At 43.1% G+C, this 935,658-nt stretch overlaps 2 protein-coding genes and 1 pseudogene across 4 annotated transcripts; 2 read left to right on the forward strand and 1 right to left on the reverse strand.

Annotated features, from left to right (window-relative positions):
• Positions 1–3,375: 3,375 nt before the first annotated feature.
• On the forward strand, positions 3,376–90,749 carry LOC140212742 (uncharacterized). Of its 3 annotated transcripts, none has more exons than XM_072283889.1 (4): positions 3,376–3,497; positions 11,543–11,641; positions 29,164–29,221; positions 90,256–90,749. In XM_072283889.1, exons 1-4 carry the CDS (start codon positions 3,444–3,446, stop codon positions 90,306–90,308), a joined length of 264 nt encoding a protein of 87 aa, XP_072139990.1. In that variant the 5' UTR covers positions 3,376–3,443; the 3' UTR covers positions 90,309–90,749. The 3 variants fall into 3 exon arrangements, with proteins under 3 accessions (XP_072139990.1, XP_072139989.1, XP_072139988.1); XM_072283888.1 differs by lacking the exon at positions 90,256–90,749 and adding an exon at positions 71,661–72,050; XM_072283887.1 differs by lacking the exon at positions 90,256–90,749 and adding an exon at positions 54,518–54,742.
• A 9-nt stretch (positions 90,750–90,758) lies between these two features.
• Positions 90,759–871,763, reverse strand: dscaml1 (Down syndrome cell adhesion molecule like 1). Its single transcript, XM_072283885.1, has 33 exons — positions 871,586–871,763; positions 830,679–830,996; positions 802,222–802,368; positions 423,619–423,765; positions 414,393–414,671; positions 403,529–403,804; positions 400,435–400,731; positions 395,500–395,772; positions 389,811–390,089; positions 387,906–388,025; positions 385,038–385,214; positions 346,088–346,287; positions 338,584–338,680; positions 320,158–320,286; positions 312,163–312,330; positions 305,472–305,542; positions 296,654–296,894; positions 264,712–264,858; positions 262,785–262,940; positions 236,932–237,071; positions 217,094–217,247; positions 207,758–207,875; positions 202,395–202,558; positions 197,270–197,368; positions 154,309–154,497; positions 151,189–151,476; positions 144,222–144,377; positions 130,921–130,951; positions 120,943–121,061; positions 109,832–109,984; positions 109,133–109,327; positions 97,660–97,965; positions 90,759–91,553 (listed from the first exon to the last, which is right to left on the reverse strand). Exons 1-33 carry the CDS (start codon positions 871,761–871,763, stop codon positions 91,135–91,137), a joined length of 6,231 nt encoding a protein of 2,076 aa, XP_072139986.1. The 3' UTR covers positions 90,759–91,134.
• Positions 673,300–674,235, forward strand: LOC140185434 (sin3 histone deacetylase corepressor complex component SDS3 pseudogene; annotated as a pseudogene).
• Positions 871,764–935,658: the final 63,895 nt, after the last annotated feature.

Genomic DNA, 935,658 nt, shown 5'->3' on the forward strand with positions numbered 1-935,658 from the left:
AATACTCCAGGTGTGGTCTCACCAAGGCCTTGTACAACTGCAGTAGTACCTCCCTGCTCCTGTACTCAAATCCTCTCGCTATAAATGCCAGCATACCATTCGCCTTTTTCACCGCCTGCTGTGCCTGCATGCCCACTTTCAATGACTGGTGTATAATGACGCCCAGGTCTCGTTGCACCTCCCCTTTTCCTAATCGGCCACCATTCAGATAATAATCTGTTTTCCTATTTTTGCCACCAAAGTGGATAACCTCACATTTATCCACATTAAATTGCATCTGCCATGAATTTGCCCACTCACCCAACCTATCTACAGTGATGAAATGTTTTGAGAGGTTGTTGACGAAACATATCAATTCTTGCTTGAGAAGCGACTTGTACCAAAAGGTTGTGCGCTTAGTCCCCTGCTCTACTTGCTTTACACTTATGACTGTGTGGCTAAACACAGCTCCAATACTATATTTCACTTTGCTGACGACACCAATGTCATAGGCTGAATCAAAGGTGGCGACAAATCAGCAAATAGGAGGTCTGAGTGGTGCCACAACAACAACGTCTTACTGAATATCAGCAAGACCAAGGAAATGATTATTGACTTCAGGAGAAGGAGACTAGAGGTCCGTGAGCCCGTCCTCATCGGGGGCAAGTGTATCGTCACAGGCTGGTATGGAAACACCAATGCCCTTGAATGGCAAATCCCGCAAAAAAATAGTGGAAACAGCCCAGGCCATCACACATAAATCCTTCCCCTCCATCTCTGAGGAGCATTGTCACAGGAAAGCAATATCCATCCATCATCAGGTACCCCCACCATCCAGGTCACACTTTTTTCTTGCTGTTTCCATAAGGAAAGTACCTCAGGACTCGTACCGCTAGGTTCAGGAACAGTTACTACCCCTCACCCATCGGGCTCCTGAACCAGAGGGGATAACTTCACTCGCCCCATCACTGAACTGTTCCCACAACCTATGGACTCACTTTCAAGGACTCTTCATCTCATGCTTGCAATATTTATTGTGTATTTATTTATTATGATGATTTCTTTTTTTTCTTTCTTTTTGCATTTGTTCAGCTTGTTTGGTTTTGCACACTGGTTGTCTGCCCCACTGGTGTGGTCTTTCATTGGTTCTGTTATGGTTATTGGATTTATCGAGTATGCCCACAAAAAATTGAATCTCAGACTTGTATATGGTGACATATACAGTACTGTGCAAAAGTCTTAGGTACATACAGTGTGTGTGTATGTATATATACATATAAAATAATGATGATACATCTGTCTGTCTCAAAGGACAATAGAATCGGCACTGGAGTGACCTCTCTAAGTTTTAAGCCTGGGTGGAAAGAATGGAGATTTCAGGATGCCCAGTTGTCAAAATCTCCCTTTCGGCCTCACCAGTGCTAGCTAGACTTTTGCACAGTACTGTAGTAATTTTATGTATTGTACTATACTGTTGCTGCTGCAAAAAAATCATGACAGGTCGGTGAGTGATGATAAACCTAATTCTGATATGTGGACTGAGAGTGGGAAGGGGTCAGGGAGAGGGGAGGGAACGGGAAGTACCAGAAAGATATTCTGTAATTGTTTGGAATTAAATGACCTTGCCTGGTGTCTCGGGGCCAGGTGTGTTTGCACCCGTCCTGTGGCACTCCACCCTCGCCATTCCTAACATCTTTTGCTCCAACTCGCTCCCCACTCTACGTTGACAAATACAGTATTGTGTAAAAGTCTTAGGCACCCTAGCTATATATATGTGCCTAATAGTTTTGCACAGCACAGTATGTACTTTGATAATAAATTTGCTTTGAAAAAAATAAAATAGAGCATAGTAAAGCACTGGATAGGCTATTCAGCCCACCGCATTGTGCTGATCATGATGCCAATTTATATGAAATGTTCTCATGTGTATCATCCATATCCCTCCATTTCCTGCACATTCATGTGTCTATCTAAAGCCTCTTAAACACCACAAAATTGTCTGCTTCTATTATTTCAAGTAAACTTATTACTGAGTTTCCAGTGTCCCATAGACTGACATCACCCAGTACTTTCAGAGTGAGGAAATTCTCAACACTGAAATGAAGAAATGTCCATATTATTGTGCATCCTCTATTGAGCTGCTTCATCCCATTGTGTATTGGAATTACAGAAGCAAGATGGAACGACAATGTCAAAGGAATGATCCATGTCACGAGCTGCCAGAGGAGGTGTTAGAGACAGATGCAATGTTTTAAAAAAACATCTGGGCAGACACTTAGACAGGAATGGTGCAGACCAGGGGTTCCCAACCTGTGATCCACAGACTCCTCAGTTAATGATAGGGGTCAATGGCATAAAAAATGTTGGGAACCCCTGGTGAAGAGGGCTACAGACGAAATGCAAACAAATCGGATATGCACAGATAACATGGAGTGGTGGGCCAAAGGGGCCTTTTTCTGTGATCTAGGAGCAAGCATAAATAATATCACAAATGCAACTTCGTTTATTAAGGTGTCAACAGCCATTCTAATTAGAATCAGGTTTATTATCACTGACATATTTCATGAAATTTCTTGTTTTGTGACAACAGTGCAGTGCAAGACATAAAAATTGTTTTTAAGTTACAAATAATATAAAGCAAGAGGAATAGTGTAATGTGGTAGTGTGCATGGTTTCATGGGCTATTCAGAGATCTGGTGATGGAAAGGAAGAAGCTGTTGCTAAAATGTTAATTGTGGGACTTCAGGCTCCTGTACCGCCTCCCTGGATGTTGGTAGGACCTGTCTTGGATGGTGTGGGTCCTTAATGTGGACGCTGCTACTGGAGCACTGTCAAAATGTCCAACTAGAAATTAGTTAAGAAAATTTTAGGACCAATGATACATATTTCTAATGCAAGGTTTTTAAGTAACTTCTCAAAGGAGGAGAGACAGACAGGAAGAGATCAAAGAAGTGATGGTTCAATGGGGCTTAAATTAAGGGAAGCTGAGTTTTTCTGGAGTGTGGAGAATGGGAGGACAACAAATAGTACGTTGGATTGTTCAGATCTAATGTAACGAATGCACATATAAAGGCAGAGTTGGGGGATAATACAGAGGACAATCTTGGTGATCCAGTGGTATTGTGTTCCTCTCAGTATGTCATGTTGACTTTGAGGAATAGTCCTTTCTTCCATAATCATATAATCAGTGAACCGATGCTCTTTGTCTTTGCTCTCAGCCTTTGAACATTTTCCAGAGTGATTCAAAAACGGAGTTGTTTGTATTAGTGCTGTCCAAGGGTGATTGCAAGGGCACTGACAGGCAGTTAAAGATTACACAGAGTCTCTAAATCAAGCCAAGTAAGCTCATTAGTGGTCTTATGGAAATCTTACTGAGATTCATCAGACTACGCCATCCACTCCACGAAGCATTCGGCTGGGAAAATCACTTCAGGAGGAAAAAGATTGCACAAAAAGGATAGAAAATGCTGGGGACCCTGATGACAATGTTGTTCCTTATCAGCAGAGCAGTTGGACAGGTGAGCCTGACAGGAAGATTCTAACAGCATAAGCAAATATCATTATATTAATATGATTTGTTTCAAAGAAATTATTGTCCTCTTTTTCCAAATACACTCTTAACTCCTCCCTACAACCCAATTAATTAAATGTATTGTCGTGGTCAGCCTTACTGACTGATAAGGCCTTAGTTTAATTGTGAACCAATGCTGTATGAGGTGATCTCAGCCAAGTTAACATGGGTTACAAGATATATTGGGGTCAATGGATAACCTGTTGTGACTCACACTTTGTATTGTTGTCCTGTGACTTCTGAAAATTGTGAATGCAGACTTCAAATTGTAGGTGGCGTCAGGTGTGAATGTAATGGTGTTTCAATGAATTGCTCAGGACTTAGAAGGATTTTTATATTCAATTCCTATTGTACACATCATCTAGAAATCTCTGAATCTTGCCCATACCAAAGTCAACTGGTCAAGAGCTGACACAAAAGGACGCAGTAATAAATACATCAGACCCATGACTGTGATGAGAGACAGGTAGATGGGTGACTGTCAGGAGAGGGAAGGGGAATAGGCAGAATGAGCAGAGCACCCCTGTGGCCGTTCCCAACAATAATAAGTACATCGTTTTGGATACTGTTGATGAGGACCACCTACCAGGGGCAAGTTGCAGTGGTCACGTATCTGGCACCGAGACGGGACCCTCAGCTCAGAAGGGAAGGAGGGAAAAGAGGAGAGCAGTAGTGATAGGGGATTCGATAGTAAGGGGGACAGATAAGAGGATCTGTGGGAGGGATCGAGAATCTCGGATGGTCTGTTGCCTCCCTGGTGCCAAGGTCTGCGATATCTCGGATCGAGTTCTCAGTATTCTCAAGAGGGAGGGTGAGCAGCCGGATGTCGTGGTCCATGTAGGCACCAATGACGTGGGTAGGAAGAGTGAGGAGGTCTGGAAAGGTGAGTTTAGGGAGTTAGGAGCCAAGTTAAAGGACAGGACCTCCAGGATAGCAATCTCAGGATTGCTACCAGTGCCACGTGCAGGCGGGTTTAGAAATAGTAAGATAGCGCAGATTAACACGTGGCTGAAGACATGGTGCAGGAGGGAGGGCTTCAGATTTATAGATAATTGGGCAGTTTTCCAGGGAAGGTGGGACCTGTTCCGGCAGGACGGTTTACATCTGAATTAGAGGCGGACAAATATCCTTGCAGGTAGGTTTGCTAGAGAGGCTCCAGTGGAATTAAACTAGATACAAGGGGGGAGAGGAACCAGAGTGTAGGAACAGATGTAGGGGAGAAGGAAAAAAAAGAAAATTGTAAAGTTGTTTGCACCATTAGTGATAAACAGAGAGTAAGAGGTGGAAAATTTCTTAAATGCATTTATTTTAATGCTAGGAGCATTATAAGAAAGGTGGATGAGCTTAAAGCATGGATTGATACCTGGAAGTATGATGTGGTAGATATTAGTAAAACATGGTTGCAGGAGGGGTGTGATTGGCAACTAAATATTCCTGGATTTCGTTGCTTCGGGTGTGATAGAATCAGAGAGACAAGAGGGAGAGGTGTTGCATTGCTTGTCAGAGAAAATATTACAGCGGTGCTCTGGCAGGATAGATTAGAGGGTTCGTCTAGGGAGGCTATTTGGGTGGAATTGAGGAATAAGAAAGGTGTAGTAACACTTAGAGGGGTGTATTATAGACCACCAAATGAGGAGCAAATTTATAAGGAGATAGCAGATATTTGTAGTAAGCACAAGGTTGTGATTGTGGGAGATTTTAATTTTCCACACATAGACTGGGAAGCCCATACTGTAAAAGGGCTGGATGGTTTGGAGTTTGTAAAATGTGTGCAGGATAGTTTTTTGCAGCAATACATAGAGGTACCAACTAGAGAAGGGGCAGTGTTGGATCTCCTGTTAAGGAATGAGATAGGTCAGGTGATAGAGGTATGTGTTGGGGAGCACTTCGGATCCAGTGATCACAATGCCATTAGTTTCAATATAATTATGGAGAAGGATAGGTCTGGACCCAGGGTAGAGATTTTTAATTGGAGAAAGACTAACTTTGAGGAGATGCGAAAGAATTTAGAAGGAGTGGATTGGGACAATTTGTTTCATGGGAAGGATGTAATAGAGAAATGGAGATCATTTAAAGGTGAAATTCTGAGGGTACAGAATCTTTATGTTCCTGTTAGGTTGAAAGGAAAGGTGAAAAGTTTGAGAGAGCCATGGTTTTCAAGGGATATTGGAAACTTGGTTTGGAAAAAGAGAGGTATCTACAATAAATATAGGCAGCATGCAGTAAATGAGGTGCTCGAGGAATATAAAGAATGTAAAAAGAATCTTAAGAAAGAAATTAGAAAAGCCAAAAGAAGGTGAAAATAAATCCAAAGGATTTCTGCAGTTATATTAGTAGCAAAAGGATAGTGATAATTTAGTGATAAAGTGGTGGGTAAAAGGATAAAATTGGTCCCTTAGAGAATCAGAGTGGACAGCTATGTGTGGAGCCAAAAGAGATGGGGGAGATTTTGAACAATTTCTTTTCTTCGGTATTCACGAAGGAGAAGGATATTGAATTATGTAAGATAAGGGAAACAGGTAGGGAGGTTATGGAAACTATGATGATTAAAGAAGAGGAAGTACTGGCACTTTTAAGGAACATAAAAGTGGATAAGTCTCCGGGTCCTGACAGGATATTCCCTAGGACCTTGAGGGAAGTTAGTGTGGAAATAGCAGGGGCTCTGACAGAAATATTTCAAATGTCATTAGAAACAATGATGGTGCCGGAGGATTGGCGTATTGCTCATGTTGTTCCATTGAGAGTAGGTGAGAGTAAGCGTTCAGCACGGACTAGAAGGGCCGAGATGGCCTGTTTCTGTGCTGTAATTGTTATATGGTTATATCGTTATATGGAGAGGCAATCGGTCCCACACCTTTAGCTTGGCTCATGCTCACAAGCACCTCTAAGTCATGATCTTGTTGAGGCCACTTTGCATTTTGCATTGTACACCACACCAGAAAGACTATACTTTGGTTGATGGACACAGGAAGAGAAAGACCATACTGCCACATTGACAGTTAGAATCTTGTCTGATACCGTGGCTGTTGACAGATCAGAATAATCAATCTCTATGTATTAATTTACAACAGGTCAGTCTCGCGGTAAAAGTCATAGAGTCATAGAGCACTACAGCACCAAAACAAGCCATTCAGCCCATCTATTCCATGCAATCTGTTATTCTGCCTATTCCCATTGACTGCACCTGAACCATAGCCCTCCACACCCCTCCTATCCATGTACCTATCCACACTTAAGTTTGGAAATCAAAGCCAGATCCACCACTTCCACTGACAGCTTGTTCCACAATTGCAACAACCTTTGAGTGAAGAAGTTCCCCCTTAAGGTCCCCTTAAATATTTCACCTTTTACCCTTAACCTGTGACCTCTAGTTCCAGTCTTCAGTAGTTGCTGAGCCTCTGGCAATGATCTTTGCATCATCAATGAGGACAGGAGAGGTTCTGGAGGATTGGAGGGTTGCAGATGTTGTTCCCTTATTCAAGAGAGGGAGTAGGGATAGCCCAGGAAATTATAGGCCAGTGAGTCTTACTTCAGTGGTTGGTACGTTGATGGAGAAGATCCTGAGAGGCAGGATTTATGAACATTTGGAGAGGCATAATATGATTAGGAATAGTCAGCATGGCTTTGTCAAAGGCCATTTTTTGAGGATGTGACTAAACACATCGATGAAGGTAGAGCCGTAGATGTAGTGTATATGGATTTCAGCAAGGCATTTGATAAGGTAACCCATGCCAGGCTTACTGAGAAAGTAAGGAGGCATGGGATCCAAGGGGACATTGCTTTGTGGATCCAGTACTGGCTTGCTCACAGAAAGGCAAAGAGTGGTTGTAGATGGGTCATATTCTGCATGGAGGCCGGTGACTAGTGGTGTGCCTCAGGGATCTGTTCTGGAACCCCTTCTCTTCATGATTTTTATAAGTGACCTGGATGAGGAAGTAGAGGGATGGGTTAGTAAATTTGCTGATGACACAAAGGTTGGGGGTGTTGTGGATAGTGTGGAGAGCTGTCAAAGGTTACAGCGGGACATTGATAGGATGCAAAACTGGGCTGAGAAGTGGCAGATGGAGTTCAACCCAGATAAGTGTGAGGTGGTTCATTTTAGTAGGTCAAATATGATGGCAGGATACAGCATTAATGGCACTAATACAGCATTCTTGGCAGTCTGGAGGATCAGAGAGATCTTGGGGTCCGAGTCCATAGGACGCTCAAAGCAGCTGCGCAGGTTGACTCTGTGGTTAAGAAGGCATACAGTGTATTGGCCTTCATCAATCATGGGATTGAGTTTAAGAGCCGTGAGGTAATGTTGCTGCTATATAGGACCCTGGTCAGACCCCACTTGGAGTACTGTGCTCAATTCTGGTCACCTCACTACAGGAAGGACATGGAAATCATAGAAAGGGTGCAGAGGAGATTTACAAGGATGTTGGCTGGATTGGGGAGCATGCCTTATGAGAATAGGTTGAGTGAACTCAGCCTTTTCTCCTTGGAGCAACGGAGAATGAGAGGTGACCTGATAGAGGTGTACAGTACAAGATAATGAGAGGCATTGATTGTGTGGATAGTCAGAGGCTTTTTCCCAGGGCTGGAATGGCTAGCATGAGAGTTTTAAGGTGCTTGGAAGTAGGTACAGAGGAGATGTCAGGGGTAAGTTTTTTTACACAGAGAGTGGTGAGTGATGGAATGGGCTGTCGGCAATGGTGGTGGAGGTGGATATAATAGGGTCTGTTAAGAGACTCCTGATTAGGTACATGGAGCTTAGGAAATAGAGGGCTATGGGTAACCCTAGGTATTTCTAAGGTAAGGAAATGTTTAGCACAGCTTTGTGGGCTGAAGGGCCTGTATTGTGCTGCATGTTTTCTATGTTTCTATGAAAAAAACTTGCTTGTATTTACTCTATCTAGAACCACTACCACTATCAAATCTCACCTAATTCTCCTATGCTCCAGGGAATAAATTTGTAACTTAATCAGCTTTTCCCTGTAACTCAAGTCCTTAAGTCCTGACAATTTAATTGTAATTTTTCTCTGTATTCTTTCAATCTTAATGATATCTTTCCGTCGGTTGTTTATCTACCGTGTGTCCACATAGGTTCAAGTCAGCTATTCCTAACCACAAGGGTATACTTATCACTTCCCATGTTTCCAATTACTCATACACTGTGTCACAAAACACTCTTTGATATATTGACAATTGACCTATTATCTTTGAGTATTCTTCAGACAATTTAGACTTGAGATTCAAAAGAATTTGCAGGTATGCTTCAACCTCCTATTTCCCAAGGTTTAAACATAAGATATGGAAATTTTCCTTTAAGTGTGTTTTGAAGTTTAGGCCAGTAGAGGTATAGGGTACCTCACATAAAATTGTGGGGCTCATTAGATCATTATGGAATCTAAAAGAAAACTTTGTCTCAGTAATAATAATTGTGGCACCACCAAAAATCAGGGCAGATAATTAAACACTTAGTAAAATAGTTTCAGTAACAGCTTAAAGTGTTTTCAATTATCACCAGGATGAGGTAACAGATTTATCAGAGCTGGTGAATACGTTAGCCCAGCATGAATGAGCACATTCAAAAATAGAGCCACAGTTATTTTATACCAGCTTATCTCACCTCTTTTTTTTTATTAACAATCAACTTTATTCACTATATATCAATTTACATATGTTAGGAATTTGCTGTGGTGATGATTTCATGTGCAATGATTTACCTTTCTGGACTGTGTAGGGGATTGCACCCACTTGTTTAAGCAGGACGATGTCCCAGATCTGCTTTGATTAGCACTGCATACCCGAATCACTGGAATTGTTAGGCAGAACTTATTTTACCTTTCCATCTGATTGAAAGCACTTCTAAAAGTATGATATTCCTACAGTGCTGCTCTGAAACTTCCACACAGCCAATCTACTGAAGATTTAGAATGAGGCTTCTTCTTCCAGCCTTCAGTGTGCTGGCATCTCAGCTGAACAACAGAGATGGGATAAGTGCAAGCATAGTGGTTAGCATGATGCTACTCCAGCTCAGGGTGCCAGAGTTTTATTCCAAGGTCATCTGTAAGGAGTCTATACGTTCTCCCTGTGGAGTGCATGGGTTTCCTCTGGGTGTGCTGGTTTTCTCCCACAGTCCAAAGACCTACCAATTGATAGGTTAATTGGTCATTGCAAATTGTCCCGTAATTAGGCTAGGATTTGTTGGGGGCTGCTGGCGGTGCGGCTCAAAGGGCTGGAAGGGCCTACTCCACACTGTATCACTAAATAAAATAAGGGGGCAAACAAAATGTCTAGCCCTGTCTGAACATGAATACATCATTAACAGGCAAATTTGCTCTTTTGATTGCTGTAGATTTTTAACATATTTAAGACAGTATGTCAGACATCCCACCCTGCAAAAGCTCATTTCTGGGAGGTAGCACCATCAATTTGCGGGAGACTTCCGGGAGAGGTGGGATGTCTGCAATAGAGTGGCTCCTTAGCAGCTAGCCAGCTAACTTAAATAACGTTAGCTATGCTAATGAACGAATGACACCTGTTAAACTCACCGCAACATGTCTTTTACAGTCTTAACCCACCATGGGCAATAGAAAAGTCACTGTTGCAAACAGTGCAGCGAGCAACACTGTCATTATTTTTGACCTCTATTAGGCAGGGGTACACTTTAGTGTAGTCTGGGGTGAAGAGCATTTTATATTTTCTTTTTTTGGAACACTCTGCCATGGTGTGCGCGTGCACTCTCTCTCTCTCTCTCTCTCTCTCTCGTGGTCGCTCTCACACACTCTCTCTCTCTCGTGGTCGTTCGCACACTCGCTCTCTCTCGTGGTCTCTCTCTCTCTCTCTCTCTCTCTCTTTCTCTCTCGCTTGCTCGCTCTCTCTCTCTCTCTTGCTCGCTCGCTCTCAAAAAATTTGATTTGCGGGCATCAGGGAGCCACTATTAATATGCGGGAGACTCCCGGAACTTCCGGGAGAGGTGGGATGTCTGGTATGTAGAAACATGGAAAAGCTTACAGCACAATACAGGCCCTTCGGCCCACAATGCTGTGCCGAACACATCCTTACTTTAGAAATTACCTAGGGTTACCCATAGCCCTCTATTTTCTAAGCTCCATGTACCTATCCAGGAGTCTCTTATCGTATCCGCCTCCACCACTGTCACCAGCAGCCCATTCCACGCACTCACCACACTCTGCTTAAAAAAGCTTACCCCTGACATCTCCTCTGTACCTACTTCCAAGCACCTTAAAACTGTGTCCTCTCATGTTAGCCATTTCAGCCCTGGGGAAAAGCCTCTGACTATCCACACGACCAATGCTTTAAAAGATGTATTAAGGGGAAGGATATAAGCAATATCAGGAGAACGTAAGCAGTCAATGAATGTACAGAAGGATCTTGGGGTCCAAGTTTGTAGCTCCCTGAAAATGGTCGCACAAGCACACAGAGTGGGAAAGATGACATACCATGTACTTCATTGGTTTGGTCATTGAGTATGAGAGCAAGGAAGTTATGTCGCAGCTAAGTGAGACAGTGGCAGGAATTGAACCCTAATCTTACAGCTAGCACTATAAGGCATTACAATAATCACTATACTACTCTGCTGCCAAGGATAGAGATGTCAAATTATAGAGGACATGCGTTTAAGGAAAGAGGGGAAAAGTTTAAAGGAGATGTGCAGGACAGGCTTTTTTAAAACACCAGGTAGTATGGAGCAGGCTGCTAGGGATAGTGGTGGAAGCAGATATGATAATGGCACGTTAGACACATGAATATTTGGGGAATGGAGAACTATATATCATGCACAAGCAGAAGAAGTTTAGTTAAATTAGGTATCATGTTCTGTACAGATATTGTGGGACGAAGGACGAAGGGCCTCTTCTGGTGCTGTGCTATGTTCTAAGACTTTTCATGACCAAACGCCAGTAGGTGATTCTCATCTCTTCCTTGTTATTTTCTATTTCAATCTTCAACACTTTCCAATTACAACCTGGTGTCAATTCAAAGTTTGAGATCGGCATGCGCCAGCAGCAGGAGCCCCTACACTACCAGGTGTTTCAGCTGCATAACGTCAGTCGCAATCGCAAGTCCAGTCGAGCTGACAAGGTAAAAGCCACTTGTTATTAGATGATGTATTGATTTCTGTCAGCATTTTTATATTTTAATTATAATGACCATGAGATGAGATGGCTAATGTGCTTTGATTTCGGAGTCCAAGTTCTGCTTGTATAAGTGCTCCATCATCTCTGATTTGGAGCTGAGAGTTATGGCTGCATCTGATTCAGAAGACTCTGGACATAGAGCTGCCTGCAGAGACTAAATGCAATGATCTAGAGTGACCTAGACACAGTGGGTGCCTGGAATCTACTGCCTGGGGTGATGGAAGAGGCAGAAAGATTAGGGACTTTTAAGAGATGTTTAGATAGGCACATGAAAGCGAGGAAAATGGAAGGATATGGATATTGTGTAGGCAGAAGGGATTAGTTTAGTTGGCCATTTGATTACTAATTTAATTAGTTCAGCACAACATTGTGGGCTGAAGGGCCTTTTCCTGAGCTGTACTGTGCTATCTTCTAAGATAGACTGGTGCAGTTCTGAGGGAGGGCTGTGATGCCCCCCAGCAGAGGTACTGTTTGCTTACTGAAAGAAACTGTGACACTCCTTTGAAGGAGAATTACCATTTGGGCACTTATACCAGCTGGTTGTGTTTGCCATCCTACCATAATCAGGATTAGAATTAGAGTTAAATTTGTTCATGGAGTCAGGGTTTTGGACTATATTATTTTATGTGAGTATTCTGTGTTTTTTGCCCGCTCTTTCAGGTCTGCGGGGGAGGAGGATTTGGGGTTCATGTGCCTGTTTGTTTTTTTGTGTGGGAAGGAAGGATTTAGGGTTTGGTGATCGTTCTGCCATTCTTTTTCTTTCTTGATTTCGTGGAGACGAATTTCAGAGTTGTATACTTTGACGATAAATGAACCTTTGAACCTTTACTGTGATCTTATACTGTATGTGTTATATGTGCCTTGTACTGTGTATGACTGTTGGTATATGTTTTGTACCTTGGCTCCAGAGGAACACTTCATTCAGCTGTATTCATGTAAGGTTGAATGAAAATTAAACTTGAACTTGAAAGTGGAGCACCTGGAGAAAGTCCACATGGTCACATGGAGAACACACAAACTCCACATAGACAGCACCTGAGGTGAGGATTGAACCTGGGTCCATGCTGTAAAATAGTGCATCTATGCTACTGTGCCACAGTCTTCAGAAGAGAAAATCTGAATGCTTGTCTGTGCTGTCATGCTCCAACAGACTCACCATTGCAATACAGAGAACGTGCTGAGATGTTTCACCAGTTCCCTGCTATATTACTGTTAGAGTCATAGCAGACTACCGCACATCTATGTCTAACGAATCTCATAAAATTTTTTGAGGATGTAACTAGTAGAGTGGATAGGGGAGAACCAGTGGATGTAGTATATTTGGATTTTCAAAAGGCTTTTGGCAAGGTCCCACACAGGAGATTAGTGTGCAAACTTAAAGCACATGGTATTGGGGGTAAGGTATTGATGTGGGTAGAGAATTGGTTGGCAGACAGGAAGCAAAGAGTGGGAATAAACGGGACCTTTTCAGAATGGCAGGCGGTGACTAGTGGGGTACCGCAAGGCTCAGTGCTGAGACCCCAGTTGTTTACAATATATATTAATGACTTGGATGAGGGAATTAAATGCAGCATCTCCAAGTTTGCGGATGACACGAAGCTGGGTGGCAGTGTTAGCTGTGAGGAGGATGCTAAGAGGATGCAGGGTGACTTGGATAGGTTAGGTGAGTCTGCAAATTCATGGCAGATGCAATTTAATGTGGATAAATGTGAAGTTATCCACTTTGGTGGCAAAAACAGGAAAACAGATTATTATCTGAATGGTGGCCGATTAGGAAAAGGGGAGGTGCAACGAGACCTGGGTGTCATTATACACCAGTCATTGAAAGTGGGCATGCAGGTACAGCAGGCGGTGAAAAAGGCGAATGGGATGCTGGCACTTATAGCAAGAGGATTCGAGTACAGGAGCAGGGAGGTACTACTGCAGTTGTACAAGGCCTTGGTGAGACCACACCTGGAGTATTGTGTGCAGTTTTGGTCCCCTAATCTGAGGAAAGACATCCTTGCCATAGAGGGAGTACAAAGAAGGTTCACCAGATTGATTCCTGGGATGGCAGGACTTTCATATGAAGAAAGACTGGATGAACTGGGCTTGTACTCGTTGGAATTTAGAAGATTGAGGGGGGATCTGATTGAAACGTATAAAATCCTAAAGGGATTGCACAGGCTAGATGCAGGAAGATTGTTCCCAATGTTGGGGAAGTCCAGAACAAGGGGTCACAGTTTGAGGATAAAGGGGAAGCCTTTTAGGACTGAGATTAGGAAAAACTTCTTCACACAGAGAGTGGTGAATCTGTGGAATTCTCTGCCACAGGAAACAGTTGAGGCCAGTTCATTGGCTATATTTAAGAGGGAGTTAGATATGGCCCTTGTGGCTACAGGGATCAGGGGGTATGGAGGGAAGGCTGGGGCGGGGTTCTGAGTTGGATGATCAGCCATGATCATAATAAATGGCGGTGCAGGCTCGAAGGGCTGAATGGCCTACTCCTGCACCTGTGTTTCTATGTTTCTATCTAGTCCATGCCAAACTATTACTCTGCCAGTCCCATCAGTCTGCACCCAAACCATAGCCCTCCATACCCCTCCCATCCACGTACCTGTCCAAACTTCTCTTAAACGTTGCAATCACACCAACCCTGAGTGAAGAAGTTCATCTTCAGGTTTCCTGTAAGTTTCACCCTTAAACTATGACCTGAGGGGACAAAGGTTGCATATTGATATCTTTTGGTAGTAGGTGTTCAGGACTGTACAGAACACTCCATATTCGGTCTCACCAATGTTTTATACAACTTCAGGGTGGAGTTGTAGTTGCCCTGACTTTATGGCTGTGATAATTTATTTTCTATTCGTATCTTCACAGCCAGAATTCGCATATGTCATGATCTAGAGTCTTAAAAACATCCGTGGATGACACAAGGGATTGCAGGTTCTAGAATCTGGAGCAAATAAATGTTGCTGGTAAGGTAGAAAAACAACGGGTCAGGCAGCATCTGTGGAGGGAAATAGGTAGTCAAGACCCTTTATCTGGATTTGATGTTCTGTTCCTGTATCACACATTAGCTCATAGTCAAAGTTCTAGTTCCTGTTTATTGTCATCCATTGCCCACATGAACCAAACAAAGCAATATTCCTCTGGGATGCTACAATTTAATGTCATGTGCACAAGTACAGGTGAAACAAGAAACTTTGTTGCAGCAGCATAAGAAACGTAAGTAACATTCACAAGATAAGTCTACATTAAACATAAATTACGCACAATTTTTACAAGACAAAGCAATTAGAACAATAAAGCAAAGTCAATTTTAATGCAAAGTAGTCACAGTCGATAAACTGTACGTCCTGTCCGATGGAAGTTACAAAAAATGGCGGGCCTGACTGGTGGGAATACTCGATGCTGCTGTAATGTGCAATTAAATATATTATTGATATACACTCTGTGGACACTCCATCGGGCACACCTGTGAAGGGGCTTATTAATGCAAATATCAGCCAATCAAGTGTCAGCAACTCAATACATAAAAGCATGTATTTGTGGTCAAGAGATTTACTTGTTGTTCAGACCAAACATCAGAATGGGGAAGAAATGTGACTTAAGTGATTTTGACCGTGGAATGATTGTTGGTGCCAAACAGAGTGGTTTGAGTATCTCAGAAATTGAGATTCCCTGGGATTTTCACACACAACAGTCTCTAGAGTTTACAGAGAATGGTGTGAAAAACAAAAAACATCCAGTGAGCGGCAGTTCTGTGGGTGAAAACACCTTGTTAATGGGAGAGGTCAGAGGAGAATGGCCAGACTGGTTCAAGCTGACAGGAAGGTAACAGTAACTCAAATAACCACACGTTACAACAATGCTGTGTAGAAGAGCATCTCTGAATGCACAACGTGTTGAACCTTGAAGTGGATGGGTTACAGCAGCAGGAGACCAGCTTGGGTTCCACTCCTGTACTTAATAAAGTGGCCATAATAAGTGACCATTGATATATAAGACACACAGTGAGTGGTGGGTGCGTGGAATGTCCTGCCAGTGTTGGTAGTAGAGACAGATACGTTAGGATCATCTAAGAGGCTTTGAGAGAGGCATATGGATGAAAGAAAAATGGAGGGCTAAGGGGAGGGAAGGTTTAGAATAATCTTAGAGTAAGTTAAATGGATAGCACAACATTGTGGGCTGAAGGGCCAGTTCTGTGCTGTACTATTTGATGTTCCATGCTCTAAAAGATGCATGATATAAGATAAGTGGCTTGCAGATTCATTGTTTATTTCAAACATAGTAGAAAGGAGCATGTTGTATTACCACACAATTCATTGCAGTCAATAATTCATCTCTCCAGTGTATTCATTCACAGGTTGTGGACACTTACAGGGCAATGTAACTGTGAACATGAAGTTATGTTTGGGGAGACCAAATAGGTACAGCAGATTGCCTTCCCTGAAGCAAATCAGATTTTTATAACAATCTAATAACTTCATGGTCACCATTATTGATGCTAGCTTTTTATTAACAGATTTCCTTAATTCATTGAATTAAAAACTCTGCGTATGTTTCTGGGTGGGATTTGAACTCGAGTGTTTGAAACTTTAATCCAAAAAACATAATCACTGTGTACCATTTCCATCTGAGCAAAATGCTCTGTTTTATTTAAGGCACGTCTCTGGAAAAACATTAAAATTGAGAATTCTTGTGCAAGTAAATGGAAGGAAATGGAGCGTCCAGCTAATGCGCTGGATTTAATTAAAAATTACTTTCGTTAAAACAAACCTTCTCATTGCATAAGCCACCCACAAACTGCACACGTACCAAGATTTGAAAGATGTGAGTAGAGAGATTAAGGCGTTTTGGACAAATAAAACACAGAGAACATGGAAACCATCTCGCTGATATTCCATAACAAAAATACAGAGTAATAAAAAAAGATGCCTCTCCCAGGCCAATAAACAATTGAGCAAGCCCCAGTGTGGAGTGTGAGCTTGTTGCTTGACTGATACTGTTTCCAGGCAGCGTTGACATATTTATAATTCCTTAATCCCTGCTGTGCCTTCCACCATCTGTGCATCTCCAGCAGAAGGAATGTGACCTTCCAGTGCCAAGGGAAAACGGCGGAGTCGGGGGAAAAGGGAGTCAAGAATTCGCTGTCTCATAATATAGGTTGCCACGTCAAAACTTGACAGCTGATGGATGTTCAGACCATCGGTTCCAAGAGAGAGTGATCTCGTCCCCCAGAAGTACGAATCAACAACATAATTTGTGCTTCAAAAATCAAACTCCTTCTTGCTATCTTAATTATTTAAATTTTATGTAAATTAATAATGTTTTCCCACAAGAAGCTTTTCCAAGAGAACGAAAGCATTCTGATAGGTAAGTAGTAGTTGGTATCAATAGGGTTAACTCGAGATGAGTAAGTTGTCTTTGGTGGGTCCTCAGATGGTTGTAGAAGCCGATCCAGGATCCACATTTTCCAGTGTAGCGTGGACACAAGTAAGTAGCAGCTGTGGTTAGTCGTTGTGTATTGGTATCAGTAACAACACGCACAAAACGTTGGAGGAACTCAGCAGGTCAGACAGCACCTATGAAAATGAATGCACAGTTGACATTCCTTCAGGACTGAAAAGGAAGGGAGAAGATGCCTGAATAAAAAAGTGGGGGAGGGAAAGGAGGATAGCTAGAAGATGATAGGTGAAGCCAGGTGGGTGGGAAAGATGAAGGGCTGGAGAGGAAGGAATCTGATAAGAGAGGAGAGTGGACCATAGGAGAAAAGAATGAAGGAGGGGACCCAGGAGGAAGTGATAGGCAGGTGAGAGGAGGTAAAAGGTCAGAATGGGGAGTAGAAGAAGAGGGGAGGGGGAGGGGGAAATGTTTATTGGAAGGAGAAGTCGATATTCATGCCATCAGGTTGGAGGCTACCCAGATAGAATATCAGGTGTTGCTCCTCCACCCTGAGGGTGGCCTCACCTTGACATAAGAGGAGGTCATGGATCAACATGTTGGAACGGGAATGGGAGTTAAAAAGTTTGGCCACCGGGAAGTTCCGCTTTTGGCAGATGGAGTGGAGGTGCTCGACAAAGCGGTCCGCCAATTTATGATGGGTCTCACCGACGTACAGGAGGCCACATCAGGAGCACCGGACACAATAGGTGACCCCCACAGACTCGCAGGTGAAGTGTAGCCTCACCTGGAAGGACTGGTAATTCGTATTAGTACTGATTGGTATCAGTAACCCAGTAAGTCAAGATAATCTTTTGTTTGAAAGTGCAATTTCTTTTCTTCAGACATATTTATTCAAGGGAATTAACATAATTCCAAATTCAAAGTAAATTTATTACCATAGTACATATATGTCACCCGGAGCTTAATTTTCTTATGGGCCTTCACAGTAAATACAAAGAAACACAATAGAATCAATGAAAAACTACACACAAGCAAAGGCAGACAAATAAAAGACATCATATTCTGCAAAAATAAAAAGAAAAACAAAATGATAATAATAGATTGATAAGTAATAAATAATATTGTGGACATTGGCAAGGCCAGAATTTACAGTATTATCCAACACTGATTACCTTTGAGCTTTGTCTTTGTGAACTGCTACAGTTTGTGTGGTGAACATGCCCCCACCTAGCAGCTTGACATCAGCCAAACCTAACAGAAGAACAGTTTTATAGTAGTCATAGTCATAGTCATACTTTATTGATCTCGGGGGAAATTGGTTTTCGTTACAGTTGCACCATAAATAATTAAATAGTAATGCAACCATAAATAGTTAAATAGTAATATGTAAATTATGCCAGTAAATTATGAAATAAGTCCAGTACCAGCCTATTGGCTCAGGGTGTCTGACCCTCCAAGGGAGGAGTTGTAAAGTTTGATGGCCACAGGCAGGAATGACTTCCTATGACGCTCTGTGTTGCATCTTGGTGGAATGAGTTTTGTAACCATGGAATTGTTTAGGGACAGAAGGAGGCCATTCAGCCAGTTCTGTATGGATTGCCTTGAGGAATGATCTGTCTGAATGCCTTTTCACTGTATCTTGGTGCACATGACCATAATAAACTAATTTGCTAATGACCATTCTCTTTCACATTTTTCTCTTCAAAATGTCTGTCCAGTTCCCTTTTGAAAGCAGTAATTAATAGGGGAGAATATTGTTGGTATTCTGATATACAACTGCGTGGCCTTGGTTGTAGCAAGGATTAGGCCTCATGTGGGCTTGCCTGCTGCTGCAGCCCAGATGAGAGGACTCTGGAGGTGGTGTAGCATGGAGTCTGTGCTCAGCTCCCATCAGTGCTGCCCTCCAGTGTTTGACTGGCGGAATGACAGGCTGGATTGTCAGGAGCTGTACCATCAATTTGCAAGTCATTTATAGTCCAAGACACTCAGATTATACATGTGTTTTTTTGCGTAACGATATGTGTGCTTTTTTTCTCTCTTGCTATTTTGAATGTATGTTTTGCACCTTGGCCCCAGAGGAATACTGTGTCATTCGACTGTATCCATGTATGGTCTGAATGATAATTAAACTTGATTTGATTTGATTTGGTGACAAGGAGACCACCCGCTTCATATTTGGAGTGCCTTGGAGTCAGTGGTCAGAAACCTTTGTCTTATCCACAGAGCAACAAGACGTCATTCATTCTCCTTTTTGATTGCATTAGTAATAGTAAGATCACTCGAGTATGATATTCTCAAATGGGGTTGATCCATTGGGGGTCCTTAGGTGGCTGAAGATGCTGATCCGGGATCGACATAACCGCGACTTTAGAGTTGATTCCCTTTGTTTAACATGGGGAGGCTGATGCATGGGCAGCTACTGCATGGGTGTTGACAGATCAGGGTCAGAATCCAGACAGCATCACTCTCAGGATCTCAGGAACTCACAAGCCTCTCCACCATGACAAGGTGACAATCCTTGGTGCAGCTGAATTAGCTGAATCAGAACAGATGGGTTCTTCCTCTGTTTGCAGATAATGACTAAAGGTCATTCTGCTTTTGAGGTTTGAGCTAAGAGTCTCCTCAGGTCTGGGAACCAGGCCCGAGGAGGACATTCCTGTGTAAAATCTTCATCTATCACTCTCTTCAAAGATCAGTAAGCTTGATGTAATGTCTGAGGTATCTTTTGGTGCCTCTCAGGTAAACCAGATCTAAGATTATTCAGAAACAATTTTTGATTGGTATTTAAGAATAAGTATAAATTTGTAATGATATAGTCTGTATTGTACTATTTATATTCCCAACCAAATGGCTTGGACTCCTTTCACCCTTTCCAATCAAGACTTATGAAACCCGCCTGGTGGAGTCCTGATGAAGGGTCTTGGCCCAAAATATCGACTGTTTATTCCTCTCCATAGATGCTGCCTGACCTGCTGAGTTCCTCCAGCATTTTGTGTGTGTTGCTCAAGATTTCCAACATCTGCAAAATCTCGTGTTTAAGAAATTTTCTGTTCTGATTTATTCTTACTTAAGTAAGAACTTTCTCTGAAATCCATTATTTCTCAGTCCAAAGTATTCTTCTAATGTAATCTGAACCAACATCTCCTCCGGGTGCCTAGGATGTGGAAACTTAATACAGGTGCTCGCCACCTTACAAACCCCTGTCTTGGGTACAACCTGTGCATACAAATGACTGTTTGGGAGATTGGGATGAATTCACTAACTGCCAAGGGACTGCAAGAATCTTTTACCACCTGGGATCACAGCCACATTTCTGACTGGTGAACTGTTCAAGTTGCAATCGGTTCACAGTAACGGAACCCTGCCGTCACCTATCTGTCAGATTATAAAATGTATTCCCACCACTGCGGTAAAGATTAAATCAAGGTTTGTGCTGGCTTTTTGTGTACCACTGTTCACTGGTGGCTTCATCTTCAGATGCCACAGCCCTAATCTCTGGAATTCCCTCCCCAAACCTCTTTGATTCTATGCCTTTCTTTAAGGAGCCTTAACCTTTCCTTAGTAATACATACCAAATGCTTATTGAGAGAAATTAACAATCCCAAAGCTTCAACTCTTTATTCTCCTCCATAGATGCTGCCTGACCTGCTGAGTTCCTCCAGCTTTTTGAGTGTATTGCTCAAGATTGCCAGCATATACAGAATCCCTTGTTTCTCTTAACCTTTCCTCTTTAGGGAAATTTGATCTGCTTTTCTACTATTATGTATGATTTGATGCCACACCTGTGAAACAGTCTGGGATGTTTTTAGAGTGTTAATAGATCCCGTATAAACAAGTTATCATTGAATATTCTTGGCATCTTATGAGGAAATACTGTTTTAATCTTCCAAATGTTTGATTTAATTTTCACAAATACCTCTGGCTGTCTCATGTGGCAAGTATTATCCCTTTTTTGTCCTCATTTGCCAATTGCTTAATAGAACTAAATCTTTCAATAAATCTTTTGCCATATCCCCTACTTCTTACTGCCCTTCTTAATTTAGTGTTGCCAGTAACATTAACAAAATGTAGAATTCATAGATGATCAGAACAAGGGCATCATGTAGAACAATGACTTGGAATTGTGGGAGTCCTCGTTGCCAAGGATGTCATTGCGCTGGAGAGAGTGCTGAGGAGATTCACCAGGATGTTGCCTGAATTAGAACATTTTAATTATGAGGAGAGATTAGATAGGCAATGTTTGTTTCTCCTGTGGTAAAGGAAGCTGAGAGGTGAGCGGACAGAAATATGCAAAGTGATGAGGGTAAAAGATAGAGTAGGTAGTAAGAATCTTTTTGTTTCCTTGTTGTGGGTGTCTGAAACAAGAATAGAGTCATAGAGAAGTACAGCACAGAAACAGACCCTTTGGCCCATCTAGTCCATGCTGAAACCATTTAAACTGCCTACTCCCAACAACCTGCACCAGGGCAATAGCCCTCCATACCCCTACTATCCATGTACTTATCCAAACTTCTCTTCAACATTGAAATTGAACTTGAATAGACCACATGTGCTGGGAGCTCAGTCCACACTCTCACAACTCTCTGAGTGAAGATGTTTCCCCTCATGTTCTCCTTAAACTTCTCACCTTTCACCCTTAACACGTGACCTCTGGTTGTAGTCCCACCCAACCTCAGTTGAAAAAGCCTGCTTGCATTAACCCTATCTATACCCCTCATAATTCTGTACACCTCTATCAAAACTCCTCTCAATCTTCTATGTTCTAAACAATACAGTCCTAACCTATTCATTCTTTCGTTATAACTCGGGTCCTCCAGACCCAGCAACAGCCATGGAAATTTTCTCTGTACTCTTTCAACCTTGTTTACATCTTTCCTGTAGTTAGGTGACCAGAACTGCACACAATACTCCAATTAGGCCTCACCAACGTCTCATACAACTTCAACATAACATCCCATCTCCTGTACTGAATACATTGATTTATGCAGGCCAATGTACCAAAAGCTTCCTTTACAATCCTATCTACCTGTGATGCCACTTTCAATGAATTATGGACCTGTATTCCCAGATCCCTTTGTTCTACCACACTCCTCAGTGCCCTACCGTTCACTGTGTATCACCTACCCTGGTTGGTCCTACCAAAATGGAAAGCCTCACACTTCCCTGCATTAAATTCTATCTGCCATTTTTCAGCCCAATTTTCCAGCTGATCCAGATCCCTCTGCAAGTCATGAAAGCCTTCCTCACTGTCCACTACATCTCTAATCTTCGTGTCATCTGCAAATTTACTGATCCAGTTAAGCACATTATTATCCAGATCATTGATATAGATGACAAACTACAACGGACCCAGCACTGATCCCTGTGACACTCCACTCGTCACAGGCCTCCAGTCAGAGGCAAACCCTCTACCACCATGCCCTGGCTTCTCCCGCAAAGCCAAATCCTAATCCAATTTATTTCATCATCCTGAATGCTGAGCGACTGAACCTTCTTGACCAGCCTCCCATGCAGTACTTTGTCAAATGCCTTGTAGACAACATCCACTGCCTTGCCTTCATCCACTCTCCTGGCAACTTCCTTGAAAAACTATATGAGATTGGTTAGATATGACCCACCATGCACAAAGCCATGTTGACTATCCTTAATCAGTCCATGTCTATCCAAATACTTATATATCCAGTCCCTTAGAATACCTTCTAATAAATTTCCCACAACTGATGTCAGACTCACCTGCCTATAATTTCCTGTTTTATGTTTAGAGCCTTTTTTAAACAGTGGAACAACATTGGCTGTCCTCCAATCCTCTGGTACCTCTCCTGTTGCTAAGAACGATTGAAATATCTCTGCTAGAGGCCCAGTAATTTCTGCACTTGCCTCCCGTAAGCTTTGAGGAAACACCTTGTCAGGCCCTGGGGATTTATTCACTCTGATTTGCCTCAGTGTAGCAAACACCTCCTCCTCTATCTGTATGGGGTCCATGAAATTGGTGCCACTTTGCCTCACTTGTGTAGACTCTGTGTCCATCTCCCAGGTAAATACAGATGCAAAGAATGCATTTAAGATCTTCCCCATCTCTTCTGGCTCCGTGCATGGATTACCATTCTGATCTTCCAGAGGACCATTTTGTCCCTTGTTATCCTTTTGCTCTACCTGTAGAATCTCTTAGGATTCTCCTTCACCTTGTCTGCTAAGGCAACTTCGTGCTTTCTTTTAGCCCTCCTGGTTTCTTTGTTAAGTGTTATTTTACATTTCTTATACTCCATAAACACCTAATTTGTTCCTACCTGCCTATACCTGCTATGTATCTCCTTTCTCTTAACCAGGGTCTCAATATCTCTTGAAAACCAAGGTTCCCTACACTTGTTATCTTTACCTTTGATACCGACAGGCACATACAAGCTTTGTACTGTCAACATTTCATCTTTGTAGGCCTCCCACTTACCAAGTACACTTTTGTCAGAAGATAGCCTTTCCCAATTCACACCTGCCAGGTTATTTCTGATACCATCAAAAGTGGCCTTTCTCCAATTTAGAATCTCAGCCTGTGGACCAGACCTACCTTTTTTGCATATTGGCTTTGAAACCAATGGCATTGTGGTCGCTGGTTTTAGTGTTCCCCTACACATCACCTGCCCAGTCTCATTCCCTAATCACAGATCCAGTATCACACTCTCTCTCTCGCTGAGACTTCGACCTACTGATTAAGGAAACTTTCCTGAATGCATTTGACAAACTCTATCCCATCTAGTCTTTTTACAGTATGGGATTCCCAGTCAATATGTGGAAAGTTAGAATCACCTACTATAACAACCTCATGTTTCTTGCAACAGTCTGCAATTTCTTTACAAATGTGTTCTGTTTACGCCCTTGGACTGTTGGGTGCTCTGTGATATGGCCCCATAAACGTGGTCGTACCTTTGTTCTTTCTCAGTTCCACCCATAATACCTCACTAGTCGAATTCTCCAGTCTGTCCTGACAGAGCACTGCCGTGACATTTTCCCTGACTAGTAACGCCACCCTCCCCCTTTAATCCCTCCCGCTCTGTCACATCTAAAACAATGGAACCCCAGAATATTCAGCTGCCAGTCCAGGCCCTCCTGCAACCAAGTCTCACTAATGTCTACAATGTCATAATTTCACATGCTGATCCATGCCTTAAGCTCATCTGCCTTTCCTACAATACTCCTTGTATTGAAATACAAATAGGATTGGAAGCGCCATTCATTAAAAAAGGCAAGAGGTAAGAATATTTTTCAATTTGGTTTAACGTTCTTGTTATTTCTAAATTTTAATAGTCAGAGGCACTTAATCTGTTAAAATTCCTTGCCAGTTTGACAGAGGTTCATGGTTTTGCCCTCCATCAAAGCTCGTCAAGGTGCTCTGTGTTCAGGAGTTCTGCCCTCTGCTGCCCGAGGCTTAATTGCCTGATTTGAGGGTGTGGAGGCTCAGTGGGATCGCCTGCTGTGTCCAGACAGGTGAGCAGTTGTGTGGGAGGGGAGCAGGCTGTGGAGCTGTGGATTCTACCTGCAGAATCCACCCCTTTCTAGTTACAGTACTCTTCTATTACCAACATTATAACATCAACAGGGATACAAAGAGGTAAGAGATATAAGATGACTTCTTCTGTGGTGAATGATCAGATTCAGATTCAGTTTCACAGGTACATTATAACACACAGTGAAACGTTAACAACCAGCACAACCTAAAGATATGCTGAGGGCAGCCCGCAAGTGAAGCCACATATTTTGACAGCAACATACCATGCCCACAATGTTCAGCAGAACAGCATAAGCAGTACCAACAACAACAAAACTACAGCAAAAAAAATCAACAAAACAAGACCCCTTTGTCCCTCCCACCCACATACACAGGCCTTCAACCCCCGAACAGGCTGCCTCTGAGCCTCCTGTCCCTAGTGGACATCAGCTGCCCGACTTCCCCAGTGGACTGGCAGACTCGCAGACACAGGGCGTCGGCCATCGGGCCTCAAATTCCAAACATACCGACTTCCGTCTTTCATCTCTGGTATTGACCCCAGGACTTGCCAATGACAGGACCCCGAAATCTAGGCATGTAACACAAGTAACTCCATGACACATAGCAACATAGAAAACCTACAGCACAATACAGGCCCTTTGGCCCACAATGCTGTGCCGAACATATACTTACTTTAGAAATTACCTAGGGTTACACATAGCCCTCTATTTTTCTAAACTCCATGTACCTGTCCAGGAGTCTTTTAAAAGACCTTATCATATCCACCTCCACCACTGTCACCGGCAGCCCATTCCACGCACTCACCACTCTCTACGTAAAAAACTTACCCCGATATGTCCTCTGTACGTACTTCTAAGCACCTTAAAACTGTGCCCTCTCGTGTTAGCTATTTCAGCCCTGGGGAAAAGCCTCTGACTATCCACACAATCAATGCCTCTCATCACCTTGTACACCTCGATCAGGTCACCTCTCATCCTCCGTCGCTCCAAGGAGAAAAGGCTGAGTTCACTCAACCTATTCTCATAAGGCATGTTCTCCAATCCAGACAACATCCTTGTAAATCTCGTCTGCACCCTTTCTATGGTTTCCACATCCTTCCTATAGTGAGGTGACCAGAACTGAGCACAGTACTCCAAGTGGAGTCAGACCAGGGTCCTATATAGCTGTAACATTACCTCTCAGCTCTTAAACTCAATCCCACGATTGATGAAGGCCAATGCACCATGTGCCTTCTTAACCACAGAGTCAACCTGCGCTGCAGCTTTGAGTATCCTATGGACTCAGAACCCAAGATCCCTCTGATCCTCCACACTGCCAAGAGTCTTACCATTAATTCTATTTTCTGCCATCATATTTGACCTACCAAAATGAACCTCACACTTATCTGGATTGAACTCCATCTGCCACTTCTCAGCCCAATTTTGCATCCTATCAATGTCCCCCTGTAACCTTTGACAGCCCTCCACTCTATCCAAAACACCCCCAACCTTTGTGTCATCAGCAAATTTACCAACCCATCCCTCCACTTCCTCATCCAGGTCATTTATAAAAATCGCGAAGAGTAAGGGCCCCAGAATAGATCCCTGAGGCACACCACTGGTCACCGACCTCCATGCAGAATATGACCCGTCTACAACCACTCTTTGCCTTCTGTGGGCAAGCCAGTTCTGGATCCACAAAGCAAGGTCCCTTTGGATCCCATGTCTCCTTACCTTCTCAATAAGCCTTGTATGGGATACCTTATCAAATGCCTTGCTGAAATCCATATACATTACATCTACTGCTCTACCTTCATCAATGTGTTTAGTCACATCCTCAAAAAATTCAATCAGGCTCGTAGGGCACAACCCGCCTTTGACAAAGCCATGCTGACTATTCCTAATCGTATTATACCTCTTCAAATGTTCATAAATCCTGCCTCTCAGGATCTTCTCCATCAACTTACCAACCACTGAAGTAAGACTCACTGGTCTATAATTTCCTGGGCTATCTCTACTCCCTTTCTTGAATAATGGAACAACATCTGCAACCCTCCAATCCTCTGGAACCTCTCCTGTCCCCATTGATGATGCAAAGATCATTGCCAGAGGCTCAGCAATCTCCTCCCTCGCTTCCCACAGTAGCCTGAGGTACATCTCATCCAGTCCCGGCGACTTATCCAACTTGATGCTTTCCAAAAGCTCCAGCACATTCTCTTCCTCAATGCTTGTATGCTCAAGCTTTTCAATCCACTGTAAGTCATCCCTACAATCACCAAGATCCGTTTCCGTATTAAATACTGAAGCAAAGTACTCATTAAGTACCTCTGCTATCTCCCCTAGTTCCATACACACTTTTCCACTGTCACACTTGATTGGTCCTATCCTCTCACGTCTTATCCTCCTGCTCTTCACATACTTGTAGAATGCCTTGGGGTTTTCCTTAATCCTGTCTGCCAAGGCCTTCTCATGGTCCCTTTTGGCTCTCCTAATTTCCTTTTTAAGCTCCTTCCTGCTAGCCTTATAATCTTCTAGATCTCTAACATTACCTAGCTCTCTGAACCTTTCGTAAGCTTTTCTTTTCTTCTTGACTAGATTTCCAACAGCCTTTGTACACCACAGTTCCTGTACCCTACCATCTTTTCCCTGTCTCATTGGAACATACCTATGCAGAATTCCATGCAAATACCCCCTGAACATTTGCCATGTTTCTGCCGTACATTTCCTTGAGAACATCTGTTCCCAGTTTATGCTTCCAAATTCCTGCCTGATAGCTCCATATTTCCCTTACTCCAATTAAATGCTTTCCTAACTTATCTGTTCCTATCCCTCTCCAATGCTATGGTAAAGGAGATGGAATTGTGATCACCATCTCCAAAATGCTCTCCCACTGAGAGATCTGACACCTGACCAGGTTCATTTCCCAATACTAGATCAAGTACAGCCTCTCCTCTTGTAGGCTTATCTACATATTGTGTCAGGAAACCTTCCTGAATGCACCTAACAAACTCCACCCCATCTAAACCCCTTGCGCTAAGGAGATGCCAAACAATATGAGGCAAGTTAAACTCTCCCAACACAACTGTGATTGATCAATCAGAAAAATTGGATTACCATTTGGGGGATTTAGGCTTAAACTTGATCATTACAGAATAGCAGGGGTAGAGGACATGAGGAGAATGAGCTAAACTCATTGGAGTCACCGAGTCATACAGCACAGAAAGAGGCTCTTCAATCCTCACCCAGCAAGCCTGTGCTGATCTGTTTTCATTAAGCCCCCCCCCACCCCAGATTCTATTCCTCGCGCCAATTACACAGGCACATTAAGCTACTGTTTGAAATTTACTATCAAAGTACAAATATGTCACTCTCTCTCTGGCTATCCATCCCATAGGATGATGATGGTTCCTTTCAGTCAGTTAGTGGGGTGGTACAGAAAGGAACAGCGTGTGGGTGAATGGATTTTAGGTGAGTAGGGGATTGCACAGGTCCAGACCCACCTTCTCGACATCCCCTCCCGGATCCAGCGGCATGGTGGGGTCCAAGACGGCTGGGGGAAGTTCTGTTGCAGTGAACGGCCAGACCAAGCTTCGATGCAAGGGATGCCCTTTCCGCGCTTCACGGCACGTGTTTGCTAGATGGCCGTTGACCCTATGAGAGGGTTCATCCGGCCTTTGACAGGTCTTGTTTTTTGTCCTGCAGGGTGTCTAGCCATCCTCCTCACCAGGCAAGCCTGATGGGGGAGTCGGTTTAGTCGCCGACCACCCGACTATGCGACAGGTAGTACTGGGTTACCTGGTACCAATAGCACTCAGACGAGTGACCTGACAACTACTACATGCATCTAAAGCGAGAGGAGTGAAGTTTAGAGGAGATGTAAAAATGGGCTATGTGGGAGGGAAAGATTAGATTGAGCATAGAGTAGGTTAAAGGAAAAGCACAACACTGTGGGCTGAAGGTTCTGTACCGTGCTGTAGGGTTCTATGATCAATGAGCGGGGTAAGTCTCTTTTGCGTGGAGAGTGGTGTGCTGCCAGGGGTGATAGTGGAAGCTGATATGACAGTGCTGTTCAAGACGCATTTAGACAGGCTCATGAGTATGCGAGGGCTGCAGGGATCAGTTCAGTTTGGCACAGAGATCCCAGGCTGAAGGGCCTGCTCCTGTGCTGTGCTGTTCCATGGTCTATGTTCTTCACCAAGTTATTTCTGCTGCAGCTGTTTGCCAGTATGGGAGAGAATGAAATGTATCCAATCTTATTCACACAAACTGCTACAGAAGATTGGTCCAAAAATTGCAAAGGATTAGGTTATAGCAGAAGCTCTTCAAATCAAGGCACAATAGTTAAGAATTTGTGTTGCAGCTTTTTTTCTTTTAAAAACAGAATTTATTTGGCTGAAAATATAAATCAAAACTAAAAGAGATTCCAGGTTTATTTTATCTTGCAATCCCTTTTTAAAAAAAACTAAACTGGGTTAGAGGAACTTTATTGATATAAGAAACATGTTCCTTGGACGTGATAATGAGAATATCATATTGATAGTTGATCAAGATAGTGGTGACTACAATGGCCAATGATACAGATTCTTCTTGTTCTTTCAGAAGGACAGTGGCTCTCACCGAAGCAGTGTTAATAGCTCAAAGGCCAGCACAGCAAGAGGTAGGTCTCCAATTTCCATCTGGCCACTATTCAGAACTGAAACTGAAGCCATCTGCTCATGCTTCGGTGTCCTGTCTCCAAATGCCCACACGACTGTCATGGATAGAAGATTGGCTGACTGGCAAGAAACAAAGAGTGGGAATAAAGGGGTCCTTTTCTGGTCAGCTAAGAATTCTAAAAGATGTGCTAGCATTAGAGAGGGTCCAGAGGAGATTTACTACAATGATTCCCAGAAGAATGAAGGGGTGGGGGTATCTCACTGAAACCTAGCGAATATTGAAAGGCTTAGATAAAGTCAATGTGGAGAGGATGTTTCCTATGGTGGGAGAGTCTAGGACCAGAGGGCACAACCTCAGAATAGAGGGACATCCCTTTCGAACAGAGATAAAGAGGAATTTCTTTAGCCAGAGGATGGTGAATCTGTGGAATTCATTGCCACAGATGGCTGTGAAGGCCAGGTCATTGGGTATATTTAAACCAGAGGTTGATAGGTTTTGATTAGTCAGGGTGTCTAGGGTTAAGGGAGACGGCAGGAGAATGGGGTTGAATGGGATAATAAATTAGCCATGATGGAAAGGTAGGGCAGACTCGACAGACTGAATGGCTTCATTCTGCTCCTATGTCTAATGGAAACTAAACAGCTTAACTAACCACTCAGACCCTTTGGAAGACTAGTGGCCATGAAGTCATGAGACAAAAAAAAAACAATTTGCATGTCATTTTCAGCTCATCCCAATAATATTCCGACCCAATCAATTATTTTCAAAATGAGTTAGTGTAGAAAGTGCAGCAGCCTATTCATGCACAGCAAGCGCCAACAAACAGCAATTTGATAACCATGACCATCAGACGTAGGAGCAGAATTAGGCCATTCAGCCCATCGTGTCTGCTCCACCATTCCATCAAGGCTGATATATTTTCTCTCTGAACCCCATTCCCCTGCCTTCCCCCTGTCACCTTTGATGCCCTGACTAATCAAGAACCTAAAATGACCAGATAATCTGATGGAGGGGAACACAGAGTTGCAATACTCTGCTTAAGAATATTCTATGTCAAAATCAGACACTTTTAGTTTAACATCTAATCTTGAAATCAGGGCAAACCTTGGTGGTTGGACTTGGTAGTTCTGATTGGAACAGCCATTGAAACTTTTGTAAGTGTCAGACTTCTAAGGATTAAAGATCAACTTTATTCGCCATGTACATTTAGATGTATTAAGAATTTGCTGTGGTGTGCTGTTCAGGGTGTGACATGCAACAAAAATCATTCAATTATAAGAATAAAGAATCATATAAAAATAAGCTAGTAGCTAAAGTATGGACATGGGTAAAATGTGCATGAATACATAAATATCAACATGTATTTACAATGTAAACAGCTTTATAAACAGTGGTTTAAAGTGTTTACAGTGCAGTGACTGGGGTAATAGAGGAGGATGGGGAGGTTAACTAAAATCAGGTTTACTGTAGTTTCTTCTAATAGTTAAGAAGCATCAATAAAATGCTTGTAATATTAAGCAATCTTGGGTTGAGTAACCTGGTGCTTTGAAAATCACCGGGTGGACATACTACAGCTGCGTGTCCAGTGTGGAAAATCAAATCTGCAACAGCTGGTGAGGGCCTTCTACTGGGCCATCTGGCTCTCTCTTTGGGAAGGGAAAATGAGAGAGAGGCATTATTAGCTGTAAGATTAGATTTTGTATGATAAACTAAAGTGTATAAAATTACCAGAAGAGGGAGTGCTCCAACAATTAAAGCAAGCTCGGATCGAATTTTCGCTGGCTTTTCCCATGAGCGTTTAGAGAGAATGTTGCTAAGCTCACCTGAGTTGAAGTGAGCTCTGTTACCCTTTGTGTAAAATATTTTTGTAGCATAGCCCATGCAGCTGAGAGTTGATGGATTGGAAGGGTTAAAATGTGGTGTCAGAAGGAACCTTCTGAATAGCTGAGGTCCCAGTGATTCCATAAGACCTTAAGACATATGAGCAGAATGAGGTCATTTTGTCCATCGAGTCAGCTCTGCCATTCCATCATGACTGATTTATTATCCCTCTCAACCCCATTCTCCGGTCTTCTCCCTGTAACCTTTGACACCCTGACTAATCAAGAACCTGTACAACAGAGAAACAGGCCCTTCAACCCACCATATCTGTGCCAACCATGATGCTAATCTAGACAATACCATTTGCCTGCTCATGTGTCTGCTGAAATGCCCCTTAAATGTTGTTATCAAACATTCCACCACTACCCCTGGCAGCCCATTCTAAGCACCTGCCACTCTCTATGTAAGAAATTACTTCACACATCCCCTTTAAGCTTTCCAAAGTCTGAGCCTGTCATAAGGGCACGGTTGGGAACGGACCCAAGTGCATGACACAGACACTGAAGTACTAGGAACAGGACTAGGATACAGGGTGATGGCAAGGACATGGACATGAAAACCGAGAACCTGGATCATGATTGAACAAGACAGCTAGGAGCCTGGGCTTGGACTCCGAGCCAAAGACTGGACAAGGACCCAGTACCTGGGTCTTGCCTCTGGCTTGGACCCCAGAACTAGGCAAGGACGAGGCTTGGCAGGCAGGCAGGCAGGCAGGATGAGGCTGGAGTCTTCAGGCTAGAGGCTAGTGGCTAGAGGCTAGAGACTTGGCTTGGCAAGCGGCTAGAGGCTGGGGGCTGGGGGCTGGGCAAGAGACAAGGCTGGACGCTGGAGACTAGAGGCGAGGCTGGAGGCTGGAGGCTGGAGACTTGAGGCGAGGCTGGAGGCTGGAGACTTGAGGTGAGGCGGGAGGCTGGAGGCTGGAGACTTGAGGCGAGGCTGGAGGCTGGAGACTTGAGGCGAGGCTGGAGACTGGAGGCTGGAGACTTGAGGCGAGGCTGGAGGCTAGAGGCTAGAGACTTGGCTTGGCAAGCGGCTAGAGGCTGGGGGCTGGGGGCTGGGCAAGAGACGAGGCTGGAGGCTGGAGACTAGAGGCGAGGCTGGAGGCTGGAGGCTGGAGACTTGAGGCGAGGCTGGAGGCTGGAGACTTGAGGCGAGGCTGGAGGCTGGAGACTGGAGACTTGAGGTGAGGCGAGGCTGGAGGCTGGAGACTTGAGGTGAGGCGAGGCTGGAGGCTGGAGACTTGAGGTGAGGTGAGGCTGGAGGCTGGAGACTTGAGGCGAGGCTGGAGGCTGGAGACTTGAGGCGAGGCTGGAGACTGGAGGCTGGAGACTTGAGGCGAGGCTGGAGGCTAGAGGCTAGAGACTTGGCTTGGCAAGCGGCTAGAGGCTGGGGGCTGGGGGCTGGGCAAGAGACGAGGCTGGAGGCTGGAGACTAGAGGCGAGGCTGGAGACTTGAGGCGAGGCTGGAGGCTGGAGGCTGGAGACTTGAGGTGAGGCTGGAGGCTGGAGGCTGGAGACTTGAGGTGAGGCGAGGCTGGAGGCTGGAGACTTGAGGTGAGGTGAGGCTGGAGGCTGGAGACTTGAGGCGAGGCGAGGCTGGAGGCTGGAGACTTGAGGCGAGGCTGGAGGCTGGAGACTTGAGGTGAGGCGAGGCTGGAGGCAGGAGACTAGAGGCGAGGCGAGGCTGGAGGCTGGAGACTTGAGGCGAGGCTGGAGGCTGGAGGCTGGAGACTTGAGGTGAGGCTGGAGGCTGGAGACTTGAGGTGAGGCGAGGCTGGAGGCTGGAGACGAGGTGAGGCTGGAGGCTGGAGACTTGAGGCGAGGCGAGGCTGGAGGCTGGAGACTTGAGGTGAGGCGAGGCTGGAGGCTGGAGACTTGAGGTGAGGCTGGAGGCTGGAGGCCTGAGGTGAGGCTGGAGGCTGGAGGCTGGAGACTTGAGGTGAGGCTGGAGACTTGAGGCGAGGCTGGAGGCTGGAGGCTGGAGACTTGAGGCGAGGCTGGAGGCTTGAGGTGAGGCTGGAGACTTGAGGCGAGGCTGGAGGCTGGAGGCTGGAGACTTGAGGCGAGGCTGGAGGCTGGAGACTTGAGGCGAGGCTGGAGGCTGGAGGCTGGAGACTTGAGGTGAGGCTGGAGGCTGGAGACTTGAGGTGAGGATGGAGGCTGGAGGCCTGAGGCGAGGCTGGAGGCTGGAGACTAGAAGTGAGGCTGGAGGCTGGAGGCTGGAGACTTGAGGCGAGGCGAGGCTGGAGGCTGGAGACTTGAGGTGAGGCTGGAGACTGGAGGCCTGAGGCGAGGCTGGAGGCTGGAGACTTGAGGCGAGGCGAGGCTGGAGGCTGGAGACTTGAGGTGAGGCGAGGCTGGAGGCTGGAGACTTGAGGTGAGGATGGAGGCTGGAGGCCTGAGGCGAGGCTGGAGGCTGGAGACTAGAAGCGAGGCTGGAGACTGGAGGCTGGAGACTTGAGGCGAGGCGAGGCTGGAGGCTGGAGACTTGAGGTGAGGCGAGGCTGGAGGCTGGAGACTTGAGGCGAGGCTGGAGGCTGGAGACTAGAAGCGAAGCTGGAGGCTGGAGACTTGAGGCGAGGCTGGAGGCTGGAGACTTGAGGTGAGGCGAGGCTGGAGGCTGGAGACTTGAGGTGAGGCGAGGCTGGAGGCTGGAGACTAGAGGCGAGGCTGGAGGCTGGAGACTTGAGGTGAGGCGAGGCTGGAGGCTGGAGACTAGAGGCGAGGCGAGGCTGGAGGCTGGAGACTTGAGGCGAGGCGAGGCTGGAGACTTGAGGCGAGGCTGGAGGCTGGAGGCTGGAGACTTGAGGCGAGGCGAGGCTGGAGGCTGGAGACTTGAGGTGAGGCGAGGCTGGAGGCTGGAGACTTGAGGTGAGGCTGGAGGCTGGAGGCCTGAGGCGAGGCTGGAGGCTGGAGGCTGGAGACTTGAGGTGAGGCTGGAGACTTGAGGCGAGGCTGGAGGCTGGAGGCTGGAGACTTGAGGCGAGGCTGGAGGCTTGAGGTGAGGCTGGAGACTTGAGGCGAGGCTGGAGGCTGGAGGCTGGAGACTTGAGGCGAGGCTGGAGGCTGGAGACTTGAGGCGAGGCTGGAGGCTGGAGGCTGGAGACTTGAGGTGAGGCTGGAGGCTGGAGACTTGAGGTGAGGATGGAGGCTGGAGGCCTGAGGCGAGGCTGGAGGCTGGAGACTAGAAGTGAGGCTGGAGGCTGGAGGCTGGAGACTTGAGGCGAGGCGAGGCTGGAGGCTGGAGACTTGAGGTGAGGCTGGAGACTGGAGGCCTGAGGCGAGGCTGGAGGCTGGAGACTTGAGGCGAGGCGAGGCTGGAGGCTGGAGACTTGAGGTGAGGCGAGGCTGGAGGCTGGAGACTTGAGGTGAGGATGGAGGCTGGAGGCCTGAGGCGAGGCTGGAGGCTGGAGACTAGAAGCGAGGCTGGAGACTGGAGGCTGGAGACTTGAGGCGAGGCGAGGCTGGAGGCTGGAGACTTGAGGTGAGGCGAGGCTGGAGGCTGGAGACTTGAGGCGAGGCTGGAGGCTGGAGACTAGAAGCGAAGCTGGAGGCTGGAGACTTGAGGCGAGGCTGGAGGCTGGAGACTTGAGGTGAGGCGAGGCTGGAGGCTGGAGACTTGAGGTGAGGCGAGGCTGGAGGCTGGAGACTAGAGGCGAGGCTGGAGGCTGGAGACTTGAGGTGAGGCGAGGCTGGAGGCTGGAGACTAGAGGCGAGGCGAGGCTGGAGGCTGGAGACTTGAGGCGAGGCGAGGCTGGAGACTTGAGGCGAGGCTGGAGGCTGGAGGCTGGAGACTTGAGGTGAGGCTGGAGGCTGGAGACTTGAGGTGAGGCGAGGCTGGAGGCTGGAGACTTGAGGTGAGGCTGGAGGCTGGAAGCTGGAGACTTGAGGTGAGGCGAGGCTGGAGGCTGGAGACTTGAGGTGAGGCGAGGCTGGAGGCTGGAGACTTGAGGTGAGGCTGGAGGCTGGAGACTTGAGGCGAGGCGAGGCTGGAGACTTGAGGTGAGGCGAGGCTGGAGGCTGGAGGCCTGAGGCGAGGCTGGAGGCTGCAGGCTGGAGACTTGAGGTGAGGCTGGAGACTTGAGGCGAGGCCTGAGGCTGGAGACTTGAGGTGTGGCTGGAGGCTGGAGACTTGAGGCGAGGCTGGAGGCCTGAGGCGAGGCTGGAGGCTGGAGGCTGGAGACTTGAGGTGAGGCTGGAGACTTGAGGCGAGGCTGGAGGCTGGAGGCTGGAGACTTGAGGTGAGGCTGGAGGCTGGAGACTTGAGGCGAGGCTGGAGGCTGGAGGCTGGAGACTTGAGGTGAGGCTGGAGGCTGGAGGCTGGAGACTTGAGGTGAGGCTGGAGGTTGGAGGCTGGAGACTTGAGGTGAGGATAGAGGCTGGAGGCCTGAGGTGAGGCTGGAGGCTGGAGACTAGAAGCGAGGCTGGAGGCTGGAGGCTGGAGACTTGAGGCGAGGTGAGGCTGGAGGCTGGAGACTTGAGGTGAGGTGAGGCTGGAGGCTGGAGACTTGAAGCGAGGCGAGGCTGGAGGCTGGAGACTTGAGGTGAGGCTGGAGGCTGGAGACTTGAGGTGAGGCGAGGCTGGAGGCTGGAGACTTGAGGTGAGGCTGGAGGCTGGAGGCCTGAGGCGAGGCTGGAGGCTGGAGGCTGGAGACTAGAAGCGAAGCTGGAGGCTGGAGGCTGGAGACTTGAGGCGAGGCTGGAGGCTGGAGGCTGGAGGCTGGAGACTTGAGGCGAGGCTGGAGGCTGGAGACTTGAGGTGAGGTGAGGCTGGAGGCTGGAGACTTGAGGTGAGGCGAGGCTGGAGGCTGGAGACTTGAGGTGAGGCTGGAGGCTGGAGACTTGAAGCGAGGCGAGGCTGGAGGCTGGAGACTTGAGGTGAGGCGAGGCTGGAGGCTGGAGACTTGAGGTGAGGCTGGAGGCTGGAGGCCTGAGGCGAGGCTGGAGGCTGGAGACTAGAAGCAAAGCTGGAGGCTGGAGGCTGGAGACTTGAGGCGAGGCTGAAGGCTGGTGGCTGGAGACTTGAGGTGAGGCTGGAGACTTGAGGCGAGGCTGGAGGCTGGAGGCTGGAGACTTGAGGTGAGGCTGGAGGCTGGAGACTTGAGGCGAGGCGAGGCTGGAGGCTGGAGACTTGAGGCGAGGCTGGAGGCTGCAGGCTGGAGACTTGAGGTGAGGCTGGAGGCTGGAGACTTGAGGTGAGGCGAGGATGGAGTATGGAGACTTGAGGTGAGGCGAGGCTGGAGGCTGGAGACTTGAGGCGAGGCGAGGCTGGAGGCTGGGGACTTGAGGTGAGGCTGGAGACTTGAGACGAGGCTGGAGGCTGGAGGCTGGAGACTTGAGGGGAGGCTGGAGGCTGGAGACTTGAGGCGAGGCTGGAGGCTGGAGACTTGAGGTGAGGCTGGAGGCTGGAGACTTGAGGTGAGGCGAGGCTGGAGGCTGGAGACTTGAGGTGAGGATGGAGGCTGGAGGCCTGAGGCGAGGCTGGAGGCTGGAGACTAGAAGCGAGGCTGGAGGCTGGAGGCTGGAGACGAGGCGAGGCGAGGCTGGAGGCTGGAGACTTGAGGTGAGGCGAGGCTGGAGACTTGAGGTGAGGCTGGAGATTTGAGGCGAGGCTGGAGGCTGGAGACTTGAGGTGAGGCTGGAGGCTGGAGACTTGAGGCTGGAGACTTGAGGCGAGGTGAGGCTGGAGGCTGGAGACTTGAGGTGAGGCAGGAGGCTGAAGACTTGAGGCGAGGCGAGGCTGGAGGCTGGGGACTTGAGGTGAGGCTGGAGACTTGAGACGAGGCTGGAGGCTGGAGGCTGGAGACTTGAGGGGAGGCTGGAGGCTGGAGACTTGAGGCGAGGCTGGAGGCTGGAGACTTGAGGTGAGGCTGGAGGCTGGAGACTTGAGGTGAGGCGAGGCTGGAGGCTGGAGACTTGAGGTGAGGATGGAGGCTGGAGGCCTGAGGCGAGGCTGGAGGCTGGAGACTAGAAGCGAGGCTGGAGGCTGGAGGCTGGAGACGAGGCGAGGCGAGGCTGGAGGCTGGAGACTTGAGGTGAGGCGAGGCTGGAGACTTGAGGTGAGGCTGGAGATTTGAGGCGAGGCTGGAGGCTGGAGACTTGAGGTGAGGCTGGAGGCTGGAGACTTGAGGCGAGGCTGGAGGCTGGAGACTTGAGGTGAGGCTGGAGGCTGGAGGCTGGAGACTTGAGCTGAGGCGAGGCTGGAGGCTGGAGACTTGAAGTGAGGATGGAGGCTGGAGGCCTGAGGCGAGGCTGGAGGCTGGAGACTAGAAGCGAGGCTGGAGGCTGGAGGCTGGAGACTAGAAGCGAAGCTGGAGGCTGGAGGCTGGAGACTTGAGGCGAGGCTGGAGGCTGGAGACTTGAGGCGAGGCTGGAGGCTGGAGACTTGAGGTGAGGCTGGAGGCTGGAGACTTGAGGTGAGGCGAGGCTGGAGGCTGGAGACTTGAGGTGAGGATGGAGGCTGGAGGCCTGAGGCGAGGCTGGAGGCTGGAGACTAGAAGCGAGGCTGGAGGCTGGAGGTTGGAGACTTGAGGTGAGGCTGGAGGCTGGAGACTTGAGGCGAGGTTGGAGGCTGGAGGCTGGAGACTTGAGGTGAGGCTGGAGGCTGGAGGCTGGAGACTTGAGGTGAGGCTGGAGGCTGGAGGCGAGGCTGGAGGCTGGAGGCTGGAGACTAGAAGCAAGGCTGGAGGCTGGAGGCTGGAGACTTGAGGCGAGGCGAGGCTGGAGGCTGGAGACTTGAGGCGAGGCTGGAGGCTGGAGGCTGGAGACTTGAGGCGAGGCTGGAGGCTGGAGGCTGGAGACTAGAAGCGAAGCTGGAGGCCTGAACCTGGAGGCTGGAGACTTGAGGCGAGGCGAGGCTGGAGGCTGGAGACTTGAGGTGAGGCTGGAGGCTGGAGACTAGAAGCGAGGCTGGAGGCTGGAGGCTGGAGACTTGAGGTGAGGCGAGGCTGGAGGCTGGAGACTTGAGGTGAGGCTGGAGGCTGGAGGCTGGAGACTTGAGGTGAGGCGAGGCTGGAGGCTGGAGACTTGAGGTGAGGCTGGAGGCTGGAGGCTGGAGGCTGGAGATTTGAGGTGAGGCTGGAGGCTGGAGATTTGAGGCGAGGCTGGAGGCCTGAGGCTGGAGGCGAGGTGAGGCGGGAGGCTGGAGACTTGAGGCGAGGCGAGGATGGAGACGAGGCGAGGCTGGAGACTTGAGACGAGGCGAGGCTGGAGACTTGAGGTGAGGCGAGGCTGGAGGCTGGAGACTTGAGGTGAGGCTGGAGGCTGGAGACTTGAGGTGAGGCGAGGCTGGAGGCTGGAGACTTGAGGTGAGGCTGGAGGCTGGAGACTTGAGGCGAGGCTGGAGGCTGGAGGCAGGAGACGAGGCGAGGCTGGAGGCTGGAGGCTGGAGACTTGAGGCGAGGCGAGGCTGGAGGCTGGAGACTTGAGGTGAGGCTGGAGGCTGGAGACTTGAGGCGAGGCTGGAGGCTGGAGACTTGAGGCGAGGCTGGAGGTTGGAGACTGGAGACTTGAGGCGAGGCGAGGCTGGAGGCTGGAGACTTGAGGTGAGGCGAGGCTGGAGGCTGGAGACTTGAGGTGAGGTGAGGCTGGAGGCTGGAGACTTGAGGCGAGGCGAGGCTGGAGGCTGGAGACTTGAGGCGAGGCTGGAGGCTGGAGACTTGAGGCGAGGCTGGAGGCTGGAGGCTGGAGACTTGAGGTGAGGCTGGAGGCTGGAGACTTGAGGTGAGGTGAGGCTGGAGGCTGGAGACGAGGTGAGGCTGGAGGCTGGAGGCTGGAGACTTGAGGCGAGGCGAGGCTGGAGGCTGGAGACTTGAGGTGAGGCGAGGCTGGAGGCTGGAGACTTGAGGTGAGGCTGGAGGCTGGAGGCCTGAGGCGAGGCTGGAGGCTGGAGGCTGGAGACTTGAGGTGAGGCTGGAGACTTGAGGCGAGGCTGGAGGCTGGAGGCTGGAGACTTGAGGCGAGGCTGGAGGCTGGAGGGTGGAGACTTGAGGTGAGGCTGGAGACTTGAGGCGAGGCTGGAGGCTGGAGGCTGGAGACTTGAGGCAAGGCTGGAGGCTGGAGACTTGAGGCGAGGCTGGAGGCTGGAGGCTGGAGACTTGAGGTGAGGCTGGAGGCTGGAGACTTGAGGTGAGGATGGAGGCTGGAGGCCTGAGGCGAGGCTGGAGGCTGGAGACTAGAAGTGAGGCTGGAGGCTGGAGGCTGGAGACTTGAGGCGAGGCGAGGCTGGAGGCTGGAGACTTGAGGTGAGGCGAGGCTGGAGGCTGGAGACTAGAAGTGAGGCTGGAGGCTGGAGGCTGGAGACTTGAGACGAGGCTGGAGGCTGGTGGCTGGAGACTTGAGGTGAGGCTGGAGACTGGAGGCCTGAGGCGAGGCTGGAGGCTGGAGACTAGAAGCGAGGCTGGAGACTGGAGGCTGGAGACTTGAGGTGAGGCTGGAGGCTGGAGACTTGAGGTGAGGCGAGGCTGGAGGCTGGAGACTTGAGGTGAGGATGGAGGCTGGAGGCCTGAGGCGAGGCTGGAGGCTGGAGACTAGAAGCGAGGCTGGAGACTGGAGGCTGGAGACTTGAGGCGAGGTGAGGCTGGAGGCTGGAGACTTGAGGTGAGGCAGGAGGCTGGAGACTTGAGGCGAGGCGAGGCTGGAGGCTGGGAACTTGAGGTGAGGCTGGAGACTTGAGACGAGGCTGGAGGCTGGAGGCTGGAGACTTGAGGGGAGGCTGGAGGCTGGAGACTTGAGGCGAGGCTGGAGGCTGGAGACTTGAGGTGAGGCTGGAGGCTGGAGACTTGAGGTGAGGCGAGGCTGGAGGCTGGAGACTTGAGGTGAGGATGGAGGCTGGAGGCCTGAGGCGAGGCTGGAGGCTGGAGACTAGAAGCGAGGCTGGAGGCTGGAGGCTGGAGACGAGGCGAGGCGAGGCTGGAGGCTGGAGACTTGAGGTGAGGCGAGGCTGGAGACTTGAGGTGAGGCTGGAGATTTGAGGCGAGGCTGGAGGCTGGAGACTTGAGGTGAGGCTGGAGGCTGGAGACTTGAGGCGAGGCTGGAGGCTGGAGACTTGAGGTGAGGCTGGAGGCTGGAGGCTGGAGACTTGAGCTGAGGCGAGGCTGGAGGCTGGAGACTTGAAGTGAGGATGGAGGCTGGAGGCCTGAGGCGAGGCTGGAGGCTGGAGACTAGAAGCGAGGCTGGAGGCTGGAGGCTGGAGACTAGAAGCGAAGCTGGAGGCTGGAGGCTGGAGACTTGAGGCGAGGCTGGAGGCTGGAGACTTGAGGCGAGGCTGGAGGCTGGAGACTTGAGGTGAGGCTGGAGGCTGGAGACTTGAGGTGAGGCGAGGCTGGAGGCTGGAGACTTGAGGTGAGGATGGAGGCTGGAGGCCTGAGGCGAGGCTGGAGGCTGGAGACTAGAAGCGAGGCTGGAGGCTGGAGGTTGGAGACTTGAGGTGAGGCTGGAGGCTGGAGACTTGAGGCGAGGTTGGAGGCTGGAGGCTGGAGACTTGAGGTGAGGCTGGAGGCTGGAGGCTGGAGACTTGAGGTGAGGCTGGAGGCTGGAGGCTGGAGGCTGGAGACTAGAAGCAAGGCTGGAGGCTGGAGGCTGGAGACTTGAGGCGAGGCGAGGCTGGAGGCTGGAGACTTGAGGTGAGGCTGGAGGCTGGAGGCTGGAGACTTGAGGCGAGGCTGGAGGCTGGAGGCTGGAGACTAGAAGCGAAGCTGGAGGCCTGAACCTGGAGGCTGGAGACTTGAGGCGAGGCGAGGCTGGAGGCTGGAGACTTGAGGTGAGGCTGGAGGCTGGAGACTAGAAGCGAGGCTGGAGGCTGGAGGCTGGAGACTTGAGGTGAGGCGAGGCTGGAGGCTGGAGACTTGAGGTGAGGCTGGAGGCTGGAGGCTGGAGACTTGAGGTGAGGCGAGGCTGGAGGCTGGAGACTTGAGGTGAGGCTGGAGGCTGGAGGCCTGAGGCTGGAGGCTGGAGGCTGGAGACTAGAAGCGAAGCTGGAGGCTGGAGGCTGGAGACTTGAGGCGAGGCTGGAGGCTGGAGGCTGGAGACTTGAGGCGAGGCTGGAGGCTGGAGGCTGGAGACTTGAGGCGAGGCTGGAGGCTGGAGGCTGGAGACTTGAGGTGAGGCTGGAGGCTGGAGGCTGGAGACTTGAGGTGAGGCTGGAGGCTGGAGATTTGAGGCGAGGCTGGAGGCCTGAGGCTGGAGGCGAGGTGAGGCGGGAGGCTGGAGACTTGAGGCGAGGCGAGGATGGAGACGAGGCGAGGCTGGAGACTTGAGACGAGGCGAGGCTGGAGACTTGAGGTGAGGCGAGGCTGGAGGCTGGAGACTTGAGGTGAGGCTGGAGGCTGGAGACTTGAGGTGAGGCGAGGCTGGAGGCTGGAGACTTGAGGTGAGGCTGGAGGCTGGAGACTTGAGGCGAGGCTGGAGGCTGGAGGCAGGAGACGAGGCGAGGCTGGAGGCTGGAGGCTGGAGACTTGAGGCGAGGCGAGGCTGGAGGCTGGAGACTTGAGGTGAGGCTGGAGGCTGGAGGCTGGAGACTTGAGGCGAGGCTGGAGGCTGGAGACTTGAGGCGAGGCTGGAGGTTGGAGACTGGAGACTTGAGGCGAGGCGAGGCTGGAGGCTGGAGACTTGAGGTGAGGCGAGGCTGGAGGCTGGAGACTTGAGGTGAGGTGAGGCTGGAGGCTGGAGACTTGAGGCGAGGCGAGGCTGGAGGCTGGAGACTTGAGGCGAGGCTGGAGGCTGGAGACTTGAGGCGAGGCTGGAGGCTGGAGGCTGGAGACTTGAGGTGAGGCTGGAGGCTGGAGACTTGAGGTGAGGTGAGGCTGGAGGCTGGAGACGAGGTGAGGCTGGAGGCTGGAGGCTGGAGACTTGAGGCGAGGCGAGGCTGGAGGCTGGAGACTTGAGGTGAGGCGAGGCTGGAGGCTGGAGACTTGAGGTGAGGCTGGAGGCTGGAGGCCTGAGGCGAGGCTGGAGGCTGGAGGCTGGAGACTTGAGGTGAGGCTGGAGACTTGAGGCGAGGCTGGAGGCTGGAGGCTGGAGACTTGAGGCGAGGCTGGAGGCTGGAGGGTGGAGACTTGAGGTGAGGCTGGAGACTTGAGGCGAGGCTGGAGGCTGGAGGCTGGAGACTTGAGGCAAGGCTGGAGGCTGGAGACTTGAGGCGAGGCTGGAGGCTGGAGGCTGGAGACTTGAGGTGAGGCTGGAGGCTGGAGACTTGAGGTGAGGATGGAGGCTGGAGGCCTGAGGCGAGGCTGGAGGCTGGAGACTAGAAGTGAGGCTGGAGGCTGGAGGCTGGAGACTTGAGGCGAGGCGAGGCTGGAGGCTGGAGACTTGAGGTGAGGCGAGGCTGGAGGCTGGAGACTAGAAGTGAGGCTGGAGGCTGGAGGCTGGAGACTTGAGACGAGGCTGGAGGCTGGTGGCTGGAGACTTGAGGTGAGGCTGGAGACTGGAGGCCTGAGGCGAGGCTGGAGGCTGGAGACTAGAAGCGAGGCTGGAGACTGGAGGCTGGAGACTTGAGGTGAGGCAGGAGGCTGGAGACTTGAGGTGAGGCTGGAGGCTGGAGACTTGAGGTGAGGCGAGGCTGGAGGCTGGAGACTTGAGGTGAGGATGGAGGCTGGAGGCCTGAGGCGAGGCTGGAGGCTGGAGACTAGAAGCGAGGCTGGGGACTGGAGGCTGGAGACTTGAGGCGAGGTGAGGCTGGAGGCTGGAGACTTGAGGTGAGGCAGGAGGCTGGAGACTTGAGGCGAGGCGAGGCTGGAGGCTGGGGACTTGAGGTGAGGCTGGAGACTTGAGACGAGGCTGGAGGCTGGAGGCTGGAGACTTGAGGGGAGGCTGGAGGCTGGAGACTTGAGGCGAGGCTGGAGGCTGGAGACTTGAGGTGAGGCTGGAGGCTGGAGACTTGAGGTGAGGCGAGGCTGGAGGCTGGAGACTTGAGGTGAGGATGGAGGCTGGAGGCCTGAGGCGAGGCTGGAGGCTGGAGACTAGAAGCGAGGCTGGAGGCTGGAGGCTGGAGACGAGGCGAGGCGAGGCTGGAGGCTGGAGACTTGAGGTGAGGCTGGAGGCTGGAGACTTGAGGCGAGGCTGGAGGCTGGAGACTTGAGGTGAGGCTGGAGGCTGGAGGCTGGAGACTTGAGCTGAGGCGAGGCTGGAGGCTGGAGACTTGAAGTGAGGATGGAGGCTGGAGGCCTGAGGCGAGGCTGGAGGCTGGAGACTAGAAGCGAGGCTGGAGGCTGGAGGCTGGAGACTAGAAGCGAAGCTGGAGGCTGGAGACTTGAGGCGAGGCTGGAGGCTGGAGACTTGAGGCGAGGCTGGAGGCTGGAGACTTTAGGTGAGGCTGGAGGCTGGAGACTTGAGGTGAGGCGAGGCTGGAGGCTGGAGACTTGAGGTGAGGATGGAGGCTGGAGGCCTGAGGCGAGGCTGGAGGCTGGAGACTAGAAGCGAGGCTGGAGGCTGGAGGTTGGAGACTTGAGGTGAGGCTGGAGGCTGGAGACTTGAGGCGAGGTTGGAGGCTGGAGGCTGGAGACTTGAGGTGAGGCTGGAGGCTGGAGGCTGGAGACTTGAGGTGAGGCTGGAGGCTGGAGACTAGAAGCAAGGCTGGAGGCTGGAGGCTGGAGACTTGAGGCGAGGCGAGGCTGGAGGCTGGAGACTTGAGGCGAGGCTGGAGGCTGGAGGCTGGAGACTTGAGGCGAGGCTGGAGGCTGGAGGCTGGAGACTTGAAGCGAAGCTGGAGGCCTGAACCTGGAGGCTGGAGACTTGAGGCGAGGCGAGGCTGGAGGCTGGAGACTTGAGGTGAGGCTGGAGGCTGGAGACTAGAAGCGAGGCTGGAGGCTGGAGGCTGGAGACTTGAGGTGAGGCGAGGCTGGAGGCTGGAGACTTGAGGTGAGGCTGGAGGCTGGAGGCTGGAGACTTGAGGTGAGGCGAGGCTGGAGGCTGGAGACTTGAGGTGAGGCTGGAGGCTGGAGGCCTGAGGCTGGAGGCTGGAGGCTGGAGACTAGAAGCGAAGCTGGAGGCTGGAGGCTGGAGACTTGAGGCGAGGCTGGAGGCTGGAGGCTGGAGACTTGAGGCGAGGCTGGAGGCTGGAGGCTGGAGACTTGAGGTGAGGCTGGAGGCTGGAGACTTGAGGCGAGGCTGGAGGCTGGAGGCTGGAGACTTGAGGTGAGGCTGGAGGCTGGAGGCTGGAGACTTGAGGTGAGGCTGGAGGCTGGAGATTTGAGGCGAGGCTGGAGGCCTGAGGCTGGAGGCGAGGTGAGGCGGGAGGCTGGAGACTTGAGGCGAGGCGAGGATGGAGACGAGGCGAGGCTGGAGACTTGAGACGAGGCGAGGCTGGAGACTTGAGGTGAGGCGAGGCTGGAGGCTGGAGACTTGAGGTGAGGCTGGAGGCTGGAGACTTGAGGTGAGGCGAGGCTGGAGGCTGGAGACTTGAGGTGAGGCTGGAGGCTGGAGACTTGAGGCGAGGCTGGAGGCTGGAGGCAGGAGACGAGGCGAGGCTGGAGGCTGGAGGCTGGAGACTTGAGGCGAGGCGAGGCTGGAGGCTGGAGGCTGGAGACTTGAGGCGAGGCTGGAGGCTGGAGACTTGAGGCGAGGCTGGAGGCTGGAGGCTGGAGACTTGAGGTGAGGCGGGAGGCTGGAGACTTGAGGTGAGGCGAGGCTGGAGGCTGGAGACGAGGTGAGGCTGGAGGCTGGAGGCTGGAGACTTGAGGCGAGGCGAGGCTGGAGGCTGGAGACTTGAGGTGAGGCGAGGCTGGAGGCTGGAGACTTGAGGTGAGGCTGGAGGCTGGAGGCCTGAGGCGAGGCTGGAGGCTGGAGGCTGGAGACTTGAGGTGAGGCTGGAGACTTGAGGCGAGGCTGGAGGCTGGAGGCTGGAGACTTGAGGCGAGGCTGGAGGCTGGAGGGTGGAGACTTGAGGTGAGGCTGGAGACTTGAGGCGAGGCTGGAGGCTGGAGGCTGGAGACTTGAGGCAAGGCTGGAGGCTGGAGACTTGAGGCGAGGCTGGAGGCTGGAGGCTGGAGACTTGAGGTGAGGCTGGAGGCTGGAGACTTGAGGTGAGGATGGAGGCTGGAGGCCTGAGGCGAAGCTGGAGGCTGGAGACTAGAAGTGAGGCTGGAGGCTGGAGACTTGAGGCGAGGCGAGGCTGGAGGCTGGAGACTTGAGGTGAGGCGAGGCTGGAGGCTGGAGACTAGAAGTGAGGCTGGAGGCTGGAGGCTGGAGACTTGAGACGAGGCTGGAGGCTGGTGGCTGGAGACTTGAGGTGAGGCTGGAGACTGGAGGCCTGAGGCGAGGCTGGAGGCTGGAGACTAGAAGCGAGGCTGGAGACTGGAGGCTGGAGACTTGAGGTGAGGCAGGAGGCTGGAGACTTGAGGTGAGGCTGGAGGCTGGAGACTTGAGGTGAGGCGAGGCTGGAGGCTGGAGACTTGAGGTGAGGATGGAGGCTGGAGGCCTGAGGCGAGGCTGGAGGCTGGAGACTAGAAGCGAGGCTGGAGACTGGAGGCTGGAGACTTGAGGCGAGGTGAGGCTGGAGGCTGGAGACTTGAGGTGAGGCAGGAGGCTGGAGACTTGAGGTGAGGCTGGAGGCTGGAGGCTGGAGACTTGAGGTGAGGCGAGGCTGGAGGCTGGAGACTTGAGGTGAGGATGGAGGCTGGAGGCCTGAGGCGAGGCTGGAGACTAGAAGCGAGGCTGGAGGCTGGAGACTTGAGGTGAGGATGGAGGCTGGAGGCCTGAGGCGAGGCTGGAGGCTGGAGACTTGAGGTGAGGCGAGGCTGGAGGCTGGAGACTTGAGGTGAGGCTGGAGGCTGGAGGCTGGAGACTTGAGGTGAGGCGAGGCTGGAGGCTGGAGACTTGAGGTGAGGCGAGGCTGGAGGCTGGAGACTTGAGGCGAGGCTGGAGGCTGGAGACTAGAAGCGAAGCTGGAGGCTGGAGACTTGAGGCGAGGCTGGAGGCTGGAGGCTGGAGACTAGAAGCGAAGCTGGAGGCTGGAGGCTGGAGACTTGAAGCGAGGCGAGGCTGGAGGCTGGAGACTTGAGGTGAGGTGAGGCTGGAGGCTGGAGACTTGAGGCGAGGCTGGAGGCTGGAGACTAGAAGTGAAGCTGGAGGCTGGAGACTTGAGGCGAGGCTGGAGGCTGGAGGCTGGAGACTTGAGGTGAGGCTGGAGGCTGGAGGCTGGAGGCTGGAGACTTGAGGTGAGGCGAGGCTGGAGGCTGGAGACTTGAGGTGAGGCTGGAGGCTGGAGGCCTGAGGCGAGGCTGGAGGCTGGAGACTTGAGGTGAGGCGAGGCTGGAGGCTGGAGACTTGAGGTGAGGCTGGAGGCTGGAGGCCTGAGGCGAGGCTGGAGGCTGGAGACTAGAAGCAAAGCTGGAGGCTGGAGGCTGGAGACTTGAGGCGAGGCTGGAGGCTGGAGACTTGAGGTGAGGCGAGGCTGGAGGCTGGAGACTAGAGGCGAGGCGAGGCTGGAGGCTGGAGACTTGAGGCGAGGCGAGACTGGAGACTTGAGGCGAGGCTGGAGGCTGGAGGCTGGAGACTTGAGGTGAGGCTGGAGGCTGGAGACTTGAGGTGAGGCGAGGCTGGAGGCTGGAGACTTGAGGTGAGGCGAGGCTGGAGGCTGGAGACTTGAGGTGAGGCTGGAGGCTGGAGACTTGAGGTGAGGCGAGGCTGGAGGCTGGAGACTTGAGGTGAGGCGAGGCTGGAGGCTGGAGACTTGAGGTGAGGCTGGAGGCTGGAGACTTGAGGCGAGGCGAGGCTGGAGACTTGAGGTGAGGCGAGGCTGGAGGCTGGAGACTTGAGGTGAGGCTGGAGGCTGGAGGCCTGAGGCGAGGCTGGAGGCTGGAGGCTGGAGACTTGAGGTGAGGCTGGAGACTTGAGGCGAGGCTGGAGGCTGGAGACTTGAGGTGAGGCTGGAGGCTGGAGAATTGAGGCGAGGCTGGAGGCTGGAGGCTGGAGACTTGAGGTGAGGCTGGAGGCTGGAGGCTGGAGACTTGAGGTGAGGCTGGAGGTTGGAGGCTGGAGACTTGAGGTGAGGATGGAGGCTGGAGGCCTGAGGCGAGGCTGGAGGCTGGAGACTAGAAGCGAGGCTGGAGGCTGGAGGCTGGAGACTTGAGGCGAGGCGAGGCTGGAGGCTGGAGACTTGAGGTGAGGTGAGGCTGGAGGCTGGAGACTTGAATCGAGGCGAGGCTGGAGGCTGGAGACTTGAGGTGAGGCTGGAGGCTGGAGACTTGAGGTGAGGCGAGGCTGGAGGCTGGAGACTTGAGGTGAGGCTGGAGGCTGCAGACTTGAGGCGAGGCGAGGCTGGAGGCTGGAGACTTGAGGTGAGGCTGGAGGCTGGAGGCCTGAGGCGAGGCTGGAGGCTGGAGACTAGAAGCAAAGCTGGAGGCTGGAGGCTGGAGACTTGAGGCGAGGCTGGAGGCTGGAGGCTGGAGACTTGAGGTGAGGCTGGAGACTTGAGGCGAGGCTGGAGGCTGGAGGCTGGAGACTTGAGGTGAGGCTGGAGGCTGGAGACTTGAGGCGAGGCTGGAGGCTGCAGGCTGGAGACTTGAGGTGAGGCTGGAGGCTGGAGACTTGAGGTGAGGCTGGAGGCTGGAGGCTGGAGACTTGAGGTGAGGCGAGGATGGAGTCTGGAGACTTGAGGCGAGGCGAGGCTGGAGGCTGGAGACTTGAGGTGAGGCGAGGCTGGGGACTTGAGGTGAGGCTGGAGACTTGAGGCGAGGCTGGAGTCTGGAGGCTGGAGACTTGAGGGGAGGCTGGAGGCTGGAGACTTGAGGCGAGGCTGGAGGCTGGAGGCTGGAGACTTGAGGTGAGGCTGGAGGCTGGAGACTTGAGGTGAGGCGAGGCTGGAGGCTGGAGACTTGAGGTGAGGATGGAGGCTGGAGGCCTGAGACGAGGCTGGAGTCTGGAGACTAGAAGCGAGGCTGGAGGCTGGAGGCTGGAGACTTGAGGCGAGGCGAGGCTGGAGGCTGGAGACTTGAGGTGAGGCGAGGCTGGAGACTTGAGGTGAGGCTGGAGATTTGAGGCGAGGCTGGAGGCTGGAGACTTGAGGTGAGGCTGGAGGCTGGAGACTTGAGGCGAGGCTGGAGGCTGGAGACTTGAGGTGAGGCTGGAGGCTGGAGGCTGGAGACTTGAGCTGAGGCGAGGCTGGAGGCTGGAGACTTGAAGTGAGGATGGAGGCTGGAGGCCTGAGGCGAGGCTGGAGGCTGGAGACTAGAAGCGAGGCTGGAGGCTGGAGACTAGAAGCGAAGCTGGAGGCTGGAGGCTGGAGACTTGAGGCGAGGCTGGAGGCTGGAGGCTGGAGACTTGAGGCGAGGCTGGAGGCTGGAGACTTGAGGTGAGGCTGGAGGCTGGAGACTTGAGGTGAGGCGAGGCTGGAGGCTGGAGACTTGAGGTGAGGATGGAGGCTGGAGGCCTGAGGCGAGGCTGGAGGCTGGAGACTAGAAGCGAGGCTGGAGGCTTGAGGCTGGAGACTTGAGGTGAGGCTGGAGGCTGGAGACTTGAGGCGAGGCTGGAGGCTGGAGGCTGGAGACTTGAGGTGAGGCTGGAGGCTGGAGACTTGAGGTGAGGCTGGAGGCTGGAGGCGAGGCTGGAGGCTGGAGACTTGAGGTGAGGCTGGAGGCTGGAGGCTGGAGACTTGAGGTGAGGCTGGAGGCTGGAGGCTGGAGACTTGAGGCGAGGCTGGAGGCCTGAGGCTGGAGGCGAGGTGAGGCGGGAGGCTGGAGACTTGAGGCGAGGCGAGGATGGAGACGAGGCGAGGCTGGAGACTTGAGACGAGGCGAGGCTGGAGACTTGAGGTGAGGCGAGGCTGGAGGCTGGAGACTTGAGGTGAGGCTGGAGGCTGGAGACTTGAGGTGAGGCGAGGCTGGAGGCTGGAGACTTGAGGTGAGGCTGGAGGCTGGAGACTTGAGGTGAGGATGGAGGCTGGAGGCAGGAGACGAGGCGAGGCTGGAGGCTGGAGGCTGGAGACTTGAGGCGAGGCGAGGCTGGAGGCTGGAGACTTGAGGTGAGGCTGGAGGCTGGAGGCTGGAGACTTGAGGTGAGGATGGAGACTTGAGGCGAGGCGAGGATGGAGGCGAGGCGAGGCGGGAGGCTGAAGACTTGAGGCGAGGCGGGAGGCTGGAGACTTGAGGCGAGGCTTGGCAGGCTCCTCCTGGGCAGGGCGCGGATCACCACCCAACAGAGGCAAGGGACAGCACCAACCCCAGGTAACGGCAGGATGGCCTGGCTTACCTGGGCAGAGGCAAGGGACAGGAAGGGAGCAAGGTACAGAGTGGCTCCAGGACCAGACAGCAAGACAAGGCAAGGCTACTGGCAAAGCAAGGCGAGACAGAACTTCAGGTGAGGCAAGAGTTACCAGCAAGACAAGACAGGGCTTCAGGCGAGGAAACAGAAGGCAGAGGAAGGGATACAAGGAGTAAGGACAAGAACAATCCAGCAGCCATGCCCTGGTCTCTGAAGGTATTTATGCAGCCAGCCCCAATGAGCATCAGTTGCCTCAATTAGAGCTCAACAAGAACAGAAACAGGGTAGACAAGAAAACCTGGAGCAAGGGTCAATGGACCGGACCGTGAATTTATTATCAAAGTACGTATACGTCACCGTATACTACCCTGAGATTCATTTTCTTGTGGGTATTCACAGCAAAATAAATACAATAGAACACGTGAAAAACTGTACACAAGAAAGACAAACAACCAACAATGTGCAAATGCAGCAAATGATACAAATAATAAAAAAGTAAATAAACAATACTGGGAATATGAACTGTAGAGTCCTTGAAAGTGAGTCCACACATTATAGACCCATCAAGCACTGGAGAAGGAAAGGCAGAAAACACAGATAGATGTGCGTCTTCAGGCAAGTGGTAGAACAGTCAGGGCCGGCTCTCAGTTCCCTACTGGGTGGCACAGGTCTAGAGATGATGCTTCCTGAGGTACCTGCCAGGAGGTGTTTTACCCTTCTTTAACCTTGTGTTATTCGTGATGCATCTTTATGAATAACTTGTTGTTGATGGAGCATCCATCTCTGAGCACAAAAGGTTTAATTTCTTGACTCTTTTCAGTCACTTTCTATGTTCTCTCCTCTTCAACCGCTGTAGGGCTCTTCAAAATTCAATATTCATGTTTATTTATCAGGTGTACATGGAAACATACAGTGAAATGCACCATTTGCATTAACAACCAACACAACTGATGATGCACTGGAGGCAGCCTGCAAGTGTCACCACACATTCCAGCACCCACAATGTTTGGTGGAACAAACCAGAACACAAGCAACAAAACAACAACAACAAAAACAAACACTGTTCCTCCCTCCTACCATTGTACATACACAATCCTTTAACCCCTGGACTGGCCTCCAGCGGACACAGACTCAGGCCTGCAGACACCGGGCTTCAAACTCCCCAGCAGAGATTCACAGACTCTTCTGGAACCCATTCAAACTCACAATCATCCTTACTATTCTTCAGTTCCAAAACAGGGTCTCAACCCAATACATTGGCTACCCCTTTGCCTTCACAGATGTTGCCTGACTCGCTGAGTTCTTCCAGCAGGTTGCTTTTAGCTTCCTTGCAGTCGTCCTTGGTATGTGGTACCGACTGAGATCAAGTAATCTCCATGAATCTTTATGAATTGCCAGCTAACTCTTGGCCCAACATTTCTCCGCAATCTTTCCTATGGTAAGATTTTTACACAGAGACTGGTGAGTGTGTGGAATGGCCTGGCAGGGGTGGTGGTAGAAGCGGATACATTAGGGACATTTAAGAAAGCATGAGATTGACACATGGATGAAAGAAAAATGGAGGGCTACGGAGGAAGGAAGGGTTAGATTGTTCTCAGAGTTGGTTTAAGGGTCGGCACAACATTGTGTGTTGAAGGGCCTGTACTGTGCTGTAATATTCTATGTTCTATTTCCCATCTTCTCAGCTCTGACCCAAATGGAGTTCTCAGCATCTTAACATTTGCCTGAGCCGTTCGGTTTATAGCAAGTAACTTGATATTTACTTTGTTTCAACTACTTCTCTTTAACTTTCCTTCCAGGTAAAGCTGGAACAGATTTTAGCACATTCCATGCCTTCTTGGTATCAGCATTTCTGCAGGGATGTATCCAGTAGTGGTGTAAGGTCTTGCTCTGTGGCTTAGAGGAAAATCTGAATTACACCTTGCTTCCTTAAACTTGTGCACATTTCCCTCAGCTTCTCTCTTTGGGGCGAGATGGTAAGGAGGTGTAAAGTAATCTCTGATATCATCTTGGACAAACTGAAAGTGTGGATCATTTGTCTCATACAATCTCCTCAGGAAAACCAAGCATCATGACAGTGGGTCTCAGTTCTTTTACATAAGTGGGGCATGCACCCCGTTGTGATTGGCTGCCTGCCCACCAACACCAGCATGTTCTCTGCACCTTCTTTCGTGATAGTCCTGATGGATGCACACTGCCTTTGTTGCAGCCTTGCCAGATATGCACTTGCTGATTTTCAGATCCTTTTGTTTGCTGAGCTGATGCACACCAACAATGGCCATTGTTTTTTGTTTACCCCCAACTCCTAACTGGAGATATCACTGCACAGTGTTTCAGTGTACAGCTGGTGTTGTGGTGCACAAGAAGAGACTAATCCATTGAGACTCCTGTTGCAGTAGTCTCATCTTCTTTGCTGTGTCCTCCCCAATGTTATGACTCACACATCTTTGATATTGATGCTGGGTAATAATCATAAGATATTGTGGCAGAATTAGGCTATGTAGCCAATTGAGTTTGCCCTGACATTTGCCTATGGCTCAGTTCTTTTTCAACCCAATTCTCCTGCCTTTTCCCTTAATGTCCAGACCAATCAAGAACTGATTAATCTCTGCCATAAATACACCCTGTGACTTGGCATCTTGACTTTAACAGTGACATGAAGCGAATGAGTGAAGCTGAGGAAGTTGTTCAGTGCAAGAATGAATTCAGTGAGAGGAATGGGTGAAGGTGAGCTAGTTGGGCCTGCAATGAAGCAAGAAGTGATGAACCCTGCAAACTTCCCGGTGTGGAATAGGTGTGTAGAGGGCTTATAGAGCCAGTTTGGACCAGGAAATAGGGAGCTGTCAAGGCCCATATCTTCTGCATGGGCACCTTGTTGCCTTCAGGACTTAATACTGATTTCAGCTATTTTAGATAATTTATTTTCTTTGTTTATAATAGAATTAGATAATTCTGCTGTGAGGAAGCAGAGTGGTTCCGCTGGTACTGCCACTACTTCACAGCTCCAGTGACCCAGGTTAGTCCTGGCATTGAGTTTGCACCCTCTCCTGAGACTGCACTTGTTTTCGCCCACATCCCAAAGTCATTAAGTGCCATCCTCGTAATCTATTTTAAGATTAATCTAATGCTTCCCCTCCTACACAGTCCTCACTTTTTCTAACATCCATGTACCTTTCCAAGAGTTTCCTAAATATCCCTAATGTATCTGCCTCTACCACCTCCTCTGGCAGGGCATTCCGCGCACACAACCCTTTCTGTGTAAAAAACTTACTCAGAGTCCTGTAGCATCTTCCCCTTAATGGCTCAAATAACTAATGCTGTAAGAAAGTTAGTGTCCAAATAAAGCCTCTTGAGGATGCTGAATATTGCATAGATTTGACTTTCTTCTTTTCACATTTAACTATGAAAATGCACGAGGCAGATCTAACATGGCAAAAAACATCAGATTCTCACCAGAGTTCCAGTTCAGCCTGCTTCTGCATGTTGCAAAATTTTTGTGCAGTGTACATTTCAAGTTCAAGTTTAATTGTCATTCATCCATACATTGAATAAAGCCAAAGGAACGGCGTTACTCCAGGGCCAGGTGCCTGTAAAAAGTACCCACCCCCTTTGGAAGTTTTCATGTTGTATTGTTTTACAGCATTGAATCACAATGGATTTAATTTGGCTTTTCTCACATGGATCAACAGAAAAAAATTCTTTCGTGTCAAAGTGAAAACAGATTTCTACAAAGTGATCTTAATTAAGTACAGATATAAAAACACAAAATAATTGATTGCATAAGTATTCACCTCCTTCAAGTCAGTATTTAGTAGATACACCTTTGGTAGCAATTACAGCCTTGAGTCTGTGTGGATAGGTCTCTATCAGCTTTGCACATTTGGACATTGCAATTTTCCCCCATTTCTCTTTACAAAACTGCTCAAGCTGCTGCAGTGAAGTATCCCCACAGCATGATGCAGCCACCATGCTTCACGGTAGGGATGGTGTGTTTTTGATGATGTGCGGTCTTTAGTCTGATGGCCAAAATGCCCAATTTTGGTTTAATCAGTCCATGGAGCTTTCTTCCAACTGACTTCAGAGTCCCTCACATGCTTCTGGCACACTCTAGCCGAGATTTCATGTGAGATTTTTCAGCTTTGTCCTTCTCTTTGCCATTCTCCCATAAAGCTGAGACTGGTGTAGCACCTGGGCAACAGTCGTTGTATGCACAGTCTCTCCCACCTCAGCCATTGAAGCTTGTAACTTCTCCAGAGGTGTCATATGTCTCTTGGTGGTCTCTCTCAGTAGACCCCATCTTGCACAGTCACTCAGTTTTTGAGGACAGCCTGCTCTAGGCAGATTTACAGCTGTGCCATATTCTTTCCATTTCTTGATGATTGACTTAACTGTGCTCCAAGAGATATTCAGTGACTTGGAAATGTTCTTGTATCTGTCTCCTGACTTGTGCTTTTTACGGAGTTGCTTGGAGTGTTCTTTTGTCTTCATGGTGTAGTTTTTGCCAGGATACTGACTCACCAGCAGTTGGACCTTCCAGATACAGGTGTACTTTTACTACTATCAATTGAAACACTTTAGCTGCATATAGGTCTCCAAAAGCAGATTTCCATTTAACCAATTATGCGACTTCTAAAACCAATAGGCTGCACCAGTGATGATATGGTGTATCATATTAAAGAGGGTGAATACTTATGTAATCAATTATTTTGTGTTTTATAATTGTAATTATTTTAAATCACTTTGTAAGGATTTGTTTTTACTTTGACACAAAGGTCTTTTTTTCTGTTGATCAGTGTCAAAAAAGGCCAAATTAAATCCACTGTGATTCAATGTTGTAAAATAGTAAAACATAGAAACTTCCAAGGAGGGTCAATACTTTTTATAGGACTGTATGTTTATTCCAGGACAGGAAAGACCTACATGAAATCCATGAGGATTTCGATATTTGAGATAAATGTTTCCCCGAACAACTGATGTCAAGATTAAGGAAGGCATTCTTGTTGGTCCACAAAACAAACAGGTCATTAGTGACAGGCAATTGGAAGAACCTCTAGTGGGACTGGAGAAAATCAGATGGAAGGCATTCAAGAATGTTGTTGAAAATTTTCTTGCCACCTACAGAGCACTAAACTACGTGCCACTGGTTGACAACATGCTTCAAGCACACCAAACCATGGAGTGAAACATGTCACTAAAGATTAAATTTCTGCATTCCTATTTAGACCTCTTCCCTGCAAATCTTGGCGCTGTCAGTGACAAGCATGCCGAAAGCTTTCACCAAGATATTGCGGTCATGGAGAAACGGTATCAGGGCAACTGGAATCCATCAATGCTGGCTGATTATTGTTGGATGCTTAAGCGAGAAGCCTCAGACACTGAGTACAAATAAAAATCATTAACAAAATACTTTTAGCTTAGTTGAACTGTTGCAAAATGTCAGCACCATTATGCAGTTAAAATATTCAATAAAAGTTGATTTCTTTTTTCTCCAAATTCCTATGTGATACAAGTAGTCTGTAATTATATTTCTGTTCAGCTTCAAGTGGTCTATCAAAGACAAAAAAAAAATCTGCGGAAGCAACACTTTTGAAAAAATTTGTTGTCCAGTGTTATCAAAGTACATACCAAGTCACCATACACAACTCTGAGATTTTTCTTGTGGGCATTCACAGACAATGAAAAGAATCTCAATAGAATCGATGAACAACTGTACAAGATGGACGAACAACCAATATGCAAAAGACAACAAACTACAAATACAAAAAAGAAAAAAAACCAAAATAACAATAGTAAATAAATAAGTAATATATATTGAGAGCCTAAGTTGTAGAGTCCTTCAAAGTGAGTCTATAGGTTGTGAAATCAGTTCAGTGTTGGGGTGAGTGAAGTTATGCCTTGCCTTGACGTAGTAGTAGTAGTAGAAGTTATCCCAGATGGTACCAACTGTTTGTGAACCTGGTGGTGTGGGTCCTGAGGCTCCTGAACCTCCTTCTCGATGGCAGCAGCAAGAAGAAAGCATGGTCTGGATGGTGGGGGTTCCTGATGATGGATGCTGCTTCCCTGTGGCAACGTTCCATGTAGATGTTGGGTAGGCCTTTACCTGTGATGGACTGGGCCGTATCCATTGCTTTTTGTTGGATTTTCTGTTCAAGGACCTTGGTGTTTCTATACCAGACCATGATGAAACTAGTCAATATAATCTCCACTGCGCATCTACAGTATAGAAGTTTGTCAAAGTTTTCGATGACATGCTGAATCTTTGCAAACTTCTAAGAAGGTAGAGGTACTGCCTTGCCTTCTCTGTAATGGCACTTATGTGCTGCTTGACCCAGGACAGATCCTCTGAAGTGATAATGCCAAGGAATTTAAGTTACTGGCCTTCTCTACCTTTGATTCCTCATTGTGGACTGGCTCATGGACCTCCAGTTTCCTCCTCCTGAAGTCTCCAGCTCTTTGGTTTTGCTGCCATTGAGTGAGAGATCGGTGTTGTTGCACCTTCAGTCAGATTTTCAATCTCCCTCCTAAATGCTGATTACTCACCACCTTTGATTCAGCCTACAACAATGGTGTTGTCAGCAAACTTAAATATGGCATTGGAGATGTGCTTAGCCACACAGACATAAGCATAAAACAAGTGTGCTGATGGTAATTAATAGAAACATAGAAAACCTACAGCACAATACAGGCCCTTTGGCCCACAAAGCTGTGCAAACATGTACTTACTTTAGAAATCACCTCTGGTTACCCATAGCCTCTATTTTTCTCAGCTCCATGTACCTGTCCAGGAGTTTCTTGAAAGACCCTATTGTATCCGCCTCCACCACTGCCACCGGCAGCCCGTTCCACACACTCACCACTCTCTGCGTAAAAAACTTGCCCCTGACATCTCCTCTGTACCTACTTCCAAGCACCTTAAAACTGTGCCCTCTCGTGTTAGCCATTTCAGCCCTGGGAAAAAGCCTCTGACGATCCACACGATCAATGCCTCTCATCATCTTATACACGGAGGAGATGTTGCCAATCTGAACTGACTGGGGTCTGCAAGTGAGGAATTCTTGTTACAGTCGTTGTCTTTGCCGTTTCAATTTGTCCAATATTTGCACTAATACTGCATCAGGTACTGACAGAAACTCCTGAAGAAGGGTCTCAGCCCAAAACATCAACTGTTTATTTCCCTCCATAGACGCTGCCTGACCTGCTGAGTTCCTCCAGCATTTTGTGTGTGTTGCTCAAGATTTCCAGCGTCTGCAGAATCTCTTGTGTTTTTGACCGAGATTCTGGTGTTTTTAGAAGCCGTCTCCATTGCTATTTACATACATGCTCAAACATTAAATCGTATGCATTCAATAAATTAGGTTGAAATTGCTCAACTGTTAAACTGCACACAAACCTATCTCACAGCACTTGGTGGAGAAGGACGTGGAAATTCAAGGTCATGACAAATTCTTCAATATCACTATACGATCTCAGGTTTTTGGTCATGAATTTTTAACTTTCAACAATGTCTGAAGAGGCTGTGTTAAAGTGATTCTACAATCTCTACCAACTCATTAAATATGTTTCATCTTGCTTGGCACTAGGAGGTCTCCCAGGGAGGCATACCTTTACTACCCTACCCTACTCTATTTGAGAATACCCTCTGTCAGGAAATGCAGAGGAAGCTTGACCCAAAAGCAGAGCAGCAGAGATAATTTAGCAATGAATGATAACTTTAATAACAGACTGCAAAAATAATAAGCCACAAAGGGCAACAAAACAAGAGAGAGCAGGTAATAATCACCACAGGCAACAAGATAACTGAAGACTAGGAGCAACTGCTTGAGGCTGGCTGAACCAGGACCGCGGCTGAAAGGCAGGTTTAAATAGGCTGCAAGTGATGGGTTAGAAATGAGTGGCAACTTCTAACTCCTGTAGCTGGGTGGAGACTGGGAGGTGCCTGCCTGGGCAGGGCTGACACCCTACTATGATTTCTCAGATGGTTTTATTTTGAACAAACCTCAACTTCAATGGTGTTGTTCACCCTGCAAAATACCTCCACCCAATTTTACAGACTTTGAGAGAAACAGCAGGGAAATAGATCCTTTAGCCCATTGGGTTCATGCCAGCCATTAACAGCCCATTTACAGTAATCGTACATAAATTCCATTTTGTATTTCCCCTCACATTTTCATCAACTCCTACCACTTGTCTACACAGCAGGCCAATTTACAGTGAACCTGTTAACATACCAACCTGCACATATAATGGGTGGGGGGGGGGGAGGATGTCAGAGGATGTTCTTTACACAGGGAGTGATAGGTGTGTGGAATGCTTGCTAGAGGCAGATCCATTAGGGGCATGAACGAAACTCTTAGATAGGCACATGGATGATAGATAAATGGAGGGTTATTTAGGAGGGAATGGTTGGATTGATCCTAGAGTAAGTTAAAAGGGCCTGTACTGTGCTTTAATACTCTATGTTCAACATAACATCCCAAATCCTGCACTCTGCCCAGATTTTTGAAATCTAGTGTGCCAAAAGCTCTCTTTACAGCCCTATCTACCTGAGCTTTGAAATACTCATTATTTTAAAGATTTTCTATTATATCATTCTTGATTATGTTTGAAATCTCCACCAGTTCTTCCTCCAGTTCATAATTGATCCCAAAGAAATACATAAACACTTAAGATGTAAATCAAACTGTATGTATGTTCTTGATGCCTATCTGCCATCAATGACATATATACAGAAAGGTATCGGAAAAGGACCAATAACGTCATGAAGGAACCCACCCACCCTGCTCATGGATTGTTTGTCCCACTCTCATCAGGGAGGAGGCTACGTAGTGTCCACACCAGGACCACCGGACTCAGAAACAGTTACTTTTTTGAAACAGTAAAGTGGATCAACACCTCCACCCACTAACCCACCCCTCCACATCCCCAACCACCACTACTTTATGATTTCTTGTCAGGGTCACCTTGTGTACAGATACTCCTGTGCCTATCATCATGCGATCAATCTATATATACAAGTTATCTTATGTATCTATATTTATTGTGTTTTATTATTATTATTGTGCATTTTATCTTACTGTGTTGTTTTTTTGTGCTGCATCAGACCCAGAGTAACAATTATTGCATTCTCCTTTACACTTGTGTACTGAAAGGGACATTAAACAGTCTTGAGTCTTGAGTCTTCTTGAATCTAGAGAGATATTGTGTACAGGTTGGCATAATTATGCACACAAAGTTCCCTTAGAAATATCTTTGCTTCTCTAACTTTGATCTTCTTCTTTCCTATACATTTATTCATTCCCATCACCAGTTCTGAGTCTTTAGTCTCAAACTCCTGACAACTGCAATTCTCCTACCTTTGACTATCTTCACCTTTCTCATCCCTTTATGATGATCCTTCAGTTCTAGTGCCTCAAGATCTAGCAATACAACATAATGGGTCTGATCACAAACAAGAGGATATCTGCAGGTGCTTCAAATCCAGAGCAACTCGCATAAAATGCTGGAGGAACTCAGCAGGTCAGGAAGCATCTATGGAAAAGAGTAAACAGTCGATGTTTCGGGGCAAGACCCTTCATCTCCTGTGTGTGATAATGGGTCTGACATCAATTTTATTTTGAAAATGCTCCTATGAAGCGGCTGTTAATATTCATTGTTGCTGAGTTAAAGTGACTATATAAATGCTGTCTCACCTGCTGAGTTCCTCCAGCATTGTGTTGCTCTTTTCACAAAATCTGCTTCAAGCATTAACTTGAAATGGCAACTCTGAGTCTGTCTGAGTATTTCCAGGATTTTCTTGGACCATAAGATGTAAGATGTAAGAGTGGAGTTAGGCTATTTGGCCCATTGTGTCTGCTCCCTCGTTCCATCATGACTGATTTATTATCCCTCTCAATCCCATTCTCCTGCCTTCTCCCTGTAACCTTTGACACCTTTACTAATCAAGAGCCTATCAATCTCCGTTTTAAATACACCCAGTGACTTGGCCTCCACAGCTGTCTGTGGCAATGAATTCCACAGATCCACTACCTTCTGGCTAAAGAAATTCCTCCTTATCTCTGTTCTAAATGGACATCCCTCTATTCTGAGGCTGTGCCCTCTGATCCTATGCTCCCCCACTAAAGGAAATATTCTCTCCACATTATCTCTATCTAGGCCTTTCAATATTCAATAGGTTTCAATGGGATCCTCCTTATTCTTCTCAACTGCAGTGAGTATAGACCCAGAGCCATCAAATGCTTCTCATACATTAGCCCTTTCATTCGTAGAATCATTCTTGTGAACTTCCTCAGGACCCTCTCTAATGTCAACACATTTTCTTGGAAAAGGGGCCCAAAACTGCTCACAGTACTCAAAGTGCAGTCTAATCAATTTTTTTTTCAAATGAATGCTAACATTGCATTTGCCTTCCTCACTACCAACTCAACCTGCAAGTGAACCTTTAGGGAATCCTGCATGAAGACTTCAAAGTCCCTTTGCACCTCAGAATTTTGAATATTCTTCCAAAGTGCATGAACAGACACCTCCCTACACTATATTCTATCTGTCACTTCTTTGCCCATTCCCCCAATCGAAGTCTTTCTGCAGACTTTCTGCTTCCTCAAGACCACCTGCCCCTCCATTTATCTTTGTATCGTCCACAAACTTGTTTTTATTTTTTCTTGCTTTTATTCCAGGTTAGAATGTGTTGGTCTTGGGTTGTTGATACACTTCAGAAGCACATTGAAAAGTGGTTAATATAAGAAAGGGGGAATGCAAACAGTGGAGAGTTGGATTAGACTGCATAATTTATGCTTAATCCTTCTGGAATTGTCTCTGAATATGCAAACAAATCAAAATCCCACCAATGGAGATCAAACTGGCACTTGACCCCATTTCAACTGCATTATTAAAACCAGCTCCTTGATACAGCATGGCTTCAAGAATCTGCCAAGCCTCAATTTCCTAATCTACCCCAACAGGAAATTAAAACAAATACACAACTTCTACAGAATCAGAAAGATAAATGCTTAAAATTCATAATTTACTGTGATTGTTTTGACTGTTAGAAACAAAAATGATATTGCTGCTGGATATTATATCATTCAGATGTGATAAAGCGGTAACAGACATTCTTGGGTTTAGAATTCATGGTTACATAAGGCAATGCAAGATATCCTTGCTTTTTAAATGATAGAATTAGCTCATTACTGTAAAAAAATGAGTTTTGAAAATGAAATTCCACCTCAGGGGCCAATATCACATTTTTTTAATTTTATGGCAAGCAAAGCATTTTGGAAAATGAGCACTAGCAGCAATGAGGAGAAGCATGCAGATCAAGCATTAAGGATGAACTGATTGGTGGTCGTTTATAAACTGTTGTTTTGAAGATGCTCATTTGCCTGCGTAATTCTGAAACTGCCATTGTGACATACAGTAATGAAAAAAAGTCCCTTTTCTTCACAAAACCATGTTCTAGTGAGCATATTATAATAGTCTCCATACTCCAGCAACCATACATAGTGAAATAGATTTTTGGAAGTTTTTCTGCAGTTGGTAGATTCAGTGACTGTGGCTGCTGACTGACTGTGTGCAGTATGCATGCTCTCCCTGAGACTGCATGGGTTTGCGCTCCCTCCACATCCCAAAGATAATGCCGGTTGGCAGGCCAATTGGCCACTGTAAGTTCCTTCTGGGGTGTAGGTGAGTGGTGGAATCTGGGGGTGGGGAGGAGCTGATGAGAATATGGATAGATATTAAAAATTGGGATTAATATAGATTAATGTAAGTGGATAGTCTGTGAGGGCCGAGAAGGCCGATAGGCCTGTGTTCATGCTGTATATCCCCATGCCTCTTTGATTGACTCTCCCAACACCTTGCTTCTCTGTCGTTCTTCGATCAAGTTGAGTGTGAGCTGATCAAGTTGCCTCCATACTGCCTTATACCATCCTAGGAAACTTGTGGATGGGAGATTTGGCTCTTTTCTTGCCTTCCTCCCTGTGGGTTGAAAGGATTCTGTTGTGTCAGACTCAGATTCATTTATTTATTACATTTGTCAGAACATACACTGCAATACATTGTTTGTGTTAAGACCACAAGACATAGGACTAGACATAAACTATTCGGCCCATCAAGTCTGCTCCACCATTCTATCATGGCTGATTTATTATCCCTCTCAACCCCATTCTTCTGCTTTCTCCTCATAATCTTTGTTGCCCTGACTAACCAAGAATCTATCAAACTCTGCTTTAAATGAATTCCACAGATTGACCACCCTCTAGTAAATTAAATACCTTCTCAGTTCTGTTCTAAATGGACATCTCTCTATTTCCTCTATTCTGAGGCTGTGCCCTCTGGTTCCAGACACAGCCAGTAGAGGAAATGTCCTTTCCCCATCCATGCTTGTTATGTTTTGTAACTTCTAATTCAGAGGAAGACATGGGAGTAGGAATTACAGGTCTAACTTCAAGGTTACCTAAAGCGAGACTGAGTCATGTCATCTGCAGAAATTCTCTGATGACTCAGCAATAGTTGGATGTATAAAGGGAGGACAGGAGGATGAATACAGGGCCCTGGTGGAGGACTTTGTCGAATAGTGCAAGCTGAATCATCTGCAGCTGATCATCAGTAAGACAAAGGAGATGGTGATGGACTTTGGGAAGACTAATCCTGCACAGTTCCCTGGTACTGGTGATGGTGAGAATGTGGATGTGATGGGGACCTACAAGTACCTGGGGGTGTACCTGGATGACAGTGGAGCACGGACACAGAGGCTGTGTACAAGAAGGGCCAGAGTCACCTCTACTTCCTGAGGAGACTGAGGTCCTTTGGAGTATGCAGGCCTCTCCTGCACATCTGTTCTATCAGTCTGTTGTCGCCAGTACAGTCTTCTATGCAGTGGTGTGCTGGGACAATGGTATCAACACGGGTGATGCCAACAGGCTCAATAAACTGATTAGAAAGGCCAGCATGCCAATTAGGGAGTCAAATTGGACACACTGGAGGCCGTGGTAAAACAAAGGACCCTACGGAAAATCCTGGCAATTCTGGACAATGTTTCTCACTCTCTGCATGCCACCTTGGCTGAACAGAGGAGCACTTTTAGTAATAGACTAAGGCAACTGCACTGCTCCAAAGAGAGCTATCTGAGGTCATTCTTACCCTCGGCCATTAGGCTCTATAATGAGTCAACCTGTAGCCAGGGAAGTGATGTCCCCCTCGTTAGATTGTTTGAGGTAACTTTTTTTTTATTTTTTCTATTTCTCTTCTAATACTTATATTTGCTATATAATATAACTACTATAAACAGACATCCACAGCATTGAGTTATAGAAAAGTACAGCACAGAAACAGGCCCCTTGGTCCATCCAGTCCATGCCAAACCATTTATACTGCCGACTCCCATTGACCTGCACCGGGATCAAAGCCTTCCAGACCTCTACTATCCATGTGCCTATCCAAAAACTTCTCTTCAATGTTGAAATCACGTTCGCATGCACCACTTGTGCTGGCAGCTTGTTCCACACTCTCACCACCCCCTGAGTAAAGATGTTTCTGCTCATGTTCCCCTTACATTTTCACCTTTCACCCTTAAGCCGGGAAGCCACCCAACCTCAGTGGAAAAATCCTCCTTGCATTTACTGTATCTAGACTCCTCATAATTTTGTACACCTCTATCAGATCTCCTCTCAATCTCCTATGTTCCAAGGTCCTAATAATAAAGTCCTAATCTATTCAAATCTTTCCTTACAACTCAGGTCCTCCAGACCTGGCAACATCCTTGTAAATTTTCTCTGTCCTCTTTCAATATTATTTACATCTTTCCTGTAGGTAGGTGACCAAAACTGCAAATTAGGCCTCACCAATGTCTTATACAACTTTAATGTAACATCCCATCTCCTGTACTCAATACTTGGATTTATGAAGGCCAATGTACCAAAAGCTTTCTATTTCCCTGCAACACACACAAAATGCTGGAGGAACTCAGCAAGCCAAACAGCATCTATGGAAAAGAGTATAGTAGATGTTTTGGGCTGAGACCCTTCAGCATGACTTTCTATCTCCCTGTCTCTTATCTTGTTAATGTGTGGCACCTTGTCAAAGGCCTTCTGAAAATCTAAGTCAACAACATCCACTGACTTGCCTTTTGTCCATCCTGCCTGTTATTTCCTCAAAGAATTCCAACAGATTTGTCAGGCAAGATTTCCCTTAAGGAAACTATGCTGACTTTGGCCTATTTTATCATGTGCCTCCAAGTACCCCGAAACCTCATCCTTAATAATGGACTCCAACATGTTCTCAACCACTGAAGTCAAGCTAATTGGCCTATAATTTCCTTTCTTCTACCTCCATCCCTTCCCAAAGATTGGAGTGATATTTGCAGTTTTCCTGTTCTCCAGAACAATTCCAAATTCTAGTGATTCCTGAAAGATCATTATTAATGCCTCCACAATCTCTTCAGCCACCTCTTTCAGAACCCTGGGGTGTACACCATCTGGTCCAGGTGACTTACCTACCTTCATGATCTAGTGCTTTCCTGGCATATATGATGAATAAACTTTTTTTAGGCTTCCGGCCAGGTACAGGTATCGTTTTTAACTGATGCTTCAAGGACAGACTCTGCCATCTTCATCAGGGATGACGCCTGGGCATGTCTAGTCCGGTGGTATTTATACTCCCGTTGCATGCCCCTCATGATTGGTTAGTCTTCATCCAGTCAGGTTTCCCTTGATTGTTCACAATCAAATTCCAGTTCTTATGTAGATCGAGACCTTCGTTTTTCTTTTCCTTTAGTTTTATTTCAATGGCTTCCTTCACCAGGCGCTCCCAAAAGCCTTTGGAATGGTACAGTAGTTTTGTGCCATCAAGATCAATCAGCGAATGCAATGTTCTGCTTCTGCTGATTTCTCTGGACAACCCAAACGGATACACCTCCTGTGCTCCTTTTTGCTGGTTTCCACCGTGCATCCCATCTGGCCGATATACACTGCTCCACATTCACAGGGAATCCTGTAAAAGCCAGCCATCCTGAGTCCCAGTCCATCTTTGACCTGCATAAGCTGTAATTTGAGCTTTCTTGAAGGTTTGTGGATGGTAAAAATCCTGTATTTCTTCAGAATCCTGGCAATCCTTTCAAGAACCATGGAAATATAGGGAAGACAAGCAGAAAACGACGGTTTCCTCCTCATTGTTAGGTTTTCTTTAGGGACCGCCTAGTGAAGGAAGCCATTGAAATAAAAAGTTTCCTGTTGGCATCATCCCTGATGAAGATGGCAGAGTTTGTAATCAAAACATACCTGTACCTGGCTGGAACCCTGAGAAAAGTTTATTTTATCAATCTTTGGCTTCCCAAGCACCTTCTCCCTAGTAATAGCAACTACACTCACTTCTACCCCCTGACTCTCTTGAATTTCTGGCACACTGCTTCCACAGTGAAGACTGATGTAAGATACTTATTCAGTTCAGCCATTTCTTTGTCTCCCATTACTACTATCCATTTTCTAGCGGTCCAATATCTACTCTCACCTCTCTTATATGGTCTTACTCTCTAAGGGTATTTCACATTTAAAGATGTCTTGGGGGCATTATGTATTCCACTACAATAGTCTTTGATAATGGGGCATTCCCAGAAAATATGATAATGGTTTGCATTTTGATTTCCACAATTTCTCCAGCAAACGGGGGGGGGGGGGGGGGTTACTATCATCATAAACACAAGGAAACCTGCAGATGCTGGAATTTCAAGCAACAAACATAAAAGTTGCTGGTGAGCTCAGCAGGCCAGGCAGCATCTCCAGGAAGAGGTACAGTCGACGTTTCAGGCCGAGACCCTTCGTCAGGACTAACTGAAGGAAGAGTGAGTAAGAGATTTGAAAGTGGGAGGGGGAGGGGGAGATCCAAAATGATAGGAGAAGACAGGAGGGGGAGGGATGGAGCCAAGAGCTGGACAGGTGATTGGCAAAAGGGATACGAGAGGATCATGGGACAGGAGGTCCGGGGAGAAAGAAAAAGGGAGGGGGGAAGCCCAGAGGATGGGCAAGGGGTATAGTCAGAGGAACAGAAGGAGAAAAAGGAGAGAGAGAAAAAGAATATGTGTATATAAATAAATAAATAACGGATGGGGTACGAGGAGGAGGTGGGGCATTAGTGGAAGTTTGAGAAGTCAATGTTCATGCCATCAGGTTGGAGGCTACCCAGACGGTGTTGTTCCTCCAACCTGAGTGCGGCTTCATCTTTACAGTAGAGGAGGCCGTGGATAGACATGTCAGAATGGGAATGGGATGTGGAATTAAAATGTGTGGCCACTGGGAGATCCTGCTTTCTCTGGCGGACAGAGCGTAGGTGTTCAGTGAAACGGTCTCCCAGTCTGTGTCAGGTCTCGCCAATATATAGAAGGCCACATCAGGAGCACCGGACGCAGTATATCACCCCAGCAGACTCACAGGTGAAGTGTCGCCTCACCTGGAAGGACTGTCTGGGGCCCTGAATGGTGATAAGGGAGGAAGTGTAAGGGCATGTGTAGCACTTGTTCCGCTTACACGGATAAGTGCCAGGAGGGAGATCAGTGGGGAGGGATCGGGGGGGGGGGATGAATGGACAAGGGAGTCGCGTAGGGAGCGATCCCTGTGGAAAGCGGGGGGGAGGAGGGAAAGATGTGCTTAGTGGTGGGATCCCGTTGGAGGTGGCGGAAGTTACGGAGAATTATATGTTGGACCCAGAGGCTGGTGGGGTGGTAGGTGAGGACAAGGGGAACCCTATTCCTAGTGGGGTGGCGGGAGGATGGAGTGAGAGCAGATGTACGTGAAATGGGGGAGATGCGTTTAAGAGCAGAGTTGATAGTGGAGGAAGGGAAGCCCCTTTCTTTAAAAAAGGAAGACATCTCCCTCGTCCTGGAATGAAAAGCCTCATCCTGAGAGCAGATGCGGCGGAGACGGAGGAATTGCGAGAAGGGAACAGCATTTTTCCAAGAGACAGGGTGAGAAGAGGAATAGTCCGGGTAGCTGTGAGAGTCCGTAGGCTTATAGTAGACATCAGTAGATAAACTGTCTCCAGAGATAGAGACAGAAAGATCTAGAAAGGGGAGGGAGGTGTCGGAAATGGACCAGGTAAACTTGAGGGCAGGGTGAATGTTGGAGGCAAAGTTAATGAAGTCAACGAGTTCTGCATGCGTGCAGGAAGCAGCGCCAATGCAGTCGTCGATGTAGCGAAGGAAAAGTGGGGGACAGATACCAGAATAGGCACGGAACATAGATTGTTCCACAAAGCCAACAAAAAGGCAGGCATAGCTAGGACCCATACGCGTGCCCATAGCTACACCTTTAGTTTGGAGGAAGTGGGAGGAGCCAAAGGAGAAATTATTAAGAGTAAGGACTAATTCCGCTAGACGGAGCAGAGTGGTGGTAGAGGGGAACTGATTAGGTCTGGAATCCAAAAAGAAGCGGAGAGCTTTGAGACCTTCCTGATGGGGGATGGAAGTATATAGGGACTGGACATCCATGGTGAAAATAAAGTGGTGGGGGCCAGGGAACTTAACATCATCGAAAAGTTTAAGAGCGTGAGAAGTGTCACGAACATAGGTCGGAAGGGATTGAACGGGGGGGGGGGGAGGTGTCGAGGTATGCGGAAATGAGTTCGGTGGGGCAGGAGCAAGCTGAGACAATAGGTCGGCCAGGACAGGCAGGTTTGTGGATCTTGGGTAGGAGGTAGAAACGGGAAGTGCGGGGTGTGGGAACTATAAGGTTGGTAGCAGTGGATGGGAGATCCCCTGAGCGGATAAAGTCGGTGATGGTGTGGGAGACAATGTCCTGGTGCTCCTTAGTGGGGTCATGATCGAGGGGTAAATAAGAGGAGGTATCCGTGAGTTGTCGCTGTGCCTTGGCAAGGTAGAGGTCAGTGCGCCAGACTACAACAGCACCCCCCTTATCGGCAGGTTTAATAATAAGGTTAGGATTAGTGCGGAGGGAATGGAGAGCAGAGCGCTCGGAAGGAGTGAGGTCGGAATGGGGACAAGGTGCAGTGAAGTCGAGACGGTTGATGTTCCGTCGGCAATTAGCGATAAAGAGATCCAGAGCAGGCAGAAGACCAGAGTGGGGTGTCCATGAAGAAGAGGAGGGTTGAAGATGGGAGAAGGGGTCATCGGTGGGGGTGGAAGAGTCCTTGCCGAAGAAGTAGGCTTGGAGACGGAGACGACGGAAGAAGAGTTCCGCGTCATGGCGAACACGGAACTCGCTGAGGTGTGGGTGAAGGGGGACAAAGGTGAGGCCCTTACTGAGGACAGAACGTTCTGCCTCAGAGAGTGGAAGGTCGGAGGGGATGGTAAAGACCCGGCACGGATGAGAAGTGGGATCAGAGGGGGGAGGGGGTAGGCTGGGGGTGTCAGTGGAGAGGGGAGGGTTGGGGTGAGAGGAAGATGGAGCCTCTGAGGGCTCAGGAGCTGATGATGGAATGTGAGAGAGACAGGTTTGCAGAGTGGTGGTGGGGGAAGGGGAGACGGGAGTCACAATAGCAGCACGTGAAGACCAGGCCTGGAGTTCAAGGCTGGAACCATAATGGGATTCCTGAGAGGGTGTAATAAAATATCTTTTTCCGCCCGAACTCCCTCCATTTCTGTGAACTGGTACACTTCCACATTATTGTCCACTCTTCCTCAGATATTATTATCCCTCCTTCCTCCTCCCATTTTGTTTTAATGTATGAAGTCGAATGTGTCTTAAGATTTGACAAACCCTTAAACACGCTTGAAATGATTCTACTACCGTTGTCTGAATTATATGCTTTTCTAAATAACTCTATCAGACATGCACTAGCCTTGGTTACATTTTTAACCATCCTATTAATATACCGTCGCATCTGTAAATACCGATAAGAGTCTTGTTTTTCTAATAAGTGTTTCTCTTTGAGCATTTCAAAACTGAACAGTGTTCCTTCTTTCATTATATTGCAAATAGCTGTTATTCCTTTAGCTGTCCAGTCCTTAAATCTAGCATCCAGTTTATTCAGCGTAAAATCCGAGTCATATGCACACCATTTAAGAATTGCAGTGTCTCTCTCTAGTTTATATTCCTTTATAATAGTTTTCCATATTTAAAGAGTCCATTTCACCCACAGGTTATCAATAGTATTTATGTAACTTCGTAGGTTGTTATCAGCCAAAATTGCCTGTATGGGGATGGAAAGTATCCTTTCTTCAATGTTTTTCTGTTGAGCGTCATTTGATGGGTTGCACCAGCATATCACAGCTCTCAACTGTGCTGTAAAATAATAATCTCTAAGAGAAGGTAGGCCCCATCCCCTCTTTTCCTTGGCTAATTGCAAAGTTTTGAGACGAACCCTAGGCCTTTTACCTCGCCATATATATCTTGATAGCATCTTGTTCCATTCATTGAATTGATTTTGGTTAATCTCTATTGGTAGGGTCTGAAAGAGATATAGTAGTCTGGGCAATATATTCATTTTAATAGATTCAATCCTTGAACTGAGACTAAAAAAAGGAATTAGGTTCCATCTTGTTATAGCTTCCTTAATTTTGTTTATATATAGGCTGATAATTGCATTCTGATAATTTTGCCAAATCTTTTGGCATAATGATGTCCAAGTATTTGACAGACTCTGTTTGCCATGCCCAAAGATATCTACTTCCAATTTCTCTTGGTGGGCTATAGTTATATGAAAGTAATTGGGTTTTATCTATGTTGATCTTGCATCCTGATAATTGACCATATTATTCAAAGGATTGCATGAATTTAGGTAAAGAGTATGTTGTTTGCCCTAGATAGATCAAAATGTCATCCGTGTAACAGGCCAATTTATGCTCTGTCCCTTTAATAGTAATTCCCCTGATATCTTCATTTTGTCTGGTGTATTGAGCTAATGGTTTCAGATATAATGTGAAGAGTAGCGGTGGTCATGCACAACCCTGTCTCGTGTCCCTTTCTGGGGTAAAACTATGAGATAAATATCCATTGATTTTAATCCTGGTAGTAGGATTGTTATATAGTGCCTGTATAGTTTTAATAATTGTGTCATGTAGACCAAATCTATCTAAAACTCTGTAAAGAAAATTCCAATTAACCGAATCAAATGCCTTTTCAGCGTCCACTCTTATCACTATTGCTTCAATTTCATTTTTTTAATATGATCCATAATGTGAAGTGTCCTTCGTATATTGTCTTGTGTTTGGCGTTGTTGTATAAAACCTGTCTGATCATTATGTGTCAGTGTGGGTAGAAACTCTTCTAATCGTTTGGCCATGATGGAGGTAAATATTCTATAATCCACATTAAGAACAAATATTGGTCTAAATGACCCACGTTCCATTTTATCCTTGCCTTCTTTTGGTATAGCAAACATGAGGAATTCTTCAGATGCTGGAATTTCAAGCAACACACATCAAAGTTGCTGGTGAACGCAGCAGGCCAGGCAGCATCTCTAGGAAGAGGTACAGTCGACGTTTCGGGCTGAGACCCTTCGTCAGGACTAACTGAAGGAAGAGTTAGTAAGAGATTGGAAAGTGGGAGGGGGAGGGGGAGATCCAAAATGATAGGAGAAGACAGGAAGGGGAGGGATGGAGCCAAGAGCTGGACAGGTGATTGGCAAAAGGGATATGAGAGGATCATGGGACAGGAGGTCCAGGGAGAAGGAAAGGGGTGGGGGGGGAAACCTAGAGTATGGGCAAGGGGTATAGTCAGAGGGACAGAGGGAGAAAAAGGAGAGAGAGAGAAAGAATGTGTGTATAAAAATAAATAACAGATGGGGTACGAGGGGGAGGTGGGGCATTAGCAGAAGCTTGAGACAGCTTTTGGTATAGCTGAGATTATCGCCTCCTTCCAGCTGGGTGGCATTTGTGCCTTTCTTAGAGCCCAGTTCAGTGTGGGGAGTAAAACAGGAACTAACTCATTTCTAAATTATTTATACCACTCTGCCGTATATCCATCTCTCTCCAGCATTTTGTGTGTGTTGTTCAGGATTGCTAGCATCTGCAGAATCTCTTGTGTATATTGTCTCACTACCAATGTCCCACCCTCCCCAGTCAGTACTTTGCTTTCTCCAATCACATCACCATCATTTTCACTTTGCACCTCTGTACTAGTTTAAAATCTATTATTGATTCCTCCAGCTTTTATGAGAGGTCAGCTCTGGTTAACTCGATTTCTTTCTCCACAGATGCTGCTTGACTTAAGCATTCAGAGTAATTTCTGTCTTAATTCAGCATCTCCAGTATTAAGTATTTGAATGCAAATTTTTAAAAATTAAATTGTGGCATGGTTAAAAGAGAAGACTGACCAAATAGGTTTCAATAGGTACATTTAATGTCAGAGAAATGTATACAATATACATCCTGAAATTCTTTTTCTTCGCAAACATCCACAAAAAACAAAGAATGAACGACAGTTAAATGTTAGAACCCCAAAGCACCCCCCAGCTTCCCACTCCCATGCATAAGCAGTGGCAAAGCAATGACCCCACCCCTCCTTCACCAGCAATAAAGCATCAGCACCCTCCACCGAGCATTCGAGTGTGCAGCAAAGCATCGGTAAAGACACAGACTTGCAGGACTACTCGTTCACCCGGTATTTGACATACCACTGGCTCTCTAATAAGGGAAAAAGAGTTGTCCCCGTTTCACAGCAAGCGGGGAGACATAACAAAACAACTCGCTGATTTATGGTGTTAAAAGTCTGTTGCGTCGCTTTTTCCGAGCTCTGTGCGCAACGAACTCGGGTCTCTGGGTACACAGCCAGCTCACTGCTTTCGATCTTCCGTCTCCCTCGACGCACCAGGCGGTACCGACCTCGAATCTGTCCGCCTCCAGAGCCACGAAAATCCGGCACCCTGAAGGCGCACTAGTCTCCCAGGCTGCGTGTTTGGCATATTGAAAAGCGGCCGGTCGTGAGATCCCGAGAGCAGGTCCCATTTCCACAAAGAACTGAAGTCAACGTGAAACTCCAGGTCAGAGTCTTCAAAGGAACCCTGAAAAGATTAAAAAAAAAGAGATACTAAAGATGAAAGTAGAGTTGTTTCAGAAGTTGCAAGCAAAGGAGTCGCCGTTAGGCACCATCATCCTAAGCTTCACTCTCCATGTTTCAAAATAGTTGCTTTAAAAGGGCAATTTATATTTTTGCTTAGTGCCTATAACACATAGGAGCAGAATTAGGCCATTCTGTCCATTGAGTCTGTTCCACCATTCCATCATGTTCGATTTATTATCCCCCTCAACACCATTCTTCTGCATTCTTCCTGTAACCTTTGACATCCTGACTAATCACGAAACTATCAGCCTCTGCTTTAAGTATATCCAGTGACTTGGCCTCCACAGCTGTCTGTGGCAATGAATTCCGCAGATTCACCACCCTCTGGCTAAAGAAATTCCTCCTCATCTCTGTTCTATAGGTATGGAACGTAGAGAAGAAAATATCTGCATGGACCCCAGCCCAGAGAGGGCAGCTATAACGATCCAGAAACAGTACAGGAGGTACCAGGAATGCAAGAAGCATGAAAGCAGCCCATAAGTGATGTGATGTGTCTTGGTGAGGTCTTTCCTGTACCATCGAAAGTAGTGCCAAGTGCTTGGAGTTTAACATCAGTGTTTGGTTATTAGATTCTAATTCCAAAACATAAAGGTAGATCATTATTCATACTCCTGTCTGCCATTTGTTGATCTGTATGTTTTCATGATTTTTAAATAGGACAGTGGTCCCCAACCTTCGAGCTGCGAACCGATACCGATCTGCGATGAATGCAGTGGTGCAGCGGTAGCCGGGACGCACCCAGCACATTTTTAAGAAAAAAGCCAAAATAAACAAGCTAATTAATTAGGTGCCGCCCGGCACGTAAATGTCGGCCCAGAGTGATCTGTGATCTGTGACTGGGCGGCACTTAATTAATTAGTTTACTTCGACTTTTTTCTTAAAGATGTGCTGTGTGCATCCCGGCTACCGCTGCATGCTTTGCGGCCCGGCGGTTGGGGACCACTGGACTAGGAGACAAAAACCACAATGTAATGTGGTAGCTCTATAAAACTCTGGTTAGACCACAGAACATTGTGTTCATTTCTGGCCGCCTCGTTATAGGAAGGATGTGGAAGCTTTAGAAAAGGTGCAGAAGAGGTTTACCAGGGTGCTATCTGGATTAGAGAGCATGTCGTATGAGGATAGGCTGAGTGAGCTAGATCTTTTCTATTTGGAGCAAAGGAGGATGAGAAGTGACCTGATAAAGGTGTATAAGATGTTAAGAGGTCTAGAATGGACAGCCAGCACCTGTTTGCCCATGCAGAAATGGCTAACTTGATGGGTATGATTTTAAGGTGATTGGAGGAAAGTGTAGGGAGGATGTTAGAGGTAGGTGTTTTACACAGAGAGTGGTGGTGGAGGCAAATACATTGGGGGCATTTAAGACACCCTTAGATAGGTACATGGATAAAAGAAGAATGGAGGGCTGTGTGGGAAGGAAAGGTTAGGATGATCTTGGAGAAGGTTAAAAGGTTAGCAATATTGTGAGCCAAAGGGCCTGTACTGTTCTATGAATCAAATCTGACTGTGGACAGAAGGCCCATTGTAAGATGCATTCTAAGGTATGAACATGCCTTCATTTTATTCCAGTGTGAAAGTTATTCTATTAATGGCCTCAAGTAACCTGTTTGAAATGAATTGAGTGGGTTTAGAAGTCAAGCTCCTTTTTAGCCGTGTCAACTATGGATCCCTGGGAAACACAATTACCTCTGTGATCCTGTTACTAATACCACAGGCATTCTGTTATTTAGGGAAAAGAAAACAATTTAATCTGAAGTAGGGTGATTTTATGCACTTTCCTGGGTGTCTTAGCATCCAGTTTAGCAGAACATAACAGGACAGAGGGAATTGCACAGGACAGGGTGCAGAGGAGATTTATCAGATCATGACCAACTGGAAAATGCAGCCATGAGGAAAGATGGTGAAAGCTTTGTTTTTTTCTTTGGGAAAGTGTAAATTGAGGGGAGACTTCATTGAAAAATTATGAAATTCTGAAGGGCCTGTGTAGAGGAAATTGGAAGACTCTACTTTCCTTAGCTCAAGGATCAGCAAAGCTAGATTTTAAGTAACTGGCAGAAGGTTTGGGTGGCAGATGAGGAAACGTAATACAGGCCTAGTGCTCATTGGCTGGATGAGGCCGAAGTCTCATCACTTGGGTGTGCGCTTTGTCCTGCGGGGATGAAGGATCAATGTAGGAGGGCGAGCTTGGGCTGGGTTCCACTTTAACAAATAGCTCCTTCTGACTTGTAACTTTTCCTTGATTTGATGATTCTACAACTTGTTTTCATTGTTTGGTCAGATGTACATTCTCTCTATCACTTTCTTTCTGGTGTCAATATCTTCCAATGAGGGCACAGTTGTGCAACACACATTCATCTACAGTGTGATCTTTCGCCACAGAGGTCTGAAAAATAATTCTTATTCTCCAGTCCTGCTGAAGGGTCTTGGCCCAGATTGTCGACTGTACTCTTTTCCATAGGTGCTGCCTGGCCTGCTGAGTACCTCCAGCATTTTGTGTGTGTTGCTCGGATTTCCAGCATCTGCAGATTTTCTCTTGTTGATAATTCCTCTCTACCTGATTAGCCTCAAGATGATCCTAGCCTGCTGATGCTAATCTATGCCACATCCACCTGTGTTGCTCCCTTTGGAGGTCACCAAAGTTTATACTGTAAGGAAATAGTTAAATGTGATTCCTCCTTGGTATATGCTAAAATGAAATGATGTTAGCTTGGAGTGGGATTGTTTTTAGAGTTCAAGAAAACTAGCCCATGGCAATGTTTTGAAAAAGTGAATGGAGTACAAGTCAGCAGTCATAACAGTGGACAATGGTGACAAACACGTTTGTCTGGGGGAGGTGAGGTCATTGGGCAGGAACTACTACTGTAGACCTGTTTTTCTCCTGTATTGTACTTGTGCTACTTCTAATAAAAGTGTTTTCTTGTGGTTTAACACACGTGTCGTGCCTCCCTTTGTCTGCGACTGGCCTAAGCTGAATTTTCATTACAAACTGCTTCAGATAAGTGATGCATCACATCAGCAAAGCTGTGTCAACAATCACTGCCCACGTGTAATAGGGATTTCCCCCAGTAACTTCAGCCAAAAGATTTAGGAGCAGAATTAGGCCATTTAGCCAGTTAAACCTGCTTCACCGTTCGATCATGGCCTGTCAGGACTTGTCTACGCAGCGGGAGATCACAGTGAGTTGGAGACAGTTCCTCGTGGACTTTACTCACCAGTTTTAAAAAGCAAGCAGGGCCTGTCGAGACTTGTCTGTGGAACGAGAGAATGGTAGGGTTAATTAGCAAGGGCCAATAAAAAGAAGAGGGTTTGTTAGAGTGGCTGTTGTTGGCTTGTGAGTGGGACAGTGTTAGAGTTGTCAGGCTTCGGTGAGACCAGGTCAGGACCATCCGGGAAGCTGAATTCTTCATAGACGAATCTTTTACTGAGGTGGTCACACTGGGTGACCACCAGGAGAGGTAAAGGGAGTGAGCAGTCAGTGTAGTGATCCCCTGTGGCCATTCTCCTCAGCAACAAGTATTCCCCCTTGCACACTGCTGGGCAGGGGAGGAGAGATGATCTATCAGGCACGTCAGCAGCAGCCAGGTCAGTGGCACCGAGGCCAGCTCTGAGGCTGGGTAAAGTCAAGCAGTGTGATAGTGACAGGAGACTTGATAGGGGGACAGACAGGAGATTCTGTGGTTATGAAAGAGAAGCCAGGATGACGTGTTGTCTCCCATGTTGTGACAGAGCGGGTCTGCCACAAGTAATTTCTTCTTCCCCACCCCCCAGTAGCCCCGTAATTCTCATTATCCCTGTCTGGCAGTGCTGATGTTATGCTTATCAGGTGCACACGCTGGAAACATAGAAACATAGAAAACCTACAGCACAATACAGGCCCTTCAGCCCACAAAGTTGTGCCGAACATGTCCCTACCTTAGAAATTACGAGGCTTACCCATAGCCCTCTATTTTTCTAAGCTCCATGTACCTATCCAGGAGTCTCTTAAAAGACCCTATCGTATCCACCTCCACCACCATTGCCAGCAGCCCATTACATGCACTCACCACTCTCTGAGTAAAAAACTTACCCCTGACATCTCCTCTGTACCTACTCCCCAGCACCTTAAACCTGTGTCCTCCTGTGGCAGCCATTTCAGCCCTGGGAAAAAGCCTCTGACTATCCACATGATCAATGCTTCTCATCATCTTATACACCTCTATCAGGTCACCTCTCATCCTCCGTCGCTCCAAGGAGAAAAGGCTGAGTTCACTCAACCTATTCCCATAAGGCATGCTCCCCAATCCAGGCAACATCCTTGTAAATCTCCTCTGCACCCTCTCTATGGTTTCCATATCCTTCCTGTAGTGAGGTGACCAGAACTGAGCACAGTACTCCAAGTGGGGTCTGACCAGGGTCCTATATAGCTGTAACATTACCTCTCAGCTCCTAAATTCAATTCCACGACTGATGATTGATGAAGGCCAATGTACCGTATGCCTTCTTAATCACAGAGTCAATCTGCACAGCAGCTTGGAGTGTCCTATGGACTCAGACCCCAAGATCTCTCTGATTCTGCACACTGCCAAGAGTCTTACCATTAATACAATATTCTGCCATCATATTTGACCTACCAAAATGAACCACCTCACACTTATCTGGGTTGAACTCCATCTGCCACTTCTCAGCCCAGTTTTGCATCCTATTGATGTCCCACTGTAACCTCTGACAGTCCTCCACACTATCCACAGCACCCCCAACCTTTGTGTCATCAGCAAACTTACTAACCCATCCCTCCACTTCCTCATCCAGGTCATTTATAAAAATCACGAAGAGTAAGGGTCCCAGAACAGGTCCCTGAGGCACACCACTGGTCACCGACCTCCATGCAGAACATGACCCGTCTACAACCACTCTTTGCCTTCTGTGGGCAAGCCAGTTCTGGATCCACAAAGCAATGTCCCCTTGGATCCCATGCCTCCTTACTTTCTCAATAAGTCTTGCATGGGGTACCTTATCAAATGCCTTGCTGAAATCCATATACATTACATCAACTGCTCTTCCTTCATCAACGTGTTCAGTCACATCCTCAAAAAAATTCAATCAGGCTCGTAAGGCATGGCCTGCCTTTGACAAAGCCATGCTGACTATACCTCTCCAAGTGTTCATAAATCCTGCCTCTCAGGATCTTCTCCATCTTCTCCATCAACTTACCAACCACTGAAGTAAGACTCACTGGTCTATAATTTCCTGGGCTACCTCTACTCTCTTTCTTGAATAAGGGAATAACATCTGCAACCCTCCAATCCTCCAGAACCTCTCCCGTCCCCATTGATGTTTCAAAGATCATCACCAGAGGCTCAGCGATCTCCTTCTCACCTCCCACAGTAGCCTGGGGTACATCTCATCCGGTCCCGGCAACTTATCCAACTTGGTGCTTTCCAAAAGCTCCAGCACATCCTCTTTCTTAATATCTACATGCTCAAGCTTTTCAGTCTGCTGCAAGTCATCCCTACAATCGCCAAGGTCCTTTTCCATAGTGAATACTGAAGCAAAGTATTCATTAAGTACCTCTGCTATTTCCTCTGTTTCCATACACACTTTCCCAATGTCACACTTGATTGGTCCTATTCTCTAACGTCTTATCCTCTTGCTCTTCACATACTTGTAGAATGTCTTGGGGTTTTCCTTAATCCTGTCCGCCAAGGCCTTCTCGTGGCCACTTCTGGCTCTCCTAATTTCCTTTTAAGCTCCTTCCTGTTAGCCTTATAATCTTCTAGATCTCTAATATTACCTAGCTCTCTGAACCTTTTGTAAGCTTTTCTTTCCTTCTTGACTAGATTTATTACAGCCTTTGTACACCATGGTTCCTGTTCCCTACCACAACTTCCCTGTCTCATTGGAACGTACCTATGCAGAACTCCACACAAATATCCCCTGAACATTTGCCACATTTCTTCCATACTTTTCCCTGAGAACATCTGTTCCCAATTTAAGCTTCCAAGTTCCTGCCTGATAGCTTCATATTTCCCCCTACTCCAATTAAACGCTTTTCTAACTTGTCTGTTCCTATCTCTCTCCAATGCTATGGTAAAAGAGATGGAATTGTGATCACTATCTCCAAAATGCTCTCCCACTGAGAGATCTGACACCTGACCAGGTTCATTTCCCAACACCAAATCAAGTACAGTCTCTCCTCTTGTAGCTTGTCTACATATTGTGTCAAGAAACCTTCCAGAACACACCTAACAAACTCCACCCCATCTAAATTCCCTGCTCCAGGGAGATGCCAATCGATATTTGGGAAATTAAAATCTCCCACCATGACAGCTCTGTTATTATTACACCTTTCCAGGATCTGTTTCCTTATCTGCTCCTCAATATCCCTGTTACTATTGGGCAGCCTATAAAAAACACCCAGTAAAGTTATTGACCCCTTCCTGTTCCTAACCTCCACCCACAGAGACTAATGCATTTGTTTGTACTTGCATACTCCAGGACAGCTGCATTCTTTGACGTATCTGTTTGTTGCTGCTTCTAGTTTCAGGGAGGGGACCCGACCTCCTCCTCCTCCTTCTGACTTCTACTGGCAGTTGGCAGTCCAACTTAAAGGTGCATTACTGCCACCGACTGGACTGGAGTGTGGTGTAGAGAATTAGGAAATAAAACCCCTACTAGTTCTTTATCAAATGAAAATTAATTTACCCTAAGCAGCCCTATAGATTATAAATAATGAAAGACAATATTGTGAATTAAATTAACATCACTTCCATAACTTTCATACTTTGAATATGAAATAAAGTTTGAAGAATTTCCAGCAATAAATCAGACCCACTGCTAGAATGACCTGTTTTAAGAATAGTCAAAGCCGAAAAAGCATCTGAACAAATTATAACTTTGTAAGGACAGATTTCCTCCACCCACTGTAAGCCCAAAATGATGACAATCAGCTCTGCAGGAAATACTGATAAATGATTAGTAAGACATTTCTTTATTGTTACCTGTAATTCAGGCACAAAAACAGCCACACTGACATTCCCTGTTAAATTATCTTTTGATCCATCAGTAAAAATAGTTCACATATCACAATAATATTCCTTAACATATTGCTGAACCAACAGACTCTCAGGCATACAAGGATCCTTGGACTTCATTAAATCATTACTTAAGTTCAACTAAAGTCATTGGAAAAAAACACGGTGGGGCTAACGAAAGAGCTGCAGTGGGACATATTGTGTAATCCAGCAAACCCATATTCCTAGCGAGATAAGAACCCAGCCACCCAAAACTAATCACACTCTTCTTGTTCCCAACACACTTTTAACAGGGTGGTCGTCCCTCTGCTCCCTATCCAGTACGTTAACAACAACATCAACCTGTGCAACTGTAAGGGTTATTGTCCCATTTCAACCAGTAAAGCTGAAACAGGGGACAATCTTACCGTACCACAATACAGTCTTAAAACTTCTTTAAGAGTTTGACTCTATAATTTCACATTAAGTGCATGTTTATTGATCCTCTTTGTAAAACATATAACTTGTGTTTTAGCTACTGAAAGCTTAAAACACCATCTATTTGCCCACTGTTCAACCTTATTAATCGCTAATTGCATCCTATTTACTCTGCCCATGGTCTACTCTTTATCAAATTATGGTATTGCTTTGCACTGCTGTAACTATATGTTATAATTATGTGGTCTTGTCAGTGTTAGTCTTTGGTTTATCCTGTTTTTTTTGTGATACTATTCTGGAGGAACATTGTATTATTTCTTAATGCATGCATATCTAAATGACAATAAACGAGGACTGGGTGTCCTCATAATCTAATCTAATATACAGTTAAATTGAAATTCCTACGAGGACCTGACTGATGGGTGGGGTGTCTTCAAAAAAGGTGCCTGTTTGTGGTGGGGATGGGGGGAAGAGTCCTGGCTCCTGGAAAATGGCTAGTTGTTGATTGATTTTGTTGCACAAAGTCATTGTGATCTTATTGTGATTAATGTATTTGTGGACATTTGTGATTGTGAAGAAGGATGCGAATTCCTGTGTTTTGGTTTTTGTGTAGTTGTTCAGGCTCATGGTAACACCACCCCTCCCCCACATTCCAAAGAATGGAATATCCCTCTTCTCCCCTAGTAAAGGAGATCCCGGCTTAAAGGTTCATTTTGGTGTAAATGGGTATGGTAGAGAGGCTATGGCGAGACGAGACGAGGCAAATACATCTGTATTTTCTCTTTTTGACACTTTTGCCATTTTGCCATTTTTTGTACTGCAAATATTTTTGCACTTTTTCTGAAATGTTTACCCAGAGGTTGTGGTACACACTGGCACCAATGACATTGGTAGAAAGGTTCTGCATAGTGAATATAGGGAGTTAAAGAAAAGGCTAAGGAACAGGACCTTCAAGATCTGGATTACTTTCAGTGCCACATGCTAGTCAGGGCAGGAATAGGATAATGGTACAGATGAATGAGTGCTTGAGGAAGTGGTGCAGGGGGCAGGGTTTCAGATTTCTCGATTACAGGCTCTCTTCTGGGGAAGGTATGACCTGTACAAAAGGGATGGGTTACACCTGAACCCAAGGGGGTCCAATATCCTTGTGGGCAAGTTTGCTAGAGCTGTTGGGGAGGGTTTAAACTAATTTCGTAGAGGGATGGGAACCGAAGGGATAGGGCTGAGATAAGGGCTGTTGGTTTACAAGCAGAGACTGTGTGTAGTGAGACTGTCAGGAAGGACAGGCAGATGACAGGGAAAAATTACAGTCAGTGAGATGAGTTGCAGTGTAAAAGGGGACAAAATCAAAAAGGACGATGAATACAGGACTGAAGCAGTTATATATGAATGCACGTAGTATACGTAATAAGGTAGCACAGTTAGAGATTGTCAGCTATGATGTTGTGGGCATCACTGTGGGTTCTGCTGGTAAAAAATGAAATCAAATCCTTAGAAAGAGGAGACATAGGACTGGAAGATGTAGAATCCTTGTGGGTAGAGTCAAGAGTAAATAGACCTCGATGGGAATTATATACAGGCTTCCAAACAGTAGCTGAGATGTGGGCTAAAAATTACAACAGGAGATAGAAAAGGCATGTCAAAAGAGGGGACAGTCATAGTCATGGGGGAGATATGAAGGTAGATTGAAGGTAAAATATGAAGGTAGATTGGGAAAATCAAGTTGGTACTGGATCCCAAGAGAAATTTGTAGAATACCTACTAGATGGCTTTTTAGAGCAACTTGTGGTTGAGCCCACTAGGGGATCAGCTATTCTGGATTGGATGTTACGTAATGAACCTGATTTGATTAGGGAGGGAGAAGCTAAAGTCAGACGTATCATTAGAGTGGAGTAAAGGGAGTTACAGAGACATAAGAGAGGAGTTGGCCAGAATTGATTGTAAGAGAACACTGGCAGGGATGACAGCAGAACAGCAATGGCTGGGATTTCTGGAAGCAATTTGGAAAGAACAGGATATATACATCCCTAAGAGGAAGAAGCATTCTAAAGGCAAGATGACACAACAATGGCTAAAAAGAGAAGTCAAAGCCAACATAAAAGCAAAAGAGAGTGCATATAATAGAGCAAAAATTAGTGGGAAGTTAGAGGAATGGGAAACAATTAAAAAGCCATGGGGGGGCTGGTTGAAGATGAAATATGAAGGTAAGCTAGCCAATAATATCAAAGGGGATACCAAAAGGTTTTTCAGATATGAAAGCATCCGTTAGTCTTGCAAGATCATGGATCTGTGCCTGGAAAGTCTTCACTCTCCAGGGCGCAGGCCTGGGCAAGGTTGTATGAAAGACCAGCAGTTGCCCATGCTGCACGTCTCCCCTCTCCACGACACCAATGTTGTCCAAGGGAAGGGCATTAGGACCCATACAGCTTGGCACCAGTGTTGTCACAGAGCAATGTGTGATTAAGTGCCTTGCTCAAGGATACAACACATTGTCTTGCCTGGGGCGCGAACTCATGACCTTCAGGTCGCTAGTCCAATGCCTTAACCACTTGGCCACATGCTCACACTTTTCAGCCATACAAGGAGTAAAATAGAGGGGAGAGTAGATATCGGATCACTGGAGAGGTAGTAATGGGGGAGAATGAAATGGCAGACAAACTGAATAAGTGTTTTATATCAGTCTTTGCTGTGGAAGATACTAATAGTATGCTGGAAGTCCCAGGTGTCGGGGTCAGAAATGAGTGAAGTTCCATTACTAGGGAGAAGGTGCAAAGGAAACTGAAAGCTCTGAAAGTAGATAAGTCACTTGGACCAGATGATCTACATTACCAATGATCTTTCAAGAACCGATAGATTCTGGAAGATTGGAAAATTGCAAATGTTATTCCACCCTTTAAGAAGGGAGGGAGGCATAAGAAGGGAAATTCTAGACCAGTTAACCTGACCTCAGTGGTTGGAAAGATGTTGGAGTTTATTATTAAGGAGGAGGTTTCAGGGTACATGGAGACACATGATAAAACAGGCCATCGTCAGCATGATTTCCTTCAGGGGAAATCTTGCCTGACAAATCTGTTAGAATTCTTTGGGAAAGTAACAAACAGGATAGAAAAGGAGAATCGGTGGATCTTCTATACTTGTTTTTTCAGAAGGCCTTTGACAAGGTGTGACACACGAGGCTGCTTAACAAGATCCAAGGTATAACCATATAACAATTACAGCACGGAAGCAGGCCATCTCGGCCCTTCTAGTTCATGCCGAACTCTTACTCTCACCTAGTCCCATTGACCTGCACTCAGCCCATAACCCTCCATTCCTTTCCTGTCCATATAGCTGTCCAATTTAACTTTAAACAACAACATCGAACCTGCCTCAACCACTTCTGCTGGAAGCTCGTTCCACACAGCTACCACACAGGTATTGCAGAAAAGGTACTAGCATGGATAGAAGATTGGCTGACTGGCAGGAGGCAAAGAGTGGGAATAAAGGGGGCCTATTCTGGTTGGCTTCCAGTGACTCATGGTGTTCCGCAGGCATCAGTGTTGAGACCACGTCTCTTTACGTTGTATGTCAATGATTTTTATGATGGAATTGATGGCTTTGTGGCCAAGTTTGAAGATGATACAAAAGTAGGTGGAGGGGCAGGTAATGTTGAGGAAGCAGGGAGTCTGCAGAAGGATTTGGAGAACAGGCAAAAAAGTGGCAGGTGGAATAAAGTGCCGGGCAGTGTATAGTCATGCACTTTGGTAGAAGAAATAAAAGCAGAGAGAAAATTCAAAAATCCAAAATGCAAAGGGACTTGGGAGTCCTTGTGCAGGATTCCCTAAAAGTTAACTTGCAGGTTGAGTCAGTGGTTAGGAAGGCAAATGCAATGTTAGCATTGATTTCGAGAGGACTCATTGCCTAGATAGCTGCGTATTTTTGAAGCAGAGGTTGATAGATTCTTGATTCGTCAGGGTGTCAAAGGTTACGGGGAGAAGGCAGGAGAATAGGGTTGAGCGGGATAATAAATTAGCCATGATGGAATGGCGGAGCAGACTCGATGGGCTGAGTGGCCTAATTCTGCTCCTATGTCTAAATATACCCAATGAGTTGGCTTCCACGACCATCTGTGGCAATGAATTCCACAGATTCACCATTCTCTGGTTAAAGAAATTCCTCCTCATCTCTGTTCTAAATAGATATCCTTCTGTTCTGAGGCTGTGTCATCTGGTCCTAGACTCCCTTACCACAGGAAACACCCTCTCCACATCCACTCTATCTAGGCCTTTCAACATTTGGTAAGTTTCAATGAGGTACCCCCCCTCATTCTTCTAAATTCCAGCAATCACAGGTCCAGAGCCATCAAACTCTCCTCATATGTTAACCCCTTCATTCCCAGAATGTTTCTCGTGAACCTCCTCTGGACTCTCTCCAATGCCATCACACCCTTTCTTAGATAAGGGGCCCAGAACAGCTCACAATACTCCAAGTGACGCCTCACTAGTGTCTTATAAAGCCTCAGCATTACATCCTTGCTTTTAACAAATAGAGAGAGAAAGAATCTGATAGACTGGGCATTGATATTGATATTGGTTGCTTATTGTCACATATACTGGGATATTGTGAAAAGCTTTTGCTTGAGTGCCATCTGGGCAGATTATCACACACATTGTACACCAAGGTAGTGCTAAAGGAAAACAGCAACAGAATGAGGAATATTTTGTAAGTGTCCCTCTGGTACTTTGGCCAATTCTCGTGAGAAGCTGGAGTAAGGTGTATACAGACACAAATGCTGTCAGACTTAAACCCAGGCCCAAGATACAAGGCCATAAGAGCATATGTCATAGGAGCAGAATTAGGCCATTTGGCCCATCGACTCTGCTCTGCCATTTCATCAATCATGGCTGACTTATTTTCCCTCTCAACCTCATTCTCTTGCCTTCTCCCCATAACCTTTGATGCTCTTACTAATTAATAACCCATCAACCTCCATTTTAAGGTTGTCAAGTCTGGTCAAATCATTGAAGTCCTATCATGTGGCCTGCCCCTGTCTCCATACTCCCACCATTGGTTTCCAACTCCTTTCTCTGTCCATTAGGTTGATAAGAAAGAGCAATGACTAAAAGTGGAGGGAGAAAGGGAGGGAGGAAACTAGTTCAGCATTCATAAGGATGGACGTATGTGTGTATGTAAGACTTTTAAATTTAACAATATTATGCAGGCCATTAATATGTAGGGGTGTCATATGTCAGGGGTTCTTAACCCAGGGATGGTTTGCAGTAGACTAGTTAATTCTTGCCTATTCCCTCCCACCCTACTGCCAATGTCTTGTCCTAAACTGTCCAAATAAAATTTGTTAAATATAATTTTTGAAGCTCAATGACTTTTTTCCTCAGGCTCTGTAATGCCCTGGAGCTAAGCCTTTAAGTCCTGGAGATTGCAGGGCAGGCTGGGAGGATTGACACCCCTACCAAGAGGGCAAAGCTCTGCCTGATATGACATCTGACCTGCTTGAGCTTCTCTTCAGTGATTTTATCCCCCGTGACAGTCACAAATTCTAGAGCACCTATTCTGTTTATAGCAGAATTTCCATGGAAGGGAGTTGGTGATTAACTGAAGCAGAACAGCAAACATAATTAAAGCCACCTCTTGCTCAGCAGCCAGAATCTGTTTTGCAGTATGTCCCTGTGGTAAGCAGAATGCTGAAATCTTCCACACATTCAAACAAGAATAACATTGGACTGAGAAATTGCCTTTTAAGATACGCTAATTCCCAAGCCCCCTAACAAAGCAAAAGAGAAAAGATCAGCTTTATTTGTCACAAGTACGTTGAAACATACAGTGGAATGCATTTTTGTGTTAATCAAATCTGTCAGGACTGTGCTGGGCAGCCCACAAGCGTTGGCGTGCGTCAATGGAGCAGTCGGGGGAAAGCCATGCAGCCACAGGGAGAACGTACAAACCTTTACAGGCAGCGGGGATGAGGGTCACTAACCACTATGAGACTGAGCCAATTTGTAAAGAATAACCATATAGTTTTTCTTTCATGTGTGTTGGTGGTGAGAAGATGAGGGTTAATAGCTGATTTAACCTGAAATATCAGCTGAGCAGGAAGAGCACCCAGTCACCCAAAGCTGGTGAGAAACAGTTGAATGAAGGGAAGTGCAGACTTGATCACAAATGGCTCAAAATCCAATTACACAGCTGTCGAGGAAACACAGGCATTTCTGATATGAGAAGCCAGTGAAAAAGGCCCACACACGTTGTAACAGCAATATCACTCTGTTCAGGGCTTCTGATCATTAGCAAGTAGAGACTCTCATTACTCTCCTACTCCACTTGGGAGAGAAATATCAACCACAGTGCTAGTAATGACCACAAGTTTCTCCAAAACCATGTTAACTAACATGTTCCTATGCCCCACATATTGACCTCCTCACTTGATTAACTGCCAAATCCTAGACTGCAGAGGCCTCTGGGCACACTTGAGGCTTAATTCAAATATCTACAAAACCGCAGCTTTCAATTAACCCTTCACTTGCTGGATGTTGTGCCAATTTGAAGAATGCATTTCAAGTTTCATTGATGTTTTTCTCAGACCAACAGCTTATGAAATGGCATAGTGGCTACTGCAAGACTTTACAGCACCAACAATCAGCAGTTCAGGGTTCAATTTCCGCCACCGCCTGTAAGGAGTTTGTATGTTCTCCCTGAGAACATCTGGGTTTCCTCCGAGTGTTTTGGTTTCCTCTCACATTCCAAAGAAATACAGGTGAGGAGTAGTGAGTTGTGGGTGTGCTGCTGTAATTGGTGCTGGAAGCGTAGCAACACTTGCAGGCTGTCCCCAGCACAATCCTCAGACTGTGTTGGCCGTTGGCGCAGAAAATGCATTTCACAGTATGCTTCAATGTACATATGACAAATAAAGCTTATCTTTACATCAAGGTGTCAGTTACCCAAAACCTCATTAATGCAGTACATATGGTTCAGATCCTACTTCTTCAGAAAGACAGGATTCCTTTAGGAGATCAGTACCAAGTGTTAAAAGGTGGTAGTTTCTCAATGACAGCAAACTGATTCAATGCTGCTGAATAGTGACCTTGCTTTCATGAACGTCCTTAATTACAGATGTCTTGAGATGTGGGAGATTCCTGGAAACTATCGAGAAAGAATAGTCTAGGGCTTTTCCTTTTGCAGCAAAGAAGGATGAGAGGTGACTTGATATGCAGATGTACAAGATGATAAGAGGCATAGATCAAGTAGATTCCCAGAGCAGTAATGGATAATACAAGAGGGCATCATTTTAAGGTGTTTGGAGGAAAGTATAGGGAGATGTCAGAGTGTGTATTTTTACCCAGAAAGCGGTGAGTGCAAGGAATACCCTCCCAGGGGTGGTGGAGGAGGCAGATGCATTAAGGGCATTTAAGAAACTCTTCAATAGGCATGTGGATAAAAGAAAAGGGCCTGTACTGTGCTTTATTATTGGTCACTTTTCCAAACCCTCAGAGCAGCAACACAACAGCGGTCTCTCCCTCTGTCTTTCATCTACTTTACTCCCCACTCTTCCTCTGTGACTAAGCCCTTTCCAAATTCTGCTCCAGGGCTACTTTTAACCTTGAAGTAAAAAAGTAGTTTCTCAGCCTGCAATGTACTGACCTTATAACCTACTCTAAGATCAACCCAACCTTTCCCTCCTACACAGCTATCTAAGAGTTTCTTAAATGTCCCTAACCTATCTGCCTCTACCACTGCCCCGCAGGGTGTTCCACGCACCCAACACTCTGTGTTTATATAAAAAAAACTTACCTCTGACATCCCCCTCATGTTTTCTTGTAATCACTTTAAAGTTAGGAAAATTAGAAAGAAAGTAGAAAAACATTTTCAAGAAAGTATACAGAAATAAATCTCCATTTGAAACTACTTTATAATGGTTCCAGAAATGGAATGTTTACTATTTGAATGTGGCTAGAATCAATACCCAGAATCAATGAAGCTTCTCTGTGATGTCAGCTCGTGCATAATGCGTGGGTAGTCACAAAAGGCTAAGTGAACGTGAGGCTTAACACAGCCCCACAAACCAATCACTTACAACAGCTAAACACGAAGTTCAGCAGATGCTGGAAATCCAGAGTAGCACACACAAAATGCTGGAGGAGCTCAGCAGGTTCCTACTCCTTCTTTTCCAGTCTCGGCCTGCAACATCGACTGTTTACTCCCCTCCACAGATGCTGCTGAGTGCCTCCAACATTTTGTGTGTCTTGCTGACAACACTTACAGTATGTTTTTTTTTGAATGTCAGACGGTTCCAACAATACTTGAGGTTCAGCAATAGCAAGATGAAAAAATTCTGCCTGACTGAGTCCCCATCCACTTCCCTGAACATTCTCAATCATATTTTCTTATGACGTATGAGATTATTTCGCCTGTCAAATCCATGTCTGCTCTCAGGGCACTTTTATCAATCCTATTCCCCTTGTTAGTGCTGTGTAACCCACTCCCTCTCTCACTGTACATCAACTCCCACTGATTTTCTCAGCTGTCATCTGCCCTTGGGGCCTGTTATAGTGACAACCAACCTTTTTTTGGGATGTGGAAAGATTTTGCACATTGGCTTCACAAATTAGAGCAGCTTCAGCAAAATTGTGTTGAAGTTGTATAAGATGTTGGCGAGCCCGAATTTAGAGTATTGTGTGCAATTCTACTGGACCTACCTGCAGGAAAGGTATCAATAAGTTTGAAAAAGTGCAGGCAAATTTACACCAATGTTGCCGGAACTTGAGGACCTGTGCTATAGGGAAAGGTTGAGTAGGTTAGAACTTTATTCCTTGGAGCACAGCAGGCTGATGAGATATCTTACAAAATTATGAGGGATATAGATAGCTTTTTCCCCGCAGTTTGGGTGTGGCTAGAACTAGATGTCATAGGTTTAGGATGACAGGTGAAGTATTTAAGTGAAATCTTAAGGTGCCTTATTCTGATTGTACTAAGTCGCTTCTGTTGTGATTGGTTAGTTTAGAAACTTCAGCTGCTTTTCCCATTGGATAGCTGCATGGTGTCCAGTTTCAAATAACCTGAGTTTATAAAATAGCATGTGGAAGGAGCTTGCTTTAGGCAAGAATGCACACGACCATTGGGAAGATATACACTGCGTGCACTTTTAGCTAAGTATGTTTGTTAAAGGTACATATGTTTGTTGAATGTTCTGATTTGTAGTGTCTGTAGCTTGGGAGTATGAATGTTTGGTCAAATTTTTACTGTTTGTAAATAAATGATTAATATACCGATTCAAAGCCAATGCATTTCCCTTCTCACTTGCCAGAGCTGAGAACCTGATTTAACATTACAGAAGGGAAACTGCTTCACTCAGAGGTGGTGCGAGCATGGAACAAGCTGCCAGCAGAATGATAGGTTTGTAATTGTAACATTTCAGAGAAGTTTGGATAGGAGAAGTACGGAGGACTATGGTCTGGGTGTAGGTAGATGAGACTAGGCAGCAAAGTGGGTTGGCATGGACTAGATGGGCTGAAAGGTCTGTTTCTGTGCTGTAGTGCTCTATGACTCTATGACACCCAGTTTGGGGGGGCGGAATCCCATGTGGTGCCTGGCAGAATTGGCAAAGTCCACAGAAACAGCACTAGAGGCCAGGTGAACCTAGGTTAATGGAACAGAGAGACTGCTGCTCTATGCAGTCTGGTAAACTGTGGTTGCAGTGTATGCCAAGGACTTCTGTGCTTAAAGTCAAAGGTAGATACAGTGCAGAAACAGGCCCTTCTACCAAACTCCTCCATGCCAGTCAAGATGCCCACCTAAGCTAATCCCATTTGCCTGCATTTGCCCCACATCCCTCAAAATCAGGCCGGACCCCTTGCTTAATGGTGTTGGTTCATGGCATAAAAATGGTTAGGAACCCCTGCTCTAAACTTTCCTATTCATGTACTTGTCTAAATGTTTATTAAACATAATTGTGCCCACCTTTACCAGTTCCTTTGGTAGCTCATTCAATGTACCCACCACCCTCAGTGTGTGTATTAAAAAAAAATCACTTCGGGCCCTTTTAAATCTTTTCTCTCTCATCTAAACCCTGTAGTTTTGGACTCCCCTACCCTGGCTATTCACTTTATCTATGCCTCCATATTTTCTAACCTCCATAAATTCACCCCCAGCCACCTATGCTATGGGGTAAAAGCCCCAGCCTGTCTAGTCTCTCCTTGTACTGAAATCCTCCAGTGCCAGTAACATCCTTATGAATCTTTTCTGCACTCATTTCAGTTTTGTGATATCCTTCCAAAACCTGGGTGACCAGAACCATACACAGGTCTGAGGTGCAGGGTTATAGTCTCTCTAGTTTTTGCTTATGGAGTCATAGAGCACTCCGGCACAGAAACAGGCCCTTCAGCCTATCTAATCCACACTGAACTGTAGCTCTGCCTAGTTCCTTGACTTGCACTTGAACTGTGGCCCTCCATATCCTTCCCATCCATGTACATATCTGAATTTCTCTTAAATGTTGCAATTTCCCCACATCCGTTACTTCCAATGGCAGCTTGTTCCACACTCACACCACCTCTGAGTGAATAAGTTCTCCCTCAGCACTCTCTTTCACCCATGACCTCTAGCTCTATTCTTATCCAACCTCAGTGGAAAAAGTCTGCTTGCATTTACCTTATCTATACCGCTCAACATTTTGTATGCCTCTATCAAATCTCCCTTCCTTCTCCTACGCTCCAGGGAATAAACTCCAAACCTATCCAATCTTTCCTGTAATTCAAGTCCTCAAGTCCCGGCAACATCCTTGGAAATTTTCTCAGTACTCTTTCAATCTTACTGAAGCACTTCCTTTAGTTAGGGCCTGTTTCTGCGCTGTTCCGAGTCCATGATTCTAAATTCTTCGCTCAATTGTATTCCAGTAATTCGGTAGCATTTGAGAGTGAAGAACACTACCATCTGCAGGTTGGACTCCACACCAAACAGCATCCTCATGCTTGATTTCCTGGTTTAGGAAAATCCTAAAACTTCATACCTTGGCATCAGCCCCCACTCCCCCCCCCAGAAAGAAGAACTCTTTGAATGTTTTCCTCATATTTGATCGATATTCTATCTCCACTAAAACTTGTGCTAAACACAAGAGATTCTGCAGATGTTGGAAATCTTGAGCAACACACAACATGCTGGAGGAACTTAGCAAGATGAAGAGTCTCAGCCCAAAACATCAACTGTTGATTCCCCTCCATAGATGCTGCCTGACTTGCTGAGTTCCTCAAGGATTTTGTGCACGTTGTCATGGGTGAACATAAGTTGGTAGTTCGTACCTTGTGGAAGACTTAAATGTCACTGTTCCTCATCATCGTTGGGGGTAAGTCCTGGAACTCCTCAACACAGAGCATTGTGGGAATATAATTTTTAAATTTTATTTATTTACAGATACAGTGTGGAACAGGCCCTTTGGGCCTGATGAGCCTCACTGACCAGTAATCCACTTGTTTAACCTTAACCTAGTGACATTTTACAATGACCAATTAACTTTCTAATTGGTACATCTTTGGACTGTAGGAGGAAACCAGAGCACCAGGAGGAAACCCACGTGGCTCATGGGGAGAACATAGAAGCTCCTCAAGGGTGGCACCAGAATTGAACTTTGAAATCCAGAATGCGCTGAAGGTAATGGCGTCACGCTAACCACTATGCTATCGAAGGACAGAGATGGCTCACAAAGACAGTTCACCATCACTTTTTCAAGAGCTTTGAGGCAGTATATGCTGGCCTTGCCATTGAAGAGAATGAATTAACCATGTTTGAAACATGTTGTGTCAGTCAACGTTAACACACAGTGATGATGACCACAAAAACTAAGCACCTCAAATGGAACATTGACATTTGTGATACAAGCTGGGTGATGACATTCGGATGCAGATTGATGGAATGAGACCAAGGATCTGGATATCTTCCTGCTGTCCTTCCATTCTGGTATTTCCACACCCCCTCCCCATCCCCCATTTAACTCTCAGGAACAAAAGTCAAACCATTAAGCAAACAACAGCATATAAACAAACGTTTTATTGCACACGGCGTTGGAGATTTTTTCATAGAAAAAAGGTATTAACACAAGCATTTGCAAATAGAAGCAGATTCTTTTATGAGTTATCTCTTTAAACAGTAAAATAGTCCGCATGCAGTGGCTTCAGGGAGCTTGCTTTGAAACAATCCACAACATCAGAAAAAAAACCTCATTTGTGTCCTCTGTTCAAAACAATGTGCACTTTTTTTTGTTTTTATTTTTTAAATAACATCACATTTTGATTTTTTTGTGCCCTGATCAGTCTGCAGAAGAAGAAAATAGTATTATTTATACAAAAAGAGTTCTTTATGTACAAGAAATATTTTTTATTACAAATTAGCAAGGGCGAGGGTAATAAGGGGATGTATTGGAGCCTACACCAGGGTGTAGGACTTAGAATAGGCTCCTGCCCCCTGCTTCTGTGACCGGCCCAGTCCAGCAGTACTCATCTCTAGTAGCGAGTCTCTGGAGCTGCTTATTTTGGTGTGTGCGGGCAGTCGAGGCTCAGCAGGGGCGGCGCTGGTGGTGGTCGTGTTGTTGGAAGTCGTAGTGGCGGGGGCTGTGGAGGCTGGCACGGTGAGAGTCCTCTGAGGTAAGGTGGTCGTGGCGTGTGGGTGGATGGGCGGCTTGCTGTTGGGGTCGAGGGTCAGGTGCCGGCCTTGTGACTGGTATGCTCTGGCCACGTTCCGGATGGAGGCTTCCCTCGGTGGCACCACAGGGCAAGGGTCGCGGGCATCGGACTTGCGGAAGAATGCATCTGACTTTACGTAGAGGGGTAGATTGCAATAATCACCTGCAAAATAAATAGTCATGAATGTTAAATTAATGCATCATGCCAAGATTACTCAACAAAATAAAGGATTATGGATCAAGGATCAACTTTATTTGCTATACACATAAAACTACAAGTCTTCGGAATTTGCTGTGGTGTGCTGGTCAGAGCACGGCATGCAACAAAATCAACAAGAGCAACATTTACAAGAATAAAGAATTATATACAAATAAAATTAGAAGTTAAAGTACTGATATGGAATAAAATATGCATATATATTGTACATAAAATACCAGCATGCATTTACAATGTAAACAGTATTATAAAATGTAGTTTAATGTGTATACAGTGCAGTGACTGAGATAATAGAATGAGAGGTCAGGGAGGACTAACTAGAACAGTTGATCAAATTAACTGCCTGGGGTGGAAACTATTAAGACTATGATATACACAAAATGCTGGAGGAACTCAGTAGGCCGTCGGCAGTCTAGGGAAAAGAGACCCTTCCCCTTCTCTCATTTTCCAGTTCCCTACTCTGGCTCTCCTCTTGTACCTTCTCTTCTCTGAACTATTACCTCCCCCTGGTGCCCCTCTTCCTTCTCTTTTTCTCAAGGTTCACTCTCCTCTCCTTTCAGGTTCCTCCTTCTTCAGCCCTTTACCTTTTCCACCAATCACCTCCCAGCTTCTCACTTCATCCCTCCCCTCCTTGCCCCATCCACCTACCTTCCTCCTCATTTGGTTTCACCTATCACCTACCAGCTTGCACTCCTTCTCCTCTACCCACCACCTTACTCTGACTTTTTCCCTCTTTCTGGTCCTGATGAAAGGTCTTGGTCTGAAATGTCAAACGTTTATTCCTCTTCATAGATGCTGTCTGATCTGATTAAGGGTCTTGGCTCAAAATGTTGACTGTTTATTTCTTTCCATGGGTGTTGCCTGACCTGCTGAGTTCCTTCAGTATTTTTTGTGTGGTGTACTGGCTCTGTTGCCAGATCAGTTGTCCAGTGGCATGGATTAGCAACTGGGAGTCATGAATTCAAATCCCTCCCACCAAGCTAAGTAGAGAACTGCAATTCACAAAGCAAATCTCAGATTAAAACTATTGACAGTAGCGGTGACCATATTGGCGACTGGTTGCCACAAAAAAAATCTGCTTGAATCACGAAGGAAATCTTTACCCTATTTGGTCCATGTGTAATATAGCTGGATCTTAATTACCTTCTGAAATGGCTCAGCAAGGCTCATGGTTCAGGGGAGATTATAGATAGGCAATAAATCCTGTCCTTGCCAGAAGCATCTGCATCTCAAAAAATAATAAATTCCCGAAGTATCTACATTGCTGAAAGTTAAATTGTGGTCTCCGCTGAAGGTTTATTGAGAGTCAATGCAAACTAAAACAGCAGCTACATATCTGCACAGATGCAGACAGCTTGCATCCAAATGGGTCCATTATAAGTGATGTATCGCAGGCATGTTAGGTTACGTGATAAAATGTTGGTTTGGGAGGTTACACTCATAACTGTAACCATAGTGAGACAAATTAATTACATTTAATGTGAAGCTTTGCCTCAAATGAACCATATTTTGGAAACTGTTTTTGTCAAGTTTTGCAGTCATCAAGGTGAGGGATGTTAATGCTGGGAACTGAAGACTTCCTATCAGATGCACTCAATGGCCTCTCCACATTCAGTCACCCCAGGACAGATAAGGCATGGGCTGGACATGAAGTAAGGAGTGCTCAATATTCCACGCAGGAGTCTGAGGTCACACACGCAACAATTCAGGAACAGCTTCTTCCCCTCTGCCATCAGACTTCTGAATGGACATTGAAACCATGAACACCACCTCACTACTTTTTTATTTCTATTTTTGCATTACTTATTTAACTATTTGATGCATATATATTTTTACTGTAATTCAGTTTTTTTTCTTCTCTCTATTGTCATTGTACTGCTGCTGCAAAGTTAACAAATTTCGCAACATGTACCAGTGATATTAAACCTGATTCTGAACTCTCCAAGGACAGATGTAGCATTGGCTGGAGTAACAATCCCCCTACACTGTCTAGCAAACAGATCACACTCATAAAAAATACAAAGCAAAGAGGTAAAGGAAACTGAAGATGCTGGAATCTGTAGCAACAGGTAAGCTGATGGAGGAACTCAGCACATCAAAACAGGATCTGTGAGGATAAAGACACTGTTGATGAAACCCTGCATCAGGACTGAGAGTGAAGAGGAGAGTTGCAGGTATAAAGTGGTGAAGATAAATGTTGAGAAAGGATTCCTAGGTGATTGGTGGAGGAAAAAAGATGAAAGGCAGATTGTACTAAGGAGGGGAGGGGAAGGGGTGGAGATGTGACTAATGCGTGACTAAACACATTGATGAAGATAGAGCCGTAGCTGTAATGTATATGGATTTCAGCAAGACATTTGATAAGGTACCCCCATGCAAGGCTTATTGAGAAGGTAAGGAGGCATGGGATCCAAGGGGACATTGCTTTGTGAATCCAGAACTAGCTTGCCCACAGAAGGCAAAGAGTGGTTGTAGACGGGTCATATTCTGCATGGAGGTTGGTGACCAGTGGTGTGCCTCAGGGATCTGTTCTGGGACCCCTACTCTTCATGATTTTTATAAATAACCTGGATGAGGAAGTGGAGGGATGGGTTAGTAAATTTGCTGATGACACAAAGGTTGGGGGTGTTGTGGATAGTGTGGAGAGCTGTCAAAGGTTACAGCGGGACATTGATAGGATGCAAAACTGGGCTGAGAAGTGGCAGATGGAGTTCAACCCAGATAAGTGTGAGGTGGTTCATTTTGGTAGGTCAAATATGATGGCAGAATATAGTATTAATGGTAAGACTCAAGGCAATATGGAGGATCAGAGGGATCTTGGAGTCTGAGTCCATAGGACGCTCAAAGCAGCTGCGCAGGTTGACTCTGTGGTTAAGAAGGCATACGGTGCATTGGCCTTCATCAATCGTGGGATTAAGTTTAAGAGCTGAGAGGTAACATTACAGCTATATAGGACCCTGGTCAGACCCCACTTGGAGTACTGTGCTCAATTCTGGTCACCTCACTACAGGAAGGACATGGAAACCATAGAAAGGGTGCAGAGGAGATTTACAAGGATGTTGCCTGGATTGAGGAGCATGCCTTATGAGAATAGGTTGAGTGAACTTGGCCTTTTCTCCTTGGAGTGACAGAGGATGAGAGGTGACCTGATAGAGGTGTATAAAATGATGAGAAGCATTGATCGTATGGATAGTCAGAGGCTTTTTCCCAGGGCTGAAATGGCTATCACGAGAGGACACAGGTTTAAAGTGCTTGGAAGTAGGTACAGAGGAGATGTCAGGGGTAAGTTTTTTACGCAGGGAGTGGTGAGTGAGTAGAATGAGCTGCCAGCGACGGTGGTGGAGGCAGATAAGACAGGGTGTTTTAAGAGGTTCCTGGATAGGTACATGGATCTTTGAAAAATAGAGGGCTATGGGTAACCCTAGGTAGTTTCTCAGGTAAGGACATGTTTGGCACAGCTTTGTGGGCTGAAGGGCCTGTATTGCACTGTAGGTTTTCTATGTTTCTATGTAATCGCAGGTATCATCTATCATCCACCTGCTTCTGGCTCCTGAACTCCAGCTGTCCTCCCCTCCTCTACATGGACCCTTAACTGATTCCTTATACAGGCATCTTCCCACTCTACTTTTCAGGGTTTTAACCAGAAATGTTCAAAATTCCTTCTCCTGCCACCCCCCCACCCCCTCATGGACGCTGCTTGACCCACTGAGCTGCTCCAAGCACAATGCAAGTTAGAGTCATAGGTTCAACACAGACAGAGGACATTTGGGACTGAGACCCTTCTTCAGCATTGGAAAGGAAGGGGGCAGAAGCCAAAAGTTATATTCATACAATTGTACAACACAGAATCAGGCCCTTTGGCCCAAATTGTCCATGCTGACTGTTGCCTACCTCAGCACATCCCAATTTCCTGTGCTTGGCCTATATCCCTCTCAACCAGGGGTTCCATGGATCCTTTGCTTAGTGGTATTAGTCCATAGCATAAGAAAAGTTGGGAACCCCGCAACCTTTCCCTACCATGCACCTGTCAAACCGTACAGTGAAAGGTTCCCTCACTTCTTCCATCCAACGTTTCCAGAGAAGACAGAGCACTGGCTTGATCATGAGGAAGTCTCCTTCTATGTTTTCCTATCAAGAGATCTCTGGGCAGTTATAGCACGGGTTACATCGGTTAAGGGTCCATCGAACACTCCACGAGCAGAGAATGGGTTGGAAACTAAGCATACTTCTACATAGTCTCATCAAGCTGTCAGCAGGTACAGAATCAATGTGAAAATCTCTTTATATTGAACTGTCCCAGATCAAACCCCAATTCTACTTATCTTGCCTTTACAACATGTAACAGAAAATATCCTTTGAAATTGCAATCTAGAAAAGCTCCAGGAGCAAGAATACCAATTATTGCTCTAGTAAGCAGCCAAGCCCCTTCCAATAGTTCAACATGGATTAGTGGGATCCTTGGGCCATAAAGTGGGATCCTTTATCCTTCTTTAGGTGTACAGTGGAGAGCATCCTAACTGGATGTACCACAGCCTAGTGTGGAACCAGCAGTGCCCAGGAACGGAAAAGTCTACAGAAAATGGTGGATACCGTACAGTAAAGCCCTCCTGCCATTCAGCACATTTACAGGATGATGGAATAGATAGCTTTGTGGCCAAGTTTGCAGATGACACAAGGAAGGGGATAAGCGCAGATAGTTTGAGGAATCAGGGAGTCTGCAGGAGGACTTGGACAGATCAGGAGAATAAGCAAAAACTTGGGAAATGCAACACACTGTAGGAAAGTGTATTGTCACGGACTTTGGTAGAAGGAATAAAGGCATAGACTATTTTCTAAACAGGAAGTGATTTACATATCAGAGGTGCAAAGTGCATTGGGCATTCTTGTGCAGGATTCCCTAAAGGTTAACTTGAAGATTGAGTTGGTGGTGAGGAAGGCAATTCAATGTTAGCATTCATTTTGAGAGGACTAGAATATAAGAGCAAGGATGTGATACAGAGGCTTTAGGAGGTATTGGTTGGACCATATTTGAAGTATTGTGGGCTGTTTTGGGCCCTTCAGCTACAAAAGGATGTGATAGCATTGGAGAGAGTCCAGAGGAGATTCACGAGAATGGTCCCAGGAAAGAAAGGGCTAACATATGAGGAGCATTTGATGGCTCTTGGTGTTTAGAAGAATGAGGGGGATGTTATTGAAGTCTACCAAATTTTGAAAGACCTAGATAAAGTAGACATGTAGAGGATGTTTCTAATAGTAGGAGCGACTAAGACTAGAGGACATAGCCTCAGAATACAAGAACGACCCTTTACATCAGAAATGAGGAGAAATTTCTTCAGCTAGAGGGTGGTGAATCTGTGGAATTCATTACCACAGACGGTTGTGGAGGCCAAATCACTGGGGTATATTTAACATCTTGATTAGTGGGGATGTCAAAGGTTACGGAGAGAAAGCAGGAGAATGAGGTTGAGAGGGATAATAAATCAGTCATGATCGAATGGCAGAGCAGTCTGAATGGACCCATCGGCCTAATTCTCTTCCGATGTCTTATGGTCTTATGAATTATAGGGAGAGGTTAGGCAAGCTAGGTCATTATTCCATGGAGCATAGGAAATTGAAGGTGACCTTAGTGAGGTGTATAAAACCAGGAGTGGAATAGGTAGGGTGAAAGCACACAGTCTTTTTCCCAGGAGAAGGGAATAAAATACCAGAAGGTATAGGTTCAAGATGAGAGGAGAGAGATTTAACAGGGACCTGAGGAGCAACTTCTTCATTCAGAGAATGGTGCATATAGGGAACAAGAGGAAGTGGTTGAGCCAAGTACAATAACACCATTTTGAAAACATTTGGATAGATACATGGATAGGAAAGGTTTCAAGAGATATGAACAAATGGGACTTGCCTAGATGGGCAACTTGTTTGGCATGGATGAGCTGGGCTAAACGGCCTTTTTCCATACTATATGACTAAAGCTCTGCCTGGGCTTGGGTGGCAGAGCTGCCTGTTGTAAATAAAGCCAAGGAGTTCTAGGTGGCATGGGTCTGACACAGCTTACCAGCTCGGTGAGCAATGGGCACAGCAACGTTCTTCCCTCGGTCAATGTCCTGGGGCTGTGGGGGTGACGCGGTGAACCTGCAGATTCCAGCTTCCGAGGGGGTGCTCATGGAGGTCATGCTGTCGGCGTTGTCGGTTGTGCCTGTAGTCATCTGGTCGGAGGAGCTGTCCGAGATGAAGCACTCAGTGATCTCGAACTTGGCGTGCTGCAACTGCTCCTCCAGCTTGGCATGCTCATAGGCTCGAGCTAACTCCTCGTAGGTGGAGGAAGCACTCTCTGTAGAGACCATGCTGTTCCTGCCTTTGTCTTTGAAAGAAAGATAACAAAGGTGAGGAAAGTTAGAGGAGAAAAATAGAATATGATACATGACATTGATTAGGAGAGTCAGAGATCAGAAATCCTGGGTCATGAGTACCTGAAAGAGCAGTGAAGCAGATTTAATGACCATCTTCCAAAGGGGAAACATGAGTTTCTGCAAATGCTGGACTTTAGAACAACACACAAAATGCTGGAGGAATTCAGCAGGTCAGCAGGTACTTTGTATCAAAAGGACAGGTAGGAAGGCATTGGCGGTGGTGTGGCTCTATTGGTAAGAGATGGAATTACACCCTTAGAAAAAGGTGACAGGGTCAGAGAATGTTGAATCTTTGTGGGTGAAGTTAAAAAACTGCAATGGTGAAAAAACCATTATGGGAATTATATATAGGCCTCCAAATAGTAGTCAACATGTGGGGTTGAGATTGCAAAGGGAGCCAGAAAAGGCATGCAATAAGGGTAATATCACAATTGTAATAGGGGACTTCAATATGCAAGTGGAAAATCAGGTTGGTGTCGAATCGCAAGAGAAGGAATTTGTTGTATGCCTACGAGATTACTTTTTAGAGCAGCTTGTGCTCGAGCCTAGGAGGCAGTGATCATAATATGATTGAACTGATACTGCAATTTGAGAGGGAGAAGCATAAGTCACATGTATCAGTATCGCAATGGAATAAAGGGAATTACAGAGGCATGAGACAGGAGCTTGCCCAGGTAGATTGGAGGGGGATACTGGCAGGGATGATGGCAGAACAGAGTAGGCCGAAGTTTCTGGGAATAGTTCACAAGTGGCAGGGGTAGGCAACCGTGGCTGACAAGGGAATTTAAGGACCGTATAAAAGCCAAGGAAAGGGCAAATAAGGTAGCAAGAGTGAGTGGGATTGGGAAACTTTTAAAATTCAACAAAAAGCAACTAAAAAAGCTGTAAGTAGGGAAAAGATGAAATATGAGGGCAAACTAGCCAATAATATAAAGCAAGATCCTAAAAGTTTTTCTTTACATTGTATAAAGAATAAAAGGGAGGTGAGAGTTGATATTGGACCATTGGAAAATTATGCTGGTGAGGTAGTAATGGGGTCAAAGAAATGGCTGATGAACTTAATAAGTACTTTGCTTCAGTCTGTACTGTGGAAGACACTAGCAGTGTGCCAGAGGTCTGTGAGTGTCAGGGAGCAGGAGTGACTGTCATTGCTATTACAAAGGAAAAAGTGCTAGGAAAACTCAAAGGTCTTAAGGTGGATGTCATCTGGGCCAGATGGACTACATCCCAGAGTCCTGAGAGAGGTTGCTGAAGAGATAGCAGATGCATTGGTTATGATCTTTCAAGAATCACTTGATTCTAGCACAGACCTGGAGGACTGGAAAATTGCAAATGTCACTCCACTCTTTAAGAAGGGAGGAAGACAAAAGAGAGGAAATTGCAGACCAGTTAGCCTAACCTCAGTGTTTGGGAAAGTGTTGGAGTCTATTGTTAGGACAAAGTTTTGTGGTACTTGGAGACCAATGATAAAATAAGTCAAACTCAGCATGATTTCTGTAAAGGGAAATCTTGCCTGACAAGTCTGTCAGAGATCTTCAAGGAAGTAATAAGCAGGGTGGACAAAGGAGAGGTAGTGGATGCCATTTACTTAGATTTTCAGAAGGCATTTGATAAGGTGCCTCACATAAGGCTGCTTAACAAGATAAAATCCTATGGTGTTACAGGAAAGATACTGGCATGGATAGCGGAATGGCTGACAGGCAGGAGGCAGCGAGTGGGAATAAAAGGGGCCTTTTCTGGTTGGCTGCCGGTGACTAGTGGTGTTCCACAGGGGTCAGTATTGGGACTGCTACTTTTCACATTCTTTACAATGATTTAGATAGTGGAATTGATAGCTTTGTGGCAAAGTTTACAGATGATACAAAGATAGGTGGAAGGGTAGGTAGTGCTGAGGAAGCAATGCGATTGCAGCAGGACTTAGACAAAATGGAAGAATGGACAAAGAAGTGATGGATGGAATACAGTATTGGGAAATGTCTGATAATGCATTTTGGTAAAAGGAACAATAGTGCTGAGTATTATCTAAATGGGGAGAAAATTCAAACATCAGAGGTGCAGAGATACTTAGGAGTCCTCATGCAAGATTACCAGAAGGTTAACTGACAGGTTGAGTCGGTGGTAAAGAAGGCAAATGCAATGTTGGCATTTATTGTGAGGGGAATAGAATATAAAACCAAGGAAATAATGCTGAACCTTTATAAGACACTAGTCAGACCACACTTGGAGTATTGTCAACAGTTTTGGCCCCCATATCTTGGAAAGGATGTGTTGTCATTGGAGAGAGCCCAGAGGAGGTTCACTAGGATGATTCTGGGAATGAAGGGGTTAACACACGAGGAGCATTTGGCAGCTTTGGGTCTGTATGCACTAGAATTTAGAAGAATGCTGGGGGAACCTCACTGAAACCTACTGAATGTTGAAAGGACTAGATAGGGTGGATGTGGAGAGGATGTTTCCTATGGTGGGTATATTCTGAACTAGGGGGCACAGCTTCAGAATTGAGGGGTGACCCTTTAGTACAGAGGTAAGGAGGATTTTTTTTTAGCCAGAGAGTAGTGAACTTGTGGAATGGTCTGCCACAGACTGCGATGAAGGCCAAGTCCATGGGTATACTTAAGGAGGAAGTTGATCATTCCTTGATTGGTCAGGGCATCAAAGGATATGGCGAGAAGGCAGTTGTATCAGGTTGAGTGGGATCCAGGATCAGCCATGATGAAATGCACAGCATACATGGCCTAATGCTGAATGGCCTAATTCTGCTCCTCTGTCTTATGGTCAGGCAGTATCTATGTAAGTGAATAAACAGTTGATGTTTCGGGACAAGGCTCTTCATCAGGACTGGAAAGGAAGGCAATGAAAATCAGAATAAGAAGTTGGATGGAAATGATAGTTAAAGCCAGGTGTGTCGGGGAGGAAGGGGATGAAGGAAGGGGAACGGAAGGGATAAGTAAGAAGCTGGGAGGTGATAGGTGGGAAAGGTAGAGGGCTGGAGAAGAAGGAATCTGATAGGAGAGGAGAGTGGACCATAGGAGAAACACCACGGAAGGTGATAGGCAGGTGAGGTAAGAGGTCAGTTTGGGGAATTGAAGAGGGAAGGAGGAGGGGGAAAATACCAGAAGTTGGATAAATCGATTTTCATGTTATAGCAGGTATAACTGGATGGCTCTTACAGAGACACACTGGGTTAAATGGGATCTCTGAGCTGTAAGGTTCCATGAGAGTTAAAGTGTGTCTTCAGTCACTTACTCCAAGCACACACTGCAGCACAGTGCACTACAAATTAAAATGTCAAAGTTGAAGTAAATTTATTATCAAAGAATGTGAGAGTAGATATAGGGCCGATAGAAAACGATGCTGGAGAAATTGTAATGGGAGATAAGGAGATGGCAGGAGAACTGAACGAGTATTTTGCATCAGTCTTCACTGAGGAAGACATCAGCAGTATACCGGACACTCAAGGGTGGCAGGGAAGAGAAGTGTGTGCAGTCACAATTACGGCAGAGAAAGTACTCAGGAAGCTGAATAGTCTAAAGGTAGATAAATCTCCTGGACCAGATGGAATGCACCCTCATGTTCTGAAGGAAGTAGCTGGGAGATTGCGGAGGCAATAGCGACGATCTTTCAAAACTTGATAGATTCTGGCATGGTTCCGGAGGACTGGAAGATCGCAAATGTCACTCTGCTGTTTAAGAAGAGGGCAAGGAAGCAAAAAGGAAATTATAGACCTGTTAGCTTGACATTGGTGGTTGGGAAGTTGTTGGAGTCGATTGTCAAGGATGAGGTTACAGAGTACCTGGAGGCATATGACAAGATGGGCAGAACTCAGCATGGATTCCTTAAAGGAAAATCCTGCCTGACAAACCTATTACAATTTTTTGAGGAAATTACAAGTAGGCTAGACAAGGGAGATGCAGTGGATGTTGTATATTTGGATTTTCAGAAGGCCTTTGACAAGGTGCCGCACATGAGGCTACTTAACAAGATAAGAGCCCAAGGAATTACGGGAAAGTTACATACGTGGATAGGGCGTTGGCTGATTGGCAGGAAACAGAGAGTGGGAATAAAGGGATCCTATTCTGGTTGGCTGCCGGTTACCAGTGGTGTTCCACAGGGGTCTGTGTTGGGGCCGCTTCTTTTTACATTGTACATCAACGATTTGGATTATGGAATAGATGGCTTTGTGGCTAAGTTTGCTGACGATACGAAGATAGGTGGAGGGGCCGGTAGTGCTGAGGAAACGGAGAGTCTGCAGAGAGACTTGGATAGATTGGAAGAATGGGCAAAGAAGTGGCAAATGAAATACAATGTTGGAAAGTGTATGGTTATGCACTTTGGTAGAAGAAATAAACGGGCAGACTATTATTTAAATGGGGAGAGAATTCAAATTCCTGAGATGCAACGGGACTTGGGAGTCCTCGTGCAGGATACCCTTAAAGGTTAACCTCCAGGTTGAGTCGGTGGTGAAGAAGGCGAATGCAATGTTGGCATTCATTTCTAGAGGAATAGAGTATAGGAGCAGGGATGTGATGTTGAGGCTCTATAAGGCGCTGGTGAGACCTCACTTGGAGTACTGTGGGCAGTTTTGGTCTTATTTAAGAAAGGATGTGCTGACATTGGAGAGGGTTCAGCGAAGATTCACTAGAATGATTTTGGGAATGAGAGGGTTAACATATCAGGAATGTTTGACCGCTCTTGGACTGTACTCCTTGGAGTTTAAAAGAATGAGGGGGGACCTCACAGAAACATTTCGAATGTTGAAAGGCATGGACAGAGTGGATGTGGCAAAGTTGTTTCCCATGATGGGGGAGTCTAGTACGAGAGGGCATGATTTAAGGATTGAAGGGCGTCCTTTCAGAACAGAGATGCGAAGAAATTTTTTTTAACCGAGGGTGGTGAATCTATGGATTTTGTTGCCACGGGCAGCAGTGGAGGCCAAGTCATTGGGTGTATTTAAGGCAGAGATTGATAGGTATCTGAGTAGCCAGGGCATCAAAGGTTATGGTGAGAAGGCGGGGGAGTGGGACTAAATGGGAGAATGGATCAGCTCATGATAAAATGGCGGAGCAGACTCGATGGGCCGAATGGCTGACTTCTGCTCCTTTGTCTTATGGTCTTGTCTTATGTCACTATATACTACATTGAGTTTCATTTTCTTGCAGACACAGGAAAATACAATAGAATTTAGAACTACACAAACAAAGACTGAAAAACAATCAATGTGCAAAAAAAGACAAGTTGTGCAAATACATTTAAAAATAGGTAGATAATTAATTAATATCAAAAACATGAATTCTCGAGTCCTTGAAAATCCTTGAAAGTGAGTCCATAGGTAGTGCAATCAGTTCAGAGTTAGGTGAGTGAAGTGAATGGAGAGCGAGGTGTCTCCCAGTGGAGGTTGGTTGTAGGGGATTCGAAGCCCGTTCCTCAGCTACAGCCTTCAGCAATTGGGCATCGAGGGAGAGAGGAAGAGGAGAGCCATCCGCAGTACCACCGATGCGGCAGAGAGGGCCTCAAGACGGCTGTGGCTCAAAAGAGGGGAGCCATGGAGCCATAAGTAGCTAGCCATCTGGACACAAGCTGGGGTCTGATCAGCCCCGGCTGGGTCACCTGGAGGAGGTTGTATGATGTTGAAAGACCCGAAACACCCAATGATTCCAGGGACATCACTGAAGATGTGTCCAGAAGCATCAGTAGATGTATGTACACAGCAGTCCTCTCTAGTTCAGAAACCTGATGATTGTAGGGTACAACTGTTCCTGAACTTGATGGTGTGGAACCTAATGCTCCTACTCAAAGGCAAGAGCATGGCTTGTATGGTGGGGGTCTTTGATGGTGGATGCTGCTTTCCTGCGACACACTCCTTAGCTCCAGGTTGGGGGAGCTGAGGAATAAAGTCTGCAGCCAGCTGCACCCTGCATTAGTCACTGAGATCTACCATTCCTACCGCAAAAACTCAAACTAGAGTCTGAGTTGCATTTGTATTCAAGGAGAAATCAGATAATCACTTCAAAAGTAGAAGTAGTAAATTTTGTGAGATAAGAGCTGGGGATTAGAACAAAAAACTCCAGTATGGCCTTCTCTATGCATAAGATCTTAGAAGCTCCACAATACATAATTTATATTTTCAGAAGAAACTCTGGTGGATGAAATCTATCCTTGAAAAGTATAATCTTTTTGTTCCAGAGCTTAATTGAGGAATATTAAGTAAATCCTGATGCCTTTGCCAGTCATTAGTGCTGGTGGCTGACTGAGTACTACTTTACCAAACATAGAACAGTAGGGCACAGCATAGACCCTTTGGCTTATGATTGTGTAGTTTTTCATTGATTCTATTGTATTTCTTTGTTCTACCATGAATGCCTGCAGGAAAATGAATCTCAGGATTGTATATGGTGACATATACACACTTCAATAATAAATTTACTTTGAACTTGAACTTGATGTTGTGCTGATCACTTAATCTACTCTAAGATCACTCTAATCCTTCCCTTCCACATAGGTCTCCATTTTTTTTTACCTAGGTGCCTATCTGAGGGTCTCTTAAATGTCCCTCCACCTTACTAACCATTTCTTCATTCGTCATTTATAAAAATCACAACTGTTAAACAACTAAGCTCAGGGTGAGAAAGAGATTGTGGATCTAATTGCACAACCATTCTAGTTTCCTCACCTCCCTCAAAATATTCCTGAAGGATTAAACCATCCCTCGGGTACCAGCAAGCCTTTACAATCCTGAATGGAAGACCGTTGCTGATGGTCAGAGAGAGGGCAGTGACACCTAACCAGGTGAAATCAACCTTGTTCTCACTGCATGGATGTCACAATCTGGGTGTCAATGGATGATCATCAGGTGCATACTGCTGTGGTCAGATTTTGCCCAAGGCTCACTAAGTAAAAGCACAATCTGTTTTTTTTTGTGTAAAGAAGCTGGCATTGGTGGCAAGACCAGCATTTAGAGTCAAAGAGCACAGAAACAGGCTCTTTGGTGTAATGATCCATGCCAACCAAGGTTCCCATTAAAGCTGGACCCGTTTGCTCCCATTTGGCCCACATACAATGCTTGTTTCAAAGTGCAGAAGGGACAAGCAGGTGGCCATTGTCGAGAGTAGGCCAGTGGTGAGGGTAGGAGTGTCAGGCTTTGGCTTAAAGGAGACTTCGGCTCAGAAGAGGTGTTGGCTCTGGGGAAGCTTCATTTTTTTTTCTCCCTCTCTTACTGAACCTAGAGTAGTAAATGGCCGTTGTGTATTCTTCATGCTGGATGTTAGAGTCCAGGGAGACCCAGATTCCCCCAGAGAACTACATCTGCGTGAAGTGCATCCGGCTGCAGCTCCTTGAAGACCGTGTTGAGAATCTGGAGCAGCAGCTGGATGACCTTCAGCTTGTACGGGAGAGTGAGGAGATCATTGATCAGTGTTACAGGGAAGCAGTCACCCTGAAGTTGCAGGAGGCAAGTAGCTGGGTAACTGTCAGGAGAAATGGAAATGTGAATAGGCAGGTAGTGCACAGCACCCCTCAAAATAAGTACTATATACCATGTCAAAGTTGCTGGTGAACGCAGCAGGCCAGGCTGCCTGGCCTGCTGCGTTCACCAGCAACTTTGATGTGTGTTGCATGAATTTCTAGCATCTGCAGAATTCCTGTTGTTTACTATATACCACTTTGGATACTGTAATGGGGGGTGACTTTCCACAGAGACCTGGTTACTAGCTCTGAGCATGGGTCCGTGGTGCAGAAGGGAAAGAGGGAGAAGAGGGGAGTGGTGGTGATAGGGGACTCGATAAACAGCAGAACAAACAGGGAATTCTGTGGATGTGAACGGGACACCTGAATGGTATGTTGCCTCCTTGATGCCAGGGTCAGGGACATCTCAAATCGCATCCACAACATTTTGGAGGTGGAGGCAGAGCAGCCAGATGTCTTGGTACATGTTGGTACCAATGATATAGGAAGGAAAAGCAAGAAGGTCCTGAAGAGAGAATTGAGAGAGTAAGGCAGAAAGCTGAGAATTTCTGGATTGCTACCTGTGCCACACACCAGTGACGGTAGAAACAGAATGATTTGGCAGATATATGCACGGCTGAGAAGCTGGTGCAGGGGGCAGGGCTAAGGGTTCTTAGATCATTGGGATCTCTTCTGGGGGAGGTATGATCTGTTCAAAAATGGCGGGTTGCACCTGAACTCGAGGGGGACCAATATTCTTGCGGGCAGGTTTGTTAGAGCTGTTGGGGAGGGTTTAAACTCATTCGGCAAGGGTGTGGGAATCAGAGTGAAGGGACTCAGGATAGGACAGATGGTAAAAAAGCAAAGATAGCGTGCAGTCAGACTGTCAGGAAGGGCAGGCAGGTGATGGGACATAATTGCAGCCAGCAGGGTGAGTATCAGTGCATTAAGGATGCAGAATCAAAAAGGGTGGCAAATATAGTACTCAATGTGTTATATCTCAACGCATGGAGTATAAGAAATAAGGTGGATGATCTTTGTTGCACTATTACACATTGTCAGGTATGATGTTGTGGCTATCACTGAATCACAACTGAAGGATTGTTGTAGTTGGGAGATGAATATCTAAGGTTACACATTGTATCAGAGGGGTAGGAAGGGAGACAGAGGGGTTGGTGTGGCTCTACTGGTAAAGAATGGCATCAAATCAGTAGAAAGATGTGACATAGGATTGGAAGATGTTGGATCCTTGTGGGTTAAGTTAAGAAACTGCAAGGGTAAAAGGTCCCTGATGTCAGTTATATACAGACCTCCCAACAGTGTCTGGGATGTGGACCACAGGTTACAACAGGAAATAGGAAGGGTGTGTCAAAAGGGCAATGTTGTGATAAACATAGGAGATTTCAGTACACACATCGATTGGTAAAATCAAGTTGGAAATGGATCCCAAGAGAGTGAGTCTGTTGAATGCCTACAAGATGGCTTTTTAGAGCAGTTTGTTATTGACTCTACTAGGCGATCAGCTATACGCCATTGGGTGTTATGTAATGAACCGGAGGTGATTAGGGAGCTTAAGGTAAAAGAACCTTTAGGAGGCAGTGATCACAATATGATTGAGTTCAACTTGAAATTTGATAGGGAGAAAGTAAAGTCTGACGTAGCAGTATTTCAGTGAAGTAAGGGAAATTACAGTGGTATGAGAGAGGAGTTTGCCAAAGTAAATTGGAAGGAGGTGCTGGCAGGATGTCAGCAGAGCAGCAATGGTGTGCGTTTCTGGGAAAAATGAGGAAGGTGCAGGATAGGTGTATTACAACAACAAAGAAATACTCAAATGGCAAATAGTACAACCATGGCTGACAAGGGAAGTCAAAGCTAATGTAAAAGCAAATGAGTGGGCATACAACAAGGCAAAAGTTCGTGGGAAGACGGAGGATTGGGATGCTTTTAAAAACCCAAAGAGAGCAACTAAAAGAGTCATTAGAAAAGAAAAGATAAACTATGAGAGCAAGCTAGCAAACAATAGTAAAGTGGATAGTAAAAGCTTTTTCAAATATGTAAACAATAAATGAGAGATGAGAGTGGATATAGGACCGCTAGAAAATGAGGCTGGAGAAATAATAACGGGGGACAAGGAGATGGCAGATGAACTAAATGAGTATTTTGCATCAGTCTGCACTGTGGAAGACACGAGCAGCGTGCCAGATGTTGAAGGGTGTGAGGGAAGAGAAGTGAGTGCAGTTACATTACAAGGGAGAAGGTGCTCAAAAAGCTGAAAGACCTAAGGGTACATACATCACCTGGACCAGATGAACAAGGCCTCACCTTGAGTATCATGAACAGTTTTGGGCTTCTCACCTAAGAAAAGATGTGCTGGCATTGGAGAGAGCAGAGGAAGTTCACAAGGATGATTCCGGGAATGAAGGGAGTGAAAGGGTTGTCATACGAGGAATGTTTGATGGTTCTGGGTCGTACTTGCTGGAATTAGGAAGGATGAGGGGGGATCTCATTGAAATCTTTCGAATGTTGAAAGGCCTAGACATGGTAGATGTGGAAAGGATGTTTCCCATGGTGGGGGAGTCTAGGACAAGAGGGTACAGCCTCAGGATAGAGAGGTGTCTATTTAAAACAGAGATGCGGAGAAATTCCTTCAGCCAGAGCATGGTGAATTTGTGGAATTTGATACTACAGACAGCTGTGGAGGCCAAGTCATTGGATGCATTTAAGGCAGAGCTTGATAGGTTCTTTATTGGACATGGCATCAAAGGTCACAGGGAGAAGGCTGGGGCATGAGGCTGAGGAGAGGGAAAAAGGATTAATCAGGATTGAATGGCGGAGCAGACTGGATGGGCCAGATGGCTAAAGTCTGCTCCTGTGCTTTCTGGTTGTATATCTTTCCTATCTATGTACCTGCCCAATTTCCTTTTAAATGTTGTTCATGTAGCTGGCTTAATCTCTTCCAGCCACTGACCATGCTCTGGGTGCAAAGGTTGTTCCTCAGGTTCCTATTAAATCACTCCCCTGTTAACTTAAACTTATGTCCTCTCATTCTTGGGGAAAAGACTATACAATAGATCCTATCTATGCCCCTCATGATTTTATACTCTTTGACGAGATCACCCTTCATTCTCCTACACTCCAGTGAAAAGAGTCCTAACTTGCTCAAACTCTCTTCATAACTAAGTCCTTCAAGTCCAGGAGACATCCTCGTTATTGATCATCTATCCTTGCTCTTGTCAAGCTGATGGTGAGTCTACTTTTTTAACAATACTGTCCACTATGCTGAAGGTATATCCTACAACATTATTAGTTAGCACCTTCCAGGGTTTCCAAATGATGACAATGAAGGAATGCAAAATATTTCCAAGTCAGGATGTGAATAAAAGATGAGGTGCCACTCCGTGCCCATTGTCCTGTCCTTCATGGTGGTTGAGGCTTGGGAGATGTTGTTGGAGTAGCCTGGGTGAGCAAGACTACATTTAGCTTTGCAGGTGGTTCCTACTGGAGCCCTGGTGGACTGGCAGAGGAGGGAGGGACTGTTTGGGAAGGTGAGTGGGGTTCCAAGTGGAACATGGGGTTATTTGGTAAGTTAAGTCTGACAATAAATACAGTAACTATCAAAATCTTTATGGTATAAACAGCCAAGCAGGGCTTGTCCTGTCACTTTGCTGCCACTCTTACCTGTATCCTGGGAGAGGCTGGCACTGTAGCTGTCACTCTCTGTCACTGTTATTCCATGCTGTGATCCCACAGTTCTCCAGTCAGAGGTCAAGGTTCGAGCTGGGGTTGAGGCCTGACACTTTGTAAGAGTCCATTGGCTGGAATACCTGTTCCTTGTACTGTGTGCTGATTTCACACTCTTCCTCGCGACAGGATCTAGTGGTGAGGAAACCAAGAGTCTTCATTGAGACATTGAGCAACACACACGAAATGCTGGAGGAACTCAGCAGGTCAGGCAGCTTCTATGGAGGGGAATAAACAGTCGGCGTTTTGGGCTGAGTCCCAATGAAAGGTCTCGGCCTGAAACATCGACTGTTTACTCTTCGCTATAGATGCTGCCTAACCTGCTGAGCTTCTCCAGCATTTTGTCTGTGTTGACCCATTTAAATTAATCATTTCCTTTCCCTCCCCATTGTTTGCAGCATGAACACATAGGGATTGAAAGCTTACATTAATAGTAGTGATGCTGGCTATTCGGCCCACCTGGTCTGATTGTCTCTGTGCTCATGTTTCTTCACATATCCTGTATCTCCCATGCTTCACCTCCTCTTCAACCCCGCTATGCTGGTCACCCACATTCCAAGCAAAACAAGATCCACTTCTGGTCTGGTATTGTCTGATCTGAAGTTACTACACTTTTATAGAAACTCTGATACTTACTGGTGCCAGGTCGGATGTCTGACATGTCGATCAGCGGCCCCGTGTTCTGGACCAAGGCCGGGTGATGGAGAGATACACCCGTGCAGAAACTCTGGGGGTTGACCGATTGATTAAACTCGGAGTCTGTCACTGGGATCGTGGCCTTGTCTTCCCCTGCAGCAGAGAACATAAGAAGTAGGTGCAAGAGTAGGCCACATGGCCAGATCATGGACTAAGCTCCACCTACCTGTCTTTCCTGCATCACCCTTAATTTCCATATTATGCAAGAATCTATGTCGCTGTGTCTTAAATCTACTTAATTAATTTGTCTCTACAGCTTCCCTGGGCAGAGAATTCTTCAGATTCATTACTCTCTGGACAAAGCAGTTTCTTCTCATCTCCATCTTAAACCTATATTCCCTGAATCTTGAGTCTCTGTCTCCTAGTTCTAGTCTCACCTACCTGTGGAAACAAATTTCCTGTCTCTATCTTATCTATCTCTTACATAATTTTATGTTTCATTAAGATCCCCTCTCATTCTTCAGAATTTCAGCAAGTATAGTCCCACGCAGCTCAACTCCTATCTCTGTGCTCATGCCTCTTAATCTGTCCCATCCACATATCCTATACCTCCCATGATTAACTTCCCCTTCAACCCTGCTATGAGGTTAACCATCTCATCTCTAGAATCGACTTGGTGAACCTCCTCTGCAACACCTCCAAAGCCAGTACAACTTTTCTTAAGTAAGGAGATCAGAACTGCACACAGTACTCTAGGTGAGGCCTCACCGGTACCTTGTATGGAAAGAAGACACAAAGAATGTGAAGAATATTGCCACTCACAGAGGAAGCTCTCACCGAGAATGAAACCGTGGGCTCTCAGGGAAGAGTGGTGTCGTCGCCGAGTAACTGGACTCTGAAATCTCACACTCGTTCCTCAATCACACTTCAGTTACTTGTGAACAAGAACAGCCTGGCCCCTGTCACCAAAATGTTCTGAAGTGCTGAACAGAGACATGGCATTTATACAAAACTGACTAGCAGTTACGGATATTGACTATTTGGAAAAATGTGTATGTTATCTTTACGGCAGGAAGATAGGAACAGCAGTAGGTCAGGTATATCCTTGATACTGTTCACTGTTCTGTAAGTCATTTAGATCTGAACTGCTTTGTGCCCCAAGTCCACCTTTGTCCCACAAACCCCACTGCCAAAGGTCCATTGATTCAAGTCTTTGATGTTTCAGTTGACGTAACATCCCAACCCCTGCCCTGTCCCCAGTCCAACACCTACAGGAGGAGAGGGCTCCAAGTTTACACTCCCCACCGTACAAATAAATGCTTCCTCATCTTTATGCTAATTGGCCAGCTCATTTCAAGATGAACACTATCATGTTCTGGAGCAATACTGAGGCACTGGAGGAACTCAGTAGGTCAGGCAGCATCTGTGGAGGGAAATGGACAGAGGACAAGGAAGCAACACATGCAGAGCACAGGGAGAATGTGCAAGGTCTGTTGTCACCGATTAACAGAACTCTGAAAACTCACACTCGTTCCTCAATCACACTTTATTTACTTGTATCATAAGGACGTCCATTTAAAACAGCCCCAACTACCTACACAGGGTCTGTATCCGGCCATTTCCCTGCCTATTCATGCCTAAGTGCCTCTTAACCATTGCTGCCGTAACTGCTTCCACTATCTCCCCAGAAGGCATGTTCCATGTAACTGCCACATTGTGTAAAAAATGCCATATTGTGTAAAAAACTCCTTCAAATATTCCCTCCCTCACTTTAAAGCCATACACTCCATTTTTTCAATATTTCTACCCAGAGAAAGGTTTGTCCCCTCAGCCTCAGAAACTCCTGAGCAAGTAGTGCAACTTCTCCTAATCCAGGCAGCATCCTGATGAGCCTCTTCTGCACTTTCTTCAAAGTCTGCATATCCTTCCTGTAATGTGGCAACCAGAATTGCACACATTACTCCAAGTGTGGCCCAATCAAAGTTTTATACAGTTGCAATATAACTCAATGACTTTTATACTCAGTGTTCCAACTGCTGAAGCTAAGTGTGCAGAATGTCTTCTTTACAAGCATAGACCTGGTGTTGCCATCATGGATCAAGATCCCTCTGTCCATCAGTGCTCCTAAGGGTCTGGGCATTTATTGTAAACCTTACTCCTACATCTTACCTCTCAAGGTACGACACATGTTTACTTGTCTGGAATAAACTCCACCTGCCATTTCTCTGCCCACTTTGCCAGCCAGTTTATATCTTGCTTTATCCTTTGGCAATCTTCCTCACTATTCATAATCTCCATCACTTCTCCACGTTTGAAAGTACATTTATTATCAAAGTACGTATACAGTCGACAACCCTGAGAGTCCTCCCCCTGCAGGCAGCAACAAAACAAAGAAACGCCATGGAACTTGTTTAAAGAAAACACCAAACAATCAACGTGCAAAAAAGAACAAATCACGTAAATAGCAAAGAGAGAGCAAATAACACATGGAATATTAAACGTCAACAGTAGAGTCCCTGAAATAGTCCAGGAGCCACAGTCACTGATTCAGTCAGTTTAGCGCTGTGTCGACAACTGTAGGCCTCAGCCGCAGAGCAAGTTCCGTACTAAATCGTCTCAATCAAATTGCGCAAATAGCAAAATATGAGTAACACTGGACAGCAAATTTTTTCAAGTGTTGTTTCCTCAGAAATATTTTGTAGTTATGATAGACTGCTTGAAGCTGTACACAAATATAATTTCAGACTATTTATATCAAATAAGAATTTGGAGAAATACAATATTAACTTTTATTGAATATAATGCGTTGAATTGCATAACAGTATTGACACTTTCAATACTTCAACTAAGCTAAAAATGTTTTGTTAATGATTTTTATTTGCACTCAGAGTCTGAGGCTTCTCGCTTAAGCGTCCAACAATAACCAGTCAGCATTGATGGATTCCAGTTGCCCTGATACTGTTTCTCCATGACAGCAATATCTTGGTGAAACCTTTCACCATGTTTGTCACTGACAGCGCCAAGATTTGCAGGGAAGAGAGTTAAATGGAAAAGCAGAAATTTAATCTTTAGTGACATGTTGCACTCCATGGTTTTGTATGCTTGAAGCATGTTGTCAACCAGCTACACGTAGTTTTGTGCTCTGTAGGTGGCAAGAAAATTTTCTAACAACATCCTCGAATGCCTTCCATGCAATTTTCTCTGGTTGCACTAGAAGTTCTTCAAATTGCCTGTCATTAGTGACCTGTTTGGTTTGTGGACCAACAAAAATGCCTTCCTTAATCTTGGCATCAGTTATTCTGGGAAACATCTGTCTCAAATATCGAAATCCTTCACCTTTCTTGTCCATTGCTTTCACAAAATTTTTCACAATCCTCAGTTTTATATGAACAGCAGGCAAAATTATCTTTGTTGGTTTTACAAGTGACTTACGTGCCACACTTTTCTGCCCTGGAACCAACTGCTTATGGAGTGGCCAATCGTTTTTAATGTAAAGAGATTCTTTAGCGTGGATGTCCGATTCACAAATGAAACAACAGTACTTGGTGCATTCCTAGTAGCAGATCACCACAGATGTTCCAGTTGTAGTCGCTGTGATCTATGCGTTTTCATAAGACTTCTAGATTTCAGTAGTTTTCTTTCATGTGTACAGCATAGTCGATTGGTATTGAAGGGTGGGCATTGCCGTTATGTAGCAGCACAGCTTTCAGGCTTAACACTGAAGAATCAATTAAAAAAGGCATTGTTGTGGGTCATGCTGGCAACCCAAAGCAGTCATAAGCCCATTAATGTCAGTCCAGATTATCAATCTGACCAAAGAAGTGCGACAAATCTTCTTGGCGACTATGAAAGATGGAGATTTTTGTGCCTGGTGACAGCAGACTCCATCCTTGCAATCTTGAACCCAGTAATTCTGCTTTTGCCTTTGACAAACCCAAGTCTCTGACCAGGTTATTTAACTCAGATTTAGTTATCAGATGGGGCTCACTCAACATAAAGCGTTCATAATCTGTATCAGTGTCAGTGTTGTTTTCCATTCCTGGCTTTGCATTGTGGCATCTTCGACTGCCCCCTCTAGACTCCATGTCTCTGGTGGCTTTGGTCCTGAAGGACTATCGTCATGCGAGACAGGTCTCATGGCTGAAGGGAGATTGGGGTATTCAATGGATTTCTAGTTTTTAGCAGAGAAACCAGACACACTGGTCAGACAGAAGGAGCAGTCTGTCACATGATCCTTCTGCTCTCGCTATCTCATCAGGACAGCAAACGGCATTGGTTTCCAAGTACCTCTGAGCTGAGCTCTAAGATCAACCGCGCATGTTGCGCAAAAAATGTGAGGGACCCATGCTTTGTCTTGGTCGCCAATTTTACACCCAAAGTAGAGCGAATAGGCTTTCTTAATAAGAGGAGTCATGCTCCATCTTTGAGATTTAAGTGCATACTCGCCACAAATATAACAGAAATTACCGCAGCTGTTGCAACATTGGCGAGACATTTTGCTATCACAAATACTACTGAAAATACAATTAATTTATTATAATGAGTACACGCAATATGCTATGCGTGTAGAGCATGTGCATCAACCTGATCGCAAACAGATATACATGTAAAAGCAATGTATAGAATGGTGTGTGCATGATGCTTTTATAGTCTTCCTAAAACCTGCTCTGCCTAATCATACCCAGACATGCCTGGACAAGATAGAAAGCTTTTCAGTTTACACTGTGAGCAACATTTTAATTGAAATAACAAATACAGGCAAGTTCAGAAAAATAGTGCAAGATAGGGAATTTTCATGGTGATTTTCATGATCAGCAGCCCAATATTCATAAGATACACCCAAAAGTATTCAGGAAGCAAAATCTTTGTTGTCCAGTGTAACCAGAAACACATGAACCACAGAATCCTCCAAAAATGAGTTCACAACCGCAGAGCACATTCAGTGCTGAGGACATGAAACTTCCAAATACAGGGCCCCCCCTCCCCAAAAGAGTCCCATAACCATGAGCTGCGCCGAGGCAATCAAACATGCACCCTCCTCCGACAGCAGCAAGAGGGAAACTGGTCAAATGCATTCAAATGTCCCTGAACACCCGCTCGCTTTCTACTTTTGTCCCCATCAATTTCAAACTTGCTCAACACTTTAATTGGTGGGAAATAATGGAGGCTGACCACGAGTTTGTGTGCTGTTATTCAGAAACAACGGCTGCACATGCCATGCTCAACCTCACTGAATTCTCCAGGAGATAGCAAAAGCACTAGATCACTCAGTCAGCCCAAAATGACATTATCAAAATGGAAATTATAGGCTACAATCGATTGCAGTTCAGGAGAAGAAGTATATTTAAAAGAAGAAGTAGTAGAAGTAATTTAAATCTCTGCAGGATGTTGCCATTTGTTGCTGACGCCATCTTGTCATTCCCCTTTTGAATGACACTTTTTGTGTCATCTGCAAGTTTACTGATCAGCCCATCTACATTTTTGTCCAAATCAATTATGTAATCCTAGTACTGATCCTCGCAAAACACTACTGGTCATACACCTCAAGTCAGAGCAACACCCCTCCATCAGTATTGTCTGTTTCTTACAGCAAAGACAACTTTGAATCCAGTCTACCAAATCTCCATGGATCCCATATGCCTTTTGGACCAGCTTACTACACTGCCTTACCCTTATCAATCATCTTTGTCACCATCTCAAAAAAAAACTCAACCAAGTTTGTATGACATGACCCCTCCTACAATGTGGAGCAGTGTATTCTTGTAGAGTAGGCCATTCAGTCGTGTAACAATAGCAAACCCATTAATCTCCAGGGACTGCTCCCCCTGAGGTTACTGCTGAACTGCATTTTAACTCCAGTTAACCCTACTTCTCAGAAAGTGATAGGTTTTACTCTTGATTTACCATTTGGGCAAAGTCTATCAAAGATTCACAAATACAATTCACTTCATCTTGGTTCCATCTTGATTTTGACACATGGTTCGGGAATAAGGTATAAGAACCTGTAGGAACTACAAGGTCCCACATACCGTCAGCTCTTGCACCTCAGCATCCATCTTTTCAAAAATCACGTTTCTCAAAAACCTGTTTGGCTCCCCTTTGAACCCATAAAGAGTCTGTAGTTCAAGGGCTTTCCTGGAGCCTCATCCTTTGTCTGATAAACTTCCAACTACCTTTCCTTCATCCTCAAGGACAAGAAAATCTGCAGATGCTGGAAATCCAAAGCAACACACACAATACTGGAGGAACTCAGTGGGCCAGGCAGCATCTATTTCTTCATCCTCTTTCCTTTCCAATTTCTTCTTGATGTCTCATGATATGAGGTCCCAACCATCATTTGCAACAGGTAAATGGTTAGAGATTCAATGACTAGGGACCATTTTAACTTACGTTATGCTAAAGCAAAAATTAGTGTAAAAAAGCAGTTATCATGTTTCGTCTACAGCTCAACACTGTAAGAAATCCAAAACTTTTTTTCACCCATGTAGTAATTTTTGTAGGGACTGTTGTCAATTTCTATGTTATTACACATTCCCTTATGACATAGGAAGAGTTCATTAAGTCAGTTCAACCTGAAAAAGTGTGAGATGATTCACCTTGGAAAGTCAAATCTGAAAGTAGAATACAGACTAGACAAAGACTGCTTCATCAAGCACCTCTGCTCCATCTACCAAAAGTGGAATTTCCCAGTGGCCAACCATTTTAATTCCTATTTCCATTCCTATTCCGTGTTCTCTTGTGCCACTATAAGGCCACCCTCAGGGTGGAGGAGCAATACCTTATATTCTGTCTCGGTAGTCTCCAACCTAATGCCAAGAATATCAATTTCTCCTTCTGGTAAAACAAATCCCTCCCCCTCCCTTCTTCTTCTATTCCCCACTTTGGCTTCTGACTTCTTCTCACCTGTTTATCACCTTCCCCGGGTGCCCCTCCTTCTTCCCTTTCTCCCATGGTCTACTCTCCTCTCCTACTAGATTCCTCCCTCTCCAGCCCTTTACCTTTTCCACCCACCAAGCTTCACCTATCACCTTCTAGCTAGCCTCCTTCCCCTCCCTCCACCTTTTTATTCTGGCATCTGTTTGTTCATTTCCTTAGATGCTGCCTGACCTGATTTCCTCCAGCACTTTGTGTGCTTTGGATTTCCAGCATTTACAGGGTTAATGGCAGGATTCTTAACAGTGTGGAGGAATGGAGAGATCTTAGGGTCCATGTCCATGGATCTCTCAAAATTGCCATGCAAGTTGATAAGGTAGTTAAGAAGGCATTTGATGTGCTGGCCTTCATTAGTCGGGGGATTGAGTTCAAGAGCTGTGAGTAATGTTGCAGTTCTATAAAATTCTGGTTAGACCACACTTAGAATATTGTGTTCAGTTCTGGTCATCTCATCATAGGAAAGATGTGGAAGCTTTATAGAGGGTGCAGGGAAGTTTACCAGGATGCTGCCTGGATTAGAGAACATGTCTTATGAGGAAATGTGGAACAAGCTAAGGCTTTTCCCATTGGAATGAAGGAGGATGAGAGGTGACTTGATAGAGGTATACAAGATGCTGAGAGACACAAATTCTGTGGACATCCAGGGCAGAAATAGCTAATACAAGAGAGCATAATTTTAAGGTAATTGGAGGAAAATATAAGGGGGGGGGGGTGATGTGAGAGGTAGGCTTCTTTACACAGAGAGTGGTAAGTGCATGAAACGAGCTGCCAGGGAGGTGTAGAGGCAGATAGATCAGGGACATTTTAGAGATTCTTAAGTAGGCACGTGGATCATCGAAAAATGGAGGGCTGTGTGGGATGGAAGTGGTAACATTGACCTTAGAGTAGATTAGAAGGTCAGCATCACATTGGCGGCAGAGGTGCCTGTACTGTGCTATGATGTTCTATGTTCTATGTCATTTAAAAAAATCATTCCTCTACTAACTTTTCCACTTAACTTATATCTTTGACATTTCCACTAACTTTCCCCAAATTCTCTCATTGACCTACAGAATAGGGGCATATTATCTTGGCCATTTGATCTTCTAACCCCACATCCTTTGTGATGGTCTGAAAGTAGATAAGTCACCCGGACCAGATGATCTACACCACAGGGTTCTGAAAGAGGTGGCTGAAGCGATTGTGGAGGCATTAGTAATGATCTTTCAAGAATCACTCGATTCTGCAATGGTTCAGGAAGACTGGAAAATTGTAAATGTCATTCCACTCTTCAAGAAGGGGGAGAGGAAGAAGAAAGGAGACTATAGGCTAGTCTGACCTCAGTGGTTGGGAAGATGTTGGAGTTGACTGATAAGGATGAGGTCTCAGGGTACTTGGAGACACATGATAAAATAGGCTGTAGTCAGCATGGTTTCCTCAAGGGAAAATCTTGCCTGACAAATCTGGTGGCATTCTTTGAAGAAATAACAAGCAGGATAGACAAAGGAGAATTGGTTGATGTTGTGTACTTGGATTTTCAGAAGGCCTTTGACAAGGTGTTACACATGAGGCTGTTTAACAAGCTACAAGCCCATGGTATTACAGGAGAGATTCTGGCATGGATAAAGCAGTGGCTGATTGGCAGGAGGCAAAGACTGGGAATAAAGGGAGCCTTTTCAGATTGGCTGCCGGTGATTAGTGGTATTCCACAGGGGTCTGTGTTGGGATTGATTCTTTTCACATTATATATTCATTATTTGGACGATGGAATTGATGGCTTTGCTGCAAAGTTTGCAGACAATATGAAGTTAGTTAGAGAGACAGGTAGTTTTCAGAAAGTAGAGGGTAGACAGATTAGGAGAATAGGCAAAGAAATGACAGAGTTGGGAATTGGGAAGTGTATGGTCATGCATTTTGGTAGAAGAAATGAAAAGGTTGACTATTTTCAAAATGGGGAGAAAATTTAAAAAATGGAGGTGCAAAAGGACTTAGGAGTCCTTATACGGGATTCCCTAAAGGTTAATTTGCAAGTTGAGTCAGTGGTGAGGAAGGCAAGTGTAATGTCAGCACTAATTTCAAGAGGACTAAAATGTAAAAGCAAGGATATAATGTTGAGACTTTATAAAACACTGGTGAGGTCTTACTTAAGAGTATTGTGAGCAGTTTTGGGCCCCTTATTTTTGAAAGGATGTGCTGAAACTGGAGAGTTTCAAAGGAGGTTCATGAAAATGGTTCCAGGATTGAATGGCTTGTCATATGAAGAGTGTTTGATGGCTCTGGACTTATATTCACTTGAATTCAGAAGAATGAAGGGTGACCTCATTGAAACCTATCGAATAGTGAAAGGCCTTGATAGAGTGGATGTGGAGAGGATGTTTCCTATGGTGGGAGAGTGTAAGACCAGAGGGTACAGTCTCAGAATAGAGGGGCATCCTTTTTGAACAGAGATGAGGAGGAATTTCTTTAGCCAGAGAGTGGTGAATCTGTGGAATTCTTTGCCACAGGCAGCTGTGGAGGCCAAGTCTTTATGTATATTTAAGGCAGAGGCTGATTGATTCTTGATTGGTCAGGGCACGAGGGGATACGCGGAGAAGACAGGAAATTGGGGCTGAGAGGAAAATTTGATCAGCCATGACAAAATGGCAAAGCAGACTCAATGGGCCAAATGGCCTAACTCTGCTCCTATATCTTATGGTCTTATGGTGATGTGGGATAAAAGCAGAGCTCCTGGAGGAAAGACTTGAGGAGCTGTGATCTGTAGACATTTTGTTGAATTGGGCTGTGCTGATCATTTTTAATGGATTGAATGGCTTCTACCTACAACACAACTGCAATTATATATGTTGAGATATGTCACAGATTGACCACAACCACCTTGAAAGATCTGGAGAGGAAGTGGTACATTCCTCTACCTGTTAGAAAGTCATAGAACACTACAGCACAGAAACAAGCCCTTCAGCCTATCTAGTCTGTGCCAAATTATAATTCTGCCTAGTCCCATTGATCTGCACCTACAGGCATAGCCCTCCATCTCCCTCCCATCCAAATTTCTCTTTATTGTTGAAATCAAACCCACATTCATCACTTAAGCTGGCAGCTCATTCCACATTCTCACCACCCTTTGAGTGAAGAAGTTCCTCCTCAGGTTCCACTTAAATATTTCACCCATAGCCCATGACTTCTAGTTCCAATCCGTGACGGGGTCCTGAATTACCCCTATGAACTGTGCTTTTGAAAAGAGAGAGAGAGAGAGTTATTGAACACCGACATCTTGTTTTTAAGAGAGAGGGAGATGAAGACAGCTTTGGATGATGTTCTGGGTTTTCTGCAGTGCGTTTACATTTGTACAAGGACACTGGTTTCAGCTTCTGTATTCTTACAGAGAGAGAGGGGAGGAGCTGTTTGATGGACAGCTAGTATTCGGCACAGTGAGATAAATAGAAGGTCAGATGATAGACCTACAGACACATGATTTTGGACACTGAATGAGCTTTGTTGTACTCACAGAAAAAGTGGGTTTTGGAGGATCAATCAGGCGGATTGATCAGTGGCTCTCGCAGTGTGAAAAGGGAGTGACCGGTGGGGAGTTGTTTGTGTGACCAACCCTTGCCTGGGTTGATAATTCCACCACAGAAGAATGGTCCTCTTTGTTGTGGTCACAATCGGTGACTTCTAAAGGATTTCAGAGGACAACGGGAAGATCGATGGCGTCAGCTCACCTGAAGACTCAAATCTCTCCCCCTCTCTCTCTCTATCACTACTCAACTCAATACCACGAACTGAACTGAACTTTACTCATCATTGTAAGACTATATCTATTTACCCCAAGACTTGAAGAAGCTTGATTTTCATTTATTTCCACACACACACACACACACACACACACACACACACACACGTATATATTCATTGCTAACCTGTTTTATATATCTGCATTTATATTACTGTATTGCATAATTACTAATAAATTCCATTAGTTAATAGCAATACCGGACTCCAAAGTATTTTCCATCTCTGCTGGTTCTTTAACCTGTCATGGGGTATGTGACAAATCTCACCCAAGCTCAGTGGAAAAACTCTGCTTGTATTGACCTGGACTACACCCCTCATAATTTTGTATACCTAAAACAGTAATCTTGTCCCACCTATTACAAGGAGCTTGTTGCAGATTTTGAACTCTAGCACTCTGTACCACCTACCCAGTTGTTTAATTCCCTCCTTGTCCTCTATCAGCAACTGGACTCTTGGGATGTCGATGTGAAGCCGGGGTCCCTGGGGCTGCCCTTTCACCGGAGTATCGAAGCTTCGGTTATTCTTACTGCAATCAAAAAACATTTCACTATTCTATAATTTGAAAAACAAAAATTACTCGGATAAAATGTTTGGCAAGACACATCCAAAAACACTACATGGGAGTGTTATGAAACAAAATCTGATAAATTTAAAGTTAAATATTTGCAAAGTAATAGGATCATAATGAACACCAAGTAATAACATATCCAAGACGTAGATCACAAATATGACCCCTGTAAAGCAATGGAAATTAAATTCCCAACTTACCAGCAATGCTCACAGCACTTGGAATGAGCCTTATTAAATATAAGGACAAAGAACCCTGCATTAAACTAATCTCAGATACAATCCAGCTGCCTTGTGGGCAGCACTAAAATACACTGACAAAAAAAAGACACAAGACAGCACTGGTGTCAGTTACCTGCCTCAGCATTATTAGGGTATCAAGGCAGCAAATGCAGCCAGATTTTGAAAATAGGAATCAGTTAATGCTCCTAGTCCAGACCTCTATGCTTCAACTGTGTGAGCAAGTGGAGGCAGTCGGCACATTTTTGTGTCACAGTCCTGAGGAAACACCAGATTGTGTAGAGGGAGAGAGAGTTTAAAAGAAGCAAGAGGAAGAAGTCAGCAATTTTTTCATGCCACAGCCTCAAAGAGACACATGATAGCATAGAGGGACAGAGAACTTAAAAGAAGCGATTGGGTGCAGTTGGCATTTTTTGTGCGCCACAGTCGCGAGGATACACCGGATTGCAGAGAGGGACAGTGAGTTTAAAAGAAGTGATCGGGTGTATTTGGCACTTTCTGTGCGCCACAGTCGCTCGGAGACACCGGATTGCAGAGATGGACAGTGAGATTAAAAGAGGCGAGCAGCTGCAGTTGGCACTTTTTGTGCGCCACGTTCGCTAGGAGACACCAGATTGCGCAGAGGGACAGTGAATTGAAAAGAAGCAAGCAGGTGCAATTGGCACTTTCTGTGCGCCAGTCGCTAGGAGACACCGGATTGCGGAGAGGGACAGTGACTTGAAAAGAAGCGATCGGGTGCAGTTGGCACCTTTTGTTTGCCACAGTCACTCGGAGACACCGGATTGCGAGAGGGCAGTGAGTTTAAGAGAAGCGATTGGGTGCATTTGGCACTATCTGTGCATCACAGTCGTTCGGAGACACCGGATTGCGGAGAGGGACAGTGAGTTGAAAAGAAGTGATTGGGGGCATTTGCCACATTTTGTGCGCCACAGACGCTCGGAGACACCGGATTGCAGACAGAGACAGTGAGCTTAAAAGAGGCGAGCAGCTGCAGTTGGCACTTCTTGTGCGCCACGTTCGCTAGGAGACACCAGATTGCGCAGAGGGACAGTGAGTTGAAAAGAAGCAATTGGGTGCAGTTGGCACTTTTTTGTGCGCCAGTCGCTAGGAGACACCGGATTGCAGAGAGGGACAGTGACTTGAAAAGAAGCGATCGGGTGCAGTTGGCATTTTTCGTGCGCCACAGTTGCGAGGAGACAACGGATTGCAGAGATGGACAGTGAGTTGAAAAGAAGCGATCGGGTGCAGTTGGCACTTTCTGTGCACCACAGTCGCTCGGAGATACCGGATTGCGGAGAGGGACAGTGAGATTAAAAGAAGCCATTGGGTGTATTTGGCACTTTCTGTGCGCCACAGTCGCTTGGAGTCACCGGATTGCAGAGAGGGACAGTGAGATTAAAAGAAGCAAGCAGGTGCATTTAGCACTTTTTGTGCATCACAGTTGCTCGGAGACACCAAATTGCGGAGAGGGTTAGTGAGTTTAAAAGAAGCAAGCAGGTGCAGTTGGCATTTTTGTGCGCCAGTCGCTAGGAGACACCGGATTGCGGAGCGGGACAGTGAGTTTAAAAGAAGCGATCGGGTGCAGTTGGCACTTTCTGTGCGCCACAGTCCAGAGGAGTCAGCGGATTGCGGAGAAAGACAGTGAGTTTAAAAGAAACAATCGGGGGTAGTTAGCAATTTGACATATCCCTGTTTCCAATGAGAATTTAGATTGCGTTCAGTGAAAGAGTTTATAAGAAGCAACTGGGGGCAGTTGGCACTTCTTGCGTGCCACAGTCCCAAGGAAGCAATAGATTGCGGAGAGAGAAAGAGTGAGTTTCAAGGAAGCAAATGGAAGCAGTCAACACTTGATTCGTATCACATTCCCTAGGTGCCACCAGATTGCATAGTGGGAGAGAGAGTTTAAAAGAAACGAGTGTGGCAGTTGTCACCTCTTGCACGACACTGTCCCGAGGAGACACTGAATTGTGTAGAGGGATGGAGTGTTTAAAAGAAGCGAGTTGGTACAGTCAGCACATTTTGCGCTATAGTCACTTTGAGACACCGGATTGTGTAGAGGAATGGAGTGTTTAAAAGAAGCGAGCGGAGGCAGTTGGCATTTCTTGCGCGACACTGTCCCAAGGAGGCACACGGACTGTGTAAAGGGAGGGAAAGTTTAAATGAAGCGATTGGGGATAGGTAGCACATTTTGCACTATAGTCTCAACTAGACACGGACTGCGTACAGGGAGAAAGTGTTTAAAAGAAGAAAGTGTGGGCAGTTGGCACCTCTTGCATGACACTCTCCCGAGAGTACACTGAATTGCGGAGAGGGACGGAGAGTTTAAAAGAAGTGAGCGGGTACAGCTGGCACAGTTTGTGCTATAGTCCGGAAGAGACACCGGATTGTGTCCAAAGAGGAAGTTTAAAAGAGGTGAGTGGGATCAGTTGGCACAGTTGGCACGACAGATTTTCTGAGGACATTGGATTTCATAGAGGGAGAGGGAGCTTAAAAGAAGTGAGCAGGGGCAGTTGGCACTTTTTTGCATGCCACAGTCCCGACGAGTCATCGGATTGCAGTGGGAGTGAGGGAGAGTTTGAGAGAAGTGAACAGGAGCAATCGGCTCATTTTGCGCACCGCAGTCCCGAGCAGACACTAGTTTGTGTAGAGGGAGAGAGCTTAAAAGAAGCCAGCAGTGGCGGTCAGCAATATTTGCATGCCACAGTATCAAGAGGGTCCAGATTATGTAGATGGACGGAGAGTTTAAAACAAGCGAGTGGGGGCAGTCAGCACATTTTACACACCACGGTTTTCCGAAGGGATACCAGATTGTATAGAGGGAGAGAGCGAGTTTAAAATAAGCGAATGGAGGCAGTCGGCACATTTTGCAAACGATAGTCCCTGAGGAGACACCAGATTGCGTAGAGGGAGAGACAATATAATGTGCGGGAGCAGTTGGCACTTTTTGTGCTCTAGTCCTGAGAAAACACGAGACTGCATAGTTTTTAAAAAAGCGAGTAGGGTCAGTTGGCACCCCTTGCGCGACACTGTCTCGAGGTGACACCGAATTGCATAGAGGGATGGAGTGTTTAAAAGAAGCGAGTCTGGACAGTCGGCACTTTTTGCGCTATAGTCTAGAGAATACACTGGATTGCGTAGAGGGAGAAATAGTTTAAAAGAAGTGAGCGGAGGCAGTTGGCATCTCTTGCCCGATACTGCCCCAAAGAGACACCGAATTGCATAAGGGGTGGGAAAGTTTAAAAGAAATGAGTGGGGACAGTCAGCAAATTTTGTGCTATAGTCCCGAGGAGACACCGAATTGCATAGAGGTACGGAGTGTTTAAAAGAAGCGAGCTGGTACAGCTGGCATTGTTTGTGCTACAGTCCAGAAGAGACACCGGACTGTGTAGAGGGCAAAAGTTTATAAGAAGCGAGTAGGAGCAACTGGCAGTTTACACGGCATATTTTCCGAGGACATTGGATTTCATAGTGGGGAGGTTAAAAGAAGCGAGCGGAGGCAGTTGGCATTTCTTGCGCGACACTGTCCCAAGGAGCCACACGAACTGCGTAAAGGGAGGGAAAGTTTAAATGAAGCGATTGGGGATAGGTAGCCCCAATCTAGTCCTGAGAATACACTAGATTGAGTAGAGGGAGAAAGAATTTAAAAGAAGCGAGCGGGGCAGTCAGCAGTTTTTGCGCACCACAGTCCCGAGGAGACATCAAATTGCAGAGAGTGAAAACGTTTAAAAGAAGCGAGCGGAGGCAGTCGGCACATTTTCCGCGCCACTGTCCCGTGGAGATATCGGATTGCGTAAAGGAGGGGAGACCTTCAAAGAAGCAAATGGGAGCAGTCGGTACTTTTTTTTTTCGTACTGCAGTCCCTAGGTGGCACCAGATTGCGCAGAGGGAGAAAGGGTTTAAAAGAAGCTAGTGGGGGGAGGGGGCAGTTGGCACTTCTTGTGCGACACTGTCCCGAAGAGACACCGAAATGCGTAGAGGGACGGAGAGTTTAAAAGAAGCGGCAGCTGGCACAGTTTAGTCCCGAGGAGACACCGGATTGTGTCAAGGGAGAAAGTTTAAAAGGAGTGAGTGGGAGCAGTTGGCACAGTTTGCACGACAAGATTTTCTGAGGACTTGTTTGATTTCACAGAGGGAGAGGGAGTTTAAAAGAAGTGAGCGGGGGCAGTTGGCACTTTCTTTTGCACACCACAGTCCCGACGAGTCATCGGATTGCAGTGGGAGTGAGGGAGAGTTTGAGAGAAGTGAACAGGAGCAATCGGCTCATTTTGCGCACCGCAGTCCCGAGCAGACACTGGTTTGCGTAGAGGGAAAGAGCTACAAGAAGCCAGCAGTGGCGGTCAGCAATTTTTGCACGCCACAGTATCAAGAGACACCGGTTTACGTAGATGGACGGAGAGGTTAAAGCAAGCGAGCGGGGGCAGTAAGCATATTTTGCATGCCACGGTTCTCCGAGGAGACACAAGATTGAGTATACGGAGGGACAATTTAAAGGAAGTGTGCGGGGACAGTTGGCAGATCTTACGTGCCACAGTTCCCGAGGATATACCGGGTTGCGCAGAAGAAGGGAGGGTTTCAAATAGGCGAGTCGGGACAGTCGGCACTTGTTTTTGCACTACAGCCGCGAGGAGACACCTGATTGCGTAGAGGGGAGACTGTTTAAAAGAAGCGAGTGGTTGCAGTTGGCACTTTTTGTGCTCCACAGTTCCCAAGGAGACACTGAATTGCGCAGAGATAGATAGATGGAGAGAAAAAGTTTAAAAGAAGCGAGTGGTTGCAGTTGGCACTTTTCGCACACAATTCCCAAGGAGATATCAGATTGCGTAGAGGGAGAGTGAATTTAAAAGAAGCAAGTGGTTGCAGTTGGCACTTTTTGCGCACCACAATTCCCATGAGACGTAGGATTGTGCAGAGAGACAGAGACATTAAAAGAAGCAAGTGCAGGCAATTGGCATTTTTTTTGCACACCACAATACCGAGTAGACAGCAGGCTGCGTAGAGGGACAGTGAGTTTAAAAGAAGCAAGTGGAGGCGGTCGGCACATTTTACTCACCACAGTTTCCAGGAGACATCGGATTGCGTAGGGGGACAGAGACTTTAAAAGAAGAGAGTGGGGGCAAACGGTACTGGATTGTGTGGAGGGAGCGAGAGTTTAAAAGAAGCAAGCGGAGGCAGTCGGCATATTTTGCGCACCACAGTCCCAAGGAGACATCGGATTTTATAGATGGGGGAGAGAGTTTAAAAGAAGTTAGCGGCCAGCACCTTTGCGCACCACAGTCCCAAGGACACACCAGACTACGTAAAGGAATAGAGAGTACCTTAAAAGAAGCGTCTAGGAGCAGCCGGCACTTATTACGCGCCATTGTCCCGAGGAGGCATCGGGTTGCGTAGAGGGAGAGATAGGTTAAAAGAAGCGAGCGGGAGTAGTCGGCACATTTTGCGTGGCACAGTCTAGATGAGACACCAGATTGGGTAGAGGGAGACAGTGAGTTTTTAAAAAATGCAAGCGGGGCAGTCAGCACCGTTTGCGCAAAATTTCCGAGGAGACACTGGATTGTGTAGAGGGAGAGGATTTTAAGAGAAGCAGAGACAGTTCGTACATATTGCACACTACAGTTCCCGCGGAGACACAGGATTATGTATATGGATAGAGAGTTTAGTCAGTAGGAGCAGTCGGCACTTTCTATATGCCAATATCCCCAAGAAAGACCAGGTTGTGTAGAGGGAGAGAGAGTTTAAAAGAAGCGAGCATGCTAGTCAGCACATTTTTTTGCGCCACAGTTCCCGAAAAGACATTGGATTGTGTACCATTAGGCACTTGGCAATATGTTAGGTTTAAGCAGAGCGGCCATTGTGTGAGTGGGTTGTTAAGGCTTTGACTCATCGAGGCTTTGGTGAAGAGAGGCAGAGGCTGTAGGTAGATTGTTTCACTGTATTAAGAAGTTGTAGCTGGAAATGGATACACTCCTGATCACTTGGTATGCTGAGAGTTGATAGACAGGACCAATGACATGGGTAGGAAGAGTGACAAGGTTCTGCAAACTGAGTTCAGGGAATTAGGTGTTAAGCTAAAGGGCAGGACCTTCAGGGTTTTCATCTCAGGGTTGCTACCCATGCCATGTGCTAGTGAGGCCAGAAATGGGAAGATTATACAGTTTAACATTTGTCTATGGAGTTGGTGTAGGAAGGTGGGTTTCAGACTTTTGGATCATTGGCCTCTCTTCCAGGGAAGGTGGGACTTGTACAGAAGGAACGGTTTTCTACTGATCTGGAGGGAGACTAATATCCCAGTGGGAAAGTTTGCTAGTGCTGCATGGTGGGGTTGAAACTAGAGTTGCAGGGGGATGGGAACCAGAACACCAGAACAGATGGGAGAGAGATGTTGTTAAGCCTACATACAAAGTCAGGAATTAAAAGGTTGAGCATGGTGGGACTGATGTCCTGAACTGCATACAGTTCAATGCAAGGAGTATCATAGGAAAGGCATGGATCAGCAAGTGGAATTATTACATTGTAGCCATTTGTGTGACTTGGTTGCAGGAGGGACAGGACTGGTAGCTCAATGTTTTGGGATTCCATTGTCTTAGATGTGATAGAGCGGGAGGGATTAAAGTTATAGGATTGGTATTACCAATCAGAGAAAATGTCATGGCAGTGCTCAGTTAGGACAGACTGGAGAGCCTGTCTATTGAGGCCTTATGGGTAGAACTGAAGAATAAGAAAGGTATGTGCATGTTAATGGGATTATATTACAGACCACTCTACAGTCCACGGGATTTGGAGGAGCAAATTTGCAGGGAGATCGCAGATTGTTGAAAGAAACACAGGGTTGTTATAGTAGGTGATTTTAACTTTCCACATATTGACTAGGAATCCCATTCTGTAAAAGGGCTGGTTGGGAAAGAGTTTGTCAAATGTGCTCAGGAGAGCTTCCTTAATCAGTACATAGAAGTTCCAACTAGAGAGAGTGCAATACTAGATCTCTTATTAGGGAATGAGACAGGGCAGGTGACAGAAGTTTGTGTAGAGAAACACTTTGCATCTCGTGATTATAATGCCATTAGTTTCAAGGTAGTTATGGAAAAGGATAGGTCTGGTACTCAGGTTGAGATTCTAAATTGGAGAAAGGCCAATTTTGATGATATCAGAAAAGATTTGGCAAGTGTGGATTGGGACAGGCTGTTTTCTGGCAAAGGTGTACTTGGTAAGTGGGAGGCCTTTAACAGTAAAATTTTGAGAGTACAGAGTTTGTATGTTCCTGTCATAATATAAGACAACGATAACAGGTTTAGGGAACCTTGGTTTTCAATAGATATTGAGACCCCGGTTAAGAAAAAGGAGGAGGTGCATAGCAGGTATAGGCCGGTAGGAACAAATGAGGAGTATAAGATATGCAGGAAAAACACTTAAGAAAGAAATCAGGCGGGGTACAGGAAGGCACAAAGTTGCCATAGCAGACAAGGTGAAGGAGAATCCCAAGGGATTCCACAGATTTGTTAAGAGCAGAAGGATTGCAAGGGACAAAATTGGTCCTCTGGAAGGTCAGAATGGTAATCCATGTGTGGAGCCAAAAGAGATGGGGGAGATCGGAAATGGATTTTTTGCATCTGTATTTACTCAGGAGATGGACAGAGTGTACAGAAGTGAGGCAAAGCAGCATCAACTTCATGGACCCCGCACAGATTACAGAGGAGGAGGTGTTTCCTGTCTTGAGGCAAATTAGGGTGGATGAATCCCCAGGGCCAGACAAGGTGTTCCATCAGACCCTGTGGGAGGAAAGTGCAGATATTACAGGGACCCTAGCAGAGAGATTTAAAACATCTTTCACCACGGATTGGGTACCGGAGGATTGGAGGATAGGTAATGTTGTTTTGTTGTTTAAGAAGGGCTCTAAGAGTAAACCAGGAAACTATAGGCCAGTGAGCCTGAAATCAGTAGGGGGAAAGTTATTAGAAGGTATTCTATGGGACCAGATATGTATGCATTTGGATAGACAGGGACTGCTTAGGAATAGTCAGCATGGCTTTGTACATGGTAAGTCATGTCTAACCAATCTTATAGAGTTATTTGAGGAAGTTACCAAGAAAGCTGATGAAGGCAAAGCAGTGGATGTAAGGCATTTGACAAGATCCCGCATGGGCGGTTGATCAAGAAAGTGCAGTTGTTTGGCGTTCCAGATGAGGTAGTCAATTGGATTAAATATTGGCTTTGGTGGAGAAGCCAGAGAGTGATAGCAGATAGTTGCCTCTCTAACTGGAGGCTTGTCTCTTGTGGTGTGCCGCAGCAATCAGTGTTCCAGGAGTGTTGTTGTTCGTCATCTATCTGAATGATACTGTGGTTAATGGGATCAGCAAATTTGCGGATGGTCATAAGATTGGGGGTGTAGTGGATAGCAAGGAAAACTATCGAAGCTTGCAGAGGGATCTGGACCAGCTGGAACAATGTGCTGAAAAATGGCAGATGGAATTTAAGTGTGAGATGGAAGGACCGGACAGGGTAGGTCTTACACAGTGAGCAGTAAGGCACTGAGGAGTGTAATAGAACAAAGAGATCTGGGAATACAGGTCCATAATTCATTGAAAGTGGCGTCCCTGGGAGATAGGGTTGCAAAGAAAGCTTTTGGCACATTGGCCTTCATAAGTCAAAGTACTGAGTACAGGAGATGGGATGTTATGTTGAATTTGTGTAAGACATTGGTGAGGCCTAATTTGGAGTACTGTGTGCAGCTTTGGTTGTCTACTTACAGAAAAGTTATAAATAATATTGAAAGAGTACAGAGAAAATTTACAAGGATGTTGTCAGGTCTGGAGGACATGAGTTCTATGGAAAGATTGAATAAGTTAGGACTGTATTCCTTGGAATGTAGATTTGGGTGAATTATACAAAAATTATGAGGGATATAGATAAGGTAAATACAAGCAGGCTTTTACTACTAAGGTTGGGTGGGACTACAACCAGAGGTCATAGGTTAAGGGTGAAAGGTGAAAAGTTTAAGGGGAACATGAGGGGAAATCTCTTCACTCCGAGGGTTGTGAGAATGTGGAACGAGCTGCCAGCAAAAGTGACACATGCAAGCTTGATTTCAACATTGAAAGGAAGTGCGGATAGGTACATGGATGGTAGGAGTATGGAGAGCTATGGTCCCCGTGCAGGTTGATGGGAGTAGGCAGTTTAAATCACTCGGCACGGACTAGGTGGGCAGGACTGCCTGTTTTTGTGCTTTACTTTTCTATGACTCTGTATTGAGAGCACACAGTCAGGGTGGGGCATGACCATGTGGAGGGTCAGAGTATGGAAAGTCAGGGTAGCCAGTGACCTAGAGTGTCGAGAAACTGGGAGCAGAGGGCCTGGGTAAGGTGTGATGGTCAGTGTGAGGCATGACAGTGTGGAGAGTCAGGGTGGCCAGTGACCAGGAGTGGAGACTGGAATTTGGAGAGACTGGGAGCAGAGGGTCTAGGTGAGGTGTGATGGTGCAGAGGGCTGAATTGAACAGCCTTGGGGTGAAACTGCTCCGTGTATTGGTTGGATTGCGGATGTCCTACATCGGAACAGTTCAGTCTGCCACATTCGAGAGATCTTACCTAATCAGCATTTCTGCCAAGCTCTTCGCATCTGAAATATCAAAACAAAACAATTAATTTCATAAGCACAAGGGATTTCTGTAGATTTCATCAGGATTGGAAAGGAAGGGCTTCAGGCAACTGTTTATTCCCATCCATAATGTTGCCTGACTTGCTGAGTTGCTCCAGCATTTTCTGCATTTTGCTTACAATTAGGTTCAGGCAACCAGCACAAAGAAGCGAGATTTTCTCTCCCCTTCTGTACAAAGCCGTAGGAGAGCTGTTCCCCAGTGCTCCACAATTTGAACAGTGACCCAAGCAAGTGGTAGAATGATCGCATAGTGGTTAGCACAATGCTGTACAGTACCAGAGACCCAGGTTCAATACCTACTACCTGTAAGGGGCTTGCTCGTTATCCCTATGACCGTGTGGGTTTCCTCCGGGTGCTCCAGTTTCCTCCCACAGTCCAAAAGGCATACCGGTTAGTAGGCTAATTGGTCATTGTAAATTGTCCTGTGATTAGGCTAGGGTTGTTGGGTAGTGTGGCTCAAAGGGCCAGAAAGGTCCATTCTGCACTGTATCTCAATAAAATAAAAGATGAAAAGATTAATTGTCTGCAGTGATTGGCAAGGTTGAGTGACAGATTCCTCTCAAAAGTGCCAAGCGGCGAACTGCTTGTCTGACTTCCCCTGGCCATGCATTGTGACTTTTAAATCATTTGCATTTCCTCAGACATCAACAGTTCTCTAACATCACATCTTGCCTGCCACTTGCCTTACAGCATCCCAATTTTCCTTCTGCATTCGTAAAAGCATTCGTAACAAGGTGGATGAATTGAATGTGCAGATAGTTATTAATGAATATGATATAGTTGGGATCACAGAGACATGGCTCCAGGGTGACCGAGGATGGGAGCTCAACATTCAGGGACATTCAATATTCAGGAGGGATAGACATGAAAGAAAAGGAGGTGGGGTGGCATTGCTGGTTAAAGAAGAGATTAACGCAATAGAAAGGAAGGACATTAGCCGGGAGGATGTGGAATCGATATGGGTAGAGCTGCGTAACACTAAGGGGCAGAAGACGCTGGTGGGAGTTGTGTACAGGCCACCTAACAGTAGTAGTGAGGTCGGAGATGGTATTAAACAGGAAATTAGAAATGTGTGCAATAAAGGAACAGCAGTTATAATGGGTGACTTCAATCTACATGTAGATTGGGTGAACCAAATTGGTAAGGGTGCTGAGGATGAGGATTTCTTGGATTGTATGTGGGATAGTTTTCTGAACCAACATGTCAAGGAACCAACTAGAGAGCAGGACATTCTGGACTGGGTATTGAGCAATGAGGAAGGTTAATTAGCAATCTTGTCGTGAGAGGCCCCTTGGGTAAGAGTGACCATAATATGGTGGAATTCTTCATTAAGATGGAGAGTGACATAGTTAAATCAGAAACAAAGGTTCTGAACTTAAAGAAGGGTAACTTTGAAGGTATGAAATGTGAATTAGCTAAGATAGACTGGCAAATGACACTTAAAGGATTGACGGTGGATATGCAATGGCAAGCATTTAAAGGTTGCATGGATGAACTACAACAATTGTTCATCCCAGTTTGGCAAAAGAATAAACCAGGGAAGGTAGTGCACCCGTGGCTGACAAGGGAAATTACGGATAGTATCAACTCCAAAGAAGAAACATACAAATTAGCCAGAAAAAGCGACACACCTGAGGACTGGGAGAAATTCAGAGTCCAGCAGAGGAGGACAAAGGGCTTAATTAGGAAAGGGAAAAAAGATTATGGGAGAAAGCTGGTAGGGAACATAAAAACTGACTGTAAAAGCTTTTATAGATCATGTGAAAAGAAAAAGATTGGTTAAGACAAATGTAGGTCCCTTACAGTCAAAAATAGGTGAATTGATCATGGGGAACAAGGACATGGCTGACCAATTGAATAACTACTTTGGTTCTGTCTTCACTAAGGAGGACATAAATAATCTTCCGGAAATAGTAGGGGACCGAGGGTCTAGTGAGATGGAGGAACTGAGGGAAATACATGTTAGTAGGGAAGTGGTGTTAGGTAAATTGAAGGGATTGAAGGCAGATAAATCCCCAGGGCCAGATGGTCTGCATCCCAGAGTGCTTAAGGAAGTAGCCCAAGAAATAGTGGATGCATTAGTGATAATTTTTCAAAACTCTTTAGATCCTGGATTAGTTCCTGAGGATTGGAGGGTGGCTAATGTAACCCCGCTTTTTAAAAAAGGAGGGAGAGAGAAACTGGGGAATTATAGACCGGTGAGCCTGACATCAGTGGTGGGGAAAATGCCAGAGTCAGTTATCAAAGATGTGATAACAGCACATTTGGGAAGCGGTGAAATCATCGGACAAAGTCAGCATGGATTTGTGAAAGGAAAATCATGTCTGACGAATCTCATAGAATTTTTTGAGGATGTAACTAGTAGAGTGGATAGGGGAGAACCAGTGGATGTGGTATATTTGGATTTTCAAAAGGCTTTTGACAAGGTCCCACACAGGAGATTAGTGTGCAAACTTAAAGCACACGGTATTGGGGGTAAGGTATTGATGTGGATAGAGAATTGGTTAGCAGACAGGAAGCAAAGAGTGGGAATAAACGGGACCTTTTCAGAATGGCAGGCAGTGACTAGTGGGGTACCGCAAGGCTCAGTGCTGGGACCCCAGTTGTTTACAATATATATTAATGACTTAGACGATGGAATTAAATGCAGCATCTCCAAGTTTGTGGATGACACAAAGCTGGGCGGCAGTGTTAGCTGTGAGGAGGATGCTAAGAGGATGCAGGGTGACTTGGATAGGTTAGGTGAGTGGGCAAATTCATGGCAGATGCAATTTAATGTGGATAAATGTGAGGTTATCCACTTTGGTGGCAAGAACAGGAAAACAGATTATTATCTGAATGGTGGCCGATTAGGAAAAGGGGAGGTGCAACGAGACCTGGGTGTCATTGTACACCAGTCATTGAAAGTGGGCATGCAGGTACAGCAGGCGGTGAAAAAGGCGAATGGTATGCTGGTATTCATAGCAAGAGGATTCGAGTACAGGAGCAGGGAGGTACTACTGCAGTTGTACAAGGCCTTGGTGAGACCACACCTGGAGTCTTGTGTGCAGTTTTGGTCCCCTAATCTCAGGAAAGACATTCTTGCCATAGAGGGGGTACAGAGAAGGTTCACCAGATTGGTTCCTGGGACGGCAGGACTTTCATATGATGAAAGACTGGATCGACTAGGCTTATACTCTCTGGAATTTGGAAGATTGAGGGGGGATCTGATTGAAACGTATAAAATTCTAAAGGGATTGGACAGGCTAGATGCAGGAGGATTGTTCCCGATGTTGGGGAAGTCCAGAACGAGGGGTCACAGTTTGAGGATAAAGGGGAAGCCTTTTAGGACGGAGATTAGGAAAAACTTCTTCACACAGAGAGTGGTGATCTGTGGAATTCTCTGCCACAGGAAACAGTTGAGGCCAGTTCATTGGCTATATTTAAGAGGGAGTTAGATATGGCCCTTGTGGCTAAAGGGATCAGGGGGTATGGAGGGAAGGCTGGTACAGGGTTCTGAGTTAGATGATCAGCCATGATCGTACTGAATGGTGGTGCAGGCTCGAAGGGCCAAAAGGCCTACTCCTGCATCTATTTTCTATGTTTCTGGTCCAGCGAGGTGTGCACATAGCAGGTATTTAATGTGAGCAATGTGATTCAAAGTTTGGGAGTTGTGGTTAGGAGGAGTGTCGGGGGGAGAGAGAGGGAGGGAGAGTGAGAGAGAATGAGAGGAAGAGGTGGCGAGAGAGGACAGAGTAAGTCTGAGAGATGTGGAGAGAGAGAGAGAGAGAGAGAGAGAGAGAGAGAGAGAGCCACTGCTGATACATCAGATTGGAAGAACTGGGCACCAGTTTTTGACTGATTGAAAGAAACCAAGTGAGCAACATGCAGGAAGCTACTAAAATGGGGAATTCAGACCACTGCTGCTGACCTAGGCTATCCAGCTTAATCCTAATTTCCATCTCTTCCTTTATAGCAAGGATGAGCAGAGGGCTTCTGCATCCACTATCCTTTCAGCCAGTGACACACGAACCCCTGAACAAAAAAAAAATGCTTAACTTCATCTCAGTTCCTTCTAATGATTACTGTAAATCTCTGCTCTCCTTGGTTACTGACCTCTGGATAAGGGAACACAGTTTTCCCTTTTCATTCCATCTCGATCTCTCATTATTTGACATGCCTCAATAAATAATCAGCCAATTTCTCATTTACAAAGAAACTGACATCAGATTAACCAACATTTCCCTGCAGTTAAAATTCGCCAGTTTTATATAACTTCTAGTAATCTTCCTCTGAACCCGCTTTCCTGTATCCCCAACTCTCTACAGTAGCCAGGTCCACACAGGGTTCAGCAATAGTACTGCTAATGAGCTGTACTGTCCCAGCAAGATCTCATTACTCTTACATTCTGTCTTAACCTGTAAAGTGTATATTCTAGTCATCATCAAGAATATAAGAACTTTGTTGGCTATAAATGTATCCAGTCTTCTTTTACTAAAGGCACTGAGAGATTTTATTCCTGTTTCTTGAAAATTGAATAAATGGCACTAGATGGAAATAATGGCAGGTTTTAGCTGCAGGCAATTGCTGAGGTTGATGTAAACCCTGGGATTGCTGAGATCTGAAAGTTAACAGGAGCAAGTACAGTTTTGTGCTATTACACGGGCCAATCTTTGGTCAGATGACTGTTCAATGCTATTCATGACCAAGCAGCTTTTTTGTTTGCCAACAATACATCGTCTTAAAGGAGCCATTCCACCAGCGTCTGAGTACTCAGGCTTCAATGAGTGCACCATATTACAAGATGCACTGTAACAAAATGCCAGGCTTTCTTTCTCAACACTTTCCAAACCCAAGATCAACCACTTGGAAGGACAAGGACAAAAGTACACCAATACATGTGAGTTCCTCTCCAAGTCAGAAACCATCCTGAATGGATTGTTGTACTTTCTCCCCATGGTTTCCTCCAGGTGCTCTGGTTGCCACCAGCACATTGCAAAACAGTGACTACAACGAACATTTTACTCCATGATTCAATGTACATGTGACAAATAAAGCTAATCTTTATAATCTTTAACAGCCAACTATTTTAAATGCTATTGAATTGAGGTTTTGAATCCATATGCCATTATTTAGATTTTTCCTATTATCCTTTGGTGTGTGGGAACTTGAGGGAAGTGTTCTCCTCTCAGGTGAACTGTGGATTGCTAACATATCACAGAAGACTTCTTCTTACCCATCTCAGTTATATGTCTCAGCTTACCTTCCAGTAAAATGGCAGTGCGCTTGGTTGCAGCAGCATCTACAGTGTCAACCAAAGGTGTTACTGCCTTCTTTAAATGAATTTTTTACAATTGCAATACCCTGCTGGACATTAAGAACTTAAAGTAATACTGTCTACCCCATTAGTGAGTTACTCATTGGTGGAGAAACTGAAGGGGCTGGACATGGTACGGACCGTGATGCTGCCCCTGATAGAGAGGTGTTGCTGTGATGGTCTTAGTTGCTTTTCTTGTGCTCACAAGACCCTATTGGTCATTGGTGGTGTGGAATGCTGCGTTCAATTCATTGGTTTATTGGGGAATAGTGGGGGAGTTGTGTGGTCTCGGTTGTAGCGAAGACTAGGCCTCAAGCTGGAGTGTCACCTTCTGCAACCACCTAGGGGGAGGTGTCAGAGTTGGGCGCTCGACTGGAGTCAGCGCTGACCCCCAGTTTTCACTCAGCAATAAGACAAGCTGGATTGTGTTTGACTGCAGACTGCTGCAACATTCATGGATTCAGGGTCTTTCCCTATATATTTTTTATCTGACTGTATTTTACTGTTATCTTATATTGATATGTGTGCCTCGTGTTATGCATGACTGTTGGTACTGTGTTTTGCTCCTTGATCCCGGAATAATGCTGTTTTGTTTGGCTGTATTCATGGGCATTCAGGTACTGTATGGTTGAATGCCAATTAAACTTGAACTTGAACTGCATTGTATAAGCTCTATGACTCATGATGTTGTACCAACCTATATAAACCTACTCCACACTCTCCTATGCAGTCTATAGCGTTCCATATTTTCTATATCGATGGTCCTATTTAAGAGTCTCTTAAATGTCACCGTTGTATCAGCCTCTACCACCACCCAACAGGCTGTTCAGGCACTTACCATTCTGTGTAAAAAAACCTACATCTGACATCTCTGCTAAACTGTCCTCCACTCACCTTAAAAGGACGCTGCTGGTATTGGCCATTGCTGTCCGAGGAGAAAGGTGCTGGCTGCCCACTCTTTTTATGCCTCTCACTTACTTATTCAATTATTGTCTCAACCATTTCCTCTGGCACTCATTCCAAATACACACCAACTGCAGAAAGAGGTTGTCGTATGGGTCCCTTTTAGATCTTTCACCTCTTACCATAAACCTGTGTCCTTTAAAACCCTTGTCAGAAAGGGCACTATTATTATAATGCGAAGGCTCAAACCACATTTGGAGTATTGTAAGCAGTTTTGGGCCTCTTATCTAAGAAAGGATGTGCTGGCATTGGAGAGGGTTCAGAGGAGGTTCACGAGAATGATCCCGAGAATGAAAGGGTTAAGGTATGAGGAGCATTTGATTGCTCTGGGCCTCTACTCCTTGGAATTTAAAGGAATAAAGGGGCATCTTGTTGGAACCTGTTGAATAGTGGAAGGCCTATATAGAGTGAATGTGGAGAAGATGTTTCCTATAGTAGTGGAGTCAAGGACCAGAGGACGTAGCCTCAGAATACAAGGACAATCAAGATTCAAGATTGTTCAATGTCATTTCCAGTACACAAGTGCAAAGGAGAATGAAATAATTGTTACTCTGGATCCAAGGCAGCCCAAAATACACAATAAGATAAAGAATACAATAATAAAAAGATCACAATAAATATAAATAGATAGCTTATATACATTGATTGATTGTACGTAAAGTGTCTGTAGATGGCTGTAGAGATCAAGTCATTGGGTATATTTAAAGCGGAGGTTGATAGTAAGGGCATTAAAGATTATGAAAAGAAAGCAGAAGAATGGGGTTGAGAGGGATAATAATTCATCCATGATGGAATGGCAGAGGAGGCCCGTGGGACTGAATGGCCTAATTTTGCTCCTATGTCTAATGGCTTTTAGTTTTAGTTCCCCCTCCCTGGGAAAAAGTCAATGTACCTATGTTCACCCTACAGTAGCTATTCCTCTCATGATGTTCCATACGTCTACAAGGTCTGCCCTCGATCTCCTACATTCCAAGGAATAAAGTCCAAACCAGGCCTATCTCAGGTCATCAAGTCCACATAAATCTTCTCTGCAATCATTCCAATTTCCGGAAACAGGGCAACTAAAACTGTCCATAATACTCCAAGTGCAATCTCACAAGCATCTTGTACAAATGCAGCCACCGAGAGTTTCCTGTTCTTACTGCAGGGGTGTCCAGGACAAAGACGATTCAGATTTTTTCAGCTCATCCATCTGGAAAAACCTGCTGTCTTTCCTTCAAAACTTCCAACTGTTACATAAATGATTCCAGGAATTTTCCATGCCATCGTTCCTGATTGTCCAACTCAAATTGCTGCCATCTGCCCGGGGGGAGGGGGGGGGCTTTCTCTGCCACCTGCACGACTGCAACAAATCTTTAAAGAGACTGGATTCTAATTAAACCTCAGCCGGATCCACACTCTGTACACCTGGCATGGCCAAGGCAAATAAAACTGACAATCACGGCAGGTCCATGCACAATTCATAAACCACAGGGAGAAGGATTACTGGAAAATAATTAGTCATCTAAGGAGTTTCAAACAAAATGTAAAACATAGAATGTGCAAATAGTAAACACAAGAGATTCTGCAGATGTTGGAAATCCAGAGTGACACACACAAAATGCTGGAGGAACTCAGCAGCTCAGACAGCATCGATGGAGAGAGATAAACAGTCGATGTTTCAGGCTGAGACCCTTCATAAGGACTGGAAAAGGAGGGTGGAGGGTGGGGGGAAGTAAGCCATAAAAAGGACGTGGAGGCAGGAAAAGAAGGCTACTTCCCATCCTCCGATCTTCTTATTCTGACGTCTTCCCCTTTCCTCATCAATCCTAATGAAGGGCCTCGGCACAAAATGTCAATTGTTCATTCCCCTCCATAGATGTTGCCTGACCTGCTGAGTTCCTCCAATATTTTGTGTGTGTTACAGATTGAGCAAAATTTATTCCAGTTTTATTCCACGAAGAGACAGTGTTTGATCAGATCAGAGTTTCCTGTTAAATAGGGAAAATGTCCAGGTCTCAGATGCTAAAAATCTTGAGTAACACACACAAAGTGCTAGAGAAACTCTGCGAGTTAGGTAGCATCTATGGAGGGGAATAAGCAGTCGACGAGATCCTTCATCAGGAGAATATCAAGAAGTTCCCTTCAAATGAATGGTATTCTCAGAGTCATAGAAATTTATACCACAGATGGAACCATTCAGCCCATCATTTCTATGCCTGCTTCCTTACTTTGTGCTAAACTAATCAAGGTCATACATGCTGTTAAAAGATATAAAAAGACACAAGGAACCCCATTAAATCTTTTTTGCCATATCCTTCTTCTAAGACCATAAGATATAGGAGCAGAAGTAGGCCATACGGATTTACCACCTTCTGACTAAAGTGATGTTCTAAATGGACATCTTTCAATTCTGAAGTCGTGCCCTCTTGTCCTGGACTCCCCTACCATGGGAAATAACTTTGCCATATCTAATTTGTTCAGGCCTTTTAACATTCGGAATGTTTCTATGAGATTCCCCCCTCATTCTCCTGAACTCCAGGGAATACAGCCCAAGAGCTGCCAGACGTTCCTCATACAGTAACCCGGCACACAATACTCCAAGTGTGGTCTCACAAGTGCCTTATAGAGCCTCAACATCACATCCCTGCTCTTATATTCTGTACCTCTAGAAATGAATGCCATCATTGCAATCATCTTCACAACCAACTCAATCTGGAGGTTAACCTTTAGGGTATCCTGCACAAAGACTCCCAAGTTCCCTTGCATCTCTGCATTTTGAATTATCTCTCCCCCCACCATCTAAATAATAGTCTGCTTGTTTATTTCTTCGACCAAAGTACATGACCATACACTTTCCAAAATTGTATTTCATTTGCCACTTTTTTGCCCATTCCCCTAAACTATCCAAGTCTCTCTGCAGGCTCTCTGTTTCCTCAACACTACCCGCTCCTCCACCTATCTTTGTATCATCGGCAAACTTAGCCACAAATCCATGAATCCCATTGTCCAAATCATTGACATACATCGTAAAAAGCAGCGGTCCCAATATTGACCCCTGCGAAACTGCACTGGTAACTGGCAGCCAGCCAGTATAGGAGCCCTTTATTCTTACTCTCTGTTTTCTGCCGATCAGCCAATGCTCCACCCATGCTTGTAACTTCCCTGTAATTCCATGGGATCTTATCTTGCTAAGTAGCCTCATGTGCGGCACCTTGTCAAAGGCCTTCTGAAAATTCAAGTACACCACATCTACTGCATCTCCTTTGTCTACCCTGCTTGTAATTTCGTCAAAAAATTGCAGTAGGTTAGTCAGGCAGGATTTTCCTTTCAGGAAACCATGCTGGCTTTGGCTTATCTTGTCATGTGCTTCCAGGTACTCCGTAATTTCATCCCTAACAATTGATTTCAACAACTTCCCAACCACTGATGTCAGGCTAACAGGTCTATAGTTTCCTTTCTGCTGCCTCCCACTCTTCTTAAATAGCAGAGTAACATTTGCAATTTTCCAGTCATCCAGTACAATGCCAGACTCTATTGATTCTTGAAAGATCATCGTTAATGCCTCCGCAATCTCTCCAGCAACTTCCCTCAGAACCCGAGGGTGCATTCCATCAGGTCCAGGAGATTTATCCACCCTCAAACCATTAAGCTTCCTGAGCACCTTCTCAGTCGTAATTTTCACCGCACATACTTCACTTCCCTGACAACTTTGAATGTCCAGTGTACTGCAGTTGTCTTCCACTGTGAAGACTGATAACGCATTCAGTTCCTCTGCCATCTCTGCGTCTCTCATTACGATATCACCAGTATCATTTCTATTGGTCCTATATCTACCCTCAACTCTCTTTTACCCTTTATATACTTAAAAAAGCTTTAAGTATCTTCTTTGATATTAGTCGCCAGTTTTCTTTCATAATTCATCTTTTCCTTCCTAATGACCTTCTTAATTTCCTTCTGCAAGTTTTTAAAAGCTTCCCAATCCTCTATTTTCCCACCAGATTTGGCTTCCTTGTATGCCCTCTCTTTTGCTGTCATTTTGGCTCTGACCTCACTTGTCAGCCACGGTAGTGTCCTTCTTCCATTTAAAAATTTCTTCTTATTTGGAATATATCTGTCTTGCACTTCCCTCATTTTTCACAGAAACTCCAGCCATTGCTGCTCTGCTGTCCTTCCTGCTAGTGTCTCTTTCCAGTCAACCTTGGCCAGTTCCCCTCTCATGCCATTTTCCTTTATTTCACTGAAATACCGACACATTGGAATTTAGTTTCTCCTCCTCAAATTTCAAAGTGAACTCGATCATATTGTGATCACTGTTCCCTAAAGGTTCCTTAACCTTAAGCTCTCTTATCACCTCTGGATCATTGCACAACACCCAATCCAGCACAGCCGATTCCCTAGTGGGCTCACCAGCAAGCTGTTCTAAAAAGCCATCCCTGAGATATTCTGCAAATTCTCTCTCTTGAGGTCCTGCACTGGTCTGGTTCTCCCAATCCACTTTCATGTTAAAATCCCCAACGATTATCATGACATTGCCCTTCTGACACATTTTTTCTATCTCCTGCTGTAATTTGTAATCCACATCTCAGCTGCTGTTTGGAGGCCTGTATACAACTACCATTAGGGTCCTTTTACCCTTGTCATTTCTTAACTCAACCCATAGAGACTCTACACCTTCCGATCCTATGTCATCTCTTTCCAATGATTTAATACTATTTTTTATACACAGGGTCACACCACCCCCTCTGCCTCCTAACCCATCTTTCTGACACACCATATATCAGCTACCTGACATCTGGTATGAGTAATTTATTTATTTTCATTCAGAGCATGGTAACAGCTGGCCAAACAAGCCTGCGTCACCCTATTACACCCTTGTGACCAATTAACCTACAAACATGAATGTTTTTAGAATGTGGGAGGAAACTAGAGCACCCGGAAGAAACCCACACGGTCAAAGGGAGAATGCAGAAACTCCTAACGTAGAAACCAGATTGACCTTACCAGACAACATTACTGGGTGGCAATCAGGGTGGTAACAAAATCTGGTTCTTGCATCAAACTAATAGGAAAGCATTGAGTTTTACCCTAAAGCCCTTACTGCTGCTGCAGTAGAGATCTTTGACCCTGGTGACTCCTTAGATCACATAGCTCTGTACCATGCCTTATTTTAACCAGGCTGTCATGGACATAGATGATTAAAATCTTATGTTCTGGTATAGGCCTCTCAGGAATTGTTTACAAGGGATAAGTAAGGGTCATGCCACAGCTATACAAAGTCATCTTGGACCACTACTGTAGCACTTAAACAGGAAGAATACAATGGCTGTAGAAGAGATAGTGAATGCTGGAATCCAGAGAAACACACAATCTTCTGGAGGAACTCAGCAGATCGAGCAGTGTCTGTGGGGAGGAGGGGAATTGTCGACGTTTCGGGTGAAAAACCTGCATCAGGATTCTCGGGAACCAGAAATGTAGAGGCCTAGGAGGGAGTGTAGCACAGATTTTCCAATATAACGCGTGAACATGGAAGGGTTAAACTGTAGAGAAAGCTCTCACAAACTGATATTCTTTGGAAAATTAGATCATTTCAAGAGGATTTTAAAGATATTGAGGAAGGACGAAAGGTGGTGAGTAGTCAGATCTGACAGTGGGATAGTTGAGATGGGGGGGCGGGTGGGTACAGATCTCTTCAGGCTGATTTATACTTGTGTGCCAAATCGACGCCAGAGGTACAGCATCGCCAAAAACCCTACACAGGGCCTACGCGGATCCTGATGCCCACCTCTCCCAAAACGTAACTACACGTCGCAGCAACGCAGACCGCAACAACTGTGATTCGTCCGCTTGGCAGCATCGCACTTCCTCCTACACTGCAATAGCTTCCCATTGGGCGACTGAAGGGCAGGGAAGGAACTCTGGCTGCAATGCTTTCCATAAAGCTTTACAGACCTCCGAAATTATGGAGGACACATTTCGCTTTTACGAAAAAAGACGCTCGCTTTAAACTTGTTTACCCCGAGAAAGACTACCATGACCATGAAGCCTTGCACGGGCAGGTGTGTGCGCGTGCGCGAATTGCAGAGCTACACAGACACACCAAAGCACAAGTATAAATGCTCACAACGCGCATAGGCCACTTGCGTAGGCTACGGCGTCGAGTTGACGCACAAGTATAAATCAGCCTTTCCAGTGAGTTTTTTTTAAAGCTACAGTACAGGACAATAACAGACCCTTCCGGCCCAAAAAGCTCATGCCACCCAATTATACCCAAGTGGTCAATGAATTTACTAATTCATATGCCTCGGAACTGTGGGAGGAAAGTGGAGCACCCAGAGGAAACCCATATTGTCATGGGGAGAACATACAAACTCCTTATAGACAGTGGTGGGAATAGATAACATTCCTCACACCATGGGTGGTAGACATTTAGAACTCTCCTAATTCAAAGTTCAATGTAAATTTATTATGAAAGTATATATATGATAGCATATACAACCTTGAGATTCATTTTCTTGCAGGCATTCACAGTAGAACAAAGAAATATAATAGAACCAATGGAAAACTACACACAAAGAAAGAGTGACTGGTGCAAAGGCTACTACCAGTTTTAAGTTTGGAAATTATGTATTTCTTTTAACCAAGGGTGTTAAAGAATATGGGATACAGAGAGCTAAATGGGACTAACAGAGAGTTAACACAATGGGAACAGGCCCTTCAATTCAAATTGTCCAAGTTGGCTATCTAAGCTACTTCCTTTTGCCTCTGTTTGACCCATATTCCTTTAAACCTTTCTTATTCTTCACCTTTCCTGAAGGTGGGCTCAAGGGGAGGGGAGATGGTTCCTAGATTTCAGTGAATAACAGATCTGAGGGGTTAACTGATTGACCCCTGTTGCTATGTTTCTTAAGTTCTTTTAGAGTGATTGACAAACATCTCAGCAACATTTTGACCCTAGAATACTTGAGATGTTTCCTACTCATCCTTGCTTACCTCGCAGTCTCTTCAGGCGCTTTTCCTTGCGTTTCTTCCGGATAATGAACAGGAGAGCCACGGCAACTGTTGCCAGGATCACAGGGCAAGCAATGGTAAACAACTTCTTCACATCATCCCCTTCTCCTTGCATCGATTTGATTGGTGGGATTGTGCCTATATTATCAGAGCAAATAAAATATAGAAAATAAATCAAAATTTAGATAAGACTCACCTGGAAGGAAATTCCATGAAGGCGCACAAGAGGTCATGAACTGTAACAGTGGCAATGAGACAAGTTACAATTGCCTTAGGCTCAAAATCAGATTACTGCATTTACTTCAGTGATTTTTAAATTATTTATAGCAAATGCATTTGTTATTTATGGATGACATAAAATTGAAATGGTTCTTCGTAGTCATCATGCGAAGCAACCACTGTCTGTCTCCAGAATCTCATTTATACTGATACATGAATATTGAGTGAAAAATATGTCAAGATTAAAGTACCAACAACAATTTGTTCTCGTATTGCGTCTCCAAGGCTACAAGGAGGGACATGATATGTATCTAAAACATGCTCCCCTAAAAGGCTGTGGGTGTGGAAGTGATTGGCAAAAACTGGGATCGAATGATTTTGCCAGGGCAAGATTACAAAATGATAAGGACTACATAAGATGCATGCCAGTCTTGATCTGCATACATACTGGAGCTGATCTGAGGGGCTGTTCTTAATTTGACGATGACAGGATAAAACAGACAAACAGGAGTATCAGGAGGTAGTGGCATTGAGTGATGAAGGAAGAAAGATGAATAGGCGTACATTTGATGTTTAAGAGAAAAAGACAGAATAAAAATGTAAAAGAAAATAATAAACACAAGAGATTCTGCAGATGCCGGAAACCCAGAGCAACACACACACACAATGAAGGAGGAACTCAGCAAGTCGTGCAGCATCTATGCCGAGGAATAAACAGTCAACATTTTGGGCTGAGATTCTTCATTAGGACTAGAAAGGAAGGGGGAAGAAGCCAGAATAAGAAGGTGAGGGGAGAGGAAGGAGTACAAGCTGGCAGATGATAGGTGAGACCAGGCAAGAAGGAAGATAGGTGGGGTAGTGGAGGGGGATAAAGCTGGGAGGTGATAGATGGAAAAGGTAAAGCACTGGAGAAAAAGGAATCAGCAGAGTGGACCGTGAAGGAAAGGGAAGGCGGAGAAGCACCAGGGGGAGGTGATGAGCAAGTGAGGCAAAGAGAAGGGAAGCAGAAAAAGAGAAGACAGAGGAAGGAGAAATTACTGGAGGTTAGAGAAATTGATATTCATGCCATCAGGTTGGAGGGTACCCAAATAGGCCATGCTCTCTGGTTCTAGACTCCCTAACTATTGAAAACATCCTCTCCAAATTCACTCCATCTGGGATTTTCAATATTCGATAGGTTTCAGTGAGATTTCCCCCCACCCTCCCCGTTCTTCTGAACTCCATTGAGTACAAGCCTGGAGCCATCAAATGCTCCTGACATGTTAACCCTTTCATTCCTGAGATCATTCTTGTGAACCTCCTCTGGACTCTCTGCAATGCCAGCACAACTTTTTTTTTACCATAGGTTTTATTTTGCTAAGCAGCCTCATATGCAACACCTTGTCAAAGGCCTTCTGAATATCCAAGTACATAACATCCACCGATTCTCCTTTGTCTACCCTGCCTGTTATTTTCTCAAAGAATTCCAACAGATTTGTCAGGCAAGATTTCCCCTTCAGGAAACCATGCTGACTTTGGTCTAGTTTATCTTGTGCCTCTGAAACCTTATCTTTAATAATAGACTCCAACATCAGGCTAAGTTGCCTTTAATTTCTTTTCTCTGTCTCCCTTCCTTCTTAAAGAGTGGAGTGACATTTGCAATTTTCCAGTCCTTGGGAACCATTTAGCAAAACTGCTCACAATACTCCAAGTGCAGTCTGACTAATGCCTTATAAAGCATCAGAATTACATCCTTGCTCTTATATAGTTTTGTATAGTGATAATATTTTCAAGGATTAATGTGGTGATGGTGGATGTTCAATGTGTATTACTTACACTCATCCCACTACAGGCACTGGTTAGACCATAAGACCATAAGCCATAGGGGCAGAAGGCCCATCTAGTCTGCTCCACCATTCACTAATGTGGCTAGTGTTCATGGATAAAAGGCAGATTTAATGTTATAGAACAAGAGATTCTGCAAACCTTGAGTAACCCACACAAAATGCTGGAGGAACTCAGTAGGTGAGGTAGCACCTATGGAGGGGAATAAACAGTTGATGTTTTGAGTTGAGACCCTTCATCAAGACTAGAAAGGAAGGGGGAAAAAGCCAGAAGAAGAAGAAGCGGGTGGTGGGGGTGGAGAAGGTGTACAAGCCAGCTGGTGATAAATAATACCAGGTGAGGGGGAAAGAAAAGTTAACATTAAATGTCTTTTATCCATATATAACAATTAAAAATTAGTTTCTTGTGGCTGTTGTTGCTTGCATTAGGGGTAGTGGTAGAGGCTGATACAATACATTACAGACATTTAAGAGACTCTTAGATGGGCACATAGATGATAAAAAATGGAGGGCTATGTGGGAGGGAAGGGTTAGATTGATCTTGGAGTAAGTTATAAGGTCAGCTCAACGTCATTGGCTGAAGAGCCTGCAGTGTGCTACAGTGTTTTATGTTCTGTTAAGGATACCACCCAGATCACCAACGCATTCTATTTTATTCTTGCTTTCATATTAATCCAGCTTTCTTTTTGCCTTAACTCCTAGCATCAATGAGTTCCACTCTCTCTGGGTAAAGAACTTCTTTCAACTGGAGTGATTGGTGATTTGCAAGCTTAAAGACCTTGACTGGGGAAGGTTTAGCACTGGGGAAAAGAGAGAATATCAGTCAGCACATCCTGAGGCTCCGCAAGCACCAACAGATGGGCTGGCAGGTTTGGTGCTGCTGATGAGTGAATTAAAACACAGAGGAAAGCATCCACTCAGCTGGAGAGACTTCAAGTCCTATTAGTGTGTAAGCCTGCTATTTTCTTTCCCCTCTCTACCTCCTGCCAACTCTGCCAGATCCGTGCATTAATTGTGCCCGTCAGGTAAAGGTTACTCTCAACCAGAATGTCAGCTCAGAGAACATACTCACCTCTTTATCCTAGAAATCCTCTACAGCCTCCAGGTTCAACCCCAGCGGCCAGTCAACATTTGTTGTTCAAGGCTTGGGGATAAATTACCTCCCACTACCTCAAAGTAACCTTTACAGGGTCTGGATCTACCTGCAGAAATGCATCCCTGTGCACTGTGGTAGGTCAGGCAGAGATTACAGAGCTCATTGCCTGCTCTGCACCACTGGTCAATGTGTGTTTCATATCCATTGTCAGGGCATTGGACTTAATCTCACTGATCTTAAAGTCATAGAATACTACAGCACAGAAACAGGCCCTTTGGCCCATCTAGTCTGTGCCAGCCTAATCATCTGCCTTTTCCCATCTACCTATACCTGGAATAGCCCTCCTTACTTCTCTCTTATCCATGTACCTATCCAAACTTTCCTGAAATATTACCATTGAACCTGTCTCTATCACTTCCACTGTCAGCTCATTTCACACTCATACTCCTGCCTGAGTGAAGATGTTTCCCCTCAGATTTCCTTTAAATATTCACCTTTCACTCTAATCCCATGACCTCTAGTACTATTTTCACCCAACCTCAGTGGAAAAAGGCTGCCAGCATTCACTCTACCTATACCCCTCATAATTTTGTACACCTCTATCAAATCTCCCCTCAGTCTTCTCTGCTCCAGGGAATAAAGTTCGAACTTAATCAAACTTTCCTTATAACTCAGGGGCTCAAGCCCCAGCAACATCCTTGTAGATTTTCTCTGCACTCTTTCAATTTTATTGATATCTTTCCTGTAGCTAGGTGACCAGAAGTGCACACAATACTCCAAATTTGGCCTCACCTATGTATTGTGTAACTTGAACAAAACATCACAACTCCTGTCCACATTAAAAGAAACATGAAGATTTTACACACCCAGCTGAGAAAGCAGAGAGGCCTCCAGTTAAAGGTTTCATTTAACAGAAATATCTGAAAACACTGGAGCCCTGAGGAGGACATCTCAGTGACACAGCTACTTAAGCTACTGCCTCTTAGCTCCAGTGACCCAGGTTCAATTCTGACTCCTGGTGCAGTCTGTGTGGAATCTGCATGCTCTCTGTATGACTATGTGTGTTTCCTCTCACATCCCAGAAGTGTGCAGGTTGGTTGGTTAATTGATCACTTTAAATTGTCCCTAGTATATGTAGCTGAGGGGTAGGATTTGGTGAGAGTTGATGGGAATATGGGGAGATTTAGAGCAGGGATTAGTTAGAAGTGGATGCTTGATGTTCAGCATGGACTCAATGGGCTGAAGAGCCTTTTTCTGTGTTGTCTCTCTATAATTCTATCACTCACTGACTATATGACACCCTCTTGGTACCGCAATGAAGGATCAACCTATGTTTCTAGAGTCACTAAAGTAAGCAAGACTCCTACCTATTGAGCAGCAACTAATGTCATTATTATGTGTTTCAAGCATTCACTGAACAATGCGTTCTTACACAGAACATGTACATTAGAGTACAGCACAGACTCAGGCACTTCAGCCCACGGTGTCTCTGATGACCATGCTGTCAATTTAAACTGTGTATCTGCCTGCACATGGTACGTATCCCTCCATTCCCTGGTTGTTCAGGTTCAGATTCATTCATTTATCACATGTCCATTGAAACACTGAACCAATTATCAGCCAATGATCAAATCGTTCACATGTGCTCAGTGGGGAAAGGAACAAGATGCCAAGTTTGGAGAAGTTCAGAGAACTCACTGGATTGGACAGGCAGAAAACTCTCACTGTTTAAAAAAATGAATTTGGTCGAGGTGATGCCACTTTTGGCTTCAGCCAGTTGAGTTTGGTAAGTTTACTGAGGCAACAATGAATTGTGATGATGTGTGTTTGACCAATCAGCTCAGTTCATGTTTACTTGGCAAAAAAAATGATGGAAAAACTCAGCAGGTCGGTCTCGGCCTGAAATATTGACTGTTTATTCCCCTCCACAGATGCTGCCCAACTTGCTGAGTTCCTTCAACATTTAGTGTGGTGCTTATCTGATTTACAGCATTTGCAGAATCTCTTATGTTTATGATTTCAGGCCAAAAAACTGACTTTCAGCATTTTTTTTTTGATTTTCCCATTTCTATGGAATTCTTACCCAGAAACAGGGCAATTGACACAATAGGTTATCCTTGTTGTTTATGGTCCACATAAGTATATGCCTGGTGATCTCTTCCCAATCTGGCTCCTAAATTCTTTGATCCATTGACCCCTTATTAATTCATAGCCTTTCTCTTTCAGGTGTCTCTGCTTCCCTTGTCCATTCAAGGGATCAGTACACTATTTACCTTTTGGCTTGAAATGCCATGCAGTCTATAACTGAAAGGTTCACCAGCCCTTTCCACAGGCAGTGAACACTCAGCAATGTCTGTGAATTTACACATAGGCCAGGCTGATTAGGTTGGGCAAGCTTCCTTTCCCGAGTGACATCAGAAAACCTAAATCCACCGGGTCCTTGCTGTTCACTGGAATGTAGAAACATTCTAAACAACAGGTCTGACCTCAAATCCACTCACATTACTGAACCCTGGCACTGAAACCATTTGTCATCTTGGCCAACACTCCCAGTAACACTTACCCAAGTTCAGGAGTGGGTTGATAGTAAGTCGATGGACAATGAGACAGAAGTGGAAGCTTTTACAAAAACCTGGCAGTCTCATTATCACCATTGTTAATATTAGCTCCTGAATTTCAGATTATTTAATTAACAGAATTTAAATTTTCCCAATTCTCCAGTGGGATTTAAATTCAGGTCTCTGGTTGAAAAGCCTCTGAATTACTAGTCTAATAATTTAACCACTATGCTCCCAATGTTCTGTTACTTGTTAAAATTCCTACAACCTTTATTAACCATACCATCTGGACATCCACACTGGACAATGAAGGGCTGTGGGCTAAACATGACAGAGTTGAAATGAACTTTTCATTCCTACACTTCCTTTTATAGCCATGTTTATTGAATGGGCAATGTGATACTAGCAGGTCTTCTGGGTTCTGGTAGTAGAACATGCATTGTCCATCAGAGAAAAGGCAATGCGGATGTTAAAATAAAAATTAAAAATCAACTGCAGATCCTGGAAATCTGAAATAAAGATGGAAATTGTCAGCAACACTCAGAAGGTCAGGCAGCATCTGTGGAGAGAAAAAGAGAAGCATTGACCTGAAATATTATCTCTGTTTCTCCATACACAGATGCTGTCCGACGTACTGACTATTTCTGGCATTTTCTGTTTTTATTTAAGTTTATATCGTACTGGGACTAACAAACAGGATTATCTTGTTTGCGTGCTTCCAGCATTTCTATTTTATGTGCACCTTGGCTGTGCAACATGAAACGTTTGGGCTGAATGGCCTTAACAGTGTCAACGTATCAAGGCTCAGCAGTTACGTAGAAGAAGCGGGGCAAGGGGAGATGTTAGGGAAGGAAAACACGGAAGGACAAGCAGTTCCTGTTGGTTGAAGTACTGATGAAGTAACAGAGCTTGTATTTGCTGTTGTTGTTTTGTTACTTGTTGTGTTCTGTGTTGTTCTGTCAAGGATTGTTGGCACGTTATGTTGGCGCCGAAATGTGTGGCATTACTTGCTGTCTGCCCAGCACATCCTTAGGTTGTGTTGGTAGTTGTTAACACAAACAACGCATTTCACTGTGTGTTTTGATGTACACCTGATAAATAAACTAGAATATTGAATCTTGAACAATGAGGGAGTTTACCTCTCATCAGATGTCCTGTTTTCTAAAAATTAGCCTAAAGGAATAACAATACCAAGAAAGCAACAGAAAAATTTATACAGTGAAAGTTAATTGCCAATCCTCGTTGGGACTTACTTCCATCATAATCCAGGGTGGCGAACTGTGTGCTTTCATTACCACAACCAGCACTGTTACAGGCTCGCATCTTCAACTCATACCAAGTAGCCTCTCGCAGGTCCTGTAGGAAGACCTCATTGGATAGGTTGGTTCTCAAGGTAAGCCATGGCCAAGTGCCTTTGGGACGGTAGTCCATGATGATGGCCCTTATGGGGCAGCCACCATTGTTCCACCCCTGGAGGTTAAGCCTAGCATGGCTAGAATTAATGTGAGTAAAGAGATGGGTATCTTTGTTGAAAGCAGGTTCTAGGGCATAAAGCAAAGATAAAGAGTGGAATAAGACACACATTCATTTTCAAAGCTTTAACATGAATGCTTGATGAATAAACTATTGTCACATGAAAGGATAATGTTCAACTTATCACATTTTAGGCACCAAATCCTTCTCTAATTCATTAAGGCAAAATCTTAATTTCAAATTCAACGAATTCATCAAAAAGACCTTTGAGTCTCTACAAGTTCGCTGGGTAAGTTGGGGGTCCAGTGTCTAAGAAGCCATGAATCTGCTGGTGGCAGGAGGCCTGTCCTGAGGTTAGACAACTGTGTTTGTGTCAGGGTGGGTGGGTACGGAGAGAGGGAGGAATGGGGGTTGTTTTGTTGTTGTTGCTTTGTCACTAAGTATGTTCTCGTTTGTGATGCCCTGCCATGCATTGTGGGCATGCTATGTTGGCACCGAAACGTGTAGCAACACTTGTGGGCTGCCCCCAGCACATCCTTGGGTATGATGGTTGTTAACTCAACCAGCACATTTCACTGTATATAGATAAATCTGAATCTGATGTATTAATTTAATCATTAGGGAGTCCTTAAGCTCCAAACAACTTAGGCCCACACTGTCCTTTAAACTTTGACCTTTGAAGCTGCAGTGGCTTTTAAAGCCCAAAGCTTGGACCCTTAGAGTGTAAAATCAAACTATGGATGCTCAAGAATTCATTGCCAAAAACTCATCATAAATTTAGGCTCTTTGGAACTGACAGGAATTATAATTTTGAGTTTGTAAAAACAAACTTGCTGAAATTCAGTTGTTGAGACATTAGAACATTTTCCCCACACGCAGTGCAGAGGGATGGAAGTACTGTTACTGTGCTGACAGAACACCACTCAGGTCTCAAACGTACTATTATGCCCTGCCTGAGCTGCTGAGTTCCTCCAGCATTTTGTGTGTTTGCTTTGGATTTCGAACAGGTGCAGCTTTTCTGGTCTTTGTGATTTATTATTATGCCCAATTCTGGGTACCAGATTCTAAGAAGTGCTGTTAAGACATAGGAGGAAGGGAAGGTTTATCAGAATAGTTGCAGAGTTGAGGTACCACAGTTAGGAAGAGAGGTAGGAAATTGTGTGGTTGTCTCTGGACAGCAGGGAAGGTGAAAGGAAAATTGCCTGGAGGTGTTTAAAACTACAAGGGGTTTTATAGGAAAGAGAACAACTTCAGAAATGATATTCCCGGGGTGTTTTATTATTGGTGAATGGGTGATGGTCAAGAGGGTACAGATTTAAGAGAAATGCTATGATCTGGAATACAAGCTTAAAAGAGTTATGGAAACAGACTCAATTGTAACTTCCAAATGGAAATTGGGAAAAGTTTGGAAGGGTGATACTTGTTGAGCAACGAGAATATGAAGTGGGGCGGGAAAGTGATTTGTTTAGTTTAAAGAGATGGCATAGACACATCCGGCAGAATGGCCATCCAACCTATAAAATTCCAAGATTTTTCAAGCTGGTAAAAGTCTTCTTATTTGACGAGCAACATAATTCAGCTCAGTGTAGCTACGTTTCACTTTAAATCCAGAGCATAGAAGTTTTTATCTATTTACATTAAATGTTTGAGTCTGTCCCTGAACTGACTATCTTGCTGGGGCATTTGACAGAATCAAAGAGTGGTTATAGTGTAGAACAGGGATTCGCGGGCCCCTTGCTTAATGGTATTGGTCCATGGTATAAAAAAGGTTGTGAACCTGTGGTGTAGAAGGCGGCCACTCACCCTGTCTAGTCCATACTGACTCAGTGAACAGTCAAGACAACATTTCTATGGGTCTAGAGACAGTTATAAAACTAGCCCAAGCAAGAGCAAGCTAGGAATTTTCTCTTTGGAGCAAAGGAGGATGAGAGGTGACTTGATAGAAATGCACAAGGTGATAAGAGGATTAGATCATCTGGACAGCCAGAGACTTTTTCCCAGGGAAGAAATGGCTAATATGAGGGGACATAATTTCAAGGTGATTGGAGGAAAGTATAGGGGGGGATGTCAAAGGCAAGTTTTTTTTAACAGAGTGATGAGTGTGTGGATCACACTGCCACAGGTAGAGGTAGAAGCAGATATATTAGGGGCATTTAATAAACTCTTAGATAGGCACATGGATGATAGAAAAATGGAGGGCTACATGGGAGGTAAGGGTTAGATTGATCGTTCAGTAGGTTAAAAGGTGGGCACAACACTTTACTAACCATAGCTTTTTAAATTTCAGATTTGAATTTGGGAAATTGAACTCACATCTCCTGATTACTGGTTTATTATTTATTATTTATTAATTAGAGATACAGTGCAGAACAGGCCCTTCTGGTCTTTCAAGCTATGCCGCTCAGCAACTATTTAGCACTAGCCTAATCACAGGACAATGTACAATGAGCAATTAACCTACGAACTGGTAGGAAACTGGAGCACCTGGAGGAAACCCAGTGAACATGGGAAGGAACGTATAGATTTGCTTACAGAGGAGGCCAGAAATGAACTCCAAACTCCGATGCCCCAAGCTGTACTAGCATTGCATGAACCAGTACACTACCATGGCACCTCACATTTATAAATTAGTAAAGTAAACCTTAACATTTGAAACCAGTGAGTCCAGTGATTTATGTCCTAAAGGCTTCTCGTAAATGCTGTAGTTGTGTTCTAGGATCTTTGGAATTGACAGGAATTACAAGGTTGAATTGGTAAACACAAATTTGTTGCAATTCACTTGTTTCAAGACCACACACACAGTGCAGAGGCAGGGAATGTATTCATATTGACTCAGACACATTAATTAGTTCCACTTGCAGCTTTAATGTCCAGAAGGAGGCAGGACCTCTATGACTCACCCCTTCCATGGGTCTTGGCTTCAATAATTTCACTAATACGCCCAGCTCCGACGCTGTTCTTGGCTGCCAGTTTTACCTTGTACCATGTGCCACACTTGAGGTTGTCCAGTTTGAAGGAGCGCTCGCTGGGGTTGATGAAGACATCCTTCCATTCCTCGCTGTTATCAACTGAGTACTGCAGCACGAAGCCTGTCAGAGAAGCAGGATTGATGTCTCATTAGTGCTGCAAATAGAATCACCAGCTGAACCTCCAAATGTCAATCACCCTGCAGGCCAGCAAGATCTTGCTTAGTTTTACAAAATTAACCTCTTCATTGTCGGGTCTTTTTTCTCATGAAAACTGGATATTTCATATGCACAGAAAGGTTACTTAAAAAATAATCATTGCAAGTGTTGTGGGCAAACATGTAAGAAACAGGATTAGGATAAGGTCACACAAGAGGCATGTGAATGTGAGGGTAATGGAAGTATATGGACATTGTGTAGGGAGAGGGGATTAATTTAGTTTGTCATTTGATTACTAATTTAATTGGTTCGGCATAACATAGAACATAGAACAGTACAGGACAGGAACAGGCCTGGTTTGGCTGTACTGTATTACCTGCTTGTATTGGTGACTATGGCTGATTCTACTTCAGACAATAGCACTACACACGGGGTGCCATGGTAGTGTAGCAATTAGCGGCATGTTATTATTGCTCAGGGTTCTGGAGTTCGAAGTTGAATTCCAATGCCGTCCGTAAGGAGTTTGTATTTTCTCCCTGCAAAATGTGTGGGTTTCTTTGGGGTGCTCTGGCTTTCTCTCACAGTCCAAAGATGTACTAGTTAGCAGGTTAACTGGTCATTGTAAATTGACCTGTGATTAGGCTAGGGTTAAATAGGTGGGTTGCTTGGCAGCAGAGACTATTGGGCCAGAAGGGCCTGTTCTACACTGTAGCTCTAAACAGGTAAATAAAATACAAAGTAAATAGCTTATGTTGTCCTTTGATTGCAATATGGTAGATTCAAATAGATGATGCAATACCTGATGCAGAAGGGACTATAAATATTGCAGGTCGTTTGGCTGATGGAAATTCATCATTACAGAATTCCCAAATCATTACCCAGAATAACACTATATTCTGCATTCTGTTACTGGTCTTCCTTTGGTATTACCTCAGTGTACATGTGTATGAAATGATTCATCTGGATGGAAAGCAAAATAAGGCTTTTCACTGTATCTTGGTACAAATGAACTAATTACCAAATTTGAGATATGGAACAAAATTGGAACTTATAGAGTCAGACACTATAGAAAAAGGCCCTTTGGCCTAATGTGTCCATGCTGATCCATGAAGAAGCCACCTGTGACGTCCCTTTTAACTCCCTTGCCTCTAGTCTTAAATCCATGATCTCTTGTTTTTAGTACCCCCTTCCTTGGAAAAAGACTATGTGTGGTGTCTCTGTATTTGCCTTCCCTTTTATGTGAATAAAAATAAATACATAAAAACAAAACTTATTTCTTTTCAACTGGGGGTTCTTGATGCATGTGTGGATGATGGAAAATCAAGATTTGGACAGTTCTCCAGGAACACACATAGTCATCTAAAAGTTAAAATAAGAAATTTGAACAAGTTATACCACCGAGACTTAGCTAGATTTTTTGAAATGGATGCATATTACTTCTACACCAGAAAACCAGGTATGATTTGCGGAGGGCTATTTCAAGGGCGAAGAGACAATTTTGAACAAGGTTGGAGGTGATATCAGATGCACGGCAATTCTGGCAGGGTCTGCAAGACATTACTTCCTACAAAGCAAAACCCAATAGCATGAATGGCAGCGATGCTTCACTACCAGATGAACTCAACGCCTTCTATGCACGCTTTGAAAGGGAGCATACAACTACAGCTGTGAAGGTCCCTGCTGCACCTGATGACCCTGTGATCTCCATCTCAGAGGCCGATGTTAGACTGTCTTTAAAGAAAGTGAGCCCTCACAAGGCAGAAGGTCCCAATGGAGTACCTGGTAAGGCTCTGAAAACCTGTGCCAACCAACTAACAGGAGTATTCAAGGATATTTTCAACCTCTCACTGCTACGGGCAGAAGTTCCCACTTGCTTCAAAAAGGCAACAATTATACCAGTGCCTAAGAAGAATAATGTGGACAGCCTTAATGACTATCACCCGGTAGCATTCACATCGACAGTGATGAAATGCTTTGAAAGGTTGGTTATGTCTAGACTGAACTCCTGCCTCAGCCAGGACCTAGACCCATTACAATTTGCCTATCACCACAATAGGTCAATGACAGACGCAATCTCAATGGCTCTCCACACGGCTTTAGACCACCAAGACAACACAAGCACCTACGTCAGGATGCTGTTCATCGACTATAGCTCAGCATTTAATACCATCATTCCCACAATAGTGATTGAGAAGTTGCAGAACCTGGGCCTCTGTACCTTCCTCTGCAATTGGATCCTCGACTTCCTAACCGGAAGACCACAGTCTGTGCGGATTGGTGATAACATCTCCTCCTCACTGACGATCAACACTGGTGCACCTCAGGGGTGTGTGCTTAGCCCACTGCTCTACTCTCTATATACCCATGACTGTGTGGCTAGGCATAGCTCAAATACCATCTATGAATTTGCTGATGATACAACCATTATTGATAGGATCTCAGGTGGTGATGAGAGGGTGTACAGGAGTGAGATATGCCAACTAGTGGAGTGGTGCCACAGCAACAACCTGGCACTCAACGTCAGTAAGACAAAAGAGCTGATTGTGGACTTCAGGAAGGGTAAGACGAAGAAACACATACCAATCCTCACAGAGGGATCAGAAGTGGAGAGTGTAAGCAGTTTCAAGTTCCTGGGTGTCAAGATCTCTGAGGATCTAACCTGGTCCCAACATATTGATGCAGTTATAAAGTGGCTATACTGTACTTTATTAGGAGTTTGAAGATATTTGGCCATGTCAACAAACACACTCAAAAACTTCTATAGTTGTACTGTGAAGAGCATTCTGACAGGCTGCATCACTGTCTGGTATGGAGGGGATACTGCACAGGACCGAAAGAAGCTGCAGAAGGTTGTTAATCTAGTCAGCTCCATCTTGGGCACTAGCCTACAAAGTACTCAGGACATCTTGAGGGGGTGGTGTCTCAGAAAGGCAGCATCCATTATTAAGGACCTCCAGCACCCAGGGCATGCCCTTTTCTCACTGTTACCATCAGGTAGGAGGTACAGAAGCCTGAAGGCATCACTCAGCGATTCAGGAACAGCTTCTTCCCCTCTGCCATCCCATTCCTAAATGGACATTGAAGCTTTGGACACTACCTCACTTTTTTAAAAAATATACAATATTTCTGTTTTTACATTTTTTAAAATCTATTCAATATACATAATTGGTTTACTTGTTAATTTATTATTACGTTTTATTTTATTTATTATTATTATTATTATTATTTTTCTTCTAGATTATGTATTACATTGAACTGTTGCTGCTAAGTTAACAAATTTCACGTCACATGCTGGTGATAATAAACCTGATTCTGATTCTGATATATTATATACTATTCAACAAATTGCCTTGGGCATTTAAAGTCATTTAGACATTGTATCTGCCAAAACATTTGGCAATCATTCATCTCTTAACCAACCTTACCCCAAAACCCCTTCACTTCAGAGATCCTGATGATACACTGGCTCTGTTAGAACCGTCACTGTATTCTATTTGCAAGCTGTGAGATATATTACATATTACATACACTTCAGAATTATTTTCTGGCCACTTATTACTTCTTTCAGCAATTCATTTTGGATAATGAGCTGAAACTCCTAACAAATACAAATCACTTCAAATAGAATAGAACTTCTTTGGAGAGATATACCTGAATGATAGGGAAACATTGGACAGGTTAGGATTTTATTTCCTGGAACATGGGAGAATGAGGTGAGATTTAACAGAGGTATACAACATTATCATGAGTATAGATAGGGTAAATGCAAACAGGCTTTTTCCCACTGGGAGTGGGTGAAACTAGAACTAGAGATCATAGGTCACAGGTGAAGGGTGAAAGATTTAAGGAGAACATGAGAGGAACTTCTTCACTCAGAGGGTGGTGAGAGTGTGGAACGAACTGCCAGCGTAAGTGGTGGATATGGGTTTGATTTCAACATTTCAGATAAATTTGGACAGGTACGTGGATGGGAGGGGTATGGGAGGGTGATGGTCTAGGTGCAGGTCGATGGGACTAAGCAGTATAATAGCTTGGCATGGGCTAGGTGGGCTGGAGGGCCTCCTTCTGTCCTGAAGTGCTCTATAACTCTATGAGCTAGCATAAAGGAAGCCTCAAGTTTGTCTAATGCAGGGATTCCCGATCTTCTTTGTGCTACTGTTATCCGAGGGATCCGGGGACCCCAGCTCTGCTGGGTTGAATGTATCTGTGATGGGAGTCCTTGATGAAGATGGTTTGAACCCAATACTGGAGTATCCAAGGCTAGGATCAAGACTGGATCAAGAACTGCGTACAAAACAAACGTTAGACGATATCACAATTTCCTGGGCATCATTTGGAGAGGCAAATCCTGAGTCAACAGCCAGATTTGCTGCAAAACTGGCGCCTGTCCTCTCTTGCGGTTGGCCTTTATTTCAGCCTTCCAGGTACAAGCTAACAAAATCTCCCTTGTCCAAGTCCATTTCTCCTCGCAGCATTGGACTAGGTCTTCAACCGCAGGAGCCCCTACCTTTGCCTCCTGCTCAGGGAAGAGTAGCAGAGAATACCCAAATGAGCATTCGAAAGGGGATATCCCATGCACCAAATGCCATAAAGATCAGAATAGTAATGTATGCGTGGAGCCGAAAGAGATAGGGCAGATCATAAATCTGTATTTGCATCTGTATTTATTCGAGAGACGGACACAGAGTCTGTAGAGGTCATTGACCCTGCACCAATTACAAAGGAGGAGGTGTTTGCTGCTTTGAAGCAAATTAGGGTGGACGGATCCCCAGGACCTGACTAGGTGTTCCCTCAAACCCTGGGGGAGGTCACTTCAGAAATTGCAGGGGTCCTAATAAAGATATTTAAAACATTCTTAGTCACCAGTGAGGTGCTGGAGGATTGGAGGATGGCTAATGTTGTTCTGTTGTTTATGAAAGGCTCTAAGAACAAGCCAAGAAATGATAGGCCAGTGAGCCTGATATCAGTAGTGGAAAAGTTATTGGAAGGTGTTCTAAAGGACTGGAAATATAAGTATTTGAATAGACAGGACTGATTAAGGATACTCAATATGGCTTCGTGTGTTGTAGGTCATGTCTAAGCAATTTTATAGAGGTGTTCGAGGAAGTTACTAGGAAGGTTGATGAAGGCAAGGCAGTCAGTGTTGTTTACATGGACTTTAGCAAGGTATTTGACATGGTCCCGCATGGGAAGTTGGTCAAGAAGGTTCAGTTGCTTGGCATTCAAGATGAGGTAATAAATTGAATTAGACATTGACTTTGTGGGAGAAGCCAGAGAGCGGTAGTAGACGGTTGCCTCTCTGACTGGAGGCCTGTGACTAGTGGAGTCCCACAGGGATCAATGCTGAGTTTGTTGTTGTTTGTTATCTATATTAATGATCTGGGTGATAATGTGGCAAACTCAATCAGCAAATAGATAGGGTTGTAAAGAAAGCTTTTGACACATTGGCCTTCATAAATTAATGTACTGAGTACAGGAGTTGCGAAGTTATGTTCAAATTCTGTAAGACATTGGTGAGGTCTAATCTGGTGTACTGTGTGCAGTTTTGGTCACTCACATACAGGAAAAATGTAAATGAGATTGAAAACATTCAGAAAAATGAACAAGGATGTTGCCAGGACTTGAGGACATGAGTTACAATGAGAGATTGAATCGGTTAGGACTTCATTCCCTAGAGCATAGAAGAATAGAGGTATACAAAATTATGAGGGGTATAGACATACAGGGTAAACGCAAGGCAGGCTTTTTCCACTGAGGTTGGGTGAGACTAAACTAGAGAAGATTAATGGAGCGGGCGACGGAGTAGTGGGAGACAGAGTAGGAAGGCTTTGGCTCGAGAGGCTTCGGCGAGCAGAGGCTGAAGGACAAGCTTCATTCCAAGTGAGGTAAGGCCGGGTAAGTTCCTTTAGTTAATCTAACTACCTTAAGAATAGGTAATGGAGGCAGCAGTTAGGGCAGTTGAGTGCTCCATTTGCAGTGTGTGGGAAGTCAGGGCGAGCACAATCGTCCCTGATGACTACACCTGTAAAAGGTGCATCCAGCTGCAGCTCCTGACAAACCGAGTTAGTGAACTAGAGCTGGAGCTGGATGAACTTCGGATCATTTGTGAGGCAGAGGCAGAAATAAACAGGAGTTACAGGGAGATAGTCACCCCTAAGAGTCAGGAGACAGGTAGCTGGGTGACTGTCAGGAGAGGGAAGGGGAATAGACAGAATGAGCAGAGCTCCCCTGTGGCCATTCTCACCAATAATAAGTACATCGTTTTGGATACTGTTGTTGGGGACGACCTACCAGGGACAAGTTGTAGTGGTTGCGTCTCTGGCACCGAGACGGGACCCTCAGCTCAGAAGGGAAGGAGGGAAAAGAGGAGAGCAGTAGTGATAGGGGATTCGATAGTTAGGGGGACAGATAAGAGGTTCTGTGGAAGAGATCGAGAATCCCGGATGGTCTGTTGCCTCCCTGGTGCCAGGGTCCGCGATATCTCGGATCGAGTTCTCAGTATTCTCAAGAGGGAGGGTGAGCAGCCGGATGTCATGGTCCATGTAGGGACCAATGACGTGGGTAGGAAGAGTGAAGAGGTCCTGAAAGGTGAGTTTAAGGAGTTAGGAGCCAAGTTAAAGGACAGGACCTCCAGGATAGCAATCTCAGGATTGCTACCAGTGCCACGTGCAGGCGGCTTTAGAAATAGTAAGATAGCGCAGATCAACACGTGGTTGAAGACATGGTGCTGGAGGGAGGGCTTCAGATTTATAGATAATCGGGTAGTTTTTCAGGGAAGGTGGGACCTGTTCCAGCAGGACGGTTTACATCTGAACTGGAGGGGGACAAATATTCTTGCAGGTAGGTTTGCTAGAGAGGCTCCAATGGATTTAAACTAGATACAAGGGGGGAGGGGAACCCAAGTGTAGGAACAGATGTAGGGGAGAAGGAAAAAAAGAAAATAGTAAAGTTAGTGATAAGCAGAAAGTAAGAGGTGGAAAATTTCATAAATGCATTTATTTTAACGCCAGGAGCATTATAAGAAAGGTGGATGAGCTGAAAGCATGGATTGATACCTGGAAGTATGATGTTGTAGCTATTAGTGAAACAGGGTTGCAGGAGGGGTGTGATTGGCAACTAAATATTCCTGGATTTCGTTGCTTCAGGTGTGATAGAATCGGAGGGACAAGAGGGGGAGGTGTTGCATTGTTTATCAGAGAAAATATTACAGCGGTGCTCTGGTAGGATAGATTAGAGGGCTCATCTAGGGAGGCTATTTGGGTGGAATTGAGGAATGGGAAAAGTGTAGTAACACTTATAGGGGTGTATTATAGACCACCTAATGGGGAGCAAGAAGTGGAGGAGAAAATTTGTAAGGAGATAGCAGATATTTGTAGTAAGCACAAGGTTGTGATTGTGGGAGATTTTAATTTTCCACACATAGACTGGGAAGCCCATACTGTAAAAGGGCTGGATGGTTTGGAGTTTGTAAAATGTGTGCAGGATAGTTTTTTGCAGCAATACATAGAGGTACCAACTAGAGAAGGGGCAGTGTTGGATCTCCTGTTAGGGAATGAGATAGGTCAGGTGACGGAGGTATGTACTGGGGAGCACTTCGGGTGATCACAATGCCATTAGTTTCAATATAATTATGGAGGATAGGTCTGGACCCAGGGTTGAGATTTTTTAATTGGAAAAAGGCTAACTTTGAGGAGATGTGAAAGGATTTAGAAGGAGTGGATTGGGACAAGTTGTTTTATGGGAAGAATGTAATAGAGAAATGGAGGTCATTTAAAGGTGAAATTTTGAAGGTACAGAATCTTTATGTTCCTGTTAGGTTGAAAGGAAAGGTTAAAAGTTTGACAGAGCCATGATTTTGAAGGGATATTGGAAACTTGGTTCAGAAAAAGAGAGATATCTACAATAAATATAGGCAGCATGGAGTAAATGAGGTGCTCAAGGAATATAAAGAATGTAAAAAGAATCTTAAGAAAGAAATTAGAAAAGCTAAAAGAAGATATGAGGTTGCTTTGGCACGTAAGGTGAAAATAAATCCAAAGGGTTTCTACAGTTATATTAATAGCAAAAGGATAGTGAGGGATAAAATTGGTCCCTTAGAGAATCAGAGTGGACGGCTATGTGTGGAACCAAAAGAGATGGGGGAGATTTTGAACAATTTCTTTTCTTCAGTATTCACTAAGGAGAAGGATATTGAATTGTGTAAGGTAAGGGAAAGAGGTAGGGAAGTTATGGAAACTATGATGATTAAAGAAGAGGAAGTACTGGCGCTTTTAAGGAATATAAAAGTGGATAAGTCTCCAGGTCCTGACAGGATATTGAAGGAAGTTAGTGTAGAAATAGCAAGGGCTCTGACAGAAATATTCCAAATGTCATTAGAAATGGGGATGGTGCCGGAGGATTGGCGTATTGCTCATGTTGTTCCATTGTTTAAAAAGGGTTCTAAGAGTAAACCTAGCAATTATCGGCCTGTGAGTTTGACGTCAGTGGTGGGTAAATTGATGGAAAGTATTCTTAGAGATGGTATATATAATTATCTGGATAGACAAGGTCTGATTAGGAACAGTCAACATAGATTTGTGCATGGAAGGTCATGTTTGACAAATCTTATTGAATTTTTTGAAGAGGTTACTAAGAAAGTTGACAAAGGTAGAGCGGTGGATGTTGTCTATATGGACTTCAGTAAGGCCTTTGACAAGATTCCACACGGAAGGTTAGTTAGGAAGGTTCAATCGTTTGGTATTAATATTGAAGTAGTAAAATGGATTCAGCAGTGGCTGGATGGGAGACGCCAGAGAGTAGTGGTGGATAACTGTTTGTCAGATTGGAGGCTGGTGACTAGTGGTGTGCCTCAGGGATCTGTACTGGGTCCAATGTTGTTTGTCATATACATTAATGATCTGGATGATGGGGTGGTAAATTGGATTAGTAAGTATGCTGATGGTACTAAGATAGGTGGCGTTGTGGATAATGAAGTAGGTTTTCAAAGATTTAGGCCAGTTAGAAGACTGGGTTGAAAGATGGCAGATGGAGTTTAATGCTGATAATGTGAGGTGCTACATTTTGGTAGGACTAATCAAAATAGGACATACATGGTAAATGGTAGGGCATTGAAGAATGCAGTAGAACAGAGGGATCTAGGAATAATGGTGCATAGTTCCCTGAAGGTGGAATCTCATGTGGATAGGGTGGTGAAGAAAGCTTTTGGTATGCTGGCCTTTATAAATCAGAGCATTGAGTATAGGAGTTGGGATGTAATGTTAAAATTGTACAAGGCATTGGTGAGGCCAAATTTGGAGTATTGTGTACAGTTCTGGTCACCAAATTATAGGAAAGGTGTCAACAAAATAGAGAGAGTACAGAGAAGATTTACTGGAATGTTACCTGGGTTTCATCACCTAAATTACAGAGAAAGGTTGAACAGGTTGGGCCTTTATTCTTTGGAACGTAGGAGGTTGAGGGGGGACTTGATAGAGGTATTTAAAATTATAAGGAGGATAGATAGAGTTGATGTGGATAGGCTTTTTCCATTGAGAGTCGGGGAGATTCAAACAAGAGGACACGAGTTGAAAGTTAGGGGGCAAAACATGAGGGGAACTTCTTTACTCAAAGAGTGGTAGCTGTGTGGAATGAGCTTCCAGCAGAAGTGGTTGAGGCAGGTTCGATATTGTCATTTAAAGGTAAGTTGGATAGCTATATGGAGAGGAAAGGAATGGAGGGTTATGGGCTGAGTGCAGGTCGGTGGGACTAGGTGAGAGTAGCGTTCGGCACAGACTAGAAGGGCCGAGATGGCCTGTTTCCGTGCTGTAATTGTTATATGGTTATATGGTCGTGGGTTAAGGGTGAAAAGTGAAACGTTCAAGGAGAACATGAGGGGAAACTTCAACACGAGGAATTCTGCAGATGCTGGAAATTCAAGCAACACATATCAAAGCTGCTGGTGAACGCAGCAGGCCAGGCAGCATCTCTAGGAAGAGGTACAGGGGCGGTGAGAGTGTGGAATGAGCTGCAAATGTAAGTGGTGGATGTGGGTGTGTGTTCAACATTTAAGAGAAGTTTGGATCAGTACCTGGATGGGAGGGTTATGGAGGGCTATGGTTTGGCTGTTGACCATTGGCACTGGGCAGATTAATAGTGTGGCAATGGGCTAGAAGGGCCAAAGGGCCTGCTTCTGTGCTGTAGTGTTCTATGAGTCTATGACATGGGTAGTACTTGGTGTTTAGTAACATAGGGAATAACTTGATGGACATTTTCAGGACAGAGAAATCCTTCCTGTTGGTTGTGAAGTCTTTGATTAAGCATCAGAGAAACTGGTTAAAATCTGAAATTCCCTCCCACAATGGTAGCTGGTGCTTGTTTAATCTTCACCTTTGAAACTCCGGTTACGAGGTTTTTGTTAACTGAAGTTGTTCTGAGAAGAATATCTGTAAATTCACTCTCCTTCGGTTCAAGTTAACGAATGAATTTTGAGGCAGACTACAATATATTGACATCAATATATAACAAGCTTAAGGACAGGGCAATAGAGCAAGTGATAGATAAGCCATCATATCATTACATAGAACACAGCACAGAAACAGGCCATTGATGTCTGTGCCAACCATGAAGTCAATTTAAACTGTACATCTGCTAGTACGTGGTCTATATTTTTATTCAGAGATACAGCACAGTGACAGGCTCTTCTGGCCCAATGAGCCACGTCTCCCAATAACACCCATGTGACCAATTAACCTACTAACCCATACTTTTTGGAATGTGGAAAAAAATCAGAACACCTAGAAGAAACCCAAGTGGTTATGGGGAGAACGTACAAACTCCCTACAGACAGCGACTGAACTCAGGTCATTGGTGCTGTAATAGTATTAATGAAAATCACGTCGTTACCATGCCACCCAAATATGCTCAGTGGCCACATTTTTAGGTACACCTATACACCTACTTGTTAGGCAAATATCTAATTAGTCAATCACGTGGCAGCAATTCAATGCATAAAAGCATACAGACATGGTCAAGAGGTTTAGTTGTTGTTTGGACTAAACAACACAATAGAGGAGAAATGTGATCTAAGTGATTTTGACTGTGAAATAATTGTTGGTGCCAGACGGGGTAGATTGAGTATCTCAAAAACTGCAGATCTCCTGGGATTTTCACACACAATAATGCCTAGAGTTTACAGAGAAAGGTGCGAAAACTGAAAAAAAAAAACATCCAGTGAGTGGCAGTTCTGTGGGGGAAAATGCCTGGTTAATGAGAGACGTCAGGTGGCCCACTTCCTCCTGTTTATATCAGCAGTGCTGAAGTCGAGAGGGCTGAGAGCTTCAAGTTCCTCAGAGTGAACATCACCAATAGTCAGTCCTGGGCCAAATAGAGTGCCTTTAAAAATTATTCACCCTACCCCCTTGGAGTTTTCATGTTTTATTGTTTTACAATACTGAATCACAGTGGAGTTAATTTTTTTTTGACACTGACCAACAGAAAAAAGTCTCTTTCGTGTCAAAGTGAAAACAGATCTCTACAAAGTGATCTAAATTAATTACAAATATAAAACACAAAATAATTGATTGCATAGTATTCACCCCCCCTTTAATATGACACACCAAATAATCACTGGTGCAGCCAATTGGTTTTAGAAATTAGTTAAATGGAGATCTGTGGGCAGCCAGTGTGTCTCAATTGATTGTAGTAAAAATACACCTGTATCTGGAAGGTCCAACTGCTGGTGAGTCAGTATCCTGGCAAAAACTACACCATGGAGACAAAAGAACACTCCAAGCATCTCTGCGAAAAGGTTATTGAACAGCACAAGTCAGGAGACAGATACAAGAAAATTTCCAAGTCACTGAATATCCCTTGGAGTACAGTTAAGTCAATCATCAAGAAATGGAAAGAATATGGCACACCTGTAAATCTGCCTAGAGCAGGCCGTCCTCAAAAACTGAGTGACCGTGCAAGAAGGGAACTAATGAGGGAGGCCACCAAGAGACATACAACAACTCTGGAGAAGTTACAAGCTTCAGTGGCTGAGATGGGAGAGACTGTGCATACAACGACTGTTGCCCAGGTGCTTCACCAGTCTCAGCTTTATGGGAGAGTGACAAAGAGAATGCCACTGTTGAAAAAAACTCACATGAAATTTCAGCTAGAGTTTCCCGAAGGCATGTGGGGAAACTCTGAAGTCAGCTGGAAGAATGTTCTATGGTCTGATGAAACCAATATTGAGTTTTTTGGCCATCAGATTAAATGCTACATTTGACGTAAGCCAAACACCACACATCATCAAAAACACACCATCCCTATCATGAAGCATGGTGGTGGCTGCATCATGCTGTGGGGATGCTTCACTGCAGCTGGCCCTGGAAGGCTTGTGAAGGTAGAGGGTAAAATGAACACAGCAAAATACAGGGAAATCCTGGAGGAAAACCTGATGCAGTCTACAAGAGAACTGTGATTTGGGAGAAGGTTTGTTTTCCAGAAAGACAATGAACCCAAGCATAAAATCAAACCTACACAGGAATGGTTTAAAAAAAAACAAAATTAATGTCCTGGAGTGGCAAATTCAGACCAGACCTCAATCCAATTGAGAATCTGTGACTGGACTTAAAAAGAGCTGTTCACTTACGATCCCCATGCAATCTGACAGAGCTTGAGCAGTTTTGTAAAGAAGAATGGGGAAAAATTGCAGCATCCAGATTTGCAAGTTTGATAGAGACCTATCCACACAGACTCAAGGCTGTAATTGCTGCCAAGGGTGCATCTACTAAATACTGACTTGAAGGGGGTGAATACTTATGCAATCAGTTATTTTGTGTTTTATATTTCTCATTAATTTAGATCACTTTGTAGAGATCTGTTTTGACATGAAAGAGACTTTTTCTGTTGAAAAGTGTTAAAAATGTCAAATTAAATCCACTGTGATTCAATGTTGTAAAACAATAAAACATGTAAACTTCTAAGGGGTATGAATATATTTTTATAGGCACTGTATGTGGACTCTACAGCCAAGAAAATTCACCACACCTCTACTTCCTCAAGAGTCTAAAGAAATTTGGCATTTCCTCTGTGACCCTCGACAATTATTGTTGATGCTCCGTAGAAAGCATTTTATCCGGATGTACCACAGACTGGCATGGCAAATACTTTGCCTGAGACAGCAAAAAAATACAGAGATTTGTGGACACAGCTCAGCACATCACAGAAACCAGCTTCCCCTCTATGGCTCCATGAACTCTGCCTACACTTCTCACTGCCTTGATAAAGCAGACGGCATGATTAAAGACCCCACACCACCCTGGGTATTCTCTCTTCTCCCCCTCCCATCAGGCAGAAGATACAAAGGCCTGAAAGCACATATGGCCAGGTCCAAGGACAGCTTCTATGCCACTGTTAAAAGACTATTGAAAATAGTCAATACACCAGTATGATAGAATAGACTCTTGACCTCACAATATACCTCATTATATATCCTTACAGCTTAAAGTCTGCCTGTGCTGCACTTTCTCTGTAACTGTAATACAGTCTCCTGTAAAAATGCTATTCCCTTTTCTCAGTTCTTTCACTTCCAACACATTTGTTCCCAGGATGTGGCTTTCCATTCCAGGACATTTGAATGTCTCCCTTCTTCAAAGAACAGGATTTCCCTCCCTCCACTATTGATGCTGTTCTCACCTGCATCGCCTCCATATCAGGAATATCTGTGCTCATGTCATCTTCCCGTGCCTTAACAGTTCCTCTTGTCCTTACCTACCACCCCATGAGCCCCTGCATCCAACACAACATCTTCTACAACTTCCACCATCTCCAAAGGGATCCTAATACCAAATATATCTTCATTTCCATCCCTCTGCTTTCTGCAATGATTGCTCCCTCCGAAATTCTCTTGTCCATTTGTCCCTACCCACTAATCTCCCTCCAGACACTTATCCCTGCAACCAGCCTAAGTGCTACACCTGGCATTCACCTGCTCTCTCACCTCCATTCAGGGCCTAAACATTCCTTTCAGGTGAGCCAACACCTCACCTGCTGGGGTTGTCTATTGTGTCTGGAGCTCGCAATGCGGCCTCCTCAACATTGGTGAGACCCATTGTAAACTGGGGGACTGCTTCATCAAGCACCTTTGCACCATCCGGTGGGAAAACATCTTAATTCCAATTCTCATTCCCATTCCGACGTGTTGATCCATGGTGTCCTCTTGTGCCAAGATTAGGCCACCCTTAGGGTCAAGGAGCAACACCTTATATTCCATCTGGGTAGCCTCCAACTAATGGTATGAATATCAATTTTTCCTTCTGGTAAACAAATCCAATCCCCCTTCTTCTATTCTCCACTCTGATTTTTCACTTCTTCTCACCTGCCTATCACTTTCCCCGGGTCACCTCCTCCTTCCCTTTCTCCTATGGTTCACTCGTCTCTCCTATCAGATTCCTTCTTTTCCAGCCCTTGACCTTTCCCACCATCTGGCTTGAAATATCACCTTCCAGCTAGCCTCTTTCCCCTCCCCCTACCTTTTTATTCTGCTGTCTTCTCCTTTCCTTTCCAGTCCCGAAGAAGGGTCTTGACCCAAAACATCAACTGTTTATTTATTTCCATAGATACTGCCTGACCTACTAAGTTCCTCCAGCGGTTTGTGTGTGTTTCGTAAGACCATGAGACCTAGGAGCAGAATTAGGCCATGGGGAAAACGTGCGAAGTCCACACAGAGACTACCTGGGGTTAGGATTGAACCTGGGTCAATGGCCCTCTGAGGCAGTGACTCTCCCAGCTGTACTACAGTGCTGCCTCTGTTGGTTGAAACCAGGCTGTTGGAGCCACACTTGCATTTAATCAAGACCTCCCTGATTATAAGACCATCAGACATAGGAGCAGAATGAGTCCATTCGGCCCATTAAGTCTGCTCCACCATTCCATCATGGCTAACTTGTTATCCCTCTCAACCCCATTCTCCTGTCTTCTCCCCATAACCTTTGATGCCCTGTCTAATCAAGAAACTACCAACCTCTGCTTTTAAAGATACCCAATGACTTGGCCTCCACAACTGCCTGTGGCAATGAATTCCACAGATTCACCACCCTCTGGCTATTTTTCCTCATCTATGTTCTAAATGGGCATCCTTTTTAGATGTCCATATGTTCAAAGACCACAAACATACCTCACTGGTGTCTTTATTAGGTACAGGAGGTATTGAATAAAGTGACCACGGAGTGTATATCTTCATAAAATTCAATCCCTCAATATCCATCAATTTCCTGCCTGTTCATGTGTCTAAATCCTGCTTAAATGTCGCTATCACGACAACCCTGGCAGAGCACTCCAGGCACCTATCACCTTAATATTAGCTATGGTAATGAAACTACTGAATTGTTATAAATCCTTATTTGGTTCACTCATATCAATGAAACAAATTTATTGATAAATGCCTTCTGGGGAAGGAAATTTCCTACCCTATCCAGCCTGGCTGCATCAGATGTCCATACTCAGTTTGGAAAAAACTACCATGACATTGCACATGATGCCCCCATCTTGTGCAGGAATGAATAAATACGAGGAACCACATACATCAAAATTACAGGAGTGAAGTTGAAGAACACCTGCATGCAGCAGTTGGTCTAGGCTCAGAAATGATTGCTTCAACTAAGAACTCGAATGGGCTGAATGGTCTCCCTCCTGCAGTAACAATGGGCATCCCAGCTGTCTCTGTGATATGCAAGCCAGGGCAGTACTATAAGGAGAGCAAGCTGTTGCCCATGTAGCAGCCTCCCTCTCTTCATGCATCTGATGAACCCAAAGGAACGACAGACACCAATATACTTGGCACCAGTGGCATTGCAGGGGTTACCAGTCAGCATTGAGCTCCACGTAGGACTGCCTTAGGAACACCAGCGCCAGATTTTGCCCTCGAGGTTTACTCCAGAAGCCTTCCCCGTGACTGGGTATAGACACAAGGCAGCGGAGGTTTGAGATCAGTTTACTTTCTCTTAGATCAGCTGCCAACCAAGGCTGATAAGTCCCATCTACCCGAAGCAAATGATTTAAAGCACCAGTAACCTGACTTTGCCCCTTCTGTCAGTAGAAATGGTTCTGCCAGAGACTTGGGTTCAATCCTGACCTCAGGTACTCACTCTGTGGAGTTTGCATGTTCTCCTTGTGTAGGTTTTTTCCAGGTGCTCTGATTTCCTCCCATATCTCAAAAACAGGTGAGTGGTAGGTTAATTTTCCACTGTAAAGTGTGTGGGTGCAGGGTAGCATGTGGGGGATGTTACTGCGAATGTGGGGAGAATAAAAATTAGGATTAATATAGGATTAGTGTAATTGGTTGGCACAGACTTGACAGGCCAAAGGGCTTGTTTGCACACTGTATCTCTTTATGAATCTCCTCCTGTTGATGGCAACTTGCATTCTGAGAGTGTAACGGATTGGCACCTTCAAGATGATAGGCTGACAAAGGGGTCGGAATGTGGTCACAGAATTATCCTTCAACTGGAGGTTGGAGGCGTGTGTGAGCGCGTGAGTGGAGGAAAAGGGCTTGTTTTGTTGTTGTCATTGTTGTTGTTGCTTGTGTTGTTCTGCTGAACATTGTGGACAAGCTATGTTTGTGCCAGAATGTGTGGCGACACTTGCAAGTGCCCCCCAGCACATCCTTATGTTATTGTGATAGACAAATAAACAGCATCTAATTAACATCACATAATTATAGTGACACGCCCTATATCAACACGTATAATGCAGTATTCAGAAGTCAAAGGAGCATTGTTGTGTAATATTTCTGGAAATGGAAAGGTGGTAATTCACCAATAATTACCTTTTGTGGCTTGATAGATGATGGAAATGTGCTTAAATTGTGTGTCATGTTTGTGACTTCCTATAGGGGGTGCTCTTTAGCATCTTTTGATGTTCACAGTGCAGGAACCTGCTGTATTTTGATACTGACAAGCTGAGTTTTGCCTTCTTAACGGCTGAGAATTTAAACCTACTTTTGGCAGATGTTAGCACAAAGAAATGAAGTCAGCAAACTTTGAAACAACGGGGTTTCAAACACCTCAGCAGGCCCACAATCCTCTGATAGGGCAGTAGGTACTTTTACTCCACAATGTGGAGCACCCACTGAGCAGGAAGCTGTCAGCTCCATCTTGATGTATCAGAGTTTGCCACTCTGGACAGCTCTCGAAAAACTACAGAACATCACAGAAACTGGAGAGGGGAATATCACTGAGAAATCTAGCAGCGTATTGGCCTTTGTTAGTAAGGGGACTGAGTTCAAGCTCTATAAAACTGTGCTTACACTACATTTGGAGTATTGTGCTCATTTCTGGACCCCTCATTATAGAAAGGATGTTGAGGCTTTGGAGAGGGTGCAGAGGATATTTATCAGGATTGGAGAACATGTCTTATGTGGGTAGGTTAAGCGAGCTAGAACTCTTCTCTTTGGAGTGAAGGAGGATGAGAGGTGACTTGCTAGAGATGTACAAGATGATAAGAGGCACAGAAAGAGTGGACAGCCAGAGACTTTTCCCATGGATGGTAATGGAGGGACGTCAGAGTTAGGTTCTTCACACACTCTGCCAGGGATGGAGGTAGAGGCAGATGCATTAGGATCATTTAAGAAACTCTTAGATAGGTACATGGATGAAAGAGAATAATGGAGGCCTATGTGGGAGGGAAGGGTTAGACTGATCTCGCAGTGGATTAAAAGGTCAGCACAACATCCAAGGGGCCTGTACTGTTCAATGTTCTATGTTCTAGAATTCAGAATATATAAACTTATTTTCCTAGAGTGGTGAGAATGTGGAACTCACTTTGACATCAAATAATAAGGGGAGACTGAGAATCACACGGGAGTGAGGGTTTTGCTTATAAACTAAGGAAAAATGGGCAATGGCACAAAGCTCAGCACAGACCTGCTGGGCCAAATGGCCCGCTCTTGCATTGTGCATCCTAGTAGCTCTGCATAAGAAGGAAAGGAGGGTGGGAAGGAAGGACAGAAGGAAGATAAGAGCAGAAAGGAAGGAAGAATTTATCCAAGAGGGTGTGAAAAGAAAGAACGCAGTTGAAAGTTAGATAACTGGACTGAACAGACCTATCAACAGTACTGGCTGATGGCGAAGTGAGCAGTCTGTGCTAAGGTTCACACACAAGCTGCCGTAGGGCAACTGCTACAAACTGTTACAAACAGATCTACAACCCAGCAAGTCTCTGGAGACGATAAATTGGGAAGCAGATTGAAAAAGATCGATGTTCCTCAAAGAGTTAATGTCACAGATGCCACCAATCATTTCGGAAATAGTTACTCTAGCTGTGCAGTGGCAACAAAAACAATTTTTGTTCATAATACGTTCAGTTATTTTGAACATAATGGGACTGGAAATTACATTCCATTTTACCACACAGAGTGTGTGCTTTTGGTGTGATTGGGGGAGGGGGTTATCAGCGTGTTGTAAATCTTTGTACATCGCTCCAAATGATTGTGATCTCTGTGGCGTTCTTAAGACAAGCGGGAGAGAGGTGAAGATCAAAATGGGAATGACATTTCTATAATACAAGTAAGATAAAGATTTCCAGCCCCAATGAGATTAGACCTCTAATATTGGTCAGTATTCAACAATATGACCCACACATGAATCAGACTCGCATACACGTACATACATAATCTTTCTCATCTCAAGGAGCTCATATTTGCATTGGAAATCATCCATTCTCTACAGGCAGGCCTCAGGGAAAGGCTGCAGCTGTACAGGCTGTTGCTATGACAGCTGGAAGCAGCACCGAGGGAGGAGAAATGTCCTGATTTAACTCTATCCAATAAGATGGCACTTACTTGGGCGAATCTTTCCATGGCTCAGACCCACACATAAAACTTTACCTGACTCGGTGTGTAACCACATAGGCCGCTATTTACAAACAGGTCAAGAAGTATGGCAGTTGCGTGATTATGTTACCAGCCTAATAATCTGGAGGCATGGATTAATGATCCAGAGACACAAGATTAAATCCCCGCTGGGCAGCTGGGGAATTTAAATTCAACTAATTAAATCTGGAATAAAATGTAATGATGTCTGAGAAGCCACTAGACTGTTGTGCGAACTCATTTGAACTTTATGAAATGAAATTTGTCACCCTTACCAACATTAACCCCAGATCCCCACCACCATACTCTTTAATTGGCATTAGAAATAAGCTCACATGTTACTGAGTTGCATTTTGTGAACTATAGCACCTGGACACACAATAATGTGTCCTCTGGTCCGAGGCTCTCCCACTATGGGAAAGATCCTCTCTATGTCCACTCTATCTCAGCCTTTCAATATTCGATAGGTTTTAATGAGTTCACCTCAACTAACCATGATGTTTTAAATAAACAGTCAGCCCTCCGTATCCGCAGGTTCAACCAACCGCGGATCGGGATCGGAAAAAAACCCAGAAGTTCTCTCTCCAGCACTCGTTGTTTGAGCATTGTTCGCCTCATGTCTCGTTCGGTCGCTACTTGTGTTGTGAGTGAGAGAAAGGATTTTAAGGCTAGTAAGGAATGGCTGGCTATGTAAAGAGCTACAGTCTGAAGAACTTAAAAATCATGGGAGAATCGGCATCGGCTGATGCCAGGGCAGCATCAGCGTTCCCAGAAGAGCTACAATGGTTGCGTCTATACTGAACCTGTACAGACTTTTTTTCTTGTCATTACTCCCTAAACAATACAGTATAACAACTATTTACATAGCATTTACATTGCGTTAGGTATTATAAGTAATCTAGAGATGATTTAAAGTATACGGGAGGATGTGCCTAGGTTATATGCAAATACTACACCATTTTATATACGGGACTTGAGCATCCGCAGATTTTGGTATCTGCAGGGGGTCCCGGGACCAAACCCCCGCGGGTACCGAGGGACGACTGTAATTGTCACTTCAGCACTGAACACAACCTATGAACCCATTTTCAAGGACTCTACAACTATGTTCTCAGTATTATTTGTTTTTCATTGATTCTATTGTATTTCTTTGTTCGACTGTGAATGGACATATAGGTGACATATGTACTTAGATAATAAATTTATTTCAAACTTTGAGCTTTTGAAGCACACAGCCTGAAAGCAATGGTGACCACAGGATCATGGGAACGTGCAGCACAGAAAGTGGATCCTTTGGCCCATCTTGTCCATGCCAATTGTGATGCCTGTCAATGCTAATCCCATTTGCCAGTATTGGACTTATATCCCTCTATGCCTTTCTTATCCAAGTACCTACCAAATGCCTTTTAAGTGTTGTAATTGTGTCTGCCTCTGCCAACTGCAGTACCAACCGCTGGGAGTCAATAAATGACAGGATCCGGAGGAGGTTTACAAGAATGATCCTGGGAATAAGAGAGTTAACGTATGAGGAGTGTTTGATAGTTCTGAGCCAGTACTCACTTGAAAACAATGGGTGGGGGGTGGGGGGTCTCACTGACACCTACCGACATTGAAAGGCCTTGATAGAGTGGATGTGGAGAGGATGTTTCCTATTGTGGGAGAGTCCTTGACCAGAGGATACAATGTCAGAATACAAGGATATCCCTTTAGAACAGAGATGAGGAGGAATTTCTTTAGCCTGAGAGTGATGAATTTGCATAATTCATTGCTACAGATGGCTGTGGAGGCCAAGTCATTGAGTATATTTGAAGCAGAGGTTGAGAGGTTCTTGTTTAGGTCAAAGATTACAGGGAGAAGGCAGGAGAATGGGGTTGAGAGGGTTAATAAATCAACCAAGATCTAATGACAGAGAAGACTTGATGGACTGAATGGCCTTATCCTGCTACCACATCTTATGGACTGCAAAATCCACTTGACCCCTCAGATCTTCTTTACATTTCTCCCCTTGTTCTTTTAACCTGTGTCCTCAAGTTTTAGACTCCCTTAACCTGGGATAAAGACTCTATCTGTCTTATCTACGCTGCTCATAGCTTTGTAAACCTCTTTTAGGTCTCTTCTCAGCCTACTAAATTGCAGGGAAAATAAACACATCTTTTTCAGTCTGCCCTTTTACTACATCCCTCCATTCCAGGCAACTCTTTACAACTCTCTCTGTTATGCACGCTTTGATGGCACACTCATATGAGCCACATATTTCTGGATGACCCAAGCCATGCCATCTTCTCGCAGCTATCATCAGTCAAGATGTACAGAAGTCTGAAGTCCCACAGTACCACATTCAAGAACAGCTACTTCCCTTCAAGCATTTGGTCTTGACCCAACTTAACACAAGAAGAGCATAAGTAGAAGTCAAGCTAAAAAGAGAAGCATTAGGATGGATAACCAGGTCAATATTTTGTTGTAAGGAATCTGATTTGAAGGAGTTCGGGTGATGGGTGGAAGAAAAAGTGAGGGAGAGGGAGAGGGAGAAGCTACAGAGGTAGATGTATAAGAAGGGAATTCCAGACTGAGATGTGGAAGTGAATAGTGGGTCAGTTCCATTCAGGAATGAATATGACAATCAGAATGAACTGCACACATCTGTGGGAGGAGCTCGGTGGGCTGAGCAGTATTTATGGGAGGAAAGGGACTGTTGATATTATGGGTCAAAATACTGATTCAGGACTGATGCAGGGCTTCATCCTGAAATGCTGACAATCCCTTTCCTCCCACAGATGCTGCTTGACACGCTGAGTTCTTGCAGCACATTGTTTCTTGTGTTTCCAGGAATAAAAGTACAGATGCTGGAAATCTGAAATAAGAAACGGGTATGTAAATTGGGCAAAATGTGTGGGGATGAGGAGTGAATGGGATTCATTGGAGTTAGAATACAACAACTACGGGACAGTGAGAGGAGAACAAGACTGGGCAAAGATGATTCACTTGATCAGTCAATATGACTGTGATTATTGCAATAGATTTCTGAAGGTTTTGCAGATTATTTTTCAGTTTAGTGTTAGATACTCCTTTAAAATGCTTGTTAAAAAATGAAAAGATTAAAGATTAGTTTTACTTGTCACATGTACATTGAAACATGCAGTGAAATGTGTCATTTGTGTCAAATCAAATCGGGGAGGATTGTGCTGGTGACAGCCTGCAAGTGTCATCATGCTTCCGGTACCAACACAACATGCCCACAACCCACTAACCCCAACCTGTACATCTTTGGAATGTGGGAGGAAACCGCGGCACCTGGTGGAGAAACACACAGTCACAGAGAGAATGTACTAACTCCTTACAGGCAGTGGTGGGATTTGAACCCCATCTCACATCTAGTACTCCAATATTGTTAATCGTTATGCTACAATGCCACCCTTACAATTCCTGTTGTAGAATCTCTGTATTAGCAAAAACTTTTGTTTGATTATTTATATGAAGCACCTCAGGACTTGCTGCTACTTGATCAAACTCTTCCAGCCCTTTACCTTTTCCACGTATTACCTCCCTCCCAGCTCCTTACTTCATTCCCCTCCCCTACTCAACTACTTCACCTATCACCTTCTAGCTGTCCTCTTTTCCCTCCTGCCACCTTCTTATTCTGGCATCTTTCCCCTTTCTTTCCAATACTGATGAGGTGTCTCAGCCTGAAATGTCATCTGTTTATTTGTCTCCCTAGATGCTGCCTGACCTGCTGAGTTCCTTCAGAATTGTGTGTGTGTTACTCTGGATTTCCAGCATCTGCAGAATCTCTTGTGCTTACAATACTCTATTAATGCTTGTTACATGTTGCTCACATTTCAGTGAGAAATGCAACCTCTAGGACGAGACCATGAGAACCAATTCCAAATTCTCCATTTGGTCATCAAAATTGGTACTGCAGTTTACACTGTGTGCTCTGTGGGAAGGCAGGAGGAAGGAGATGAGTCCTTTTCACTTGATCTAATTACACAAGCTGGCTAGTGGATACTGAATGAGAATGAGGGGCATTGATATTTTTATTTTTTAATTTTATTTATTTTATTTAAAGATACAGCACGTGTTGGCGCGTGGCCAAGTGGTTAAGGCATCGGTCTAGTGATCTGAAGGTCGCTAGTTCGAGCCTCAGCTGAGACAGTGTGTTGTGTCCTTGAGCAAGGCACTTAACCACACAGTGCTCTGTGACAACAACGGTGCCAAGCTGTATCGGCCCTAGTGCCCTTCCCTTGGACAACATCGGTGGCGTGGAGAGGGGAGACTTGCAGCATGGGCAACTGCTGGTCTTCCATACAACCTTGCCCAGGCCTGTGCCCTGGAAACCTTCCAAGGTGCAAATCCACAGTCTCATGAGACTAACGGATGCCTATAAGAAAGATACAGCACAGAACAGGGCCTTCCGTTCCAACGAGCCGTGTAACCCAGCAATGCATCTATTCAACCCCATTATAATCGTGAGGCAATTTACAATGACCAACTAACCTACCAACTAGTACATCTTTGGACTGTGGAAGGAAACCAGAGCACCCGGAGGAAACCCGTGTGCTCACAGGAAGAAACAGACAAGCTTCTTCCAAAGGGTGCTGGAATTGAAGTTCGAACGCCGATGCTCCAAACTGTAATAGTGTCATGCTAACCACTTCACTACTGTGGCATGATAGGGTGAACGCACACAATGGAAATGGAATCAATAGCTAGAGAGCACAGGCTTAAGGTGAGAGGTGAAAGATTTAAAAGGCACCTGAGAGGCAACTTCCTCACCTAGATAGTGGTGCATAAATGGAATGCGCTGCCAGAGGAAGTGTTTGGGTCAGGTACAATAACAGCACTTAAAAGACATTTGGACAGGTACATGGTCAGTAGTTTGATAGATACTCCTGGAGGAAATCTGTTCAAGAGGGAGCTGTACTACATGAGAACAGCCTCCACTGTGTCTCAGAGAACAAGCAGCAGCTGTGAAAGGAGAGATTGAACAACAAAAAGACCCAACCACTGACCACAACCACCCCTTACTCTTACCCACACGGTACCAGAATATGTGGATCCCGGATCGGCCTCCAGAGCCACACGAGGACCCACCAGTAGACAACCCCTGAGGAGATCAGCATTCTTGACTTGAGCGGTCACACTGCTACTACCATGCTAATATTGGAAAGGTTTCCAGAGTTATGGACCAAACACGTGCAACTTGACTGGCTTAGATGGTCACCTTGGTCAGCATGGGAAAGTCGGGCTGAAGGATCTGTTTCTGTGCTATATGACTCTGTGGCTACAATATATTTGTGAAGCAAAATAACAAAAACACCCGCTGGAGGAGATCAGTGGTTCAGGCGGATCTGTGGAGGCAAAGGGATAGTCGACGTTTTGGGTCAACATCCTACATCAGGAGAAGAGAATTGTGCTCAGCTGTGGTAACCACTGTGGTCAAGAAGTTAATAACACTGAGCTTACATATTAAGAATGCCCACTTGAACAAAGAACCAAGGGGCTGAAGCCCAAAGGGCAAGAAACTATCGTCAGCCGTTGCAGTTTGTGAATGGGAAATAGAGTTACAGTAATTGGAAAACAATGCATATTCCATGCCATTAGCAGAACTACATTTTAATTTCCCTCACACACAAAATATTGCCTTTACAACTTGATGCAAATGCTCTGTGAAAGGCTCTAAGCTTTCTTCTTCTTGCAGTGTTAAATGAATTGCTAAATGCATACAGACAATAACATTGCGCTTTTACATTCCATAAATTGGATCACAGAATTTTAATACTTTGCAAATCAATAAAATCTGGAAGGTGATCTCTCATCCAGCACTGTTCTGTGATATGAGCCATTTTCAATATAGCTGCAGGCAAACTCAAACCAAGCATAATATAAACTCAAACCAAACCCAACACAGGGTAAATGTTGGAACAAAATGTGATAGATTTAGTTTGAGACAAAAGGGGGAGATATTTGGATAGATGGGATTTCACTCACCTACTTATATCAAAGTTCAAAGTAAATTGATTATCAAACTACATATATGTCACCATATAAAACCCAGAGATTCATTTTCTTGCAGGCATTCACAGTACATACAAAGAAACACAAATGAATCAATGAAAGATTGCACCTTCAGGATGGACAACAACCAATGCACATAAGACAACAAACTGCGAAAATACTAAAACAAAAAATACAAAATAATAATCATAATAATAAATAAGCAATATATAGTGAGAACATGAGATGAAGAGTCCTTGGAAATGAATCCATAGGCTGTGGGAATGGTTCAGTTGGGGTGAGTGAAGTTATGTGCTTTTTTCAAGAGCCTGATGGTTGAGGGGTATTAACTGTTCCTGATCCTGCTGGTGTGGGTCCTGAGACTCCTGTACCTGCTTCCTGATGGAATATGGCACAAGAGAAGGCCATTTGGTCCATTGGCTCCCTGTTGTCTCTAAATCCCATTCCCTCTCTCTTACTTCCCTGCAGCCCTACAATTCACTCAGTCTCTCTCACAGGCACACAGACTCCCTGTTATGATTCTTCTGCCAGCTACTTACATTAGGCTGACTTACAGTAGCCAAAGAACCAACCAATATGTTTTATTTTGTTGTTTCGTATGGCAGGTGTTTTTCTCTTCACACTTCTAATTGGTTTTTGTCATGATGGTGTAGCCTGGGAGGGGAAGATGCAACTCTGTTCGTTTGGGAGCTGGGGTTGGATCGATCTTCGTCTAGCATCCTGTCAACATGGGTGGTCTTGAGTTGGCATTACCTGATGCAATCCTTGAAGCACACAAGCCTCCACACGACATCAATGTGTTGATCCAGGTTGTGGAGGATTATGTTTTATAATGTGGGGGAAACTGGGCCACATGACACAGAAATCAATACAGAGGAGGCACAAACTGCATCAGAGGTTAGGGTCAAACCTAGGGTTCCATTCAGGAGATTCTTAAAGGAACACAGAATACGAGCAAACACTGTATATATGAAAGATATAAGTGTCAGTAGTTCAAGTCCAAGTTGAATTGTCATTCAACCATACATCAATACCCATGAGTATAGCCAAACAAAGCGTTGTTACTCGGGGGCCAAGGTGCAAAACACAGTACCAGAAGTCACACAAAGCACAACACACATACAGCACATATAAGATATCAGTAAATACAGTCACATACAAAAAAATAGTCCAAGACCCTGAGTCCATGAATGTTGCAGCAGTCTGCAGTTGAACACAGTACAGCTTGTCTTCTGCCAAGTGAACACTGGGGGCAGCACTGACTCCAGCTTGGATGCCGCACCATATTGCTCCCAGTACTCTGGTGGAGCACACTGACTCCAACACCTCTCTTCTGGGTGGCTGTAAACAGGCAACACCATAGCTTGAAGCCTTGTCATCGCTATGACAGAGGCCACACAGCTGTCCACTGTCTACCTCTGCTGTCCGCCAATAAATCAGTGAATCGGACTTGCAGCATTCCATATGAGCAATGTCCAACAAAGTCTTGCAATCACAAGAAAAGCAACTAAGACGATCACTCGCTGTTAGACTGCACACTGCCTCCGTGCACCAACTCCTCCGCTTACTTTCTTTCCCCCTTGTTCCTTTTCCTGTGCAAAGCACTGATGCTCTTACTTCACTAAGTCTAATAACAAACATTGCATTTAAAATCGATAGGGCACACACACGTCGCAGACACAGTAAAGAAATTAGGGTGCTCTGACTAGTATGCGTGTGTAAATGAATGCTCTTGATACCTTAGTGCATCACTCATTATTCAGAGTGATGACCGTTAGTCAGGGCAGTGCACATGCAGAACTGTGTCTTTGTTTCAATGTTCAGAGACCCTCTGATCCTCTTGACTTTCAACAGCTCTGATAAACCTTCCGATTATACTCTGAATGCTATGGGCAGCTCCACTCATTTCCTGCACTTTAGGGATATGATTACCTTTCCATTTATTTCCTAATCAAACACAGTAATGGATGACTTCAATAGATAATGAAACTATATTGTCCCTAAACAGAATTTACCTCTAAAATGCAGTGAGTTGAAAAGTGTCCTAGCCCATCTGTTTCGAATGTGAAATGGGTTCAAGAGGGTGCAGTCAGAGAACATGAATGGTGCCAAAATGCGTAGTGACACTTGTGGCCTGCTCCCCAGCACATCCTTGGCTGTTAACACAAATGACGTGTTTCACTGTATGTTTTGATGTACATGTGATAAATAATTCTCAACCTGAACCTATTTTACTTTCTTCATTTAGAGATACAGCACATTACCAGACTCTTCCAGCCCAATGAGCCCGTGCCACCCAATTACATCAATGTGACCAATTAACGTTCTAACCTGTACATGTTTGGAGTGTGAGACAAAACTGGAGCACTCAGAAGAAACCCACACAGTCATGGGGAGAGCATATAAATTTACAGATAACGGTGGGACATGGATCTGGGTCGTTGGCACTGTAATAGTGTTGTGCTAACCACTACGTTACCGTGTTGGCCCCAATGATTTCCTTTAGAGGGAATCAGATGGGGAAAATCTTCAAATTAAAAGCAGATTCCTGGAAGCAATTTTTCATACTAAGTAAGCAACTTCTGATCTTTCAGTAGTTGCCGAATCTAATGAAGTTTACATATCAGAGGGAGGAGTGTTTATTTGTTCAGGGTGATGAAGGATATGCTGTGACAATGTATTGAGCTGCAGATCAGACATGAATAGTGGAGCTGCGACGATCATCTCTTTGTGAGGTCTGCTCTCTAACCCTGATGCTACTAATTAATATAATTCAATATAAATTTCCAAATATGTACCCACTGAAGAAGGCCGTTGTCTATAACAATTTGCTGAACAAAGAGCTCCCTAGCTCTTTGCAACGTCCTGGTGAGTTTCCCCTATGTACGATGGGGTGCTGACCAGAACAGCACACAACATTCCAGCCATGGCCAAAGTAATTATTTATAAAGCTGAATCAAGATCTCCCTGTGCTTACAATCTATGCCCCAGCTAATGAAGGCAAGCATCCTATATGGCTCTTCACCATCCTATCTACCCTATCTATATGCCACCCTCAGATATTTTGACACGTACACCAAAGTGCCTAGGTTCCTCAATGCAAAGAGATAATACAAAATTCCTCATGAATGCCTTACCATTCATGAATCATATCATTCTCTAATTTTACCTTCCCCTCAAAATGCATTATCCCACATTTTTCAAGATTAAATTGCATCTGCTACTTTCCCGTCCAATTTGCCAACTGGTGACTATCATAATTTAGGCTACAGTGATCCTCCTGACTAGAAACAACACTACCGATTTTTGTGTTATCTGCAGAATTACTATTCATACAGTATATGTTAACATCTAAATCAGTAAAGTGTACAACAAATAGCAAGGTTCCCAGAACTAATCACTGTGATACACCACTGGTTAATCTTCCAATCACAAATCTTCTTCTGTTTCCTATTACCAAGCCAATTTTGGATCTAATTTGCTGACGTGCCTTAAATCTCATACCACGTGATAGACTGGCGTCCTATCCGGGGGGGGGGGGGGGGGGGGGGGCGGAGTCTTGTACTCTCAGTCGCTTCACGCCACGGAAACCGGCATAAGCACCGGCCTGATGGGCCACAAGGCTCGTGACAGACTTTAATCTTTAATCTTAAATCCCATGGGCTCTAACCTTTTGGACCAACCTTCTATGCCTTCCTTCTGTTTTCAGCTCCGACTTTTCTCGGATATGATGAAAGCCATTGACCTGAATGCTGATAGAGATGTCTGACTTGCTGAACATTTCCAGCATCTGCAGTATACCGGTACAGTACAATATAATCGAGTGTCATGGTGCTCAATTACAGAGTGCCAAAGGACCAAAGCCTTCCCATTCAATTTGAGCTGTGATACTGTATATCAATATCATTCATCTCCATTCGTTTGCTGTCTACAAAACATCCATTTTGATGCTGGTTTGTGACATCTTTTGTGTTATTTTTCTACTGTGAATTCATGCATCCAAACTTCTAATGAATTCTATCTTTGCAAACTTTCACTTTGTCATGAAGTGTCTAAAACAACACCTCACCTTTATGCTTCAACCATAGTTGGACCCATATGATGATATCATTAGGCTAAGGCTACAACCAACAATGATCCATCTCTCTCTCCTTTCCAACCATCCACCCCTCACCTCCACACAAACTGCACCTCCACCCTTAGCCTCCTTCAACTCACCATCAACTCTTGTCTCACCTTCAACTGTCACCACACCAGCCCTTGGAAATATGCACAACTCAAGGCATATATAGAAGAGTCTAGATCATTTGTCTTGACATTCACTTGGCACTCATGGCCTAATTATGGTCACTGTCAGCCTGTAGGAGAGGTCACATGACCAGCTTATAATGTCAACAGTGAAGAAATACCCCTCCATTGATGAATTTGTGGCTTTCCTTGTTTAGATACCATCAGCTTTTAAAACAGTGAATTTGCCCCTGGCTCCACAGTACTCCAAATGGGGAACAGTGACTGATGCTGTTAAGTTTTCCATTCCTTGTATTTCAAACAATTTTCAACTTTGGTCCAGAAGTGATCGACATAGTTAAGAGATAAAATTACAGTAATTTCCTTAATTTCATCTACCTTCCTATTGGATGGGAGAGAGGGTAGTTTTGTATGATTTATTCCACTCTGCAGCCTTTTTCCAACTAAACTTGGCAAGCACTTTGATCTCCATTTTGAATAGCCAATGTGCCAAAGTAACCTTTTCAGTATCCATCTTGGTTTTATCGTAAGTGAAACTACCACACCCTCGCTACATTGGATTTTTATTTCTAGCAGTGCGCTGCCTTAAGTGCAGCAGCGAACTGCATCAAAACAGATTCTGGTTTCAAATATGCCTGAAATTGGTAAGAAATCAAAGAAACAGATCTTCCATTCAATGTAAAAGCAATGAAGGCAGATGAAATTCAGAAAACTCCATGGTCAAGCATTGTCCTATTTCTTAACCATATTGATCATTTTCCCCCTAAAATGTAATACATAAAACTTGAAATTTTCATGATAAAACAAATAAATATTTATTTTAAGGGTAATTTACCTAAATAGCTGATTTTTGACTCTGATTTTGCATCCTGACCTCAATTTCTGTCACAGGATAGAACTCTCTCACAAGTAATTTAGAATGGTGGCCTTAAGCTCCAGCTTCTATATCTTTGTTCATCCATTGCTCAATCTGTCTCTCATCCATCATGCATATCTTTATTTTCAGAAAGACGCTTCTCCCTCCTGTCTTTCATAGTGTCTGAATCCCAGTCTGAGACAGAGACTGCGTTCCTTCTTCACAAAACATAGAACAGTGCAGCACAGGAGCAGTCCTCTTGGCCCACCATGATGCCATTTTAAACTAATCCCATTTGCTTGCACTTAGTCGGTATCCATCCATTGCCTGCCCGTTCTTGCGTTTGTCTCAAAACCTCTTAAACATTGCTATTATGTCTGCTTCCACTAACTCCCCAACAGTGTGTTTCGGGAACATTCTACTCTCCTAATTTCTCACCCTTCCTCTTCTCTCATTTTCCATTCCCCATTCTGACACCCCTCTTACCCCTTCTCTTCTCATCTGCCCATCGCCTCCCTCTGGTGTCCTTCCTCCTTCCCTTTCTCCCAAGATCCACTCTTCTCTCCTATCAGATTCCTTCTTTTTCATCCCTTTATCTCATCCACCTATCACTTCATAGCCTCTTACTTCATCCCCCCCCCCCACCTATCTTCCCCTTCACTGGGTCTCACCTGTCACCTTGTACTCCTCCCCCCTTATTCATTCCATAGATGCTGCCGAACCTGCTGAGTTCCTCCAGTATTTTGTGAGTGTTTCTCTAGAATTCCAGCATCTGCAGAATCTCATGTTTGTGCTTAACAGATAAAGAGGTTATTTTGAAGTGCAGTCATAGTTGAATTGTCAGAAGCAGAGCAACTAGGTTGTTCATATCTATATCCCCAAAACAGTAATGGAACAATGAATTGGTGTATTGACTTTTACAATGTTGATTTCAACATTAGTATTAGCCACAGGAACCCTCCTATCCTTATTTACGTCCTGGGATCTTTATTATCCAATTTGCCATCTCATCCTAAAGGATGCGCCATTGATAATGTGGATAGTCTTTTTCCAAGGGTGCAGATGTCAAATATTAGAGAGCATAGTTTTAGGTGAAAGAAGAAAAGTTTAAATCATTTTTGAGGAACACATGCGAAATGATGGAGGAACTCATCAGGTCAGGCAGCATCTATGGAGAGGAACAAACAGTTGATGTTCTGGGCTAAGACCCTTCATCAGGACTGGAGAGGAAGGGGAAAGAAGGCAGAACAAGATATGGAGGGTGGAGGGGAAAGAGTACAAGTCGGCAGGCGAAGGTGAGACCAGGTAAGGGGGAAAGGAGGTCGGTGGGGGAGAGGGATGAAGTGAGAGGCTGGGAGGTGATAGGTGCTACATAGACCATAGGTCATAGATGGAAAAGGTAAAAGTGAGGATAGGAGAGGAGAGTGGACCATGGGAAAAGAGGAAAGAGGCAAGACACTACAGGGAGGTTGTAGGCAGGTGGGGAGGAGAGATGGGGTAAGAGGGGAGCCAGAATGGGGAATGGAAAAAGAGAGATGGGGGAAGTGGGAGAAATTACCAGAAGTTGGAGAAATCAATGTTCATGCAGGGATGACCAAAGGCTGTGAGGGAATGTTACAGAAATGCAAGTACTTTTCTGTCTGAGTTTACAATCACTCGTGATGTAAATTGGCTACAAATGTCTACATGCATCAAAACTGAATCAAGTTTCCATCAGTAGTGCTTTCAGGCATTTCCTTTGCTTCCACATGAAACATTGTTTCCTATTGTCTGGCTTCAGGCTCTGAAAAGTGATCCCAACTTAACTAACTCTGAAATATTTGGCCTTGCAGTTGTTTACCTGTGTGCTTGAAAAAAAAGGCTGAATTCTTTCCCACATAAACCAACACCCAGCAATGTGTTACAAGCTCCTTCTTTGTAATTCTGCTCATCTTTACCCTTGTCTGGGTCACTGGTACAAAATTTAAAGAGCACAACCTTCTTGATCAACACCTAAAATGCTCAGTAGGTCAGGCCACATCTATGAAGGGGGGATAAGTAGTCGACGTTTCGGGCCGAGACTCTTCTTCACTTCCTGCTAGTATCTTCGATATGAGCTGAATAGCCTCCTCCCTTAATATACAATTTTTTTTGATTCATCTATGTACCATGAGCATTCCATCTGTATGTGAAATCAGTGTGTCCACTGCAGCCTGGGATATTATTTTAAAGGGAAGAGCTGCTTGACAAAGTGAATCTCAGAACAGGAGAAATAGGAGCAGGAGTTAGCCACATGGCTCCTCCAGCCTGTTGTGCCACTCAATAAGACTAAGGCTGGGTCCCACATCCTTACCATTATAATGATATCCAAAAATTTATCGATCTTATTGCTGGATATACTTAATGACTGTACATCCATTGTGCTCACAACCCTCCATCAAGAGGTTCCTAAAGGACTGATCCTCATCCTGTTTTTAGTTCTGGAAAAGGCCAGTAGTATTTATCTTGCTATTGTCTCTCAGGATCTCAATAGCACTGACATATATACTACATATACCCTCTTCTATTTCCCACCATCAGGGAGGAGATTCTGGAGCCTGTAGACCCATATTCAATGATGCAGAAACAGCTTCTTTCCCTCTGCTATCAGATATCTGAACAGTCCATGAACACGACCAGATGATTCCTTTATTTGCACTATTTATTTATTTTCTTAATCATAAATTTATGTTTTTGTTGCTGGAAAACAGGAATTTTACATCATTAAAGTCAGTGATAATAAATCTGACTCTAATTCCACTTCTGCCTTTGTTACATTTACAAATGAGTACCTCACTAGTGATAAGGAAATAATATTTCAAACCCAATTTTCAGCGGTGACGATCTGTGGCAGCCATAACACTGGAAAAGTTACAGTTCACCACTACTCAATGAATGAGGCCAACAACCAATGAGTGACAAGTCCTACCAGAGCAGGGGTTCCCAACCTGGGGTCCACAGACCCCTCGGTTAATAGTAAGGCTCCATGGCATAAGAAAGGTTGGGAACCACTGCACTGGGGCAACGATAATGTATTTTATAACATGGTCATTTTAAAGATAAAGATTAGTTTTATTTGTTACATGTACATTAAACATACAGTGAAATGTACCGTTTGTGTCATTATTTGTGATGTGTTGTGGTCAGCCCACAAGTGTTGCCATGCTTGCAGCATCAACACAGCATGCCCCTAATTCACTAACCTTAATCTATACATCCTTGGAATGTGGGATGAAGCCGGAGCACCTGGAGGAAACTCATACAGTCATGGAGAAGAGGTACAAACTCTTTATAGACAGCGGTGGGATTCAAACTTGATCTTGCAGATGATACGGTAACTGCTTCACTACCACTCAACAATACTCAGACTAGCAGTGGAACATTATAGCAACACACACAAAATGCTGGTGAACGCAGCAGGTCAGGTAGCATCTCTAGGAAGAGGTACAGTCGACATTTCAGGCCGAGACCCTTCATCAGGACTAACTGAAGGAAGAGATAGTTAGAGATTTGAAAGTGGGAGGGGGAGGGGGAGATCCGAAATGATAGGAGAAGACAGGAGGGGGAGGGACGGAGCTAAGAGCTGGAAAGTTGATTGACAAAAGGGATATGAGGCTGGAGAAGGGAGAGGATTATGGGATGGGAGGCCTAGGGAGAAAAAAGGGGGAGGGGAGCCCAGAGGATGGGCAAGGAGTTATAGTGAGAGAGACAGAGGGAGAAAAGACAGAGAGATAGAAAATAATAATAATAATAAATAAATAAGGGATGGGGTACAAAGGGGAGGTGGGGCATTAACGGAAGTTAGAGAAGTTAACGTTCATGCATTCAGGTTGGAGGCTACCCAGACGGAATATAAGGTGTTGTTCCTCCATCCTGAGTGTGGCTTCATCTTGACAGTAGAGGAGGCCGTGGATAGACATGTCAGAATGGGAATGGGACGTGGAATTAAAATGTGTGGCCACTGGGAGATCTGCTTTCTCTGGCGGACAGAGCGTAGGTGTTCAGCAAAACGGTCTCCCAGTCTGCGTCGGGTCTCACCAATATATAGAAGGCCACATCGGGAGCACTGGACGCAGTATATCACCCCAGCCGACTCACAGGTGAAGTGTCGCCTCACCTGGAAGGACTGTTTGGGGCCCTGAATGGTGGTGAGGGAGGAAGTGTAAGGGCATGTGTAGCACTTGTTCCGCTTACAAGGATAAGTGCCAGGAAGGAGATCAGTGGGGAGGGATGGGGGGGGGAACGAATGGACAAGGGAATCGCATAGGGAGCGATCCCTGTGGAAAACGGGGGGGGGGGAGGGAAAGATGTGTTTAGTGGTGGGATCCCGTTGGAGGTGGCAGAAGTTACAGAGAATTATATATTGGACCTGGAGGCTGGTGGGGTGGTAGGTGAGGACAAGGGGAACCCTATTCCTAGTGGGGTGGCGGGAGGATGGAGTGAGAGCAGGTGTGCGTGAAATGGGGGAGATGCGTTTGAGAGCAGAGTTGATGGTAGAAGAAGGGAAGCCCCTTTCTTTAAAAAAGGAGGACATCTCCTTCGTCCTGGAATGAAAGGCCTCATCCTGAGAGCAGATATGGCGGAGACAGAGGAATTGCGAGAAGGGGATGGCATTTTTGCAAGAGACAGGGTGGGAAGAGGAATAGTCCAGGTAGCTGTGAGAGTCCGTAGGCTTACAGTAGATATCAGCTGTCTCCAAGATAGAGACAGAAAGATCAAGAAAGGGGATGGAGGTGTCGGAAATGGACCAGGTAAACTTGAGGGCAGGGTGAAAGTTGGAGGCAAAGTTAATAAAGTCAACGAGTTCTGCATGCGTGCAGGAAGCAGCGCCGATGCAGTCGTCGATGTAGCGAAGGAAAAGTGGGGGACAGATACCAGAATAGGCACGGAACATAGATTGTTCCACAAAGCCAACAAAAAGGCAGGCATAGCTAGGACCCATACGGGAGTGCCCATGGCTACACCTTTAGTTTGGAGGAAGTGGGAGGAGCCAAAGGAGAAATTATTAAGAGTAAGGACTAATTCTGCTAGACGGTGGAGAGTGGTGGTAGAGGGAAGCTGGTTAGGTCTGGAATCCAAAAAGAACTGGAGAGCTTTGAGACCTTCCTGGTAGGGGATGGAGGTATATAGGGACTGGACATCCATGGTGAAAATAAGGCAGTGGGGGGCCAGGGAACTTAAAATCATCGAAAAAATTCAGAGCGTGAGAAGTGTCACGAACATAGATGGGAAGGGATTGAACAAGGGGGGATAAAACAGTGTCGAGGTATGCAGAAATGAGTTTGGTGGGGCAGGAGCAAGCAGAGACAATGGGTCTACCTGGACAGGCAGGTTTGTGGATCTTGGGTAGGAGGTAGAAACGGGAAGAGTGGGGTGTGGGAACTATGAGGTTGGTGACGGGAGAAGGGGTCATCGGCGGGGGTGGGAGAGTCTTGCCGAAGAAGTAGGCTCGGAGACGGAGACGGCAGAAGAAGAGTTCAACGTCATGACGAACGCGGAACTCGCTGAGGTGTGGGCTAAGGGGGACAAAGGTAAGGGCCTTACTGAGGACAGAGCGCTCTGCCTCAGAGAGTTGAAGGTTGGAGGGGATGGCGAAGACCTGGCACGGATGAGAGCTGGGCTTCTACATGGCACATTGAGGATGAATTTCCATGCAATTATGACTAAATCAAATTATTTCAACAGGAGGTGCTGTTGGCCATGAAGGAATTAAAATATTGAAGAAAACATAGAACTCAAATCGAGTCAAGGACAGAGGAAGTAGATAACCAATTGTCTTTGTTCTTGTCATCTGGTTGCATATTTGGGAAGCTGCCCTGCAGCCTCCATTTTGTGACCTGTGTTGTGAACTGGTTTTGCTCAGCAATTAGTGTATCAAAGTGCTTTAAAGTGGATAGAATGATGCTCCTGATAATCTGTTGATCATTTTGAAATAAGGAGTTATTTGTGAGGTGTTCTTTGGTATGATAGGACATGCAGATTTACGAATAAGGGAATCTGTGTCTGACCTGAGTAACTTGAACCTAGTAACTGGCTGGTCTGCTCTGATTCAGAACAAAGAGGCATTAATTACAGGTTGTCACTTGTGCAAGGACCATAAAGGGCTGGCTTGGACCAGAGCCAATAGGAAGCTGACACACAGTAGCCAGATAGTCTAGAACCAAATAGGTTGAAACACATTTGAACTGATATGCAGGGTATAGGAATGAGGAGCTTTGAATGCAAAGCAGTAATAACTCCAGAGACTAACTATCACAAGGAAGACAACCAACACCCCCCCCACCCGCCACATATGCCAGATGCTGGGAGAAGAAGGATTAATCGACCGGCCAGTGGGAGATCCCTATATTGCTGTTATAAATTGTTGAAGTGGTCTGCGTGAGTGTTGTTATGGAGGGAACAGTAGAAGTCATGAGTTAAATTGTTGGCCCGGGTCAACTTGGTTATGTTGATGTTTGTGCAGAGAAAATAAAGTGCAAGTTTTGATTCATTAAGAGTTGTCATGAATTGCCTAACCTAGATCAGTTGATAATAATCAACAGTATCAGCACTTCACTTACTCATGATATAGGTATAGTACAAGCACATGTTTGAATTACATTGACAGCCTCTTACTCAATTAGTGCCTTGGCTTTACAACATTGACATAGGACCAGGAGATGGCCACATAGCCCCTCAAGCCTGCACTGTCCCCCTCCATTAAATCATGAATGGATGGATGAGTAGGGTAGGGAGGATTGCATGGGGGCTGGGTAGAGGAGGTGAGAGATGGTGGACCATGGAATAAATGGAAAAAAGGTGGGGAACAAGAGGGAGGTAATACCTCTCCTATTGGCCCGTAACCTCAAATGTTTATTCCCCTCTATAGATGCTGCCTGATCTGCTGATTTCCTCCACTATTTTGTGTGTGTTACTCTGGGATCTCCAGCATCTGCAGAATTATAAGACCATAGACCATAAGATATAGGAGCAGAATTAGGCCATTTGGCCCATCGAGTCTGCTCCGCCATTTCATCATGGCTGATCCATTTTCCCTCTCAGCCCCAATCTCCTGCCTTCTCCCCATATCCCTTCATGCCCTGACCAATCAAGAATCTATCAGCCTCTGCCTTAAATATACATAAAGACTTGGCCTCCACAGCCGCCTGAGGCAATGACACATTTCACTGTATGTTTCGATATTTTAGTGTACATATAACCAAAAAAGGTAAACTTTATTTTACAGTGGGCATTTGATGGCCAAAAGAACCATTTTCATACTATATCTCTTCATCCCTTTTCAATGTCCTTCATGCCTCATTAATGATTTTCTATACCTGCATATTCAGTTTCTTTGTTTCTTTTACAACACCCACATCTCTCAATTACCCAGCATTTATTAGTCTCTGTCTTGGAGGAATTAGTATTCAGGAGAAGTCAGGCAGAAATCACATGACAATTTCTTTATGGCAATCAAACCTCCTGTGCTGCAGTCTGGATGGAGATGAAGGCACATGCTGCTTTTATATGCAAGCTCAGATTTTAATATCAGTAACCCAATTAAGGGGAAAAAAAGTTTATCAACAAGTCAAATTTGAGAGAGAAGGGATTTTAGTGATTGGTTAAGGTAATTAAATGCTTGCTCATAATTAATTGCTGGGTTGGTCTCTTCTCTCTTACTGCTTCTGTATGTTTTGTTGCTGTTTGTTGACCTGTGTGTGAGAAAAGCAGTAATGTTATTTTAATAGGAAATTATTGCTAAATAGATTGTGTTCTAATTCACTAGTGAAGGATTATTAAAAAGGTACTTGTGTCTGATAAAAGAGGATTGGGCATTGTCAAAACAGATTTGAGCACACCTACCTTTGACCTTGGGAATCATTGACTGACCACCAAGACCAGAAGTGGTCTGACCGGAGTGGAGAGGGTGGAAGTTAGAGGGGAATATTGGGTGATGAAGGTGACAACAAAGCATCTCCCAGGTCTATTGTATCACACAGAAAATACTGGAGGAACTTAGCAGGTTAGGCAGCATCTATGGAGAGGAAAAGACAGCTGACGCTTTGGGCCAAGATCCTGATGAAGGGTCTTAGCCCAAAATGATTTCCAGCATCTGCAGAATCTCTTGTTTCATGACTTCACTATTGTGAGACAGACAGAAGCAGGTGAGGAAATGGCTCTTCTTTTGCATATTTGACAATCATTATACATCATATTTTGGGGGACCCCACATTTAAAAACACACTCTTAATAAACCCAAACACAAAAGATTCTACAGATGCTGGAAATCCAGAGCAACACACAATGAATAAACTTATGATGGGTCTCAGCCCAAAAAGTCATCCAAAACATCGACTGTTTACTCTTTTCCACAGACGCTGTCTGACCTGGTGAGTTCCTCCAGCATCTTGCATGTGTTCCTCTCAATAACCCCTTCATATACATGTGTGAACAAATAAAATGTCATATTAATTACATTTATTGTGCTAATTGCAACCACCTGCTTGAAGGGGGCACATACCTGTACATCAATCAGATCAGTGATAACTACAACCTTATCGGAGCTGCACTGAGGAACAAAGGAACAGGGAAATGTGTTCAGAACCTACCACAGAGGCTGTTGTGCCATTCAATTAGATCTTGACTAATCTGGACCTAACTCCATTTTCACAAGAGATTCTACAATTGCTGGAAATCCAGAGTTACACACAAAATGCTGGAAGAACTCAGTAGGTTAGGCAACATCTATGGAGGGGAATGAGCAGTTGACATTTGAGTCCTGATACTTGGTCTCTCCTGAAACATTGACTGGTTATTCCCCTGCTGCCTGACTTCCTGAGTTTCTTCAGCATTTTGTGTGTTGCTCTTTTACCAAAAATGTGTTCTCGCAAAGAACACATATTGAATCAGATTGAATGGTGGAGAAGGCTTGAGGGGCTGAATGGCCTATTCCTGATCCTATGTTCTCACTGTGTATCCTTTCCTTTTAAAATACCTTAATTAGCCTATGCCTCACTCTCCTACGTTCACAAGATGTACAAGCATTGGGGGTTGGTCATGTCTACCTGGGGCAAATTAAACATCTTCAAATGAGCTTTCTGTAAGGAACTAATGGACTTGGCTTCCCACTGGGATGCAGTATTCCCTCAGGTTAACTAATGAGAAAAAGGATTAATTACAAAGGAGATAAATGTAAGAGGAATAATACTTCGACACATTTATGTTGCTTCACTCAAGGTCCTGAAATGTTTTACAGCCAATGAAATAATTTAGGGGTGTCATCAGTCTTGTAATATGGGAGATGTGGCAGCCAATTTACACACAACAAGATCCACAAATAGCATTGTAACAATCACAGATAAGCCTGGACATTGGACTTCTCTTCAATGTATTATTATATTATATTCTTGATCATAGCCAGAAGAGGCCTCAGTCTGAACTCTCAAGTAAAAGCAGTAGTCGACAAGGCAACACACACAAAATGCTGAAGCAACTCAACAGGCCAGGGAGCACCTATGGAAAAGAGTAAACAGTCAACGTTTCAGGCCAAGACCCTTCGTCAGGACTGTGTATTGCTTTGATTTCTGGCATCTGCTAATGTTCTCTTGTTTGTGAAAACTTTTAACAATTCAAGACAAAGTAAACTACTTGACTGTCCACCATTCACTGATTCCACCACAGGCCGCAACGCCTACCATCAATGGCACTGCAGTTACGCAGTTCCAAAACCTGTGATCTCTACAAATAAGAAAGATGAGGACAGCAGATACACAGGACCAACTGCAGGCTCCCTTCCAAGAAACACATTAGAACCCATGAAAAACCGCCTCAACAGGATGGACAAACAATCAATGAACAAAAGACAACAAGCTTGAAATACAAAATAATAATAATAAATAAGCAATAAATATCGAGAACATGAGATGAGGAGTGTTTTAAAGTGAGTCCACAGGTTGTGGGAACAGTTCAGTGATGGGGTGAACGAAGCTGTGTGAAGTTATCCTCATTGGTTCAAGAGCCTAATGGTTGAGGGGTAATAACTGTTCCTGAACCTAGTGGTGTGGGTCCTGAGGCTCCTGTACCGCCTTCCTGATGGCAGCTGCGGGAAAAGAGAAACATAGGAACATAGAAAATAGGTGCAGGAGTAGGCCATTTGGCCCTTCAAGCCTGCACCGCCATTCAGTACAATCATGGCTGATCATCCAACTCAGAACCCTATACCTGCCTTCTCTCCATACCCCCTGATCCCTTTAACCACAAGGGCCTTATCTAACTCCCTCTTAAATATAGCCAATGAACTGGTCTCAACTGTTTCCTGTGGCAGAGAATTCCACAGATTCACCAGTCTCTGTGTGAAGAAGTTTTTCCTTATCTCGGTCCTAAAAGGCTTCCCCTTTATCCTCAAACTGTGACCCCTCGTTCTGGACTTCCCCAACATTGGGAACAATCTTCCTGCATCTAGCCTGTCCAACCCCTTTAGCATTTTATACGTTTCAATCAGATCCCCCATCAATCTTCTAAATTCCAGAGAGTATAAGCCTAGTCGATCCAGTCTTTCATCATATGAAAGTCCTGCCATCCCAGGAGTCATCTGGTGAACCTTCTTTGTTCCCCCTCTATGGCAAGAATGTCTTTCCTCAGATTAGGGGACCAAAACTGCACAAAATACTCTAGGTGTGGTCTCACCAAGGCCTTGTACAACTGCAGCAGTACCTCCCCACTCTTGTACTCGAATCCTCTTGCTATGAATGCCAGCATACCATTCGCCTTTTTCACTGCCTGCTGTACCTGCATGCCCACTTTCAATGACTGGTGTACAATGACACCCAGGTCTCGTTGCACCTCCCCTTTTCCTAATCGGCCACCATTCAGATAATAATCTGTTTTCTTGTTCTTGCCACCAAAGTGGATAACCTCACATTTATCCACATTAAACTGCATCTGCCATGAATTTGCCCACTCACTTAACCTATCCAAGTCACCCTGCATCCTCTTAGCATCCTCCTCACAGCTAACACTGCCGCCCAGCTTCGTGTCATCCGCAAACTTGGATGGCTTAGATGGTGAGAGTCCTTGATAAGGGAGGCTGTCGTGTTGACAGACTCTGCTTAGGGCAAATCTCCTTCCCAGCAATATTATTGCCAGCAAATACTTTCGGTAGATTTTCCAGACCACATGATCAGACCTAATAAAATCACCCTGTTGAAGATTATATCTAGACTGAACATACAGTCCCAGAATAATAATTCCTCTATTTCGGATTTCCATTACAAAATAGAACAGGCATTATCATAACCAAGAAGACAGGAAAGGTTGTCTGAAAGCAATGTTCTTATCCACCCAGGCTTTTGTGCGGATAAGTGACAACAAAATCAAGGACACTAGTAGCACTTAATGATGTTTTCAAGATTACAAAGACGATTGACAAAGCTGAACATTCACAATAGTGAGGAGTTCAAATAGAAGGGGCATGACTTGTAAGAAACGGTGGGCAGAATATTTTCCAACCTTAATAATAGATCAGTGGATATTAGGAAACCTCATTCAATTGGACACAGCCTAAATAGATTCAAGAGACAAATTAATAGAATTGTTGAGCAAAATGATTTGAGAGATAAGATGAAAGACAGCACCATTTACTTAAAAAAATATTTGATGGGAATAAAGGGTTTTACTTGTTAACAAAAAGGAAGTATTTTTTCACCTCTAATGAAGGGAGGATTTTGAATAGGGTAGAATACCATGGTTTAACATCAGTTCTTGCGAGTTATGTATACTTAGCAAAACTAAAATCAAGTTGCATTGAGGTAAGAAATTCTGTAATTTGTGAATGAGTAAGTGGCGCAGAGTCAGAACATTTCCACCACTCATTCCCCTTTCACTTCCCTCATAGAGGTATGTTGAGGGAGATTTGTGGTCAGAGTTTGCAGGTGGGGTCCCAGAAAAGGTTTGAGGTCTCAGCTTTCAGAGATGTACACTAGAGGCTCTGGACTGGATTGCAGTGGAATGTTCTACAGTTAGCACACCACTTTACAGTGCCAGAGATCACTCAGCGGGGTTCAGTTCCTGCCGTTGTCTGTAAGGAGTCTGTATATTCTCTCTGTGATAGAGTAGGTTTCCCCTGGGTGTTCTGGTTTCCTCCATCATTCCAAAAATCTATGATTAGGATTAGTAAGCATACTAGGTTGGCGCCAGAAGCATGGCAACACTTGCGAACTGCCCCAAGCAAATCCTCAGACTATGTTGGTCATTGATAAAACAACACATTTCACTGGGTGTTTCAATGTTTTGATGTACATTGGACAAATAAAATTGATCTTTAAAAAATGACCTTAGCTCCACTTACATCTGTTGCGTTTAATAGCACCTCTAACCAGGACCCACTGTATCCACCACTGGGGTGTATCTGATGAAATATCAGCAACCTGAAACATTAATTCTGTCTCATTCTCCACTGATTGCTATGTGAATTGTCAATCATTGGCAGTATTTCTATTTTTATAGAGTCACAGAATAATACAGCATGGCAACAGGCCCTTTGGCCCAACTGGTGCATGCTGACCCATATCTCATTGTGATTGATGTCTGATTGAATCCATCCATGCCATCAGTGAAACATTTCATCATAATATTGCTTGACTCAGACGTTAGATAGTGACTACTGTGCCAAACTGACATGCAGAAATAAAACATTGCAATGTCACTGTAATAATACATTAAGGGCCAGATGTTTCCAAATACAAACAGAATAAATGCCAATGGTATAGGTTAAGACCACCAAATACCTCTGATTGAACTGCCCCCATTGTCACCAGGAATCCAAGCCAATGTAATGGAGGAGGCGGAAGTTCGAGACACCGTCAGGCGAGGCTGGTCAGGTGGTACTAGGAAAAAGCAAGTAAATTGTAAATGAAATATTTTGAGATTATTACATATTTCAACTTCAACAACAAAATTTGAGGAACAGTGGGTTATAGAGTGAATGGTGATCATATTAAAACATTTATTATCCTAAGAGGGTAAGGCAAGGTAGATGTTTTCACTTGTGGGGGAGTCTTGAATGAGGGAATGTGATTACAAAAATAGGGAGCAGTCATTTGAACTGGCACGTAGGAATTCCAGCTTACACACGGTGGTGAATCTCAGGAACTCTCTGCCCTGGAGGCTGGATCACAGGTAGACTTTGGGAACTAGTACAGAAGTGGAGTTGAGTCCTGGGTCAGATCAGCCATATTGAATGATGGGACAGGTGGACCACTCCTGTTCCTGGTTTCTTTTATTCTTGAGACATTAATGGACCACTGGCTTCCCGTCCAACCCAACTGATGAGAAAGAACTCTTATAGGCTAGGGATTATTTTAATAAATGGATTGAACAAACTCCTAGAAACATGGATCCCAGTGAAATCTTTGGCTACAAATGAGGAAGCAAGGCTTTAAAAAGATGTGGGATTATAGAGGAATGCTGAACTTCAGTTATGAGGAAAGAAAGGAGAAGTTGGGGGATTTAAAAAAATTCATATTAATGAAAGATATTTATAATATCCAGCAACAGTTTCATTGGCATACGTCACTTTTTGCACTATTTATTTATTTTGCAATTTATACTCAGTGGCCACTTTATTAGATACACCTGTACACCTGCTCATTAACGCAAATATCTAATTGATCAATCATGTGGTAGCAACTCAGAGCATAAAAGGAGTAGTCAAGAGGTTCAGTTGTTGTTCAGACCAAATGTCAGAATGGGGAAGAAATGTGATCTAAGTGACTCTGACTATGGAATGATTGTTAGTACCAGACGGGGTGGTTTGAGTGTCTCAAAAACCGCTGATCTTTTGGGATTTTGACAAACAACAGTCTTTAGAGTTTACAGAGAATGGTGTGAAAAAAACAAAAAAACATCTAGTGAGTGGTAGTCCTGTGGGTGAAAATACCTTGTTAATGAGAGAGGTCCGAGGAGAATGGCCAGACTGGTTCAAGCTGACGGAACGGTGACAGTAACTCAAATAACCACATGTTACAACGGTAAGACCATAAGACCATAAGACATAGGAGCAGAATTAGGCCATTCAGCCCATCGAGTCTGCTCTGACATTTCAGCATGGCTGATCCCTGATCCCATTCAAACCCATACACCTGCCTTCTCACCATATGCCTCGATGTTCCGACCAATCAGGAAACTATCAACTTCTGCTTTGAATATACTCACGGGTTTGGCCTCCACCGCAGTCTGTGGTAGAGCATTCCACAGATTCACCACTCTCTGGCTAAAAAAAAAATCCTCCTTACTTCTGTTCTAACAAGTTGCCCCTCAATTTTGAGGCTGTGCCCTCTAGTTCTGGATACCCCACCAGAGGAAACATCCTCTCCACATCCACCTTTTCTAGTCTTTTCAACATTCAGTAGATTTCAATGAGATCCCCAAGCATTTTTCTAAATTACAGAGAGTACAGGCCCAAAGCTGCCAGACGCTCCACATATGTTAACCCTTTCATTCTGGGAATCATCCTTGTGAACCTCCTCTGGACTCTCTCCAATGACAACACATCCCTTCTGAGATAAGGGGCACAAAACGTTTGTCAATACTCCAAGTGTGGCCTGACTAGTGTCTTATAAAGCTTCAGCATTATCTCCTTGTTTTTATATTCTACTCCCCTTGAAATATAAAAATATAGTAGTGTGCAGTAGAGCATCTCTGAACACACATGTCAAACCTTGAAGTGGATGAGCTACAGCAGCAGAAGACCATTGTTACAAGAATTCTGTTATAAGAATCACCCCTTGTAATAATGATCAGAGAGGCATAGAGAGACTTGTATTTACCAACAAGTAACTTTTATTGTCTCAACTAAGGTAATTTTGTTTTTAGTTCACCTGAGTGAACAGACACTCAGTGATGCAGGAGGTGCCTAATAAAGTGGCCACTAAATGTAGTAATTTTTATGCTTTGTACTGTATGCTGCGGCAAAATAACAAATTTTACAACATATGTCAATGATGAGAAAACTGATTCTGATTCTGGTTCTATGGGACTGAGGTGAATAATACCAACAGAGATTTGCTGTGACTTAGAGAATGCAGGATGAGTGACAAATCAAAGGCACTGTGACTTTCAGTGGGAATTGAACAAAGGCTTGATGGGTCTTTGGTGAAATGGGGCAGGAGTGCATCTAAATGAACAATTCTTCAAAGAGTTGGGACAGGTTAAAAGGAGTGAAAGGTCTCCCTCAGCCTGATGCATTTCTATCTTGGAGCACAGATGCTTCCTTGACATTACCCAAATGACCAAACACTCGTAGCCATAATCTTGGGTTGTATATCACTTGTTTTGGATGTTAATTGGGAAGGTCCAAACTCTAAACATAAAAGTCACTGCAATTCCATGGTTCAAAGTTCAAAATAAATTTATTATCAAAGTATGTATATGTTACCATATACTACCAGGAGATTCATTTTCTTGTGGGCATTTACAGGATAAAAAAGAAATACAATAGGTTTTGTGAAAAACTATACATAAACAAAGATTGACAAACAACCAATGTGTTCCATGGCTTTTCACACGGCTTCAGACCACTGAGACAACACAAACACCTACATCAGGATGCTGTTCATCGACTATAGCTCAGCATTTAATACCATCATTCCCACAATCCTGATTGAGAAGTTGCAGAACCTGGGCCTCTTTACCTCCCTCTGTAATTGGATCCTTGACTTCCTAACCAGACTTCCTAACAGTCTGTGTGGATTGGTGATAACATATCCTCTTCACTGACGATCAACACTGGCGCACCTCAGGGGTCTGTGCTTAGCCCACTGCTCTACTCTCTACATACCCATGACTGTGTGGCTAGGCATAGCTCAAATACCATCTATAAATTTGCTGATGATACAACCATCTCTGGTAGAATCTCAGGTGGTGACGAGAGGGTGTACAGGAGTGAGATATGCCAACTAGTGGAATGGTGCCACAGCAACAACCTGGCACTAAGTGTCAGTAAGACAAAAGAGCTGATTGTGGACTTCAGGAAGGGTAAGACGAAGGAACATATACCAATCCTCACAGAGGGATCAGAAGTGGAGAGAGTGAGCAGCTTCAAGTTCCTGGGTGTCAAGATCTCTGAGGATCTAACCTGGTCCCAACATATTGATGTAGTCATAAAGAAGGCAAGACAGCGGCTATACTTTATTAGGAGTTTGAAGCGATTTGGCATGTCAACAAATACTCTCAAAAACTTCTATAGATGTACTGTGGAGAGCATTCTGAACAGCTGCATCACTGTCTGGTATGGAGGGGATACTGCACGGGACCGAAAGAAGCTGAAGAAGGTTGTAAATCTGGTCAGTTCCATCTTGGGCACTAGCCTACAAAGTACCCAGGACATCTTTAGTTAGCGGTGTCTCAGAAAGGCGGCGTCTATTATTAAAGATTTCCAGCACCCAGGGCATGCCCTTTTCTCACTGTCACCATCAGGTAGGAGATACAGAAGCCTGAAGGCACACACTCAGCGATTCAGGAACAGCTTCTTCCCCTCTGCCATCCGATTCCTAAATGGACATTGAAGCTTTGGACACTACCTCACTTTGTTTTTAATATACAATATTTCTGTTTTTGCACATTTTTTAATAATCCATTCAAGATACATTAATGATTTACTTGTTTATTTATTATGTTTTATTTTATTTATTTATTTATTTCTCTCTCTCTCTCTCTCTCTCTCTGCTATATTATGTATTGCATTGAACTGCTGCTGCTAAGTTAATAAATTTCACGTCACATGCCGATGATAATAAACCTGATTCTGATTCTGCAAAATAAGGCAAACTGTGCAAAGAAATATACTGGGAACATAAGTTGTAAGGAGTTTCTTGAAAGTGAGTCCACAGGTGGTAGTCCAATTACAAATCCAAAAAAACCTGCAGACGTTGGAAATCCAAGCAACACACACAAAATGCTGGAGGGACTTAGCAGGCCAGGCAGCATCTACAGAAAGGCGTATAGTCAATGTTTCGGGTCGAAACCTTTCATCAAAATCCTTCATCCTGATGAAGGGTCTCAGCCCGAAACGTCGACTGTTTACTCTTTTCCATTGATACTGCCTGGCTTGCTGAGTTTCTGTGTGTCTCATAGGTTGTAGAATCAGTTCAGGGTAGTGGTGACTGAAGCTACCCACACTGGTTGATAAAGCTGATAGTTGTAGGGTAATAAACTGTTAATGAACCTAGGCTTCTGTACCTCCTATCTGATGGTAGTTGTGAAAAAAGCACATGGTCAGGATGTTGGAGGTCTTGGATGATGAGTGCTGCTTTCTTGTGACAGTGCTCCTTGCAAATGTATTAAGTGGTAGGGAGGGCTTTGCTTGTGATGGACTAAGCTGTATCCACCAATTTCTGAAGCTTTTTTTCTTTCCTGGGCATCCATACAAAACTATGATGCAACCAGTTAGGATACTCTCCATAGTGCATCATTGGAAGTTTGTCTCAGTTTTTGGAAAATAGGGGCGCTGTTGTGCCTTCTTTATGATAATACTCATGGTGTTGCTCCCAAGTCAAATCTTCTGATATGTTAATGCCAAAGGATCTAAAGCTACTGATCCTCTATACCTCTGTTCCCCTAATGAGGATTGGCTCATGGATCTCTGGTTTCTTCCTCCTGTAGTTGATAATCAGCTCTCAGGGTTTTGCTGATGTTGCGAGAACTGCAATGCTGTCGATATGACCAACATTTTTAAGATTGTTTAACAAGGAACCATGGCAATTAAAAATGGGATCGGAATGGAGCTAAAGGGATTATTTTGGACAAGATGTCCAGTATGAGAGGCAAAGCACCTGGAGGTTTTGTCACCATTAATGTTGCAAAGTCCACAGCGGTGGAGAAAGGAACAAGAACTCACCATGCGCACACACTCACCTTGCACCAAGAGGTTGACGATGATTGTGTCAAAGCCCCAGGTATTTGTAGCTGTGCAGGTATAATACCCAGAATCCTCTGCCCTGACAGAGCGAAGAAACAAAGTGCCGTTGTTGAAGATCATTCTGTGGCCATCAACTTGCACCGGAATAGCAGAGTCCTCACTGTAACAAACACCGAGCTGCAGTTAACTACCACTCAAAATCAACCTGCACTTCTACCTTATTTCCTTCCCCTTGAGATTTCTCCTTATAATATATCCATTTAAGAAAGGACATGGCATCCTTGAGAGAATGCGCAGAAAACATTTACTGGAATGACTACATGATCTTTGGAAACAGCTCTATTTCTATCTTTAATATCTTTATTTTCCCTCTCAGGGCTCTTTTGAAGACCCTGACCTGGAGTTACATGCTGACTACGGTTCTTTGCGGGAATGCAGGAATGGGACCCACTCTCAGGGTTTCATAACTGGCCGTTGTTGTTCAGCACTCCAAGGGCTCGGCCTAAGAGTCCGGCTCGGATTTGGAAGCCTAGGATCTCGGGACTCTGGAGACGGGTGGATCGAGGGTCGGTGTCACGGCAGGAGACCCGTGTGTCATCGGGTGAGTTGGAATATCTACAGCTGTCTGTCCAGATCTTTGGGCACAGAGCTTGAAAAAAAAGCGATGTAATGGACTTCTATTATCGTATACCAGCAAGTTGTTTGTCACGTCTCCCCGCTCTCTGTGAAAACGGAGACATCTCTTTCTCCCTCATTTGGGAGAGAGAGAACCTGTGGTATGTTGAATACCAGGTGAACAATGTAGTCTTTGGGGTAACTGCAAGTCTGTGTCTTTGCTGTTGCTTTGTTCACGCTTGAGTGCTTGGTGGCGGGTGTTGATGCTTTTTTTGCCGGTGGGGGGAGGGGGAGATTGTTGCTTGTTGCCGCTTACGTGCGGGAGGGGGAGCTGGGGGGGACGACTTTGGGGTTCTAACATTTAACTGTTGTTCATTCTTTGGGGCACTCCTCTGTTTTCGTGGATGCTTGCGAAGAAAAAATACTTCAGGATGTATATTGTATACATTTCTCTGACATTAAATTGTACCTTTGAAGAATTGTAGAATTTGGGTGCTGTGGTAGTATAATGATTAGTGTGGTGCTATTACAGCTCAGGACACTGGAATTCTGAGTTCAATTCCAGTGCCATCTTAAGAAAGCTTGTATGGTCTTCTCGTGGACACATTGGCTTCCTCTGGATGCTCCAGTTTCCTCCCACATTCCAAAGACACACCCAGTAGTAGGTTAATTGATCATTGTCGATTGTCCTGTGATTAGACTAGAGTTAAACAGGCGGGTTGTTGGGCCAGAAAGGCCTGGTCCACGCTGTGTTTCTAAATGAATAAGTTTTAGGGGATTTAGCCCCAAGCCTAGACAGGAGAAGTTGGGGTTGTTCTCACTGGAATAAAGAAAGTGGTGAGGAGATCTTATGGAACCCTTCAACACCATGATGGGTTTATGTAGAGTGAACAGAGGAAGCTGTTTGCGTGAGCAGTTAGCTTAAGGATCATGGTAAACAGATCAACTCACAGGGTCATCGAGTTATAAATCACAGAAGCAGGCCTTTAGCCCATCATGTGTAGGCTGAACATCAGGCCTATAGAACTGAACACAAATGCATTAATTCCACATTCCTTCATACTCTGCTCATTCATGAACTTGTCCAGATGCCCCTTCAATATTGTAATTGTTCCTCCCTCCAACACTTCCTTTGGCAGCTCATTCCAATAACAATTACCCTTCAGATCCCCTTTAAACTTCCTCAGTCTTACCTTCAACCTACTGCCTCTCGTTTTAGACATCTCTACTATGGGAAACAGTCTCTACCTAGCCTATCTATGTCCTTCAGAATTTTATATACTTCTATCATGTCACTCCTCTTCCTTTTTGCTAAATGGAAAAAGGACCCAGCCTGTCCGGCTTCTTGCTATTCCTCAAGCAGTCATTGTATTACCAGGCTCAAGGACAGCTCTATCCCATTGTTATAGCACTATTGAATGGCTCCCTAGTACAATCCACGGTGCTTTTGACCTCACAATCTACCTTGTCGTGGCCTTGCACCTTACCATCTGCCTGCAACTGCACTTTCTCCGTAACTGTTACATTCTATTCTGCATTCTGATAATGTTTTACGTTGTACTACCTCAATGCATTGTTGTGATGAAATAATCTATAAGGATGGCATACAAAAACAAAGTTTTTCACTGCACCTCTGTACATGTGACAATAATAAACCAATTTAACCAGTTTACCAATTAATGTGGTGACCAGTATGATCTAATCAATGTTTTGTTAGTTGATAAAAAAAAACTTCTTGTCAAAAAATAAGGGCGACTGCGAGGAGTAAAAAAGTACTCAAGGAGTGGTTATGGTTGTAAGAGTGGGGGAAATTATTGATGAGTTAGGCAACTGAGAGAGCAATTTGCAAGTCTGCAGGGAAAGACGAGCGGATGATGGGACTGTTTTAATAGGGAACAGCATCTACTTGTCAAGCTGAATGGTAGCCTTCTGTGCTATACCAATTCTAGTTTTTTTTTGTTTTTACAAAGATCAGATTTCTTTAATTGTTGGCATAAGTAGGGTATCATTTAGTGACATAACATTTTGCCATGTAGCTGACATTTCCATGTTTTACCTTATCTTTATTCATTTGTGCTGGAATTGTTAACTCTGGATGGACGTAGTCCGAGAGGTTAATCCTCGGACTGCTGACTGAACTATCCCACCTCTATGTTCCTGCTATTGGTCCTGCAACACACCTATCATCACTTCCTTGTGCCAACACAATCAAAGAACTACCTCTCCCTTTATCTGTTAACTTTATAACTGATAAGTGAATGTCATAGACAGGAAACAGGCCCACTAACTACTTAGCGCTCATTTACACTAATACCAAGTTATCACAATTGTTGAGTTGTACAGCACAGAAACGAGCCCTTCGGTTCATACTATTCATGCTGACCATAATCCCAGTTCCTCAAATTAGGCCCATATCCCTCTACTCCTTGCTTAGTTTAGTGCACTTCCAACTTCTTTTCTATCCAAGAAGTTGTCCTCATTCTGCCCACATTCCTCCCAAACCTCCTCAAATTCATAGTCATAGTCATACTTTATTGATCCCGAGGGAAATTGGTTTTCATTACAATTGCACCAACCAAGAATAGAGTATAAATATAGCAATATAAAACCCATAAATAATTAAATAATAATATGTAAATTATGCCAGATGGAAATAAGTCCAAAAAATTCTACCACTCAATACATACTAGGGGGAATTTACAGTGGCCAATGTCTGTAAGGAGTTTGTATGTTCTCCCTGTGACCATGTGGGTTTCCTCTGTGTGCTCCGGTTTCCTCCCACAGTCCAAATATGTACATGGTTCGCAGGTTAGTTGGTCACATGGATGTAATTGGGCAGCTTGTGAGCCTGAAGGGCCTGCTACTATGCTGTATCTCTAAATAAATAAAATATTTTTTAACAATGCATGTCTTTGGCCTGTAGTGGGACTCTGGAATAACGGAAGAAACCCACATGGTCACAAGCAGAAAGACAAACTCCACACAGATAGCACTGGGATCGAATCCAGGTCACTGAGCTGTGAGGTAGGGGCTCTACTCGTTGCAACTAATGAACTTCCAGCAAAGTGTTCAGTGAGGGAGAAGCACTCTATTTTGTGCTGCAATGTTGGTTGCATCACTGTACTGGGAATTCCTGGAGAGTCCAGATGTTCCTGGAGGACTGGTAAACTGTTTGCATTAAGCAAATGAACCTGACGGTTAAGGCCTGGGGTGGAAGGCCGCATTACACTCACTAAAAGGTTCAGGAGACATTTCCTGAGATCAGCCTTTGAGACACATGCAGAAACACCTCACAAATAATTTAATTGCAGCCTTGTTTATCCCCCTGGAGGGTGTCTTTGGTTGACACCTGGGAAAATGAGAAGTCTGGGTCATGGCCTCTGTGATGAGGGAGAGCTGTAGTTGCTGGCTCCATTTTGTCCATATAGCAGCAACAGCTCCAATTATAACAAATGCCGAGAATTAATGCATTTTTTAAAAACATTAAAAAAAAACTTCATCCCACTCTCTTTTGTTAAACATATTATAATAGATTACTATCACTATTTAAATAGATTCGACAATTCTAAACACAGAGTATGGATTATCATAACATTAAAAAATTAAGGTGTAATATGGTGCCCAGAAGTTTGAAGGTTATGGTATTTTGCTTGGTTGGGAGTGTTATTATTTGTCAGCCTACATTCCTCGTCCCAGTGTTGTTATTGTCCTTCATCTCTCCACGAATATCATTAAACATCTAAGCAGCAATAATTTCCATGGCAACTGTCAATACTGTTTGCATTATTGGTCAACAATAGCAGAATTCTGAGGGTTGGAGAGACTCGTCTGTATTCCCTCATTCCTCAATTGAGATCCCTCACTGTGCAGAGCCTCTAAAAGGTCCTGGAAAGCCTCTCAGTGGGGGGAGTACTGTGGTTAAAGTATTGGAGGAGCATCTCAATGCTGGTCCCAACACTGTAGACTTACATAGAATATAGAACATGACAGCACAGTACAGGCCCTTTGGCCCATGATGTTGTACCAATCTTTCAATCTACTCTAAGATCAATCTAACTCTACTAATGCTATTACCACAATGTGACCACTCACAGGTTGGAGCAGCAATGTCTCATACTCTGTCTGGGTAGCCTTCAACCTAACAGCATGAATATAAGACATCTCTAACTTCGGGCAATTTTCCCCCTTCCCCTTCTCTCTTCTTCCATTCCCCACTCTGGCTCCCCTCTTACCTCTTCTCTTCTCCTCACCTGCCTGTCACTTCCCTTTGGTGCTCCTTCTCTCTCCCTTACTCCCATGATTCACTCTCCTCTCCTATCAGATTCCTTCTTCTCCAGTCCTTTACCTTTTTCATCCAACTCTTCCCAGCTTCTCACTTCACCCCTTCCTCCTCTTACTCACCTACCTTCACCCTCACCTGGCTTCAGATATTACGTTCTAGCTTGTATTCCTTCCCCTCTTGAAACCTCCTTTTTCTGGCTTCTTCCCTTTTCCTTTCAGTTCTGATGAAGAGTCTCAGCCCTCTTATTCCTTTCCACGGATACTACTTGACCCGCTGAGTTCCTCCAGTATTTTGTATGTGTTACTGAATCTAACCCTTCCCTCTGACATAGCCCTCCATTTTTCTTTCATCCATGTGCCTATCTAAGAGCCTCTTACACCATGGATGAATAGGCCTCACTGAACTTTAATGCTCTGGAGGCAGGGATTCGCAATGCCATGCCACATAGTCAGTTTGCTTTACCTGTCTTTTGTCCACTTGATGGTTGGTCCTGGATCACCTACAGCTCGGCAAGGTAGAAACACATCTTTCATCCAAGGAGTAGTCACTGTTCCGCCAAATGCAATAATCCTCGCTGGTGCTATAATTCAAATCAAAGAAGTTTCAGATGTTCAAGTCTGCAGCTTGCACTGCAATATTTATTACAGAAACTAGTTTGCAATCCCATGTCTTGTACAGCATACATCAACTAAAGAAGGAGGTACAATACAGAGCTTGAACTCCACAATATACCATAGAACCTGTGCCCTCTCATGGCTTGGAAATACATCATTGGTGGATTTAAATATGGAACCCTCTACCCAACAGGTCTATGAGAGTACTTTCACCAGAAGACTACAGCACCTCAAGAAGGCAGATCACCATCTTGAAGCGATTAAGTTTGGGTAATAAATGATGGCTATGCTATCAATATCCACATTCCATAAATAAATAGAAATATGGAGGAAATATACAAAATGGTGTGCTGTATGGCACTTGAAGCATTGTATCTAAAACCATTCAGAGCTCACAATTGTCAAAGTTCAAAGTAAAATTATAATCAAAGTACAAACTGCATGTCACTATATACAACCCTGAGATAAATTTTCATTCAGATATTTACAGGAAAATAAAGAAATACAATAGAATTGATTATCCACAAAACAGACAGGACTGATGTGCAAAAGAAGACTAATTGTGCGAATAAAAACAAACAAATAAATAAGTAATATTGAGAACATGAGTTGTAGACTCACTGAAAGTGAATCCATAGGTTGTGGAATCAGTTCAGTGTTAAGGTGAGTGAAGTTATCCACACTGGTTCAGGACAATATAAGGTAACGTGTGCAATGCAGTGTACAATGCAGGATCATATATTAAGCAATTCACTGAACAACCCTAGACCAATTCAAGAAAAAATCTCCCTGACAATGAAGAAGAGGTTCCTGGAGATCAAAGTGCTCATGAATTATAAATTCATGTTCCATCTGTATGCCTTGATATTAGCTACAATGATATCACTCCTCCACAAATAACTTCATTGAATGGCTTAAGGAAGCAGACACGGATTTGTGTGCTTGTGGCCACCTTAGGCTTCAAATGTCTTTGAAAAATTAATTTGTGCTTGGAAAGGACTGAATGGGGTATTGTTCCACTCATATCAATAGGCCTCCAGCACTTGCATTCTCCATGTGTAATATAGATAATAAGAAGCAAAAGACCATTAATTCACTTGCACCAGAGTCCTCTTCTGCCCTTTGTCAATGTTAGTGACCAGGGGCCTAAATGGGCTGACAGAGCAGTATTACACCAGTTGTCCTGTATGGTGGGGATGGGAATGGCATTACCGCCCAAATGCTGTCCAAGCTGAAGCTTATTGACTGGGGATTCAGCAAGGGCTGAACTTGAGAGGAACTTCTTCAGAGGTTGATGTGAGCTGCCAGAAGAAGTAGTGGATGTGGGTTCGATTTCAATATTTAAGAGGTCTGGATAAGTACTTAGGCAGAGTGGTATGGAGGGCTATGGTCCAGATGGGACGAGGCAGAATGGACTAGATGGGTAGGAGAGCCTGTTTCTGCATTGTGGTGCTCTATGACTCTATACTAGTTTTCATTAGCAGGATTGTGTAGCATAACATCAGGTGAAGGCACTGAGACATGGCAGAGCTGCCACTGAAATTTCCAGCAAGCTAGATTGTTTCTTCAATCACACCATTTTCAGACATCATCTCCTTTATCTGTGGCAAAAGAGGTGGGGGCGTGGCACTGTTGATCAGAGATAGTGTCACGGCTGCAGAAAAGGTGGACGTCATGGAGGGATTGTCTACGGAGTCTCTGTGGGTGGAGGTTAGGAACAGGAAGGGGTCAATAACTTTACTGGGTGTTTTTTATAGGCCACCCATTAGCAACAGGGATATCGAGCAGCAGAAAGGGAAACAGATCCTGGAAAGGTGTAATAATAACAGAGTTGTCATGATGGGAGACTTTAATTTCCCAAATATCGACTGGCATCTCCCTAGAGCAAGGGCTTTGGATGGGGTGGAGTTTGTTAGGTGTTCAAGAAGGCTTCTTGACACAATATGTAGACAAGCTACAAGAGGAGAGGCTGTACTTGATTTGGTGTTGGGAAATGAACCTGGTCAGGTGTCAGGTCTTTCAGTGGGAGAGCATTTTGGAGATAGTGATCACAATTCTATCTCCTTTACAATAGCATTGGAGAGAGATACGAACAGACAAGTTAGAAAAGCGTTTAATTGGAGTAAGGGGAATTATAAGGCTATCAGGCAGGAAATTGGAAGCTTAAATTGGAAACAGATGTTCTCAGGGAAAAGTACGGAAGAAATGTGGCAAATGTTCAGGGGATATTTGTGTGGAGTTCTGTGTAGGTACGTTCCAATGAGACAGGGAAGTTATGGTAGGGTACAGGAACCATGGTGTACAAAGGCTGTAATAAATCTAGTCAAGAAGAAAAGAAAATCTTACAAAAGGTTCAGAGAGCTAGGTAATGTTAGAGATCTAGAAGATTATAAGGCTAATAGGAAGGAGTTTAAGAAGGAAATTAGGAGAGCCAGAAGGGGCCATGAGAAGGCCTTGGCGAGCAGGATTAAGGAAAACCCCAAGGCATTCTACAAGTATGTGAAGACCAAGAGGATAAGATGTGAAAGAATAGGACCTATCAAGTGTGACAGTGGGAAAGTGTGTATGGAACCGGAGGAAATAGCAGAGGTACTTAATGAATACTTTACTTCAGTATTCACTATGGAAAAGGATCTTGGCGATTGTAGTGATGACTTGCAGCAGACTGAAAAGCTTGAGCATGTAGATATTAAGAAAGAGGATGTGCTGGAGCTTTTGGAAAGCATCAAGTTGGATAAGTTGCCGGGACCGGATGAGATGTACCACAGGCTACTGTAGGAGGTGAGGGAGGAGATTGCTGAGCCTCTGGTGATGATCTTTGCATCATCAATGGGGACGGGAGAGGTTCCAGAGGATTGGAGGGTTTGGATGTCGTTCCTTTAATCAAGAAAGGGAGTAGAGACAGCCCAGGAAATTATAGGCCAGTGAGTCTTAGCTCAGTGGTTGGTAAGTTGATGGAGAAGATCCTGAGAGGCAGAATTTATGAACATTTGGAGAGGTATAATATGATTAGGAATAGTGAGCGTGGCTTTGTCAAGGGCAGGTCGTGCCTTACGAGCCTGATTGAATTTTTTGAGGATGTAACAAAACACATTGATGAAGGAAGAGCAGTAGATGTAGTGGATATGGATTTCAGCAAGGCATTTGATAAGGTATCCCATGCAAGGCTTATTGCAAAAGTAAGGAGGCATGGGATCGAAGGGGACATTGCTTTGTGGATCCAGAACTGGCTTGCTCACAAAAGGCAAAGAGTGGTTGTAGATGGGTCATATTCTGCATGGAGGTCGGTCACCAGTGGAGTGCCTCAGGGATCTGTTCTGGGACCCTTACTGTTCGTGATTTTTATAAATGACCTGGATGAGGAAGTGGAGGGATGGGTTAGTAAATTTGCTGATAACAAAAAGGTTGGAGGTGTTGTGGATATTGTGGAGGGCTGTCAGTTGTTACAGCGGGACACTGATAGGACGCAAAACTGGGCTGAGAAGTGGCAGATGGAGTTCAACCCAGATAAGTGTGAAGTGGTTCATTTTGGTAGGTTAAATATGATGGCAGAATATAGTATTAATGGTAAGACTCTTGGCAGTGTGCAGGATCAGAGAGATCTTGGGATCTGAGTCCATAGGATGCTCAAAGCAGCTGCGCAGGTTGACTCTGTGGTTAAGAAGACGTATGGTGTATTGGCCTTCATCAATCGTGGAATTGAATTTAGGAGCCGAGAGATAATGTTGCAGCTATACAGGACCCTGGTCAGACCCCACTTGGAGTACTGTGCTCAGTTCTGGTCGCCTCACTACAGGAAGGATGTGGAAGCCATAGAAAGGGTGCAGAGGAGATTTACAAGGATGTTGGCTGGATTGGGGAGCATGCCTTAAGAGATGAGGTTGAGTGAACTCGGCCTTTTCTCCTTGGAGGGATGGAGGATGAGCAGTGACCTGATAGAGGTGTATAAGTTGATGAGATGCATTGATCATGTGGATAGTCAGAGGCTTTTTCCCAGGGCTGAAATGTCTAGCATGAGAGGGCATAGTTTTAAGGTGCTTGGAAGCAGGTACAGAGGGGATATTAGGGGTAAGTTTTTTACACAGAGAGTGGTGAGTGCGTGGAATGGGCTGCCGGCAATGGTGGTGGAGGTGGATACAATAGGGTCTTTTAAGAGGCTTTTAGATAGATACATGGAGCTTAGAAAAATAGAGGGCTATGGGTAACCCTAGTAATTTCTAAGGTCAGGACATGTTTGGCACAACTTTGTGGGCTGAAGGGACTGTATTGTGCTGTAGGTTTTCTATGTTTTATCTCCTCTGATATAAACGGCAGAATCTTGTTAATTATCAGCAACTTCAGTGATGTGAAAGAGGGTGTGTTTGAGTCACACCATGGTTTAAATGGACAAATCTATTTGCATGCTGTTATTTTCTAGTGAATCTGTTTACCATTCCTCCATACTCCAGGGACCAGTAGACTGAAGACAGGCTTCAAAAGGGAATCAAATCCATTTTTTGCTGTCGAGGTGCCAGCTAACAAGCTATTGCATCAACTCCTCTTAATGAAGCAGTGAGTTCGAGAGGAAGAAAGGGAGAAATTAAGGGCATTTCTTCCCTTGTTATAATTTACCAAAAGAAGAGCTTGACCTGTTAGGTTAATAACACCTGTTCAGCACATAAACTGACAACTAGTAATTACATAAGATTGACAGAAAGGCTTACTGATTGAAAATGGGAACAGATACTGAAAGCAAAATATGAAAAGATCACTGTGAAAAAAAGGAGATGTAGAGAGGAAACAGCACACAGCTTAATCGGTATTAACCAGCATAGCTTCAAATGCTTCACAATGAAGCAAAATTCTATAGATAAAACAACCAACTAAATGTTAGTGGTGTACACACTCTGATGACTAGTTCCAGGTATTACTGTTTTGAAAAGTAAATCAGTTTTAGCTTGCTGTTAACCCCTTATGGTTAGTAATTTCTACCAGCCACCCATTTGTGATCTGAGTTCAGTTTTTTTCCCCTCTTTCCATTAGTACCTCCTGGGCATGTCCCACAGCCCTATTAATAACACACAGCACAAGTAAAGAAGCATAATCTGTTTCAAACTTCCTATTAGCCCATTTGGTCTTACCCTTTCAGAGATACTTCCTTTACCCTAACCCTAACCCTCCCCTACCTTCTCTTCAAACAAAATGAAACTTATTTTTTCTCATTCCCAGTTCTGTTGAAGGGGCTTGAACCTGGAATATTAACTTTTCCTGATTCCACACATGCTGCCCAACTTGCTGAATGTTCCTAGTGTTTTCAGTTTCTATAAGGTCTAAGGGTCATAGACCTAGGGGAAAATGTGAAATATTTAAAAGGAACATTGATCGTGTGGATAGTCAGAGGCTTTTGAGGTGTTGACCATGAGGATAGTCAGAGGCTTTTTCCCAGGGCTGAAATGGCTAACACGAGAGGGCATAGTTTTAAGGTGCTTGGAAGTAGGTACAGAGGAGATGTCAGGAGTAAGTTTTTTACAGAGAGAGTGGTGAGTGTGTGGAATGGGCTGCCAGCGATGGTTGTGGAGGTGGATACAATAGGGTCTTTTAAGAGACTCCTGGATGGGTGCATGGAGTTTAGAAAAATAGAGGGCTATGGGTAACCCTAGGTAATTTCTATGGTAAGTACACATTTGGCACAGCATTGTGGGCTAAAGGGCCTGTATCATGCTGTAGGCTTTTTATGTTTCTAAGAATGCGGATTTAATTGTAACATTTAAGTGAGGTTTGGATAAGTACATGGATGAGAAGGGAATGGAGCACTATAGTCTGGGTGCAGGTAGCTGAGACTAGATAAAAGACCAGATCAGTACAGACTAGATGGGCGGAAGTGCTTGTTTCTGAGCTATGGTATTTTAGTAGTCTATGACCTCATGGTATCACCCAATAGGGGGATGGAATGGGGCTAGGTGCCTTTTCACACTTTTCCACTGGTCTGGTGGCTCTGTTACATTCTTTTAGGTGAATTACCTGCACAGCATAAGGTTAGCAAGAGGTTACCCAATGTGCCCTAACTAACAGTTAAACGATGCACATTGAACTTGTTTGATGGAACCCAGTTTGGTAACCCATCTATTGAGGTAGAGCTTACACTTCTGTGTTGCTGAGACCCTAAGGCCATACATAAGACATAAGGGCAGAAATAGGCTACTTGGTCCATCGAGTCTGCTCTGCCATTCCATCATGCCTGATTTATTATCCCTCTCACCCCCATTCTCCTGTCATCTCCTCGTAACCTTTGACGCCCTGACTAATCAAGCACCCATCAACCTCTGCTTTAAAAATACCCAGTGTCTTGGCCTCCACAACCATCTGTGGCATCGAATTTCACAGATTCACCATCCTCTGGCTAAGGAAATACCTTATCTCTGTATTCTGAGTAAGAAGATAAGAATATGGCAAAGGTAAAATGGCTTCACTTAACATTGGTCTGTTCTGCTTGTCTAGCATTTCGGTGAGAATGCTCTCCGTGTGGTTGTTAGCTGTGTTCACATCAATATATTCAGTTCCATTACAATCAACCAACTGAACTTTCGGTAAGATACGTAGTGCCGCATTCAGATGCAGCAGCCTCTTGTGGGGGCGGGGACAACCAAATGTGCTTTTTTCTTTGTTAACTGTGTTTTTTATGATTGCAAGACCATGCTGGGCTCCAAGAGTTTCAGCTGCTAAGGGTCTATCCCATCAGTGAGCTGCTCATTGATCGAAAGAGCCGGCCAGGATGTCCAGGGTGTCGGACGATCCGGCTGGCGTGTTGGAGGAGCTGGACTAGGTTCAGACCGTGTTGCTGCCTGCCAGTCGAAGGTATTGAAGTTGGTGTGTGAAGGCGGCGTGCAGTGTAACCATGGGTGACTGTCTTGGACGTTACTCTTGCAATCGCAAGACCCAATTGGACTCTGATAATGTAAGATGCTGCAGGCCTGTTTCCCTTCTTCAGTGGCGTGACAGGCAGGAGCTGCGTGGCCTCAGTTGTAGTGAGGATTACGCCTCAAGCCACGGGCTTGCCTGCTGCTGCAGTCCAGGAAAGAGACGCCAGAGGTGGTGTAGCGTGGCGTCTGTGCTTGGTTGCAAGCCAGCCTCTTCTCTCAGCACTGCCATCCGGTGCTCAATCTGTGCAATGACAGGCTGGGTTGCAGCAGCTACACACTGCTGGAAATCTGTACAATCAAGTTGCAGGCCTTGTCGCTCAGGGTCTTGGACTAGATATGTGTCTATTTTGTATGACTATGTTTTTTTTGCTCACTATTTTTAATGTGCTGTTGGTACTGTATTTTGTACCTTGCCCCAGAGGAATGCTGTTTCATTTGGCTGTATTTATGTATGGTTGAATGATAATTGAATTTGAATTTGAATTTGAACATGTAGACTGGAGTAATGCTGGTGGCTAGTACTGAAATAACCAGTTAGTGCTGCCTTTCAGCAGGTCAGGCACAATCTGCTGAGGGAGAAACAAGAGCTAAGATTACAAGTCTCTGCCCCACCACCTGATTTTCATCAGATTTAGCTGAGGATGTGCTGGGGGCAGCCTGCAAGTGTCACCATGCTTCTGGTGCCAACATAGCATGGCCACAACTCACTAACCCTGACGGTACGTCTTTGGAATGTGGGAGGAAACTGGAGCACCTGGATGAAACCCACACTGTCATAGGGAGAACTTACAAACTCCTTATAGACAGCACTGGGAATCAAATGCCAATCTTACAGCTGGCACTGTAATAGGGTTATGCTAACTGCTGCCGCACCTTCTCCCTCCTTCAGCAACAGGTCTTCACTCAGCTCTTGCTGATTCCCGTCTGTAGACTTGTTTCTGTTGTTCAAGGTCTGATAAATTAACCATGTTCTTACTGAATTTATACACCAATCATCGAGCTCTGCTCATGGAGTAAACCCAATGGTACTGGCAGTCGAGGAGAGCCTAGCCTATAAATTACCCATTTTTCATGAGCAAATCACACATAGAAGTGATTTGACTGGGTTAACTCATGCCCCAGGTTAGGTCTGATGAATTCAGTTCCATTGGACAAATGACCAGGCCTATTTTATGTTCAATTCACTTACGTTTTCCCAACATTCCACACAATTCCTTCACTGGCAATGAAAGTTAACACTCATGCAGGGTAACCCGTGTCACTAAAAAAAGCTAGGTGCACATTGTGCTGAGATCACCAAATGGAAATCAAGTATCAAGTTCCCTTTCTTAGAGTCATAGAGTGCTAGAGCACAGGAACATGCTTTTCAGCCCATCTAGTCTATGCTAAACTGTTAGACTGCCTACTCCCATAGACCCATACCTGGACCATAGCCCTCCGTATGCCTTCCATCCATGTTCTTATTCAAACTTCTTTTAAATGTTGTAATTGAACCAGCATCCACCAGTTCCATTGTCAGCTCATTCAACAATCTCACCACCTTCTGGATGAAGACGTTTCCTCTCAGGTTCCCCTGAAATATTTCACCTTTCACCCTTACTCATAACTTCTAGTTCTTGTCTTACCCAACCTCAGGGAAAAGGCCTGCTTGCATTTACCCTATCTATACCCCTCATAATTTTGTATACCTCTATCAAATCTCCCCTCAATTTTCTACGCTTCAGAGAATAAAGTCCTAACCTATTCAACCTTTCCCCATAACTCAGGTCCTCAAGTTCTGACAACTTCCTTGTAAATTTTCTCTGTACTCTTTCAATATTATTGACATCTTTCTTGTATGTAGGTGACCAGGACTGCACAAAGTACTCCAAATTAGGCTTCACCAACATCTTGAATATAAATCCTAAATTTTGTACTCAATACATTGATTAGTGAAGGCCAAATTCTTCTCATTGTCTTGCACACAGCATCTGCTAGCTTCGATTTTCAATGCTCTGATATGTGAAGCTTCACCACTAGTTGTTCCAACACTGATTACAGCCTAGTCATTGCAGGGTCTCAGAGCTGTGCACTCCCTCTAAAGCCCACAGATCTAAAGCCTCGTGTCTACAATAGGCACTGGCACATAGGCGATGAAATGCCCAGTTGTGGAGAGTTTTCGAAACCAATCTCCCTCCAACAATACTCATACCAGTCACCTCTCAACTTATTCACACTGCTTTCAAATTGTGTCCAGTTGTAACAAAGGTCATTGTTAATGAGGCAACTGAGAACTGCTGACATACCCTTTGCTGCAGGCTCCCCGGTGACCTTATTGCTGACATTGCCTCGACCAGCCGATGTAACTGCTGCCACCCAGAGCAAATATTGCTGTTTGCTCTTTAGGTTTGGGATCTGGTAGTACAGGGTCTCCGGCGAAGCCTCATATTCACTGGGTGCCTGTGCAGGAGAAACAGGGTTCGATTAGTCTGTTGCAACTACATTGGCAGGAAGTTACAGGGCTGTGCCCACTCAATCCAACTGCTCAGCTGCCTACAATAGGCTCAGATTCAAGTATTCAATAGAGCAGTTATATTCAGAATCATATACTGAGCACCCAGCAAATAGTCCTTGAAGGCAGGATACAGGGTTAATGGTAAGATTCTAAACAGCACAGAGGAACAGAGGAATCTTAGGGTCTATGTCCAAAGACTCCTTAAAATTGCAGTGCAAGTTGATGGAGTGGTTCGGAAGGCATTTGGTGTGTTGGTCTTCATTGGTCAGGGGACTGAGTTCAACAGTGGCAAGGTAATTTTGCAGCTCTATAAAACCCTAGTTTGGAGTATTGTATTCAGTTCTGGAACTGAACTAAAATTTCATGGAAGGTTGTGGTGCATGAGGAAGTTACGGAGATAGGAAAGCTTCAGAGGGATCACTGGGAAAAGAACTGGAGCCAGTATAGACACACAACCAGATTGGGCGATGGGTATATGGGACAGCAGGAGATCAAGATTATAGGCGTAAGGTGATTGTTGTGTAGGATAGAGTCACCTTGTTGGTACTGTTCCACCAATCTAATTTTACAAAGGTTAGACAGCCATGTTTCCTGTAGCAACAACTCACAGCAGATCAGGCAGCATCTATGGGGAGGGCTAAATAGCCAATGTTTCAGCCGAGACCCTTCATCAGGAATAAGAATCAGGTTTATTATCACCGGCATGTGACGTGAAATTTGTTAACTTAGCAGCAGCAGTTCAATGTAATACATAATATAGAAGGAAAAAAATAATAAATAAGTAAATCAATTACAGTAGACATACATTGAATAGATTAAAAATCGTACAAAAAACAGAAATACTCTATATTAAAAAGTGAGGTAGTGTTCATGGGTTCAATGTCCATTTAGGAATCGGATGACAGAGGGGAAGAAGCTGTTCCTGAATCACTGAGTGTGTGCCTTCAGGCTTCTGTACCTCCTACCTGATGGTAACAGTGAGAAAAGGGCATGCCCTGGGTGCTGGAGGTCCTTAATAATGGACGCTGCCCTTCTGGGACACCGCTCCCTAAAGATGTTCTGGGTACTTTGTAGGCTAGTGCCCAAGATGGAGCTAGCTAAATTTACAACCTTCTGCAGCTTCTTTCGGTCCTGTGCAGTAGCCCCTCCATACCAGACAGTGATGCAGCCTGTCAGAATGCTCTCCACAGTACAATTACAGAAGTTTTTGAGTGTGTTTGTTGACATGGCCGAATATCTTCAAACTCCTAATAAAGTACAGTATAGCCACTTTATAACTGCATCAATATGTTGGGACCAGGTTAGATCCTCAGAGATCTTGACACCCAGGAACTTGAAACTGCTTACACTCTCCACTTCTGATCCCTCTGTGAGGATTGGTATGTGTTTCTTCGTCTTACCCTTCCTGAAGTCCACAATCAGCTCTTTTGTCTTACTGACGTTGAGTGCCAGGTTGTTGCTGTGGCACCACTCCACTAGTTGGCATATCTCACTCCTGTACACCCTCTCATCACCACCTGAGATCCTATCAATAATGGTTGTATCATCAGCAAATTCATAGATGGTATTTGAGCTATGCCTAGCCACACAGTCATGGGTATATAGAGAGTAGAGCAGTGGGCTAAGCACACACCCCTGAGGTGCACCAGTGTTGATCGTCAGTGAGGAGGAGATGTTATCACCAATCCGCACAGACTGTGGTCTTCCGGTTAGGAAGTCGAGGATCCAATTGCAGAGGGAGGTACAGAGGCCCAGGTTCTGCAACTTCTCAATCAGGATTGTGGGAATGATGGTATTAAATGCTGAGCTATAATCAATGAACAGCATCCTGACGTAGACGTTTGTGTTATCCAGATGGTCTAAAGCCATGTGAAGAGCCATTGAGATTGTGTCTGCCGTTGACCTATTGTGATGATAGGCAAATTACAGCGGGTCCAGGTCCTTGCTGAGGCAGGAGTTCATTCTAGTCATGACCAACCTCTCAAAGCATTACATCACTGTATGAGGGGTGATTGATATGTTCGTGGCCTAAAGTAGAAGGAGTCAATTTTAGAAAACCTAGCACACTCATCTCCACATGGTAGGCTTATTCAGAAAGTTAGAAGGCATGGGATCCAGGGAAGTTTGGCCAGGTGGATTCAGAATTGGCTTGCCTGCAGAAGGCAGAGGGTGGTGGTGGAGGGAGTACATTCAGATTGGAGGATTGTGACTAGTGGTGTCCCACAAGGAGCTGTTCTGGGACCTCTACTTTTCGTGATTTTTATTAACGACCTGGATGTGGGGCTAGAAGGGTGGGTTGGCAAGATTGCAGACAACACAAAGGTTGGTGGTGTTGTAGATAGTGTACAGGATTGTCGAAGATTGCAGAGAGACATTGATAGGATGCGGAAGTGGGCTGAGAAGTGGCAGATGGAGTTCAACCCGGAGAAGTGTGAGGTGGTACACTTTGGAAGGACAAACTCCAAGGCAGAGTACAAAGTAAATGGCAGGATAATTGGTAATGTGGAGGAGCAGCGGGATCTCGGGATACATATCCACAGATCCCTGAAAGTTGCCTCACAGGTGGATAGGGTAGTTAAGAAAGCTTATGGGGTGTTAGCTTTCATAAGTCGAGGAATAAAGTTTAAGAGTCGCGATGTAATGATGCAGCTCTATAAAGCTCTGGTTAGGCCACACTTGGAGTACTGTGTCCGGTTCTGGTCACCTCACTATAGGAAGGATGTGGAAGCATTGGAAAGGGTACAGAGCATATTTACCAGGATGCTGCCTGGTTTAGAAAGTATGCATAATGATCAGAGATTAAGGGAGCTAGGGCTTTACTCTTTGGAGAGAAGGAGGATGAGAGGAGACATGATAGAGGTGTACAAGATAATAAGAGGAATAGATAGAGTGGATAGCCAGCACCTCTTCCCCAGGGCAGCACTGCTCAATACAAGAGGACATAGCTTTAAGGTAAGGGGTGGGAAGTTCAAGGGGGACATTAGAGGAAGGTTTTTTTACTCAGAGAGCGGTTGGTGCGTGGAATGCACTGCCTGAGTCAGTGATGGAGGCAGATACACTAGTGAAGTTTAAGAGACTACTAGACAGGTATATGGAGGAATCTAAGGTGAGGGCTTATATGGGAGGCAGGGTTTGAGGGTCGGCACAACATTGTGGGCCGAAGGGCCTGTATTGTGCTGTACTATTCTATGTTCCTTCTACCTTAGGCCACGAACTTACCAATCACCCCTGATGGGTTATTAAGTTCAAACTTTCTGCATAATCATTCAAAGAGTTGAACTGCATGTGCATGTAACGAGAGCTGCTAATTCATCTCCTTCTACGTTAGGCCACAAACTTATCAATCACCCCTGCTATGGAGACTTTCTGGAGGTCCAAGATCCGTATGCTCCACGACCGCTGGACTAAGTATGTAAATGTAGGAGGGGACTAATGTGCTAGATTTTCTAAAATTGACTCCTTCTACCTTAGGCCATGAACTTATCAATGACCCCTCGTAGATGTGAGTGCTACCGGGCGGTAATCATTAAGGAAGCTCACATTATCAAGTGTGACAGTTGAAAAGTGTGTATGGAACCGAAGGAGATAGCAGAGGTACTTAATGAATACTTTGCTTCAGTATTCACTATGGAAAAGGATCTTGGTGATTGTAGTGATGACTTACAGCGGACTGAAAAGCTTGAGCATGTAGATATTAAGAAAGAGGATGTGCTGGAGCTTTTGGAAAGCATCAAGTTGGATAAGTCACCGGGACCGGATGAGATGTACCCCATGCTACTGTGGGAGGTGAGGGAGGAGATTGCTGAGCCTCTGGCGATGATCTTTGTATCATCAATGAGGACGGGAGAGGTTCTGGAGGATTGGAGGGTTGTGGATGTTGTTCCCTTATTCAAGAAAGGGAGTAGCGATAGCCCAGGAAATTATAGACCAGTGAGTCTGACTTCAGTGGTTGGTAAGTTGATGGAGAAGATCCTGAGAGGCAGGATTTATGAACACGTGGAGAGGCATAATATGATTGGGAACGGTCAGCATGGCTTTGTCAAAGGCAGGTCGTGCCTTATGAGCCTGACTGAATTTTTTGAGGATGTGACTGAACACATTGATGAAGGTAGAGCCGTAGATGTAGTGTATATGGATTTCAGCAAGGCATTTGATAAGGTACCCCATGCAAGGCTTATTGAGAAAGTAAGGAGGCATGGGATCGAAGGGGACATTGCTTTGTGGATCTAGAACTGGCTTGTCGACAGAAGGCAAAGAATGGTTGTAGACAGGTCATATTCTGCCTGGAGGTCAGTGACCAGTGGTGTGCCTCAGGGATCTGTTCTGGGACCCCTACTCTTTGTAATTTTTATAAATGACCTGGATGAGGAAGTGGAGGGATGGGTTAGTAAGTTTGCTGATGACACAAAGATTGGGGGAATTGTGGATAGTGTAGAGGTTACAGCAGGATATCGATAGGATACATGGCAGATGGAGTTCAACCCAGATAAGTGTGAGGTGGTTCATTTTGGTAGGTCAAATATGATGGCAGAATATAGTATTAATGGTAAGACCCTTGACAGTGTGGAAGATCAGAGGGATCTTGGGGTCCGAGTCCATAGGACACTCAAAACTGCTACGCAGGTTGACTCTGTGGTTAAGAAGGCATATGGTGCATTGGCCTTCATCAATCGTGGGATTGAGTTTAAGAGCCGAGAGGTAACATTGCAGCTATATAGGAGCCTAGTCAGATCCCATTTGGAGTACTGTGCTCAATTCTGGTCGCCTCACTACAGGAAGGACGTGGAAACCATAGAAAGGGTGCAGAGGAGATTTACAAGGATGTTGCCTGGATTGAGGAGCATGCCTTATGAGAATAGGTTGAGTGAACTCAGCTTTTTCTCCTTGAAGCAACGGAGGATGAGAGGTGACCTGATAGTGGTGTACAAGGTGATGAGAGGCATTGATCGTGTGGATAGTCAGAGGCTTTTTCCCAGGGCTGAAATGGCTAGCACGAGAGGGCATAGTTTTAAGGTGCTTGGAAGTAGGTACAGAGGGGATGTCAGGGGTAAGTTTTTTACACAGAGGGTGGTGAGTGCATAGAATGGGCTGCCGGTGGCAGTGGTGGAGGTGGAAACGACAGGGTCTTTTCAGAGACTCCTGGATGGCTACATGGAGCTTAGGAAAATAGAGGGCTATGGGTAAGCCTAGGCTGTTCTAAGGTAGGCACATGTTCAGCACAGCTTTGTGGGCCAAAGGGCCTGTATTGTGCTGTAGGTTTTCTATGTTTCTAATATTCTTAGGCACTGGTATAATTGTTGCTTTCTTGAAGCAAGTGGGAACTTCCGCCCGTAGCAGTGAGAGGTTGAAGATATCCTTGAATACTCCCGCTAGTTGGTTGGCACAGATTTTCAGAGCCTTACCAGGTACTCCATCGGAACCTCTGCCTTGCGAGGATTCACTCTCTTTAAAGACAGCCTAACATCAGCCTCTGAGACGGAGATCACAGGGTCATCAGGTGCAGCAGGGATCTTCACAGCTGTAGTTATATTCTCCCTTTCAAAGCCTGCATAGAACGCGTTGAGTTCATCTGGTAGTGAAACATTGCTGCCATTCATGCTATTGGGTTTCGCTTTGTTGGAAGTAATATCTTGCAAGCCCTGCCAGAGTTGTTGTGCCTCTAACCTCATTCAAAATTGTCTCTTCGCGCTTGAAGTACCCCTCCGCAAATCATACCTGGTTTTCTGGTACAGGCCTGGGTCGGCAGACTGGAATGCCACAGATCCAGCCTTCAGCAGATTATGTACCTCCTGGTTCATCCATGGCTCTTGAATTGGGAATGTACAGTAAGACTTTGTGGGCACACATTCATCCACACAGGTTTTAATGAAGTCAGCAACAACTGCAGCATACTCATCCAGGTTCAAAGATGAATCCCTGAATACAGTCCAGTCCACCGATTCAAAGCAGGACTGATATGTCAACCGTTTATTCCTCTCCATGGACGCTGCCTGATTTTGCAGAGTTCCTCCAGCATTTTGTGTGTGTTGCTCAAGATTTCCAGCATCTGCAGAATCTCTTGTGTTCAGGTTGCCTGCAGGCTCTGACTTTGTCAAGAAACACTGAGCAGTATGTTTTCTCATTTTCTTACAGAAAGGGAATCACATCAGATTCAGATTTATTTATCACATGTACAGTACATCGAAACATACAGTGAAATATGTCATTTGTATTAACAATCTCATGCATAAGGGCAGACATCCCACCTCTCCCAGAAGTTCCGGAGTCTCCTGCATATCGATAGTGGCTCCCTGATGCCCCGAACTTATATACAATATCCCAGAAATAGATTTTTTTTGAGCGGGAGAGGGAGCAGGAGAACGAGCATCCTGATTGGTCTCTCTTCGTGCTAAGAGTGGTCCCCAACCACTGGGCCGCGAGGAAACAATATGATTTGGTGATATGAAACGATACGAGTCAGCTGCACCTTTCCTCATTCCCTGTCATGCACTGTTGAATTTTAATGCACGCGAGGTCATCAGTGACCCAAGACGTGCAAAGGAATGGGTCCGTGACCCATTTGTGAATGTCCCCGGTGAATCATCCATGTCAGCGCGGGAAAAAGATCAACTCCTCAAGCTTGCAAATGACGGCAGGCTGAAAAGTATGTTTGACATAACATCTCTGCCAGCATTCTCGATCAAAGTCAAGGCTGAATATCCTGAGATAGCCACGAAAGCACTGAAAACATTGCTTCCATTTCCAACATATTTCTGCGAAGTGCAGTTTTTTGCAATGAATGCAACGAAAACTAAATTGCGGAATAGACTGGACATAAGGAACCCCTTTCCAGTATCGCTGTCTCCCATCACTCCTCGATGGGACTGTCTTGTTGCAGGGAAACAAGCCCAGGGCTCCCACTGATTCAGTGATATTGGTGTGTTGCAATGATTTTATATGTTCATACGAGGAAAATATGCGCTGTGTGTTAATATCCAAACATTACCTAAAATGTTATGATGCTATTGATTTATGAGTGACTTATAATTTAGTGGTCCCCAACCTCCGGACCGTGAAGAATACAGCGGTAGCCGGAACGCACCCAGCACATCTTTAAGAAAAAAGCCGAAATAAACAAGCTAATTAATTAGGTGCCGCCCGGCACGTAAATGTCGGCCCAGATCAGAGGTGATTGCCAATTGCGTCGCCTCTGATCTGGGCCGACATTTACGTGCCGGGCGGCACCTAATCAATTAGCTTGTTTATTTTGGCTTTTTTCTTAAAGATGTGCTGTGTGTTCTGGCTATCGCTGTACCGCTGCATTCTTCGCGGCCTGGAGGTTTGGGACCACTGTTATAATTGACTTATCACTACATTCATGTGAGGAAAATATGCGCTGTGCGTTTAACATTAAATGCATTAGATAAACCCCTTAAGAAACTAAATTTAGTGTATTAGTCACTTAGAAGTGACTTATAATTGACTTATCACCTATATTCCGGTCGCGTTTAACACCCACCACCCCCCCACCCCGGCTTGGTCGGTCCACAAGGATATTGTCAATATTAAACCGGTCCACGGTGCAAAAAGGGTTGGGGACCCCTGATCTAAACTAGCTGGCTAGCTGCCAAGGAGCTACACCATTGATGTCCTACGTGATGAGGCCAAACTCCCTGTAGACTTGCTTAACGTTGTAATAGAATAAACATAATATGATAATATAATATAAGTACATATTTTAATGTCACATTTTCTGCATATACCCAACTTGGTTTACAGATTAGACAAAATCACTAAACAAGGTTTTACATACACCCCTGGAGGTCGATGGGGGGTGGGGGAGGATATGGGGTTCGGGGGGCGGGGGTGCTACCTCCCTGAAATAGTGGTGCTATCTCCCTGAAATGAGTTTTTGCAGGTTGGGATGTCCGCAAGGGATTCACTAATTCCACTAAGCAAATGATTAAAGAGGGATGCCGATCATGTAATTGTAATATATGGTTCCAATTATTAAAAGTTTTATCAATGCAATTTTCTTGAGCGAAGGGCTCATTTAAGAGAATTTTTTTAAAGAAAATTCACTGTTACCTGCAAGATAACAGGCCAAATCTACAATGGCTGCACACAGTCACCTTATGTCCAGACTTCATCCAGACATGGTGGGCCTCTCTTGCTGGTCTACACCTTGAACTGAATGACATCAGGGTTTTCAAATTCCCACCGACGAAGGCCTTCCCCTTAATTGCTTCTGACAGCTTTGACAACTGGCAAAGCCCCATCCCAGAGCAAACAACTGTCAAAGCTGCTATAGTTATTATGTGCTTCTGAAAGAGATTCAGAAAGATCTACAAGATATTCAAATGAGTTAAAGAATTAACATATTTTGAAAATGTATTAAAAGTTATTGCCAAGATACATTAACTCTTTTTCACACTATGAAGATGCTACCTGACCTGATGAGTTTTTCCAGCATCTTCAAAGTGTTTTCAGGTTTCTGGCCACTGCTGCTTTTTGTATCTTGATAATGTAATTAAAGGAACTTTTCTTTTTTCCCAGTAGCCCTGCCATCCCTACAGAAATCAATGCGGTCTAACTTGCCATGGGATCTGACAGTGGATTGCTAGAAAAAATGCCATGGAAGTTTATCTGCAAACACGAGGAATTCTGCAGATGCTGGAATTTCAAGCAACACACATAAAAGTTGCTGGTGAACGTAGCAGGCCAGGCAGCATCTCTAGGAAGAGGTACAGTCGACGTTTTGGGCCGAGACCCTTCATCAGGACTAACTGAAGTAAGAGATTTGAAAGTGGGAGGGGGAGGGGAGATCCAAAATGATAGGAGAAGACAGGAGGGGGAGGGATGGAGCCAAGAGCTGGACAGGTGATTGGCAAAAGGGATATGAGAGGATCATGGGACAGGAGGCCTAGGGAGAAAGAAAAGGGGGAGGGGGAAGCCCAGAGGAATGGGCAAGGAGTATAGTGAGAGGGACAGAGGGAGAAAAAGGAGAAAGGGAAGAAGAATACATATATATATATATATATATAATAAATAAATAACGGATGGGGTACGAGGGGAAGGTGGGGCATTAACGGAAGTTAGAGAAGTCAATGTTCATGCCATAAGGTTGGAGGCTACCCAGACAGAATATAAGGTGTTGTTCCTCCAACCTGAGTGTGGCTTCATCTTTACAGTGGAGACATATCAGAATGGGAAACATCAACTCTGCTCTCAAACGCATCTCTCCCATTTCACGCACATCTGCTCTCACCCCATCCTCCCGCCACCCCACGAGGAATAGGGTTCCCCTTGTCCTCTCCTACCACCCCACTAGCCTCCGGGTCCAACATATAATTCTTCGTAACTTCCGCCACCTCCAACGGGATCCCACCACTAAGCACATCTTTCCCTCCCCGCCCTCAGCTTTCCGTAGGCAACTCCCTTGTCCATTCGTCCCCCCCATCCCTCCCCACTGATCTCCCTCCTGGCACTTATCCTTGTAAGCGGAACAAGTGCTACACATGCCCTTACACTTCCTCTCTTACCACCATTCAGGGCCCCAGACAGTCCTTCCAGGTGAGGCGACACTTCACCTGTGAGTCAACTGGTGTGATATAGTCTGTCCGGTGCAACCTTCTATATATTGGCGAGACCTGATGCAGGCTGGGAGACTGTTTCACTGAACACCTACGCTCTGTCCGCCAGAGAAAGCAGGATCTCCCAGTGGCCACACATTTTAATTCCACGTCCCATTCCCATTCTGATATGTCTATCCATGGCCTCCTCTACTGTAAAGATGAAGCCACACTCAGGGTGGAGGAACAACACCTTATATTCCGTCTGGGTAGCCTTCAACCTGATGGCATGAACATTGACTTCTCTAACTTCCGTTAATGCCCCACCTCCCCCTCGTACCCCATCCGTTATTTATTTATATACACACATTCTTTCTCTCTCTATTCTTTTTCTCCCTCTGTCCCTCTCTATCTTCTCCCCTTGCCCATCCTCTGGGTTTTCTCCCCCTCCCCCTTTCTTTCTCCTTAGGCCTCCCATCCCATGATCCTCTCATATCCCTTTTGCCAATCACCTGTCCAGCTCTTGGCTCTATCCCTCCCCCTCCTGTCTTCTCCTATCATTTTGGACCTCCCCATCCCCCTCCCACTTTCAAATCTCTTAGTAGCTCTTCTTTTAGTTAGTCCTGACGAAGGGTCTCGGCCTAAAACGTCGACTGTACCTCTTCCTAGAGATGCTGCTTGGCCTGCTGCATTCACCAGCAACTTTTATGTGTGTTGATGGAAGTTTATCCGATGGGAGCTCTACTGCCAAATTCCATGGGGAAGAGGGAGGGGGGGAGATGGAGGAGGGAGGAGGAAGGAAGGATAACAAACTAAAATGCACACTGCCAGTCATTCCTGAGTAAGCTGGGGAATAATAGTGAATCTGATGGTAAAGAGATGTTGGAAAATCAACATAAACCTCTCATGATTTATGATTAGAGATTACTTGAATAGTGAGCCAGAGTTCCAAATACTTCTCCTCCCTATTAGCCTTAGCCTTTTTCTTCCTCTCTCCAGAGATCATGAGGGTTTTTGTGTGGGTTGGAGTGTTTGTAATTTATGACATACCAACTCCATGAGACAGAGGGGTTTTCATCCAGCATCGATGGATACAGTTGCAAGAAAAAGTTTGTGAACCCTATGCTATTACTTTGTTTTCTGTATTAATTACTCATAAAATGTGGTCTGATCTTCATCTAAGTCACAACAGTAGACAAACACAATCTGCCTAAACAAATAACACACAAACAATTGCACTTACTCTAGTCATTACTGAATACACCAATTAAACAATCACAGTCAAGGTTCAAAAAGGTATGTGAATTTCTGGGGTAGTGCCTTCTACAAAAGCAATTTAGAGTCAGGTGTTCCAATCAATGAGATGAGATTGGAGGTTGGGTTGTACAGGTGACCTGCTCTTTTAAAAAGACACACAAAGTCAGGTTACTGACACAGCCTGTGCTTCTCAAGAAAGATCTGTTTATGTGCACCATGCCTTGATCAAAACAACTTTCAGAGGACCTTAGAAGAATTGTAGAGATGCATGAAGCTGGAAAAGGCTACAAAAGCATTTCTGAAGACTTGAGTGTTCATCAGTCCACAGTAAGAGAAATTGTCTCCAAATGGAGGAAATTCGGAAATGTTGCTATACTCCCTTGGAGTGGGCGTCCTGCAAAGATCACACCAAGAGGACAACATGCAATGCTGAAGGAGGTGAAAAGTACCCAAGGATAGCAGCAAAAGACCTGCAGAGATCTCTACAACTTACTAAAGTCTCTGTTCATGTGTTCACTATAAGAAAAACACTGAACAAGATTGGTGTTCATGGAAGGACACCATGGAGGAAACCACTGCTCTCCAAAAAAAAACATTGCTGCACATCTCAAGTTTGCAAAGACCACCTGGATGTTCCACAATGCTTCTGGGATAATATTTTGTGGACAGATGAGACAAAAATTGAATTTTTTGGCAGAAATAAAACACTGCTATGTTTGGAGGAAAAAGGGCACTGCACACCAACACCAAAACCTCATCCCAACTGTGAGGCATGGTAGAAGCAGCATCATGGTTTGCGATTGCTTTGCTGTCTCAGGGCCTGGACAGCTTGTAATTGTTGAGGGAATGATGCATTCAGAATCGTATCAAGATATTTGAACATTTGGGACAAGACAATGAACCAAAACACAAGAGTAAATCAACAACAGAATGGTTTAAAAAGAAGAAAATTTGTGTTTTGAAATGGCCATGTCAGAGTCCAGATCTTAACCCAATTGAGATGCTGTGGCATAGCCTGAAGAGGGCTGTTCATGCAAGGTATCCCAGAAATATTGATGAACTGAAACAGTTTTGTATGGAGGAATGATCTAAACTTCCTCCAAGCTGATGTGCAGGACTGATCAACAGCTACCGGAAATGTTTGGTTGAAGTTATTGCTTTACGGGGGTGGGGGTGGGGGTGGGGGTGGGGGTGGGGGTGGGGGCGGGTCATACCAGTGACTGAAAGCAAAGGTTCACCTATTTTTTCCATCAAATACATGTAATATTGGAACATTTTTCTCAATAAGTAAATGAAGTATAATTTATTTGTGTTATTTATCTAATTAGGTTCTCTTTATCTAGTTTTAGGACTTACATCAAGATCTGATCACATTTTAGGTCATATTTATGAAGAAATAGAGAAAATTCTACAGGGTTCACAAACTTCAAACTTTCCAGCACCACTGTACTTGTAAATCACATTAGAACTAACAAAGTTGATAGGCAGATCAATGGAAAAAGCTACTGCATAAACAACTTTCATCCTGTTCCTCCTTGTGTATGAACCCCTGGAGCATAATCGTGTTGTCTGTCGGGAATTCCCACAACATGGATTCTGGAGAGACTCTCTCATTGTCTTTGCACCCAAAAGGAAGAAACTAAGATGGAACCAAAAGGTGAAAATAATTGTCTTTCATTTCAAACTCTACTTTGTTATAGTTTACCAACAGATATCATCTTGAACCAACACTTACAAGCTCATTCTCTCTTTTGTTAGACAGGGAGGAAAATACAGTTTGGCCAATTTCCATTTGCACTTCTGCCATTCCATTGAGTTTGGTTTCTGGTTTACAAGTCATTTTTCTATGAGGAGATGGGCAAAGGTGCTACTTTCTTTAGAAAGCTACAACCCTGGCCCCACACATCAGTGATAAGGAGACTAGAGATCTGCAAATTGCCACTTATCAAAACCTCTGCTTCAAATTCATTTCACTATCTGAGCTGTGCGTTGCCATGGAGTTGTAATCTGTTCATCAAAGCGGCTAGTTAAAACCATGGGGATCTGATACAGTTATTTTGCTGGCATGTTGTCAAAGCTGTCTTGAAAAATCTATAATAACACAGGGCACAATACTTCTAATTTTGGTGTGAATACCTGATGACAAAACTGTCATTTTTGGGGTCTGCAGTCATAATAGGATTTTAAATCCACATGTCTCAGAAAAGAAGATTGACACAAGACCCCCACCATCAATTGAATGTATCAATAGCAAACATACTTTCACAACAGGACACTTTTAAAATATGATGTTTCTTTCTCTGGCTGGCTAGGTTCTGTTTGGGGCGAGGCCGAGGCCTTGAGCCGCAGGAAGATTGTATTAAGGGTGCCCTTAGACAGTTCACAGTGCCAGAGATCAGCAGGTGATGAATTTAGGACTGCAATTTTCTAATAAGGCGTGGTCCTTGCTGGGGAAGATAAAATAGGGTTGTCAGTCATTCAGCATTGTCCCAGGGGATCAAAGATTAAATTCCAGAGTGTTGCTGCAAGCAGTTCTGCTGAGAAATCATAGGGTATCAAGTGAAATATGTCTGTTTCATTTTCCTTCAGGACAACTGTTTATTAATTATTCAAATATTGGCAAATCACAGAGGGAAGGGGTGGTGTGAAAAGGCTCTTGACTGCTAGTTAAGACCTATCCAATTAAGTAACAGGAAGACAGTAGCATTTCCAATTAGTTATATGTTGCAAGGATGGACATGTCAACAGAGTAACAATGGAAGAGTGGTTGGTGAGTGTGGGACATGGGAAATCCTTTGACAAAAGACACATTTTCCCATAAAAATGGTGGTTTAGACTCTCAGTGACCAAAATAGACAAGAATATAATGTTACTGGCCTGTGGCACAATGTACTCTTATCTTTAGGACAGAACAGTGTGGATTCAAATCCCACATTGGTGATTGAAGCAGAAAGAGATACAGTAAACACAAGAGATTCTGCAGATGCTGGAAATCCAGAGCAACACACACACAATGCTGGAGGAACTCAGCAGATCAGTTAGTATCTATGAAAATGAATAAACACTCAACGTTTCAGGCCAGTGTCCAAGGTATAACAGTGAGGGAGTGATACAGTAGTGGGGATACTGTCTTTTGTATAGGATGTCAGACTTGTCTGCCCAGTCATAGAATATTGCATACTGATATTTTGAAGAACAGATGAGTTTACCCTTTTGTCCCTTTGTCAATACCTACCCCTCCTCATAAAAACGTGCTGTCAATTGCTGTTAGTGGGAGCTTGCTGTGTTTCCTCCATTACAATAAAATACATACGTAAAAGGTACCTCAAAACTCTGGGGCTTTCTGAGGTCATAAAAAATGACTTAACTACACATTTGTCCTTTTGTTCTGTTGAAAGGCTCTCCTTATTGGGGTTTGGAAGCCTTACTAAATGGTAGGAAGCCACTGATTTAGGACTGATGAATAGTACTGAAGGCTGGGCCCTGAAATGTTGACTTTCTATTCCTCTCCATAGATGCTGCCTGGACTGCTGAGTTCTTTCAGCATTTTGTATGTGTTACTCTGGATTTTCAGCATCTGCAGTATCTCTTTTGTTTATGATTTAGGACTAATAATGTTTTAAGAGCAGGGGCAAGTATCTCAACATAAACACAAAAGATTCTGCAGATGCTGGAGATCTTGAGTAAGACACATAAAATTCTGGAGGAACTCAACAATTCAGGCAGCATCGATGGAGAGGAATAAAACATAGAACATAGAAGTTTACAGCACATTACAGGCCCTTCAGCCCACAATGTTGTGCCGACCATGTACCCTACTGTAGAGACTGCCTAGAATTTCCCTACCACATAGCCCTCTACTTTTCTGAGCTCCATGTACCTATCTCAGAGGCTCTTAAAACACCCTATGTATCTGCTTCCATCACCATTGCCGGCAGTGCATTTTATGTGCCCACCACTCTCTGTGTGAAAAACTTACCCCTGACATCCCCTTGGTACTTCCGAAGTTTTGGATTTGATCAGAAAGTTTTTCTTTTCTTGGTTTTACTCTCAAGATGGACTGCCCAGTCCTTTTTTTTTTCTTTTTCTGTTTTTGTTTGTATAGAATAGTGTTTTTTTTTCCACATAGAAATTTCAAAAAGTCTTTTTTCTCTTCATGAATTGATGAGGAAAATTAATTATCTTTTTCCTTATTATACATTCTATATCAGATTAATACTATGCATGATTTTGATAATGTTTATTTCACCTTCTTTATGTATTGTTATTGATATATATATATATATATATATATATATATATATTTGAGATACTTCTCCTCTTGTTTGTATATATGCTCTTTTTAGATCAATAAAAAGATTGACATCCCCTTGGTACCTATTTCCAAGCACTTTAAAACTATGTCCCCTCATGTTAGCCATTTCAGCCCTGGGAAAAAGCCTCTGACTATCCACACGATCAATGCCCTCATTATCTTATACACCTCTATCAGGTCACCTCTCATTCTCCATTGCTCCAAGGAGAAAAGGCCGAGTTCCCTCAACCTATTCTCATAAGGTACACCTTCCAATCCAGGCAACATCCTTGTAAATCTCCTCTGTACTCTCTCTATAGTATCCACATCCTTCCTGTAGTGAGGTGACCAGAAATGAACACAGTACTCCGTGGGGTCTGACCAAGGTCTTATATAGCTGTAATATTACCTTACGGCTCTTGAACTCAATCCCACGGTTGATGAATGCCAAAACACCATACGCCTTCTTAACAACACTGTCAACCTGCGCAGCAGATCCTTCACACTGCAAACGTCTTACCATTTATATTATATTCTGCCATCATATTTGACCTACCAAAATGAGCCACTTCACACTTATCTGGGTTGAACTCCATCCGCCACTTCTCAGGCCAGTTCTGCATCCGATCGATGTCCCGCTGTAACCTCTGACAACCCTCCAGACTATCTACAACTCCCCCAAACTCTGTGTCATCAATAAATGATGTTTCGGGCTGAGACCCTTCATCAGGACTGGAAAGAAAGGGCAGAAGCCAGAATAAGCACTGGGAAGCATGCCAACATGTTATCTGGTCTGGACATGACTGGAATATGTTGACTCTATGTCCCTTATCAGTATTTCTAAGACCCTATATTCTATCCTCTTCCCTGGATATCCTTCATCATCCATTATACTGAGTCACAAGGAGGCATCTTGGTGCCACACATGGGAATGTAGTAGAGAGTGTGAACAACAGTGGGGATGCCATTCCTATGCCGGCTCCAACACACCCAAAGTTGGAAAAAAGGATTTGCATTTCAAAAGCATGCAAGAGCAGTAAATGCCAATCAAAAATACTAGGAGGTAACTTTATGGTTATACTTAATACAAACCCAGAGCAATCCTACATTTCATTGCAATTTTCTGAATTTTCCTCTGCATGCATAATATTTGCATTTGCAGTGGAATTGTCCAGGAATTTCTATAGAACTTACTTGGACTGGAGGCTGAGGAAGGAGAGGGGACACTCTGGTAATTTCAGGGGAAGCTCTGCACTCCTTGTCCGAACATGAGTATATATCAATTCTCTTTAACTGGAGTCCATGCATCTCTTAGGTCTCGGAAGACTCTCCACAAAGCAAGTAGTTCTAGGCAGTCATAGACTCATAGAGTTATAGAACACTACAGCACAGAAGCAGGCCCTTTGTCCCATCTAGTCCATGCTGAACTATTGATCTGCCTAGTACTATTGTCCTGCACCCAACCATTGCCCTCTATGCCCCTCCCATTCACGTGCCTATCCAAATTTCTCTTAAATAATGTTGAAATCGAACCTGCATCCACCACTTCTGCTGGCAGCTTGTTCCACTCTGTCAGCACCCCCTCAGTGAAGGTAATCCCCCTCATATTCACCTTAAACATTTCACTTTTCACTCTTAAACCATGACCTCTAGTTCTAATCTCACCCAATTTCAGTGCAAAAGGCCTGCTTGCATTTATCCTATCTATACCCCAGTCAATTTGCTTGTGACTGATGAGCTGCTCAGGCACATATTCTCTGGTCCATAGCCTGCAGTTGGACTGGCCAAATTTCCTTGGGTCAGGGTGAACCCCATAAGACAGCTCCTTAATCATTAGCAGGGACTGCGGCAGCCCTGCTCTTAATTATTATGTTTCTGCACATCACTGAACTACAAAAAATACTTTATATTTATACATCATTTCTGAGTACAATTAAAGTGTTTTCAGTATTTGCTAAGTGGAAATCAAAGCCAGGTATTTTCTATGTGAGAGTGAGAGTTACACTGCTTCTTTTCAGATGATATTTGATTGATGCTTGTTAATATTTGAAAGGAATTTGCCTTTGCGGAGAAAAGAAATCCCCACTTGATCACAGAGGATTTACATTTAAAAGGATGCATTTTAAAATATTATTAAAACACCCTTTACATGTAGAGGTTTCATTTAGTATTATAATTTAATGGAGGACTGAGTTAATGGATCTATTTCTGGTGCTCTTTCTACTGAAGAAGTTTGGCAGCAATGGCATATTTCCTCGATTCTTTAGGATAGTCTCTAGATCAGGGGTTCCCAACCTGGGAACAACAGACCCCTTGGTCCATGGCATAAAAAAATGTTGGGAACCCCTGGTCCAGATGATGCAGCAGGTTCCCAGGTCAATATTATCCCCAGCAGGCTTTGTAAGTCAATGATATTCATCCTCGACAGTGGAGCAGACTTAGAAACATAGAAAACCTGCAGCACAATACAGGCCCTTCAGCCCACAAAGCTGTGCTGAACATGTCCCTACCTTAGAAATTACCTAGGCTTAACCACAGCCTTCTATTTTTCTAAGCTCCATGTACCTATCCAGGAGTCTCTTAAAAGGCCCTAATGTATCCACCTCCACCACCATCGCCGGCAGCCCATTTTGATAGAGTAGAGGGATAGGTAAATACTAAGAATGATGATTAGCTAATGATCAATCACCTTATGAGCACTTCAGCTTACTACTGTTGGGCAAGTCAGGAAGAAACCCTACCCAGCAACAGGTGACGTATTAGACATTGTCCTCTATCTGGCCATACAGAAGGGACATCTCAAGGTATAACTAAATATGGGAAGGATAGTGTAGGGGATAGAATGTTCCAGAGAAAGGGGAAGGTGTCAATATAAGGAACTAATATTGTATCCAGGCTAGCTTTGGCAGAAAATAATTATAACTAACCAATAATGATTTTACATCTAATAGTATATTAACATGTGATCGAAACTATTCTAACTGTCTTAACTCGCGTAATTGTAAGATTTCCTGTGGACATAATGATCAATATTATAAATTGTGAAGAATTGTGCATCAAGGGAGGGTAGCATCCGGACTGGCTCTTTGGGAGATCAGTCTGTAACTTCTCCCATAGCATGCTATGAATAAAGAGTAAAGTTTGAGAAAGTATTACTTGTGTTACTGTGTTTGTGGTATCTGCGCTCTTGCATTGAGTCGATCCGCCTTGACAATTCCACGCACTCACCACTCTCTGCGTAAAAAAACTTACCCCTGACATCATTTCCTCTGTACCACAAATACAAAATAATCTGCAGATGCTGAGGTCAAAGCAACACCCACAACATGCTGGAGGAACTCAGCAGGTCGAGCAGGATCTGTGGAAAAAAATCGGTCAACATTTCAGCCGGAAACGTTGACCGATCTTTTCCACGGATGCTGCCCGACCTGCTGATCTCCTCTGTACCTACTTCTAAGCACCTTAAAATTGTGCCCTCTCATGCTAGCCAATTCAGCCCTGGGAAAAAGCCTCTGACTATCCACATGATCAATGCCTCTCATTATCTTGTACACCTCTATCAGGTCACCTCTCATCCTCCGTCGCTCCAAGGAGAAAAGGCCGAATTCACTCAACCTATTCTCATAAAGCATGCTCCCCAATCCAGGCAACATCCTTGTAAATCTCCTTTGCACCCTTTCTATGGTTTCTACATCCTTCCTGTACTGAGGTGACCAGAACTAAGCACAGTACTCCAAGTGGGGTCTGACCAGGGTCCTATATAGCTGCAACATTACCTCTCGGCTCTTAAACTCAATCCCATGATTGATGAAGGCCAATACACTGTATGCCTTCTTAACCACAGAGTCAACCTGCGCAGCTGTTTCGGGTGCGACACCTTACCCAAGGGTGACCTACAGGCTAGCAGCCTTACACCGCCTTTGATAGACACATATTTCCATCCCGTCACCCAATTGTTTAATTATTTGAAAATATTAAGTCCAGGTGTGAGTAAGAGTGACTATGAAAGCATCAACTTGTAAAATCCCAAAAGGTTCATTGTTGCTCTCTAGGAAGAGAATATTTCTGACTATGGATCTAAAGGTGTCTCTAGTCCCTTTCATCCTCTTAACTACCTTCATAAGTCAGCCAGAGAGCCCTCTGGTTAACCTGTGGAAGAGGATACATAATAAGCCAGTCCTATCAGATATACCTGAAGAATCAAAGTGATACCCAAGAGGCAGACCATCAGAGCCAATAGGGAGTTAATGGTCATTTAGATAAGGTAAGAACATAGGGTTAACAGCACTATCAAATCTTACTGAATGGGGAAATAGCCTGATTGGCCTATTCCTGCTCCAGTTCTGATGTTTTCAACAAGTTCAATATAAAATTAAAAGTTTCCCAGTAAACATTGGATAACAATATATAGCTCAGCAGGATTGGTTGTACGTTTACTATGCTTTGGTTTCCTGTTATTCCCGGGGGTAAGTGATTAAATATTTAAAAGGGAGCTGGGGTGGAAGGGTATGGAATTTTCCAACTTACTGGCTGCCCGGATCCAGGGCTCGAACAAAAGATGGTGTATTTGCGGATGATTCCATTTGGCTTGGTTGGAGGGAGCCAGGACACCACCACACTGGTGGCCGAGGAGGGGACAGCTTTAATTCCGGCAGGAGGTCCTGGAACTGAAGCAAGAAAGAAGCACAGCATGAAGTAAAGCAAAGCAAATTTAGTAACGCTTAGTCAGACTGGTTATTAATTCCTAGAACACTGAACAGCATGGGCTACAGAAAACCCGCCTTTTCATCTAATGCACAAAACCAAATTTAAAAACATATTTGCCAGAGTTCCTATTTGTTTTCAAAGAGGCTAAATTACACATTTCATTATGCTAAAATATGAAAGAAAATATGGCAAATATCTGTCTTTGTATTATAATATGCAAAACCAAAGGCAAACCAAGTATATTTATCTAGAGAGCAGAGAGTGTTTTAAATTGATCAGGAACACAGTCAGTTCTGTTTTATTGTTGGAATAAAGTGCTCTGTGGAGTGATTGATCCCAATTTTGGAACAAGGTAAAGCCATTCATCCTCTCAGGCTGCATAGTATGCATTACTACTATCATTATGCCAGTTAGTCCTGACGAAGGGTCTCGGCCTGAAACGTCGACTGTACCTCTTTCTGGAGATGCTGCCTGGCCTGCTGCGTTCACCAGCAACTTTGATGTGTGTTGCTTGATCATCATGCCCTCTTACTGCCATTCTTGTTACTGCCACCAGGGAGGAGGTACAGAAGCCTGAAGATCTGCACTCAATATTTTACATAAAACAACTTTTTCCCCTCTGCTGTGAGATTTCTGAATGGTCCATGAACACTTCCTCACTATTCCTAATTTGCACTATATATTTTTTGTGTTATTTATGGTAATTTGTTCTGCCTGTTCTGTACTGCTGTCACAAAACAACAGATGTCACAACTTATATATAGGGTGCCTAAGACTTTTGCACAGTACTGTATCTACTAAGTATTCAGATATTGCTGTTTCATGGGCAAATGAAGAGAGCACCATGTGCTTCAAATCAAACCAAAATTAACCCATGCAGGAAATGATATAAAAAAACAGCTTACAGTACTGCGCAAAAGTCTTAGGCACCTTGGCTATATGCACGTGCCTGAGACTTTTACACAGTACTGTATCCCATGACATAGTCATGTAGAGGTTAGTGTTTGTGGTTCAGAGCTTTGAGGATTTGGGTTTGATCCTGACCTTGAGTGGCACATCAGCAAAGTCTGCCTGTTCTTCTCTCTGTGACTATATCGGTTTTTGTGCTCGAGTTTCCTCCCACAATCCAAAGATGTGTTAATGAATTCAGATCAGTTGATTGTCATATGCAGTGACATTCCTAGCTCACTGAAGCTCACAGTGTAAACAGTATACATGGTAATAATGTTGTGTGGTGTTCACAGCATCGACAATCAGAAGATCAGGGTTCAATTCCCACTATTCTCTGTAACGAGTTTGTACATTTTCCCTGAGACTACGCAGCTTTCCTCCAGGCAGTCCAGTTTCCTCCCACGTTCCTAAAAGACATATGGGCTAGCACGGTAAGTAAGTTGTGGGCAGTTATGTTGGTGCCAGAAGCGTGGCGACACTGCGAGCTGCTCCCAGCACATCCTCAGACTGCGCTGGCCATTGACGCAAATGACTTAGTTCACTGTATGTTTCAATGTACGTGTGGCAAATAAAATTAATTTTCCTCTTTACAACAATAAATACAGCAACGGGTGTAACTCAACTGAACAGCGTGAAGATTGCCATGCAGTCTGCAGTGGTGCAAAAAGAATTGCCTAATGACAACATTGGAAGACGTAGAATTAAGGGTTGGAGAATGTGGCAGCCCCCCTGGGAAAGGTGTGTGAGTGAGGCGATTGGTTCAGGAGTCTGTTAAACAGTGGGGAAGAAGCTGTTCCTGAGTTCTTCCAACTGTGACAATATTGAGCAGAAATGGCTTCAGAACCATCCCAGTTTATAGATTGCGTCTGTGAAAGTTTTGCACTCAATTAGTACTAAATGGTATATCAGGTTGCACACTTAAACCTCAGGGGTGGCCCTTAAACCCAAGAACAGTGAAGCAGGAGTGGGATATTTGGCTTGTTCCACTCTACTGTGGCCTGCTTCACATACATGTCTTTTCCTCACATCCCTTCATATGTTTGGTTAACAAAAATCAAACATATTTACTCCAGATTACTCAGTGTAGGGAAGTGGCAAAAGAACAATAGGCTTTTGGAAGAATATACATTGTACAGCTATAATAAAATAAGGAGTGGAGAACAGGGCAGATGAGATTGTTTTGTGGGGAGCTGGCGTTGACCTGATAGGCAGGTGACCTCCTTCTGTGTCATGGATAGTTTCAATTCAGAATCAGGTTTATTTGCTGTTTTGTGGCAGCAGTACAGTGAAATACATAAAAATTACCATACATCACAAAAATAAATAATAAATAAATAAGTAGTGCTAAATGAAAGCAAAACAGTGAGGTAGTATTCTTGGGTCCATGGATCATTCAGAGATCTGATGGCAGAGTGGAAGAAGCTGTTCCTAAAATGCTGAGTGAGTGTCTCCAGGCTCCTGTGCCACATCCCTGATGGTAGTAATGAGAAGAGAGCATGTCCTGGGTGATGGGGGTGCTGAATGATGGATGCTGACTTCTTGAGGCACTGCCTTGATACTGGGGACGCCAGTGCCCACTTTGGAGCTGGCTGAGTCTACAACCCTGTGAAGCTTTTTTTCTGTCCTACCACCCCCACCCCCAGATTCTGTGCACTGGAGCCTCCACACCAGCTGCTAATGTAATCAGTCAGCACTGTTGAAAATTTCACAGCTGGGATCAACAGTTTATATTTGGAGAAAATTTGAGATTTTGGCACAAGAAAATGCTTCCACATTTCACTGTTGGCTTTCATTTCAGGTTGTTACCTGCTCATTTTGATTCCATGCCAAAGTAAACCAACTCCTTTGAAACCCTCTGTCACTTCAGCCTTCTAAACTAAAGGGTAAGGTGACCAAGTTTATTGGGCCTGTTTTCATAAATAAAAAAAACCCTTAGATTCTGGAAATCCTAAATTCTGGAAGATAAGCTGATTTGCCTTCGTCTGCTGCTGACCCAGTGCAAGATCAGGAATCGTTGCATACCTGTTATCACAGAAACGTGGCTCCAGGATAACACCTCACGCACCATCAATCTAAAGACCATGCCACTCTGCGACTGCTGCTAATATTATTTTTGTGACTGTATGTGCTATCATAACTATAGGTACTGTGTACTGTGTGCTGAGTATGTAATGTGTTTGGCACCTTGGCCCTAGAGGAATACTGTATTTCATTGACAATTAAACTTGAACTAAAGTACAAAGCACTGTAAATATTCAGCATCTATGGAAAGAGAAAGATTTAAGATTTCAGGTCAAAGCTTCTTCAACAAACTTTTTTTTAGGTCGTTGACCTGACACATAATTTCTGTTTCTCTCTCTATAGATGCCACCTGATCTGTTGTGTCTCTAGCATTTCCTGTTATCAGATGAAGTTTGCCTCCAGTGAATTTTCACTTTACCCTGTTCACAATCAGGATCAGATTCAGATTTATTATTATTGCTGACTCACATGATGTGAAATTTATAGTTTTGTGGCAGCAGTACACTACAAAGACATAAGATTACTATAAAACACAAAAATAAATAAATAGGACAGGATTAAAGGGATGGGTTCATGGACCCATCTGATGGTGGAGGGGAAGAAGCCATTTCTGAATCAGGTTCTTCTACCTCCTTCCTAATGACAGTAATGAGAAGAGGGCATATCCTGGATGGTGAGGGTCCTTAATGATGGATACCGCCTTTTTGATCCACAGCCTCTTCAATATGTCCTCAGTGGTGGGCAGGATTCAGATTCAGATTTATTTATCACATGTACATCGAAACATACAGTGAAATGCACCATTTTTGAGTTAACAACCAACACATCTAAGGATGTGCTGGGGGCAGTCTGCAAGTGTCGCCACATATCCTGGTGCCAATATAGCATGCCCGATATGCTTGGCAGAACACAGAAAACAACAAAACAGAACATACCAATCAACAAAACTACAACAGCGAAACAAGCCCCATTCCTCCCTCTCTCCACTCATGCATACGCACAGTCCTTTAACACTAGGACAGACTATGTTCTTTGGCCTCCAGTGGACTCCATTGAGCATTGTCACAGGAAAGCAGCATCTATCATCACAGACTCCCACCACCCAGGCCATGCTCTCTTCTCACTGCTGTCATCAGGAAGGAGGTACAGGGAGCCTCAGGGCTCACACCACCAGGTTCAGGAACAGTTACTACCCCTCAACCATCAGGCTCCTGAAACCAGAGGGGATAACTACACTCAACTTCACTCTACCCATCACTGAAATGTTCCCACAACCTATGGACTCACTTTCAAGGACACTACACTGCATGTTCTCAATATTTATTGCTTTATTATTATTATTATTATTATTACTATTTTCATTCTGTCTTTGCACAGTTTGTTGTCTTTTGCACATGGCTTGAATGTCCAAGTTGTTGCGGTCTTTCATTGATTCTATTTTCTATTCTGGATTTATTGAGTACATCTGCAAGAAAATAAACCTCAGGGTTGTATACGGTAGTAACGTATATGTACTTTGATAATACATTTACTTTGAACTTGTGGATTCACAGACACTGGATCCCAGCTTCTCCAGTGGACTCGCAGAGATTTGCAGATCCAGTGCCCATGATGGAGCTGGTGATGTCTGCAACCCTCTGCAGCCTCTTGGAATCCGATACATAACAGGCTGTGATGTGGCCAGTCAAATTGCTCTCACCGTGCATCTACAAATCTCTATGTGCAGCACCTAAAACTGAATTTAATACTCCAATAAGGGGTCCTAACCAAGTCTCCATACCCATCCAGTACTGTATCTTATTGCATTCTGGTGGTGATAAAAGACTCAGCTTTGGCTATTTGTATGCCTGAAATAAATAAATCCCTTCCCTTGTGGAATAAAAAAGACATCTGCATTGTTATTCTTATTTTATCAGATAAAATATAGAACTCTACATACTAACTCATACCAAGATGAATAAGTAGGAATATTGAGTAGCCTTTAATGGTTTGAATAGACAGGAATTCGATTCAATTAGCATATCAATTATCTTAACTGCTGCTTTAAGAGTTAATAATAAAACACGCAATCCATCTGGTGAGAAAGAGTGGAGCTCATCTTCATTAAATCCTTTCCTGTCATGTACATGTAGAGAGAAAAAAATTATTGGCTTTTAATGGCTAGTGATCTCAGACACATGCAGCCAGCTAATCCTCTGAATAGCCAAGGCTGCCTTACTGGCTCCACTTTAGGTTTGCTACACTCAGCAAAATCTGGAATTCCAGACAGATGGGCAAGTTCAGGAACATCCCGAACCTCTCCGCAGGAGGAGACATCAAGCAAATTTTCATTCTCCTTTGACAATCTGTCCTGCTAACATTGTAAACATGAGATTCTGCAGATGCTGGAAATCCAGAGCAACACAGACAAAATGCTGGAGGAACTCAGCAGGTCAGGCAGCATCTGTGGAGAGGAATAGATAGTCTCGGGTCAGAACATTGACTGTTGATTCCTCTCAGGTAGATGCTACCTGACCTGTTAAGTTCCTCCAGCATTTTGTGTGTGTGATTCTGCTAACATTGTGCTGCTGCTATCTTCTCCAAACTAAATAAGGCATTATCACAGACATCTGGGTAAAAGAGAATCATCTCCAAGTGTATTTTTAAAGAGCCATCAGGTTTAGAAAACAGGTAGATAGATTCCTTTCTTTGTTTATTATAAGTGCAACATATAATGTATAAAAGGGCTGGTAGTGAACTTGTCAAACCTTCTGTGACAACAAATTCCAATTCCAAACAGAGATGATTTACAAGGATGTTGCTGGGACTTGAGGATCTTGGGTATAGGGAAAAATCATGAGGGGTATAGATATGGTAAATGCTTTTTTCACTGAAGTTGGGTGGGATTACAACTAGAGGTCATGGTTAAGGGTGACAGGTGAAATGTTTAAGGAGAATATGAGGGGGAACTTTTTCACTCAGAGGGTGGAGAGAGCTGCCCTGTTACAGTGAAATAATTTCATGGCTTGTAGAATAACCAGAGTTACAAATAGAAAACATTGCATGGTGTGTTGTCGATTCTTCCTTTAAGATAGCAGTGCTCACACATCATTGGGATGAGAAAGATTCTGTTACAATGATCTCATCACCATATTAAAGATGAGCTGTATTTGTCACACGTACATCAAAACATACAGTGAAATGTGTCATTTGCGTCAAATCAAATCAGCAAGGGTTGTGCTAGGCTGCCCCCAAGGTGCAATAAGGTAACAAGACAGATGCTGGAAATCTTGAGCGTCTATCATACCAGGAGCCATTCAATTGTCTTATAGCTACAGGAAAGGAGCTGTCCTTGAGCCTAGTGTTGCGTACTTTCAGGCTTATGCTCAATGGGATTGAGGAGAAGAGAAAATGTCTGGGGTTGTTGGGGTCTTCGTGCGCTGGCTGCTTTACTGAGGCAGCAAGAAGTGGCGACAGAGTCCATGGAAGGAAGGCTGGTTTCTGCAGTGTGCTGAGCCAGTGGGTTTGGAACTTACTGAAAATCAGAAAATCAGAACACACTGACTAAGCGACGAGAAGTACAGTATCCTTGAACAGTTATCACCCACAGTGCTGGAAAGTGGACCTACGTGTCATCTTGTTCAACTGCCACAATTCCAATGGGCTGAATAGTCTTCTACTGTGGTCTAATTTCTTTATGATATTATGAAACAAGAATTTCCATTTCCAAGAAAGAAATATGTCCCCTTAAGAATTCCATCTCTTTTAAAATAAATGTGCTTGTTCCATAGAGGACTTTACACTGTTGACAAGCCCATATATAATAAAGAGAGAGAGAGTGGGAGAGAGAGCGAAGCGTGGGAGATTGGAAGAATGTTTTAATCAGATTGGTCTTGTTCCTTCTCATAGATTCTTATGTTCAGAGATAGAAACCAGACAGCTGAAGAATGGTTGGTTGGGGAGGGAGACGCGGGGCACGGTCTCTTTAAGTGGTCTGATAATTAACAAGGAAATGACAGCTGATGAGACAGAAGTGAACCGTATTATCCTGATTGGCCACCAAATCCTGCCATACACAGGTTTTGTTAGATATTGAATTTTGAGAAGCTTACAGGTATTAAGCAATGTTTCTTGCTGAAAGAGGGACTTGGGAGGGGGCTTCAGGGAGGAGAGAGATGGTACAAGCAGCCAGGAGCCTAACTTTCTATTTTTCAGCATTATATGCTTAATGTGAATGCATTATGATTGGACTGATAAAGATAAATTGTAATATATAAGACTTCAGGGACTATATCATCACAATTTAATCCATGTTCAAAGTTAATCCATATTCTCTGCACCTGTTAAAAATGGCAGGGTTTGAATAAGGACCTATGTGTGTAGATTAATCTGTGACAAAAGCTTCGGGCACAAATCCTTTATTTCTTCATAAAAATTGCATCAATGCAGCACACTTATTTAATTTCTAACTTCAGGCTATTCTATTTACAGCACAAGCTACAAATTTTGTGTGAAATATTCAAACGACAAATTACTGAATAATTGGACCTTCATTATATCTGCCAGGAAATGTGGTTCAAAACAATTGCAGTCGGTATTTTTTTAATAATAGATATATATAGTTTTTACATGCTCTAGCTTTGAATAATATCCTTAATTTTCATATTAACAGGCTCCTTCTTCACTCTGTTCAGGGAGCTCGGTCAAATTGGAGCTGCTTGAATTCTCCAATGACGAATATCATGCTTTTTTAATCACTGGTCGCTTTCTTGTGGATCCCAGGGCACCAAAAAAGGTCCTTCTGGTAAGATTTCCTCTGTATCTTGGTCAATATTTCTCCCTTAATATTGCTATAATACACTATCTGATAATAATCTCATGATCAATTGTGGGACCTTCCTGTGCACAGACTGGCTGCCACATTTTCTACACAGCAACACTTCAGAAATATTTAGTTGGCTGCTACATACTTTGGAATGTCTATGTTAGATTCTTTAGAAACTGAAGTTCTTTTTTAAGACCAAATGCTAAAAGGTAGTTTGGCATGGGGTTCTTCCATATCATCAAAAGATACTCTCGATCATGAACCAGTTTGGGCTAAATCCTGCAACTTGTCCTTGTTGATTTCCATTAGATTCCTATCTTCAAATTCATCTAATCTATGTCCTAATTTCTTTCTTTTTCTTTGGTAGTGTCTTGCGATCCAGACTGGGGTGGGATCTACAGGCTTTATCATAGGTGGGGAAACAGCTGCTTCAGAGGCTAGGTGGGAAGGGGCATAATATGGGAGATGAGCTATTTCTTTTGATATATTTGAGGTACTTCCATGTGCTTCCAATGAAAAGATTCAAGGTGAAAGCCATTCTATATGCTCTTTCTCCACTTTGATCAGTCACAGGCTAAGGACTACCACGATTCTGTGAGGATGTTACATTTTTTCAAGGAGGCTATGATGAAGTTTTGAGTAAAGTACCTATTTCAGGCCTGTGGTATTCATTCATTCATTGACAGGACACTGACATTGCACAAGGCCAGGATTTACACCTATTCTTAACTGCCTCAAAAGGCTTTCAGGGCAGTTTCAGAAGGCAACTGAGATATCTCAAACATCTGGTAATTTCTCCCCCTCCACCTTCTCTCTTCTTCCATTCCTTATTCTAGTTCCCCTCTCATGCTTTCTCTTCTCCTCACTTGCCCACTTCCTCCCTCTAGTCTCCCTCTGCCTTCCCAGTTATTTCTGATTAAACCATGTCCATTTATCCCCACCCACCTTCTAACTTCATCCACCTATCACCCTCATCTGGTCTCACCTATCTTCTGCCAGTGTGGGTACTCCTTCCCCCTTGCCACACCTTATTCTGACTCTTTCCCCCTTCCTTTCCAGTCTTGACGAATGATCTCAGCCCAAAACATTGACTGTTTATCCCTCTCCATAGATGCTGCCTGACCTGTTGAATTCCTTCTGGATTTTGTGTGTGTTGCTTAAGATTTCCTGCAACTGCAGAATCTCTTGGGTTCATGAGTGTCAACCTCATTTCTCAAGGTCAGACAGTGTAACCATATGAGAGAAGCAAATGCTTTTTTAACAACTCTCTATGAGTTTTATGCTTAGTCATAGATCACTACAGCACAGAAACAGGCCTTTCAGCCCATCTAGTCCATGCATATATACCATAATATAGAAACATAAGATCATAAAAAATAGGAGCAGGGGTAGGTCATCTGGCTTCCTACCCCTGCTTTACCGTTCATTCATCTCAACATCATTTTCCAGTCCTCTCTTCAGATCACTTGCACAAGGTATTTGGAATATTGTGTTCAGTTTTGATCATTCTGCTACAGATAGGATTCCATCAAACTGGAAATAGGGCAGAGGAGATTTATGAGGATGTGAGGATGTTTCTGAGACTTGAGGGTCTGAGTTATGAACTATGAAGAAAGGTTGAGATGCTGGAGTTTTATTCATTGAACCCTAGGGGAATACGGGCAGATCTTACAGGGGTGTATAACAGAGTGTTGGCGCGTGGCCAAGTGGTTAAGGCGTTGGACTAGTGATCTGAAGGTCACGAGCTTGAGCCTCAGCCAAGGCCACGTGTTGTGTCCTTGAGCAAGGCACTTAACCACACATTGCTCCTGCATGTTTATAGCCCAGCAGCGGCGGTTGGTGCAGTATAAATATATACTGCAGAGTGGCCAAGTGGTTAAGGCGTTCGTCTAGTGATCTGAAGGTCGCTAGTTCGAGCCTCAGCTGAGGCAGCGTGTTGTGTCCTTGAGCAAGGCACTTAACCACACATTGCTCTGCGACGACACTGGCGCCAAGCTGTATGGGTCCTAATGCCCTTTCCTTGGTTTAGGAATCAAGAACTAGAGGACATAAGTTTGGTGGGGAGTGGAATTTAATAGGAACCTGAGGGACAACTTTGTTTCCCCCAGAGGGTGATCAGTATATGGAATGATCTGTCAGAAGGCAGGTCCATTTAATAGGAACTTGAAGGGTAACTTTTACCACGCAGTATATGGAAAAAGCTGTCAGAAGCTTGGTCCATTAGCAATGTTTAATGGACGCTTGGACATGTATGTGGATAGGAAAGGCGAAGAGGAAAGTGGCCCAAATGTGGGCAAATGGGATCATTCTAGATGGTAATTTAAGAGCTGAATACACAACCTATGGACTCACTTTCAAGGACTCTGTACCTCATATTCTTGGTATTACTTATTTATTTATTATTTTATTTGCATAGTTTCTCTTCTTTTGCACATTGGTTGTTTGTCAGTCTTTGTTTGTGTGTAATTTTTCATTGATACTATCGTATCTACTGTGAATGCCCACAAAAATGAATCTCAAGGTAGTAGATGGCAACATATACGTACTTTGATAATAATTTGCTTTGAACTTTGAATCTTGGTTAGCATAGCTAGTTGGGCTGAAGGGCCTGTTTCCCTTCTTCCTGACTCTATATCCATTAATTAATAAGTTTAGCTCTTTTCTATTCCTGATTTATTTAATTTGTTACGTACCCCGTAACTGGGTTGCCAAACCAGCAGAAATGGATCACTCAGTTGGAGTCTGGATTACTAGAACTAAGAAAGTTTTATTAAAGGAACAAGCAACACAGTACTCTAATCAAAAGGATAATGAATGCAACAGTTCAGCAATGATAAATATACATGTACACAGAATTAAGATAACAGGATCAATCAAGCTCTATCGTTGTCTAGGGGTAAATGACCAGTTTCAAAGTGACGCAAAGTTCAGTTCAATTTAGTTCAGTTCAGTTTGCAGTAATCGCTGCCGTGGCGATGGACAGTGGGGGGAAGGAGAGAGAGAGCAAAACGAATGAATATTCAAGGCTTCCACACAGACCTTCGCAGTCAGCTTTCGGGCGAGTCCTTTGTGATGTCATCTGAGGTCACCGACCGTGACCCCTCCGTTTCCAGATACGATCGTTTCTCTGCGGTGAACCTGGCACCCAGGCAAGGGTGGACACACACCAGGTTCCCGCCGATCGTGCCTTTCCACCCTGAGCGTCTATGGCTTGATCCCGCAATCAGCCGTCCAAAAGCTTCCCACCGACTTGTGAGAGGCGCACCGCTCCCAGGGTCTCGTTACCTCGGGGTGTCGTGTGTGTCCTGCCTTAGTAAACCTGTCCCTTTTTATCCCCCTGCTGGGGTATCGCCTGTCCATCACTTCAAGCAGTTCAGGGTTCAAAGGAGGAGCCGATCTTGACAGCTCTCCTTCCCCTTCATTAACATCTCCAAATGCTGCTCCATTGTTTTCCTTATCTCTCTCTCTCTCTCCTGAAGACAGGTGGCAGACCAACTGCTGATTCCACTGGTGCCAGCCCAGGCCAGCTACATCTTAATCTATGTGTATTCTTGTCACAAATTCGAAATTGCCATTTGTCCCAGAATCAACAGTGCAGGGTCTCGGCATACAGCTCCAGTAACCTCATTATTTACATTATTCTCAGAGTCCACTTCTCAGAATGACTGCTGCCCATCAGGTCTCACCCTGGTAGATGTTATATTATCCCAAGAAACCTGAGAGAGGTACACTCAGATGCCATTTTATTAGGCACACCTGTTCATTAATGCAAATATCTAATCAGCCAATCATGTGGCAGCAACTCAATGCATAAAAGCATGCAGACATGGTCAAGAGGATCAGTTGTCGTTCAGACCAAACATCAGAATGGGGAAGAAATGCGATCTTACTGACTTTGACCGTGGAAATGATTATTGGTGCCAGCCGGGGAGGTTGAAGTATTTCAGAAACTGCTGATTTCCTAAGATTTTCACACACAACAGTCTCTGAAGTTTGTAGAGAATGGTATGAAAAACAAAAAAAAATCTAGTGAGTGGTATTTCTGTGAGTGGAAACACCTGTTTAATGAGAGGTCAGAGGAGAATGGTCAGACTGATTCAAGCTGACAGGAAGGTGACAGTATCTCAAATAACCACACGTTACAACAGTGGTGTGCAGAAGAGCATCTCTGAATGCACAACATGTCAAACCTTGAAGTGGATGGGCTACAGCAACAGAAGACCATGAACATACACTCATTGATCATTTTACAGGAGGTACCTAATAAAGTGGCCACTGTGTATACCCGCTACTCTGTGTAACATTAAGTGGCTGAAAATAACCTGAGTACATGTGTACAATATTAATCAGCCAGGAAAGCAGAAAGCCCTGAGGAGACCCGGCTGCCTACCAAGTAAAAGCCCAATGGAAATAAGCAAACCTAAGTCCATTCATTAATAAGAATTTATTTCCACGATAGGATTATCATATTAAACGTGTCTGAAAACAACACATGACAGATTCATCTGCATTCTAGAGGTGCTTAAATATGTAATAATTACCCGGAGAACTCGGATTTCCTTTTGAATCAGAATATAAAAACCCTTCTGCTAACTCTTATGCAAAACAGGGATTAGTTAATGAAAAAAATATGCAAATACGTGGGGCTCATGGTATTATTAAAAAATAAAACAGGTGCAGATCCTGCTTTGCGTTGAAAATGGGTCATCCGGTTGATCTGGCAAGATTCCATGAGGATTTGCTATCCACTGCAATCAAGGGACAATTAATAACCTTGGAGGTGGTGTGTTATAATCGATTTGAACATGATAGGATTTGTTCTGGCATGAACTGAAGCCGTAATTTCAGGCTGCAGTCTATAATTAGGTACATTTTAATTTTAAATCACTTCACCGGTCGAAAGGCAAGCTTGCTGGACAAAATGCTATTCTAGTCATGTCCGCCCCAACTCGTTTCAACTCCTGGTTGTCCCAAATAATTCTTTTTAAATATGTTCTGCCCACTGGGAAAGCTACAGTGGGTTCTGATCTCAGTGGTAGCCCCTTGGGTCTCAGTATGTGAAAGGGCCACGGCTAGTGTTGCAAAATGAGCTTACATGTCAGGTCTTTCAATCACAGCTGCCTCGTTACACCAAGATTGCTGCCTGCCTGCACTTGGAGAACTCTGTTCCCTACAGTATGGCCCCAGACACGGTCTTCCATTGGGCCCATGCTCACAGCCTTACAGCATGGCTGGGCGATGTGTATGGGCTGTCTCAGGAGAGGCACCTGCATAAACTCACAGAACAGATTTGACGGCCAGTCAGGCCTCCAATCCCTCACACAGGGGATATCCAAAATTTGGTAGAAAAAAATCAAGATTAAAGTGCAAAAAAAATATACACATCTTTTGTGTTTGGTATTTTTCTCTTTGGAGTACTTTCATGTATACAAGCAGACACAGATAAACAGTGTGCACACTTGAACGACTCAAATGCACACACACATAAATACAAAGGATAACATGCAAGAATGTCCACACTCATACATACTGATCCATTTACAGAAACATAGACACTAAACTTTTGCTCATCAGCTGATTTTCCCCATTCTCTTCATGGGGCTGCTGTGCTAACTGATGAAAGAACGGGTAAATCTGTGCACGATGCCAGTGCCCTTGTTTCCTGGTCCCACAGTCTACATTTAGGGACAGCCAGAGTTATGAGCTTACCTTCCTGCTGATCCAAACTGTCCATTGTGGAAGATTGATCCCACTATAACTTGTTCATTTCCTGACCATGGGATGTTAATTTCACATCTACATCAGTGGATATTCAACCAATTGGACAGGATGGTGCTGACAGGCTACTATGAAGAGAACTGCTGACTAAAACTCTTGAACAGATCTCTTATACGATCCGAGAACTTTATCTCTCAATTTACCTCATCATGGCCCTTGCACCTCATTTGTCTCACTGCACTGCACTCTCTCTGTAACTGTAACATTATATGCTGCATTCTGTTATTGTTTTTCTATCATGCTACCTTGGTATACTTATGTATGGAATGACCTGTGTGGCCGGCCCAAAAACAAAAACTTTTTTCTGTACTTTGCTAGATGTTACATTACTAAACCGATTACCAATTACCGCCTGCAGTATAAGGCAGCATGTCCTGGACTTCTGTAACCACATACAGCAGCACAGAGCTACAGAGCATTGACAATCAAGATGCACCTTCAATGGAGGGTCAACATTTCAGGCAGAGACCCTTCATCAAGACTGGAGAGGAAGGGGGCAGAAGCCAGAATAAGAAGGTGGGGGAGGGGAAGGAGTACAAGCTGGCACATAACAGTGGAATTATGTTTGCCACCTTATCATCAACCTAGCTGTAGAGCCTCGGAATGCAGTCGTGAATGGGCTCATGAGTTGAACCAATTCTTCAATAGGTTTGACAATTGCCCTCCTGTTTACACCCCTCAGCACACCAGCCTAGGTGCCCAGGCACCCAATGATCCCTCAGCACCAATGCCTCCATTCCTCCAGTTCAACATGTGGATGAACAACACAGGCTACCACTGTCTATATCCCCTCCTTGCCTTGCACCTACCATCCACACCTCCACATATCAACTGCTATCATCCTGATCTTCACCTCCCCCAGTCCCCACCTTCCACCATCTCCCCAGTCATCATGGACTCACCTTCACTACTGAGCAGGTGAGAAGGGCTCTGGGAAACTCAGACATGGCAAAGCATTAGGACCAGATGGTGTGAACCCCAGAGTCCTGAAGGACTGTGCTGAGTTCTCCAGTGCATTTTCAATCTGAGTCTCAGCCTGGAAAGGGTCCTGACTGGAAAACATCATGTGTGTCCCAGTACCCAAGAAGATCCCACCAAAAGTCTTGAATGACTACCGTCCAGTGGCCCTGACCTCACACATCATGAAGAATCTACAGAGGCTAGTCCTGTCTCACCTCTGACCCCTGGTTAGATCAGCCCTCGACCCCCTGCAGTTTGCCTACCGAAAGCACATTGGAATCAACAATGCTGTCATTTACCTGCTGAACAGAGCCTACTCCCATTTGGATAAGCAGGCCAGCACTGTGAGGATCATGATTTCTCAAGTGCCTTCAATACCATACAGCCCTCAAGCCCTCATTGCTGGGGGGGGGGTGGTGGGGGGGAGCTCCATTCAGTGCAGGTTGGCATTTCTATTGTGTCCTGGATAATGGACTACCTGACTGGCAGACCACAGTTTGTGCAGCTCAGAACTGTGTGTCAGCACTGGGGCCCCACAGGGTCTGTATTGGTTCCCTTCCTGTTTACCCTGTACACCTCGAACTTTAGATACAACACTGAGTCATGTCATCTGCAGACATTCTCTGATGACTCAGCAATAGTTGGATGTATAAAGGGAGGACAGGAGGATGAATACAGGGCCCTGGTGGAGGACTTTGTCGAATAGTGCAAGCTGAATCATCTGCAGCTGATCATCAGTAAGACAAAGGAGATGGTGATGGACTTTGGGAAGACTAATCCTGCACAGTTCCCTGGTACTGGTGATGGTGAGAATGTGGATGTGATGGGGACCTACAAGTACCTGGGGGTGCACCTGGATGACAGTGGAGCACTGACACAGAGGCTGTGTACAAGAAGGGCCAGAGTCACCTCTACTTCCTGAGGAGACTGAGGTCCTTTGGAGTATGCAGGCCTCTCCTGCACATCTGTTCTACCAGTCTGTTGTCGCCAGTACAATCTTCTATGCAGTGGCGTGCTGGGACAATGGTATCAACACGGGTGATGCCAACAGGCTCAATAAACTGATTAGAAAGAATGGATCTGATAAAGGCGCAAACCGGACACACTGGAGGCTGTGACAGAACAAAGGACCCTACGGAAAATCCCAGCAATACTAGACAATGTTTCTCACCGTCTGCATGCTACCTTAGCTGAACAGAGGAGCACTTTCAGTAACAGAATACTACAACTGCATTGCTCCAAAGAGCTCTATATGAGGTAATTCTTACCTTTGGTCATTAGGCTCTATAATGGGTCAACCTATACCTGGGGAAGTGATGACCCCTTTCTGTTAGACTGTTATTAACCTTTTTTTAAGCTCTGTTGAGCTCTGTTTACCCCACCCTGCTATCGTGAACACCCTGTGTAATACTGTGCTGTACTATCATCTCTTCTTATCTGGACGTATGAATGCGCACCCATTACTGTATAATATTACAGCAATTCTTGCACTACCTTTTTATCAATATGAACTTGGAAATCTTCTAAATCTTGCAATCTTTGACTTGAAAATCTTGTACATCTTATTTTTAAGGTAACTTATTTTTTATTTTTTCTTAGTTCTCTTCTAATATTTGTGTATCTGTGCAATTTTAATGCTACTGTGACACTGTAATTTCCTTTGGGATCAATAAAGTATCTATCTATCTAATTGACAAGATGCTTTCCATACTCTGTAGAATTTTGGAAGATTACAGCCAATGCATCCACCATATTCAGTTTGGATTGGCAACAGCATCTCCTCCATCAGCACAAATTTACCACAAAGCTGAGTGCTCAGCCTCCTACTCAGGACATAAATGTCCCCTGAGAATAAATTTACTTTGAACTTTGAACTTTATATCAATGTTTGCTTTCTTTTGTAACCTGGGATGCAGATTTTCAACCTCTGTGGATTTGTTCAGTTTTAGTGACATTAACTTCTCCTGCAATATGATTTTACTAATACTACGTTTCTTTACTCTTTCTTTTCTTTAGACTCTTTCTTTTTCCCCGGGATCAATAAAGTATGACTATGACTACTATGTTCCCTTGCATTGATGGGAAGTTATTTTTTCTATCTTCTTTCAAGTCAGAACTGAAATATTTATTGAATTTCTCTGCTATTTTCTTGATCCCTATTTTAATGTTTCCTGTGAAGATACCACATTGTTCACACTTGTGGAAGCTTTTGTAGTTCACTTTATGTTCCTTGCAGTTTACTCTCATGCTCCTGGAATCAAATTGTTGGTCATTATATTGATCGAGGTACGACTGCGCAAGCGTGTGGACGTCAGCCAGTTAGAACAGCCAGAAGAGTTGAAAAGGAGGCAGCTTTATAGAGCAGGCATCAGAGAAGCAGGTGCCGATGTAGAGGGAGACAGGGTAGGAGGGCTTTGGTTTAATGGGTTGAGGTGATAACAGGTCAAGGTGAGGTAGGTTGCCAGTTTAGAATACAGACAGGAAGTATGCGTGTGAGGCTGGTGTTCTGTGCTCGGTGTCAGATGTGGGAAGTCCTGGAGACTCCCAGCCTCCTGGACGGCCACATCTGACCAGGTGCGTCGAGCTGCAGCTCCTTAGGGACTGTGTTAGGGAACTGGAGAAGCAGCTCGATGACCTTCGTCTGGTCAGGGAGAGTGAGGAGGTGATAGAGAGGAGCTATAGGCAGGTAGTCACACCAGGGCCTCGGGAGACAGACAAGTGGGTCACAGTCAGAAGAGGGAAGGGCACTGAGTACCCCAGTGGCTGTACCCCTTGACAATAAGTACTCCTGCTTGAGTACTGTTGGGGGAGACGCCTACCTGGGGGAAGCAACAGTGGCCTCTGGCACAGGGTCTGGCCTTGTGGCTCAGAAGGGTAGGGAAAGGAAGAGGAAGGCAGTAGTGATAGGGAACTCTATAGTTAGGGGTCAGACAGGCAATTCCGTGGATGCAGGATAGAAACACAGGCGGTAGTTTGCCTCCCAGGTGCCAGGGTCTGGGATGTTTCTGATCGCGTCCACGATATCCTGAAGTGGGAAGGAGAACAACCAGAGGTCATGGTACATATTGGTATCAACGACATAGGTAGGAAAAGGAAGGAGGTCCTGAAAACAGACTACAGGGAGTTAGGAAGGAAGTTGAGAAGCAGGACCTCAAAGGTAGTCACCTCGGGATCACTGCCTGTGCCACGTGACAGTGAGTATAGGAATAGAATGAGGTGGAGGATAAATGCGTGGCTGAGGGATTGGACCAGGGGCAGGGATTCGGATTTCTGGATCATTGGGACCTCTTTTGGGGCAGGTGTGACCTGTACAAAAAGGGCAGGTTGCACTTGTATCCGAGGAGGACCAATATCCTGGCGGGGAGGTTTGCTACAGCTATTGGGGAGAGTTTAAACTAGGATTGCTGGGGGGTGGGAACCACTGAAGAGACAGAGGAAGAGGCGGTTGGCTCACAAATAGAGAAAGCTTGGAGACAGTGTGTGAGGGAGGATAGGCAGGTGATAGAGAAGGGGCGCGCTCAGACCAACGGTTTGAGATGTGTCTATTTTAATGCAAGGAGTATTATGAACAACGATAATGAGCTTAGAGCGTGGATCATTACCTGGAGCTATGATGTTGTGGCCATTACAGAGACTTGGATGGCTCAGGGACAGGAATGGTTACTTCAAGTGCCAGGCTTTAGATGTTTCAGAAAAGACAGGGAGGGAGGCAAAAGAGGTGGGGGTGTGGCACTGTTGATCAGAGATAGTGTCACGGCTGCGGAAAAGGTGGACGTCATGGAGTCCCTGTGGGTGGAAGTTAGGAAAAGGAAGGGGTCAATAACTTTACTGGGTGTCTTTTTATAGACCACCCAATAGTAACAGGGATATCGAGGAGCAGATATGGAAACAGATCCTGGAAAGGTGTAATAATAACAGAGTTGTCGTGATGGGAGATTTTAATTTCCCAAATATTGATTGGCATAATATGATTAGGAATAGTCAGCGTGGCTTTGTGAAAGGCAGGTCACGCCTTACAAGCCTGATTGAATTTTTGAGGATGTGACTAAACACATTGATGAAGATAGAGCAGTAGATGTAGTGTATATGGATTTCAACAAGGCATTTGATAAGGTACCCCATGCAAGGCTGATTGAGAAAGTAAGGAGACATGGGATCAATGGGACCATGCTTTGTGAATCCAGAACTGGCTTGCCCACAGAAGGCAAAGAGTGGTTGTAGACGGGTCATATTCTGCATGGAGGTTGGTCACCAGTGGTGTGCCTCAGGGATCTGTTCTGCGACCTCTACTCTTTGTGGTTTTTATAACTGACCTGGATGAAGAAGTGGAGGGATGGGTTAGTAAATTTGCTGATGACACAAAGGTTGAAGGTGTTGTGGATAGTGTGAAGGGCTGTCAGAGGTTACAGCAGGACATTGATAGGATGCAAAACTGGGCTGAGAAGTGGCAGATAGAGTTCAACCCAGATAAGTGTGAAGTGGTTCATTTTGGTAGGTCAAATATGATGGAAGAATATAGTATTAATGGTAAGACTCTTGGCAGTGGGGAGGATCAGAGCGATCTTGGGTTCTGAGTCCATAGGACACTCAAAGCTGCTCCGCAGGTTGTCTCTGTGGTTAGGAAGGCATACAGTGCATTGGCCTTCATCAACTGTGGGATTGAGTTTAGGAGCCGAGAGGTAATGTTGCAGCTATGTAGGACCCTGGTCAGACCCCACTTGGAGTACTGTGCTCATTTCTGGTCACCTCACTACAGGAAGGATGTGGAAACCATAGAAAGGGTGCAGAAGAGATTTACAAGAATGTTGCTTGGATTGGGGAACATGCCTTATGAGAATAGGTTGAGTGAACTCGGCCTTTTCTCCTTGGAATGACGGAGGATGAGAGGTGACTTGATAGAGTTGTATAAGATGATGAGAGGCATTGATCGTGTGGATAGTCAGAGGCTTTTCCCCAGGGCTGAAATGGCTAACATGAGAGGGCACATTTTTAAGGTGCTTGGAAGTAGGTATGGAGGAGATGTCAGGGGTAAGCTTTTTACGCAGAGTGGTGAGTGTGTGGAATGGGCTACCGGCGGCGGTGGTGGAGGCAGAAACGATAGGGTCTTTTCAGAGGCTCCTGGATAGGTACATGGAGTTTAGAAAAATAGAGGATTATTTTTAATATAATTTCTAAGGTAGGGACATGTTCGGCACAGCTTTGTGGGCTGAAGGGCCTGTACTGTGCTGTAGGCTTTCTATGTTTCTATTTCGCTGAACTCTAAACTGCTTACAGTCTCAGGTCTGCTTCATCTACTTGCAACTTTTTATGCCTGCTTATTAGAGCTAATACAGATATTATTTTCCTCTGTGTGTCATAGCTGGGTCACCTTTTCTTCTGTATTTTTGCTCCCAAAAGGAAAGCAGTGTGCTTTGTCCCCTGCTCTACTCACTTTACACTTATGACTGTGAGGCTAAATACAGCTCCAATACCATATTTAAGTTTGCTGGTGGCACCACTGTTGTGAACTGAATCAAAGGTGGTGATGAATTAGCATACAGTAGGGAGATTGTAAATCTGTCTGAATGATGCCACAACAACAACCTCTCACACAATGTAAGCAAGATTAATGAACTGATTTCAGGAGAGGGAAGCCAGTGGTTCATGAGCCAGTCCTCACTGGAGGATCAAAGATGCAGAGGATTAGCAATTTTAAATTTCTAGGTGCTTTGTTCAGGCTCTTGAACCAAAGGGGATAACTTCACTCAACTTCACTTGCTCCATCATTGAAATGTTCCCACAACTTCTGGACTCACTTTCAAGGGCTCTTTATCACATGTTCTCAATATTTATTACTTTTTATTTATATTAGCATTTTCACAGTTTGTTATTTTCTGTACTCTGGCTAAACGTTCTAGCTGGGTGTCTTTCATTGATTCTGTTATAGTTCATATTCTATACATTTGCTGAGTATGCCCACAAGAAAATTTATCTCAAGATTGTGTATGGTGACATATTTGTACTTTGATAATAAAATTTACTTTGAACTTTGAATTAGGTTTATTATCACTGGTATATGTCATGAAATTTCTTGTTGCAGTTTTGGCATTCACTGCACAACTGTTAACCATTGTCAGTCCACTGCCGTGCTTTTAAATGAAGCTCCCATTCCACAGATGGCTTTGGGTAAGGTTAGCCCAACTAGAGTGCTTAAAACCTTTAGGCTTGCTCCTCATTGATAAGGCAGCTAAAGATTGGCCAGTCAAAACTTCCAATTAAGCGGATAAATAAAAGCTGGACTGTACCTGCATCTGTCGTTATGAACATCCATAGAAGGGAAAAAGATAAATGGACTATTCCATCCTTCTGCGCATCAATGCCCAAAGTCAAAGGAAATTTACTATCAAAGTACAAATATGTCACTCTCTCTCTGGCTATCCATCCCATAGGATGATGATGGTTCCTTTCAGTCAGTTAGTGGGGTGGTACAGAAAGGAACAACGTGTGTTTGAGTGGATTTTAGGTGAGTAGGGGGTAGCACAGGTCCAGACCCACCCTCTCGACATCCCCTCCCGGATCCAGCGGCATGGTGGGGTCCAAGACGGCTGGGGGAAGTTCTGTTGCAGTGAACGGCCAGACCAAGCTTCGATGCAAGGGATGCCCTTTCCGCGCTTCACGGCACGTGTTTGCTAGATGGCCGTTGACCCTATGAGAGGGTTCATCCGGCCTTTGACAGGTCTTGTTTTTTGTCCTGCAGGGTGTCTAGCCATCCTCCTTACCAGGCAAGCCTGATGGGGGAGCCGGTTTAGTCGCCGACCACCCGACTATGCGACAGGTAGTACTGGGTTACCTGGTACCAGTAGCACTCAGACGAGTGACCTGACCAAAAAATATGTCACTATATACTACCGTGAGACTCATTTTCTTGCAGGTATTTACAGGAAAATAAAGAAATACAATAGAATTTATGAACTATACATAAACAAAGACTGACAAACAACCAATGCGCAAAAGAAGACAAATTGTGCAAAAAAAAAAGATGGTAATATTGAGAACACGAGTAGTGGAGTCATTAAAAGTGAGTCTGTAGACTGTGAAGTCAATTCAGTGTTGAGGTGAGTGAAGTTATCAACGCCGGTTCAGGACCCTGATGGATGTTGGGTGATAGCTGTTCCTGAACCTGGTGGTGTCAGACCTAAGGCTCCTGTATCTCCTGTCCGATGGTAGTAGCAAGAAGAGAGCATGTGCTGGATGGTGGGGGTCCTTGATAATAGATACTGCTTTCTTGTGGCAGCATTCCTTGTAAGTATACTCAGTGATGAGGAGTGCTTTTCCTGTGATGGACTGGCAACAATGAATACCCTTTGAGGCAAAGAGAACAGCAGTTGCTGGAATCTGGAGTACCACAAACGTTAATGGAGGAACTCAACATTGAGTGTGTTGCTGCATGAAATGCCTTTCCATTACTTTATACTTGTGCTCATATTTGCCGGCTGGTGGCGTAGTGGCATCAGCGCCGGACTTTGGAGCGAAAGCTCCTGAGTTCGAATCCAGCTGGCTCCCTTGCACGCTTTCCATCCGTGCTGGGTTGAGCGCTGAGCTAGCGACTCGGTCTCGTAAAAATAAGAAAGCCTGCTAAAAAAAAAATGCCGTCATGACGGCGTCCCGATGATTCTACCCAGAGTTAAGGGCTTTCTTCTTCTTCTTCAGCTTCCTCTAATATGATCAATGCAACCTGCTTCAATCTGTTACTTGTATAGTGGTGTGCCCTATGTACATAGATGTGCTATATGTGCATGAAGATAATGTTTAATAAGGAGGCATGGTAGCATTGTACGAGGGGTGATTGATAAGTTCGTGGCCTAAGGTGGAAGGAGTCAATTTTAGAAAACCTAGGCACATTTATTTTTCCTACATTTACACACTTAGTCCAGTGGTCGTGGAGCATACGGATCCCTTCTTTGTAGAAGTCGGTGCCTTAGACCTCCAGAAGTGGTCCACAGCAGCGGTGATTTATAAGTTTGTGGCCTAAGGTAGAAGGAGATGAGTTATTAACTTCAAGCTTCCTGCATAATCAGTCAAAGAGTTGAACTGCACGTGCATGTAACGAGAGCTGTATAACTCATTTCCTTCTACCCTAGGCCATGAACTTATCAATCACCCCTGCTGTGGACCACCTGGAGGTCCAAGACTTCGACTTCTACAAAGAAAGGATCCATATGCTTCACGACCATTGGACGAAGTGTGTAAATGTAGGAGGGGACTATGTTGAAAAATAATTGTGCTAGGTTTTCTCAAATTGACTCCTTCTACCTTAGGCCACAAACTTATCAATCACCCCTTGTATGTAAAGAGTTTGTACATTTTTCCCATTTGGGTCTCCTCCCGGTGTTTCAGATTCCACCCCCCACCCCCCCACATTCCAAAGATGTATGGGTCAGGGCTAATAAACATTGGTGCTGGAAGTGTTGTGACATTTGTGGGCTGCCCAGAGCATTTCTTGCTGATTGATTTGACACAAGCAATACATTTCACACATGTGACAAATAAGGCTAAACTTTAATCTTTATAGAAGATTTATTGGGGTTGGAAGGAATGGGAGAATAGGCAAGATCAAATATTAGTGGTGACTATCAAATTTTGAGCACTTGCAGGATCTCTGTTTCCATAATACTAAGACTATCATCTCAGTATAAAGGATATTTTTGTACAGTTGTTGACCAGCAACACAATTGCTACAATTCCTGAAAGGAAAATACCTACAAAAATGCATGTCCCTGTCAGGCATTATTGCAGGAGCAGCAAAAACAGATCCACATCAAATATTCCTAACAACAAGAAGAGTTTGAATACAGTGCAAACAAATAATATTGAGGATACTGGAAATCTGAATGTCCCACCATAAGAACTTAAATCAATAAACCATCTTGGAGACTGAGATATAGGAGCATAAATAAATTCTAGGATCATTTGCAGACATTTTATGTTTGTCAAAGGCAACTGGAAATTTGGGTTGCTATGGAGAGAGCCAAAAGGAGTGTTACCACTGTAGTGATAACATACCATTACATTGTCACAGCAACATACACGATGATGTAACCCATTAAACTCTGAACCAACCATGAGCAACCATGAACGAGAACAATTCTGTAGGAAGCAATCGTTGAAATAAGGATATCACAAACAAATACAAACACTGTAATTAATATCAAGCTTTTCTTACTACCGTTAGCTAGAAGAGAGTGGTCCTAGTCCAGGAGAATACAAGTCAAAAGATGTAGACTTTGAGTGATTATTAGTTTGGCTGACTGATTGGTGAAAAGAAAACTCTAGCAAAGAATGTTAAATACATAAATCATTTGTGTGGGAGAAACTGTCGAGACAGGTGTTATAGAGGGAAGGAGGGGGTTATATTCCCAGAAAACCATCTCCATGCCACGATTTTCTGTAATTCAAAGTAACATCATCTGCACAAGCAACAAGAAAAGCGAACTAAAATTAAAATAAAACTTGACATAATTTCCATGAGAGCGAATTTGTATTCTGTATCTCAGCTATTTTAGTAGCAATTGATCGGGTAGTTAAGAATGTGCATCATGTGTTCATCATTTGGGGGGATTAATTTTGAGAACCTTGAGGTGATATTGCAGCTCTATAAAACTCTGGTTAGACCACACTTGGAATATTGTGTTCAGTTCTAGTTGCCTCATTATAGGAAGGATATGATAGCTTCAGAGAGGGTGCAGAGGAAATTTGCCAGGATGCTATCTGGATTAGAGAGCATGTCTTATGAGGATAGGTTGAGCGAACTAGGACTTTTCTCTTTGGAGTGAGGGAGGATGAGAGCTGACTTGATAGAAGAGTACAAGATAATAAGAGGCATAAATCGAATGGACAGCCAGAGACATTTTCCAAGCGCAGAAGTGGCTAATATGAGGAGGCATAATTTTAAGGTGATTGAAGGAAAGTATAGAGGGGATGTCAGAAGTAGTTTTTTTTACACAGCGTGTAGCAAGTGCATGAAATACCTTGGCAGGGGTGATAGTAGAGGAAGATACATTAGGGAGGTTGAAGTAATTCTTCGACAGGAACATTGATGATAGAAAAATGGAGATCCAAGAGGAACACAATCTTGTCATTGGGTTTGGAAGCTGCATGCCTCAATGGCCCAGAGAGCAATGTTGGCTGGAGTCAGGGCTTTATGCTTTGACTCTTGGTGGGGTCACCCATGCCAAACAGGTCAAAGGGTAGAGGAAAGACTAAGAGTGGTCCACCGGTCCTCCAGGTTCGGGGGTTCAGCTCAGGGCTAAGAACTCTGACCGGTAAAACAAAATTATTACGGAAGCAGCAATGAAGAATCTTTCTACACATGAAGATGGAGGACCTTCATAGCGACCCTAAATGCCAGTAGCGTAATGGGGAGTAAATGTGAAATAGAAGGGTTAGATTGATCCTAGAATAGGTTAAATGATTGGCACCACATCGTGGGCCAAATGGCCCGTACTGTGTTGTAATATTCTACTTTCCTATGTTTTATTTGTGAATTACATAGGGGAAATTCTGGTAACTGAACTGCTGTAACACAGAGGTAGCATGTATCTGTGCTAAAATGCTCAAGTTTACTGACTCCTTATCAATACATAATGTAGGAAATGAGAAAGTCTTATTTAATTCATACATCAAGTGTTGAGTCAGCAAAATTGTCACTCTGTTCCTGGGCTTGACCAGTTTATGCGGTTTAGTGATAGAATCATCGGGTCATAGAACACTACGGACACAGAAACACATCCTTTGGTCCACCTAATCTGAGCTGAAATACTATCCTAGTCCCATTGACAAACACCTGATCCATAGCCCTCCATACCCCTCCTAACCACATACTCTCCAAATTTCTCTCAAATGTTTGAAATTGAACCTGCATTCATCACTTCTGCAGGCAGCTCGTTCCACTCTCACCACCTTCTGAGGTAAGAAATTCCCCTTGATTTCACCTTTCACCCTTAACCGATGACCTTTAGTTCTAGTCTCACCCAACCTGAGGGGAAAATGCTTGCATTTACAATATCTGTACCCCACAAATCTCCTCTCAATCTCCAATGCTAGTGTTAGCAACATCACTCATAACCTGAAGGAGGAAACTCGCTCGAGTGTTACAGAGAAGGAAAGAAAGGATTCTTACTGTCTTCTTTCGTCTGTGCATAGATCACCAGGCTGCGTACGCCATCCCCTGCCTGAGTGAAGGCCAGCACCTGGACGCTGTAATTGGTGAACTTCTCCAGGCCTCTCAGCTCTACTTGTGAGTCCATCGTGGTGATGTTCTGCATCTCTCCCCAGTCTGCACCAACACAAGATGGGGAAAAGTCACTCAACACCTGCTGCAGGCATTTTGTTTGTATTACTTCCATCAGGGAAGAGGCTACACCAGGACCTCCAGAATCAAAAGCAGTTACTTCCCCCAAGTCACCAGGCTGATCAACACCTCGGCTATCTATTTTTATTTTACAAAACTACAGATGTCTATTCACTCAAAAAATACACAAATACAATCTTTAGGGATTTACAAGACTGCTCACAATTTCAAATTATAATATGGTTACTGCCATCTATAAAATGCTCTGGGGTGGGGGAGCACACTGTTCTGATAATACCCAATGGCCCCTCTCCAAAGATACCCTAGCAGGGACATAAGGCTGGAAGAAAGGCAAGCAGTTGGCTCGAGCAGATCCCTCAACTGCCCATTGCCTGGATCTGTGAAAGACCATTTTGGCCAGGTCCAGGAGTAAGTCATACCTCCACCCATTTAGCTACCCCACCACCCCACACTGTCATTTTATGTACAGACAATCAATCTAGATATATAAGCTAATCTTATGAATAGTTGGCCACACTCAACAGTTATTTGTACACTGTGTTTTATAAGATTGCTTTTGTATTTATAATTACTGTGTTCCTTATGTTTATTGTGTTTTTTTTAATGCTGCATCAGACTGGAGTAACAACGACTTCCTTCTCCTTTATACTCGTGTACGGAAGAATGACAATAAACTATCTTGAAACTTGAATTGGGAAGTAAGGTGATATTTGAGTTGAGGCCAGGGGAATCAAAGACCCATCCATATGCAGGTTGTTATTCTATGTAATATTTCATTTCAAAAATAAAATGTATTCATAATAATAAATCTAGGAACTGCAATACCATCTGTACATGCCTTTCTCTTTATTTGTAGTGTCATCCACTCAAAACATTCCACTTACTAAACATGTGTCATTCATCAGCAACACACACAAAATGCTGGAGGAACTCAGCAGGTCAGGCAGCATCTATGGAAAAGAATAAACAGTCGATGTTTCGGGCCAAGACCCTTCTTCAGACTATTCAAAAGTTGTTTGTTTATTCATTTTCATAGATGCTGCCTGACTTGGTGAGCTCCTCCAACATTTTGCATGTGTTTTGCTCAAGATATCTAGCAACTCGTGCCTAGTGTCATTCACAAAACACCAATCAAGTGTTTACAGGGCAGTTAGACAGGAGCCAGCCCCTCAGAGTACAGTGGCAGCAAAACCTTCAAGTGCAGTCTTTGCATTGACTGCACTGAGCTTCAGTGCAACCCTCACCATACACTCCCATAGCCCGCACTGTGCCCGTCAGTAGCGTTCACTTATGGACATCTCATTGCAATGGAAGACTTAATTCGTTTCAGGAAGACTAAAGTGTGCTTTTCACCAAATTGATGATCCTCTTGCAGCAGTTGATGTTTTCAGGGTCCTGATTGGAATGATGTTGCCAAAGTACAGTACAGATCTCCAACATGCCAACAGTTATGGGGTATGGAGGTGGTGTGCAAGGCCTGATGCACGTTGAAGGATTAAGGTAGGGGTTCCCAACCATTTTTTATGCCATGGACCAATACCATTCAGCAAGGGGTCCGTGGACCACAGGTTGGGATTAAAGGAAGCTTCATTCTGATATCTAAATGTACTTTGTATGAGCCGGCAGTACTTGTCTCCAGCTCTGGATACCTCAATTTTGTATGCACAAGCATGAAAGAAAATAGATATATAGGCATTTTAAATGTTCAGCTGAAGATTAGGACCAAGAAACTAACCTCCATCTTGGTGCACAGACCAGTAAATGACACGGAAACCTTTCAATACTCCATTCAAAGTACTACGTGGAGGTGGTGACCAAACAATAGTGACGACATCCGATGAGATGGACACAGCCTTCACGTTGTCTGGAGGTTGGCTGGGAACTGAGAGAGAGAGCAAAATGACAAATGATAATTCAAAGCAAACCTTGTCAATGTTACAAACCAAAGTAATCGTCATTAAACAAAGAGGAACTCTGCTCCTGCTTTAACTTCTATACATCAGCTGTGGCAGCAGTGCAGCAGTCAAAACTTTGAACCATCTTAATAGATTTCTTTCTAAAATGAAATCAATGCAATCTAACCATCACCAAACAATAAGGAATTCATGACAATCACCCAAATGAACAACAACCCTTTATCAGGGGTCATGAAGTGCATGAAGTTACCATTACTAGAGAGAAGAGTCTTTGGAAACTGAAGGGTCTGAAATTAGATAAGTCACCTGGACCAGATGGTGTACGCTCCAGGGTTCTGAAAGAGGTGGCTGAAGAGATTGTGGAAGCATTAGTACTGATCTTTCAAGAATGATTCTGTAAGACTGAAAAATTGGAAATGTCACTCCACCCTACAAGAAGGGAGAGTGGCAGAAGAAAGGAAACGATAGGCCAGTTAGTCTGACCTCAGTGTTGGGAAGATGTTGGAATCAATTATTATGGACGAGCTCTCAGGGTACTTGGAGGCACATGATAAAATAGGCCATAGCCAGCCTGGTTTCCTCAAGGGAAAATCTTACCTGACAAATCTGTTGGAATTCTTTGAAGAAATAACAAACAGGGTAGACAAAAGAGAATCAGTTAATGCTGTGTACTTGGATTTTCAGAAGATCTTTGACAAGGTGCCACACATGAAGCTGCTTAACAAGCTACAAACCCATGGTATTACAGGGAAGATTCTGGCATGAATAAAGCAGTGGCTGATTGGCAGGAGTGGGAATAAAGGAAGCCTCTTCTGACTGGCTGCTGGTGACTAGTGGTGTTCAACAGGGGTCTGTGTCAGGACTTATTCTTTTTATGTTTTATCTCAATGATTTAGATGATGGAATTGATGGCTTTGCTGCAAAGTTTGCAGGTTATATGAAGATAGGTGGAGGGGCAGGTAGTTTTCCGGAAATAGAGAGGCTACAGAAGGACTTAGACAAATTATGAAGAAGCAACACACACAAAATGCTGGTGAACACAGCAGGCCAGGCAGCATCTATAGGAAGAGGTACAGTCGACGTTTCGGGCCAAGACCCTTTGTCAGGACTAACTGAAAGAAGAGATAGTAAGATATTTGAAAGTGGGAGGGGGAGGAGGAGATCCAAAATGATAGGAGAAGACAGGAGGGGGAGGGATGGAGCCAAGAGCTGGACAGGTGATTGGCAAAAGGGATATGAGAGGATCATGGGACAGGAGGCCTAAGGAGAAAGAAAAGGGGGAGGGGGAAGCCCAGAGGATGGGCAAGGAGTATAGTGAGAGGGACAGAGGGAGAAAAAGGAGAGAGAGAAAATAAATAATAAATAAGGGATGGGGTACGAAGGGGAGGTGGGGCATTAACGGAAGTTACAGAAGTCAATGTTCATGCCATCAGGTTGGAGGCTACCCAGACGGAATATAAGGTGTTGTTCCTCCAACCTGAGTGTGGCTTCATCTTGACAGCAGAGGAGGCCGTGGATAGACATGTCAGAATGGGAATGGGACGTGGAATTAAAATGTGTGGCCACTGGGAGATCCTGCTTTCTCTGGCGGACAGAGCGTAGGTGTTAGTGAAATGGTCTCCCAGCCTGCGTCGGGTCTCGCCAAAATATAGAAGGCCGCTTCGGGAGCACCAGACACAGTATATCACCCCAGCCGACTCACAGGTGAAGTGTCGCCTCACCTGGAAGGACTGTCTGGGGCCCTGAATGGAAGTGAGGGAGGAAGTGTAAGGGCATGTGTAGCACTTGTTCCGCTTACAAGGATAAGTGCCGGGAGGGAGATCGGTGGCAAGGGATGGGGTGGGGCACAAATGGACAAGGGAGTCACATTGGGAGCAATCTCTGTGGAAAGCAGAAAGGGGAGAGGAGGGAAAGATGTGCTTAGTGGTGGGATCACTCCAGCTCTTAGCTCCATCCCTCCCCCTCCTGTCTTCTCCTATCATTTTGGATCTCCCCCTCCCCCTCCCACTTTCAAATCTCTTACTAGCTCTTCCTTCAGTTAGTCTTGACGAAGGGTCTCGGCCTGAAATGTTGACTGTACCTCTTCCTAGAGATGCTGCCTGGCCTGCTGCATTCACCAGCATTTTGTGTCTGTTGCTTGAATTTCCAGCATCTGCAGATTTCTTTGTGTTTGTGAGATTATGAAGAAGAATGGGCAAAGGAATGGCAGATGGAATAAAGTGTCAGGAAGTGTATGATCATGCACTTTGGTAGAAGAAATGAAAGGGTGGACTATTTTCCAAATGGAGAGAAATAAAAAAAAACTGAGGCTGATATATTTTCTCTCTCAACCCCATTCTCCTGTCTTAACCCCATAATCTCTGACATCCTGACTAATCAAGAACCTATCAACCTCCACTTTAAATATACCCAATGACTTGGTCTTCACAGCAGATCGTAACAATGAATTCCACAGATTGACCTGCTTCTGGCTAAAGAAATTGCTCTTTAACTTTGTTCTAAAGGGACATCCTCATATTCTGAGGTTCTGCTCTCTGGTCCTAGACTCCCCAAGTAAAGGAAACATCCTCTGCACGTCCACTCTATCTAGGCCTTTCAATATTTGGTAGGTTTCAATGAGATCCCCCTCATTCTTCTAAATCCCAGTGGGTACAGGTCGAGAGCCATCAAATTCTCCTCATATTTCATTCCCAGGATAATTCTTGCTAACCTCCTCTGGACCCTGGGTCATATGGGAGCTGATATGGTAATCTGAGGACAACAGAAATGAGGGTGGGGGTAATTATTAATATTTAAGAGCTTGCTTGGAAGAAGCTCGTTTTGTGTGCAAGGCAATACCTATTATAGCTTCCTGTGTGTTATATAACTCTGTGCAACAGAAGTCAAACATTCTGAATGTTAAAAGGCCCGAACAGATTAGATATGGCAAAGTTACTTCCCATGGTAGGGGAGTCTAGGAAAAGAGGGCACGACTTCAGGACTGAAGGACGTCCTTTTAGAACTGAGATGTGGAGAAATTACTTTAGTCAGAGGGTGGTAAATCTGCGGAATTTGCTGCCACGAGCGGCTGTGGAGGCCAAGTCATTGGGTGCATTTAAGGCAGAGATAGATAGGTTCTTGATTAGCCAGGGCATCAAAGGGTATGGGGAGAAGGCAAGGGAGTGGGGATGACTGGAAGAATTGGATCAGCCCATGATTGAATGGCGGAGCAGACTCAATGGGCCAAATGGCCTACTTCTGCTCCTATATCTTATGGTCTTATGTTGTGCTGATGTCAATCTGCATGTCCAGCAGTCTATTTGTGTGTACGTGCATGTGGGAGTGTATGTGTGCATGCGCGTGAGTATGTATGTGTGTGGATGCATGGGTATGCATGTGCCCGTGTGTTTGTGTGCATATGTAGATGGTGTGTCTGTAGGTAGATGTGCGTGTGGTGTGTGTGATGTGTACATTGTGTGTGCTAATGTGCATGTGTGTGCACATGCATTTGTGTGATTGCATGTGTGTGCATGTGTAGTGCATCCATATGTGTGCATGTCTGCCCAATGTGCATGTACAGCTGCATGTGTGGTTGTGTGTGGGTAGCGCATTTGTGCGGTACCCAGAGGACCTGGAACAAAGAGTTGGGAAGTTTGAAGCATCCAGACGAACACTTGAATTGCCAGGGCACAGAAAGTGGTAAAGGGTAAAAGGGATCATTATAAATAGGGCTGGACTAGTCACCATGGGCTGAAGGGCCTGTACAAACGTACAACTGTGTGACTAGTGCACCGGAAAATATGACAGATGTTTGCCAAAATTCAATTAGGTAAAGTCAGAAAACTTCCCACTGCTTCACAGAATTTCCTGACTGGCAGTCTGATGAACACATCTGAAGTTTGATACATGGAGTTTAGAAAAATAGAGGGCTATGGGTAACCCGAGGTAATTTCTAAAGTACGTACATGTTCGGCACAGCATTGTGGGCCGAAGGACCTGTATTGTGCTGTAGGTTTTCTATGTTCTATGTCTCTTGTCACATTTTCAGAAAACTCCTATTTATCTATCTTCTGCAAATGGTCATTTTCTGCTCAGAATCACAGCATACGTGCATCTTTATATCCTCAATTTCTCCCTGTTGGAGGGATTGAAGAACTGTCCAGTTGCACGCCATCAACTTAAAAGACAGATGGTCACCAATATCGACACAGATGGTTTAATACAGGTTATCAACAGGTTTACATGCATGGTTGAATCAATTAATAACATTTGCCTGGCTGCAGGATACTGAGCTGAACGAGTTTGAATTGTCCGTCACATTAAGGGCATCCTGATACAAAGCTCTCACAACTTGGTATTGTCCGGCATACAGTTGACAGATGTGACAGATTTCTAAGGAGGTCTCCGTTTGACAGCTCTAACGATAAAGTGTACAACCTTTTCCTGTTTCTTCTGAAACCAATGAGAAACCATAAGACCATAAGGCAATAAGACATAGGAACAGTAGTAGGCTATTGAGTCTGCTCCACCATTCTATCATGACTAATTTATCATCCTTCTCAAACCCATTCTCCTGCCCTCTTCCCATTGATACCCTGGCCAATCAAGAACCTTTCAAACTCTACTTTAAATATACTCAAAGACTTGGCCTCCACAGCCATCTGTGGCAATGAATTCCACAGATTTACCACCCTTTGGCTAAAGTACAGTACCGTGCAAAAGTTTTACGCACCCTAGATTTTTGATACAAATTTTGTTTTAGATGTTTATTTTTTGTCTTCTATAGTGTCAGTAGATAAGAGTAAATCTTAGATTTACAAACATTAATTCTCAAAAATTAAATGTTAGAGAAATGTTTATATTTTGTTAAAGAAAGTAAGATATTAAGTAATAGACCATTTATGGGATAAAAAACTTGATGACCTTGCAGGTATATAACCCAGTACGTGATTAAACAGAGATAACAAGCAGGAGGCGAATGGTCAATGATATAATGAGTTGAATGAACTAAACAGAAATGGGTGGAGAAGGAATCAAACTGCGCAAAGGACAACCAAACTAAAAAGGTGAAGGTGTGACGAAGGGTCTTCAAATCATCAATTCTTACACCATGGCAAAAGTGAGCAGAGCAACAAGACACAAGGTGGTCACCCTGCATTGGCAAGGTCTCTCCCAAGCAGAAATTTCATGGCAGACAGGAGTTTCGTTTCAAGATCAAAGGGATAATCTGCAAATGCTGGAAATCCAGGTAACACACACAAAATGCTGGAGGAGCTCAGCAGGCCAGGCAGCATTTATGGAAAAGAGTACAGTTGACGTTTTGGGCTGAGACCCTTCAGTGAGACTAGAGAAAAACATGAGAGGTCAGAGTCAGAGGGGAGAGAGAAACACAAGGTGATAGGTAAAACCTGAAGCGAGAGGGTGAAGTAAAGAACTGGGGAGTTGATTGGTCAAAGAGATACAGGGCTGGAGCAAGGGGCATCTGATAGGAGAGGACAGAAGGCCATGCAAGAAAGAAAAGGGGGAGGGGAAGCACCAGAGGGAGATCATGGACAGGCAAGGAGATAAAGTGACAGAGGGAAAAGGGGATGGGGAATAGAGAAAGGGGGGGGGCATTACTGGACATTCGAGAAATTGATGTTTATGCCATCAGGTTGGAGGCTACCCAGATGGAACATAAGGTGTTTTTCCTCCAACCTGAGTGTAGCCTCATCGCGACAATAAAGGACACCATGGATGGACTTGTCGGAATGGGAACGGGAAGTGGAATTAAAATGGGTGGCCATTGAGAGACCCCACTTTTTTTTTTGCAGACGGTGCATAAAGCAGTCGTCCAATCTACGTCTGGTAGAAAGATGTAACAGTTACTTATAAAAATGCCATCCCCCTTCTCTCAATTACTCCATCTCCGCTGCATCGGCTCTCAGGATGAGGCTTTTTGTTCTAGAATGAAAGAGATGTCCTCCTTCTTCAAAGAAAAGAGCTTCTCCTCCTCCACCATCAACGCTACCCTCAATCGCAACTCTTCCATTTCGTGCATGTCTGCCCTCACTCTATCCTCCTGCCACCCCACCCAGGATAGGGTTCCTTTTATCCTCACCTACCACCCCTACAGCCTCCACGTCCAGCAAATAATTTTCCGTAACGTCCGCCATCTCCAACAGGATCTCACCACCGAGCACATCTTTCCCTCCCACAAACCTTCTGCTTTCTGCAGGGATCGTCCCTTACGCAACTCCCTTTTCCATTCGTCCCTTCCCACTGATCCTCCTCCTGGCACTTATCCTTGCAAGCGGAACAAATGCTACACCTACCCCTACACTTCTTCCTTCACTAGCATTCAGGGCCCCAGACAGTCCTTCCAGGTGAGGCATCACTTGACCTGTGAGTCTGTTGGGGTCATATACGGTGTCAAGTCAAGTTTATTGTTATTTCGACCATCAGCTGCTGGTACAGTACACAGTAAAAATGAAACAACGTCCCTCCAGGACCCTGGTGCTACGTGAAACAACACAAAACTACACCAGACTATGTGAGACAACACACGGCTACACTAGACTATGTAAAACAACATAAAAACTGCACTAGACTACAGACCCTGCACAGGGCTACATAAAGTGCACAATACAGTGCAGGACAGTACAATAATTAATAAACACGACAATAGGCACAGTAGAGGACAAATTACAATATAATAATAAATGATGTAGATGTCAGTCTAGACTCTGGGTATTGAGGAGTCTGATGGCTTGGGGGAAGAAACTGTTGCACAGTCTGGTCGTGAGAGCCCGAATGCTTTGGTACCTTTTGCCAGATGGCAGGAGGGAGAAGAGTTTGTGTGAGGGGTGCGTGGGGTCCTTCACAATACTGTTAGCTTTGCGGATGCAGCGTGTGGTGTAAATGTCTGTGATGGCAGGAAGAGAGATCCCGATGATCTTCTCAGCTGACCTCACTATCTGCTGCAGGGTCTTGCGATCCGAGACAGTGCAATTCCCGAACCAGGCAGTGATGCAGCTGCTCAGGATGCTCTCAATACATCCTCTGTAGAATGTGGTGAGGATGGGGTTCCTGGTGTGGTCTCCTGTACATCAGTGAGACCTGACATAGACTGGGAGACCACTTCGCTGAGCACCTACGTTCCATCTACTAAAAAAAGCGGGATCTCCCAGTGGCCATCTGTTTTAATTCCACCTCCCATTCCCATCCCAATATGACAGTCCATGGCCTCCTCTACTGTCATAATGAGGTCATATTCAGGGTGGAGGAGCAACACCTTATATTCTGTCTGGGTAGCCTCCTACCTGATGGCATGAACATCAATTTCTCAAACTTCCAGTAATGGTTCCCCCTTCTCTATTCCCCATCCCCTTTCACCAATCAAGTGGTGGAGGCAGATACACTAGTGAAATTTAAGAGACTACTAGACAGGTATATGGAGGAATTTAAGGTGGGGGTTTATATGGGAGGCAGGGTTTGAGAGTCAGCACAACATTGTGGGCTGAAGGGCCTGTACTCTGCTGTACTATTCTATGTTCTGTGTTCTATGTTCTGTGTTCTATGTAATCAACTTCGCAGCTCTTTACTTCACCCCTCCTCATCTCCCAGTTTCCCCTATCACATTGTGTTTCTTCCTCTCCTCCCCCCCACCTTCTAGCTCTGACACCTCATCTTGCTGAAGGGTCTCGGCCTGAAACATCTGCTGCACTCTTGTTCATAGATGCTGCCTGGCCTGCTGAGTTCCTCCAGCATTTTGAGTGTGTTGTTAGGAGCCTCAAGATGTGCTGTCCAAGCTCTTTTGAAGAAGCACAAAGAAACTGTCAAGGTTGAGGACCAGAAATGCAGTGGTCAGCCACGGAAATGTAGTGCAGCAGACGAGAGATACATGAAACTGACGTCCCTCCTCAATCGGAAGCAGTACAGCACTGCTATCAGCTCTGAACTCACAGAAACCACTGGAACCCAAGTACACCCCTCTTCAGTCCGGAGAAGTCTTGTCAGAAGTAGTCTTCATGGAAGAGTTGCTGCCAAAAAGCCATTTCCCTGAAGTGGAAACAAAGCCAAGAGACTCACGTACGCACAAAAACACAAGGACTAGGGTGCTGAACAATGGCAGCAGGTGCTCTGGACTGGAGAGTGTAAATGTTTGGCTCAAACAGGAGGCAGTTTGCCCTCAGAAGAGCTGGAGAGGACTACGTGGATGAGTGTCTGCAGCCAACAGTGAAGAACGGAGGAGGTTCCCTGCAGGTTTGGGGCTGCATTTCTCTAAATAGAGTTGGTGATCTGGTCAGAATTAATGGAATCCTCAATCCTCTCATCCATCACACAATACCATCAGGGAGACATCTGATCTGTCCCAACTTCATTCTGCAGCAGGACAATGATCCCAAACACAGGGCCAAGGCCAAAGAACTACCTTCAGTGAAAAGAACAAGGATTTCTGCAATAGATGGCACAGCCTCCACAGAGCCCTGATCTCAACATCACCAGGCTGTCTGGGATTACCTGGAGAGACAGAAGCAAGTGAGGCAGCCAGCTTCTGCAGAACTGTGGCAAGTTCTCCAGGATGCTTGGAACAACCTGCCAACTGATTTTCTTATTAAAGTGTACAACAGTGAACCTTAGAGAACTGATGCAGTTTCAAAGGCAAGGGCGGTCTCACTATATACTGATTCAACCTAGTTTATTTTTACTGCGCTTTATAGCAATTTTTTTGATATCTAGAAACTTTACATTTCATTATTTTTTGACAGTATTTCTTTCGCTTTACAGAATTTTTTTTGCATGTGCCTAAGACTTTTGCACAGAAATGTAATTCCTCCTCATCTCTGTTCTAAATAGACATCACATGCTGAGACTGGGCCCTCTGGTCCGAGACGTCCCCACTACAGAAAACATCCTCTCCACATTCACTCTATCTAGGCCTTTCAATATTTAATATGTTTCAATGACATTCCTCCTCCCATTCTTCCAAACTCAGGTGAGTATAGGCTCAAGGCCATCAAATGCTCCTCAGAGCAGGGCTAGTGTAACATATGATGAGCATCTGGAAATGACCTGGCATATCCACCTGTGTTCAAGGCAGATAAAGACACTAGAAACATAAATAAGAGTAGGCCATTTAGCTATGGACTCTCTTTTGTTCTGGAATGATAGAACATTACAGCACAGAAACAGGCTCTTCGGCCCATCTAGACTATGCCTTGTTACATTGACCTGCACCCACACCATAGCCCTCCATACCCCTCTCATCCATGTACCTATTGAAATTTCTCTTAAATGTTGCAATCGAACCCTGCATCCACCACTTCCACTGGCAGCTCCTTCTGCACTCTCCCCACCCTCAGCTTCCCCTCAGCCCAATGTTTGGATAATCTGAGCAACATAATCAGCATGCACAAAACAGCATACCCTGATAAATTCACCATCATTTTGGGGGCCAGCTTGAAAAAGTTACTAAATAACTGCCATCAACAAATCACTCATACTACCAGAGGAAAGAACACACTGGACCACTGTTATACCACCATCAAGAATGCTGTTCCATGCCCTCACTTCGGGAAGTCTGATCACCTAGCTGTACTTCTACTCCCTGAGTATAGGCAGAGACTGAAGACTGCAGCACTGGCAGCGAGGACCAAGAAGGTATGGACAAGGGAAGTACAAGAGTGCCTACAGGACTGATTTGAATCAGTGGGCTGGACTGTATTCAGGGATTCATTTTCAAACCTGGATGAGTATGCTGCAGTTGTTACTGACTTCATGAAAACCTGTGTGGATGAGTGTGTGCCCACAAAGACTTACTGTACATTCCCAAACCAAAAGCCGTGGATGAACCAGGAGGTACGTCATCTGCTGAAAGCTAGATCTGTGGCATTCAAGTCTGGTGACCCAGGACTGTACCAGAAAACCAGGTATGATTTGCAGAGGGCTATTTCAAGGGCCAAGAGACAATTTCGAACGAGGTTGGAGGTGACATTGGATGCACGGCAATTCTGGCAGGTCTGCAAGACATTACTTCCTACAAAGCGAAACCCAATAGCATGAATGGCAGCGATGCTTCACTACAAGATGAACTCAACGCCTTCTATGCACGCTTTGAAAGGGAGAATACAACTACAGCTGTGAAGATCCCTGCTGCACCAGGTGACCCTGTGATCTCTGTCTCAGAGGCTGGTGTTAGGCTGTCTTTAAAGAGAGTGAACCCTTGCTAGGTGGAAGGCCCGACAGAGTACCTGGTAAGGCTCTGAAAATCTGTACCAACCAACTGGCAGGAGTATTTATTCACGCAGTACTCTCCAGCTCTTCTGCAGACAAACTGCCTCCTGTCTGAGCCAAAAATTTCAACCTCTCACAGCTACGGTCAGAAGGTCCCACCTGCTTCAAAAAGGCAGCAATTATACCAGCGCCTAAGAAGAACAATGTGAGATGCCTGGTCGCACTCACATCGACAGTGATGAAATGCTTTGAGAGGTTGGTCATGACTAGACTGAATTCCTGCCTCAGCAAAGACCTGGACCCACTGCAATTTGCCTATCGCCACAATAGGTTAACGGCAGACGCAATCTCAATGGCTCTTCACATGGCTTTAGACCATCTGGACAACACAAATACCTATGTCAGAATGCTGTTTATCAACTATCGCTCAGCATTTAATACCATCATTCCCACAATCCTGATTGAGAAGTTACAGAACCTAGGCCTCTGTACTTCCTTCTGCAATTGGATCCTCGACTTCCTAACCGGAAGACCACAATCTGTATGGATTGGTGATAACATATCCTCCTCGCTGACGAGCAACACTGGTGCACCTCAGGGGTGTGTGCTTATCCCACTGCTCTACTCTCTGTATACCCATGACTGTGTGGCTAGGCATAGCTCAAATACCATCTATAAATTTGCTGACGATACAACCATTGTTGGTAGAATCTCAGGTGGTGACGAGAGGGTGTACAGGAGTGAGATATACCAACTAGTGGAATGGTGTCGCAGCAATAACCTGGCACTCGATGTCAGTAAGACGAAAGAGCTGATTGTGGACTTCAGGATGGGTAAGATGAGGGAACACGAACCAATCCTCATAGAGGCATCAGAAGTGGAGAGAGTGAGCAGTTTCAAGTTCCTGGGTGTCAAGATCTCTGAGGATCTAACCTGGTCCCAACATATCGATGTAGTTATAAAGAAGGCAAGACAGCAACTATACTTTATTAGGAGTTTGAAGAGATTTGGTATATCAGCAAAAACACTCAAAAACTTCTATAGATGTACCGTGGAGAGCACTCTGACAGGCTGCTTCACTGTCTCATATGGGCGGGGGGGGGGGGGGCGGCTACTGCACAGGACTGAAAGAAACTGCAGAAAGTTGTAAAATTAGTCAGCTCCATCTTGGGTACTAGCCTCCGCAGTATCCAAGACATTTTCAAGGAGCAGTGTCTCAGAAAGGCAACGTTCATTATTAAGGACCCCCATCACCCAGGGCATGCTCTCTTCTCACTGTTACCGTCAGGTAGGAGGTACAGAAGCCTGAAGGCACACACTCAGCGATTCAGGAACAGCTTCTTCCCCTCTGCAATCCAATTCCTAAATGTACATTGAACCTTGAACATTACCTTATTTTTCTAATATGTATTATTTCTGTTTTTACACTACTTTTAATCTATTTAATAGACATATATATACTACCGTAATTGATTTACTTATTTATTTTTTTCTCTTTATTCTCATGTATTGCATTGAGCTGCTGCTAAGTTAGCAAATTTCACAACTCATGCCAGTGAAAATAAACCTGATTCTGATTCATGTTCCCCTTAAACATTTTACCTTTCACTCAAACTCAGTGGAAAAAGCCTGCTTGTATTGCCCCTTTCTATGCCCCTCATAATTTTGTATACTTCCATCAAATCTACCCTCGTTCTCCTACTAGGGAATAAAGTCCGAACATATTCAAACTCTCCCTTTAGCTCAGGTCCTCAAGTCTTCAATTCAGTTCAGGCATTCATTAAGTTCAAAGCTGATCCATTACCTCAGAGACATTTTCCTCTAACCTCATATTCACACTACACTTAGTCATCCCAACACTAACCTTATAACAATATTTTCTGCATTCTGTTACTGCTTTTCCCTCAAGTACTTATGTTTTTGAAATGACCTGTATGGATGGCTTGCAAAATTTAATTTTTTCAGTGCATCTCCATATATGTAGCAATAATAAACCAATACCAATATTTCTAAATACCTAACATCTAAAAATCTCTTTATGTTTTCAGTGACTGAACCACCCCTTAGGCAGAGAATTTCAATAGTCCACTTCCTTTTGGGTGAAAAGATTTCTTCTCATCTTAGCTACTGAATGGCTGACTCCTTAGGTTCAGATGTTCAGTCATTAAATGAAATTGTCATGCTAACTTTCAAATGGATAGGATGAGAGCAATCATTTTACAGGGCCTGCGAACACCAATTGGGATTTGATTCGTGCCACTGTCCATAAGGAACTTGTATGTTCTCCCTATGGTTTTCTCCCACATTCCAGTGACCAGGTTAACTTCCTGTTGCTACCTGTCAGGAGTTTGTCTGTTCCATTTCAGTTTCCTCCAAGTGCTCTGCTTTCCTTCCACATTCCAAAGACGTATGGTTAGGGTTAGTAAATTGTGGGCATGCTATCTTAGTGTCAGAAGCATGGCGACATTTGTGGGCAGCCTTCAGCACAATTCTCACTGATTTGATTTGACACAAGTGATGCATTTCACTGTGTTTTGCTGTAAACACAAAGCTAATCTTAATCTTTTGAAGTTCCTGATTACACATGCTTCCTAATTTAACAATAGAGCATGGAATACCAACTGACCCAATAAGTTTAAGATGGCACTGGTGAAGCACAGCAATGACTTGCTGGCAGCAAACGAAACCACTAACTACTTTATTAATCACACGTTTGGCATCCCACCAGCTTGTTTACACATCCCTGCTCTGCTATCATATTTGTACATCAATCGCGGCAGGAGTCAAATCTCCGAACCATCTCAATTGATTTTTTTTCTGAAAGAGAAATCAATAACCACATTTGTAGAACAGAACTAAAATAAATCAGGTGCAAGCTCTTTCTATCCCCTTGATAACTGAGAGGGATATATGGGTCAAGGAAAGTGCCGTTCAGTGATCATATTCAGTACATTCTTGTCCCCTTCAACCTCAACAAGTTCTTGACAGCAATCCACAGCCAACCTCTTCCACCTTAAAATTTCACAATATTCCCTCAATTGCTTCATGAGCCACATTCACAATTTTTCCTCTTGTTAAAATAAAGATGTGCATTCATTCATCACCTTACAGCCTTCTCTGGGTGTCTGGGTCTGTTTTGCATCCAGTGAGACAGTGGCAGTTGTAACATTGAAAACACAGCAGCTAATGTGAGCACAGCAAGTTTCTACAAACATTGATGTAATTGTGACAAGATAAACTGATATTTAGTGACATAGACCGAGGCTATCACACCATGGAGAACTCTGTTTCACTGTGAAACAGTGCTTTCAGACTTGCTGCATCCACTTGAGTGAGCGGGTGAGCAGATGAGACTCTGGCATAACGTTGCAACCCAAGTAGGTGAATGGGAAAGGAGAACTTTGAGAACTGGCAGATACTTGAAGGACATAAAATATACAGTACAGACCCTTTGGCCCATGATGTTGGGTCAATCTTTTAACCTACTCTAAGATCAATCTCACCCTCTCTTTTTCTATTATGCATGCGTCTATCTAAGAGTTACTTAAATGCCCCTAAGGTATCTGCCTCTACTACCACCCTGGCAAGGAATTCCATGCACTCACCACTCTCTGTGTAAAATACCCACCTCTGACATCCCCCTAAGAATTATACCTCTTGTTTTACCTTTCCACCCTAGGAAAAAGTCTCTGGATGTCCATTCTGTCTATGCCTCTTATCATTTTGCACACCTCTATCAAGTCACCTCTCATTCTCCTTTGCTGCAAAGAGAAAAACCATAGTTTGCTCAACCTATCTTAATACGACATCCTCTCTAATCCGGACAACATCCTGGCAAATTTCCACATCCTTCCTATAATGAGACAACCAGAGCTGAACACCATATCCTAAGTGTAGTCTTACCACAGTTTTACCCCCAACTAATGTAGGCCAACACACCATACATATTCTTAACAACCCAATCACCTTGCATGGCAATTTGAAGAATGCATGGTCGTGGATCCAAAGATGCCTCTCTTCCTCCACACTGCAGAGAATAATCGATGTTGTGACATGTATAAAATTCTCTGGGGTGGAAATGAACCCAGAACACAGAGTGATATCAATCAATCCTCATCATAGTGTTTTCTCATGGTGACCCCTGTCACAATGAATTGTCTTCAAGAGTCTTGTGGAGATCTTCAATCCTCACTGCCGTGCAATCCAGTGAGTCTCTCTAGGCACACTCATCTTTGCATTGCCCTCCTCCAACCCCTACCCAACCAATCCCTTGGCAACTCTCAGGCTATCTAACTACGGGCACTTTCATTAATTTTCACTAAAATGGACCACTATTCTTTGTTCTATTTCTGTACTTTCTTGTAAATCTGTGTATGATTTGAGTTCAATTTATGTTTCTTTCTTGTGAATGCTGATTTTATGATGTTATGTGCACATGCTGCTACTGCAAGGAAGTTTTTTTTGCACCCATGTAGACATATTTTAAAAAAAATTATTTTTGTGATACAGCACAGTAACAAACCTTTCCAGCCCAATGTGCCCATTCTGGTCAATTACAATCTAATATTATTAACCTAATAACCTGTATGTCCTTGTGATGTGGGGGAGGGGCAGAATCGGAGCACCTGGTTGAAACCTATGTGGTCGGAGGAGAACATTCAAGGACATTACAGACTGTGGTGAAATTGAACCCAGGTCCAATAGCTGTGATAGCAATACACTAACCACTATGCTATTGTGATAGCAGCAGGCCAGGCAGCATCTCTAGGAAGAGGTACAGTCGACATTTCAGGCTGAGACCCTTCGTCAGGACTAACTGAAGGAAGAGTTGGTAAGAGATTTGAAAGTGGGAGGGGGAGGGGGAGATCCAAAATGATAGGAGAAGACAGGAGGGGGAGGGATGGAGCCAAGAGCTGGACAGGTGATAGGTAAAGGGGATATGAGAGGGTCATGGGACAGGTGGTCCGGGGAGAAAGGCAAAGGTGGGGGGAACCCAGAGGATCGGCAAGGAGTATAGTCAGAGGGACAGAGGGAGAAAAAGGAGAGAGAGAGGGAAAGAATGTGTGTATAAAAATAAATAACGGATGGGGTACGAGGGGGAGGTGGGGCATTAGCGGAAGTTAGAGAAGTCGATGTTCATGCCATCAGGTTGGAGGCTACCCAGACGGAATATAAGGTGTTGTTCCTCCAACCTGAGTGTGGCTTCATCTTGACAGTAGAGGAAGCCGTGGATAGACATATCAGAATAGGAATGGGACGTGGAATTAAAATGTGTGGCCACTGAGAGATCCTGCTTTCTCTGGCAGACAGAGCGTAGGTGTTCAGCAAAGCGGTCTCCCACTCTGCGTCGGGTCTCGCCAATATATAAAAGGCCACATCGGGAGCACCGGACGCAGTATATCACCCCAGCCGACTCACAGGTGAAGTGTCGCCTCACATGGAAGGACTGTCTGGGGCCCTGAATGGTGGTGAGGGAGGAAGTGTAAGGGCATGTGTAGCACTTGTTCCGCTTACACAGATAAGTGCCAGGAGGGAGATCAGTGGGGAGGGATGGGGGGGACAAATGGACAAGGGAGTCACGTAGGGAGCGATCCCTGCGGAAAGCAGGGGGGGGGGAGGGAAAGATGTCCCTTACACTTCCTCCCTTACATGCCCTTACACTTCCTCCCTCACCACCATTCAGGACCAGACAGTCCTTCCAGGTGAGGCAACACTTCACCTGTGAGTTGGCTGGGGTGATATACTGCGCCCGGTGCTCCCGATGTGGCCTTTTATATATTGGCGAGACCCGACGCAGACTGGGAGACCGCTTTGCTGAACACCTACGCTCTGTCCGCCAGAGAAAGCAGGATCTCCCAGTGGCCACACATTTTAATTCCACATCCCATTCCCATTCTGACATGTCTATCCACGGCCTCCTCTACTGTAAAGATGAAGCCACACTCAGGTTGGAGGAACAACACCTTATATTCCGTTTGGGTAGCCTCCAACCTGATGGCATGAACATCGACTTCTCTAACTTCCACTAATGTCCCACCTCCCCCTCGTACCCCATCCGTTATTTATTTTTATACACACATTCTTTCTCTCACTCTCCTTTTTCTCCCTCTGTCCCTCTGACTATACCTCTTGCCCATCCTCTGGGTTCCCCCCCCCCCTTTGTCTTTCTTCCCAGACCTCCTGAATCATGATCCTCTCATATCCCTTTTGCCAATCACCTGTCCAGCTCTTGGCTCCATCCCTCCCCCTCCTGTCTTCTCCTATCATTTTGGATCTCCCCCTCCCCCTCCCACTTTCAAATCTCTTACCAGCTCTTCCTTCAGTTAGTCCTGACGAAGGGTCTCGGCCTGAAATGTCGACTGTACCTCTTCCTAGAGATGCTGCCTGGCCTGCTGTGTTCACCAGCAACTTTGATGTGTGTTGCTTGAATTTCCAGCATCTGCAGAATTCCTGTTGTATGCTATTGTGATGCCCTAATTCTATGTACTTGTGCATAAAACAATGAACTCGACTTTTAACTACCCCTCTTGCAACCCACTCCATCACCCATCACACAGATACATAATTAATTCAAAATCATTAGAAATTATTCCACACAAAATGTTGGAGGAACTTAGCAGGTCAGGCAGCATCTATGGAAAGGAATAAACAGTCAGTGTCTTGAGTTGAAACTGTGTACTGTTCATTCATTTCCATAGATGCTGCCTGACCTGCTGAATTCCTCCAGCATTTTGTGTGTGTTGTTCTGGATTTCCAGCATCTGCAGTATCTCTTGTATTTAGGAATCATTCCATCTGAACTTAGCATGTCCAATCTCTTCTTGTAATAAAGGCCATGTATTGGTGAATCTTTCTGCACTTTCTCTAATGCTACCACATCCTACCTATAATGTGGCAAATAAAATTGTAGGCAATACCCCACATGTGGCTTAAACAATGTTTTGTACAGTTGCCAGATGATTCCAAATGTGAATTCTCAGTGCCTCAGCCTTTGAGGGCAAGTATGCCAAATGCCTTCATAACAAACAAGACAAATTCTGCAGATGCTGGAAATCCGAGCAACACACACAAAATACTGGAGGAACTCAGCAGGCCAGGCAGCATCTATGGAAAAGAGTACAGTCGACGTTTTGGGCTGAAACCATTTGGCAGGAACCTGTTCTGTGCTGTTCTGCTGAGCATTGTGGGTATTTTATGTTGGCATCAGATGGTGACACTTGCAGGCTGCCCCCAGCACATCTTTGATTGTGATGATTGTGAATGCAAATAAGACATTTTACTGTATGTTTTGATGTACCCATGATCAATAAATGAATCTGAACATCCAGAATCTCCCTCAGGGAAGATCCTACCACCTACTCATTACCCTCCCTTGCTTCCTTTTCCCTTCTCCACCACCCTCTCTGTGATTAAGTAAGTTGAATCAGTGATCTTTGAAAAATGAGGGGTAAAAAGGTAGATTCTAAGGTAGTATGTAGGATGTTTCCACCAATGAGAAAATCTCAAAGAAGGGGACAAAGTTACAAGATAAAGGGGCGGACATTTACAACCAATGTGGGCAGGGAATTTCTCTCACTGATGGTGTTGAGTCTTTGGAATTCCCCAAGACAGAAGGCTGTGTAGTCTTGATCACTAGAGCTACTTAAAGAAGAGGTGGATAAATTTTTGAAAGATCAAGGAATTGAAAGCTATGGTGAATTGGCACAAAAGAAAGGAAGCATGGGGACGGATCAGCTATGATCAGATTGAATGGTGAGTCAGGCTTGAGGGGCCGAGTGGCCTGTTCCCACTCCAATTTTCTTCTCCCTACCTCTCACACAAGTTCTACCCTTCCCTCCTTCCTATTAACAATCATTGAAACTAAAGAATAGCCAGAGAAGAGGCTACTGATCAAAGAAGGGTTAACTGGCAGTATTGCTGTGGAAAACGTGTTTTCACTATTCCTTAGAACTATGAATAATCTTACCAAGTACACTTAAAATGTGACGTTCTGATAGGGTGCTGTAATTACTTCAATTTGCATACAGTTAAATTATCACCTAAAGCAGACTATTAACCAATTAAATAATCTATTTAATGCTTAGTTGAAACAGGATGAGCTTTGGAGCTGCATTTCACCACCATTCTTCCACACAGACCTGTCCCCCTCCGATTCGCAGCATTTCAGAAGTATTCAGGGAGGATCATAAGGAAAGCTCCAGTTCCTCATGGCTGGTGGTATCATGATCTGGTACGGCAATTCAGTTGTGCAGAAATGTAAGAAGCTTCAGAGAGTAGTGGATTCGGCTGAGTAGGTCACTGGAACCTCCTTCCTCATCATCACTGCCTCAGAAAGGTAACATTCATCATCAACTATTGTCAGCATTTGAGCCATGCTATCTTCTTACAGCTACCATCAGGCAGGAGGTAGGGAAACCTGAGGTCCCACACCACCAGGTTCAAGAAAAGCTTCTTCCCTTCAACCATTCGGTACTTGAACCAACCAGCACAGCCTTAATCACTGCCTCACTATAGCAACACTGTCCACCTTAACCACTCTATGCTATAATGACCTTTGTTTTTTTTGTTCTCAGCCTTAAACAGGTACCTCCCTTATTTTGAATCATGCTTCCTTCTTCTACATTCCTCCACAAGAGGAATCATCCACACAATATTTACACTGTGAAGTCTCCTTAAAATTACATTTGTTCCTTTAAACCCCAATGAGTGCTGTCCTAAGTTTCTCAATCTCTCCTCGGGGGGAAAAACTCTTCAACCCAAATTCCAGTGAACCTTCCCTGGACCAATTCCAATGCTGGTATATCCCTCCTGTAATAAGGAGATCTAAACTGTAGCTAAAACACTTGAAATCTGTCCAATGCTCTCTTCCGTTTTGGCAGGACTTTCTCACATTTATACTTAATCCTCTTTTCAATGAAGGACAGCACTCTAATGATAGGAGATTGCCCTGAAATGTTAACTCTGCCAGAACTGCTTCTTCTGTTTTTACAACATTCGATTCACTTTTCTAATTACCTGCTGAATATGTCTGCTACGTGGATAAGGTCACTCAGATCACTCTGTGCATCAGTAGTCTCTCTTTAACCAATATTTTAATTTTTTGTTCGAAAGATTAAAGACCTTAAAGATTAGCTTTATTTGTCATAAGTACACTGAAGCTTCAAAACATACAGTGAATTGCATCATTTGCATCAATGATCACCACAGTCTGAGGATGTGCTGGATCGCAAGTGTTGCCACGCTTCTGGCACCAACATAGCATGCTTATAGCTTTCTAACCCTAACTCATATGTTTTTGGAATGTGGGAGGAAATCTAAGCACCCGGAGGAAACCCACGCACTCACAGCGAAAACATAGAAACATAGAAAACCTACAGCACAATACAGGCCCTTCGGTCCACAATGCTGTGCCGAACATGTCCTTAACTGAGAAATTATCTAGGGTTACCCATAGCTCTCTATTTTTCTGAGCTCCATATACCTGTCCAGGAATCTCTTAGAAGACCCTACTGTATCCGCCTCCACCACCATCGCCATCGCCGGCAGCCCATTCTACGCACTCACCACTCTCTGAGTAAAAAACTTTCCCCTGACATCTCCTCTGTACCTACTTCTAAGCACCTTAAAACTGTGCCCTCTTGTGCTAGCCATTTCAGCCCTGGGAAAAAGCCTCTGACTATCCACACGATCAATGCCTCTCATCATCTTATACGCCTCTATCAGGTCACCTCTCATCCTCCGTCGCTCCAAGGAGTAAAGGCCAAGTTCACTCAACCTATTCTCATAAGGCATGCTCTCCAATCCAGGCAACATCCTTGTAAATCTCTTCTGCACCCTTTCTATGGTTTCCACATCCTTCCTGTAGTGAGGCGACCAGAACTGAGCACAGTACTCCAAGTGGGGTCTGACCAGGGTCCTATATACCTGCAATATTACCTCTTGGCTCCTAAACTCAATCCCATGATTGGCGAAGCCCAATGCACCATATGCTTTCTTAACCACAGAGTCAACCTGCGCAGCAGCTTTGAGTGTCCTATGGACTCAGACCCCAAGATCCCTCTGATCCTTCACACCGCCAAGAGTCTTACCATTAATACCATATTCTCTCATCATATTTGATCTACCAAAATGAACTACCTCACACTTACCTGGGTTGAACTCCATCTGCCACTTCTCAGCCCAGTTTTGCATCCTATCAATGTCCCGCTGTAACCTCTGACAGCCCTCCACACTATCCACAACACCTCCAACCTTTGTGTCATCAGCAAATTTACTAACCCATCCCTCCACTTCCTCATCCAGGTCATTTATAAAAATCATGAAGAGTAGGGGTCCCAGAACAGATCCCTGAGGCACACCACTGGTCACCGACCTCCACGCAGAATATGACCCGTCTATAGTCACTCTTTGCCTTCTGTGGGCAAGTCAGTTCTGGATCCACAAAGCAATGTCCCCTTGGATCCCATGCCTCCTTACTTTCTCAGTAAGCCTTGCATGGGGTACCTTGTCAAATACCTTGCTGTAATCTATATACACTACGTCTACTGCTCTACCTTCATCAATGTGTTTAGTCACATCCTCAAAAAATTCAATCAGGCTCGGAAGACACGACCTGCCTTTGACAAAGTCACGCTGACTATTCCTAATCATATTATACCTCTCCAAATGTTCATAAATCCTGCCTCTCAGGATCTTCTCCATCAATCAATCAAAACGTACAGACAGTGGTGAGAGCTGAACCTCAATCGCTGGTGCTGTAAAGTGTTATGTTGCCATACTGCTCATTGACCAAACACATTTTCTCACTTTACAATCTTTCTGCCAATCTATGCACACACCCATAATTTGCCTTGGTAGACATTTTGTGTTCCTTCACCACTTACTTTCCCCACCCCACCAAATTTGTTTCTTCAACAATTGTGTCTTCATTTGACTAATTCCCTTCATTAGATTCATTTTTGTAGATTGTAAACAAATGATACCAAGCACTGTTTTCTGTGGCATCCCACAGCTTCCTGCTTTCCAACATGGGTGATGCAGTGGAGCATCAGGTAGTGTTAGTGCCTCGCAGTAACTGTGACTTGGGTTTAATCCTGACTTCTGGTGCTACCTACATGGACCTTGGACAATCCATCCATATCTTAGGTAGTTAAATGGTGGGAGAATCAGGGAAACATTGGATACATAGGAGAGAAGAGGTAACAGGGTGATTGAGTGATAGGATTGCTCTGAGAGCTGGCATAAACTCAATAGGCTGATGGGACTCTCTCGATAAAAGATGGATGAAGTGATTTCGGGATGGAGAGAGGTACAGAGAGAAAAATATGATGGTGAAACAGAAACTGAGAGAGGGAATGAGAGAGACAGATTGAAGAATATTGGAAAAGGGCAGGAAAGAAGGGGTGAAATAAAGTGGTGAAAGTGAGTGAGACAGAGAAGGGGGTAGAAGAGAGTGGGAGAGAGAGACAGCGAGAGAATTTATGAGAATGAGAATAACTGAGGGAGGGGGAGGGGGAGAGAGGGGGAGAGGAAGAAAAAGTAAAAAAGAGGTTCCAGAACCTGAGAATTTACCCAAAACTTGAGATAGACAAAGACAGAGAGAACATATGAGAGAGAGAGTGTGAAAAGAGGGGAAGGGAGAGGGAGGGAGAGAGACTGAGAAGAACTGGGTCAGAGAGAGGCAGAGGGAGATGGGGAGAGAATGACCAAGGGAGAGAGGAGAGGGAGATAACAGCAGAGAGTGAAGGGAAGAGGGGAACAGGTAGTGAAGAGAAGAGGTAGAGGGAGAAGGCCTTAAGGGAGCGGGCAGACAAGGTGAGAGGAGGAGGCATGGAGAAAAAAAATGCAAGAAGACAAAAGAATTGAGACAGTGAGGGAAAAGGGAGACATAGAAGATAGAACAGTACGGCACAGTACAGGCTATTCAGTCCACAATGCCGTGCCAACTTTTTAACCTAATCTAAGATCAAACTTTTCCCTCCTACATTTTTCAATTATCAGTGTGGCCCATCTAAGAGTCTCTTAAAATGCCCGTAATGTATCTGCTGGGGCATTCCATGCACCCACCGCTGTGTGTGAAAATCTTGCCTCTGACATACCCCCTATACTTTTTCCCAATCAGCTTAAAATTATGCCCCTTCATATTAGCCATTTTGGCTCTGGGAAAAAGGTAATGCAGAAGAATGTAGAAAAATAATGTAGTATACTGGAAGTGAGGCAGTGAGGAAGGGAGGGAGTGGGAAGCAGAGGATGGGGGCATGGTAAAAGGGGGAGAATAGAGAGATAGAGAGGCTGCAAAGTAGAGGGGGAAGGCCTGGACAGAGTGGACATGGAGAGGATGTTTCCTATAGTGGAGGAGTCTAGGACAAACCAAAGGGCACAGTCTCGGAATAGAAGGACATCCATTTAGACCAGAGAAGAGGAGGAGTTTCTTTAGCCAGAGGGTGGTGAATCTCTGGAACTCATTGCCACAGGTGGCTGTGGAGGCCAAGTCATTGGATATACTTAAAGTGGAGGGTGAAAGATTCTTGATTAATAAGGGCTTCAAAGGTTATGAGAAGAAGGCAGGAGAATGGGTTGAGAGGGATAATCAATCAGCCATCCTGATGGGCCAAATGGCCTAATTCTGCTCCTATGTCTTACAGTCTTATGATCTTAGAGTGTAAAACAATGACAAGAAAAGGAAAAATAAAGTGTATAGGAGGTGAGGCAGAGAGTGGAAACCAGAGGATGGGGTCACGGTGAAAGGGGACAGTAGGAAGATAGAGGGCAGCAAAGTAGAGGGGGAAGGGGTAAATGTTAGATGTGGAGGAGCGAGGTCAGAGTGGGGGAAGAGGGAAAGGAGAGCAGTGGGGAAAGTGTGAACGGGGTGGGAGAGAGTGGCAGAGGTGGATCAGAAGGCATACAAGAAATTATGCTGAAACAAAACATATCCATGTGAGTTCATGGCTGGCATTACATCTACACAACTGCAGCCGTGGAACCCACTCAGTTGGACACAGCCAGAAGTATGTCGATTCTTTCCAAAATCAAACTACCAGCTAAGGCAGTCATTGAGCAGTAATTTATGTGATTCTGTCATAAGAACCAAGAGCTCTTCTTCTGTCATTGCAAGTGTTTAGTAGCAAAGCAATCTTCCTTCTCTTTATGCCTTAGAATAGTGTGACATCAATTATACTGTGCTGAATTGTGCTGATAACAGGCTTAAGAGATAGTGTGCCTGATGACGGTGTTAGGAGATTACAGGGTGCTACACTCATTAAAAACTGATCATTGAATTGTAAATCCAGGCTGACATCAGTTTAATTAGACGGCAGATCCACTGTAATTTGGATTTTGAGATTTTGTAAGTGCTGATTGGTGCTTCTTTGTTACAAAACAATTAGGATGAGAAAGAGGCAAATATCAGATGGGCTTCGCTATCCTGCATTTACAACAGAAATAAAATTATAGCTTGTCATAAATTGTCAGTGATCGCATACAAAAAAAATGCCGGGGGATCTGTGTTTACTCATTGCAATGTTTTCTCATCAACACAGGGAGGTGTCCTGTTTCTGAGCATGACTATGCCCATAATGCACTTCCACTTCTGTAATGAATGGGTGAGAATCAGTCTTTAGTTCTTTCAAGAATTCATTTCCTATGCTTCCTGTGTGGGGATCCTACACTCACCAGGAGCATAAGACCATAAGACATAGAAGCAGAATTAGGCCATTCAGCCCATCGAGTCTGCTCCACCATTTTATCATGAGCTGATCCATTCTCCCATTTAGTCCCACTCCCCCATAACCTTTGATGCCCTGGCTACTCAGATACCTATCAATCTCTGCCATAAATACACCCAATGACTTGCCCTCTACTGCCGCCCATGGCAACAAATTCCATAGATTCACCACCCTCTGGCTAAAAAAATTTCTTCGCATCTCTGTTCTGAATGGGTGCCCTTCAATCCTTAAGTCATGCCCTCTCGTACAAGACTCCCCCATCATGAGAAACAACTTTGCCACATCCACTCTGTCCATGCCTTTCAACATTCGAAATGTTTCTATGAGGTCCCCCCTCATTCTTCTAAACTCCAAGGAATACAGTCCAAGAGCGGATAAACGTTCTTCATATGTTAACCCTCTCATTCCCGGAATCATTCTAGTGAATCTTCTCTGTACCCTCTCCAATGTCAGCACATCCTTTCTTAAATAAGGAGCCCAAAACTGCCCACGGTACTCCAAGTGAGGCCTTACCAGCGCCTTATAGAGCCTCAACATCACATCCCTGCTCCTATACTCTATTCCTCTAGAAATGAATGCCAACATTGCATTTGCCTTCTTCACCACTGACTCAACCTGGAGGTTAACCTTAAGGGTATCCTGCACAAGGACTCCCAAGTCCCGTTGCATCTCAGAACTTTCTCTCCCCATTTAAAAAATAGTCTGCCCGTTTATTTTTTTCTGCCAAAGTGCATAACCATACACTTTCCAACATTGTATTTCATTTGCCACTCCTTTGCCTATTCTTCCAATCTATCCAAGTCTATCTGCAGACTCTCTGTTTCCTCACCATTACCGACCCCCCTGGTCCTGCTTCTCAGCTTCCTTCCTAACTCCTGGAAATCTCTCTTCAGGACCTCCTCCCTTCTCCTACCTATGTCATTGGTACCAACATGTACCAAGACAACTGGCTGCTTGCCCTCTCCCTTCAGAATATTCTGGACCCAGTCCAAGACATCCCGTACCCTGGCACCTGGGAGGCAACACACCATGCGGGTATCTCTGTCAGGCTCACAGAATCTCCTGTCTGTTCCCCTGACTATGGAATCCCCTATGACTAGCACATTCCTCTTCTCCCTCCTTCCCTCCTGCACAACAGCATCAGGCTCAGTGCCAGAGACCCGATCACCGTGGGCGTCCCCTGTCAGGTCATCCCCTCCAACAGCATCCAGAACAAGATATTTGTTGCTGAGGGGGACAGCCACAGGGGTGCTCCCCACTATCTGGGCATTTCCCTTCCCTCTACTGACAGTCACCCAGTTTTTTGACCCCTGTAGCCTAGGGATGACTACCTCCCTGTAGCTCCTGTCTATCACCTCTTCACTTTCCCTAATAAGCAGTAGGTCATCAAGCTGCAGCTCCAGATCCCTAACACGGTCTCGGTGCACCTGGCGCAGATGTGGCCATCAGGGAGGCTGGAGGTCTCCCAGGATTCCCACATCTGACACCCTGAACAAAGCACTAACCCTGCAGGCATGATATCTAATTCTACAGGAATGAAGCAGGAAAAATAAGTTACTCACCCACTTACCTCGCCAAACAGACGAACTTTTTAAATTGTTAGCCTGTACTGTTAGCTGTGTGAGCCCTGCTGTTCCTGTCTGTCCGGGCCGATTCACCAAGGGGAAAAAAAAGAGAGTTGGTGCTTCGCTTTCTCCTCTTCCCGTTTACCGCTGAAGCCCATTGAAGCCAAAGCCCTACACTGCTGCCACTCACTCCATTGCCCGCTCCAACTGCTGCCCGCTGTATAGGGTGATCTCCTTTTAAAACACTCCGCGCTGTCCTGTCTACATCATGCACCTGCGCAGTCTCGTCCTTCTTGCACTCGAAGAAGTTTTTTAAAAAAACTGCCTTCCTTCAGAATTCAGCTCCCACACCGCTCTGCTTGTCCCGATGCAAAAGACAGTCGTTGGAAGTAACCTTCCTTTTTAAACTCTCCACGCTGTCCTGTCTACGTCATTCCATTCCATTACGTCTGTAATCAAGGGCATTCTCAAATCAATCTGCCAACCCACCTACCTTCCCCCACCCAAGAGTTGCAAGTGAATGAATATGTGGGAGGGGCAGCAGCAGAATGAGTACGAATATCCTCTTTACGTACAGGCCGTGATCCCAACCATCAGATCCACAATGGAGCCAATCACAGAGAAGACCAACTCCAATAAGGCCGTACCCTTATCCCAACAACTCCTTTCGATATTACTTGAATTCCTTCTGCAAATCACCCTGCAGAGGTGGAGCTAATGGTCATAGAGTGCACAAATAGTCCTTTTGGTCCATCTAGTCCATGCTGAACTGTTATTCTGCCCAGTCCCAGGATCTGCACCTTGATCATATCTCTTCCTACACCTTCCATCCATGCACTTATGGAAATTTCTCTTGAATGTTGAAATCAAACCGGCATCCATCACTTCCACTGAAAGCTTTCATCATCCTCTGAGTGAAGAAATTCCCCCTCATGCTCCCCTTAACATTTCACCTTTCACCCTTAACCCATGATCTCTAGTTCTAGTCTCACTCAACCTCAGTGGAAAAATCCTGCTTGCACTTACCCTATCAACACAATACCCCTCCTGATTTTGTATACCTCTATCAAATCTCCTCTTATTCTCTTATGCTCCAGGAATAAAGTCCTAACTTATTCAATCTTTCCCCCTAACTCAGGTCCTCCAGACCCAGCAATACCCTTGCACTCTTTCAATATTATTGATAAAATCTGCAGAACTAGTGGGAAACTGTTGAACCTACAGTGACTACACGCCAAGATTAAGGTTACCTGAACCTCAGCTATTAAACCGCAGGCTGCAGGTGACATATGCACTATGCGCACTTCGAATCTGAGCTTCCTGTACCTAATAAAGTGGTCACTGAGTGTATGTTTATGGTCTTCTGATGCTGTAGCCCGTCCACTTCAAGGTTCAATATGTCGCGTGCTCAGAGATGCTCTTCTGTACACCACTGTTGTAATGTGTGGTATTTGAATTACTGTCACCTTCCTGTCAGCTTGAACCAGCCTGGCCATTCTCCTCTGACCTCTCTCATTAACAAGGTGTTTTCACCCACACAACTGCTGCTAACTGGAATTTTTTTTTTTGTTTTTCACACCGTTCTGTGTAAACTCTGGAGACTTCTTGTGTGTGAAAATCCCAGGAGATCAGCATTTTCTGAGATACTCAAATAATCATTCCATGGTCAAAGTCACTTAGATCACATTTCTTCCCCATTTTGATGTTTGGTCTGAGTAACAACTGAACCTCTTGACCATATCTGCATACTTTTATGCATTGAGTTGCTATCACATGATTGGCTGAGTAGATTCTTGCATTAATAAGCAGACATACAGGTTTACCTAACTAAGTGGCCACTGTGTGTATACAAGAGGACAAGGACCACTTGATCCTTTACCAACTTGCCTCCAACCTATACAGTACTCCCTCTGACAGCAAAGAACTTTTCACGTCTCACAGGTCACTTCTCTATGAAGGTAGACATTGGTGAGGTCCTCCACCGCCTTCAGCACATGAGCCTTTAACTGATAGAGGAAAGAGTAACTAAAGACCTAGGTTTAAAACCTACAACTAAATGCAGAGGATGTCTCCTATAGTGGCAGAATCTTGGACCAGAGAACATCAAAATACAAGGACATTCCTCTATCTAGAGGGTGGTGAATCTGTGGAATTCATTGCCACAGATGGCTATGGAGGTCAAGTCATTGAGTATACTAAAGTGGGGATTGATAGGTTCTTGATTAGTAATACTGTCAATGGGGTTGATGCCCCAAGGCAGAATGGTGTTGAGAGGGATAATAAATCAACCACGTTGGAATGGCAGAGCAGACTCAATGGGCTGAATGGCCTAATTCTGCTCCTATATTTGATGGTTTTCTGTCTAAATGAATGGTCAATCTGACAGAGATGATCCAATATTTGCATACTTCTACTCACAGAAGGAGAGAGACCAGTTTGGCCCCGCAAGTCTATGCCACCTCAGAGACCAGAGTGTTTTGCAGTATGGGAACAGGCCCTTTGGTCCACTTCGTCCATGCTGATTAGGTTGTCTACTTGAACTCATCTTATTTCTCCATATTTAGCCCAAATCCCTCTAAACCTGGGGTTTTTGCAGACCTAGGCGACTTCTTCCAGTTCATCCATGAAATAGCTTATTCTTCTTCTCTTATGTCTTCCCTATATTTTCAAGGTTATGTCAGAGTTCATGATCTACAGCTTAAACTATGGTTCTTTGCACGTGGGCGGGGTGAGGGGGGGGGTGGCTTGGACCGACTGTGTGGCCTAACGCTTCGACATTTCCAGCAAGAGCTTGGAAGACATGCACTCTTGGGGCCGGGAGGTTCAAAAGTCAGGGAAGTGGTGTTGTGGACGACCCAGTTCCTCGGCAATTTCGCTTACTGAAGTGTCGTCTGAGACTGAAACATCGAGACTGGAACACGGAGACAGCAGGCCGTGTGTTTGCTAATCGTCAGCTGCTGCCAGAATAAAGCCCTGTACTCAATATCGATATCTCTCTCTTTCTTCTCTCTCCCACTCCTGAGAGCCTGTCGGTCCTCAAGACAGGGGGCTTGAAGAGGCGACGTGGAAGATTGTAGCATCAGAACAGCGAGCTGCTAGTCTCCTGCTCTCATTGTTGCAGGAGCAATCTCTCTCTCCCTTGCTGGAGAGAGAGAGCCTGTCTGAGATACTGAAATGCTGGGTTATGGACTGTAGTTTTGATGGACTCTGGATAAGGTCTCCTTGGCAGGCTTTTGCTATTCCTTGCATGGTGGGGGGGGGGGGGGGGGGAGGGGACACTGCTTCTGCTGGCGTGAGTGGGGGTGAAGGGCGGTTCATTGCTTTTGCTGCTGTTTGTGCGAAGGGAAGGGAGGGAGCTTCGGGGTTCAATGTTTCTATCACTCATTCTATGGGGTTTCTTGTTTCATGGATGTCTGTGAATTTCAGGTTGTATACAGTATACATTCTCTAATATTAAATGAGCCTTTGAGCCTTTCCTCTCCTATTCATGTAATCTCACTTTCCCACTCGTTTTCTTTGTAACACATCCTCCCATCATTCCCATCAACCCCTCCCAGACTCCACTTACAAACCAGGGGCTGTTTACAATAATTTCCCAATCTGCACGTCTTTGGGACATGGGAGAGTATTAGGCTGGAACCTCAGTGCTCCAGCCTGAGTTCAATCCTGACCTTGGGTGCTGTCTAAGTGATGTTTGCACATTCTCCTGTATTGCACAGGTTTCATCCAGGTGTGGATTGGTAGGTTAATTGGTCACTGTAAAATCCCCCATTGATGATATGCAGGATATGGAAGGGAGGGGAATGTGGAGAGATTAACATATGTTGGGGTAGAATTAGCATGAAGGGGTGCTTGATGGTTGGTACAAACTTGATAGGACAAGGATGGCTTCACAAATCTGTGAAACCAGAGCACCCAGGAGAAACTCAGTCACAGAGAGAATGTGCAAACTCTAAAGAGAGAGCACTTGAGTCCGGATTTGAAGCCTGCTTCTCTGGTGCTGTGAGGCAGTGACTTTCCTCACTGTACCACTGTGTCACCAGTGTTTGGCACCTCTCAATGAGCTTGGAAAGTATGAGTATCAGCAACCAGACAAACTATATATTCACGAATGACACAACTGTTGTTGGCAAAATCTCAGATGGTGATGAGGAGGCATATGGGAGTGAGATAGATCAGTTGATTGAGTCGTGTCACAACAACAACCTCGCACTCAACATCAGTGAGGCCAAGGAATTGATTGTGGATTTCAGGAAGGGGAAATTGAGGGAACACACACCAGTCCTCATCAAGGGATCAGCAGTGGAAATGGTGAGCTGTTTAGAAACATAGAAAATAGGTGCAGGAGTAGGCCATTCGGCCCTTCGAGCCTGCACTGCCATTCAGTATGATCATGGCTGATCATCCAACTCAGAACCCTGCACCAGCCTTCTCTCCATACCCCCTGATCCCTTTAGCCAGAAGGGCCTTATCTAACTCCCTCTTAAATATAGCCAATGAACTGGCCTCAACTGTTTCCTGTGGCAGAGAATCCCACAGATTCACCACTCTCTAAGGTGGTGAAAAGACTAAGGAGCTGGTGGTAGACCTGAGGAGAGCTAAGGTACCAGTGACCCGTTTCCATCCAGGGGGTCAGTGTGGACATGGTGGAGGATTACAAATACCTGGGGATATGAATTGACAATAAACTGGACTGGTCAAAGAACACTGAGGCTGTCTACAAGAAGGGTCAGAGCCGTCTCTATTTCCTGAGGAGACTGAGGTCCTTTAACATCTGCCGGACGATGCTGAGGATGTTCTACGAGTCTGTGGTGGCCAGTGCTATCATGTTTGCTGTTGTGTGCTGGGGCAGCAGGCTGAGGGTAGCAGACACCAACAGAATCAACAAACTCATTTGTAAGGCCAGTGATGTTGTGGGGATGGAACTGGACTCTCTGACGGTGGTGTCTGAAAAGAGGATGCTGTCCAAGTTGCATGCCATCTTGGACAATGTCTCCCATCCACTACATAATGGACTGGTTGGGCACAGGAGTACATTCAGCCAGAGACTCATTCCACCGAGATGCAACACTGAGCGTCATAGGAAGTCATTCCTGCCTGTAGCCATCAAACTTTACAACTCCTCCCTTGGAGGGTCAGACACCCTGAGCCAATAGGCTGGTCCTGGACTTATTTCCTGGCATAATTTCCATATTACTATTTAATTATTTATGGTGCAACTGTAACAAAAAGTAATTTCCCTCGGGATCAATAAAGAATGACTATGACTCTGACTATGACTATATGTGAAGAAGTTTTTCCTCATCTCGGTCCTAAAAGGCTTCCCCTTTATCCTTAAACTGTGACCCCTCGTTCTGGACTTCCCCAACATCGGGAACAATCTTCCTGCATCTAGCCTGTCCAATCCCTTTAGAATTTTATACGTTTCAATAAGATCCCCCCTCAATCTTCTAAATTCCAGCGAGTATAAGCCTAGTCGATCCAGTCCTTCATCATATGAAAGTCCTACCATCCCAGGAATCAGTCTGGTGAACCTTCTTTGTACTCCCTCTATGGCAAGGATGTCTTTCCTCAGATTAGGGCACCAAAACTGCACACAATACTCTAGGTGTGGTCTCACCAAGGCTTTGTACAACTGCAGTAGTACCTCCCTGCTCCTGTACTCGAATCCTCTTGCTATGAATGCCAGCATACCATTCGCCTTTTTCACCGCCTGCTGTACCTGCATGCCCACTTTCAATGACTGGTGTATAGTGACACCCAGGTCTCGTTGCACCTCCCCTTTTCCTAATCGGCCACCATTCAGATAATAATCTGTCTTCCTGTTTTTGCCACCAAAGTGGATAACCTCACATTTATCCACATTAATTTTAAGTTCCTTGATGTCAACATCTCTGAAAATCTATCCTGGGCCCAAGATATTGATGCAATTATGAACAGGGCACATCAGTAGCTATATTTCATAAGGAGTTTGAGGAGATTTGGTATGTCACCAAACAATCCAGCAAATCTCAACAGATATACTGTGTAGAGCAGTCTAACTGGTTGCATTTGTCAGATTTCTGAATGATCCATGGACCCATGAACATAGCCTCACTGTTTTGCTCTCTTTTTGCATTACATATGTATTATTTTATATTTTTGTTGTAACTTATTGTAATTTTATTGTATTGCACCATACTGCTGTTGTGAAACAACAAATTTCCTAACAAACTATATGTCAGTGATAATAAACCTGATCCTGATTCAGACAAAGAACATTATGTTGGATTGACCTACCATCCTCAAGCGTTGTAGCATTGATTTCAGAAGAACTCGGTCCGGTGCCAGCTCGGTTAAATGCCTGCACGACAACGCCATACTGGGCAAACTTCTTCAGGTTGTCCAGTGTGTATACCTCGCTGTCTCCTGTTGCCTTCATCTCCACAATACTGTACTGCCCATTGCTGCCAGGGCCATTTTCCCGGTAGCCGATCTGGTAGCCCCGGATCACCCCATTCTGGAGTTCCTTCCTGGGTGCCTGAAGATTGAAACACAAAGCTCTTGGTTATTCAGTGCTGTCCCAGATCTCAATTTCTGTTTCAAAGTTCAAAGTTCAAAGTAATATTATAGAACCACAGAGCAATATGACACAGAAACAGGCCCTTCAGCCCAACCAAAATGTCCATCTAAGTTGTCCCATTTGTCCATGTTTGGCCCATTTACATCTAATATTTTACTCTCTATGTGTCTATCCAAGTGGCTTCTAAATGTTTTTTTTTCGTACTTGCCTCAACCACTCTTAGTATCTCAGCTCTTCACAAATCATACTGTGGGAATTGGAGGAAAATATAGTCATTCAGAAGCCCACTGAGCTGCAGTAGGCAGAAGGACAATGTTATTATCAAATTATGTACATGTTACCTTGAGATTCATTTTCTTGAAGGCATTTACAGGAAAATCAACAAATACAATAAAATTTATGAAAATGATGTGTAAGCAAAGACTTAGGAACAATGAAATCAACAAGAAGTCAAAATAAGCAAACAAACCAAAATACTGAAAACATGAATTGTAAATAGTTCTTGAAAATGAGTCTGTAGATAGACATGTGGATGACAGAAAAATGTAAGGCTATGTAGCAGGGAAGGGTTAGGTTGATCTTAGAGTAGGTTTTAAGGTTGGCACAATATCGCAGGTCCAAAGGGCCTGAACTGTGCTGTAATGTTCTATATTGTATTGTAGAACCAGTTGTGCAGTAGTGAGTGAAGTTATCAATGGTGGTTCAAGAACTGGATGGTTGAAGGCTAATAACTGTTCCTGAACTTGGTGTGTGGGTCCTAAGGCTTCTGTGCCTTCTGCCCAATGATAATAGCAAAAAGAGGGCCTGTCCTGAACAGTGGGGGTTGATTTTGTGGTTAGCCAGCACAGGCTGCTCCCAGACTCCTAGACCAGAAAAAACTTGCCCTCCCCCAAGTGACTCCAAGTGGTCGCTGATTACATTCAGATCAATGATTTTTAGCTATTTGGTGCATCAAGAAATTTGAGGTTAGTTGTGGAAAGTCCTGCTGGGGTAAAGATCAGCTATGACCTTATGGAATCTTATTGATGTTATTCAACAAGGTTTTATTGATCTTATGGGGCAAAAGGTACACAAGCCTGGATTTTCACATGACTATGTTCAAGAGCAGCTACTTCTCTTCAACCATTCGGTTCTCGAACCGACTGGCAAAAACCTAATCACTACAGTTTAGCAACACTGTGACCACTTTGATTATTTTCCACTAAAATGAGCTTTGTTTATTTTTAATTTTTTCTTTAAAAATGTTATAATTCATGTTTAATTTGATTTTTTTTGTGAATATGGCTTATTGGATGCTATGTCCCCTGTGATGCTGCTGGAAATATGCTTTTCATTGCACTTGCACATATGACAATAAACTTGACTTTGAATGCGAGCAGGCACAAGGAGCTGAACGGCCTAGATAGACTTCTATGTCCTAAGTTCTTTTGTGTTTATGTTTTATCTTCAGAGACGTCTCTTGGGGAGTAGACTGTAGGTCAAGATTCTGGGAAGTCCCTCGCCAACAGCATTGTGGGATTTCATTCAGTGTAGTGGCTTGAGAATGCTCAATAGCTCCTACTCAAGGACAATTAGAGAGAAAATAAGATTAGATACATTAGCTTTAAATACACTCAATGACTTGGCTTCCACAGCCATCTGTGACAATGAATTCCACTCTGGCTAAAGTATGAAGGGATCAGACATCTGGGGGTCAGTTAACCAGAAACATTATGATTTATCTGTGTTCTCTGGATTGATCATTAGAGCATTATGGTGATTGTGGATGGGTGGGGGGGAGGGTTTACATGGAGGTCTATGGCTGTATAGGCTGCTTATATGAAACACCTCTTTACAAGGGGTCTCTTATTGCCTGCTTAGATAATGCCTTAGAGTTGAATCTTCGGCCCAAGATGCCCATCCAAGCTTCTTTCATCTGCTCGGCTGATGACCTTGCAAATTGATGTTCCTGGCTGGTCTCAGCGCCGGTTTCATATTCTGGCTCTCCACTCTCTCAGCAGATGCTGTCTATGTTGTTCTGTAGCATGTAGCCACTACAACAGGCCGCTTAGCCACTCAGCCAACTGAGAGCAAGCAGGAGGGAGCACTGCTCCCCTGAGGCCCTCACAGCATCCTCACTGGGTCATTGTAGTTGGAAATTGTGCAGGAACCAATGGAATTAGAGGCCAGCCCTTGTCCCTCCAATTGCTGAAAACATCAGGATAAAGGAATCACGATGGAATACTTGGTGCTCATCACTATTAAATTCTTCTCAGCATCCAGGGCCAGCTGGGCATTCAGAGAGCGGAAACCCTCCCCGTGCAAGAAATGATGCGAGTTGCTAATCAGAGGGTTTCTGGCAGCTGACAAGTGGCTGTGCTCATGGGAGGCCAGCATTGTTGGCAAATCCTGGTGCCTCAGGAGACACTGACATCAAGTAAGACCTTCCCTTCGTGAGTCAAGTCCCGTTGAGTTCTCTGGTGCCTTGGCAAACTAAGAAGACCATAAGACATAGGAGCAGAATTAGGCCATTCAGCCCATCGAGTCTGCTCCACCATTCCATCATGGCTGATTCTGGATCCCACTCAACCCCATACACCTGCCTTCTTGTCATATCCTTTGATGCCCTGACCGATCAGGAAACTATCAACTTCCGCCTTAAATATACACATGGATTTGGCCTCCACCGCAGTTTGCAGCAGAGATTTATTACCCTCTGGCTAAAAATAATTCCTCCTTATCTCTGTTCTAAAAGATCGCCCCTCAATTTTGAGACTGTGCCCTCTAGTTCTGGATGCCCTCACCATAGGATACATCCTTTCCACATCCACCTATCTAGTCCTTTCAACTTTCGGTAGGTTTCAATGAGATCCCTCACATTCTTCTAAATTGGCCCAAAGCTGCCAAATGCTTTTCACATGTTAACCCTTCATTCCCAGAATCATCCTTGTGAACTTCCTCTGAGCTTTCTTCAGAAATGTGGTGTGGCTCCACCATCACTGCCTAGAATGATCCAGTTGCCGAGAGATCTCCAGAGTGGGAATGAGGGTGAGCTGGCAGGAAGACACTCATCTCAGAGGTGGGAGGCATAAATAACAAGAGGGTCGATTGTTGGAGTCTTCTTTTCAGGGTAGAAAGTACAGAGGTATGTATAAAATATTGAGGGGTATGGATGGAGTGAGCATGCACAGTCTTTCTTCCAAGGGTTGGGCAATCAACCGATTAGAGGACATAGGTTAAGGGTGAAAGGGAAGAGGTTTAATTGGAACCTGAGGGACAATTTTTTTCCACTCACAGGGTGCTGCATATTTGGAATGAGCTGTCAGCAGGTTTAGGCGGGTACAATCACAACATATAGAAGGTATTTGGATAGATACATAGATAGGAAGGGTATGGAGCAAAGGTTCCCAACCTGAGGCTGATGAACCCCTTGCTTAATAGTATTGATCCATGACATAAAATAGGTTAGGAACCCTGGTTTTGAGGGATATGGGCCAATTGTGGGCAAATGGGCCAAGCTTAGATGGGAATCTTTGTCAACATGGATCAGTTGGGCTGAAGGGACTGTGTCTGTGCTATAATATTCTATGTCTCTAGATGTCAAGTGCCAGAGGGCATACAGTAGCTTTAAGGTGAGAGGGGATACGTTTCAAGGTGATTTATCTGGCATATTTTATTTACACAGAGATTGATAGGTATCCAGAACATGCTGCTAGTGGAAGTGAAGGAAGCAGATATGAAAGAGTTATTTATACAGGCACAAGATCAGGCAGGAAATGGAAGGATAGGGATCATGTAAAGGCAGAGGGGTTAGTATAATTTGGCAGCAGACTTGCTCAGCACAGATATGGTGGGCCGAAGGACCTGTTTTTGTGCTGGACTATTTATGCTCTGTGACCTATGTCAGTGATGGCAGATGTTGACAACTGGAACTTCCCAATGGCTTGTTCATCAGATTGTTTCACGAAGGATGTGTGCAAGATGAGCTTTTCACTGTACCTTGGTAAGTATGCCAATAATAAATTAATTCCAGTTCCAATTACTGGGAATAGGCTCTTCCCAAATCTAAGCCTCCTGCCCCGAGGTTGCTGACCCTCCCTGAGGTGCTGGCCGCTGGCTAATGTGGTGGGGCAGCAAATAGACCTGACAGATCCAAAAACCCACATTCCATCTGTCTGTGTAGAGTTTACACATTCTCCCTGTGGTCTCCAGTCTCCTCCTTTGCACTTGGTCCCGGAGGAACATTGTTTCGTTGAGCTGTATACATGTGTACGGCTGAATGACAATAAACATGAACTTCTACATACCAAAGAAGTGCGGGTTGGTAGGTGAGGTGGCTGTGTAGGTGAGAGTTAGAATTGGGAGGAGTTGATGAGAATGTGGGGAGAATACAGGTCCTCCCTGGGTTACAATGGGGTTATAGAACATAGAAATATGTTGCACATTACAGGCCCTTGGGCCCACAATGTTGTGCCAAACAAGCAACCTACTCCAGAAACTGCCTAGTATTTCCCTAGTGCATAGCCCTCTATTTTCCTAAGCTCCATGTACCTATTTAAGAGGCTCTTAAAAGACCCTATTGTATCAGCTTCCACCATCACCGCCAGCAGCCCATTCCACACACCCACCACTCTCTGTGTGGAAAAACTTACACCTGACAACCCCTTGGTACCTATTTCCAAGCACCTTAAAACTATGCCCCCTCGTGTTAGCCATTTCAGCCCTGGAAAAAAACCCTCTGACTGGCCACATGATCAATGCCCCTCATCATCTTATACACCACGATCAGGTCACCTCTCATCCTTCGTCACCCCAAGGAGAAAAGGCCAAGTTCGCTCAACTGATTCTCATAATTTACGCCCTCCAATCCAGGCAACATCCTTTTAAATCTCCTCGGCACTCTCTCTATAGTGTCCACATCCTTCCTGTAGTGAGGTGACCAGAACTGAAAGCAGTTCTCCAAGTGGGGTCTGACCAAGGTCTTATATAGCTGTAACATTACCTCACGGCTCTTGAACTCAGTCCCATGGTTGATGAATGCCAACACACCATACACCTTCTTAACAACAATGCTTCCTTACTTTTTGAAGGAGCCTTGCATGGGGAACCTTATCAAATGTCTTACTGAAATCCATATACATTACATCCACTGCTGTACCTTCATCAATAGTTTTGGGGTTCCATTGAATTGTTTGAATTCAATCAATGTCTGAGTCTCCAGGAAAAGAGAATCTAGTGATTTACCTCCCTCTGAGTGAAGGGATTTTCTTTGTTTCAGTTTAAAATGACCTACCCTTAATTTCAATCTGTGACCTTCAGTGTCCAACTCCAGAGAAAGAGGAAACATCTTCGCTGCACTCCCTCTGTCCATCCCTCTGGTGATTTTATACATTTATATAAGGTCATATCTTATCTTCCTTGGAGTTTGGAGAATAGAGCTGTCACCTGCTCACTCTCACCTCCTATGACAAATTCAATGTCCCAGGAACCAGTCTGGAGAATCTTTCTGTACTCTCTCTGTTACAAATATATCCTTTGTTAGGTACAGAGACCAAAATTGAAAATGACTGAATTCACCAGGACCGTAACTAATTGTAGTAAGATATTTTTACTCTATACCCAAATCTTAAGAGTCACAGAGTGATAGAGCATGGGAACAGGCCCTTTGACATTGAGTCCGCACTGACCATCACACACACAGTTACAGGAACCGTACATAGTAATTCCATTTTATTCTTCCCACATGTTGATCAGTTGTCCCCAGATTCTACTACTCAAATGCACACTAATGGGATTTAGAGTGGCCAACAAAATAACCAACCTGCATATCTTTGGGATATGGAAGAAACCAGAGAACACAGAGGAAACCCACCCAGCCAAAGAAAATTTTGAAACTCCACACCGATAGAGCCTGAGGTTGGGACTGAACCCGGGTCTGCGTGTCAACTAGCTCCACTACTGTGCTGTCCTTGTTTTTGTGACAAAGCAAACTTATCTTTTGCCTTCCTGATTATTATTTGCTGAACTTTGAAGTGAGCTTTTGATGACTTGTGTACAAAGACAGCACTTTTCTTAAAATGTCATTTTTTCTGAGTCTGTCGTCATACTCTGTATTTCTCTGCTGTGCGCGTGTCTGTGTGTGAGTATGCGTGTGTGTGAGTGTGAATGTGCGTGAGCGCGCGCGCACGTGTGGAAGAGACAAACAAAATATTATGCTTATCAAGATCTTGTTCAAAAAGCCACACGGAAAATTTGTGAAAACCAAGAACCAAGAGGGACTTTTGTTATATGTAACAAATTCAGAAGTCAATCTAATTGATAATAATATTTTGCTTCAGGGTATTGAAAAGCCTACACCTACAGGCAACAGTTTTGGATATAAATTCCTTTGTCCCTGTTCATAATAGAAATCTGCTATGTAAAGGTGTCACAGTGTTGTTACCGTTGCTTGCCACCTTACCTTCCTGGGTCATGGCAGTGCCACAGCTGGGGTCAAGAGGGATCTGTGTGACACTCATTTGAATAGTTTCTGAAATAAGTTGAACAGAGTGTTTTCTTTTTCCCTATCAAATTAAATCAGATAGAAAACCTCCTCACGGCCTCGGATAGTCCATCAGAATATAGTATATGTACACATTTCCCAAGTTAAGATGTTTCTTGGAAGATCCATAGCCTAATAAGGAAGTTCTATGCTCCCTGTGTCTATTGAAATCCCATTAACTGTATTTATTTTAGTTCTACTTTAAATTAACTGGTGCATATTATCCAGCAGGCAATCTCAAATAGATACTGTTCACCATTTCCCTATTGATTTTTTTTCTACTCATATAATCAAAACCTTACTTAAACATGCTTTGCGTTAATTATACAGAGTTGTAAGCGTTGCTTTTTATTGGTTCATTCCTTCTTTGAACCTCCATTTGCTCCTTCATTGCTGCTTCTTTCTTCAGCTGCTTGATGTTTTTTTCTTCTTTCTCTCACTCCCCAGTGTTAAAATATCCCATGTGTGACCTTGGACCTGACTCACTTAAGTCAAGGAAGTTCTGGTTTTGAGCCCATCTTTGTGAATCACAACTTCACAAAGTTCTCTTGTTGTGGCCTATCTAGTGATAGATACTGGAGGTGCAATAAACTGCAGATGCTGGAATCTGGAGCAACAAATTCACATCTGGAGGAACCAGATGAAAGGTCCCAACCCAAAACGCTGACTATCTATTTCCCTCCACAGGTGCTGCCTGACCTATTGAGTTCCTCCAGCAGCTTGTTTTTCTTTACTGGTAACAGATACTGTTTTATCATGGCCATCCTGCTCCAATACCACATGCCTCAATCACTTCTTCTCAGCGATACTCAGCAATACAGCAGTTAAAAAAGGGCAGCACGGTAGCATAGCAATTTGCGTAACGCCTTACAGCTCCAGTGATCACTGATCGGGTTCAATGCCTGACGCTGTTTGTAAAGGAGTTTGTACATTCTCTCCATGACAAAATGGGCTTCCTCTGGGTGTACCGGTTTCTTCCCACATTCTAAAAAAAATGTTTGAGTTACTACAAGTAAATTGTTGGCATATTATTGGCACTAGAAACATAGTGACATTTGTGAGCTGCCCTCAGCATATCCTCAGACTGTGCTGGTCGTGAAGCAAACAAAGCATTTCACTATATATTTCAATGTTTCAATGTACAAGTGACAAATAAAGCCAATCTTTATTTAATATTAAATATAAATTTGGAAAGGGAGATATAGTTAATGTTTTAGGTCAGAGGCCCTTCATCAGTGATCTCTGAGAATGGATCCTGGAAATGAAACGTTAACTCTGTTCTTCTGTCTCCACAGGTGCTATCTGACTTGCTGAGTGCTTGCAATGGTTTTGTTTTTATTTCAGATTTCCAGTGTTTTAAAATTATAATCTAAATGTTGTGGCCTTTAACAATACAAAACATCTTAAGATGACTCCAAGAATAACATTATTGAGAGCGTTCTTGAAACTGTGTGATAAAGCTGTCAAAGGTTAGGTTAGGCTGGGAATAGTCTATTCCTATTGGAATCCTATTGTGTACAAATAGGCTGCCACTCTCCCTGCATTACAACAACTTCACTTCAAAGCTTCTTCAGTTGTGTAAACCAAACTGGAACGTTCTGAAAGAGATGAGAGAAGTGCAGTGGGAATGGATCATACCCTAGCTGGAAGGTGCAGGAAACTGAAAGGGAACAAAATCAATTTGTAACAGCCCAGTCTTGAGTTGAAGGTGACCTTAAGGAATTCCCCTGGTGCTTTCCCAGCTTGGACACAACTGCTGAGTGTGTGCCCAGATTGGGCTATGAAGACCAATCTTTGCTGAGTGCCGTATGACATGTCTCAAATTCTGTGGAATTCTGTTTCTGTGGAACACACAGAATCACAACAGAGGGGAAAAAAAATGAGACTGGAAAGCATAGGAAATTGAGGAAGGACTTTTCCCGCCATAGACACTGTTCGTTTAGATACAATGTATGGAAATATATGCAGAAACCTTGCAGCTCCACTGAGGAGCAATAGGAAAAGAATAAAATTACCTTCCAGGTCACTCTGATGCTCTGAGATGTGACAGGCTCTAATATGACATCCATGGGTGGGCCGTCTGGAGCTGAAAGAAAGGAAATGAGGATCCAGTGTTATATACTGTATATATGGATGAGATGTTCCCATTGGATCACTTGCCAACACTTCAGTCACAAACAATATTTGATTGTCCAAGGTGGATTTTTCCGCTCATAGTTTCAAACACAAGTTCTGTATTAAGTTCAGTCCTGATGAAGGGTCATGGCCCAAATTATCGACTATTTATTTCCCTCTGTAAATGCCGCCTGACCTGCAGAGTTCCTCCTGAATTTTGTGTATGTTGCTTTGGATTTCTCGCACCTGCAGAATCTGTGTTTACATGCACTCACATGGGAAATAGACCCGAGAACCTCTCATGTGTACATGAAGTGCACAGGACTCAAGAGTAGCTGTGGCATGGTAGAAAGCATTTTGACGGGTCACATCACCACTTGATATGGAAGCTCCAACGTGCAGGATCGATAAAAAGCTGCAGAGTTGTAGTCTCAGCCAACTCCATCACAGATACAACCCTTCCCACCATCAAGAACATCTTCAAGAGGCAGTATCCATCATTAAGGACCCTCACCACCCGGGACATGTCTCTTTTCATTGCTACCATGGGGGGGGGGGGGGTGAGGCGGGATACAGGAGCCTGAAGAGCTACATTCAGCTTTTAAGGAATAGTTTTTTCCCCTTCGCCATCAGATTTCTGAACAGTCCATGAACTCATGAGCACTAGCTCACTGTTGTTCTTTTGCACTTTTTTTTTTGTAAGTAATAGGGTTTGCAAATGAAGTCTAGGTTGGTTCTTCAATACAGTACTGAGGAAGCGCTGCACAGTTGGAGATGCTGTCTTTCAAGTAAGATGTTAAACTAAAGCTTGCTCTGGCGAATGGGAAAAGAACAAGGCAGTCTGCAGACATGCATTGTGTTCTCCTCGACAGCCCTCATTTCTCACTGAACACTCACAAAACCTACTGTTGTGTTATTTACCACAGTCTGCTGACTATGATATTTTGGATTAGAACAAAGAATGAGCTTCAAGACTGCACTAGTCATGAAGTCCCCTGAGACTTCCTGCAAACACAAAGCATTCCTTATATGTGCAAACTCTTTGCTTCTTTGTCTCAACCACAGATCAGGAGTTTTATGGACATTCTTAAAAAAAACACTGTATTTACCACTGCTTTGCACCAAATTTTAGTTTTATAGTTGTGGTGAATAAATTTTGTTTCTGTTTTGCATTCCCCAGCTGTTGACTTCACTGAAATATAATCAAAACCCGTAAAAGCAGGTAAGACAGTTAGAAAGAATGGTAATTGACAACAGATTAATTTCAATGTCCACAGGTTACAGAAAGTGCCTGAAATATATATGTTTTTCAAATAAATAAAAGACATTTTTATCAAAAAGAGGGAGTTAATTACAACTCAGGTTGAAGCACTAAACAGTGAGTATGATGGAATGATTATTTCACTATTTCATGCTTTGATTAAAAACAAAGATTTCTATGTCTGGATTAGCGGAAGGAGGGAAGCAACTAGGTTACATGTACTACTGACTCTTTTTTGCTAAATACCCCAGGTGAAAATAGAATTAATCTTTGCCTTCATGCCTTCCGCAGGTAGGCACACAAATGAATAACTTCTCTTGGGTCAACAACCAGAGAGCCACCAAAACCATAAGCCCATAAGATATAGACCATAAGACAAAGGAGCAGAAGTCGGCCATTCGGCCCATCGAGTCTGCTCCGCCATTTTATAATGAGCTGATCCATTCTCCCATTTAGTCCCACTCCCCCACCTTCTCACCATAACCTTTGATGCCCTGGATACTCAGATACCTATCAATCTCTGCCTTAAATACACCCAATGACTTGGCCTCCACTGCCACCCGTGGCAACAAATTCCATAGATTCACCACCCTCTGGCTAAAAAAATTTCTTCGCATCTCTGTTCTGAATGGGCATCCTTCAATCCTTAAGTCATGCCCTCTCGTACTAGACTCCCCCACCATGGGAAACAATTTTGCCACATCCGCTCTGTCCATGCCTTTCAACATTCGAAATGTTTCTATGAGGTCCCCCCTCATTCTTCTAAACTCCAAGGAATACAGTCCAAGAGCGGACAAACGTTCCTCATATGTTAACCCTCTCATTCCCAGAATCATTCTAGTGAATCTTCTCTGAACCCTCTCCAACGTCAGCACATCCTTTCTTAAATAAGGAGACCAAAACTGCCCACAGTACTCCAAGTGAGGTCTTACCAGCGCCTTATAGAGCCTCAACATCACATCCCTGCTCCTATACTCTATTCCTCTACAAATGAATGCCAACATTGCATTCGCCTTCTTCTAGGAGCAGAATTAAGCCATTTGGCCCATTGAGTTTGCGCCGCCATTTCATCATGGCTGATCCAATTTTCCTCTCAGCTCTAATCTCCTGCCTTCTCCCCATATTCCTTCGTACCCTGACCAATCAAGGACCTATCAACCTCTGCCTTAAATAAACATAAAGACTCGGCATTACAGGTTATTTACAGTTTAACACGTGATGTCTTTGAGCACTCATTGGGGGAGATCCTGTACAAAACAACAAAGATTCACCAAGCAACCAAACTGCTGCCAATCCACAGAAGTGTCAAACAACCAACTGAAGAAACCTCTCGTGACCATAAACACAGCAGCAAAAGAGTCAAGACTCTACATGACCACATGGCAATGTATCGCACATGGACAAGTCGTAGCTTGACTAATTCAAACATTCTCTTATTCTCAGGTTATGCTTTGAAAACCACTTCATCTCTGGTAAATTGCTGCATCGCCAATTAAAGTTCCAGTGGCAACATGCCCAATTAATCATCTCTGCAGCTTCATCACAGGTGCAACACTGTATAATTGGCTTCATTGGTGACCTCTTACATCTGGGTCACAGAACTCTGGGTTCCAATGAATTGAGTAGGAAAGTCTAGGCCCATAGTTGATTAGGACTACATGTCAGAAGTGCTATCTTTCATACAACATATTAACTAAAGTGTTGTTTGCTCTCTCACTAAAGATTCCATAGGGGCTACTACAGGGGTAAAAGTAACCTAACTTTCTTATTGATAAGGCTGTATAATTAACATTGCCATTTAAAATCATTTGTACTGATTGTGTCAGCTGGTTTCTCACTGATAAACATTGTACCATCGTATACTGGTTTCTTTTTTACTCCTGCATGCCTCCAAAGAAGAACAGGGAGGATATCCCCAGAGTCCTGGACAATAATCATCCATCAATCAGCATTACTAAAAGTAGATTATCAGCCCATTATCCTGTGGTTGCTGGTCAGGATTTATTGCATACAAGTTGGCTGATCTATTCCCCACACTCCAACTGTGAATACAGTGTCAGAGTACTTCACTGGCTGTGAAGTTTTCTGATGCCATGAAAAACAGTGTCTCTCTTTCCTAGTGTCCAATGATTTCTCTATTCTCAGTCCTATTTTCTGGCTTATTTCAGAGCCCTTTTTAAAATAAGGTGTTGTTGCTTGTTGTATGTTGGCTGTGTGTTGTTCTGCTGTACATTGTAGGCATGCTATGTTGGCGCTGGAATGTACGGTGACACTTGCAGGCTGCCCGAGCACATCCTCATACCGTCTTGGTTTCTAATGCAAATGACACAATGATGTACACATGATTAATGAATAAATCTAAATCTATTTATATATATTTCAATGTTTTATAGAATGCTTTATTTAATGCTTTTCCATGGATGGCTTCCAGACCGTTCGGGCTGAATGGAAGTGCACTGAGAGCGGTAAGTGTAAAGGAGTTGGGGGCTTACTGTTCTGGTTAACAATGAATGGCGCAATCCTGGTCATATTATGATTGAGGAACATGTTTGTAGACCGGATATTGAACTTTTTGCTGTTGGACTCCGGCCATATTCCACCGAAATACAACACCGGGCGTCACGGGAGGTTGTTCCTGCCTGTGGCCATCGAACCCTGAGCCAATAGGCTGGTCCTGGACTTATTTCCATCTGGCATAGTTCGCATATTGTTGTTTGATTGTTTGTGGTTTTTGTATTGCTATATTTATGCTCTATTCTTGGTTGGTGCGGCTGTAATGAAACCCAATTTCCCTCGGGATCAATAAAGTATATTTATTTATCTATCTATCTATCTCTAGCCAATGAAGCACTTCTGAAATATCAAACAGTGAAAGCAGGAAACACTCAGCAGCTCAGACAGTATCTGTAGAGGGAGAAAAAGATTTAGTGATTCAACTCTTCAACAGAACTGACTTTCCTTCAGATTTGCAGCATCTGCAGGTTTTTAATTTTGAGTTTGTCATGGCTGTAAGGTTGCAAGTGTGGCAAACAATTTGCAAATTTTGCAAACAACAATAACCAGGAATTATGTTTATAACAAGGTTTTTGATGGGGCAAGCATTGGCCAGGACACTGAGGAGAACTCATTTACTCTTTGCTAAAGTACAGCCATAGTGTGTGCTATCCACCTGAGAGCATCTCATCTGGAAGGTGTCACCTGAAACAATAAGCACCCTGTTGGTATTGTTGTGCTGGAGTTTTTGCACTGGTAATTTGGGAACTGTACGTGCAGGGATAGAACCCAGCTCATCCAATCACCTTTCCTCCTGTGAGGTGGAACTTAATACCTAACAGTTGAATATATCAGTCATGGTAATCCAATTCTGGTTAAATAATTGGTTCATATTTGTATCCTTTCCCTTACACCACAGGTATTCTGGAAGTTAACCTACCAAAGAGTATATTATAATTAATATGACTTCCAAATCTACGTATAGCCTTTACCATCACTTAAGGTGATGGAATTTAAAATTGTGGTTTAAAAAATCGGTGACCTTGAGGACAGACTGCACAGAGGACCTTGATTTGGTGAATTTATTTGAGAAAGTTAAGCCTGTTTCTCATTGAAATAATGATCAAGTTGGTTCAAAGATAGGCACCATATAGCAATAATCTAGACAGAGAGATTGTTTCTAATGCAGACGTCCACACAACTCCAGACTGTAGCTTCCGGCATCAAGTCTGGACAAATATCCCCAGATTCCTGTTCAGCACCTAGGAGAGCTCCCTGCTGTCGATCTAGCACCCCGTGGCTCTCAGCACTGTTTATTTTCAAATTGATCAAATTCTAGACGAGAGTTTGAGTAAATAAGAGAGAGGTGACCTGATGAGATAAGGGGACAGTGTTGGGTGCGAGCTGAGAGTGCCACGAGAATAACAGAACTCTAAGCTATTTTGGTGAATTTTATCCTGGAAGTTGACCCTTTTTCGAACTGAAGCCTTAATGAGGTTGCATTATAATTAAGCACAGTATAACATTAATTAGACTAGAGAGATCTCTGAAACCAGCCCTCATCGCTTAAGAGTCTCAGAGAGGGCAATCAACTCTCCTTTCATAATCTGGGTTAGCAGCCTCACACTTTACCAGTCCATTATTGCAACCGGATGACTGATTATTCAAAGCAATGCTTGATTGCAATAAAGAAAGTAAAAAAAAATGTGACTGCCCAATGATTCAGTAAGTGGACACAATGTCCAATGTCAATCTTTGCCTGGTGCTGAGTTTACTTATCTCAGCTGTCATAAGAAAGCTTGGTCTCTGTTTCTCCAAGGAAAAAGAAAGAGAAAACTAACTCAGTGTGATGGTGCATTGCCCCTATAGTATAGAAACACATAGATGATAAGTGAAAATAAAACTGGGTGTGCCTCACAGTTAAACAGGCTGCGGACATCCTCAGTGGAAGCTCTCTCATGTAAATAGATGCCTGGAACCAAATCCCTGCACCCTTAGATCTGTTCAGGATGGTCAAGGCTGTTAAACAGTGGCATCATTAAGGCCTTCTCTATCTTTGCAAATCAAGTACTCATTTAGATACTTTTTAAGCATTGTGGGGGATTCCACCTTCACCCCACCCTCAGGCGGGGAGTTCCCAATTCCAACTGCATTCCAGCCAATAAAAAGACCCTCCTCAGATCTCCCCTAAGTACCCCTTCCTTACTTTAAACATCTCTGCTATGGGGAGAAGCTTCTTATTATTTCATTGAGCTACAGCACAGAACAGGCCCTTCTGGCATTCGAGTCCACACCACCCAGCAATCCCAATTTAATCTTAGCCTAATTGTGGGAGAATTTACAATGATCAATTAACCTACCGACTAACGTCACTGGTACTGTAAAGTGTTGTGCTACCACCACACTTCCATGCCACACCAATTCTTGCTCTTTAACCTGTTTATTCCTCTCAAAATTTTGCAATGATCTTAAACCTGTGTCCTCTAATTGCTGACCTGCTACTGGAGACAGACTCTCCAACAAAATATTGACACCACCTATCAAATCTGCTCTTAGTACTGACTGCAAACTTCAATTCCCTCCCGTTAATTGAAATCTTTCATCTGGCACCATTTTAGAAAAGCACTAACTCCTCTCAAAGCCCTAAAGTATGCTGCCCTATCCTAAAGTACGCAGCTCAGATTTGATAATCAGGTTAACTAAAAATTTAGTGTAACTTCCCTTTCAACATTAACCACATTCTCTCAACAAACTGAAGCAGGGTATGGGGACAGCTTCAGGCCTGGATAATTTGACTTCAGTGGATAGTGGTTGTCCCACACATTCTGACTTGATACCTGCTTCCTCTGTGCTGACAGTTAATTCTTTGCTTGATTCACTTCTGCCGATCTTGTTGAATGAGTAGATCCTTATACTGTAGACGGATGCTGGGTGCAGATCCACAATGTTGGCCTGGTTTATGGTTGGGTTGATATTCCGAGTACTCTGCTTTAAGTCCCACGAGTCTGTTGGTGAGAGAAGAAGCAATTGTTTTTTTAATAGGATCTGATATAATGAAATTTGAACCCAGAAGATAATGATGAAAAATTTCTGAGACAATAATTTCAACTTTAAGGCTTGTATCCTAATGCCCCAACCTTACATTCCTACATTAAATAGTGACTGTCCTTTAGGAGTAATGAATTGCCTATAAAAGAATTTGGGAAGTCCAGAGGTTATGAAGGGTGTGACACAGATGTAAATATTTCCCTTTAAACAATTTGCTTCTATACACCTGAAATCAGCAGGAACACCATGTGCTTCTAGACTGAGTATTGAAATCAGGAATGGGATTGGTATTAGCTTGTTGTTGTTTCATGTACCAACTTACAATGGAAAAACTTGTCTTGCAAACTGTTCATACAGATCAAATGATTACACACTACATTGAGCTAGAATAAGGTAAAACAATAACAATGCAGAATAAAATGTAAAAGCTAACAACAAAGTGCAGTGCAAGTAAATGATAAGGTGCACGATCATAACAAGGTAGATTGTGCAACCAACAGTCCATCTTATCACAACCGTGGGACAGAAGCTATCCTTGAGCCTGGTAGTACGTGCTTTCAAGCTATTGTATCTTTTGACTGATGAGAGAGAGGAGAAGAGAGAATGTCTGGGGTGGCTGGGATCTTTGATTGTGCTGGCTGCTCTACTGAGGCAGCGAGAAGTATAGATACAGTTCATCAAGAGAAGGTCAGTTGCTGGAATGTGCTGAGCTGTATCCACAACTCTCCGTACTTTCTTGTAGTTACGTGCAAAGCAGTTGCCATACCAAGCCATTCTGCATACAGACTGAATGCTTTCTATGGTGCATCGATAAAATTTGGTAAGAGTCAATAGGAATATGCCAAATTTTTTTAGCCTCCTGAGGAGGTAGAGGCATTGGTGAGTTTTTTTGACCATGCCATCAACATGGTCGGCCCAGGATAAGCTATTGGTGATGTTCACACCAAAAAATTTGAAGCTCTCAAACACAACATGTGCACCACCCCTCTTCCTAAAGCCAATGACCAGCTCTTTTGTTCTGCTGACACTAAGGGAAAGGTTGCTGTCATGACATCATGTCCCTAAGCTCTTGATTCCCTTGTACTCCAATTCATTGTTATTTGAAATATCGCCCACTAGAGTAGTATCATCAGCAAACTTGTAGACAAAGTTAGAGCCATTCCCATTTCAGAAAAGTCTTAATTCCAAAATGCTTCAATCAAATCATCAGATAATCCAAGATTTTAGTCAGGGAAGTTATATTCTGTTTTTTCACAAAAGTTACTCAATACAAATACTCACTTCAGTGAAAAACAGGGTCAAGTTAATTGGTCAGATTTTAAGGGTTGCATGCTTGACAGCATAACATTTGTAATCCTGATGGTTCAGCATGACATGGGTCAGAGAGAATCCACCTTCCTCTAATTAGTCCCAATAACTTATAAAGAGTGCTTCTTCGTCCTACAGTAGCTAGTTTAGTATTCTGGGCCCTGAACCGATGATCCAGAGACATATATTTGAATTTCCCCACAGCTACTGAATTTAAATTGAAGTCTGTAAATAAATCTAGAACAGAACACTAGCATTATTGATGAAGATCATGAAATACCAGACGGTTGTAAACAAAAACATCTCTTTTATTAGGTCACTCCAAGCACAATGCTGCTCTCCTTAATGACTCTTGTCTACATGTGCCTCTTGGGGTACCTGAACTGTCCCAGATCGATTGCAATAATATGGCAAATCTGCATGTGGGCAATGGATTGCGTGGTGAATCAACTGGGCCTCCTACCTGTGGAAGGCCCCTTTCTTTGTACGTGGGCTTTCAAGAGCATGTTCTTATCTTGGCGGGCCTAGTTCATCACTCCCACGCTGTAAGTTGCCAACTGTGTACTATGGCTAAAGTGACTCAGTCAAATCATTTAATCCTACTACTCCATTATTGTTTTTGCTCTGCACATACATAGAACTAACAATGGCAGTCAACTCCTAATCACCTTCTGCAAGGGCCTAGCAAGTCACTAAGTTCAGCAGACAACAACAAATGGGAGGCTCTGTCAGAAACATCTAACCCTTTTTAATAATAAAAATAGCAAATGTACTGTGTTTCCATCTGGTATGCACCATTTTCTGGTCTAAAGACTTTGCAAAATATCCCAATGCAACTGGAAGTGACATTCTAGCTCTTGTGGGTATAGCCTTGCCACTGCTTTATACCCCTTCCTTCACTATGCCCAATACTCTACACTTGTGGAGGTAACAATGGCAGATCTCACAGTCATATAACACGAAAAAGGACCTTCAGCACAACTCATCTATGCCAATCAAGATGCCCATCTACGCTAGCTTCTTTTGCTTATATTTGGCCTCTATGCCTCTAAACCTTTCCTATCCATGTACCCGTTCAAATGTCTTTGAAAGTTTGTTATTGGAACTGAAACGGATGTGCTATTGTCACATCCATTGAGGTACAGTGAAAAGCTTGCCTTGCATACTGTTCGACCAGATCAATTCATTACACAGTGCACTGAAATAGAACAAGGTAAAGCAATAACAATGCAGAATGAATGTAACAGCTCCAGAGAAAGTGGTAAACAATCATGTGCAAGACCATAACAAAGTGGATTGTAAGATGAAGAGTCTATTTTATTGTACTATGGAACCATTCAATAGTCTGTACCTGTCTCAACCACTTCCTCAGGCGGCTTGTTCCATATAACTACCAGCTTCTGTGTTAAATAGATGTCCCTTAGGTCCCTGTTAAAATTTTTACCTCTTATCTTAAATTTAAGCCCTCATGTACTTAATTCTCATTTGCTCTCCAAAAGTTAAGTGGTCCAAATTTCCATCTGTGCTGTGGTGGTGTTTAATGGGAGTGGGATGCTTCTTTAAATTCTGGTGTTTCATCCAGGGCTGGAAGCTTGTCCATGTGGGTCTGAACAGGTGCCAGTGACCAATAGAATGGTGTATTGGCAATGGCCAATTGGGAAATGAATGCCATCTGCAGTAAATTAAATCTACATCCAGTGGCCACTTTATTAGGTACACCAGTACTTCTCCTTATTAATACATATATCAAATCAGGCAGTCATGTGGCAGCAACTCAATGAATAAAAGAATGCAGACATGGTCAAGAGGTTCAGTTGTTGTTCAAAACCAACATCAGAGTGGGGAAGAGATGTGATCTAAATGACCTTGGCCATGGAATGATGATTGGTGCCAGACAGGGTGGTTCGAGTATCTCAGAAACTGCTGATCTCCTGGGATTTTCACACACAACAGTCTCCAGAGTTTACAGAGAATAGTGCAAAAAAAGGAAAAATCTAGTGAGTGGCAGTTCTGTGGGTGAAAACACCTTGTTAATGAGAGAGGTCAGAGGAGAATGGTCAGACTGGTTCAAGCTGACAGGAAGGTGACAGTAACTCAAATAACCACACGTTACAACAGTGCTGTGCAGAAGAGCATCTCCGAATGCACAATACATTGAACCATGAAGTGGATGGGCTACAGCAGCAGAAGACCATGAACATACACTCAGTGGCCACTTTATTAGGTACAGGAGGCACATAATAAGGTGGTCACTGAGTGTATATTACAAAGATTTGGAAGTACAGCCTCTATATTCCATTCCATATTGGGAAGAACAAATTTAACCCAAAGTTAAATCTGATAAAGGGCATATTATCAAAAAGAAGGACTTGAGCTAATTTATAAACCTGTATATCATCAATTAATTTATGTACAGAAAACATGGAAATCAACAATAATTATGCTTAAACCCAACAGATTTTGTTTATAGGCAATGGCAATCCCTTACAATAATTTATTTATATCAGTAAACCTGATAGGAATGTATTAAATATATGCATGGATTAACTAAAAAAAACTTGTCAGATTAGAATTGATTATACAGAAGGATGATGAATGAAACACCCAACAATCTTATCAAACTCTGATAGAATACACTGTATATAATTAATATTTGCAGCCCTTGTACAATATTAATTTACAAAATTTAATCATATTTTAATCTCTCCTGGTATGGCAGCAACAGGATTTAGATTTCTAGCAATGAATTTAAATTGTCAATTAGAAGCCTTGAATAAGTGCTGCACTCCCCTTAATGATGTCTCGGGAGCTGTGTTGAGATTGGATTTTAAACGCAGTGTAAAGGTGGTGTTCAAAGGACCTTCAATGCTTACAGGACAGTAAGAATTAACACACTTTATAGGACGTGCTCTGTTTAATGGTCGACCAAGACAGAATGAAGCCTTAGGGCATCTTAACATTTACATCAACGTGTTTTAATGTTGTATCTTAACGTATACTCAGTGGCCACTTTACTAAGTACCTCCTGTTCCGAATAAAGTGGCCACTGAGTGCATATTCATGGTCCATCTGCTGCTGTAGCCCATCCACTTCTAGATTCAATTTGTTGTGTGTTCAGAGATGCTCTTCTGCACACCACACCACTGCTCTAATGTGAGGTTATTTGAGTTACTGTCACCTTCCTGTCAGCTTGAATCAGTTTGGCCATTCTCCTCTGACCTCTCTCATTAACAAGATGTTTTCACCCACGGAACTGGATGTTTTTTTTTGTTTTTCATACCATTCTCTGTAAACTCTAGAAGCTGTTGTATGTGAAAATCCCAGGAGATCAGCAGTTTCTGAGATACTCAAACCACCCCATCTGGCACCAACAAAGTCATGGTCAAAGTCACTTAGATCACATTTCTTCCTCCATTGTGATGTTTGGTCTGAACAATAACTGAGCCCTTGACCATGTCTGCATGCTTTTTATGCATTGAGTTGCTGCCACATGACTGGCTGATTAGATATTTACATTAACAAACAGGTGTACCTAATATAGTGGCCACTAAGTATAACTTAGCACTGCCTTGATTTGGCAGGTCCTTCAGAGGTTGGAACAGAAGACTGTGCTTGAATTTGTTACTGGCACTTTAAGCATAACATTGGTCACTCAATTAAAACTACCTTGCACGTTAAGTTCCTGAAAACTGAGGTGCTCTTAAATGGAGAGGCTGGGGCCTATTAGGTATTATTCAAAGGGTTCCATATACAAGGATTGCCTTCAGAGAGTTCAGGGTTTCCTATCAGGCACTTTCCTTATCTTTCTATCATCTCAACTCCACTGTCCCTTCACTCCAATGTCCTCAGCAACATTCCAATGCCCATGTTCTGCAGTCCACTTTACCGTCTGCATGAAGCCTCCCATCAACTGCTTGAGCCTTCCCCACACAAATCTCCATCCAAAGCCCCACACTCACATAATCATCTCTCAGACCCCTTCCTCTGTGATCACCAAAATGGGAGATTATGGATTAAGGGCCTCTCCTATCAACCACATTGCTTTGAGTCTTGAGCAATGCTTTAACACACCATACAGACCCTGTAGAAATGGGCCTTTTGGCCCAATTCTTTTGCCTCAGTTCTTCAGCCTCTATTTCTGTCTCCTGAGTAAATATAGATCCAAACAGTACATTTAAGATCTGCCCCTTCTCTTTTAGCTTCATACGTCAACGACCACACTGATCTTCAAGATGACGAGTTTTGTACCTTGCTATCATTTTGCTCTTGATATACCCATAAAAACATTTGGTATTTTCCTTCATCCTGTCTTTTAAAATATAAGACATGTGAGCAGAATTAGGCTATTTGGCCCATTCCGTCTGCTTCATCATTCAATCATGACTGATTATTTTCCCTCTCAACCCCATTCTCCTGCCTTCTCCCCATAACCTTTCATGTCCTTACTAATCAGGAACCCTCCTGATTTCTTCTCATAACCCAAGGTCTATTACTGGTGCAACACACACAAAATGCTGGAGGAACTCAGCAGGCATTTACGGAAAAGAGTACAGTCAACGTTTCAGGCCGAGACCCCTTCGGCAGGACTGGAGAGAAAAAGCTGAGGAGATTTAAAAGGTGGGGGGAGGTGAGAGAGAAACAGAAGGCAATAGTTGAAACCTGAAGGGGGAGGGATGAAGTAAAGAGCTGGGAGGTTGATTGGTGAGAGACAGAAGACCATGGAAGAAAGAAAAGGGGGAGGAGCACCAGAGGGAGGTGATGGGTGGGCAAGGAGATAGGTGAGAGAAGGAAAAAGGGATGGGAAATAGTGAAAGGTGGGGGGGACATTACCAGAACTTTGATAAATCAATGTTCATGCCATCAGGCTGGAGGCTACCCAGAGAGAATATAAGTGTTGTTCCTCCAACCTTAGTGTGGCCTCATTCCGACAGTGGAGGAGGCCATGGATGGACATATCAGAATGGGAATGGAAAGTGGAATTAAAATGGGTGGCCACTGGGAGATCCCGCTTTTTCTAGCAGATAGAGCATAGATGCTCGGTGAAGCGGTCTCCCAATCTACGTCAGGTCTCACTGATATACAGGAGGCCACACCAGGAGCACCAGACACAGTAGATGACCCCAATAGACTCACGGGCTCAGTGTTGCCTCACCTGGAAGGTCTGTTTAGGGCCCTGAATGGGGAGAAAATTCAAACATCAATGGGCTTCAATAGGTATATTTAGAGAAATGTGTACAATACACATCCTGAAATCAGAGGTGCAGCAGGTCTTAGGAGTCCTTGTACAAGACTCCCAGAATGTTAATTCACAGGTTGAGTCTGTGATAAAGAACGCAAATGCAATGTTGACATTCATTTCAATGGAAATAGAATATAAAAACAAGGAGATAATATGCTGAAGCTTTATAAGATACTAGTCAGGCTGCACTTGGAGCATTGTCAACAGTTTTGGGCCCTTTATCTCAGAAAGGATGGGTTATCATTGGAGAGAATCCAGAGGAGGTTCACGAGGATGATTCTGGGAATGAAGGGGTTAACATATGAGGAGCATTTGGCAGCTTTGGGCTTGAACTCACTAGAATTTAGAAGAATGCATGGGGATCTCATTAAAACCCACCAAATGTTGAAAGGACTAGATAGGGTGGATATGGAGAGGATGTTTCCTATGGTGGGGGTATCCAGAACGAGATGGTACAGCCTCAAAATTGAGGGGTGACCTTTTAGAACAGCGGTAAGGAGGGATTTTTTTTTAGCCAAAGAGTGGTGAATCTGTGGAATACTCTGCCACAGACTGCAGTGGAGGCCAAGTCTGTGGGTATACTTGAAGTGGAAGTTGCTAAGATTCCTGTTTGGTTGGGGCATCAAGAGGTATGGTGAAAGGGCAGATGTGGGGGGGTTGAATGGGATCCGGGATTAGCCATGATGAAATGGCAGAGTGAACTTGATGGGCCGAATGGCCTGATTCTGCTCCTATGTCTTAAAGTCTAATGGTCTATTGGACTGTGTTGTCATTGATGAAAATGACACATTTCAGAGTATCTTTTGATGAACATCTGACAAATAAAGCTAACCTTTAGTCACAGATATCAGAATGAGTGAGGTGGTTGAACACAAGGAGAAAAGTTTTAAAAAAACAAGGTGCTAGTGGTTTAGAAATCAATATATGTTAGAGGCCTTATGCTCAATGAAAGGGACCAGGTATGATGTGGTGGAGCTTTGCTTTATTGGAGAGGAAGGCAGAGATCAACCGGGAGGTAACTGGAATGGCTGAAAGCAGGAATGTGAGGCAGATGACAAAGGCAACTGAAATGATGGCCATGCCATATCCTATGATAGAGGTGATACAGGCGCTTATCATGGGGTTTAATCTGGTTTACAAAGTGGGAAGTTTGGGGACTGGAATGAGGCTAAACACTTGGAAGACATCGGTGCACAGTGAAATGATTGCCAATGCAGTGAGATCAGTGACTACCCACCTGACTTGTTCTTATATTCAATGTCAAAGCCAAGGATAAGACTGTTCCCATCAAATCGCTGTGTCCAGCGGAGATTCATGCTGCGGGCCTTCACTTCTCTGATCTCCAGCTCAGGAGGGTCAGGTGGCTCTGTGGAGGATACAGATATACAGGAGTTAATTAACTCTTTCCTGTACAGTTTTCTTGCTATGTGTAACATTTTCATCCATACAATGATGCAATTCAGCTTATCAAAATCAAGTAACAACTGAAGTACAATTCTCCGGGAACAGCCATGCATAAGCATTCCACTGCCACTGGCCTGAATGACTTCTGCCCAGTTGCACTCACCCCCACCATCGCAAAGTGTTTAGAGAGTGGTTCTATCACATCTGAATTCCTGTCTGCCCACTACCCTGGACCCCCATTAATTTGCCTATCGCACCAGCAGGTCCACAGAGGACGCCATCTCCAAGGCACTTCACTCTGCCCTGACCCATCTGGACAGCCCCAACTCTTACGTCAGAATGCTGTTCATTGGCTTTAGTTCGGCATTCAATACTGTGATCCCCTCCAAGCTGATCGCTAAACTTCACCAGCTTGGTATCGGCTCATCCGTCTGCAATTGGACCTTGGACTTTCTGACTAACAGACCCCAATCAGTTAAGTTAGACAACCTCTCCTCCTCCACTCTCACCCTGAACACCGGCGTGCCTCAAGGCTGTGTGCTGAGCCTTCTTCTGTACTCCCTTTTCACCTATGACTGCGTTCCTGTACATGGTTCTAACTCCATAATCAAGTTCGCAGACGACACCACGGTGGTTGGTCTGATCAGAGGGTTGATGAGACGGCCTACAGAGACCAGGTCCAGCACCTGGCCGTGTGGTATGCCGACAACAACCAGGCCCTTAACGCCCAGAAGACCAAGGAGATCATTGTGGACTTCAGGCATGCTAGGAGCCACACTCACGTCCCCACCTACATCAACGGAGCTGTAGTGGAGCGTGTATCAAGCTTCAACTTCCTTGGTGTCCACACTTCCGAGGATCTCACTTGGTCCCTGAACTCCTCCATCCTGACCAAAAAGGCACAACAGTGCCCTTATTTCCTGCGGAGCATCAAGAAAGCTCACCTCTGTCCCAGGATACTGACGGACTTTTACCGCTGTACCATTGAGAGCATACTCACCAACTGCGTCTCAGTGTGGTATGGCAATTGTCCCGTATCGGACCGCAAAGCACTCCAGCGTGTGGTGAACACTGCCCAGTGGATTATCGGCACCCAATTGCCCACCATTGAGAACATCTACCATAAACGCTGCCTGGGCAGGGTGAAAAGCATTATCAAGGATGCATCTCACCCTGACCATGGACTTTTTACTCTCCTCCCATCCGGTAGGCGCTACAGGAGCCTCCATTCCCGCACCAGCAGGCACAGGAAGAGCTTCTTCTCTGAGGCAGTGACCCTGCTGAACCTCACTTCACAGCGCCACGCAGTATTGCATCCATATTGTACTGTCTCAGTACTTTTATATTTGTGTGCTGTAGCACTTACTTTTTATTCATAGTTATTTTGCAAATAACACTATTCTTTGCATTTCTGGTTAGATGCTAAATGCATTTCATTGGCTTTGTATCTGTACTTGGCACAATGACAATAAAGTTGAATCTAATCTAATCTAAGTTGTGATGATTTATGAAATTTGCATTAATTATTTTGCTGCCATTGTTTAGAAACTAAAGTAAAAGAAGTTCAACACAGAATAAGAAATGGTTTGGATAAGTAACTGCTGCCTTCCACTGTTGACAAAAAAAGGAAGAAGCTTTCAAGGAAAAGAATCAAAGGAGAGTAGCAGTGAGGTTAATCAACTCATTAAACTCTCCTCCACTCACAGCGTTACTGGGACATGGCAGTCTTGGTCTATGACCTTGTTAAACCCCACACAAAAAGAACTTCAAACACTCCAGATGGTTTTTCAGTTTAACAGCATCTGAGGTCACTTGGTCAAAATGATGAGAGTTAATTTCAATCACAGGACTTCCATACTATCTAAATGGTGATCATAAAGGACTTGCCCAGGTGTTCCTTGATAATTGGGCATTGGTACAGGGCATTGGTGAGACTGCACCTGAAGCACTACATACATATATGGTCTTCCTCTTCAGGAATAATTTGAGGCATTTCAGACTGATTGTGAATGGGACTGGTTTCATGGATAAAATGGTTCTCTTATAAAGAAATTCTGAGCAGGTTGGGCTCATATACATTAATGTTTAGATGAATAGATGTGATCTCAATGAAACTTATATGATTTTTAAAGTGTTTGACAAACTAGATGGTGAGAAAATGCTTCCCTTAATGAGGGAAATCAAAGGCATGGTTTCAGAACGACAGGTGTCCAGTTAAGGTAGCGATGAGAAGATTGAGAGTCATTGAAATACTTCTCCCTTGATATTATTGGAGTCGACATTCGATATACATCCGGTGGCCACTTTATTAGATACAGCTGTACACCTGCTCTTTAATGAAAATATCAAATCAGCCGATTATGTGGCAGCAGCTCAATGCGTAAAAGCATGCAGACGTAGTCAGGGGGTTTAGTTGCTGTTCAGACTAAACACCAGAGTGAGGAAGAAATGTGATCTAAGTGACTTTGACCATGAAATGATTGTTGGTGCCAGATGGGGTGGTTTGAGTATCTCAGAAACTGCTGATCTCCTGGGATTTCCATGCACAGCAGTCTCTAGAGTTACAGAGAATGGTGAGAAAAACAAAAAAAAACATTCAGTGAGCAACAGCTCTGTGGGTGAAAATGTCTTGTTAATGAGGGAGGTCAGAGGAGAATAGCCAGACTGGTTCAAGCTGACAGGAAAGTGACAGTAACTCAAATAACCACACATTACAACAGCTGTGTGCAGAAGAGCACCTCTGAATGCACAACTTGTAGAACCGTGAAGTGTGTGTATACTACAGCAGCAGAAGACCACACTGGGTTCCACTCCTGTACCGAATAAAGTGGCCACTGAGTTTACTTAAGGCTGAGTTTGGTATAGAAACATAGAAAATAGGTGCAGGAGTAGGCCATTCGGCCCTTCAAGCCTGCACCGCCATTCCGTATGATCATGGCTGATCATCCAACTCAGAACCCTGCACCAGCCTTCCCCCCATACCCCCTGATCCCTTCAGCCACAAGGGCCAAATCTAACTCCCTCTTAAATATAGCCAATGAACTGGCCTCAACTGTTTCCTGTGGCAGAGAATTCCACAGATTCACCACTCTCTGTGTGAAGAAGTTTTTCCTAATCTCGGTCCTAAAAGGCTTCCCCTTTATCCTCAAACTGTGACCCCTCGTTCTGGACTTCCCCAGCATCGGGAACAATCTTCCTGCATCTAGCCTGTCCAACCCCTTTAGGATTTTATACGTTTCAGTAAGATCCCCCCTCAATCTTCTAAATTCCAACGAGTATAAGCCTAGTCGATCCAGTCTTTCATCATATGAAAGTCCTGCCATCCCAGGAATCAATCTGGTGAACCTTCTTTGTACTCCCTCTATGGCAAGGATGTCTTTCCTCAGATTAGGGGACCAAAACTGTACACAATATTCCAGGTGCAGTCTCACCAAGGCCTTGTACAACTGCAGTTAACCTCCCTGCTCCTGTACTCGAATCCTCTTGCTATGAATGCCAGCATACCATTCACCTTTTTCATCGCCTGCTGTACCTGCATGCCCACTTTCAATGACTGGTGTATAATGACACCCAGGTCTCGTTGCACCTCCCCTTTTCCTAATCGACCACCATTCAGCTAATAATCTGTTTTCCTGTTTTTGCCACCAAAGTGGATAACTTCACATTTATCCACATTAAATTGCATCTGCCATGAATTTGCCCACTCACCTAACCTATCCAAGTCACCCTGCATCCTCTTAGCATCCTCCTCACAGCTAACACTGCCACCCAGCTTCGTGTCATCCATAAACTTGGAGATGCTGCATTTAATTCCCTCATCTAAGTCATTAATATATATTGTAAACAACTGGGGTCCCAGCACTGAGCCTTGCGGTACCCCACTAGTCACCGCCTGCCATTCTGAAAAGGTCCCGTTTATTCCCACTCTTTGCTTCCTGTCTGCCAACCAATTCTCTATCCACATCAATACCTTACCCCCAATACTGTGTGCTTTAAGTTTGTACACTAATCTCCTGTGTGGGACCTTGTCAAAAGCCTTTTGAAAATCCAAATATACCACATCCACTGGTTCTCCCCTATCCACTCTACTAGTTACATCCTCAAAAAATTCTATGAGATTCGTTAGACATGATTTTCCTTTCACAAATCCATGCTGACTTTGTCCGATGATTTCACCGCTTTCCAAATGTGCTGTTATCACATCTTTGATAACTGACTCCAGCATTTTCCCCACTACCAATGTCAGGCTAACCGGTCTATAATTCCCTGGTTTCTCTCTCCCTCCTTTTTTAAAAAGCGGGTTTACATTAGCCACCCTCCAATCCTCAGGAACTAGTCCAGAATCTAAAGAGTTTTGAAAAATTATCACTAATGCATCCACTATTTCTTGGGCTACTTCCTTAAGCACTCTGGGATGCAGACCATCTGGCCCTAGGGATTTATCTGCCTTTAATCCCTTCAATTTACCTAACACCACTTCCCTACTAACATGTATTTCCCTCAGTTCCTCCATCTCACTGGACCCTCCGTCCCCTACTATTTCTGGAAGATTATTTATGTCCTCCTTAGTGAAGACAGAACCAAAGTAGTTATTCAATTGGTCTGCCATGTCCTTGCTCCCCATATTCAATTCACCTGTTTCTGTCTGTAGGGGACCTACATTTGTCTTAACCAATCTTTTTCTTTTCACATATCTATAAAAGCTTTTACAGTCAGTTTTTATGTTCCCTGCCAGTTTTCTCTCATAATCTTTTTTCCCCTTGCTAATTAAGCCCTTTGTCCTCCTCTGCTGGACTCTGAATTTCTCCCAGTCCTCGGGTGAGCCACTTTTTCTGGCTAATTTGTATGCTTCTTCTTTGGAATTGATACTATCCCTAATTTCCCTTGTCAGCCACGGGTGCACTACCTTCCTTGATTTATTATTTTGCCAAACTGGGATGAACAATTGTTGTAGTTCATCCATGCAACCTTTAAATGCTTGCCATTGCACATCCACCGTCAACCCTTTAAGTGTCATTTGCCAGTCTATCTTAGATAATTCACATCTCATACCTTCAAAGTTACCCTTCTTTAAGTTCAGAACCTTTGTTTCTGAATTAACTATGTCACTCTCCATCTTAATAAAGAATTCCACCATATTATGGTCACTCTTACCCAAGGGGCCTCTCACGACAAGATTGCTAATTAACCCTTCCTCATTGCTCAATACTAGGTCTAGAATAGCCTGCTCTCTAGTTGGTTCCTCGACATGTTGGTTCAAAAAACCATCCCGCATACATTCCAAGAAATCCTTTTCCTCAGCACCCTTACCAATTTGGTTCACCCAATCTATATGTAGATTGAAGTTACCCATTATAACTGCTGTTCCTTTATTGCACACATTTCTAATTTCCTGTTTAATACCATCCCCAACCTCACTACTACTGTTTGGTGGCCTGTGCACAACTCCCACCAGCATTTTCTGCCCCTTAGTGTTATGCAGCTCTACCCATATCGATTCCACATCCTCCCGGCTAATGTCCTTCCTTTCTATTGCGTTAATCTCCTCTCTAACCAGCAATGCTCCCCCACCTCCTTTTCTTTCATGTCTATCCTTCCTGAATATTGAATATCCCTGAATGTTGAGCTCCCATCCCTGGCCACCCTGGAGCCATGTCTCTGTGATCCCAACTATATCATATTCATTGATAACAATCTGCATTTTTAATTCATCCACCTTGTTACGAATGCTCCTTGCATTGACACACAAAGCCTTCAGGCTTGCTTTTACAACACTCTTAGCCCTTATACAATTATGTTGAAAAGTGGCCCTTTTTGATTTTTGCCCTGGACTCGCCAGCCTGCCATCTTTACTTTTCACCTTACTACTTTTTGCTTCTACCCTCATTTTACACCCCTCTGTCTCTCTGCACTTGTTCCCATCCCCCTGTTGTGAACTAACCTCCTCTCTCCTAGTCTCTTTAATTTGATTCCCACCCCCCAACCATTCTAGTTTAAAGTCACCTCAGTAGCCCTCGCAAATCTCCCTGCCAGGATATTGGTCCCCCTAGGGTTCAAGTGTAACCCGTCCCTTTTGTACAGGTCATACCTGCGCCAAAAGAGGTCCCAATGATTCAAAAACTTGAATCCCTGCCCCCTGCTCCAATCCCTCAGCCACGCATTTATCCTCCACCTCATTGCATTCCTACTCTCACTGTCGCGTGGCACAGGCAGTAATCCCGAGATTACTACCTTTGCGGTCCTTTTTCTCAACTCCCTTCCTAACTCCCTATATTCTCCCTTCAGGACCTCTTCCCTTTTCCTACCTATGTCATTGGTACCTATATATACCACGACCTCTGGCTCCTCACCCTCCCACTTCAGGATATCTTGGACGCGATCAGAAATATCCCGGACCCTGGCACCAGGGAGGCAAGCTACCACCCGGGTCTCTGGACTGCGCCCACAGAATCGCCATTCTGACCCCCTTACTATCAAGTCCCCTATTACAACTGCCCTCCTCTTCCTTCCCCTACCCTTCTGAGCTACAGGGCCGGACTCTGTGCCGGAGGCACGGCCACTGTCGCTTCCCCCGGGTAAGCTGTCCCCCACAACAGTACTCAAACAGGAGTACCTGTTGTCAAGGGGCACAGCCACCGGGGTACTCCCTATTACCTGACTCTTCCCCTTCCCCCTCCTAACCGTGACCCAGTTGTCTGCCTCCCGTGGCCCCGGTGTGACCAGCTGCCTGTAACTCCTCTCTATCAACTCCTCACTCTTCCTGACTAGACGAAGATCATCGAGCTGCAGCTCCAGTTCCGTAACACGGTCCCTTAGGAGCTGCATCTCGATGCACTTGGCGCAGATGTGGACGTCCGGGAGGCTTGGAGACTCCAGGACCTCCCACATCCGGCACCGAGAACAACAAACTACCCTCACACTCATACTTCTTCCCTCCTCAAATAACAACAAAAATGAATACCAAACCTTTCTCGCCTCGCCCATTTCCGCCTAAGCCCGTTAAGCCGAAGCCCTTAAGCCTTCACTCTGCTCCCGGCTCACTCTGCCGCCCGCAAACTACGCTGCCCGTTGTATGAGGCTCTGTTCCTTTTAAATCATCTGCGCTTCACTACCCGACGTCACACGCCTGCGCAATCCTGCCTCTCTGAACGTCGATGGAAAAAAACCGAAAAATTCAAAAATGGCTTCCTCTGCACTCCCGCTCCAATTCTCAGGCTTCCTTCTTCGAATTAAACCAGAATCAGGATTTCTGTCCTTTTAAGTCTTCCGCGCTTCACTGCCCGACGTCACACGCCTGCGCAGTCCCGCCTCTCTGAATGCCGATGGAAAAAAAACCGAAAAATTCAAAAATGGCTTCCTCCACACTCCCGCTCCGATTCTCAGACTTCCTTCTTCGAATACAGTATTATTAGTCCATGAGACAATCAACTTGGCATAAAAGTATTACTAAGGCCCCAGCTTGGTTGGTGGAGCTGGCTTGAAGAACCACGTGGACACCTCTGTCCTTAATATTTGTGTATACGTGAAGGCAGCTACATCAGGATCAAACTAATTAATTCGGATGAGTAGCTAAGTTTCTTTCAAAGAAATTGCTCTGGGATTTATAATCACAGACCCAAGGCAATTTGTTTTCTACAAACTTTTATGCTGACACCCCATAGTGTTCAGCAGAGGTAAGGTTGAGGTAAGAACAATTAAAAACATTAGAAGATCAAGATCAATAGATTGTCTGTAGGCAAAAGTATAAAATGATGTAGAATAAAGTCATACAAATAGTGATTAGATACAGATCAGTCTAGTTGCAACTGAATGGCAGAGCTGATTTGAGAACTCAATGGCTGTTCCTGTTTTTGTGAATCAAGGCTTTCTCAGGTGTACTGTGAACACCTAAAACTGGAGAGAATAAATATGTGTCTTTGCTAGGTCAAGGCCATGAGCAGATTTTATTTTTTCTCGAATGAACTGCTAAAACACATTATCTGCAGGATGAACAATATCTACCTTGAACCAATCTCACACGGCACCAAGCCAGAACATGAGTAGAAAAGTCTTGGCTCATGGTCTCCAGAAAATGGAACCCATCAGCTCATCTCCTGAGGAGATGAGCAAAGCTACACACAAATAAATCATGAGCATAGAAGAAGCTTATTTAGTTACACTGTGGCTGACAAAATGCTTTTGGAGCCAACATCCCTGCAATAGACTTTAACAGTACATATGCACAGCCTAAATTTCACTGTCTTCTATCTGAGATTGAAGGAGAAAGTAATTTGTGAATAAGCCTTTCCACAATGCTTCTTCAGTTACTTCTATATTTTATTGGGAAATCAATAATTTAATATCGAAGAACATCATAAGCCTTATGCCCTTGAAAACTATACATTGTGGATGAGTATTACTGATGCCCTTAAAACAGGAAATTGGAGTACCATGTAGCATGAGAATGAACATCATCTGTTAGCTCAGAGTACGAGAGGGCCATCACAAATTTCCTTTGGCTGAAAGGACAGGTTCAAAACTTCAAGGAACTTTTGGATGTAAACCTTTCTCCATTGTACACACTAAATGTGCGGCATTCAAATTATATACACACTGATCATGAACACAAGAGATGCTGCAGAGGCTGGAAATCTTGAGCAACACACACAAAATGCTGGAGAAACTCCGCAGGTTAGGCAGCATCTATATAAGGGAAAATACAGTCAACATTTTGGCCAATGATGAAAGGTCTCAGTCCAAAACATTGACCATTTATTTCCCTTCATAGATGCTGCCTGACTTGCTGAGTTCCTCCAGCACTGCATGTATATGCACATTGATCTCTGGTTCTGCAACTACTTTTGTTAGCCTCCCTAGAACTATATTTCAGACACAAAGTCCAACATTTTTTAAGTGTTTATTATATACAATCAGGATCAGAATCAGATTTAATATCTGTCGTAAAATTTGTTAGCTTTACGGCAGCAGTGCAATGAAATACATGATAAATAAATATGGTGAAAAACTGAGTTACATTAAGTTTACATATGTTTATTAAATAGTTCATGGTGGCATCTGTTAGAACACAGAACATAGAATAGTACAGCACAGTACAGGCCCTTCGGCCCACAATGTTGTGCCGACCCTCAAACCCTGCCTCCCATATAACCCCCCACCTTAAATTCCTCCATATACCTGTCTAGTAGTCTCCTAAACTTCACCAGTGTATCTGCCTCCACCACTGACTCAGGCAGTGCATTCCACAAGACCATGGTCTCCCGAGATCATGGATCTGCGCCTGGAAAGTCTTGCTTCAGTCTGTGTTAGAGCAGCGTCTGTTGTGGCTGTAGAGGCCCACACGGGAGTGACAGTCTCGGCTGCAGCAACTGCACTTGAAGGCGCTGTCCTCCAGTGTTGTCTTGGTGCTGTTTTCCCAACGAGTGCACTTTTCTTCAGCAGCAAGCCTCAGCTTCTCCTCTCCTCTTTTTAAACCTCTGCGTAGTTCCAGCCTCCAGTGAGAGCGATTGCTTGCGATGTCCTCCCACCTCTCGATGTTCATTTTCAGAGACTTCATGTCTCTCTTGCAAACGTCTTTGAAACGAAGATGGGGCCACCCTTGTGCTCTCTTGGCGGAGGCCAGTTCCCCGTACAGCAGGCCTTTCAGGATCCTCCCGTCTGACATGCGGTGTACATGGCCCAGCAAGCGGAGACGGTGTTGTTGGAGCAGGGTGAAGAGGCTAGGTATCTAGGCGCGGGCCAGGACCTCATTGTTGGTGACTTGGTCAGTCCACGTGATGTCCAGGATGCATCTCAGGCTGCGAAGGTGGAAGGCGTTGAGACGCTGCTCTTGTCTGTAGTAGAGGCTCCAGGTCTCGCTGCCGTAAAGCAGTGTGCTGAGGACGCGGGCCCTGTAGACTGTAACTGTCTACAAGAAGGGTCAGAGCCGTCTCTATTTCCTGAGGAGACTGAGGTCCTTTAACATCTGCCGGACGATACTGAGGATGTTCTACAAGTCTGCGGTGGTCAGTGTTATCATGTTTGCTGTTGTGTGCTGGGGCAGCAGGCTGAGGGTAGCAGACACCAAAAGAATCAACAAACTCATTCGTAAGGCCAGTGATGTTGTGGGGCTGGGACTGGACTCTCTCACGGTGGTGTCTGAAAAGAGGATGCTGGCTAAGTTGCATGCCATCTTGGTCAATGTCTCCCATCCGCTACATAATGTACTGGGTGGGCACACGAGTACATTCAGCCAGAGACTCATTCCTCCGAGATGCAGCACAGAGCGTCATAGGAAGTCATTCCTGCCTGTGGCCATCAAACTTTACAACTCCTCCCTTGGAGGGTCAGACACCCTGAGTTGATAGGCTGGGTCCTGGATTTATTTCACAATTTACTGGCATAATTAACATATTACTATTTAACTATTTATGGTTCTATTACTATTTATTATTTATGGTGCAACTGTAACGAAAACCAATTTCCCCCGGGATCAATAAAGTACGACTATGACTAAGACTATGACTATGGTGTGCGTCGTCAGCTTTCTGTTCTCCCAGACTCTCTTTGTCAGCCTGGCGAATGTTGAGGCTGCTCGTCCAATCCGTCTGTTGATCTCGCGGTCTAGGGAGAGGCTGTCCGTGATGGTGGAGCCAAGGTATGTAAACTCGTGAACTACATAGTTGTTGATGGTAATGGCAGGGGGTGCTCAACGCCTTGGCCCAACACGTTGGTTTTCTTCAGGCTGATGGTCAAGCTGAAGTCCTGGCAGGCTCTTGGGAAGCTGTCCATGAGGCGTTGCAGTTGCTCTTCAGAGTGTGTTGCCAGTGCCACGTCGTCTGCGAACATGTCCCTGATGAGTACTTCACGAACCTTGGTTTTCCCCCTCAACCGGGACAGACTGAACAGCCTCCCATCCGATCTGGTGTGGAGGTAGACACCATCAGTTGATGTTCCAAAGGCATGCTTCAGCATGACTGCAAAGAAGATGCCAAGCAGAGTGGGGGCAAGCACACAGCCCTGCTTCACACCGCTGCGGATATTGAAGGCCTCCGAAGAAGAGCCATCGAACCGAACGACACCCTTCATGTCTGTGTGGAACGACTGAACTATTCTGAGGAGCCTCGGGGGACAACCAATCCTGGCGAGGATTTTGAACAGGCCATCTCTGCTCACAAGGTCGAAGGCCATCGTAAGGTCAATGAAAGTGATGTAGAGTGGTTGTCTTTGCTCTCTGCATTTCTCTTGTAGCTGTCAAAGGGAGAAGATCATGTCAATTGTGGAGCGTTCCGACCTGAAACCGCACTGAGACTCGGGATATACCCTTTCGGCTATTTTCTGCAGTCTGTTCAGGACCACGCGGGCGAAGACCTTCCCAACGATGCTCAGCAAGGAGATTCCCCTGTAGTTGTTACAGTCGCTTCTGTCCCCTTTGTTCTTATATATGGTGACAATGTTGCAGTGTCTCATGTCTTGCGGCACTGCTCCCTCTGTCCAGCACCGGCACAGTAGTTCATACAGGTGGTTTAGCAGGATGCCCTTTGCACATTTGATGGCCTCTGGTGGAATGCTATCCAACCCTGGTGCCTTCCCAGTGGGCAGGCTGTCGATGGCTTTACTCAGCTCTTCGGCAGTCGGCAATGCATCAAGTTCCTCCATGACAGGCAGGCATTCCACGGCGTCTGAGCACTGTCCGAGATGCTGTTTTCTCTGAAGAAGAGTTCAGAGTAATGCTCCACCCATCTCTCCATCTGCTTGCCTTTGTCATTGATGGTCTCGGCTGTCATGGTTTTCAATGGTGCTGTCTTGCTCTGGGTTGGCCCAATGGCTTTCTTGATCCCCTCGTACACTCCACGGATGTCGCCTGTGTCAAATGATGACTGAATGCTTTTGCATAGTTGTAGCCAGTAGTCATTTGCACAGCGTCTGGCTGTTTCCTGGGCCCTGCTTCTTGCTGTCCTTAGCGCTTGCAGTTTGCCTGGATGGGGTGGCGTTTGTGCTCTAGTAGTGCAACACGCTTCACCTTGATGACAGCGGTGAGCTTACTTGAGCTCACTTCAAACCAGTCCTGTGTCTTGCCCCATTTCTTCCCGAAGGCGTTGAGTGCAGTGCTGTGGATAGTGTCCCTGAGAGAGTCCCATCTCTGCTGAGCATCTCCTTCTGGTGGCTCTGCAAGGAGAGCATCCTCCAGTGACTTGATGAGCTCTGCAGCTTTGTCTGGGTGTTGTGTCTTACTGGCATCGATGCGCTGCTTGCCTGGAGGCTTGGCGTAGTGCATCTTCTTCGGCCGAAGTCTGATCTTGCAGCAAACCAGAGAGTGATCCGTGTCGCAGTCGGCACTCTGAAAGGAGCGAGTCATGAGCACGTTTCTCAGGTGACGGCGTCTTGTGATTATCAGGTCTAGCTGGTGCCAGTGTTTGGAGCGGGGATGCCACCAAGACGGATGCACTGAGCTTTGGTCTGGAAGTAGGTGTTGGTGACACACAATTCGTGGAGCATGCAAAGCTCGAGCAGTCGTTGCCCATTGTCATTCATGCTGCCAATCCCATACCGCCCCAGGCAGCTTGGCCAGGAGTCGTGGTCGGCGCCCACTCTGGCGTTGAAGTCGCCAAGTAGCAGCAACTGTTCCTGACTTGGGATCTCCTGTATCATCGTTGAGAGCTGGTCGTAGAACTTGTCCTTTGTGTCTTGTGTAGAGTAGAGGGTTGGGGCATAGACGCTGACAAGGTTGACAGACCCGTCGGATGTGTGGAGTCGGTGAGAAAATCCACTCTGTCCCTTTCTCTCTAGGCTCTACCATCTTCAGCAGCGAGTTCTTCACGGCAAAGCAGACACCATGCTCTCTGGTCTCGTCTGAGCCCTTCCCCTGCTAGAAGAAGGTATAGGGTCTTTCATGTAGGGCTCTCGATTCTGCGAGACGTGTCTCTTGGAGCGTTGCGATGTCCACTTGGAGTCTCGACAGTTCATTGTTAATCACTGCTGTCTTGCGTGTGACGCTGATCTCACGAAGGTCATCTGATATACCAGTTGTCATGGTCTGTATATTCCAGCATCCTAGTCTGAGTGCTGGCTTCTTTCTTTGTCTTCTCGTTGTGCTTGGTGCAGCATTTACAGTCCGCAGTTCGGGCTACTAAGCCCCGTGCACCCAGTGGAGTGGGCGGACTGTGGCGGGACAGCACCTAGTTGGCTGGGGGCTGCCCAGCTTGAGGCGGGCAGTAGCTGTCCAGTGAGACGCGATGGTCTCTCCTTCCATCGAAAGCAACCCCTGGCACCTTGCTCTACGCCAGCCGACCGCAGGCTTATAACCGGTAGACTGCTGCTTTCCGTGTTGTGCCGTCACGGTGAGGCGACGCTGGAGTGTCCTCTCCAGGGCACAGGCCTGGGCAAGGTTGTATGGAAGACATATGTTTATTAAATATTACATATGGTTATTAAATAGTTAAGTTACAGTAAAATAAGTAATGCAAAATAACAGAAATTTTAAAAAGTAGTGAGTTATTGTTCATGGATTGTCCATTTAGGAATGGGATTGCAGAGGGGAAGAAGCTGTTCCTGAATCACTGAGTGTGTGCCTTCAGGCTTCTGTACCTCCTTCCTGACGGTAACAGTGAGAAAAGGGTATGTCCTGGGTTGTGGTGGTCCTTAATGATGGATGTTACCTTCCTAATGCACCACTCCTTGAAGATGTCTTGGATACTGTGGAGGCTGGTACCTGTGGTAGAGCTGACTAATTTTACAACTTTCTGCAACTTATTTTGATCTTGTGCAGTAGCCCCCCCCCCCACCCCTCCCCATACCAGATGGTGATGCAGCCAGTCAGACTGCCCTCCACAGTACATTTATAGAAGTTTCTGAGTGCTTTAGTTGATGAACCAAATCTCTTCAAACTCTTAATGAAATATAGCTGCTGTCTTGCCTTCTTTATAACTGGATCGATACGTTAGGACCAGGTTAGATCCTCAGAGATCTTGACACTCAGGAACTTGAAACTGCTTGCTCTTTCCACTTCTGATCCCTCTGTGAGGATCGGTATGTGTTCCTTCGTCTTACCCTTCCTGAAGTCCACAATCAGCTCCTTCATCTTGCTGCAAGGTTGTTACTGCTACACCACTCAACTAGCTGATACATTCTGCTCCTGTACGCCCCTTCATTGCCATCTGAAATTCTGCCAACAATGGTTGTATCATCAGCAAATTTACGGATGCTGTTTGAGCTATGCTTAGCCGCACAGTGATGGGTGGAGAGAGATTAGAACACTGGGCTAAGCACACATCCCTGTGGCGCACCAGTGTTAACTGTCAGTGAGGTGGAGATGTTATTTTCAATCCATATAGATTGTGGTCTTCTGGTTAGGAAGTCGAGGATACAGTTGCAGAGGGAGGTACAAAGGCTTAGATTCTGCAGCTTTATGATCAGGACTGTCAGAATGATGGTGTTAAATGCTGATCTATGGTCAATAAACAGCATCCTGACATAGGTATTTGCATTGCCCAGGTGATCCATTTACAAAGTAATAAATATAAAAATATTCTATATTTAAATATGATATATTTAAACTATATATTTAAATATCCATACCTAGTAAACTGAAATAGTATTACCTGAAATCTGCAAAGCTTTTTTAATGTCCTAAACAAAACTTTTCAAAAAAAATTACATTACAGCAATATGCATTGTGACATCCAACAGTTTGATACATTTGGTTAAAATCAAACGATTAAGTGTCAGAATGCAATTCACTTGGGCTTGCACAAAGCTAGCTTCATGCACTGAGGATCAGACATGCTTCTCACTTCATCAGCTCAATGAGAAATCTTTCTGAGGTAGAAATTAGGATCAGTTACACCTGGACCTCCTTTTATGCTCTGAGGGAGAAACTCATGAATGGCATTGGTTGTAAGCGTGTGTGTGTTGGCTGCTGATTACACACAAATCCAGTGATGTGCACAGCTAGCAGTTGATGGCCTCTCTCATGCTTGGCTTTGGTAATCAAAGGCAAATTCCTCCTCGTTTACCTCACTAACCTCATCAAATATGATGCAGCAGAAAAGCCTGCTGTTAGAACACTGACTGAAATGCTGCAAGAATTGTAAGAAATATTTGACTTCATTTAGTAAGAACATAAAACATGGGATTAGAATGAGGCCATTCAGCCCACTGTGTCTGCTCCACCATTCCATCATGGCTGATTTATTATCCCTCTCACCCCATTCTCCTCCCTTCTCCCCATCATATTTGACTCCCTGACTAATCAAGAACCTGGCAACTTTAAGTATACCCAGTGACTTGGCCTCCACAGCCATTTGTGGAAATGAATTCTACAGATTCACCTCCCTCTGGCTAAAGAAATTTCTTCTCATCTCATCTCTGTTCTAAATGGATGTCCCTCTATTCTGAGGCTGTGCTCTCTGGTCCGAGGCTCTCCCACTATAGGAAACATCCTCTCCACTTCCACTCTGTCTAGGCCTTTCAATATTTCATAGGTTTCAATGAAATACCTCTCATTCTTCTGAACTCCAGTGAGTACAGAGCTTCTCACAGTTTAATCCTTTCATTACTGGAGTCAATCTCGTGAATCTCCTCTGGATCCTCTCCAATGCCAGCACATCTTTTCTTACAAAGTAGATAAGGGGCCCAAAACTGCACACAGTACTCCAAGTGAGGTCTGACCAATGCCTCAGTATTACATTCTCGCTGTTGTATTCCAGTCCTCTAGAAATGAATACTGACATTACATTTACCTTCCTTACCACCAACTCAACCTGCAAGTTAACCTGCAAGGAATCCTGCTAAGTCCCTTTGCACCTCTGATTTTTTAATTTTCTCCCTGTTTAGAAAATAGTGCATGACCATACATTTCGCTACACTGTATGCCATCTGCCACATCTTTGTCCATTCTCCCAATCTGTCCAAGGCCTTCTGCAGGCTTCCTTAACACTACTTGTTCCTTCACCCATCTTTGTATCAGTGGCAAACCTGGCCACAAAGCCATCAATTCTGTCATCCAAATCACTGACGTACAGTATAATGTGAAAAGAGGCGGTCCCAATACTGACCCTCTGTGGAGCACCACTAGTCACTGGAGCCAACTAGAAAAGGCCCCCTTTATTCCCACTCTGCCTCCTGCCAAGCAGCCAATCTTCTATTCATGCTCGTATCTTTCCTGTAATGCCATGGGCTCTTATCTTGTTAAGCAGCCTCAAGATCTGACCTTGTCAAAGGCCATCTGAAAATCCAAATAAACAACATCCGTTGGCTCTCCTTTGTCTATCCTGTTTGTTATTTCCTTAAAGAAATCCAAAAAATTCGTCAAGCAGGATTTCCCCTTAAGGAAACATGCTGACTTTGGCCTACTTTATCATGTGCCTCCAAGTACCCTGAAATCCTCTCCTTAATAATCAATTCCAACATCTTCCTAACCACTGAAGTCAGCTTAATTGGCCTAAAATTTCCTTTCTTCTGCCTCCCTCACTTCTTAAAGAGTGGAGTGACATCTGTAATTTTCCAGTCCTCAGGAGGCATTCTGGGATCTAGTGATTCTTGAAAGATCATGACTAATGTCTCCACGATCTCTTCAGCCACCTCTTTCAAAACCCTGTGGTGTCATCCATCTGGTCCAGATGACTTACATACCTTCAGCTCCCCAAGCACTTTCTCCTTAGTAATAGCAACCACACTCACTTCTGCCCCTGACACTCGAGAATTTCTGGCATAGTACTAGTCTTTCACAGTGAAGACAGATGCTAAATACTTATTAGGTTCATCTGCTATTTTTTTGTCTGCAATTACTACCTCTCTAGTGTCATCCCCCAGTGGTCCAATATCCACTCTCACCTCTCTTTTAAATTCCTACCCAAATTTCCAGACAAAGGAACTTCTGACTGGAGTGAGACACCTGCCTGTGTGTGTCAGGGGGTGGATGGACAGGAGGGTGGAAAAGGAGCTTGTTTTGCTGTTGTGTTGTTGTTGTTGCTTGTGTTGTTCTGCTGAACATTGTGGCAACAGAATGTGTGGCGATACTTGCGGGCAGCCCCCAGCACATCCTTAGGATGGTTGTTAACGTAAACGATGCATTTCACTGTATGTTTCCATGTACATGTGATAAATAAAAGCATCTGAATATAAGAGTCTGAATCAAGTATGCCTGAAATAAAAGAGAAGAATGAGAGGTCTTTAATCTAAAATTAATCTAGACGGCTCCTGATAAGGACATTGATGACAGAACTGATGAGCAAGCAATAGCTGCCCTACCTAGTCCATCAGAACCTACCCAACAGTACACACAGTGGTCACATTATTCAATACCTCCAGTACTTAATAAAGTGGCCACTGAGTGTATGTTCATGGTCTTCTCTGCTGTAACCCATCCACTTCAAGGTTCGATGTCTTGTGCATTCAGAGAGGCTCTTATGAACATCAACGTTGTAACACGTGGCTATTTGAGTTACTGTCACCTTCCTGTCAGTTTGAACCAGTCTGGCCATTCACCCCTGACCTCTCTCATTAATAAGGTATTTTTGCCCACAGAACTGTGATTCACTGGATGTTTTGTTTGTTTTTCACACTATTCTCTGTAAAACTTTAGAGACAGTTGTGTGTGAAAATCCCAGGAGATTATCAGTCTCTGAGATACTCAAACCACCCTGTCTGGCACCGACAATCACTCCACTGTCAAAGTTACTTGGATCACATTTCTTCCTCATTCTGATGTTTGGTCTGAACAACAACTGAGCCTCTTGACCATGTCTGCATGCCTTTATGCATTGAGTTGCTGCCACACAATTGGCTAATTAGGTGTACCTAATAAAGTGGCCACTGAGTGTAAAATACTATTAAAAACTAAGTGTAAGTAATGTTCCATTAAATTCCTACATCAAGTGAGAGATAAAGGTGCCCTTGATTATATTGGTTGCCAATTTTAATTTCATTATATTTATATGCAATTATCAGTCCTGATATATTGCTGAACTCTGGATGGGGAAAGTTAATGAAAATGCTTGAGAGTTTGTACAGATAAGAAGTCTAGGTTTGGTTAAGGGCTTCAATAATACTCATCCAATACTTGTAGTCCCAAGAGCATAAAATTTATTGAGGTCTCCAATATTAAATTATTGATTTTTCAATAAAATAAAAATGTAACTGAAGAAACCTAACACTTTAGGCTACAATTGGGCCAGATCCCAGTGCTGAAAAAATGCAAATGTACCTTTCCCAATGTTATGAATATCAGGAGCAAACCCTAGATCAGAGGTGAACTGAATGAACAACATATCACATGGAATACCTTGAACCGTGAGTTGAATGAGTCCTCGATCCTCTCCGTAGGAATTGATTGCATGGCAAGAGAAGAAGCCAGAATCCCCTCGATCGGCAGGTATGATCTGCAAGAGACAGATGTGCAACAGGACATATGTTTAACATGCAGTAAAAGTTGGAATCCTCTGCTCCAGTGTTCAGCTGAGCAACTAAAGGCAGCCCTGTTGAGTCGCTGAAACAGGTATTGAAGTACATCAATTATGAACAAAGTTTCCATTAATGGCAAATGCTCTGGATGTTACTGCAGAGAGTTGTAGACACAATTGTGGGCATGCTATTCTGGCAACACTCGCAGGCTGCCCAACACAATCCTTGCTGATATGATTTCATGCAAATGGTGCATTTCACTGTATGTTTCAATGTACATATGACAAATAAAGTTAATCTTTAAAACTGTTGAACCACTGATGTCCTGTAAAGCATTGTGCCAACCCTGAGGTTTCTCTTTTCATATGCTAATTAAAATCTGAATCTGTCAAATCACCTCTCATAAATCAATCAAAGTTCAAAGTAAATTTGTTATCAAAGTACATGTATGTCACCATATACAACCCTGAGATTCATTTTCTTGTGGGCATCCATGATAAATATAGAGAAACAGAATCAATGAAAAACCACACGAGGCAGACAAGCAACCAGTATGCAAAATTCAACGAAGTCTGCAAATACAAAAAAAAGTAAGTAATAATAGTAAATAAATAAGTGATAAATATTGAGAGCATAAGCTAAACAGTTCTTGAAAGTGAGTCCATTAGTTGTGGGAACATTTCAGTGATAGGGTAAGTGAAGTTGAGTGATGCTATTCCCCTTGGGTCAAGAGCCTGATGGTTGAGGGGTAATAACTGTTTCTGAACCTGGTGGTGTGAGTCCTGAGGCTCCTTCCTGATGGCACCAGCAAGAACAGAGCATGTCCTGGATGGTGGGGGTCTTTGATGATGGATGCTGCTTTCCTGATTTGTAAATCCTAGCTTGGAAGCTCCAGTTTTTAACATAGCTTACTTTTGTGTTAGGAAAAAGCATTAAAAGGTGAAGGAAATACAATGTGGATTCAACTGCAGTGAAAATTAAAAAAAACACACTTACCAGAAATTTGACTCCAAGTCCCACTGGAACAAGAAGTTTAGGTGTAACTTGGAACTAGTGTAAATGCAGTAATGTTGGATTTACTGGTATTTTTTGAGGGTGAAGCAGAGTGCCAGATTTGTGTAGGGGGAGCTGGCAATTGTCTCATCTGGTTAGTGCCAAAGAGCAAGAAAACTTGGTTTTGTGTAAAATTTTAGCAAATGTAATATCTGCCCGAAGTTTCTCAATCTATTGCATGAGAAACCAGCACAGAACCATTGCCCTCTCTTAGACATCAGCAACAACATTGTTCTCTGTTCTCTCCACCCCTTCACTTCTCTGCAACTCAAGCACATACTTTTCCCACTTTTCCAATTCGGATGAAGGGTTATTGACTTTTTTTCTTGTTAACTTCCCATTCATGTTTCTCTCTCCACAGATGTTGTAAAATCTGCTGAATGCCTACAACTATACTAGTGGCCACCTTATCAGATATAGATGAAAGTGCATAATAATGTGGCCACTGAATGTATTTCTGTGTGTTCGTGGTCTTATGCTGCTGTAGTCCATCCACTTCAAAGTTCAATATGTTGTGCGTTCAGGCATGCTCTTCTGCACACCACTGTTGCAAAATGTGGTTACTTGAGTAAATGTTGTCATCCTGTCAGTTTGAACCGATCTGGTCATTCTCCTCTGACTTCTCTCCTTAACAAGGCATTTTCACCCACAGAACTGCTGCTCACTAGATGGTTTTTTTTTGTTTTTCACACCATTCTCTATAAAGACTGTTATATAGAAACATAGAAAACATACAGCACAATGCAGGCCCTTCGGCCCACAAAGCTCTGCCAAACATGTCCCTACCTTAGAACTACCTAGGCTTACCCATAGCCCTCTATTTTTATAAGCTCCATGTACCTATCCAGGGGTCTCTTAAAAGACCCTATCGTTTCCGCCTCCACTACCGCTGCTGGCAATCCATTCCACACACTCACAACTCTGCGTAAAAAACTTACCCCTGACATCTCCTCTGTACCTACTTCTAAGCACCTTAAAACTATGCCCTCTTGTGCTTGCCATTTCAGCCCTGGGAAAAAAGCCTCTGACTATCCACACGATCTATGCCTCTCATCATCTTATACACCTCTATCAAGTCACATCTCATCCTCTGTCACTCCAAGGAGAAAAGGCCAAGTTCACTCAACCTATTCTCATAAGGCATGCTCCCCAATCCAAGCAACATCCTTGTAAATCTCCTCTGCACCCTTTCTATGGTCTCCATGTCCTTCCTGTAGTGAGGCGACCAGAACTGAGCACAGTACTCCAAGTGGGGTCTGACCAGGGTCCTGTATAGCTGCAACATTACCTCTCAGCTCTTAAACTCAATCCCACGATTGATGAAGGCCAATACACCATATGCCTTCTTAACCACAGAGTCAGCAGCTTTGAGTGTCCTATGGAAATGTGCGGAAATCCCAGGAGATCATCTGCTTCTGAGATACTCAAACCACCCCATCTGACACCAACAATCATTCCACAGTGAAAGTAACTCAGATTATATTTCTTCCCCACTCTGATATTTCGTCTGAACAATTAAACCTTTTGACCATGTCTGCATGCTTTTAAGAATTGAGTGGCTGCCACATGATTGGTTGATTAAATATTTGCATTAACGAGCAGGTGTGCAGATGTACCTAACAAAGTGGCCACTGAATATATTTTGGTATTGGAATTGGTTTATTATTATCACTGTACCAAGATACAGTGAAAAGCTCATCTTGAATACTGTTCATGCAGATCAAATCATTACACAGTGCATTGAAGTAGAATAAGTAAAACAATAACAATGCAGAATAAAGTGTAAAAGCTACCAAAAAGTGCAGTGCAAGTAGGCAATAAAGTGCAAGATAATAACGAAGTAAATTGTGAGGTCACAAGTCAATCTTATTCGGGTCCATTCAAGAGCCTGCTAACAGTGGGATAGAAGCTGTTCTTGAGCCAGCTAGTACATGCTTTCAGGCTTTTGTATCTTCTGTCAAATGGGAGAGGGGAGAAGAGAGAATGGGAAAAAGTGCAGTGCAGAAAAATTATAATGTGCAAGATCGTAACAAGGTAGATTGTGAGGTCAAAAGTCCATCTTATTGAGGTCCATTCAAGAGTCTGCTAACAGCAGTACAGAAGTTGTCCTTGAGCCTGATAGTACATGCTTTTGGGCTTTTGTATTTTCTGCATGCATTTCTCTTTTTAATACTGAGCCAGGCACTTCACATTTAAATTACTGTTATCTTGATATTGTCCTTCAAACAAAACAGATCTAATTAACCGTCATGACAGAACAGAACTTTAGTTAGCATGTGCCTCGTCACCACACTAAGACAAACCCAACAGAAATGGAAGAATAAATGACCATAAGGCCAAAGAACATAGGAGCAGAATTAGGCAATTTGGTCCATCAAGTCTGCTCCGCCATCCCTTCCTCAGCTCCACTCCCCGTAGTCTTCGATGTCATATCCAATCAAAAACCTATCAAGCTCTGCCTTAAATACACCCAATGACCTGGCCTCCACAGCTGTCTGTGGTAATAGATTCCACATATTCACCTCCCTCTGGTTAAAGAAATTTCTCCGCATCTTTGTTTTAAGTGGACTCCCCTCTATTCTGAGGCTGTGCCGTCTTGACCTGGGCTCTCCCCACCATGGGAAACATCTTTTCTACATCTACTCTGTCTAGGCCTTTCAACATTCAAAAAGTTTCAATGAGAACCCCCCTCATCCTTCTGAATTCCAATGAATACAGACCCAAAGCAGTCAAATGCTGCTCCTATGATAACCCTTTCGTTCCCAGAATCATCCTTGTGAACCTGTTCTGAACCTTCTCCAATACCAGCACATCTTTTCTAAGATGAGGGGCCCAAAACTGTTCACAATACTCAAGGTGAGGCCTCGCCAGTGCCTTATAAAGACTCAGCATCACACCCCTGCTCTTGTAGTCTAGGCTTCTTGCAATTGCTTTCTTCACCACTGACTCTACCTGTAAGTCCCTATGTATCTTAGACTTTTGGATTTTCTCCCCATTTAGAAAATAGTCTGCACATTTATTTCTTCTACCAAAGTGCATGACCATGCATTTTCCAACATTGTATTTCATTTGCCACTTTCTTGCCCATTCCACTAATCTGTCTAATCCTTCTGCAGCCTACCTGTTTCCTCAACACTACCTGCCGCTCCAACAGTCTTCGTATCATCTGCAAACTTGGCAACAAAGCCATCTATTCCATCATCTAAATCATTTACATAAAGCACAAAAAGAAGTGGTCCCAACACTGACTACTGCGGAACACCATTAGTCACTGGCAGCCAACCAGAAAAGGATCCTTTCATTCCTACTCACTGCCTGCTATCAATCAGCCAATCACTAGCCAAGCCAGTAACTTTCTTGTAATACCATGGACTCTTAACTTGATAAGCAGCCTCATGTGTGGCACCTTGTCAAAGGCTTTCTGAAAGTCCAAATATGCAATATACACTGCATCCCCTTTATCTATCCTACGTTAATCTCCTCAAAGAATTCCAACAGGTTCGTCAGGCAAGATTTTCCCTTAAGGAAACCATGCTGACTTTGTTCTATCTTGTCCTGTGTCACCAAGTACTCCATCACCTCATCCTTAACAATTGACTCCAACATCTTCCCAACCACTGAGGTCAGTCTAACTGGTCTATAATTTCCTTTCTGCTGTATTCCTCCTTTCTTAAAGAGTGGAGTGACATTTGCAATTTTTCAGTCCTCTGGCATCATGCCAGAATCCAATGATTTTTGAAAGATCACTAATAATGCCTCCACAATCTCTACCACTACCTCTTTCAGAACCCTAGGGTACAATTCATCTGGTCCGGGTAACTATGTACCCTTAGGTCTTTCAGCTTTTTGAGCACATTCTCCCTTGTAATTGTAACTGCACGCACTTCTCTTCCCTCACACCCTTCAACATCTGGCATACTACTTGTGTCTTCCACAGTGAAGATTAATGCAAAATGGATGGAAAAATGTATGGTGACAGTCCATCCCACCCGCATAATTTTATATTTTGATAGTCACCTTTTAGCACAAGTTACAACCATTTTCTTCCACTCACATTATCACTTCTATTGGAGCCTTTCATTTCTCAATGTGAACCCACATTTTTATAGTTTATCACAGAGACTCATGCATAACAGTTCCTATACTTACTACTACTCCTGTTCCAACAAAACACCATTCTTTGCGAAAGCAGAAGTATTTTTCTCACTGCTGCTTCAGGTTAGAGTTGTGTGGACCATGGTGTTCCACGTAATCTCCATGAGCCTCAAGAGGGACCACTTTTAAGGTATTCTGCCTTGGAATTCTCATATTTCCATATGGCAGAGAAGGGAGCCTTTCAGCCCATCTAGTCTACGCCGGCTATCAGAACACACTCATCTTCTCATTGCACCACTTCACCACTTACTTCCCACAACCTATTCTCACATACAAGCCAATCAATCCCCATCCAATTCTTCAGTCACTCACCATGGGAAAAATTACTTTTGCTAATTAACCTAGCATTTTTTGGTGTAGGAGGAAATTTAAGCACCCAGAGGACACCCACCAGTCACTGGGAGAACATGTGAGTGCAACGCCAGTGGTTAGGATTGAATCCTGGTTTCTGGAACTGTGAGATGCAATGTTACTCTGTTGTCCATGTTCCTACAGCATCGTTCCACCCATAAGACATCCTCAAATTTTGTAATTCATGTAATGCAGAAATCCCTCTGTCCTTTAGCACAGTTGTCATCCAGAACACTGGCAGAAATGAATATCTAATTTGGTTATAAACTTTTAAAGAAATTTACATAGAGAACCTTGCATACTTATAATGTCTCAAGGTTAAAACTATGCAACTTCATATCTTAAAATATAAATGTCAAGGTGGCTGTAAATGCTGAGATATGATCCCCTTTAAAATTATATAAAATAGATTTGATTTTAATAGGAGACTTGAAGCAAAACAGCATCAAAGATAGAGCATTTAAATTAAACATTTAATGTGATCAATTCTTCTTCAGTCAGAGACCCCCTTCCCCAACCTACCCTTCCTTTGGCTAAAGCTTTGGGATTAAACCTAATCAGCGCTGAGATATTTCTCACTTGGTGTTCATTGTTCATTATTCAGTTTTAATCTGACTCGGCAACTTGAGGAAGAAAATTGTTGATTAAGCTGGAGCTGAAGTTCTGATGATCTATGAAAAATCTGTGGGTCATCAATTTCCTCAGCTGATGGCCCTTGACTCTTACAGGCAGCAAGTATTAAGCAATAAGCACTACTGATCCTGCAAATGGTGGAAATTTTGAACAATACATACAAAATGCTGGAGGAACTCAGCAAGCTTCCCACCACCTTCTTATTCTGGCTTCTTCCCCCTTCCTTTCCAATCTTGATGAAGGGTCTTGGCCTGAACATTGACTATTAATACTGTCATTCAACCATTTCATCTTCACTTATCACTCCATCCCAGCCTACTCCTGTTACTCTCTTTTAAGTGACACCTTTCGCCCTCACACATCAGGCTTTGCCTTGGTTTATCAACTACTACATTCACAATTTTGATCAATCTCTGTGTAAAGACATTTCTTCAAAATTCCTCATCAGATTTATTAACGGCCATTATATCTCCACAGTGCCTTGTTCTGAACTTCTCTCAAAAGACAGAAACATTTTCTCCACCAGCCTGTCATTAAGGATTCAGAGATATACCACAGAAACAGGCCCTTCAACCCAGCGAATCTGTGCTGACCATCAACCACCATGTACACTAATCCTACATTAATCCTCCCCTCGCTGCATTCTATCAACTTCATCCAGACTTTACCACTCACCCACACACAACGGAAAATTTGCAGTGTCCAACTAATCTGAACTAATGGGGCGCAGTGGGAGTGTAATGGTTAGCACGATGCTATTACAGCTCGTTCAGAATTCAATTTTAATGCCGTCTGTAAGAAGTTCATATGTTCTTCCTGTGAGCATATGTGTTTCCTCTGGGTGCTCTGGTTTCCTCCCACAGTCCAAAGATGTACTGTTTAGTAGATTAGTTGATCATTGTAAATTGTCCTGTGATTAGGCTAGGATTAAATCAGTCGGTCGCTGGACAGTGCGGCTCATCGGGCCAGAAGGGCCTGTTCTGCACTGTATCTCTAAATAAATAATCTACTAACCCTCATATTTTGGGAATGTGGGAGAATCCAGCACCCAGAGGAAACCCCGCAAACTCACAGGAAGAATGTGCAAACTTCTCACAGCCAGCACCTGAGGTCAGGATTGAACCCAGGTCTCTGGTGTTGTGGGCTGCACCATTTATCAGCCCAATTGAATGAATAAATCATCGATAACCTACCTTCAGGGTGGAGACAACCTCTTCCCCATTGTCCTTGGTAGCCACTGAGTATCGGAACATTCTGTCTGGATCAATCACTGTGTCCTCCTTCTCCCAGCGAATGATGATGGGCCGTTCTCCACGGGCTGTGCAGTTAAGCTCCTTGTTCTGGCCCTTGATGGCGATGGTGGTGTTGGGGTGGGAAGTAATCATAGCTGGGACTGGATAAAAGATGAAAAAATATACAACAGTTCACTCTATGTGAGTACCAGACCACAGTCAAGTTGATGGTGAGGCTACAAAACAATGCTGTGACCATTACAGTGAAAATTAATTTTAGTGAACAAAAATCAGAAAGGGCAGACACCGAAAAACTGAAATGAAAATAGAAAACAGTGGTCAGACATCGGCTGTGGAAAGAGAAACAGAATCACATTTCCAGTAATGGATCCTTCATCAGAACTCGGAACAGGGAAAACACAATTTATATTTATTTTGCATTGAGCTTGAAGGGAGAGATAGAGTCAGAGTCATACAGCAGGGAAACAAACCCTTCGGCCTAACTCGACCATGCCAATCATGTTGGCCAGTGAGTATGGAGAGAACATATGGAACTTCTCCATAGGGTGAGGCTAGCTTACCATGGAGAAGTTATTGATGTCGTCATCTAGTTGATGAGTTAATGAGGGCATTCACAGAAAGAAACATAAAGACTGTTGAATATTTCCAGCATTTTGTTTCCATAAGCTGATTTCAGTGTTTATAACTAAATGAATATCCACTCAGTGGCCCCTTTATCAGATACCTCCAGCACCTAATAAAGTGGCCACTGAGTGTATGTTCATGGTCTTCTGCTGCTGTAGCCCATCCACTTCATGGTTCAATGTGTTGTTCATTCAGAGATGCCCTTCTGCACAGGAGATCAGCAGTTTCTGAGATACTCAAACCACCCCATCTATCACCAACAATCATTCCATGGTCTAAATAACTTACAGTGTTTATAAAAAATATTCACCCCCCCCCCCCCGGAAGTTTTTGTGCTTTATGTTTGTAATTAACTTAGATCATTTTGCAGATATCTGTTTTCACTTTGACACAAAAGAGTCTTTTCTGTTGACCAGTGTCAAAACAGCCAGATTAAATCCACTGTGATTCAATGCTGTAAAATAATAAAACCTGCTTTGTCAAAGGCAGGTCGTGCCTTATGAGCCTGATTGAATTTTTTGACGATGTGACTAACACATTGATGAAGGTAGAGCAGTAGGTGTAATGTATATGGATTTCAGCAAGGCATTTGATAAGGTACCCCATGCAAGGTATATTGACAAAGTAAGGAGGCATGGGATCCAAGGGGACATTGCTTTGTGGATCCAGAACTGGCTTGCCCACAGAAGGCAAAGAGTGGTAGTAGATGGGTCATATTCTGCATGGAGGCCGGTGACCAGTGGTGTGCCTCAGGGATCTGTTCTGGGACCCTTACTCTTTGTGATTTTTATAAATGACCTGGATGAGGAAGTGGAGGGATGTGTTAGTAAATTTGCTGATGACACTAAGTTTGGCCATGTTGTGGATAGTGTGGAGGGCTGTCAGAGGTTATAGTGGGACATTGATAGGATGTAAAACAGGGCTGAGAAGTGGCAGATGGAGTTCAACCCAGATAAGTGTGAAGTGGTTCATTTCGGTATGTCAAATATGATGGCAGAATATAGTATTAATGGTAAGACTCTTGGCAGTGTGGAGGATCAGAGGGATCTTGGGGTCCGAGTCCATAGGACCCTCAAAGCTGCTGCGCAGGTTGACTCTGTAGTTAAGAAGGCATACGGTGCATTGGCCTTCATCAACTGTGGGATTGAGTTTAAGAGCCGAGAGGTTAATTTTGTAGCTATATAGGACCCTGGTCAGACCCCACTTCGAGTACTGTACTCAGTTCTGTTCGCCTCACTACAGGAAGGATGTGGAAGTCATAGGAAGGGTGCAGAGGAGATTAACAAGGATGTTGCCTGAATTGGGGAGCAATGCCTTATGAGAATAGTTTGAGTGAACTCGGCCTTTTTTCCTTGGAGTGATGGAGGATGAGAAGTGACCTGATAGAGGTGTATAAGATGATGAGAGGCATTGATCGTATGGATAGTCAGAGGCTTTTTCCCAGGGCTGAAATGTCTAACACGAGGGCATAGTTTTAAGGTGCTTGGAGGTAGATACAGAGGAGATGTCAGGTACCTGTATTTTTACACAGAGAGTGGTGAGGGTGTGGACTGGGCTGCCGGTGACGGTGGTGGAGGCGGAACCAATAGGGTCTTTTAAGAGACTCCTGGATAGGTGCATGGAGCTTAGAAAAATAGAGGGCTATGGGTAACCCTAGGTAATTTCTAAGGTAGGAACGTGTTTGGCACAGCTATGAGGGCTGAAGGGCCTGTATTGTGCTGTAGGTTTTCTATGTTTCTATGAAAACTTCCAAGGAGGGTGAATACTTTTTATATGCTCTGTAGATCACATTTCTTTCCCATTCTGATATTTTGTCTGAACAACAACTGAATCTCTTGACCATGTCTGCATGCTCTGAGTTGCTGCCACATGATTGGATGATTAGATAATTTGTATGAATGAGCAGGTGTACAGGTGTACCTAATAAAGCAGCCACTGAGTGCACATTGGATTCATTATTTTGTCAATGTACCAGATGGCTACAAATGGCAGAGTATATTGATCATTATGTGTATTGTTTTAAAAAAATGTTTGTTTATTGACAAATGTGGGCATTACCCGCATGGCCAGCATTCATTACCCATCTCCAATTGCCCTCAGTAAGATAGTGTTGAGAGCTTACTTCAACCATTGATGCCTGTGTGATGATTGTATTTCCACAGCACTATGCATATTTTCCCCCTTTTTCTCTTTCAGCTGTTGCCTAGCCCACTGAACATTTACAGCATTTTCTGTTTTTTTTATTACAGTTTGGTACAGGAGTGGATGATGTTACCTATCCCTTCCAATATGTTCCAGCTCTTTTGTGCAACTGCCTATAATTGATGTCTCTTTCCAGTAAATTCCTGTAGCCCCGTAAAAACCTCTCTTTCAAATATTTTCACATTACTAGTTAATTTTCTTCCTTCATCATTTCAGGTAATACATTCATACATTCCAGGCCATAACAACCTCCTGTGATATGAATGCTTCCTCCTGTCTTATGACCTTTTGGTCTAAGGTCAGATCTTGATATTAAATGTTCATTTGGCCGCATGGTGCCAGGGATTTGAATGACACAGCCTGACTAGCTGAAGTGACTCAGTCTAATCCATGTCTCAGTGCTGTGAATGGTGATCTGGGAGAGACTGTGAGTGATCTGGTCCACAGAGCATGTGATCTCAGACCCAGTGCAAAGTGCTTGAATCTTCACTACCCTCTGAGAAAACCAAGGAACCTACCCAGTTGTAGAAGATCTTATCAAGGGTAGTTAGCAAATGTTCAGAATTCAAAGTAATTTTATGATCAAAGTACATATATGTTATCATATACCACCTTGAGATTCATTTTCTTGCAGGCATTTACTGGAAATAAGGAAATACAGTAGAAGTTATGAAGAACTAAACATGAAGAACTAAGACTGACAAACAGCCAATATGCAAAAGAAGACAAACTGTGCAAATAAAAATGAATACGGAGAACAAGAATTGTAAATTCTCTTTGATAGTGAGTCAGTTATAGAATCAGTTCAGAATAGTGGTGATTGAAGTTATCCAAGCCAGTTTAGGAGCCTGATGTTAGAAGGGTAATAATGCTTCCTGAACCTGGTGGTGTGGTATCTAAGGCTTTTGTATCTCCTACCCAATGGTAATGCAAGAAGAGAGATGGCCTGGATGGTGAGGGTCCTCGATGATGGATGCTGCTTTCTTGTGGCAGTGATCCATATAAATGTATTCAATGGTGGGGAGGGCTTTGCCTGCGATGGACTAGGCTGTATCCATTACTTTCTGTTGCCTTTTCCATTCCTGAGCATTGGTGCTGTCAATGTCCCATAAAATAATTTTAATTGTACTGATTATCTTTTTTCAGATTCCTGTGGTGTGGTCAGCATCGTTGGACAGGGCCCTGAATTAAATGAATAAGCAACGGAGGAAACAACAGGAATGCTTCTTCCTAGAGTTCCACATGCCAGGAAGTGAGGACTGAATACGGACATATGTCTCTCTCTTTAATCAGCTCAACGGTGCTGATACAACCTTTGTTTGGCTAATGAGGAATTAAATTATTCATGTACTACTTTCATTAAATATTTCAATTAGTAATAAAATTAATAATGAGTCCATAAACTTTTATGTACACAAAATAATGGCTGCTCCTGTTTTGTGCTTAGAAGAGCTATTTCAGGCAGCTAGCTACAGGAGCCACAATAGATTATACTAATAAAACCTTCCAGATGATAGCCCCAATCCAACTGGACTGTACTCCAGTAACTGAAGACAGCAGGTTACATTGGAAACGGGCCGTTAATCTTACTTTAGGAAAACAAATCCTGCTTTCAGTAAAGTCATTTTTCATCTGCGGAGTTGGAAAACGTTCTACAATCCTGGGGTATCTGCCTCGTTACTGTGGTTAATCCAGTCACTCATTTATGAATAAAAGACCCTGCAGATACATTTACTATGACAAAATGGAGGGCTAGGGAGACAGGAAGAAATGACATTGTATTCAGGGGAAGTGCAAACTATTATCTGTAAAACAGGAAATGGCATCTTCCCTGAGAATTTCTTCGTCCCAATTTTCCCTTTTTACTTCTTGGAAAACCTGTATGATGCAGTTCTCTTTCACAACTTGCATGACAGTTCTTCATGTTACTCTGAAGGGTGTGTGTGTGTGTGGGGGGGGGGTTGGTGGGGGTGGGGGTGGCTTGAACCACCTCAGGTCATAGTGCTCAGTACAGCTATGGATCTAATATGCAAAGAAGTTGGGTACATTAAAAAACAATGACAATTTAAATCAATTTCATCAAATATTGCATGGTGCTTTGCAGAGGTATCAGATGAACTTTGTTGCACAGTCACACAGAGAGACACTGAGCCTTTTGTCCAGAAGTAGGTTGAAGGTGTAGGGTTTAATAATTGAATTTAAGATGGAAAGAGAAGCAAAGGGGTGGAGAGCTTTACGAAATGAATCTCAGAATCCAGCCCTTGGCAACTGATGAATCAGCCACTATTGGGGACCAATTAAACTTCTGTGTGATCAACAGAACTGGAGGATTACAAATTTCGAAAGATCATTATGGAGCTGGAGAGATTGGAAGGATATGACCTGCAACATCCAGTCCTACTGAATGATGATGGATTTCTTGGTAATGTCTTTGGATGGGATTCTTACTCTCAGATTTGTTACTGCTGGTACTTCACTCTCTGTAGTATAGTTTGAAATACCACCTCTGTGGTTGGCAGAAACTCACAGTCCCATCGGGGTTTTCACCCGTGAAGAGTAGAAACAGATGATCATATTGGCCTTTGTCCTCTTAACACACTTCAACTTGGGACACCTGATAAAGCTCCCCATATGACAGAAAGACTGCCAACAATTGCTGGATCTGTTTCACTGGAGTGCAGTGCATTGTGCTCTGATTTGCCTTGTTATTCATGTCGTGAAAAGGCCCATGTCTATTTGCACTTTACATGTGTTTGGTGGAGGAGGTAAAATGGAGAAAAGTCCCCAAAGTTTCCACATACTAGAAATTTTCATTTACTCAATATTACACTTAATAAAACACCTATGGAAAATTCCATTCCAATTTGAAGAATGAAGAGTAACTGTTGCACAGAGCCACTGACTGAGGAGTAATCATTGGCCAGAGCACCAGGAATAATGGTCTTGTTCTTTCTGTCATTGATAACTTCAATATATATTAAATAAAGAAAATCAATCAGAATCTGAATTAATGTGATGATATTTCTGGTAATACAATATTTCTTCTCTGGTAGGTCAACTCAGAATCTTCGTTCATGTTCTGAAGCAACTGGAATAATCTGTGGATTACTGCAAAAGTCAAACCTCAATGAAAGAGAAGGCTGAGGGGTGAATTAATGAAAGGGCTACCACAAGGGAAGCAAATAGAATGGATGTATTGAAGGGGATAATACATAAAGGACACAGGAAAATAGTAACTGAAATAGGATATCAGTCCTTCAAACTTGTCCTGCCATTGAATATGGCATAACTCAAGCATTTTCTTCCTTTCTGCCACAGACCCATCATCTTCAATCCTCTGATCTTTCAAAAAAAAATCTCATGCTACTAATGTGCTAGCTTCCAAAATTGTCGAAGGCAGAGAACTCCAGAGATTCATCACTCTCTATGAAAAGAAATTTCTATATATTTTGTTTTAAATGACCTGCCCCTTATCATGAAACAATCTCATTCTGTTTAAGATTCTCCCACTCATAAGAACAGTTTAACATCTATTCCAATGCCCCTTATGTGCTTCAACCAGATCACCCTTCATTCTTTTAAACTTCAAGAAATACAGATCCAACCGTTGAGCCTCTATCGAAAGGACAACACTCTCATCCCAGAAGGTAGTCTGGTGAATCATATTTGTACCGTCTCAAATGCTATTATATACTTTCCTGGATATGGGGACCAAAACTGTACATAGTTTTCCATGATAGCACAATACTTCCCTATTTCTAAACTACAACCATTTTGCAAGGGAAAAGAACAAAAAGTAAATCTGACAGAATTCAATGAAGTGGGGTGGGAAGGAGAGGATTATATGGAGTATAATCCATCATGGAATCCATTAAGGTTAAATGGTTGCTTCCGAAGCACAGGAACAATTAATTTAGTGACATATTACTGCATAAGTAGGACTTTGCATCACGCTACTGAAGGTCCAAGAACTAGAAAAGAAACAAGTATGCATTCTAATGAAAGATCATCGACCTGAAACGTTACCTTAGTTTATCCCTACACATATGCTGCTTAACCTGCTGAACACGTCCAGCATTTTCTTACCCATTTGAGATTTTCTGAGTGGTTTTGGGTAGGCGGCCACAGTAAGATCAATATATCAAGGATCATTAACTGATTAGACCAGCAATGTCTGTAGAAAACAGATTTGTTTTTTGACAAAGTAGTTTAAATTCTAAAACACGAGGCTGTCTGTTCCATTTCTGTGCCTTTGGGCAGATAATCAGTCCATAAGTATTACACACAGCTGAGGCTGCAGAGTGGAAAATTTGGTCCTTTTTGAGTCCTTGATTGGAATAGGAACAACAGGAGGCTTGGACTAAACCACACGTTTACCAGCAAACTGACTTCTCCAAAATTTTTATTCCTTGGAGACAAGCCTTATAATAAATGAGAAGAAGTGTTGAGCACTGAGTCTGATGTGGATCCCCAGACCTCAGGCTGCTTCTCTTCATTCTGCTTTCTGCTGCTGGAATTATTTCCACAATGCCCAAGCGAGTTGTGTGCTGTAAGCTAGCCTCAGGCCCAGGCATGCAAAGTGTGGCTCTAAATATACATCACAAAGCAGTCAGGTCAGAGTACAGGATGGAATTCATGTCGCAGCATTCCAGGGGCATGTGTTAAGCGTGCACTCTTCCACAGTAACTACTGACCATGCAGACTCTCACACCCAAACTGTAAACACAGGCGGCACGGAAGTGCATTGCTTTGCAGTGTCAGTCAATGATCAGTGAATGGGGTTCAATTCCCACCACTGTCTGTAAGGAGTTTGTATGTTCTGCCTGTGACCACATGGGTTTCCTCCCACATTCCAAATACATACAGTTAAGGTTAGTGAGTAGTGGGCATGCTATGTTAGCACTGGAAGTGTGGCAACACTTGCGAGCTGTCCAGCACAATCCTTGCTGATTTGATTTGAAGCAAGTGACACAATTCCCTCAACAGACAAAAAATACTGGAGGAACTTGGCAGGCTAGGCAGCATCTATGGAAAAAAGTAAACAGTTGATTGTACTCTTTTCCATAGACACTGTCTGACCTGCTGAGTTCCTCTAGCATTTTGTGTGTGTTACTTGGATTTCCAGCATATGCAGATTTTTTCTTCTTCGTGATTGGACACAATTCACTACCTGCTTTGATGTGCATATAACAAATAAAGCCAATCTTTAATGATCCTATTTGTCCAAAATCTAGCAAATTCCTGCACATACCCCTTCTTTTTAGAAGCATATTTGGCTTTGAAGGTATAGTGCAGAGGCGTACTTCTGCAAATTTTCAGAGAAAGATCTTGCAATGACCCAATACAGGTGTCCCCCGCTTTTCGAACGTTCGCTTTACGAAACCTCACTGTTACGAAAGACCTACATTAGTACCCTGTTCTCGCTTTCAGAAGGTGTTTTCACTGTTACGAAAAAAAAGCAGCACGCGATAAAAAATTCAACGCGCGATAAAAGGCAGCAGGCGCCCCAAGCAGCCATTTGCAAGATGAGTTCTATGGTGTCCGAAAAGCCTAAAAGAGCTCGTAAGGGTGTTACACAGCGTAAAACTAGACATAATTAAGCGTTTCGATCGTGGTGAACGAAGTAAGGACAAAGTGAGTTTGGCTTGTGGAAGCTGACAAACATGATGTTGAAAAGGTTTTGGCATCCCATGACCAAGAACTGATAGATGAAGAGCTGGTGCAATTGGAAGAGGAAAGGATAACAATCGAAACCGAATGCAGTAGCGAAATGAACGTGAAGCAACTGTGTGAGATCTTTGCTGCAATGATAAGTATGACTTTAATTTTGAAAGGGTACGTAGGTTTAGGAGATATTTGCAGCATGGTTTGAGACCTTACAAAGAACTGTGTGATAGAAAAATGCGCGAGGCTCAGCAGTCAAGCAAGCCTTCCACATCAGCCACAGCAGACGACGAACCTTGACCTTTGACATCGAGGCGGGCAGTCATAGGAGAAGATGAGCTGCCTGCTCTAATGGAAATAGATGATGAGATGACACCCCAGTGTCCCACCACCCCAACACCCAGGCCGCGGACAGATACCATATCGATTTGTGTAGAATGCAGCAGTAGCCGGGAGGCACACAGCACATCTTTAAGAAAAAAGCCGAAATAGACATGCTAATTAATTAGGTGCCGCCCCACACTTAAACATCAGCCCAGATCAAAGGCGATGCAATCGGCAATCGGCACTGATCTAGGCCGACAATTACGTGCCGGACAGCACCTAATTAATTAGCATGTTTATTTCGGCTTTTTTCTTAATGATGTGCTGGATGCCTCCCGGTTACCGCTGGACCTCTGCATTCTTCACGGTTCGGTATCTGTCGGTGGCCTGGAGGGTGGGGGCCACTGCACCACCCTAACCTCCGACGACTCAGTGTAACACACCATCATCAGTGTGCTCGGCGCTGTCTTCCCGATTCCAGTAAGTGATACTACACTGTACATACATTATTTCTACTTTATATCGGCTGTGTATTTTTACGTGTTATTTGGTATGATTTGGCAGCTTCATAGCTTAAAGGTTACTGGAGAGCGCTTGCGCCGTGTTTCTGCCGAGAGCACTTGCGTGAGATTTCTGCCGACGGCGCTTGCGTAAGACTTTCGCTACAGAGAACAGTGCAGTAATGATTGTGGAAAAGTATTTCTACTTTATATAGGCTGTGTATTTATCATATCATTCCTGCTTTTACTATGTGTTACTGTTATTTTAGGTTTTATGTGTTATTTGGCATGATTTGGTAGGTTATTTTTGGGTCTGCGAACGCTCACAAAATTTTCCCATATAAATAAATGGTAATTGCTTCTTCGCTTTACGACATTTCGGCTTACGAACCGTTTCATAGGAACGCTCTACCTTCGGATGGCGGGGGAAACCTGTAACTTGCTGTGGCAGTGATATTTGAGGGAATAAATAATGGCCAGGGTGCTGGAAGGAATTGCCTTGCTGCTCTTTCAGAATGCACCATCAGATGGTTGAGCCCTCACAGAAACAGCAGATGATGCCAAGAATGAGAAGAGGTCTTAATGTAATTTACGAAGTTTGTGTAGGGCCTCCTTGGGCCTGTGGAATCTAGGACCAGAGGCCTTGGCTTCAGAACAAGAGAGGGAAACTGGTTATCAATGAGGAAAATAGAAATTTCTTCACTCTGAAGATGGTAAACCTTTGGAATTTTCTACCTTGCAGGGCAGTATTCATCCAGAATACAAATCAATGAAAAATCTGCTATGACCCTGATGAATGGTGGACCAGGTTAGGTGGCCAATTCCCACTCCTCCTGCTAATATTGTTCTATTCTTAATGTAAGAAATGTTTAGAATATGACATTTCTGAACATAAGAAATGGAAGAAGCAGTGACACATACAGCTCCTCACACCCACTGAATAAGATATTAGCCTTGTACCTAATCTCCATTCTAATTCCCTTTGTTTCTGAAAATCACTCATTGAATACATCCAAGGATGGAGTATAATTGAGAATTTCAAAATTTTACTGGAATTTTCCTTTCAGCTCACCTACATTTAGTTAACCTCTGACTTTGAGACTACCATGAATGTCCATCCTTCCTATTCAAGATTCCCTCTACTGAGGAAGAACCTCTGTATCTCCCATATCATTCCCACTCATATCTGCATCTATTCTTCTGAAATCACACAAGCAAAGATTGATCTTACTCAATATCTACACCAAAGGTAACCAACCTCCTCATCCCCAGAATTCCTTGAAAGTGTCATCATAATTTACAAATTATGATAGGCTTATAATTTCTAGAAAGTGGTGTCACATGTTGATAGGGTCATAGAAAAATTTTTTGGCACATTGGCCTTCATCAATCAAAGTGCTGAGTAGAGGAGTTGGGATGTTATGTTGAAGTTGTATAAGAATTTGATGAAACCGAATTTGGAGCACAGTGCGTGGTTCTGGTCACCTACCTAGAGGAAAGATATCAATAGAACTGAAATGTGCTGTAATATTCTATGGTTCTATGGTTCTAAAGACTACAGGGAAAGTTTACAAGGACATTCCTGGGACTTGAGTATCTGAGTTATAGGGAAACATTGAATATGTAGGACTTTATTTCCGAAGCGTAGGAGATTTGATGGAGACATACAAAATTATGAAGGCATAAATAAGATTAATGCAAGCAGGCCTTTCCCACTGAGGTTGGGTGAATGAAGAATTAGTGGTTATAGGTTAAAGGTGAAATGTTGAAGAGGAACCTGAGGGGGAACTTCTTCACTCAGAGGGTGCTGAGAGTGTGAATACAAGCTGTCTGCAGAAATGGTGGATGTGGGTTTGATTGCAATATTGAAGAAAAGTTTAGATAAGAACATGGATGGAAGGGGTATGGAGGGCTATGGTCCTGGTACAGGTCATTGGCAGTAGGCAGAACAACATTTCAGCATGGACTAGATGGGCCAAAGGGCCTGTTTCTGTGCTGTAGTGCTCTGTGACTCTTTGAGACTCACCCTGAATAATCAACACTGCACTGAATCTGGGTAGGCTGATCTTCCTACAACTATGGAAAACAAAGCTACACACAGTACTTCAAATGTTACAATTGGTGAGACTCTGGTCACTTGGCTATAGGAAGGATGCCATTAAGATGGAAAGGGACCAGAAAAGATTAACAAAGATGTGGCCAATACTGAGTTATAAGGAGAGGCTAGATACTTTGACTATTTTCCCTGGAGAGGTGACATAATAGAGGCATATAAATTTCTAAGGGGTGTATATAAGGTGAATGGTCACAGTCTTTTTTGCAAGAGAAGGAAAGTCTAAAGCTAGAGAACATAAGTTTAAGATGAGAGGGGAAAGGCTGAAATGAGACCACGGGGGTTACTGTTTCAGGCAGATGGAATAAACCGTCTGAGGAAGCTGTAGAAGCAGATACAATAATTGTGTTTAATACACATTTGTACAGGTACATGGAAAGTAAAGACCTAGGAACATATTGGCCAAACACAGACAAATGGGACTTGGTTGGATGGCATTGACAGGTTAGGCCTGTTTCTATGCTGTATGACTCCATGACGTCTCACTGAAACCTTATACAATTAGGAGTGCAAGACTATTTGCCGTCCTAATTACCTGCACGTTAGTTTGGCACCAGGGTCTGGGATATCTCAGATTGAGTCCTCAGCATTCTTAAGTAGGAGGGTAAACAGCCAGAGACCATAGTCCATGTAGGTACCAATGTTATAGGTAGGACAAGTGTCGAGGTTCTGCATAGGGAATGAGGTACCAAGTTAAAGGGCAGGACCTCCAGGGTTGTGATCTCAGGATTACTACCCATACCAGAACACTGGCAGAGATGACAGCAGAACCACAATGGTTGGAATTTCTGGAAGCAATTGGAAGGCACAGGATATATACATCCCAAAGAGGAAGAAGTATTCTAAAGGAAAGATGACACAACTATGACTGACAAGAGAATTCAAAGCCAACATAAAAGCCAAAGAGAGGGCATGTAATAAACCAAATATCACTGGGAAGTCAGAGGATTGGAAAGCTTTTAAAAATCAACAGAAGCCAACTAAAATGTCATTTAGATACAGATGGAATACAAAGGAAAGCTATCCAATAACATTAAAGAGGATACCAAAAGTTTCTACAGATACATAAAATATTAACGAAAAGTAAGAGTGGATATTGGACCACTGGAAAACGATGCTGGAGAGACGGTAATGGGGAACAATGAAATAATGGATGAACTGAATAAGTATTTTGCAGCAACCTTCACTGTGGAAGACACTAGCAGTCTGGTGGAAGTTCCAGGTGTTGGGGACATGAAATGTGTGAAGTTACCATAACTAGAGAGAAGGTTCTTGAGAAACTGAAAGGTCTGAAGGTGGGTAAGTCACCTGGACCAGATGGTGTACACCCCAGAGTGGCTGAAGAGATTGTGGATGCATTAGTACTGATCTTTCAAGAATCAGTAGGTTCTGGAATGGTTCCAGGTAATTCTTCAAGAAGGAAGAGGGGCAGAGAAAAGGAAACTATAGGCCAGTTAGTTTGATCTCAGTGGTTGGGAAGATGATGGAGACGATTATTAAGGATGATGTCTCAGGGTACTTGAAGGCACTTGATAAAATAGGCCATAGTCAGCATGGTCTCCTCAAGGGGAAATCTTGCCTGACAAATCTGTGTTGGAAGCAATTCTTTTTATATTTTTGTCAATGATTTGGATGATGGAATTCATGGCTCTGTTGCAAAGTTTGCAGACAATATGAAGATAGGTGGAGGGACAGATAGTTTTCAGGAAGTAGAGAGACTACAGAAGGACTTAGACTGATTAGCAGAATGTGCAAAGAAGTGGCAGATGGAATACGGTGTCGGGAAGTATATGGTCATGCACTTGGTAGAAGAAATGAAAATGTAGACTATTTTCTAAATGGAAAAAATACACAAAATTGAGGTTCAAAGGGACTTGGGAGTCCTTGTACAGGATTCTCTAAAGGTAAATTTGCAGTTTGGGTCAGTGTTGAGGAAGGCAAATGCGATGTTAGCTGACTGAGTATGTAGTGATGGTCAACTCTCCCCCATTTATACTAATCCTGACTATTCCCATTTTTATTGTTCCATATTCTTATCATCTTCTACAGATTCGACCACTTACGGGACTAGTGCAGGTGAGTACCTTGGATGAGGTGGGCCAAAGAGCTTGCTTCCATGTTATCAAAGACCAAAGTAAGTTGCAGAGAGTTGTAAAATTAGTTGGCTCCATCATAGGTACTAGCCTCCATAGTATCCGCAACATCTTCAAGGAGCGGTGTCTCAGAAAGGCAGCGTCCAATATTAAGGACCTCCAGCACCCAGGTCATGCCTTTTTCTCACTGTTGTCATCAGGTAGGAGGTACAGAAGCCTGAAGGCACACACTCAGTGATTTAGAACAGCTTATTCCCCTCTGCCGTCCGATTCCTAAATGGACATTGAACCCTTGGACACTACCTCACTACTTTTTTTTCTATTATTTCTGTTATTTTGCACTGCTTATTTTAAGTTAACTATTTAACAGACATATATATACTTACTGTGCTTCAGGTTATTTTCTCTATATTCATTTATCATGTATTTCATTGCACTGCTGTTGTAAAGTTAGCGAATTTCACAATATACAGTATGCCAGTGATATTAAACCAGATTCTGATTCTGAGCTCACTCTATGATGCGATGGCCTACAAAGAGAAATTTACAGTGGCTACTTAACCTGCGCACCTTAGGGATGTGGGAAGAAACTGGAGCGCTTGGAAAAAATCCATGTGGTCACAGGGAAAATAAGAAGACATGGCCCAGACAGCACCTGGGTCTCTAGTCCTGTAAAGCAGAGGTTCTACTAGTTGCACCACCATCCCACAACAGTTGGCTGAAACAAATGATTCATCTCTAAATGCCTTGACCTGGGACTCAACACCACCATTTGCAGTTGGATCCTTGACTTCCTGATCAACAGACATTGAGGATAGGCAGCAACACTTCTGCCATGATTAGTCTCAACATTGGTGTGCCCCAAGGCTGCATCCACACTCCCTGTACAAGCATAACTGATTCTGCTCTACTTTCATCGACAATTTTTTAAAAAAAGATTAGCTTTATTTGTCACGTGTATATTGAAAGATCAAAACATACAGTGCAATGTATCTTTTTGTATCAACAACCCAAACAGTCCTAGGATTTTGATGGGGACAGACCACCAGTGCTAACATGAGGAAATCTGCAGGTGCTGGAATTTCAAGAAACACTACATCTAAAAGTTGCTGGTGAACGCAGTAGGCCAGGCAGCATCTCTAGGAAGAGGTACAGTCAACGTTTCAGGCCGAGACCCTTCGTCAGGACTAACTGAAGGAAGAGTGAGTAAGAGATTTGAAAGTGGGAGGGGGAGAGGGAGATCCAAAATGATAGGAGAAGACAGGAGGGGGAGGGATGGAGCCAAGAGCTGGACAGCTGATTGGCAAAAGGGATATGAGAGGATCGTGGGACAGGAGGCCCAGGGAGAAAGAAAAGGGGGAGGGGTGAATCCCAGAGGATGGGCAAGGGGTATAGTCAGAGGGACAGAGGGAGAAAAAGGATAGAGAGAGAGAGAGAAAATTAATAATAATAAATAAATAAATAAATAACGGATCTCCACCCCTTCGTACCCCATCCGTTATTTATTTATATAACCATAGAACCATATAACAATTACAGCACTGAAACAGGCCATCTCAGCCCTTCTAGTCCATGCCGAACTCTTACTCTCACATAGTCCCACCGATCTGCACTCAGCCCATAACCCTCCATTCCTTTCCTGTCCATACAGCTGTCCAACTTACCTTTAAACGACAACATCGAACCTGCCTCAGCCACTTCTGCTGGAAGCTCGTTCCACACAGCTATCACTCTCTGAGTAAAGAAGTTCCCCCTCATGTTACCCCTAAACTTTTACCCTTTAACTCTCAACTCATGTCCTCTTGTTTGAATCTCCCCCACTCTCAATGGAAAAAGCCTATCCACGTCAACTCTATCTATCCCTCTCATAATTTTAAACACCTCTATCAAGTCCCCTCTCAACCTTCTATGTTCCAAGAATAAAGGCCCAACTTGTTCAACCTTTCTCTGTAACTTAGGTGATGAAACCCAGGTAACATTCTAGTAAATCTTCTCTGTACTCTCTCTATTTTGTTGACATCTTTCCTATAATTTGGTTACCAAAACTGTACACACTACTCCAAATTTGGCCTCACCAATGCCTTGTACAATTTCGACATTACATCCCAACTCCTATACTCAATGTTCTGATTTATAAAGGCCAGCATACCAAAAGCTTTCTTCACAACCCTATCCACATGAGATTCCACCTTCAGGGAACTATGCACCATTATTCCTAGATCCCTCTGTTCTACTGCATTCTTCAATGTCCTATTTTGATTAGTCCTACCAAATGTCCTATGTATGTCCTATTTTGATTAGTCCTACCAAAGTGTAGCACCTCACATTTATCAGCATTAAACTCCATCTGCCATCTTTCAGACCACTCTTCTAACTGGCCTAAATCTCTCTGCAAGCTTTGAAAACCTACTTCATTATCCACAACTCCACCTATCTTAGTATCATCTGCATACTTACTAATCCAATTTACCACCCCATCATCCAGATCATTATGTATATGACAAACAACATTGGACCCAGTACAGATCCCTGAGGCACACCACTAGTCACCGGCCTCCAATCTGACAAACAGTTATCCACCACTACTCTCTGGCGTCTCCCATCCAGCCACTGCTGAATCCATTTTACTACTTCAATATTAATACCTAACGATTGAACCTTCCTAACTAACCTTCCATGTGGGACCTTGTCAAAGGCCTTACTGAAGTCCATATAGACAACATCCACTACTTTACCCTCGTCTACATTCGTAGTAACCTCTTCAAAAAATTCAATAAGATTTGTCAAACATGACCTTCCACGCATATTTATAAGTATTTATTTATTTATTTATAAATCTGTGGTTCCTTGTCCATTCATCCCTTCCAAATAATCTCCTGAAGGCACTTAACCCTGCAAGTGCCCTAAGTGCCTATTCACCTCCTCCCTCACCTCCATTCAGGGTCCTAAATAGTCTTCCCAGGTGAGGCAACACTTCACCTGTGGATCTCCTGGGGTTGTCCATTTTGTCTGGTGCTCCCGATGCGGTATCCTCTACATTGGTGAGACCCGTCATAAATTGGGGGATCGCTTCATTGAGCACCTCCACTTCATTCATCAAAAGTAGAACTTCCCGGTGGCCAAACGTTTTAATTCTCATTCCCATTTCTGTTCCAACATGTTAGTCCATGGGCTCCTCTTTTGCCAAGATGAGGCCATCCTCAAGGTGGAGGAGCAACATCTTATATTCCCATTCAGTAGCCTTTAACCTGATGTCATGAGTATTGATTTTCCCTTCCGGTAAAAAAATTTACCCTCCCATTCCCCCTTCTTCTATTCCCCAGTCTGGCCTCTCTCTTCTCATTTGCCATTCACCTCATCCTTCCCTTTCTCCCATGGTCCACTCTCCTCTCCTATCAGATTCCTTCCTCTCTGGCCCTTTACCTTTCCCACCCACCTGGCTTCACCTAACGCCTTCGAGCTATTCTCCTTCCCCTCCCCTCTCATGTCTTCCCCCTTCATTTCTAGTCCTGAAAAAGGATTTTGGACCAAAACGTCGACTGTGTTTTTCCTTGTACTACCTCGATGTACTGATGTGATGAAATAATCTGTTTGGGTGGCATGCAGAACAGCTTTACAGTGAAGCTCAGTACATGTGACAATATTAAAGCAATATATAAAAAGAGACTTTAGGTTCATATTTCAACCAAATGATACTACGTTCAACAATGTAAGATTTCTATTTGCAGCGCAACATCAGCTCAAGTCCCTTGAGTAGAACTTGACTGGACATTTGGACTCAAAAATTGAAACCAATTCCTCCACAGCACATGGCAATTATTTGCCCTCATGGCAAGCTATGTTGCTTTTCTGGGACATGGCAAGGACAAAAAATAAATAAAATATTTATTATAGAATCATCATAGGTCTCCTTCATGGAGCAAGTGGTATCATGTTCCATTAAATTAGATCACCCCATTAAAAGCATGATGGTCTTTTGCCCATTGGCCAATAAACAGTACGGCAGTACATCAGCTTGCACTTGAGATCCTTGAGAAGAGGTTGTGTCAGTTCGGGCAAGACAGCACCAAGTAAAAAGTGGAACTAGGTCAAGTTCGGGATCTGAGAGCAGGGAAGAAGTATAAAACAGAGACTATTCAACCACATTATTACTGATTCTCCACCTAACACTTTGAGAACATGGGATAATTTATTTTATTGGCCGAGTCTCAGGTACAATCACACTCGAGCTGTAGAATCCACCAATTAGACTACAAATCGACTTCTGGGCAACATATTGCTAAAGGAATGTGATGGCAGTGGAGTGGGTGCAAATGAGATTTACATGGTGTGACCAGGATTGGAGAATCTTACACATACGGGAAGATTGCCCTGGCTGGGATTGCTTTCCTTGGAGCAGTGAGGATGGAGTAGAGAGTTTATCTAGCTGGTAAAAGGTGGATGAAGTGCATTCTTCTAAGCAAGAATATGACGAACAAGGGATCATTAATCATGGCAGTGCAGTAGTTAGCGTGATGCTATTGCAGCTCGAAGAGTTCCGCAGTTCGGAGTTCAATTCTGGCGCCCTCTATAAGGAGCTTTTGTACGTTTTCCCCGTGATTGCAGGGTGCTCTGGTTTCCTCCCACAGCCCAAAGATGTATCAGTTAGTAGATTAATTAGTCATTGTAAATTGTCCCATGATTAGGCGAGGGTTAAATAGGTGGATTGCTGGGCAGCACAGCTCGGTAGATCAGAAGGGCCTGTTCTGCGTTGTATCTCTAAATAAATAAATTTTAAAACAGTTGACAGAAGGCTTAGTGCAGAGGTAAGGACTTAATTTCATTCTAGAGGCAGTGGTGGTCTGGATATGCTATGTACAAATACACCTAGTGTACACATGGAGACAAATTCCTTTAACTCATTGACTAAAAGTGTAATAGAGAGAGACACATTATACTTGAAAATCACCTTCAGTGTCATAACTATAGAATCATAGAACTAGAGGTGGGAATGGGATAAAGCAGGATAATCTTTTCATATGACAAGGAGTTGTTGGAATAAATGGCCTCATTTTGATCTTGAGATACATATCTGTAGCAGTTACCATCCAGTCTGAGACTCCTCCAGGCTCCTCCCAAATGCCAGAATTTTGCTGTTTTCATTTTGAGGTCTTGCTAGACCATGTACTTCTTTTGGTTAAGTGTATGAGTGAGTAATTCACCAAAGAGTTGCAGTCTTCCCTCCAATTCCACGACCCCACTCACACCCTCCATCCATAACCGCATCATAACACAGAGGGAGACTAGAAACTCACATTCAGCTCTTAACCTTCAGCTGGTGGTAATAAGCACTCAGCCTTGAATCCGTCATTCATACAGAGGAGCACACACAAAATGCTGGGGGAGCTCAGCAGGTCAGGCAGCATCTATGGAGAGGAATAAACAGTCAACGTTTTAGGCCCAGACCCTTCATCAGAGTCAAGATTCATAACGACTAGCACACGTGACTTGTGGTGAGGACTGCATACCATCGCAGACTTCAAAGCCAAACGTCGTGGTGCCGCCAACATCACAACCTCTCTCTCAGATGAACTCAATCGCTTTTACGCTCGGTTCGATGTTGCTAACTCTGAGCCTCCGAGGAAACCCACCGCTACAACCTACAACCGGTCATCTCTGAGGCTGAGGTACTCAGATGTTTCCAACGGGTGGACAGTCGCTAGGCTGCGGGACCGGATGGCATCCCAGGATGTGCACAGCACAACTGGCAGGTGTGTTTACAGACATTTTTAGTCTCTTCCTCTCCTAATGTAGAATGCCCTCCTGCTTCAAATTATCCACCATTGTCCCTGTACCAAAAAAGGCCAAGGTAACATGTCTGAATGACTGGCGTCCTGTTGCACCCTCCTCAATTGTAAGCAAATGCTTTGAGAGGCTGGTCAAGGACTACATCTGCAGCTTGCTACCACCCAAACTGCACCCCCTACAATTTGCCTACCGACACAACCGATCAACAGATGATGCAATAGCCACTGCTCTACATACTGTCCTTACACATCTGGAGAAGAAGGATGCTTATGTGAGAATGCTGTTCTTGACCTCGGCCTTGACCCTGCCTTGTGCAGCTGGATCCTGGACTTCCCGTCAGATCGCTGGCAGGTTGTAAGAGTGGGCTCCCTCACCTCTACCTCTCTGACTCTCAATACAGGAGCCCCTCAGGGCTGCGTACTAAGTTCCCTCCTTTACTCCCTGTATACCCATGACTGTATCGCCACCCACAGCTCCAATCTGCTAATTAAATTTGCCAACAACACTACGTTGATTGGCCTTATCTCAAACAATAACGAGGTGGCCTACAGGGAAGAAGTCATCTCTCTGACACAGTGGTGTCAAGAAAACAACCTCTCCTTCAATGTCACAAAAACAAAGGAGCTGGTTGTGGATTACAGGAGGAATGGAGACGGCTAACCCCAATGGACATCAATGGATCTGGGGTTGAGAGGGTAAACAGCTTTAAGTTCCTCGGCATCCACATCACCGAGGACCTCACGTGGTCTGTACATACCAGCTGTGTGGTGAAAAAGGCACAACAACACCTCTTTCACCTCAGACAGTTGAGGAAGTGTCATATGAGCACCCAATTTCTAAGAACTTTCTACAGGGGCACAATTGAGAGCATCCTGACTGGCTGTATCACTGTCTGGTATGGGAAATGTACTTCTCTCAATCACAGGACTCTACAGAGAGTGGTGTGGACAGCCCAGCGCATCTGCAGTTGTGAACTTCTTATGATTCAGGACATTTACAAGGACAGGTGTGTAAAAAGGGCCCGTAGGATCATTGGGGACCTGAGTCACCCCAACCACAATCTATTCCAGCTGCTACCATCCAGGAAATGGTACCGTGGCATAAAAGCCAGGACCAACAGGCTCCGGGACAGCTTCTTCCACCAGGCCATTAGGCTGATTAACTCACGTTGATTTGAGTGTACTCTATATTACATTGACTGTTCTATTTATTATAAACTATTATGATTGCACATTGTACATTTAGATAGAGACATATTGTAAGGATTTTTACTCCTCAAGTATGTGGAGGATGTAACAAATAAAGTCAATTCAATTCAATCAGGACTGGGAAGGAAAAGGGAAGAAGCCAGAATAAGAGGGTGGAGGGAGGGAAAGGAGTACAAGTTGGCAGGTGATAGGTGAGACCAGGTGAGAGGGAAGGTGGGTGGCGTACAGGTGATGAAGTGAGAAGCTGGGAGGTGATAGGTGAAAAAAGTAAAGGGCTGGAGAAGAAGGGATCTGATAGGAGAGGAGAGCGGACCGTGGGTGAAAGGGAAGAAGGAGGGACACCAGTGAGAGGCAATAGGCAGGTGAGGAGAAGAGAAGGGATAAGACGGGAGCCATAATGAGGAATGAGAAAAGAGAGAAGGGGGAGGGAGAGTGAAATTACCAGAAGTAAGAGAAACCAATGTTCATACTGTCAGGTTAGAGGCTACCCAGTCAGAATAGGAGGTGTTGCTTCTCCACCAGACAGTAGCCACATTATGGCAGTAGGAGAGGCCATTGACTGACATGTCAGAATGGGAATGGGGAGTAGAATTAAAATAGCTGATCAGCGGGCAGCCTGCCTGCTGTGGATTCAGCAATGTTGCTCGATGATATGGTCCCGCAATCTACAGTATGTTGGGTCTCTTTTTACTCGTTTTGTAGATAAAACAGTTATTGGGTTTGAGGCAGTGAGAAAAATCTAATATCAAATTCTTATTTCACAGCCTTTCAAGATAGAAACCTAAGTAGTCACCTCTGGAGCTAGGGGAGAGGCACTTTGAATCAAATAATGAATAGTGTTAAAGCTCTCTCCGCGCTTCTAATGGTGCTCATTAAAACAAACTAAAGACTACATTACAGGTGGCATCACATAAATCTCAGGGCAGATATTGGAAAGAAAAGGCTGTTTGCAACCAGATAGCTACAGAAAGCCTGGTACATGATGCAACAAAAGCAACTCTTACTTCAGACAGGAGCCAGTCAATGATACTGAACGTTCAGGAAAGGACATTATACAGAGTAAAGAGGGGATGATCCATTTACTAATGTTGGTCCTTCATTTGACTGTCTCTAATTGCAAACCAAGGCATAAGAAACAGCAGATGATGGAATCTACAGCAAGGCACAATCTGCTGGAGGAACTCAGTGGCTGAAGCAGCTTTGGTGGAGGGAAAGAAACTGGATGGCACAGTAACATAGCAGTTAATGTTACACTATTACAGCACCAGCTGTAAGATTGGGATCCAACTCCCACCACTGTCTTTAAAAAGTTTGTTCGTTCTCACCATTACCATGTGGGTTTCCTCCCACAATCCAAAGATCCAAAGACGTAGCAGTTAGGGTTAGTGAGTTGGGGGGCACGCTACATTGGCACTGGAAGTGACACTTGCAGGCTGCCCAGTGCAATTTGCTGATTTGATTTGATACAAACAACACATTTTGCTGTATATTTCAATATATAATTGACAAATAAAGCTCATCCTTAGATTTTTTAAAATATAATGCTTTGGGTCCTGATGCAAAGGCCTTGGCCAGAAACATCAACTGTTTATTTACCTCCACAGATGCTGCCTGATCTTTTGGGTTCCCGCAAATTTCCAGCATCTGCAGTCTTTCTTGTGCTTCCAGCATCATTTTCTGTTTTCTACCATCAAACCAATTCTGTAGACAGCTCTCCTTGGATTTCAACAGCAGCCTACCATGTAGAACCTTCTCAAAGGTTTTAAAGAAGCTCATGTAGACTATGTCTACCACCCCACCCTCATCAACCCTCTTGGTTTCTTTTGCAAAAAACTCAATGAAATTCATGAGAAATGATTTCCCACACACAAAGCCATTTTGACTAATCCTAATCAACTTTATTCATTCCAAACGCACATATTTTGCAATTTTGTTAATTTTATAACTTATAGTAATGTTTATGTCTTACAGTATACCGCTGCCGCAAAATGACAAAGTTCATGACATATGTCAGTGATAATAAACTTAATTCTTATTCAGAAATCATTCATTTCTGACCTATGGAAAAATCACTTCACAGACAGTTCTCAGGAATGGAAATATATTCTACACAATGTCTTGCTACAGTCCAGAATGTACTTCCTGAGAGGGTCTAATCCCGTTGTCCTAGAAGGATACATAGAGTATAACTTAAACAGAATATTTACGTGATTTACAGTAAGAGCCAACAGAAGCCTGATGGACTGAGTGGCCTTCTGTTGTGCTGTGATATTCTCCATTTCCAGTTTTAACAATTTTTACCTTTATATCAACAAAATTAACCAAAATCCCATTAAAACCTTCACACTCATAGGTTGATGATTAAAAATCGATTGTATCCAGCACTGTGAATTAGCAACACTGCAAATTGACCATCATGAAATTCTTTGATGCAACTGGAATAGGAATTCATGGAGGAACCCATGACAAGCAACTCCATCCATCTCAGGAAGATTCAGAATAACAGTATGTATACTCAGACTCCACTACTCTACTACTTTTGGCATGAATATGCCACTTGCTGGTCCACAAACCTAAATCTAAAGCACTCAACTATAATGTATGTACATGGGGAGATTCAGCAGATCAGGCAGCACCTATAGAAAGGAATAAAGAGTTGACATTTCAGGTTGAAATGAGTCCTGACCTGAACAGATATTGCCTGACCTGATGAGATCCTCCAGCACTTTGTGTTTGTTGTTCTGGATTTCCAGGATCTATAGAATTGCATGCTTATCTAAGGACATTTCCTGCTTTACATTTCCTAACCTGTGAGACACTATTTTACAGCTTACATCTATGCTGATGAAAATATGTTCTATAAATAAAGCTGTTTCATCAGTCTATTGTTCAAGAGCTTTCCTCAGCCTGAATATACTGTAATATGGAACTGTAGTAGTGAATAAACAGTGTATTAGGGAGAAATCAATGTCTATCTGTGTTTCATGACAAAGTGTTGTGGAAAATGCATGGCTATTAATGGGCCCTAATTGGCGTAAGAAACAAATGACCCCTAAGCACCAAATCAATATGAAATTTACAATCACAGCACCACTATTGACAATTAAGAAATGCACTGTCCCTTAGCCAACAACTTGCTAATCAATCTCAGATCAATTTCTTAAATCAAGAATCAACCACCCGGTGACTTCTGCAAGTGGGTACTATAGGTCATTTATAAATCAGGAAAAGGATTATGACATTGGTCAAATTGGAACAAATACTGCACTGTATCAGGGATCATTGAATCTTGGTCTGCTGATTTATATTAATACACAGCCTAAGGAACAGAGCAAAGGAGAAGACTACTGAGCCCCTCAATTAGATTAAGGCTGATTAATTCTACTCATCTAACGTTGCTTCTGTATCCTTACCTATCTAGAACTGAGCCAAGACAATTCTGACATTTTCAGCTGACATTCTGATCTGAAGTTTGATAGCACTGTATAATTGTTATTTTCCCTGGAGTTTAACTTTATTATGTTTGTTTGTATTTATATATAATTATCTACAGACATATAATTGTTCAGTGTGTTTTTCACCGGTTGAAGCTGTCTTCATATATCTTTCTGGAAATGAAGTTTCAGTGGCGGGTATCACATTTCTTTGCATTTCTGTCAGATGCTAAATGCATTTCATTGGCTTTGTATCTGTACTCGGCACAATGACAATAAAATTGAATCTAATCTAATCTAATCTAATCTAATTTAATTACTTGAATAGGGGCTACCTTTTCGGTTAATTTAGGCAATGGAATTCAAATGGAATGTGCATTATCAGCAGTCTGGTATAAGAGGACCAGACTACATTGGCTCTCTCTTTTTCCCCTCTTCTGTTCTTTCTTCACTCTCCAGGGCGTAGGCCTGGGCAAGGTTGTATGGAAGACTGGCAGTTGCCCATGCTGCAAGTCTCCCCTCTCCACAACACCAATGTTGTCCAAGGGAAGGGCAAGGGCCAATACAGCTTGGCACCAGTGTCATCGCAGGGCACTGTGTGGTTAAGTGCCTTGCTCAAGAACGCAACACGCTGCCTCGGCTGGGGCTCGAAGTCACGATCTTCAGATCACTAGTCGAATGCCTTAACCACTTGGCCACGTGCCCACTACAAAATATATCTTCATGGTTTTTACACTCTCTGGGTATGAGCAATCCCCTCCACTAACTTTTGACTTGTGTTTTCGTTGGGTACATGCTTCATTGCAGAAGATGGAAAGCGAATTCCTGAGCCTGGGGTGGTGAATGATGGCCCTCTCATCGATGCTGCTCTCCAGTGTTCGCTTCCTGGAAGAGAAGTTGGATTGCCTTTGTGTGCGGCTGACCCAGCGCGAGATGAGGAGTGCATGCTGTGGCTCCAGGACAATCTTCAGGCCATGGCAGTCAGGGACTTAAGCTAATATTATTTTTGCAATTGTATGTGCTATTGTAAATACATGTGCTGTGTGCTGTGTGTGACTACTACCCCGGGGGAATGCTGCTTCGTTTAGCTGTATACATGTGTATGGTTGAGTGTCATATTAATTAAACTTGAACTTGAAGTTGAAGGAGGCTAGAGGTCAAACTATGGAGAGGCAGCAATGATTCATGGTGTTTATTCAGGAAGATATCTAAAGGAGCTCCACTGCCCACTGTTGACTAGCTTTCTGCAAAAGAATGGAATCTTTGAAATGCTAAGCCAGGCATTTACAGCTCCCACAAGTACCTCAAGTCAGAAACCCCTTAACTCACTGTCACAGCTATTTACACAGACTTGTAACAGGTCCTAACCTGACACTATTTGTTTGTGGTATAATATCAGCTCTCTTCCAATTTCAAAAGACCCTTCAAATGAAAAGAGAAAATAATTATGGACTGAGGACTTTTTTTTCCTGCTTAATCTCTTAAAAGAGACTAGGGAAAGGGATTACTGTTTGTGAGCCACAGATAACACATTCAAAGGGAAGCTCTAACACTGCTGTGTGTGGTAGCAGCAAGTTCAGCAAACTACAACTTCAAAGGTTGCTGAATTACAGGAAATGTTAATGGGATTATATCATTTTATCTATTTTGCTCCATCTGTGTATATGAGACTAATCAAGTTACCGAATGATTTGCACCTGTTGTCTCTGTTCTACAGTACATGTGTAAATATAATGGACAATTCTCTGCTCCTACTCATGACGATCAAAATCCAATCAGCTACTTTCCTTCAACCATTCAGTTCTTAAACCATCCCGCGCAACTCTAATCACCACAGCTTACATCGCTATGATCCCTTTGCACTAAAATGGACTTAGTTTCTTTTTGTTCTAATTGTGTTCTTTCTTGGGAAAATCATGTCTAATTTGTTATATTTTTATTTTACTTTATTTAGAAATACAGGCCCTACCGGCTCAATGAGCCCAAGCTGCCCAATTACACCCATGTGACCAATTAACCTACTAACCCGTACATCTTTGGAATGTGGGAGGAAACAGGAGCACCTGGAGGAAACCCACACAGTCACAGGGAGAACGTACAAACTCCTTACAGACAGAGCCTGGAATTGAACCCTGTTCATTGGCACTGTAATAGCATTATGCTACCATGCTGCCCCATGTATAATTGTATATAATTTAAGTCTCACTTATGTTTTTCTTGTGAATGCTGCTTGGATCTGATCAGGTTTACAAAGGTTGGTAGTTGAACATCAGCCCAAGAGAGTGCAGGAATGGTCCTGTTTAGAGATAAGTTGGGTGACGGGATGACACAGCAGTTCCCGGTATTGTTGTAAGTTTGATCCTAGCTTCTGGTGCTGTCCCTATGGAGTATACACCTCATTCCCTGCGACTGTGTCAGTTTCCCTCAGCGTTCCAGTTTCCCTACACATCTCAAAAAAGTACAGGAGGATAAACTGCTTCTGTAAATTACCAGTGAGTAACTGGCAAAGGAATTATAAACCTCACAGACTCAGTATCGGTGTCATTTTACTGATATGACACTGAACCAAAATCAGGAGGATAATAAAGATATCCTGGTAACATTTTGGAATAGAGCAGAAGTGAATCTGGTTTTCTGACCAGGAATATCATCAGAACACTCACCCCTTCACTGTTTGCAGGGTATCTGCTTTGTGAATGTTTCTGACTGGTTTCCTACATTACAGCAGTGAGCAAAGTTTACAAAAATGTTTAAAAGTCACTACAGAAATGCAAATTTATTTTCTCCTATGTCAGGTCAGAAAAGAAAAATTTTGTCTCTTAAGTTTATTTCTTCAGTGAACCTTTCTGTAGTTCTAATTCACATTTCCCTGTGAACTTTACCCATGCATAATTTTAAGGTGATTGGAGAAAAGTATAGTTTTTTTTAAACACAGAGAGCACTAAGTGCATGGAACCCTCAGCCAGGCGTGATGAAAAAAGGCACATATATTTGGGACATTTAAGAGACTCTTAGAGGGGCACATGGATGATTAAAAAAATGGAAGGCTATGTGATAGGGAAGATTTAAATTGACCTTGGAGAAGGTGAAAGGGTGAGCACATCATCATGGGCCACGATCAATGTCTCTCATCATCTTATACACCTCTATCAGGGCACCTCTCATCCTCCGTCGCTCCAAGGAGAAAAGGCCAAGTTCACTCAACCTATTCTCATAAGGCATGCTCCCCAATTCAGGCAGCATCCTTGTAGATCTCCTTTGCACCCTTTCTACGGTTTCCACATCCTTCCTGTAGTGAGGCGACCAGAGCTGAGCACAGTATTCCAAGTGGGGTCTGACCAGGGTCCCAGATAGCTGTAAAATTACCTTTGGGCTCTTGAACAAAATTCCACGGTTGATGAGGGCCAATACACCGTATGCCTTCTTAACCACAGAGTCAACCTGCGCAGCAGCTTTGAGTGTCCTATGGACTCGGACCCCAAGATCCCTCTGATCCTCCACACTGCAAAGAGTCTTAGCATTAATACTATATTCTGCCATCATACTTGACCTACCAAAATGAACCACTTCACACTTATCTGTGTTGAACTCCATCTGCCACTTCTCAGCCCAGTTTTGCATCCTATCAATGTCCCATTGTAACCTCTGACAGCCCTCCACACTATCCACAATCAGCAAATTACTAACCCACTTCTCCACTTCCTCATCCAGCTCATTTATAATAACCACGAAGAAAAGGGGTCCCAGAACAGATCCCCGAGGGACTCCACTGGTCACCGACCTCCATGCGGAATATGATCCGTCTACAACCATTCTTTGCCTTTTGTGGGCAAGCCAGTTCTGGGTCCACAAAGCAATGTCCCCTTGGATCCCATGCCTCCTTACTTTCTCAATAAGCTTTGCATGGGGTACCTTATCAAATGACTTGCTGAAATCCATATACACTACATCTACTGCTCTACCTTCATCAATGTGTTTAGTCACATCCTCAAAAAATTCAATCAGGCTCGTAAGGCATGACCTGCCCTTGACAAAGCCATGCTGAGTATTCCTAATCATATTATGCCTCTCCAAATGTTCATAAATCCTGCCTCTCAGGATCTTCTCCATCAACTTACCAACCACTGAAGTAAGACTCACTGATCTATAATTTCCTGGGCTATCTCTACTCCCTTTCTTGAATAAAGGAACAGCATCCGCAACTCTCCAATCCTCTGGAACCTCTCCCATCCCCACTGATGATGCAAAGATCATCGCTAGAGGCTCAGCAATCTCCTGCATTTCAGAACTTTACTAAGGATCAAACTGGATGGCAAGGTTGGGAACAATCTATTTCAGTTTTAGACAGTTGCCAAGGGAAAGGAATGGAGCACTTCAGAGACAAAACTGATTCAACCTTGCAGGGGACAACCAACCAGGAACAGGAGGAAAAAAGAGGGAAGACCATTCACCATCTAATAGCACAGCAACTCCTTTACTCTCTTAGAAGTTTGTGCAGATTTGGCATATCATCTGAAACTTTGACAAACTTCTGTAGATGTGTAGTGGAGAGTATACTAACTGATTGCATCACCCCTGCTGTAGCCCACTTCTGGAGGTCCAAGACGTTGACTTCTACAAAGAAGGGATCCGTATGCTCCACAACCGCTGGACTAAGTGTGTAAATGTAGGAAAAATAAATGTGCCTAGGTTCACCCCTCGTACAGTGATGAGGGTAAAACAGCAGGAGGGTGAAGAGTATTGCAGTGGTGCAAAACGAAATGCTGAGGTGACAGTAATGGAAGAGGTAGACTTAAGGATTGGGAAATGAATCTCAAAGTTCAAAGTAAATTTATTTATCGAAGTACATATATGTCACCATATACTGTATTAATTACCCTGAGATTCATTTTCTTGCAGGCATACTCAATAAATCCAAGAAACACAACAGGATCAATGAAAGACTGTACCCAAGAGGAAGGACAACCAATGTGCAAAAGACAATAAACTGTGCAAATACAAAATAATAATAATAATAATAATAATAAATAAAGCAATAAATATCGAGAACATGAGATGAAGAGTCCTTGAAAGTAAATCCATAGGCTGTGGGAACAGTTCAGTGTTGGGTGAGTGAAGTTGAATGAAGTTATCCCCACTGGTTCAAGAGCCTGATGGTTGAGGGGTAATAGCTGTTTCTGAACCTGGTGGTGTGAGTCCTGAGGCTCTTGTTACTTCTTCCTGATGGCAGCAGTGAGAAGAGAGCATGGCCTGGGTGGTGTGGGTGGTGGGGGTCCCTGATGATGGATTATGCTTTCCTGTGACAATGCTCTCTATAGATGTGCTCAAAAGGGTTGTATATGGTCACATAGATGGACCTCGGTAATAAATTTACTTTGAACCTTGAAGGCTTGGCAGTACCATCGGGAAGGGGATCTGAAAAGAGGTGACTGATTCAGAAGTGTTGGCCCGAACCACTCTTGAAATGACTGGCTCTCATTTTCAGACTCTGCGCCCCCCTTGCATTAGACTCAACAATGGAAGAAAATATTTCTGATAGCAGTGGGGAAAGTGGTATTCTGGATTTCTTCCAATCACGACATCACTGAGCAGACATGGCCTCGGGGCTCATCCCAGCCTCAAGACGGCATCTTGGTTGGGCTACGCTCCCTTCGTACCGAATACCAACTCAGGTTTTATGCTCAGAGCTCTTACACTTTCGTCAGATTCAAGAACAGTGAAGCAGGAGTGAGATATTTGGCTTGTTCCACTCCACTGAGACCTAGTTCATTTACGTGTCATTTCTTTAAACCCCTTCATACCCCTGGTTAACACAAATCTATCAACGTCAGATTTCATATTATTGACTGATCTAGCATCAACTGTCTTGTTGCAGTTTGTCAACGCCAAACAACTGGACTCTGAAAACTTGAACTCTTTCCTCAATCATACCTTATTTACTTATGCACAAGGAGTACAGCATGGCCCCTGTCACCAAACTGGTCTAAAGTCCAAACAGAGGAATTAACATTTTTATGCAGAATTGACTAGAGGATACAGATATTGACCAATTGGTAACCTTGTTTGCGTAATTCCTTATTTGTGTGATTGATCATCATTCACAATGCAGATTTAAAACTCAAGAGAAACTACAAGCTGATACTCTGACGTTAGAAAATAATTGTTCCCATGTTGGTGTGTGCCTTGTATCCGTTGATTACATTCTTACCTTGGGTCAGTATGCCAAAAGGTTTCAGTCCCCTACTGTACAAAGGAAAGCTATACCCTTCAAAGACCTGTCTTGCCTGGGGTGACTGTACACTATCTGTAAACTATCCTTGCCCGGACATTATCCTAACCTTTGCCTTGCTGCAACTTCTACAGGTTTCGACCTGAGTCATTGTTAATTCTTCTCCCTCCCTCTGCCCCATACATGCTGCTTGACCATCCAAGTTCCTCTAGCAGATTGTGTTTTGATTGACTGCCATCAGCTTCACCATCCTCTGTATTTCCTAACCATTCCTGAAAGGAATGGAAACACGAGGAAATCTGCAGATGCTGGAATTTCAAGCAACACACATAAAAGTTGCTGGTGAACGCAGCAGGCCAGGCAGCATCTCTAGGAAGAGGTACAGTCGATGTTAACCTCGTCCTAGAGAAGCTGAAAGGAATGGATCTTATTTTCAGTCTCTATCGCCCAGACAAACTCAACAATCAGAGGAAATAGTTTCTATTTATGCTGGTCAATTCTCCCTAATGTCTTTAAACCCACCAAATAATCCCTCATCCTTCCCAACTCCAAATCTGTGCAATACACGTTGGTTTCTTTCACTGGTCACAAAAAAAAAATCAGTATTACCTTTTGTAGAACTCCCCACAGAAGTGTGGAAATTGCAGCAATATAAGGGTTAAAAATGTAGTGCTCACCAAACAGAGCACAGACACTTTGTACGTCTTTCTCTGTGTGAAAGCTCACTAAAATAACAGGCAAGATGATAAGCTGACAGAGATAGTGTACAGACATGGTGCAGTCACCCAGGCTGAACATGGCCCTTGAAAGCCCAATTCACGTACAGCCTTTTTGCTCAAGCCTGGGAACCAAGGTCACCAAGCATGCCAAGACTAGATAAAGATGCAAATAAAAGATTCTAGGAAAACACTTACTCTTGAACAGTTATTTTACAAATTCTCAAGTATTATTGGCCTTTAACAGACTGATTTATTGATCAACATCTGAAATATGTATTATGATTGGTACTTAAATATGCAAATGATATACAACTAGTCAATTTCTGTATAAAAATGAAGTTTCTCTGTTCAAACTTCAAAACAATGTGGTGTCAGGGGACATGTTGTTCTTCTTGTGCTCAAGTAAATGAAGTGTGATTGAGGAACGAGTGTGAGTTTGCAGACTCCAATTAATTGGCGATGGCAGAGGAAACTTGCCTGAATAATATTATTTTAAAAATGTAATTAAACCCATGCCAGTGTAAATGACATTTTCTTAAATCTATGCTTTACTTCTTCCAAGGCCAATATATCTTTCTCAGAACTGATTACATTACTTCAGGTATGGTGTCATTTGGAGTCTAAATAGATACAGTATGATTTCTAGTCCCTTGTACATATGTAGTTCCCTGGATGTAAAAGCCAGAAATTATACCAACAAATCAAGCTGGACAATAAAGGCTTGTCAAAGGCTGACACAAAATTCAATATAAATACAGGTGAACTGTCGCCCACCATCAAGAAATGAAACAATTACATTTCTGTCGATGTGGATACATTCGTATTATGCATGTGACCCTCAGTACTGTGGTGGCTACTGGAGCACTTCCCTAAAGAGGTCAGTTCGGATCCAATCATGAATTTAAATCCAATTATTGAAATAAATTTGGAATAAAATGCATAGCAATAAAGGTGACGATCAAATTCTCAGGTTGTCCCATCAGATGCACCAAAGTTGCTTTGGGGGGGAAATCTGCAAAACCCCATCCATTCTGGTCTATAAATAAGTTCAGACTAACTATACTCATTGATTCGTAGCAAAACACACAAAATGCTTAAGGGACTCAATACGTCAGGCAGCACCGATAGAGAGGAATAAAGAGCTGATGTTTCAGGCTGAAACCCTTCATCAGGACTGGCCCTTCCGTACTGGATGCAGCGATTCAGATCAACGGGTTTACTATACACCGTCAGGATAGATCTATAGAGCCTCTCAAAAGCAGAGGTGGAGGAGTATGCCTCATGATCAACTCTTCTTGGTACACAAATATATCAGTGCTGTCCCAATTCTGCTCACCAGACCATATATAACCATATAACAATTACAGCATGGAAACAGGCCATCTTGGCCCTTCTAGTCCATGCTGAACTCTTACTCTCACCCAGTCCCACCGATCTGCACTCACCCCATAACCCTCCATTCCTTTCCTGTCTATATAGTTGTCCAATTTACCTTTAAACGACAACATCGAACCTGCCTCAACCACTTCTGCTGGAAGCTCGTTCCACACAGCTACCACTCTCTGAGTAAAGAAGTTCCCCCTCATGTTACCCCTAAACTTTTGCCCTTTAACTCTCAACTCATGTCCTCTTGTTTGAATCTCCCCCACTCTCAATGGAAAAAGCCTATCCACGTCAACTCTATCAATCCTCCTCATAATTTTAAATACCTCTATCAAGTCCCCCCCTCAACCTTCTACGTTCCAAAGAATAAAGACCCAACTTGTTCAACCTTTCTCTGTAACTTAGGTGATGAAACCCAGGTTACATTCTAGTAAACCTTCTCTGTACTCTCTCTATTTTGTTGACATCTTTCCTGTAATTTGGTGACCAAAACTGTACACAATACTCCAAATTTGGCCTCACCAATGCCTTGTACAATTTCAACATTACATCCCAACTCCTATACTCAATGCTCTGATTTATAAAGGCCAGCATACCAAAAGCTTTCTTCACCACCCTATCCACATGAGATTCCACCTTCAGGGAGCTATGCACCATTATTCCTAGATCCCTCTGTTCTACTGCATTCTTCAATGCCCTACCATTTATCATGTATGTCCTATTTTGATTAGTCCTACCAAAATGTAACACCTCACAGCTAGACCTGGAATATCTGGCAGTAAAGTGCACGAAACAACACACCCTAACACCTTCACCATTGTTCTGGGAAATTTTAACCAGGCCAGTCTGAAAAAATCACTAAGCAATTACCATCAACAGATCACTTGCAATACCAGAGGAAACAACACACTGGACCATTGTTACACCACCATCCAGAATGCCTACCATGCTATTCCACACCCTCACTTCGGGAAGTCTGATCACCTAGCTGTACTTCTACTCCCTGAGTATAGGCAGAGACTGAAGACTGCAACACCAGCAGTGAGGACCAAGAAGGTATGGACAAGGGAAGCACAGGAGTGCCTACAGGACTGCTTTGAATCGGTGGACTGGACTGTATTCAGGGATTCATCTTTGAACCTGGATGAGTATGCTGCAGTTGTTGCTGACTTCATTAAAACCTGTGTGGATGAGTGTGTGCCCACAAAGACTTACTGTACATTCCCAAACCAAAAGCCATGGATGAACCAGGAGGTATGTCATCTGCTGAAGGCCAGATCTGTGGTATTCAAGTCTGGCAACCCAGGTCTGTACCAGAAAACCAGGTATGATTTGAGGAAGGCTATTTCAAGAACGAAGTGATAATAAACCTGATTCTTATTCTGAAGGTGGAGGGTGGGGGAAGTGAAGAAGCCAGAATAGGAAAGTGGGGGAGGGGAAGATGTACAACTGAAAGGTGATAATTGAAACCAGGTGAGGACAAAGGTGGGGGGGGGGGGTGGTTTCGGGGAGAGGAGATGAAGTGAGAAACTGGGAGATGATAGGGCTGAAGGAGGAGGAATCTGATAGGAGAGGAGTGTGGGCCATTGGAGAAAGGGAAGGAGGAGGGGACCAGAGGGAGGTGATAGGTGGGAGAGGAGAAGAGAAGGGATAAGAGGGGACCGTAGAATGGGGAACAGAAAAAAGAGAACAGGAAGCAGGAGATATTATTGGATCCTCAACTACCTTAAGAAATGAGAACACAACCTCACGCGTTATCGAAGGCATCTCAGGAAGACTGGATCTATCATTAAAGACCGTCACTACCTTGGACACATCCTCTAAACATTACTACTACCAGGAAGGAGGTACAAGAGTCTGAAGACTGACACTTAGTGTTTTAAGAACAGCTTCTTCCCCTCCACCATCAGATTAGTGAACTGTCCGTGAAACCATGAAAATTCTCATTATTCCTCTTCTCCACTATTTATTTTGTAACTTATAGTCCACAAAACAACAAATTTCATAACATATGTCAGTGATAATAAACCTGATTCTGATTCTGACATAGCAAACCACTTGGGGACAATTAGAGATAGATTCTTCTAACTTATGACTGATGTCCAGCTTCCACGAATTGATAAATAAAAAGGAAATCTGTCCACACTTTTATCACATTATGCTTCTTTTAAATACAATGTGATTCAGTTACAATTTTGCTTAGAATAAAAAGCCACAGCCAGTCATCCCTAGGTTAGATAACTACAGTCAGAAAATACTTGAACAATTTACATTGGTGTTGGCAGAAATGGGAACTGTACAATAATTATATTGTTGGGAGTCTCACAATGGAAAATTTCAACGCTGCCAATTTGGAACACAATCTTCTTTCCATAGATGCTGCCTGACCTGCGGAGTGTTTTCAGCTTTTTCTTCTTTTATTACACCCAAAAATGAATTTTGTACTGTTGTCATTGCTCCATTGTCAAATGTCTTAATTGCTCATCACTTCCCATAGACAGCAGTGAGAATAATAATAGGTTAATGGTAAAGTGATTGTGGGAGCAGAATCAATAACAGCTTTCAGATGGGAAACTGGTTTACTTTCTTGAAAAAATAAAAAAAAATGTGGGTAAGGAGTGGGAGGGGGGACTAAAGCATTAAGTCTCAGACTGCCAGGTTCAAAAATAGATATTTCCCTTCAACCATTCAGTTCTTGAACCAACTGGTGCAACCTATATCAGAACTTAACAAGAAACTGCAGAGTTCTGGACACATCTCAGCACAACTCAGGAAACATCCTCCCTTCTATGGACTCTGTCTACACTTCTCACTGACTCAGTCAAGCAGCCAGTATCATCAAAGACTCTACCCACCTCAGATAGCCTCTCTTCTCCCTCTCCCACTGCACAGAAGATACAAAACCCTGAAAGCACATACCGCCAGGCTCAAGGACAGCTTCTATCCCACTTTTATCAGACTCTGGAATGGATCTCTTTTATGATAAGATGGACTCTGGCCTCACAATCTACCTCGTAATGATCTTGCACTTGATTGTTTACATGCTCTGCACTCTTGGTAGCTTTTACACTTTATTCTGCATTGTTGTTGTATTACCTTATTCTACACCAGTGCACTGTGTAATAATTTGATCTGTATGAACAGTATGCAAGACAAGTTTTACACTGTCTTGGTACCTGTAACAGTAATAATAAGCAGTCAAGAGGATTTGGCAGGAGATGATCACAATTCAGGATAGGCTGCTTACCAAAAGAGGACATCTGTGTAAATATTGAGATTTCCTGTCTCCTGTGTCTTGGTAGCATGTAGACGTAATTATTCTAGTATCATAATTAGGGGGCTGGATGTAGGAACCACACATCTGTGCTGCACGTTTATTATGGTAACTAGTTACATGAGTGGGGTGCGTGGTAAAAACAAAGGGAATAAGTTACGTATTCATGCTTTGTTCACTGCAGTTTGTAGCTTGGGATCGGTGGAGGTCATATCTTTGATGACCACTGTGATGACGCTCAATAATGCTTAATTGCATGTTTGCTAATTACTAATAAAGGATCTAAATAGGGAATTCAACTGGAGCAATCATTGGAGCTCTGGGCGTGTCACACAAGTATAACAACTCCATCTGGGGTTGCAGGCTGGCAGCAATTATTTTGCTTTGATTTTGGATCAATTTTTGACCACTACAAATACCACTATCTCAGTATAAACCTGATTCTGATATGTAAGTTATACATATTCTTTACAAGAAAGAAAACAATTTGAACAAAAAGAAAACAAAGTCCATTGTAGTGCAAAGTGGTCATGGTGTTGCTATACTGCGATAGTGGTATTTGTAGCGGCAGTACAAAGACATAAAATTGCTGTAAATACTGAAAAGGAGAAGATGGGTGGAGGGTAAGAAACTACTTCTAAATTGTTGAGTGTGGGTTGTCAGGTTTCCTGTATCTTCTCCCTGAGCGCAGAGGACATGTTCTGGATGGTGAGGGTCCTTATTGATGGATACTGCCTTCTTGAGACATCGCCTCTTGAACATGTTACGTGCCTGTAATGTTGTTGCTAGTAACAATGTACTTGTGCTTATGACAATGAACTTGACATTCAACTTTTGATCAAACAGAGAACTCCATTTCAAATGCTGACAGCAAGGCTGATGGGCCAAATTGCCCTTTTTGTGCCCCATCATCTTGTCTCATTTTGGTGCGGTCAGCAGAGAGAGAGGTATTGCTCGGGGCACAGGGAGCACTCTTTCAAATAAATGAGATTTGTCAGAAATGGAGGTGCAAGTAAATGATCAACTTCCCTATGCCTTGCCTGTGTTTTAAGGACTTGTTTCTAGTTGTGATTTGTGTCTGTATTGAAGCAGCCACTAAGTCACTTTTGGCAGAGAGAGCTGCTGATTGATTACTCCGATACACCGACTGGATAGGGTTTTTTTTCATTGTGATCTGTGTGGCATTCCCACAGGAGCAAAATCAATCGTTTCTCATCCTTCAGTATGGATTACCTGCCTCTCTGTTGTTGTTGGAAACTTTAGCCCTTCCTCCTCCCCCACCCAGACTCTTGTAAACATCGGTGTTCATGAGTCTTGTTAACTACTTCAATTTACGAGCCTAATGAAATAGGAAATGACATTGTCTGGATTTTTAAAAACAACAGGAAAATGAGATAGAGGAAACAAGTAGAAGAGCAGGGTAGTCAAGACCAACACACGAAAAATGCTGGAGGGGAAAAAGAATCGGTGGGCAGCAGAGATCACAGAGGGGAAACAGTGAGCAGGGGTTTAACTGAACTCCTGTCGAAGGCAAGATTTAAGGTAAGCATCCCTGGAAGAGACTTTGCAGTGTAGTAGTCCAGTCACAAACAACACACACAAAATGCAGCTGCCTTCCGACTCACCTTGTGCTTCTTCCTCCCCTCCCCCACCTTCTAACTCTGACCCCTCATCTTTTTTCCCTCCAGTCCTGATGAAGGGTCTTGGCCCAAAATGTCGACTGTACTCTTTTCCGTAGATGCTGCCTGGACTATTGAGTTCCTCCAGCATTTTGTGTGTGTTGGTTGGATTTCCAGCATCTACCGACTTTTCTTTTTTATGATTGAAATGTGTTGTATACATCAACAACCAACACAGTCTGAGGATGTGCTGGTGCAACCCGTAATTGTCGTCATGCTTCTGGTGTCAATATAGTAAGCTTACAACTCACTAACTCTAACTCATGTGTCTTTGGAATGTGGGCGAACTGGAGCACCCGGAGGAAACCCACACAGTCACAGGGAGAACATACAAGCTTGGGAATTGAATCCCGTTCTTACAGCTGGTGCTGAAAAGTTTATGCAACCTGTACTGAACAGCAGTCCAGTGAGAGAATGCAGTTTTAGAAGTTCTCCATCACACTCAAACATCTTTCACAAAGGAGTCCTTCATTGAGTTCAGTGGAAGAGAATGGCCACAAAGAATCAAATGTTTGCTTAGTTTTCAATTCAGTTTTAACTGTTTTGATGTGCTTTGTGTTCAGTTAAAAAAATTATGATAGCTTTTAACAGTTTCAAATACCTCAAATATTGTTGCTTTCTAGTTTTGAAGTTTTCAAAAGTTTAGACAGCTGGTTGAATGAGGAGGGGTTACTTTGAGCTCTTTTGGCAGGGCGTATTTTGCCTCTCCATACACTGCATGCTCCATGCTCACCCTGCCCTCCACCCATGGCACGGCACAGAGTGGCACTGTAGCATAGTGGTTAGCAGCAGGCTTTACAGTGTCAGCTGTAAGATCAGGGTTTAATTTCCACTATTGCCCGTAAGGAGTTTGTACATCCTCCCTGTGACCATGTGGCTTCCTCTCACATTCCAATGACATACCATTCGGGTTAGTGAGTTGTGGGCATGTATGTTGGCACTGGAAGCATGGCGATGCTTGTGGGCTGTCCCCAGTGCAATCCTTGCTGGTTTGATTTGACATAAATGGTGCATTTCACTGTATGTTTTGATGTACGTGTGACAAATCAAGCTAACCTTTATCACTCTATCTCATCACCACACCTCTGTGTGATTTCACTTACAACCTGGAAGGTTCTGTTGCCATGCATTGTTGAGGATTGAAATGGTTTCTTTGATCAAAGAATTACCAGAGAATCTGTGTAAGTGTCAAGTACAGGTCATCAGTTGCTGACAGTAAAGCTTTGACCATTATTTTTCTTTTGCAGGGATGCTAAAGAAATAAACAGTTTCTCTTCGTTGAATACAACAAATTGCTATGATCTGGATGCACAGCCTGAAAGCAAAATCAATGGTAATTTTTGATTGACATTCAGTTAGATACCTGAAAAAGAGAGATTCTCAAAGCTATAAACAAAAAGGTGGAAAATAAGATGGTCAAAACAGAAGCTCTTTCAAAGAGTAATCATAAACACATTTGGTAAATGGCCTTCTTCTTCACTGGTAAGTTCTGCCATAGTTAAAAACTGGGAATTGCTCTTTCAACTCTGTTGTTTAGTGGTTTGTATTGATCAGGTTTTTGGAAGACAATGTGTTAAACAATCATGTTCATTGACTTTCAAATGGGCTTTCAACATGAATGGATTTTGGAAAATATGGTCTAAAAGTAACTACTTACTCTTTACTGTAAGAAACATTGACTTGCTGATGTCGGTGCCTACTCCATTGCTTGCTTGGCAAAGGTAGTACCCAATATCTTCTTCTAAAACATGACGAATCAACAAGGAACCGTTAGCCAGGATCTGAATTCGACCTGTCAGTGGGACAGGGTGATACTGCTGAGGGTTTCCACTTCCTGCAAGGTATAAAGACAATGATAATTCATGGAATTCAGAGGATTACTAAGACATACAACAAACAATAATCCTACCCAACAAACAAATTGAATTATGGCAAAGCTCTGCTGATCATCACGTGTAGTCACTACTGAACTTATGTGCAATGAGCTTGGTGGTTATCCATTTCAATTTGACTTCATATTCCCATTCTTACATTTTGGTCCATGGCCTTCTCTACTACCATGATGAGGCCACACTCAGGCTGGAGGAGTAATACCTCATATTCCATCTGAGTAACCTCCAACCTGATAACATGGACATCAATTTCTCCCCTCTTCCTCCTTTTCTCTTTTTCATTTACCATTCTTGTTACCCTCTTATTCCTTTTCTCCTCACCTGCCTATCACCTCCCTCTGGTGTCCCTCCTCCTGCCCTTTCTTCCATAGTCCACTCTCCTCACCTATTAGATTCCTCCTCCTTCAGCCCTTTACTATCCCCTCCCCTATCCACACAGCTCCCCCCTCACCTTGCGTCACCTGTCACCAGCTCGCTTGTGCTCCTTCCCCTCCCCCAACCTTCTTATTCTGGCTTCTACTGCCGCTTTCTTTCCAGTCCTGATGAAGGGTCTCAACCCAAAACGTCAACTATTTATTCCCCTCGATTGCTGCTGCCTGACTTGTTGAGTTCCTCCAGCATTTTGTGTATCGCTCAAGATTTCCAGCGCCTGCAGAATCTCCTGTGTTTAAAAGAGCAGCAATGTTTCTGTTCTGGATCATAGGCAGGATCCAAAATTTGAGGGTACATCACAGGACTCAAACCTCAACTGTTCCTTCACCTATAACCTCTATCCTTTCAGAAACTATGACCAAAAGCCAGCTCAGATTCAGATTAACTTACTTATCATGTGTACATGGATACATACACTGAAATGTATTGTTTGTGTTAACAACCAACACAACTCAAGGATGTGCTGGGGGCAGCCCACAAGTGTCACCACTCATTCCGATGCCAACATAGTGTGCCCACAATAACATGCTTGAATTTTAACCACAGCACACATTGGTTAGTTTTTTATTCACAGTATACAGAAACTGTCTTCATAAATATTCTTCACTTACATTGGTTATTACTGTGCGTATTAAACAAAATATTTGTTCATAACTTGGGAATTTATTCCACACAAGCATCTGCCGTTCTCACCAAACTCCCCTAAACCATCTGTCAAGATGAAAGGAGTTCATAATGTTTCTCTCACTCTTTTAGCTAACCACTGTAAGGATTAGGGCAGGTGGGGTTATTTATTTTCATCAGATTGGTTCTTAGAGCCAAAGGACTATTATATTTTTCACAGTCATACACATCTCCCAACTCATAGTTATTTCAGACTTTATTTAGTGTGATATTGATTTGTACTCAGAGATAATGCAGGAAAAAAACATTATTATTGAGCAACATCAGAAGATCTGATGGCCAAAAGCTTGGTCGAAGCGTTGGGCTTTAAGTAATGACATTAAGGAGTAAATAAGAGAGGTTTATGGAGGGGATTTCCAAGTTTAGAAACCTTGGTCTCTAATGCTGCAGCAATTAAACTTTGGGTGAACAAGTTGACACAAATGGCAGACAGCCAATGCCCTGGAGGTGTTGGTTCTGAAGGAAATAATGGAAGAGAGCAGCCACAGAAGGTTTGGATTTTATAACAGAGCATTGCTTATTTGTAAGTGAATGTGGTTTTGGCCAGCAGGATTAGTGGGTGAACAGGACCTGGTGTGAGTTACAGCATGGGAAACTGTGCTTTCAGCATTAGAATCAGGTTTATCATCACTGATATATCATGAAATTTATTGCTTGTGGCAGCAGTACAGTGCAAAACATAAAAATTACTATAATTTAATAAATAAATAGATAGATAAATAGCACAAAAGAGGAATAGCGAGGGACTGTTCATGGACTGTTTCGAAATTTGACGGCAAGGGAAGAAGCTGTTCCTATATCATTGAGCATGGGTCTTTCTTCAGGCTCCTGCACAACGCTCCTCCCCCTCGATGGTAGTAATGAGATGAGGACATGTCCCAGATGGGAAGATCCTCTCCATCAGGTAGAATGAGGGAAGTTAGTAATGATTCTGTTGGGATTATCAAACCTCATGGCAAACAATGGCCTAGATAACACAAGAAACTTGTCAAATTTCTTGGATCATCCATGAATTATAGAACATCATAGACAATATGAAAGACAACATTCTTCCGGCTAATACCCTTAGTTCTGAAAGATATGATGGGAGAACAGGGGTGGTGTTAAGAGGCAGGTACATTAGGGACATCTTAGAAACTTTTAAATAGGCACATGGATGATGGAAAAATGGAGAACAATGTGGGAGGGAATGGTTAGATTGATCTTAGAGTAGGCTAAAAATATGGTACAACATCATGGTCGAAGAGCCTGTATTGTGCTATAATGATCTATGTTCAACGTTCTATTAACAAACAGCCAAGAATCAACCAATCAGGAAATAAAGAATCATGAATGATGTGTTGGGTGACCAAAGATGGAAGTGTAGGGGGAGTACAGTGGATTAAGGAATCCTCCCAAATGGAGGTGGTGGCATGAGCACAGAGCCTACATATTAAAGTCAATTTTGCAGTGACATAGATACCAATGAGCACCAGGACATCAGAAGCAGACCTGGATTACAAGCAATGGAGCCCTACCTTTTGCATGCTTCCACATGACCTTTGGAGGAGGGTATCCATCCACTGAGCAGTTAAGAACTCCAGATTTCCCATAGATCCCATCTTGGTTATTGGGCTGTACCACAAAACGAGGGGGGACTGGAACACAGACATAAAGGTTTGAGAAATTTCAGTGATCTGGTCAATGATGAATATAAGAGCCATTCAGAAAATAACTAAGAGTTGCCATGGGAAAAATAACCCACATTGGTCAAAATGGCTTCTTTAGCTTTTATATTCATTTATCTTTGGCACTGTGCACTGACAAGAGAAATAGCTGCAGCCACATACTGGACTGGGCGATGCTGGCACTGTAACACAGTGAGATTATCAGTGGCTCAGTTGGTTGTACAATTCGGTCTGAGTCAGACAGTTGTTGCGTTCAAGTCCCAGCACAGGCCTGAGACAACACCGACCATCTAATCCTGTTCTATTGTCATCACATTCCAACTGCAGTGACCAATTACCCTATCATCCCACACTTTTTTTGAGATGTGGGAATTAACTGCTGGGCCAGATAGATTGGAAGTGCAGGGTGTCAGGGTAGAGTTGGTTCTGCTCTGCGATGTTTTACTCTGCTCTCCTTGATGCTGAGGCTGTAAGACTGCTCCAACTGCTACGTGCTTCATATCTGTGAGCTTCGCGGTGGTTTGCCCTGCGATATGATGAACTGAGGCCAAGGCTATGGGCCTACTCCCGCTGCTCCAGCATTTGAGACTATGGACTCAATCTGTTTCAGAATGCTGTTGCTTGCTTTTATTGTTTGCATGATTTGTGATTTTTTTTTTAAGTTTCCTGCTTTGTAGCTGCCTATAAGTAGACAGATCGCAAGGTTGTATAACTTATACCTACTTTGAGAATAAATGTACTTTTACCCAAAGTACCTTGAGGAAACCACATAGTTGCAGGGAGAATGTGCAAAGTTCACAAAGTGAGCACTGGACATCAGACTGAACTTATGTCACTGGAGTGGTGAGGTATCAGTTTTACAAGCTACACTACTGTGTTGACCTGTGACAAAGTGCTGTCCCAGTCACGCACACAATCAGGCGATAGGTAAGACCAGGTGAGGAGGGAGGTGTGTGGGCGAGGAAGGGGAGATGAAGTAAGAAGCTGGGAAGTGATAGGTGGAAGAGATGAAGGGCTGAAGAAGAAGGAATCTGATAGGAGAGGAGAGTGGACCATGAGCAATAGGAAAAGAGGGAAACCAGAGGGAATTAGTAGAAGCGAAGAGGTAAGAAGGGAGCCAGAATGGGGTATGGAAAAAGAAAGAGGAGGAAATAGGGAAAAATTACCAGAAGTTAGAGAAATCAAAGTTCATGCCATCAGATTGGAGGCTACACAAACAGAATATGAAATGTTACTCCTCTAACCTGAGTATGGCTTCATCGAGGCAATAGAGAAGGTCATGGACAGACATTTCAGAATGGGAATGGGAGGTCAAATTGAAATGGATGGCCACTGGGAAATCTCGTCTTTTTGTGGCAGAAGGAGTGAAGTTGCTCAATCTACATTGATTCTCACCAATGTAAAGGAGGCCAATATTTATTGCCAAATCTACAGGTAATGTAAAAATAAAAGCTAGACTTTGTCACATTCTCAAGAAAGTAAAATTACTTTTGTATTCTTGGCAAAACTGGCAGCAAATTGATGCAGGGAGATCCCAATGTGACGGACTGTCAATTTTGGTTGCAAGACTGCAAAGACAACTCAACAATTTCCTAATAAAAATGGTTTGTCCTTCCATTATGGACACTACCCTCATCAAACTGTCCTGGCCTAATTGCAATCAGTGCTCCACAAGCACCCAGTAGATATCCAGAACATCATCTAAGGATATTTAACAAGACCTGTCACGTGGGAAAAGTTACAAGAGCTTCTTACCTCGGACAATGAGCCGCCGCTCACGCATGACAGTTGCGGCCTCGTTACTGGCGATGCACGTGTAGTTGCCATTGTGTTTCAGAGAGACACTGGAGATCTGTAGGGAGCTCATGAATTCTTTGGTTTCGATGGTGACCCCGGAGCCAGAGAGTATGAGCTGACCATCCTTCCTCCAGGTGATGCGGATGGGCATGTCACCTGAGGACACCACGCAGGGGATGTAGAGCAGCTGGCCAATTGACGCTGGTGGAAACTCAAACGGCTGGATCAGTGGGGGTACTGCAAATAATTCATCATTAATTACCTGGGACATCCAAAGTAAAAAATTCTTAACCACAATTCTAGCCTTGATCACCTTTCTTTGAAGGGTAATTTTGTCTCTGACTATGATTCCTTTTTGCACTAATATCTTATTTTGCAGTCTCTTTTTTCTTCACTGTTTAATTTATGTATAACTTATATTACGGACACTAGCCATCCTGAAACTGCTTTTTCCAAAAGTTTTCTGGAAAGTACAATAGAGCTATTAAAAGAAAAACTTCATGAATCTTAAAAGTTTCTCCCTCAGCTAGATAAACTGATCAACCATTTCAGTTACCACCCACCCCCCCTCTATTACCCCCATCACTGCACTGCACTGTAAACACTTTAAACCACTGTTTATAATACTGTTGACATTGTAAATACATGTTGGTATTTATGTACAGTATTTATGCACATTTTATTCCATACCTGTACTTCAACCTCAAACATTTATTTTTTATGTAAGTCTTTGTTCTTTATAATTGTTGAATATTGATTTTGTTGCATGTCACACCTGACCAACCCACCACAGCCAATTCCTAATACATGGAAATGTACGTAATGAATAAAGTTGATTCTTGATCTTTGTGCATTGTCAGTACCTACGTGCATGTCACAGCTGCAAGTTCCCAATTGTACCTGTACTTGTGCCCATGACAACACTTGAACATGATGTTTGCTACAATTTGAGATTCCCTGCAGTTTACCATGGAAATATGGATCAAAGGACCAACTGCTAATTTTAATCTTTTGAAATCAAGTTTGAATCGAAACTAGATGTGATATAAAGGTTTTTGAGGTGATATGATCCCTGAGACTGGGCCAACAAAAGGGATCATTCATAATTGATGAACAAAATAACTTCCCCCAGGATTTACCACCAGTGGACACTAACTTAATGACCTTAATCAAGGTAGCCACTGGTCCCTGCTTTTATTAATTGAGAAATACTTGATAGCACTGTGTGGCATTCACATGTGGCAGGGTGACCCAAGCTTCCAGTCACCTGTCACTTTTCTATCTATCCATCTCTCACTTTAATCTCTCTGCCTTTGATCTCCAATACAGTTTTAATGAAGTTCTATATAAACTCAAGAAACGTAGTCACATTTTTTTTCATAAAGGCACTTTGCAGCTCTTGGACTAAAAAAAACTGAATTTGATACTTTCAGGTTGCCAGCCTTTCCATTATTGTTAAGGCAGGCCAATTCGGATGTAAAATAATTAGTTTGTTACGTTACCTCAGTTTCATTCTCCTCTAATGCTGCCTGACTTGCCATGTATTCCAGAACCCTTTATTTTCCTTTCAGATACTTTCAACACCATTATAACTATTTCCCAAAGAACTGAAATAACATCCATCTTTTGCACCTATTAACTTGTTGTTGTATGTCTTTGAATACGTCCACCAGGGCTGTCAAACTATGGAAATGTACAGTTTTTTGGGGTTCTAGAATTCCACATGTCGTCCTGGGGTCCACAGCTTTGAAAAAGCCAAACCGTGGATGTGATCTTCACATAAATAGTGGGCAATGCAGTTGTGTTTGAGACCAGAATCCCTTTAACAAATTCTGTGGCTGCTTTCAAGAAAATCTTTAATAAACTGCAGGACCTGCCAAGTTCTACTCAGTCACAAGATCCAAGTTGTCAGAGCAGATGCAAACAGATTTGTTTGTAGGGTGCTGGTTTTTAATGTCTGAAGCTTTTGTGGGGTATTCGTGCCTATCCAATGAATTAAAGTATTACACCTCCACGTTTGAGCAGTCAAATCCTCCGGGGCACGAGCCACATTCTTGTGTAGTATAATCAGAATTTAATCATGGCAAAGCTTGGAAACGCAATGGCTTCGTCTGAACACATAGCTCCCTGCATAGCCCTGAATAATTAATGTGAGCAAGATGCATTTTAGATGTTCTCTTGAGCACTTAAAAATGATGCTTCTTATTTTTTCAAACAGCCAGCAAAACATTCAAAGGCACTGCAGTAACATTGGAGGAGATCAGCCCTGCACAAGTTACATGCTTTAATATGTTGTCGACATTGTGAAACCTTGTTTTGCATGTAAGAAGTACCTAGATTTTATGTTACAGTTAAATTGCATTCCTCCTCACATTATTTTTGCCCTTTCTCTTTGACTGGCATAATGCATTTATTAAAAAAAAGACACGAGGATTTCCTCTGAAGCTTAGAAAATTTAATTAACCTTTCACCAACCACACAGACTTCATTTGACTTGTTGTTCACCATTAAAGAAAGGGGGACCCAGAAGTATTGCAGTATGCTTAAGTTTTTCTGGGAAGGGGAATCAGTCTTTCCTGTTTTTGATTCTTTTCCTCACCAATCAGCTCGAAACACATCCATTTCTCAAACTGGTAGATAAGAGTGGAAAGGGGGCAAAGGGTCATCTGGGACCTTGATGGACAAGTGGTCTGGTTGCATGATGGCTGTTACAATGCACAGGTATATGCAGTGGACACACCCTAGTCCATCATAGGTGCAGCCCTCCCCACCACTGACAGGTGGTGCCTGAAGAAAGATGGTACCTATCATCAAGGACACCCACCATTCAGGCAATGCCCTCTTCTCACTACTGGGGGCAGCCTGCAAGTGTCGCCATGCTTCTGGCACCAACATAGCATGCCTAGAACTCATTAACCCTACCCCGTGCATCACTGAACTGTGGGAGGAAGTCGGAGCAACTAGAGGAAACCCACCGCGCTAACTGCTATGCTAATGTGCCATCCCGTGACATAGGAATGAGGGTGTAGAGTGCATTGGAAATGCAATCAGGTAAAGGAACAAAGTCTTTCATTCTTTCTCCATTCTGTCATTTCTTAGCCCAAGTGAGCTTTCCATGGATTCCTGTAGTTACTGACTCAGTGAGTTGACAGACACTCATCTGGAGTTGGAAACCTGCTCTATTTTCTCATCAGTAAAACAGGAGTGGCAAGACCAGGAGTTAACCTCCTTCTAGTAACTGGGTTGAGACCCACCAGCTCCATATAGCTGGCTGTTGAATCACAGATCTGGGTTCCATAAACAAGCTCCTCACCTCATTAATCTGTCTGAGTCTGAGGCATCAGGGAATTCAACATTCTATCTGTCCTAATGTATAGGATCTGATTGTTTCTCCAGATTCCTCAACTGAATAAAAATAATTAGGAGGCAGTAGGAATTTTGTGTTGCTCAATGCAATCTGTTTCATTTCAAATTTGCAAAGAATGGAAAGTATAAATGGAATATTAATAAAATTTTTATAGGGGATGTTGAAAATGGTTAATCTTCTGACTCCTCCATTCTATTAAAAATCCAATGCAAAACCTATTTAGGATTCAATATCTCCTTTGAAATCCACAATATGCTTAAGGAAATTTCCTTAAGCATATTGTGGATTTCAAAGGAGGACATGTATTTGCAAACCTTGTTTCTCAGTATATTTGGAGCTGTCCATGGTGAGTGACTAACTACTACATTACTTTGGACGAAACATCAGCCAGAGTAGCCAAAATCACATGTACATCAAACTATATAGTGAAATGTGTTACTTGTCTCAACAACCAATATGTCCAGGGATGTGCTGGAGGCAGCCTGCAAATGTCACCACACATTCAGACACCAACATAGCATGCCCAAGGGTAGTGATGAGAACATGCCCCTTGTTTCCTGTTCCCTGAAGATTCACATGGTACAGAAGTAGGAAGTGCACCAGCCACTACCTTGATTCAGACTAGATGGGCGATTACTTGAACACCTTCGCTCAATAGAACATAGAAGAGTACAGCAGAATACAGGCCCTGTGGCCCATGATGTTATGCCAACCTTTTAACTGACTCCTAGATCAGTATCTTGCTTCCTTTCCATAGGCCTCCATTTTTTGTTTAGTTCATCTCTACATCTCTACAATATTTCCTCTATACATCTCCACTGACACCTCAATTACTCATCTGAATTTCCCTGTTGCCCTGCTCCACTTCCACACCTTCCTCTAATCCTCCATTACGATGTTTTTATACACCTACATTTACATCCCATGCTATGTTCCACTGATGAATATTCTGAATTTAATGGAAAGACATCTCCGTTGCTGATGCAGGGGAAAATTTGTTGACTGTGAATACATTGAATGCCAGGCTGGCACCTGGCAACAACTGATGGGATGATTGGTGTGGCAGTGCCAAAGCTCGCTGCAGGGAGTGCTGTGATGGCCGGACACTGCAGATCACCTCAGACACGGCATCATTCTTGTCAAAGGCTGACAGAATCCTGGCACAAACTTACTCTTCAGCTCAAAGGCATGCATTCCCCAGAGTTGAGAATAATATTCAGTGCCAACAAGAGATGACAATAATATTCAATCCCTGATTGGAACTGTGGTGCAGAGATTTATAGGTTCCACTCAAAGACAATCTGTCAAAGTATCAAATGCACAAGTCTGCAAAGATCATTATATTACTCCAACAAACTGCTGGTTTTATAAAACCCATTGACCATATAAACTTGTTTTCAGCTCATCCTCATCACCATCCTGATTTACCTGATCTTGGGCAAAGGGAGGGGCAGGGTTTAGGGGAAAGGCAGTGGGGTAGGCGAGGATCAATGAAGTAGAGCAGGGCAGGAAAGTGGATGGGAGGGTTAGGCTTTCTAGGTCTTTTCAGTAGGTACATATCACTTCTAAGCTACTCAAATCACCTCCCCTCTCCCTTGCCGGGTTTCACCTGAGACCTGCCTCCTTCCCCTCCCCCACTTTCTTATACTGGCTTTTGTCCCCACCTTTCCAGTTCTGATGAATGGTGTCACCTGGGTCTCAGCCAGAAACATCAATTGTTCATTTCCTTCTGTAGGTCTGAGCTGCTGAGTTTCCTCAGTATTTTGTGTGTGTTGCTCAGTGTGTAACATCTATCGGACAAGAAAGTATGCCGAGAACTCAATCACCCTAAGCTGTAAAGCAATTTCACTACCAGCTATGCTATTATACCTACAAGCCAATAGTAGGTACATTCTATCTGTCCTAACTTACGGGATCTGGTTGTTTCTCCAGATTCCTCAACTGAATAAAAATAATTAGGAGGCAGTGGGAATTTTGCGTTGCTCAATGCAATCTGTTACATTTCAAATTTGCAAAGAACGGAAGGTTTAAATGATAAAGTATAAGAGGTGATATGTGGAAGATTTTGGCTTCTGACCCCTTCCTTTCTTGACCTGATGAAACATTGACTGTTTACTTCCCTTTACAGACGCTACCTGCTGTGCTACTCTCGCATTTTTTTGCCTGTTACTCAAGACTTTCAGCATCTGCAGAATCTCTTGTGTCTCAGATGTTACATTGTGATGCCTTCAGTACATCAGGCATGTTCAACGATGACTGCCCCTTGCTCATTCACTGTACCTTTAACAGCGACGTGGACCCTCTGGCTGATAGAATGCTGCTGCTGCACCAGCACACTGCACACGTACTCCCCTTCATCCATCCCCTTCTGCACATCAACGAGCTTCAAGGTACCATTCTCAAACACGGCCTGCCTGTGATTGTCAGGAAGCAATATCGAGTCTTTGTACCACTTGATGGAGTAGTAGGGATATCCAATAACCCGGCAGTTAATGAAGGTATCTCTCCCAGCAATGGCCGTGATGTTTTTCATGGAGCGTATACTCGGAGAACCTGTGAAAAAGGATTGCAGCATTAAAACAGTGATATTTATCACACTATGTCGGTTTGTAGTCAAGTGATTTCTATATGTGAAATCTAAATCATTTACCCTTGGGCATCAAAACAACTGCCACATACTTCAGTAAATAAAATCTGCAAATGATACATTTGTTAAACCATTTTGTAATGATCATGCACCTTATTGTCTACCTACTCTGCATTGTAAGAGCTACACTCTATTCTGCATTGTTATTGTTTTACCTTGTACTATTTCAATGTACTGTGTGATGAGTTGATCTGTATGAACAGTATATATTTCACTATACCTTGGTATATGTGACAATAATAAACAATTCCAATTCCAGTTCAAGTGATGATAGAATTTGAATCTGTGTACAGTCCACTAGCAAATTCAGGGTTATCATGCATTGTAGGAAGGGGTGATGGAGCATTTGGGAGTTCTCACAGGGGACTGCCTGGGAATTGAGTCATCTCATGCTCTTTCTGCACAGTATCCAATCACAGCCTTTCCAGACACAAGCAGGGGCATTAAGTGGAAAGTGAGTTTCCTGTTGACACTGGGTAGTGAATGATGTGTTCCTGACGGGAATCCCAGGAGCAGAGGGTGATAGTGCATGATTTCATATTGGAGGCCTGAGACCAGTGGTGTTCCACAGGAAGATATGCTGGCTCCTTTGTAGTTTAATCATATACACTAATGATTTGGATGAGAAGGCAGATGGCATGATTAATGAATATGCAGATGATATTGGAAGAAAATGGCATATGGAATTAGCTCAAACAAGTGTGAAGAGATGCATTTTGGGAAGTTAAATCAGAGCAAACCAAATATGTTGAATGGGTAGCATTGCTGAACAGGGGCACATTGGTATACAAGGCTGGTGAAGAAGGCACATGGCTGATTTTGAATTTTAAGTTCCATCCAAGTTATGCCACCTGAGAACCACAGGCAGAGAAACCCTATTCAACGGCACTGGGACAATATACTAGCCTCCTCCCCATGTTCACACTTAGCTCACCTCCAGATACAATAAACAATGGCAGTCCCTTCACTGGTGCCCAGTCTAAAGCAGACTATCCAAGTTGCCACTCTTACTCGGACCAGATAAGCAATGTCTGTTTAAATTTAGAGATAGAGCACAGTCACAGGCCCTTCCTGTCCAACGAGCCCCCACAGCCCAATCACACCCACGTGACCAATTAATCTACTAACCGGTATGTCTTTGGAACATGGGAGAAAACCCATGCGGTCATTGGGAGAATCTACAGGTTCCTTATAGACAGCGGCCAAAATTGAACCCAGGTTGCTGGTGTGATAATTGTGTTACACTAACTGCTACGCTACTGTGCTGCCCTGATAGCTTGCGTTTATTTTAGCAGCACAGTAGCAGGTCCCTCAGACCCAACAACCCCACGTCAGCCAATTAGAGTCAAGTTACTAACCCATACTTCCTTGTGTGAGGGAACTGAATTACCTGGAGGAAATCCTTGCAGTTGCAGGGAGAACATACAAACCCTTTACAGACAGCAGCAGGAATTGAACCCTGGTCAGTGACATTGTAATAGTGTTATACTAATCGCTATGCTACCGTGCCATTCCTAATTGTTCTCAAATGCAAAACAAACAATAGGTGAGGAAGGCAGAGAATATCAACGCAATCACGAGGAAATCTGCAGATGCTGGAATTTCAAGTAACACACATAAAAGTTGCTGGTGATCGCAGCAGGCCAGGCAGCATCTCTAGGAAGAGGTACAGTCAACGTTTTGGGCCGAGACCCTTTGTCAGGACTAGTCACCAGCAACTTTTATGTGTGTTGCAGAGAATATCATCCCAGTTAGTCAGAGAGGTTTAGGATCAGAGTGATGTGACTCCCTGCCTCTGTTAACATTGGGAGCTACCTCAATAGGTGGAGAAGCTTTGGTCCCTCCCAGCCCACAGGTACCTACTGCTGCTTTTTTCATCTGTTTCTCTAAAAAACTCATCAAAACCCTGCAGGGAAAGTTCTGCCGTCGTTTTATCTCAGCTGGCAGGTTGGAGGTATTAATTAGACGAGGGATTAACTTGCAACTCTCAAGAATGCAATTACCCTTGAAGCATCCTAGATAGTGATCCCCAAACATCCTTGAAGTAATCACACATTTCAGTCCTGTAGTCATGGGAGAAAAATACAATTTGCAAAAAGACATTTAAACTAAAAGTCCTTTTACGGCACAAATATAGGCTGCAGTCTCTTTAAATGCATTGCTTGTTAAAAAGTCTCTGGTATAATTGTGCGCAATAAACTGTGGCGAAGGCTGAGAAGGGGGGAGCCAGGCGTGAAATGTAGGCGACATACAAAAAATAAAAGCTCACACTGCATGTTTTTTCCTTTGATTTGTCAAATGTGATTAGAAAAAAAAACAACTTAAGCTAACGCAGAACATTGAAAGTTTTTCTCCGTTTCTCCAGCACCTGCCATACTACAAGATAACTCAGACTCTCTCTGTAAGAATTCCTAGGAGGATTGGGGAAAAAACACAAAACCTTCAGAAATGACTTATTTTACTGATTAAATCTCAGAGAGAATGCTATATTGTGGGTGCTCCCATGGGCCTGTGATAGATGTCATTAAAATATCTGCTTTCAGCCGCAGTTCATGAGTGTTCTGCAAAGCTTCGAGGCTTACTGACACTTGTCTCATTGTCTTGTTCACTGGGGCTGATCGCAAACAAAGGAGTTTGTTCTAGGCCTGGCCCTAATGACACAGGATTTACATGACTGAGGGAGTAGCGCAAAGCACCACACTTCCTAACCACGGGGGAGAGTGGGGGATAATTTCCTTCTTGGCAGGAACGGGATAAGGGGATGGTCAGTGAAGTCCTTGGCAGCAAAAGATTCAGATTTTAACTTGCTCCAGTAAGCCAACAACTGAAGCTGATGGACAACAGAATGAAATTGGAGGAAAACAAGCCATTGGTTTTCGTAGAGTCATAGATTCATAGGTGCTGTACTGTAGTAAAACATCAAATTTAACGACATGTCAGTGATAATTTCTGTTCCATAAATGCTTGTGGTGAATGCAATATCATAATTGCAACTGCAGAATAATACTCAAGTCCGGATTCATTCTTAAAACCATTCTTTTTGGAGCCTAAGTAGCATCTTTGGAGGTATGCCTGTGTTCATAGTAACAAGCTGTGGGTTCCCACTGTTCCATGGGTAAAGTAACGAGGGTGAATAGAGACCATGAGCAGGAGCAATTTCTCAGGTCAGTCAAATATTTGCTGCTCCAACTTAAGAAAGATTTTCACAAGAACATAAAGGTCTAGTAATTCAAGGTAAATAATACAGACTAATTTTAGCAATGCAGATTTCAAACAGAGTCCTGCTGTGTCAGATACTGGGCCCTGTTTTTGCTTCTAACTGTACTCAAGGTGGAGGAGGACTGAAGCTTGTTATTGTTAAAGTGATGGAAATCTGACTCTACAGTTTAGGCATAAATGGAGATGTGATGCAGAATGTCAGAGAAGTGGAATAGACTATGTCTGGCCTTGGATTATATCCGTCCAAAGAATGGGATCTGTGTCATTGCTAACACGACAATGATTACAGACATCTTATACACACTACATCTACTCCATCTGCCCATCACCCACACCCACCACCCACCGTTCCATCTGCCCAGCATCCCTTCCTTCTCCCTTCCCCTCTTCAATTTCTTTTCTTCTCAGATTCCACAATCAGCAGCCCTTTGTTGTCTCCCAGCATCTGTCACTATCTCCACTCTTGAAAGCGGAGGTTGCTAGGTTCTTGATTAGTAAGTACATCAGAGGTCATGGGGAGAAAGGAGGAGACTGGGGTTGACAGGGATAATAAATAAGCCATGACAGAATGACAGGTCAGACCAGATGGGCAGAATAGCCTAATTCTGCTCCAATGTCTTATGGTCTTAATAGAGGTGACTTGGCAGACAAGAGGTAGAGATTGAATGGACAGGCAAGGACTTTTTCCCAGGGTGGAATTGGCTAATATGAGAGGACATAATTTTAGATCATTGGATGAAAGGGAAGGGTGTTCAATTTCTCTCCAATAGATGCTGCCTGACCTGTTGAGCTCCCCCGTAGCTCAGTTTTTCACATCCAAATATATTCCTGTCATTATTATTCTCCCCCATTTCTTTGTAAGCCTCCACATTATTCACCCCTTGCCCCAAGGTACCCCAACATGCAACTACCTCTTAACAAGGGACACTGGTCTCTGATCATGATCCTAGTATACCATTTGGGTAGCATGAATCTACCCAAACCAAATGGGCTCTTTCTGTGTCATCAAAGGTGCAATGCATCTGCAGAGCGTACCACTCAAGGGAACAAAACCCACACAGTTGTCTGTCTCTGATAGGTGCATGATCAGATACCAGTGTGCATGGTTCAGTGTGTTGGTTGGTACAGAGGGCTTGCATAGAAAGGGCAAGGTGGAAAGAATGGCAGAGCTCAGAAAGAAAGAGGGAGATAATATGCAACTATTAATGATGGGAATATGACTTTTGCAAAAAGGATCCAGCTTGGTGAGGACAAGGCTGTAAATGTGCATTGGAATAAAACATAAGGTTAACACAATGGACTTAACAAAAGAAGTTATTCCTATCTGATATTGAAAAGTAGACAGGCACCTCTTACGTTTATTCGCGCTTGGTACTCGGCGCTGCCGACCAGGTTCCTCGCGGTACAGCGGTAAACCCCTCCATCTTTGATCTGTGGGCTCGTGATGTTCATATGGCTGACGGTGGTGCCATCTGTCATGGTGTACTGGTTGGTCCGGTGCCCACTGTCTCTGAGGATCAACTCATCGTCTAATGTCCAGGATAGGGTGGGAGGAGGGGCACCCTTCGCCGCACACATCAGAGAAAACTGCTCACCCGGATTGACCACCTTCTCGCTGAAGGATGAGATAATCCGAGGCGTACCATCTGGGAATGGTAAGAGAGAGAGTTAGTAGAGAAAGAATTAATTCAGGGATCATGAGTGAATCTGCCCACCTCACTACCAAGGTAGCAATCTGTTTTAATGGAATATATTCAATGTCCAGTCACCAACACCAAGCTTCTCAATGGAAATAAACAAAAACTTAATTTACGTTCATCATGATTAAGAGAAATCAAAATTTATTTCACAACATAAAGTCCTGGGAAGGAGACACTTTAACATATCCCTAGTGGGATATGGTTAATAAAACAAAGAGCCAATCCAAATACAAGAAACTCTGTTGATGCTAAAAATCCAAAGCAAGAAACTCAAAATGCTGGAGGAAATCAGCAGGTAAGCGAGCATCTATGGAAATGAACAAACAGTCAATTTTTTGGACTTTTCTTCAGGACTGGAAATGAAGGGGGAAGATACATGAATAAAAAGGAGGGGGGAGGGGAAAGAGGGGAAGGAGGTGATAGGTGAAGCCAGGTGGGTGGGAAAGATAAAGGGCTGGAGAATGGAATCTGATAAGAGAGGAGAGCGGACCATAGGTGAAAGGGAAGGAGAAGGTGATAGGCAGTTGAGAAAAGGTAAGAGGCCAGGGTGGGGAACAGAAGAGGAGGGGAGGGGGATAATTTATTCAAAGGAGAAAATGATATTCATGCCATCAAGTTAGAGACTATCAGGACACAAGAGGAGGTCGTAGACTGACATGTCAGAATGGAAATTGGAATTAAAGTGTTTGGCCAACAGGAAGTTCTGTTTTTGGTGGATGGAGCGGAGGTGCTCAATGAAGCGGTCCCCCAGTTTACGATGATTCTCATCAATGTAGAGGAGGCCACATTGGGAGCCCCATACGTAATGGACGACCTCAGTAGATTCACAAGTGAAGTATTGGCTCACCAGGAAGGACTGTTTAGGGCCCTGAATACAGGAGAGGAAGGAGGTGTATGGGCAAGTGTAGCACTTAGGCTGCTTGCAGGGATAAGTACTGGAAGGGAGATTAGTAGGGAAGGATGAATGGACAAGGGAATCACAGAGGGAGTGATCCCTGTGGAAAGCAGAGGGGGGAGGAGGTAAACATATGTATAGTGGTGGGATCCCTTTGGAGGTGGCAGAAGTTGTGGAGGATGATGTGTTGGATGCAGAGGCTCATGGGATGGAAGGTAAGGACAAGAGGAACTCTGTCACTGTTAAGGTGACAGAAAGATGGTGTGAGCGTGACATCTGGGAAGTGGAGGAGAAATCCAAAACTCCTCCTCCTGGGGCCACTAAAGAGTGAAGTGAATTCATCCTCTTGTTCTTCATGATGCCCTGTTCTCCACCTGTTTTCCACAGCCTCTGTCACACCACCCATCCAAACTCCACTAGCTTCAGCCCCTTGTTCACTCTCTTTTGGTAAAATAACATTAAGATCCCAGCGACATCATCAACGACTGCATAGCAAAAGAGGCAAGCAGAATCTTGAATAATACACCCAAAACGGCGACTCTTTTGCTTGCATCTTCGGAAACAGCGCTATTTCTACCTTTAATGTCTCTTTTTTTTCCTTTTCAGGGTTCTTTTGAAGACCCTGACCTGGAGTTTCACGCTGACTTCAGTTCTTTGCGGGAATGGGACCTGCTCTCACGGTCTCACAACTGGCTGCTTTTTGATATGCCAAGGACGTGGCCTGGAAGACTAACGCACCTTCAGGGTGCTGGATTTTCATGACTCTGAAGGTGGGTGGACTCAGGGTCCGTGCCACCGCCTGGTGCGTCGAGGGAGACGGAACATCGAAAGCAGTGAGCTGGCTGTGTATCCAGAGACCCAAGTTCTTTGCGCACAGAGCTCGGAAAAAGCGACGCAACAGACCTTTAACACCATAAATCAGCGAGGTGTTTTGTTATGTCTCCCCACTTGCTGTGAAATGGGGACAACTCTTTTTCCCTTATTAGGGAGAGAGACAGAGCCAGTGGTATGTCGAATTACCGGGTGAACGAGTAGTCTTTGGGGTACTGCAAGTCTGTGTCTTTACTGATGCTTTGCTACACACTTGAGTGCTTGCTGGGGGTGCTGGTGCTTTTTTGCTGGTGGGGGAGGGGGGTTGTTGCTTTGCTGCTGCTTATGTGTGGGAGGGGAGCTGTGGGGGGCTTTGGAGTTCTAACATTTAACTGTCATTCATTCTTTGTGACACTCCTCTGTTGTTTGTGGATGGTTGTGAAGAAAAAGAATTACCGGATGTATATTGTATACATTTCTCGGACATTAAATGCATTAAATGTACCTATTGAAACCTGTTGAAATTGCTGGAGGAACTCAGTAAGTCAGACAGCAATCTACTGTACGAAGATGAATAAACAGTCCTTCAAATGGACTAGAAAGTAAAGGGGCAGAAAGCAGAATAAGAAGGTGGAGGGAGGGGAAGAAATACAAAGATGGCCTGTGATAGGTGAGACCAGGTGAGGGAAAGGTGGCGAAGTGGGTATGAAATAAGAGCAAGAAGCTGGGAGGTGATAGGCGGAAAAGATAAAAGGCTGAACAAAAAGGAGTCTGATAGAAGAGGACAGTGGACCATGGAAGAAAGGAAAGGAAGAAAGACACAAGAGAGGTGTTAGGCAGGGGAGGAGAAGGGTTGAGAGGGGAGCCAGAATGGGGGAAAAACTACCAGAAATTAGAAAAATTGATGTTCATGCCATCAGTTGGATATGAGGTGTTGCTCCTCTAACCTGAGTGAGGCCTCATTGTGACAGTTGAGGAGGTCATGAACCGACACGTTGGAATGGAAATGGGAAGTTGATTGAAATTGGTGGCACTCACCTTCCAAGACAATTATGGAAAAGTCCTGTGCAGTCTGGGATTTCCTGGAGGCAAAGCACTGGTAGGCCCCTGAGTGACTCTTCTGCGCAGATGTGATAAGGAGGGTCTCATTGTTGATTCCTCGGATGGAAATGTAACTGTCAGGAACAACAAGCTCAGTGTCCCGGTACCACCTGATGACATACTCAGGGGAGCCCATCACACTGCACGAGAGGATGACTGTGCTGCCGATGCCAGTTTTCAGCTTTTTTGGAGTCACGGTTACTCTCAGTGGATCTGCAAAGGTGACATGGAAAGAAGAGGAGAAAATTGCCACAGTGAGAGGAGACAGTAAAATGCAAATAGATAGGTTCAGCATGAATCCCCCACATTGATCATCTTTGAAAGTGTAGACTGAATGCCATAGAGTCATAGAACACTACAGCACAGAAACAGGCCCTTTGGCCCAACAAGTCCATGCCAAACTCTTATTCTGCCTAGTCTCATATACTTTAGCCCTCCATACCCTCCTATCAATTTACCTACCCAAAGCTCTCGTAAATGTTGAAATTGAATTTGCATCTACCACTTCCGCTGGCAGCTCATTCCACATTCTGACCATGTTCAGAAGGTCTGTATGATGCAAGCCCAATATCTGGCAATGGATGGATTTTACTGCATCTTCTCTTATCCTCGAAGTTTTGCAAGTAAAGGCAGGTAATTAGTGCAGCCAATGTGAACATATCGTCACAATCACGAGGAAATCTGCAAATGCTGGAATTTCAAGCAACACACATAAAAGTTGCTGGTGAACGCAGCAGGCCAGGCAGCATCTCTAGGAAGAGGTACAGTCGATGTTTCAGGCCAAGACCCTTCGTTAGTCCTGACGAAGGGGCTCGGCCCGAAACATCGACTGTACCTCTTCCTAGAAATGCTGCCTGGCCTGCTGCGTGAACATATCAAGCTGTCACAATTGACAAATGGGATGAATCACAGTAAATCTTTTGTCACTGTTCATTGTGGTGAGAGGGATGCTGGCCAAGACATTGGGGAGAACTGCTCCTAAAATAAATGCATAGAAATTTTTTAGATCAACCTGGATATGTAGGTAACTTAATGTCTTATTTGGAAGATGGTGCATACTCAGGCACTGAAGCATCAGTCCAGATTCTACATTTAGGTCCTGGAGTAGACCTGATCCCAACTCAGAGGGGGATGGGACCCTTGACTGGGTCAAGAAAGTACTTGCAGTCACCACTAAGAGGGTTTTACTGTTGAATCCATTTTCACCATGGATTTAGGATACTGAGTTATACATGTTTTAGGATACTGAATTATCGGTTATGGCAACTTAATGTGTAAAAATAAAATAAGAGTAAAAATAATGAACATTTTTCAACAAGTGTCCATGAGATCTTCCAGCTTAGCAGCTAATAAAGAGAAATATTTCCGACCCATTCCTTACCCCTCAAATATCTCCTTGGAAAAAGTTGTTTGGCACTACGAACGAAAAGAATCAGATCAAAATAAGAACTCTTGGATTTAAAAGGGATGATAATTATAGATAACGAGCTTCTTTTAATACTAAACATTTATGAGCAATACATACAAAATGCTGGAGGAACTTCGCAAGTCAGGCAGCATCTATGAAGGGGAATAAACAGCTGACTCTGTCAGCATCAGAGTTTGGACAGTTGACTACGGTAGGAATTGAACCCGATTTGTCTTTACCATAAAGCATTGTGCTAACCACTACGCTACCATGCTGCTGAGTGGTCCATGCAGTGGACGTTGAAGAGGCTCATGAAAGTGGAGTTTTCCTGACTGTACTAACCCTTGCTCAGCTGGAACTACTCATTGGACCCAAGGCCCAAAATATTTCCCAGGAGTCAGTCCTGCACAACATGAGCCACTGTTCCATTTTGCAATCATGTTCCTGCACAATGAACACCTTCTTGCTCTTGTCTCCTGTCTGGTTATGCCATGGCACAAGAGCCATATTGCAATGAGGGAGGTCCACTGGAGGTCTCTTTATGTGACAGTCCTCCCCCTTTGTACTGGGACCTATGGTGGAAAGCATTGCAGAGAGCAGTACTGTGTCACAGATTCTTGGTTTACCTTTCATTTCTGCTGCTGGGAGGAGATAGCATATCATGTATATATGGAGTGTGAGAAGTTACAGCCTCTATGTGAGTACCTGAAGGGGCTGCTCCCAAATTCTGGCTGCACTTCAATCCCACACTTCGGTCACCCGGTGAGGAAAGAGGTGGGTTAGTCAGGGGATCTCTTGGTCAGTTTGTACCTGGGACATGGCCAAGTAGGCCATTCACAACTCTAGTTGGTGAGCAGCCTGAGCCTATTGCCTGCCGCTCTTTTGCAGCTACATCCATGCCCACATCTTCCCGGAGAAGGAATGCACGGCATCCACAGATACAATGGGGGATTTCCAGGATCAGTGGGTGCCACAAGGGCTCAAGTGTGTTTTGGATAGAGTTGACCATGTTATGAACTGAAACTGTAAATAGTTAAGTATTGTGATATCATACTAATGTGATTTTGTAGTTGCTGAATAGACCATCTTTGGAAAAGGAAAAGAGCACTCCATGATTTTCTGACACAAGCTTGCAATCAATAATCCCAGATGAAGTTAGGCTAATGAGGACATGGCACGTTAGCTACTTGTCCTGTGACAAATCAGAAAGCTTCTGGCCTGCTGCTGGAAGAGGGTCCATGGTAGTGATATGTCTTTGAAAGAGAAGGCCAAAGAGAAAGAGATAATAAAAGGTGTAAGACTGTATTTTCTGACTTGGAGTAGCTCTGTAATAGCGAGTATAGGTAATAAATTTCAAGCATCCAAATGAGCTATCAATTTCTCTGAATAGATAAATTAATTTCAGCCTGGATGAACTATAAAACATAGTGGAAAAAAGTCCTAGGGAACATACAGGAGGTCATTTGGCACAAAGGGACTGTTTTGGTATATCACAAAACTGTCTCCATTCAATTCATCTCAAATAGAAATGCATTACTATCAGGCAGTCAATGAATGTTTATGTTCTAGGTTATGTTCCATTATAGAGTCAGTGTCAATGAACAGCTTGTGGCAGAAGGTTGAGATCACAGCATCAATCTCAGATGACTCCTGGACACACAGCGATAGTAGATAACAATACCTTATCTGAGTCTCAACAAAAGAGATCCAAGTACTTGCCTTTCAGCATCAGCCTGAGTACCATTGACAATGGGCAACCAAGATAAAACTGCACACTGTACCAATATCCACATGAATTGGTGGACACCCATCCCATACAAATGACCAAAATATCAACCCATCCTTTGAATGTAATTCTTTCAGACATGTGAGGTGAGCAGCTGATGACCAATTCCTTCTATTCACCTGGGGGTTGTAGGTATGAAAGAGTAGTAATTATTTTCCATTCCTATCCTCTCTACCTCCCCCGATTACACTTTGAACTGAACAGATTACAAGGTTACTTCACAGGGCCAGCCTATTGATTCAGAACCTCAAATAGACTGATCTCTTTCCCAAGAGGGTATTAGGGAACCTGAGGAGTCTTTAAGGCAATCCAGCACTAATACCAACGATTTCTTTTTAATTAATTCAACTGAAATTACAACCTAGCTGTTGTAATGGGATTTGAGTGTGTGGCTCTGGATTAGAAACCAAGACCATTGGATAGTGCGGCATTAATTTAACTTCCAGGTCACTGTAGTCCATAATGGAGCAATAAAGAATCTGCTGAAGATTGTTGCTCCAGATTTCAGTATTAGCAGTCTCTTGTGTCTCCATTGAAAATATAAAGGTTAGCTTTATTTGTCGCATCAAAACATATAGTAAAATGTGTTGTTTGCGTTAATGACCAACACAATCTGAGGGTGTGCTGGGGCAGCGCACAAGTGTTGCCACACTCCTGGTGCCAACATAGCAAACCTACAACTTACTAACTCTAACCTGTACATCTCTGGTTATGACCCACGTGGTCATGAGGAGAATGTACAAACTCGTTGGTGGGAATTGAACAGGCTCGCTGGTGCTATAATATCATTTGATCACAGCTGATTTATTATCCCTCTCAAACCCATTCTCATGCCTTCTCCATGTAACCTTTGATACCCTGACTAATCAAGAGCCTGTCAACCACCACTTTAAATATACGCAATGACTTGGCCTCCACAGCCATCTGTGGCAATGAATTCCACAGATTCACCAACTTCTGGCTAAATAAATTCCACCACATCTCTGCTCTAAAGGAACGTCCTATTCCAAGGCTGTTCCCTCTGGTCTTAGACTCCCCCGCTATAGGAAACATCTTCTCCATGTCCGCTCTATCTTGGTCTTTCAATATTCAATAGGTTTTTGAGATTCACCCCCATTCTTCTAAACTCCAGTGAGTACAGGCCCAGCACCATCAAACGCTCCTCATACATTAACCGTTCCATTATGGGTTTCGGATACCAATTCACAACTTTAATTTGCTATTATGATACCCCATATGAAATAGTTAGTACAATATTAATCTCTTCCATTATTATGCCAGCCCAGTTGTAACCATGGTGCCAGGGTGCAAGGTCCACTTTCTCATGTGTCCAGAAGGCAGTGCAGTGGGTTTTCCATGTGAAGGGATCACACTGCAGTTGCACAGAGCATCACCTGATTTTGAAGCCTTGCCTTATGATTATCTGTTTGCTCAAGACTACTCACTGTGATGCTGGTGCCCTAGACTGACATCTGAGCAGTTGGGCATGTTTGTCAGCATGAAATATTAAGCAAGATTTTTTAAAAAATTTATCTTATCTGTCTCGCATTGCACTCTGCTCCACTGACTGGTTTTCCCAACTCTCCTGGTGGATCAGCAGAGTAAAGGTGGGAGATTGACCTCTTAACCCCTGAAAGATGGAGAAGAGGAGTAAAGCAGTGTGTGAATGAAATCCCATCCAAACATACAAGTTCCCTTACTGATGTAACACCAAACCTGGAGCGTCCAAGTAAACTGGTCTGAGGGGACAATTACTATAATTTGTTAATGAGGTTGCATTTCCGATATCAAAGGACCGAGGATCAACTTTATCTGCTGCAGACATTAACATGTATTAGGAATTTGCTGTGGTGTGTTGGTCAGGGTGTGACATGCAACAAAAAACAACATTCAACAATTATAAAGAATAAAGATTGATATAAACAAAGTTAGCTTAAAGTATGGATATAGGATAAAATGTGTGTAAATATCAGCATGTATTTACAATGTAAACAACATTATAAAATGTGGTTTAAAGTGTTTACAGTACAGTGTAATGACAGAGGTAATAAGTAGAGGGGTGGGAGGGCAAACTCCCCTCCCCTAGCCAATAAATTTGTTGGTTAATCAGATTCCTCTGCTGGAAGAGGATGGCATCAGCGAACAACGCAACCAAGGACGATATCCTCTAGACGATTCACAAAACTACTTCTTTCCCTTCTTCTGTTGACTTCAAATGTGTTTCTGCTACTGTTGGAGCCTGTGATCTACATTTCGGTTGTGTGCTCCTGAGCTGATTGAGCAATCTGGCGCTTTTCTATCTCTGAGGGTATTTTGTGAGGCTTGGAATGAAGTATTTTGTGAGGCTCCTCTTCTCCATCTTTCATGGGCTTGTGCCAACCACCACTTTATCATCAATTAAAGTGTCCAGGAAGGTGAAATCATCAAGGTGAGAACAGAAAGCACTGTCTATCGGCCTCTCACTTGCTGCTCCTGGAGGAAGGTGTCTGCGTATGACTGTCTCTTTCTCCTGCTCACTCGCTGCTCCTGGAGGAAGGTCCCTGTGTTTCAATTGTTGCTCTTTCTCTCACTTGATGCTATCAGAGGATGGACAAAGTTTAATCGATGCAGTTTGCAGATTGGTCTCTAGTTCACTTTATGATGTGTTTCTGGTCGCTCCTTTTCCTTTGTTGCTGTCTTGGCCAATTTTGATCGGGGTGGCCTCAGATAATGAATGACACAGTGCTAGATAGAACAAGAAGTGAGCTGAACTGTACACACAAAATACTCTGCAGATGCTGGGGTCAAGGCAACACTCACAACACGCTGGAGGAACTCTGCAGGTCGGGCAGCATCCGTGGAAACGACCAGTCAACGTTTCGGGCCGGAGCCCTTTGTCAGGACTGAAGAGGGAAGGGGCAGAGGCCCTATAAAGAAGGTGGGGGGAGGGTGGGAAGGAGAGGGCTGGTAGGTTCCAGGTGAAAGACCAGTAAGGGGAAAGATAAAGGGGTGGGGGAGGGGAAGCAGGGAGGGGGACAGGCAGGAAAGATGAAGAAGGAATAGGGGAAAACACAATGGGTAGTAGAAGGAGGCGGAACCATGAGGGAGGTGATAGGCAGCTGGGGGAGGGGGCAGAGTGAAATAGGGATGGGGGAAGGGAGGGGGAGGGAATTACCGGAAGTTGGAGAATTCAATATTCCGACCAAGAGGCTGGAGACTACCTAGACAGTATATGAGGTGTTGCTCCTCCAACCTGAGTTTAGCCTCATCATGGCAGTAGGAGAGGCCATGCACGGACATATCCGATGGGAACGTGAAACAGAGTTGAAGTGGGTGGCAACCGGGAGATCCGGTCTGTTGTGGCGGACAAAGCGGAGGTGCTTGACAAAGCGGTCCCCCAGTCTACGTTGGGTTTCACCAATGTAGAGGAGGCCACACCGGGAGCACCGGATGCAATAGGTGACCTCAACAGACTCACAAGGGAAGTATTGCCTCACCTGGAAGGACTGTTTGGGGCCCTGAATGGTGGTGAGAGAGGAGGTGTAGGGACAGGTGTAGCACTTACGCTTACAAGGATAAGTGCTGGGTGGGAGATCCGTGGGGAGGGACGTGTGGACCAGGGAGTCGCAGGGGGAACGATCCCTGCGGAAAGCGGAGAGGGGTGGAGAGGGAAAGATGTGCTTAGTGGTGGGATCCTGTTGAAGGTGGCGGAAGTTGCGGAGGATAATGTGCTGGATCCGGAGGCCAATGGGGTGGTAGGTGAGGACAAGGGGAACTCTGTCTCTGTTGTGGTGATGGGAGGATGGGGTGAGGGCTGAAGTGCGGGAAATGGAGGAGATGCGGGTGAGAGCATCATTGATGATGGCAAAAGGGAAACCACGATCCTTAAAGAAAGAGGACATTTGAGATGTCCTGGAACAGAAAGCCTCATCCTGGGAGCAGATGCGGCAGTGACGGAGGAACTGGGAATAGGGAATAGCATTTTTGCATGTGGAAGGGTGGGAAGAGGTATAGTCGAGGTAGTTATGAGAGTCAGTGGGCTTATAGAAGATGTCAGTGGGCAGTCTGTCTCCAGAGGTGGAGACCGAGAAATCGAGAAAGGGGAGAGAAGTGTCCGAGATGGACCAAGTGAATTTGAGGGCTGGGTAGAAGTTTGAAGTAAAGTCGATGAAATTGATGAGCTCAGCATGGGTGCAGGAAGCAGCACCAATGTAGTCATCACTGTAGCAAAGGAAAAGTTGGGGATCAGTACCAGTATAGGTTTGGAGCATAGACTGTCCCACATAACCAACGAAGAGGTAGGCATAGCTGAGGCCCATGCAAGTGCCCATAGCTACACCCTTGGTCTGAAGAAAGTGGGAAGAGCCAAAAGGGAAGTTATTAAGTGTGAGTACCAGTTCCGCCAACCGGAGGAGGGTGGTGGTGGTGGGGAACTGGTGAGGTCTATTGTCCAGAAAGTAGCAGAGGGCTTTGAGGTCTTCTTGATGGGGAATGGAGGTGTATAAAGATTGGACATCCATAGAGAAAATGAAGTGGTTGGGACCAGGGAACTGGAAGTTATTGAAGAGGTGGAGGGTATGGGATGTATCCTGGATGTAGGTGGGGAGGGACTGAACTATGGGTGACAAAATGGAGTCCAGGTAGGCAGATACAAATTTGGTGGGACAGGAGCAGGCAGAAACTATGGGTCTACTGGGACAGTCAGGCTTGTGGATCTTGGGGAGGAGGTAAAACCGAGCAGTGTGGGGTGTGGGAATTATGAGTTTTGTGGCTGAGGATGGAAGGTCTCCGGAGTTGATAAAGGCAGTGATGGTACGGGAGACAATGGTTTGATGTTTCCTGATGGAGTCCTGTTCCAGGGGTATGTAAGAGGAGGTGTCAGAGAACTGCCATTTGGCCTCAGTGGGGGGCATATAGGGTGTCAGGGAGGGGTAGCACCTCTGGTGGGGGAACATGTCACGTCCTTTTCAGGGCGGTTTGTCCACCTTTGGTCCCCACCTGGCACTCAGCTCTCACCTGTGGCTCCCCGTAGCTGTTTGCATGTGACAGCGGCCACACCCCGGGCAACGGCTTCAACAAGCCGGCTAAACCAGGTGAGGGTAGCCGACGGGTCTCAAACCCTCGGTGCGATAGGGAGTTGTCTATCCCAGCATGTGAAGACAGACTGGCGGATTGAGCGGACCAGACCAATGGAAGGTCCAACGGTCAAGAAGGCAGTCTCTGCAAGCGTCGTGGAACGTGTAGAGCAGGACAAGACACAAAAGACGTCCTGGTCATCCACTGCGCCTAGTTCCATCTCCAGCCGTCTCGACTCTGTCTTGCCACTGGATCCAGATGGGAATCGGGAAGAGAGGGTGAGGCTGATGCTGCGCAATTCTCCCCCACTTAAATCCAAGTCATGCGCTAGTCTCGACACCATCATAATGGTGTAGAGGTCCTCATCGACGTCGATGATGGATGAACACAAAAAAAAGTATCAATAATGATATTTAGTGCTCACTTCTTTGTCCTATACTGTAATATGTTAAATTTGCCCAGCATTGCTTATAAAGTTTTAATCAAGTTCCATAGATTGCATTGTGTCATTGTAGCTCCTCCCTGAGAGTTGTTACTGGTTAATATTCCGGGAACCGTTTGGTGACAGGTGATGCTGGATCACGCAGCACAGTCAGCACAGGAGCAGCTGAAATGCTGCCACAATTGGCAGAATCAAAAACAGGTTTGTCGTTGCTGACATTAGCCGTGAAATTTGTTGTTTTGTCGCAGCAGTACAGTGCAGGCAGAACAAATTACTCTAAGTTACAATAAAAAATAAAGAAATAGTGCAAAATAAGAATAGTAAGAAAGTGTTTGTGGGTTTATTGCCCAATCAGAAATCTGATGGCAGTGGGGAAGAAGCTGTTCCTAAAATATTGAGTGTGGGTCTTCAGACTCCTGTAGCTCACTTTTAACTCTCATGTAATGGGAAATCAAATGGTGTGGAATGTCTTCTGACTGGTCTTTTCCCTACTTCCTTCACTGATGCCAAGTGAAAAATGATAATGAGCTCCTGCCATTTATTCCTAGGAATGCCCATTCCTCTCACCCCTGCTGTAAACACCCACATCTTAAGAGCCATGACCAAATACGCAAAACATGGGCAGAAAGGACAATCTTGGGTGTGCACCTTGGTCAGTATATTCCAGTTGGGCTGAAGGGCCTGTTTCTTTACAGCAGTACTCTAAGATTCTTCCCTAGAGGACGAACACTTCCTTTTCATCTCTCCCTACAGATGCCTATTCTATGCTCTTGGTAACAACTGAAGGAATATTTGACTTGTCCCAACTTTGCTGCCTTCAAAGACCAAAACAGATGATTTGCACAAAAGTTGCTTTTCAAAGTATACCACACCATTAAAAAGAGAGACAGGGAGCAAAGAGGTGACAGTGGAGGGATGGCAAGTAAACATTAGATGAAAGAAACTGTTGGATTCAGGCCACCCAAACATCCGCCCTTCTCAGCATGATGCTAAGAGTGGAAGTGCGTCAGCCTCCTACAGCCAAGAAAGAAGCACTTCAAATGAATTAATTCCTCCACCGTCCCTTTGACTGTATAATATAATTGAAAGGGGCAAAGAGGAAACTAGTATTTTCAATGGCTGAGGGAGGAGAGATTGTCAGAGAAGAAACAGATACTTTGAACAAAGACCTGTCGGGTCCCTTAGTCTAGAGTAGTCAACAGCAATGGCAAATAGTAGAATAGCAGGTTGTGAAAGTGATGTCATATAAAACACAGTCTTTTATTCAGAAAGGGGTTTGATAAAAACAAGAGGGCATAGGTTTAGGAGCGGAGGTGAGAGATTTAAAAAGGACATCAGGGGTAGCTTCTTCATACAAAGGGTGGCATTTGGAATTTGCTGCCAGAAATAGTGATTGAGGTGAGCACATTAGGGAGAATGCAGGAGAATAGGATTGAGAAGGAAAATATATCAGCCATGATGAAGTGGCAGAGCAGATTCAATGGGCCAAATAGCCTAATTCTGCTCCTATGTCTTATGGTCATATTTTCAACATTAAAAAAGCCACCTAGGTAATTACATGGCTAGGAGAGGTTTAGAGGGCTATGGGCTAAAAGCAGGCAGATGGGGCTAACTCACTGGGCAATACAGTCAGCGTGGATGAGTCGGGCCAAAAGGCCTGTTTCTATGCTATAAGACTCTATGACTCTAAGACTCTAAATGTTATACTCAACGGCATATCAGAAATTGACCTCAAGTTGTTGTTGTAGGGTAGTAGTAGAGATAATGAAAGAGAATGTAAACAAAGGATTTGACCACATGCTTACGAGGAGAGTCATTGCAGATCAATTGGTCGGCATTGTGTGGGTTAGTTATGAGGTTTTGTTGGGGGATGTGTATGGTCATAATCCCAACATCCAATGCAACACTGTTTTCCTTTTGAGGCAAGCAAAGCTTTCTTATCCAATGCAGTCACGACAAGGTGAAGTGAATCCTTTACTGGAATTTAAGAATTTCCGGTTTGAAGCTTCTCTTAAAACCTTGGCTTAAAAACTAAACTAGCATTTATTCTAGCAAAAATCATTCACCTGTGACCTCAGTGCACACCAATAGGAACTCAGCATTGACTTACCTATCACTTTAATGATCCCAGTGACCTCTGCAGAGCCAAATGTATTTGTCACCTCACAGATATAAGTCCCACTGTCCTCCACACGCAAGGTGTTGATCGTCAGGCCTGTGATGCGTTTGGTCCATCTGCTATCTACTGGCAAGGGCCTGTTGTCTTTCAGCCAGCGGATTGTTGGGTTCGGGTAACCTGAAGCAATGCAAGGAAGCTCCATAGTTTTCCTGGTTTTAACTTCTCTGGACTGAAAACTGTCCAAGACTGTAGGCGCTGATTCCATAGGATCTGTGGAAGAAAACATGTGGAATGTTGAGCCCTGTCTCTGGAAATGAGCCTTGCACCATTTCACTCCCATTGCTCCTTGCAATGAGGGAAAGAGGAAAAGGATAGAGTGAAAGTATGGAAGGGGAATGGCCAGTAAATGAGGAAAGGAAGGAGGGGAAGGGAGAAAAAGTCAGGGAAGAAAAGGAAATAAAGGGAGAAAAGGGAAGAGACAAGGGATAGAAAAATCTAGAAAGGGATAAATACAGAAATAAAGGAAGGAAACAGCAACAAGATTGACAAAATGAAAATGAGAGGCAAATTCGAGATTCAGAGAGTAACAGAGCACGCAAACAGGCCTTTCAGCCCAACTTGTTCATACCAACAAAAATGCCCATCTAAGCTATCTCATATGACCATTATTAGCCTAAATGGTTGACAAATCAGTCATAGAAAACATCAGGATCTCTTTTCTCATTTCTATTTTGTTCATCCTTCTGCTTCCTGTGCTGATGGCTATTAATTCAATTCAAACCCCAAGTTTGTTTCCTTGATGAAGTATCCCATAGGGTGATACGTGCAACTAAACAGGTGTAGTGGCAGCAATTCAGAGTTAAAGAACCATTAACATCATGCTGCATCACCAACAGTTAGAACATGATGTCTTCTCTCTCTGAGGGTCATAAATCTTTGGAACCCGCTTCATCAAAATGTAGTGGAAGCAGAGTCTTTGAACATTTGCTAACAAGGGTGGGAAAGGTTAACGATGGACAGATGGAATTTAACTCACAATCAGATCAGCTTTGATCTTATTAAATGATGGTGCAGGTTCTAGTGGACAACTGGTCTGTTCTTGCTTGTGATTCACATGTCTGTAAGAGTCCTAATTGCTCATGGATGGACTCATGAGGATTTCCTTTATCTGTTCCAATAAATAATTTAATCTCTGTGATTTTACTGACTTTTTAGTGATGAAAGGGTAATTCCATTTATTAGTACAATGTTAGATTCTAGAAACTTTGAATGAGCATGTTGCTCTTCCTAATTTGAGGTGGACTGGATCATATCTCTGACATTCAGATTGCCAGTCTCTATAGTTCTGCCATTCTCGTTTGTTTCAAAGCTGGTTTTGATTCAGTTAAAAGCAAATTATTTGAAAAAGAAGTTCAAAGTTTAAAGAAAGCAGAGAAAAGATTATATCAATATGCACATTAAGTGAAAGTTTTATCTGCACTTCTTTCAATTCCATTCGGAGCTCATGATGTGATCTCTGTGCTGGACAAACCAAACACAAATTCAGTGATTACTTTTGGAGATCATCTCCATTTAGCCTGTAGTGGAGACCCTGAACTTACTGATCATCTGTTCCTTTAATTTTATTTAACTTCCATTCTGAGCTCCAACAAGAGAAAATCTGCAGATGCTGGAAATCCAAGCAACACACACAAAATACTGGAGGAATTTAGCAAGCCAAGCAGCACCTATGAAAAAGTGTACAGTCGACATTTCGAGCTATGAGCCTTCAGCAGGACTGGAGAAAAGAAGATAAGGAGTAGGTTTAAAAGGTGGAGAGAAACAGAAGGTGATAGGTGAAACCGGGAGGGGGAGGGATGAAGTAAAGAGCTGGGAAATTGATTGTGAAGGAGATACAGGGCTGGAGAAGGGGAAATCTAATAGGAGAGGGCAGAAGGCCATGAAAGAAAGAAAAGGGGGTTGGGAGCACCAGAGGGAAGAGCTGGGCAAGCAAAGAGATAAGGTGAGAGAGGGAAAAGGGGATGGGGAATGGTGAAGGAGGGGGGCATTACCGGAAATTCAAGAAATCAATGTTCATGCCATCAGGTTGGAGGTTACCCAGATGGAATATAAGATGTTGTTCCTACAAGCTGAGTACTCACTGTGACAGTAGAGGGGCCATGGATTGACATATTGGAATGGGAATTGGAAGTGGTATTAAAATGGGGGGCCTCTGGGAGATCCCGCTTCCCCTAGCCGACGGAGCGTAGTCGTTCTGCAAAGCAGTCACCCAGTCATCGTCAGATCTCTTCCAGGTGAGGCAACACTTCACCTGTGAGCCTGGTGGGATCATATACTGTGTCTGGTGTTCCCAGTGTGGCCTCTTGTATATCGGTGAGACCCGACGTAAATTGGGAGACGGCTGGGGCTCTGTGTTGAATTCAACAAACTCAAATAACTAAGGCTCAAGAGATTCTGAAGATGCTGGAAATCTTGAACAACATACACAAAAAAATTGCTGGAGAAACTCAGTAGGTCAGACAGCATCAATGGAGGGAAATGAACAGTCATATTTTGGGCCTAGAACTGATGAAGCCCAAAACATCGACTATTCATTTCCCTCCATAGATGCTGCCTGACTTACTGAGTTCCTCCAAGACTTTTTTGTGTGTAGTTGAGATAACCCACCTGTCCTGTTTGTGTCAGACCTATTTTTCCCTCTTCACAGATTTCCTGACTGTTTCCAGCATTTACTTTTGTTCTCATTCTCCTTTCTTTAACATTTCTGTCAAATAAATCAGCTACGATTATCAAACATCCATGGCCCTCTTTTTTGGGGGTAGCAGTACCTGTGTGTCACCTGGATTTTCCAGATCTCCATCCTATCTCAGACATTCCCTTTAGTCTCTTCACCCCTCCTCAATCTCTGCAACTTAAAACATACTTGTTTTCTCATGTTTCCAGTTCTGTTGAGAGGTCATTGACCTGAAACATTCACTCCGTTTCTCTTTGCATAGACCTGCTGATAATTTCCACTATGTTCTATGTTTACAGCAGATTATAAAATTTTGCAATTAAGTTAAACAATGGCTGGCATAAAGAATCAAAGCATTCCAGAAGAAGCCATTCAGACAAACCACGAGTGTTGGTCCTTTGCACCAATCCAAGTGAACATGCTTCATATAAAGTACATCTTTCTCAATCATTCACATGATGCTGCCACCACAGGCAAGACCACGATTTTTGACCATGACCAATTTCTCCTGAACTGAGTGATTTGTTGAGCTATTTCAAAAGGCAGTGAAGAGTCAATCACATCAGAAATTATCTGATTTACTTTGATTCAAATAATTAAATTCCTCATCTGCAATCGTGAGATTTAAATCTGCATCTGAAATTGATAATGCAAGTCTATAAACCCTAGTTTGGTAGCTTAACCATGATGCTACACAGTAGAATTGAATGAATTGCAAACACAAACTCAACTTGGAGAGAATAACATGGTCACAAGATATTTTGCAGATGCTGGAAATCCAGAGCAACACACACAAAATGCTGGAGGAACTCAACTGGTCATGCAGCATCTATGGACATGAATAAACAGTTGATGTTTTGGGCTGAGACCCTTCATCAAGACTGGAAAGGAAAGGGGAAGGTGCCAGAGTAACAAGGTGGGGGGAGGGAAAGGAGGGCAAGCTAGAAGGCGATAGGTGAAGCCAGTTGGTGGGGGAGGGAGAATGCACATAATGTTCATTACAGAGATATGGCTATAAGGTAGAAAGGGCTAGAGATTAAATGAGTCTCAATTGTAGTTTAAGGCTAATAAATCTTTGGTGTTACAAGAAGGCATAATGAGAGGTAAACAGGCAGTGAAAACTTCATGGCTTTAACTAATTAATAAAGGAGAATTCCAAACTAGTGTGAGTTGTGTTTAGGTCTATGGGTAGACTCAGATAAAATAAGGTTGGACAAGCACGTTTGCGTTAGTAAAGATGAAGACAATGCAGACTGCAGATGCTGAAATCTGGAACAAAAGAGAAACCGAATGTTCAAAGAACTCAGCAGGTCAATCAGCATCTGTGGCGGCAAAAGCTGTACATCAACACTTCAGGTCGAGACGCTGTATCAGGACAATATGCTTAGGACTGTTTAAGGTGTTCAGCCCAAAAACATAAAGGTTTTCAGTAAGGAGTATGCATTGATCAATAGAGATTTGGACAGTCTTCTACACTTTGAATTTCAGTTTTGGTTAGTTGTTAATTTTATATTTAAAATGTATATATTAGTAAGCATAGGTATTAAGGATGTGGGGAAAAAATAGTTTTGATCTCATTGAATGGAAGAACAGGGTAGAGAGATTAAATATCCTAAATTCTGCACCCATGTTCCAATTAGCCCCATTATTCCATTCATGTCCTGAACCCTTGAATGCTATTTGTCTATGTATATGTATAATTTCTTTTTGAGTGTTATGACTGAAACTGCTTCCATCATCCTCTTCAGTGATCTATCCTGACCTCAGTTTATACTGCATGAAAATACTTGCCACATAGTTTGCCTCCTGCATTTTGGACAACAACCTTAAGTCTATATTTTTTAGATACCTATCCACTTGTGGAGAGCTGTGACTGAGCATAAGTAAAATATACATTTTTAATTCAGATTGTGCTTTGAATATTAATTTTGTGGACTGGATTTTTATTACAGCAATAATCTTGCCAGTGTTATTCTCCTTAAGATTAGCGCTTGCTTCAGTGCTTGACTTTCACCTCAGGAAGAAATGTCCTTGTGTTACTAGATCTATGTAAATAGCATCATCTTGTAGGACACACTTTGGAAAATCAGTATGTTACACCAGCATGAAGAGAAAGAACTCTGTTCTTTTCCATCCACTCCAACTATTGGACAGAATAAGACTGGCCGGCAAGTGTGTAATTCTTTTCAGGTGAACTAATGTGCAAGTTAGAAGACATTTTACACCATTTGATTTCCCAGTACATGAGAGTTAATAATGAGGTCCAGGAGCCTGAAGACACACACTCAACGTTTCAGGAACAGCTTCTTCTTCTCTGGCATCAGGTTTCTGAACGAACAATGAAAACTACCTCACTTTTTGCCCTTTTTTTGCAATACTTAAACATATAATACATATATATATTCCTTATTGCAACTTATAGTAATTTTTATCTGAAATATTGTATTTGAAACTAGAAAATTATTATATAACTGGTTACATTGAGATATAGTCCTTGTATTGTATGAGTATAGTTTAACACTTGATCTCCCTATGCAGACAGTGAGATCCATGAGAAGTGAAAAAGAAAAAAAGACAGACAAAGAGACTATCTAAATGAATTTGGAAACTTGGATGAAGAGGGATCCTGTGCTAAGGATTAAGGGAGTTCTAACTTGGCTGCACAAGATATAGTCATCTTTTTAGCCCTTACCTTAACACACCACACATGTGATCCAGGGATAACTGCTAAAGCTTCGTCTATCAGGAGAAGCAGAGGGATCATAGACTAAATCTGTGTGGTATATTCAAGAAAATATAATACTGTTGAATCAATTATCATTGCTGTAGGATTCAGTCTCCTGCTCAAATTCACCCACCCCGCCCCCACCTCCTATTGTATCATTAGAAAACGTCTCGTTTGGAGAAACAGTAAGTTCCTTCACCCCGATGAAGCCACATTCAAGTTTCCCTTTTTATTGCATGAACACTCTAGAAATAATATATCACTACTTGGATCCATTCCAATTAAAGAACATTTCTGTCACATTGAATCAGAACCAGAATCAGGTTTAATATCACTGGCATATAGAAACATAGAAAACCTACAGCACAATACAGGCCCTTCGGCCCACAAAGTTGTGCCGAACATGTCCCTACCTTAGAAATTACTAGGCTTACCCATAGCCCTCTAATTTTCTAAGCTCCATGTACCTATCCAAAAGTCCCTTAAAAGACCCTATGGTATCTGCCTCCACCACTCTTGCCGGCAGCCCATTCCACGCACTTACCACTCTCTGAGTAAAAACTTACCCCTGACATCTCCTCTGTACCTACTCCCAAGCACCTTAATCCTGTGCCATTTCAGCCCTGGGAAAAAGCCTCTGACTATCCACACAATCAACGCCTCTCATCAACTTATACACCTCTATCAGGTCACCTCTCATCCTCCATCGCTCCAAGGAGAAAAGGCCGAGTTCACTCAACCTGTTTTCTTGAAATTTGTTGTTTTGAGGCAGCAGTACTGCGCAAATACATAAAAATAATAAAAACTATACATTACAATAAGAATATATCTATCTATATCCATATTTATCTATCTACATATAGATAGATAAAAAAGTGAGGTAGTGTAAATGGGTTTATTGCCCATTCAGGAAACTGATGATGCAGTGGAAGCAGTTGTGTCTAAAATGTTGAGTATGTGTCTTCAAGGTCCTGTACTTCCTCTCCAATGGTAGCGCTGAGAAGAGCTACAATTTTAAATTTATCATTTTAAATACGTCTTTAAGCATAGGAATATTTTTAACAGTCTTGGGTATAATTATCACTTCCTCCCACCCTACCACTGCCGACAACAACTCTATAAAATTAATCTTGAATATGTTCATTTCAGAACACCCAAGGAAATCCACTATCACATTTAAAGCAAGTGACTTTGAGGGGAAGCTGATGGAGGGAGCAATAGAGGTAATGAGGTTGATGGTGTTGGATGAAAAAGGTGAGAGGTAGGTATATGGAGCATGGACCAATTGAACAAGTTGCCTGCTGCAAATAACTTGTAACTTTGTGAAACTCTGAGCAAAATGTCGCATAAAGATAAAAGTTTAGTTTCATAACTCTGAATATAATTCAGCAAATTAGACAGTTAGAAAGTTCTGCCCTGTCATTAATCCAATCAATAAGTAATTATTGAATTATTTATGAACTTTCGATTTGGAAATGATTTGACTTTGTGGTCCTTGGTCTGAATCGAGCTACGATCTCACTCATCAATGTACCCAGGATGTATGAAGGTTGATTTGCTCTGGCTCCTTCACTCTCCGATACCACTGAAAGGACTTTCAAAGTTGTAGGTATTTCCTTCTGACACCAATGGAGTGGTTGTTGGCCTATTAATTCTATGCTGGTTCTCCACAGCACATCTATCATTCTCATTCACCCAACTATATTCTTGTAATGCATTTTTACACACAAGTCACCTCTCATTCCTCTTCATATAACTCATCACAGCCCCTAATTCACCTGCCACCCAACCACACAGGGGCAATTGCAGTGGCCAAATAGATGGATGCGGGTTCGCTTTCAATGTTTAAGAGAAATTTGGATAGGTGCGTGGGCAGGTGGGGTATGGACAGCTATGGTCCTGGTGTGGGTCAATGGGACTAGGCAGGGACTAGATGTGTTGAAGGGCCTATTTCTGTGAGGTAGTGCTCTATAACTCCACATCTTTGGGATGTGGGGAGAAACATAAACACCCAGGGAGAATATGCAAACTCTACACAGGCAGCAATTTGGATCAAGGTTGAACTTGAGTTACCGGAGCTCTGTACACAGCAGCACTAACTACCCAATCCTGCAGTGTGAAACAGTTAAACTGGCTGGCATTTAAGTCTTGCTCAGCTGATGTTCTGTGCTGGTCAGGACACATAGCAGGCTGTTCAGCCTATTCAGTCTATTCTTGTTGATCTGTGTCCTAGCTATTCCTCATGCACTCATATGTTTGGATTTGGTAATGGTACAGTGGTTAATAAGTTAATAATCAGAGACCTATATACCAATCCAGAGATATGAGTTTGATTCTCAGCATGGAAGCTATGAAATTTAAGTTCTGTTAAAAATAATCAAAGAATTGAAAGAAAGTAAAAATTCTTAAAAATGCTTACTATGAAATGGCTGTAAAAGTCCATATGATTCACCCCTTCGAAGGAGGAATTTTGCTGCTTTTATCTGGTTGTGAATCTAGAGCTGAAGTGATGTGACCATTAAATTCCCCCTGGAACGGCCCAGCCACTCAATTGCAAAATAGTCGCTATATTTACAAAAATCCATCAACTTCAAATTTAGAATTAACCTGGAATTAATGATCCTGTGCTTATAAAACTATTCTGTTCACATTGATACTTATCCTAACCTTGTTCAATAGAAATCTGACTTTTACTTTCCAATCTGATCCCATGTCTTAGATTTTAAAGTCACCCAAAATAGTTTTCTCCTCATAACTTTATTGTTGGATTCTAAGTACCACTTGATAGTCCCACACTATAAGACCAATATACTGTATCCTTCCTAGAATACGGTACCTAGAAATACGTACATTCTTCAGGCTTGGTTTAAGTAAAGTCTTTTACATCTGTAGTTTCTAATCCCTTGTATTCCAGTCTTCAGATAGAAAGGCTAGAAGTTTTCTGTTTTTATAAACAAATATTTAAAAGCCACTTTTACAATTATTTTCAAATATTTCAATATATTAGTGGGGACATGGTTTGGATTGGATATATTCCTGGAATATATGCTCCTTCTCCTCACTCCACTGGCCTCACACAGTCAAAGTCAACATTTCTTCCTACTTTTGCTGACAACCACCAGCACAATGCCTCAGGATGGAAACTCGTTATACACGGTAAATTGATCAGAATCAAATATCAGAACCAAAGTTCTACATGCATACATTGACACATAGAAGAGAAGCTGAAATCCTATGTTTTTCCCCCAGTGTTGATTTAAGAACATAAGAAACAAGCAAGAGTAGGTCATTTGGCCCCTAGTGCCCATTCTGTATTTAATAAGATCCCACCTTTCACCACTGTGCCACTTAATCTTAAATATCTTGATTCCTTTAACATCTCAAAGTATATTGATCTCTAGCTAGTGACTAAGCTTCCACACACCTATTAGTTAGAGAATTCCAAAGGCTTGCAATCCTCTAACTAAACAAGTTTCTTCACCTTTGTAAACACAAGAGATTATGCAGATGCTAGAAATCCAGCGTAACATACACAAAATTCTGAAGGAACTCAGCAGGTCAGACAGCATTTCTGGAAATGAATGAACAGTCACTGTTTCAGGTCAAAGCCCTTCAGCAGGATATTTCCCCAGTATTTTGTGTGAATTGCTCTTCACATTTATGTCCTGTATGGATTACAAAACTTTCCAAAGTTTTAAATCCTGGAGACTCTGAATTAAATTGGGAGGGGTGGCAGTGTGTGGCAAACTGTCCCTTACCGGAAACAGAGAGGCGGGCTCCATTGCTCTGCCGCGTTTCTCCGCTGTATTTATGTCTGGTGATACACCTGTACGTGGACAGCGCGTCCTCCTTTTGTACATCAGATATGTACAAGGCTCCATATGAAGTGATGTGGAATCTACTCCCTGGTGACAAAGAGAAACAAAGCATTCAGTTTCTTGTTGGCAAACACTGTCAATCAGATACAGTAAAGGATTCAAGTAGAAAATGTTCTCTGACAATGGATTGGACCATCATTTCCTCAACATCTGGAGCCCTTATTTTTATTGCAATGATTACCAGCACCAAGCAAACAATGTGAATCCAAGATTAAGTTCTGTGTATTCGATTCCAGTGATTTACAATCTTTTAGCACATTTATCCTTACAGCAAAAGCAAAGGACTTGCAAAGTCATCACATCTTTCCCTGCCTGAGGATATCCCCATGCCTCTTGCATCCAATGAGTATACCCACTATTGCAATGTATTTAATACAGAAAGTGTGCATCTAGCAAGCAGCCACGATCAAAAATAACTGCCAGATAATCCATTTTGTTAGTGATATTGATTAAGGAATACACATGAACCAAGACACCAGGAAAAATTCCATCTGCAGCATTGATGAGCCTTGGCTTAACATCCATGGCATCTACTCAGCTCCTATTGATTCCATGATCACCAACACAACCAAGCGACATAAATTATGAGACACTCAATTTACTTGAATTTGCTCATCACCAGGATCTCCCAATTTCTTTTCTCAGGCTCTCCTCCTGTGCTGTATTATCAGCATTTAAAGGCCTAACTCAATAGTTCCCTGCATAAGATGCCAGAAGTTCAACAACAGGAGCCGTGTGGATGGCACAGCTGGTCAAAGAAGCATAGTGCACAATGCCAAACTCAGTCAAAATACACCAAATGATGGAAGCCTGAAATCAAATAGAATTTGCCGGAAAAACTCAGCACACAGCACCTGTGGAGAGAGAAGTGGAGCTAATGTTTCAGTTCAATATTTTTTCAGTCAGGATTGTAGCAAAGGAATGGACTGAGCATTGTGATCAGTGGTAGAGTTCGTGTTCTCACGCAATCCCAGTGAAGGTAGACTTCATCTTTCATGCTAGGAGTACCAAAAACAAGTGGGTATAGATTCAAGGTGAGAAGGGGGAGTTGTTACAGTAAGATCTTTTTGCATAGAGAGTGGTTGATTTCTGTGGTGGGATCAGATACAATTACAGTGTTTAAGACACAGTTAGACTGACTCCACAATGGGCAAGGCATAAAAGGATATGGACCTAATGCGGGCAAATGGTGCATGCACTTGGTGGGTGAAGGGCCTATGTCTGTGATGTGCAATTCTATGACTCTTCCTGACATCTGTTGCTGTCAGGTGTCAAGACAAGGCTATTTCTTGCGTCCAGAAACAAAGATGTTATTGGTATTGGTATTAAGACCATAAGACATAGGAGCAGAATTAGGTCATTCAGCCCATTGAGTTTGCTCTGACATTCCATCATGGCTGATTTATTATTCCCTTCAACCCCATGCTCCTGCCTTCTCCCGGTAACTTTTAACACCCCAATTAATCATGAACCTACCAATCTCCTCCTTAAATATACTCAATGACTTGGCCTCCACAGATTCACCAACCCTCTGGTTAAAAAAATTCCTCATGTCTGTTTCTAATGGATGTCCCTCTATTCTGAGGCTGTGTCTTCTTGCCCTAGACTACCCAACTATTGGAAAACATCCTCTCCACATCCACTGAATCTAGACTTCTCATTAATCTATAGATTTCAATGAGACCCCTCCTCATTCTTCAAAACTCCAGCGAGTACAGGCCCAGAGCCAACAAATGTCAATCTTTTTTATTCCTGGGATCATTCTTGTGAACCTCCTGTGGACCCTCTCAAATGCCAGTACACCTTTTCTTAGATAAGGGGCCCAAAAGTGCTCACAATACTCAAGTGCGGTCTGACCAATGCCTAAAAAGCCTTAGCATTATATCCTTGACTTTGTAATCTATTCCTCTCGAAATGAATGCTAACATTGCATTTGCCTTCCTCACCACCGACTCAACCTACAAGTTAACCTTGAGGGAATCCTGCATGAGGATCCCTTTGCACCTCTGATTTTTGAATTTTCTCCCCATTTAGAAAATAGTCGATGCCTTTATATGTTCTGCCAAAGTGCATGACCATGCAGTTCTCTACATTATATTCCATCTGTCACTTCTTTGCCCATTCCCCCAATCTGTCTCAGTCCTGCTTCAGACACCCTGCTTCCTCAACACTACCTGCTCCTCCATCTACGTTTGTATCGTCTGTAAACTTGGCCACAAAGCTATCAATTCCTTCATCCAAATCACCGAATTATAACCTAAATAGAATAGGTCCCAATACCAATCCCTTCAGCACTCCACTAGTCACCAGCAGCCAAACAAAAAAGGCCCCTTTATTCCCACTCTTTACCTTCTATCCATGCTAGTATCTTTCCTGTAGTAGTACCATCAGCACTTATCTTGTTAAGCAGCCTCATGTTTAGCACCTTATCAAAGGCCTTCTGAAAATCCAAATGAACACCATCCACTGACTCTCCTTTGTCTATCCTGTCTGTTATTTTCTTAAAGAATTCCAAGAAATTTGTCTGGCAAGATTTCCCCTTAAGAAAACTATTTTGGCTTTGGCCTATTTTATCAAGTGCCTCCAAGTACTCTGAAATCTCATCCCTAATAATAGACTCCAACATCTTTTGAACTGCTGAAGTCAGGCTAACTGGCCTATAATTTCCTTTCTTCTACCTTCCCCCCTTCTTAAAGAGTGGAGTGAAATTTGCAATTTCCCTGTCCTACTGGAACATTCCAGAATCTAGTGATTCTTGAAAGATCGTTACTAATGCCTCCACAATCTCTTCAGCTACCTCTTTCACAATCCTGAGGTGTAGTCCATCTGGTCCAGGTGACTTATCTACCTTCAGACCTTTCAGCTTCCCAAGAACCTTCACACTAGTAATGACAACTGCACTCACTTCTGCCCCCTGACACTCGTGAACTTCCGGAATACTGCTAGTATCTTCCACAATGAAGATTGATGCAAAATACTTAAGTTTGTCTGCCTTTTCCTTGTCCCCTATTACTACCTCTCCAGTGTCATTTTCCAGTGGTCAGATCTCCAATCTCGTCTCGCTCTTAATCTTCATCTATCTGAAAAACTTTTTGTATCCTCTTTGATATTATTGGCAAGCTTACTTTCATATTTCATCTTTTCTCTTTATGTTTTTAGTTGCTTTCTGTTGGTTTCTAAAAACTTCTCAATCCTCTCCCTTTTCACTAATGTTTGCAATATTATATGTCTTCTCTTTTTCTTTTACGTTATCTTTGACTTCTGTTGTCAGCCAACATTACCTCATTTTCCCTTTAGAATACTTCTACATCTTTGGGATGTATCTTTCCTGCACCTTCCAAATTTTCCCAGAAACACCAGTACTGCTGTTCTGCCATGATCCCTACTGCTGTCCCCTTCGAATCAACTTTGGCCAGCTGCTCTCTCATGCCCCTGTAATTCCCTTTACTCCACTGTAATACTGATACATCAATTTTAGCTTCTCCTTCTCAAAATTTATGATCACCATCTCCCAAGGCTTCCTTTACCTTAAGCTCCCTTATCAAATCTGGGTTATTACACATCACCCAATCCACAATTGCTATTCCCCTAGTGGGCTCAACCACAAGCTGCTCTGGAAAGCCTTCTTGCAGGCATTCTTCAAATTCTCTCTCTGAGGATCTGGCACCAACCCATTTTTTCTAATCTACCTACATGTTGAAATCCCCATAATTATCACAATGTTGCCCTTCTGACATGCCTTTTCTATCTCCCATTGTAATTTGTAGCCCTGGTCCTGCTACTGTTCAGAACTTGTATATAACTCCCATCAGGGTCTTTTTACCTTTGCAGTTTTTAAACTCTACCCACAAGGATTCTACACCTTCCCATCCCATGTCACCTCTTTCTAATGACTTGATTTCATTTTTTACCAACAGAGCCACCCCAACCCCTCTACCTACCTGCCTGTCCTTGTGATATCGGTATTGGTATTGGATTATTATTGTCACATGCTCAAAGATAAATTGAAAAACTCGTCACATATACAGATCAAGTCATTACACAGAGCATTGAGGTAGAACAAAGTAAAACAATAACAACGCAGAATAAAGCATGAAAGCAACAGAGAAAGTGCAGTGCAGGTGAATGATAAAGTTTAAGATCATAATGAGGTAGATAGTGAAGTCGAGTCCATGTTATCACACAAGAAGTCCATTCAAGAGTCTGACTGAGCAGACCAAGCATGAGTGAGAGAGAAGCACAGCTGGTAGAGTGACCTGGGTGCTAGCTATGTGAAGCCAACAAGATCTCTCTGTGACTGCGTGGTTTTTCCCGGGGTGCTTCAGATTTCATCCCATATCCCAAAGATGTAGCAGTGGCAGGCTAATTAGCTGCTGTAAATTGCCTCTGGTGGACAGTCGGATCTAGGGGGAGTTGACGGGAATGTAGGGGAAAAAAGGGATTAGTTTAGGATTAGTGTAAATGGGTACTTGATACAACAGGCCAAAGGGCCTTTTTCTGTGCTCTATGACTGTGACATCAATAAACCATCAGACATCAAGACTAACATAAAAAGCAAAGATTTTGACTAACTTTATAAACATTTTATAGAGCTCCAAACAATAAAATAGGATTAGTATAGGATTAGTACAAATCAGTATGTGATTGTCAATGCAGACTTGGTGAGCTGAATGATTGCTGTATAATTCTACAAGTCTGACTTTATGACTAAGGATTGGAACATACACGAGGGACTAAGTCAGGAATTGGAATGAAGGTTCTTTAAATATAAAAGTAAAACTATTTTTTAATCTATCAAGTTTTTAAATAATTATCTTGGAAAATGACAAGCTCTAGATATAAATTAAGTTCAAAAGGAAAAGAGGTCAATAAGCAGGAATGAGGATTTAGTATGTTATTAAAATTACTCACATCTCATGCAAAAATAAAACATTTGGAGTTTTCTTTTACAAGGTATGCAGGTAGTTGACATTTTTAGGGATTTCACTCATTTGAGGATTATATTGAAATCAGCTGCAAAATGAGACCCCTTTGGGTAAGCAGGGAATCAATCACGGACAATACCTGCTGGCTTCCCTTGCTGAACTCTGCATGAGGGCACTCCAGAGAATGCTGTTACAACTGAGCACTGAAAGAGTCTCTAACTACAAATTCCCTGCCTTATTTTTTAGCATGATTTGTTGTAGACCATTTAACCCATCGAGTTCAAACTGGCTCTCTGTAACAATTCAGTTACCCCCCCCCATTCCCATAATCTTCTTCCTATAAACTTTTCTTCATTCTAATCCTTGACCAGCCCCCTTTTTAATGTTACTATTGAACTTGTCTCCTCCTCTATCCCCAGTGGTGCAATGCAAACCCAAACTAGTCTCTCTGTAGCTTTTCAAAAAAGTGTCTAAGTGGCCCAAGTGTTGGAAGGTGGGACGAATATCGCTGGGTCTTGACTGGTGTGAAAGGACCATGTTGTATGGTTCTATGACTTTGTGAGACCATAAGACCATAAGACGTAAGAATTAGACCACTTAGTCCATCGAGTCTGCTCCGCCATTCTATCATGGCTGATTTATTGTCCCCTTCAACTCCTTCCTCCTGCCCTTTCCCCATATCTTTTGATGCCCTGAATAGCCAAGAACATAGCAACTTCTGCTTTAAATATATTCAATAACTTGGCCATCTGTGGCGATGAATTCCACAGTTTCACCACCCTCCGGCTAAAGAAATTCCTCCTCATCTCTGTTCTAAATGGATGTCCTGCCATTCTGAGGCTGTGCCCTCTTGCCCTAGACTCACTCAAGTATAGGCAACATCCTCTCCACATCCACTATATCTAGGCCTTTCAATATTCAATAGGTTTCAAGGAGATTTCCCACTCATCCTTCTAAACTCCATTCAGTGCAGGCCCAGAGCCAAACACTCCTCATATATCAAACCTTTCATTCCTGGAATCGTTCTGTTCCATCTGCCACTTCTTTGCCTATTTACTCAAACTGCCTAAATACTTTTGTTGACTCCATGCTTCCTCAACATTACTTGCCCCTCCACCAACCTTTGTATCATTTACAAACTTGGGCACAAAGCCATCAATTCTGTCATCCAAATCATTGACATACAACCTCAAGAGAAGCAGTCCCAACACCGACCCCTGCGGAACACCACTAGTAACCGGCAGCCAACCAGAATAGGACCCCTTTATTCCCATTCTTTGTCTCCTGCCAGTCAGCCAATCTTGTATCCATTCCTATAATACCATGGGATCTTATCTTGTCAAGCAGCCTCATGTGCAGAACCTTATCAAAGGCCTTCTGAAAATCAAGTAAACAACATCCACTGATGAAGGGTCTCGGCCTGAAACGTCGACTGCACCTCTTCCTAGAGATGCTGCCTGGCCTGCTGCGTTCACCAGAAACTTTTATGTGTGTTGCTTGAACATCCACTGACTCTCCTTTATCTATCCTGCCTGCTATTTCCTCAAAGAATTCCAAATTTGCCAAGCACGATTTCCCCTGGAGGAAACTATGTTGACTTTTGCCTACTTTATCATATACCTCCAAGTACACTGAAGCCTCGTCCTTAAAAATGGACTTTCCCAACCACTAAAGTCAGGCTAACTGGTCTATAATTTCCTTTCCTCCACCTTCCTCCCATCTTAAAGAGTGGAGTGGCATTTGCAATTTTCCTATCCTCCAGAACTTTTCCAGACTCTAGTGATTCTTGAAAGATCATGACTAATGCCTCCACAATCTCTTCAGCTACCTCTTTCAGAATCCTGGACTGTAGATTATCTGGTCCAAGTGACTTACCTACTTCCAGACCTTTCAGCTTCCGAAGCACCTTCTCCCTAGTGTTAGCAACTCATTCACTTCTGCCCCCGACACTCTTGAATTTCTGGCATACTGCTCACGTATTCCACTGTGAAGGCTGCCACAAAATACTTAGCAAGTTCGTCCAACATTTCTTTGTCCCCGTTACTACCTCTTCGGTGTCATTTTCCAGTGCTCTAATATCTACTCTTATCTCTCTTTTACTCTTTATTTGAAAAAACTTTGATATCCTCTTTGATATTATTGGTTAATTTACCTTCATATTTCATCTTTTCTCCCATTTTTTTAGTTGCCCTCTGTTGGTTTTTAAAAGCTTCCCAATTCTCTAACTTCCCACTAATGCCTCTGTAATTCCCTTTACTCCACTGTAATACTGATACAATACTGTACAAAAGTCTTAGGCACATGTAGAAAAATTCTGTTACGTGAAGATGCCTTCAAAAATAATAAATCTAAATATCAAAAATATTACTACAAAGAGCAGTAAACAGGAAAAAATGAAATCAAATCAATATTTGCTGTGAACACCTTTTGCCTTTTAAACTGCATCAATTCTCTTAGTACACTGTTGTGCAGTTTTACAAAAGAATCAGTTTGTAGGTTGTTCCAAGCATCATGGAGATCTTGCCACAGTTGTTTTGCAGACTTTGCCTATCTCACGTGCTGTTGTCTCTCCAGGTAGTCCCAGACAGCGTTGATGATGTTGAGATCAGAGCTCTGTGGAGGCCAGACCATCTGGAACCATATCAAAAATCTAGGGTGCCTAAGACTTTTGCACAGTACTGTACATCTGACTTCATCTTCTCTTTCTCAGACTGCAGAAATTATATACAATATCCGGGAAATCGATTTTTTGAGAGGGAGAGGGAAAGCGAGCGCGAGCATCCTGATTGGTGTCTCTTTGTGCCAAGTAGACCTATCAGTTTTCTCTGTGGGCGGGCTTTACAGTCGACCTCAAAAATAATGACAGAGTTGCTCGCTGCACTGTTTGCAACAGTGACTTTTCTATTGCCCATGGTGGGTTAAAATGTAAAAGACATGTTGCGGTGAGTTTAACAGGTGTCATTCATTAATTAACATAGCTAATGTTATTTAAACTAGCTGGCTAGCTGCTAAGGAGCTACTCTATTGATGTCCTACATGATGATGCCAAACTCCCTGTAGACTTGCTTAAAGTTGTAATAGAATAAACATGGTAATATAAGTACATATTTTAGTGTCACATTTTCTGCATATTCCCAACTTGGTTTACAGATTAGACAAAATCACTAAACAAGGTATTACATACACCCTTGGAGGTTGACCAGGGTGGGGGGGGGGGGTATATGGGGTTGCGGTGGGCGGGGGTGCTACCTCCCTGAAATGAGTTTTTGCAGGGTGGGATGTCTGCAGTGCTTAGAAAAAGTATGCACCCCCCCCCGGAAGTTTTCATGGTTTATTGTTTTACAACATTTAATCACAGTGGATTTAATTTGGCTCTTTTTGGCATTGATCAACAGAAAAAGTCTCTTTTGTGTCAGAGTGAAAACAAATCTCTACAAAGTGATTTAAATAAATTACAAATATAAAACACAAAATAATTGATTGCATAAGTATTCACCCCCTTTAATATGACACACCAAATAATCATTGGTGCAGGCAATTGGTTTGAGAAATCACATAATTAGTTAAATGGAGTTCACCGTGGATGTTGAGCCAGCTGTCCATGTGATATGTAAGCCAGTACACAAGCCAGGACAGTATGATATGGAGAGCAAACTGTCCCCCATGTAGCAGGCTCCCCCTCTCCATGCATTTGATGAATCCAAAGGAACAGAGAGATCGATACAGTTTGGTACCAACGGCGTCACAAGAGTTACCAGTCGGTGTTGAATTCAACGTAGGACTGCCTTAGGGACTCCAGCTCCAGATTTTTTCCTCGGGATTTACTCCCGAAGCCTTCTCATATCATACTGTCCTGGCTTGTGTACTGGCTTGCATATCACAGTCACCTGGCACACAACATCCACGGTGAACTCCATGTCTCCATGCAGACGTGGTCGGGAGGTTCAGTTCTTGTTAGACCAAACATCAGAATAGGGAAGAAATGTGATCCAAATTACTTTGACCGTGGAATGATTGTTGGTGCCAGACGGGGTGGTTCGAGTATCTCAGAAACTGCTGATCTCCTGGGATTTTCACACACAACAGTCTCTAGAGTTTACAGAGATTGGTGTGAAAAACAAAACATCCAGTGAGCATCATTTCTGTGGGTGAAAACACCTTGTTAATGAGAGAGGTCAGAGGAGAATGGCCAGACTGGTTCAAGCTGACAGGAAGGTGACAGTAACTCAAATAACCTCACATTAGAGCAGTGGTGTGCAGAAGCAATAAAATGGTGATTGAGTGTATAACAAACAGCTCGAGTCATCTCCATCATCACTCTCCACCTTTTTGGATCAGTCTCCCATGTCAAAGGCCTTCCTGAAATCCCTGTAGACTACATCAACTGTACCACCCTCAATATGCAACCCATGCTGATTATCTTTGATTAATCTCTGTTTTACCAAGTGTAGATTCATCTTGTATCTCAGAATTATTTTCTAATAACATCTCTACCACTGATGTTAGACTCACAGGGCTACAATTACTTGACTTATTCACACAGCACTTCTTGAATTCCTTTGTCTAAATGTCTGGAGAGTAAAGCTAAATTGTATTCATTAGATTGAAACCAAGGCTAAGAGGGTTAAATCCAGGTCAGTTCTAGTATTCCAAGGCCTTAAACAGAGAAAGGAAAGGGTGATATAATTTACATTTAAGCGAAATAGGGTAGAGTCAGAGAATTGTTTCTTTGGGAATTGGGTATGAGTGTGAGGGAAAAGTGTGACAAGTTCAGAATACAGCAGTAAAATGTTAAAACTAGAGGTGGGATTTGAGGAGTCCCACAGATTGCCATTCCTGTATATTAATGGTACACAGGGGATTGGGGAAGGGGGCTACTTGAAAGCTTTAAATTAAAACTTGAGATTGAATGATTATTGCTCAGCAAAACCTCACTAGTGGGATGGAGTAGTGATGCAGGTTAGTCACAGCTAACTGGATGGTCCAGAGGTCCTACCCATGTCATTAAGTTCATGTCCACCTCCTCCCAAACCTCCATGTCCTTATTTTCCTTTGTAGAATCTGTTCCCAAACTCTCAGGGTAAAGTAGTCAGCACACCCTGTGGATGATGGCAACTCATCCTTATAAGATCCTGTCAGTTGTTTACACATTCTAGATGTTTGGAACATCCCCTCCCTCCTCCCTTCACTTTTCCCTTTTATGCTTCACAGAGTCAACAACACAATGAGGATAATTTGCTGTACAAAGTGGATACGATGGCAGGAAGCAACCCAACATACAGCTGCCAATCATGCCTGCCTCTGTGGAGAGCAAAGGGTATGATAAGGCACAGAGGATGTCATAGTCATCCACTGCAACCAAGGAAGACCCCAGTTTGTGACACTTGTTCATACCACTGGACTCGGATTGCTAAGTTTGAGACATTACAAATGCCTTGCCACTTTAAAAACTCTTTTGCACAGGTTGCATGTCATCGTCAGACATGACAGGCAACCAACTATTTATCAAAGCAGCTCTCCACTTGCATCTTCGTCTATGTGGTCAGACAAAGGGAAGAAGGAAAGGAAGACATGGAAGCCGCATCTACGGAGAGGAATAAAAAGTCAACATTTTGGGCTGAGAGTCCTGTTGAAGGGTCTTGGCCTGAAACGTTGACTCTTTATTCCTCTCCATAGATGCTGTCTGACCAGCTGAGTTCCTCCAGCATTTTGTGTGAGCAACAGATAGATAGGGTGGTGAAGAAGGCCTTTGATATGTTGGCCTTCATTGCTCAGAGCATTGAGTTGGGACATTACGTTGCAGTTGCACAAGGTATTGATGAGGCCATACTTAGGGTACTGTGTACAGTTTTAGTTACCCTATCATTAAGCTGGAAAGAATGCAAGAAAGATTTTTCAAAATGTTGTCAAAACTTGAGGGCCGAAGTTATAACAAGAGTTTGGGCAGGCTGAGATTTTACTCCTTGGAGAGTAGGAAGGGTGACCTTATAGAGGTGAATAAAATCATGAGGGGCATAGATAGGGTGAATGCACATGAACTTTTTCTCCAGAGAAAGATAATTGAAAACTAGAGGGATAAGAGGGGAAAGATATAAAAGGGACATGTGGGGCAACTTCTACACACAGAAGGTGGTGTGTCCATGGTATGATCTGCCAGAAGAAGTGGTTGAGGCAGGTACAATTACAACTGACATGAAAAGTTTAGAGGCCAGATGAGGGCAAATGGGACTAGCTCAGGTAGACGTTTTGTTCAGCACGGACAAGTCAGGCTGAAGGGCCTGCTTCCACGATGTATTATTCTCTGACTCTGTGACAACAGTGACCAGACTTAAAAAAAAGACCTTTGGTGATTATAAAGTGCTTTGCATGTTCTGCATGGGAAATAGGAAAAAATGAATCTTTCTTTATGATGCTTGCATCTACAAAGAAAACTATAGTTAAGCTATTAGGTCAGATTTGATAGCCTTCCTTAAACGGTTTTACTGGGAAGTTGTGACGATTCAGGATACAAGGCCTGTATGAACTAAGACTGGTGCTGGGGCCTGGGCTGAGTAAAGCCATGGTATCTACTGTGGGTAGCAACTAGGGGAAAAGAGCCAGGGGCTGCATTTCAAACAATGTCCCTCATGACTATAAATCAGGCTGAATGGTGGTTTCTGCTTGGACTCACACATGAAGAAATTGCCTTTTGCAGAGCTGCCAGAGGTCTGATGATGCCTGACAGAAGGGTAAGAGCAGAAGTTAAAAATTTAGTAAGTACTTATAAAGGTGAATAGAGAGAGACTGGCTAGGCATTCAACTATGTGGGTCAACAGTTTCAAATTGCTACTAAGCTGAAAGATTCTCCTTTCAGATGGTGTTTGAATATTTTCTAACAAAGTGGTTGAGGCATACTAAATGAAAATTTGATTCAGGAACTGACGCGAACCCTAGATTTGAATCCACACGCTCATCCCACTGGTTCCCTTCCCCCTCAGTTCCCATCTACCTTCCCCATCTCCCTCACTTGATCCCATGCTCTGCCTTTCTTTCCTATCAGATTCCACCATCTGCAGCCCCTGGTTGTTTTCACCTGCCACCTCCCAGCCTCTGTCGCTATTTTCCTCCTCCACCTGCCTATCACCCCTCCTCATCTGGATCCATATATCCCCCGCCAACTCTTAACCCATTCCTTCTCTTCACCTCTTTACACTGGCTCCTTCCCTGTAATATTTCAGTGGTGATGAAGGATCTTGACCCTAAATATCCATACAGTCTAGGCTCTTTCCAGTCCTGGATATGGAGGGGCTGTTAAGCCCCTCAAGCACTGAGAGGGTGTATAATTTCAGAAGGCCACATGACTGTTGTGGACACACCAACAAACTACCTAGTTGTGTAGCTGAGCGGTACCTTAGAGACTATCAAATCCAAACTCAATATAGTTATTTCAACACACTATGTGAATAGGAATTTGGCAAGCTTTGTTGGGCCAAATAACCTGTTCTTGTTAAAAACTTTCTAATGTTCTATATACTGTATATCTTAGTCAAAGTCATACAACATCGAAACAGGCCCCCTGACTCAACATGTCCACACTGACCATGAATAAAAATACTTCTTGACTGACTTAATAAGAATACAACCTTTATTACAAATGTAGTTTATTTTTGAAAAAGGGTCATTCTCCATTGATGCTGCCTGACCTGCTGAGTTCCTCTGACATCTTGTTTTAAAGAACAAAGAACAGTACAGTACAGGCCCTTTGGCACATAATATTGTCCTGACCTTTTAACCTATTCCAAGATCAAGCTAACCCTCCTCCCACCCCACCACATGGCCCTCCATTTTTCTCTTATCCACGCGCCTATCTAGGAGCTTCTTAAATGTCCCTAATGTATCTGTCTTTATCAGCAACCCTGGCAGGGTGTTCCACACATCTACATGCCCTGTAAGTAGTGCAAAAAGGGAGCGAAAATAGTGAACTGGTGTTTATGGGTTGGATCATTGTCCATTCAGAAAACTGAAAGTTGAGGGGAAGAAGCTGTTCCTAAAACGTTGAGTGTGTGTCTTTAGGCTCCTGTACCTCCTCCTTGATGGTGGCAATAAGAAGCAGGCATATCGAATATGTTGGAGATCCTTACTCATGGATGCCACCTCTTTGAGGCATCACATTTTCTAGATGAAGGGGCTGGCTGAGTTTGCAACTTTCTGCAGCTTTTTCTAATCCTGTGCAAGTGGCCCTCCAATGATGCAACCAGAAAAATGAGAACAAAAAAAGAAAGCCTAGATTTTTAAAGCATGTAAAACAAGAGATGTCTGACAGAAATTACTGAGCACCTATGAATTTGGCCAATTCTCATTAATATTGCACAACAGGTGGCTCAAGTCACAGAATTCAATATCAAGACTTATAGCATTTATATTTCATTTCAGGTAATATAAACTGCTGGGATTTTCTGGGTCTGGAAGCATGCAAAGAGCTGGCCTTAACTCTGATGCCTTTGAGGTGGATTAATGCTAAATCAGAATTATTGAGATTCATGCACATTTATGAAAATGTGGAATGAAATTTATATGTTTGTTCCTGTAGCATGTCTGTGCCCACCTTAAAAGTTAAAAATCTAACTCATGGGATGGATTCTGACAATGATCACCTCTCTATCATATGGACCTTTTGGTCTTTATGACGGATTATGAGATCTAGAGGGAGTAAACATTGAATTTTACGCGTAGCCTGCTAAACAGAGCTACAAATCCTCCAACTGGGTCTCCTGGCTGCTTGGTGTGCTGAGAAATCAAACAATCAACGAAAAGAATCTGAGAGCTTAACCCCAGGACCAGCAAACATGGTTCATGAATTAACAGCCAACTATGGATTTACGTTTTTGCTCATCAGGGGTTCTTCAGTGGAAGGGTGTGCCTGGAAGTTCAATCTCTGAATACATTTTCATTCAGTTTACACAATTGAAAATCACTCGTTTCTCCGAGTGGAACAAGATAGGGACCACGTTGGAAATGTTTTGTGTCATTCTGGAAGTTCAACTGGCCGGTTTCAGTTAGGAATCCCCCCTCATCTGCTTGACATGATCTGTGCATCAGCTGCTCGTGGAATAATGTTTCTCCAAGTGCAACTTTCATTTGGTGTCTCACTATCCTACAAATGTAGATAGGGTGCTTGTACTGCAGAACACCACTGCTCTGTTCAAAAGGGAGATCATCAGCACCAAGTCATCTGTCACTTTCATTCTCCATACTCTCTGATCTCTTTGATTTTGGCCTCTTACACTTTTCCAGCAAAGACCAGAAGCTTGAGGAGCAAGGCTTCATTGTCCACAAAGGCACTCAGGACTTGACACTTCATTTTAAATATTAGATAAGCAGCCTTTTCTGAGGAAAGATTATCAGCCTGAAATGCTGTCTCTCCCTCCATTGATATTTACAGTGTACTCTGGTTTTACTTCAGATTTCCAACATCTGTAGGGCTTTGCTTCTCCAGTTGATATCTTGCAGTTGTGGCAATGTTTTCTTTTCTCCTTTCTTCCTCCTCTTCTACTTACATGCATCTCCTTCAATTTATATCTCTCCTCATAGATTAATTAGGATTAACAAATTTACATCATCTTTTTCAGCCAGCACTGCCAAGTTTTGTGACAATCAGTCTCTCTTTGTCTCCATCAATCAGAGACATTCCTGCCCTTCCCATCAAATAAAAACATACTTGATTTCTAATTTTTCTCCGATCTGGTAGAACATCACTGATCAGAAACCTAAACTCTGCTTCTCTCTCCACAGATGCTACTCAGCCTTCTGAGCACTGCTGGTATTTGGTTTTACATTAGATTTCTAACGTTTGCTTATTTTTGCTTTTTTTTTGTTTGGCTGCTTTGGATCACATTGGGCCACCTTTCTCTGAACTGTTTTGGGAGTTTGTGTCACTGGGTCAGCTAGGCCTTCCCTACACAGACTGGGTATTGAAATTCTATACTTATCTGTGATTCGTGCGACCGCCTTCCCACTATCACAATTTGACCACAAAGAGCTAATTCTTCTCCATACCACATCTTAGCTGGGGAGACAATATCTCCAGCTTGGACCTAATCTTGGTTACGGGCCCACGTCCCACACTTCACTCACCACTCACCTACCACACCCAGGATCTCATTCCTGACCTATGACTCAGGTCTTTTACCATCCCCTCCCTTGATCCCCATACTAGATCTCTGTCCCGATGGCTTATTTTCAACAACAAAATGTGCAACCCTTTCAGCAAGGCTTTCTGTCTCAAGGTTACTGAAATTTAGCACACATATGTTTTGGATTAATGACAGGAGATTCCCCAGGAGTCAGCAACTTTGGACTTGCAACATCTTTTATCCTTTCAAGGCACTAGAAGGCTGGCACTTATTGTCCATCCTAACTGCTGCTGAGTCTACCGCATTGCAGTGGGTCTATGGACTTGCAAAGTACGGTTGACAGACTTAGTGAACTATATAGGCTTTTATAATAATCCTATCATTCCAGTGTTACTGTTAGAATTGGGAAATTGGTTTATTATTGTGACAAGTACTAAGTACAGTGAAGGACTTTGTTTTCCATATAGATCATTCCACACATAAGAACATCAAGGTAGTACAAAGGGAAAAACGATAACAGAATACAGAACATCTTGTTACAACTACAGGGAAAGTGCAGTGCAGCTAGATAAAGTGCAAGGCCACGACAAGGTAGATTGAGATATCAAGAGTTCATCTTTATCATACAAGAGATTCACTGAAGAGTCTTATACCAGTGGTTTAGAAGATTTCTATGAGCCTGATAGTGTGTGGTTTTAAGCTTTTGCACCTTCTGTCCAATGGAGTAGGAATAACTGTAGTGGGAGGGGTCTTTGATTATGTTGGCTACTTTCACGAGGCAGTGGGAAGTGTAGACAGAGTTGATGGATGGAAGGGAGGCTGGCTTTCATGATAGACCTGGCTGTGTTCACAGCTCTCGCAAATTTTTTCTAGGCTTGGGTAGAGCAGTTGCCATACTATGCTGTGATACATCCAGAGAGGTAGCTTTCGATAATGCGTCTGTATATATTAGTGAGTGTCATCGGGATATGCTGACTATTCACAATTCTAGCTTTAAATTCCCAATTTATTTATTTAATTAAGTTAAACTCTGCAGCTGCCATGATGGGAATTGAACTTGTTTTCAGGTTATTCATCCAGAGTTCTAGATTACTGTATATTAGATTAGATTAGATTAGATTATGAGGACACTCAGTCCTCGTTTATTGTCACTTAGAAATGCATGCATTAAGAAATGATACAATGTTCCTCCAGAGTGATATCACAAAAAAAACAGGATAAACCAAAGACTAACACTGACAAAACTACATAATTATAACATATAGTTACAGCAGTGCAAAGCAATACCATAATTTGATAAAGAGTAGACCATGGGCACGGTAAAAAAAAAGTTTCAAAGCTCTGATCGACTCCCGACAGTCCCGATAGCAGGCAGCAAAAGGGAGAAACTCTCCCTGCCATAAACCTCCAGGCGCCAACAACTGCCGATGCATTGGAAGCACCCGACCACAGCTGACTCTGAGTCGGTCCGAAAACTTCGAGCCTCCGACCAGTCCCTCCGATACAGCCTCCCGAGCACCATCCTCTGCTGAGCACTTTGACCTCGCCCCGGCCGCCGAGCAACAATCAAAGCCGAGGACTTGGGGCCTTCTCCTCCGGAGATTCTGGATCACACAGTAGCAGCGGCAGCGAAGCAGGCATTTCAGAAGTTTCACCAGATGTTCCTCCATGCTCTCACGTCTGTCTCCATCAAATCAGAACTGTGCACGGCACCCTACTTGACAGATAACAGATATCATTCACCAGAGTGGCCGCTGAGCGCTGCGTCGCGCTGCCATCTTCTCCTCCTAGAACATAACTACGAAGTTATACTTCCTTCCTCCTGTAGATAACCAAACCTGGACAACTCATCAGTATGAAGAGGACCACGTGCTGACAGCAAACAGTAAATAAATGACCTCTCACATACAAGAGAAAATTTGCAAATGCTGGAAATCCAAGCAACACACACAAAATCCTGGAGGAACACAGCAGACCAGGCAGCATCTATGGAAAAGAGTAGTCGATGTTTTGACTGAGACCCTTCGTCGAATATACTCTTTTCCATAGATGCTGCCTGGTCCAATAAGTGACTTCTGTAATCTGCTGAAACACAGCTACCAAGTTCCATTGTAAGATAAGGCATAAGTATTATGGACAGGTTGAACAAGTTGAGCTCAGTGTAATCAAATAGACTCAATCTTTTAACTACTTTTTGGGCAATTGTATTGTCCATATGAAGATAAGCAACCGGATATTTGAAACCAAGCAGGTTTCTACTGAAACAGAGACAGTCGTAGAACCTCACAAATCAGTTCTCTGAAAGATGCAGTCTTGCTCTTTTAAATCTGAATATTTAGTCGTCTTTGGCTGGTTGCTGCTGGTGCTTTTGTTAGAACGTTGGCAACAACAAGGAGAAATGATAACATCCATCTGGTCACAAGTGATAAGAGACAAAGAAGAAGTTCAGTTCCCCAAGGAGTTGCTGAAATTATTTTCTTAGATGCAATAACCTGAACAACACATTGACCATGGCCTGAAGAAGTCAAACATTGTTCAACTGTACACTGGAAAAGCCCCAAAAGATCTACCTTCTCAGCAAAGTATGTAATGAAAACTCTAGTGATGTCAAAGGACACTAGATTAACCTGACTGTGGTAAATGATCACTCTGACAATGCAGTGAGAGAACAAGATGGGCAAAAACTCTGTTCTTTCCAGCATTGCTTTGCACCTTGAGAACAATCTAAAAGCAATCCAATTTTCTCTGAAGCCAAACTGATAACAAGCAGGCTGGATATTTTGTTTGGCACATGACAACATCTACCCAAACACCACGAGGTAACAGAAAGATGATTGAACTGATCTGAAACATGTAGCAGGGCAAGTGGTAACGGGAGAGAATCAGCATATAGGAGGGAGTTTGAAAATCTTTCTGAATGGTGCCACAACAACAACCTCTTATTCAACATCAGCAAAACCAACAAGCTGTTTATTGACTACAGGAGGAAGAAACTGGAAGTCTGTGAGTCAGATAGAAAGGGGAAGGAACTTTAAATTCTATGATGTTGTCATATCAGAGGATCTGTCCTGGAACCAGCATTTAAATGCCTTTACACAGAAGGCAAGATAGAGTCTCTACTTTCTTAGAAGTTTGTTCAGATTTGGCAGGTCATCTAAAAATTTAACAAGATTCTATAGATGCACAGTGGTTCCTTAAGGTTGTTATAGCCGGGGGTGGTAATGGGAACAAGCTCCCACTACCTATTAAATGCTCCCAATGGCATGTGTCTCAAATAGCTTCTGACAACCAAGTCCAGCTCCTGGCCTTCACGTGTGGCTTAGCTACTAAGCCCAGTGGGACCGTCTCTACTGACAGGAGAAGGGGCAAAGGTGGGTTACTGGCACCTTAAAACCAGTCGCTTTGGGCAGATGGGGCTTGTCAGCCATGGTTGGCAGCTCACCTAGGAGAAGGAAAACTCTGAACTCAAACCTCCTCTGCCTTGTAGCTATATCCATCATGGGGAAGGCTTTGGGAGTAAACCCCGAGGCAAAAATTAAGAGCTGGAGTCCTTAAGGCAGTCCTAAGTTGAGTTCAACACTGAGTGGCAACTCCTGTGATGCCTCTGGTACCAAACTGGATCTCTGCTGTTCCTTTGGGTTCATCAGATGCATGGAGAAGGGGAGCTTGCAACAGCTTGCTCTCTATATCCTACGGCCCAGGCTTGCTTATCTAGACAGCTAGGACACAACATCCATGGTTGGCCCTGACCGATGAAGGCCTCACTCAATCACTCACAATGGAGAGCATCTTAGCTGGTTGCATCATAGCCTGGTGTGGAGACACTAATGTCCAAGAATGGAAAATCCTACAAAACGTAGTGGATACAGCCTAGCCAGTCACAGGCAAAGTCCTTCCCACCATTGAACAAATCTACATGGAGTGCTGCTGACACAGGAAAGCACCATCCATCATCAAGGACCCTCACCATCCAGGCCGTGCTCCCATCAGGACAGAGGTAGAGTTATTCGCATTCAAACATCAGGCATCAGGCTTCTCAACTATCGTGGAAAACTTCACTTAACTCTACTCTGAACCAATTCCACAACCTATGGACTCACTTTCAAAGGCTCTACACCTCATGTTCTCAGTATTATTTATTTATTTATCATTATTATTATTGCATTAGCAAAGATTATCTTCTTTTGCACATTGGTTGTCTGCCTGTCTTGGTTTGTATATAGCTTTTCGTTGATTCTATTGTATTTTTTGTTCTACTGTGAATGCCTGCAAGAAAATTGAATTGAATTAAATTGGCTTTATTACTTACATCCTTCACATACATAAGGAGTAAAAATCTTTATGTTGCATCTCCATCTAAATGTGCAAAGTGCAATTTATAGTAATTTATAATAGATATTATATACAACAGGACAGTCAATATAACAGAAATACAATTGTATCAGCATGAGTTAATCAGTCTAATGGCCTGGTGGAAGAAGCTGTCCCGGAGCCTGTGGGTCCTGGTTTTTATGCTGCAGTACCGTTTCCCAATGGTAGCAGCTGGAACAGTTCGTGGTTGGGGTGACTCGGGTCCCCAATGATCCTTCGGGCCCTTTTGAACCTCTGGGTAGTAAATGGTGACATAAATGTACTTTGATAATAAATTTACTTTGAACTTTGGAAGGATCCTACCTTAGTACTGCTGTCAATAATGTATCCCCAGGGACATGACACCACTTAGAAGTTCTTTATTCCATGTTCCTGGACTAGGGAACCTGACTTAAAATGGTATGTGAGTTTCATTGAAGCACTGCTTAGCTGAGGAAAATTAAGTGAAGATAGCCTGTATAGAAAACAGTCTCTAAAATGGTGGTGCAACTTGATCTAAGTGAATGAAGATGAATTCCAATAATTTAGCATTCAACCCAAGGGGAAGGAAAACGTAGATGGCATGAAAAAGAAAAACCTAAGCACAGAGAAAGATTTAGTGAACATCTTTAAATAAATTCAAAGGAAAGGCAAATTATTTATTTATGGCAGTGATCCACAATAGGTTTGTGAGTAATTGCTGTGTGATCTCTTGCCGGATGAAGAATATTGTGGTGTGTAATACAATTACATGAAGCTGAGGGATAGGTGTGCGAAGGGGGTAGTGAGTGGGAGAAAATAATTTATTTTTAAAAATGAATGAGACAGAGAGGGAACAAGCAAGTCAGCTGATTTCCTTTGGTTGCTGTGCAGATCATAACCAGACAAGGAAAGGTTTCCTCTGGCAAGATTTTTTTAGAAGAACTTAAAACATGTCCTAAATGGAATGTATTTCCCATTATGTTAGAAATACCCACAAGGTGAAATCTTCAAGCATTTGTTTACTACCCTTTTCTACACTGTAACATGAAGATATTATCTCTGCGCGAGAAAAAAATAAATCATTTTTTTTCTAGACTCACAGCCTGACAAAGAGCTGAAGGTTATTGGTATACACTCAGTGGCCATTTTATTAGGTACACCTGCCTGTTAATGCAAATATCTAATCAGCCAATCATGTGGCAGCAACTCAATGCATAAAAGCATGCAGACATGGTCAAGAGGTTCAGTTGTTGTTCAGACCAAACATCAGTATGGGGAAGAAATGTGATCTGAGTGACTTTGACCATGGAATGATTGTTGGTGCCAGACGGGGTGATTTCAGAATCTCAGAGGCTGCTGATCTCCTGGCATTTTCATGCACAACAATCTCTAGAGTTTACAGAGAATGGTGCAAAAAAACAAAAAAAAAGTCCAGTGAGCAGCAGTTCTGTGGGTGAAATCACCTTGTTAATGAGAGAAGTCAGAGGAGAATGGCCAGACAAGTTCAAACTGACAGGAAGGCGACAGTAACTCAAATAACCACGTCTTACAACAGCAGTGTGCAGAAAAGTATCTGAATATACAGCACGTCATAGCTTGAAGTGGATGGGTTACAGCAGCGGAAGACCATGAACATACACTCTGTGGCCACTCTAAGCTACCTCATCAAGAAGTCAGCAACTGTATAATATCAGCTCTTTTTGTCACTATTCCTCTCATTCCTCAGAAGGTCAGGCTATAAAGTGACCCACACGCTAGAAAGTAGAACTCAGTACAAATTGAGGCAGCACAGTGATCAGTCTAGTGGAACTGCTGCCACATAGCTCCTGCAGCCCACGCTGGATCCTGATCTCCGTGCCCTCTGTGTGGAGCTTGCACTTTGTGTGTGACATAGTAGTGTAGTAGTTAGCATAATGCTTTACAGTACCAGCGACTCTGGTTCAGTTCTGCTGCTGTCTGTATGGAGTTTGTATGTTCACCCCCGTGACAGCTTAGGCTTCTTCAGGGTGCTCCGGTTTCTACCCACATTCCAAAGATGTTCATAAAGGGCTAGTAAGTGTGACAATGCTATGTTTAGTGCTGGAAGCATAGCAACACTTGTGGGCTGCTCCCAGCACATCCTCAGATCGTGTTGGTCTTTGACACAAACAATACATTTCACTGTATGCTTTAATGTACGTGACAAATAAAGTTAACCTTTTAAAATTCTTTCTCCCTGTGACTGAACACGCTGTCTCCAGATGCTCCCAGAGCCCGAAGGCATGCAGGTTAGTAGGACACATGGGGTCTGTAAACTGCGCAAAGGATTTTGTAGTGAGTTAGGATTTGGAGGAGTTGATGGGAATATGGGAATAAAATATGACTTGTGCAGTGTGAGTGTGGGTGTTTGATAGTAGACATGTTCTCAGTAGGTCAATGGGCCTGTTTCTGTGCTGAATAGCTCTCTGGCTGGAGTACAGCTTTACAACGAGCACTATGGTGACTTGCTTGGGCTTCAGAGTCATCGGCAAGCCCTGTAGTGAAGTGAAGTTGACAGGGTCAGATGCAAACTGATTTTACACTCCAATGGCTTTCTGAAGACGAAAAATACACTCCTCTGACCATATACCTGATAGATCCAACCTATTGTCCTATGCATACCATTCCACTCCATCTTGTCCCTTTCTTGACTAGCAAACAATCTGCTGGAAGAACTGTGGGAGGCAAGGAACTGTCAACCTTTTGGGTCAAAACCTGTATCAAGACTGTCCTGGATTTTAATCCAAAATGTTGACAATTCATTTTTTCTCAAGGATGCAGTTCAACCATTGAATTCTTCCCGCAGATTCCAGATTCCAGCATCTGCAGTTTCTTGTGTCTCTAAAATTACACTAGTCTTTAATAAGACACACATAAAATGCTGGAGGAATTCAGCCAGCTGGGCAGCATCTATGGAAAAAGTACAGTCGATGTTTCAGGGCAAAACCCTTAGGCAGGACAAGATTTGCCAAGTCTTTGCCATTAAAGCAGGATTTCAAAGCAATTAAATTAGCAATGCTTAGTTAATATAACTCACTTGCATCTTTTTATGCCACTTTTCTTCATTACATTTTTAAATAATTTGGCCAATGCATCAGAGATCACTCAATTTACATGGCTTACACTTAGCTGGCTGACACTTTAACATGAGATCTTTACCAATATCAATGGTTAATTATATATGATGCTCAGAATGGTATCAGAGGGCAAATATGAAGAGAAATGGAACAATTTAGTTTGGAATATTGAACCACCAATGTCACAGAGTCACAGAGCACTACAACATTGAAATAGGCTCTTCAGTGCATCTAGTCCATACTGACTTGTTTCTGCCTCATCCCATCTACCCACACCTAGACCATATAACCATATAACCATATAACAATTACAGTATGGAAACAGGCCATCTCGGCCCTTCTAGTCCGTGCCGAACTCTTACTCTCACCTAGTCCAACCGACCTGCACTCAGCCCATAATCCACCCTGTCCTGTCCTTATAGCTATCCAAGAAGCCTTCCATACCTCTCTCATCCATGTACTTTTCCAAACTCCTCTTAAATGTTGCAAATGAACCCACATCCTCCACTTCCATTGGCAGCCTGTTCCATATTCTCTCCACCCTCTGAGCGAAGAAGATCCCCCTCAGATTCTACCTAACTACTTCACCTTGCACCCTAGACCTATAACTTCTGGTTCAAGTCTCACTCAATCTCAGGGGGGAAAGTGCAGTATATTTACTCTATCTATGCTCCTCATAATTTTGTATACCTCTATAACAGTTCCTAATCTCTTTGTGCCATGGGTCAATACCATTAAGCAAGAGGTCTGTGAACCCCAGGTTGGCAACCCCTGCTCTATAAGATTTCCCCTCATTCTCCTGCATGCCAGGGAATAAAATCTTAACCTCTTCTACCATCAAATCTGGGAAACATCTTTGTAAATATTCTCTGCATTCTTTCAAGACTATTAATACATTTCCTGGAGTAAGGCGAGCAGAATTGCACACAATACTCCAAATTCAGCCTCACCAACATCTTATACAACTTCAACATCTGACAAAGCAAAAGTTAGTTACAACCAATGTGCAAAAGACAACATAATAATGTAATAATAATAATAATAATGATAATAATAACAAAGCTTGAAAGTGAGTCCAATGGATGTGGGAGCATTTCAGTGACGGGGTGAGTGAAGTTGACTTCTGGTCCAAGAGCCTGATAGTTGAGGGGTAATAACTGAACTTGGTGGTGTGAGTCCTGAGGTTTGTGAACCTACATCCTGATGTCAGCAGCAAGAAGAAAGCATGGTCTGGATGTTGGGGTCCTTAATGATGGATGCTGCTTTCCTGTAGCAGCGCTCCAGGTAGATGTGCTCAAAAATGGGGATGGCTTTTTCCATAATGGACCGGGCTGTATCCACTACTTTTTGTAGAATTTTTTGATCAAAGGCATTGATGTTTTCATATCTAACCATGATGCACCCAGTCAATATACTTTTCACCACATATTTATAGATGTTTGTCAAAGTTTTGGATGTCATGCTGAATCCTCACAAACTTCTAAGGAAGTATAGGCACTGCCGTGCTTTCTTCGTAATGGCATTTATGTGCTAAGCCCAGGACAAATCCTCTGAAATGTTAACACTGAGGAATTTAAAGTTGATGACCCTCTCCACCTCTGATCCCTCAATGAGGACTGGCTCATGGACCTCTGGTTTCCTCCTCCTGAAGTCAATAATCAGCTCCTTGTTCTTGCTGACATTGAATGAGAGGTTGTTGTTGTGGCACCACTCAGCCAGATTTTCAATCTCCTTCCTAAATGCTGATTCATCACCACCCTTAATTCAGCCAATGACAGGGGTATCATCACCAAACTTAAATATGGCATTGAAGCTGTGCTTAGCCTCACAGACATAAGTATAAAGTGAACAGAGCAACAAATCAATCTTCCACCATCTAAACTCAAGGGCACGTGTTTTAGACTTGTGTAATCTCTTCCCACATGTTGTAAGCCACAGCCATCAAATGGTGGTAGAAATGATAAAGCCAATTCACTGTGAACTGGTACACCAATCCTTTGCACAAACTTCTGACTCTGATGTGAAGCAAAAGGGCACTATGTAGATGATGACAAAAATCCATGAAAATTTTTGAATCTTAATTCAGATATCCAACCAAGAGAGTTTTAAAACACATTTCCACCAGTCACATTAAACAATGTTATTGATGGAAAATGTTATGGATGAAAGCTTCAGAGAGAGTGCAGAGGAGATTTACCAGGGCGCTGCCTGGATTAGAGAGCATGTCTTATGAGAATAGGTTGAGTGAGCTAGGGCTTTTCTCTTCAGAGCAAAGGAGGATATGAGACGTGACTTGATAGAGGTGTATAAGATTATAAGAGGCATAGACAGAGTGGACAACTAGCGTCTTTTTCCAAGAGCGGTAATGGCTAATATAGGGGAGCAGAATTTTAAGGTGTTTGGAGGAAAGCATAGGGAAAATATCAGAGGTAGGATTTTTACACAGAGAGTGGTGGGTGCGTGGAACTCGCTGGGTGGTAGAGACAGATACATTAGAGACTCTTAGACAGACACATAAAGAAAGAAGATTGGAAGATTATGTGCACTAGATTGATTAGAGTAGGTTATTCAGTCGGCACAACATTGTGGGCCGAAGGGCCTGTACTGTGCTGTACTGTTCTACACTCTAAAATGGAAATGAGCTTACAATGGGTAACATGGGGACCGTAAATTTTTATAAAAGCAATGATGATGAAAGATATATGCACCATGGCTGAGACTTAACAATAACCTGGATCATTTGTGAGTGAGCTACATTTTGCTACGTTTCCCACATTACAGCAGTGACCACACTTCAGGAGTAATCACTGGTTGTAAAGACATTTGCTGCATCCTCAGAGACATGAAAGTACTTTTAAAATTCTTTGAATTGAAAACCAGAGCGGGGGAAAACAAAGTCTTGATTTATGACCCAATCTCTGAGGCTTCCAGTTGAAAATACTCACCCAGCATTGCAAATAATATTTTTATTTCTTCACCGAGCTGTACAATAGACACAGATTGTATTTTAAAAGGTTCTTACAGTCCGATTCATCTTTTAGAATTTGCATTCAGGATACTCAGGTATTGCGCCTTAAACTGGCACTTTGAAGGCATCTGTACTACCCCAGACTGAATTCCGGCAGAGGCTATAAATTGCTATTATGATGCTGCTAAGTATGTTTCACATTCTGTGCCATTGCTGAAGAGCATCATGGATTCACTGGCACATCTGTCAGTTTCACCCTTTTACAAGCAAGACTGATTCCTTCCTGATGTATTCAAATTCATTACGGATGATGAGATTGCACTGTTTCACTGAGGCAGCAGGATACAGGAGCATTTCCGTTCAGAGCATCACCTCCAGCAGCAGTGATGCTGACAGGCACTCTTCTAGCTGCCTAGACCCCAATTAAGAGCAACTCTCTTCTATATAGGGAAATCACTCTAAACAAACAAGGTGCTCACTTGTATGTCACACACTCCCTGCAGTTGATTATGTTGTTATTTTTTCCCATTTACCCTGCAGACTGAACCAGTCAAACAAAAAATTATTCTCTGCATCATTCTGCTTACCGTGCATCCTGGTATTTAATGATCACTGTGATTTTTGAAGGGAGGTGGAAGAGTTGAAATCAGATCCATACTTTTCACCTCAATGAAAATCTGTACTGGCTTTTTGTGGCTTGTTGAAAATATTTTTTGGTAAACATTTTGCAAATAAGAAATCCAGCATCAATGCCACTGAAATTTTCCCTACGTGGTAATGGGAGGGATGATCAATATGGCTCCTGTTTGCAGTGCATTCTGGGATTTAATTATCAGGCAACAGCTGGCTTCTGCCCAGCCAGTAAACTCAAGACTTTCACTGCTAAATACATTGCTATGCATCTGTGCATGTAGCAATGCATATAGTAACAGAAGTTCTGAATATAATCACAGAATACTGTATTTTGAAACATTGAGAACACTTCAGCTGCTAATGCATCTCATTTCACTATTGGCCAAATTCAGCTGTGACTTAGGGGATAAGTCTCTCTTCTTTCAGGTGATGGATTTATGGGGTTAAAATCCCAGAGTACATCAATATGGCAGAGAGGAAGAGCCATCTTGCACATAATCCCGCCTGCTCTCTTCAATGGATGTAAAAGATCCCCATGTCATTAACCTGAAGAAGAGTAGAGGAGTTATCTCTGACACAAAAAAAATTAATATTACATGCATGACTCATAGCTCTGGCACTGAGGGTTCAGTACTGATTTTAGATGCTTGTTGTGTGGAGTTTGCAACTTCTTATATGACTGCATGAGTTTTACCCAAGCTGCTCCAGTTTCCTTCCACATTGTGAAGGAGGTTGATTAACCTCCAAAACTAACTCGTCATGGCCATTGCACCTGATTTTCTATCTTCACTGCATTTTCTCTGTAACTCCAATAATATATTCTGCATTCTGATATTGCTTTTCCCCGGTACTGCTTCCAGGTACTATGTTTTGAAATGATCTGTATAGATGATTTACAAATCTAAGTTTTTCACTGTTTTTTGGGACATATGACAATAACAAGCCGATATTAATACTGGCTATTGGAATTCACCCCTAATATAACCAAAAAAAGGAAGTTAATGGGCTAATGAGAAGAAAGAGTTTGTAGGGTTACAAGGGAAATGGGAATGAAGGGATAGTGAAGGGATAGCCTAGATCCAATGGGCTGAATGGCTTGCTTTTGCGCAGTCAGGAAGAGCTAAGCACCTGATGTGCTTGGAAAGAGAAAAGGAATAAATGATTCGGGTCATTAATTATTTTTGTCTTTTAGACCATTAGACCATAAGACATGGGAGCAGAATTAGGCCATTTGGCTCATCAAGCCTGCTCTACCATTCTATCATGGCTGATTTATTATCCCTCTTAAGCCCATTCTCCAGCCTTTGCCCTGTAACCTTTGACACCCTGACCAATCAAGCACCTACAACCTTCGCTTCAAATATATCCAATGAACTGGCCTCCACAGCCACCTGTGGCAACGAATTCCACAGATTCGCCACCTTCTGGCTAAAGAAATTCCTCCTCATCTCCATTCCATAGGAACACCATTCATTTGCTTTTATATCCAGCATTTTTCTCTTTTGTTTAAGTTATAACTAATAGTTGTCAATCAATCAACATTACAAAAAAAGTATATGGTCTGGTCCGTAGCACACTTCAGTTTCCGCAACTAAATCGTGTTCCAATCATTTCCATGTTTCACCATAATTACAAAAGTAGTTCATTTGCTATAAACGTATTCATGGATGAATTGAAGCCGTGGGATACATATCAATACACTTTTAAGTAAGTTTCTGCCACATGTGTAGTGTGATAGGAGATACTTTTGTGAGATTTGGTGATAAGGCTGAGAGCTCGACAATGTGGAGTCACCTATTTCAGAGTCAGAAGAAATTTAGTATCCCAGAGGGTTGTGAATCCATGGAATTTTCTGGCCCAGAGAGACCTGGAGGTGAAGCACATTCAAGACATTCCTGTTGCTTTCTCCCATGACCATGTGGGTTTTATCCAGGTGCTCTGGTTTCCTCCCATATTCCGAAGACGTACATGCGAGTAGGTTAATTGGTCACATGGGGGTAACTGGGTGACGCTGACATTTTAGGCTGAAAGGGCCTGTTACCATGCTGTATCTCCAAATAAAAATAAAATATAAATCAAGGGGTAAGGGGAGAGCAGAGAAGTGGTGTTAATCCCAGAATTGGATCAGCCCTGATTTTATTGACCGATGGAGCAGCCTTCCAGAGCAATGTCTTTCTCTTGCTCCTGTTTCTAACATTCCATTCCTAGCTCTCAATCTCCCAGGTCTACAGGAATTAATGATTGATCTCCCAGAGACTGCTGTGGGCAATCGAGCAAGAGAAATCAGAGCAAGATATGCCAGGAAAAGAAAAATGTGATATTGATGGCTGAGTTTCTTGTAGATGCAGACAGTTGTTTGACAGGAAAGAGGCCCAAGCTGTCCCAGGGAGTAGGAGAAATGACATTCCACTCACCCCAAGTCCAACAATGGGGTTGGAAATGTCTTCAAATTTCAAGGTTTAAAATAAATTTATTATCAAAGTACATATATGTTACCATATACTACCTTAAGATTTACTTTCTTGCAGGCATTCACAGTAGAGCAGAGAAATACAATAGAATCAGTGAAAGACTACACACAAAGACTGACAAGCAACCAATGTGCAAAAGAAGACAAACTGCAAATAAAAAATAATACTGAGAACATGAGTTGTAAAGAGTCCTTGAAAGTGAGTCTGTCAGTCATGGAAACAGTTCAGAGTTGTGGTGAGTGAGGTTATCCATGCCAGTTTAGGAGCCTGATGGTTGCAGGGTAATAACTCTTCCTGAACCTGGTGCCATGGGATTTAAGGCTTCCATACCACTTGCCCGATGGTAGTAGTGAGAAGAGGGCATGGCCTGGATGGTGGGGTCTTTCTTGTGGCAGCGCTCCACTTAAATGTAGGACAGCTTGGCCTGTGATGTCCATCATATTCTGTAGTCTTCTCCATTCCTGACATTGATGTTTCCATCATACAACCAGGTAGGACACTCTCCACTGTGCATCTATAGAAGATCTTGGAGCATTTTTATTTATACCTGATGGGCACCTAATTTCTGTTCCCAGCAACACCATTCATTCAGGCTTTTCCCCACCATCGTCCCAGAGCTGACATCTCCAAGACTAATAAACTGAACTGTATATAACTTTACATTTTGTAGGTGGGCACATGAGTATGCAGAGAATAAAGGGGCATGGATATGTAGGCAGAAGGGACTAGTTTAGTTGGGCTTTTAATTACTCAGTTTAGATAGTCTGGCACAACATCAAGGGCCAAATGGCCAGTTCCTGTGCTATCTTGCTCTATAGTATATAGTTGAATCTACACTCTCAGTTCTACAAAGTTCAAAGTTTAAATTTAAAGTACACATATCTCACCACATACAATCCTGAGATTCATTTTCTTGTGGGCATACTTAATAAGTACAAGAAACACAATAGAATCAATGAAAGATGTACCCAACAGGACAGACAAACAATCAATATGCAAAGGACAGCATAGTGTGCAAATACAAAAGGAAAAATTAATAATAAATAAATAACAAACACAAGAAAATCTGCAGATGCTGGAAATCACACAAATCGCTGGGGGAACTCAAGGTCAGGCAGCATCTATGGAAAGGGATTAACAATCGACATCTCAGGCCAAGTCCCTTCTTCAGGACATCAGGTTTTAGATGTCACGCTGAATCTTCGCAAACTTCTAAGGTAGTGGCACTGCCATGTTTTCTTCATAATGGCACTTACATGCTGAGCACAGGACAATTCCTCCGAAATGACAACATCGAGGAACTTAACATTGCTGACCCTCTCCACTTCTGGTGAGGATTGAGTCACAGGCCTCCAGTTTCCTCCTCCTGAAGTCAATAAATAAGCAATCTTTGATCTTGCTGACATTGAGTGAGCAGTTGTTGTTGTGGCACCACTCAGCCAGATTTTCAATCTCCCTCCTATATATTGATTCATCACCACCTTTGATTCGGCCAACAACAGTGATGTCATCAGCAAACTTCAACATGGCATTGGAGCTGTGTGTAGACTCACAGTCATAAGTACAAAGAGAGTAGAGCAGGGAGCTAAGCACACAGCCCTGTGGTGCACCAGGGCTGATGGAGATTGTGGAGGAGATGTTGTTGCCAATCTGGACTGACTGAGGTCTGCAAATGAGGAAATTGAAGATCCAGTTGTACAAGGAGGTATTGCAGCCAAGGTCCTGAAGCTTATTGATTAGTTTTGAGGGGATGATAGCATTGAATGCTGAGCTGTAATTGATAAAGAGTATTCTGGTGTATGCATCTTTGCTGTCCAGATGTTCCAGGGTTGAATGAAGAGCCAATGAAATGGCATTTGCTGTGGACCTGTTACAATGGGAGGCAATCTGGCGTGGATCCAAGTCAGTTCTCAGATAGGAGTTGATATGTTTCATCACCAACCTCTCCAAACACTTCATCACTGTGGATGTAAGTACTACTAGGCGATAAGCAAACCTTTGCAAATCACAAGGAAAATGCTTGTGAATTTTCATCTTCAAAAGCATCTCCTCATGTAACAAAGTCTTCCAATACTCATTAAAGAAGGAGGAATTAATCTTAAACAGGAAAGGAATACAAGAGATTCTGCAGATGCTGGAAATCCAGAGAAACACACACAAATTGCTGGAGGGGCTCAGCAGGTCAGGCAGATTCTTTGGAAAGGAATAAACCGTTGATGTTTCAGGCAAAGACCCTTCATCGAGATTGGAAAGGAAAGTGCATGAAACCACAATAAGAAGATGGAGGGGGGCAGAGGAAGGAGTACAAGCTCAAAAGTGATAGGAGAAGCCAGGTGGGTGGGGGAGGAGGAATGAAGTGAGAAGCTGAGAGGTGATCGGTCCCATCACAGATGTTGTCTGAACTGCTTGTTTTGTGCTCCAGTTTCCAGCATCCTTGTACTCCTGTCAATCTTGTATGATATTGTCAGAAAATGATTGAGCTGGGGAGAGCAGACTTCCACTATTGGCTTTTGCTTGATGTACACAACTTTGATCAAGCACGCTTGATCAAAGTGTGTTTGTCCATGACACCAGGATCTCCAGAGCCTTTGGTATTAGAATCCAAACCAGATCTATTATCACTGACACATGTATTGAAATTTATTGCAAGATGATGTAATACATATAACTATTACAGTAATATTTTATTGTATTAGTAATAGTATTACTATTGCTATAATAAGAACTATACAATAAGCAAATAAATAGTGCAAAGAGAGAACAAAGTAGTGGGCTAGTGTTCATGGATTTACAGATCATTCAGAAATCTGATGACAGAGGTGAGTAAGCTGTTCTTAATTCATTGAGTGTGCGTCTTCAGGCTCCTGTACCTCCTCCCAGTTGGCATAATGATAAGAGGGCAGGTCCTGGATGGTAAAGATCCTTAGTGATGGATGCTTCCTTCTTGAAGCATTGTCTTTTGAAGATGGTGGGGAGGTTCGTGCCCATGGTGGAGCTGGCTGAGTTTGCAACTGACTGAAGCATGAAGTTTAGTGACAGAAATATGAGTCATAAGAAAACCATTTTATTCAGAGATACGGCACGATAACATTTTGCAGAAGCTCATGCTCTCATGGAATGCAGACTACTAGAGCTGTATCCCCACAACTCAAGTTGATCTGGGATCAATACTGATCTTTGGTGCTTTCTGTGTGCAGTTTGCATGTTCCCCCTGTGCAAACTGCACATTGTCTTCCTCCAGGACCTTCGTTCCTTCCCATATTCCAAATACACGCTGAGTTCATGGAACTATTGAGGGAATAAAGTAGGACTGGTGTAAGTACATGCTTGATGATCAGCATAAATTTGGTGGGCCAAAGGGTCTGTTTCTGCATGTAGGACTCAATGAAGATGGATATCTGTACACTGCCTCAGGAGGATAAATGCAAAATTCAGTCACCTGAGATAGATTTCTTTTAAATCTGTTTAAAACCACTAAACACCTTTTACTGTCATACATTTGTTTCCATACTGGAAGCCATTTATCCAAATCCTCCACGAACAGGAGCTGCCTTCTAATCCGTCAATCACCTGCCTATAAAACTGACTAAATAACTGAATGGTTAGCTAAGATTAATTTCCTAGTTAAACTCTAACTTGAGGATTAAACATCCATGAAGCACCTTCTATATGACCATAAGACCATAAGATATAGGAGCTGAAGTAGGCCATTCAGCCCATTGAGTCTGCTCCGCCATTCAATCATGGGCTGATCCAATTCTTCCAGTCATCCCCACTCCCCTGCCTTCTCCCCATACTCTTTGATGCCCTGGCTAATCAAGAACCTATCTATCTCTGCCTTAAATACATCCAATGACTTGGCCTCCACAGCCACTCATGGGAACAAATTCCACAGATTTACCACCCTCTGACTAAAGTAATTTCTCTGCATTTCTGATCTAAATGGACGTCCTTCAATCCTGAAGTCATGCCCTCTTGTCCTGGACTCCCTTACCATGGGAAATACCTTTGCCATATCTAATCTGTTCAGGCCTTTTAACATTTGGAATGTTCCTATGAGATCCCCCCTCATTCTCCTGAACTCCAGGGAATACAGCCCAAGAGCTGCCAGACGTTCCTCATACAGTAGCCCTTTCATTCCTGGAATCATTCTCGTGAATCTCCTCTGAACCCTCTCCAATGTCAGTATATCCTTCCTAAAATAAGGAGCCCAAAACTGCACACAATACTCCAAGTGTGGTCTCACGAGTGCCTTATAGAGCTTCAACTTCACATCCCTGCTCTTATATTCTATTCCTCTAGAAATGAATGCCTACATTGCATTCGCCTTCTTCACCACTGACTCAACCTGGAGGTTAACCTTTAGGGTATCCTGCACAAGGACTCCCAAGTCCCTTTGCATCTCTGCATTTTGAATTCTCTCCCCATCTAAATAATAGTCTGCCTATTTATTTCTTCTACCAATGTGCTTGGCCATACATTTCCCAACATTGTATTTTATTTGCCACTTCTTTGCCCATCCCCCTAAACTGTCCAAGTCTCTCTGCAGGCTCTCTGTTTCCTCAACACTACCCACTCCTCCACCTATCTTTCTATCATCAGCAAATTTAGTCACAAATCCATGAATCCCATGGTCCAAATCATTGACCTACATCGTAAAAAGCAGCGGTCCCAACACCGACCCCTGTGGAACTCCACTGGTAACCGGCAGCCAGCCAGAATAGGATCCCTTTATTCCCACTCTATGTTTTCTGCCGATCAGCCAATGCTCCACCCATGCTAGCAACTCCCCTGTAATTCCATGGGCTCTTAGCTTGCTAAGCAGCCTCATGTGCAGCCACTTGTCAAAGGCCTTCTGAAAATTCAAGTACACCACATCTACCGCATCTCCTTTGTCTACCCTGCTTGTAATTTCCTCAAAAATTTGCAGTAGGTTAGTCAGGTAGGATTTTCCTTTCAGGAAACCATGCTGGCTTTGGCCTACCTTATCATGTGCCTCCAGGTATTCCGTAATCTCATCCTTAACAATTGATTCCAACAACTTCCAACCACTGATATCAGGCTAACAGATCTATAGTTTCCTTTCTGTTGCCTCCCACCCTTCTTAAATAGTGGAGTAACATTTGTAATTTTCCAGTCATCCGGTACAATGCCAGATTCTTGAAAGATGATCGTTAATGCCTCTGCAATCTCTCCAGCTACTTCCTTCAGAACCCGAGGGTGCATTCCATCAGGTCCAGGAGATTTACCCACCCTCATACCATTAAACTTCCTGACAGTTGTAATTTTCACTGCACATACTTCATTTCCCTGACACTCTTAAATGTCCAGTATACTGCAGGTTTCTTCCACTGTGAAGACTGATGCAAAATATGCATTCAGTTCCTCTGCCATCTCTGCATCTCTCTTTACAATATCTCCAGTGTTATTTTCTTTTAGTCCTATATCTACCCACAACTCTCTTTTACCCTTTATATACTTAAAAAAGCTTTTAGTATCTTCTTTGATATTAGTCGCCAGCTTCCTTTCACAATTCATCTTTTCCTTCTTAGTTTCCTTCTGCAAGTTTTTAAAAGCTCCCCAATCCTCTATCTTCCCACTAGCTTTGGCTTCCTTGTATGCTCTCTCTTTTGCTTTTACTTTGGCTCTGACTTCACTTGTCAGCCACAGTAGTGTCCTTCTTCCATTTGAAAATTTCTTCTTCTTTGGAAAGTATCTGTCTTGCACTTCCCTCATTTTTTACAAAAACTCCAGCCATCGCTGCTCTGCTGTCCTTCCTGCTAGTGTCCCTTTCCAGTCAACCTTGGCCAGTTCCCCTCTCATGCTGTTGTAATTTCCTTTATTTCACTGAAATATCGACACATTGGAATTTAGTTTCTCCTTCTCAAATTTCAAAGTGAACTCAATCATGTTGTGAACACTGCCTCCTAAGGGTTCCTTCACCTCAATCTCTCTAATCACCTCCGGTTCATTACACAATACCCAATCCAGTACAGCCGATCCCCTAGTGGGCTCAACAACAAGCTGTTCTAAAAAGCCATCCCTTAGACATTTTACAAATTCTCTCTCTTGAGGTCCAGCACTGGTTCAGAACTTTACTTTTTCACACCAATGGTGCAGGGTGGTCGAGGCCTGAAGTTCAAAATTGTGATAAGTGAGTCTTGGGGTCGAGGCCCAAAGGTTAAACCCATAATCAGTGAGTCCTAAGGTTGATTCCTATATGTTGGCGGAATCTGGAGGACAATGCTGAAGGCTGAAATCTAGAGCTCAGCAAGTCTGGAGGTAGAAAGGACAAAAAGTCGATAGCCAAAATCCGCGAATCCAGAGGTACAGGCCCAAACGTTGTCAGGGAGTCTGGGCTAGGCACTGGAGGTTGAAGCCCCAGAGATACCTGTCCTGGGGCTGGAGGCCTATCTGTATGTGTGAGAGGATGGGAAAGGGGCTTGATTTGCCATTGTTGTCTTGTTCTGTGTTATTGTTGTTGCTTATGTTGTTCTGCTGAACATTGTGGGCATGCTGTGTTGAAAGAGGAATGTGTGGTGACACCCAGGGCTGCCCCAGCACATGCCTTGGTGTGTTGATGGTTAACACAAATGACATCTTTCACTGTATGTTCAATGTTCATGTGATAAATAAATCCAAAATCTGACCTTGCCACCTTCTGCTACTACAGCCATCATTTTCTGGGACCAGGCCTAATTAAGCCCATGGAGATGAAGTTTACTGAAAGTGGGTGAAGGCAATTGTCCTTCTAAAACTTCATTTGGTCTTGGTTCCAGTTTCTGAAGCGTTTCTCAAACAACAAGAGGCAAGTTAATATTCAAAGGAATGGTCAATTTTCAAAATATAGGAGTCTTACTATAAACATGAGTAAGTCTGCAGATACTGGAAATTCAAAGCAACACACACAAAATGCTGGAGGAATTCAGTAGATCAGGCAACATCTATGGAAATGAATATACAGTCAACAATTCAGGTCGAGACCCTTCTTCAGGACTGAGAAGGAAGGGAGAAAAATGTAAGAATCTTCCCCTTCCCCTTTCCTTCTCACTCCTGAAGAAGGGTCTCAGCCCAAAACGTCAACTGTTTATTCATTTCCATAGACAGTGCCTGACCTGCTGAGTTCCTCCAGCATTTTGGTAGTCTTCTTAAGATACTGCTTTGCTGCACATTGGCCAAAGTAGTTTATTTATTAGTTTGGTACAATAATATTGTATTATTGTATTACTTCTGATTAATAAGCCAATGCAAATCTTGGTCAACTGACCTAATAACAAGGAAAAACAGAAAATTGCTCTTCTCTCCCCACAGATGCTGCCTGACTTGCAGAGTATTCCCAGAATTTTCCCATCTTTACTTCGGGGATTTCCAGTTCATTTTCAAGAACCAAATCCGATTCAGATTCAGATTTATTTATCACATGTACATCGAAACATACAGTGAAATGCACCATTTTTGAGTTAACAACCAACACACCTAAGGATGTGTTGGGGGCAGTCTGCAAGTGTCGCCACACATTCCAGCACCAACGTAGAATGCCCACAATGCTCGGCAGAGCAACACAGAACACAACAACCAACAAAACAACAACAGCAAAATAAACCCTGTTCCTTCCACCAACTCATCCACAACTGCACTCACACACACACACAGTTCTCCAACCCCAGGACTGACCTCTGGGCCTCCAGCCTCCAGAAAAGTGACAGAATTAGTTGGCAATTTCCACAATGAGAGGAAAAATCCAGCTGAATTTTCATTCTCTACCAGGGGCCATTTTGTTTGCAAGCTTAACCTTTACACAGAATGGCCTTGGCAATCTGTCGAGGGCAATCAACAAGGAATTTACTGCTCACCAAAGAAGAATCGCATGTTACCTGAACAAGGTCTTCTAATGTAACTAAATGGAGAGTAGCTATTTATTGCAAGATACACTGACTCGAAGAGACAAGGAAGTCACGGCCCAGAGGGATATACAAGTACAGCAAGAAGAGGAACAATCAATAAGTGTTACAGCTTCTGCTCTATCCAATACAGATTTATAAAAATAATGAGGACGATACTTCAGGCCAAAATATACTGTGTAGTTCATCCAATTAATGAGCTCCCCATCCCTGGGTATTTGAGGGCCAATTTCTGTCTTATAAGTGCTATTTTAACTCCTTGGGAATCGATATACCGGGTTTTATGAACTAGCCGTGGCACTGTTACACATAACTAGTGTCTCACTGACAGGTAACACACGCCACTATTTTCAGCTCAGTTAAGGCTGGGAATTTGTTTCAGATAAAGCCTCACATATACTTCCTAATTTATTTACATAACCATCCCCTCCTCTAAATCAATGTCACAACCAGCATCATTGCAGAACAAATTCAGAGGCGATAATCCCAATGCTTTTTTTTAATATCAGCAACAACTCCTCAGGGCTCTCACCACGATATTCCCTAACTTCCTCGTCTCCCAATTACTAACATACTCGACGTGATATATTTTCTCTATTTATTTATTTATTTAGTTATTTAGTTAGTTAGTTAGTTAGTTAGAAATACAGTGCAGAACAGGTCCTTCTGGCCCAATAAGCCACACTGCCCAGCAACCCATCTATTTAACCCTAGCCTAACCACAGGACAATTTATAATGACCAATTAACCTACTAACTGGTATGTGTTTGCACCGTGGGAGGAAACTGGAACACCCAGGGGAAAGCCACGCACACATGGGAAGGAACGTACACACTCCTTACAGTTGGCGCCAGAAATTAACTCCAAAATGTCCTGAGCTGTAATAGCGTCCCACTAATCATTACGCTACCATGGCAACTGTTATTAGGAAAACACTTGAAAAAGATTAAAAAGGTCAGAACAACATTGTGGGCCAAAAGGCCTCTGCTGTGCTGTTCTGTTCTGTATAGTTCTGACTTTGAAGTCTAAGAAAGCACAATGATAAAAAGGTCTTGGGACACTATGTGTTAGGGAAGTTATTAAAGATTATGTAACAAGTCCTGCTGGCTTCAGAAACTTGGCTAGAAGCCAGAATAATTGTTTTCCAGCCACTGGTAAACTGAGAATAGAATTACGTCTCTATGATGAGACAGGTCACTTTATCTCTGACACCCTGTTACAGGTGTGACGTGTTTATAATGCAAAGTAACAGGATTAAAAAGTAGTAATCTATAAAGTCAGAGTGGACTTTGGGATGTACAATTAAATGGCCTATTAAAGCCAATACAGACACAATAGCCTGAAGGTCTGCTTTAGCTCTGTAGGACTCTTTGGCCTCCCTGTTCTTATGAAACTATGTGTCCCACAGTACATTTTTGCACTGCGAATATACCATATGTTTTCCATCTGACCAGAATTTGAAGTCATCCAAAATCCTCCTGTACATATCATTTCTCAAGTCAAGTTTACTGTCACTTCGATCATAAGCTGCTGGTACAGTACACAGTAAAAACGAAACAATGTTCCTCCAGGACCCTGGTGCTACGTGAAACACCACAAAACTACACTAGTCTATGTGAGACAACACAAGGCTACACTAGACTATGTAAAACAACATAAAAACTGCACTAGACTACAGACCTGCACAGGACTACATAAAGTGCACAAAACAGTGCAGGGCAGTACAATAATTAATAAACAAGACAATATGCACAGTAGAGGAGAAATTACAGTATAATAATAAATGATGTAGATGTCAGTCTAGACTCTGAGTATTGAGGAGTCTGATGGCTGGGGGAAGAAACTGTTGCACAGTCTGGTCGTGAGAGCTCGAATACCTTGGTGCCTTTTGCCAGATGGCAGGAGGGAGAAGAGTTTGTATGAGGGGTGCGTGGGGTCCTTCATAATGCTGTTGGCTTTGTGGATGCAGCGTGTGGTGTAAATGTCTGTAACGGCGGGAAGAGAGACCTCGATGATCTTCTCAGCTGACCTCACTATCCGCTGCAGGGTCTTGTGATCCGAGATGGTGCAATTTCCGAACCAGGCAGTGATGCAGCTGCTCAGGATGCTCTCAATACAACCTCTGTAGAATATGGTGAGGATGGGGGGTGGGAGATTGACTTTTCTCAGCTTTCGCAGAAAGTAGAGATGCTAGACTTTCTTTGCTATGGAGCTGGTGTTGAGGGACCAGGTGAGATTCTTCGCCAGGTGAACACCAAAACATTTGGTGCTCTTAACAATCTCAATGGAGGAGCCATCAATGTTCAGTGGAGAGTGGTCGCTCCGTGCTCTCCTGAAGTCAACAACCATCTCTTTTGTTTCTGACAAAAACTCCCTTTTTCACTCCAGTCCTCTGCTTGCTGAATGCACTGGCTCACTCTCTACAGCAGTAAAAACCACTGAGAGGATCATCAGGGTCTCCCTACTCCGTATTTGTGACATTTACCGAGAGCATTATAGACAAAGCGTTTGAAACATTGTTGAGGATGCCTACCACCCATCCCTCAATCTCTTTAACCCACTACCATCAGGAAGGAGTTACAGGAGCATCAGGACTAGAACTGTCAGACTGGGTAACAGTTTCTTCCCCAGACTGGGAGACTAATGAATACCCTGCCACCACTGAGGTCTTGTCACTAGGGCAATGAGCTGTTTACTGTTTACCTGTGATGTGTACTACATGCACTTTGAATTATATTTTATTAATGTATTTGTGTTAATATTTTGTTTTATGTGCTGTGTGTGATATATGATCTATGGGTGCACCGTAGTCCAGAGAAATGTTGTTTTGTTTGATTGTATATATTTACAGTCAGATGACAATAAACTTGAACTTGAGTTAATCGTTTTCAAATCCCACCCTCATCACTGCAACTTCTTTCGGCTCCATAACCTCATAAGGTCTACCCTATTTCAGCGCTCCAATGCATCACCGATTATTATTCTTATTATAAATTATTACTATTCTCTTCTTCCATTCCACCAACATCATTGACCTTCCCATTGACAGGTACAATGTGACCCTCTCACAGCCCTGGGATCTTTCCAACTGCAGATCATGCTATTAGCAATGAGAAAGCCTTAATTTCTGAATTAAACCAAGTCTTCACCTGGCAAGGTGCTTGATCTGAAATGTTCTTCCCAGTTGTCCTGATCTCTCGACTTTTCTTACCTTAATGACTTCAAAGTCTACTTCTTGGGACGTGTAAGCTATCTCTCTATAGCTGTCAACATCCATTCAGTAATGCTCCTGTGAAACTCCTTGGGACATTTTACTTCACCAAGTATTACATAAATTGAAGTTGCATTCACTGGCAATCTTGCCATGACTGCATCAATATCTTTCAGCACTGACTCATTATATAAGTTAACTGCAGCAATTTGTGAGATGTGACGACAGCAATAAAGTATAGATTCCAGGCACATCAACATCTCCTGCCCCTCCTCCATCCAATCACATACAGACAAACAAGATAGAAACAAGCCTGCCACATCAATGCTGACAATCAGGTACTGACACACACAAAATGTTGGAGGAAGCCAGCAGGTCTGGAGGGAAATAAACAGTCGACCATTTGTGCCGAAAACCTTCATCAGGAGTGCTCCAGCATTTTGCGTGTGTTGCTCAAGTTTTCCAGCATCTGCGGAGTCTCTTATGTCACTAGCTAGATTAATTCCACTTGCTAGCACATGGTCTGGAAACCCTGGTGATTCGAGTGCTCATCCAGATGTTTTTAACTGGTGTGGGTGTACCTGCTTCCAAAACCTTCTCAGGAAGTGTGTTTCAGATTCCAACTTTCCTCTGGATGATTTTTGTTTTCTTCAGGTCCCCTCCAAAACTCTTATTTCTCACCTTCAACCGACAACTTTGTTTTTAGACACGATGCGTCTCAGGTCCCTTGCTGGTTCTGATTTGTTTGATAACTTTCCCAGCAGGATGTTGGGGAATCCCACTTAGTGAGGGCTACACTACTGGGTCCCATGAAGTGTCTGGCACTATCAAAGGAGCAAACAGGCAGGTTTAATGCCACCGCCCTTATCGCTGCATTTTTTTCGCTTACCGGATTTCTACATTTTTCAACTTGTGTAAAGAATAAGACCATAAGAACATAAGACAGAGAAGCAGAATTAGGCCATTCAGCCCATCGAGTCTGTTCTGTCATTCCATCATGACTGATCAAAATGCCCCTTCTATTCCCACTCGCTGCCTCCTGCCCGTCAGCCATTCCGCTATCCACACCAGTACATTTCCTGTAACGCCATAGGATTTTATCTTGTTAAGCACCGTCATGTGAGGCACCTTATCAAATGTCTTCTGAAAATCCAAGTAAATGACATCCACTGCCTCTCCTTTGTCCACCCTGCTTGTTACTTCCTTGAAGAACTCTAATAGATTAGTCAGGCAAGATTTCCCTTAACAGAAACCATGCTGACTTTTGACTTATTTTATCATTAGTCTCCTCAAAAGTACCTCGAAACCTCATCTTGAATAATAGACTCCAACACTTTCCCATCCACTGAGGTTAGGCTAACTGGCCTATAATTTCCTTTCTTTTGCCTTCCTCCCTTCTTAAGGAATGGAGTCATGTCCCCCAGGACCATGCCAGAATCAAGTGATTCTTGAAAGATTATGACCAATCCATCCATTATCTCTTCAGCAACCTCTCTCAGCACTCTGGGATGTAGTCCATCTGGCCAAGATGACTTATCCACCTTAAAACCTTTGAGTTTGCCTCGCTCTTTTTCCTTTGTAATAGCAGTGGCACTCACTCCTGCTCCCTGACCCTCATGGATATCTAGCACACTGCTAGTATCTTCCAGAGTGAAGACAGATGCAAAGTACCCATTAACGTAATCTGCCATTTCTTTGTCTCCCATTACTACCTCACCAGCATCATTTTCCAGTGGTCCAATATTAACTCTCACCTTCCATTTTACTCTTTATATAACTGAAAAAACTTTTAGTTTCCTGCTATATATCATTGGCTAGTCTGCTCTCATATTTCATCTTTTCCCTTCTTATAGCTTTCTCAGTTGCCCTTCGTTGGATTTTAAAAGCTTCCCAATCATCCAACTTCCTACTCACTTTTGCTATCTTATATGCCCTTTCCTTGGCTTTTATCCAGTCCTTAAATTCCCTTGTCAGCCACGGTTGCCTACCCCTGCATTTGAGAACAACTTCTTCTGTGGGTCATATCAATCCTGTGCCCAGAATCAGAATCAGGTTTATTATCACCGGCATGTGTCATGAAATTTAGCAGCAGCAGTTCAATGCAATACGTAATATAGAAGATAAATAATTGGCTTGTCCTTCCTTACATTCTTGTTACGTCCATCATCCACTTGTAAACCTGCTGGCTCATCCCCAGCTCTATCATACTGGTTCCCATCTCCCTTAAACCACTCTCAACAGCTTTAGTAAACCTGCCCGCAAAGATATTGGTTCCTCTCAGATTCAAGTGCAACCCATCTCTTTTGTACAGGTCACACCTGTCCCAGAAGAGGTCACAATGAACCAGAAATCTGAATCTCTGCTCCCTGCTCCAATTCTTCAACCACACATTTACCTGCCACCTCATTCTTTTCCTATCCTCACTGTCAAGTGGCACAGGCAGCAATCCCGAGATTACTACCCTTGAGGTCCTGCTTCTCAGCTTCCTTACAACTCTATGTATTCTGTTTTCAGGACCTCCTCCCTTTTTCTATCTGTGTTGTTGGTACCAATATGTACCACAACCTCTGGCTGCTCACCCTCCCTTCTCAGGATATTGTGGGTGTGTCCAGAAACATCACGGACCTTGGCACCTGGGAGGCAAACTACCAACAGCATTTCCTTTTCATGTCCGCAGAATCGCCTACCTGTCCCCCTGACTACAGAGTCCCCTATTACTATGGCCACATGAACAGTTCCCAACCCTTCTGAGCCACAGGGCCAGACTCTGCCAGAGGCACGTCTGCTGTTGCTTCCCCCAGGTAGGTCATTTCCCCAGCCCCCCAGCAGTACTCAAAATGGAGTACTTATTGTTGAGAGGGATGGCTCTCCACTATCTGATGTTCTCCCTTCCCTCTCCTGACAGTCACCCATTTATCTACCTCCCTGTAGCCTTGGGGTGACTACCTCTCTGTAGCTCCTGTCTATCACTGCCTCACTTTCCCTAACAAGCCGAAGGTCATTGAACTGCAGCACCATTTCTCTAACACGGTCTCTAAGGAGCTGCATCTCAATGCACCTGAAGCAGATGAGGCCATCGGGGAGGCTGGGAGTCTCCTGGAAATCCCACATCTGACACCCAGAACAGAACCCCGGCTCTGTAGCCATACCCCCTATTCCTTCTAGGTTAAATAAGAAATAAGGAATGAACTTACCTAGCCTCTGCCTGTTCTCATTGAAGCCTGTTTGAGCCAAAGCCTCACTACTCTGACTCCAGACTCCTTGTCGTCGTGGCTATCCCTCGAGGTCCAGGATGATGGCCTTCGTTCTGTTGATCTATTTATGGGCTCTCAAATGGCTTATAAGTCCAATCAATCCAATCCAGACTACTCCGATGATGACCACTCTGCTAGGCTGCACCTCTGTTTTACAGAAACTGAGTTTTTAAAAGCTCTTTGATGGACCTGCGCAGGAATGCTCCTGTTGGGTATTGAAGTTCTGACTGAGTTCTAATAGGAGATTGCTGGCAGTAGTGACAATACTACCGCCATGATCCACTGTGCATTACTTTCATTCTCTGTTTACTACTGATGAGATGAAACAGCACTAAACTTGGTATAAAAAGTTATAAATGATTTGGTATGTCACCACAGAGACTAGCAAATTTGTATAGATATACTATGGAGAGCATTCTAACTGGTTGCATCACCATCTGATATGGAGGGGCAGTTGCACAGGACTGGGAAAAGCTGCAGAGGGTTGCAAACTCAGCCAGATCCATCATGGGCACTAGCCTCCCCAGCATCAAGGCCACCTTTAAAAGATAATGCCTCAAAAAGATGACATCCATCATTAAGGTCCTCTTCTCACTACTACCATGAGGGAGGAGGTACAGGAGCCTGAAGACACACACTCAGCATTTTAGGAACAGCTTCTTCCCTTCCACCAACAGGTTCCTGAATGGTCCATGAATCAACCCATGAATTCATTATTTTTGCACTATTTGTTCATGTTTAAAATAAATATACATATATTTCTTATTGAAATTTATAGTTCATCTTTATGTATTGCACTGTACTGGTGCCACAAAAACAACAAATTTCATGACATATTTCAGTGATATTAAACCTGATTCTCGTTCTGATTCTGACTGACAACCAAGCCCATCCAGTTCTGTCTTTTCAAAGCACCAAGGAAGGAGAAGTGCCATGGTGATGGACAAGTTGGGTAGCCAAAAATGGGAGTGCAAGGGCCATCATGTGATCCCACACACATGCTGCTCTCAGCTTCAAGTTGTCTTCTGCATGCTTTTTAACTCAGATTGCTGGTCATGTAGCTATAAGCAAGCACTGATATACACAACACTTTGCATTACAAAGGGCTTCCTGTTACACAGATTCTTGATAAAGAATGGTGTAAAGATTCAAATTTAAAGCCAACAACAAACTGCCAGAGACAAGACTCACTGATGACCTGATATAGCAGGATCAAACTTGAAATGAGGACATTGTCAGGCCTGTTTCACAACTTGATTCTGTTTGGCTAACATTGTTCCTCAGGTCCTGTCAACTGCAGTATTGAAGAAATTAATGGTGTTATACATCAGCAGGGAACATATTTGGAGAATGTTCAAATTAATTGCACATCTATTCTCACATCATTCTGCAGATGTGCAATAGAGAGCCATTCTAACAAGCTGCATCACTGCATGGTACAGAAACTGCACTGCAGCGGTCAGGAAGGCTCGACAATGGGTAGTCAAAACTGCCCAACGCATCACTGGCACTAGCCTACCCACCTTCATAAACCTAGATACAGAAAGGTGCCAGATAAAGGCTAGTAACATCATGAAGGATCCCACTCACCCTGCTCATGGACTGCTTGTCCCTCTCCCATCAGAGATGAGGCTACGTAGCATCCATGCCAGGACTACCAGACCCAAAAATCAATTACTTTCCACAAGCAGTAAGGCTGATCAATACCTCCACCCATTAACCCATCCCTCCACACCCCCAACCACCACTATTTTATCATTTTCACTCAGGGTCACTTTAAGTCCTGTGTCTAGCATCACTTTATGGAAATACAATCAGTCTATGTATATAAGTTATCTTATGTATTTATATTTATTGTGTTTTATTATTATTATTGTGTACTTTATCTTATTCTGTTTTTTTGTGCTGCATTGGATCTGGAGTAACAATTATTTTGTTCTCCTTTACACTTGCGTCCTGGAAATGACATTAAACAATTTAAAATGTTGAACTTTGCCTTTTTCACCTCTTCACTTGAAATCAGTGTTTCCCAGTGGTTACAGACTCCCATGAATTTTTTAATGTTTTTAATCTGCGAACTCCAACAGCATATTCAGCCACTGTTAAAAACGCACAGCCTCAGAATAGAAGGACATCCCTTTAGAACTGAGATGAGGAGGAATTTCTGCAGCCAAAGGGTTGTGCATCAGTGGAATTTTTTGCTGCAGAGGACTATGCAGGCAAGCCATTGGGTGTATTTAAAAAATAGATTGTTTGCTCCTTGATTGCTAAAGGGGTTAAGAATTACAGGGTAAAGACAGAACAACAGGGTTGAAAAATCAATCAGCCATGATTGAAGGGCAGAGCAGATTTGATGGGCCAAATGGCCTAATTCTGCTGCTATACCTCATGGTCTTATGGACTAAATAACAAGGTTTCACAGAGAATGGTGTTGCCAGTAACTCGCCGTCAAGGGAAGTGACAGAAGCAGATGCAAATGAATTATTAAAGAGTCATTCAGACATACATAATCAGTCAAGGAAAGGAGGGATAGTAACAATGTGCTGGCGGCCAGGATAAGTATAGATTGGCATCATGGTCGGTACAGACACTGTGGGCCGAAAGGCCTGTTCCTGTGTGGTACTGAGATCTGTTCTAACATACTTACCCTCTGTCCATGAACAACAATAACAAAAATTTGACTAAATCATTCATTCAGGAAAAACATTGGCATTAAACCCTTAAGCAGACCTCTGGGAAGTGTTCATGCTGTGTCAGAAACTAAAGCAAAAGCTTCGAAGTTTGCTTTGTCAACCAGTCAACGAGCATGCTCACCACCCCCACCTCTCCCTCTGGAATACTGAACATATTACTCACCAATTCCACTCACAAATGTATTGCAACTCAAATGTTTGCCCCTTATCTGCAAAATAGCTTTCACCGGCATGGACTCCAACCTCTCAGGGAACTGAAGGGAATTTGGATTATAAATGAAACAAGAATGTAGTTTAGGGCCTTTTATCTGCTGCTTCAATTAAATTACATATATATGAGTCAGGAACAGTCATAGGTCAGCGAGACCCTCAAGCCAGTTCCACTATTTAATAATATCATGACTGATTTGATTGTGACTTCCATTCTGCTGTCCTGTCTACATCCTGTAACCTTTCACCCTCTTGCTCATCAAGAACACGTCTACCTCTGCTTTAAGAATACTCAAAGACAATCTGGGAGAAAATAAAATAATTTCATCACTGTCTTAAATGGGTGACCTCTTACAAGTAATCAAGTTTAAGATTCTTCCACAAGAGGAAAGATCCTGTCTACACCCATCCTTTCAACATAGGACAGAAACAACTAATTTCAGCCCAACTAATACATGCTGTTATTTCTTCTCTATTTGAAGTCTCCTCCTCTCCCTTTACCTGGAAGAGATGCTAGAAGAGATGGCACCAGGGGCTTTTGCAGACCCAGTTGTCCATGAAACAGTTTATTCTTCTCTTACGTCTTTTCTTTCTTTTCAAGATGGTTGTGGTTTTGTCAGAGTCCATGATCTACAGCTCAGACTACAGCTCTTCACAAGTGGGACTTTGGATCAGCTGTGCACACTTTGCTGTCTCCAGGAACGGCCTGGAAGATGTGTGTCTTCAGGGAGTGGCCCTGTAGATGATCTGGTTCCTCGCCGAGTTCGCCGACTGAAGCATCGTGGAAGACTGAAACATCAAGAAGACAGCAGGTGGTATGTGCTGCTGGTGGAGGATAGCTCCTGTACTTGAGCGATCCCTCTCTCTCCCTCTCTTTTGATGGTGAGTGAGGGCCTGTTGGTCCTTAAGTCAGTAGACTTGGAGGGGCAACGTGGAAGATTGTAACATCGGAACAGTAAGCTGCTGGTCTCCACTCTCCTTGTTGCAGCAGTGCCCTCTCCCTCTCACGATGGAAGGAGAGAGAGAGTCTGTCTGGGATACCGAAATACTGGGTTATGGATTGTAGTTTTGATGGACTCTAGATCAAGGTCTCTTTGGGGACTTTTGCTGTTGCTTGCATGGTGGGGAGGGGAGGGGTGGGGGTCGGTGCTTCTGCTGCTGTTTGTGTGTGGGAGGACAGAGGGGTTCTGATGTTTCTATTATTCATTCTATGGGGTTTCACGTTTCGTGGATGTCTGTGAAGAGTAAGAATTTCAGGTTGTATACTGTATACATTCTCCGATAGTATATGGAAATATTTGAAATCTGTCAGTTTAAGCAACTCTGGAGTAGTCATAACTAAGCTCAAAGTACATACAGTATATGTCACCATGTTGTACCAAGAGATTCCTCGCAAAAAAACAAATCTCAAGGTAGTATATGGTGTCACATATATATGTACTTTAATAATAAAGTACCTCTGTCACCATATACTTTGAGATTCATTATTTGAAGATGGCTCTAAGAACAAGTGAGAATCCTGCAGTGTGCAACTCATTCCATAATTCCCCAAAGCCTACAAGGATCAAGTCAGGAGTATGTTCTACATGCCTACTGATTGGTCTGTTTCAATAATGAAGTACTGCTGCAATTCCTTGGACAGCACCTTCCAAACCCGCAACTTCTATCAGCTAGAAGGACAAAGGCAGCAAAAGCACAGAGAAGCTGCCACCCACCCCCCAAGCCACACACCATACTGAGTCAAAACCGTGGAACTCTGCACTGAACAGCACTGTAGCTGTTAACGACAGGGGCAGCATGGTAGCGTTGCGGTTAGTGTAATGTGTTACAGTGCCAACGATCGCCACACAGTCCAGCACCAACATTGCATACTCACAATGCTTGGCAAAAAACAACACAGAACTCAACAAGCAACAAAATAACTGCAGCAAAAAACAATCATTGTTCTTCTCACACACACACACACACACACACACACACACACACACACACACACACACACACTCCTTTCAACCCAGGAAGACCTCCAGTTCTAACCTCCAGCAGTCTTGGGCCTGCAAACAAAACGGGCTTCAACCTCCCTTATGGTTCACGGAGATTTGACATCTGACATCCAGCATACAACCATGGACACCCCATATCTGTGTCACTGGTCTTCAATTGCTACCAACCTCTAATTTCCTACATCCCTGTTTCTAAACACTAACCTGACCCCTAGTTCTCCCCTCTGTTCCCAAAACCATCCTTATAAACCTAAGAAGTATGAAAAATTAACCAATTAAACGGTTAGAAAACAGCTAAATCTGAGCTGCAACTCAGTGGAGGTCGCAGCTCAGTGGCACCTTGGGAAAAAATGAGTGAAAGAGAAAGAGGGTTAGAGAGAAGTGGGGGGAGAGAAAGAGAGATTGAGAGAGAGATAAGTGTGACTAATTTTGTATTCATGAAAACAAATCAGACAAATGTCACAGTCAACATCAGGGTAACAGCAGGGCTCCTGGAAAATCCCAATGGTTCAGCTCTTTTATGATTAAAATACATTTTAGATTAAACGTGTACACTTATGGGCACTGACATTGGCAGCGATATGGATCACAAAACGAGCAATCCGAAGGCAAGCCTCCACCGGTCCTGCACTGGCTGCCTGTTACCCAGGGAGAAAGACAGGCCCACTTCACAGCCTGCAGCTACATTGTGAGCTCGTTACTGGGGTGGAAAGTTGGATCAAGCAAGATATGAAGAAAATAACACAACTCCACAGAAAAGAACTACCTATCTTCAAATCTTCAATTGCTCACAATTTCATGAGGGAGTGTTGGCTAGGCTTACCTCAACTAGGTGCCCATAGTTGTTGCCTCTAAAAGCCTACAGATTATACTTTGCATGATGGGAGCGATAACTGTATGTAAGATTTATTAAGATATAGCTTTATTCCATCAACTATATGTTAGTAATAGGACTTCATGCCTTAAGACCCTAAGAATAGAAGCAGACAGGCCATTCAGCCCATCAAGTCTGCTCTGCTATTCAATCATGGCTGACTTTTATTTCATCAACATTATCCGTGTATCCCTTACTACCCATACTTATCAAAACTCTTGGCCTCCACAGGCCTCCGTGGCAACAGATTCCACAGACACACCACCCTCTAGTTGAAGAAATTCTTACTCATCTCAGTTTAAAGGGACGTCACTTTATTCTGAGGTGTACCCTCTGGCCCAAGACTCTCCCGCTATTGGAAAAATGCTCTCCGCATCTACTTTATCCAGGCCTTTCAGTATTTGGTAGGTTTCAGTGAGATCTCTCCTCATTCTTCTGTGCTCCGAGTACAAGCTGAGACCCTATATGTTTACACTTGTAAAGGTGGAAAGAGCAAAGGGGATCAATGATAATACCATGTGCTTGCTGCATTGCCCTAGCACTTTCACCTTTGAATTCAGGCATTTAGATTCAAGTGCTTTTGCAGACATCTGAGCTTGCAAGAAAGCCTGACGTTTCCATGCTACACTGTCACAGTCTCTCTTTCAGGTGAGATTTTCAGCCAAGGTTCTGCTTGCTCTTTCAGATGAGAGATCCATTTTAGTGTTCAATAACTACCAGGTGAATCCTGTGGCATTTTAAACAGGCTTCATCCCTCAAATACTATCTACAAATTAAAAATCAATAATCCATATAAGTTGGTTGTTATGTTTCCCCTTATGTCTGTGAGCAGCTTCATCGGCGATTGGGCGGCACGGTAGTGTAGCAGTTAGCGTGACACTTTACAGCAGTAGTGATAAGATCAGGGTTCAATTCCCACCACTGTTTAGAAGGAGTTTGTATGTTCTCCCCATGACTGCATGTGCTTCCTCTGGGTGCTCCGGTTTCCTCCCAAATTCCAAGGATATATGGGTTAATAAGTTATGTGGCAAATAACGCTAATCTTTTTCATAAATTTCAATAAGCCTTCAGCCTTCAGTGCTCCAGTGAGAAAGATCAGAGCCTTCCAATCTTTCCTTATAAGTAAAATCCTCCATTTGAGGCAACAACCTGGTGAATCTCTTCAGCCCTCTTTCTACTGCTAACACACACTTCATGTAGAGTGGTGATCAGAACCGCACACTTCGCATGCAGCCTAACCAATGCTACACCATGATTTAAAATTCAGTTGATCAATCAGAAGTCCAGATGTCGAGGCCCAATTACTGGAGCCTGGGTCTGTGAAACTCTGCAAGTCCTTTGGGAAAACCAGGACCCAGTGGCTGCGAATCCACGAGAGCACTGGAGGCCGAAGAAGGTGGCCTATCCTGGGCTTAGAGGGCTGTGTCTGAGCACGGGCAGATGAGTGGGAGGGAGGAAGGGACACGGCTTGTTGCACTGTTGTTGCTTTGCTGCTTGTCACGTTCTGTACTGTTTTGCTGTGTTCTGTGTTGTTATACCAAGCACTGTGGGCATGCTACAGTACGTTAGCACAGAAACGTGTGGTGGCATTTGCACATCCTTGTATTGGTTGTTAATGCAAATTACACTTTTTTGCTGTGTGTTTTGATGTACATCTGATTAATAAATCTAGATCTGGAATCTGACTTTCCAACTTTTATACTGTGTCTCAGTCAATGAAAGCAGGCGCACCAAATGCCTCCTTCAATACCCAATCCTGTGTGCAATTTTAGGGAAGTATGAACTGGCACCCACAGGTTCCTCCATACATCAACACTCCTAAGGCCACTGCCATTTACTGAATGTGTCCTTAGTTCCTGACAGTCCTCACACTTGTCTGTATTAAATTTCATTTGCCTGCTCGCCACCCAACACTCCAGCTGATCTATGTTTCTCTGCATCCTTTCACAACCTTCATTATCTACGGTTGTAGATATACTATATACAGAGCAAAAATAGTGAGGCAGTGTTCATGGGTTCAATGTCCATTCAGAAATCTGATGGTGGAGAGGAAGAAGCTGTTCCTAAAACATTTCAGGCTCCTGTACCTCCTCCTTGATGGTAGCAATGAGAGGACATATCCTGGGTGGTGAGGGTGCTGAATGATTGATGCTGTCTTTTTGAGACATCGCCTGCTGAAGATGTTCTCGATGCTGGGAAGGCTAGTGCCCATGATGGAGCTAGAGGAGCTTACAACCCTCTGCAATAAGTAAGGTGTGGTGATTGAAACAATGCACTCTGGGTAAGGCAAAGTGTGCATTGTTGTAATCACCACATAACAGCAAGAAATGGTTTAGAAATATACAAGGATGTTGGCAATACTATAAGAAAAGGTGAGCTAGGCTGAGAGGATTTTCTTTCGGACTAAGCATGCTTAGGGAGATTTACTTCAGATATATAAAACTCTGAGGGGGCTACAGAGATTGAATAGGAAGAAGCTATTTCCCACTACAGAATTGTCAATAATTACAGGGAATAAACTGTAGGTATTTAACAGAATTAGGGAGCTATGGAGTTTTTTTTTACCCAAAGGGTAGTGGAAATCTGGAACCCACGGCCTAGAAGGTTACCAAGGTCAGAAAACCTGTACCCATTTTAAAAGTAAATGGAAAGGCATAAGAACACCACAATCTAAAGGTTGTTTTCAAGAACTTGAAAATAGGGTGCAGCTGGATCCCTTTGCTTAGATTGCATAGGCATGATGGACCAAATGGCCTTGTTTGCATATTAAAAGTCAATGCTCCTGTGATTCTATTTTGAATTTTTTGTCCTTAGTGTCATCCATTGGCTTTCCCTGGAAGATATGAATGTGTACAGTGAGAGTTAAGAATGATTCTTGCTTGGCATTGATGTCCTGACTTTTCTGGGCATTCCCTCCCTCCTGGCTGACACGAAGAGCCACAGTAGAAGATCCCTCCAAGCTTGAGTTAACAATTTAAAATTAACTCAAAAAGATTGTACGAGGAGGCCAAATATAATCATGAACCTCCGGTAATAACACCATGGTTTTATGTTGTGATGCCTGCAATGGAAGTGAATTTGGAATTCAGCTAATTCTTCATCTAATATGCATTACTGCAGAGGGATGTAGTGAGCTTAGCACAAATCCTTTCAGGCCACACTAATGAAGGCAATATTTCATTGTTTATTAAATTCATGTTGTGATTTTTTCTCTCACACTCTCTCACTCACCCAGTAGTCATACTGGCAGTAGATTAGATGAAGATTTTTAATCAAATCATATTAACCTTGGTAAAATACATATTGACCTTCTGTCATGGAGTAAAGCCTGATAAAGATTGGGTCTGTTAGGATAACATAAAAGTATGGAGTGGAGACACAAGTATGCAAAGGGCATCAGAACTAGTGAGTGTGGAGCAAGATTACCCTTTGAGCAGAGGTATCACAAGCCTCACTGGCATCATTCACATCCACACTCAGTAGCCACTTTATTAAGTACACCTATACTTTTGATCATTAATGCAAATATCAGCCAATCATGTAGCAGCAACTCAATGTATAAAAGCAAGCAGACAAGGCCAAGAGGTCAGTTGTTGTTCAGACCAAACATCAGAATGGGGAAGACATGTGATCTAAGTGACTTTGACTGTGGAATGATTGTTGGTGCCAGACGGGGTGGTTTGAGTATCTCAGAAACTGCTGATCTTCTTAGATTTTCACACACAACAATCTCTAGAGTTTACTGAGAATAGTGCAAAAAAACAAAAAAAAGATCCAGTGAGCAGCAGTTCTGTGGGTGAAAACACCTTGTTAATGAGAGAGGTCAGAGGAGAATGGCCAGACTGGTTCAAACAGACAGGAAGGTGATAGTAACTCAAATAACCACACATTACAACAGTGGTGTGCAGAAGAGCATCTCTGAATGTACAACACATCGAATCTTAAAGTGGATGGGCTACAGTAGCAGAAGATCGTGAACATACATTCAGTGACCACTTTATTAGGTACAGGAGATATTGAAAATCTGTCACTAATATGGCTGTGGATTTTGCGCTAACAATAAGATATACAGATAGAAAAGGTTTAGAGAAATATGAGGCAAACACAAGCAAAAGGGATGAGAGTAGATGGAAACCTTGGTTGACATGAACCAGTTGGGCTGAAGGGCTTCTTTTTGTGCATGGCTTTATGGTGGGGCACCACAGCAGTGTAGTGGTTAGCACAAAGCTATTATAGCTCGGGTTGTTGAAGTTTGACGTTCAATTCTGGTGTCTTCTGTAAGAAAGTTTGTACATTCTCCCTGTGAAGGCATGGAGCTCCTTCGGGTGCTCCAGTTTTCTCCCATTGTCCAAAGACATATATTACATATTAGTAGGTTAATTGGTCCTGTGAGTAGTGGGTTGCTGGACAGTGCCGTTTATGGGCTGGAAGGGTTTGTCCTGTGCTGTATCTCTAAATACATAAATAAATAAATAAAACAAAAAAAGGAGGAGCCTGCTACACTATTTATATAAAGGTGCAAATCAGGTAGCACCTTCCAGTATCAGAAGTGTACAGTTAAAGGCAGACACGAGGAAATCTGCAGATGCTGGAATTTCAAGCAACACACATCAAAGTTGCTGGTGAACGCAGCAGGCCAGGCAGCATCTCTAGGAAGAGGTACAGTCGACGTTTCAGGCCGAGACCCTTCATCAGGACTAACTGAAGGAAGAGTTAGTAAGAGATTTGAAAGTGGGAGGGGGAGGGGGAGATCCAAAATGACAAGAGAAGACAGGAGGGGGAGGGATGGAGCCAAGAACTGGACAGGTGATAGGCAAAAGGGGATACGAGAGGATCATGGGCCAGGAGGCCCAGGGAGAAAGAAAGGGGAGAGGGGAAGCCGAAAGGATGGACAAGGGGTATAGTGAGAGGGACAGAGGGAGAAAAAGGAGAGTGAGAGAAAGAATGTGTGTATAAAAATAAATAACGGATGGGGTACGAGGGGGAGGTGGGGCATTAGCGGAAGTTAGAGAAGTCGATGTTCATGCCATCAGGTTGGACACTACCCAGACGGAATATAAGGTGTTGTTCCTCCAACCTGAGTGTGGCTTCATCTTTACAGTAGAGGAGGCCGTGGATAGACATGTCAGAATGGGAATGGGATGTGGAATTAAAATGTGTAGCCACTGGGAGATCCTGCTTTCTCTGGCGGACAGAGCGTAGGTGTTCAGCAAAGCGGTCTCCCAGTCTGCGTCGGGTCTCGCCAATATATAGAAGGCCACATCAGGAGCACCGGACGCAGTATATCACCCCAGCCAACTCACAGGTGAAGTGTTGCCTCACCTGGAAGGACTGTCTGGGGCCCTGAATGGTGGTGAGGGAGGAAGTGTAAGGGCATGTGTACTCTGGATCTGATGCAGCACAAAACAACATACTAAGATTAAGAACATAATAATAAAAAAGCACAATAAATATAAATACATAAGATAGCTCATAAACATAGAGCAACACACATCAAAGTTGCTGGTGAACGCAGCAGGCCAGACAGCATCTCTAGGAAGAGGTACAGTCGGCGTTTCAGGCCGAGACCCTTCATCAGGACTAACTGAAGGAAGAGCTAGTAAGAGATTTGAAAGTTGGAGGGGGAGGGGGAGATCTGAAATGATAGGAGAAGACAGGAGGGGGAGGGATGGAGCCAAGAGCTGGACAGGTGATTGGCAAAAGGGATATGAGAGGGTCATGGGACAGGAGGCCTAGGGAGAAAGAAAAGGGGGGGGGGAGCCCAGAGGATGGACAAGCGGTATAGTGAGAGGGACAGAGGGAGAAAAAGGAGAAAGAGCTAGCCCTTGGCTCCATCCCTCCCCCTCCTGTCTTCTCCTGTCATTTTGGATCTCCCCCTCCCCCTCTCAAATCTCTTACTAGCTCTTCCTTCAGTTAGTCCTGACGAAGGGTCTCGGCCCGAAACGTTGACTGTACCTCTTCCTAGAGATGCTGCCTGCCCTGCTGCGTTCACCAGCAACTTTGATGTATGTTAGTTGAAGGCAGAAATCAGAAAGTTTGGTCATATTAACCTCGAGAAACTGTACTATACAGTTTTGGTATCTCATGGAGAGACCTGGCATGCAAACACATCCATGATTTACACCTGTAATACTTCAGAAATATTCACTAAACTTCAAAAAGCTAAAGCTTTCTCATTTTAGTGTCAGTTTAAAACCAGTAAGAATCTTCATTACTGCCAAGGAATGTTGCTGCTTGTAAATTAATATTTACAAGTGTGGATTTTTCTTTTTACAGCTTTGAATTATTGATCGATTTTCCTTCATTTTTCTTCATTTTTTCCTTTCCCTCTCCTTATTTTGTTTTCTTTGATGCATAATTTGATGTTGGATTGGATATTCTGGAAAAGCTTCAATGAGAATTTGTCAACCTGAAATGTTAACTCTGTTTCTTTCCTCTCCATTGCTGGAGCTTTAGAATATCTCCAGCATTTTCTGTTCCTTTTTAAATTTATTTCAGATTTCCAGTAGATGTAGTTATTTTTTCCTACAAATGGGTGTATGTGCTTGGCTGAGGAGACAATGGTGCAAAGCTAGCTTCTGTGGTTAAATGCCTCTGTCAGAATCCTGCTTAGATTTTTTTTCCTAAAATTGTTGTAATGTATTAGAATGACAATGCGGCATAAATTATGGGATTAAAAAACAAGAGTATCTGGGCTCAGCACTGAGCATTGCAGCTCATGGTTAAAATACGACAAGGTTTGAATGACAATGGTATGGAACAGGACCTTGCAGGTACAGGCCCATGATGTCTGTGCTGAAGACAATGTCAAATTATATATATATATAGTATATGGTGACATATAAAGTACATAATTTGATAATAGATTTACTATAAACTAAATCTCTTCTGCCTGCACATGATCCATATCCCTCCATTCTCTGCTTATTTATTGTACATAGAACACTACAGAACAGTACAGGCTCTTCGACAAATTATGTTGTGCCGACATTTTAACCTATTTTAAGGTCAATCTAACCCTTCCCTCCCATATAATCCACCATTTTTCCATCATCAATGCGTCTTCCGGAGAATTCCTTAAATGCCCCTAATGCATCTGCTTCTACCATCAACCCTGCCAGTGCATTCCACTCATCACAATTCGTGCAAAAAAAACCTTACCTCTGAGATCCCCCACCCATACTTTCCTCCAGGGGCATAAAAATATGCCCCTGGTATTATCCATTTCTGCCCAGGGAAAAAAAGTTTCTGGCTGTCCACTGAATTGGAGGAAGTCAGCAGGTCAGACAGAATCTATCGAAAAGAGGTGTACAAGATCTAATTAAGATATCTATCATATGGAACACACACAAAATGCTGGAGGAATTCAACAAGTTAGTCAGGGCTTGATGAAGGGTCTTGGCCCAAAATGACGACGGTTTACCCTTTTCTGTTGATACTGCCTGACCTGCTGAATTCCTCCAGCATTTTGTGTGTTGCTTTGGATTTCCAGCATCTGCAGACTGTCTAGTGTTTGTGATATTGATCATATACCTATCTAATTGCCTCGCACATGCCACTTTCATCTCTGCTTCCACCACTACATCTGCCAGCTAATTCCAGGTACCTACCACTCTTGTGTGAAAACAAGTTGCCCCACAAATCTCCTTTAAACTTTCACCCTCACACCTTAAGTGCATGCTCTCTAGCTTTTGACATTTCTATCCTGAAGAAAATATTCTGTCCTTTATACCTGTGCCTCTTTTAATTTTATAAGTTTCTATCAGGACCACCCTCAACCTCTGGCACTCCAGAGAAAATAAACCTTAGTTTATCCAACCTCTCCTTATAGCTCATACCCTCTAGTCCAGGCACCATCCTGGTAAAGCTCTTCTGTACCCGCTCCAAAGCCTCCACATTCTTGTCAAGCCTGGATCTTTGAATCGACGATGAAGTCCTGATGAAGGGACTTGGCCTGAAACATCGACTCTTTATTTCCATCCATAGAGGCTGCCTGAGCTGCTGAGCTCCTCCAGCATTTTGTGTGTGTTGCTCTGGCCTTCCAGCATCTGCAGAACCTCTTGTGTCTGTGTCTTTGAACTGTCTGCCTGGTGAGGATCTTGGCGGATCATAACAAAGCCACTGAGGATTAGAGGGGCTGATCTTTTCAAGGACTCTACCTTCTCATTGAGCATATGGAGATAAAATTAAACTGCACCACAACTACTAGTGGCAGTACAAAATGGAAAAGGCTGAAAATATTATCTGAAGTATTTCAATAATTTGCTTTGCAGGTCAGGCTAACTATATTAAATATAGGCACATTACAAATGATATCTGAGATGACCATCATAAAGGAGCAGAGAATACAATATAATTACTTAATAATACTTGGAACTCCAGCAATAGTGGGCATCACAAAACATTGAAGAGCACAGCAAGGCCTTTGACCCACAATATTGTGCCAGACTAATTCAATTTGTTATGACAGAGCAGTTACAATATCATAGAAGTTTACAATTGGCCAGTAAGTCAGTGAAGGCCCCATTATAACATAGCATCACAGTATATGAAAATGAGAATGTGAAAATAGCTTGTTCTTACTCCAATTTCTCATCTTTATATACACAGTCAATAATAGTTTCATCCATAACTTATCTTTGGAACTGTAAGTCATGAAAAACAACTTCGCTCAAGCAGACAACAACTTTAGCATGGAAACCAGTTTTAACAGGCAGATGTTATATCACATTTTACCAATATTCCATACAAAAGCTACCCTGGTAATGTATAAGGATCACTTAAAGTCAGAGCCACATAGGACAGAAATGGGCTCTTTGGCCCAATTTGTCCATGCCGACCATGGTGCCTATCTGCAATAATATAATTTGTTTGCATTAGGTCCCTATCTCTGTACTCCTTTCAACAGGGCCTTCAGTCCACACTGACTCCTTTCCTGTCTAAATGTTGTTTCTGCTTCCACCAATTCTCCTGGCAGCTCATTCTACATAATATGATGCAAGTTTTCATGTCAGTCAAAGCTCAGGTGATAGCACTTCCCTTCTGAATGAGGTGATTATGGGTTCACATCCCAGTCCAGAGTTTGAAGTGCAAAAATCTCAGGTGATACTCGAGTGGGTTATTAGGAGAATATCACACTGACAGAGATTGTCAATAAAACCAATCTTTTTCTCTCTCAGGGTACAAGATCCATTGTCACTATTTTGGGGGCAGCACGGTAGCGTAGCGGGAAGCGTAACATTTTACAGTGCCAGCAACCCAGGTCCAATTCCCATCACTGACTGTAAGGAGTTTGTACGTTCCCCCCGTGACTGAGTGGGTTTCCTCTGGGTGCTCCAGTTTTCCCCCACACTCCAAAGAAATACGGTTTCAAGCTTCAAGATTGTTTAATGTCATTTCCAGTACTCAAGTGTAAAGGTGAACAAAATAATTGTTACTTTGAATCCAAAGCAGAATATAAACACAAAAGATAAAGAACACTAATTGAAAGAAATAGATTGATTATATTGTTAGTAGGTTAATTGTAATTGGGCAGTGTGGGCTTATTAGGCCAGAAGGGCCTGTAACTGTGCTATATCTCTAAGTGAATAAATAAAAAAAAATAAACTTTGAAGAAAGGCACTGAATACCTTTGTTCTGCACTACATCAATCAACTACTGGGTCCTGATCACAGAGCTGTTCGTGGAAGCTGGTAGAATACAAATTGGCTGCATCCTCCCTAAACCATGAAGCTAACTACACTTGGCTGTAAAGTGCTTTGGAATGTTCTAAGGACAAGATGCCACATTAATTAAGGTCTGTTTTTCACAGCTTATACTGAAACTTCACAGTATAAATTGTGACCCGAGGGTTTGGCTCTATTTATCTTTCCACAGATGCTAACTGGCCTGCTGAATGTTTCTAGTATTTTCTGCTTTCATTTCAGCAATTTTGTTCTGTTTTTTACATTTGGATTTATCAAGTTCAAAGTTCAAAGTAAATTTACTTTCAAAGTACATATATGTCATCATATACAACCATGAGATTAATTTTGTTGCAGACATTCACAGTAAATACCAGAAACACAATAGAATCAATGAAAGGCTCCACCCAGGAGGATGGACAAACAACCTTTGTGCAAAAGACAACAAACTATGCAAATACAAAAAAGAAAGAAAAATGAGAAATGATAATACTAATAATAAATAAGCAGTAAATATCAAGAACATGAGATGAAGAGTCCTTGAAAGTGAGCCCATAGGTTGTGGGAATATTTCAGCAATGGGGTGAGTGGTTATCCCCTCTGGTTCAAGAGCCTAATGAGTGAGGGGTACTAACTGTTCCTGAACCTGTTGGCGTGTGTCTTGAGGCTCCTGTACCTCCTCCCTGATGGCAGCAGCAAGAAGAGAGCATGTCCTGAGTGGTGAGGGTGCAGCATAATGGATGCTGCTTTCCTGTGACACTGCTTGTTACTTATCACATGTACATAGAGACATACTGTGCAGTGATATGCACTGTTTGAGTTAACAGCCACCACACCCAAGAATGTGCTGGGGGCAGCTCACAAATGTCACCACACTTTTCGGAACCAACATAGCATGCCCACAACACAAGCAACAACAACAACAACAACAACAGAAAACAAGACAACAAAAGCAAAGCAAACCCCATTCCCACCCTCCAATCTACCCACACACCCAGACAGGTCTCTAACCCCAGGACAGGCCACTTCTGGGCCTCCAGTCCTTGGCCTCGGACCCCACATCCAATTACTGCTGGCCTAAAGAGGTTGCTAGGTGACCACACTGACCATCACACCATGGAAATCCACATGCCTTGTCAAGGGTAGATACGCAACAGACATGCAAGTTGAGGATAGCCTGGCACATGAATAGCACTATGTATAGGATGATTATAATGGAAAATCATTATTCTCTCGTTGCACACACAGACATTCTCCAAATTCCCAGGACAGGTATGTTTGCACAATCTTGACAGATCCCATTAATTGCTAGGCATTTGCAGCTTGTTTAATTTAAAGAAATATTCATGATACAGGAAAAAGATGAAGACAGAAAAAAAATCAGATCTACTCCAAGTCCTTGATGGAGGCCTGGACAAATGACATTGCTTCAATCCCTGTCTGTGAAGGGTAATTTTCACAAGGAGACAAAAATAATGATGGACTCTTCTCACTTCTCTGAATGTGAACAACATAATTAAGTCAGCTTCTGAACTCTTATCATCACATTGTCTTGATTGTTCAAGAAGGTGCTCCTAACTCTAGACCCTATTCATGGATTGCCAGACTTATCCTGTTACTTCCAGTTTAACAATGGATACTTTATTCCTTGCCCATTTTATTCTTCCTAAATTTAGTTTCTAGTGTTTTTCTTAATTAAAAGAAAAGCTGGTCAGTGAAATGTCAAATACAACATGGCTGACATTTGTAGCAAACCCATCTATTTCATGAATATCCTCTGGTGTGTAAATCCACCATCCTTATTCATTCTGGTCTATATGTGGCTCTGGAGCCACTAAGTGGCTGCCTCTTTCCTGCCTCCTCAGTCAAGGGGAATTAGGAATATACAATGAATGTTGGCTTTGCCGGTGATGTTCACATCTCATTAATGAACGGAAATAAAAGAAAGAAGTTTGATCCCTCTTTTGTGTGAATTAATTCAACATGCACAGCGAGGCACAACAGATGGAAAAATCACCTTTAGGTCCACCCTCTATGCACCCTTCCCAGGTATTGATTGAAGACATTAATAGTTTAATGGGCTTATGATTAAAAGCCTGCAAACCTAGTAAGTGTCGATCCATACTCAGTGCGTATCTACCTGTACTGGGCATTGGAAAACAGTTCTTGCTACCAAACCCAAGCTGAAATACTGCCTTGAATTTCATCAATGAGAGACCATAAGACATAAGAGCAGAATCAGGCTATTCAGCCCATCTAGTCTGCTCCACTAAGAAGTCGTATCAGATGGTTCCACTCTACTTCCAAAATACAGTTCTATATTAATGCTACTGAGCAGGGATGGATTTCTAAGCAAACCTCCTCAGAGGGAAATGAAAAAAAATAGTCAAAACTGTCAACATTTCAGTGATATTAAGCTATTCTAGAAGTACCAGAACAGAACAATCCTGATCAGAATTTTTAATTATAGCAGGAAAAAGTCCTAAAAACCAAGTTTATGTAACTGAAAAATATCCAGGTTATGCAAAAATATTTCATGTCAATTGAGAATTCTGAATTTTGAAAATAATCCATTTTATCATTTAAAGAAACAGGAAGAAAATATCAAATATATGGAGGGGAATCATTTTAAGGTGATCGGAGGAAAGTATACAGGGGGATGTGAGAGGTAAGAATTTTTCACAGAGTGTTGAGTCTGTGGAACACCCTGCCATGGGTGGTGGTAAAGGCAAATACACTAAAGACATTTAAGAGACCCTTTGATAGGCACGTGGATGATAGAAAAATGGAGGGTTACATAAGAGGGAAGGGTTAGATTGATCTTAGAGTAGGTTGAAAGGTCAGCACAATGTTGTGTGCTGTAGGGCCTGTACTGTGCTGTTATGGTCTATATTCCATGTTTATTCCCAATGGAATGTAAGAATACACTCAGTGGCCACTTTATTAGGTACACCTGTACACCTGCTCATTAATACAAATATCTAATCAGCCGATTATGTGGCAGATACTCAATTCATAAAAGCAAGCAGACATGGTCAAGAGGTTCAGTTGTTGTTCAGACCAAACATCAGAATGGGGAAGAAATGTGATCTAAGTGACTTTGACCATGGAATGATTATTTGAGTATCTCAGAAAATGCTGATCTCCTGGGATTTTCACACACAAGAAGTCTCCAGAGTTTACACAGAATGGTGTGAAAAACAAAAAAAAAAATTCCAGTTAGCAGCAGTTGTGTGGGTGAAAACACCTTGTTAATGAGAGAGGTCAGAGGAGAATGGCCAGACTGGTTCAAGCTGACAGAATGGTGAGAGTAACTCAAATAACCACACGTTACAACAGTGGTGTGCAGAAGAGCATCTCTGAATGCACACCATGTCAAACCTTGAAGTGGATGGGCTACAGCAGCAGAAGACCATGAACACACACTCAGTGGCCAATTCATTTGGTATGTGCCATGTCATTATGACTTGGGTGACCATGGTCTCATGAGCATGATTGTTCTTGGCAAATTTTTCTACAGAAATAGATTGCTATTTCCTTCTTCTGGGCAGTGTCTTTACAAGACAGATGACTTCAGCCATTATCAATACTCTTCAGAGTTTGTCTGCCTGGAGTCAGTGATCGCATAACCAGGACCTGTGACGTGCACCAGCTGCTCATACGACCATCCACCACCTGCTCCCATGGCTTCACATGACCCTGATCGAGGCAGCTAAGCAGGTGCTACACCTTGCCCAAGGGTGACCTACAGGCTGGTGGAGAGAAGGAACGCCTTCCACCTCCTTTGTTAGAGACGTATCTCCACTCCGCCACCCCATACACTCAGCAGCTACTTTATTATGTACAGGAGGTACCTAATAACATGGTCACTGAGTGCATAATCATGATAACAGTCTTAACTATGATTCCCCATTTGTCAAGAACCTATGGACAGATTGAAATTTATCTCAGATGAATGCATACTTGGACAAGGTTTTAAAGGGTGTGTGCTAATTGTCCAGTGATTGCTATTCCCCACTGTGAGGAATCAATGCTGTCAAAAGAGGATTAAAAAATCAAGGACATGCAGATATAAAAAATGAAACCTATTTAAAAACTGCCTTAATGTAGAACAACACAACAGGACCTTACAGTCGCAGAGTCTCTGCTATGTAATGCAGGAAATTGCAGATTTAATATTCAGGACTCACGGAACCTCCCAGCAGATGTTTCTCTGCATACCTTGCATCATCTCTCCTTCAGAAATGTAAATAGCACAAACGTACCAGTCCACTGAAGGTCAGAAGTCCCCAACAGAGGCAACACGGGAATAGCTTTGAAATTACTTGTCTCTGTGCCTGTGCTTGCTGAGACTGTGTTCACCATAATAAGCATCATATCCGATTTGCATAACACACTCCTTCATTTACTTCAGCTTTCAAGCGGGGATTTTTTTCCGCAAAAATAAATATAATTAAGATGACATTAATTCAGCCAAGTCTGGTGGCAAGCTTTCACTGAGAGAGGTGACAAAATGTCAATGGTAGACTTGAGGTTGCGCTTGGATTAGTAAATCAGATTGGGAGAGGGTGGTGGTGGAGGAGGGGAGGGGAAGCTTTTAAAATTGCTAAATTGTCATGTTGGTTTATTATTGCATGAGCACCAAGCTGCAACAAAAAACTTGGTTTTGCAAGCCATCCATTTCAGTGCATCAAGGCAATACAAGAGAAAGCAACAGCGGAATACAGTGCTACAGATACCGAGAAAGTGCCACGCAGGCAGACAATAAAGTGCAAGGCCATAATGAGGTAGATTGGGAGGCCAAAAGTCCATCTTATACTAAACTCAAGAGATTCTGCAGATGCTGGAAATCCAGAGCAACACATACAAAGTGCTGGGGGATCTCAGCAGATCAGGCAGTGTCAATGGAAAGGAATAAACAGTCAACATTTTGGGCCAAGACCCTTCAGACCTCTCTATTTCCAGGTGGAAATGCTAAGTGGGAGCTACAACTTCCCACTCAGAAGTATACAAAAGATCCATGTCACCATTCCAAAGAAAAACTGGGGCGTTCTTTCTAGTGTTCAGTCCAAAGATGAAGAGTTTGAACCACATGTGCAATATGTTGTCATGATGATGTCACACACAGATGAGGCAATTTGACATAACTTGCTTTGAATTTCAAAGTTCAATTTAAAGTAAATTTATTATCAAAGTTCAAATGTCACCATATACTACCTTCTGATTCATTTTCTTGCGACCATTTACAGAAAAGAAATGCAATTGAATTTATGAAAAACAATACATAAAGACTGACAAACAACCAAAGTGCAAAAGAAGACAAATCCTGTAAATTAAAAAAATAGTTAAGTAAATAAATCATACTGAGAACATGAGTTGTAGAGTCCTTGAAAGTGAGGCTATAGGTTGTGGCAACACACATCAAAGTTGCTGGTGAACGCAGCAGGCCAGGCAGCAACTCTAGGAAGAGGTACAGTCGACGTTTTGGGCCGAGACCCTTCGTCAGGACTAATAAAGATTGTCAGTCCTGACGAAGGGTCCCGGCCCGAAACGTCGACTGTACCTCTTCCTAGAGATGCTGCCTGGCCTGCTGCGTTCACCAGCAACTTTGATGTGTGTTGCTTGAATTTCCAGCATCTGCAGAATTCCTTGTGTTTACGTTTTTAAATTCTATAGGTTGTGGAATCAGTTCAGATTCAGTTGAGGTGAGTGAAGTTATTCACGCTGGTTCTAGGGTAATAACTGTTTTGCTCTATCATGAAAATCAGCTTCAGAAGGTATCTTCCCTTTCGGTGAAAAGGACTTTGTTTCTGAAACTGAGAGACTTGTCTATCAGAAATGCTTGGGACTGGCCAAGCTCAATAGGTTTAGCTGCTTGGCTGCAGCTTTTCTTGTAATAACATCACTGTTCTGAGTGGGTATATCACAATCTGCTTCAGTATCTTAACAGAATAATGTGACTTGCCAAAAAAGCATTTTCAGAAACAATCTGCCAAAATGTGCACTTAAAATTGTTTTTGTCCTCTCTTGCTATCTCCAACCTTCCTGTCTTCTCTGCATCCAAGGGCGTTGACACTTGTTCAGGGGAAGCAGGAATTCACTTTCACTTCTTGGACCAGTTGTTTCTCCTTGCACAGACGCTGAATATTTCCATTATTTTCTATTTTTACTCAGGAGACATGTCAATCTCACCCTCATCTGTATCTGTACAGGGTGACAAGGCAGAGCAGCAGAACACATCACTCCCCTCTGGTCATACTAGCTTAGTTATATGGCGTGGAACATAGAACACAGAACATAGACTTTTACAGCACAATACAGGCCCTTCAGCCCACAATGTTGTGTTGACCTTTTTATCTGCTCAAAGATCAATCAAACCCTTAAACAAGAGAGAATCTACAGATGCAGGAAATCCAAGCAACACTGTACATCGACTGTACTTTTTTTTCATGCCTGCTGAGCTCCTCCAGCATTTTGTGGGTGTTGCTCAATCTAACCCTTGCTTCCCTAAAACCCTCCATTTTTCTATCATCCATGTGCCTATCTAAGAGTTTTTTAAATGTCCCTGATGTATCTGCCTCTATCACCAACCCCGGCAGCACATCCCACACACCCATAACTCTCTGTGTAAAGAACATACCTCTGGTACACCCCCATACTTTCCTCCAATCCCCTTAAAATGATGCACTTTACCTTGAGTAATGATTTGATCTGTATGCATTTACTTTGGAGCAAAGGAGGATGAGAGGTCACTTGATAGAGGTGTACAAGATGATAAGAGGCATAGATAGAGTGGATAGCTGGAGACTTTTTCCCAGGGCAGGAATGGCTAATATGAGGGGGCATAATTTTGAGGTGATTGGAGGAAGGTATTGGGGGGGGGATGTCAAAGTTGATTTTACACAGTGAGTGGTGGGTGTGTGGAACACACTGCCAGTGGCAGTGTTAAGAGGTGGATGCATTAGGGACATTTAAGAGACTCTTAGAATAGGCACATGGATGATAGAAAAATGGAGACTGCATGGGAGGGAAAGGTTAGGCTGATCTTAAAGTGGATTAAAAGGTTGTCACAACATCATGGGCTGAAGGGTCTTGTACTGTCTTAGGTTCAGGAGTGTAATTGGGCCGAACAGGCTCATTGGGCAAGAAGGGCTTGTTCCCGTGCTATGCCTCTAAAAAAATAAATAAATATATGGTCTGGTATACTTTTTTCCTGCTGAAGGACACTGTCACTTTAAGATATAGCCATTGACACACAGTGAGTCATGTTGCGGAAACATCATATTAATAGATCACATGCAGCTCCTCCACAAAATATTTGTGCTCTGTAATCCTGTTCATCACCACTGTGGTGAATGATATAGCCTTAACAGTTACATACATGTATACATACTTCCATACTCATGAACACACGTTCACATACTCACTCACAGGATTTCTCTCACATACATATAAAGAAACTCGCATGCACACGCATATGAACAAAGCTGCATGCACACTCTCTCACTACAAGAGTGCAATACATTGCTGATGAGAGATTAGGGGAATTTCATGAATCTTGAAAGGTGGATAAATTATCTAAACAGAGCCATTTTTTAAATGCATGCGTACATCACATGTAAATATGCTGCAAATTATGGCCTCCATATGTCAACGAAAATGATCCCAGCACTGGAATCTCAAAATATTGCGTCAGTGATGCTATTGTTATTGCTTTCAAGGGTGCCGTCAACCTTGGAATCACATACAGAATGTGTCTTAATTATTCTGTGCACTGTCAGTCAGGGGATAATAGAACAGCGAATATTAGCTCCCAAATTAGAAGTCATTTAATTGGCAGGCGATGAAAACACTTTGGAGTATACCCGTGGTCTGTGTTTTACAGGGTTATGTGTGCAGTTAAAATGTGATGGATGACCTACATTGGTTTCGTTACTTGTGTGTGTTTTAAACTAACATATTCAGATCTCCTGGAGATGACTCCCAGGCGCCTGTAAGCATGAACACTATTGGCAAGGGTCTTGTACTGCTTAAAGGGAGATTGTTAATACAGGGGGAATACATTCACTTACACAGCTCCATATAAATCAAGGGGTTGTGACCACATTTTGACACCAACTCACATCAAGAGATTTAGGAGAAGTTTTTGGCAGTAGGCTTTAAAAATTGAAAGGCGGAAAAGCTCAAGGAACTTGGTGGTCCTCGTGCAGAATTCCCTAAAGGTTAACTACAGGTCAGTGCTAAGGAGGCCAAATGCATTGTTATCATTTATTTTGAGAGGTCTAGAATACAAGAGCAAGTATGTAATGCTGAGGCTTTATAAGGCATTGGTCAGACCGCACTTGGAGTATTGTGAGCAGTTTTGGGCCCCTTATCTAAGCAGAGGTTAATAGGTTCTCGATTAGCAACGGCACCACAGGTTACGGGGAAAGGCAGATTAATGGGGTTAATAGGGATAATAAATCAGCCAGAATGATATGGCGGAGTAGACTCAGTGGGCCAAATGGTGTAATTTTGTTCTTATGTCTTATGGGCTTAAGAAGGGAAATATAGAGCTCATGAACTGAACAGCATAAGGAGTAGCCTGCAATGGTGGAATGATTAAAACAAGAAAGCTCAAAAGGCCAAAATTGAGGGAGTGCGAATAACTGAGGGCTTTTGCATTGTGACTGCCACAGTGATAGGGAGTAGAAAACAACTGTAGGACTTCAATACTGAATTACTAAATTTACTTTATTTCTTACATCCTTCACATACATGAGGAGTAAAAATCTTTACGTTCCATCTCCGTCTAAATGTGTTGTTTCTAAGATGGCACCATGTACAGTGGTTGTGTTGAGAGCTCCGTTCCAAATCTACAGTATACAACTAATCTCTAATAACAACCAGGAGAATTTTGAAGTTAAACTGGTCATTGTGAAGCTGGGGGGCCAGGAATAATAGGCAACAACAGAAAGTGAGCAAAACACAAATTGCTGGAAGGACCCTGTGGTCAGGCAGCATCTGTGAAGGCAAAGGGATGGTCAACATTTTGGGGGATCAGGACTGAGTTGAGAGGGAAGATAGCCAGTATGAAGCAGTTGCAGGGGGTGGGGGAGGGGATGGGACAGAGACTGGTAGCTGATAGGTGGAACCAAATATGGAAGGAGCAATAAGCAGGTAGAACCAGGTGGAGGAGGGATTGAAAGGTGATCCACGCTGTAAGGATTGATCAGCGAGGCTGTGGACTCATTTTGGGACTCATTTGAGGTTGAATTGAATTGAATTGACTTTATTTCTTACATCCTTCACATACATGAGTAAAAATCTTTATGTTACATCTCTATCTGAATGTGCCATGTGCAATCATAATAATTTATAATAAATAGAACAGTCAGTGTAATATAGAGTACACTCAAATCAGTGTGAGTTAATCAGTCTGATGGCCTGGTGGAAGAAGCTGTCCCGGAGCCCGTTGGTCCTGGCTTTTATGCTGCGGTACCGTTTCCCAGATGGTAGCAGCTGGGATAGATTGTGGTTGGGGTGACCCACCAGTGATCCCCTTTTTACACACCTGTCCTTGTCAATGTCCTGAATCATGGGAAGTTCACAACTACAGATGCGCTAGGGTGTCCGCACCACTCTCTGCAGAGTCCTGCTGCATGTATTCCTGAATTCTGGATACTTTTTTTTGCTGCTATGGAGCAGTTTGATTGATGCGGACTGGGGCGCTTTGGCAAAGAATGGCCCGATGGGCAGCAGTGGACTTGTGGTGAGGTACTGAACTGAACTAAACTAAAAACTATTGGACTCCTGGTATGATGTCTGATGTTTTATATGCTGTTTGCCATTTGTGCAATTTGTTGTTTTTTTATGCCTTGGGTGTTTGATGTTTTCTTGAACGGGTTCCATGGTGTCTCTTTGTTTTGTGGCTGCTTGTGGGAGGACAAATCTCAGAGTTGTACTCTGTGTACATACTTTGACTCTTTGAAACCCAGGTAGAGAGGTATGGTGAGTGATGGGCAGTTGGAACCAAATAAGGGAGGGTAATGAGTTTTGAAAGGAGGGTAGAAAAGGTGAATAAAGGGAGAGAGATCTTAGATGAACTGACAGGGAATGTGAATGAAACACTGGGGGTGTGGGTTACCTGAAATTGGAAAAAATCAATGTCATTGGGCTGTAGGCTACCCATACAGAATATGTGGTGCTGTACTTTAGTTTGTGTTGGGCCTCACCATTCAGTGCAGGAAGCTGAGAACACACAGGCTAGTGTGAGAATGGGAATGACATAGTGATGCTCACTACAAGTTGAGAAACAAATAGCAGACTTTTGGTAGCCTCAAGTTCATGAAAGCTACAAGGTTAGACAGCATATTTGGTGACATTGTAGCACAGAGCTATTGCCTTACAACACCAGAGACACAGATTTGTTCCTGATCTCAGATCTTGTCTGTGTGGAGTTTGCCTATTCTCCCTGTGACTATGTGAGTTTCTACCAGATACTCTGGTTTAATCCTACACCCCAAAGACAGACAGGCTGCTAGGTTAACTGGCTGCTGTCAATGACTCCGAGAGCGCGACTGAGTAGTAAATCTGGTGGGAATCCATGAGAATTTGTGTCTTTGTGGGACATGGGGATGCTGCTACTGCTATTTAACTCCTGTTAAAACACAAAGAAGTGAGTCTGAAAGTCAAGGCCCGATGCCTGAAGCCCTGTGTCTGCAAGTCGGTTCTCCACCGGGGCAGTTGGAGGCCTGTGCGAGTGGGTGAGAGGGAGGAATAGGGCTTGTTTTGCTTTTGTTTTGTTGCTGTTTTTCTCTTTTGTTGTGTTCTGCATCATTCTGCTGCGCATCACGAACATGCCATGTTGATGCCGGAATGTGTGGCGACACTTGCGGGCTGCCCCCAGCACACCCTTAGGCTGTGTTAGTTATTAAATGCAAGCAACAAATTTCAGTGTATGTTTCAATGCACAATCAAAAAATAAATCTCAGTCTGAATCTGAATCTTGTTGCCACCACAACAGAATCTGCCTCAATCACAGCAGCAGTCAGCAGCCCGGATCAAGATTTAGGGATTAACTCAAGTAAATGAGAGTCTCACAGTAGCCCCAGATCAAACTCCACATGAATCTGAAATCAAAGCAATTTAACTGGATGATTCACAGTCCTAATTATTAAACATTTTCACTGCATCTTATTTCAACTACTTGTTTCGAGGAATAAGATGCAAGATCTATTTGTGGTGGCATGCTCTCTATGTAGAACCTCCATGATCTTGGAAACATACCAATGGAACTTAGAAGATTCATTTTCCTGTGGGCAAACTCAGCAAATCTATAGAATAGTAACTATAACAGGATCAGTGAAAGATCAACCAGAGTGCAGAAGACAACAAACTGTGCAAATACAAATATAAATAAATAGCTATAAACAACAAGAACATGAGATAATGAGAAAAAGAATTCTTAAAGTGAGATCATTGGTTGTAGGAACATTTCAATGATGGGGCAAGTGAGTGTAGTTATCCCCTTTTATTCAAGAGCCTGAAAGTTGAGGGTTAGTAATTGTTCTTGAAATTGGTGGTGTGAGTCCTGAGGCACTTGTACCTTCTACCTGTTGGCAGCGGTGAGAAGAGAGCATGGCCTGGGTGGTGGGGGCCCCTGATGATGGATGCTGCTTTCCTGTGACAGCTCTCCGTGTAGATGTGCTCAATGGTGGGGAGGGCTTTACCAGTGATGGACTGAGCTGAATCCACTAATTTTTCTAGGGTTTTCTATTCAGAGGCATTGGTGTTTCCATACCAGACTGGGATGCAACCAGTCAGTATACTCTCCACAACACATCTAGAGAAGTTTATCAAAATTTTAGATGTCATGCCGAATCTTCACAAACTTCTAAGGAATTAGAGACACTATTGTGCTTTCTTCAGAATTGCACTTACTTGCTGAGCCCAGGACGGGTCCTCTGAAATAGTAACATTCAGGTATTTGAAGTTGCTGACCCTCTCCGCCTCTGATCCTCCAATGAGGATGCGTATATGAACAATATATGTTCATATTGCCCTCCTATACCAAAAGTACCTTGTATAATACAAGTGGAATTGATATATTTCCATCTTTATTCATCAGAAGTAGGTGTTTCTGGCAAGACCGGTGTTTATTGAACATTCCTAAATCCTGTTGAGTAGATCTGTGAACTGTTGCCTTCTGGTGGAGGTGCTCCTAGCATGTTCTTAGGTGATGATTTATATCCAGAGAACAGCAACAGATTTCCAGCTCAGAGAGATGTGTGACTTGGAAGGCAACTTGGAATTGGAGTAATTCTCAAGATAAAGTTGGAAACTATTTAAGATGTGAAATCTACACTGTGTTCCTCAATAACTTTGACAAACAGCATTAAACCAGAATCCATGTGTAATTTTCACCATCACTGCCAAACTTTGACATCGGGTATGCCACTTGGAACCTTTATTATGCTGCTGTTATGACGAGATAGGACCAAAGTAGAGTTGGTAAGCCTCCGTTCATTCATTCTCTATGATCTCCATCCATGTCCCAAATACCAAAAAATCCCATTCACCCCTCTCCATTGGAAAAGGATATTAGAATGTGCTTTGTTTTTGTTGAAAATTTAGAATTGACATTCTTGTCCTTATATTCAAATCATTTCTCCAGTTCTAACATCTCACCCAGCATCACAATCTTTCAAGGTTTTTGCATTACTCTGTCAAGAACATCTGCAGATGCTGGACATCCAGTCAACACACACAAAATGCTGGAGGAACTCAGCAGGCCAGACAACATCTATGGAAAAGAGTATAGTCAACATTTCAGGCTGAGATCCTTCATCAGGACTGGAGAAAAAGATGAGAAGTTAGAGCATGAAGGTGGGGGGAAGGGGAGAAAGAAGTACAAGATGCTAGATCTTCCTCCCCTCCCCCCACCTTCTTGCTCTGACTTCTCATCTTTTTCTTCAGTCCTGACGAAGGGTCTCTGCCCGAAACATCGACTGTTTACTCTTTTCCATAGATGCTGCATGGCCTGCTAAGTTCCTCCAGCATTTTGTGTGTGTGTGTGTGTGTTGCTTCCATTACTCTGTATCAGGCTTTGCTTCATTAAGTTCTATTGTCCTACAGCTCTCGAGTCCCCTGAGTAACTCTCGACTCCTTCCACAAGCATTTACCCTCCAAATACCTCCTTCGCTGGCTCTGCATCTATTTTTCATCTTTGAAGAGCTTCTGAATGGCATAGGTTAAAGGTATACAATTGAAATCTGAATTGTTGCAGTGAACTGCAAAGATAACCTGTGTTCAAAGTTCATAGTACATTTATTATCAAAGTATGTATACATTATACAACCTTAAGATTCGTCTTCTTGCAGGCAGCCGCAAAACAAAGAAACACAACATAAGCCACTAATAAGCCCCACAAAACAAACACCATCAACCAAGAGCAAATCATGCAAGTAATAAAAAGTAAACAAATAACACACAGAATATGAACTGCAGAGTCCCTGAAAGTGAGTCTAGAGTCATGGAGATGGATCAGTACGGCAGCCAGTTTAGGAGCCCGAAGTCTGCAGACCACAGTCACAGGAACAGTTCAAGCGCTGCAGCTGGTCCAGGATGTGTAAATATGACCTCAAGGTGATTCAATTGCCCTCTTGTTCAGTTAATATTCAAATAACTCAGGAATTTCTCAAAAATTTTGAAGATGCTGCAAAGATCAGGCAACAAAGTGGGACAGCTTGTAGAGCTGCCACCTCACAGCCCTAATGTCCTGGGTTCAATCTTGACCCGCAATGCTGTCCCTGTGTGGTCCGGTATCCCCCAGAGTAACCGAGGATGTAGTAAGTCAATTATCACTGTGTGTTGCCCCGAAGGTATGGGTGAGCAGCATAATCAGAGTAGGGAGAGTGGTATAATGAATGTGGAGGAAAATACAATGGAATTATTGTAGGATTAGTGTAAATGTGTGCTTTATGGTCAGCATGAATTTTGCAGGGCTGAAGGGCCTGTTTCAATACCGTATGATGCAATGAGATATTTATTTAGTGACATTATTAAGGCTGGCATTTATTGTACATCATTGTATCGAAAGGACAAGCATAGGTGGTGGTGTCATTCTGTTGGTAATTACATCTTTAGAAAGAGGTGACAGAGGGTCAGAGAACGTTGAATCTTTGTGGGTGGAGTTAAGTAACTACAAGGGTAAAAACAACATTGTGAGAATCATATACAGGCCTCCAAATAGTAGCCAAGATGTAGGATTGAGAGCTGGAAAAGGCATGAAATAAGGGTAATCACACATTTGTAATGGGGACTTCAATATGCAAAGGGATTGGGAAAATCAGGTTGGTGTCAAATCGCAAGACAGGGAATTTATTGAACGCCTACAAGGTGGCTTTTTAGAGCAGCTTGTGCTTGAGCCTACTTGGGGAATGGCTATCTTGGATTGTGTGTTTTGGAATAACCCAGATCATATCCGGGAGCTTAACATAAAGGAACCCTTAGGAGGTAGTGTGGGGATCACTGAGTCGTGGCTGAAAGAAGGCCATGGTTGGGAGCTTAACATCAAAGGATATACCTTGTATCGAAAGGACAGGCAGGAAGACATAGTCGGTGGTGTGGCTCTGTTGGTAAGAGATGGAATTACATCTTTAGAAAGAGGTGACATTGGGTCAGAGAATCTCAAGTCTTTATGGGTGGAGTTAAGAAATTGCAAGGGGACTTCAATATGCCAGGAGATTGGGAAAATCAGATTGGTGTGGGATCGCAAGAGAGGGAATTTGTTGAATGCCTACAAAATGGCTTTCTAGAGCAACTTGTGCTTGAGCCTACTTGAGGAAAGGCTATCAAAGACCAGATGTTGTGTAATAACCCAGACCTTATTATGGAGCTTAACATAAAGGAACCCTTAGGAGGCAGTCATCATAACATGATTGAATTCATACTGCAGTTTGAGAGGGAGAAGCCTAAGTCAGACATATCAGTATCACAGTGGAATAAAGGGAATTAGCGAGGCATGGGAGAGGAGCTTGCCCAGGTGGATTGGAGGGGGATAGTGGCAGGAATGACAGCAGAGCTGAGATGGCTGAAGTTTCTGGGAATAGTTCACAAAGGCGCAGGATTGATATGTCCCACAGAAGAACTTCTCAAATGACAGGGGTAGGCAACTGTAGCTGACAAGGGAAATTAACAACTAGATAAAAGCCAAGGAAAGGGCAAATAAGGTAGCAAAAGTGAGTGGGAAGTTGGATGATTGGGAAGCTTTTGAAATCCAACAAAAGGCAACTAAAAATGCTAGAAAAAGAAAAAAAAATGAAATATGAAGGCAAACTATCCAATAACATAAGGCAGGATATCAAAAGTTTTCTCAGTTTTATGAACAATAAAAAGGAGGTGAGAGTTGATATTGGACCACTGGAAAACGATGCTGGCGAGGTAGTAATGGGGTTCCAAGAAAAAGGCAGATGAAGTTAATGGGTACTTTGCATCTGTCTTCACTATGGAAGACACTAGCAGTATGCCAGAGGTCCATAAGTGTCAGGGAGCAGGAGTGATTGCCATTGCTATTACAAAGGAAAATGTGCGAAGCAAACTGAAAGGTCTTAAGGTGGATAAGTCACCTGGACTAGATGGACTACATCCTAGAGTCCTGAGAGAGGTTGCTGAGAGATAACAGATGCATTGGTCATGATCTTTCAAGAATCACTTGATTCTGGCATGGTCTCAGAGGACTTGAAGATTGAAAATGTCACTCCACTCTTTAAGAAAGGAGGAAGACAAAAGAGAGAAAATTACAGGCCAGTTAGCCTAACCTCAGTGGCTAGGAAAGCGTTGGAGTCCATTATTAAGGATGAGGTTTCAGGGCACCTGGAAGCTAATGATAAAATAACTCAAAGTCAGCATGGTTTCTGTTCAGGGAAATCTTGCCTGAAAAATCCGTTAGAGTTCTTCGAGGAAGTGGATGGACAAAGGAGGGGCAGTGGATGTCATTTACTTGGATTTTCAGAAGGCATTTGATAAGGTGCCATACATGAGGCTGCTTAACAAGATTAAATCCTATGGCGTTACAGGAAAGATACTGGCATGGATAGAGAAATGGCTGACAGGCAGGGGACAGCAAGTGGGATTAAAAAGGGTCTTTTCTGGTTGGCTGCCAGTGACTAGTGGTGTTCCTCAGGGGTCAGTATTGGGACCGTTACTTTTCACATTGTTTGTCAATGATTTGGATAATGGAATTGATAGCTTTGTGGAAAAGTTTGCAGATGATACAAAAATAGGTGGAGGGGTAGGTAGTGCTGAGGAAGCAATGCGATTGCAGCAGGACTTAGACAAATTGGAAAAATGGGCAAAAAAAGTGGCAGATAGATTACAGTGTTGGGAAATGTACAGTAATGCACTTTGGTAAAAGAAACAATAGTGTGGACTATTATCTAAATGGGGAGAAGGTTCAAACATCAGAGGTGCAGAGGGACTTAGGAGTCCACGTGCAAGACTCCCAGAAGGTTAATTTACAAGGTTGAGTCTGTGGTAAAGAAGGCAACTGCAATGTTGACATTTATTTCAAGGGGAATAGAATATAAAAGCAAGGAGATAATGCTGAGGCTTTATAAGACACCAGTCAGGCTGCACTTGGAGTATTGTCAACAGTTTTGGGCCCCATATCTCAGAAAGGATGTGTTGTCATTGGAGAGAGTCCAGAGGAAGTTCACGAGGATGATTCCAGGAATAAAGGGGTTAACATATGAGGAGCGTTTGACAGCTTTGGGCCTGTACTCACTGTAATTTAGAAGAATGCAGGGGGATCTCATTGAAACCTACCAAATATTGAAAGGACTAAATAGGTTGAATGTGGAGAGTTTGTTTCCTCTGATGGGGGTATCCAGAACTAGAGGGCACAGTGTCAAAATTGAGGAGCAACCATTTAGAACAGAGGTAAGGAGGAATTTTTTTAGCCAGAGAGTAGTGAATCTGTGTCATGCTCTGTCACAGACTGGTGGAGGCCAAGTCTGTGGGTATATTTAAGGCAGAAGTTGATTACTTCCTGATCTGTCAGGGCTTCAAAGAATATGGCGAGAAGGCAGGTGTATGGGGTTGAGTAGGATCCGGAATTAGTCGTGATATAATAGCAGAGCAGAGTCAATGGGCTGAATGGCCTAATTCTGCTCCTGTGTCTTATGGTCTTATCTGTACTTGGCCCCTGTCATCAGAGTCAATTACATTGTTTGGTCTACTTACAAACAGTCCACATCAGCTAAGAAGAGTAGATTCCCCTATCTGAGGAACATTTGCCCTGCTCCAATTTGATTCTCTCCTACAAGGTCCATACGTATCTATAGCTTTGCTGAAGAACATTTCTGAATTATATACACAAAATACTGGAAGAACTCATCAGATGAGGCAGCATTAATGGAAATGAACAAACACAACATTTTTGGCTGAGACCCTTCATAAAGACCCTCTAAGTTCATCAAGATGAGTCATGATGGAGGGTCTTGGACCGAAAATTGATTGTTCTTTCATTTCCACAGATGCTATCTGACCTGCTGAGTTCCTCCAGCATTTTGTGTGTATTCTCTGGATTTCCAGCATCTGCAGAATTTCTTGTGTTTATGATTTGTGAATTATACTGTTTTAACAGCAGTGAAGTTTTATTCATTATTGATTCAAATTCTGCTTGAAAGTTCTATGTTTATTTTAAATAAAGTAAATTAAATATCCGTATCACAATGGGATTTAACCTCCTGTCTCTGGATCACAGCTGGGGCTCTAGGTGCCAGTCTCATAGCAAAATCACACCCTACAAATCAACAGCATTATTACAATGGATAGAAGGCTTGTTTACTTAATAAGATGTGTTAGTTTTGTGAAGACAGCTGCTTCTGTCTTGATTGAAAACATTCGCACATAAGACAATATTCTGGAATACAATTTATAGTCCAGGGATACATCTGCCCCATGTGGAGAGGAGGACTGAAGAAGTGGTGTTGCTGGATGAATGAGAGGATAATTAAACTGTACAAGACATCACTAGCTCTGCCAGCATTACCCTTTTAAATGTTGTGCATTTACACAGAGAATGCCAAATACAAAAATTCAGAATAAAAGCCATCAACTAGACCACCTCAGAGGTAGGCTTCACCTCAATCCCAAGAATGCAAGAAACTGCCATTATATTGATAATTATTAAACTGACAACAAACACCATCATTGACAGGCATGCTACCAAAGCAGGAATGCTCCTACCCCCCACAAAAATATCACTAAGTAAGGGAAATGCATCTTTTTCCTCTTTGAAAATTGCAGCAGTATGGCAAGCAAGACGATGAGACAACAAACAGGAGATGAAGGCTCTGTTCGCACTCATATTTGATGCTGCTGTGGGACCTACGCGTGCAACTGCGGGTGATGACAGCAGCACAGCGAGCTACAGCTCAGTGGCTGGCACATTGTTTTCTCAGCCAGAACGGTTGTGGGTTTAATTCCCACACTTGAGTACAGGATCTAGGTTAACCGGATTGAAGGAATGCTGTGCTGCCAAAACACTTTGCAGATAAATGTCTCTTTCCTAATTGCTCTTGCTGTTACTTATCCCTCAACTAACAAGACTGGCTGTGGATGTTCTATTGACCTGCAGTCTTCCGCAGCGTGGCCATTGTACTTGTTGTAGTATGGCCCTTGATGTCATCAGCCTCTGAAACGCAGCTCCCAATGTTTTGAAGTGCAGCCTAGGTCTAACTCAATGGAGACAGGCAGCTGCACTCACAGAATGTCTATGACAGCTGCTCCACTGAACACTTTTCACTTAGAATGAAACACTTACAATCAAATGAGGCAATTACGATCAAGTAGGGCAGCATGGTAGCGTAGCGTTTAGTGTAACACTATTACAGTGCCAGTGACCCGGGTTCAGTTTCACTACTGTTGCCTGTGAAGAGTTTGTACATTCTCTCCGTAGGTTTCCTCCGGGTGCTCCAGTTTCCTCCCACATTCCAAAGACGTACGGGTTAGTAGGTTAATTGGTCATATGTGTAATTGGGCAGCTCGGGCTCATTGGGCCTGAAGGGCCTGTTAGCGTGCTGTATCTCTACATAAATACATAAATAACATTTAGGACCTATTCAGAAATAAAAACACTGTCACAGACTAAAATAATTACAACAACTGAAACTAACAAATTAATAATTGGAAAAAAATTACCACTTACATTTTCCTAGCTGACCATTCTGAATGGCAACTTGAGTCCCCATCTAAATGTAATTCTCACAGGACAGGTCTTTGAGAGGTGGAGTCTGCAAGAGCTTCTGTCGCTCTGTTTGACTCCATGGGGAGTCCACAGGGATAGGTGTCAGGTTGGGAGATCCTACTGCTGTTTTTGGTCCATGATAGCACCGGAAGCTGAGGATTCTCCGTGTGTGGATCAGGCCTGGTATAATGTCCAACACTCGGGCAGAAGGTCATAGAGCTCATCCATCAGACCCTTGAACGAACTGCACATAAGCTAAAAGATGAACTCATGATCTCACAATCTACCTCAGTTTACGTGTCTCACTGCACTGCATTTTCTCTGAAACTGCGACACTTTATTCTGCATTCTGTTTTCCTTTTGACTGCCTCGATGTATTTATGTATGGCATGATCTACCTGGATGGCACATAAAAGCTTTTCACACAAAATGCTGGAGGAACTCAGCAGGTCATGCAGCATACATGGAGAAGAATAAATAGTCCCTGTTTTGAGCCAAGACCCTTCATTAGGACTGCTGGGTAATTCCAGTCCTGATGAAGGGTCTCGGCCCGAAATGTAGACTGTTTGTTCCTCTCCATGGATCCTGCCTGACCTGTTGAGTTCTTTCAGCATTTTGTGCGTGTTGCTCTGGATTTCCAGCATCTGCAGAATCTCCTGTGTTTATGACAAGCTCTTCACTGTATCTTGGTACCTGTAACAATAATAAACCTGTTCCACTCACAACACGCTGGAGGAACTCAGCAGGTCAGGCAGCATCCGTGCAAATGGTCAGTCAACGTTTCAGGCCGGAACCCTTCATCAAGACTGTAGGGGGAGGGGGCAGAGGCCCTATAAAGAAGGTGGGGGGGGGGTGGGAAGAAGAAGGCTGGTAGGTTCCAGGTGAAAAACCAGTAAGGGGAAAGATCAAGGGGTGGGGGAGGGGAAGCAGGGAGGGGATAAGCAGGAAAGGTGAAGAAGGAATAGGGGAAAGCACAGTGGGTAGTAGAAGGAGGTGGAACCATGAGGGAGGTGATAGGCAGCTGGAGGAGGGGGCAGAGGAAACTGGGATAAGGGAAGGAAGGGGGAGGAGGGAGTTACCGGAAGTTGGAGAATTCAATGTTCATGCCAAGGGACTGGAGATTACGCAGATAGTATATGAGGTGTTGCTCCTCCAACCTGAGTTTGGCATCATAGTGGCAGTAGAGGAGGCCATGTATGGACATGTCCGAATGGAAGTGTGAACCAGAGTTGAAGTGGGTGGCAACCGGGAGATCCTGCCTGTTGTGGCGGACGGAGCGGAGGTGCTCGACGAAGTGGTCCCCCAATCTGTGTTGGGTTTCACCAATGTAGAGGAGGCCGCACCGGGAGCACCGGATGCAACAGATGACCCCAACAGACTCACAAATGAAGTGTTGCCTCACCTGGAAGGACTGTTTGGGGCCCTGAATGGTGGTGAGAGAGGAGGTATAGGGACAGGTGTAACACTTATGCTTGCAGGGATAAGTGCCAGGTGGGAGATCCGTGGGGAGGGACGTGTGGACTAGGGAGTCGCGGAGGGAACGATCCCTGCAGAAAGCGGAGAGGGGTAGAGAGGGAAAGATGTGCTTAGTGGTGGGGTCCTGTTGAAGGTGGCAGAAGCTGCGGAGGATAACGTGCTGGATCCAGAGGCTGGTGGGTGGTAGGTGAGCACAAGGGGAACTCTGTCTCTGTTGTGGTGATGGGAGGATGGGGTGAGGGCCGAAGTGCAGGAAATGGAGGAGATGTGGGTAAGGGCATCATTGATGATGGCAGAAGGGAAACCACAATCCTTAAAGAAAGAGGACATTTCAGATGTCCTGGAACGGAAAGCCTCATCCTGGGAGCAGATGCGGCAGAGATGGAGGAACTGGGAATAGGGAATAGCATTTTTGCATGTGGCAGAGTGGGAAGAGGTATAGTCAAGGTAGTTATGAGAGTCAGTGGGCTTATAGAAGATGTCAGTGGACAGCCTGTCTCCAGAGATGGAGACCGAGAAATCGAGAAAGGGGAGAGAAGTGTCCGAGATGGACCAAGTGAATTTGAGGGCTGGGTAGAAGTTTGAAGTAAAGTCGATGAAATTGATGAGCTCAGCATGGGTGCAGGAAGCAGCACCAATGTAGTCATCACTGTAGCAAAGGAAAAGTTGGGGAGCAGTACCAGTATAGGTTTGGAGCATAGACTGTCCCACATAACCAACGAAGAGGCAGGCATAGCTGGGGCCCATGCGAGTGCCCATAGCTACACCCTTGGCCTGAAGAAAGTGGGAAGAGCCAAAAGAGAAGTTACCAGTTCCACCAACTGGAAGAGGGTGGTGGTGGTGGGGAACTGGTGAGGTCTATTGTCTAGAAAGTAGCGGAGGGCTTTGAGGCCTTCTTGATGGGGAATGGAAGTGTATAAGGATTGGACATCCATAGTGAAAATGAAGTGATCGGGACCGGGGAACTGGAAGTCATTGAAGAGATGGAGGGCATGGGATGTATCCTGGATGTAGGTGGGGAGGGACTGAACTACGGGTGACAAAATGGAGTCCAGGTAGGCAGATACAAGTTTGGTGGGACAGGAGCAGGCAGAAACTATGGGTCTACCAGGACAGTCAGGCTCGTGGATCTTGGGGAGGAGGTAAAACCGAGCAGTGCGGGGTGTGGGAATTATGAGTTTAGTGGCTGAGGATGGAAGGTCTCCGGAGTTGATAAGGGCAGTGATGGTACGGGAGACAATGGTTTGATGTTTTTTGGTGGGGTCCTGTTCCAGGAGTAAGTAAGAGGAGGTGTCAGAGAGCTGCCGTTTGGCCTCAGTGAGGTAGAGGTTCGTCTGCCAGACTACTACTGCATCACCTTTTGTTTTCCGCCTCCTTCTACTACCCATTGTGCTTTCCCCTATTCCTTCTTCACCTTTCCTGCCTAGCCCTTCCTTGTTTCCCCTCCCCCACCCCTTGATCTTTCCCCTTACTGGTTTTTCTCCAGTGTGTTGAGCGTGTTGCTTTGACCCCAGCATCTGCAGAGTATTTTGTGTTTATGAACCTATTCCATTCTGAGACATGCTATTTCTGGACCACTAACACCCAAAATTGCATTTCAGATTGCCTGTTTTCTATTAGTGACTGAAACTCAAGAGTGCTTATGATGTACTGACGTTATAAAAGGTGCTCTATAAATGCATGTCTTTCTTTCAGTTTAGTGTCCCCTTTTTCCAGATTGCAACCCACAGAGAAAATGGTCAGTCATAAAGAAATCCCACAGAGGGAAGTCCAGTACCTGATTTCTCTTTTGTTAAACAGCATTTAACACCTGGTGTCATGAAAGTCAATCAGGGCTTCTAAAAGAGAGTTGGATATCTATTTGAAGGAAAATCATATGGAGGATTATGGGAAAAGAGTGGAGGAAATTGGTCTGAGGGGATTGCTCTACTGGGATCTGGCACAGACTTATTTAAATAAGTGTGCCTTGTGGTCCAGGGATATGAGAGAGTGCTGCCCTACAATAAGGAATCAAACTGTGGGTGGGTGTTGGGTATTAGTCATAACGTCACACAACACATAAGCAGGCTCTTCAGCTCACTGAGTACACATTGACTATCAGATTCAGATTCATTTACTTATCACATGTACATCAACATAGGTCGTTTGTGTTAACAACCAACACAACCTAAGGATGTGCTGGGGGCAGCCCACAAGTGTCACCACACATTCCAGCACCAACATAGCATGCCCACAATGCTCAGCAGAGCAACAGAGAACACAACAAGCAACAGAAAAGTAAGCCCCTTCCTTCCATCCCATCCATCACCCACCCATTCACATACACAGACACTCTTCCAATCCCAGGACAGGCTGCCTCCAGGCCTTCAGCAGGCTTGCAAATTCGCAGAATTCAGGCCTCTAACTTCCCCAGTGGACTTGCTTTTACACTAATCCTACATTGTTCTCTCCTACTGATATTCCACCATTCTTCTACACACTAGGAAATATTTACATTGGACAAATTAACCTGCCAATTGCTACATCTTCAGAATGTGGGAGGTTTTTCTGTCAGACACTATTTTGCTAAACAAAATCATGAATCAGCCCTCCCTGATCTCAATACAAGTCATTGTTTGTGGAATCTCCAATTCTAATCCTGTACAGGTTGTAGGTTTTAGAGCTCAGCAGAAGGGTTCTACCTTCTCGGAAGGGTGTTGTGGTTTTGGCCAGATGCAAAGGGCATCCACAATAATGGTCATGGGATTTCAGTCTTTCGGAGAGTCATAAGGAAAGGCAGAGACTTTTGCCCAGGGCAGAAAAGGCTAATATGAGGGGGCATAATTTTAAGGTGATTGGAGTATGGTGCGGGGGGGCGGGGGGGAGGAGAGGATATCAAAGTTAAGTTCCCTACACAGAGAGTGCTGGGTACTGTTAGGGGTGGTTGTACAGGCAGATATATTAAGGACATTAAAGCATCTCTTAGATAGGGACATGGATGTAAGAAAATTTGAGGGTTATGTGGGAGTGATTAGATCGATCTAAAGTAGGTTAAGAAGTCAGAACAACAACGTGGGCCGAACAGCCTGCACTGCACTGTAGTGCTCCATTTTCTAAGTTCTGAAGTAATGCACAAGGTCATTCGGCCCAATTCATCCATGCTATACAAGATGCCACTTGCCCATATGTAGCCCATATCCCAATGCCTTTTAAGTGATATTGTACCTATCTCAGCCTCTTTCCCTATATGGACCACCCTTTGCTGCTCTTCAGGTACTTTTTAAATCTTTTCCCTCTCACCTTAATCCTGTACCCTCTAGTTTTTGATTTCCTTTCCTGGAAAAAAGGAAAGGAGAGGCAAGAGAAGACGGCACTGTCTCCTTAGAGCAGTGAAGTTAGGAAGAGATCTAATACGAATATTGAAAACTCTGACAGAAGTTGAAGAAAATTCCCACTTGCAAATGGGTTCACAACTGAAGGAGAGGGATTTCAAATAATTGAAACCAAAGCAATGGAGAGATGAAGAGATTTTCTCTCTCTTCTCCCAGTGAGTTATGATTTGGAATGCACAAGCTGAAAGGTTGATGGAAGCAGATCCAAAATGCAGCTTTTAAAAGGTATTTATATAATTTCAAAATAAAATTGCCAGACTAATAGAAAACACCAGGCAGTGTGAATCATTAGAAAGCTCATTCAGCCTGCTGTCATGGAGACGATGGGTTGAACGGACTGATTTTACATTTAGTAATTCTAATCATTCATTTTTATGGCCTTTTGAATGAAAAAAATAGCCTATGTGTGGTACTCAATCTATATTACTAATGTAAAATAAAGCTAAAATACAGATATTCTTCAAGAGCAGAAATCAGATCTCACCAGGAACGATGAAGCAATCGATCATGGTTCTGTGTTGTGCTCACATTTTAGTTCTCCTGGTGAATCCCACAGCAACAGCTCTGGGAAGGCCCCGTCAATGAGCTTGTGCTGCTTGGACTGCTCATGACTCTGAGTTCATTGTCCAACACATGGAGACAACTACTATGAAAGTGTCACCTACTGTGGACAGCAGAACAGCATCTCCTAACAAAAGGCATCTTTTTCCTCCAGTCTGATTTTGCAAAATAAGGAAAAATGGAGCAAGCCCACCAAGGGAAACCTCCTGCGGGAGTTTAAGATATAAACGTTACTAGGCATTGCCTTAGTCTAACCAACAATGACAGTCATCTTCCCTCAGGCCTCTTTGACCAGTCCTCCTGTCATCTGTAGGTGGCTGATGGCTCTTTTGGTGTTTCTCTCCTTTCGGCTTGCACTCTCATGATGGATGGGGCAAAATTTACATTCCACAAGCCTTTCAGACTGATAGGATACAAATTATTCATTTGTCACAGCTGCTGCTCAGGCAAGCAGACCCATATTCCACCAGCTGCCACTGCACTATACATCTCTGGTGTTCTTTCTGAAGTGCTGGATATTAGACAGTAATTAGATTTAGGAAGAGAAATAAGTCCGGCATCACCATGGCAACCAGAGGAGGGTTCATAATTCATACGGTCCCTAGGAGAACCAGCAAGGCCGTTAAACCCAAAATCCTGACTCACACATTGACATGGAGATGGATAGTGTTGGCAGTGGGAGGGCGGGAGGATATCGGGGAGATTAATAAGGATGGGAGGGGGAGACAGGAAAAGATCAAGATATTTCCTGGTGCCTTCTCTTCATTAGGGAGACAAAAAATGTTATATTTTTTTTAAAAACTCAGCAATTGGAAGGAATGAAGGCTAGCTGTATTTTCTGTGCATACATGGGTGATTAAAACAGGTATCTGAATAGTAAGATGGAGTTGTCAAAGATGTGCTGCTCTGTGAACAAATACTAACATTATTACCTTTTATACAACCAAGCCATGAAATCACACATGATATGAGAGCAAACCTTCTGAACCAGGCGAGAGAATATTTCATAGAAATCTCAGCTGCACAGGAGAATATTCCTCAGCTATTAAACTGGTGAAAGTTACACAAAGGGAATCGATAGCCATTTTGACTTGCCTTGCTCATGTTGAGAGCTTTAGTGGGCATGAAGGCAGACCCTCTTCCCCTCCCCCAGACTCCTACTGAAGCCATAAATCACCATAGCCTTCTTGTAAGGGGTGGTCCTATCTGTCAATCCCCCTTCTGCAAATACCTGTCTGGTAACACATTTTAACCATCATTTTCCCAGCTCAGTGGCAGGAAGCAGGCTCCACTTTCTGCTGTTCTGTGCAGCACGTATCAGTAGTAATTAAATTAATTTGCTTTAGTTTTTAATTAGTCAATAGCTTAGATGCTTTCTCTCTGGAGTCATGTGTGGGGGAGGGAATAGGCAGTGAGAGGGGAGAACTGACTGGGTTGCAGGGGAGGGCATTTACTCGGAATTATCAGAATCAGAATCACAATTAGAATCAGAACCAGGTTTAATATCACTGACACCTGTCATAAAATTTGTTGTTTTGCAGCAGCAGTACATTGCAATACGTAATAATAAAAACTATAAACTACAATAAGAAATATATTTATAAAAATTAAATGTATTGCAAAACGACATTAAAAGTTAAAAAATAGTGAGGTAGTGTACACAGGTTTATTGTCCAGTCAGGAATCTGATGATGGAGGGAAGAAACTGTTCCTAAAGCGTTGAGTGTGTGTCTTCAGGCTCCTGTACCTCCTCCTCAATGGGAGCAATGAGAAGATGGCATGTCCTGGATGATGGAGTCTTTAATGATGAACTCAGATATTTTTTGAAGAACTTCTCACTGAGGTCCATCTCCTCAGGTAATTGCCTTCTTCAAGTTCATTGTGAACCTCTGTGGAATCTAATATTCATGTAGAAATTCACTTTTTGAAGCACCAATAAACTCCAATGTTCTCAATATGCTATTTCCTTCAGTACCACCTAATGCATTTTACTCCTCTTTCAGTTTTTGTCTTTTGAAAGTTATTATATGCAACCCTTCTTGAGCACTCCACAGATCAAAAAGAAGCATCATATGTATTGGTTCTTTGATTGGGGGGTTAACTAAAGCCAAAACATCAGGGATAATCTCAATGGCCAGGGTGAGGCTAAATACAAACTGGAGGAGCAGTGATTCATTTTCCACCTGGATGATCTGCAACCCAATGCCACAAAAGGGCAGCACAACATCATGGGCTGGAGGACCTATACTGCGCTGTAATGTTCTATGTTCTTCTTTGAACTTGCATTATTTTTTTCTCCAATATACTCCAAATCAGTGGTTTCTGAGAGATACCATTCCAACAAGAGGAGAGAACTGATATCATCTCACTGATAGTGATGAAGGTGAATGGAATCAAAATGCCACTTGCAATTTCCATATTTCCTTGCAAAATTAGAGAACCCATTTTGTTCCATCAATTCTATACCAGCTCATGGAGCAATCCGATTCCCTTATCTTCCCTGTCACATATTCTCTTCACATTCCTTTAAACCCTAGATTCTATGGTTTGTCTACACACGAGGGGCAATTTACAAACGCCTATCAGCCCATACAACTGTGCATAGGTCACAACTGAACCAGGGTCACCTGAACTGTAAGGCAGCATTTACTTCATTGTCAGTGGGGTTATCCTGAGTACAGATGCCTTGCAATATTTATATTTATATTTAAACTCTCTATACATGCTCCCCAAGGAGATGTACACTACGAACAGCTCAATCAGGTGCCTTAAGAGATGGCATTTGGAGTTATACCAAGCTGGAAATGTGGATTTGGAAAACCAAACACCTCTGAAGGCTAACAATGGATTCAGGACACAAGAGATTCTGCAGATGCTGGAAATCTTGAGCAACACACACAAAATGCTGGAGGAACTCAGCAGGTCAGGCAGCGTCTATGGAGGTACAAAAAAACAGTTTTGGGCCGACCCTTCATCAGGTCTGGAAATGAAGGGGGCGGAATCCAGAGTAAGGTGGTAGGAGGGGTAAAAATACAAGGTGGCAGGTGATAGATCAGTCTAACTAAGGGGGAGAGTGTGTGGGTTAGGGAGGAGGTTTGAGGTGATGAGGAAGGAAATTAATGAAGACTCCATCCACCCAGACATTCTCTCTTCTCCCCTCTCCCATTGGGCAGAAGCCTGAAAGGTGCACCATCAAGTTCAAGGACAGTTTCTATCCCCATTATCAGACTCTTGAATGGACTTCTTGTACTATAATATGGACTCTTGGCCTCACAATCTACCTTGTTATGATTTTGCACTTTATCATTTATTGTTTACCTGCACTGTACTTTTTTGGTAGCTTTTATACTTTATTCTGCATTGTTATTGTTTTACCTTGTTCTACCTCAATGCACTGTGTAATGATTTGGACTACAGTATGTAAGACAAGCTTTTCACTGTATCTTGGCACATGTGACAATAATAGACAACATCGATATCCATTCTCCTGCATGACAGTAGGAATTCCACTCCAAGAGAACTCCATTGGCTGTGCCTTGTAATATGCAGAAAAGGATGTGGTAGGTCGGGTCTTCCTATTCCCTTATTTTCAGATATATTGCCACAGTCATTTACAAAGAGGAGATATGTCTGTGCACAGCCAAAAACAATGCACAATCTATAAGCCTCTGTGAGCAGGCTTTCTTTCCGCTAGCTGGCAACGCAACACAACATCTGCAGATTAAGAGTCTGTTCAAACAAAAGGAAGAGTTCTGATTACCTACTGAGAAGTTCATCATGACCACATGCAGGTCAAATTTGGACCCGTGGTTTGGGAGAGTTCAAAGACAGCTTGACATAAGCATCGTTAGATTTTGAAAGCTTCTCTTACACAAAGAAAAATAATATAGTTTTCTGTAATGAGTGAATGGCACCAGCAACAGATGGCAAGTATTGCTGCAGTGTCTTGTGTCAAAAACACACTCACTCAGCAAGTGTTAGAGTGACGCTGGGTCACATAATGACATAGATAATATAGGTAACATGGTAGCCTCAGTGCATGAAAACATAACATATATGTACATTGCAAAGCACAAAACCTCCCATGTAAACAAAGGGGGAAGGAAAATTAAAACCTCAGAAGTGGAAAATTTTAATTGAAAAACATCATAAGGTAATAAGACCATAAGACATAGAAGCAGAATTAGGCCATCAGGCCCATCGAGTCTGCTCCACCATTCAATCATGGCTGATCCTTTTTGTTTTCACCTCCTCAACCCCAGTTCCTGGCCTTCTCCCCGTAACCTTTGATACCATGTCCAATCAAGAACCTATCAATCTTTGCCTTAAATACATCCAACGACCTGGCCTCCACAGTTGCATGTGGCAACAAATTCCACAAATTCACCACTCTTTAGCTAAAGAGATTTGTCTGCATCTCTGTTTTGAAAGGGCGCCCCTCTATCCTGAGGCTGTGCCCTCTTGTCCTAGACCCTCCCACCATGGGAAACATCCTTTCCACATCTACTCTGTCTAGGCCTTTCAACATTCGAAAGGTTTCGATAAGGACCCCCCCATCCTTCTAAATTCCAGCGAGTACAGACTCAGAGCCATCAAACGCTACTCGTATGACAACACTTTCATTCCTGGAATCATCCTTGTGAACCTCCTCTGAACCCTCTCCAATGCCAGCATATCTTTTCTAAAATAAGGAGCCCAAAACTGTTCACAATAATCAAGGTGATGCCTCACCAGTGCCTTATAAAGCCTCAGCATCACATCCCTGCTCTTGTGTTCTAGACCCCTTGAAATGAATGCTAATATGGCATTTGCCTTCCTCACCACCGACTCAACCTGCAAGTTAACATTCAGGGTGTTCTGCACAAGGATTCCCAAGTCCCCCTGCATCTCAGGTTCCTGGATTTTCTCCCCATTTAGAAAATAGTCCGCACATTTATTTCTATGACAAAAGTGCATGACAATGCATTTTCCAACATTGTATTTCATTTGCCACTTTCTTGCCTATTCTCCTAATCTGCGTAAGTCCTTCTGCATCCTACCTGTTTCCTCAACGCCACCTGCCCCTCCACCAATCTTTGTATCATCTGCAAACTTGGCAACAAGTCTATCTATTCCATCATCTAAATCATTTATATACAGCATAGAAAGAAGTGGTCCCAACACCAGCTCCTTACAAATCTCACTTATAAAACCAATTCTCCTCCTCAGACGCTGAATGACTTGCTGAATGACATTTTCCATTTAATTTCTGTGGGAGTCTCGCTCATATGTTGTCCATCTATATGCAACTAACAAACACAGCAAGGAGAAATAACTTTCTTTGGAATGAAAATTACTGTTCCCACCTTCTGCAGCTCTTTTACATTTTTTTCAAATATATTCTCTTTATTTCACATCCCTCTCCTGATTTGTACATAAGTCTTATGTACATAAGTACTTGTCAGTCGAAGAATGGGTACAGCTCTGATCAAGATGAACTGCCATACCCCTGCCCTTGCTTTTATTAGCAAAGCAGATAGGGTTATTTTAATCCCCAGAATGTTCTGTTTACAAAAGCATTAAAAATGGGATTAAAAATATAATGCATCAGACCTTTCCTAGGATCAGGATTTATGTCCTACTGAAGATTCTGAATGTGGAAAATATTGTAGCCAGGCAGAACCCCAGAACTGGGGCTAAAAGTGAGGGAGTATTCTGTCCAAGTGCTATTCATAAATTGGCACAGTTCTTGTGTCTGTGAATGATACATAATTGATGGAAACACAGATACAAACTCATAATCATCTGCTCAGCATGGAGAGTACAGACATTGCCGTCGTATTGTATTTGCTCCTCAGCCTCAATGCAACACAGTCACAGTGATGTTTACTGTAGAGTTTCACAACCATGCACAGACATGCACATTACCTTAGAGCAAGCTCGTGGGTTGACTTAACAGAGGCCTTTGAAGCTTATGGAAGGAATGCGACAGGGTGGACACAGGAAATATGCTTCCACATGCAGGGGGGTCCCAAACCAGGGGTTCATCAAAAATAACCCAGTCAAATGAGGATTAAATTTTTTAAAAGCAATAATGAGCAATCAGAATTCATGTCCACTGGGAACGGTTGAGACATACAGCATTGATACATTTTGGGGAGGCTGATATGTACACAAGTAAGAAAAGTGGAACAGACTGCTAAAATCAAGTGAAAAAAGTGTGGGAGAATGTTCACTAATGCTTTAATAGAGGCACAAAGCAGTTGTTCTGAATGGCCCATTTCTCTGCTCTGAATAGCACTGATCAGGTGTACTCTCTTAAACTCATAGAGCCATACAGCATGGAAACAGGCCTTCTGGTCCAATTTATCCATGCTGACCAAGATGCCTGTCCTACTTAGGCTAATCCCATTTGGCAGTGTTTGGCCCACATCTTTCTAAAGACAAAACCTTTCTAAATATCTTTTAAATATTAAAATTGTACCCACCTTTGCTACCTCCTTTAGCAATTCATTCCATATACTCACCACCCTCTGTGTGAAAAACTTGCCCCCCTCAGAATCTCTTTAAATATTTCCCCTCACAATTTAAACCGAGGGCCTATTGTTTAAGGCTCCTCAACTCTGGGGAAAGGATTGTAACTGTTCACCGTATTGATGCCCTTACAATTTGATCAACCTCTCCAAGCCCTCAAAGAGACTCCCATGCCTTCTTCACCAATCTGTCTATCTGAAAGGCCAAGACGCTGTGGACGTGGAGAGATGCTTCCAACAGTGGGAGAGTCTAGACCCAGAGGGCACAGCCTTAGAAAGGAAAGATGTACCTTTAGAACAGAGATAAGGAAGAACTTCTTTAGCCAGAGGATGGTGAATCTGTGGAATTCATTGCCACATGTGGCTGTGGAGGCCAAATTATTGGGCACACTTAAAGCCGAGGTTGATAGGTTCTTGTTTAGTCAGGGTGTCAAAGGTTTCGGAGAGAAGACAGGAGAATTGCATTGAGAGGGAAAATAAATCAACCATGATGGAATGGTAAAGCAGACTCATTGGACTGAATGGCCTAATTCTGCTCCTGTGTGTTACAGTCTTATGGTGTTGCCACTTAGAACTACGTACTTATACTGTAGCTCAATGTTCAATAACATTCCCCATGACCCTGCCACTCACTGTGTCCCAGTCTGCTTAACTTACCAAAATACATCACTTTGCACTGGTCTGAATTACATACCATCAGCCATTCCGTTGCCCAATTTACCATTTGATTCAGATCTGACCATTACTTCAGACAATGTTCTTCACTATTCCACCAATTTTACTGCCATCTACAAACGTACTAATCATGCCACCCATATTCCCCACTCACAATAACATGCAGGTTTAACCAGTATTAAGTACATGGAACAAGGATGATGATCTATAAACACACAAACTCTTTCTATGTAACAAAAAAGCAGATGCTGGAAGATGTTGAAAAAATGTGGAGACTACAACTAGAGGTCATGGGTTAAGGGTGAAAGGTGAAATGGTTAAGGGGAACATGAGAGGAAATTCTTCACTCAGAGGGTGGTGAGAGTGTTGATGAGCTGCCAGTGCAAGTGGTGCATGCTAGCTCGATTTCAATGCCGGAGGAAATTTGGGATAGGTACATGGATGGGAAGGGTATGGAGGGCTATAGTCCAAGGGCAGGTCGATGGGACTAGGCAGGTTAACAGTTTGTCAGGGACTAGACTGGCCAAAGGGCCTGTTTCTGTGCTGCAGTTCCCTCTAACTCTATTGGCACTGCTGCCATCATGTAGAAGGTACAAGAACCTCAGGACATGAAACACCAAGTTCAAGAACAGTTACTAACACTCAACCATCATTGAAATGTTCCCACAACCTGGTCAGGTGTCAGGTCTCTCAGTGGGAGAGCATTTTGGAAACAGTGATCACAATTCTATCCCCTTTACCATAGCATTGGAGAGGGATAGGAACAGTCAAGTTAGAGAAACATTTAATTGGAGTAAGGGGAAATATGAAGCTATCAGGCAGGAACTTGGAAGCATAAATTGGGAACAGATGTTCTCAGGGAAACGTACGGCAGAAATGTGGCAAATGTTCAGGGGATGTTTGTGTGATGTTCTGCATAGGTACGTCCCAATGAGACAGGGAAAGGATATTAGGGTACAGGAACTGTGGTGTACAAAGGCTGTTGGAAATCTAGTCAAGAAGAAAAGAAGAGCTTACAAAAGGTTCAAAGAATTAGGTAATGATAGAAATCCAGAAAGTTATAAGGCTAGCACGAAGGAGCTTAAGAATGAAATTAGGTGAGCCAGAAGGGGCCATGAGAAGTCCTTGGTGAGCAGGATTAAGGAAAACCCCAAGGGATTCTACAAGTATGTGAAGAGCAAGAGGATAAGATGAGAGAATAGGACCAATCAGGTGTGATAGTGGAAAAGTGTGTATGGAACTGGAGGAGATAGCGGAGGTACTTAATAAATACTTTGCTTCAGTATTCACTACGAAAAAGGACCTTGGCGATTGTAGGGGTGACTTACAGTGGACTGAAAAGCTTGAGCATATAGACATCAAGAAAGAGGATGTGCTGGAACTTTTGGAAAGCATCAAGCTGGATAAGTCTCCAGGACCTGATGAGATGTACCACAGGCTACTTTGGGAGGCGAGGGAGAGGATTGCTGAGCCTCTGGCGATGATCTTTGCATCATCAATGGGGATGGGAGAGGTTCCGGAGGATTGGAAGGTTGTAGGTGTCGTTCCTTTATTCAAGACAGGGAGTAGAGATAGCCCAGGAAATTATAGATCAGTGAGTCTTACTTCAGTGGTTGGTAATTTGATGGAGAAGATCCTGAGAGGCAGAATTTATGAACATTTGGAGAGGCATAACATGATTAGGAATAGTCAGCATGGCTTTGTCAAGGGCAGGTCGTGCCTTACGAGCCTGATTGAATTTTTTGAGGATGTGACTAAACACATTGATGAAGGTAGAGCAGTAGATGTAATGTATATGGATTTCAGCAAGTCATTTGATAAGGTATCCCATGCAAAGCTTATTGAGAAAGTAGGAGGCATGGGATCCAAGGGGACCTTGCTTTGTGGATCCAGAATTGACTAGCTCATAGAAGGCAAAGAGTGGTTGTAGACGGGTCATATTCTGCATGGAGGTCGGTGACCAGTGGTGTGCCTCAGGGATCTGTTCTAGAACCCCTTCTCTTCGTGATTTTTATAAATGACCTGGAAGAGGAAGTGGAGGGATGGGTTAGTAAATCTGCTGATGACACAAAGGTTAGGGGTGTTGTGGATAGTGTGGAGGGCTGTCAGAGGTTACAAGTGGGACATTGATAGGATGCAAAACTGGGCTGAGAAGTGGCAGATGGAGTTCAACCCAGATAAGTGTGAGGCAGTTCATTTTGGCAGGTCAAATATGATGGCAGAATATAGTATTAATAGTAAGACTCTTGGCAGTGTGGAGGATCAGAGGGATTTGGAGTCTGTGTCCATAGGACACTCAAAGCTGCTGTGCAGGTTGACCGTGTGGTTAAGAAGGCATACAGTACATCAACCGTGGGATTGAGTTCAAGAGCTGAGAGGTAATGTTACAGCTATATAGGACCCTGGTCAGACCCCACTTGGAGTACTGTGCTCAGTTCTGGTCACCTCAGTACAGGAAGGATGTGGAAACTATAGAAAGGGTGCAGAGGAGATTTACAAGGATGATGCCTGGATTGGGGAGTATGTCTTACGAGAATAGATTGAGTGAACTTGGCCTTTTCTCCTTGGAGTGATGGAGGATGAGAGGTGACCTGATAGAGGTATATAAGATGATGAGAGGCATTGATCATGTGGATAGTCAGAGGCTTTTTCCCAGAGGCTAACATGAGAGGGCACAGTTTTAAGGTGCTTGGAAGTAGGTATAGAGGGGATGTCAGGGGTAAGTTTTTTATGCAGAGAGTGGTGAGTGTGTGGAATGGGCTGCCGGCGACTGTGGTGGAGGCGGAAACAATAGGGTCTTTTAAGAGACTGCTAGGTAGGTACATGGAACTTCAAAAAATAAAGGGCTACGGGTAACCCTTGGTAATTTCTAAAGTAAGCACATGCTTGGCACAGTATTGTGGGCCAAAGGGCCTGTATTGTGTTGTACGTTTTTCTATGTTGTAACCAATGATCTCACTTTACAGACTATTTATCTCAGGTTCTCATTATTTATTGCTATTTACTTATAGTTGCATTTGCACAGTTTGTTGTCTTCTGTGCTCTGGTTGATCTTTCATTGATCCTGTTATAGTCACTATTCTGTCAGATAGCTGAAAATGCACACAGGGGAATGAATCTCAGGGTTGTATATGGTGACATATACGGTTTGTATTTTGATAATAAAGTTCACTTTGAACTTTGATTCTAAATCTAAAATAAAACTACTGAGCAGGTCAAGCAGTATCTGAGGATTCTTTTTCTTTGATGAAACATTAATTCCCTTTTTGTGTCATAGTTTTTGAGTAACTTGAATTGTAGCCACATTCCAAAGAAAGAACTTGCATTCATCGGAGGATCCTTCTGCACCTCAGGATATATTCGAATGCTTATAGCTTGCTAAAGTGTGTTTATGTCTGTACTGCAGAAAAAAATAGTTCATTTGTACAAAGTTGGCTCCCACAGAGGTTAATGTGGTAACGGATTGAATAATCTGTGTTAATGAAGTTAGCTAAGGGATAATTTGTGGTCTGGACATCAAGTAGAACTCTTCTGGATTCCTTCAATGCCATTTCATTTCTTGCATTCACTGTATGAGCACAAATGATCTTCATTTGATCCTAAATTGTCCAGCACTCCCTCAGTGATAACCTGGAGTAATGGCCGAGACTATGTACTGAGTGCAACACACTGAAAGTGCCAGAGGAACACAGCAGGTCAGGCAGCATAATGGAGGAAATGAACAGTCAATATTTCAGGCCAAAATACTTTCATGAGGACAAGAAAGGGAAGGGATAGAAGTCAGAAAAAAAGAGCAGGGAGAGTAGGGATGAGCAGGTCGATGGCCTGCCCTTCCCCCTCTCCCTACTCTTTTATTATATTATATTGTGTTATATATCAATGATTTGGATGACGGAATTGATGGCTTTGTGTTTAAGTTTGCAGAAGATACGAAGACGGGTGGAGGGGCAGGTAGTTTTGAGGAAGTAGAGAGGCTATAGAAGGACAGACAGATTAGGAGAATGGGCAAAGTAGCAGATGGAATAGTGTCGGGAAATGTATGATCATGCACTTCAATAGAAGAAACAAAAGTGTAGACTATTTTCTAAATGGAGTGAAAATTCAAAAATCTGAGGTGCAGAGGGACTTGGGAGTCCTCATGCAGGATTCCTTAAAGGTTAATTTGCAGGTCAGGTCAGTGGTGAGGAAGGTAAATGCGATAGCAATCATTTTAAGAGGACTAGAATTTAAAAGCAAGGATGTAATGTTGAAGCTTTATAAAGCACTGGTGAAGACTCACCTGGAATATTGTGAGCAGTTTTGGGCACCTTATTTAAGAAAGGACGAGCTGATATTGGAGAGGCTTCAAAGGAGGTTTACAAAAATGATTCCGGAGTTGAAGGCTTGTCATATGAAAAGTGTTTGATGGCTCTGGGCCTCTACTCACTGGAATCCAGAAGAGTAATGGGTGACTTCATTGAAACCTATTGAATGTTGAAAAGCCTCAACAGAGTGGATGTGGAGAGGATGTTTCCATTGCTGGGGGAGTCTAAGACCAGAGTACACAGCTTCAGAATAGAGGGGCATCCTTTTAGAACAGTGATGAGGAGGAATTTCTTTAGGTAGAGAGTGGTGAATCTGTGGAATTTGTTACCATAGGCGGCTGTGGAGGCCAAGTCATTGGGTATATTTAAAGCAGAGGTTAATAGATTCTTGATTAGTCACGGCATGAAGGTATATGGAGAGAAGGCAGGAGATTGGGGCTGAGAGAGAAATGGATCAACCCTGATGAAATGGTGCACAGCCTCAATAGGCCAAATGGTCTAATTCTGTTCCTATATCTTATCATCTTATGATCTTATTATGCTTCTTCCCCATTCCTTTCCAGTCCTGATGAAGAGTCTTGGCCTGAAATGTTGACTCGTTATTCCCTTCCATGCCTGACCTGTTGATTTCCCCTGCTGACTGCCGAGTTCCTCTGGCATTTTCTGTGTAGGGCTCAAAAGTTGCTAAGACCTCCAGCATCTGCAGAATCTCTTGTGGCTGTGTGTTAAAGTCTCTGAGGTGAATGTTCAAGTGTCTTAAGTTGGTCCACCCAACTGGTTTTTGATAGAATTCCAAGGCAGGAATCCATCAATGAAAGACTACACCCAACAGGGCAGACAAACAACCAATGTGCAAAAGACAACAAACTGTGCAAATATAAAAATAAAGAGTAAAACAAAATAATAATAACAAATAAGCAATAAGTATGTAGAACATGAGATGAAGAGCACTTGAAAGTGAGTCTATAGGTTGTAGGACTTTGTAGGCTCCTTTCCAGTTCCGATGACGGTTTTCAAACTGAAGTGTTAACTTTCCACCCACAAATATAGGCTGACCTGCTGGGCATTTCCAGCAAATTCTGTTTTTATTTTAGATCTTTAGGACTGCCTTCACTTCACCTTGTGTCTGCAGATTCAAGGCAGGAGTGCTGCTCCTGAGCTTAAGCTGGCACTCTGAAACAGGAAGAATTGATCAAAGGTTTCAGAAATCTTTAGATGCATATTGAGAGAGGCAACAAAACACACAGTTTGTGGTCCTTAAAAAATAACTGCAGCAAAAGAGGCTACTTAGTTCTAACCTGGCATCAGCAAAGTCTGCATTGGACAGACCAATTAACAAATGCTCCTCAATTGCTTGTCATCAGTGTCATTTTTGTGCAACTTGGAATATGAACCATTCCTTTATGCTACTGTTATTGGGACAGGGGCTTAGAAACATAGAAACATGCTTATTGAAGAAAGAGGAAGAACGTTAAGGCTCCAGGGTATTATGGTTACTCAACACCCCCTGAAGAACACTGCAAAGATACAGGGTGATTTTCAAACAGGGAAACTGTTAGACTGTCTCCCAATGTGGAATGTCTTGACCAATGTTTGATAAGCAGATGTGCCCAGATTACAGACATACTGTAAGTAATATTGTGTCTGAACAACTATAGTCTATGTGAGAAAATGTGTAAGGGATCTTAGTGTCATGTAGATTCAACAACACCTTGTGAGAAATATGGGTTATACCACTTTGCAAGTCTGTATGACGGCAATGAGCCTTGTGAGAATGACACATGCAGATAGTCAAATAGCAATTGCTCACACTAATGAAATGGGAAGAGGTAATTCAAAGAACTACTGACACTCTGAACGAGAGAACATAGAATAAACAGTACAGTACAGCACAGCACAAGAAGAGGCCCTTCAGCCAACAATATTTTGCCAAACTAGTAATTAAATACCTAACTAAACTACACCCTTCTGCCTACAAGATGTAAAAAAAAACTTGCTCCACATAATTCCTTTGAATTTATCGCCCCCCCCCCCCACCATTAAATGCATGTCCTCCAGACATGTTAACCCTGCGGAAAATACCAGCTGTCTACCCAAACATAATCCTGATGAAGGGTCCTAGTCCGAAACACTGACCCAAAATTTTCTCCATAGATTCTGCTTGACTTGCTGACTTTCTCCAGAATTCGTGCATGTTAGCTGTCTATCTGTGCCTCTTCAGTCAGGTCTCCCTTTAGCCTCTGTCATTTCAGAGTAAACAACCAAACTTTGTCCAACCTCGCCTCACCAGCATCCTGGCAAACCTCTTTTGTACCCTCTCCAAAGCCTCCATATCCTTCATATAATGGGGTGACAAGATTTGAATGCAACACTCAATGAAAATCAGGAAAGAGCAAAATTTAAAAATTTAAATACACCATGCATACATACAGTACATGTTCAAGCATCCTGGGATTTTAACATGATGACTATGTTATCATGTTAAGATATAAAGAGCATTTGAAGCCTCATCGATACACTGCTATGGACTACTGGTGCATTAGTACTGCTGATAGCTCCAATGAGTTACTATTAATGGAGTTGTGAGAATAGGAACCAGCATCCAGTGACATGTCGATGTTGTCATATACAATTGTATATGATTATCAACTCATTAATGGACTGCCCAGGCAGATGGATCTCATCAGCTATGATTGGCAGCTTATCTAGGAGATGGAAAACTTGGGTCTCAGACTTCTGCTGCCTTGTGGCTATACCCACTCATGGGGAAGGCTTTGGGAGTAAACCCTGAGGAAAAATCCGGCGCTGGAGTCTCAAAGGCAGTCCTACGTTAAGTTCGATGCTGACTGCCAATTCCTGTGACACCACTGGTGTCAAAGTGTATTGGTCTCTGCCGTTCCTTTGGATTCATCAGCTGCGAGGAGAGGGGGTGCTTGCAACATGACTGACAGCTTGCTCTCCATATTGTACTGCCCTGGCTTGCGCAATGGCTTGTTGTAGGCAGCTAAGGCACAACATCCATGGTCGACACTGACCAATGGAGGGCATCCCAAGTGGACTGCAGTGAGATTTCACCTTCTCTTTCCCCCATCCCTGCCATTCGTCCGCAGCAGACCTATTAATCACCCTGTTTGGTCATCATTTTCTGTTGAACGACTGCCACACTATAACACACATACTCACTTGTAATCTGGAAAAGTTGATGTGAATGTAATCACACATCTCTTTATTAGTACAATTAAAAATTCCTTTGTTTCAGCTATAGGTTTTGTCTATAATGATAGGACAGAAAATGACGTTGCCTTGAAAACATCTGGGATATTTCATCCAAACAATCTGCAATGAAATCCTAGGTTTATGTGTTCAGTCAGCATGTGTAACAAAAGATGTCTTTCAATTCATTCTGCAAGCTGTGATGTAAAAAGAATGTAACTGAATCTCTAACACCTACTAGCTTGTACTCCTTCCCCTTCCCTCCACCTTCTTTTTCTGGCTTCTGTCCCCTTCCTTTCCAGTCCTGATGAATTCCTGGGGAAGGAATAGGCAAAGCAGTTTCAATCAAACCACAACTGAACCCAAGTCAAAATAAGAGAACTGAATTCTGGCAAGGCAAAGATCAAAACCACTTGAAATTGAGGCTACACACATCAAAGTTGCTGGTGAACGCAGCAGGCTAGGCAGCATCTGTAGGAAGAGGTGCAGTCGACGTTTCAGGCCGAGACCCTTCGTCAGGACTAACTGAAGGAAGAGTGAGTAAGGAATTTGAAAGTTGGAGGGGAAGGGGGAGATCCAAAATGATAGGAGAAGACAGGAGGGGGAGGGATGGAGCCAAGAGCTGGACCCGTGATAGGCAAAAGGGGATACGAGAGGATCATGGGACAGGAGGTCCGGGAAGAAAGACAAGGGGGGGGACCCAGAGGATGGGCAAGAGGTATATTCAGAGGGACAGAGGGAGAAAAAGGAGAGTGAGAGAAAGAATGTGTGCATAAAAATAAGTAACAGATGGGGTACGAGGGGGAGGTGGGGCCTAGCGGAAGTTAGAGAAGTCGATGTTCATGCCATCAGGTTGGAGGCTACCCAGACGGAATATAAGGTGTTGTTCCTCCAACCTGAGTGTGGCTTCACCTTTACAGTAGAGGAGGCCGTGGATAGACATGTCAGAATGGGAATGGGATGTGGAACCAAAATGTGTGGCCACTGGGAGATCCTGCTTTCTCTGGCGGACAGAGAGTAGATGTTCAGCAAAGCGGTCTCCCAGTCTGCGTCGGGTCTCGCCAATATATAAAAGGCCACATCGGGAGCACCAGACGCAGTATATCACCCCAGTCGACTCACAGGTGAAGTGTTGCCTCACCTGGAAGGACTGTTTGGGGCCCTGAATGGTGGTAAGGGAGGAAGTGTAAGGGCATGTGTAGCACTTGTTCCGCTTACACGGATAAGTGCCAGGAGGGAGATCAGTGGGGAGGGATGGGGGGGACAAATGGACAAGGGAGTTGCGTAGGGAGCGATCCCTGCAGAATGCAGGGGGGGGGAGGGAAAGATGTGCTTAGTGGTGGGATCCTGTTGGAGGTGGCGGAAGTTATGGAGAATCATATGTTGGACCCGGAGGTTGGTGGGGTGGTAGGTGAGGACCAGGGGAACCCTATTCCTAGTGGGGTGGCAGGAGGATGGAGTGAGAACAGATGTACGTGAAATGGGGGAGATGCGTTTAAGAGCAGAGTTGATAGTGGAGGAAGGGAAGCCCCTTTCTTTAAAAAAGGAAGACATCTCGCTCGTCCTAGAATGAAAAGCCTCATCCTGAGAGCAGATGCGGCGGAGACGGAGGAATTGTGAGAAGGGGGTGGCGTTTTTGCAAGAGACAGGGTGAGAAGAGGAATAGTCCAGATAGCTGTGAGAGTCAGTAGGCTTATAGTAGACATCAGTGGATAAGCTGTCTCCAGAGACAGAGACAGAAAGATCTAGAAAGGGGAGGGAGGTGTCAGAAATGGACCAGGTAAACTTGAGGGCAGGGTGAAAGTTGGAGGCAAAGTTAATAAAGTCAACGAGTTCTGCATGCGTGCAGGAAGCAGCACCAATGCAGTCGTCGATGCAGCGAAGGAAAAGTGGGGGACAGATACCAGGATAGGCACGGAACATAGATTGTTCCACAAAGCCAACAAAAAGGCAGGCATAGCTAGGACCCATACGGGTGCCCATAGCTACACCTTTAGTTTGGAGGAAGTGGGAGGAGCCAAAGGAGAAATTATTAAGAGTAAGGACTAATTCCGCTAGACGGAGCAGAGTGGTGGTAGAGGGCAACTGATTAGGTCTGGAATCCAAAAAGAAGTGTAGAGCTTTGAGACCTTCCTGATAGGGGATGGAAGTATACAAGGACTGGGCATCAATGGTGAAAATAAAGCGGTGGGGGCCAGGAAACTTAAAATCATCGAAAAGTTTAAGAGCGTGAGAAGTGTCACGAACATAGGTTGGAAGGGATTGAACAAGGGGGGATAAAACAGTGTCGAGGTATGCAGAAGTGAGTTCGGTGGGGCAGGAGCAAGCTGAGACAATAGGTCTACCAGGACAGGCAGGTTTGTGGATCTTGGGTAGGAGGTAGAAACGGGAAGTGTGGGGTGTGGGAACTATAAGGTTGGTAGCAGTGGAGATCCCCTGAGCGGATAAAGTCGGTGATGGTGTGGGAGACAATGGCCTGGTGCTCCTTAGTGGGGTCACGATCGAGGGGTAAATAAGAGGAGGTATCCGCGAGTTGTCGCTGTGCCTCGGCAAGGTAGATATCAGTACGCCAGACTACAACAGCACCCCCCTTATCGGCGGGTTTAATAATAAGGTTAGGATTAGTGCGGAGGGAGTGGAGAGCAGAGCGTTCGGGAGGAGTGAGGTTGGAATGGGAACAAGGTGCAGTGAAGTCGAGACGGTTGATGTCCCGTCGGTAGTTAGCGATAAAGAGATCCAAAGCAGGCAGAAGACCAGAGTGGGGTGTCCATGAAGAAGAGGAGGGTTGAAGACGGGAGAAGGGGTCATCGGTGGGGGTGGAAGAGTCCTTGCCGAAGAAGTAGGCTCGGAGACAGAGACGGCGGAAGACGAGTTCCGCATCGTGGCGAACACGGAACTCGGTGAGGTGTGGGCGAAGGGGGACAAAGGTGAGGCCCTTACTGAGGACAGAGCGCTCTGCCTCCGACAGTTGAAGGTCGGAGGGGATGGTAAAGACCCGGCATGGATGAGAGCTGGGATCAGAGGGGGGAGGGGGGAGGCTGGGGGTGTCAGTGGAGAGGAGAGGGTTGGGGTGAGAGGAAGATGGAGCCTCTGAGGGCACAAACAAAATAGATTGTTCCACAAACCCAACAAAAAGGCAGGCATAGCTAGGACCCATACGGGTGCCCATAGCTACATCTTTAGTTTGGAGGCTTGCCTCAATCAAAGATTTGAAGAATGGAATTTGTTACTGATGAGTTTCCCTAGCTGCTACTGGTCTCCCATGCCCTGTTGCACTGCAGTGGACAGGCACAGCCTAATGGCAGCCCTCCTGCACCTCACAAACTAGAAGCAAAGTGAGCAGCATGTGGCTGTCCTGAGATACCAGTGTCTGTGATTTCCCAGATTCATTTAGACAGAGCAATCCAGGGAAAGAAATTGGTTTCTTACTTGAATGAGCTATATTTCACAACATTACAACTTGAGGACTAACTTCAGTTTATTCATTTTGAAGTTTTACATCACACTTCAAAACCGTCCAGAGATGTTTTCCTAGTCACTTCCATTAGCTAGTGTTAAATGTATGATATATTCACAGCAATCGAGTCAAGTCATACAGCACTACAGCACAGAAGCACGCTCTTCAGTCCATCTAGTCGGTGATGAATTATTATTCTGCCTAGTTCCATTAATCTGCAATTGGGTCATAGCCCTCCATACGCCTAACATCCATGTACCTATCCAAATTTCTCTTAAATGTTGAAATGAAAATCGTATCCACCACTTCCACCGGCAGCTTGTTTCGCACTCTCACCATCCTTTGCATGAAGTTTTTCCTCATATTCCCATTAAATATTTCACCCTTCACCCTTAACCCATGACCTCCAGTTCTAGTCTCACTCAACCTCAGTGGAAAAAGCCTGCTTGCATTTATCCTATCAATATTCCTCACAATATAGATGGAGGTGTTTTCCTAGTCATCGCTATTAGGTAGTGTTAAATAAATCACATATCCACAGCAGTTAAGTCAAGTTCAAGGTAAACCATCATTCAACCATACATGAATATAGCCAACAGCATTGCTCCAGTACAAGGTGCAAAACACATAACAGAACATAGCACACTGCACATAGCGCATAGCACATAGAATGAATAGTACAAATAGTTATGATTTCAGAAAAAAACATAAGGTCACAAAAAGAAAAAAAAGATGTAGCCCAAGTCTGTATGTGGTATGATTAGACCAATGGTAAGTTGTCCTGGTGCACTGAGAGAACACTGAAGCTGAGTTTATTCTCACCTTCACAAGCACATATATGCATAGGTACAATGAAAAATTTACCAGCAACAGCATCACAAACACATAGCATTGGAAACACAACATTCATTACTGAAACATATCCATATAATATACAAAATTATGCAGGAAAGAACACTATTAGAATGAAAAAAAAACAAAGTTAATTGCAGTGCACAGTGTTCATAGTATTGCCACACTGAGGTAGTGATCAGCTTTGTGCAAGTTGCTTCAAAACCTGAATGGTTGAAGGGAAGTAGCTGTTCTTGAACCTGGTGGGTAGACCTTCAGGCTTCTCCAGCGCATACCACACGGTATGAGAAGATGGACCTTACAATAACATTCATCATGACAGTGATAGTCAAACTGATCTGTTGACAAGTTCTGTTGTATGCCCCTACTGTCAAAATGTGATCTATTGGATTTAAGGCAGTGACAGTGGTAGCTGTGTTGGGTCTAAGGGCATGGAGGGTGTGGGAGAAGGGGTGAAATAATCTAGTATTGTGGATACTAATTAACTGACTTCCACTCTTGATTCAATAATATTTGTCAAACAGAAGATTAATACACCAAGTATCAATACTTGGTAGGGAGGGTCAGGGGGATGCAGGGAGAAAAGGGCAGAGGAATGAGGTATGGTAGAGTGAAAGCACGAGGAGTTGGGAGACTATCAAAGTGGGAGGCACAAACAGTGGGTGAGTGAAAGATAGGAGACAATGAGGTGAAGGAGAGAGGCACAGGAAGGAAAAGGGATAGAGAAATGTATCTCTTTCAATACTCAACTTGCCAGCTCTTTGCTTCACCCCTCCCCCACCTCTCGGTTTCACCTAACACCATGTGAATCTTCCTCCCCTCCCCCCACCTTCTTACTCTGAATCCTCATCTTTTTTTTCAGTCTCGGCCCAAAATGTTGACTGTTTGTTCTTTTCCATAGATGCTATCTGGCCTGCTGAGTTGCTTCAACATTTTGTGTGTTTTGCTTAGATAAATAAGGGATTTTTTTTCATAAACTCTATTGCATTTCTTTCTTTTTCCTGTGAATGCCTGCAAGAAAATGAATCTCAAGGTAGTAAATGTTAACATATATGTACTTTGATAATAAATTTTCTTTGACTTTGGGAGTGGGTATGGGACTGCAGGACAGGGCAGGTGAGATGGAGAGGGAAGGAAGGAGATGGTAGTGCAGCTTGTATGAGTGAGGAACTGAGTAGGTGAAGGGATAAAGGGTTAGGCAGGAGGAGAGCCAGAGAAGCAATAAATGGGAGAAAGTGAAACAGAAATTGTCAAGAACAGGGTCATGAATCCTACTTTGAGATTTTTCAATTCACATTGATAGTGGAGAAAATGCTGAAGTAAAATTATTTGAAATAAAGGCTGTTATTTTCTATCAGGGGTTTAGAACTGTAAGAAGCAGGCAGAGAACCATAAGTAGTAGATTACTTCTATTCAAAGTAATTGTCCATCTTGTCAATTGGTTACAAGGGGATTTTGACAATTACCGATTCGCCTACCAATGCAACAGGTCTACAGCAGATGTTATCTCGTTGGCTCTTCACATAACCCTGGAATATCCGGACAACAAAAATGCATGCATCAGGATGCTCTTTATTGATTACAGCTCAGAATTTAACACGATCCTCCCTCAAAACTAATCAGTAAACTCCAAGACCTGGGCCTCAATACCCCCTTGTGCAATTGGATCCTGGATTTCCTCATTTGTAGACCCCAGTCAATTCAGATTGGCAAAGACGTCTCCTCCACAATCTCCATCAGAACAGGAGCACTGCAGGGATGTGTACTGAGCCCCCCTGATCCACTCACTTTATGCCTATGACTCTGTGGCTAAGTACAGCTCCAACACCATCTATAAGTTTGCTGACAACACCACTGTTGTGGGCCGTATCAAAGGGGGTGATGAATCATGAGGGAGACTGAAAACTTGGTTGGGTGGTGTAATAACAACCTCTCACTTAATGTCAACAAAACCAAGGAACTGATTGTAGACTTAAGGAGAGGGAAACCAGAGGTCCATGAGCCAATAATCAGAGGATCAGAGGTGGAGAGGGTCAGTAACTTTAAATTCCTGTGTGTCACTATCTCAGAGGACCTGCCCTGGACCCATTATATAAATATAATTGTGAAGAAAGTACAACAGTCCCTCTACTTCCTCAGGAGTCTGCGGAGATTTGGCATGTCATCAAAAACCTTGGCAAACTTCCATGGATGTGTGGTGAAAAGTGTGCTGACTGGCTGCCTTATGGCCTTCGGGAATACCAATGCCTTTGAGTGGAAAATCCTGCCTAGTGGATTTGGCCCAGTACGTCTGGGTAAAACCCTCCCAACTATTAAGCACATCTACATGAAACGTTGCTGAAGAAAAACAGCATTCATCATCAAAGATCCTCACCACCCAGGCCATGCTCTTTTCTCACTGCTGCCACTGGGCAGAAGGTACAGGAGCCTCAGGACTCATACCACCAGGTTTAAGAACAGTTATTACTCCTCAACCATCAGGCTCTTGAAAAAAAAGGGGATAATTACAGTCATTTAAGGACTCTATTATATTGTTATTTCATGCTCGTTATCTATTGCTATTTATTTATATCTGCTTTTGTAATGGTTTGTTTAGAGTTAACAGTTCCTGTTGTTTACAGTTTACAGTTACTGTTCTATAGATTTGCGAAGTATGCCCACAGAAAAAGAATCTCAGGGTTGTATGTGGTGACATGTATTTACTCTGATAATAAATTTTACTTTGAACTTTAAATTTTTGCTTTTACTGTAAGCAGAAGTGGTTGTCACCTCCTCTTCATCTGCCCACATCCCATCCTCCATTCTAGAAAAGTCCAAAATCAAAATGTGATGTGTAAGACCATGATAAGCCTTCAGTCTGCGTTAAACAGAGAGAAAGATAAAGAAAGAGAGAGGAGAGTGAAAGGGAGAGAGGGAGAGGGGGAGAGAGGGCGAGATGGAAAGGGAGGGAGAGGGAGAGAGAGGGAGAGGTGGGAGAGGGAGCAAAAGAGAGGGAGGGAGGGAGAAAGGGAGAGAGGGAGGAAGAGAGCGAGAGAGGAGGAGGGAAAGGTGAGGAAAGGGGAGAGGGGAGGGGGAGGGGGGGAACACAAATAAAAAAGGAGGGAGGGAGGGAGTGATGTGTGTGTTATGGACCTAGAGATGTTAAATTACATTCTCCCCAAGTCATTTCACTTATACTTATAAGTGGTAAACTTTACTTATTTCCAGACTCCCTGCAATCACTTTACTGAATACATTTCTTTATATTTTTTTAAAATTTATATACTGAAGCAATAGTGAATCAACTTAGAGATTTCTGACTAAATTCTCTCTCCAAAGAGTAAAGCTAGGTTTTTACAGGAGTATCTAAATAGGTTTGAATTTTTATTATCTTTGGATTATGCTATGCCCTGTCAATTGCACATGGCATTCTATATTGTGGTTCCAATATGTTATATAATATTAATGATCAAGGGTTTGTTAAATATCATTTTAACAATGAAATAGGATACTATATAAAGGAGCCCTTTCGTTGTACGTGATTCTACAGCCTTGGATTAGGATGAATCAGCCTTGCCTCCAAACCAAAATATTGTGGTTTCAAGTGCCATTTCCCCGAGTCTCAATGTACTGTATCCTGCCCATGTTTCCACTCTAACTTCCAGCATCAAGTTCACCGTTCTGTAGATCACAGCTCTTCAAGAAATTTAAGGATTTTTGCCCGAAACACAATTTCTGGAATGAGTTCCAGACCTCCAGCACTTTCTGGATGAAAACTTTTATGCTCATTATCCTTCTAATCCTTCTACCAATTACAGTATCTTAAATCTAATTCCCCTGATTTTCAAATCCTCTTCAAGGGAAATAGATCCATTGTACTTACTCAACCTTTGTCCCTCTTAATTTTATATACTTCATTCTCTCTTCGTCTGCCTTTGTTATAAAGACAACTATGTTACCCTCATCCAGTCTTCCCCCATTTCTATATTTCCCTGTTCCAACAGCATCTTCCGCGCTGTCTTCAGTGCAATCAGAATCAGGTTTATTATCACCGGCATGTGACGTGAGATTTGTTAACTTAGCAGCAGCAATTCAATGCAATACAGAATATATAAGAAAAAAATAAAATTATAATAATAAATAAATAAGTAAATCTTATTCAGTATACTTTATACAGTATATGTATATTGAGTAGACTAAAAATCATGCAAAGTATTGAAATACTATATAATTTTTTTAAAAAGTGAGGTAGTGTTCACGGGTTCAATGTCCATTTAGGAATCGGATGGCAGAGAGGAAGAAGCTATTCCTGAACCACTGAGTATATGCTTCAGGCTTCTAAACCTCCTACTCGATGGCAAGAGTAAGAAAAAGCCATGCCCTGGGTGCTGGAGGTCCTTAATTGTGGACGCTGCCTTTCTGAGACACTGCTCCCTAAAGATGTCCTGGGTACTTTGTAGGCTAGTACCCAAGATGGAGCTGACTAGACTTACAACCTTCTGCAGCTTCTTTCGGTCCTGTGCAGTAGCACCCCCCTCCATACCAGACAGTGATGCAGCCTGTCAGAATGCTCTCCACAGTACATCTATAGAAGTTTTTCAGTGTATTTGTTGACATACCAAATTTCTTCAAACTCCTAATGAAGTATAGCCGCCATCATGTCTTGTCTTCTTTACAACTACATCGACATGTTAGGACCAGGTTAGATGCTCGGAGATCTTGACACTGAGGAACTTGAAACTGCTCACTCTCTCCACTTCTGATCCCTCTATGAGGATTGGTATATGTTCCTTCATCTTACCCTTCCTGAAGTCCATAATCAGCTCTTTTGTCTTAATGACTTTGAATGTCGGGTTGTTGCTGTGACACCACACCTCTAGTTGGCATATCTCGCTCCCGTACGCCCTCACCACCTCTATCTGAGATTCTACCAACAATGGTTGTATCGTCAGCAAATTTACAGGTGGTATTTGAGCTGTGCCTAGCCACACAGTCATGGGTATGTAGAGAATAGAGCAGTGGGCTAAGCACACTCCCCTGGGATGCACCAGTGTTGATCTTCAGCGAGGAGGAGATGTTATCACCAAACCACACAGATTGTAGTTTTCCAGTTAGGAAGTCAAGGATCCAATTGCAGAGGGAGGTACAGAGGCCCAGGTTCTGCAACTTCTCAATTAGGGTTGTGGGAATGATGGCATTAAATGCCGAGCTATAGTCGATGAACAGCATCCTGATGTAGGTGTTTGTCTTGGGCACTGGTATAATTGTTGCCTTTTTGAAGCAAGTGGGAACTTCCACCCGTAGCAGTGAGAGGTTGAAAATGTCTTTGAATACTCCCGCTAGTTAGTTGGCACAGGTTTTCAGAGCCTTACCAGGTACTCCATCGGAACCTTCCACCTTGCGAGGGTTCACTCTCTTTCAAGACAGCCTAACATTTGCCTCTGAGACAGAGATCACAGGGTCATCAGGTGCAGCAGGGAGCTTCACAGCTGTAGTTGTATTCTCCCTTTCAAAGTGGGTATAGAAGGCGTTGAGTTCATCTGGTAGTGAAGCATCGCTGCCATTCATGCTATTGGGTTTTGCTTTGTAGCAAGTAATGTCTTGCAGACCCTGCCAGAGTTGCCGTGCATCTGATATCGGCACCAACCTCGTTCGAAATTGTCCCTTCGTCCTTGAAATAGCCCTCCACAAATCATACCTGGTTTTCTGGTACAGGTCTGGGCCACCAGACTTGAATGCCACAGAACTAGCCTTCAGCAGATGACGTACCTCCTGGTTCATCCACGGCTTTTGGTTTGGGAATGTACAGTAAGTCTTTGTGGGCACACACTCGTCCACACAGGTTTTAATGAAGTCGGTAACAACTGCAGCATACTCATCCAGGTTCAAAAATGAATCCCTGATACAGTCCAGTCTACCAATTCAAAGCAGTCCTGTAGGCACTCCTGTGCTTCCCTTGTCCATACCTTCTTGGTCCTCACTTTTGGTGCTGAAGTCTTCAGTCTCTGCCTATACTCAGGGAGTAGAAGTACAGCCAGGTGATCAGACTTCCCGAAGTGAGGGCATGGAACAGCACAGTGATGGTGGTGTAACAATGGTCCAGTGTGTTGTTTCCTCTGGTATTACAAGTGATCTTTGATGGTAATTGCTTAGTGATTTTTTTCAGACTGGCCTGGTTAAAATCTCCCAAAACGATGGTGAAGGCATTAGGGTGTGTTGTTTCATGCATGTTGATCCCATTGCTCAGATCATCTAAAGCCTGATTGACATTGACCTGAGGTGGAATGTAAACTGCTACCAAAATGACCCCAGAGAACTCCCGTGGTAGCTAAAAAGGATGGCACCTTACGGCTAGCTATTCCAGGTCTGGTGAGCAGAAAGGACACCTTCCCCCAAAATTGACTGGGACTCTAAATAATCCTCAAACCATGGTCTAACTAGTGCTGTGTACAGTTCCTGCATAATTTCCTTAGTTTTATGTGTTCATCCTAAAGGAATGCATCCCTCTGCTTCTTAATTCACCTTGTTGCCCTGACCAGGTACCATTTAGCACAACTTGTTACAGCCAACCAATCGAATTATTCCTCCTGTTCATTTTCTGCTCATTAGCAAACCCTCAATCTATGTCCTTACCACAATGGAATAAAGTATGATTTTAACCGATAAGCTTGCGTAGTATTTCCTCAAATCCTTTTTCATGACCAAATGCACATCTCCCATAGATTTTCACTCATCTACAGCAAGTAGCAAGCTGAGAAAGCTGAGTCATGCTTTTATAAATTCATGATGAGTCTACCTGATCATTTTACACTTTACATGCATTAACACCTCCCTAATTATAGATTCTAAGATTTTCCTGCAACTCTGATGTAGGCCCTTCCTCCCTCCTTTCTAAAACAGTTGGATTATATTTCCAAACAACAGGAATTCTGCAGATGCTGGAAATTCAAGCAACACACACAAAAGTTGCTGGTGAACGCAGCAGGCCAGGCAGCATCTCTAGGTAGAGGTGCAGTCGACGTTCCAGGCCGAGACCCTTCGTCAGGACTCTTCCTTCAGTTAGTCCTGACAAAGGGTCTCGGCCTGAAACGTCGACTGCACCTCTTCCTAGAGATGCTGCCTGGCCTGCTGCGTTCACCAGCAACTTTTGTGTGTGTTGCTTGGATTATATTTCCTCCTTTCCAATCCATATGTATCATTCTCAAACCTAAGGAATTCTGGAAGATCAGAACCAACACAATCACTCCTGCAGGTATCTCGCGTAAACATGTAGGGTATCAGGTTCAGGCGATTAGCTGTTTTTTATTCCCATTCCTTTCTACAACTCTATTTCTTTACAAATGCACTTTTAGTTTCTCATTAACACTAGACTATTTCTGGAATATAGTTTTTAGTTTTGTCAGTCATGGAGACAATTAGAAATGCTTAGAAACTGGTATCTTCAATGAATCTGAATTTCAGAAGTACACAGAGCTTCTATTATTTAGCAGGTTTAGTGCTATGGACCAGAGGTAAACATCTAGCCTAGGGGGTACCCAACTTTTGTTATGCCATGGATCCCTACCATCACCGAGTGTTCCATGGACGCTAGGCCAGGAACCCTTTGTTCAGGCCAAAGTTTTGCTTAATGGTTCTACTATTTCTTTATTCCCTCTCAACACACCTCCACCTGTGACGGATATTATTCATTACTCTTTATCTTTTATTTTGCTTCTACCAGGGTCTTACAATCGCTTTATTCCTCTTTTATGAATTCTTCCACATTAATATTTTGCTCTCTTTATCAATTCCTGGATAATGCCTGATGAATTCTTACATTTTCCTAATCCACTAATTCTTTTGAACAAAATAATATACACGTATTTTCCTTTTCCTGAACTTTTCACATTCTCTACATTTCAATACTTGCCCGATAGGTTTTTGTTCCTCCACATATACTAGTAGCAAATAATAAATAATGTCTTTGTTCACTTATCATGCCTTATCTCTATCTTTCTTAAAAGAAAAAAAAGAGGAAGATATAATATTAGCTTTATTTGTCACATGTACATCAAAATATTAGCTTTATTTGCCACATGTACAACATAGTCAGTGAAATATGTTGTTTGCTTCAATGACCAACACAGTCCAAAGATGTGCTGAAGGCATCTCACAAGTGTTGTAATGCTTCCAGCACCCACATCTCACTAACCCTAAACCATGTCTTTGGAACGTGGGAGGAAACTGCAGCACCAGAGGACACTCACACAGTCATGGGTCATGGGGAGAAAGTACAAACTCCTTACAGACAGCAGCATTGACTGAACCGTAATCGCTGGCATCATAAGGTGTTGAACTAACTGCTATGCTATGAGGCTGCCTATCCTGTCATTTAATCAAATTTTCCTGAGATAATTGTTTTAACCAATACAGTGGATTCCAGTTAATTGGCTATATGGCGGGAGGAGAAGATGGCGACGCGATGCAGCGCACGCAGCCTCATTCATCCAGTGATGAATGTCTGTTATCTGTCAAGTAGGATGCTGTGCACAGTTCTGATTTGATGGAGGCAGACGTGAGAACACGGAGGAACATCTGGTGAAACTTCTGAAATGCCTGTTTCGCTGCTGCCGCTACTGTATGATCTGAAACCTCTGGAGGGGAAGGCCCCGAATCCTTGGCTTCGCCTGTTGCTTGGTGGCTGGGGCCGGGGTCGAAGCGCTCAGCAGAGATGGTGCTCGGTGTCAGAGGGCTGGTTGGAGGCTCGAAGTTTTCGGACGGACTCAGAGTCAGACTGTGGTCGGGTGCTTCCAGGATGCTGCATCGGCAAGTTTGTGGTGCGAAGCTCATGGCAGGGAGAGTTTCTCCCTTCTACCGTCTGCATGAGATGATGGGCTATTGGGACTTTGAGACTTTTTTTTACCGTGCCCATGGTCTGCTCTTATCAAATTATGGTATTGCTTTGCACCATGGTAACTATATGTTATAATTACTGTATGTGGCTTTTGTCAGTTTTAGTCTTGGTCTGTCTTGTGTTTTTGTGATATCACTCTGGAGGAACATTGTATCATTTTTAATGCATGTATTTCTAAATGACAATAAACGAGGACTGAGTGTCCTCCTAATCTAATCTAATCTATTAGTTAATCGGAGCAGCCACTTATTTGGTACAACTCTTAAAGAACAAAACTAAATTGTGAAAGTAGCCAGGGGAATGTTGAAAGGACTAGATAAGGTGGATGTGGAGAGGAGATTTCCTGTGGTGGGGGTATCCAGAACTGGAGGACACAGCCTCAAAATTAGAACAGAGGTAAGGAGCAATTTTTTTAGTCAGAGGGTAGTGAATCTGTGGAATGCTCTGCCACAGGCTGCAGTGGAGGCCAAGTCTGTAGGTATTAGTAAAGCGGAAGGTGATCATTTCCTGATTGGTCATGGCATCAAAGGCAATGGTGAGAAGGCAGGTGTACGGGGCTGAGTGGGATCTGGGATCAGCCATGATGGAATGGCGCAGTAGACTTGATGAGTTGAATGGCCTAAGTCTGCTTCTATGTCTTATTGCCTTCATTCATTTGGGACACTATGCCACTTATTTGGGACAGGAGACTGTTGCCAAAAAGCATCTAACTAGCATTATTCGTGTGCACTTGTGTGGCTGTTAGATACAACAGCATGCATCTAGCGAATAGTTTTTAAATAGCATCAGTTGTGGTGTTTGTGTTCAAAAAGCAGTGATTTTTGTCACTGATAGTTGGTGAGAAATAAAAAATAAGACAATTCAGAACTGTTATGTTCACTGCAGTTTCAAGCATTCAGTCTTACAGATGCCAGAAACAGCTTGGAGTGAAAATGAAACGACTTCACTATTTCAACAAGTTAAGAACTATGAAGAATTTGAAGGTATCGACAATCATCTTGAATGATACAATGAAAATGAAGATTTGGAAGATGTAATTGTCAACAGCATTGTATGAAGGCAGTCCATTATCTACAGTAGGTGTCTGCACTGATTTTGTTCATTTACAGTCAATACTCTGTTAGTAACTACTAGGAACTAACGCATACTTTTACAATACTGTAGTATTGGTAATGTTCTAATCTGTTCTGTATTTCATTTAAATACATAATTTGTTACTCAGTTAAATGGTAGTTTGTCTTTTTTTTTTATACCTTTTTAACTATTTCCATGAAATTTCGGTTTATTGGGGCAGCCTCTTAATTGGGCCAACATGCATTGGTCCCGATGTGTCTCAATTAACTAGAATCCACTGTGTCTCTTTCCCACTATGAGATAACTGGATTCCTTGGTATGAGATTTGGCTCCCTAGGCATAGTCTTGCAGGATTTCCTCACACGAAGTTTTAAAAAGTTCTATAATAGCCAATGAGTAGATCAACATATGAGGCACAATAATAAACAAGAAATAGTAAAGGATATTAATTTGGAAAATCCATTTCACTTAATGCCTCAGTTATTATTTGCTCGTCATTTGTAACCATGATCTCGAAAGTAACCTTTAATTCCTGGGAACTTCAGTTCCTGATAAACCTAGCTAAAATCAGAATCTGGTTCAATAACACTGAAATATGTTGTGAAATTTGTTGTTTTGTGGTAGCAGTACATTGCAATACATAAAACTACTATAAATTACAAGAAGAAATATAAATACAGTACTGTGCAAAAGTCTTAAGCATCTATATATATGCTAAGGTGTCTAAGACTCTTGCACAGCACTGTAGTAATTTTACGTATTGCCTTGTACTGCTGCCACGTAAACAAAATCATGAGTGATGATAAACCTGATTCTGATAAGGGTCTCTACAGTAGACTGAGAGTGGGAAGGGGACAGGGAGAGAGGAATCATGGTTGGGAAAGGGGGAAGGGAGAGGGGAGGGAGTGGGAAGCACCAGACAGATATTCTGTAATGAGAAGAAGCTGTTCCTAAAACATTTTGCTTGTATGTCAGGCTCCTGTATATCTTACCTGATGGTAGCAATGAGAAGAGGGCATGTCCTGGTTGGTGGGGGTCCTTAATGATGGATGCCATCTTTTTAAGGCTTCACCTTTTGAAGAACCCTCGTGATGTGCAATCTGCTCATGTCAATTTCAAATTAATGGATGGATGAGGAAATATTTCAAAGTAATGAGATAATTGAAATGAGGAAATAACTCTAGGTATTGATTGCATACTTATAAACTTAAATTTTAAATCTGACGCAACCCATGTTAACTCGGCTGGACCGCAAGAAACAATTGATATATTTATTATGCACCAGTAACCAGTAACAGCACAGAGCAGAATTCAGTGTAATACAGAAAATGTAACTTGTCCAAAAGCCTCAAAGACAAGCCTCCCTACTGTTAATTCTGATGACTTCATTCACTCGGTGGCCGTAATTGTCATTTCAGGGGCCCAGAAGGAAGGCACACTACAGATGCACAGCAGGAATTTTAAACCAAGATCAACCTGTGACATTTTAATAATCCCGAAAGCCTTCACTCTGTAGACGAACAATGTAAGACATGAAATATCAGCAGATTCCTATTCTCACTCTCATTACAACTTCAACTTCTCTGCCACACTAATGCTATTTTTTCCATTACCCAGTGCAGAGATGCAGAGACATTCATTAACAGCCCTGTACCTTGACGCACATTTGCAGCCCATGGTACATCTGTCCTGACACTTTGCTGTAAGACTGTGTTAAATGATAACTATCCTCCAGGCTAATATTACCCTGCTTTTTAAATGTGCATAATAAAGACAAATGCAATTGTTCTTTTTCATTCAGTGCACAGAATTTGTTCATCAGTTAACTGGTCGGAAATGGAATTCATATTATCGAAGGCAATGTATAATGATGTTTGCTAATTCTGCAGACTCTGTGTTCCTCTGCTAGGTACATCTGCACCTTTAGGACTATGGTGGGCCACCATGCTGTTCGACTAATGAGAAAAACACGAAGGTTCCGGGTTCCCAAGTGATTGCACAATTTCCATATGGTTGACCAACCCTCTGCCAGGACTCATGAGTGATGGACAATTGGTTACCCTGGAAATGTGCATCAGTCTTCTCAGCTCAACGTGTCATTACATCTATTGTTTTACGACCATTAAACTATGGTCTTAATCATATTAACTTTCTATCACAGCTGCCTCGGGAAAGCAGCCAACATAATAAAACACCCCTCCCATCCTAGACATTTTCTTTTTTCCCTTTTTCCATTGGACAGAAGATACAAAAACTTAAAAATTCATACCATCAGACTCAAGGGCACATTCAATCCTGCTGTTAGGAGACTCTTGAACAGAACTCTTGCACGATATAGATGAATTCTTGATCTCACAATCTACTAAGACATGGCCCTTGCATCTTATTTGTCTAACTCACTTCCTCTGTAATTGTAACACTATATTCTACATTCTGTCTTCCTTCCCACAACCCCAATGTACTTCTATTTGGAATAATCTGTCTAGATTGCATGCAAACAAAGTTTTTCACCATATCTTGTTGTATAAGACCACAAAGCCATAAGACATAGGAGCAAAATCAGGCCATTCTGCCCATCCAGTCTGTTCTGCCATTCCATCATGGCTGATTTATTATCCCTCTCAATCCCATTCTTCTGCCTTCTCCCCGTTACCCTTGTACTAATCAAAAACCTATCAACCTCTGCCTTTAATATACCTAGTGACTTGGTCTCCACAGCCATCTCTGACAATGACTTCTGCAGATTCACCACCCTCTGGCTAAAGAAATTCCTCCTCATCTCTGCTCTAATGAGATAATAATGTGTATGTGACAAGAATAAACCAATATCTAATCGAGTTGGCTAAAATTGTTGCTATTATCTCAAGTCGAAGTGATACAAGAAGCAGTTTTCCACAGGATGGACCAATTTATAGTCATAGAGTATCTTGTTACCTTTCAAGATTTTCCACCATTACCACACACCCTCCTTGTCACTCTTCATCCTGTGTCTTTCCCATACTTTATGAATCTCTGGGGATTTTAATCTATTTTCAGATAATTTTCTTTTAATATAATTTATATGATGAATTACTCTAAATGTCTTCCCTGGATAAACAGCTAAAAATCCCCAAAGTATTGACACTTTCCATCAAGCAAATGAATTTCAAGTCTGCACCACAATGTTGCACAAAAAAACCCATTTGAAAACGTAAGTATTTTATCTTTTATATCTATTATGAAATGAATACAGAGAGCTCAAAATGGATTGAAGTATCTAAATGAATCTCAAGGGCTCCAATAATGTCTGTAAGCTGCTCAAGCTTGGCTCTTGTAGTTTGTGTTGCAATTTAAAATCTATGATTAGATTGCTGTGTTATAATTCACGGAGGGAACCATTGTCTGCCTTGTAATGGAAACAGTGGGTGGTACAATGACTCGCTCTGCAATATGTTACTGAGATATTTAATCTTTGTAGGAGTTGTATTATACTAAATTATGCATATAATAAAAAGTGTGACACCATTCAGGAAGAGTTTTCATAATATATATAGTTAGTCCCTTACCACCTTTGACCACCAAACCAAATCTTTCCTTACACTCCCCTGCTTCTCCGAGGATCGTCACCTTGTCATGGTGGACAGACTTGTGAGTTCCTGAGATCCCGGAAGTAATGTCATTTGAAGTTTAGCCATCTAGCACTTAGCTCCTGGTAAGGTCACCCACTGGGTTAAGATCAAGGGGGAGGTTCCAGACAAAGAGCTCAACAGTGGTGAGGCTGGTGGCAGATGATGACACATCACAGCGGCAGTGAAGGTGAAGCAAGGCTGCAGCAGTGAAGGGTCCCCAGCTGTCTTGCACTCCATGCCACTGGACCCTGACACCATGTGGTATCTGTCTGTGCCATCCCACATTAAACAAAGTCATGCACTAGCATTCTTCATTAAGAGAATCCTCCTAATCTGCACCAGAATATGTGGATCCCGGTTCGGCCTCTGCAGCCACATGAGGACCCACCAATAGACAACCCCTTGGGAGAACATCATACTCGACTCGAGTTACCACACTATTACTGCTACACTTTCGTTAACGTTGTTTGAGCAAGGTCAATACAAAAATTACATGCAGGACTTGGACCCTGGATTCACACACTACAGAAAAAGATCCTTTAGCTCACTGAATCCAGGCAAATGATCAAGCATCCATTTTGCACTAATCTTTTGCCCTTATTACTCTCCTTGTTCTTGGATATGCAAATGGTGGTCCACGATCATCTTCTCAAAATCAATTAGGAATGGACTATAACTGTTGCCCTTGCCAAAAATAAAAACAAATAAAAAACAATCTTTTCTCTTCCTTATCTGATTTTACAAAAATGGGGTTGTTGAGAGGAAGTGTTACTGCTGCAATGATAGACAGCCTTCTGCCCAAATGCAGGTGCAGTGATCAAACAGCATGCACTGGCACTATTGCAAATGGAATTTTTGATGATGGTACTTTGGACAGACAGTGCGATGCTTTAATGAGAGTAAAGCAGCTAAACTCAAGACTTTCCTGGGAGAAGACAAACCACATTGCTAACGAGTTGGGATGTGGCTCTTCAAGGAGGCAGCTGGACAATCAGTCAACGCAAATCAGCAACGGCAAAAAGTCCACAAAAGAAAAGGAAAATAAAGGAGGCAGGAGAATAGATGAAGTGGGGAAACAACTTTAGGTCCACTCTACCACAGCCTTTAAATATTCGGTATTCTTCTAAACTCCAGCGAGTACAGTCCAAGAAGCATCAAATTCTTCTCATATATTTATCCTTTCATTCCTGGAATCATTCTCGTGCATCTCTTCTGGGCTCTCTACAATACCAGCACATCCTTTCTTAGATAAGAGGCCCAAGACTGCTCACAATACTCCAAATGAGGCCTCACTAGTGCCTCACCAGAGAAAAGCCTCAGCATTACATCCTTGCTTTTAATGAATAGCAAGAGATAGAATGTGATGATAGAGTGGGTATTGATTGATTATTGCCAAATGTACCAGGAAAAGCTTTTGTTTGAGTGCCATCCAGACAGATCATCAAGATAATACAAAAGGAAAACAGAATGCAGAATGTGTGTAGTTCTGGTCATGTACCTACAGGAAAGATACCAATAAGATTGAAAGAGTGCACAGAAAACCTACACGGATGTTGCTGAGACTTGGGGACCTGAGTTGTAGGGAAAGGTTGAATAGGTAAGGTTTATTCCCAGGAGCTGAGGAGAATGATGGGAGCTTTGATAGGGTGGTGAGAATGTTGAACAAGCTACCAGCTCGGGATGAGGGATTGAGCACAAAATGTGGTGAGGCAGAAACAGAGTGAAGGGTGCAGAGAGGTAAAGATCAAATGAGGAATTCCGAGTGTGATGAAGAAAGGTGAAAAGCTCATGTAGGACCTTCTTTCTGGCATGGTAACATCACTATTATTTGTAATCAGTAGCTCGTATTCCTGTTTAGCTCAAGGCCCTTCACCTATAGTGCTGGCTCTCAATCTAAAAGGTTGAATGGTCTTGGCATCCATCAATCACAGTATCTCCCAGGATACTGAACCTGGCTGACTAATCTGGTACAGTGCAGTGCTGTTGCATGATCCATGCATCTTCTTACTATGCTCCATGAACTGAATATTACCTTCAGATCCCACACTTCTCCTGACACCGCAGCAATGCTTCCCTCTTGATTCCAGCACTTGTTAAAAGTTGTGAACATAGCAGAAAAGTAGGCACTTGAGTAGGCGTCACTTGCAAGATGGTATGCGGTTATTGCTGACAAAAGATGTCAAAATTATCAAATAAGGTCAAACAAACATAAGCCTCTAACCGTCAGCTGGCATTGTAAGGGGACACGATTAGTCAAAAAAGATGGCGATGAATCACTGCCAATCAACAATCTTATTTACTGTTGATGAGGTCTGCAAAAGCAGAGAGTAAAAAAAACGGAGTGTTTATCCGGTTTGTGCAGCAGTGAAGTGCTCCAAGCTGTGGAACTGGAAAAATTTGGCAACATTTGACCAGGGAGTCAGAGAGATGAATAATGCCCCAGTTAAGTAAGTAGGTTTTAAGGTACATTATTTTGGAAGTACATTATTTTGGAAGTGGTGCGTTTCTGAGAGGGAATTCTGTAGGACTGGAGACATGTGAGACTGCAGAGGCTGGCATCTGGAGTAACAAACAATCTGCTGGAGGAACTCAGCAGGTCAAACAGCAACAGTGGGAGGAAAGGAGCCATCAACATATTGACTCAAAACTTTGCATCAGGATTGGCCATAATGCAGCTCCTGATGATCCTGGTGCAGAGTTTCAACTCGAAACATCGACAGTTCCTTTCTCTCACAGATGGTTAGGACTGATTCAAGGTGGAAGGTGAAGTGAGGGAAATGGCACAGAGTACAAAGATGAGGCTTGGAAACATGGATGAAGAATTTTTGTCTAAATGAAGGCTGGAGGGGATTTACAAGCAGACAAAAGAAGAATAAATGCAACTCTGTTCAGTGATGTTGAAAACCAGGCAGGTTTAGAGAAGTGAAGTAGAGACAATTCCAAACCTTAGGCCTTCCGTTGGTCAGAGTCGACCATGGATGTTGCATCGCAGCTGTCTATGCGATACACAAACCAGGCAGTAGGATATGGAGAGCAAGCTGTTGCCTGTGCAGCAGGCTCCCCCTCTTCACGCAGCTGATGAATCCAAAGGAACAGCAGAGACCGATACAGTTTGGGAGCGGCTACAATGCAGCAGTTGCCAGTCAGATGAGGCTACTTCTTTGCTGCAGCCCTTGGTGACACCACACATGGCTATCTGCCAAATTTTCCTCACAGTTGCACCTGCAAAATGCCTCGGGTAGTTTTGTTCTGTTAAGACCACAAATACACTAAAAAGCTGCAAAAAGTTGTAAACTCTGCCAGCTCCATCATGGGCATGAACCCTCCCAGCTCTATCATGGGCATGAGACATGCCCTCTTCTCATTGTTGCCATCAAGCAGGAGGTACAGGAGCCTGAAGGCACACACTCAACCGTTCAGGAATAGCTTCTTCCCCTCTGCCATCAGATTTCTGAATGGACAATGAACCCATGAACACTACCTCACTATCTGTCCCTCTCTTTTTGCACTAGTTATTTAATTTATTTTTTTTATATATACTTCTTGTTCTAACTCAAAGTTTTTACTATTATGTATTTCAATGTACTGCTACCAAAACCAAACAAATTTCACGACATATGCCAGTGAGTTTATACTTGATTCTGAATCACTCTAAACTCTAGAGACCATTGTGGGTGAAAATCCCAGGAGATCAATAGTTTTTGAGATACTCAAATCACTCCATCTGGCAACAACAATCATTCCATGATCTGTTTGGTCTGAACAACAACTGAACCTCTTGACCATGTCTGCATGCTTTTGTGCATTGAGTTGCTGCTACATGATTGGTTGATTTGATATTTGCATTAACAAGCAGATGTACAGGTGTACCTAATAAAGTGGACATTGAGTGTAAGTGTCAGTATTATTTTTGTTTTATTGTGATCGCGCAATGAGAGACGTTATTTGGTATATTGGAATCCTTTGTAATGGGCTTAACTGTGGAGGCCCTTGGTGAGTAAGGAAATAATGTTTCTTCTTCAGACGATTCTTCTTTAAACGTGCTTATCAAAGGGGAATAGACTCTTTGTTCAGTTCAGGGACAGCCATCAGCAAGGATCTCTTATGCTCTGAAAACATTGATTGTTGAGAAGTTGAAAGAAGTGGTTAGATTGCAGTATGCAGCAAAAAGAGAGAAAATCACCAGGAAATATATAGGCAGAGCTCCTAAAGACTAGGATAGAGGACTAGAACTGCTATTTTTTTACCCAAGTTCATTGAGATCTGAATCTAGGGCAGGGACAGGGAGATGGGCTTTGGGACGGGCTGGGCTGACATGGTTGTATACTCCAATAATACCTTCAAGCTAGATTCAGGTTGGCTCATTATACCACTAAGATCACAGAAACACAGAAAACAGGAACAGGAGTAGCCAATTTCCCCTTTCAGCCAGCTCCGCCATTCAATATGATTACGGCTTATCATCCAGACTGAATACCCTACCCCTGCTTTCTCCTCATATTTCTTCATCCAAAAACAATATCTAAATCCTTCTTAAATATATTTAATAGTTTTACTTCAATGTCCTTCTGGGGTAGCTAATTCTACAGGTTCACCACTCTTTAGTAGAAGAATTTTCTTTACATCTTATTCGTAAATGGCTTATCCATTATCCTCAGTCTGTCATCTCTGGTCTATTCCGCCCAATTACAGCCAGGTGACCATTTAATTTACTATTTCTTAGGCAGGTGTGTTTACAGACATTTTTAATCTCTCCCTCTTCCAATGTAGAGTGCCCTCCTGCTTCAAAACTAATGTCCACCATTGTCCCTGTACCTAAAAAGGCCAAGGTAACACGTCTGAACGGCTGGCATCCTGTCACACTCACCTCAATAATAAGCAATTGCTTTGAGAGGCTGGTCAAGGATTGCACCTACAGCAGGCTACCATCCACACTGGACCCCCTACAATTCACCCACCAATACAACCGATCGACAGACGACACAATAGCCACAGCTCTACACGCTGTCCTTACACATCAGGAGAAGAAGGATGCTTATGTGAGAATGCTGTTCTTGGACTACAGTTCAGCATTCAACACCATAATTCCATCCAGACTCAACAAGAAGCTCAGAGACCTCGGCCTTCACCCTGCCTTGTGCAGCTGGATCCTGGACTTCCTGTCAGATCGCTGGCAGATGGTAAGAGTGGGCTCCCTCATCTCTGCCCCTCTGACCCTCAACACAGGCGCCCCTCAGGGCTGTGTCGTAAGTCCCCTCCTTTACACTCTGTATACCCATGACTGTGTCGCCACCCACAGTTCCAATCCGCGAATTAAGTATGCTGATGACACTACACTGATTGGCCTAATCTCAAATGATAATGAGGCAGCCTGCAGAGAAGAAGTCGTCACCCTGACACAGTGGTGTCAAGAAAACAACCTCTCCCTCAACGTCGCAAAAACAAGGGAGCTAGTTGTGGATTACAGGAAGTTCCTCGGCATAAACATCGCCGAGCATCTCACGTGGTCTGTACTTACCAGCTGTGTAGTGAAAAAGGCATCAACAGCGCCTCTTTCACCTCAGACAGTTAAAGAAGTTTGGTATGGGCCCCCAAATCCTAAGAGCTTTCTACAGGGGCACAATTGAGAGCATCCTGACTGGCTTCACCACTGCCTGGTATGGGAACTGTACCTCCATCAATCACAGGACTCTGCAGAGAGTGGTGCGGACAGCCCAGTGCATCTATGGATGTGAACTTCCCACCGCTCAGGACATTTACAAAGACAGGTGTGTAAAAAGGGCCCGAAGGATCATTGGGGACCTGGGTCACCCCAACCACAATCTATTCCAGCTGCTACCATCCGGGAAGTGGTACCACAGCATAAAAGCCAGGACCAACAGGCTCCGGGACAGCATCTTCCACCAGGCCATCAGACTGATTAATTCATGCTGATATATGAATTGTACATAATATTTATTACAAATTACTATAAATTGTACATTGTAAATTGTACATTTAGACAGAGACGTAACGTAAAGATTTTTACTCCTTACAGACTGTGGCAGAATTGAACCCAGGTCACTGGAATTCTAACAGCATTATGCTAATTACCACACTACCGTACCATCCACAATGTGGATAAAGAGAAGGTAACAACAAGTAAAAGACTTCACATAATTGTTTGTGAAAGTGTAGAGTAAAAATGTGACTATACACATTGATGAAGGAAGAGCAGTAGATGTAGTGTATATGGATTTCAGCAAGGCATTTGATTAGGTACCCCATGCAAAACTTATTGAGAAAGTAAGGAGACATGGGATCCAAGGGGACATTGCTTTGTGGATCCAGAACTGGCTTGCCCACAGAAGGCAAAGAGTGATTGTAGAGAGGTCATATTCGGCATGGAGGCTGGTGACCAGTGGTGTGCCTCAGGGATCTGTTCTGGGACCCCTTCTCTTTGTGATTTTTATAAATGACCTGGATGCGTAAGTGGAGGGATGAGTTAGTAAATTTGCTGATGACACAAAGGTTGAGGGTGTTGTGGATAGTGTTGAGGGCTGTCAGAGGTTACAATGGGATATCGATAGGATGCATGTCAGATGGAGTTCAACCCAAATAAGTGTGAGGTGGTTCATTTTAGTAGGTCAAATATGATGGCAGAATATAGTATTAATGGAAAGACTCTTGGCAGTGTGGAGGATCAGAGGGATCTTGGGGTCCGAGTCCATAGGACGCTCAAAGCTGCTGCGCAGGTTGACTCTGTGGTTAAGGCGGCATACGGTGCACTGGCCTTCATCAATCATGGGATTGAGTTTAAGAGCCAAGAGGTAGTGTTATATTGAGGGGTGATTGATAAGTTCGTGGCCTAAGGTAGAAGGAATCAATTTTAGAAAACCTAGCACATTTATTTTTCCTACGTTTACACACTTAGTCCAGCGGTTGTGGAGCATACAGATCCCTTCTTTGTAGAAGTCGGCGTCTTGGACCTCCAGAAAGTGGTCCACAGCAGGGATGATTGATAAGTTCGTGGCCTAAGATAGAAGGAGATCAGTTATTAACTTCAAACTTTCTGCATTTTCACTCAAAGCGTTGAACTGCACGTGCATGTAACAAGGGCTGTACAGTATAACTCATCTCCTTCTACCCAAGGCTACGAACTTATCAATCACCCCTACTGTGGACCACCTGGAGGTCCAAGACGCTCTTGTTACATGCACGTGCAGTTCAACTCTTTGAGTGATAATGCAGAAAGTTTGAAGTTAATAACTCATCTCCATGAACTTATCAATCACCCCTGCTGTGGACCACTTCTACAAAGAAGGGATCTGTATGCTCCACGATCGCTGGACTAAGTGTGTACATGTAGGAGGGGACTATGTTGAAAAATAAATGTGCTAGGTTTTCTAAAATTGACTCCTTCTATCTTAGGCCACGAACTTATCAAACACCCTTCGTATCTATATAGGACCCTGGTCAGACCCCACTTGGAGTAATGTGCTCAGTTCTGGTCGCCTCACTACAGAAAGGATATGTAAACTATAGAAAGGGTACAGAGGAGATTTACAAGGATGTTGCCTGGATTGGGGAGTATGCTCTATGAGAGTAGGTTGAGTGAACTTGGCGTTTTCTCCTTGGAGCGATGGAGGACGAGAGGTGACCTGATAGAGGTGTATAAGATGACGAGAGGCACTGATCATGTGTATCGTCAGAGGCTTTTTCCCAGGGCTGAAATGGCTAACACGAGAGGACACAGTTTTAAGGTGCTTGGAAGTAGGTATAGAGGAGGTGTGAGAGTGGTGAGTGCATGGAATGGGCTGCTGGTGACAGTGGTGGAGGGGGATACGATAGGGTCTTTTAAGAGACTCCTGGATCGGTACATGGAGCTTAGAAAAATAGAGGGATATGGGTAACCCAAGGTAATTTCCAAAGTAAGGACATGTTTGGCACAGCATTGTGGGCTGAAGGGCCGGTATTGTGCTGTAGGTTTTCTATGTTCTATGTTCTAAATTATAACTAATTTCTGTGGAATAGTGAATACCAGTGAGTCTTCCTCATGAAAACATCACTTACTACATGTTCCCTTCCAAGTCATGTACTGTTCTGATCTGGAATGTACAGTATACCTTCATTGTTATGGGATCTGGACTATGGAACTCCCTGCCCAACAGCACTGTGTGAGAACCTTCAGTGGACAACTGCACTATTTCAAGAAAATGGTTCACCATTACTTCCTTAAGAGGATTTATAGGTGGAGAATAAATGCAGGTATTACTAGCAAACTACGTAAAGGAATTAAAGCAAGAATTCTTCTGTAATTTTGAAAGACACATTGGATTGAACAGTATGACTGCCAAACATCCAACCTGATTGGAAGCATCTCCACCCTAAGACTGCTCTTGGTTTGGGTGTGAAGCAGGTATCTCGGATAATGTCAGGTCATGGGAATATATTGAGAGACGGGTCACACTAAGGCAAAGATTCATTCCTCTCTGACTCGCCTACAGGTTTCTGTGTAGGATATCCACAAAAGGTCACTATATTGGGCAGGTTGGAGCTGGTGCCCCGGTCTATCTAGTGGCAGTCCTCTAGTACCACACAACTGAGGTCTTAGTACTGATGGGCAATCGGCCTGTGACAACAAGATGATGAGGATCAAACCTCACCACCCGTAGCTTGCTATCTGCAATGACAAAGAGCTCACCAAGCCGCTGAGTGGGATCACAATTGTCCAGGGTGGGGTCCTGCCCAACATCCATGCTGTGCTGATAACCAAGAAAGTGGGTCACCCAGCAAAGTTTATACTTAAATACCAGAAATAAAAAAAAGAAGATTCTGTGTGAAGAACTCTGTCATGATGCAATTACAACTTTAGTCTGATCCACTAATGCAAGTACCTGTAATAGGCAACCCGCCTACCAGGTCATGCACTAAAAAACTTTATTGATGATGTTAATAGATATTTTATTTTAATATCCAGTCACTGAGGATAGAGAGTGGTCATATCAACCCATCTCATGTGGCGAAAATCCTACAGCATTAGTTAGATCACTACATTTTCACCATGTCTAATATTGCTCTCCATTGAATGACATTGAATAGGATCCAAACCCAGAAGCAGCTTTATTGTCACTGACATAAGTCATGAAGTTTGTTGTTTTGTGGTAGCAGTACAGTGCAAGCATTACAAATTACTATAAGTTAGAATTTTAAAAATAGTGAGATCATGTTCATGGATTCATAGACTGTTCAGAAATCTGACAGCAGAGGGGAAGAAACTGATCCTAAAACATTGAGTGTCAGTTTTCAGGCTTCCTGACGGTAGTAATGAGAAAAAGGAACGTCCTTCATGACGAAACTGAGGAATTTGAAGTTGCTGACCCCCTCCACCTCTAATCCCCCAATGAGGACTGCCTCATGAACCTCTGGTTTCCTCCTTCTGAAGTCAATAATTATTTCCCTGGTCTTGCTAACATTGAATAAGAGATTGTTGCTACGGCACCACTCAGCCATATTTTCAATCTCCCTCACTACCACTGATTCCTTACCACCTTTGATTCAGCCTCCAACAGTGGTATTGTCAGCAAATTTAAATACAGCATTGGAGCTGTGCTGAGCCTCATGTTCTTAAGTGTAAAGCAAGTACAGCAGTGATCTAAGCAGACAGCCTTGTGGAGGAGATGTTGAGGAGATGTTGTTGCCAATCTGAACTGACTGGGTTCAGCAAGAGAGGAAATCAAGGATCCAATTGCACAGGAGGTATTGAGGCCAAGGTTTTGAAGCTTATTGATTAGTTTTGAGGGGATGATGGTATTGAATGCCGAGCTATAGTTAATAAAGAGCATCCTGATGTCTGCACCTTTTTTGTCCAGATGTTCCAGGGTTGAGTGAAGAGCCAATGAGATGCTGTGGAACTGTTATCGCAGTAGGCTAATTGGTGTGGATCCAAATCACTTCTTGGGCAGGAGTTGATATGTTCCATCACCAATTTCTCAAAACACTTCATCACTGTGGATGTTATTGCTACTAGACGATAGTCATTGAGGCAAGTCACCACGTTCTCCTACGCGCCATTATAATTGAAGCTTGCTTGAAGCAGGTGGGTATCTCAGACTGCCAAAGTGAGAGGTTAATGATCTCAGTGAACATATCAGCCAGTTGATCAACACAGGTCTTTAGGACTCAGCCAGCTACCCCATCTGCACGAGATGCTTTCTGTGAGTTCACACTCCTGAAGTCTGCTCTCACATTGGCCTCAGAGACTGAAATCACAGGATCATCGGGGGCTGTGGGAGTTTGCGATGGTTCCTCCAAGTTTTGATGGTCAAAGCCAGCACAGAAGGCATTGAGTTCATCTGGAAGTGAAGCCCTGTTGTCACCTACATTGCTTGATTTCACTTTATAAGAGGTGATAGTACTCAAGTGAGAATAAGTTGCAGAGCTGCAGAGCAATAGGCAGAGTGGAAGGAAGAGATTACTTTGCTAGGAGCCAGAAAGACTTGATGGGCTGAATACCCTCTTCCTTTAGTTAATGACTTAAATTTCCTTTGAGAGAAGTTAAGTCAACAGTCCAGTACAAAAAAACGAAAGGTCCTATTACTCCAATTTTTCGATTAAAAAGTGGAAGAATTTTTTTGCCAGAAAATATTTCTAAATGAGCTGCAGTATTGATGAGCTTAAACGTGACCTCCATCACTTTCTGCAGTGATGTGTACATCCAAGCGCAGATTCCTACATCTGCAGAGTCATTAAGGATCAGCAATATACCTGCTGAGAGTATACACATTAATAAGAGTGCTAACTAAATGATGCACCATTAAACATATTTTTGTTGCCTTTGAGAAACACCTTAATATAATGTACAAGACCATCCATTGCAATATCTTTCTTTTTTGAAAATGTTGGCAATCTAACTATTTGAATCCATCAAAGTCAGCTGCAATCATCTTGAATTTCCTTAAGTTGGACACTTTACTGTGTGCCAAGTCAGAATTCCTTCCTCGCCTTTCAACTGAATTTTCTTTTTGCCATGAGATACTGTAGTTGTGAGTGATAATGGGGCACCTGGGTCTCCATTCATCAGCCGATTGATAATCCTTTCTTCTTAACCAACAGGATTTAGGGACCATGGTAAATGACATAGAAGGCAGTGGAGCAAAATGGAGTGAAATTAGATCCAGGAACTGAAATAGATAGGGAAAGAATGTAGAAAAGAAATAAACAGGAAAAGAATTAAAAGGTATCACACTTCAGATTCAGATTAATTTATTTATCACATGTACATCAAAACATACAGTGAAATGTGTTGCTTGAGCTAACAACCAACACAACCTAAGTGTGTGCTGGGGCAGCCCACAAGTGTCGCTACACATTCTGACGCCAACATAGCAAGCCCACAAGCTTTATACATTAGTAATCTCTCACAACTAATTTCTGTATGTGGGTAGGATTCCGGGCGGATTAAATTGCTGCCTTCCTGTGCTAAGGCTTTTGGGTAGTATTCCATCACTAAGCATCAGTATTAACTCCTCACAACATTGACCTAGACTGAGATCAATCATTAAACCTTTTTTCTTGCAGATGTTAGTGTGATGCCAGTTTGAAACACCTGACTTACCACAAGTCCTGATGAAAAGTATTGGCCCAAATCCAGAGCAAACACAAAATGCTGGAGGAACCCAGCAGGTCAGACAACATCTATGGAAATGAATACATAGTTGATGTTTCGGGCCAAGACCCTTCTTCAGGACTGAGAAGGAAGGGGGAAGATGGCAGAATAAAAAGGTAGGTGGAGGAGAAACAGGCTAGCTGGAAGGTGATACATACTTTGATAATAAATATGCTTTGAAACCTGATCATGAATGTGCGGAGTATGGAGGGATATGCACATTGTGTAGGCAGAAGGTTAGTTAGGCATTTAATTACAAGTTCAGTTAGCTCAGCAGAACATTATGGGCTGAAGCTCCTGTTACTGTGCTGTACTGGCCTATGTTCTACTGTATACAGACACACAGACATGCAGACTGCACTTTTGAAAGAGCTCACAGTCACGTGGTTCTCTCTTCTGCCTGAGCTGTGAAGCGTGAATGGATTTACAGATGTAAAGTCACATCTTGGTAACCTTCAGAACAAATCCCTGACATTCTTCACACAGCACTGCACTAACAGGTTATACATTACCAGGGTGGAAATATCAACTCCCCAACAGCCCATTACACCAAGCGGAACTCTATACACACGTTTTATCAGCAATCTTACCTCGATACTATTAACGCACAGTACTTATTTTTATAAACTCCGGCACCAGCTGAATGGCAAGTTTCTTAATGCATTATTTAATGACTGAAATAAAAGAAGTTATTCCATGAGGAATCACAATGTTAGAATAACCAAATCAGATGTAGTCATGTAGGAGGACAAGTGCCACATGGGTAGACAGGCAGAATTGTCTGTTATTCTACTGTATATCCAGTGTCATTGGGGAAGAGCAGACAGTAGTTATTATAAGCAGGAAGTTTTCATTTTCCTTATAAATTCTCATTTTTGTCTCCTTTTCTCATCTGTCGGCAACAAGATCGAGGCATGTTTTGAAGTAATTAGAAGGCTATTCTACCATTAGATGCATCACACATCTTGTATTACACATCCTATGAAGCTCTGAATGGTAGTATTCAATATTCAGTTCCAGTGGACAACTTACAATCAGAGTTAGATGTAGAAAATAATGCCTTAATGACTGACAGGTGTAATACTGTAGTTCATCAACTTCAATACTTCCACGGCCCCACGGAATCTCCTAAAATTGATCTGATTTAATCATTTTCTCCTACTAAACCATCCAGATTAGATTAGCTTTATTTGTCACATGTACATTGAGATATCAAATCATACAGTGAAATGCATTGGTTGGTGCCAAAAGCCAACACAGTTCACAGATGTGCTGGGAGCAGCCCACAAGTGTCACCACACTTCTGATATCAACATAGCATGCCCACAATTTAATAACCTCAAACAGCACATCATTTGGAATGTGGAAGGAAACAGGAGCACCTGCAGGAAACACAAGGAGAACATACAAATTCCTTACAGACAGCAGAGGGAACTGAACCCTGATCTTTTGACTGCTGGCGCTGTAAAGCATCATGATCCCAATTCTATTCACTATTCTATTATTTCCAACATTCTAGTTTATTCCCCGAATCCTCACCCACCTCTTCTCGGCTCCTCGCCACCTCCCCTGCCCACAATTAAGTCAGTCTGTTTGTTGGGGGCTGTATTGATTTAGTAAACACCGACTTGTGCCATTAATTGTGTGTGGCCTCATTCCATGAACGTCCCAGAGGTTTTTGTTGTTGTTCAGTCATTTAGTTGAGTCCAGCTCTTCATGACCTCATGGACCATAGGGTCATGGCAAGTTACAGAAGTAGATTGCCAGGCCCTTCTTCCGTGAAGATACTGTATCTGCTGCCCAAGTTGGGACCCGGCTGGGTTTGAACTCAGGACCATCTGCCTTGAAGTCCAGTGATGATGCCACTACACCACCAGCTGGCCCAACCTCTCAGAGGTACAAATGTACAAATTGCAAATTCCAGTAAGTGCTTACTATGCTTCGTAGTGGCTATAGAATGTATATGTAGGTTTATTATGCCTCCAAGCGGTTATACAAAGTATAATTCTGGAAAGCTCTGGAAACTTCTTTGTACTGTATTATTTGAATAAGTGCTTTCTCATTGGTTAACTCTAATCTATAAATTAGAATGGAACTTTCCTTATCTACGGGTATAAAATAACTAAGCACAAGCAGTGCCATCTTAACCTCAGCATGTTCTTAGTCCCTTTGTCTCTCTCTTTGCTTACTAGATTTCCATCACTGTCTGTTCAACTTTCCTTTGTTCTATCAACACTTGAAACCATCATGAAGCAACAAGTTTCATGCCTCTTTCCTGACTTCTGAAAGAAACTTTTGATTAAAACATCAAAACCCAACACAGCTCAGAAAAACCCGACCTTTTGGATAAGTTGCTAAAATTGGACAAAAAAGTCAGAGCTATTCTAATATGCATGGAATAAAGAAGCACATTATAAATGCATAAAGAGATGGAAAATCATTAGGCAATGGCATTGGACACTCAAGAGGCTGCAGGTGCTGGAAGCAGCAGCAACAACCAATCTGCTGAAGGAGATCAGCAGGTCGAGCAGCATCTGTATGAGGAAAGGACTTGTCACTGTTTCAGGGTGAGACCCTGCATCAGGCCTGAAAGGGATGGTGACTCTGAAATGTCAACAATCCCTTTCCTCCCACAGATGCTGCTTGACCTGCTGAGTTCCTCCAGCAGGACTGGTTATCGCTCTGATGGCATTGCTAAGGGACTTACCAGCTGAAGCAGTTTTCATATCACACCAGGTGTGAGTCATTGTAATCATTGGGAGCCGAGCCTTTCGTGTGGTAATGCATAGATACTGTGCGTCATTACAAAGGTCCTGTGGGAACTGTGAACTTCAAAGCACTGTGCTGCACTTTCTATGTGGTAGAATATACAGACAGACAGCATTAAGAAGAACACCACTAAACAGTGAACTCAACAAGGAGAAGCTTAGAATATTTATTGTGAAATTATAACCTTACCCTAATCATGATCATATTGTTATAAAATACTCCTTGGCACCAATTTAAATCAAGGCCGTAGAAGGCTCACCTGTACCAACACAACATGAAAAATAAAGTACTTCAAAACATTAATTGTCAGGAGAGATAGTGCATGCACAGGGGAGCCACCTGTACTCTTGATTTCAGACCTGTTCTTCAAAAACTGGAGGGCAGAGGTTTAAGGTGAGAGGAGAAAGGTTTAAAAGGGACCTGAGGGCAACTTCTTCACAGGAACAAACTGCCAGAGGAAGGGGTTGAGGGCACTACTCTTTCCAAGTTCAGGAACGCCTGTTTTTCAAGTATGTTTAAGACTTGGTAACAGACTAGCAGAATTTCCAGACCATCAGGTATGTATTTCACATTTTCTTTAAATGTTAACAGTACAATAATGAATTACCTAGTGGAGCCCATGTTCAAGGGAGCACAAGTAACATAGTCCTGGCAAATGCACGGGGGAAAATACGGCATCATCTGAGGATTCATAGCTAATCAATGAACCCTTTTAAAACCCACCAGGTTGGGCATCAGCACCTCTCTATTTGTCCCATTCCTTTCTTTCTCGACAGCTAGACTGCTAACTTCTGGAAATTCTGAATAAAACAGAAAGTGAATGCTATTTAAAAGGCACTTGGGAAGGTACACGGCTGGAAAAGGTTTAGAGCCCAAAGCCCTTCAGTGGATGCCTTGGGCTGAAGAGCCTGCTTCCCTTCTGTTCAGGACTCTATGTTTAGAGGCTGAAGAGATATAAAAAAAAGATTAATGGGTGTTATTTTCCAGCAGTTGCAATGCAAATGGTGGTAGAGCAACATACTCCAAATGGCAACACACACACAATGCTGGTCAGGCAGCATAATTGGAGGGAACCCTCGGGTCTCAATCTGAAATGTCGACAGTTCATACGGACACACTCAATGGTTATTTGTACATTGTGTTTCATAGGATTGATTTTATATGCACATTTATTGTGGGTTTTTTTGCACACGTTGTGTTTTTTATGCTTACTGAATTTGCTTTTGTGCTGCATCAGATCCAGAGTAACAATCATGCTCTGAAGAATGACAATAACCTTGAATCTTGAATTTGGTCTCAGCCTACCAGAAGTATTCCCTTTGTTCAACCCATCTCTTCCTCAGTCTTCTTTGTACTAACCTAATCTGTCTTTCCTCGTTCAAGTGGAGGGTCTCAAAGCTGAAACATCAGCAGTTTCTCTTTCCATAAATGCTGTCTGACTTGATGAATTTTTCCAGCAAACAGTGAGGGGAAAAAATTATTGAAATGTTTGTGCATGAAATCAAAAGCTTTCCAAGCACAAGTCTGACACTTAGCTAAATAATCATTTCCACCTTTCTAAGACTGCCGTACACAAATGCTCTTCCACAACGGGAATCATACAATGAAAATTACTGGTTTGGTGGATGTAGCCACCCACCCATACAAAACGTGTGTGTGTGCGCCCTTAAGTCCTGGTGGAGTCGTCAGGTCGCCGTCAAGACAAGCTTTTTTTTTGGTATGCTCGTTGTACGGCGTGTCTTGGAAATCTGTGCATCTGAAACCTGGTGGAGCCCATCCCTCTCCAGGCTTTTTTTACAAGGTTGAGTTGCAAGCTCGACACTCAACCCAGGCACGGATGGAGAGCGTGCAATGGAGCCAGCCGGATCGGAACTCGGGACCTCTCGCCCCGAAGTCCAGCACTGATGCCACTACGCCACCTGCCAGCTGAACCCTTACAAAATGCATCTGCTTAAATTCAAGCACCCTGCCATATCCCAGTTTCAAAATCACACCCTACACAGCCTGGTACTCGGAGATTCCATTCACTGTTAATCATGGACACAAACACATCTGCAACCTATTAATCTCTCTTTAATAGGAACACCTAGAACTTGTTAATGGGCTATTCTCTCCTGCATATTTGTCAATCAATGTAAACAGTAAATGTATCGTGGGGTCCCACTAATGCCATAAACTGCAACCAGTAGCTTTCAGCAACACTGATTTAAGGTGTGAACCCCAATACCTCTCAGTGGATTGCTCTCCAAACATTTGTCCAGGGTTCACACATCCTCTTAAATTGCCAAAATCCTGACCAACCATGGATACAGAGCAGGAAGTCATTTGGCATTCCTTGGATAATGTGACTCTTGGGACAGTCTAGGATATGGCGCAGGGAATTCCAAGATGCATGCACACATCTGATTCACTGTCACAGTCCCAGAAAACATGTGTTATTAACCATTTCCTTTCAGGAGTTGCCATTGGCTCCAGCATGTATTCCATGGACATAGACAATCTGCAGCATCCAGTGAACCGCCTGAGCCCTACACTTTTTGGACATTGGAGGAAACCAGTAAGTCCAGATGGTCACAGAGAACGGTAAAACTTCATGCAAACAGCACCCGAGATCAGGATTTAACCCGGGTCACTGGAGTTGTGAGGCTAGCTGTGCCACATATCATCTTTCCCTAAGGCTGCGGATTCCTTTGAAGCAATCTGTTGAAATTACTGTACTTCAGATTGCTTCTAAAATGTGTGTGAGAATAACAACACAGTAGGACCTTCTTAACTGTCGCGCATGTTCTGGCTACAGCCTTCCCTTTGGAACTATGTACTGGGGAAAAAAGGTTCACAGCGCTTCCTGACCTTCCATGCAAACAAACTCCTTGTTGGAAGTAAAAACTCACCAAATGGGGTAGATATAGATCCTTGGGGTTTAATATTAAAGACACAACAGAAATGGACACACATTTTATTTTGCTTTAAAAATGTTGTTTTATTGAGTGCTGTGTGCAAGAGTCAGGTATGAATTTCTACAGATCTCTCATGTTAAGTAACAAATCGATTACTGCTGAATTTCCTGAGTTACAGTACATTCTATATTGATAGTATACCTCAATGATGGGAGATTTTTCTTTCCTCAAATATCACCCATTAGCTGAATCCAAACTAGAGCAGTGTTCCTACTCAGGTTCAAGTTCAAGTTTATTGTCATTTCAACCGTATACATGTATACCACCAAATGAAACAAAGTTCCTTGGGACCACAGGTGCACAACTCAGTACATATAACTCACACACAATGCATAAAGTAATATTACCACAAATAAATTAACAAATAATAAGGTGCACTTATGACTCTAGTTAAAAAGTAAACAGTATAACGCTACTGGGGCTTCATACATGATGAGACCTGGATAGTGGCTGGGAGTTCTGTCGTCTGACGGCCTGAGGGAAGAAACTATTTCCTATCCTAACAGCCCTTGTTCCAATGCTATGATACCTCCTGCCTGATGGTAAAGGTCAAAGAGATTGGGGGAAAGATGGGAGTAATCATTGACAATGCTGAGGACCCTGCATATGTAGCGCTCCTGATAAATATCTCGGATGGGTGGAAGAGAGACCCCCAATGATCCTCTCAACAGTCCTCACAATCCTTTGTAGAGTCTTACGTCAGGTACCTAGCGATCCCGTATCAGACGATGGTGCAGCTTCAGCCTCCTATCACTGAATTACCGAATAATAGAGGAGAGGAAATTATTGCCACATGGTTATCTGATCTCAAGGTTCGGATATAGCTTCTTTCATTTCACAACATTTCTCATATTCCTTCAATGAATTCCAGACTCCAGGATGTCCAGTACTCTATATATAAACCAACAATCCTTGCGATTAAATCACTGCCTGTAACTCGCTCCTGGGTACACGTTATTTTCCCACTTTGCATATTACAAAGTCAGGATAGTCATGCAGTTTTTTTTAATGCAGATGCTTGAGGTCTGAAGTGAAAACAAAAAATGCTAAAAACACTCATTAGGCAGCATCTTTAGAAGGAGTTAATGTTTCAGATCCTGAATCCTTTGTTAGAGACGGAAATAAAATAAGTTAGTTGCCTTGGGTGGTGGATAGGACAAAGGGAATATCACTGATACGTTAAGACAAAATTACTTGCTTCTATCTGGAGATGACGGAGCTTGCTGTCTGCCGCTGGGTTTGGTACTGAGTTGGTGGCAGGCACTTCCTGTCAGTACTGCCCTCCGGCGCTCACCCGGTGCTGCCCTCCAGCGCTCACCCGGTGCTGCCCTCCAGCGCTCACCCGGTGCTGCCCTCCAGCGATCACCCGGTGCTGCCCTCCAGCGATCACTCGGTGCTGCCCTCCAGCGCTCACTCGGTGCTGCTCTCCAGTGCTCATTCGGTGCTGCCCTCCAGTGATCACTCGGTGCTGCTCTCCAGTGCTCATTCGGTGCTGCCCTCCAGTGCTCATTCGGTGCTGCTCTCCAGTGCTCACTCGGTGCTGCCCCCCAGTGCTCATTCGGTACTGCCCCCCAGTGCTCACTCGGTGCTGCTCTCCAGTGCTCATTCGGTGCTGCCCTCCAGTGCTCACTCAGTGCTGCCCTCCAGTGATCACTCGATGCTGCCCTCCAGTGATCACTCGGTGCTGCTCTCCAGTGCTCACTCGGTGCTGCCCTCCAGTGCTCATTCAGTGCTGCCCTCCAGTGCTCATTCGGTGCTGCCCTCCAGTGCTCAGTTGGTGCTGCCCTCCAGTGCTCAGTCGGTGCTGCTCTCCAGTGTTCACTCGGTGCTGCTCTCTAGTGCTCACTCGGTGCTGCTCTCCAGTGCTCATTCAGTGCTGCTCTCCAGCATTTGCTTGGTGCTGCCTGCCACCCAGTGGGTTCGCTCGATGGAAGAACACACTAGACCAGGACAACTCAGGGACTTGGACTATACTAGTATTTTTTCTCTTTGTGACTGTATGATTTTCTGAAATTGTCACAATATGTGCTATGTGCAGTGTGGTGTGTGCTGTTGGTAATGTGTTTTGCACCTTGGTCCTGGAGGAACACTGTCTCGTTGGGCTATATTCATGTATGGCTGAATGATAATTACATTTGAAACTTGAAACTGCTTTTATGAGACTGTTGAACAGACTTTTGCCATCACAATCTACTTCATCCTGGCTTTCCACCTTAATGTCTGTCTGCACTGCACCTTTCCTTGAAGTGTAACAACTAATTCTGCTTTCTGTTATTGCTTTTCTCTTCTACAACCTCAATGTACTGATGTAATAGATGGCATGCTAAACGAAGATTTTCACTGTATCTCAGAACATGTGACAAAAATAAAACAATTATTTAAAATGGTAGATAGAAGCCCATCGTGTACAGACCACATAGGTAAACTAGCATAACTCAGTACCATGAGAAGTTTACCTGAGAACTTTCATTTTTAAGCAGATCCGTATTTTTTGAGAAGAAATTTGGTTAAATCTGTAGCAATGGAGAAAATCTGGCAAAGTCTCCCAGATTACCTTTACCCAGTTAACGATGGTAATTTACAATTTAGATCAAAAAGTGTCCTCTTTCTCAGGATGCATGGTAACACGCCTCACCAATAAGCACTAAATTACAGTAGTGTTGTAAATTTGAGTTAATTTCCCTTTGGCAACCCATTAAAAATGCTATTAAAAATTAGGTCTGAAGCATCCAAGAATAAGTGCATTTTTGATGGTGTGATATATGTTAATTACTGCCAAACAACCTCTCTGACCCTGAAAATATCATTTCACAACTGTGGATCTTTCTTAAAATATTTTTGAAATGACAAAAGAAGTTTGCATTTTAACTTGTTCCTGCCCACGTCTTTGAAAAAAAATCTCAGCTGTATCAACTACTTTGGATATCGGAAACCAAATTTAGACTTCATGGTTTTGATACTGCAGGACTTTTGATGAGGTTTCTTCAGTTTGTTAGGAGAATAATCTCTTATTTTCTTAACAACACAATAAATGATCTGATACTGAATTAGTACATCTTTGCTAAGAAAGAAGGTTCTATGAAAAGCTATTGGTGAAGTGAATGTTGATTACACTCACAAAAATTAATAACACAGAATCAGGCCATTTGATCGCCATGTCTAAATTAGACTAAGTTAATCTCTCTTGTTGGATTGAAGTGTAAAATTGTTGTTTTACTTGTAGTTTAGCTTTTCCTATGCTTGCTTGTACTTTCATATAATCACCTAAATAAGCATAATTGTTTAGTGAATTTTTTCCGTAATTGTAGTATAGCTGATTTTGTATTTTCTAGAAGCTTCTCTGCACGGGATGTCATGCCACTGAATCGGCCTATGACATAGATTATTCTTATCTTTGGAACGTCTTGTTATTTGTCTAGTCTGAGCTAGTTTTTAGTGTCAAACAACTGCAACTTCTTTGTTCTTTTTTGTTCTTTGTATTTTTTTCTTTGTTCATCTTTCATTCCTGTAACACTTCATAAATACCTGTAACCAACAAGTTTTATGCTTCATTCTTGACTTCCGAAGAACCTTTGGATCACAAAATCAGCAGGATCCAATAGTCTTTTCACCTCGTGCTCCACTGTCCTGCAGGTTACTTACAAATACCGTACTCTACAAACATAGTGAGGATTTCTACCTCCTCCGTCCTTCCAGGCAGTAACTTCCAGACGCCCAATATTCATTAAATGATAAAGACATTGTCACAGTCATGGAGAAATATAACACCAAACAAGCCAGTCGGCCCAACAATTTTGAACTGATCATCAATCACTCTTTAAGCATCATCTCACTCCATCCCTATTCTTCCAGAAATATAGCTTAAATCTATGCTTTTAAGTCACATCTAATGGATATGGTCCTCATCATTTATCCTGTCTAAACACATCATTATTTTATTCACCTCAGCTAAATTTTCCCTCAGCTCTGTTTCAAAGAAAATGGCTAAGGTAGTCTCTCCCCATGACTACAATTATCCCCCCTTAGAAATTTCCCTGTAAATCTCTTCTCCATCTGCTCCAGCGCTATCACATCCTACAGTGTGGTGACCAGAACTGTGCGGAGTACTCCAACGTGACACGAGTCTAATATTTTGTACATTTCTAGCATGACCATGCTGCTCTTGTACTCAATAAAAGCATAATTCTGTCACACCTTCTTAAATACTTCAAAGGTTCAAAATAACTTTACTATCAAAGTACATATGTCACCATACACAACCCTGAGATTCGTTTTCTTGCAGGTATTCACAATAAATACAAGAAACACAACAGAGTCAATGAAAGACCACACTCAAGACAGACAAACAACCCATGTGCAAAAGACAACAAACTGTGCAAATACAAAAAGAGAGAAAAAAATAATAAATAAAGAAGCGATAAGTATTGAGAACCTGAGATGAAGAGCCTTTGAAAATGAGTCCATCGGTTGTGGGAACAGTTCAGTGTTGGGGCAAGTGAAGTTATCCCCTCTGGCTCAAGAGCCTGATGGCCCTACTATTTCCAGATAAATATCCTAGAATTCCTCTGTTCCTGACATCTAATCGTTAATCATGTATTCTTTTGTTTTGCTTGTCTTCTGCTAACACAGCTCCATCTTTACAACATCTGAGCCTATCTTTTCATATACTGTATCAACACAAATACACATCTATTTTCCTTTCACACAGTTCACATACATACATAGTTACTTATTTTCACATCTCTCTCTCTCTCTCCCATTACTCTATACCACCGATATAATAAATCTCCATACATAACTAGTTTTATATATCCTGCTAGCAATTATGCTCGTGGTTTTATATATCCCTCTCTCTCTACATACCTAGTTTAATAAATCCTGCTCATAATTCCAATGCTAGACTCTGCTGCTTTTACAATTTCTCAATGTATCTTGTTTTGATACTTTACAAAAACTGTTTATTGTATCTATCTTATCTACCAAAAGCACGAGAGGAATAATTGTGAAAAAATGCCTAGAGAAGTATGCATTTGCTGTTTGGTTTATATTAAAATAAATACAGGCAGATGTATAATAAAAGTAAACCACCCCAGCCCAATATTATACAGATAGAGTACAATGATAATTATATCAAATATCAGCAAGGAAGGGCAAAATACTACTCCATTTTGATCTGCAATAATTAGATTGCATGTTGAAGAATAATTCTTGCTTTGTGCCTTGAGTACAATCTAGTTTCTAACCATTCCCTGCAAAAAATCATCTTGTTAAGCAGAGCATGATTGATTTCAAATGAAAATGGGAAGAGATACAATTGCTCAGGCATAGGCTAGGCAGCACAAGCACAGACACGTCCAAACTTGCCACCTAGCTCTCTTCCCACTGTCAACAAAGCTTAGCGTTGTCCAGGTGTGATGACACTCAGAGTTGCTGTTCATCCTATTAATGGCCACAACATTATTTTGAAGAATTCCCTTTCCATTTATGCCGCAATGGATTTCCCCCGTGGAATGGTGATTCCTCTAGGTTAGTGCGACAAAGCTCAGTGCCTGGGACCAGCATGGGAATTGATTTTTTTTTTCAGAGCACGCTGCATACAGCCACTGGCCCTATTCATCACTGCTCACTTAATACACTTTCATTCGTGGTGGCACTATTTTCCAAATGCCCCGTTCTCCTGTCTCTCTGCTGTGTTGACAATTACTGTGTAAAACAATTCACTGATCTTTCCACAATTTTCGACCCTTCTCCTGGATGTTTTTAGTGTCTACCATTTCTAAAAAATCTTTTTGTATTACAGGAAATATGGCTGCCAACCTGCACCCGGCAAGATTCCACAAAAAGTAACAGATCAGAGCATCTGTTTTAATGATAATTAAATACTGATCAAGACAACAAGAAAACTCATCTGCAATTCATCAACTGATGGCCACAACATTATCTACCTGCCAGCTTTCTGCATTCCTATATAAAATTCAGTATAGCTGATAACAAATATTTACTGCACATCAATAATTTCCCTAAAGGAGATGGAAGTGAGCGCTTTCTCAACCACTGCACTCTCAGAGGTAAAGTCACCCTGGGGTCTGCTTGGGAGTTCCGGGAATTCAGACCCCATCAACAATAAAGGAACAGTGGTGCAGAGTTCAGAGTTCAATTTCAACACCATCTGTAAGGACCTTGTATGTTACACCCTGTGAGCGCATGAGTTTCCTCTGGATGCTCTGGTTTCCTCCCACAGTCCAAAGACACAGCATTTAGTAAATTAATTGATCACTGTAAATTGCCCTGTGATTAGGCTAGGGTTAAGTAGGTGGGTTGCTAGGCAGTACGGCTCAGTGGGCCAGAAGGACCTGTTCCACACTGTATCTCTAAATAAGTAAATAATATTTAACAGGGATCGACAGTACTGATGCCGAAAAGATGTTTCCTCTTGTGGGAAATTCAGAGTTTCAGAATAAGTGGTTTCTCCATTTTAAATGGAGATGATAAGGAATTCCTTCTCTGCAGGCATGAATCAGAAGTTCTCTGTTCCACAGAACCATGAAGACATTGAGTCGTTGACTATTAGTGACAGGTAGACTACAGGGGTGTCAAGAAGATAGGGGAGCTGAAGTTAAAATCAGATTAACCATGATCGTATTGGATAGCAGACCAACTCAAAGACTGTGAGCTTTATCCCTACCTTCTTAAGAAAACAAAATCCTTTAATTGAATCTGATGACTTCAGATATCAAAGGAAGGAGCAGGTAACAGTCTACAGTTTCCATCAAGAAAATGGAAAGAGGAGTAGGACGGGAATACACTGCAACCTGCCACTTATCACGGAACTGACAGAGTTTTATTCTGTTAAATAAATGAAACTTCAAAGTGAACAAGGTAATAGGTGCAGTGTTTGAAACAATTTTTGCTCAAGGAGTTGCTCAAACATACCTAAATATGCCCTTGCTCTGTCCTCGAGGGACTGCAGTTTCAGAGTGGCATGTGTGAATAGATCAAGACATTTGTACTGTAATGGTAAAAAACATTGCCTTTGGCTTTCATTCGCATCAATATTTCATAACAAAGTGTGGTCGAATCCATCAACTGTGCTGAAGGCAAAGATTCGGGTCAATAGTAAGTTGAAACTATTGAGGATCACACTAGGATTCTGGTTTCAAAAATGCTTCCAATTTCTTGGCAATTGTTCTTATTAAGTGGGGGAGTCTCAACTGGGCTCTGTCTATCTGGAAAGGTGTGGGGCGGAGGAGAAATCTGTCAGTGTTCCTAATCATCTGGTATTCCCAAACCAAAGTGGGTGGTCATCAGCTGACGGCAGGCTTGCTGCTGACCATAAAACAGCGTAGAAAGTGTTCACTAATGAGGAAGTTGTGTGGCACTGACTGGCACAGCTTTTCAGGAGAAACAAAGTCGGCAGATGAAAGAGTAACACACATAAAACGCTGGAGGAATTCAGCAGGTCAGGCAGCATCTATGGAAAGGAATAAAGAGCTGGTGTTTCAGGCCAAGACCCTTCATCAGGACAGATGAAAGAGAAAGGTTATACAGATGGGGCATGATATTGAAGGTGGGGGAGGAGGCCAGTGCTAATCACCTATTACTAATATGTTTCACCCAATGAATCCCATTCCTCATACGCCCTACATCTCTCCTTTAATGGTTCCCATAATCACCTTCATTACTTACCAGACTCCAGCACTGGTGACATTTGTGTCCCCATTTAACACCCTCCAGTATCTGTCTTCACCTTCATCTTCCCTTCCCCCAATGTCTCCACCTACCTTTCATCTCCTTTGTTTCCACCTATCACCCACCTACTCTGTCTTCCAAATCCATGTCTCCCATCTGACCATCATCCTTCACCCATCCTTATTCCCAATATTATCTTCTGACCTCTGTCTCACTCCTTTACCCTCTTCCCAGTGTAACTGCTATCTCCCCGCTCAGTCCAGATGCAATGTTTTGACCCAAAACATTGACATTTCTTTTCCCCTCCACATATGCTGCTTGACCTGCTGTGTTTCTCCAGCAGATTGTTTGTTACTAATGTTAAACCTGCAGACTTGTTGGGATGAATAGACTCTTCCTATGTTTTATGATCTCTGGATTCTTCCCACGTGTATGAACATTGAGTGTTTCTACCCTGACAAGAGTCAACAATCTATAAATGAACTGGTGCCTTCAGAATATATTAAGTGGATGGTGCGTGATAGGGCAGTGGTGGTATACTGTACTGCTCTGTGTTCTGTAAAAAAATTGGAAGGCTATGTGTTTAGGAAGGGTTAGAATCTGCACTGTGCTGTACTTTTCCATGTTCTATATAATTCAAGGACCTCTATCTGTAAAGTGTTGTGGTGCATGAACCCAAGGTGTCATACAGTGCTGAGGCAGATGGTACAGCGGTTGTTACTCCCAACCTCTGCTGTTAACATCGTGGAGCTTGCATGCTCTCCCTGTAAGTATCTGGGTTTCCCATGTATGCTCTTGTTTCCTCTTGCATCCCACGACAGCTACTATAAATTGTTCCTGACAGCAGTGATTGCAAGGATGATCAATGTGTGGTGGGACAGTGAAATTGATGGGTAGGTGAGAGTGAAGAAGATACAAATGGTGAATGAGGTTGGTGAATACACTCCAAGAGCCAGGCTAGGCTTGAGAGGCTGAATGGCCTACTGGTCTGTCTTTGTGAAATAGGAAAATAGAAATAATAGCTACATACTCAAAAGAATCCCCCTCAGCCAGTCAGATGGATATTCAGGAGACTACTGAAGGAGTGGTACAGTGGAGAAAGTTGCATGGGATGAGGTGAGGCTGAAGGTCAGACTTACAATGGATGGTGATGTAGGGGCTGTGGTGGAAGACAGTACAGAACATTGGCTCAGGGATAAAGAGAGGTCTCAGTAGGGAGGGTGACCATCAAAAATGTGAATGGGGTGTGCCAGGTAAGAATTTCAAGTAATTAAGCAAGTTCTGTTTAAGATATTTAAAGGGAATCTGAGGAGGGAACTACTTCACTCAAAAGGTGGTGTGGGTATGGAACGAGCTGCCAGTGGAAGTGGTAATGCAAATTCAATTGTAATATTTAAACACGAGGAAATCTACAGATGCTGGAATTTCGAGCAACACACATAAAAGTTGTCGGTGAACGCAGCAGGCCAGGCAGTATGCTTATTTAAAAGCAGTTTGTTGTGTACATCGATGAGGGAGGCATAATGGGCTATGGTCCTGTAGCAGGTAGATGGGACAAAGCGGAATATCAGACCAGCATGGACTAGATGAGCAACAACAGGAATTCTGCAGATGCTGGAAATTCAAGCAACACACATAAAAGTTGCTGGTGAACGCAGCAGGCCAGGCAGCATCTGTAGGAAGAGGTGCAGTGGACTAGATGAGCTGAAGGTGCTGTTCTGTGCTGTAGTGCTCCATGACTCTAACAACAAAGCAGGTACTGTACTCACTGCAAAGGCCTCCAGCAATCTCCCTGGGGAAATTAAAATCCTGGTATGGTATTGAGACGTTCATTGTACATCTTTGGAAGCGTGTCTAGCTCCTGTATGTGCTAGAACATCTAATGCATGGAAAACCCTTTAAAGACTTTGTTGAACACACAGTCATTTCATTCTCTTGAATATTCTCCAGTCGGTCCATCTAAATTTTCTTATAAACAGAAGATTGCTAATAAACATTGCAATGGACAGTGCCCACGTAGAATCAATGACATCTTTGCTGAATAGTTTTCCCTTAATATGTGTGATTACATTAAATTTTGTTTAATTTGAGGATAAAATTGGCCTATTATGTACCAAACTACAGTAAATAATTTTATTTTGCATACCATCTATATGGTTCATTTCATTTCAATGGTACATCAGAGTAGAACAAGAGAAAGCAACAACAGAATGAAAAATAGTGTTACTACAGTTATAGAGAACATGCAATGCAGACAGACAATAAGGTACAAGGCCATAACGAGGTTATTCTGAAGTTAAGGGGCCATTTAATCAAACTAGGGAATCATTCTATAATCTTATAACAGTGGGATAGAAGCTGTCCTTGAGCCTGATGGTACGTTGATTCAGGCTTTTGTACCTTCTGCTTGATAGGAGGGGGGAAAGAATAGAGTACGTCTGGGTTTGGCTTTGTTCCTTGATTATGCTGGCTGCTTTACTGAGCCAGTGAGAAGTGTAAACAGAGTCCATCGAGTGGAAGCTAGTTTCTATCATGAGCTGAGCTCCATGCACAACTACCTGCAATTACCTGCAGCAGTGAGAAGTGCAGACACAGTCCATGGAGGGGAGGCTGTTTTCCATGACCTGTTGAGCTGCGTGCACAACTCTCTGCATTTGCTCGCAGTCCCAGGCAAAGCAGTTGCTGTGACACACCCCGTGCATCAATAAAAAATTGATAAGGGTCAAAGGGGACATTGCAAATTTCTTTAGCCTCCTGACGAAGTAGAGGTGCTGGTCTGCTTTCTCGGTCATGGTGACTACGTGATTGGACGAGGACAGGTCATTGGTGATGCTGCACTCATCCAAAGTATGATTTGCACTTCAACACTAAATCAAATTTATGATAAAGAAATTCGCCCTACTCTCCAGAGGAATTGCTCCCTCCATGATTCCCTTGTCCATTCGTTCCTCCCCACTAATACCCCTTCTGGCACATACCTCTGCAAGTGTCAGAAATGCTGCGCTTGCTCATTCACCACCTCCCTCACCTCCATTCAGGGCCCAAACAATCCTTCCAGGTGAGGTAACACTTCACTTGTGGATCTGTTGGGGTTGTCTAATGTATCCGGTGCTCCCAATATGGCTTCCTCTACGCTGGTGAGACCTGACGTAAATCGGGGGACTGCTTCGTCAAGCACCTCTGGTCCATCCGCCAAAAGCAGAATTTCCAAGTGACAAACCACTTTAATTCCTATCTATATTCCCCTTCCACAGCCTCCTCTTTTGCCATGATGAGGCCACTCTCAAAGTGGAGGAGCAACAGCTCATTTTCCATCTAGGTAGCCTCCAATCTGATAGCATGAATATTGATTTCTCCTTCTGGTAATATAACTTCTTCCCTCCCCATTTTGTCTTCTTCTATCTCCACTCTGGCCTCTTACGTCTTCTCCTCTCCAGCCTATCACCTCCCCGTGGTGCCCTCTCTTCTTCTCCTTCTCCTTCTCCCATGGTCTACTCTCCTCTCCTATTAGATTCCTTCTACTCCAGCCCTTTACCAGTTTCTCTCACATGGCTTCACCTGTCACCTAGCTATCCTCCTTCCCATCTCACCATCTTTTTATTCTGATGTCCGCACCCCTTCCTTTCCAGTCCTGATGAAGGGTTTCAGCCCGAAACGTCAATTGAATTTTGTGTGTGTTGCTTATGATAAAGAAATTCACACTGGGAGCCACCGGATCAATGATAGTTATTGCTCAACACTGATGGTGGCCTGACATTAAAATTGCCTCACCTCGACTTGTTCTCTAGGTTCTGGGTGGCTGATGAACTCCTCGTGCTTGACAGAATGGGTTAGCAAGTGGGTAGTTTGAGCATCTGTGGGGTCTTTGTGTTGTTAGCCCTTGGTTTCTGCACACTTACTGTCGAGTCTGAATAGTCTAGGACCTTGAATTGGCTTGGCACACCCATGAGTTACCCTATCCCAATTTCCTACTCCTCTTCCTCTGGCAACTTATCATTCCTTACCATCACTTTATCTCATATTTTGCTCTTAGAAGTATTCCTGGTTTTCCACAAGCCCACTACCATTCTTAATGTTACAGTAATCAGTTCCTTTAAAAATAGGGGGAAACAAAATATTTCATTATTTTAATTCAATTCATTATGTTTTATTAATCCAAAACATCATTAAAACTAATTGAAAGCAAAACAAAGAGTCGGGAGATAAACATGTGTACTTTGTTTTACTTTAGCGAAGTGCGCACGTATGACACAGCGGTGTGAATCTGTGGAATTTGTTGCCACACGTGGCAGTGGAGGCCAAGTCATTGGGTGTACTTAAGGCAGAGATTGATAGGTATCTGACTAGCCAGGGTTATGGTGAGAAGGTGGGGGAGTGGGACTAAATGGAAGAATGGATCAGCTCATGATAAAATGGTGGAACAGACTCGATGGGCCGAATGGCCAACTTCTGCTCCTTTATCTTATGGTCTTATGGAATAGTAGGAAGTTCACAACTACAGATGCGCTAAGCTGTCTGCATCTACACTGACACAGTCACCATCCTACTGTGTTTTCATTTGCCCTGCTGCTACCGAGAGGAGTTCCTCTTGTTAAGAGTCACTTGGTCAATTTATCACTTCTGGTCAGATTCTCCTGCACCTCCTGTCACTCTATGTACATACAAAAAAGATCAGATACATGTTAATACTTGTATATATGGCCACACTCAAAGAGTTACTTGTACATTGTGTTTCATAGGATTGCTTTTATATTTATATTTATTGTGGATGTTTTTTGTTTTTTTATTGTTTATTTATGCTTATTGTGCTTTTTATGCAACATTGGATCCGGAGTAACAGTCATCTCATTCTCCTTTACACTTGTTTTTCTGAAGAATGACAATACACAATCTTGAGTCATTGAATTGAATTGAGTCATTGAACATCTCCAAATTTATAGGAAATCTCAAAATCTGTGCTCAGTTTTCCAAGGCTCAGTGAGTGCCCATTGGAATTGTGATTAAATGTCATTGATCTGAAGCGTTAACGGCTTCTCTTATCGCAGATGCTGCCTGACTTGCTGATGACTTCCAGCGCTATCTGTAATCTCAATCAGCAGCAGCAACAGTGCTTTGCTTTTGTACCAGTAACCTGCTACATGATAGAGTAACCTAAACGGCCTCTGTTTAGAACAGAGATGAGGAGGAACTTCCTTAGCCAAAAGTGGTGAATCTGTGGAATTCATTGCCTCAGACAGCTATGGAGGCCAAGTCACTGGGTCTATTTAAAGCGCTGATTGACAGGATCTTGATTTGTAAGGACGTCAAAGTTTACGGGGAAATGGCAGGAGATTGGGGTTAAGAGGAAAAATAAATCAGCCATGATTAAATAGTGGAGCAGACTTGATGGGCCAAATGGCTTAATTCTGCTCCTGTCTTAAGGTGTTCTGGTAATAGCACAGAGACAGGCCCTTCAGCCTAACCCAGCCATGACAACCAAGATTCCCATCTAAACTCGTCCCACTTGCCTGCACTTGGCCCACATGCATCTAAGTCTTTCCTATCCATGGATCTATCAAAGTGTCTTTCAAATGTTCTTGCTCCAGCAGCTGGTTCCTTTAGTGCACCACTCAGAGCATGAAGAATTTGCCCTTCAAGTCCTTTTTAAATCTTTCTCCTCTCTCCTTAAACCCATGTTCTCTAGTTTTTGATTTCTTTTCCCTGGGAAAAAAGACTGTGTGCATTGATCTTCTCCATACCCTTCATGACACTGTAAGATAAACCCTCTGTGTGCTAACTTCCAACGAATGAAGACCCCCCCCCCCCCCCACTGCTTTCCCAACCTCTCCCTGTAACTCAAGTTGGGACCTCATTCAACTTTTGGCATCTTCTTTGTGAAAGTAAGACTTAATCTGTCCTCGCAGATGACAGTAGAAGTTTCTAGGTACTGCATTAGAAAGCAACAAGATAGTTTTTAGACTAGTATTTAATGATCTACAAACATCAGAGTACACAGAACATTTGGTCAAATGGTCAAGTATCTTATGGGATCTTTTTGCACACAAATACACTTCTCACTGCCTTGGTAAAGTAACTAACATAATCAAAGAGCCCACTTAACCATCCCAGACATTCTCTCCATTTGGGCAGAAGATACAAAAGGCTACCACCAGGCTTAAAGAAGCTCCTATCTTCTGGTATAAGACTATTGAATGGTCCCCTAGTATGATAAGATGGACACTTGACCGTATAATTTACTTCGTCATAGCCTTGCACCTCTATTGTCTGCCTGCACTTCACTTTCTCTGTAATTGTAACACTTTGTTCTGCACTCTGATATTGTTTTACCTTGTATTACCTCAATGCACTATTGTAAAGTCATGATCTGTGTGAATGGCATGCAAAACCAAGTTTTTTGCTGTACCTCTTTACATGCAACAATAATAAACCAAATATGGATGGCATGATAGCATAGCAGTTAACATAATACTATTACAGCGCCAGCAACCTGGGTTCAATTCTGCCTCTGCCTGCTAGAAGTTTGTACTGTGATCACGTGGGTTTGCTCCGGGAGTTCCAGTTTTCTCCAACATTCCAAAGACGTAGAGTTAGGGTTAGTAAGTTGTATGCATGATACGTTGGCAGCAGAAGCATGGTGACACTTGCAGGCTGTGCCCAGGCACATCCTCAGACTGTGTGGTCATTGATGCAAACAAAATATTTCACTGTTTGTTTCGATGTACATATGACAAATAAACCTAACCTTTAATCTTTAATCTATCAAATTATCTGGTTTGTTTCCCTAACTCATAATACAAACCACATTTTTATAATGTACATGGTGCCGAGTGTTTTAAAACCTGACAAGTACAAATGCAATTTGCAATACAGATAAATCTGATGCGGTGATGCAATAGACATGAGTTTACAGATCCAGGTTGAAGCTCTGCTGGCTGTACTTAGTTAGCATCAGCTGAATTACTGGACCCTTGGAAATAAATCAGGTGTTTGACCGCACTTCATTTCATTAGCTCCTACGTGCGAGCATGTGCGTCGGGATTGGGTAAGAGCAGAATTCGGCTCAAATACAAGGCTCCTTCCTCTCAAGAGGTGAAAGAGCCTGCTGGCATCATTCAGCTTCACAAGTTGAGGTGACAGTAGCCACTGTTGCTAAAGGAACACCTCACTTGGGAATGAAGATATAGGACATGCTTCTATATAGGATGTAGGATGCAGAGTCCAGGTGTTTGATGATGCTGCTGTTTCACACAAGTGCAACTGTAATGATCAGCTCATTGTCCTTTTGCTCCGATTAAACATTCCCATTATGTTATTTGGAAAGCTCATTCTAAAGGAGGTATCTGCAACCCTCAGTCCCGATTATTCAAACACTCCATCACTTGCACTCAGGCTAATTCTGCCTTTGATGAGATTTTATTTACCCTTTCGACATCACCCCAACTTAAATATGATAATTTAATTTAGAGATACAGCATGGTATAGGACCCTCCAGCCCAATGAGCCCATTCACTCAAATACGCCCAGGTGACCAATTAAACCACTAACCTTTGGACTGTGGGAGGAAACCAGAGCAGCCGGAGGAAACCCATGCAGTCATGGAGAGAACGTACATACTCCTTACAGACAGTGATGTAACTGAATTCAGGGCACGGGTGCTGTAGTAGCATTACATGGACTACACCGCCCCCTCATATTGATTGTTACACTAAATTGTTGCACCAACTAATCCTTTGGTGATGGTGATTTTTGAATCCAAGGGACTGTTTGTACTTCGATGTTGCTAATTGATTTCATTTCCAATCAACAAAAGCACATTAAAGATCATGGAAGTCGCTCGGTTTGAAACGAGTGAAATTGACTTGAGTCGGACTAGTTCAGAGACTGAGTAAATATACAGAAACATTAAGAAGGATTGCCCAGGGCTGTACACTCCTTCCCCCCTCTGTATAATTAAAGAACAACACAGAGAGTGATTTACTCACTTGTCTTCTTAGTTGGCCTAATATTTCAGGTTCTGCTCACACCTGGAATACTTCCAACACCACAGGCTGTAACTGACCTACATACATGCTCTCAGAAATCGTAGATGGTGCTTTGAACTGGACAATATGCCAAAGGCAACAAAATATGGAAATCTCTAAGCCAGCTGATGCACAAAGATACACACTGCAGGCACTTAAGGTAATTATAACATGGTGTACTTTCTCCTAAACATTTACTTAGACGCATCTTTTAAATGGCAGACACATATGGATAAATGCCCCACAGTAACTAAGGAAAGTAATCAGAAAAAAATCTGATGATAAGCTAAGAAAGGAGATATAGCACACACAGAGTACTGTAGGAATTCACCAGTCAGGCAGCATCTACGGAAAGAAATAAAGAGTCAAGGTTTCAGGCTGAGACCCTTCATCAGGACTGGAACGGAGGGGGGGAAGAAGCCAGAATAAGATGGGGGAGGAGTAGGAGTACAAGTTGGCAGGTGATAGGTGACACCAAGTGAGGGGGGAGGTGGGTGGGTGGGGGAGAGGTGATGAAGTAAGAAGTTGAGAGGTGATAGGTAGAAAAGGAAAAGGACTGAAGAAGAAGAAATCTGATAGGAGAGGAGAATAAACCTTGGGAGAAAGGGAAGGAGGAGGGGCACCAGGGGAGGTGACAAGCAGGTGAGGAGAAGAGAAGGGGTAAGAGGGGAGCCCATATGGGAAATGGTTAGAGAGAAGAGGGAGGGGGAGATATTACAGGAAGTCATAGAAATCGATGTACATGCTGTCAGGTTGGAGGCTACTCAGATGGAATATGAGGTGTTAATTAGTGGAAAGATCAGTGTGAATTTATTTTACCCAGTGCAACATGGGGCTCTGGGACCCAATGTCTGAAAGGGTGATGATGAGAGAAACTTTCATACATTACATATCAGAATGAGAATTTGATGAGCCATAATCTGCAGGATCATGAACTAACAGCAGAGATGTGGGGTTAACCATTTTTAGCTGGCATGGATATAATGGCTCCACTGAGCTCCATCCCATCTGCCTGCATTTGACCCATCTTCCTCTTTTCTCGCTACAACCATCGGTCGAGAGGTGCAGGAGTCTTGGGTTCCACACCACCAGTAGTTACCCTATAACTATTGGGCTCCAGGACCAGCTTCACTTGCCTCAGCGATGAACTGACTCCGCAGCCTGTGGACTCACTTTCAGAGAACCTGCAGCTCATGTGTTCAGTATGATTTGTTTAATTTTTATTAATTGCACAATTTGTCCTCTGTTGCACAGTTGATATTTGTCAGTCTTTGTTTTGTATGACTTTTTGTGGATTCTATTGTATTTCTTCACATCCCTGTGGCTGCCTGCAAGAAGACAAATCTCAGGATTGTATATGGTATACATACTTTGATAATAAATTTAGCTTGAAAGTTTTGAACTTCGAAATTCTATTCTCCCCGTTGCTGTGATCATTACCAAGTTTATCAGATACAAGGGCTGTTTAACAGTGTGAAGAGGGCATGTCTTGGGTGACGCTTGGGTAGTTTGCAATAAACATAGAACATAGTTGTGCCGAACATGTAACCTACCCTAGAAACTGCCGAGAATTACCCTACAGCATAGCCCTCTATTTTTCTAAGCTCCATGTACCCATCTAAGAGTCCCTTAAGTGACCCTATTGTTTCCGCCTCCACCACCGTCGCTGACAGCCCATTCCACGCACCCACCACTCTCAGTGTGAAACACTTACCCCCTGACATCTCCTCTGTACCTACTTCCAAGCACCTTAAACCTGTGCCCTCTCATGTTAGCCATCCAGCCCTGGGAAAAAGCCTCTGACTATCTACACGATCAATGCCCCTCATGATCTTATACACCTCTATCAGGTCACCTCTCATCCTCCGTCACTCCAAGGAGAAAAGGCCAATTCTCATAAGGCATGCCCTCCAATCCAGGCAACATCCTTGTAAATCTCCTCTGCACTCTCTCTATAGTATCCACGTCTTCCCTGTAGTGAAGTGACCAGAACTGGAAACAGTTCTCCAAGTGGGGTCTGACCAAGGTCTTATATAGTTGTAACATTACCTCAAGGCTCTCAAACTCAATTCCACAGCTGATGAATGCCAACACACCATACACCTTCTTAACAACATTGTCAACCTGCTCAGCAGCTTTGAGTGTCCTATGGACACAGACCCCAAGATCTCTCTGATCCTCCACACTGTCAAGAGTCTTACCATTAACACTATATCCTGTCTTCAAATTTGACCTACCAAAATGAACCACTTCACACTTATCTGGGTTGAACTCCACCTGCCACTTCTCAGCCCAGTTCTGCATCCTATCGATGTCCCACTGTAACCTCTGACAACTCTCCACACTATCCACAACACCTCCAACCTTTGTGTCATCAGCAAATTTACTAACCCATCCTTTTACTTCTTCATCCAGGTCATTTATAAAAATCACAAAGAGGAGGGGTCCCAGAACAGATCCCTGCGGAACACCACTGGTCACTGACCTCCATGCAGAATATGACCCATCTACAACCATCCTTTGCCTTCTGTGGGCAAGCCAATCTTGGATCCACAAAGCAATGCCCCCTTGGATCCCATGCCTCCTTACTTTCTCAATGAGCCTGGCATGGGGAACCTTATCAAATGCCTTATTGAAATCCATGTACACTACATCCACTGCTCTACCTTCATCAATGTGTTTTGTTACCTCCTCAAAGCAGTCAATCAGTCTCGTAAGGCATGACCTGCCCTTGACAAAGCAGGATGAGAGTGTGTCTGTGAGTTGGGGAGTGGGTGGAGGTGGGTGTGGCAGGGCATTCAGACAGGATGTACATTTGTACTGGATGGCAGCAGGGTGTTAAATCTAACAACCTGGGGGAAGAAGCTGTCACCAAGGCTGACAGTACTTGTTCTTCTGCTGTGGTACCTTCTGCCTGATGGTAGGGTGTCAAAGAGATTGTCGGAAGGATGGTAGGGGTCCTTGACAATGCTGGAGGCACTGTGTATGCTATGTTTCTGACATATACCCGGAATGGGAAGGGGGATGGAGAGAGACTCCAACTCCGCAGTCCTCACTATCCATTGCAGGATCTCGCATTGCAATTCCCAGCCCAGACGGTGATGCAGCTGGTCAATTAGCAATACAGCATCACAAAATTAGATGATCTGCTTATATTTGCATTTCTGATTGTGGGATCTTTCTGTGTACAAATTGACAGCTGTACTTCTCAGAGTGCAAAAGCATTCCTCCTCAAATTTACATTGGCCATAAACACCTTTGAGAATCCCACACGTTAATATGCCTTGCATTTCTCCAGCACTTGTCATGATTTTAGGATGTCCCAAAGCAACTTGTAATGCAGGAAAATACAAGGCAGCTCAAACACAGCAAGCTCTCGCAATCAGTAACGTGATAATGAACTGGAATGTCAGTGATAATTACCTTGCTCCTCTCAAAATAAATTCCCTGATGGGATTGGCAGAGTCCTCATTTAATATCTTGTTCAACAGAATGCTTCAACTACAGTGTGATATTCCTTCCCCACTGCTCGGAGTATCAGCCTAGATATTGTGTCAAGTCTCTGGAGTTGCACTTCAACCTTCTTTGAGTGAAAAAACAGTTCTAAACTTGTTCTAAACTCAAATAAGGACTTAAAGCCGCATCTGATGTAGATAGCCATGGGTATCCTTCACTAAAGGGAGGTTATTCTGTAACTACTCAATCTTTAAAAGCTAGTTCACTTCCCTGTTTATCCTCCATGGTGAGTTTAGCTGCCAATACCTGCTAGTTGCATCTCCTACCGAGGAGGAGATACTTCCAGCTAACAAAGTAGTTTAAAGACAGTTATTTTTTTTCCAGTGATACCGTTTAAATCCAAACAACATTTTAGAAACCCATCTAAGACTACAGAGGATTTCTCTTATAAACGATTTGCAACTTACAAACAATTTCCAAAACATAAAGAATTTCCAAAACACAGGTACAGTTCCCACTGTATGAGCTAAAAAGACATACTTGTGAGCTGCAGGCAAGCCAGTTGTCCATTGCAGAAATCGAAGGCAAAGGAATAGATTCTAGTTCACGCTATGTTTCTGTCATTCTTCTTGATGTTCTCAGACCATTCCTAAAAAAACTGAACTACTTTCTACATTTATTCTATTTCTCTGCCACTTGGGTGACTTTACACACGTGATACTTTTCCAGGAACGTTTTAACACAAACAATCTAAAAGCTTCTGGAGACAGAGTTCCCAGCTATCCACAACTAATGCTGTGAAGCCGACTCTTTGAGTATTCAAACCTTCCAACTACTAACACATCAGCTATTTAGTATGCTAAATAATAATTTCATCTTGGCCACAATTGTCTAGTTTCAACCAACCCATTGTCTTACAAAGCACCTCTCAAGCAATAATCCCTGGTGCTGTGGGGCCTATAGACAGTGCTTGTTAGCAAAGCTGACTTCTTAGCTTCAAACAGGTTACTGCTTGCAATTAAGAACTGAAGACTGGCTCCCATTTACAATAGGATGCAAACCAAACAATGCTTGTTGGAAGTTTAATTTATTTAAAAACAACTGTTTGATCCTTAGAAGCTCACCATTGTGAATGTTTAGAAAGCTGAGCTTCGGAAAAAAAAAGAAAAAAATCCATCAATATCCATCAAACACCAAAAAGCCACATGAGTAATGAGCAACAATGGCAGCTTTCTCTCTCCTACAGGTATTGGGGTTGGGGTTGGTATTGGTATTGAGTTGTTATTGCCACATGCACTGACATAACATAGGTCAGCACTGTGGCATAGCAGTTAGTGTAACGCTATTACAGTGCCAGCGACCAGATTCAATTCCCACTGCTGTCTGCCAGGAACTTGTACATTCTCCCTGTGACCATGTTTCTTTCCCCCGGGTGCTCCTGTTTCTTCCCATGTTCCTAAGATGGACCGATTAATAGGTTAATTGGTTACAAGGGTGTAACTGGGCCACGGAAACTTATTGAGGGGCCTGTTACTGTTCTGTATCGCTAAATAAAAGTTACTTTTAAAAACATAGTGAAAAACTTGTCTTGCATACAGTTCATAGAGATCAAATCATTCCCCAGTGCATTGAGATAGAATGAGGTAAAACAATAACAATACAGAATAAAGTGTAACAGCTATAGAGTAAGTGTAGTGCAGGATCATGAGAAGAATGAATAAGGAAAATAAATTCTTCCACATATATGCCTTACACAAAGGTTTGGAATATTTTTGAGAGTGTGGTTTAATTAAATCTGAAACGTATGGTAACGTGGTACAGACAAAGCAGCACCAATCATACACTAATCGGTAAGGTGCCAACACTTAGCCAGAGTTGTAATAAGGCCTCAGCATCACCAAGCAAGCTGTGAGAAGATGAGATTAATTACGGCTATTGAACATAAACTCATCCCTGGAAAGAACACAGGTGAAAGCAGGATGCCCACATGGAGAATGTTCTGGATACCTGAGTAAGGTGTGGGATGTGTCTGCAGATCACAGGGAAAAGTTGTGGATCCCCTAGCACCTGTGGAGCATCTTCTTGACATTACTAAAGTATCAGGTGTCATTACCATTAATGATAAATAGGTGTCCAATAACCATTAGACCATCAGACATCAGAGCAGAATTAAGCCATCGAGTCTGTTCCGCCATTACATCATGGCTTATTTATTACCCATTCTCCTCTATTCTCTGTATGACTTTTGACGCCCTTACTAATCAAGAATCTATCAACCCACACTTTAGATATATCCAATGACTTGACCCCCACAGCTGTCAGCGGCAACAGACTCTCTGGTTAAGGAAATTCCTCCTCATCTCTGTTCTAAAGGGCTGTCCTTGTATTCTGAGCCTGTGCCCTCTGGTTCTAGACTCCCCACTACAGGAAACATCCTCTCCACATCCACTCTATCTAGGCTTATCAACCTTTGATAAGTTTCGATGAGATTCCCCCTCATTCGTCTGAATTCCAGTGGGTAGAGGCCCAGAGCCATTAAACACTCCTCATATGTTAACCCTTTCATTTGTGGGATCATTCTCATGAACCTCCTCTGGACCCTCTCCAATGTCGGAGGCCTGTTCACAAATTTAGTTCCTTCCTAAACATTGAACGAGGTCAGCTCCTCCTGCTGCAACATTTCCAGGAAATTCAAAATAAAAATTGAAAGATTTAAAAGTGCAAAGTGCCAGAGAACATTACAGCTGAGGTGCTGAGGGAGTGTGAACTGAACAGCTTGGAGGGCAGATTTTCTGCTGCCTTGCCAGTAAACAAGAGGAGAGAGGGTGGTCGAGTCCCACTGAAGTCTGATCTCACTTGATGTTCCACACTGCAATTGGAAGGCCAACTGTATAAATACACTGGTGGATGAGTATGTCCCCACAAAATCATTCCGAGTCATCCCCAAGCAGAAGCCCTGGATGAGCCATTTCTGCTTCTCCCTCTGGATACTGCGTTCCCTGACCTGCTGAGTTCCTCCAGCATTTTGTGTGTGTTGCTGTACACAAAATGCAGGATAACTAATGTTTTGTATAGCTGCAACATGACGTCCTAATTCTTATACTATCGTAGACACCCTAAAATATAGAGACCACAGTTCCAAGATGTTGTTCATTCATGCAGTCAAGTACTGAGGCACATTTCTTGATGTTTATTCTGCAACACTGTATCTAGACCAAGAAATTTTAGCCAGTCACGCCTAGGAAGCAAGACACATACTTTCAAAGTTACAAAATGTCTGATCAAAGTTAATGTCAGAGTTAATTAAAGATGGTTGCATTGACTTTTCTTTAATAAAAACTTGTTTATATTGTGACCCACATCAAAATTGCTGGTGAACGCAGCAGGCCAGGCAGCATCTCTAGGAAGAGGTACAGTCGGCGTTTCGGGCTGAGACCCTTCGTCAGGACTAACTGAAGGAGGAGCTAGTAAGAGATTTGAAAGTGGGAGGGGGAGGGGGAGATCCAAAATGATAGGAGAAGACAGGAGGGGGAGGGATGGAGCCAAGAGCTGGATAGTTGATTGGCAAAAGGGATATGAGAGGATCATGGGACAGGAGGCCCAGCCTCTCAATTTGGAATTCATTTTCGAGCCTCTCAATTTGGACCTTCTGAGGATCCCAGGTACTCACATTTTATTGACTCTGCCTCTCGTCGCTTCTCCCGTCAAGCTCTGAAGGCGACCCTCTCTGCCATGAGGAGGTATTTGGTGTCCCTATCCCAGACCCTTCCACACCTTCGGAACACTTTCTTCGCCGTCTGTAATGGTCCTACCCGTTATTTCACCTTTTCTTTCTCCCTGGGCCTCCTGTCCCATGATCCTCTCATATCTCCTTTGCCAATCACCTGTCCAGCTCTTGGCTCCATCCCTCCCCCTCCTGTCCTCTCCTATCATTTTGGATCTCCCCCTCCCCCTCCAACTTTCAAATCTCTTACTAGCTCTTCATTCAGTTAGTCCTGACGAAGGTCTCGGCCCGAAACGTCGACTGTACCTCTGCCTAGAGATGCTGCCTGGCCTGCTGTGTTCACCAGCAACTTTTATGTGTGTTGCTTGAATTTCCAGCATCTGCAGATTTCCTCGTGTTTGTGTTGTTTATATAGCGTTCCATTTATGAGCTCAGGACTTCCCGATGGTTTTTGTGATCCAAATCCTCCATTTTTATTTATTGTTAACAATATGCGTGTTCAGAATAACATTGGCCTGAAATTTAAATAAAATGCTCAGCTTTTTCATTTTTTATTTTTTTATATAGAAATACAACAAACTATCAGGTCTTTCCAGCCAAGTCAACATGCGCTATCCATTTAACCCATTAACTACTAACTCATACATCTTTGGACTGTGGGAAGAAATCCACAGAGTCATGGGGAGAACATACAAACTCCTTACAGACAGCGGCAGAATGGAACTCAGGTGCTGGTGCTGTAATAGCATTACGCTAACCACTAGGCTGCCATGCCTCCCCTGCCAACATAGTCAATGGACTTCAGTGTTTGCATATGGCAAGTTGCTTTCAACCCTGATGTCAGGTGGTGGATGACAGGTTAAGAGGATCAGAAATTATGGCCTATACTTCAGGATTTGGCAGAAATGTTTCGAGGCCCTAGGATAGAAATGGACAATGTAGTGGGTGAGAGGGAGGAATGGCAATCCGTGGTCTTTTCCAGAAAGCTTTTGATAAGGCGCCACATGAGAATACTTAACAAGCTAAGAGCCCATACTATTTTAGGAAAGGTACAGGCATGGATAGAGCAGTGTCTGATTAGCAGGAAATAGAGAATGGGAACAAAGGAAGCCTTTTCTGGTTGGCTGCCAGTGACTAGTGCTGTTCAACGGGGGTCTGTGTTAGGACCAATTCTTTTTACATTATATATCAATGATTTGGACAAAGGAATTAATGGCTTTGTGGTCAAGTTTGTGGATGATACAAAGATAGGTAGAGGTGCAGGTAGTTTTGAGGAAGCAGAAAGGCTGCAGAAGGATTTAGACAGATTTGGAGAATGGGCAAAGAAGTAGCAGATGGAATATGGTGTCAGGAAGTGTATGGTCATGCACTTTGGTCGAAGAAATAAAAGCATAGACTATTTTCTAAATGGAGAGAAAATTTTAAAAATCTGAGGCACAAAGGGACTTCGGAGTCTTCATGCAGGATTCCTTAAAGGTTAATTTGTAGGTTGAGTCAGTGATGAGGAAGACAAATGCAACGTTAGCATTCGTTTCAAGAGGACTAGAATATAGAAGAAAAAATGTAATGTTGAGGCTTTATAAAACACTGCTGAGGCCTCACATGGAGTATTGTGAGCAGTTTTGGGCCCCTTATCTATGATAGGGTGTGCTGAGAGGGTCCAGAGGAGGTTCATGAGTATGATTCCAGGATTAAAAGGCTTATCATATGAGGAGCGTTTGATGGCTCTGGGTCTGTACTCACTGGAATTATGAAAAATGAGGGGCGATCTAATTGAAATCTATTGGATGTTGAAAGGCCTCGATAGAGTGAATGTGGACAGGATGTTTCCTATGGTGGGTGAGTCCAAGACCAGAGGACACAGCCTCAGGATAGAGGGTCGTCCATTTAGAATGGAGATGAAGAGAAATTTTTGTAGCCAGAGAGTGGTGAATCTGTGGAATTCATTACCACGGGTGATTGTGGAAACAAAGTCACTGGATATATTTAAGAAGAGAGGCTAATAAATTCTGTATTGGTCAGGGCATGAAGAGATATGGGGAGAAGACAGGAGATTGGGGCTGAGAGGGAAATGGATCAGCCATGATGAAATGGTGGAGCAGGCTCGATGGGCCAAATGGGGGAGGGGGGAGGGGGGAGGGGAGGGGGGAGGGGAGGGGGGAGGGGGAGAGGAGAGGGGGGGTGAGGGAGGGGGAGAGGGGGAGAGGGGGAGAGGGGGAGAGGGGGGTGAGGGAGGGGGTGAGGGAGGGGGGGGTGAGGGAGGGGGTGAACATCAAGGAAAGAGCCAAGCTGTTGAAGGAAGTTTTTGGCAAGAGTGGAAGTGAACTAGAGATGGAGGTTGGTGGGAAAGAGGAATGGAATGGAAAGAGGAAGAAAAGAAAGCAGAGGTATGGGATATCAAACTCTGAGGAGTCAGTGGATGATCAAAACAGGACAGCAAAACAATGGAAAGAAGATGAGATTAAAGCAATTATAAAACTAAGTGAAGATGGGGTGTCTTTTGGTGATTGGAACCTGATTTGTTTGATGAAGATACTCAACAAAATTATAGGCGAGATTAAAGGAGCAAAGATTTTATGAAATGGATCGCTATTAGTGATTTGTCGGGATAGTGCTCAGCAAGGCAAAGTGATAAGATTATGTAAAATATTTAGCAAAGAAGTACAATGCTCAATACCCAACAATAGAAAGTGGACTAGAGGGGTTATTCTGGGGATACCAACAAAAGTTACCATGGATGAGATTACATAAAAGGAGCAAAAATTATTGAGGCTAAGTGTTTGAAAGTTACAAGAAACGAGGAGAAAGTATGATAGTTTATCTGTAATGATTAACTTTGATGAAGAGAGATTGCTGACTAATGTTTACTTAAGGTATGTGTTATGCGGTTATAATATATATATATATTTATATACACTACTGCCTTTAAGATGCTATAAATGTCAGAAATTCGGGCACATTGCGGTGGTCTGCAGAGGAAAACAAAGATGTGGGAGATGCGCTGGAAAACATGAATATGGGAAATGTGAAGCGGGCGCTAGGCTGAAATGCTGCAATTGTGGCGAGGAACACAGCGCAGCTTATCGAGGGTGCATTTATAGCAAGAAGGCGGCTGAGATACAATATGTAAAAGTAACTCAAGGAATCAGTTATGCAGAGGCAGTGAAAGAATTTGATAAAAAAGGACGTCAAGCAAACAAATACAGGGAATAATAAACTGGTGAATTGTGGGAGTTGTAATATATGAAAAATAAGGATACACTATTTATGAGTAGAAAGGATTTCGTGCTTTTTATGGTGGATACAATTAATTGTACAGCACAAACAAGCAAAAGGACTGAGAAAATTAAAATTATTGTCAAGTCTGCAGAAAAGTGTCTTGGTATTAAAGGGATTAGGTGGGAAGAAGTCAAAGAAACGCTGAATGGAGGATCCAACAGTTCACAGGCAGGGGAGATGGAATCTTAATGGCAGTATATTTATTGCAAATGGTCAAGAATTTAAGAACTGTTTCAGAACTTAAGGAACATCCTCATATTTTATGGTTGAAGCCCAGGGTAAATGTGCAGAACTCAACAACAAATAGAAGTACCCGACAAGAACAACGGTGATTTGGAAAGAGATTGGAAAATGGAGGAAATTATTATAAGGATACAAAAGGAAAAGGAATTTGTTGCAAAGTGAATTATCTACATTCAGATTATAAAATGAAAACATGGAAGCAAATGAAGAAGAACTCAGAGGTCTCAGTAAACAACTGCAGGCTACGATCCAAGAAAAGGAAAACCTGAAAAAGTAGATAGACTTGGAAAAACAGCAATTTTAAAAGTATAACGTGCGATAATTACTATTCTTTAACAAGATGATTTTAGTCTTACAAGTGATGTAGATGAAATCAATGTAATTGAGGTAATGCAACTACACGAAAACGTGACATAAATGGAGAAGAACAGCAGTTTGTGGCATTATCTAATGTGTGCATTAAGCATTCACGAGGAATTGCAACTACAGAGTGAAGCTAATAGAGAACTGCAGGCTGAACTAGATTGTCTAAAGTAGAGAACTCCAGGACGTATTTGGTTGGAACACCACAAGTCTAGCAGGTGGCGGTAATGCACTGAAAACTGGTTGCCAACTGCCATAAAACAAAAAAGAGGACTCTTGTTCAGTGCCTTAGTGGGGTCATTGTGTTGGAGAGGATGAATTAGCTTGTGATGTTGGTTAGTTACTTGGCTGAGGCTCTGAATCCGATGTTTGACTTGTTTCCATCTCTTGCTGGGGATGCTGATATTCCTCCATGCCTGGGTCCACCAAGGCAAGCACAGTAGAAGTCCTTCAGCCCACGATATTGTGCCAACCTTTAACCTACTCTAAGATCAATTTAACCCTCCCCTTTACTTTGTTTCCACTATCTGGAAAAGTTAGTTTGTTACTTGTGATGCTCCAAAAGAAGCCAAGCATTGAAATGACCTCATCCCTGGTGCAACTAATGAGAGGATTTTACCAGGACCACAGAGATGAGCCACACAGACTTGTCTGGCTGAATTTCAGGAATAATGCTGACTACATACAAATGTTCATTATCCTATTTTCCCCAAGAGGAAAAAAAAATGCAATTTTCAAATTATGTGACCTTAAAGAAAGTGCTATTTGATTACATTTAGAACATTGAACCTCAAACAGTACAGCACAGGAACAGGCCCTGCAACCACAATGTCATGCCAAAATCACTAAATTAGTAATCAAATGCCCAGCTACATCAATCCCTTCTTCCTACACAATGTCCATATCCTTCCTATCATGGGCCCATCTAAGTGCCTCTTAAATACCTCAATCATATTTGCCTCCACTTGTAGGTGAATCCTTCCCATCTCAGACATTATTTTACCAGACATATCTAATTTACAAGTTGGCACAGTGGCCTGTTCCCATGGGAAGGAAACAAGAAAGTGATCTCTCGTTTGACACTTGAGATTTTTTTTTAACGCTGACAACAGTGAGACAGGAAGACAACAGCACCAGAATAGAAATAATGGAGACAAATATAATGTGATGCACGTACTGACAACCTGAAATGAAAACAAAAAATGCTGAAAAAATATTCAGCAAGTTAGGAGACTTGTGAGGGGAGAGGAAGCAAGCTGGGACTTGGGAAACTTGATTTCAACCTTGGAGCTCACAGTTGTATATGGTTATACATACTTTGATAATAAATTTACTTTCAACTTTGATTTTTCATTAGACCACCAGTTCTTTGATCAGGCTGAATCTAGTGAGGAATAGTGAATTCTTGGCTCTGTCACACAGCAGAAAGAGAAGCAGGGATGAGCATGTAGCAGTGAGATAAAGGGGGTCCCTGCATGGCTGGTAGCAGGCAGTGAAAGTCTGTAATAGTTTCAACTGGCCCGAGCTACAAACTATAGGCTAAAGTGAACTACAGTGAATTTATGCCTGGTTACTAGCCTAGCTGTGGATTCATTAATTCCAGGATGGGTATTGCCATTGTACATATAAGCTAAAAGCAGAACTGTACTCAGCTCACATAGAACATAGGTTCTGAAGCTTGACTCTGCAAAAGACTTAACTCACTACGTACAGTATACACAGCTCATGTGGGGTAGAGATAGTTGGAGGAAGGTAGATAAGAAACAGCATAAGAATAATGACAACTTTTGGATTGGGAAGCATTTGTTCTAGGATGTTGACGTCAGCTTGTAATAAAGAGAAAGTGAACCCCAGACCCTGTGTGAGTTCTTTCTGTCTACACTAAAGCTTAGCCAGCCCAGCTACATAGCTGAGAATCAATTTAAAGATTCTACATGTAGCTCCAAAATACAGGACAGCTTGGATGATTTTCCTACTTCAACTAACAGTGCAACCACAGAAGACCACAAGATACAGGAGCAGAATTAGGCCATTTGTCTCATTGAGTCTGCTCTGCCATTCCATGATGGCCGATTTATTTTCCATTTCAACCCCATCCTCCTGCCTTCTCCCTGTAACCTGTGGCACCCTGACTAATCAAGAACCTATCAAACTCTGCTTTAAATACACCCAGTGGCTTGGCCTCTACAGGCATCATTTTCACATATTGCGCAGTGATGACAGCAACTTTTATATGCAGGATATACAGCCAGGTTTTTTACCTGGTGAATGCCAATCGTATGCAATGGAAAATATCTCAGCTGGCAGACTATGACAGCAAGTTCCATTACTTGCTATCTACACTCTGTAATAACCTATCCAATATCGTTCATTCATTTCATTGCTTTTATTGGGTTTGATTGGTTTAATAGATCAATGGGTTCTGCTGTTGCAATTTCTATGAAACAATTACATTAACACCTGACATAGGACTTGAGTGCAAAACTCTTTGATGAAAAAAATGCCGGCATGAATTAAATACAAGATGTTTGGAGAGAACCAACAACAGGGAATGGACCATCAGCTCCTTGGAACCTGATGCAATATACAGTTGAATCATCACACAAAGGGCTGAATGAACTCCATGAAGGAGCACCTACAAAGAGAAATAGGAAGCTCGAAGTCAGAATTGTTAATCTGGACCTGAAACATCAACTGTCTATTTCCCTCCATAGATGCCACCTGACACACTGAGTTCCTCTAGCACTTTGTGTGTTGCTCCAGATTCCAGTATCTGCCCTCTCTAGTGTCATTCATGAATCATATTTGATTTGCAACTCTCATTTCCCAAACCTTAACACAACAAAAAGTTAACTTCAAAAACAAGAGACAATCTACAGATTCTAGAAATCCAAGCAACACACACAAAAGGCTGGAGGAACTCAGCAGGCCAGGCAGCATCTGTGGAAAAGACCATAGTCGATTTTTTGGGCTGAGACCCTTCATTGTGACTGGAGAAATAAAATTGAGGAGTCAGAGTTAGAAGGTGGAGGGAGATGAGGAAGAAACACAAAGTGATAGATGAATCCGGGGGGGGGGGTGAAGTAAAGAGCTGAGAATTGATTGGTGAAAGAGATACAGTGCTGGAGAAGGGGAAATCTGATAGGATAGAAGGCCATGCTAGAAAGAAAAGGGGGAGAAACACCAGAGGGAGGTGATGGGCAAGTGAGGAGATAAGGTGAGAGAGGGAAAAGGGGATGGGGAATGGTGAAGGTGGGGGTGGGATAACCAAAAGATCAAGAAATCGATGCTCATGCCATCAGGTTGGAGGATACCCAGATGGAATACAAGGTGTTGCTCCTCCAACCTGAGTGTGGCCTCATTGTGACAGCAGAGGAGGCCATGGACTGACATGTTGGCATGGGAAGTGGAATTAAAATAAGTGGCCACTAGGAGATCCCGCTTTTTCAAGCAAGTGGAGCGTTAACTTTGATGTTAGGAGCACTAAGGTTTGCCCTGCTACTGGAAAGTGTTCCACCTAGAACAGCTCGATCTAGAAGACTGCTATCTAGGTAGCCCTGATGCAACCTAGAAGAGTTCTTCTTCCCAAGAGTCACTTTGTCACTTTATCATTCCCTGTCAGAGTCACCTTATGTACAGATACTCCTACACCTAGCATCACTTTATGTATATACAATCAGTCTATGTACAGTATATAAGCTCATCTTATGTATATAATGGGCTATATGCAGCTACTTGTACATTGTGTTTTATAAGATTGAATTTATATTTATATCTATAATGTTTTTTATGCTTGGAGTTTTTTAATGCTGCGTCAGATTCAGAGTAGCAATCATCTCGTTCTCCTTTACACTTGTAAACTGAAGAATGACAACAAACAATCTTGAAGCTTGTATGAAAATTGAAATTCAAACATAATGGCATGGAATTTACAGCCAGTGGAAAATAAATGTGCTCCCTATTGACTTTGAAAAAACTACCCATGAAGCAATTACTGCTGAAGGTACGTCCTCCTTTCCGCCAATCACTGTCTGTTGTCTTCTAGTCATCTGGATCTTTGACATCCAGTAGCTTTCAGAGCAGGCTTTAGAAAACACCCATAGGAAACAAACTAGGATGCCTAAAATCATTCCTGCCTAAAAGTTTCTTGAATTATGAAGCATTGTACACAATGCTAAAAGCAGAAAGAAAAATGCATAGTGGAAACTAAAGTGTCATAAGCTCTCCAAAACTAATAGAAAAAAAATAAAATTCCTCATATGTTTAAAGTTCTGAGAGTCTTGCCACAGACATCCAAAATTTTAGATCTATATAGGACCAGTTTATTGCCAAAAGAATTTGCTTGGAACGCATGCAAATAAGTGAATCAATTCCAGTGTATTTCCCCCAGTTCAATTTACTCCAATGTAAGTGATTTCCTCTTGACTACAATGGAAAAACTGCCAACAGCATCACCCATAGAAGAGAGCTCGATCAATGGGAGTTCTACGGTAAAATATGCACACTTGAAAATTCATACGTTGCTGCCAGTTTCATGGATTAACAATGCTGAATGTGACTAGATTTGCCATTACTACCACAAAATTTAACCACATTATACCCTCATTACCTGCCTGAAGTGCATTGCAACTTTCCCCAGTCCTCACTTATTACACACCACCAGTAGATATATGACAGTTCACTGGTTCAAGTGGGAGGAGGGAGAAAGTCACAGACATTTAGCACAGAAATGGGCCCTTCACTCTACCCTGTCCATGCCAGTGGTTTTGCCCATCTATACTGCCTTGTAACATGCACTGATGAGAGCATTCTAACTGGCTGCACCACCATCTAGTATGGAGGGACAACTTCACAAGACTGGAAAAAGCTGCAGAGGGTTATAAATGTCAGTGATTAATAAATCTGATTCTGATTCTCCACCTTGTTTATTTATAAGTCTGCCTAAATGCTTCTTAAACAGAGTAATTGCATGAAACTCTATCACCTCCTCTGGGAGTGGGGAGGGATTACCAAGTGAAATCCATGAGCACTGCACTTTATTTGCTCTCAGAGATATTGTTTTGTAATAATGACCAGTCTTGCAACTTCTCAGTGGTCAGCACTGTGACAGAACAGCAGTGCTAACAGCTCCAGTGACCCATCTTTGATTTCTGATCCAGGACAAGGTCTGTGGGAAGCTTGTCTGATTTCTCTCAGCGCTACATTTCTCTCACCGATACATTACAATGGTGACTACCTTTGAAAAGTATAGCACTGACTGTAAGATGCTTTGGAACTTGAAAGGTTGTGGAGAAATGCAAGTAACAGACTCAAATTGCGTGAGGAACTCAGAAGGCCAGGCAGCATCTATGGAAATGAGTACATTCGATGTTTCAGGCTGAGACCCTTCGTCGTGACTGGAGGAGTCAGAGTTAAAAGGTGGGGGGAGGGGAGGAAGAAACACAAAGTGATAGGGGGAGGGGTGAAGTAGAGAGCTGGGAAGTTGATTGGTGAAAGAGATACAGGGCTGGAGAAGGGGGAATCTGATAGGAGAGGACAGAAGGCCATGGAAGAAAGAGAAATGGGAGGAGCATCAGAGGGAGGTATTGGACAGGCACGGAGATAAGGTGAGAGAGGGAAAAGGGGATAGGGAATGGTGAAGGGGGAGGGGGGCATTACCGGAAGTTCGAGAAGTCAATGTTCATGCCATCAGGTTGGAGGCGACCCAGATGGAATATAAGGTGTCGTTCCTCCAAACTGAGTGCAGCCTCATTGTGATAGTGGAGGAGGCCATCAACTGACATGTCAGAATGAAATAGGAAGTGGAATTAAAATGGATAGCCAATGGGAGATCCCACTTTTCCTGGCGGACAGAGTGTAGGTGCTCGGCAAAGAGGTCTCCTAATCTACGTTGGGTCTCACTGATACACGGTAGGCCACACCGGGAGCATCGGATACAGGTGAGGTGTTGCCTCACCTGAAAGGTGAGGAAAGAGGTGTAGTGGCAGGTGAAGCACTTGTTCCACTTGCAAAGGTAAGTGCTAGGAGGGAGATCAGTGGGGAGGGACAAATGAACAAGGGAGTAATCTCTGCGGAATACACAAAGTGAGGGGGAGGGAAAGATGTGCTTGGTGATGAGATCCCATTGGAGATGGCGGAAGTTACAGAGAATTGTGTGCTGGATGCAGAGACTGGTGGAGTGGTAGTTGAGGACAAGAGGAACCCTAACCCTGGTGGGATGGTATGAGGATGGGATGAGGGCAGACGTGCGTGAAATGGAAGCGATTCGATTGAGGGCAGCATTGATGGTGGAGGAGGAGCAGCCTCTTTCTTTGAAAAAGCAGGATATCTCCTTCGCTCTGGAATGAAAAGCCTCATCCTAAGAGCAGATATGGTGGAGATGGTGGAATTGAGAAAAGGAGATGGTATTTTTACAAGTAACAGGGTGGGAAGAGGTATAGTTCGGGTAGCTGTCAGAGTCTGTGGGTTTATAAAGGACATCAGTAGGTAAGCTCTCTCCAGAGAGAGAGAAAGGGAAGGGAGGTGTTAGAAGTGGACCAGGTACATTTGAGGGCAGGGTGGAAGTTGGAGGCAAAGTTGAAGTCGTCAAGCTCATCATGAGTGTAGGAAGCCACACCAATGCAGTCGTCAATGTCGCGTAGGAAAAATTGGGGAATTAAACTACTGTAGGCTTGGAACATAGGCTGTTCCACGTAGCCAACAAAAAGGCAGGCATAGCTGGGACCCATACGAGTGCCCATGGCTACACCTTTAGTTTGAAGGAAGTGGGAGGAGCCAAAGGAGAAATTATTTAGAGTGAAGGCAAGTTCCACCAGACGGAGGAGAGTGGTGGTGGAGGGGAACTGGTTGAGTCTGGTATCCAGAAAGAAGCGTAGAGCTTTGAGGCCTTCCTGGCAGGGGATGGAGGTGTATAGGGACTGGACATCCATAGTGAAAAAAGATCCTCTCTCACCTTATCTCCTTGCCTGCTCATCAACTCCCTCTGGTGCTCCTCTCCCTTTTCTTTTTTCCATGGCCTTCTGTCCTCTCCTGTCAGATCCCCCCTTCTCCAGCCCTGTATCTCTTTCACTAATCAACTTCCCAGCTCTTTACTTCAACCCTACCCCTCACTGTTTCACCTAATACCTTGTGTTTCTTCCTCCACTCTCCCCACCTTCTAACTCTGACCCCTCATCTTTGTTTCCTCCAGTCCTGATGAAGGGTCTCGGCCCGAAATGTCGACTGTACTCTTTTCCCTAGATGATGCCTGGCCTGCTAAGTTCCTCCAGCAATTTGTGTGTGTTGCTTAGATTTCTAGCATCTGCAGATTTTCTCTTGGTTGTGTTTGGAGAAATGCAAGTGTTTATTTTTCCATGACAGTTTTAATAAAGGTAGGTTATGCAATTAATTGATTTTGGATTTGGTCAAATCCTACCTGAGTCAATGTGATGGTTTCTCTGACCCAGACTCACATGGTATTGAAGGGAGCCATTGTGCCTGTTCTATTCCATTCAATCCCTCTCCCTTGCTCTTTGCTCTTTGAATGTATTTCTTCTTTCTTAGTACACTGTACAAGTGAAGTGACTATGGTCTAAAAAGATCAGTGTAAGTAGCAATTTCAGTCAGAGATACAGGCAATTCCACAGATTCTGGGAATTTTAAGCAACACACAAAATGTTGGAGGAAACCCGCAGGTCAGGCAACATCTACTGTATGTAGGGAAATAAATAGTCGCTATTCCAAGTCTCTTCATCAGGACTGGAAAGGAACTGGGCAGAAGCCAAAATAAGGTAGGGGAAGGGGTGAATAAAAGCTGACAGGTGATAGGTGAGGCCAGGTGAGGGAGAGTGGGGAGATGATATGAGAAACAGGGAGTTGATAGTGGAAGAGGTAAAGGGCTGAACAAGGAGGTATCTGAAAGGAGAAGACAGTAGACCATGGAAGAAAGGGAAGGAGGTAGGAAACCAGAGGAAGATGATGGGCTGATCAGGAGGGTGGGGAAGGAGAAAGAAGAGTATAAAAAATCTACCTCTGACATCCCCCATATACTTTCCTCCAATCACCTTAAAATTATGCCCTCTCATATTAGCCATTTCCACCAAAAGAAAAAGTCCCTGGCTGTCCACTCTATCTATACCTCCTATCTTATACATCTCTATCAAGTATATTTATTATCAAAGTATGTATATAGTTACCTCTCATTCTCTATCACTCCACAGAAAAAATCCGTAGCTTGCTCAACCTTTCCTCATAAAACACGCTCCCTAGTGCAGGCAGTATGCTGGTAAATCTCCTCTAAAGCTTCCACATCCTTCATATAACGAGGGACCAATGCTCCAAATGTAGTCTAACCAAGGTTTTATAGAACTGCAACATTACCTTGCATCTCTTGAACTCACATCAATCTCCTCAGGAAGTGGAGATACTGCTGTGCTTTCTTGACTAAACAGGTGTTGTTTAGGGACCAAGTGATATCATCCATTATGTGCACTCCCAGAAACTTAATGCTCCTAACTCTCTCCACCAAAGAACTGTTTACATGCAGTAAGGAGTGGTTGGTCTGCATCTTCCTCAAGCCCACAATCATCTCTAGTCTTGAGACTCAAGTTATTGTGCTTGCACCATTCTATCAGCTGCTCTACCTCCTCTCTGTGCGCTATCTCGTCATCATTGTTGATGAGGCCAACCACTGTTGTGTCATCGGCGAACTTGATGATTCAGTTTGAAACGGATCTCACAGTGCAGTCATACGTTAGCAGCATGTACAGCAGTGGAGTGAGCATGCAGCCTGGGGGGTGGGGGGCGCCGATGCTCAGCATGATGGATCTGGAGATGTTGCTGCCAACACAGACTGACTGTGGTCTTTCTGTCAAGAAGTCTAAGATCCAATTACAGAGAGAGATGTTGAGCACCAACCAGGACAGTTAAAGTACAGATATGGAATAAAATGTGCATAAATACCAGCATGTATTTACAATGTAAACAGCATTATAAAAAGTGGTTTAAAGTGTTTACAGTGCAGTGTAGTGACAGGAGTAATAAGTAGATGGGGTGGGCGCAAATAGAGTGGTTGATCAAATTAACTGCCTGGAGGGAAAAAATTTAAATGGCATGAAGTTTTCATTTTAATAGTCCTATAGCGCTTTCCAGAAGGGAGCCTTGGAAAAGGCAGTTTGCTGGGTGGGTAGAGTCCACAGTGGGTAATGTAAAGAAAATGATAGAAGGACAAAATTAAGAGCTCTGTCACAAATCGTGTTGTATCTGAAACAAAATCAATAAGGTTACAGCAGAAATAGAGATAAATAGATATGATCTGATCACTATCACAGATACAAACTGATTAAACCTGGCAACATAATATTCAGGGATAGTTGTCAGGTAGGATAGAAAAGTCGGTAGGGTATAAGACCATAAAACAATAAGACATTGGAGCACAATTAGGCCATTCAGCCCATTGAGGCTGCTTTGTGATTCCATCATGACTGATTCCAGATCCCAGTCAACCCTATACACCTGCCTTCTTGCCATAACCTTTTGATGCCCTGACTGATCAGAAAACTATCTATTTTCAGTTTAAATACACCCACAGTCTTCGATTCCACAGCTGTCTGTGGCAGAGTATTCCACAGATTAACTACTTTTTGGCTAAAAAAATTCTTCCTTACCTCTGGTGAGAGCGTGGAATGGGCTGCTGGCGACGGTGGTGGAGGCAGATACGATAGGGTCTTTTAAGAGACTCCTGGATAGGTACATGGAGCTTAGAAAAATAGAGGATATGGGTAACCCTAGGTAATTTCTAAAGTAAGTACATGTTCGGCATAATATTGTGGGCTGAAGGGCCTTCATTGTGCTGTAGGTTTTCTACGTTTCTATGTTTCTAAAGAGTTGCCCCTCAATTTTGAGGCTGTGCCGTCTAGTTCTGGACACCCCCACCAGAGAAAACATCCTCTCCACATCCACCCTATCTAGTCCTTTCAACATTCAGTAGGTTTCAGTGAGATCCCCCTGCATTCTTCTAAATTCCAGTGAGTACAGGCCCAAAGCTGCCAAACGCTCCTCGTATGTTAACCCCTTCATTCCTGGAATCATCCTTGTGAACCTCCTCTGGACTCTCTCCAATGACAACACATCCTTTCCGAGACAAGGAGCCCGAAACCGTTGATGATACTCCAAGTGCGGCCTGGCCAGTGTCTTTTAAAGCCTCAGCATTATGTCTTTGTTTTTTTAATATTCTATTCCCCTTGAAATAAATGCCAACATTGCATTTGCCTTCTTTACCACAGACTCAACCTGTAAATTAACCTTCTGGGAGTTTTGCATGAGGACTCCTAAGTCCCTTTCCACCTCTGATGTTTGAATTTTCTCCCCATTTAGATAATAATCTGCACTTTTGTTCCTTTTACCAAAGTACATTATCATACATTTCCCAACACTGTATTCCATCTGCCACTTTTTTGCCCGTTCTTCCAATTTGTCTAAGTCCTGCTGCAATCGCATTGCTTCCTCAGCACTACCTACCCTTCCACCTACCTTCGTATCATCTGCAGACTTTGTCACAAAGTCATCAATTCCATTATCTAAATCATTGACTGACAATGTGAAAAGAATCGGTCCCAATACTGACCCCTGAGGAACACCACTAGTCACTGGCAGCCAGCCAAAAAAGGCCCCCTTTATTCCCACTCACTGCCTCCTGCCTGTCAGCTATGTCTCTGTCCATCCTAGTATCTTTCCTGTAATGCCATGGGATTTTATCTTGTTAAGCAGCCTCATGTATGGCACCTTATCAAATGCCTTCTGAAAATCCAAGTAAATGACATCCACTGCCTCTCCTTTGTCCACCCTGCTTGTTACTTCCTCAAAGAACTCTAACAGATTTGTCAGGCAAGATTTCCCTTTACAGAAACCATGCAGACTTTGACTTACTTTATCATTAGTCTCCAAGTACCCCGAAACCTCATCCTCAATAATGGACTCCAACACTTTCCCAACCACTGAGGTTAGGCTAACTGGCCTATAATTTCCTTTCTTTTGCCTGCCTCCCTTCTTAAAGAGTGGAGTGATATTTGCAATTTTCCAATCCTCTGAAACCATGCCAGAATCAAGTGATTCTGGAGAAATCATGACCAATGCATCTGCTATCTCTTCAGCAACCTCCATCAGAACTCTGGGATGTAGTTCATCCAGTCCAAGTGACTTATCCACCTTAAGTCCTTTCAGTTTGCCCTGAACTTTTTCCTTTGCTACTAAGAGATGAATTAAGTACAATTGTGAGAGATAATTTAGGCTTAGAAGATTTTGGTGAAAATTAAAAATAACAAATGAAAGATAGTAGTGGTAGGAACAGAGCACAGCCCTTCAGATAGAAGATGCACTGTAAGAAGGAGAACAAATCAGGAAATAATGGAAGGTCTATAAAATAAGTAGTGCATTAATCATAGCTAACTTTAATCCTCATGTAGAATGGGTTACGTCAGCTTAGCAATGGGACACAAGAAAAAAACTCACAGACTTGTTCAAGATGGTTTCCAAAAGCAAAATACAGTGGTGACACAAAATGCTGTAATTCTGATACAATAAACACACTCAGCAAGTTGGGGATTATCTGTGGAGGCAAAGGGATAGCCTGAAATGTCAATAATTCCTTTCCCTCTAGAGATGCAGGTCCCTCTGGACCTGCTGAGTTCCTCCAGCATTTTGTTTCATCATCACCATCAGGTGCCATGCCCAAATTGAGCTTTGACTACCATGGCCCACACGCTCGGGTCAAGTGGATCAATTCATTGGTATTCATTTCCAGTTTTCTGGCTGTCTCCATCATCATTTGTCTTCGTCTTCCTCTTGCTTTCTTCCCTTCAATCTTTCCCATAATTATCGTGCATTCTAACTCCTCTTTCCTAATCACATGCCCAATGAAGTTACATCGCCTTTTCATGATCTCATACATTATTTCTCTTTTTATGCTTGCTCTGTTCAGGACATCCTCGTTAGATATTTGTTTCGTCCATGATATTCTTTGCATCCTCCTCAAAAACCACATCTCTGCTGCTTCAGTTCGTTTCCTCATGTTACTAGATATTGTCCAACATTCTGAGCTATATAACATAAGTGGATAAACGTAACATTTCAGTACCCTGAGGTGGGTTGTCATGTCTAGTTTAGTGTTGGTCAGTATACTCTTCATTCTCGTAAAGGTGTCTTTTGCCATCCCTATTCTTCTTTTGATGTCCATGTTGCACCTGCCATCTGATGTCACCCAGCTTCCCAAGTAGCAAAAGTTCTGTACTTGTTTTATGTCTTCTCTGTTTATTCTCAGCCTGCAGATAGAATTCTCCTTCTTTTTGGATATCACCATACATTCTGTCTTTTTGCGATTGATAGATAGACCCATTTTTGCACTTTCTTCAACAACTATGTCAATTAAGCATTTTGTTTACTGCTCCAGAATATTGTGGAGACTTCCAGGGGACACACTATTTTGGATCTGATAATGTGGTAACTAGTTAAGAATAATAGTTCCCATTTAGATTCAACCTGAGAGTGCAAATCTTGGGTCTGAAATAAGTAATTGAACTTACATAAGGGGAATTACAAAGGACTGCACAAGGTAAAGTGAATCAGGCAAATTGGTCAACAGGTAAGACCTGTTTAAGGAAATGTATTATGACTCCAGCAAAATATATCCCAATGAGAAGGAATGATCCTAAAGGAGGAATGAACAAACCAAAGAAGTTAAATAGGGCATTAAGTTGAAGGAGAAAATTTAAGGTGCAAAATTAATGTCATGTTCAAGAACTGAGATAAGTTCAAATATATTAGGTATATTTTGGTATATTACCCCAATCATGCTTTAGTATGCTGCAAGATCAAACTATGTCTGAAGAAACTCCACCACTCCAAACAAACTGGAAAACCTCACATCAACACAACAGAGATGAAACAGTCAGAAAAGGCTGACCAGTTTGCCAAGTCAGTACAGGGTGCTATGACTACCTCCTCACAAGGAGATACTGCAACAGAACAATGGTCATACCTTCGCAACACCATCCACGAATCAGCACTCTCTATCTTTGGAAGAAAGACCACAAAGAGCAGTGACTGGTTTGAGGCAAAGTCCAACATCGTGACTCCTGTTATCGAAGCCGAGCGCGCAGCTCTCACAGACTACAAGCGCTCACCATCCGACCAAACACTCCAGGCACTTCGAGCTGCTAGCAGCAAACTGCAACAGACTGCAAGGCAGTGCGCAAGTGAGTACTGGCTGCAGCTCAGTGAGGACATTCAGACAGCAGCTGTGACAGGCAACATCAGAGCGATGTATGATGGTATCAAGAAGGCCCTTGGCCCATCACAGAGCAAGACAGCACCTCTGAAGTCATCCAGCAGTGAGATAATCACTGATAAAAGCAAACAAATGCAACGCTGGGTAGAACACTACTCCGAGTTCTACTCGAGGGAAAATGTTGTTGTTAGCTCAGCCATTGGTGCCGTCGATTGTCTACCAGTCACGGATGAACTCGACTCCGAACCAACCATTGAGGACCTCAGCAAGGCAACTGACAGTCTGGCCCCAGGGAAAGCTCCTGGCAATGATGGGATTCCTCCAGACCTGATCAAACACTGCAAGAGCTCACTCCTCCAACCTTTACACGAGGTCCTCTGTCAGTGCTGGAAGGAAGGAGCCGTACCACAGGATATGTGCAACTCCAAAATCATCACTTTGTACAAGAACAAGGGTAACAGGAGCGACTGCAACAACTACAGGGGTATCTCCCTCCTGAGTATTGTCAGCAAAGTCTTTGCTTGTGTAACTCTGGTACGTCTACAGACTCTGGCAGAACAGGTCTACCCTGAGTCCCAATGTGGTTTTCACGCAAGGAGGTCAACTGTTGACATGATTTTCTCACTCCGTCAACTCCAGGAGAAGTGCAGGGAACAACAGAAACCCCTCTATGTCGCTTTCATCAACTTGACCAAGGCATTCGACCTTGTCAGCAGGGATGGGCTCTTTCAGATTCTCCTCAAGATCGGCTGTCCCCCGAAACTCCAAAGTATCATCAAGCCATTCTATGACGACATGAGGGCTACTGTTCAGTACGATGGCAGCTCATCAGAACCCTTCGCTGTTCGTAGTGGAGTCAAACAGGGATGTGTGTTGGCCCCAACATTAATTTGGCATCTTCTTCTCTCTGCTATTGAAGCACGCGTTTGGGACGTCGACAGAAGGCATCTACATGCACACCAGGTCTGATGGGCGGCTGTTCAACCCTGCGCACCTGAGAGCAAGAACAAAGGTGTGAAAGATCTTAATACGTGACATGCTCTTTGCCGATGATGCTGCTATAACCTCGCACACTAAACAGCAACTACAACCTCTCATGGACTGCTTCTCTAAGGCATGCAAGGACTTCAGGCTTACCATCAACCTAAGGAAAACAAATGTCCTTGCCCAGAATGTAGTGGAGACACCAGTCATTACCATCAACAATTACGAACTGGAAGTGGTCCACGAGTTCACATACCTGGGGTCGACCATGAGCGACATTCTCTCCCTCGACGCTGAAATCAATATGTGTATCGGCAAAGCAGCATCGATCCTTGCTCGACTCTCCTTGTGGGGCTGAGAGAATCCGAAACTCACTACAAAGACCAAGACTGCTGTGTACAATGCAGGTGTTATCAGCACCCTCCTGTACAGTAGCGAGACTTGGACCATCTACTCCAAGCAGGAGAGGAAACTCAATAGTTTTCTCCTGCGCTGGACTTCCCACAATGTTCACACTTTTAAGACAACGCAGACTGTGCTGGCTGGGCCGCGTCCATCGTATGAAGGATGGTAGACTGCCAAAGGACATCCTCTACGGAGAACTAGCAACAGGCAAGAGGAACGTTGGTAGACCCCAGCTTCACTTCAAGGACCTCTGCAAGCGTGACATGAAAGCCTTAAAAATCAACACGAGTGCTGGGAGGGTACAGCAGATGACCGCAACAAATGGCGAGGTGCTCTTCAGCAACACCTAGAGCAAGGCGAAAGAGTGATCCTGAGTCAGTTTGCGGAGCGGAGGGCTAAACGGAGAGCACAGCGGACAGTGGACAACAATTCCATGATGCCCTACACATGCAGGAACTGTGGCAGAGCCTGCTGTTCCAGGATCGGTCTCAATAGCCACAGTCAACACGGCTCGACAAACCAGTGACTACCAGAGGCGCGATACCCATGGCTGACCACGACGGACGGAGGCCACACACATACCCCAATTGATGTGTCCAAATCCTGTTCACCAGTCCCCTGTATGGTGCCTTATTGAAATCCTTCTGAAAAGTCAGGAGGTAGTGCAGCTGGTAGAATGGTGCAAGCACAACATCTTGAGTCTCAACGTGGACGAGACCAAAGAGATGATTGTGGACTTTAGGAAGGTGCAGGCTGACCACTCCTCACTGCATATACACAGCTGTGTCCTGACCAACTACATCATGGTCTGGTACAGGAATTGCAAGGTATCTGACCACAAGTCCCTACAAAGGATTGCGAGGACTGTTGAGAGGATCATCAGGGTCTCTTTTCCATCTATTAGAGATATTTATCAGATGCGCTGTGTACGCAAGGCCCTTAGCATTGTCAATGATTTCTCCAATCTGTCCCACAGTCTCTTTGACCCCCTACCAGCAGACAGGAGGTACCGCAGCATTAGGACAAGGACGATTAGGATGGGAAGTAGCTTCTTCCCCAGGTTATCAGATTACAGAACTCCCTGCCATCACCCAGGTTTCATCACATATGAAGCACCAATGGTGTTATACTGTTTACTTCTTAACTTGTATCGTACATGCAACTTATTATTTGTTAATTTATTGTAGTAATATTACTTTATGTATTATGTCTGTGAGTTATACATACTGTGTTGTGCACCTTAGTCCAGAAGAACGTTGCTTTGTTTGGCAGTATGCATGTGCGGAGTCTACGGGGTGTCCTTGGAGGGGTAGCATTTCTGGTGAAGGGGTTTGTCATGTCCATTTCGGGGAAGCTCACTCACCTTTGGTCCCCACTGGACGGTCAGCTCTCAGCAGTCACATCTCAGTACACTCGTTCAACAGGTGGGCTAAATCAGGTGACGGTAGCTGGCAAGCCTCATAACCTGGTGAGATAGCATGCAAAGACAGCTCTGGCAGACTGGGCGGATGAGATCTGCAGTGTGATCCAACGTCCAGGAAGGAGGTACTACAACACTCCATGGAGAGCAAAGGATATGACAAGGCACAGGAGGCATGGTCATCCACTGCAACCAAGGAAAACCACAGTATGTGACGCTTATTCATACCAATGGACTCAGACTTCTGGTGTCAAGAGAGTGGAACTGTCCCAGTGCAATGGCTTTTCCACTTTAAAAACTCTCCTGTCATCGTCGGACACGATGGACAACCAACATTCATATGTATGGTTGAATGACAGTAAACTGAAACTGAACTTGACCTAGATACCTCATCCACTAATTTCCCTGCATCTAATCTACTTAACACATCCTCAAAAAACTCTAAACATAAGAGATTTTTCAGATGCTGGAAATCCAGAATAGCACATACAAAATACTGGATGAACTCTGCAGGTCAAACAGCATCTGTGGAAATGAAGGTCAATGCTTTGAGCTGAGACCTTTCATCAGGACTGGCTAATAGATTTATTAAACTTTATTTTATAAATCCAAATTTAATTTCCTCAATAATGTCACTATTTTTTTCATGTGCTTTGATCTCAGATCTTTTATAATGGCTTTCAAAATTTCCCCACCAAAAGCTCAGTAGTTCCCCATTTTCTCCTTTCCTTCCTTCTTAAATAGTGAAGACCAACAAAAGCAAGGGTATACTGCTGAGCATAAGACACTGGTCAGACTGCATTTGGAGTATTATAAGCAGTTTTAGATCCCATATCTAAAAAGGGATCTGTTGTCATTGGAGAGTCCCGAGGAGGGTCACAAGATCATGGGAGTGTTTGATGGCTCTTGGCCTGTACTCACTGGAATTTAGAAGAACGAGGGGTGGGCAGGGGAGCTCTCATTAAAACCATTCGCATATTAAGATCTAGATAGAGTGGACAAGCAGAGGATGTTTCCAGTAGTGGGAGAGTCTAGGACTAGAGGGCACAGAATCAGAATTGATGGACTTTCCTTTAGAACAGAGATTAAAAGGTATTTCTTTAGCTAGAGGGAATTCATTGCCACAGATGGCTGTGAAGGCCATCGTATTTAAAGCAGAGGTTGATAGGTTCTTGATTCATCAGGGCATCAAACGTAATGGGGAAAAGGCATGTGAACAGTGTTGAGAGGGAAAATAAATCAGCCATGATGGAATAGCAGAGCAGACTTGATGAGCCAAACAGCCTAATTCTGCTCCTATGCCTTATGGTCTACACGCTAATCTGCAGGAAGCATTCCAGAGTCTGTTTCATTTTGAAGAGAGATAACTAGAGCACTCCCTACCTTTGAGACACCTCTTCAAAATGTTTGGATATAGATAGTCAGCTTTCAGATCCATTCACCCCTCTGCTGTGTACATACATCTACTGGACACATCTTCAGTGATGTTCCTGGAATCATCGGGTGTTTCGGGTCTTCCAACATCATACAACCTCCTCCAGGTGACCCAGCCGGGGCTGATCAGACTCCAGCTTGTGTCCAGATGGCTAGCTACTTATGACTCCAAGGCTCCCCTCTTTTGAGCCACAGCCATCTTGAGGCCCTCTCTGCCGCATCGGTGGTACTGCGGATGGCTGTCCTCTTCCTCTCTCCCTTGATGCCCAAAATGCTGAAGGCGCTAACTAAGGAACGGGCTACGAATCCCCTACAGCCAACCTCCCCTGGGAGACACCTCGCTCTCCATCCAGCCTGCTGACAGTTGCTGACCAGTCTTGCGTACTTGGAGAGCTTCCTTTCAAAGGCCTCTTCCAAGCTATCTTCCCATGGGACTGCCAGCTGCAGCAGCACCACCTGCTTAGTAGACTCAGACACTAGGGCAATGTCTGGTCACAGGATCTTTAATATTACCAATTTCTTTTGTTTCTTCATTTGCACTGGACTTCTGGTTCTCCAGCATGTCTGGGAGGGTTTTTGTTTAACGGTATTTTCCATAAAGGCATACACGAAGTATTTGTTCAATTCCTCGCCATTTTATTATCCAACCCCCACCCCTGCCTCACCTATTAAATTCTTCCATCTCTGTCTCAAACAGAACCACATTTGCCATTGTGATCTTTCATTGTTACCTTCCTGTATCTTCTTACAGCATGATTTTGCCCTTTTATGCATATTCATTCTGTGCTGCCAGTGGATCATTTAGTGTTTCTATGAACGTGTCAGGGTTAAGAACATTAGGCAGCTTTTAAGCTTTTTACATAAGCAAATTGAGGATTTAGTTTGAGTTACCCATGTCCAGGTCCACCGGTCTGATATTTAATGCATTATTCTACTTTTTAAATTGTTGGGAACGTTTCCAAAAAAATGTACCTCAACAATAATGAAAACAAGATTCAGACTGTAATCCCACCCTTCTCTGACTCGCTCTCCATTCTTATTCAAAAGTTGTTCCCAAAAATCAAAAAATACAATCTTGTTGCAAGCATCTCATTAATGGAAAAAAATACAAACCTGCCTCAGCGTTAAGATGAACAGAAATTAAATGCAGACTGAATAAACCCCCTTCACTGCTTTATTTCCTGTTCAGGTCAGCTCCTGCTCTGAATCTAATGTCAAAACTAGCATTAAGGTTACTTCTGGTATTGGAGTATTGGGTGGCAGTTTTGACTATTCAATTGGAGAGGAACTACTTAAAGCTAAATCAGCTAGGCTACTGACACCAATCACCTCTGCAGGAAAGTACACTGGGATAGTTATTCAATAAGTCATAATTGGGCTTGGCTGGAGTAGTACCCTTCAACTCAGATTTCACTTGAAGAACTACTTCTTACTTGACATTTTCAACCCTGCAGTCAAATCTAGATTTGGATTTACAGTGCTTCACCTTATTTGATTTTATTTAGAGATACAGCACAAACAAGCCCTTCTGGCCCAATGAGCCACACCACCCAGCAACCTACCTATTAACACTTACCTAATCACAGGACAATTTATAATAACCAATTAGCCTAATAACCAGTATGTCTTTGGACTGTGAGAGAAAACCACAGCACCTAGAGGAAATACACGCAGTCACGGGAAGAACGAACAAACACCTTACAGACGGCACTGGAATTGAACTTCAAACTTGGACAACCTGAGCTTTAATAGTGTCACAGTAACCGTCATGATATCATGGCACCTTACCTCTGGGATAAGCACAAATTCTTCAACTTCAGAGGACCTAGGTTTAAGATAGCTGGTGGAAGAATCTGAATGGAAGAAAGAAGGTTTGCCAGAGAATTTTAGGATTCTTGGACCCATTATTTTAAAGTATGGTAAAGGTGGAAACCCTCATCACACTTCAACAGTAAATGGATGTACAATAACCTTCAGAGCTTCAGTGCTGAAAGGTAGAATTGGGCTTTCCTTTGACGTGATGGGCTGAATGGACTTCTCATGCATTACAAATTTTCTATGGCTCTCTGATATTTGCTTTTAACCACTGCAGCCCCTTACACAATGTACACCACAGTGGTTGTGTCAAACATCTACTCAACATCTTCTCTCCTCCTCTCCACCTCATTCTATCATTCCTGTGCTCTGATTTATTTTTATCTTGAATTCTTATGCAGCTCCATGCCAGCTTTTATCTGGAAATGTTCTTTTGGAGCACCTAGGAATATTTTACTGCATTTGAATTGCTTTATGTTTTACTCTATAAAATTATACACCTATCACTGATCTCACAGTTAAGCTTCCTATGAGAGAGACAGTTTTAATGATTGGAAAACAATGCAGGCTTTACACTAGGTTCCAATAGTGCAGGCATTAGAAGCACAAGTAAATCGGGACAATATCCCCAGTGGCTTAATGCATCACCTTGTTGGGGACTGTTGCATGGATAGACATGTTCAAATTGATTGCATGAACATCAGCTTCTCTAACTGTCAGTAATTCTCCCCTCCCCCCACATTTCCTCTTCTTCTATTCCCCACTCTGGCTCTTCTCCTCAATTGCCTATCACCTCTCTCTGGTGCCCCTCCTTCCCTTTCTCCCATGGTCCACTCTCCACTCCTATCACATTCCTTCTCCTTCAGCCCTTTACATTTTCTACCTATCACCTGTCAGCTTCTCACTTCATCCTCCCTCCCCACCCACCTGGCTTCACCTGTCACCTTCTGGCTTGTACTCCTTCTCTTCCCCTCACTTTATTCTGAGCTTTCTACCCTTCCTTTCCAGTCCTGAAGGGTCTTGGCCTGAAACGTCGATTGTTTATTCCTCTCTATAGATGCTGTCTGACTTGCTGAGTTCCTCCAGCACTTCCACAAAAATGCTGGTGAATGCAGCAGGCCAGGCAGCATTTATAGGAAGAGGTACAGTCGACGTTTCGGGCTGAGACCCTTTGTCAGGACTCGGCCCAAAACGTCGACTGTACCTCTTCCTATAGTTGCTGCCTGGCCTGCTGCATTCACCAGCACTTTTTGTGTGTGTGGCTTGAAATTCCAGCATCTGCAGATTTCCTCGTGTTTGCATCCTCCAGCATTTTGTGTATGTTACTCTGGATTTCCAGCATCTGTAGAATCTCTTGTGTTTAGGTCAATTACCAAATATGTTTACTGAAGGGACCAGCCTTTTGTTCTGAAATCATTGTTTTCTACTGACCTATTTATTCACTCAACAGGTCCAAGTCTGTCTAAGTAAGGAAAGTATGAAGAGGGCTCTGGAGGCAAGAACTACAGAGCAACATTAACAACAGTAAAATGGTTAAGATCAATCAGCCTCCTGACATACTTATTGGTGTAAGTTGTAAGTATCATGATAGATTGTACGGTGGCAATTCAATAGTCTGACTGCATTTATTGAAGAGAAAATCTTCTAGATTACATGTCAAGTAGATGGAGTGTACAACTCTGGGTTTATTAAATATTAAAGGCGACCAAATCTCAGCACCATTACCTCAGAAAATAAATGAGAGCTCATCATTAAAGGGCTTGGGGTAGGACATGTATTTACATCCAGAATCTCCAAGGTAACAAGGTGCAGGTTTTGACTTTTTGAAGATGCACACTGGAGGAGAGTCACTTCTTTTGTTGGATATTGAAGGTAAATCAACGTGAATTAATTCTATATATTTACTGAAGTTGATAATGTGAGCTTAAAGAATATTGCATAGCAATGCTCGAGGAGCTCTTCTGGTTGACTCCATATTGATAGCAAGAGGAGCTATAATAAATCAAACAGATTATGTTGTTTTTTGGCGAAATGAAGGAAATTTTAGATCTACTTGGTAACATCCCATAAATGTAGTGTATGAATACATAGATCAGTAGAAAAGCATGGTTCTGAATTTCTAAGCATGCTTCCTTCAGCAAACCTGTGGCCTGCCCAATGGGTATTAACCTTATAGAGACTGATATATATTCTCCAGAGGACACTTTGCCTACTAAGTTAGCTGCACTTCTAACTATCGGTCCCATGAACATCTCCATTGATGTCTCAAAAAGACATCTCCCCCGAAAGGAGGTAAATGTAGTTTTACAACCCACCTCACCATATCTGACCAGCTTCAAAGGTATTTAAAGGTAGAGCAGGCACTTTTCCTCTTCCAAGTCTGATTCAGTCCCTTGGAATATTGTAAATTTAACTACATTGGGAAGCCAAGGTACATCTCCTCACTACCTGCTTGCATGGTGTTTTATAACTTGTGATAGTTTCTGTGGGTTGGGTGGAGGTGATTGGAAGGGGAAAATATTATACACTCTTTCTTGTGAAAATAATTATAATTCAATAAAACTTACGAGGATATAGATAGGGTAAATGCAAGCAGGCTTTTTCCACTGAGGTTGGGTGAGACTAGTACTGGAGCTCATAGGTTAAGGATGAAAGGTGAAATATTTATGGGGAACCTAAGGGTGACACAAATGCGGAACAAACTGTCAGCAGAAGTTGTGGATACATATTTGATAGTAACATTTATGAGCAATTTAGATAGATACATGGATGGGAGGGGTATAGAGGGCTATGGTCCAGATGAAGGTTGATGGAACTAGGCAAAATAACAGTTTAGCACAGTTTAGATGGGCCAAAGGACCATTTCTGTGCTGTAGTGCTCTGTGACTCTGTGTTAATGAGAAAGGAAGAGGACAATATACAGTGTTCCCCTTGCTTAAGAAGAACTGAGTTTAAGACATTACACCAAGTTTACTCTAAGTTTCAATTAAGTTCAACACCTTTTGCAATTTTTAATGCTTCTCACCAGTCGAACCAACACCCCACACCACATCGCACCCCCATCTCCATGGTAGAGCTGAAAAACAGGAGAATTCAGGGTAGGAAAAGAATGCAAGTCAGACCCTAAAGAAAACTACTTAGGTTTGAAAAGGAGAAAAAGGGAGCTAGATAACACAAATCATCTAAACCACAGAATATTCAGCAGCCATTCCTTCCCATGTGACAGACAAGTGTACATATTTAACCTCTGTTTGATACTTCTACACCTAGTGTGGGTGTGTAACAGGGTCGGTGATAGAGGCAGATCCATAAGCACCTGGATGAGAGAAAAATGGAGGGCTCTGTAGGAGGGAAGAGATAGATTGATCTTAGAGTTGGTTAAAAGGACCGCACAACATGTGGTCTAAAGGGCCACAGTAATAAACAATAAAACAATAAAATAATAAACATAATTAAATAAATAATACAGAGAACATGAGTTTTAGAGTCCTTGAAATTGCGCCCATAGGTTGTGAGTGAAGTTAGACACACCGGTGCAGGAGCCTGGTGGTTGAAAGGTAATAACTGTTCCTGAACCTTGATGGTGTGGGACCTGAGGCTCCTGTACCTCCTTCCTGATAGCAGCAGTGAGAAGAGCTTATGGGCAGAATGGAGGGGGTCCTTGATGATAGATGCAACTCTCTTGTGGAGGCACTCCTTATAAATGTTCTCAATCATGGGGAAGGTTTTTCCTGTGATGGATTTGGCTGTATCCACCACTTGTTTTAGACTTTTCAGTTCTTAGGCATTGGTGTTTCCAGACCAGGCCATGATGTAACCAGTCAGGATACTCTCCCCTGTGTATCTAAAGAAGTTTGTTAAAGTTTTATATATTCTATGTTCTATATAATAAGGGTACTATTTTCATTAAAAAAAAATCACAGCCCCATATATTACAATTCTTGCTATTACAAGAAAAACATATCATGGGGGATATCCCGAGGCAGAAGGTCCCAATGGAGTACTTGGTAAGGCTCTGAAACCCTATGCCAACCAACTAGCAGGAGTATTCAAGGACATTTTCAACCTCTCACTGCTACCGGCGGAAGTTCCCACTTGCCTCAAAAAGGCAACAATAATACCAGTGCCTAAGAAGAATAATGCGATTTGCCTTAGTGACTATTGCCTGGTCGCACTCACATCGACAATGATGAAATGCTTTGAGAGGTTGGTCATAACTAGAATGAACTCCTGACTCAGCAGGGATCTGGACCCATTGCAATTTGCCTATTGCCACAATAGGTCAACGGCAGATGCAATCTCAATGGCTCTCCACACAGCTTTAGGCCACCTGGACAACATAAATACCTATATCAGGATGCTGTTCATTGACTATAGCTCAGCATTTAATACCATCATTCCCACAACCCTAATTGAGAAGTTGCAGAACCTGGGCTTCTGTACCTCCCTCTGTAATTGGATCCTCGACTTCCTAACCGGAAGACCACAATCTGTGCGGATTGGTGATAACATATCCTCTTCGCTGACGATCAACACTGGTGCACCCCAGGGTGTGTGCTTAGCCCACTGCTCTACTCTCTGTATACACATGACTGTGTGGCTAGGCATAGCTCAAATACCATCTATAAATTTGCTGATGATACAACCCATTGTTGGTAGAATCTCAGGTGGTGATGAGAGGGTGTACAGGAGTGAGATATGCCAACTACTGGAGTGGTGTCGCAGCAACAACCTGGCACTCAATGTCAGTAAGTCGAAACAGTTGATTGTGGACTTCCGGAACGGTAAGACGAAGGAACACATACCAATCCTCATAGAGGGATCAGAAGTGGAGAGAGTGAGCAGTTTCAAGTTCCTGGGTGTCAAGATCTCTAAGGATCTAACCTGGTCCTAACATATCGATGTAATTATAAAGAAGGCAAGACAGTGGCTATACTACATTAGGAGTTTGAAGAGATTTGGTATGTTAACAAACACAGGACCGAAAGAAGCTGCAAAGAGTTGTAAATTTAGTTGGCTCCATCTTGGGTACTAGCCTACAAAGTACCCAGGACATCTTAAGGGAGCCGTGTCTCAGAAAGGCAGCGTCCATTAGTAAGGATCTCCAGCACCCAGAGCATGCCCTTTTCTCAGTGTTACCATCAGGTAGGAGGTACAGAAGCCTGAAGACACACACTCAGTGATTCAGGAACAGTTTCTTCCCCTCTGCCATCAGATTCCTAAATGGACATTGAACCCTTGAACACTACTTCACTTCTTTAATATGTAGTATTTCTATTTTTTTTGCACGATTTTAATCTATTCAATGTATGTATACTGTAACTGATTTACTTATTTATTTTCTTCTAGATTATGTATTGCATTAAACTGCTGCTGCTAAGTTAACAAATTTCACATCACATGCTGGTGATAATAAACCTGATTCTGATTCAATATGCAGGTAGATTGGGGAAAATCAGGTTGGTTCTGGATCCCAAGAGAGGGAATTTGCAGAATGCCTATGAGACAACACTTTAGAATAGTTTGTGATTGAGCCCGCTAGGGGAAAGGCAATTCTGGATTGGTATAGTGTAATGAACTAGACTTGATTAGAGAGCTTAAGGTAAAGGAACCCTTGGGAGAGAGTGATCATAATATGATAGAATTCACCCTGCAGTTTGAGAGGAAGAAGATAAAGTCAGATGTATCAGTATTACAATGGAGTAAAAAGAATTACAGAGGCATGAGTGAGGAGCTGGCTAAAATTGATTGGTAGGATGCACTACCAGGGATGATGGCAAAAGTGCAGGATAGATATGTCACAAAGATGAAGTAGTATCCTAAAAGGAGGATGAGGCAACCATGGATGACAAGGGAAGTCAAAGACAGCATAAAAGCAAAAGGGAGGGCACATAATATAGCAAAAAATAGAAGGAAGTTAGAAGATTGGGAAGTTTTTAAAAACCAACAGAAGATAACTAAAAAGCCATAAAAAAGAAAACATGAAATATGAAGTTAAGCTGGCCAATAATATAAAAGGGGATGCCAAAATTTTTTTTCAGATATATAAAGAATAAAAGAGAGACGGAAGTGGATATTGGACTTCTGGAAAATGGCACTCGAGAGATATAATTGGGGGACAAAGAAATGGAAGACAAGCTTAATAAATATTTTGCATCAGACTCTATTGTACAAGACACTAGCAGTATGCCAGAAATTTGGAAGTTTGAGGGTGTCGAGGGAGGAAGAGAGTGTAGTTGCTATTACTAAGGAGAAGATGCTGGGAAACTGAAAAATCTGAAGATAGATAGGTCACCTGAACCAGATGAACTGTACCCCAAGGTTCTGAAAGTGATAGCTAAAGAGATTGTGGAGGCATTAGTGATGATCTTTCAAGAACTACTAGATTCTGGAATGGTTCCTGAGGACTGGAAAATTTCAAATGTCACTCTACTCTTCAAAAAGGGAGGGAGGCAGAACTAAGTGATATTAAACCTGATTTTGATTCCAAATGAAATCTTACCTAACTTTTCATGCAGAAGTAGAAGACCCATGGCAAGATCTTGAAAAAGAACTGAGAATTTATGATAGGGATCCATTTTATCCTTCAGTCAATATCATATAAATATTTTATTCGCTAAGTAAATTATGGGAATTTCCTGTGTAAAACTTAATTACCATTTTCAATGACCTCTGCCATCGTCCCACAATCTCTTTGACCTCCTACCATCAGACAGAAGGTACTACAGAATAAGAACAAGGACTGTCAGGCTGGGTAACAGCTTCTTCCCCTAGGCTGTGAGACTTCTGAACAGCTTGACACCACCCAAGTTTAGAATATATGGGATTTGATGCTGACCTGATTGGACCAGTAATCTCTCCTTAGCCATTATAGATGACAACATCAGTAACATTATACTGATGTATATTTAACTATACATTGTATATTCACTTTATGTCAGCTTGGACATTTACAAAATACTTTTTTTTATCTGTTAACATTATTTTATGTGCTGTATGTGACATACATACTGTGTTTTGCGCCTTGGTCCCAGGGGAACAATGTTTCATTTAGCGTTATTTATGTGTATGGTTGAATGACAATAAACTTGAACATGATTAGTGTTCAGGGGAGCTTTCTGCGTACAAACTGATGATAATTGAAATGATTTAATTTGATCGGATGGAAAACGCTTTAGGATATGCTGAAAGTAACATGAAAGGTTCTACATAAATCTAAGTTTTTCTTTTCTTCACCTCTTACTCTTTTCTATTTTTCATCAAATCCCTATAAGAATCTCCTGACAGAGACCCTCAGGCAAGTCGCCAATGCCTGGTTGCTAAAGGCACATGGTGTAGGAGGGGAATGAAAAAAAATGGATTTGCATTTACATTCCCAAATTTCCTAATGGGGCAGTGTTACTATGGCAATAGGATATTGTTACCATGGTGAGGTTTCATGCAAAACACTTCAAATTTGTGCAGTCAAATCATGCGTTTGTTGATCTGAGACATCATTACAACGATCTGATCCACAGAATGCAGCAATAAATGATAGATTTTCTGTCTGCCTATAAGAATTGTCCTTCACTCCACTCCCATAAAGTGACCCTGCTCCTTTAATACAGGTATTCCTACAGTTAGACCAGGTATTCATTTGCAGGGATGATACTGGGTTTCATGCTGATGACAAAGCAGCAGGGTTAATTATTGATGCAATCTGTGAGCTTTTTGTTGCAGGTCCAGCTTTTCCATTCGGTTGCATTAATTAGCCACGAGCTCCGATCCTCTGCTGGAAGGTCAGATGCTCACATTACGACCATCTGATCTGCATGGACCACCTTCTGGCTGACCCATGCTCCCCTTCCGTGTCTCTTTAGAAACCCAGCACCATCTGCCTAGGTATACAACACTCCAAACAATAGCTTTGAAAAGATGCAGGACAGGCCAGATGTGAAAGAGAAAGGCTTGTGTGTTAAAAGGCAGAGGACTGTTACTACGAGAAGTGGATGACAGTTATTGGTGCACCTGAGTTAAAAACTCAATTATGCGAAACAAGAGAGGTCAAAAATCAGTATTTTTTTTCTTATTAAACAGGACAGCTCATTTAAACAGTCAAAAATAAATGAAACCCTCCTGTTTTAAAAAAAAGAGCATCCAGAGGGTATTTAATGTGATCATGGGGTTAAATAGCAGTTTAAAAAATTACTTTCCCTTTTTAATTGTAGAGATTGGAAACTTGTGTTATGGTAACATAACTCGTGTTGCTATGGAACTGTAACTCAATACATTGACATTATAACACTGCCAGCTCTGTATAATGTTGTATACAGTGATGAGGCTATTCCAAGACAGAGTGGACATGGTTAGATAATTCCACTGTCAATCTTGCCAGGCAATCACCTTGCTACAAGTGACAGATATTGAATTGCAGCACCAATCTTGCTGATAACTATCCTCTATGCCTTGCACTTCTAGCAAGTGTACACTGCTCCCTATGCTCTATAAGTTGATCTGTTTGTATATTGCTGCTTTAAACTTTATAAACATTGCTCACTGTAAACCTAGATTCACAAACAACTCACTGATTGTCAGTGAATTTTCAGTCAACATGGAGTCTATTCTCGAAATACGACATCGTAGGACAACAACTATTTGTGGGGTGTTAAATTGATGTTTAGCTGATGTTTAATGCAAACAGCAATTTAGATTTCTGGAAAAAGATTGGCTGAAAAGATTTCTGGGGTGGTTTACACCCAGAACCATGCAATAAAGCAGTATCTATTTTTTCCCAAAGGGACCACTCTCAGTTCTAATTCTGATAACTAACTGCATCAGTCTGAGAAAGGCACCCCAAGCCTTTAAAAGATATACACCCTGAAGAGGTAGCCAGCAGTAATGCACACTGTGACAGCAATACAACTCACCATTTCACTTAAAGAGACATAGAACACCTGGTCAATGAGATGAAACTATGCTATGCTGGCTTAGCTCTGTACTTTTTTCAGGGCAGTATGAGTGTCAGTTGTCAGTAGCTGAGTTAGATAGCTGTTTATCTGAGTAATCGATGAGGCTGTGACCTGGGACAAGAGGGTGATTTTGGGGAGTTAATTGAAAATGTCAATGGCAAGATGTAGAGCTGGCAAGAGGCAGGCAATGTTGTCCAGATCTGGGACAACTTTCTGACACTTTGATTTCAAATTGGTTCTAGTCCCATGGTCAAGCAGTGACATCTACTTGTGGGGTGTGGCTGAGGGAGGCCCAGTTTGGTTTGAATGTCCAGTCTAAATAGGGCTGCGTGTGATATCCCACATCCAGGTTAGGTTATGGAATTCTGACATCGGGTTAGGTTGAGCATGTAAAAACAATGGGTGGCTGATGGTTAGCATGGACTCAGTGGGTCGAAGGTTGTGCTTCTGTACTGAATTTCTCTGTGAATCTATAATCTCCAACATGGGCTGGGTTTGGATTCGTCATAATTCCAAATGGTGATGGTTGGGTTGGATTTTAATGTTATATCCATGCAGCCTACCAGCCCCATGCATCAGGGGGACTTAATCATTAGTTTTATTCGTCACACATACATCAAAATATTGATATGCGTCTTTTGCAACAATGACCTAAACAGTCTGAGGATGTGCTGGGGGCAGCCCACAAGTGTTGCTATGCTTCACGCACCAACATAGCAAGTCCATAGCTGACTAACCCTAATTATACGTCTTTAGAATGTAGGAGGAAACCAGAGCACCCAGAGGAAACCCACGCAGTCCTGATGAAAACATACAAACTCTTTATAGACAGCACTGGGAATCAAACTCTGACCTTCTGATCACTGGCATTGTAAAGCATTACACTAACCACTATATTATTGTGCTATCCAACTTGAAGACATGACTGGGCCACTATAAATATAGCCTTGCCATGCTCTCGTACCTCCCAGCAATCTGAGATTCTTCACATTGTGCACGAGTAAATTTCAGGGAGAGCTGCACATCACTGAAAGCAACTGTAGCCCAGCATTTTATTAATTGGATCAGGAATTCATTTATTGATGTTTTATAATCATAGCAGGTGGACCTGCAAAGCAGCTTGTGAGGGATTATTATGCATTATCTGGGCTCACTTCATGATTATTGGTGTACCGTGCTATTGGTAATGATTGGAGTGTGGAGAACGTCACATGTTTTGCACTGGGAACTATTATTTTGCAAGTTCCTTACATAAAACATCTCTCTTTTAGGGAGACCATGATATCCCATATGGATAATGCCAGTCTGGGAGAGGACTGTGAATGCTGAGTAGGAACATAACCTAGATCTTTCTCCTTTCCTTCTTTTCCTGCTGCTCTCCAGGTTTTGAGGTTCCAGGTTTCTTTCAGTCTCTTGGTGATTGGTTGATTGTTGTACTGAGATAGAGTAGACAGCTTTTGTTTCTATGCCATTCCACACATGGGCACATTGAGGTATTATGACGGGGAGGATTTATATACTGCAATAGGGTCACAATTATAGAAAAAGTGCAATGCAGAATGACAAATAAAGTGCAAAGGCCATGACGAGGTATACTGAGAGATCACGAATTATTTTTACCACATATTCAATACTGGCTATTGTCCTTATTTGCAAGATTTTGCAGCACACAATTATGAAGTCTCCACATCTGCTTGATATGGATTGAGTGTGCAGGCAATGGAAACTCATCTTGACAAGATTGATAGGGTTTTCTATTGCAGGACTAATTAGTTGTCCAGATGAAGGGTCTTAACCTGAGGCATCAACTGTCCATTCCTCTCTACAGATGCTACTAGACCTGTTGAGTTATTTCAGCATCATGTTTTTCTTTGCTCCAAATTCCAGCATCTACAGTCTCTAACGCCCCCTAATTAGCTGGGAGTTTGCATTGTAACTGTGCTCCTCTGTTGCAATTGGAGAGGACACTGACATGAATAGCCATGGGCACCAACGACAAAGGTGGTCACCGATACAGTCCAGTAGCATGAATAGGAATAGAAACACCGATTCATAATAGTGACTATATTATTAATAGAAACTGTTATGGACACTGCCTGTATTCCTGGGAAGCCAGCAAATTGCCTCTGTACCTCCCTCTGCAATTGGATCCTTGATTTCCTAACCAGAAGACCACAATCTGTGTGGATTGGGAATAATACCTCCTCCTCGCTGACGATCAACACTGGTGCACCTCAGGGGTCTATGCTTATCCCACTGCTCTACTCTGTCTATACCCATGACTGTGTGGCTAGGCATAGCTCAAATACCATCTATAAATTTGGTGATGATACAACCACTGTTGGTAGAATATCAGTTGGAGACGACAGGGCATACAGGAGTGAGATATACCAGCTACAGGAGATTTAGTTTGTCACCTAAAACATTTAGGTGAGAGCAGCTTGAAGGCTGCATCACTGTCAGGTTTGGAGGGAGGGGGATGGTTCGGATGGAGGGCTACTGCACAGGATCAAAAGAAGCTATAGAAAGTTGTAAAATTAGTCGGCTCCTTCCTGGGTACTAGCTACCGTAGTATCCGAGACATCTTCAAGGAGCAGTGCCTCAGAAAGGCGACGCCCATTATTAAGGACCCCCATCACCCAGGACATGCCCTCTTCTCATTGTTACCGTCAGGTAGGAGGTACAGGAGCCTGAAGGCACACACTCAGCAATTCAGGAACAGCTTCTTCCCCTCTGCCATCCCATTCCTAAATGTACATTGAACCCATGAACACTACCTCACTTTTTAAAAATTATTTCTGTTTTGGCACTAATTTTAATTTAACTATTTAATATACATACATATACTTACTGAAATTGATTTATTTATATTTTTCTATATTATCATGTATTGCATTGTACTGCTGCTGCTAAGTTAACAAATTTCCTGACATTGGCCAGTGATATTAAACCTGATCCTGCTTCACATTTATATGAGTGTACTAGAAATTATCAGATTATCAGAGATCCGTGTATATGGAACCTTTACCTTGTGAGTGCAGTACTGAGGTGACAAGTCTGATTTTATAGTGATGGACAAACCGTGTGACCTACAAAGGTCTGCTATGGCCACTTGGAATGATCCTATGATGAAGAATTTCAGAAACAAGATGACTTTGACCTATAAGAAAAACTTCACGCCTGTTATGAAAGCATGGTTACAGATCTTCCAACAGAATTTCACATACCTCAGTGATGCCAACCTTGGAAAACCTGATTCTCCATAGAATGTTCATCAGAAAGGTCCATATTGGGTGTAGTGAAGATCTATTGGAAACAGGCTATACACAGATGCCCCTACCTCCTGCCTGATGTCACTATTCCTGTAATAGTGTCAGCAATTCTCTCCCTCAATTTCAGCAAAACAAAAGGTCTGGTCATTGACTGAAGAGATTCTGCAAAATCAGAGCAACACACACAAAATACTGGAGGAATTCAGTAAGCCAAGCAGCATCTGATGAAAATTCTTGGCCTGAAACGTCAACTGTTTATTCCTCTCCATAAATGATGCATGACCTGCTGAGTTTCTTCAGCATTCTGTGTGTGTTGAGCTGGTCATTGACTTCAGGAAGGGTGCGGGGGGGGGAGTATGGGGCATATGCTCCTGTTTATGTCAACAGTGCTGAGGTTGAGAACTTCAAGTTCCTATCATGTATGATAGGTAAGACCTATTACATACAGGCACCCACGTAATCAAGTGATTCTAATTTCATCAAAATGTTGCTTTACCCAAGGAGATCAGGAGATGGTAGATTTCAGTCAAATAACCATGAACTAATTCTGGTGAAAAAGAGAATACAGATGTCGCAGTCTGCAGCAACAAACAAAAACCCAGAAGAACTCAGTAGATCAGGAAACACCTCTGGAGGGAAATTCACTGCTGATGGTTAGGGTCAAGATCCTTCATCTGAACTGAAAGGTGACAGCCTTCCTCATTGCCAAGGTAAGGCTAAGTGCAAACTAGAGGAACAGCACCTCATATTATATTGAATTCTCCAACTTCTGATAAGCTGCTCCCTCTCTGTCCCTTTACTCCAACCTCACCCGTCATTCTGTCTGTTACTCCTCTTCTACCCTCTCCATCTGCCTAGCACCCACATACTCCTCCCAATGGTTCCCCACCCACTTGACTCGCATCGGTCCTTGCCATCTACCTCCCTTAATTCCATCCTGCACCTTCCTTTCCTCTCAGACTGCATCTTTAAGCCCTTTGTTGCCGCTACCTACAACACCTCCCAACTCCTGGTGTTATTTGCACTGTCTTCTCCCCCACCTGCCCAATTGCCCCTCCTGAACTGGATCCTCCTATCATCTGCTTGCTCTATAGATTCCCCTTTATATTAGCTATTTTAAAGATAAGCTTTATTTGAAACAAGTAAACCATCAGCCTCCTAAACCAGTGTAAATAACTTTATTCATCTCAACTCTGAACATAACCTATGGACTCACTTTCAAGGATTCTACAACTCGTGTTCTCGTATGTATGTATGTATGTATTTATTTATTTATTGGGTATTTGCAAAGTTTGTCATCTTAAGCACATTGGTTGCTTGTTGGTCTTCGTGTGTAGTTTTTCACTGATTCTTTTGTATTTCTTTGCACAATGCAGTGCAATGTGATGTTTGCATCAACAACCAACACAGTCCAAGGATGTGTTGGGGGCAGCCCGCAAGTGTCGCCACATTTCTGGTGCCAATATGGTACTCCCACAACTTACTGTGCATCTTTGAAATGTGGGAGGAAACCAGAGCACCTGGATAGTAATGGGAAGAATGCGCAAACGACACATAGACGGTGGAGGGAATTGAACCCCAATTACTGGCACTGTAAAGTGTTACACTAACTGCTGTGCAACCATAGCAGTACCCTCGGCCTTTCAGTACAGATGAAGGGTTTCAACCTGAAACACCAAACGTCAACCACCATATGATGCTGTCTGGCCCACTGAGTTCCTCCAGCTTGTTGTATGTTAACCAAGAGTACCTGACTGAACACAACTCAACCTGCAATGTCTTAAGTCATTGCTAAACACAGCTGAGGTGCAGGTTCAGGTCCATGGAAAAGGTTTTTGCACAGTGAGGTCGACACTGTGAGGTATCAGTGGATTAAAATAAGGGTTTTCTCCAACACTAGAAGATCTGATTTCACTGCAATTTAATTGACAGCTTTACATCTACTGAATAAAGATGGATTAAAAAGAAATGCAGACCTCTTTAAATGATATTTGAATTCCCAGCAATGTTCCAATAAAGTCTGCCTTAAGCCCAGTGCACTATATAAATCTGCTGGCCCAATCCATCATTTGTGGCTCAGTGGGGATTCTCTTACTTTCAGATGAGAAAGACATAGGTTCAAACTGAGCTGATGATCTAGTGCATTTCAGATATTGTCAGTCATGTGAGATGTTAAATGAAGGGCCATTTTGGCTTCTCATTTGGACATAATAGGGACGTAATAGATCCATAATAGATCTCAACTCGCTATTTCTCTCTGCCACTCTGGCCAATGTTTGACCATGCAGATACTTACTTGGTTCCTTGAAGCTGAAATAGTCAGAGGGGGGTAGTGAGGATAGGCTCCCACTACCTCTTAAATGCTCCCATGGCATGCGTCTCAAATAGCCTCTGACAACCAGGTCCAGCTTCTGACTTTCACATGTGGCTTAGCTACAAACTGTTTCTACTGACAGAAGAAGGGGCAAAGGCGGGTTACTGGCATCTTAAAGCCAGTTACAGCAGGCAGGTGGGGCTCGTCAGCTCATCTAGAAGGAAAGCTCTGATCTTAAACCTCCACTATCTTGTAGCTACCCACTCACAGAAAAGGCTTTAGTAGTAAGCCCCGAGGAAAAATCCGGAGCTGGAGTCCCTAACGCAGTCTTACGTTGAGTTCAATGCTGACCGGCAACTCCTGTGATGCTACTGGTGCCAAACTGTGTCGGTCCCTGCCATTCCTTTGGGTTCAGCGGCTGATTGGAGAGGAGAAGCCTGCTACATGGGCAATAGCTTGCTCTCCTTATTTTACTGCCCTGATTTGCGTATCATGTAGACACTAGGATGCAACATCAATGGTCAACCTCAACCAACAGAGGCCAAGCAGGATTATTTAGTCATCGCTACAAATTATAGAAATTTGAACTAAAAAGATACGGGAAATACTGAGTAGTTCAAGTAGTATCTGTGGGAAGATATACCAAGTTGATATTTCAGGTCTGAGAACCTGAAACTGTTTCTCTTTTCACAGATGCTGCCTGACTTCCTGAGTGTTTCCTGCATTTCTTGCACTTATTCTGTAATCAACTTTACATTAAACTAGTAGAAGAAAAGTTAGACAACCATTCGAGCTTTCAAAGCATTCTCTCCTATTCCCTAATTATTTTAAATAAAATACATCTTGGAGGTATGGGTTTTGCCAGAATGTCCCAATTTAAATTGCTATTGAGAATGCAAAGGTGAGCCATTTTGCTTGGACTGCTGTAGTCAAACTACAGTTGATTAGAGAGTGCTGTTCCAAAAGGAGCTGAAGGATTTTGATCTAGCAGTTATGACCAAGTGCATTCACTGGGGTTGGTATACCTAACCTGTTGGGTAATTTGCAGACTCCTACACACCTATGTAGGTGGTATAGAAAGACACAAGACAGAAAAAATACTAAAAATAAAAAGAAATTTTTTTTAATGACTGGAAATTACAACAAAGGAACATGAAGACATTTAACTCCCACGTAACAGAAACTTCCAAAATGAAAGTCATCTTCAGTGCAAGGTAAACTGCCTAACTGTAATGGCATTCTCACTTAAATGCTGTGAAAGGAAGTGGCTACTTGAAAAAGGAATATGCTCACCTTGTTTATATAACAGATAACTGAGGTCAAATGTTAATGAAAAGATTTTCTTTTATTTCCCATGATGATAATATGGAACAAACAACTAGATTCAACATGGAGGTCAGTTTCAGAGATTTATTTTTGTTTTATTTTCATTTAATGAGCCACAAAATATTTCTGTTTGGTGTGGAAATGAGCTAGAACTAACAATCGGGATAAACTTTTGAGCAAATATAATTGAACATAATCATATCAATACAGACAGATGAGAGAATCCATTTGATTCATCCAGTTCATACTGTATATCCACCCTGTCTCCCATCTCACTGCCTCTTAAGTATCTCCAATGATTTGCCATTTATTTGTGACAAACCTTACATATAGAAGTACTGTACTTTATACAATACTTGATATTCCTATTTTCCAAACTGCTTCCACATCTCCTTGCAGGAACATAGGATCATCTAGGAGCCCCACACCATCAGATTCAGGACCAGTTCAACCATCAGGCTACTAAACCAGTGAAAATAACTTAACTCATCTCAACAATCAACATAACCTATGGATTCACTTTCAAAGACTACAACTCGTGTTCTCAGTATTATTTACTTATTTATTACTATTATTTGTTTTTTTTGTGTTTGCAGTTTATCTTCTTTAGCGCATTGTCTGTTTGTCTGTCTGTGTGTAGTTTTTCATTGATTCTATTGTATTTCTTTGTTCTGTGAATGCCTGCAATAAAATAAATCTGAGCATTGTATATGATGACAGATATGTCCTTTGATAATAAATTTATTTCGAACTTTGAACTTTGTTAGCTGTCTGAGCCAGATTTGCTACATCACTTCACTCACAGTTAATCAACCTTAATTCCTTCAACTCACATCAAAGTTGCTGGTGAACGCAGCAGGCCAGGCAGCATCTCTAGGAAGAGGTACAGTCGACGTTTCGGGCCGAGACCCTTCGTCAGGACTAACTGAAGGAAGAGTTAGTAAGAGATTTGAAAGTTGGAGTGGGAGGGGGAGGGGGAGATCCAAAATGATAGGAGAAGACAGGAGGGGGAGGGATGGAGTCAAGAGCTGGACAGTTGATTGGCAAAAGGGATATGAGAGGATCATGGGACAGGAGGTCCGGGGAGAAAGACATGGTGTGGGGGCGGGGGGGAACCCAGAGGATGGGCAAGGGGTATATTCAGAGGGACAGAGGGAGAAAAAGGAGAGTGAGAGAAAGAATGTGTGTATAAAAATAAATAACAGATGGGGTACGAGGGGGAGGTGGGGCATTAGCGGAAGTTAGAGAAGTCGTTGTTCACGCCATCAGGTTGGAGGCTACCCAGACGGAATATAAGGTGTTGTTCCTCCAACCTGAGTGTGGCTTCATCTTTACAGTAGAGGAGGCCGTGGATAGACATGTCAGAATGGGAATGGGATGTGGAATTAAAATGTGTGGCCACTGGGAGATCCTGCTTTCTCTGGCGGACAGAGCGTAGGTGTTCAGCAAAGCGGCCTCCCAGTCTGCGTCGGGTCTCGCCAATATATAAAAGGCCACATTGGGAGCACCGGACACAGTATATCACCCCAGTATCTGCAGAATTCCTGTTGTTCCTTCAACTCATCTGGCTCCCATTATCTTTAACACCTCTGACCAGCATTCACAGTTTGACTTGAAACAATTACTTTTTCTACTCCATTAGCATTTTACTGAAGACTCCCACTCAGTCAAGTATTTCTTCGGACTGTGCTTTTTAATCCGTTTTTATTATTCATTCTCTACACCTGTTTTGAAGATTGATAATACCCTTGTGTCTTCGAAATTAAATACTAAAAATTGTGGCTTGACTATAATAAAGGAATCATTAAAATGCTACAGCACAGAAGGAGTCTGGTTGACCAATACAATCTATTCCAGGAAATGCAGTACAGATTTAGAAGGTAGCCTCAGTATTTGAGTGATTGACATTGAACAAGCCCCTCAGTCCACAAAATCTATGCCAACCATCATGCTAATTTAAAATGTAGACCTGCCTACACATGGTCTATATCCCTCTATTTCCTCTCTGTTCTGTGCCCCTTAAATACCACTATCTATACACTTCCACCACCTCCACTGGTGGTGGGTAATCTATGTATTAGATACTTCTAAGTCAATGTCTCTAACACTGAGAAATGCATACAGTGGCATGCAAAAGTTTGGGCACCCCGGTCAAAATGTCTGTTACTGTGAATAGCTAAGTGAGTAAAAGATGACCTGATTTCCAAAAGGCATAAAGTTAAAGATGACATATTTCTTTAATACTTTAAGCAAGATTACCTTTTTATTTCCATCTTCTACAGTTTCAAAATAACAAAAAAGGAAAAGGGCCCGAAGCAAAAATTTGGGCACCCTGCATGGTCAGTACTTAGTAACACCCCCTTCGGCAAGTATCACAGCTTGTGAATACTTTCTGTAGCCAGTTAAGAGTCTTTCAATTCTTGTTTGGGGGATTTTCACCCATTCCTCCTCGCAAAAGGCTTCTAGTTCTCTGAGGTTCTTGGGCCATCTTGTATGCACTGCTCTTTTGAGGTCTATCCACAGATTTTCGATGATGTTTAGGTCGGGGGACTGTGAGGGCCATGGCAAAACCTTCAGCTTGTGCCTCTTGAGGTAGTCCATTGTGGATTTTGAGGTGTGTTTAAGATCACTATCCTGTTGTAGAAGCCATTCTCTTTTCATCTTCAGTTTTTTTTACAGACCGTGTGATGTTTGATTCCGGAATTTGCTGGTATTTAATTGAATTCATTCTTCCCTCTACCAGTGAAATGTTCCCCATGCCACTGGCTGCAACACAAGCCCAAAACATGATTGATCCACCCCCGTGCTTAACAGTTGGAGAGGTGTTCTTTTCATGAAATTCTGCACCCTTTTTTCTCCAAACATACCTTTGCTCATTGCGGCCAAAAAGTTCTATTTTAACTTCATCAGTCCACAGGACTTGTTTCCAAAATGCATCAGGCTTACTTAGATGTTCCTTTGCAAACTTCTGACGGTGAATTTTGTGGTGAGGACGCAGGAAAGGTTTTCTTCTGATGACTCCTCCATGAAGGTCATATTTGTGCAGGTGTCGCTGCACAGTAGAACAGTGCACCACCATTCCAGAGTCTGCTAAATCTTCCTGAAGGTCTTTTGCAGTCAAACGGGGGGGGTTTGATTTACCTCTCGAGCAATCCTACGAGCAGTTCTCTCGGAAAGGTTTCTTGGTCTTCCAGACCTCAACTTGACCTCCACCATTCCTGTTAACTGCCACTTCTTAATTACATTACGAACTGTGGAAACGGTTACCTGAAAACGCTTTGCTATCTTCTTATAGCCTTCTCCTGCTTTGTAGGCATCAATTATTTTAATTTTCAGAGTGCTAGGCAGCTGCCTAGAGGAGCCCATGGCTGCTGATTGTTGGGATAAGGTTTGAGGAGTCAGGGTATTTATAAACCTTTGAAATTTGCATCACCTGGCCTTTCCTAACGATGACTGTGAACAAGCTATAGCTCTAACAAGCTAATTAAGGTCTGAGACCTTGGTAAAAGTTATCTGAGAGCTCAAATCTCTTGAGGCGCCCAAACTTTTGCATGGTGCTCCTTTCCTTTTTTTCCCACTCTAAAATTGTACAAAACAAAAATAATACACTAATCTTGCTTAAAATGTTGAAAAGAATGTTTCATCTTTAACTTTATGACTTTTGGAGATCAGTTCATCTTCTACTCACTTAACTATTCACAGTGACAGAAAATTTGACCAGGGGTGCCCAAACTTTTGCATGCCACTGTAGGTAACAACATGGCTCTGCTTCCAAGTTACACTCAATGGCCACTTTATGAGGTACACCTTTCTAGTACTGGGTAATAATCGGCAGCTGTAGCTCATTCGATGTGTTGTGACCTTAGAGATGCTCCCCCACACACTACTTTGTAATGTGTGATTATTTGAGTTGCTGTCACCTTCCTGTCAGCTTGAACCAGTCTGACCATTCTCCTCTGACCTCTCTCATTAACAAGATGTTTTCACCCACAGAACTGCTGCTTACTGGATGTTTTTTGTTTTTCACACCATTCTCTGTAAACGCTAGAGACTATTATGGGTGAAAATCCCAGGAGATCAACAATTTCTGAAATACTTAAAACAACCCCGCCTGGCACTAACAATCCCTCCACCATTCAAAGTCACTTAGATCACATTTCTTCCCCATTCTGATGTTTGGTCTGAACAACAGTTGAACTTCTTGACCATGTCTGCATGCTTTTATGCATTGAGGTTTATATATAATTGGCTGATTTGTTATTTGTATTAACGAGGTGTACAGGTGTACCTATTAAGTGGCCACTCAGTCGGCACACCATGTTGATTTGGAATTATGAAAACCTTTCTCTCACTATTCCTGGTCATAATCCTGGAAGCCTCTACCACCATCAACCATTTGCCACATAGACTGCAGTGCTTTAAGAAGGCAAGTCAACACCAACTCTTTAAGGGAATTTGTGGATAGCTGGCTTCTCATCATTTGCCATTTAATCAAAATATTTTATTTCTGAATCTTGTGCATTTGAGATCAAAAAAGTATTAGTAAATGCCCAGTCCATCCATTATAAGTCCATCGAGATTCCCTTTTGCCTTCATAACTGTCTACAGCTTCTGTTGTTTCAACAAGTTCTTAATTCACCTAACACACATAAAAGTTGCTGGTGAACACAGCAGGCCAAGCAGCATCTCTAGGAAGAGGTACAGTCGACATTTCAGGCCAAGACCCTTCGTCAGGACTAACTGAAAGAAGAGCTAGTAAGAGATTTGAAAGTGGGAGGGGGAGGGGAGATCCAAAATGATAGGAGAAGACAGGAGGGGGAGGGATGGAGCCAAATTATTCTTTTCAGTTTGTACAGGAGCTACAAATTTGCCATGTCAGTTCTTTAAACATAGGAAAGGGAAAAAAATCAGTCAGAGGCCTAACAATTCAAACAGAGACCTATACATTTGAAAACTACCTACTTCTGGAGTGAAGCAAGACCACAACTATTTCTTGGTACAGTTTTTTTTCTTCTCCAAAAATACTTTATTCAGAAGTATTACAAAATAAAGCTATATTCATATTAAAAAAAATTCATTGACCCTGAGTCCTTATTCAATAAATAAAGTTATTTACAATAAAATTATGCGTTGACTCTCTGTTCATATACAAATGAAAGATGTTTACATTAAATCGTTCGTTTACTCTCAACCCTTGGTCAAGAGTTAAGACTTTACAATAAAATTATCAACAATAAAGGCAGGCGTTGGCTCTAATTCCTTTTCCAAATTAACAATTCCACCCACTCCTGGGGCACCATGTTGATTCATTTGTCCACACCGCTGATGAGGGGTATTCTACTTCCCACCCAACCCCTCCCACTCCCACGGGTGATGAACCTTAAACTGTGGTCCTTCCCCACCGGGCCTTCACGGTGGCTGCACCAAGCTTGAGTGCATCCCTCAGCACGTACTCCTGCAGACGAGAGTGAGCCAGTCGGCAGCATTCAGTCACGGACATCTCCATGTGCTGGTAGACCACCAAGTTTCTGGCAGACCAAAGCGCGTCTTTCACCGAGTTGATGATCTGCCAGCAGCACTGGCTGTTTGTCTCCGTGTGCGTCCCCGGGAACAGCTCGTAGATCACGGAGTCCTCAGTAACACAGCTGCTGGGCATGAATCTTTGCACTGTCCCTTCCATTCTTCTCCACACCTTCTTTGCGAACCCACAGTGTGCAAAGAGGTGAGCCACCGAGTCCACCCCATCACAGTCCTCCCGTGGGCAGTGGGGTGTGGAGACGACGTTCCGGGCGCACAGGAGGGATCTGACTGGGAGGGCCCCTCTCACCGCCAGCCAGGCGAGGTCTTTGTGCCTGTTGGTGAGATCTGGCGATGAGGCATTTTGCCAGATGAACTGGACGGTCTGCTCAGGGAACCACTCCACTGTGTCCATCACATCCTTCTCCTGCAGTGCCTGCAGGACATTACGTGCTGACCACTGCCTGATGGCCCTGTGGTCAAATGCGTTGGCCTTGAAGAATTTTTCTACGAAGGACAGGTATGGAGGCAATGACCAGTTGACAGGGGAGTTGCGCGGGAGTGGGGCCAGATCCATCCTTCGTAGCCAGGGCGACAGGTAGAACTTGGGCACATAGTGGTACTTGGTGCCCACGTATCTGGGATCCACGCACAGCCTGATGCAGCCACACACAAAGCTGGCCATCAGGGTGAGGGCGACATTGGGGACGTTTTTGCCCCCATTGTCCAGGGACCTGTGCATGACGGTCCATCTCACCCGGTCCATCTTGGATCCCCAGACGAATCTGAAGACAGCTCGGATGATTTCCGAGCTGTAGGAGCGGGGGATGGGCCACACCTGCGCCAAGTACAGCAGCCCTGAGAGCACCTCACACCTGATGACCAGGTTCTTGCACGTTATCGACAGGTAGCGCCCTCCCTACAGTCCCAGTTTCTGTTTCACCTTGGCAGTCCGCTCCTGCCAGTTCCTGTTGCACGCCTGGGCCCCTTCGAACCAGATCCCCAACACCTTCACGTGATCAGACCTGATGGTGAAGGGGACGCTGGATCGGTCGGGCCAGTTGCCGAAGAGCATGGCTTCACTCTTCATGCGGTTGACCCTGGCCCCCGACACTAGCTCGAACTGTTCGCAGATGCCAATCAACCTGCGAACTGACCTCGGATCAGAGCAGAAGACGGTGACGTTGTCCATGTACAGGGAGGTTTTCACTTGGGTCCCTCCACTGCCTGGCAGCATCACCTCTCTTATGCCCTCATCCCTCCTGATGGCTTCGGCAAAGGGCTCTATGCAGCAGACAAACAAGACAGGGGAGAGGGGGCAGCCCTGCCTGACTCCAGAGCTGATGGGGAAGCTGTCTGTTTCCCACTCGTTGACCTGGACTGCACTACGGATGTCTGTGTAGAGCAGTCTGATCCAATTCCGGATTCCCTCCCCAAATCCCATTTTGGAGAGCATGTCCGCCATGTACGTGTGCGATATCCGGTCGAAGGCTTTCTCCTACTCCAAGCTGACTAGGCAGGCGTTCACCCCCCTGTCCTGCATGTAGGCGATGGTGTCCCTCAGCAGCGCGAGGCTGTCAGAGATCTTCCTGTCCGGTGCAGCGCAGGTTTGGTCCGGGTGGATCACCTGTCCCAGAGCAGACTTGATCCTGTTGGCGATAGCCTTGGACAGGATCTTGTAATCCACATTCAGGAGTGATATGGGCCTCCAATTCCTAATGTCCTTCCTTTCCCCCTTCTGCTTGTAGATGAGGGTGATGATGCCCTTCCTCATGGACTCTGACATGCTGCCGGCCAGAAGCATAGCATTGTACACTTCCAGCAGTTGTGTCTCCCCTGGAAATCAGCTGAGTAGTTCAGGTCATGATGCGCCCTGGAAAGTCTGAACAAACTTTCATTTTGATGACAGATGACATCATTTCCTATAGAACATTGCCAAGGAAATGAAGTCACAATGTTCATCAGTATCAGCCTACCCACTATCAAAGATATACAGTACCGTGCAAGATCTTAGATGTGTGGGACAGGTGGCAAAGAAGCAGTGCCGGCGGCACAGGTAATGACACACACAGCCCAATATCAGAATCAGGTTTATTGTACTCACATATGTCATGAAATCCATGGTGTTTTTTTTTGCAGTAGCAGTACAGTGCAATACATAAAATTACTCCAGTACCGTGCAAAAGTCTTAGGTACCCTAGCTATATATATGTGCTTCAGACTTTTGCACAGTACTGTATATACAGAAAGATGCCGGAAAGTCTAGCAACATCATGAAGGATCCCTCCCGCCCTGCTCATGGACTGTTTGTTCAACTCCTATCAGAGAAGAGGCTACATAGCATCCATGCCAGGACCACGAAACTCAGTAACAGTTATTTGCCCCAAGCTGTCAGGCTGATTAACACCTCCGCCCATTAACCCACCCCGCCACCACTACATCCACCTCAGCCACTCCCCTCCACAGCCCCTCAGTGCCATTTATCCCTTCATACATTGCCACTTTACAGTTACTTGTACATTGTGTTTTATAGGATGGTTTCTATATTTATATTTATCGCTTATAATGCTTATTGTGGTTTTTTTTATGCTGCATCAGATCTGGAGTAACAATCATTTCACTTTCCATTACACTCATATATCGAAGAATGACAATAGACAATTTTGAATCTGAAGAGTACTTCTCCTTGAACATTCCTAATACAATCCTGTTTTCATAAGGAAGCCTCCGGGAGAAGGTGCCAACCAGGTCACTTTTTCTAAGCTTACTCTGTCCCCTCCAACACTACCCCCAAGCTACCCAATTAAGATGCCTTTCACTCTTACAAATTGCACAAGGGACTCTCAGTATAGTTCTTTAACAAGTAGGGTTAGTACATTGAATCCTAGATGACCCTTGCATTTCCTATTGTAGTGGTACTAAGAATACCTACCAGAAATCCTCATCTTCAGAGAACGCTAGCAACTAGCCAAACCATGACATTGACTTGGCTGCATCCATTTGTCCATTTTCCATTGGCTGGTTGAACTGACTGCCCTGAAGATACAACGTACTTGTGTGCAAGGTATGACAGGATGTGACCTTGCTCCTGGTTAACCAATCAGCTCCTGCACACTCAGACTGGTCTGGATCCTATCCCCACCATCGGTCAGAAGATGATTAGCATTAAGCCTTTAAGATTGAGAACCTATTATTATAGCCTCAGCAAAATGAAGAAAAGAAAACCACATGCTTCAGTGAATCTCATATATTGAATATATATAAAATAAAATAAAACTACTCAGTAGCATGCTTCAAGACTATAGCACATCAAAGAATTCAGATGACAAAGGCTGTTCATAGAGTTTGAACATTATTCTTGTGATTGATGACTGCACCTGCACTGTCTGATGTATAACAGCCTTGTAACACAGTCTTAAGTATCTATTATCCTAGGATTTATTGTATTTGTGACAGGCTTTTGGCGCTGGAACTACACACAGTACAAGAAGGTGAATAATCTTGGGAGGAGGAATAAGAGTAGAAAAAAACCTTCTGTCAGATTTGTCCAGCAATGTATGAAGACAAGTATAGAAGATTCCAAATGGCCTGACTTTTGTTTTCACTCTTGATCATCCTTTGACATAGTCACACCAACACCTCAGCTGAGAAATCACCAATAGCCCCATTTGGCTGAGCAAAAGAGGCCTGGAGCTCACCAGTTTACTACCAAACTCGGCCGTGAACAACTCAGGTGACATTTAAGGTCACTTTGGTTCAACCACAAATCCAGGCTTGGGAGGAGAGAAAATAAATCAGCCAAGATCAAAAGTAAAGTAAAATCGAGGGGGCGAGTGGCCTAATTATGCTCTTATTTCTTATTATCTTAGCACTTTACTTACGCATCATCTGAGAAGGAAACAACTTGTCCATTCTCTGCAAGTGTCAAAGCTGGCTTAGGACAGAGGAACATAGAACATAGAACAGTACAGCATTGGACCGAACCCTTCAACCTATGATGTCTGTGCCCAACACAATGCCAAATTAAACTACATTTCCTCTGCCTGCACATGATCTATATCCCTCTATTCACTGAATATTCACATGCCTTTCAAAAGCTTCAAGCATAATATATCTGCTTCCACCACTCCACCCTGGCAACACATTTCAGGCACCCAGCCCCTGTGTAAAAAAACTTGCCCTGCACATCTCCTTTAAACTTTCCCTCTCACTTCAAATACATGTCTTCTAGTATTTGACATATCTACCCTTGATAAAAGATTGTCTTCCATATCTATGCCTCTCTTAATTTTAAAAACTTCCATCTGATCTCCTATCAGCCTCCAACACTCCAGACAAAACAACCAAAGTTTGTTCAATTTCACCTTATAGCTCGTACCGTCTAATCCAGGCAACATCCTGGTAAACCTCTCCTGTACCACGTCCAAAGCCTCCACATCCTTGTCAGGCCTGGATCTTTGAATTGATGATGAAGTGCTGATGAAGGGTCTCGGGCTGAAAAGTCAATACCATTGATGCTGCCTGGGTTCCTCCAGCATTTTGTGTGTGTTACTCAAGATTACCAGCATCTGCAGAATCTGAAAGCGAATGCCTCCAGCAACACAGCACTCCTTTAGTACTACATCAGAACCATTGGCTGGGGCATCTAGCCAGTGAACTGATGCTAGACACTTCAGGTCTGGCATTTTAAATGGTGTAAATTCATAATCTTTCTTTAAAGAAGTGGTCACTTTGGAATTGCAAATAATTCAAGAAACAAGGCCATCTTATTTTAAAATTTCAAATTATCATTCAAATGAAAGCATTTACATCAAATTGACCCAGTTTTAACATTGATGTTCACCTACTTAACTTAGTCTATCATACGTAAGTTTAAAGTAACTTTTGATTAGAACAGACAATTGAGAGATGCTGTGCAAGCTGGTCAAATGAGTTACGAGGGGTTTAGTCTCCAGATTCAACAGTAAATTGGAACACAGCAATGATTCGACTGGTACTCTAATAAACTGTGAATAATAAACAGCTTTTGAACCAGTAGAATCTCAGCTGAACAAAAAGTGTTAGAAACACTCAGTCCAAGACATTTCAGCCTGCTGATTCTTCGCCAGTTTGTAAGATGAGTCAGTGGTAAGAAAGGTAAATGTAATGTTAGCATTCATTTTGAGAGAAGCAAAATATAACAGAAAAGATGCAAAGCAAAGCCTTTATAAGACATTGGTCGGTCCCCGCTTGGAGTACTGTGAACAGTTTGGGCCCCTTATATAAGGAGATATGTGCTGCCATTGGAGAGGGTCCAGAGGAGGATCATGAGAATGATCCCAGGAATGAGACAGTTATCATATGAGTAGCATTTGATAGCTCTGGGCCTGTACTCATTGGAGTTTAGAAGAATGAAGGGGGGATCTCCTTGAAACCTATCGAATATTGAAAGGCCTCAATAGAATGGATGTGGAGAGGACGTTTCTTATAGTGGGGGAGTATAGGACTTGAGGACACAGCCTCAGAATAGAGGGACGTCCATTTAGAACAGAGATGAGGAGGAATTTCTTTAGCCTCAGAGCAGTAAATCTGTGGAATTCATTACCACAGATGGCTGTGGAGGCCAAGTCATTGGGTATATTTAAAGTGAGGTTGATAGGTTCTTGATTAGTCAGGGAATTAAAGGTTATAGGGAGAAGGCAGGAGAATGGGGTTAAGAGGGATAATAAATCAGCATTGAATAGTGGAGTAGCCTCGATGGTCTGAATGGCCTAATTCTCTCCTATATCTTATGGTCTCAGATGAAGTGGTCATGTAGTTATTCCTCCAAGCTGAACAGCTGGACCCAAGAATCTGCAATATTAATGTTTCATCTCAACAATACAGCTGAAAACAACAAAAAATGTAACAGCAAAGGGGTGTGCATGATGGGCAGGGTGTAGGGAAGATGATGATGTTCCCATACCTTGAAACATGGGCATAAGATTGGAACTCAAGCAAGCTATTTTGCTCTTCAAGGATACTCTGCTATTCAATATAATCAGAGTTGATCACCTACTTCAAAATTCAAGATTCAAGACTCAAAATTATTTTATGCCATTTCCTGTACACACATGTAAAGGAGAACAAACTAATTGTTACTCTGGATCTGATGCAGCACAAAACAACATACTAAGATTAAGAACATAATAATAAAAAAGCACAATAAATATAAATACATAAGATAGCTCATAAACATAGAGCAACACACATCAAAGTTGCTGGTGAACGCAGCAGGCCAGGCAGCATCTCTAGGAAGAGGTACAGTCGACGTTTCAGGCCGAGACCCTTCATCAGGACTAACTGAAGGAAGAGTTAGTAAGAGATTTGAAAGTTGGAGTGGGAGGGGGAGGGGGAGATCCAAAATGATAGGAGAAGACAGGAGGGGGAGGGATGGAGCCAAGAGCTGGACAGTTGATTGGCAAAAGGGATACGAGAGGATCATGAGACAGGAGGTCCGGGGAGAAGGAAAGGGGGGAGGGAGAGAAACCCAGAGGATGGGCAAGGGGTATAGTGAGAGAGACAGAGGGAGAAAAAGGATAGAGCGAGAAAGAATGTGTGTATATAAATAAATAATGGATGTGGTACGAGGGGGAGGTGGGGCATTAGTGGAAGTTAGAGAAGTCAATGTTCATGCCATCAGGTTGGAGGCTACCCAGACGGAATATAAGGTGTTGTTCCTCCAACCTGAGTGTGGCTTCATCTTGACAGTAGAGGAGGCCATGGATAGACATATGAGAATGGGAATGGGACGTGGAATTAAAATGTGTGGCCACTGTGAGGTCCTGCTTTCTCTGGCTGACAGAGCATAAGTGTTCAGTGAAACGGTCTCCCAGTCTGCATCAGGTCTCGCCAATATATAGAAGGCCGCATCGGGAGCACCGGACGCAGTATATCACCCCAGTCGACTCACAGGTGAAGTGTTGCCTCACCTGGAAGGACTGCCTGGGGCCCTGAATGGTGGTAAGGGAGGAAGTGTAAGGGCATGTGTAGCACTTGTTCCAATTACAAGGATAATTGCCTGGAGGGAGATCGGTGGGGAGGGATGGGGGGGACAAATGGACAAGGGAGTCGCGTAGGGAGCGATCCCTGCGGAAAGCAGGGGGGGGGGGAGGGAAAGAAAGATGTGCTTAGTGGTGGGATCCCGTTGGAGGTGGCGGAAGTTACGGAGAATAATATGTTGGACCCGGAGGCTGGTGGGGTGGTAGGTGAGGACAAGGGGAACTCTATTCCTAGTAGGGTGGCAGGAGGATGGGGTGAGAGCAGATGTGCATGAAATGGGAGAGATGCGTTTGAGAGCAGAGTTGATGGTGGAGAATATTTAAAAAGGGAGGACATCTCCCTCGTCCTGGAATGAAAAGCCTCATCCTGACAGCAGATGCAGCGGAGACAGAGGAATTGCTAGAAGGGAACGGCATTTTTGCAAGAGACAGGGTGAGAAGAGGAATAGTCCAAGTAGCTGTGAGAGTCCGTAGGCTTATAGTAGACATCAGTAGATAAGCTGTCAGAAATGGACCAGGTAAACTTGAGGGCAGGGTGAAAGTTGGAGGCAAAGTTAATGAAGTCAACAAGCTCAGCATGTGTGCAGGAAGCACCTCCTCCTATTTACCCCTCGATCGTGACCCCACTAAGGAGCACCAGGCCATTGTCTCCCACACCATCACCAACTTTATCAGCTCTGGGGATTCCTCATCCATTGCTACCAACCTTATAGTTCCCACACCTGGCACTTCCCGTTTCTACCTCCTACCCAAGATCCACAAACCTGCCTGTCCGGGCAGACCTATTGTCTCAGCTTGCTCCTGCCCCACCAAACTAATTTCTGCATACCTCGACACTGTTTTATCCCCCCTTGTTCAATCCCTTCCCACCTATGTTCGTGACACTTCACATGCTCTTAAACTTTTCGATGATTTTAAGTTCCCTGGCCCCCACCGCTTTATTTTCACCATGGATGTCCAGTCCCTATATACTTCCATCCCCCATCAGGAAGGTCTCAAAGCTCTACGCTTCTTTTTGGATTCCAGACCTAACCAGTTCCCCTCTACCACCACTCTGTTCCATCTAGCAGAATTAGTCCTTACTCTTAATAATTTCTCCTTTGGCTCCTCCCACTTCCTCCAAACTAAAGGTGTAGCTATGGGCACCTGTATGGGTCCTAGCTATGCCTGCCTTTTTGTTGGCTTTGTGGAACAATCCATGTTCCAAGCCTATACTGGTATCTGTCCCCCACTTTTCCTTCGCTACGTCGAAGACTGCATTGGCGCTGCTTTCTGCACACATGCTGAGCTCGTTGACTTCATTAACTTTGCCTCCAACTTTCACCCTGCCCTCAAGTTTACCTGGTCCATTTCCGACACCTCCCTCCCCTTTCTTGATCTTTCTGTCTCTGTCTCTGGAGACAGCTTATCTACTGATGTCCACTATAAGCCTACTGACTCTCACAGCTACCTGGACTATTCCTCTTCTCACCTTGTCTCTTGCAAAAATGCCGTTCCCTTCTCGCAATTCCTCCGTCACCGCCGCATCTGCTCTCAGGATGAGGCTTTTCATTCCAGGACGAGGGAGATGTCCTCCTTTTTTAAAGAAAGGGGCTTCCCTTCCTCCACCATCAACTCTGCTCTCAAATGCATCTCCCCCATTTCACGCACATCTGCTCTCACTCCATTCTCCCACCACCCCACTAGGAATAGGGATCCCCTTGTCCTCACCTACCACCCCATCAGCCCCCGGGTCCAATATATTATTCTCCGTAACTTCCGCCACCTCCAACAGGATCCCACCACTAAGCACATCTTTCCCTCCCCCCCCCCCCCGCTTTCCACAGGGATCGCTTCCTACGCGACTCCCTTGTCCATTCGTCCCCCCATCCCATCCCTCCCCACCGATCTCCCTCCTGGCACTTATCCTTGTAAGAGGAACAAGTGCTACACATGCCCTTACACTTCCTCCCTTACCACCATTCAGGGCCCCGGACACTTCACCTGTGAGTCAGCTGGGGTGATATACTGCGGCCGGTGCTCCCAATGTGGCCTTCTATATATTGGCGAGACCCAACGCAGACTGGGAGATCGTTTCGCTGAACACCTACGCTCTGTCCGTCAGAGAAAGCAGGATCTCCCAGTGGCCACACATTTTAATTCCATGTTCCATTCCCATTCTGATATGTCTATCCACGGCCTCCTCTACTGTAAAGATGAAGCCACACTCAGGTTGGAGGAACAACACCTTATATTCTGTCTAGGTAGCCTCCAACCTGATGGCATGAACATTGACTTCTCTATCTTCCGCTAATACCCCACCTCCCCCTCGTACCCCATCCGTTATTTATTTATACACACACATTCTTTCTCTCCCTCTCTCGCTCTCATTTTTCTCCCTCTGTCCCTCTCACTATACCCCTTGCCCATCCTCTGGGTTTTTCCCCCCTCCCCCTTTTCCTTCTTCCTGGGCCTCCTGTCCCATAATCCTCTCATGTCCCTTTTGCCAATCAACTGTCCAGCTCTTGGCTCCATCCCTCCCCCTCCTGTCTTCTCCTATCATTTTGGATCTCCCCCTCCCCCTCTCAAATCTCTTGCTAGCTCTTCCTTCATTTAGTCCTGACGAAGAGTCTCGGCCCAAAACGAGATGCTGCCTGGCCTGCTGCGTTCACCAGCAACTTTGATGTGTTTTGCTTGAATTTCCAGCATCTGCAAAATTCCTCATGTTTGCGTCATATACATAGATATGTCCATAAAGTGAAACTACACACAAGTGTCTGTACATAAGGTGACTGATGGGAAATAATAAAGTAATGGTGGTGGAGGGGGGTATGTTAGTGGGTGGAGGTGTTGATCAGTCTTACTGCTTGGAGAAAGCAACTGTTTTTGAGTCTCGTGATCCTGGTGTGGATGTTTCAGCATTCCATTCCCATTTGTTCCCAATACCCCCTCATTTCTGTCACATTAGAAGATATCTCTATCTCCTACTTAAATAAATTTCATGATTTGGCCTCCATCTCATTCTGCTGTTGAAGGAAGTTCTTCCTATCTGGCCTGTAAATGACACACACCATGTCCTGACTCTATGGCCCCTTGATTCTTGACTCTCTCGCCATCAGGAACCGACTTCCTGCATCTTGTCTGTCTAATCCTCTTGGAACTTTACAGGTTTCTACTGGAGTCCCAGAGGCTGCCTCGTTCTGCCGGAATAAATAGATGAGGGGTGGGGAAGGAGTAAAAGCTGGCAGGGGTTAGGTGAGATCTGATGAGGTGGAAGGTGGCTGAGTGGGGGAGGGAGGATGAAGCAAGGACTAAGGAAGAAGCTGGAAGTTGATAGATGGAAGAGTTAAAGGAGTGAAAAAGGAATCTAATAGGACAGGCAAATGAACAATGGAAGAAAGGGAAGGAGGAAGGGAACCAGAGGGGTGTGAGAGGCAGGTGAGGAGAAAAGACGAGCTGAGAGGGTAACCAGAATGGGGAATAGAAAAAGAGACAAAGAGGAAAGGCTAGAAATTACTGGAAGTTAGAGAAATCGATGTTCTATCAGTAGGTTGGAGGCTACCCAGGTATAATATATGCTCCTCCAACCTGAGTTTGGCTTCATCATGACAGTAGAGTGACATGTCAGAATGGGAATGGGAAGTTGAATTAAAATGGGTATCCAACAGAAGGTCCTGCCTAGTGCAGCAGAGAAAGCGAAGATGGTCTCACCTATCATCTGCTAACTTGTATTCCTCCCTACCACCCCGCCCCCCCCACCGCCCAGCTTGTAATTGTGACCTGCTCTCCTCCTTTCCAGTCCTGATGAAGAGTCTTAGCCTGAAACATCAACTGTTTATTGCCTTCCAAGGATACGTGGGAAAATATTGTAAGTTCATTAACCAAAGCTCCCAACCCTGCAATCTCAACACCTCCTGCAGTGCAATACTTAAACATGACTTCAAGATTTCAAAATTACAACGAGACAGTTTTAATACTTCAGACACATATTCTATGGAGGAGTAGGGGGTGACTATGGGAAGACTTTAAGTTGACAATGTTCCCACACTTCAGTTGCTCTTGTCCCAAGTCACAGAGGAGATTACATCCCTGTACCCCTTGTCTCTGTGAATTCTCCCCTGCTGACAGCTGGTAATCTCTCCCCATTGGAGATGACCCCCAGTCAAGAGCAGTCACTGGGACCAGCTCTCTCAGAGCAAGCCTGGGAAAGGTCACTCACCCATTCCTTTAGTAGGAAAGCAAAGGAATGTTTAATTAGAGATACCAGCTTCACTTGGCAAGCCTTTCCTGCATATTTGCCAAACCTAAACACTAAAACTGTACTAAGTCAGGGCTCAAAGGTGTGATGCTACTTGCTAGTGAAATTATTTGCAATTTAACTCACTCTTGGGATACTCAGCTTCTCTCTGTCATGGTCCGGTCCGTGAAATCCGCATTCCGGTTCACGGTCCAGTTCATGTTCCTTATTCCAGTTTTCCCCAGTTTCTGTTGAGGCAGCTGATTCTCGTTTCTGCTGGCTTCATAAATAGCTTCAGGACTCAGCCTCTAGTTGTGGATTGTTCCTGTCCATACCCCCTGTCTGAATCTCTTCCCCTTCCTTCTGTTGCCTCACCTGTAACCCTTGCCTGCACCGCTGTCAAATTCAATCGCCGGAGCAAGATAAGCAACTGTCTTTTGTTGTTTTGAACTGTCTCTGTGTCCATGCCTTCACTAGGTAGGTCTGGCCGTTTGCTGCTACCTAGTGTTGAGAACTGTCTGGTCCACACCTTCGCTAGGTAGGTCCAGCCGTCTGCTGCTACCTTGTGTTGGGAACCGTCTTGTCGTGTTCAGCATTCTGTGTAATGAGTCCTGGCCCTACGTTCTGTACCCAAGGAGGGGTCCCGGCTCTGTGTTCTGTGTATGACTCCCAGTCCTACGTCCTGTTTCCAAGGAGGGGTCCCAGCTCTGTGTTCCTGTCTCTCCCTCAACCAAGTCAAGGCTTCGGGGTCTCGTCCAGTCCTAGTCACAATCCAAGGACCTTGTCTTGTCCAAGCTGCAGCTTTGTGTTCTTGTCTTGTCCATGTGTCTCGCCTAGCCCAGGAGTACCTTGCCCAGCCCAGTGCTGGGGTTCCCTCATCCTGTCCAGGAGTCTCATGTCCAGTCCTGTTGCCTCTCCTTGTCCTGTAGCCACATCTTGTCCTCATCTAGTTCTGGAGTCTGAGCCCAAGTCAAGTCCCAGGTTCTGGGTCCTTGCCCAGTCTCTGGCTCAGAGTCCATACCCAAGCCTCAAAGTACCCTAGCCTCGAAGAACCCAAACCTCGTCATGTCATTGCCTAGATTCGGGGTCCGAGCCCGAGTCAAGACCCAGGTTTCGGTTCCTTGTCCAATCTCTGGCTCGGAGTCCAAGCCCAGGCTCCTAGTACCAAGTTTCATGTCCTGGTTCCGCTGTCCTAGTCAAGTCCTAGCCCAGGCCCTGTATCTTTGTCTCGTCCAGGGCCTGTGTCATGTCCAGCATCGTTTCTTCCTGTCACACCTTGCTACCTTGATAATCCTTGTCCTGTTCCTAGTAGTTCAGTGTCTGTCTTGCATTTGGGTTCGCTCCCAGTGCCCCCCTTATGACACTGTCCCACAGGGGCAAGCAAGGTGAGGCCCCTTAGCAAAGGGACAAACCTTTTCACAAAGTTTGGTTTTGGAGTTGGAGCACAATTGGAGAGTTATATTTATTTGTTTTTCATTTAGTGATGGTAACAGTACCTTCCAGCCCAACGAACCCTCACAGCCCAAATACACCCATGTGACCAATTAACCTAATAACAAGTATGTCTTTGGAATGTGGAACAAATTGGAGCTATTGTACGACTTGAATGGACCTCTGGTGCAATAAAGATGGACCCTTGATCTGCCAATCAACCTTGTCATGGCCCTTGCACCTTTTTGTTTCCCTGCACTTCTTGAGGTGCTACATTGATTAGGATCGACCATGGATATTGCGTCCGAGTTGTCTACATGATATACAAGCCAGGGCTGTACAATATGGAAAACAAGCTATTACTGCCCATGTAGCAGGCTCCCCTTCTCCATGTAGCTGATGAGTCCAAAGGAATGGCAGAAACTGATACAGTTTGGCACCAGCAGTGTTGCAGGAGTTATCAGTCAGCATTGAGCTCAACGTAGGACTGCCTTAAGGCCTCCAGCTCTGGATTTTTCCCTCAGGGTTTACTCCCAAAGCCTTCCCCGTGAGTGGGTATAGCCGCAAGGCAGTGCAGTTTTGAGATGGCTGACGAGCCCTATCTGCCCAGAGCGACTGGTTTTAAGGCACCATTAAACTGCCTTTGTCCCTTTTCCTGTCAGTAGAAACAGTTCCACCAGGCTTAGTGTGAAGGCCAGGAGCTGGACTTGGTTGTCAGAGACTAGTTGAGATGCACACCATTAGGAGCATTTAATAGGTGGTGCAAGCTTATCCCCACTACCTCCCCCAGCCAAAGGAGCATTCAAATATCCTGCCTGGAATCTCTGCTGTCCCAGCAGTTACAATAAGAAATAAATAAACAAATAACGGGTGCAAAAAGAGAGTTAAAACAATGAGGTCGCGTTCATTGTCCATTCAGAAATCTGATGGCGGAGGGGTAGAGGCTGTTCCTAGAACACTGAATGTGGTTTTCAGGTTCCTGTACCTTCTCACTGACGGTGGTAATGAAAGACGGCATGTCCTGGATGGTGACTTGTGCATAGGACAGTAACCTCAAATTTGACTTTTGACTTTAGATTTCTAGGTGGACAGGGGAAAGATTCAAGGATGTGCTAAAAGCCTCTATGAGGAGCTCCAATACCCCAGTTACTTCCAGAAATCTTTTAACAATGAGTGGTCTGATTGGAGAAGGAGTGCTAGGGACGGGGTTGAGAAGGTGGATCCCAGGCATCAAGAACAGATAGAAGGAGTCCATCACCTCACAAGGTACCTAACTGCACATCCCAGCCACCCCCACCAACCCCAGTCAGATCAAAACACAGCACCTTACTTGATACAGCAGTACCCTCACTCCTTTAGTGCTAGCTTAGAAGACTTAAGTTGAATCATGGGGCATTACTCAAAACCCAGCAGGTTTTGATTCAAAGCCTGGACTATAGTTATCTGAGTCAAACTAAAATTAGCACAACTGAAACAAAATAGTACAAGTATCAAATGAAATGGTCCTTCCTACATGCTGCCTTCAAAAGGAAAGAACAGATCTGCGATACACATACCATATCTCTGCTACAAAGGCCCATAAGAAGTGGCAAACTTTCACACAGGCATTCGCTCACTAATCCTCTTTTCCCCACTGATAGCAACATTGCAATGCAAGCAGCAGAAGGTGGTTCAGAATGGATTATACAGCCTCTATTCTTCTGGCCTTTGAGGGAGGAAAATGGCTTTTCAAATCACGTTTTCTGCCACAAGCATTTAACAAATAATCACACCACAAATCCCCCTTCCTGAGCTCAAGACAGGAAAAGAAGCCAAACAACGGTTAGGTGGGAGCCATTAAAAGAATTAAGTGGAACAGGTAACTACACATTGATGCCAGAACATCACAGGGAAGCAACAAGCCTGTCATAGAGTTGTAGACCACTACAGCACAGAAATAGGCCCTTTGGCACATCTAGTCCATGCCGAACTGTTACTCTGACTAGTCCCATTGACCTGCACTCCATTCCCTTCCCATTCATGTACTTATCCAAATTTCTGTTAAATGTTAAAATTGAGCCTACATCCACCACACCTGCTGACAGCTTATTCCATCCTCGCACCATCCTTTGCATGAAGAAGCTCCTCATGTTCTCATTAAACATTTTCCTTTTCACCCTTAACCCATGACCTCCAGTTCTAGTCTCAATCCAACCTCAGTGGAAAAAGCCTGCTTGCATTTACTCTATGTATACCTCTATCAAATCTTCCCTCATTCTCTGATGCTCCAGGGAAAAAAGTCCTAACCTATTCAACCTTTCCCTATAACTCATGTCCTCAAATCCCAGCAAAATCCTTGTAAATTTAAGAATATGGCATTATCTCAAAACATACCTTAATATTGTGAGAGGCAGGCATTTAGCCACAAATTTTTTTTGGGGCACTGGAAGAATTATTCTCCATCTGCCATTGAATTTAGAACATCATAACACTTCTGGCTTTGTCAGTACAGATTATTTTTCAAACACATCTCCTTCCCACAATACTGCCATAACCCTTCAAGAGCTAGCTTCAAGACCGAGGCCTCATTACTTCCTTGTGCAACTTGATCCTCAATTTCCTCACATTCTTTAAATTCTCTGGTATTATCATTTTAGAGGATCTATCCTGAGCATAACATTCAAGTGCCATTATGAAGAAAGCACAGCAGTGCCTCTACTTCCTTAGAATTTTGCAAAGATTCAGCATGTCATCTGAAACTTGACAAATTTCTATGGTTGTGGGGTGCAATCAGTATGTTAACTAGTTGCATCACGGCCTGGTATGGAAACACCTATGCCCTTGTACAGAAAACCCTATACGTAAAAAGTAGTGAATACTGTGGTAACTTCTACTTTGGAAAAGGCACACTCGACAACTTCATGCCCAAAGAAACAACTTTATCTCCAACGTCAAACCGTTATGTATATACAGAGGCTTTCACAACCCGTACAGCATGGCAGGAATGCTATATACAGAGCACACCGGAAGTAAAAAGAACAGAAGTAAAAAACCACCCCCCCCATTATCCTAATTAGTATTAACTTACTTTTAATAATGCTCACATTACAATACTTCTCCCCCTTTAAAATCCAACATTCCCCAAATATAAAAAACTAGGAAATAAAAGCAGTGGTGTTATTAACTTGCGTACCCCTGAAAACTTATACTAGTATCTCAGCAACAGTTTATCAATACAAAACATTTGGAAAACATGACAGATTCAACATTCAATCTAACAACAACAAGAAAAAACTGTCCCATCAAAGATTCAGTCTGTCAGGAGGCTTACGAGTGCGCTGTGATTTGCGCACTACCCCCGGTGACCCAGCAGGCACCGCTGGTGAGGGTGTTTTCGGTGGGTCTGGTGTTGGGGGCATGTGTGGGGTCTGTGTGTCTGCTTGAGAATGTCCGTCCTCCTCAGGGGACCCCGACCCCTCTGCCAGCCTCTCGCCCTCTGGCAAAGTCACTGGTGGACATGCTTCCACTATAGTCTGTCTCACCAATGGAAACTCCATGGAACTGTCTGCCTCTGAGCCGGTATCATGACGCAGGCGCACATGGTCCTGATGTCTGCGGAAAACACGCCCATCAGTCAGCTTAACAACATAGGAGACGGGACCACTCTGCTTAAGAATAACCCCAGGCAGCCATTGCTGATTGTTTCTCACATAGACATTGTCATCCGGTTTTTAACTGCCTTTCTCGCGCCTTTTGATCATGTCCCTCCTTCTGCTTTTCCTGCTTTCTCTCCAATTTTGCCTTCCTGTCCAGGCACAGCAGGTCCGATCTTGACTTGGGTCTACGCCCCATCAGCATCTTGCTGGAGTGTGGGCAGTCATAGTCTGTGGCGTGAGGCAGTACTTAAACAGGAAATGTGAAAGCCGAATGCTAAGAGAGTCCCCTGTCATCTGCTTCAGGCCTTCCTTCACTGTCTGAACAGCCCGCTCAGTCAAACCATTTGAGGCTGGGTGGAAAGGGGCTGTCTGAATGTGACAAATGCCATTCTGCTGCATGAACTCACTGAACAGTTCACTAGTGAACGTCAGGCCATTATCAGTGACCAGAGTGTCAGGCAACCCGTGGACTGCAAACACTTGCCTGAGTTTGTCTGTGGTTGAGGGGGCTGTGATGTTGCTCATGATGTGAGCTTTGATCCATTTAGAATGCGCATCTACCATTACAAAAAACATCTGCCCCATAAAAGGGCCAGCAAAGTCCAAATGTAGCCTAGACCAGGGGTGGTCTGGCCACTCCCATGGGTGCAAAGGAGCTGGTGGTGTCATATTCTGATTAGTCTGACATTGCGTGCATGATTTTACCTTGTTCTCCAGATCCTGATCCATTCCTGGCCACCAAACATAGGATCTTGCAAGGCTTTTCATTCGAGGCACTCCTGGGTGAGTCTCATGAATTTCCTCCACAATCTGTAAACGGCCAGGGGGAGGCACGATGACCCTCGCCCCCCCCCCCCAGAATATGCAGCCATCCTGCAGACTGAGTTCTGTCTTGCATTTGGCATAAGGCCTCAGTTCCTCTCCTTCCACGACTCTGGGCCAACCTTGTGAAAGAAAAGTCTTGACTTGGGACAGGACTGGGTCCCTCTCTGTCCACTGCCTGATCTGGGTCGCCTTTACAGGTGTCTCTGACAGCCTCTCCAATGTAAACACAGTCTCTGGAGGCATATATGTAGCAACAGGTGTCTCAGGTAAAGGTAGTCGACTCAGTGCATCAGTATTTGCATTATTCCCACCCGCTCTGTACACTATAGTGTACTGGTAGGCTGACGGTGTAAGAGCCCAACGCTGTATCCTGGCTGAGGCTAGCGGTGGGATGCATCTAGTCTCACTGAACAGGCTCATCAGTGGTCCATGGTCCATATAAATTGTAAATACGCGTCCATAAAGGTACTGATGAAAGCGTTTGACTGCAAAAACAATGGCCAGGCCTTCTTTGTCCAGCTTTGAATATCCCTTCTCAGCAGCTGTCAGGGTACGTGAAGCAAAACGAATAGGTTTCTCTGAACAGTCCTCCATTACATGTGAGAGAACTGCCCTGACTCCATAGGGCGAGGCGTTGCATGCAAGGGTGACCTCCTTGTCTGGGTCATAGTGAACAAGCAGCTTCGCTGAGTGGAGGAGTTCTTTCACTTCCTTGAAAGCTTTCTCCTGCTCTTCACCCCACTGCCACGTAGTGTCATTGTGAAGCAGCTCATAGAGTGGGACCAAAACCCTTGAGAGGTCAGGAAGAAACTTGCCATAATAATTCACCATGCCCAAAAATGATCTGAGTTCCATGATGGTCTTAGGGTTTGGGGCCTCCTTAATAGTTCTCACGTTGTCCTCCACAGGAAAAAGCCCCTCGGCTGTAATCTTGTGTCCCAGGTAAGTCACACTCGATGCCAGGAACACACATTTTCCGCGTTTCAACCGCAGCCCTGCATCTGAGAGCCTCTTCAGCACCCATAAGACCATAAGACAAAGGAGAAGAAGTCGGCCATTCGGCCCAGAGTCTGCTCCGCCATTTTATCATGAGCTGATCCATTCTCCTATTTAGTCCCACTCCCCCGCCTTCTCACCATAACCTTTGATGCCCTGGCTACTCAGATACCTATCAATCTCTGCCTTAAATACGCCCAATGACTTGGCCTCCACTGCTGCCCATGGCAACAAATTCCATAGATCCACCACCCTCTGACTAAAAAAATTTCTTCGCATCTCTGTTCTGAATGGGCGCCCTTCAATCCTTAAGTCATGCCCTCCCGTACTAGACTCCCCCATCATGGGAAACAACTTTGCCACATCCACTCTGTCCATGCCTTTCAACATTCGAAACGTTTCTACGAGGTCCCCCCTCATTCTTCTAAACTCCAAGGAATACAGTCCAAGAGCGGATAAATGTTCCTCATATGTTAACCTTCTCATTCCCGGAATCATTCTGGTGAATCTTCTCTGTACCCTTTCCAATGTCAGTACATCCTTTCTTAAATAAGGAGCCCAAAACTGCCCACAGCACTCCAAGTGAGGTCTCACCAGCACCTTATAGAGCCTCAACATCACATCCCTGCTCCTATACTCTATTCCTCTAGAAATGAATGCCAACATTGCATTCGCCTTCTTCACCACCGACTCAACCTGGAGGTTAACCTTAAGGGTATCCTGCACGAGGACTCCCAAGTCCTGTTGCATCTCAGAAATTTGAATTCTCTCCCCATTTAAATAATAGTCTGTCCATTTATTTTTTCTGCCAAAGTGCATAACCATACACTTTCCAACATTGTACTTCATTTTCCACTTCTTTGCCCATTCTTCCAATCTATCCAAGTCTCTCTGCAGACTCTCTGTTTTCTCAGTACTACCGGCCCCTCCACCTATCTTCGTATCGTCAGCAAACTTAGCCACAAAGCCATCTGTTCCATAATCCAAATCGTTGATGTACAACATAAAAAGAAGCGGCCCCAACACTGATCCCTGTGGAACACCACTGGTAACCGGCAGCCAACCAGGATAGGATCCCTTTATTCCCACTCTCTGTTTCCTGCCAATCAGCCAACGCTCTATCCACGTATGTAACTTTCCTGTAATTCCATGGGCTCTTATCTTGTTAAGCAGCCTCATGTGTAGCAACTTGTCAAAGGCCTTCTGAAAATCCAAATATACAACATCCACTGCATCTCCATTGTCTAGCCTACTTGTAATTCCCTCAAAAAATTGTAATAGGTTTGTCAGGCAGGATTTTCCTTTAAGAAACCATGCTGAGTTCTGCCTGTCTTGTCATATGCCTCCAGGTACTCCGTAACCTCATCCTTGACAATCGACTCCAACAACTTCCCAACCACCGATGTCAAGCTAACAGGTCAATAATTTCCTTTTTGCTTCCTTGCCCCCTTCTTAAATAGCGGAGTGACATTTGCAATCTTCCAGTCCTCCGGAACCATGCCAGAATCTATCGACTTTTGAAAGATCATTGCTAATGCCTCCGCAATCTCCACAGCTACTTCCTTCAGAACACGAGGGTGCATTCCATCTGGTCCAGGAGATTTATCTACCTTTTGCCTGTTCAGCTTCCTGAGTACTTTCTCTGTCGTAATTATGACTGCGCACACTTCTCTTCCCTGACACCCTTGAGTGTCCGGTATACTGCTGATGTCTTCCTCAGTGAAGACTGATGCAAAATACTCATTCAGTTCCTCCTCCATCTCCCATTACAATTTCTCCCGCATCATTTTCTATCGGTTCTATATCTGCTCTCACCTTTTTACTCTTTATATACTTGAAAAAGCTTTTAGTATCCTCTTTGATATTATTTGCTAGCTTCCTTTCATAGTTCATCTTTTCCCTCTTAATGACCTTCTTAGTTTCCTTTTGTAAGCTTTTAAAAACTTCCCAATCCTCTGTCTTCCCACTAATTTTTGCTTCCTTGTATGCCCTCTCCTTTGCTTTAACTTTGGCTTTGACTTCTCTTGTCAGCCATGGTTGCATCCTTTTTCCATTCGAAAATTTCTTCTTTTTTGGAATATATCTGTCTTGCACCTTCCTCACTTCTCGCATAAACTCCAGCCACTGCTGCTCTGCCGTCCTTCCCGCTAGAACCTGTTCTAAATTAGCCAGATGCTCCACCTCCGTAGCCCCCGTGATCAAAATATCATCAAGGTACACTGCTACGTGCGGAATCCCCTGCAGCAAAGTGTCCATTGTCCTTTGGAAAATTTCAGGGCTGGACGCCACTTCAAACACCAGGCGTTTGTACTTGAATAATCCCTAGTGAGTATTAATTGTGACGTACTCCTTTGAATCCTCATCGAGCAGCAGCTGTTGGTAGGCGTGGCTCACGTCCAGCTTTGTGAACAGCTTACCCCCCCGACAGGGCCGCAACCAGGTTATCCACCCGTGGCAACGGGTACTCTTCCAGCCTAGAGACCTGATTCACCGTAAGCTTATAATCCCCACATATCCTCACCGTTTTGTCTGCCTTCAAAACTGGAACAATGGGAGCCGCCCACCTTGAAAACAGGATGGGCTCAATAATGCCCAGCCTCTGTAAACGTTCCAGCTCCTCCTCGACTTTGCCTTTCATGGCATAGGGCACCGACCTGGGCTTTAAAAAACGTGGTGTAGCCTCAGGATCGACGTGGAGTTTCACTGTCACACCTTTAAGTGTTCCCAGCTCGTCCCTGAAAACGTCACTGTACCGCTACAGAAAGACCTCCATCGTGTGTGCATACTTAATTTCATGCCAGTTTAGCCAGATTTTGCAAAGTCAATCGTGACCCAAAAGACTGGGCTCCCTGCCCTTAGCTATCCCTAGCCTGGCTTCAGCCTTCTGACCCCCGGCTGAAATGTCCACTGTAACACCCCTAAATGAGGTATGGACTGCCCATATAGGTCCTAAGCTTGAGCTTTAATGGTCTAATGGGAGGCAGGTTGGACCCCCATGTCCTCCTGTAGGTCTCCTCACTAATGACCGATGCAGTAGCCCCTGAATCAATCTCAAACTTAATGTCCTTTCCCCTGACAGTGACTGTGGCATAATATGGTTCAGGTGGTTCCTCATCTGTTTCCACTCCAAACGTGTTGTAGGCACACGCTGCCTCTTCATCTGCATCTTCTAGATGGTGTGTGGCTGCCTGAGCCTGTTGAGCTTTCCCCTGCCCAGGCTTAACTTTACCCTTTGAACTTCTGCACTTTTTAGCTAAATGTCCCTTTTTGCTACAAGCATGGCAGACAGTGTCTTTGAATTTGCAATCATTTGCATAGTACGTCGCTCCACACCGGAAACATTCCACCCGTTTTGCCTGTTTACCAGTCTCCCTCCTGACTTGGTGCACTGCCGCCGACTGCGATCCCCCCCCCCCCCAATGTCCTTTCTGGATATCATTGGCATTATTAGCAGCCATCTCCATGCCTTGGGCAATCTCTAAGGCTTCCTTGAAAATCAACGGTGGGGTTTTCCCTAACAGGCAGTGTTGTACGCCGTCACTATTAATGCCACATACCAATCTATCACAGAGCATGTCTTCCAACACCACTCCAAAATCACAATGCTCCGACAGCTGCCGAAGCTCGGCCACAAAATTGGCCACAGACTGACCTGGCTTCCTGAAACGGCTGTGAAACTTACACCGTTGGACTGTCACAGAAGGTTTCGGATTGTAGTGGTTCCCCATGAGCTTGACCAGTTCATCATATGGAATGTCCCCCGATTTCCAGGATGTGGCTAAATTCCTTATTAGCTTGTAAGTCTTTGCCCCACACACACTCAGGAGAATAGAGCGCTTCTTAGCCTCCTCAGTAATTCCATTAGCACAGAAAATGTGTCCCAACCTTTCCTCATACTCCAGCCAGACCTCCATTGCCTCCACAAATTCAACAATAGTCCCAAACATAGCCATCTGAACGTGAGGCCCCTTATCGGTGCTGCTGCTCCCATTCGAAACGTGCCGACACATCCACAAAACCAGTTAACCTCATCGCCAAAAATATGTGGTAACTTCTACTTTGAAAAAGGCACATTCAACAACTTCATGCCCAAAGAAACAACTTATCTCGAACTTCAAACTGTTATGTATATACAGAGGCTTTCACAACCCGTACAGCATGGCAAGAACGCTATATACAGAGCACACCAGAAGTAAAAAGAATGGAAGTAAAACCCTCTATCATCCTAATTAGTATTAACTTACTTTTAATAATGCTCACATTTCAACAAATACGGGCCAGTCCATCATGGGTAAAGTTCTCCCCACCATTGAGCACATCTACACCGTACGCTGTTGAGGGAAAGTGACATCTTTTATGTTGAAACTTTATAAAGCACTGGCAAGGACTCACTTGGAGCATTGTGAGCAGTTTTAGGCCCCTTATCTTAGAGAGGATGTGCTGAAATTGGATATGGTTCAAAGGAGGTTCATGAAAATGATTCTAAGTTTGAATGGCTTGTCATTTGAAGAGCATTTGATGGCTCTGGGCTTGTATTCACTGGAATTCAGAAGAATGAAGGGTGACCTCATTGAAACCTATCAAATGGTGAAAGGCCTTGATAGAGTGGATGTGGAGAGATGTTCCTATGGAGGGAGAGTCTAAGACCAGAGGACACAGCCTCAAATTAGATGGGAGTCCTTTTAGAATGGAGATGAGGAGGAATTTCTTTAGCCAGAGGGTGGTTATTCTGTGGAATTCTGCCACAGGCAGCTGTGGAGGCCAAGACTTTATATATATTTAAGGCAGAGATTGATAGATTCTTGATTAGTCAGGGCATTAAGAGATACAGGGGCAAGACAGGAGATTGGGGCTGAGAGGAAAACTGTATCAGCCATGATGAAATGGCAGAGCAGACTCGATGGACCAAATGGCTTAATTCTGCTCCCGTATCTTATGGACTTATGGTCTTATGTATCAACAAGAACCCCACCATACAGGCCATGCTCTCTTCTCGCTGCTGTCATCAGGAAAAAAAATACAGGAGCCTTGAGACCCGCACCACTAGGTTCAGGAACAGTTATTACACCTTAACCATCAGGCTCTTGAACCAGAGGGGATAACTTCACTCAACTTCAGATGCCCCATCACTGAACTGTTCCCACAAACTATGGATTCATTTTCAAGGCCTCTTCATCTTATATCCTTGGTCTTTATTGCCTATTATTCATGATTATTATTTCTTTTTTTCTCTTTCTTTTTGTAGTTTGGGATAGGCCGTATCTCAGGTAATGATGAGTTTGAGTACAGAGAGGAAATTAAGAACCTGGTGGCATGGTGCGAAGACAATAACCTATCTCTCAATGTCAGCAAGACGAAGGAATTGGTTGTTGACTTCAGAAGGAGTAGCGGACTGCACGACCTAATTTACATCGGTGGTGCGCAAGTGGAACAGGTCAAAAGCTTTAAGTTCCTCAGGGTCAATATCACAAATGACCTGACTTGGTCCAACCAAGCAGAGTCCACTGCCAAGAAGGCCCATCAGCGCCTTTACTTCCTGAGAAAACTAAAGAAATTTGGCTTGTCCCCTAAAACCCTCACTAATTTTTATAGATGCACCATAGAAAGCACTACGGTGCTTGGTTTGTGTGATGGCGCAGCACACCACACAAACCAATCTTCTGTCCTTGGACTCCCTTTACACCACACGCTGTTGGAGCAGTGCTGCCAGGATAATCAAGGACACGACCCACCCAGCCAACACACTTTTCGTCCCTCTTCCCTCCGGGAAAAGGCTCAGGAGCTTGAAGACTCGTACGGCCAGGTTTGGGAACAGCTTCTTTCCAACTGTGATAAGACTGCTGAACAGATCCTGACCCGGATCTGGGCCGTACCCTCCAAATATCCAGACCTGCCTCTCGGTTTTTTTTGTACTACCTTGCTTTCCATTTTTCTATTTTCTATTTATGATTTATAATTTTAATTTTTAATATTTACTATCGATTTGTAATCCAGGGAGCGGGAAGCACAGAATCAAATATCGCTATAATGATTGTACGTTCTAGTATCAATTGTTTGGCGACAATAAAGTATAAAGTATTTGCATAATTTATTTTTTTTCTGCACATTAGTCATTTGTTTGTCCTGTTGGTGCAGTCTTTCATTAATTCTACTGTGTTTCTTATATAGTGAATGCCCAGAAGAAAATGAATCGCAGAGGTGACATGTATGTATTTTGATAATAAATTTACTTTGAATTCTGAACCTTAAAGTTGAGACAATTCAGCAAAGTAATTCACACACCCACATATGGTCCTATAAATTAGGAGCAGGAACAGATCACTTGGCTCCTCAAGCCTCGCCCTTCATTCATTAATCTAAATCGAACCTCAACTCCATATTTCCATTTACCTTCCATTTAACTCCCCTGCTCAACAAATATCTACCTACCTTTGCCTCAAAAATGCTTCTAGGCCTGTACTTGCTGGAGTTTAGAAGAATGAGGGGAATCTCATTGAAGTCTATCAAATATTGAAAGGCCTAGATACAGTGGATGTGGCCAGGATGTTTCCTCTAGTGAAGGAGTCTAGGACCAGAAAGCACAGCCTCAGAATACAAGGGCGTCCCTTTAGAACAGAGGTGAGGAGGAATTTCTTTAGCAATAAGGTGGTGAATCTGTGGAATTTGTTGCCACATTCAACTGTATTAGCCAAATCATTGGGTACATTTAAAGTGAAGGTAGATAGCCTCTTGATTAGTCAAGGCGTCAATAGTTACATGGAGAAGACAGGAGAATGTGGTGGAGAGGGATAATAAATCAGTCATGATGGAAAGGCAGAGCAGACTCGATGGTCTGAATAGCCTAATTATGGTCCTATGTCTTATGGTCTTACTGAGCCTACAAGGGACTTTCAAAGACTTATAATCCTCTGACGGGAAAAGTTTCATCTTGTGATGCAGAGTTCCAACCCAAACATTGACAATTCCTTCCCCCCACCTTACTCCACAGATCCTGCTCAACCCTCCAGCACCTATAGTCTCTTGTGTCCTTACTGTGAATGGTAATGGTAACGTTTCACAAACATTTCAAGATTCTACCATAAGAGAAAACTTTCAGATCAACCCTGCCTCAGTCAGCTCCCTTCTCGCTCTTCTAAACTCCGGTGGATAACAAGCCAAGCCTGTCCAGCTTTTCATCGTAAGGGAACCTGCCCATTCTAGATATTACTCTAATAAATCTTCTCTGAACTACTTTCAACGTGTTAACAGGGTACATTAAACAAGACAGATATTGCACACAGTATTCCTAATGTGGTCTCAGGCATGCCATATGTAAATGAAGTATATCCTTCTCATTTTCATATTTAATTTCCACTGCAATAAACATTCCATTTGCTTTCCTAATCACCTGCTATACCTGCAACCCTAGCCTTTTGCAAAGCACGCATTAGCAGACCCAAATCCCTCAGCATTTCTGAGCACAGAACAAAAATCACGTCCATCTATCCAACAGAAACCGACCATTTGAGTCTGGACCACACTGTCCAGCTGCCTACTAAAGTCACTCGATTCTCTTTTTATTGCTAGAATTATTTTTTTTTTTGCACAGAGTGGTGGGCATATGGAACACACTGCTAGAGCAGCGATAAAGGAAGAAATATTTGGGGACATTTAAGAAACTCTTAGATAGACACATGGATGATAACAAAATGGAGTGTTATGTATGAGGGAAGGGTTAGATAGATCTCAGATTAGGGTAAAAGGTTGGTACTGCATCATAGGCCAAAGGGCTTGTACTGTGCTGTAATGTTCTATGTTCTAAAACATGGCTGCTTATTTTTCACTCACCTGCGCAGCTCCATGTTAAATTTTGTCTGATAATGTTGCCAAGATGCACTTTGGGACATTTAACAAGGAACTTCATAAATGGAAGAGTTTCTTGTTCAACTTAGACAGCATCTATGGACAAGACTGCTGAAGAATCTCAGCACGAAATGTCGACTGTTTATTCATTCCCATAGACACTGCCTGACCTGCTGAATTCCTCCAGCACTTTGTATATGACCCTGGATTTCCAGCATCTGCAGAATCTCCAGCTACCCCAGTTCAATCAATTGCTCTCTATGTAGAGTTTTCACATTCTTGTGTCTGTACGGATTTCCTCTGGGAGGTCCAGTTTCCTCCTATGTCCCAAAGATATGGGTTGGTAGGTTAATTGCCTCCTAGTGGATAGATGAGTGGTAGAATCAGGGGTGGGACAGGGGGAGTTGGGAATGTGAGGAAAATGAATTGGGTTATATTAGGATCATTGAACATGGCACAGATTTCATGGGCAGAAGAGCCTGTTTCCATGCTGTATCTCGATAACTTTCTGAGCTCTACACTGAAAAGTACATTGGAGGCAGTGTTACAGGTTTTCATTTGCTTGTGATGATCTAATCTGATCAGTCAGGCTCAGCAGTGTCCGACATTTTTAAACTGATTGTTATCATATTGAATTATTTGATCTCTGCAAACCTCTGGGGCTGAAGGTAAGTCACAACAATCTGTTCTGGGGTTAATCAAAACAGATTGAATAAGCTACTCTCACCAGAATGGCGTGGGCAGCTCCTTTACACACCAGATCTAAATTACATGAAAGGGAAATTTATAAATGTGGACCTTCATCACAGGATCTCATTCGTCTCAGGATGGCAGCTGAATTGCTACTCCTGGAGATGTGTATCATGTACTTCAGACAATGAGTGAAACTCAGGTCTCTGCGTCTTTGAGAGGGAATTTTCAGCAGTTTATAGCATCTTTGGCCTTTCTGCACCCTATTATTCAAAATGTTGGAAATCTTGAGCAACACACACAAAATGCAGGAGGAACTCTGCAGGTCAGACTGCATCCATGGAGGGAAATAAACGGCTGACATTTCATGCTGAGAACCTTCATCAGGAACTTTCCACAAACTGCAATATGATAATTATTCTTTAGTGAAGTTGAATGAGAGATGGGGATTGCTCAGGCTGCTGGGGATGTTCTTCAAAGCAGCAGCATGAGACATCCTACTGGAGAGTTAGCTTGGATTTTGGTGCTCAATTTTCTGAAATCAGTTTGGAGCCCACACACATCTGGCTCAGATGGAAGAATACATGTCAAGTCCCGATGGTTGAAGCCCCTGAGTCGGTATATCTGGAAGTTGTAGGCCCAGTATCTGCAAGTCCAGGCCAGAGGCATCCTGTCCTGAGGTTGAAGGCCTGTCTGTGTAAGTGAGTGGGTGGGTAGATAGGTGGGAGGGAAGGAGGAAAGGGGCTTGTTTTGTTGTTGTTGTTGTTGCTTGTGTTGTTCGCTGAACATTGTGGGCATGCTATGTTGGTGCTAGAATATGTGGGCTATCCCCATCATATCCTTAGGTTTTGTTGGTTGTTGACATAAATGATGCATTTCATTATATGTTTCGATGTACATGTGATAAATAAATGAATCTGAATCTGAAGAATGTCAACTCCGAACTAACCTGAGCATCTCCCACCAGTCTGCTTCCAAATTTCAAATATGCACATGGAATTTCACACCAGCAGAGTATAGTTGACACATTGGCCTCCCTTCGTCAAGAGTCCCTTCACTCATCGTGCATCGTCATTTTCCATTTCCATCTATTTGAACCCATCCATGACCTCAGTTCTCCTCACTTCATGTGCCAAATGCCATAAAGTGTTGTGCACGACCTCTGGACACATCAAATGGTTGCTCCACTCCTCTGGTCTTTCAGGGGCCAGGCGTCTTAGGGTTCATTCCAAATTTTTGTTCACCCACTCCATCTGGCCATTGGACTGTGGGTGAAATCCAAAGGAAAGACTTGCTGTTGCCCCAATTAGTTTGCAAAATGCCCTCCAGAAATTTGATGGGAATTGCAGCCCATGATCCTACACATCGTCCACTGGAAAACTTCCTTGTACTCTGTATTCTTCTATGTAGAAACTAATAAAAATATTGAAAGAGAAAACAGTGGAACCGGAAGACTCGGTGCAGGACAATTTCAGCTGTCTCCACCACAGATGGAAGTCTGTGGAAGGCGATGAACTTGAAGGCCTTCCAAAAACAATCCACAATTACCATGGCAGCGGTCTTCCCCTTGAAAGGAGCAAGACCTGTGACAAAATCCATGGAGATGTGCACCCACAGTCTATCTGGAACAGGTAGGGATTGGAGAAGACCTTGAGGTCAGGTATAGGACTCCTTGTTCTGGGCGCACACCTCGTATGCCTGCACGTACTGCCGAACTCCTTTCATCATTCTGGGCCTCCTCTTGATAAACTCAAGGGTCCCGGTAATCCTTGGGTGAGTGGTCATTCTAGACGAGTGTCCCCATCGCAGGACCTGGGACCGGATGGAACTTGGGATGAACAGCCAACCCGAAGGACCATTGATAGGAATCTCCCCTTGTGCTTGGGCCTGTGAACAAGAGCGTCGATTCCCCAATTAATTGGCACTACCACGTTGGTTTGAAGCAAAATGGTGGTAGGCTGCTCTTCTCGTTCCAGTTTGTCAAACTGACAGCACAAGGCATCTGGTTTCTCATTCTTTGACCGTGATAGTCCAAGATGAAATTTAAACTGTTAAAGAACAAAGACTACCTGGCCTTCCTGGCATTCAGCCTCCTAAATAAAAGCTAGGTTCTTGTGGTCTGTCAGAAACAATAAAAGGGTTCTTGGCCCCCTCTAGCCAGTGACGCCATTCCTCCAAAGCTAACTTAACTTCAAGAAGCTCCCGATTCCTGAGGTCATAGTTCATTTATGCTGGAGATAGCCATCTGGAAAAGAACGCACACAGGTGCAGTTTATTGTCCGAAGGTATCCATCGAGACAACACTACACCCATTCCGACATCCAAGGCATCCACCTCGACGATGAAGGGAAGGTCCAGCTTAGGTGCAACCAAAATGGGAGCTATCATGAACCGCTGTTTGAGCTCTGCAAAAGCAGCCCCCACTTCAGCAGTCCAAACAAAAGGGCCTGTGGATCCCTTGGTTAGTGCTGTCAGCAGAGCCACCATTGAGCTGAAGTTTTTGGTGAACTTTCAGTAAAAGTTAGCAAATCCCAGGAATCGTTGGACCCCTTTCACACTGCATGGTTGTGGCCAATCTCCGACTGCCTGCATCTTACTCGGGTCCATCTGGAGATCGACATTAGAGATGATGAAACCCAAAAATGAAATGGTGGTTACGTGAAATTCAAACTTCTCCAGCTTTGTGTAAAGTCCATGATCAAAAAGCCTCTTTTGGATATCTTTGATGTGAGTGATGTGTTCCTACATGGACAGAAAAATATTGTCCAAGTAGACAAAGGTGTACTTATGGAGAGCATTCCAGAGCATGTTGTTTTAAAGGCCTAGAAAACTGCTGCCACATTCACAAGGCCAAACAGCATGACCAGGTACTCACAGTGCCCTGTCAGTGTGTTGAGTGTCGTCTTCTGCTCTTTGCCCTCCTTTAAGTGGACCAGATTGTATGCACTCTGCAAGTCCAGCTTCAAGAATACTCTTTCCCCTTGGAGAATCTCAAGGGGAGTGTTCATGAGTGGAAGAGGGTAACAAGTCTTGACCATTATGCAATTCAGCCCTCTATAATTAATGCATGGCCGCAGGCTCCCACCCTTTTCGGTATGAAAAACTAGCCAGTACCTGCTGGACAGGTGGAGGGCCGAATGAATCCTAGGGCAGGAGCGTCCTTTATATACTCCACAGCGCTTCAGAACCTCTAAATCCTCTGCTGGTTCCTTCTGGTTCTCCCAAGGAGAGGGCATCCTTCAGTTCCCCTTGGAGTCTGTGGAGGTATAGAGTGGCCAAGGCCTCCCTACTCCAGCCACTCTCTTGGGCCAAGGTCCGAAATTCAATCATGTAGTCAACCACTGACCATCCAGCCCCTTCGAATCTTCATCAGGGGGTCTGAGGTTCGGCTGGCGCCAAGACAGGGATGAACCACCTTCCTCATGGCAGTCATGAATTCCTCCAAATCCAAACAAATCTTTGACTTACGTTCCCAATGGGCAGTTGCCCAGGCCAGGGCTCTTTCAGTCAGAAGAAAGATAATGAAGGCCACCTTTCCATGCTCTGAAGGGAAGCGGGATGGCAGGAGCCCAAACACTAATGAACATTGGTCGAGGAAGCTGTGGTAAGAACCCGAGTTACCATCGAATCTCTCTGTGGTTGGAAAATGTACCGGCTCCACTAAGCGTCCAACTGGCTCTTCCGAACAACTCTGACTTCTCTCTTGTGAAGGTTGGCAAACAGCTACATGGAGGTCCTGTAACTCCAGGCTCTGTCTGGAAATTTTCTCACTGTGATTGGCTACAGCGGACAAAAGACTCTGATGCCCCGCTGGATCCATACCTGGCTCAATCGTACTGTGACGAGAGTCCTTGACGAGAATGGTTTGGACACAAATGCTGGAGTATCCGAAGCAAGGATCGACACAAGGTATCTAACTGGAATCGAGAATCTGAGCCCAAAACAAACTCCAGACGATCACTAGTGGGGCTTACTTACGACTGAGCATCAAAGCTCCGTTCAGGTGCTCTTTACTCAATTCTTGGCACCCAAACCATGATTGCCAATTAGCAGGATGGTCCTGAATCTTTAAGGGGGTCACATCACCTATCCATATCCCAGAGAGTTAGAGCATCTAAACCTTGGTTCATTTACTATATCAGGTGCTCCTGGTACAACCTCATCAACATCAGGAAGCTCCGACATAGATTGGGAGACCACTTTCTCGAGTACTTTCGCTCCATCTGCAACTGGATTTCCCAGTGGCCAATCATTTTAATTCCAATCCCTATTCCCATTCCAACATGTAGTTCCATGGCCTCCTCCACTGCCATGATGAGGCCACTCTCAAGGTGGAGGAGCAGCACATCTGATTTCATCTGGGTAGCCTCTGGAGGCAGTGTGGCACAGTGGGCGTTACTGGGTTGGGGACTGCCCCTCCCATAATTGCTCAGTGGAAGATAAGCTGGACTGCGTTTGTCTGCAGCTGTACTAGCACGTGATGATCGGACTGAGCATGTTTATTCTTGCAGAAACCTGGCTCCAGGACAACATCCCATGCACCATCAATCTGCAGGCCATGACACTCAGGGACTTGGGCTATACTATTTTTTGTGTGACTATATGTTGACTGCTGTTGTAATTATATGTGCCTAGTGCTGTGTGAGACTGTTGGTACTGTATTTTGCACCTTGGCCCCAGAGTCATGCTGCTTCATTTGTCTGTGTTCATGGGCATTAATGTATGGCTGAATGACACTTAAACTTGAACTTCAACACAGTGTTCATTTATTGAGGTTTCACCCATTTACCCAGAAAATATAGGGTCTTTCCAATGAAATTTTGTGCTTGGTGCTTTAAGTGATATTGGTGTGAAATACATTTCAGTGGATCTCATGGGGCATCTCGATTAAGCATCAATCACTCTTTGTTCCAGTTAATGTGATTCAGGACAGTGTAAAGGTTCCGTTATTACTTTCCCTCAGGATATGAGTAATTTATTGCTCATCCTACTGTCCCTGTGATGTTGTTCTTCAATGCTGGTAGGCAGAAAGTTTCAGGATTACCATGATAATCGCACAATTGATGAATGCTCACGCCATGGTGTGTGAGATGGGATATTCAAAGGAGATAGGAATGTTCCTAATGGCGATGGGGCTCACAGGAGACGAATGTTCTGTCAAAGTAATCTTTGTGAGCTGGCAAAATTGAGGTGTATGACATGCCATGGGTCTCTAGCAGGGGCATCATCAAGCAGGCAACTGTTCCATTCAACTTGTGCCTCAATCCCAACATCAAAGGATTGTCGCGCCCTGCAGCAGTCCAATGACTGTCCCACTTCCCGCAGCCTCGCTGAGCAGGGGTGCCAATTAGCTGAATATTTAGAGCATTTTTTTTTGCTCCCGAGGACCCGTGTTAAGAATTCTGATGGACATTTCACATTGAAAACCATACAGAACAGAGTAACAGTTGGAATCCAAAAGATAAAGCTGAATCTCAAATTGTAAAATACTTACTTTCAAAAGCTATGCAGTAAAGCAAGTGACTAACTGCATTCCAGCTGAACTGTATAATCATAGTGTCAAGATCATAAAATTATTTTAATACCATAATGTTTTACCCCAAACACTAAACAAACTTAAGTAGGGATGTTATAACAATAAAACAATGAGTCATTTATTTCAGTAGGGTTACAGCCAGGGCCAATATTTGATTATTTCTTCACATGCAGTATCAGCTTAGAACAAACACTACTGAAGGCTCCTGTGGTGTCTGTTTGATAGTTACTAAGGAAAGTGCTACCTTAAGGTTGGTGGATTGTTACTAACTTAAATTATCATGTTGCATGGTAACACTGTTAGTGCTGTTCATGCGGTTCAGCTGAATAACAAATACTTCTGTTTACTTGACCATATTTCCATACCAAACCATGATGCAACCAGAAAAAGTCTACAGAAAGTGGCAGACACAGCCCAGTCCATCACCTCCCCACCACTGAGCATATCTACAAGGAGTGTTACCACAAGAAAGCAGGACCCCCACCATCCAGGCCATTCTCTCTTCGTGCTATTGTCATCAGGAAGGAGGTACAGGAGCCTTCGGTCCCACACCACCAGGTCCAAGAACAGTTATTATCCTTCAAAAATCAGTGTGGATAATTTCACTCACCTTAACTCTGAACTGATTCCATATTCTACAGACTCACTTTCAAGACTCTACAGCTCATGTTCTCAGTATTATTTATTGACTATTTTTATTGTATTTGCACAATTTGTCTTCTTTTGCACATGTTGTTTGTCAGTGTTACTACTATATTTCTTTGTTTTAATGTAAAAGCCTGCGAGAAAATGAATCTCAGGGTTGTGTATGACGAAATATACATACTGTACTTCGATAATTTTACTTTGACAATTGGTAGAAATAAGTTGTCACTAAGTTTCTTACTTAGGGTGGCATAGGGGTTACCACGTCGCTTCACAGCGCAAGCAATCACTGATCAGGGTTCAATTCCTGGCACCGTCTGTCAGGAGTTTGTACGTTCTCCCTGTGATCATGTGGGTTTCCTCCGAGTGCTCCGGTTTCCTCACATATTCCAAGGACGTACAAGTTAAGACTAATGACTTGTGGGCATGCTAGGTTGAACCTGGAAAGTATGAAGGTACTTGCAGGTGGCCCCCCAGTACAATCCTTGGACTGTATTGGTTGTTGAAGCTAAGTGATGCTTTTCACGGTACATGTGACAAATAAAGCTAATCTCTTTAGTCTCAGGAGCACAAGGTATAATGGAGCCCAGATGCTGGATTTAGCATAAACTGAAAATAAGTGACCTTTTTTTCTTATTCATTTTTTGGATCTGGGCATCACTGGCAAGGCCAGCATTTACTGCCATTAAGAAGGTGGTAGTGAGCTGTCCACTCCAGCCATTGCAGTCCTTCTGGTAAAAGTGCCCCCTGTTGTGTTTTTGGATTAGGAGTTCTGGAAAATTGACAAAGAAAAAATATTTGTATATGATGGAAATGAATAAACAGTCGACCTTTTAGGCTAAGACACTTCATTGGGATTGGAAAGGAAGGGGAAAGATGTCAGAATCAACTATTCTATAATTTCCACAAATGCTGCCTGACCTGCTGAGTTCCTCCAGCGTTTTGTGTGCATTACTCTGGATTTCCAGCATCTGCAGAATCTCTTGTGTTTATATTTGTGTACTTCCAAGTCAGGATAATGTGTGACATAGCAGGAGAGTACATCAGGCAGTGTTCCCTTGTGACTGCTGCTTTGTCCTTCTGAGTGGCAGAGGTGGTCTCCCTGAGGCAGGGGTCCCCAACCTTTTTTGCACCGCGGACCAGTTTAATACTGACAATATTCTTGCGGACCAGTCAACCGGGGGGTGTGGGGGGGAGGCGGTGTTCAAGTAGGGTTAAACTCACCTCAACATGTCTTTTACAGTTAGGATTGCCAACTTTCTCACTCCCATATAAAGGACAAGAAGTGGCAGTCAAATCCCGGGACACTTTACCCCAAAAAGACTACCATGACCATGAAGCCTTGCGCGGGCACCTGTGTGCGCATGCGCGTACGTGCCGATTTTTTTCCCACAAATCGGTTTTGCCTTCATCTTCCCCACTACACTGTATATACATTATTTCTACTTTATATAGACTGTGTATTTATCATATCATTCCTGCTTTTACTATATGTTAGTGTTATTTTTGGTTTTATGTGTTATTTGGTATGATTTGGTAAGTTATTTTTTGGGTCTGGGAACGCTCAAAAATTTTTCCCATAAAAATTAATGGTAATTGCTTCTTCGCTTTATGCCATTTCGGCACGAAAGGGTTCATAGGAACGCTCTACCTCAGCGGGGGAATACGGGACAAGGGCGGTCCCATATGGGACAAACCAATTTAGCCCAATATACAGAATGTCCCAGCTAATACGGGACAGTTGGCAACCCTATGTTCAAGTTCAACAGTGGGCGTGACAGGGAATGAGGAAAGGTGCAGCTGACTCATATTGTTTTCTCGCGGCCCGGTAGTGCATGCTTTGGGGCCCGGTGGTTGGGGACTGCTGCCCTGAGGGGTACTGCTGCAGTAGGCTGGGTTACGCCTTTTGTAGGTCATACACTCTGCAATTTCGACTCTCCAGTGATGGAGGGATTAAATGCTTAGTGAGAATGATGGGGTGCCAGTCAGTCACAAGCTGCCTTGTCCTGGATGGAGCTGAGCTCGAGTCTTGTTGGTGCATCTGGACAGTATTCAGACACACTGCCGACTTGTACCTTGTAGAAATAGAGCAGGCCCTTCCGGCCCAAACAGTCCGTGCTACCCAATTACACCCATACGATCAATTAAGCTGCTAACCTGTACTTCAAGACTAGTTAATAGCTGATTTTAATTTCCACAGCTGCCATTTGTTAAGCTATTTTTTTGCCCACAGACTTTCTTTGAGGTTTGCACACAAGTTAGCAGTCAGTAAAAATCCATGCAGCACCCTCAGTGCAGCAATTGTACCCTACAAGAACAACACAAGTGATTTAACTAAACAGGGTGAAGGGTTGTTAATGAGCACAGCAGAGTCTGAAATAAGTTATTTAATGCAATGTCAAATCAGTTGTAGAAAGCAAAACAGAGTGAGGGAAATTTTTAATTAAGATGAAGAGAAACAAGGCATAAGTAAAAATTAAATTTGCTTCAAATTTCCAACAATAGTAAAATTTGATACAGTGATATTTTACATATGTTAATCATCACAGATGCCAGGCAGTAATCAAGATTTACTGTTCCATTAAAATTGGTTTTACATTTAACAAGCAACTTTTCTTGTACGAGTTTATTTTGCAACGATAGTGTTGCTGAGAGGACTTTATGTCATTTAATACATTTGTAATAAACCAAGAGTGCAAGATACCATTTTCAATTAAAGGGTAACAATAGATCTCATATGGTAACAATAGATTTGGACTTCTACCTACATGTCTGCATTTGTCAGAGATGGCTACATTACTTTCAGATAAGTAGGGTGATGTACTGCTAATCATACTGCTAATCTCACAGTAATCTCCAACCAATGTGTCTCTGAGCACGGAGCAGATATTCTGTGCAGAAGGTTATAAACTGGGGGAAAAAACATGGGAGAAATTACAGCAGCTGGTGGCAGATAACCAGACTGCTCTGAAAATGGGAGAAACAATCCTACACCTCCTATACCATGAGGTTTGGCAGCTACTAGCTCATTCATGCCTAGTACAATTAACTAGAACATTAGTTGGACTTTGCAAAGCACATGCAAGAGCCCATGTTTGTTCATATAGCCTTAGCCAAAGATGCATGTAACATCACCTAACAGGCCTCCTTGAGGGCAGCACACTGAATCCCAAAATTAGGCCCATAAACCAATTCTAACATTTTGAAAAGAGTACTGAATGTAAATGGAAAAAATTGTGTGCTTTCCCATTCTTGACCTACATTAGGTGGGCTGACTGCTTCCCAACTGCTGATGGTTGAGACATGACAACTTTAGGTCCACTTCTCAATGTCAGGGGGCTAAAAACACTCATAGTTTGTACACCTTGCTCAGGGAGAGAGGGCTGATATGGGAAACCAAAGTAACACAGTAGTCTGTAAATGGAGTAGAACAGGGGTTCCCAACTTTTTTTTTTATGCATGGACCAATACCAATAAGCAAGGGATCCATGGAGTAGAGGAACACTATTCAGGTAATGAAGTGAAAACTTTGTCCAGTTATGTAGTTATGTATAACTAACCCTCAGGAAATGCATATTGGTATTGGATGATCCAAATTGGTAACAAAGGCATGCAGTTCTCCTCCTACACCATTTCCAAGGCAAAGGACACAAAAGGTGGGCTATTTGCATTTCTCCAAAATGGTAACATGCTCAGTGGTTAATAAGGAGATCTTACCTGTGCATTTCAATGATAATGCTAAAGCTGAGCTTTGAACAATATAATAACTTAGCTTTTCAATGTATCCCAACCATTCTTTATTCTAAAGTAATTGCATGTCTTGTAATTACAGCCTTATCAAACATTAATGAATAGGTTATGGTACTGTATTTACAGGAGATTTTACTAATTCAGTATTACAGCCTGGTAACTGTCTGATCGTCAAGCACTAATTAATAATTCAGGAGAAAAGGAGAGCAGTTTTACTCAAAGTTGATCACTTCATTGTGAAATGTACAGGATTCTGGGTTGGACATACATAAGCCAGAACTCCCACTCACAATTTTTGTTCGAGATTCAAAGCATGGCGTAAAGGCTATCTTGGTTGAATTGCTTCGGCAATATCTGTTTACTCATTGAGTCCTGAAGAAGGTCCTCAGCTCAAAACGTCAACTGCTTCTTCACTTCCATAAATGCTGCCTGACCTGCTGAGCTCCTCCAGCATGTTGCTTTTTATTCATTTGACTGATTCACTTAGATAGAGTTGTAAAGGAAGCTTCTGGGCACTTTGACCTTCATGAAACAATGTATTGAGTACAGGAGATCGGATGTTATGTTGAAGTTGTATACAGACACTGATGAGACCTGCCTAATTTGGAGTATTGTGGAAGAGGTACAGTCGACGTTTCAGGCCGAGACCCTTCGTCAGGACTAACTGAAGGAAGAGCTAGTAAGAGATTTGAAAGTGGGAGGGGGAGGGGGAGATCCAAAATGATAGGAGAAGACAGGAGGGGGAGGGATGGAGCCAAGAGCTGGACAGGTGATTGGCAAAAGGGATATGAGAGGATCATGGGACAGAAGGTCCGGGAAGAAAGACAAGGGGTGGGGGAAACCAGAGGATGGGCAAAGGGTATAGTCAGAGGAACAGAGGGAGAAAAAGGAGAGTGCGAGAAAGAATGTGTGTATAAAAATAAATAACGGATGGGGTACGAGGGGGAGGTGGGGCATTAGCGGAAGTTAGAGAAGTCGATGTTCATGCCATCAGGTTGGAGGCTACCCAGACGGAATATAAGGTGTTGTTCCTCCAACCTGAGTGTGGCTTCATCTTTACAGTAGAGGAGACCGTGGATAGACATGTCAGAATGGGAATGGGATGTGGAATTAAAATGTGTGGCCACTGGGAAATCCTGCTTTCTCTGGTGGACAGAGCGTAGGTGTTCAGCAAAGCGGTCTCCCAGTCTGCGTCAGGTCTCGACAATATATAGAAGGCCACATCGAGAGCACCGGACCAACTTTCACCCTGCCCTCAAGTTTACCTGGTCCATTTCCGACACGGCCCTCCCCTTTCTTGATCTTTCTGTCTCTGTCTCTGGAGACAGCTTATCCACTGATGTCTACTATAAGCCTACTGACTCTCACAGCTATCTGGACTATTCCTCTTCTCACCCTGTCTCTTGCAAAAATGCCATCTCCTTCTCGCAATTCCTCCGTCTCCGCCGCATCTGCTCTCAGGATGAGGCTTTTCATTCCAGGACGAGGGAGATGTCCTCCTTTTTTAAAGAAAGGGGCTTCCCTTCCTCCACTATCAACTCTGCTCTCAAACGCATCTCCCCCATTTCACGCACATCTGCTCTCACTCCATCCTCCCGCCACCCCACTAGGAATAGGGTTCCCCTGGTCCTCACCTACCACCCCACCAGCCTCCGGGTCCAACATATTATTCTCCGTAACTTCCGCCACCTCCAACGGGATCCCACCACTAAGCACATCTTTTCCTCCCCCCCGCCTCTGCTTTCCACAGGGATCGCTCCCTATGCGACTCCCTTGTCCATTCGTCCCCCCCATCCCTCCCCACTGATCTCCCTCCTGGCACTTATCCTTGTAAGTGGAACAAGTGCTACACATGCCCTTACACTTCCTCCCTTACCACCATTCAGGGCCCCAGACAGTCCTTCCAGGTGAGGCGACACTTCACCTGTGAGTCGGCTGGGGTGATATACTGCGTCCGGTGCTCCCGATGTGGCCTTCTATATATTGGCGAGACCTGATGCAGACTGGGAGGCCGCTTTGCTGAACACCTACGCTCTGTCCTCCAGAGAAAGCAGGATCTCCCAGTGGCCACACATTTTAATTCCACATCCCATTCTCATTCTGACATGTCTATCCACGGCCTCCTCTACTGTAAAGATGAAGCCACACTCAGGTTGGAGGAACAACACCTTACATTCCGTCTGGGTAGCCTCCAACTTGATGGCATGAACATTGACTTCTCTAACTTCCGCTAATGCCCCACCTCCCCCTCGTACCCCATTCGTTATTTATTTTTATACACACATTCTTTCTCTAACTCTCCTTTTTCTCCCTCTGTCCCTCTGACTATACCCCCCGCCCATCCTCTGGTTTCCCCCACCCCTTGTCTTTCTCCCCGGACCTCCTGTCCCATGATCCTTTCATATCCCTTTTGCCAATCACCTGTCCAGCTCTTGGCTCCATCCCTCCCCCTCCTGTCTTCTCCTATCATTTTGGATCTCCCCCTCCCCCTCCCACTTTCAAATCTCTTACTAACTCTTCCTTCAGTTAGTCCTGACGAAGGGTCTCGGCCTGAAACGTCAACTGTACCTCTTCCTAGAGATGCTGCCTGGCCTGCTGCGTTCACCAGCAACTTTGATGTGTGTTGCTTGAATTTCCAGCATCTGCAGTATTCCTGTTGTTTGTGGTTGTTGGAGTATTGTGTACAGTTTTGGTCACCTACCTACAGGAAAGATGTAAATAAGGTTGAAAGAATACAGAGAAAATTTACAAGGATGTTGCCAGGGCTGGAGAACCTAATTTATAAGGAAAGATTTGAATAGGCTAGAATTTTATTCCCTAAAACGTAGAAGATTGAGGGGAGATTTCATAAAGATATACAAAGTTATGTGAGGGGTATAGATAGAGTAAATGCAAGCAGGGATTTTCCACTGAGGTTGGGTGGGGCTACTGCTAGAGGTCACAGGTTGAAGGGAACATGAGGAGAAACTTCTTCACTAAGAGGGTGGTGAGAGTGTGGAGCGAGCTTGATTTCAACATTTAAGAGGAGTTTGGATAGGTACATGGTTAGTAGGGGTATGGAGGGCTATAGTCAGTTTAAATGGTTTTCAGCACAGACTAGATGGGCTGAATGACCTGTTTCTGTGCTGTACCTCTCTATGACTCTATGACCATCCATGAGTTTGAATGAGGAAAGCGGCGGCTTCCTCCTCCTTACCCAAATGAAGAGCTGTACATTTTCAGGTATTCACAGTGCAGGGAGTTAGGGGTGAGGTTGGGGTTTAGGCACAGGGATGGGTCAAAATGGGTATATGACATGCAGAATGGCACAAAATGAAGGGCAGCAGACCATACCCTAGCACAATATGGAATGAAGAAGAAAGGATGGACAGAGCAAACCTCCCACCTTATAACTTGGAAGCCAACACTGGCTAAGTGCTCAAAACTCAGATTTAATTTGTACAAGGTAGCATAAAAAGAAGTTTTATGGTTTTGGCATGAACTAGATGGGCTGAGGGCCTTGTTTCTGTGCTGTACTTCCCTATGACTCTATGAAATTCCTTATCTAGAGTTCTTTCTGAGATTAAGTTGGCTGTTCATCTAACATCTTAAGACCATAAGATAATCTTATTTATTTTGTATTTTCATATTTATTTATTTAGAGATACAGCACAGAACAGGCCCTTCAAGACATGCCACCCCAGCAACCCACCTATTTAATCCTGGCCTAATCACAAGACAATTTACAATGACCAATTCACCTACTAATCAGTATGTCTTTGGACTGTGGGAGGAAACCGGTGCATTCCATGGGGAAGACGTATGGACTCCTAAAAGACGATATTGGAATTGAACTCCGACGTGCTGAGCTGTAATAGCGTCCCACTAACTGCCATGCTACCGTAGCGCTTTACAGGGTATTTTCAACATACTTGTGGTTAGCATTATACTGGGTAGGGGGGAGGAAGGGGTGGGAGGGCGAATGTCCTCCCAGTTCTAGATGACATTACCTATCAACATACAGAATAACAACTGCAGATGAGGTCAATCGGAACCAAAGGTGATGCCTCAAGGTGAGATGTTCCTGATCCAAACAAAAAGACAAGTCCTATAGAGATTGCAAGTCTGAAACAAAAACATTTGTAAAGATTCAATATATCAGTTAATACATGTTGAGAGAGTAGCTTGTAAATATATATAGATAGATAGATAGATATGGTGGTACTCAAAGATCCAAGTTCAAATCCCTTTGTGGGCCATTGTGGAATTTAAATTCAGTTTACAATCTAGAATCTAAAACAATTCTGGTCATCAGGAACATTGACCACAAAACTACAGTTTGTCAGAAAATTCCATCCATTCACAAAAATCCTTCAGGGAGCAAAATCTGCTATCCTTACTCATCCTCTGTGTGATTCCAGTTCACCAATGTAGCTGAAATAGCCCAGCAAGCAATTCAGTTCGAGAGCATTAGGGCTGGGCAACAAAATGAAGCCTAGATCCCAAGTAATGGATCAAAAACTTCAAAGGTCCATACCCAGAATCAACTAGATAATTAAGAAATACAATTCTTCACAAGTGCAACCTGATCCATCAGGCAAATCAATAGAATGAGCATAATATCCAATTGTTTGTTTATAATATACACACTGTCCACTAAATGCCTCAGTATGAATTTATCCATTTCTTCACATGCTCAATAGGGCAATATAACAGGTCAGAGAAAGATTTTTTTTTTGTGTCCATAAAACTACAACAATGACTTTGATTTCAGGGTTTGAAGATTCTGTGCCCCTAAGCTCTACACCCAATGATGAGGCACCATGTGAGCCAGTTGGCAAAGTATTGGCTTCTGATCAATCTGCCGTTCTTAAAATGGCAAGCCCCACTCTTAAGTTTCAGTGCACCTTTGGTCACCCAGGTAAAAGATTGGAGAACGGTGTAAGAGGTCAGCTCACTCCTGGCTTCCAGCCAATTATGTCAGCATCCAGAGTGCTGGTAGTGTTGCAAACCAAATCCACTGGCCTCGTCTGCTCAGGATTCAGTCCGTGCTCAAGCAAAGACTCAATGTTAGTTTTGCACCATCACATCTTATAGTTCCACATGATGCCACTGACACCAACCACCCCCCACTCCCGTTTCAGTACTTAGGTATGCAGTCAGTAAAAGAAGATTATAACCTTCCTCCCATTAAATATTAAGGGAAAAAATCGAAAAGCCCGTGTAAAAAGATCACAATTTGGTACAAGTACCTCATCTTACTGCTTTTGATTTGGAGCTAGGAGCTTGAAAGATAGGGGGAATTCATCTAATGACTTAGGACATGCTGCACTGTGGGAGGAGATGCCTTTCTGATTAGGGGTCAAATCAAAATACCATATGAACTCAGAAAGTTTCTAAGGTCACTTAATGCTAACATTCATCTTTCAGAAATAAGACCATAAGACAAAGGAGCAGAAGTAGGCCATTCGGCCCATCGAGTCTGCTCCGCCATTTTATCATGAGCTGATCCATTTTCTCCTATTTAGTCCCACTCCCCCGCCTTCTCACCATAACCTTTGATGCCCTGGCTACTCAGATACCTATCAATCTCTGCCTTAAATACACCCAATGACTTGGCCTCCACTGCTGCCCGTGGCAACAAATTCCATAGATTCACCACCCTCTGACTAAAAAAATTTCTTCGCATTTCTGTTCTGAATGGGTGCCCTTCAATCCTTAAGTCATGCCCTCTCGTACTAGACTCCCCCATCATGGGAAACAACTTTGCCACATCCACTCTGTCCATGCCTTTTAACATTCAAAATGTTTCTATGAGGTCTCCCCTCATTCTTCTAAACTCCAAGGAATACAGTCCAAGAGCAGACAAATGTTCCTCATATGTTAACCCTCTCATTCCCGGAATCATTCTAGTGAATCTTCTCTGTACCCTCTCCAACGTCAGCACATCCTTCCTTAAATAAGGAGACCAAAACTGCCCACAGTACTCCAAGTGAGGTCTCACCAGCACCTTATAGAGCCTCAACATCACATCCCTGCTCCTATACTCTATTCCTCTAGAAATGAATGCCAACATTGCATTCGCCTTCTACACTACTGACTCAACCTGCAGGTTAACTTTAAGGGTATCCTGTATGAGGACTCCCAAGTCCCGTTGCATCTCAGAACTTTGAATTCTTTCCCCATTTAAATAATAGTCTGTCCGTTTATTTTTTCTGCCAAAGTGCATAACCATACACTTTCCAACATTGTACTTCATTTGCCACTTCTTTGCCCATTCTTCCAATCTATCCAAGTCTCTCTGCACACTCTGTTTCCTCAGCACTACCGACCCCTCCACCTATCTTCGTATCATCAGCAAACTTAGCCACAAAGCCATCTATTTCATAATCCAAATCGTTGATGTACAATGTAAAAAGAAGTGGCCCCAACACGGACCCCTGTGAAACACCACTGGTACCCGGCAGCCAACCAGAATAGGATCCCTTTATTCCCACTCTCTGTTTCCTGCCAATCAGCATCAGCCAATGCTCTATCCACGTATGTAATTTTCCCATAATTCCATGGGCTCTTATCTTGTTAAGTAGCCTCATGTGTGGCACCTTGTCAAAGGCCTTCTGAAAATCCAAATATACAACATCCACTGCATCTCCATTGTCTAGCCCACTGGTAATTTCCTCAAAAAATTGTAATAGGTTTGTCAGGCAGGATTTTCCTTTAAGGAATCCATGCTGAGTTCTGCCTGTCTTGTCATATGCCTCCAGGTACTCTGTAACCTCATCCTTGACAATCGACTCCAACAACTTCCCAACCACCGATGTCAAGCTAACAGGTCTATAATTTCCTTTTTGCTTCCTTTCCCCCTTCTTAAATAGCAGAGTGACATTTGCAATCTTCCAGTCTTCCGGAACCATGCCAGAATCTATCGACTTTTGAAAGATCATCGCTAGTGCCTCCGCAATCTCCACAGCTACTTCCTTCAGAACACGAGGGTGCATTCCATCTGGTCCAGGAGATTTATCTACCTTTAGCCTATTCAGCTTCCTGAGTACTTTCTCTGTCGTAATTGTGACTGCGCACACTTCTCTTCCCTGCCACCCTTGAGTGTCCGGTATCCTGCTGTCTTCCTCAGTGAAGACTGATGCAAAATACTTGTTCAGTTCCTCTGCCATCTCCTTATCTCCCATTACAATTTCTCCAGCATCATTTTCTATCAGTCCTATATCTACTCTCACCTGTCTTTTACTCTTTATATACTTGAAAAAGCTTTTAGTATCCTCTTTGATATTATTTGCTAGCTTCCTTTCATAGTTAATCTTTTCTCTCTTAATGACCTTCTTGGTTTCCTTTTGTAAGGTTTTAAAAACTTCCCAATCCTCTGTCTTCCCACTAATTTTTGCTTCCTTGTATGCCCTCTCCTTTGTTTTAACTTCTCTTGTCAACCATGGGTGCATCCTTTTTCCACTCAAAAATTTCTTCTTTTTTGGAATATACCTGTCTTGCATATTCCTCATTTCTCGCATAAACTCCAGCCATTGCTGCTCTGCTGTCTCTCCCGTCAGTGTCCCTTTCCAGTCAACTTTGGCCAGTTCCTCTCTCATGCCACTGTAATTTCCTTTACTCCACTGAAATACCGACACATCAGATTTCGGCTTCTCCTTTTCTAATTTCACAGTGAACTCAATCATGTTATGATCACTGTCTCCTAAGGGTTCCTTCACCTTAATCTCTCTAATCACCTCCGGTTCATTACACAATACCCAATCCAGTACAGCTGATCCCCTAGTGGGCTCAACAACAAGCTGTTCTAAAAAGCCATCTCGCAGACATTCTACAAATTCTCTCTCCTGAGATCCAGTGCCGACCTGATTTTCCCAATCCACTTGCATGTTAAAATCCCCCACAATTATCATAACACTTCCCTTCTGTCAAGCCTTTTCTATTTCCTGTTGTAATCTGTAGTCCACATCACTGTAGCTGTTTGGAGGCCTATAAATAACTGCCATCAGGGTCCTTTTATCCCTTCTATTTCTTAGCTCAACCCATAAAGATTCTGCACCTTCCGATCCTATATCACCTCTTTGTAATGATTTAATATCATTTCTTACCAATAAAGCCACGCCTCCCCCTCTGCTGACCTTCCTATCCTTACGATACACGGTGTATCCCTGACGTTCAGCTCCCAGAGACATGCATCCTTTAGCCACGTCTCAGTGATGGCCACAATATCATACCTGCCAATCTGTAGCTGTACAACAAGATCAGCCACCTTATTCCTTACACTGCGTGCATTTAAGTATAACACCTTAAGACCAGTATTTGATACTTTTTGCTTTGATTTCACTGCAACTTTATTGCACTGCAACTCATCCCAATGGCTAGAAATTTGCCCCATCACGTGCCTGTCTTTCCTGACATCTTTACTGCTCACTATCTTAGATTTATTTCTGTTTTCCCCTTCCTCCGCTCTATCATTCCGGTTCCCATCCCCCTGCCAAATTAGTTTAAACCCTCCCTAACAACTCTATTAAACTTTCCCGCCAGGATATTGGTCCCCTTCGGGTTCAGGTGTAACCTGTCCTTTTTGAACAGGTCATACTTCCCCCAGAAGAGATCCCAATTATCCAAGAATCTGAAGCCCTGCCCCCTACACCAGTCTCTCAGCCATGCATTCATCTGCCTGATCCAACTATTCTTGCCCTCGCTAGCACGTGGCACAGATAGCAATCCCGAGATTACTACCCTGGAGGTCCTGCTTCTCAGCTTCCTTCCTAACTCCTGGAAATCTCTCTTCAGGACCTCCTCCTTTGTCCTATCTATGTCATTGGTACCAACATGTACCAAGACAACTGGCTGCTTACCTTCCCCCTTTAGAATATTCAGGACCCATTCCGAGACATCCCGTACCCTGGCACCTGGGAGGCAACACACCATGCGGGTATCTCTGTCAGGCTCACAGAATCTCCTGTCTGTTTCCCTGACTCTGGTATCCCCTACGACTACCGCATTTCTCTTCTCCCTCCTTCCCTCCTGCACAACAGCGCCAGGCTCAGTGCCAGAGACCCGGTCACCGTGGGTGTCCCCTGTCAGGTCATCCCCCTCAACAGCATCTAGAACAAGATATTTGTTGCTGAGGGGGACAGCCACAGGTGTGCTCTCCACTATCCGGGCATTTCCCTTCCCTCTCTTGACAGTGACCCAGTTTTCTGACCCCTGTAGCCTAGGGATGACTACCTCCCTGTAGCTCCTGTCTATCACCTCTTCACTTTTCCTGATAAACAGTAGGTCATCAAGCTGCAGCTCCAGATCCCTAACACGGTCTCTGAGGAGCTGTAATTTGGTGCACCTGGTGCAGATGTGGCCATCAGGGAGGCTGGACATCTCCCAGGATTCTCACATCTGACACCCTGAGCAAAGCACTAACCCTGCAGGCATGCTACCTAAAATGACGATAAGACGTAGGTTGTTTGGCCCATTGGATCTGCTCCGCCATTCCATCATGGCTGACATTATCCCTCTCAACCCCATTCTCCTGCCTTCTCCCCGTAACCTTTGACACCCTGATTAATCAAGAACCTGTCAACCTCCACTTTAAATATACTCAATGACCTGACCTCCACAACCATCCATGGCAATGAATTCCACAGATTCAGCACCCCCTGGCTAAAGAAATTTCTCCTCATTTCCATTCTAAACGGATGCCCCTCTTTTCTGAGTCTGTGCCCTTTGATCCTGCGCTCTTCCCCCCCCCCCCACTATAGGAGACATCCTCTCTACGTCCACTCTATCTAAACCTTTCAATATTCAATAGGTTTCAAAGAGTAAGGTAACAAACGATGTTACTTGTTGGAGCTTGCTGTGTGCATATTCAGCGTCAACTTGCCGACAGCAGTCCACCGTTCAAAAGTACTTCTTTGGTTGTAAAGCTGATTGGGATGTATGAAGGCAGTGATAGGTATTATATAAATACAAGTGCATCCTTTGATGTATGAATTCTGGATGAACAATTCAATGTGCAAAGTCAAAGTGTTTTAATCATTAAATTATTTTAATACCACCATGACTTTGTTGCCAACAGTAGATATGCTTAATTGGGTTTGAATTATAGCTATAAAATAATGAGTCCAATAGAATTATAACCTGGGCTAACACTTAGTAATGTCTTAACATGTATTATTACACTGCAACGAACACTCTTCCTGAAACTTTTACCAATGAACTGCTCACATACAGTATTAATGTCCATTCAATTCTCTGTGGAGTCATACACTCAGTGGCCACTTATCAGGTACACCTGCTCATTAACACAAATATCTAATCAGCCAATCATGTAGCAGCAATTCAATATATAAAAGCAAGCAGACATGGTCAACAGGTTCAGTTGTTTGTTGTTCAGACCAAATGTCAGAATTGGGAAGTGTATCGTATAGCCTACAGTATAATAAGGGACTACTTCATGTTTTAGTAACATGTCGTTGAATGCGCTATTAGGCACATATTCAGCATGCGCTATTTGGCGCGTATTGATCTGTACGTGTGCGTCGAGTTCGGATTATGCCAGTAAAGAACCATGAAACTTAGCTCCCATCTCCAGTGTTCTTATTAATAGCATTATTGTGAAACTAGGGTATATACACAACAAATTGGCAACAAGGTTAATGAACCTACATCGTGTCGGAACGCCGTGTTTTAGTTGATAATGACACTCGGAGGAAGAGTGCAAGGAACAAGCCAAGGAGCAGGAGAAGGAGGCAGAGCAAGGCCCCGAGTCAGAAAGAAAGCGGGAGCACAGCCGGGGTCGGGAATGTCGGGAGACCAAGAGACACAGTCAGAGCCGCAGCACGTCCAGCCAAGACCACAGCCAGCGCTGACCCCCAGGGACTGAGGATCTGCCTGCCCCAGAAGGGAGATAAAAAGGAGCGACACACACACATCTAGACAGAGTGCACTCGTGACACTAGCAAAAAGGACACGTGAGTCAAGGGGGCAAAATTAACATAACAAAGATGGCGATGATTGGAACCATTACAGCATTTGATAGTGGCATTGAAGACTTGGCAACTTACATTGAGAGAGTGGAGTTACATTGTGTTAACAATGCAAAGAAAGCCAGTGTCTTACTCAGTATTATGGGAGCAAAAACACACAGGCTGCTACGGAGCTTGTTAGCCCCTGATAAGCCAGCTGACAAAATGTTCAAGCAAATAGTAGTGTTGCACACTTGGACACCAAAGGGACTTCCAGGCGTGCAGAAGTTTAAAATAACGTCTTTATTTTCCTTTCTGGAAATACCGGAACACAGCGCATCGGCTTACCATGCATGCTGCCGGGTCGTCTCCGTCTACTCCATCACGTGCGCACTCCCGTGCCCCCAGGACCCCTCAGCTGCCCTAAGTGCCTGTATAAGCTTTGCCCCTTGTAACTATCAACCAACCCACTAAAATATTACCATTGCTAGTGCAACTGAACATTAATCAAATTGTAATGAACAAAATAACAACCCAAAGCAATAAAAATAATATGAACATAATATAAGAAAATTAGGGGGTTATCCAGTGTCCATTAATATGCTCCACATTACTATGGGTCCCACACTAGACACTCTCCAACAGCATTTAAACCCCAAACCACTGGTCATTGCTGAAAGATTTAAATTTCACAAATGGAATCAGAGCAAAAGTGAAAACATTTCTGAATATTATGCTGAATTGCGCAAATTATCAGAACATTGTCAATTTGCAGCTGGTCTATCGGACTCATTGAGGGACAGGTTAGTGTGTCGCATGCACTGTGAAACCACACAGAAGAAGCTTCTGTGTGAAAGAGACCTTACATTCGAGAAAGTGCTAAACATTGCAATATCAACGGAAACAGCAGCACAGGGTGCTTCCGAGATACAACAAAAATCTCTGGAATATGCCACAAATGAAATGTCACTGAACAGAAATGAAGGAAAGAAATGTTACTGTTGTGGGAACAGGTCACATGACCCTGATGACTGTTGGTTTAAAGATAAAGAATGCAGAAACTGTGGCAAACAGGGCCACACTGGCAGAGTATGCAAAGCTAGTAAACAGCAGAAAAAGGACAAAATACAGAGAAACAAAAAACCCCATAAAGGAAAATACAACAATGTACACAAAATGAAAGAAGGCAGTTCTGATGAAAATGACTCCGACGAAAATGAATTGTCTTGTCTGCAACTTCACAGCGTGAAAGAGACAGATGATCGAAGAGTAATAAGGATCAGTCCACAAGTGGCGGGCGTGAGACTGAAAATGGAGGTGGACACAGGCTCAGCTTGTGATCTCTGTACACGACTACAAACGACTGTTTTCTCACATACCTCTGAAATGAAATAAACTACTGCTAAAGACTTACACAGGACAGAAAGTGTGTCCCAAAGGCAAAATTAAAGTGACAGTGACCTACGGAGACAAAACACAGCAGCTGAACCTCTATGTACGGAAAAATGGAGGACCACCGTTGCTGGGACGTGAATGTCTCAGGAAAATCCAGTTGGATTGGCACACCATCAAGGCACTAGGTGTGTCAACAAAGGAGGGCAGTTCGGCAGGGGAGATGTCCACAGTTCTCCTCTCACCCATTGTAGACTATTACAACGATGAGGAGGAGCTAGCCAGCGTCGATGACGAGGCCGAATGCAGTATCCGTGGCCGCGACTCGGATGAAGATACAGAGGATGCAAGGGAGACAGATATTGCCAATAAGCAGGATGATGAAGACTACCTGGAAGTAAAAGAGCAGATGTACCAGGAGAAATTGATATCTCTCAAAAGACAGCTACAGCAGTTACAGGAAGGCACTTTGCAGGAGTATCAGAAAAGGATGTAGAAACTAGGTCAACAAAACAAGGAAGGAATACGAAATGCAGAGCTTTTTCTGCAACTGGAGACAGAAAAAGTGGAAAGGAATTATATTAAAAAGAAGAAAGCAGCAGTGAAAGAATTTGAAGATAAAAAGATTGAGTTAGAAGAAAAGAAAAAGATAATTGAGAATGAGAGGCTAACAATAGAGCTCACAGGAGATTTTATGGAGGTAAAGCCAATAATGACTAGGAAACTAAGGAGGGGACCTAATGACCCTGCTCCAATTACAGACAAAAGACAAAAACCTGCACCTGCACTGTTAAATTACTTGTTAACAGATGAACAGATAATGGAAGATCAGCGAACTCTCAATAAGCTTAAATCTCTGAAAAGACCAGCAACTCCATCTTCTCCTGAGCATCTTCCCAGCACTCCTGCTGAATCACCAGCACAAAGATATGAAGCATGAATAGAAGATGGAAAGTTATATTACGACCAGAGATGGTACCATAAAGGTCAGGCTACCTATTTGGAATCTAAGAAGAATACGAAGATTGGCTGTGTAATTAGCTCAGTTGAAACAAATGAGATATGGGTCAGGAAGACAAGTGATAACACAAAGATGCGTATATATCTAGGACAGCTGCACAGAGGAGTCTTCATTATATGGAGGTGATCTGCTGCCTAGAACTCTTAGCAAGTTGGAGGCGCACATCTTCTTAACTCCCTATGCTCAGAGGTCAACTGTTCATGAATTTTATATGGAAATCAGTATTAAAACAAACAAGTTTATTGACAGACTGAAGAACACACTATTTGAAGACACTGTCCAAGGCCATCTCAGTTTTGATGATTGTACATATTTTTAAGAATAACATTCACCTTTTCACGGATTTCACTTTGCTTTCATCATCTTCACAAGATGGAGGTGACTACTCTTTATGGCTGAAACCTGCCAATTTGTGGATTGTTTAATTTATTCCAGACAATAGAGTGAAGACCTATTTGCTTCAGTGCTGGACAATCTAGAGAAGAACCCCCCCCCCCCCCAGAGACTTGAGTTATAAATGGGTCTTAGACCAAAAGTTAAAAAAAAAGGCTTGTTATAATTTGATATTATTACCTTACTTTGTTATAAATTAATATTATTAAGTTACTAAGTAAACAAATGGTAGGTGTTTGTATGTTAAGGGTAAACATATTTGTTTAGCATAGTGCCCCAGTATAAAAAAACAGTTGATACACTATTAAAATAAAGGGGAAGGAGTGTACCGTATAGCCTACAGTATAATAAGGGACTACTTCATGTTTTAGTAACATGTCGTTGAATGCACTATTAGGCACATATTGAGCATGCGCTATTAGGTGCATATTGATCTGTTCGTGTGTGTCGAGTTCAGATTATGCCAGTAAAGAACCATGAAACTTAGCTCCCATCGCCAGCGTTTTTATTAATAGCATTGTTGTGTAACCAGGCCACATTCACAACAGGAAGAAATGTGATCTAAGTGACTTTGACTATGGAACGACTGTCGGTGCTAGATAGGGTGGTTTGAGAATCTCAGAAGCTGCTGATCTCCTGGGATTTTCATACACAACAGTCTTTAGTGTTAACAGAGAATCATGCACAAAGCAAAAGAAAAACATCCAGTGAGTGGCAGTTCTGTGGGAGAAAACACCTTGTTAATGAGGGAGGCTGGAGGAGAATGACCAGACTGGTTCAAGCTGACAGGAAGGTGACAGTAACTCAAACAACCATATGTTACAACAGTGGTGTGCAGAAGAGCATCTCTGAACACACAACACATCGAATGTACAACTTGTCGAACCTTGAAGTGGATGGGCTACAGCAGCAGAAGACCATGAACATACACTAAGTGACCACTTTATTAGGTACAAGAAGTCCCTCATAAAATGGGTACTGAATGTACTTCTTCATTTCAAATATCATGTGTGTAATCAGGACATGGATATTTCCACTACTGGGACTAGGAAAATAGAATGAAGTTTCCTGTGTAATGGTGCAAGTGTTAAATAAAAGGCATTGTATAACCTGGTATCATGCGAGCACTCACAGGTGTTTGAAATCCAGTCCTCCCATCTAAGAAGCTCTTCAGTTTACAAATTTGACCTTTGTTATTTTATATTCTCCCAGAGTTCTCCAACTGAAAATCAATTTTCCTAGGAGAGAATAACTTACAAACATAAAAATTAGGAGAAGAAATAGACCATTCATCCCCTCAAGCCTATATTGTCATTTTAATAAGATCAAGGGTGACTGGAACATACCTACAATTTGTTTTTTATCTTCAAGATTCCTGAATTTAGGGAGGTTCAGTATGTCACCGAAAACTCTTACAAATTTCTGTAGATGTAAGGTGGAGAGAATTCTGACTGGTGGCAACACAGCCTGGCATGAAGCCTCTAATGCACAGGATCACAGGAGGCTGTAGAGGGCTATAGATTTGGCCAGTTCCACCACAACCATAACCCTCCCAATCACCAAGGAAGTCTTCAGGAGACAGTGACTCAAGAAGTGGCACCCATCATTGTGGCCACTGTTTCGTGTCCACAGTTTTGTTTTACTGGGAGTCCACAGTTTCATTTCTGTGAGCGTTACCTTATGACATATGCCAACGGTATAAAAGAAATGTGGACATAATGCTGAGGAGTTGTCGAAGGAAAGAGAGAGAGAGTGAAGACTGCAGACTTTGAGCTATCAGGGAACAGCTCACGATCGAGAAGGGTAAAGGCTTACCCATACCCAAAGGATTGGGTTAATTAGCGGCACACTGTGCATTGTGGAGACATGTCTGTCCTTCATATGATCCATGGGTGTGGATTTTGTGACAGTCACTTTGAGAAATCGCTCTTCATGGACTTCGGAACAGTATTCTTTGGCTGGGATCTTTGGTAACCGTTTCTTCGTTCGCTAGCCGTGGAATCTTTGGAATTCGTCGTGATCGCCTTGTCGCTGCCCTGTGAATCCACAAGCCTCTCCTCTCACCTATTTTGTGAATTACTGGGACTCTCTGAACTGCCACTTTAAGACTGTGAAGAACAGGTTCTAAGTTTGACTGTAAGGGAGCTATAGACTGTTAACTTCTGTTTAAGAAAGTCATTTATTTAATTTTCTATATTTTTGAGTAGATGTAAATAAATATAGTGGTTTTAATATTAAAATTCAACTCAGTTTGTCATCTCTTGCTGCTGGTACGTTATGAAGTCATAACACCACTCAGCCTCCAAGACATGCACTCTCCTTGTTACTGCCATTGGAGAGGAGATGCAGGAGCCTGAAGGCCCACAGTCAATGATGATTCAAGAACCTCTTCTTGCTCCCTGCCATCAGATTTCTGAATGGTCGATGAACACTACTTCATTATCCCTTTTATTGCACTGCTGACTTATTTTCATAATTTATAGTAATATTATGTCTTTGCCCTGTACTGCTGCCACAAAACAACAAACTTCATGTCATCTAAGTCAGTGAAAATAAATCTGATCCTGCAACCTGCAGTAATCCTTCATCTCCATGTTTATCAGTTATCTATATCTGTGTTAAATCTATTCTGACTCTCTTTCTCAATGATGGTTGAAGCAGACTTTCAAAACCTCTGAGAGAAAAGCCTTTGCCTCATCTTTCTGCCACTGCCTGGAGTTTGTATATTTTCCCCATGACCACATGAGTTTCCTCTGGGTGCTCTGGTTTCCTCCCATAGACCAAAGACATATGGGTTGGTAGATTAATTAGTAATAGTAAATTGTCCCTAATTAGGCTCAGATTAAATTGGGGGAATTGGTGGGCAGTGTGACTCAAAGAGCTATACGGGCCTATTCTGTGCTGTATCTCAATCAATCAATAAATAAAAGGGTAACTCCTTAAATTTAAACAGTGTCCTTTTGTTCGAGATTCTCCACAAATGCCCTCCTATCCACCATTTCAGGACCCCTCAGGATTTACATATTTTAATCAAGATGCCGGTCATTCCAGTGGGTACAAGCCTAGCCTGTACAAACTTCCCTTGAAAGACGTCCGATCATTCCAAGCATGAGCTCAAGAATCCTTTCTTGACCAATTTCCAATACATTAACGTCCTCCGTTAGATTAGGAAACCATTAATGTATGCATTTCTCCAGATGTGGACTCACTATGACTGACACACAACCTCCCAATTTTTGTATTCAATTCCCTTTGCCCAAACCAATATCATTCTGTGAGCTTTCCTAATTCAAATATTAAAAGATTCAAAAAAACTTTATTGTCATTCTAACCGTACATCAGCTCAGCAGGGCAGAATGAGACAGCGTTTCCCAGGAGCAGTGTAATCATAACATAACAAACGCAACACTAAATAATAAACATATCAATAAATAGTAAAACACAACAGCCACATATCAGTTATAAGTGTCCAGTGCAAGTTAAAAGTGTCCAAAGCAGAATCAGGTAGAGCAGCTATTTAGCAGTCTGACTGACTGTGGGAGGAAGCTGTTTAGTAGCCTTGTGGTTTTAGTTTTGATGCTCCTGTAACGTTTGCCTGATGGCAGAAGAACAAACAGTTCATGGAGAGGGTGTGAGGGTTCTTTAATGATGTATCTTCTGGAGGCATCGACTCTGAAAGAGGTCTTGGACAGAAGGTAGGGAGACCCCAATAACCTTCTCTGCTCCCCTAACCACCCTCTGCAAGGCTTTTTTGTCGACAGCACTGCAGCTGGAGTACCAGGTTGTGATGCAAAAAGTCAGCACACTCTCAACCACGCCTCTGTAGAATGTAGTTAAGATGTTAGTGGGGAGTGATGCTTGTTTAAGCTTCCTCAGAAAGTGCAATCTCTGCTGGGCCCGTTTCACAATCCCAGTGGTGTTTCTGGACCAGGTAAGATTGTCCGAGATCTGCACCCCAAGGAACTTGATGTTTTCCACTCTCTCCACTGTGGAGCCGCTGATGCTGAGGGGTGTGTGCTCAGACTGAGACCGTCTGAAATCGACAATCGTCTCCTTGGTTTTGGTGACATTAAGTATCAAGTTGTTATCACTGCACCAGCTCTCTAGGTGATTGACCTCCTCCCTGTACATTGTTTCATCATTTTTGCTGATGAGCCCCACCACTGTGGTATCATCAGCAAATTTAATGATCAGGTTCTCCTTGAATCTGGCTGCACAGTCATGTGTTAGCAGTGTAAACAGCAACGGGCTAAGCACACAGCCTTGTGGGGATCCAGTGCTCAGTGTGATGGAGTCAGAGATGTTCCTGCCAACAGTGTTCTTCTGTGAATCATGCACAAGGATAGACCTCTCTGTATCTCAAAGCTCTGCAAGCACTCATCAATTAAAAAAAAAGACCTCTATTTATTCTGTCTTCCAAAATGGACAATTTTCATTTTCCCACATTGTAGTTCATTTGCCAGCTCTTTACCCACTCATTCAACCAACCGACGCCTCTCTATAGAAAGACTGCAGATGCTAGGAACCTGGAGCAACATGCTGGGGAACTTAGCAGGCCAGGCAGTATCTATGAAGGGAAATGAACAGCCAACATTGCGAGCTGACACTCTTCACCAGGATTCTTGTTCATCCCTCTCCACAGTTGCTACCTGATCTGCTGAGATCACCCAACATATTGTGTGTGTGTTACTGTATTCCTTTATAACACCCTTAAATCCTCTTCACAACTTCCCTTTCTTCTTCCTTTCCATTCTACAGCGCGACTTCAGAGAACTCAGAAGAAGGCTGAAAAGCAGGACTTCCAGGGTGGTTATCTCCGGTTTGCTTCCAGTTCCCTGTGCTGGAGTGGTCAAGAACAAGGAGATAATGGATCTGAATGTGTGGCTGAGGAACTGGTGCAGGAAGCAAAGATTTACATTCTTGGACCACTGGGGTATGTTTTGGGGTAAGGATGAATTGTACAAAAGGGACGGGTTGCACCTTAATAAGCGGGGCACCAGCATTCTGGCAGGCAGGTTTGCCTCTGCAACACGGGTATGTTTAAACTAAGTAGCGGGGGGGAGGGGACGAACTGGAAACATAAGGATGGAGATAAAGGGAAATTGAGGATAAGAAAAGTTCAGAAAGACAGTAGAATCAACAGAGCAGAAAGCTCAAGAGGGGATCGTACAGTATAGCCAAGTGATATAGGAACTGATATGGGAGGTGAGGGGAGTAATGAATTAAAAGTATTATATATGAATGCACGGAGTATAAGAAATAAAGTGGATGAGCTTGAGGCTCAGTTGGAAATTGGTAAGTATGATGTTGTGGGGATAACAGAGACATGGCTTCAAGTGGACAGGGCCTGGGAAATGAATATTCAAGGGTATACGTCCTATCGAAAGGACAGACTGATGGGCAGAGGGGGTGGGGTTGCTCTGTTGGTGAGGAATGATATTCAGTCCCTTGCGAGGGGGGACATAGGATCAGGAGACGTAGAGTCAGTATGGATAGAACTGAGAAATTCTAAGGGTAGAAAGACTCTAATGGGAGTTATTTACAGGCCCCCAAACAGTAGTCTGGATGTAGGGTGTAAGTTGAATCAAGAGCTAAAATTGGCATGTCGCAAAGGTAATGCTACAGTTGTTATGGGGGACTTCAACATGCAGGTAGACTGGAGGAATCAGTTTGGTGCTGGACCCCAAGAAAGGGAGTTTGTGGAGTCCCTCCGAGATGGATTCTTAGAACAGCTTGTACCGGAGCCTACCAGAGAGAACGCAATTCTAGATTTAGTGTTGTGCAATGAACCGGATTTGATCAGGGACCTCGAAGTAAAGGAGCCATCAGGAGGTAGTGACCGTAATATGATAAGTTTTAATCTACAATTTGAGAGGGAGAAGGGAAACTCGGAAGTGTCAGCATTACAGTTGAACAAAGGGAACTATGGTGCTATGAGGGAGGAGCTGGCCAAAGTTCAATGGAACAATTCCCTAGCAGGGATGACAGTGGAACAGCAATGGCAAGTGTTTCTGGGAATAATGCGGAAGGTGCAGGATCAGTTCGTTCCAAAGAGGAAGAAAGATCCTAAGGGGAGTAAGGGGAGGCCATGGCTGACAAGGGAAGTATAAAAATAAAAGAGAAGAAGTATAACATAGCAAAGATGAGTGGGAAGCCAGAGGATTGGGAAACTTTTAAAGAGCAACAGAAGGTAACTAAAAAGGCAATACGCAGAGAAAAAATGAGGTACGAAGGTAAACTAGCCAAGAATATAAAGGAGGATAGTAAAAGCTTCTTTAGGTATGTGATAAGGAGAAAAAAATAGTTAAGACCAAAATTGGGCCCTTGAAGACAGAAGCGGGTGAATTTATTATGGGGAACAAGGAAATGGCAGATGAGTTGAACAGGTACTTTGGATCTCCCAGATGTAATAGTGGCCAAAGGACCTAGGGTAATGGATGAACTGAAGGAAATTTATATTAGGCAGGAAATGGTGTTGGATAGGCTGTTGGGTCTGAAGGCTGATAAGTCCCCGGGACCTGATGGTCTGCATCCCAGGGTACATAAGGAGGTGGCTTTAGAAATCGAGGACGCACTGGTAATCATTTTCCAATGTTCTATCGATTCAGGATCAGTTCCTGTAGATTGGAGGGTGGCTAAAACAGGGAATTATAGACCGGTTAGCCTGACGTCGGTGGTGAGAAAGATGCTGGAGTCAATTATAAAAGATGAAATTACAACACATCTGGATAGTAGTAACAGGATCGGTCCGAGTCAGCATGGATTTATGAAGGGGAAATCATGCTTGACTAATCTTCTGGAATTTTTTGAGGATGTAACTATGAAAATGGACAAGGGAGAGCCAGTGGATGTAGTGTACCTGGACTTTCAGAAAGCCTTTGATAAAGTCCCACATAGGAGATTACTGGGCAAAATTAGGGCACATGGTATTGGGGGCAGAGTACTGACATGGATTGAAAATTGGCTGGCTGACAGAAAACAAAGAGTTGCGATTAACTGGTCCCTTTCGGAATGGCAGGCAGTGACCAGTGGGGTACCGCAGGGTTCAGTGCTGGGACCGCAGCTGTTTACAATATATATTAATGATTTAGATGAGGGAATTAAAAGTACCATTAGCAAATTTGCCAATGACACAAAGCTGGGAGGCAGTGTGAAATGTGAGGAGGATGTTATGAGAATGCAGGGTGACTTGGACAGGCTGGGTGAGTGGGCGGATGCATGGCAGATGCAGTTTAATGTGGATAAATGTGAGGTTATCCACTTTGGTGGTAAGAACTGGAAGGCAGATTATTATCTAAATGGAGTCAAGTTAGGAAAAGGGGAAGCACAACGAGATCTAGGTGTTCTTGTACATCAGTCACTGAAAGCAAGCATGCAAGTACAGCAGGCAGTGAAGAAAGCTAATGGCATGCTGGCCTTCATAACAAGGGGAATTGAGTATAAGAGCAAAGAGGTCCTTCTGCAGCTGTACAGGGCCCTGGTGAGATCACACCTGGAGTACTGTGTGCAGTTTTGGTCTCCAAATTTGAGGAAGGACATTCTTGCTATTGAGGGAGTGCAGCCTAGGTTCACAAGGTTAATTCCCGGGATGGCAGGACTGTCATATGTCGAAAGATTGGAGCGACTGGGCTTGTATACTCTGGAATTTAGAAGGCTGAGAGGGGATCTTATTGAAACATATAAGATTATTAAGGGATTGGACACGCTGGAGGCAGGAAGCATGTTCCCGCTGATGGGTGAGTCCAGAACCAGAGGCCACAGTTTAAGAATTAGGGGTAGGCCATTTAGAATGGAGTTGAGGAAAAACTTTTTCACCCAGAGAGTGGTGGATATATGGAATGCTCTGCCCCAGAAGGCTGTGGAGGCCAAGTCTCTGGATGTTTTCAAGAAAGAGATGGATAGGGCTCTTAAAGATAGCGGAATCAAAGGTTATGGGGATAAGGCAGGAACTGGATACTGATAGTGGATGATCAGCCATGATCACAGTGAATGGCAGTGCCGGCTCAAAGGGCCAGATGGCCTACTCCTGCACCTATTGTCTATTGTCTTCCTATCTTTGTATCACCAGTAAATTTATTGACTATGCCTTCAGCACTTTAATCAAAGACATTTAGATAAACTATATGAAGTAACCCCAGCACAGATCCCAGTGCCACATCACCCTTTGATTTAACAATCAAATGCCTTTTCTCCACTTCCTGGTAACCACCCAATCTTCTCTATTCATGTCAAACATCTTACATGAGGAGCCTCTATTTTCAACAATAATTTTTACTTCTGGTGATCTTAGTATGGAAAATATACAAAGTTCCCCTTCATCCACAGCACATGTTACTTCTATAAAGAATTTCAATAAATAGATCAAATATGATTGCTTTTTCACCAAATCATGTCTGTAGACTTTGCCTAATTACCTCAAAATATTCCAAATACCCTGCTATGACATCCATAATAATGGTTTTGAACTGATGTTATGCAGCTGGTCTGTAGTTTCCTGTTTTCTCTGCGTGAATAAAGGAGTTACATTTTCTGTTGCCCTACCGAATGGAATCATCCATGAATAAAGGAAATTCTGAAAAAGCAAAACCAATCCATTAATTAACTTACCAGACTCTTCCTTTAAAGTCTTTAAGTCCATTAGAGTGTAAGGTCCTATCTCCTACAATTTGCTTACTACCAGATCTCTGGTGACTGCAATTTTCCTGATTTCCACTCCCTTTCAATTCCCAATCTACAACTATTGCTGGGATGTTACTAAAATCCTCCATTATGAAGAATGATACAAAATCCCCACTTAATTCCTCTGTCAGCTCTTTAATTTCCATTACCAATTCCCTTTAATTTCTACAGGAGCAACATTCACTTCAGCAACTTTTTTTTTAAAATATAGAAACTATTGCTTTCTGCTTTTATTCTTTTCTGGTTCATTTTTTCTTATTAATCTTTTTGTCATTCACTGCCGTTTTTCATGTGCCTGGGTCTTTTTGTATAGCTTGCTAAATAAACTACTAATTCTAACCTTGAGTGACCTCTGGAACTCAACAAGATTCCACTGCAGGGAAATTCGGGCTTTATTGTCCTGGGAAACCCATTTTTGGATGCTGTTATGATTCATATTTCCTTATGGGTTGGAAGAAGGCGGTTCAGCCCATTGGGAAGAGCTATAAAAGTCTGAAGATCCTCATTCACTGCTTGAGAAATAGTTCTTTCTCCTCTACCATAAGATTTTTGAATGGACCATGTACCCACGAACACTACCTCATTATTCCCTCTTCACGCACTATTTGTTTTTGTAATTTCTTAATTGCATGCCTTTGCACTGCACTGCTGTCACAGACCAACAAATTTCACATCACAGGTCAGTGATCATAATGACTAAAACAAATAGGATACATGCAAGAATTTTGCAAATGGGTGTCTGATGGTTGTTGTGGGCTCAGTGGGTCAGGGGGCCTCTTTCTGTGCTATATCACTCTATGACTCAAAACATTTAGAAGAGTTAAAACTAATTCAGGCAGCCGCAAAACAGTTATGAGTTTTCAAGTGAGTCTATATCGATTCAGTAGATTGGGTTGGTGAATGAAGGATGGAAAATGAGATTTAAACAGATCGGGACTCACACAATGGGTAAACAATGAGATGGACTGAATGGACATGTGCAGTGTTACTTCTGTGTACCTGAATATTTTTCCCGATCCACCTCATGAACGTTGGTAGAAAAAAATATTGCAGTTTTTGACAGATTTCAAAGGTGCTAAGCTCAATGAGTTCTTTCAGCTGACAGTGTGCTTCACATTATGTTGTTGTCAAAAACAGAACGCAAAAGCATTGAAATAAAGCGAGGATTGTCACAAAGGATAGTGAAGCACATGGGACATGGAGGGCCAGGACTGGCAGCACCAATCATCTGTGCAGCCTGATTATCTGCATCCGAATTAATACATCTCCATCATTGCAAACGCCAGGTAAAACAATCTGACAAACTCGATTAAGCAAGCATGAACAGAGGTTTGTGCACAGACTGTGCTCAGCTGAGACTAACCCAAGGCAGCCTGAAGGCACTGCTGTAACCCTGCATTTGCATAACTGAAGTGATTGGCTATACAAAGTGAAGGAGTGCAGAATGACTGCCTGATCCAATGGACCCATCAGAACAACCCAACCATCACTGCCTGACAAGCACCAGGGAGATGACAGATATGGGGCATTTATCAACCCACAGACTGAGTAAGCTAGAGCTTTTCTCTTTGGAGCAAGGGAGGATGAGAGGTAACTTTATAGAGGTGTATAATTTGATGAGAAGCATCTATAGAACGGACATCCAGAGACTTTTGCCCAGTGCGACATTATGAGAGGGCCTAACTTTAAGGTGATTGGAGAAAGGTACAGAGGGAATGTCAAAGGTAGGAATTTTTTAACAAAGAGTGATGAGTGCCAGGGATGGTGGTAGAGGCAGATACATTCAGGATATTTAAGAGACTCAGACAGTCACATGGATGATAGAAAAATGGAGGGCTATGTGGGAGCAAAAGGTTAGATTGATCTTAGAGTAGGTTAAAAGGTCAGCACAATATCATGGGCCAAAGGGCCTGTACTGTGCTGTACATAGAACACCATGTTCTATCTTCTTCCACACCCCATCACCATTCCTTAAACTAACAACTGCCTGCCTCTTATGTTTAATTGTCCCAAAAGTCTTAGTTCACTTGTTTCTGTGCAATTTGAAGTCATAGAGCTAAAAATCACAGAAACAGGTCCATCATGCTGTCTATCAAATATCAGAATAGCTTCTTCCCCTTCCCTTCCAGTCTTGATGAAGGGTCTCGACCCAAAACGCCGACTCTTTATTCCTCTCCATCAATGCCGCCTGACCTGCTGAGTTCCTCCAGCATTTTAGAAATATAGAAACATAGAAAACCTACAGCACAATATAGGCCCTTCAGCCCACAAAGCTGTGCCGAACATGTCCCTACCTTAGAACTACCTAGGCTTTACCCATAGCCCTCTATTTTTATAAGCTCCATGTAGCTATCCAGGAGCCTCTTAAAAGACCCTATCGTTTCCGCCTCCACCACTGCCGCCGGCAGCCCATTCCACGTACAGACTTGCCCCTGACATTTCCTCTGTACCTACCTCCAAGCTCCTTAAAACTATGTCCTCTCATGCTAACAATTTCAGCCCTGGGGAAAGCCTCTGACTATCCACACGATCAATGCCTCTCATTATCTTGTACACCTCTGTCAAGTCACCTCTCATCCTCCGTCGCTCCAAGAAGAAAAGGCCAAGTTCACTCAACCTATTCTCATAGGAAATGCTCCCCAATCCAGGTAACATCCTTGTAAATCTCCTCTGCACCCTTTCTAGTTTCCACATCCTTCCTGTAGTGAGGCAATACAATGTGAAGTATGCAAAGTTCTGATTCCATGATCAGAGGTGAGAGGGAAAAGTCAAGATTTTGGGATGGGTCAGTAATCTGGAGGAGGAGAGGTTGCCAAGGAAACAGAGGGGAACGTTTGGTGGCCAGTTCAAGGGGATTGGTAGCCAGATTGAAGTAGGGAAGGAGATACGAGAGACTGCTTAGGTGAGGTGACACTTCACCTGTGAGCCTGTTGGAGTCACTTACTGTGTTCAGTGCTCCCGATGTGGCCTCTTGTATATCAGTGAGACCCGATGAAGATTGGGAGACCACTTTGCCAAGCCTCTACGCTCCATCCACCACAACAAGCGGGATCTTCCAATGGTCACCCATTTAATTCCACTTCCCATTCCGATATGTTCATCCATGGCTTCCTCCACTGTCATGATGAGGCCACACTTAGGTTGGAGAAACAACACCTTATATTCCTTTTGGGTAGCCTCCAACCTGATGGCATGACCACCAATTTCTCTAACTTCCAGTAATGCCCCCCACCCCCCCCCTCACCATTTCTCATTCCCATTTCCCTCTCTCACCTCATCTCCTTGCCTGCCCATCACCTCCCTCTGCTGCACTTCCCCTTTTTCTTCTTCCATGGCCTTCTGTCTCTTTCACCAATCAACTTCCCAGCTCTTTACCTCATTCCTCCCCCTCCAGGTTTCACCTAGCACCTGCTGTTTCTCTCTCCCCTCCCCCCATCTTTTTAAATCTACTCCTCAGCTTTTTCCCTCCAGTCCTGCTAAAGGGTTTCAGCCCAAAACATCGACTGTACTCTTTTCCATAGATGCTGCCTGGCCTGCTGAGTTCCTCCAGCATTTTGTGTGTGTTGCTCGGATTTCCAACATCTACAGATTTTCTCTTGTTAGAGACTGCATATGCTGGAATCTGGAGTGTCAAAGATATTCCGGAGGAACCGAGCATGTTGGGTAGCACCCGATGAAGGGTTTTAACATAGAACATAGTGCAGTACTGCGCACTATAGATTCTTCGGCCTATGTTGTTGTGCTGATCTTTTAACCTACTTTCAGTTCAATCTAACCCTTCCCTCTCACTTAGCCCTCAAGTTTTCTATTATCCATGTACCTATCTAAGAGTCTCTTTAATGCCCTTAATGTATCTGCCTCCACCACCAACCCTAGCAGTGTGTTCCATGCACCCACCACTATCTGTATAAAAACCTACCTCTGACATCCCCAATAATCTCCTCCAATCACTTTAAAATTATGCCCCCTTGTATTAAGCCCTTATGCCCTCTCAACGCCCTCGGAAAAATGTGCTTTATCATCACCTCTCAACCTCCTTTGCTCCAAAGAGAAAAGCCCAAACTCGGTCAACCTATCCTTATAAGATATACTCTCAAATCCAGGCAGCATCTCGGTAAATCTGCTCTATACCCTCGCTAAAGGTTCTGCATCCTTCCTAAAATGAGGTGACCAGAACTGAATACAGTTTTCCAGATGTAGTCTAACCAGAATTTTATAGAGCTGTAATATTACCTCGTGGCTCTTAAACTCAATCCCCCAGAGTTTTGACACAAAACTTGGACAGTTCCTTTCCTCCCATGAATGCTGCTCGACCTACTGAGTTCCTTCAGAAGATTGTTTGTTCCCTGAACTAGGAAAGGAAGGAGCAAGCAGAATCTCACACATTTCACCATGGAGACATGGAAGGCCATTTAACACCTGAATAACAGATGCTGGGCAGCCAAATTCCTCGGTTTAAAAATCTTAACTGAATAGGGAACTCCCCACACAAAAGGGCTAGAGTCAAATGCATCCATTCTGAATTAAACCCTTCCCTTGGAATAATTCTTATCACCATGACAACAAAATATCTACTATAAGGAGACACAGGAGATTTTACAGATGCTGGAAGTATAAAGCAATTCACACACAAAATGCTGGAGGGACTCAGCAGGTCAGGCAGCATCCATGGTGGGAAATAAACAGTCAACATTTTGGGTTGACTTCCCAGCCCTGATGAAGGGTCTTTGCCCTAAACATTGACTGTTCATTTCCCCAAGTTTCCTCTGATGCTGAATTATTCCAGCATTTTGTGAGTGTTGATGCATTAGAAGGACTATACTCACACAACATCTATGACAAAAGAGGACATTTCTTTAACAATAACCTTGTGCCAGCTGGCCTACAGTCAAATTTTGTCAGTAACTCGATGTCCACAATTTCCAAAGATCCATTTTGCCCTTCACTGATTTACATTTGGGTGAAAGTCCTGCAAGAGACATGGAAATGGGCCCTTTGAATGTCCAGGGAGCTGCTTGTTTTATACTATTGAGCGTGATGGATTTTGTTTCTGTAGCTTAATGCATCCAAAATGCAAAGTCATTTTCATTTCACAGCATCTACAGCAAAGAAAGATCACATTAATCCCTTTTTTTGATCAAGGTTTGACCTCGTCATGTGAGATGGAAAGAAAGTGAGCAGGAGAGACACTGAAGGTAAAGAACCTCTTGATCTCCCCATCAGAACCAAGCCTACCCTTTGGCTAAAATAGCTGATTCTGTTTGACATGTTATGACCATAATCCAGTCATCTGTAAAATAAAACGAAGCTGGGGTTGTGAGTCTATGTGAAGGTGGAGTCCTTACTACAAAACACAACAGATGCTGAGTACACTGGTTTAGCCTGGCACTGCCGCTGCTCTGACTTGCTGCAGTCTCAGTGGACAATTTAATGAGATTGCAACATTCAGCAAGGCCCGGACTTTGAATTTATTCTTAACTATAGCTGCTGATTTTCACTCACCTGGATTGCCCTGCAAGTATCACCTACAATTACCACCCAAGGCCATGCTCTCTTCTCGCTGCTGTCATTGGGAAGGAGGTACAGGAGCCTTAGGTGCCACACCACCAGGTTCAGGCATAACCATCAGGTTCCTGAACCAGTGTGGATAACTTCACTCAGCCCAACACCGAACTGATTCCACAATCTGTGGACTCACTTTCAAGGACAGTACGACTCATTTTCTCAGTATTATTTACTATTCGTTTATTGTTTTTTTTGTATTTGCATAGTTTGTCTTATTTTGCTCATTGGTTGTTTGTATGTGTAGTTTTTCATTAATTCTTTTTTAAATTTCTTTGTTCTACTTTGAATGCCTGCAAGAAAATGAATCTCATGGTAGTATATGATGGCATATTTGTACTTTGATAATAAATTTACTTTGAACTTTGAATTAACACCCTGTAGGGAAAGATGAGGTAAAATCTTCTTTTGAGATTGGCAAATTTCTCCAGCTGAGTTGCGTGATCCAGGACTGGAGTAATGCAATTTATTTCCAGTCACCCCATGTGACTGGGGTGCCGACTGGAAATTTGTTCCCATGATGCAGTTTGTTTCCAGACACCCCGTATGAATGAGTTGACGACTAAAACTTGCCCATAGGCAGTTTTTGTGATGGGTTAACTGTTACCAAAGTTGACAGCCAAGCTCAGCACAGCGGTTGACTTTGAGTCTCTTGACCTTTTCAAAATGGGCCACATTGGGAAAGTACAAGGGAAATGATCAACTGCAGCATCTTCTCATGTGCAGCATTTCTGAATAGTTTAACAGTCAGTGTTGATAATGTCAGCATTGTGGACAATTAGTTATAGAGTTTGACATTGCTATTGTAATAGGTCCAGTTAAGTGAAAAAAAAATCTTGTGAAATTCATGACTCTTGTATCGATCCAGCAACAGAAAGTACTTAAATTTTAGTGGCACCTTTAATAAAGGAACTTGTCCTGAAGTATCTCACATAATTGTTACCAAATAAATATTAAATCTAACTTAGGTGAGAATTTAGGATAGTTAGCCAGGTCAAAGAGCTTGTTGTAAGGAACATCTCAAAGGAATGATAAGAGTTAGAGAGATAAAGGAGCTAGAGATGGAGGAGATAGACAGAGATGGAGGAGATCGAGCCATAAGATAGATAGATAGATAGATACCTTATTGATCCCAAAGGAAATTACAGTGTCACAGTAGCATTACAAGTGCACAGATATACAAATATTAGAAGAGAAGCATGAAATAATAAAAAAATAAGTCAGCTCCAACAGTCTAACAGGAGGAGTTCATCATTTCCCCGGCTATAGGTTGACTCATTATAGAGCCTAATGGCCGAGGGTAAGAATGACCTCATATAGCTCTCTTTGGAGCAGTGCAGCTGTCTTAGTCTATCACTAATAGTGCTCCTCCGTTTAGCCAAGGTGGCATGTAGCATGCAGAGGGTAAGAAATAGTGTCTAGAATTGCCAGGATTTTTTGTAGGGTCCTTTGTTCTACCACAGCCTCCAGCGTAACCAGTTTGACTCCTTTAACAGGGCCAGCCTTTCTAATCAGTTTATTGAGCCCAGTACACCACTACATAGAAGACTGTACTGGCAACCACAGACTGGCAGAACATGTGAAGGAGAGGCCTACATGCTGCAAAGGATCTCAGTCTCCTCAGAAAGTAGAGGCGACTCTGGTCCTTCCTGTACACAGGTTCTGTGCTGGTGCTCCACTCAAGTCTGTTATCCAGGTACTTGTAGCTCCTCACCATCAGTAGTAACAGGGAGCAGTGCAGGCTTAGTCATCCTAAAGTCCATCACCATCTCCTTTCTCTTACTGATGTTGAGCTGCAGATAATTCAGCTTGCACCATTTGGCAAAGTCCTCCACCAGGGCCCTGTATTCATCCTCCCATCTTTCCTTTATATACCTAACTATTTCCATAAGACATAAGAGCAGAATTAGGCCATTTGGCCCATCGAGTCTGCTCCACCATTTCATCATAGCTGATTCATTTTTCCTCTCAGCCCCAATCTCCTGCCTTCTCCTCATATCCCTTCATGCCCTGACCAATCAAGAGTCAATCAACCTCTGCCTTAAATATACATAAAGCCTTGGACTCCACAGCTGCCTGTGGCAAAGAATTCCACAAGTTTCTGGCTAAAGAAATTCCTCCTCATTTTCATTCTAAAAGGATGCTCCTCTATTCTGAGGCTGTGTTCTCTGGTCCTAGACTCTCCCATCATAGGAAACATACTTTTCAAATCCACTCTATCAATGCCTTTCACCATTCAACAGGTTTCAATGAGGTCACCCCTCATTTTTCTGAGTTTTAGTGAATACAGGCCCAGAGCAATCAAGCACTTTACATATGACAGGTCATTCAATCCTGGAATCATTTTCACAAACCTCCTTTGAAACCTCTTCAGTTTCAGTACATCCTTTCTCAAATAACAAACCAAAACTGCTCACAATACTCCAAACAACAGGAATTCTGCAGATGCTGGAAACTCAAGCAACACACATCAAAGTTGCTGGTGAACGCAGCAGGCCAGGCAGCATCTGTAGGAAGAGGTGCAGTCGACGTTTCAGGCCGAGACCCTTAGTCCTGACGAAGAGTCTCGGCCTGAAACGTCGACTGCACCTCTTCCTACAGATGCTGCCTGGCCTGCTGCGTTCACCAGCAACTTTGATGTGTGTTGCTTGTCACAATACTCCAAGCGAGGCCTCACCAGTGCCTTATAAAGTCTCAACATTACATCCTTGCTTTTATATTCTAGTCCTCTTGAAATGAATGCTAACATTGCATTTGCCTTCCTCACCACAGACTCAACATGCAAATTAATCTTTTGGGGAATAATGCACAAGGGCTCCCAAGTCCCTTTGCACATCAGTTTTTTGTATTTTCTCTTCACTTAGAAAATAGTCAACCGCTTCATTTCTTCTACCAAAGTGCATGACCATACACTTCCTGGTATTATATTCCATCTGCCATTGACATACAACATAAAAAGAATCGGTCCCAATACAGCCCCCTCTGGAATACCACTAATCACTGGCAGCCAGCCAGAAAAGGCTCCCTTTATTCCCACTCTTTGCCTCCTGCCCATCAGCTACTGCTTTACCCATACTAGAATCTTCCTTGTAATACCATGGGTTCATACCTTGTAAGCTGACTCATGTGTAGCACCTTGTCAAAGGCCTTCTGAAAATCCAAGTACACAACACCAACCAATTCTCCTTTGTCTATCTTGTTTGTTATTTCTTCAAAGAATTCCAACAGAATAGAAAGATGAAGGAGATAGAGGGAGATGGAGGAGATAAAGAGGTGGGGCAGCACAGTAGCCAGCAATTAGCACAATGCTCTACAGCGCCAGCAATCACCAATTCGGGTTCAATTCCTGTCACTGTCTGTAAGGCATTCTCCCTGTGACCATGTGTGTTTCCTCTAGGTACTCTGGTTTCCTCCCACATTCCAAGACATACTTCTTAGGTTAGTAAGTTGTGGGCTAGCACCAAAAATGTGGCAGGACTCATGGGGTGCACCCAACACAATCATCGCTGATTTGACTTGATGCAAAACATTTCATTGTCTGTTTCAATGTAACTGTGAGAAATAAAGCTAACTTTATAAAAGTTTGAGGAATTTCTGGTAGCTTAGCCACAGTGGTGGAGTAATAAAGTCCAGGGATATGCTAGAGAGCAAAATCTGACAAATGCTATTATGTAGTTACCCAATGAAGGGCATTCTGGAATTGAGCAGTGAAAAATATAGTGCCTTTCTTGCTCTATCAGGCTTTGAATTCCTTACAAAATGGTTTCCCCTTGCCTTCATGTCATTAAATTGGTAAATTGGTTTATTATTGGCACATGTATGTACCGAGGTACAATGAAAAACTTTGTTTTGGAAGCCAACCATACAAACCATTTCATCACATCAGTGCCTTGAAGTCATACAAGGAAAAGCAACAACAGAGTGCAGAATGAAGTGTTACAGAGAAAGTGCCAATCAGACAGATAATAAGACCATAACAAAGTTGATTGTGAGGTCAACAGTCCATCTTATTGTATTACGGAACTGTTCAATAGCCTTATAAAATTGGGATAGAAGCTGTCCTTGAGCCTGGTGAGTATGTGATTTCAGGCTTCTGGAACTTCTGCTGAATTGGAGAGGGGTGGAGAAGAGGGAATGTCCAGATCTTTCATTACGTTATCTGTTTTATTGAGGCAGTGAGAAGTATAGACACAGTCCACAGAGGGGAGGCTGGTTTCCATGTGCTGAGCTGTGCCTAGAACTCTCTGCAGTTTCTTGTAGTCACACACAGAGCAGTTGCCATATCAAGTCATGATGCATCCATATAGAACGCTTTCTGTAGTACATTAGTTCTTAATGTTCAAATATAAGCAAAATGCTTGAATCAAATGTTACCATTCCAACCCATTACCATGAATGAAGATTAGAATCACTTTACTTTAGTGGTCTTAGCTAACTGCACTAGGTCTAGAAACAATTAATATTGATAGGAAAGATCCCAATTTTTAATGCTGGACAAATTAGGCTGAGTTAACTCCAAAGGCATCAAAGGTTATGAGGATAAGTCAGGAGAATGGGGTTGCGAGGGATAATAAATCAGCCATGATGGAATGGTAAAACAGACTCAAGGGGCCTAATTCTGCTTCTATGTCTAATGGTCTTATGACACACCTCTAAATACATTCACTTTTGATCTGCAGAAGAGTCAAATAAGAGGTAGGAAAATGAAGTTGAGATAGTCATAGTCATACTTTACTGATCCCGGGGGAAACTGGTTTTCGTTACAGTTGCACCATAAATAATAAATAGTAATAGAACCATAACAGATGAGATCAGATCAGATCCACCATAAACACAAGAGATTCTGCAGATGCCACAAAATAGCAAATTTCATGACACATGTGAGTGAGAATAAACCTGATTCTAATTCTGGATAAAGTCACCCAAAGCCTGACTTCCCTTTCATTCACTCTCTAGGTTCACCGGTGGGCAGTATGACTTAATTAAAATGGGAACTTTGTCACAGGGGCAAGTTTAAAGAATGAGTCAGAGGTTAGAACATGAAAGGTGCTAAGAAGAAAAACAGACCCAAGGAAAGGTACTTATTTCAGTCCTGATGAAGGGACTCGGCCCGAAATGTTGACTGTTCATTGCTCTCCATAGATGCTGCCTGACCTGCTGAGTTCCTTCAGCATTTTGTGTGGATTTCTAGCACCTACAGAATCTCCTGTGTTTAAGATACTTACATGATCTTCATTTAACTACCAGTAGGAAATAACCACTCAAATACCACCAGTAGCCTTTCAGAATACTTTGAAAACAATAATCCCAAAAATACTTTGAAAACAATAATCCCAAAAAAAACCAATAAATGAATGTCAAATTGCAACCAAGCCTGAGTACAAGTTTAATAATTTTATGGACGCTACTCAGAATTCTCATCGTGATTCCTTTATATAAAGTAACGAAATTGGAATTGCAACTTATATGATTTTCTTTCCCAAGGATAAAAAGTATGAATATCTATTTTCACCCACATGCATCTTTCCTGTATATATAAATCTTCTTCATCTTCCAATCATGATTTCAGGACAGACGTGCTCTCTGCAAACTTCACAAATTTTGGCTCTCAGCATACTTGAACAATCATTATTAAAAACGCTTTTTTCCCCTCTCCATCTCTAGCTAACTTATTTTGCATTTCTCTTGTGATTGTGGAAATCCTGATGTAATGTGTGGGATCTACAGAAGACATGCATTATTCACAAGCATGCAAATAACACCATTTCACAGAATGAATATTCTGCGTATCACATGCAGGGATTTCATTAGATGGCTGCCTGCCTCATTCAAATCCCCAATATATTTATTGAAATTCCAAATGAAATCTCATGCCCTGGCATAAGCAGGTGGTGCTATCTGCCTTCCCCTTGACAGAATTGTTCACTTACCTGGCAGAGCCCCTCATAGCAGCTGCAGCATATTTGAAACATCAACACATACACTCCGTTGCTACTTCATCAGGTACTCCCTGTACCTAATAAAGTGGCCACAAAGTGTATTACTGCATGGTCATGGTCTTTTGCTGCTGTAGCTCATCCACTTCAAGGTTTGATGAGTTGTGGACTCAGAGATGCTCTTCTACACACCACTGTTGTAATGTGTGGTTATTTGAGTTACTGTCACCTTCCTGTCAGCTTGAACCAGTCTGGCCATTCTCCTCTGATCTCTCTCATTAACAAAGTGTTTCACCCACAGAACTGCCACTCACTGGATGTTTTTGGGCAGGTGCAGCGCTTTGGCACCTTGCAGGGATAAGTGCCTGGAGGGAGATTAGTGGGTTGGGATGAATGGACAAGGGAATCATGGAAGGAGTGTTCCCTGCGAAAAGTGGAAAGTGGGGAGAGGTAAAGATATGCTTAGTGGTGGGATCCCTTTGGAGATGGCCGAAGTTGCGGTGGATGATTTGTTAGATGCGAAGGCTGATGGGATGGTAGGTAACGACAAGAGGAACTCTATTACTGTTAAGGTGATGGGAAGATGGGGTGAGTGCAGATGTTTAGGAAATGGAGGAGATGCTGGTGAGGGTAGCATCAATAATGGAGAATGGGAAACTCCATTCTTTGAAGAAGGAGAACATTTCTAATGTCCTGGAAAGGAAGGTCTCATTCTGGAAACAGATGTGGCAGAGATGAAGGAGCTGAGAAAAGAGAATAGCATTTACAGGCGACAGGGCGGGAAGAGGTATAGTCAAGATAGCTGAGGAAATTGGAGGCAAAGTTGATGATTTAGTACAATTAGTTTAATTAGTTGAATTAGAATTGGTAGAATTCATTGCCCATCTCTAATTACTCTTGAACACATTAGTATAACCCTGTTGGTCACTCTTACATTTCTTGCAGACTGGGTAGAGGGATGACAGATTCAACTGTGAATCAGATGAGTTTTTACAGTCCCTCTTACTAACACTAGATTTTTAATTCCAAAGTTATTTAATTACTAGAATTTAGCAAATTACTTAGTTGCCATGATTTATTATTTATTATCAAAGTGTGTATATGTCAATGTATACTACCCTAAAGGTAGTCATAGCCGAAGGGTGGTAGTAGGGACAAGCTCCCACTGCTAAACAAATGCTCTTCATGGCGTGCGTCTCAAACAGCCTCTGACAACCAAGTCCAACTCCTGGCCTTCATGTGTGGCATAGTTCTTATGCCCCGCAGAGCTGTTCTCACCGACAGGAGAAGGGGCAAAGGTGGGCCACTGGCGCCTTAAAACCAGTTGCTCCGGGCAGATGGGGCTCGTTAATCATGGATGGTAGCTCACCTAGGAGAGGGAAAACTCCAATTTCAAACCTTTGCTGCCTTGCGGCTATACCCACTCACGGGAAAGGCTTTGGGAGTAAACTCCAAGGAAAAATCTGGAGTCGGAGTCGTGAAGGCGGCTGACTGCTGTACCCAGCACCAGCACGGCAACTCCTGCGATGCTGCTGGCACCAAACTGTATCGACTTTCGTCGTTCCTTTGGACTTGTCGTCAGCATGGAGAGGGGGGTCCCACTGCATGGGCAACAGACGGATCTCCATATCAACTCTGCCCTGGCTTGCACCCTGGAAAAGCCACTCCAGCTTCGACCAGAGGCACAATTCCCATGGTCGACCACGACTGACGGAGGCCACACACACACTACCTCAAGAAAATAAATCTCAGGGTAGTAAATGATGACATATATGAACTTTGATAATAAATTTGCTTTAAACTTTCATGAGATTTAAAATGACATCAGTAACTAAAACTCAAAAAATGCAGATGCTGGAATAAAATAATCTGATCTGAAATAAAAACAGAAAACACTGATAACACTTAGCAAATCAGCATCATTTGTAAAGATGACACATCTTGAACCTGAAACATTAATTCTGCTTCTCTTTCTACAGACCTGACCCACTGAGTGTTTCCAGCATTTTCTGTTTTTATTTTAAACTCACTTTTGTGACTCTGTTGTTAAGATCTCTTGGTGCTTTAAACTTTACCCTACCACACACATTACTAAAGACCTAGTAATTCTTTCTCTCAGTCATTTCCCGCTCTTCAATTGCACACGTAAGCACTCTAAAAATACAGTTACATACACACACTTGAGTACTATTTGCCTTAAGTACTTTTTATCAATTGAGCTTGCTAAAGACAACATTTTTGTTTCAAGCAATTCCTGAAATGGTTAAATTATGAAGCCAATATTTTAAGTCAGTGGCTGAAATAAACTTCCCTCACCCTCCCCCAAGCCAAGCACGGGAAGTTTGTTCCAATGCTGCCCGGGGCTCCACAAGCTGTTGTCTACCAACCCCATCTTGCCCTATCCCGTGTTTGCCAGCTCAGTGAATCCAGGCTAACATCAAGATGTTGTGGTTAGCCTCAATAACATACACCCACATCATAATTATATCAACAGAATAACATGCACCCATATAGTAATTATATCCACAGAAGAACCCATCAAACTCCGCTTTAAATATACCCAAATTATTGGGTATATTTAAAGCAAAGGTTGATAGGTTCTTGATTAGTAAAGGCTTCAAAGATTTGAATGGCCAAATTCTGCTCCTATATCGTATGATCTTATAATTTTATTGATCTTCTATGTGCTCTTGTATTTGACATTTCCACTGTGGGGAAAAACACTATCTTCTCCATCCATGGCTTTTCATAATTTTATATACTTCTCTCAGGTAATCCCTCTACCTCTAACTCTCCAGGTTTAGTCATAGAGCCCTACAGCACAGAAACTGGCCATTTAGTCTGTGCCAAATCATTATTCTACCTAGTCCCATCAATCTACACCTAGGTCATAGACCATAGAGGTTTGTTCTACCTTTACTTATAGCTAATACTCTCCAACCCAGGCGACATGCTGGTGAATCTTTTCTGCTCTCTCTCCAAAATCCTTCACATCCCTGTCATAATGTGGTAATCTACAACTTCACACAATACTCCAAATGTATCCTAACCAAAATCCTAAACCATTGCGACATGAATTAATCCCCCAGCCAACAAAAGAAAGCATGCTGTATACCTTCCTTACCACCCTATCCACTTGTGTTGCCACTTTAAGGGAGCAACAAGGCTTCCAGGGCAAGAACCCTCCATACATCAAGGAACCTGCCATTTACTGTACAATTTCCTCTTATGTTTGACTTCCCAAAGTGCATTACTCCCTTATTTGGATTAAACTCCATTAACTAATGCTCTTCCCCAAATTTCCAATTGATCTATATTCTGCTGTATATTTTGACAACATTCCTCACAATTCACAGCTCTGCCAATTTCTGTGTTGTTTGCAAACTTACTAATCACAGTACCCATATTTTCATTTCAATCATTTAAATTGCAGAACACTGCTGGAATTAGACCTCCAGTCAGAAAAGCACTCCCGAACTACTAACAACTGTATTCTATGATCAAGCCAACTTTGAATCTAATTTACCCCACATGACTTAATCTTCTGGACTAGCCTACTAATGAGAGACCGTGTCAAACGGTTTGCAAAAGTTCACAGAGACAACATTCACTGCCCTACCCTCATCAATCGTCTTCATCGCTTCCTCAAAAAACTCAGTTAGTTTTGTGAGACATCCCCAGTACCAAGCCATGCTGCCAATTCCCTAAAGAGTCCATGCTTTTACAAATATGAGTAAATCCTGTTTCTAAGAATCTTCTCAAATACTTTTCCTACTACTGATGTAAGGCTCACTAGCCTATAATTTTTCGGTATGTCCCTGTTGCTCTTCTTAAACAATAACAGCTATTCTCCAGTCTTCCAGAAAGCTTATTGTGTCCCATTTAAACAAAAGCAATGAACCACACATATATGATTTTCTTTCCAGAGAATAAAAAAATGAATATATTTTCTTCTTCTCCACATGCACATAATCACAAAAGAGAAATACAAGGTCGTCTGCCCAGACACACTCATGCTCAGATTTTGATTTACATAAATACCCACATAATGGTAAGAGGAAGCCATTAATGGGCCCAGAGTCAGAGAGAAAGACTGGTTAAATCAGAACTTCTCTTCAATGAATCTCAGAAACTCATTGCATTCTACAACAAAATGTTTGTAAGTGAAGAAAAATTAGAACATTACAGTACTGAACAGGCCATACAGCCCAGGAAGTCGTGCAAACATTTTAACCTACTCTAGAATCAATCTAGTTCTTCCTTCCTACATAGCCCTCCATTTTTCTTTCATCCATGTGGCTATCTATGAGTTTCTTAAATGCCCCTACTGTATCTGGCTCTATCACCAACCCTGACCATGTTTTATACACACCCTTCACTCTCTGTGTGAAAACCATTCCTCTGACATTTCCCCTACACTTTTCTCCAATCACCTTAAAATTATGTCCCCTTGTATTAGCCATTTCCACCCTAGGAAAAATACTCTGGCTATCCACGCAATCCAAGAAAATATAGTTTGAAAATATTGTTCAGACTTGTAAGGACAATTGGTCCTTATGAGTCACCTCCCAAAGGATTCGAGTTTCAAAATGTGACAAAAGATATCAAGAGGAGTGATGAGGTTCCTGTGTTAATATCATTTTCTGTTACTGGCACCTTAAAACCAGTCACTTCGGGCAGTTTGGTCTCTTTAGCCGTGGTTGACAGCTCATCTAGCAGAAGGAAATCTCTGATCTCAAACATCCGCTGCTTTGTGTCTTATACCCATTCATAGGGAAGTCTTTGAGAGTAAACCTTAAGGAAAAATCTGGAGCTGGAGTCCCTAAGGCAGTTCTACGTTGAGTTCAACACTGACTGGCAACTCCTGTGACACCGGTGGTGCCAAACTGCATCGGTCCCTGCCATTCCTTTGGATTCATTAGCTGCATGGAGAGGGAGAGCCTGCTACACGGACAACAGCTTGCTCTTCATATCGTACTGTCCTGGCTTGTGTATTGATCTTAGACAGCTAGGACACAACATGCTTGGTCAACCCTGACCAGTGGAAGGCCCCATTCCTTATTTTAGATGCTGAAGAAGTCAATATTTCAAACCTACAACAAGGGCACTTTATTAAATAAATGCTTACTGTTTGAAGACAGCATTTTTCTTACTGTGGCATACCTCACAGAGACAATGGACCACTAAGCATTAATGTCAGAGCACAAGAGCTTACATGATACAACTCCTAAAGTGGTACCAGTCAATATTAAAACATTATAGAGGATTTTAAATCAGGAAGATTTATCTTGCTGGAATATAGGGACTGCAATGTAGATAAAAACAGATTAAACAGAAACATTATCATGGGAATTAGCTTGCAGAAGATTGCAGTACAGGGGTCACGGTGTTGCACTAATATCCAGAGAGATGACTAGCGATTGGGATACACAAGTCATATCTTACTGCCTGTCCGTAATTACCTAATAATTTACATTAGGCATAAATACGCTAGAGCTGATAAGGATGATAAACTTCCCTCCCTGAGGATCATGGATTTTTAGGACAATCTCTTTGTTTCATAGCTCAGTAGGGCATCACTCCTATACTGGTTCAAAATCTACTTTAGGGTGACAACTACCCCTCTGTCTATAACCCCCCCCCACCTATTACCTCAATCACTGCACTGTAAACACTTTAAACCACTTTTTATAAAGCTGTATACACTGTAAATACATGTTTATGAAATTATGCACATCTTATTCCATATCAACACTTTAACCTCAAACTATTTTTATATAATTCTTTATTCTTTGTAATTGTTGAATGTTGTTGCTTTTTTGTTGCCTGTTGTGCCAATACACCACAATAAATTTAAAATTCTACAAAAAGTACAGGATACGGCCCAATCCGTCACCAGTAACACCAATATTGAGCACATCTATACAGAGCATTGTCACAGGAAAGCATCATCCATCATCAGGGACCCCCACCACCCAGGCCATGCTCTCTTCTCACTGCTGCCATCAGGAAGAAGGTACAGGAGCCTCAGGACCCACACCACCAGGTTCAAGAACAGTTACTACCCCACAACCATCAGGCTCCTGAACCAATAGGGGATAACTACACTCAACTTCATTTGCCCCATCACTGAACTGTTCCCTCAACCTATGGGCTCTCTTTCAAGGACTGTTCATCTCATATCCTTGGTATTTATTGCCTTTTTATTTATTATTATTATTATTATTATTATTATTATTTCTTCTCTTTTGTATTTTTAGTTTGGTGTCTTTTGCACATTGGTTGTTTGTCCGTCCTTTTGGTTACGGTCTTTTATTGATTCTATTTTGGTTCTTGGATTTACTGAGTATGCCCGCAAGAAAACAGATCTCAGGGTTATATATAGTGACATATATGTACTAGGAAATATATATGACAAACAAAATTGATCCTTGACTCTTGACAAAGTGAACTACTGCCTCACGTATGGTGCTTGAACATTCTGTCTGTGATTGTATGATTTGCTTTTCATCCCACATCCCAAAGGTATGTGGGTCATCAGCTTAAATGGCTGCTGTAAAGAGCACAAAGCTGCTTGGTGTGCACGTAATGGTTGACCTAACCTGGACCCACAGCACCTCCTCACTTGCTGAGGAGATTGAGGTGTGCAAGGCTCCCCACCTCCATTCTAACAACTTTCTATAGCAGCACCATCAAGGATGTCCTGTCTGGCTGCATCATTGTGTGGTACAGAAGCTGCAGGGCATCAGACTGCAAGACCCTACAGAGAGTAGTAAAAGCTGTTGAAAGGATCACCAGGGTCTCCCTCCCTCCCAGTTGTGACATTTACCGAGAGCATTATAGACGAAGAGTCCAAAGCATTGTTGAGGATCCCCACCACCCATCCCACAATCTCTTTGACCCACTACCATCAGGAAGGAGGTACAGGAGCATCAGGACTAGGACTGCCAGACTGGATAACAGCTTCTTTCCTCAGGCTATGAAACTAATGAATACCCTGCCACCACCGAGGTCTTGTCACTAGGACAGTGAGCTGTTTACTATTTGCTATGCAGTAAATGCATTTTGAATTTATTTTACTAACTTATTTGTGGTAATATTTTGTTGTATATGCTGTGTGTGACATGCATTGTGGGCAAACCATGGTCCGAGGAACGTTGTTTCATTTGGTCATATATGTGTACAGAAATGACAATAAAACTGAACTTGAACTTAAGTTGCCCCAAGCGTATAGGCAGAGGTCAAATCTGGGAGAGTTGAGGAAAATGTGGGGGGGATAAAATGGGATGAATGTAGATTTACTCTACGATGGCTCCCGCAGACTCAGTGCGCAGAAGATCCTGTTTCTGTGCTTAATGACTCCTTATCCTTCACCCCGGATTTATTTACTGACTTGAGTTGATGTTGTGGTGGGATTTGAACTTATCAACCCCAGGGCAATGTTCCAAGCCTCTGTATGCATGCCTAGTAACATAACCTGGTTCAATGGGACGTAAAGTGTAATCTCACGACACTGGGAATACAGTATCCTCTGTTTCCAGCCAATATTTAACCTCAACCAATATGATTAACTCATAAACACAGGGGAAAATCTACAGATGCTAGAAATCCACAGCAACACACACAAAATGCTGGATGAACTCAGCAGGTCAGGCAGCATCTATGGAAAAGAATAAACAGTCGATATTTCAGGCCAAGACTCTTCTTCATCCTCATCTATATTCTGGCTTGTCCTCCCACTTTTCTTTTCCAGTACTGAAGAAGAATCTCAGCCCAAAGTGTCAACTCTTTATTCCTTTCCACAGATGCTGCATGACCTGCTGAGTTCCTCCAGCATTTTGTGATTAAAAGTTGTTTGTGGGTGCTTGTTGTGCCTATATTTTCTATTACCGAAAGGTATATTGCAATGTCTTGAGGTTGTCAAAGTACAAAAGCAAGACAGTTCCCTCTTCTTTTTTTATTTAAATCCCAATGCAAGGTATATCTCCTCTCTGTGAGAAGTGACAAAGATTGATCACAAGGGCCTCAGATTTACACTATACTTTGGAACCCCAAGGATAAAGCTAAGGCTGTTGCTGTGGATTCAGGTTCCTAGGAATCTCACTAGCTCGAGCAACTTGTCAAGTTGTTCAGTGTCTTTGGTGCTTGACATCATTTCATCTGCACCTGATATTTGACGTTCATTGAGTGCTAAGCTTTCTTTAGATTGACAACAGGACGTTGTGACAGGTTATGCCTAGACAGAGACAGGAAAATGCCACTTGAAAGAGACGTCGTTTAAAAACAAATTGCTGATGGATTAGACAGGGACATTGGGAATCCTTTTCTAACAAGTGCCAATGGGTGATTTTGTTCCACTGCTCTTTACCCCAATAACTTCCTTTCCTGAAAGAGCCAATTTCTTACCAGTCTGCCCTTTATTGTAAAACAAAACTGACCACAATCCCTGGTTCATTATCACGTAATAATCATAACCAAGGAGACACACGAGAGTACAGATGCTGGAATCTAGAGCAACACACAAAACACTGTAGGAACGCATTGATTCAGGCAGCATCTATGGAGGGAAACGGACAGTCCATGTTTCAGGTGAAGACCCTTCATCTGCAACCTGTTTCCTTCATAGTTCCAATGAAGGTCTCAGACATGAAATGTTATGATTTTCTTCCCACAGATGCTGCCTAACTTGCTGAGGTTGTCCTGAATTTTCTGTTTTTATTTCAGATTTCTAACATCCAGATAAAGGGCCTTGACCCAGAAGATCGACTGTCTATTTCTTTCCATAGATGCTACCTGACCCATTGGGTTTCTCCAGTATTTTACAAGACCATGAGACCACAAGATATAGGAGCAGAATTAGGCCATTTGGCCCATCAAGCTTGCTGCACCATTTCATCATGGCTTATCCAATTTTCCTCTCAGCCCCAATCTTCTACCTTCTCCCCCGTATCCCTTCATGCCCTGACCAATCAAGAATCTGTCAACCTCTGCCTTAAATATATATAAAGACTTGGCCTCCACAGCTGCCTGTGGCAAAGAATTCCACAGATTTGCCACTCTCTGGCTAAAGAAATTCCTCCTAAATTCATTCTAAAAAAAAAAAATGCCCCTCTGTTCTGAGGCTGTGTCCTCTGGTCTTACACTCTCCCTCCATAGGAAACATCCTCTCCACATCCACACTATCAAGGCCTATTACCATTTGATAGGTTTCAAATGAGGTCACTCCTCATTATTCTGAATTTTAGCAAATACAGGCTCAGAGACATCAAACACTCTTCATATGACAAATTTTGTGCATTGCTATACCTTATCCAGACTTTACAACATCAGCAACACATTAAATGGATAAGGGAGCTTACCTGCCCCATTAAAGTCATATTCCTTCACGCTTTCAGAGACATTCCTTTTGTTACACTTATCTACCCTCCCACCTTCTCTACTACCTGTACAACCTGGACCATGGAATCAGAATCAGGTTTATTATCACTGTCATACAGTATGTCATGAATTTGTTGTTTTGTGGCAGCAATACAATGTAATACATAAAATACTCTATAAATTACAATATAATAGTGAAAAAGAGTGCAGAAATAGTGAAGTGGTGTTCATGGGTTCATGAACTGTTCAGAAATCTGATGATGGATGGGAAGAAGCTGTTCCTGAAATGTTGAATGCCTTCAGGCTCCTGTACCTCCTCCCTGATGATAATAATGAGAAGATGACATCTCCTGGGTGGTGGGGGTCATTAATAATGTATGCCACCTTCTTGAGACATTGCCTTTTGAAGAGGTCCTTGATGAAGGGGAGGCTGGTGCCCATGATGGAGCTGGCTGAGTTTACAACTTTCTGCAGGTTTTTTCTGATCCTCTGCAGTGGCCCCTTCATAGTGACCAGTTAGAATGCTCTCCACAGTTCATCTGTAGAAATACCCTTTCAATAGCCCTTGAAGTCAGTACTGAATCATCTTGCAATCGAGAAAATCAGTAAAAACCAACTCTGAGCTACGTTACAACAGTGTAAGGTCTCTATTTAAATACAAGTGTTTGTTTTAACTGGTGATGCAAAATAACCAGAAGAAATCATTCCAAGGCTCTTGGAGCTCTTTTATTTTAATTGACTGAGCCAACAGGATAACAGCAAGTCCACTCCAATTATGACTTTGATTTTAAAAAAGTAATGAAGTGTTTTGACTGCCTCTGGCTGGTTGTTGACCTTCATGGTCTGAATCGAACACATCAAATGTTTCTCTTAGAAACTCTTCACCTGAAGAAACAGGTGAAGAGCTTTAAACATCAAAATGAAAGCAGCATAAAGAACATATTCCCCTTTAGGCTGGTCATTCAACCTGACACAACAAGCAAGATGGCATAGGGAAATACTAGCCAACAGACAGAAGAAATCTTCAGCAAGGATGTGAAAGGGTTAGAAATAACATCTGCACTATTTTAAAATATAACATTTGCACTGTAAAAATTCTCATGCAAGAAATAAAACATGTAGGCACATTCAAAGAAACTTATACAACAGTAATTAATGATCATGGTAACCACATGTACACAAATTAAGGAGAAATTATTTCACTGGTCAGTTACTCCCTCAAAGCATCAGTTGATTCGGGCAGCAAACAGCTGGATACTGAGAGAACGCTCTTTTCCTCCAGTAATGCCATATAACCTTTTGCATCCATCTGACAAGGCAGGTGGGACCTCAATCAGGAAATTATTTTTTTGACAATGCAAAGACCCCCTATGCTGTACTGAAGTCAAGCCCTGGATGAATTACTTCGGGTTTGAATGTACAACTTTCACAGATAGCTACCCACTGAGCCAAATTAAAAAAGAGAGAGAAATATAATGGGAAAAAAAACTAAAGAGAAGCCCTCCACCTAATGTTTTTTGAGCATTTTTGTTTCTTCCAGATATTTTACATCTACAAATTTATTTAATTATTTTTTCTTTATTTAGTGATACAGCATACTTGCAGGCCCTTCCGGTCCAACGAGCCCACGCCTACCAAATTATACCTATGTGACCAATTAACCTACTAACCTGCACGTCTTTAGAACATGGGAAGAAAGCTGTGCACCCAGAGCAAAACTATGCGGTCACAGAGAGATGTACAAACTCCTTACAGACAGCGTTGAAATTGAACCCGGGTTGCTGGTGTTATTATAACATTATGCTAAGCACTATGCTCCCATAGCTACTGTACAGCACTGTACAGTAATGGTGCTACTGTACCATTTTCAGTCACTGTTCCCAGAAATATATTTCTCTTCCATGTTATTTGCATATGTTTAATCTTGTGATTATTTCAGAAGAGCAGGGATAAAGATTGTGTAATCCTACTACAGCAGAATTAGAAACCAGAGAGATTTTGGCCCCAAGTTTCACCTCCCTCATCCCTGTTGCCAATCCATTAAACAGAATTTTTGTTCATCCTATCCAAGCAACAAGTACATCTAAGTGCCCAAAATCTGATAAATAATATATTCAGATTAAAACTTCAATGACTAAATGCACTCGAGTGTTTATACAAAGGCACCTAAACATTCACACGATATACCTTGTAGCTGCATTATTTATTAGGAACTAAAACATTTATTTAGAGATAAGAGAAACTGTGGTTTCAGGAGAGTATACCATTTTAAAGCTACTTAGGTGTATTTTGTCCCTGAGAGCTTTTTGGATCCCAAGCAATCAGCTTTGCCTGAAGCCACAAGTTCACTGCAGCACATCGGTAAGGCCAAGAGTTCTAAATACACTGATTTTCTTCACAATTGCACTCATATCCAGTCCCTATGCTGCCAAAGAGAAACAAAGGCCTAGCAGCAACATGTCTATTGAAAAGCATAGATAAAATGGATGTGGAGAGGATGTTTCCATAAGTGAAAGAGTCTAGAACCAAAAGGCACAGCCTCAGGAAATAAGAGCATCCTGGTAGAACAGAGATGAAGAGGAATTCCTTCCTCCTCTTAACCAAAGGGTGGTGAATCAGTGGAATTCACTGCTACAAATGGCTGCGGAGATTGCCATTAGGTATATTTCAGATTCAGATTTATCAGGTGTACATTGAAACATACAGTGAAATGCATTATTTGTATTAACAACCAACACACCTAAGGGTGTGCTGGAGGCAGATGGCAAGTGTTGCCACACATTCGGGCACCAACATAGCACGCCCACAATGCTCGACAGAACAACACAAGCAACAACAACAGAAAACAAGACAAAATGGAAGTTGATAAGTTCTTGATTAGTAAGGTGTTAAAGATTACATGGAGAAGGCAGGCGCAAAAGGACCCAGTTCCATGCTGTACAACTCTATGACAATCCTACAACGGAGTGGTGACTGTGTGGCATTAGCACATAACTGTTATGGGACATGCTGAAGGTATGATTGGTGCAAAAAGAAATTGTAAGCATTTTCTCTTCAAAGACCTAAGTCCAGAAAAGACATACTGGGATACCAGATATGAGTATCGATCTCGTCAAGGCCTGGTACACAAAAATAATCACATACAGAATGCTACTGAAGTATTATTGAACATTGTTATATGGTTAAGTGTGGAGGTTTGTCAAAAGGCACGGCCATGTAGTGATTACTGCAATCGCTTTACAGTGCCAGCAATGACCAATCAGGGTTCAATTCCTGTCACTATCTGTAAGGAGCTTGTACATTCCCCCAATGACCACATCACACGGGTTTTCCCTGGATTCTCTGGTTTCATCCCACATTCCAAAAATGTATGGTTAGGGTTAAAGTTAGTATGTTGGCGTTAGAATCGTAGCAATACTTGGAAGCTGCCCCTAGCACAATCTTCGCTGATATGATTTGACACAAATGACTCACTTCACTGTATCCTTCAATGTTTCAATGTACGTGACAATTAAAGCTAATCTTTATCTTTGTTAATCTTTAAAAGAGTTTTAAAATCTCTATTGGAACATCAATTATTTCCCTCGAACCAATTAACAGCCTTTACGTTTGCCTTGTTAAAAAGGACAGACCATTCTCAAAGTGCAAGGCAATTCGTGCCTAAAGAATGGGTTCCCATTCACTCCTCCCTGCCCCTAATCAGTTCAGGTCTAATGATGTTCTGGATGATTAAGTGACACCTTATAATGAAAATTACACCAATTGACATAAAATTCTTTGGCCTTTAATTTGATGGAAGGAAGAGTCTCAGAGGCTTGTGGTAGCCTGCAATGAAGATTAGCCCCATTCCACTTTCAGTGGCTGGTTATTGTTCATTTCCTCAGCACCAGCTGCATTCATCCACAGTCCAACCTTATTTACAATTACACAGGGTATAAGGCAGCTGTGCCCATAAATCAGTTCGGCTCCGGGCACTCACACAAGCCAGAGATCACTCAGCTTCTTATTAAAAGAAATCAAACATGGTCCTTTAAGCCTGAGGATCAAAGCAAGGATTCTTCTTGGCCCACTAACAGTACCTATAAATATTGACTACATGAGAAATTTGTGGGAGCGAACCCTTGATGTCTTTTTGAAATGATAAAGGACTAAAGAGTGACAAAGGTTATTTGCTCAAATCTACATCATCAAGTCAAAGAAAAGATACCAATGGATCTAACCCACCAGGCTACTTGCCATATCAAACTTCTCCTATTCAAGCATGATGACAAAAATGCAGATGTTGGAATAGTTGGCAGGTCAGGCTGCATCTGACGAGGAAGAAACAGGGAACAATTCAGAAGCTGCTTCATCAGAAGTGGGAAAAGTTGCAGTAAACCAGGTTTCAAGATGCAGGGGAAGTGAAGACTGGGGAAAGACAAATAAGTTAAAGATAGAGATGTTGCAATGTGATAAATGTTCAGAGGAGGTGAAAATGTAAAACTATCTGAAATTATGAAGTAATTTGAAAGGAATGTTGAGAATCCATATTTTAAAATGGCAGAATATCATTTTTAATTTTTTTAAGTTAACGTTGAGTCTGGAAGGCTGCAGTGTATCCAGTCAAGAGAGTAGGTGCTATTCCTTGAGCTCCCATTGGAAAAATGCAGGAGATAGAAGGCAGAGAGACGGAGTAGGACTGAGATTGAGAATTAATGCTGGGGGCCTTCAGGGTTAAGGATCAAAATAAGTATTGTTCTCTACCCAATTAATAGTATCTACAGTATGTAAACATACTTCTTATATGAAGGTGCAGATTTAGGCAAAAACTTCTTGTCTACCCAGTTTAGTAACAGAGTTAAGTTGTTGGTCTCTTTGTTGAGTGAATGTTCTGAAAAGAAGTCACACAATCTGCATTTTGTTTTGTCAATGAAGAAGACCCTAGTAAATATACTCCATAGTGTCCAAGACATCTTCAAAGAGCAGTACCTCAGAAAGGTGGCATCCATTATTAATCCCACCACCCGGGCACTCTGCCATCATTCCCTCTGCCATCCAATTTCTGAATGTACCCATGACCACAACCTCATACTTTTTTAAAATTTATGTTTTTGCATCACTTATTTAACTATTTCATATACTGTACATACAGTACTTACTGTAATTCAGAGTTTTTTCATATATTATCATGTATCGCATTGTACTGCTGCCGCAAAGTTAGCAATTTTCACAATATATGCCAATGGTATTAAACCTGATTCTGATTTTGATATACTATTGTAAATTGGAGGAAGTATATATTAAGGATTTAAGATTAGCTTTATTTGTCTTATGTACATCGAAACATTGAAACCTATGGAGAAATGCGTCATTTGCATCAATGACCAATGCAGTGAGAGAATGTGCTGCAGGCAGTCCACAAGTATTGCCACGATCTTGGGGTCAACATAGCATACCCACAACTTACTAACCCTAACCCATACACCTTTGGAATGTGGGAGGAAACTGAAGCACCAGGAGGAAACCTACGTGGTCAAGGAGAGAATGTACAAGCTCCTTATAGGCAGTGTTGGGAACTGAGTCCTGATCGGTGATCACTGGTGCTGTAAAGTGACGTGCTAACCACTACACTACCATGCCAGTCTTTGGTATGGTTTACATGAAAAAAAATGTTCAGGACACAGAAGAAGCATCAGTCCATAAAAACAAGCTGTTGGCAAATGTTTTCCAAAAATAATCGAAGTTCAAAATAAAGTTATTATCAAAGTACATGCACTGTATGTCACCACATAATACCGAGATTCATTTTCTTGCATTCACAGTAGAACTAAGAGATGACAATCAAAAGGAGACAAACTGTGCAATGAAAGTGAATCCATTGGTTGTGGAGTCAGTTCAGTGTTGAAACAAGTGAACATTATAATATTCAAAGATTGGCATATTTTGGTTTACAGTAAATCTTTAAGTTCACATCTTCACATTATGTGAGATAAGAAGTACATTTCTATAGACACTATGTACTGGATAGAGAACAATATTTATTTTGATCCTTGGCCTTGAAAGATCTCAGTTGATTTAAAGAATCGATAATATGAATAGAAAAGGCTGCCACTACTTCACAGACCAGACAGGCTCAGTGGAGAGAAAAAAAAGAAAGTTAACATTTAAGGTGATGACCTTTCACCTGTTCTGATGAAAAGTTATCGACCTGTTTCTTCCTTGACAGATGTGGCTTGACCTGCTGAGTGTTTCCAGCAATTTCGGGTTTTATTTCAGATTTCTAGCATCAAGCAAATTTCACTTTTGAGTCAATGGTGTAAAATACTATTTGACCATTTTCACAAATATTATCTTGGTACACTGCTGGCCATGCTGTAGAAACGCAGAAATCCAATTATTGAGCTCCAACAACTAACTTTTAAAGACATGAATAGAGACTGTTTACTCCAAGTGAAGATGCGGATGATTGGATAATTCACCTGCCAATTATTCATTCTTTAAAAGCTTTGCAGCATTTCTATACTGCCATGTTCAAACTAAATGGCTAAGGAGGAATGATGTTTAAGAATTGTTCTGACAGAATTTTCTGTGCATCATTCACAGGAGATGCACATTTAACATAGCATTTGAGTCTCCAAATCCTCTACTTTGTACACAAAATTCTGGCTTGCAAGCACTTTTGCATTATTTTATAATTTGAATGAAATTATATTTACATTGTAAAAATAATTGTTATAGAAATCAGCTTTTTTAAATGTATTTTTAAGCTGTTTTTGTTTGCATCTATGTATGAGTTTGTATTGTACTCCCTTTGGAGAAGAGTCATGTGACATGCGTGCTTCTCAATAATATAACACTTTTGCAGACAGTCTGCACCAACAGTTTAAGATTCAACTGTCCTCAATGTAGTGTCCTGCAAATAAACATTACCTATATATGCAAACATTACCTCCCTATACAATCATGAATATATTACAGGTTTGCAATAAACCATGAAAGCCCGTGAACTGAAAACGTGCAAGATGTGGTAGTTTTAAAACGTAAATGCAGGGAGATTGGAGAATATTTAACCACTCAACAGCTTAAGAAAAGGGAGGTGTTTATTAACACAGGGCAGTACTCCATTTAAGCTTTCTTAAAAAGCTGTGTTACCAATGTTCTCACTTGTAGGGAACTGAGGCAAGGAGTTGAATATTCGTCCCACTCGCATCAGAATCAGGTTTAATATCATCAGTGTATGTCATGAAGTTTGTTGTTTGCAGCAGCAGTACATTGCAATATATAATAAAAACTGTAAATTACGGTAAATATATATAAAGTTAAATTAAATAAGTAGTGCAAAAAGAGAACTAAAATTAGCAGGTAGTGTTCATGGGTTCAAAGTCCATTCAAAAACCTAATAGCAGAGGGGAAGAAGCTGTTTCTAAAACACTATGTGTGCCTTCAGGCTCCTGTACCTCCTCCTTGATGGTAGCAATGACAAGAGGGTATGCCCAAGATGATGGGGGTCCTTAGTGATGAATGGGAGGAGGCTACACAGCATCCATGCCAGGACCATCAGACACAAAAATAGTTACTTTCTCCAAGCAGTAAGGCCTCCACCTACTAAACCCCCCGTCCACAACCCCCGTCATCACTACTTCATCTCCTTGTCAGTCTCCTATGTACAGATATGCCTAGTGTCACTTTATAGACATACAATATATATAAGCTATCTTATGTATCTATATTTATTGTGTCTTTTATTACTGTGTTCTTTATCTTATTGTGTTTTTTGTGTTGCATCGGATGAGGAGTAACAATAATTTTGCTCTCCTTTACACTTGTGTACTGGAAATGACATTAAACAGTTCTAAATCTTGAATGAATGGTTTAGCTGTGGCAGGCATTTGTTTGATCGGGGTTTAACCAAGCCTGCAGATGCACGTTTTTGTTCCCCTCTGCGTCTCAGTGCCTTTGCCTGTATTGTTTCCAGTGTAAATTCTCTTGATCTTGCAGCTTTTACCCATGCATTGTGTGTCTGGGTCATGTATAGATAGGAACTGATCAAGTCAAGTGCACAGAGAACAGTAAGCGCTTAGGATAATAGTCCAATCTGAAAATTGTAGGTTGGCACTTATTCAAAGCTTATAACCACAGGATCAACTCTCTGATGGGATGTCAGAGGCAGATGTTACATACTTGGACAACTGACCTCTAGCATGTGCTTATGTCTACAAAAAACAAGGAGACCAGTCAGCCCATCATTCCCATACTAACTTTTTGAAAGAGACTCACTCTCATGATTTTAACCCACAATCCTGCAAGTCTTTCTAGTTCAAGTATATATTCAATTCCATTCTGAAGATCATTATCAAATCTGCTTCCATTTTTCAAGTCCAACAAGACTATCACAATCCAAAACATAGAACAGTACTGTACAACACAGTACAGGTTCTTCATCCAAAGATATTGTGCTGACCTAATAACCTCCTCTAAGATCAATCTAACCTTTCCCTCTCACATATTCTTCCATCAATGTACCTATCTAAGGGTCTCTTAAATGTCGCTAATGTATCTGCCTCTACCTCCACCCCTGACAGCTTGCTTCGGGCACCCACCGCTGCTTAAATGAACCTACCTCTGACAACCCCCCCCCCCCCATACTTTCTGCCAATCATCTTAAAATTATGCCTCTCATATTAGTCATTTCTGCCCTGGGGAAAGTCTCTGGTTATCCACTCTATTGATGCCTCTTATCTTGGACACCTTTGTCAAGTCATCTCTCTTCCTCCTTCATTCCAAAGAGAAAAGTCCTAGCTCGCTCAACCTATTCTCACAAGATGTGCTCTCTGATCCAGGCAGCATCCTGGTAAATCTCTTCTGTGCCTTCTCTAAAGCTTCCACACAACATGAAGGATATCCCCAAGTTTCCTGTAACTACATTACATTTGTGACCTCTGTTCACTGACACACTCTAGCAGGTAGATACAGTCATGCACTAAACATTCTCTTCAACCTATTTATAACTTTGAATACATACTTTAAATCTTCATTTAGCTTTCTTTTATCATTCCAGGAAAACTATCCCAGCTTTTTTATTCTCCTTGCATTGTTACTGGCAATCGAGTACATCTCTCCAGCTCCTTCACCAATGTGAGATTCTTCCCTTTATTTATGACTTCATTCGTAAAAAAATTTGTAAGACTCAACTAAGACAGGGCAGTCCTCTGTGATGAGTGAATCAAGGATCAACTTTACTCGACATATACATTTACACGTATTAGGAATTTGCTGTGGTGTGTTGGTCGGGGTGCAACATGCAACAAAAAAACATTCAACAATTATAAAGAATAAAGAATTATAGAAAAATAAGTTAGAGGTTAAAGGATGGATGTAGAATAAAACTTGCGTAAGTACATAAATACCAGTATGTATTTACAATGTAAACAGCTTTATAAAAAGTGGTTTAAAGTATTTACAGTGCAGTGCAGTGCAGTGATAGGGGTAATAGAGGGGTAGAATAGGTTAACGGGACTGGCTGATCTGATTTGCTGCCTAGGGGAAAAGCTTCTAAGATGACGTGAAGTTTGAATATATGTATCACTGGCTGACAAGTCTTAATCTTGCCTTTTTAAACATCACCACGTCCGTTCCTGTAAGACTATTTCATTTAATGACATGTCCTTTCTTGGGTTAGTGTCATTTTTTTTCTTCTGTTCAGTGACTTGAAATACTTTACAAGATGCAAGCTAAATGAGTAGTGTTGTTCAAGTGCCATAGCTTCTTTCCTCTCTTACAAGACCCTAACTTCAGCTGAATGAGGATGGTGTTCACTCTATCATGAAACATCTCTCACCTTAATGTATTAATGTCATGATGAAAGATTCAAGCTTATTTGCCACATGTTCATCAAAACATATAGTGAAATGTCATTTGTATAAACAACCAACATACCCGAGGGTTTGCTGGGGGCAGCCTACAAGTGCTACTACGCATTCCAACGCCAACATAAGCATGTCCACAATGTTGACACCAAATATGTGAAATAATGAATGGATTATCATTAACATCCTGGAATATGGTTCAAACCGGGTGCTCTGGTTTCCTCCCACAGTCCAAAGACGTACCAGTTAGTTAGTAGGTTAATTGGTCATTGTAAATTGTCTTGTGATTAGGCTCGGGTTAAATCAGTGGGGTGCTGGCCAGTGTGGCTCATTGGGCCAGCAGATCTGTTCTGTGCTGTATCTCTAAATGAATGAATGAATGAATGAATAGATAAATAAATCAGGGGCCAAATAAGAAAAAATAAAAGTTGCACATTAGTGTATGTTGAACTCTTTAATCATTGGCTCTGCCTTAATACATATTAACAACAAATCCCTTGTTCTTGTGTTACAAGTGCTTGGTTTGATGTCTTGCTGAGGGTACAAGCTAATTAAACCAACACCGATAGCTCTGACACATAGCCCCATGACCCTGCTGCTCCACGTGGCCACACATTTATCTTTCCAAGCCAGCCATTTGGAATGTCAGGAGAAACCCTGCTGTTATTTTCTAACCCCAGTACAAGCTTCACAAACCACCAGTGTCTCTTCCCCCACCACCACCCCTCCCCCCATCTCTTTCTTCTAACCATTAAGCCCTCTCCATGCACCAAAGCCAAACAGTAGAAAAGCTCTTTAATTCAGTAGGAGATTAGGGGATGTGCTGCATACATAATACCAGCGCTGAGAGGCTGGCAAAGCACAGGGCTGCAAATGAATAGGTACACGTGCGAACTTTAACACACTGCCAGTGCATTAACATTATTGATGGCTTGTCACTTAAGCAAAGGAAGCTTGTTAAATGAAAAACCTCTTAGGAACATGCCCTGAAGATTTACAATGAACGGCTCAAACTCAACTGTTCAAACACATCTCCTGTTGCGATGTAATGTACAACATCACCCTCATTGTTTTCTGAACAACACCAGCGGCAGAAAATATTGATGCTTTAGTGGCCTGAGTCCAGAAGGGCAGAGCAAGTCATCAATTCTATTCTATTGGCGAACACACCAATTAGTGAATATCCCACCCACAAAGAGAGGGAAGGTCTCTTGTGCAGCCCCCCTCTTGCTGACTCATAGTGGGTGGTGGTACCTGAACAAATCCTGTTTGTCAGGCAACATCTGTGGAGGGTATTCAGACTGATATTAGTTTATTGTTGTCACATATACTATGATACTGTGAAAATACAAATCTTGCATCTTCTATCTTGCATACTGTTCATACAGATCACATCATTGCACAGAGCTTGAGGTAGAACAAGGTAAAACAATAACAATGCAGAATAAAGTGTAACAGCTACCAAAGAGTGCAGTGCATGTAAACAATAAAGTGGAAGATCATAATGAGGTAGATTGTGAGGCCAAGAATCCACTAAGTGGTCCATTCAAGCATGATAATAGTGGGTAGAAACTGTCTTTGAGCCTCGCGGTACATGCTTTCAGACTTTTGTATCTTCTGCCTGATGGGAGAGGGAGAAGAGAGAGTGTCTAGGGTGGGTGGGGTCTTTGATTGTGCTCGCTTGCTGGCTGTTTTTACTGAGGCAGCAAAAAGTACAGACAAAGTCCATAGATTGGGGGGGGGGGGGTAGTATTGGTTCCTGCAATGTACTAAGCTGTGTTCACAACTCTCTGGAATTCCTTGTGGTTACACGTAGAGCAGTCGCCATACCAAGAAAGAATGTTCCCTATGGTGCATGAACAGTCAATTTTTCTGCTCAAAACACTTCATATGGACTGAAAGAGTAGAGGGAAGATGGGCAGGACAAGCAGTTGAGGGAAGGGGAGAAGTTTCCTCCTCTTCCCATCTCCTCTCTACACTTTCAGTCCAGATGAAATAGTTCAACCCAAAACATCGACCGTCGACCTCCCTCTACAGATGCTGCCTGACCTGCTGAGTTCCTCTGTCAGATCATGTTCTGCTGCAGATTCCAGCATCTGTGATCTGACCGTCATTGCAGGTGACAAATACCCCACTCAATGTTCCTCCATCGGACCACACTTTATAAAAGAGGGTGGGGTGACATGACAGAGGTGGATAACATTTTGAGAGGCACAGAGATGGTTGATAGGCATGGTCCGTTTCCCATCATAGGGATGTAGAAAACTCAAAGGCTGAGGATCAAGATTCCATAACTTACGGACTCACTTTAAAGGACTCTAATACTCATGTTCTCAGTATTAATTAATTATGTTATTAGTTTTTTTGTATTTGCACAGTTTGTCTTTTATACATTGGGTGCTTGTCAATCTTTGTGTGTAGTTTTTCATTGATACTATTGATTCTCCAAGGGTGCTCCATGAGGCTTCGAACAAAGGTGCAGCCTCAAGGCCAAAAGGCAGGAGACAGGGCACGAGCCCATGATTGACTCCATTTCTCTCCAGTCTTGCTGATTAAAGTGCAGAGGAAGATTGAAGTCAATGAGGTGAGTGCGGAGGGCGAACCATCAACCAACCTCTCACTCGCTGCTGCCACAGGAAGGCGGCTGCGTGTGACTGACTCACTCTCTCCACTCTCAAAGGAAATCTCTGTGTTTGAATAGTCTCTCTCTACCCCGATGTTGTTGGAGGATGGTGCTGGAGTTTAATCGACGGGGTATATGGATTGGACTCTGTAGTTCATGTTATGATGTGTTTCTGGTTGCTCCTTTTTTTGTTGCTATTTTGGGCAACATTGAATTGGAGCAACTTGAAGATAACAAACTGAGGTGAACTGAATATACCTGAACACTTTCAATTTTGTGTTTTATATTCTGTTTCTTTCCTCTCTTTTTTGTTGCAATTTGCACGATTTGTCTTTTTTTTCGGTGTTGGGGGGGGGCTTGATGTTTTTCTTTGAATGGGTTCCATGGTTCTCTTCTGATTCATTACTGTCTGTGTGGAAGATAAACCTCAGGGTTTGTATACTGCATACATACTTTGATAATAAAAATGTTCTTTGAATCTACTATGATTGCCCACAAGAAAATGAATCTAAGAGTAGTATCTGGTGACATATACACTTTGATGTGTTGGCGCATGGCCAAGTGGTTAAGGCATCAGTCTAGTGATCTGAAGGTCGCTAGTTCGAGCCTTAGCTGAGGCAGCGTGTTGTGTCCTTGAGCAAGGCACTTATCCACACATTACTCTGCAACGACACCAGTGCCAAGCTGTACTGGCCCTAGTGCCCTTCCCTTGGACAATACCAGTGACGTGGAGAGGGGAGACTTGCAGCATGGGCAACTGCCGGTCTTCCATACAACCTTGCCCAGGCCTGCTCCCTGGAAACCTTCCAAGGCACAAATCCATGGTCTCACGAGAATAACGGATGCCAAAAAAACACTTTGATAACAAATTTATTTTGAACTTTACACTGCTACATTCCTTCCAGGGAAGATACCCCTCTGGAGCTGTAGGGTAATCAAATTACTGACTCAGCAATGGTGAAGAATGGTATACAACAGGCAACATGGTTTCCATGCGCCCAAAACCATGGTCCTTCTGAGGTCACAGGTTCAGAAGATGCATTGGAAAAGTTTATGTGGGTAGCTGCATTGTGCTGCTGGTGGAAGGATGAATGCTTAGGTTGACTCATGGGGTATCAGTCACGTGGGGTGTATTACGCCCTGAAAGGTGTTGGGCTCCTACAGAGTTGGTAGAGTTGGTGGAGCTGGAGATTAGTCAGGAGGAGAACTTCCAATCACTTACACCAGACCAGAGGCTTGTAGGTTGGAGGAAGGTTTAGTGGGTGAAGGAAGTGAGTGACTCATCACAGGACCCCCAGCCTTTCATCTGCTCTTGCAGCGAAATTTCTATATGGCTAGCCTAGATGAGCTGATGTTGATTCAGCTTCAGGTTTATTTATCATATGTACATTGAAACATGCCGTGAAATATGGTGTTTGCATTAACAACCAACACAACCGAAGGATGTGCTGGGGCAGCTTCTGACCTGCATATATCAGGCCGCTGACCTCCAGACAAGACGACCCAGCATTAGATTGGATGACAAATGCAGGGAATCAGATTTTTCCTTGTAGGATCTGGTCATTGCCCAGCACTTTTATGGTATACAAGGTTACTTGTGTTTTATCAGCCCATATATGAATATTCTGCAAGGTCTTGCTGCATTCAGGACTGAACTGATTCATTCCCTCAGGAGTTGCATGTTCGGCCAACATCTGCACTTTGAACCTTCTGAAGGAAGGAAGACCATCAATGAAGTTTGGTCCAGATGAGTGACTGCCCTGATAAACCCCTGCAGTGACGTCCAAGGGCTGAACTGACTGGCCTCCAAAATCACAACCATCTCCCTTTGAATAAGGCCCAGGTCTGAGAGCGAGGATCGACACAACATTTGGACGATTTAAGCGTCAGGCCAGATTGAAAAGTTCAGGGTGCTGGGGCTGGAGGAGAGGGACAGGTTGGTCCAGCTCGTTGCTCTGCGAGGTTTACTCGTCTCTGTGCTGAACCAAGGCTGTGACCTGTAACTTATGGGCTGCTAAATCAGCTGCAGTGATGACTGGCTCCATATCTGTGACTCACTTTAGTGAACTTCAGTTCTGAATGTTACTTACTTTTATTGTTTACATAATTTGTTTTTTTTCTGCACATTGGGTGTATGATGGTCTTTTTTCAGTGGGATTTATTGGGTTTCTTTGTTTGTGGCTGTCTGTAAGGAGAGGAATCTTAAGGTTGTATATAGTAGACAAAGTTTGATAATAAATATACTTCGAACTTTTTGAACTTTGAATAAGGAATTATCACAGCATTGGACTCTTTTCTCTTTGATGCCTGGTGACACATTTTACCAGGGCTTTTAAATACTACATTTAATTAACTACATCCAATGTCAGCATGATAACCACATTTAGAAAATGTTGAACAAAAAAATAAACACCCATGTTCTTCTTTTACATCGACCCGGAGTAGCTGCCAGTTCCTTAGTCAAACATCTCATCAGAAAGGCAGTATGTCACCTTTGCCTTTTGCATCTAAGTATCCGAGGTGTGATCTGAACCTCCAACTTTTGGACTGAGGATTAAGAGTGCAAACAACTGTGATCCTCAAGGAAAGGTCATGTCGGTTGCAATAAGAATTTCGCTCAAAGGACACCCGACCGAGATTCCAAAGGGTCTAGAGCAGGTTCATGAGAATGATCCTTGGAATAAAATTGCTAATGTATGAGGTGCTTTTGATGGCCTGGACTGAATGGAGTTTAGAAGAAAGGGGGTGGGGGAAATCACATTAAAACCAATTAAATGTTGAAAGGCTTAGAAAGTGTGGATGTGAAGAGAATCTTTCCTATAGTGGGGGATGTCTAGGACCAGAGGGCACAGCCTCAGAATACGTGGATGTCCCTTTAGAACAGAGATGATGAGGAATTTCTTTGGCCAGAGTTTAGTGAATCTGTGGAATTCACTGTCACAGACTGCTGTGGAGGCCAAGTCACTGAGTGTATTTAAAGGTTAATAGGTCTTTGATTAGTCGGGGCATCAAAAGTTACGGGGAGGAGGCAGGTGAATAGGGTTGAGAGAGAAAATGGATCAGCCATGATGAAATGGCAGAGCACACTCCATGGGCAAAATGGCCTAATTCTGCTCCTATGTCAAAACCACCATTCTCAGCCCAGAACAACGGCCATTATGTTTTGTTTTTGCCCTCAGGCCATCCAGAACGAGGTAACATCATTTGTTCATCAAATGTTATTTGCTGTTTCAAATTGAGTCCACTCGCCATCCTACAAAAACTGACACAAAATGGCCCTTTCACAATTTCTATTTTTGAATTTTGAATTTAGACAGCTTTGGGAGCTGTGAGATGTGAGCTACATGTTTGCACCATTCCAGACAAATTAAAATCAAAATCTGGCTAACCTCCACTGTAACAGTCCCTAGGAGATGTAACATACTGGCACTGTGTATGTTGTGTGAATGACCTGTAATAGAAAAGATGTTTGTAATGTTTATTAATGAGAGATGTCCATCAACAGTGCATGATCACAATGGATTATACACTATTACACACCACTAATGGCTCTACTGGAGCTCAAAGATTTGAACATGATCTTGCATACATTCTGGGACAGGTACTATAGCAACAACCACAGACAACTGCCTTCCAATGAAGTCTTAAAAGCAAGCCCTTCTCCCCTATTAAATAGGGCACTAAACATCAGATACTACCAGTCAAAGGAAAGCAGCGATATTCTGCCACCATCCCAGCCAACGATTTTCCCTTTGTCAATGGTACCAAACATATTAAGACAGATATTTCCTTGTCTTGATAACCACTTGCTCCCAAGCCATGTTGCTTGTTCTGGTGTGGCCCCAGGAGAGCCATACACTGGTAGAGTGGCCCTGATGATCGATGTGTTTGCGGCCTGTTTATGGCATGTGATCCAGAAGGCCAGCCCACATGTTTGGGGGAGGGGGAATTCCATTACCAATAAGGTGCTTACCTCTATCCTTTCATTTATTTCCCCTCATGATTTTCCTCACGTTCATTTGCTGCATTCGCTCTACGTTTTCCCTCATCTCAATGGCTCCCCACATGGTTGCCATGGAGAGAGCTCTTCGGTAGCACTGACCTATTCCCAGCAGACGGCAGGTGAGTGAGATGGCAGCTGGGAGCTCAGACAGCCTATGCTGTTGTGAACGCACAAGTCAATCTCTATTGCTTAAAACAGGAGAAGACCGAAACCATTTATTAAAGTAACAATATCACAATTTTTATGATATTTTGGTGCTCAATATTCTAGATTTAAGCAAAAAAAAACCTCTACTTGGCACACTAAAAATAGCCGTGATCAAACTTTTCGGTTTTGGCTTGGTTATATAATTAATATTTCCCCAAGACACGTAAAATTTTGCCTTATAAAAATACCAAGGAATTTAAAACAGATAAGCTAAGCACGTGGACCTTGCTGACTCGAGGAGGAAAAGATGGTATTGAAGGAGGAAAGGGAAAGCAACAACAACAATTTCATTTCCTCTCTGCCCTGCTTTTGCTACATTGGTTCACAAAATTGCAAAATTCCTCTCAGTGCCATTTTACAGGAAACATTCACCAATTTGTTTTAAACAGGTTAACAGCTGCATTAAAATAGCACATTCAGGAACATAACAAAAACATAACACCTGCAGAAAAAAATATAGCACAGGCAGGAAATTAAAACATTGAGCAATGGAGAAAGAATATACATATACTGAATAGCAGAAAGTGAATAAAGCACAATGCAATGGAAAGTACATAGCTGTGCAACGTTTTATAATATCAGCATGCTCTAATGTGCAGTCGAGGAACTTATACTTGTAGTGAAGGAAACATGGTGACAATTTTGCACACACTAAAGTCTCACAAATAATATTTATTTTTTAAACTAGACCATCTTCTCCAGTGACACATGAGATTGCAGGTGCTGGAATCTGGAGCAACAGCAATCTGCTCCTATATCAGGACTTTTAAACCTGATTCTGATTTTAATTTTGATATCTTGACAGGGCACCAGGAAGAACTCCTCTGTTCTTTCCAAAAATGGCATTAGAGAGTCTTTCATATCTGAGATTGGATGAGCCACAAGAGACTACAGACAATGGAGTCTGCAGCATTAAAATTTGCTGGAGAAACACAATGGGTCAGGCAGCATCTGCAGAAGGAAAGGAATGGTTGACATCTCAGGTTAGGAGTCTGCATTAGGACTAGATGAGATTTGATAGACACATAGTTGATTGTACTCTCTGGCAGTTCTGGGAACACAGCCTTTCCTCTCTATAGCAGTACACAGAATGTCAGAAATATACATAGGGCCAATAAAGGCAGATACTGGGCAAGAAAAGAGACAATAGCAGACAGGAAGGGAGGAAAATAGAGTGTGACAAATGTTGATCAGAAGTTCCCAAGTGCAGTGTGCCAGTGGACCAGATTAATCCTAGAAACCTTTGCAAGGTTTGGTTTTACATGGCAATTATACACAAGCAAAAACAATAAGTCCTTTCTGCCCAGCTAATTCAAAAGCCAATTATTCCAACTAATTAGGCAACCTGCATTGGATTTTACAATAATTCTTGAGGATTCTGGGAGGGAGACATAAGGGATGGAAAAAGTACTGAGAGGGACAATTGAGGTGGACAGGGATTAAGGAGGCAAAGGGAAGGAGGAGAACTGAGGAAAGAGTTCTGAACAGGAGCATGCGTGTGAATGAATATACATAAATGTATGCTCAGTGGCCACTCCATTAGGAACACCTGCTCATTAATGCAAATATCTAATCAGCCAGTCATGTGGCAGCAACTCATTGCATAAGAGCATGCATAGTCAAGAGATTCAGTTGTTAAGGGGTTTAGAATGTATGTCTAGTGCGCATTCTGGAGCAGAGGGTGGCAGTAATGCACCATTAAGCTGGATGCCAACCGCCATAAAACAAGATACAGACAGACAGGTTCAGTTGTTCCTCAGACCAAATATCAGAATGGGGATGAAATGTGATCTAAGTAACTTTGACTGTGGAACGGTTGTTGATGGCAGACAGGGTGGTTTAAGTACCTCAGAAACTGTTGAGTTCCTGGGATTTTCACACACGACAGTCTCTAGAGCAGGGATTCTGAATCTTTGTTATGCATGGACCCCTACCATTAACCGAGTGTCCCGTGGACCTCAGCTTGGGAGCTCCTGCTCTACAGTTTACAAAGGATGGTGCGAAAAACAAAAAAAAATCCAGTGAGTGGCAGCTCTGTGGGTGAAAACACCTTGTTAATGAGAGAGGTCAGAGGAGAATGGCCAGACTGGTTCAAGCTGACAGGAAGGTGACAGTAACTCAAATGACCACACGTTACAACAGTGGTGTACAGAAGAGCATCTCTGAATGCACAACATGTCAAAACTTGAAGTGGATGGGCTACAGAAGACAACAGACATTTTCAGTGGCCACTTCATTAGGTACAGGAGTGTATACTCTATATACATTTGTATACAAGAGGGAGGTCAAAAGAGGGAGGGGAGAGGTAGAAAGTATCTGTATGTACTGTATGGGGCATTATGCCAGTGCAGCAGAGTGAGATATCAAATCATAATGCTTCACTTTACCACTGGAACAAGACATCACTCTGTCAAGAATATGTGGTAGCTGGGATCCAATGACCATTCCACATGAAAGACAAACTTACTCACATATCTTCCACTCCTCAAAGCTGGTCAGGAAGCAAGTCATCCTTGAAACTTAGCGACTGTGGAAGGAGGAGAGGACAGTTTCAACTTTTTTCTCCTCCTCAGAAAAGCTTTGTTAAAAGCTCAACAGCTCACAATGTTGCCAAGTTGAAAATTATTGACTTGATCTTGGCAGCAACGGGAAGCTAAAGCAAACTCATTACATGAGGAGAGTCCTTGCCGAGGATGGCTTGGGCCCAAATGCTGGAGTCTCCGAGGCTAGGATCAAGACTCGGTCTCAAACAGGATTGAGAAACTGAGCATAAAACAAACACTAGACGTAATCACTGCTAGGCTTACAATAGAGCACTATGTTCAGGTGTTTCTTAAATACAGTATTCAATTCTTGGCATCCAAAACATGATTATCAATTAATGGGAAAGTCTTAGGCCCTTAATGAGGCCAGCCAGCTATCTGTACTCCAGAGAAATAGAGTGATTAAATCTCGAAAGCTGGCATGGCTGGGAGTGTCTTGTAACAGGACCCCCTCCCTTACACCGGACTCCTGATGGCCCTGGTTGCTCGGAGAGATGGTGATGGTAATCGTGGATGACAGTCGGATCCAGGCTCTCTCTTTCTGGCACCCAGCACCTCTCCTCTGGTCTGAATCCCTCCCAGTCCACTAGGTATTGCCGAACACCTCAAACAGTACCATCTCCTTTGGACCTTCCTTTGAGGATGACTCTTGACACTTCTTTGGTGACAGGAGTGATTTGAGGGGCTTCAGAGTCCTCTCCCTAAGCTCAAAGATTTCATTTCATGGAAACAGTGGCCAAGTCAGAGTCCAACTCCCTGTCTGTATCCACAGGCAATGGCAGCAAAGCATTACAGAGGGTTCTTGCATCCCCGGCAATAGGCTTCAAGGATCAGCATATAAGAGTCTTTCCCTTCCTTGAGACCTGGTGGCTGGTTCCCTTCAGCTTAGCCTCAAGTCTCCTAGACTGCTCAGGCACCTCCTTGTACCCCTCTTGACCTAGAAATTCCCTCTCTCTAGTTCCTGTGGAATTCTGACTAGACTGTGTTGGGACTTGCACTGTCCCATTGGCCAGAACTGCCTTGTCCGCTCTTGAGGACTGACTAGGTCTCCAGAAGGTCTCAGGTTCTCTTGCACTGAAACCTACCCCTTATAGGTCGTTGGTCACTAGAGAGTCTGAGTGGTAGAACACCAAGCTGTAAAAACAAAGCCTCTTACAATGACTGCACCAAGCAATGAGTCTCCCCTCCCTCCAGTCCACGGATGAGTTATGCTGGGACAGCCAAGGGTACTCAAGAATCAAGGGTACGAGTGGAGAGTCAATAATGTAGAAACTAATGTCTTCCACATGATCCCCTAGCCTCATCTGCAATTCCACAGTCTGTTGCTGGATCTGCCTGGAACATAGCAGGCAGCTGTCCAAGATAGTTGCGGGCAAGGACTGGCTCAACTCTCACAGCGTTATATCGAACCGACAGAAAATTACCCACTGCCCCGCAAGTCTTCAAAAGCCTTCACCTGCCTCAGGTTCTTACTCCAGGTGAACTCCTCCTTCAGCACAAAACCAGAATCCGTGGGATTGGGCATAGGGGCTGCTATCGTCACAGTCCTCCCAACTCTGGACAATCTTAGCAGTTCCTCAGGTGGCTGCAGCTTTGGACATTCAGCCCACAGGTGACCTGCTTCCCTGCAGTAAAAGCAGCAACCTTGGCTCCGACGCTGGGACTTCTCATCGGCAGAGAGTCTGGTGCAACCGACCTGTATGCATTCAACTGGATCTTAAGCAGGTGACAGGCTGGTCATGGTCCAAGGTTGAGAGTGGAACTGCAATGCATCGGGATCAGGCTCAGACCGCCTCTCTTTGACCTCCTGAAGCAGTCCCACTTTCACTCTGACAGACAATTATCGAGACAGATGGACTGGTTGATGAGAACCTCTAAGCTCTCTGTTGACCATCCACCCCCACCCCACCCCCAGTCGAATCTTCGTCAGGCAGTCTAAGGCTCAGCTGGCTCCGGTGGGTTGATGAAACACCTTCCTCATGGTGACCCTGAACTCCTCTGAATCCACGCAGAACTCTGACCTACATTCCCAATGCACGGTGGCCCAGGCCAGGGCTCTTCCAGTCAGGAGGGAGATAATGACGGTCACTTTTCCGTGCTGCGAAGGGAATCGTGACAGCTGAAGTTCAAGTACTAATGAGCATTGAATGAGGAAGCCGTGGTAAGAGCCCGGGTTACTATCAAATCTCTCCAGGGTTGGATGATGTACTGGCTCCAAAGTGGGACAGACTGTTTCTCCCAAACAACTCTGGCTTCCTCCTTGCAAAAGTTGACCAATGGCTACCAGGAAGTTGTGAATCTACAGGCTCTGTCAGGAAATATCTTCTCTGTGGCTGGTCACAGCGGATGAAAGACTCTGATACCCTGCTGGGTCCACATTGACTCAATCATACTGTGATGAGGATGGCTTGGACCTAAATGCTGGAGTATCTGAGGCTGGAATCGAGACACAGTTTCAAACTGGATCGAAAAACTGGGCATAAAACAATCACTGGTAGGCTTACGATTGAGCACTAAACCTACATTCAGGTGTTTCTTAAATATTCAATTCTTGGCACCCAAAACTTGACATCAATTAACGTGAACATCCTAAGCCCTTAAAGAGGTCGCACCAGCTACCTGTACTCTGGAGCATTAGAGCATTTAAATCTCGTAAGCTGGTGTGGTTGGGAGTGTCTCGTAACACATTATATCTCAAGAGTCACATAAAATCCTAAAGATAGAGATATAAGAGGAAGAGAAGTAACAAAAGTAGTTTCTTGAATTTATCTCTTACCTGAATCTTCACAAGACCAATGATTCTATAAATTAGCTGCAGTAGATGCCTGTACTGGGTAATTAAGTATGTGAAGAATCCTGTCACATCACTCTCTCTACTGTGGGTAAAGTTGCACCTCAAATTCCACAATACGCTCGGGGATCATGTTGGACAATAGAATGCTGATGGAGCAGATGTGATGGACGAATAGCCTAATTCTGCTCCAGTGTTTTATGGATCACTGAGGAGGATATTTGCCCCATTGAACAGATAATTTTATGATCCTTCTGGATTAATTCTCTGGGATCTCTAATTTTGATCACCTATGTATCTTAAATATCCTTTACCCCATCAGTTGTATGGCTTCAGCTGTCTGGGTGCTAGGTTCTAGAAATCCTTACAAAAATACTCCCCTTTGTAGAGATCCATAAAATCTATATCTTCATACTTTCAATTATTTCAACATTCCTTGCGATGGTTCAGCTTCATTTTTTTTGTCACAAGGAAACATTCATAGCACTCAGCACATTCGTTATGTTGAAAAAGGCTATGAAAGTCATTGTTTGATGCAATTATTAATGCTTCCATACATTGATTTCCCAATAGCCCAAACTCTCCAGATTCTCTGACATTACTTGGTGTAAACTCTACTTATCTCTCCATTCTACCACCCTTAGCATATTTATTGAGCTCGCCTGCTTTTCCATCAGCTGTGCATTTCTGAGCCAGCATTGCTGCTTCCCTGCTAAACCCAACGACCCCACGTTTGCCGAGTTCAACGTACGGCTCTACAACTTGCCAAGTATATTCCAATAGCATCTTCCAAACACATTACCACAGCCTTTGAGAAGAACAGAGGCTGGCGCGGCTGCGTAGCAATTAGCATAACACTATTACAGTGCCAGTGATCTGGGTTCAATTCCACCATTGCCTGTAAAGAGTTTGTACATTCTCCCTGTGACTGCATGGGTTTCTTCCAGGGGCTTCAGTTTCCTCCCACAGTTCAAAGGTTAGTATGTCTCTAAATTAAAAAAAATAAAAGCAAGGGTAGTTGGGACAAGGAAGTGCCATCACCTGTGAGCTCTGCTCCAAATCATATGCTACCATGCCACATGACTCCCTCCTCACTATTTGTGACATGAGTATTGTAAATGAAGGACCTGAAGTATTGTTGAGGATCCCTACCACCCATCCCACAATCTCTTTGATTCACTACTGTCAGGAAGGAGGTACAGGAACATCAGGATTAGGACTGCCAGACTGGGTAACTGCTTCTTCCCTCAGGCTGGGAGATTAATGAATATCCTTTTCTTTTTTAAATCTTTTTATTAATTATTATTGAAAATCAACAACAGAGAAAAATACATCAAAATAATCAAGACAACATATCCATATGTAGAATAAAAGTTAAACTATCGACCAAGCTGAGCAGTATATCAATAATAAAAAAAACAAACTGTTAAAGCTTTTTTTAATGGAAAAACAGAAAGAAAGAAAAAAAGAACCCCTACTAACTAAAACAGAAAAAAACCCCTAATAACTAAAAAAAAAGGGGGAAAGAACTCATTTGGAGCACAAACCCGGAGCGATGCGCCATTCAAGCTTCCATTAAAAAAAAGACATCAAACCACCAACCAAATTCATATACCGAAGCATCAGAAAAGGACCATCTTTATTAACTCAAATCAAATGATAGTAACGGGCAAAAGAACCCCACCTTTTCTCGAAGTCAAATCTAGGATCAAAAGTTCGACTTCTAATTAATGAATATCCTGCCACCACAGAGGTCTCATCACTGGGACAGTGAGCTGTTTACCTCTGCTGCGCAGTTCAAATCCATTTTGAATGATATTTTATGAACTTAGCTGTGTTAATATTTTGTTTTATGTGCTGTTTGTGACATATCTACAGGGGGAACACCATGATCCAGAGGAACGTTGTTTCGATTGGTTGTATATATGTACAGTCAGATGACAATAAACATGAACTTGAAAAATATCATTGTTCCTTCACAGGAAACCCTGGAAGTTCCACTGAGAGAGCACCTTCAACTCCATCACTCCTATGTGGTGGCTCACCCCAGCTTCTCAAGGACAATTTGGGATGAGTAGAAACTGTTGTCCTTGTCTATATAGGGTCGAGTCAGCCGAATGTAATTTACCCACTCATGGGTACCGGCCACATCCTGGCCTCCACCGGCCAGTTCAACTCCAGGCGAAGCTCAGCAGGCTGGGTTTCCGTCAAACTCTGTCCTGGTCATCTGTCTTCAGTGGGTGAAGGAGATCACATGATCAGCCTCAGCATTTGCTGATGACAAATAATGATTGGTCCTCCCAGGTGATTGACAGGGATTGACAGGTGATTGAGGACATGATCCTCAACTGTGTCATTTATTAAGCATGGGGAAGGAGTCACATTCCCAAACTCCATTCCAAATAAGGATACAGTTAAGAAACATCACCAAGTGTCTGCATGGCAATGTCCTGAGGGGAAGGAAATGTTATACTATCAAGGTATTAGTATTAGTATTGATTTACTATTCTCACATGTACCAAGATACAGTGGAAAGATTGTCTTGCATATTGTTCATACAGATCAGAACATTATACAGTGCAGAAGCTCAAAGCTCCCAAAGCCAAGCAAGGAAACATTTTCACAATATAATACCAAGTTGAGATTAAAGTATAGAAGAGTAAAGGAAGGCAGAATGGCCTGTTGGTGTGTTTGTGATGATGGGGAAAGTGTTTGTGTTAATATTACACAACATGTACCCCAACAAATTGTAACCACCTCAGTTTGGGCAATTCGTTAACAAACTTTGGCTGGTAACAACACCCCTCCAACCTCAAGCCCGGCCCTTTTCCTGTTTGTACATAATTCAAACTGGAGTTCAGAGGCCCTGAGATGACCTGTCCTGGGGTTGGAGGCCCGTATGTGTGCACGAGTGTGGGGAAGGAGTTTGTTTTGCTGTTGTTTTTTGTTACATGTTGGCTTCCTGTTGATCTGCTGAAAATCGTGGGCACGCCATGTTAGTGCACAATGTGAGATGACATTTGCAGGCTGCCCTCTCCACATCCTCAGATTGTGTTAGCTGTTAACGAAATGACACGTTGTTTCAATGTACATGTAATTAATAAATAAACCTAATCTAATCAATCATGAGGTTAAACTTCTTACTTCTCCACACCATTCCACACCAGATCGCTCTAATTTCATTCTGGACTGGCACATTCAGGCCAAGTAGCCAGGCGCTGAATGTGGATTGAGAAACGTTACCCCTGCAACAGTCCTCTCTGAGCTTTGGCTGGTAAAACGATGCAAAGCATCTCAGGATAGCTAACTCATATCCAAGAGAATGGAACACATTGAAGCCACATACTGGTTTTTCAAATACAAGTGCATTTATCTAACTGTGACTTCTGCTGTGAGTGCCATTCATTCCCGCCAGCAGGCAGGCATAATAATGCTAGCCCACTTCCTCTGCACCAGTTGAGGAACTAGGAAATAACATTCTGAATGATAATCACAAGGCTGCAGCCTAGTCCTGAGTTAAGACACCTCTGCCACGCCTTACTTAGCTCAGTTGGCTTCTGTTGGCAAGTGATTAGATTACAGGATCTGTGCCTGTTACAATTAAGAGGATAAACCAGATTATGGAGGGATTAATTTGTTGGTTTGGCAAACTGTCAATAGCCTAGAGTCTGACAAGAAGGCTACTGAGATTCTCCAATTTTGGCTTGTGCTTTGAGACAGAGAAGCATCACTTTTTAAAATCCCACTAATTTCTAATTGAATTAAATTAGATTAGATTTATTTATCACATGTACATTGAAACATACAGTGAAATGTGTCGTTTGTGTTAACAACCAACACAATCTGAAGTTACGCTGGGGGCAGCCTGTAAGTGTCGCCACACTTTCTGACACCAACATAGCATGTCCTGATGTTCAGCAGAACAGCATGCAGCCAACATACAACAATAACAATCCCCTTTCCCACTCCTTACTCCGAATAGTAACAATAAATTCTCTTTTTTTTGGTCCAGCCAATCAACTGATCGAAACTACAAGCCGTACATTACCCCAGGTGTCCATGGCCCTCTGCGTGGTTCGTTCTGAACGCAGCAAATCGCCCAAAAGGTTCAGTGGATGCAGAGGACTGGAGCTCATTAACGTAAACTGCCTGAACAATCCAGCCCCATTCTGTAATCTGTACAGTGCAGAATGCAATCCAACAATTTTTCTTTTGAAGTAGAGAGGCACAGTCAGATTGATGGAATCTGAAATTTTCAATTAGTAATGCCCTCAAAACAGGCTTGAACTGCTATATGCCTTAACAGGGTTAAGCCTGATTGAAATGGAACAGTGGAATAAATGTCACCCTGCAGTGCATTACAAGGCTGACAGAAAATGGATGCCACACAACAGAACTAGGGAGTGAGTGATTTGAAGCGATGTTTCTCTCCTGTTATCAAACTTGTGGTTCCACTAATGAAAAGATGGATTTGTATTTACATGCTGCTTTTTTCCTGATGTTAAATCAAGCTCCCATCATCTCTTTCAAATGCTACCCATTCTTAGAACATAAAACATCACAGCACAGTTAGCCCTCAGCCTATGATGTTGTGCCGACGTTTTAACCTAACATAAAATCAATCTAACACTTCCTTCCTACGTAGCCCACTTTTCTATCATCCGTGTGCTTATTTAAGAGTTTTTAAATGCCCCTAGTGTATCTGCCTCCACCACCACACCAAGTAGAGCGTTCCATGCACCTACCACACACTGTGTAAGAACCTGCTCTGACATCCCCTTATGCCTTCCTCCAATCACCTTAAAGCTATGCCCCCTTCAAAGTAAATTGATTATCAAAGACTGTATACATCGCAATATACTACCCTGAAATGCATTTTCTTGTGGGCATTCTTGTAGAACAAGAAATACAAGAGAATCAATGAAAAACTTCGTAGACTGACAAACCACCCATATGTAAAAGAAGACAAACTATGCAAATACAAAAACAAATAATAATAAATAGTAAATAAATAATATCAAGAACATAAGTTGTGGAGTCCTTGAGAGAGGGTCCATAGGTTGTGAAATCAGTTCAGTGTTATGGTGAGTGAAGTTATCCACGCTGGTTCAGGAGCCTGATGGTTGTAAGGTAATAACTGTTCCTGAAGCTGGTGGTGTGGGTCCTAAGGCTTCTGTACCTCCTTCCTGACAGCAGCAGCAAGAAGAAAGCATGGCCCTCGTATTAGTGGAAAATAGAAAGGCTCGCACATCACAGTCACCATCTAACATCCTGTGTGCTGGATGGAGGCTTGGGCAATGTACAAGAGAGGAACATTGCCAGCAGCACACTGCATCCTTCAAGGAGAGGGAGAACATTGTGTTGTTGGAGCTATGAAGGGCATCCTTATTGATCTGGATCATAGGACTCCATCTGCAGGGCACAGTAATGGTCACATTAAACAGCTCCTGCAACCAAGGATGTGCCAAGAATTTGATGTTTGTCAAATAAAGAACCATTTAAAAGTCCGTCGCTGACGTTCTGTCATACAGAGGTCAGCACTTTCACCAAACTAATACTTTCGTTACAGTAGGTACTTGAATAGTCTATGGTATTGAATTTGTTCGAATCAGTACAAGAAGATCCAATATATCCCAGAATGTGTAAGATTCTTTTATTTGTACTTAGAGAGCTGTGTTTCTACAATGTCTCTGTCTGCGCCTGTGCCTTTATGCGTGTGTGCTTGTATGAGGGAGGGTATTAAAGGTAGAGGTTGATAGGTTCTTAATTAGTCAGGGCTTCAAAGGTTATGGGGAGAAAGCAGGAGAGTAGGGTTGACAAATATAACAAATTAGCCATGATGGAATGGTACAGCAGATTCAATGGGCCAAATGGCCTAATTCTGCTCCTATGTCTTATTGTGAGAGAGAGGAGGGAACATATGTGAATGTGGTGTGTGAAGGAGAGTGGTACTTGTGTCAGTGTATTCTCAGAATCAGGTTTAATATCTCTGGCATGTGTCATGAAATGTGTTGTTTTGAGGCACCAATACCTTGCTATAAATAATTTTTAAAAAACTATAAATTACTATATAAAAGAAAATTAAATTAAGTAGTGCAAAAAGAGAGGGGAAAAATAATGAGGTAGTGCTCATGAATCCACTGTCCATTCAGAAATCTGATGGTGGAGGGAAAGGAGCTGTTCCTGAAACATTGAGCTTGTGTCTTCAGATTCCTGTACCTCCTCTCTGATGGCAGAAATGGGAAGAAGACAGGTCCTGGGTGATTGAGGTCCTTCATGATGGATACCACCTTTTTGAGGCATTGCCTTTTGAAGATGTCCTGGATGCTGGGGAAGCTAGTGCATGATGAAGCTGACTGAGCTGACAAATTTCTGCAGCTTTTTCGGATCCTGTGAAGTGGCCCCTCCATACCAGATGGTGTTCCAACCACAGTACATCTGTAGAAATTTGTGAGTGTCTTTGATGACATACCAAGCCTCCTCACACCTAATGAAATACAGTCACTGACATGCCTTATTTGTAAATGCACCAGTATGTCGGGCCCAGGATAGATCCTCAGAGATGTTGACACTCGGGAACTTGAAACTGCTCACCCCTTCCCACTTCTGATCCCTCAATGAAGACTGGTGTGTGTTCTCTCGACTTCCCCCTCCTGAAGTCCACAATCAATTCCCTGTTCTTACTGACGTTGGGTGCAAGGTTGTTGCTGTAACACCACTCAACCAGCTGATCTATCTCAGTCCTGTAAACCTCCTCGTCACTATCTGAAATTCTGCCAACAATAGTTGTGTCGTCAGCAAATTTAGAGATTGCATTTGAGCTGTGCCTAGCCACACAAATCATGTGTGTAGAGAGAACAGAGCAGTAGGCCAAGCATGTACCCTTGAGGTGTGCTAGTGTTGATTATCAGCAAGGTAGAGATGTTATTTCCAATCCACACGGACTGGTCTCCCGGTGAAGAAGTCAAGGATACAGTTGTAGAGGAAGGTACAGAGGCCCAGGTTTTGGAGCTTGTTGATTAGAACTGAGGGTACGATTGTGTTGAACACTGAGCTGTAATCAATAAATAGCAGATTACTACTGTCGAGGAGATCCAAGGATGATTGGAGAGCCAGTGAAATTGCATCCACTGTAGACCTATTGTGCTTGATAGGCAAGTTGCAGCGGGTCCAGGTCCTTGCTTAGGCAGGAGTTGATATTAGCCATGACCAACCTCTCAAAGCACTTAATTGCAGTAGATGTGAGTGCCAGTGGGCGATAGTCATTGAGGCAGCTCACCCTGCTCTTCTTAGGCACCCTCTTGAAGCAGATGGGAACCTCCAACTGCAACAGTGAAGTATTGAAGATTACCTTGAACATTCTCCGCCAGTTGGTTAGCATAGGTTTTCGTAGCCCTACCAGGTCCACCATCAGGGCCTAACACCTCGCGAGGGTTCACCTTCTCGAAAGATGTTCTAATATCGGCCTCCAAGACAGAGATCCACACAGGCGTAGATTTATTCTCCCTTTCAAACTGTGCATAAAAGGCATTCAGCTCATCTGAGAGTGAAGCATCTCAGCCATTTATGATTTTAGGTTTTGCCTTGTAAGAAGTAATGACCTGCAATTCCAGGCAGAACTGGCATGTATCCAATTTCATCTCTAACCTCAATCCGAATTGCTTTCTCACCCTTAAAATAGCCTCCCTGGACTTCTTGTATCGTTCTGGATCACAGGTCTTGAACACTACCGATCTAACCCTCAGCAGACTAGAAATCTTGTCTATCCCTAGATTTTGGTTTGGGATTAGTCTCTCCAATCAATTCAATACTTGTCTTCTAGCCTCCTTTGGTCTTGTTCTATTGACATATTATTCAAAACATCACTGAAAATTGTTTTTAAAACATGCATAAGGAGGGCGAGAAAGATGTGTGAGGAAGGCAGAGAGAAGAAGGGAAGCGGAAGAGAGCCTGTGCTTCCACTTATACTCAAACCTTCTAAGGTTAACTAAACAAGTGAAAAAGCATTTGGTTGACCCTTTTAAAGAGATAAAGACGTTTCTAGGTTCAAATTCCACTGATTTTAAAGAGGTTTTAAATCCTAATTAGGATTACAGAAAGGTAGAGTTCAAGAAACACGCAGTGTATAAAAGACTAAGGGACAGGCTTCAACTGGAGAAGGAGGGGAAAAAAACTCAATGGGAGAAGGCTTAAAGATTCTTGCAACATCAACTGTTTCCCACATTACAGTGTGGCTGAAGTTCAGCAAATACTTCACTGGCTTTGGGAAGCAAACAAAATGCTTCTGTACAGCATCAATAATTACTTGCATTTATATAGTACCGAGATCATGAAAACCAAGAAACTGAAAGGAAAAAAATATAGGACATAATTTAACACTAAGACGCAGAACAGGGTTCAAGAAAGAGGAACCAAAGGATTGGTAAAATGATAGATTGCAGCTAATTTCTTAGAAGAGGGTAAAGGGCAAAATACTGTAAGGTGGAATTCTGGAGCTTAGAATTTCCACCTTAACAAACAAGCTTCTTTTGTACTGGCACAGTAGCATAGTGGTTAGCACAACGCTTTACAGTACCAGTGACTTGGGTTCAATTGCCGCCGCTCCCTTTAAGGAGCTTGTACGTTCTCCTTGTGACCACATGGGTTTCCTCCCACAGTCCAAAGCCACACTGGTTGGTAGGTTAATTGATCACTGTAAATTCTCCCATGATTAGGCCAGGATTAACCTGAGGCTTGCTGGGCGGTGTGGCTTGAAGGACCTGAAAGACCTATTGAATTGAATTGATTTTATTACTTACATTCCTCACATACATGAGGAGTAAAAATCTTTACGTTATACCTCTGTCTAAATGTGCAATGTGCAATTTATAATAATTTATAATAAACAGTATGTACAACAGGATAGTCAATATAGCATAGAAATACAGTTGTATCAGCGTGCATTAATCAGTCTGATGGCCTGGTGGAAGAAGCTGTCCCGGAGCCTGTTGGTCCTGGCTTTTAGAGTTTATAAAATGTGTTCAGGAAAATTTTCTAAATCAATATATAGAGGTACCAACTAGAGGGGATGCAATATTGGATCTCCTGTTAGGAAACGAGTTAGGACAAGTGACGGAAATGTGTGTAGGGGAGCACTTTGGTTCCAGAGATCATAACACCATTAGTTTCAACTTGATCATGGACAAGGATAGATCTGGTCCTAGGGTTGAGGTTCTGAACTGGAAGAAGGCCAAATTTGAAGAAATGAGAAAGGATCTAAAAAGCGTGGATTGGGACAGGTTGTTCTCTGGCAAGGATGTGATCGGTAAGTGGGAAGCCTTCAAATGAGAAATTTTGAGAGTGCAGAGCTTGTATGTTCCGGTCAGGATTAAAGGCAAAGTGAATAGGAATAAGGAACCCTGGTTCTCAAGAGATATTGCAACTCTGATAAAGAAGAAGAGAGAATTGTATGACATGTATAGGAAACAGGGAGTAAATAAGGTGCTTGAGGAGTATAAAAAGTGCAAGAAAATACTTAAGAAGGAAATCAGGAAGACTAAAAGAAGACATGAGGTTGCCTTGGCAGTCAAAGTGAAGGATAATCCAAAGAGCTTTTACAGGTATATTAAGAGTAAAAGGATTGTAAGGGATAAAATTGGTCCTCTTGAAGATCAGAGTGGTCAGCTAAGTGCGGAACCAAAAGAAATGGGGGAGATCTTAAATGGGTTTTTTGCATCTGTATTTACTAAGGAAACTGGCATGAAGTCTATGAAATTAAGGGAAACAAGTAGTGAGATCATGGAAACTGTACAGATTGAAAAGGAGGAGGTGCTTGCTATCTTGAGGCAAATTAAAGTGAATAAATCCCCAGGACCTGACAGGGTATTCCCTCGGACCTTGAAGGAGACTAGTGTTGAAATTGCAGGGGCCCTGGCAGATATATTTAAAATGTCGGTGTCTACGGGTGAGGTGCCGGAGGATTGGAGAACGGCTCATGTTGTTCCGTTGTTTAAAAAAGGATTGAAAAGTAATCTGGGAAATTATAGGCCAGTAAGTTTGATGTCGGTAGTGGGTAAATTATTGGAGGGAGTACTAAGAGACATAATCTACAAGCATTTGGATACACAGGGACTTATTAGGGAGAGTCAACATGGCTTTGTGCGTGGTAGGTCATGTTTGACCAATCTATTGGAGTTTTTCGAGGAGGTTACCAGGAAAGTGGATGAAGGGAAGGCAGTGGATGTTGTCTACATGGACGTCAGTAAGGCCTTTGACAAGGTCCCGCATGGGAGGTTAGTTAGGAAAATTCAGTCACTAGATATACATGGAGAGGTGGTAAATTGGATTAGACATTGGCTCAATGGAAGAAGCCAAAGAGTGGTAGTAGAGAATTGCTTCTCAGAGTGGAGGCCTGTGACTAGTGGTGTGCCACAGGGATCAGTGCTGGGTCCATTGTTATTTGTCATCTATATCAATGATCTAGATGATAATGTGGAAAATTGAATCAGCAAATTTGCTGATGATACAAAGATTGGAGGTGTAGTGGACAGTGAGGGAGGTTTTCAAAGCTTGCAGAGGGACTTGGACCAGCTGGAAAATGGCAGATGGAGTTTAGTACAGACAAGTGTGAGGTATTGCACTTTGGAAGGACAAACCAAGGTAGAACATACAGGGTAAATGGTAAGGCACTGAGGAGTGCAGTAGAACAGAGGGATCTGGGAATACAGATACAAAGTTCCCTAAAAGTGGGGTCACAGGTAGATAGGGTCGTAAAGAGAGCTTTTGGTACATTGGCCTTTATTAATCAAAGTACTGAGTATAAGAGCTGGAATGTTATGATGAGGTTGTATAAGGCATTGGTGAGGCCGAATCTCGAGCATTGTATTCAGTTTTGGTCACCAAATTACAGGAAGGATTACAATAAGGTCGAAAGAATGCAGAGAAGATTTACAAGGATGTTGCCGGGACTTGAGAAACTCAGTTACAGAGTAAGGTTGAATAGGTTAGGACTTTATTCCCTGGAGCGTAGAAGAATGAGGGGAGATTTGATAGAGGTATATAAAATTATGATGGGTATAGATAGAGTGAATGCAAGCAGGCTTTTTGCACTGAGGCAAGGGGAGAAAAAAACCAGAGGGCATGGGTTAAGGGTGAGGTGGGAAAAGTTTAAAGGGAACATTAGCGGGGGCTTCTTCACACAGAGAGTGGTGGGAGTGTGGAATGAGCTGCCAGACGAGGTGGTAAATGCGGGTTCTTTTTTAACATTTAAGAATAAATTGGACAGATACATGGATGGGAGGTGTATGGAGGGATATGGTCCGTGTGCAGGTCAGGGGACTAGGCAGAAAATGGTTCGGCACAGCCAAGAATGGCCAAAAGGCCTGTTTCTGTGCTGTAGTTTTCCTATGGTTTCTATGAGTGATTATGATTAGCTAATATTAGCACAGTATCAAATGACTACAAGTACTTTAGTGATTGTCCAGCCATCCCAATGGTCATAGAATGGAAGAATGGGTGAATGGGGATAACAATATATTCTGCTGCTTGGTTCGCCTATTCTCCTTAACAAATGTCTCCCTGCTAAACACACTTAAATGGCAGTGCATAAATCTCTCAGCACTAATATGACAAACATTTACTGGTGACATTTTACTACAGGTGTGGCTGCATGCCCCTTTTCTGTTCCTGATCTTCTGAAGACACAAGTGACATTAAAATAATCATAGTAAGAACTTCCAGTCTAGTAGTATGAAATAAAACAAGAAATTCCCGAAACTGTACAGTGGTTCAACTTGTTATCAGACAGAGTAAGGTGTTGTCAGGTGGGGCTGCGCTTTTACGAATACTATATTGTAAAGACAAAACCCAATTTTAGGTCTCGTAACCACTTGACTGAGACATCGGGTGTTTTTAGAGACCTTTTTTTTTCTCCAAAAATACTTTATTCAGAAGTATTACAAAATAAAGTTATTTACATATAAGAAAAAACATTCGTTGACTCTGAGTCCTTATTCAATAAAGTTATTTACAATAAAATTATGCGTTGACTCTCTGTTTATTTACAAATGAAAGATGTTTACAATAAACCGTTCATTTACTCTCAACCCTTGGTCAAGAGTTAAGACTTACTAACAATAAAATTATCAACAATAAAGGCAGGCGTTGGTTCTAATGCTTTTTCCAAATTAACAATTCCACCCACTCCTTGGGCACCATGTTGATTATCTGTCCACACCGCTGATGAGGGTTATTCTCCACCCCACCCAACCCCTCACACTCCCACGGGTGATGAACCTTAAACTGTGGTCCTTCCCCACCAGGCCTTCACGGTGGCCGCACCAAGCTAAGCCAACCCAGCAACAAAGAGACAAAAATTAAAAAAACAAATATGTCACTTCTTTGACTCATCTTGCCAGCAGCTTCTCTTCACAATAATTTGCATATTGAGCACCATTATGATAATATAATGACCTCTGCCAATTAAAATATTATCAAGTATCATTTGACTCCAAGTCGTCTGAGGAGTTAAGATGTAATCTTTGTGAAACAGGAAATCATATAAATGGGGAGATATGCAGAGATGGGGAGGTGAAGGAATGAACACTGAGGAAGGGATTTGAATACACAGAACATAACAACACAGTACAGGCTCTTTGGCCAATGATGTTGTGCCAACCTTTTAACCTACTCTAAGATCCTTCCCTCCCACATAGCCCCCTATTTTTCTATAATCTATTTGTCCATCAAAGTATTTCTTAAATGCCTCTATTGTATCTTCTTCTACCAGGACCCCTGGCAAGGTTTTCCACACAGCCACCACTCTGTGTAAAAAGCATACTCCTGCCTTCCCGCTATACTTTCCTCCAATCAACTCTTAATCCTCAATAATGAGGACAAATACAAGCTATTGATGGGAGATGGCCTCATGAGTTAGCAAGATCAAGGTAATGATCATCAATGTGAGAGCAGTCCTGAGACCATGCTTTGTGAAACAATGAGATAATAATATATCAGAAGTTCTCAATCCTTATGTAATATGCTTTGGTCCATCATGCCCACAGAAATGCACGGTCCCCAGACTGCTCCAATATACACGACTCAGAATCATACAGCACAGAAGCAGGCCCAACCAGCCCATGTCAACCAAGATGACCACCAAAGCTGGTCCCATTTTCTCGAGTTTGGCCCATAACCATCTAAGCTTGTTCCCATCAATGTGCCTGTTCAACAGTCCTTACAATGTTCCAGAGAACTTCCCTTCCCAACTACCCCTTCAAAACTGACAAACATTCGAAGCACCCTACTACTCTCCTTCAATCCTGACGTGTTCCCAGGAGCCTAGCCCCTACCTCTGCCCCATTGCTGCAATTAACATGAACCATATCAGCACAACTCCAGCAACCATCCACATCCAAGACCAATGCTGTTAACTCGCTCTCAGGAGCATACTTCCAGAGAGCCCTGTGGTACTGTTGGCACTTCAGATCCTAATGTTCAACTGGCACAGACCCAGTGCACAATCAGTGCAAATTCAGTGTGGCACGGTAGCATAGCGGTTAGCGTAATGCTTTATAGCACCAGCGATCAGGATTCAATTCCCGGCTCTGTCAGTGAGGAGTATGCATGTTCTCCCCAAGACCGTGTGGATTTTCTTCCAACTTCCAAAAGATGTACCGTTTAGGGTTAGTAAGTTTTGGGCATGCTATGTTGGTACCCAAGGCATGGCGACACCTTGGAGGGCTGCCTCCATCAGATCTTCAGACTGTGTTGGTTATTGACACAAAAGACACATTTCACTGTATGTTTCAATGTACACATGACAAATAAAGCTAATTCTTTTTACACATAATATATCTTGCACAGAAATTAACAAAGAAGGAAAAGCGCACAGAAATCGGAGGATAGGCAGAATTCTTATGACCTTGCATTTCCCGCCACCCTTAGTGGTACAAGCCCTCAAGAATCCAGAAATTGTAGTTTGGCAATCTATGCATTAATAAGAGGATAAAAACCAAAAAGAAAGAAAAATCACCAAACACAAAGCGCGGATGGTTGTGACACATAAAAGGATTGAGTGGCAGGACTGGCCTGTGGCTGCCCACATGTTTGCTGTCATTCCCAGCCTAGCCATTATTCTGATCTCGACACTCATTCCTGCAGCCAGACATCAGCTAAAATCACTTGTCAGCTGCCAAGCAGTCCAAACAGAGAGCGAGTGATACTTTCTTTGCTTTTAGACCCATAAATTAAATTAATGTGACAGCTTGTTAATGAAAGCAGCAGCACTCAGTAAGTATGTAAATATACCATTTTAAAAGTAGATCAGTAAAAGCCTTTAAAATATCAAACAAACATGAAGACATTGATATGGAAGGATTTGCACAAGATTTCGCTGTCAGCTTTTACAATTTTTCTTCCAAGTGATCACTCCATCTGCACAGTTTATCTAAACTTCCCCACTCCCTACTTCCCCCAATGAAAGACTCGACACAATAAAGCAAAATACTGCAAATGCTGCTAATCTGAAATAAATTCTGGATACGCACAAGTCGATCAGATAGGATGAGTACAGTGGGGATGAATGATCATTGAAGGGTTAACTCCATTTGGAGACACAAGAGACTGGAGATGAAGGAATCTGTAACAACAAGATCCTGGAGGAGCTTAGTGGTTCAGGTAGCATCCATGGAGGGAAATAGACAGTCAATATTTCAAGTAGAGATGCTTCGCACGGACTGTCCTGGACCCAAAATGTCAAATGTCCATTTTTCACCACAGATTCTGTTTGACTCGCTGACTTTCTCCAGCATCTTGATGTTAACTTCATCTCTCTGACCACAGGCGTACAACCTGCAGAGTATTTCCAACCATTCAACTCGACTTCACCTTCCCATTCTGATATGTCTATTCATGGTTTCCTCTACTATCTTGGAGGAGTAAAACTTAATGTTCCACCTGGGTAGCCTCCAACCTGATGGCATAAACATTGATTTCTCCAACTTCCAGTAATGTCTCCCCCCCTCTCCTTTTCTCTTTATACATTCCCCAATCTGGTACCTCCTCACCCCTTCTCTTCTCACCTGTCCATTTCCACCCTCTGGTTCTCCAGCTCCTACCCTTTCTCCCATGGTCCACTGTCTTCCCCCACCCTCACACCTACCACCTGCCAGCTTGTACTCCTCCACCTTCTTATTCTGGCTCCTGCCCCCTTCCCTTCTAGTCCTGCTGAATGGTCTTGTCTCGAAACATTGACTGTTTACCCTCCCCATAAATGCTGCCTGACTTGCTGAGTTTCTCCAGCATTGTATGTATGTTGCTCAAGATTTCCAGCATCTGCAGAACCTCATGTTTATAATTTCCATCCATCACTGTTTATAATTTATTGCTTATCTGAAAATTAAAGATCTACTCAAGAGTAGCACTTCTTAACATGGAATGACTGTGAGGTTTATTAGACCAACTCTTCATGGCTAGATGTTGGAAAAAAATTGTTTCTAATCACTTCATCAACAGCTTTTTACCCTCCACCATCACATTTCTGAATAGCCCATGAACATTACCTCACTATTCTGTTTTTTTGCACAATATGTTTTTATTACTTATGGTAATTTTATGTCTTTACATTGTACTATTGTCACCAACCCACAAATTTCACATCATAAGTCATAGATAACAATTCTGATTCTGATGCACATCCCCCATAACTGAACTTCTAACATCTCTGCAGGTTAGCAGAGTTTAACTAAACTGATAACTAGATGGAAGCAGGACGTGTCATTTACAGGTAGAGACACAGTTTTGGACCAATACTACTAATCCAACATGTAAGGAGAGTTCTGTAATAATAGATCATTTTCTTCAACACTGACTGAAGTCTGCTTTACAAGGGCCATTGGATAACTCATCTTATTTTTCTGCATCTCTGCAACTACCCTTCAAGATCTGCCATTTTATGTAACACAGATTGATCTGTACAACCCAGTTCCGCAGTAGAAAATAGAATGGTCAGCTGTGCCCTCTGCCAAAGAGGGGAATACAGTGCTTGCTTTCAAGGGGATATCAATGACTGCTCTTGATTCCAGTCCCACCACGATGAAAGAATTCAGCCTGTTATTGTACTTTCAGTCAGACTTGGCCTGATCCTTCAGAATAAACTCATATTCTGTAGAGTTTTGTCTCATGAATGGACAGTTCCTCACTCAAAACACATATCTAACTGCTGAAAAACTGGATCTTTTGTGGATAACCACCCCAATGCTGCTTGATATTTCCAAGTTATTGAAACAGTATATTCAGTAAAAGAAATCTGCCTCACTGATCCAATTGTTTCCTCAGACATCAGCAGTCTTAGCAAGGAACTTGGGATCAGCACATTCAAATTTGCTGGGATGGGAAAGAATGAGTACTATTCCATCATTTAAAGCTTAATGAAGCTCTGCAAATGTCTCCTCCAAAGAGTGACTGAAGCTGGGGACAGAGCAGGTAACAGAACATCTCAAAATTGAGACTGGTAGTTTTTATTTGCTGCACCTGGCAATTACAACATGCAGGGGTAGTGAACCTATGGCACGTGTGCCCAAGATGGCACATGCAAAAATTTTGTTGACATACAGCATGCAGTCCTGCCCTTCATTTCTTTAAACCCACCCATGCTTCATTTATATCAATCTGTCTCTCTGTTATACTATTATTAATAATAAAACAATGAGTACACATAAATAAGCAACAGGACTCATCTATTTTCCTTAAAAGAGTCAATCATTATGTTATTAATTTATTAATCAATGATAATCACTGCTCAAAATTACAAGAGAATTTTTTAGAAGATTATCACCAATTTGGGCACATTCTCTCAAAAGTTTTTGTCAACTCTGATCTAGAACCAAGGCAGTTAGCTAGACTTATGGTGTAGATGTTTTAACTGGATGGTAAAAAATGCTTGAGGGGCTGAATAGCTTACCGTTCCAATGTAAAAACCTTCAGTGAAAATACTGCTGGTCAATAACAGAGCAGATCAAGTTAAATTCTACTCTCCATTAACTGTTGAAAAGAATGAAAGATCTTTCAAGGATTGGAGCATATTGATTTTTGAAAAAGGTTATGATTTTAATTCCCTTCATTTACTAGTAAAGAGAAATGTATCCATCAATGGAGGAGTGTTAGGTCAATAATTCACTTGAGTTCTTTTTTAATATACCTTAGTTCAACACAAGAGCAGTTTACACTCACATCCAGGCTAATGTTAAACAGTCATACCTCTGATGTAGAGAGATCCAGATTCAAAGAAAATAGAATCCATGATAACAGGAAATGCAATTGAAACTTCCCAATTCCCCAAAGCCTAATTAATGTCCCCATTGTGAGTGTGTTGAATTTATAGCTGCTGAAATTGCAGATCATAGGCTTGAACCTATTATTGAATGAATAGTCTTCAAAATACCCATTTTTCCCATCATAAAACATCTGAAGAAATTATATATTCCCAACAGGGTCCTCCTCAGACACATACTTCATTTTAAATTGGCAATATTCTTGGTTTAAACCATCATCCAGTGAAAGGTTATGATCAGGATGACTCCTGCTCCTCCAATCTCCCTTTATAAACTTCATCACATTATGACACATTTTTGCTGTTTATATTTTCACCAACTGAGAATATCAAGTTGTCAATAGTAAAGAATTTAGAAGCTGCTTCACCCAGAGAATGGCTAAAATCTGGAAGCTCCAGGTTGGGCTCAGTATTAAGTACAGGTTGAGCTGGTGATAAGGAAGGCAAATACGATGTTAGCATTCATTTCAAGAGGAGCAGAATATAAAAACAAGGATGCAATACTGAGGCTTTATAAGGCATCGGTCAGACTGCACTTGCAGTATTGTTAGCAGTTTTATCTAGGGTCCAGAGGAGGATTATGAGAACGGTCCCGGGAATGAAAGTGTTATCGTATGGTAGCATTTGATGGCTCTGGACCTGTACTCACTGGAGTTGAGATAAATGAAGGGGGATCTCAATGAAACCTATTGAATGTTGAAAAGCCTAGATAAAGTGGATGTGGAAAGGATGTTTCTGAGAGTGGGTGAGTCTAGGACCAGAGAGCACAGCCTCAGAAGAGGGACATCTATTTAGAACAGAGATGAGATGGAATGTCTTAACTAGAGGGTGATGAATCTGTGGAATTCATTGCCACTGATGATTGCAGAGGCCAAGTCATTGGGAATATTTAAAACTGAGGTTGAAAGGTTCTTGATTAGTAAGGGTATCAAAGGTTACAGAGAGAAGATAAGAGAAGGGGGTTGAGAGGGATAATAAATCAATTATGATCGAATGGCAGAGCACATTCAATGGTCAGAATGGCATAATTTACTCCTATGTCAATAACTGAGCAGATCAAGATACTGGAACAAGGCCAGTAACATCATGAAGGATCCCACCCACTCTGGTCATGGACTGTTTGTCCCACTCCCATCAGGGAGGAGGCTATGTAGCATCCACACCAGGACCACCGGACTCAAAAACAGTTACATTCCCCAAGCAGTAAGTTTGATCAACACCTCCACAACCCCCCATCTCCACTACTTTATCATTTCCTGTCAGGGTCACTCAATGTATAGACACTCCTGTGCCGAAGCATCACTTTACAGACATACAATCAATCTATGTATATAAGCTATCTTCTACATTTATATTTATTGGGTTATACATTGTTGTTTTTATGCTTAGTGCATTTTTATGCTGCATCGGATCTGGAGTAACACTCTTTTTGTTCTCCTTTACACTTAAGTACTGAATAAAGATGATAAACAATCTCGAATCTTGATAATAAATCTTACTTTGAGATTTAGACCTGGTTCACCAATACTTTGGCTACCAAAGCAGATCAGAGGCTGTGGCAAGTAACTCACCTTCTGATACCCCAAGTCTCTTCCATCATCTATCTGGCACAAGTGTGTGGGAATATTCTCCATTTGCCAGGATGAACCTGGCATCCAAAAGTCCTAATACGCTTAGAACCACAATCCACATTCATTCCGTCCACCACTGGCACACTATGGTACCCGTGTGTACCACCTACAGAATGCATTCACCTTCCAAACACACGGCATAGTCATGAGGGGAGAGAGAGCAAATGAGAGAGCAAGAGAGAGAGAAAGAGAGAGAGTGAGAGAGAGGGAGGAAGGGGGAAGAGAGAGGAAGGAAGGAGTGAAGAGAGAGAGGGGAGAAAGAAAGAGGGGGAAGAGAGAGAGGGGGAGAAAGAGAGAAAGAGGGGGAGAAAGGGAGAAAGAGAGAAAGAGGAGGAGAAAGAGAGAAAGAGGAGGAGAAAGAGAGAGAGCGGGGAGAAAGAGAGAGAGGTAAAAGAGAGAAAGAGGGGAGGGGGAGGGAGAGAGAGAGAGAGAGAGAGAGAAAGATTGATTGATTCAAGTTTATTTGTCATGTACACATCAAAATAGACAGTGAAATGTGTTTACAACCAATATATCGAAGGATGTGCTGGGGGCAGACAGTGAGAGTCACTACACATTCCATAGCTTGCCCATAATGCTCGGCAGAACAACACAGAACACAACAAGCAACAAAAGCAAAAACAAGCCCCGTTCTACACACACACTTAACATGCATGAAAGTGTGCATATATGTATGTGTCCGTGTTTTCACTGGTTGGTGGAGACAAGTGTTCTGTGACTCACCAAAAGGCTCAGGCTGGGACTGGAAAGTGTGGGTAGGTTAAAGCTACTTCTTTGTAAGTCTGTGACTTTATTCAAAAGCAGCATTTGGGATGATGTCATGCAACAGAAACTAGATAATTAAGCAAATTCATTACCACTGCAAATCCTGGAAACCGAACCGCTGAAAAGTAAACCACAGTAGAGCTGCATATCTTTTGTTAGGAAGCAACAGCTGCCGGATGCTCTCATTTAGTCCAAATGAACAGCATCCTTCAATATAAAACTCTACACTGCCAGATGGATTTCCGTCTAAATTCTGTTAACTATCCTGATATTAGCTTACTCGCATGGCAATTGTGTTGTTCTGCATACAAAGTTGTTTGTTTAACCCACTGCTCCTGCAAGTGATCAAGTCTGCTCACACTGAAGTGAGAATAGCAGTAATGAAGCTATTACAATTATGCCATTAATATTGATTGAGGGTTATATATTAGTTGAGACAATTCCCTTCCAATCAAACAGTCATTTACCTAAGAAAGCAAAAGGGAGCTCAGCTTAACACCCCATCTAGAAGATGGCAACTCTGACAACACAACACTCTCTCAGTACTGCACTGAGGCTACGTCCACACTAGACTGGATAACTTTGAAAACGCCGGATTCGCGTAAAAACGATAGGCATCCGCACCAGGTGTTTTTGAAAATACCTCCGTCCACATTAAAACGGGTATTTGGGCAAATCTCCTTCTACTGGGCATGCACAGGACACACAGAAAACAAGCAAAGAGGAAACGGTACACTTGGTACATGTTTGTCCAGTTACAGACTAGAAAAACTTAAAAGGAAATTGCCAAACGAAAGACTTGGTGCACGTTTGTCCAGAAACATTTCCTACAGCCATAGTCTCTTCACCGATGAAAGGGACGACAGCTACAACTAAATGCAATAAGGCTTGTTACTGGGCGAAAGTGAAATTTGCTGTTACCTCATTTGTTTGCCTTTACTTTTGCCATGTTTTTGTGTATTATTTTGCTGTATTTAACATGTGCAATAAAACGAGTTACTGGGCAAAAGTGACAACTGCATCTATTGAATGTTTGCACAAGCAATACGTTACTAAAGCACCTTGTTAAGTGTATAAAACATGTCTGCATCAGTGTTACCTTGTATTTCCATACAATGTTACATTAGGCTGTTACACATCTATTGTCAGATATTGTTGTTATGGTGTTGGAGGTTGCGTTCAAGAAAACAATGAAATGCCGTGCTGCTGGCACCATTTGTTCCGGCACGTCATGACAGCGTTTTAAAAATAGCCAGTTACCCCGTACGCAGTACAATGCCCAACCAGCGTTTTCAGATTTAAACACTCTGGGGTGTGTTTCTGAAAAAGCTCCGTTTTCAGGGGAGGAAAATGCCGTTTCAATGTGGATGGAGGGTCAAAACAAAGAGAAAAAGCTTCGGTTACAGATTTATCCGGTCTAGTGTGGACGTAGCCTGAGTTTCACCCCAGAATTTGTACCCAGATCTGAAGTATGCGTTGAAGTAGGCCGAAATGTGTCGGTAGGGTCCAGACCCAGAGCATATCAACGTGATAGGGCCTGGGTCTTAGAGCGAGGAACGACCTGATGAATTAACCACCGAGCCAGATGGATTGAAAAGGCAGGGTGTCGGGACCAGAGGCGAGAGTTGAGCCAGTTCTACTTGCTGCTCCTATATTTACTCTGCTTTTCACTGCACTGAGGCTTGCTCTGGCTTCTCTGGGCTCCATGACAGTTACTCTGCTATGTGCTGAATTGAGGCCGAGGCTTTGGGCTTGCTTTGGCTGCTCTGGGCTTCGTATCTGAGAATTCATTTCATTTGAAACGCTAGTTGCTTACTTCTATGCTTTCACAATTTTTTTCTCTCTCTGCACATTGGGTGTTGGTCTTTTTTATGGGTACTTTTGGGCTTCTTGTTTTGTGGCTGCTTGTAAGCAGACAAACGTCAACGTTGTATAATATACACGTACTTTGATAATAAATGTACTTTAAACCCACAACTCTCTGATTATGAGGTGAAGAGACTATGCACTAAACTGCAGGTAACATCAAAGAAGTACTTACAGTGGGATGGGATGCAGATTAAGATTAAGATTAGCTGTATTGGTCACATGTATAACAAAACATATAGTGAAATGCATTGTTTGCGTAGACAACCAACCATCCAAGGATGTGCTAGGCCAGCCCACAAGTGTCGCCATGCTTCCCAGCCCACAATTTACTAATCCTCACAAACTCATACATCCTTAGAATGTGAGAGGAAGCCAGAGAACCTGGAGGAAACCCACGCTGACACGGGCAGAAAGTACAAACTCCTTATAGACAGCAGCAGGAATTGAACCCTGATCTTATGGCTGGTGTTAATAAAGTGATACATGAGACACTACACTGCTGAGCCACCTGCAGCAAAGAAGGGGAAGAACAATGTTAATTATGGCAAGTAACAAAGCTTTTAGTCTTTTCAAATAAATTGGATAGTGTGAGTGAAGTTAAACTTTGATTATCTTCTTTCTTATTAAAACCGTTTCACAGTGAGTTAATTAATTTATTTATTGAGATAGAGTACGGAATAGGCCCTTCCTGTCTTTTGAGCCACACTGCCCAGTAATCCCAGATTTAATCTGAGTTTAATCACAGGACAATTGACAATGACCAATTAACCTACCAACTGGTAGGTCTTTGCACTGTGGGAGGAAACCGGAGCACCCGGAAAAAACCCACATGGTCATGGGGAGAGCATACAAACTCTTTGCAGGCAGTGGTGGGAATTGAACATGGGTCACCTGTACTGTAAAGCAGTGTGCTAATCACCCCCATTGTGAAGATATAAGAGACTGCAGATTGTGAATTCCAGACCAACCAATTGTCTGCTGGAGGAACTCGGTGGCCAAGCAGCATCTGCAAAGGGAAAGGAATTGACAACATTTTGGGTTGAAACCTCGCAAACCCTAAAACACCAGCAATTACTTTCTTCCCACAGATGCTGCTTGACCTGCTACATTCCTCAGCAGACTGCCAGTATATTGCGTCATTGGTTTTCATGCTCAATCAAAAAATAAGGGTTGATTCTACAGAACGATAACAAGAGAGTATAATTTCTCCCCACTATTACCTGGTTTTATCCACTTCATGCAACTTGATATAATTTTTTGATATAGAACATAGAATAGTATAGCACAGTGCAGGCCCTTCGGCCCACAATGTCGTGTCGCCCCTTAAACCCTGCCTCCCATATAACCCCCACCACCTTAAATTCCTCCATATACCTGTCTAGTAGTCTCTTAAATTTCACTAGTCTCCACCACTGACTCAGGCAGTGTATTCCACGCACCAACCACTCTCTGAGTAAAAAAACTTCCTCTAATATCCCCCTTGAACTTCCCACCCTCTACCTTAAAGCCATGTCCTCTTGTATTGAGCAGTGGTGCCCTGGGGAAGAAGCACTGGCTGTCCACTCTATCTATTCCTCTTAATATCTTGTATACCTCTATCATGTCTCCTCTCATCCTCAATCTCTCTAAACGGTAAAGTCCTAGCTCCCTTAATCTCTGATCATAATACATACTCTCTAAACCAGGCAGCATCCTGGTAAATCTCCTCTGTACCCTTTCCAATGCTTCCACATCCTTCCTATAGTGAGGCGACCAGAACTGGACACAGTACTCCAAGTGTGGCCTAACCAGAGTTTTATAGAGCTGCATCATTACCCTGCGACTCTTAAACTCACCATAACACTCCATAAGCTTTCTTAACCACCCTATCTACCTGTGAGACTACTTTCAGGGATCTGTGGACATGTACCCCCAGATCCCTCTGCTCCCCCACACTTCCAAGTATTTTGCCATTTACCTTGTACTCTGCCTTGGAGCTTGTCCTTCCAAAGTGTACCATCTCACACTTCTCCGGGTTGAACTCCATCTGCCACTTCTCAGCCCACTTCTGCGTCTTATCAATGTCTCTCTGCAATCTTCGACAATCCTCCACACTATCCACAACACCACCAACCTTTGTGTCCTCTGCAAACTTGCTAACCCACGCTTCTACTCTGATATATATATATATATATCAGAGTTCCATTTCTGAGGCCAGAGCAAACGAAATCGGCAATCCCCTCTGATCTGGGCTGATGATTGCGTGCCAGGCGGCACCTCATTAATTAGCTTGTTTATTTTGGCTTTTTTCTTAAAGATGTGCTGGGTGCGTCCTGGCAACTGCTGTACCCCTGCATGCTTCGCTGCCTGGAGGTTGGGGATCACTATCCTACGGTGAAGTAGCAAGTTAGGATCCTCTCTACTATTTACTTATAGGATACAAGTATAGATATTTTATAATTATTGTTACCTGTTTTAAAAATGTTTTAAAATGTATAGGAGAATATGTATAAAGTCCAATTTTCAATAGTCAAATCATTCATAACTTGGAAGTGTCATATTATTTCACCTCCAGCATCAGCTACCTCCTGTAATATTTGCTATGTTACACTCTGATATGTACCTTCCTTTATTTTAAAACAGTGACCTCAATTCACCATTTGCAAGGGAAGAATCAACACAAGAGCAGTCTTGAAATCACTTGCCTCAACACGTGAAAACCCAGAGGTGATCAGTGAAGAACTGAACAAAGAAAACACAGAAACAAAGCAGCTATGAATTATTTTCATTGCGTCCTGTGCATGGGGCCAGAGGATGGAGTCCACCATTAACACTAGCCTCCCCACCATCAAGAACATCGTCACATGGCGATACTTCCAAAAGACAGAATCCATCTTAAGGACCCTCACCACGCAGGACATGCCCTCTCCTCATTGCTACCATGAGAGAGGTGCTACAGGAGCCTGAAGACACAAACTCAGCATTTTGCAAACAGCTTCTACCCACACCCCCCCACCCATGTCATCAGATTTCTGAACAGTCCCATAAGCCATGAACACTACCACAGTATTTCATCCACTACTTGTACTACTTAAGCAAAACACATCAAAGTTGCTGGTCAACGCAGCAGGCCAGGCAGCATCTCTAGGAAGAGGTACTGTCGACGTTTCAGGCCGAGACCCTTCGTCAGGACTAACTGAAGGAAGAGCTAGTAAGAGATTTGAAAGTGGGAGGGGGCTTGAATTTCCAGCTTGATGTGTGTTGCTTGAATTTCCAGCATCTGCACCTCTTCCTAGAGATGCTGCCTGGCCTGCTGCGTTCACCAGCAACTTTGATGTGTGTTGCTTGAATTTCCAGCATCTGCAGAATTCCTCGTGTTTGCGTTTGTACTACTTATTTATTTTCTTATATTTCTTATTGTAATGTATAGTTTTTATTATTATGTAGTGTTATGTACTGCTGCCACAAAACAATAAATTTCACAACATATGCCACAGATATTAAAAAAAACCTGATTTTGATTCTGAAATGCCTTTGTTTGGGGACACCTAGTTGTCACGTTAAATCCTGTAGATCATGCCCAGCGGATCTGTAGTTGTGAACTTCCCATGATTCAGGACATTTACAAGGACAAGTGTGTAAAAAGGGCCCGTAGGATCATTGGGGACCTACAATCACCCCAATCACAAACTGTTCCAGCTGCTACCATCCGGGAAACGGTACCACAACATAAAAGTCAGGACCAACAGGCTCCGGGACAGCTTCTTCCAACAGGCCATCAGACTGATTAACTCACGCTGATTTGAGTGTACTCTATATTACATTGACTGTTCTATTTATTATAAATTACTATGATTGCACATTGCACGTTTAGACAGAGACGTAACATAAAGATTTTACTCCTCATGTATGTGAAGGATGCAAGAAATAAAGTCAATTCAATTAGAGCAAATAAAAGGTCTCTCTCCACACCAGTCCTAGTCCCAAAGTATTCACATGGTTAGCCATGGCTGCCAAATGTGGAGCCTTTTTATGGGATTCTTTTGTTGCCTCCATAAGCTGTAGACATTAGAAACGGAAAGAGATTGTCCTCGTTCTACCTGCCCTCACTCTCCCTCGCCCTTGCACTCACCCGCTCTCGCTGTCCCTCACCCTTGCACTCACACGCCCTCGCACTCACCCACGTTGCACTCCCTCGCCCTTGTACTCACTCACCTCCCGCTCTCCCTCACCACTGCACTCACTCACCCCCTACTCTCCCTTGCACTCACCCGCCCTCGCTCTCCCTCGTCCTTGCACTTACTCGCTCCCACTCTCCCTCTATTAAAATAGTCAGAATCAGGTTTAATATCACTGGCATACGTCATGAAATTTGTTGTTTTATGGCAGCAATACACAGCAATACATAATAATAAAAAACTATAAATAACAATAAGAATATAGAAAAAAGTAGATCGTAGTGCAAAAACAGAGGGGAAAAAATACTAAAGAAGTGTTCGCGAGTTCATTGTCCATTCAGAAATCTGATGGTGGAGGGGAAGAAGCTGTTCCTGAAACATTGAGTGTGTGTCTTCAGGCTTCTCTACCTCCTTCCCGATGATAACATTGAGAAGGGGGCATGTCTTGGGTGATGGAAGTCCTTAATGATGGATGTGCCTTTTTGAAGCATTGCCTTTTGAAGGTATCCTCAATGCTGGGGAGGCTAGTGTCCATGATGGAGCTGGCTGAGTTTACAACTTCCTACAGCTTTTTCTGATCCTGTGCAGTGGCCCCTCCATACCAGACAATGATGCAGCCAGTTAGAAAACTCCACGGTGCATCTGTAGAAATTTGCGAGTATCTTTGGTTTAATGGTTCCATTTAATATCAGAGAATGTATACAGTATACAACCTGAAATTCTTACTCTTCACAGACATCCACAAAACAGAAGAAAGCCCCAAAGAATGAATTTCAAGAAAATGTTTGAACCCCAAAGCCCCCTCCCCCTCCCACAATCTCCTCAACCTCCTAAATAAATATAGCCACTATCATGCTATCTTTGTAACTGCATCAACAAGTCGAGTCCTAAAGAAGGGTCTCAGCCCAAAATGTTGACTGTTAAAACAACATTTTGTGTGTGTTGCTTTCGATTTCCAGCATCTGCAGATTTTCTCGTGTTTGTGATCAACAAGTCCATAACTTGTTTTTGTTTGGAGTGAGGGAATTCTATAATTTCTTCATGCAGAATCTTTATTTGGTTCCAATTTTATGATTATTGTAAAACATCTTTACGCATGGAATATACTGTTTATTCCTGGCTGGTATTGTGATCCAATTGGGTAGTGGAGTCATGTGGCACATCTTGCTTTGAGCAGTGTACCAATTCCAAAGACATTTAATCTACAGAAGCCATTGAAAGTCTCAGCAGGTAAGCAGTTTTAAGGGTGCCAACTTGCACACAAACACTACTACTTTGCATGCACAATATGCTTTCCTCAATGCACTCAGAAGGTATTGGAATTAATTATTTTCTTATTCTTGATTCCACCACCAAACAAAATTATTTCTGTATCTACTCCTCTGAATCTTTTAATTATTTTAAATATCTTGATCAGATCAAACTTTTGATTCTGGATATCCAAGGGAATATGCCAAGTTTGTGTGGTTTGAATTGATATGTAAACTGAATTATCTTTTTTATTTATTTAGAGATACAGCATGGCCTAACAAGCCTGTGCCACCCAATTACACCCATGTGACTAATCAACCTATTAACCCATACACCTTTTGAACATGGGAGGAAACTAAAGCGCTTGAGGAAACTCACGCAGTCACGGGGAGAATACACAAGCTCCTTACGGAGCAGCAGGATTGAATCCAGGTCGCTGGTACTGCAACAGCATTACAGTAACTGTTATGCTATTGTGTCATCCCAATATATCTCAACCATTCCTTGTGGGAAGGAAATCCCAATTTTCCTACCTCTCTGAGTAAAACTCTTTCAACTACATTAACAAAGGAAAAACTTTGACACATAGAACCATTTAACCAGCAGACACCAATAATGTATTTTGAGTTCATAAGACCTTTAAGACCATAAGACATAGGAGCAGAATTAGGCCATTTCGCCCATCAAATCTGCTCCGCCATTCAATCATGGCTGATCCTTTATTCCCCTCCTCAGCCTTCTCCCCGTAACCTTTGATGCCAAGTTCAGGTGGATTGTCAATGCCCTTTTCGACAACTATGATAAATAGTTCAGTATTTAACAAAGATATTGTAATCCACATTAGATTAACTCAACTGCTCTTTGTATACTGGCTGGTAGTGTAGTGACATCAGCACCATACTTCGAAGCAAGTGGTCACAGATTTGAATCCGGCTGGTTCCTTGCACGCTTTCCATCCGTGCTGGGTTGAGCATCGAGCTAGCAACACTGCCTCAAAAAAAGTAGACAAAGTGCAAAAGAAATGGCATGGTTGCTGTCTGATGTGGCACAAGGCGCAGAGAGGAATACCAATCAAATATCAACTACTCTATGCAGTGGTGAGGTCCACATTTTTGGTCAAAAAGAGCTATTTGTAATGTATGGATCTATTTCTTTTAAAGCAATGACCCATCCCCCCTTAGCACTACGTATTGATACGCTGTCTACGCACACGCATTGCTCTCTCTCTCATTGCAATGTGAATACATCAGTTTAAGCCATCTCCTGCGTGCATGCTTTTATTTAATTGATATGTAGCTGTGCACAGACATAACAAACTGGTAACGAGAATGAACCTGAATGTCAGAAAATATCACCTACTACACCAGTCATGGGATGAAACAGCGAGAGTTAAACAGCACAAGAAAGCCAAAGGACTCTTGAGTAACAGTGGAAAGCCTACTGAATTTAAAGTGAAAATAACGAGACGATGGCTTCAGTCGGAAAAGTTGAATATTGAGAGGGTTGAACTGTATTGTCATGTGAACAACATGGAGGAACAAAAGAAAGCCCCATCACTTCTCAGCTTAATGGGCCCAAGAATATACAGTCTCTTATGCAAATGAGTAACCCCTGAAAAGCCAGCAAGCAATACGTTCAATGAAATTGTTGCAATTTTACAAAATCACTTGAGCCCTAGTAATAGCTGAGAAATTTAGATTTTACAAAAGGAACCAGTTAAAGGATAAAAACATTTCTAAATACATTGCAGAACTGTGCAAACTTTCCCAATACTGTGACTTTAGAGATAGACTTTCTGATGCATTAAGGGACAGGCATGTTTGTGGCACTATCCCAGAAGAAACAGAGTACCATCCAAAAGACCAAATCTTTGGAACTGTGAAGTTAGTTATGGAACATGTTTATTTGGAATATGGGTTTATGAAAGGGAAATTGAATGTTTGGCACATATATAGTTTCATGTTGCATTAATCTAAAGAGGGAAGAAGTGTAATGTATGGATCTATTTCTCTGAGCAATGACGCCCCCCACCCCCCCTGCCCCCGGCTACACATGCACATTGTTCTCCCTCTCTCTTTGCAATCTGAATACACTGATTAAAGCCATCTCCAGCATGTGTGCTTTTATTTAACTGATATGTAGTTGTGCACAGACACAACTCTATTGTCAGTTTTTTTATTGGATATTTGAACATTTCTGCCTTAGACCTTTGGTTTCTTCTCCAAACTTTTTTGTCTGCATCAACCCTTTATAGTTAGTTTATGAAGTTTTGCTATTAGGTTACTCCTTCAGTCTTCCCTTTTCTACACAAAAGAACCCTCCTCTATTTATCCTTCTTATTCTGGCTTCTTCCTCCTTTTTCAGTCTTGATATAGGGTCTCAGCCTAAAACGTCAACTGATTATTCTTCCTCATAGATGCTGGCAGACCTGCAGAATTCCTTCAACATTTTGTGTGTATTACTCTTGATTTCTAGCATCTGCAGAATCAATTGTGCTCCTATTTAATATTTCTTGATAGGCATTATAGTTCCCACCTGTAGCACCTTCACCAGCACATTCATTTCCATTTTGTAATAAGGCTATCAGAAGAAAATGCATTAAACTCTCTGCAAACAGTTTCAGACTGCCATGAGATATAATATTGGTGTGCATCTCTTTATATGTGCTGAGCTGCTACCATTCATTGCAATTTCATTTTTATTGGTTGGCATTTCACTGGACAAAGAGAAAAATCTGCTTTCCTCTACACAGATCTGTACAACTTTCCTCTGCAGTAGCACAGGTAATAAAGACTTCAGCAGGAACATTAAAATGTGCCAATTTATCACTCCAATCTTATTACCATAACAACAAAACATAAGCCCCTTTAAGTCTGTAATAATCCAGATAAAGAGTTCAAAATCAAACGAAGCTTTCTGTCAATTTTCACATCACAATCACTGTCAGTCTTACCCTTTTCCACACTCTGGACAGATGGATGTAAGCTTTCAAAATTAATTATTTACATTTTACTTTTTGGAATATTTATGATAAAAGCAATCTACTGCTCTCTTCAATGATCAAATTAGTTACAACTCTCACACCCCCCCCCCACCTCCAGAAGAAAGCAGAGGAGAAAATGCCATTAAGGTTTGAATTAATGAACAAGGACATTGCAACATCCATTAAAGATGATTGGCCAAACTCTGTGAAACCACAAAATTCCTTTTATTATATATTGGCAAGAAAGGCCACCAATCTTGCATTGGGACTTAAAAGGCATTGAAATCAAAGAATTAAAAGGCATTGCTTCCTCAATATTTAAACACATAGAGGCGATGGTTGGTCATATAAACATCTAGGGTAATGCTATGCACAGTGATCAGGGAAGGTGTCTTCCAGGGGAGATGTTAAAATGTCTTCCCCTTCCAATGGACACAAAAAGCTGGTCATTGACTTCATGAAGCAGGGCAGAGTACACACTCCTATCTATATGAATGGTGCTCATGTGGAGATGGTCGAGAGCTTCAAGTTCCATAATTATAAATATCACCAATAATTTATATAGGGAGCAATCTTTCTGGATGACACACAAACAAAGCTTTTCACTATAACTCGGTACATATGACAATAATAAACCAACCTTCCAATATTCCTAGCAGAAAACATCGGCACAACTTCAAAGAAAGGCACGGGCTCTCTGGTGCCCTGGCCATTGCTTACTCATCACTCATCATTCTTAAACTCTCAGGTTCAAATAAGTTTGGCTACAAAGAATCTGCTGGAGGAACTTAACAGGTCAAGCAACATCTATGGAGGTGGGGGTGAGGGGGAGAATTGTTGACATTTTGGGTCAAAATTGAGAGTGGAGAGGGGTGAAATGACCAATATAAAGAGGAGAGATTTAGTGGGGAAACAGAAGCCATTGGTGATGGTGGACTGAAGAGGGGTGAAAGATGGGTAGATCAAGCCAGGTAAATGGAGTTGGGAGATGATAGATGGAGACAGGCAACACAATTTTAAAAAATGAGAGGCAGATAGAGGTTTGGAGGGGAAGGTGAAGGTAGAGACAGCTCAAATCCATGGGTCCCTTAATGAGGAACAGAATTCAAAATGAAGAGGTCAAAGCGTTTTCCTTGGAGCCTGGAGGACCAATTCTCATCTTCTGTCATATAATTAAAAACTCTCATGAATCCAATTTTTTTTCAGTACTATCTTTATCCAGTGCAAAAAAAATCATTACAAGTTATTGCTAAAATTGTATCTTATCAATAAAAATAAGAACCCTGCCAGTGTTGGGATTGTTGTAATGTGCCCACAGCAATGGCTTAGAGCTTTGGAACATACCCAACCTAATCAACATCAGAATCAGGTTTAATATCACTGGCATTTCATGAAATTTGTTGTTTTACAGCAGCAGGACAGTGGATACATAATAAAAAAAACTACAAATTACAAAAAGAATATATATATTAAACAGATCAATAAGCTGACTAAACAGACCATCAGATTGAAAGACCTTCCTTCACACCTTCAGTGCATCAATGTTACTTTTCCATAAGAGGAAATCTATATTAAGGCATCTTTACAAAAACCTTTACCAATCAGCTTATCAGCGCAGACCTATTAGGATAAAGGGAAGATTGAATGAGGAAATAACAGACAGGGCGCATTGATTAGAAATATACTTTATGTATTATGTTGCAATGACCCACTAAGGCAGCGATTGCTGCAGGATAATACACAAAATAATGGTCAAAGCCATTTTGTTCATCTAATATTCATTTGCCAAATCACAGTCAATAGAATATTGCTGCCCTTTCAGCGTGGCAGTGTAATGTAGGCGTGACCTATTCCATACAGCATGACCCAAAGTGATCAATAAAGAGCAATACATATCAAACATGATGTCCCAATGTCAAAGAAAATTAGCATAAAAGGAGCCTAAAATTTGCCTGATATCCCCCTTCAAATGTCATCTATCTTAACGAGTATTCCAGAGTCTGTCAATCATTTTGACCCCTGCTGTAAAGACTGATCTGTTGCTTCTCAATTAATAAGCTAACATCTCACTCCCAACAACCTACGTGGGACCTTGTGAACCTACTTGTCAATTCAATACAAGTCCTACAATCTATCCTTCAAGATGATCTTTTCCCATCTGTGCAATGTCGTTTGTCTATTGTAGTCATCCTGCAACTGAAAACCTTATTCATCCCTCTGTCATTCTACAATCAATTGCTACTTTTTCAATCCCTCAAGCTATAAATTACCAGTGAGTTCAACACATAGCAACCTGCATACTGTCCACTACTTAATCCTACCTTGCCACTCAGTTGCACTGATCTTAATTGGCTTCCTGTCCCCAATACAATTAACGGTCCTTAAGCAGATCCCACCAAATGGTTGTTCCATACCATGTCTGCACCCTCTTCTAGCCCAGCATCCTTTCCCAGATTTCCATATCCTCTCCGCTGTCTCAAAGCCCACCTTTTCAATTGTGCTTCCAGGTGCATTGCGGATACAAATTTTTTCATCAGTATACACTCAGTGGCCACTTTATTAGGTGCAGGAGTGGAACCCAGTGTGGTCTTCGCTGTTGTAGCCTATCCACTTCAAGGTTCAATGTGTTGTGCCCCCAGAATGCTCTTCTGCACATCATTGTTGTAACTTGTGGCTATTTGAGTTACTGTCGCCTCGTTGTCAACTTGAACCAGTCTGGCCATTCTCCTCTGACCTCTCTCATTAACAAGGTGTTTTCACCCACAGAACTGCTACCCACTGGACTTTTTTTTCCCTACACCATTCTCTGTAAACTCTAGAGACTTTTGTGCACGAAAATTCCAGGAGATCAGCAGTTTCTGAGATACTCAAACCACCCTGCCTGGTACCAACAATCATTTCACTGTCAAAGTCACTTAGATCGCATTTCTTCCCCATTCTGATGTTTGGTCTGAACAGCAACTGAACCTCTTGACCACATCTGCATGTTTTTATTCATTGAGCTGCTGTCACGTGATTGGCTAATTAGATATTTGCATTAACAAGGTATAATGGTGTACCTAATAAAATGGCCACTGAGTGCACATCAAAACACACAGTGAAATGTGTTGTTTGTGTTAATAACCAATACAATGAATGATGTGCTGGGGAGCAGACCACAAGTGCAGCCACACATTCTGGTGGCAACATAGCATGCCCGTGATGTTCAGCTGAACAACACTGAGCACATCAAGCAGCAAAACAAGAGCAAAAGAAGCCTAGTTCCTAAACCACACATATACATTGTCCTCTAAGCCCAGGATAGGCCACCTTTGGCCTCCAGTGTACTCATGGATCCGCAGACACTGGGCCTTCAACATCTGGGTTAGTAATCCCATTATTCACAGAAAGAAGGACTTAATTGCTGGATTTGATATCAATTAGATTGTGGAAAACAACACTTCAACAGAGAGCCAGTCAGAAAAGGACAGCACAAAGCAGGTGTTCTAAACAATGATAAAGGAATAATGTGGTCTTATGGGGTATCTTAAACATGTAGGTTTCCCTAGCTCTTTTGACACAAATCTATTTCACTCTAAGATCTACTGTGACATCAATGAAGATAAATATCTCTATGTACTTTGAGTGATTTCAGTGAATGTTGTTAATGAAGGGAAACTTGTAATCCTCTTAAAACTCTTTATTATTATGCAGTCAGGGAGATGTAACATAAGAGACATCAGCTAGGCTCTCCTCGCTAATGAAAGGCCTGGAAGTCCCATTCTTCTTTCTATCAGCCCTCTAATGAGTGTATTAATGGGTGTCAGTCCACTGTACTGAGAAACTCCAGCTCCATTTATCTTATCATCAGCTTCAGATCCATTGCTGGAGCATTTATGCTGAAATTATTCGACACTGGGCCTGTTACAAGGACTTCTACTTCAAAGAACCTGATGTTTTGACAGGCATGGCAAGTCTTATTGATTCTGAGTGCCTCTGAATCCTTCTTCAGGCTGCTTTTTGAAAAAGGAACATTTTCAAATGTTGTTTCAGATTTTCTTCCCTTAAGTCTGGAGGCTTGGGATTCTGAAAATGCTTCTAAAGTAAAGAAGGAACTCTCTCTGCAGATGTCAGTCTTCCCATCCACACTCCTCTAGCCTGGTGGAAAAGAGACAACAAGCAAGTAGTTTCCAACTGTGTTGAATATACTAAGCCCTGCCATCCACTGCAGAAGGAAGAATGAGGAAATATGTCTACTACTAATCGACAAGACACATAGAACACAGGAACACATCCTTTATCTCATGATGTCTTTGCTAAACACAATGCTAAATTAAGCTAAATCTCCTCTACTTGTATATAATCCATATCCCTCAATTCCCTGCATGCTCATATGTCTAGCTAAAAGCCTCTTAAAAACCACGATCACAGATTCACTTGTAATGACACAACAGCCCAAAGTTCAAAGTTTAAAGTTCCAAATAAATTTATTATCAAATTACATATATGTCACCATATACTACTCCGAGGTTCATTTTCTTGCAGGCATTCATGGTAAATACAAAGAAGTACAATAGAATCAATGAAAAACTACAAACAACCAATGTGTAAAGACAGCATATTGTGCAAATACAAAAAGTAAAACATATAATAATGATAAATGAGTAATAAATAATGTTGAGAACATGAGCAATGAGCACTGAGAACTGCTGAGTTCCTCCAGCATCTGCAGAATCGCTTGTGTTTATTGAGAACATGATTTGTAGAGTCCTTGAAAGTGAGTCTATAGGTTGTGGAATCAGTATTGAGGTGAGTGAAGTTATCGCCTCTGGTTCAAGAGCCTGATGGCTAAAGGGTAATAACTGTTCTTCAACCTGGTTGGCTGGGACCCAAGGCCCCTGTACCTCCTTCGTGATGGCAGCAACAAGAAGAGAAGATGGCCTTAATGGTGGCGGTCCTTGATGATGGATGCTGCTTTCTTACGGTAGCTCTCTTTGTAGATATACTTAATGGTGGGGAGGGCTTTTCCTCTCAAAGCACTTCATCACTCCTGTTCTCAGTATTATTTATCTATTTTTTTATTTGCATAATTTGTCATCATTTGCACATTGGTTGCCAGTCTTTATTTATGTATAGTTTGTTTTCATAAATTCTATTTTATTTCTTTATTTTCCTGCAATTGCCTGCGAAAAATGAATCTCAAGGTCGTAGATGATGATGATGATTTTATATATATATATACACACACACACACACACACACACACACACACACACACACAGTGGCCACTTCATTGAGTACCTCCTGTAGTCCTACATCAGTATCCTGAAGTCTGAAATTGGGCTGGTTTCTTTGACTGAACAACGGAAAACAGTTTTGGGCGAGGTTAATAAATTGGATCACGACAAAATCAGTGCTGTGGTTGAGGAACCTTAGTGCAAATGTACCATGATTACATCATGAAGGAAGTAATTTATGACTGTGCTAATCACCTCTATTAATGTATCTTTTTCTTTTGAGCATCTCATCAATGGAATTCCAATCTAAAAACCTTTACCTTTCTTTCCTGTACAAATGCCCTTAAAACCTACCTTACTGGTGGAGATACCAAGTTCTAACATCTTATGCTTCTCAGATGTTACACCTCAGCGGTGTCCTTGGCCTGTTTCATTGTTTAAAGGTGTTATTATAATATCAGTTTGTGGAGGACAGGTCGATGGGGATGGGAGGCAGCTGAAATATTTTCCGAGTATTTCTTCCCCATGAATATAAGCACACTTTCAACAACAGTCTCACCCTCTGAACTTGCCTTCGCTTTTTACGGTCGCATATTCAAGCTGCGCTCAGTTATTCCTTCATGTCAAGCTGAGGCCTGGGCATGAAAACACCACTTTATAAGTACTCCCATAAATAACAGTGCCACAAGTTAAGAACAGATTACTGAACATATCACCCATTAATTTTCATCCAATAAACTTCGATCTTTTTAATCTCTGGATATCAAATTCCTCAAATTAATTTTTAAAAGGATAACAAAGTATGGGATGCATGAAACATTCATTGCTTCATTTGATTTAAATATGTGTCTTACAAGTAGCCTTCAAAAGGAAGAATGAAGGATAGTGTAACAGCTCCATTCCTGGGAGGTTCTGTAAAACTGAGACCTGGGCTTAATCCATGCTCACTTTAGGACAGGGAAACAACAGCTCTTGGCTGTTCACTCCTGAACAAATTTCAAACTTCTGCCTATGCAGGGTCAGATCTGGAAGTCCAAGGTGAGCAGGACGTCATCAGTTGATTCCATTACTGGATTCACTGGCATTGCAGGAACTTGGTGTAAATGAAATTTTCAATGTAAATGTTCGTTACAATAACAGTAACTGCAAAACAATCAGACTGAAATAAAATAAAAATAGAAAGTTCTGGAAAGACTCAGGCATCTTCTGGGGAAAGAGAAATAGTCATGATATCAAGTTGAACACAGAGTTATTGGGGCCTGAAACATTCATGCAGTTTCACTTTCCACAGATGCTGTCTGAGGGTTTTCATCATTTTCTTTAAGATTTCCAATATATGTATTATGCATAGCACTGGAAAGTGATAACTCTACATGAAGAGGGCACACTAATGGCATATTTCATTATGAGTTTGAGGAGGTTTGGTATGTCACCAAAAACTCTCATGGATTTCTACAGATTGTCACGTGACCGGCAACAATGAATATAGAACTGAGTCAAAGTTTTGTAAACAAATAAACATTTATTAAACTCAGTTCAAAATTAGTAAAAAGATAAACAAACGAAAACCTTAACCGGAAGTAAACTGCTATGCGGCCATTTAACAAACCACCAAACTCAGTACTAGTTCTTAAAGCGGTAAGTGCGAACACAGTATTAGTGTGGTAAATTGGAACACAGTTCTTAGAATGGTAAATTTGAAAGTCCAAGAGATTTATACAGTCAATTAGGAGAGACTTTCCTGAAGTAAAGAATTCCTCGAAGACACGATGTTACTGCTGACCCCAGCCGGAACCTGTCTTGTCCACAGGATTCACGACGACGGAAATAAAACGGTTTAAAGGCACTGACCTTTTTCCTCTGCAGACTAGATACTGCACAACCTTTTCTGCTGCTTTTAGCAGAGGTTATCTCATGCAGATCACTCTTACTTGAACAAATTCAATAATGGTCAATCCTCACCAAAACCGCCGAACGACTCCTTCAGGTTCCCGTCTTCACTCTCCAATATTACTGAAAAGGTACATCAACGAATCTGGCAGCTATTGGTGAAATTGCCAGCCCAACACTTCTGTACCTTACAATAGACAGTAAAACTCCGTTTTAAAATTAAACTGAGTCATAAGGCAAATACGCAGCATAGCGGAGTATCTCACTGATGATTTAAACTGAAAACTAGCTGCGTCACCAGGGGTCTACCCTTATATACCTGGTGAGAACAGGTCATCACGTGACCTCACATCGGCAGGAAAATTACATCATGAGACCTCTGCAAGACCATTACATCATCCTCATAAGACAATCACAAGATATCCATGAAGTATGTAACAAGATCTACCACAGAGAGCATTCTAACTAGTCACTTCACTGTCTGGTATGGAACGGAAAAAGCTGCAGAGGGTTGTAAACTCAGCCAGCTCCATCATGGACACTAGCCTCCCCGGCATCAAGGACATCTTCAATAGGCAGTGCCTCAAACAGGCAGCATCCATCATTAAGGACCCCCATCATCTAGTGCATGGTCTCTTCTTGTTACTACCATTGGAGTGGAGATATTGGAGCCTGAAGATGCATACTCAATATTTTAGGAACAGTTTCTTCCCCTCCACCATAAAATTTCTAAATGGGCAATGAACCAACCTATGAACACTACCTCACTGTCTTTTGCACCCCTTTTGCACTATTTATTTAATTTCATATATATAAATAAAAAACTTATGGTGATTTAGAGTATATTTTATGTATTACTCTGTACTGCTGCTGCAAAATAACTAATTTCATGACATATGTCAGTAATATTAAACCTGATTCTGTTCTGTAATTTTTCTTTGATCCAGATTGCCATAAAAAAAATCCATCTAATTTACTAATGTCCTTCAGAAAAACAAAATTTTCCTATCTGGCCAATGTGACTCCAGCCCGGCCAATGCAGTTGACTCTTAACTGCTTCAGCATTTCCAAGGGATGGACAACAAATGCTGGCATTGCTGGTGAGGTTGATGTCCTGAGAACAAAATAAATATTTCTGTTTAAATGAAAGATAAATACATTTAAAATATTTTCCACGGGGTTAAGGACCACATTCAAATGTATGGGGTTGTTGCTGAAATGCCATCTCTCCCTGGAGTGTAGCTGATGGTCTGGCGTGAATAAGGTGTTGAATCCAAGTGGAAGTTCAGGTGTGGAGATATAAGTTGGAATATGGAACAATAAACAACCTGCTGCAGGGTGTCAACCCAAAACATTGACAATTCCTTTCCCCCACAAATGTTATTTGGCCTGAGAATTCCTCGCAGATTACTTGGAAGTTCAGGAGTTCAGGTGCATCGATACCTGGCCTCAATCCTACCTTCCTGCACACACACACACACACGACATGTCAAGACCCAAACACACGAAAGCCAGTGCACCAACTCACTGATCAAATCACGTGGATGTAGAAGGCACACAAGTCGCTATACAACATTAAGAGTTTGAGGACATTTGGTATGTCAGCAACAATTCTAACAAATTTCTACAAACGTACCGTGCAAAGCATTCTGACTGGTTGCATCACCATCTGGTATGGAGGCTCCAATGCACAGGATCAGAAAGAGTTAGAGAGGGTTGTAAACTCAGCCAGCTCAATTATGGGCACGAGTCCCCTCACCATCAAAGACATCTTCAAAAGGTAGCATCCATCATTAAGGACCCTCAGCACCTGGCACATAACCTTTTCTCATTACTACCACCAGGGAAGAGATACAGGAACCTGACAACCCTAATCATCAATTCAGTAACAGCTTCTTCCCCTCCGCCATCAGATTTCCATGAACCCGTGAACACTACCGCACTATTCCTCTTTCGTACTATCGATCTATTTACTTAATTATGTAACTTATTGTGATTTTTTTTATATAGTGCACTGTACTGTTGCCACAAAACAACAAATATCATGAAATACATCAGTGATAATAAACCTAGTTCTGATTCCTATTGGAACTCTCCATTTTCAGCCTGTGGATTAGTGAAAATCCTTTTCCAAAAAGACGGCTTCCTGAGCATGAGAGGAGGAGATGGAGGTAACTGGTGAAGGACTGCTGCACCCTCAATCTACAGGCCATGACACTCAGGGACTTGGGCTATATATTTTTTTGTGACTGCATGTTTTTCTGCTCCCGTAACTATATGTGCAGTGTGTGACTACTGGTTCTGTGTTTTGCACCTTGGCCCTGGAGGAACACTGTTTTGTTTGGCTGTATTCATATATGGTTGAATGACAATTCAACTTGAACTTGACATCTGGCAAGAAATGAAATGGGGTGCTAGTGAGCTGGTGAAGCAAGGAGGAAGAGACTCTTTAATGGGTTTAAAAAAAAGGTGGAAGTGACATTGGGCTGGAAATGACCAATGTGGTTCGCGTCATGTTTATAGTCAGAGATAGCAATCGGTATGTTATATCAATTACTTCTGCTACATTAGTGCCTTTATCAAAACCTATAGTAGCTGGAGGCTCTTCAAGTGTAATAGCATCTCCAGACAATATCAGAAAAATGTCACATCAGATAAAACATTATTACTATGATCCTTGACGGCATCTGACACTGATTTCCACATTTGTCACAAAACAAGCTGATCTTCTGTCTCTATAATTCGCATCAGACCATCAAGCTTCACAAAATAAATTCACATTTGAACTCATATGCTCGCTAATTTCATGGATCAATAAGAAATCCAGACATATAAATACATATATTCTCCATTTGACTTAATCCCACTCATCACCCCCTGAAACATCACAAGGAAACTCATTTACTGAACAGTATCTCTGCCTTACCAGAGGAATAAAATAAGAAAAATAAATAAATGGTGGTCTTGTGTTACACAAAGGGAGGAATTCCTATTCATTCGGATTCAATCATATTGTCAAGAAGTGAAGAGGGAAGAGAAATTCTCTCACATGTTCATCTTAGTCGCTTAAGCTAAGAGCAATAAAGATTTGTCACTGAAATTAGCAAACACAGGAGTCTCACTCCAACACGATGCATGCAAATGCAAGGGCTAGATCAACTCAAAACATAAAAAGTTGTTGGATTGCACTGTTCTACTCTCTGTTTTAACTGAAAAGAGTGCTTTTTCAACTCTGCTATGCAGGGCATACATCTCAATGAAAAGTCCATTGCATAACTAAGTCAGTTTACATGGCAAAGGTCTGAGCAAACATTAAACACAGAACAGAATCAGGTTTAATATCATTGGCATATGTTGTTAAATTTGTCTTGCACCAGCTGTACATTGTAATACATAATTAAAACATTATAAATTACAATATGAAATATATATGCATAAATAAATTAATAAGCAGTGCAAAAAAGAGCAAAGAAGAAAAAAAAAGCCCTTTGGCCCACAATGTTGTGATGACCTTTTAACACAATCTAAGATCATTTCCCCTCCATTTTTCTTTCATCCATGTAAAGAGTTGCTGAATCCAGTGACTTTGATCTTTGCAAATCAACAATGAGGTTTAATTTCTTGCAGGCATATTCAATAAATCTATAGAATAATAACCATAATAGAATCAAAGAAAGATCACACCAACAGGGCAGGCAACCAGTGTGCAAAAGACAACAAACTGCAAATGCAATAAGGAAGAAAATAAAGAAATAATAATAGTAATAATTAAATAAGCAATAAATACCGATGACATGAGACGAAGAGTCCTTGAAAGTGAGTCCATAGGTTGTGGGAACAATTCAGTGAAGTTGAGTGAAGTTACCCCCTTTGGTTCAGGAGCCTGATGGTTGAGGGGTAGTAACTGTTCTTGAACCTGGTGGTGTGAGTCCTGTTGCTCCTGTACCTTCTTCCTGATGGCAGCAGTGAGAAGAGAGCATGGCCTAGGTGGTGAGGATCTCTCATGATGGATGTCGCTTTCCTGCGACAATGCTCCATGTAGATGTGCTCAATGGTGGCGAGGGCTTTACTCATGATGTACTGGGCCATATTCACTACTTTTTATAGGATTTTCTGTTCAAGGGCACTGGTGTTTCCATACCAGGCTGTGATGCAGCCAGTTAATATACTCGCCCTCACACACCTATACAAGTTAATCAAAGTTTTAGATGTCATGCCAAATCTTTACAAACTCCTATGGAAGTAGAGGCACTGCCATGCTTTCAAAGTAATTGCACTTACATACTTGTCCCAGGACAGGTCCTCCAAAATGACAACTTGGTAGTTATACCTGTTTTATTAAGTGTGTTACAAGAACAGAGGGGAAAAAAAACAAAAAAAAAGTTGTGGTCATCTCATACTCAGAGTGGAGATAAATCACATTCCATTGAGAAGATGTGTCCGATGAAGTCGCCAGATTCAGGTGATGTGACACCTGCTGAAGAACTAAGAATTTTCTAGAAAATACAGAATAAGCTGTATTACAATTATTTTAAAAAAATCACTTAACAATTACATATATATAGGTGATTATATAAGCAAGCACAGGAAAGTTAAACTACAAAAGAAATAACAATTCTACACCCGAATCCAACAGAGTGGATGAAATAGAAACCATACCAACTTTGTCCCTCAAAAAACGCAAAACAGTTTCTTCAATAAAATACAGTGAGTAGATTTGATGTACATAAGATCAATTTCAGTCGCTTACAGCAATGTGGTCACCAAATCTCATTGACAGTGGAACTAACCAATCATCTCCACCTTGACTGGTTTTGGCATTAGATAAAAAACAGCTTTTCTGGTTCTCAATGGAACTGCACTGAACATTTTAAAGTTGCTTTCTGTTCATGGCTGATGAAAAAATTTATTCCAGTGCCCTTTTGATATTGAGTTAATAAGTGTAATTACTACCAGACAATCCTTCTAACGCTGAAAACTAACAACTACTAATGTTTCATCTCATTCAGTTGGATTTTAATTGTTAGCAATTTTAAAAATGCAAACAATATTTATGTCTTCTTTTCTCTTTTTATCCTCTCAGTTTTTCCATTTCTTTCCTTGACATGTGTGATTTGACAATGAACTCACTATTTTCATGCCGCTCTACCCCAGTTCGCATGCAATGAATTACCCAAGCCTTCAAAGGAGATAAACAATTGTACATTAACATAAGAAAACTTCTGTAAACTCTACTGTCTATATCCCAAGCTCACATACAGGTGTTACCCTATAAACCCAACATAATAATGCAATTACAAAGAGGGCATGCCAATGGCTAGACTGTATTTCATTAAGAGTTTGAGGAGTTTTGGTACATCACCAAAAACTCTAGCAATTTTTTCTGCAGATGTACCACGGAGAGTGTCCTAACTGGTTACATCACTGTCTGGTTTGGAGATGCTAATTTGCAGAAGTTGTAAACTCAGCCGGCTCCATTATAGTCTCCCCGCCATCAAGGATATCTTCAAAAGGCAATGCCTCAAAAAGGTAGATCCATCATTAAGGACCCCCACCACCCAGGACATGCCCTCTTCTGTACTGGAGGTTCAGAAGCCTGCAGACACACATTCAACATTTTAGAAACAGCTTTCTCCCCTCTACCATCAGATTTTTGAATGGACAATGAACCTATAAACATTACCTCATAATTTTTGTTCTCTATTGCACTAATTATTTACGGGTCTCAAACCCTCGGTGAGATAGGGAGTTGTCTATCCCAGCATGTAAAGACAGACCCCAGCGGACTGAGCGGACGAGACCAACGGCAGGTCCAACGGTCAAGAAGGCGGTCTCTGCAAGCGTCGTGGAACGTGTAGAGCAGAACAAGACACAGAAGACGTCCTGGTCATCCACTGCGCCTAGTCCCATCTCCAGCCGTCTCGACTCTTGTCTTGCCACTGGATCCAGATGGGAATTGGGAAGAGAGAGTGAGGCTGACGCTGCACAACTCTCCCTCACTTAAATCCAAATCACGCGCTGGTCTCGACACCATCATAATGGTGTCGAGGTCCTCATCGACGTCAATGATGGACGAACAACAACAATATTTATCTTTTATTAATATACATTTCTTATTATACTTTATAGCATATTCCTATGTATGACACTGTACTGCTGCTGTACAACACAAAATTTCATGAGATATGTTAGTGATGGTGATGAATCTGATACTAATGGTATGCATACCTTCCCAAGAGCACAAACTAGGCTTCATCTGAATAAGACACCTCATATAGTAGAGCACTCCCTTAGCAGCACAATAAAACACGAGCCTAGATTTCTATGTTCAAATACCTTGACTGAGACATGTTCATCATACTATTCAAAGGAAATAGACCTCCCATTAAGTCAAGCTGACAAGTCATGACCACAAAGGAATATAATACAGCTGATACATATCTTGTCATTTCTTTCTGTAGAACAACCTCAATGTACTGTGTAATGAAATGATCTGTATGGATGGCTTGCTGATCTGCATGGCATTCCAGTTAAACCACTCACATTCCAAATAACATCAAGGTTAGGGTTAGTAAACTGTGGGCATGCACATCCTGGGATTGTGTTGCTCATTGATGCAAATGGTCCATTTCACTGCATGTTTCAATGTATGTGTGACAAATAAAGCTAATTCTTAATGGTCTCCCTATCTCTGTAACTTCGTTTAGCCCTCCTAACTTACATGAAAATGATCTGCTTAAATCCCGATCAAATTTAATAACGCATCATTGCTGACCATGCCTTCTGTTGCCAAGACCTTGAGCTCTGCTATTCCCTTCTTTAATCCACTCTGCAGCATCATCATTCTAAGAAAAATCCTTAACGTTTCCTTTTTGGACTATGTCTTTCAACAACCTGCATAATATCACCCTATGGTGCTTAGTATCCAAGCTTTGTTTAATAATGTACCTGTAAAGATCTCCTGGAATGCATTATAGTGTTGCAGGTGTTACATAATTACAGGCTGTTGTCATTATTTGCTAGGAGCCATTACATAGCCAATATAATCAAGAACCCCACTCAATCCAAATATTCCCTCCTCTCTCCCCCACCAGCCCCACCACCACCATGGGGCAAACGATACAAAATCGTACCACCAGGCTCTTGCTGTGAAACTCTTTCTCTATGACTCCAACTATGGATAATCCTCAGAAATAATCAAAGGTAAAACATTTCCTAAATCTACTTCTTGCTTTTATACATAAGTCTCTCTATTGACATGACACACTGTATTGGCATCATTATAAAAGAAGAATGTGCACAGGATTAGAAGAACTCACTCCAGGTAATGAATGGGGACTGTTGCAATTTCCGAGTCTTTTCACATTAATTGCACTGAGCTAAATTATCCAGAGTTGAAAGAAAAAGCGGTGAGTGCCGAGAATCCAATCACATAAAACAACCGAAAATTGATATTTTTCTAGAGTGAAAGGTGATAATAACTATTTTGTCAGTTGTTTCGTATCACTGTGGAACTTCAGCTGGATGTTTCCTAGCAGGCTTTGTGCTTCCCCATCCCCCCCACCCCCGACACGGACTCAAGGGGCCTGCTAAAATATGCTGGCCCATTATACAGTAGCTCTTCGTTCATACGCAGATTAGAGACAGGTAACCTTGAGAGAACAGAGAATGAAACAGTGGCTGGGGGGAGGAGGTCAGGGAGAAAGGGAGAGTTGGGAGATGAGAGGCAGGGAGAGACAGAGACGGAAAGAGAAAAAGAGAGAAACTGTGTGAGAATGAGTGAGAAAGAGAGGGTGAGGGGAGTGAGAGGATGTGAGGGAGAGTGAGAGTCAGGAAATAGTTCCAATCCAGCTAACAGAGATCTGCAAATCATATGCATATTTCTCAAACCCTCAGCACAGTTAAGTGGCATAAAAATCACGTACCTTCACTATTTTATAAAATTATTTGTTACCATTTCATAGAAATGGTGTTCAGTCTCTGAAATTGTGGCACAAATGTAGAAGTCCCTTTTTAAAAAAACACAGCTGCTCCTATTGAGTTAACCATAGCACACAGGATTAGCCTTGTACAGATTATCAACATTATCACAGTGATAGTTCATTAATCATTGAAATTTTTAGTTGCAAAACAGCCAGTCATCTGACTACATATATGTTTAATGCACCTTGTATAATGTATAATAAATGGCGCACCATGGATCTAGCAGAGAGAAGGTTTTTTTTAAAAGGAAAACGGTAGCAGATGTACAAGTGTGAATGCACAGCCTGTAGTGTCATTAAACCAATTAAAGTATGATTACACCTCAATAGTTAAGAGGGTGCTGTTTCCACACTTACACCCAAACTCTCCCACCTCCCTACCTAATGCACCTGCTTGTGGGATTATGTTTCTAGCCATAAAGTGGGTTAATGATGCCTTTGATTATAGTGAGTAATAACAACTCACATTTATATAGTACCCTTTAACATTGTAAAAAGTCCCAAGATGCTTCACTGGAGGGGTGTCAGCCAACAACTGCCGCTGGGCAACATCTGTAGTTATTAGCTCTGTTCAGTAAATGCCTAGTTAAAGTGAGAGTTTTCAGAATCAGAATCAGGTTTATTATCACTTACATTTGTCATGAAATTTGCTGCTTTGCAGCAGCAGTGCAGTGCAATACAATACATAAAATATACTAATAAGTAATATATATTTCAAATTAAATATATAGCCCAAAAAGAGAGCAAAACAGTGAGGTAGCGTTCATTGGCAGTCCAGAAATCTGATGGCGATGGAGGGTGAAGCTGTTCTTAAAACACTGGGTGTATGTCTTCAGGCTCTCGTACCTCCTCCCTGATGGTAGGAATGAAAATAGGGTACATCTGGATGGTGAGGGTCTTTCATGATGGATGTCGCCTTCTTGAACTTAAAATTAAGATTCAGATCTAAGATTGTTACCACTGAACCACAGATAACATAATGGTAAAACCGCCTTGGAGAGATGAGGATCATGTGTTTTTTAACTTAACAAGTGATTATGATCTGGAATGGATAGTTGTTAGATGCATGTTTTCAAAAGGATCTGGATACAGTCTAAAAAGAAAAAAATACTGGACAAGGAACAGAAAAGAACAAATAATCTCATATCTTTTATGATTTTAAGGTTGCTGCAATGTGTTGTTTTTCTTAGTGACCTTATTGCAAACCATTATCAGAGGTTAAGACTCAGTGATTATCAACTGCATGGCATACAGCACAATGGAAATGCAAGATTAAGTACAAGAAAGACCATGAAAAAGCAGGTGGAGCAAAATAAGTGAGTGAGAGCTAAGTGAGGGAGTTACAGGACAGGTACTGAACACTGCTAGACTATTTCCGTCGTGTGACATTGGGTCTTTTCCAGTACCTTGTATATATTATTAAAAGATTAGTCTTCATCACCGCAGCTGTGCTCTGGCAATCAGCCAAGCTCACCAATTGCTAAAACTGACTTTACGCAATAAAAAAAAAGGAGACTTAATCAATTCACAAAGACTCCAACTGAGCCTGCATTCAGAGTGAACAAAGGGAAGGATACATTTTATACCAACTTCCAATTTTAATTCCAGAAATCCAGAAAGAATCACACTGTTTTCGTTGGTGTGTTTTAAAGACAAACATAGACCCGAATCTCTGATTCACAGTCTACTTTACCTTCTCTTGTTGTCTTAGTGGAGAAAAGTGCATATTCAGAAATTGGGTTTCTGCTAAATGAAACTGTGGTGGCTTAAGATGCTATTTTACGGCTAGTTGCCCCACAAAAAATCATGAAGTTTTGTGTGGGGGAAAAACAATCAAAACAGCTTTAGGCTAGACTGGAAGCTGCATGGATCCCCACAGGAACACATTCGGCTGAAGGCAGCCTCTGACAATTCACTGCACAACAGTCTTAACATGGCATCAGCCCTCTCAAGGCACGCAGCCCATGATAACCAATAACACACACTATGGTTGTCATGGAGAAGAGAGAGGCAGCAGAGGACAGTGAGAAAGCCCTTGGGTACATCAGATAAAGGCTGTGTACAATAGAGGATGGCAGGGCTCTGCAGGTACCCCCTGCAGAGCCTGATGGAGATGCCTTCATGGAAAAAAGAACATTCTTTCAAGCAATGCAGATATAAATTTGATGTCTTCATTAGATAAGACAGTTGAAGTGAGACATTTCAGTAATGACTCAAGATTCATTGTAGCTCTCCCAACCATAAGAGGCAATGTCTTAGAAAAACAGAATCCACCATCAAGGACTTCTACCATCTAGATCTTACCTTCTTCTCAACAGGAAGGTTTAAACAAGATTGTGGATGTGCAGCAGATGTGAAACACAATGTCAATTTGCCCTTTAATTCCATACAATGATCATATTTCTTCAATTGAAAGGTTTCAAGATTGTCAACAATCCCTCATCGGAAAGGAAAAGAATTCCAGAACCTTCTGACTAGCTTAAGCAGGGGGTACAGGAACCTGAACACCCACACCTCAAGGTTCAACAACAGCTTCTTCCCCACAGCTATCAGGTTATTGAACTGAACTGAAAACCCCTAATTCTACCTTGGACTATATTTCCTTCTCTTTTTGCACTGTTTATTTTTATTTTTTATTGTAACTTCTAGTCATATTGTATGTATTGCACTGTACTGCTGTTGCAAAACAACAAGTTTCACAACATATGTCATTGATAATAAACCTGATTCTGACTCTGCTGTCTGTGTGGAGTTTGCACGTTCTTGCTATGTCTGCATGGCCTTACTCTGAAGGCCACAGACATAGTAAGCTACTCCTGGTAGGAAGGTCTCAGGGAGATCTAGGGAAGGAAATAAGTGCAGATTTTGATCACATGTGTTTTGGGGAAGTCTGCAGGGTCTAGGATCTCTGATTTCCTTCCATATCCCATAAGTCATTTGCCTGCTTTGCAGACTTCCTCAAAACACAGGTGATCAATGTCCACACTCATTTCCATCCAGAAGCCTCCAGAACATAATTCATGCTAGGAGTAGCTGGCTATGTCTGTAGATTTCAGAGTAAATCTGGCCTCCTTCATTTTACCAACTGAGAGATCTTGCCACACATCAACAGGGAGCCTGTGTTGAAACCAATAACATCAGTTTCACTGCAGAGAAGCAAAACAAAAAGTGGCATGGAGTAATTTCCAGGCCAACATCTTCAGCAGAGGTTAATTTTAACACAAGTGCCTCTTATATTTAAAGCACAGGGTTACTGCTGACTTCAAAACTATAGAATAGTAATTTCCAGATCCAAATGTGTTAATAGCATAATTGAGGCTACTCTGCCCATCTTTTCTGTGCATACCAGGCAAGAGAGCTGAGAGATGACCTAATAAAAATGATTAAAGTTTTTGACAGGGTAGATAAAAGGAATGCTTCCCATGTGAACTCGAACATAACTAGAGTTCATCAGTATGAGATAGTCAACATGAAGTCCTAGAGGAAATACTGAAGAAACCCCTTTATCCAAAGTGTGTAAGAACATGGAATTCTCATGCATGGGGAGTGGATAAAGCAAATGGTATTGATGTCAGAATCAGGATCACGTTTATTATCACTGACATATGTCAGGAAATTTGTTGTTTTGTGGCAGCAGTATAGTGCATACATAAAATAATCCATCCATTACAATAAGTATATATTTATTATTTTTACTACCTATTATATAATATATAAATATAAGTAGTGCAAAATAAAGAGCAAAAATACTGAGGTAGTGTTCATAAGCTCATTGACCATTCAGAAATCTGATGATGGAAGGGAAGAAACTGTTGCTAAAACGTGGAGTGTTTGTTTTCAGGCTCCTGTACTTCCCCCTTGATGGTAATGAGAAGAGGGCGTGCCCTGGGTGATGAGGTTTCCAAATGATGGATGCCACCTTTTTGAGGCTTTGCGTTTTGAAGATGTCCTCAATACTGGGAAGGTTAGTACCCATGATGAAGCTGGCTTTTTCCGATGCTGTTCCAGTGTATTTGAGGGAAGGCTGGACAATTATTCAGGGAGACAGAACAGAGGGTTCTATTGCTAGTTTTTGATGAGGGAGTCATGGTCATAGAATCATAGAAAAGTACAACACAAAAACTGACCCTTTGGTCAATCTAATCTGTGCTGAAAACTAGTTAAACTGTCTACTCCCAATGACCTGCACCGGGACCATAGCCCTTCAAAACCCTACCATCCATGTACCTATCCAAACTTCTCTTAAATGTTGAAATTGAACTCACATGCACCACTTGTGCTGGCAGCTAATTCCACACTCTCATCATCCTCTGAATGAAGAAGTTTTCCCTCATTTTCCCCTTAAACTTTTCATCTTTCACCCTTAAGCCATGACCTCTGGTTGTAGTCCCACCCAACCTCAGTGGAAAAAGCCTGCTCGCATTTACTTAATCTTTATCCCTTATAATTTTGTTCAATCTTCTATATTCTGAAGAATAAAGTCCTAACCTACAGAAGATAGGAAGAAGCTTGATTGAAGCAAAATCGATGTCATGGGTACATTCTGTACATTTTATCCTGCAAAGTCTTATGAAATCTGATAAAATACAGCTTCTGTGTTGAAGAGAAAGGAGATAACTAAGGCTTAATCAGCCCTGGGACTCTTCAATTCAACTGAGTTTATCAAAAAACAATTATAAGTTTGTGAATACTTGCTCTCAACCAATACATTATGTCAGAATATAAAAAGTAGCAGGAGGAGGCCATTTGGCCATCATTCCTGCTCTGATAGCTAATAAGATTATGGCTGACCTGCTCTATCACTATCACTTTCCTGAACTATCACTGCATCTCTGGCTTCTCATAATATTCAAACGCCTTTCCATTTCAGTAACTGAGCTTCTGCACTCTTCTGGTATGACCTCGTGCTGTGCTGTATGATACATGCAGATCTACATGAATGGCTGAGAAGTCAATAGTTGATAAACTCACAAGTTTAGAGTATATGGTATCTGATGCTGACCTGGTTGGACCAGTAATCTCTCCTTACCCATTACTGAGACAGCATCAGTAACATTATACCCTTGTATATTTAACTATACATCGTAATGCACTTTACGTCAAATAGTTCACCTACAGAATACTTTTCTATTATCTGTTAATATTGTTGTCTTAATATTGTTTTATGATGACCCCGATGACGTACCTACCCTCCCTCCTTGTCACCACTCCAAGCCCACTGCCAACATCGAGAGTGCTGACTTACCATAGGGATTGAAACATCAAGTCCTAGTAGCTCCACTATGTCTGTATGTGATATATGTACTGTGTTTCGTGCCTTGGTCCCAGAGGAACATTGTTTTATTTAGCCATATTCGTGCGTACAGTTGAATGACAATAAACTTGAACTTGAAGAAGATTATAAAGAAAATACTAAGTGAATCACAATGTTAAGAATTACTAAGGGAAAGAACAATAGGCTCAATAAGCACATCCACCTTTAATGGATTCATCTTACTTACCAGCTTTTTCGCTACGTCCCTAAATCCCTGCTCTCTCTAGAATCTATCTAATTATTTCCAGAATCCATTGATTGTCTCTGCTTCAACAAATCTTCCCCAGCAATGTATTCTTCATCCCACTTTGGGTGAAAAGGTTACACCTGGCTTAGTCTTTTCTGCTAATTCTATATTTTCTTTTATCTTTGTACCACTGTATTTCGCAAACCAGGTCCCCACTAACAGCTCACTTGGATTAACTGTGTCAATCCCTTAATAATGCTGAAATGATCAAATTAACTGGAAAATGTACACTTTGCATGCAATTAATTATTATAATTAAATTAATTACTCCTGTGTTGGGTGAAAATGTGGTCATTCTACATATACTTAGTGGCCACTTTATTAGGTACCTCCTGTATCTAATAAAGTGGCCATTGAGGGGACGTTTGTGGTTTTCTGGTGCTGTCGAGCATCCACTTCAAGATTTGACATGTTGTTCATTCAGAAACATTCTTCTATACACCACTGTTGTAACATGTGGTTATTTTGTGTTATTGTCACCTTCCTGTCAGCTTGAACCAGTCTGGCCATTCTCCTCTGACCTCACTCAATAACAAGGTGTTTTCACCCACAGGACTGCCACTCACTGGATGTTTTTTGTTTTTCACACCAATCTCTGTAAACTCTAGAGACTTGTGTGTGAACATCCCAGGAGATCAGCAGTTTCTGAGATACTCAAAACACCCTGTCTGGCACCAACACGCATTCCATGGTCAAAGTCACTTCGATCACATCTCTCCTCCATTCTCATGTTTGGTCTGAGCCTCTTGACCTTGTCTGCATGTTTTATGCATTCAGGTTTATACATAATTGGCTGAATAGCTACTTGCATTAACGAGCAGGTATACAGGATAAAGTATAAAGCAGATCATGCCAACAACAAGGAAATTAATAAACTAGTTAACTAAGAGATTAGATGGCTATTTTGTGGAAACCTGCACTCTGTCACAATGGTCCCCTTGAGCTATCAGTTACAACACCCCTTCCCAATCCCACACCACCTAGAGACTTGAGTGCAAGTACTTTTAGTGCCAACTGGTGCTGTAAGGCAACTGCACTAACCACGATGCTACCACACCACCCTGGCTTACAGAGGTGCTTACACTGAGGCTCCAGTGCTGCACTGTCAAAAATTACTGTCTATTGTATGAGCTGTTAAAAAAAGGTCTAATCTACTCTCACAGAGAAGATTAAAGGCTTTAAAGATGAGTTTTATTTGTCACATGTTCATCAAAACATACAATAAAATGCATTTGTTTTGTTTCAGATCAAATCAGCGAGGATTATGCTGGGGGGCAGCCTGCAAATGTCACCAGGCTTCTGGCACTAACATAGCATCCCCACAATTTACTAATCTTAACCCGTAAGTCTTTGGAATGTGGGAGGAAACAGGAGCACCTAGAGGAAATTCATGTGGTCAAGTGGAAAATGTATAAACCCTTACAGACAGCAGTGGGAATTGAAACCCAATCAGTGATTGCTGGCCCTGTAAAGCAATTTGACTAACCACTACACTACTGTGCCACTCCAGAGGAGCGTAAAATAATTTCTACAACACTTTCAAAGAAGGATAGGAAAATTATATCTAATGACCTCGCCAACTGTTAATCTTCATCTAATATTACTAAAAATAATATTCATCTAATATTCCAGTCACAACGTGGTGTATGGCAGATGAGACCATAAAACCATAAGATGGTCATGTGAAAATTCTCTGCTCTGTTTACCACATTACAATTGTGATTATTCATCACAAGTAATGCATAGAACACAAAATGCTTTGAAACTCACCAAAAGAAAAGAGAGAAAGAGAGAGATGGAGGGAGAGAGAGAAAAAGATTGAAAGAGAGAGAAAGAGATGGAGAGAGAGTGAGTGAGAAAGAGAAGAGAGAAAGAAAGAGGAAGAATAAAAGAAAGAAAGACAGAGGGAGGGAGGAAGAGGGAAAGGGAAGAAAGAGAAGAGGAAAAAGCAACAAGCAAAAAGAAGATTGATTTCAAAATATTTCAAAATTCTTTACAGCTAATTAATTACTTTCATAGTAACTTTTGTAATGAAAGAAACACAGCAACAAGTTTGCACTGAGCAAGTTTACACAAGCAGCAATGTGTTAACGACCAGATGGTCTGTTTTAATACTATTCACTGAGGTGTAATTACTAGGCAGGACACCAAGACCTGCCATATTCTTGTGTCTTGGGTTCTTTTTACCCCTCCCCAAGAGGGAAAGTGTTACAATTCATTCAGAAGGCAGAACCAGCCAGCACTGCAGTACTGCACTCAATACTGAGGCTTTTAAAGTGTAAGTCTAAATTCTATGTCAAGTTTTTTGCAGGTACTGATCATCTGTTTATAAGATTTGTTAGACACGATCTGCCCTTCACAAAGCCATGCTGACTGTCCCTGATCAGACCATGCTTCTCTAAATGCCCATAGATCCTATCTCTAAGAATCTTTTCCAACAGCTTTCCCACCACAGACGTAAGGCTCACTGGTTTATAATTACTCGGACTATCCCCACACCTTTTTTGAACAAGGGGACAACATTCTCCTCCCTCCAATCCTCTGGTACCATTCTCGTGGACAATGAGGACATAAAGATCCTAGCCAGAGGCTCAGCAATCTCTTCACTCACCTTGTGGAGCAGCCTGGGGAATATTCCGTCAGGCCCCGGGGACTTATCCGTCCTAATGTATTTTAACAACTCCAACACCTCCTCTCCCTTAATATCAACATGCTCCAGAACATCAACCTCACTTATATTGTCCTCACCATCAAGTTTCCTCTCATTGGTGAATACCGAAGAGAGGTATTCATTGAGGACCTCGCTCACTTCCACAGCCTCCAGGCACATCTTCCCATCTTTATCTCTAATCGGTTCAATCTTCACTCCAGTCATCCTTTTGTTCTTCACATAATTGAAGAATGCCTTGGGGTTTTCCTTTACCCTACTCGCCAAGGCCTTCTCATGCCCCCTTCTTGCTTTCCTCAGCCCTTTCTGAAGCTCCTTTCTTGCTTCCCTATATTCCTCAATAGACCCATCTGATCCTTGCTTCCTAAACCTCATATATGCTGCCTTCTTCCACCTGACTAGATTCTCCACCTCACTTGTCACCCATGGTTCCTTCACCCTACTATTCTTTATCTTCCTCACCGGGACAAATTTATCCCTTACATCCTGCAAGAGATCTCTAAACATCGACCACATGTCCATAGTACATTTCCCTGCAAAAACATCATCCCAATTCACACCCGCAAGTTCCAGCCTTATAGCCTCATAATTTGCCTTTCCCCAATTAAAAATTTTCCTGTCTGGAGCAGCAGCTGGATGACCTTCGACTCATACGGGAGAATGAGGCAGTCATAGATGAGAGCTACAAGGAGGTAGTCACACCTAGGCTGTTGGAAGCAGGTCGTTGGGTGACAGTCAAAGGGGGGAAAGCGAAGGTGAGCAGACAGGTAGTGCAGAGCACCCCTGTAGCCATTCCCTTGAATAATAAGTTTAATGTCCTGGATACTGTTGGTGGGCACGACTGACCAGGTATGAGCCACGGTGGCAGGGCCTCCGGCACTGAGTCTGACCCGGTGGTGCAGAGGGGTGGGACAGAGAAGAGGACAGCTGTCATCATTGGAGACTCTATAGTCAGGGGAGCAGATAGGAGATTTTGTGGACGTGAGAAGGACACCCGCATGGTTTGTTGCCTCCCGGGTGCCAGGGTCCAGGATGTCTCTGACCGGGTGCACGACATCCTGGTACAACAGGGAAAGCAGCCAGAAGTTGTGATACATGTTGGTACCAATGACATAGGCAGGAAGAGGGATGAGGTCCTGAAGTGTGAGTTTCGGGAACTAGGCAGAAGGCTGAAGAACAGGACCTCAAGGGTGGCGTTCTCAGGATTGCTGTCAGTGCTACGTGACAGTGATGGTAAGAATTGAAGGAGATGGCAGTTGAATGCGTGGCTGAGGAGTTGGTGCAGGGAGCAGGGTTTTAGATTTTTGGATCATTGGGATCTCTTCTGGGGAAGGTGGGACCTGTACAGATAGGATGGGTTGCACCTGAACACGAGGGGGAGCAATATCCTTGCAGGTAGGTTTGCTAGCATGGTTCGAGAGGGTTTAAACTAATTTACAAGGGGGATGGGACCCGGAGCGATAGAGCAGTGAAAGAAGTGCATGGAGTAAAGCCAGATCTAACATATAAAGAGGCTTTGAGGAAAGTGAAGCAGAATAAATGGTGTAAAGGTAGTAAGGCAGAAGGGCTGAAGTGTGTGTACTCCAATGCAAGAACCATCAGGAACAAAGGTGATGAACTGAGAGCTTGGATACATACATGGAATTATGATGTAATGGCCATTACAGAGACTTGGCTGGCACCCGGGCAGGAATAGATTCTCAATATTCCTGGATTTCAGTGCTTTAAAAGGGATAGGGAGGAGGGGTGGCATTACTGGTCAGGGATACTATTACAGCTACAGAAAGGATGGGTAATGTAGCAGGATCCTCTTTTGAGTCAGTATGGGTGGAAGTCAGGAACAGGAAGGGAGCAGTTACTCTATTGGGGGTACACTATAGGCCCCCTGGTAGCAGCAGAGATACCGAGGAGCAGATTGGGAGGCAGATTTTGGAAAGATGCAAAAATAACAGGGTTGTTATCATGGGTGACTTTAACTTCCCTAATATTGATTGGCACCTGATTAGTTCCAAGGGTTTAGATGGGGCAGAGTTTGTTAAGTGTGTCCAGGATGGATTCCTGTCACAGTATGTGGACAGGCCGACTAGGGGGAATGCCATACTAGATCTAGTACTAGGTAATGAACTGGGTCAGGTCACAGATCTCTCAGTGGGTGGGCATCTGGGGGACAGTGACCACTGCTCCCTGGCCTTTAGCATTATCATGAAAAAGGATAGAATCAGAGAGGACAGGAAAATTTTTAACTGGGGAAGGGCAAATTATGAGGCTATAAGGCTAGAACTTGCAGGTGTGAATTGGGATGATGTTTTTGCGGGGAAATGTACTATGGACATGTGGTCGATGTTTAGGAATCTCTTGCAGGATGTTAGGGATAAATTTGTCCCTGTGAGGAAGATAAAGAATAGTACGGTGAAGGAACCATGGGTGACAAGTGAGGTGGAAAATCTAGTCAGGTGGAAGGCAGCAGCATACATGAGGTTTAGGAAGCAAGGATCAGATGGGTCTATTGAAGAATATAGGGAGGCAAGAAAGGAGCTTAAGAAGGGGCTGAGAAGAGCAAGAAGGGGGCATGAGAAGGCCTTGGCGAGTAGGGTAAAGGAAAACCCCAAGGCATTCTTCAATTATGTGGAGAAAAAAAGGATGACAGGAGTGAAGGTAGGACCGATTAGAGATAAAGGTGGGAAGATGTGCCTGGAGGCTGTGGAAGTGAGCGAGGTCCTCAATGAATACTTCTCTTCGGTATTCACCAATGAGAGGAAACTTGATTGGTGAGGACAATATGAGTGAGGTTGATGTTCTGGAGCATGTTGATATTAAAGGAGAGGAGGTGTTGGAGTTGTTAACATACATTAGGACTGATAGGTCCCTGGGACCTGATGGAATATTCCCCAGGCTGCTCCATGAGGCGAGGAACAAGATTGCTGAGCCTCTGGCTAGGATTTTTATGTCCTTGTTGTCCACGGGAATGGTACCGGAGAATTGGAGGGAGGCAAATGTTGTCCCCTTGTTCAAAAAAGGTAGTAGGGATAGTCTGGGTAATTATAGACCAGTGAGCCTTACGTCTGCGGTGGGAAAGCTGTTGGAAAAGATTCTTAGAGCTAGGATCTATGGGTATTTAGAGAATCAAGGTCTGATCAGGGACAGTCAGCATGGCTTTGTGAAGGGCAGATCATGTCTAACAAGCCAGATAGAGTTCTTTGAGGAGGTGACCAGGCATATAGATGAGGGTAGTGCAGTGGATGTAATCTATATGGATTTTAGTAAGGCACTTGACAAGGTTCCACACGGTAGGCTTATTCAGAAAGTCAGAAGGCATGGGACCCAGGGAAGTTTGGCCAGGTGGATTCAGAATTGGCTTGCCTGCAGAAGGCAGAGGGTCGTGGTGGAGGGAGTACATTCAGATTGGAGGATTGTGACTAGTGGTGTCCCACAAGGATCTGTTCTGGGACCTCTACTTTTCATGATTTTTATTAACGACCTGGATGTGGAGGTAGAGGGGTGGGTTGGCAAGTTTGCAGACACAAAGGTTGGTGGTGTTGTAGATAGTGTAGAGGATTGTCAAAGATTGCAGAGAGACATTGATAGGATGCAGAAGTGGGCTGAGAAGTGGCAGATGGAGTTCAACCCGGAGAAGTGTGAGGTGGTAGACTTTGGAAGGACAAACTCCAAGGCAGAGTACAAAGTAAATGGCAGGATACTTGGTAGTGTGGAGGAGCAGAGGGATCAGGGAGTACACGTCCACAGATCCCTGAAAGTTCCCTCACAGGTAGACAGGGTAGTTAAGAAAGCTTATGGGGTGTTAGCTTTCATAAGTCGAGGGATAAAGTTTAAGAGTCGCGATGTAATGATGCAGCTCTATAAAACTCTGGTTAGGCCACAACTGGAGTACTGTGTCCAGTTCTGGTCACCTCACTATAGGAAGGATGTGGAAGCATTGGAAAGAGTACAGGGGAGATTTACCAGGATGCTGCCTGGTTTAGAGAGTATGCATTATGATCAGAGATTAAGGGAGCTTGGGCTTTACTCTTTGGAGAAGAGGAGGATGAGAGGAGACATGATAGAGGTGTACAAGATAATAAGAGGAATAGATAGAGTGGATAGCCAGCGCCTCTTCCCCAGGGCACGACTGCTCAATACAAGAGGACATGGCTTTAAGGTAAGGGGTGGGAAGTTCAAGGGGGATATTAGAGGAAGGTTTTTTACTCAGAGTGGTTGGTGCGTGGAATGCACTGCCTGAGTCAGTGGTGGAGGCAGATACACTCGAAGTTTAAGAGACTACTATACAGGTATATGGAGGAGTTTAAGGTGGGGGGTTATATGGGAGGCAGGGTTTGAGGGTCGGCACAACATTGTGGGCCGAAGGGCCTGTAATGTGCTGTACTATTCTATGTTCTATGTTTACTCCATGCATTATACTTGCAGTTCTCGCATGACCTTTATCCTCCTCCACCTCACTATCTGCTCTAACACTCTGGTTCCCCTACCCCTGCAAATCTAGTTTAAACCCCCTGGAGCGGCACTAGCAAACTTTCCCGCAAAGATGTTAGTCCCCCTCGAGTTCAGGTGCAACCCGTCTCGTCGTAACATGTCCTGGAACAAGGCCCAATTGTCCAGAAACATGAAGCCCTCCCTCCTGCACCAACTCCTTAGCCATGTATTTAGCTGCATTATCTTCCTATTTCTAGCCTAACTAATACGTGGCACAGGTAGCAATCCTGAGATTGCAACCCTGGAGGTCCTGTCCTTCAACTTTGCACCTAACTCCCTAAACTCTCTTTGCAGGACCTCCTCCTCCTTCCTATCCACTTCATTGGTCCCTACATGAACCACGACATCTGGCTGCTCACCCTCCTTCCTGAGAATACCGAGAACTCGATCCGAGATATCGCAGACCCTGGCACCAGGGAGGCAACAGACTATCCAGGATCCCGACATATTCTGAAAGTACATTCCTACATACAATATAGAACAGTACAGCACAAACTTTTTAACCTACTTTAAGATCAGTTGAACCTTTCCCACCCATATGGCTCTCCATTTTTCCTTCTCCACTTCCAGACTCTTTCACAAGGGGAAATATTTACCCACTACATACTCTGTCAATCCCCCTTATAATCTTACACATTTCCACCAAGGTCACCTCGCATTCTTCTACTCTAAAGTAGAAAACAGTACAGGCCCAATCTACTTAACCTTTCCCTTACAAGACTTTATTGGATCCTGATGCTTCTGTGATTCAAAGGTTCTTCAGAAGTCTAGAATGAGGCATAAAACTCAGTGTTGCAGTTCCTTTCCACGCCTTGTGGTGCATCCGGCGGCAACCTTGTCGTTTCGTTAGCATTTTTGTCTTTTTTTTAAAATGAGGTCAAGTTGCTAGCTCAATGCTCAACACATCATGGATGGAAAGTGTGCAAGGAGCCGGCCAGATTCAAACCTATGGCCACTCGCCTTGAAGTCCGATGCTGATGACACTACACCACCGACCGGCGTATAAAACTTCTTACTCACATTTTATTGAGTGTGACAAGAAAGGAAAATGAACAACAAAGTCACACCGTTAGAACAAAGAAAAAGACAAAGAAAAAAGCAGTCGTGGTCGTCTTATACTCAGAGTAGAGGTAAGAAAATTCCATTAATAATTAACCTATAAAATAGCCAGATTCAAGTAGTATGGAACCTGCTCCTGGAAACTAAGAACTTTCTAGAAAAATACAGAAGCAACTGTACCATAATTATTGGAAAATTCACTGAATAATTACATATACATAGACGATTATGTAAGAATACAAGCAAGCATAAGAAAGTTAAACTACAAGAAAAATAACAATTCTACAGCCCAATCCAGTAACTCTCAGGAGTCAACTTAATGAACCTTCTCTAAACTGTCTTTGCTGCAAGTGTATCCCTAATAATGTATGGAGACCAAAGCCAACCAGGTGTTAACTCCCCAAAACTTTGCACACGTGTAGTTTGACTTCTCCACTTACATGCTATATCCACTTTGCAATAAAGGACAGCATTCCATTTATATTTCTAATTACTTGCTCCTTCTGTATGCAAACTTTCAGCTTTTCATATACACAGACACTCAGAACACAGTAGCAAATGTCATACTCCCCACATTACACTTTATGGTCAAATTTTATCCACTCACTTAACCTATCTGTATCTTTTCATCCTGCTAACATACTTTCTTGTCCATCTTTGTACACTTAATAAGTCTGTCCATAATTCACTCTCTCTTGATCTAAAACCTTAATATAGGTATGGATACCACCCTATTTGGTTCCAACTGCTCATCATCCTTCACTCAGTCTGCCAAATCACCCACTGACCCCTGTCTCATCACTCCCCATTTCCTTCTTATACTGGCTATCCACCCTCTGCACTCTTCATCCTGTTGGAAGGTTTCACTGTCTGGGTTCTCTTGTTTGGCCAATAGAGTCAAATCTCCATTGAATAATACAATTGTCGGTGTTGATCAGTGTCCACCCAGCTAGTCCCAATTGCCCATGTTTGACCCATATCCCTTCGGTCCATCTTTTACCATTGCTATTATGTTAAACCCAACCCTTAGTACCATAAATTCTTACTTCTCTAACTACAAAGAATTTTGTAAGGTTACCAAATCCATTTAATGCAACGGAAACATCCTGGTATCAATTAGAGTGATTGCTATTGGTGAGAGGACCATAAATTGGCGAGTCTTTATGCTGAGGAGGTCACTTAGTCCATTGAGTAGATACCAACTTACAGAGCAATTCCATTCTCCACACTAATTTTCCTTATAAGCTTTGATTTCCACATTTCCACCACTCCCAGAATTTACCACTCACCTTGATTAGGTGATTGATCAGGGCAATTTGCAGCAACCAATCAACCTGCCAACCTGTACACTGAGGCCTTAATAGGAAATCAGAGCACAGGAAGGAAACCCATCTAATCTTTGGGAAGGTGAGCCAATTCCACACACTAACAGCATCAGAACTCAGAGAAGATGGCAGCACACCATGCGTGCGCAGCTGTCCGGTGAAAATGATATTGTATCCGTTAAATAGGGGCCGTGGACAATTCTGATTTGATGGAGAATGGACGTGAAAGCACAGAGGAACATCTGGAGAAATTTCTGAAACGCCCATTTGCTGCTGCCGTTACTGCGTGGTCAGGAATCTTTCGGAGGGTAGGCTTCAAAATCCCCAGCCTTGCCTGCTTTTGGAGACCAAGAAGGAGGTCAAATCGTTCGGAAAGAGATGGCGCTCAGTACTCTGTGTCGGAGAGCTGATCAGAGCTCGAAGTTTTCAGATAACTCAGAGTCAGATTGTGGTCGGCATGGCAAGAAGAGTTTTTCTTCCTTCTGCGTGAGATGTGGGGCATTTGAGAAACTTTGAACTTTACTGTGCTCACGGACTTCTTCATCAAGTTATGGTATTGTTTCACTGTTTGTAACTATATGTTATAATTATGTGGTTTTGTCAGTTTTTTCAGTCTTGATTTGTCCTGTGTTTTGTGATATCACACTGAAGGAAATAATGTATCATTTCTTAATGCATGCATTACTAAATGACAATAAAAGAGGACTATGTGTCTTCATAATCATATAACTCATTCATGGGATTTGTAAAGCAACAGCTCAGCAATGGGCCTCCTTGTCACAGGGACTAAAATCATTGGACTTTCATATTTTATACATATCATATACTATGTGTTTTCTGATAAAGAATCATCCCTCTAAACTGAGAGAACCGGCCCCTCATCAGAACACCACCAAACAGACTAAGGCGTTGTAAAAACCTATACCCACTTTCCTCATAAAAAGACACATAAAAAGAATTTCTTAAAGATACGGAATAATAAACAGTCATGAGTCACAAGGAATTATAAAAACGTCTGTCTGTCTTGCAAAGACAGTCACACCCAACGTTTCAGTCCATTGCATTATTGCGCCTTACATCTTCCACAATTGTTCTTGCAAATATAAAATCAAAAATAGCCATCTGTAACTTCCGTGAGACAAAATATTTCATAATTATCTTGCCAGGTCTTGACCATTCCCTTTTCAGCCCCAACACACGTCACCAAGGTACACATGGGCATAATTTATCTTTTATGATGGTGTTAGGGATGGAAAATTGGTTATAGCCTGCAAAAAATAAACTCTATGTGCAACTGGGGGGGGGGGGGGGGAGGAGGAGTGGTGGTTGCAAGTCCATATTTATCTTGTATTCAGTCACTTAAGGACGATTAAAAAGATAAACAGCTAGCCTGTTAGAACCTGGGCTTTGAGAGAATAAATTGATTGCCTCAAGTTTATGCACTGGGTACACACAGGGTCAACACTATGGAAGGATATACTGGCCTTGGCAGGAATAATAACACAGATTCATCAACACAATAGCAGGACTTAAAAGGATTGAGTTGTGAGGATAGGCTGCACAAAGCTGAAGAACACACTTCAGCCCAGCAAACCGAGGTTAGGAGTGATGTTTAAAAAAAAATAGATATATGGAGACCATTTACTCAATTGGATGAATTCAGATCAAAGGACCACATTATTTAAATTACAAGTGCAAAATAATGAAGCACTTGATCACAATGATTGAAATCATTTAAATAATTAGACATGCAGGGACAATGGAAATGTTCAAGATTTCGATTTATAAGCTTTTACTAGGTAAAGGTTTTATCTGTCAAATGAAGGTAAGTTGAGTTGAGATACAGATTATCCACAGGAATGTCAGAGTAGGTTCGATGGCCTGCTGCATTCCAACTATGGGCCATTCAGCAGATGTAGTCTATATGTATCTCACATAGTTGGTCACTTCTGAATGCTAATGCTTTTAAAAGATAAGGATTAACTTTATTTGTCATATGTGCATCAAAACATTGAAACATACAGTGAAATGCATCATTTGCATCAACAACCAACACAGTCCAAGGATGTGCTGGAGGCAGCCTGCAAGTGTTGCTGTGCTTCTGGCACTCACATAGCATGTCCACAACTTACTAATGCTATTACGGTGGAGGAATTTCAGCCAGATCCCTGTGCAAAGTTTTTTGTCAATTGCCTGACTTAACACAATGAAATAATGCATACAATTCTAATAAATGCTGCTTCTTGGCAATCCCAGGAAAACATCCGGAATCTAGAATTGATGTCAGGATGCTACCTGGAGTATTAGCTACAAAGAGAGGTTGAACAAACTTGGATTGTTTTCTCTGGAATGTCAGAAACTGAGGGGAGGCGTGATAGAGGCTTATAACATCAGAAGAGGTATAGATAGGATTGATAGCCAGATCCTTTTTCTCCAAGGTGGAAATGTCAATTAAAAGAAGGCATAGCTTTAAGATGAGATGGGAGGGGGAAGGAAGATGAAAGGAGACATGCAAGGTAATTTTTTACGCAAACAGTGGAATATGCTGCCGGTTCTTGAGAGCTGTGAGCCAATCGGAAACCACTTCTCAGAACTTGACTGCATCACAGACCGCCACCATGATCTCGAGCTTTCTGTAATCATCGCCAACGGTGGCCCACTGGTAATACTTTGGTTTTCAAATCATTGCAGGATTTGAAAGGTTACATGCATCAAAAAAAATGTCAGTAATATAATGCTTCTGGGCACCCAGCATATTTTTCGCAAATTAATAATTTTAAAAAAATTGTGAATTTGTAAAAAAAAATCTGAACACATTATTTTGCTGGCATTTAATTGCAAAGGTTGTTTTACAGAAGGAAATTCTTTATGATAGTTAACACTCCTTTCTTAATGCCCTATACCACATGCCCACAACTCAAATAAAGTAACAAATATTTTAAGCCCAAGCCGTCAATGACATGGCTTATTTATAATTTCAAAGGTGGTTTAAGTTATTAGTCATTCTAATTTTATCATGTATTACCTTCCCAGTCTCATTTTATCACTGAATCTTAAAAAATGCCAGAAATGGGAGGGACTGGGATCAGATAGCTTTTGTTCTATAATCAGAAAGGATGAGGTTGTTCTGAGCTACGTCGGTCTTCAGAGACACAATTCTCATTTTCCCCAAAGCCTCTGTCTTTTGGACACATCTTGCAGAAAATTTGCATTATAATTGTCAACATCATGAAAATTATGTAAGGCAAACAATGAGAGACAATTCTCAGATAAACACATGTGGCTGTGTTTATTCTTGAGGAAGGTGCATGTTAATCTAAGTTGCAATTTTCAATCAAATAACTAAGATTCATTGCCAATGAGAAAGCCTAATGGTCATTGGTAACAATGGGAGCAGGTATATAATGGGAGGAATTTCATAGTGAAAACCAGCTGCTTTCAAACTGGATCACGTCATCTTGCCATTGTGTGTGCAAACTGATTTGTTTCAGAGAAAACTAAAATAAGAAGGAAAATCAGGGACCAATTTTAAGTCCACAATTTTCCTTCTACGTATGCCAACGCACAGTGGTGAAGTGTAGGGTGGAAAGGTTGCTCAGTGTGTGGGGCTCTTCAGCAGCACTTGATGCCTTGGACCTTACTTCACATACCCTTCAATTCCTGAGGAACAACGCATTCAATGCTCTGCACTTCCACATCTCTCCAGCATTAAGATGTTTCCTAGGACTAACCCATGACCAGATTTAACCTGTTGGATTAAGGTGTAGCATTGTATTATTTTTCTTGCAGTTCAACTTTCCTATGCTTGATTAAAGTTTTTACATAATCACCAATATACATGTAATTGTTCAGTAAATTTTCTAGAAATTGTAGTATAGCCGATTCTGTATTTTTCTAGAAGCTTCTCAGTTTTTCTCCAGCAGGCGTCACACCACCTAAGTCTGGCTATTTCAAAGGTTACTTGTCATCATTGACATGTGTTTTTATCTTTAGTCTGAGAAAGAGACAACCATGACTTCTTTTTCTTTGTTTGTTCTTTTTTTTGGTAACACCCCTTAATAAAACAACCGCAACCACCAAGTTTTATGCCTCTGAATCAATATCACCTGATCCAACAAACCATATATTAAAGAGTTAACAAATAAGGAGCTTTTAACTTTTCACTTAATAATTTCACTTTTGAAGACCTTCCACTTTTCCAAGTATACCTTTGCCATAAAGAAGACTGTCCCAATCCACACTTACCAGATCCTTTTGGATACCATCAAATTTGGCCTTTCTCCAGTTTAGAATCTCAACCCACAGACCAGACCTATCTTTTTCCATATTTACTTTGAAACTAATGGCATTATGGTCACTAGATGCAAAGTGTTCCCTACACAAACTTCTTTCACCTACCCTGTCTCATTCCCTCATAGCAGATCAAGTACCGCCTCTATTTACTGATTAAGAAAACTTTCCTGAACAGATTTGACAAACTGTATCCCATGTAGTGGTTTTACAGAATGCAAGTCCCAGTCAATATGTGGAAAATTAAAATCACCTACTATAACAACCTTATGTTTCTTGTAATAGTCTGTGATCTCTCTACAAATTTGTTCCTCTAAATCACAGGACTGTTGCATGGTCTATAATATAGCCCCAATGACGTGGTCATACCTTTCCTATTTCTCAGTTCCACCCATAACTCCTCACTAGTCAAGTTCTCCAGTCTGTTCTGCATGCTAGGAGACTTACAGTGTAGGAGCAACAAACTGGACCCACTAAGATGAAAGCATGCACACTCAAAAACCCGCTCAAAAATAGAGAGCCTTATAAGAGGCCCAATTGATTCACCACACGATCAACAGGCCTCCTGTGCACTTATCTCATTCTCTCAATCAATCCGATGCAGTACCATGCCACCCTGTTACTCCAGCAAACATGAGGGACTTAATGAGTTCAAGACATATAGTTATGCAGTGTGGTAACAGGCACTTTGGGCCACCAGGTCTGCTCTGATCGTTAGGCTCTCATTACTCTGGATCAGTTGAAATCACTGATTTACCAGTCTCCTGTTGTAAAAACTGATCCACTACCCTGCCAGTTGCACTGGGAACAAATCAAATAAATAGCATTCTCATTTCTTGTTAATACAAAGCTACAGGGCTCTCAAGGGTTAAAGGAGAAGCCAAGACAAGAGAGTTAGGAATAACAGATCATTAAGCACCAGGTCTCAGTGCCAGTAAGTGCAAGTTGTAACCTGCCTTTTTTTAACGACTGCACTCTGGGTACTCACAAGCACCATTCTTCTAAGTTTGTGGGTAATTAATTAAGCAATAATGGACACACATGCCCACTCTCTTGCCAAAGTGAAAATAGGCCAGGCAACTGATAGACTTCACCTTTGGTCTATGTCATTAATCATCCTGTCTAAACTCAATGTGCTGAAATGCAAGCTCATAGATCATTACAGTGATATGGTTTGGCCTTAACGTTTTCTTATTTTCCTGACAGACTGTTCTAAGGCATCCTCCTCAGGCACAATCCCAACCAACTGAAGCAGCAGAGGGTGCCATTCGCATTCATTTCCGATCTTCCTTGCTTCCACCTCAGAGACGTGTGCTCTAATCTATAGACTGTTTTCAGTTGAAAGGGGGTCAACAACCACAAGGTGTACATTGGCAAAACAACCAGAAAGATTAAAAAGCAGATATGTACCTAATGCATCTGGAAGGCAATGATGAATGCAAGCAGATTCAACAGCAACTTTTCAAAAGATTCTCCTCCCTCCATCCCTCTTCTCCATTTCCATTCCCCATTCTGGCTCCTCTCCTATGCCTTCTCTTCTCATCTGCCTATCACCTTTCCATGATCCACTCTTCCCTCATATCAGATTCCTTCTTTTTCAGCTCCCTATTTCTTCCACCTATGAAGTCACAGCTTCTCACTTCATCCTCCATCCCCATCTACCTACCTTCCCCTCACTGGGTTTCACCTATCACCTCCCAGCTTCTCACTTCATCCTCCATCCCCACCTACCTACCTTCCCCTACTTCACCTATCAACTTCTAACTTGTGCTCCTTCCTCTCACCCCTTAATCCTTATTCTGGCTTCTTCCCCCTTCATTTCTAGTCCTGATGAATGGTCAGCCCAAATTGTCAACGTTTGATTCCTCTCTATAGATGCTGCCTGAACTGCTGAATTCCTCCAGCATTTTGTGTGTGCTAGTCTAGATTTACAGCATCTGCAGAATCTCTTGTGTTTTCTAAAGGAAACTGGGGTAAAAAAAGTATTCAATGGTGTGGGGAATGTGCTGGAATGTAGAGAAAGAACAAGGAAGTGATACTAATTTGCCAGCTCTTTCTCAGAGCCAACACAGGTCCTATGGGCAAAATAGCCACCTCCAGAGATTCTATAAACTCATCACCATGACAATATTCAATGAGAAGTCAAACCTTGTATCCTCAGATGAGGCTCTGCAGCCAATCAAATTTCATTACTTTGTGACTGAATCCAAAATCCCAGATGTGTGATTGTGGTTTGTAGCTTTATTTATAGCACAGATGTAAAACTAATGTTTAATTCACTATTTGGTCCCGCTGTCACATTTCCTGTTTCTGGCAGGATCACAATAACACTCAAAGCTACAGATGTCTTTTTCCAACCAACCGCTCTGCATCATTGACACAGAATGGAACAACATGCTAAAAAAATAAATAAAATGGCAGTGTTTATCATTTTCCTGATGCTCTCTCATCCTTGAGACCACAAATACAGCAAATTTAGAATCCAAACCGTACCAGAAACATTTGAAATTACAATGCATGCAATCCCCATAAATGCTGAGTCTTTGAGCTGTTATTTATTTATTTAGAGATACAGTGCGGAACGGGACTTTCCACCCCGATGAGCCGCACTGACCAGCAACCCACCTATTTAACCCTAGCCTAATCACAGGACAATTTACCTACTAACCAGCACATCCTTGGACTGTGGAAGGTAAATGGGGCACCGGAGGAAACCCATGTGATCACAGGGAGAACATACAAACTCCTTAGGAATGGCACCAGAATTGAACTTTGAACTCTAAACTCCAAACACCCCAGTTTAGCATACATCATTTTTAAACCCATTTACCACTTACAATGTCACATCTGGACAAGAAACCTGGGCATTACATCAGTTCTATTGTCAATTTTTAAAAATTATTGGACAAACAGTGGCCAGAGTATTCAGCTACAAATTAACATAATTTATGTATGAATTGTTGTCATGGTGACATCAACTAAGCCTGCACATGGTTTATCACAACCACAAACAGTTCTGATCCAGCAAAGGTGATGGTATTAGGTTCGCTGACCGCAAAGCTCTAAACTCAAATAAAGACTTTTAAGCCCTATCCAATGTAGGTAGCCATGGGTATCCTCACCAAAGGGTGGGGTGGGGGGAATACTGTAAATACCTAATCTTTAAAAGCTAGTTTACTTCTCTGATTATTTTCCATGGTAAGGTTAGCTGCCAAAACCCACTATTCGAGTGGTGGGTCCCTCCTTCCCTACCGAGGAGGAGATACTTCCAGTTTACAATGTTGTTTAAAGAGAGTTCATTGATTTTCAGTGATACATGTTTAAATCCAAACATTCTTAAAACACATTTAAAACTCACAGAAGATTTCTATCCCATAAAAAACTTACAAATTCCAAACCATTCCTAAAACATAAAGTATTTCCAAAACACAAGTACACAGGTAAACACAGCTATAAGCTAAAAAGACATACCCATGAGCCACAGATGAAGCAGTCCACCGTCGCAGAAATCGAAGGCAGAGTAATGGATTCTAGTTCACTCCATGTTTCTGCACTCTTTGTGATGTTTCTGGATGATTCCTAAAAGGCTTGGACTTCTCCCTATATTCATATAGTTTCTTTGCTACTTGGGTGACTTCACCCATACGTGATATTCTTTCAGATACCTTTTTTGCACAAATGGTCTAAAAGCTTCTTGGAGACATAGATCCTAGGTACGCACAACCTGTTTGCAAAGCTGCTCTTTTCAACTTCAAACTGATTACTGCTTGCCATTTACATTAAAATCTACAGACTGGTTCCCATTTACGACTAGTGCCTAAACAATGAATATTAGTTGGAATTTTAACTTACAACTGTTTGATCTTTACAAGTGAGAGTTGCTGTGTTTAGAACACTGAGCTTTACAAAAAAGCAAGAAGCCCCCAGCCCAGGAAGCAAATATCCATCACAGGCTCAATTGCTTATACAATGCATGCTTCAATAGTCGGTGACCAAAGATGAGAGTTGTATAACACAATGTTCCATCAAAACCAGGCACAGTGTCATTATGTACTGGCAAGCAACACTGCATTGAACATGCCTGGTTCTCTGGAGTTACCAAACATACCTTATGTTTGGTAACTCCAGAGAAGTAACTTACAATGGCAGAAACAATGCTAGTTGTTTTTTTTTAACACACAGAGCGGTGGTTGCCTGGAATGTGCTGCCTGGGGACGTGGTAGAGGCAGATACATTAGAGACACTTAAGAGATGTTTATATAATCATTTTGATGTGGGTAAATTGGAAAGATGTGGACATTGTGTAGGCAGAGGGGATTAGTTTAGTTGGCCATTTGATTACTAATTTAATTGGTTTGGCACAACATTGTTGGCTGAAGGGCCTGTTCTTGTGCTGTACTGTCTTATGTTCTATGTTTTAAACATCACACTTAATGGATTCAAACCCAAGGTCACCAGTTGCCAAATGATTCAGAGTATTGAGATGGGTCCAATGAGTTTATGTGGCATTTTTACAGCTTTATGTCTGAGAACAGTGGAAATCCATGTTAAATCCACTGTGCTGAAATAGCCTTCATTGGGTCAGCCATTTCTTCCCATCACAGTACCAACAAACAGACCATCCCAAATAATAACACCCACTGAGTGTAAGGTCACAAGCTCAATGAAACATAATCTTTACTTTGAAAGAGTCAGACAGGTGGAAATAAGATACTGAAATCTTTTATAAGCAAGATAGCTATGACTCATTCCAAGCAAGTGCCACTTAGCCTGTCAATTGTCTTATGATACAAGCCCCTGCAAGTATGAAAAGACTATACCAGTGATCCAAATATTAAATTCCTTTATTGAGCAACATTGGTTTTAATAAGATACAAATATCTTTGTTAATTACTTTTCTTCTAGAAAACAAAAGTCAACAGTTGCTCAGTCAATCACCATTTTGGACTCCTCCACCCTTCCCATTCCTCTTCCTTAGACAATCATGATATTGGTTATGGCATCAGAGAAGGTTATTCAGCCAACTGGGTCTTTACTAGCACCAAGTGGGGCAATTTCTTGTCCATTTCTCCTACTTTATTCCCAGAACATTGCAACGCATTTTCCCATAAAATTGATCTCCAGAATAAGCACAATGCTCAGACTTACAATTGATCGGCAGGCATACCAAGAGTACACAGGATTCAAAGGTCACCCACTAAGTAAACAGAATCATGCATGTAGTTTTAAAAAGTCAAGAACAGGATTGGATTGATGTTGGTATTTCTGTGGAAGTGAACATGAGAATCACAGAAAGCAAACTTCTGCAAGACAAAAGCCAAACTTGCCAAAATCTTTCTCTCTTTCAAATCAAATACAGATCTCCATTTCATCATGGTAGAAAATGAAACATAAAAAATGAGGTCAGTCCCCATCACTAACTGGATTCATTAAACCAAATTAATGACAATGTCTTCAAAGACAATAAATTTTTAAATAATTTTCTTGATGTTCCTATTTTTAGAAAATAAATCAAAATACAAAACTTCAACAAACATCCAATTAATGAACAACACATTTAAAAAGAGAATTGCAATCCTCATGTCCCTTGCATCAGTAAATAAGATCCCAATTATTTAAATGAATGCAATAATGCAGTCCGCAAGTCACAAATGTCAGTGATTTCAGACTCTTCCAAAGCCAGATTTCCCTCTTAATGACTCTTCATCATCTCACACTTCCCAAATGCCCTAATGTCCCGTGTTGATGGTTTTAATCTTAAAATGTTTTCAAACTGGAATAAAAATCTATTTTGGGAAATGTTCTGTTGCATACTTTGACAACAGATACTGCTATTAAAGAATGGAGTCCTTCTAAACATTTTCCTCTGACACTTGTCCATCTTACCCTCCCTTCCTGTAGCCCTATATAATGCAATTGTCCCAGGTGAAATATTCTGGTTCTCTATCTCTGACAATTCAAAAACTGTAACACCTACACCAACCTGTTCCCAAGATCGCTTCCAATACCAAATAAAAATGCTACGTTTCAATGTAAGTTCTGGCATCCATTATTGACTTCCAAAATTATGGCTTGGTGAAGCATCTTGAGATGTGTTGTCCACGTGTGAGTGCCCACTGTCGGGATGTGAGCGGCCAATCTCATAGGGACTGGTTGTGAACCGCATTAGTGGGATCTGGAGTCACGTGTAGATTGAGTCAAGTAAGGAAACGGGGTTTCCTTCCTTGAAGAATATGTAAATGCATGGTGTTGCAGCCTATTGCTGTTAACGGAGATGTGATAATCAAAAGGTAAGTGCTCACATGTAACGATGGTCGGAATATTGTTAGTACCAATTCATTAACAAGAGTCTCAACTGCTGCACTTCATAACAGACTGGTTTATCAGCAGGCAATTGGGAAAGACATTTAGATAGAAAATTGCTAAATTGCTTTGTTAAAAGGTGTTATTTAATTAAGTAGGTTTCACTACAGAAGAATTGCTTCAAATAGTCTTCAAAGCTTTGAACACCAAGGTTGAACAATGTAGGATATAGTTCCCTTGACAATCTAAAGTCTACCTGGGTGCAAGCCATCAAGACTACACAGAATCCATGACTGTTGGATGAAAAGTGATAGCCATTAAAAGGCCCAGTCATGTTGCAACATGACCATGCCTTCAGGGTGAATTGGACAACTCTTGCAGCTCTCACTTCAAAGCCACCTTTGTCTCCAGATCTACTGCATCTGGGTCACGCCAATCTTGACTTCCTCTCCACAGGTACATTTTGTTTCCCACCTCGCATTTTATGTAGCTGTTTCCACAACACTGAACTGACTTCACAACCTATGGACTCTCTTTCAAAGACTCGACAACTCATGTCCTCGGCATTAATTTATTTATTTCCACAACTTGCCTTCTTTTACACATTGGTTTTTCAGTCTTTATTAATGTGTAGTATTTCATATATTTTATTGTATTTCTCTATTTTTCTGTAAATACCTGCAAGAAAATTTATCTCAAAGTAATATAGGGTGACAGAATCAGAATCAGGTTTAATATCACCAACATATGTCATGAAATTTGCTAACTTTGCGGCAGCAGTACATTACAATACATGATGATTTCGAAAAAAAAGTGTCCCACCCACTCTACCTGCCTTCACTGTTGGTGATGAAAAGCTGTCAGTAGTGCCATCTTTCAAATATCTGGGGAGCATTCTCTCTGAGGATAGCGGCATTGACAACGGCATCCAGAGCCGCATTAAACAGGCATCAGCTGCCTTTGGGAGACTTCAGCGTAGAGTCTTTCAGAACAGGAGCCTTCGTCCCTCCACAAAGGTCGCTGTATACCAAGCGGTCTGTGTCACCACCCTCCTTTATAGCAGTGAAACTTGGGTAACCTACAGCCCTCACATCAAGTCCTTGGAGCACTTCCACATAAGCTGCCTCCATCACATCCTGGGAATTACCTGGCGTGAGCGGGTGCCTCACACTGAAATACTTGTAAAGACCAACTGCAGAAGTATTGAGGCCACGATCACTCAGCGTCAGCTGCAGTGGTTAGGGCATGTGATAAGGATGCCCCCATGTCAGCTACCCCACAGAGTGTTAAGTGGCCAGCTACATCATGGTCGACGCTCAGCTGGAGGGCCGAAGAAGCGCTATAAGGATCAGATAAAGAATGTTTTAAGGAAGTACAAGATCAGACCCGAGGACCTGGAGGATGTTGCTGCTGACCATACCACATGGCTACAGCTGTGTAGGGACGGGGTTCGTATTCTGGAGATGGAAAGAACAACCAGGAGACAGCAGAAGAGAGCCAGGAGAAATGCAGCCATGGTTGCCATCACTACCACATATACATGTCCCACCTGCAACAGAGCTTGTGGGTCCAGGATAGGACTGCAGAGTCATCAAAGATCTCACCGTTAAAGGAGTGGACGTCGTCATTGGATTTCAATGGACAACCGAAGAGAAGATACATATATTAAATAGTTCCATTAAATAAGTAATGCAAAAAAATGGAATAAAAAAAGTAGTGAGGTAGTGTTCATGGGTTCAATGTCCATTTGGAAATTGGATGGCAGATGGGAAAGAGGTTGTTCCTGAACCGCTAAGTGTGTGCCTTCAGGTTTCGGCACCTCCTACCTGATAGTAATAATGAACTTCGGGGCAGAAGGTCCCAAGTTTGAATCCAGCCGGCTCCCGTGCACGCTGATGGGGGGGGCGGGGCGCTGTTGCAGTCTGGCGGACTGACCTCTACCTTGCCGAGGCACAGCGACAACTCGCGGATACCTCCTCTTATTTACCCCTCGATCGTGACCTCACTAAGGAGCACCAGGACATTGTCTCCCACACCATCACCGACTTTATCCGCTCAGGGGATCTCCCATCCACTGCTACCAACCTTATAGTTCCCACACCCCGCACTTCCCGTTTCTACCTCCTACCCAAGATCCACAAACCTGCCTGTCCTGGCAGATCTATTGTCTCAGCTTGCTCCTGCCCCACCGAACTCATTACTGCATACCTCGACACTGTTTTATCACCCCTTGTTCAATCCCTTCCGACCTATGTTCGTGACACTTCTCACGCTCTTAAACTTTTCGATGATTTTAAGTTCCCTGGCCCCCACCGCTTTATTTTCACCATGGATGTCCAGTCCCTATACTTCCATCCCCCATCAGGAAGGTCTCAAAGCTCTCCGCTTCTTTTTGAATTCCAGACCTAATCAGTTCCCCTCTACCACCACTCTCCTCCGTCTAGCGGGATTAGTTCTTACTCTTAATAATTTCTCCTTTGGCTCCTCCCACTTCCTCCAAACTAAAGGTGTAGTCATGAGCACCCGTATGGGTCCCAGCTATGCCTGCCTTTTTTGTTGGCTTTGTGGAACAATCCATGTTCCAAGCCTATACTTGTATCTGTCCCCCACTTTTCCTTTGCTACATCGACGACTGCATTGGCGCTGCTTCCTGCATGCATGCTGAGCTCGTTGACTACATTAACTTTGCCTCCAACTTTCACCCTGCCCTCAAGTTTACCTGGTCCATTTCCAACACCTCCTTCCCCTTTCTTGATCTTTCTGTCTCTATCTCTGGAGACAGTTTATCTACTGATGTCTAGTATAAGCCCACGAACTCTCACAGCTACCTGGAGTATTCCTCTTCCCACCCTATCACTTGCAAAAATGCCATCCCCTTCTCGCAATTCCCCTGTCTCCACCACATCTGCTCTAAGGATGAGGCTTTTCATTCCAGGACGAAGGAAATGTCTTCCTTTCCTCCACCATCAACTCTGCCCTCAAACACATCTCTCTCATTTCATGCACATCTGCTCTCACCCCATCCTCCCACTACCCCACTAGGGATAGGGTTCCCCTTGTCCTCACCTACCACCCCACCAGCCTCCAGGTCCAACATATAATTCTCTGTAATTTCCACCACCTCCAATGGGATCCCACCACTAAGCACATCTTTCCCTCCACCCCCCTTTCTGCTTTCCGCAGGGATCGCTCCCTATGTGACTCCCTTGTCCATTCGTCTCCCCCATCCCTCCCCACTGATCTCCCTCCTGGCACTTATCCTTGCAAGCAGAACAAGTGCTACACATGCCCTTACACTTCCTCCCTTACCACCATTCAGGGCCCCAGACAGTCCTTCCAGGTGAGACAACACTTCACCTGTGAGTAGGCTGGGGTGATATACTGTGTCCGGTGCTCCCAGTGCGGCCTTCTGTATATCGGTAAGACCCGACGCAGATTGGGAGACCGTTTCGCTGAACACCTACGTTCTGTCCGCCAGAGAAAGCAGGATCTCCCAGTGGCCACACATTTTAATTCCACGTCCCATTCCCATTCTGATATGTCTATCCATGGCTTCCTCTACTGTCAAGATGAAACCACACTCAGGTTGGAGGAACAACACCTTATATTCCACCTGGGTAGCCTCCAACTTGATGGCATGAACATCGACTTCTCTAACTTCCGCTAATGCCCCTCCTCCCCTTCTTACCCTATCCCCTATTTTATTTATTTATTCATTTATTATTTGCCCCCCTTTTTTCTCTCTTTCCCTCTCACAATCATTCTTTGCCTGCTCTGCATCTTCCTCTGGTGCTCCCCTCCCCCTTTCTTTCTCCCATGTCTCCAGCTTTGTTTCCCTTTTGCCAATCAACTTCCCAGCTCTTAGCTTCATCCCTCCCACTTCTGTCTTCTCCTATCATTTCGGATCTCCCGCTCCCTCCTTCAAATCTCTTACTATCTCTCCTTTCCGTTAGTCCTGACGAAGGGTCTCGGCCCGAAACATTAACTGTACCTCTTCCTATAGATGCTGCCTGGCCTGCTGCATTCACCAGCAATATTGTGTGTGTTGCTTTCCATCCATGCTGGGTTGAGCATTGAGCTAGCAACTCGACCTCATAAAAAAGAAATTGCCTGCTATAGAAACATCAACAGCAAAAAGTTGATGGCCTATGCTCCCTCGTGAGTTTAAAGGCAATTTCTCTATTTTCACAACCAGCTCTTTGGTCTTACTGACATTGAGTGCAAGGTTGTTGCTGCGACACCACTCAATCAGCTGGTATATCTCGTATGTCCTCTCGTCACCATCTGTGATTCTACCAACAATGGCTTTATCATCAGCAAACTTATAGATGGTATTTGAGCTGTGCCTAGCCACACAGTCACAGATATAGAGAGAACAGAGCAGTGGGATAAGCACACATCCTTGAGGTGCACCAGTGCTGATTATTAATGAGGTGGTCATGTTATTTCCAGTTATATACATACTTTGATAATAAACTTACCTTGACTTGACTTTTGGCAAAAATAACAAACACTCAGGACTGGAACTGTTGAAGACTGCTTGATACTTCCAAGCAGTTACCAAATAAATTTTCCATCTCAGTTAACTACATTACTTCATGAGGGGATTGATTGCACTTAACAAGTACGAACACCACGGGAGCATTCAACGCAAGAAGATCTCTAGTCACATCCCACCAAATCAGGAAAACAAAACATACTTTAAATTATAACAGAAGAGCAAAATATGAGTTGACAATCATCTTCTTAAAGAGAGACGTTACCCTTTGTCTTATATCAGAGATGGTAGTATCTATATCTGAGTAATAGAACCTTATACCTCTTTGGGCTGTTGTCAGCAGTAAAAATATCCTCACCTGGCTATCTACATGACAATATAACTTTATCTGACCAATTGATATGCAATTAACATGCACCAGTGTACATAAGCTTTGTGTATACATACGATTCATTGTATATAACCTTGTAGAAATCATAGGAACCCCAAGGAACAAAAGCATCAAGAATCTGAATTCTTATTGGCAGGACATAGTTGACAAAGGTCAACATATGGGCTTACAATCACCAAGAGTAATCATGGAAAATTTGCATCTGAAAAACACACAACTTGAGGTTGTGCAGTAACTCCACACCAAGTTAAACAGCTAAGCAATTCTTCAAGTCTTTTCCAAAGGCCAATCATTAGCACAGTATATGAGAAGATGTCAGAGACATTCAAGTGCTGCATTTCACTGTTTCAGTAAAGCACCGACATCATATAAATGAAATCAAATGAACAGGTGGTAGAGCGTCCACTTAGATTTACGGATACACATTCAAGAAATAGATGATACTGGCACAATTAAATATCACATTACCATCTCATCAGGTTGAAATATCTGAAGTAACACAAGGCACCAGCCTTTCTCATTTTCCTACCTGGGATGATTGAAACTGTATCTCTTTCCCACGACACAACGCTAACATACTCCTGCACCGAAGGAGGAATGAGGCACTTGAAGACAGCCACGCTTCCACGCATTGACCTTTGATCCTCCACCCGTACGGTGTAGGGTTCCCTGAAAACTGAGAGAAAGTAAAAGAACGTAAATGAGAGTCTATGAACCACTCTTCATGTTCTGAGGAACCAACAACTATGCAAATCTCCTCTGCCAATTTATCTGGAAATCAAAAACAGAACTGAATCTACATCATAAATATATATTTAGTTCTCAGAGGTCAATCTGAAGGAAAGAAGGCAGTCAGGTGTGAGTACAGTGTGTGAGTGAATTAAATAATATTCTGGATAATTATCTATTCTTTTGGAAGTTGGGCACAGGTATGTTTTTCCATGCATAATTGAGAAGATAGTAAAGGGATATCTCACCCTGTTTCAGGATTTATTCTTTTGCTAATAGCAGAGATCTGGTAAGATACCATAGGGTTTACAGAAAGGTTAGAATCATAAAGTAATATAATAATAAAGCATGGTAACATGCCCTTCAGATAAGATCGAGGTTCAATTCCCACTGCTGTCTGTAAGGAGTTTGTATGTTCACCTGGCGACTGCGTGGGTTTCCTTTGAGTGCTCCAGTTTCCTCGCAAATTCCGAAGATGTACATTTAGGGTTATTGAGTTGTGGGGATGCTGCGTTGCCGTCAGAAGTGCGGTGACACTTGTGGGCTGCCCAGCACAATCCTCACTGATTTGCTTTGATGCACATGGCACATTTCACTGTATGTTTCAATGTACATGTGACAAAGCTCCTTTAATCTTCAAAACTTTAACTCATCCAAGCCTAAACTAGTCCAATTTGCTTGCACGAGGAAATCTGCAGATGCTGGAATTTCAAGCAACACACATAAAAATTGCTGGTGAACGCAGCAGACCAGGCAGCATCTCTAGGAAGAGGTACAGTCGACGTTTCGGGCCGAGACCCTTCGTCAGGACTAACTGAAAGAAGAGCTAGTAACAGATTTGAAAGTGGGAGGGGAGGGGGAGATCCGAAATGATAGGAGAAGACAGGAGGGGGAGGGATGGAGCCAAGAGCTGGACAGTTGATTGGCAAAAGGGATATGAGAGGGTCATGGGACGGGAGGCCTAGGGAGGAAGAAAGGGGAGGGGGAAGCCCAGAGGATGGGCAAGGGGTATAGTCAGAGGTACAGCTCTGCTGCATCTGCTCTCAGGATGAGGCTTTTCATTTCAGGACAAAGGAAATGTCCTCCTTTTTTAAAGAGAGGGGCTTCCCTTCCTCCATCATCAATTCTGCTCTCAAACACATCTTTGCTATTTCACGCACATCTGCACTCACCACATCCTCCCGCCACCCCACTACGAATAGGGTTCCCCTTGTCCTCACCTACCACCCCACCAGCCTCTGGGTCCAACATATAATTCTCCGTAACTTCCGCCACCTCCAACGGGATCCCACCACTAAGCACATCTTTCCCTCCCCCCCTCTGCTTTCCGCAGGGATTGCTCCCTAAGCGACTCCCTTGTCCATTCATCCCCCCCCCATCCCTCCCCACTGATCTCCCTCCTGGCACTTATCCTTGTAAGCGGAACAAGTGCTACACCTGCCCTTACACTTCCTCCCTCACCACCATTCAGGGCCCCAGACAGTCCTTCCAGGTGAGGCGACACTTCACCTGTGAGTCGGCTGGGGTGATATACTGCGTCCAGTGCTCCCGATGCAGCCTTCTATATATTGGCAAGACCCGACACAGACTGGGAGACCGCTTTGCTGAACACCTACGCTCTGTCCGCCAGAGAAAGCAGATCTCCCAGTGGCCACACATTTTAATTCCACATCCCATTCTGACATGTCTATCCATGACCTCCTCTACTGTAAAGATGAAGCCACACTCAGGTTGGAGGAACAACACCTTATATTCCATCTGGATAGCCTCTAACCTGATGGCATGAACACTGACTTCTCTAACTTCCGTTAATGCCCCACCTCTCCTTCGTACCCCATCCATTATTTATTTATTTCTTTATTATTATTAATTCTTTTTCTCTCTTTCCTTTTTCTCCCTCTGTCCCTCTGACTATACCCCTTGTCCATCCTCTGGGTTTCCCCCCCTACTTGTCTTTCTCCCCAGGCCTCCTGTCCCATGATCCTCTCGTATCCCTTTTGCCAATCACCTGCCCAGCTCTTAGCTCCATCCCTCCCCCTCCTGTCTTCTCCTATCATTTTGGATCTCCCCCTCCCCCTCCCACTTTCAAATCTCTTACTAACTCTTCCTTCAGTTAGTCCTGACGAAGGGTCTCGGCCTGAAACGTCGACTGTACCTCTTCCTAGAGATGCTGCCTGGCCTGCTGCGTTCACCAGCAACTTTGATGTGTGTTGCTTGTGTTTGTTCTGTAACCTCTAGTGCTTTCCTATTCACGTACATATTTACCCAAATATATTTTAAATAGCATTACTGCACCTGCCTCAACTGCTTTCTCTGGCATCTTGTTCCATGTATGCACAACTGTCTGTATGCAGACGTTTCCCCTTAGGTCACTTTTAGATCTTTCTCCTCTCTCTTCTCTCTGCTTAATTCCAAGTCCTTTGATTTATTTTTGGAAAAAAAACTGCATTTGCCCTATGTATGCCTGTCATGCTTTTATATGCCCTTCAGTCTCCTATGTTCCAAGGAATAAAGTCCTCGCCTGCCCAACCGCACCCTGTAATTCAGGTGCTCAGGACCTGGCAACATCATTGTAAATTTTCTTTCCACACTATCCAATGTAATAACATCTTTCTTATAAACACACTGAGCAGAAGTGTACACAATAATCCAGGTGCATCCTCATCCATGTCTTGTACAACTGCACTAGCTCTATTACACGAGCTGCCATTCAGGCTACTTTCACTGTCATGCTCTCTTCCCACAGCCGTGTAATTCCTTTCTTTCATATATACATCCAGTTCCCTTCTGAGTGCCACAACTGAATCTGAACCACCCCAACCATTGGCATTCCAAACAAGAAGCATCTACTGTGGGAAAAGTGTGTTTCCTCTTGTCATTTTCCATTCTTCTGCTAATCACATTAATTTTATGTCTGTTGGTTTTTTAACTCTTTGCCATTGTGAACAGATTTCACTATCACCTCTATCTGCTAATTGCTTCTATCAAATCCAAACTTAACCTCTTCTATTCCAAGAAGAGAACCCTCGGTTCCTCCAGTCCATCATCCCTGGAATGATTCCAGAAAATCTGATCCCTCTGATGCTGTATCACTAAATAAAAATAAAACAATCAGAAATTCATCCAGAAAATTGTACATAAAAATCTCCCCTTCCCCATTCTCTCTTATTACATTCCCCTTTTCTGGTTCACCTCTCACCCTTTCTCCTCTCCTCATTTGTCCACCACTTCCCTCTGATGCTGCTCTTCCTTCCCTTTTCTCCATGCTCCACTGATATCAGATATTTCTTCAATCTTCCTCTTCCACCTATCCCCTCCTGGCTTCCTACTTCATTCCCTCTCCACCATCCACACACTTTACCTTACACCTGGCTTCACCTATCACCTGCTAGCTTGTACTCCCCCCCCCCCACCCCCTTATTCTGGCTTCTTTCCCCTTACTTTCCGGATCCAGTGAAAGGGATCGGCCCAAAACATCAACTGTTCATTTCCCTCCATAGATGCTGCCTGACCTTCTGAGTTCCTCTAGCATTTTGTGTGTGTTGCTCAAAGGGTTCTGTAAATGCTGGAAATCTCGAGCAATATACACAAACTGCTGAAGAACTCAGCAAGTCAGGCAGCATCTATAAAAGGCAATAAACAGGCAGTGATTGTCACTCCATACAGATCTAATTGTGTTTAGTCACTTATGACGACTCCCCAAGTCAATATAATAATTACGTGATGTCCCTTTTCATCCAAGTAACTACAGTGACACTGTCAAATAAACATCTTGAACAGAAGGAATTTGAAATTAGTTTATTACTGTCACATGTACTGAGATACAGGGAAAAGCTTGTCTTGCATATGGTTCATACAGATCAAATTATTGCACAGTGCATTGGGGTAGTACAAGGTAAAAGATAATGTGCAAGGTCATAAGACTATAAGACATAGGAACAGAATTAGGTCATTTGGCCCATCATCTCTGCTCTGCCATTCCATCATGGATGATCCCAGTTCCCACACAACCCCATACCTGCCTTAATAAGACCATAAGGCAGAGGAGCAGATATATCCCACCTCATCCTTCTGAATTCCAGCGAGTACAGGCCCAGAGCCATCAAACATTCCTCATATGATAATTATTTCATTCCCGAAAACATCTTTGTGAACCTCCTCTCCAATGCCAGGACATCTTTTATTCGATGAGGAGCCCAAACTGTTGACAATACTCAAGGTGAGGCCTCACCAGTGCCTTATAAAGCCTCAGCATCACATCCCTGCTCTTGTATTCTAAACCTCTTGAAACAAATGCCAACATTGCATTTGCCTTCCTCACCACTGACTGACTCTACCTGCAAGTTAACGTTTAGGGTGTTCTGCACAAGGACTCCCTAGTCCCTCTGCATCTCAGATGTTTGAATTACCTCTCCATTTAGAAAATAGTCTGCACATTTATTTCTTCTACCAAAGTGCATGACCATGCATTTTCCAGCATTGTATTTTGTGTGCCACTCTTCTTGCCCATCCTCCTAATCTGTCTAAGTCCTTCTGCAGCTTACCTGTTTCCACAACACTATCTGCCCTTCCGCCAATCGTTGTATCATCTGCAAACTTGGCAACAAAGTCAACTATTCCATCATCTAAATCATTGATATACAGCATAAAAACCAGTCCCAATATCGACCCCTGCGGAACACCACAACTCACTGGTTGTCAACCAGAAAAGGATCCTTTTATTTCCATTCTCCGCCTCCTACCAATCAGCCAATATGCTAACCATGCAAGTAACCTTCCTGTAGTACCATGGGCTCTTACCTTGGTAAGCAACCTCATGTGTGGCACCTTGTCAAAGGTCTTCTGAAAATCCAAATATACAACATCCACTGCATCCCCTTTATCTATACTACTTGTAATCTCCTCAAACAATTCCAACAGATTTGTCAGGCAAAATTTTCTCTGAAGACTTTGTCCTATCTTGCCCTGTGTCACTAAGTACTCCATCACCTCATCCTTAACAATTGACTTCAACATCTTCCCACCACTGAGGTCAGGCTAACTGGTCTATAATTTCCTTTCCTCTGCGTTCCTCCTTTCTTAAAGAGTGGAGTGATATTTGAAATTTTCCAGTCTTTTGGCACCATGCCAGAGTCCAATAATTTTTAAAATATCTTTGCCAATACTTCCACAATCCCTACCGCTACCTCTTTCAGAACCCTAGGGTGCAGTTCATCTGGCCCAGGTGACTTATGTACCTTTACTGCACTCACTTCTCTTCCCTCACACCCTTCAATACCTGGTACACTGCTAATGTCTTACACAGTGAAGACTAATGCAAAATACTCATTTAGTTCATCAGCCATCTACTTGTCCCCCATTATTATTTCTCCTGCCTCATTTTCTAGTGGCCCTATATCCACTCTCATCTCTTTTATTTTTTTATAAACTTGATAAAGCTTTTTTATCCACCTTAATATTGTTTGCTAGCTTGCTTTCATATTTCATCTTTTCCCTTCTAATGATTCTTTTAGTTGTTTTCTGTAGGTTTTTAAAAGCTTCCCAATCCTCCATCTTCCAGCTAATTATTGCTTCGTTGTATGCTCTCTCTTTTGCTCTTACATTAGCTTTGACTTCCCTTGTCAGCCACTGTTGCATTATTTTGCCATTTGAGTATTTCTTTGTTTTTGGAATCCATCTATCCTGCACCTTCCTCACTTTTACAAGAAACTCTTTTACAAGAGGATAAGACGTGAGAGAATAGGACAAATCACGTGTGACAGTGGAAAAGTGTGTATGGAACTGGAGGAGATAGAGGAGATACTTAATGAGTACTTTACTTCAGCATTCACTACAGAAAAGGACCTTGGCCACTGTAGGCATAACTTACAGTGCACAGAAAAGCTTGAGCATACAGACATCAAGAAAGAGGATGTGCTGGAGCTTTTGGAAAGCATCAAGTTAGATACGTCACCGGGACCGGACGAGATGTACCTCAGGCTACTGTGGGAGGTGAGGGAGGAGATTGCTGAGCCTCTGGCAATGATCTTTGCAACATCAATGGGGACAGGAGAGATTCCAGAGGATTGGAGGGTTGCAGATGTTCCCTTATTCAAGAAAGAGAGTAGAGATAGCCCAGGAAATTATAGACCAGTGAGTCTTATTTCAGTGGTTGGTAAGTTGATGGAGAAGATCCTGAGCTACAGGAATTATGAACATTTGGACAGGCATAATACGATTAGGAATAGTCAGCATGGCTTTGTCAAAGGCAGGTCGTGCCTTATGAACCTGATTGAAATTTTTGAGGATGTGACTAAACACATTGATGAAGGAAGAGCAGTAGATGTAGTGTATATGGATTTCAGCAAGGCATTTGATAAGGTACCCCATGCAAGGCTTATTGAGAAAGTAAGGAGGCATGGGATCCAAGGGGACATTGCTTTGTGGATCCAGAACTGGCTTGCCGACAGAAGGCAAAGAGTGGTTGTAGACAGGTCATATTCTGCTTGGAGGTCGGTGACCAGTGGTGTGCCTCAGGGATCTGTTCTGGGACCCCTACTCTTTGTGATTTTTATAAATGACCTGGATGAGGAAGTGGAGGGATGGGTTAGTAGATTTGCTGATGACACAAAGGTTGGAAGTGTTGTGGATAGTGTGGAGGGTTGTCAGAGGTTACAACGGGATATCAATAGGATGCAAAACTGGGCTGAGAAGTAGCAGATGGAGTTCAACCTAGATAAGTGTGAGGTGGTTCATTTTGGTAGGTCAAATATGATGGCAGAATATAGTATTAGTGGTAAGACTCTTGGCAGTGTGGAGGATCAGAGGGATCTTGGGGTCCGAGTCCATAGGACACTCAAAGCTGCTGTGCAGGTTGACTGTGTGGTTAAGAAGGCATATGGCGCATTGACTTTCATCAACCGCGGGATTGAGTTTAAGAGCCAAGAGGTAATGTTGCAGCTATATAGGACCCTGGTCAGACCCCACTTGGAGTACTGTGCTCAGTTCTGGTCACCTTACTACAGAAAGGATGTGGAAACCATAGAAAGGGTACAGAGGAGATTTACAAGGATGTTGCCTGGATTGGGGAGCATGCCCTATGAGAATAGATTGAGTGAACTTGGCCTCTTCTCCTTGGAGCGACGGAGGATGAGAGGTGACCTGATAGAGGTGTATAAGATGATGAGAGGCATTGATTGTGTGGATAGTCAGAGGCTTTTTCACAGGGCTGAAATGGCTAGCACGAGAGGGCACAGTTTTAAGGTGCTTGGAAGTAGGTACAGAGGTAAATTTTTTTTTACACAGAGGGTGGTCAGTGCGTGGAATGGGCTGCCAGCAACGGTGGTGGAGGCGGATACGATAGGGTCTTTTAAGAGACTCCTGGATAGGTACATGGAGCTTAGAAAAATAGAAGGCTATGTGTAACCCTAGGTAATTTCTAAAGTAAGTACATGTTCGGCACAACATTATGGGCCGAAGGACCTGTATTGTGCTGTAGGTTTTCTATGTTTCTAAACTCAAGCCATTGCTTCTCTGCTGTCATCCTGGCAAGCATCTCCTTCCAATTTACTTTGGCCAACTCCTCTCTCATACCACTTTAATTTCCTTTACTCCACTGAAATACTGTTACATCAGAATTTGCTATCAAGTTTCAGGTTAAACTCAATCATAGTTGTGATCACTGTCTCTAAGGGTTCCTTTACCTTAAGCTCCCTGATCACCTCCAGTTGGTTCATTACATAACACCCAATCCAGTATAGCTAATCCCCTAATAGGCTCAACAACAAACTGCTCTAAAAAGCCATCTTGTAGGCATTCAACAAATTCACTCTCTTGAGATCCATTACCAACCTGATTTTCCCAATCTACCTGCATGTTACTATCTCCCATGACTATCATAATATTGCCCTTTTGACACACCTTTTTTTTACCTCCCATTGTAATCTGTAGTCCACATCCCAGCTACTGTTTGGAGGCCTGTATATAACTGCCATCAGCGTCTTTTTACCCTTGCAGTTTCCTAACTCAACCCATAAGTATTCAACATCTTCCGATCCCATGTCTCATCTTTCTACTGATTTGATGCTATTCTTTACCAGTAGAGCCACACCACCCCCTCTGCCTACCTTCCTATCCTTCTGATACAATGTGTAACCTTGTACATTCAACTCCCAACTACAACCATCTTTCAGCCACGATTCAGTGATGGCCATAACATCATACCTGACAGTCTGTAATAGTGTAACAAGATCATCCACCTTATTTCTTGTACTGTGTGCATTGAGATATAACACTTTGAGTAAGGTGTTTGCTACCCTTTTTGATTCTGCATCCCTAATGCACTGATTCTCACCCCACTGGCTGCATTTTTGCCCTATCACCTGTCTGCCCTTCCTGACAGTCTGACCGCACGCTATCTTTGCTTTTTCTAACCATCCGTCGTATCCTGAGTCCCTTCATTCCGGTTCCCACCCCTCTGCCAGATTAGTTTAAACCCTCCCCAACAGTTCTAACAAATCTGCCTGCGAGAATATTGGTCCCTCTCAGGTTCAGATGCAACCTGTCACTTTTGAACAGGTCATACCTCCCCCAGAAGAGATCCCAATGATCCAGGAACCTGAAGCCCTGTCCCCTGCACCAGCTTCTCAGCCACACATTTATCTGCCAAATCATCCTGTTTCTACCCTCACTGGTGCGTGGCACAGGCAGCAATCCAGAAATTACTACCCGGGAGGTCCTGCTTCTCAGCTTTCTACCTAGCTCTCTAAATTCTCCCTTCAGGACCTCTTTGCTTTTCCTTCCTATGTCATTGGTACCAACATTACCAAGACATCTGGCTGCTCTCCCTCCACCTCCAAAATGCTGTGGACATGATCTGAGATAGAAGCTGTCCTTGAGCTTGATGGTGCAGGCTTTTGTATCTTCTACTTGGTGGGAGAGGGGAGAAAAGAGAATGTCTGGGGTGGGTGGATCTTTGATTATGCTGGCTGCTTAACTGAGACAGTGGGAAGTGTAGACAGAATACATGGAGAGGAGGCTGATTCCAGTGATGTGCTAAGCTGTGTTTACAACTCTCTGCAGTTTCCTGCAGTCATTTTCAGAGCTGCTGCCATGCCAAGCCAAATGCATCCAGAAAGAATGTTTTCTACGGTGTATTGATAAAAATTGACGGGGACGTGCTGAATTTCTTTAGCCTCCTGAGGAAGCAGCAGCTTTGGTGAGCTTTCTTGGCAGCGACATCAACATGTCTGGACCAGGACAGGCTACTGGTGATGTTCACCTCTAGGAATTCGAAGCTCTCAACACTTGTAACCTCAACACTGTTTGACGTATCCAAGACCATGGGCACTGCCTCTCCCCGACTTCTGAAATCAATGACCAGCTCTTTTATTTTTGTTGATTCACAGTGATATTTACTGCAGTGTTGCTGTTGCTACTATGTATAACACAGCCATACGGTGAAATCAAGATCTTCTGCATGTAGCTGTGACAACTGGGTTTTATGGTGGTATATACTGGGATGAAGGCTTTGATTTAATCTCAGGCCTCACCATCTGTCAGTGGGCACAAAGATGAACTCCCATAATTTGTGTTAGGAGAACACTAGTCATGTGAGCTATGGCTTTTAGCCAGCTCAAAACAGCTCATAAGCATTAGATGATAGTAAATTACAAGCACCAAGCTCAAGTCATGAAATACAATGATGACAGCTTTAGTTTATACAGGAATAGGGGAAGCCCGTTAGCCCCTCAATGCTTTTCAGCTATAAAATCACAGCTGACCTGTATCTAAACACTTCAATTACATATATCTTCAGATATGCAATTGCCTAAGAAAATTCAATAATACCTCATAATATTTTCAAGTGACATCCAATTCATGAAGAATAAGACTTTCTAGCAGGACTTTATATTCCTAGTAGGAGTTAATTGGCCCTTCTCTCTTTCGTACTCTGTAAATACAGTGGATTCCAGTTAATCGGGACACATCTGGACCAGTACATTTTGGCCCAAATAAATGGCTGTCCCAATTAGCCAAAGTTTAATGGAAATAGTTATAAAAGATATAATAAAGACAAACTGCCCGTAAACTGAGTAACAAATTATGTATTTAAATGAAGTGCAGAATAAATTAGAACACTACCAAAACTACTACAGTACTATAAAACTGTATATTAATTCCTAAAAGTTATCGATGGAGGACTTCATTCAGTGTACGTGCTGTGTTCTTTTGATTGACTGTAAATGAACAAAATCAGCACAAACACCTCATGCAAATAGTGGACTGCCTTCATAAAATGCTTTCAATGATTACATCCTCCAAATCTTCATTTTCATTGTAACATTCAAGCTAATTGTTGATATCTTCAAATTCTTCATCGGTCCTAACTTGTTAAAGTAGTAAAATCATTTCATTTTCACTCCCAGCCATTTTTCGCATCTCCAAGCCTGAATGCTTGAAACTGCAGTGAACAAAACAGTTTGGAATTGTCTTACTGCTTATTTCTCACTAAATATCAGTGAGAAAAATCACTGTATTTTGAACACAAACACGCAACTGACACTATTTAAAAACTAATCGCTCTAAGCACAGTGTAGTGTCTAATGGTTACATGACGTGCACATGAGCAACTCTGGCTAGAAAATGTTCTGTAACAGTCTCCTCCCCCAATTAAGTGGCATAGTGTCCCAAATAAATAAAAGAAATCCTGCCTATTTTCTCAATTTGTTTTTGTTCTTTAGAGTTGTCCCAAATAAGCGGCTGCCCTGATTAATCGATGACCCAATTTATCAGAATCCACTGTATTTTCAGGTCAAGTTGGAAAATTATATAAGAAAGAACAAAAGCAGAGCAAAAGAGTCCATTATCATGCAAAGTGGTGATATGGTTGCGATACTGAGATAGTGATTTAGGTTGTACAGGTTAGTTCCAGAACCAAATGGTTGAATGTTGCGATACTGAGATAGTGATTTAGGTTGTACAGGTTAGTTCCAGAACCAAATGGTTGAAGGGAAGTAGATGTTCTTGAGGTGTGGTACTTGAGGCTTCAGTACCTCCTGCCCGATGGTAGCTGCAAGATGATGACATGGCCTGGGTGGTTGGGTCCTTGGTAATAGATGCTGCCTCCTTAGGAAACTCCTCATCTAAATACCACTGGCATGGGATGTGCCCATGAAATATTGAACTGAGTGCACTGTTTTCTGCAGCTTCTTACATTCCTGTGCATTCACATTGCCATACCAGACCATGATTCAACCAGTCTGGATACTTCCAACAATTGAAAGTTTTCTAGAGTGTTCAGTGAGAAGCCAAACCTCCTTAACCTTCAAAGAAAGTAAAGACAATATCACACCTTCCTTACGGTTGCATCAATGTGCTGAGCCCAGGACAGGTCATCTGATATATTACCGTCCAGGAATTTAAAGCTAGTGACTCTTTCCACCAGTGACCTCCAGTGTAGACGGACACACATTCCCCTTCCCCTTCTTCCTTCCTGAGAAACCCTCCTTCCCCTTCCTGAGACCACCAATCAGTTCATTAAATTTTATTGACAATGAGTGAGAGAAACAAAAGAGAAGGTTAGCTGCTTTTTGGAGGTTTGTTTGCCGAGCCTGGAGGTTAGATCGCAAACATTTCACAACCAATTGAGGTGACATCATCAGTGCACAATTGAGTGTTGTTTCTGTCATGTGCTTGCGTTTATAGTGGTATGACTCGTTGCTCTGATTGGTTGGCTGTCGAGCTGGCTGCTAAACTCCGCAGAGACCCAGCCCACCGGTTAGCTGAGTGATCACTGCTGGCCCGTGTCCCTGGTTATCGGTCATTATGAGCGTTGGTTCCTCAGGTGTTCACAGCTCACCTCACAGCCCTGATCCTGCAGATGCATAGGTTTGTAAGTTGTGTCCAGTTCAATATGCTTATTAATAGAATCTTCTATTGAGAACCAAACTTCTAATTTCTCTTGATTTCTTGTTTTGTGCTTCTGCCAGGATTTTTGTAATTTCCTGAAGCCAAACACAGTTTGTCCGGACTGTGATGCGCAGCATTATGCAACAAGCCACGAATACAAGAAACATATTTGCAGCAAATGGCGTCACCGTGGACATAAAGAAGGCTTTTGCTGTCCTTCACTGTGTTCAAAACCAGTGAAGCACAAGGACAAGAAGTTTCAAAAGGCATCAAAATCCACAAGGAACTTAATGGTCATTTTCAAAGTGGACTTCCCCCCAGGAAACAGTCCGTCAACGTATTTATCAAAATTAGTTGGTCACGATGTCGGACATCACCATTATCTCCAAATGTACATGCCGGGCACTTGGGACCCCACCAGTCAAACTACTCATCACTCCACCTGTAGTGCATCAGGTGGAACCCCTCAGCTATCGGGCAAACTGCCAGGTCAGCATGCTGAAGCTGGTCGACAACCAAGTCAATTGTGCGTGTTAGCTAATAGACCAGCCAGATCTGAATGTCCTTGCTATTAAATGGATGGACAAGCCTGACCTCTGGAGCATCTCTCTGGATGAGGTCTGTACAAAGGCACTGACTGTGTAAATCACGTCCGTCGACACCACAGCACCATCAGTTCATGAGGCCATACAACAACTGCAACAGTGCTATCCAGCAGTGTTTCAAGTAGGGTCAGGTTCAAGCAGAACTCCATCTCTGTCCAGACTCAAAGCCAGTCTTCTGTCCCAAAAGACCAATACCATATACAGCCTTACCAATTGTGGAGCAAGAACTAGGTTGCCTGCAACAAGATGTTGTCATTAAAGCCATCAACTACTCACGTTGGGCAGCTCCTATAGTCATTATCAAGAAAGCCAAAGGTACAGTGAGGTTGTGTACAGACCTCTCAACAGGTCTCAGTGCCGCTCTGGGGACACACCAGTGCCCATTAGCGGTACCAGCAGATCTTTTTGAAATTTGAATGGTGGTCATTACATTACAAAGTAGGACTTGGCTGAAGTGGCAGAAAATTCACAGGAGCTTCACACTATCACAACACGTAAGGGGTTGTTTTCCTCTTTCCCTCTCCTTCAATGTTCCAGCAGTTTACAGACACCATGCTGAATGGTATTGATGGTGTTGCCGCTAACCTCGATGGGTACAGATCAGAAAGAATTATGCCAACACATGCACCAGGTTTTGAACAAATTACATGACTTGGGCAGAAAAATGCAGCTTCATGATGTCTTTAATCAAGTATCTAGGATTCATCATAGATGAGCATGGTTGTCGCCCAGATCCTGAAAACATCACTGTATCTTAACGATGCCCCAACATCAGATATCAGCACATTACAATCATCTTTGGGCATGATCTGTCATTATTCAGCATTCCTCCAGGCAATGCACAGGCTGAGAGAATCACTCAAGAAGGGTGCCACGTGGAAGTGGTCCACAAAATGCCAAGAAGCTTTTGATCAGGTGAAGAATATGCTGTCATCTGACCTTCTCTTGATGCATTTCAACCCAGAATTACCAACTGTCATCACGATGGATGCATCCAGCTTCCAGCTGGGAACTGTCATATTCCATATCTTCCCTGGTGGTTCCAAAAAAGCTGTCATGCATGCAGCCAGATCACTGACTGCAGCTGACAGAAACAATGGACAAATCAAGAAGGAAGCCTTGGGAATCATCTTTGCTATGAAGAAATTCCACAAGATGCTTTACGGCAAGCACTTCACTCTGCTGAGTGAGTGCAAGCCACTGTTGGGCAACGATGTTATTAGCCTATGATTTTGAAATCAAGTACACATCAATCCAGGGACTTGGTCAGGCAGACCCTACCCGCCCCCTCCAGACTTATAAACCAGCAGGGCAGTGAAAACGAAGATACAGTGTTGGCTGCAATTTCAATGGATTGCGAAATGCACGGGATTGTATCAGATGCTGCTGAACATCTCCCGGTCACGGTCAACAAGATCAGAGCAGAAATGGCTACAGATCATCTTCTTCAGCGTATCTCCAGATACCTCTTTGTTGGATGGCCACGAAGACAATGTTGTATCCGTTTATCGAGGTCATACATTGCTTTCAACTGTGGACTTCTGTCTAATGTTTGGAGACAGAATATTGATTCCACAAACACTTCGACCAAAGGTAATGAAACAATTCCACCGTGGTCACCCAGCCATCAATCACCCAGTGAGAAGCTTTGTGTACGGGCCAAGCATAGATGAAGATATCACATTCGTACGCAGCCAGGGTACTCAGTGCTCTACGGCAGCAAAGAATCAAAGATCCACAACCATGGCCGCAGGTTACCAAACCTTGGAGTCGAGTACATATTGACTTTACTGACCCAATCAATGGGTGTACCTACCTAGTCCTGGTTGATGCCTGTTCCAATGGCCAGGAGTATTACCTATGAAATTAACAACAACAGAGGCTATCGTTCAACAGCTGCTGCAGACCTTTAGCCATACTGGGGTTCCAGAAACTCTTATTTCTGACAACAGCACTCAATTCAGTTCACAGCAGTTTGCTGCAATCAGCCAGAACAGTGGAATTATCCACATCCACCCACCCCTGTATCATCCATAGTCCAATGGCCAAGCAGAGAGTGTTGTGGATACCTTCAAGCAGTTGCTTCTGAAATCAAGAGGGGAAGGAGCACTGGCCAAGGGTCTTGACACATTTCTGCTGATGTATCCAACTACACCGCATCCAGGCCTCGAGAGGAAGTCTCCAGCTGAAGCAATTTTGGGAAGAAAAGAGCACACAGTGTTGGATGTGATGCTGCCACAGCGTTCAGCATCCGAGTCAGCAGATGATCAGGTGAACAAGACAGCCACATCAGCCTTGGTCGATGAGTGGAATCATTCAAGCCCGGAGTGGCAGTGTGGGTCTGATAGTATCACAATGGGCAAGACCCCTGGGTACCAGGTCATATTGGCAAATGATTGGGGAAAGTACTCTATGAAGTTGTCGTAGATCAACATCCCTGATGTTGCCATACAAACCAGTTGTGAACATGTGATCTCGCAAGCACAACAAGTTCAAACACAGAGCAGGACCTTCATCTCCTCCTGGAATTACCCCGACTGAAACAACCACCAGCGTCAGCACAGCAGCAAGCGACATTGTGACAAGAAAGTGACAGCCTGCAACCACTAAGAAGGTCTAATCGACAGCGTAAGCCAATTGTTCCAATCCAAATCAACCAACGCTCAAATCCTACAAATAGTCATCTTCAAGAAAGGGAGGTGTTACAGTGAGTCAAAATAAACAACACTTATTGGTCAGCAGACAACCAATCCCAGGCAGACTTTCATTCAAGGACTCAATTGTTCTGGAGTAAACTATTTAAATAGTCATACTGGGATGTCTGAGTCTGAGTTGAGATTTGAGACTGCTGTAGTTTTACTGAATTTTAAGTTCCAGCTTGTTCTACTTTCTAGCTTTGGGTCTCAGCAGTAGTTACAGGCAAGCGGACACAAGGCTGATTATGAACACTTAACAGACTCTTAGACAGGCACACAGATGGAAGAAAATGGAGTGCTATGATTATTTTGAGAGAGGGGTTAGATTTATCACGTAGGTTTATAAACATCAACACAACATCATGGCCAGAAGGTCGAGTATTGTGATGTACTGTTCCCCCACAGCCTTAGGGTACGTGTTTCCCAGCTAGTGCAGATCCAAAGATCTAGATTCAGAGTCTTGGACCAAAACATTGACTACCCCCTACGTTCACAGATGCTATCTGACTCGCTGAATTCCTCCAACAAATTGTGTTTGGTTCCAGATTACAACATCTGCAATCTCTTGTGTCTGCATAACCAATCACTCAGAATCCACTGCATGAAAAACTTTGAAAACAGTGAGATATTGTAGATTGGGTGTGATGAACTGGTTGAAGAGTTAAAGCACTTCTCCAGTTGACCATGCAACCATGTCCTATACATCTTCTGAGAGCTTATCTACAGTCATTAGCACTAATTCCTCTCTGTAGTAGTGACTTTATAGAGTTCCAGTATTGTACAGCCAGAAACATGCCCTTCAGCCCAATTCATCCATGCCAACCACGATGCCCATCTAAGCTAGTCTTATTTGAACCATTCCCCTCTAAACCTTTCCCATAGTTTCCCTCTGGGTGAAAATTTTCCAATTACATCTCTGCCCTCTTACATCAAACCTATGCTCTGCAGTTCTTGTTTCCCGAATCCTGGTGAAAAGGCAGTGTCCACTCACCTTTATCTGTGCCCCTTGTCATTTTATGTACATCCATAAAGATCATCTCTCAGCCTCTTACACTCATAGGAATAAAATCCTAGTCTGCCCCAACTCTTCCCATAACACAGTCCCTCAAGTCCTGGCAACATCCTCATGAATCTCCTCTGCACGCTTTCCAACTTAATGGTATCTTTCCTATTGCACAATGACCAAACCAGAACACAATCTTCATCAACATCTTGTACAGTTGCAACATAATGGAACTAAATTTCAAAAGCAATAAAGATGCTGACTTTAAGCATTACCAAAAGAGATCACTTTCTAAGCAGCTGTGTCCAATAACTGGAAAATAAATTTGATAACATGGGCTCTGAAGGCATTGACCTTTGAGCCTGTTTGATCATTCAGTGCACACAAAATTCTGGAGGAACTCAGCAGATCAGGCAGAGCTATGGAAGGAAATAAAGAGTCAATGTTTTGGACCAAAATCCTTCATCCTGAGTTCTAATAAATGGTCTCAGCCAAAACGTCAACTGTTTATTGCCCTCCATGGATGCGACCTGAACTATTGAGTTCTTCCAGCATTTTGTGTGTGTTGCTTAAGATTTCCAGCATCTGCAGAATTTCTCTGTCCTTGGTTGCCACAAGAGGACACAGGTTTAAGGTGCTGGGGAGTAGGTGCAGAGGAGATGTCAGGGGTAAGTTTTTTACTCAGAGAGTGGTGAGTGCGTGGAATGGGCTGCTGGCAATGGTGGTGGAGGCGAATACGATAGGGTCTTTTAAGAGACTTTTAGATAGGTACATGGAGCTTAGTAAAAGAGAGGGCTATAGGTAAGCCTAGTAATTTCTGAAGTAGGGACATGTTCGGCACAACTCTGTGGACCGAAGGGCCTGTATTGTGCTGTAAGTTTTCTATGTTTCCATGCTTCATTATTCAGTAAAATTAAGGACAACCTTGTGGCCTCAAACATTACTTACCCAACAACTTATTGAACCCAGCATTGAATACCCTCAATGACTTAGTGGATGTGTGTCTCGAAGTCAAGAAGTTGTAAAAACTACAACGTACCTCAGTCCTGAATGGCTGACTTTTAATCATGACACATACCAGATATACTGTATGCAGACATCCCACCCTGCAAAAACTTATTTCAGGGAGGTAGCGGGAGACTTCCGGGAGAGGTGGGATGTCTGCAATAGAGTAGCTCCTTAGCAGCTGGCCAGCTAGTTTAAATAACATTAGCTATGCTAATGAACGAATGACACCTGTTAAACTCACCGCAACATGTCTTTTACAGTCTTAACCCACCATGGGCAATAGAAAAGTCACTGTTGCAAACAGTGCAGCGAGCAACACTGTCATTATTTTTGACCCCTATTAGGCAGTGGTACACTTTAGTGTAGTCTGGGGTGATGTATGTTTTATATTTTTTTTTGGAACACTCTGCAATGGCGCGCGCGTTCGCTCTCTCTCTCTCTCTCTCTCTCTCTCTCTCTTTCGTGGCCGCTCGCGCGCTCTCAAGTGCTCTCGCTTGCTTTCTCTCTCGCTCTCTCTCGTGGTCGCTCTCGCACTCTCTCTTGCTTTTCTCTCACGCGCTCTCTCTCAAAAAAAATTGATTTCAGTGATATTGTATATAATTTGCGGGCATCAGGGAGCCACTACTAATATGCAGGAGACTCCCGGAAGTTCCAGGAGAGGTGGGATGTCTGTGTATGTCCTCCTTAGGCTATGACACAGTGATTCTCAATTCAGAAATGGAGCTGAGCCAAGTTCCTTCATGGCAGAAGATGCCTGCCACCTTGCAATGGCTGGCAAATCCATCCCACCACTCTCCCAACCAATCATTCATATCTTCACAAGTCAGGCATTCATAGACCAGAGGGGATCTGTATATCTTTTGATTTCATATTACTCATAAACAAAAGCAAATATTAATATATATTGGATAATATGGTTTTATGAATGATCTTAAAATAGAATTGACAAATTGATGTTAATTTATTCTTCTTTTTAGTTTGTGGTTGAGCCCATGAGAGGAAAGGCAATTCAGGATGGGGTGTTATGTAATGAACCAGATTTGATTAAGGAGCTTAAGGTAAAGGAAACTTTAGGAGACAGTGGTCATAATATGATTGAATTCACCCTGCAGTTAGAGGGGGAGAAAATAAAGTCAGCTGTATCAGTATCACAATGGAGTAAAGAGAATTAGAGGCATAAGAGAGGAACTGGCCAAAGTTGATTAAAGGGGAGAATAGCAGGGATAACAGTAGAACAGTAATGGCTCGGTTTCTGGAGGCAATGTAGTAGGCACAGGATAGTTAGATCACAAAGATGAAGTTGTATTTTGGAGGGAGGATGAGGCAACTGTGGATGACAAGGGAAGATAAAGTCACCACAAAAGCAAAAAATAAAGGGCATACAATGTAGCAAAGATTAGTGGGAAGTTAGAGGATTGGGGAGCTTTTAAAAACCAACAGAAGGCAACTAAAAAACCATAAAGAGAGAAAAAATGAAATATGAAGGTAAGCTCACCAATAATAGAAAAGAAGATACAAATGTTTTTTTTCAGATATATAAATAATAAAAGAGAGCCAAGAGTGGATATCGGATTACTGGAAAGATAGTAATGGGGGACAAAGAAATGGCAGGCAAACTTAAGTACTTTTTGTCAATCTTCACTGTGCAAGACACTAGCAGTATGCCAGAAATTCAAGAGTGTCAGGGGCAGAATGAGTGTAGTAGCTATTACTAAGGAGAAGGTACTTGGGAAGCTGAAACATCTGATAGTAGACAAGTCAGCTGGACCAGGTGGACTGTACCCCAGGGTTCTGAAAGAAGTAACTCAAGAGATTGTGCAGGCATTAATAGTGATCACTAGACTCTGGAATAGTTTGGGGTACTCGGAGGCACATGATAAAACAAGCATTGTTTCCTTAAAGGAAATCTTGCCTAACAAATCTGTTGGAATTCTTTGAGAAAATAACCGGCATGATTGACAAAAGAGAGACAGTAGACATCGTTTTCTTGGATTTTCCAAAACCTTTTGTCCAAGTGGCACACATGAGGCTGCTGAACAAGATAAGAGCCAATGGTATTACAGGAAAGTTACTAGTATGGATAGAACATCCTATTAACTTTGGCTGACTGGCAAGAGACAGCAAGTGGGATTAAAGGGAGCCTTTTCTGGTTGGCTGCCAGTGACTAGTGGTGTTCCACAGGGGTCAGTATTGGGACTGCCTCTTTTTACACTGTACGTCACTGATTTGGATGAAGGAATTAATAATAATAATAATAATACCAAGTGGGAAATTCATTCATTACAGAGGTAACATTTAAAAACACACTTAGCAGTGTGCAAACTTAACTAATAATACAGTACAGAATAATATTAGGCACAATAATGGCCTTATAGCCAAGATAGCAGATGATACAAAGCTAGGAAAAGGGACAGGTAGTGTTAAGGAAGCAAGGAGTCTACAGAAGGACCTTTAGACAGGTTGGGTGAATGGGCAAAGAAGTGGCAGATGAAATACAGTGTCGGTAAGTGTATGGTCATGCACTTTGGCAGAAGAAATGAAAAGGTGTAGACTATTTTCTAAACGGGGAGAAAATTCAAAAATCAGAGGTGCAAAGGGACTTGGAAGGATTCCCTAAAGGTTAACTTGCAGGTTGAGTTGGTGGTAAGGAAGGCAGATAAATGCATTGTTAGCATTCATTTCAAGACGACTAGAATACAAGAGCAACAATGTAATGCTGAGGCTTTACAAGGCATTGGTCAGACTGCACTTGGAGTATTGTGAACACCTTTGGGCCCCTTATCTAAGAAAAGATGTGCTGGCATTTGAGAAGATGTTCACGAGAATATTTCCTAAAATGAAAGGGTTAACATATGAGGAGTGTCTGATGGCTCTGGGCCTGTACTCACTGGAATGTAGAAAAATGAGGGAGCATCTCATTGAAACCTCTTGAATATTGAAAAGCCGAGATACAGTGGATGTGGAGAGGGTATTTCCTGTAGTGGGAGAGTCTAATACCAGAGAGTACAGCCTCAGAATAGAAGGACATCCCTTTAGAACAGAGATGAGGAGGAATCTCTTTAGCTAGAGGGTGGTGAATCTGTGGAATTCATTGCCACAGACGACTGTGGAGGTTGATAGGTTCTTGATTAGTCAGGGCATTAAAGGTTATGAGGAGAAGACAAGAGAATGGGGTTGAAAGGGGTAATAAATCAGCAAGGATGAAATGGTACAGCAGATTCTATGGGCCAAATGGCCCAATTCTGCTCCTATATCTTATGATCTTAAAAGGGACAGTTATGATGACAGTTCTGAAGAAACACTGTCAATCTGACACATTATGTCTACTTTTCTCTTTATGAGAGCTGCCTGACCTACTGAGAATTGCCAATATTTTCCACTTTTGATTCTTTTTAAAGAGTTCCAACATCCCAGAAAATGGTCTTTAAATGCATATGATCGCATGAAAATAGTTTAAATGAACCTATAAAAATAAAATGCAAAACAATGGAAGTCACATTGAAACAATAGACACAAACAGAGATCCAGAGTAACACACACAAAATGCTGGAGGAACCCAGGTGGTCAGGTTGCATCTATGGAGAGGAATAAACAGTCGATGTTTTGGGCTGAGATTCTTCATATTGAAACATGCTCCTTTCAACATCATCCTCTTCCCTGTCAGAAGCTTATCAAATATTTCTTCATTAAAGCAGAGCTGAGAGGCGGCTCATTTCAAATCAGAATTTTGTATTAGTGATCTAACACCTCTGTAAAAGCTCTATCTCAATGGCAACCCAATGTAACCAAGCACTTGGCAAATTCTTTGATGTTTATTCTGAAAATTACATCCCATAACAATCCTTCAACAAAACTAGCAGCAAGGTGGTTGGCACTGTTGCACCTGACTGCTGCCCTCAAAGGGACACACTTCACAAGAAAAAGAACCGAGGCACAAGATGAGGCTAGCATAGATCATATTGAATAGTGAGACAGACTTGAGAGGCCTAGTGTCATAACTCCTGATTTTCTTGTGCTCTTGTAATGGTGTTTTGAATTTCATTGGTATTGGGGAAAAATTTTGTATGTAAAATCCCTCACGTGATACAGCATTACAAACACATTGCAAACTGTGCCAAATTGAAACAATTGACTGATTCTTTATATGTGGGCAGAAGCAGAGAGAATCCTTGGATACCGTCTTCACAGAGCTGAAAGTACTGGTGGGTAATTGTAGTTTTGCAGATGTGAAAAACCCATTCAACGTCATCCAGCCTGAGAAACGGAGAAAAATCACATACAGATGTGCAAAACTGCAGAGCATTCCTACATCAGGCTGTACAAATCAGAAATCCGATGACTGAAAGCATACGTGGTGATGTGTGAGGCAAAAGACAGAAAAACAAAAGAGGTTGCAGCTCTATAAAAATTCTGGTTGGACGTCTTGTATTTAGTTCTGCCCGCTGCTTATAGGAAGAATGTGGAAACTCTAGAGAGGGTGCAGAGGAGATTTACCAGGATGCCGCCTGGATTAGAGAGCACGTTTTGTGAGTTTAGGTTGAGCACACTAGGGCTTTTTCTCTTTGGAGTGAAGGAAATGAATGACAACTTGATAGAGGTGTACAACATAATAAGAGGCATAGACAGAGTGGACAGTCAGAGACTTTTCTCCTGGGCAGCAGTGGCTAATACCAAAGGATATCCTTTGATTTATTTCATTTATTTATTGAGACTCAGTGTGGAATAGGCCTTTCTAGCCTGTTGTGCCACCCAGCAACCCTGGATTTAATCCTAGCCTAATGATGGGACAATTTACAATGACCAATTAACCTATTAACCAGTACATCTTCAGGCTGTGGGAGGAAAGCCACGTGTTCCACATGTAATACCCTGGTTTATGACCATGCTTTATTGTATTAATACAGTTATGCTGCTGGGAATTTATTTACCGTAGATTTTCTCAAAATGCTATGTATTCCTTTAATTGCATCATACAATTGGGTATTTCATTTTTATTTTGCTGTTTAAAATAACAATTCAGTTGATTAAGTTAGGTTTGTGTAATAGCCAATAGGATTTGTCTTGTGAACATTTGGCCAATAAGTTGCCCCGGAACATTCTAGAGAGATCAGGGGTCGCCATTTTCTAGCGCGAGCTGGAAGGAGGAGAGAGAGAAAGAATGGAGAGATGACAAACATGGGTGAAAAACATGGTGAAATGCTCACAGAGCCCATTTGGAAGGACAGATACTGCTGCCGGAAAATCCTTATGCAGACAGTGGTCTCACAGACAATGTAGAGATAACTTTTAATGAGCTTGTTATCACACGATCTTTGGAGAAAGTTTGACATCTTGTCCTTGGATGTTGCATGGATATTTATTTATGTTCTGCTTGAACTGTGTTTTCAGGCAAAATTGTTCAGTACTGAGAGTAAATGAATTGAAGCAAACTGGATGGATTATAAGCTCTAACGATTATGTGCACATAGTAGGCTAATATATATATATAATGGGCTCTTTTCTTCATTTTGTTTGTTATAGCTTAAAATACTTTTTCAATACAATTTAAATTTAAGTTTATACTGGCACGAGTTAAATTATTGCTTCCTGGTGAACAGTAAATTTGTATAGGTGTGTCAGTACTCAGGCAATTGATAGCCTCATTTTCTCTTAAAGGGACATTGAAACTCTAATGTTTGCACTTACTGAGTCATATTTACCCAAGACCTGTTTATTTATTGGAAGTGCAAACAGGAGGAAATCTGCAGATGCTGGAAATTCAAGCAACACACACAAAATGCTGGTGGAATGTAGCAAGTCAGGCAGCATCTATAGGAAGAGGTACAGTCGACATTTTGGGCTGAGACCCTTTGTCAGGACTGACAAAGGGTCTCGGCCCAAAATATCAAGTGTACCTCTTCCTATAGATGCTGCCTGACCTGCTGTGTTTCACCAGCATTTTGTACGTGTTGCTATTTATTGGAAGTAGCCTTTTCATCGTTATTCCCCATGCATTGTGGAGTTATGTGGCTATTAGTTTGCATTAACAATACTAGCTAACTCATTACGAACCTACAGTGAGAGAGTTACACACATAGAGGACATTCTGAGTCATTACAGATGACATCAGAATTGAACTCTGAACTCTGATAGCTCGAGCTGCAATGGTGTAATGCTAACTGCTATGCAAGCCTTTTAAAGTGAGAGGGAGAAATAGAGGGGAGATGGGGTTTGTTTTTTCTTTACACTAAGAGTGGCAAGTGCCTGGAATGCATTGCCAGGGGTGGTGGTAGAGGCTGATACATTCTACACAACTACAGAAGTGTGTGAAGTTCAGGATGCCACATTACAGAAAGCAGGTGATTGTGCAGGACAGGGTGCAGAGGAGGTTCATCAAGATGTTGCCTTAGATAGAGCATTTTAAAAATTCAAGGATTCATAGAGTTATCGAGCACAGAAATAGGCCCTTCAGCCCAACTAATCTATACTGACCAAGGGGCCTATCTACACTAATTTCAGTTGCCTAAATTTGGCCTATATCCCTCCATATATTTCCTCTTTATGTAACTTTCTGACCTGCTGTGTCCCCCCATGTGGAGGAAAATTAAATTCTGAATTAAATTTTGTTGTCAAGCTTGACTAGCTAAGTATTGCTCAAGACTTGGGTCATGAGGGTGACAGGACAAGATGCACACTTGCTTGTGCGAGCTAACAGTAGCTAACAATAGATCATGCCAGTGATGAGGTATTGTTACCCTTTGTCTGAAATTGTCTTGCTAATAGAGGAACTGACTGTAGACGTGCAATTCTAACTTTTGTGTATTGCGCAGAAACATTTGTAGACTTGCTGATACCCAACAAGTATTTCTTGAAATCACTGACCAAGTATGTTTAGCTGTTGTCTATTGCCCAAAATTTACTGTACTGCACAACCACAAGCTGCTCTAAAAACCATCCCGTAGGCATTCTACAAATTCATTATCGTTTACCTTCTGCTTCTGGGGTAAAAAAAATCTTTCTCATATCCCCTCTAAACCCCCTACCTCTTGCCCTAAACCCATTTCTTCTGATTTAATACATCACCTTAATGGGGAAAACCTTCTTACTGCCTTCCCCATTTATGCCCTCAACAGTTTTGTATGCCTCAGGCAGGTTTCCCTCAGCCTCCTCTGGTCCAGCTGACTGCCTATCCTTCTACTCAGTCTCATTACATGCACCTACTTGTATACCAACTGCCCCAGCACTCTGGTTCCATTCCCCAGTTATAGTTAGGCTTACTAAGTTGAGGTCATGTTATGTTGGTGCCGGAAGCTTGGCGACACTTGTGGGTTGCCCCAGCACAATCCTCGCCAGTCCTGACGAAGGGTCTCAGCCTGAAACTTCGACTGTACCTCTTCCTAGAGATGCTGCCCGGCCTGCTGCGTTCACCAGCAACTTTGATGTGCGTTGCAATCCTCACTAATTTGATTTGATGCAAACAACGTGTGTTTCAATGTACAAGTCACAAATAAACCAGTCTTTAATCTTTATCTGTGAAGGTTAGGTGGTGAAAAATTGATTACTGTAGATGGTCGATATGAATATGATGGGCCAAGACCCTGCAGTGGACAGTGAGGTCAGCTGAGAAGATCATCGGGGTCTCTCTTCCTGCCATTAGACATTTACACCACACGCTGCATCCGCAAAGCAAACAGCATTATGAAGAACCCCACACACCCCTCATACAAACTCTTCTCCCTCCTGCCATCTGGCAAAAGGCACCGAAGTATTCGGGCCCTCACGACCAGACTATGTAACAGTTTCTTCCCCCAAGCCATCAGACTCCTCAATACCCAGGGCCTGGACTGACACCAACCTACTATACCCTCTACTGTGCATATTGTCTTGTTTATTATTTATTGTAATGCCTGCACTGTTTTGTGCACTTTATGCAGTCCTGGGTAGGTCTGTAGTCTAGTGTAGTTTTATGTTGTTTTTTTTTTTACATAGTTCAGTGTAGTTTTTGTATTGTTCATGTAGCACCATGGCCCTGAAAAACGTTGTCTCATTTTTACTGTGTACTGTACCAGCAGTTATGGTCAAAATGACAATAAAAAGTGACTTGACTTGACAAAAGCCCTTTATCTGTGTTGTTTGGCTCTATGACCCTAAATTACTCTATTGAAAATTAGACTCAGTTACTACTTGAGGGACTTAAGCAACTGTCCACCAAACAGCAGTGGGCAAGCTCCATATTAAACTCCACCATTATATTCTCATAACGGTGTCACATTATGAGACAATGTCATCACAAAAACCTCTTGCTCTTCAATCAGTGTCCTCCAATCGCACTTTTAAGATTTTACGAACACTGAAGTGTGCATTAGAGAATGAATAATAAAGGTATAATCTAATCAAGAGGTTCATATTGTCAACCATCAACCACAGCTCACAAGGCAAGGCAAAACCCCAGAGGAAGTGTATGTTCCTGGCACTGTTTCCGAAGAACTATAGTGTGATTTACTTCATTCATTTTGGTGAATTAGCGTTGAGTGGAATAATACTGTTACTGGAGAAAAAAAATGCAAGATCAGAACTCTGCCAAGCATGCACAACTAATTGACAGTATAGTTCAGCTATGGAATCAACTGCTTTAAAGTTCAAAGGTTGAAGTTCAATGTAAATTTATTATCAAAGTACAAATGTCACCGTACACTACCCTAATATTCATTTTCTTGCATTCACAGAAATACAACAGAATCAACAAAACACTACAAAGACTGATAAGCAACCAATGCACAAAATAAGGCCATCTGTGCAAATACAAAGAGATGGATAGATAAATAGATAGATAATGGTCAAAGTAGTTAAACCTGGAGTGGCTTTCTGCTGCTGTAGCTCATCCACTTCAAGATTTGATGTGTTGTGTGTTCAGAGATGCTCTTTTACACACCACTTTTGAAACGTGTGGTTATTTGAGTTACTGTCACCTTCCTGTCAGCTTGAACCAGTCTGGCCATTCTCCTCTGACATCTCTCATTACAAGGTGTTTTCACCCACAGAACTGCTGTTCACTTCATGTTATTTTGTTTCTCGCACCACTCTCTGTAAACTATAGAGACTTGTGTGTGTGAAGATCCCATGAGATGAACAGTTTCTGAGACGCTCAGACTACCCTGCCTGGCAACAATGTCTGGAAATTGAATCTCAAGATAGTATATGGCAAGTTACACATTCTGTGATAATATATTTAGATTGAACTCATTTTTTCCCACTCCTGAAGGTTCACAACCCGAAACAGCAACAATCTTATTCCCTCCATAGATGCTGCCTGATCCATGGAGTTCCTCCAGCATTTTGTGTGTTGCTAGCAGTGGTATATGATACTTCCCAAATTTAATGTGCAATCCCAACAAAGGTTGTGAACATTGTTCTTCAAACGCCAGGAATGTGTTTGTCATGGGTGAGACTTTATCGCCATGGGTAGAGTTTGACCTCTTTCACCAGGAGGGTGCTGGCTGCTCCTGGAACTTCTTGCTGGGATGATTGCACCAAATAATTCAACAAACCACTGAGGTTCACCACAAGCCCATAATTCTGGCTTTTTGCTTCTATTGAGCAACTCCAAGATGATTTGGTTCAGTCACACAGTTCGAAACTAACCAACTTAGATGGCTAGGAAGTCAAATATCCAAGCTGGCAAAATTATGAAGGAAATAGGTTGTCCTATATAAATTATATTTGAAACAAGTCTATCTTTCATTGGAATTGGGAAGTTCCTGACAAAAAAATATTATTGTTGGTAACAATATTCCCTTACAATAGTGCAATCACTCGAGTCGAGTATGCTGTTCTCCTCAGGGGTTGTCTACTGGTGGGTCCTCGTGTGGCTCTGGAGGCCGATCCGGGATCCACATATTCTGGTGCCGTGTGGGCAAGAGTAAGTGGTGGTTGTGGTCAGTGGTTGGGTCTTTTTGTTGCTCAGATTCTTCTTTCACAGCTGTTGCTTGTCCCTTATCTAATAAGGTTATAAAATCATGAATAGCCAAAGTCTTTTTCAGAGGATGGGGACGAGTGGGTGTAGGTTGAAGTTGAGAAGGGCAAGATTTGAAATGGACCTGAGAGGCAACTTTTTCACACAAAGATTAGTGGTTATATGGAATGAGCTGCACAAGGAAATTGTAGGGACAGGTACAATTACAACATTTAAAAGACTCTTGGACAGGTATGTGGACAGGAGAGGTTTATAGAGACATGGGCCAAATATAGAAGGACTGTTTATGTGCACAGCTGACTGGATGGGAGGGAGGAAAGGGGCTTATTCTTGCTGTAACACACATAAAACTTGCTGGTGAACACAGCAAGCCAGGCAGCATCTATAGGAAGAGGTACAGTCGATGTTTCCGGCCAAGACCCTTCGTCAGCACTCGATGCTGCCTGGCCTGCTGCGTTCACCAGCAATTTTTATGTGTTGCTTGAAATTCCAGCATCTTCAGATTTCCTCATGTTTGCGTTATTCTTGCTGTTGTTGTTTTGTTGCTTGTTGTGTTCTGTGTTGTTCTGCCGAGCATTATGGGCAAGCTATGTTGGCGCTGGTTTGCATGGTGACACTTGCTGTCTGCCCCCAGCACATCCTTAGGTTGTGTTGATTGTTAATGTAAATGATGCATTTCACTGTATGTTTCCATGTACACCTAATAAATCTGAACCTGAATCTGAAATAAGGCTAGTTGCAGGGTCAGATTGGGCCAAAGGGCTTTTTTCCATGCTGTATGAGGATGTTGCTGCTGACCGTACCACTTGGCGACAGCTGTGTAGGGACGGGGTTCGTATTCTGGAGATGGAAAGAACAACCAGAAGACAGCAGAAGAGAGCCAGGAGAAATGCAGCCATGGTTGCCACCACTACCACATATACATGTCCCACCTGCAACAGAGCTTGTGGGTCCAGGATAGGACTGTATAGTCATCAAAGATCTCACCGTTAAAGGAGTGGACATCGTCATCAGATTTCAATGGACAACCGAAGATTGCTCTATAACTGTCAATCTGTGAATCTCTCCAAATTCCCATAAGGACAAAGCACCAGATAATCTTACCTGCTTTGACACGGATATTTGGGCTCCTTATCTTGCCGGCTTTGTTTTCAGCCGTGCAGAAGTAGTCATTGTCGTGGATAAAGCTATTAAACCCTGATGGCGAGAAGGGATAGAGCTGCAGAGTGCCGTTGAGGTGGACGTGGCGGATATTGGGCACATCGTAGATGTCATCTTTTGTGGCAAGGTACCAGCGGAGGATGGTGCCCGGAGAGCCGGCAGCTGGGCAGGGCAGCACCGTGCCCACCGAGCTGGAGAAGATCACCTGCTGCAACGAGTCATTCACGAAGTACAGGCTCGTCCTTGGATCCTCGCTGTGTGCTGTGGGGGCAAAGACAAAGGAAGATCAATCAGATCAAAGTTCAAGGTAAATTTACTATCAAAGTACGTATATGTCACCATACATTACCCTGAGATTCATTTTCTTGCAGGCATTCACAGAACAAAGAAATGCAATGCAATCAAAGGAAAACAACACACAAAAACAAACATTTCTGTTTCAGATGTTCAAACATTTTGCATCTCAACTTCATCTACGTATAAGTATATTTTATGTATTTTCTGTTCTGCTGCCATGCTGCCACAAAACAACAAATTTCACACAGACTCTACATTAGTGATAATAAAGTTGATTCTGATTCTAAATCTCTCATCCTTCACCCTAAATCTATGTCATCTAGTTCTATTCATCTCTGAGAAGGAGGTAAGATTCCTGCAGTCCATCCTCTCCATACCCCTCTAAAGCTTTATGTTTAAAGGACCCACTTTTCTGTTCATACGATAGTCTGCCTCTCTTGCAAAATGATAAGCATACGATATATGAGCAGAATTAGGCCATTCAGCCCATCAACTTTACATTTGAAGGTTCTCCCTAACCACAGAAACAATGACTTGTGCATCCATGAGAAATAGATTGTGCTGTATTCACTGGACCTAAGTAACAGGGTTGGTTGCTCTGGAATGTTACATCCAATTCTTTGTTCCATTTTGGGAAATAAATGTTATATTGTACCAGCAACCTGCAGAAGAAGAAACCAAACTTCTGATGAAAAGGCACACAGCTGTGACAAACCATGGGTTATCAAGGATTAAAACGTATAACCAAACTCAGGTATGAAACAATTTCGGCCTCATATCTCCTTAAAGAAGATGCCTCTAAATAAAGAAAGAAAGGCTTACAGTCTACAGCATTTCACTACCTCAGCCGGTGGGATTTACTGTAAGTGTTACAACAATTATATCGTAAATGCACCTGCCAGTTTACAGTCAGTAAAGATCCTGAAATAGAAATAAAATAAATCGCCAAAACAACTGCCTCATAACATAAATTCAGGAAGAAAATTTTGTTGTTTAAAAAAGTTGCTGTGAAAGCACACCAACTACTTCCTCAGGAGGCTAAAGAAATTTGGCATGTTCTCTTTGAACCTTACGAATTTTTATCACTGCACCATAGAAGGCATCCTCTCCAAATGCATCGCGGCTTGAATGGCAGCTCTGACCGAGACAACAAACTGCGTAGATTTGTGGACACGGTTCAGCACATCACAGAAAGGTGCCTCATTGCTATGGACTCTGTCTACATCTCTTGCTGCCTCGGTAAAACAGCCAACATAATCAAAGACACCACCCACCCCTGACATAATCTCTTGTGAACCACCAGGGCAGTTTCAAAAAATAATGGGGGAGCTCATTGAAACCTATCAAATGCACTGGGCAACAAAGATTTTGCTTCCTGAATATTTTTGACTGTATCTTATGGATTTTGGGTTGCTGATCATGAAGGTCAGTATGAAATTTCCATATCACGTATCATTTTTTGAATTCACCTATATTTGTTATTTCAATTCATAACTCAAGTCAGAATAACTGATGCCAAGACTAAGGAAGGCATTTTTTTGTTGGTCCACAAACCAAACAAGTCATCAATGACAGGCAATTCAAAGAACTTCTAGTGGGCCCAGAGAAAATTGCATGGAAGGCATTCAAGGATGTTGTTGAACATTTTCTTGGCAACTACAGAGCACCAAACTACGTGCAGCTGGTTGACAACATGTTTCAAGCCTACCAAACCATGAAGTGCAACATGTCACTGAAGATTCATTTTCTGCATTCCCATTTAGACCTCTTCCCTGCAAATCTTGACACTGTCAGTGACGAGCATGGTGAAAGGTTTCATCAGGGCATTGGGGTCATGGAGAAGCAGTATCAGGGCAACTGGAATCCATCAGGGCTGGCTGATTATTGTTGGACACTTAAGTGAGAAGCCTCAGACGCTGAGTGCAAATAAAAATCATTAACAAAATACTTTTAGCTTTGTTGAACTATTGCAAAGCATCAGCACTGTTATGTAATTAAATGCATTATATTCAATTAAAGTTAATTTCTTGTTTCTCCAAATTCCTACGTGATACAAGTGGACTGTAATTATATTTGTGGTCAGCTTCAAGCAGTCTATCATTAAAAAATATCTGCATAAACAACACTGATATTGAAAGACCTGGATAGAGTGGACATGGAGAGGGTGTTTCCTATAGTGGGGGAGTCTAGAACCAGAGGGCACAACCTCAGAATCGAGGGATGTTCCTTTAGAACAGAGATGAGGAGGAATTTCTTTAGCCAGAGGGTGGCAAATCTGTGGAATTCATTGTCACAGAGGGCTGTAGAGGGGAGAAGACAGGAGAATGGGGCTGAGAGGGAATGATAAATCAGCCATGATGGAACAGCAGAGCCAATGGGCCAAATGGCCTAACTCTGCTCCCACGTCTATGGTCTTCTTCCACCTCCATCAGTCAGAAGATACAAAAGCCTGAAAGCATGTACGAGAAGGCTCAAGAATAGCTTCTATCCTGCTGTTCTAGGACAATTGAAAGGTCCCCTAGTACACAAAGATGTACTCAACCTCACATTCTACCTCATCATAGCTTTGCTCCTTATTGTCTACTTGCACTCTCCCTTTATGCTGCATTGTTATTGCTTTTCCTTTGTACTACCTCAATGCACTAATGTGATGAAATTATCTGTAGGGATGACATGCAAAACAAAGTTGTTTTTACTGTACCTTGGTACATGTGGCAACATAGACCAATTACCAAGTGAATGGGGTAATGTTTAGTTGGAAAAACACATAGAGACTTCATTTAATTTTACATCCTGAGAGCAAACTCTCTAATGGTTCAGCATTCCCTCAGTGCCACAGTTATATATGTGCCAAGATAGTCTTTTCCTTTCTTACTGAAACTTTATCACAGATTGATTCTGGGATCCTTTTGCCAGGTAAACGGAGGCCAAAACAGGAAGGAAAAGAGAACTGCACGTGGCAACCAACAAGTTCAATGTCCATTTAAAATGAAGAGACAGACGATAATACAAAGACCAGACCTTGTTAAAACTCAGCGCAGATGCGACACTCAGACAGAATTACTGCTTTGTAGAGAGATGTGGAGACACACAAACTCACTGTGAGTTTCGAGTGTTTGTTTTTTTTAAAAAAAACGCAAGAAAAATGCTGAAGAAAAGTGGACAGTAAACCTCTGTGAGGGACAGAATAAACACTGAATTAATCAAATTCTGAATTAATAGACAGTCGACTCTGTTGAGAAGAAAGAGTGGAAAGGCTTACTGGACAAAAGCAGTTTCTTCTTGAAGGTGTCCTGCAGTCAAATACGGATGAATACTCATGATATAGTAATAGTCTTTATGAGAGAGAGTACTATAGGGTCAAATGCACTTTTCAACGTCTCTAGTCTCTTTTATGCTTTCATATGAATTCCTTAACAAATCTAGCTTGTGTTTTTCTAAGGAAGATTTACCTGTGCCGGTTTGCACACATTCCCGCCCTTGTCATTCACACCTACGTCGGCTCAGCAGGAGATGTGTTCCACGGACGACAATTCACACTGATCCCAGAGATGGACCCTAGGAAACCACAGACTGCTCCACCTAGTGGTCACTCTGAGAACGAGCTGACGGGGTGGATTAAACTGAGACGCAACTTGAAAGTCGTTGAACAGTGCTCCTTTATCACTGTCAAAAAGATTCTCAATAAGGACTTTACACAATTACTTTCTTTTGAGCGGAGTTATGTTTTTCAGCAGGAGAAAGGCAGCAGTCTCCATCTTGAACTCAGCCTGCTCCATCATGGGCACTAGCCTCAACACCTTCCAGGATATCTTCAAAAACAGATGCCTCAAAAAGGCAGTTTCTATTATTAGGAACCTCCATCACCCAGGACATGCTCTCTTGTCATTGCCTCCATCACGGACGAGGTACAGGATCCTGAAGATACACACTCAACAATTTAGGAACAGCTTCTTCCCCTCTGTCATCAGATTCCTGAATGGTCCAAGACCCATCACACCCTGGACATCACCTGTTCCAATTCCTTCCTTCTGGTAGGCGCTTTAGATCACTGTATGCCAGGACAAATAAGTACAAGAACAGTTTCTTTCCGTATGCCATCAGTCTTATGAATTTTAGTCTATTATAAACCAAGTCCACTTGTACATACACAGGTATACCTCATTGTATATAGTTCACAATTATTTGCACTATTGTTTTGTTTGCTTTTTGATTTTGTACAGTGAGAGCTCAGGGAAATCGGCATCAAATTCCCTGTATGTGTCCACATATTTGGCAATAATAAAGGATTCTGATCCTGATTCTGATTCTGAGCCCATGTTTTAGTCACCTCAGAATTTTTGCTCTTTTTTTCAACCATTTAATTTTTAAGATGTATTTCTTATTGTCATTGATAGTATATTTTATGTATTGCATGGTCCTGCTGTTGCAAATTCCGCTGCATTTGTCAGTGATAATAAACCTGATTGTGATCCTGATTTTTATCACAGAGGTGCATGGGCTGAAACTCCAGAAGCATCCACTGCACCTCCTCAAAGGCTGCCATGCATTCTTTCAGCATTTGAATGTTGGCCTTGAGAACTGTGCAGAACTAGAGAACACCTACAACATTAAAAGCACGATACACACATCCAACCTCACAACCAGGAGGAATTTCTTTAGCCAGAGGGTGGTGAATCTGTGGAATGCAATGTCACAGATGGCTGTTGAGTCCGAGTCATTGGGTACATTAGATACATCCATACACCTATTCATTAATGCAAATGTCTAATCAGCCAAAAATGTGGCGGTAACTAAATATATAAAAGCATGCAGACTCTTGACTAAATGAATGGTCAAGATGCTCAGGCCAAACATTAGAATGTGTAAGAAATGTGATCCAAGTGACTTTGACTATGGAATGATTGTTGGTGTCAGGTGGGGTGGTTTGAGTATCTCAAAAACTGCTGACCTCCTGGGATTTTCACACACAACAGTCTCTAGAGTTTACAGAGAATGGTGTGAAAACACAAAAAAAAATCCAGTGAATCACAGTTGTGTGGGCGAAAATGCTTTATTATTAATGAGAGAGGTCAGAGGAGAATGGCCAGACTGGTTCAAGCAAACAGGAAGTAAATGGTAACTCAAATGACCACAACAATGGTGTGCAGAAGAGCATACCTGAACACACATGTCGAACCTTGAAGTGGATGGGTTACAGCAGCAGAAGACCATGAACATACACTCAGTGGGCACTTTATCAGGTACAGGAGGCATCAAATAAAGTCACCCCTGAGTGTATGGGTCTGCTTAGTGAAAGGAAACATTGATACACTGCAAGATTAAGGCTGGACGTCCATTACAACAGCAATATATTATTGTGAAAGTACTGGAGTATTAGTTTATTATTTTCATATGTTCCTGGGTGTGGGCACGTGGCCAAGTGGTTAAGGCATTGGACTAGCGACCTGAAGGTCGTGAGTTCGAGCCCCAGCCGAGGGAACGTGTTGTGTCCTTGAGCAAGGCACTTAATCACACATTGCTCTGCGACGACACCGGTGCCAAGCTGTATTGGTCCTAATGCCCTTCCCTTGGACAACATTGGTGTCGTGGGGAGGGGAGACTTGCAGCATGGGCAACTGCTGGTCTTCCATACAACCTTGCCCAGGCCTGTGCCCTGGAGAGCGAAGGCTTTCCAGGCGCAGATCCATGGTCTCGCACGACTAACTGATGCCTTTAATGTACATGGGTATGGGATAAATCTTGTCTTGCATACTGTTTATACAGATCAAATCATTCTACAGTGTATTGAGCTAGAACAAGGTAAAACAATAACAATGCAGAATAAAGAGAAAGTGCCATGCAGTAAACAATAAGATGCACGATTATAATGCATGCCTATAAGTCATTAAGTTATATAATGCCTATAAGTAAGTGCTTGGGAGCTATAGCTACCTGCAGATTGGTTTGTGATCCATCCAGACTGAGAGAAACCAGAATATTATATTGCATTACCATATGTAGACTGACACTTCACCAGGGAAACTATTATCAGAGTTATCGCCCTCACACAGAAATCTCAATGACCAACACATGCATGCTGTACATTATAGTTATGTATTGTACTTCTGCTGATGATTTACTCTGCTTGTTTGTCAATTTCCAAAGACCTTGGGGTCGGCATATAAACAAAGGTCTACTTAAATGTCTTGCAGTTATTATTTTCAAAGAGACTCTGTATCCATGTGTGAGCATGTGTTGAAAGGGATGTGGAAGGTGCTATTCAAATGCTAGTTTTTTTTTTAAAAACAGTGCAATCGATATGGAATGCACTATTAAAGTGCAAGTTTTTTAAACTAACAATGCACATGAATACAACACCAAGCAGAGTGCTACTCTTATACAATACGGTGTCTTCACTGACTCTATTCTTCTGCCTGCGTTTGACTCCTCGCCCTCTCTTCTCACTGCTACTATCGGGTGGGAGATGCACGAATCTTGGGTCTCACACCACCAGGCTCATGAATAGTGTTTGCCCTACAGCCATCGGGCTCAGTACTAAACTGACCACACAGCCAGTAGACTCACTTTCAGGCTCTCTGCCTTTGTTATGTGTGACTTCCATGGATTCTATTGTATATCTTTGTTTTGTAGGTATCTGCAAAAAATGAATCTGAAGGTTGTATATGTTATACATACTTTGATAATAAATTTACTTGAAATTTTAAAAGGGGGAGAGTGGGATTTCCAGGTACATAACTTCATGATGATGACTGAGAGGGGCAGCTTTGATGGACTATGGGTGTATGAGATTACATCACACAGTGAACCCAGTGATCAAAGATCAAGGATACTCACTCCAACAATTAATATTTTATTTTGTGAACTTCCCTATGGGAAGAGGATATAACAATTTGTTAAAAACAAAATGGGCCAGGAGACTTGAGAGAGGTGACAAAGTGCAGTCTAAATTCTCATCTTTCATGTCCAATTGTAACACAATAGCTGAGTGATGGTCTCATCAGCTGTTTACATGGGCCACTACACAGTTTTGAAAACAGAGGCAATAAAACACATCAGATAGAGATTGTAATCTATAAAATGAAGAGAGCAAGACAATAGTAATTGTCATTATAATGGCAATCAGCGTCATTTCGATTGAAAACCAGAGATTTGCTTTCTAACACAATATCATACTATCCATTAGCTTTTTGTATTTCATTTGCAATTAATTCCTGTGGGTCATTTTTGGAATATGTAATCATTTGTGGATAAAAAGGAATTCAAGAGGAGTCTCTGGACCCTATGGGAAGAGTGATTGGGGTCCAGAGGTGTTCCCAAGGCAATGGTTTCCTTCAATCAGTTAGATTTGTGTTTGTTAACTGGTACACGAATCCCACTGCTATTTACTAATGGATCTTTTCTGCACCTCTGCCACTATTTTTCTTTGTCTGACCAAGTAAATAGTCTAGGGTTTCTTGAGAATGTATCCATATCTACAGGGGCTCCAAATAAGTGCATCAATACTTGCAAACAAAAATATTTAAATTCAACACATCATGTTGTAGATTCATTCACTTAACAAAAATATCATTTTATAATTGAGATAAGATGCCAAGCATGGAACTTTAAATCCACTTAATGTTAAACAGGGAGCCAATTAGAATGGAGGATTCTTAACTATGTCTCCATGATCAGGGAAGTACAAGACTGACGGTGAGATGAGTCCATGATAGAATTAAAAGTGATTAAGAGATGGATTTAGTATCAATTCCCTAGTGGGAGTACATCCGCACATACAGAGAACAAAGGCCAAAGTAACAAAGGGAAGGGAAGACCAACGAAGACTATCACCTCTCCTCAGCGAGGAGCTTCAGGAACAGCTTAGGCTTTTCGTTTACATACCAGCAATGAAGGGATTGAGAAAGAACCATATCCCTCAGGAACATCTCAAATTCCCTTCACACAATAAATAACTTAACCATAGCAACTGTTGCTATGCAGATTAATGTGGCAGCCATTTTGCATACAGCATGACCTCAGAAGCAACAACATGGGTACCCAGTTTAGAGCAGTAACATGATGAGGATGCTGTGGAGAATAGGGATTAACAGAATATTAAAGCCAGCTGATATCATTCTGGACCTCATTACAGTCACAGAATAATGGATGGATTTTTTTTTACTAAATGCTATTTGGGAGAATTTTCTTTATGTTGTCACAATGTCATTTTCCCTGAACAATTCCATTACTGTTGAAGGGGAAATAATATGAAATGAATTTCCAGAACATTCTTAATGAACCAGAGATAATTTATCTTGCTGTGGGACATGCTTTCACCAGTAAATAATGTTATTCTTATAAAGAAAACCACGGATTTTGCAGAAGTGAAGGATAAGGTTGGCAAAGTGCTTTAAGTATAACTTACTGAGTGGCTCCAGCATCTGGGATTTGGTAATTAGTTTATTATTGTGACATGTACTGAGATATAATGAAAATCCTTATATGAGTGCCATCCAGACAGATCATTCCATACACAACTACAATGAGGCAATACAAAAGGAAAACAATAACAGAATGCAGAATACAGTATTACAATTATTACAGAAAAAGTGCAATGCACTAGTCAGATAATGTGCAAGGACCATGATGAGATAGATTGAGAGATCAGGAGACCTCTATTGGTCAAGATATGTGTTCAGCAGTCTTATAACAGTAGGACAGAATCTTTCTTTGAGCCAACTGATATGTGTTCATAAGCTTTTGTATCTTCTGCCCAATGGAAATGGGGAGAAAAGAGAATGACCAGCATGGAAAGGGTCTTGGATTATGTTGGTTGCTGTTCCGAGACAGTGGTGTGTGTAGAGAGAATCCAAGGAGGGAAGATTGGCTTTTGTGATGGACTGAGCTGTGTCCACATCTCTCTGCAATTTCTTGAGGTCTTGGGCAGGGCAGCTGCCATAATGAGCTATGATGCATCTAGATCAAAAGCATCTGTAAAAATATCTTCACCACAGATGTCCAGCATCCACAGTTTTTCTGATGTTCATTAGATCCTGACTGGCAACAAAGAGATTAAAACAGAGCAAACCAAAACCCCTGAGCAGTGAGCAGAAGTTCCAGAGATACCATTTGATATGGTCTAGTCAAATCTAATGACTTTTCATATCAATACAAGCTTGGTGATTGGTATGTGGTATTTGTAGAACAGAATTCTAAAAATCCCTTGGCTTCACCATCGCATATACTCCATTCATACCTCATAAAAGTGTTCATAGAAAGCTGGATATTTACCCACTGCCATCAGATTTTCCTTAAAGAAGTGATAAACAGTTTTGCACCAGTATTTTATTGTTATAAATACAAATTCAAGGCTGGTGCAACACTTTCCAGGGTTATGTTCAAGTACCAAAAGCCTGCTTCTCAAAGACAACACAAGAAGAAGAAAAGGGCGACATGGTAGCAAAGTGGTTAGCTTCCCCTCAACCCACCTTCTTATTCTGGCTTCTTTTCCCTTCCTGATGAAGGGTCTCAGCCTGAAAAGTCAACTCTTTATTCCTCTTTATCAATGTACCTGATCTGCTGAGATCCTCCAGCATTTTGTGTGTGTTGCTCTGGATTTCCAGCATCTGCTGAATCACTTTTATTTAATGTAATGCTCCACAGTGCCAGTAATCAGGGCTCAATTCCCACTGTTACCTGTAAGGAGATTCTACATTTCCTCGTGACCTCGTGTGTTTCCTCCGGGAGCTCTGGTTTCCTCCCACATTCCAAAGACGTATGGGTAAGTAAGGGTCAGTAAGTTGTGGATATGCTATGTCAGTGCCGGAAGCAAGGTGATACTTGTAGGCTACCACCAGTACGTCCTCAGACGCTATTGACCGTTGCTTCAAACGATGCGTTTCACTGTATGTTTCGATGTTTTGGTGTCCACGCGACAAATAAAGCCAATCTTTATCTGTAAGTTGGGAAGCAAAGCCAGAGAGAATCGTCCACCAGCCTCTTGTTGCAGAGGTTAGGTGGGGTAAATTCAAGCAGGCTATTTCCACTGAGGTTGAGTGAGGCTAGAACTAGAGGTCGTAGGTTACAGGTGAAAAGTGAAATACTTAGGGGGAACCTGAAGAGAAACTTCTTCACTCACAGGGTGGTGTGAGTGTGAAACCAGCTGCCAGTGGAAGTGATGGTTGCAGGTTTGATGGCAACATTTAAGAGAAATTTGGATAAGTACATGATGGGAGGGGTATGGAGGATTAGGGTCCAGGTACAGGTCAATGGGCACTAAGCAGAATAATAGTTTGGCACGGACTAAAGGACCTGTTTCCGTGCTGTGGTGTTCTATGACTCTATAAGTTCACTCATTCTGGAGACCAGGAATAGTCCACCACAATGCATGTCCATTGGAACAATATCACAGGAATCACTTGAAGTATTCCATTGCGAGACATTGGTCAGTGATTGGAAGAGAACATAAAAACGTTACACATTTGGAAAATGATTCTTTGCCAGTTTGCTTCTCCACAGCTCTGGAGGTCATAGATTTTTACCTGGTCACCTTCAGCATCTTTCCCAAGGAGCCAGGAGTTGTGTACCCTGGCAAATAGGCTATTGGCACCCAAGCTAATCAGACCAACTCACACTGTCTTTCTCATTGAGTCATCCATTGTAAAATTAGGAACTCTGGAGAATGAGAATTAAGTGTACTGATTTATTGTGGGATTAAAATATGCCACTAGACCCATCATGTCTACACTGTCTTCTACTAGAGAAATTCTATCAATCCCATTCATTTGTTCTTCCCCCACAGTCTGTAAATTATTCTCTCCTGTACCTATCTAATTCCCTTTTGAAATCACTGAATGGTTCTGTTGCCATCAATTTACCGAGACCGAAATCCAGAGTTAAATACTCTCTCGAGTAAAGGCATTTCTCCAAATCATCCTTGAAATTTCCTCATACTACCCATATTGCTTGAACCATCCCCACCAATGGGAACATCTGACTGCTTCCTGACCATCCTGATATGTTGCATCATGGTCTGGGATGGCATTTCCAACTTGTGTACTGTCAAGGTTAGGAACAGTTCACAGGAATGGAACCCTGTTGTAACCTGGGGGGGGTGGGGGAATGTAGTATGACATTTTTATGACAGATTTAGATAGCATAAAGAGAAGGAAGGTGAGAGTCAGTATCCAAGTTTATTGTCATGTGCACAAGTACGTGTATGCACAGGTGTAATGAAAAACTTACTTGCAGCAGCGTCACAGGAACATAATATTAGAGGGACCATATTAACCAGTAAAAACATAAAACAAACATAAATTATGTAAGAAAGGCATAAATAGAACAAAAGGGAAAACAGTGCAAATTGGTCAAAGAGTTGCTATATTGAGATAGTGATTAGGTTTGTTCAGTTTAGTTCAAGAGCTGAATGGCTGAAGGGAAATAGCTGCTCCTGAACCAGGTGAAGGGAACTAGCTGTCCCTGAGTCAGGTGATGTAGATCTTCAGGCTTCTCTACCACCTGCCTGATAGTGGCTGTCAGAAGATGCCATAGTTCAGATGTTGGGATTTTATGAGGCAGCGTCGATCTTTATGATATTATTGATAGTGGTAAGGAATATACCTGTATGTGGTGTATTGTGCCGAATCCACTACTCTCTGCAGTTTCTTACATTCCTGCATATTTGAAATGGTGTACCAGACCATGATACCACCAGTCAGGATACTTTCAACAGTGGCAGTTTACTGGAGTGTTCAGTGACATGTTGAACCTACTTAACCTTCTAAGGAAGTAAAGACACGAGGTGCCTTCCTTGGCACTGCACCTATGTGCTGGGCTCAGGACAGGCCATTCAGGACATCGTTGCCCAGGAATTTAAAGCTGCTGACCCTCTCCACCACTGATCCACCAATGTAGACCAGTGCATGTTCAACTCGGCCTTCCCCTTCCTGGGGTCAACAATGCGTTCTTTAGTTTTGCTGACATTGAGTGAGAACTTGTTGTTCATTCATTTCCTTAATAGGCAACTTCTCAGATTGTGGTCCCTAACTAATTATCTAGTCCAAAGAGCACTGCAAAAATTATATCAACCAAGACTCTTCATATGAGCAGGTGATTGATCCAGGTGAAAATGTTGACCTGAAATGTCAATGGTCCATTTCCCTCCACAGTCTGTTATTCCTCTCCATAGATGTTGCCTGATCAGTTGAGTTCCTCCAGTCCTTTGTTGTCACTCCCAACAGAACTGTGGAAGCTCATTCTCCAGAGAGACCACAGCAATTCAGGAAGATTACCATCTCCTTCTCAAGAGCAATTAGGAATGGACAATAAATGCTGTCCCTGACAGTGACAGCAAGATATCAAAAATTAATCAATGAAATGAGATCTCAGCCCTCTCACATTCCACAGCACTAATTCTCAATGCATTTATTTATACAAAGCCAGCCAAGTCCCTGAGTGGCACAGTAGTGGGATTGGTAGAGCCACTGCATCTCAGTATCTGAGACCCAGGTTCAATCCTGCCCATGGGCACTATCTGGGTGGAGTTTGCACGTTCCCCCTGTAACTGTGTGGGCTTCTTTCGGCTGCTGCAGTTTCCTGCCACATTCCTAAGAAATACTATTCGGCAAGTTAATTGGCCACTGTAAATTGCCACTAGCATGTAAGTGAGGGGTAAGACTCATTCTGGGGAGGGGAAATTACTGAGAATAAAATGGGATTAGTCTAAATGGGAGGTTAATGGCTGGCATCGACTCAAAAGGCTGAAGGGCCTATTCCCATGCTGCACCTCTTCATGACTATGATTCAAAGAGTGCAATTCTTGTACTAAACTACACGTATAGTCAAGTCCTGTTGGGCTCAGACCTGTTTGCCAAGTTCTAATGCAAGGAGCACACAGCGTTAAAGATGTGGGGTTAGAAGAGACTGATTAGGGCAGATATTGAAGGAGAAAGGCATTCAAAACAAGCATTTAAAAATCCGGGCATTTTGGGGTCTCGAACTACCTTGAGGGACTGATACAGTTTAAAGACTTCAGTTAACACCATTAAAATTTGCTGGTGGAACGCAGCAGGCCAGGCAGCATCTCTAGGAAGAGGTACAGTTGACGTTTCGGGCCGAGACCTGAGAAGTCGACTGTACCTCTTCCTAGAGATGCTGCCTGGCCTGCTGCGTTCACCAGCAACTTTGATGTGTGTTAACTGAAATTCCAGCATCTGCAGATTTCCTCATGTTTGCATTTTTAAAGACTTCAGTTGTAGCTCAAAAGTTCAAAGTAAATTTGGTATCAAAGTGTGTATATCTCACTATATACTACCTTAATATTCATTTTCTTGTGGGCATTTATGGGGAGAAAAGAAATACAATAGAATTTATGAAAAAAATCACATAAACAGACAAAGACTAGATGAACTTCAAATAAAAAATAATACTGAGGACATTAGTTGCAAAGGGTCCCTGAAGTGAGTTTGTAGGTTGTAAGATCAGTTCAGCATTGAGGTGAGTGAAGTTACCCACGCTGGTTCAGGACCCTGATGGTTGTAGGATAATAGCTGTTCCTGAACCTGGTCGTGTGGGACTTAAGGCTTCTGTACCTCCTGCCCGATGGTTGCAGTGAGAAGAGAGCATGGACTGGATGGTGGAATGCTGCTTTCTTATGGCAGCACTCCATGTAAATGTGCTCAATGGTGGGGAGGGCTCTGCCTGTGATGGACTGGGCCAGGTCCACCACTTTCCACATGAATAAGAGATAGAGCCAGCAGAGGTTTGGATGAGGTTGTTTATGTTGGTTAGAAGACACACGACTGGACAGCACAATGCTGGAATCCTATCTTATGAATGAAAGCTGTCTAACCTGCGTTTGAATGAATCAATACCAACTGCTGGCTATGTCTCCCTTGTGAGCTTATTCCATAGACAGGCTATCTAAGAAAGTGTTGTTGCTTCATTAGAGCGTAAACCCTCCATAAGGCCTGATTTCAGGAGTTTAAGCAAATTAATGGGATCGTGGATTTAATCCTGACATTGCCCCTGGGCTGCATAAGAAATCCACACAAGGCAAAACCTAGTCTGCTCAGCGTTGACTGGCATATTAAACCAGGGAGAGAACTAGGACAAAGCCTTTGGTATATAAACGCACTTACTCACAGACAGACATTCAAACCCATTCTCACTTACACACACACTCATTCACACACACTCTCACTTAAATACACACAGATTCATTCACACATTCACAGACTCATTCACACCCACACACTCATTTGCACACACACACAGGCCCATTCTTACCCACTATCACTTACACACACACAGATTAATTCACACACACAGACATATTCAAAATCCACCCTCACATACACACACACAAATTCATTCGTATACACTCTCACAGAGACTCATTCACACCCACTCTCATTCATACACAGACACACACATGGACTCATTCACACAATCTCTCTCTCTCTCTCTCTCTCACACACACACACTCACTCATTCACACAGACACACAGCCTCATTCTTACCCACTCTCATTCACACACACACACAGTCTCATTCACTTACACAGAGACTGATTCTTACCCACTCTCACTTACACACATGCACAGATTCATTCACACAGACTCACTCACACCCACTCTCAACTCTCAATTACACACACAGATTAATTCACAGACTCATTTACGCCCACATTCACACACACAAACTCATTCATACACACTCTCACACAGGCTCAACCACAGCCACTCTCACTTACACACAAAGACTCACTCACACCCACTTTCACATACAGACACAGAGATTTATTCATATACACACACACAGACTCATTCACACTTGCACTCAATTACACATGCAGATTCATTCACACACTCAGCCTGATTCACATTCACTCTCACTTACACACACAGATTCATTCATGCCCACTTTCACTTACACAGATTTATTCACACACACAGAGAATCAACCACAGCCACTCTCACTTACACACATGCACCAACTCACTCACACCCACTTTCACAAACACACAGATTTATTCATACACACACACACTGATTCATTCACACCTGCACACTTACACACACACAGACTCATTCACACCCACTGTCACTTACACAAACACACACACACACACACACACACACAGACTTCACATCAGTAGATTACTGGATAATATTTAGGAGTTATAATCTTGCCTTGTCCATCTGATGAGATCAAGAAATGTTGTGAAGTGAGTTTAGCCACAATGTTCTCCATAGTCTGACATACTGTTCCATCCCAGATCCTGGCTCTCCCACTGAAGGCCCTATTCCTATCGGTACCAGAAAGCAGGCCTGCTTGGCTTCATTTTACTTATTTACCTAGCTCTTCCTGCTGGATCACCTTGCTGATTGCTGCCACCCACTAAAGGGGCTGCTGGGATTGAAATCGTCGCCACCCTCTCCACAAAGATGGAGGAAAAGCTATTGGGCTCCAGGTTTATTCTGCTTGTGCGGAATAGCTCATTCTTGCTGATATCCAACTCCTTCACAATTAGGCATTTGCGCTTTAAACGTGAAGTTGTACTTCGGCCAACCTTACCATCTGGCAGAACATCCTCAAAGGCATTAGAGGAACATGCCTTTGAACGCTGTTGAGCACTCCCACGACCCCTCACTTTGTCTGCGGCCAGGCTGCAGGAACCCCAGATGTCCGCTGACGCCCACCTTTCCCAAGGCTACCAACACGGACAGAACTGAGATGGTGGGCTCATTGTCAGGAACAGTGACAGATTTGTTCACTGGAACAATAACCTCCCTTTGAAAGTGACATTCATACAAAACAGCTCCGGCACAAAATTGTGACAGAATGTTAACTCAGGATGGGAAAGTAACAACATCACAAGAAGGATGGGTATCTTTGTTCTGCTGACAAATAAGGCAACAAAATCTTGCATCTCTAACATTTATTTTTATTTAGTTAGAGATACAGCACAGTAACAGGTCTTTCCGACCCAACGAGCCTGCCCTGCCCAATTACTCCTATTGACCAATGAGTCTATTAACCCATACGTCTTTGGGATGTAGGAAAAAACTAGAGAAGAACAAGCAAACTCCTTACTGACAGCGGCGGGAATTGACACTGTAATTGATGCTAACATGGTAAAATGTTCCAAAAGGACATTCAGAGAGGAATGAACAACATCTCACTCAGATCCAAAGAAGAAATGGTGGGGGCAAGTGACAAAAAGACTGGTCAAAGGGGGGGGGGGTTAATGTTTTATGTAACAGGAGGGTTGTGAGGTGAAAGAAGGTAGAGAGTTCAGACTCTACGTGCATATCCTCAGAAGGACAAAGGCTGCAGAGGCTTTACAAAAGGGCAGGGCTGAAGGAATGCAGAGAGTGAAGGGGTTCTGTGGTTAGAGGAGGTCAGGAGTGATGAGACTAAAGAGTGTTTACAGACAAGGATTTGAATTTTATCAATCCAGAGACTGCTAGGCTGGAAGCCATTATAGGTCAGAGCACAGTCGGGGTGGGGGTGGGGGGTGGAGGCCAGATGGTATTTGGTGTGTCAGTATTTAGCACCCAACCAACAGTTGTATTTTCACTTCCAGGAGCCAGTCTCCAGGAAAATGGGAGCTTTATGCTGCTGGAAAGAGACCATGTTCACCAAATGAGGCGTAAATGATAAAACGGATAAATGCCAGCATTATTCATCAAATCAAGATGAATTATGATGCAATGAATCAAATCCTATAAAACAAATTACATCTGAACGACAGTGACTTATGTAGGTGTTCAGAGCAACCCATTTTCCAGAGTAACACACACAATGCTGGAGGAACTCAGCATCTATGGAAAAGAATGAAGAGTTGATGTTTTGGGCCAAAACCCTCCAACAGGACAGGAAAGGAAGAGGGCAGAAGCCAGAATGAGAAGGTGAAGGACGGGGTGAGGGGGAGGAGTACAAGCTGGCAGATGATAGGTGGTATGAGGGTGGAGGAGCAGGACTGATGTAAGAAGCTAAACCTCTAGTTCTCAATCGAATGGCATGCTGTGTCCAGTTCTGGGCACCACATTTTGGGAAAGATTTGAAGGTGTTAGGGAAATTGCTAAAAAGATTTATCGACTCAATCCTGATGAAGGGTCTCAGCCCAAAATGTCAACTCTTTATTCCTCTCCATGATGTGGCCTGACCTGCTGAGTTCCCCAGCATTTTGTGTGTGTTCCTCTGGATTTCCAGTGTCTGCAGAGTCTCTCGTGTTAACTTAGTTTCAACAAATGTAATAAATAACTAAAAGTGAATAAGCACTGGTTTTGTTTCTGCTGATAATAGTCAAGGAGGAATTGCTCTGAATATCTCCTGTCATCCTAACTGCCTACCTCTAGTCTGCATGAGCAAAACAGGTGGACCGGAATCAGTTTATATCAGGAAACACAGACACTGTAATTCCATTACTAGAATCCAGAAGTCTGGATCAATAAGCCAAAGAACAGAGTTTAAACTTAACAATAAGAGTTTCAATTCAGTTTCAAAAAAGACTGGAAATAATTCATTTCAGCAAAGGTGACTGTGTCGCAGTTGAGTTATTGTTCAACCCCAATACATTCAAATAATGTTTGATATTCACCAAGGAGAATGATGTTGAAGATGGCAAGATCATAGAGAGATATGTCGACATTCTAGAATGTATGTTATTAAAAAAAAGCATGTTTGGATTTCTTAAAAGACATTAAGATGGATAAGACCCCAAGGGTGCTGTGGAAGAAACAAAGGAGATTTCTGTGGCTTTGACGAAGATCTTGATATCCTCTCAAGGTCCCAGAAGATTGGAGAATAGCCAATATTTTTCCCTTTGTTTAAGAAGGGGAACAAGGATAACCCAGGAAATTATAGATTTAATTTATAAACTAAAGATAAGGGGCTCAAAACTGTTCACAATACTCCAAGTGAAGCCTCACCAGTGCTTTATAAAGTCTCAACAGTACTTCCTTGCTTTTGTATTCCAGTCCTCTTAAAATAAATGCTAACATCGCACTGGCCTTCCTCACCACAGACTCAACCTGCAAATTTATCTTTAGGGAATCCTGCACAAGGACTCCCAAATCCTTTGAACCTCGGTTTTTTGTATTTCCTTTCCATTTAGAAAATAGTCAACCCTTTTATTTCTTCTACCAAAGTGCATGACCATACACTTCCTGACACTGTATTCCATCTGCCACTCTTTTGCCCATTCTCCTAATATGTCTAAGTCCTTCTGTAGCCTCTCTACTTCATCAACATGACCTGCCCCTCCACCTTTCTTCATATAACCTGCAAGCTTTGCAACAAAGCCATCAGTTTCATCATCCAAATCATTGACATAGAATGTAAAAAGGATCAGTCCCAACACAGACCCCTGTGGAACACCACTAGTCACCGGCAGCCCGTCAGAAGAGGCTCCCTTTATTCTCATTCTTTACTCCTGCCAATCAGCCATTGCTTTATCCATGCTAGAATCTTTTCTGTAGTACCATGGGCTCATATCTTGTTAAGCAGCCTCACATGTGGCATCTTGTCAAAGGCTTCTGAAAATCCAAATGCACAACATCAACCAATTCTCCTTTGTCTATCCTGCTTGTTATTTCTTCAAAGAATTTCAACAGATTTGTCAGGCAAGATTTTTCCTTGAGGAAACCATGCTGACTACAACATATTGTATCATGTGCCTCCAAGTGCCCTGAAACCATATCTTTAACAATCGACTCCAACACCTTCCCAACTACTGAGGTCAGACTAACTGGCCTCTCTTCTGCCTCTCTCTCTTCTTAAAGAGTGGAGTGACATTGCCAAACTTCCAGTCTTCTGGACCCATTCCAGAATCTAGTGATCCTTGAAAGATCATTACTAATACCTCCACGATCTCTTCAGCCACCTCTTTCAGAACTCTGAGGTGTAGTCCATCTGGTCCAGGTGACTTACCTACCTTCAGACTTTTCAGTTTCCCAAGCACCTTCTCCCTAGTTATGGTAACTTCACACACTTCATTGCCTGTGACACCCAGAATTTCCACCATACTCCTAGTATCTTCCATCGTGAAAACTGATGCAAAATACTTATTCAGTTCATCCACTATTTCATTGCCCTCCCATTACTATCCCTCCAGCATCATTTTCCAGTGGTCTGATATCCACTCTCGCCTCTCTTTTACACTTTATGTATCTGAAGAAACTTTTGGTATCCTCTTTAATATTATTGGCTAGCTTACCTTCATATTCCACCTTTACCTTCTCAATGACATGTTTTAGTAGCGTTCTGTTGGTTTTTAAAAGTTTCCCAATCCTCTAACTTCCCACAAATGTTTGCTTTATTAAAAGTCAAAAAGAGAGGGCATATATGTTGGCTTTGACTTTTCATGTTAACCACAGTTGTGTCTTCTTTCCTTTAGAATACTTCTTCCTCTTTGGGATATATACATCTTGTGCCTTACGAATTGCTTCCAGAAATTCCAGCCATTGTTGCTCTGCTATCATCCCTGCTAGTGTTCTTTTCCAATCAATTCTGGCCAACTCCTCTCTCATACCTCTGTAATTCCCTTTACTCCACTGTAATACTGATACATCTGACTTTAGCTTCTCCTTCACAAATTTCAGATAAATTCAATCATATTATAATCACTTTCCCCTAAGGGTTCTTTTACCTTAAGCTTTCTAATCAATTCTGGTTCATTGCACAACACCTAATCCAGAATAGCTGATCCCCTATTGGGATCAACCATGAGCTGCTCTAAAAAGCCATCTAGTAGGCAGTCTAGAAATTCCTCCAATTGTAATCCAGCACCAACCTGATTTTCCTAATCTATCTGCATATTGAAGTCCCCCATGACTATTGTAACATTGCCTTTTTGGCATGCATTTTCTATCTCCCGTTGTTATTTATAGGCCACATCAATTTTACTGTTTAGGGGTCTGTATACAACTCCTGTCAGGGTCTTTTTATCCTTGCAGTTCCTTTGCTCTATCCACAACGATTCAACACCTTCTGACACTATGTCACCTCTTTCTAATGATTTGATTTCATTTTTTATCAAAAGAGCAATGCCACCCCCTCTGCCATCCTGCCTGTCCTTTTGGTACAATGTATGTCCTTGGACATTAAGTTCCCAGTTGTAATCTTTCAGCCATGTTTCAGTGATGCCTACAATATCATACCTGCCAATCTGCAGCTGTGCTGCAAGTTCATTTACCTTATTCTGTATACTGTGCATATTCAGATATAACCCCTTCAGTCCTGTATTCATCCTTTTCGACTTTGTCCACCTTTTACATTGCAACTCAAACTGTTGACTGCAATGTTGCCCCGTCGACAGCCTCTCCTCACTACACACTGCCTGTTTGTAAACCAGCTGCCTCATCTTCAGCACCATCATCCACCTTTCCTACGATACTTCCTGCATTGAAATATACACAGCTCAGGACGCTAGTCACACCATGCTCAACCTTTTGTCTGAGGTCTTAATAACATCTGTCTCCACAACCTCTCCACTAACTGTTCTGGCACTCTGGTTCCCATTCCCCAGCAACTCTAGTTTAAACCCCATCATGCAGCATTAACAAACTTTCCCACAAGGATATTAGTTCCCCTCCAGTTCAGATGAGGTGGTCTGAGTGTCTCAAACTGCTGATTTCCTGGGATTTTCACACACAACAATCTCTAGAGTTTACAGAGAATAGTGCAGAAAAGCAAAGAAAAACATCCAGTGAGTGGCAGTTCTGTGGGTGAAATCACCTTGTGAATGAGAGAGGTCAGAGGACAATGGCCAGGCTGGTTCAAGCTGACAGAAAGGTGACAATAACTCAAATCACCACACATTACAACAGTAGTGTGCAGAAGAGCATCTCTGAATGCACAACGCATCGAATCTTAAAGTGGATGGGCTACAGTAGCAGAAGACCACAAACATACGCTCTGTGTCCACTTTATTAGGTACAGAAGATACATAATAAAGTGGCCACCGGGTGTATATAAAGAGTCATTGAATATTCATTCTGTGACAAGTAGAACATGCTCTAAAATGGAAGCATTCCAAATTTGATTCAAACACAGCTTCAGAAACAGAGGAACCCTCTCTGGCAAAAGCAAGCAACACACATAAAAGTTGCTGGTGAACGCAGCAGGCCAGGCAGCATCTCTAGGAAGAGGTACAGTCGACGTTTCGGGCCAAGACCCTTCGTCAGGACTAACTGAAGGAAGAGCTAGTAAGAGATTTGAAAGTGGGAGGGGGGGAGGGAGATCTGAAATGATAGGAGAAGACAGGAGGGGGAGGGATGGAGCCAAGAGCTGGAGTGATCCTACCACTAAGCACATCTTTCCATCCCCTCCCCTTCTGCTTTCTGCAGGGATCGCTCCCTACGCGACTCCCTTGTCCATTCATCCCCCCATCCCTTCCCACCGATCTCCCTCCCGGCACTTATCCTTGTAAGAGGAACAAGTGCTACACATGCCCTTACACTTCCTCCCTCACCACCATTCAGGGCCCCAGACAGTCCTTCCAGGTGAGGCGACACTTCACCTGTGAGTTGGCTGGGGTGATATACTGCGCCCGGTGCTCCCGATGCGGCCTTCTATATATTGGCGAGACCCAACGCAGACTGGGAGACCGTTTTGCTGAACACCTATGCTCTGTCTGCCAGAGAAAGCAGGATCTCCCAGTGGCCACACATTTTAATTCCACGTCCCATTCCCATTCTGATATGTCTATCCACAGCCTCCTCTACTGTCAAGATGAAGCCACACTCAGGTTGGAGGAACAACACCTTATATTCCCTCTGGGTAGCCTCCAACCTGAATGCATGAACGTTAACTTCTCTAACTTCCGTTAATGCCCCACCTCCCCTTTGTACCCCATCCCTTATTTATTTATTATTATTATTTTCTCTCTCTCTCTCTCTCTCTGTCCCTCTCACTATAACTCCTTGCCCATCCTCTGGGCTCCCCTCCCCCTTTTTTCTCCCTAGGCCTCCCGTCCCATGATCCTCTCCCTTCTCCAGCCTCATATCCCTTTTGTCAATCAACTTTCCAGCTCTTAGCTCCATCCCTCCCCCTCCTGTCTTCTCCTATCATTTCGGATCTCCCCCTCCCACTTTCAAATCTCTTACTATCTCTTCTTCCAGTTAGTCCTGACGAAGGGTCTCGGCCTGAAATGTCGACTGCACCTCTTCCTACAGATGCTGCCTGGCCTGCTGCATTCACCAGCAACCTTGATGTGTGTTGCTTGAATTTCCAGCATCTGCAGATTTCCTCGTGCTGGCAAAACCAAACTGGTCCTTTAAAGTCACAACAACCATTCTCTGATTTCTAAAAAGTCCAGTTGTTATTCAGTGTTTTCCGGTCTTTGTCACATCTATAATTACATTTTAAAATAATCATACAAGAATTGCCTAATCCTGCATGTCAATCACATCTGTACACTTGTCTTCAAGTCCTATTTAACCATATTTGGATTGATGGGGCATAGGGAACTTCATAAAAAGCAGTACTGAACCATAAATTTACATTTCTGCTTTAAGCTTAAAGGAGTAATATTCTTTAATTAATGCTTCTAGAACTACTGGGTCCATCAAACAGCCAAATATAGATGAGCAACAGAAATATAATGACCCAAATAAATGCTGGGAAATGCAACAAAATCTTTGAATGGTATTCACTGTGAAGGCAACCCCACCAACAGCAGTGAGGTCACAGGTTCAATCAGGGGTTTGGGTAGAAGGCTCCAGCCATGAACCAGTGACTTCTCCAGGATGCCCAAGGTTTAATCTTTGGCTCTTTCTGTCAGGGCCGAAGCTGGATGACGAACATTGTCTTTGGCGTTTCTGAGTACAGTTGGAGCAGTAACCAGACCAAGTTTCACCTCTTGATTATCATCCAGTAAAATCCCCCAAATTTTGATGACTCACCTACCGAGATTAGATGAACACAAGAGATCCTGCAGATGCTGGAAATCTGGAGTTTTAAATTCTTCCAGCATTTATGTGTGTTGCACTCAGATTACGTGATCTTCTGGCATATTTTGGCCACCAATGATCAAGGCCGCTGGTCTGACTGCACAAAGCAGCCATCACCGCCTTCATAAGACAAGGGGTCACCTGAGAAGATTGGACTGTGGTCAAGGTCATGGGGTTCTTGAAGTTCATAATGTATGCATACATAAATTGAAAAATTATCAATACTTGGGGAATTAACAATACCATGTGGTATGACTGCTAACTAGATGCAAGGTTCTTATTCTATGTAATTATCTAAATAGGATAAAGACAAAGTCAGAATAGACACAGAAGATTGATATTAAGAACATTACAACTGTTGTAGGTATAGACTGGAGCTCAGCACACATTGCCTGAAGTATGGCTCCGAGCAATGTCCAATATTTCCCTTAACAAGTTAACCCTCTGTTGCTGAGCACAGCGACCTCCTTAACACTTGTTACCTTTTAGCAAATCTTTGACTCCTTAGAATGTTCTGTTTCATGTAGTTCACGAGATATTTTTAAGAAGTGTGGACACGATTTGGCAATGCTAGGTTTTATTGTCATCCCTAATTACTACTGAATTGAGGAGGCAGTCAAAGGACAACTACATTGGAAGTCTGGAGTCACATAGACTAGGCAAGGATGGCGAATTATGACCACAAGAGATTCTGCAGATGCTGGAAATCCAGAGTAACACACACAAAATGCCGGAGGAACTCAGCAGGTCAGGCAGCATCTATGGAGGGGAATAAACAGTTGATGTTTCAGCTGAGATCCTTCATGACAAGTCTGCTAAGTTCCTCCAGCATTTTATGTACATTACTAAGGATAGTGGATTTCCTTCCGTGGATGACATCAGTGATCAGAACAATTTTTTTTAAACAAGAATGAAATCATTTTATGGTCTCCTTAATGGGACCATCTTAAAACTCTGTATTTAATTATTCAGAGGTTACTCCTAATTAACAAAGGGACCGTGCTCCTAAGGCAGGGAAGTAAGTAAGGAATTATTACTTGCTACAGTAATGATTCAGTTTGGTGTCTGACGGTGGTGGTGGAGAACAATGAGGAGATGGGCTCTTCATCAAGCTATGCTCACCAGTGTCAGGGGTGATAGAGTCATACAACATTCACACAGGCCTTTTGGCCCAACAGGTCCATTCTGACCAATGTTCCATCTAGGCCATTCCCATTTGCCTGCATTTGACCCATATTCCTCTGAATTTTCCTATCCATGTGTCTTCTAAGTGATGTTAATAAATCTAGAATTCATTGCCACAGGTGGCCGTGGAGACCAAGTCATTGGATATATTTAAAGCAGAGGATGATAGGTTCTTGATTGGTAAGGGTGTCGAAGTTTACAGGGAAAAGGCAGGAGAATCTCGCTGAGAGGGATAATAAATCAGCCTTGATGGAATGACAGAGCAGATTTGATGGGCCGAATGGCTTATTTCTGCTACCATGTCATATGGTCTTATGGTCAATGAGAAATGTAGTCGATCGCAGCCCCTCAGCTCGTCTCTGAGCTTCTCCTCGTGGTAGCTCGTGCTCGCATTTCTCTGCTGGAGTTTTCTCAGGGACAGCAGAGTGCTGGCTCACACGATCAAACTACAGGCTCCAGCAGTTTCAAAAACAAAATTAAGATAAAAAGAATAAGTAGAACACGTAGAAAGCTAAAATGATTGACTATCTGGAAGATGTCACCCGAGGTTTCAGGTCAACTTTTGCCTCTGGCCCAGAACTCAGGCTGCCAGTCCAATCGTTTACATAAGTGTCAATGTCTGTCACAAACACATGGAAACGGGTACTTCAGCCACATCCCAGAAATCAGCCTCCCCTCTACAGACTCTGACTACACTTCTCACTGCCTCAGTAAAGCAGCCAGCAGAATCAATGACCCCTCTTACCCACCCACTGTGGAAATTCTCTCTTCTCCTCTCTCCCATTGCTCAGAATCGCTAAAGATTGCAGCGAGTTGAAGATATCACAGGCACAAGCATCCACACAATTGCGGACATCAAGAGGCAGTGCCTAAAAAAGGTGGCATTTGTTATTGGGACCCTCACCATCAGGGACATGCCCTCTTTTCCTTACTACCATCGGGGAGAAGATACACATGCCTGAAGAAACACATTCAACATTTTAAGAACAGCTACCTCTCCTCCGCCACCAGTTTTCTGAATGATCCATCAACAGTACCTCATTATTCATCTTTTGCATTATTTATCTATTTTGTAACTGCAGTAATTTTATGTCTTGCACTGCACTGCTGCTGCAAAACAACAAATGCCACGATATATGTCAGTGATAATAAACCTGACTCAGATTCTGATTCCGAATCCAGGCAACATCCGTACAACCCAAGGCCTGATGTGACATTTCTGAATAATTCCTCATGGGCACTGTTCTTCAGAGAGCTCAGACACGGATCTTTGTTCCGTATGCAACTTTTTGATGAACAGACCAATTATACAAGGATCGTTCCTCAGGGGTGCGGAGAAACATCAAAGAACATAGCAGATAACAAAGGGACACTCCATCGTCTGAAGTCAAACTGCCTTGCTACTGATTGCAAAAGGTTATCTCGATGTCTGAGTTCCATCAATAAGTTCCCAAGAACAGGAGCAGATATTTTGTGCTGCTGAAGTGATCAACTAGAATTTGGTCAATGTTGACTCTTGCTGACAAGTTTTCCCAAAGCAGCTTATCTGCTGACTGAATAAACATTATGTTTTGGAACAGCATCAATAATTCAACAGTATTGATAAATTGGTCACAAGGGACTCCTGGACATCTGTCTTTCTCATACAAATTTTCGCTATGAAGTTCCAATAAAACCAATATATTCTTGAAGACATTTGTGGATACTCTTTCTGAATCATACATTTTCAAGTCTTATCAAATTATCCTGGCAATGCTTACATCTCTCCAAATTCCCAATGGGGCACTTACCACAGCTTTGCACAGGAACACAATGGCTTTAAACATCCTCTCTGGTCATGCTTATTTTGGACATTAATAGTTCTTCTCAGGAAGGTGCAGTGATCCTGCAAATATTTCTTCATCGTAAGAGAAAAGGGAATTATAATTTTGACAGTTTTGTGTTGTAGCTTTTGCTCTGCCTTGTCCACAATCAAGACTGCCGAGTTCATGACAAATGTGGGAGGACCTCAAGTAAGCCAAGCTAAGACTGATAAAACTCTTTTGCATTAGAAATCTGAACCATATCAACAAAAGGGGGAACAAATTATTTGAAATCATTAACTTTTTTTTAGCAATCACCATTTATTAAGTGAGAACTAAAGACATAGAGGATTCTTGTAATTCTGTTTAATCTTTATATTAGTGTGTGATGGTTCAAAGTTCAAGGTTTAAAGTAAATTTATTATTGAAGTACATTTATGTTATCATATACAACCCTAAGATTTATTTTCTTGCAGGCATTCACAGTAGAATAAACTACAATGGAGTCAATAAAAAACTGCACACAAGACTGACAAACAACCAATGTGCAAAAGAAGACAAACTGTGCAAATAAAAAATAAGTAAATAAGTAAATAATGTGATTCTGAGAACGAGCTACAGAGTCTTTGAAAGTGAGTTGATAGCTTGTGGAATCAGTTCAGAGTTGACATGAGTGAAGTTATCCATGCTAGTCAGGAGCCTGTTGGTTGAAGGGTCATAACATGCTTTCACTTCAAAGAATCCAAAGTGAAGTAATGAGCCTTCCAGTCTCTGGAAGCCAAGTGGTTGTGGCACAAAACTAGCCCAATAGAAAGCTCACTCAGAGGTGCTGGAAAAGGACAAGAGAAAACTGAAAGATCTATTCTGCCCACTCTGTAGTTTGCCTCTTGAACTTGAACTTGTTGATCTTTACTTTTCTTGTGTTCACCATCCCAATCATTTACATTTGAAAACCAATGGAAATTTTATTTAACTACAGGTATATACTAGTCACTAGCATGTAGCTCCCTGTATCCTGTTAAATGAACAAACTTGGCTGATCTCCATGGGAATGGATCCAGAATTATCACACTGGCTGCCAATTGTATTAAGTAAACTTGAAAAGCCACGGTTGTATTGTGCTACTTAAACTTTATATTCCCCACTTCATTCAGACTCCTCGTGAAAAGAACCCCATGTCCCATCTCTTTAATGCAATTAAACCAAATCTCAGGACAAACGCCTTCTATTTTTTTATGTCTCAGTGATCATGTATGACCTCTTTGCTGTTTTAATGAAGTATGTATATTATATATATTGGAGGAAAAACATTCACACTTCATAACAGATTCAGATTTATTTATTGCTTGTACATCGAAACATAGTGAAATCTTTCATTTACGTTACCAGCTAACACACCCAAAAATGTGCTGGAGGCAGCCCGCAAGTGTTTCCACATATTCCAGCACGAACATAGCATGTCCACAATGTGCAGCAGGACAACACAAACAACAACAACATCATCAACAATGACAACAGAACAAAACAAGATAACAGCAGCAAAAGAAGCTCCTTCCTCGCCTCCACACACAAACACAGACAGGCCTCCAGCCATTAGACAACCTGCCTCTGGACCTCTAATCCTTGGCTCAGGATTCTCAGACATCAGGCTGCCTGTTAACCTGTAAACCAAATGAACAGTTTATTTTATCTTATTTCATGCACTGAATCCATCCAAAAAATCTCCGAGAAAAGGACCATCTCCAGTCCCTGGCTTGGATGCTTAGACTTGACCTTTGGGCTTCTACTCAAGAGAGTAGACTAGAGACAGGATACCTTCTTTGTCACCCTTTCAACCTGTGTTGCTCCCTTCAGGGAATGATGGATTTTAAATTCAATTTCAAGTTTAATTGCCATTGAAACCATACACACATGTATACAGCTATACAAAACTCTGTTCGTCCAGTGTCAAGGTACATATGTCACACACAGCACATATATATAGTTATGATCCAGCACACACAGTCACAAAATAATATCAGCACAAGTCCCTGAGTGATATGGCCCGTAGATTGATGGTACATGGGATGTTTCCTGGAGCCAGGTTCCTCAACAACAAGTATGCAGTGGTCCCTCATCTCCCACAGCTGCAAACGAAGGCAATCCAGCTTGACTTCCAGTGAGTGGACACTGCAGAGCAGCACCGATGGGAAAGCTGGGCTGCAGGAGCCAGCCCCCCAACCCCGCACAGATTCCAGCATACCTGTCGCACCCCTGTTCTCTCCAGCCCCTGGGTGGCAGTAACAAGCAACAACGTGGCATGAAGGCCTGGTCTGCACAAAACTAAAGCCATGCAGTGCCCCCAACATTGGTTGCTAATGAACTGGACTTGCAATATTTTGTATTACCAATGTCCATTAAGGTCTTGCAATCACAAGAAAAATGTTTAAGACAAACACTTGCACCTTTTGTTGGATCCAGAGAGGTTGCTATGACCAGGCATGGTGCCATCTTACTGGAAATTTATACCCTGTTGTATATTTAATAGTTCAGTAACATTTGAGTAATATTGTAAATATGCTAATTAAGCATTCTTGCTCATTAAAATAGGTTACATGTAAAAATATGTAAATTGTATACATCATCATGCTACCATGTGATACATACCCGCCTTAAAGTAAAACACGAAGTTAGACTCACATTTCTGACTCCCTTGTCTTCCTATGAATTAGTCCAATGTTTTGAAGTTTCTTCTCTGGTCATCAACAGCCCTAAGGTCCTATCATTCACTGTATGTGTCCTCCCACTATTTAATTCCCAAAATGCATCACCCTGCATTTGTCAGAATTAAATGTTAGTGCTCTGCCTAACTCCATTTCTTCCTATTCAGAGTTCCAGGAACTGACAGTATTTTCATAGCAACACACATCAAAGTTGCTGGTGAACGCAGCAGGCCAGGCAGCATCTCTAGGAAGAGGTGCAGTCGACGTTTCAGGCCGAGACCCTTTGTCAGGACTAACTGAAGGAAGAGTTAGTAAGAGATTTGAAAGTTGGAGGGGGAGGGGGAGATCCAAAATGATAGGAGAAGACAGGAGGGGGAGGGATGGAGCCAAGAGCTGGACAGGTGATTGGCAAAAGGGGATACGAGAGGATCATGGGACAGGAGGCCCAGGGAGAAAGAAAGGGGTGAGGGGAAGCCCAAAGGATGGACAAGGGGTATAGTGAGAGGGACAGAGGGAGAAAAAGGAGAGTGAGAGAAAGAATGTGTGTATAAAAATGAATAACGGATGGGGTACAAAGGGGAGGTGGGGCATTGACGGAAGTTAGAGAAGTCAATGTTCATGCCATCAGGTTGGAGGCTACTCAGACGGAATATAAGGTGTTGTTCCTCCAACCTGAGTGTGGCTTCATCTTTACAGTAGAGGAGGCCGTGGATAGACATGTCAGAATGGGAATGGGATGTGGAATTAAAATGTGTGGCCACTGGGAGATCCTGCTTTCTCTGGCGGACAGAGCGTAGGTGTTCAGCAAAGCGGTCTCCCAGTCTGCGTCGGGTCTCGCCAATATATGGAAGGCCACATCGGGAGCACCGGACGCAGTATATCACCCCAGTCGACTCACAGGTGAAGTGTCGCCTCACCTGGAAGGACGGTTTGGGGCCCTGAATGGTGGTAAGGGAGGAAGTGTAAGAGCATGTGTAGCACTTGTTCCGCTAATCACCTGTCCAGCTCTTGGCTCCATCCCTCCCCCTCCTGTCTTCTCCTATCATTTTGGATCTCCCCCTCCCCCTCCCACTTTCAAATCTCTTACTAGCTCCTCCTTCAGTTAGTCCTGACGAAGGGTCTCGGCCTGAAACGTTACTGTACCACTTCCTAGAGATGCTGCCTGGCCTGCTGTGTTCACCAGCAACTTTGATGTGTGTTGCTTGAATTTCCAGCATCTGCAGAATTCCTGTTGTTTTAGTATTTTCATAGCTGCAGTTCTGAGGAAAGTTCTTCAGCCTGAAATGTTAAATGTCTCTTTCCACACATCCAGCCTGACCTGCCAAGGTTTTCAGCATTTTCAGTTTTTTTTATATACAGCATTTCATAAATCCAGCATTTTTTTTGTACTTTCAATAGCAGACATTTAACTGTCAGATGGTTTATAATTTTATGGGGCGTCAAGGTGAGTGTAACTCTATAACAGTGTCATTGACTTGGGTTCAATTCTCATCGCTGTCTGTAAGGAGTTTGTATATTCTCCCCGTGACCGCATGAGGTTTCCTCCGGTTGCTCCTGTTTCCACCCACAATCCAAAGATGTACGGTTAGTCAGTTAATTGGTCACAGAGGTGTAATTGGGCTGCACGGGCTCATTGTGCTGGAAGGGCCTGTTACCCTGCTCTATCGCTAAATATAAAAAACTAGCTAACATGCTTTACAGTTTTAATAGTTAGGGAACTGACCTGCATTTTCAAACTTCCAGCATCTGTAGTTTTACTTTAATTTTTAAATACAACTGAGTCTTTAATTGTCCCAGCCACATAAGTACTGTAATACAACATGTTTTCAAGGAGCAGAATGCTGGAGGAATTCAGCAAGTCGGGCAGCATCGATGGAAGAGAATAAACAGGCAATATTTCAAGCTGAGACCTTTCATCAGGACTGGAAAAGAAGGCGGCAGTAGCCAAAATAAAAAGGTGGGTGGAGGGGGAAGGAGTACAAGCTGGCAGGTGATAGATGAGACCAGGTGAGAGGGGAGGTGGGTGGGTGGGGAAGGGTGAATGGAGAAGGAAAGTGGAAGGAGATAGGTAGAAGGGGATAGGCTGGAGGAAGAAATGTGACAGAAAAGGAGATCCTCCTCCTTTCCCAGTCTTGATAAAGGGTCTCAGCCCAAAATTTCGATTGTTTATTCTGCCTGACTTGCTGAGCTTCTCCAGCACTCTGTGTTGCTCAAAATTTCCAGCATCTGCAGAATCTCTTGTGCTTATGTGTTGAAGGAATCTTTGCTTTTCTCTCAGCTCATGACAATGAATGGAAAAGAACTGAAAACATTGTCCAAAATAAGGAAATCCCTCAATACTGAACAGCAAAGTTCCGTGGACTTCACCTTAGAAACATCGAAAACCTACAGCACAATACAGGCCCTTCAGCCCACAAAGCTGTGCCGAGCATGTACTTACTTTAGAAATTACCTAGGGTTACCCGTAGCCCTCTATTCTTCTAAGCTCCATGTACCTATCCAAAAGTCTCTTAAAAGACCCTATAGTATGCGCCTCCACCACCGTTGCCAACAGCCCATTCCACACACTCACCACTCTCTGAGTAAAAAACTTACCCCTGACATCTCCTCTGTACCTACTCCCCAGCACCTTAAACCTGTGTCCTCTCGTGCTAGCCATCCTCAAAGGATAAACAAAGATCTGTGCAGGACGTGGATCATGCAGGGTGGATACCTATGTGCCAATCTAAGTGCCTGGTGTGCCTATGAATGTGGTAATGTAGATCAACAACAGATTAGACTGTCACATGTTCCAGGCAATACCAAATTCAATGGAGACATTATTGAGGTAAGCTCACAAAGGCAAAGAATTTCATTATTTTATGGTAAGTATGGCAATGGACTAACCTGAATCCCTCCAAAAGCCCATGCCATAGCTTATGAACTATACATTACCAAGAGTGGGGTATTTTAATTCTAAGGACAAGTTGGATAGGCTTAGGTAGTTCTTCTTGGAACAAAGGGGAAATGCAATTTTCCTGTATAAAATCAGAAGGAGAATGACTAGTATCCTTTGGCAGAAATAACCTTAGGTGTACAGCATGTTTACAGTAGAAGTGTGTTTGCTGTCAACCAATGAGTTGGAGGTAGGTAGAGCAGAGCATTTTATTGCACATTAAATATTTAATGTATGGTAAACAAATCCACCTACACAGAAAATAGATTGTGTTTAAGAGGAATCAGAAACTTCCCTCAATAAACCCATGGTAAATACATTGAGTGAATGATAGTCAGTTGTACATAAAGCATAAGATCAATTTTGATCAACTATATCAGCATGATCACAAAACATGATTAACAGAGAAAATTAACAAAATATTTCCAGTCTGGTTGGCATCAGTATGATCAATAAATGCAGCCTCAAGGTAACTAGAATTTAGATTAGAGGAGAGATGAGTAGAAGTTAGTGCAATCACTTTGCAGCACCAGAGATCACTGATCAACGTTTGATTCCCGCTGTTGTCTGTAAGGAGTTTGTACATTGTCCCTGTGACCGCCTGGGTTTCCTCCAGATGCTCTGGTTTCCTCCCACATTCCAAATACGTACAGGTTAGAGTTTGTAAGTTATGGGCAGGCTCTGCGCCCACATTCTCCCTCTGACCAGGAGGGTTTCCTCAGGGCATTTCAGTTTGCTCTGACATTCCAAAGGCATGCTGGTCTGTAGGTTAATTGGACACTGTAAATCGCCTCTGATGTGTGAGTGAGTGTTGAAATCGGGGGGAGTTAGTGAAAATGGGAGTAGGATATGTTACAGATAAAATTATTGGGAGAATGGCTTGCTCCACGAGTTCCCCAGCATCAAGGACAGCTTCAAAAGGCAATGCTTCAGAAAGGCGGTATCCATCAGTAAGGACCCCCACCACCCAGGACATGCCCTCTTCTCATTACTACCATCAGGAACGAGGTACAGGAGCCTGAAGATACTCACTCAACATTTTAATTTTTGGAACAGCTTTTCCCCTCTGCCATCAGACTTCTGAAGAGTCCAGGAGCCGATGAACGTTACTTCACTATTTTGCTCTCTTGTTGTAATACTGCCACAAAACAACAAACTTCATGACATATGTCAGTGATAACAAACCTGATTCTGATTCTGACTCTGCTCTGAGAGCCATCCGAAACCTAATGGACTCAAAGGCATCCTTCAATATTCATATGGAAATTTAGGACTGCCTTGCCACTCTTCAGCAGGCACAGACAAACTAATATGAGTGACATCCTGTGGTGCATGAGACAACGGCATTAAAACAGTCCTGGTAAAATTTCCAGACCATCAAAATTCAAATTGGACAAAATGAAGTGCAAATATAAAATGGTGCAGCTGCCAGCCACTTCTGTTACTGGACTAGTAACCAAGAGAGATTGGTTAGTAGTTCAGCAAAAATGAGATTGAAACTCTACCATGGCAATTTTAGCATAGGAATTCAATTTAGATAACATCGGAAATTCAAACAGAAGAACGTAAAAAATAGGGTGGTCGGTCTGTAGAATTCATTGGCACAGTTGGCTGTGGAGGGCTAGTCATTTAAAGCAGAAGTTGTTAAGTTCTTGATTAGTCAGGGCATCAAAGATTATGGGGGGAAGGCAGGAGAACGGGGTTAAGAGGAAAAATGGATCAGCCATGATGAAATGGGATAGCAGATTCAATGGACCACATGGCCTAATTCTGCTTCTGTGTCTTATTGAATAGAGTCCTCATAACTGTTCTGCTGTTCTGTTGTATCATGGATGATCAGGTCCTTTGCTCCGTCTTCCTGCCCGTCTACTATAACCTCAGTGTATGTCAATCTCAGCTTTATATATAATTAATGACCCACAGCCTCCAGAGATCACATTCCAAAGATACACAGCCTTTTGAGAGTAGAACTTTGCCTGGCTGAGTAATGGCCCCTTCCAAAGGAATAACACTGAACCTTATCAATCCACCTCAAGGACTTACGTGATACAATAAAATAACACCTGGTTTTTCTAAATTCTGGTGAGTATAGCCAAACATGTTCTATCTTTTCTCATAAAGAAGCTCCCTTTTTTTAAGAATGAATGCAGTAAGCCTTCTCTGCACCCCCTCCAAGGTAATTATATTCTCCTTTAAACAAAGAGTACATATGAACATAAAATTTTAGATTATCATAAAACAATGATGTGCATTTTTCATAAGCCCAACCCCTTGTCAAAGTTCATTCCATCTAATGAAGTAATTTTAAATTGAAGTTACTACTGTGGTATTGAAAACATGGCAGCCAATTTGCATAAAGTAAGCTCCTGCGAAAATTGAAGAAAGGGCAAACCATTCCTGCTCCATATTTCAATAAGATCATGACTCATCTCTTACCTCAGTGCCACATTCCTACACTGACTCTATATCTCTTGATTTGATTGCTATCTATTGATTGCTTTGTTCAATATACATCAGTGACTGAGCCTCCATGTGCTCTTGGGAAGAAAACTCCTAAGATTCACTAACTTCTGGGTAAAGGCATTTTTTCTCATCTCAATCCTCACTGGCTGACCCTTTACTTTGAGATTGTGACCATATGCTCTAGTCACCACAGCTAGAAGAAACATCATCCTTGCATCTATCCAGTCAAGCTCTCTAAAATGTTGTATGTTTCAATCTGATTCTTCTAGACTCAAGAGAGTATAAGAAAACAATCAGTGCATTCACCATTTCTTGTGACTACTACATTAAAAACCTGGAGACTTATCTGCATTTAAAATCATTATTTTCTACAATACTTGGTTTTAGTAAAACTGCACCATGGACTGTCCCAAGTCCTCCTACAAAAAGAGGAGGTTTGGGCACAGGACTAGCAACCCCATCCTGTAAAATCCCAGAGCTGCAGAAACACCAACAGAAGTTCCAAAGGCCTCATCCCTGGGAGAGGGAGGATGTAAGAAGATGGGATAACTTGAAAGGATGGCCCAGAACAGAGGACTCTAGTGAGCTCTTCCTTCACTCCATATCTGACCTATGATACTTGGTTTACTTGGTTTAAGACACAAGCAGAAGTAGGTTGTTCGGCCCTTCGAGTCTGCTCTGCCATTCCATCATGGCTAATTTATAATCCCTCTCAACCCCATTCTCCCACTTCCTCCCCCTATCCTTTCACACTCTTACTAATCAAGAACCTCCACTTTAAATATGCTCATTAACTTGGCCTCCATAGCTGTCCGTGGCGAAGAATTCCACAGATTCACTACTATCTGGCTGAAGAAATTCCTCCTCATCTCCGTTCTAAAGCAACATCCCTCTATTTTGAGGCTGCACCCTCTGGTCCTCGACTCCCCCAATATAGGAAATGTCCTCTCCACATACACTGTAGGCCTTTTATTATTCAATACGTTTCAGTGATATCCCCCCTTCTTCCTTTGAATGTCAGTGGGTATAGGCCCAGAGCTATAAAAGCTCCTCATATTAACACTTTCATTCCTGGGATAATTCTTATAGACCTGGACCCCTTCTAATCTGGCATGTCCTTTCCAATCTATAAAACCAAAACTGCTCATAACTTATTTTACAATGACGATACAAAAGATGTCATGTCATGTTTACTTTAACAATGAGAATGTTATTCTTCCACAGTTCTTAACGGGAGGATGATTTGTTCCTCTACACTATCGTGTGAAATCATCTTTTGCTATATGGGCAGCAAACTGGAGTTAAGCATAAAATTAAACAAAGCACACAAGCACAACTGATAAGGGGTTTGGCCCAAAATGTCAATTGCTTATTCTTTTCCATAGATGCTGCCTGACCTGCTGAGTTCCTCCAGCATTTGTGTGTTGCTTGGGGTTTTCAGCATCTGTAGAATGAATCTCGTGTTAATTATGTGAACTTGTTAATTGTTGCACGATGAAATGATTTTGCAATATTTCTCTTTTTGCATGGTTCTGTGGATTAAGTAACTAATTGAAATGCCTAATCATTTTATTTATCACTAACAGGTCAAGAACTGTCACAAGAACAGCAAAAAAACATATTGTGTCTTATGTCCCCGGATAAACCGTAAGTAACTTGGCAGTATAGTTGGCATTAGACATTCAAATTATGAGGTATTTGAGACTAGCCTGCAAAATTTGACTCTTTCTAAATATAGATTATCAAAAGTTCTAGTTTGCAATTTGGAATACTGATTTTCCATTATTTCCCATGAGTTTTCTGTTTCACCTCTTATGAAAGTAAACAGCATTTACTTGTTTCATTTTCATTTTTCTAGGGAAAGAGAATTAAAAACAAGAATGCATTGGTTTAAGGTAAGTGGGGAAAGATGAAATGCAAGCTTTAATTTCTCTGTACTCGCTGGAGTTTAGAAGAATGTGGGGAGGAGAAGCGCAGGGTAATCTCATTGAAACCTATTCAAGGCCTAGATGTAGTGGATGTGGAGAGGTTGTTTCCTAGTCTAGGACCAGAAAGCACAGCCTCAGAATAGAGGGACATCCCTTTAGAACAGAGATGAGGGGGAATTTCTTAAGCCAGAGGGTGGTGAACCTGTGGAATTCATTGCCACAGACAAGTCCAAGTCATTGGGTATATTTAAAGTGGAGATTGATAGGTTCTTGATTAGTCAGGGCATCAAGAGTTATGGGAAGGAGGCAGGAAAATGGGGTTGAGAGGAATCATAAATCAGCCATGGTGGAATGGTGGAGCAGACTTGATTAGCTGAATGGTCTAATGTCTTATAGTCTAAATACCAATATACACCAACATGCCAGCTGTCCCTGGTGATTTTTTTTTAAATAACTGACTTTTATTGCTCCTTATCTTTAGTGTGAACACCTGTCTGGTAGAATCATATTTTATAAACAAACATCACTTCCTCTTTTCAGTTTTATGCAAATACCTTTGGTACATTACATACTGCCAAGCAAATTAGCTCAACATGACCTCACTTGTAATTTTTACACTATGTTGCTTTTCCAGGATTGTGTTAACCCTTTCGTGGTTTGCTGCAGCTTTTGAACAAAGACTCTTCTGTAGGTTACTGCTTCACTCCCAAGCTATTTAATAGTTTTCTGTTGGTCAAAGACTACAAACAATCCATAATGTTTCTCAGTGAGTTATGTGTGTTTCACAACAAAACGACTTCAGTTAATACATTAAATGGGGAGATATCCAGTTGAACACCCAGTGGCCACTTTATTAGGTACACCTGTACACCTGCTTGTTAATGCAAATATCTAATCAGCGAATCATGTGACAGCAATTTGATGAAGAAAAGCACACAAACATGGCCAAATGGTTCATTTGTTGTCCAGACCAAACATCAGAATGGGGAAGAAATGTAATCTAAGTGACTTTAACTGTGGAATGATTGTTGGTGCCAGATGGGGTGGTTTGAGTAACTCAGAAACTGCTGATCTCCTGGGACTTTCACACGCAACAGTCTCTGGAGTTTACAGGGAACGGTGCAAGAAACAAAAAAACATGAAGTGAGCAGCAGTTCTGTGGGTGAAATCACCTTGTTAATGAGAGGTCAGAAGAGAATGGCCAGACTGGTTCAAGCTGACAGGAAGGTGACAGTAACTCAAATCACCACACGTTACAACAGTGGTGTGCTGAAGAGCATCTCTGAATACACAACATGTCAAACCTTGAAGTGACGGGCTACAGCAGCAGAAGACCATGAACATACACTCAGTGGCCACTTTATTAGGTACAGGAGGTAGATACTAAAGTGGCCACTGAGTGTATATTGAAAGACAAAATTTTTTACATGATATTAGGTGCAGGAATACAAACAAGAACCTCGAGGAGAAATCTCCACTCCATAATACAACAGAAAGGGGTTTGACTGGGGCACACACTTCCTCTTGGTCAAGCTGTATCTTTGGACCAATGAACAGGAAAACAAAATTGTGTAACAAAGCATTTCAAATATTTTTAAAACAAAAACATGGCATAGGGTGACGGAGAATATATTAGCAGCCCCCAAACTGACTAGGTGCTCTAATAATCCACCTCCTACAGCTAAAATAACCACAGACACAGCATTGTTCACCCCTGCTACAGATTACACATCCCTCACCACAGGGTGTGCACCCAACTCCCCTCAATTCTTTTCACTTCTCAGTAGCAGTGCATATAATTACGAATTCTTTTCTTTTTTTTGTTTACAGGGGTGGCTGGAGGGAGGGGGTGGGGAGAAGAACTAGTCAGTTTTCTATTTAGAATATTTAGGAGGGCTTATCGGGCTTGAAATATAAAGCGGAATTTACAGGCGTTATCCTTCAGCTGGTGAGTGTTCACACGGAAAAGGGGTGAATCGCTGACAATTAAAGACACTTAATTGAATTGAACGGGTCTACGGTGGAAACAATAGAGACTACCGAGCACCTGGTCTGTGAATTATCTCAATTTCGTACTGAATTAATACGCAAAGGAACTGTATCCGAACGTACAGGAATAACACTCCCACGCCGTAATCAGTCAACGGGATGGTTTTAAAAACAATAGAGGTAATCAGCGATTCATTGAACGCAGTAAGAAGCAAATGTTCAGATGGAAAATTCTGCTCCGTTTCATATCTGACTGTAAATCACCCCGAGCAAAAGTTGATGCATCCTCCGGGGAATTTGCTGTTGTTGTCGTTTTGACTTAATGCCCCCATCGATTGTCCGGGGCGTTTAAAATTCCTAGATGTTCTACGATAGCTCAGCGGGTTGCACCTAATTCGGGAAACCTGAGGAGCACGTGAATGAGATATGTACCACACTGAGCTGCCGTTTTCACGGAGTTAGTTCGAGGGCAAAGGAGCTAAAGTGAGCAGTGAGTGAATGTGTAAGGGATGAGTGTAGAGAGAGAGAGCGAGAGAGGGAGAGAATGAGAATGTGAGCAAAAGTGAATATGTGAGAGCGAGAGGGTTTGACAAAATGGTGAAAGAGTGTGGGAGAAGGGGAGAGAGAACGGCTAAGAGAGGCGTGTGCGAGAGCGTGAGGGCGATGTGAAAAGTGGAAAAAGGGAAGAGGGGTGAGGAAGGAGGTAAAGTGGGAAATGGGAGGGGAGGAAGGGAGGAGGGGAGGAGAAGCGACATTATCTGAGAAAGAGGATGTGTAAGCGAGTTTGCGGACCGAGAGAGAGGATCAGGTCACGATGTTCGTGTAACAAAGAGGCAAATATTCGTCCGTTTATTTTTTAACAACCATTTTAATCCTGTGCGTATGAGGGTTTGTGTGGGGGTGGGGTGAGGGAGAGGAGAGTATAACTGATTTTTTTTTTAAACGGAGATTGGCTCCAGGAGGCTCGGAGATAAGAACCGTGGTAATAAAGAGCGAAGTGCAGCGCTGCTAGCTCTGCGCCCGCGCCGGAGAGCGATCTGAACCAGTTGCTTTTCTCCAACAAACTGTGTGTCTATAACTAAATGGAATCACCTTTCCGTCGCTACCTGACATCAATGCAACTTGTTTTCTGTTACTTATCTATTTAATACTGTTTTTCTATTACTGTCTTTTTTTTAATCTACCGATTTATCTAATTGCCTGAGAGGAAGCCAGAGTTTCATTGTACCTATGTAGAATGACAATAAAGATCATTCAATTCAATTCAATGCTACCCCACTTACTCACATTTTACACCAAAAAAAATTGGAAAAATAAATTGCAAAAGTATTTCCACATTTAGCAAGATGCAATTCCAATTGAGGCATCGGTCCTTTCTGAAACGTTTGAACCGTTTCTTCTTAACGTTGGGTTAACATACTCCGAACTCTTGAGTACCACAGGGTCTCGGCCCGAAATATCACCTGTTTATTCCTCTCCAAAGATGCTGCCTGACCTGCTGAGTACCTCCAACATTTCGTGTGTGTTACAAAGGATGCATAACCCGTTCGCATTCCCGGGCAACGCTCACAGCGTAAAGTAGAAACCCTGTGGGAACCGATAGCGGGAGAACCGCTGGGGGTTGGCACCGGACGGAGCAGCGCCGCTCTCGCTGCAAACCCCGGCAAGAGTGAACCGAGGGACTCGTTTACACAGAGTCGTTAACACTGTATTATGAGGATAAATTCGAAATATCCAAATATCAGCAATATTGTGTTAAAACTACTCCAGATATCAATAAACCCCAATCTGATGAACACACGAAGAGATGAATTATGAAATACATAATTTAAAATAAATTATGAAATCCATGAATAAGGGTTGGTTCGCCCCTCCAACCACTGCGCCCCGGGACATGGTTTGCCATGGTTCTCCGAAATAGGCGCTGGAATCTCGGAAAAGAGTGGTGTGGAATGTGGGCACAAGGAAAGTGTTCCCGGAACACTAATCACTCATACACCTGCAGAAATCTCGTTCCTTCTACAGTGTCCGTGGGGGGAGGGGGGAAGAAAATTGAACAGAACCCCGTGAAATAACACGCGGGATAGACATTTTTAAAACGAATACACAAATTTGAACCACCCCAAACGCACAAGAAAAAAAACATGTATTTTATAAACCGAGTCCAGAACTCAGCGGAAAAGCTTTGCAATGAGAAGAAACGCGTGTTAATCTTATCTGCAACTGTGCTCGATGCCGGGGTGTATTGCATTTGTATACGCGAGACCTCTAATCTTATTACGGTCGCTACGTTACACTAACTGTCGTTTCTATCTCAAATCTATTTGTAAATCACATTCTGGAGGTAGAGGTTCCTTTAATAAGTGTTTGATTAAAATTCCAGTGAAGCCTGTTTTGTATTTGGGGATACAATAGTTGTTATATTCGAAACTCGTTAAAAATCGACTATATCTCCCCTTTAGAACATTTTATATCGATTATCATTGGCGCAAGAGCTTGGTAGTTTATAGAGTAAATATAACAAGATGACTCACTTTTTTGTCTGTATCTCACAAATATCATTTTGCAATTGTTAATTAGTTAACGATTTGAAAAGAAACAAGACGTACCTCGGGTTAGAGAGTACAGCAGAATTAGATTTATAAGCCACATGCCATAAACAGCACCTATTTCCCTCTGTGTGTGTCTCAGTGCGGTTGAGAGAGAGCTCAGATCCCTCGCTTTGGTTGTCGGAGACTGCGAGGTGAAGGTAACGGCGGTTCCCCAACGACAGCCTACCCGGGACATGTCATCGTTTGCAAAGGTGGGTAATGTCAACTCGCCCCGCCCAGTCACAGAAATCTGGAGATAACGCGCACGCCACAGTCACTGCACGGACCGTGGAGCATCCGACAAACCTTCGCTTGCCCGATTATTTATCACTGCTGTCTTTTGCACGTGTGGCAGAAGGTAGATTTGCACGGGGGGGGGTGGAGATACCCCTCAGGAGAACTATGATATGGGGAAGCTGACGAGATAGATAATACACCAAATATTAGCCACACATTCACATAGGCAGCGTCGACAACGAACCAGGCGCTAGAAAATTAGTACATCAGCTTTTCAATTAAAGCGATTTAATTAAACCCACAATGTCATTAAATTACAACGTCGATGGTGAAGTGATTGATAGAATGTGTCGAAGATAGGTATATGTTTATTTGGATACAAACGGTCGACAAAATACACCGTGCAAGATTGTGGATCGTAATAAAAGTGGTTCAGAGATGGACTAGAATAACAGACATCAAATGTTAAAGTCAAAGCCAAGTTTGTTGTCATTTGCGCAAGTACCTGGATGCACAGGTGTACTGGAAAAAAAAACTTACTCGCAGCAGCATCACGGGCACATAGCATCGGATAAGCAGCATTCACAGGAAAAACACACATTAAACATTTTGTATTAGAGAACACGTGCTTCTTAAACGGCCCAAACTCATAGCAGGAAGGGTGAGCGAGCATCAGACGCGAGAGATAAAGGTTTGACAAAGGAGGTTAATCACTGAACGGTAAAAATACAAATTACATTAGGTAGTAATATCCAGCGACAAGCAACTGACCTAGCACCGCGCTGAGATCCGCCCGAACAATCCCAGCCTCCGCGATTTTAGCTATTAATTTCTAAACGGTGTGAGAAAATGTAAAGAATTCCGTACGCTTTCTAAAGGTGAGGCATTACGGAGTTTCACGAAACTCTCAAAGCAGAAGGTGCACTTGTCGTGCTTTGACCCGGAGCCCAGAATGAAGAGCAAAAGTTTCCAACCTTCGGAAAAGTTGTTGCGGCGTTCCCGCGTCTTTAGGCTCCCTCTACTGGTTCAAGTCAACCGCACAGGAAGGGAGTCCTTACCGAGTCTGCCTGCTGCCTAATCCTATCGCAAATGGAATCACGGCACAGAAAGACAGTTCGGCCCTTTCAACATCCTATCCCACAGCCGTGCAAATTTTTACCCCTTCAAGCATTTCTCCAGCTCCTCTGTTTTTTTTCCTAAAGAAAGATCAGCTTTCACTGTCCAAGTTTCAGGAAATCGATCGAAGTGTTCAACACCTCGGGAACACTCCGATCGATTTCCTGAAACTTAGACCAGAAATGAATGCTGAACCAGATCTTCTCCGAGTGTTTGTCTTTGTGGAAAGGGTTTGGGGGGAGGAGGTGAACATTATTATTATATTCAACCTGAAATTCGATTATTTCAAGCATTAAACCGAGAATGTTTCAAAAATGTATAAACGAAAATACTAACAATTTATTTAACAATCTAAATGAATCTTTCAACTTTACAACGAATCTGCAGTGAATCCGTTTTGTTTTAATGTATATATTCTTCCTGGAATGTGTAACGGCCAACCCATGATCGCCGAGACCCGTGGCTAATGTTCTGAATCACACGATCTGACGTTGAAAGCAGTAAAAGATTAAGTGTTCACAGCGGCCACATTCGCTGTTCTGTCCGAATGATTCGGTGGGTATTTAAACAGAGAATGTTTGCTTTACTGACCACCCTTCCCCCCATCTATCCGCGTGCACGCACGCACACACACACACACACACACACACACACACACACACACACACAAACACACACACACACACACACACACACACACACACACACACACACACACACACACACACACACACACACACACACACACACACACACACACACACACACACACACACCTGTCTTAACATCCCACCGCCCTATGGTTATCACATTAGGGTCTGCATATTAATTGTGGTTTCACAACAGAACTGAAATCCATTGAGAGATTATGTTGATCATCTTTAAGGCAGCGCATTTTAAATACACACGTGACGTGATTCTGTAACAATTCTGTATTATACTGCAATAATCGTTGCATTTTTTATTAATGCAATAGATATTGCAATTTATTTACTCTTACGATTTTTAATTACTGATTGAATTCATAAATGGGAACTGATATTCCTGTCAATCAACATGTGCAAAATCAATGACATCATAGACTCCCGAGATCATTAAAGCTGATAGTGTTTTCTTTCTACCATATTTTGATTGGAATAATGGATCATCAAAGACGGTGTCACTTTAAATCCGTGAAAGTGAAACAGGTGAAAAATGCTGTATTAATGGTAAACGGACTTTCAAAGATGTAGTTAGTAAATTGGTGAAACCATAATATGTAAAGCGGGTAGGGCGTAATTGCTCGTTAACCAAAAGTCTTAAATTACAGCCGAGTTAAAGATGAGCTGCCTCTTTAAAAGTTATTTTACACTTTCACATGGTAGCAGCCAACTGCTTTTGTGAGGTCGATCAAGATCTGAGGTGCGAACTATCATTAACAGGCAGCAGTGAAATGTGCCCCGACCTGCAAAGGGCAAAACAGGACAAGAAAGGTCTGTCCGACCAAACTCCGATACAAAAACGGCTGTGGATACTGGGAAGCAGACAGACATAGATGAGACAGAGACCTGCTCAGAATGACCTTTAACCTCCCCCTTCACCACAGTGTACATCTTTAAAGAAACGCGAGATTGGGAAAAAAACGTACGTTTTTGTAAATGATATTTTTTCTTCTGCTGTGGTCTCTCTCCCCACCACTGACAGCATGGAAAGGAGGCACTGCCTCAAGAAAATGGCATCTGTCATCAAAATAGCTTCACACCCTCTGGGCCAAGCCCTTTTCTAATCGCTATGGTTGGACATGAGGTGAGAAAGCCTGAAGCCCCATACCAGCAAGTTCAAGAATAACTATTTTCCTACAACCATCCTACAACAGTTGGAACCAATTTCTAACTCCATCTACAAACTTGCAGATGACGCCATAGTTGGCTGCATCTCAAATAACAACTAGTTACTGTATGGTAAAGAGATAGAGTGCTTAGTAACATGGTGTCATGACCATAAACTTTCCCTTAGTGTCAGCAAAACAAAAGAGCTGGTTATTGCCCTCATCGATTGTCTGCGGCATTTATACAGTCTTCTCCCCTCTCTCATTGGGCAGAAGATACAACAGCCTGAAAGCATGTCCCACCAGGCTCGAGGACAGCTTCTACACAACTGTGATGACTATTAAATGGTTCCCTCGCAATCTACCTCAGTATGATTTTGCTATTTATTATCTACCTGCACTGCACTTTCTCTGTAGCCATCACGCGTTATTCTAAGTTGATATTGTTTTACCTTGTTCTACCTCAGTGCACTGTGTAATGACTTGATCCGTGTGAACAGTATGCAAGACAAGCTTTTCACTGTATCTTGGCATGTGTGACTGTAATAAGCCAATACCAATTTCATCAGCTTCATAAACTGACCTGCACACACCAAGCCCTGCCTCAGCAATGGATCAGAATTACAATCAGGTTTAATATCACTGGCATATGTTGTGAAATTTGTTGTCTTGCGGCACCAGTACAGTGCAAAAAAAATTCTAAGTTACAAAAGATATGTAATAAATAAATAGTGCAAAAGAGGTAGTGTTCATGGACGGTTCCGAAATCTGATGGTGGACACTACAGACAACCTTGTCCCAGATTGTGTTTTTTTTTTGCACTGAGGCTTTGTTTTTACACAATTGTTTCCTCTCTCTTCACATTTTTGTATAAGTGATATATAATTTATGTTGTATGTGTTGTCTGCACCTACGTGCCTGTGGTGCTGCTGCAAACAAGCGTTTCATTCTGCTAGTACCTCACTGCACTGCTGCACATGACAATAAATTTAACTCAACTTGTTCCTCCTGGTGCCAACTCTAACCCTGCTATTGTTCCCAAATGGGCACTTTCCAGAGGTGAGTCTCCTCCTTCTTCTTTGTCTATCTCCCCTACTGGGGCATAGGCTGTTGGCAGCAGCACATCAGAGTCCTCTGTCCAGGGCCATTCTTTCACATTGTCCCCAGGTGTAGTCCACCTTCAAAGATCCTTCCTCTTCCAGGGATGAGGCCTTTGGATCTTCTGTTGGCATTTCTGTAGCACTGGGTTTTTACAGGATAGCTTTGCTAGCCCCATTTTCAACCCTCCACATCTCACAGCTGAGCTTGGGACCGTGGAGCTGAGGTGAACCTGGCTGGTGAGAATAGAGAGCCCACCAGTCCTAATCTCATAAAGGAAAGATCAGTTTGCTTCATATGAATTTCATATTTCTGGCAGTCTCTCAGGTTTAAGGAATCATATTCCCACTCTGGGGTCATGGCTATTGGGTTACTGATAAGTCCAAAGTAGAAACCTCCCTCTTTTACTGGTGGAGCAGGAGATGCCTGATATGGTAGGCAGATGGATAATTTGTGACGTAGTGCTCTCCCTCTCCCATTACATGGAGCATCTGTGAGCTCTTTATGCATAGCCTCAAGATAGACAATAACAACTTGAAAGCTCCTTGCTCATTTTGGGTGGTCATGAGTTAGAGAGTGCTAGGCACCTATGGATGCTTTGAGCACATCCTTGATTTTCTTTCCTTTGACTGCTTGGTAATCTTTCACCATGAGAGAGCTCAAAAGATAGTGTCTTTATCAGGAGTCTTGTAACACACATCAAAGTTACTAGTGAACGCAGCAGGCCAGGCAGCATCTCTAGGAAGAGGTGCAGTCGACGTTTCAGGCCGAGACCCTTCGTCAGGACTAACTGAAGGAAGAGTTAGTAAGAGATTTGAAAGTTGGAGGGAGAGGGGGAGATCCAAAATGATAGGAGAAGACAGGAGGGGGAGGGATGGAGCCAAGAGCTGGACAGGTGATTGGCAAAAGGGATACGAGAGGATCCTGGGACAGGAGGTCCGGGAAGAAAGACAAGGGGGTGGGGGGGACCCAGAGGATGGGCAAGGGGTATATTCAGAGGGACAGAGGGAGAAAAAGGAGAGAGAGAGAAAGAATGTGTGTATAAAAATAAATAACAGATGGGGTACGAGGGGGAGGTGGGGCATTAGCGGAAGTTAGAGAAGTCGATGTTCATGCCATCAGGTTGGAGGCTACCCAGACGGAATATAAGGTGTTGTTCCTCCAACCCGAGTGTGGCTTCATCTTTACAGTAGAGGAGGCCGTGGATAGACATGTCAGAATGGGAATGGGATGTGGAATTAAAATGTGTGGCCACTGGGAGATCCTGCTTTCTCTGGCGGACAGTGCGTAGATGTTCAGCAAAGCGGTCTCCCAGTCTGCGTCGGGTCTCGCCAATATATAAAAGGCCACATCGGGAGCACCGGACGCAGTATATCACCCCAGTCGACTCACAGGTGAAGTGTTGCCTCACCTGGAAGGACTGTTTGGGGCCCTGAATGGTGGTAAGGGAGGAAGTGTAAGGGCATGTGTAGCACTTGTTCCGCTTACACGGATAAGTGCCAGGAGGGAGATCAGTGGGGAGGGATGGGGGCAACGAATGGACAAGGGAATCGCGTAGGGAGCGATCCCTGCGGAATGCAGGGGGGGGGGAGGGTAAGATGTGCTTAGTGGTGGGATCCCGTTGGAGGTGGTGGAAGTTACGGAGAATAATATGTTGGACCCGGAGGCTGGTGGGGTGGTAGGTGAGGACCAGGAGTCTTGTGTTGGTCAGGCAGACAATGTGCCCTGTTCGAGATAACTAACTGGGACCTCATTGTTGAGGACATGGATCTAGCAAGGAACGTTGGTTCACTGACCCTTCTAGTGAATTTGGAAAGTTTTGCAGAGGCTCCATTGATGGTATATTCCCAGTCCCATATGATCTCTGATGAGCCATTTGAGTACTCACTTTTGTTTATAAAGTCTTAAAGGGTATCTGAGGGGCTAGCTTTTTCTTGCAGAGTGGTTGTAATCTGAAATGTACTTCCAGAGGTGATGATGCATCAGGTACAATTACTACATTTAGCATCAGACTTAGGAGCAGAGTTAGGCCATTCAACCCATCGAGGCTGCAGAATTAGACCATTCAGCCCATTGAGTTTGCTTGTATTAGGACAGTATCCTACTATGTCTTACCTATATAAGAGGCATTTAACTTAGGCATCATAGAATACTGTCCTAATGCAAGTGATAGAGATGGGGAAAATAATTGGCATGAATCTGGTGGGCTAGATGGTCCATTTCTGTGCTTTACAGTTCTACTACTTCTTCTGTAACTCCGCATCACTTTTTCTTTGATAACTTCTTTGTGAATCCCTTTGGGATGCTCCAGCAATATTAAGGTGTTATACAAATGGAGGTTGTTACTTCAGCTCAGAGGTGTGAGAACAGCATATCTGAGGGATAATTGGACAGTAGCTGAGAAGAGAGAACTGTCAGCTGATACATGGTACAATTTCAGAAGTTGGATGGTCATCACTTCAGTGTGAACTGGTAATTGCTTTAATATTGTCACATGTATCAAGATACAGTGAAAAATATCTTGTATATAGTTTGCATGCTATCCAAAAGACTATAAGACATAAGAGCAGAATTAGGCCATTCCATCATGGCTGATTCATTCTCTTCTCTTCTCCTCATAACCTTTGATATCCTTACTAATCAAGAACCTATCACACTCTGCTTTAAATATACCCAGTGACTTGGCCTCCACAGCCGTCCGTGGTAATGAATTTCACAGATTCACCATCCTTTGGCTAAAGAAGTTCCTCCTTTATCTCTGTTCTAAAAGAAAGACTTTGTATTCTGAGGCTGTACCCTCTGGTCCTGGACTCCCCAACTGAAGGAAACCTCCTCTCCAAGTCCACTCTATCTAGGCCTTTCAATATTTGATAGGTTTCAGTGAGATCCCCCCCCCCCCCCCCCCCCACCACCACCACCACCACCACCACCACCACCACCATTCTCTTAAACTCCAGTGAGCACAGGTTCAGGAACAGTTATTACCCTTTAATCATCAGGCTCCTGAACCAGCGTGGATAACTTCACTCAACTGATTCTGCAACCTTTGGACTCACTTTCAAGAACTCTATAACTCATGTTCTTGGGAGTATTTATTTATTTATTTATTTATTTATTGTCATTTGTTTCATTTGATACTTGCACAGTTTGTCTTCTTTTGCACCTTGGTTATTTGTCTGTTTGTGTGTAGTTTTTCATTGATTCTATCGTATTTCAAAGTTCCACTGTGAATAACTGCAAGAAAGTTAATCTCAGGGTAGTATATGGTGTTTGGTGTGGAGGTCAAGATGAGGTCAGGGAGGGTCTAAGATGTTGTGGGAAAGAAGCCAGAGAAAGAGGCATGGTCACTATTTGAGCAAGGGATTAGATAGTAAGTCACAGTGGGGAAAATTGTTACATGAATTCTTCTCCACTACGGACTAATTTTTCTTAGGGAATACCTCAGGTAAAATCAGAACACAATTTATTTGGAATCAATACAAGAGATACTGGAAATCGAGAGTGACACACACAAAATGCTGTAGGAACTTAACAGGTCAGGCAGCATCTATGGAGGGGAATAAATGGTTGACATAACGGGCCAAGACCGTTCATCAGTTTTTAAAGGGACAATAGGAACTCCAACCCTGTTATGGTGGTGGGAAGATGGGGTGAGGGTGGATGTCCAGAAAATAGAGGGAATGTGAATTCGGATGAAGGGTCTCAGTCCAAAACATGGACAGTTTCTTTACGAGATGCATTGTGCCTTCCAAAAGCTGTCAGACATAAAATCCTGGTACTAGAACTTTGATGCATTCTATGCTTGGGAATTTGCTCCATTGGTCTGAAGTTTTAATGTACATCGTTGGCTTTAGGTTTTTGGCACTTTCAGGAATTAAACACTAAAGGAAGTGTCCCTTTGTAATGAACATGTACATATGGGTCAGGGAAATGGAGTTACCACAGTTCCACTGTGGCCTTGGTAGTTTGGGTCTTAAGATTAACTGTTCTCACAGTGAATGGTGGAACAAGCCAATGGAGGCAAATAACCAAGTCCTGCTGATGTTTTTTTTGTAAACTATGTGTCTGAGGTGCAAGCAATCCAGTATCAAATTACCGCATCTTTTATACCTTGCGTGAAGGCAGGTGATGAATGAGCAGTGACTCCCATTTACAATGGGATCTCCTTGGGATGCAGGTGGTATTGCTGTTATAAAACTGATTTGTGTAACTTATTGAACCAGCAACCGAAAAATAGAGGTGGAGAAAAATTGGTTTGCCTTCATGAAGCAAGCAAAAAAAAGCAAAGGAACTGAGTTTCCCATTAATCACATCAAGAGAATACTCAAAACTGCATACTAAATTTTCACTAAGCAAGCCATAACATGGCAGAAATGGACACGAAACCTTATATATGTTGTTTTTTTAATCTTGTATCAAAAATATGCAAAAAGCTTTTTTTCCCTAATTCCTTGTTGATATGGGATACATTGTAATTGTCATTGCAGCATCTTTTTAATCAGAATTACAATGCTCTAACTGACTGTCATATCATAACTCTGATGTATTTTTGTTCTTTACCCATCAGTATAAAATGGAGAATGATTAGAAAGGTGTATTTATATCTGGTTAAAGTGTACATGATAGCAATGTGGGTTTTCTCCCAATACTTTATGTTTATGCTCATTGCAAAAGAAAGCAAGCTAGTACTTCCTATAAACCATAATTTAATGCAATGTGTGCTTTAATATGCCTTGGGGTGAACAATCGTCTTCTATGTTGGTACATCCACCGTAGTGTCATAGATTAATCCAGCATAGAAACAGGCCCTTCAGTCCAAATCGTCCATGCTGACCAAGATATAAAAACAGATACAAACATATTAACATTATGATTAATATACTGTTCCTCAATATTTTAAGCTAATTTCTGAAACCAAAATAACTAATTTCAAACATTCACAAACAAAAAAAATGAAGGCATCTAGCATGCTAATTTCAGCACAGTGCAATTTCATTTTACCAATATGATAAAAATATAAATGCATCTCATACTGTGATGGGTAAATATTACGAGGAAAACAAACACCTGGTAATTAATATTAATTAGTTTGATCACCAATCATGGATATGGGGTAGAATTGCATTGACAGATTTATTAAATACTAAATTAATATCTTGATGATATGATATTAAAACATGAGGACACTTTTTGGAAACTCTAATCTACTTCTCCCCAGCTTGCTTGACCTGATCCTGGACTTGGTCTTGATTCCATGTACAAAGTTCAAGATTCACGATTCAACATTTTTAAATGTCATTTCCTGTACTCAAGTATAAAAGAGAATGAAATAATTGTTACTCCAGATCAGATGCAGCACAGAAAACACAGAAGATAAACAACACAATAATTATAAAAACACGATAAATATAAATACCTAACATAGCTTATATACATAGATTGATGATATGCTCACAAAGTGACAGACTGTACAACAGGTAGCTGATGGGAAATAATAAAGTAGTGCTGGAGTTAGTGGATGGGAGATGTTGATCAGCCTTACTGCTTGGGGGAAAGCAATTGTTTTTTCATCTTGTGGTCCTGGTGTGGATGCTATGTAACCTCATCCCAATGAGAGTGGAACAAACAGTCCACGAGCAGTGTGTGTGGAATCCTTCATGATGTTACTGGTCCTTTTCTGGCACCTTTCTGTATATATGTCCTTGATGGCAGGTAGGTTGATGCCACTGATCCATTGGGCAGTTTTGACCACCTGCCTGCTGCAGTGCAGTTTCCATACCACACAGTGATGCAGCATGTTAAGATGCTCTCTGCTGTGCATCTGCAGACTGACATGAGTATCAATGTGCATGATCCAGCTCGCTACAGCCCCTCAGAAAGTAGAGACATCGATGAGCTTTCGTGACTGGTAGTATGTGTTCTGGGACTATGAGAGGTTGTGGGAGATGTACACTCCCAGGAGTTTGAAACTGCTTGCAGAAAGAAAACGATTACTTTCCGTTTTAGGTTGTATAAGCATCCGAAGATTCAAGTAAGCAACGAAAGGATTATAAAACTTTAATAATTTTATGCCAGTGAAGAATAGACAACAATGTTAAAATTAGTAGCAGAAATAATGAATCATGAAAAAAATCCTTCCCAAATAACTACAGGCTCTGGAATTTACAGTGTGAACTCCCCTTCACTCTCGTGTACATAGGCAATTTTCTGGATGCTTGACAATCTAGAGTGAATGTACAAGGAAGCAACTATATTAAAGAGCTATAAACTCAGACATTATGACATTTTCATGTTATACACTCATCATTTGTCAAGCCCGAATGAAAAATCTGAACACTATGAGATATACAGTAGATGTAGAGTGTGAGGTTCCCAATGGAGTATTAGCTCAGAGCCTTGGCTGAGGTAGGGAGCAGATCAATGGTATAACTATTAATCTAAATAATCTCCATCCACTGGGAACTCATCCACAAGGTAACACACTCTCCCTGGAACAGTTCTATATTCCTTTAATTAATTAAAGTTCAAAGTTGGTAAATGTGGGGTTGGGTTGAATGAGCTGGCCTGCTTGACCAGAAAGTTGACATTTTTTTTTAAAAAAATAATTAATTCAGGACCTGCAATTGCCCCAAAACCCACACCTGCCCCTTCTTACTTCTCACTGCCAATTTCATAAGATTAACTTTATTTGTCACATATGCATCAAAACATACCGCAAAATGTTTGGAATCAAATCAGCGAGGATAGTGCTGGGTGGCAGCCCGCAAGTGTCACCACACTTCTGATGACAACATAGCATGTCAACAATTCACTAGCCCTAACCAGTACATCTTTGGAATATGGAAGCACCCAGACGGAACCCACTTGGTCATGGAGAGAACACACAAACTCCTTACAGACCGTATGTGGCCTGGAATTGAACCCCCATCAGTACTTGCTTGCTGGCACTGCAAGGTGATACTCTAACTGTTACACTACCAATTCTTCAATTCTTTATACACACACATTATGGCCTTCCTTGTTTTCTGTTAAAACTGAAATGATTCACAAGAGGTTTTTGCAGCTTGTTTAAGATTTTTCTTGTCTGTAGGGGAAAGGGAGGAAGAGACCATCTTGGAAACCCCCTCCCCCTGTCAACTCTTCCAGGTTGTTTAGTTTCTCATTGGTTGTGAACTATTTTGGGATGTACAGGTTGTGAACGGTACAGCATTAATGCTTTCATGTTGCCATATCCTTCAGGGGTATTCAGATATGCCATGAGTCTACTAAACCACCACAAAATGGAAGGCAAATGTGCAAATGCTTTCTGGTAGTCCAAGCAATGGGTGGAAATACCCATCGAGTCTTCTTACCATACTCCTCAATATATGCTCAGTATACTCCCAACCATAAAGCCTTAGAATTATAGAGCCTCACAATTCAGAGGCAGGTCATTCTGCTCATTGACAGAACTGTCCAGTTGAAAGCGCTTCCAGGTACATCACCTGACATGTAGTCATTTTCTCTTTTTGCAAATGCTACTAGACAAGATGATTCGCTGTTTTCTGGTTTTACTTCAGCTTGTTGTTCAGACCAAATGTCAGAATGGGGAAGAAATGTGATCTAAGTGACTTTGACCTTGGAATGATTGTTGGTGCCAGACGGGGTGGTTTGAGTATCTCAGAAACCACTGATCTCCTGTGATTTCCACACACAGCAGTCTCTGGAGTTTACAGAGAACAGTGTGAAAAACACCTAGTGAGTCGCAGTTCTGTGGGTGAAAATTCTTTCTCACTGAAAGAGGTCAGAAGAAAATGGCCAGACTGGTTTAAGACTGGAAGGCAACAATGACTCAGAGATTCAAAGGTTCATCTTATTATCGAAGTACGTATGCAGAATACAGCTCTGAGATTCACCTCCTCCAGATAGCCATGAAATAAAGAAAAACCACAGAGACATTGAAAGGAAAGACTTTAACCCCCAACCCATGCATGAAAAAGAAAAAGAAACAAAGTTTGCTAATCTCAAATCCCCCAACCCCCTGCCTCACACAAAAGCTAACAAATTGGCCACCCAGAAAACGGCAGCTGGAACATCAAACCCCAAATCCCCAACCCCCTCCTGCACAAAAAAACCCAGCAACAATAACATCAAACCCCCAATCCCCTCTCCCCCGCACACAAACAAAACTAACAGATCATCCACACTGGAAATCATCTAGAAAAACATCAAACCCCTCTCTCCCACCTGTTAAATAACCACGCATTACCATGGTGGTGTGCAGAAGATCATCTCTGAAAACACAACGCGTCAAACCTTAAAAAGGATGGGCTGCAGCAGCCAAAGACCACAAATGTGCACTCAGTGGCCACTTTATTAGGTACAGGAGGCGCTTCATAAAGTGGCCAGTTAGAGTAGAATTCTTTGATTCTAGTTTCTGGATATAAAACACCCTCATGGTATTTCAAACTGGATTTCATGATTTTTTTTTTTTTTAAGACAAGGACCTAATAGGATACAAGCCTAAATGGAGCCATGCGTTTTCCTCTCACATTCCAAAGGCGTATAGTTAGTAGGTTAATAGGCCACATGCACATAGGTGTACTTGGACATTGTGGGCTGGTTGGGCCAGAGGGGTCTGCTACCATGCTGCATCTCAAATAATAACAACAACAAACACACAAGAATGGACGCAACCCAATTTTTGGGTGATAATGTCTGTCACTATACTTAGGAACACATAAGCCAACTGTTCTAAGCCAACTTCCCCTCATTACCACAGTTACCAAATCTTCCAAGTCACCCGTAATTGGTCAAACAAAGGTTATATATCAATAGGGTCTTCATCACAGTCAGTCTTCCCATTTCCTTTGAACTATATTGGAGTTAGGTTTGAAAGATGCATGCAGAGAGAATGTAGCACTGGGGAATGTGTGTTGTGATTCTGAATTATAATCATGAAAAGTTGATGTATTTTCTGTTTGGAACTCAGTAATGGAGCATCAATTTGAAACTCTCTTGTGAGAATAAAGGAATGTTTGAAGACAGTTTTCATATAGAAAACTGTGAGAGATGAAATGTTTTGTCTCAAGGTGCATTTAAAGTGGGTACTTCCAGATTTTTGAAGGAAAATTTGGTTATATGTTTGAAGAGGAAGACTTAAGGTGAAGATTATCTTTGGATTGCTGTTGTGAAGAAGCTTCCCTAAAGGGTGAGCTCAATTAACAGCAACACAAAAAAAACCAGAGGAACTCAACGGCTCAGGCAACATCAATGAAGGGAAATGGACAGTCATCATTTTGGGCCGAGACCCTTCATCGGGACAGGAAAGAAAGAGGGGAGCTGGGGGCAGAAAAGGTGGAGCAAGGGATCAACCAAGAGCTGGTCAGTGATAGGGAGATCCAGGTGGAGGGTGGGGTGAGAGACAGGCAGATGAAGTAATGGGAGAGTGGGATTGACACAAGAAGTTGGAAGGTAATAGGTGGAATTGACAAAGAGTTGAATAAAATAGAATCTGATCGGAGAGGAAAATAGACCTTGAACCAAAATAGCTTGTCATCGAACTGAAATTTCTAAGATGCTGTATTCTACTAGAGGTTATAGCTTTAAGGTGAGATGAGAAAAATTAAAAGATTTACAAAGCAATTTTAGATGCCTAGAATGAACTGCCAGGAATAGTGGTGAAAACAGATATGATAATAATGTTTAAGAGGTGTTTAGACAAACACATAAATGGGCAAGGGACAGAGGGATACAGAGCTCATGCAGTTAAGTGTGCTGTTTGAAATGCACCATGATCAGCATAGATAGCGTGAGCTGAAGGGCCTGTTCCTCTGCCGTACTGTTCTGTGTTCGACATAGCAACAAGGTTAAGATACAAGAATGGATACTAACTTGGCAGCTGTTGGTTTAGTAACATGTAGTGAAGTGACTAGAGAGAACCTGTGACATAAGAGACTGCAGATAGTGGAACGTGGAGCAAAATCAAACTACTGGAGAATATCAGTGGGTCAGGCAGGATCTGTAGAGGCAGAAAAACGGTCAACTTTTCGTGACAAAACTCTGCATCAGGAATGATGCAGATTCTCCATCCAAAATATCAACCATGCTGCTGCCTCCACAGAGGCTGCCCAACTAACTGAGTTCGTCCTGCAGTTTGCTTCTTGCTCCAGAGTTATATTTATTTATTGAGAGATACAGTGTGGAACAGGCCCTTCTGGTGCGATGAGCTGCACTGGCCAGTAACACCCCCCCCCCCCCCCATTTCAACTCTAGCCTAGTCACTGGATAACTTACAATGACCATTTAACCTACTAACTGGTGCGTCTTTGGACTGTGGGAGGAAACTGGAGCACCTGAGGAAACCCGCACAGTTTTGGGGAGGTCATATAAATCCCTTACAGATGGTGCCAGAATTGAACTCTGACCAACAGAATGCCCTAAGCTGCAAGAGCATTGTGCTAACTGCTGTGTTATCATATGACTGGGGATGGAACAGATTACACGTCACCAGTAAAAGGAGCCTTCATTATGTTATCATTACCATTTCCCACCCCAACCTTCCACACTGTAGCTGCAGTGTACACTATCCAAAACAGTCACTGCAGTTCCACACCATGATTTCATTAACATTTCCCAAACCACAATCTCTATCATCAAGCAGCAAAGGGTAGAACATAGATCAGTACAGGCCCTTTGGTCTACAAAATTGTGCCAATATTTTAACCCACTCCAAGATCAATCTAATCCTTCCCTCTCACATAACCCTTCATTTTTCTATCATCCATCTGCCTATCTAGGGGTCTCTTAAATGTCCCTAATGTATCTGCCTCTACCACCACCATTGGCAGTGTGTTCCACACACCCACTACTCTTGGTGTAAACACCTTCCTCTGACAACCCCCATACTTTCCTCCAATTACCTTAAAATTATGCCTCCTAATTTTTGCCATTTCCACCCTGAGAAAAAAAGTCTGTCTGTCTACGCCTCTTATCTTATACACCTCTATCAAGTCATCTCATCTTCCTTCGTTGCAAAGAGAAAAGCCCTAGCTCACTCAATCTATTCTCATAAGACATGCTCTATAATCCAGCAGCATCCTGGTAAATCTCCTCTGCACCCTCTCTAAAGAGTCACATTCTTCCTATAATGAGGCAACCAGCACTAAACACAATATTCCAAATATGATCTAAGCAGGGTTTTATAGAGCTGCAATACTATCTCGTGGCTCTTGAACTCAATCCCTCCACCCCCAATGAAGGCCAATACACCATACACCCTCTGAAACACATTATTAACTTGCGTGGCAACTTTCAACTCAATTTACATCCTGGAAATCCTTGGAGTCCCTATGTCACATGAACGCCATCAGACCAAGATAACAGTTCACTCACACAGTGCCAGCTGGAGAAGAAATGCCTGGGCTATCAGCGATTCTGTAAGTGAATTCAGGAAAAGGGTATTCTTTCTCACCCTTCATGTATTGTTGCTTTTTTCATACATTGATGTAAGCAATGATTAAAGATGGATTGGTAGAAAGGAGGGATAATGATAATAAAGTCCCTGTTCTCTAGTTGTTGTTAGTTAATGAAAACACTTAAAAACAGAATATCTTGGGTACTTCTCTCAATCAATAATTTCAAGGTGAGGGAAGTTGAAGAATGGAATGCCTTTACAAATTATTACCCAGTTTGAACATCCAAGGTCAGATATACGATATTCCAGATGTTGTGTAATACAGATTTAGGGTGGTACAGTGGCAAAAGGCCATAAGACCATAAGATATAGGAGCAAAATTAGGCCATTTGACCCATCAAGTCTGCTCTGCCATTTCATCATGGCTGATCCATTTCCCTCTCAGACCCAATCTCCTGCCTTCCCCCCATATCCCCTTACACCTTGAACAATCAAAAATTAATCAATCCCTTCCTTAAATATTTGTAAAGACGGCCTCCACAGCTATGTGAAGCAACAATTCCACAGATTCACCACTCTTTGCCAAAAGAAACTCCTCTTCATCTCCATTCTAAAAGGACACCCCTCTATTCTGAGGCTGTGTCCTCTGGTCTTAGACTTTCCCACCGTAGGAAATATCCTCTCCACATCCACTCAATCAAGACCTTTCTCCATGTGATAGGTTTCAATTGTCACCTGTAATTCTTCTGAATTCCAGTGAATACAGGCTCAGAGCCATCAAATGCTCTTCATATGACAAGCCGTTCAATCCTGGAGTCATTTTTATGAATTTCCTTTGAACCCTCTCCAGTTTCAGCACACCCTTTCGAAGCTAAGGGGCTCAAACCTGTTCACAATGCACCATGTGAGGTCTCAAAATTGCATCCTTGCTTTTATATTCTAGTCCTCTTGAAATGAATGCTAACATTGCATTTGCCTTCCTCACCACAGACTCAACCTGCAAATTAACCTTCAGGGAATCCTGCACAAGAACTCCCATATCCCTTTGTACATCAGATTTTTGAACTTTCTCTCCATTTAAATAATAGTTTACCCTTTTATTTCTTCTACCAATGTGCATGACCATACACTTCTCAACACTGTATTCCATCTGCCACCTCTTTGCCCATTCTCCTAATGTTTCTAAGTCTTTCTGTAGCCTCTCTACTTCCTCAAAACTACCTGCCCTTCCACCTATCTTTGTATCATCCACAAACTTGGCAACAAAGCCACCAGTTCCATCAACAAAGTCATTGACATATAACATAAAAAGCAGTCCCAACACCTGTGGAATATCCCTAGTCAATGCCAGTCAACCAGAAAAGGTTTCCTTTATTCCCATTCTTTGCCTCCTACCAATCAGCCAATGCTCTATACATGCTAGTATTATTCCTGTAGGACCATAGGCTCTTAACTTGTTAAACAGCCTCACGTGTGGCACCTTGTCAAAGGCCTTCTGAAAATCCAAGTACGCAACATCAACCGATTCTCCTTTGTCTATCCTGCTTGTTATTCCTTCAAAGAATTTCAACAGATTTGTCAGGCAAACTTTTCCCTTGAGGAAACCATGCTGACTGCAGCCTATTTTATCATGAGCTTCCAACTACCCTGAATCGTTAACAATTCCAGCATCTTCCCAACCACTGAGGTCAGACTAACTTGTCTAGAATTTTCTTTCATTTGCTCTTCTCTTTCCCCTCTTGAAGAGTGGAGTGACATTTGCAATTTTCCAGTCTTCCAGAACCATTCCTGAATCTATTGATTCTTGAAAGATCATTACTACAGCCTCCACAATCTCTTCAGCCACCTCTTTCAGAATATACACCTGAGATATACCCCTTATGGTCCAGGTGATTTATCTACCTTCAGACCTTTCAGTTTCCCAATAACTTTCTCCCTAGTAATGGCAACTTCACACACACTTCTGACCCCTGACACTTTGGAACTTCTGGCATACTGTTAATGTCTTCCACAGTGAAGACTGATGTAAAATACTTTTTCAGTTCATCTGTCATTTCCTTGTCCCCCATTACTACCTCTCCAGCATGAGAAAATCTGTAGATGCTGGAAAACCAAGTACTTTTTGCATTCCATCTTTTCCTTCTTAATGACTTTTTTAGTTGTCTCCTGTTGATTTTCAAAAGCTTCCCAAATCCTTTATCTTCCCACAAATTTTTGCTCTATTATATGCCCTTTCTTTGATTTTTATGTTGGCTTTGACTTCTCTTGTTAGCCACAGTTGTCTCAACTTGCCTTTAGAATACTTCTTCCTCTTTGGGATGTATATATCTTGTGCCTTATGAATTGCTTCCAGAAATTCCAGCCATTGCTGCTCTGCCATCATCCATGCCAGTGTTCTTTTCCAATCAATTCTGGCCAACTCCTCTCTCATGCCTCTGTAATTCCCTTTACTCCACTGTAATACTGATACATCTGACTTTAGCTTCTCCTTCTCAAATTTCAGGGTGAATACAATCATATTATGATCACTTTCCCCTAAGGGTTCTTTTACCCTAAGCTTTCTAATCAATTCTGGTTCATTGCACAACACCCAATCTAGAATAGCTGATCCTCTTGTGGGCTCAGCCATGAGCTGCTCTAAAAAGCCATCTCATAGACACTCTAGAAACTCCCCCTCTTGTAATCCAGTACCAACCTGATTATCCCAATCTATTTGCATATTGAAATCCCCCATGACTATTGTAACATTGCCCTTTTGGCATTCCTTCTCTGTCACTCATTGTAATTTGTATCCCACATCCTGGCTACTATTCAGAGCCCTGTATATAACTCTCACCAGGGGTTTTTTTACCCTTGCAGTTTCTTAGCTCTACCAACAATGTTTCAACACCTTTTGACCCTATGTCACCCTTTCTAGTATCTGATTTAATTTTTTTTTTTACCAATACAGCCATTCCACCCCTCTCCCTACCTGCCTGCCCTTCTGATACAATGAATATCCTTGGGCAACTCTCCCTCACTTAAACCCAAATCAAGCGCTAGTCTTCACACCATCAGCCGGCTGGTGGCATAGTGGCATCAGCGCTGGACTTTGGTGCGAAAGGTCCTGAGTTCGAATCCGGCTGGCTCCCATGTATGCTCTCCATCCATGCTGGGTTGAGTGTCGAGCTAGCAACTCGACCTCGTAAAAAAAATACTAATGGTGTTGAGGTCTTCATCGATGACGATGGACGAACCTTGGACATTAAGCTCCCAGCTATAGTCTTTCAGCCATGATTCAGTGATGCCTACAACATCATACCCGCCAATCTGCAGCTGTGCTACAAGCCTTATTCCGTATACTGCACATTCAAATCTAATACCTTCACCCTTTTCGATTTTGTCCATCTTTTATGTTGCAACTCATCCTATTGACTGCCATTTTGGCTTCTACTTGCTAGAAGTCCCACTACACATCTATTTGTAAACCAACCACCTCGTCTTCAGCACTGTCACTCCGGTTCCCATCTCCCTGTCGAATTAGCTTAAACCCTTCAGAACAACTCCATCAAAACTGTAGCATAGTGGCTAGTGCATTAATTAGAACACCAACCATCAGCAATCGGGGTTCAATTCCTGCTGCTGCCTGTAAGGAGGTTGTACGTTCCCCCTGTGACCGCGTGGGATTCCTCCGGGTGCTCCCGTTTCCTCCCACATTGCAAAGACGTGCGGTTAGGGTTAGTGAATTGTGGTCATGCTATGTTGGCATTAGGAGCGTGGTGATACTTGTCAGCTGCCCAGCACAATCCCTGCTCATTTAATTTGATGTAACTGATGTATTTCAATGTTTTAATGTAGATATGATAAATAAAGCCCATCTAAGTTTTAATTTTTAATATCCCTTTCCCTGTCCCAATTATGTAGTACAATCTCAAAAGCATCCCTAAATGTCAAACAACAGGAATTCTGCAGATGCTGGAAATTCAAGCAACACACATCAAAGTTGCTGGTGAACGCAGCAGGCCAGGCAGCATCTCTAGGAAGAGGTACAGTCGACGTTTCAGGCCGAGACCCTTCGTCAGGACTAACTGAAGGAAGAGTGAGTAAGGGATTTGAAAGTTGGAGGGGGAGGGGGAGATCCAAAATGATAGGAGAAGACAGGAGGGGGAGGGATGGAGCCAAGAGCTGGACAGGTGATTGGCAAAAGGGGATACGAGAGGATCACTCTGCTTCGTTTAGCGGAATTAGTCCTTACTCTTAATAATTTCTCCTTTGGCTCCTCCCACTTCCTCCAAACTAAAGGTGTAGCTATGGGCACCCGTATAGGTCCTAGCTATGCCTGCCTTTTTGTTGGCTTTGTGGAACAATCTATGTTCCGTGCCTATTCTGGTATCTGTCCCCCACTTTTCCTTTGCTACATTGACGACTGCATTGGCGCTGCTTCCTGCACGCATGCAGAACTCGTTGACTTTATTAACTTTGCCTCCAACTTTCACCCTGCCCTCAAGTTTACCTGGTCCATTTCCAACACCTCCCTCCCCTTTCTAGATCTTTCTGTCTCTGGAGACAGCTTATCCACTGATGTCTACTATAAGCCTACTGACTCTCACAGCTATCTGGACTATTCCTCTTCTCACCCTGTCTCTTGCAAAAACGCCATCCCCTTCTCGCAATTCCTCCGTCTCCGCCGCATCTGCTCTCAGGATGAGGCTTTTCATTCTAGGACGAGGGAGATGTCTTCCTTTTTTAAAGAAAGGGGCTTCCCTTCCTCCACTATCAACTCTGCTCTCAAACGCATCTCCCCCATTTCACGTACATCTGCTCTCACTCCATCCTCCCACCACCCCACTGGGAATAGGGTTCCCCTGGTCCTCACCTACCACCCCACCAGCCTCCGGGTTCAACATATTATTCTCCGTAACTTCCACCACCTCCAACAGGATCCCACCACTAAGCACATCTTTCCCTCCCCCCCTCTCTCTGCATTCCGCGGGGATCGCTCCCTACACAACTCCCTTGTCCATTCGTCTCCCCCATCCCTCCCCACTGATCTCCCTCCTGGCACGTATCCATGTAAGCAGATCAAGTGCTACAAATGCCCTTACACTTCCTCCCTTACCACCATTCAGGGCCCCAAACAGTCCTTCCAGGTGAGGCAACACTTCACCTGTGAGTCGACTGGGGTGATATACTGCGTCCGGTGCTCCCGATGTGGCCTTTTATATATTGGCGAGACCCGACGCAGACTGGGAGACCACTTTGCTGAACATCTACGCTCTGTCCGCCAGAGAAAGCAGGATCTCCCAGTGGCCACACATTTTAATTCCATGTCCCATTCCCATTCTGACATGTCTATCCACGGCCTCCTCTACAGTAAAGATGAAGCCACACTCAGGTTGGAGGAACAACACCTTATATTCCGTTTGGGTAGCCTCCAACCTGATGGCATGAACATCGACTTCTCTAACTTCCGCTAATGCCCCCCCTCCCCTTCGTACCCCATCTGTTACTTATTTTTATGCACACATTCTTTCTCTCACTCTCCTTTTTCTCCCTCTGTCCCTCTGAATATACCTCTTGCCCATCCTCTGGGTCCCTCCCCCTTGTCTTTCTTCCCGGACCTCCTGTCCCATGATCCTCTTGTATCCCCTTTTGCCAATCACCTGTCCAGCTCTTGGCTCCATCCCTCCCCCTCCTGTCTTCTCCTATCATTTTGGATCTCCCCCTCCCCCTCCAACTTTCAAATCTCTTACTCACTCTTCCTTCAGTTAGTCCTGACGAAGGGTCTCGGCCTGAAACGTCGACTGTACCTCTTCCTAAATGTCAAAACTCGTTTCTATTCTAATAAAAGATTTTGAATTCTTTGCCACTGGCAAGATCCTTTTCATTGTAATAGTTTATGATTAATGTAAATACAGATCTTTAACACTGTTGGATCCCTCAATCCCCCATTCAATAGGAGACAGAAATCTATTACATTTGTACAGGATCTGGACCATTAGTCCTTTCTAATCTTTCCTCACAATACTGTTCCAGTCTATCAGACTAAATTCATAATTTGACTTTTTGTGCATCATGTTCTTGATGAATCAACTCTAAATCCTTTTTCAATTATGTAGTTTCCTTGGAATTGTGAGATAAAGAACAAATAATATGGTCAAACAAATAATATGGTGAAACTTTCCATTAAAATTGTGTCCCAGGACACATTAAGAAGCATAGGTGGAATACTCAGAACAAGCAGAGACAACCCGCATTAAAGAACAACAAATGGTAGAAACATTCAACAGGTCAGTGAGCATCTATAGAGACACTTACTTACTTACTGCTTGTTATGCCACGGGCACTTAGGGCAGCAATGAAGGTCCTCCATCTCTGGCAGTGTTCTGGGCTTCCTTCATCACATCAGTAGCTTCCCCTTGGTTTTCACTACTGTTAGTCATGTAAGTCCTGGAATACCATTGCACTCAAATGTAGAAGGATTCTTCATTGCTGTTTCCATAATGATTTTGTTTGACCAGTCAGGGTTGTTATCCCTGAGCTGAAACCCTGAACCTGGAGGACTGGTGAACCACTTTTAGTCTGGCCTCTACCCTTTGACTTGTTTGGCATGTTTGACACTACCAAGAGCCAAAGCATAAAGCCCTGACTCCAGCCAACATAGCTCTCCAGGTCATATACCCACTGGTTTTCTCAAGTGGTTGAAAAATGAAGCAAGGAGTTAAATATTCCTGATGAAAAAAAACTGCTGTGACTCTTTAATCAGCAATTTAGAATGTTGGGGTGTTTTTTTTTCTGGCAGAGAATACCCAAAATTGGAGAGAATTTGATTGGATGTACAGTGCAGAATCAAGGCAACCAGCTCAACCACCTAATTCCAATGTTTATACATTGCTGAGGCTATATAAGCAATTGGTCAGAGCAGTGTTAGGCCTCTTACCTAAGAAAGGATGTGCTGGCATTGGAGAAGGTTCTGAGGAGGTTCATGAGAGTGATCCCAGGAATGAAAGGGTTATTGCATGTGGAGTGTTTGATGGCTCTGGGTCTGTACTCTCTGGGTTTAAAAGAATGATGAAAGCTATTGAATATTAGAACGTCTGGATAGAGTGGATGTGAAGAGGATGTTTCCTATAGTGGGAGAGTCTTGGACCAGAAGGAACAGCCTCAGAACAGAGGGATGTCCATTTAAAAATGAGATAAGGAGGAATTTCTTTAGCCAGAGGGTGGTGAATCTGTGGAATTTATTGTCACCATTGGCTGGGGAAGTATATTTAAAGCAGAAGTTGATAGGTTCTTGATTAGTAACAGCATCAAAGGTTACAAGGAGAAGGTGGGAGGAGAATAAATCTGCCAAGATGGAATGGCAGAGCAGACTCAATTTACCAAATGTCCTAGTTTCGCTTTTATGCTCTTAAAGCCTCCTCCTATAAAATCCTCCTCCTCATTTAAATTAGGAGATTAGGCACAATCTTGCAGAGCAGAAACAAAGGATGAATAGCCTAGTCCTGATCTTGTTTCTGATGTGCTTAATTACTGCAGTGATTTAAGATGACAATTCACCATCCTTTGCACAAGGTCGCTTGTGCCAGCCATGTCCATGTCTCACAAATAAACAACAATAAATCATTTATTTCTAACAAGGTTTTCTTTCTACCTCGACTCCCTTTCCTTACCCTTCTGTATTCTGATTGCTTATGACCACTGTCTCCAGGTGGGCCAAATGGAATGTTGGGTCAGCCTGGGCTTTAATAACACTCTTTGTTTACTGCTGTTATTATATTTTCACTGTTCGATGGCTCTTCCTGGTTAGGAATTGTCAGAGCTTGAAGCCAAATCACTTTTCTGCCTAAATATTTCATCAGTAGCTGATAAAATGGTGCAAAGAAGCAAATATCTCAGGTTCTTTGAGAGAGAAGGAGCAAAGTCAGCTCTGAGCATCATGAGAAACATTAAGAAAATAATGGAAATGAACCAGCATATATTATATTTCATAAATAATAAAAAGATTTTGGCCCAGCTATTTTGCTGCAAGTCATATTTAGTATTTATATATAAACATCTTAATAAGGGTGGGGAGGAATGGGAGTCATCACAGACTGAAATTTTTATGACATCCTTCAACCCTTTAATGAGTTGCTGATCACAGCAAGATACAGTGATGCTTTTTTCCTGACAATATGAAAGGCAACAAATTATCCTGTGCGATGGATACAGTCATTTTTAAAAGGTAATTCTGCAATTATATTTTTAAAAATAGCAGCGAAAACAACAGATAAAATATATAATTGAGTTCATCATGTTGACAGGGCTACAAACATTTCTTTCTGTGGTGTTGACAATGCCGTTATCATTTATTTATTTATGCATAATTTGTATTGGAAAGCTCGATCCCTAGTGATCTGTAAAAGAATGATTAATGTTACATGCTAAACCATACCCCACACACAGGGCCCGCACTGCAGCATCTTGTAGGGGAATGGTGGATGGGATTTGCATTGCTAGTTCTGTCTGCATTGGATAAATTACGTATATAAATAGCATCAACATTTCAGTTCTCCTGAAATATATAGTTAATTAAACTAATTATTACCTAAAGACTTGGCATATACTTAATAAGCAGCAGTTTGCACATTGACTGAAAATCTTTTTTACGCTCTTATTTTCTATGTCTTAACATTCTTTTGTATTTTTTCTTCTATATTTTTATGATTCAGACCTCACTACATGACAGGGTGATGGAAGGAGACTCAAAATTAATTAATAATCACTGGGAAAATAGATGGTTGCTGGGAAAGGATGCAAAACTCATGATAAGGAGTGGGTGAGGGGATTAATTGACATGCTCCTTTAAAGAGACAGTACAGACAGGATGGGCTGGTTCACCTTGTTTTTGTTGTACTATTGTACTCTATTGTTGATTTGTTTGTTGGCTTCATGGCTTGAGTGGAGCAAGAGTAAGGTATACTGAATTTTCATGACCACCAAAATTGAGGAGGGCATTCCATGATTCACCCTGATTAATGAAGGGGACACCAAAGTTTTTTTTCCCAGGTATATAGAGTAAAAGAGAGTGGGTTTTGGACTGCTGGAAAATGACGCTGGAGAGGTAGTAATAGGGAACAAAGAAATGGCGGACGAGCTTAATAAGTATTTTGCATTAGTCTTCACTCTGGAAGACACCACCAGCGTGCCAGAAATTCGAGAGTGTCAGGGGGCAGAGGTGACTGTAGTTGTTATTACAAAGGAGAATGGAAGCTGAAAGGTCTGAAGGTAGATAAGTCACCTGAACCAGGTGGACTACACCCCAGGGTTCTGAAAGACGTAGCTGAAGAGATTGTGGACACATCAGTAGAGATCACTAGATTCTGGAATGATTCTAAAAGACTGGAAAATTGCAAATGTCACACCACTCTTTAAAAGGGAGGGAGGCAAAAGGCAGGAAATTATAGGCCAGTTAGCTTTTTTCAGTGGTTAGCAAGATGCTAGATGAACAGAAACTACACAGCGATTTGGGTGGAAGTTCTTCAGCCACTGAGAGGAGGCATTTGAGAAAGATCCTGGCAATGACTCTTCCCTGTAGCCCTCTCTGTAGTTACCACAATTGAACATCACCATCCTTGAAGATCACAATTATAGCATCTCCGAGATCCCCTGGTGTACCCCCTACTCTGATTTGGATGATGGGATTGTGGAATTTGTGATTGAAGCTTCACTTCTCAGAACCTCTGGCCTAGAAATAACATGTTGAAGGAACATTTGGGATGGTATTGAGAACATCAAGGCAGAAGGAATATACCACCTTACTAACTACCTAAATGCCCTTTCAGACCACTCCTGTCCTATCTATGGAAGAGCCTGTAATCTCATTTTTGCCACAAAGAAAACTAGAGTATAAGCAAGTAGTCTTTAACCCCAAGGGATGGCCTTAAACTCCCCGCCACCAAAAAAAATATTTAACTTTACTACCATCAATTCTTGAAAGTGTAAAATAGGAGAGTGGCCCAGTTACATGAACCAAGAGGTACTAGTAGAAGCAGTAAAAGGTATTTTGATATGGATATGAAAGGTTTAGAGGGATATGGGACAAACACAGGCAAATGGGACAAGCTTAGAAGGCAATCTTGGTTGGCATAGACCTATTGGTCTAAAGGAACTGACACTATGCTGTATGATTCTATGGCTACGAGGAATTAAGCTATCAGATTTCAAATCATGGAACCTTGCAAACAACATGGAGTCAGAATCAAGGTTTTCTATAATTTTCTAATAGATTGAATGCTCTGATTTAATAAAGCAGCTGACTTTTCCAAATATCAAGATCATAAATTATTCATTTGTGGGACGTGGGCATCATTAGCAAGGTCAACATTTCTTGCTCTTCTGTAGCTATGCTTACATCAGCATGGCTTTGTCAAAGGCAGGTCATGCCTTACGAGCCTGATTGAATTTTTTGAGGATGTGACTAAGCACATTGATGAAGGTAGAGCCATAGATGTAGTGCATGTGGATTTCAGCAAGGCATTTGATAAGGTACCCCGGGCAAGGCTTATTGAGAAAGTAAGGAGGCATGGGATCCAAGGGAACATTGCTTTGTGGATTCAGAACTGGCTTGCCCACAGAAGGCAAAGAGTGGTTGTAGACGGGTCATATTCTGCATGGAGGCCGGTGACCAGTGGTGTGCCTCAGGGATCTATTCTGGGACCCCTGCTCTTCATGATTTTTATAAATGACCTGGATGAGGAAGTGGAGGGATGGGTTAGTAAATTTGCTGATGACACAAAGGTTGGGGGTGTTGTGGATAGTGTGGAGGGCTGTCAGAGGTTACAGCGGGACATTGATAGGATGCAAAACTGGGCTGAGAAGTGGCAGATGGAGTTCAACCCAGATAAGTGTGAGGTGGTTCATTTTGGTAGGTCAAATATGATGGCAGAATATAGTATTAATAGTAAGACTCTTGGCAGTGTGGAGGATCAGAGGGATCTTGGGGTCCGAGTCCATAGAACACTCAAAGCTGCTGACTGCGGTTAAGAAGGCACATGGTTCATTGGCCTTCATCAATCGTGGGATTGAGTTTAAGAGCCGAGAGGTAACATTACAGCTATATAGGACCCTGGTCAGACCCCACTTGGAGTACTGTGCTCAGTTCTGGTCACCTCAATACAGGAAGGATGTGGAAACCATAGAAAGAGTGCAGAGGAGATTAACAAGGATGTTGCCTGGATTGGGGAACATGCCTTATGAGAATAGGTTGAGTGAACTTGGCCTTTTATCCTTGGAGCGACGGAGGATGAGAGGTGACTTGATAGTGGTGTACAAGATGATGAGAGGCATTGATCATGTGGATAGTCAGAGGCTTTTTCCCAGGGCCGAAATGGCTAGCACGAGAGGGCATAGTTTTAAGGTGCTTGGAAGTAGGTACAGAGGGGATGTCAGGGGTAAGTTTTTTTTATATAAACGCAGAGAGTAGTGAGTGCGTGGAATGGGCTGCCGGCGACAGTGGTGGAGGTGGAAATGATAGGGTCTTTTAAGAGACTCCTGGATAGGTACATGGAGCTTAGAAAAACAGAGGGCTATGGGTAAAGCCTAGGTAGTTCTAAGGTAGGGACATGTTTGGCACAGCTTTGTGGGCTGAAGGGCCTGTATTGTGCTGTAGGTTTTCTAGGTTTCTGTGTTTCTATCAAATAGCTTATCAAACTATTGTGCTCCCATACACCATGTAAGTAGAATAAACCAACTAGTGAGGATACAATGATGGTTAAGTTAATCGAATATTCTTCATTGGCTGGGCCTAATACTCCACAGACATTCGTTTGTGTCCAATAACGGCAACTGTGGAATTTAAGTTTAAATTAAATAAAAAAATAATGTAGTGTCAGTACAGTGTACTTCTGTGTAACTGTAGTTTGGGAAATGGAAATTCACCTTTATAAATCACAAATTGCTACCAAAATTTTGAGATACAAAATAAAAAGTCACTCTTAAAGAATGAAAATATCAATAAATAAACAAAAATACAAACAGAGAACTGAACTAGCTTACCAAGGCCATCGTTCACAGGCTACCAGTTCAGAGCAGGAGACCACTTAAGGAATTTGCTTTGGGAACTGACAAGGTGACCTCTTCTTTTGATACTTATACAATAATAGTTTGTTAAACAATATTACATTCATTTCTCCGCAATTAAAACAACCCTTTCTCTTTTGCCAAGAATGTAATCTGAATTCCCTTGGATACAAACCACCCACTCAATGGGGCCCATCGACATTGAGACAAAACCTTTCCATACAAATGGATTTTCATTGACTGCGTTGGATTCAATGGGAAAATGGGTTCACATTATGGAAAATTGTGAAATAGATAGTTTTCTTGGAATGCAAAGATGCATACATCAGGATGCTCTTTATCGATTACAGCTCAGCCTTTAACACCATCGTCCTCTCAAACCTAATCAGTAAATTCTAAGACCTGGGCCTCAATACCCCCTTGTGCAATTGGATCCTCGATTTCCTCACTTGCAGACCCCAGTCAGTTTGGATTGGCAAAAACATCTTCTCTACAATTTCTATCAGCACAGGTGCACCGCAGGGATGTGTACTAAGCCCTTGGTCTACTTGCTTTACACCTATGACTGTGTGGCTAAGCACAGCTCCAACACGTGTACACGTTTGCTGATGACACCACTGTTGTGGGCTGTATCAAAGGTGGAAATGAATCAGCATACAGCAGGGAGATTAAAAATTTGGCTGAATGGTGTCATAACAACCTCTCATTCAATGTCTGCAAGATCAAGGAACTGATTGTAGACATCTGGAGAAGGAAGCCAGAGGTCCATGAGCCAGTAATCAGAGGTGGAGAGGGTCAGTAACTTTAAATTCCTGTGTGTTACTATCTCAGAGGACCAGTCTTGGACCCACCATATAAATATAACTGCAAACAAAGCACAACAGTGCCTCTACTTCCTTAGGATTCTGCAGAGATTCAGCATGACATCAAAAACCTTGGCAAACTTCTATAGCTGCCTGGTGGAAAGTGTATTGACTAACTGGCTGCATTACAGCATAATGTGGGAACACCAATGCCTTTGAGCAGAAAATACTACAAAAGTTGGTGGATTCAGCCCAGTACATCACGGGTAAAACCCTCCCAACCATTGAGCACATCTACATGAAATGTTGCTGTAGAAAAGCAGCATCCATCATGGAAGATCCTCACCACCCAGGCCATGCTCTTTTCTTGCTGCTGCCATCAGGCAGAAGGTACAGGTACTTGGCCTGCACAGCCATCCGTGGTAATGAATTCTACAGATACACCACCCAATGGATGATTCTCAATTCTGAGGTTGTACCCTCTAGTCCTAGACTCCCCCACAATAGGAAACATCCTCTCCAGATCCACTTTATCCATACCTTTCAATATTCAATAGATTTCAATGAGATCCCTCCTCATTCTTCTAAACTCCAGTGGGCCCAGAGCCATCAAACGCTCCTCGTATGTTAACCCTTTCACTTCTGGGAGCATTCTCATGAACCTCCTCTGAACCCTCTCCAATTCTGACACATCTTTTCTTAGATAAGGGATCCACAACTGCTCACAATATTCCAAGTGTGGTCTGACCAATGCCTTATAAAGCCTCAGCATTACGTCCTCTCAAAATGAATGCAAACATTGCATTTGTCTTCCTTACCATAAAATTAACCTGCAAGTTAAACTTGAGGAAATCCTGCACAAGTCCCTTTGCATCTCTGATTTTTCAACACTGACCCCTGTGGAACACCACTAGTCACCAGCAGCCAACCAGAAAAAGGCCCCCTTTCTTCTCACTCTGCCTCCTGCCAGTCAACCAATCTTCTATCCATGCTAGTACCTTTCCCATAATACCATGGGCTCTTGTTTTGTTAAGCAGGCTCAAGTGTGGCACCTTGTCAAAGGCCTGTTGAAAATCCAAATAAACATCATTCACTGACTCTCCTTCATCTATCCTGCCTGTTATTTCCTCAAAGAACTACAACAGATTTGTCAGGCAAGATTTCCTCTTTGGAAAACCATGCCGACTTTGGTGTATTTTATCATGTGCCTCCAAGTACTCCAAAACCTCATCCTTAACAATTGACTCCCAACATCTTCCCAACTATTGAGGTCAGCCTACCTAACCTATAATTTCCTATCTGCTGCCTCCCTTCTTTCTTGAAGAGTGGAGTGACATTTGCAATTTTCCAGTCCTCTGGAACTATGCTAGAATCCATTGATTCTTGAAAGATCATTACTAATGCCTCCACATCTCTTCAGGTACCTCCTTCTGAACCCTGGTGTGTAGACCATCTGGTCCAGGTGACTTGTCCATCTTCAGGTTTTTCAGCTTCCCAAGTATCATCTCCTTAATACATTCACGTCTGCTCTCCCCCCACCCCCAACTCCAACACTCTTGAATTTCTGCCATTCTACAAGTGTCTTCCACAGTAAAGGCTGACACAAAATACCTATTAAGTTTGTCTGCCATTTATTTTCCCTCATTACTACCTCTCCAGACTCATTTTCTAGTGTTTCGATACCTACTCTTATCTTTCTTTTACTCTTTATATATCTGAAAAAATTTTTTGTATCCTGTTTTATATTATTGGCTAGCTTACCTTCATATTTCATCTTCTCTCTCTTTATGGCTTTTTTTTTTAGTTGTCTTCTACTAATTTTTAAAAGCTACCCAATCCTCTACCTTCTCACTAATTTTTGGTAATTTTGACTTCCCTTGTTGCCTCATCCTTCCTTTAGAATACTACTTTATCCTTGGTATGTATCTTTCCTGCATCTTCTGAATTCCCCCCAGAAACTCCAGCCATTGCTGTTCTAACGTCATCCTTTCTAGTGTCCCCTTCCAAACAAATTTGGCAAGCTCCTCTCTCATGCCTTTGTAATTCCCTTTTCTCCACTGGAATACTGATGCATCTGGCTTTAGCTTCTCATCTCAAATTGCAGGGTGAAGTCTATCATATTATGATCACTGCCTCCTAAAGTTTTCTTTATCTTAGGCTCTCTAATCAAATCTTGTTCATTACATTATACCCAATCCATAATTGCTGTTCCCTTAGTGGGTTCAGCCACAAGCTGCTCTAAAAAGCCATCTAGTAGGCACTTTACAAATTCCCTCTTGGGATCCAGCACCAACTAGATTTTCCCCAATCGACCTACATATTCAGAATGAGAATCAGAATCAGGTTTATTATCACCGGCATGTGACGTGAAATTTGTTAACTTAGCAGCAACAGTTCAGTGTAATACATAATCTAGCAGAGAGAAAAAAATAATAAGTATATAAGTAACTCAATTACAGTATACGTATATTTAGTTTAAAAATCGTGCAAAAAACAGAAATAATATATATTAAAAAAAAGTGAGGTAGTGTCCAAGGGTTCAATGTCCATTTAGGAATCGGATGGCAGAGGGGAAGAAGCTGTTCCTGAATTGCTGAGTGTGTGCCTTCAGGCTTCTGTACCTCCTACCTGATGGTAACAGTGAGAAAAGGGCATGCCCTGGGTGCTGGAGGTCCTTAATATTGGATGCTGCCTTTCTGAGACACCGCTCCTTGAAGATGTCCTGGGTACTTTGTAGGCTACTACCCAAGATGGAGCTGACTAAACTTACAATCCTCTGCAGCTTCTTTCAGTCCTGTGCAGTAGCTCCCCCCCGCCCCCTCCGTACCAGACAGTGATGCAGCCTGTCAGAATGCTCTTCATGGTACAACTATAGAAGTTTTTGAGTATATTTTTTGACATACCAAATCTCTTCAAACTCCTAATAAAGTATAGCCGCTGTCTTGCCTTCTTTATAACTACATCAATATGTTGGGATCAGGTTAGATCCTCAGAGATCTTGACATCCAGGAACTTGAAACTGCTCACTCTCTCCACTTCTGATCCCTCTATGAGGATTGGTATGTGTTCCTTCGTCTTACCCCTCCTGAGGTCCACAATCAGCTCTTTCATCTCACTGACATTGAACTCCCCCATTGCCCTTTTTACATGCCATTTCTATCTTCCATTGTAATTTGTAGCCCACATCCTGGCGACTGTTTGGAGGCCTGCATATAATTTCCATCAAGGTCTCAACCCACAGGGATTCTATATCTTCTGATCCTATATCACCTCTTTCTAAGGAAATTATTTCATTATTTACTAATAGACCCACCCCAACCCCTCTACTCATCTGTCTGTCCTTTTGATACAATGTGTATCCTTGGATGTTAAACTCTCAACTATGATCTTCTTTCAGCCATGACTCAGAGGTGGCCACAACTTCATATTGTCAATACTGCATGCATTCAAATATACTGTAACACTTTCAGTCCTATATTCATCACCCTTTTTAATTTTGGCCCCCTGTTACACTTTAACTCATCCCACTGACTGCAAATTTGCCCCATCTTTTGCCTATCATTCCTCACAATCTCACTACACAATGCATCAACAGCCCCATCACTTTGGTTCCCATCCCCTTTCCTCTTCCACTCAAAGAGAAAAGCCCTAGCCCACTCAGTCTTTCCTCATATGACACGGTCTCTAATCTAGGCAGCATCCTGGTGAATCTCCTCTACATCCTCTTGAAGGCTGAGGAGCGGTTTGGAGCTGCTTTGGCCTGCATCATTTCGGGAGCAGGCCTTCCCCCACTGTGAAAGTCATTCACCGGTACAGACACACTGACTGTTAGAAAGACTTTGCACCTACAGCACCTCACTGATCATTTGATGGCCTTTCACTCATCATGACATTGTGCCAAATAGCGCATCAGGAGAAACAATACTTTCCCAATGATCATCGACTGAGTAGCTCATCCATTATTGAAAGACAAGGCCCGATGGTCATTTAATCCCACAGAGCATTACACTCGGATAAGCAGAGCCAAGTGCAATCCTACAGGTCATTCTAAAATATTTCCTGAAAACATTTTTACGATGGAAACTTCAGTAGTGAATTTATTAAATTAGCAGGTGGAATTCTGGAAAATTCATCGCTGACATGAGTTATAGTTCCAAATGGTGAATGGGAATTAATTTTCAGGTAATTAGACTAATAGACACACTTAGAACAGTGCAACGCAGGACTGCTGGGCCAAACACAATGCTGAACTAAACTTAACCTCTTCTACCTGTACAAAATCCATACCTTTCCATCCCTGTATGGTCATGAGTCAAATACCATCTTAAACATGATTTCCACCACTTCCATTGACAGCCTGTTGCAGGCACCCACCACCCTCTGTGTAAAATACTTGTCTGGCACATCTCCTTTACCCTTTCCTCCTCTCACCTCAAATGCATGTACTCAAGTATTTGAGAATTCTATCCTCTGTAAAAGAATGTCTACCAAGTCTCCCCTCAGCTTCTGACGCTCCAGAAAAAACAACCCAAGTATGCCCAAACCACCCCATATAGCTCATACCTTTAATCCAGGTAGCATTCTGCACCCACTCCAAAGCCTCCACGTTCTTTCTGTAAGGGGTGACCAGAATTGGACACAATACTCCAAGTGCAGCCGAACCAAAGCTGCAACCTGACTTACTGACTCTTGTACTCAATGCCCTGTCCTATAAAGGCAAGCTTGCAATCTGCCTTCTTTACTATTCTATCTACTTCCAGTGAACTATGGGCTTAGATCCCACAATCCCTCTGTACATCCATGTTATTAAGTGACCTGCCATTAACTGTATAATAAATCTCTATTTTTTAAGTTGTCTCAGTATTGGAAGCCTAAAAATTAACGTTGTGAAAGCCTGTCAGATTTACTAATGTTCTTTACAGGAGGAAACTCGCATTCCCTACCTGGTCTGGCCTATATGTGACTCCAGACCTACAAACAGGGTCTACTGTTAACTGCCTCAGAGCACTCTGGGATGGATAATAAACCTGATGTTTATGCCCCACAAATAAACGAAACAAAAACCCAGGTATTACAATCGGCCATTTACAACCTCCAAGGAAAATTTCTCTGAAGAAAAATGAAATGTTTGTTGTCTTTTAAAAACTAGAATAATTGCAGAATGCATTACAGGTCAGATGTAATGTACCCTTATGCTGCTTCCATGGGATAAAAGCTCATGAAATATAGATCATATCAGACTGCAGAACATGTTGGAAATCCAGTCTGTTTGCATAACATAATATTCTTGCTGTCTTTTTAGATATTCTCATCCAAATGGTGTTGGAAAACTGACTACTTACTCTATTTCATTAGACTTCCAATGTCAAATATCTTCCTCTTAAAATTACAAGGCTCATTGGATAGAAAGTCTGTGAGATCTTAAAACTTAGGAATTTCCCCTAGCTGTTGTAGTACCCTCGTGTACCATGATTACGTCTGAGTGTTTTTTTTTTTTTTTTTTTTTTAAGTATGACACATTAGGGTAAAGCCTCCCATTTGGAAATAATTAATGAGAGACCATTTTAACAAATTCCACTGCCATTTTCCAGCAATTCTTGCAAAGTAGGTGCAGCATATCCATATTAAACATTTTACCATCTGTTTTTGAGGGAAGGGGTGAGGGAGGGGAAAGAACAGGACGTTCTGTTTTGAATATTTGAATATTCAGATGCAAAATTCAGCTGACATCTTTGTTTATGGGGGTTCAATGAAGAGTAAACATCACAAAGTCTTCCCAATAGGAGTCATTAAAAATGGTTAATGCTAAAAACAGGGCCATCACATGACTGTCAGAATCCCACTGCGGCCAAACCTTTTTCCATAAATATCAAATATGTTTGCTCTGAATATCTAAGATTCTAACTTTCTTTCAAGTCGATCATAGTTTTTCAGCTTTATAACAAACGTCTGAGGAATTCAACTTGATATATGATTTTATGAATCATTATCAAATGTTAGTAAAGGAAAGTTTCACTTTGGAGCCTCTATTACTCTGCAAGAGATACTGAGCTGCTCTCCTATCATGAACACTTTCCATTCTGTCCTACAGTGGTTAAAGGATACCTTCCCTTGCCCAGGCTACAGCCATCTTCAGGATTATGTACATCAGGCCTGATTTAAATTCATTGGCAGAATACACTTGTTTGGGAAAATTAATATTGAAGATTGCATTGAAGATAAACAGACAATAATATGGGGATCCAATTATTAACAGAGCAGATTTCTATTTTCTAGTTCATTATATTAGCTAATTATCCAACACATTGAATAATATATGCCATATTACAAAATACATTATGTGATATACAGAGTCTATAATGAGGTGTTGGCGTGTGGCCAAGTGGTTAAGGTGTTCGTCTAGTGATCTGAAGGTCGCTAGTTCGAGCCTTGGCTGAGGCAGTGTGTTGTGCAAGGCACTTAACCACACATTGCTCTGCGACGACACCGGTGCCAAGCTGTATGGGTCCTAATGCCCTTCCCTTGGACAACATCGGTGGCATGGAGAGGGGAGACTTGCAGCATGGGCAACTGCTAATCTTCCATGCAACCTTGCCCAGGCCTGCGCCCTGGAAACCTTCCAAGGCGCAAATCCATGGTCTGACGAGACTAACAGATGCCTATAAATGAGGTGTTAGATAAGTGGCCCACAGTTATCTCATTCACAACATCTACAGTCACAAATGCACACGTTTCTTTGCATAAGTTAATAATCTTGAATGATGGGGTGAAAACACACAAACATACTAAGAAGACACTTAATCATTCAGTTAAAGGGAAAGGTTGAATAGGTTATATGGCTGCCTCTCTGACTGGAGACCTGTGACTAGTAGAGTGCCACAGGGATCGGTGCTGGGTCCGTTGCTGTTTGTGATCTGTATCAACGATCTGGAAGATAATCTGGTAAACTGGATCAGCAAATTTGCAAATGACACCAGGAATGGTGACATGGTTTACAGCTACTAAAGTGTGCAAGGGGAAAATGGCAGGTGGAATTTAATGCAGACACATGTGGGGTTTTGCACTTTGGGAGAGCAAACCAGAGTAAGTCTTACACAATGAGCAGTAGGGCACTGAGGAGTGGGGTCTGGGGAAACAGATTCGTAATTTCTGCAAAGTGTGTCACAGGTAGATAGGGAGCTTTTGGCACGTTGGCCTTCATAAATCAAAGCATTGAGTACAGGAGTTGAAGTTGTATAAGAACCATATATGAAGTATGCAATTCTGTTCACCTACCTACAGGAAATATATCATTAAGATTGAAAGAGTACAGAGAAAATTTACAAGGATGTCACCAGGACTTGAGTTCCTGGGTTGTAGGGAAAGGTTGAACAGGTTCGGAGTTTATTCCCTGGTGTGCAGGAGAATGAGGGGAGGTTTGACAGAAGTAGACAAAATTATGAGGGGCATATTTAAGTAAATATGAACAGGCATTTTCCACTGGGGTTGGGCGAGACTAGAACTAGAGGTTATAGGTTAAGAGGGAAAGGTGAAATATTTAACATAGAAACATAGAAAACCTACAGCACAATACAGGCCCTTCAGCCCACAATGCTGTGCCAAACCTGTACTTACTTTAGAAATTACCTCAGATTACCCATAGCCCTCTAGGAGTCTCTTAAAAGACCCTCTCGTATTAAAGGGGAACTCCTTCACTCAGAGGGTGGTATGAGTGTGGAAAGAGTTACCAGCAGAAGTGCTGGATGCGGGTTTGATTAGAACACTTAAGAGAAGTTTGGATCAGTACATGGATGGGAGGGTGTGGAGGGCTATGGTCCAGGTCTAGGCCAATTGCTAGGCAGAATAATAGTTCAGCACAGACTAGATGGGCTGAAAGGCCTGTTTGTGTTCTGCAGTGTTCCAATGACTCTATGACTCCATATAAGTATTGACAAGACATTTTTCAGTTGTTGGTATAACACAGGTCTATGTTTAATCAATAACTTAATATTGGATTTGTTAATCAGGAAAATATTTATCCAATACTGGTAATGTACTATTAAATTGTATCCTTGTTTTTTCAATGTTTGCAATAGATTTCCCATTAAGGAATACACAATAGAAACAGCATGTAAATGGTCTTGTACACACAATTGTATGCAAATTTCAATTAATTTACAATGCTTCCTAGAAAAATTACAAACATTTCAGACACACTTCTTCACATTCTCTTGCGTACCCTATAATTAAACAAATAATTAAATCACAAGGTTCTGTTTTCATTGTGAAATAAGCATCTTCTTTTATATTTACTCAATAGAATAACTGGGACCTCACCTTCCTGAATTCCGTGGCAGACAGCTTCCTCCACAGTGTGGTAACTACTTGTATTCCTCAAGCAGCATCTCTATAACAGATTATAACACTGTTCCATGTGAAACCTGCTTGGCACAGATTTGGCCATGTTACTGACTAGGTATACTTAAAAAACTTAGTGGCTGAAAATTTGGGAGATATTATATGGCTATATAAATGCATATATGAGGTTAAGTTTGCTGCCAGCCAATTTCTCCCAGTGCTAAACATCAACATGAGGTAATCTCAGGTAAACAAACTTACCCCTACCCCACCTTCCTCTATTCCCCACTCTGACCTTTTACTTCTTCCCACCTGCCTATTATTTCCCCTGGGTCTCCTCCTCTTTCCATTTCTCCTTTGGTCCACTCTCCTCTCCCATCAGATTCCTCCTTCTCCAGCCCTTGACCTTTCCCATCCACCCAGCCTCCCCTATCACCTTCCAGCTACCTTCCTTCCCCTGCCCCTCACCTTTTTATTCTGGCACCTTCCCCCTTCCTTTCCAGTCCTGAAGCAGGGTCTCGGCCTGAAATGTTGACTGTTTATTCTTTTCCATCCATGCATTGAGTTGCTGCCACATGATTGGCTGATTAGATATTTGCATTAACGAGCAGGTGTACAGGTGTGTCTAATAGAGTGGCCACTGAGTGGATTGTACTTTCAGAGGCAAGACTCACCTGAATCATTGTATTTCTTTACGGTACAGAAAAAGAACATTAGCATGAGCATTGTTATCTGTGTTTATGGAATCATGGCTGACACATTGGTCTGAGTTGTGGAACATTCTATGATATGCTCCCAACAGGAGACTACTTTAAGAAATAAAATCTAATTAGAAGAGCAACATGGTGTTATTACACAACAAGACACATTAACCCTTAGAGAGCTGGAATCAAGTTTTCTCACTTACATTATTTATGCGATTGACACCGAAATAAGCTGAATTAGCAATGCTGCCATCTGCAGTGAGATGAGTCATTTATCAGCTAACACAATTACACCACCATCAACACCTTTTCTCCCTGACCCACTGCCACTTGCAAATGGTGGCAGAAGAAATCGTATAGCAACCTGTTGTGTGGATCCTGAGTTGATAGATTTGCATTGGATCACAAGTTCTGTTTCTGTTCTTGCACTTACAGATTTGAGTCACACTCCTGGAGGTACTATTAGTACAGGGCAGTTTGTGAGTCTGCCTTACTTACCTCTGATTCACTGAAATCTGGCAAACAGCACGGTTTACTGACAAGAGGACAGCACTAAATGCAATGCAAGGCTATAAAGAGCATTTGTTGTAGGGATTGATCACGGCTTCTATGCATTCCCAGGAGAAATGTTTAAACAAGAGATTGAAGAGAGAAAAAAATTGGAGTATTTCATTACAGGAAACAATTTTCAATGTATTACACCTGCCCTTTCACATCCTCCCTCACCTCCATTCAGGGCCCAAAACAGTCTTTCCAGGTGAGACAACACTTCACCTGGGTCGTCTATTGTGTCTGCTGCTGCTGATGTGGCCTCCTCCACACAGGTGAGAGCTGTTGCCTTGTTGAGCACCTCCGCTTCTTCCGCCACAAGCGAGACTTCCCAGCATCTGAACATCTTAATTCTGATTCACATTCCCGTTCCGACATGTCGGTCCATGGCCTACTCTTGTTCCAAGATGAGGCCACCCTCAGGGTGGAGGGGCAACACCTTATATTTTGTCTGGGTAGCCTCAAACCTGATGGCATGAATATCAATTTCTCCTTCTGGTAAAAACAATTCTCCCCTTCCCCTCTTCCCTACTCTGACCTTTTACCTCTTCTCACTTGCCTATCACCTGTGCCTGGGTCCCCTCCATCTTCCCTTTCTCCTATGGTTCACCCTCCTCTCCTATCCGATTCCTTCTTCTACAGCCTTTGGCCTTTCCCACCCACCTGGCATCACCTATCACCTCCTTGCTAGCCTCCTTCCCCTCCCCTACAATTCTTTATTCCAGCTTCTTCCCTGTCCCTTTCCAGTCTTGAAGAAGTGTCTCGGCCCGAAATGTCAACTGTTTATTTATTTTGCATAAATGTTACCCGACCTGCTGAGTTCCTCCAGCACTTTGTGTGTGATGCTTCAGTGTATACAATAAGGTTAAAAAGTATCACCACCTAAAATAACCAGGCAGGTTGGTTGCAAAGAAAACTATCACATTTAAATGTACTTGTGAAATTATAGTCCTAATTACTTTAGACAAGAGCAACAAAGATCTTGTCTTTGTGTTACTACTACATTGCAAAGTCTCTTCCAGGGGTGCTTACCCTGAAGAAATTTAAACCATCCCTTTGACAGGAGTCCAGTGAAACCCTCTCTCACTGCTCCCCCTCTGTGATCTCTGCTACTCTCCAACCCTTCGACCACGTGCTCACCCAATCCCGCTACCACAGCCATGTATCCTTCCTGGGAGCATGTCTCTCCCGCCAGCTTGTGCCACATGGGCTCCAGATTTGTTTTCAAGCTTCTTGACTTGGACCCTCTGAGGACCCCCAGGTACTTGCACTCAGTCGACTGCTTCTCCCACCGCGTTTTACGCGCCACACTTTCCGCCGTGAGGAGATACTTTGTGTCCCTATCCCAGTCACTTCCACAACTCCGGGATTCTCTCTCCACTGCCTGCAATGGACCTGTCCGATACTTTATCCTCCATCGGATCCATGCTTTCAATCGCTGATTCTTCGTCTTTCTCATGTCCGGCAAGGATTGGAAGACAGAACCTGCTATCTCCAATGCCGGCTCACAACGCATTTGCAGAGTATTTTGTATCTCCAATGCCGGCAGCCACGATTGTCCCAGAGGGTGATCCCTGCTGCCGTCTAATATTCTCGAGCAGAATCAGAACCCGGACTCCACTCCTTCATTGCACATTCCAATGACACCGGACACTTTCAAAATGCCTATTGTCCAACCTCCATCCTGGACCTTGACCGACAGCACTGGGACTTTACACACTCTGCTGGAACCCCCCGTCGCCCTTTCCCCGACCACCACTTTGCAGTCCCATGGCTCTCAGGTCCAACTAACAGCTCTCGGGTCCTCAGAGACTTCATCTTCCTCCCACCTCACCTTCCCTGAAAGCCCCAATCCTCCCCTCTCCTCAGACACTACCGATCCTCTTCCCCCCTCCAATCCCAGCTTCCAGCTGTGCCGTATTTTCACCATCCCCTCTGATGAAGTCAGCATTATCAGTAAGGGAAAATCTTGCCTGACAAATCTATTGGAACTCTTTGAGAAAATATCAGGCAGGATAGACAAGGGAGAGTCAGTGGATGTTGTTTATTTGGATTTTCAAAAGGCCTTTGACAAGGTTCCACACATGAGGCTGCTTAACAAGATAAAAGCTGTGATATTACAAGAAAGCTACACACATTAATAGAAGATTGGCTAACTGGCATGAGTCAAAGAGTGAGAATAAAGGGAGCCTTTTCTGGTTGGCTGCCAGTGACTGGAGATGTTCTGCAGGGATCATTTCATCTGCTTCGTTTCATGTTCTACGTCAATGATCTGGATGATGGAATTGATAGCTTTGTGGCCAAGTTTGTAGATTATACAAAGATAAATGGAGGGGCAGGTAATATTGAGGAAGCAGGGAATCTGCAGAGGGCTCAGACAGATTGGGAGACTGGGCAAAGAAGTGGCAGATGGAACATAGTGTCGGTAAGTGTATGGTCATGCACTTTGGCAGAAGAAATGAAAGGGTTGGCTATTTTCTAAATGGGGGAGACAATTCTAAAATCAGAGGTGCAAGGGATTTGAATGTCCTTGTGTAGGATTCCCTGAAGGTTAACTTGAAGGCTGAGTCAGTAGTAAGGAAAGAAACTGCAATGTTAGCATTCATTTTGAGAAGATTAGAATATAAAAGCAAGGATGTGATGCTGAGGCTTTATAAGGCATTGATCAGACCGCACTTTGAGTACTGTGAGCAGTTTTGGGCTCCTTGTCTAAGAAAGGATGTACTAACACTGGAGAGGGTTCAGAGGAGGTTCAACAGAATGATCCAGGGAATAAAAAGGGTTAACGTATGAGAAGCATTTGATGGTTCTGGGTCTTTATTCACTGGAGTTTAGAAGAATGGTGGGGGGAGGGAGAATTCTTATTGAAACCTACTGAATATTGAAAGGCCTAGACAGAGTAGTCGTTGAGAGAATATGTCCCATAGTGGGGGAGTCTAGGACCACAGGATATGGCCTCAAAATAAAAGGATGTCTATTTAGAACAGAGATGAGGAGAAAGTTTTTTGGCCAGATGGTGGTGAATCTATGGAATTTGTGGTCACAGTCAGCTGTGGCGGGCAAGTCATTGGGTATAAAAAATTAAAGCAGAGCTTGGTAGGTTCCGTGGTGCAGAAAGCTCTAACCAAGGGTAAATAGATGCCCAGGTAAGCAGCATTTGGGTTTGGGGGAGGAACTGTTGACATATTGGATTGGTTGTCAAAGGTTACATGGAGCAGGAATGGAGTTCCTGCTGATGGGTCTTGGCCTGAAACATCGACTGTACTCTTTTCCATAGATGCTGCCTGGCCTGCTGAGTTCCTCCTGCATTTTGTGTGTGCTGGTTGTATTGATATAAATGTGTGTTTCTGCATCTTATCAGTCCAAAAATACAGAGTAAAAATACCTTAATGCTATAAACCAAGGTAGTTACTATAAAATCATTGACCCTGCTTATAACCAAGTATTCAAAGCATCAAAATTACTGGAATATGCAAAAGTGTGGATTACATCAATTAGGTCAAGTGCTGCACCATGCCTCAAATTGTGATTCAATTGTGCTTTTCCATTTACTGCTTTGAAATAGGGGAATTTTTGTAAGAAGTGAATGAACTTTATGTAAACCATGTCCTGTTACTTTTAATATCTTTCCTTTATTATTTATAGAGGTAAAACTACAATGTATCTCTGCAGTACAGTGAGGACATTAACATTCTGCAGGATATGTTTTGATATATATTTCCATTCAACTCAACACTGCCTTCTCCTTATGAACCCTTGCTCCGTGTGTGTGTAATCACATGCACACACACAAACGGACACACACACCACATACACACTGATAGATTTGAAACTTTTTTCAATCAAGCTGATGACAATTTAATTTACAAGTACTTAAGACACCAGGACCTGAATAAATAAATCCTCCATGTAAATTTGAATATATTTCTCCATGGATAATTAAATAAAACAGAACCTTTCAAAACCCAGTACATGAATTCATAGACACAAGAGATTCTGCAGATGCTGGAAATCTAAAGTAAAACACACAAAATGCCAAAAGAATTCAGCGTGTCAGGCAACATCTATGGACATGAATAAACAGTCACTATTTCGGGCCGAGATCCTTCATCAGGACTAGAAAGGAGGAGGAGAAAAAACAGAATAAGAAGGTGAGGGGAGGGGAAGGAGTACAAGATGGCAGATGACAGGTGAAACCAGGTGACAGGGAAGGTAGATGACCAATCTTCCCCTGCACCTGGCTTCACCCATTACCTTCTAGCTAGTCTCTTTCCCCTGCCCCCCACCTTTTTATTCCGGCCTTTTCCCCCTCCCTTTTCTGTGCTGATGAAGGGTCGCAGCTCGAAATGTCGACTGTTTATTCCTCTCTATAGATGTACCTGATGCGCTGAGTTCCTCCAGCATTTTGTGTGTGTTGCTGCGCGATAGATGAAAGCAGTAAAGAGCTGAAGAAGAAGCCTGATAGGAGAGGACAGTGAAATAAAGGGAAAGAATAAAGGGTAAAAGAGGAGGGATAAAGGGAACTAAGGGATTAGTCCATGCCATCTGCAAAATGCATTGTGAGAGATAATACAAATCCTCCCAAAAGCAAGGCAACACTCTGTAACTACTGCAGCCTGGCTGTGCAGCTGTTTTTCTTCGGCTTTTGTTTGCTAAAGGTGTTTTAATAAATTGATGAGGAAGCTGGCTGAAACAATATTGCAACAAAATCAATAAAGGCATCGAGCCCTTTGGTTTATCTATGTTTGGTAAGTTTACATCTAATGTAATGAATGAAAGATAAATGGAAAGTTAAAACAACACCTTTGGTAGAAACTTTGACATGGTCACAGAAAACTCAGACATGTATTGGGGGAAAAGGTATGGTTTCAGAATTGCAGATTATATGTTTAACAAAAGACCTTTTGTCAGATGTTTACAGCCAGGTAAATTCTAATATAGTGGGTGGAGCCAAATTTATTCAAAACACCTGTTCCTGTAAGCAATATATTCAGGGTAAGAGATAAGCAAATAGTATTCCTGGTTTCCCAGTACAGATGTCTTTGTCCTATTTTTATTGCCGACTGTCATAATCCTATTAAATAAAAGACATCTGATTTTCACAGGGGCTGCTCTTTGCTAGAATGTGCTGAAGAGAGTAGAAGGTGTCTGTTTACAGTGGTATCACCACAGATGGTCTGAAAACAAGTCAGTAAGAGAAATGAAAATAATTGTATGATTTATTTCTCAAATATATGATAGTTCTTTAAAATGTCTTTAACCAAGATAATTAGCATGGGATGATTTATCTCTACATGTGTGGGAGGCAGTTATAGCTGACATATAGGTTTAAAGCCTTTTTAAAATTTACTTGGAGATACAGCACAGTAATAGGCATTTCCAGCCCAATGAGCATGGCCACCCATTTGTATCCATGTGGCGATTAAACATCTAATCCGTACATCTTTGGAATGTGAGAGGAAACCGGAGCACCCGGAGGAAACTCGGGCGGTCTTGGGGAGAACGTAAAAACTCCATAGAGGTAGCAGCAGGAATTGAACCCGGGTCGCTAGTGCCGAAATAGGGTTGTGCTTCTCGTGGCATTGAGCTGACTACATAGTCTGAGTCTGGATATGTTTTTCTTCAGGTTGGGATCTCAGTCTATTTTTGTGCCGATGATTAACAGTAGAATCCTTTTCAAAGGTTACGTGGAACAGAAAAATAACGCATGTAACAAATACAATGGAGAAGCTAAACCTGAGTTGGCATAAATTTGTAGTTAACATGGGGATTGCAATTTACTTAAAACTTGGACTGATTACTTATTTGGAGACCACTTGGATGGACCTTAGATTAAGCTCAATCCCTCTGTCTGTACATTCCACACTACAGTGGAAAGAGAGATCACAGGAATGTGTAAGGTCTTTCGATTTCTGCCTTTCCGATGCTGTATGCTGGGAATTCCAAGTTCTTTATATTTCTGCTTTATTGATTTATTAGCATATTTCTCTCTTGCACTAATTTGCATGCATAGCTTTTGATTCTAAGTAGCTGATGTGGCCTTAAAGTGAGATCAAGATTTCCAAGCAGTATGTCAATATTTCTTGTGATTTCATGAACGGAGTTTACTGTTCAGTCAATAGATACACAAAATTAGTTCCATGTGATTTTTTTTAATGAGCTTATCTGGGACTCTATAACTGTCAAATGCAACTGAGTATTTTTCCTGAAAGTAAATTTTAAAGGATTCAATAAAAAGACCAGAATACAGGATGCAGAAATTGTGGAAAGTATTGATTCTATTTAAAGATTAAAGATTCACTTTATTTGTCACATGTGCCATTTCCATCAATGACCAACACAGTCCAAGGATTATACCGGGACAGCCAGCCCACAAAGTATCACCACACTTCCTGCGCCAACATAGCATGCCCACAACTTACCCTAACCTGTATGTCTTTGGAATGTGGGAGGAAATTAGAGCACCATAAGGAAACCTATGTGACTACGTGAAGAACGTATAAACTCTTTAAAGACAATGATGAGAATATTGAATTCCGATCAGTGGTGCTGTAAAGAGTTACACTAACTGTTATGTTACCATGCTGCCGATGGTATTATTTCTCATGATTAATTTCTTTATTGTTTTGTCTAGAAATTACAGAGTGTAAATTCTTACCCAAATTAAATAACTTACAGATGTTTCAGATGTTTGAATCATGCAGAACTACTCACCTGAATAGTTCTCCCTGGAGCCATTTACACAGGGTTCACCTAACAGAGTGCATCTCCGACTTACAAGAACTTTACTGCGAACTGGGAAAACCAATTCTAGGGAAATTTCTTGCAGAATAATAGTGTGCAGAAAGTCATTCAACCCATCATATTTATCCTTGGTAGAACCATCTAATTAATTTCACTTCCCTGCTCTCTTTAATTAGTCATAAATATTTCACATGTAGTATTTATCCAATTCTCTTTCAAATGTTCTTTTATCATCTTTTCAGGCAATACATATCAAGTCACAGATATTGTGCAAACCCATGTTTCCCCTTGCTTCCTCTGTTTCTTCTACCCTTTGTAACCTTTGATGATCTACCAAGGCATTGCTCCCATCACAGCTTGTTGTTCTTAAGGGAATGGACAGCTGATAGAACCTCCTGGAAGGTTGGTGGTAGACTGAGGTCGTGGATAGGAAGAAGTTCAGGCAGTTCATCCAGGATGGTGGGTTCTACGTCAGAGTCCTGATTAAACACAGTGTTAAAATGCTCAGTCCACCTCAGCAGAATGGTATTCTGATTCTTCAGAAGTGTTAGACACTGTGCAAGGAGAGCTCTTGTGCGATGTCCTCCTCAGGTTTGGCTGTCCCAATAAATTTGTTAACATCCTCCGCCCGTTCCACGATGGGATGACGCTCGAGTGACCACAGGAGGACAAGAGTCCGAGCCCTTCCTTGTACGCACAGGGGTGAGGCAGGGGTGTAGCAGTGGACGTCAGATTAGATGGCAACCTCTTTGACATCAGGAGGCTCCGCACAACCACCAAACTCCATAGAGAGCAGGTCCTGGAGCTGCAGTATGCAGTCGGCCATGCTCTTGTGGCCCATACTCCGGAGGATCTTCAGACTGTCCTTGCTGTGGCAGTGGGGGTGTACAGCAGGATGTGGGGCTGACTGTCAATACCACCAAGACAGAAGTGGTTTGCCAATGGAGTACCAGTATCCCACCCACTCTACCTGCCTTCACTGTTGGTGATGAAAAGCTGTCAGTAGTGCCATCTTTCAAATATCTGGGGATCATTCTCTCTGAGGATAGCGGCATTGACAACGGCATCCAGAGCCGCATTAAACAGGCATCAGCTGCCTTTGGGAGACTTCCGCGTAGAGTCTTTCAGAACAGGAGCCTTCGTCCCTCCACAAAGGTCGCCGTATACCAAGCGGTCTGTGTCACCACCCTCCTTTGTAGCTGTGAAGCTTGGGTAACCTACAGCCGTCACAAAAAGTCCTTGGAGCACTTCCACATAAGCTGCCTCCATCACATCCTGGGAATTACCTGGCGTGAGCGGGTGCCTCACACTGAAATACTTGTAAAGACCAACTGCAGGAGTATTGAGGCCACGATCACCCAGCGTCAGCTGCAGTGGCTGGGGCATGTGATAAGGATGCCCCCATGTCGGCTACCCCGCAGAGTGTTATACGGCCAGCTACATCATGGTCGACGCTCAGCTGGAGGGCCGAAGAAGCGCTGTAAGGATCAGATGAAGAATGCTTTAAGGAAGTACAAGATCGGACCCGGGGACCTGGAGGATGTTGCTGCTGACCATACCACATGGCTACAGCTGTGTAGGGATGGGGCTCATATTCTGCCATCTAGAATGGGTTCCTACCAGTAAGCACATATTTCCCTGCCCCCCACATCTTTCCCAGGTGTTTAGTAAATCCTCCTTTCCCCTCAGTCGGCTTCAGCTTTCACCTTCTAGATTGTACTCCTTCTCCTCCCACCATCTTCTTATTTTGGCTTCTTCCCCTTCCTTTCCAGTGCTGAAGGGTCTCAGCCCGAAATGTTGGCTGTTTATTCCCCCCCACAGATGCTGTCTGACCTGCTGAGTTCCTCCAGCATTTTGTGTGCTGCTCTGGATTTCCAGCATCTGCAGAATCTCTTGTGTTAAATCTCTTCTTCTTGCACATGACCCATATTCCTTCATTTCCTGTATGTTCATTTGCTTAACTAGAAGCTTAAACTTCCAAATCCTCTCCCACCACTATCTCCGATAGCCCATTCCAGGCACCTATCGCTCTCTGTGTAAAAAAAAACTTGCCCTGCACATATTCTCCAGACTCTGCCCCTCTCACATAGAATGCATGGACATGGAAACACAGCAGGAAGACGAAGTTTCATCAAACACTTCCTCATTATACAGTTCAGCAAAAAGCTACCTGATCACAATCGCACTGTTAAACCTGTACACTTTAGTCTTTTTTTTTTTATCAACATTGGATGCTGAATGATGTACAAAGCTCCAAAGCTGGAGGCCCAGAGGCAGCATACCCTGGGGTTGGAAACCTGTCTGTGTGTGAGACAGAGGAAGGAGATTTGTTTTGCTGTTGTTGTTGCTTGTGTTGATCTGCTGAACATTATGGACATGCTATGTTGGTTCCAGAATGTGTGGCGACAGTTGCAGGCTGCCCCCAGCACATCCTTAGGTTGTGTAGGTTGCTAAGGCCAGTGACGTTTCGGTGTGGATGTGATAAACAACTGAATCTAAATCTAAGAGCAATGAACAAAACTGAAGACCATTATCTGAGACAAGTTTACCTTTAAGCCAAAACACAAGAAAGTGGCCTCAGTTTTGGAAAGGTACACTGGGTGCAGAACCCTATGATTGCTTCAAGTGATTGTTAATGAGTACTAAGTAGTTATCAGTCCCTTTCTCACAATAATCAATAGAAAAGTACTTGGAAAGGTCTTATTGACTATTTCTAACTCTGTAAAAGTGTTTTATCTACTTTATGTGTGCAATATTGACAGATCGTTCACTTATTTACCTTGTTCTTTGAGATCTTTATCTAATACAGACAAATCTTCCGGTTTAAGATGGCACTACTGAATGCATGCGACAACTAACTGGTAGTTGGCAAGAAATTCAACTAAAACATACTGATCACACCTTTTCTTAAGTAAATTGTGGTAAATTATCACCGCAAGCAATGAAGAGGTCAGCAAGGGCGAAGTGAATTTAAGGGATGAACTGTACTGGTACATTGCAGAATCAATGCAGATGGAGCAAGCCATTACGAGAGGAGAATTCGAGTTCTGATGCCTGTACGACTGGCACGGCTGCGAGCCTGGATAACCGAGCCGAACTGGAGAAATGGCGAGCGGCTTTGGGATGGGTGGCGAAATCTGGGCCCGAATGAGTCACTAGATGGCGTGTTCTAGGTCCAGAGCCTTTCGCTGCAGCAATGCCTGGGTCCAAGTGCAAGATATGAAATGCTGTTTGGACAATTTAAATACTAGCCCAGATATACTGGAAAGACACTGCTCACTCTGCCACGATGTTCACTCCTCTCTCCACGACGCTGGGGCTATGAAGACTGCCCCGGCTGCTGTGCTCCATGCCCGCTAACACGATGGAGTAATACTGGGGCTTTGGGCTTACTCTGGGCTGCAGATCTAAGGACTTATTTTGGTTCAGAATGTCGTCGCTCACTTCAATTGTTTACATGATTTGCGTTTTTTCCCCTTTCTCTGCACATCATGTGTTTATTTTATTTTTTTATTTTAGTTGGGTTCTTTCAGATTTCTTGCTTTGTGGCTGCCTGTAAGCAAACAAATCTAATTTATACATTCTTTGATAATAAATGTACTTTGAAATATTCTTCAAGCAATTGCCTTCACATGCATGACCCAAATGATCAATGCGGAACTCTTCTTAAGCTTGTCTTCTCAACACACTTGGTATGAAAACTCTGTGTTCCCAATTAATGAAACCTTATTCGATCAACATAGCATTGATTGTAAATTATATGACTATCTCTTGCCTCTATCTGGACATCTGTCTGGTTCAGTCCAGGTTTTTAAAAGTTCCCTTATATTCATTGTAGAACAATATCTTTTTGTCACGGAGTCATAGTGTTGTAACTGGTAGATATTCTCTTGAGACTGCTCAGTAAAATATCTTCAAAGTGCAAGAACAAATATAACGGTATGTGATTCAATGCAATTTCTAAAGCTGCAATGATATTGTTTATTTCATTTTTTTGTGTGACAACAGTTGCTTTTAAGTATACATTTACTGTGGGAGTACCTTGTTACCAACACGATACACCAGTATGTTCAAACACTGTCACTGGAACAAAGTCATTCACACAGGTGGTCTGAAAGCTTCTCAGGACAGAAATGCCAGACACCCAAAATTCAAGAGGGAAGGGCAGATTCTCTGGGTGCACAAATATCCCATTACTGGTAGACAGAACAAATATGCCCATGCCTATGCTTGGTGACTACCTGGTATCAGATGCCTGGTTTGAGTAATGAACATACCGCAAGTTGGTAGAGTTGTTAAGAAGGTGTATGGTATATTGGCATTCACTAGTTGAGGGATTGCATTCAAGAGCTGCGAGATTATGTTACAGCTCTACAAATCTCTGGTTAGACCACATTTAGAATATTGGGTTCATCTCTGGTCGCCTCGTTACAGGGAGGACGTGGAAGTTTTAGAGAGGCATGTTTTATGAGGGCAGAATAAGCGAGCTAAGGCTTTTCACTTTGGAGCAAAGGAACTTGAGAGATGAATTGATAGAGGTATAAAAGATAATTAGAGGCAGAGGTAGAATGAACAGCCAGCATCTTTTTCCCAGGTGGAAATGGCTGACACAAGAGGGCATAATTTTAAGGTGATTGGAGGAAAGTATAGGGGGGATGCCAGTGATAAGATTTTCTTATTCAGGGAGTGGAAGGCACATGGAACACATCGACAGGGCTGGTGATAGAGGCAGATATATTAGGGGTATTTAAGAGACTCTCAGATGGGCACATGGATGATAGAAAAATGGAGAGACATGGGGAAGGAAGCGTTAGATGAATTTTAGAGTAGATTAAAAGGTCAGCACAACATTGTGGGCCAAAGGATCTTTCTGTAATACTCTGTATCCTGTTGCCTTATGTTTGGCTGATGCATACAGAACAGCTCATGGTTATATCAGTTTACAACCACGTCTCTTGAGCTGCCTGCTGCTGATGGCCATGAGTATTTGCTCGGCAGACAATGCATTTGTTTACATAAATTCCAAAATGGATTACTGCTTGTGCATTATATTTCAACAAATCTTTTTGAAGACTGGGTCTTGTTTGTATTAACACCTATATTTACATAATTCCAAAAATCCTCAATAATTCCTAACAATAGAGTTAGAATCAGATATACAGAAACAATCCCCTTTGGCCACTAGATGCTGACAGATCATCAAGAACCTCCCCATACTAATCCTAATTACTGGGACTTGGTCTACCAAATCAAAGTAGATCATCTAGGTACATATATGTGACTATATATGACCTTGAGATTCATTTTCTTGCAGGCATTTACAGGAAGCAAAGAACTATGAAAAACTATACATTAACAAAGACTGACAAACAACCAACGTACGAGTGATTGAAGTGCTTGCTGGATATTCCTTAAGTGTCTTCCCCAGCCACTTGGGCAGCGTGTTCTACATACCATTCATCCACTGGTTGGAAAGGTTCTTCACTGGATCCTCTCGAAACCACCTGGGTCATCACGTAAACCTACACCCTCTAGTTTTAATTACATGTTTTGAAGTACCTTAGATCAGCAAGAAGTTTGTATCAAAAATCATAGCTTCATTAAATTAGTTCACTTTTATATGTTTAGCTATTTGTGTCCATTTACCATCTATAAGTTTGCTGACAATACAAATCTCAGGTGGTGACGAGAGGGTGTACAGGAATGAGATATGCCAACTAGTGGAGTGGTGCCACAGCAACAACCTGGCACTCAATGTCAGTAAGACGAAAGAGCTGATTGTGGACTTCAGGAAGGGTAAGACGAAGAAATACATACCAATCCTCATAGACCGATCAAGAGTGGAGAGAGTGAGCAGTTTCAAGTTCCTGGGTGTCAAGATCTCTGAGGATCTAACCTGGTCCCAACGTATCGATGTAGTTATAAAGAAGGCAAGACAGCAGCTATACTTTATTAGGAGATTGAAGCGATTTGGCATGTTAACAAACACACTCAAAAGTTTCTATAGTTGTACCATGGAGAGCATTCTGACAGGCTGCATCACTGTCTGGTATGGAGAGGCTACTGAACAGGACCGAAAGAAGCTGCAGAAGGTTGTTAATCTAGTCAGCTCCATCTTAGGCACTAGTCTACACAGTACCCAGGACATCTTTAGGGAGCGGTGTCTCAAAAAGGCAGCATCCATTATTAAGGACCTCCAGCACCCAGGGCATGCCCTTTTCTCACTGTTACCATCAGGTAGGAGGTACAGAAGCCTGAAGGCACACACTCAGTGATTCAGGAACAGCTTCTTCCCCTCTGCCATCCGATTCCTAAATGGACATTGAACCCTTGGACACTACCTTACTTTTTAATATATGTTATTTCTGTTTTTGCATGATTTTTAATCTATTCAATATATGTTTACTGTAATTTACTTATTATTATTTTTGTTTTTTTTCTTCTAGATTATGTATTCAATTGAACTGCTGCTGCTAAGTTAACAAGTTTCACATCACATGCCAATGATAATAAACCTGATTCTGATTCAGATTCATTTCTAGATCTATCAAAACAATGCAAATGACCATGAAGGTGATTGAGCTGCAACTATTTACATTATCTCTTTTCTAATTATTCAATGAGATCGCAATATGCTTAAATTCAAGTTTATTGTCATCCAACCGTACACATGTATACTACCAAACGACGAAGGTGCATATCACCAACACATGTAACACATAAAGTCATATTACCACACATAAATATATTCCAGAAGATTAACATTTAGCATAAAGTGAATTTGCAACACAAGTTAAAAGTAAACAATGTAACACTACTGGTGCTCCATACATTCTGAGAGCTGGATGTGTGGCAGGGAGTTCAGTCGTCTCACATTCTGGGGGAACAAGCTGTTTCCATCCTAACAGTTCTTTCCCTAATGCTATGGTACCTCCTGCTTGATGGTAGGTGGTCAAAAAGATTGTGGAACGGATGGAAGGGATCCTTGACAATACTCCTGATAAATATCTCTGATGGGCGGAAGAGAGATTGTAGTGATCCTCTCACCATCCTTTGTAAGGTTTTGCACAGACGTCCTGCATTTCCTGTACCAGACCCGTGAAGCAGCTGGGTCAGGACACTCTCGAAAGTTCTCCTGTAAAAATTGATTAGAATGGTGTGTGTGTGTGTGTGTGTGTGTGCGCACGCACACGCGCGCGCACGTGCGGGGTGGGGGTGGGGGAGTCTCACTCACTTCAACCTCCTCAGGAAGTGGAAATGCTGCTGTGCTTTCTTGACTAAAGAGGTGAAGTTGAGGAACCAGGTGAGATCGTCCATTATGTGCACCTCCAGAAATTTGGTGCTCATAACTTGTTACGCTTGTACCATTCTATCAGCTGCTCTACCTCCTTTCTGTACGACATCTTTTTGTTGTTGTTGATGAGGCTAACCACTGTTGTGTCATCAGCAAACCTGATGATTCAGCTTGAACTGGATCTAGCAAAGTTAGCGGCATGGGCTAGAGAGGTTTCTGTCAACACAGACTGACGCTGGTCTTTCTGTCAAGTAGTCCACAATCCAGTTCTACAGAGAGAAATGTTGAGATCCAACAAGGACAGTTTACCCACCAGCTTCCGAGGGATGATCCTATTAAATTCCGAGCTGAAATCCATAAACAGCATTCTGGCATAAGAGGCACTATTTTCCAAGTGGGACAGGATGAAGTGATGATGGCTGCCTTGAAGCCTGAAGGGACAGTGCACTGTTCTTGAGAGATTTGAAGGTATCTGTTAGAACCTCTGTTAACTGGGCTGTCCAGTCACTCAGCACCTGACTATCAAGCCCCGCCATTTCAATGGGTTGATCCCGGCTAGGGGCTTCCTCACATCAGCCTTTCTTGCCTTCCTTACCAGCACATTGTTTAGTGCATCAAACCATACGTAAAAGACATTCAGCCTACAGGAAAAGAGGCATCACTGTCGTTGGCACACAGGTTGGCTTATAGTCCATTATGGTCTGAATGCCCTGCCACATTCTCTCTGTGAATAATCCAGCTTTTTCTTCCTGATGGCATGGGAAAATGCAGCTCTTGCTGACTTGAGAGCTGTCTTATCCTCCAATCTGAGGGCAGCATCCCAATCTCTCAGCCATGCCTGGACCTTTGCTGTCAACCATGGCTTCTGATTTACGCTCACATCGTTGTGTTTAATAATGGTAACCTCCTCAGTGTATTTCTCTATATAGCCACTCACAGATCCTGAATGTTCATTGATGTTAATATGGTGGTCGCAGGTAGCCATCTCCCTAAACACATTCCAGTGTGTTTTCAAAACTGTCCCATATCACTGAGGTTGCTCCTTCTGGCCAGGTCTTTATCTCCCTTTGAACTGGTTTGACTTATTCAATTAGTTGTCTGTTTGCAGGAATTAGCAAAATAGATAAGTAGTCAGAATATCCAGGTTGGGGGTGGGGGCAGCCCTGTATGTACCAGAGATGTTGGTATAAACCAGGTTGATTGACAAATGGCTCATGTGTAAAGTCTGTACCTCCATGGGTGAAGTTGTGTGATGCCCTCACAAGCGTAAATGGATTGGATTCCAGGTAGTATCAGCAACTCGGAATTGGATAGGGTCGTGAGAGCAAAAATGTATTCCACCACAATCTGTAAAGTTGGACTTGAATGTCCCTTGTTCTCCCATTACTAGCCAAGGTGGGAGATCAATTTACTGTTGTTCAAGAACAAGTATGATAGAGCTCATCAGGAACACCTAAGTAACGAGTAACAACCTGACAAAACCACCCAGATCTACTTGCACGGTAAACAATAAAACAGAATCTATGAGCAGAAATAAATAATCCTACAATGTGCAGATCAAATCAGAGTGTTCTGTGTCTGTTATCTTGCCACACCTGGTCACAAGTAACAGAAACAATAGAAAAGCAAGAGGAGCATCCATGAATATTTCAGCCCAATATTCATGGAAAGGACAAGAAGGAAGTGTCAGCATTCACTTTGAATCAGCTCAGCCATGTAGGTAATCTGTTAATCATCCTCACGGTCACACAAGTCAACCGTCATTTAATATCAAGCTGTGTTCTGTCCACACTCTTGTACGGGTCAGAATGCTGGTGCACGACAGAAAGTGACCTTGCCTAGTTGTCATTCTACGCCATGAGTCTCCAGAAGATCCCCCCTATTTTCTGGCCAAGTAAGATCTCCAACCACGCTCTATTCCTTCAGTATCACTAAGAGGACATGACCACAATCATCATGAGGGAACAATGGAGATGGATTGGGCACATGATGAGAAGAGAGCCAAATCCATTAGCATGACAGCTCTTCATTGGATCCCTGAAGAGTAGAGGAAACACAAGAGGCCAAAGACAACTTGGTGCCGTACTGTAAAGGCAGAAATGAGGGCCCTGAACCACACATGGGCCACAATAGAGAAGATGGCCAAGGACAGAGAGAGATGGAGGACCTTCATTGCTGCCCTAAATGCCAGTGGCGTAACAGGCAGTAATTACTACACCTAATATATAGCATAGATTAAAATGAAAGCACCAAGCTGAAATATCAAACCCTCATGCAACAGACCCATCTGTTTCTTTTTCCCACAGCTGCTGCCCAATTTTCCAGTATTCTCTGCATTTATACCCAAAATATTGGTGTCAGTGTAACTACACAATCTGAAAGCCATCCAGCATTGTTACAGTATCAATGACATGAGGTCTGTCTGCTTTCAGGTTTCCTTGCTTTCCAAATCCCTTCCACTTTTACTTTAGACTGGCTGCAACCTACTGGCATATTCTGTCAGCCCAAGACAAACAGCTTCTTTCTGCATAAAGCCATGTTCCTTCTTTTGGACTCTACATTGTTTTTGAGTCACAGCATGAACACTGTAAGAATTGAAAATTTTATTTGCCAGATGTAGTTATTAATGCATCATCTTGATTGATTAGACAATGATCCACATCTCGTGATATCTTGAAATATCTTCAGTGGTGACTTCATTCCATAAAGCAGCACTGTGTACGAATACATACCTCTGTGTATTGTTTATCAAACATTGTTGACTTCCAAATCCACATTCAGGTGACAGATCTAATTTGGTGAGGATTTTAGCTCCTTTCAACTCTACAAATGAATCCTGTAAAATAGGCAATAGATACAACTCATCGTTAACTGCCTTCTTGCAAACATTACATTGTTGAATGGTTCTGTGTTTCTGGTACAGCTGCAAGTGTCGCTGCACATTCTGCACCAAACATAGCATGCCCACAAAATTCAGCAGAACAACACAAGCAACAACAAAATAACAAAACAAGACAACAACATAATTGGATAAGAAGTCAATTCTAAACTAAGTCAATTCTATAGCTGTGAGCTTGAAAACATATTCAAGGGATGTATTGAAGACTTTTGGCTATATTAAGTATTTAGTGAGCCTCAACAGTCAGTGGACAGACCTCTCAATGATTGGTGCTGATTATATTAATTGAACAACACCGGACAAAACTTGGTTGAGGAAATTAAAGTTTGAATGGTCCTGAGTATTCAGCATGGAGCCTTCAATATCAAAATACCTTTGAATATTTGCAGCTGTCATGGGCACTAGCTTCCCCACTGAGGACACCTTCAAAAGGTGATGTCTTAGAAAGGTGGTATCCATCATTAAGGACCATCATATGTGACAAGACCTGGGTGGTGGACATGCTCTCTTCTTATTACTACCATCGAAAAGGAGGTACAAGAGCCTGAAGACACACAGTCAACATTTTAGGAACAGCTCCTTCCCTTCTGCCATCAGATTTCTGAATGGACAATGAACCCACCCATGAACACTGCCCCACTATTTTTGCACTACTTATTTAATTTATATATTATATTTATATTATAAATATACTATATTCAGATATATATTTATATTATATATAGTGTGCAATCTCATTGTAATTTATAGTATTTTTTATATATTGCACTGTACTGTTGACACAAAACAACAAATTTCACGACCTATGCCAGTGATATTAAACCTGATTGTGATTCTGCACCTGATCTGATTGAGGACCGTGCAAAGGCTGCTCCTCTCCCATGCAGACCGATTATTTCTCTGCCATGTTCACTCTTGGCATTACAGCACAGAGTAGACCCTTCAGCTCATCATAGCCATGCTATCAAGCCATTTACACTCATCCCATTTTAAACTCCTGCATTCCTATCAACCCTTCTCCTGTTACCCACCTGCACAAAAGGCAAGTTGCAAAAACTAATTAAGATTGATACGTACGAAGAATCCAAAGTTATGGAAGAAATTTGCACATTCGCAGGGAGAACATGCGAATTCTACACAGAAAGAATCCTAGCTCTGAATTGAACCTGGGTTACTGGAACTGTGAGGCACCAGCACAGTTATGCAAATGGACTGACCTGGATTTACTGTTAGCTGTTACCATGTTCATCAATACTGCTGGAAAGATAGTTTAAATTAACAAAATTTAACAACATTAATAATAAACAACATTAATTTAAATTATTGTGTTCAGTTCTGGTCACCTCATTATAGGAGGGATGTGGAAGCTTTAGAGAGGGGTGTAGAGGAGATTTATCAGGATGCTGTCCGGATTAGAGAGCATGTCTTATGAGGAAATGTTGAAAGAGCTAGGGCTTTTCTCTCTGGAGTGAAGGAGAATGAGAGGTGATTTGATAGAGGTGTACAAGATGATGAGACATAGGTGGAAATGATTAATACAAGAGGGCATAATTTTAAGATGATTGGAGGAAAGTACGGGAGGGATATAAGAGATAGGTTTTTATTTTACACAGAGTGGTGGATGCATGGAACGAGTATGACATTGAAGTAAGATGTTTCATTGACAAAATTAATACCCAGATGAGGAATACTCGCTCAGTGGAACTATTGACTTCTTGGTAGGTTTTGACTACCTTCAAATTCTTAGGAGCAGCACAGAAAGAGGCCTCTCCAACCCACCTTGCCTATGGTGACTGTAAAACCAATTAATATCATTTCTGTTTGCCTATATGAGACTCATTTCCCTCTAATCTTTCCCATCTAAGTGGTTGCCCTTTTAAAAGTTGTCATTGTATCTACCTCTACCATCAGCTCTGGCAGTCTGTTCCAGATACCACCCACCCTCTGCCAGGAAAAACCTAACCCTCAAATATTTAAATTTTATCCATTTTAAACCTGCGCCCTCTAGTAGACTCACCTACCCTAGAAAATAGACTTGATCTATCCTATCTACCCCTCATAATTTTTATAAACTTTGATAATGTCACTCCTCTGCCTCTTACATTCCAGTGAAAATAAACATACCTTAGCCACCTTCTGGCTTTTAATATATTTTGGAAATATTTTAGGATAATCCTTAGTCATATTCACCAAGCTCATTTTATGGCCTCTTTCTTCAGCTCTCTCCTATATTCCCCATAAACCTGGAAGGACTTATTTGATATCAATTTCCTATACCTGACATATCTTCCTTCTTTTTCCGATCAAACATTCATACCTTTTATTGACCAAAATTCCATAAACTTACCATGTTTGTGTCTTACCCTTACTGGGACTCTTACTACCTCACTCTTAATGGCCCCTACTTATTGGATGTTGTTATTTTATCAGGCAGCTGCATTCAACCTACTTCTGCTATTGAAACCTGCCTTCCCCTACGTTAGGCTCTAACATGAGTACCAATCTTATGTTTTCCCATGAAATTGACTGGTATTTACTTCTGCAGGGAAACCCAGATGTTTATAGGTACCCCATTAATTAGGCTTTGCATTTGGCATTCACAATATAGAATAATATCCACTATATTGGAGAAACTGATCTGTCCATGTTGCAGGGCACCTGCGTTCAAGGATGACCTTGAGCTTCCTGTTGTCTGCCTTTTTAATTCTCCAACGCACTCCCATTCAGAGGCCTAATGTAAGCTTTAGGATAAGCTCCTCATCTTCCAACTGGGCATGTCACAGCATTCCAGAGACAATATCAAATATCAAATTTTCCAATTTTACATAGAACATAGAATACTACAGCACAGTACAGGCCCTTTGGCCCACAATGTTGTGCCGACCCTCAAACCCTGCCTCCCATATCACCCCCCACCTTAAATTCCTCCATATACCTGTCTAGTAGTCACTTAAATTTCACGAGTGTATCTGCCTCCACCACTGACTCAGGCAGTGCATTCCACGCACCAACCACTCTCTGAGTAAAAAAACCTTCCTCTAATATCTCCCTTGAACTTCCCACCCCTTACCTTAAAGCCATGTCCTCTTGTATTGAGCAGTCGTGCCCTGGGGAAGAGGCGCTGGCTATCCACTCTATCTATTCCCCTTATTATCTTGTACACCTCTATCATGTCTCCTCTCATCCTCCTTCTCTCCAAAGAGTAAAGCCCTAGCTCCCTTAATCTCTGATCATAATGCATACTCTCTAAACCAGGCAGCATCCTGGTAAATCTCCTCTGTACCCTTTCCAATGCTTCCACATCCTTCCTATAGTGAGGTGACCAGAACCGGACACAGTACTCCAAGTGTGGCCTAACCAGAGTTTTATAGAGCTGCATCATTACATCGAGACTCTTAAACTCTATCCCTCGACTTATGAAAGCTAACACCCCATAAGCTTTCTTAACTACCCTATCTACCTGTGAGGCAACTTTCAGGGATCTGTGGACATGTACCCCGAGATCACTCTGCTCCTCCACACTACCAAGTATCCTGCCATTTACTTTGTACTCTGCCTTGGAGTTTGTCCTTCCAAAGTCTACCACCTCACACTTCTCCGGGTTGAACTCCATCTACCACTTCTCAGCCCACTTCTGCATCATATCAATGTCTCTCTGCAATCTTCAACAATCCTCTACACTATCCACAACACCACCAACCTTTGTGTCGCCTGCAATTTTAGGTAACTTGCTTCCAATCATCTATGACTTTAGTTCATTTTTTCCTCTCTCCTTTAGCATAATCAGACCTGCTGGATATGTCCCTCTGCCATGCTATTAGCAACATATAACACAATTCAAAGCAGCATAATATGCTTCTAAATGTTATTATTATACACAATTTATATTATTTTTGTATTAATTTAATACAAATTCCAAATTCTTCCAAACTTTAATTTATTTGGTCTCACCCCACCAGAGATATTTCCCTTGCTTTACCCATCTGTCCCCTCACCTTCTCTGCTAACATCTGAAATGTTTTTCCTTTCTTTTCCCTGAAATGTTAACTCCATTTCTCCTGCTTCAGATGCTTCCTGACCTGCTTAGAGTTTCCAGTATTTTCTGTTTTCATTCCTAATTAATAAAAGTCTGCTACTCAGCAATTTTTCTCCCAGCTCCAATCATGCTCTTCACACATTGAAGCTAACATTTCAACTGGCATGATAATTAGGGTCAGGAAGGCAAACATGTTCCACAAAGGGGCAACGTCTAATGAAATATGCATAAAGTCAGGCATACTTTGAGTCACACTTTTGCCTTGGGGAATGCTGAAATTAGTCATCTTTCTAATTCCGAACCGAACAATTGAATTCGAGCACTTTCCAAAGCATTGCACAGCTTGTCTGTTTTATACCTTTTCAGAATGGTAGGCAGTGACTAGTGGGGTACCGCAAGGCTCAGTGCTGGGACCCCAGTTGTTTACAATATATATTAATGATTTGGATGAGGGAATTAAATGCAGCATCTCCAAGTTTGCGGATGACACGAAGCTGGGTGGCAGTGTTAGCTGTGAGGAGGATGCTAAGAGGATGCAGGGTGACTTGGATAGGTTGGGTGAGTGGGCTAATTCATGGCAGATGCAATTTAATGTGGATAAATGTGAAGTTATCCACTTTGGTGGCAAAAATAGGAAAACAGATTATTATCTGAATGGTGGCCGATTAGGAAAAGGGGAGGTGCAACGAGACCTGGGTGTCATTATACACCAGTCATTGAAAGTGGGCATGCAGGTACAGCAGGCGGTGAAAAAGGCGAATGGTATGCTGGCATTTATAGCGAGAGGATTCGAGTACAGGAGCAGGGAGGTACTACTGCAGTTGTACAAGGCCTTGGTGAGACCACACCTGGAGTATTGTGTGCAGTTTTGGTCCCCTAATCTGAGGAAAGACATCCTTGCCATAGAGGGAGTACAAAGAAGGTTCACCAGATTGATTCCTGGGATGGCAGGACTTTCATATGATGAAAGACTGGATGAACTAGGCTTATACTCGTTGGAATTTAGAAGATTGAGGGGGGATCTTATTGGAACATATAAAATCCTAAAGGGATTGGACAGGCTAGATGCAGGAAGATTGTTCCCGATGTTGGGGAAGTCCAGAACGAGGGGTCACAGTTTGAGGATAAAGGGAAAGGCCTTTTAGGACCAAGATTAGGAAAAACTTCTTCACACAGAGAGTGGTGAATCTTTGGAATTCTCTGCCACAGGAAACAGTTGAGGCCAGTTCATTGGCTATATTTAAGAAGGAGTTAGATATGGCCCTTGTGGCTACGGGGGTCAGGGGGTATGGAGGGAAGGCTGGGGCGGGGTTCTGAGTTGGATGATCAGCCATGATCATAATAAATGGCGATGCAGGATCGAAGGGACGAATGGCCTACTCCTGCACCTATTTTCTATGTTTCTATACCCTTGAGCAATAGAGCTTCATGGTACCTGAATCTTCCAGGTACAAGGATGAGCTTGGTATGTGTCAGGAGATGAAGATCTGAGGTTATATTCTACAAAAGACATCCATAATATAATGCAATTGATACAATACATACACATTGTAGCCATGTAGTATTTAAATAACTCCCACAGGAACTGGGGAGGTGCAAGTTCTCACATAACTTTAATTCTGGAATCACTATGTTAAGATGGAGGAGTACTAAATCAATCTCAGGTCAATAGGTGCTGGACAGACACTTCCAGGTCACAGTTCCCTGTCTTGATCTATTTTTTCGTTCATTTATTTATCCTGTGTACATGTGAAATGTGATGTTTGGGCTAACAAACACAACCTAAGGATGTGCTGGGGGCAGGTTGCAAGTGGCGCCACACATTCCAGCGCCAACATAGCAACGTTCAGCAGAACACAGGCAATTATAACAACAGTAAAATAAGCCCCTTTCCCACCCTCCCACAGATAAGCTTCCAACCCCAGGACAGGTTGCCTCCGGAGTCCTATGGGCAAATTTAGAAGGGGCTGTGTAATTAAATGTATTAAGTTCAAGTTCAATATTTTGACTGCTGCTTGCACGCTGCCTGTGGGTCTGGCCACATCTCTGGTTAACTTACAAGTCCCTGAGAGTAGTGAACATCAGCAATTCAGATAAAAATTTCGGGAGGCATTGACCACTGAAAGCAAATCTCATAGGCCATTATTCTCAGGGTCGGTGAAATAGCAGCCTTTTTGTGATGTAAAATGGCCCTTTTGTAACTCAGATTTTCTTACTAGGTAGAAGAAGCCGTCTAACCCATTGAGTCTATACCAGTTCTCAGAGCAACAGCACAAACCTCATTCCATGTTTATTTTCCTGGAACCTACTCTCTCTCACTTGCCTGGATCTCTGATTGCTTGCCGAGAAAACTAGATAGGAGTCCTGACGAAGAGTCTCGGCCCAAAATGTCGACTGTACCTCTTCCTAGAGATGCTGCCTGGCCTGCTGTGTTCACCAGCAACTTTGATGTGTGTTGCTTGAAATTCCAGCACCTGCAGATTTCCTCATGTTAGGAATCACAATGACAGGCTGCCAGTTCTACTTTTCTGTTTATATGAAAAACAATTGCAAATGCAGTCAATTAAATGACTAACCAGGATGTCTTTAGGGTGTGGGAGGAAAGCAGACCAACAGGAAGAAACCCATGGGTGTGCAAATTCCACATTGGAACAGAAGTTGGGTATGAACCAGTTGCTGGAATTGAGGTGTTACTTGCAGCACCACAGTGCTGATTTTCTTCCACTTTGCTTGCAAGGCAAGCAGAAGAGTTTCACAGTACAGGAGGAACATATTTTAACTTTTCAATTTCAGAGGAGATTTACTAGGATGCTGCATGGATTAGAGAGCATGTCTTAAGTGGAAAGGTTGAACGAACTAGGGCTCTTCTCTTTGGAGTGAAGGAGGATGTGAGGTGACTTATTAGAAATGTACAAGATGATGAGAGGGGAAGATAGAGTGACAGCCAGAGACTTTCTCCCCCCTACCCCCCAAGAGTGGAAATGGCTTTTATGAGAAGGTATAATTTTAAGGTGATTGGAGGGAAGTATAGGGGGAAATATCAGAAACTGGATTTTTTTTAAACACAGAGAGTGGTGGATGCATGGAACATGCTGCCTATGGAGGTGGTAGAGGCAGATACATTAGAAACATTTAAGAAACTCTTAGATAGGCATATGGATGATAGAAAAATGGAGGACAATGTAGGAGGGCTAGGTTAAAAGGTTGGCATAATATCGTGGGTGAAGGGACTGTACTGTTATTCAGAGATACATGAATGCTCTATGTTCTGATTATAATGTTAGAACAGGGAATGGGTGAGAAGTATATGGGCCAGATGCTGCCAAATGAGACTAGCTTAGGTGGACACCTTGGTCAGCATGAACAACCTGTTTCCCTGCTGGATTAATCTATAACTCTATACTTAGATTTCAGAATAAACAGAAAAATGCCCTGTGACTAAATAGAAATAAAATATAACTAGTATTGTTTATCTTATACTCAAGATTAATTCTGACAAACATTAAGCATTAACTCATTAATCAGATATAAAGGTTACTGTGGTAACACTAAAATTTCGACAGAAGATTTTCAAAGCTGATCAAAAGTAGAAAAATACTGCAGAGTGGAATGTAGCATTAATAATAACATCAATAAACTGCAAAGGATTTTACATTCATATATATGCATGAAGAATTTTGGACAAAGTACCAGCTGGTACTCAGACAAAATACATCCTGCCTATTCCTCCCTATTTCCACTTTGAAATTCCCAATACATACTATGAAAACTCTCTTCATACTTGTGTTCCCAAGACCTTGCTATTTTGCTGTAGCAGCAATGAAAGTAGAAAGGGGTCCCTTGTCACAATAGACATAGAAATAATTAAAATGTACAAAAATATAAATAAAGATTTATCTCTGGCTTGGGACTGAATGCCCATTTCTCTCTGAAGATTAAACCTGGGTTTAATTCATTGCTTGTAACAGTGCAGGAGTGTGATGGCAGTTATGGAAAAATAATTACCTCTCTTAAAATACATCATTAGGACAACATAAAAGAATTAAAAACAGGAAGCAATTTAAGTTTTAAAAAAATCTTACTGCTGCATGTTCCTAAACTTCTGACATTTAAACATCAGGATTTTCAGTTTACTGTCCAGTTTTCTCTCCAGTTGATGTGAAACCTTTCACTAATGGCATGTTAAGATGAATTTTACCATCGTTTTCAAAGATTTTTAACAGAACAGGCAGGATGATTAAAGTTACCTATATTTGCACATTTTTAAGTCTTTGACAAAATCACTATGATTTATGCCAAATTTATGTTTTTCCTTTGGAATGCTACTTATATGATGCTACTGCAAGTAAGTTTTTCATTGCACATATGCATACACATACTTATGCATACAATAAACTCATCTTTATAAATAAACCACAAAATGAGGGAGACCTTGAAAAAAGGGGTTAATATTCCACATCAATTTTGTAAATACTATACAATAAATATGAAAACAGAAACCAACTCTGCAAAGGGCACACACTCAAAAGCAGTAAGGCTCAGAGGGCATGTTTCATCTAGGGAGACTATGAGTCAGTAATAATAAGTAAAATGGAATAATATTGCTCAATTGAACTGTGCAACAAAGGAAAGAGATCTAAAGGCTACTGTGGACAAGTGTAAGAGAGGTCAGTGTACTGTTTGACAATACTTAAAAAAACACTAACTAGTGTAAGGTACAGGACAAATCCAAAGTTTTGATACTGTATGAAGAGTTATTCTGATCTTATTTATAATCTAGAGCAGCATGGTCATGTAGCAGTTACAGTGCCAGCAGTGACCTCAATTGTGGTTCAATTCCCACTGCTGTCTTTAAGAAGTTTGCATGTTCTCCCCGTGACCACGTAAGTTTCTTCCGGGTGCTCCAATTTCTTCCCATGTTCTGAAGACTGTTAAGTATGACAAAGATTATTAAGAATGAGGTCTCAGTGTACTTGGAGGCACATGATGAAATAGGTCAAAGGCTACATCCACACTAGACCAGATAAATC

The sequence above is a fragment of the Mobula birostris genome, chromosome 20 (genome assembly GCF_030028105.1).
Source record: "Mobula birostris isolate sMobBir1 chromosome 20, sMobBir1.hap1, whole genome shotgun sequence".
Lineage (NCBI taxonomy): Eukaryota > Metazoa > Chordata > Chondrichthyes > Myliobatiformes > Myliobatidae > Mobula > Mobula birostris.

What these genes read in the sequence shown, in the direction of transcription:
- dscaml1 (XM_072283885.1), bottom strand. Translation starts at nt 871,763, where the DNA reads ATGTCCCGGGTAGGCTGTCGTTGGGGAACCGCCGTTACCTTCACCTCG. An exon ending in AGGTTGTCTCCACCCTGAAG is followed by an intron (nt 338,681 to 346,087) that starts GTAGGTTATCGA and finishes TGTCTCTTGCAG; the next exon opens with ATCATACCTGCCGATCGAGG. An exon ending in GCGCCTGAAGAGACTGCGAG is followed by an intron (nt 130,952 to 144,221) that starts GTAAGCAAGGAT and finishes TTGATATTTCAG; the next exon opens with ATGCGAAGAGCTTGGCAGAA.
- LOC140212742 (XM_072283887.1), top strand. Translation starts at nt 3,444, where the DNA reads ATGCTGGGGACCCTGATGACAATGTTGTTCCTTATCAGCAGAGCAGTT. An exon ending in TCAGCAGAGCAGTTGGACAG is followed by an intron (nt 3,498 to 11,542) that starts GTGAGCCTGACA and finishes GTCAATTCAAAG; the next exon opens with TTTGAGATCGGCATGCGCCA. An exon ending in AAAGGCCAGCACAGCAAGAG is followed by an intron (nt 29,222 to 54,517) that starts GTAGGTCTCCAA and finishes ATTCCTATTTAG; the next exon opens with ACCTCTTCCCTGCAAATCTT.